This window comes from Lissotriton vulgaris, chromosome 3_1 (genome assembly GCF_964263255.1).
Source record: "Lissotriton vulgaris chromosome 3_1, aLisVul1.2, whole genome shotgun sequence".
Taxonomy (NCBI): Eukaryota; Metazoa; Chordata; class Amphibia; order Caudata; family Salamandridae; genus Lissotriton; species Lissotriton vulgaris.
In genome coordinates, this window is record NC_141689.1 from 17152197 (window position 1) to 18305629 (window position 1153433).

Genomic DNA, 1153433 nt, shown 5'->3' on the forward strand with positions numbered 1-1153433 from the left:
CAAGATGATTTCTTCTATTTGGATAGTATGTATCGAACATATTTGTCTTAACATATCTGTACTGTCTGGTTCTCTCTCTGCAAAATACTCAATTTCTTGTACAGATTTCAAAACTTGGTTTTGTGTTCTTGCAAGACCTTAACTCACCAATATGATTGTTCTAGATTTGGAGTATAGACTTACAGATGATAAACAATCTGACCATTCATATGCTCCGATTTCTCGATGAGACAACATCTTCGAACAGTAGCTGTACAATTTCTTACTCAGGCTCTTTTCATGAGAAATTTCTTCCCATATTTCCTTTAGTTCCGTCTTTTCAGATTTAGTAATGTAAGACGTTACATATCGAGCCACAGCAATAGAGTTGTCTGCAACATAATGAATATCCATGTTAGCATTCCACATAGACAAAATGACTGGGTTATAGTCACTTTGTATTTTGACTCTTCATTTCTTCTTAAGTTGTAGGTATTTTTCGGTGATTTTCTTGTGACAATATGTTGCAAAGATGACATAAAATTGTACACTCCTCCTTTTGATATTACTGGACGTGGAAATCCATTTTTACTGGTGATGAAAGACATCATAACTTCAAATCTATGATTGAAATACCTGCATACATTAACTAGATCCAAAGAGCACAGTTCTCCAGGTGTCATGTATTTTATATTTTCTATGTTTGCATATGCCCCTCGAAGAAATTGAAGTAAATCTTCCCAAGCGTAATCTGCACAGCTTAGAGTAAGGAATCTAAGTTTCTTAGCATATATTTAAATTCCCCATGACGACGTTACCAATACTCATTCATAACACGCTGACATGCCATGGGATTAATCAGCTGTGATTCCAAAACAGTATCTTTCTGTTGGAGTTTATCAATAAAGTCCTTTGCCAAAACATTTTGCAGATGTACTCCACTTTTTAGTATATGGTTCACTGCATAAGAAAGTCCAGAGAAGTCACTCTCAAACAGAAGATGAAACAAATATGGAATACAGTGGCGAAACCTTGGATCTACTGCATATAATCTTGATGTCTAATATTCAGATGCAGGAATTTGCACAGGTCGTTCATCATATTGTCCACCTTTGCCTGTTGGAAAAAACTGAGGGAAACAACAAGCTTCCAAGCTTTCTTCCCATACACTAATGGGACTTCCTTTCGCTTCTTTCATTTGTAATAACTCAAAAGTATTCCCCATCACTTCTTTAGAGTGAAGTGGATACACACTATAATGTTCATAAATTTCTTCAGTTCTGGACACATCTACTTTTTCAATTTGTCAAATCACTGTCCTCTTCTACAGTTGTTTCCTGTTCTCCTACATATACATTTTTATAGTAGTGATTATTTTTTACCAAGTACAACTTTGCCTTTTTTTACTTTCCTAACATCCACTAATTCTTGCCAGATGTTCTTACTCTTCGTAGGAACACCATTAACTAGAATAACTAAAGGTTCCTCGTCCACATTTTCGACACCAATTGTTTCAATATTTTTCTTTAAATCTAGAGGCAAATATACAACTCTTCCTTTTAATCCTCTCTGTAAATCTGAAGGAGGCAATTTACCTGTCTTAGGCTCCATACGTACAATAGCCTGAAATGGATGCACACATTGAATAAGAATAGACTTATAAATATTTAAATCCATCCATTCAGAAGGAATATTTACCAACTCAAGAATATTATATACAGCTCTAGCAGACATTTTGTTTTCATTTAATTTATTATAACAATATTTACAAATATGTTGATCAGAACCTAAATCAAAACAATTCTCTACCAACAAATAATTTGCAAATTCCTTCCACCCATTGTTGTTCTCCTTTTCACTTTTTAAATGTAGATCAACTAACCTGGTCTGATTTTTATAATGAATTTGTCTACAACAAATACAAGAAAAGTTTGGCCTTTCACCTGAAATGACCTTAAACCTTGTAATTTCTTGATCACAATTTTCTGTACTAAAATTCTGTACATGTTCTTCCACATTTCCTTTCTATTAATGTATCTGTTTCTGCACAGTCTTGTTCAGGACCAAAGTAACTATACTCAATTTCTTCACAAATGTTGATTACATCTAATACAGATCTATGCAAAAGAGCATTGTTTAACTGTTTTAGCTTAAGTGCTGGACTTTTTGCATAATACAACCTTCTCGCTAATTTCCTCACTTTAGTATGATGCACTGCTAACATCCCAAAATGGTGAAAAACACGCTGACATACTTTTTTACAAAGACAAGCCAGAGAATGACTTGCAAACCCGTTTTTTCTCTCACTCTGCAAGGGTCTAATTCTTGCAACATCTTAATCTTTTGTTTAACACTTTTCTTCCAATATTTTCGTAAGAAATTGCGAAAAAAATCAATTGAATCCTGTTGTACACTACAAATACTACTACAATTCCAAGTGTTCACTGGAGGCTTAGAACGTCTCCCTAAAACTTCATCAGCTAACACCTCTTCTGCATTTCTAGGGACAATTTTCTGTTTTCCAATCGGAAGGCAACTCTCTTCGTTAAAAAAAATGGCTCACAACTTGAACTATGTTTCCATTCTCCAGAAAAAAAATAGTTGTATTAATTATTCTTTCCACTTACTTTTGGCCTTTATAACATTGATTGGCTTATCTAGTGTTCGAATCATATTAATTACTAAAATGAACAATTGTTATTTAATTCAAAAGCCTTCTAAACAATTGTTCCAATATGTTTCTTTTTCTTATAAAAAGCTGTTTTTCTTTTACAATTCTTTATATTTTTTAACAAATTTAAAACAACTCTGTTATAAAACATTCGCTTGCGAATTTCAACAAACTGATTTTTTCGTCTATTACTATATAAAATATCTTTACCACATAGTTTTCCATAATTTTTCTTTTTTGTCTGTTTTTTCTTTGCAGTTACAGATTTTTTTTTCCTGATTCTCCACATTTTTTTCAGTTTGTGTTATTTTCCTTATGAAATCCTTTGTTGTCTTACCAGGAGCTTTCTTTGTTTTTTCCACACATTGCTGTTTAGATAAATCTTGTACTTCTTTTTTCTTGGAAAAGTAAGCCTGTTTATATAAAAGACAATCAATACGAGGCCTGACACACATGCTGCATAGGACTTTGTCAATAACACAATTACAATTTGTCCCCGTAGGAATGATTTTCATAACTTTCTTCAATACATAGCAGTCACCATAGTGATCAAATATTTATAAAGCAGCAAGGGAGATTCCTATATTGAACTGTTATTTTATTTTGTCTTTATCAAACGTTTTTTATGGCAACAAAAAATACTACACAATACATACACTTTTTCTTGTAGTATTGGACACCTTATGTTTTAAACATGGGGAAACACATTTCCATGTAAAATGAATACATTTATAACATAATTCATAAATTATACCAAGTATTCAGACAATGATACCAAATTCGTTTGGAAGAGTGTTGGGAATTTGGAGCATAACTGATTGGATAAAGGACTTTCACGCATCATGCCAGTGACCAAGCTGCGGCTGGATTAATTATTTCATTTCAAAAGTCGATTGGAGACGCGTTTGAAAGTCATTATTATTGTTTGAATTACCTTGACCATCGCAGTCTTCTTCACCTCCGGTTGGAGGTAGTTGATATATTTGCAACTAGTCCTGATGAGGGTCCTATGGATTTGTCTTAGCCAACGAGGGACCGAAACGTCGACGCACGACACCACTTTATCTGTATCATTGTCTGAATACTTGTTATAATGAATGAATTATGTTATAACTGTATTCTTTTTACATGGTAATGTGTTTCCCCATGTTTAAAACATAAGGTGTGCAATACTACAAGAAAAAGTGTATATATTGTGTAGTATTTTTTGTTATTCTAATCAAGGGTGAGGGAGGTGGATTCTGGATCCATTCACTTTCCAAAATAGCATGAAATCATCAAAGGGGAATGGATCACTTGTCCTGCTCAACCATTGGGTATACAGGAAATGAGGATGTCCCAGATGAAAAAAGGCCCTCATGCACGTGATGGGTATGGTGGTATCTGAAGCGGTATATGTTGGTTTTCCGCTTTTAGATCACGTCAGTGCATAATCATTGGGTCTGATTTCGATTTATGCAGCCTCCACCAGGTTGACACAGTAGTGAGCCAGTGATAAAAAAGTTATGTTAAAAAGACACATCAACCTAAGTTCTGCTGCTTTATTTTTACTTGGTTGTAGGTCTAGTAAACTCTATAGGAGTGCATCACCTTGGACTGAGTTACGAGTACTGGATGCAGTCAGAGTAATAAAAAACTTGAAGAGGGGAGAGATTGTGAGGGTATCTAAAAAAAGGTCGACATGTTTCTGCCTTGGTCTGCCTTGGTATAGGACTTACGGGCATTCATCAAGACCAGTGGTGGGAAACGTGAGGTTTAACAAAAATTAAGTGCTCAAACGTGAACGAAAAAGGTATTAACCTGTTTCTTCGGACTGGAGGTCTTATGGTACCTGTAAAGAATAAGCACATGGTTTTCGGCATACATACAGGGTTTGGGGGAAGGGGGGACATACACACCGAGCAGAACGTTGCTGCTTCTATCTATTCATACGTGAATATATAAACAACTAAAAAATGGCAATACTTTAAAACCGGTTAACAATCATGGCAATGTCAACTCTCTCTTTTTCTCTCCATACTCATGCAGCGGGTTTTTAGCGTGCTATTCGACAGTGGTTACATTGTGTTTTGTGTCGATCAAGAACGCCAATATTGACTAAGGTAGTGATGGTGGTGAGCCAATGGTGGGTGGCTATGCGATAAGGACTTTGTTATACAATGTGAGTGCTCAGCAATTGTTACCTCGCGCATTTAATTAACACGCTCCTGTCGGATCGTAGAGCTCTTGGAAGGGGCTAGAGGGTAGAGAAGGGGTAGTTAGCATGGGTGGTGTGGAATACTTGCGGTTTTAGGAGACACCTTCATCGGTCTCGCTACCTGTTGCACCCGGTCCTCAGCTTGCTTCGTCAGTGCGCTGCTCTGCCCTTACTGATCTGGAAACGATATGTACTGTTTCCGGGTCGTTTTATACGGCGGAATGGCCCTGTCGGTGACTCCCTATTGGTCGGCTGCTGTTGCTATAGTAACCTGGGGATGTTTTGTGTTCAAGATTACATAGAATTTATTTATTTGCCAGCGCCAGCCAGGGTATATTATCATTCAGTCCATCGCTGTCAGTTTAGAGCCTATGCACCCATCTTTGTTCTTTTTCGAAAAGAACTTTTTCGGCATTGTGGTCTTTGTTTGGCAAGGTTTCAAGGATGACCCACTGTAAGTCTTGGACGGTGTGGCCCTTTTCTAGATAGTGAGTGGCCATCTTCGTAGTGCTCTTTTTACACTTCACGTTGCTTCTGTGTTCGCAAAGTCTTTGTTTGGCTTTCCTGCAGGTCATTCCTATGTATCTCAGGTTACATGGACATGTGATCATGTAGACCACGTGTGTTGTATTACAGTTTGTGTGGCTATTCAGGGTCCATCTGAAGTTAGGGAGTAGTTGGAGCTCTTTAGTAGGTTTTGTCAGGCTGCAGACTGAACACGAGCCACAAGGGTAATGTCCTTGTACTTGTGGGTTCCCCCATAAGTTAGTATGTTGTTTTGGTGGTTTTGGTGGTGGTCTCATGTGCACCAGGATGTCTTTTAGGTTTCGACTCCTTTTATTTGCAAACCTGGGTTTTTCCCATGTAAGGTTGCCTGACGTAAGTATGCGCCAGTTCTTGTTCACTATTTTCTTGATGTTATTCGTCATGGCACTGTATGTGGTAACACATGTGAGGACATCCTCTGGTTGGTCTTTTGGGGTGCATTCGAGCAGTGCTTCTCTGTTTTGGTTCCTGGCACGTTTTTTACATTTGGCGATTACTTTTTTAGGGTAATCGCGAGCCTCCAATTTTTTAAAAGATCTTTAGCTTGTGTTTTGTACTCTTTTGTGTCACTACAATTCCGTCGTAACCTGAGGAACTGGCTGTATGGTAAGTTCTCTCGTAGAGGTCGGGGGTGGAAGCTGTTGAAAGATAACAAGCTATTTTTCGCTGTAGTCTTAAAGAAAGTTCGGGTTTGTAAGGTGTTAGCTTCAGCGTAAATCGTGACGTCTAGGAAGTCAATGCTCCTATCGTTGGCACAGTAGGTGAACTTGAGGCAGTCATCTTTTTGGTTGAGCCAGTTGTGGAATTCTGTCAGTTTTTCTTGATCTCCCTTCCAGATGACAAAAATGTCATCAATGTATCGTTTCCAAAAAAGGATACATTGATGATAGGGGTTGCTTGCTGCATCCAGGATATGTCTGTCCTCAAAGGTGCTGACATACAGTCCGGCAACGCTCGGGGCAAAAGTACTGCCCATCGAGGTGCCATGACATTGAAGGTACAGTTTGTCCTTATACTGGAAGAAATTTTCCATAAGTGCAATCCGGCAGCACTCCAATGAGGAAATATGAATTTTTATGGTCAATTATGTCCCCTATCGTAGACCCCAACGGCTCCATGTACGTGCTTCAAGTACATGTATGTTCCCTCCACTTCCAGCTATGAAGACGCAAATACATTTGCGTCCAACGTTAACATGTCCTCTTTCAGATCCACCATGAATGGGTCGAATATTCCGTTCCTAAGTGTGCCTTGCCAACGTCTTTACATGGTGCACTTTTCACGTTTCCCCTGGCTCTGGCGAGTTAGGCCCTGATTTCTGCCATCGAGCCTTTTCCTGCCTTCTGTCTCTGGATGCTACAGCCTGGACCTGCATCTGTATCCCTGACCTTTGTCTTACTCCCTGCGCGGCTAGCGGTGCCTGGCTCGGCCTGCTTGCCTGCCAAGACTGTATTTTGCCTTCAAGTTATCTGCTCCGCTCCTCGAAAATACATTCCTGTCTAGTAGTTTAGGTAAACATCCTTCCCAGCTGCAGAGCAAAGGGCTCGGCCTTTCTGTCTCCATGCAAGTAATTCATTGCTCCTGTTACCATGGTAGGCCCATGGCCCCCACACTACATGTAGACACGTAGACGCATATACACGCACTAGCAGTCAGTATAGAATAGCCTCTGCCCGAGAGACCTTTCCCTCTAGATAATACAGTTCCTCAAACACCAGATATTAGATATGATTTGGGATTAGGTTGTTCTGACACCCCAGACTTCTGTCTCCTCATGTGAGGCTAAATGTCAAGTCCCCTTCACCCTCCAGTTCCACGTCAATTACACGTCATGCTGCTGCGCACGCATCTCTGCCATGTGTTTCTGCTGACACTGCAGGATTCTCTTATGGATCCACCCACTTGTGACACCTCTATGTGACGTTTCTAGTACACGCCCTTGTGCACATCTTCTGTTCCGCCTTTTTCTTTACGTATATGTTTTCTTATCTCTTCTCTCAGCTGTTACGCCTTCTGCATCCATCACCACTGTAATGCATTGACTATATATATGATATTCTGTCAATAAAGTATTGTCTATCCCTTCCTGAACCTTCGTGGTGATGGAATATGATTGCCTGGTTCGAACCAATTCCTTTTTAAGGAATAAAACCCCTTTTGAAACCTCAGATACCACGGACTCTGCCTCTTATTTTTTCTGAGTTATTCTTATTGAAGTTTACCGCATAAATTAAGTATAGGTAATTTAAATTTACCACATAATTGGCGCCCGAACAGGGACCCCTCCCCCACCTTACGCGCCGGCGGTGCGTTGCAGGCCCGGTCCCCTGCCACAGCCGTGACGGACAACTACGCGTACCCGCAGGATTTCCTGTATCTCCCTCAGGCCAACGGAGGTGACTGAGGCTGCGATCGACACCCAGACGAGGCGGTGAGGAGTGCGGAGGATCCCGACCAGAGTCTAGCTGAGAGAGCAAGGTCCGAGGTATTCAGAGGCCCACCAGGTTCCGAAGTCCCGAAGTACCTACGTCACGAGTCGAGTCGAGTCCAGTCCGGTCCAGTCCAGTGTCGAGTTTCCGAGGCCTTCCGTTCCGTGCTTCCCGGTGAGTACCGTTGCTGGGGACGCATCTAGACGAGCGCATTAATTTGTGCCGGTCAAGACGGGTTTGGGTACACAGACCCGATCTGCACTGTTTTAGCGGTGTATCTGTACTGTTTAGCAGTATATCCGATCTGCACTGTTTTAGCGGTGTATCTGTACTGTTTAGCAGTATATCCAGTATGCAGTTAGCTAGTTTCATTCTAATTATTATTGTTCGTTTTTAAAAAATGTTTTAGTGTGTTTTAAATGTCGTGGTATGAGTGATTGTTCGATCTTTATTACTGTGTTTATTGTATTTACTGTGTTCAAGTTCGAGTAAGTATCAAGTAGCAAGGTTCAAGATGCCTTTATTTTCCAAACTACGACAAATAAAAACTAGAAAAGGGATACTCGAGGAAGCTGTTCCCATCCCACCCAGGGACACTCCCGGATATTTTATGTACCATAAGCACGGCCTAGATGCCGTATTATACCTTGACTTGTGGGTGGATTACACCAAAGATTTAGAAGAGAATCAGAAATGGCCCGCTACGGGGACATGGGATGCCGACTGCATCATGAGAGTAGAAGAAGCATTATGGAAAAAGAAAGCCAGACAGTCACAGAAAGACGCCATTGAATTATGGCGTAAAGAATTGCATAGACGCACAGAGAAAGCACTCATAAAAGCAGAGAAAAGTAGAGAGGATTCAGACAAAGCCCGAGAAAACGTATTAGTTGAGGAAGGTATACGAGTAAAAGCAGAACAAGTAGACAGACAGCGAAACACTCTTATGAATGGTATGTGTCCTCTTCTGGCCGAGGGTTTACCTAAGGCCACCCCGGAAGTACCAAAAGATCTGCCACCTCCATTGCTCCCGACTAAATTACACCACAAGACCGCAAAAGACATATTCCTTTCTTCCTATTTAGACGATGTAGCCCCCGAATATGTTAATATTCCGCCGCCACGCACACCACCCGCTGACGGCACCCCACCCCGAGATAATCTGCACCCGCTTCCGCAACAACAAACTCCTCCTCCCGCTCCACATCCTCCGCCGATTCCCCCAACCCTTCCTGCACCTATTATTCCTGGCATGAATCCACTAAATCCTTTTTTACCTGGCACCTCAGGAGGTGCGGCAGGAGGTTTCCAGACACCGCCACAAACACGTCGATTGACTTATAGGGATTTAGCACAACAACGTACACCTCAAACAGCGAGTTACGACATACTTAAAGAGCCTCTTACAGACTGTAGATATGATCCAGTACCCGGTAAAGACGACAGAATGATGCTATCATCAGTACGTCTACGATGAGTTACAAACTATTTAATGTTACTACCAGGAATGATTGAGCATCTAGACAGAATATATCTTTTTGTCCAAACGGGGCAAGGCCCTGAAAGTATTGGCGAGGCCATGGCACACCAGAAAGTTGACACTCAAAGAATGATATTACGTTTCTTCATAAACTGCTTGATAAGAGACCAAGATAGACCTGGTGTAGACCAGGAAGAAATGAAAGCACTTAACAAATGGGGTCAGAATATAGCAGACGGAAAACATGATAAACAGAGTTGTATAGAAAATATGTACCCGAAGGATCCGAAAAGCAGTAGAACAAATACACGAAAGAAGACAGCCTGAAAGGGAAATAGATACAGACAAGAATGAATCCTCGGAGGAGGAGGAACAACCAGAAACAACAACAGGAGCATTGCAGTTACCAGCTAGAGAAATGATAGCATATGTAGGTAAGGGAAGACCCTTTAATAATTCAATACGTCCGGTACGTCCAGAAAGTAAGAGACTTTTTCAAGCTGCCATGTTAAACCCGAAGACCCCTGAACACCTATTTCAGGCTACCGATAAAATACTTCAAGAATGAATGGGGTACCATGTACTCGATTCCATGGATGAACAAGAATTAGCCAGGTCAGCAGTACAATGGGCTGACAGTTCTGATAAATATAGTGATGACGTGTTAGCGCAAACGTTTTTGAATCTTTCCCCAGATGAACAGCGTCTAGCTGGTATGTACATGATACAACACCTCCTTATATTGTACAAAAGCCAACACTCTGATCCTGGTCCCCTACCTGATATATTAATAGAGCTACTCATGAATAAATGGAGAGGCCTAGGTACCGATTTAATTAAAGTAATTCTAGAACATCGGCACAGATATAGTGCCTTCCTGTGTCCACAATATTTACAACAAGGGGTGGTGAGGGACAGAGTCTCTGAATTAAGCAGGAAGCTCTCACCCAGTCAAGAGATCAGGGCTAGATCCAACACCGTTTTTTAGCTCACTGCACCATCCCAGTTTCAGAACCTGGCTGTATGCAAATTAGTCTGTTCCTGTCCCAGTGCATGATGGGAACAGGGCAAACCAAACTACAAAAGCCAATTCTTACACTGGGAAGGAAACAAGCTCCCGGGGACCGGTTTCTGGCATTACAGCCGTCTTCGGCCCGGTTTGCTTGAATCCTGATGGTGCAATGAGCAAGGGTCTCACATCTGAGAATACCCTTCCACGTTTAGGGTGGACAAAAATATTTACAACAAGGGGTGGTGAGGGACAGAGTCTCTGAATTAAGCAGAAAGCTCTCACCCAGTCAAGAGATCAGGGCTAGATCCAACACCGTTTTTTAGCTCACTGCACCATCCCAGTTTCAGAACCTGGCTGTATGCAAATTAGTCTGTTCCTGTCCCAGTGCATGATGGGAACAGGGCAAACCAAACTACAAAAGCCAATTCTTACACTGGGAAGGAAACAAGCTCCCGGGGACCGGTTTCTGGCATTACAGCCGTCTTCGGCCCGGTTTGCTTGAATCCTGATGGTGCAATGAGCAAGGGTCTCACATCTGAGAATACCCTTCCACGCTTAGGGTGGACAAAAATATTTACAACAAGGGGTGGTGAGGGACAGAGTCTCTGAATTAAGCAGAAAGCTCTCACCCAGTCAAGAGATCAGGGCTAGATCCAACACCGTTTTTTAGCTCACTGCACCATCCCAGTTTCAGAACCTGGCTGTATGCAAATTAGTCTGTTCCTGTCCCAGTGCATGATGGGAACAGGGCAAACCAAACTACAAAAGCCAATTCTTACACTGGGAAGGAAACAAGCTCCCGGGGACCGGTTTCTGGCATTACAGCCGTCTTCGGCCCGGTTTGCTTGAATCCTGATGGTGCAATGAGCAAGGGTCTCACATCTGAGAATACCCTTCCACGCTTAGGGTGGACAAAAATATTTACAACAAGGGGTGGTGAGGGACAGAGTCTCTGAATTAAGCAGAAAGCTCTCACCCAGTCAAGAGATCAGGGCTAGATCCAACACCGTTTTTTAGCTCACTGCACCATCCCAGTTTCAGAACCTGGCTGTATGCAAATTAGTCTGTTCCTGTCCCAGTGCATGATGGGAACAGGGCAAACCAAACTACAAAAGCCAATTCTTACACTGGGAAGGAAACAAGCTCCCGGGGACCGGTTTCTGGCATTACAGCCGTCTTCGGCCCGGTTTGCTTGAATCCTGATGGTGCAATGAGCAAGGGTCTCACATCTGAGAATACCCTTCCACGCTTAGGGTGGACAAAAATATTTACAACAAGGGGTGGTGAGGGACAGAGTCTCTGAATTAAGCAGAAAGCTCTCACCCAGTCAAGAGATCAGGGCTAGATCCAACACCGTTTTTTAGCTCACTGCACCATCCCAGTTTCAGAACCTGGCTGTATGCAAATTAGTCTGTTCCTGTCCCAGTGCATGATGGGAACAGGGCAAACCAAACTACAAAAGCCAATTCTTACACTGGGAAGGAAACAAGCTCCCGGGGACCGGTTTCTGGCATTACAGCCGTCTTCGGCCCGGTTTGCTTGAATCCTGATGGTGCAATGAGCAAGGGTCTCACATCTGAGAATACCCTTCCACGCTTAGGGTGGACAAAAATATTTACATCAAGGGGTGGTGAGGGACAGAGTCTCTGAATTAAGCAGAAAGCTCTCACCCAGTCAAGAGATCAGGGCTAGATCCAACACCGTTTTTTAGCTCACTGCACCATCCCAGTTTCAGAACCTGGCTGTATGCAAATTAGTCTGTTCCTGTCCCAGTGCATGATGGGAACAGGGCAAACCAAACTACAAAAGCCAATTCTTACACTGGGAAGGAAACAAGCTCCCGGGGACCGGTTTCTGGCATTACAGCCGTCTTCGGCCCGGTTTGCTTGAATCCTGATGGTGCAATGAGCAAGGGTCTCACATCTGAGAATACCCTTCCACGCTTAGGGTGGACAAAAATATTTACAACAAGGGGTGGTGAGGGACAGAGTCTCTGAATTAAGCAGAAAGCTCTCACCCAGTCAAGAGATCAGGGCTAGATCCAACACCGTTTTTTAGCTCACTGCACCATCCCAGTTTCAGAACCTGGCTGTATGCAAATTAGTCTGTTCCTGTCCCAGTGCATGATGGGAACAGGGCAAACCAAACTACAAAAGCCAATTCTTACACTGGGAAGGAAACAAGCTCCCGGGGACCGGTTTCTGGCATTACAGCCGTCTTCGGCCCGGTTTGCTTGAATCCTGATGGTGCAATGAGCAAGGGTCTCACATCTGAGAATACCCTTCCACGCTTAGGGTGGACAAAAATATTTACAACAAGGGGTGGTGAGGGACAGAGTCTCTGAATTAAGCAGAAAGCTCTCACCCAGTCAAGAGATCAGGGCTAGATCCAACACCGTTTTTTAGCTCACTGCACCATCCCAGTTTCAGAACCTGGCTGTATGCAAATTAGTCTGTTCCTGTCCCAGTGCATGATGGGAACAGGGCAAACCAAACTACAAAAGCCAATTCTTACACTGGGAAGGAAACAAGCTCCCGGGGACCGGTTTCTGGCATTACAGCCGCCTTCGGCCCGGTTTGCTTGAATCCTGATGGTGCAATGAGCAAGGGTCTCACATCTGAGAATACCCTTCCACGCTTAGGGTGGACAAAAATATTTACAACAAGGGGTGGTGAGGGACAGAGTCTCTGAATTAAGCAGAAAGCTCTCACCCAGTCAAGAGATCAGGGCTAGATCCAACACCGTTTTTTAGCTCACTGCACCATCCCAGTTTCAGAACCTGGCTGTATGCAAATTAGTCTGTTCCTGTCCCAGTGCATGATGGGAACAGGGCAAACCAAACTACAAAAGCCAATTCTTACACTGGGAAGGAAACAAGCTCCCGGGGACCGGTTTCTGGCATTACAGCCGTCTTCGGCCCCGTTTGCTTGAATCCTGATGGTGCAATGAGCAAGGGTCTCACATCTGAGAATACCCTTCCACGCTTAGGGTGGACAAAAATATTTACAACAAGGGGTGGTGAGGGACAGAGTCTCTGAATTAAGCAGAAAGCTCTAACCCAGTCAAGAGATCAGGGCTAGATCCAACACCGTTTTTTAGCTCACTGCACCATCCCAGTTTCAGAACCTGGCTGTATGCAAATTAGTCTGTTCCTGTCCCAGTGCATGATGGGAACAAGGCAAACCAAACTACAAAAGCCAATTCTTACACTGGGAAGGAAACAGGCTCCCGGGGACCGGTTTCTGGCATTACAGCCGTCTTCGGCCCGGTTTGCTTGAATCCTGATGGTGCAATGAGCAAGGGTCTCACATCTGAGAATACCCTTCCACGCTTAGGGTGGACAAAAATATTTACAACAAGGGGTGGTGAGGGACAGAGTCTCTGAATTAAGCAGAAAGCTCTAACCCAGTCAAGAGATCAGGGCTAGATCCAACACCGTTTTTTAGCTCACTGCACCATCCCAGTTTCAGAACCTGGCTGTATGCAAATTAGTCTGTTCCTGTCCCAGTGCATGATGGGAACAGGGCAAACCAAACTACAAAAGCCAATTCTTACACTGGGAAGGAAACAAGCTCCCGGGGACCGGTTTCTGGCATTACAGCCGTCTTCGGCCCGGTTTGCTTGAATCCTGATGGTGCAATGAGCAAGGGTCTCACATCTGAGAATACCCTTCCACGCTTAGGGTGGACAAAAATATTTACAACAAGGGGTGGTGAGGGACAGAGTCTCTGAATTAAGCAGAAAGCTCTCACCCAGTCAAGAGATCAGGGCTAGATCCAACACCGTTTTTTAGCTCACTGCACCATCCCAGTTTCAGAACCTGGCTGTATGCAAATTAGTCTGTTCCTGTCCCAGTGCATGATGGGAACAGGGCAAACCAAACTACAAAAGCCAATTCTTACACTGGGAAGGAAACAAGCTCCCGGGGACCGGTTTCTGGCATTACAGCCGTCTTCGGCCCGGTTTGCTTGAATCCTGATGGTGCAATGAGCAAGGGTCTCACATCTGAGAATACCCTTCCACGCTTAGGGTGGACAAAAATATTTACAACAAGGGGTGGTGAGGGACAGAGTCTCTGAATTAAGCAGAAAGCTCTCACCCAGTCAAGAGATCAGGGCTAGATCCAACACCGTTTTTTAGCTCACTGCACCATCCCAGTTTCAGAACCTGGCTGTATGCAAATTAGTCTGTTCCTGTCCCAGTGCATGATGGGAACAGGGCAAACCAAACTACAAAAGCCAATTCTTACACTGGGAAGGAAACAAGCTCCCGGGGACCGGTTTCTGTTTATCACCACCCCCTTTTCTGAATCGATTTTGGCCACTATAGGTGTGGCAGGGTATACTCAGACATGAGTCCCTTTCTCACTGCTCCATCAGGATTCAAGCAAGCCGGGCGGAAGACGGCTGAAATGCCAGAAACCGGTCCCCGGTAGCTTGTTTCCTTTCTGGTGAAGAATTGGCTTGGTAGTTTAGTCTACCCTGTTCCCATGATGCACTGGGCCAGGGACAGACTGATTTGCATATAGCCACGTTCTGAGCTGGGATGGGGCAGTGAGATAAATAACGGTGATGGATCAAGCCCTGATCTTTGGACTGGGTAAGAGTGGTCTGCTCAATTCAGACACTCTGTTCATCACCACCCCCTTTTCTGAATCGATCTTGGCCACTATAGGTGTGGCAGGGTATACTCAGACATGAGTCCCTTTCTCACTGCTCCATCAGGATTCAAGCAAGCCGGGCCGAAGACGGCTGAAATGCCAGAAACCGGTCCCCGGTAGCTTGTTTCCTTTCTGGTGAAGAATTGGCTTGGTAGTTTAGTCTGCCCTGTTCCCATGATGCACTGGGCCAGGGACAGACTGATTTGCATATAGCCAGGTTCTGAGCTGGGATGGGGCAGTGAGATAAATAACAGTGATGGATCAAGCCCTGATCTTTGGACTGGGTAAGAGTGGTCTGCTCAATTCAGACACTCTGTTCATCACCACCCCCTTTTCTGAATCGATTTTGGCCACTATAGGTGTGGCAGGGTACACTCAGACATGAGTCCCTTTCTCACTGCTCCATCAGGATTCAAGCAAGCCGGGCCGAAGACGGCTGAAATGCCAGAAACCGGTCCCCGGTAGCTTGTTTCCTTTCTGGTGAAGAATTGGCTTGGTAGTTTAGTCTGCCCTGTTCCCATGATGCAATGGGTCAGGGACAGACTGATTTGCATATAGCCAGGTTCTGAGCTGGGATGGGGCAGTGAGATAAATAACGGTGATGGATCAAGCCCTGATCTTTGGACTGGGTAAGAGTGGTCTGCTCAATTCAGACACTCTGTTCATCACCACCCCCTTTTCTGAATCGATTTTGGCCACTTTAGGTGTGGCAGGGTAAACTCAGACATGAGTCCCTTTCTCACTGCTCCATCAGGATTCAAGCAAGCCGGGCCGAAGACGGCTGAAATGCCAGAAACCGGTCCCCGGTAGCTTGTTTCCTTTCTGGTGAAGAATTGGCTTGGTAGTTTAGTCTGCCCTGTTCCCATGATGCACTGGGTCAGGGACAGACTGATTTGCATATAGCCAGGTTCTGAGCTGGGATGGGGCAGTGAGATAAATAACGGTGATGGATCAAGCCCTGATCTTTGGACTGGGTAAGAGTGGTCTGCTCAATTCAGACACTCTGTTCATCACCACCCCCTTTTCTGAATCGATTTTGGCCACTATAGGTGTGGCAGGGTATACTCAGACATGAGTCCCTTTCTCACTGCTCCATCAGGATTCAAGCAAGCCGGGCCGAAGACGGCTGAAATGCCAGAAACCGGTCCCCGGTAGCTTGTTTCCTTTCTGGTGAAGAATTGGCTTGGTAGTTTAGTCTGCCCTGTTCCCATGATGCACTGGGCCAGGGACAGACTGATTTGCATATAGCCAGGTTCTGAGCTGGAATGGGGCAGTGAGATAAATAACGGTGATGGATCAAGCCCTGATCTTTGGACTGGGTAAGAGTGGTCTGCTCAATTCAGACACTCTGTTCATCACCACCCCCTTTTCTGAATCGATTTTGGCCACTATAGGTGTGGCAGGGTATACTCAGACATGAGTCCCTTTCTCACTGCTCCATCAGGATTCAAGCAAGCCGGGCCGAAGACGGCTGAAATGCCAGAAACCGGTCCCCGGTAGCTTGTTTCCTTTCTGGTGAAAAATTGGCTTGGTAGTTTAGTCTGCCCTGTTCCCATGATGCACTGGGCCAGGGACAGACTGATTTGCATATAGCCAGGTTCTGAGCTGGGATGGGGCAGTGAGATAAATAACAGTGATGGATCAAGCCCTGATCTTTGGACTGGGTAAGAGTGGTCTGCTCAATTCAGACACTCTGTTCATCACCACCCCCTTTTCTGAATCGATTTTGGCCACTATAGGTGTGGCAGGGTATACTCAGACATGAGTCCCTTTCTCACTGCTCCATCAGGATTCAAGCAAGCCGGGCCGAAGACGGCTGAAATGCCAGAAACCGGTCCCCGGTAGCTTGTTTCCTTTCTGGTGAAGAATTGGCTTGGTAGTTTAGTCTGCCCTGTTCCCATGATGCACTGGGCCAGGGACAGACTGATTTGCATATAGCCAGGTTCTGAGCTGGGATGGGGCAGTGAGATAAATAACGGTGATGGATCAAGCCCTGATCTTTGGACTGGGTAAGAGTGGTCTGCTCAATTCAGACACTCTGTTCATCACCACCCCCTTTTCTGAATCGATTTTGGCCACTATAGGTGTGGCAGGGTATACTCAGACATGAGTCCCTTTCTCACTGCTCCATCAGGATTCAAGCAAGCCGGGCCGAAGACGGCTGAAATGCCAGAAACCGGTCCCCGGTAGCTTGTTTCCTTTCTGGTGAAGAATTGGCTTGGTAGTTAGTCTGCCCTGTTCCCATGATGCACTGGGCAAGGGACAGACTGATTTGCATATAGCCAGGTTCTGAGCTGGGATGGGGCAGTGAGATAAATAACGGTGATGGATCAAGCCCTGATCTTTGGACTGGGTAAGAGTGGTCTGCTCAATTCAGACACTCTGTTCATCACCACCCCTTTTCTGAATCGTTCCTGTGTCCACAGTTTGATCCAGCTCCACCTATAGAAAGAAAAACGTATTACATAGACAGACAGAATCCCTTACGAGAAGTGCACCCAGTCCGGAATGATGATAATACTTTTAGACGCGTGTTTGTGTACACGCCCATAACTAAAATAGAACTATTGGAAATGAAGAAATTAGTGCCCAGCCATGACAAAGATCCAGCAGGTTTTCACCGTGAAATAAAAGACATGTTACTCATGGGTGATTATACCTATCCCGACATCATGAAAATATTGAAAGTATTATTGCCTGCCGGTATTTACGAGAAACTCAAAGAAAAAGAATGGGAGGTGGGAGAGCAAAAGATAGATTGGGCTGCATTAGAAAACGAAGAAAACACTCGAACTCCAGGCCTAGGGCTTGGGGCCGAAACTAAAGCATTACCAGGATTGTTAGTACAAGTATTGCCACGCTTATTAGCAACAAAAAAGAAAGACTGGGGTGCAATCTCAGACTGCAAACAGAAACCCGATGAAGACACTAGTGATTTTTATTCCCGATTTGAGAAATGTTTTGGTATTAATAGCGGCCTGAAAGCAAGTAGCGAGTCATATCCACATATTTTTGTAACAAAATTAGTCGAGAATTCCCTGCCCCAGGTTAAGAATAGAGTACTGAAAGTCGAGAGCACCTGGCAAGCTAATACCCCTTCACAAATGTTACAAATGTTACAGTAACACCAGAATAGAATTAGAGAAGAACAAGAACACGAACAAAGACGTATGAAAGACACGAAAATGAAAATGCTAGTTGCTCAGTCAGTTCCAGCTGACGGTCGGAAAAAGGGTATGACACAGTCCAATAATTCAGCAGGTCCTGTTAAAGGGACATGTAACTACTGTAAACAGCCAGGTCACTATATAAACGATTGTGCAGTTTTGAAACACAATATAGCTACAGGTAAAACTAAAGAAAGACCGCGTCCTCCTAGACAGGACCAGGCCCAACAACAAGTATCACAGAATATCCAGCCTATGCATGCTTCACAACAGACAGTACAGACCGTAGCAGTACCACAGTCACAGCCCATTGCCGCAACACAAAACACGACACAACAGATGTACCAGTATGCACAAAATGATTATCCCGATTATCAACGATACACATGAAACAGCCTAGAGAGGGAGGTTGGCTTGCCTCTTATTGAGGTTCCTGTAGATCAAGAGGGTCCTTATGTACATAGTCAAGTATTAGGGAAAGACAGAAAGTTTTTAATTGATACAGGGGCAAGCAGGACAACCATAAGTCACGACGAGGTTCCAGGGGCACCCCTCTCAGGCTCACAGAATGTTTCCCTTGGATTTTCAGGAAAGCCTATTGTTAATGAAGTATCGCAACCACTTCCCCTTGCAGTTGGTCCATTGACACGTACCACAGATCTATTACTCACAAAATCATGTCCAGAAAACTTGTTAGGTATAAAGACACTGAAAGCTCTAGGAGCCGTTATTTGCTGTTCTCCGGAAGGAGTAAGACTGTTTTTGCGTGACTTTAAGGGTCACTATGTGTTGAGAGATATTGATCCCAGATTACAGAATGTCCCTGCACATTTATGGGCACAAGGCCCCACTGATGTAGGTTGTATGCACATTACACCATATCGAGTCACACTCAAGCCAGGAGTGGTATTACCACGAATTCGACAATACAAGTTACCCCCAGATGCTGTAGTGGCTTTACTGAAAATCATTGACAAGCTCATTGCACAAGGAGTGGTTGTGGAAACCGACTCCAATCTCTGTAATTCCCCCATCATTCCGATTCTTAAACGTACTGATCCAAATGCACCTCCAGTTTATCGATTAGTCATCGATTTGCGCGAATTGAATAAATGCATTATACCACAATATCCCGTGGTCCCAGATATCTCTTCATTATTGACTGCCATTGATTCAGAAGCAACGTTCTTTACTGTAATTGACCTCAAGAACGCCTTCTTTAGTGTCCCAATTGATCCGGAAAGCCAATATCTTTTCGGATTCTGTTTAAATGGACGAAGCTTCAAATTTGCACGCGCACCTCAAGGATTCACAGAAAGCCCCAGCATCTATAGCCAAGCACTGAAAAGACAACTTGACAGTATTCACATGCCTGAAAACACTGCCCTGCTTCAGTATGTCGATGATCTACTGATCACCGCCCGAAGCGAACCTGAATGTGAACGAGCATCACTGACGGTTTTGCATTTCCTGGCTGACAAGGGACACAAGGTGTCTCCTTCGAAGCTGCAATTCTGTGTTCAGCAAGTTGTGTACCTTGGGCACTTGCTGTCCAAAGGGGGGAGACAGCTCACACCTGACCGCATCCAGTTAATTGTAAACATGTCACCACCGAAGACACAAAAGGAGGTGCGGGCCTTCATAGGCCTCACTTCTTACTGCAGACAATGGATTCCCCAGTACGCATTTCTAGCAAAGCCACTCATACAGTTGACAACTCAGGAGGCAGCGTCTTCGACTGTCCTCCCTTGGACTCAGGAACATACACAAGCTTTTGAAGACTTAAAGAAAGCTTTATGCCAAGCACCTGTTTTAGCGACACCATGTTACAGCAAGTCTTTTACACTTTTTGTCACCGAACGCGAAGGTACTGCATTGTCAGTACTCACTCAAGAACAAGCAGGTTCACACAAACCGTGTGCTTACTTTTCTAGTACATTAGATCCAGTAGCCCAGGCTCTGCCTGCGTGCTTGAAATCAGTAGCAGCAACAGCTCTAGCAATCAGACAAAGTGATTTCATAGTGTTAGGACACCAATTGACAGTGCAAGCCAATTGACAGTGCAAGTTCCACATTCCGTGGAAGTTCTTTTAAACCGAACACAGACTCAGCACTTGACTATAGCACGACTGACAGGTTATGAATTGACATTGTTTCAGCCACACATAGAAATTAGACGCTGTAATACATTGAATCCTGCTACACTTCTGCCATTAAGTGAAACAGACCCATTGGCACATGACTGTATTGAAATCATTACTATTACGACGAAACCCAGACAAGACTTGACAGACACTCCATTACCAGATCCAGACCTGACACTTTATGTGGATGGTTCATGTATGAGAACAAGTACAGGAGAGTTAGTGGCCGCCTACGCAGTCACAACAGAAACTGACGTTATAGAAACGAATTGTATTGACACCCTGTCAGCTCAAGCAGCAGAGCTCATCGCTCTGACACAAGCCTGTATTCAAGCCAGAAATAAGAGAGTTAACATATATACAGATTCACGTTATGCATTCGGAGTCGTACACGACTTCGGTGTCCTCTGGCGAGAGAGAGGTTATTTGACTTCTCACGGTGCCAAAATTCAACACGGTCCCCTCATTCAAGCACTGTTAGATGCAATACATCTGCCTACAGCCATATCCATCATGAAGTGCAAAGCACATACGAAAGTCACCGATATCATTTCCCAGGGTAACGACCTGGCAGACCGAACAGCCAAGCAGACAGCTCAGAACCAGACTTACGCAACTGACTTGACAAAGACAATAGTCTCGACACCGACACACTGCATGACAGTTAGGGATCCCGCCCTAGATGTAATTGACATACAGACACATGCTACACCAGATGAAATCAAGAAATGGACTGAACTAGGAGGGATCCAAACAGATCAGGGATGGATGACGAAGGGAAAATCTACATGGTTTCTCCCCGACTCTATGGTTCAAGTTATCATTAATACAGTACATAGTCCAGCACATCTAGGAGAAAAAGCCATGTTAGACAGTATTCAAAACCTCTGGTTCAATAAACATTTACGAGCAGCAGCCAAACAGAAAGTGCGTACTTGCATGATTTATTGTCAGTTCAACCCAGGTAAAAGCATTCCTGTAGAGCAAGGTGGATTTCATCCTCCCGATCACCCTTTTGAAGTCCTCCAGATGGATTATATCCAGATGGAACGTTGTCGAGGATTCAAATATGTCCTCGTAGTTGTATGTGCACTTTCCCGTTGGACAGAAGCATATCCAGTCCCAGATTACACTGCTCCGACCACTGCCAAGCAGCTGGTTCGTGAATTTTTCCCCAGATATAGTTTGCCCCGTATCGTATACTCAGATAACGGTCAGCCATTCTCGTCCGAGCTTGTGAAACAGGTTACACTCCTGCTCGGCTATCAATGGAAGTTCCATTGTGTCCGACATCCCGAGGCAGCAGGTCTCGTGGAGCGTCATAATCAGACTCTGAAAATTCGTCTTGCCAAAATCTGTAGAGAGAAAGGCGTCGACTGGATAGTAGCTCTACCAGTCACACTCTTTTACATGAGAATGATCGCACACTCCAGAACAGGGCTATCCCCGTACGAGGTGGTCTTCGGTAGGCCACCAAATATGTGGGGGACGCCTTTGCCTCGAAAAATAACCGATGTTGACTGTAATATGCTGACAGATTACCTTGCCTCCTTGATGTCTGCACTACAATCATGTTGTTCACAGGTCGCTGCAGCCTTTCCCGACAACACCGAGGTGAAGCCCCATGAAGTTGTTCCAGGAGATTTCGTCTTCGTAAGAAATTTCAACAGGAGAAGTCCGCTGGAGCCCCGCTGGCAAGCACCGAAGCTAGTACTTTTGACCACAAGGACTGCTATAAAAGTGGAGGGCCGCAAGGGCTGGCTTCACTCGAGTCATAGCAAAAAGTTCCATGGACTGCCGCCAGATTTGAACTCTCAGCCCTGCCCTCCTCCACAGACTGATTCAAAACTCCCCCTGGTCAAGAAAACTTCTTCCCAAGAATATAAGTTGAAATTGAGGTCTAGCAAGTCAGACAGTTTAATTGTTTAAGTCCTCCCCTAGGTGAATCGGTTAGACGAGTCTCTGACATGTATCCCCTAGACCCCAACAGAGAGAGAGATAGACAGAAACAGCTCAAGAAATGTGAATATTGTAAATCACTTCGTAGTCACTGTATTGTGACACTATTGATTATGTTTTTTCTGAGTCTTTTGATTATTGCTACAAGTATACTGTTGCATATATACTACCCTATTTTCAAGCGTGCACATTCTCCCTTCAATGTTACTGCAGAGCACTCTTTCAGTGAACTGCCCCCGCATGAATTATCTTACCGACTTGCGCTGCGCAACAACACATTCATTAGTATGTAACATCATTCCCATCAGACCAGTAACGCTACAAATTGTTGGATATGTGGCCGACTCCCTCCCTATCAGAAATACAAGGGAGTTCTGCCCCTCTTTCCGTATCCGTTCACACACAATGGTTCCTGTGGTGCATGGTTTAGTTTGATTAATTCCTTAGATTCCAATTCCGTAGTTTACCAGGGCAACTGGGTATGGGGAAATCTGAACACCGTTTTGCATAAAGTATGTTTCCCTGACAAGGAGGGTCTTCCCAAAAGGACAGGGACTGATCTAGAAAATGAAGTATATGGATTAGGTAACTTCACACTTAACCTCATGATTCTGAATGTTGAATCTGAAACCGCACCAGTCTTGCCTGCTATGTCAGTATTACCAGTCAAAGGTGAATTATGTGTTAGAAAGAATGCTTCAGTACACCTGGGACATAGTAAATGTACTACTGTGATCGAATTCAGTGATAAAGGCAAGTCTACGTTTAAAGCTTCCCGTCATTCCTATTTCATTTGTGGTCATACCGCATACATACGCTTACCTCCAGATTGGGATGGCACCGGTTACATTGCATTCCTTCTGCCACCTGTTTTCCTAGCCCCTCCTGATTATCATAGGAATACTTATCTAGTACACAATAGACCCCAGAGAGATCTCCCGATTGTCGACTACACTGAAACGGCATGGGAGCAATACACAGACTTCAATAAAGGTTTCTTTCCCTACTTAGGTGCTGTTTTTAATAGTAAACTGATACGTAGATTAACCAGAACCCTCGAAGCAGTCGTGAATGAGACTACTTCCGCCCTAGGCAACTTAACGGAGGAGCAGTCTGCGATGCGGATTGTTGTCCTTCAAAATCGTCTTGTCCTTGACGTCATCCTGGCCGATAGGGGCGGAGCCTGTAGGGTCATCGGATCGAGCTGCTGTGTTTTCATTCCAGAAAACGCGCCATCAGTATATAGAGCCATAACCCGTCTTCACAAGATTGCAAGTCAGATACACCAGAATCCAGGCACCGGGACTTGGTCTGGTTGGTTCTGGAGCGTGTTGTCAGCCTGGGGATGGAAGGTCCTATCCTTCCTAGGTATTGCTCTTCTCATAGTATTCAGTTGCTGCCTATGTTTACAATGTGGGCCAGCGATTTGCGGCTTGTGCGCCACATCATGTATTCCTCATTCAAGTCCACTTTCAAAACACCGTAAGAAGAAAGAAGAGCAAATGATGTTACATGAACAGATTGATAGATTAATGAGGATTGATATATCATGAAGGGGACAAGGAGGGAATGAGGAAATATGAATTTTTATGGTCAATTATGTCCCCTATCGTAGACCCCAACGGCTCCATGTACGTGCTTCAAGTACATGTATGTTCCCTCCACTTCCAGCTATGAAGACGCAAATACATTTGCGTCCAACGTTAACATGTCCTCTTTCAGATCCACCATGAATGGGTCGAATATTCCGTTCCTAAGTGTGCCTTGCCAACGTCTTTACATGGTGCACTTTTCACGTTTCCCCTGGCTCTGGCGAGTTAGGCCCTGATTTCTGCCATCGAGCCTTTTCCTGCCTTCTGTCTCTGGATGCTACAGCCTGGACCTGCATCTGTATCCCTGACCTTTGTCTTACTCCCTGCGCGGCTAGCGGTGCCTGGCTCGGCCTGCTTGCCTGCCAAGACTGTATTTTGCCTTCAAGTTATCTGCTCCGCTCCTCGAAAATACATTCCTGTCTAGTAGTTTAGGTAAACATCTTTCCCAGCTGCAGAGCAAAGGGCTCGGCCTTTCTGTCTCCATGCAAGTAATTCATTGCTCCTGTTACCATAGTAGGCCCATGGCCCCCACACTACATGTAGACACGTAGACGCATATACACGCACTAGCAGTCAGTATAGAATAGCCTCTGCCCGAGAGACCTTTCCCTCTAGATAATACAGTTCCTCAAACACCAGATATTAGATATGATTTGGGATTAGGTTGTTCTGACACCCCAGACTTCTGTCTCCTCATGTGAGGCTAAATGTCAAGTCCCCTTCACCCTCCAGTTCCACGTCAATTACACGTCATGCTGCTGCGCGCGCATCTCTGCCATGTGTTTCTGCTGACACTGCAGGATTCTCTTATGGATCCACCCACTTGTGACACCTCTATGTGACGTTTCTAGTACACGCCCTTGTGCACACCTTCTGTTCCGCCTTTTTCATTACGTATATGTTTTCTTATCTCTTCTCTCAGCTGTTACGCCTTCTGCATCCATCACCACTGTAATGCATTGACTATATATATGATATTCTGTCAATAAAGTATTGTCTATCCCTTCCTGAACCTTCGTGGTGATGGAATATGATTGCCTGGTTCGAACCAATTCCTTTTTAAGGAATAAAACCCCTTTTAAAACCTCAGATACCACAGACTCTGCCTCTTATTTTTTCTGAGTTATTCTCATTGAACTTTACCGCATAAATTAAGTATAGGTAATTTAAATTTACCACACCAGAACGAAATGTCTGGGTGTCTTGTATGTCCAAGAGGTGCTGAACAGGATGCTTTCCAGGGTTTCCATGGTTTTCTCTTGTGGGAGACTTGTATAAAGACTTTCGACATCGAATCCAACCAGAAGCATGGTGTTGGGTGAGTATTCGATGTCTTTTATTTGATTAAGGAGGTCTCTTGTATCCTTCAGGTATGTTGGAGTTCTTTGTACAAGTGGTCTTAGGTACTGGTCAGCAAATTGGGAAAGGGGTTCCAGGATGGATCCAATTCCTGACACGATTGGTCTCACTGGTGGTGGGAGTCGTCCTTTGTGTGTCTTTGGCAATGAGTAGAAGTAAGGGGTTCGTGGTGTGTTGGTCCTAAGGTAATCCCCTTCCTTCTTGGATATCCAATTTTTCGTTTCTCCTTCCTCGATCATCATTGCGATTGTTCTTTGCAGTCTGGGTGCGGGGTCTTCTGATAGTATTTTGTAGAATTTTTCATCTGCCAACAGATCCATGCATTGTTGGTCGTATCCTGACTTTGTTAGGAGGACCACTCCTCCGCCCTTATCGGCCGGTTTTATGACTATGTCACTGTCGCTTTTCAGTGCATTCAGTGCTAGTTGTTCCGATCTGGTAATGTTCTGAAATGGTTTCCGAGTGTCACAAGCGAGGTCGTCAATGCCTTTGAATAGTGCCTGCTCGAATGTTAGTATCTCAATTGGGACTTGGTGATTCAATGGGCAAAAGGTGGATTTCTTCTTCAGTGTGGTATCCCCATCATTTATTTGTGGTTGTTCTCCTTGAAAAAAGGCTTTGAGTTTCAATTTTCTACAGAACTCTGCCATCTCGCATTTTGTCTTGAATACATCCAGTTTCGGTGTTGGTACGTATCCCAAACCTTTGTTTAGTACACTTTCTTCATCTTTCGTGAGAGTTCTGTCTGTTAGGTTGACGATGAGGGAGTCGTGTTTGCTCCTGTTTTCGCTTTTGTCACGCTCCTTGTTTGTACCTGTCTCGTTTGGTCGGACCAGGTGACCCCTCTTCTCCGTGTTTTCTCGGTTGTCCAGCCATTCCCTAAAAAAGGAATCCTTTGTTGGAAATTTTGACCTCCTTGATGTGGTAACTGGTGGCTCATCATCTGTGGGCCTTGGAAGTATGGATTCATTCATCCCTGGAAGTTAGGGATATAGGGTTGGAACGGCATCCCTTGGTTGCCCATTTGGAAGAAGGGTGGGCGCCAGAAGTTGCGTCCTCGTCGGTTGCCTCTTTTATTCTGTTGGCGGTTCCTGGGACTGTTGTAGTTGTCCGTTTCTTGATCTGAGCCAGTGCTGGATGCACCACTGTCTGATCCATAGTTAGAGGCGTTGTCATCAGACTTGTAGTCTTTACTGCTATATGGATGTACTTTATCCATTGAGAACTTTTTCAGTTCTTTTGCGAGTTTCTGTAACAGTCTGTACTAAGTATTCTTGGGATAACAATTGCTGAGCACTCACATTGTATAACATAGTCCTTATCGCATAGCCACCCACCATTGGCTCACCACCATCACTACCTTAGTCAATATTGGCGTTCTTGATCGACACAAAACACAATGTAACCACTGTCGAATAGCACGCTAAAAACCCGCTGCATGAGTATGGAGAGAAAAAGAGAGAGTTGACATTGCCATGATTGTTAACCGGTTTTAAAGTATTGCCATTTTTTAGTTGTTTATATATTCACGTATGAATAGATAGAAGCAGCAACGTTCTGCCAAAAACCATGTGCTTACTCTTTACAGGTACCATAAGACCTCCAGTCCGAAGAAACAGGTTAATACCTTTTTCGTTCACGTTTGAGCACTTAATTTTTGTTAAACCTCACGTTTCACACCACTGGTCCTGATGAATGCCCGTAAGTCCTATACCAAGGCAGACCAAGGCAGAAACATGTCGACCTTTTTTTAGATACCCTCACAATCTCTCCCCGCTTCAAGTTTTTTATTACTCTGAGTGCATCCAGTACTCGTAACTCAGTCCAAGGTGATGCACTCCTATAGAGTTTACTTTACCTACAACCAAGTAAAAATAAAGCAGCAGAACTTAGGTTGATGTGTCTTTTTAACATAACTTTTTTATCACTGGCTCACTACTGTGTCAACCATGGGTAAAAACCTCCTGGTGGAGGCTGCATAAATCGAAATCAGACCCAATGATTATGCACTGACGTGATCTAAAAGCGGAGAACTAACATATACCGCTTCAGATACCACCATACCCATCACTTGCATGAGGGCCTTTTTTCATCTGGGACATCCTCATTTCCTGTATACCCAATGGTTGAGCAGGACAAGTGATCCATTCCCCTTTGATGATTTCATAGTATTTTTTGTTGCTATAAAAACACTTTTGATAAAGACAAAATAAAATAACAGTTCAATACTGGAATCTCCTTTGCTGCTTTATAAATATTTGATCACTATGGTGACTGATATGTATTGAAGAAAATTATGAAAATCATTCCTACGGGGACAGATTGTAATTGTGTTATTGATTATACCCAGTCTTTGTGGGATTATTGGGTGGCTCTGTCCTTTTAGGCATAGGACTTTGTAGCACTACATGTCGTAAAGCCTGACTTCATGAGTACATGTATTCCCATATTTTTAAATAACATCAACTAAGCAAATTATTCTGCCACAATTTTCTGAAATGAATACTGACTCACACTGTGATCTTAGACAAATGACAGTATGCCTTGTAATTCAGTAAAATGATTACTACAGTGAAAGAGGGACTTGCTAGGAGTGCTGTTTTAGGGTTTAGAGCAGTGCAGTAGTGTTGAAAGAGTTTAGCAGGTTTTACTAGGGATGGTGTTTCAAGGTTTAGGACAGTGCAGTGGTTATCAGGCAGTGTAGGAGGTTAAGGTGAGACTGGGAATGTAGAAATGAAAATTCACAGAAATTATTACTACATGCGACAGAGAGAGTTGCTATGACATTTCTACAGCAAACCCAGGATCTTTATTACACTGTATGGAGACTATTTGGGAATTAAAAGTCCTGACACACATGCTGCATAGGACTTTCTAGCAGTACATGTGCTAAAGCCTGACTCACTTCATGAGTACATGTACTCCCATATTTTTAAACACATCAACGAATCAAATATTCTGCTACATTCTTCTGAAATAAATACTGACTCACACTGTGATCTTAGACACATGACAGTATCCCTTGCAATTCAGTAAAATGATTACTACGGTGAAATGGGGTCTTGCTGGGAGGGCTGTTTCAGGGTTTAGAGCTCTGCAGTAGTGTTGAAAGAGTTTAGCATGTTTTGCTAGGGATGGTGTTTCAGGGTTTAGGACAGTGCAGTGATTTTCAGGCAGAATAGGGGGTCAAGGTGGGACTGATGTTTCTGAGTTTAGAACAATGCAGTTGTGTTTAGGCAGTGTATGTTGTCATGCAAGTGCTATTACTATAAAGCACTGCATGTCCCAAAGCCTGACTCACTCCATGAGTACATGTATTCCCATATTTTTAAACACATCAACTAAACAAATTATTCTGCCACACGCTACTGAAATATTTTCTATGGCATTTGTGCAGCACACCCAGAATGTTTACTAGACTGCAAGAACTCTATTAGAGAATTCTAACCCTGATATACAAAGGTGTAAGTGGTTAGACCACTTCATGTGCACACTCTACATTTTTAACAACAGCACTGTACTGCAAAGAAATATCTCCTCAAACACATCAACATACCAAATGCTTCTTTCACAATGTCTTTCCCAACGTAGACAAATTCAGAATCAGACTCTATCCAAATAAACTCCTGCTTCCACATTAGAATACATTTTTCTTTTTAACTTAAAGTGCACAACATAGATCCCTTTACAAATTATCAACTCACCTTTATTAATCCTTTTGTAGATTTAGAACAGTGTCAATCAAACACCAGATTTTCTTAAGCAGAATCTCTGAATTGTGCACCAGTCATTTCAACCACAGAAGAGCATTCTTGCCCTCTCATTTTCCAAACATATTCATGTAGATAACCAATGAAATTTCTTCCCACACAAATTAAAAATAAAACTAACATTTTATTTGGTTCTACATTGCAACACTTTCAATCTCACATAATATTCAACCTTCCCCCACTGCTCTCTCTGCCTGTTACCATGGTAACACTCCATAGAACACCTAACTGAACACACAGGTGAAAAGTTCATCTGCAAAGCAAACCATCAAGGGTGTTTGACTTCTCCATACACCAGCTTATCCTATTTAATGTTCCCTTCAATGACTTTTTCTCAACCATTAGCATTTCTCCTTTTACAAAACAGTAGCATTCACCCTAATTTTCAATGTTGAATTTTCAGAAACCAACAATCATTTCTTTTTTTTCAAGTGCACTGAATCTCATCCACATTTTTTTCTAAACTCCTACTTTTCAAACTGCCATTTCATTTCCAGAGCCCATCTGAGTACAACCAGATCTCCCTTCAAGATGCTTAGAGTGTGGATAGTAGGACACAGCTATATTTTCTGGAGTGAAGCGGGATTCAGCAAATAGATGCTTTCTCAACCTTGATTTACCAAATGTGGATATTATGTGGATTGTCCAGAGAGGATTGAGATGTCACCAATTGATGCCACTGGTAAAATCCTTTTTGCATTTCCCACACCCTGACCTCATAATTGTGCACTGTGGTTGCACTGACCTAGGCACTTTGACTGGGGTAGGTCTTAAAATGCTTTTAAAGGCCACCTTTGGCCAATTGATGTTACTTTTTCCACAAACTGCCTTTGTATATTCTAATATATGCCAAAGGCAAAAATGGAACTGGTCCAACCAATATTGTCCAAAGATTGAGAAAGCAAGGAAACATGTGAATAAGTCTGTTTCTGCTTTCCTCAGAGACTATGGTATGGGTTCTATATACCACAACAACTTGTGTTACAACTTGCAAGGCATTTATAGAAGAGACAGTGTACATTTCACAGATGAGGGAAACAGAGACTTCCTCTTGAACTTTAAACTCTGCATCGGTACTTACTTGTAGGTACAAAAAACACTCAATGAACAACACAGCTCTTTTTAGAGCTAACCAACATCTAAACACTCAAACTTGGTATTTAACTGCATTTTTTTGTCTTTTTTTTCCTGACGTGCGCGCAATGTGCACACACCTCGCAATTTTTTTTTGCACTTTGTTGTCCAGTTTTTTTCTTTCAATAGTGTAGACATCCAAAACAGACCATGTGCAAAGTGGTTACAAAAAACTGTGGCGGCCATCTTATCATAGTTAAATTTAAATGTATAATATTGTAAATGTGCTAGTCATGCATATCATGGTGTATATTTACTTGATGCATTTAACAAATGAATATAAGAATATAAAAAAGGAAACCTATCAGTTCAATATTACTTCAATATTTCATTATCTGTTCAAAATTTCTACGTCATAAAAACGTCAGTCTGTATCAGCATTTAAGTTTTTAAGTTTATAAGTCTATTTGCCCAAGTGGGCAGTAATGTACAATAGACGCTCCCAAATACGGCTTCCAAAGGATTCATGACTGGCATACTGATTTCAATCTTGCCCAAGTGGGCTTTTTAATCAGTAATTATTATAGCTCCACGTGAAAATAGTGCACAAAAAACCTATAAGTGAAAGAGATTAAAAACAACAATTAAAAACAATCCAGTTTCAAATATTCTACAGCAAATAAATCTAAATCATTTCAGTTATGCAGATGGACAAATAATTCTTCACTCAAGTTAAGCCCCATTGGAGACTTGGTATCCAAAATTATTATATAACTGGATTCTAATTTATGAAGAGTAAGTAATCTGTTGCCCCCACAGACATTTGTTTCTACTGAGTCATCTATGACCATTTTTAGAAGCTTCTCATTTTGCATGTGTTTGTCAAAGAAATGCCTAGCTACCGGGTATTGTTTGTTGTTATGCCCAATCACTCTTACGTGCTCCAATACCCGTTTCTTGCCACGGTGGATAGTACTTCCCATATATGCCTTATACAAGGACATATTAGGGCATACACACTGTACATAGTGTTACATGTTAATGCCTTCTTAATGACCCACTCCCTTTTGCAGCTGCTGATGTTCAGACTAGTACAGTCAACACTATTACTGCAGCCTTTGCAATTTCTGCAGCATTTAAATCCAGATTTGCCAACCATACGTGTGCTAACTTTGTCTGCAATCAAATTGGGACTAAGCTCATCTCTTAGTGACCGATTTTTAGAAAAAGTTACTTGGGGAGTGCTGTTCAGATGTTCTTTAAGGTGTGGATCAGTCATCAATAAGTGCCAATGTTTCCTGAGTGTCATTTTTACATTGTTGGATTGCCCAGAATACATAGTAATACATCGGAGCTTTTCCTCATCATTGGTCTTAATCTCCGGAGGCAATAGCTGAGTTCTTCTTACCATATCAACCTTATTACACGCTGCTGGTATAGTTTTCTTCCCATACCCTCTGTCGTGTTCATATCTAGGACCCTAATTCTATATTCCTGATTTATGCCCTTGTGAGGTTATAATCAATAATATCCTGATAAAGGCATAAGAATCAGATTCATATTCAGTAATAGCCCATGCAATCCAAAGCACAGCACTGCTACTCCCATAGACTCCTAGAGAGCACAACGCGTTCTTTAAACAAACCAAGCCTCCAGCAGCCCTGGAAACCCCCCCTGTTTTTGTTTTGATTTGAACAAGAACTCCTGAAGTCCAGAAAGAACTGTTAGTTCTGAATGACGTCTTATGTCCAACCTTACGTCAAACTCGGCACACTCAAGGTATAAAATACCAACAGTTGCCTTAAGCAAACACACAGTGGTTTGGAGCAGAGCGGCCAACTACTTGCCCGAGAGCCCAGCTGATGCGAGTGCCCACGGAAGCTACCCCTCCTGTTTGACGCACTGAGAGAGACGCTGTCTTTTTCTCCAGCCGAGAAAATTCAGCTCCGGTGTTTCCAGCCTACCCTTGCGGGTTGCTGGGATATCAAGTCCTGAGGAAAGAGATACTAGACCTCCCACATTCTATTACCAAGGTACGGAGCTGACTTAACCCTTAAGAGAATTCTTGATGCAGAATCTTGGCAAAATAATCTTAACCAACTTAACTTATACTGCTACTTACTCATCTCTTCCGGAAGTATTAGGCTTAGGTCAGGTACACTGGGTTAGGCTTAGTTAGAAGCACCAGTTGAGTACGTTAGTCAATGTATTTATGTATGTATATATTTTATCCATTTTATTATTATTATTAATATTAAATGAAATTTGTAGAGCGAGCTGACACCATGAGTTTCCTGGCGCTATAAGACATCGAATTCCAGAGCTGAGGTTGAGTGCAGGGTTAGCAGGGTAGGGGAAAGAGAAAAGTTTTGAGCAACTTCCTAAAATGAAGGAGGGAGCTGCTTGATTTGATGTTCAAGGGAAGGGAGTACCAGAACTTCGGAGCCAAAAAGGCAAACCTTCGTCCACCGAATTTGTTACTTCAAGTTTTGGGTGTCGTAAGTGATTTAAGATGGATAGAGCGGAGGTTGCGGTTTGGACAGTAGAGGGTGATCAGAGAGGTCAGGAAGGCAGGGCAGGGGCAATTGAGGGCTTTGTATTTGAGACAGCCCAACTTGAAGGCCACCCTTTGTTCAATTGGTAACCAGTGAAGTTTGTACATCATAGGTCTGGCAGATTGCCATTTTGGGGATTTAAAAATGATCCGGGCTGCCTGGTTTTGGATCACCTGAAGACGGTGAAGAAGGGTTTTGGGAAGTCCGTGATAGATGCTGTTGGAAAAATCCAAATGGGAGAGCACAAGAGAGATGATGACCTGAGTCAAGGCAGGGGTGGGGAGCAGATGGCTGACCTTCTGGATCTTTCTAAGCTGGAAGGAGCAGGATGAGATCACGGAGCTAATATGAGGTCGGAGGGAAAGGTCGGCGTCAATTATTACGCCGAGGTTTTTTACGGAGGTGGAGGGGACCGGCGGGGGTCCCAGTTCGTGCGGCCAGAACTGGGTACCCCAAGAGGAAAGGCTAGAACCTGGGAGAAGAAGCTCAGTTTTCCCGGGGTTCAGCTTCAATTGGTTGGAATTCATCTAATCTTGGATGTGGAGCATGGCGGAGTGAAAATTGTCTATTGCATTGGGGGAGTTGAGTGGAAAAATGATCTGCAAATCGTCCGCATAATTAAAGACTGTGATGTCCCAATTGTGGAGTGAATGGAGTAGGGGATGGAGGTACAAGTTGAACAGGAGGGGTGATACGGAGAAGCCCTGAGGGACTCCGCAGGTTGTGGGGGTCTTGGGGGCTGTGTAGGGGCCTAGGCAGACGGCTTGGGATCTGTTAGACAAGAAAGACCGGATCCAGCCGAGAGCGGGGTCCTGGATGCCAGCCTGTTCGACATGGTTGAGCAAGATGTTATGGTCAACCATGTCGAACGCGGCCGAGAGATCCAGGAGAACAAGAGCCTGGGGGATTCCTGAGTCAGCATTTCTTCTTAGCATGTCGAAGACAGCCAAGATGACGGTTTCAGTGGAAAATGAGGGCCTGAAGCCAGCCTGATTAGGCTCCAGATAGCAGAAGGACTCAATGAAATTGGAGAGGCATCTGGTAACATGTGCCTCAAGGAGTTTTGAAAAGTAAGGCAGAAGCGAAATGGGGCGGTAATTGGAGAGTTCCGCTGGGTCCGCGCCAGGTTTTTTTAATAGCGGGACAAGGATGGCTTCTTTGAAGGGTCTCGGGACAGTGCCTGTGCTGAGTGAGCTGTTCAAGAGAGGTAAGATGCAATCAGGTAAGGAGTGACATACTCTACGCAAGACCGAGGGTGGACATCAGTCGTTCTGGGAACCTGATTTTACCCGGGAAGCGAGCTGTCCTAGGGAGGTAGGGTTGATAGGGGGGAATTCAGTGAAAATAGGAGTGTTATTAGAGGGGGTTTCCGGAGTGATGATCTGGGGGACAGTGGAGATCGAGGCCTTGATTTTGTTGATTTTTTCGACGAAAAAAAGGTTGAGGGCGTCACAAGTTTCTTGGGTGGGAGTCTGGCCTGGGAGGGTTCTGTCGTCAGATGTCAATTCATTCATAATTTTGAAAATTTCTTTGGATTTATTGTCTGAGGAGGAAATTCGGTCCGAGAAGTGGAAGGATTTGGCAGAGACTATGGCAATTTTGTAGTCTCGGCGAGCTGAGATGTATTGTAATCTAGTTAGTTCGGAGTAGTTACATCTCCATGCCCTTTCTGATTGACGTACCTTTAGTTTCAGTTTTTTGAGGTTATCCAAGAACCATCTGTGGGAGTTTTGGTGTCTGGTCGGGGGAAATTTAGTGAGGGGGCGAATTTGTCACTGTCTGACTGTAGCCAGAGAGAGATGTCATTTTCTAATTTATCCACATTAGTGCATGGACAAGGGGCGGGGCAAGTGTCTGACAGATTCGCAAGGAATCCTTCAGCGTCATAGGCATTCCATTTGCGGGATGGACCTCCGGCCATCAGTGGGATGGGGGAGTGGCCACTGAGCGTGAGAGTGGTGTCTATTAAATGGTGGTCAGACCAAGTACAGGGTGAGACGGAGGGAGGGGAAAAAATGAGGTTTTGGGTCCAAATTTGGTCTAAGATGCGGCCCTTGATATGTGTGGGCGAAAAAATTTGTTGAGACATGTTCAAACTGGTGAGGGCCTCGAAGACCTCCACGGCGTGGGGCCCGGCATTGATATCGTTAAACCAGTAATTGAGGTCGCCAAAGAGGGCGAATCTGGGATGGGAAGTGAGGAGGTTGATCAACTGATCAGACAGAGTGGCCGCGAAGGTTGGCATCGGTTGAGGGGAACGGTAGAGAAGTAAGAAGGTTAGGACCCCACTTTCCGTGTTTAAGCTAAAGATGAGATTGTCAACACCCGGTAGGGAGATAGATGGGATAGAGGTGGAATTCAAGTGTTTGGAGATTATGGCCGCTACCCCACCCCCAGGGCGATTTCCTGGCTGATCGGCGCAAAGGATGTAATAGTCTGGAGGGAGGGCTGCCAAAATGTCAGGGAGTGAGTCCGTAGTCAGCCAAGTTTCAGTAAGTAGGAGAACGTCAGGTTTTTCTTTAGAGAGAAGGATAAAGATATCGGCCTGATGTTTTACTAAAGATCGAGTGTTTAGATAGAAAACTCTAATGGTGGTGTTACTTTGAGTGGGCAGATTGAGGGGTGCAGCCGAGTTTGTAAGGTGCGATCTGGCTGGGCGATGCCAGCCTCAAGGATGCGTCTGATGGTAGGGGGGGAGAGTGAGAGGTAGGGAGACTGTAAGTCCCTTAGGGAAGTGGCCAAATATGTGATGATGTGGCCAGACTGACAGGCCCCTGGGCCCGCGGTCTGGCGCGGACTGCACATTTTTATGGGTGTCGAAAGGCAGAAGGGGGCGTGGCCTAAAATGGGGGCGTGGCCAGAGATCTTGCCGGTAATGGCGTCAGGGTGTTTATCCTTTCCCCAGGGTCCCGTAAACAGCGCTAAGTCCGCTGAGGACTGGAGATTGTGGCCCCAAGGGGAGCAGGTGATGCAGCAAGTAAGAGCAAAATACAATATTACAAATTTAGTGCAAGGTTCCCTACTCCCGGCTTTCCTCCTCAGGAGAATGGATGTCTTAGACCGCGCTCGTAGTCGCGAGGTCTTAAATGGCGAGGGCGGGGCATGGCCTAAAAAGGGGGAGTGGCCAGCGATCTCGCCGGTAATGGCGTCAGGGTGTTTATCCTTTCCCCAGGGTACTGTAAACAGCGCTAAGTCCGCTGAGGACTGGAGATTGTGCCCCCAAGGGGAGCGGGTGATGCAGCAAGTAAGAGCAAAATACAATATTAAAAATTTAGTGCAAGGTTGCCTACTCCCGGCTTTCCGCCTCAGGAGGATGGATGTCTTAGACTGCGCTCGTAGTCAGCGAGGTCTTAAATGACGAGGGCGTAGTCATTTAAAGTATCATATGGCTAAGAAACCATATCAATGCTTTTACAGTATTATTTCATAATACTACTTTTACTGTATGCACTTTAATTTACGTATTGCAATTGTGGCAATTAATTTCTTTTGCATGAGGAAGAGGACTCTGCATTCTGGTGAAACTAAATATGCACTGGTGACTGAGTCAAATAGCTGTCTATTGTTTTCACACAACTCTAGAGATACACTCTCATTCTGAGGGAGCAAAGTTGTCATGTTTATGCGGTTGTCGGAAACTGAATCCCTTCTTGTCTGAGCCAGGGGAGCTTGACCCTCCCTATTCATTCAAGAAAGTTTCCAGTGACCTCTGAGCTAGCTGGCGCAAACCTAAATTAAGTTTAACATAGTCAGTAGAGACCTAGATGACCTCAGTCTTACGTCTACACTACTGTTTATGTTATTCCAATGCGCACAGCCTATTGGGAAAATAGGAACTACATTACACCTCGATCTTGCAATCTTTGTATCATGATCTTCTTCTCATTTTAATACCCTTCTTCTGAGCTACAATTGCGTTTAGCACGCAGCAGTTCTCCAAAGGAAATACTTTGTACAAGACTTCTAGGGTGTGCACTGGATGCATTCAGCAAACTATTTCTGGCTGTACTTTTTGGAATAGTTTGGTATGAATCGAATTTCGTTTGATTTCAATCATGATATCCAAAAATTCAATTTCCCTCCTACTCATGTGTTCTGTGGATGCCAGGTTGTAAACATTGTTATTTAACTTTGCTATAAAGCTTCTAGCCGTTTCTAAGTCACCATCCCAGATGACACAGATGTCATCTATGAAACGCAGCCACAGGACACACTGATCGTATTATGCCATTTGGGAAACCACCTGCTCCTCCCACCAGCCCATGACCAAATTGGCATATCAGACAGCATTGAATTTAGTTGTGATTTATTTATGGCAGAGACAATTGTACTTTAAGTCCTCAGATTTTGTTAAAGGAGCTTACAAAAACCATTTGTCGATGTATGTGCTGACTACTGTCTTCGATCTACACTGCGGACAGCAGGGTTCACAACTTGAATTCAGCTTTGGATCTACACTATGGACAGCATTAAATTTAGCCATGATTTATTTTAGGCAAAGACTATTGTACTTTATGTCCTTGGATTTTGTTAAAGGATGTGACAAAAACCATTTGTCGATGTCTGTGCCGAATACTGCCTTCGATCTACACTGTGGACAGCAGGGTTCACAACTTGAATCCAACTTTGGATCTACACTACGGACAGTAGGGAATTCAGCCTTGATGTATTTAATGCAGAGACATTTGTACTGCATGTGTTCAGATTTTGTTAAAATAAGTGACAAAAATCATTTGTCAATATCTGTGCTGACTACTGCCTTAGATCTACAGTGCGGACAGCAGGGTTCACAACTTGAATTCAGCTTTGGATCTTGTTACATCTTCCACATTATTTGTTTATTTCCTGCCCCTTTAAGTTTAGTGCATTTTGTCTTTGCTTATTACAACTCCAAATAGAATCCTGTTTGCTGCTAGGCACCCAGGTCAGTTGCACAGTTCCTGCCTGCCAAGCAGTTGCAAGTGGTGCTCTGCCGCACCATTGGAATAAATATTTTAATATCAACTGCTCCGATATCATCTTTTCCTTCAATATACTACAAAATTTGGTGATGAGGAGAAAACAAATATCTGGAACACTGTACCAACTTAGAAGCAGCACAGAAGTGGAGTGTTGGACTTATTTAAGAAATTCTCTTGCTAATGCTGAAGAAATTGTTAGTGAGTCCATCTATTTTTGGCGTGACAGCATTACAATTATTTTACAAGTAATCCGGAGGAAAGATTGCTTTCAGGAGTGAAGAAACTGAATTTTGAAGTATTCTCTAGTGCTTTTGTGGGTGATTGTTATTGTTCAAACCTTACCGTGAAACGCACGTCATGTAGTTGAGGAGCGTGACCAGCCGAGGAGTGAGATCAGCTGAGGAGCGAGTCGGAATCAGGGCGATCTGTAAGACTCGACATGACGCATCACAGAAGACGGACACCATGTGGATCTCTACGTTGTTAAAGCGCGACCTGTAAGACTCGACGTGACGCAGCACAGAAGGTGGATCTCTACGTGGTTAAAACCGTCATCACGCACACATGACGTGACACCATGTTTGTTGGTTGTAATTTCCAAGGCAATTGATGCACCAAGTGCATTTCAAAGAGCAAAGGAAAGCTTATTTTGCTTTATTACAGCGTTTTCAAGCAAAACTAACTCACGGTAAAAACGCTTTTAGTCTCTGACAATTCACAAAGTAAGTTTTAAACACATTTTTTTAGAGACAACAAAACTTATTTATTTTTCAGAATTACTTACACGCTTATGAAATAATAACATAATTTTTTAATTTTTTTTCACTTTTTTTATCGTTGTTACTTCATGCATGAGGAAGAGTGTATTTGAGGATAGGTAAATAAAAAAAAGTAATTTTGCTTTCAGCCGGGCTTACTATTAAACAATTTAAGTCCACATCGTTTTATCAACATGCAATTTGATCCGCCAGATACATTTCTACAGAACCAGGGAGATCCACCCATCCCATGCACCTGATGGAAGGAAGAATTTATTAACTATATGAAGGCAATTGATGGGTAGTGCATGGGAGCGGTAAGAAAGAAGAGTATTCTTTTACATTGTCTGGGCTCAGAGGGACAGATGGTTTTTAGGGCTTTACCACAATTTCCACCTTCCGTTGGGGAAGGTGAGGGTAGTAACATTTATAAAGACGCTCTACACAGGTTGGAGAAAAGGTTCAAATGAGTTACAAACATTGCTCTTAACAGATATAAGTTCTATACAAGAGCACAACATGACTTTTGATAATTTCATTACTGCGTTAAGATCTTTGTCATTACATTGCAATTTCAGAAATATGTATGATGAAATGTTGAGGGATCAAATTATTGTGCATGTGAAGAATAAGAAAATGCTCCGGAGCTCCACGCCTCCTTGTAGACTCTGTGACTCGTGACTCCGCCCTCTCCCAGCAATGGCGGCAACAGTAGCAAGCGGAGTTTCCCTGGTGAGCGAGTAAGCAGCAAGTTGGCGTTTCACTACAGCACAGGCAGAAGGAGTCCTGCAGTGGCTTATCATTGGCCAAATTACATCTGGGCCGCAATCATCTTCCTCCGTGCTGCAGAGCTTTTTGAGCCGCGGAGGGCCGGGAGATTGTGGACGCAACCCCAGCAAAGGTTCACAGGTAAGCAGTGTTTGGCGCCTTGATGGTGGTGGCGGCAGAGAGCAACGGAGCCGCGTTGATAGCTGACTGGTGCTGATGGGGAAAGAGAAGAGAGCTACAGCTCTGGAACAGTGCATAAACGGATCTCAGGAGGGAGAAAGAAAAGGGGAAACAAATTTGGACATTTCAGAAAGGTGAGGTGGAGTGGAGGTGGAACAGAGGCAAGGAGGCGGTTGCATTGTTTTTTACTTTTGACTTTTGGATTGGACCTTAGTATGAGTTAAACCTAAATTCAAAAAGGAAAATTAACTGACCTTGCTTTCAGGATGGTCTGCCTAGCTTGAGGCTGAAAGAGCGCTCTTGAAAGGTGCAATGGGCAAACCACAGAAAGACGGGGAAATAGTCACATAACCAAGTAAAGCTGAAATAGCCGCCCGACTTAAAATCAAAACACGTCAAGCTTTGGCGAGAAAGGTGGCACGGCAAGCAGCAAAGACAAAAATAGGGAAGGTAACTTGGTTTCCCCAGTCTTGGACACCACCTTAGAGAGCTCGGAAGACAAAATCCCTCTCACCTCAACTTCCTTACAAAGTGAAGGATTGGTAGACGTAACAATGGAAGGAGACCATGTGAAAAATACATCAGTCTTATTAGAGGCAGAAGAATCACCTGCAGCCTCAGTGAGCCCAGCCCAAGATGACCATAAAAAAGGCATAACGGGAAGAAAAGAGATGAGAGACTTTCCTCTGTTTATGAAGAAAACTACTCCTAAATCTTTGAATTTACAATCTGCAGTTCTGGACGCCGCCACCATGTCAGGTAAAAATTCCCTTCCGAACATTGCCCAGACACCTATGACACAATTATCCCTTGGAAAATCTGGATCATTGCAAAAATCTCCTGAGAAGAGAAGACTGGGTGTATTACAATTAATCAATCAAAACCATTGCAGTGTCAGATACAAGACTCTCTGAATGAGGTGGCAAAGGGTTGGGTATGTAATTCAATCCTTCAGCAGTGTTGGGTACAAGTACAACAAGCAGGGAGCTAATGACGGAGATAGCAGCAAGTCAGGTGTTATCCCAATCAGCAGTATTACAATCCCTTGCTCATCCACCTGCCTCAACAACTACACGAGGGACCTCCAGTAGCCCACCATCTGAGGCCCAATCGATTTCACCTCACCCCTCAGCCCAGTCAAGTTCCAAGGGGAAAGGTGCCAGTTCCAAAAAGGAGATAAGGTATCAATTAGATATTCGAGAAATGCTGAATTTGATCCTCAATGAGATACGGGAGATTAAGCAAAATCAGCAAGTTGAGATAGCAGCTTTACACTTGAGACTGGAAAAATTCAAAGAGTCAATGTCGGGACTCTCAAACAGATTACAAGAGGCTGAAGCAAGAATCTCCATACTAGAGGATCAAATGAACCAGGTGATGGTAGAGGCCAAGGAGGGGGTAAAGAAGAAGAAATCTCTAGAGAATAAATTGGAAGAACTCGAGAATCATTCTCGAAGGTCAAATCTCAGGATTGTGGGGGTTCCAGAAGGTATAAAGGGTTCCCACCCGCTCCAATGGGTCAACTCTTTTATTCAACAGAAAGTATTACCTGAGTTTGAGGGCGATCTCACCATCACAAGAGCTCATCGGATTCCGGCACAGCGCTTTGCCAATTCAACCATTCCAAGAACCAACTTGCTGAACTTTGCAGATTTTCGGATCAAAGAGAAGATACTATCAAAGGCTTTCTCACAGAGACAGTTTTTGGTGACAGAGACAGTCAAATGCCGTATATTCTCATACATGACTTACTGCTGCAAGAAGAATGAAGGAATTTGACAAAATTCTCCACCTATTTAAAGCACATGGCACTCAAGCTTTGATCGCCTAGCAATCTAAGCTGAAGGTTTTGGTTAAAGGTAAATTCTTCATGTTTACCGATATAGAAGAAGCGCAATCTCTCCTTAAAGAAATATCTGTGGGGGGCAGTGTTTGATTATATACGAGGGGCAGTCTTGTCTATGTACGTGCAGGTGTAGTTTTCTTTTTTCATGTTCTTTTTCTTTCTTTCTCTTTCTTTTTTTCTTTCTCTTTCTTTTTTTTCTTTCTCTTATTCTTAGAGGCAATGATAAAGTAATAACAAAGGATAATGGCGAAGGTTCTTGTTTAACTGCTATTAATCTGATGATAGCTCTCGGTGCAATACATAATATTATAGAGGGTTCCCAGACTTAATAGTGGTATATGGAGATTTTTTTCTCCCTCAACTATTCTTGCTACACTCGGTACTAATTTTGGCAAATTACATTGCTGGGGGTGGTCTGGGGTCAACATGATCATTCAGGGTGTGACAAGATGACACCCAGGTCAGAAGAGAGGGGTGGAATGTGGGCAGCATGGGGGACAAGTGAGTTCCCAAGTTCCAGAGGGGGGAGGATCCCCAAAAGGGAAGGGTGGGAGGGAGGGGTTGAACGCAGTAAAAAAGAGCATGAGCAGTAGGTGCAAACATTATTTAATCCAAAACTTAAGATACTCAGTAAGGAATTTTTTTTTTTTTTTGATGGAAACTAATACATGCAAGGTCCTGTCAATTAAAGCTAATGGAATTTTGAACAAACAGAAAAATGGTGCCCTCGTAAAATGGTTAATATATTTTAATCCCCATGTGGTTTACCTTCAGGAGACCCATCTTAAGTTTAATGCCCCTAAATTATTTATACCTAGATATTTTTCACAAGCTTTTTTCGCATCAGCAGGAGTTGCCCAGAGAGGCGTTGCCATCTATTTCTCAAGAAAACTGGCCTGGGACTTCGTACATGTTCAAAGAGACCCCAAGGGGAGATGGATATGGGTAGTAGCAATGCTACAGGGGAAAGTTAGGTACTTTGTGAATTAATATGGCCCCGTTCTAGATGATACTTCTAGTTTGATAAAAATGTATGAACTTTTGGGATGGGCCCCAGGTCAGCTTATTCTAGGAGGGGACTTTAATTTTATTCAAGATTTGAAAAAAGGCACTTCTAATAAAAATAAGAAACAATTGAATCCAAATACAAAAAAATTCTAGAAGCTCTGACACTTGAATATCAATTATTAGACCCCTGGCACTGTAGGAACCCAGACAAAGAATTTTTTGCTTGTCATTCACATTGGTTCCGGACAGCATCTAGAATTGATTTCTTTCTTATATCTAGATCCCTTCAGATTTCAAAGACTGAAAGTGGTTATAATCCTTTCTCTGATCATGGAAAAATTGAGCTTGAGGTGGTATTTGGAGTAGCGAATAGAGAGCGTTCCAGGTGGCAGCTGGACCGCACTCTGCTCCAACATCAGACTGGGTAGCGGGCTACAGAGAGTGGATCTCTTAATACTTTAAAGTGAATGATAACACAGCCGAGCCCTTTTCAGTGTGGGGTGGCGTCAAAGCAGCAGCCCGTGGCCAGATTATTGCCTACACTACCGCCCAGGCAAATGATAGGAAGCTAAAAATATCTAAGCTACAGTCAGCAGTGGAGAAAGAGTATGTCCTGCAGTTTCAGCAGTATCCGTAACCAACTTGAGCAGGCGAAAGCGCATTTAAGAGATATTTTCATTCTGAAGGAGATAAACAGCTCCAAAACCTATCAGCAAAAGGTCTATGAAGACATTCAGTTGGTAGGGAAGCTACTGGCTAATTCTGTGAGAAAGAGGCAAGAGTCAGCTATGATAGTTAAAATACAGAACCCCCAGAATGGTCAGGGAAAAGTTAAGGGAGACAAGTTCTCAAAGATTTTTTTAGAGTACTTTGATCATATCTATTCCACGGAATATCAGGTCGGGGAAGACTTGATTCAGGAATATTTTTCAAATAAAGATATTCCCAAAATTTCAGAAAACCTGATCAATCAAATCAAGTTAGAAATAAGCACCACAGAAATATTAGACTCCATTACAGCAACAGCTGGGGCAAAGGCATGTGGACACGATGGTTACCCTATTGAATTTTATAAAGCTTTTTCTAAAGAATTATTAATACCCTTGAAAAAATTAATTGATTACATTAAACAAGGAGGACAGGTACCCGCTAATTTTAAAGAATCAATAATTGTATCTTTTGTTAAAAAAGATAAAAATCCAGATAATGCTAATTCTTATAGGCTCATTAGTCTTTTATATTCAGATTATAAGATTTTAATGAAAATTTGGGCCAAACGATTTATATTTGCAGCACAGGAGGTAATATATCGCGATCATACTGGTTTTATAGCGGGACGATCAATGGCTGCTACCACCGAATTTTTAATACAGGCTTTGGAGTTTCTTAATACCAATTCAACCTCAGCATGTATTTTAAATGGTCGATGCCGGAAAGGCATTTGACCTGGTTAATTGGACAGCCATGTTCTACTCCCTCGGCCAATTTGGATTTCCGGCCCAAGTTATTGAAATTTTACATAACATCTACCAGGGAGCTTCGGCTCAGGTAATAATTAATTCAAAGCAGGCCGGAAAGATAAAAGTAAACCGGGGGACTAGACAAGGCTTCCCGCTGTCCCCCTTGCTTTTTACCTTTTTTATCGAACCTTTAGTAATAAAGATTAGAGAGAATGCTGCTATCCAGCGCCCTATTCCCGGTATGGCAAAGCTTAAGCTATTTGCCGATGACATTATTCTATATTTATTTGCCTAATAAAGAAAATATAGAAAGTATAATGAGGGAGTTTAACAATTATGAACAAATAGGGGGCTACAAAATGAATGCCAAGAAAATGGAGATCCTTGCTCTTAACACCAATCTGAATTTTCTTCCATCTTATTTACGGGTCCAAGCCGCAAGTCAGGACCCAATTAGATATCTTGGTATTTTTGTGACTAGCAAATACTATCAACTATTTGTCTTGAATTATATAAGAATGAAAAACAAAATTAAGCGACTTTTAGATCAGTGGCTCCTTCTCCGTATTTTCCTGATAGCAGGGTATCACTAATTAAAATGTCAATTTTACCGCTGCTCATATTTCTGTTTAGTAACATTCCAATTAAAAATAATTCATGCTTTTATAAAGAGTTGGAAACGATGTTTAGAGGATTCATTTGGGGAAAGAAAATATCTAGGGTTAAACTACGAGTGGTACAACTTCCAATAGATCAGGGAGGTCTTGCTCTACCTCATTTAAAAACATATTACTAGGCACCATTCTTTGATATAGTGGCAGGATTGATGGAACCAAAATATACTAGAGATAGCTTCTTCCTTGGTAAAATGTTGTAGGAAATAGATTCTCAAATACAATTTTTTTTTAAAACTTCTAAGTTCCCAAAAAGGACAAGATATAAGACATTAAGAGAATACTCGTCCAGACTTCAGTCCTTTTTTAAAAATTCGGGGTCCTCTGGATCGCAGTATTTGAGTCTGAGGGAATGTACCTGGATGGGTCTTCGATTAAATTCTTGCCATATAATAAACTGGGAAATCTGTGGGCTACGAGAGTTGAGACATTTCGTCATCCAAAACAGGGTTATTACTTGGCAGGAGGTGACGGTAAGAGCAAATAATCCCAGGCGACCAATATTTTTCGAATATCTACAAATTATTAATTTTATAAAAAAAAATATTAGTGGCCTCTTTGATTCCCCAAATGAAATGGTAGAAGTCCTTTACGGGGCAAATATTAATGGCATAGGAAACTGGTATAGGATGCTTCACCGTGTTAGACAAACTGTATTAGTAGACAGCCATTTAAGCAAAATAGGACTCTCGACTTAATGCATTTTTTTGCATAGAGATTGGGAGACCCTGTGTCAGCTGGGAAGTAAATCCTTACGTGCGGCCAACTATAAGAGGATGTCTTTCTTATCACGCTGGCTAGCATATTTGACACCGGAGGCCTTAGGGAAAAGGTACCCCAAAGTTGAAAATAAATGTTTTAGATGTCAAGTCAGTCAGTCAAAATACCTTTATTCGATTTAATTAAAAATCATACAAAGAGATAAAAACTTTTCATACATTATAAAATATATACAGTGCAGTTATTTACAAATCATTTACAACAGAAAAATCGGAGCATACGTGGGATTATTAAAAAATATTATTCATTTGGTAAAACACCAGGGTCTCACATCTTAATTTACACAATTTTACAGGGGTCATTGATGTAATGAATATGTTTTTTAATTCTAGGTACAGCCACCAAGAAATTAGCCATACAAAAAGTAGTATGTGGGTTAGTCTATAATTGTAAGTAGAGCAGGGCTGGTCTCACTTGTGTGAAACCAGCCTCCTTCAAAACCGGTACCAGGTATTTTTTTCTTGGCTCTAAATAAAAACCACAAAACATAACAAAGTGCATAGTGTCTTGGGTGGAAAAATGATCACAATTGCAGGGAGGGGCTATTTCAGGTTTTTCCCATGTTTTAAAATTCCCCAAATAAAAATTTAACAAATTAAACCTGAACTTAATTAAAAGGAACCTGTGAAATGGAATAGTGACAAAACCAAGGTAAGGTGCTAATGCAAATGAATTAACAAGTAAATAGTGTCTCCTCACCACTGGTTTTGCTAGTTCCCTTTCCTCAGGACATGCTCTTGCCCTCCCCTTAAATTGCTTTTTAACAATATTGATGTCCTGGATCTTAATGTCTTTGGGAGTGTTAAAGAGCTCCCGTCGTCCTATATCTGAGAATGCCTTTATCAGATAGGCCAGCCATGGGATCCTTTTAAAGTGATCTAGGGCCAAAACATCAGCCATGATCTTATGATTGAGTGGCAGATCTTCGTTAAGCCAGGTCTTCAACCAGAAGATCAGGGGTGCCATGTTCAGCCCATCAGTGAGGAAGTCTAAGCCCACCTCCATATGAATGGAATAGGTCGGTGTGGACTGAGGAACAGACAATAGTGTCCGTATGAATCTGTTCTCCGCTTTCTGGATTGGCTCCAGATTAAATAATTAACATACAGTATAAGAAAAGTCTATCATTCTTTTATCCTTATAGTACGCTGCCCAGAACGCTTTCCGGTTCGCGAACTTGGCGCTTACCACGCAAAAAAAAAAAAAATGTTTTTTTTTTTTACCCTCCTGGGCCCTTTTAAAACCTCCACATAAAACCTAGGGTGTCAACGAGGATCTACTATGCCCCCTTATGGTAATTTCCCCCTTTGTTTTGGCCTCCTCTTGTCTCTCGATCCTACCGAGAGACAAGATGGCGGCCGCTCCGGACTGTTTAGAATGTTGACAGACACCGGAGGGCCAATCAGCTTCGCATCGCAAAGTTCCGATACGCGAAAAGTTCGCTAACCGGATCGCTGCCCGGAGAGCTGTTACAGATATATATCTTGATTTAAACGTTAATTTCTCAAAATCCACTGAAGCACATATATTGAGACCTAGCAAAGGCACATCGGGCTAACAGTCCCTACAATTTTGCCAAGTTTCGTGGAAATCCATTCAGCCGTTCGGGCTAAAAGTGAGTCCAACCGCCCTATGGAAATTAACATGGGAAAAACGCGTTTTGGGACCCCCCTTTTTTCTTGGCCCCCCCTTGACGAACCCCCCCCCCAAATTTCCAGGAGCTGCTCAGAAACAAAATGTGCCATTTTCCTGAAAATTTCAGCCGATTCCGTCCACAAACGCCAAAGTTATTAGACATAGAATTTTCAGAAATCCCATAGGGAAAAAATCCTAACTATATATACCTACTGGCGACCGCCAGTAGGTAATATATATATATATATATATATATTACCTACTGGCGTTCGCGAGTAGGAATATATAGTTAGGATTTTTTCCCTATGGGATTTTTGAAAATTCTATGTCTAATAACTTTGGCGTTTGTGGACGGAATCGGCTGAAATTTTCAGGAAAATGGCACAGTTTGTTTCTGAGCAGCCCCTGAAAATTTGGTGGGGTTTCGTCAAGGGGGGGCCGAGAAAAAAGGGGGGTCCCAAAACGCGTTTTTCCCATTCATTTTTCCATAGGGCGGTTGGACTCCCTTTTAGCTCGAACGGCTGAATGGATTTGCACGAAACTTGGCAAAATTGTAGGGACTGTTAGCCCGATGTGCCTTTGCTAGGTCTCAATATATGTGCTCCAGTAGTTTTTGAGAAATTAACGTTCAAAACAAGATATATATCTGTAACAGCGCTCCGGGCAGCGATCCGGTCCGCTTACTTTTCGCGAAACGGAACTTTGCGCGCAGAAAGCTGATTGGCTCTCCGGTGTCTGTCAACATTCTAAACAGTCCAGAGCGGCCGCCATCTTATCTCTCGGTAGGATCGAGAGAGAAGAAGAGGTGAAAAACGAAGGGGGAATTTATTGAAAGGGGGCAAGGTATACCCCTCTTGACCCCCTAGGAATGTTGTTGGGGTTATTAAAGGGTCCCGTGGGGAAAATAAAAAAAAAATGATTTTTCACGGTAGAAGCGCTTCACGGGCCGCGAACTGGGCCGCAAACTGGTAGCGAAACGAGAATTCGCCATTTTGTGCTTCGTTTTAATTGTTTAGAGACAAAAATTATCGCCGCACATCGGCCACAATGCATGAATATCGCTGAAAAGTCAGCGATATTCATGCATTATCCAGCAAATGCTCTTAGCCATGTTATCCACCTTCCATTGGATAACATGGCTAAAAACTGCTCTGTGCGTGAGCTTTTTTTTTTTTTTTTTTTGCTGCGTGACGTGTGTTAACGTTCGATTCGATGGAAATCAGGAAGTGTTGACCACCATTTTGTCACTGCGAGTAAATATTTTGTTATAAATGAATCCTTATTGATAAACATTGTCTGCGCCATCTTGCGTTTTTGTCCAATGCCACAATTTTGTCGTGCACGGCAGCCATTTTAGATGCCTTGACCAGGGCCACTCTCTGCACGCCGCCGATCCTCAGCATGGCTCCCCACCCTCGCAAGCATCTCCCCCACGCACTGGTCACCCCCGCTCTTTCTCTCATGCATGGGCCATATACTTCCCCCCATCTGCGCTGCTCTTCTCTGAGAATCACACCCTGTGCCCGCCCGACACCTCCCTTTCACCCTATTCACTACCGCACCCTCTGACACTCCTCTTCCTCTGTGTCCGATTGTCCAGGCCGGACCTAGGCTATCACCTAGCCCTGCGGATGTAGTTTATGGCCCCAGCTGTAGAGTATCCAGACATGCCAACCCTCCCGATTCAGGCGTGAGACTACTGATTTCAGTGCTAGTCTCCCGCCTTCCGATTCCTGCAAGCAAAAACCCGGGGGCATATTACCAACAACTAGCGATAATTTTTGTCTCTAACTTGTTTAGAGACAAAAATTATCGCCGCACATCGGCGAATTTTATCGCACATAAACTTTGCTATTAGCAAGGTTTATCGCAAATGCGATAAAAAACGGTCGCAATGCATGAATATCGTTGAAAAGTCAGCGATATTCATGCATTATCCAGCAAATGCTCTTAGCCATGTTATCCACTTCCCATTGGATAACATGGCTATATACTTCCCCCCATCTGCGCTGCTCTTCTCTGAGAATCACACCCTGTGCCCGTCCGACACCTCCCTTTCACCCTATTCACTACCGCACCCTCTGACACTCCTCTTCCTCTGTGTCCGATTGTCCAGGCCGGACCTAGGCTATCACCTAGCCCTGCGGATGTAGTTTATGGCCCCAGCTGTAGAGTATCCAGACATGCCAACCCTCCCGATTCAGGCGTGAGACTACTGATTTCAGTGCTAGTCTCCCGCCTCCCGATTCCTGCAAGCAAAAACCCGGGGGCATATTACCAACAACTAGCGATAATTTTTGTCTCTAACTTGTTTAGAGACAAAAATTATCGCCGCACATCGGCGAATTTTATCGCACATAAACCTTGCTATTAGCAAGGTTTATCGCAAATGCGATAAAAAACGGCCGCAATGCATGAATATCGTTGAAAAGTCAGCGATATTCATGCATTATCCAGCAAAGGCTCTTAGCCATGTTATCCACTTCCCATTGGATAACATGGCTAAAACTGCTTAGGGCAGGTGTTAGGTTTTGGAGATATTCGCGCTTAGCGCGAATATCTCCAAAAGTTGGTAATAGGAGATAGCGATGGTTAGGGACTGTTTCCAGTCGCTAAAATCTTGGCACGCCCACTTTGCATGTCATTAGTGATAAATATCACTGATATGCAAAGCGGGGCCCAAGATGTTCGCTATCTCCTTTTAGCTGTCACTAACTGGTGTTAGCGACAGCTTGGTAATAGGGAGATAATTTAATCTCTTTTTTTTGTGGCTTTTAAAGCCCAAAAAGCGGAAATAAACCCCCTTGATAATATGCCCCATGATTTCTCGGGGGTTTCAGCTGACAGGGCTTGGTATTGTGTTACGTGCTAATTTTTCCAGGAAACGTCAGAGGGTCGATGCAGGGGTTCTAGAAGGGGTGATAAACCATTTAAGCCTCATAAACAAGCGCATGGTCTTTTAAAGATTTGTGAAGTACTCGGGGCGGCGGTGTGTGTGTGCCCTCTTTCAGGAGCGGGCGGGGGGGGCACTGCCAGCAACTTGCCAGGCCAGGCAGTGTTCAACACGTGCATCACCCTTTCTCTGCCTGCTATTGCGCTCCATGCTTCGGAAAGGTAAGAAAAAGAACGTGCATTTGAGTTTGAAATGTCCGATCTTTTAGCAGTACACTTGCAAAGCCCACACATGACAATAACCCGATTCAAGGCCCCATTCAACCGATTTTTTAAACATATATAGCACTCCAACAAAGTTAGATTTTAAAACTTTATTAATATTTAACTATAATGAACGGAACAAAAACTGTAAAAACATTTAAACATTTTTCACCCAAAAAAGCAACAATGGTCAGAAGCTGTCTTTTGTGCGAATAGTCCCAAGGCAGCACAACGTGCAGAGTTCTGGACGGCACCCAGGTGATGTCGCCTGGGTGCCGCACTGGTTTTGGGATCCTACAATGCTGCTCCAAAAATTGGCGTGGGGCGTCCCGGGTGGTGCGGGGGGAGGCCTCGTCAGTAGCGGTCTGTTGTGCGAATAGTCCCAAGGCAGCAGAACGCGCTGAGATGTTGATGGCACCCAGGTGATGTCCAGTAAACTGCCGCACTGGTTTTGGTATCCTACAATGCTGCTCCGAAAATTTGCGTGCGGCGGCCCGGGGGGGGGGGGGGGCGTGGGGGAGGCGGCGTGAACGGGCCTCCCCAGGTGGCGGCCATCCAGCTGAGTTGCGCCCGCTCTTGCGGCTACAGCGTCTCGCTCACCATGTTGTTGAGTTGCTCCCACTCGTGCAGCGATAGGCGGCTGCCACATGACTCTTAAAATGGCGGACGGCTCTTCGGTTTTGGGCCTGGTCCACTGAAATGGCCCTGGGACACCTTGGAACTCGGACGCTTGCCTGCTAGGGCTTGGGCTCCATTCTCAAAAAGCGTCCCCTCAGCCGTGAAGATTCTACAAAAGTCTTGGGGGCCCCCGACTCCCGCAGGCATCCGGTGGGGAGCGGCTGCCATGATTGCTCGTGGAATGACCACGACGGAGCCACGAGATGGTGGTGCTCTCATGCTGACGCCAGCTTCAGTCTGAATGATCCAGAAACAAGGTGGGGCTTTCATCGTTTGGGAAAAAAAAATGTTCTAAACCAATGAAAAGTGTTATTTTTAGGTCATATGACCAAGCCTTCCATCTTTAGGAAACCAAAAGTAAAATGAACCAATGAAAAGTTTTATAAACAAGTCACATGACCTGTTATGCGGCATAGGGCTACAAAAAGCGTAGAAAATCCGTTGACACGTGAGGCGGCGTCAGTAGCGGACCGATGTGCGAATAGGCCGAAGGCAGCACAACGCGTCGAGATCCGGATGGCACCGAGGTGGTGTCCAGCTAATTGCCGCACTGGTGTGGCCATCCTACAATGCTGCGCCGAAAGACGGCGTGTCCAGCTGAGTTGCGGTCACTCTTGCGGTACAGTGACTCGAACGCGCCGAGATCCGGATGGCACCGAGGTGGTGTCCAGCAAATTGCCGCACTGGTGTGGCCATCCTACAATGCTGCGCCGAAAGACGGCGTGTCCAGCTGAGTTCCGGTCACTTTTGCGGTACAGTGACTCGAACGCGCCGAGATCCGGATGGCACCGAGGTGGTGTCCAGCAAGTTGCCGCACTGGTGTGGCCATCCTACAATGCTGCGCCGAAAGTCGGCGTGGGGTGCCCCGTTGGCTTATGAGGTGATGTCAGTAGTGGACCGATGTGTGAATAGGTCGGAACCAGCACAAGGCGCCAAGATCCGAATGGCAAGTCCTGGATGTTGAGTGCCATAGTTGAGAGTTCTGAGCAGTGCTTGTAAGACTGTCTGAAGCTTATTTGCACCTGCTGCAGCTTCACTATTGCCCTGGTGTGGCCAAAGGTCGCACATGACATAGGCGGCCGGTTCCCGAGGTCCGGCGGAACTTTTTTCCTTTTCCTTTCTGCTTCTTTTCCTACAATCCGTTTCATCTGAAGACACGACCAGGTCCCTGAATGTGTGCAGGGGGACGCTATTGATTGAATGAAAATGGCGGCTTGACACAAAGCTGACTCAAGCGTTGCTGTTGATGCTATACAGACAAAAATTGGTTTTCAGTTTGTACATTCTTCAGGATTTTTTTTTCTATTCAAGTCTGATTGAGAGTTTGTAGAAAAATGGCTTCAGATTTTCCACATACTACTCTTCAACATTTTTCCTAAATGAAACAATGTGAAACTCACTAGGAGAACGGCTGTTTCTGTTTCCTTTCAAAATGCTGCCAACAATATTTTCTGAATGGAAGACACCATCTTGTAGCATAAAGGGCCGAAAGGGGTTCTGGTCTGGCCGATGGTTGGTGGAGACATTTTGACTATATCTTGGACCTGCCCGGCCTCGCCCAAAATGGCGCCGGTATAAATGGGACTCGTAACTCCTTGCTCGCAAATGTATATCTAGAAAATGTTATTGTAAGTGGCCCTGTCGTATTTTAATTACAAAATGTACGTCCACCGATTCCGCAACTGTTAGACACCTTTGTTCTTGCAACCTAATGGCCCGCTCGTTACGTTCCTCTACAGTGTAAATGTCTCCTCATCATATACGATTTCAGTTTGCTCCGTGGCCGGCCCACGTGGTTATAGGCCCGTATTTGTATACTGACATTTTCACAATAAAGGTTTTTAAAACAAAACACGGTAGTAGTATTTACATTGGTAAAGTTTTTACTTTTAGGCACTGTTTTCGAATCAGTAAAAGGCAAGTGAAATAAAGCAGTCCAATTACATGACGGATAAAAGGTATAATATGTAGGAACGCAGTAAAGATAAATGGTCAAGGGCAGTTGTGTTTTTCATTTCTGCAACATAAAGTGATCGATAAGAATCTGATAATCAGGCGTATCGGCGACTAAGACAGCAGGCCGAATCTCTTTTACTCAACGGCTCCGTCATGGAAGGAAGAAACGCCCTTTTTCTCGAAAAAGGAATATATTTTACTTGCAGGACAGTTGTAAATTTTCCGGGAAAGTACATTAGCCTGGAATATTATAACATATGTTTTAAAAAAAATAATGTTCGAAAACAATAAAAAGCGTAATTTTTAGGTCATATGACCAAGCTTTTCATCATTAAAATAACAAAAGTAAAATGAACCAATGAAAAGTTTTATTAACAAGTCACATGACCTGTTATGCTTACGTTACGCGCTGCGCGCCGCGCCTCGGATCACTTCCGGGTGCGCTAACGCGGCGTGTCATATAACGCATTACGCAACAACGTAGGTCAAGAATATAGTCAAAATGTCTCCACCAACCAGCGTTCGGAACACAACCCCTTTCAGTAGTCCAAAAAGTTCTGTTAAATGATAACAGAGGGGACAGGCAACAAGAACCATCAGTCAAAGAGGGGAGGGCAAGTTCTTCTCTTCCGGGTCATGTTGGGGCGCTACCGGAACTGATCAAATTGGTAGTCTACAGTGTTTCTGGATGTTTCAGACTAAAGCTGGCGTCAGCATGAGAGCACTTCCATCTCGTAGCTCCGTCGTGGCCATTCCACAAGCAATCATGGCAGCCGCTCCCCACCAGAAGCCTGCGGGAGTCGGAGGCCCCCAAGACTTTTGTAGAATCTTCACGGCTGAGGGGACGCTTTCGAGAATGGGACCCAAGCCCTAGCAGACAAGCGTCCGAGTTCAAAGGTGTCCCAGGGCCATTTCAGTGGACCAGGCCCAAAACCGAAGAGCCAGCCGCCATTTTGAGAGTCCTGTGGCAGCCGCCTATCGCTGCACCGCAAGAGTGGGAGCAACTCAACTACATGATGAGCGAGACGCTGTAGTCGCAAGAGCGGGCGGTAAACAGCTGAATGGCGGAAGAGGCACAGTGTAGCAAAAGCGGGCGGAATGGCAACTGAAACGGTAAAGGGGCGCCCCACTACAGCTTGTCTTCAGGTCAAATGGATTGTGGGACAAGGTCCAGAATTGAAGAGTCATCAAAAGGCAAAAAGTTCCGCCGGACCCCGGGAGCCGGCCGCCTATGTCGGGGGCGATCTCAGGCTATACCAGTGCTATAAGACTTGGGGAGGGTGTCGGAGCCAAGCGTCTTCTCCGAGTCCGTGCCATCACACCGTCCCTCGGGGGCCTCCGTCAAGCGGTTTAGGGAGGTACCATATAACATTGTTTTCAAATGCAGTCAGGTCCACAAACGACCCTCACTTACTTTGAGAATAGTGAAGCTGCAGTAGGTGGAAATAAGCTTCAGACAGTCTTACAAGCACTGCTTTTGTAAACATTTTTTGGTTTTTTTGTATTTTTGCACAGTTTTATATATTTTTTTTGTTTTTGATGGAGGGGAAACAACAAAGCACAGGCATTGAAAAAGGCTCAAACTCAGAACTCTGAACTATGGCACCCAACATCCAGGAGCTTGCCATCCGGATCTTGGAGCCTTGTGCTGCTTTCGACCTATTCACACATCGGTCCACTACTGACATCATCTTCTAAACCAACGTTATGTAAATAGTTTTTTAATAAAATGTTTTACCCTGTTTCTTTGCTGGTGTGTTGTCTATATTTTTAATATTTGCATAGGGTTTGTCGTTATTTTGTGCGGGATGGGTGATGGAGCCGAGCTGTCTTGCAGCCCTCATGGTGTGGAGCTCAGTTCATCTCACTATTTTCGTATTTCTCATGAAGGGTTGTTTATAATATTTCTATTTTAGCGAGGTCAAAAAAAGATCCAATTAGTGGCGTACTGATTTTGCTCGATTACTTTTATTTTTTTACACGATTTTTCCCGATCTGCAAAGACTAAACAGAGTATTGCGACTTTGTGCTTGTTTGTAAATAGAGAATGAACCAAAGAGAATCAATTGTAAAATAGTAAATGCTTGGATAATAATCAATCAAATGGAGAGACAAGCAGGCACGACGGATTACAACGGGGGCAAAGGCCTGCGTTAACTACCGTTCACTATCTGCAAAGAGAGAGTACTACTAAGAGAAAAGAGGGGAGGGGGGGGCAGCGTTCAAAGCACATCAGCGTGCATAAATACGAAAATGTTTTTATCTATCACGTAGTACGTACTTGACATTTTAAAGCTTTTCATATTTGCTATTAAAAAACCAATGAAATTCACAGAAAAAACCATAGGTTATAGTGGATATATAGTTAGGAATTTGCATTTACAAAACCTTGAAAATTCAATGAAAAAACCATTGGTTTTAGGCCATATATAGTTAGGGATTTGCATTTACAAAACCTTATTTTACTCGCATAAAACCATTGAAATTCCATATATAGTTATAAGCGCTAACTATATATCGCGCACCCGCAATCCACTGCTGATGATGTCACATATTACATCATTCATGACATGGTTAGTGACATCACTGATGACATCACTGATGACATCTCAAATGACATCACTGATGACATCACTGAAAACATCTCATTTGACATGACTGATAACATCACTGATGATATCATTCATGTGATAATACCATGAACCTCTTCAGACTCTAATATAACCTTAGATACAGTCAGTGTAAACAGACAGTCACAGACTGTCACTCATCCATGGAGTTACTCACACACCTAGTCAGTTATGCCAAAAATCAATCACACCTCCATTTTCTCAACTATACAGTTATACACACCTTACTTATTCAAACATATACTAACACATATTTACTTTACTCTCTTATACAATCTCTGATACATGTTCACAATGATCCATACAGCCACTCACACATTTACTGGCTCTTATGCACAGTTATTTATAGATGTCAACTCTCACATGTACTGTGTTTTACATATGTACTTAATTTGACATGTAGCACTGAGATATCCATTCACTCACTAATACACTCATGCACAGTCAACCGCCCATACAGCTGTTTGCACATGCACTTTTGAATCTATACATATAGTGAATCAACTACTCACACATCTATGTACAGAGTCACACACCTCCCAGCCACCCATACACACACACTCAGTTTCCCATACAAATACTTGGACAACCAATCAATAACCCATACAGTTACTCATATAGCTACTGATCAACATATGCAGCAGTTTGTAGAACAACAGATATAATGATGCACAAATTAAAACAGTTTAGTCACTAACCCATGCACTCAGTGAGACACATTTAATAACTCACTCAATCAGTCAGTCATGCACCTAGTAAATCCTTCATCCAGACACTTATATATCCACTCATTCTTCAATATGTAAAACATATTTTAACTTTACAGAAACATACAGTCACTGGATGTTGTCATCAGTGATGTCATCAGTGATGTCATTTGAGATGTCATCAGTGATGTCATCAGTGATGTCACTAACCATGTCATGAATAATGTAATATGTGACATCATCAGCAGTGGATTGCGGGTGCGCGATATATAGTTAGCGCTTATAACTATATATGGAATTTCAATGGTTTTATGCGAGTAAAATAAGGTTTTGTAAATGCAAATCCCTAACTATATATGGCCTAAAACCAATGGTTTTTTCATTGAATTTTCAAGGTTTTGTAAATGCAAATTCCTAACTATATATCCACTATAACCTATGGTTTTTTCTGTGAATATATATATATATATATATATATATATATTACCTACTGGCGGTCGCCAGTAGGTAGTTATAGTTAGGATAATTTTCAATGTTAAATCTCAACATTCTATTTTGAATAACTTTGGCGCCGGTTGACGAATCTGCCTGAAATTTTCAGGAAAATGGTCTCATGGCGGTCCGGTCCTTCCCTGAAAGTTTGGGGGGGATTCGTCAAGCGGGGGCCGAGATAAAAGGGGGGTCCCAAAACGCGTTTTCCCCATGTTAATTTCCATAGGGCGGTCGATTTCACTTTTAGCCCGAACGGCTGAATGGATTTCCACCAAACTTGGCAAAATTGTAGGGACTGGTAGCCCGATGTGCCTTTGCTATGTCTCAAGATATGTGCTCCAGTGGATTTTGAGTAATTAAGGTTCAAAAAAATATATATATCTATAGCAGCGCACCGGTACGCGCACGGGTGCGCGTACCGTGCGCGCCACGCGACTTGCGCGAGGAAAGCTGATTGGCTCTCGGGTGTCTGTAAACATTCTAAACAGTCCGGAGCGGCCGCCATCTTGTGTCTCGGTAAAATCGAGACACAAGAGGTGGCCAAAACAAAGAGGGAAATGAACATAAGGGGGCAGAGTAGACCCCCCCTGACCCCCTAGGTTTGATGTGGGGGCCATAAAAGGGCCCCGCAAGGCAAAAAAAAAAATTTTTTTTTTTTGATTTTCGCGGGGGGAGCGCCCGGTACGCGCACGGGTGCGCGTACCGGGGAGCGTACCATGGGAAAAAAGAATGACAGTTTTAAAAGTAGCTGTTTAGAAAAAAAAATGTTTAGTTGTTTTTTTTATACATACACATACATATATATAAATGCATATGCACATATATATATGCATATATGTCTATATGTGTGCGTGTAGAGAGAGGTAGAGAGGTAGAGGTGTAGAGGTAGAGAGGTAGAGAGGTAGCGGTAGAGAGGTAGAGATTAGTAGAGAGAGAAGAAGAGAGAGGTAGAGAGGTAGAGAGTAGAGAGTGAGTAATAGAGAGTAGAGAGTGAGTAGTAGAGAGTAGTAGAGAGCAGTAGAGAGAGTAGCAGAGTGAGTAGTAGAGAGTAGTAGAGTGAATAGTAGAGTGAGTAGTAGAGAGTAGTAGAGAGTGAGTAGTAGAGAGTAGTAGAGAGTAAGTAGTAGAGTGAGTAGTAGAGAGCAGTAGAGAGTGAGTAGTAGAGAGTAGGAGAGAGTAAGTAGTAGAGAGTAGTGGAGAATATTCCAAAGTTTGGCACAGCACCACTTTCACAATGAGTCCAATCAAATCATATCACTTAGAGTACTTATTGAAGCGCTGAATCTTGGTGTATATTCAAATGCTTTTATTTTCCTTAAGTTTATGTACCACAGCCAGCCGAAACGTTTCGTTCTGTACAACAGAACTTCTTCAGGGCGTTCTTATTTCCTTCAAGTTATGTCGGTATCCCGTTGTCATATAACTAGATATTTCTTCCAAATGTTAGACGAGACATAAGTATATTCTTATTAAAAGTGACTAGGTATCAATTTTACCCACACAATTCGGGCAGACTTGAGTAATTTATAGCATCCTCAAAGTCAGTCTTTCAAAAATTCCAAAGTATAGGACATGATAATCCAAATCCAAATGTTTCTCAAGAAAAGTCATTTACAATCGTTCGGAATATCGGTGTTTGGGCAGATATGATCCAGGGACCCCCAGTATGCAAGGGGAATTAGTCCCCCCTCTACAAACATGCACGGGGGCTGCGTTGCAGAGAGGTGTAAAAAGGGTTGTGGCTTCATTACACCTCTCTGCAATGCAGTCCCCTGGCGCATACTGGAGATTCCTGGTGGGCTTTCAGGTCTTATATAGTTAGGAATTAGCATTAAAAAAACCTTTGAAATTCACTGAAAAAACCAAAGGTTTCACACCAGTTATAGTTAGGAATTAGCATTTAAAAAACCTTTGAAATTCACTGAAAAAACCATAGGTTTCACACCAGTTATAGTTAGGAATTAGCATTTAAAAAACCTATTAAATTCACTGACAAAACCAGTTATAGTTAGCTGGAAATTTTACTGACATAAAACCATTGAAATTCCCACGTTATAGTTAGTTGGACTCACTATAACTTGCGCGCCTGCAATGCACTGCTGATGACGTCACATATTACATCACTCATGACATGGTCAGTGACATCACTCATGACATCACTGATGACACCATCCAGTGAATGTGTGTCTTTCTGAAAAATAAATTTGTTTTATATATGTATTTGTAAAGGTCGATGGAAGAATAAATTTTTAAATAAGTGTGTAAATGGATGTTTTTTTTAAAAAAAATTGGTTGGTTAACTGGCTTATTAAGTGTATCTTAGTGAATACATATATTAGCGAGTATTGTTTAAATATTTAAATGTTTGTATCAGTGTTTCTCTTTGTGTATAAGTGGCTGCAGGGGTTGGTGACTGACTCACTGTTTGTATGTGTTTTGAAGACAGAATATGTGCAGGACTGTATGGGTGGACGAGTGTGTATATGTGTGTGTTAGTGAGTGAATGACTGTCTCACTAGTGTCTTCATTACTAACGACATATGTTTTAATCTAGTATATGTGAGTATTGATGTATATAAGTGAGTATAGTATATATAGTGAGAGATTGTAGGAGTTCCTGTTTAAATAAGTATGTGTTTCTATAAGTGATTGTTTAAGAGAGTAAGTATGTGTAAGTTTCCTTAGAAGTAAGGTGGTAGTGTGTGTATAAATGTATATGCAAATAAATGGATGTTCAATAGTTTATGTGCATGTGTGAGTATGTGTGTGAGTAACTTTTGGATGACTGCTGATGTGTAACAGGATGTATAGGTGTATCACTACATATGATGAGTGAGTATATATATGAGTGACTATATAGAACTGTTGGTGAATGAATGGATGAGTATATAGATGGTGGAATTACTGAATTGGTTGTTGTTACTGGTTTGGGTATCTCCATTTTTTTGAAAATGTTTGTTTCTATTTTTGAATATTTGTTTCAAGCGTTACATTACACTGAAATTAGGTCTGTCACTCTGTCACAAGGATGGTGTCATCAGTGATGTCATGAGTGATGTCACTGACCATGTCATGAGTGATGTAATATGTGACGTCATCAGCAGTGCATTGCAGGCGCGCAAGTTATAGTGAGTCCAACTAACTATAACGTGGGAATTTCAATGGTTTTATATCAGTAAAATTTCCAGCTAACTATAACTGGTGTGAAACCTATGGTTTTTTCAGTGAATTTGTAAGGTTTTTTAAATGCTAATTCCTAACTATAACTGGTGTGAAACCTATGGTTTTTTCAGTGAATATATATATATATATATATATATATATATATATATATATTCACTGAAAAAACCATAGGTTTCACACCAGTTATAGTTAGGAATTAGCATTTAAAAAACCTATTAAATTCACTGACAAAACCATAGATTTCACACCATTTATAGTTAGCTGGAAATTTTACTGACATAAAACCATTGAAATTCCCACGTTATAGTTAGTTGGACTCACTATAACTTGCGCGCCTGTAATGCACTGCTGATGACGTCACATATTACATCACTCATGACATGGTCAGTGACATCACTCATGACATCACTGATGACACCATCCAGTGAATGTGTGTCTTTCTGAAAAATAAATTTGTTTTATATATGTATTTGTAAAGGTCGATGGAAGAATAAATGTTTAAATAAGTGTGTAAATGGATGTTTTTTAAAAAAAAAAATTGGTTGGGTAACTGGCTTATTACGTGTATCTTAGTGAATACATATATTAGCGAGTATTGTTTAAATATTTAAATGTTTGTATCAGTGTTTCTCTTTGTGTATAAGTGGCTGCAGGGGTTGGTGACTGACTCACTGTTTGTATGTGTTTTGAAGACAGCATATGTGCAGGACTGTATGGGTGGATGAGTGTGTATATGTGTGTGTTAGTGAGTGAATGACTGTCTCACTAGTGTCTTCATTAGTAACGACATGTGTTTTAATCTAGTATATGTGAGTATTGATGTATATAAGTGAGTATAGTATATATAGTGAGAGATTGTAGGAGTTCCTGTTTAAATAAGTATGTGTTTCTATAAGTGATTGTTTAAGAGAGTAAGTATGGGTAAGTTTCCTTAGAAGTAAGGTGGTAGTGTGTGTATAAATGTATATGCAAATAAATGGATGTTCAATAGTTTATTTGCATGTGTGAGTATGTGTGTGAGTAACTTTTGGATGACTGCTGATGTGTAACAGGATGTATAGGTGTATCACTACATATGATGAGTGAGTATATATATGAGTGACTATATAGAACTGTTGGTGAATGAGTGGATGTGTATATAGATGGTGGAATTACTGAATTGGTTGTTGTTACTGGTTTGGGTATCTCCATTTTTTTGAAAATGTTTGTTTCTATTTTTGAATATGTGTTTCAAGCGTTACATTACACTGAAATTAGGTCTGTCACTCTGTCACAAGGATGGTGTCATCAGTGATGTCATGAGTGATGTCACTGACCATGTCATGAGTGATGTAATATGTGACGTCATCAGCAGTGCATTACAGGCGCGCAAGTTATAGTGAGTCCAACTAACTATAACGTGGGAATTTCAATGGTTTTATGTCAGTAAAATTTCCAGCTAACTATAAATGGTGTGAAATCTATGGTTTTGTCAGTGAATTTAATAGGTTTTTTTAAATGCTAATTCCTAACTATAACTGGTGTGAAACCTATGGTTTTTTCAGTGAATTTCAAAGGTTTTTTAAATGCTAATTCCTAACTATAACTGGTGTGAAACCTATGGTTTTTTCAGTGAATTTCAAAGGTTTTTTAAATGCTAATTCCTAACTATAACTGGTGTGAAACCTATGGTTTTTTCAGTGAATTTCAAAGGTTTTTTTAATGCTAATTCCTAACTATATAAGACCTGAAAGCCCACCAGGAATCTCCAGTATGCGCCAGGGGACTGCATTGCAGAGAGGTGTAATGAAGCCACAACCCTTTTTACACCTCTCTGCAACGCAGCCCCCGTGCATGTTTGAAGAGGGGGAACTAATTCCCCTTGCATACTGGGGGCCCCTGGGGGCCAATTAGCCCACCTGGAACCTCCAGTATGCGCCAGGGGCTGCATTGCAGAGGTGTAATGAGACTATGCCCCTTGTTACACCTCTCTGCAACGCAGCCCACTGCCGCGTTTGCAGAGGGGGAACTAATTCCCCTTGCATACTGGGGGTCCCTGGGGTCAACTGGTCCACCAGGAGCCTCCAGTATGCGCGAGGGAGCTGCATTGCAGAGAAGTGTAATGAGGCCACACCCTTGTTACACCTCTCTGCAATGCAGGCCACTGGCGCGTTTGTAGAGGGGGGACTAATTCCCCTTGCATACTGGGGGTCCCTGGATCATATCTGCCCAAACACCGATATTCCGAACGATTGTAAATTACTTTTCTTGAGAAACATTTGGATTTGGATTATCATGTCCTATACTTTGGAATTTTTGAAAGACTGACTTTGAGGATGCTATAAATTACTCAAGTCTGCCCGAATTGTGTGGGTAAAATTGATACCTAGTCACTTTGAATAAGAATATACTTATGTCTCGTCTAACATTTGGAAGAAATATCTAGTTATATGACAACTGGATACCGACATAACTTGAAGGAAATAAGAACGCCCTGAAGAAGTTCTGTTGTACAGAACGAAACCTTTCGGCTGGCTGTGGTACATAAACTTAAGGAAAATAAAAGCATTTGAATATACACCAAGATTCAGCGCTTCAATAAGGACTCTAAGTGATATGATTTGATTGGACTCATTGTGAAAGTGGTGCTGTGCCAAACTTTGGAATATTCTCCACTACTCTCTACTACTTACTCTCTCCTACTCCACTACTCTCAAATACTCACTGTCTACTACTCATTCTCTACTACTCTACTACTCTCTACTACTCTCTCTCTACTACTCACTCCCTACTACTCGCTACTCACTACTCCCTACTACTCACTATCTACTACTCTCTACTACTCACTCTCTACTACTCTCTCTCTACTACTCACTCTTTACTACTCACTACTACTCTCTACTACTCTCTCTCTACTAGTCTCTACTACTCACTCTACTACTCACTCTCTACTACTCACTACTATTCTCTCTGCTACTCATTCTATACTACTCTCTACTACTCACTCTCTACTACTCACTCTCTACTACTCACTCTTTACTACTCTCTACTACTCACTTTCTACTGCTCTCTACTACTCACTCTACTACTTACTCTCTACTACTGCCTACTACTCACTCTCTACTACTCACTCTCTACTACTCACTACTATTCTCTCTGCTACTCATTCTATACTACTCTCTACTACTCACTCTCTACTACTCACTCTCTACTACTCACTCTTTACTACTCTCTACTACTCACTTTCTACTGCTCTCTACTACTCACTCTACTACTTACTCTCTACTACTGCCTACTACTCACTCTCTACTACTCACTCTCTACTACTCTCTACTACTCAATCTACTATTCACTCTACTACTCTCTACTACTCACTCTCTGCTACTCTCTCTACTGCTCTCTACTACTCTCTACTACTCACTCTCTACTCTCTATTACTCACTCTCTACTCTCTACCTCTCTACCTCTCTCTTCTTCTCTCTCTACTAATCTCTACCTCTCTACCGCTACCTCTCTACCTCTCTACCTCTACACCTCTACCACTCTACCTCTCTCTACACGCACACATATACACATATATGCATATATATATATATATGCATATGCATTTATATATATGTATGTGTATGTATAAAAAAAACAACAAAACATTTTTTTTTTAAACAGCTACTTTTAAAACTGTCATTCTTTTTCCCCATGGTACGCTCCCCGGTACGCTTACCGGTGCGCGTACCGGTGCGCGTACCGGGCGCTCACCCCGCGAAAATCAAAATTTTTTTTTATTTTTTTTTGCTCCGCGGGGCCCTTTTATGGCCCCCACATCAAACCTAGGGGGTCAAGGGGGGTCTACTCTGCCCCCTTATGGTCATTTCCCTCTTTGTTTTGGCCACCTCTCGTGTCTCGATCCTACCGAGACACAAGATGGCGGCCGCTCCGGACTGTTTAGAATGTTTACAGACACCCCAGAGCCAATCAGCTTTCTGCGCGCAAGTCGCGGTAAGCGCCCGGTGCGCGTACCGGTGCGCATACCGGAGCGCGGCTATAGATATATATATTTTTTTGAACCTTAATTACTCAAAATCCACTGGAGCACATATCTTGAGACATAGCAAAGGCACATCGGGCTACCAGTCCCTACAATTTTGCCAAGTTTGGTGGAAATCCATTCAGCCGTTCGGGCTAAAAGTGAAATCGACCGCCCTATGGAAATTAACATGGGGAAAACGCGTTTTGGGACCCCCCTTTTATCTCGGCCCCCGCTTGACGAATCCCCCCCAAACTTTCAGGGAAGGACCGGAACGCCGCGAGGCCATTTTGAGGAAATTTTCAGGCAGATTCGTCAACCGGCGCCAAAGTTATTCCAAATAGAATTTTCAGATTTAACATTGAAAAAAATCCTAACTATAACTACCTACTGGCGACCGCCAGTAGGTAATATATATATATATATATATATATATATATATATATATATATATATATATATATATATATATATATATATATATATATATATATATATATATATATATATATATATATATATATTTATCTATATATGTATATACTGATACATTCTGAAAGTAACACCATATTCTGACGACTGTCATTAGTTTAGACTCCTCTGTGTCACACATCACCAATAGAAGAGTTCAAAGCCATGATCTGAAACCATGCCCTGATAGTGCTACGGACCCACTGATACCCGAATATTCCAACATTACTGGTCGGTGGGTTTATTCCTTCATGCATACAGCTTACTGTGAAAGAGTTTGGTGATATTCTGCATAATAACATAAAACTGATTCTGCCAGAATTAATTCTGACTGTAATGCCTTCATTTTGAAGTGTTTTCTATGTAGGTTTGCTTTTAGATTTAAGCCACAGGGCATTGATCTAGCCTGTTCTGCATTTTTGCCCTGGAGCCGCACTGTGCCTTTTGAAAACATGTTGTTCACAGAAGAGGCTCACAGCTGCTCTCACACCGAGTCCTGATTTAACAGTCCTGAGGGGTATCTATCATTACCTACCTTTTGATTTAATGTGTTAAATTGTTGATGTATACTTACTGCTCACTCGCCAATGAGGGGGTTCAAAGCATCTCTGAGACCTGAGGTCACAAACCAATCTGTGCAAAATGTTCCAACACTCTTGTGGCATTGCAGCGCACCTGCTCCCTCCATACACACAAGTCATTTCCCTCCCTGATGCGGTCACTGCTGTCCCTACCGCTCCCAGGGCCTCAGGTGCTGTTTCTGTCTCCAGCCCCAATGGACCTGGACTGCAGGAGTTTTGAGGAGGTTTTGACAGCTGCATCTTTACGACAACACCTATCCCCCTTCAGGCTTTGTGCCCACTTCAAGGAGAAGAGGGTGATGTCATGCCAGTTATTACCAGAGATAAGCTGACAAGCTATGAAGTAAAATATTCACCGATAGAGAAAATACAGTTCCATATGTTAATACATTTACTAATACAGAACTCAGTGTAAATGCAACAGTTCCATGTCTTAAAATATATGTATGAATATAGAGTGAGATGTAAATACCACAGTAATGTGTCTTGATATATTTACTAATAAAGACCACAGTGTAAAGACCACAGTTCCATGTCCCAATATATTTAATGATAGAGAACACAGTGTAAATACCACAACTCCATGTCCTAATTTACTAATAGAGAGAATACATTATTTGGGAAGACAAAGAGTAAATGCCACAGATCCATGTCGAACCATATTTACTAAAAGAGATAACACAGTACAAATAACACAGCTCCATGTGTTAATATATACTGGTAGAGAACACAATGTGAATTCCACAGCTCCATGGATTAATATATTTACTAATAGAGAGTGTTGTGTAAATAACACAGCTCCCTGTCTTAATATATTTACTAATAGAGAATACAGTGTGAATACCACAGCTTCATGTCTTAATATATTTACTAATTGAGAACACAGGGGCTTTTTAGCAAGGGCGTTATCGCTGCTCTGGCGGCACTGCTTGCCGCTAAAGCTGCAATTTTTGTATTGCCCCATAAGCATGCTGTTGCTAACAGGCGTTAGCGACAGCATTCTGGCGATAGCGGCCGGTATTCCTATTGCCTTGCATGTCAGCAATTATTATCTCTAATGACATGCAAGGTGGGCGTTCCCAACTAGAAGCGACTGAAAACAGTCACTAACACTACTTCCCCCTACTACCAACGCAGGCGAAGCGATACAAAAAGTTCCGCTAATGGCGATAATCACTAGTATTTAAAACCTGCTGACAACCTGACTTACCTGTATTCCTCAATGGGACATGGATTTTCAGGCTAAGTCCACCATGGCGTTAATGCGTGAATATCGCTGGATATTTTATCACAGTGGAGATAAACGTTGCTAATAGCATGTTTTCGCAGCTAAAATATCCAGCAAAAAAAATAAACACGCTATGCGATTTTTGCGATAAAAATCGCAAGTTCTTGCTAATATGCCCCACAGTGGGAATACCATAGCTTCATGTCTTTATATAATTATTATTAGAGAGTGTGGTGTAAACACCACAGCTTTGTGTCTTGATTTATTTAATAATAGAAAGTGGAATTAAAATGCTACAGCTCAATGTCTTAATTTATTTACAAATCAAGATAACACAGTACGAATAAAACAGCACCATGTCTTAATATATTTACTGATAGAGAACACAGTGTAAATACCACAGCCCCATTTCCTGATTTAATAATAGAGAGGATACAGTGCATAGGAAGACAGAGGAAATGCCACAGGTCCATGCCGCACCATATTCACTAATAGAGATAACGAAGTACAAATTATTATTATTATTATTAAAGGGGTTTGTAAAGCACCTGGTGACGCCTCCCGGCGTGTCCCCGAGAGTTTTAGGAGGGGAGACAGAGATACAGACAACTATAGAGTGAATAGATAGGTTTTCAGCCATTTTCTGAAAGATTTCTTGTCTGATGTTCGTGGGGAGGGTATTCCACTTCTTGGCTGCAAGAGTGCGGAAGGACCTACCTCCGATTCTAGCTCTTTTAGGGAGCGATGTTTTAAGCAGGCCCATTCCCTTCGATCTGAGCGATCTGTTGGGCTCATACAATACCGCAAGATCGGACAGGTAGGAGGGGGCTTTTTGGTGAATAATCCTGTGGCACCAGAGGAGTGCTTTGAATAGTATCCTCTTGCTGATTGGCAGCCAGTGGAGGGTGGCCAAGGAGGGTCTGGAAGGAGCTCTGCGGGGAAGTCTTAGCACTAAGCGTGCTGCTGAGTTTTGCAAGACTTGTAATCTTCTGATGTTTTTTTCGGACGTGCCCAGCAGCAGCACGTTACCATAATCTATTCGGGAGGTGATAAGTGCCTGAGTCATGGTACGCCTGGAGTTCAGCGGGAGCAAGTCCATGGTACGATTGAGCGTTTTCATGACTCCAAAGCACTTACCTACTGTTTTTTTGACATGGCTGTCAAAGGAGAGCTTGTTGTCTATCCAGACACCCAAGTTCTTAGCTTCCTGGTTGGGGGTAGGTAAGGGTCCCAGACAGGTAGGCCACCAATCTTTCGTCCATTTTGTGTCTTTTCCTCCTATTATAAGTACCTCAGTTTTTGTGCCATTTAATTTGAGGCAGTGTTCAGTAATCCAAGCAGCAAGCTTGCACATGCAGGATTTGAAATTGTCGGCCTCGGAGGAGGGAGCTTGGGACAGGGAGATTAGAAGTTGAGTATCGTCGGCGTAGGAGACAAGCTCTACGCCGAACGATTGTACCACCTCAGCCAACGGTGCCATGTACAAGTTAAACAGGGTGGGACTCAGGGCAGAGCCCTGAGGTACCCCCTGTTCTAGCGTCATGCTGTCCGAGAGAAAAGTCCCTCTTTGGACCTGAAAACTCCTGTTGGTAAGAAAGGCCTTCAGCCATCCCAGCGCCTCTTTGGTGACCCCCGCTCTGTTTAGACACTGTAGCAAGATGGAATGTGCTACAGTGTCAAACGCGGCACTGAGGTCCAGCATGATGAGAGCCATGGTCTTGCCCTCATCAGCTCCTTCCCGCAGAGTTTCAGTCGCTCTCAGGAGAGCTGTCTCAGTAGAGAAGCTCGATCTGAAGCCCGACTGCGATATATGGAAAGCATTCTGGGCTTCGAGATGGGCCATAAGTTGGACATTGGCTACTTTCTCTGCTAGTTTTGCTAGATAGGGGAGCAGGGAGATTGGGCGTAAGTTCTCCAGTATGTCCTGACTCATATTAGGCTTTTTTTTGATGGGGAGCACTATGGTTTGTTTCCATTCAGTGGGTAAATAGGCAGTGGAGAAAGATACTTGAAGCATGTGTCTAAAATGGGGCTCTAAGACCAAGATAGTCGCAGCTAAGATTTTGGGTGGCGCAGGATCTCGAGGGGAGCCGGATATAATGCTTTTGCACATTTTTGCCAGTGTTTTAGCGGGAGGAACAGAGAATACACATAGACAGGATTGTGTACGTATGTGGTCTTCATTCTCTGTGAATTCAATGCCAGGTTTTATATTGCTAGAGAAGTTGGCATATATGTTTGTAATTTTACCTGAGAAATACTTAGCAATTTTATTGCAGGTTTCCACTGAGTCATTCTGGGAGGTGGAATTGGAGTCGATTATTGAGATTTCCTTGTAAATCTGAAAGAGCTCCTTGGAGGAGTTTTCAGCTTCCAGGATCCGGTTGTTATAGTGAGATGCCTTGGACAAGCATATCTTTTTATTATACTCTTTTTGCGCTGCTTCATACTGGGCTTTGATTTCAGGGCAAAATTTGTGACGCCATTCTCTTTCAAGCTTTTTACAAGCAGTTTTGAGGATCTGGAGCTCCTGACTGAACCAGGGGGCCGTTTTTTTAGTTCTCATGGCGTTGGTTACAGTGCGAATCGGAGCTGTGATGTCGAGAGCCTTTGTGATGCAGTTTTGAAGGTGTTTGTATGCTGTCTCACAATCGGCTCCTCTAGGAGGCCCTGCATCCTGAACAATTATTGTGAACGAGTCTGCCGAGAAATTTTTCCATTTCCTGCGTTTATATCGCTGAGAGCTTTGTTTGTGATGCTCAGTCCTATCTAGTTGGAATTGTATGGGGATAATGAAATGATCAGACCATGGTATTGGCTGGGGAGGTAGGGTCTGAACTCCCTTCCAGTTCCCAAAAACTGGGTCCAATAAATGTCCTAGTTGGTGTGACAGATCGTTATTTTTTATTTCTAGTTGTAGGGAGAGTAACTCAGACTTAATGTCTGTCGCCTCCTTATCGAGGGGATCGTCAAAATGGACATTTAAGTCTCCTAGCACTAATACTCGAGTTTTTCTCAGTGCTAGATGGGTCAAGGCTTCCATGAGAGTGGGAGTAAAATCAATGAGCCTTCCAGGGGGACAAATACCACAGTTCCATGTGCTCATTACTAAAAGAAAAACACTGTGAAAATACCACTGCCCCATCTTGTAATATATTTACTAACAAAGAGCACAGTGTGAAGCTACAGGTCTTCAAATATTTATTCAGCTCCATGTGGAGAGAACACAGTGTAACTAACACAGATACATGTGATACTATATGTACTAACAGAGATAGAACAAAACAGTATGAATACCACAGCTTCGTCTCACATTATATTAACTAATAGATTATTGGGTCAAATTTACTAAGGACTTGCTTTGTCCTTCTCTGAAGCAAGTCATCATAAGGTAAACCAAGTCCGTAGCTGGGATTTACTAACCCATGAAGCACCACTTGGAGTGGCTTTGCCTGGTTTAGTAAGTACAAAGTAATGCAACCCAGCACATAGATTTTGATGAAAACTCTAATTTAAAAAGACTTGTGAACCTGGCTTTGTGTCAAAAATGGCACGCCTATATGACAGAGGCATAATGACAAGGAATATCTTTATTTCTCTATGTTAATTCTTCTTTCCAGATGTGTTGCAGTCTTCAGATCACATAGAAAGAGGAAAAATGTTTCAGAAAGTACTTTCCAGCAATAAACAACCTTGCCTGTATCACAAGAATCATTGCCCTCTGGTGCAGGGGTGCCTCTGTTAGCTCTAGGCAGCACACAGTGGCCAGCACCAGCAGACAACAGGAATGTGTCATATTTTTATAAATATAAAGCATTTCTGTTCTCTCGCTTTCATGCAAAGCAGCTCAGTGCAGCAAGTTGCCTAAATCTGCTCCAAAGTAAAATACCACGCCTCCATCTTGTATTGCATTTACCAACAGAGAAAACACATTGTAAATATCACAGTACCATGTCATATTATATTTACTAAAAGTAAAGAACACAGAGTAAATACTACAGCTCCCCACTGTATTATATTTACTAATAGAGAGACGACAGGGGCATAGTTATGATGTTGATTGCATCACGTTTGCAACACGCAATGTGGTGTATATGCAAAGCAAACTTTAAGTAGGATTTATGAATTCACGCGAGGCCCCTTTGTGTGGAGCTGAGTGGCTCCTTACATCTAGAGTAAAGCAGCACAGCACAGATACGCGAGGCCCCTTTGTGTGGCTCTGAGTGGCTCCACAAATCTAGAGTAAAGCAGCGCAGCACTGATACGCAAGGCCCCTTTGTGTGGCGCTGAGTGGCTCCATAAATCTAGAGTAAAGCAGCGCAGCACAGATACGCGAGGCCCCTTTGTGTGGAGCTGAGTGGCTCCTTACATCTGGAGTAAAGCAACACAGCACAAACCTCTGCAGTGCATCATTCTGCCCTGGCTATTCCAAATCAACGTCCACAGATTTTGACTAATTCCCAGATTTGCCATAACTTGTAAACCTGGGAATGAACCAAAAATATAAGCCTTCCTTGGAGTGGAATTATGAGGAGAAATATATTTCTATGTGAGCTGCATTCTGAAGCACACGTAGGAAGTGGAATATGCCACAAAGTCACACAGAGGCAGTGGGGAGAGGTCAGTCCAATGAACCAAGGAGTTGCTTCGGGTCTTGGGATGTTGGGGGCACCTTTGGTTCTTTTCTAAACTGGATGGTGCATCCGGGTACAGAGGGTTTATGGGGTGTTGGGTTTCTTCATCCAGCAGCACTCGCAGTGGAGGGGGCCTGCACACAGAGGCTGCAGGTGCTGTGGAGAGTCCATGTGGGGTGGCGTAACAATGGCCTCAGTCCCTTCAGGGCTGGGGGACCATGCTGACACCGTTGGCCCACTTGGACACTGGCTGGGAGGCAAGGGTGCAGTGGTGCTTGGAAGTGTTGGGTGTTGATGGTATTAGAGTCATTGAGTTACCCTGTCCCACAGGAGGTCTTGCTTCCTAGGTGAAGTGCTGGCAGGTCTCCTGGGCTTTGGGCACTCAACTGTTGCAGGACAAGTCACCTTGTGGAAAAATTGTCAAAGTCATCAAGCACACTGGCAAGGTTGGCATTAAGTCAATTGCTTGGGCTTCAGTTCTTGCTGTTTATGGCTCTTCACATCCATCTTCTTCTATCAGGTTGGCAGGATCTGATTTCCCGGTGAAAGGACTCCCTTAAGTAGTGAATTTAGGAACATTAGGGGAGTATAGGGCAGTAGGTAATGGGCTACTTATGGCTGGAGTCTCTACGCCCCTATATTACCCCTTTTGGGGGGAAGTGGGAATAATCAGATCTCACAGACCCTACATTTGCCATTCCCAAGATGGTCACTTCTGAAAAGTGACATCCATTTCAAGGAGACCAGTTTAGGTGTCGTGCTTTCGGATGGATGGACATGACTGTCTTGCATAGCTATGGTACCTTCCTTTCCAGGTGCCAAAATGCTCTGGACAAAGGGGGACAGTTTCCCCTCTTGTGAGAAAAGCGAGATTTGCACACCAATGGTGGTGGGCTTCTTTGAAGATCCTCGGCCTTGGACTGCTAATCCGCAGGTCATATAGTGGATGGAGTGAAAAACACTGCCTGCCCAAGCAAACTTGGTTTATGGCTCCCTCAGAGCAAAAGCAATCCCCCTTCCACCGCCTACCCCCCTTGGGGTCAGAAACATGTCTCTGGTGGCAGACTGGTTACTGCGAGTAAGTCAGCACACCAGTGGCTAGTAACTTATCAGATGGCACCTTTAAGGTGCCATCTGGGTACATACATTACTCAATTCAACATTGCCATTAGCCAGATCTGTTAATCTCAGATGTTTGATACCAAACATTCCTATTTTCAGTGAAGTCATTGTGTAGCTGGGGAACTTGTTTTTACCAGTGTCCAGCACATGCTTTTAAGATGGCATCCCTGAACACTTTTATTGGCAGTAATGGAACTGACCAGTACAGGAACATATCTGCTCATCCTGTTGTGCCTTATAGTGCACCCTGCTTTAGGGTTGTAAGGCCTGCTCAAGGGTTGACTTACTTATAATGCATGTAGTATCAGCCGGCATGTACACAGGCTGTGTGCCATGTTGTGTTTTCACTTTGGTCTGCACCACAACACGCAGCTTGCAGATGCAGTTTCCAAGAGCTTGGTGAGGAGTCCTTTCGGTTAGCACAATTCATGCTGGCCCCTTTGGGTACCTTCTGTAGTACTTCAGGCCCTAGTTTCCGGGGGTCCATTTAAAGGTATCGCCAATTGGGGAAGCAATTGTACAGTTTTGGGAAAGAAATCTCTCACTGAGGTTCTGGTTACAGGGAAAAAGTGCACTTCCAGGCTCCAGCCAAAATCACATAAAATACCAGGCTAATGTGGGGGTGACCATAACGAAAATGGCACTTTCCTACAGTCTTCCATAATAAAATTAAATTTTACAGTGAAAGCAAAAATAATTAAACAAAACGCATTGTATATATCTTACAGTTTGTGAGGACTTAATTAATTAAATATACATTTTAAAGTTATGGACCACAGCAAATAATATATATCGAAATGCAACTGCCAGCAACTAGAAAGGAAGAGGTGTAGTACTGAGAAGACAGAAGACCATACCATCTTCAAAACAGCACTCAACCAGTACCACCACCTCCTGAGAGAAACAAAGAAGACTGCTCTAGCAGATTGCAGACCATATAGAAGCTAGCACAAACCATATCAAGGAGAATCGGTCTCCCACCATTCACCTCAGGACCCAAGGCGATCATCTGTGTTGTCCAACAAGGATCATTCCTCAAGCCAAACCTCTTCAACATATACATTACCCCCATGGACAACACAGTCAGATCACACAAAGTCAACATCATCTCCTATGCCAATGACACCCATCTCATTCTCATGATGTCAAAAGATCAGTCCACTACCTGAATAAACTTCTACACATCTATTATGAACAGTGCTCACTGGATAAAGGACACCTGTCTCAATCTTAACTTTGACAATTGGAGGTCCTCATCTATGGAAACAACACCTTACAATGGAATGACCCTTGGCGGCTTGCTGATTGTAACCCTTCCCCCTACCTGATAGAGCATCTCAGCAACCTCAGCATCATCTTGGGCAGGAAGTTATCTTTGCAGAAACAGGTAAACCCAATCTCGTCCACCTGCATCCACACCCTACGCATGCTTTGTGAGATGATCAGATGGCTCCCAATTGACACAAGAAGAATCGTCACTCAAGCCCTTGTCACCAGCAGATTGGACTATAGTAACACACTTTACATAGGAATCACAAACCTCCTGAAGAGACTGCACACAATACAACACCCAGCAGCAACGCTCATCCTTGACCTTCCTAGATCGACTCACATAACCCTGTACCTCAAGAAGCTAACTTGCTTCCAATCCAGAAGTGATGCCAGTTTAAGATACTGACACATGCATACAAAGCCCTGCACAACGAAGGACCAGCATACATCAACAAATAAATGACCTTCCACCAACCTTCCTGACACCTGCGATCTGCCTCCCATTTCCTCATAGACACCCACCATTGCCCACCAATTCAATGGCAGAGGATGCTCCTTCTACCACCTGTTGGTCAAATCCTGGAACGTCCTTCCCCTGCACCTCAGGAACGCCACATTGGTCAGAGAATCAGAATTGGACTAAATACCTGGCTGTTCAAATGAATAGAGTACTATGAAACAGCTAGCAACTCCACCGCCTTGAGATCCTCACAGGTGATTTGGCATGCTTTATAAATCATGACTGATAGGGTAAATAAGAGCATTGCAACTTTTTGCATTAGCATTTGTCCGAATTGTGATAGGGGCATCAAAAGTATGTGGTGTTTAGTGGTGAGAGCATTCTTTTGGGAATGTCATTGCTTATTATAAACACCCTTCCCTTGGGAGAGTTTACAAGTGCAAATACATACATGTGCATATATTCGTATACAAATGTGCAAACACCAAACATTCCAATGCAAACATATCTGAACATTGCTATGCAAACTTGTAAAAAAATCCTTTGCAAACATTCACAAACATTCCTATGCAAACACATGCAAACATTCCTATGCAAACATAAACATTACTCTGCAAACATATCTCGACATTCCAATACAAACACATACAAACATTCCTATGCAAACGTGTCTGAAATTTCCTATGCAAACTTGTGCATACATTTCCTTTGAAAACATTCCTATGCTAACGTTCCTATACTAACATAAAAATACTCCTAGAGATGCATGTCTGAAAACTCCTATGCCAATGTGTGGAAACATTTGTATGCAAACATTCCCATACAAACATTTCTATTGAAACATGCAAACATGTAAACATTCCTTTGCAAACATGCCTGAAAATTCCTATGCAAATATGCCTATGCAAACATGTACACATTTCTATTCTAACATGTATGAACATTCCTATGCAAACACGTGAAAACATTCCTATGCAAACATCTCCATGCAAACATTTCTGTTGAAACTAGTAAACATTCTTAGGCAACATGTCTGAACATTGCTACTCACTCATAGGTACTTCTGCACCTGACTAATATCCTCTCATAGACACTTCGGCACCTGTCTTCTGCACAATCATAGGCACTTCTGCATCTGACCACTGAACACTCAAAAGAACTACTGCACTTGATTGCTGTCCACTAGTAGGCAGTTTTTCCCCTGACATTTGCCTACTAATAACCACGTTTTTCCCTGAGTGCTGCTACTTATGAGCACTCCTGCTTTTTGCTGCTGCACACACATAGGCAGCATCTAAATACTGAACACTCATAGACACTACTGCACTTGGTTGCTGCCCACTCATGGGCACTTGTACACCATACCGCTGCCCACTCATAGCAATATCTGCACCTGCTACTGACCAGTCATGGGCACTTCTGCACCTGCTGCTGCCCACTCATAGACATTAAGCACCGGACTACCACTAACTCTTAGACACTTTTGCATCTGCTACTGCCTATCATAGCCACTTCTGCACTAGACTGCTGCTCACTCTTAGACACTTCGGCATCTCCTGCTGAACACTCAGTGACATTCCTGCACCTGACCACAGCACACTAATAGGCACTTCTGCACATGACTGCTGCACACATATAGACAGTTCTGCACTTGACTGCTGCCCTCTCATAGGTACTTCTGTCCCTGATTACTGCCCACTCATTGACACTTCTTGCTGTGACTACTGCCCACTCATAGACACTTACGCACCTGCTACTGCCCACTCTTATATACTTTTGCACCTAACCGCTGCACACTCATAGGCATTTCTGCATGCTGATGCTTACTGAAAGACAGCTCTGCACCTGACTACTGCACAATCATAGGCACTTCTGCATCAGACTGATGCATTCTCATAGACAACTCTACACTTGACTGCTGCCCACCTATAGGCACCTATGCATACCAGTATTCCAGTGCCAGATATGTTTCATGAAACTGTACCATGATTGGTGCCACTTTAGCATCCTCCGTAAGTCCCAAGTAAATGGTATCTGTGGTAGCTTGATCATTAGGAATGAAGAGGGCCCACTGGGGCTGCAGCACCAACTGTGCCACCCCAGGGACCCCTTACCAATACTATGCAATCTTCTATTGTAGACTGTGTGTCTTGGTGCAGGTAACAAATGAAGAGTCTACATGACACACAACCCTGTGTGTCATGCTCCCATACACTGCATGAGGTAAAATTAGTTAAATGAGGAGCTGTGCCCACATGCAACCAGAACCACCCCTAAGGTGTGCCAGGCCATGTGGGCAAACTTTTTTCAAATCCTCCATCTTGAAATGGTAGAAAAATAATCTCTCAGGGCTAGTGTAGTGGCCTACCTCCATGTAGTGGTCACTTGGAGGGTGTAGACACCCTAATTTTAACACCCTTACATTTTGTATTTAGCAGGCATCCATGGACCCTAGACCCTAAACTTTTGATTTGATGGACAAATAGGAGCACCAGACAAAAAATAGCTGCTGACCTGAGAACCGAAGACCTGCTGCAGAAAAGTAGCGCCACACCCTGCTGATTGCTACCAGGATCCAACAATCAGGGCCTGCTGTCTTGCCCTGCAACTGTCAGCCCTCCAAGAACCCTGGAGCACCCCCAACCTGTGACAATTTGCTGAAAACCTCCCTTGGAATAGAGAAGCCACTCCCCTGTATCTTGCAGGCATCGAAACGTAAAGTCAGGTTTACCGATTTGCTGCTGCCTGATGACTCCGTATCAGCAAATAAGGGACTCATGTTAAATGGGGTACCCACACTACAGTTAGTTAGTGGCTGGGTGTGATTTCTCTAATACAGATCAATAATGTTACCACACTAACACAATGAAATGAAAAAACTACAATAACCAGGTTGTTGATTCAAAAGATTATTATTTTCTTTGAAATAGATAAATTCAGTCAATGATAAAAATAGGATACAGAGACATGCATTTGAGACATTTCAGTGTCTTATATGCTCCAATCTAACATCACAAAATAAGTCTATACTGCTGATAAATAGTAACACAATGATTTCGAATGAATACAGGAAAATCAATGATAACTGATAAGTAGTACGCAGAATTAGACTTGGTAGTCGACATTTTGGTCTTTTGGAAAGTCGTTTCCACTGAAATTGGGAGAGCTGCTTCTGTTTTGTATGGTTTTCCTGCTTTTCCAGGCCATGGTTTTCCTTTTTGTCGGGTGCCCAATCCCACCTGGATACCCACAGCATTCACCATCATTGGAGAGCAGTTCAGGGATCTCACCCCTGGCTGCTCTTGCCGGCTCCCCACGTCGTCAGAAATGTTGTGTGTGGCCATAGGAGATGCTACTTCTTTGTGATATGCCAGCTTAGACATGTGGCTGGGTGATAGTGCCACATGAGGGAGTGTGGCAGTGCTCCTCCTCCTCTTCAGATGCATGGGATCTACGGATGGGGTCCTGGGCCCACCTGCATCGTCAAGCAGAGTGCGACGTCGCTCCCTGGCTTCTTTTCTTTGCCAGGCCCAGCATCTTAGTAGGGAGTGCAACAGTGCTCCCTGGCTTCTCTCCTTTGTCGGGCCTCATGGATGGGGTCCTGGGCCCCTTCCTGCATGGCAGGGCAGTGCAATGGTTCTGCCCCGTAACCTCGGCTCCTTGGGGTCCAGGGATATGGTTGTGAACTCTGTCCTCATCTCACGGTTGGGAAAATGTTGCTCCCTCATTTCTTTCCTGCCTATGGCTTGCTCCGGGTCCTGGCCTGCCCTAGAAGCACAATCAATTCATGAGGTGTAGACACATGCCCTTCGAGCTGGTCCCAGAAATGTAGCACATCTTTAACTGGCCATAACACAGGCCCACTTGTGTATATTTTAATGCTTATGGTGTCATTTTGCTACGGATGGCAAGTTCTAATCACCTGATACCTTTAGTTCTGGCGTCCTAGCCTACAAGGTTGACAAACTCTGCAGGGAGCTAAATTCACTGGCTAACTGTGTAAGCTGTTGCTGTGTTTACTCTGGGCCTCTTTCTCCTTGTGCAAAGCCCAGTCTTTCCCCCAACTGGTCCTCAGGGAGTCTAAGTGGACCAGCTTCCCTGGTCCATCCTGGGCTGTGTACCAATGGTCCAGGGCAATCAGAGGCAAAGTCCTTTATCCACATGGCACTTAGGGGGTTATTTCTTCCAATTGTCCCTGGTGCCAGCCTCTAGTCCCAGAATTCCACAGAAAGGCACAACCAACAGTGAGCTTTCCCCCATGCACAGGACCTTTTATGTGTAGGCAGGAGTGTCTCTCAGGGCTGCACCTCTGGCCTATCCAGATGTACCACATTACCTCATATCTCTGTCCCAACCTCCCTGCAAAGTCTTCTATGATGGCTCAAAATGAAATCTCCCAGCAGTCACTTGCCACATGTGCTCTGGGGTCCCAGGTTCACCTCTCACAGATCTTACTATAGGGCCTTAATCAGCAAAACTGCAAAGGACCCCTCCTGCTGGTTTGGCTCCAGAGTCTGGGCTCCCTCCCTTTGTTCAGTGGGCTAGGCCCAGCCCTCTTTCTGGTGCAGGATGAGAGCTGGATAATTGACGAAGAGCAGTCCATCTTTTACTTCTGAGGAACTGACCTACTCACATGTAATTGTTCTCTTTGTGGGGGAGGCCTTTTGTTCCTGCTGGTAGAGAGAAAAGTAATTAACCCAGCCCAGCCGGGTGACAAAAGGCTTGGGCTCTTATCCTGAGATGAGTCAGAGAAATGTGACATTTCTAGATGACCCATAAGCTGTACAAATATGCTTTTGGACATAACAGAATGATTCTTTTCACACAGGTTGCAGTGTACATTGGTGCGACTCTGGAGTCTCTACCGCAAAGAGAACTTGTGCTGCGCCCTAAGGCAGCCTTTTCCATAGAGTACCATTGAGTGTCACTACAGTCAAACAGTAAAGCACACTGACTATCTCTTACATGGGTACACCTACATTATAAGGTGTATTCCGGGTCGCTACCCAACTCTGCATAGGCCCTCCTGTGCCAGTCTACCTGTGCACAGTTCCTGGACTGAGCAAAGCAGGAGTCACAAGCAGCCCTCTCACATGTACATACACCTATGCACACGAGTAAACAGCCAAGTGCCACTTACCCAGGCACCATTGCAGCAGCCTTATTTTAAAAGGCAGAATTCTGGCAGTAAATGTACGTAGTCCATGTTACCATGAGTAACCGTTGGTCAGTCACACGTTATGAGGCTCTCCCATTGTAAATGTTTAAAAACCAAGGGGCAAATTCAGAGAACTAATCTGAGACAAAATCCTAAACTTAGTACTTTTGGTATTCACAGAAGGCACTTACGATTTTTGGTATTCACAGAATGCGTTAACGACTCCTAAATTTATGTCAGCACTCGGGTTGGAATTTCCACACCTTAACCGTACTCTCCTTACCCAGAGCTTGCTCCCCGCACCCAGACCCTACTCTCCACACCTGGACCATACTCTCTGGCTAGGGCCTTACTCTCCGGCTCGAGCCCTAATCTCTGGCTGGGGCCTGATAATGTGTAATCAATGGGCCGGATTGCAATTTTTACAAAAAGGAACATTAGGAATGTATGATAAATGATAGAGAAGGTCATGAAAAACAGTTTGGGCAGAGAATAGGGTACAGCCAGACACTACATCATAACTCAGAAAAGTTTTCTCCTTTGCATCATGGTACATGCGGTGCACAATTTGCGCTCCCCTATGCAGTCAACACTGGTTTATTATTTATTTCTATTATCTATTAAAAATAATGTTGATCCTTTACACTATCTAAAAACTTTCATTATGTTGCTGATGTCATCAGCCAGGAAGTGATCCTTTCACACACACACCATCCATCCTGTCACCTCATCCCTGAAGCACGACGTTGACACTAATAAGACAACACAGACATTATCCTGGCATTTTTCATTTCACTGAGACACCACCCCTGCACTTGTGCAATCACCAATGTTGTACCCATGCACTCATGCAATCACTCAGGCACTACGGTTGAACTAATTCATTCACCTCTAATACTACTTCTACAGTTATTCATTCAGGGATACACTACCCATGCACTCATCCAATGACCCAGGCATTTCTGTTGCAGTCATCCTTTTACTCAGGCACTACCCATGGACTCATCCAAGCAACCAGACACGTCACCCCAGGTTTGCGCGGCAGTACGTAAAGTAAGTGCCAATATAGATCGCGGACTTATGTGTATCCATTTAAGTTTTTTCGTGCAGTAGTTACATTTCAAAGCAGGTGAAGAAACTGACTCGAGTGCATTTGTTTTTTACTTTTTCTGTATTTGGGAACTTATCAGAGTTCCCCTTATGTGACTTAAGGACTCCTACTTGTAGGCATGGACTAGCCTCGATTTTGTACCTTTTTCATGAAATGTTGTGTAATTTTAATAAACGGTATGCTCTAGATGAATATGTTTAATATACGAGCAAATCTGGATGGATTGGGTAAAGGCTAACAAGACTGTGTGCATACCACATTATATACACAAAAGCCCAGCACACTTTATATACAGAATGTAACAATTATATTATTCTTTGATAAAAACTTTTGAAACCGCCAACGTGTTTCGTCCCTTCCAGGGACTTCTTCAGGGCTACAAAAGTGCACATAAAAAACTATTTACAAACTGTACAAATGTATTTAGGACAGACTTTCAAACATCGACTATATAGAGAGATGAGGTTATTTCTCATAAGTACATCAGAAAAAACATCTTCTGAAATTATCTATATTCACATTATCTCATTTCATTTCATTTAGTTTATTATACATATAATTACATACAGACCCAGACCATATCAAGTATTGAGATACAAAATTGGAGAGGGGAGGAACAACTCCATATATCAATACTTGACATACACCTTACATTTACTCAAAGGAATGCATACCTTATAATAGGTAAAGAAAGGAGTTCTAGTATAATGGTTCGTCATATGTTAGGTAAGGGTTATTCTGTAAAGGAATATTACAAATTGGTATCAAGAATTAGTTTGGATAGAACCTATGTTGAGTATTTTTTAGGATATCAGACTGATTTCAAACTACTTACTTTCAAATTCAAATTGTGCACTTCCCCATTAGTTTATGTTCCATGTGGTTTTGACAAATGACTTTTCATAGGTAGACAAAGTGTCCCAAGAATAAGCAAATTCACATCACTCGAATGGATATTTTGTATTATGAGCAAGTCATTATTTTAAAATCATCTTTGGCATACAGTTTAAATATGTCTAGAGAAATGTTATCTCTTATAGACATATGGTTTATTGCACAACTATTACAGAAAGAGCTTTTGTGCAACTGTCGAAAACCACCACTACCTTCGCTGTATTGACATGTTTATGTACATCAGGTACAAGGGTTATGATAGAATACTAAGAGCCTGGTGTTGAAGAGACTGGAGTAAGCTACTAGGTAAAAGGTCATCTGTTTAGAAGTGTTATCATCGTATTGGATGGGTCAATGTATGTAAAGAGATGGCATGCTTGACAGGACTGGCCTTAAAGACATGACACTACTGTTCTCTCATATCGCCTTATGCACTTGACTGCAGCACACTCATCGACAATTATGCACATGACTACTACACTTTCTTAGACACTTCAACACCTGATTACTGCAAACTCATTGGCAGATCTGCTAATAGACACTTCTGCAACTGACTGATTCCCACTAATATCCACTCATGTACCTGACTGCTGCACACTCACAGTGACTTCTGCATCTGACTACTCACACTCATGGACACTTCTACGTGTGACTACTGCACACTCAAAGGTACTTTTGCACGAGGCTGCAGCCCACTCATAGCCAATAATGCAACTGACAAATGCTCACTCAGACACTTCCCAACCTGCTACTGCACACTCATATGCCCCTCTGCAAGACTGCTTCTCACTCAGAGGCAATCATGTACTTAACTACTACACATGCAGAGACATTTCTGCACCTGTGAAGCACATAGATGGGGAATTCTGTATCTGAATACTTCCCTCTCATAACCTCTTCTGGACTGGTGCTAAGACAGATTATTGAGTTGGAAATGTTGCTTTCCACAAATATCGAGTTGAAAATATTCTGTTTGAGAAATATCAAGATCAAGAATATTGTGGTCAAAAATATTTATTTCAGGTTAGAAATTTTGTTGTAAAAAATATAGAAGTCATTAATATTGTTTGCAAAAATATGGATGTTTAAAATATCGATTTCTTAATTAGTGTTATATATTTTAATTTATATTTTAAATGTATGTGATGCATTTTTTGTATAAGTATTATTTGTTTTTTATAATATATGTGTTATAATTTTTGTAGTTAGGAATTTTCTTTTAATAAAGTTTTGCATTTTTTATCCCTAAGCGGGTTTATAGGGGAATAGTGTGGGAAGTAAATTAGTTATGATAAAATAATGATTATTTTTTATTAATTTAATTGACATTTTATATTGTTAACTGTGGGAAGTAATGCATTTGTAATTAATTATGTATTGATTGTCAATTAATATTAATTAATTGATAATGAATTACGGTAATTCCGTAAAACATTGTGCATGTTGTGGTGTTTATGGGGGTAAAGGGTGGGAAGTAATTGTTTAATAATGATTAATTCGTTAGTAATTCATATTAACTAATTAATTAATAATTAAGTATGGTAATTGTGTGATTTGTTTGAGGTGCAGGTTGTGGAGTTTATGGGGTAAAGAGTGGGAAGTAATTTATGTTTTATTAATTGATAATTAGTTGTTAATTAATATTAATTAATTAATTGAATATTAAATATGGAATTTGTTAAATTAATTGTATTTGTGGGTTGTGGGGTTTATAGGAGTTAAAGGGTGAAAAGGCTTTTTGTTTAATGAATTAATAATTATTTAATCATTAATATTAATTGACTAATTTATATTCAATTAGTTTATTTGTTTATACGTTTTGTGCATGGGTTTTATTGCTATAGGGGTTCAGTGTAGAGAGTAAATTAATTTTAATTACTTTATAATTTGCTGTTAAATACTATTAGTTTTTTAATTGAAAATATGTTTTAATTGTGTAATACATTTTCTTACAGTTTAATTGTAGATGTGGCGTGTGGGGATGATAGGGGTAAATGGGAAGGGAATTCATTTTTATGAGTTTTAATTTGTTTTTTAATTTAAAATAATTTTTAATTGTTAAGTATGTGAAAGTATTTTTTTTTAAATGTAGATATGGGTTGCGAATTGTGTAGTGTTATAAGGAAGTAAATACAAAAAGTAAATGTGTGTAATATTTAATGTTTTTGTTTCTAAATAATTTTTAATTAAAAATATGTATTTGGAAACTATTTTTGATTTTTTTAACATAGTATTTGTAGGCATTTGTTATATTTATTTAACATTATAATATGTTTGTTATTTTAATATTAAATATATTTGTATTAGAATATTTGACATATTTACATATTTTTAATGTATTTTGTTTAAAATTTTTTTTAGTGTTGTTAAAAAAATGTTTTTAATTTTGAACTGACTAGAGTGAGAATTGTAATTGTTACTGCTATGCAATCCAAAACTTTCCCTACTGTTGCATGCACTGGAGTGGGAATAGTAGCTGTTACCCCTCTGCTATCCAACACGTTCCCTACTTTTTCGATCATTTAGTGGGAAAAGTACATTTTATCCTGCCGCTATCTAACACTTTCTGTACTGTTCCACTTAATGGAGTGGGAATAGTCATTTTTACCCATGTTAGAGGGAGATTTATTAAGGAGCAAAAAGGAAGGGGTCTGATCACAGAGCTCAGGGAGCCTGCACAGAATGTTCGAGGGTGTGAGTTAGGTGCACCTTAATTTGTGCTGGGGTGTCCGGGAACGCTTGCTCTAAAAATGGAGAAAACAGATATGTGCACAATGGATACTGAGGCTGAAAGTTTAACAGTTTTATTAAGAAGATGCAAGTTCAAGAAACTTCAATATAAAGGCATCAAAATTACGAAGTTCTGAATCCAGTGCGCTGCATTCTCAGATAGCCACATGGATCAGATTGCATTTACTGAATGAAAGCTTTGTAAACAGTTAGAGAGAGTCTAAACCTTTAGGACACATTTATAATTTGTGATAAAATGGATTCAAAATGCAAAGTACACTTTTATCTGGGAATATTCATGTCTACCTAAAAGTGAGCAGTCCTGCAATTACAATATAAACATTTTAAATATAAAAAGAAGAAAACAAGGTTAAAAGAGAACATAGCAAATGTAACATTTCATATGGCAGAGTATAAAATAGAGCAGTACATTTTAAAATACATGAACAAAAGCTCTCGAGTAGCTCTTAGTAACAACTCACTGCCTGTTGCCTACATACAGACGAGGAGTAGTCCCATGATATCTGTCACACCACACTCATTCCGGGAATCGGCGGAATGCCCCGCTGTTCCTACCACCCGACTCCGACCCTGTATTGTGATTGGGGAGGGGATTCTCACTGTTAGAGTGTTTGGGAATGGGCCTGAAGCGGAAGATTCCGGGGATGTCTTTCGTACTTCAAAGTACCTTTATTGTAATAAAGAATGTCTTCCTGCCATAAATGCGTGTATAAGAGGCCAGGCATCGGAGATGCAGTTAGAGGACCTCGAGAAGATTCCCTGTTGGTCTGATCTGATGTGTTCTCCTCCGGAGAGAATAAACCCTTGTTTCCTGCCTTCCAGTCTCCAGCGCCTCTTCATTGATTCATACTTTGTGGGATAAGAGGCGACATCGTCGGGCAATTCTTAAGGGTATTTTGTTCATTGATTGCCTTCCTGCTTCACAAAGTATTGGAGAACTTGTTAGACTAACCTCCCCCAAATATTTTTATCCAGATACCAGCTCCCCCACCGGGTGCTGGTGTTAGGGGTCAACAAGTTATCATTGTTGCTCAGCAGATCCAACAGGCACCTGCTCCAGTTGTACCTGCTCAGGAGGCGGCTGCTCTTGTTAATAATTTGCAGGCCGCACACGGACCAATAGGAAATACCTTGGTAGTACCATCCACTCCAGCATTCTCCAGTAAACCGTCTCCCATGCTAAGGACGCCATCTTCTTCACAACATGACACAGTAAATACACGTAGAATGGACAACCGTTTCAAATGGTCGCCAACTGGGGATAGTTTAATACAGAACACACCTGTGAGACATACATGACTAGGTCGCAAAGAAAAAGACACTATAAAGAAAATGACACAAAAATGGATGGACTTGGGGGAAAAGAACTAAAATGGAAGCCTGGGAAACTTTTGAAGGAATGCAGGCATTAAGAGTTAAACATTTTGTTATTAATAGTATGGTGAATAGAATGATCTCTGTCATCTCTTACTAGACGACAGAACAGTTCTTTTCAAATCACCAGAATGGTTACAAAGATAATGGAGGGATACCGAACATTCCACATTAACTATCACACTGTGTAAAAATGCATTCAATGAATGTTATCAATTTCAAAAAACGCTGAATAGCATTGTTTGCGGTGCCACAGAAAAACATATCCACCAACACTATTGCCCAGAACGTAGTTGTGTTACTTCAGCTTTCCCCATGAGAGAGTACATCCAATTGCTGATCCTAGGGGTGGAATTCACCCCGCTATCCCACAATATGTCCACACTCCCTGGACTAGGGCTGATTTATTGGCCATGAAAAAAGAGTTGCCTGATCCTAGAAGTAATCCAAAGATTTTTCATGAGCAACTTGAATCCGCTCCTAATTTAAAACCTATGGTACTAAAATACATTGATTTTCTGTTTGATTTTTTAGCACCACAAGAAATATGGAGCCCAGTCAGGGATTATGAGTGTGCAACTGTTAATTGGCGAAACATAGTAGCTGCAGATACTGGAGGGAGGGGATGTGCCACAATAATTAAAGAGAGAAGAGGATTCCCTTGGACACACTATTAATTACAACGTCCACCACCTGTGTCACACACTATTTTCCCACTGAAATTAACCAATACCCAATATTGCGCTACTCAAACACAAATTTTAAAAAATATGAACTATTTTCTCCTACATAAGCATTTGTCTTTATTAATATATTTAACACAAGTATATAATAAAATTCATTTAAAACAATACATATTCAACAGTTTAGTGCAAAATACAATTATGTCGGGGATTCTCACACAAAATGAAATTAAAACATGTTTAAATCATACATATACATATACACATTCAGTATACAATAATTATGACCTGCATATTCGAGACAAAAAAATCACAAAAGACATTAAAATGATCTAATTCAATCGTAATCGTTTTGAGAACACCCGGGTCAATACTTGTAAATTATATTTGCACCATTCTGTATCTGTCTTATTCAATTGTAGTTTCCTTATGCGTCAACGCGTTTCGATGGTTTATCTTAATTCAATACCATCTTTTTCAAGACAAAGAGAAATTATGTTGCTGTCCCGATACACTAATATGCTTATTCCTACCTGAAAGTAGATGTAAATAGAATCAATCAGTTTGATATTTCTACGTGAAATGTTGCTCTCGATCATTAGCTTCATGCTATATACAAGAAAATTGAAACATTCAATTAATTTCAACATCTCGTTATCCACATTACATTTTTACCTCATTGTTAAATACAGCTGATGAATAAATCCATATAACACGATCTCTACCCCTCTACTTTTTCATGATTAGGTATCAATACTCACTGTATCATACAGCAAGTACCTGTACATAAGGTGTTTGAAAAGTTTTGAGGCTACTTGACCTGCTACTCCCTACTTGTAACCCTCCATTGATGTTACTCCTTATTATGGAAGAGCTGGCAATCACATTCTACACAGCGACATAAGATGTATATTCTGTTCCTTCCTTTTTTTCGCAACCTTAATTCGTGATCACCCCTCTAACCCAAGTTATATTTCATCAGGTCCTAATTTTTTATTCAAGTAACTCTCCTCATCTCAAATTTTGCTGCTAGTGGCCATGTATTTGCAAATCCTTCTTACTATGAATAATGCTTTAACTCGATACATGGTTGCCTACTTATATGGGATATGTCTTCCTCCGCAATTACAATCTGGCTCACATTAGTAACTGTTATCTGGTTAGTTATGCCAGTGATTCAGAATGGTTAAATGTTCTGTGAACAGAAATGACACTAAATATCTACTTGTTCCACTAGTTCATCCTATTTGTACATTGTCTATTTTTTATAGAGGCCCTTTTTACCTTTCGCGAATGTCCCTGATGTTACTTCTACCCGTATGCCGATATACCCTGCAGTGTGGTTACTGTATCGCCGATGTATCCTCTTATTGAACATATTTCGCTCGATACCCTGTAACTGATTTTAAAATGTGATTAATTCACTGTTACAATAAAATTTTAAAAGGCCCTTCTTTCTATGCTCGCCACCTCTAAGGCATAGTTAGTTACCTTTTGTATAACTTCGTGCTTTAACTCTTGCACGTTTCTTATAATGGCCGCACCCTTGATGCACTCCTGTTGAGGATATCATGTCCCCTACTCTGATATGGTTGGTCTGCGCCTGCAAATTGCAAACAGACTTCAATGAGAAGGTAGTCTGTTTGTTCCTTCTCGGAATATAAACCTACAAATACGCTATCTCAGTCAGAAGCGTCTGGCATACCTAAGGTTCGGCGACGGCACTTCTACTTGTCAGCTCGCGTTTCTCTGTAGGATCTGGAAGACAAATGCGAACGCCGCAGGAAAGCTCCTATTTCTTTTCATCACCCCGCCCCACAATTGGCTGAGAATACATTGGACCTGCCCTATCGATGACGTTAACGGGTCACAACTCGTATTCTTAGATCCAATTGGTTCCAAGACAACATATATGCTGTAACGCCCTTGATAATAGGGTATGTCCTGCCACAGTCACTCGAGAAGCCTTGCTTCCTTCGAAGCTTTATTGTTCCTGTTGCCATGGTAACGGGAAACAATATCATAAATACCACAGGTACATGTTGTTGCCCTTTAATCAAATGTGCTACTTTCTATGTAATGTTGTTTTGGACTTCCTAATTGTGTTACCAGTTGGTACACCAGCAATGTCTTTAAAAAATACTGCAGAAGTAGATAGAACCTCCAGAACCCTAAAGGGTAGGAGGAGTGTTGATCAAGGAGATACAGTATCTGAGATAGCTGGTGATGTACTAAAGGCCTTTGTTCCCTGGTATGGCACTGCCATAAATTCCAGAAACATACGCATGTTATCCCGTATAGTGGAAGCAACTGTGGAGGAGACAGCAGGGATAATTGAGAACATCACAGTTGAGCTCAAGGCTCTTAGATTGGTTTTTCTTCAGAACCGGATGGTTCTAGACATGATGTTAGCAGAACGGGGTGGAGTCTGTAGGGTGATCGGTGCCTCCTGCTGCAAGTATATACCTGACTCCTCCACGTCAGTTAGGGAAGCTGCCAAGAGACTGTATAATATTGGAGCACAGGCCCATAATGATGTTGGCTCATGGGTTCCTGCGGGTTCTGTTTGAAACGCTTTGTCTGCATGCGGATGGAAGATAGGGATGTTCCTATGGGCTATCTTCCTTGTGGTGATTGGATGCTGTGTTCTCATTAATTGCCTGCCCATGTGCTTTCAGTGTTTAGGACGACTGCTGAAGCCACCCCTGAAGCCCTCAGTGACACAGACTAACGCTCTTAAAATGAGGGATATTGTAACTCAACAATTCATTGATATTGATATCTCAGATAACAGCCCCTCTGTCTCAAATGCGGTTGATTATGTCAATGAGCGCAATGAGGCCCACTATAGTAGCAGCCTCCCTTTCTATGAACATGTGTCGTAAGGCCGCAACAAAATGTTGTACCTTGCATCCAAAGGGTCGATTGTGGAAATACAGTTTTTAGTAATGGACAAAAGCTCCTCCATTTTGTATTTTCCAGAAACCATTTTGTGTTAGCCTTTTCTAGCCTTCCACCTCAGCACACATAATGTGTCCGCTCCATCTGCACAAGGAAATGTTGATATAGCAAACGACCCCAGAGCATATGTTTGTACTTTACTTTATAGCATGCAAGTAGAGCAGGGTACATTGCCAAAAGGTCAATTGACTCTTTGTTTAACTTTCCTATTAAACTAATGCCATATGTTTTACAGCAAACAAAAGACTGCTGATAGTAACAAATTATTGTTGACAAAAGAAATGTAACCTCTTGTTCCATTTCCAGATGACTAAACAAGTGAGCGCCTGACTCTGTAACCACAGGCCTGCCTATGTTTATACTTTGCACAAGTTATGCATAGTTCTGCTTTATTTCTTTGTACCATGAGATTACTGATGACTGATGGGATTTAGTGAGTAATCTTTATATGTGTGTTCTGCATGCCACGTATACATATTTCCAGAGTTACTGGTTCTGACCAGTACATGATATTGTCTGGGGATCATTAATCATCCTTGGCAGTTGCTAATTTGTCATTTCCTTTCCCGCCTACGCTTTTTCTAGCACAATAATATATATGTCTGTCTATGACTGTGTAAGTTGTCCACTTATCTCATAGCCACATGGAGCTGTGAGGTGGTGTACCTGCTTGACCGCAATAAATCTTTTTATGTTATTGTTACCTCCAACTGCTAGTTTTCCTTGTTTTTTGTTGTTGTTTTTTTTTTTTTTTTTGAGTCATCATATAATGCAACCAGAAATATAACTCTAGAAAGGCTTTCTCCGGGCCACCACCTCAGACTTAATTGTTCCCGCCCTGGAGTCTGCAAGTAGCCAACGGAGATCACCCAGAGGTAGGTCGTTTCCCATCCCACTCCCGTTTCGGTGATTCTTGCCCTGCGGGAGGATAGGACCAAAAAACCTCTGGCATAATCATCGGGCTCGGTTCCGAATTAGCTCTCAGACCATGCCGTCAGTGGAGACCATACCCTACTTGCCCTCTCTCCGCCACACAACAAATCCAAACCACTCACTAACATGATGTTTCTAAGGCAGTCCGCAAATCTCGGAGGACTGGCGGACTTCCATTCCCTACATATTTCCCTTCTTGCAATGACTAGAACATGAAACATCAATTGTGTAATATTATTTCTAATATCATAGTCTTGAGGGAGGCCAAAAAGTAATATTCTGGTATTGCATTCAACAGGTGATAATGTTACCTGCTCTAAACAACTAGCAACCTCCTCACAGTAAGTTTCCAATACAGGACACTCCGCAAACATATGCCTATCATCGGCTGCTACTGTCTTACATCTGGGACATAGGTATTCATCTACAGAGATCTTTGGGAGTTTTGATGGAGTCCAATAGGCCCTATACGCTGTATGAAAATGATTCCTCCTTAGATTAGAGGGCTTTATAACATTCTGTGAGAGAACAAAATAATCCGTCCATAATTTTACCATTTCCCCCGAGTCCTCAGTTATTAAGTCCCCCCAGAGTTTAACTATTTCTGCTCCCAAATTATCTTTCTCATATAACATTGTGGTGTACCAGTGTGATATCTCACCCATCCAGCCCCCTCCCCTGTTAACATGCTCCAACATTACAACCTCTCTTATATTTCCCCCACATTGCTCTTCCCACCATGAGGACAGCTGATAAAACTTAAACCTTGAAATAGCACCTCCTGTAAGGTTAAGAAGAGTTTCCCAACTTAATAATTCTCCGTGATTACACAAATCACCGCACTGCAAAAAACCTGCAACTTTCAATGGAATAGCTAGACGATCCAATAAGCATTCTGGGGTACCTAGAGAATCCCAGATGGGGGTCAAATAATGATAGTAGGGAATATCAAAAATTCATCGCATCACCTGCCATACAGCGAGCGCAGTCTTCAGAACCTTCAAATTAACCTTCTTAAAAAATTTCTGGTCTCCAAATTTAAACAAAAAAAATCTAAACCTTGTGGCAAGTCTGTAAGCATAGCTTGAAAAAGTTTACCATGGGATGACGAATCCAATGTATTTGCCAGGAGTCTAAAATTTAGAACTGAAAAGCATAACAGTAAAAAAGTAAATGTGGTAGAGCCAATCCTCCTAGTTTCAAACCCCTCCTCAATTTTCTCCATGCTATTCTAGGGGATTTAGTAGCCCATATGAATGAGCCGATCCGACCTTGGAGATTAGCTATATTTTTTTATCAAAGCCCAGAGGAATTGAATTAAATAAGAAAGTGAACTTTGGTAAAATAATCATCTTAACCAAATTCACTCTACCATAGATATTAAAATGCAGAGCGTTCCATCTAGTCAAGAGTTTCTTAACTTCTTTCAATACTATGTTCCAACTGACCTTCACTACTTCATCCAAGGCTTGAGTGATAGGAATCCCCAAATATCTTATTTTTATTTTCGCCTCTAATATGGGGAACGGGCAATTCCAACACATAATGTCAGTTTTATCTTGGTTTATTCCGTACCCTGACACTGTACCAAAATCTTTGGCCAATTCTATTAAGAATGGGATAGCCTCATCTGGGTTTGATGTATAAAGTAAAAGGTCGTTGGCATACAGTGCCGTTTTAAGCTCCAAATTTCCCAACATAAATGGTAAAATATTAAGGTCAGATCTTATGGAACAAACAAAAGGCTCTATGTAAATATCGAAGAGAAGAGATGACAGGGGACAACCCTGTCTTGTTCCTCTTGAAATATATAGCTAATCTGTTAGGCTTCCGTTAACTAAAACTTTAGCCCTATGCCGTCTGTATAGAGTCTCAATCCCCTTGATAAATGTGTCCGGAAATCCGAATTTTTCCATGGTTTTCCACAGAAACCTCAAATTAACTCTATCGAAGGCTTTTGCAGCGTCAATCGCAACGATAGCCATTGGAAGCCCGTTCTTAGTTGCAAAATCTATGGCCCCTATAACCTGATATGTTAGTTCATTTAATTGGCGTCCAGGTATAAAACCTCCCTGATCTGAATGTATAATGGATTTATTTACCTTTGCGAGTCTAGTCGAAAGGATGCCGGAATATATTTTGGAATCTGAGTTAAGGAGTGAAATAGGCCTGTATGAAGCTATTCTTTTGGGATCCTTGTTAGGTTTAACCAGCAATGTTATTGTTGCCTCTGGATCAGGAATACATTCCTCCCCTATAAGAATCCTATTAAATAATTAAACAAGTGGGCCTACTACCTCCTCTACGTTATCCTTATAGACTTCAGTCGGCAGCCCATCAGGGCCTGCCGCTTTGTTTCTAGTCATTTTTTTCAATTGGGTACTTACCTCTCCCTCCGTTATAGCTGTAACTAGGTAAAGTTTATCTGATTTGCTCAACTGTGGCAATTCTTTCTCCACCCACCAATTTTCCAATGCATCTTCACTAGATATATTTTGTTCTTTGTAAAGTTCCTCCATTAACCCTCTTGCTTCATCCCTTATTTCGGAGTCTTCTGTTAGCTTTGACCCTGTTTTCTCCTGAATTAACGACGTGATATTATTTCTGCTTCTCTCAGATCTAGCCTTCCATGCGACGAGCAAGCCGCATTTTTCCCCATATTCGAAATTACAAAGCTTGCTCACCTCCCACCTGTCCCTGTTAATTTTATCAGTACGAGCCTTAAGACGTGCCTGTATCTCGCCCAGTTCCTTTTCTAATACCTGGATCTTACCTCTGTCATTTAACGCTGCCCGTTGGAGTTGCCGTTCCTTATTTTTAATCTCTTCTAGATCGTGGTTGTCTATTTCTTTTCTACGTTTTATTATTGAAACCTTCTGTGACTTAAAGACCCCCCTTAAGAAGGATATTGATGTATCCCAAACAATTCGCTCTGAAGCTGTCCCTACGTTAAACAGAAAGAATTCAGAGAGACTTTCTTTGATATTTAATTTAACTTTTTCGTCTAAGAGCATTCTTCTATCCAGGGTCCACCGCCGCTCTGTATAGTTAATTTTAAAATTAATTTCCATCTCCACCACAGAGTGGTCTGACAAACCTACTGGCATATAAGATACAGACACTATGTCTATCTGAAAAAAATCAATTCTGGAAAATTGTTTATATTTTTTGCTAAAAAAGGAGTACTCTCTAAGATTACCATGCTTAATTCTCCAGACATCCAAAAAAACATATTCTTTGATAATAATATTTAGTGCTGAGATGGATTTATTGGGGGGATTATATTTCACCTTCGAGGTGCGGTCTAGATCTTGGTCAAACACTCACAGCCTAATTCATGAAGCCTAAATCGGCTCGCAAAGGGCCAGATTCTCAGAATCTGGCCCTTTGCGAGTGCAATTTTTGCATTTGGGATTCAACATCCCAAATGCAAAAATCGCTATTTGCTAATTTGCATATTTGCGAGGAATTACATTTAAGGAATCTCTATTTGAGATTCCTTAAATGTAATTCATCATCCATTTTCCAATTGCGAAATCGCAATTTCGGCCCGCAATTTACCGCGAGGTCAAACCTCGTGGTAAATTGCGAAAACTCAGAAAAATGCATTTCAATGCATTTTTCTGAGTTGCATGTTACACACACACATGTCCTTTGGACATGTGTGTGTGCAACACCTGTGTTAATTTCCATTGCAGGGGTGTTACAGGGTGTCCTTTGGACACCCCTGGCACCCTTGTACTCGCAATCTCATTTGCGATTAGCTAATTGCTAATCGCAAATGAGGAATGACTCCCCATGCATGGGGAGTTATTCCTTATTTGCGATTAGCAATTAGCTAATCGCAACTAAGGAATCAGCGGGAATCGCAATTAATATTGCGATTCCTACATGAATACCGTTTTGCAAATCTCAAATAGCGATTCCTTATGATTCGCTATTTGAGCCTCGCAAAACGGCCCGTTCATGAATCAGGCTGTAAGTTTAAATCGCCACCTAGTATGACTGGCACTGTATACTGTATCAAATACTCTTGTAGCTTCTGAAGAAACACTGCGTTATCTTCATTAGGGCCATAGTACACAGCGCAAAGAAAAGTAAAACCTCCACAAGACAGTACTGCTGCCAACCACCTTCCCGACTGGTCAGTACCCCAACTGATCATCCGTATCCCTTTATATGCCCGTACTATGATGGCTACACCTCTATTTGACCCTTTCTGATTAGAGCACAGGACTTCGTGGACCCATTTATATCTGGTAAAGATTTGCGCACACTCCTTCGACCTAAATGTGTTTCCTGCAAAAGATACTAGAATGCTTCAGAATTCCTGAAAAACTCGCATATTCTCTGTTGTTTTTTCTGGCTTCCCAATCCATTTACATTCCATGATAGGATTCTAGTACTCAATGCCATATATATATTGATAGAGTAATAATCTTTTGACTAATAATTGTATAGTGTATAAAGAAAGTTGGTCCTTGATTGTAGTTTAAATAAACATTTAAATGAGTTTCATTTGTTTCTCATTTATGCAATTCAATTCGCATGTATCGTTTCAATCACAAAAACAATGGGAGAGATATATTCAGTTATAAATCAACGCAGAAAGATTGGTACATAAGGTTGATGAGAAACCCAAAGCAATTGTTAATATAATCAAAGTGTAACCACACAATGTATATTCGTTATATCAAAAAGATTCAAAGATTTATTTACAATTTATAAAAAGGCAGTTATCTGAACGGCGCAATAGACTATCAAGTGTATAGTCAGTGAGTAAAGGAAAGGGGTGCTCAAGTGAAAAGGGAAAAAGAAACAAAGTAAATACACAATTGTATTATTTACACAATACAAAGCAGGATAGCCTCCGCTGTTTTTTATGCCTGTCCCCTGTGGTGAATTGGTTGGGGGATATGGGGAAATGGACACTGGGAGGGATACAGGCAGGTCAATGGGTGGGCGTCGACGTTTCGACCCTGATGCTCTTGGGGTCTTCTTCAGGACTAGCGAGGGGGGTGTGGTGGGGGGGGAAATGCGCAGCGGATTGATTGGACCATTATCCAACGAGTCGTCTGGATTGAACACCAATGCGATGGCAGGAATATAGACCTCCGTCTATACTTCAGGATGAATGAATCACCTAGTTGTTTGTTGGTGGTCAAGAGGTGTAGAAAAGCTTGGAGTCAGGCAGGCGTTCTAATGTGAGCCGCTGTGAGCAACGCTGGCGTAGTCCTACCGGTGCCCCCTCAGGCGTCCCAGTGGTAATGCTCCAATTTGGTGTTTGTATTCACAAGTCCGATTATCACCTCAAGCGTCCGTGTTGATTGAGCCGCCAAGGGAAACCTCTGATTAAGCTGGGTTCTGCCTGGCTATTCAGGGGTTCAGTGAAGAGTCAGTCTGGCGTGTTGGTCTCTATCGGCATCAGTCCGAGAGTCCCTTTTCACTTGAGCACCCCTTTCCTTTCCTCACTGACTATATACTTGATAGTCTATTGCGCCGTTCAGATAACTGACTTTTTATAAATTGTAAATAAATCTTTGAATCTTTTTGATATAACAAATATACATTGTGTGGTTACACTTTGATTATATTAACAATTGCTTTGGGTTTCTCATCAACCTTATGTACCAATCTTTCTGCGTTGATTTATAACTGAATATATCTCTCCCATTGTTTTTGTGATTGAAACGATACATGCGAATTGAATTGCATAAATGAGAAACAAATGAAACTCATTTAAATGTTTATTTAAACTACAATCAAGGACCAACTTTCTTTATACAATTTATACCCAGGTCCCTTGATTCTATGGGTGAACCCCATTGATTTAATAATAATTGTATAGACTTGTAGTGATATTCCAAACCTTTACAACATAAAATTCTGGCATATGAGGAAATTTTTTTATTTTTACCCCTCCCCCCCTTGGACCTTCACCTCCCCCCTCCCCCCGAGGAACCCTCCCTTCACAATTGGCGTATCCAACGCCATAGGGAGCTCCCAGCCCAAAGCACATCTAGTAGAATTTTTCCCAACCCACTTTAGTTTTGTTTTTATTGCTTATATACCTTGACTTTTTTATTAAACCTATACAACACCTATAGCTTGCGGCCCATGCATCCCTTCCCCCTTTTTTTTTTTAAACTTTCTAAGTTTCTCAAATTTTTTCCCTACTTCCCTTCACCACATTGCCCCTCCGTCTATCGCTCCCTCCCACCAAAAGATGATTACATTAGAAATGGACTTATTACCCTACTATTTTCTCATCTCCACCAACAATTCATCTACCTCCTCTGGGTAATTACAGTTATACATTTTGTTGTTCCACATGATCTTCAGTAGTGCGGGGAATTTCATTTGGACCTGTGCGTCCAATGATCGGAGTTCAGGCTTCCTAGAACCCAACTCCCGCTGGCTCTGCGCAGTCTTCCCCCCCATATCTGATCTAATTTGATAGGGATTAGCACGGTAATGGAGAGAAGAGCGTGCAAGACATCTACTAATGATCAGTTCCTTAACCACATACGTTTGAAAATAGACAAGTATTTTCCTCGGAGCCTTGCGGTCCGGAGGCAGTCTGAAGGGGTCTCGGTGCACACGCTGTATCTCGGCTTCCAGGTCTATGTCAGGTCTGTCTTTTAGTGCATCTTCCCGTAACAGACGGCATACAAAACCCTTAATATCCTCCACTTCTGCGCCTTCTGGAATTTTCAGAATTCGTAGATTATTCTGTCTGCTCTGCATTTCCAGCCTTTCCATGTCCATAACTAATTTATGATTTTGAACTTTAAGAGCCTCAATATCCTTGGTATTCTTCACTGATATTACTGACAATGAGGCAACCTTTCCCTCTAACACACCGGTTCGAGCCGCTATACCCTCAATTTTTGCCTCCAAAATATCAAATCTGTCATGAAGCCCTCTTTGGTAGTTCTCCGATGTGGCAAATTTCTCCATCAAATCCTCCCTCAGTGAGTAGAACAGTTGACCAAGCCTGTCATCCTCCACTCCTCCTGCCTCTACATCTTGAACCTCTCTATTCAAACATGGATTACTTTGAGCTGTACGAATTGCATAACTAGTGGAGGGGAGGGGAGAATACATGGGAAAATTGTGTAAGGCTGCAGGGAGGGGATTTGAAGGAGTCGGTAGTACTGGCAATGCTGTAGACAGATCAGTTAATGCGACCGGGGTTACATTTTCCCCTTCCACGGCTGGAGTTGGAGTTGAAGAGTTAGAAAAATTAGAAGAAATGGCCTGTTCCCCTACCCCCCCTCTGTCAATGGGGCGGATGCAAATGGTGTCAGTGACATTGGTGTGATTGGAGCAAATATTAATGGGGTAACAGTTTGAGATACAGTGGTAGGTACTGCTCTCCCCTCTAACACGGAATTTAAAGCTGGAGTAACTACCATAGCTAGGGGAGCAGGGGGGAAGGCTGAAACAACTGCTGTATCTGCTGTAACTGCTGTAACTGGAGGGGCAGGGGGAGCAGACGGAGGCCAGGGGGCCTTGTTGTGAGCATACCTGGGCGAGGTAGGAAAAGATACACTTCAACACCAGTGCTTGTTTAATTTCTCTAAGTGTTTCGGGAATCATGTTCCATTAGCAAGAGAAGTATTCTGTTATTTTTAGAAGTAAACAAAATCTGACAATAAGTTGAAAAGCATTAATGGCTTATGATAGTGTCTTTTCATGGGGGGAAGTCATTTCTCTAATCGTCACAGAGGTCACGCCCCCACCATGATCTAATTTTCACTTATTTCATCACAAACCAACAGCCAAACCTCCACTGGCAAAATATGTTGCTATTCATGGGTTCAATTTACCATGAAGGGCTGTCTTTTTGGTTGTGTAGACCCAGAGGTGATGTGGCTACTCCTTTAAAACATGTTTGCCATTCTTAAGGGATCTTTTCTAAATGGAATTCTTCTGTGAAATGTTCTAAGTTTTATAAAACAAAACATGAAAGTCAGGTTTCTACTTAAGTTCATGTGTAAGTTTGTCTGGGGTCATGGTGCGCAGATACCTCATCTTCCAAACACAATCTGCAAATAATTTCCACCGTAGGGGAAGCACATTCATGGATGTTTAATTGTGCACCTGAACGTTGTATGAAAATGGTGGCATATCATGCAGGTCACACCTAGCTCTGAGGCAGCAGAGTGCTGTACAATGCATGAGTGGTTGGGAGGTGTACATGAAGTAGGTATTACACAAATACATTTAATGCCATTACATTTCACATCTATTTTGCCATCTATTTTGGCAACAGGAGTTTAAGTTTTGCCCAGAATCACATGATTTTGAGTCCAGGGTCCACGCCGGGATTCAAACCTTGGGTCAAAGGTTTCAAGGCCAGAAGCCCTTGCCACTAGGCCACATTTCCTCCCATTGTGCAACATGAAATGTCTTGCAAGGCCCGATTTCAAGTCTTCATCACGAATCATGGATTTAATCTCACAAATCCTGGTTTTAAATGTATGCATTGTTTGTCCTACATTTGTTTTCCTGCTCAAGATTTGATTGCATGAATGCAGTTTCTGAATCACATGTCATAAAATCATGGCTTGTGACATATTTTTCCAGATTTCAGATGTTATGTTATCCGTTTGTTATGTTATCTGTTTTGCAAAGCGCGCAGCTGCCTCAGCAAAGGGGCGTCCCGGCGCTGCCATATAAGGACACGATAACAAAGTGGGCCAGCCTAAAAGGAAATTGACAGGAAGATAAACTAGGGTGAAGGGAACAAGCTGGTGTTGATGGCCTTTCTGAAGGACGACAGACAATCGATGGCGCGGATATGTACCGGGAGGGAATTCCAGAGCTTGGGCGCAAAGCCCGACCACCTGTCCTGGAAAGCCTGATTCTAGGCACCGTCGCTAAGTGTAGCTCTGCTGAACGGAGAGGGCGCAATGGAACATAATGTGAGATCAGGTTACTCAGCAGGGCCGGACTGGCGCATTTCAGAATTTTGAAAGAAATACAAAGTGTCTTGAAATGAATGCGTCTGTCAATGGGGAGCCAATGCAGTTTTCGAATAGTGCTGGAGGCTGAACAGAAACGCGGCAAGCCCACCAGAGTTCTAGCCGCAGCATTTTGAATGCGTTGCATTCTTATAATTGCTGCCTTATTCGCCCCCAGAAGGAGGGAGTTCGAATAATCAAGAAGTGAAAGGATGGTTGCTTGCACAATGAGTTGGCGAACCGAGAGGGCAAAGTATTTTAGAATGGGTTTTAGGCCTCCCAAGGTGCCAAAACACGAAGCGGATAGTTGCTTGGTATGGGCCTGAAAGGAAAGGGAAGAGTCCATCATGACCGCCAAGTTCTTCACTACATTTTTTGGGGATGGAATTGTTCCCAGGGCTGCCGGCCACCACTGCTCATTCCATAGATTGACGTGCTTGCCCATCAACAGAACCTCCGTTTTCCCGGCATTTAGCTGTAGACAATTGTCTGCCATCCAATTGGCCACTGCCGTCATGCCGTCTTTGAATTTGGAGGCTGAGGGGGAAGAACCGTCCGCCAAGGTGACCACTAGCTGCGTGTCGTCAGCATAAGAGACTATCATAAGGTCCGACAGCTTGGCGACCGCAGCTAGAGGCTGGACGTATAAATTGAAGAGCAGTGGGCTCAAGGCCGAGCCCTGGGGCACCCCTTGACCAATGGCGTGGGTATGAGAAGAATAAGGGGGTACTGAGACTCGGAATGATCTATTAGTCAGGAATGAGCAAAGCCAGTCTAAGGCTATGCCTTCTATCCCTGCTTGCTCGAGTCTCCGGAGTAGAATCTCGTGGGACACCGTGTCAAAGCCGGCGCTGAGATTTAGCAGAATCAGCGCCGCACTTTGACCCCTGTCCATGAGAGATTGTAGTTGCTCGGTGGTGGCCAGGAGGGCCATTTCCGTATTGTGGCCCGATCGGAACCCATTCTGGGAAGGGTCTAAGATGCTGTTATTATTCACAAACTGGGTTAGTACGTTGTTGACGTGAGCTTCAGCAATTTTTGCCACCCAGGGTAGGAAGGATATTGGACGGAAATTTTCCAGTTTGTTGGGGTCTGCTTTGTTTTTTTTTAGAATTGGGGACACCCAGGCATGCTTCCAGGGGATCGGAACAGTCCCAGATAGGAGGGAGCTGCTAATTATATTGCATAGAGGCTCCCAATAGATGGAGAGGGAATCCTTAAATTGAGATGTCTGCAGGGGATCCAAGGGGGAACCTGACTTAATTTTACCACTGAGCCGGGTAAATTCAGCCTCTGAAGCGGGCGGAATAGACATCAGGGAGACCCTAGGTTCCACACTAGGACTAACATAGGCCGGAGGTGTGCAGGGATCAGGAAAGGATAAGTAGATGGTACGCACTTTATTGACAAAAAAAATTGCTGATTCCTCAAATAAGAGCATGGAGGGTACAACTGGGGTATTTGCTTTCCTGGTCCTGAAATCTTTAAGGATTTTAAAGATACATTTGGTGGGGTTATGACTGGAGCTTATCTCCATGGCATAAAAGGATGCGCGTGTTTTACAGACCGCTCTGTGATAGAGTTTTATCTATGCCAAGTAGTGCATTTTTTTCTCCGGTGCGTAATTTTTCCTCCAATCGCGTTCAGCCTGTTTACAGGCTTTTCGCAGGATGGTTAGAGAGTTATTGTACCAAGGATTGGAAGTGGAGATACAACCTTTCGCCCATTTTGCAGGAATTAGGGTGTTGAGACCTCGCAAGATCCATTCGCAGAACCGATCGTAATCTCGACAATTGTCGTGAGGATTGGCGTTAAGAAAGTGATGAAAGTTATCCAGCTTCAGCTTATGCCAGGGCCGTTTAAGGACCGATCTTGGAGCTCCGTTGCTAGGGGGCTCAGTCAGAGGGATGAACCATCTGACCAAGTAGTGGTCCGTCCAGCCCATTGGAGTGGGTAGATCTATAGTGATTGAGTGAACATTGTAAAATAACGGATCAAGTAGGTGACCCGCTGAGTGCGTGGATCCAGGGACTTATTGGTCCAGCTGGAGAGCAGCAAGGTCTACTATGAAAGTGGCATTGTCCTGGATCTGGTCCAGGTGAAGATTAAGATCACCACAGATGCTAAAAATAGCCGAGCCTGCTGCAAGCTCACTGACAACCTCGGGGAGTGCTCTCTTGAACTTAGTTTCTGTACCCGGAGGACGATATATTAAGAGGCCTGATAGTGAGTACTGTGAGCTCATGGCTACCTGGAAATGCGCCGCTTCAAAGTCTGCCACCTGCACTTTGTTAAATAGGCAAGAATAGTGTGATTTAAACACGACCTAAACCCTGTTTAGGGTACATATGGAGTGGTGTGACTCACTGGTTAGAGGCAGCAGACCCGGGAGCAGAAGTCGGCCGGGACCAGGGTTCAATTCCCGAGGCGGCAGGGTCGTGGACTTTGGTCAGCGGACTCAATAATTCTCGCTTCGGTGCCTACTCTAATTCAGGGGTCCCACTCGGCAACTCTGGGCATCAGCTTGCCTAATCTCCACAACGGCCCCTTCAACGCCGGGGATGCTTGGCTCCACCTTGGGGACTCCCAGCAGGGACCATCCCACAGGGAAAGCCAGGACGGGTTCCCCAGCGTTACACAGCGCCAGGAAACCTCCGGGTAACAGTGCGCTTTACAAGCTCAAACATAATAATAATAATAATATGGAATAACCAAAGGGTAGAGCTAGGTTAGAAACCTTTACCAAGTCATCATTTAACCAGGTTTCACACATAAACAGTATGTCAGGACGTTTTTCAGAGATAAGATCAGGAACTTTGGCGTGATGTTTTGCCAAAGATGTTACATTGAGCTGTAGTAATTTAAGCTGAATCTGGGGTTTGATCTGATGGACACATGTCGGGAGAGTGGGGGTCGGAATAGAAAAGGAGCCGCAAGCAGGGCAGTCCCATGATGAGTACCCTAGGGTAGAAGGATTGGCTGTGCAAGGGGCAGGCCAGTATTGTAGGTCAGGAGTTCATCCCTACCATAGCGGATGGGACCGGGCCGACAACAGCCAGGGGTCCTGGCGAGAGGCGATGTACAGGCGATGACGGGCGCAGACGGGCTTGCCTTTGGCGCGTCCGCTGCGTGCCGCCCAACACATCGGTAAATAAGGGGAAGGAGTGTGATGAGAACTAGACTACTCCCCCCTTCCGCCGGAATTGTGAATAATGGCCGGGCAAGAGATAGGAAGAAACTCCCTCCACACAAACGAGCAAAGCTCGGGGTGGATCTGTCGTAATTTGACGGTGATCGGGTTAGCGTTAAGCTTTGCTACACAAATTCCCCTTATCTTGACTATGGTTGTCAGAAGCCATTTTGAACCTGCCGGCGGCCATTTTATATGAATGCGTTGCCTCGTGGCTAGCATGCCCTTTTGTCCTTTATCTGTGCCACTGACCACTCGAGTTTGCCCAGCAACAGGCTATTTTTAGTATTGGTCAAGCCCGCACATGCGCAGTTAAACCCTTTGTACTGGTGGACAGTCATCACTTAGGAATGTCCATCCAAACTGACCAGTGATGTTGTAACTCCTCCCATGAATTGGCTGTGTTCCAAAAATGACCATATATGTACCTAAACTCTGTAAATGTGTTCCGCCTACACTTTTTATTACTGTAAAACTCTATAAAAGAGGTCTCGCACCGATGTTCGGTGTGATACTTCTTGCATTGCCGAAGGGTGCTGTAGGAATGTACCACCACCCCACAGGGTCCTAATAAACTTGTCTTTTGCATTTTCCAGTTTCCGTGCCAACATCTTTTTACGGTTTAGCGGGTTTTGCAGAATATGTAGGCCTGGAGAACCCAATACCACAAATTGGCGACCACGAAGGGACTCATCGGCGACTCGGATGCCAGAAGGAGAGGTCGTGACGAAGGATTGGAAACTCGCCATGGACGCGTACGCTGCCACTGAGTGACCCGAGTCTTGGCACCCACGGTGTTTTCTTCCTTTCCTTCTGATCTGACCTTCCAGGTGGCGCCGGTCCTCGACTGAGATCCTGCTCGTTCGAGTTGTCGTACAGTGCCGGTTTGGCTGATTCGATTAAAGAACTTGGCAGTTGGAACCTGGACATTTGAGAATTTGGTAACTTGTGATTGGTAAGATAGTCTACGGACGCTTACTGTGGCTTTTTGAATATGTTTTGAGTTAGCTAACACTTGGTTCTATGATTTGAATTATATGTGCAGTGCACTTCACATAGGCGGGCATGTAGAGATATTTATCTAGGTATCTAGATAGGTATCTAGAAAGAAACTACAATATTGTAGACCAAAGGTGACCTACCTCAGTCATCTTTTGTCTAAGGATGGGCGGCAGTTAACATCTGATCGAATTCAAGCGATTTTAGATACACCAGTTCCCCGCACTCAGAGACATGTGCGCGCTTTTATAGGCTTAACGTCTTTTTGTAGGGAGTGGATAATGGGGTTTTCACACATTATAAAACCTTTGTTAGCATTATTGTCCAAAACTACACCAATACCCCTTGAATGGACAGATGAACGCCGGGGATGCTTGGCTACACCTTGGGGACTCCCAGCAGGGACCATCCCACAGGGAAAGCCAGGACGGGTTCCCCAGCGTTACACAGCGCCAGGAAACCTCCGGGTAACAGTGCGCTTTACAAGCTCAAACATAATAATAATAATAATATGGAATAACCAAAGGGTAGAGCTAGGTTAGAAACCTTTACCAAGTCATCATTTAACCAGGTTTCACACATAAACAGTATGTCAGGACGTTTTTCAGAGATAAAATCAGGAACTTTGGCGTGATGTTTTGCCAAAGATCTTATATTGAGCTGTAGTAATTTAAGCTGAATCTGGGGTTTGATCTGATGGACACATGTCGGGAGAGTGGGGGTCGGAATAGAAAAGGAGCCGCAAGCAGGGCAGTCCCATGATGAGTACCCTAGGGTAGAAGGATTGGCTGTGCAAGGGGCAGGCCAGTATTGTAGGTCAGGAGTTCATCCCTACCATAGCGGATGGGACCGGGCCGACAACAGCCAGGGGTCCTGGCGATAGGCGATGTACAGGCGATGACGGGCGCAGACGGGCTTGCCTTTGGCGCGTCCGCTGCGTGCCGCCCAACACATCGGTAAATAAGTGGAAGGAGTGTGATGAGAACTAGACTACTCCCCCCTTCCGCCGGAATTGTGAATAATGGCCGGGCAAGAGATAGGAAGAAACTCCCTCCACACAAACGAGCAAAGCTCGGGGTGGATCTGTCGTAATTTGACGGTGATCGGGTTAGCGTTAAGCTTTGCTACACAAATTCCCCTTATCTTGACTATGGTTGTCAGAAGCCATTTTGAACCTGCCGGCAGCCATTTTATATGAATGCGTTGCCTCGTGGCTAGCATGCCCTTTTGTCCTTTATCTGTGCCACTGACCACTCAAGTTTGCCCAGCAACAGGCTATTTTTAGTATTGGTCAAGCCCGCACATGCGCAGTTAAACCCTTTGTACTGGTGGACAGTCATCACTTAGGAATGTCCATCCAAACTGACCAGTGATGTTGTAACTCCTCCCATGAGTTGGCTGTGTTCCAAAAATGACCATATATGTACCTAAACTCTGTAAAAGTGTTCCGCCTACACTTTTTATTACTGTAAAACTCTATAAAAGAGGTCTCGCACTGATGTTCGGTGTGATACTTCTTGCATTGCCAAAGGGTGCTGTAGAAATGTACCACCACCCCATGGGGTCCTAATAAACTTGTCTTTTGCATTTTCCAGTTTCCGTGCCAACATCTTTTTACAGTGTAGCGGGTTTTGCGGAATATGTATGCCTGGAGAACCCAATACCACAAATTGGCGACCACGAAGGGACTCATCGGCGACTCGGATGCCCGAAGGAGAGGTCGTGACGAAGGATTGGAAACTCGCCATGGACGCGTACGCTGCCACTGAGTGACCCGAGTCTTGGCACCCACGGTGTTTTCTTCCTTTCCTTCTGATCTGACCTTCCAGGTGGCGCCGGTCCTCGACTGAGATCCTGCTCGTTCGAGTTGTCGTACAGTGCCGGTTTGGCTGATTCGATTAAAGAACTTGGCAGTTGGAACCTGGACATTTGAGAATTTGGTAACTTGTGATTGGTAAGATAGTCTACGGACGCTTACTGTGGCTTTTTGAATATGTTTTGAGTTAGCTAACACTTGGTTCTATGATTTGAATTATATGTGCAGTGCACTTCACATAGGCGGGCATGTAGAGATATTTATCTAGGTATCTAGATAGGTATCTAGAAAGAAACTACAATATTGTAGACCAAAGGTGACCTACCTCAGTCAACTTTTGTCTAAGGATTGGCGGCAATTAACATCTGATCGAATTCAAGCGATTTTAGATACACCAGTTCCCCGCACTCAGAGACATGTGCGCGCTTTTATAGGCTTAACGTCTTTTTGTAGGCAGTGGATAATGGGGTTTTCACACATTATAAAACCTTTGTTAGCATTATTGTCCAAAACTACACCAATACCCCTTGAATGGACAGATGAACGCCGGGGATGCTTGGCTACACCTTGGGGACTCCCAGCAGGGACCATCCCACAGGGAAAGCCAGGACGGGTTCCCCAGCGTTACACAGCGCCAGGAAACCTCCGGGTAACAGTGCGCTTTACAAGCTCAAACATAATAATAATAATAATATGGAATAACCAAAGGGTAGAGCTAGGTTAGAAACCTTTACCAAGTCATCATTTAACCAGGTTTCACACATAAACAGTATGTCAGGACGTTTTTCAGAGATAAGATCAGGAACTTTGGCGTGATGTTTTGCCAAAGATCTTACATTGAGCTGTAGTAATTTAAGCTGAATCTGGGGTTTGATCTGATGGACACATGTCGGGAGAGTGGGGGTCGGAATAGAAAAGGAGCCGCAAGCAGGGCAGTCCCATGATGAGTCCCCTAGGGTAGAAGGATTGGCTGTGCAAGGGGCAGGCCAGTATTGTAGGTCAGGAGTTCATCCCTACCATAGCGGATGGGACCGGGCCGACAACAGCCAGGGGTCCTGGCGAGAGGCGATGTACAGGCGATGACGGGCGCAGACGGGCTTGCCTTTGGCGCGTCCGCTGCGTGCCGCCCAACACATCGGTAAATAAGGGGAAGGAGTGTGATGAGAACTAGACTACTCCCCCCTTCCGCCGGAATTGTGAATAATGGCCGGGGAAGAGATAGGAAGAAACTCTCTCCACACAAACGAGCAAAGCTCGGGGTGGATCTGTCGTAATTTGACGGTGATCGGGTTAGCGTTAAGCTTTGCTACACAAATTCCCCTTATCTTGACTATGGTTGTCAGAAGCCATTTTGAACGTGCCGGCGGCCATTTTATATGAATGCGTCGCCTCGTGGCTAGCATGCCCTTTTGTCCTTTATCTGTGCCACTGACCACTCGAGTTTGCCCAGCAACAGGCTATTTTTAGTATTGGTCAAGCCCGCACATACGCAGTTAAACCCTTTGTACTGGTGGACAGTCATCACTTAGGAACGTCCATTCAAACTGACCAGTGATGTTGTAACTCCTCCCATGAGTTGGCTGTGTTCCAAAAATGACCATATATGTACCTAAACTCTGTAAAAGTGTTCCGCCTACACTTTTTATTACTGTAAAACTGTATAAAAGAGGTCTCGCACCGATGTTCGGTGTGATACTTCTTGCATTGCCAATGGGTGCTGTAGAAATGTACCACCACCCCATGGGGTCCTAATAAACTTGTCTTTTGCATTTTCCAGATTCCGTGCCAACATCTTTTTACGGTGTAGCGGGTTTTGCGGAATATGTATGCCTGGAGAACCCAATACCACAAATTGGCGACCACGAAGGGACTCATCGGCGACTCGGATGCCCGAAGGAGAGGTCGTGACGAAGGATTGGAAACTCGCCATGGACGCGTACGCTGCCACTGAGTGACCCGAGTCTTGGCACCCACGGTGTTTTCTTCCTTTCCTTCTGATCTGACCTTCCAGGTGGCGCCAGTCCTCGACTGAGATCCTGCTCGTTCGAGTTGTCGTACAGTGCCGGTTTGGCTGATTCGATTAAAGAACTTGGCAGTTGGAACCTGGACATTTGAGAATTTGGTAACTTGTGATTGGTAAGATAGTCTACGGACGCTTACTGTGGCTTTTTGAATATGTTTTGAGTTAGCTAACACTTGGTTCTATGATTTGAATTATAAGTGCAGTGCACTTCACATAGGCGGGCATGTAGAGATATTTATCTAGGTATCTAGATAGGTATCTAGAAAGAAACTACAATATTGTAGACCAAAGGTGACCTACCTCAGTCAACTTTTGTCTAAGGATTGGCGGCAATTAACATCTGATCGAATTCAAGCGATTTTAGATACACCAGTTCCCCGCACTCAGAGAGATGTGCGCGCTTTAAAAGGCTTAACGTCTTTTTGTAGGCAGTGGATAATGGGGTTTTCACACATTATAAAACCTTTGTTAGCATTATTGTCCAAAACTACACCAATACCCCTTGAATGGACAGATGAACGCCGGGGATGCTTGGCTCCACCTTGGGGACCCCCAGCAGGGACCATCCCACAGGGAAAGCCAGGACGGGTTCCCCAGCGTTACACAGCGCCAGGAAACCTCCGGGTAACAGTGCGCTTTACAAGCTCAAACATAATAATAATAATATTATGGAATAACCAAAGGGTAGAGCTAGGTTAGAAACCTTTACCAAGTCATCATTTAACCAGGTTTCACACATAAACAGTATGTCAGGACGTTTTTCAGAGATAAGATCAGGAACTTTGGCGTGATGTTTTGCCAAAGATCTTACATTGAGCTGTAGTAATTTAAGCTGAATCTGGGGTTTGATCTGATGGACACATGTCGGGAGAGTGGGGGTCGGAATAGAAAAGGAGCCGCAAGCAGGACAGTCCCATGATGAGTCCCCTAGGGTAGAAGGATTGGCTGTGCAAGGGGCAGGCCAGTATTGTAGGTCAGGAGTTCATCCCTACCATAGCGGATGGGACCGGGCCGACAACAGCCAGGGCTCCTGGCGAGAGGCGATGTACAGGCGATGACGGGCGCAGACGGGCTTGCCTTTGGCGCGTCCGCTGCGCGCCACCCAACACATCGGTAAATAAGGGGAAGGAGTGTGATGAGAACTAGACTACTCCCCCCTTCTGCCGGAATTGTGAATAATGGCCGGGCAAGAGATAGGAAGAAACTCTCTCCACACAAACGAGCAAAGCTCGGGGTGGATCTGTCGTAATTTGGCGGTGATCGGGTTAGCTTTAAGCTTTGCTACACAAATTCCCCTTATCTTGACTATGGTTGTCAGAAGCCATTTTGAACGTGCCGGCGGCCATTTTATATGAATGCGTCGCCTCGTGGCTAGCATGCACTTTTGTCCTTTATCTGTGCCACTGACCACTCGAGTTTGCCCAGCAACAAGCTATTTTTAGTATTGGTCAAGCCCGCACATATGCAGTTAAACCCTTTGTACTGGTGGACAGTCATCACTTAGGAATGTCCATTCAAACTGACCAGTGATGTTGTAACTCCTCCCATGAGCTGTCTGTGTTCCAAAAATGACCATATATGTACCTAAACTCTGTAAATGTGTTCCGCCTACACTTTTTATTACTGTAAAACTGTATAAAAGAGGTCTCGCACCGATGTTCGGTGTGATACTTCTTGCATTGCCAAAGGGTGCTGTAGGAATGTACCACCACCCCATGGGGTCCTAATAAACTTGTCTTTTGCATTTTCCAGTTTCCGTGCCAACATCTTTTTACGGTGTAGCGGGTTTTGCGGAATATGTATGCCTGGAGAACCCAATACCACAAATTGGCGACCACGAAGGGACTCATCGGCGACTCGGATGCCCGAAGGAGAGGTCGTGACGAAGGATTGGAAACTCGCCATGGACGCGTACGCTGCCACTGAGTGACCCGAGTCTTGGCACCCACGGTGTTTTCTTCCTTTCCTTCTGATCTGACCTTCCAGGTGGCGCCGGTCCTCGACTGAGATCCTGCTCGTTCGAGTTGTCGTACAGTGCCGGTTTGGCTGATTCGATTAAAGAACTTGGCAGTTGGAGCCTGGACATTTGAGAATTTGGTAACTTGTGATTGGTAAGATAGTCTACGGACGCTTACTGTGGCTTTTTGAATATGTTTTGAGTTAGCTAACACTTGGTTCTGTGATTTGAATTATATGTGCAGTGCACTTCACATAGGCGGGCATGTAGAGATATTTATCTAAAAATTGTCTTTGTTTGAACGGCACATTTGTGTGGAGTATATTAAGTGCCATTTTGTGATATCACGTTCCCGTGATATTTTTGACATGCCTGTTTTAAGCACACTCCGAGGAATGTGCTGTCTTGGAAATGGTACCAATTATCGATTAAATGAATCTCAGCCGGCTCCCCCAGAGGGGACTCCTAATCGAGAAATGTATGTGAAATTTGGCCTTCCCCCTATTCTATATAGTAAATTGTGGCATAAGTACACGAAGCCTGATCCTGAATTGCAATGGCCACTACATGGGTCGTTTGATTTACGAAAGGTTCAGTATGTGGAGCAATGTTTGTTTCAGCGTAGGTCTAGACAAGATATGTTTTATTGTGTACGAATGTGGGAGAAAGCAGTGCGTGAACGAATGAAGCGTGAAATAGCCCTGGCGGACAAAGAACAGCGAATGGCTGCTCGGGATAAGGCTTTACAGCTGGAGGAAAAAGAGTTGCAGGAAAAGAAAGAGAGGGAGGCACTGGAACGTAATTTGCAAATGAATGGTCAATTCCCTATTCGGCGTCCTCTTTATCCTGTCCTTACTAATGAAGTTGATGATTTTTCATTATTAGATAGCTGCCCGCCTCCGTATGTTCTGCCTACGGCCCCAGATGAGGAATCGGATGGAGATGGTCAAGGGAGTAGTCGTGTCAGGCTAAGTGCTAGTGAGGCTGTGGAATTGCGCAGTTTTGCCCGTAAACTAAATTTGAACAAAATAACTATGTCAGAGATTAATGATGAAATGAGTAATTGGTCCGAACGAGAACGGTTGTATTCTTGAGTCAGTTTGGAGATGAAGTTGTAGAACGGTTTAGGAAAAATTCAACTGATCTAGAGCCTAAGGATATATCAGTTAATCGTGAGAATATGCGTAAAGGTTTATTTAGTATTGCAGATGCGGATGACTTTTTCCGAGGGTTGGTCCAGCTACGGGATGAGGCGTCAAGATTACGGGACGCAAGAAAAGCATCAGACGTGCCTGCGCCGGGATCGACGGAGATATCCAAAGAGTGTTCTATCTTTGGAACAGATAGGAGTCCTACGGTTCATGTTATGCCTATGCGTGAAGCTGCACCTTTGTATGTCCCTCCTAAAGGGCAAGGTACAAGTGACGATAAATTGTCCGGGGATGCCAAGGGTTATTTCGTATATAATTGGGTTTATACACCTTGGAATAGAGCAGATGTTATGGCACTGAAACATGCTTTACCTGATCCCCGTAAAAATCCAGCAGCTTTCTATGAAGGAGTGGAAGGGGCTATTTATTTGTGTGTTATGACGTTAGTTGACATTGATCTTTTCTTTGGGTTAATATTGCCCCCTGATATGTGGAGAGCGATTCGTAAGTTCGATGATCAAGCGACCTTGGGAGCGGATTGGAAAGCTTTAGCCCAAGCTGATTTAGACAGGGAGCCTGCATGTAAGCCGTGTCAATTAATATTAGATCTTCCAACGGCTATCTTAAACAAATTAAAAACGCTTGTCCCCCCTAAAAAGATTGATTGGACTATGCTAGCTTCTTGCAAACAGAAGGCGGATGAGTCGGTGTCTGACTTCTTCTCCCGTTTCGAAGAAGCATTTCATGATTACAGTGCGCAATTATTAACAGATAATACGGGTAGGCATTTGTTTGTCGACAAGTATGTGGCTAATCTCCTACCTGAGATTGCAAAGCGTCTAAAGACTAGTGAGAGTTCTTGGACCACGGCGACCCCTGCTTCCTTATTGACAATGGCTCAGTATTATGAGCGGCAGGAATTAGAGGCGAAGGAAAGTACTGATAAGAAAGCAAAGGAATTAAAGACGAAAGTGATGTTGGCTCAGGTACGTGCTACACAACCGAGAGGGAATGACAGAGGTAGGCGTGGAGCATATGGTGCGTCTTCTGGTCGTACCGACATTGCTGAGGATCAATGTACATATTGTAAAGAGTTTGGACATTGGGCTTCAGATTGTCCGGTGCTTCGTGAACAACGTAATCAGCGTGGTCGAGGAGGTGGAAGGACACGGAATAGTTATTCAGGAGCGAGGGGCGGAGCAAGTGATCGTGGCAGGTTTGAAGCGAGGGGTCGTGGTCAGGATGATCGTAATACTTTTAATTGACGGAATCAGTATCAGATATCGGAGGGTGAGAATGTGGAGTCTCAGGACTATGTTCATGCATAGGAGTGCGTAGGATGGGGTGTGGAATCGGTTGAAGTACCAGTAGATCAAAGAGGTCCATATGTATCAGCGGGCATTTTGGGTTCTACTGATCAGTTCCTGGTGGATACAGGAGCTACTCGTAGTGCTCTGTCTAAAAACTTGGTTCCAAGGGCTCCCCTGTCTGGCGAAATGATTACATCTATAGGGTTCGATGGAACACCCTCTCTTAGCCCATTGTCACAACCCCTTACATTTTACATTGACAGATTCTTTGGTCCGTGCCTGTTTTTATTGTCACCAAATACTCCAGACAATATTATGGGAATAGATTTGCTTAAATACTTCCGAGCAACAATACGCTGCGCCCCTGAAGGAGTGCGGGTTATCTTGAACGACAATTACCCAGATGTAGAGAGACTGTGTACTATGCAAGAAATTGAAGCGTTAGCCTCTCTCCCACAAACGTTATGGGCCACCTCGGACACGGATGTGGGACAGATGCTTATTCCCCCTATTCGAATAACTGTTAAGGAGGGTGTGTCTCTGTCATGTGTGCCACAATACGAAATATCTAGGGAAGGTGAAATTGCCTTAACTCACATTGTACACGATTTGATTATTGCAGGAGTAGTGGAGGAAGTTCCCTATAAAGTCTGTAAAAGCCCGATTCTTCCGATCTTAAAGAAAGATACCGATGACAAAGTCTATCGATTTCTTATTGATTTGAGAGAAATTAACAAGATTGTAGTGCCCCAGTACCCGGTGGTGTCTGACATCACCACCTTACATACTTTGATTCCGCCCACTGCTACCACATTTACCGTGGTTGACCTAAAAAATGCCTTCTTTTCCATTCCTATCCATCCTGATAGCAGATATCTATTTGGCTTTACATTAAATAATAAATCATACAGATTTTGTCGAGTTCCTCAAGGCTATACGGAAAGTCCTAGCATCTATAGCCAGGCCTTAAAAAGACAGCTCCATTCTTTTGATTTGCAGACTGGAGTGGTCCTTATCCAGTATGTTGATGATATTCTACTTGCTGCAGATACGCATGCACAGTGCGAGGAGAGTACTCTTGCTTTGCTCTCCTTTCTTGCTCAGAATAACCATAAGGTATCTAGAAAGAAACTACAATATTGTAGACCAAAGGTGACCTACCTCAGTCATCTTTTGTCTAAGGATGGGCGGCAATTAACATCTGATCGAATTCAAGCGATTTTAGATACACCAGTTCCCCGCACTCAGAGAGATGTGCGCGCTTTTATAGGCTTAACATCTTTTTGTAGGCAGTGGATAATGGGGTTTTCACACATTATAAAACCTTTGTTAGCATTATTGTCCAAAACTACACCAATACCCCTTGAATGGACAGATGAATGCCAGAATGCTTTTGAACAATTGAGACAAGCTCTTTGCTCTGCACCAGTGTTAGGTACACCAGACTACATGAGGATTTTCACGTTGTACGTACACAAGAAAGATGGGTGTGCATTGTCAGTTTTGGTGCAGACTCACAGGGATAAGCAGAGGCCCTGCGCGTATTTTTCGGCAATACTTGACCCTGTAGCACGAGGATTACCTGGGTGCTTTCGAGCAGTTGCAGCAACAGCAGTGGCTATACGGCAGAGTGAGGGAATAGTTTTGTCACACAAATTGCTGGTGTTAGTTCCCCATGCGGGAGATGCTCTGTTAAACCAAACAAAGACCCAGTATCTCACGAGTGCGCGTTTAACAGGATATGAGCTCACACTGTTGGCGCCACATATCACACTAAAGAGATGTGCTACCCTGAACCCTGCTACTTTATTGCCGTATCCAGTTGCTGAGGGCCAGGTGGAAGAACACCATGATAGTGTTTTCCTGACATAAGAACAAACAAAGGGTCGTGTTGACTTACAGGATACGCCACTTCCAGATGTGGATGGGGAACTGTGGGTTGATGGATCGTGTTTGAGGCTGCCAGATGGTACAACTTCCGCAGCATATGCGATCACGACACTTAAGACAGTGGTAGAAGCAGCACGAATACCACAGAAATCGGCCCAAGCAGCAGAACTGATAGCTTTAACAAGAGCATGTGAATTGAGTGCTGGCTTGTGTATGAACATCTACACTGATAGCCGGTACGCCTTTGGAGTAGCGCATGATTTTGGCCTACTCTGGAGAGAGCGAGAGTTTTTGACTTCACATGGAGTGCACATCATGCACGGAGAACTACTGCGTGATCTCTTGAATGCGTTACTTTGTCCAAAGAAAGTGGCGATAATCAAATGCAGTGCACATAAGAAAGTGACTGACAAAGTGGGACAAGGAAACGCTTTTACAGATAGCATAGCGAGGGACACTGCTATGTTACGAAATGCCTTGCCAATGTATGTAGTGAAATCGCAGGCTGAGCGATGGCACGATGCTAGAGAGGTTATACTAGATATCCAGAAATCAGCGTCTGAAGCAGAACTCGCAACCTGGGCAGCAGAGGGAGTGCTGGATGATGAGGGTTGTTGGAGAAGCAAAGATATGGAAAGATAGAATTTGCCTGCAGCTTACTTGCAAGCGATGGTCCAAATGACACATGGATTGGCACTTGTTGGTGCTCTTGCAATTACTCGATTGCTAATGCGAGTTTGGGAGCATCCTGAGATTGCCAATACGGCCAAAAGAGTAGTGCAGACCTGTCTGATATGTTTGCAGCACAATCCTGCAAAAGGGACCCATACTCCAAAAGGAGGGTTTGTTCCACCTACTGCACCATTCGAGGTACTACAAATGGATTACATTCAGCTTGAGCATTGCAATAACCTTAAGTATGTCTTAGTGGTGGTGTGTGCTTTCAGTAAATGGATTGAGGCCTTCCCCACGAAGGATAATACAGCGCTGACAACAGCTAAGGTTTTGCTCAAGGAGTACTTCCCCCGCTACGGTGTTTGTAAATTTTTGTGGAGCGATAATGGTCCTCATTTGGTTGGGAAATTTGTGGAATATGTAATGAAGGGATTGGGAATTCAGCAAAAGTTCCATGCTGTATTTCATCCGCAGTCAGCAGGTCTTGTGGAAAGGTATAATGCTACTCTGAAATTAAAGCTAGCAAAGATCGTGGCATCCACGTCTTTGAAATGGCCGGATGCTCTGCCACTGGCATTGCTATCCGTCAGATCAGTGCCCCATTCCCGAACTGGCCTCACACCTTATGAAGTGGTGTTTGGAAGGCCTATGAGTATATGGGGAGTTCCTAAGCCTCAATTGTTTCATGATGTGCCTTGTATAATGATGAATGATTATTTGGCACGATTAACAAATGATTTACATACCAGTCATCAACAGGTTCGAGAAGCGCTCCCTGACAATTCCATTGGAGAGGCTCATAATCTTCGTCCTGGTGACCATGTGATGAGAGAACAAGCAGCTTGGAGCCGAGGTGGTGTGGCCCCGAGCAGGTCCTACTCACAACTCGAACGGCGGTGCGAGTTACCAACAGGAAGCGTTGGGTGCATTCCACTCACTGCCGTCGAGTCTCTCCGGACCTCGTGAGCCCAACTGTGCTGTCTGATTATCGAGACATCTTGGACGAGGAGAAGAGCCCAGCTGTTGCGTCTACTGAATCGGAGGGAGCCTTCCCGGACCACACCATCTCTGGAAGAGAGAGATACAATCTACGATCACGAAAAGCAGTTGTTTTGTGCGAGACTGGTTGAGTTACCGCTCCAGGTTTGTGAAACGGAAGCCGGGAATATCAAGGGGGGGATCTGTTTTGCCAAGTGTAGTGACACCCGTCTTGAATCTCGGAGAAGAAACCAACGGCTACCTCGGAGCTCAGCACTCATATTTTTATTTTTTTTAGTTGTTTTTTTGAGAACACTTTGAACTTTTGAACTATGGCATCTTCTACAATGCGAAATAAGAGAATTCTTGGTGCAGTACTATTTGTTATGACAATTGTGGTGATAGCTGTGATATCTTGGGAAGTAGAACTCCTGGTGCCGGCAAGAGAACATTTATTGCCAACTACCCCAATTCCGTCTGAACATTTTCATTTTACTCTGCCTTATCATGAATGAACGACACAGACAAACTTATTTGAATAATAGTTTTATTCAGATTCTGCATCACACCCATAATATGACAAATAATTTGAATTGTTAGGTATGTGGGATGTTGCCTGGACATGAGAAGAAAGGAGGCACACCACTTATTCCACTCCCGTTTTCCCATAATGGTTCTTTAATGCTTGGTATACACTTTTGTTTACTTTGCGATGGCCAACGAAAGGTGGACTACTTTTCCGACTTAACAAAGTCTGTTTTAATGATCGAGACGGCTATCAACAAGCTGAAGGAACTAAGTTCGAATGGGAAGAGTACAGACCTGATAATGTATCCTCGCCACGAATTTATAGCAACCAAAGAAGTGTAAATATGTCTAATTTGCACGTGATTACTGTTATCGATACGAAAGCCGATCTATGTGTTCGTAATAAAGGTACAATCCCAGTAGGAAGAAGTGAATGTAACACCACCCTCACCTTTGACACTCCAAATGGTATTACATTTGTGGCCTCACGAAACACGTACTTTATTTGTGGAAATAAAGGTTATCATCGTCTCCCTATAGGTTGGTTAGAAACGTGCTATATATCCTTTGTATTACCTCCTGTGTTTATTGCCCCACCTATGTATCATAATGATTATGTGTTGTATCATGACTTTATATTAAATAGAGTGAAAAGAACATTAGTTCTCGATGATATCGACCAAACTGACACTTCTCTGCAACAGTATGTTGATTTTAATTTAGGCCTCTTTTCATTTGTTGGGGCTGCTTTAAATAGTCGAAAAATAAGATGACTGACACGTGTTGTAGAAGCTGTTGCTAATGAGACAGTCTTCGCCTTAGGAAACTTAACAGAGGAACTTCAGATTACCAGAATTGTAACGCTCCAAAATCGTATGGTTTTAGATGTTATATTAGCTGATCGTGGAGGTGCATGTCGCATTATCGGAACTAGTTGTTGTGTATACGTGTGTCAGACGAAGTCTTCCTCGGAATCTGATGCGATGATATAAGGGCCCACCTCTCGATACCTCCAATTCTGATTGTAATTATTACACAGAATATTGAAGTGATCAAGCGGGGGGAAAAGGGGAGTTGGGAAGGGAACAGCTGGGAGGGAGATCTGAAAAGGAAAAAGTTAGACACACACTAATACCTATTTACTTATATTTCAGTAAATTTTCCTTAATGCAAGCAGCAATCTAAGCATGGAGTTTTCATGTAAAACTAGATTCACTTCACAAAATTCTGTGGAATAATATCGCAATTAAACCTCTTGCAATTTGACCTTTTATACTAATTATTCTCCAAATGCTTGATATTTCTTTGCACATAAAACATCTGTACTTTTCTAATAAAACTCTCTCAGAAAAAATAGCACGATTTACATTAACTTCTGTAAATTGTTCACTGTTAGATAGTATCAAAACCTTTAAACTTGTTCACATAGCACGAAACTGTGTATTGTAAAACACTCTAATATTGTCTTGTTATAGCTTCATAATCAAGTTACATGTAGAAAACATAAGCGAGAGATTTATCTTGTTTCTGTGCTAAAACAATAACTTTCCATTCGAAATATTATGTTGGGTTTACTTCATACCAAAAACATTGAAGATTTCTAATTCCTTAAATAACATGATATAAAAAACTGAAACAGCGTTTAAATCTACCTAAACATACCTAAAGAGTACGACCTACTCTTAATTATAGGTTCATCTGCAAACTCTGGACCCCAAAGGAAGAAATTCCTCGAAGAAATCCGGTCCAAAACCACCTTCACAAAGACTGCCGGAGAAGTTACCAACTCAAGAAGCTCCTCCGGAAAGGTCTGCTCCAGCGCGGCACACACGAATCTGCATCAAAGGGTTAAACAGCATACCAAAACACAGAGCCTGCCTGGAATCAACCTCCTTCTCACAAATCTCCAGAATAGTGAGCACAGATCCTTGGGTGTGGTCACGTACTTCAACGTAACCACACCAGCGTAATTTCCCCTGCTTGCGGCGTTGAAATGCGACAGCATGCCAAATTGCACGCATCTCGCGGTACGCGGTTGCCAAAGTGCACGCATCTCGCGTACCCTGCCAAACCTCAATCATCTCGCGTACCCTGCCAAACCTCACTCATTTCACGGACCATAGGGAATCAATGGAATTTTTAGGGCAAAATACATTTCCAAAGTTTAGCCTGCCCTAGCCCTATAACAAAGCAACCACCAATGTCCAGCAGGGGAAGACCCATGAGTCTTTCCACATAAACGTTTGGGACATGGCCGAAGGCCAAATGGGGCAGGCCCTAGACCGCAGGCGCTCCTGGGCCAGACAACGTGCTAGATAATTCACCTTCTGTATACGATGCAATATCTAAATTACATAAGATCGCTGCTGAGATACATCCTGATAATGGTACTTGGACATTTTCGGGGAGGTTTTGGACATTATTTAGTACGTGGGGTTGGAAGTTGCTGACAATCCTATGTGTAATAATTGGGATATTATTCTTCCTATGTCTCTGTATTCAATGTGGCCCTATGTTGTGTTCTATGTGCCTTTCTGCCTGTATCCTGTCCAAACGAGCTATTGTAAAAAATTAACAACTGATTCATAGAGAAGTAGCGAAAATAATGTCCATTGATATTGAGGATGAATACCCTGACTATGTCTATTATGAGGTAGCTTCAGCTAAACGCTAAAAGGGTCGTCTGTCGTAATTTGACGGTGATCAGGATAGCGTTAAGCTTTGCTACATGAATTCCCCTTATCTTGACTATGGTTGTCGGAAGCCATTTTGAAGGTGCCGGTGGCCATTTTATATGAATGCGTCGCCTCGTGGCTAGCATGCCCTTTTGTCCTTTATCTGTGCCACTGACCACTCGAGTTTGCCCAGCAACAGGCTATTTTTAGTATTGGTCAAGCCCGCACATGCGCAGTTAAACCCTTTGTACTGGTGGACAGTCATCACTTAGGTATGTCCCTCCAAACTGACCAGTGATGTTGTAACTCCTCCCATGAGTTGGCTGTGTTCCAAAAATGACCATATATGTACCTAAACTCTGTAAATGTGTTCCGCCTACACTTTTTATTACTGTAAAACTGTATAAAAGAGGTCTCGCACCGATGTTGGGTGTGATACTTCTTGCATTGCCGAAGGGTGCTGTAGGAATGTACCACCACCCCATGGGGTCTTAATAAACTTGTCTTTTGCATTTTCCAGTTTCCCTGCCAACATCTTTTTACGGTGTAGCGGGTTTTGCGGAATATGTAGGCCTGGAGAACCCAATACCACAGAACGGGGAGCGTAAGACTGGCGTAAGCAATTAAAAGTAAATGCAGTTTTTAAAAATACACAACACAGTGCAGGCACCCAAAATCATACCCCCTGTGAAATCCTGTCCCTTCAATTAAGTAAATACAGCAGCGCGGTACATAGATCGTACCTCTAGCTTGTGGACGGCTGCTCAAATGAAGCCCTGCGTTAAGAACGGGAAGGAGCGTGATGAGAACAAGACCGCCCCCCCCCCTTCCGCCGTAAGTGTGAACAATGGCCGGGCAAGAGATAGGAAGAAACTCCCTCCAAACAAACGAGCAAAGCTCGGGTTGGAACGGGGAGCGTGAGACAGGCGTAAGCAATTAAAAGTAAATGCAGTTTTTTAAAAATACGCAACACAGTGCAGGCACCCAAAATCGTACCCCCTGTGAAATCCTGTCCCATCAATTAAGTAAATACAGCAGCGCGGTACATAGATCGTACCTCTAGCGTGTGCGCTATGATAATAAATGATTCCTGAATAATATTGCTGTTGTATATCCTTCTAAGACAGGGATATGTCCCTGGTTGTGATGTACCTAGACAAACCTTTATTTGTATAAGCCCACCCATACCAACATGCTTTCAAATTGGTCTTGCATGAATATGCGGTTATAGATTTGTTATGAAAAATTACTGCCAGTTCTGTGTTGTGTTGTAGGATATTCCAATATCTCAGAGTAATGTTACATGTTTGAAAACTAAGTGGAGAGAATGGTTAATTTGGATACATATTTGTGCTTATGTTGATGTGATGTGATTCAAAGATCGATTCTCTCTGAACTTTGACGATCTTAACATCTGCCTGCTATAAAATTGACTTGGAAAAATCTCTTTGAAATGTTTTTTGTCATTTCATAATTATTTATTTTATTTATTTATTTAAGCGATTTTTAGAGCGCGCAAATACCCAAGAGTGTCTCAGCGCTATAGTTGCAGAACTCTCAAGTGGATAGGGGAGATTTAGGCTGGGAACAACCAGGTTTTTAGTTTTTTTCGGAAATTGAGCAGAGTCGGAGCAGATTTGATGTGGAGGGGGAGCGTGTTCCACAATTTGGCTGTGGCGACAGAGAAGTGTTTGTCTCCCCAATTAGCTCTTCTTGTTCGAGTGACTCTTAGTAAGTGAGCTGAGGATGAATGTAATGTTCTTGGGTGTTCGAGCGGGCAGAAGGCTTGTCTTAAGAACAGAGGGCCTCGGTTGTGGATAGCTTTATACGTATACATAAAGCCTTGAATTTGATCCGACTCCTCACCGGCAGCCAGTGTAACTGTCGGATGTAAGGGGAGATAGATGCAAATTTAGGGATAGATAACAGGGTCCTGGCTGCTGCATTTTGCACTGTCTGCAATTTGTTGAGGACCTTTTGTTGTGCGTTTAGTAGCAAGGCATTACAGTAGTCTGTTTTGGAGAAGACTAGTGTGCTGACTAAGGTTTTGCCTGCGGATGGAGGTAGGTAAGGGATTAGCTTTTTGATCCTTTTTAAGATGTGGAAGGAAGAGGAAACCACCGAATTAGCATGCTGCTGGAAGGACATCTTGTTATCGAAGATGACACCTACGTTTCGTACCTTGGTTACTGGTTCAGGAGGTTGTCCCATCTGAGGTGGCCAGTGGCCACCATTGCGGGGACCAAGTAGGTTGCAGCCTCCCGAATGTCATCACTTCTGTCTTATCAGAATTCAGTTTAAGACAATTGGATGACACCCAGGAGCTTATTGCCTTCATTCCATTTTGGAAGTTAGCTGCCACAGAAGTGCCGTCGTTGTATACGGACAATACCAGTTGGGTGTCGTCAGCGTATCTAGTGAGAGAGATTCCGTAGAATTTTATGACCCTCGCCAAGTCAGACACATATATGTTGAACAGTGTCGGGCTTAGCGAGGATCCCTGCGGTACTCCACAAGGCAGAGAGAAGGTCTGAGAGATGTAGTTGCCTATTTTCACTGTTTGCGGGCGGTTAGACAAAAATGAAGCAAGAAGATCTTTAGCTTTGTCTTTTATTCCTATGGCCGCGACACGGTCGATCAAAGTAACATGATCGACCGTGTCGAAGGCTGCGGAGAGATCTAAAAGTATCAGAATCGCAGAGCCTCCGTTGTCCATAGTGGACCTTATCTCGTCCGCTGCTTTTAAGAGCGCAGTCTCTGTTCCATGGCCCTGTCGTAACCCAAACTGGGTGTCGTCCAGCAGGTTATTATCATGTGTGTAGGTAGACAACTGGGTGTTCATGATTTTTTCAAAAATCTTAGCAGGGAACGGGAGACATGCGATGGGCCTGTAGCTGGCAGGAAGGAGAGGGTCTAGGGTAGGCTTTTTTAGAAGAGGTTTACTGATAGCTTCCTTCCAGACAGAGGGGGAGATTCCAGTTGTAAACATTGCATTACAGATGGTGGAAAGTGACGGGGCAATGGCTTCAGGGATGAGATTAAGAATGCCAGGAGGGCAAGGATCAAAAGGTAAACCTGATTTGGTTCGGGCGATCAAGGGTTGGATGAGTTCTTGCGTGGTGGCTTCAAAGGCTAGAAAGGCTGGGGCATTATCGGCGGTGGATTGCAGAGTGGAAGTGGGAGAAGGGTCAGGGGAGAAAGTGGTGAAAATGGCTCTGACTTTATCTTCAAAGAATTTGGCCAAAGTGTCCGAAAGAGCCATGTGATCCTTCTGGGCGAGGTGCAAGGGGGTTGGATAGGTAACTGACCAACTGAAATAGTTTACCTGTAGAGTTTTCGGCTTGATTGATTTGGTTGGTGTAGTAAATGGTTTTCTCTGCTGTTATAAGTTTTTTGTAGTTAGATAAAGCATTTTTGTATGTGATTTTGTCAGGGGGATTGAAATGGCGGCGCCACTGCCTTTCTAGGTTCCTGCAGTATTGTCTCTGTAGTCGGAGCGGTTCGGTGAACCAAGGAGCAGAAGGGAGTTTTCTACTCTGGTGAGAGGTTTTGATGGGTGCTAGCTTATTACAGGCTGCATTTAGATTATTCAGGTAGTTAGCAGAGGCTGCTATGGGATCCTGTTCATTTGGCATTGAGCTGTCCCGCATTATCTGTGTGAGATGGTCCAGATTAATGTTTTTCCAATCTCTAAAATTAGTAGGTGAAGGAGGTGTAGAAGGGGGGCTACTGGAGTTGGTTGGGATGGAAAAACATAAGGCAACATGATCTGTCCAAACTAGAGGGATGACCGTGGTGATGGAGATCTTTGGGTTGTTGGTGAAGAGTCCGTCCAAAGTGTGTCCCGCTTTATGGGTGGGCTGTTTAACAATTTGTAAGAGACCAGCTGCCTCGAGGTCATTGATTAGTGTTGCGGTATCGGGGTCGTCCGTGGCTTCTAGGTGAAAATTAAAGTTACCCAAGATGGTGAAGTGTGGGGATCCTATTGAAGCCTCGATGATGTTATCTAAGAACGAGAGGAATTTGGATCTGGATCCTGGAGGGCGGTAGAATAATATGCCTTTGAATGATGATCTGCCAGAGAGGCCGATAGTAAAGAGGAGTGCCTCGCACTCAGAGTAGTTTAAATCTGTTGTAGTTATTTTGAAATGGTCTTTATAAATAATAGCTATTCCTCCACCTTTCCTTTTTGGTCTGTCTAGCTTGCATACGCAGTAGTTGCTTGGAGTAGCATCTCTGAAATCAGGACCGGAGTACTCGTCCCCCAATGTCTCAGTAACAAATAATATATCTAGTTTATGTGAGTCTATGAAATCGGCAATTTCAAATTTGTGTTTCGGCAGGGACCGTACATTTATGAGTGCTGCTAACACTTGACGGGAAGAGGTTATGGGAGGAGCAGGCATATTCTCAGTGCAAGTGGGACATTTGAGTGGTCCTATACATGGGTTAGCATAGCTGAAGTGAGGTAGAGTGTGGGCTGCCTCTGCTATCGGTCTGATGCTTAGGAGTTGGGCAGAGGTGTAGGTTAGTGGCAACGAGTTTTGAGTGGGCCAGGGAAGTATTGATACAGGGGGGGTGGCCCTAGGCCAGTCATCGGTGCGGACGAGAGCAGACGAGCTTGCCTTATGCCCGCCTTCGGCGCGCAATTGTCGCGCCCGCTGCGCTCGTCCGCTGCGCTTCCGTATCTGGTGCATTGTAAATAATGGTGAGATGAGGGTGGCGGGGGGCGTGGTCAGCGCGGTTGGGCGTGGCCTGTTGCCGAAGGGCGGCGTTGCTATGGCAACCCTGGTCCGCGTCAGCGTTTAGTCGGCTGGGTGGTGGAGTGCTCGTAGCAAAGGCAAGTGATATCAAGTATTTTTAAAAACACAGAGTGAATACAATCAAAAGTGCAGCATAAAATCTCCCGGCTTCCGCCTCAGGAGAGAGTTGTGAGCAACAAGCGCTAGTGATCAGCGCGAGCTTTTAAGGAGGCTGGCGGGGGGCGTGGTCAGCGCGGTTGGGCGTGGCCAGTTGCCGAAGGGCGGCGTTGCTATGGCAACCCTGGTCCGCGTCAACGTTTAGTCGGCTGGGCGGTAGAGTGCTCATAGCAAAGGCAAGTGATATCAAGTATTTTTAAAAACACAGAGTGAATACAATCAAAAGTGCAGCATAAAATCTCCCGGCTTCCGCCTCAGGAGAGAGTTGTGAGCAACAAGCGCTAGTGATCAGCGCGAGCTTTTAAGGAGGCTGGCGGGGGGCGTGGTCAGCGTGGTTGGGCGTGGCCGATTGCCGAAGGGCAGCGTTGCTATGGCAACCCTGGTCCACGTCGGCGTTTAGTCGGCTGGGTGGTAGAGTGCTCGTACCAAAGGCAAGTGATATCAAGTATTTTTAAAAACACAGAGTGAATACAATCAAAAGTGCAGCATAAAATCTCCCGGCTTCCGCCTCAGGAGAGAGTTGTGAGCAACAAGCGCTAGTGATCAGCGCAAGCTTTTAAGGAGGCTGGCGGGGGCGTGGTCAGCGCGGTTGGGCGTGGCCGGTTGCCGGAGGGCGGCGTTGCTATGGCAACCCTGGTCCGCGTCAGCGTTTAGTCGGCTGGGCGGTAGAGTGCTCGTAGCAAAGGCAAGTGATATCAAGTATTTTTAAAAACACAGAGTGAATACAATCAAAAGTGCAGCATAAAATCTCCCGGCTTCCGCCTCAGGAGAGAGTTGTGAGCAACAAGCGCTAGTGATCTGCGCGAGCTTTTAAGGAGGCTGGCGGGGGCGTGGTCAGCGCGGTTGGGCGTGGCCGGTTGCCGAAGGGCGGCGTTGGTATGGCAACCCTCGTCCGCGTCAGCGTTTAGTCGTCTGGGCGGTAGAGTGCTCATAGCAAAGGCAAGTGATATCAAGTATTTTTAAAAACACAGAGTGAATACAATCAAATGTGCAGCATAAAATCTCCCGGCTTCCGCCTCAGGAGAGAGTTGTGAGCAACAAGCGCTAGTGATCAGCGCGAGCTTTTAAGGAGGCTGGCGGGGGGCGTGGTCTGCGCGGTTGGGCGCGGCCGATTGCCGAAGGGCAGCGTTGCTATGGCAACCCTGGTCCACGTCGGCGTTTAGTCGGCTGGGTGGTAGAGTGCTCGTACCAAAGGCAAGTGATATCAAGTATTTTTAAAAACACAGAGTGAATACAATCAAAAGTGCAGCATAAAATCTCCCGGCTTCCGCCTCAGGAGAGAGTTGTGAGCAACAAGCGCTAGTGATCAGCGCAAGCTTTTAAGGAGGCTGGCGGGGGCGTGGTCAGCGCGGTTGGGCGTGGCCGGTTGCCGGAGGGCGGCGTTGCTATGGCAACCCTGGTCCGCGTCAGCGTTTAGTAGGCTGGGCGGTAGAGTGCTCGTAGCAAAGGCAAGTGATATCAAGTATTTTTAAAAACACAGAGTGAATACAATCAAAAGTTCAGCATAAAATCTCCCGGCTTCCGCCTCAGGAGAGAGTTGTGAGCAACAAGCGCTAGTGATCTGCGCGAGCTTTTAAGGAGGCTGGCAGGGGGCGTGGTCAGCGCGGTTGGGCGTGGCCGGTTGCCGAAGGGCGGCGTTGGTATGGCAACCCTCGTCCGCGTCAGCGTTTAGTCCTCTGGGCGGTAGAGTGCTCATAGCAAAGGCAAGTGATATCAAGTATTTTTAAAAACACAGAGTGAATACAATCAAATGTGCAGCATAAAATATCCCGGCTTCCGCCTCAGGAGAGAGTTGTGAGCAACAAGCGCTAGTGATCAGCGCGAGCTTTTAAGGAGGCTGGCGGGGGGCGTGGTCTGCGCGGTTGGGCGCGGCCGGTTGCCGAAGGGCAGCGTTGCTATGGCAACCCTGGTCCACGTCAGCGTTTAGTCCGCTGGGCGGTAGAGTGCTCGTACCAAAGGCAAGTGATATCAAGTATTTTTAAAAACACAGAGTGAATACAATCAAAAGTGCAGCATAAAATCTCCCGGCTTCCGCCTCAGGAGAGAGTTGTGAGCAACAAGCGCTAGTGATCAGCGCGAGCTTTCAAGGAGGCTGGCGGGGGCGTGGTCAGCGCGGTTGGGCGTGGCCGGTTGCCAAAGGGTGGCGTTGCTATGGCAACCCTGGTCCGCGTCAGCGTTTAGTCGGCTGGGCGGTAGAGTACTCGTAGCAAAGGCAAGTGATATCAAGTATTTTTAAAAACACAGAGTGAATACAATCAAAAGTGCAGCATAAAATCTCCCGGCTTCCGCCTCAGGAGAGAGTTGTGAGTGTTCTCTTGACTGGATGTTGCATCACCCGTGACTATCTGTCAGAGCATTGTAATTGGCTGGAGGATAAAGTCTTTTAGGGTGATTACTTGTAGCAAGAATCATAGAGTTATGATCTGTTGTTCATAAATCAGTAATCAGTTAATGGTATTTAATGTCAGTTTTATGGAATAATGTATTATCTTGAGGAATTCTGAAGTCATGTTTTTCATCTTCTCTACCCCATCAAATTCCAAAAGCATACTCTCTGAATCATGGGAACTCACAAACATTTACTCAGGGGCAGAAATTCACCGTGGGCCACATGTTCCACCATTCGAAATTGAGATTACGTAATTGCGATTTTCAGCAAATCACAATTAGTTAATCGCTATTCCAAATGTTTGAAACTCCAAGAGTTTCGTAGGGGCCTGCAAATCGACCAACCTCATTAATATTAATGAGGTACAACCACACACATACACACAACCACACACACACACACAACCACACGTAGACAACCACACACAAAACCACACACAACCACACATACAAACAAACACATACAACCTCACACAACCAAACACACACACAACCACACACACAACCACACACACACCCACACACACACAACCACATACACACACAACCATACACACACACACACAACCACACACAACCCCCACATACAACCACACATACAACCACACACACAATTACAGTCAGTCATAAGCTTTTATTCGATAGCAAGATATCTTATAAGCACACTTACAATACAATCATTTACAATGTACAAAAAGCATCACTTTAAGAAGTCAGTATAGAAACTCATTTAAAAAGGATAAAAGGACATAAGGTGCCCGATAATAATTTAGCTAAAAAAAGGATTAAACCGCTACTGACAATCTCTTACAACGAATAAGCCAAAACTTATTTTGCTGTTCCACATACAATTGGGGGGGATGTGTCCGTAGTTAGGATGCGCAAAGCTACTAAGTGGCTACGTGTACCCATGTTTCGGCAAAGAGGTTTCAACCAAAAACTCCTGGGCCTTGCATAGTCCGGGCATTCAAACAGGACATGCGCGATGGACTCTATCCTACTCGGGCAACAAGCACAATTGGGGGACGTACGGGCCGCTGATTTCCAATTTGATACCACAGCACCAAGCGGGAGGGATCCAACTCTAAATTTAAAATAAAGGGCTCGGTCAAAGGGGAGGGTAATTAGATCCAGGTAGGGCTCAAATACCACAATATCTTTGACTAGTAAGAAGGCGGCAGTAGACTTACAATGGTTCGAGTTTGTAATTAGGTGCTCTGCAGTCCCTTTCCAGAAAAGGGCCTTGGGCCTTAACAACTTCTTTCGGAGGGGCTGAACGTGATGCCCAACAATCCCCCAGTCCGATCTTCTCCAGAAGCTTTTTAGTTTCTCTTAACCATCTTATTTTAGCCCAGCCCCCCAGGCTCATTATTTCCCCCAGGCCATCAGCGTAGGATTTTAATTCTTCACCCCTCCAAATTCGTGTCCATAAAAGGAGAGGGCGAAGCTGGGCTTGATCTTTGATGTTTTTACAGCCTGTATCCAACAACACTGGTACAGATGGAGTGCTCAGTGGGATGGAAATAATGGATTTTAGTAGCTTGCTCTCCGCTGTCACCAGGGCGTCCAATCGGCAGTGGCCCCACAGTTCTGCCCCATACAAGGCTGATGTCACTACCTTGGCCTTGTAGATATCGATTACTGGGGTAAGTGATCTCCTAGGTGAGGCCCGGAACTCCCTCATGAGAACTCCTCCTACTCTCTTGTGGTTAAGGACCATTTTGTCGATGTGGTTTGCCCAAGACATTTTATCCGTTATCCGAATACCGAGGTAATCGAATTCGGACACTTTCTCTAAGGCAACAGAGCTAAGCGTAGGTGGGCGGCCCAGTTTCCTTGGTGGATTTAGGACTAAGTATTTAGTTTTGTCCACGTTAATTATTAAACCTTTTGCAGCACAAAACTCCTGGAAACGCGTTAGCAATTTCTGGAGGCCTTGGGGAGTCTTCAAGATCAAAAGCGTGTCGTCTGCAAAAAGCAGGGTGCGGATCCGGACTCCTCCGAGACAGGGGGCGTCGGCTGGTTCTTGTTGGAGATGTTCTACCACCCCATTCACATATAGTGAAAATAGGGTGGGCGCCAAGACGCAGCCCTGTCTTACGCCCCTGGACACTGGTATTTTCTCAGTGAGCTCCCCGTTTTTACCCCAGCGGACCTGTGCAAAGGTATGGGCATGGAGGCTAATGAGGAGGGACAAGATGTAAGGGGGTAATCCCAACTCATAAAGCACCCTCCATAGCTTTTCCCGGGGGACTAGGTCAAAGGCAGTCTTCAGGTCTATAAAAACCAAATAAAGACTACCTTTGCCCAGTTCCACCACCTTCCACCCCAGGAGTGCTAACCTAAACACCAGCTCTATTGTCCCCATTCCAGCCCGAAAACCTGCCTGAAAGTCCGATAGGATTTTATTCTCCTCCACCCAATGGAGGATCCTTCCGAGGATAGCTTTACCAGCTATCTTTTGGGTGGAGTCTATCAGACTTATCGGGCGGTAGTTCCCCGGGGTTTCCCTACACCCTTTTTATAAATCGGGACCACCACCGCCCCTTTCCAGGATTCTGGCACTGCCCCTCCCATCATGATGTCGTTAAGCAGAGCAGCAATAACCCTTCCCCACTCCACTGGGTATGCCCTCATAAGGTCCCCCGGGAGGCCGTCTGGGCCCGCTGCCTTACGGGGTGCTACCCATCCTATAACCTTTTCAATCTCTAAGGGAGTGAAGAGATCATAGGCGTGAGGTTCAATTGCTAGTGTGAGGTTCACCCAACATTCAGTTCCCCATCTGGAGGGAGGTATAAAGCCCCAAAATGCTTTACCCAGTTTTGAGGCGGGATGTTGCAGGGTCTCATAGCTGCATCGGGTTTATTCTGTGTACCTATAAGCTTCCAAAAAGCCCTTGAATCCCTACTTTTACTAGCTTTGAGCAGGTCTTCCCAGAACTTGTCTTCCCACTCCCTCCTAGCAGTTTTGAGGGAATTATTGTAGGCCTTCCTTGCTTCCTGTATCACACTTCGGGATTTGTGCTTTACTGCCTCAACTAGCTTTGCCTTGTGTACCCTACATGTTTGGGTATACCATCCATCATCTAGTTTTTTAAATCCTTTGTTACCCGACTTGCTAGGATGTGAGGTAAACACATTAGTTAAGGCCTGTACTAAGGAGACAAAGAGCCCACTCACTCTACCCACCCCTTCTAGGGAAGACCCAAGGGTTGTCATCGCATGATTTAAGAGGGTTGAAATTTCCCCTACCCTTGCCTCAGAGAGGACCAATTTTGCCCATTTTATTCGTCTGCCACAGAGCGAGACTTCAGACTCATCCGGGGATGCGGCTACCGGGTTGATGTTGTCCATCCTTACGGGACGCCACCACTGGTCCATGCTTAAAGAGAGTGAGTTGTGGTCGCTTTCAGTCGTAGGGACCACCAGCATGTCCCTTACATAGGTCCATAGATATACATCATTTAACAAATAATCTATCCTAGAGGTGTGTCCTGGTCTGTTGTACGTATGGGCACCCCCCCTATCCGAGGTTGTCCTCCCATTGGCTGCCCTTAAATTAAATTCAAGGCTCAGGGAATATAACTGGAGCGCCACTTCTGTCCACCTCCTGATCGATGGGATTTCCAATACGGGAATCCCCAGCCTAGTATCCTCCTCGTCTTGGTCAAGGGCAACGTCCGAGCCCAAAGGCACTTATTCTTGAGTGATTGGTGGTTTTCCAACTGGCCTTCCTTTAGCGGGGGAACATTTACCATAACAGCAACAAAAGGTTGACAGTCTGGCGGGAGGTTTACTGGAGGGATCCGACGTACTGGATTACTGGTGACCGATAAGGTGGTAGCTGGGACTGTAGGTTGGGATACAGGTCTAGAGGCTTTCCCTGTCACTAGTCCTTGGGATTTGTTGCATGTGCCTGACGTTTGGCTAACATTCGCTTTACCGCTAGCTATCTGTGGCTGCTTTTGTGGGAGAGGCTTAGGCTTGTTTATAGCAGGCTCTAAGTGTGCTGGTGGCCCCTTGTGTTTTGGCCCTGCTTTGGGAGGGGGAGAAGATTTAGGAGCTGGAGTTAATGCACTATTAGAGTCAACCTTGTTTCGACAGTTTGGGGAATTAGGGTCTCTCTGGGATGGTGGTTCGTTCCCCTTTGCGCCCATGTCCTGATTTTCACTCACTCTGGTTAATTGTTTAAATGTAGTTTTGAGTGAATGGAACCCGTCAAGGGTTGATTGCTCTAATTTATCTATCCTCGCCCCTAGACCCTTAACCTGTATTAGTAGGGGCCTCAAGAGACTATTTACCTTCTCGAAGATGTTTTCAATAGTTACAGAGTCAGTGAGCTCAGAAACCTTGGTGGTGTTATCGTCTGTGCGTGACCCCTTGGGAGAGATCACAACATCCCCTTCTATGTCAACTTCATTCTCTGAAGACCGGCCCCTTATATTTCTCATACCAGGTCCAGAGTGCTTTCTTACTCTTTGGTAAAGAGCGGCCTTTCTCACTAGCCTACCCTTTTTGCGTTTTCTTGCCTTTTTACTTATGAGCCTATTCTCCTGCCTGGTTTCGGGAGTTTGAGTGTTTGGGGACACCCCATCTGTCACCCCATCTGGTATAACTATGATGGGGGTGGGCGGTTTTGGAGATAGAGGATCACTGATGGCTTCATTTAGGGGTTTAGGTGATACTGGTGAAGACAATTTACTAAGACCACCGTCTTCCACAGTAGCAATAGGGAGAAGCGCGGCCAGATTTTCCAGCCTATCTATATTTTGCCCTATTTCAACCAACTGGGGAGGGTCTATAGAATCACCAGAAACACCAGGTGGGGGAGCAGGGTAGACCCGCTCACTGGCCGGTGTAAGCGACTGGGCAGCAACCCCCAAGGATGAACGTCTTGAAGGGAGGTAGACCGCGGATAGACGCCGCTCAGACATAGCAATCTCCTTTTCAATCACCGCCGCCACCCTGGTAATGAGGCGGTCCATAGCTCCAATAACAGGGCTCCCGGCAATGGACCCCTTTCACCTTCACTCCTAAGGAGTTTTCCAGAATGGGTAGACATGATTGTAGGGAACACCACAGGGTTTCACACAGGCTGTATGTACTCACTACTGATGAGAATGAAAGGGATGTGGCCCAGCCCAGCCTTGTCAGCCCCTGACTGCCACAGACTGCCCGCCCTTTGCTCGGGCTTCGCTCGGCGTCCCGCTCGGCGTCCCGCCAAGCGTCGGGCTGCTCGTAAAATAGGGGGCGTTGCAGGCGGGGGCGTGTCTGGAGGTGGGCGCGTACGCCTGTGCAGCTGGGGAAGCAGGGACTCCTGGTCTTCCGAGTCCCTGCTTAGCGCCGGCGTGGTGATTCTTCCAGGCGCCTCCCAGGGTCCAGTGACCTCGCCTCTCCCTCTTCCCAAGCCGCGAAGCGGCACCCGCGGAGCGGGTGCGGCAAGAGGCAGCGGCAGCGCAGGACAGCCCAGCAAGAGTCCGACCCGAGAACACAGGGTCAAGCGGCAACCTCCACAGCTTTCAGGTGAGTCCCGCTAGGTACAGAGAACACGCGCCTTTTCTCCTGGTCAGGCGGGGGCGTGTCTGGAGGTGGGCGCGTCCGCCTGTGCAGCTGGGGAAGCAGGGACTCCTGGTCTTCCGAGTCCCTGCTTAGCGCCGGCATGGTGATTCTTCCAGGCGCCTCCCAGTGTCCAGTGACCTCGCCTCTCCCTCTTCCCAAGCCGCGAAGCGGCACCCGCGGAGCGGGTGCGGCGAGAGGCAGCGGCAGCGCAGGACAGCCCAGCAAGAGTACGACCCGAGAACACAGGGTCAAGAGGCAACCTCCACAGCTTTCAGGTGAGTCATACAACCACACATACAACCACACACACAATTACATACACAACCACACACACACACAACTGCACACACAACCACACTGTCAGTGCACACTTTCACCAGACACAGGCACCAGCAGTCGTCAGTGCATGCTTTTGCCGGGCACAAACACCACCAGCCGTCAGTGCACGCTTTCACCGGGCACAAACACCACCAGCCATCAGTGCACACTTCTACCAGGCACACACCACCAGACGTCAGTGCGCGCTCCCACCGGGCACACACACACCACCAGCCATCAGTGCACGCTTTCACCAGGCACACATACCACCAGCCGTCAGTGCACGCTTTCACAAGGCACACACACACCACCGCCTTCAGTGCACGCTTTCACAAGTCACACACCACCAGCCGTCATTGCACGCTTTCACCAGGCACACACACGACCAGCCAATAACCCTATGGGCTAAGTAGTGCAATATAAGTCGGATTTCATTCATTCATTCATTTATTCATCAGTGCATGCTTCCACCAAGCACACACAGCACCAGCCATCAGTGGACAATGTATACAGGCACACAAACCACCAGCCATCAGTGAACACATCAATTGTTAACACATCCACAATTAACTATTGTAGCAATCGCAGTATGGTGCACTTTACTTTTAAACATATTCATCTAATGCGCAGCATGCCACCATTGCTAAAAAAATAAAGACACATTTTATTTGCCTACAATTTATAAACTTTTGTTGCAATTGGTATTGCAATATTTAGCAATGCCAATGGCTCAAACTTAATAAATGCGAGATCTATTGCATTGTAAATGCTTGTATTCTTTAAGGCGGTGAGAAGTCTATGGTAACATCATCTCACGCCCCCCCATGCCACTGCTCCTACCTGCGTCACTTATGGCCTGTTTCACACTTTTTCTCCATACATTTTGCTGCCCTTTCCTGTAACTGTGGCACATAAGCTAGTTGAAAGTTCATATCTCAGACTAGGCGCTTGTCGTAGGTTTGCATTAGGCAGCAGAAAAATGTGTATTGTAAAGGGATTTTATTTATATGCATAAATAAATCTGTACATCCTGTTGCCAAATCCATCACCACAGATTGATGTAGCTGTGGTGAGAAAGATCCCTAATCTCATGCACAGACCCAGGATGTGGTCTGCTGTATTTTGAAATATTAGGGGGATGTTGAACTTTAACGTTCGTGAACTTCGTGCACAGGTGGGGTTGGGGCAATTAGTCTGGAGCAGGAGGCCTCACAGAGAGTGAAGCTGGATAAGATTTTGATCAGACATGTCCTCGACCTGCTAAACAGAAAAATGGCAGCACTATGGCTAATCTAACCAAGGTCCTACATATTGAACAGAAGGGCTTACAAAGGGGTTATGCTGGCTGAGTGATAAGAATGTCCCAGGGTATTATATGGTGCTGATGACGGCTGGGGGCCGTCATAAACCTGCCCACTCGCGATTCTGCCGCACAGGCGCAGCATCGCGGCCGCATGGAAGGGGTTAAGCTAACTATAACTTGCATGCCCGCAATGCACTGCTGATGACGTCACATATTACATCACTCATGACATGGTCAGTGACATCACTGATGACATTTCAAATGATATCACTCATGACATCACTGATGACATAATCCCTGTGATAGAGTGGCAGACCTCCTCTCACCCTAATATAACCTTTGATACACACATTCAAAAAAGAAAAAACATTTTCAAAACAATAGACATATCAATACCACTTACAACACGCATAGTCAGTAATTCCAAGTTCTACACAAACATCCACTCATTCACCAATAGTCCTATACAGTCACTCATACATGTACTCACTCGTCACATGTACTCATACACCTATATTTCCTGTTCCACATAGACACTCATTTATAGAGTTACTCATACACAGTCACACATGCAAAGTATCAAATTTCCATCTACTTGCATATTTAGTTATACACACACCAGCACACTTACTTCTACAGAAACCTAACCACACTTGAGCAATCCCTTCTAGAAACACTTACTAATTTATAGAGGAACTCTTTCAATCTCTCACTCTCACCTATACTCACTTATACAACAATACTCACGTATACTAGTTTAAAACATATGTAGTTACTCATAAAGACACTATTGAGACATTCACTCACTAACACACCCATACAAACACTCATCCACCCACACAGTCCTGCACACATGCTGTCTTCAATACATATAAACAGTAAGTCACTCATTCATACATCTATGGACCACGTAATACCCCCTACCAAACCATACAAACACTCAGACACTTATACTGATACAAAAAAAAACCTAATAACCTACATAGACACTAATGTAGCTACTCACCAACCCATACAGCCACGTATACACAAAGTGAGAGACTGATACAGATATTTACATATTTAAAAATTACTCACTAACCCATGTATTCACTAAGATACACTTAATCAGTCAGTTATCCAATCCATTTTACAAACAAAATCATCCATTTAGACACTTATATTCTTCCATCAACCTTGAGATATACATATATAAAACATACTTAATTTTCAGAAAAACACACACTCACTGAATGATGTCATGACTGATGCCATCAGTGATGTCATTTGAGATGTCATCAGTGACGTCATGAGTGAATTCACTGACCATGTCATGAGTGAATTAATATGTGACATCATCAGCAGTGCATTGCAGGCGCACAAGTTATAGTTAGCAGAACTTAATAGAAAGGAGGAATTTCTATGGTTTTGCACAAGTGAAATGTCAAACTAATTATAATGCCCCTGAAACCTATGTTTTTTTCAGTGAATATATAAATATATTCATTGAAAAAAACATAGGTTGCAGGGGTGTTATAGTTGGATGGACATTTCACTCACACAAAACCATTGAAATTCCTCTGTTTTAGTTAGTTGTACTCTTGCGCCCGCAATCCATTGGTGATGATGTCACACATGACATAATTCATGACATGGTCAGTGACATCAGTGATGACATCTCAAATGACATCACTGATTATGTCACCAAGTGAATGTGGTTTGGTTTGCTATTTAAATATGTATTATATATTCACCAATCTGCATTGAAGAATCAGAGGATATATAAATATCTGGCTAGAGGATTTAGTAGCAGTGTAATTGATTGTTTACTAGAGTAATTTATAGTGTCTCACTAAATAAATTGGATAGTGACTAAACTGTGTGAATATCTGTATTACTTGGCCAGTTGTTCTGTAAACTGTTGCACCAGTTGGTTACTAGCTACGTGAAAGTCTATATTATTTATTGATTAGTTAACTGATTATTTGTATGAGAGAGTGAATGTGTGTGTGGTTCAGTGGGAGATCTTTGAATGACCAAAGATATGTGAATAGTTAATTCAGTATGTATATGAGGTTAAGTCTACGTGTTATAGTAGTTGTTTAGGTGAGTGAATATCTTTATGGGTGTGGTGATGAGTCAATATATTCCTCAATGGTACATGTCCAACAAACTAGAAAAATAAAAGGCAGTGTATGTGACAGTTGTGTATAAATAGGTATACAAAAAACTCATTAATGCATGAGTGACTGTATAGATAACTGTTTACTTGTAATAGTGATTTCATAACACACTAAGTATGAGTTACAGTCTATATGAATACATGAAGTGCTGTTTGTATAAGTGTGTAGCAGAGTAAATGTAAATATGACACATTGTTTGCAAAAGTGAGTAGGATGACTTCATAACTGAATAAGATGTGTGCTGGTGTGTAATGTCAATATAGGTGTATAAGTATACTTGATAGTGTTCTATTGATCATTGACAACATGTAAGAGTGAATCTATAGGTAATTGATTAGATCTGTGTGTAGATCTAGGAATCACTGAGTGGGTTTTTTGATACTTGTATTGCTGTGTCAATGGATTCAAATATGGTACTCTGTATTTTACAGTGAGTGATGAAAGGTTATACTAGTGTATGATGAGGTGTATCGGATTGTCATGTGGATGATGTCATCAGTGATGTTACGAGTAGACGTTTCTTTCCTGCTCCTTCATGCCCGATTTTGCTGAATGTGCCTTGAAAATACAATTATTTGAGAGCCTTTTTGTGGTGACACTGTATTTTGAATTGTGTGGGAATTCGTTTTGGGGGTGGTGTAAAATGCTGGGCAGGAGGTGACTCAAACCAGGCTTTCACTGCCTGATTTATATTCCCGAGCCACCATTTTTCCTCCTTCAGGGCGGTCTAGTCCCTCTGGAGGAGATAAAAGGGCACGCTGCACCAGCGCCCCCGACCCTTGTTACGAGTAGACGTTTCTTTCCTGCTCCTTCATGCCCGATTTTACATTTAGCTGAATGTGCTTCGAAAATACCCGATTTTTAATTTTGCTGAATGCGCTTTTAAAAGACAATTATTTGCAAGCCTTTTTGTGGTGACACTGTATTTTGAATTGTGTGGGAATTCGTTTTGGGGAGGTGTAAAACGCTGGGCAGGCGGGGACTCAAACCGAGCTTTCACTGCCTGATTTATATTCCCGATCCGCCATTTTTCCTCCTGTAGGGCGGTCTAGTAGCTCTGGAGGAGATAAAAGGGCACGCTGCGCCAGCGCGCCCAACCCTTGTTTCGAGTAGACATTTATTTCCTGCTCCTTCATGCCCGATTTTACATTTTGCTGAATGTGCTTTGAAAATACACAATTTTTAATTTTGCTAAATGCGCTTTTAAAATAGAAATATTTGTGAGCCTTTTTGTGGTGACACTGTATATTGAATTGTGTGGGAATTCGTATTGGGGTGGTGTAAAACGCTGGGCAGGCGGGGACTCGAACAAAGCTTTCACTGCCTGATTTATATTCCCGGGCCGCCATTTTTCCTTCCTGATGGGGCGGTCTTGTTGCTCTGGAGGAGATAAAAGGGCACGCTGCGCTGTTAACCAAAGCAGATGTCATCTTCCAATGAAGCTATCGGCAGACTTGGTGCATCTGCATTGCAACACGTGTAATTGAAGGGGGACTTGCAGTTGGAAAGAGGAAAACGTTGCAGCTGAAAATGACCTTACTCCCATATCATAATGTACCCAAGCGGATATGACCGGGGACAAGTTTAAGGCTATTCTCATTAACGCTAGATCCATAAAGAAGCATGAAGATCAAATCTATGACTTACTCTCTGATGCCAAGCCGGATATCCTGTTTATTACCGAGACCTGGCTGCATGAGGGCTCTAACCCCTTTCTGATGAATGCCATACCCTCAGAATATAGGATTATTAGGAAAGATAGATCTAGTAGCAGAGGAGGTGGAGTTGCAATTATATTTAAGAACTCCATCCAATGCTCAATTATATCTATGTCTGGTCTTGAAGATGCAGAAGGCTTAGGTTTTTTGATGTCACCCTCCGCCCACAAGTCAGTTGCCAGGGGAATTATTTATAGACCACCGGGACAGCCCGGCCGTTTTCTGGAAACCATCGGCCATGCCATAGAACCGATTGTGACCAGATTTAGCCAGTGTATTGTTCTTGGAGATTTTAACCTTCACTTCGATCAAAAGGAGGCCACTGACTCTAAGAAGCTATGTGAATGCCTGGATATTTTCGGTTTGTTGCCCTTTGTAACATCTCCTACCCACTAGAAAGGTCATAATTTGGGCCAGATTTTCTCTACAAGCAGTATTGTTCTTGACAATCCCCTCCCTATTATATGGTCTGACCATTTTTTGATCACAGTTTGGTTGGAGAAAGATCTGATTGAGACTCGATCTAAGAGCAGCGATAAAACAAAAGAATTTAGATCCTTAGCTTATTACCCATGATTCCCTGACTGAAATATTAGGTCACTACCCCATACCTGGAGAGGGGTTTCTGGAACACGATGTCTCTGCCCTTGAAATCTGGCTGCAGAAGTGCATCTTGCTCCTTTAAAGTCATGCAGGGCCTCGCAAAAAAGTATTTGTGCCCCCTGGTTTACAGATGAACTGAGAAAAAGCAGGAGTGCTTGGAAATGTTTGGAACGTGTATGGAGAAGGAGTTTTGACCTGAAGAGTAAACATATATATAAACAGGCAATAAAATACATTATCTTAAGGTACACGACAAGAAAAAAAGATATCTGACCACTAAAATTGACATGGCCAGAAATAGTAGCAGTGAACTCTTTAGGATTGTAAAGGATTTTTCTTCTCCTAAAGCGATTCAGAGTTCTTTTGCCCCCACGCTTGAATGGACCACTCAGATTGCTGTTTTTGTCTATGATAAGATCAAAACCATTCAAGAAACCTTTGCTACGCCGTCTCCCTGAATCAGAATGAGGGGTGCTCTCTGAGGGAGGACCGGATGGGGGCCTCTCTGCTGGAGTTCCCTCTGATGTCACTTGATACCTCACTCTCCATTATGAAGATACTTAAATCGGGGTCCCCTGTGGATCCATGCCCAGCTAAAATATTAGCATCTATTGCGGAAGTTCTAAACCCTGCTGTAAATAAAGTCCTGAACATTTCGTTGTCTGGTGGGCAGGTCCCGACAAGATGGAAACAAGGCAAAATCTTACCTCTCTCGAAGAAACCTTCATCGGACCCTACCGTAGCCAGTAACTATAGGCCAATTTAATTGCTCCCTTTTTTCGCTAAGACTTTGTAAAAGCATGTAAATAAGGTCACCTCAGATTTTATTGAAGCCACCAATGCCCTTCACCCGAGTCAGTCGGGCTTCAGGGCAAATTATAGTACAGAGCCAGCCCTACTCGAAGTCTCAGAAAGTATCAAACTCATCCTGGATAGAGGAGGCAAGGCAGTTTTAGTATTATTAGACCTCTCGGCGGCCTTTGATACCGTGCCCCATGGGCGACTCCTTCAGAGGCTGGGGGAATGCTGCCTGGGGGGCACGGTCTTGAAGTGGTTTAGTTCCTTTTTGGAAGGCCATCAACTGTCTGGGCGCCTCCCTACTCAGTTGACATTTCTCCGCTAAAAGTTGGAGTGCCTCAGGGCTCAGTTTTGAGCCCCACTCTTTTTAATATATATATGGCACCTTTGGCTGTTGTAGCGGAGAATCTTGGGGCCAAAGTTTTGACCTACGTGGACGATACACAACTGCTGTTTACTTATGAAAAAGATGTGCCGTTTAATGAAGACCATATACATCTATGTCTGAAGACTGTGTTTGACTTGTTGCGGCAGAATCATTTATCTTGCAACTCCGCCAAGACTGAAATTATGTTTTTCGGACATAGCCTGGATGATGAATGGCGGAAGTGGTGGCCACAGGACCAACTGGCCCCTTTCAGCCCTGTCACCACTGTAAAAAATCTTGGAGTTATGCTGGATTCTGATCTTTCTATGAAGTCACAGGAGCAGGCTGTGGCTGGTACATGCTTTAGGCTGTTAAAAATGATGAGAAATGTCCTCCCATTACTGCCACTGGCCTATAGAAAGACGGTGGTCCAGGCCTTGATAATGTCGAGGCTGCACTATGTGAATGTGATTTATTTAGGAATCCCAAAGTACTTATTGAACCAACTCCAGGTTGTCGAGAATTCGGCCGACAGACCAATTTCTATGGTCGGTCCTAGAACACACATGACGAGCCGCTTGAGATCACTGCACTGGCTATCAGTAAAAAACAGAGTTGATTTCAAATCTCTGGTGTTAGCCTTCAAGGCGTTGCACAACAGTTGAGCACAGTACATCAGAAAAAGAAATATTCCTTACATTCCAGCTAGGATCTTGAGGTCATCTACCCAACATTTGTTGTTAATACCTAAATTCTGTAGGGTAAGGAAGGGGGGCGCTCATTCCAGATGGTAGTGAGTAGCCTATGGAACGCGCTACCTCTACCCTTGAGACAAGAAACTGAGCTCTTGAGCTTCAGATGCCAGCTTAAGACCTGGCTGTTTCAGCAATAATGTGATTTAGGTAGAAGCAGTGAAGTATCGGTGTTGCTCTTTCCAGGGTCTCCTTTCTTTCTTTTTTCTATTTTCCTAGCGCCGGGACACTCCTTGGAGTAACCGTGCGCGTGTACACATGCTCCATGACATTAACATTAACATTTGAGATGTCATCAGTGATGTCATCAGTGATGTCACTGACCAAGTTATGAATAATGTAATATGTGACATCATCACCAGTAGAATGCTGGCGCGAGAGTTACAGTTAATACAACTAACTATAACAGAGGTGTCGTATTTTGACGATGGCTGGGTTAGCGCTTAGCTTTGCTACACGTTTCTCGCTTAAATTGGCTATACATAGAAACGACATTTTATATGTAGCGGCGGCCATTTTAGATCATGAGCGGCCTCGTGGCCAGCGTGCCCTTTAGTCCTTTGTCCGTTCCACTGACCACTCGAGTCTGCCCAGCAACAGGCTATTTTTAGTATTGGTCAAGCTCACACATGCGCAGTTCACACTGACCAGTCACTCCTTAGGAATGTGCCGCAAACTGACCAGTGGGTTTGAAACCCTCCAATGAGCTGGCAGTGTTCCAAAACATGCCCTTATATGTACATAATGTTCTGTAACTTTGTGCCGCTTGTTCGTTTTATTACCTGTAGAATTGTATAAAAGAGGGGGTTACACCGACCTCTTGCATTACCGAAGGGTGCTGTATGAGTGTACCACCACCCCATGGGGTCTTAATAAACTTGTTCTTTGACTTTTACAGTTTCCGTGCCAACAGTTCTTCCAATGTATGTGGGTTATCTTCGGAACATGTAGGCCTTGGGAACCCGATACAACAAATTGGCGACCACGAAGGGACTCATCGGCGACTCGGATGCCCGAAGGAGAGGTCGTGACGAAGGTTTGGACACTCGCCATGGACGCGCGCGGCCACTAAGTGACCCGAGTCTTGGCACTAAGCCTGGGCGTAGTTCGCGTAGCCGCACTCCGCGAGCTACGCGAAGATGCACTTGCACTCCGCGAACTACGCATAGCTCCGCGAGCATGCGTAGTAGCTTGCTTGACCAGTTCTCAAGCCATTTTTCGTCTTTGGGAGCGCCGTGGAACTCTGGAACCTGCTCGACACCACATCTCCAGACGTCGCCTTCCTCACGGAAACATGGATGAACGCCTCCTCAGCGCCCGACATCGCCGTCGCCATCCCGTACGGATACAAGATCACCCGGAGAGACCGCGCCAACGAGACAGGAGGAGGCATCGCCATCGTCCACAAGAACACCATCCGCATCACGACCAACTCAGACGACACCCTCACAGCCGCTTAACATCTTCACTTCCAGATACACACCGACCCCAAGACCACACTCAGAGGCACCCTCATCTACAGACCCCCAGGACCTCGCACACAATTCAGCGGAGACATCGCAGACTTCATCAGCCTGCACGCCCTCGCCGACTACATCCTCCTAGGGGACCTCAACTTCCACCTGGAGAACAACAACGGCAACGACAACGACAACGACAACACCACCACCACCCTGCTGGACAACCTCGCCAACCTCGGACTCATGCAACTGGTGAACACCCCCACCCACTACGCCGGACACACGCTTGACCCAGTCTTCTCCTCTAGCAAGTACATCTCCTTCAGCCACTCCACCGGGCTCCACTGGACAGACCACAGCTGCGTCCACTTCAGCTTTAGAAAGACCACGACTCACCACCACCCGCAACAGGTTCCCAGCAGGAACTGGAACAAGATCACCACCGACCAGCTCACCACTTCACTGAGCCAGGACCCGCCCGCCAGCTCAACGGACCCCAACCAAGCAGCCAACAACCTCACACAGTGGATCACCAATTGCGCTCGCCCAACCAGCCTCGACCACTCGCAGTCCGGCTTCCGCACCAACCACAGCACCGAGACCGCCCTCATCGCAGCCACTGACGACATCCGAGCCCTGCTCGACAACTGGGAAACAGCGGCCCTCATCCTCCTGGACCTCTCCGCAGCATTCGATACGGTCTGCCACCGCACCCTAGTGCAGCGCCTCAGCACCATCGGAATCCAAGAGAAGGCACTGGAGTGGATCATCTCGTTCCTCACCGGAAGAACCCAGAGAGTCCGCCTCCCCCGTACAGATCCAAGGCCACCAAAGTCATATGCGGCGTACCACAAGGATCATCACTCAGCCCCACCCTCTTCAACGTCTACATTCGCCCCCTCGCAGCCATCGTACGCCAACACAACCTCAACATCATCTCCTACGCCGACGACACCCAGCTGATCCTCTCCCTCACCAACGACCCAGGAACCGCCAGAACCAACCTACATGAAGGGATGAAAGACGTAGTCGAGTGGATGAGGAACAGCCGCCTGAAACTGAACTCAGACAAGACGGAAGTCCTCATCCTTGGATCATCACCCTCCGCCTGGGACGACTCCTGGTGGCCCCCTGCCCTGGGCAGCGCACCCAAACCAACGGACCACGCACGCAACCTGGGCTTCATCCTGGACTCCTCCCTCACGATGACCAGACAAGTCAACGCCGTCTCATCATCATGCTTCAACATCCTACGCATGCTCCGAAAGATCTTCCCATGGCTCGCCACCGAAACCAGGAAGACGGTCACACAGGCACTCTTCACCAGCCGACTGGACTACGGAAACACCCTCTATACCGGAACCACATCCAAACTCCAGACAAGACTCTAACACATCCAGAACGCCTCTGCACGACTCATCTTGGACATCCCCCGACACAGCCACATCTCCGGACACCTGAGAGACCTTCACTGGCTCCCCGTCAGCAAGAGAATCACGTTCCAACTCCTCACCCACGCACACAAGGTCCTCCACGACCTGGGCCCCAGGTACCTCAACAACCGCCTGACCACCCGCCAGCTACGATCAACCAGCCACGCCCTCGCCGCCATGCCACGCATCCGAAGATCCACCATGGGAGGAAGATCCTTCTCCTACCTGGCAGCCAAGACTTGGAACTCCCTCCCCATCCACCTCCGCCTGACCCAAGACCACCTCTGCTTCAGGAATCAACTCAAGACATGGCTGTTCGAGCAGTAGCGGACCCCCCTCCCCCAAGTGCCTTGAGACCCTCTGAGTGAGTAGTGCGCTATACAAATATCCTGATTGATTGATTGATTGATTGCCTGCATGCTCGGGATGTGTAGTGCGCGAAGTTACCCATGAGGTTTGTCCCGCCCGCTCGCGTCCCCTTATTTCCGGATGTACCATGTTACAACGCATACCATTACGACTACCTACTGTTACAACGCGACCATTACAACGCATACCATTACAACGCATAGCGCTTTGAGGTGCTGGATAGTGGTAAGTATAATTTACTATTCTAACTCCAGTCCCCGTGGACACTAGGGAAGGTGAAGGATAGTAAATTATACTTATTCCCTATCCTAGAGCGCCCCCCAGCGCAATGCGTTGTAATGGTATGCGTTGTAAAAGTTGCGTTGTAACAGTAGGTAGTTGTAAAAGATGCGTTGTAACAGGTGTATACCCTTATTTCCGGTCACTACTAACGTGTTCGCGAGTTATTCTGTGCCAGATTGCAGTTTCTGCGTGTTCGGTAACTCGATCTTACCGACAAGCATCCTCGCGCACGCGAAAATGCTATTGAGCGCGCGAGAACTACGCTACGCAGCAGTTTGCGGAGGATTCAACAACTTCGCGTTCTCCGCGGAGCGCGGAGTTGCCGAAACTCCGCAAACTCCGCGAACGGAGCGTAGTTCTTCGCCCAGGGTTACTTGGCACCCACGGTGTTTTTTCCTTTCCTTCCGATCTGACCTTCCAGGTGGCGCCGGTCTCCGACTGAGTTTCGATCGTCTGTGTTGCTGGATAAAGTGCCGTTTGGCTGATTCGATTAAAAGACCTTGGCAGTTGGAATCTGGACCTTTGAGACTTTGGGTAAGATTTGTGATTGGTAAGGTAGTCTGCGGACGCTTACTGGAGTTCTATGATTTGTGATCGGTAAGGTAGTCCTCGGACGCTTGCCGAAATTCTGTGACCTATGACTTTGATTTGAGTTAGCTAACATTTGTGAACTTGTGAATTTGTGAATTTGTGAACTTTGAATCTATATGTGTAGTGCACTTCACATAGGCAGGCATGTAGAGATGTTTCTCTAACTTTGTTTTTTTTCTCTGAGCGGCACATTTGTGTGAAGTACTGTAAGTGCCATTTTATACGGTGTCACGCTTTCGTGATACTCTTTGAACATGCCTGTTTTCAGGACGCTTCGAGGGATGTGCTGTCTTGGAAATGGTACCACAATTAGGTTAGCGGAATCGCAGCCGGCTACCCCAGAGGGGACACCAAATCGCGAAATGTACATTAAACATGGCCGTCCCCCTATAATGTACAGTAAACTCTGGCATAAGTATACCAAGTCGGATCCTGAATTGCAATGGCCACTACATGGGTCGTTCGATTTGCAAAAAGTGCAGTTTGTGGAGCAATGTCTGTTTCAACGCAGGTCTAGACAAAACATGTTTGATTGTGTGCGAATGTCGGAGAAAGCGGTGCGTGAGCGAATGAAACGTGAAGTTGCCTTGGCGGACAAAGAGCAGCGCAAGGCTGCTCGGGATAAGGCTTTACAGCTTGAGGAAAAAGAGGCTCAGGAGAAAAGAGAGAGGGAGGAACGGGAACGTAAATTGCAAACGACGGGTCAATTCCCTATTCGTCGACCGCTTTATCCTGTCCTTAATAATGAAATTGATGATTTTTCATTGCTAGATCGGTCACCGCCTCCGTATGTTTCGCCGACGGCTCCAGCTGAAGATTCGGGTGATGATGGGCAGGATAAGTCGGAAAAGAAGGGTATAACTGCTCTCAGGTTTACCACAGAGAGGTCCGCGCATTTACGTAGTTGGGCTCGTAAAGTGAATAAGAATTGTGTTTCACAGGCTGAGGTGGTTGAGGAGAGGAGTAGGTGGACGGATCATGAATTACTGTATTTTCTGTCTAATTTGGCGGATGAAGTTGTTGCCGCGTATCGTCAACTTTCAGATACGTTTAAACCTAAAGCTGTGTCAGTATGTCGTGAGAATTTGGATAAAGGTGTATTTGATCTTGCAGATGTTGATGACCTTTTCAAGCAACTGATCCAGCTGGGAGATGAAACAACCAGATTGCGGGAGGAGCAGAAAAGGAAGCAAAAGGAGTCCGAGTCGGAGAATAGCGAGCAGATTAAGGAGTGTTCTCTCCGGGGTTCAGATAAGAATTCTGCAATGCATGTTATGCCTATGCGTGAAGCTGCACCTTTGCATGTTCCACCGAAAGGGGAAGCTACAGATGATGATAGAAGGTCAAAAGATGCGAAGGGGTATTTTGTATATAATTGGGTGTATACGCCTTGGAATAGAGCGGATGTTATGGCATTGAAAAATTCTTTACCTGATCTTCATAAGAATCCGGCAGCATTCTACGAGGGGGTGGAAGGGGCTATTTCATCTTGTGTGATGACTCTGGTTGATATAGATTTGTTCTTTGGGTTAATACTTCCGCCTGATATGTGGAGACAGATTCGTAAGAATAATGATGAAACAGTGCTAGGAGGTACATGGAAAGAGATTAATGAAGCTGATTTAGAAAGGAAACCAGCATGCAAGCCTTGTCAGTTGATTTTAGACCTTCCAGCGGCTATTTTGATTAAATTAAAAATGCTCGTTCCTTCTAAAAAGATCGATTGGACTATGTTAGCTTCGTGCAAACAAAAGCCTGATGAAACGGTTTCAGATTTCTTTACACGCTTCGAGGAGGCATTCCATGATTACAGTGGTCAATCTTTAACAGACGATACGGGTCGGCATTTATTTGTAGATAAGTATGTGACTAATCTCCTACCGGAGATTGCAAAATGATTGAAAACGAGTGAAAGTTCCTGGGCCACGGCGACCCCTGCGTCTTTGCTAACGATGGCTCAGTATTATGAGCGGCAGGAGATAGAGGCTAAAGAAAGTGTTGATAAGAAAACGAAAGAATTGAAGACGAAGGTGATGTTGGCACAGGTTTGTGGGACTCAGAATAGAGGGAGTGATAGAGGAAGACGAGGTGGAGGTACTACGTCGTATGGTCTTACGGATATAGCGGAGGATCAGTGTGCCTACTGTAAGGAGTTTGGGCATTGGGCTGATGATTGTCCGGTACTTCGTGAGCAGCGTAGTCAGCGTGGTCGAGGAGGTGGTAGGGAGGTGGTTATACGGGAGCAAGAGGTGGCGGAAGTGATCGTGGAAGGGTTGAGGACAGGGGCCGTGGCCAGGATGAACGAAACACGTTTGATAGACGGAATCAATATCAGATTTCGGAGAGTGAGAATGTGGAACACCAAGATTATGTACATGCATAGGACTGCGTAGGATGGGGTGCGGAACCAATTGAAGTGCCTGTAGATCAGGAGGGTCCATATGTAACAGCGGGTATTTTGGGTTCTACTGATCAATTCCTAGTTGACACCGGAGCTACCCGTAGCGCTTTGTCTAAAAGGTTGGTTCCGAGGGCTCCCCTGTCTGGCGAAATGATTACATGTGTAGGGTTTGATGGCACACCCTCCCCTAGCCCATTGTCAAAACCCCTAGCGCTTTGTCTCGACAAATTTTTTAGTTTTGGCCAATTTCTGTTATCGCCCTACACACCAGATAATATCCTGGGCATTGATTTGCTTCAATATTTTCGAGCAACGATACGGTGCGCTCCGGAGGGAGTGCGTGTCATTCTCAATGACAATTATCCTGACCCAAAAAGGTTTTATACTATACAAGACATTTCAGCTTTGGCCTCTCTCCCGCACACGTTATGGGCGACCTCAGACACGGATGTGGGAGAGATGCGTATTCCACCTATTCACATTACTGTTAAGGAAGGGGCTTCTCTGCCACGTGTGCCACAGTATAAGATTTCGAAGGAAGGAGAAATTGCCCTGACACATATTGTCCAAGATCTGATTGCGGCTGGGGTGGTAGAAGAGGTTTCTTACAATGTTTGTAATAGTCCTATTCTGCCGATTCTGAAGAGAGATACTGACGACAAAATTTATCGGTTTATTATTGACTTGAGAGAGATCAACAAAATTGTCGTTCCCCAATACCCGGTGGTGTCCGATATTACGACCTTGCTTACGATGGTACCACCAACGGCTACGACTTTTAGTGTAATTGATTTGAAGAATGCTTTCTTTTCTATTCCTGTCCATCCCGATAGCAGATACCTGTTTGGCTTTACGTTAAATAATAAATCGTATAGATTTTGTCGTGTTCCTCAAGGGTACACTGAGAGCCCGAGTATCTACAGCCAGGCTTTGAAAAGACAGCTTGACTCTTTTGAGTTGCAGTCGGGGGTTGTCCTTATCCAATATGTGGATGACCTCCTGCTTGCCGCTGATTCTTATGCACAATGTGAAGAAAGTACGATTGCGCTGCTTTCTTTTCTGGCACAGAATAATCATAAAGTTTCCAAGAAAAAGCTTCAATATTGTAGACCCAAGGTGACCTACCTCGGTCATCTTTTGTCTAAGGAGGGGCGTGCATTGACATCAGATCGAATTCAGGCAATTTTAGACACACCAGTCCCCCGCACACAGAGAGATGTACGTGCCTTCATAGGGTTGACGTCCTTTTGTAGACAATGGATCATGGGTTTTTCACACATTATAAAGCCCTTGCTAGCGTTACTGTCCAAAGCTACACCAATGCCCCTTGAATGGACAGATGAATGTCAGAATACTTTTGAACAGTTGAGACAGGCCCTTTGTTCTGCACCCGTGTTAGGCACACCAGACTACATGAAACTTTTTACATTGTACGTGCACGAGAATGATGGGTGCGCATTGTCAGTGTTAGTGCAAGTACACGGGGACAAGCAGAGACCATGTGCGTATTTCTCTGCTATTCTTGATCCTGTAGCACGAGGATTGCCTGGGTGTTTCCGAGCGGTAGCAGCAACAGCAGTAGCCATACGGCAGAGTGAGGGAATAGTGTTATCACATAAACTGCTGGTGTTAGTTCCTCACGCAGTAGATGCCCTGCTAAACCAAACAAAAACCCAATATCTCACGAGTGCACGTTTAACAGGATATGAGCTTACACTGTTGGCGCCACATATTACACTGAAAAGATGTGCTACTCTGAACCCTGCCACTTTATTGCCCTATCCGGTCGAGGAGGGTCAGGAAGAAAAACATCACAACTGTGTTTTCCTGACCGAGGAACAGACAAAGGGTCGTATCGACTTACAGGATATGCCACTTCCAGATGTGGATGGGGAACTGTGGGTCGATGGATCGTGTTTGAGGCTGCCAGAAGGCACGACTTCCGCAGCTTATGCGATCACGACACTTAAGACAGTGGTGGAAACAGCTAGAATACCACAGAAATCGGCTCAGGCAGCAGAGCTGATAGCCTTAACAAGAGCCTGCGAATTGAGCGCTGGTTTATGTGTGAACATATACACAGACAGCCGGTATGCCTTCGGAGTAGCGCATGACTTTGGGCTACTCTGGAGAGAACGTGGGTTTCTGACTTCTCATGGAGAACACATTATGCACGGAGAACTGGTGCGTGATCTCCTAAACGCGTTGCTTTGTCCAAAGAAGGTAGCGATCATAAAATGTAGCGCCCACAAGAAGATCACTGATAAAGTGGGTCAGGGAAATGCCTTTGCGGATAGCATAGTGAGACAAACGGCTATGTCTCGAATTGACTCCCCCATGTGCGTGACAAAGTCTCAAGCTGAACGATGGAATGATGCTAGAGCTGAGATATTAGATATTCAGAAATCAGCTACTGAAGCTGAACTTGCGGCATGGGCAGTAGATGGGGTGCTAGACGATGAAGGGTGTTGGAGAAGCAAAGACATGGAGAAATGGAAATTGCCTGCAGCTTACTTGCAGGTGATGGTCCAAATGGCACATGGGTTGGCACACGTGGGGGCTCTTGCAATCACTCGACTGTTGACACGAGTTTGGGAGCATCCCGAGATTGCTAATACTGCTAAGAGAGTAGTGCAGACCTGTTTGCAGCACAACCCTGGAAAGGGGACCCATACTCCGAAAGGAGGGTTCGTTCCACCTTCTGCACCATTCGAGGTACTCCAAATGGATTATATCCAGCTTGAGCGCTGCAATAACCTGAAGTATGTCTTAGTGGTGGTATGTGCTTTTAGCAAATGGGTTGAGGCTTTCCCCACGAAAGACAATACTGCTTTGACAACAGCTAAGGTTTTGCTCAAAGAGTACTTCCCTCGATTTGGAATTTGCAAATATCTGTGGAGCGACAATGGGCCTCATTTTGTCGGGAAAATTGTGGAATATGTGTTGAAGGGGTTAGGGATTCAGCAGAAGTTTCATGCTGTGTTCCACCCTCAATCTGCAGGTCTTGTCGAGCGGTACAATGCCACGTTGAAATTAAAACTGGCCAAGATCGTGGCATCCACGTCATTAAAATGGCCGGATGCCTTACCGCTAGCATTGCTCTCCCTCAGATCAATACCCCATTCTCGAACGGGCCTCACACCATATGAAGTGGTGTTCGGAAGGCCGATGAATATCTGGGGGGTGCCTAAGCCACGATTGATACATGATGTGCCTTGTGTAATGATGAATGACTATTTGGCACGATTAACAAATGATTTGCTTTCTATTCATCAACAGGTTCGAGAAGCGCTCCTTGACAACTCTACAGGAGAGGGCCATGATCTTCGTCCTGGGGATTTTGTGATGATTCGGTCGTTTGAGAGTACGAATAGCTTGGAACCGAGGTGGCGTGGCCCCGAGCAAGTCCTCCTCGCTACTCGGACAGCTGTACGAGTGACCAACAGGAAGCGGTGGATACACTCAACCCACTGCCGTCGTGTCTCTTCTGATCTGGCAAATCCTGTTGTGTTGACCGATTATAAAGAGATTTTGGAAAAGGAAAAGAGCCCAGCTGTGACGTCGGCCGAAGTTGAGGGAGCCTTCCCGGACCACACTGCTTCTGGACGAGAGCGCTACAATCTAGGGCCACGATAAAGAAGAGTTTCTTTTTGTGTTTTTATGACTGGTTGGTTACCGCTCCAGGTTTGTGAAACGGAAACCGGGAATTCCAAGGGGGGGGATCAGTTCTGCCAGTGTAGCGACACCCGTCTTGGCCCGGAGAAGAAAACAACGGCTACCTCGGAGTTCAGCACCATATTTTTCTTTTTTTTAGGTATACACGCATGTGTATTTGAGACTTTGTGACCAATTTGAACTATTTGAGACTCTGCAAGAACTTTTCTTAACTATGGCATCATCAGCATCACGAGATAAGCGACTCTTGGGTGCCATTCTCTTTGTTTTGACTATTGTAGTGATAGCTGTAATAGCCTGGGTAGTTGAACTTGTGGTACCTGCACGCGAACATTTGCTGCCGACTACCCCGGCTCCATCTGAACATTTTCACTTCACCCTGCCCTATCACGAAGAACGGCACCGACAGACTTATCTGAACAATAGTTTTATTCAGATCCTACATCATACGCACAATATGACAAATACCTCAAATTGCTGGGTGTGTGGGATGTTGCCCGGGCACCAGAAGAAAGGGGGTACTCCACTCATTCCTCTCCCGTTTTCGCATAATGGATCTTGCAATGCCTTGTACACTCTCCTCTTTACTCTGAGATGGCCAACCAAAGGGGGAGTGCTTTTTCGTTTGAATAAACTGTGTCACCATGACCGGGATGGGTATCCACAAGCTGAGGGTACTCGATTCGAATGGGAGGAATACCGCCCTGATAATGTGTCTGCTTCACGAATTTACAGCAATCAGCGAAATATCAATGTATCGAATGCACATGTCATTAATGTTATTGCTACTAAAGCGGATCTATGTATATGCAATAAAGGTGTAATTTCTGTTGGGAAAAGTGAATGCAACACCACACTCACATTTGACAGTCCTAATGGTATATCGTTTGTAACATCCCGCAATACTTACTTCATCTGTGGAACGAAGGGTTATCATCAGCTTCCATTGGGATGGTCAGGCACTTGCTACGTGTCTTTTGTATTACCTCCTGTATTCATTGCCCCACCAATGTATCACAATGACTACATTTTATATCATGTCTTTGTTTTAAACCGTGCCAAACGCGCTGTTGTTTTAGACGATATTGATCAAACGGACACTACTTTGCAGCAGTATGTGGACTTTAATTTGGGCCTGTTTTCCTTCGTTGGGGCAGCTTTGAACAGTCGAAAGATCCGACGACTGACCCGTGTTGTTGAGGCTGTGGCTAATGATACTGCAATAGCACTTGGAAATATCACTGAAGAAGTACAGATTTCTAGAATTGTTGCGCTCCAGAACCGGATGGTTCTAGATGTAGTGTTAGCTGACCGTGGGGGGGCATGTAGAATTATCGGAAGTAGCTGCTGTGTCTATATACCTGACAATTCACCATCTGTATATGATGCTATCACAAAGCTACATAAGATAGCCGCTGAAATACATCCGGATAATGGTACTTGGACTCTGTCAGGATGGTTCTGGTCAGTACTCACCACCTGGGGATGGAAACTGTTAACGATTCTATGTATCATTGTGGGGATTCTGTTCTTTGTATGCCTATGTATCCAATGTGGCCCAGCTTTATGTTCTATGTGCTTATCAGTCTGTGTACCATCGAGACGAGCTCTTGCTCATGACAAAATGATGCTTCATAAAGAAGTAACACAAATAATGGTAATTGATATAGAAGATGAACACCCTGACTATGTCCACTATGAGGTAGCTTCAGCTAAACGCTAAAAGGGTCGTCTGTCGTATTTTGACGATGGCTGGGTTAGCGCTTAGCTTTGCTACACGTTTCTCGCTTAAATTGGCTATACATAGAAACGACATTTTATATGTAGCGGCGGCCATTTTAGATCATGAGCGGCCTCGTGGCCAGCGTGCCCTTTAGTCCTTTGTCCGTTCCACTGACCACTCGAGTCTGCCCAGCAACAGGCTATTTTTAGTATTGGTCAAGCTCACACATGCGCAGTTCACACTGACCAGTCACTCCTTAGGAATGTGCTGCAAACTGACCAGTGGGTTTGAAACCCTCCAATGAGCTGGCAGTGTTCCAAAACATGCCCTTATATGTACATAATGTTCTGTAACTTTGTGCCGCTTGTTCGTTTTATTACCTGTAGAATTGTATAAAAGAGGGGGTCACACCGATGTTCGGTGTGATACCTCTTGCATTACCGAAGGGTGCTGTATGAGTGTACCACCACCCCATGGGGTCTTAATAAACTTGTTCTTTGACTTTTACAGTTTCCGTGCCAACAGTTCTTCCAATGTATGTGGGTTATCTTCGGAACATGTAGGCCTTGGGAACCCGATACAACAAATGAATTTCAATGGTTTTGTAGGAGTGAAATGTACAGCTAAGTATAAAACTCCTGAAACCTATGGTTTTTTCAATGAATTTCTAGGGTTTTTAAATGATAATTCCTAACTATAACCTGCCTGAAACCTATCTTTTTTTAAGTGAATTTCAAAGGTTTTTTAAATGATATCTTTTTTAATTATCATCCCATTCTCAATGTAGTACAAACTGCACATATTACCACGCTTCAATGTATTCCTTCCTCCTAGAAAATCGCTACAAAACCAGAACCACAACCAATGTTAATAATATAGAAATGAGGCGTAGAAAAAAATAACAAAAAAAACACCACTTCCCATGCTTTCAACAACAAACCAAATCTACAATGCTACCTAAAAAAACAGCCGATAATTCCATTTATCATTAACAAATTAATAAGGATGTCGACTATGTACTGTGTGAATTACATCCAACTCACACCCATATCTAAAGACAAATATGTAATAGAGGTACTAATTATGCACTTCCGACACCCTACAAAATCACAACACTTAGCGCCACCCCCACAACAACCACCCCTCCTGACTGCTCCCTCTCTACTACCTCAGAGGCAGCGCAAAATAGGACAACAGACCTTTCTAAAATATTATATATCCCCTCAACAACACACTAGGTCAATGATCAGAGATATGGCAATCAACTATGTATAAGGGAAGGTACTCGCACATCAACAATAATGTACACACTGCTAATACTACCGGTGATATGCTATAAAAAACTCACTATACAAACCAACATTTTTTCCACGTGTACATATACTATTGATACGTGTAGTGTACTGTACAGTGGACGCAACCGTATTATCTCATACGCTGGGGAATATCTCGATCATGTAGCTGTGTTTTCCCCCCTTGAAGCAGAAGCGGAGTAGGCTGGTCGAACGTACACAACGTCAGCATAAGACTATAAATAATTAGCCTACGCCTTGGGCGTGTTTCACTTCTGCAAAGAAAAGAGACTCCACCACAAGCTTCTGAGGACCGGTTTCTGGCATTCCAGCTGTCTTCAGCCCGGCTTGCTTGAATCCAGTTGTGTGGAGTGCATGAGACTCACGTCTAAGCATACCCATCCCACTCGGGGTGACAAATGCAAAAACCACAGTTGATGGAGGGAATGCAGAACAAGGTCATGCATTCATCCCAGTACAGAGATCTGGGCCTTAATCCATCGTTTTTTTGCACTCCACTCCACCCTAGTTCAGACATGGCCATATGCAAATCAGTCTGACCCTGCGCCTCATGGGAACAGTCCAGCCCGAACTGCCAAGCCATGCCTTCCCTGGACTAGAAACAAGCTTCCAAGGACCTGTTTCTGGCATTCCAGCCATCTTCAGCCCTGCTTGCTTGAAACCAGTGGTGTGGAGTGCATGGGACTCACGTCTGAGCATACCCATCCCACTCGGGGTGACAAATGCAAAAACCACAGTTGATGGACAGAATGCAGAACAATGTCATACATTCATCCCAGTACAGAGATCTGGGCCTAAATCCATCGTTTTTTTGCACTCATAACCATCCCAGTTCAGACATGGCCATATGCAAATTAGTCTGAACCTGTGCCTCATGGGAACAGTCCAGGTCGAACTGCCAAGCCATGTCTTCCCTGGACCGGAAACAAGCTTCAGATGACCGGTTTCTGGCTTTCCAGCCATCTTCAGCCCGGCTTGCTTGAATCCAGTGGTGTCGAGTGCATGGGGCTCATGTCTGAGCACACCCATCCCACTCAGGGTGACAAATGCAAACACCACAGTTGATGGAAAGAATGCAGAACAATGGCATACATTCATCCCTGTACAGAGATCTGGGCCTAAATCCATCGTTTTTGAACTCCACACCACCTCAGTTCAGACATGGCCATATGCAAATCAGTCTGACCCAGTGCCTCATGGGAACAGTCCAGCCCGAACTGCCAAGCCATGCCTTCCCTGGACCGGAAACAAGCTTCCGAGGACCGGTTTCTGGCATTCCAGACATCTTCATGCCGGCTTGCTTGAATTCAGTGGTGTGGAGTGCATGGGACTCGCGTCTGAGCATACCCATCCCACTTGGGATGACAAATGCAAAAGCCACAGTTTTTGGACAGAATGCAGAACAATGTCATACATTCATCCCAGTACAGAGATCAGGGCCTAAATCCATCGTTTTTTGCACTCCACACCACCCCAGTTCAGACATGGCCATATGCAAATCAGTCTGACCCTGTGCTTCATGGGAACAGTCCAGCCCGAACTGCCAAGCCATGCCTTCCCTGGACCGGAAACAAGGTTTCGAGGACCGGTTTCTGGCATTCCAGCCGTCTTCAGCCCGGCTTGCTTGAATCCAGTGGTGTGGAGTGCATGGGACTCACGTCTGAGCATACCCATCCCACTAGGGTGACAAATGCAAAAACCACAGTTGATGGACAGAATGCAGAACAATGTCATACCTTCATCCCAGTACAGAGATCTGGGCCTCAATCCATCGTTTTTTTGCACTCTACACCACATCAGTTCAGACATGGCCTTATGCAATTCCGTCTGACCCTGTGCCTCATGGGAACAGTCCAGCCCGAACTGCCAAGCCATGCCTTCCCTGGACCGGAAACAAGCTTCCGAGGACCGGTTTCTGGCATTCCAGACATCTTCATGCCGGCTTGCTTGAATTCAGTGGTGTGGAGTGCATGGGACTCGCGTCTGAGCATACCCATCCCACTTGGGATGACAAATGCAAAAGCCACAGTTTTTGGACAGAATGCAGAACAATGTCATACATTCATCCCAGTACAGAGATCAGGGCCTAAATCCATCGTTTTTTGCACTTCACACCACCCCAGTTCAGACATGGCCATATGCAAATCAGTCTGACCCTGTGCTTCATGGGAACAGTCCAGCCCGAACTGCCAAGCCATGCCTTCCCTGGACCGGAAACAAGGTTTCGAGGACCGGTTTCTGGCATTCCAGCCGTCTTCAGCCCGGCTTGCTTGAATCCAGTGGTGTGGAGTGCATGGGACTCACGTCTGAGCATACCCATCCCACTCGGGGTGACAAATGTAAAAACCACAGTTGATGGACAGAATGCAGAACAATGTCATACATTCATCCCAGAAAAGAGATCTGGGCCTAAAACCATTGTTTCTTTTATAGCAACATATTCACAGCAACTTACTCCTTACACATACAAAACGAACCAATGAGAAAAGTTGAAAAACAAGCTATCAGGTGTCTCAAATACGCCCCTCTCTCAGACCCTGTGTGCTACCCCTCCCTATAAATTATTCAGTGATGGCATCAACAATCCCCTCTTGCAGGTGGCAGGACGTATTCGTATGCCTCAAAGGATAGTTGTGTAATAGGAGAATACAAGGAGAGAATAGCGAAGGCCAGTCGGATAAGATAATATAAGGAAAGAATAGGAGTAGGCAAATAGTCGGTCAAGACAGGGATCAATCGAGCCAGACATAGATTAACGAACTCAGCCAGACCCTAACATCGAGTTTGCCTAAGTGAGGGCAACACAAAATGGTGGCAGGACACAAAATGGCGACTAGATACGGGACGAAATCAGAAATCGTAGAACCTCAGTCCCTCCTTTTGCCATTACTCAGGCAAAACACCAGGGACTCAAGTCAATCTGAGTCGATATCAATGGCCATGAGGTCATCGAGCTGTTGCGGTTAACATCATTCTAATATTCTCTGTTTTCTGTGACACGGGCTTCGGGACACACAAAGTGGCACAAAGATCACATATTGCAGGTCCACACTGTACACAAAGACAACAAGAGAAAATGATGGCCAAAATCATTCCAAGGCAAGTTAGTATTTTCCATCCCCATGTAGACAGTAGTCCCCAAAACCATCCCATCATAGACAAATCACCCGGGTCCTGATGTATAGACTCGGAGATGATGTGTAACTTAGAGATGTTATGTTATGTTATGTTATAAAACATTTTATTACGCGCTCTGCTACTACAGAGTATCCTGGCGCGATATGTAAGCACTAAGCTGACCCAATCCAAAAAGAAAGAAACAGAGAACTTAAAATGTTTGTATAAGCTTTATTCGAGACAATTCTCATAAAAGCACATAAAATCAGAACAATTACACAAAAATACATAGTCACAGAGTAAAAAATTCATTAAACACAGTGCAGCTCATACTACATTTACACATAAAGCAATTTATACCAATAATATTGCATAAAAATTTGTTAAAAGGGAATACCTGGTTACCTGCTACCCCCCAAGGACCGTCGTCTTATCGCCCAAGCCCAACCCATGTATTTGGCTACCCCTATGACTATCGAATCCTGGTTTGTTGTGCATAGGATTCTTAAGGCCACTACACTGTCTCGTGTCCCCAGGTTTTTGCATACCGGCGAGAGCCATTTTCTCCTCGGATTTACATAGGCTTGACATGCGAAGAGAAAATGGCCTATGCTGTCCTCGGCATTTTCGCAAGCAGGACATAAGTTGTTAGTGGGTCTGTGCCAGCCAGATGTCAATTTCTTAAGGGGGATAGATCCTGACCTTAACTGAAAGACAAGTTTCCTGTCCATAGGTACCGTGATATTATCCCAGTAATTTTCTAGAACAGGAAAAATTTTAGTCTCCAGGAAACGACCGGACATAGAGTCTCCCCTGGTGTCATTCAGCATCTTACCTCCCACCCAATCCCAAAATTGCTCTTTGAGGGCTTCTTTGCTTGGGAAGATTTCTCCCTCGGGGTTGTTCCAAAGATTCGAAAACCCTAGATTTACCAACATGGTCTTCAGGTGTTTTAACCATTTTATCTTATGGAAGATATCTTCCTTGATTATCCACAGAAAGCCCTCTGAGTATTGTCTTATTTCTGGAGTCGTCCAGAGGCGTCTCCAGTAAAGAACTGGGTGCAATCGAGCTCTGTCGACAATCGTACGTCTGCCTAACTCCAAGAACAGTGGGATTAGGGGGGTGCTCTGTGGGAGTCCTGTAATCCCTCGCATGAACTTGTTCTCGGAAGTCTGAAGAGCCACCAGACTATCCCAAGCCCATAGTTCCGCACCGTATAGAGTGGCACCCAAAACCTTCGCATCATACACTGTCATTGCGGGTTTTATAGGTTTTGTTTTTGATTTACGGTGTTCCCCCCTTAGAGCACCTGAAAGCTGCTGGTGCTTTAGGACTACTTTATTCACATGATGGGTCCAGCCAGTCCCCCCCGCAATCTGTACTCCCAAGTACGTGAATTCATTAACTATATCAAGCCTGCTGTTATTTAGGGTTATCTTGGGATGACTCCTGCGTCCTGCAGAGAAGGCCATTAATTTAGTTTTTCCTACATTTACCTCTAGCCCGTGCTCCATGCAAAAAGCATCAAAAATGCTTAATGCACGTTGCAGCCCCATGGGGGTCTTAGACAGAATGAGAGTGTCGTCAACGAACATCAGGATCGGAACCCTGGTGTCCGCTAACGATGGGGCATCTACACTAGCCTTCAACATTCTCTCGACTATCCCGTTAATGAATAACGAGAAAAGTAGAGGGGCCATGGAACAGCCTTGCCGAACACCCCTTTCCACAGGGAAATCCAATGTTGTCTCCCTACTTCCACCCCACTGGACTCTAGCAAAGTTGGATTCATGCAGTCGCATGATTAATGTTAGCAGATCTGCAGGAATCCCCAGCTTTTGGAGAACCGACCATAGCTTGTACCGGGGGACTAGATTGAACGCCGCCCGTAGGTCGACAAACGCGACGTACAGGCTGCCCCTTCCCAGTTCGACGGTCTTCCACCGCAGTATGGTGAAGCGGAAGACCTGGTCAATGGTACTAGTTGCTCGCCTGAATCCCGCTTGGTATGGGGAGAGGGCACTATTGTCTTCTACCCAGTCCATTAGCTGGTTTGTTACCATTCTCCCAACAATTTTCTGTATAGTGGCTATTAAACTTATAGGCCTATAATTAGCAGGCAATGAGCGATCGCCCTTCTTGTGGATGGGGATAATGGTTGCACCCTTCCAAATATCTGGGACCACTGCCCCCTTTGCTAGGGCATTTGCTACAAGGAGGGTGTATCTCGCCCATCTAGTCACATCATATTTGAAAATATCAGGGGGGATACCATCTGGACCAGGTGCCCTCCCACATTTCGCGGAGCAGATGGCAATTTCCGCTTCACTAAGGGAGAATAGATCTTCGGTTGCATAAACCGGTATTATATTATCGGCTGCCACGGGTTTGTTACTTTCCGCGTACTGTGGTCCGAAGTAATCGACCCAGGCTTCCACTGGTACATTGTTGTCAGGTTTTGCTGGGCCCGCACCACTACCCCACTTGATAATTTTCCAGAATAACATTGAGTCTTTGTTATCAGAGGCTTCTTTTAATTGGGCCCAATGGTCTTCGTCCCATTTCTTTTTGGCACGATAGATGGCTAATTTGTACAGTTTCCTATTCTTTGTCACTGCAGCACGGTCCCTGTTCCTTATGGCATGCCCCAGGTCTAGTCGTGCTGTTCTACAGTGGTTATCAAACCACCTACCCACTTCCTTAGTTTTCTTCCCTTTTCTTTTCTTAATGAAAAAACATGGTCTTAAAAGGGAGAATAACTTGTTGTGGATTTCAGTGACGCCCTTGTCCCCTGGAACCACTGGGACTGCTGCTTCAATCGCGGAAATTGCACGATCAACCTCATTGTTAATATATGTCATAGTGGCCTCATTTGCTAGTACCTTGGGCCATTTTAACCTTCGCTCATCGTTACTTAAAAGTGGGGTTTCATCGTGTGTCTCAATAGGGTTTCCTGAACCAGTATTCCACCACCTATGGGACACACATAGGGGGTTGTGGTCACTTTCAACCCGGGGCCTAACAGCCATGTCAACCACCCCATTCCACAGCTGAAGACTACACAATATATAATCAATTCGGCTCCTATTAATACCATTGTCAAAAGTGTAGCAGCCCTCCTTGTCACCAAGTGTCCTGCCGTTAAGAGCTCTTAAACCCTGTTCCAAACAAATTCCGTTTAGTAATAAGATCTCTTTTGTCCATCGCTTCACAGGTTTTAGGTTTAGAGATGGTACTCCCCAGAGATTATCCTCTTCACTCTCCGTAGGGTCATTTGTACAGTCCAAGGGTTCAAAAGTCCTGTTTAGATCCCCAACAATTATCTTTACATTTTCCTGGGAATTGGCCTCCATGGCATCAGACAACAACTCAATAGTGGATAGATTTGTTACTTTGTCTCCTCTCACATAAACATTGTATAAATCAATTGGTTGGCCCTTAGCAACGGAGATTCTTAATGCTTGCAGATCAATGTTTCCCACGTCCAGGATTTTTATGATGATGTGCAGATCCTGTCTGACCCAAACAGTTAGGCCTCCCTTGGGCCGCCCTTTTCCCCCTTTTGAGGCTGGTATACAATAATTCAAGTAACCTAGGCAAAAGAGTGGATCGCAAGCCCAGGTTTCTTGAAAACAACAAATGTCAAAACCCCTTATAAAATCCACCCAGGATTGGGAATCCAACTTGCTAGCCAACCCGGCGACATTCCAAGATAAAAGTGTACCAATGTCTTCATTTGTCCCGTCCCGAGCCTTGACAAGTGGAAATACTTGGGCTGACATTGGGCTTTCCATAGGACTAGTCAGCCTTTCTAAGTCGTCTATTGGGTCCACAGTTAGATCATCTGTTACTGGGTATAAGACATTTGTGTTTAGTATTCCCAGTCTTAAGCCACCTTCTTCGGCCACACACCCCGCCTCAATGTTGTTAACCAATAGATTTGTAGCAATGGTATTACCACAAACATCACGTAACCCTTCTACTTCTTTTATGATCCCACTTGTGCTATCAATACCAGTATGTCAATACCCCCAGCCCGAATCCTGCCATCCTACATAGGGATTGTAATTTGTTTGTAAGGTATGATTATGACCAGCTGGGGGAGGTGGTAAAGGAATAACTGGCCATGATACAGTAGGGGGGATTAAGGGCTCGTTGAATAGACTTGTAGTTACACTTGAGGGTCGGGGGTAAAAAAAGGTAAGGTCCACAATACCAATACCACCCTTATTTGTTCCCCATCCCTGCCTTGTTATCCATCCCACCACCCTAGGGTCTTGGAAATTAACCACAATACAATCCCCCCCCAGGGTTTTTGGTGTGTAACCCATCCAGTCAATTCTCCTTGCCCCTATTATTAGCCCGTCAATATCACCCGGCAGAGGACGGTTTTCTTTTAACCAGTGCATGGTCTTATTTTTAAGCATCTGGAAATTTTCTCTCTGTCCTGGGGGTAAAGGTGGTACATTGATAAGAACTGCCACATAGGGGAAGGAGTCTGGGGTAAGATTAATTGGGGGTTTTCTATGGGGTGGCTTTGGCAAGGGCGGTGGGATAGATTTGGGAACTTGGGGAACGAGTTGGAGGGCAGGCTTCTGCACCTGTAGTTTGTTATTTGCTTGGGACGATACTAAAGATTTACCTGCCGGCTGGCATACATTAGCCCCGTTTCCTCCCCCCGGGATGTTTGGAGCTATGCGTTTGTTATTGGTTACGTTTACAGATGTTGGTACTTTACCCACTTGTTGACACAATATAGCCTCAACATTCGCAGCGGCCGGTGGATTTTGTGTCTGGGGTATTATGGGCTGTATAGGATGTGTTGAAGTCGACTGCGATGGTTCAGAACCAGCAGTCACTCTCTCAGCCCTATCTGCAGTTTTTACAGTGGCTTTAGCTGGAGGTTTGTTTTGTTTGGGAGGTAAAGGAGAGCCATTTCGGGGATTTCTACCCTTGTCCTGTACATGAGGGTTGTTTACGACCTGGGGGTTTGTATTTGCTTCCGCCCTATTTGCTTTAATCAGGGATTTTGTAGAATAGAAATTATCTAATGTTGTCTGCTCGAAGTGGTTTAACCTATCTGCGAGCTTAGCAATTCTATCCTCAATAGGGGTAAGTAGTAGTCTAAACATTTTTTCCAGTTCTGGGAGCACATTTGCAAATGATACAGCATTTTCTTTACTTGGTGCATTGGAAACAGTACAAGAATTGTCCGCTATGTCTTGGCTATCCTGGGATACAAGAATAGTTGGTATTACACTTCCTGTACTTTGAACTTGATCATTAACTACCTTTCCACTGTTCACAAGTTTATGTAACTTCCTGAGTTTTTGTGGGGGTCTGACCACCTTTTTGCATTTTTTTACGGAAGCTGGTAGTTTCCTTTTGGACCTGATTTTGGGATTGGTCAATGTAACCTGAGGACCTAAATCAGGGTGCGATATTGATTGGGATTGACTACCACATGGATTATTTGAATCTGCCACGACACTCTTATTTGTTTTATCGGCCTGAACCTCAGAGTGTTCGTAAGTAACTGGGAGGTTCACTGATGATAAGGGGGTTACCAAAGTGGGGTAGGCTAAATTTGGAATCTTGTCCGTGGAGTTCTTAAGTATTTCAATGGATAACCTACGCTCTGCACGCTTCTCAGCCAAAGTTAGCTCTTTGTCTATTGTCAATGAGCGATTAAAAAGAATTTGTCTAAGGGACCAATAGCCAGTGGACCAGGCTCCGTTGGAAGAGTCATCAAGTGGCTGTTTGCAGGGCTTGTATTTGTAGTCATTGCCATATTGATTACAAGATAATGCAGGAGTGTCTATATCACTTACTGAGATGGAGGATGTATGGCGCTGGCAAGAGGGGTGGCCCAGCCCGGCCTCCTTCGGCCCCGGACGGCCACAGACGGTCCCGCCCTTGTCCCGGCGCAGCGGGGTCGTAGTACACTGATAAGGCGGAAAGGGTGGGGCAGGGGGCGTGGCGATCAGGGAGAGCGACCCAGGTGTTGAGGGTTGACCGCACGCAGGGGCTCCTGGTAGTTGGAGTCCCTGCCGGTCTGCTCGCAGCCCTGTGCCTGCCTGCTCTTACTTGCCCAGTCCGAAATCCAATTCCTGTGGCACAGCGCCCCTTTGACTCACAGCGCCTCGCACCACGCGGCGAGGAGCTGCTTCAGCAGGGAAGGGTCCAGGTGCAAAGAGAAAGACCACGGCAACGGTCAGTCCAACAGAGAACTAAATACTGAGATTAAAAAGATGGGTTTTTAGTCCTTTCTTAAATCCCGCTAATGTAGCTGATGATCTCAGAAAAAGCGGCAGGGCATTCCAGGACCGTGCTGTTTAGACAGAAATTGACTGACCACCCAGTCTCGCATATCTGACTTTGGGCATAGACATCAGACGGAGATTGGCCGATCGAAGAGCACGATGAGGAGTGTAAAAGGTAAACCTCTTGTGCAAGTATTGTGGGCCTTGCTGACGCAAGGCCCGAAAGGCCAGAACCAATGATTTGAACATAATGCGATGTGCCACTGGGAGCTAGTGGAGCTCTCGAAGATGGGCACGTGCACTAGTTCTTCGTGGAAGATGGAACAGAAGTCGCCTGGCCGCATTCTGAATGATCGGCATTCGCTTTATAAGGTATTTAGGGAGACCACTGTAGAGAGCATTGGCATAATCGAGCCTTGACAGGATCAAAGCACGCAAAACAGTCTCCTTCGCTTGGTATACTGTAGGGGCATTATCAGGAATGTAAACACAGCAACTAGACCTGATCAATTTACAGACTCCTCCACGAACTGCAAGGATAATATCTAAAACTATCCGATTTTGCAACACCATAAGACAATCCGCCTGAAGTTCGGCTGTCAGATTTCTCAAGGCTCCAGAAGTTTCATTTATGGTAGCCTCAACAGCACAAACTAATTGTCTGATGTCTCTGCTATTGGCCATTGGGCCCCAGAAAGGAAGCAACCCTTTAATAAAGTCACCTCCCTCCTGTCCTGCTGTGTCTTTCTGATCAATAACTCCCCTACAATGTATTTTCCTGAAATGACCAGAAGGAGCAGTATACTTTGGGGGAAGAAGAAAAGCCACATAACAAGTTCCTGAGAAATAAGTATAAAGCCATGTATAGGCTCTGTCGTGACAGATAAAATATGTGCCTTGTGATGGCACTCGTGGTGAGGGAATCTGAGGTGTATAGACATAAGTATGAGAACAGACAATCTTTTCCTGTTGATATTTAAGATTCTGACCATTAATTTGTAAGCAGAAATTACCTTGATGAGGTACAGTCCAAATTGGTGGAGAGCTCCTTCGTTTAGCCTTTTCTGTGAGGCTAATAACATATCGTGTTATATTCCATCCATCATAGGCTCTTTTCTCATCTATGGGAATCTTACTAATCTGAGCAATTTTAGCCATAGTCACTATTCCCCTAATCAAGGAACTGTGACTGAAGTCTGCTCCACCACCATAAGGACTACCAGGAGGATACCTTAGCTGATTTCGATAAATGTTAGAGAACATAGCCAAATAAGCCCAGGCTGAACCTTCATAGGAGAATGGAAAGACTAAATACGGCATACCTCTCTCTGTATTATGAGGCATGAGCCCACAAACCCAACAATAGTAGTATTCATTACCAGTTAGTGCTGATGCAATAACTGAATAAACACATATTTGAAATATTTGATTCTCCTAATCTGTTTGTGTTCTGAAAGTGTATAAAACCAATGTGGGGAGGCAGTGGTAAGAAAAGATAAAGAGATAGATGGAATGTAGCAGGCACCCCTGCAGATGTGCAAATAACCAAATATTGCCAAGTGTTACCTTAATTTGTGATCTTTGACCTCATTCAGTCACATCGATCTGATTTTAAACACTTATTTTCATTTTTGTTTTGCATGTTACCTACCCTCCTTCCTTTAGAGTCCATTTCACATTTTGTTTATTATGTTGTTATGTTAAAGTTATCTTTCTAGCTAGTTATTATATTTTTATCTTAAAGTTACGTTTCAAGTTATTTATTATTTAGTGTGATAATCATATGCTTAGAAAACATTAAACAATTAAAATAGTGATGATTTTTATAACTAGAAGTATAATACTGAGGCTAACTCTTTACCAGCTCTTTACCATAGCCTGCAGCTGTGATTAATGGTTCCTATGGACATTTTTAAAAACTCCAGCAAAGTAACTGTTTGGATTATGAACATTGTGTGGTGAACTTGTAACCTGTGTGCTCACTTAAGTGATCCTTGAACTGTTACTATGGTAACAGGCAGTAAGCAGTTTGGGGATAGGTTTAAAGGTACTGGCTGTACAGAAGCCGTTATATTTACCCAGGATCCTCAACATGACAGAGGGGAAAGCAAACTAAGGCAGAACACTGTGTATCAGATTTACAAGCTTATTGTGTCACTTTCGCACCACTTGTCCCATGTTAAAATCGATGCAATAGTGGCGCAAGGGACTTTTAAATCTGCCTCTATGTACATTACGAGCAAAAGAAGTACACAACTCTTTGAATTCTTTATCGATCACAATTAGACAGTGTCAATTCATGATTCACAATGCACTTCACTAAGTACTTCGTGCCTATTTAAATGGAAGATGGGATTGTCAACATTACAAAACTTAGGGGCATATTTACAAGGGCGGCGTTAAAATTGTCGCTGCTTTAACGGCAGCAAACTGCAACTAAAATGATGATAATTGACTTCAAAATCCTTTGTTATCTTACCAGAAAATGTTTTCAACATAGCTGTTTGCTATGCAAGAGTGAGAGCCGAGACTCTCACCCTGCCATAGCAAGCTTAGGGGCATATTACCAAGGACAGCGTTAACATGTTCTGGTGTAATCCTGGGCTTCTATTGGAATTCTCACAAATTCTCAAAAGCCTATTATTAAGCCATTATGGCCACTTTAACAACACTTTCCTAATGCTAAAGCAATGACAATTTTAACGCTGTCCTTGTAAATATGCCCCCAATATTGTGGTAAATAAAGCAATAATTTAAGTTCGCAAGTGAAAAGCTTATTAATATAAGACTGTGGACTCAACATATCAATCCACCTCGCATATTAAACATGCTTCAGTCTACTTTAGAACAGATGTTAGGATCCGACATAAACCGCAATTAGCGAGAGTTTTCCTATCGGTCCTCAAATCCAGGCCGCCTAGTAAATACAACTCTATTGTCATACCCCCCTCTTCCTTTTTATATTCTAATAGAAACACCTAACTTGCCACTGAGAACACCTACATTGCAACTCATTGGAGATGCGAGGCGAGCCCTTAGCAAACCGGCTGCTAACATGCATTAATGCATCTTACCGTCACCTAGTAAATAGGGCGAAATAATTTCCCCCCACATTTTTGGCATTTTTTTTAATTTGCGGAGAAATGGTAAATGTTAATATGCCCTCAAGTTTGCTATGACACAATGGGAACCTCGACTCTCGCCCTGCCATACCAAACAGCATTATCCTGGGGGTAGACACCCAGAGACACAGCAGGAGCCGCTCCTGGGGGGTGGTGGTGCCCAAGGCTTCCAGAATGGAGACCACACGGCCTCCCTCTCAAAATATAAAAAGCCCCAGAGGGTGGTAATCCTCAGGCCTTAGACATACCTTTGAGCTCCCTCGCCCATTTATTTTGTAGCACCGAGGAATGGTGGTCCCCGGGCTACAGGGCCCCTCTGGACCCCATCAAATGTAGCTAATTTTTAGAAAAAATCACAGGAGCCCCTGCTTCATTTTTATTTTTATTACGGTGGATCCATGTACCCAACGCACATTTCTCTGCTTTTCCCCCCCAAAAATCATTTTTTGGGACCCTAGGGGTCCTTGTGGGACCCCCTAAGCTGGTCTAGATGAACAAAATATTCCTTACATGCCCCCTTTATACGTGTTGAACACTTGTCCCACTATTTTCTAGATCCTCGCTTCTACTGAGGCACAAAATGCCTACCAACACTTCCTGGTTTCCAATGTTGACAGCCAATTAGCATTCAGCGCATGATCTGGACAGTGCGCTTACAGTGCAGGCAAGATGAGCGGATCCACTGAGGCCATAGATATATATGTACTTTTAATTGTAATTTTCTCAGGAACTACTGAACGGATTTACACCATTTCAGCAAAAGGCACCAGTCTGAACCAAGGACTACCACTTTGCCGAATATGGTGTAATTCTGTTTAGCCGTTCGAGCTGTAGCTATGATGAACAGTTCCTATGGAAAATTGCATGGGGAAAACACGTTTTGGGACCACCCTTTTTTCTCGGCCCCCGCTTCAAATGCAATATTTTAGACCCCAGGATTTCTCCTTCCCACATAGCTTATTTTAAAAAAACGAGCACAGGAGCCCGTGCTTCGTTTTTATGTTTTTTTACGGCGGATCCATGCACCCAGCGCACATTTCTCGGTTTAAAAAGAAAAAACATCTTTCTTGGGCCTTAGGGGTCCTTTTGGGACCCCCTAAGCGGGTCTAGAGGGTCAAAATATTTCTTACCTGCCCCCTTTATACGTTTTTCAAAACTTGTTCCACTCTGTCCTTCCGAATCCATCTTCCGAGCCAAACTCAAAACTTGGCTCTTCTCTGGACTCTGATTTTACCCTGCTGTTCCCCATGCTCTATGCTCCCTCTTCTCCCCTGGAGACTCAAGTTCTAGCGCCGGGACACCCCTTCGGGGGTAGCTGTGCGCTCTATAAACCACAAAAATAATAATAATAATAATTTCTAGATCCTCTATTCAAAAAAATGGCTGCCAACACTTCCTGGTTTCGAATGTTGACAACAACTTCACAGCCAATCAGCATTCTGCGCATGATCATGACTGTGCGCTTATAATCTTGCACGGATCCACCGAGGCCATAGATATATATGTACTTTAAATTGTAATTTTCTCAGGAACTACTACACAGATTTACACCATATAAGGCACGAGTCTGAACCAAGGACTACAACTTTGCCAAATTTAGTGTAATTCCGTTCAGCCATTCGAGCTGTAGCCGTGATGAATGGTACCTATGGAAAATTGCAAGGGGAAAACACGTTTAGGACCCCCCTTTTTTTTAGACCTCGCTTCATGAATCCCCCCAAGACTTATAGGATAGGCACTGACTGGAGAGTCCCACCAGTTTTGAAAATTTTGCGAAGATTCATCAAGCGGCGCCAAAGTTATTCCAAATTGAATGTTGCAGGTTTCCTTTTATAACTACTGGCAACTGCCAGTATGTAATATATTACCTACTGGCGGTCGCCAGTAGGTAGTTAAAGTTAGGACCTATTATCCATAGGAAATCTGCAACATTCTATTTGGAATAACTTTTGCACCAGTTGATGAATGTATGTGAGATTTTCCACACTTTTGGCCAGCTCAGTTCCCCTCCTTCCCCTGAAGTTTGGGGGTGATTGGTCAAGCGGGGGCTGAGAAAAAAGGGAGGTCCCAAAAACGCATTTCCCCATGCAATTTCCCACAGGACCTTTAGCCGCAGCTACAGCCCGAACTGCTGAACGGAATGACACCAAATTTGGCAAAGTGGTAGTCCTCAGCTCAGACTTGTGCCTTTTGCTTATTTGGTATAAATCTGTTAAGTAGTTTCTGAGAAACTTGCATTTAAATGTACATATATATCTATGGGCGCAGTGGATCCGAGGATCCTGCGCTGATTGTCATCGTACCATAAGCGCACCCACTCGATCACACGCTGATTGATAATTGGCTGTCAAGTGGTTGTCAACATTTGAAACTAGAAACTGTTGGCAGCCATTTTATGCCTCGGGAGATGCGAGGCTGAAGAAGTCTGTGAAATATGTTTGTAAAACGTGGAATGCGCTTAGGATCCACGCATCCAATAAAAAAAAATGGAAACACGGTCTCCCACGCTATATACTTTAATTTGACCCCAGGGGCCAAATCCCGAGGGCATTTTTAAAACAATAGTGTTAGGGGGGTCCCAATCCCCCCAATCCCATATATGCGGTGGGCTCACGGTGCCCCCCACGCAGACCCGGGGACCGCCACCCCCCAGGGGTTCAAAACATTCATTGAGTGGGGCTCTGAGGCCCCCCAGCCCCGGGGATCGCCACCCCCGGGGCTTATAAAAAATGTGGTGTTGCAGGGATTCTGCTCCTAAACAGAACTGTGCACAGAGACTTAGGACCTCAGTGAATTAGGGCATACCAAAACTCACCTTAGTACCCAAACCCCCTACCCGACTAGCATCAGTGTCACATTGGTTCTTCATCCTATAGCGAAAATACCAATGATTAGACAACCCAGAACATGTGACCTAGGTTACCTCAGGAGGTGTGGATAACAAGAACACTCTTTCATTACACTTTTATACCAGTCCAAAACAGGGAGTAAAGGAGACACGAGCAAGTTTGAAATATTTATGTCTAACGTCGTGATCTCAGGTGCAGCATCTTAGCTAATACAAGCAAAAATATTATTAGAAAAAAGATTGTCAGCATAGTTACTATTCCATAAAATACAAAGGGAGAAAGCATGTTATAATGCTAAATGGAAACAGGTTTAAAATATTATTTCACCCTACCTTGCTAGTAGGTTACTTTATAACTAAAGAAGGTCTCATGGGATTACATGAGCGGCCCCAATCCTCAGGTATTAGCAGAAGCGGATCACATTGAGTTCTGCACAAGCTCCCAGCCAAAGAATGTACTCCAAGTGTGTGTGATAATGCCTGCACAGTGCATTATTAAATGCGCCAGTTTCAGAGATGGCCACAGCTGCATATGTGTTATGACTACAACGTGAAGTAGTGTGGCTCACTGGTTAGAGGCGGCAGACCCGAGAGCAGAGGACGGCCCGGGACCAGGGTTCGATTCCCGGAGCGGCAGGTTTCTGGACCAGGGTCAGCGGACTCGATAATTCTCTCGCCTCGGTGCCCACTCTGATCAGCGATCACACTCGGAAACTCTGGGCATTAGCTTGCCTCATCTTCACTAACGGCCCCACCAGACCGCCGGGGATGCCTGGTCTCACCCTGGAGATACCCATTAAGGGACCATCTCTCAGGGAAGCCAGGAAGGGTTTCGCAGCGGTCGAAGCGCCTTGGGACCCTCCGGGTAAGTAGTGCACTATATAAATGCCTATACATTACATAACATTACAACGTGCGCTGATTATTCCGAACAACAGGCACAGTGTTCAAGATAACCTTGACTGTTGCGGCACTCACTGTACAGCCTAAACTCCCGAAGCAGTTTAGAAGTGAAAAAAAACAAGTCATTTCCCTGTGAAGCAAAATACTCAGCCTTCTCTAAACAATAGCACCAGTGCGTGCAGTGTGCAAAGCAGAGCAGGAAAGTAAAAATGGCGTTTAAACTTCTAATAAGCTCTTGCTAACTTAACACTGTGTGAATACTAAGCTCATCTCCACTACAGTGGGAGGGGGGTCACCTGGCCCCCCCTCCTGGAGCCCAAGATGGCCCTGGGGACCGCCACCCAGCAGGGCCAGCTCCTGCAGTGTCCCAGGGTACCCACCCCGGGACACTGCCATTTGCAATGACAGGGCAGGAGCCTCGCAGCCCCCACCCTGCCATTTGAAACTGCTTTTCTATTTGGAAGAGAGAGCAGGAAACCTGCTCTCTCTTCCAAATAGGAAAGCAGATTGTTTTTCCTCAGGGGGAGCAGCATGTTAACTGCTCCCCCTGAGGAAAAGCAATGCCGGCTCCTGAAGGACGTGGGCTCCCGAATAACGTGGGGAGCCGTCTGGAACCGTGGGGGCATTCGGACTCCCCCAACGGTCTCCAACGTATTACATTAGCCCCGGGGGATGGGGTGCCCGGGGATAATACAAATTACTGAAAGGGGCAAATTTTGTTTTACGGTAAAATTAGGAGTCGTGCACCCAATGCGGCGCTCAGTGTGGCCCCTAGTGTGTACACGTTGGATGCACAGCGTATAACCCATAGGGTACACGACTCCAGCACGTGTGGTGCATGACTTGTACACGTTTGTTGCACTACTCCTTATGCGCTGGGTGCGTGACTCCAAGCCCAAAAAATTATATTTTTCAGATATACATCAAGCTTATGTGCTTAGTTGTTAGGTGGCTCTAAAAAGAGCCCTTGTGTTTATTGAGAGATTTTAGTACCTACAAGTAAGTACCGATGCAGAGTCTGAAGTTCAAGAGGAAGACTCTGTTCCCTTCATCTGTAAAATGTACACCATCTCTCCTATAGATGTTATGTTAAAAGTTTTCTAAAGCGCACAGCTACCCCAGCGAAGGGGCGTCCCAGCGCTAATGCCATGCAATGCATATTGAAATGCAGATTGTTGTGGTATATGGACCCCATTCTATAGTCTAGGAGAAAATCAGAAACAGATTTATTCACATGTTTCCTAGCTTTCTCAATCTGTGGGCAAAATTCATTGGACCAGTTCCATTTCTGCCTTTGGCATATGTTAGAATAGACAAAGGCAGTTTTGGGGAAAAGTGACAACAATTCTCCAAAGGTGTCTTTCATAAGCATTTCCAGACCTACCCCAGTCAAAGTGCCTAGGTCATTGCCACCTCAGCGCACCATTATGATGTTAGGGTGTTGTGGATGCAAAAAGGATGTAACCAATGGCATCAATTGGTGCCACTTTAACCCTCTCTGTTCCATCCATTTAATGTCTACGTTTGGTAAACCTAGGTCTGTGTGAATTCCTTTCTGTTCTGCGAACCTTTGGCTCCAGAAAATAAAGCTGTGTCCCACAATCCACACTCTAAGCATCTTGAAGGGAAGTCTGGACGCACTCAGATGGTCTCTGTAAATGAAGTGGCAGTTTCTAAAATGGTGGATAATATGCAGTGTTAAAAAACAGAAAAGAAATAATTGGTTTTGACAACATTCTAAACTGAAAACTAGGGTGCTTGTTTCTGTTTTTTAAACACATGATTCTTATTGGTTATCAAAATTATTGAAAAGAACATTACGTAGGATAAGCTGGTATATTGAGAAGTCAAGCAAACTTGCTGTTTTCATTAGCAATATTGTGTGATGAACTTTTGACCTGTGTGCTCAGCTAAGTGTTCCATGAACTGTTTCTATGGTAACAGGCAGAAGGCTGATGGGGGTAGGCATGAAAGTTATGTCATTTGGAAACAGTTGAAATCTGTAACCAATAGAAATGTGTGTTTGTTTTTGAATTAATGAGGGAAGTAATGTGATTTGATGTGAAGGTGTATATGTGTTCAAAATGAGAGTGAAACTGTAGAATTTTATTGTGAGTGTGTGTGCATTTAAAAAGCATTCTGAGATAAGCATTTTTGTATTTTATGTGCTTGCAGACAGATAACTTTGCTGTTCTCATGTTTTGGTAGAATTACAAATCTGTTATTTTTTGTTTATTTGCAAACATGACTCAAGTGTCTCCATTAAAATGCAGTGATCATTCTAGAATGTGAAATGTGTTTTAGTAAAATGCAATGGATAGTGTTGGTTGTCTAGAGTGTCACAGTGAGTCTTCTGTGCATTTAGGAATTATATTGATAGAATCACTCTATACTAATGACTCTTTATTTCCTAGAACACTACACTACCACAACCCCCTACATTACACAAACATTACTGCACTACCTTAAACCCTAAAACGCTATCCATAGCAAGATCCCCTACAGTACATAAACATCACTGCACTACCTTAAACCCTAAAACGCTATCCCTAGCACGATCACCTACGGTACATAAACACCACTGCACCATGGTAGAGCACTACCCCAGTGTGACTCCCTATAGTTCCTAAACACCATTTCACTGCTCTAAAGCTTAGATCTATCACAGCAGGATCCCTTATACTACCCAAACACCACTATACTATTCTACTATTGTATTTATAAGAAATATTGTTATTTCTCTAGAATCACACAGTGAGTCTGTGCATTTAGGAATCACTCTGACAGATGCATTTTAGTAATTCATGTGTTTCCCAACATGTAATTGGTTAAAAACGTATTGTGTTCTCACTTTTTGGTAGAATTAGAAAATAGTCATTGGTTATGTGTTTCCAAAATGAGTTTAGTATTAATAGTAAAATGCACTTCTGAAATATATGGAATGCATGCTTGATGTTTTTGCAGACAAATAAGTACATGTAGTCTTGCAGTGACACTTCCATCAGTATGATTTCCTACATTACCCAAACACCACTGCACTACTGTAAACCCTTAATATACCTCCAGCATGACCACCTACACTACCTATTCACCAATTCACTACCCTAAACCTTAAATCTACCCCAGTACAACCTTCTACTCTACACAAACACCACTGTATTTCCTATAACACTACCCTATCATGACCCCTTACACTATACAAACACCACTGCACTACCTTAAACCCTAAAACGCTATCCCTAGCATGATCCCCTATGGTACATAAACACCACTGCACTATGCATTAACACTACTCCAGTATGACACCCTATACTACCCAAGCACCATTTCACTACTCTAAAACTTAAATCTATCATACCAGGACCTCTTACACTACCTAAACACCACTATACTATTATAAGAAATATTGTTATTTGTCTAGAGTCACACAGTGAGTCTGTGATTTAGTAATTACTCTGAGAGAAGCTTTTTGGTAATTCATGTGTTTCCCGACATCTAATTCTTTAAAAACGTATTGTGGTAGAATTACAAAATAGTAATTGGTTCTGTGTTTCAGAAATGAGTTTAGTATTAAAAGTAAAATGCAGTTCTGAAATATATGGAATGCATGCTTGATGTTTTTGCTGAAAAAAAGGTACATGTAGTCTTGCATTGACACTACCCCCAGACTCATTTCCTACACTACCCAAACACCACTGCATTACTGTAAATCCTTAATCTACCTCCAGCATGATCACCTACACTACATATTCACCACTTTACTGCCCTAAACATTACATCTAACTCAGCACAACTTCCTACTCTACCCAAACACCACTTTATTTCCTAGAACAGTACCCTACCACGACCCACTACACTACACAAACACCACTGCACTTCCTTAAACCCAAGATAGCTTTCCCTAGCATGATCCCCTATTGTACATAAACACCACTGAACTATGCTAGAACACTACCCCACCTCAGTACAGCAAGTTGTTTCGCTGCCGTGTGTTGCATTAAAACATGTTAAATCTGCTCACAAAGTCCCTACCTGTTTGGGACTCAGTTCCAGGTTTAAACGGACCACAGACATCTCCCGTGGCTAATGCAGGGAGTAGCTCCTCGCCTTTTGTCAGGGTCTTTTAGGAAGAGCCTCTTTTTTTCATGGTCTTCCCCATTGTTTGTGATGGGTTCTGCAGGTTGTTTGAGTGTGTGTATTTGGACACTGTTAACCTGGTTCCAGTACATATGCTCTGAGCAGTAGAACATGTATAAATTGCCTTCCTTCACATTAAAATATTTAACTTCCCTATAAGGCTATGGTATATGGTGTTCAAAAATGTACCCATTTAATGGAAATGTAAAAGTAACTCATGGACAAAGGCACTGGGGAGGGGAAAACTTACTACCCTAGCCACACCTCTGGATAGGCTCACAGGTTCGGCACAAGAGGAGAAGGGTTCCTTCAACTTGGAGTTAATAAGTGAAGAGAATTGAGGAATGTTTGCAGAATGTGATAGAGGAACTGCTGCAAACTGCTGGGATGGTAAGCAGGGTTACAGATTGGAACATGTCTCTATTGGTTTAAACAGTGAACTAGAGTTACCCTCACCCACAAGATAGTGCTGGGCATAAATATGCCATCCTTTGGTACCCTCCTCAAAACATAACTGGACTCATCCTATGGTTTGGAACCTGAGAGGATAGCCAGGGGCTGTACCTGCTCCCACCGTTACCCTAGACAAAGAAGGGGACTTTAAGTGAGTTGGCTGACCTCCTCTATAAGCTTCAGAGCCACAGCAAGCTGCAAGAGGACTTTCCTGAAGTACCCATCTGAACATTACTAGATGGGACCTGGCCTTGACCATGCAGGTGGCCTGTGCTGGAGTGCCTTGACCAACAGGTTCAGTTCATGAGGTCCTGGGACAATTGGATGTATCTAAAGGGACTTATCTAAGCATCCATCTTTGGACTACTAGAGGACCAACCTTCCAAGTTGATTCGCCCCATGCACATTAAGCCTCTCTGCTCTATAGCATGGCAATCGCAGAGGTTGAGTTTATGTTTAAATTACTGAACCTTTTGACTCGATCTAACTATACAGTGACATTATTACTTATGGCGGGTTACCATCCACCACAATAATTCACCTTCTCACAAGTTGTGTTCAGGAAAATGGTGCAATAGAGTAAAAGAAATAGCAGATCATGATTAGGTAGGAGGGTGGAATATGAGTGGGTAAAGCTGATATTGCTATGAGTGAATTGTGAGGCGTAGGTATTAAATGGGAGAAGGTGTGCTCTGTTCTCAAAATATGATGTTACACCTGTTTATTAAAGAAAATGGTTTAACGGAGTGATGAAATAGTAGATTGTGATTTGGTAAAGTATATAGTGAGTTGTGACAAATTTAATTTAGCAAATGTGTGAATAAGTTGTCATGAGTGTAGAGATTTGGGGTAGAGAATAGGGTACCAGAGTGTGGAGTGGTTGACTGTGTTAGTGATAGAGGGTTAGTATTTATACTTACCAGTCTCCGCTCCACCTGGAATTCCTATAATGCCTTCAGTGTGGAGTAAGGGCAACACATTCTCCTCACTGCATGAGGTTGAAAGATTTGCAGTCACCATCAACTGCGAGGGAAGCTTGATGTGCCCTGGAAGCTAGCAAATGGACTCTCCCATGCAGGTCAGTCCACCACTTGCAGATGTCCTCCTGTGGGAGTCTGCTCTTGCAGACAGCATCCACCTGATCCACTATTCTGGCACATATGTGCCTTCTCTTGCTCATGGTTTTATGGACTAGGACTACAAACAACTGTTGGTTGACCCTAATTGCCTCACCCCCTTTACTCATTTTCAGAGAATCTTGGGTGTCCCCTTCCAAACATTGTGAAAAGCAACGTTGGCGTAGATCTGCTGCTGATTTTTGTGTTCTATATAGGTATATGGTTTCTGTGTTTGGATGAGTGCCTTTTGTTGTATGAGCTGCAGGTGTTCAGTTAATTTGATTCATTGAAGTTTTGTGTTGATGGACGTGTCTAGCATCTTAATTGACATCTACTGCCAGAAACCCCATCCACCATTGCTGTCCTCTGCGTTGAAGGTCCCTCCATCCCACTCGGAAGGTGGACAACTCTAAATGTGGTGGATAGGTGCCCGCCATACCAATGTGATGGAGTTTTATCTGTCGGTGGTGGATGGGGGGGCCATTAATCAGGAATGAGGATTAGGTGACGGACAATTGTTCATTATAATGGACAGTGGTCCATCAGGCCAAACTCTAAGTATGGTGATCAGTCACCCTGACGGACAGATCCGTCCCTCCCCTAAACCAGGAGCAAAATACTAGGGGCCTCATTTATGAGGTCTTGCGCCAGTTTTGCACTTCTGATGCGTCATTTTTTTTTATTCTTTTTATTTTATACATAATACATTGATTTAAATGTAATGATCATTTTTGAACATCATACACAAAATCAAAATCAAGATTATATGGATAAACATTCCGTCTGTTTAAATTGCTACTCTGTGTGGAGTGACAAAATATCTATAAGATATCCTTTTCCTTTTTATTTTAAATAGGAGGGCATATTACTACATGTTTCTTTTTTAGTAAATCATATTACCTTCTAATTATCGACAATGGTCCCCATAGCCTCTCTAACTTGACCATTTATCCAATTCCCCTTGCCTTCGCAAGAGCTGCTTCTAGACCATAAACATCCCTAATAATTATCCACCAATCTCCTGCAACAGGTGGTATATCAGAGATACATACCCTGGCAACAGCCAACCTGGCCGCGGCCATCAGAATTGTAAAAAGAGGCGCTATCGTTGGGGCATCATCTTTATATCCCAGCATAATTTCAAGATCTGTGAGCGGTTGACCCAATCCTAATTTAAGATGTAATATTTTTTCAATGTTGTTCCAATATCCCCTTAATTTTGGGCATTCCTTGAACATATGTTTCAGATTGGCCGCATATAACCCACATTTTGGACAGTTTGCCTTATTCCCGTATTGTTTCCCTGGGCCCACTTAACTATTCTTGCCGGCGTGTAATATAACCCACATGTAATACGTAACTGCTGTAACTGCAAACTAACAGAATGAACTGAATCCTTGACATTGCATAAAACCTGTTCGACCATTCTCGGTGTTACATTAATTCCCAGTGTTTGTGTCCACTGTCCTGCCAGTTTTCCACTGCCCTCTGTCCTAAAACTGAAAAAACAAGCATACATTAAACCACTAACTGTTTTAGTCTTAACTCCATAAATGCAATCCCAAATGTCTTATTGTTTAATTTCATTAGCTCCCACATTTGGATTAAGATGGTTTTTGATCTGCATATATTTGAACAAAAAATGATCCAAGAGTTTATTAACTAGTTGTAAATCTTTGAATAGCTTGACCCCTTTTTCATTATATAGATCACCCAATCTAGTTATTCCATAAGTCGCCCAAAATTTGCCTGCTGGATCCTGAAACACGTCCGGGAGAGCTGGATTTCCCCATATCGGATAATATTTGTGAAATATAGGTAATTTACACCTTATAGCCATTGCCTGCCAGATATGTACAATATCAAGTCAAGTCAAAATGTATGTTTATTATGACCATAGTCTTTAAACAATGCAGTGAACATGACGCGATATGGAGTATACACAATAAATTCATAAACCTATTTTTAAAAGTTAATTCATTAAAAGGTCCTACAAACCATTATCAAAAATACAAAATACCAATAAAAGTTACATTTACCTTAAAACTTATATTTGCATGTTAAAAACCTATTCACATTCTACCACTACTAACAATTTCATTCAGGTAAAATTCATACAGTACTACATATTATTCCTTGGATCTCAATGCACTCAGGGCCACCTTTATGAATTTCCCGAGGGCAATTGCAATATCGATGGAGGGGATTTCTGTTAAGAAGCTGGCTGCCTGCGACCTTGTTTTTATATCATATTTTAGAAAAACTGGGCGCAGCCAAAGTTTTCTCTGATCTAGGAGTGTCAGACAGTCTAACAGTATATGTAGCAGGTCTCCCTTAGTTCAAAGCTTACATCTACAGCGACCTTCCTGATCTAACATTTTTGCTTTAAGGTCTAGGTTTATTAGCCATGGGTTAATCCCAATTCGAAGCCTCAGGATCTCTTGCCTGAACCCGCGGTTGGGTAATCTATCAAGGTAGGGGAACCAGTTTTCATTGGCCCAAGCATTTAACATATACGCCACAGATTTTTTCTTTGTTAAATAGCCTATATCAAGCGATTTGGAGACTTCTTTCCCCCTTTGCTTCAGCTCACCTTTGGTACTAAGGACTTGATACGTTTCCTGGTCTATGTCGATCTCTAATGAGTTACAGATTCCCTTCAATTTTTCCCTACTGACCTTTGCCCATTTTAGCTCACTTTTCTGAATTTCTTTCCGACACCAGTGTGCTAGTTTTTGACTATCAGGGTCTTCTAATCTCTTCCAGAATCTAATCACAGCCATCTGGGTTTGTATTACCCAGGACTTTGTGCCTATTTCTGTTCTGATGGCTTGTATCATAGAAGATTGAGGAAGTGATAAGAGCCTTTTTATGCAGTTCCCCTCTATCACGTCCCAGGATCCCTTACCGCTCAAATAAAGGATCTCTGCTCCATATAAAACTTGAGAGGGGATCATTGCCTCAAAAGCTCTAAGCATTGGTCGGTGTGACATCTCTCCATAGTCCCCATTAAACCTTTTTAGACCGCATATGGAAGAGAGTGCCTTTGCTTTTTGAGTTTCCAGGTGGGTATTCCAATTTAACGCCCTATCGAACCATATACCCAGGTATCGATACTCTTAACTGTCTCCAATTTGAGATCGCCTATATACCAACTGAATCTACTTATCTTTTTCCCGAAGCATAGGGTTTTAGTTTTATCCAGATTGATAGTTAAGAATTCACTAGCACAGTATGTATTAAAGGCATTAAGCTTCCTTTGGAGGCCCCTCTCAGTCTGGTCTACTATTACCAGATCGTCCGCGTATAACAGACAGGGTGTCTTGTTTCCATCCATCTTAGGGCTGGCACTACCCTCCACCTCTAGATATGTCGGGAGATCTGACAGGAAGATCAAGAAAAGTTGGGGGGCCATCACACAGCCCTGTCTTAATCCATTGGCAATGGGTATTTTTGGAGTCAAAGAACCCACCATATCCTTGATTACTCGCCCCCAGTTTTCCCTATGTAGTTCTTTTATTATTGTGAGGAGATATTTAGGGATATTTAACCTTTTTAGGGTCTCCCATAGGCAGGCCCGATCTACAGAGTGAAAGGCTGCTCTGAAGTCGACGAAACAGCAGCTTAGCTTGCCATTTTGTTCCGTCGACTTCCTCGCCATCGCCCATAGAGCAAATCCGTGATCTATTGTAGAGTGGCCCGCTCTAAATCCACCCTGTTCTGTGGGTATTATTTGGAACTCATCTACCCATGCATTCAATTGTTTCAGTACAATTTTAGAAAACACTTTCTCACCTATATCTAGGAGATTAATCAACCGGTAGTTTTGTGGCGCCTCTTTGCTCCCTTTCTTGTGGATTGGCCTAATTATGGCCCCCTTCCAGGTTGGTGGCATTACGCCTTCTTTTAAAACTACCTGGAACATCTTGGCAAGGAATCTTGCCCACCATTTAACCTCGGACTTCAGAATTATTGCAGGAAGATTATCTGGACCTGCTGCCGGTGTTAGCTTAAGTTCTTTTATTGTGAGCTCAACTTGTTCTTCGTTAAATTTAAGTAATAGGTCTTCTGAGATTTCTTGCCATATTTTAATCTCCACCTCCTCTCTGGGAGTCCTTACCCCATACAGTTCCCTTATATACGCTTCCCATGCGGCCTCACTCACCACACAGTTTAATTCTCCATCTGATGTTCCAGCTGCAGCCTTTACTAGTTTCCAGAATTGCCTTAGATTTTTATTCTCTATGGCTTCTAATAGTTCTAACCAGCATTTTTCTTTATATAACCTTTTAGCGGTGTTTACCATTAACTTGAATTCTTTTTTCTGCTTAACTAGCTCTTCCTGTCTCTCTTGTGTGAAGTTCTTTTTTTGTCTTCTTTGTGCTGCTCGTATCTCCTTTTTCTTATTTTGGCACACCACAGAGAACCCTTTGCCTCGGCTTATTTGATTTACCCTTATGGGTTTATCCCATTTTAATTTTATCTTTAGGCATTGGACCACTTCTTCTAATTTTCCTATAAACCATTCCAGTTTTTTATTGTCACAGTTTTCAGGTGCCATTTTTATTTGCATGGCCTTCAATTTTTCCATATATTCCTCAGTTAGTCGTGTCGTCACCCGTTTGGGGTACTTGACCTCCTGGGCAATCACCATTTCTCTCTGTGATTTCCTTCCCCCTGATATTATTATGTGTAGAAGTTTGTGATCACTCACCTCTCTTTGTTCTAACCTATAGTCCCTAATCTGGGAGAAGTTCCAGGCCTGCAAGAATATATAGTCAATTGGGCAGTTCTGTTGCCCTTGGATAAACGTCTTTCCTGCAGGTGAGTCTGTCTCTATTCTCCCATTTACGCAGTGAAAGCCCCTGCCTCCTAAAGTGTGTACTAGTTCTAGGTCTTGTTTCGAAATTTCCCGAGCTGGAAACCTAGCCGGGTTTATTCCGTACACCTCTAACTGTTCCCTATTCCAAAGGTCTGCCTTTTTTGGGTTTAGTTTATGATTGAAATCCCCTATTATTATTATTATATCTACTGGATATTTTTCTCGAGTACTGTCTACATCCTCTTTAAAACACCTCATTTCCCTTTCATACTCCTCCCCATTATCCCACTGCATGTATACATTCATTAAAATCAACATTTTATAGTTCAGATCCCCCGTCATAAGTTCAATTCGACTTGATTGAACCCATTTACATTTTGTATTCAACAGTTTTATTTCCCTCATTACTTTTGTTGATACCAATGTCAACAGCCCCCCCGAGGGCCGCCCACGGTTTTTCTTTATGGCTGGCTGGTGTATCTGGACATATCCATCAAAGGTTGGGGTGTCGTCGCATAACCAGGTCTCTCTGCAGGCAGGCAATGTCTACTTTATTTATAACTTCCTTTATATATTCTCGTTTTTGCTCATTGCCTAGCCCATTTACATTCCAGGTTAAGAGACCTAGTTCTTGCGACCCCCCTCCATCCTATTCAACATCACTCAAACCACCTTCTTCTTTCGTATCCACCGAGTTACTTTCATTGCATTCTCCCATGGGATTGCTATGTAACGACCAGTTGCACCATGAGGAATCGTTCAGTGTTATCTATTACAACGTTCAGACAGCTTCGATCTCCTTCGGTTTCTCTATAGAGAACCACTTGTCTCTTCTGTAGCCAGGCATGCTGTTTTAAGAAGTTGTTATCTTTAGAGGATTTTGTTTCTCTCTCTGGGATAATCCTTATTCCCTGTTGAGTTATCTCCTTTGAGGCTTTCTGGATTGCCCTTTTTACCAGGTCTGAGTGTTGCGTGTTTATCTAGGTTCCTGATCGATACTGTGACCTTATGCCCCTATTCGGCTATAAATCCATTTATTCCCTATATTGGCATAACCGTTCAAGTGCGATTTTCTGAAAAGTCATCTCTGGCCTCACACGAACAGAGCCACATTCCAGCATAGTTTTCTCTGCCACTTCCTTTGCGACCAATTAGTGCAATGACAGAGCAGTAGTCACTATCTGATATTCCTAGATAACACTCCGAGTTCTTCAACAAGATAAAAACTCAGCAAACCTGGAAATCCCCGCTTGCTATGTTTTGATTAGTAATGGAACTCTAATGAGCAACTGATAGCTATCACTTCCTAGTGACATCTTTAATTGACGTCTTATGTCCAGCAAACTTGCGTCAAACCCGGCACCTGTCAGGTATAAATATTACCAACGTTGCCTTAAGCAAGGAGAGCTACTGTTGCTGATGCCAGCTGCCTGCAAGACCCCGTGTTGGTAAATCTAGCACTCTGTTGCTGCAGCCTGCTGTCCCTGTGGTGGTGAAGCTGCTGATACCATTATCGCTGCTAAAGCGCAAACTATGGTGCAGTACGCTTAAGGAGCTGAACAGCCGTCCTCTGCGAAGACATCCAGCAGATTCCAGCTGCCCGCGGACGCTGTCCCCCCTCCTTCCTCGATGCGCTGAAGAGACCCGCTGCCTTTCTCGTGCAGAGAAATCCAGCTCCGGCGTTTCCGGTCTACCCTCGCGGGTGACTGGGATATCGAGAGAGACCCCTGAAGGAGATACCAATCCTCCATCATTCTATTCAGAGGTATGGTGTTGACTAAACCCTTAGACGAGAATTCTTGAAACAAACCTTGGCAAAACCAACTTAACTTAAAGCTACTTACTTACTCCCCTTTTCACGTGTTAGGCTTAGGTCAGGCACACTGGGGTAGGCGTAGTTAGAAGCACCAGTTGAGTATGTTAGCCTAATGTATATATGACTGTATATGACTGTATATATGTTTTATTACTTTTAAACCATTGTATGGCTAAGAAACCATATCAATGCTTTTACAGTTCTATTTCGCAATACTTTTATCTTACTGTACGTACTTTTTATAATAACAATTATTGCAATTGTGGCAATTCATTTCTCTTGTACGAGAAGAAAGACTGTTCAATAAATGTTAACCCTTTATTGACAAACGCCCGTCTCTCTAATCTCTACATCTCGTGAAAGTAAACTGCACTAGACTGACTGAGTGAAATACATGTCTATTGTTTCACACGACCCTAGAGATTGACTCTTGATCTGAGGAGCAAAGTTGTCATGTTGCACGGTTGTTGGAAAGCTGAATCCCTTCTTGTCTGTGCCAAGGAAGCTGATCACTTCCTATGCAGAGAAGAAAGTTTCCAGTGACCTCTGAGCTAGTTGGTAACACAACCCAATTAAGTTTAACATAGTCAGTGGAGGCCTGGAATATCTGCAGTTCCACGTCGATACTACTGTTTATGTTATTCCAATGCGCAGGACCTAGTGGGAAACTAGGAACTACACTACATGGCGCCCAAACGTTTGGTAAGGCGATAAACTAACGCAAGACTTTTAGAGTAACTCAGTCGTGCATATTTCACACCCCTTTCTCCCGTAAATACTCCAATAGACGTCTGGAGTGGGTGAAAGGTTAAAATCCGCCCGACCTTAGTAGGAAGAGATTCCTATGTAAAGCTCTGGTTTATTCAACGTTGAAGGATACAGTGTTCCAAAATATTGTGCACCTAATCTTTGTCTCCTTGGAGACCTACTCTGCAAAACCTGCATTTATACAATGTCAGTAGAAAATAACGGAACCACTGGGGGCGCAGCAGATGCGACTCAGCAAGGTCCCGAATACACAGACCCGGATGCTATTATCATCCCGGTCCACTTAAGAAGATCTATAACTTTAAAACTTATAGAGAACGGACTGACACCTCAAGGTGGTACAGTAATTTTCGTGATAGAGGCTCACGAATATCGGCAGACAGAGGTATTCTATTCATGGATAAACTTTCCAGCGGTAAACGCTATAACAAAAGAGTTTCACTATTACAAAATAGAGAAACCTCCGGAAGAGTACGCTCCTTTCGAGGAGATTGAAATTCCACTTAAATTTCAAGAGCACCTGCTCTGGTTTAATGGCGCCCTAAAACACAATGATCACATTACCAGGCTCGGTCCACTAGGTAGACCAGGAGCAACGTGGCCGGTTCTAGCCAGCTACACACCACATCCTGACATTGCAAAAATGTCTAGAGAAGAGCTGTTAGTACAGCTAAACACATTAATAAAAATACATAGGCAATTAGTCCAATATGTAATGCGGACTGCAACAGTCCAGCCAGCTGTTAATGTACCACAGCTGACCCCTCATCAGGGGAACACTAATAAAATTACACCACAGAACATACAGTCATGTCTTGGTAAAACACCCGTAAAACGGGAACAAATTCCTTTCTGGTTAGCACAGAAAATCACTCAAATAGAGGCAGTATTTCCTGATACTACCCCTATTGAGAAACACAGAATCTTGACCATCTGCCTTCCTATGGGAATCGCACCACACGTGGAGGACTGTGACACTTGGGGTACAGTCTTTGCTTCCATTTACACAAAAACACACGGTGTTCCGTCTATGGCGGTAATACCAGAAGTGCTAAAACAGATTCAAAATGAATTCGGTCCAGAGCCCGCTTTAAATCTAGGTATGAAATTACTGAAAGACTTCAAGCAGGTCTCGGCTATATTATTAGCCAACATAAGAGGAGAAGCAGCATCTGTGGCGATTGGCCAGAAGTTGAAGGAAACAGATATAAAAGATCCTGTTGAGCTTGCCAAAATCATAGAAAAATGCTATGAAGAATTAGGTAGAGACAGCTTGGGTGGGAAACCGGTAAAGCCCCAACTGCTCAAAAATCCTGAAAAATTATTTATTAAAAATAATTCAAACACTCCTAAAAAGAGCTGGGATGGAAATAAACAATCCACTCCCAAGGAAAAAGTTTTCCAGTTCAGAGGAAGGTCTCCTCGACGGAGGGAAAGAACTCCGACTCGAGAACGCCAGTCTCCCCAGAGGGAGCCCTCTGAGAAAAGATATAACCTTAGAAATAGGGATAATCTGAAAAAACCTGATAGATATCAAAGTATTGATACACGTCCCTCTCGATCTCTTCCACAGAATTCGGAAAGAAGAGGACGGTCAGACCCAGGAGAGCACACCAAGTCCAAAGACAAGGAACCTGCTCAGAGTAAAAAATCACACTTTCCTAAAAAGAAGGTAGCCAGTATTAGAGTAATCAACCATGCCGAGAATACTGAGGACACAGTTGAAAAACGGGGAGTGGGCATTGACAATGTTGGACAGTGCAGCAGAAATCAGTATAGCGCACAAGATCTTGATGAGTCATCTGGAGACAGTGGACACGAATGAATTCATTCAGGTTGAAACTGCCGACGCCAGACTTAGCGAGCCCCATAAAATATACGAAATAACATTGCGTATAGAGGGTGATAAGACTAGGAAAATTAAGGGTCTATTTTGGGATAAGCTCTCAAAAGGCTATGATATTCTGTTAGCTGAAAAAGATTGGCCCCCAGAGTTTGTCAGGGAGTGCCCTCGTGGCGAAGAAGTGATTATGCCAGCCTTCTCGAATCACATTCCGATTCACAAAAAATATACCTATGCAAGGAAATGGGCAGTAGCCCAGGCACCGGCATTATATAAAAATCATGTAGGATGGGATGAGGATTCACCTCCTCACAAAATCCAATTAAAAAGTGAACCAACTGCCCAACGGCAGTATCCCATAAAGCAAGAAGCTAAAAAACAAGTCAGGGAGATCTTAGATCAACTTGAGTACCAGGGGGTGATTGAAACATGCACCTCTCAAATGAACAATCCTTTGTTTCCTGTCTCCAAGCCAGACAATTCATATAGTCTAGTTTTGGACTACAGACATCTTAATACATGTTGCAAAACTTTTGCAGTACAAAACTCGCATAGTGCAGCCCTAATGAATAACATAGTTAGGAAAAAATATAAAACGACATTAGACATTTCTAATGGCTTCTTTTGTCAAAACATTGCACCAGAAAGCAGCTATTTGACCGCTTTCTCCGCATTTGGGTCGCAGAAAAAATTCTGTCGACTCCCACAGGGGTTCAAGAACAGCCCAGGACTATTCTCAGCTAGGGTAACAGAGTTACTACAAATCTATGATGATGAAGCATTATCTTACGTAGATGATATTTATCTCACGGACGACGACTTGGATACTCACTTGAAAAGAGTGAACACCATTATACTTGGGTTCGCAGCAGAGGGTTACAAATTCAACTTTAAAAAGTCCCGAATTGCCCATCTGACAGTACTATTCTTAGGGTACGAACTATCAAGTGAAGGGAAAAGCGTAGCGGACAACTTCTTAGAAAAGTGCACTGTACTCCAAGCTCCAAAGACGCTGAAGAATTTACAATCCATCCTAGGTTTTCTGAATTTCGGAAGAACTTACATACTAAATTACGCAGAGAGGGTTAAACCTCTCTACGAACTAATTAAACCTGATTTTAAACAAATCAATTGGACTCAAAAACACACAGAAATTTTGAGATCACTGCAAACAGACATGTTAGCAAAAACAAAATTAGATACACGTGACAACACGATCGATCTTGTAATCCGAGTCATCCCAGGAAGATGCGGATTCACGTACCTGACCTCTAATGAGGGAGAAAAGGTACCAATTTCAATTAAATCTCACTTGTACACACAAGCAGAAAAAACATTCAGTCACACAGAAAGAACTGTGAAAGCTGTGCAAATCGCATTAGCAAATGAACGAGAACTAGCACACGGCAAACAGATTAATATCCTTACAGCAGAATCCGCCTTCGAGGCGCTATTCAGCCCAGTAAACCTGCCTACAGTGTCACTGGATCCGAAATGGATACAGTGCATAGATTCTCTAGGAGCAGAAGATGTGAAATACTATTTCGCCCCGCAGTTCGAAGATCTGATTGATTTAGAATATGAAGAAGAATATCCTCTGCCAATCGAAATTCTGCCTCTCCCACAATACGCCTGTATAATCTATACAGATAGCTTTGTACAGCATTTCAACGTAGAGAGCAAATCCTACAATGCAGCGTGTGCGATTATTAAATGTCGTTGGCTGTGCGGTAAAATTACACCGAAAGTAACAAAAACTGAATCTGTAAGAAACTGTTCGGTTCAAAGAACTGAAATCAGATCTTTAAAGATGGCGCTCGAAAATGCAGAACGTGAATTCCCGACACTTATTGTGTGCGATTCTCATTTTTGCGTCAATTCTTACAACAATAAACTGCAGAGTTGGATCGAAAACGACTACAAAGATGACACAGGTGCCACAATAAAGCATAAATTGCTCTGGAACGAGGTAGCTCTTTTCAGTAAAGAACTACAAAAGACTCACGTGATACACGCACAGAGTCTTCAACGTGATGGCGTTCACGTTGCAGGGAATTCATTGGCTAATACAGCCAAAGCGGAAGCAACTAAACCGGCTTCCGTAGCCACAAAAAAGCGTACAGATAAATACATAGACGGGGAAACCATGCTGGCAGTAAAAACGACCGTAAAAGGCGACTGTGCAGTGCTACCCGTAAACTATCCACTCAATTATGCATACATAATCAATGCAAACTCCGTTCCTTTTGCTCGAATCCCTGGAGTGGGGGACAGAGTAATTCCAAACAGGAGCAGGAGGGGCTTCCTCTTACTGGAAGCACACATGGGGTTGGGTCTGAAACACCAAACAATCAAAGCCTCTCTGAAAGAATTGCAATCAGAGTACTGGTGGCCAGGAATGAGTATAGATATTCAATGTTTTGCTCAAAATTGTGAAAACTGCAACAGAGATCGCAGTAATGAACAGGCCAGTGTAGTTTCAGGATCCCTTCTAGACAGCATAAGGCGGTCTATCTGCGCAATCAAAGAAGAGAAGCGCGTCCCAGTGTACACCATTAAGACGAAAAGGACTTACAAAATGAGGCCCCCAGCGCTCGGCTGACGCTAGAACGGTTATAAAAGATTTGCGAGTCAATATCGGCACATACCAATTACCACGTTCCATTCTGACCAGGGTCCTGCTTTCAGCTCTCGAGCTTATAAGGAGGCCATGGCTAGCATGGGAATTGGGTTGCGGTATTCTTGTCCGTCGCACCCCGAAGGGAATAGTGTGGTAGAAAGAAAAAAACGTGACATAAAGCAATCTATAACTGCGAAGGTACTAGGTTCAGGCACTGGGTGGGTCAAACATTTAATAAGTGTCCAGACTAGTCTTAACAACAGGCCAAGAAATTCTCTAAAAGGTTTCAGCCCATACGAACTGTTGTTCGGAATTAGAATGCGAGTTCAGGACCTCGATAGTCAGATGTCAGTGGTACAAGAAGAAACAATGCACTTTGATGTAAAGGATCGTTTGGCTGTTTTACAGAAACTGAATGAAAAAAGAAAATCATTAAGCAACATAAAGTTAAAGCAACAGCCAAGTACCACTGACGAGGCACCACCCGCAACAGCCCCAGCAAGGCCTGTCTGGATTCCAAAGATTGGGGATCTAGTCAGAGAAAAGATCGCGGTTAAGAAGGAATTTGGGCCTTCTTACAGAAAAGCAGTACCTGTCTTGGCAGTCACCGGAACAAGATCAGTTGTGCTACCGCCCCTTGCTGGTAAAAAGGAGAACAGAGTCGTGTCCATCGATCTGGTAAAACCACAAGCATGTGGCCTATAATCAACAGTAGGCCCAGTGGACTCCCAAGAAACAACAGAATACCCAAACTTGCAACAATCCAAGAGGTTCAAACTGAAAGACTAATCACATTCGATCAGCCTGCAGTGCAAAATAAAGGACTATGCAATAATGCCATGGAACTCGTGCCTCTTGAAACACAGATTGAAACAGTTCATCAAGAAACAACACCAGTCTACAATGATGTGGCATCAGAAAGTGCTACCGAGAGACAGATTGAAAGAACAATCCCATCAATTGACAGAACTGCCTCTGGTTATTTCATCAACTTCGACAACTTCTCTGAAGATCAAAACGACCCGGAAGTGATGCCAGAAACAAAAAAGACTTTTAAAGAAAAAGCAACTGAACTCTTTCATCAACTGAAGGAAATCTACCTTGTTTCCCCTTGGCTAGAGTTCTGGTTTGGTCTAGGTGTATTTTTCCTCCTGCTTTGGCTCATCATGGTACTGTGTTTGGGAAAATTCATTGAAGGAAAATATATTACAATGGACACAGCAAGTCAGAACATCAACCTAGTCCTGAAACCACACAGATCATCCCACGTGAAGAAAAGAGAACTGTCAACAGTAAATGTCACAGCAATTCCAATACCTGGTGGGGTAGTATGGGAGAAAACAGACTATGAGATCTATGGTCCGGTCGAAATCCTGAAGTATCCTCATCAACTAAAGGTTTCCTTAAGTGACTTTGTGACACCTAGTACATTCTCTGATGATTGGGACTTTAACAGTATTAATGACATGATGTCTGATTTAGTAATGTCAGCTAGATTCACAGATCATGATTATTTACAAGGTTCATCTAGTTATGAGCAGTTATTCTGTTACACCCACTATGGGGATCATTACTTGCATAAATCTGCACAGCCTAGAAATGTTTTTATGTATAATCAATGGGAACATTGTTCTACACCACCTAAAAGCAGTTCTAAAGCATTTTGTGAGAAATTCAAATACTTCTCAGGGTTTAACACCAATAATGCAGAAACGTTTTATTACAAACTGTTAGATAAAACAGGAATGAAAACAATGCTGACAAATTCTAAATTGATATATTCAGAAGCATTTTATGACAAAATGATGACATTTGGTTTTGATTATTGGAAAAATAATATTGAAACAAAAACGATTTGGGGTACAAAAGATTGGCAGGTGCAAGGCATAGAAGCACTATTTAGAACCTGCATGATACCAGAACAAATGTTGTTTTTAAATGACACAATACACCAAACATCTTGTCTTGGCCTAGCTAAGATTAAAGACCTTAAAACACCGTCTATACCAAAGCCAATACCTGAGAATACAACCACAGATATTGAGTTAGACGTGTCAAAAATTTTACATTTCAACAGAACACATCCTGATAGGAAAAAGTGGTTAATCTGGCCTACAGACACAAATAGCTGTCAAGATAGATTCCTGAATAAAACACAGGGTTTAAAAATGACCAGATTAGACTCAAGATATTCCCAGAGACAACATCTAGGGATTATAACAACATACAGTGTAGGGAAACTCTGCCTTGAATGGCTAACTTCGTCCACACTGGCTGAAATTAAGCAACACTTGTCTTTACTAAAAGATGGTGCTGATTTGCGCGATTTCATCCTCGGACCACACAAACAGCGTTACAAGCGTTTCATAGCGACCAGTATCTATGCTGCTTACAACGAGGCTTGGAAAGTAAAGCAAATTGAAACTGCTGAAAAAATACGAGAAATTGATCGTATTAATTTGGAGAAATCACTTTCTGTAGTAGACAATGGGTTAATGACTCTGTCTTCCAGAATATATTCGTTGGACAATATTGTATCCTCTGCCTTTGATGTGATAGACAGAGATTTGCTAATGTTACACGATGGCCAGTCTCAATTACGCTCTATTACAGAATTAGGCTGGACGCTGCAAAATCTTCGTTCAGGCTATGTGCCTTGGCGTTTAATCAACACAACGTCATTATTTTCCAGTTTTAACCTTACTGATAAACAGATCAGTTTGGCACAGAAAGGAGCAGACTATACAATCCTGAGCATCGAAAAACTCGAGAGATTACCATTGACAATGTCAGAGAGTCCTGTCATTGAATGGATAATACACGGAATTATCACAATTCCGATAACAACTTTCCGATTTAAAAAGTGCCTTGAGTACATACCTGCTGGCCAATATGAACAATTGGGTAAAGGATATGTAAAATCTGAATGGAAATTACCATACACTCATTCTTGCTATAGTGACAGCAACAAAAATGTATTTCTTAGTGGTGAGAACTGTAAACATTCACTAAGCGGTATACTTTTGTGTCAGGGTATTAATTTACACGGAGCATGTGATGGAAATTCAAACAACCTTTCATGCCACCAGCTAGTCACACCTGCAACTCAGATAGAGCCCTTCTTTATGCAACTCGCGAACGGGAGTTACATTCTTAGAACGGATCACAGATGTTGTGGCCTCGTGCCAGGGAAAAGTTATCTAGTAGAAGTAACATCCATGGTCAAATGCTGTATGCAAGCATTGTTTCCGAGTGGGCCTCCAGACACAGTGACTCCCATCTGGCCTCGTCTGAATCTCTATTCTATACGAATTGATACATTAAGCAAAATGAAATCTGTACTTTTACAGACAACAGTGCCTATAACGTCATCTAAAGAGACGTATGATCTTCTAGTTGCAAGGACAGCTACTGAAGTTCATGACCTTTTATCAACAAATTGCCCCGTGCATTTCGTAGAAATGTTAAGCCAACTCCTTAACATGTCTAGTGCAACAAGCATCCCAGGCATATTTAAGACGGTCTTTACGGGACTGCTAACACCCTTCCAGGCAATTTTGGGAATCTTTCCTAATTTTGTGCACTCCATTTTTGGCGGCATACCATTATTTTTGGGACTCGTCGCAGGGATTTTATTTTTGACCCTCCTGCTTCGTTATGGCAAGCCTCGGCTCAGACATAGCTCCCATGGGAATGGAAGAGACAATCCTAGCAATGCGCTACAGGGACAGGATAACTAATGTCCTCGGATTGGCCAGGCTGAGAGATCTAAACATGACCTGGTTCCTTGCATTCAGACCAATATGGCAAAATTGCATTTTACCTGTGCTACAGTGTATGCTTTGCGGCGATGAATGCGTGTTGGACATCTGTCTTTCACTTCCATCAGCAGTACCAATGGACGTCGATACTTTGCTCAGTCCAATAACGGCTCACGCATTGTGTTGTCCCCAGCGGCTACCAATCCTGATGACGGCATTCGTGGAGACTCCTGTACTACAACCAAGTGGTAACAGTGGAGCGAGTGACAAAAGCAACATCATCCAGGTACAACGTTCTGTGAGCATTGCTGGTCCTGCCTTCGATGACAGCAATCATTCTCACACCTGCCAAGTTACAGCGCTATCTAATTTGGTTGAACTATCACCTGAATTTGTAGACCAATTCGTTGAGAGCCTGTCTGATACGATGTTCTCACCCGTACAGAAACAATAACTTTTAGAACCTTTCCGACACACAGCGTTCCCATGAACTCTGAATTCGGCCTTCAGTTTTGATCAACAAAAACTGCCAAGAGCTTTGGAAATCTATTTTTCCCCGTTCAAGCAATAACTTTTTGATTTGAACAATTTTTCTAATATTGACCCTTTTTTTGGCACAAACAATTCTTTGATTAACGTAAAAACTATTCTTAGAGAACAGAAGCTTCACACTTCTATTTCTAAACACATCTAGAGACATAACAATATTACACCAGCCTCTAGCACACATGTTATTGCAATGCATTTTTATGTGATGATTTATCTCGCTTTTCTTCTGTCAGAGATACTTCATGTGTAATTCCTTTTGCATAATCGTTCATTGATTTCATATGCAATAATTTTTTGAATGATTACTATGCTTTAAAAAACGTACAGTACCTAAATTCATGTATTACGAGTATGCCTATTTCGAATGCATTTATGTATTTTGGGGTGGGCAATGTTACACATGCATCTAATTGCTTTAGTTTTAGTAATTTGATGGACATTAACCAGTGGAATGGGTGTTGCGTGTTTATCTAGGTTCCTGATCGATACTGTGACCTTATGCCCCTATTCGGCTATAAATCCATTTATTCCCTATATTGGCATAACCGTTCAAGTGCGATTTTCTGAAAAGTCATCTCTGGCCTCACACGAACAGAGCCACATTCCAGCATAGTTCTCTCTGCCACTTCCTTTGCGACCAATTAGTGCAATGACAGAGCAGTAGTCACTATCTGATATTCCTAGATAACACTCCGAGTTCTTCAACAAGATAAAAACTCAGCAAACCTGGAAATCCCCGCTTGCTATGTTTTGATTAGTAATGGAACTCTAATGAGCAACTGATAACTATCACTTCCTAGTGACATCTTTAATTGACGTCTTATGTCCAGCAAACTTGCGTCAAACCCGGCACCTGTCAGGTATAAATATTACCAACGTTGCCTTAAGCAAGGAGAGCTACTGTTGCTGATGCCAGCTGCCTGCAAGACCCCGTGTTGGTAAATCTAGCACTCTGTCGCTGCAGCCTGCTGTCCCTGTGGTGGTGAAGCTGCTGATACCATTATCGCTGCTAAAGCGCGAACTATGGTGCAGTACGCTTAAGGAGCTGAACAGCCGTCCTCTGCGAAGACATCCAGCCGATTCCAGCTGCCCGCGGACGCTGTCCCCCCTCCTTCCTCGACGCGCTGAAGAGACCCGCAGCCTTTCTCGTGCAGAGAAATCCAGCTCCGGCGTTTCCGGTCTACCCTCGCGGGCGACTGGGATATCGAGAGAGACCCCTGAAGGAGATACCAATCCTCCATAATTCTATTCAGAGGTATGGTGTTGACTAAACCCTTAGACGAGAATTCTTGAAACAAACCTTGGCAAAACCAACTTAACTTAAAGCTACTTACTTACTCCCCTTTTCACGTGTTAGGCTTAGGTCAGGCACACTGGGGTAGGCGTAGTTAGAAGCACCAGTTGAGTATGTTAGCCTAATGTATATATGACTGTATATGACTGTATATATGTTTTATTACTTTTAAACCATTGTATGGCTAAGAAACCATATCAATGCTTTTACAGTTCTATTTCGCAATACTTATCTTACTGTACGTACTTTTTATAATAACAATTATTGCAATTGTGGCAATTCATTTCTCTTGTACGAGAAGAAAGACTGTTCAATAAATGTTAACCCTTTATTGACAAACGCCCGTCTCTCTATTCTCTACATCTCGTGAAAGTAAACTGCACTAGACTGACTGAGTGAAATACATGTCTATTGTTTCACACAACCCTAGAGATTGACTCTTGATCTGAGGAGCAAAGTTGTCATGTTGCACGGTTGTTTTAAAGCTGAATCCCTTCTTGTCTGTGCCAAGGAAGCTGATCACTTCCTATGCAGAGAAGAAAGTGTCCAGTGACCTCTGAGCTAGTTGGTAACACAACCCAATTAAGTTTAACATAGTCAGTGGAGGCCTGGAATATTTGCAGTTCCATGTCGATACTACTGTTTATGTTATTCCAATGCGCAGGGCCTAGTGGGAAACTAGGAACTACACTACATGAGTGAAGGGTGATTTTTGTTATTTCCTTTCCGTTCCTATTTTCTACAAAGCCAACATGCTGGAGGTCTTTGGTGCCGATCCCCCTCAGACTGCCGCATTTTGCAAATGCGGTCAAAATCAGTGCCCTATTCAGGGGTCTGGTTTTTCTTGTCAGCTTCTCTTTCCTGCCAGCTGGTACCAGGTCCAGAAATAACCATTTGTTATTGTCTCTCTCATATAAATTCGTGTTTATTTCATACGCCTGTTGACTGGCGATTGTACTCCTTGCTTGCCGTCCTTTTTTTCTCATGTTGGGTTCTTCGTGGGCCTGTGGTCTTACTGACCTTTGTTCAGTAACTCGTTCATCCATTAGCCTTACTTTCTGTTTCGTCGTACGGGTAGAGGGGGGATTCTCAGATGCTTCCTTGCGTATCTGCTTTTTCCTTGGTTCTCTCGGTGTCTTTGGAGTCTTTAGTGTTTTTGTCTCTGCATGTGTAAGTCTATGTGTTATAAAAGTTGGTGCTGAGGCATTTAATCCTAACTGCTCTCCCCCCGTCGCTGTTTCCTTCTCTTTTCTCTTTCCTGCATGTGTCAATTGCCTGGATTTTCCTGTCCTGTTCCTGGCCCCAAGTGTGACGTACCCCCCGCGCCTTTTTATCAGCATCGGTCTTTTTGATATATAGACATTGTCTACAGACTCTGCAGCATCCTTTGCAGTATGTTCTGTAAGTTGGGAAGTTCTTTCTAAAATGACCATGCTTTCTTCTTCCGGTACTATCATATCACTTTCCTCGATTGGTGGGGCTGTATCAGTTGGCTTTACCCTGCTTGGCAATTGGCTCTTTATTTCTCCTAGTTCTTCTTCTATTTTCTTTAAATGTTGTTTCTGAGCTTTCATCACTCCGTTGTTTGAGAGAGTTACTTCCAGGATTCCTTGTAATGCCTTCTGAAGTAACAAGATTAAATCCAACAGCGAAGATGTAGGAGTTACAGAGAGCACCGAGTCCTGTGTCATATTTCTTATTGGGTTTACTGGGTAACTAGTCCTTATGCTCTCTTGATGTATTGGGGATTTTTGCAGTGGATGGTGCTCCTGGAATTGGTCTGGCGCGCCTCCCCAGATAACGCTCTGGTTCTGGCCTTCATTCCCCCTGTGACCTTCATTCCCTGGAGACAACAGTGAGAACATCTTAGGTGATGATGATAATCGAGGCGCCGATATTTGATGGTTTTGGCTCTGCAGTGTCAGGTTTAAGGATTTGCGATTCTCCCCTTCTTCTTCGGTGTCAGGGTTTACTTCTTCCTGGTGTTCTCCCTTGTCTGACCGTCTTTGTTTTTCATCTGGCCTGTCTGAATTTTCACCAATTTCTCCGCCAATTTCCACTATTTCTCCATCTAGGTCCGATGTTATCGCTGGGTTTAATGATTTATAGTGTTTGCCTACAAACTCCTTTATGGACTTTGACGCTGCAGTGTTCTCTTTCTGTTTATTAGTTGTTTGATTACAGCCTCTTTTTGCCTTCTGGGCATTCTTCGTTGCTCTTTTGACTTTTCTTTTCTTTCGTCTCCCCTTACTATTATCCATAGATGATACATGACTTTCCTGGCTCTCCTCCAATGATTTTGAGCCCTCCCTTGATTTACTCCTCCCTGATTTATCCATCGTACGTACTGTTGTCCCTCTTTTAGGTACCATTTCTGAGTAAAAAACAGTTTTTCAATTAAGGGTGGTAACTCTTAAGTATTAATTTTTCTTTTGTTAAAAGTTAGTTCACTTACCTCTGTTCTGCCTTGATTGCCTTCCGCCTGCTTGCCTTGCCACGCTGCACTTTCTGTCGTGTTTAATGAACCTCCGATTTCTCCGTAGTGCTTATTCTTCTAGGGCTAATCTTATATAAAAGCCCTTTTTTCTTGTCTACTTGCGCAAACAGGTGCCTCCGAAGTTTTGTAAGTTTGTTAAGATTTTGCCTTTGCAGACTCTGCTGAATCACTGGCCAAGCTAAATGTCCGAGTCTGCAGAGTGAGGGCTAAATGGGGGCAGGCGGTCGTTAGCGCTTTCCGCTTCAGGTGCGTGTGTCTCAGTACTCAGTGAGCCCTCCGGCTCGAGCTGCACCTGCTCCCACTCCCCTCGTCTCACCCTGCCTCGCCTCGAGGGCTCCGCTATATTCCGAGGCTGGGATGGAAATCCGAGACTGTGTGCCCGCTTGCCGCTTGCCGTTAGTATGCGGCCTCGTCCTCGTCGGGCGGTCGTGGGCTCACTCCGTGTCCTCCTTGCAGCCGCTCCTTACTCCCGCTCCGAAATCGCTACGCTTGGTCTGGCTGGGCGTGGCTTAGGCACAGCTAGGCTCGTCTAGGCGAACAGAGTGTACAATATCTTTTATAGTCTTAAATTTGACTCTTTTGTAAAATGTAAGACTTTTTGTGACGCATCTGCGGTGTAAAACATGCCTCCTGTTGCGCACTATTTACAAAGTGGCGCATCTAAGCAGATGTGTCACTTTGTAAACCCCTGCGCTACATTATACCTGTATCAGGTATAATGTATGCAGGGGGGCGTTTCCCTGCAAAAAGCCTCATAGAAGTGACGCAGTGAAATCTATGAGATTTCACTGCGTCACTTCTAGGACGCTGTTGCATCAAACTCTTGCGCCTGCCTCACAGCAGGCATATGACTGATGCTGGCCCTTTCACATGGAGTTTGCCCACATGAAAGGACACACCGCTGGAGTTGCGTCACTTTTATGACACACTCCAGCAATGCGTCTCTTTTGCGCCTACAGATACGTCCGAAATACTGATGTATCTGTAACTCCTTGCGACATGATGCGTCATACATTAAATATGACGCATCAGGTGTGTCGCAAGGAGTGCGCACTGAGTAGTGACGCATCACTGCTTTCATGCAGCGATGCGTCATTTCTCATAAATAAGGCCCTAAATATTTTATATGTTGTTATTTCTACAATATCTATTTTGAACCCTGTGGTCGATTCTTTGTAAGCCTAATGTGTGGACTTGCCCCTTCTGGCAGGTTCACCCCTAAACTTTTTGCTTGTTATGGTGACCCAGTGTTAGTAATTTATAGCTTCTGAGCACTTTTCCCGAGCTCAGTTCAGCGACTCCATCGCCGACCTCGCCAGCACCCACGCCTTCACGGACTACATCCTCCTCGGGGACCTGAACTTCCACCTCGAGAACAACAACCCCAACTCCGCCACGCGGATCGACAAGCTCGCCAAACTCGGTATTAGACAACTCCTCACCACACCCACCCACGCTGCTGGCCACACGCTGGACCCCACCTTCTCCACAGGCACCCATATCACCTTCAACCACACCACCGAACTCCACCGGACCGACCATCGCTGCATCAATTTCACCTTCAAGAAACCAACCACGCACCATCGCACCCAACAGCTACCTCACCGCTGCTGGAGCATAGTCACCGAAGACCAGCTGATCACCACCCTTGCCCAGAAACCAACCACCGCCCCCACCAACCCAGAAGCCACAGCCCACCACCTCAGACAGTGGATCAACTACTGCGCCAACACCCTCGCCCGATCAAGAAACCCTCCAACAGACACACCAGCAAGAAAGCCACCTGGTTCACCAACGACCTCCAGACCTCCAAACGCACTTGCCAGAAACTGGAGAAGATATGGTTTCACGAACGCACACCGGACAACCACGCAGCCCACAAAGACACCACCCGCAGACATAACCACCTCATCAGATTAGCCAGGAGATCCTCCTTCAAAGACCGCCTGGATAACAACGTACACAACAGTAAAGAGCTCTTCAGCATCGGAAAGGAACTCTCCAACCCCAGCACCAACGCCAACGACATCTCCCCCTCACAAGAACTATGCGACTCACTAGCCATTTTCTCACACCGCAAGATCGCTGACATACACTCCGGCTTCAACAACACGAACACCGCAACTACGCCAGACCCCACCCCCCCTTAAAACACCACCAGCACCAACCGCTTGACCTCCTGGTCCAACGTCAATGACGAGACACGAATGAACTCCATTCACTCAGGATCTCCGTCAGACCAATGCTCACACCACCTATTCACGAAAGCAGATGCAGCCATTGCACCCCAACTACGGAAGGTCATCAACATCTCCTTCGAATCAGTGACTTTCTCTGTAAGATAGGAGGACGCCAAAATCAATGCCCTCCTCAAGAAGCCCAAGGCAGACCCCAAGGACCTCAAGAACTTCCAGCCCATCTCCCTGCTCCCGTTCCCGATGAAGGTCATCGAGAAAATCGTCAACATGCAACTGGCCTGCCACCTAGAAGACAACAACATCCTGGACCCGTCCCTGTCTGGATTCAGACGAAACCACAGCACCGAGACAGCCCTCATCGCGGCCACAGACGACATTAATTACCAACTAGACAATGGCGAAACATCAGCACTCATCCTCCTGGACCTGTTGGCCGCCTTCGACACGGTCTGCCATTGCACCCTAAAGACACGCCTCCTAGAAGCTGGAATCCAAGAGAAGGCCCTTGACTGGACCACATCCTTCCTCTCCGGCAGAACCCAGAGCGTCCGCCTCCCACCCTTCCAATCTGAAGCCACCGACATCATCTGCAGCGTTCCCCAGGGATCAGCCCTCAGCCCAACGCTGTTCAACGTCTACATGGCCCCCCTCGCACAAGTAGCCCGCCATCACAACCTCAACATCATCTCCTATGCTGATGACACCAAGCTCATCCTCTCCCTCACCAAGGACCCACACACCGCCAAAACCAACCTCCACAAGGGAATGAAGGCCGTTGCAGACTGGATGAAGAGCAGCCGGTTGAAGCTGAACTCGGACAAAACAGAGGTCCTCATCCTCGGACCCACCCCCTCAGCCTGGGACGACTCCTGGTGGCCGACCACACTGGGAGCAGCACTGACACCCACCGACCATGCACGCAACCTAGGCTTCATCCTCGACTCCTCGCTCTCCATGTCTAAACAGGTCAACGCCGTCTCTTCCTCCTGCTACAACACCCTACGCATGCTCCGCAGGATATACAAGTGGATGCTGACCGAAAAAAGAAAAACAGTAACACAGGCTCTCGTCAGCAGCAGACTAGACTACGGCAACGCACTCTATGCAGAAATCCCAGCCAAACACCTAAAACGACTACAAGGCATCCAAAATGCCTCTGCTCGAGTGATCGTCAACTTCCCACATCGCAGCCACATCACCCCCCACCTGAGAGACCTACACTGGCTCCCAGTCAACAAGAGGATAACCTTCAAGCTCCTCACCCAAGCACACAAAGCACTCCACAATGCCTGACCAGCCTACCTGAACAGCAGACGCAGCTTCTACAACCCCACCCGCCAGCTCCGCTCCGCCAGCCTCAACCTCCCCGCTGTCCCCCGCATCCAATGAATGACCTCCGGTGGCAGATCCTTGGTCTATCTCGCCGCCAAGGCCTGGAACACCCTCCCTACCCACCTACGGCAGACCCAGGACCTGCTCGCCTTCAGAAGAGCCCTCAAGACCTGGCTCTTTGAGCAGTAGTGACACCCCCTTCCCCTCAGCGCCTTGAGACCCTCACGGGTGAGTAGCGCACTTTACAAGTACTTTGATTGATTGATTGATTGATACTGCCGAGTCTCTACACATAAATGATAGGACAGTCTGATCTTTGTATGTGCAGACTCAGCAAGCAGAGTAAAGATGGTACGAGTAGGATATCTTTGTGAGTAGCAAACAATTGTAAACTTTAAATAAAGTGTAAGTTACCCATCACGACTCAGGACCATAGGCCTTCCAGAAATCTGTGGTGATGGTTGCACAGTTCAACAATTTCTTTTTTACCCTTGTGCTCTACTCTGCAAACCTCAGAGATGTAAACCTGAAGATACAAACATGTTTTTAATCCGAATCCCCTTCAGATTGAAGTATTAAAATGGAATAATCGACTGTGCTCTTCTTCCATCTGGTGCTCTGACCTGCAGTCTATCTATAGGTCGAAGTAGAGGTCTGTAATCCTGATGCAATATTTCATCACATGGAGCTGGTCTCGTCTATAAGAAGAGGGCATGACCTGTCCCATGTGCAGTCTTTCCTGCTGCCCCATTTCACAGACTCTTAGGTGTTGTTTCTGCTGCAAGAAGGAAGATGTGTCCAAGAGCAGAGGTGCTGATGCTGTGAAGCCGGGCTCCAGGTATGTCAGCAGTGCTCAGCCTGTGTGCTTTACTTGTGCTTGTTTAGTTGGGATTTTGATTAGTGATAAGCAGAGCGCTGATTCGCAGCATCGGATTGCCTGCTTGGGACAGAGGGAGAGATAAGCACATGATAGGAAAGTGTAGACTGTCTTCGAATAGTTTCCATTCCGAGGGGTGCTCGGGGCCGCTCGAGCCGTTCTTGGGTCTTTGGGGTCTTGTATCGTCTGAGCTGTGGTGATGGTGGAGCTGTGATGGGGGTCGGTACATCAGAGCTGTCTTTGCAGGGCTGGGATGAGCAATGGGTGGGGCCAGTGGACTCCTGACGAGGCCCAGCACGTACATGTTTACCCAGGATGCACTGTGTTCACGGATGCTTCACGTCACCCTAGGAAGCTGCGCAGCTGTGCCGGGGTCGAGGGTCCATCCGCACATGGACGGGTCACGCATGCGCGCTGCAGCTCAAGGGCAGACATGACTCTTACTCTGAACAGCATTTATAAAAAAACAAAAACTAAATAAATACTCCCAGGAAGAGGAGATGACAGGCTCTTGATCCGGGCACTAATTGAACACCAGATATCCTTAATTATACAATATTCTGGCTGCCTTAGTTGTTCTGGTGGAAGAGAGTGACTTTTTGAGGGCACAAGGAGAAGGAAGAGAAGGCGGTTCATTATCAGTCTCAGAGAGAATAACTCCTTCCTGGAGTTAAAGCACCCAGACAGATGTTCGAGGCACCGCCCGGGTGATTCTCTGAGTGACCAGTTTATCACCCGACATGCACAGCTGCACCGTGGCACAGAGTCCAGGGGAAGGGTTATACTTCTAGCGCCTCAAGGCTCTATTCATCAGAGGTGCAGCTGGGGTGAAGTCAGAGACAGACAGCTGCACCCTGACCCAGAGTCCAGGGGAAGGGTTATACTTCTAGCGCCTCGAGGCTCTATTCATCAGAGGTGCAGCTGGGGTGAAGTCAGAGACAGACAGCTGCACTCTGACCCAGAGTCCAGGGGAAGGGTGATACTTCTAGCGCCTCGAGGCTCTATTCATCAGAGGTCCAGCTGGGGTGAAGTCAGTTATAGACTGCTGCACTCTGACTGAGAGTACAGGGGAAGGGTTATACTTCTAGCGCCTCAAGGCTCCATTCATCAGAGGTGCAGCTGGGGTGAAGTCAGAGACAGACAGCTGCACTCTGACCCAGAGTCCAGGGGAAGGGTTATACTTCTAGCGCTTTGAGGCTTTAATCATCAGAGGTACAGCTGGGGTGAAGTCAGTTATAGACTGCTGCACTCTGACCCAGAGTCCAGGGGAAGGGTTATACTTCTAGCGCTTCGAAGCTCTATACATCAGAGATGCAGCTGGGGTGAAGTCAGTTATAGACAGCTGCACTCTGACCCAGAGTCCAGGGGAAGGGTGATACTTCTAGCGCCTAAAGGCTCCATTCATCAGAGGTGCAGCTGGGGTGAAGTCAGTTATAGACAGCTGCACTCTGACCCAGAGTCCAGGGGAAGGGTGATACTTCTAGCGCCTCAAGGCTCTATTCATCAGAGGTCCAGCTGGGGTGAAGTCAGTTATAGACTGCTGCACTCTGACCCAGAGTCCAGGGGAAGGGTTATACTTCTAGCGCCTCGAGGCTCTATTCATCAGAGGTCCAGCTGGGGTGAAGTCAGTTATAGACTGCTGCACTCTGACTGAGAGTACAGGGGAAGGGTTATACTTCTAGCGCCTCAAGGCTCTATTCATCAGAGGTCCAGCTGGGGTGAAGTCAGAGACAGACAGCTGCACTCTGACCCAGAGTCCAGGGGAAGGGTTATACTTCTAGCGCTTCGAGGCTTTAATCATCAGAGGTACAGCTGGGGTGAAGTCAGTTATAGACTGCTGCACTCTGACCCAGAGTCCAGGGGAAGGGTTATACTTCTAGCGCTTCGAGGCTCTATACATCAGAGATGCAGCTGGGGTGAAGTCAGTTATAGCCTGCTGCACCGTGACCCAGAGTCCAGGGGAAGGCTTATACTTTTAGCGCCTCGAGGCTCTATTCATCAGAGGTGCAGCTGGTGTGAGGCCCGAGACAGACTGCTGCACTCTGACCCAGAGTCCAGGGGAAGGGTTATACTTCTAGCGCCTCGAGGCTCTATTCATCAGAGGTCCAGCTGGGGTGAAGTCAGTTATAGACAGCTGCACTCTGACCCAGAGTCCAGGGGAAGGGTTATACTTCTAGCGCCTCAAGGCTCTATTCATCAGAGGTCCAGCTGGGGTGAAGTCAGTTATAGACTGCTGCACTCTGACCCAGAGTCCAGGGGAAGGGTTATACTTCTAGCGCCTCAAGGCTCTATTCATCAGAGGTCCAGCTGGGGTGAAGTCAGTTATAGACTGCTGCACTCTGACCCAGAGTCCAGGGGAAGGGTTATACTTCTAGCGCCTCGAGGCTCTATTCATCAGAGGTCCAGCTGGGGTGAAGTCAGTTATAGACTGCTGCACTCTGACTGAGAGTACAGGGGAAGGGTTATACTTCTAGCGCCTCAAGGCTCCTTTCATCAGAGGTGCAGCTGGGGTGAAGTCAGAGACAGACAGCTGCACTCTGACCCAGAGTCCAGGGGAAGGGTTATACTTCTAGCGCTTCGAGGCTCTATACATCAGAGATGCAGCTGGGGTGAAGTCAGTTATAGCCTGCTGCACCGTGACCCAGAGTCCAGGGGAAGGGTTATACTTTTAGCGCCTCGAGGCTCTATTCATCAGAGGTGCAGCTGGTGTGAGGCCCGAGACAGACTGCTGCACTCTGACCCAGAGTCCAGGGGAAGGGTTATACTTCTAGCGCCTCAAGGCTTTATTCATCAGAGGTGCAGCTGGTGTGAAGTCAGTTATAGACAGCTGCACTCTGACACAGAGTCCAGGGGAAGGGTTATACTTCTAGCGCCTCGAGGCTCTATTCATAAGAGGTGCAGCTGCGGTGAATCCAGAGACAGACAGCTTCACTGTGACCCAGAGTCTAGGGGAAGGGTTATACTTTTAGCGCCTTGAGGCTCTATTCATCAGAGGTGCACCTGGGGTAAAGTCAGTTATTGACTGCTCCACTGTGACCCAGAGTCCAGGGGAAGGGTTATACTTTTAGCGCCTTGAGGCTCTATTCATCAGAGGTGCAGCTGGGGTGAAGTCAGAGACAGACAGCTGCACCGTGGCACAGAGTCCAGGGGAAGGGTTATACTTCTAGCGCCTCAAGGCTCTATTCATCAGAGGTGCAGCTGGGGTGAAGTCAGAGACAGACAGCTGCACCGTGGCACAGAGTCCAGGGGAAGGGTTATACTTCTAGCGCCTTGAGGCTCTATTCATCAGAGGTGCAGCTGGGGTGAAGTCAGTTATAGACAGCTTCACTCTGACCCAGCGTCCAGGGGAAGGGTTATACTTCTAGCGCCTCAAGGCTCTATTCATCAGAGGTGCAGCTTGGGTGAAGTCAGTTACAGACAGCTGCACTGTGACCCAGAGTCCAGGGGAAGGGTTATTCTTCTAGCGCCTCAAGGCTCTATTCATCAGAGGTGCAGCTGGTGTGAAGTCAGTTATAGACTGCTGCACTCTGACCCAGAGTCCAGGGGAGGGTTATACTTCTAGCACCTCGAGGCTCTATTCATAAGAGGTGCAGCTGCGGTGAATCCAGAGACAGACAGCTCCACTGTGACCCAGAGTCCAGGGGAAGGGTTATACTTTTAGCGCCTTGAGGCTCTATTCATCAGAGGTGCAGCTGGTGTGAGGCCCGAGACAGACTGCTGCACCGTGGCACAGAGTCCAGGGGAAGGGTTATACTTCTAGCGCCTCAAGGCTCTTTTCATCAGAGGTGCAGCTGGGGTGAAGTCAGAGACAGACAGCTGCACCGTGGCACAGAGTCCAGGGGAAAGGTTATACTTCTAGCGCCTCGAGGCTCTATTCATCAGAGGTGCAGCTGGGGTGAAGTCAGTTATAGACAGCTTCACTCTGACCCAGTGTCCAGGGGAAGGGTTATACTTCTAGCGCCTCAAGGCTCTATTCATCAGAGGTGCAGCTTGGGTGAAGTCAGTTACAGACAGCTGCACTGTGACCCAGAATCCTGGGGAAGGGTGGTTCATTTAGCGCCTCGGGGCTCTAAATCATCAGAGGTGAAGCTGGGGTGAAGTCAGTTATAGATAGCTGCACTCAGACCCAGAGTTCAGGGGATCGGTTATACTTCTAGCGCCTCGAGGCTCTATTCATCAGAGGTGCAGCTGGGGTGAGGTCCGTTATAGACTGCTGCACTCGGACCAAGAGTTTAGGGGAAGGGTTATACTCCTAGCGCCTTGAAGCTCTATTCATTAGACGTGAAGCTGGTGTGAAGTCAGTTATAGACTGCTGCACTCTGACTGAGAGTCCAGGGGTAGGGTTATACTTCTAGCGCCTCGAGGCTCTATTCATCAGAGGTGCAGCTGGGGTGAAGCCAGAGACAGACAGCTGCACTCTGACCCAGAGTCCAAGGGAGGGTTATACTTCTAGCGCCTCGAGGCTCTAACTATCAGGCACACACCATGGGTGAAGTCAGAAAGAGACAGCTGCCCTCTGACCCTTCAGAATCACTGTGTGAGAGTAAGAGCCATCTCTAAGTGACGCTGTATTTTGTTGACTGAAGGGAGTTGGTGTTTCAGTTTTCAGGGTGAAGCAGAAAAAGAAGGCTTCGAGGCACCGTCAGAGGTCACAGATCCACGTTAGAGGTTACATATCCACATCAGAGGTCACAAATCCACGTCAGAGGTCACAGATCGACGTCAGAGGTCACAGATCCACGTCAGAGGTCACAGATTCACGTCACACTGCAGGTGCATCAGTCTGCTTCTGTGTGACATCATTCACACCCTGCACTCCACCAGCAACAGCAATGCAGGCTGTGGATAGCTGCTCTTGTGTTTTGTGGTGGAGTTTCCTGCTGTTGTCACTGGTGCCTCAGTGTTCACTGTGTGAAGCTGTGACGCAAACATCTGGCTGCGCCCTGCAGAACAAGTTCCAGAAGAGATACTACAAGGAGGGGGACCTCATGCTTGGAGGGATAGTACATGTGTACACGACTGATGCACCATTGATCTTTAATGGGCTCTACACAAATATCTGGAATTGCAGACTGTAAGTTATTTATGTTTAACTATATCAAAACCAACACTACTCTGATTGTCTTCTGCATTACACACGCATTCCTCAAAAGGCCCCCAGCCTTTCCCGTAGACATCAGATCTGAGCTCTGAGAGGTGTCTGAGGCTTTTAAAGCAAGTCGTGTGGATCGACCCCGGTCCATATAGGGTCCCTATAGGTCTCTGAATGGAAGGCATTGAACCGTGAGCCCCTTTAAACACTAATGCTCTAAATGCAAGAGTAGCCTGACTGCTGCAGCCTAAACCCTTCTATCCACCTGTCAATCAACCCTTCTGAGATGCAGGTAGCCCCACTTTTCACCACTAGGGGGCCTCAGGGCACAAGAACAAGAGTCAGGGATGGTGGGCTACAACCAACTCTCCCCGGGTCAGTAAACTCCCCCCCTTCATGATGTAGCAACCCTCACACCTCACAGTTGTTGTTGTTGTCGACGCAGCATTTCGGTGAATCAGTGATAACACCTTCTTCAGGACAAACAATTCTGTGTGACGATCGTCCACGTAACCCGATGCGGAAAGGACCGAGAGGGGAGCAGGGAGGCCGGTTTCTAATAAAAAGGTTGGATTGATGAAAACCACTATTGATAATATCCGACGCTGCAGGCAGAATTGAAGGCATCCAGTGGCGCGATAATAAGGGATAAAAATTCCTATTCATAGTGTTTTTTATATACAACACGGTGGCCCCCCTCCGGTATCCTCATCAACATAGAGCTCCTGATAAAATAAGGGACTGCTAATCTGGAATTTAAAGATACCAGAAGCTCCTCATGTCTGAGTTCGACTCAAAATATTCCTCCTAATTGAAAGAAAGAGGAATTTGAAAAAGTAACACACAGAATTGTTTGTCCTGAAGAAGGTGTTATCACTGATTCACCGAAACGCTGCGTCGACAACAACAACAACTGTGATTTCTTGACTAATTATTTTAAACAAATTGTGATTTTTTTATCGTTTTTAGATCATATGTGTCTTTGGGCACTATTATTGTATAAATTGTTTTATTGTGAATTGTAATAAATTGTATACTTTTATAACACACACACTATCTAAGGTTCTTGTTTTGTTTAATATTTGTTTATGTCAACATGGTACATATTTTATGTTAAATCTGGCATTCTGAGGTATATGTGAACTACACTAAGGTTTCTTATGAGTTGAATGGTTCCGGGACCTTCCTCGTTCTTTCAACTTAGGCTCTTTGTCCCCTATTACACTGTAAAGGAGGCCTCCCTTCTTTCTTTTACTTTAGTTAAATAGTGCTGCCCACAACACAGGCCTTTTATTGGAGGCTAGTAAACATGCCAGTCTATTGCCATTGTGGGCATCTTACTGTATGCAAACGTACACATTATGGGCCTCATTTACAAGAGGCTGCACCACCGAAGTGTCTTCTTTGATGACACTCCGGTGGCGTAGGCCTCTCAATCATCTCCATGCAGACGCGCAGAGCCCCCCTGTGGAGCTTTTCATGGCCTCATAGATATGGAGTAAGGTAAAGCAGCGCAGGTCACTGTGTATGATGCTCCGGTGGTGTAGGCCTCTCAATCATCTCTACGCGGACGCGCAGAGCCCCCCTGTGGAGCTTTTCATGGCCTCATAGATATGGAGTAAGGTAAAGCAGCGCAGGTCACTGTGTATGATGCTCCGGTGGCGTAGGCTTCTCAATCATCCTCATGCAGACGCGCAGAGCCCCCCTGTGGAGCTTTTCATGGCCTCATAGACATGGAGTAAGGTAACGCAGCGCAGGTCACTGTGTATGATGCTCCGGTGACGTAGGCCTCTCAATCATCTCTACGCGGATGCACAAAGCCACCCTGTGGAGCTTTTCATGGCTTCATAGATATGGAGTAAGGTAAAGCAGCGCAGGTCACTGCGCCAGGAAGGCGTACCAGGTGAGCAGCTGATATGCAGACGTGCAGAGCCACCCTATGGAGCTTTTCATGGCCTCATAGATATGGAGTAAGGTAAAGCAGCGCAGGTCACTGTTTTGTCTCTCACTGCGTCAGGGAGGGGCACCATGGGGATTGTGGTGGGTGAATGCTGACAACTGGCTGTGGTAAGTTCAGGGCTGCAGCATTCTCTAAACTCAAAGGTAAGGGTGATGCTGTGAATGTCACCAGTTGGATTCAGTACCGAAGACTTAAACGAGAAGAAGGCAGCAAAAGCACCATTGCAAGTGAGTGAGGACCAGGCCTGGTTCCAGCGGGTGTTGGAAGCAGAAGTAACATGTATGTGGGACACAAAGAACAATGCAGGACAGTTTCCCAAAGGCACTACTTAGCTGGTCGCTGCAGAATGTAGTACGTCATGTCCAATTGTTCTCCTTGGCAGTCTTTAGTGAAAGGAAACAATGTATTTAAATGTTTGCTTTGCACTATAGTGTGGCTCACTGGTTAGAGGCGGCAGACCCGAGAGCAGAGGACGGCCCGGGACCAGGGTTCGATTCCCGGCGCGGCAGGTTTCTGGACAAGGGTCAGCGGACTCGATAATTCTCTCGCCTCGGTGCCCACTCTGATCAGCGATCACACTCGGCAACTCTGGCCATTAGCTTGCCTCATCTTCACTAACGGCCCCACCAGACCACCGGGGATGCCTGGTCTCACCCTGGAGATACCCATTAAGGGACCATCTCTCAGGGAAGCCAGGAAGGGTTTCGCAGCGGTCGAAGCGCCTTGGGACCCTCCGGGTAAGTAGTGCGCTATATAAATGCCTATACATTTACATACATACATATTCAGGTATGCTGCTAAGGTGCATGGGCAGATGGGGCGCTCACTACAACAATGGAGAGTGCTTTGATTGTTGGGTTAATGCTGTATTGCGTGCGTGACACCTGTTGCACACATTCTGGGGTCCTGCATGACTGATCAGTCAGTGATGCAATCTCTGCCATATTGTACAGCTGGCAGCAACAGGGCTGGCCAGACTCCCTCCTGCCCTGCCCTGCCCCTGCACCTTACCTGACATACTGGAAGGAAATGTCCACAAAATTAAGAGTAAAGACCAAATTTAAATAATAAAACACTTGAGCGAAGGAGGGAGAATAAAATACTCCAGGGAGAGCAGCTTGTGCATGAAAAAAAAAGTTACAAAACTGAAAAAACAATTCCATGTGATCAGGCACAATCTCATGTACACGTGGAATAACGCTACTGCCCAGAGTGACATTTTGCACAGTCTTTGTCAAGGGCAACTAACATTTCATTTCAATTTTGTAAAATTCTTGAAAATAATGACATCAACTGTGATCACTGGAGAAGGAGGGGGGGGGCAGATCCTTGACGACCTCCTTAGTCTACATGTGTTTTATATGATGTTATGTTTATTGACATTGTGTTGGCCTCAAGAAGGGGTTTGCAGAGCAGAGCAATGGTGTAATGTATGTCAAGTGCATCACGTGGACAGAGAGATGATGCAATGTATGTGAAGTGCATCACGAGGGGAGCCACTGTGAGCAGAGAGATGATGCCATGTATGTCAAGTGCATCACATGGACAGAGAGATGATGCAATGTATGTGAAGTGCATCATGTAGGGAGCCGCTGCGAGCAGAGAGATGATGCCATGTATGTAAAGTGCAAAACACATAAGGTGATGGACGGAATGTTGCACTATGGCAAAACATTTGCCCCCAGGCACAGATCTCGGTTTAATCCATCGTTATTTTGCTCACCTCGCCACCCCAGTTCAGACATGGCCATATGCACATTGTTAGACCTGGCACCTTGGGGTGAGTCTCCCTTCCACTTTTTGCTGATGTGCCTCATGTGATTTTGCTGGTGTTAGCTGCTCAGAGCACTGTGCCACTGCCAACCAGTGCCACAGTGCAAGTGCTCCCTATGTGTAAATTGTTATATGTGATTGTATTCCATGTTTGGCTTATTTGGTTTACTGTCAGTCCCTAGTTCAGCGCAGGGGTGTCCAGGGCTTGAAAATACAAATGCTGCTGGTGGGCTTGCAGCACTGGTTGTGCCACCCACAGAAGCGGCCTAGTAAAATGTGTCTAAGGTCTGCCATTGCAGAACCAGCATGCAGTCTGGTACTGTCATGCTGACTGGGCAAGTGCACCCACTTGCCAGTCCCTAAACCTTCCCTTAACTTCATATTAGTCACCCCTATGGTAGGCACAAGGGCAGGGTGCTTCACTCCCTGGGGGCATACCGCTCATACGTCTCAGTCAGAGATGCCTGCATGAGCCGGACACACCCCATTGGGAGAGGGGCTGCCATATTGCCACTAGGACTCCTCGCCTACCACGCCTCATCCGCGTCTACAATTCTACAAAACAAAGGTACTGCAAGAATCGTATTCTGAGTTGTGCGCACCAGACCTGAGAGTCCCCCCGTTGCTTAATTGTTTGTGTTTATGGTACGATCAACCCTGCAACGTCCCTTACAAAAGGGGGTGGAAATGGACAGAGCATCCGAACTAATCAAACACTCACACCCAGTCAAAAGATCTGGGTCTAATCCATCACCGTTCTTTTCCACTCTGCCACCCCAGTTCAGACATGGCTGTATGCAAATCAGTCTGACCCTGTGCCTCATGGGAACAGTCCAGCCCAAACTGCCAAGCCATGCCTTCCCTGGACCGGAAACAAGCTTCTGAGGACCGGTTTCTGGCATTGCAGCCGTCTTCAGCCCGGCTTGCTTGGATCCAGTGGCAAAGTGAGCAAGGGACTCACATCTGAGCATACCCTGCCACACTTATGGCGGCCAAAAGCGGTACAAAAGGGGGTGGTAATGGACGGTGCATCCAAACCAATCAAACACTCACACCCAGTCAAAATATCTGGGTCTAATCCATCACCGTTCTTTAGCCCACTCTGCCACCCCAGTTCAGACATGGCTATATGCAAGTCAGTCTGACCCTGTGCCTCAGGGGAACAGTCCAGCCCGAACTGCCAAGCCATGCCTTCCCTGGACCGGAAACAAGCTTCTGAGGACCGGTTTCTGGCATTGCAGCCGTCTTCAGCCCAGCTTGCTTGGATCCAGTGGCAAAGTGAGCAAGGGACTCACGTCTGAGCATACCCTGCCACACTTATGGCAGCCAAAAGCGGTACAAAAGGGTGTGGAAATGGACGGAGCATCCGAACCAATCAAACACTCACACCCAGTCAAAAGATCTGGGTCTAATCCATAGCCGTTCTTTAGCCCACTCTGCCTCCCCAGTTCAGACATGGCTATATGCAAATCAGTCTGACCCTGTGCCTCATGGGAACAGTCCAGCCCGAACTGCCAAGCCATGCCTTCCCTGGACCGGAAACAAGCTTCTGAGGACCGGTTTCTGGCATTGCAGCCGTCTTCAGCCCGGCTTGCTTGGATCCAGTGGCAAAGTGAGCAAGTGACTCACGTCTGAGCATACCCTGCCACACTTATGCGGCCAAAAGCGGTACAAAAGGGGGTGGTAATGGACGGCGCATCCGAACTAATCAAACACTCACACCCAGTCAAAAGATCTGGGTCTAATCCATCACCGTTCTTTTCCACTCTGCCACCCCAGTTCAGACATGGCTATATGCAAATCAGTTTGACCCTGTGCCTCATGGGAACAGTCCAGCCCGAACTGCCAAGCCATGCCTTCCCTGGACCGGAAACAAGCTTCTGAGGACCGGTTTCTGGCATTGCAGCCGTCTTCAGCCCGGCTTGCTTGGATCCAGTGGCAAAGTGAGCAAGGGACTCACATCTGAGCATACCCTGCCACACTTATGCGGCGAAAAGTGGTACAAAAGGGGGTGGTAATGGACGGAGCATCCGAACCAATCAAACACTCACACCCAGTCAAAAGATCTGGGTCTAATCCATCACCGTTCTTTAGCCCACTCTGCCACCCCAGTTCAGACATGGCTATATGCAAGTCAGTCTGACCCTGTGCCTCAGGGGAACAGTCCAGTCCGAACTGCCAAGCCCGTACAGTCAGCACAACACGCATGAGCCTAAAAGAGACGCTTTTCTTTTAAATAATCATTTCCTTGCATAAAAATTATTGTAGCCTCATTTGAAACGTTATTTGAGTCTTGTCTTAAGTCCTCTTGATCTATACATATAAAACAAGCTATTTTTTTATACAAGCACTAGACTGGTGTCCATTTGTGGTGGGTCTTCTGATTACTGTATACTGTCATAAATGCTTAACCTATAACGCCTTGTTAGCCTTATCTGCTCGTGCCACGCAACCTAGAGGGTGAGCAGGGGTTATTTTCTAGAGTAAGTCATTTGCCCTGACTAGAGGAGAGGGTCCCTGCTTGTCACAAGTACTTACCTGTGCCAGCCAGAGACCTCTGAATCTAACACAAATCAGTCTTGACCCTGTGCCTCATGGAAACAGTCCAGCCCGAACTGCCAAGCCATGTCTTCCCTGGACCGGAATCAAGCATCCTAGGACCGGTTTCTGGCTATCAGCCGTCATCAGCCGTGATAGCTTGACTCCAGTGGCGTAGTGAGCACGGGACCCACTTCTGAGCTATACCCATCCAACATAGGGCAAACGGCAAAACACACAAGGTGATGGACGGAATGTTGCACATTGTCAAAACAATCATCCCCAGTCACAGATCTGGTTTTAATCCATCGTTATTTTACTCACCTCACCACCCCAGTTCAGATATGGCCATATGCAAATCAGACTTTACCCTGTGCCTCATGGGAACAGTCTAGCCCGAACTGCCAAGCCATGTCTTCCCTGGACCGGAATCAAGCATCCTAGGACCGGTTTCTGGCTATCAGCTGTCATCAGCCAGGATAGCTTGACTCCAGTTGCGTAGTGAGCACGGGATGCCCTCATCCTTTCTTGCTAGATTGTCTGTCCAGCCGGGCGATGTTGTAGCCGGGTGGGGCTAAGAGGTCTAGGCAAGGGAAAAGGAATCGTTGAGCCATGATTCTGTTAGAATAGTTAGGTTGGGGTTTTTGTGTAGGATGAGTGCAGTATCATCAACGACGTGTTTCAATGCCGATCGGATAAGTGAACAGGCGCAAGGTTACTCTTGACCACATTTCTGTTGTGGAAAGTTGCAGATCTGTTGGTGTTGATAGAGACAATGTGGATGGCATGTTCAGCTCTCATGCCTAACGGGCAAATGGTGGTTTGGTATGGATTGTAGTCTCTAAGGTTTTCCTCTTCAGTAAGGTCAAGTTGACTAGGGGTGTGCTTGTGCGGGTGAAGGTGTCTCAAGGGTAGTGGTAGAGGGTGCTTAGCTAAACCTGTGGTTTGCGGGGGTGGAGTTCCACTGGGTTTTGATGATGGCGAGGGAGAGTTCAGCAAGGTGAAGGAGGTTCATAAGATCTAGTATGGAGGTGTGGATGCTCTGAGTTAGTTTGCCTGCTCTGGAGTGCAGTGTTTTGAGATCTCTATAGGAGGGAGACGTTAGCGGGTAGGGAGGCATTGGTTCTGGGATGGTACTAGAAGACTCAAGGTAAAGGGTGGGTGTTAGACCTGTCAGCCCCAGGGTGGCCTATCCCATATTTTTTGCCCTTGCCTTGTTTTTTCCACCCTCTTTTTCGTTGGACCTAGGTCTCCAGGCGCCTTACCATTGCTAATCAGTGCTAAGGTGCAGGTGCTCTCTCCTACCAACATGGCTGCCACAGGCCCCTGCTACTCTGGAGTAGTCTTTTTAGTAGCCCCCTAGTAGCCAGGAGCTGGCTGGGACCTTAAGATACTGTTGCAACACCAGCCCGCCTTTACTGCCCATAGCTAGACTGTGGAAGCTCCTGGAACCTTTCGGAATAGAGGAGGGGTCTTCATTTGCCGCCTTAGAGAGTGGTCACCTGACCTGGGATCATTTAAGGCAAGGAGGGAAATCCTTTAGTCAGTTGGGGCATCACTGACCTGGGGGAACCTACGCAGGAGTCTTAGGCGGTAGGGCCTAGGGGGTGAACCTATACCACTGTGAATGACAGGGCCTAGGCACAGCCTTCCAAGTTGAGTAAGGGACTCTAACCAAACCCAATGATCTGGCCCTGTGTGGGGGGAACCCAGAGACCCACCTGCAGTGAGCTACAGGAACCAGCCTGTCCTCAAGCCTCCAACTCAACCCCCCCCCCCAAGAAACTACCTGGAAAGGGCGCAGGAGCCATCAAGCGCCAAGAAGAACACTTATCTGCCAGAAGGACTGCTGGGGGATCAACAAGGTACTGGCGCTGTATCATCTCTGCGCTCCCCTGCTCAACCTGTGCCGCAGTGTCGTCCTGCCACTGCCGTGTAGCCTGTCCTGCCTAACTACCTAAACTAACTGTGATGCCTCTCCAGCGCTCTCCTGCTGTGCCCCCTGAAAAGCGCTGTGCCACTGAACACTGCTGCCGGTCAAATCGCTGTAATGCCTAGACTTTGCCTGTAGGAAATTGCTGCTGAGGCCCCTGGAAGCCCAACGGCCCCTTTGGGCGCGGTCCCCATTGAAGCGCTGATTGTGAACTCACCGCCGCAGCCACGGTTCTTGCTGTGCCTCTGGAGATGCGCTGTGCCGGGGAGGGCTCCCGGCTGCCCCCGGCGCTGCTGAGGATTCTTGCCACTGTTCCTGAGGCCTCGGAGGTGCCCTGGGCCCTCCCTCTACCGTTGCGGCCACAGCGCTGGCCTGGGGAACTCCCCCGCTGCTGGCATCATCTTAGTGGCGGCCCCCGGCATCAGGAGAGGGCCGCTGCTGTGCTGCCTTGGGCCGCGCGAGGCCCCGAAGCCACCACGACCCCCCATGTGATGGGCCGACCCTGCCTTTGCTGCCCGGCAATTGGGGAGAGGCTGATACCCCTCCACAGGCCACACTGCCATTGGCAGCCACGGGTGCACCTCCCCTCAGCCGCCTTTGATTGGTCCGTAAGGCCAAGAGAGGCCCGGGACCCGTCCTGCTGCCGGCGAAGGGAGGTCCAAGAGAGCGTGAGCCCCCCATCAGCCCCCAAGCTCTCGGGCTGCCGTCACTGCCCCAGAACCACCCTCCTCTACCAGAGACTGTGATTAGGCCCCGTTAAACGCGCATTGGGACAGAATAGGAGAGAATCTGGTGGAGGCCTTCTGAACTGGGCCCCCGACTTCTAGTAATTGCTAACATACTGTGCCCGAGGTACCCACTGGCTAGGGGAGTGTTCTTACCCGCATGCCCTCGAGCAGGAAACCCTATTGATGTGACTGGTATGCCATTGATGCAGATGTTACCCCCTCTAGTAATCCACTTTCCCAAGAAACGTTTTCAATTGGAACTGGTCCTCTGAAATGTTGGTCAGACCACACTTGCATATGAGGAATGTGTTACTTGAAAGTGATCTATGAAGAGGTTAGCCTTCTTCTATAATAAATTGTTGCTTGTCCCTCTACAAGAGAGGTTTTGCTTCTGCCTAAGTTCCCAAAGAATGGCTTTACTGTTGTCTAGGCCTCTACGATGGAATGTTGCCTGTTCTTTTCTACAGGAGAGGATTAACTGTGCCAACTAGGAAATGTTACTAATGAGTTACTGCTGAAGTGATTAATGGTTTGCCCTGAATGATTTGCCAACCCTGAATTTTGATCTAGATAAAAGTGTATTGATTTTAAAAAAACAGCTGGTGTGGTGTCAGTTATTGTGTGCGTTTCCGGTCTCAGTTGGAGCGTGGGCTGTATGGTTACTTTACACCTAAGCTTTCGGGTCCCTACCTGCTCTCCCTGTGGAACTGGAAACCCCAGTTCTCACAGGTGGTGTTAGGGGGAAGGGTGGTAGATCTGGAATCTTAGTATCAGGTGTGACGTGGGTTTCCTGGGACTGACCTGTCTCATGGTCAGAGTTTTGGACTGGCGGGAAGTGGACCAAGGGTGTGGAGAGAGGTCTATTGATGGGGCTAGGAGATGAGTTAGCGAGGTTGGGCGGAGCGGTGGTAGAGATTCTTACGGAGGTGGTTTGTGGGCTGGGTGGGCAGGTTCGATCTATGTTGCAGGTGGGTAGGGGTGTCTCAGGGTCGTAGTTGGAGTGGGGAGCTGAAGTGGAGGAGATCAGGGGTGCAGGGATGATGGTTCTCCAGGTACGGTCAAGAGCCGTGCAAGGGGGGAATGGGATAATCTGTGTTGGGAGCCCAAGGAAGGCTGATTGGGAGGTGTCTGGGGCGCTAGTCGGGCTGGTTAGATGGTTGTCTGGTGCAGGGAATGGCTATTCTCTTGGTACGGCCAGGAGTCATGCGAGGGGGGGTGGGATGATCTGTGTTGGGAGCCCAAGGATTGCTGATTGGGAGGTGTCTGGGGGCGCTAGTCGGGCTGGTTAGATGGTTGTCTGGTGCAGGGAATGGCTATTCTCTTAGTACGGCCAGGAGTCATGCGAGGGGGGATGGGATGATCTGTGTTGGGAGCCAAAAGGTAACTGGGTGGAGGGAGTCTAGGACGCTAGTCGGGCTGGTCGGAGGGTGGACGGGGTAAGAGGTAGATGCTCTGTTAGACTCGATCACATGGTTGTTGAAGGTAGAGAAGAAGCTTGATATTTTGTTAAAGTTCCTGGATGAGGCTTAGATCAGGACAATGCCGCTTTTGTAGAGGGTGATTGTGAGGTCAGCTCGTATGGTTGCAGAGGGTTCTATTGTAAGCTTGGTACCATGAGGGATGTTCCTGATTGCACGTACGTTAAGGAGGTGCACAAAGGTATTGCGCCAGTAGGGGGATCTTCTGGAGCAGAAGATAAGGTCATTGAAGACTGTGCCATTGTCTGTGCTGTAGCGTAGGTCAGAGATTAATGTCTCGAGGTGACCCTTCAGGGTGGAGTGCTTGAAGGTCTTTGTGGCAGCTTTGGAAAGTTTGGTGGGATAGACCAGAGTAGGAGGGAAATTCCCAGTATCATTTAGGCTGGGCCCAGCCATGTTGGCTAGTGTGGGAACTATAGGAGTGACACCAGTCAGTTAAGCAGTTGCCCGTTGCCTGATTGTAAGGGAAGATGTCCACACGTGCTCACGGTGCACTAATGAGGCCATGTGTGGGGTAGGACTGCGGTGGAGAGCTGAGTGGTTAGACCAGTCGCAGCCCTTGGCCGTGGGTGGTGATAATACGAACCGGGGTAGTAGATGTCGGAACTCTCTGGACCACAGGGGGTGCTGGGATCCTGTTCCAGAGCAGTGCAGCATGGGCAAAGGGGAAGCAGGTTAATGGGGCTTTGGGGTCAGGTTGTAGTTTCAGCAATTTGCTGGGCTTGGGAAGCTGTTGGTCAGGCATAGGTAGGTCGTTGCAATGCCCACATATCACCGCCATCATAGGGTCAGGCAGCAGGCCAGGTTGTTGGGATCGTTTGATTAGTTTGGGATGTGCGTCATAATCACATAGGCCAGTATAGTGTGCAGCAGCAAACTGCGGGAGATTAGATATCTGGTGAGGCGCAGCCATTTTAGGTCCAGGCAGCCATCAGCAATCAGACACTTGTTTAAGAGTACACAAAAGCCATAAACCCCTCTGTGTAAAGCCGATCTGTGCAGAGCGCTGGCAGGGAGAAAGTGCTAGCAGGGGTGGGGAGGCCGCCTAGATACGCTCTACTGCAGGCAGGATTTGGGGATTTTATTGATTCACGAGATGGCAGGCCCCCGCCATTTTGAGTCCATGCAGCCCCAGAAGCAATCGGTTTGCAGACATTCACAAACTTGGGGTCACCCAACATAGTTAGGAAATCGGGCGTGCTGGGGGGCCACCGCAAGATGAAGGCTCCCAGCGTGGCTCCACTGTGCTCCAGGCAAGGGATTTATAGGGCAGGGCGGTCCATCAGAAGCGCACAGCCGCTGCCCCATCCAAGGGATCGCTTCCTCATCGGCCTCTCGTCAAAGTCACAGGGAGGTCCCCAAAGCCGGCAGCCGAGGTTGTAGGAATTCAGAGCTCCGGCGATTCGGCTGAGCAAGAAGGGATGGGCAGCACCACAGCCCCCGCGATGGTGTGCCATGCTGTGCTCTTTTACGGTCTGCGGCGAGAGGCAGTCACGGGTTCATCGGAGGTGTCAGGATCAGTCCCAGGCTCACCAATATGGAGGAAGTAAATCGGTGGCAGGCCAGACCCCAGTCACCCGGCGTCAGGGCAGAGCGGGGGTGCAGGTAGCACCCAAGTCACTGCAGTGCTGTGTCCCTCTGTGCTCTTCGGTCGGGGGCCCTTGGTAGAGTGTGGGAGAGCAGCCAGCACCCCAGCCGTCACGGCGGTCGCCCAGCAGGTAGGATGGTTGTTGTTGGGCTCCCGGTCCGTTCGGGCGAGCAAAGTTGGTGGTCCAGGGCCGGGAGCGAGCCGATGGTCGGAAAGGAGCGGTTTGTACTGTGATAACTACCAGAAGGTAATCCCCAAACCGGGAGCTCCTTATGAGGGCTCCTCCATGGTGGCCGTCTTCGAATGTTGGACTATGTGTGATGTAATGTATGTGATTTGTGTCATGTGAGAGCCACTGCGAACAGAGAATTGATGCCATGTATGTGAAGTGCGTCACATGGGCAGCCAGTGCGAGCTGAGAGATGATGCACTGTATGTGAAGTGCGTCATGTAGGGAGCCACTGCGAACAGAGAGATGATGCCATGTATGTGAAGTGCCTCACGTGGAGAGCTACTGCGAGCAGAGAATTGATGCAACGTAAGTGAAGTGCCTCATTTGGGGAGTCACTGCAAACAGAGAGATGATGCAATGTATGTGATTTGTGTCTTGTGAGAGCCACTGCGATGTATGTGAAGTGTATTTAGTTATAACAAGGGAACCCAAACAGTGGCTGAGGACCGTGGGAAAGTATGCTCTGAAAAACAAGGGTCCTTAGCTTATCAGAATCTAAAAGAACAAGGTAATATAGGCCAAAATAGGAGATTATATTGTCCACTGCCCAGCCGGGCAGGGTGTTTATTTAAAAAAATAAGAAGGTGGTAACTGGTTAGAAGGCACAATCCTGTACCGTACTTTAAGACAAACAAACAACATACAAGGGAGAAGGGTTAAACAGGCAAATTTGAGCAATGTTGGCCACTTTTAACTCAGTGTTACAATCTAAAGTATTGCCAAAAAATGCTAGACACAGCAAGTTGAAACACAATGGTTAGGCTGTGAAAGCATTTACAACAGTCGACGTTTCGATCCCTTTTTGCTCGAATTAGTTGGGGATCATCTTCAGGACTAAGGTTTTGACAACATTTGCCTGCCTGTATTACTTTTGCATCCGCCTGTTTTAGGAGGAAAGGAGGAAAGATGGAGAAGAAGAGAAGAGAGGGGTCAAGGGCCGGATTACTTGCTGTTTCTTCAACGTGCGAACATGTCCATTATTTTGCACATTTCACTTTTACTCGGATTCGACTTATAGTGCTTTAGTGACTGGAAAGTGGGAGGGATAACAGGCATACACGAGCGGGTACGTGAGTGAATGGTGATTTGGTGATCATAGAATTATTAAATTCGAAATGCAAACACAAATTGAGCGGCCAGCCTTATCCTCATTAGCTCTTACATATTCAAAAAATAATAAAAATCTGAGTGACGGGACATTTAAATTCTATTTAGACCCTTGGGTGTTCAATCATTCGTGAGCATTCAAACAATCCGTGGGGGTGGTGGACGGAGGATGTGGCTTACCCCGAATTAATTAGATAAAATGAGACCAGGGGACGTGATGTCTTGCCATCTTCGCAGATGGCGGGAATGAGGGTGAGAGACCTGGGGGTAGAGAGGGCAGTGAGTTATGAACATAGAGGGAACCTTACTGTTTGTATTACCATCTAATTAATGGCAGTTTACCTCTGTGCTATTTGGAATTAGCTGAAGTCCGGGCAGTCTTAGTCTGCTGCAAGGTCCGGATTTCTTCTGGGGAGAGGGAGTGAGTTCAGTATTACGCCGAGCAGCCACGAAAGTTAGTGTCACTCGTTGAGACCAAAAGGTTCCGAGTGGGAGTTAACAAAAAAAAGCTCTTACCTCGGGGAGTCCATGAACAGTTACGTCTAATCCTGAGGAACTGCGAGTATGGCAACGAGGCCCTCAGGGCCCTTGGGTGATTACTTCTATAGTATAGAAGCGTATTGCGTTCTGTCGGTTTCCTATATAGTTTAGTCAGAAGTTTACCCTCAGAATGAAAGATGGTGAGATCCAGGAATGCTATTGAGGATTTATCATGACTGAGTGTGAAATTAAGCCCACAACAGTTGTTGTTCAACCAGTGTATGAAATTGGTCAAAGACTCATGAGGCTGGTTCCATATGAGAAAAATATCATCTATATACCGCCTCCACAGTTTTATGTCAGAGAGGAAGGGGTGAGATGGTGTCAGGATCGATCCAACTTCCAGTTGATCCATAAAAAAGTATAGCCAAGTTGGGGGCAAAAATAGCCCCCATGGAAGTGCCCTTAATTTGTTGGAAGTATGTGTTGTCAAAGAGAAAGAAGTTTCTCGTTAGGCATAGTTCCAGCAGTTGTAAGATGAAAAAGGTTGGGACTCTGTGTGGTCGAGGGCGGGTGTCGAGAACGTTTTGGATGACTAACAGTGCTGCAGTTTGTGGGATGTTTGTGTATAGTGATTCCACATCTAACATGCACAGGGTTTCATTAGTGGGGTCAAATTCAAGATGTTCAACGAGATTGATCATCGACATGCTATCTCTCACATAACATGTCGTATCTGGAACGTACTCTTTTGTAAAGGATTGAGGTACTGGGTTTTTCAGAACCGGTACTGATCCGGTAACCCAGCGGTGTCAGGGGCAACACCCAAAGACCTCGAGTACTTTCCTGATTCAGACCACAGAAACACGAGTCTTCTAGGTGAAGTCAAAGATCGAATTTATTGGCTGCAACCAAGTAACAAGCGTCCTAGAAGTACAACAACACGGTGTGTATATTCTCAGGAGACTGCTCAACATTACAGAGCCAGGTTTCTCTTTTTATACAGAAAATTAAGCTTCAGGCAAGCATTCTTAGATTTACAGTGAGCTATTCACATATTTTCACTACAAAGAAAAAGCAGAGTCATGATGACAAGGCCACATTTCAGTGTGTCCAGTTCGTAATAAATTACCCGGCAAGGCCCAACATTTTCATCAGATATCGGTGTACCCCCAATGAAACCGGGCTCCTCCTCATCATAAAGCAAAAGAAGAGAAAAGAGCAGGGACAGGTGTGAGCAAGATTTGGGCGGGGGTGTGTGCGATGGGAACAGTTTATGGCCTGTTGTGCTTTGATGCTATCTCGTTCGGCCACTGGGAGAGGAACTGACCAAACTGGTTTGGCTTGGGGCAATGGTTTCAGCTTGCCCAGGTCAAAGAAAAGTCAATTAAGGTGTATGTGTCCTTGGATATCGAATTCAGCTGTGGTTACAAGCCTATGTGAAGGGCAACTCACAAAATGGCCGCCAAGCGTAAAATGGAACCCAAGGGTTCAAAAACGAAAATGACGATTTCAAGGTGAAATCGTTACTCGATTATGACGAAAATGCTTGTGCATAGTGTACTAGCCATTATCGGTCTTTTGATATAAAAATCGTCATGCTACGACAAAGTTTGTTGCACGAGTCCAGAATTTTCAGAACTACACACCCTCCTTTTTCCCTTACATAGGCAATTAACCTAATCTCATGCTAATCTGAGTCCAGGTCTATATTCCCAAAGTCATTGAGATGTTGCTGTAACATCATTCTGCTACTTAATTCGTCTTTTGACACAGGCTTCCTTACACATGATGTAGCACAGAGGGCACATATTGCAGGAGCGCACTGCACGCACAGACAGAACAGGAAAAGAATGGCTAAGACCATCCCAATGACCATCAGAATTTTCCATCCCCAGCCGGATATCAGTTCCCAGAACCATCCTATAAAAGACCAATCTCCTTTATCCACATGAATAGATTCGGAAATTTTTATGCAGTTTGGAGATGGCCTGGTACACTGTTGGAGCGTTATCTGGAATAAAGACACAGCAACTCGATTGGATCAGTTTACATACCCCACCTCGGTCTGCAAGTATGACATCTAATGCGACCCTGTTCTGAAGGGTCATAAGACGGTCCGACTGAAGCTTAGCAGTCAAGTTACCAAGGGCACCAGCAGTTTCAATTACGGTGGATTCAACCACTCTTGCTAATTGCCTTATGTTTCTGCTGTTAACCATCGGTCCCCAGAACGGCAGAAAACCCTTTACGAAATCCCCAAATTCTTGTCCTGCAGTGTCTTTATTACTCAAGACACCTCTAACTATCCTTGTTTTATGGTAATCTGCCACTGCTGTGTAGGTGGGAGGCAGCAGGAACGAAACAAAACATGTCAGGGGGCAACCATGTACAGGCTCTATCATGGCAGATGAAATAGGTACCCATAGCTGCTAAAAATGAGGGGGAAGTCTGAGATGCGAAAACATACGTTTCAGTACAGACACTCTTCCCTAACTGAGCTCTGGGATTCTTGCCAGTACCTTGCAGACACAGATGACCCTGATGGGGTACAATCCAAATCGGGGAAGATCTCTTAGCTTGCTGTTTCTCACTCAGAGTAGCTCCATATCCGGTCACGTTCCATCCTATGTATACTAGTGTCTCATCTTTTCGGATAGTTTCATAGGAAATATCTTCTTTAATCATATCTACTATACCCTTAACTAGAGCACTATTCTTAGGATTGTCTGTTACAGAACGTAGGGGGTAGACTTCATGTGCATAAATGAACATTGTTCTGTACGCCCACACAGAACCATTGTGGCTGAATGGCAGGACAAGGTAAGGGATACCTTTATCCGTTGTGTGAGGCATAAGACCACACACCCAACAGTTAGTCGTGTTCATTACTAGTTGGTGTTGGTGCAAGAGCTGAATGAAGGAGTTATTAATAAACTCTAATCTCCTAGCTGACTCATGTTCAGGAAGGGGTTGAAAAGAATGTGAATAAACAGTAGGAGGAGGTACAGGTGCTGTAGTGGGTGCAAATGTCGCTTGTAGAGAAAATAATACACAACCTACTAAAAACATTATTGCACTGAATAACAGGAAAATGCATAATAATAAAAATATTTTCTTTGTCATTAATCCACATATTCTGGCCTTAAAGTTCACAGTTTTGGCAGGTCTCTCCATCTTGAAGAACTCCATCCTCTCTACAATGCTGCCCGCGATGGGAGGTTGATTCTGCTAAGGAATGCTTCTGTTGATCCAGGTCAACTCCCTTAGACAACCAGAACTGCCGACCTAGCGTCGTCAGCTGCACCCCAAAGACTTTGGGCAATCGCGGCCCCAGCAGCGGAACCCGGATGGCGGTTCGAAAAACAAAAATAAGCAAGTTCCTCAGATGGGAGAGCTGCGCTTTCAAAAATAGTACTTGGGGAAAAAACAAAAAACTTTTATTAGTTAATTTTTATTAGTTCGTTTTTCTTGGCCTCAGATTATACTGTTGTTTTCCTGGTATTGTATGGTGTTGAAACAAGGCTTCAGGTTCTGTAGTGTCCAATCGGGCTGATGATGGTACAGCTGGTTGCAAAATGTGGTCGCTCTCTTGTTCAGTAATTGTTCCTTTCACACGAGCATCACTGAAAGGTAGGAACCGTGGCACAGATTCAGTTTCTGAGTCGGCGACACCCTCCTGGACCCACCGGTCATAGGGCAAAGGCAGGGGGATCCGTTTACAATGGATCCTGTGGATCCAGTTCTTCTTTCCCTCCACACGAACGGCTGATCTTGTGGAAAGAAGGACGAGGTGTGGGCCGGTCCACCTGGGCTGTTCGTTCTTTGTTCGCTGAAAGTTTTTTACCAACACCCAGGATCCAGGATCGATTTGATGACCTGGAGCTTCAGAGACCGGAGGCAGGGAGTCATGGACCTGTTGGTGTAAAACACGCAATTTAACCGTCAATTCATACAAATATTCAAGCAAAACAGGGTGCTCTATTTCACTAAACTTGGTGGGTCTTGGAACCCCCCATATGTTGGCCGGACGGCCGAAAACAATTTCATAGGGACTAAGCTTCACTCTGGAATGCATGGTCATTCTGGTGGATAGGAGTGCTAAGGGCAGAGTGTCAGGCCATTTAAGACCAGTGCTTGCTTGAATCTTGGCTAGTTTTAGCTTTAGGGTGCCGTTGTAGCATTCTACTAATCCAGCGGATTGAGGGTGATTTGCAGCGTGGAACTTTTGTTTGATGCCTAGCCCTTCACATACTTTCTTCATCACTCGTCCCAAAAATTCACTCCCATTATCACTCCAGACCATTCTTGGCATTCCAAACCTGGGGAAGAATTCTTTCACAATGGCTTTCGCTGTGGACAAGGCAGTATTGTCCTTTAGGGGATATGCTTCTACCCATCTTGAGAAGGCACAGACAACAACGAGTACGTATTTTAAATTGTTGCACCTCTCCATGTGGATGAAATCTAGCTGCAAAACCTCAAACGGATACGTAGGAGGTGCAAAATGACCAGCTGGAGTTGGGGTTCCCCTACCAGGATTCTGTTTCAGACACACCATGCAATTCTTGACCACATTCTCTGCATACTTAGGAATTCCAGTATTTTGCCATACTGGAGCCAACAACTTACATATCCCTTTCACGCTGATATGAGCCATTCCGAGAGCCATTGTAACCACTGCAAGCACGTACGCATCGGGTAGCAACCATCTCTGATGCTCTGATAACTCAACCCAACAACCATTTGCATCCATTCTACCCGTACTTTCTCTCCACGTGTTCAGCTCTTTCTCTGTAGCCTCAGATTGGATCGATTTCACACTCTCTATCGTGTCCTCACACATTCCAACATCACCAACCCATCTTGCAGGACCTGCAACATACATTCGGCTTGTCACAATCCTGGCTGTTTCTTTTGCAACTTCATCAGCAAATGCATTCCCACGACCAACATCATCAGTCGCCTTCTTGTGAGCACTACATTTTACAATCGCGACTTGTAGAGGCAAGGTCAGTGATTCAAGAAGCTCATTCACCAACTGACCATGCTGGATCTTGGCTCCATGCGAAGTCAGAAACCCACGTTCACGCCACAGACGTCCAAAACTATGAGCCACACCGAAGGCATACTGACTGTCAGTGTACACATTCACTTTCATTCCTTTTGACAACACACACGCCCTCGTAATTTGAATCAATTCTGCTGCTTGAGCTGAGTTATGTGGAATACGTGCAGTTTCAACGACTGTATGCAAAGTGGTGACAGCATATGCTGCAGTTGTGTCACCATTCGGAGGCTTGAAGCATGAACCATCCACCCATAAGGTACCATCGCATTCAACAAGAGGAGTATCTTGGAGGTCTATCCTCCCTTTTGTTTCTTCTTCTGTTCTAAGAAAACAATCGTGCTGTTCCTCAGCACTCTCTGTCTCAGCTAGGATTGGCAATAATGTGGCGGGGTTTAGTGTACCACATCTTTTGATGTGTACATGGCTCGCTAACAAGGTTAGTTCGTAACCAGACAATCGAGCACTAGTTAAATGCTGTGTCTTGGTTCTGTTCAATAACGTGTCCACTGCATGTGGAAACATTACCACTAGCGTGTTATTCATCACTAAACCAGCAGACTGTCAAATCGAAACAGCTGCTGCTGCTGTTGCTCTTAAACAACTTGGCAATGCTTTAGCTACTGGATCCAAAGTCGACGAAAAATATGCACATGGACGCTGCTTGTCTCCAAACAACTGTGTCAACACTGATAATGCACAACCTTCTTGCTCATGGATATACAATGTAAAAGGCTTACTGTAGTTGGGGGTACCTAACACAGGAGCCGAACATAAAGCTGTGCGCAATTCAGAAAAACTTTTCTGACACTCTTCAGACCAATATTTACAACAAGGGGTGGTGAGGGACAGAGTCTCTGAATTAAACAGAATACTCTCACCCAGTCAAGAGATCAGGGCTAGATCCAACACCGTTTTTTAGCTCACTGCACCATCCCAGTTTCAGAACCTGGCTGTATGCAAATTAGTCTGTTCCTGTCCCAGTGCATGATGGGAACAGGGCAAACCAAACTACAAAAGCCAATTCTTACACTGGGAAGGAAACAAGCTACCGGGGACCGGTTTCTGGCATTTCAGCCTCTTCGGCCCGGCTTGCTTGAATCCTGATGGTGCAATGAGCAAGGGACTCACATCTGAGTATACCCTTCCACGCTTAGGGTGGACAAAAATATTTACAACAAGGGGTGGTGAGGGACAGAGTCTCTGAATTAAACAGAATACTCTCACCCAGTCAAGAGATCAGGGCTAGATCCAACACCGTTTTTTAGCTCACTGCACCATCCCAGTTTCAGAACCTGGCTGTATGCAAATTAGTCTGTTCCTGTCCCAGTGCATGATGGGAACAGGGCAAACCAAACTACAAAAGCCAATTCTTACACTGGGAAGGAAACAAGCTACCGGGGACCGGTTTCTGGCATTTCAGCCTCTTCGGCCCGGCTTGCTTGAATCCTGATGGTGCAATGAGCAAGGGACTCACATCTGAGTATACCCTTCCACGCTTAGGGTGGACAAAAATATTTACAACAAGGGGTGGTGAGGGACAGAGTCTCTGAATTAAACAGAATACTCTCACCCAGTCAAGAGATCAGGGCTAGATTCAACACCGTTTTTTAGCTCACTGCACCATCCCAGTTTCAGAACCTGGCTGTATGCAAATTAGTCTGTTCCTGTCCCAGTGCATGATGGGAACAGGGCAAACCAAACTACAAAAGCCAATTCTTACACTGGGAAGGAAACAAGCTACCGGGGACCGGTTTCTGGCATTTCAGCCTCTTCGGCCCGGCTTGCTTGAATCCTGATGGTGCAATGAGCAAGGGACTCACATCTGAGTATACCCTTCCACGCTTAGGGTGGACAAAAATATTTACAACAAGGGGTGGTGAGGGACAGAGTCTCTGAATTAAACAGAATACTCTCACCCAGTCAAGAGATCAGGGCTAGATCCAACACCGTTTTTTAGCTCACTGCACCATCCCAGTTTCAGAACCTGGCTGTATGCAAATTAGTCTGTTCCTGTCCCAGTGCATGATGGGAACAGGGCAAACCAAACTACAAAAGCCAATTCTTACACTGGGAAGGAAACAAGCTACCGGGGACCGGTTTCTGGCATTTCAGCCTCTTCGGCCCGGCTTGCTTGAATCCTGATGGTGCAATGAGCAAGGGACTCACATCTGAGTATACCCTTCCACGCTTAGGGTGGACAAAAATATTTACAACAAGGGGTGGTGAGGGACAGAGTCTCTGAATTAAACAGAATACTCTCACCCAGTCAAGAGATCAGGGCTAGATCCAACACCGTTTTTTAGCTCACTGCACCATCCCAGTTTCAGAACCTGGCTGTATGCAAATTAGTCTGTTCCTGTCCCAGTGCATGATGGGAACAGGGCAAACCAAACTACAAAAGCCAATTCTTACACTGGGAAGGAAACAAGCTACCGGGGACCGGTTTCTGGCATTTCAGCCTCTTCGGCCCGGCTTGCTTGAATCCTGATGGTGCAATGAGCAAGGGACTCACATCTGAGTATACCCTTCCACGCTTAGGGTGGACAAAAATATTTACAACAAGGGGTGGTGAGGGACAGAGTCTCTGAATTAAACAGAATACTCTCACCCAGTCAAGAGATCAGGGCTAGATCCAACACCGTTTTTTAGCTCACTGCACCATCCCAGTTTCAGAACCTGGCTGTATGCAAATTAGTCTGTTCCTGTCCCAGTGCATGATGGGAACAGGGCAAACCAAACTACAAAAGCCAATTCTTACACTGGGAACGAAACAAGCTACCGGGGACCGGTTTCTGGCATTTCAGCCTCTTCGGCCCGGCTTGCTTGAATCCTGATGGTGCAATGAGCAAGGGACTCACATCTGAGTATACCCTTCCACGCTTAGGGTGGACAAAAATATTTACAACAAGGGGTGGTGAGGGACAGAGTCTCTGAATTAAACAGAATACTCTCACCCAGTCAAGAGATCAGGGCTAGATCCAACACCGTTTTTTAGCTCACTGCACCATCCCAGTTTCAGAACCTGGCTGTATGCAAATTAGTCTGTTCCTGTCCCAGTGCATGATGGGAACAGGGCAAACCAAACTACAAAAGCCAATTCTTACACTGGGAAGGAAACAAGCTACCGGGGACCGGTTTCTGGCATTTCAGCCTCTTCGGCCCGGCTTGCTTGAATCCTGATGGTGCAATGAGCAAGGGACTCACATCTGAGTATACCCTTCCACGCTTAGGGTGGACAAAAATATTTACAACAAGGGGTGGGAGAGTGGTCTGTTTAACTCAGACACTCTGTTCATCACCACCCCTTTTTCTAAATCACTCTTCAGACCAAGGCACGGGATTGGGTGTATCTTTACATGTTAATGCCACCAATGGTTTGGCCAGTAAAGAAAAAATTGGAATCCACTGTCTACAGTGCGATGTAATACCCAAGAAAGCACGCACTTCTCTCTGTGTTTTTGGCACACTTAATTTCGCTATTGCCTGAATTCTTTCTGGGGTCAGCTTCCTTCCCTCCTTCGATAAGAGATGACCTAAGTAGGTCACTTCTTGTCGACAATATTGTAATTTAGACTGGGACACTTTGTGATGCAGATCACACAAATGACGCAACAATGACAACGTGGCTTCTTTACAAATTTCCTCAGAATCTGCAGCAATAAGCAAGTCATCAACATACTGAATGAGTGTAGCACCTTCAGGTAAAACAATCATATCAAGCTGTGTTTTTAGAGCTTGACTATATATTGATGGACTTTCACAGTAGCCTTGGGGAGCGCGTTTAAAGCGGAAGCTTCGTCCTCCTAAACTGAAGCCAAAAATATCCCTACTTTCCTCAGCAATTGGGATGCTGAAGAAAGCATTCTTCAAGTCAATCATCGAAAACCAGGTAGCAGAGGCTGGGATCATAGTCAACAGGGCAGTAATGTCAGGAACAACTGGAAATTGTGGCACTACTATTTTTTTCACATCTCTGAGGTCAATCACAAATCTGTACACAGGTGGCTGAGAGGGATCAGTTCATTTCAAAACAGGCAGAACAGGACTATTGCAAACGTTGCCTCTCGTCTCTTCAATCACATCTTTTTCAATCAAATCGTAAATGATCGCTATCAACGCTTTTTCACCTTCACTAGAAATTTTGTATTGGGGAATTCGTGGCATCCTAACATTGGCTTTCAATGTCACAACGTATGGTGGTATTTCCAAGAGGCCCACATCGTTAGGACCAGTAGCCCAAAGAATTTCAGGTAGGGACAACAATTCTGTCGGAATTTTATCCCTAGACAAATACATTGGGGAAACCACTTTCTTACCTAGTGTAAGTTGTACTCCCGAAGGAGAACAGTACAAAGTCGCATACAATCTTTTTAACAGATCCAATCCCAACAAGTTCTCACCACAACCTGTTGTTAGAATAAGGGGTGCTTCGAATTCACAAGGACCAATAGACAAGGACATAGGACATGAAATCGGGTTCCTAACCGGGGCGCCAGAAAAACCTACAGAAACATTCATTTCGCCAGACAAAGGTGCGCCAGGGAGTTTTGAGTGCCTCATAGAACTCTTTGTAGCACCAGTATCCAACAGAAAATGTTCTGACACAACTGATGTAATCACCTCAACGTATGGTCCACTCTGATCTACTGGAACTGAAACAAATCCCTCTCTTTGTCTATGGCTGTCCTAGCAATCATTACCTTCCATATACTCATCTTCTGCATAGTAATCATCAGCAAGTGGAGAAGTGTGGCTCACTGGTTAGAGGAGGCAGACCCGGATGCTGAGATCAGACCCGGGACCAGGGTTCAATTCCCGACGCGGCAGGGTCTTGAGCCCAAAATGTCCACGGACTCGGTAATTCTCGCTTCGGTGCCTACTTGAATCACAGGTTCACACTCTGCAACTCTGGGCAATAGCTTGCTTAATCTCCACTACGGCCCCCCACGGCGGGATGCCTGGCTTTCACCTTGGGGATACCCAGTAGGGGCTATCTCACAGGGAAAAACCAGGACGGGTTCCCAATACAAAGCGCTTTGAGACCTGGCGGTGATATTGCGCTATATAAAAACCTATCCATCCATCCAGCATAGTACTGAGCTGTCCTACCAGATGCGTTATTCTACTGATCAAACCTATTCATAGAATCCAGAGGCGGAAGGGAACGTGCATTCTGAGGGACGTTTCCACGTCCTCTACCTCTATGTGTTTGCTGAACACCTCTACCTCTTGTGTTTGACACACCATTTGCGCGCTGTAACAGGATAGGGCAACTATACTTAAAATGGCCCTCTTCCTTGCAATACGAACACTGGTTGGGACCCACAGGAAAGCGTGGCTGAGTATACTCTACTCTTGGCTTTTGAAACTGTTGAGGTTGCTGATAATTATTCTGATAGTTATTCTGACCGCCATTATTCTGGCCACTACCACCACGTGGCGGGTATGCTTGCTGTAACAGGACCTTAGTTTTCAACTCTTTAGTTTTCTTTTCTGCTCTATCTTTCTCATCTTTGTCTCTATTTTCATAATATTGCGCAGTAGCCAATATCTGTGCTGAAGAGGAAACTGTCCATGAACTCTCCGAATCCTTCAACTTCTTACATAACTCTCGAAGCAGATTGTGCACGAATTTATCGACGAATAGTCGCTGACCACCTTCTGTGCTCATATCGTGACCACTGTGGTCACCAACCTTTTCTTCAAACCTGGTGAAGAAATCGGACACCGTTTCATCTTTCTTCTGCTTACATGCAGACAACTTATCCCAATTTACACGCATCGCAGGCATTATAGTTTTCATGTAATCAATGATCCTACCAGGGAGTTCTGCTACCAAAGGCTCAGGTTTAGCACCACCAGTTTGTAGGGCTTCTGCGGCAGCAATATTAGCCCATGAGTCACCTAATTCCTGATCACGGTCTGTATGACAAATCTTTCCCCACAAAGGCTGCGGAACAGCATTCCCAAATAAACATATTGATATCGGCTAAGTTCATAATGCATGAACCTGCAGTCTGCGACAATTCCTTGTAATACACTGCAGGATTTTTACGGGGATCAGGCAATGTCTGCTTAAGGGCTAAAACTTAGGCTCGCTTCCATGGGACGTGTACCCACACACGCTGAAAATGTGGCAGAATAATCGGGACAGCATTCACGTCCCCATCTCTCCAAACTGGGGGAACCTCTCTCATGGGATATTGTCTTCCCTTCTTCTTGACAGAGGAATCATAATCAAACAATGACTTGGAAACACCTTCAGTCCTAAGTGAAAACAACGTTGCAACAGCTTTCCTAACATCTGAACCCACAATTGTACCCTTTGAAAATTCGAACCGTACATGGTTCAACTCGGGCGGATTAGAGTCCAAATCATTCTCCTCTAAGTCTTCGCATAGAAAAACACACATTTTCACGAAAACGTACCTCTGCTTTGATGCTTCCCACTGATGGAAGACATCCATAACAGATTCTAGGTCATACATTGTCGGGTTAGTCACCCATCTATGTGCCAAATGACAACGTTTCTTTTTCCCTAGAATCAGGCTGCTGGCTACGCAACTGCTTGTGTTCAGGGGCATGAGTCGGGCTTGCCGCTCCAAACAAAGAATATAGAAGACTAGAAACAGTGCTTGCCACTCTCTGGCGGACAGACGGAGAAGTCGAGGAAAAGACAAGTGGGAAGGCAGGGTGAGATGAGGCAGATGCAGAGGCAGTGTCAGGAGGAGTACCAGGAGTGGTAGTCGATACAGTAGTTAAAGTTGCAGGAAATATAGGAGGAGCAGGTGTAAAAGCCAATGGCCTTTGGGGAGGCTGCACCGGAGGAACAGGAGCCAGCTGAAGAGTAGCTGGAGGGTGCTGTGGAGGAACAGGAGGCATAACAACCATGGGTTGCACAACTAAAGGTTGCGGAGGTGCTGTAGCATTCTGCGCATAGGGTGGTGGTGAACTAAACAAATGTGACATTAGGGGATCTTTTTCAAGCTCTTTTGCTGCTTCCTGCTGAAGATGCGGCAAAACTGGGTAGCATTTATCTATTACCATTTTACGTTGCCTGTGCAACTGCTCACTCATCTGTTCTTCTTCATTGTCTTTATACTGCATAGCAGCTTGCAGTATAGAGATACCCCTTTCTCTCTTATTTTTCTTCGCTAGTTTAATTTCCTTTTGTTTGGCCTCCTTACGCCACAGGCGGAAAGAGTCAAACATTGCCGGCCGGGCTTTCTTCTTAAAAAGTTTAACTTCGAGATTATCTAGGATTTCCGTATCAAAGCTACCATATTGGGGCCATTTTAGAACACCGTCATTTCTGGTGTATTTTATCCACACTTCATTGTATGTGATGGGGCCTACTCCATGTTTCACATATAATTCATAGGTTGGAGTTCCAATCGGAGGAACCGGACAGGAGTCCTCCAGTCGGGAGTCCCTATTATTACAACCAAGACAAAACAAATTTCCAAGTCTGCTAAGACCAGGCATCTTCGCTCTTTAGTCTAGCTTCAAACTTCAAAGGATTATCGATTACGATATTCTCGTGAATACACGAGTCCTTCGGCTTTGGCGCTTGCAAGTTCTAAATCAAAGCGGTCCCAAAGGGGACACCAAACAAACTAAGGACTGGGAGATGCTCCACTTATACTTAACTGAGGCATCAATGACGTCACCAGAAGACTCGTCTATCGTTTCGCTCTACCAAACATCAAGGGTCCAAATCAGGGCGATAGTCAGGGCAGCAGTCCTTCGTAGCCGTCGGGACGCGGGGAACCTCGCAGCAAAGACCTTCGGAACCACGTCGACATACAGGGGTCGCTGAAGTGGCTGGCTGTCCTCTGGAATTTTCACACGAAGCTCCTCACGAACCTCTGGCTTGGACCGGTACCGCTGGTATCGCCCTACGTTGGGCGCCAACTGAGGTACTGGGTTTTTCAGAACCGGTACTGATCCGGTAACCCAGCGGTGTCAGGGGCAACACCTAAAGACCTCGAGTACTTTCCTGATTTAGACCACAGAAACACGAGTCTTCTAGGTGAAGTCAAAGATCGAATTTATTGGCTGCAACCAAGTAGCAAGCGTCCTAGAAGTACAGCAACACGGTGTGTATATTCTCAGGAGACTGCTCAACATTACAGAGCCAGGTTTCTCTTTTTATACAGAAAATTAAGCTTCAGGCAAGCATTCTTAGATGAACAGTGCAAACATTCTTGGATTTACAGTGAGCTATTCACATATTTTCACTACAAAGAAAAAGCAGAGTCATGATGACAAGGCCACATTTCAGTGTGTCCAGTTCGTAATAAATTACCCGGCAAGGCCCAACATTTTCATCAGATATCGGTGTACCACCAATAAAACCGGGCTCCTCCTCATCATAAAGCAAAAGAAGAGAAAAGAGCAGGGACAGGTGTGAGCAAGATTTGGGTGGGGTGTGTGCGATGGGAACAGTTTATGGCCTGTTGTGCTTTGATGCTATCTCGTTCGGCCACTGGGAGAGGAACTGACCAAACAGATTTGGCTTGGGGCAATGGTTCCAGCTTGCCCAGGTCAAAGAAAAGTCAATTAAGGTGTATGTGTTCTTTGATATCGAATTCAGCTGTGGTTACAAGCCTATGTGAAGGGCAACTCACAAAATGGCCGCCAAGCGTAAAATGGAACCCAAGGGTTCAAAAACGAAAATGACGATTTCGAGGTGAAATCGTTACTCGATTATGACAAAAATGCTTGTGCATAGTGTACTAGCCATTATCGGTCTTTTGATATAAAAATCGTCATGCTAGGACAAAGTTTGTTGCACGAGTCCAGAATTTTCAGAACTACAGGATTGAGCCACATGCTGATACGATAGGCCTCCCGGGGGGGTTTGTCTGATTCTTGTGAATCTGGGGAAGTGTGTAAATTACAGGGCATCTAGGAGATTTCACATTGAGGTAGTCATATTCTGTTTTGCTTAAGAAACCATCCGTGCATGCTTGGGATGTGAGTTTGATAATTGTCTCTTGGATTTGCTTGGTGGGATTCCCAGGGAGCCTCTGATAATGTTCGGTGTTATTCAATTGGCGCATGATTTCTGCCTTGTATATTTCTGTTTCTTGAATAACAATTTCACCCCCTTTATCTGCACTTTTGATCACCACACTATTGTTGTTTTTTAGTGTGTCAATTGCTTTCTTTTTATCAAGTGAGATGTTGTATGGAATGAAGAGTTTGCTGGTTTGCAAAGTCGCCAAATCCCCGAGTACCAGTTTTTCAAATTCTAAAACCTCGGGGGGTATCATTGAGGCTGAAGGTGAAAAGGTAGATGGGGGTCGGAAAGGGGTGTTGGAATTAGTCACTAGGCTCGGGTGCAGTTGAAAAAAAGCCTTGAGATGAATTGTTCCAAAAAAAGTAATAGTTCCGCCTGCAATTCCATAAAATTGGGGCAAATTGTAGGTACGAAGGTCAGATGTATGTGAAGTGAGTCACATGGGGAGCCACTGCAAGCAGAGAGATGATGCAACGTATATTAGAGTGCATCATGTGAAGAGCCACTGCAAGCAAAGAGCTTATGCAATGTATGTGAAGTGCCTCATCTGGAGAGCCACTGCAAGCAGAGAATTTATGCAATGCATATGAAGTGCATCATGTGGGGAGCCATTGAGAGCAGAGAGATGATGCCATGTGTGTGAAGTAAGTCACATGGGGAGCCTCTGCAGGCAGAGAATTGATGCAATGTATGTGAAGTGCATCATGTGAGAGCCACTGTGAGAAGGGAGAGGATGCAATGTAGGTGAAGTGTGTCATGTGAGAGCTCATGTGAGCCATGAGATGATGCAATGTATGTGAAGTGGGTCATATGAGAGCCACTGTGAGCAGGGAGATGATGCAATGTAGGTGAAGTGTGTCATGTGAGAGCTCATGTGAGCCATGAGATGATGCAATGTATGTGAAGTGGGTCATGTGAGAGCCATTGTGAGCAGAGAGATGATGCAATGTATGTGAAGTGCATCATGTGAGAGCCACTGTGAGCAGAGAGATGATGCAATGTAGGTGAAGTGTGTCATGTGAGAGCTCATGTGAGCTGTTGGACAGGTCACATGAAGGGCTCGCTTCCTCCCCGCATGACAGGGCCTGGACACCGGCCCTCCAGGTACTACCCACAGAAGCAACCCGCTAACCGTCCCCTACGGGACTCCTGCTCCCGGACACCTCTGTATCACTGGCCCGGGCCACTGTCAGCTCCATTGCCCGGCCCGGCCGGTATCTTGGACACTGCACCACGAGGCCGCGTGGCCTCAGCTCGACCCTAACCCTGGGCCCGGCCAGGCCCCGACATCCCGGCACCACCATCCACCCAGGAGGTGAACGGACCACTTGGCAGGTCAATGGGAGAGAGAAGTGTCGATGGCTCTCCCCCGCCAGGTGCCGATCGCCCCCAGCCTCCCCGGGCGCTGGCTCCACCCCCCTGCTGGGTGTCTGGACTCCCTCATCCCGGACCTCCCGACCTCCAAGAGCGAGGGTCCGGACATCAAAGGGCGCCAGACCTATAACTGGGGCAGCTCCAGAGCAGGAAGGCAGTTGTATCCAGGAGTCGAGAGACACCGTGAAGAACTCATCCTTGACGGACTGCTGGCGCTGCCGCAGCCGTGCCTTGTGAACTGTCGTCCTGCCCGCTGGCGCTGCCGTGGCCCTCTGTAACCTTCATCCTCGTTGGGACCTGCTGGCGCTGCCGCGGCCCGTTGTAACTACCATCTTCATCAGGACCTGCTGGCGCTGCCGCGGACCGTTGCCACCTTCGATCTCCTCGGGACCTGCTGGCGCTGCCGCGGCCCGTCCTCCTAGAACACCGAGTTCGAGGATTGTGAGCTACCCATCATCTCATCGCAACTGCCAGATTGGTAACAAGACTGTCCCGCTACCCCCTTTTCCCTTCCAAGAGACTAGAATCGAGGGGACCCCAGAGTCCTGACCTCCTTGTACCATCCTACCGTACTTCAAGATTGCTTATAAAGAACGTTAAACCTTATCTTTGTGTGGTGTCCATCTGTGGGGGGGAAGTTACTTGTCTGTACGATCGCTGGAGACGGCTCTCCCCGGAGACCTCTCCCCTTGTCCTCGGCCGACCCTCCAGGTCCCGTCTAACATGAGCCATGCGATGATGCAATGTATGTGAAGTGTGTCATGTGAGAGCCATTGTGAACAGAGAGATGATGCAATGTATGTGAAGTGTGTCATGTGATAGACACTGCAAGCAGAGAGATTATGTAATGTATGTTAGAGTGCATCATGTGAAGAGCTACTGTGAGTGGAGAGATGATACAATGTATGTGAAGTGCCTCATGTGAAGGGGCCACTGCAAGCAGAGAGATGATGCCATGTATGTGAAGTGCATCACGTGGGAGCCACTGCGAGCAGAGAGATGATGCCATGTATGTGAAGTGCATCATGTGGGGAGCCACTGCGAGCAGAGAGATGATGCAATGTATGTGAAGTTCCTCATGTGGTGGGGCACTGCAAGAAGAGAATTGATACAACGTATGTGTAGTCCTTCATGTGGGAAGCCACTGTGAGCAGAGAATTGATGCAATGTATGTAGGAGTGCATCATGTGAACGGCCACTGCGAGCAGAGGTGTTAGAAATCGGATTTCTGGTTGGCTGAGGCTTGCGCCAAAGTCATGCAGAAACCACCACTTTAGTTAGGGCAAGGAAGTTACACTCCAAAGATAACCCCTGCTCCCCCCCTTGGCAACATGACACGAGCAGCAAGGCTGATCCTGGAGGCATGTGAGTTAAGCATTTGCGCATGCACCCACAAGCAACAACATCCCCGGCCCCCCACAAAAGGAACTCCACACAAGGTTATATAAATATTAGCCTTTGTATTATACGAAACACATTAGATAATAAACACACAATGTACACTGTGCCACTGGCACGGGCAGAATTTACAGGGGATTATATACACAGGACAGGGCCACATGGACCACTGTCAGGAATAAGCACTTTTAGAACTAGCACTTGGTAGAAATAGCACTTTGTAGGAATAACACTTCTAACATAGAGGAATTGTAGCACCAAATAGCAAATGTAGCACACAACCAGTAACCACTGGTAAAATGTAAGTACCTCCTACGCAATCCTAACCACCTTAGGAATATATCACGCAGGGAACCATGAACTCACTAACATAACCTATACTAGATAAAACAACCTCCTAAGCATAAACATATTTCTAGAGGTATCAGAACACAGGGTGCGCAAAACATACTACACATAGTACCTTTCCTAACACCAAAGCATTAGCGCATAATTCACATGTAGCACATAAATCACATCAAGGTTCCAGGTTGCGCCACTGCGCCACAACCTAAACGTAGCAGCTGCCCACTACTTGCTGGGCAGCTGGGGACAATAACAAGGGGCCTAAATGCTGCAGCTGGCATTAAGTGCTGCACAGCTGTGGAAGGCCAAAGTAGGGGCGAAGGAGTGCGACTCACTCCTGAGTCCAGAGACATGTCCCTAGGAAGAAAACCTAAACAGTGCAGCTGCCCACTAATTGCTGGGCAGCTGGGAATCAACAACTTCGACAGGGGCTCTCACTAGCCCTTAGGAGCAAAACTGCCACACGTGGGAGCCTTGCATGCTCTGAAAATACTAGGGGGGGGGGGCTTCGGTTTAGCCCTCAGGCTCTAGTCAATAAACCTGTGCCTATCACCAGTCTCCAATCTAGGAATTCTTTTACTCTCTGTTTTTTCTCTTTTTAAGGGCTTGGTGACTTTTTGCACCTGCCCATAGGAACTTTGTCCTCTTGGTGATAGATACAGAACTTAGGGAGCATGGACACTGGACCTTTATAGCTCCCAGATCCCCCCTCTTTTGTATTTTATATTTAGTACGGTAGTGTAACCGTGGGATCACCCACTTCAAGTTTCTTTTTCTGAGGGTATACATATCTTTAAGTACCATGGTATGGGCACTATATGAGTGCTGTAACATCTGACACCACCTTTCCAATTAACCCCTCACTTTGCATCACATGGAATAACGAACCCGATGGGGTTGGGACTCTATAAATCAAATATATCACCTTATTTAAATCATTATAAACATCGGTTTGTAAGGAAAGGGTACTTTCATCTTGTATGTTCGGGATTGGCTCACTAACCTTTAATGTTGTAAATACAAAAAGTTTCAACTACATGGGCTGCAACGCTTGTTGCGGTGGGTTACATGGCAATTATGTTTTATTTGCTGTGTTATGATGTGGTCACCTGATTTTAGATAGTGGCTGGATGTCTGGATTGGGGCCGAAGGGTACAGTTTCCCTGAAGCACGCACACGCACTACCATCTATGCCTCACGCATGTGCAGTTGACTCTGTTCAGCGAGCCTGTAACTCGGAAGAGGAAATTACCGGCACACGAGTTCCTGTTACCTATTAAAGTGACGTGTGCTTCCATTCGGAGTTTATTACCGGCAGTCGCATGGTTGGGGCAGGTACACTGGTGTGACCATCAAGGCTGAATTGTGAGTACCTTATTCAGAGAGGTGACTTTAAATCAACACGGCTGATGAATTACATTGTGTGCTTTAGCTTTATGTTGATTGCATACATTTATCGTTGCAGCCCGATAATGTACGGGCGTTCCATGCGCCAAGCCGATGGAGAAAGCTTGTCCGACCAGTTAGGTAAGACCCCTTAAAAGTCACGGCTTCTCCGTTTGGAGTAAGGTTTATTATGGGTGGTGTTCCCTGTTGATGAGAGTGTTTTTGACATTTTGAGTAAGATTCTCTTGCTCTAGCCCAATACACGGGCACTCAGACATCTCTTTTTAAATGCCAATTAACAGGCTGTTGCGAGGTGAGTGAGTATGCATGGTTGTGGTGCCCTCATGCATACTATGGATGTGTCTTCCTGCCTTAACGTGGGTTAGATGTGCACACGATTGTGGCACACATATGCTGTATCAAGTTGTACTGATACACATCCCATTTGCTGTCTTCTTTATCTTTTTCCTAGATAGTGACCTGGAGCCAATTTTGCAGCATTGATCTGTGGCCACACTGAGGGGGGCACAGGCGATACCCCAGATTGATACTGAGGGTATTTTATTTTGTTTCACCAATTTTCACGTGCACTTAATTTTAATAATTTTGGTCCTGATGAAGCACCACCGACCTTTCACACGCGACAGAGGCACAAAAAGATGTTGGCCTATGACCCAAGACCCCGGGGCATAGTGTGCCCCCAGGGTGAGTTATTATATTTTTTAGCAACCTAAATCTTGCTAAGGGTACATCTAATAAAATTTGCTGCATGATTACCCTTCTTATATACATTTTCTCACTAACTAGCATGCACCCCTTTTTACCCTCCATAGAGAACCCACTCCCCACACACCCACATGCACCATCCGGCGGTCCTTAAAAGATCTCAGTCAAAGTGACCCCTTTGGGGGGCCCGTAGGGAATTGCAGCGCCGGCCCTAGGAGGAGCAACCGCCCGATGATTAAGCATGACACCCTTTGGGGTGTGTGAGGGCCACATAGGACAAAGAGTGGTCTTCCAGTCACCTGAGTGGGTCTCCAATCTAGGAATTCTTTTACTCCCTGTTTTTTCTCTTTTTTTAAGGGCTTGGTGACTTTTTGCAACTGCCCGTAGGAACTTTGTCCTCCTGGTGACAGATACAGAACTTAGAGAGCATGGACACTGGACCTTTATAGCTCCCAGATCCCCCCTTTTTTGTGTTTTATAATAAACCTGTGCCCCCAGTGACCCATCTGGCTCTCAAAACTACTGGGGCCTCGGAGGCACGGGACTCTGTAAGGGAAACTTGCCCCCAGGAGCCCTCGGACTCCTTAAAGCGATACATGCCCTCAAGCCCCTCACAGGGACTTTTAAACAAGTATGGGCCATCGTTGGAGCCCCGCATGGGCTCGGTAAACGGGGGTCGACCCACTGCCATCCGGGGCCTCCCTAAATGCACCCACTTTCATAGCAAAGTACCCTGGTGCCAACACATGCAAGGAGATTCCCCCCTCAGCTCTTTAACACTCACCGGGCTGCTAGGGTCTCACCTCTTCACTCACAGCGAGGGCAGGCACTGGCAATGTGCCTCGCACCCCCTCTGCCTTCTGCTACCACTGGCTGGCACCTTCAGGGCTCTCGCTCAGCAATGGGAGCCCCGCACTGGCAGGCGCCAGCGTCCATCTCCTCGGGCGGCTACTCTTCTTCCTCCGGCCGGCACGGGACTCCTAGCCAATCCCAGCGCGGCGGCAGACGGGACTTCCTCCAACAAACCGGAAGTCCTGCATGCTGCCAGGTGAAAAGCTGCCTGACTTCCGGTTTCAACAAGAATTCACTGGAGTAGGGATGCACACCATTTTTTCTAACTTTTCAAAACTGCATACATATTCGTCCACTGTAAGCGTGCCGTTTGGCTCAGCACCATGCCTATGTGAAAAATACTGCTTACGGTTTAACTGGCAGGAAATGCAAATTATGTGGACCAATGGGGGAGAAGCAGAGGTGTTTAAATAGGCGGAGGGAAGAGGGAGGGCGTATTCCCTGGTCAGTTAAGAAATTAAGTTGGATGTCTCGTAACAGCAGTGGCAGGTATGAAATGCGTCGGCAATGAAATAGCAAGATTGATGTTTTTCACGGTATGAGACAGTCGTAAGATCTGATGAGCGAGATCACGTAACAGTGCGGATGTGGGATTGAAGTGTTGTGATGCAATTGTGGGAAGGGAAGGGGTTGAAAGATTTGCGAGTTAGATAATATGTGTATGGATGCAATATAATATAGGAGGGAGGAGAGGAGTTGGAAAATACATGTGAATGTTTCTAGTGAGCGCGGATGTGATGTTATAGATATGGGCCAGGAGGGAGAGATGTACATACGTTGACTAAGCGTGTGAATAGCGTTGTATGGAAGTTAGGTTGAGAAGGAGGAAGTAACAGCAGGATTTAGTGGGTAAGTCTGTGAGTTGGTGATTCATCTTGGGGCCGGGGTAAGCCAGAAAGTACAAGGTCGGGTGCGAACGTGAATGTAGAAGTTGGAGCACGTTAAGTCAAATAGCAGGATGTGGGAATAGTTAAATACGGGGACAGTCAATCAATTCCATTATTATTGTGCATAACTATGACTATATAAGAAATATGATAAGGTTGTCCAAAGACATGGTGTTACGAAATGTAACTGAATATCAATGTATGCTTTTGATGATGTTTTATGCACTAAATGGTAACAGCGGTTATTTTTGTTATTCCAGTGACACCTGACGAAGGGCACCAGAGGCCCGAAATGCATTGGGTATTTTAATAAACGACACTGTCTTTGACGAAATTGCTTTACTCGTGTTCTGTGCAAGAGGTTCGGATGGCCCAGCCCTAACATGTAAAATCTTGTAAATTGGCCAATCCACGCCGCGTGTGGGAAAGCTTGAAAATTTGATGACAGTGTGCAGAAACTGGATTACAAAGCAATACACGGATTAATTTTGAATAGTTGGATTATTGCCCGCATTAGGCTACTCCTGTTGTGCGTTTGGTGGGGGCGTTTGTGCGTCCCCTTTTTGAGAGAATGACTTCTGGTTTCACCACGGGCCGGGGCAGTGAATCCCAGGGGCAGAATTAGGGGCAGGCACCCTCGAATTTAAAAATAAAACATAGAAGCGGAGTGGGCACCCTCTAAAGCACACAAATAAGCAGGGTGGGCACCTGCTCCAGAATTAATTATTTAAGTGTTGTGGGCACCCGCGATGGCCACCCAAAAGGGCAAGAGCGCTTCCCCCCGAGGGAAAACGACAGTGCTTTGCTCCTAAATAAAAAATAAAGCGCTCACAAGCACCAAAAGGAGCCCTACAGCAAAAAGTGGTCCCAGGGGTCCCGGGAATCAGGAGTGGCAATGCAGGGCCAAGGGACCAGCACAAAGGGCACTCCAGCAAGGAGACAGTCCCCATGGCGGTCCCTCTTGGGCCCCACTAGCAGCAAGCCCCCTCCAGTTAGGGCCCAAGAAAGAGCTCCAGGTATCCAGGGGCTGGGCAGGGCCCAGGGAGGCAAGCCTTCCCCTGGGCCCCAGCAGCAGCATTCCCCTGGTAGACTCAAGTCAGGAAACAAGAACATTTAACATGAGGTCACAGCCTCTTTTTATACGCAGAAATCCATTGTCTCCAAAGGTGCAGGGAAGGGGTGAACCAGATGCAACTGGTTCTTGAGCCCCTTGTTTTGCTCAGCCCCTCTCCCTATTCACAGGACAGGCTAGGGACTTCAGACGCACCACAGGCGTCGGAGCCAGCCTTGTGGAGGGAAAGCCCAGCCCTATTCAGGTCCCAGGTGCACTCCTCCCTCTCATCAATATGCAGATCTCTCCACTCACCTCCGGGGCAGACCCATCCTGACTCCAGGAGCCAGGCACACCAGCCAGCTCCAGCCAATCACAAACCAGACAGTCAAATCACATTGACTGCACAGACAGGCCAACTTCTAGAAGTGGCACTTCCACACTAGACACAATAAATCCACGCAAATCATCGAGGCAGCATTTAATCACATGAGTCCGCACATACCAAACTCAACCGTGCACTCCCCACGCATCAGGAATTACCATGGACACACATATTCCCCATGCATTCCTATTGGAGGGCAGGCCACTCTCACACACGCACTCAGAGAGCGCACGCACTTTACACTGTGCCACAGTGCTAAAGTGTGCAAAGACCAGAAATCATTATAATGATGTAACATTAAAAGCCCGAAAGTTTAGGGGTGAACCTGCCAGAAGGGCCAAGTCCAACACAACCCCCTTCCAGCCAAAACGCAGGGCAGACCAATCACCACTGTGATGGACTACCCTTCTTTGGGCGATAGAACACAGACGCGGGCCCGCACTGCAGGGACACCCTCCGGTTCTACGCCACGTTGTTCCAAAACAAGCATAAATAAAAAAATTCAGGCCCAACCAGTCTACCCCACTGGTACTCCTTAGTTGTCCATGGCCAGGACCAGGCCCTAGGCCACACAGATACCACTGATCTTTGCCAATCCACCGAGTGGGGGGTGGTAACCCCTGGCATACAATAGCCATTCTCCACACCCTTTCTCAGTGTAGTTCCAAACTACCACTGATCCTTCAACCAGAGGTCACAGGCAAGAATGCCCCACCCTACCTCTACTTCTGGGTTTGCGCACTCTCCCAGGAGAAGCACCCTCCAGAACACAACTCTCCAGTTTAGGACCTCTCTCCCTGCACTGGTCTACCACCTGGGATCCAAATTCACTGGATGCACAGGGGCCAGACTCCCTTTGTACCCCCTTCCAGAGTTCTGCACCCTCCCAACTAGAGTGGTACCCCTAGAAGACAAACCAACCAGGACACTGGCTACAGTCGCCCTGCCATCCAGGATAGGCAAACACCTGAACCTGGCTCCCCAACCTGGGGACGCTACCCTTTGATTAGATAGTTATATAGATACATTTGTTGTATAGTTAATAAAAACTCACAATATAAAAAAACATGCAAATGTGTATAAAAAGTAGTCATGGTTACAATAAAAAATATAAAGTGCGGTGGAATTGCTCATTGAGATCATAAAAAGACATAATTATATTGTTCAAGACCATAGGGATTTAAGAAATGGACTTAGTGTGAGTCAGTTGTCTGGATCATAATCATTTTGGTCACCATGTCAAAGAATTTCATTAGTCTACAGTTTAACTGAATCTCCTTAGGGTTAAAGCATAGCATCACAGCCTGCCTCCTGCTCATTATGCCCATCTGGTTCCATATGGCACGGAGTAGGGATTGTCTTATGTCCATAAGTTTTGGGCAAATGCAGATTATGTGGATTAAGTCCTCTTTTCCTGATGAGCAAAGTCGGCATCAACTTGCTGAGCTTCCCCTTTTCCAAGGTGCCAGGTGCGGTAAAATCGGAATAATGCCAAGGCGTATATTTAGGAACTTGTTTTTAGTTGACTGCGTGAGGCCCATTTTTAAATATTCTTGGGATTTCAGGGCACTGTAGTCTTTCAAAACGGCCCATCCGTGGTCCCTCTTAGAAAGGGTGGCTTTATCCTCTAATGATGAGATTAACTTGGTTACTTCCGTTACCACTTTTTTGAAGGTTTTAAGATCGGTTGACGACTCCCAGAGGTTTGTTAGGTCCAGGATCTCCAATGAGTCTTGGAGATATTTCCTTGCGGGTGACTTGCCTCTGGCGGATAGTTCTCTCCAGAGATGGGCATTTAGGGATCCGTGGTCGGCATCTCTGATTTTTCGCCACGTTTTAATGTATGCCCCTCTCCTCTCTACCGCTTGTTTCTGGAGCCCAAATTCCAAACAAATTTGAGCGGGCGAGGTGTAGGTGGGTAGTTGGAATATGGCCCTATAAGTGTGACTGATGGTGTTGTCTAATGTGGTGGCATCTTTTCCTTGCAGGGATTCGCTGCCGTACGTAAGCATGGGTTGCAGTCGTGCCCTTATCACCTGCAAAAGGGGGCCGAACAACCGGTCTGGGAGAACTTTCTTCATGGGTTTGATGGAAAGTTGTGCCCTTCCGATGAACGGCCTGTAATTGGGGCCTAAATGTGCCTTTGCTGTCCCTCTGTACCCCCTTCCAGAGTTCTGCACCCTCCCAACTGGAGTGGTACCCCTAGAAGACAAACCGGCCAGGACCCTGGCTACAGTCGCCCTGCCGTCCAGGATAGGAAAACACCTGAACCTGGCTCCCCAACTTGGAGATGCTACCCTTCGATTAGATGCCTGGCACACCAGAACTTTTACAAGTTGAAAATAAAGTCTAGGGCTTTCTCTTCTCCTTCAACAGCAAGGCAACCACTGCAGGCCAATCCCCCAGGTCAGGGACAGTATTCCTCCTGCAGCTTACCCAGTTCCTTCTTCCTCACGTGGGGAGCCACTGCGAGCAGAGAGATGATGCAATGTATGTGAAGTGCATCATGTGGGGAGCCACTGCGAGCAAAGAGAAGATGCAATGTATGTGAAGTGTGTCATATGGGGAGTCAATGTGAGCAGAGGCGATGCAATATATGTGAAATGCATCTTACAAAGAGCCACTGCGAGCAAAGAGAAGATGCAATGTGTGTGAAGTGTGTCTTGTGAGAGCAACTGCGAGTAGAAAATTGATGCAATGTATGTGACTTGTCATGTGAGAGCCACTGTGAGCAGAGAATTTATACAATTGATGTGAAGGGCCTCATGTGGGAGCCACTGTGAGCAGAGACATGATGTCATGTATGTGAAGATTGTCATGCGAGAGCAACTGCGAGCAGACAGATGATGCAATGTATTTGAAGTGTATCATGTGGGGAGCAACTGCGAGCAGAGGTATGATGCAATGTATGTGAAGTGCATCATGTGGGGAGCTACTGAGAGCAGAGAGATGATGCAATGTATGTGAAGTATGTCATGTGACAGCCACTGCGAGCAGATAATTGATGCAATGTATGTATAGTGCATCACGTGGGGAGCCACTACGAGCAGAGAGATGATGCAATGTATGTGAAGTGCCTCATGTGGGAGCCACTGTGAGAAGAGAGATGATGCAATGTATGTGAAGTATGTCATGTGACAGCCACTGCGAACAGATAATTGATGCGATGTATGTATAGTGCATCACGTGGGGAGCCACTGCGAGCAGAGGTATGATGCAATGTATGTGGAGTGTGTCTTGTGAGACCCACTGTGACCAGAGAGATGATGCAATGTATGTAAAGTGCCTCATGGGGGGGGCACTACGAGCAGAGAGATGATGCAATGTATGCGAAGGGCCTCATGTGGGAGCCACTGTGAGCAGAGACATGATGTCATGTATGTGAAGATTGTCATGCGAGAGCCACTGCGAGCAGACAGATGATGCAATGTATTTGAAGTGCATCACGTGGGGAGCTACTGAGAGCAGAGAGATGATGCAATGTATGTGAAGTATGTCATGTGACAGCCACTGCGAGCAGATAATTGATGTGATGTATGTATAGTGCATCACAAGGGGAGCCACTACAAGCAGAGAGATGATGCAATGTATGTGAAGTGCCTCATGTGGGAGCCACTGTGAGAAGAGAGCTGATGTCATGTATGTGAAGATTGTCATGTGAGAGCCACTGCGAGTAGACAGATGATGCAATATATGTGAAGTGCATCACATGGGGAGCCACTGCGAGCAGAGGTATGATGCAATGTATGTAAAGTGCATCATGTGGGGAGCCACTGAGAGAAGAGAGATGATGCAATGTATGTGAACTATGTCATGTGACAGCCACTGCGAGCAGATAATTGATGCAATGTATGTAAAGTACATCACGTGGGGAGCCACTGCGAGCAGAGGTATGATGCAATGTATGTGAAGTGTGTCATGTGAGAGCCACTGCAAACAGAGATATAATGCAATGTATGTGAAGTGCATCATGTGGAAGCTACTGAGAGCAGAGACATGATGCAATGTATGTGAAGTGTGGCATGTGAGAGCCACGGCGAGCAGATAATTGATGCGATGTTTGTATAGTGCATCACGTGGGGAGATGATGCAGTGTATGTGAAGTACCTCATGTAGGGGGCACTGTGAGCAGAGAGATGACACAATGTAAGGGAAGTGCCTAATGTGAGAGCCACTGCAAGCAGAAAGATGATGCAATGTATGTGAAGTGTGACATGTGAGAGCCACTGCGAGCAGAGAGATGATGCCATGTATGTGAAGTTTGTCATGTGAGAGCCACTGCGAGCAGAGAGATTATGCCATGTATGTGAAGTGCGTAATGTGAGAGTCACTGCGAGCAGTGAAATGATGCCATGTATTTGTAGTGTGTCAAGGGAGAGCCACTGCGAGCAGAGAGATGATGCAATGTATGTGATGTGCATCACGTGGTGAGCCACTGCGAGCAGAGACATGATGCAATGTATATGAAGTGTTTCATGTGAGAGCCACTGCAAACAGAGAGATGATACCATGTATGTGAAGTGCTTCATGTAGGGAGCTACGGAGAGCAGAGAGATGATACAATGTATGTGAAGTATGTCATGTGAGAGCCACTGAGAGCAGAGAAATCATGTCATGTATGTGAAGTGCGTCACATGGGAGCCATTGTGAGCAGAGAGATGATACAATGTATGTGAAGTGTATCATGTGAAGAGCCACTACGAGCAGAGACATGATGCAATGTATGTGAAGTGCATCATGTGAAGAGCCACTGAGAGCAAAGAGATGATGCAATTTATGTTAGAGTGCATCATGTGAAGAGCCACAGAGAGCAGAGAATTGATGCAATGTATGTGAAGTGTGTCATGTTAGAGCCACTGAGAGCAAAGAGATGATGCCATATATGTGAAGTGCATAATTTGAAGAGCCAATGCGTGCAGAGAGATGATGCAATGTATGTGAAGTGTGTCATGTGAAGAGCCCCTGCGAGCGAAGAGATGATGCAATGTATGTGAAATGCACCACGTTGGGAGCCACTGCAAGCAGAAAGATGATGCAATGTATGTGAAGTGCATCATGTGAAGAGCCACTGCGAGCAGAGAGACGATGCAATGTATGTGAAGTTTGTTATGTGAGAGCCACTGAGAGCAAAGACATTATGCAATGTATGTGAAGTGCATCATGTGGGGAGCTACTGCGAGCAAGGAATTGATGCAATGTATGTGAAGTGTGTCATGTCAGAGCCAAAGCAAACAGAGAGATGATGCACTGCATGCGAAGTGCATCATGTGGGGAGCTACTAAGAGCAGAGAGATGATGCAATGTATGTTAATTATGTCATGTGAGAGTGTTGGACTTGGTCCTTCTGGCAGATTCACCCCTAAACTTTTTGCTTTTAATGGTGACCCAGTAGTAGTGATTTTTGGTTTCTGCGCACTTTCACTGTGTCCCAGTGGAAAGTATGTGCGTACTCTGAGTGCATGTGTGAGATTCGCCTGCCCTCCCATAGGAATGCATGGGGAATGTATGTGTCCCTGGTAGTTCCTGATGCGTGGGGTGTGCAGGCTCGAGTCTGGTATGTGCGGACTCGTGTGATTGAATGCTGCAAGATGATGTATGTGGCGTGTATGTGTCTAGTGTTGAAGTGCCACTACTAGACATGAGTGTGCGTGTGCAGTTAGAATGATGGCGCGTGATTGGCTGAAGCTGGCTGGGGAGCCTGGATCCAAGAGTCTGTGTGGGTCTGCCCCGGTGGTGAATGGAGAGATTAGCATGCTGATGTGAGGGAGGGGCTGCACCTGGGTCCTGAATAGGGCTGGGCTTTTCTTACACAATGCTGGCTCCGCCCCCTGTGGTGCGTCTAATGACCCTGGCCTCCCTAGTGAATAGAGTGAGGGGCTGAGCACATCAAGGGTGCTCCCAGACCAGCTGCGACTGGTTCTTCCCCCACCCTGCAACTTGAGACAAAGGAATTTTATGTATAAAAAGAGGCTGTGACCTCTTCTAAAATGTTCGGGTTTCTAACTCGAATCTACCAGGGGTGTGCTGCTGGGGCCCAGGGGAAGACTTGCCTCCCTGGGCCCTGCCCAGCCCCTGGCTGCCTGGATGCCTGCTGGACTGGGAGGCTGGAGGACTTTTCCTGGTTCTTGGGAGCTGCTTGCTCCATATTTTGATGATCCTGGACTTTGGGGGGGGGGCACTAGTGCCTGATAAGCGCTTCACTTTTACCCTTCTGGTGCTTCCAGTGCCTGGGAGCGCTGATCTGGCCCCTAGCGCTGAGAGCGCTTTATTTTTCCCCCTTTGAGCGCTTTATTTTTGCCCCAGCGCCTGGGAGCGCTTGATCTGCCCTTTTTTTATTAATTTAAGTGAGCGAGTGCCCACCTCGCTTATTCCTGATTTATTTATTTCAACCCCCGAGTTCACCGCCGCAGCCCGCGTGTGTGCAGCCCCCGCCGGGCCGCCGCGCTGCCTGCGACGACCCGGAAGAGGTTGTCCGGCCGGCCAATCCCAGCGCGGCCTCGCCGGAAGTCCCGCCCCCACCGCAGCCGCGAGACGAGGGAAGGGAGCAGCTGCCCGAGGAGCCACGAAGGCTCCACATCGAGTCCCGGTCCCGAGATGGGGGACCGGGTGAAGAGCTGGCCGGGCGCATGGTGAAGGCAGGTCTCTCATGTGGTGAGAGAGCCCCGCAAAGCGCTACCGCCGCTCTGAGCAAGAGAGGAGATGCCGCAGGAGAGGAGACGCCGCCTCCCACACAGCCAGTGAGTGCAGGCGTCCCTGCGGGTCGTCCTTCTGTGCTCCCCTTTACTTCTGAGCCCCCGAGGGGGCTCCTGGGGGCATTTGTCGATTCTTGAGTCCCCCGAGTGGGACTCCAACGTTCGGGGCCATTTGTGTGTACCAAGCCCCGAGAGGCTCAAAACGCCCCTTTGTTTCCAAGCCCACAAGAGGCTCTTGGCTCATTCTGGATATCGAGTCCCCACAGGAGGGACTCCAACGAAGGCCCCACATTGTTCTCAAGCCCAGAGAGGCTCGCGGGGGCAGATTGGTTTCATTTGAGCCCCGAGAGGTTCAGAGGCATTGATGAGATTTCGAGTCCCCAGGAGGGGGACTCCAACGGTGAGGGCCATTTTGTGTTTAGAGCCACGGAGGCTCAGAGGGGGCATTTTGTTGTTCAAAGAGCCCAGCGAGGCTCAAAGGGGCCAGTCATTTGTTTAGAGCCCTGAGAGGCGCAGGGGGACATTTTATTTTGTCAGAGCCTGCGTGGCTCCCACGTTGGCCCCATCATTTTCCCCAGCTGCCCAGCACTTTGTGGGCCGCTGCTACGTTTAGGCCCCCCCTGACTTTGGGACACAAGGCGTCCTAGCCTTAGAAAGGCCAGTTGGCCTAGGGACTGCCAAAGGTTGTGGCTAATGTAATTTCTGCTAACTGTTCCTTGCTGCACCTCTGAATGTGTTTTGATGCGTCATGTGCCTTGTTCTTACACCTCTGAATGTGTTGTTTATGCATCATGTGTTCTCCTGTGTTGCACCTCTGAATGTGTTTTGATTCATCATTTGCCTTGTTCTTACACCTCTCAATGTGTTGTTTATGCATCATGTGTTGCACCTCTGAATGTGTTTTGATGCATCATGTGTTTTGTTCCCAGCTCTATGCCTCTAAATGTATGGTGATATTTAGTTGGTTGTTTTCTCCTAGACAGGTGATCCCTGTGAGGTCCTGGTTCCCTGCGTAATATTCTCCTAAGGTGGTTAGGGTTGCATAGGTGGTACTTATCTGGTACCAGTAGTTACTGGTTGTGTGCTACATGATTATTTGGTGTTTAACTATCTTCAAGGGCATGATACTGAGCTCGCCCCCTGACCAGAGTCCCAGGACCAGTGGCCTCTATTGTGCCTTGCCTGACAAATTGCTGGGACTTGTCTGATCTCCTTGGGCCACTGGGGCCTCGCCTGAAGTGTGCCTCGCTCACTCCCCTCGGCAGCTCGTGCCCGGCCGCCCGCTCAAGCCTCGAGCTGCGCCGCACTCCTCTGAGACGTGCCGCTTCGCTGGGCCGCCCGCACCCTGCCCCCTCCTCCTCTGAGCCCCACACGTTGGTCGCCCCAGACAAACGCTTGTAGCCAGCCGGCCGCCCGCTCAAGCCTACTAAGGAGATCACTCGCATTATCCCGCGCAACCAGGACGGAAGGTACTGTCCGATAGGCTCTATGTTCTAAGTTCTAGGCCTAAAAGTATTGTATTCTAAGTTCTAAAAGTGCTATTTCTTTACCAAATGCTTATTCCTGACAGTGGCCCGTGTGGCCCTGTCCCGTGTACAAATAATCCCATGTAAATATTGCCCATGCCAGTTGGCACAATGTACAACCTGTGATTATGATTCTGATGTGTTTTTAATACAAAGGCTATTTTTATATAACCTTGTGTGGAGTTCCTTTTGTGGGGGGCCTGGGATATTGTTGCTGGGGGTGCGTGCGCAAATGCTTTACACATCGCATCTGGGATAAGCCTGACTGCTCGTGCCAAGCTACCATGAGGGTGAGCAGGGGTTCTCTTGGCGGGTGACTTCCATACCCTGACTTAGGAATGGTGGTTTCTGCCTATCTTTGGCGCAAGCCTTAGCCAACCAGAAATACCATTTCTAACAGAGAGCCACTGGGAGCAGAGAATTCATGTCATATATGTGAAGTGCGTCACATGGGAGTCACTGCGAGCAGAGAGATGATGCAATGTATGTGAAGTGTATCATGTGAAGAGCCACTACGAGCAGGGATGATGCATTTTATGTTAAGTGCATCATGTGGGGAGTCACTGCAAGCAGAGAGATGATGCAATGTATTTGAAGTGCATCACATGGGGAGTCACTGCAAGCAGAGAATTGAAACAATGTATGTGAAATGTGTCATGTGAGGGCCACTGTGAGCAGAGAGATGATTCAACGTTTTTAAGTGCATCATGCGGGGAGCCACTGCGAGGAAGGAACTGATGCAATGTATGTTAAGTGTGTCATGTGAGAGCCAATGCAAGCAGATGATGATGCCATATATGTAAAGTGCATGTATGTGAAGTGCATCACATGGGGAGTCACTGCGAGCAGAGCATTGAAACAATGTATGTGAAATATGTCATGTGAGAGCCACTGTGAGCAGGGAGATGATGCAATGTATGTGAAGTGTGCCATGTGAGAGCCACTAAGAGCAGAGAGATGATGCAATGTATGCGAAGTGCATCATGTGAAGAGCCACTGCGAGCAGAGAGATGATGCAATGTATGTGAAGTGCCTCATGTGGAGGGCCACTGTGAGCAGAGATATGATGCAATGTATGTGAAGTGTGTCATGTGAGAGCCACTGCAAACAGCAGAGAGATGATGCAATGTATGTTAGAGTGCATCATGTGAAGAGCCGCTACGAGCAGAGAGATGATGCAATGTATGTAAAGTGACTCATGTGAAAGGAGCACTGTGAGCAGAGACATGATGCAATGTATGTAAAGTGCCCCATGTGCGGGGGCCACTGTGAGCAGAGAATTGATGCAACGTATGTGTAGTGCATCATGTGGGGAGCCACTGAGAGCAGAAAATGTATGCAATGTATGTAAAGTGTCTCATGTGAAGAGCCACTGCAAGCAGAGAGATGATGCAATTTATGTGGCAGGGCAAGGGAGTTACACGCCAAAGATAACCCCTGCTCACCCTCTAGGTAATGTGACACGAGCAGTAAGTCTTATCCCGGAGGCAATAAGGGGCAATTTAGGTTAAGTATTTGCCCACGCACCCCCAGCAACAATATCCAAGGCCCCTCACAAAAGGAACTCCACACAAGGTTATATATAAAAATAGCCTTTGTATTATAGCAAACACATTAGATAAGAAACACACACTTTACAATGTGCCATAGGCATGGGCAAAATTTACAGGGGATTATGTACATGGGACAGGGCCACATAGACCACTGTCAGGAATAAGCACTTTTAGAACTAGCACTTGGTAGAAATAAGGTTTAGCACATATAATAACTACAGCACCAAATAATCATGGTAGAACACAACCAGTAACCACTGGTAAAATTTAAGTACCACCTACACATGAAAGCACATTCAGAGGTATAGGCCAGAAGCTTTAAACATGAGGCATGAAAACCCATTCAGCGGTGTAGGTAAGACACATGATGCATAAAAACACATTCAGCGGTGTAGGTAATACACATGATGCATAAAATCACATTCAGCGGTGTAGGTAAAACACATGATGCATAAGAACACATTCAGCGGTGTGGGGAAGACATATGACGCATAAAAACACATTCTGCGGTGTCAGTAAGACACATGACGCATAAAAACACATTCAGCTGTGTAGGGAAGACACATGATGCATAAGAACACATCCAGCGGTGTAGGGAAGACACATGATGCATAAGAACACATTCAGCGGTGTAGGAAAAACACATGATGCATAAAAACACATTCAGCGGTGTAGGTAAGACATGTGATGCATAAGAACACATTCAGCGGTGTAGGTAAAACACATGATGCATAAGAACACATTCAGTGGTGTAGGGAAGACACATGACGCATACAAACACATTCAGTGGTGTAGGTAAAACACATGATGCATAAGAACACATTCAGCGGTGTAGGGAAGACACATGATGCATAAAAACACATTCAGCGGTGTCAGTAAGACACATGACGCATAAAAACACATTCAGCCGTGTAGGGAAGACACATGATGCATAAGAACACATTCAGCGGTGTTGGGAAGACACATGATGCATAAGAACACATTCAGCGTTGTAGGGAAAACACATGACGCATAAAAACACATTCAGCTGTGTCAGTACACAGGGTGCGCAAAACATACTAAACACAGTACATTTCCAAACACTCAAAGCATTAGCGCATGAATCATAATAGCACATACATCACATTTAGCGCTTAAATCACATTTAGCACACAACTCACATCAAAGTCCAGGTCGCGCCACTGCGCCAAAACCTAAACGTAGCAGCTCCCCACTACTTGCTGGACAGCTGAGGGACAAGAACAGGGCCTAAAAGCTGCAGCTGGCACTAAGTGCTGCATTGCTGTGGGCAGGCCAAAGTAGGGGCGAAGGAGTGTGACTCACTCCTGAGTCGAAAGAACAAGTCCCTAGAAATGAAAACCTAAATGGTGCAGCTGCGCACTACTTGCTGGGCAGCTGAGAAACAAATCTGCAACAGGGGCCCTCACTGGCCCCTCAGGACAAAAACTGTGCCAAACTGAGCTATCTGGATCTTGAAATCCACATTGCGCACTTTTGGAGCCCTCTAGGCTCTGGGAGAGCCTGTGCACCGCGTTGGAGCCCTCTAACTCTGAAATAAGCTCTTGTCCATCGTTGGAGCCCTCTAGGCTCTTAAATAAAGGTGCCCCCAAAAGGTTGGAACGTACTGGCTGTAAACATGCCCCCGAGGGGCAACAGGAAGAAAGGGGGGAGGCCAGGCTTGAGCCCTCGTGGCTCTTAAACAAATATTGCGCCACTCGTGTAGCACGCTGGCCCCTAATATCATCATGCCCGCTGGTGGGCCCACTCGAGGCTCTGTGACCGAAGGTGCCCCCTGTTGGAGCCCCGCAGGCTCAGTAACAATGTTGGGGCAGCCCACTGCCATCCTGGGCTGCCCTAAATGCACCACAGTCCCAGGGCCGGACTCAGGCAAAACACACGAGCCCCCACTCACCGGTCTTGTGCGGGCGGGGACTACTCCTGATAGACACGGCGGGGCAGGCACGGGGGCCTCTTCACCTGGTCCCCCATCTCGGGACAGGGATTCAGTGTGGAGCCGCAAGGCTCCGGGTCAACTTCTTTTTTGGGGCTCCCTCATCGGGATGAGAGCCCCACTGCATTCGGCAGTTGTCACTTGGTGGCCCCGGGGCTCTTCCCAGTTCACGGGGGCCCTGGGCGACCATCACTCCACTTGCTTTTCTTTCCCCCTCTCGGTGGCAGCCCCGGGCAGCCAATACTAGCGCGGCAGCGGGCGGGACTTCCTGGAAGCAAGCAGAAGTCCTGACCTGCTCCAGGCGCCGGCATCACTTTTGGGGGGAAATAATGAGGGGTAGGCACACTCTAAATATAAAATAAACGTAGAAATGGGGTGGGCACCCGTTAAGGCGCATCTGAAAAGGGTTGGCACCCTTAAATAAAAATATAACGAGAATCAGGCACAATGCAGGGTAGGCACCTGCTAATATCAAATTAAGAGGGGTAGCTCCCTCAGCAACAGGGCAGTTTAGGAAAGAGCGCTTCCCAGGCACCAGGGGGCACAGAGACCAGCAAGCCCCCAAGGGAGGACCCCTAAAGAAAGAAAAGGGCCCTCAGCACCCAAGTCCATCAGCTATCTAGGGGCTGGGCAGGGCCCAGGGAGGCAAGCCTTCCCCTGGGCCCCAGCAGCAGCACACCAGCAACAGAAGTGTGGCTCAATGGTTAGAGCGGCAGACCCTGATGCAGAGGTCTAGCCCGGGACCAGGGTTCAATTCCCCGCCTCGGCGGGTCTTGGGCTCAAAATTCCACGGACCTGATAATTCTCGCCTCAGTGCCTATTCCAATCATGGAGTCCCACTCTGCAACTCTGGGCAATAGCTTGCTTAATCTCCACAACGGTCCCCACAACGCTAAGGATGCCTGGCCTCCACCTTGGGGGTGCCCAGGAGTGGACGCCTCTCAGGGAAAGCCAGGATGGGTTCCACAGCGGTATTCGTACAAGCGCCATGAGACCCTTGCGGGTGAGTAGTGCGCTATACAAGTACAAGTATACATTTTTTTTACATTTACACACCCCTGGTAGATTCAAGTCAGGAAACAAGAACATTTTACAGGAGGTCACAGCTTCTTTTTATACAGAGAAATCCTTTGTTGTCAAAGGTGCAGGCAAGGGGCGAACCAGATACAACTGGTTACTGAGCACTTTGTTTTGCTCAGCCCTTCTGCCTATTCACAGGGTGGGTCAGGGACATCAGACACACCACAGGGGGCAGAGCCAGCATTGTGGAGGGAAAGCCCAGCCCTATTCAGGTCCAGGTGCAGCCCCTGCCTGCCATCAACACGCAGATCTCCCCATTCACCACCGGGGCAGACCCATCCTGACTCCAGAATCCAGGCACACCAGCCAGATCCGGCCAATCACAAGCCAGCACCTTCACTGCACAGACAGGCCAATTTCTAGAAGTGGCACTTGCACACTAGACACATGAACGCCACACACATCATCATGCAGCATTCAATCTCACGAGTTTGCAAATACCAAACTCAACCTTGCACTCCCCACGCATCAGGAATTACCATGGACACACATATTCCCCATGCATTCATATGGGAGGGCAGGCCATTCTCACACACACACTCAGAGAGCGCACGCACTTTACACTGCACCACAGTGTTAAAGTGCGCAAAGACCAGTAATCACTATAATGAGATAACCTTACAAGGCAAAAAGTTCAGGGGTGAACCTGCCAGAAGGGTCAATTCCAACTAAGTGCATCATGTGGATAGCCAATGCGAGCAGAGAATTGATGAAATGTATGTGAAATGTGTCATGTGAGAGCCACTGAGAGCAAAGAGATGATGCAATGTATGTGAAGTGCATCATGTGGGGAACCACTTGCGAGCAAGGATTTGTTGCAATGTATGTGAAGTGTGTCAAGCGAGAGCCACTGAGAATAGAGATATGATGCAATGTATAAGAAGTGAGCCACTGCGAGCAGAAGATGATACCATGTATGTGAAGTACATCACGTGGGCAGAAAAATTATGCATTGTATGTGAAGTGCCTTATGTGGAGGCCACTGCGAGCAGAGAGATGATGCAGTGTATGTGAAGTGTGTCATGTGAGAACCACTGCTAGCAGAGAGATGATGCCATGTATGTGCAGTGTGTCATGTGAGAGACACTGCGAGCAGAGAGATGATGCCATGTAATGTATATGAAGTGCATCATATGGGAAGCCACTGGAAGCAGAGAGGTGATGCAATGTATGTCTGGTACTTCCTGTGGGGGGGGCTGCAAGCAGAAAGATGATACAATGAATGTGAAGTGCATAATGTGGGGAGCCACTGCAAGCAGAGAGGTGATGCAATGTATGTGAAGTGTATCACGTGGGGAGCCACTGCAAGCAGAGAGATGAAGCAATGCATGTTAAGTACATCGTGTGGGGAACCACTGCAAGCAGAGAGATGATGTAATGTATGTGAAGAGCATCATATGGGATTGTTAGATCCTTCACCATTGGCGTGGATCTCCCTTCTATTTTTGTCGCTGTTGCCTCGTGTGTTTTGCTGGTGTTAGTTTCTCGGAGCACTGTGCCACTGCCAATCAGTGCCACAGTGCAAGTGCTCCCTATGTAAAGTGTATATGTTGATTGGTTTCCATGATTGGCTTATTTGGTATACTGTCAGACCCCAGTAAAGGGCACCAGGAGTGCCAGGGCTTGTAACTCCAAACGCGGCTAGTGGGCTTGCATCACTGGTTATGCCACCCACAGAAGCAGCCTTGTAAAATGTGTCTGGGGTCTGCCATTGCAGAACCTGCATGCAGCCTGGTACTGTCATGCTGACTGGGCTGTCTCGTGCAGCCCAGTCTGGTACTGTCATGTGACCGTCCTGACTCGTGCAGATCCGGTTGCTCCCCTCTGTCCTCCTGGGTATCGTAGCGCTACTCCTAAGCTGCCTGTGCTCTGTGCTTTGTTCCTAATATTTCATCACTGCGCCGCATTGTCTCTCATCCTGGCTCTGACATTAGCGCTGCTTTGCTGCTTTGTTTACTGATTGCACTGTGCTTAATTTCATAGCGCCGACTTGTACTCTCAAGTGCTGTGTTCATTGCGCTGCTCTGTGACCCCTCACTGCGTCCACCACTCAGCCATTTGATTTGTGGATTTATTATTTCTGTAATAGCGCTCCAGTGCTCGCCCCAACCTCTCCCTGCTTACTGTTGTTGTTATTGTTGCAGCCATTTGCTGGCTGTGACGTCCAAGCCCGGCCCTCCAATCACGCTCCCGCCTCCCAGCTGAGCCTGCCTCGCCCCTCCCCTCCCAATATTCTCTTATGACAGAAGCTTTTGCGCGCAGCGTTCACGCGCAGCGACCACGCCCCATTCGCGCCGAAGGTGCGCCAAAGGTAAGCCCGTCTACGCCCGTCCGCGCCTGGACCGCGCCCAGCGCCAGACCTCCTGCCCCTCGCGCTGCCCAGCCCCCCCGCACTACCTACGATGCCGCCACCCTCCTAGCCCTTAACCCCGGTCGCGCCCCCAACTGCGTCCAAGCCGCTCCTGGACGCACCCATGGACCGTTCTCCTGCTTCTCCTGCAAATTTAGCGGCACCGACAACATCTCCGCTACGACCACACCACAGATTCCCGACCCCAACCACCTACAATGCATCCTTCTCAACACCCGCTCGGTCCACAGGCACGCCATTGACCTTTGGAACCTACTTGACACCATCTCTCCTGACGTCGCCTTCCTAACGGAAACATGGATGAACGCTTCCTCCGCCCCTGACATCGCCATCGCTATCCCTGATGACTATAAGATCACACGCAAGGACCGCACCGACCATACAGGAGGAGGAATCGCTATCGTCCATAAGAAATCCATCCGCATCTCTACCAGCTCCGACGCCATTCTCGCTAACTCCGAACACCTTCACTTCCAGATCCACATCGACCCCAAGACAACTCTCAGGGGCACCCTCCTCTACAGACCACCAGGACCCCGCGCAAAATTCAGTGAAGACATCACGGACTTCATCACCCCACACGCGCTCCCCTCCAAAGACTACATCCTTCTGGGAGACCTCAACTTCCACCTTGAAAAGATCAACGACCGCAACACCGCCACCCTCTTAGACAACCTCGCCAACCTCGGACTTAAACAACTGGTCACTTCCCCCACCCACATCGCAGGTCACACACTCAACCCCATCTTCACCTCCAGCAACCATGTCTCCTTCAGCCACACTACGGATCTCCTCTGGACTGACCACAGCTGCGTTCACTTCACCTACAACAAGCAGAAACCCATCATCCACCTCCAACCAACTCTACAAAGAAACTGGAACAAAATCACCACGGATCAGATCTCCACATCGCTCCTTCGAACCTCCCCAGCCCTCTCCTCTAACGCCAACGAAGCCGCCTCCAACCTCACCCTTTGGTTATCCAACACCGCCGACACCTTAGCACCACTGAAAAAACGTCAACACAAACTTGGCAACAAGAAGGCCTCATGGTTCAACGATGATCTCAAGAAGTCCAAGAAACTGTGCCGCTCCCTTGAAAAGGCCTGGAAAAAAGACCCATCCACCAGCAACAAGGACGCCTTCAAAAGCGCCACCCGTACTCACCACCAACTGATCCGAAAAGCCAAGAAAACAGCATTCAAGGATCGACTTGACAACAACGCCCACAACAGCAAGGAACTTTTCAACATCGTCAAGGAATTTTCCAACCCCTCGGCCAACTCCAACGACATCACCCCCTCTTAAACCCTCTGCGACTCCCTAGCCTCTTTTTTCCACAACAAGATTGCTGACATCCACAACAGCTTTGACAACCAACCCGGAAGCCAACCCACCCTACCATCTGCTGACCATCTTCCTCCCGTAAACACCCTTAACGCCTGGAACCCAATCTCCACTGAGGACACCATCCGCCTGATGAATTCCATCCACTCTGGATCCCCCACAGACCCATGCCCTCACCACATCTTCAACAAAGCAGACTCCGTCATAGCTCCGCACCTCCGAGACGTCATCAACTGCTCCTTCAACTCCGCTACCTTCCCAGAAGACTGGAAACACGCTGAACTCACCGCCCTTCTGAAAAAACCAACAGCAGACCCCACCGAACTCAAAAACTACCGCCCCATCTCGCTTCTTCCATTTCCGGCCAAAGTCATCGAGAAAGCCGTCAACAACCAGCTTGCCGCCTTCCTCGAAGCCAACAAATCACTCGACCCCTCACAATCTGGCTTCTGAGCCAAACACAGCACTGAGACCGCCCTCATCGCAGCAACAGACGACATTCGAACTCTACTGGACAATGGAGACACAGTCGCCCTCATCCTCCTCGACCTCTCTGCAGCCTTCGACACAGTCTGCCACAGCGCCCTTTTACAACGCCTCAGAAACATCGGAATCCAAGAAAAAGCACTGGAATGGATCACCTCGTTCCTCACCGGAAGAACACAGAGAGTGCGCCTCCCACCATTCAAGTCCGAGGCCTCTGAAATCATCTGCGGCGTACCTCAAGGATCCTCACTCAGTCCCACCCTCTTCAACGTATACATGAGCCCCCTCGCGGCCATCGCCCGCCAACACAACCTCAACATCATCTCTTACGCGGACGACACTCAACTGATCCTTTCTCTCACCAAGGACCCCAGCACCGCCAAAACTAACCTACACGAAGGAATGAAAGAAGTCGCCGAATGGATGAAACAAAGCCGTCTGAAACTGAACTCAGACAAAACAGAAGTCCTCATCTTAGGTACATCCCCCTCTGCATGGGACGACTCCTGGTGGCAGGAAGCCCTCGGAAAAGCACCCATCCCGACAGACCACGCACGGAACCTTGGCGTCATCCTGGATTCTTCACTCTCAATGAACAGACAAGTCAGCGCCGTATCCTCTTCCTGCTTTAACATTCTTCGCATGCTCAGAAAAACATTTCGCTGGATCCCCTCCGAAACAAGGAAAACAGTCACCCACGCTCTAGTCACGAGCCGACTGGACTACGGAAACACCCTCTACGCAGGTACCACCGCTAAACTCCAGAAGAAACTACAACGAATCCAAAACGCCTCAGCCAGGCTCATATTAGACATCCCACGCAACAAACACATCTCTGGTCACCTTAAAGACCTCCACTGGCTACCCGTCAATAAGAGGATCACTTTCCGACTGCTTACCCACGCACACAAATCACTCTACGACATCGGACCAGATTGCCTCAACTCTCGACTGTCCTTCTACACCCCCTCCCGCCAACTTCGCTCTTCCAGCCAAGCCTTCGCCACTGTACCTCACATCAACAAGACCACCATGGGAGGCAGATCCTTTTCATACCTGGCTGCCAAAACATGGAACTCACTCCCCGCTTACCTTCGCCTCACCCAGAATCACCTAGCGTTCAGAAAGCAGCTTAAAACGTGGATATTTGACAAATAATCCTCCTCCCCTTCCTAAGCGCCTTGAAACCCTCTGGGTATGTAGTGCGCTATACAAATTTTATGACTTGACTTGACTTGACTTGACTGGGCAAGTGCACCCACTTGCCAGTCCCTAAACCTTCCCTTAACTTAATATTAGTCACCCCTATGGTATGCCCAAGGGCAGGGTGCATTGTAAGCATAAGGTAGGACAAGCCCTAATGAGTGTGGCATGTCCTAATAGTGAATTACAGCCATTTTCGTTTTTCACTATTGTAAGGCTACCTGTTTTCATAGGCCAGAATGGGATGTTGGAATTGTTACATCCTACATTCCTAACAGACCTAGGGAACATGGTAGAAAGTAGAAAGTCAAGGTTAGTATGCCTGAACTCAGAATAATAAAATACAAGTAAAGTTTATTTTAATATCCTGTGTTTGCAAATACCACTTTTATAAAGCAGGTATTTGGTGCCCAACCATTTCAGCCCGCCTCTGCTCTGATGTGTATCTGCTGTCTGGTTTCTGTGTGTGACAGGGCTGGGGGATTACAGGAGACAAGCTGGGTCTGCAGGTGGTGAATTGAGAGATAACACCAGGATAGGTGGGAGGAGTGCCCCTGGGCTCTGAATAGGGCTGTTCTCTGCCACTACAATGCTGGCTCACCTCCTCAATCAATCAGTGACACTTGTAGAGCGCGCTACCTACCCGTAGGGTCTCAAGGCGCTGGGGGGGGGGGGGGGGGGGTGCCGCTACTGCTCGAACAGCCAGGTCTTCAGCTTCTTCCTGAAGGAGAGGTGGTCTTGGGTCAGGCGCAGGTCGGACGGGAGGGAGTTCCAGGTCTTGGCGGCCAGGTAGGAGAAGGACCTTCCTCCTGTAGTTGCTCTTCGGATGCGGGGGACGGCGGCGAGGGCGTGGTTGGCTGATCGGAGGTGGCGTTTGGGAGCGTAGAAGTTGACTCGGCTGTTGAGGTAGCTCGGGCCTTGGTCGTGTAGGGCTTTGTGTGCGTGGGTGAGGAGGCGGAAGGTGATTCTCTTGTTGATGGGGAGCCAGTGAAGGTCTCTCAGATGTCCGGAGATGTGGCTGGATCGTGGGATGTCGAGGATGAGTCTGGCTGAGGCGTTTTGGATCCGCTGGAGTCTCTTCTGGAGCTTGGCGGTGGTCCCGGCGTAGAGGGCGTTGCCGTAGTCCAGTCGGCTGGTGACGAGGGCCTGGGTGACGGTCTTCCTGGTCTCTGTGGGGATCCACCAGAAGATCTTCCGTAGCATGCGTAGGATGTTGAAGCACGCCGAGGAGACGCTGTTGACTTGCCTGGTCATGGAGAGGGAGGAGTCCAGGATGAAGCCCAGGTTACGTGCATGGTCTCCTGTTGAGAGTCTGATGTCTCTGCCCTGCACCTTGTAAGGATCAATCAATCAATAAATTTATAGAGCGCACTACTCACCCATGAGGGTCTCAAGGCGCTAAAGGGAGGGGTGCTGTCATTGCTCTAATAGCCAGGTCTTGACGTACTTCCTGAAGGTGAAGTGGTCCTGGGTCAGTCGAAGGTGTGCGGTGAGTGAGTTCCATGTATTTGTGGTCAGGTAGGAGAAAGACCTTCCTCCAGCGGTGGTTCTGTGGATCCGTGGAACAGTGGCGAGGGCGAGGCTGGCTGACCAGAGCTGGCGGGTAGGGGTGTAGAACGAGCGGCGGTCGTTAATTGTATATGGCTTCTTTGTCGTGTAGCGCTTTGTGTGTGTGGGTCAGGAGCCTGAACGTGATCCTCTTGTTGATGGGGAGCCAGTGCAGGTTTCTTAGGTGGGCGGATATGTGGCTGTGGCGGGGGATGTCGAGGATGAGTCTGGCGGAGGTGTTTTGTATGCGTTTCTGGAGTTTGGCTGTGGTTCCTGCATAGAGGGAGTTTCCGTAGTCCAGTCGGCTGGTGACTAGGGCCTGGGTGACAGTCTTTCTTGTTTCTGTGGGGATCCACCTAAAGTTTTTTTTTTCGGAGCATGTGCAGGGTGTTGAAGAAGGATGAGGATACAGCGTTGACTTGCCTGGCCAATGAGAGGGAGGAGTCCAGGATGAATCCTAGGTTACATGCCTGGTCCGTGGGAGTCGGCGCGGGGCCCAGCGCAGTTGGCCACCAGGTGTCGTCCTAGGCAGAGAGGGATTGTCCAAGGATGAGGACCTCTGTCTTGTCCGAGTTCAGCTTCAGGCGACTGAGCTTCATCCATTCTGCAACATCTTTCATTTCTTCCTGGAGGTTGGTTTTGGCGGTGGCTGGTTCCTTGGTGAGGGAGAGTATCAGTTTGGGTGTCGTCGGCGTAGGAGATGATGTTGATGTTGTGTTTGTGAGCGATGGCGGCGAGGGGGATCATGTACATATTGAAGAGGGTTGGGCTGAGTGAGGAGCCCTGGGGTACGCCGCAGATGATCTTGGTGGCTTCAGGGCAGAAGGGAGGGAGGCAGACTCTCTGGGTTCTAACAGAGAGGAATAATGTAATCCAGTCCAGGGCCTTTCCTTGGATCCCACTGTTGTAGAGGCGGGTTATTAGAGTGCGGTGGCAGACGGTGTCAAAGGCTGCCGAGAGGTCCAGGAGAATGAGGGCGGTTGTTTCTCGGTTGTCCATCATGGTCCTGATGTCGTCGGTGGCTGCGATGAGAGCGGTTTCGGTGCTGTGGTTTGCTTGGAATCCAGACTGGGACAGGTCGAATGAGTTGTTCGTCTCGAGGAAAGCGGTCAGCTGTTTATTGACGTTCTTCTCAATGACTTTAGCCGGGAAGGGAAGAAGAGAGATGGGGCGGAAGTTCATGAGGTCTTTGGGATACGCTGTGGGATTTTTCAGTAGGGCACTAATCTCTGCGTGTTTCCAGCTCTCCGGGAAGGTGGCTGACGTGAAGGAGCTGTTTATGACATTCCGAAGGTGGGGTGCGATGATGCTGTTGTCTTTGTTGAAGATATGGTGGGGCATGGGTCAGAGGGGGATCCGGAGTGGATGGTGTTCATAACGTGGGTGGTGTCTTCCATGCTGATGGGTGTCCATGCGTTGAGGGTGGTGGTAGGGGTTGTTGGTTCTGTGATTGGAGGGAGAATTTGGGGTCCGAAGCTGTTGTGTATATCAGTGACCTTACGGTGGAAGAATGTGGCGAGGGAGTTGCAGAGGTCTTGTGACGGTGTGATGTTGTTGTTGCTGGCGCTGGGGTTGAAGAGCTCTTTGATGATGCTGAAGAGTTCCTTGCTGTTGTGGGTCTTCCTGTCCAGTCGCTCTTTGAACGATGTCCTTTTGATGGTGCGGATCAGCTGGTGGGGTTTGCGGGTGGCGTATTTGAGGGCTCTTCATGTTTTCTGAAGTACGATCGTGGCGCCAGGTTTTCTCGAGGGTCCGGCAGGATTTCTTTGATTCTTTGAGGGTGTCTGTGAACCATGATGTTTTCTTGTTGCCTGTCTTACTTGGGGGGTTCTTCAGTGGAGCGAGATCATCGGCGCAGTTGGTGATCCATTTTGCAAGGTTGTGGGATGTGTTGTTGGGGTCAGCGGAGTCGGCTGGTAGGTTCTGGCTTAGTGATGAGAGGAGTTGGGCTGTGGTATTTTGCTCCAGCATCTGAGGGAGATTTGTTGTGTGCGTTGGTAGGATGTATTGTTTTTGAAGGTGAAGTGGATGCATCTGTGGTCGGTCCAGTGTAGTTCTGTGGAGTGGCTGAAGGAGACGTGGTTGCTGATGGAGAAGATGGGGTCCAGCTTGTGGCCAGCGAGGTGGGTGGGTGTGTCAACCAGTTTCTTGAGTCCAAAGTTGGCCAGGTTGTCGAGCAGGGTGGTGGTGTTGTTGTCGTTGTTTGTCTCTAGGTGGAAGTTCAGGTGCCCTAGGAGGATGTATTCTGGTGAGGCTAGGGCGTGTGGGCTGATGAAGTCGGCGATGGTTTCGCTGAATTGTGTGCGTGGGCCCGGGGGTCTCTAGATGAGCGTTCCACTCAGGGTGGACTTGGGATCGGTGTGTATTTGGAAGTGTAGGTGTTGGGCGGTGGAGAGTGTGTCTTTGGCGTTGGTCGTGATGTTGATGGTGTTCTTGTGGATGATGGCAATTCCTCCTCCGGTTTGGTTGGTGCAGTCCTTCAGGGTGATCTTGTATCCATCCAGGACTGCTATGGCGATGTCGGGGGCCGAGGACGCGTTCATCCAGGTCTCCGTGAGGAAGGCGACGCCTGGTGTTGTTGAGTCGAGGAGGTCCCAGAGTTTGATGGCGTGTTTGTGGACAGAGCGGGTGTTGAGGAGGATGCACTTGAGGTGGTTGTCATTGTTGCTTGACGTGGCTGGTGGGGGGCGGGGTTTGAGGCAGGTGAATTTGCAGGCTTGACAGGTGAAGGGTCCGTGGGTGCGTTTCGGGGTGGCTCGGTAGCTGGCAGGTAATCGTCCGGAGTTGAGTGCGTTGAGGGCGGCGGAGTCGTATTTCAGTCGGTTACCCTGGCTCCGGCGGGGGCCAGGGGATATGGTGCTGGCCCCGGTCCAGGCGCGGACGGGTACAGACGGGATTGCCTTTGTCACACCTTCGGCGCGCCAGCGCCGCGGCCACTTCATGGTCTCCATAAGAGGGAAACCGGGAAGGAAGAGCAGCTGGATGGCGGGAGTGGGGCGGCGAAAGGGCTTGGTGGGGACGGGGCCGTAGGGAGGCAGCGGCGGGAAAGTGCAGCGAGGATGGACGGCTCAGCAGCGCCCTGGCCCGTCAGGGAGCAGGCAGGCAGGAGGAGTGACAGCAAGCACTGGATCAGCGCTGGGAGCCAAGAGACTGGCAGGCAGCAGCAGCGTAGGGGCGACCTAGCCTGAGAGCAGGGTCAGAGGTCGCTCCCTGTGCCGCCGCAAGGTCCCCTTCAGAGGGAAACCAGGAGGGAGAAGCAGCTGGGTGGCGGGAGCGGGGCGGCGAAGGGGCTTGGTGAGGGATCCGCCCGCAGGGAGGCAGCGGCGGGAAAGTGCGGCGAGGATGGACGGCTCAGCAGCAGCTGGGACCGTCCGGGAGCAGGCAGGCAGGAGGAATGACAGAGAGCGCTGGATCAGTGCTGGGAGCCAAGAGACTGGCTGGCAGCAGCAGCTTGGGGATGACCTAGCCTGAGAGCAGGGTAAGAGGTCGGAGTGAGGGGAGACTGTCAACAGAGTGCTCCAGGACTGTACTTGTCATCCACAATGCTGGCTCCCTCTCCTGGGGAGTGTCTGATGTCCCTGCCCTGCACACTGAAAGAAGAAGCCAAAGTTTGCAAAACAAAGTGCTCAAGGACTGGACTGGATTAGGCAAAGTCCCTCCTGGCCTGAAAGAACAAAGGATTTTGGGTATAAAGATAGGAGCCCTGCTCCTAAGAAATCAGATCCTGCTTGAACCAAGAAGAAACCTTTGCCTGAGGAGAAGGAACCAGGAAAGCTGAAGGAGGAAGACTGTCCCTGTCCTAGGGGATTGGCCTGCAGTGGTTGCCTTGCTGTCAAAGGAGAGAAAGAACCTACAAAAGACATGCTTACTTTCTAAAGACTTGTGCTTCAAAAGATCTCCAAGGGCTTGTGTGTGAGCTTGCCCCCTGAACTGAGTCCCAGGACCATTGGACTCCTCCTGCCTTCACTGGAGCCACTGGAACCTGCTTGGACCCACTATCCGACGTCCGCCTCGAATCCCTGATCTCTGCGAAGCCCGTGCCGTTCTGCCTCGCACTGTGTGTCCACGCTCTGTCTACGAGCCGAAGTACGCACCGTACACCGACCAGACCGCACCGCACAGCGCTTCTCCTTTTCTCCCTTTGAACCGCACTGCATTCATGCGTCCCAGCCACTGATCGGAGACCTGTTCTCATTGCAGGGCTGAGTGCGGCTCGTACGCTTGAAGCGTAACAGCCGCCCTGCACCGCACCGTCTCCACCGAAGCATCCCCCGCTATGAGGTATGGCTCGAACATCGCCTCGTACTGTGAAAGTATGCCCGAGCCTCTCCTCATACTGTGAAGGTACGCCACAAACGTCGCGCACGCCGCAGGCTCCGTGCCTAGGACAACCTACTTCATTCCTCAGGGGCCTCCCGCTCGTACGTCTCGGACCGAGACACCTGCACGAGCCGGACATGCACTACTGGGAGAGAGGCCGCCAGATTGCTCCTAGGACGCCTGCACCTGCCTGCGCATCAAGTGTATCGAACTCTACGATCCTAAAGGTACTGTGTACAAATCACACCACAAGGTGTACGCCTCGGACCAGAGAGTCTGCTTTGTTGTTAGACTCTTTTGGCTCATTTCCACCACCAGAGAGTCGCACCCAGAGGTATGAACTGCACCGAACTCAAAATTAAGCATATTTACAAGAACCTTTACTTCCTAATAGTACTGTGGTCATTTTTACGTTATTTGGTCTTGTGCTAAGCCTATATATAAAGAATACTTATTTTTATACAAATCCTCGTGTTGTGTCCATGTGCGGGGATGTCACTGAATTACTGTATGTGTTCACAAATGCTTAACCAATGACGCTCTGAGATATGCCTTGTCTGCTTGCGCCACACTAACAAAAGGATGAGCAGGGGTTATTTTAGAGGCTGTGTCGTATTCTAATCTAGGACTCCGATCAACCCTATGACCTTATGCCCCTATACGGCTATAATCCATTCATACCCCTATATTGGCATAAACGATCAAATGCAATATTCAGAAACTCGTCGCTGGCCTCACACGATCAGAGCCACATTTCAGAATCTCTTCCTCTGCAGCTCATTACAGCAGATGACACAGCAGAAGCCACTATCTTAGATTCCTAGATTAACACTCAGAGTTCTTCAACAAGATAAAACTCAGCAACCTGGGAAATCCCCGCTTGCTATGTTTTGATTAGTAATAGAACTCTAATGAGCACTGAGGGACGATCACTTCCTAGTGACATCTTTATTGACGTCTTATGTCCAAAAACTTACGTCAAACAAGGCACCTTTCAGGTATAAATATTACCAACGTTGCCTTAAGCAAACGCTGCCTCGCTGATGCTGATGCTAACGCTGTCTCAACGACATCGGCGAACGATGGTGTGGTGAACACAGGATCAGAACAGCTGTCCCCTGCAGAGCCCAGCAAATGCAAGCTGCCCACGGACGCTGCCCCTCCTCCTCCTCGACACGCTGAGAGAGACGCTTTCTTTTCTCCTGCCGAGAAAATCCAGCTCCGGCGTTTCCAGCCTACTCTTGCGAGTGACTGGGATATCGAGTCCTGGAAGGAGATACAAGACCTCCAACATTCTATTCCAGAGGTATGGTGTTGACTAAACCCTTAGAGAGAATTCTTGAAGCAAACCTTGGCAAAACCAACTTAACTTAAACTGCTACTTACACCCTTCCACGTGTTAGGCTTAGGTCAGGTACACTGGGGTAGGCGTAGTTAGAAGCACCAGTTGAGTACGTTAGCCTAATGTATATATGAATGTATATATGTTTTATTCATTTTAAACCATTGTATGGCTAAGAAACCATATCGATGCTTTTACAGTATTATTTCGCAATCCTCATTTTACTGTACGCACTTTTTATTATAACTAGTCTTGCAATTGTGGCAATTCATTTCTCTTGTATGAGAAGAAAGACTGTTCCATAAATAATACCTTTTATTGAAAACACCCGTCTCTCTATTCTCTGCATATTGGTGAAAGTAATCTGCACAGAACTGACTGAGTAAAATAACTGTCTATTGTTTCACACGACTCTAGAGATTGACTCTTATTCTAAGGAGCAAAGTTGTCATGTTTATGTGGTTGTTGGAAAACTGAATCCCTTCTTGTCTGTACCAGGGAAGCTGATCCCTTCCTATTCAGTCAAGAAAGTTTCCAGTGACCTCAGAGCTAGTTGGTAACAAACCCAATTAAGTTTAGCATAGTCAGTAGAGACCTGGAAGATCCTCACTTCTACGTCGATACTACTGTTTATGTTATTCCAATGGGCAGGGCCTATTGGGAAAATAGGAACTACACTAAAGGTGATCCCCTTATCCTGACTAGAGGAGAGGGTTCCTGCTTGTCACAAGTCTTTACCTGTGCCAACTACCCTCCAACACTAAGAAGTATGGGCAGTGGGTGACCATCATGGCCAAAGGGTCGAGGCTCTTAGAGATACAGGAGCCAGTGTGACTGCTGTCAAGCAGCACCTGGTGTCTCAAGAGCAGGTTGTCCCCCATGCATACTGCCATGTTGTCAACGCTGACAACACAGAGAGTTGTTGTCCAATGGCTCAGGTTCCCTTTGAGTGGGGGGGTCTCTGGTACTCTTCAAGTAGGTGTGAGAACTGCGATGCCTGTTGGCTGTTTGTTAGGGAACGACTTGGAGAGCTCCCCTTGGGAAAAGGTGGAGAAGAAGGCTCACCTGAGGATGGTGGGTCTGCCTGACTGGGCGTGCGTGACCACCCGGTCAATGGCAGCCAGTAGGGGTGCTTAAGAGATCCTGGAGCCTGAGGAAGAAGCTCAGGAACCAGCCTTAGAGAGAAGGCGCAGGAGGTGAGGGAAACCGGCCCCTGAGGTTCCCACGGCCCAGGAGGAAGCAGACCTTGAGGGGGCTGCCCTGGAGCCTACCGGGGAACAGATAGCTGAACTGGGGGACCTGCCTGAGCTGACCCATTGGCAGCAGGAAGGAGGCCCCTCCAGGGAGGAATTCTGCAGGGAGCAGAAAGAGTGTCCTTCTCTCATCGCTCTGTGGCAGCAGCCTGCAGACCAGGCCAATGGTGATCAGTCTGGAACACATTTCATTTATTGGGAGATTGACCTCCTGTATTCAGAGCCTAAGGTTGCTGAACCTGGGTCAGCCCGTGCGCTGGTGGTACCCCAGAGATTCAGAGCCTTCCTACTGGGGCTGGCTCACGATGTACCGTTAGCAGGGCATTTGCGTCAGGACAAGACCTATGAAAGGCTTGTCACCCACTTTTTTTGGCCTCAAATGCACAGAAACTCGGATGCTCACTGTAGGACCTGTCAGACTTGCCAGGCAAGTGGAAAGAGTGGGAGGAAGCAAAAGGCTCCTCTCCAGCCTTTCCCTGTGGTCAGTACCCCAGTCCAGCGAGTGGGGATTGAAATTGTGGGGCCACTGGACCCCAGGACAGCCATGGGAAACAGGTTCATCCTGGTCCTGGTGGATCATGCCACCCGGTACCCGGAAGCCATCCCTCTGAGGACAGTGACGGCTGCCGTGGTGGGACGTGCCCTGATGGGAATTTTCTACAGAGTGGGATTCCCTCTAGGGGTGGTGTCTGACTGGGATACCAATTTCATATCCAAGGCCCCTTTGAGGTTGTGGAGTGCAAGAGTCCAGTTACCTATTTGGTGGACTTACAATCTCCCAGGAACCCCTTGAGGGTCCTGCATGTCAACCGCCTTAAGCCCCACTTGGAGAGGTCCGAAGTGGGCATGCTCTTGGCAACAGATGAAGGAATGGAGGAGGAGACTGAGCCTTTTCCTGACCTCCTGGTAGCCAGAGAGCAAGATGGGTCAGTGGATGGAGTTAACCTCTCACCCACCCTGACCCCTGAACAAAAGAATGATTGCCGCCAGTTGCTCGGGCAGATCTCTGACCTATTTTCCCTGGTTCCTAGTATCACTGATTGGTGTGTACATGATGTGGGTACAGGAGACAGTTTACCTATGAAGCACACGGCTTACAGGGTGACTGACAGGGTCAGAGCCTGCATCAAAGAGGAGGTCTCAAAGAAGCTTGCTCTTGGGATGGTTGAGTCCTCCAGCAGTCCTTGGGCCAGCTCAGTGGTCTTGGTCCCGAAGGCTGCAGCACTGGGTGCCACACCCGAACTCCGGTTCTGTGTGGACTACAGAGGACTCAATTCAGTCACCAAGATAACGCGCACCCCATCCCCAGAGCTGATGAGCTCATTGATCGATTAGGGGCTGCACGATACCTCAGCACATTTGATGTAACGTCTGGGTACTGGCAGATCGCCTTGACTGATGGGGTCAAAGAGAGATCAGCATTCTCCACACCAGATGGGCATTTCCAGTTCCGTGTTATACCCTTTGGGATGAAGAATGCCCTTGCCACCTTTCATAGGTTGGTCAACCAGGTGTTGGTTGGGCTGGATGAGTTCAGTGCCGCCTACCTGGATGACATCGCAGTGTTAAGTGTCACATGGAAAGAACATCTGCGTCACCTCTGGGAAGTGTTGTTGGCACTGCGCAAGGCAGGCCTCACGATCAAAGTGAGTAAGAGTTCCTTGTGCAAACAGACACTTCAGAGCATGGTGTAGGGGCTGTTCTCTCACAGATGACTGAGGAGGGCTCAGACCAACTTGTAGCCTTCATCAGTAGGAGGTTACTTCCACGGGAACAGAGGTGGAGTGCAATTGAGCATGAGGCATTTGCTGTGGTCTGGCCATTGAAAAAGCTAAGACCCTACTTGTCTGGGTCTCACTTCGGGGTTCAGACAGACCACGGGCCCCTCAGATGGTTGATGCAAATGTGGGGTGAAAATCCAAAGTTGTATAGGTGGTCCATTTCCCTACAGGGTATGGATTTCATGGTGGAGCATCGCCCTGGCACAGATCACGCCAATTATGACGGTCTGTCCAGATTTTTCCGCCTTAGTGGTGAGAACTCCCTTGGGTAGGGTAGTGCTCCTCACATTTCAGCTGGAGGGTAAACGTGTTAGACCTGGCACCATTGGCGTGGGTCTCCCTTCTATTTTTGTTGCTGTTGCCTTATGTGTTTTGCTGGTGTTAGCTGCTCAGAGCACTGTGCCACTGCCAATCAGTGCCTCAGTGCAAGTGCTCCCTATGTAAAGTGTATATGTTGATTGGTTTCCATGATTGTCTTATTTGGTTTACTGTCAGACCCCAGTAAAGGGCACCAGGAGTGCCAGAGCTTGTAACTCCAAACGCGGCTAGTGGGCTTGCAGCACTGGTTGTGCCACCCACAGAAGCAGCCTTGTAAAATGCCATTGCAGAACCTGCATACAGTCTGGTACTGTAATGCTGACTGGGCAAGTGCACCCACTTGCCAGTCCCTAAAATGTCCCTTAACTTCATATTAGTCACCCCTATGGTAGGCCCAAGGGCAGGGTGCATTGTAAGCATAAGGTAGGACAAGCCCTGATGAGTGTGGCATGTCCTAATCGTGAATTACAGCCATTTTCGTTTTTTACTGTTGTAAGGCTACCTGTTCTCATGGGCCAGAATGGGCTGTGGAATTTTTACATCCTACATTCCTAACAGACGCAGGGAACATGGTAGAAAGTCACGTTTAGTATGCCTGAACTCAGAATAATAAAATACATCTTTTAGTAAAGTTTATTTTAATATCCTGTGTTTGCAAATGCCACTTTTAGAAAGCTAGTATTTGCTTGTCTAACCATTTCAGCCCGCCTCTGCTCTGATGTGTATTTTCTGTCTGGTTTCTGTGTGTGACAGGGCTGGCGGATTCCAGGTGACAGGCTGGGCTGCCAGGTGGTGAATAGAGAGATTACATCAGGATAGGTGGGAGGAGTGCCCCTGGGCTCTGAATAGGGCTGTGCTCTGCGACCACAATGCTGGCTCCACCTCCTGTGGAGCGTCTGATGTCTCTGCCCTGCACCTTGTAAGGAGATAGGGGAGACTGTCAACAGAGTACTCCTGGACTTTACTTGTCATCCACAATGCTGGCTCCCCTTCCTGGGGAGTGTCTGATGTCGCTGCCCTGCACACTGAAAGAAGAAGTCAGAGTCTGCAAAACCAAGTGCTCAAGGACTGGACTGGATTAGGCAAAGGCCCCCCTCGCCTGAAAGAGAAAAGGATTTTGGGTATAAAGATAGGAGCCCTGCTCCTAAGAAATCAGATCCTGCTTGAACCAAGAAGAAACCTGCCTGAGGAGAAGGAACCAGGAAAGCTGAAGGAGTAAGACTGTCCCTGTCCTGGGGGATTGGCCTGCAGTGGGTGGCTTGCTGCCAAAGGAGATAAAGAACCTACTTGCTTACTTTCTAAAGAGTTGTGCTTCAAAAGATCTCCAAGGGCTTTTGTGTGAGCTTGCCCCCTGTTCGGTGTTCCAGGACCATTGGACTCCTCCTGCCTTCACTAGAGCCTCTGGAACCTGCTTCCACGCCTCGCTGCTGGACCCGCGATCCGACGTCCACCTCAAATCCTTGATCTCTGCAAAGCCCTTACCGTGCTGCCTCGACCGTGGTCCCCTCTCCGTCTGCGAGCTGAAGTACGCACCATACACTGACCCGACCGCACCGCACAGCGCTTCTCCTTTTTGAACTTCGAGCTGCACTGCATCGCTGCGTCCCAGCCGCTGATCGGAGACCTGTTCGCATTGCAGGGCTGAATACGGCTTGTACGCTTATAGCGTACCAGCCGCCCTGCACCGCCTCCACCGAAGAATCCCCCGCTCTGAGGTACAGCTCGAACATAGCCTCGTACTGTGAAAGTACACCCAAGCCTCACCTCGTACTGTGAAGGTACGCCACAAACGTTGCGCACGCCGCAGGCTCCACGCCTAGGACCACCAGCTTTACTCCTCAGGGGCCTCCCGCTCGAACGTCTCGGACCGAGATGCCTGCACGAGCCGGACACGTACCACTTGGAGAGGGGTCGCCAGATTGCTGCTAGTACGCCTGCACCTGCCAGCGCATCGACAGTGTCGAACTCTATGATCCTAAAGGTACTGTGTACAAATCGCACCGCAAAGTGTGCCCCTCGGACCAGAGAGTCCGCTTTGTTGTTAGACTCTTTTTGCTCATTTTCACCACCAGAGACTCACACCCAGAGGTGTGAACTGCACAGAACTAAAAATTAAGCATATTTACAAGAACTTTTACTTCCTAATAGTACTGTGGTAATTTTTACGTTATTTGGTCTTGTGCTAAGCCTTTATATAGAGAATACTTATTTTTATACACATCCTCATGTTGTGTCCATGTGTGGGGTTGTCACTGAAATACTGTATGTGTTTACAAATGCTTAACCTATGACGCTCTGAGATAAGCCTTGTCTGCTTGCGCCACACTACCTAAAGAGTGAGCAGGGGTTATTTTAGAGGGTGATTCACTTTTCCTGACTAGAAGTGAGGGTCCCTGCTTGACACAAGTCTTTACCTGTGTCAACCAGAGATCCCCAAATCTAACAGGGATTCACTGCAAGCAGAGAAATGACGCCATGTATGTGAATTGTGTCATGTGAGAGGCAGTACGAGCATAGAGATGATGCAATGTATGTGAATTGTGTCATGTGAGAGCCACTGTGAGCAGAGTGATGACGCCATGTATGTAAAGTGCATCATATGGGGAGCCAATGCAAGCAGAGAGATGATGCCATGTATTATTATTAATATTATTATAATTGCACCTGTTGAGCGCACAGCTACATGGAGGTTTCCCGGCGCTATGTATGTGAAGTGCATCATGTGGGGAGACACTGAGCGCAGAGGGGTGATGCAATGTATGTGAAGTATATCATGTGAGAGCCACTGCGAGCAGAGAAATGATGCAATGCATGTGAAGTGTTTCATGTGAGAACCACTGCAAGCAGAGAGATGATGCCATGTATGTGAAGTGCATCATGTGGGGAGCCACTGACAGCAGAGAGGTGATGCAATGTATTTGAAGCGTATCATGTGGGAGCCACAGCGAGCAGGGAGATGATGCAATGCATGTGAAGTGTGTCATGTGAGAGCCAGTGCGAGCAGAGAGATGATGCAATGTGTTAGATTTGGGGGTCTCTGGTTGGCACAGGTAAGGACTTGTGACAAGCAGGGACCCTCCCCTCTAGTCAGGACAAGAGGATTACCCTCTAAAATAATCCCTGCTAATCCTCTAGGTAATGAGGCGCGAGCAGACAAGGCTTATCTCAGAGCTTTATGGGTTAAGCATTTGTGAACACATACAGTAACTTAGTGACAACACCTCACATGGACACCACACCAATGTTTGTATAAAAATAAGTATCTTTTATATAAAGGCTTAGCACAAGACCAAATAATGTAAAAATAGGCCACAATGATATTAGGAATGCAGTTATTTGTTCAAAATGCATAGTTTCTCAGTTCTGTGTGCTTCGCACTGTCTGTGTGGCTCTCATGGGGATGGCACGTACCTAGGCAGAGTCAAATAGGCCCTGCAGCTTCTCGAGTCCATTGCGCACACAACCGCAGTGCGAGGCGTACAGTTTACCTTGGATGATGTGGACGAGGCACTTGTGGGAGTGGAGGCGAGCCAGGAGCGTTGTTGCCCCTGCTGCGGTGCGGAACCCGGCTCTCTGTTGGCATCGCAATGTGAGGCGTAGAGCGGGGTTGCCACGGGGAGCGAGGCGGACGATCCTGTCTTTCCAGCGTCCACGTCCGATGTGTTGTGCGCATCGTACCTTCAGAGCGGGGATGCCAGTTAAAGTCAAGCAGCTCAATGTCAGGCGGCCGGTATGGTGAGAGCGTACGGGCCGTACTTCCAAAAGTGGGACTGCCGGTTGGATTCAAGCAGCGCGGTGCGGGGCGTACTGTACGCTGCAAGCGTGCGAGCCGTACTCCGACCTGCGGTGCGCTGCGTACTTTAGAATGGCAGCGGCTGGGTCATGGTGGGCAATGCGGCTCACAGGGGGAAGGGCGAAGCGGTGTGCGGGCGGCCCCTCTGCGGACGGTGCGAGCTAAGGTTCGTAGATAGAGCGGAGGCACACGGTGCGGGGTAGCCACAGGCACGGCTTCACAGGGGTTAGGGTTTGCGAGGCGCACTGAAATTGCGACTCCAGTGGCAGGGGAAATCTGGCAATGTCCAGCAGCTCAGGCATTGGGATTCCAATAATCCTGGGACTCCATTCAGGGGAACAAAGCAAAACCAAAGGGGATGATGGACGGAGCGTTGACAATACAAGCACTCATCCCCAGTCAACTGATCTGGGTTTAATCCATCTCCGCCACCCCAGTTCAGACATGGCCATATGCAAATCAGTCTGACCATGTGCCTCATGGGAACAGTCCAGCCCGAACTGCCATGCCATGGACCGGAATCAAACTTCCCAGGCCTTCAGCAGTCAGGCACTTCCCCCTGCTTGAATACTAATTTATCCAAGAAGTCCTGGAGTTTTCAAGGTACTGAGGCACTAGTGACAATATTATGTCCAATCTTACCTCAAACTCGGCACCTTCAAAGTATAAGTATGCCTACATTTGCCCAGTCAAACACACGGTGATTTAGGAGCAGATCGACTAACTACTTGCCCGACGCCCTGCTGCTGCAAGTGCCAAAGGAAACGACCCTCCAACTGACGCACTGAGAATACGCTGTCTTTTCTCTTGCCGAGAAATCCAGCTCCAGTGTTTCCAGGCTACCCTTGCGGGTTGCTGGGAGATCGAGTCCTGAGAGAGAGATACAAGACCTTTATCATTCCAAAACCAAGGTACGCAGCTGATTAGTCCCCTAGAGAATTCTTGGAACAGATTCTTGGCAGAAAATTACTAGTCTTAAGCTACACCACACTTACTCTTCCCTCGTACTAGACTTAGGTTAGGTACAGTGGGTAGGTGCATTTTAGAAGCACCAGTTGAGTACTTTTAGCCACTATTTTATCACTGTATGTATTTGATGCATTTTATGTTTTCTATGTTTATGGCTTAGAAACCATATCATGCTCTTACAGTACTATTTTATAATACTATTCGTATGATATGAATTGTACTTCTTAAATAGCATTTCAATTGTAGCAGTGCATTTCTTATGCTTAAGAAATAAGACTGTTCAATAAATACTTTTATTGAAAATGTTTGTCTCTCTATTTTTAAAGCAACTCTGGTGAAACAAAGCATGCACATCTGACTGAGTGAAATAGACGTCTATTGTTTCCGCAACTCTAGAGATACGTTTCATTCTGGGGAAACAAAGTTGTCATGTTATATGGTTGTCAGAGACTAATCCCTTCTTGTACTTTCGAGAAAGTTTCTAGTGACCTCTGAGCTAGCCGGCACTCACAATTAAGTCTAATATATTCGGTAGAGACCTAGTTGACTTAAGTCCTACGTCTAAGCTGCAGGATATATTATTCCAATACGCAGAGCCTATTGGGAATATAGGAACTACACTACATGGCGCCCAACGTTTGGTAAGGCGATAATTTAACGCTAGATGCAAGAGTAACTCAGTCGTGCTTTTCATAGAGACCCCATTCTCCCGTAAAAACTCCAAAAGACGTCTGGAGAGGGTGAAAGGATAATATACGCCAAAACTGAGTAGGACAAAAAATCCTATGTATTAGTTTTTGGTTTGTTCAACGTTGAAGGATACAGTGTTCCAAATATTGTGCACCTAATCTTTGTTTCTTTGAAACTTGTTCTGCAAACTCTCAGCCGACTAAAATGCTGGATAGTGATACCGAATTGGAGAGAGCTGTAGGAGCAGCTCAAGCAGTCTAAGATGGCACTGATATCCAAGAAAATGACAAGGATGCTTTACTGCTCCCGGTAAATGTAAGGAAAAGTATAACTTACAAACTAATAAATAATGGAGTATCAGCAAGAGGTGGCAGAGTAATCTTTGTAATAGAGGCACATGAATATCAGACAGAGGTATTCTATTCATGGATTCAGTTTCCAGCAGCTAATGCACGTGAGTTCCACATGAGTTCCACTACTACAAAGCAGAGGAACCTCCAGCGGAATACGTTCCTTTCGAGGACATTGAAATTCCATTAACTTACCAAGAGCATCCTCTCTGGTTTCAAGGCCCCCTACACAAGTTGGAAAGAGGGGACCCCTACAACCTAGTGGTTTGCTAATCGTAGGGATTGTACAGACATGAATTGAAAAGGAGAAAATAGCAAACCAATTGATGGTATTTACGCCCTTGTTACAACCTCATTTTACATAATCATTACATGAACATTAATAATTCACTTAGACAATAACGTATGCAAAATCTATGATTATTTTATTTTTCTAATTCTTTTGTTTCATTTAAAAAAAAAAAACTTTTTTTCCATTTTTTGACAATGATTCATAGTTCATACCAGTAACAATAAATAACATAAAATACCTCTTGTGAGCAAACATGCAACAATATACAATAAATACAGACAAGGTGCTTTACGATATGTTCGGTCGGTGGAAAGTTATATGAAGGCAAAATGCGGTAGAGTGGGACACAACGCGTTTCGGCCTGAGGCCTTCATCAGGTGACCGTCATTTCGTTTTTTACACAGACAGGTGTACAACAAGTGCCTACATGGACAAGGCTAAAACACACATAAGGGAACATACGTCAATATTTGATATAGATTGATGTATATTTACTGTCTAAGCATACATTGCGAGGTTGAATCAAACAGAGAGGGAGTTATAAAATAACATCCTACTGATACATAAAGGGTCAATTTTTAATTTCTAGACATTTGTTATATATTATATCTGATTCCATGATACATTTCCAATGCGTGTACATCGTCAGATGGAAGTTCTATGTCCTATTATTATCTCTACATTTTGCATATAAAATAAAACAGATTGTTATCAAAACACTGACAAAGAGAGTCTCATTGTGTTGTGTCACCTATCTTCCCTATATGGTCTAACTAGGGTATTTATTGTTTCTAGTAGATATAGTGATTCAAAAGGTATAGGTGGACAAAGAGCGGAGCGAGATAACACTAAAGTTATGCATAACAGATAGGTGATAAACACTAACAGATAGAGGTGTTAGGAAAGTTATAACTTTAGTAATGAGTATTAGTTTTGTGAGGGTCACAAAAGAGGAGAAAAAGATTAGATACTGAGAGGCTGATCACTATAAGCTCTGAGTGAGATTGTTGATTGCAAATGGGTATTAAAAGGAAAGGAGAACAGATTAGTGCTCAAATGCTAGTCACCAATTGTCAATTTACTCACTTTATTTATTAATTGCGCGGAGTTATGTTATTTATTGTTACTGGTATGAACTATGAATCATTGTCAAAAAATGGAAAAAAAGTTTTTAAAAAAAAATGAAACAAAAGAATTAGAAAAATAAAATAATCATATATTTTGCATACGTTATTGTCTAAGTGAATTATTAATGTTCATGTAATGATTATGTAAAATGAGGTTGTAACAAGGGCGTAAATACCATCAATTGGTTTGCTATTTTCTCCTTTTCAATTCATTCAAGGCCCCCTATAACATTAAAATCACATTACCAGGCTCGGTCCACTAGGTAGACCAGGAGCAACATGGCCAGTACTAGCCAGCTAGCCAGCTATACACCACATCCAGACATGTCAGATGAAGAATTGTTAGCTCAGCTAAAACAGTTAATTAAAATACATAGACAATTGGTTCAATATGTCGTGTGGAAATTAACAGTCCAACCAGCTGTAAGAATTCCACAGCATACCCCTCACCAGGGGAATGCAAATAAAATCACACCACAGACTATACAGTCAGTCATTGGTAAAATACCAGTAAAACGAGAACAAATTCAGTTTTGGTTAGCACGAAAAAGTACTCAAATAGAGGCAGTATTTCCTGATAGTACAGCTCATGAGAAACACAGGATTTGGACAAACTTTTTACCTATGGGGATTGCACCACACGTAGAGGATTGTGACACTTGGTGCACAGTCTTTGCTTCAATCTACACTAAAACACATGGTGTTTCTTTCATGGTGGTAATACCAGACATTCTAAGACAGATTTAAAATGAATACGGTCCAGAACCAGCTTTAAATCTAGGTATGAAATTGCTGAAAGATTTCAAACAGGTCTCGGCTATACTATTAGCCAACATTAGAGGTGAAACAGCATCAGTGGCAATCCGCCAGAAATTAAAATAAACTTACATTACTGAGCAACCGTATGAGCTTGCCAGAATCATTGAGAAATCCTATGAAGAACTAGGTAGAGATAGTTTGGGTGGGAAACCACTAAAACCACAACTAACAGAAAATCATGAAAAAACTTTTATTAAAAATAATCTCACTACTCCTAAAAAGAAGTGGGAGAACACTAAACAAACGCTTCCTAGAGAGAAGCATTCCCAGTCCAGAGGAAGATCTCCTCAATGAGGAGGTAGGTCTTCACAACGGGAGCCCTCTGAAAAACGATATAACCTTAGAAATAGGGATACATTAAGAAAACCTGATAGATATCAAGATAATGATACACGTTCCTCTCATACCTTTCAGACTTCACAGCAGAAATCAGAAAGAAGAAGACGGTCAGAACAGAAAGAAGAACGCGTGGAGTCCTAATATGAAGAGCACGTTCCAAAAAATAAGAAAAGTCAATTCACTAAGAAGAAGATGTAAAGATCAGACATGCCGAGGATTCTGAGGACACAACTCAAGAACGGGGAATGCGCTCAGAAAATGCTGGACAGCGCAGCAGAAGTAACCATAGTTTTCTAGATCCGGAAGGATCATCTGGAGACAGTGGACTTGAATGAATGCATTCAAGTTGAAACTGCCGACACCAGGGTTAGTGTACCCCACAAGTTATATGAAGTAACACTCTGGATGGAGGGGGACATAACTAAAAAAATAAAAGCTCTCTTTTGGGACAAGCTTTCCAAGGGTTATGACATACTTCTAGCTGAAAGAGACTTGCCACCTGCAGTTGTTAGGGAGTGCCCACACGGCGAAGAGATGATTATGCCAGCCTTCTCAAATCACATTCCAAATCATAAAAAATATACATATGCCAGGAAATGGGCTGTAGCATATATAAAAATCACGTAGAATGGGATGAGTATTCTCCTCACCACAAAATCCAGTTAAAAAATCAACATACTGCACAGAGGCATTATCCGGTCAAGCAAGAAGCTAAAAAACAAGTCAGGGAGATCATAGATCAACTTGAATACCAAGGGGTGATTGAAACATGCACCTCATCTATGAACAATCCTTTGTTCCCTGTCTCAAAACCAGACAATTCATATCATCTAGTTTTGGATTACAGACACCTAAACTCTTGTTGCAAAATTTTTGCAGTACAAAATGCACATAGTGCAGCACTGAGGAATAACATTGTGCGCAAAAAATATTAAACAACATTAGACATTTCAAATGGGTTTTTCTGTCAAAACATTGCACCAGAAAGTAGGCACTTGACTGCTTTCTCAATCTTGAGGACACAGAGACAATTTTCCCGTCTACCCCAGGGATTCAAAAATAGTCCATGGTTATTTTCAGCTAGAGCAACAGAAATACTACAAATGTACGATGATGAGGCATTATCTTATGTCGATGACATATATCTTACAGATGATGATTTGGACGTGCACTTGAAAAGAGTGAACACCATTATTCTTGGGTGCGCTTCTGAAGGGTACAAATTCAATTATAAGAAATCACAAATTGCCCACCTCAACGTCCCTTTCTTAGGATACAACTTGTCAAGTGAAGGCAAAAGCCTGGCAGCAAACTTTCTTGAGAAATGTGCGCTGCTCCAACCTCCAAAGACGCTGAAAAACTTACATTCTATTCTAGGTTTCCTGAATTTTGGAAGAACTTATGTTCTGATTTACACAGAAAGGGTTAAACCTCTCTACGAACTAATCAACCTGATTTCAAACCAACAAATTGGACTCAGAAACATACAGAAATTTTTGCGTTCAGTACAAACAGACATGTTAGCAAAAACACAATTAGATACACGCAACAATATGCGCAATCTAGTCATCCGTGTCATCCCAGGGAAATACGGATTCACATACCTGACCTTTAATGAAGGTGAAAAGGTACCAATTGCATTCAAATAACACTTGTACAAACAAGCTGAAATGTAATTCACTTCAACGGAAAAAATTCTGACAGCGGTTCAAACTGCAATAGCAAAAGAGAGAGCTCGCGCGCAGGGGAAACGCATAATGATTGTTACAACTGTACTTGCCTTAGAGGCAGTGACGAAAGCGAGCATTCCAATTGCTAAAGCTTTACATCCGAGATGGATACAATGGGTTAACTCTCTTGCTGCAACAGACGTTGAATACATTTTGAGCCCTACTTGAAGACACAAGAATTCCTACAATACGAATACGAATTTCCTCTGCCGACCAAAATTCTGCCTCTAGAACATTACGGCTGTATAATCTATACAGAAGGATCAGCACAACCCGTAATTGGGGTTAAACAAGCCTATAGTGCTGCGTGCGCGATCGTTAAAGGTTATTGGCGTGAAGTTAAATTCAAACCTATGGTCACTAAAACTCAATCACTCGGAGACTGTACAGCTCAGCGAGCTGAACTACAGGCTTTCAAGATGGTACTTATAGTGTGTGATTCATATTACTGTGTACAATCTCATAATGCGTATCTACAGAACTGGGTTCAAAACGGTTTCAAAATGCAAAAGGTGGCACTATTAAGCATAAAAGGCTTTGGGAACAATTCGTTATTTTACAGAAAGAACTACAAAAGACTCACGTGATTTATACACTGAGTCATCAACAGGATGGCGTTCACGTTGCAGGGAATTCATTAGCTGATGAAGCCACGAAGGCAGCTGTGCAAACGGTTTCCGTACCTACAATCACTCATTTGAAAAGAGTAATAGATGGTGAAACGTTACTAGCAGTAAAAACCTCAATGGAAGGCAGCTATGCAGCGTTACCTCTGAATTATCCACTCACGTATACAGACATAATTGATGCAAACTCTGTTCCTTTTGCTCGAATCCCTGGAGTGGGGGACAGAGTAATTCCAAACAGGAACCGGAGAGCTTACTTGGTTCAAGAAGCACATATGGGAGAGGGTCTGAGACAGCAAAGGATCTTGAAATCTCTAATAGAACTAGAAAAGATGTACTGGTGGCCGGGACTGGAAGTTGATGTGTACAATTTTGCAACTTATTGCCCTAACTGCAACAGAAATCGCAGCAGAGAAAGCCACCAGATACCTGACTACAGAGTAGCCAGCCCAGTTCAGATACCATTGCTAGACAGCATTAGGCTATCTACCCGCAACCGTCATAATAGACAAATGCGGTCCCACAACTACCAGGACAAGATTTATTGGGATGTGGCCCCAGAGCTCGGTTGACGCCAGAACTGTTATAAAGGATTTGCGAGTCTTTACCAGCACATACGCAACTGGTCCCTACATTCTGACCAGGGTCCTGCTGAGGTAAATTAAATTTTATATGACCTATTGTGTCCCCTACGTCTTGGTCACTTCCCCCACCCACATCGCAGGTCACACACTCGACCCCATCTTCACCTCCAGCAATCATGTCTCCTTCAGCCACACTACGGATCTCCTCTGGACTGACCACAGCTGCGTTCACTTCACCTACAACAAGCCGAAACCCATCAACCACCTCCAACCAACTCTGCAAAGAAACTGGAACAAAATCACCACGGACCAGATCTCCGCATCGCTCCTTCTAAACACCCCAGCCCACTCTTCGAACGCAAACGAAGCTGCCGCCAACCTCACCCTATGGCTATCCAACACCGCCGACACCTTAGCACCACTGAAAAAACGTCAAAGCAAACCTGGCAGCAAAAAGGCCTCATGGTTCAACGATGATCTTAAGAAGTCCAAGAAACTCTGCCGCTCCCTTGAAAAGGCCTGGAAAAAAGACCCAACCACTAGCACCAAGGACGCCTTCAAAAACGCCACCCGCACTCACCACCAACTAATCCGAAAGGCCAAGAAAACAGCATTCAAGGATCGACTTGACAACAACGCCCACAACAGCAAGGAACTTTTCAACATCGTCAAGGAATTTACCAATCCCTCAGCCAACTCCAACGACATCACCCCCTCTCAAGCCCTCTGCGACTCCCTAGCCTCATTCTTCTACAACAAGATTGCCGACATCCACAACAGCTTCGACAACCAACCCGGAGACCAACCCACCCGACCATTGGCTAAACATTCTCCCCCCGTGAACACCCTTAACATCTGGAACCCTGTCTCCACTGAGGACACAATCCGCCTGATGAATTCCATCCACTCAGGATCCCCCACAGACCCATGTCCTTACCACATCTTCAACAAAGCAGACTCCATCATAGCACCGCACCTCCGAGACGTCATCAACTGCTCCTTCAACTCCGCCACCTTCCCGGAAGACTGGAAACACGCCGAACTCACCGCCCTTCTGAAAAAACCAACAGCGGACCCCACCGAACTCAAAAATTACCGCCCCATCTCGCTCCTTCCATTCCCGGCCAAAGTCATCGAGAAAGCTGTCAACAACCAGCTCGCCGCCTTCCTCGAAGCCAACAAATCCCTCGACTCCTCACAATCTGGCTTCCAAGCAAAACACAGCACTGAGACCGCCCTCATCGCAGCAACAGACGACATTCGAACTCTACTGGACAATGGAGACACAGTCGCCCTCATCCTCCTCGACCTCTCTGCAGCATTCGACACAGTCTGCCACAGCACCCTTTTACAACGCCTCAATAACATCGGAATCCAAGGAAAAGCACTTGAATGGATCACCTCATTCCTTGCCGGAAGAACCCAGAGAGTCCGCCTCCCACCATTCAAGTCCGAGGCCACTGAAGTCATCTGTGGCGTACCACAAGGATCCTCGCTCAGCCCCACCCTCTTCAACGTATACATGAGCCCCCTCGCGGCCATTGCCCGCCAACACAACCTCAACATTATCTCTTACGCGGATGACACTCAACTAATCCTTTCTCTCACCAATGACCCCAGCACCGCCAAAACTAACCTACACAAAGGAATGAAAGAAGTTGCAGAATGGATGAAACAAAGCCGTCTGAAACTGAACTCAGACAAAACAGAAGTCCTCATCTTAGGAACATCCCCCTCTGCATGGGACGACTCCTGGTGGCCGGAAGCCCTCGGAAAAGCACCCATCCCGACAGACCACGCACGGAACCTAGGCGTCATCCTGGATTCTTCACTCTCAATGAACAGACAAGTCAGCGCCGTATCCTCTTCCTGCTTCAACATTCTTCGCATGCTCAGAAAAACATTTCGCTGGATCCCCACCAAAACAAGGAAAACAGTCACCCACGCTCTGGTCACGAGTCGACTGGACTACGGAAACACCCTCTACGCAGGCACTACCGCTAAACTCCAGAAGAAACTCCAACGAATCCAAAACGCCTCAGCCAGGATCATATTAGACATCCCACGCAACGAACACATCTCTGGTCACCTTAAAGACCTCCACTGGCTACCCGTCAATAAGAGGATCACTTTCCGACTGCTAACCCACGCACACAAATCACTCTACAACATCGGACCAGAATGCCTCAATTCACGACTGTCCTTCTACACCCCCTCCCGCCAACTGCGTTCTTCCAGCCAAGCCCTCGCCACTGTACCTCGCATCAACAAGACCACCATGGGAGGCAGATCCTTCTCATACCTGGCTGCTAAAACATGGAACTCACTCCCCGCTTACCTTCGCCTTACCCAGAACCACCTAGCATTCAGAAAGCAACTTAAAACGTGGATATTTGACAAGTAATCCTCCTCCCTTGTCTAAGCGCCTTGAGACCCTCTGGGTATGTAGTGCGCTATACAAATTCTCTGACTTGACTTGACTTGACTTGACCCCCACGTTCAGTGTATATGCATGTCACATCATGCATTTTCCCTTAAGTGGCCTGAATAGAGAGGCCTCTGTATTTACGTCCTGCATTAGGATGTCAGTTACCAAGTCTCCCATAAAAGAAATATTAATTCTGCACTGAGGCCTATGTTGCCAATGTATTTACATGGTGCACATTTTTAATATCGAGATGCACCCATTTTGTGGCCCAGCCGAGCGAGGATCCGAATTCAAGCTCCAAGTCTCCTCTCACTCTGAAAGCTGCAGTCTAGTCATGTATCCCTGACCTCTTACATACTTCCTGCTCAGCCGAGAGGTGCCCAGCCTGGCCTGCCAAGACAGTATTATGCCTACAGTTATCTGCTCCGCTCAACAGAAACACATTCCTGCCTAATGAAAAGGATAAACATATTCCGCCTGCAGAAGATAGGGCCTAGCCATTCTGTCTCCATTTAAGTGATTTACAGAGCTCGCATCCATAGAAAGCCCACAGCCCCACACAATGCACGGAGAAATATATGTCCACACTGGCTCTTGGTGATGAGTGACCTTTTGCTTCAGATAATACATCCCCGGACCTAAGATATCAGATAATACCAGATGTACAAGTCGTCCTGACACTGAAGATTTCTCTACTAGACCGAAAGTCAGCCCCCCCAGCTTCCCCCAGTCACACGTCAATTACACGTCATGACCAAGTTGCACACAAGTAGGGCAAAGTTCCAGCTGGCCATGCAACCCCCTCCATGTATCCACCCACTTATGACACCTCCATGACATCTCAAGTGTACGCCCTCATGCACGCCCACATGCTCTTATCTCTTTCTCCTGCTCCGCCTGGAGTCCTCCTCTTTTCTCTATGTACGAGAATAATGTATAAATAAAGGACTCTGTGAATAAATGTTAGATGACGGATGACAACCCTTCCTGAACCTTAGTGGTGACGGAACCCGATTCTCCCTTCACTGCAGTGACTGTAATAAAGCCCTTCTGAATCGGTTACCACGGACTCTGCCTCTCATTATATGAGTTATCATTATTAATGCATAGAAATTATGCCAGGGTATTTAATTTTATTTACCACACTGCGTTTAGCTCTCGCGCTTACAAGGAGGACATGGCTAGCTTGGGCGTTGCATTGCGGTATTCTAGTGCCTTCCATCCTGAGGGTAATGCAGTAGTGGATAGAAAAAACCGTGATATAAAGCAATCCATAACAGCTAAGGTATTAGGTTTGGGTGATGGGTGGGTCAAACATCTAATAATTGTCCAACGTAGTCTTAACAATCTGCCAAGAAATTCTCTGGGTGGAGTCACTCCGTATGAACTAATGTTTGGTACTAGAATGATAATCGAAGACCTTGATTATCAGACTTCAGTTGTGGAACAAAAACCCTTTGATGTCAAAGATCGTTTGACTGTTTTACAGGACTTAAATGAAACAAGAAGAAGTCCGAGTAATACAATACAGAAGCAAACTCCCACTGAAGAAAAACCACCGGTCCCAGAAAGGCCTGTCTGGATTCCAAAGATTGAGGATCAGGTAAAGGAACAAATCGCGGTAAAGAAGGAATTTGGGCCTTCTTACAGAAAAGCCGTACCTGTCTTGCCAATCAAAGGAACAAGATCAGTAGTACTACCGCCCCTTGCTGGTAAAAGGGAGAACAGAGTTGTATCCATCGACCTGGTCAAATCACAACATGTGGCCGATAATAAGTAGTAGGCCCAGTGGACTCCCGAGAAGTAACAGATGACCAAATCTTGCAACAATCCAATAGGTTCAAACTAAAAGACTTATCACTTTTGATAAACATGCAGTACGAAAGGAAGGACTATGCAACAAAGCCATGGAACTTGTACCTCTGGAAACCCAAATAACAGTTTGTCAAGACACGCCTATCTATAATGTTGTGACATCTGCCTATGCAAATATGGTGAAACATTAAACAGCTCCAGTGATTTAAAGTAATCCTGATGCAATCCCAACAATTGACAGAACTGCTTCTCGCTACTTTATCAACTTCAATAACTTTTCTGAGGAACCTAGTGAACCTGAGGATAAGCCAGCAAAGACAAACTTCAGGGAAAAATTAACAGAACTCCTTCATCTACTGGAAAAAACATATCTGGTTTGAACATGGATTGAATTTTAAATTGGATTAGGTGTATTTTTCCTCCTGCTCTGGCTTGTACTAGTGTTAAGCTTGGGAAGGATAATTGATGGGAAATATAGTACTATGGACACAGCTAGTAAGAAAATCAACTTGGTCCTGAAACCTTACAAATCATCTCATCATGAAAGAAGAGGCCTGTCAGCAGTGAACATCACAGCCGTTCCTATACCAGGGGGTATAGCATAGGAAAGAACTGATTATAACATCTATGGCCGGTGGAATTATTGAAGATTTCTCATCAGTTTAAGGTTTCTTTGAGTGACTTTGTTGTACCCAGTACAATTTCTGATGATTGGGACTTTGAGACAGTTAACAACTAGATGAAAGATTTAGAAATGTCAGCTAGATTTACAGAACACGACTACAAAGACAAAATCATTGTATTGAGGTGTAACATTTATATAGCGCTTCTACCCCTATGCTGAAGCGTTTACCTTCGCCGGGAGCCGCCCGGTCGTGCTCCGGCTCAGCTCCCGGTCCGCGTGCACTTCTGGAGCATCTAGTGTCGGTTCCCCGGAGCACCGGGGCTGAAATTGGTCGCAAGGCTCAGCTCAGTATTTAGGGTGTAACTTGGGAGCACTTACCTGCCCTGGCACCTGCGGGAACTTCCTCATCTGACGCTCTCGGCCCGCGATTGAAAATAGCGGCTGATGATCGCCTTTGAACATCGGCTCCGTGGAGGGCGACGCTTCCAGGCCCTGGGTTCCCCATCATCGACTCCCGCACCCGATGTGAGCCGATCTCCAGAGGGGACATCGAGAGGTGCTACCTGTTTTGCTGCGTGCGAGAGGCACGTCCGACGGGGGTGCCGTGTGGTTGCTTGACTCTACAATGGTGGCAACTGTGACCCAGCAGCGCTGATAATTCTCGCTGCTCACTGTGTGGACTCCTGGGACCTGGTGTTGTGTGGAGGGCCCTGGTGGTGGCTGCGCGACTTCCACCACGCACCCCTGCTTGCTGCTGTGAGCTCGTCATATGGCTCTGTCACACGGAACCCATGCCTGATTCCAAGATGGCGCCTACAATACACAGCTACCGCTGTCACTGCCTGCTCATCAAGTGTGCTGCTTCGACTGGGGGGTCTTGTGCTGCGGGCTTATCCTGGAGGGGACAGACATCTTGCACACCATGCTCCCCTGTGCCCTGCCCTAGCCCAGGACCCCCAGCCCTCCCAGACATCGGAGCTCAGGATCGGAGGCCCGAGGCATAACCCCCCAGCTCTCCCAGACATCGGTGCTCAGGTCTTTCTTCCCTGACCCCTGGTCTCTGGATTGATCTCCTCTGCCCCAGCTCCTCATGGATGATGAGGCTGTGACTTTACTGCGGACTGCCTTTCTCCCCCATCCCCGGACTTGCTGGCTATGGCAGCCCTCTTCCTGGACTTTCGGATTTGGACCTTTGTGCTCCTCGCCATTTTCTTTTATGACTTGCTTCTTCTTCTACCTTTCTCCTCCGCCATTTTAGTGATCTCTGACCTCCCCCCTCTGTCCTTGCGACCTTTCTATTGTCTCTCCTGTTGCCTCTGACACTCTCCTCACTGTCTCACTCATTACTATCTGCTTCCCTCTATCGTTTGTCTCACTTTCCTGCCTTTCTCTGTCTCCCCCGGGTGCTGTGACTGCATCCCCCCTCCGACCCCACTTCATGGAACTGTGCTTTTCTGTATATAGAGATAACTCTAATCACTAGTATATGCAGTAGACCTTTGTATATCTACCATTCCTACGTGACTCCTAGAGTATATCCATTTGTATCCCTTCCCTATGTATATAGAGATACCTCTAATCACTAGTATATGCAGTAGACCTTTGTACTCTCTACCATTCCTATGTGACTCTTAGAGTATATCCATTTGTATCCCTTCCCTGTGTATATAGAGATAACTCTAATCACTAGTATATACAGTAGACCTTTGTATATCTACCATTCCTACGTGACTCTTAGAGTGTATCCAGTCATATCCCTTCCCTATGTATATAGAGATAACTCTAATCACTAGTATATGCAGTAGACCGCTGTGCTCTCTACCATTCCTATGTGACTCTTAGAGTATATCCATTTGTATCCCTTCCCTATGTATATAGAGATAACTCTAATCACTAGTATATGCAGTAGACCTTTGTGACTTTACATCTTGTACATTTGCAATTTTTTCTGTTTGTATCCTTTATGTAACGCATGTAATCCTAAGTCCTTATGTTTTTCAACTGGTTCTTATGTGAAGCGCTCTGACACCTTCGGGAAAAGTTTGCGCTATATAAAATTGCATAAATAAATAAATAAATAAACTTAGAAGGGTCATCAGATTATGAACAAATGTATTGTTTTAATCATTATGGTCACCATTATTTGCATAAATTTGCAAGCCCTAGAAATGATTTTTCTTGCAATCCATGGGAACCTTGTCCAACACCACCAAAAGGCAGCTATAAAACATTTTAAGAACATTTTTCGTACTTCTCAGGGTTTAATGTTACCAATCCAGAAATGTTTTATTTTAAAAATATAAATAAGACAGGTATGAAAACAATGTTGACCAATACTAAATAAATGTATTCTGCAAACTTTTGTGCTCAGCTGTCTACAATAGGTTTTGACTTTTGGAAAGACAACACCGAGACAAAAACTGTCTGGGGCATGAAGACTGGCAGTTGCAAGGTTTAGAAGCCCTGTTCAGAGCCTGCATTATACCAGAACAAATAATGTTTTTTAATGACACTGTTCAACAAACTTCTTGTCTTGGCCTAGCTAAGATAAAAGATGTAAACAAACAGCCTTTACCAAAACCCATACCTGACAGTAATAACACTGCTGATGAGGAGGTAGACGTATCCCATATTTTAAAACAAAACAGAACTAATCCTGATTGGAAAAAATGGTTAATATGGCCCACAGGCACAAATAACTGTCAAGATAGATTTCTGAACAAAACACAGGGTTTCAACATGAATAGGCCAGATCCAAGATTTCCCAGAGACAACATCCCGGGATAGTAACCTCTTACAGAATAGGGAAACTGTGCCTTGAGTGGCTTCAGAAATCTACACTTCCAGAAATAAAACAACACTTATCTGTACTTAAAGAAAGCAATGATTTACAAGATTTCTTAATGGGGCCTCACAAACCACGACAAAAACGTTTCATATACACCAGAATATATGCGGCATACAACGAAATATGGAAAGTGACACAAATGGAAACTGCAGAAAGAATACGAGAAATAGATCGTATTAATTTAGAAAAAAGCCTCTCTGTAGTGGACAATGGGTTAACGACTCTGTCCTCCAGAATTTATTCTTTGGACAGCATCGTGTCATCTGCCATTGACATCATAGAACAAGACTTGTTAATGTTACAACATGGTCAGTCTCAATTACGTTCTATCATGCTGCTAGGCTGGACATTGCAAAATCTGCGATCAGGCTATGTGCAATGGCATCTAATCAATACCACGTCATTGTTTGCTGTTTTTAACCTTACAGATAAACAAATCTTCTTGGTACAAAGAGGAGCAGACTATATGGTGCTGAGCATTGAAAAACTCGAAAGATTACAATTAACAGTTTTTGAGAAACCCGTCATTGAATGGATAATTCATGGCACCATTACGATACCAGTGACGTCTTTCCTGTTTCAGTATTGCTGGAGCATATACCAGCGGGCTGGTATGAAAGGTTGGGCAAAGAATACATTAGTAGACCTGGGTTTTACCATACACACAACAGATGTTGGAATAGGGGACATGAAGTATTCCTTAGAGGTAAGAATTGTAAAAACTTACTGAGTGGTACACTTTTGTGCCAGGGTATTAATTTGCACGGAGCTAAGCAGAGACAATACATCCTCGCCATTCGAGATGCAAAAAAAGCATTCTTCACGCAACGAATATACGAAAACCACAACTCCGCAAAAGAGCTGTTCAAAATCGTAAAAGAGCTTAGTAATCCATCTAGTACCTCACAAACCCTCACCCCCTCAACTGAGGCATGTGAACGGATTAGCACCTTCTTTTCCGAAAAGATTAACAACATTTACTCTACCTTCACCTCCTCCCATCCCACTACCCCATCTGACAACCCTGACGGAAACTCGCCAACATCCGACAAAGACAACGTCCATATAGACGCTGGCCATTCCCCATGTCTAACTAACTTCCAACCACTCTCCGAAGAGGAGGTGTTAGCGGTTCTAATGCAACCAAATCCGGCTCTCCTGCAGACCCCTGCCCGCATTTTGTGTTTTCAGAAATCGCACCGACACTCTGCCCCTTCATTACCCAACTTTTCAATCAGTCCCTCACCTCTGCGTCCTTTCCAGAATCCTGGAAACACGCATCTGTAACCCCCCTCCTGAAGAAAGCCGGATCCGACATCCTTAACCCAGAGAACTACAGGCCAATTTCCCAGCTCCCCTATCTCTCCAAGGCTTTGGAGAAAATGGTCAATTCACAATTGTCCAGATACTTGGAGGACAACTCACTTCTAGACCCCACCCAAACCGGCTTTAGAGCAAACAACAGCACCGAAGCAACGTTGCTGGCAGTGTCGGACAGTGTCAGATGCATCACAGACCAAGGGGGATCTGTGGCTCTGATACTGCTAGACCTGTCAGCAGCGTTTGACACGGTGTCACACGATTGCCTACTAAAAATCCTCCGGAGTAAAGGAGTACAAGCCACAGCGTTAAAATGGATCAAATCATTCCTAAGCAACCGCACCCAAGCAGTGCACATGGGCCAATTCCATTCAAAACCCTGTCCCATCGGCTGTGGGGTCCCACAATGGGCCTCACTAAGCCCCACTCTCTTTAATGTCTATGTTTCATCTCTGGCTGACATTGGAAGAAAGTGGGGCATCAGCATATGTTCATATGCCGACGATACACAGCTGATGGTGACTATGGACGAAGGGTCGGAAACATCTAAGAAAAAACTACACAGTTGCCTCTCCGAAATGGCAGAATGGATGCGAAACCACTGCCTTAAACTCAATGCCGGAAAATCTGAAATATTACTGTTCGGAGGAGCTAAACTATCATGGAATGATACGTGGTGGCCTCCGTCACTGGGAACAGCCCCTACCCCGAAACAGTATGCCAGAAACCTTGGCATCATGATGGACGACGCACTGTCCATGAAAGACCACGTACGCATACTCTGGGGCAAAGGCTTTGCAATCTTGAAACTCCTGGCCAAAATCTTCTCTTGGATACCATTGCACTGTCGACGCACAATCACCCAGGCCCTCCTGGTCAGCCGCCTGGATTACGGCAACGCCTTATTCGAAGGGATGAACGAGCAACTGTTCTCCCGCCTACAGGTTCTACAAAATCAGGCAGCCAAACTGGTCTGCAACAAAGGCAAACGAGATTCGGCATCCGCATGCCTAAAAAAACTTCACTGGTTACCAATGCGTCAGCGAGCCACCTTCAAACTACTCTGTCATGCGCACAAAGCCCTCCACAAAACAGGCCCTACAATTTTGCAAGGAAAAATCGAATTCTATATTCCTAACAGGAACCTAAGATCCAACAACTTAGCCCCGGCGAAATCCAAGCGCATTTACAGGGCAAGAACGGGTGGACGAGCCTTTTCACACCTGGCGGCCAAAAGATGGAATGAGTTACCTATGGATCTTAGACACACTACAAACCTCCTTCAATTCCGGCAAAAATTAAAAACCCACCTCTTTCCAAAAAATTAACTCCCTTCGCACAGTTTCAGTAGTCCCCCTTTTTTTTTAGCGCCGTGATATCCCATGGGATGAGTGTCGCGCTCTATAAATACCAGAAAAAAAAAAACGGTTCTGCAAATAACCACTCTTGCCACCTGCACGGTTCCCCCTCCACATCGATAGTACCGATTTTCAGGCAGCTATCCAATGGCAGCTACGTTATGATCAATAATCACAGCTGTTGTGGCATGTTGCCAGGAAAAAGTTATCTTGTAACTGTGTCATCCACGGTCACTTGTTGTATGCAAGTATTGTATCCAAAAAGTGAGACCGGAAGGGAGACGGCTTATGGCCTTCACTGAATATCTCTTCTATATGAATTGATACTGTAAAGCAGAATGAAAACCATTGTTTTACAAAAAAATGTGCCACTGACCTCGTCTAGAGAAACGTATGATCTGCAAGTAGCAAGGTCTTCTGCAGAGATACATGCACTATTATCAACAAATTTCCCAGTACATTTCGCAGAAATATTAAGTCAAATCTCAAACATGTCTGATACCAGTGGCATCGCACATGTAATTAAGGCGAATTTTTCGGGACTGTTAACACCATTTGAAGCATTTTTCCAAATTTTGTGCACTCTGTTTTCGGCGGCCTGCCTCTCATTTTGGGACTAATAGCAGGAATACTATTTTAATTCCTTCTGCTCCGATATGGCAAGTCCGGCCACCCACGACACCCAGACTACCATGGAACAATGCCTCCTTGCCATGAGGTATCGTGAGAGGATTTCACAGATTCTTGGCTTGGCTCAATTAAGAGATCTGAACACAACTTGGTTTCTATCGTTCAGACCAATCTGGCAAGATTGCATCTCACCTGTTCTTCGATGCCTGATTTGCGGACAGGAATGCGTGTTGGACATTTGTCTTACACATCCATCAGTACTGCCATCGGAATGTTGACGCTTTGCTAGGTCCAGTAACGGCTCATGCATCATGTTGCCCCCAACGGCTGCCTATTCTGATGACAGCATTCATTGCGGTCTCCCTGGCAAGTCTAACTGAGGGTGAGATACGAGAAACTACAGGCATACAGGTACCATCTACTACGGACATTGCTAATGCATCAAACGCTGAAGGCGATGATCCACACTTCTGCACTTCTGATCTGCTAACTGAAGTGGTTCCACTTTCACCTACCACGGTAGACGGTTTCTTTGTCAGCCTAGATGATCTGATGTTTTCTCCTGATACTCCTTAGAATAACTTTTGATTAATTCACACAGAGTTCCCTGAACTCTGCAATTCGGCCTTCATTTTTCAAAACAATCCACTAATTTGAACTTTTTCCAAAATAGAACTTTTGGCACAGAGTAATCTGCTTAAAGTAGAACTATTCTTAGAGAACAAGATTTCGTGCTTGAACTTCCTAAAATGACAATATTTGGCTTCAACCTCGAAAACAAACACAGTTAAAAACTTATGCTATTGGACAGATTTCAGGTATCAATTGATGAATGTACTTTCGTTTTATTTAATGAGAGAATATATGCTCATGATTTATGCTTGATTTCAGATAACGCCTATAACTTTTGCATACAGTATACACTCATTTCATGTGAACAAGCCTATTCAAATACATTTTTGTATTTTGGGGTGGGATTGTGAACACTTTGGTTTAGATATGTTCAGTGCTTAGGTATTATTGAACTTAATAATCGTGGAGTGGGTGTTATGTGGGTATCTAGGACCCTAGTGAAATTATCCCGTTTCATGCCCATATATAGGTATAAATCACCCAATCCTTATATAGGCATAAGGAATCATTACCTTATTTAGTCTTAGCCTGTGCAGCCCAAATACGGCATGGCTACTTCCACTAAATTCCGAGAATCCACAACGATTTCTTAGAAAAACCAGCCTTCAGCAGTCAGGGACTTCCCCCTGCTTGAATACCAATTTATCCAAGAACTCCTGGAGTTTTCAAGAAACTGAGGCACTAGTGACGATATTATGTCAAATCTTACGTCAAACTCGGCACCTTCAAAGTATAAATATGCCTACATTTCACCAGTCAAAAACACAGTGGTTTAGAAGTAGATCGACTAACTACTTGCCCGACGCCCTGCTGCTGCAATTGCCGAAGGAAGCCGACCCTCCAACTAATGCACTGAGAAGACGCTGTCTTTTCTCTTGCAGAGAAATCCAGCTCCGGTGTTTCCAGGCTACCCTTGCGGGTTGCTGGGAAATCGAGTCCTGAGAAAGATACAAGACCTCTATCATTCAAAACCAAGGTACGGAGCTGATTAGACCCTTAGAGAATTCTTGGAACAGATTCTTGGCAGAAAATGACTAGACTTAAGCTACACCACACTTACTCCTCTCTGGTACTAGACTTAGGTTAGGTACACCGGGGTAGGCGCATTTTGGAAGCACCAGTTGAGAACTTTTAGCCGCTATTTTATCACTGTATGTATTTTATGCATTTTATATATTCTATGTTTATGGCTTGGAAACCATATCATGCTTTTACAGTACTATTTTATAATACTATTCGTATTATATGCATTGTACTTCTTAACAAGCATTTCAATTGTAGCAGTGCATTTCTTATGCTTAAGAAATACGGCTGTTCAATAAATACTTTTATTGAAAACGCTGTCTCTCTATTTCTAAAGCAACTCTGGTGAAACGAAGCATGCACATCTGACTGAGTGAAATAGACGTCTATTGTTTCTGGACTCTAGAAATACGTTTCCTTCTGGGAAACAAAGTTGTCATGTTATATGGTTGTCAGAGACTAATCCATTCTTGTACTTTCGAGAAAGTTTCTAGTGACCACTGAGCTAGCTGGCACTCACAATTAAGTCTAATATATTCGGTAGAGACCTAGTCGACTTAAGTCCTACGTCTAAGCTGCAGGATATATTATTCCAATGCGCAAAGCCTATTGGGAATATAGGAACTACACTACAAAGTCAATCCCCCAGGTCAGAGACAGTACTCCTCCTTGCAGCTTTCCCAGTTCCTTCTCGTCGGGCAGAGGTTCTTCTTGGTTCAGCAGGATCTGATTTTTTTGGGAGCAGGGTCCCAATACTTATACCACAATTCTTTTGTTCTTTCAGGCCACTGGGCCTTTGCCTAGTTCAGTTTTTGAGTGCTTTTTTTTACAGGACTCTGGCATGTCTTTTCAGTGTGCAGGGCAGAGACATCAGACGCTCCACAGGAGGTGGAGCCAGCATTGTGGTGGCAGAGCACAGCCCTATTTAGAGTCTACATGCACTCCCACCACCCATCTGGCTGTAATCTTCCTATTTACCACCTGGCTGCCCTAGCCTGTCTCCTAGAATTCCCCAGCCCTGTCACTCACAGAAACCAGACAGCAGATACACATCAGAGCAGAGGCAGGCTGAAATAGTTAGGGAAGCAATTACCATCTTTCTAAAAGTGGTATTTGCAAACATAGAACATTAAAATAAACTTTACTGAAAGAAGTATTTTATTATTCTGAGTACAGGCCTAATAAACTCGAATTTCTACCATGTTCCCTGAGTCTGTTAGGATCATAGGATGTAAAAATTCCAAGAGCCCATTCTGGTCTATGAGAACAGGTAGCCTTGCGATAATGAAAAACTAAAATGGCTGTAATTCACTATTAGGACATGCCACACACATCAGGGCTTGTCCTACCTTATGCTTACAATGCACCCTGCCCTTGGGCCTACCATGGGGTGACACATGTATCTTCTGCAATGGCAGACCTTAGACACATTTTACAATGCTTCTTCTGTGGGTGGCAACACCAGTGCTGCAAGCTCACTAGCAGCATTTGGATTTACAAGCCCTGGCTCTCCTGGTGCACTTTACTGGGGTCTGACAGTAAACCAAATAAGCCAATCATGGAATCCAATCAATGTATACATTTTACACAGGGAGAACTTGCATTGTGGCACTTGTTGGCAGAGGCACAGTGCTCTGAGCAGCTAACACCGGCAAAACACATGAGGCACAGCAGCAAAAAGTGGAAGGGAGACTCACGCCAAGGTGCCAGGTCCAACACAATGTATGTGAAGTGCATCACATGGGTAGCCACTGCAAGCAGAGAGATGATGCAATGTATGTGTAGTGCATCATGTAGGGAGCCACTGCGAGCAGAGAATTAATGCAATGTATGTGAAGTGTGTCATGTGAGAGCCAATGCGAGCAGAGGGATGATGCAAGTTATGTGAAGTGCATCATGTGGGGAGCGACTGTATGCAGAGAGATGACTCCATGTATGTGAAGTGTGTCATGTGAGATCCTGTGTGAGCAGTGAGATGATGCAATGTATGTGAAGTGCATCATATGGGGAGCCACTGCAAGCAGAGAGATGATGCTATGTATGTGAAGTGTGTCATGTGATAGCCAGTTGGAGCAGAGAGATGATGCAATGTATGTGGTGTGTCATGTGAGCGCCACTGCGGGCAGAGAGATGATGCCTTATATGTGATGTGCATCACATGGGGAGCCACTGTGAGCAGAGAGATGATGCCATGTATGTGAAGTGCATCATCTGGGGAGACACTGGGAGCAAACAATTTATGCAATTTATGTGAAGTGCATCAAGTGGAGATACACTGCAAGCAGAGAATTGATGCAATGTATGTAAATTTGCATCCCTTGAGGAGCCACTGCAAGCAGAGACATGATGCCATGTATGTGAAGTGCATCATGTGAGGAGCCACTGTGAGCAGAGAATTGATGCAACATATGTGTAGTGCATCACGTGAGGAGCCACTGTGAGCAGGGAATTGATGGACCCTGTTTTATTTCCGTTTTTTAGACTCTGCACACTGCGACACCACTGTTCAGAAGGAGTGCAGATGACTTTCACAATTCTGTGTAACATAATAAAACAGAATTGCTCAAAGAATTATATGAGATTTTGCTGAATTATTGTGAGTTTAATCTCATGCATGAAAGATTACGCTTTCCATTGTGAAAAACAGCAAAAATGGCACCTCATAGTGTGCAAGCACGTGGCATTAAGTTTACTCCAGCCTACCACTAGGTAGCCATTCTCTCATGGTTCCTACTCCCTAGGCTCCATCCAACACAATTCACCCTATTTTGGTTCCCAGTCGGTGTTTGGTTCCCGGTTTTGCTTTTTTAAACATATTGTACCCATCCCATCCAACCCATATGTGCACTGTGGAGTCATGCGCCTTTGGGGGCGACTGTGGCACAATGGGTTGATGTTCTGCCCCATTCTTGCTGTGTCAGAGTCGGTGGAGTTATTTTTTTAATTTTGTGCAGCACCACCTCCCACTCATGCTGGCAGCAGACCTAGCATGGTATATGGCCCGGCAGAGAAGTGGTGGTTATGGTGGGGAGAGAGGGTGGCACTCTAGGCGCTGTTGTGTCAAGGTCTTCATACCCAGCATCAAGTAATGCACCAGTGGTCTATCTTTAACTGGGAATAATACCTGCTCAATCTGCTCAGAGTTGAAGTGGCGGTGCTAAGTGAGTACCTGTAAAGAACCACTGTCAGAAGAACTGCGGTGTTGCTACAAAGATTGTCACTCTGCTGGATTGCTTCTCTGTAAGAACTGCTTTTCTGCTGTGCTGCTCTGCTGCCTGCTGCTTTGTGACCCTTCTGAGGGACAGCTGGATTCTGCCTTGAACCCAGAGTGATCTCCAAGGGCTTGTTGTTTTGCCTCCTGTTGTTTGACTCTCTGGGATAATAAAGTCTTACTACCTGCGTTTGTGACTGGTTCACTGGAGGTAGACCCAGATATTAGCACCAGATAAATCAATGCATCTACAGCCTGCTTATAGCAGGACCGATGCATCAACCAAATTGAGGGAGCTGACTCGGCACGACACACTCTGAACCACTGCATAGCATCAAGAACCACCGCTTTAGCACCAACGCTGTGCAGCCATTGCATGGAGAAGATTGACACATCGCAGCAGGTGTGTGGACAAACCTGGTTCAACCTCCCAACTGTGTGGGGAACATCAAAGTATCTCATGCTTCAACAAGGATTAAGGTTTTTTGCTCACAGCGCCATGCTCTCCATTATGAGGGCCAGAACTCGTGACTTGAGAACTATTTGCTTCTGAGCACTATTTTTGCATTAAATCTTTTAAAATTCATGTCTCGACTTCTAATTATTGTATTTTTGATGTTCTGGTTTTGTTTTAGGTATAAAACCATAATCTATTTTTCTAAATCAGTTTGGAGTTTTTTCGTGGTGTTCTCTTTTTTTATTTCAAATCACTTTTATTGAATTTTCAAGAAAGAAACAAATAAATAATGATGAACATAATGGTTAGATGATAAATAATGGCAGAAATATGTCGGTGAAGATGACGGCGTGAGCCTTCATCTCTCCCCATGGTTATGCCAATTTTGCATAGGCAGTTATATACGTTAACTCATAAATTATTTGTTCGTTAACGTATTGCAATGATTCATCTCACAGTCTAAGCACACTCAGTTATCAGTTCTCTGTATTATACATGTATACATTTATTCCTTCAGCCATAGATTGGACTCATGCATTCATGCGTTCAATGCATTCTTGTCTGGCCTCATGGGAGGAAAGCTCTCTTCTACTGTCACCACGCAAGTTCACTTCCTTCTGAGTTGGGTGGGAGGTTTAGGGATGTGGGTGGGTAGGGCATATATTTTGGATGTTGTTTTTCTTATTTTATTTTGCTTTATTTGTTGTTGTTGTCATTTTCATGCTGATTATAATTATTGTTTTCATTCCTCAAGTGCAATGTCTCTTTACTCAAGTGCCTTGTTTTACAGTGATAACCTTGAATATATAGGTGGTACTGCTTTGGTAAGCTTTATATACATTATACATTTTTTAACACAAAACTAAAATGTCATGTTTCTTTACTCAAGTGCCATGTTTTGCAGGGATAACCTTGTATATATAGGGGTACCTCACTGAAGTGTAAGCTCTATATAGGTGTCATGTACATATTGCAAAGCAATTAAATGCCACTGTTTCCACTAACTTCATCGCAATTACAAAAATATACTAAAAGGCCTCCTCATATAAACAGTAAACAACACAAAACGAATCCCGTAATTAAAGAATCACTTACGATGATCATAACGCAATTATGATGTTGCAAACTTACCCCGCTGCTATGGCCCATAACAGTCTCAAAATAGTCTCACTGAATGTTTAGGGAATAATCCACCCTATTAAAAGAAGAAAGATCCTTGACTATCTTCAAAAACAGAAGGGTGACGTCCTGACTTTAGTAACTAAAAAAGTCAACATAGACATGGTGACAAGTGGATCTGATACTCAGGGTAGGTGAATCACAATAAAATTGGTAAAATTCTACATCACTAATATGTATGCCCCCAATAAGGATAACTCAGACTTCTGGGATGGTCTTAGCAAGCAAATTGAAATGATCCCAGATACTGCTATGCACATATTAGGGGGCGACTTTAACCTGCCCATGGAGCCTGCCTTAGATAGGTATTCATGCTGTCCATTTCGTACAAACAACTCTCACAAAGTCCTTATCAATCTTTGCATATGCTTCAACTTGACAGACACTTGGAGGCTACAAAATCCCGCAGGGAGGGAGTAGGTAGTGATGTCACTGAACATGTCATGAGTGATGTAATATGTGACGTCATCAGCAGTGCATTGCACGCGCAAGTTATAGTGTGTCCAACTAACTATAACGTGGGAATTTCAATGGTTTTATGCCAGTAAAATTTCCAGCTAACTATAACTGGTGTGAAACCTCTGTTTTTTTCAGTGAATTTACTAGGTTTTTCAAATGCTAATTCCTAACTATAACTGGTGTGAAACCTATGTTTTTTTCAGTGAATTTCAAAGGTTTTTTAAATGCTAATTTCTAACTATAACTGGTGTGAAACCTATGGTTTTTTCAGTGAATTTCAAAGGTTTTTTAAATGCTAATTCCTAACTATAACTGGTGTGAAACCTATGGTTTTTTCAGTGAATTTCATAGGTTTTTTAAATGCTAATTCCTAACTATATATAGGGCCTCATACGTATGTGTTTTTTAGTGAATTTCTAAGGTTATTTAATAGCAAATGTCTATAGCTAAGAAAGGTATTTTTTTCTAAAAATGAATCCTATATTGTATATTAATATAATACTATTTTTGTTGAAGTCTGTTCCTTTTTTTTTAATGTTTCACCCTGGAGCACTCCCGGTGTGCGTACCAGTGAGCGCACCGGTAAGCGCAGTTTCTCGGCGCGCCCCGGTGCGCGTACCGGGGCGCGTCCCGTTAGCGCACCAAAAAAAAAGAAAAAAAATAATGAAGGAGTGAGCATGAGGAAAGGGGACAGAGAGAGTGGTGTAAAGAGAAAGAGAGCTAGAGGGAGGAACACAGAGGTACTGTGTAATAGATAGTAAAACAGAGAAAAGTTGTAAGAGGAAGTAACTGAGAAAAGGAAAATGAATAAGGGAGCAAAAGAACAGAAGAAAGAGGAAGAAGACTAAAGCAGAGGATCTGAGAGAATGTGAATGGGTGATAAAAGTAAAAGGAAGGAGAGTAAAGGATGAGGAATGACGGGAAGTGACGGAACCAGAGAAAAGGAACAGCGGTGTCGGAGGGAAAGAAAAGAGCAGTGAGTGTAAGTAAAGAGGGGTGAAAGAGTGTGGATAAAAATAAATAAGGGTAAGACATGGGGAGTGACAGAGAGAAAGAACAGACAGTGTAAAGGAAGGAGTGACAGAAAGGGACTAAGTGAACCAGAAAAAAAAGGTAAGTGAGGGAGTGTGGGTGAGCAGGGGCACTGAAAGAAGTTGAATGTGGTAGGAAAGTAAGGAAAAGAGAAGTAAACATGGAGGATAAGAATAAGTGAGGGAAGCAGAGTAAGGAAACAGGGGTGAGGTAGGGTGAGAGAAAAGTAGTGAGCTTAAAGCAAAGGGTGATGACACACTACATTTTTTAGTCACACTTACCATATAATTAATGTAAACTTAATTGCTTATTTAAACTACACTTTGTATCTGTGAAAGACAAAAGAAAAAAAAAGTTATAATTAGTAAAATATATATTTTAAAATGGAAGAATCAGGTCAAGAGGTAAAAAATAAAAAAAAATACTAAGAAATAAAGCAAGAGTGAAGGATACAGAAACGGAAATAAAGTAATGTAGAAGGCCAAAAAGAGGGAAAAATAAATAGAAGGAGAGCAAATTACTGAAGGTAAGTAAGATACTAAAAGAATGTGAGATATCAAAACGAAATCAGGAAAGAGAAGTAAGTAAAAGGAAAATGAGTGAAAGGGAAAGGAGTCTAAATGAGGATCCATTTACAAGAAAGAGGAATGGAAGATAACTGAGAGTGAGTGAAGGGGAGTCACAGAGTGAATGGATGAAGGGAATGAGGTTAATATAGAACGATAGAAGGAAAAGGAGTGAGGAAGTAAGTACACAGAAAGACTAAGAGAAGGACTGAGTGAAGTGCAGTACAATGAGTGAAGAAAGGAAAAAGAGTAAAGGAGCAAAAGAAAGAAAGAGAGGGGAAGAGAACTAAAGCAGTGGTACTGATAGAATGTGAGAAAGCTGAAAAGTGGTGCAAGGGAGAGAGGAAATGCAGACAGTTACAATTGGATTGAGGGGTTGTGAAAGAAGTGGAGTAAAGGAACAGCGATGAAACAAAGTGAAAAAAAGGCAGTGTAAGTGAGTAAAGAGAGCTGAAAAAGGGTGGAAAAAGGAAAATGAGTGTGAGACAATGGGAATACAATATAAATTACACAATGCAAACTATAGAATATCTTATACAACATGTTAGATAGTTTATTTTTGCTGTTCTCAGAATATATTGAATTTCACTAAAAACAGTGAGTTCAAACTCTTTATCATATAACAGCGGGAAAAAAATACACAATCTAAAAGATTGTGTTAAAAAAAAACATATAAAGCTACAAGCGCCTTGAGACCCTCTGGGTATGTAGCGCGCTATATAAATCTTTTGACTTGACTTTTTTGACTTGACTTGAACTCATATATGTACACTAATCTTTGATGCACTTACTTTTCCTTGAGGCCAAATAGTAGATCGTGACGGTCCTTTTTGTTGAAAAATACTTCGCTGTTCTTTTAAATTTCCATTTCTTCGACTTTCTATAAAAAAAGATCTAAGAACATCTGAAATATTTCTCAACTTTTTCATTTTCCTCCTTGTGTTAAGTCATAACTCATTAATCATACCTTACACTTTCCTTACGGCCAAATAGTGTCAGATATATGAGTATATTTTTAAATTTCTCTAATTAAACTCTGAAATTACCGTTTACCCGAAGTTTTCAAAGAAAACCTCATATGACATTTTCACAATCTTTAAATATTCATATTCCCTTTTTTGATCACTCATGTTCAACATTTCCTATAAAACTGATATCACTTACTATGAGATCCACTTACAGTACCTATATGAGATAAATCATTTTAAACATTAGACTAACTAACTAATTAACTTTTATTAACTGCTCCCGTCTTCATAGGCCAATTATCTTTACTAAAACTTTTGTTCTAAAAACACTAGGTAAGAATTTTTCAAGTCAAATGGCAAACGTTGTTTATAAGTCAAATGAGAATGATTGCAGTAACTCCAACCTTTTTTACATTTTAAGTAGCATGTATAATGCCCTGATGTTGTCGAAGGACCGTCATGATAAATAATAGCTACAGTTGAAAAGGTTCTTCCTGAAATTGATAACTGAGAAGGCACAACATTTTTGATACAAGTTGTCAATTTAGTTCCATCAGGTCTACATCGTTGGAAAACTAAAATGATATACTGACCATAAGTTTGTAAAAATAATGTGGACAGCATTGTACACTTACATTGGGTACACACCATATTATGATCAGCTGCTTTAACTAGATTATTAAATGACACTGATTTGCAGTCTGGTAAAGTCAAATATATAAATCTGTCAGTGTCTATTCTAGTAGTACTTGATAAAGTACAATTGTGGCAGTCATGCTGCCATTCATAAGAAAGGCTAAAAAGATTTTCTACATCTAGACCTTCATCTTCCAAAACACCAAACATATACATTAAAAACTCCTGACAATCCTGCTGAATGTTCTGTGAAAATTTATCTTGACCAGAACACATGTCTAAAATATTTCGAATTTCTGTTACACTTTCTATGTTTGCTCTATCACTGCTACATTTCTCAAACACAGAATTCAATAAACCGCACAATCTTTGACCCCGATTTTCAACAATCTGTTCTTGTAAAGTTTGAAGAAAAAACAACATTAACCACTACATTAGCATAGCAGTTGACACCAGAACTGTTTTCAAACTGAAATCCAACAACATTTTCATCAGAATCCTTTTTCTTTCTGTTTCCAATAACATTTAGATGGCATACAAAGTGCATTCTCCCCCCTCCCCACTGCATGCTTTACGAGAGGCCCCCCTTCAACATCAAACTCGGGAATCTTGCTTGATTTTCTGCAGTTTGCTTGTTTATTAAAAATTAAGTTCACAGGTCAATTACTTCATTGACCCCCATTTCTTTATTTATTAGTAAAATTATTCCATCACAGTATTTAAGAATAAATTTGCACTTATATACAATATACACTCATTTACCGCCCATTCTACAATGGGCCTTTGATTTGACTTCAGGGTTGCGCCAGCAGGCCACAACCCAGATCGCCTGCTCTCTTTACGTTAACCCCCCTCCGGTCAACAGAGCCGCAGGTGAATAATGTGCCCCCACTTGGGCAACCAGCGGCCTCCGGGGTAGGGCTGAAGAGCCAAGGCCACCAGCAGGTCAGCCCCAACTCTCCCGCCAGCCCAGAGTCCAGAATGATTTAGAAAAACCTGTTCAGAGGTAAAAACTGTCACTAGACAAGAAGTTCCCATGGTATTCTTGTCCGGAACCCCGCCACAGGGCGAGGCGCTTACTGGCGGACTCGACCTCCCCCCCCCCGCGCTCGAGAGCTTCGGAGATGGCCCCTAGGACAGTTTCTATAAATATCTCAGTGCCCGCCTCCAAAAGGTGCACTCCATCCTCCGCGTATAAATCTGACCTGGACGGTTGTATCAACTTGTGACGAATAGTTCTAATAGTAGATTTCTGGAGGATTTCTGCCACCGACTGGTTCAACCTTTTAACCGATTTGTTCACTGCTTTCATCGGTGCTCCCCGCGACCAAACGAGCCTCGGGATGACTTCTGACCATATAACTATAGCTTCTGGAAAAATGCTTTTGACCGCTGCTAGAGTAGAGAACAGGGACTCCTTCACTCCTCTCCTTCCGGCCGGAATCATATCGTTGCCTCCGCAGTGCAACACAAATACATCCGGATAAGGCATGCCTCTGGCCAAGGCCGCCTTGACATCCCTCGGGACGTCCACTAGGCGCTGCCCGCCTATGCCCACCCAATGATGATCGCAACCTTGCCTCATGTGCACCCTGTTTTTGAGCGTCTTTTCGAAGTGCACTTTGGATTCTCTTAGGGGAGGTACCTATAGTAAACATTAAGAGACACGGTGAGAAAGGGACGGAAAATAATGATACAGACTTGTTAAACTAATTGCGGGCGGACGTAACGTTCATAACATGCTGATTTCCAGCGACCCAATCTCCTAATCGCCTGTTCGGGCAGGCCTAGGCCAGCAGCTGTTGTCGCTGCACCAATTCAGAATGAATGGGACGTAAAGTCGGTAAGATCAACTCCGATCTTTGCCAGGGTCATTTTTACTACCCGTGTAAACTGGAACCTGGTAAGGGGTAGACCATTCATGTGAACCAACAATCTATCATCCGCTCCTTGAGGCCTGACTTGCATGAATCCCCTCAGTAAGTTAACTGGACAGAAGGGCTCCCCCTCTACTCTACCCAATTGTAACCAAGCCCCTTTACCTAAAGGGTCCGTTTTTGATCTACGAACTCTAAGTCTCAGGACATCTTCTGACTCAATTATGTCCGAGCACCTTAGGCCCCCCTCCCTATCTGTCTTAGATGCTGGGAGTAATTCAGAGATCCGCAATGCTCCACAAAAGGCTAAGGCGTAGGCCACCCGGAATAGTTGGGTCTCGTATGGGGAAAAACAAACCAACGGCAGCGCCTCCAAGATTTTTACTAACCTCCCTACGTCTATAGGTCTTCTGGAATCTTTTTCCCCAGGTGTCAAGCACTCCCAACCTCTCACTGCTCTTCTTACCCTCTGGTCTTTTGTCGGGTCCAAAACTCCCTGTAACCCTGCATAGAATGCCAATGCCGACAACTGCCTTTTCATAAATCCCACTGATTTCCCCTTCTCCTTTTGTTGTACTATGAAACCTAACACGCTCTGAGGCACAAAGGCGTCCACTAGGCCCGCTCCCCTTAAGTATGTCGTATAACAATCCCAAGACTTTTGATACATACACTTAGTCTTGGGGGCCAAGGATGCTGCTATCAACTCGGCAGCCGTGGGGCACCAAACTTCCATAGCTCCGCTGGGAAGGCTGTCATTGTCGTCTCTGCTTGCGGCCAATGCGCCCGGAATTCTGTCAACTTAAAACGAGACAATGCATCAGCCGCTTTGTTCTCCACACCTGGAACATGTCTAGCAGTGAAATGGACATCGTGGCTCAAGCACTGCAATACTAACTCTTTTAACAGCCGGAGCACCCAAGTGCAGGTTGCTCTCTGGTTATTGATCACCATCACTACTGACATGCTGTCCGACCAGAATACAACACGCCTGTTTGCAAGCATATCCCCCCACAAGTGCAACGCTACCACTATGGGGAACAACTCTAGAAAGGAAATGTTATGGGTCAGACTGAGGTTCCGTGACAATTTGAACCCGTGTTTTCAAGTTTGTCGGAAATACATAATATTAGTATCAGCGAACCGCAAATGATCCATTTAGCATATCCTGGTGTTTTCGCTACGATACGAGCAAGAGCACTCCTGTTATGAACACATTTCTGATCTACCCATGGCATCCATCTTAGATCATGGCAGCCATTTTGTGTTTCTTGCCCTCACATATGCAATAACCTCTGATCACTTCATTTCGATTAAGGACACGTAGCCTTAGCCGGAGATTCACCTCTTTCATGACACGTACACCTTAAACCAGATCACGCTGAAGCTGCATGACTCGACAAAGGCTGCCTCCTCTGCCCGAGGCCAGCCCACCTGAACTGGTTTTCCTGTCCATTGTCCTGATCATGATTAGGCGGCCGAAGCTGGTAGCCTTGCCCATTTACAACCCACAAACATCTCTTATCCCGTATTTCTATCTTCTGCACCTGGCTCTGCTCCTTTCCTTCTGGGCCTTTATTAGGGGGAGGTAACGAACTTTACGATGAGGCGGTCCGGCACTTGAATGCAATATTGACAAGGGATTGTGATGGACTAGTGGGAACCCCTCTTCGTGATGTTTGGCATCAGATATTATCGACAGTTCCTGTGTAACGCCAAATATTTATTGTTTAAGACACAAAGGTTTGGGAATGTACTGACATGTGAAATATTTGCCTGAAGCACAATTTTTGGTATATAAGGAGCAACCCTCAATGTACAAATCGAACAGGCTCCTAGTCTCTGCCCGTGTGTAGATTCTGTGATTTCTGTGTCCCTGCAGTAATAAACCTTTGGTCTTTGACGCCACCATCGAGAAGCCCGTGTTTCTGTTCATTTGCGCACCAAGGCAGGTGGAACTCCGGGGTCTTTGGGTGTTGTTCCCTGACACCTCTGGACGGAACCAAAAAGTCCAGAACTCCAATTGGCGCCCAACGTGGGGCGACGTCATTCGGTACCGGTCCAAAAGCCTGAAGAGTTCGAGGAGCTTCGTGTGAAGATTCCTGAGGGAGGCGCCCCACTTCATCGATCCCGGCATATCGCAAAAGTGGCCCTGAAGTTCTCTTCCACGAGGGTTCCCGTTCAGGACGGCTGCAGTGGGCCGTTGCCTTGACCGTCGCCCTGTCTTGGACCCGAGGTGCAGCCTTAGTACAGCGAAACGTGACGGGTTTCTCCTTGGTGACGTCTTCAGTGCCTCAGTTAAGTATTTAGTGATAGCTAGCTGGTTACTTTGTGAGGATTGTTAAAAATCCTTGATCGGTTCTTGGTTTGGTTTGGTTTCATAAGATTATCACTAGTTGTTCTGGTTACGATAATCTATTTGGTTCAGTTTGGGTATCGATACATTAGTTTGGTTTTGGTAGGCCTAAGTTCTTGGTTCAAGTGCACATATCTGTTTCGTGTTTTGTTTGTTTTGTGTTCCAGACTGAAAATGGTAAGTCGGAAAATGTTGTCTTGTTTCGGTTGCAACCATGACTCACGATTGGAGGATTCTTGTCTGGTTCCTCCAATTGGGACTCCCCTTTATGACCTATATTGCAAATTTGGAGTGGGTCCTATATCCTATAACGAGGTGTGGGTCCGTTACTGTAAGAAGGATGGTGTCCTTAGTTGGCCACTACATGGTAGTTTTGAACCCGAGATCCTTGATAATTTAGAAGCGAAACTGTTTAGTAAGAAAGCCCGGCCGGCAATGTTTGATTCTTTCCGTTACTGGCGAAAAGAATCTAAACAGAGAGAAATGAAAAGGCTGAAGAAAGAACAAAAAGAGCAAGAAGAGTTAACTCTAGAGCAAGCGACTAAACAGTTGCAGGCTAACGAGTGTGAGAAGGCTATAGATGTAGCAATTAGAGAGCATAATTTAGCGATTGACAAGTGCTACCCTGCCTTGCCATCGAAAACAGCTAAGATACTGGAGGATCCCGAAAACGATCCTCTGTTGTCTTATCTGTTACGTTCACCTCCACCGTACGCACAAGGTGCTACGGCTCAACTTGCACCGAATGTTCAATTGCCGGTTGCTGGACAACCTGGTGTTCTTGTTCCTCAGAATCTAGTTCCTGTACCTCCTGTGGTTAATGTGAATGTTCCTACGGCTCCTCCTCTTCCTGGGTTGCCGACTTCTATACCTGTATCTGTCTCGCTTACACCTACTACTTCACAAACTATTTTCATCGATACTCCTACTGCTTCGCAATCTGTTCCTACCTCTACTGTGTTCTCTACGTCTGCAAGTGTATTAACTCCACTTTCTGTACGTCGAAAAATAACTGATTCTGTTGCTAATATTCTGTCTCCTTTATATAAATCCTTAATTAAGACTCCTACTTCTGATTCAGTTCAGAGACGTAGTCAGCTACCAAGTACTGAAGAACGGGGAGTTTTAGATTCCACGGCTCTCAGATGGATTACGAAAGTTAGAAGATATAATACGAGAGATGTATTAGATACGTTTATGCAGTGGAAGGAACCAACGCAACGATACGTCTTTGATGAGATGTGCTCGTTGTTACGTGAGGAAATAGAGGAAGATGATGTTGAATCAGACTTGGAGGATTTAATTAAGGTGCAAAAAGAGTTTGCTGCAGGAATGATAGTGGGTGATAATATAAAAGAAGCGATGGAACTTATTTTGAGTTTTAGGAATGATCCATCTCTTCGTTCGCCGAGAGATTTAGAGAAAGGTAAAATGAAGCTAAGTCGCCAATATCCTATGAGGGAGGTTCCTCCAATCTGGCGCGAAGCAATACAACGTGATGATAATGCAGGTATTGCAGCTGCTCCAGCACAGTTCCAACGAGTGTGGATACACATTCCATGGAAGCGAGCTGAAGTACTAGCAGTGAAACAGGCCTTACCAGATCCGCGTAAGAATCCAGCCGGATATTACAAGGAATTGACACAGACAGTTGAAGCTTGTATAATGAACTTAGCAGACATCGACATGTTATTTGGCAATGTAGTTCCACAACCAGTGTGGGCTAAAATTCGTAGAGAGGATCATCAAGCAGCCTTAGGTGGTGATTGGGCAGCTATCACTGCAGCGGATGGTCAGCAAACGGGTGGTGCAAAACCCGAACCCCTAATTGCTAATCTTCCAGGTAGAATAATTGACTTAATGAAGACTCTGATGCCTGCGTTGCGTGTTAATTGGGATAAATTATCCGCATGCAAGCAAAAGAAAGATGAAAGTGTCTCCGACTTCTTTTGGCTCTGTTATCCACAAGAGCGACTGTACATTCTCGAGTGGGGCTTAGCCCTTACGAGATTGTATTTGGTCGTCCTGCCAATATTTGGGGGGTGCCAAGACCACGGGAGTTCAGACAGCTGGAATATCCTATGTTGATAGACTACCTTTACGACTTGACTGCTAAATTGAGTCTTATTCATCAACAGGTTTTCGATGCACTACCAAAGCCTCCGGAGAGTCCAGGGCATCAACTGAAACCCGGCGACCAAGTGGTGGTCAGAAATTTTGCGAGGACAAAGAATCTTCAGCCCCGCTACGTCGGCCCCTTCCAGGTCCTACTGACAACGAGGACAGCAGTCCGTGTAGCTGGCCGTAAACACTGGGTACACGCGTCACATGTAAAGCGTGTACCCTTGCCGCTACCTTACGACGACTGGGTGAAAAAGGGAATTGGTGCCTCCGAAACTGACAGCACACCAAAGTTTATTCCTTTCAGCGATGCCAAATTGATTACTGATACTCCAAAATCTGACTCTCCTCCTGAAAAGACTCTTTTGAACACTGAACATTTGTCTCCAGCATCAGAAGACACTTTGCTATCTGCGAACTTAAACACTACAACAGCTGCTAATGATACACTATTTTCCGATCAGACGATACCTGCGAAACAGAAATACAATTTGAGAAAACGCAAAACGGACAAATAAAGCAGGCAACTGCATATTGTGATTTTTTTTGATATATTGAACATTTGATATTGAACATTTGCCTTCAGCCAGGAAGTTTGCTATTGTTTGTTTTTTTAATTGCCTTGCCGTCTGGGTAGCCGTAGGGTCGTGGCTGTGTGCCTAGTTTGAATTTGCAGGGGTCTGACACAAGGTCGATCTTTCTGTTGGTTCTGGGAACTCCCAGGGCTGACAGAGGCATTTTCATCTACGTACACATCATCAGTGGTCGCGAGCGGATTGTAGAAGATGGAGCTTCCTGCGCTGCAACGAGAAAATGTGATTTATGTTCGCAGAAACAGACTGTACAAAATTCTTCGTAGCAAATGCTTTTTGATGCAATGTGCCGTTACATTTTTGATTATTTTAGCAACATTGGTGGGTGGAATCGTCTTTAGTATAAATCTGATTTTTGTGCCAGTTACTACAGTACCTCCCCTTGATCCTGCTACTTCTACTGTTTCTTCTATACACGCTTTTCACTCGTTTCCTGAACATGAGCAAGCCCGACGTACAGAGTTCATTAACAACACTTTTGTACAGCTCTTGCACCAACACCAACTGGTAGTTAACACTACAGACTGCTGGGTGTGTGGCTTGATACCCCACACTATGGATAAAGGTATTCCTTATCTGGTTTTGCCTTTCAGCTACAATGGATCATTTCAGGCCCTTCAAACCATCTTTGCTTATGCCCTTGAGACCTATCCTCCACGTCCACCACGTTCCACTAAATATAACTCTGCCAACAAAGCTTTAGTCCAGGGAATTATTGACATGGTCAAGGACGTCAATAATACTCCATCTTACCCTAGAGACGAATTGCGAGTATATTTAAGTTGGAATACTTCAGAGTATCGCCTTAGTTTAGGAGAAAGCAAGCGTAAAAGCTCAACTCCAATCTGGGTCGTACCTCACCGAGGTCAGGTCTGTTTGCAAGGTAATGGGAGAAATCCGAGAGCTCAGCTAGGGAGGAGTGAGTGCGTTGAGACTTATGTGTTTCCGGCTAACTCTTCCCCTGCCTTCCTTACTGCTAGGGGTACCTATTTCATTTGTCGAGACCGAGCTTATACATGGTTGCCTGCTAACTTTTCAGGTTCATGCTATATTGCTCGACTGTTGCCTCCAACATACACTGCTTCATCTGATTACCACAGAACCAGAGTAGCGAGAGGTGTCTTCAGCAAGGAAGATACTGCTGGTCAGGAAGCTGGAGACTTCTTCAAAGGCTTCCTTCCGTTTTGGGGGCCTATGGCCAATAGTAGAAACATACGTCAGCTAACACGGGTAGTTGAATCTACTATTACCGAAACTGCTGGTGCCCTTAGCAACCTGACAGCTGAGCTTCAAGCGGACAGACTCATGACGTTGCAAAACCGTATGGTTTTAGACGTTATCCTTGCAGACCGAGGTGGGGTATGCAGAATGATCCAATCGAGCTGCTGTGTCTTTATTCCTAATAATGCTCCAACAGTCTATGAGGCGATCTCTAAGCTACACAAGATTTCCGACTCTATACATGTAGACAAGGGAAACTGGTCCTTTATGGAGTGGTTTTGGACTCTGATCTCAGCGTGGGGATGGAAGGTTCTTATGGTCATCGGTGTCATCTTAGTATTCCTGTTTTCATGCTGCCTGATTATCCAGTGTGGTCCTGCTCTGTGTAGTCTTTGCGCTGCAACTTGTCTCAGAAAACCACCTGCGTTTGGAGAAAAGGCACGAGAAAGGATGATGATACAACAACATGTCACTGACCTGATGAGTATAGAACTAGACTCTGATATAGGCTAAGTAATTGCCTATGTAAGGGCAAAAGGAGGGTCTGAGGTTCCGTGACAATTTGAACCCGTGTTTTCAAGTTTGTCGGAAATACATAATATTAGTATCAGCGAACCGCAAATGATCCATTTAGCATATCCTGGTGTTTTCGCTACGATACGAGCAAGAGCACTCCTGTTATGAACACATTTCTGATCTACCCATGGCATCCATCTTAGATCATGGCAGCCATTTTGTGTTTCTTGCCCTCACATATGCAATAACCTCTGATCACTTCATTTCGATTAAGGACACGTAGCCTTAGCCGGAGATTCACCTCTTTCATGACACGTACACCTTAAACCAGATCACGCTGAAGCTGAATGACTCGACAAAGGCTGCCTCCTCTGCCCGAGGCCAGCCCACCTGAACTGGTTTTCCTGTCCATTGTCCTGATCATGATTAGGCGGCCGAAGCTGGTAGCCTTGCCCATTTACAACCCACAAACATCTCTTATCCCGTATTTCTATCTTCTGCACCTGGCTCTGCTCCTTTCCTTCTGGGCCTTTATTAGGGGGAGGTAACGAACTTTACGATGAGGCGGTCCGGCACTTGAATGCAATATTGACAAGGGATTGTGATGGACTAGTGGGAACCCCTCTTCGTGATGTTTGGCATCAGATGTTATCGACAGTTCCTGTGTAACGCCAAATATTTATTGTTTAAGACACAAAGGTTTGGGAATGTACTGACATGTGAAATATTTGCCTGAAGCACAATTTTTGGTATATAAGGAGCAACCCTCAATGTACAAATCGAACAGGCTCCTAGTCTCTGCCCGTGTGTAGATTCTGTGATTTCTGTGTCCCTGCAGTAATAAACCTTTGGTCTTTGACGCCACCATCGAGAAGCCCGTGTTTCTGTTCATTTGCGCACCAAGGCAGGTGGAACTCCGGGGTCTTTGGGTGTTGTTCCCTGACACCTCTGGACGGAACCAAAAAGTCCAGAACTCCAAGACCTCGTTCTATCCATTTGTCTTGCCAGTGCTGCATGCACCATTTAGGGCCCAGAATCGCCCCGAAACCAATACTCCCTGCAGCATCAGTAAATAGTTCAAGGTCAGCGTTTGAGGTGCTGGCTGACCGCCACAACACCGTGCCATTGAATTCCTGCAAGAAACATTTCCAAATCAATAAGTCCTCTCTCACCTCGGCTGATAACCTCACTCTGTGGTGTTTTGCCCGCAGCCCGGACATTGCCCTTGCTATACTCCTGGAGAAAGCCCTGCCCATTGGTATGACCCGCAAGGCAAAGTTCAGTTGGCCCAAGAGAACTTGTAACTGGTGTAAAGTTACCTTCCTTGCTCCTAGGCAGCTATCAATTGCGGCCTTGAAGGCATCTATTTTAGCCTTTGGCAACCTGCACACCCCTGCTGTAGTATCGATTTCAATGCCCAAAAAGGTCAAGCATGTAGTTGGACCTTCAGTTTTTTCCGCCGCCAATGACACCCCCAGTGCCCCAGCCAAGTGCTGGAAGCCCAGCAGGGCCTTCCTGCATGACTGGGAACCCTCACGGCCCATGAATAAAAAAACATCCAAGTAGTGCACTACTGCATGGGATTTGTCTGAGGTCAGGAACTGCTCCACTGCCCATTCCAAGAACCTCGCAAAAGTCTCGAAAACTGCACAGGCAATAGAACATCCCATAGGCATGCACAAGTCTACGAAGTAGTTACCATCAAAAGTGAAACCCAACAACCTGGTATCTTCTGGGTGAACAGGAAGTAACCTAAAAGCCGACTCAATATCAGCTTTGGCCATTAATGCTCCCTCCCCCAGTGCCTGCAATTTTTCAATGGCCGTGTCGAACGTGGTATACCGCACCGTGCACAGGTCTGGGTCTAGCTTATCATTGACAGATAACCCTGGGGGGCTTGATAGATTATGAATCAGGCGGAATTTACCTTCCTCCTTTTTTGGAACTAATCCCAACGGCGAGCAAACCAGTTTAGGGTTAGGTGGATCTTTGAAAGGGCCCCCGACCTGTCCCAAGGATACTTCCTTCATGATCTTATCTCGTGCTGCCTCCATATTCCGCAGCACTGAGCTTTGATTGCGGGGTGGGACATTAGTAGGGGGGGCTGAAGACGGGATACAGAAGCCAAACGTAAAACCATGACGCAGGAATAGAGCCTCCTCGAGGTTGTCATACTTACTGAGGAGGTGTGTCAGAACATGCCGTTTAATGGGGGTTGGTAGCCTTGTCGGAAGTTTTTGGTGGCTTTCCTTTTGGGGTGGTATGGCTGGATTGTTCTTTGGGATTTCCGTTTTTCTTGAAACATCTGATTTCTGGATGGGAGGTTCCACCGCAATACGAACAGCAGTGTTTGAACCTGCACGAGACCCCCCTGGTACACTCATTTCTGTTAAACTGCCAGCAGGACTGTTTTTTATCGCCGACTCCTTTGTCACTCCGAAAGGACTGACTCTGAGCAAGGGGAGCATTGTTAGACGTTGAGGGGGAGGAATAAAACACTGTGTGCCAAAGATTGATCTCCCGCTGGTCCCATGATATACCTGGGTGCACTGCTTTCATCTGTCTAAACATTTTATCATATTTTAACCACCCCAGGCCTGGAAACTCAGCTGCCGCACCATGTATCAGGGATATATAGCTCATCATTTGAGGACCCAACACGGGATACTTTTCCAATATAACTGCGGCATAAATAGTAAATCCCGTGATCCAATTTTTCATGGACCACTCCACCCACGACTTCTTTTGATTATATTCACCCTCTTTCCCACTTTTGGACTTTCCTGCCGCTACCCCTGCATTAAGGAGGTCAAACACCTCCACATATTCACCTCTGAGTATCTTTTCTTTCATATCTGCCGGAACGTGCCAGGTGATCCCTGTGGATGGAGATAGGGTCATCGAGGATGAACCAAACATTAACGGACTGAATGCTAGCATTGGGTGACCTGTCGGCTGCCCCCCAACCACCCCTTGTATCTGGCTATTAGGAGACCCAGTCCCATCAACAGCGGTGCTAGCCATTGGGCCCTGTGGTGGACACCCTAAATTCGAGTACGCATTCATCATTAAGGAGGCCCCATTTGACGGGTAGGACATGGCGGGGAGCATCGAGCTTATTGGGCCGTTACCAATTGCTTGCCCATGCGACCCATATAATTGCATCCCTGGTAACTGTGCGACCCCTCCGGGTTGCACCCACACTTGCGACACTCCGCTACCTGGTTGCGCCACAACTGGCGGTAACATACCCTGCGAACAGGGCCCCCCCACATGAGTGACGGGGAGCCCCCCTATTTGTGCGGGCTTAGCAATCGCGTGCTGTCCCTCAGCATCATCTTTGTCTTTATCTGCGCCTGAATTCAAGTCAATTGTCTCTAGCACCTCCTCCTCACCTGGTGATGCTGGTTGGGGGTCTGCCGGCCTAGACCGCTTGTCTTTAGTTGCACCTTTAAGCCTTTCTGGGGTACGCTTCGCTCTCTTGCCTCTCCCTCTTTCTTCCTGAGAATTCGCATCTGCTCTAGCCCCTTCTCTCATGTTCTTTAGCACCCAATCCATGCCTTTTTCTCTTGTGAACTCCAGCAGCTCCGTAAAAGCGAGGTACTCATCTTTTTTGGCTGAGGGTTCTTTGCCCTTCGGTGCCCTCTTTGGCGGCATCCTGCACTTAAAGAAAACAAACGTTAAAAACCTTAAACTGATATTACATGCATTTAGGCAAGCGGTGCCGCAGCTTGAGCTTGTTCCCGAGGAATCAGGTTGTGCTGAATGCGCCTGCGCTCGCCCCCCCTGGGTATGAAGACAAAAAAGTAGGCCTCAAAAAAGCATTTAAAATTACCGCGCTGGACCCCGATCACAGAGCCCCGCCATTGCCCCATTCCATCTCGGAAATAATGCAATTCCGTAGGGATCCCAATCACACCACGACTGCCACACACACGCTCAGCTACTTCCCGTGTGCGCGTGACTCACGATGCTTGCGACCCGTTCGCTCCCTCGACAATCGTTTGAATCACGAGATATGCATGCATAACGTTTCACCTCAACCATACAACACACTGCACGGCCCGCTAACCTAGATCACAAGTCGGATTGACCCTCGCTGTTCACTTCCACGCGATGGTCCAGCGATGTCTTCTTTACGCGACGTCCGACTCCTGGGCGGTCAGCGGACAAAAGAGGGGGCCTCTACGGTGGTCGCGGGCTTTTATGCCTCGCGCCCTACGACTACTTACGGGGCGTTCCGCCGCCCCCTGTTTCCATTGGTCCTTGCACAATATCCACTTCCGGGTCGGCTGACTCGGAAGTGAACCTCTTCTGGGTCGGCCCTTTGGCTGCCACTAACGACGCCATTCCCCGAAGGGGGGTGGCGCCTTGCATTCATCTACTTTTTGTCTTTTTGCTACTACCTCACTACAATTACTCTCATTTCCTCTTTTTCGGCCTACCACACATTTTTCAAACAGAGGATATTGTGGCAAAAATGGAGCATACTCTCTTCTTAACCTATTGTATTCTTTAACACAATCTAGATCTGCACAAATCTTTGTCTCATCACACTTAATCAAGTACAATCCTGATAAAGTTCTGACTCGTGATAATGCCACATATGCCGTACCCTCTTTAAACACAGAACTTCCAATATTCACCAAAGCACAATCTACACTTAAACCTTGAGATTTATGAATTGTCACTGCATATGCCAAACAAACAGGAAACTGTTTTTGGCGAACATATAAGTCTTTTACAAGCAAAAATCTAGCAGAACAACGACTGATTTGTTGTACTTTCTCAATGCTATCAAATTTAATTTTTAAACATTCAATTCCATCTCTATTTCTATAATTCACAAAATCAACAACATGACCCATTTCTCCATTTACCAGACCTTTTTCAACATTTAAATTCCTTCTCAAAATGATATGACAATTTAAACACACATTCAGAGTCTTTTCAAAACCAGCTGTTTTAGATATACTCTTCTCTAATAAATCCAATTTTGTTTTTAAATTTTCTGACAAAATAATTGTTGCTCCCATATGCTCTATTTTATCTATTGCTTCCAGTTTAACAATCTCTTCATTTTCTAACTTTAACATGTTGTTGTTGAAGATGGAACATTCTTGCAGAGTTGGCATAAAACATATCCCAGATTTGTTCTCGGTAATTTTCTTGAAAATATTCTCTGGAAGAATGTTTTCATTTGGATACAAATTTGAAATTAATCGTGCATGTAAAGCTTATTTTCCATGTTCACTTACTTTTCCGATTCTTACATCTTGTAGAATATTTTTATAATCTTCATCCTTTGCCTTTCGCATATTTTGAAGCAGTTCTGCATATTTGAAATTTAACCATATTAACGTTTCCAATGCTTCCAAGAGATTTCCTGGTATCTTCATGCGTGAGCATTTTAAACACTGGTTGTCCTTTTACTGGAGTCAACTGCAGTAGATCTCCAAAAACAAAAAGGTGTTTTCCTCCAAATAACACATCATACTCTGTTCTAAGAATTTCTTGCATTCTCAAATGCACAAAAGCAAGCATTAGATTTGAGACCATGCTTACTTCATCAATGATAAGAAGTTTCATTTTCTTCAGGACTCTCGAAACTTCAGAACACGCATCTCCAGATAGCTTGTTGTAATGCAATTTATTATCATGCTCAACTGGCAGCATCAGTAAACTATGTAGAGTAATCCCTTTAATGTTATGTGCTGCCAGTCCAGTTGGAGCGGTTACAACACAAGACAGCGGTGATTCAGTCCTTTTCTGCAGATAAGTCGCTATTGCTTTAATCGAAAACTTGTTCCTGTTCCAGCTTCTCCACTTAGGTACAGTCGGACAGGCTTAAATGATGTACATGAGCACTCTTTTTTCTCATGTCTAAATGCATGTTCAATCTGTTCTGTGAATTCGTCATATATCTTTTTCTGCTCAATGTTTAGTTGCTGCACCAAATCTTCTAAGTTAACTACATCCTCTTGAGCTTTTTCCATAGCTCTTTCCACCTCATCCATGGCAGTGGCAGCTTCATTTTGGATGATTGGTCCTCCTAGTGGATTCTGACTCAATGAAGTAGAACTCTGACTGTCTTGAGAACTGTCTCTAGCAATCTCTTCAGCAATTGTGGCTTCTTGCTCTATTTCTTCATTCAACATTTGCAGATAATTTGGAAAAACAGGACATGGTATGGTATACTTGGTTGCATTAAAAGAATCTTCGTAACAGAGAAAATCTCCAAGTAGTTCCTCTTCTGTACGCCATGGCTTAAAGAGTTGCAAAAGAGCTAAATAGTAAAATTCTCTTTTGTCTGGAAATTCACAACTCAATTTTCGATGATTAATCAAATGGCCATTTCTCTGCTTCACTAGACATCCTTCATTTCCAATGACAGCATATTCTCCATTATTGACATCTTCTGTGATGTTCCTCTTATAACTATAGTTTTGCAGACAAACAAACAAGTGTTCTCAAGGTGAGTACTTCTATTTGGATAGTATGTATCCAACATGTTTGTCTTCAAAATATCTGTACTGTTTCGTTCTTTCTCCTCCAAATACTCAATTTCTTGTACAGATTTCAAAACTTGGTTTCGTGTTGCAGCAAGACCTAGACTCACCCAAATGATTGTTCTAGATTTGGCATAGAGACTTGCTGATGATAAATGATCAGAACATTCATATGCTCCAATTTCTCGATGCTACAACATCTTCAGACTGTAACTGTATAATTTCTTGCTTAGACTCTTTTCATGTGAAATGTTGTCCCACATTTCCTTCAGTTCTGTCTTTTCTTTTTTTGTGATGTAAGATGTCACATATCGAGCCACAGCAATAGAGGTGTCAGCAACGAACTGAATATCCATGTTAGCATTCCACATGGACTAAATCACTGGGTTGTAGTCGTTGATGTACTTGGACTCTTCATTTCTTTTTAAATTGTATGTATTTTTTGGTGATTTCCTCGTCACAGTATGTCGTAGAGATGACATAAAATTATTTACTCTTCCCTTAGAAATCACTGGTCGTGGAAACGCGAAACGACATTTTGTGTAGAACTTTTCCTTGTTTTTGAATTTTCGACGGCAGTACTTCCCACAACGATGGGATTGAAAGCGTAAAACTTGTTGCCTTAAATTGTTTTCTTCAGTAGTTTTCGGAACAGCACATGTTGAATACTCTTCAATGAAACTCATCACTGTTTCATCCGAATAATCTGATCCAAATTTGGGTGCATCTTTAATCCACAACAACATATGTATATGAGGAGCACCTCTCGCTTGATATTCCTTTCTCCAAAAGAAATCCAAAACCTCTCCAAGAGGAGGATTTTTTTTATTGGTAATAACAGACATCATAGCTTCAAATCTATGATTGAAATATCTGCATACATTCACTGGATCCAAAGAACACAGTTCTCCTGGTGTTTTCAATTCTATATTTTGTATATTTGCATTTGCCTCACATAGAAATTCAAGTAAGTCGTCCCATGCATACTCAGCACAGCTAAGAGTGAGGAACCATGTAGGAGTTCCTAAGTTTCTTAGCATACATTTCAATTCCCCATGACGACGGTACCAATACTCGTTTGTACCACGCTGACATGCCATGAGATTGATTAGATGAGATTCCAAAATATTATCTTGCAGATTGACTTTCTCCATAAAGTCCCTCGTCGAAACATTTTGCAGATGTGCTCCACTTTTCAATATATGGTTTACTGCATATGAAAGTCCAGACAAGTCACTTTCATACAGTAGATGAAACAAATATGGTATGCACTGACAAAACCTTGGATCTTCAGCATATAATCTTAAAGTTCGGTATTTAGAAGCAGGAATTTGAACTGGTCGATCGTCATATCGTCCACCTCGACCTGTTGGAAATAGCTGTGGAAGACAACGAGCTTCAAAACTTTCTTCCCATACACTAATGGGAATTCCTTTTGCTGCTTTCATTTGAAACAAGTCAATTGCATTCCCCATTACTTCTTTGGAATGCAAAGGATGAACAGTATAATGTTCATATATTTCTTCACCTCTAGACACATCAACTTTTTCAATTTGGCCGACTGAACAATCACTGTCTTCTTCTGTAGCTGTTTCCTCTGCTCCAACACTTACATCTATATAGTACTCATTTTTTTGACCAAATTCAACGTTGCCTTTTTGACTTTCCTAACATCCACTAAATCTTGCCAGATTTTCTTACTCTTTGTCAGAACCCCATTAACTAAAATAAATAAAGGTTCCTCTTCCACTTTTTCTACACCAATTATATCAATATTTTTCATGAAATCTAGAGGCAAATAAACAACTCTTCCCTTTAATCCTCTCTGTAAATCTGAAGGAGGCAATTTCCCTGTCTTAGGCTCCATGCGAGCAATTGCCTGAAATGGATGGAAACATTGAATCAAAATAGATTCATATGTATTTAAATCCATCAATTCAGCAGGAATGTCTACCAACTCAAGAATATTATAAACAGCTCTAGCAGGCATTCTGTTTTCCTTTAATTTATTATAACATTATTTACAAATACGCTGATCAAAACTCAAATCAAAAGAATTCTCCACCAACAAATAAGTTGCCAAATTCCTCCATTCACTATTATTTTCCATTTCACTTTTTGCATATAAATCAACTAACCTAGTCTCAATCTTATAATGAGTCCGACGACAACACACACAAGTAAAATTAGGCCTTTCACTTGATTTCAACTGAAACTTGCTAATTTCCCGGACACACTTTTCTGTACTTTAAATCTGTACATTGTCTTCCACATTACCTTGTATGCCTGTGTCAATTTCTCCACTGTCCTCTTTTTCACAAATATAACAAATCTCAATTTCTTCACAAATCTTCTTCACATCTAATTCAGTTCCATGCAAAAGAGCACTGTTTAACTGTTTAAGCTTAAGTGCTGGACTTTTTGCATAATACAACCTTCTCACTAATTTCCTCATTTTGTTATGATGCACAGCTAACATCCTAAAATGATGAAAAACACATTTTCTGTTTTAGACTTTTCTTACTATATGTACATAAGAAATTACGAAGCACATCGATGGAATCCTGTTGCACACTACAAATACTACTACACTTCCAATTGTACACTGGACCCTTAGTACGTCTTCCTAAAACTTCCTCACTTAATACCTCTTCTACATCTCTAGACACAAGTTTCTCTTTTTCAATCGGACAACCGTCTTTCACCTCATATGCTCGACCACTCGTGTCAACTGCATGCACCAAATTATTCTCCTGGAAGTAACTCTCCTCATTAAAAAATGACTCACAACTTGAACTATGCATCCATTCTCCAGAAAAAACTTTACAAAAATTAGTTTGATTAATTACTCTTTTGCATCTACTGTTTGATTTGAAAACATCAATTGTCTTGTTAAGTGTCCTAATTCTATTGATTACTAAAATAAATAATTTGTTCTTAACTTCAAAAGCTTGATCAACAATCTTCTCTACATTTTTCTTTTTTTATAAAAAGCAGCTCTCTGTGTACTTTTCTTAATGTTTTTTAATAAATTTAAAACTACCCTATTGCGAAACATCCATTTACGAATGTCCCTAAATTGTTTTTTCCTTCTATTCCTATACATATTATTGTCTCCTGCTGCAGTAGTAAGATTTTGGGGGGCCTCTCCTTTCTCTTCAAATTTGGTCTCTCCTTCTCTAAATTCACATTTAGATTATCTTTTTTTTTATGTACATATGTTCCAAAAAAAAGACTTTGTTGTCTTACCAGGAGCTTTTTTCGCGTTTTTTGTAGTATTTGTTGTAGAAGACTGCTTTAATTCCGCTGCTGTTTTTCTTTTTTTCCGATAACCATCTTTCCTTCTCCTCTGCCTTGAGGGCATATTTCTTTACTATTGAAATATTGCTTTAAATCTGTGGTAAACAAAAAAAAACAAAAAACACATTATAGACCACTATTACCAAACAACAAAGCAATGACAATAAGTAAACAATATAAACACTATAATGCTTATACATATGACCGTATCTCTGTTTTTTAAATGTTATTCTAAAAAAATATTTTGGACACATGAATTAGTTTTACATTATTGACAAGGATTAGATAGTACCTGCATGAATAAAAAAATATTAGCACATTTCACAATCATATCACCTGTGTTTCCTCAGATTATTAAGCAGTTTCAGCATATGAGGTGAAGCCTGTCCTCGGAAGCATAGGTGATGAATCCAGTGTCTAAGACTGCACTGGACTGGACACATTGAAGCCTATCCCCCACTGCACTCTTAAACACAGCCCTCACCGACTTTGTACCCCTGGAAAGACCTCTCTTGCAGTACACTCTTCAACACAAGCATCACCTCCTCTGCACCCCTGGACAATCCTCACCTCATCAGCAACCCTGAATACACCTCAACTCATCTGCACCCCTAGACAGGCCTCAGTTCATATACAGCCCTGGACACGCCTAATCTCATCTGCACCCTGTTACCATCAATTATACCCAATATATTGAGGCCTGTCCAAGGGGCCCAGATTAGATAAGGCTTGTCTAAAGGTATATTTATTTATTCTTTCAGACACTATTTATTCCTTCTCAAAAATGTAAAAACCATTCATTTACCCTAAAATCGTTTTTTTAATAACATTTTAGAAACACAGCACAGATCCTATGTACAAGCATTCAATTTCACTACTAAAACCTCACTATTTCACAAAATACAAATCCTCTATCTTGCAAATGTTGATAGCAAGCATTAACACAAAGCAAGACACAAACCCACAGCAAAGAAACTCAGGGCCTTATTTCTGAAGGCCTTGCGCCACCGGTGCGTCACTTTTCCCATGTTAAAAATGACACACTGGCGGCACAAGGCAATCATAAATAAGGCCCAAATGTAAATACCATTGATTTGCCCCTAAAATCGTTTTTTGAATAACATTTTTGAAACACAGCGCAGGCCCTATGTACAAGCATTCAATTTCACTACTAAAACCTCACTATTTCACAAAATACAAATCCTCTATCTTGCAAATGTTGATAGCAAGCATTATCAAAAAGCAAGACACAAACCCACAGCAAAGAAACTCAGGGCCTTATTTCTGAAGGCCTTGCGCCACTGGTGCGTCACTTTTTCCCATGTTAAAAGTGACGCACCGGCGGCACAAGGCAAACATAAATAAGGCCCAAATGTAAATACTATTGATTTGCCCCAAAATAGTTTTTTTAATAACATTTTACAAACACAGCGCAGGCCCTATGTACAAGCATTCAATTTCACTACTGAACCCTCACTATTTCACAAAATACAAATCCTCTATCTTGCAAATGTTGATAGCAAGCATTACCAAAAAGCAAGACACAAACCCACAGCAAAGATACTCAGGGCCTTATTTCTGAAGGTCATGCGCCACCAGTGCGTCACTTTTTCCCATGTTAAAAGTGACGCACCAGCGGCACAAGGCAATCATGAATAATGCCCTCAGTGTGCGTCCTAACCTAAGGTAACACAGGTGACAGGATTGTGAAAGTTTCAAATATTTTTAATTAATCACACAGACACTATTTATTCCTTCTCAAAAATGTAAAAGCCATTGATTTGCCCTAAAATCGTTTTTAATTAACATTTTAGGAACAGAGCACAGGTCCTTTTTACAAGCATTCTTTTTCACTACTGAAACCCATTGATTTGCCCTAAAATCGTTTTTTAATTAACATTTAGGAACAGAGCACAGGTCTTATGTACAAACATTCATTTTCACTACTCGAACCCATTGATTTGCCCTAAAATCGTTTTTTAATTAACATTTTGAGAACAGAGCACAGCTCCTATGTACACGCATTCATTTTCACTACTAAAACCCATTGTTGTACCCTAAAATCTTTTTTTAATTAACATTTTTTTAACAGAGCACAGGTCCTATGTACAAACATTCATTTTCACTACTCGAACCCATTGATTTGCCCTAAAATCGTTTTTTAATTAACATTTTAGGAACAGAGCACAGATCCTATGTACACGCATTCAACTTGACTACTCAAACCCATTGTTGTACCATAAAATCTTTTTTAATTAACATTTTTTTAACAGAGCACAGGTCCTATGTACAAACATTCATTTTCACTACTGAAACTCATTGCTTTGCACTAAAATCGTTTTTTAATTAACATTTTTTTAACAGAGCACAGGTCCTATGTACAAGCATTCATTTTCACTACTCAAACCCATTGATTTACCCTAAAATTGTTTTTTAATTAGCATTTTAGGAACAGAGCACAGATCCTATGTACAAGCATTCAATTTGACTACTCAAACCCATTGATTTGCACTAAAATCATTTTTTAATTAACATTTTATTAACATTGCACAGGTCCTATGTACAAACATTCAATTTCACTACTGAAACCCATTGATTTGCACTAAAATCGTTTTTTAATTAACATGTTAGGAACAGAGCACAGCTCCTATGTACAAGCATTCATTTTTTACTACTGAAACCCATTGATTTGCCCTAAAATCGTTTTTTAATTAACATTTTAGGAACAGAGCATAGGTCCTATGTATAAGCATTCATTTTCACTACTGAAACCCAATAATTTGCATTTAAATCGTTTTTCAATTACCATTTTAGGAACAGAACACAGGTCCTATGTACAAGCATTCATTTTCATTACTGAAACCCATTGATTTACCCTAAAATCGTGTTTTAATCAACATTTTAAGAACAGAGCACAGCTCCTATGTACAAGCATTCATTTTCACTACTCAAACCCATTGATTTACCCTAAAATTGTTTTTTAATTAGCATTTTAGGAACAGAGCACAGATCCTATGTACAAGCATTCAATTTGACTACTCAAACCCATTGATTTGCACTAAAATCATTTTTTAATTAACATTTTATTAACATTGCACAGGTCCTATGTACAAACATTCAATTTCACTACTGAAACCCATTGATTTGCACTAAAATCGTTTTTTAATTAACATGTTAGGAACAGAGCACAGCTCCTATGTACAAGCATTCATTTTTTACTACTGAAACCCATTGATTTGCCCTAAAATCGTTTTTTAATTAACATTTTAGGAACAGAGCTCAGGTCCTATGTACAAGCATTCAATTTGACTACTCAAACCCATTGATTTGCCCTAAAATCGTTTTTTCATTAACATTTTAGATACAGAGCGCAGGTCCTATGTACAACCATTCAACTACACTACTAAACCTCACTATTTTTCAAAATACAAATCCTCTATCGTGCAAATTTGGAAACCATGGATTTTCAAAAAGCATCAAACAAACCAACAGCAAAGAAAAGCAATGTGCTTCTTAATCTGAACTCTCTATCTATATCAAATGAATCATAACTCACCTTTACAAATGCTTTGGGAGATTGAGAACAGTGTCAGATACAGACACCAATATTTCTTTAGCAGAGCAAAAGGTATGTTCTCCAGGCACTGCAACCATTAATGGCACTGAAAACCTCTAATTCTACACACATATTGCTCATGGTAACCAATCAAAACTCTTCCCTCTGTATTTTCAAACCAACACCCTTCCCCCCCTCAGCCCTTTCTACCTGTTACCATAGTAGCTCCCTCCTCACTGAGCTCTCAGGTTCAAAAGTTTATTCCTCAATGTTGCAAATTAAGTCAGCATGGATGTTTGACCTCTCAATACACCAGCTTATCCGCTGCAATCTTTCTTTAAATAACTTTTTCTGAACCATTCAAATTACTTCTTTCACAGAACTAAACCATGCACCCTAACTTCCAGTTTTTAACCATCTGAATCCACCAATCATTGCTTGTGATTCAAGAGCACTGAAAATCCACAGTTTTTTTACAAACTCCTACTATTCCAACTGCCATTTCATTCCCACACTTCATCTGACTGCAACAGAACCTCCTCTTACCATGTATTCTGTCTGGATTATTGGAAACAGCTACATCCACTGGGCTCAAAGGTATGCAGTTATCAGAAATTTTCACAACCTTGATTTACCAAATGTGGATATCAAATGGATTGGGCAGAGAGGATTGAGATGTCACCAATTGATACCATTGGTGAAAACCTTTTTGCATTTGCCACATCCTGACCTCTTAATTGTGCACTGTGGAGGAAATGACTTGGGCACTTTGACTGGGGTTGGTCTGGAAATGCTTTTAAAGGACACCTTTGACCAATTGATGACACTTTTTCCACAAACTGCCTTGGTATATTCCAATATATGCCAAAGACAGAAATGGAACTGGTCCAACCAATTTTGTCCACAATTTGAGAAAGCACGGAAACATGTGAATAAATCTGTTTCTGCTTACATGAGAGACTGTGGAATGGGTTCAATGTACAATAATAACTTGCGTTACAACATGCAAGACATCTACAGAGGAGAAGGTGTGCACTTCTCAGATGAGGGGAATAGAATATTCCTCCTGAATTTAAGACTGTGCATTGGAACCTACTTGTAGGTACCTAAATCAGCCACAGAATCCAAAAGCTCTTTTCAGGGCTACCCTACCTCTGATCACTCCAAATGATTATCTTTTTCTAACTTTTTTCACTATTTTTCATCGCGAAAAATATATATATATTTTTGGGGCCTATATGAGCCTCCTAAGCCCCCCTCAGAAAACCTAGGGGGTCAGGGGCTGTCTACCGTGCCCCCTTCTACCCATTCCCAACGTTGTTTGTCCTCCATCTTGTGTCTAGATTGTACCGAAACACAAAATGGCGGACTCCCGTAATGCTGCCGGTGCGCGTACCGGAGCGCGCACCGGTAAGCGCTCCCAAAAAAATGTGGGAAGTTAATTTTCATAAAAACCACTGGAGACACTTTCACCAGATATAGAATAGGCCCTACTACATAGCAGTCCCTACCATTTACCCAAATTTGGTGGTATTCCATTGAGCCATTTAGGCTGTAGGCCTGTCTAAATATCCTGAGGTAAATTACATGACAAAAACACATATGAAGTGTTAGAATTTACAACCAATTAAAAAGTTACTTTCATTTTCTACTATTATTTCCTGACATTTGATTGGTTATGTACATGAATATATATAAAAAAGAGAGGGAAACACAGCCATTTTGACTACTACTTCCTGAAATACATTTGAAAAGGAATTACACTGAGAACTTCAACTGCTTTCTCTAAGGTAAGTTGTTATTTTGGAAAGTGAAGTATGTTGTGATCTTTAAGTTAATTTGAGAAAAAATATTCTGATAGTTATATACTATCCCTCTGTAATAGTTATAGATTGAGATAGGCTTCTCTGTTATAGTTATGGATTGAGTTAGGCTTCTCTTGTATAATTATAAATTTACTTAGGCTTTATCACATACACTTTTTTATATTTCTACTTCAAGCCTGATACCATACACTGCCCAAAGATAACTTCATGTTAAAAAATCAAAACTACCTGTCTGAACTTACACACAACAGTGCCCTATCTCTACTGATATATTTATTTTTTATGCAATTTACAGCAACAAAAGAACAGAATATTTCTTTCGAAATTGTTTTGGACAACAACCCTGAAGAAAAAATTGCTGAGAATGATAACTTTGATTTTATGGATGAGTCTCTGGACCATCAATTAGTTCAGTGTGTGGAAGCAATAGAATCACAGAATGAAAATGAGGACATTCCAGACAATATATTGTTAGAAGTTTTATTACATTTTGTAAAAGAATCAGAAAAATAAATTTATATTTAATAATCAACAATTGCTCGAGACATTATCCATTGTTATATGTAATTCATCAAGTAGTTCCAAAATGTTTATAATATAAAGTGAGACTTATAGTATACTGTGCAACTTTTTTGTGTTACATAGTAATTTTGCTCATAGTTACTTCCTTTCTCCCACTTCATTATCTCCAATGTGTATTTCACATCTCTTTGTCATCTCCTGCCTCCATGTTGTTTCTGCTTTCCTGACAGACTATGGTATGGATTCCATATACCACAATAACTTCTGTAACAACATGCAAATTATCTACAGAGGAGACAGTCTACATTGATTTTAAGACTCTACATTGGTACCTACATGCTGGTACTTATATCACCCACACAACAGAAAAACTCTATGCAGAGCTACCCTACGTCTAAGCACATAAAATTATTATTTTACTGTTTCACTGGGTTTTCCCCTTAGTACGCTTCCCGGTACGCTCCCCGGTGCGCGTACCAGGTGCTCCACCTGCGAAAATCGAAAAAAAAACAAATTTTTTTGTTTGCCCCATGGGGCCCTTTTAAGGCCCCCACATCAAACCTAGGGGGTCGGTGGGGGGTCTACTCTGCCCCCTTATGGTCATTTCCCCCTTTGTTTTTGCCACCTCTTGTGTCTCGATTTTACCGAGACACAAGATGGCGGCCGCTCCCGACTGTTTGGAATGTTTACAGACACCCAAGAGCGAATCAGCTTTTCGTGCGCAAGTCGCGTGGCGAGACCGGTGCGCTCCCCGGTGCGCGTACCGGGGCGCTGCCATAGATATATATTTTTTTTTTAACCTAAATTACTCAAAATCCACTAGAGCACATATTTTGAGACATAGCAAAGGCACATCGGGCTACCAGTCCCTACAATTTTGCCAAGTTTGGTGAAAATCCATTCAGCCGTTCGGGCTAAAAGTGAGGCCGACCGCCCTATGGAAATTAACATGGGGAAAACACGTTTTGGGACTCCCCTTTTATCTCGGCCCCCGCTTGACGAATCCCCCCCATATTTTCAGGGAAGGAGCGGAGCGGAGCAGGCCGATAACTTTGAGAAATTCGCAAAGATTCGTCCACCGGCGCCAAAGTTATTCCCAATAGAATGTTGCGGATTTCCTATGGAAAGTAGATCCTAACTATAACTACCTACTGGCAACCGCCAGTAGGTAATATATATATATATATATATATATATATTCACTGAAAAAACCATAGGTTATAGACCATATATAGTTAGGAATTCGCATTTACAAAACCTTATTTTACTCACACAAAACCATTGAAATTCCATATATAGTTAGTTGCACTAACTATATATCGCGCACCCGCAATCCACTGCTGATGATGTCACATATTACATCATTCATGACATGGTCTGTGACATCACTGATGACATCACTGATGACATCTCAAATGACATCACTGATGACAACATCCAGTGACTGTATGTTTCTGTAAAGTTAAAATATGTCTTACATATTGAAGAATGAGTGGATGTATAAGTGTCTGGATGAAGGATTTAGTAGGTGCATGACTGACTGTATGAGTGAGTGATTAAATGTGTCTCACTGAGTGCATGGGTTAGTGACTAAACTGTCTTAATTTGTGCATCATTATGTCTGTTGTTCTGTAAACTGTTGCATGTGTTGATAAGTAGCTATATGAGTAACTATATGGGTTATTGATTGGTTGCCCAAGTATTTGTATGGGAGACTGAGTGTGTGTGTGGGTGGCTGGGAGGTGTATGACTCTGTGCATAGATGTGTGAGCAGTTGATTCACTAGATGTATGGTTTCAAAAGTGCATGTGGAAACAGCTGTGTGGGCGGTTGACTGTGTGCATGAGTGTATTGGTGAGTGAATGGATATCTCAGTGCTACATGTCAAAGTAAGTACATATGTAAAACACAGTACATGTGAGAGTTGACATATATAAATAACTGTGCATAAGAGCCAGTGAATGTGTGAGTGGCTGTATGGATCATTGTGAAATTTGTATCAGGGATTGTATAAGAGAGTAAATATGTGTTAGTATATGTTTGAATAAGTAAAGTTTGTATAACTGTATAGTTGAGGAAATGGAGGTGTGATTGATTCTTTGCATGACTGACTAGGTGTGTGAGTAACTCCATGGATGAGTGACAGTCTGTGAGTGTCTGTTTACACTGATTGTATCTAAGGTTATATTAGAGTCTGAAGAGGTTCATCGTATTATCACATGAATGATATCATCAGTGATGTGATCAGTAATGTCAAATGAGATGTCATCAGTGATGTCATCAGTGATGTCATTTGAGATGTCATCAGTGATGTCATTTGAGATGTCATCAGTGATGTCATCAGTGATGTCACTGACCATGTCATGAATGATGTAATATGTGACATCATCAGCAGTGGATTGCGGGTGTGCGATATATAGTTAGTGCAACTAACTATATATGGAATTTCAATGGTTTTGTGTGAGTAAAATAAGGTTGTGTAAATGCGAATTCCTAACTATATATGGTCTATAACCTATGGTTTTTTCAGTGAATTTTCAAGGTTTTGTAAATGCTAATTCCTAACTATATATGGTCTATAACCTATGGTTTTTTCAGTGAATTTTCAAGGTTTTGTAAATGCTAATTCCTAACTATATATGGTCTATAGCCTATGGTTTTTTCAGTGAATATATATATGTATACATACATATATAAACATATATCATCTGTATATCTATATAAATACAAACATAAATGCATGCATACATATACTTATATGCATACAGATGCATGTTATTTACATGAAAGTTGAAAAAACACTAATAAAAGCAAAGCTAAAAAGCCACCTCATTACAAACAGAATGGCTTTAACTTAAACGAGGGCGAGATCTATTGCATTTTCAATGCTTGTTTACTTTGGTTCCATCAAGAAGGCATTCAGATGTGTCACACATTTGCCATAAATTCTGAATGTTAGCACTCTAGTTGCACATTAGATCACTGTAGTAAAGCTACTGCTCACCAGGGACGTCTGCTGCTGGTATTCAAAGTGCATGTTTCAGTCTGCATGTCAGAATTTTTTTAATGAAATAGAAGAGGATTTGAGAAGTCACTCAAAATGATCCCTAATTTTTCTTTCTGAAGCACTAATCATACTTTCTATGGCAAAATTAACCCCCTCATGTTGTTCCTTTTTAAATTGAGTGTTTTCAGACTTACCACTTCATTCCAATCAAGATGGCATCTGGTGTGCCATACTTTTGTCATAAGTAAGACTGTTAGCGCTCAAGTTGTTCTTTAGAACACTCTGGGACATTCTGTCATTTGGGCTATACTTGGGGTACATCTGGGTGATATTTGGGCTACATTTAGGCTCTTTTGTCTCTGGTGGCCATCTTGGGAGACTGTATGTCAGAATTTTTTAATGAAATTGAAGAGGGTTTGAGAAGTCACTCAAAATGTGCCCTAATTTTTCTTTCTGCAGCACTAATCATAATTCATATGGCAAAATATACCCCCTCATTTTGTTCCTTTTGAAATTAAATGTTTTAAGAGTTACCACTTTATTCCAATCAAGATGGCTTCAGGTGTGCCATACCTTTGTAATAAGTAGGACTGTTAGTGCTCTAGTTGTTCTTTAGAACACTCTGGGACATTCTGTCATTGGGCTATACTTGGGCTACATCTGGGTGATATTTGGGCTACATTTGGGCTCTTTTGTCTCTGGTGGCCATTTTGGGAGACTGCATGTCAGAATTTTTTAATGAAATAGAAGAGGATTTGAAAAGTCACTCAAAATGTGCCCTAATTTTTCTTTCTGCAGCACTAATAATACCTTCTATTGCATAATATACCCCCTCATTTTGTTCCTTTTTAAATTAAATGTTTTAAGAGTTACCACTTTATTCCCATCACGATGGCTCCAGGTGTGCTATACCTCTGTAATAAGTAGGACTGTTAGCGCTCTAGTTGTTCTTTAGAACACTCTGGGACATTCTGTCATTGGGCAATACTTGGGCTACATCTGGGTGATATTTGGGCTACATTTGGGCTCTTTTGTCTCTGGGGGCCATTTTGGGAGACTGCATGTCAGAATGTTTTAATGAAATAGAAAAGGATTTGAGAAGTCACTCAAAATGTGCCCTAATTTTTCATTCTGCAGCACTAATCATACTTTCTATGGCAAAATGCACCCCCTCATGTTGTTTCTTTTTAAATTAAATGTTTTAAGAGTTACCACTTTATTCCAATCAAGATGGCTTCCGGTGTGCCATACCTTTGTAATAAGTAGGACTGTTAGCGCGCTAGTTGTTCTTTAGAACACTCTGGGACATTCTGTCATTGGGCTATACTTGGGCTACATCTGGGTGATATTTGGGCTACATTTGGGCTCTGTTGTCTCTGGTGGCCATTTTGGGAGACTGCATGTCAGAATGTTTTAATGAAATAGAAAAGGATTTGAGAAGTCACTCAAAATGTGCCCTAATTTTTCATTCTGCAGCACTAATTATACTTTCTATGGCAAAATATACCCCCTCATTTTGTTTCTTTTTAAATTAAATGTTTTAAGAGTTACCACTTTATTCCAATCAAGATGGCTTCAGATGTGCCATACCTTTGTAATAAGTAGGACTGTTAGCGCTCTAGTTGTTCTTTAGAACACTCTAGGAGGCTGCAGTAGAACACAAAGGAATCAACTGACAGTCTCTGTCCTTGTTGGATGTTTATGTTTTACTGAGAATGTCAGACTACATTTTCACATGACTGAGAAAGATAATGTGAATTTACAGAAAATATGCTTTCAGTTTAGCTTATAGATCCCCTTCCAAACCACTGTGGGAAAATCATGAGATATTAGTTTTCTTTCAAACAATATTCATGATATCACAGCAGAAGGTTTTTTCACATGGTAAAATCACCTTAGAACCCACCACAATTCCTAAAACGAGTATGGTACCATCAACAAATGATTTATAATGTAACTAAAGTCCTAAAACCCTCTATTAACTACAATGCTTTTTAATGAGGTGCTATCATGTATATTGGTCCCAAGATGGCTGTCAATACTTCTTGGATGAAGTGCTGACATCCAATCAGATCAGATGTGTGGTTAGGCTCCGCCCAGATATATATCTTTTTTTGAACCTAAATTACTCAAAATCCACTGGAGCACATACATTGAGACCTAGCAAAGGCACATCGGGCTAACAGTCCCTACAATTTTGCCAAGTTTCGTGCAAATCCATTCAGCCGTTCGAGCTAAAAGTGAGGCCAACCGCCCTATGGAAATTAACATGGGAAAAACGCGTTTTGGGACCCCCCTTTTTTCTCGGCCCCCCCTTGATGAAACCCCCCCAAATTGCCAGGGGCTGCTCAGAAACAAAATGTTCCATTTTCCTGAAAAGTACAGCCAATTCCGTCCACAAACGCTAAAGTTATTAGACATAGAATTCTCAAAAATCCCATAGAGAAAAAATCCTAACTATATATACCTACTGGCGACCGCCAGTAGGTAATATATATATATATATATATATATATATATATATATATATATATATTACCTACTGGCGATAGCCAGTAGGTATATATAGTTAGGATTTTTTTCCTATGGGACTTTTGAAAATTCTATGTCTAATAACTTTGGCGTTTGTGGACGGAATCGGCTGAAATTTTCAGGAAAATGGCACATTTTGTTTTTGAGCAGCCCCTGAAAATTTCGGGGGGTTTCGTCAAGGGGGGGCCGAGAAAAAAGGGGGGTCCCAAAACGCGTTTTTCCCATGTTAATTTCCATAGGGCGGTTGGCCTCACTTTTAGCTTGAACGGCTGAATGGATTTGCACGAAACTTGGCAAAATTGTAGGGACTGTTAGCCCGATGTGCCTTTGCTAGGTCTCAATATATGTGCTCCAGTGGATTTTGAGTAATTTAGGTTCAAAAAAAGATATATATCTGGGCGGAGCCCAACCACACATCTGATCTGATTGGCTGTCAGCACTTCATCCAAGAAGTGTTGGCAGCCATCTTGGGACCAATATACATGATAGCACCTCATTAAAAAGCATTGTAGTTAATAGAGGGTTTTAGGACTTTAGTTACATTATAAATCATTTGTTGATGGTACCATACTCGTTTTAGGAATTGTGGTGGGTTCTAAGGTGATTTTACCATGTGAAAAAACCTTCTGCTGTGATATCATGAATATTGTTTGAAAGAAAACTAATATCTCATGATTTTTCCACAGTGGTTTGGAAGGGGATCTATAAGCTAAACTGAAAGCATATTTTCTGTAAATTCACATTATCTTTCTCAGTCATGTGAAAATGAAGTCTGACATTCTCAGTAAAACATGTACATCCAACAAGGACAGAGACTGTCAGTTGATTCCTTTGTGTTCTACTGCAGCCTCCTAGAGTGTTCTAAAGAACAACTAGAGCGCTAACAGTCCTACTTATTACAAAGGTATGGCACACCTGAAGCCATCTTGATTGGAATAAAGTGGTAACTCTTAAAACATTTAATTTAAAAAGAAACAACATGAGGGGGTATATTTTGCCATAGAAAGTATGATTAGTGCTGCAAAATGAAAAATTAGGGCACATTTTGAGTGACTTCTCAAATCCTTTTCTATTTCATTAAAACATTCTGACATGCAGTCTCCCAAAATGGCCACCAGAGACAAAAGAGCCCAAATGTAGCCCAAATATCACCCAGATGTAGCCCAAGTATAGCCCAATGACAGAATGTCCCAGAGTGTTCTAAAGAACAACTAGAGCGCTAACAGTCCTACTTATTACAAAGGTATGGCACACCTGAAGCCATCTTGATTGGAATAAAGTGGTAACTCTTAAAACATTTAATTTAAAATGAAACAACATGAGGGGGTATATTTTGCCATAGAAAGTATGATTAGTGCTGCAGAATGAAAAATTAGGGCACATTTTCAGTGACTTCTCAAATCCTTTTCTATTTCATTAAAACATTCTGACATGCAGTCTCCCAAGATGGCCACCAGAGACAAAAGAGCCCAAATGTAGCCCAAATATCACCCAGATGTAGCCCAAGTATAGCCCAATGACAGAATGTCCCAAAGTGTTCTAAAGAACAACTAGAGCGCTAACAGTCCTACTTATTACAAAGGTATGGCACACCTGAAGCCATCTTGATGGGAATAAAGTGGTAACTCTTAAAACATTTAATTTAAAAAGGAACAACATGAGGGGGTATATTATGCAATAGAAGGTATTATTAGTGCTGCAGAATGAAAAATGAGGGCACATTTTGAGTGACTTTTCAAATCCTCTTCTATTTCATTAAAAAATTCTGACATGCAGTCTACCAAAATGGCCACCAGAGACAAAAGAGCCCAAATGTAGCCCAAATATCACCCAGATGTAGCCCAAGTATAGCCCAATGACAGAATGTCCCAGAGTGTTCTAAAGAACAACTAGAGCGCTAACAGTCCTACTTATTACAAAGGTATGGCACACCTGAAGCCATCTTGATTGGAATAAAGTGGTAACTCTTAAAACTTTTAATTTAAAAAGGAACAAAATGAGGGGGTATATTTTGCCATATAAATAATGATTAGTGCTGCAGAAAGAAAAATTAGGGCACATTTTGAGTGACTTCTCAAACCCTCTTCAATTTCATTAAAAAATTCTGACATACAGTCTCCCAAGATGGCCACCAGAGACAAAAGAGCCTAAATGTAGCCCAAATATCACCCAGATGTACCCCAAGTATAGCCCAATGACAGAATGTCCCAGAGTGTTCTAAAGAACAACTAGAGCGCTAACAGTCTTACTTATGACAAAAGTATGGCACACCAGAAGCCATCTTGATTGGAATGAAGTGGTAAGTCTGAAAACACTCAATTTAAAAAGGAACAACATGAGGGGGTTAATTTTGCCATAGAAAGTATGATTAGTGCTTCAGAAAGAAAAATTAGAGATCATTTTGAGTGACTTCTCAAATCCTCTTCTATTTCATTAAATAAATTCTGACATGCAGACTGAAACATGCACTTTGAATACCAGCAGCAGACGTCCCTGGTGAGCAGTAGCTTTACTACAGTGATCTAATGTGCAACTAGAGTGCTAACATTCAGAATTTATGGCAAATGTGTGACACATCTGAATGCCTTCTTGATGGAACCAAAGTAAACAAGCATTGAAAATGCAATAGATCTCGCCCTCGTTTAAGTTAAAGCCATTCTGTTTGTAATGAGGTGGCTTTTTAGCTTTGCTTTTATTAGTGTTTTTTCAACTTTCATGTAAATAACATGCATCTGTATGCATATAAGTATATGTATGCATGCATTTATGTTTGTATTTATATAGATATACAGATGATATATGTTTATATATGTATGTATATATATATATATTCTTTGAAAAAACCATAGGCTATAGACCATATATAGTTAGGAATTAGCATTTACAAAACCTTGAAAATTCACTGAAAAAACCATAGGTTATAGACCATATATAGTTAGGAATTAGCATTTACAAAACCTTGAAAATTCACTGAAAAAACCATAGGTTATAGACCATATATAGTTAGGAATTCGCATTTACAAAACCTTATTTTACTCACACAAAACCATTGAAATTCCATATATAGTTAGTTGCACTAACTATATATCGCGCACCCGCAATCCACTGCTGATGATGTCACATATTACATCATTCATGACATGGTCAGTGACATCACTGATGACATCACTGATGACATCTCAAATGACATCACTGATGACATCACTGATGACAACATCCAGTGACTGTATGTTTCTGTAAAGTTAAAATATGTCTTACATATTGAAGAATGAATGGATGTATAAGTGTCTGGATGAAGGATTTAGTAGGTGCATGACTGACTGTATGAGTGAGTGATTAAATGTGTCTCACTGAGTGCATGGGTTAGTGACTAAACTGTCTTAATTTGTGCATCATTATGTCTGTTGTTCTGTAAACTGTTGCATGTGTTGATAAGTAGCTATATGAGTAACTATATGGGTTATTGATTGGTTGCCCAAGTATTTGTATGGGAGACTGAGTGTGTGTGTGGGTGGCTGGGAGGTGTATGACTCTGTGAATAGATGTGTGAGCAGTTGATTCACTAGATGTATGGTTTCAAAAGTGCATGTGGAAACAGCTGTATGGGCGGTTGACTGTGTGCATGAGTGTATTGGTGAGTGAATGGATATCTCAGTGCTACATGTCAAAGTAAGTACATATGTAAAACACAGTACATGTGAGAGTTGACATATATAAATAACTGTGCATAAGAGCCAGTGAATGTGTGAGTGGCTGTATGGATCATTGTGAACTTGTATCAGGGATTGTATAAGAGAGTAAATATGTGTTAGTATATGTTTGAATAAGTAAAGTTTGTATAACTGTATAGTTGAGGAAATGGAGGTGTGATTGATTCTTTGCATGACTGACTAGGTGTGTGAGTAACTCCATGGATGAGTGACAGTCTGTGAGTGTCTGTTTACACTGATTGTATCTAAGGTTATATTAGAGTCTGAAGAGGTTCATCGTATTATCACATGAATGATATCATCAGTGATGTGATCAGTAATGTCAAATGAGATGTCATCAGTGATGTCATCAGTGATGTCATTTGAGATGTCATCAGTGATGTCATTTGAGATGTCATCAGTGATGTCATCAGTGATGTCACTGACCATGTCATGAATGATGTAATATGTGACATCATCAGCAGTGGATTGCGGGTGCGCGATATATAGTTAGTGCAACTAACTATATATGGAATTTCAATGGTTTTGTGTGAGTAAAATAAGGTTTTGTAAATGCGAATTCCTAACTATATATGGTCTATAACCTATGGTTTTTTCAGTGAATATATATATATATATATATCAATCACACAAGTTTGCCACAGCTTGGAAGAGCCCCACACAGGTAGGTTGAGTAACGTGCATTTATTCAAGAAGGCTGCAGGCACTTTTCAGTAACAACAAACATCTTGTGCCGACGCGTTTCGAGTCGTCCTGACTCTTCTTCCTAGGCAATAGCACGTTGCAAAAGACCGGCATCAGCAACCACTTAAGTCTGATAGTCCCCGCCCAGTGGGCGTTACTGGTTGCATTGCTTTGTGGTACTCGTGGTCACATAGTTCAACTCCAGTGAGTCCGTCTTTGAACAGCATGCTAAAAATATTAACCACAGTGGGGTGAGGTCGTTGGTACCTGTAGCTGCCGCACATTCAATCCTTCATGAGCACTGCCTCCTGTGATGATCACACCGGGTGGTATAATCGTCGCTACTATGCAGCTGGGCTCTTCCGCGACATGGACCTGCCGCTATTATCAATCACACAAGTTTGCCACAGCTTGGAAGAGCCCCACACAGGTAGGTTGAGTAACGTGCATTTATTCAAGAAGGCTGCAGGCAGTTTTCAGTAACAACAAACATCTTGTGCCGACGCGTTCCGAGTCGTCCTGACTCTTCTTCCTAGGCAATAGCACGTTGCAAAAGACCGGCATCAGCAACCACTTAAGTCTGATAGTCCCCGCCCCAGTGGGCGTTACTGGTTGCATTGCTTTGTGGTACTCGTGGTCACATAGTTCAACTCCAGTGAGTCCGTCTTTGAACAGCGTGCTAAAAATAATAACCACAGTGGGGTGAGGTCGTTGGTACCTGTAGCTGCCGCACATTCAATCCTTCATGAGCACTGCCTCCTGTGATGATCACACCGGGTGGTATAATCGTCGCTACTATGCAGCTGGGCTCTTCCGCGACCTGGACCGGCCGCTATTATCAATCACCCAAGTTTGCCACAGCTTGGAAGAGCCCCACACAGGTAGGTTGAGTAACGTGCATTTATTCAAGAAGGCTGCAGGCAGTTTTCAGTAACAACAAACATCTTGTGCCGACGCGTTTCGAGTCGTCCTGACTCTTCTTCCTAGGCAATAGCACGTTGCAAAAGACCGGCATCAGCAACCACTTAAGTCTGATAGTCCCCGCCCCAGTGGGCGTTACTGGTTGCATTGCTTTGTGGTACTCGTGGTCACATAGTTCAACTCCAGTGAGTCCGTCTTTGAACAGCATGCTAAAAATAATAACCACAGTGGGGTGAGGTCGTTGGTACCTGTAGCTGCCGCACATTCAATCCTTCATGAGCACTGCCTCCTGTGATGATCACACCGGGTGGTATAATCGTCGCTACTATGCAGCTGGGCTCTTCCGCGACATGGACCTGCCGCTATTATCAATCACACAAGTTGGCCACAGCTTGGAAGAGCCCCACACAGGTAGGTTGAGTAACGTGCATTTATTCAAGAAGGCTGCAGGCAGTTTTCAGTAACAACAAACATCTTGTGCCGACGCGTTTCGAGTCGTCCTGACTCTTCTTCCTAGGCAATAGCACGTTACAAAAGACCGGCATCAGCAACCACTTAAGTCTGATAGTCCCCGCCCCAGTGGGCGTTACTGGTTGCATTGCTTTGTGGTACTCGTGGTCACATAGTTCAACTCCAGTGAGTCCGTCTTTGAACAGCGTGCTAAAAATAATAACCACAGTGGGGTGAGGTCGTTGGTACCTGTAGCTGCCGCACATTCAATCCTTCATGAGCACTGCCTCCTGTGATGATCACACCGGGTGGTATAATCGTCGCTACTATGCAGCTGGGCTCTTCCGCGACCTGGACCGGCCGCTATTATCAATCACCCAAGTTTGCCACAGCTTGGAAGAGCCCCACACAGGTAGGTTGAGTAACGTGCATTTATTCAAGAAGGCTGCAGGCAGTTTTCAGTAACAACAAACATCTTGTGCCGACGCGTTTTGAGTCGTCCTGACTCTTCTTCCTAGGCAATAGCACGTTGCAAAAGACCGGCATCAGCAACCACTTAAGTCTGATAGTCCCCGCCCCAGTGGGCGTTACTGGTTGCATTGCTTTGTGGTACTCGTGGTCACATAGTTCAACTCCAGTGAGTCCGTCTTTGAACAGCGTGCTAAAAATAATAACCACAGTGGGGTGAGGTCGTTGGTACCTGTGGCTGCCGCACATTCAATCCTTCATGAGCACTTCCTCCTGTGATGATCACACCGGGTGGTATAATCGTCGCTACTATGCAGCTGGGCTCTTCCATGACCTGGACCGGCCGCTATTATCAATCACACTAGTTTGCCACAGCTTGGAAGAGCCCCACACATGTAGGTTGAGTAACGTGCATTTATTCAAGATGGCTGCAGGCAGATTTCAGTAACAACAAACATCTTGTGCTGACGCGTTTCGAGTCATCCTGACTCTTCTTCCTAGGCAATAGCACGTTGCAAAAGACCGGCATCAGCAACCACTTAAGTCTGATAGTCCCCGCCCCAGTGGGCGTTACTGGTTGTATTGCTTTGTGGTACTCGTGGTTACATAGTTCAACTCCAGTGAGTCCGTCTTTGAACAGCGTGCTAAAACTAATAACCACAGTGGGGTGAGGTCGTTGGTACCTGTAGCTGCCGCACATTCAATCCTTCATGAGCACTGCCTCCTGTAATGATCACACCGGGTGGTATAATCGTCGCTACTATGCAGCTGGGCTCTTCCGCGACCTGGACCGGCCGCTATTATCAATCACACAAGTTTGCCACAGCTTGGAAGAGCCCCACACAGGTAGGTTGAGTAACGTGCATTTATTCAAGAAGGCTGCAGGCAGTTTTCAGTAACAACAAACATCTTGTGCCGACGCGTTTCGAGTCGTCCTGACTCTTCTTCCTAGGCAATAGCACATTGCAAAAGACCGGCCTCAGCAACCACTTAAGTCTGATAGTCCCCGCCCCAGTGGGCGCTACTGGTTGCATTGCTTTGTGGTACTCGTGGTCACATAGTTCAACTCCAGTGAGTCCGTCTTTGAACAGCGTGCTAAAAATAATAACCACAGTGGGGTGAGGTCGTTGGTACCTGTAGCTGCCGCACACTCAATCCTTCATGAGCACTGCCTCCTGTGATGATCACACCGGGTGGTATAATCGTCGCTACTATGCAGCTGGGCTCTTCCGCGACCTGGACCGGCCGCTATTATCAATCACACAAGTTTGCCACAGCTTGGAAGAGCCCCACACAGGTAGGTTGAGTAACGTGCATTTATTCAAGAAGGCTGCAGGCAGTTTTCAGTAACAACAAACATCTTGTGCCAACGCGTTTCGAGTCGTCCTGACTCTTCTTCCTAGGCAATAGCACGTTGCAAAAGACCGGCATCAGCAACCACTTAAGTCTAATAGTCCCTGCCCAAGTGGGCGTTACTGGTTGCATTGCTTTGTGGTACTCGTGGTCACATAGTTCAACTCCAGTGAGTCCGTCTTTGAATAGCGTGCTAAAAATAATAACCACAGTGGGGTGAGGTTGTTGGTACCTGTAGCTGCCGCACATTCAATCCTTCATGAGCACTGCCTCCTGTGATGTCATGTCATGGCAGTTTCAGCGCTCGAATGGTTCGTACGCATTGAGGGAGAATGATGCAAGCAGGATGTCAACAAAAAGCGGCATTGTAACAACGGACCTTACCTTCACCTACAAGAGGTTTTTATTGGAATACTTTGGTGGATTATGGCAGTACCCACAAGGGCAACACAATGTCAGAACTGCAGTCTCCAGCATGCCTAGCGGCATCCATCAACCAGAGGCGGAGCCATTAACACTTATCAGGGCGTTCTGAATCACAACTGCTGTTCCACTTCCTGAGCCCGTGACCAAGAACTTTGCTGTTCGAAACGCGTTGGGCGTATCTTTTGAAGATAGACGCTGTGTCTTACTTTGCTGCCACGACTCTGCAAATAAAGCTGTTTGTTCTCCCAGAGGCTCCTCAAATGGGCAATCCTTTGTGTGTTTAATAGTGAAGCGGCTGTGCTCGGTCGCGAGGAAGCCCGCTGCTGATCCATGGCAGTTTCAGCGCTCGAATGGTTCGAGCGCATTGAGGGAGAATGATGCAAGCAGGATGTCAACAAAAAGCGGCATTGTAACAACGGACCTTACCTTCACCTAGAAGAGGTTTTTATTGGAATACTTTGGTGGATTATGGCAGTACCCACTAGGGCAACACGATGTCAGAACTGCAGGCTCCAGCATGCCTAGCGGCATCCATCAACCGGAGGCGGAGCCATTAACACTTATCAGGGCGTTCTGAATCACAACTGCTGTTCCACTTCCTGAGCCCGTGACCAAGAACTTTGCTGTTCGAAACGCGTTGGGCGTAACTTTTGAAGATAGACGCTGTGTCTTACTTTGCTGCCACGACTCTGCAAATAAAGCTGTTTGTTCTCCCAGAGGCTCCTCAAATGGGCAATCCTTTGTGTGTTTAATAGTGAAGCGGCTGTGCTCGGTCGCGAGGAAGCCCGCTGCTGATCCATGGCAGTTTCAGCGCTCGAATGGTTCGAGCGCATTGAGGGAGAATGATGCAAGCAGGATGTCAACAAAAAGCGGCATTGTAACAACGGACCTTACCTTCACCTACAAGAGGTTTTTATTGGAATACTTTGGTGGATTATGGCAGTACCCACTAGGGCAACACAATGTCAGAACTGCAGGCTCCAGCATGCCTAGCGGCATCCATCAACCGGAGGTAGAGCCATTAACACTTATCAGGGCGTTCTGAATCACAACTGCTGTTCCACTTCCTGAGCCCATGACCAAGAACTTTGCTGTTTGAAACGCGTTAGGCGAAACTTTTGAAGATAGACGCTGTGTCCTACTTTGCTGCCACGACTCTGCAAATAAAGCTGTTTGTTCTCCCAGAGGCTCCTCAAATGGGCAATCCTTTGTGTGTTTAATAGTGAAGCAGCTGTGCTCGGTCGCGAGGAAGCCCGCTGCTGATCCATGGCAGTTTCAGCGCTCGAATGGTTCGAGCGCATTGAGGGAGAATGATGCAAGCAGGATGTCAACAAAAAGCGGCATTGTAACAACGGACCTTACCTTCACCTACAAGAGGTTTTTATTGGAATACTTTGGTGGATTATGGCAGTACCCACTAGGGCAACACGATGTCAGAACTGCAGGCTCCAGCATGCCTAGCGGCATCCATCAACCGGAGGCGGAGCCATTAACACTTATCAGGGCATTCTGAATCACAACTGCTGTTCCACTTCCTGAGCCCGTGACCAAGAACTTTGCTGTTCGAAACGCGTTGGGCGTAACTTTTGAAGATAGACGCTGTGTCTTACTTTGCTGCCACGACTCTGCAAATAAAGCTGTTTGTTCTCCCAGAGGCTCCTCAAATGGGCAATCCTTTGTGTGTTTAATAGTGAAGCGGCTGTGCTCGGTCGCGAGGAAGCCCGCTGCTGATCCATGGCAGTTTCAGCGCTCGAATGGTTCGAGCGCATTGAGGGAGAATGATGCAAGCAGGATGTCAACAAAAAGCGGCATTTTAACAACGGACCTTACCTTCACCTACAAGAGGTTTTTATTGGAATACTTTGGTGGATTATGGCAGTACCCACTAGGGCAACACAATGTCAGAACTGCAGGCTCCAGCATGCCTAGCGGCATCCATCAACCGGAGGCAGAGCCATTAACACTTATCAGGGCGTTCTGAATCACAACTGCTGTTCCACTTCCTGAGCCCATGACCAAGAACTTTGCTGTTTGAAACGCGTTAGGCGAAACTTTTGAAGATAGACGCTGTGTCCTACTTTGCTGCCACGACTCTGCAAATAAAGCTGTTTGTTCTCCCAGAGGCTCCTCAAATGGGCAATCCTTTGTGTGTTTAATAGTGAAGCAGCTGTGCTCGGTCGCGAGGAAGCCCGCTGCTGATCCATGGCAGTTTCAGCGCTCGAATGGTTCGAGCGCATTGAGGGAGAATGATGCAAGCAGGATGTCAACAAAAAGCGGCATTGTAACAACGGACCTTACCTTCAACTACAAGAGGTTTTTATTGGAATACTTTGGTGGATTATGGCAGTACCCACTAGGGCAACACGATGTCAGAACTGCAGGCTCCAGCATGCCTAGCGGCATCCATCAACCGGAGGCGGAGCCATTAACACTTATCAGGGCATTCTGAATCACAACTGCTGTTCCACTTCCTGAGCCCGTGACCAAGAACTTTGCTGTTCGAAACGCGTTGGGCGTAACTTTTGAAGATAGACGCTGTGTCTTACTTTGCTGCCACGACTCTGCAAATAAAGCTGTTTGTTCTCCCAGAGGCTCCTCAAATGGGCAATCCTTTGTGTGTTTAATATATATATATATATTCACAGAAAAAACCATAGGTTATAGACCATATATAGTTAGGAATTTGCATTTACAAAACCTTGAAAATTCACTGAAAAAACCATAGGTTATAGACCATATATAGTTAGGGATTTGCATTTACAAAACCTTATTTTACTCGCATAAAACCATTGAAATTCCATATATAGTTAGTTGCGCTAACTATATATCGCGCACCCGCAATCCACTGCTGATGATGTCACATATTACATCATTCATGACATGGTCAGTGACATCACTGATGACATCACTGATGACATCTCAAATGACGTCACTGATGACATCACTGATGACATCACTGATGACATCTCAAATGACATCACTGATGACATTTCATTTGATATTACTGATCACATCACTGATGATATCATTCATGTGATAATACGATGAACCTCTTCAGACTCTAATATAACCTTAGATACAATCAGTGTAAACAGACACTCACAGACTGTCACTCATCCATGGAGTTACTCACACACCTAGTCAGTCATGCAAAGAATCAATCACACCTCCATTTCCTCAACTATACAGTTATACAAACTTTACTTATTCAAACATATACTAACCCATATTTACTCTCTTATACAATCCCTGATACAAGTTCACAATGATCCATACAGCCACTCACACATTCACTGGCTCTTATGCACAGTTATTTATATATGTCAACTCTCACATGTACTGTGTTTTACATATGTACTTACTTTGACATGTAGCACTGAGATATCCATTCACTCACCAATACACTCATGCACACAGTCAACCGCCCATACAGCTGTTTCCACATGCACTTTTGAAACCATACATCTAGTGAATCAACTGCTCACACATCTATGCACAGAGTCATACACCTCCCAGCCACCCACACACACACTCAGTCTCCCATACAAATACTTGGGCAACCAATCAATAACCCATATAGTTACTCATATAGCTACTTATCAACACATGCAGCAGTTTACAGAACAACAGACATAATGATGCACAAATTAAGACAGTTTAGTCACTAACCCATGCACTCAGTGAGACACATTTAATCACTCACTCATACAGTCAGTCATGCACCTACTAAATCCTTCATCCAGACACTTATACATCCACTCATTCTTCAATATGTAAGACATATTTACACTTTACAGAAACATACAGTCACTGGATTTTGTCATCAGTGATGTCATCAGTGATGTCACTGACCATGTCATGAATGATGTAATATGTGACATCATCAGCAGTGGATTGCGGGTGCGCGATATATAGTTAGCGCAACTAACTATATATGGAATTTCAATGGTTTTATGCGAGTAAAATAAGGTTTTGTAAATGCAAATCCCTAACTATATATGGTCTATAACCTATGGTTTTTTCAGTGAATTTTCAAGGTTTTGTAAATGCAAATTCCTAACTATATATGGTCTATAACCTATGGTTTTTTCTGTGAATTTCATTGGTTTTTTAAAAGCTAACATCTGTAGCTGTAAAATGTATTCTTCTTTAAATCTTAAAATATATTTTAGATGTTTATTAATAATTTTTTTTTAAATATTTTTTTTCTTCGCTTCCAGTTCGCGAACCGGGAAGCTTTCCATTAGCTCATCTTGATGCCGCGACCTAGTCCGCGAACCGGTAAACGTTACGTTAGCGCAACTGTGACGCGTCGCGGAAGCGCGACGTATCACGTTGTCGCGTAATGCGTCTTATGACGCGCCGCGTTAGCGCTCCCGGAAGTGCTCCGGACCGCGAACCGGAAGCGATCCGGGACGCGGCGCGCACCGCGTAACGTAAGCGGAACAGGTCATGTGACTTGTTTATCAAACTTTTCATTGGTTCATTTCACTTTTGGTTTCCAAATGATGTATGACTAGGTCATGTGACCTAAAAATAACACTTTTCATTGGTTCAGAACTTTTGCTTTTCCCAAATCATGTAAACCCCTCCTTCTTTCCTCACTCTGACTTTCATCTTGGTGAGAGAAAGACCATTTTCCTGGAGTTCAGCAATGGCTTCTATACTTGCTGCAGCTGGTGCACCCCCACCACCACCTCCACCTCCTCATAAGAAGAGAGGACCACCAAGTCAATTCATCTCCAACAGAGAGGAGGAAGAGGAGGAACAAGAAGAAGAGGATAGAGATGAACCAGAATTTATACAGGAGTTGCCCCGTGTTTCTCGAAGGAAAACAAGTCTCATATGGCAGTTTTTTTCCATCCCTCAAGGGGAGAAGAAGGTCAATGCTAAATATGCCACCTGCCTCATCTGTAAATACAGATTGTCTAGAGGCACAGAGAAAAAGTATAGTATGGGCAACTATACTATGCATCGCCATATGGCCAGGTGGCATCCACTAAACTACAGCCGGGCAGAGTTGCGTGACCTCCAAGATAATCCCCCGACAACTCCTGTGGCCAGGTCAACGTCAACTATCTCTTTGACAGGAAGAGAAGCACAGGAAACCGTGCCAAACATACAGCAAAACTTCAAACACATGAAGTTTACCTGCATATATTGTGGTGCTCTGCTCTCATGTGGGAACATGAGCGTGAAATTAATCAACATTGCATACGAAAACCACAAGTGCCCTAACCCACCCAAGCAGTAATTTTTTTTTTGCTCCTGTTGAGCCCTTTTCAATGCCTGTTTTTTTGTTGTTTCCCCTCCATAAAAAACACAAAAAAAACATAAAACTGTTCTAAAAATACAAAAAAATCAAAAAATGTTCAGAAAAAAAAAAAAAATAAAACAACAAAAACAAAAAAAAAAAGTTCTTTTCAGAACTACCTCCCCTTTCAAATAAAATTGCTAGAATGTTTAGCACTCTGGCAAGCTCTATTTCTTTTGGTTCGCTTTCCCGTTCGCTGCCCGGTTCGCGAACTTGAAGCGAACCAAAAAAATATTTTTTTTAAAAAAAGAAGAGTTAGTATAAGGGAAGTAAACAGAGAGTAATGTTAAAAGAAAGACAGCTATAGGGAGTAAACCAGAGATACTGTTTAATAGATCTATTTATTAATTCAGGATGACGATAAGGTGTGATCTCTCCTGAGGTTTGTTTAAGGTGAGACCTACTCAGGGTTACAGATCAATTTTACACTTGTTGAAGAATACAGAGCAGATAATGCATGTAAAGGCCTACCAATGAAGTAAGTCATGTCCTCTTATTACATCATTCATGACATGGTCAGTGCCATCATCAGCAGTGCATTGCGGGTAAAAAGAGTAGAAAACATTTACCTTATAATTCTTGTTACCTTTTTAAAATATTTTTTCATACTTTCAATCTGTAAAAGAGAGAACAAACATTTCCAAAAATATTAAAACATGTATTTAAAAATTAGAAAAGACAAGGGAAAAGGTTCAAGAAGAAACAGTTTTTCAACAACTTTGACATTTACAGAAGCCTCTGCTTCTCTACGTCCCCTACACAATCCTAAACATATATATTTTAAACAAACTGTATCTTGATGTTGATGAACTGAGGCCTATTTTGGAACATGGTGCTTCTTTTGCACTGCTAATGTCTCACAATAGTGATGCAATAGCAGCGCAAAAAAGATATAAAGCCATCATAAAATTGTGTCTAACATTTTAAATGATTGTTTCAGGATGCAAATAAGATGTGTGCTTTCAAGAGCTTTCTTTGAGGTGAGGCCTATTCATTTTTTTTTAAAAAAAACAGTACCCAGAAGTACAGCACTGTAAGCATTAAAATTGACACTTACAGAAGCCTCAGTTTCTCCATATCTACCTCACATTTCTAAATGTATATCATAAGTACAAAAAGCAGAACATTAATTATACATGTTAAATGGTTTATTTTTGCTGTTCTCAGAATGTATCAAATTTCACTGAAATCAGTGACTTGAAGGTATTCATCATGTAACAGCGGGGAAAAAAAAACACAATCAAAATGATTGTGTTTAAAAAACCCATTCAACATAAGAAATCTGAATTCAAAACTCCTTAAAATTAACTTACTCTAAATGACGTCGAAGGATGTCCTATGAACAGCGTCCACTGTGTTGTGCTATAAATATTGTCAGCCCGCCACTTTCTGAAAGAAAACCTCCAACGATTCGAAAAATATGTTACATACAAGAAAAGACTTCTCACATTCTACCACATGTTTCCACTAGGCCAAATCATGTTGCAGCGATTCACAAGTCTTGTAATTCTTCCAATCAAATCCCGTCATTTTCTATTTTCGCAACTTTCAAAAAGAAAACATTTAAGATAATTTTCACAATCCTGGACTACTAATATCTTACCCTTCTTTGTCACTCATGTTCTCCTTTTCCTATGACACTGATACTGCTTACTATGAAGCAGACTTACTTGCATCAGGTTTATATAGTCGGATTTTAAAAATTGACATTATAATTAAAAGTTTTGGACCAATAATCTAGACAGCATTGCAGACTTACATTCCCTCAACTTGATGAACCTTTTGCAATTCTTCACAGGAAATCCCGAGATTCTTTCTATAAAATTTTGGTTTTAAAAACACCAGGTAAGAATTTTTAAGGTCAAACGGCAATTTTTTTTTGAAAGTTACAACGGAATCATTGCAGAATGACCAGCCGTTTCGAGACTTTAAATAAGCTGTATAATGTCCTGAAGTTGTTGAAGGACCATCGTGATAGATAATTGCTACAGTTACAAAAGTCCTTCCTGATATTGAAAGCTGAGAAGCCACAATTTTTTTTATTAAAGTTGACAATTTTGATCCATCAGGCCTACATCGTTGCATCATTAAAATGACATACTGTCCATATCTACGTATAAATAATGTTGACATCATTTCAGATTTACATTGGCTACACTCCATGTTGTGATCCGCTGCATTTACTAGCTTATTAAAGGAGACTGATTTACTGTCTGGCAAAGTTAAATATATAAATCTTTCTGAGTCTACACTAGTAGTACTTGATACCCTACAATTCTCGCAGTCATGCTGCCATTGATAAGAAAGCCCAAACAGGTGATCAACATCTACACCCTCATCTTGCAATATATCAAGCATATACATTAAAAACTCCTGACAATCTTGCTGATTATTTTCAGAGAAGTCTGTTTGACCTGAACATTCATCTAACAGATAACGAACTTCAGACACACTTTCTACTTTTGTTCGATCAGTGCTACATTTCTCGAAAACAGAATTCAACAAACAGCATAAAATTTGTTCTGAATTCAACAGAATCTGTTCTTTTAAACTCTCTAGTGAAAAGAGAACATTAACCACTACATTTGCATAGCAGTTGACACCAGAACTGTTTTCAAATTGAAAACCGACAACATCTTCAACAGAATCCACTTTCTTTCTGCTAACAATTTTCGGTTCATTGACTTTTAGTCTTTTTGCAACAACCTCCCTACTATTACTGCTATTTCTACGTTTCCGGCCTACCACACGTTTCTCAAACAAAGGATATTGAGGCAAATGTGGCGCATACTCTCTTCTTAACCTATTGTATTCCTTAACACAATCTAGATCCGCACAAATGTTTGTGACATCACAGTCAATCAAGTACAATCCCGATAAAGTTCTAACTCGTGACAATGCCACATATGCCATACCCTCCTTGAACACAGAACTGCCAATATTCACCAATGCACTGTCTACACTTAAACCTTGCGATTTATGGATTGTCACCGCATATGCCAAGCAAACAGGAAACTGTTTACGGCGAACATATAAGTCTTTAACAAGCAAAAACCTAGCAGAACAACGACCAATTTGCTGTACTTCCTCAATGCCATCAAATTTAATTCTTAAAAATTCTATTCCATCTCTATTTCTGTATTTCTCAAAATCAACAACATTACCCATTGATCCATTTACCAGACCTCTTTCTACATGTAAATTCCTTCTCAAAATGATTCGGCAATTTAAACACACATTCAAAGTCTTTTCAAAACCCGCTGTTTTAGATATAGTCTTCTCTAATGAATCCAATTTTGATTTCAAATTCTCTGACAAAATAATTGTTGATCCCATATGCTCTAATTTGTCGATAGCTTCAAGTTTCACAATCTCTTGCTTTTCTAAATTCAACATTTTGTTGTTGAAGATGGCACATTCTGCAAGAGTTGGCATCAAACATATCCCGGATTTCTTCTCAGTAATTTTCTTAAAAATATTCTCAGGCACAATCTCTTGTTCGGGATATAAATTGGACAGTAATCGTGCATTTAAAGCTTCTTTCCCATGCTCGGTCACTTTTCCAATTCTAATATCTTGTAGAATATTCTTGTAATCTTCATCCTTTGCTTGACGCATATTTTCATGCAGTTCAGCATAATTGAAGTTTAACCATATATTGACGTTGCCAATGCTCCCTAGGCACTTCCTGGTATCTTCATGCGTGAGTATTTTGAACACAGGTTGACCTTTTACTGGTGTCAGCTGCAAAAGATCTCCAAAAACAATGATGTGTTTGCCACCAAATAACACATCATATTCAGTTTTAAGTACTTCTTGCATTCTCAAATGCACAAAGGCAAGCATGACATTGGAAACCATGCTTACTTCGTCAATGATAAGTAGTTTCATTTTCCTCAAGACTCTTGAAACTTCACAGCAAGCATCCCCAGATAACTTGTTGTATTGTAATTTGTTGTCATGCTCCACCGGCAGCATCGGTAGACGATGCAAAGTAATACCTTTAATGTTATGTGCTGCCAGTCCAGTAGGAGCGGTGACAACACAAGACAGCGATGACTCAGTCCTTTCCTGAAAATAACAAGAGATTGCTTTAATGAGGAAACTTTTTCCAGTTCCCGCTTCTCCACTCATGTACAGTCGGACAGGCTTCAATGATGTACATGAGCACTCGTTCTTCTCATGACTTAATCCGTGCTCAATTTCCTTGGTAACTTCATCATATATTTTCCTCTGCTCAACGTTGAGTTGTTTTTCCAAGTCTTCTAAGTTAACTGAATCCTCCTGAGCATGTGCCATGGCTCTTTCTACTTCATTCATAGCAGTGGCAGCTTCATTTTCGATAATAGGTCCTCCAAGTGGATCTTGACTCAATGAAACAGAACTCTGACTGTCCTGAGAACTGTCTCTGGCAATCTCGGCTGCAATCGTTGCTTCCTGCTCAATTTCCAAAGTTAGCATTTCTTGATATTTAGAAAAAGCAGGACATTCTATGGACTCCTTGGCTGCATTGAAAGAGTCTTCGTAACAGAGGAAATCTCCAAGCAGTTCCTCTTCTGCACGCCAAGGCTTGAAAAGTTGCAAAAGTGCTAAATAAAAAAACTCCTTTTTTTCTGGAGATTCACCACTCAATTTTCGATGGTTTACTAATTGGCATTTTCTTTGCTTGACCAGGCATCCCTCACTTCCAATTACAGCATACACTCCTTTCTCAATATCTTCTTTGATGTTCCTCTTGAATATATAATTTTGGAGAACCTCATATAGACAAACATTCTCAAGGTGACTGCTTCGATTTGGATAATATGTATCCAACATGTTGGTCTTCAAAATGTTGGTACTGTTTGGTTCCTTTTCTGCCAAATACTCAATTTCCCGGACAGGTTTTAGAACTCGATTTCGCGTTGCAGCAAGACCAAGACTCGCCCAAACGAGACTCCTGGATTTGGCATAGAGACTTGCTGAAGACAATCGATCAGAACATTCGTAAGCTCCGATTTCTCGATGCGACAACATCTTCAGACTGAAACTGTACAACTTCTTGCTGAGGCTCTTTTCATGGGAAATGTCCTCCCACATATCCTTCAGTTCGGTCTTTTCTTTTTTGGTGATGTAAGATGTCACATACCGAGCCACAGCCATACAGTTGTCAGCCACAAACTGTATATCCATGTTAGCATTCCACATGGACAAAATCACTGGGTTGTAGTCATTGATGTACTTGGACTCTTCGTTCCTTTTCAAATTGTATGTATTCTTGGGTGATTTCCTCGTCACATTATGTCGCAGCGAAGACATCAAACTGTTCACTCTTCCTTTAGAAATCACCGGTCGTGGAAAGTTGAAACGACATTTGGTGTAGAACTTGTCCTTGTTTCTGAATTTACGACGACAGTACTTTCCACAACGATGGCTTTGGAAACGTAGAACATGTTCTCTTAGACTTTTCTTCTCCGTTGCGTTTGGAACAGCACACGTAGAATACTGTTCTATGAAATTCATCACTAAGTCATCCGGATCTGTTCCAAATTTAGGTGCATCCTTGATCCACAACAACATATGTATATGAGGGGCACCTCTTGCTTGGTACTCCTTTCTCCAGAAGAAATCCAACACCTCTCCAAGAGGTGGATTCTTTTTATTTGTGATGAAAGACATCATAGCTTCAAATCTATGATTGAAGTACCTGCATACATTCACTGGATCCAAAGAACACAGTTCTCCAGGTGTCTTGAATTCAATGTTTTCAATATTTCCATTTGCCTCTCGTAGAAATTCAAGTAAGTCTTCCCAGCCATACTCGGCACAGCTCAGAGTGAGGAACCATGTTGGAGTTCCTAAGTTCCTCAGCATACATTTTAAATCACCATGACGACGGTACCAGTACTCATTAGTACCACGCTGACACGCCATGAGATTAATTAAGTGAGAATCCAAAATACTGTCTTGGACATTGACTTTATGCATAAAGTCACTTGCCGAGATGTTTCGCATCTGTATACCACTTTTTAAAATGTGGTTCACTGCATATGACAGTCCTGACAGATCGCTTTCAAACAAGAGATGAAACAAATAGGGAATGCATTGCCGAAACCTAGGATCTTCTGCATACAATCGTAAAGTCCGGTATTCAGACGCAGGAATTTGATGAGGTCGCTCATCATATCTTCCTCCTTGACCTGTGGGAAATAGCTGTGGGAAACACCGAGCTTCCAAACTTTCCTCCCAAACACTAATGGGACTCCCTTTGGCTTGTTTCATTTGAAACAACTCAATTGCATTCCCCATGACTTCCATGGAATGCAAAGGATGAACACTATAATGTTCATATATTTCTTCACTATTAGACACCTCTACTTTCTCAATTTGGCCAGCACACAAAACGCTATCCTCTTCATCACTTACTTCCTCTTCTGCAACATATACATTCTTATAGTACTTATTATTTTTCTTCAAATACAAAGTTGCATTTTTCACTTTCCTAACATCCACTAAATCTTGCCATATTTTCTTCTTCTTTGTCGGAACCCCATTAACGAAGATAACCAGAGGTTCCTCTTCCACTTTCTCAACTCCAATTGTGTTAATGTTTTTGTTCAAATCTAGAGGCAAATAAACAACTCTTCCCTTTAATCCTCTCTGTAAATCTGCTGGAGGCAACTTCCCTGTCTTTGGCTCCATTCTTACAATAGCCTGAAAGGGATGGATACTTTGAATCAAAATAGATTCATAAGTATTTAAATCCTTCAATTCTGAAGGAATCTCAACCAATTCCAGATTATTATGAACCGCCCTAGCAGGCATCTGGTTTTGGTTTAATTTGTTACAACAATAAGTACACACACGTTGGTCCACTCCCAAATCAAAACAATTTTCTACCATCAAGTATGTGGCAAAATCCTTCCATTCACTATTATTTTCCCTTTCACTTATTGCATATAAATCCACTAACTTAGTCTGATTCTTATAATAAGTGCGTCGACAACATACACAAGTGAAATTAGGCCTCTCACTTGATTTCATCTGAAACGTGGCAATTTCCTTCTGAAAATAATCTGTACTGGAAACCTGTACATTATCTTCAACATTACCCTCTACTTCAGGGTCAATTTGAACATTCTCATCTTTACTACCAAAGTAACAAAACTCAATTTCTTCACAAATATTCTTCACATCTATTTCAGAACCATGCAAAAGAGCAGCACATAATTGTTTAAGCATAATTGCTGGACTCTTAGCATAATACAACATTCTCACTAATTTTCTCACTTTATTATGATGCACTGCTAGCATCCTGAAATGATGAAAAACACTCTGGCATACTCTCCTGGAAAGACAAGCCAGTGAATGACCACGCAAACCTGTCATTTGTCTCACTCTGCAAGGATCTAAATCTTGCAACAACTTCATTTTCTGCTTCAAACTTTTCTTATTAAATGTCCGTATAAAATCACAAAGCAAATTGATGGAAACCTGTCGCACACTGCAAATAGAACTACACTTCCAAATGTACACAGGACCCTTAGGACGTCTTCCTAAAACCTCATCACTTAGCGCCTCTTCTGTCTCTGTTGTCACAAGTTGTTCTTTTTCAACTGGACAACCATCCTTCACTTCATAAGCTCGACCACTGGTGTCAACTGCAAACACCAAATCATTATCCTGAAAATAACTCTCCTCATTAAAAAATGCCTCACAACTTGAACTATGCATCCATTCTCCGGAAGAAACTTCACAAAAGTTAGTACGATTTACTACTCTCTTCCATCTACTTTTTGTTTTGAAATCAGAAATTACCTTGCTTAGTTTCCTAATTCTATTGATTACCAAAATAAACAACTTTCGCTTAATTTCAAAAGCATGATCAATAATTTTCTCTACATTTTTCTTCTTCTTATAAAATGCTGCTTTCTGTTGGCCTTTCTTTTTAATATTTTTCAATAAATTAACTATTATCCTGTTACGGAACATTCGATTTCGAATGTCCCTAAACTGTTGTTTCCTTCTACTATCATGCACAGAGTTATCTCTTCCTCTACCAGTAACATTTGTGATGGGTCTCTCCTTTCCATTTAAATTACTTTTCTTTTTGTGGACTGAAACATTTTTTTGAGCAAAACTTTTTTTACTACAAATATTTCTTAAGAATGATTTCGTGCTCTTACCCGGAGCTTTCTTGGTGTTTTGAAAAGTATTTGGGGAAGAGGACTGCTGCAATAAAACATCATCCTGCTGTCTTTGACGTTTTCTAGCCTTTCTTATTCTATTTTTTGTAGGCATTTTCCAAACTATGAAAGAATCTGCAGTTGAATCTGTGGAAAAATATAATATAAAATGTTATTAACCACTATTACCAAACAGTAAATAAATAACAGTCATCTAAAACTTAATGCCCTACTAATTATTTAACATAGCAAATGTTTTCCACCAGCACTGCATCACAAAAATGACACTCAATGGTACAAAACAGGCCTACAACAATCATAAATCACTCCCTAATATTTTAAATGATTAATTCAGGATGACGATAAGATGTAGCCTATCTAAAGATTTGTTTAGGCCCAGATCTTTAGACTGGGGTGAATGTGTGTCATTGATCCACATTCAGTCCATCACCTGTTTTGTTTATTTGAGGTGAGGCCAACACATGGTTGCAGATAAGATTTTCACTGAAAAAAACCAAGGTAAAAAAACATGTGAAGGCCTACCAATGAAGTAAATCATTAAATGAAAACCAATACATTTCTGGAAATATGCACTGCTAGTGCTTCATAAGTTGTTTTGGGTCATATTTATAAGGCATTTGAGTGTCTATTATGCTATTTTACGTTCTTCATGGTGCAAATTTCTTGTAAATACGCTCCCACCTGTGGTTGGCAAATTTAGATTTTGATTATGGGAGTTAATAGGCATGTTAATAATTTCCCAAAAATGGTGTATGACCCCAAACAACCTTTGAAGCAAATGCTCTTAGCCATGTTATCCACCTCCCATTGGATAACATGGCTAAGAAGTGCTCGCAAAAGGGAAAAAAAACGGCCGCAATGCATGAATATCGCAGAAAAGTCAGCGATATTCATGCATTTTCCAGCAAATGCTCTTAGCCATGTTATCCACTTCCTATTAAATAACATGGCTAAGAACTGCTCAGGGCCCCATGAGGAACGCTTTCCATTTAAAAAGGGAAAAATAACATCAAAGACACTAAAATGCCTTCTAAATATGACCCCAAACAACCTATGAAGCTCTAACAGTACATATCCTGAAATTTAATTGATTTCAAAATTCGTTTTTAAACACAGCATATAAATCAATTGTATACCTGCATTCATGAAGAAATGACTAAAAATGTCCTTGAGACACATGAAAGTGTTTTCTGGAATGCCCTAGCACCATTTTTGGGACACTATTAACATGGCTAGGTAACTCCCATAATCAAAATCTAAATTTGCCAAGCGCAAGTGGGAGCGTATTTACAAGACACTTGCCCCATGAGGAACGCTTTCCATTTAAAAAGGTAAACATAACATCAAAGACACTAAAATGCCTTCTAAATATGACCCCAAACAACCTATGAAGCTCTAACAGTACATATCAAGAAATGTAATTGTTTATCACAAATGCGATTAAAAACGGCCGCAATGCATGAATATCGCTGAAAAGTCAACGATATTCATGCATTATCCAGCAAATGCTCTTAGCCATGTTATCCACCTCCCATTGGATAACATGGCTAAGAACTGCTCGCAAATGCGAAAAAAAACGGCCGCAATGCATGAATATCGCTGAAAAGTCAGCGATATTCATGCATTTTCCAGCAAATGCTCTTAGCCATGTTATCCACCTCCCATTGGATAACATGGCTAAGAACTGCTCGCAAATGCAAAATAAAACGGCCGCAATGCATGAATATCGCAGAAAAGTCAGCGATATTCATGCATTTTCCAGCAAATGCTCTTAGCCATGTTATCCACTTCCCATTAAATAACATGGCTAAGAACTGCTCAGGGCCCCATGAGGAACGCTTTCCATTTAAAAAGGTAAACATAACATCAAAGACACTAAAATGCCTTCTAAATATGACCCCAAACAACCTATGAAGCTCTAACAGTACATATCAAGAAATGTAATTGATTTGAAAATTCGTTTTTAAACACAGCATATAAATCAATTGTATACCTGCATTCAAGAGGAAAGGACTGAAAATGTCCTAGAGACACAGAAAAACGTTTTCTTGAATGCCCTACCACCATTGTTTGGACATTATTAACATGGCTATGTAACTCCCATAATCAAAATCTAAATTTGCAAAGCACAAGTGGGAGCGTATTTACAAGACACTTGCCCCATGAGGAACACTTTACATTTTAAAAGGAAAACATAACATCAAAGACACTCAAATGCCTTATAAATATGGCTCAAAACAACCTATGAAGCTCTAGCAGTACATATCCAGAAATGTAATTGATTTCTTAAATCGTTTTTAAAAACAACATATCTGTTTCAGCTTACATAACAGACCATGGAATGGGCTCCATGTACCACAATAACTTGTGTTACTGCATGCCAGAATGCTACACCGAATATGCAATTACAATTTCTCAAAGAAACTAATTCTATTAGTATATCACTAGAGACAAAACCACATTTTAAAAACACAGCTTTCTTCATCATTTTCTCCTTAAATCATACTATTCTCTATCTAAATTAAATAAATCTTTTCTCACCTTAGCAAATATTTTTTGAGTTTTGAAAACAGTCTCAGAAATACACCAAATTGTCTTCAGCAGAAGAAAAAGGATGCACTCCAAAGGCTGCAGCTATTGAAAGCACAGAAATACAGATATTCATTTCACATATCTCTCATATTAGCCAATCATAACTCTTCCCTCACTTTTTTCAAATCAAAACCCTTCCCCCCTCTGCCCTCTCTGCCTTTTTTCCATAGCAACCACCTCCTGGAAGACCTCTCATGTTTGCAAATTCACACAACAATGTTTCAATTGAACTCTGAACTCTCAGTGCACCTGCGTATCCAGTGCAATCTTTCATTAAATGTTTCTTCCTTGACCATTCAAATTACATGTTTCAAAGAACACATCCATGCACCCTAACTTTCTGTTTTCAGAAATGGAAATGCACCAATCACTGCTAATGATTCATTAGCATTGCAAACCCACACTTTTTTTTCTTTAGAAACTCCTACTGTTTCAACTGCCCTTTCATTACCACACTTCATCTGACTGCAGAACAACCTTCTCCCACCATGTTTAAGGTCTGGATTGTTGGACATAGTTACATCCACTGGGCTCAAAGGTATGCTGAGAACAGAAATTTACCTAACCTCAATTTACAAGATGTGGAAATTAAGTGGTTGGGCCAAAGAGGATTAAAATGTCACCAATTGATACCATTGGTGAAAACCTTTATGCATTTGCCAAAACCTGACCTGTTAATAGTGCACTGTGGAGGTAATGATTTGGGCACTTTGACAGGAGTAGGTCTGGAAATGCTTTTAAAGGACACCTTTGAGCAATTAATGGCACTTTTTCCTCAAACTGCCTTGGTATATTCCAATATATGCCAAAGACAGAAATGGAGGTGGTCCAACCAATTTTGTCCACAAATTGAGAAAGCGAGGAAGCATGTAAACAAATCTGTTTCAGCTTTCATGAGAGACCATGGAATGGGCTCTCTGTACAACAATAACTTGCGTTACTACATGCAAGATATCTACAGAGGAGATGGAGTTCACTTCTCAGATGAGGGCAACAGAATTTTCATTCTGAATTTAAGACTGTGCATTGGTACCTACTTATAAGTACCTAAATGTACCATAAACCCAAAAGCTCTTCTCAGAGCTACCCTTCATCTGATCACTCACAATTATTATTTTTTTCTAACTTTTTTCACTAATTTTCCACAAAATACGCTCCCCGGGGCGCTACCCGGTTCGCGAACCGAAAGCTAACCTCGCGGAATTTTTAAAAAAAATGTTTTTTTCCGCACATATAAGCCTCCTCAGCCACCCTCAGAAAACCTAGAGGGTCAAGATAAGTCTACCATGACCCCTTCTACCCATTCTAAACATTATTTGCCCTCCATCTTGTATCTTAATGCGACCGAAACACAAAATGGTGGACTCCCGTGACGCTTAAGGTTCGCGAACCGGGCCGCTTCCCGGAAAGCGGTCCTAAAAAAAAGGTGGGAAAGTAATTTACAGAAAAACGACTAGAGACACTCTCACCAAATATAGATTAGCTCATACTACATAACAATCCCTTTCATTTTCACAAATTTGATTGAAATTCCATTTAGCCATTAAGCCTGTAGACCTCTCTAAGTACCGTGAGGTAAATTACTTCACAAAACACATCTGAAGTGTTGGAATTGACAACCAATGAAAATGTTACTTTCATTTTCAATTTTTTTTTCCTGACATTTGATTGGTTATGTACCTGAATATATATAAAGGAAGAGAAGGAAACACAGCCATTTTGACTACTACTTCCTGAACTACATTTCAAGAGCCTTTTCACCTCCCTGTAAAGTTATTTGATAATTTGTAAGTGGCACTTTAAATTAATTTGTAAAAACGTTTATTGATAATTATTTACTGTCCCCCTGCTATAGTTATAGATACAGATAACCTCCTCTGTTACATTTATTGATTGACTTACACTTCTCTGCCATAATTATGAATTTACTTACTTTAACTTCACTGTTAAAAAAACAGAACTACATGTCTGAACTTAAACCCAACAGTGCCCTAACTCTTCTAATATAATTATTTTTTTTATGCAATTTACAGCAAAAAAATGGAAGGGGAGCAAGAAAAAAGTAATGTTTCCTTCGAGATTACATCCGAAGACATTGTAACTGAAGAAAATGTGGATGAAGATTTTATGGATCAATCTTTTGACGAACAATTTATTCAAACCTTACAAGAGACAGAAACATCCATGTTTGACGAGATACCAGATGATATAATGCTGGAAGTTTTAATGAACTATGAAAATAATAAATATTTTTTTTTTAAATCAAAATAAATAAATAAATAAAAAAACGAACAAAAACAACAAATAATTAACATACAGTATTAGAAAAGTCTATAATTCTTTTATCCTCAAAGTACGCTGCCCAGAACGCTTTCCGGTTCGCGAACTTGGTGCTTACCACGCAAAAAAAATATATATATTTTTTTTTTTTGGGACCCTCCTAGGCCCTTTTAAAACCTCCACATAAAACCTAGGGGGTCAACGAGGATCTACTATGCCCCCTTATGGTAATTTCCCCCTTTGTTTTGGCCTCCTCTTGTCTCTCGATCCTACCGAGAGACAAGATGGCGGCCGCTCCGGACTGTTTAGAATGTTGACAGACACCGGAGGGCCAATCAGCTTCGCATCGCAAAGTTCCGATACGCGAAAAGTTCGCTAACCGGATCGCTGCCCGGAGCGCTGTTACAGATATATATCTTGATTTAAACATTAATTTCTCAAATTCCACTGAAGCACATATATTGAGACCTAGCAAAGGCACATCGGGCTAACAGTCCCTACAATTTTGCCAAGTTTCGTGAAAATCCATTCAGCCGTTCGGGCTAAAAGTGAGTCCAACCGCCCTCTGGAAATTAACATGGGAAAAACGCGTTTTGGGACCCCCCTTTTTTCTCGGCCCCCCCTTGACGACCCCCCCCCAAATTTCCAGGAGCTGCTCAGAAACAAAATGTGCCATTTTCCAGAAAATTTCAGCCAATTCCGTCCACAAACGCCAAAGTTATTAGGCATAGAATTTTCAGTAATCCCATAGGGAAAAAATCCTAACTATATATACCTACTGGCGACCGCCAGTTTTATTTTTTTTTGCGCGATGAGCGCCTAGTACGCGAACCGGAAAGCGTTCTGGGCAGCGTACTATAAGGATAATAGAATGATACACTTTTCAAAGACTGTATGTTAATTGTTTGTTGTTTTTGTTGTTTTTTTTTGTTTTCTTTATTTTTAAAGTTTTTTTTTTATTTTGATTGTTTTTCATAATTTATTAAACTTTCTAACATTTCAGTGTCTGAAATGTCATTATTTTCTTGAAATATTGTTTGCAATCTGTGAGGTTGTAAAATGTCCTCATTTTCAAGGAGGGCATCTACTGCTTGGACACATTGCAGCAGTTCTTTATCCAAGCTTTCATCCATAAATTCCATGTCAATTTGTTCAATCAATTCTTGGCTGCTCTCTTGCAGGTCCATTTCAAAAGAAACTTGGTTTTCGCCTTCCATTTTGCCTGAAATTTGGATTAAAAAAATATATATTAGTAGAGATAGGGCACTGTTGGGATTAATTTTAGATAGGCAGTTTTTATCAGTGAATTTATCTTTTGGCAGTGTATAGTATCAGAGTGGAAATAGGACTATAAAAAAGTGTATGTGATTTAACCAAGACAAGCCTAACTCCATTCATAACTATAACAGAGAACTCTATCTAAATACATTACTACTACAGAGGGATAGTCTATATCTAGCAGAAAAAGTCTACTATATTAAGTTATAGTGCACAATATATTTCATTTTTAAAAATTATAACTTACCTTCACAAAGAAGTTGAAGTTTTTGGAAGCTATTGAAATGTGATGTACAACAAGAAGTAGTAGTCACAATGGCTGTGTTTTCTTCTCTTCCTTTATATATATTCAGGTATATAACCAATCAAATGTCAGGTAATAAAAGTAGAAAATGAAAGTAACATTTTCATTGGTTGTCAATTCCAACACTTCAGATGTGTTTTGTGAAGTAATTTACCTCACGGTACTTGGAGAGGTCTACAGGCTAAATGGCTAAATGAAATTTCAATCAAATTTGTGAGAATGAAAGGGATTGTTATGTAGTATGAGCTAATTTATATTTGGTGAGAGTGTCTCTAGTCGTTTGCTGTAAATTACTTTCCCACCTTTTTTTTGGACCGCTTCCCGGAAAGCGGTCCGGTCCGCGAACTAGGAGCGTAACGGGAGTCCACCATTTTGTGTTTTGGTCGAATCAAGGTATAAAATGGAGGGTAAATAATGTTCTGAATGGGTAGAAGGGGGCATGGTACAAGTATTTTGCCCCCCTACGTTTTCTGAGGGTGGCTGAGGAGGACTATATGTGCGAAGAAAAAACTTTTTTTTTGAAATTTTGCGCGGTTAGCTTCCAGTTCGCGTACCGGATAGCGCTCTTTGAGCGTAGTTTGTTGAAAAGTACAGAAAAAAGTTAGAAAAAAAATAATAAAAGTGTGTGATCAGATGAAGGGTAGGTCTGAGAAGAGCTTTTGGGTTTATGGTACATTTAGGTACTTATAAGTAGGTACCAATGCACAGTCTTAAATTCAGAATGAAAATTCTGTTGCCCTCATCTGAGAAGTGAACTCCATCTCCTCTGTAGATATCTTGCATGTAGTAACGCAAGTTATTGTTGTACAGAGAGCCCATTCCATGGTCTCTCATGAAAGCTGAAACAGATTTGTTTACATGCTTCCTCGCTTTCTCAATTTGTGGAGAAAATTGGTTGGACCACTTCCATTTCTGTCTTTGGCATATATTGGAATATACCAAGGCAGTTTGAGGAAAAAGTGCCATTAATTGCTCAAAGGTGTCCTTTAAAAGCATTTCCAGACCTACCCCTGTCAAAGTGCCCAAATCATTACCTCCACAGTGCACTATTAACAGGTCAGGTTTTGGCAAATGCATAAAGGTTTTCACCAATGGTATCAATTGGTGACATTTTAATCCTCTTTGGCCCAACCACTTAATTTCCACATCCTGTAAATTGAGGTTAGGTAAATTTCTGTTCTCAGCATACCTTTGAGCCCAGTGGATGTAACTATGTCCAACAATCCAGACCTTAAACATGGTGGGAGAAGGTTGTGCTGCAGTCAGATGAAGTGTGGTAATGAAAGGGCAGTTGAAACAGTAGGAGTTTGTAAAGAAAAAAAACTGTGGTTTTCAATGCTAATGAATCATTAGCAGTGATTGGTGCATTTCCATTTCTGAATACAGAAAGTTAGGGTGCATGGATGTGTTCTTTGAAAGATGTAATTTGAATGGTCAAGGAAGAAACATTTAATGAAAGATTGCACTGGATACGCAGGTGCACTGAGAGTTCAGAGAACAATTGAAACAATGTTGTGTGAATTTGCAAACATGAGAGGTCTTCCAGGAGGTGGTTGCTATGGAAAAAAGGCAGAGAGGGCAGAGGGGGGAAGGGTTTTGATTTGAAAAAAGTGAGGGAAGAGTTATGATAGGCTAATATGAGAGATATGTGAAATGAATATCTGTATTTCTGTGCTTTCAATAGCTGCAGCCTTTGGAGTGCATCCTTTTTCTTCTGCTGAAGACAATTTGGTGTATTTCTGAGACTGTTTTCAAAACTCAAAAAATATTTGCTAAGGTGAGAAAAGATTTATTTAATTTAGATAGAGAATAGTATGATTTAAGGAGAAAATGATGAAGAAAGCTGTGTTTTTAAAATGTGGTTTTGTCTCTAGTGATATACAAATAGAATTAGTTTCTTTGAGAAATTGTAATTGCATATTCGGTGTATCATTCTGGCATGCAGTAACACAAGTTATTGTGGTACATGGAGCCCATTCCATGGTCTCTTATGTAAGCTGAAACAGATATGTTGTTTTTAAAAACGATTTTAGAAATCAATTACATTTCTGGATATGTACTGCTAGAGCTTCATAGGTTGTTTTGGGCCATATTTATAAGGCATTTGAGTGTCTTTGATGTTATGTTTTCCTTTTTAAATGGAAACTGTTCCTCATGGGGCAAGTGTCTTGTAAATACGCTCCCACTTGTGCTTTGCAAATTTAGATTTTGATTATGGGAGTTACATAGCCATGTTAATAATGTCCAAACAATGGTGGTAGGGCATTCAAGAAAACGCTTTCATGTGTCTCAAGGACATTTTCAGTTATTTCCTCTTGAATACAGGTATACAATTGATTTATATGCTGGGTTTAAAAACGATTTTTGAAATCAATTACATTTCTGGATATGTACTGTTAGAGCTTCATAGGTTGTTTGGGGTCATATTTAGAAGGCATTTTAGTGTCTTTGATGTTATGTTTACCTTTTTAAATGGAAAGCGTTCCTCATGGGGCAAGTGTCTTGTAAATACGCTCCCACTTGAGCTTGGCAAATTTAGATTTTGATTATGGGAGTTACATAGCCATGTTAATAATGTCCCAAAAATGGTGGTAGGGCATTCAAGAAAACGCTTTCCTGTGTCTCTAGGACATTTTCAGTCCTTTCCTCTTGAATACAGGTATACAATTGATTTATATGCTGTCTTTAAAAACGAATATTGAAATCAATTACATTTCTGAATATGTACTACTAGAGCTTCATAGGTTGTTTGGGGTCATATTTAGAAGGCATTTGAGTGTCTTTGATGTTATTTTTCCCTTTTTAAATGGAAAGTGTTCTTCATGGGGCAAGTGTCTTGTAAACAAAACAGGTGATGGACTGAATGTGACCCAGGGTGGTGTGGAGTGGAAAATAACGATGGATTTAGGGCCAGATCCTTGGAGTGGGGTGAGTGTGTGACATTGATCCACATTCTGTCCATCACTTGTTGTGTTTGCAAGTGTCTTGTAAATACGCTCCCACTTGCGCTTGGCAAATTTAGATTTTGATTATGGGAGTTATATAGCCATGTTAATAATGTCCAAACAATGGTGCTAGGGCATTCAAGAAAACGCTTTCATGTGTCTCAAGGACATTTTCAGTTATTTCCTCTTGAATACAGGTATACAATTGATTTATATGCTGGGTTTAAAAACGATTTTTGAAATCAATTACATTTCTGGATATGTACTGTTAGAGCTTCATAGGTTGTTTGGGGTCATATTTAGAAGGCATTTTAGTGTCTTTGATGTTATGTTTACCTTTTTAAATGGAAAGCGTTCCTCATGGGGCAAGTGTCTTGTAAATACGCTCCCACTTGCGCTTGGCAAATTTAGATTTTGATTATGGGAGTTACATAGCCATGTTAATAATGTCCCAAAAATGGTGCTAGGGCATTCCAGAAAACACTTGCATGTGTCTCAAGGACATTTTCAGTCATTTCTTCATGAATGCAGGTATACAATTGATTTATATGCTGTGTTTAAAAACGAATTTTGAAATCAATTAAATTTCTGAATATGTACTACTAGAGCTTCATAGGTTGTTTGGGGTCATACACCATTTTTGGGAAATTATTAACATGCCTATGTAACTCCCATAATCAAAATCTAAATTTGCCAACCGCAGGTGGGAGCGTATTTACAAGAAATTTGCAGCATGAAGAACGTAAAATAGCATAATAGACACTCAAATGCCTTATAAATATGACCCAAAACAACCTATGAAGCACTAGCAGTACATATCCAGAAATGTAATGGTTTTCAAATAATGACTTACTTCATTGGTAGGCCTTCACATGTATTTTCTCCTTGGTTTTTTTCAGTGAAAATCTTATCTGCAACCATGTGTTGGCCTCACCTCAAATAAACAAAACAGGTGATGGACCGAATGTGGATCAATGACACACATTCACCCCAGTCCAAATATCTGGGCCTAAACAAACCTTTAGATAGGCCACATCTTATCGTCATCCTGAATTAATCATTTAAAATATTAGGGAGTGATTTATGATTGTTCTATGCCTGTTTTGTACCATTGAGTGTCATTTTTGTGATGCAGTGCTGGTGCAAAAGATTTGCTATGTTAAATAATAAGTAGGGCATTAAGTTTTAGATGGCTGTTATTCATTTACTGTTTGGTAATAGTGGTTAATAACATTTTTTATTATATTTTTCCACAGATTCAACTGCAGATCTTTTTTTTAATTTGAAAAATGCCAACGAAAAATCGTATTAGAAAGGCTAGAAAACGTCAAAGACAGCAGGATGATGTTTTATTGCAGCAGTCCTCTTCCCCAAATACTTTTCAAAACACCAAGAAAGGTCCGGGTAAGAGCACGAAATCATTCTTAAGAAATATTTGTAGTAAAAAAAGTATTTCTCCAAAAAATGTTTCTGTCCAGAAAAAGAAAAGCCATTTAAATGGAAAGGAAAGACCCATCAAAAATGTTACTGGTAGAGGAAGAGATAACTCTGTGCATGATAGTAGAAGGAAACAACAGTTTAGGGACATTCGAAATCGAATGTTCCGTAACAGGATAATAGTTAATTTATTGAAAAATATTTTAAAAAAAGGCCAACAGAGAGCGGCATTTTATAAGAAGAAGAAAAATGTAGAGAAAATTATTGATCATGCTTTTGAAATTAAGCGAAAGTTGTTTATTTTGGTAATCAATAGAATTAGGAAACTAAGCAAGGTAATTTCTGATTTCAAATCAAATAGTAGATGGAAGAGAGTAGTAAATCGTACTAACTTTTGTGAAGTTTTTTCCGGAGAATGGATGCATAGTTCAAGTTGTGAGGCATTTTTTAATGAGGAGAGTTATTTTCAGGATAATGATTTGGTGTTTGCAGTTGACACCAGTGGTCGAGCTTATGAAGTGAAGGATGGTTGTCCAGTTGAAAAAGAACAACTTGTGACAACAGAGACAGAAGAGGCGCTAAGTGATGAGGTTTTAGGAAGACGTCCTAAGGGTCCTGTGTACATTTGGAAGTGTAGTTCTATTTGCAGTGTGCGACAGGTTTCCATCAATTTGCTTTGTGATTTTATACGGACATTTAATAAGAAAAGTTTGAAGCAGAAAATAAAGTTGTTGCAAGATTTAGATCCTTGCAGAGTGAGACAAATGACAGGTTTGCGTGGTCATTCACTGGCTTGTCTTTCCAGGAGAGTATGCCAGAGTGTTTTTCATCATTTCAGGATGCTAGCAGTGCATCATAATAAAGTGAGAAAATTAGTGAGAATGTTGTATTATGCTAAGAGTCCAGCAATTATGCTTAAACAATTATGTGCTGCTCTTTTGCATGGTTCTGAAATAGATGTGGAGAATATTTGTGAAGAAATTGAGTTTTGTTACTTTGGTAGTAAAGATGAGAATGTTCAAATTGACCCAGAAGTAGAGGGTTATGTTGAAGATAATATACAGGTTTCTAGTTCAGATAATTTTCAGAAGGAAATTGCCACGTTTCAGATGAAATCAAGTGAGAGGCCTAATTTCACTTGTGTATGTTGTCGACGCACTTATTATAAGAATCAGACTAAGTTAGTGGATTTATATGCAAAAACTGAAAGGGAAAATAATAGTGAATGGAAGGATTTTGCCACATACTTGATGGTAGAAAATTGCTTTGATTTGGGAGTGGACCAACGTGTGTGTACTTATTGTTGTAATAAATTAAATCAAAACCAGATGCCTGCTAGGGCAGTTCATAATAATCTGGAATTGGTTGACATTCCTTCAGAATTGAAGGATTTAAATACTTATGAATCTATTTTGATTCAAAGTATCCATCCCTTTCAGGCTATTGTAAGAATGGAGCCAAAGACAGGGAAGTTGCCTCCATCAGATTTACAGAGAGGATTAAAGGGAAGAGTTGTTTATTTGCCTCTAGATTTGAACAAAAACATTAACACGATTGGAGTTGAGAAAGTGGAAGAGGAACCTCTGGTTATCTTGGTTAATGGGGTTCCGACAAAGAATAAGAAAATATGGCAAGATTTAGTGGATGTTAGGAAAGTGAAAAATGCAACTTTGTATTTGAAGAAAAATAATAAGTACTATAAGAATGTATATGTTGCAGAAGAGGAAGTAAGTGATGAAGAGGATAGCGTTTTGTGTGCTGGCCAAATTGAGAAAGTAGAGGTGTCTAATAGTGAAGAAATATATGAACATTATAGTGTTCATCCTTTGCATTCCAAGGAAGTCATGGGGAATGCTATTGAGTTGTTTCAAATGAAACAAGCCAAAGGGAGTCCCATTAGTGTTTGGGAAGAAAGTTTGGAATCTCGGTGTTTCCCACAGCTATTTCCCACAGGTCAAGGAGGAAGATATGATGAGCGACCTCATCAAATTCCTGCGTCTGAATACCGGACTTTACGATTGTATGCAGAAGATCCTAGGTTTCGTCAATGCATTCCCTATTTGTTTCATCTCCTGTTTGAAAGCGATCTGTCTGGACTGTCATATGCAGTGAACCACATTTTAAAAAGTGGTATACAGATGCGAAACATCTCGGCAAGTGATTTTATGCATAAAATCAATGTCCAAGACAGTATTTTGGATTCTCACTTAATTAATCTCATGGCGTGTCAGCGTGGTACTAATGAGTACTGGTACCGTCGTCATGGTGATTTAAAATGTATGCTGAGGAACTTAGGAACTCCGACATGGTTCCTCACTCTGAGCTGTGCCGAGTATGGCTGGGAAGATTTACTTGAATTTCTACGAGAGGCAAATGGAAATATTGAAAACATTGAATTCAAGACACCTGGAGAACTGTGTTCTTTGGATCCAGTGAATGTATGCAGGTACTTCAATCATAGATTTGAAGCTATGATGTCTTTCATCACAAATAAGAAGAATCCACCTCTTGGACAGGTGTTGGATTTCTTCTGGAGAAAGGAGTACCAAGCAAGAGGTGCCCCTCATATACATATGTTGTTGTGGATCAAGGATGCACCTAAATTTGGAACAGATCCGGATGACTTAGTGATGAATTTCATAGAACAGTATTCTACGTGTGCTGTTCCAAACGCAACGGAGAAGAAAAGCCTAAGAGAACAAGTTCTACGTTTCCAAAGCCATCGTTGTGGAAAGTACTGTCGTCGTAAATTCAGAAACAAGGACAAGTTCTACACCAAATGTCGTTTCAACTTTCCACGACCGGTGATTTCTAAAGGTAGAGTGAACAGTTTGATGTCTTCGCTGCGACATAATGTGATGAGGAAATCACCCAAGAATACATACAATTTGAAAAGGAACGAAGAGTCCAAGTACATCAATGACTACAACCCAGTGATTTTGTCCATGTGGAATGCTAACATGGATATACAGTTTGTGGCTGACAACTGTATGGCTGTGGCTCGGTATGTGACATCTTACATCACCAAAAAAGAAAAGACAGAACTGAAGGATATGTGGGAGGACATTTCCCATGAAAAGAGCCTCAGCAAGAAGTTGTACAGTTTCAGTCTGAAGATGTTGTCGCATCGAGAAATCGGAGCTTACGAATGTTCTGATCGATTGTCTTCAGCAAGTCTCTATGCCAAATCCAGGAGTATTGTTTGGGTGAGTCTTGGTCTTGCTGCAACGCGAAATCGAGTTCTAAAACCTGTCCGGGAAATTGAGTATTTGGCAGAAAAGGAACCAAACAGTACCGACATTTTGAAGACCAACATGTTGGATACATATTATCCAAATCGAAGCAGTCACCTTGAGAATGTTTGTCTATATGAGGTTCTCCAAAATTATATATTCAAGAGGAACATCAAAGAAGATATTGAGAAAGGAGTGTATGCTGTAATTGGAAGTGAAGGATGCCTGGTCAAGCAAAGAAAATGCCAATTAGTAAACCATCGAAAATTGAGTGGTGAATCTCCAGAAAAAATGGAGTTTTTCTATTTAGCACTTTTGCAACTTTTCAAGCCTTGGCGTGCAGAAGAGGAACTGCTTGGAGATTTCCTCTGTTACGAAGACTCTTTCACTGCTGCTAAGGAGACCATAGAATGTCCTGCTTTTCCCAAATATCAAGAAATGCTAACTTTGGAAATTGAGCAGGAAGCAACGATTGCAGCCGAGATTGCCAGAGACAGTTCTCAGGACAGTCAGAGTTCTGTTTCATTGAGTCAAGATCCACTTGGAGGACCTATTATCGAAAATGAAGCTGCCACTGCTATGAATGAAGTGGAAAGAGCCATGGCACATGCTCAGGAGGATTCAGTTAACTTAGAAGACTTGGAAAAACAACTCAACGTTGAGCAGAGGAAAATATATAATGAAATTACCAAGCAAATTGAGCACGGATTAAGTCATGAGAAGAAAGAGTGCTCATGTACATCGTTGAAGCCTGTCCGACTGTACGTGAGTGGAGAAGCGGGAACTGGAAAAAGTTTCCTCATTAAAGCAATTTCTTGTTATTTGCAGGAAAGGACTGAGTCATCGCTGTCTTGTGTTGTCACCGCTCCTACTGGACTGGCAGCACATAACATTAAAGGTATTACTTTGCATCGTCTACTGATGCTGCCAGTGGAGCATGACAACAAATTACAATACCACAAGTTATCTGGGGATGCTTGCTGTGAAGTTTCAAGAGTCTTGAGGAAAATGAAACTACTTATCATTGACGAAGTAAGCATGGTTTCCAATGTCATGCTTGCCTTTGTGCATTTGAGAATGCAAGAAGTACTTAAAACTGAATATGATGTGTTATTTGGTGGCAAACACATCATTGTTTTCGGAGATCTTCTGCAGCTGACACCAGTAAAAGGTCAACCTGTGTTCAAAATACTCACGCATGAAGATACCAGGAAGTGCCTAGGGAGCATTGGCAACGTCAATATATGGTTAAACTTCAATTATGCTGAACTGCATGAAAATATGCGTCAGGCAAAGGATGAAGATTACAAGAATATTCTACAAGATATTAGAATTGGAAAAGTGACAGAGCATGGGAAAGAAGCTTTAAATGCACGATTACTGTCAAATTTATATCCCAAACAAGAGATTGTGCCTGAGAATATTTTTCAGAAAATTACTGAGAAGAAATCCGGGATATGTTTGATGCCAACTCTTGAAGAATGTGCCATCTTCAACAACAAAATGTTGAATTTAGAAAAGCAAGAGATTGTGAAACTTGAAGCTATCGACAAAATAGAGCATATGGGATCAACAATTATTTTGTCAGAGAATTTGAAATCAAAATTGGATTCATTAGAGAAGACTATATCTAAAACTGCGGGTTTTGAAAAGACTCTGAATGTGTGCTTAAATTGCCGAATCATTTTGAGAAGGAATTTACATGTAGAAAGAGGTCTGGTAAATGGATCAATGGGTAATGTTGTTGATTTTGAGAAATACAGAAATAGAGATGGAATAGAATTTTTAAAAATTAAATTTGATGGCATTGAGGAAGTACAGCTAATTGGTCGTTGTTCTGCTAGGTTTTTGCTTGTTAAAGACTTATATGTTGCAGCGATTCGCAACTCTTGTAATTCTTCCAATCAAATCCCGTCATTTTCTATTTTCGCATCTTTCAAAAAGAAAACATTTGAGATTATTTTCACAATCCTGGACTACTAATATCTTACTCTTCTTTGTCACTCATGTTCTCCTTTTCCTATGACACTGATACTGCTTACTATGAAGCAGACTTACTTGCATCAGGTTTATATAGTTGAATTTTAAAATTGACATTATAATTAAAAGTTTTGGACCAATAATCTAGACAGCATTGCAGACTTACATTCCCTCTACTTGATGAACAATTTCCAATTCCTCACAGGAAATCCCAAAATTCTTTCTTTAAAATTTTGGTTTTAAAAACACCAGGTAAGAATTTTTAAGGTCAAACTGCAATTTTTTTTTGAAAGTTACAACGGAATCATTGCAGAATGACCAGCCGTTTCGAGACTTTAAATAAGCTGTATAATGTCCTGATGTTGTTGAAGGACCATCGTGATAGATAATTGCTACAGTTACAAAAGTCCTCCCTGATATTGACAGCTGAGAAGCCACAAAATTTTTTATTAAAGTTGACAATTTTGATCCATCAGGCCTACATCGTTGGATCATTAAAATGACATACTGGCCATATCTACGTATAAATAATGTTGACATCATATCACATTTACATTGGCTACACTCCATGTTGTGATCCGCTGCATTTACTAGCTTATTAAAGGACACTGATTTACTGTCTGGCAAAGTTAAATATATAAATCTTTCTGAGTCTACACTAGTAGTACTTGATACCATACAGTTCTCGCAGTCATGCTGCCATTGATAAGAAAGCCCAAACAGGTGATCTACATCTACACCCTCATCTTGCAATACATCAAGCATATACATTAAAAACTCCAACAACCTTGCTGATTATTTTCAGAGAAGTCTGTTTGACCTGAACATTCATCTAACAGATAACGAACTTCAGACACACTTTCTACTTTTGTTCGATCAGTGCTACATTTCTCGAAAACAGAATTCAACAAACAGCATAAAATTTGTTCTGAATTCAACAGAATCTGTTCTTTTAAACTCTCTAGTGAAAAGAGAACATTAACCACTACATTTGCATAGCAGTTGACACCAAAACTGTTTTCAAATTGAAAACCGACAACATCTTCAACAGAATCCACTTTATTTCTGCTAGCAATTTTTGGTTCATTGACTTTTGGTCTTTTTGCTACAACCTCCCTACTATTACTGATATTTCTACGTTTCCGGCCTACCACACGTTTCTCAAACAAAGGATATTGAGGCAAATGTGGCGCATACTCTCTTCTTAACCTATTGTATTCCTTAACACAATCTAGATCCGCACAAATGTTTGTGACATCACAGTCAATCAAGTACAATCCCGATAAAGTTCTAACTCGTGACAATGCCACATATGCCATACCCTCCTTGAACACAGAACTGCCAATATTCACCAATGCACTGTCTACACTTAAACCTTGCGATTTATGGATTGTCACCGCATATGCCAAGCAAACAGGAAACTGTTTACGGCGAACATATAAGTCTTTAACAAGCAAAAACCTAGCAGAACAACGACCAATTAGCTGTACTTCCTCAATGCCATCAAATTTAATTTTTAAAAATTCTATTCCATCTCTATTTCTGTATTTCTCAAAATCAACAACATTACCCATTGATCCATTTACCAGACCTCTTTCTACATGTAAATTCCTTCTCAAAATTATTCGGCAATTTAAGCACACATTCAGAGTCTTTTCAAAACCCGCAGTTTTAGATATAGTCTTCTCTAATGAATCCAATTTTGATTTCAAATTCTCTGACAAAATAATTGTTGATCCCATATGCTCTATTTTGTCAATAGCTTCAAGTTTCACAATCTCTTGCTTTTCTAAATTCAACATTTTGTTGTTGAAGATGGCACATTCTGCAAGAGTTGGCATCAAACATATCCCGGATTTCTTCTCAGTAATTTTCTGAAAAATATTCTCAGGCACAATCTCTTGTTTGGGATATAAATTTGACAGTAATCGTGCATTTAAAGCTTCTTTCCCATGCTCGGTCACTTTTCCAATTCTAATATCTTTTAGAATATTCTTGTAATCTTCATCCTTTGCCTGACGCATATTTTCATGCAGTTCAGCATAATTGAAGTTTAACCATATATTGACGTTGCCAATGCTCCCTAGGCACTTCCTGGTATCTTCATGCGTGAGTATTTTGAACACAGGTTGACCTTTTACTGGTGTCAGCTGCAGAAGATCTCCGAAAACAATGATGTGTTTGCCACCAAATAACACATCATATTCAGTTTTAAGTACTTCTTGCATTCTCAAATGCACAAAGGCAAGCATGACATTGGAAACCATGCTTACTTCGTCAATGATAAGTAGTTTCATTTTCCTCAAGACTCTTGAAACTTCACAGCAAGCATCCCCAGATAACTTGTGGTATTGTAATTTGTTGTCATGCTCCACTGGCAGCATCAGTAGATGATGCAAAGTAATACCTTTAATGTTATGTGCTGCCAGTCCAGTAGGAGCGGTGACAACACAAGACAGCGATGACTCAGTCCTTTCCTGCAAATAACAAGAAATTGCTTTAATGAGGAAACTTTTTCCAGTTCCTGCTTCTCCACTCACGTACAGTCGGACAGGCTTCAACGATGTACATGAGCACTCTTTCTTCTCATGACTTAATCCGTGCTCAATTTGCTTGGTAATTTCATCATATATTTTCCTCTGCTCAACGTTGAGTTGTTTTTCCAAGTCTTCTAAGTTAACTGAATCCTCCTGAGCATGTGCCATGGCTCTTTCCACTTCATTCATAGCAGTGGCAGCTTCATTTTCGATAATAGGTCCTCCAAGTGGATCTTGACTCAATGAAACAGAACTCTGACTGTCCTGAGAACTGTCTCTGGCAATCTCGGCTGCAATCGTTGCTTCCTGCTCAATTTCCAAAGTTAGCATTTCTTGATATTCGGGAAAAGCAGGACATTCTATGGTCTCCTTAGCAGCAGTGAAAGAGTCTTCGTAACAGAGGAAATCTCCAAGCAGTTCCTCTTCTGCACGCCAAGGCTTGAAAAGTTGCAAAAGTGCTAAATAGAAAAACTCCTTTTTTTCTGGAGATTCACCACTCAATTTTCGATGGTTTACTAATAGGCATTTTCTTTGCTTGACCAGGCATCCCTCACTTCCAATTACAGCATACACTCCTTTCTCAATATCTTCTTTGATGTTCCTCTTGAATATATAATTTTGGAGAACCTCATATAGACAAACATTCTCAAGGTGACTGCTTCGATTTGGATAATATGTATCCAACATGTTGGTCTTCAAAATGTCGGTACTGTTTGGTTCCTTTTCTGCCAAATACTCAATTTCCCGGACAGGTTTTAGAACTCGATTTCGCGTTGCAGCAAGACCAAGACTCGCCCAAACAATACTCCTGGATTTGGCATAGAGACTTGCTGAAGGCAATCGATCAGAACATTCGTAAGCTCCGATTTCTCGATGCGACAACATCTTCAGACTGAAACTGTACAACTTCTTGCTGAGGCTCTTTTCATGGGAAATGTCCTCCCACATATCCTTCAGTTCTGTCTTTTCTTTTTTGGTGATGTAAGATGTCACATACCGAGCCACAGCCATACAGTTGTCAGCCACAAACTGTATATCCATGTTAGCATTCCACATGGACAAAATCACTGGGTTGTAGTCATTGATGTACTAGGACTCTTCGTTCCTTTTCAAATTGTATGTATTCTTGGGTGATTTCCTCATCACATTATAATAATAATAATAATAATAATAATGTAATTTATAGAGCGCGAACAGCTACCTCACAAGGAGGTGTCCCGGCGCTGAATTATGTCGCAGCGAAGACATCAAACTGTTCACTCTACCTTTAGAAATCACTGGTCGTGGAAAGTTGAAACGACATTTGGTGTAGAACTTGTCCTTGTTTCTGAATTTACGACGACAGTACTTTCCACAACGATGGCTTTGGAAACGTAGAACTTGTTCTCTTAGGCTTTTCTTCTCCGTTGCGTTTGGAACAGCACACATAGAATACTGTTCTATGAAATTCATCACTAAGTCATCCGGATCTGTTCCAAATTTAGGTGCATCCTTGATCCACAACAACATATGTATATGAGGGGCACCTCTTGCTTGGTACTCCTTTCTCCAGAAGAAATCCAACACCTGTCCAAGAGGTGGATTCTTCTTATTTGTGATGAAAGACATCATAGCTTCAAATCTATGATTGAAGTACCTGCATACATTCACTGGATCCAAAGAACACAGTTCTCCAGGTGTCTTGAATTCAATGTTTTCAATATTTCCATTTGCCTCTCGTAGAAATTCAAGTAAATCTTCCCAGCCATACTCGGCACAGCTCAGAGTGAGGAACCATGTCGGAGTTCCTAAGTTCCTCAGCATACATTTTAAATCACCATGACGACGGTACCAGTACTCATTAGTACCACGCTGACACGCCATGAGATTAATTAAGTGAGAATCCAAAATACTGTCTTGGACATTGATTTTATGCATAAAATCACTTGCCGAGATGTTTCGCATCTGTATACCACTTTTTAAAATGTGGTTCACTGCATATGACAGTCCAGACAGATCGCTTTCAAACAGGAGATGAAACAAATAGGGAATGCATTGACGAAACCTAGGATCTTCTGCATACAATCGTAAAGTCCGGTATTCAGACGCAGGAATTTGATAAGGTCGCTCATCATATCTTCCTCCTTGACCTGTGGGAAATAGCTGTGGGAAACACCGAGCTTCCAAACTTTCTGCCCAAACACTAATGGGACTCCCTTTGGCTTGTTTCATTTGAAACAACTCAATAGCATTCCCCATGACTTCCTTGGAATGCAAAGGATGAACACTATAATGTTCATATATTTCTTCACTATTAGACACCTCTACTTTCTCAATTTGGCCAGCACACAAAATGCTATCCTCTTCATCACTTACTTCCTCTTCTGCAACATATACATTCTTATAGTACTTATTATTTTTCTTCAAATACAAAGTTGCATTTTTCACTTTCCCAACATCCACTAAATCTTGCCATATTTTCTTATTCTTTGTCGGAACCCCATTAACCAAGATAACCAGAGGTTCCTCTTCCACTTTCTCAACTCCAATTGTGTTAATGTGTTTGTTCAAATCTAGAGGCAAATAAACAACTCTTCCCTTTAATCCTCTCTGTAAATCTGTTGGAGGCAACTTCCCTGTCTTTGGCTCCATTCTTACAATAGCCTGAAAGGGATGGATACTTTGAATCAAAATAGATTCATAAGTATTTAAATCCTTCAATTCTGAAGGAATGTCAACCAATTCCAGATTATTATGAACTGCCCTAGCAGGCATCTGGTTTTGATTTAATTTATTACAACAATAAGTACACACACGTTGGTCCACTCCCAAATCAAAACAATTTTCTACCATCAAGTATGTGGCAAAATCCTTCCATTCACTATTATTTTCCCTTTCAGTTTTTGCATATAAATCCACTAACTTAGTCTGATTCTTATAATAAGTGCGTCGACAACATACACAAGTGAAATTAGGCCTCTCACTTGATTTCATCTGAAACGTGGCAATTTCCTTCTGAAAATTATCTGAACTAGAAACCTGTATATTATCTTCAACATAACCCTCTACTTCTGGGTCAATTTGAACATTCTCATCTCTACTACCAAAGTAACAAAACTCAATTTCTTCACAAATATTCTTCACATCTATTTCAGAACCATGCAAAAGAGCAGCACATAATTGTTTAAGCATAATTGCTGGACTCTTAGCATAATACAACATTCTCACTAATTTTCTCACTTTATTATGATGCACTGCTAGCATCCTGAAATGATGAAAAACACTCTGGCATACTCTCCTGGAAAGACAAGCCAGTGAATGACCACGCAAACCTGTCATTTGTCTCACTCTGCAAGGATCTAAATCTTGCAACAACTTTATTTTCTGCTTCAAACTTTTCTTATTAAATGTCCGTATAAAATCACAAAGCAAATTGATGGAAACCTGTTGCACACTGCAAATAGAACTACACTTCCAAATGTACACAGGACCCTTAGGACGTCTTCCTAAAACCTCATCACTTAGCGTCTCTTCTGTCTCTGTTGTCACAAGTTGTTCTTTTTCAACTGGACAACCATCCTTCACTTCATAAGCTCGACCACTGGTGTCAACTGCAAACACCAAATCATTATCCTGAAAATAACTCTCCTCATTAAAAAATGCCTCACAACTTGAACTATGCATCCATTCTCCGGAAAAAACTTCACAAAAGTTAGTACGATTTACTACTCTCTTCCATCTACTATTTGATTTGAAATCAGAAATTACCTTGCTTAGTTTCCTAATTCTATTGATTACCAAAATAAACAACTTTCGCTTAATTTCAAAAGCATGATCAATAATGTTCTCTACATTTTTCTTCTTCTTATAAAATGCCGCTTTCTGTTGGCCTTTTTTTTTAATATTTTTCAATAAATTAACTATTATCCTGTTACGGAACATTCGATTTCGAATGTCCCTAAACTGTTGTTTCCTTCTACTATCATGCACAGAGTTATCTCTTCCTCTACCAGTAACATTTTTGATGGGTCTTTCCTTTCCATTTAAATGGCTTTTCTTTTTCTGGACAGAAACATTTTTTGGAGAAATACTTTTTTTACTACAAATATTTCTTAAGAATGATTTCGTGCTCTTACCCGGACCTTTCTTGGTGTTTTGAAAAGTATTTGGGGAAGAGGACTGCTGCAATAAAACATCATCCTGCTGTCTTTGACGTTTTCTAGCCTTTCTAATACGATTTTTCGTTGGCATTTTTCAAATTAAAAAAAAGATCTGCAGTTGAATCTGTGGAAAAATATAATAAAAAATGTTATTAACCACTATTACCAAACAGTAAATGAATAACAGTCATCTAAAACTTAATTGCCTACTTATTATTTAACATAGCAAATCTTTTGCACCAGCACTGCATCACAAAAATGACACTCAATGGTACAAAACAGGCATAGAACAATCATAAATCACTCCCTAATATTTTAAATGATTAATTCAGGATGACGATAAGATGTGGCCTATCTAAAGGTTTGTTTAGGCCCAGATCTTTGGACTGGGGTGAATGTGTGTCATTGATCCACATTCGGTCCATCACCTGTTTTGTTTATTTGAGGTGAGGCCAACACATGGTTGCAGATAAGATTTTCACTGAAAAAAACCAAGGAGAAAAATACATGTGAAGGCCTACCAATGAAGTAAGTCATTATTTGAAAACCATTACATTTCTGGATATGTACTGCTAGTGCTTCATAGGTTGTTTTGGGTCATATTTATAAGGCATTTGAGTGTCTATTATGCTATTTTACAGTCTTCATGCTGCAAATTTCTTGTAAATACGCTCCCACCTGCGGTTGGCAAATTTAGATTTTGATTATGGGAGTTACATAGGCATGTTAATAATTTCCCAAAAATGGTGTATGACCCCAAACAACCTATGAAGCTCTAGTAGTACATATTCAGAAATGTAATTGATTTCAAAATTCGTTTTTAAACACAGCATATAAATCAATTGTATACCTGCATTCATGAAGAAATGACTGAAAATGTCCTTGAGACACATGCAAGTGTTTTCTGGAATGCCCTAGCACCATTTTTGGGACATTATTAACATGGCTATGTAACTCCCATAATCAAAATCTAAATTTGCCAAGCGCAAGTGGGAGCGTATTTACAAGACACTTGCCCCATGAGGAACGCTTTCCATTTAAAAAGGTAAACATAACATCAAAGACACTAAAATGCCTTCTAAATATGACCCCAAACAACCTATGAAGCTCTAACAGTACATATCCAGAAATGTAATTGATTTCAAAAATCGTTTTTAAACCCAGCATATAAATCAATTGTATACCTGTATTCAAGAGGAAATAACTGAAAATGTCCTTGAGACACATGAAAGCGTTTTCTTGAATGCCCTAGCACCATTGTTTGGACATTATTAACATGGCTATATAACTCCCATAATCAAAATCTAAATTTGCCAAGCGCAAGTGGGAGCGTATTTACAAGACACTTGCAAACACAACAAGTGATGGACAGAATGTGGATCAATGTCACACACTCACCCCACTCCAAGGATCTGGCCCTAAATCCATCGTTATTTTCCACTCCACACCACCCTGGGTCACATTCAGTCCATCACCTGTTTTGTTTACAAGACACTTGCCCCATGAGGAACACTTTCCATTTAAAAAGGGAAAAATAACATCAAAGACACTCAAATGCCTTCTAAATATGACCCCAAACAACCTATGAAGCTCTAGTAGTACATATTCAGAAATGTAATTGATTTCAATATTCGTTTTTAAACACAGCATATAAATCAATTGTATACCTGTATTCAAGAGGAAAGGACTGAAAATGTCCTAGAGACACAGGAAAGCGTTTTCTTGAATGCCCTACCACCATTTTTGGGACATTATTAACATGGCTATGTAACTCCCATAATCAAAATCTAAATTTGCCAAGCTCAAGTGGGAGCGTATTTACAAGACACTTGCCCCATGAGGAACGCTTTCCATTTAAAAAGGTAAACATAACATCAAAGACACTAAAATGCCTTCTAAATATGACCCCAAACAACCTATGAAGCTCTAACAGTACATATCCAGAAATGTAATTGATTTCAAAAATCGTTTTTAAACCCAGCATATAAATCAATTGTATACCTGTATTCAAGAGGAAATAACTGAAAATGTCCTTGAGACACATGAAAGCGTTTTCTTGAATGCCCTACCACCATTGTTTGGACATTATTAACATGGCTATGTAACTCCCATAATCAAAATCTAAATTTGCAAAGCACAAGTGGGAGCGTACTTACAAGACACTTGCCCCATGAGGAACACTTTCCATTTAAAAAGGAAAACATAACATCAAAGACACTCAAATGCCTTATAAATATGGCCCAAAACAACCTATGAAGCTCTAGCAGTACATATCCAGAAATGTAATTGATTTCTAAAATCGTTTTTAAAAACAACATATCTGTTTCAGCTTACATAAGAGACCATGGAATGGGCTCCATGTACCACAATAACTTGTGTTACTGCATGCCAGAATGCTACACCGAATATGCAATTACAATTTCTCAAAGAAACTAATTCTATTTGTATATCACTAGAGACAAAACCACATTTTAAAAACACAGCTTTCTTCATCATTTTCTCCTTAAATCATACTATTCTCTATCTAAATTAAATAAATCTTTTCTCACCTTAGCAAATATTTTTTGAGTTTTGAAAACAGTCTCAGAAATACACCAAATTGTCTTCAGCAGAAGAAAAAGGATGCACTCCAAAGGCTGCAGCTATTGAAAGCACAGAAATACAGATATTCATTTCACATATCTCTCATATTAGCCAATCATAACTCTTCCCTCACTTTTTTCAAATCAAAACCCTTCCCCCCTCTGCCCTCTCTGCCTTTTTTCCATAGCAACCACCTCCTGGAAGACCTCTCATGTTTGCAAATTCACACAACAATGTTTCAATTGAACTCTCAGTGCACCTGCGTATCCAGTGCAATCTTTCATTAAATGTTTCTTCCTTGACCATTCAAATTACATCTTTCAAAGAGCACATCCATGCACCCTAACTTTCTGTTTTCAGACATGGAAATGCACCAATCACTGCTAATGATTCATTAGCATTGAAAACCACAGTTTTTTTTCTTTACAAACTCCTACTGTTTCAACTGCCCTTTCATTACCACACTTCATCTGACTGCAGCACAACCTTCTCCCACCATGTTTAAGGTCTGGATTGTTGGACATAGTTACATCCACTGGGCTCAAAGGTATGCTGAGAACAGAAATTTACCTAACCTCAATTTACAGGATGTGGAAATTAAGTGGTTGGGCCAAAGAGGATTAAAATGTCACCAATTGATACCATTGGTGAAAACCTTTATACATTTGCCAAAACCTGACCTTTTAATAGTGCACTGTGGAGGTAATGATTTGGGCACTTTGACAGGGGTAGGTCTGGAAATGCTTTTAAAGGACACCTTTGAGCAATTAATGGCACTTTTTCCTCAAACTGCCTTGGTATATTCCAATATATGCCAAAGACAGAAATGGAAGTGGTCCAACCAATTTTCTCCACAAATTGAGAAAGCGAGGAAGCATGTAAACAAATCTGTTTCAGCTTTCATGAGAGACCATGGAATGGGCTCTCTGTACAACAATAACTTGCGTTACTACATGCAAGATATCTACAGAGGAGATGGAGTTCACTTCTCAGATGAGGGCAAGAGAATTTTCATTCTGAATTTAAGACTGTGCATTGGTACCTACTTATAAGTACCTAAATGTACCATAAACCCAAAAGCTCTTCTCAGAGCTACCCTTCATCTGATCACACACTTTTATTATTTTTTTTCTAACTTTTTTCTGTAATTTTCAACAAACTACGCTCAAAGAGCGCTATCCGGTACGCGAACTGGAAGCTAACCGCGCAAAATTTTAAAAAAAAAGGTTTTTCTTCGCACATATAGTCCTCCTCAGCCACCCTCGTGGGGGGGCAAAATACTTGTACCATGCCCCCTTCTACCCATTCAGAACATTATTTACCCTCCATTTTATACCTTGATTCGACCGAAACACAAAATGGTGGACTCCCATTACGCTCCTAGTTCGCGAACCGGACCGCTTTCCGGGAAGCGGTCCAAAAAAAAGGTGGGAAAGTAATTTACAGAAAAACGACTAGAGACACTCTCACCAAATATAAATTAGCTCATACTACATAACAATCCCTTTCATTCTCACAAATTTGATTGAAATTTCATTTAGCCATTTAGCCTGTAGACCTCTCCAAGTACCGTGAGGTAAATTACTTCACAAAACACATCTGAAGTGTTGGAATTGACAACCAATGAAAATGTTACTTTCATTTTCTACTTTTATTACCTGACATTTGATTGGTTATATACCTGAATATATATAAAGGAAGAGAAGAAAACACAGCCATTTTGACTACTACTTCTTGTTGTACATCACATTTCAATAGCTTCCAAAAACTTCAACTTCTTTGTGAAGGTAAGTTATAATTTTTAAAAATGAAATATATTGTGCACTATAACTTAATATAGTAGACTTTTTCTGCTAGATATAGACTATCCCTCTGTAGTAGTAATGTATTTAGATAGACTTCTCTGTTATAGTTATGAATGGAGTTAGGCTTGTCTTGGTTAAATCACATACACTTTTTTATAGTCCTATTTCCACTCTGATACTATACACTGCCAAAAGATAAATTCACTGATAAAAACTGCCTATCTAAAATTAATCCCAACAGTGCCCTATCTTTACTAATATATATTTTTTTAATCCAAATTTCAGGCAAAATGGAAGGCGAAAACCAAGTTTCTTTTGAAATGGACCTGCAAGAGAGCAGCCACGAATTGATTGAACAAATTGACATGGAATTTATGGATGAAAGCTTGGATAATGAACTGCTGCAATGTGTCCAAGCAGTAGATGCCCTCCTTGAAAATGAGGACATTTTACAACCTCACAGATTGCAAACAATATTTCAAGAAAATAATGACATTTCAGACACTGAAATGTTAGAAAGTTTAATAAATTATGAAAAACAATCAAAATAAAAAAAAAACTTTAAAAATAAAGAAAACAAAAAAAAACAACAAAAACAACAAACAATTAACATACAGTCTTTGAAAAGTGTATCATTCTATTATCCTTATAGTACGCTGCCCAGAACGCTTTCCGGTTCGCGTACTAGGCGCTCATCGCGCAAAAAAAAATAAAAAAAATGTTTTTTGACCCTGCTGGGCCTTTTTAAAACCTCCACATAAAACCTAGGGGGTCAACGAGGATCTATTATGCCCCCTTATGGTAATTTCCCCCTTTGTTTTGGCCTCCTCTTGTCTCTCGATCCTACCGAGAGACAAGATGGCGGCCGCTCCGGACTGTTTAGAATGTTGACAGACACCGGAGAACCAATCAGCTTCGCATCGCAAAGTTCCGATACGCGATAAGTACGCGAACCGGATCGCTGCCCAGAGCGCTGTTACAGATATATATCTTACTTTGAACGTTAATTTCTCAAAATCCACTGAAGCACATATATTGAGACCTAGCAAAGGCACATCGGGCTAACAGTCCCTACAATTTTGCCAAGTTTCGTGTAAATCCATTCAGCCGTTCGAGCTAAAAGTGAGTCCAACCGCCCTATGGAAATTAACATGGGAAAAACGTGTTTTGGGACCCCCCTTTTATCTCAGCCCCCCCTTGCCGAACACCCCCCAAATTTTCAGGGGCTGCTCAGAAACAAAATGTGCCATTTTCCAGAAAATTTCAGCCGATTCCGTCCACAAACGCCAAAGTTATTAGACATAGAATTTTCAAAAATCCCATAGGGAAAAAAGCCTAACTATATATACCTACTGGCGACCGCCAGTAGGTAATATATATATATATATTGCATATTTTGTTTCTGAGCAGCCCTTGAAAATTTGGGGGGGTTTTGTGGAGGGGGGGCCGAGAAAAAAGGGGGGTCCCAAAACGCGTTTTTTCCATGTTAATTTCCATAGGGCGGTTGGACTCACTTTTAGCCCGAACGGCTGAATGGATTTGCACGAAACTTGGCAAAATTGTAGGAACTGTTAGCCCGATGTGCCTTTGCTAGGTCTCAATATATGTGCTTCAGTGGATTTTGAGAAATTAATGTTTAAATCAAGATATATATCTGTAACAGCGCTCCGGGCAGCGATCCGGTTAGCGAACCTTTCGCGTATCGGAACTTTGCGATGCGAAGCTGATTGGCCCTCCGGTGTCTGTCAACATTCTAAACAGTCCGGAGCGGCCGCCATCTTGTCTCTCGGTAGGATCGAGAGACAAGAGGAGGCCAAAACAAAGGGGGAAATTACCATAAGGGGGCATAGTAGATCCTCGTTGACCCCCTAGGTTTTATGTGGAGGTTTTAAAAGGGCCTAGGAGGGTCCCAAAAAAAAAATTTTTTTTTTGCGTGGTAAGCGCCAAGTTCGCGAACCGGAAAGCGTTCTGGGCAGCGAACTTTAAGGATAAAAGAATGATAGACTTTTCTAATACTGTATGTTAATGATTTGTTGTTTTTGTTCGTTTTTTTATTTATTTATTTATTTATTTATTTTGATTTAAAAAAAAATTATTTAATATTTTCATAGTTCATTAAAACTTCCAGCATTATATCATCTGGTATCTCGTCAAACATGGATGTTTCTGTCTCTTGTAAGGTTTGAATAAATTGTTCGTCAAAAGATTGATCCATAAAATCTTCATCCACATTTTCTTCAGTTACAATGTCTTCGGATGTAATCTCGAAGGAAACATTAGTTTTTTCTTGCTCCCCTTCCATTTTTTTGCTGTAATTTGCATAAAAAAAATAATTAAATTAGAAGAGTTAGGGCACTGTTGGGTTTAAGTTCAGACAGGTACTTCTGTTTTTTTAACAGTGAACTTAAAGTAAGTAAATTCATAATTATAGCAGAGAAGTGTAAGTCAATCAATAAATATAACAGAGGAGTCTATCTGTATCTATAACTATAGCAGGGGGACAGTAAATAATTATCAAAAACGTTTTTACAAATTAATTTAAAGTGCCACTTACAAATTATCAATTTAATTCACAGGGAGGTGAAAAGGCTCTTGAAATGTAGTTCAGGAAGTAGTAGTCAAAATGGCTGTGTTTCCTTCTCTTCCTTTATATATATTCAGGTACATAACCAATCAAATGTCAGGAAAAAAAAATTGAAAATGAAAGTAACATTTTCATTGGTTGTCAATTCCAACACTTCAGATGTGTTTTGTGAAGTAATTTACCTCACGGTACTTAGAGAGGTCTACAGGCTTAATGGCTAAATGGAATTTCAATCAAATTTGTGAAAATGAAAGGGATTGTTATGTAGTATGAGCTAATCTATATTTGGTGAGAGTGTCTCTAGTCGTTTTTCTGTAAATTACTTTCCCACCTTTTTTTAGGACCGCTTTCCGGAAAGCGGCCCGGTTAGCGAACTTCAAGCGTCACGGGAGTCCACCATTTTGTGTTTCGGTCGCATTAAGATACAAGATGGAGGGCAAATAATGTTTAGAATGGGTAGAAGGGGTCATGGTAGACTTATCTTGACCCCCTAGGTTTTCTGAGGGTGGCTGAGGAGGCTTATATGTGCGGAAAAAAAAAAATTTAAAAAAATCCGCGAGGTTAGCTTTCGGTTAGCGAACCGGGTAGCGCTCCGGGGAGCGTATTTTGTGGAAAATTAGTGAAAAAAGTTAGAGAAAAATAATAATTGTGAGTGATCAGATGTAGGGTAGCTCTGAGAAGAGCTTTTGGGTTTATGGTACATTTAGGTACTTATAAGTAGGTACCAATGCACAGTCTTAAATTCAGAATGAAAATTCTGTTGCCCTCATCTGAGAAGTGAACTCCATCTCCTCTGTAGATATCTTGCATGTAGTAACGCAAGTTATTGTTGTACAGAGAGCCCATTCCATGGTCTCTCATGTAAGCTGAAACAGATTTGTTTACATGCTTCCTCGCTTTCTCAATTTGTGGACAAAATTGGTTGGACCACCTCCATTTCTGTCTTTGGCATATATTGGAATATACCAAGGCAGTTTGAGGAAAAAGTGCCATTAATTGCTCAAAGGTGTCCTTTAAAAGCATTTCCAGACCTACCCCTGTCAAAGTGCCCAAATCATTACCTCCACAGTGCACTATTAACAGGTCAGGTTTTGGCAAATGCATAAAGGTTTTCACCAATGGTATCAATTGGTGACATTTTAATCCTCTTTGGCCCAACCACTTAATTTCCACATCTTGTAAATTGAGGTTAGGTAAATTTCTGTTCTCAGCATACCTTTGAGCCCAGTGGATGTAACTATGTCCAACAATCCAGACCTTAAACATGGTGGGAGAAGGTTGTTCTGCAGTCAGATGAAGTGTGGTAATGAAAGGGCAGTTGAAACAGTAGGAGTTTCTAAAGAAAAAAAACTGTGGATTTCCAATGCTAATGATTCATTAGCAGTGATTGGTGCATTTCCATTTCTGAAAACAGAAAGTTAGGGTGCATGGATGTGTTCTTTGAAACATGTAATTTGAATGGTCAAGGAAGAAACATTTAATGAAAGATTGCACTGGATACGCAGGTGCACTGAGAGTTCAGAGTTCAATTGAAACATTGTTGTGTGAATTTGCAAACATGAGAGGTCTTCCAGGAGGTGGTTGCTATGGAAACAAGGCAGAGAGGGCAGAGGGGGGAAGGGTTTTGATTTGAAAAAAGTGAGGGAAGAGGTATGATTGGCTAATATGAGAGATATGTGAAATGAATATCTGTATTTCTGTGCTTTCAATAGCTGCAGCCTTTGGAGTGCATCCTTTTTCTTCTGCTGAAGACAATTTGGTGTATTTCTGAGACTGTTTTCAAAACTCAAAAAATATTTGCTAAGGTGAGAAAAGATTTATTTAATTTAGATAGAGAATAGTATGATTTAAGGAGAAAATGATGAAGAAAGCTGTGTTTTTAAAATGTGGTTTTGTCTCTAGTGATATACTAATAGAATTAGTTTCTTTGAGAAATTGTAATTGCATATTCGGTGTAGCATTCTGGCATGCAGTAACACAAGTTATTGTGGTACATGGAGCCCATTCCATGGTCTGTTATGTAAGCTGAAACAGATATGTTGTTTTTAAAAACGATTTAAGAAATCAATTACATTTCTGGATATGTACTGCTAGAGCTTCATAGGTTGTTTTGAGCCATATTTATAAGGCATTTGAGTGTCTTTGATGTTATGTTTTCCTTTTAAAATGTAAAGTGTTCCTCACAGTTCCGCTAACGTAACGTTTACCGGTTCGCGGACTAGGTCGCGGCATCAAGATGAGCTAACGGAAAGCTTCCCGGTTCGCGAACTGGAAGCGAAGAAAAAAAATATTTAAAAAAAAATTATTAAAAAACATCTAAAATATATTTTAAGATTTAAAGAAGAATACATTTTACAGTTACAGATGTTAGCTTTTAAAAAAACAATGAAATTCACAGAAAAAACCATAGGTTATAGACCATATATAGTTAGGAATTTGCATTTACAAAACCTTGAAAATTCACTGAAAAAACCATAGGTTATAGACCATATATAGTTAGGGATTTGCATTTACAAAACCTTATTTTACTCGCATAAAACCATTGAAATTCCATATATAGTTAGTTGCGCTAACTATATATCGCGCACCCGCAATCCACTGCTGATGATGTCACATATTACATCATTCATGACATGGTCAGTGACATCACTGATGACATCACTGATGACAACATCCAGTGACTGTATGTTTCTGTAAAGTGTAAATATGTCTTACATATTGAAGAATGAGTGGATGTATAAGTGTCTGGATGAAGGATTTAGTAGGTGCATGACTGACTGTATGAGTGAGTGATTAAATATGTCTCACTGAGTGCATGGGTTAGTGACTAAACTGTCTTAATTTGTGCATTATTATGTCTGTTGTTCTGTAAACTGCTGCATGTGTTGATAAGTAGCTATATGAGTAACTATATGGGTTATTGATTGGTAGCCCAGGTATTTGTATGGGAGACTGAGTGTGTGTGTGGGTGGCTGGGAGGTGTATGACTCTGTGCATAGATGTGTGAGCAGTTGATTCACTAGATGTATGGTTTCAAAAGTGCATGTGGAAACAGCTGTATGGGCGGTTGACTGTGTGCATGAGTGTATTGGTGAGTGAATGGATATCTCAGTGCTACATGTCAAAGTAAGTACATATGTAAAACACAGTACATGTGAGAGTTGACATATATAAATAACTGTGCATAAGAGCCAGTGAATGTGTGAGTGGCTGTATGGATCATTGTGAACTTGTATCAGGGATTGTATAAGAGAGTAAATATGTGTTAGTATATGTTTGAATAAGTAAAGTTTGTATAACTGTATAGTTGAGGAAATGGAGGTGCGATTGATTCTTTGCATGACTGACTAGGTGTGTGAGTAACTCCATGGATGAGTGACAGTCTGTGAGTGTCTGTTTACACTGATTGTATCTAGTGTTATATTAGAGTCTGAAGAGGTTCATCGTATTATCACATGAATGATATCATCAGTGATGTGATCAGTCATGTCAAATGAGATGTCATCAGTGATGTCATCAGTGATGTCATTTGAGATGTCATCAGTGATGTCATTTGAGATGTCATCAGTGATGTCATCAGTGATGTCACTGACCATGTCATGAATGATGTAATATGTGACATCATCAGCAGTGGATTGCGGGTGCGCGATATATAGTTAGCGCAACTAACTATATATGGAATTTCAATGGTTTTATGCGAGTAAAATAAGGTTTTGTAAATGCAAATCCCTAACTATATATGGTCTATTACCTATGGTTTTTTCAGTGAATTTTCAAGGTTTTGTAAATGCAAATTCCTAACTATATATGGTCTATAACCTATGGTTTTTTCTGTGAATATATATATATATATATTACCTACTGGCGGTCGCCAGTAGGTAGTTATAGTTAGGACCTAGTTTCCATAGGAAATCCTCAACATTCTATTTAGAATAACTTTGGCCCTGGTTGAAGAATCTTAGCGAATTTCTCAAAGAAGATGGCTGAGTCCGCTGCGCTCCTTCCCTAAAAGTTTGGGGGGGATTGGTCAAGTGGGGGCTGAGATAAAAGGGGGGTCCCAAAACGTGTTTTCTCCATGTTATTTTCCATAGGACCTTTAGACTCGGCTACAGGTCGAACGGGTGAATGGATTTATAAGAAATTTGGCAAAACTGTACAGTCCAGCTCGCAGATTACGCTTTTTTTGGAATGGTGTAAATCCGTTCAGTAGTTGTTGAGAAAATTAAAGTTAAAGTCAATTATATATCTATAGGCGCGCACACGTGCGCGCACCCAAGCGGCTGCGCGTGAGCGGTATTTTTTTTGGCTGCGTGACGTCTGTTAACGTTCGATTCGAAGGAAATCAGGAAGTTTTGTCCGCCATTTTGTCACTGCGAGTAAATATATTGTTCATTTCAAAGCGTTGAAACATGGAAAGGGGAGAAGGTAGAGATTGTCTTCCTGCGTAGGTTTTCTCAGGGTGTGCAGTAAGGCCCTTAAACGCGAAAAGATATAATTTTTCCCTGAAAAAAAAATACTGGGTGCGCGCACTCGGTCGCGCACACCTATTTACAAGAGTGTGAAAATGGAGGTAAATCAGAAGTTTGAGTGCTTAGACATAAGGTGGCTCTGAAAAGATCCCTTGTGTTAATTGAGTGTTTTCTGCATTTATAAGTAAGTACCGATGCAGAGCCTGATGTTGCAGAGGAAGATTCTGTTTCCCTCATTCGTGAAATGAACACCGTCTCTCCTATAGATGTCTTGCATGTGGTAGCGCAAGTTGTTGTGGTAAATAGAACCCATGCTATAATCTCTGAGGAACGCAGAAACAGATTTATTTACATGTCTCCTTGCTTTCTCAAATTGTGCACAATGGTGATTGGACCAATTCCATTTCTGTCTTTGGCATATATTGGAATAAACCAAGGCAGATCGAGGAAAAAGTGTCATCAATTGTCGAAAGGTGTCTTTTAGAAGCATTTCTAGACCTACCCCAGTGATTGTGCCTAGATCGTTCCCACCACAGTGCACAATTATAAGGTCTGGTTCTGGGAGATGCATAAAAGTTTTCACTAATGGAATCAATTGGTGACATTTCAATCCTCTTTTGGAAATCCATGTTATGTGTACATTTGGTAAGCTGAGGTTGCAAATTCGTCTGCTTACTGCATATTTTTCACTCCAGTGAATATAACTGTGTCCTATTAGCCAGACCTTCATTTTCAAGGGATTTGTAGTCGTCCTCCGATCGGTTCTGGAAGTGGAATGGTAGTTAGAAGTTGAAATTCTAAATAAAGAAAAAGGAAGAGGCTGGGTGTGGTTTAAAAAATAAAAATGATTGGTTGATTGTAAGAAGTAGAGATTGAACAGTACGTTGCATGTTAATGTTTATGTTAAACGAAAAGTACTATTGGGTGTGAAGAAACAAGACATGTAACAGAGTTGTGGATTGGCAGGTGTTTCTGGAGGGAAAATAGTGTTATTAGTTAGCTGTAGAACGTTGAGACATGAACTTTTGACCTCTGCCTTCAGAAAGGTGCAGAATGAGGTGTTACCATGGAAACAGCCGGAGATGGCAGTTGGTGATGGGTTCACTCTTTGGTGCCTCTGCATCTGAGTCTGTTCTCTGGTGGCTGGAGGACAACTGTTTGTTATTGTGGAGATGAAAAGGTGATAAGGAGAGAAATACGACATAGCGTCTGGCCTGTAGAAGCGTGGGAGCAGTGATTAACTCTGAGTAAAGCGGAACTGTGTCGGTGCTTAGTAACAGTAAAAAAAAAATGTTAACAGTGGTATAACTGTGTTTACGGTGCACGACCTACTAGGAAAGAGTTCACGGGCCGTAATTGGCTTGGAGGTTCTAGTATCAGTAAGTGAGTTCAAGAAAAGAAAACATTCAGGACTTTATTTATGAAGGCCTTGCGCCACCGTTGCGTTACTTTTTCCCATTTTAAAAAATGAGGCCCCGGCGGCGGAAGGTCTTCATAAATAAGGTCCTCAGTGTCTACAGTTAAGGTTATGTGGAACCCATGAATAGTTTTTCAATATGAAATCATTTCAGTTGAGATTATGGATTAAAAGAGAAACCGTGAATATTTGAAATGTTTATTTAGAAATGTACTATTTTAAAGGCAAATCATTATGTAATCTGAGTACAGAAATTGCAAAAAACACAGTAATTGGTATTGTCAGTAGTACATGGAATACAAACGCTATAGTTGAAGAAAAATGAATATAGTTGGAAAAAAACATTGTTCAGTCTTATAAGGAAGTATATTATATTTTAATAAATGGAAGAAGGTTTGTGGCCTTTCAGTTTAGGAACGATATATGAAAATGCAAGTGGTTATACATCATTACTTTATGAATCAGCTGTCAAACAACACAAAATCATAATGTCCATTGTTAGTAAAGCAAATAGGTCTGTTCTTCAAAAGAAAATATGGAAAATAACGTGAAGAATATAGAAAACCAAAAGGAAATGAGGACGTCAATGGGTTGTTTGAGAGTTATTGAAGCATTGTTTAGGCAAAATAGGTAGTTTCTGCTTGTAACAGGAAATCAGTTTTATCATTTGAAATTATGTCAGCTATCCAATGGAAAAGAGTAAAGCAGTACTGATAATCTCTTATAATCGGAGCCTCTTTTACCATCAGAGTGCAGGTCGGTGGGTTTTCGATGTAGCTCGCTGTTAGGAAAGAGTTAATTGTCCATTGTGTAGGCAAAGTATGCAGCAAGTGCCTCTAACATGAAATAACTGTTATCATCTGAAAACATGTCAGCCATCCAATTGAGAAGATCAAAGGAGCATTCATGATCTGTCATTATTGGAGCGTCTTTTACCATCATTGGGCAGCTCGGTGGGTTTTCGATGTAGCTCTCTGTTAGGAAATCTTGTGCCGCTGCGAATATATTCCAATGACCCAGAACTCCTTGTATCGCTGCAAAGGCCATAAAACCTCCGTTGTAACAAAGCTGTTCATGATCAAGTAACGGATTCATGAGGTGATTGTAATTCGGTTCAGGAGGTACCAAATTGCAGAGACATAAATCCAGGGCCCACGTGAAATCACAGCTCAGGCAATGAAATACAGGCTGCACACAGGTGAAATACGAATATCGAAATGATAATCGATATGATGCATTCAAAGTCGAGAGTGGTAAGATGCCGTAGTAGTCAAGCATCCTCTGGCGAAATAGTTCTAAGTGGCCCGGCTCGTTTGCGAAGGCAGGAGGGACATCCATTTTGAATTTCCCAAGATGGTAAAGGAAACGGCGCAGCACCGCTGGTTGTATAGCAACTCCACAGAATTAGGTCGCCGGCTATGCAGTGGAGAGAAGCAGAATGACTTGATACATTTTCTAAGAGTTTAGTCACTTATATATTGCTTAGTGGTTATGAAAAAAGTAGCTTTTTTTGAACTGGAGGATGCGTTAAAAAATAAGGGAGTGATTTGAGGGAGTTGTAAAGCAAGGTCAATTTTTTTTTACATCAATGCTGTTTTCTGTGAATGTTAGCTTAGTGAAAGATATGTGTGTGAGCAGATGCAACGTTCAGTTTTAAATGTGACAATGGCGGTCTTGTTCATGTCTTCCGATTCAAGGTCGGTATTCGCTGCCAAATACAAAGATTAAGAAACGCATGCGTGGGGTACATAGTGTGCATTCTTAAAGGAAAGCAAATGAAGGGTTATTTTTACCGCGTTAGCATTGTCGTTTAAAAAGTTACAGTGATTTCTATTATATGTGAAGAAAGTGTCACTGATGAAGACTGAAATAAATCCTTATAAATGATACGGACTGGTGTATTTTAGAAAAGGTTTGTAACATTACATGAATTGTGTAAAAAAAATAATGTATTTGAAAGTGTATGGTTTGAAAATGAAAAGTAGAGGTTTATAGTTCATGTTTTGAAAGCAGTTCTAGAGGGTCAGAAGAAAGTGTATGGTTTGAAAATGAAAAGTAGAGGTTTATAGTTCACGTTTTGAAAGCAGTTCTAGAGGGTCAGATGCATGATAGATTTATTAAAAATAGAACATGTTTTTAAATAGTATTTTGGAAAAAATATGTGCCTTTATGTACTATTTACATTATGTGCCTGTTGCGTATTCTTTGAGTTTTAGTAATCCTGTGTCTTATAAGTTTTCTAGGGGCGGTTTGAGGTTCATGGTGGGTTTGGGCAGGGAGGGTAGGTTGGGGGTTTGTAATAGGGGGTTCGGCTGGGGTGGAGTGCGGAGTTTAGTGAAAAGTGAGGGGGGCGGGGAGTTACGGTGTTTGGTAATGGAGCAGAGTCAGAGGACGCCACATTTGTGTTATGGGCTGCCACGGAAATATGTATTTATTCTCAGAGGTTTATTATATTAAGCATATATATTAGCATGGTGGCTCTTGTCGTTTTGTGGTTCTGTGTATGTTAATAATGCTGGCTCTGTAGTTTTTGTTTATGGACCTTATTGCGACACACAGGGGACCTACGTTGCACAGTTGGAGATCAGAGACTTAGGAAATGAAACTTTATAATTGTAAGGGCTGTAAGCGATAGAAATCGCCCGTTCTCGGTGTAAAAAATATCACCGCTATTGGTGGTATTTTCTACGGTGTTAGTACTCGAAGGAGACTAGTAACATATATGTGAAAAAAAATTATGTAATAGGCTCAGCATTTTACATTATCTTGGAAAACAAAAGTTGCTTTTACATAGCAATACGTCTCTTATAATTAAGGGACGAAGTGTATATAGTGCTATTTAGTACTCTGCAATGTGATTGATGTCGAATATTTCATAAGAGGAGGCTTTAAAAGTTTTACGACAAACTGGTTTTCTAGGGAAGTGGGTGGATTGTTCCGTGTAAATTGCAGAATAGAAACTAGTAAGAACCAATTGGAAGTGTTGTTTTCAAGTCACATGACTGCACATGCGTGTCTCGACGCGATAGGTGGGTGCGCGCACTCGGTCGCGCACTATAAGAAAGCGGCGAGAAAATATCAGCTACTATGCTCTTCAAGCTTGTTTTGGTACAAAGAGTTAGTTCTGAAAAGAACTTTTTTTTTTTTGGGAAACAAGTGTTATGATGCTTTTGATTTCTTAAAGTTGCGACAACATTTTTCAGTATGTCATACTATCCAAATAAAGTGAAGAAATTTAACTTTTCTTGGAGCATTTATGACTCTCAATTATTTGTTTAATTAGAGTAAAGCTTTGCTCTCCGTATACAAGAAGTTCTCCACAGTGCACGTTCGCCAGATATGGTCTCAAGTCCATCTCAGCACTCGATGGAGATACAGGTCGTCCACCGGAAGATGTGTTGATTACTTCTGATGGTAATAGCGTGGCTTCCGTTTTTCTTGTCAAAGGTGGTCGCTCATTTTCATCAGATTCAGAAGATGAATGCGGAACGGTAGCCATTGTACCGAAGTCTTCGGGAAGATGTTCGACGTTGTTGTCTCTTGAGAGTAGAAAAGAAAGTGATGGTAGTGGGTGGAGTGCTGCGTGTAAATTGCAGAATAGAAACTACCAAAAACCAATTAGAAGTGTTGTTTAGAAGTCACATGACTACAATAAAGCAGCGAAAAAATATCTCATAATATGCTCTTGGAGCACGTTTTGGTAGAAAGAGTTAGTTCTGAAAATAACTTTTTTTTTCTTTTTTTTTTGGGGGGAAAGAAGTGTTATAATGCTTTCGATTTCTTAAAGTTGCTACTACATTTTTCAGTCTGTAATAGTATGAAAATGAAGTAAAGAAATGTATCTTTTCTTGGGGCATTTATGACTTTCAATTTTGAGTTGAATAAGAACGAGGCTCTGCTCTCCGTACAAAAGAATTTCTCCACACTCGTTGCATTTCATGTGCACCTTCGCAAGATATGGTCTCAAGTCCATCTCAGCACTCGATGGAGATACAGGTCGTCCACCAGAAGATGTGCTGGGCACCTCTGATGGTAATAGCATGGCCAGGGCTCTTGTCGATGCTTTTGCATAATGCTCAGGGTGCCTTTGTTTAACATGCCGCAGCATGGTGTGTATAGAAAAGGAATATTTTCTATTTGGATTTCCCCTTGAGAGCTCCGAATTGCATATCGTGCAGGTTACTTTTGGCGCATTCACTTTCTTTTGATCTTCAGGATAAGTGAAAAATTGCCAAATGAAAGATTCCTTTTTTCTTCTTAACGGTGGTCGCTCATTTCCTTCAGATTCGGAAGATGAATCTGGTAGGGCAGCCATTTCAGCAAAGTCTTCCGGAAGATGCTCGACGTTGTTGTCTCTTGAGAGTAGAAAAGATTGTGAGGAAAGTGGGTGGAGTGCTGCGTGTAAACTCCAGAACAGAAACTACTAAGAACCAATTGGAAGTCTTGTTTTCAAGTCACATGACTTTACATGCGCTTCTCAGGACGTGTAGGCGGTGATACTATCTAGTTACGAACGTGATTACATACTTAGGAACTAGCATTCAAAAAAACTATGAAATTCACTGAAAAAACCATAGGTTTTACACACGTTATAGTTAGGAAGTAGCATTTGAAAAACCTATGAAATTCACTGAAAAAACCATAGGTTTGACACCAGTTATATTTAGCTGGAAATTTTACTGACATAAAACCAATGAAATTCCATGTTGTAGTTAGTTGGACTCACTATAACTTGCGCGTGTAATGCACAAGTTATAGTGAGTGTAACTAACTATAATGTGGAATTTCATTGGTTTTATGTCAGTAAAATTTCCAGCTAACTATAACTGGTGTCAAACCTATGGTTTTTTCAGTGAATATATATATATATATATATATATATATATATATATATATATATATATATATATATATATATATATATATATATATATATATATATATATATATTACCTACTGGCGTGTCGCCAGTAGGTATATATAGTTAGGATTAATTCCCTATGGGATTTTTGAAAATTCTATGTCTAATAACTTTGGCGTTTGTGGACGGAATCGGCTGAAATTTTCAGGAAAATGGCACATTTTGTTTCTGAGCAGCCCCTGAAAATTTGGGGGGGTTTCGTCAAGGGGGGGCCGAGAAAAAAGGGGGGTCCCAAAACGCGTTTTTCCCATTCATTTTTCCATAGGGCGGTTGGACTCACTTTTAGCTCGAACGGCTGAATGGATTTGCACGAAACTTGGCAAAATTGTAGGGACTGTTAGCCCGATGTGCCTTTGCTAGGTCTCAATATATGTGCTCCAGTAGTTTTCGAGAAATTAACGTTCAAAACAAGATATATATCTGTAACAGCGCTCCGGGCAGCGATCCGGTCCGCTTACTTTTCGCGAAACGGAACTTTGCGCGCAGAAAGCTGATTGGGTCTCCGGTGTCTGTCAACATTCTAAACAGTCCGGAGCGGCCGCCATCTTATCTCTCGGTAGGATCGAGAGAGAAGAAGAGGTGAAAAACGAAGGGGGAATTTATTGAAAGGGGGCAAGGTATACCCCTCTTGACCCCCTAGGAATGTTGTTGGGGTTATTAAAGGGTCCCGTGGGGAAAATAAAAAAAAATGATTTTTTCACGGTAGAAGCGCTTCACTTGCCGCGAACTGGGCCGCAAACTGGTAGCGAAACAGGAATTCGCCATTTTGTGCTTCGTTTTAATTGTTTAGAGACAAAAATTATCGCCGCACATCGGCCACAATGCATGAATATCGCTGAAAAGTCAGCGATATTCATGCATTATCCAGCAAATGCTCTTAGCCATGTTATCCACCTTCCATTGGATAACATGGCTAAAAACTGCTCTGTGCGTGAGCTTTTTTTTTTTTTTGCTGCGTGACGTTTGTTAACGTTCGATTCGATGGAAATCAGGAAGTGTTGACCACCATTTTGTCACTGCGAGTAAATATTTTGTTATAAATGAATCCTTATTGATAAACATTGTCTGCGCCATCTTGCGTTTTTGTCCAATGCCACAATTTTGTCGTACACGGCAGCCATTTTAGATGCCTTGACCAGGGCCACTCTCTGCACGTCGCCAATCCTCAGCATGGCTCCCCACCCTCGCAAGCATCTCCCCCACGCACTGGTCACCCACCGCTCTCTCTCTCATGCATGGGCCAAATACTTCCCCCCATCTGCGCTGCTCTTCTCTGAGAATCACACCCTGTGCCCGCCCGACACCTCCCTTTCACCCTATTCACTAACGCACCCTCTGACACTCCTCTTCCTCTGTGTCCGATTGTCTAGGCCGGACCCAGGCTATCACCTAGCCCTGCGGATGTAGTTTATGGCCCCAGCTGTAGAGTATCCAGACATGCCAACCCTCCCGATTCAGGCGTGAGACTACTGATTTCAGTGCTAGTCTTTCGCTTCCCGATTCCTGCAAGGAAAAACCCGGGGGCATATTACCAACAACTAGCGATAATTTTTGTCTCTAACTTGTTTAGAGACAAAAATTATCGTTGCACATCGGCGAATTTTATCGCACATAAACCTTGCTATTAGCAAGGTTTATCGCAAATGCGATAAAAAACGGCCGCAATGCATGAATATCGTTGAAAAGTCAGCGATATTCATGCATTATCCTGCAAATGCTCTTAGCCATGTTATCCACCTTCCATTGGATAACATGTCTAAAAACTGCTCTGTGCGTGAGCTTTTTTTTTTTTTTTGCTGCGTGACGTTTGTTAAGGTTCGATTCGATGGAAATCAGGAAGTGTTGACCACCATTTTGTCACTGCGAGTAAATATTTTGTTATAAATGAATCCTTATTGATAAACATTGTCTGCGCCATCTTGCGTTTTTGTCCAATGCCACAATTTTGTCGTGCACGGCAGCCATTTTAGATGCCTTGACCAGGGCCACTCTCTGCACGTCGCCGATCCTCAGCATGGCTCCCCACCCTCGCAAGCATCTCCCCCACGCACTGGTCACCCCCGCTCTCTCTCTCATGCATGGGCCATATACTTCCCGCCATCTGCGCTGCTCTTCTCTGAGAATCACACCCTGTGCCCGCCCGACACCTCCCTTTCACCCTATTCACTAACGCACCCTCTGACACTCCTCTTCCTCTGTGTCCGATTGTCCAGGCCGGACCCAGGCTATCACCTAGCCCTGCGGATGTAGTTTATGGCCCCAGCTGTAGAGTATCCAGACATGCCAACCCTCCCGATTCAGGCGTGAGACTACTGATTTCAGTGCTAGTCTTTCGCTTCCCGATTCCTGCAAGGAAAAACCCGGGGGCATATTACCAACAACTAGCGATAATTTTTGTCTCTAACTTGTTTAGAGACAAAAATTATCGTTGCACATCGGCGAATTTTATCGCACATAAACCTTGCTATTAGCAAGGTTTATCGCAAATGCGATAAAAAACGGCCGCAATGCATGAATATCGTTGAAAAGTCAGCGATATTCATGCATTATCCAGCAAATGCTCTTAGCCATGTTATCCACTTCCCATTGGATAACATGGCTAAAACTGCTCAGGGCAGGTGTTAGGTTTTGGAGATATTCGCGCTTAGCGCGAATATCTCCAAAAGTTGGTAATAGGAGATAGCGATGGTTAGGGACTGTTTCCAGTCGCTAAAATCTTGGCACGCCCACTTTGCATGTCATTAGTGATAAATATCACTGATATGCAAAGCGGGGCTCAAGATGGTCGCTATCTCCTTTTAGCTGTCACTAACTGGTGTTAGCGACAGCTTGGTAATAGGGAGATAATTTTATCTCTTTTTTTTTTGGCTTTTAAAGCCAAAAAAGCGGAAATAAACCCCCTTGATAATATGCCCCATGATTTCTCGGGGGTTTCAGCTGACAGGGCTTGGTATTGTGTTACGTGCTAATTCTTCCAGGAAACGTCAGAGGGTCGATGCAGGGGTTATAGAAGGGGTGATAAACCATTTAAGCCTCATGAACAAGCGCATGGTCTTTTAAAGATTTGTGAAGTACTCAGGGCGGCGGTGTGTGTGTGCCCTCTTTCAGGAGCGGGCGTGGGGGGGCACTGCCAGCAACTTGCCAGGCCAGGCAGTGTTTAACACGTGCATCACCCTTTCTCTGCCTGCTATTGCGCTCCATGCTTCGGAAAGGTAAGAAAAAGAACGTGCATTTGAGTTTGAAATGTCCGATCTTGTAGCAGTACACTTGCAAAGCCCACACATGACAATAACCCGATTCAAGGCCCCATTCACCCGATTTTTTAAAGATATATAGCACTCCAACAAAGTTAGATTTTAAAACTTTATTAACTTTTAAATATAACGAACGCAACAAAAACTGTAAATATATTTAACCATTTTTTGAAATTAACCAGAACTATAACGATAACAACAACAACAACAATATTATAACTTTTATGCCTAAATTACACAAACATTTAGGTAATCTGCTAAAGGGGGGAGTCGCCATTTCTTTACAATAATCAATAATGAAAAATCCACATCAATAGGGTTGTCCGTTTTCTCGATGCAGCACTATAGTGCAACATAGACAGCACCTGGGGTGTCAAGAGTGAACAGGTCTTTCTTTGTTCCTTAAGATGTTATCTGTGTCAACCTCTTCCGAGAATGCTGATGCGTTAGGGATTTCCTTGTGACAGCTGCTTCATAGACAGACGATATCTTTGTTAAGTCATTAGTGTTAAGTGTGTCTGAAACTACAGTGCCCTTCTGTTTTACTTTCCACAGACACTACAGAGTTTTGTGTGTTGTTCTTCTGAGTGACAATTATTCCAGAGGTTTCAGGTTTACTTGTTTTGTCCTGCAGTGAGTTAACAGCTTTAGAGACTTCATGTTTATTTGTTATGTCCTGCTGTTCGTCAACTGCTTCAGAGACGTCAGCCTCATTTGTTATGTTTGACTAGATCCTGGACCTGCCCGGCCGCGCCCAAAATGGCGCCGGTGTAAATGGGACTCGTAACTGCTTGTTGTGTACTGGTTGCCCAACCTTGATATCACGAGATACATATGCAGTTTTGAAGCACATGGCGGAGGCTCGTCTACTGTAGTGGGGCGCCCCTTTATCGTTTCAGTCGCCATTCCGCCCTCTTTTGCTACACTGTGCATTTTCCGCCATTCAGCTGTTTACCGCCCGCTCTTACGGCTACAGCGTCTCGCTCACCATGTAGTTGAGTTGCTCCCACTCTTGCTGTGCAGCGATAGGCGGCTTCCACAGGACTCTTAAAATGGCGGCCGGCTCTTCGGATTTGGGCCTGGTCCAGTAAAATGGCCCTGGGACACCTTGGAACTCGGACGCTTGTCTGCCAGGGCTTGGGTTCCATTCTCGAAAGCGTCCCCTCAGCCTTGAAGATTGTACAAAAGTCTTGGGGGCCGTCGACTCCCGCAGGCTTCCGGTGGGGAGCGGCTGCCATGATTGCTTGCGAAATGGCCATGACGGAGCTACGAGATGGTGGTGCTCTCATGGTGACGCCAGCTTCAGTCTGAAACATCCAGAAACAAGGTGGGGCTTTCATCGTTTGGGAAAAAAAAAGGTTTAATCCAATGAAAAGTGTTATTTTTAGGTCACATGACCTAGTCTTACATCATTAGGAAAAGAAAAGTAAAATGAACCAATGAAAAGTTTTATTAACAAGTCACATGACCTGTTATGCTTACGTTACGCGCTGCGCGGCGCGCTCTGGATCGTTTCCGGGAAGCTGCGCCTTGCGCACCGGAGCACTTCCGGGTGCGCTAACGCGTCGCGTCATATGACGCATTACGCGACAATGCAGGTCCAGAATATAGTCAAAATGTCTCCACCAACCAGCGGTCGGAATACAACCGCTTTCAGCAGTCCAAAAAGTTCGGTTAAATCTTAAGAGCGGGAGCAACTCAACTACATGGTGAGCGAGACGTTGTAGTCGCAAGAGCGGGCGGTAAACAGCTGAATGGCGGAAGAGGCACAGAGTACCAAAAGCGGGCGGAATGGCAACTAAAACGGTAAAGGGGCGCCTCACGACAGCGTGTCTTCAGGTCAAACGGATTGTGGGACAAGGTCCAGAATGGAAGATTCTTCAAAAGGGAAAAAATTCCGCCGGACCCCGGGAGCCGGCCGCTTATGCCGGGGGTGATCTCAGGCCTCACCAGGGCAACACGACTTGGGGAGGGGGCAGGAGCCAAGCGCCCCCTCTCAGTCCGCGCCATCTCACCGCCCCTCGGGGCCTCCGTCAAGCAGTTTAGGGAGGCACCGTATCACATTGTTTTCCAATGCAGTCAGGTCCACAAATGGACCCCGCTTACTTTGAATAGTGAAGCTGCAGCAGGTGCAAATAAGGTTTAAACAGTGTTACAAGAGCTGCTTAGAACTCTGAAGTATGGCACTCAACAACCAGGACTTATGCCATTTGTGTAAGGCAGTGACATGGAAGCAACTCAGGGACAAAAAGCATGAACGAACATTCACGTATGAAAATCTTATTTGGGGAAGGGGTAGAATCCAAACGCCCCCTGCCAGTTCGCGCCACTACACCGTATGTGGAAAATCTGAAGCCATCGTTCTACAAACTCTCAACGCTTGCTATCAGTGCATGAGTTTCATGTTCGATCGATTGAGCTAGCCGGATCGGGCAATAAAAAGTATAAAATAGTTATGTAAATAGTTATTTAATAAAATGTTTTACTCTGTTTCTTTGCTGGTGTGTTGTGTATATTTATAATATTTGCATAGGGTTTGTCGTTATTTTGGGCGGTGTGGGTGGCGGAGTCGAGCTGTCTTGCAGCCCTCATGGTGTGGAGCTCAGTTCATTTCACTATTTTCGTATTTCTCATGAAGGGTTGTTCCTAATGTTTGTATTTTACCGAGGTCAAAAAGAGATCGAATTAGTGGTCTACTGATTTTGCTCGATTACTTTTATTTTTTTACACGATTTTTCACTATCTGCAAAGACTAAACAGAGTATTGCGACTTTGTGCTTGTTTGTAAATAGAGAATGATCCAAAGAGAACCAATTGTAAAACAGTAAATGCTTGGATAATAATCAATCAAATGGAGAGACAAGCAAGTACGACGGATTACAACAGGGGTAAAGGTCTGCGTTAACTACCGTTCACTATCTGCAAAGAGAGAGTACTACTAAGAGAAAAGAGGGGAGTGGGGGGGGAGCGTTCAAAGCACATCAGCGTGCATAAATACGAAACGTTTTTACCTATCACGTACTTGACATTTGACAGCTTCTGATATTTGCTATTAAAAAACCAATGAAATTCACAGAAAAAACCATAGGTTATAGTGGATATATAGTTAGGAATTTGCATTTACAAAACCTTGAAAATTCAATGAAAAAACCATTGGTTTTAGGCCATATATAGTTAGGGATTTGCATTTACAAAACCTTATTTTACTCACACAAAACCATTGAAATTTCATATATAGTTGGTTCCACTAACTATATATCGCGCACCCGCAATCCACTGCTGATGATGTGACATATTACATCATTCATGACATGGTTAGTGACATCACTGATGACATCACTGATGACATCTCAAATGACATCACTGATGACATCACTGATGACATCTCAAATGACATCACTGATAAAATCACTGATAACATCTCATTTGACATGACTGATCACATCACTGATGACATCATTCATGTGATAATACCATGAACCTCTTCAGACTCTAATATAACCTTAGATACAATCAGTGTAAACAGACAGTCACAGAATGTCACTCATCCATGGAGTTACTCACACACCTAGTCAGTTATGCAAAAAATCAATCACACCTCCATTTTCTCAACTATACAGTTATACACACCTTACTTATTCAAATATATACTAACACATATTTACTTTACTCTCTTATACAATCCCTGATACATGTTCACAATGATCCATACAGCCACTCACACATTCACTGGCTCTTATGCACAGTTATTTATAGATGTCAACTCTCACATGTACTGTGTTTTACATATGTACTTAATTTGACATGTAGCACTGAGATATCCATTCACTCACTAATACACTCATGCACACAGTCAACCGCCCATACAGCTGTTTCCACATGCACTTTTGAACCCATACATATAGTGAAACAACTACTCACACATCTATGTACAGAGTCACACACCTCCCAGCCACCCATACACACACACTCAGTTTCCCATACAAATACTTGGACAACCAATGAATAACCCATACAGTTACTCATATAGCTACTGATCAACATATGCAGCAGTTTGTAGAACAACAGATATAATGATGCACAAATTAAAAGTTTAGTCAGTAACCCATGCACTCAGTGAGACACATTTAATCACTCACTCATACAGTCAGTCATGCACCTACTAAATCCTTCATCCAGACACTTATACATCCACTCATTCTTCAATATGTAAGACATATTTTAACTTTACAGAAACATACAGTCACTGGATGTTGTCATCAGTGATGTCATCAGTGATGTCATTTGAGATGTCATCAGTGATGTCATCAGTGATGTCATTTGAGATGTCATCAGTGATGTCATCAGTGATGTCACTAACCATGTCATGAATGATGTAATATGTGACATCATCAGCAGTGGATTGCGGGTGCGCGATATATAGTTAGTGGAACTAACTATATATGAAATTTCAATGGTTTTGTGTGAGTAAAATAAGGTTTTGTAAATGCAAATCCCTAACTATATATGGCCTAAAACCAATGGTTTTTTCATTGAATATATATATATATATATATATATATATATATATATATATATATATATATATATATATATATATATATATATATATATTACCTACTGGCTATCGCCAGTAGGTATATATAGTTAGGATTAATTCCCTATGGGATTTCTGAAAATTCTATGTCTAATAACTTTGGCGTTTGTGGACGGAATCGGCTGAAATTTTCAGGAAAATGGTACATTTTGTTTCTGAGCAGCCCCTGAAAATTTGGTGGGGTTTCGTAAAGGGGGGGCTGAGAAAAAAGGGGGGTCCCAAACGCGTTTTTTACATTGAGTTTTCTATAGGGCGGTTGGACTCACTTTTAGCTCGAACGGCTGAATGGATTTGCACGAAACTTGGCAACATTGTAGGGACTGTTAGCCCGATGTGCCTTTGCTAGGTCTCAATATATGTGCTTCAGTGGATTTTGAGAAATTAACGTTTAAATCAAGATATATATCTGTAACAGCGCTCCGGGCAGCGATCCGGTCCGCTTACTTTTCGCGTTTCGGAACTTTGCGCGCAGAAAGCTGATTGGCTCTCCGGTGTCTGTCAACATTCTAAACAGTCCGGAGCGGCCGCCATCTTGTCTCTCGGTAGGATCGAGAGAGAAGAAGAGGTGAAAAATGAAAGGGGAATTTAATGAAAGGGGGCAAGGTATCCCCCTCTTGACCCCCTAGGAATGTTGTTGGGGTTATTAAAGGGTCCCGTGGGGAAAAGAAAAAAAAAATGATTTTTCACGGTAGAAGCGCTTCACGGGCCGCGAACTGGGCCGCAAACTGGTAGCGAAAAGGGAATTCGCCATTTTGTGCTTCGTTAATTAAATTACTAGGTATAAGGGGGTGCGGGAGACGTATCCTAATCCCCTATGTTTCCTGAGGGTGGCTGAGGAGGCTGATATATGTTGATACATCTCTTCCAGCGGCTGTGCGTGAGCTTTTTTTTTTTTTGCTGCGTGACAGTCCGGAGCGGCCGCCATCTTGTCTCTCGGTAGGATCGAGAGAGAAGAAGAGGTGAAAAACGAAAGGGGAATTTAATGAAAGGGGGCAAGGTATCCCCCTCTTGACCCCCTAGGAATGTTGTTGGGGTTATTAAAGGGTCCCGTGGGGAAAAGAAAAAAAAATGATTTTTCACGGTAGAAGCGCTTCACGGGCCGCGAACTGGGCCGCAAACTGGTAGCGAAACGGGAATTCGCCATTTTGTGCTTCGTTTTAATTGTTTAGAGACAAAAATTATCGCCGCACATCGGCCACAATGCATGAATATCGTTGAAAAGTCAGCGATATTCATGCATTATCCAGCAAATGCTCTTAGCCGTGTTATCCACCTTCCATTGGATAATATGGTTAAAAACTGCTCTGTGCGTGAGCTTTTTTTTTTTTTTTTTTGCTGCGTGACGTTTGTTAACGTTCGATTCGATGGAAATCAGGAAGTGTTGACCACCATTTTGTCACTGCGAGTAAATATTTTGTTATAAATGAATCCTTATTGATAAACATTGTCTGCGCCATCTTGCGTTTTGTCCAATGCCACAATTTTGTCGTGCACGGCAGCCATTTTAGATGCCTTGACCAGGGCCACTCTCTGCACGCCGCCGATTCTCAGCATGGCTCCCCACCCTCGCACGCATCTCCCCCACGCAATGGTCACCCCCGCTCTCTCTCTCATGCATGGGCCATATACTTCCCCCATCTGCGCTGCTCTTCTCTGAGAATCACACCCTGTGCCGGCTCGACACCTCCCTTTCACCCTATTCACTACCGCACCCTCTGACACTCCTCTTCCTCTGTGTCCGATTGTCCAGGCCGGACCTAGGCTATCACCTAGCCCTGCGGATGTAGTTTATGGCCCCAGCTGTAGAGTATCCAGACATGCCAACCCTCCCGATTCAGGCGTGAGACTACTGATTTCAGTGCTAGTCTTTCGCTTCCCGATTCCTGCAAGGAAAAACCCGGGGGCATATTACCAACAACTAGCGGTAATTTTTGTCTCTAACTTGTTTAGAGACAAAAATTATCGCCGCACATCGGCGAATTTTATCGCACATAAACCTTGCTATTAGCAAGGTTTATCGCAAATGCGATAAAAAACGGCCGCAATGCATGAATATCGTTGAAAAGTCAGCGATATTCATGCATTATCCAGCAAATGCTCTTAGCCATGTTATCCACTTCCCATTGAACAAGCGCATGGTCTTTTAAAGATTTGTGAAGTACTCGGGGCGGCGGTGTGTGTGTGCCCTCTTTCAGGAGCGGGCGGGGGGGCACTGCCAGCAATTTGCAGGCCAGGCAGTGTTCAACACGTGCATCATCCTTTCTCTGCCTGCTATTGCGCTCCATGCTTCGGAAAGGTAAGAAAAAGAACGTGCATTTGAGTTTGAAATGTCCGATCTTGTAGCAGTACACTTGCAAAGCCCACACATGACAATAACCCGATTCAAGGCCCCATTCACCCGATTTTTAAAAAAAATATAGTACTCCAAGACAGTTACATTTTAAAACTTTATTAACATTTAAATATAACGAACGCAACAAAAACTGTAAATATATTTAACCATTTTTTGAAATTAACCAGAACTATAACGATAACAACAACATCAACAATAATATAACTTTTATGCCTAAATTACGCAAACATTTAGCTAATCTGCTAAAGGGGGGAGTCGCAATTTCTTTACAATAATCAATAATGAAAAATCCACATCAATAGGGTTGTCCGTTTTCTCGATGCAGCACTATAGTGCAATATACACAGCACCTGGGGTGTCAAGAGTGAACAGGTCTTTCTTTGTTCCTTAAGATGTTATCTCCGAGAATGCTGATGCATTGGTGTCTGTACACTTCTTTGTCAATTCTGTCAAGATGATAACTGCTTTATAAACAGACGATATCTTTGTTTAGTCATTAGTGTTAAGTGTGTCTGAAACTACAGTTCCCTTCTGTTTTTTTTTCTTCAGGCTCTACAGAGTTTTGTGTGTTGTTCTTTTGAGCGACAATTATTCCAGAGGTTTCAGGTTCACTTGTTTTGTCCTGCAGTGAGTTAACAGCTTTAGAGAGTTCATGTTTATTTGCTATGTCCTGCTGTTCGTCAACTGCTTCAGAGACGTCAGCCTCATTTTTTATGTTTCAGTAGATCCTGGACCTGCCCGGCCGCGCCCAAAATGGCGCCGGTGTAAATGGGACTCATAACTGCTTGTTCTGTACTGGTTGCCCAACCTTGATATCACGAGATACATATGCAGTTTTGAAGCACATGGCGGAGGCTTGTCTGCTGAAGTGGGGCGCCCCTTTATCATTTCAGTCGCCATTCCGCCCGCTTTTGCTACACTGTGCCTTTTCCGCCGTTCAGCTGTTTAGCGCCCGCTCTTACGGCTACAGCGTCTCGCTCACCATGTAGTTGAGTTGCTCCCACTCTTGCGGTGCAGCGATAGGCGGCTGCCACAGGACTCTTAAAATGGCGGCCGGCTCTTCGGATTTGGGCCTGGTCCAGTAAAATGGCCCTGGGACACCTTGGAACTCGGACGCTTGTCTGCCAGGGCTTGGGTTCCATTCTCGAAAGCGTCCCCTCAGCCTTGAAGATTGTACAAAAGTCTTGGGGGCCCTCGACTCCCGCAGGCTTCCGGTGGGGAGCGGCTGCCATGATTGCTTGCGGAATGGCCACGACGGAGCTACGAGATGGTGGTGCTCTCATGGTGACGCCAGCTTCAGTCTGAAACATCCAGAAACAAGGTGGGGCTTTCATCGTTTGGGGAAAAAAAATGTTTTAATCCAATGAAAAGTGTTATTTTTAGGTCACATGACCTAGTCTTACATAATTAGGAAAAGAAAAGTAAAATGAACCAATGAAAAGTTTTATTAACAAGTCACATGACCTGTTATGCTTACGTTACGCGCTGCGCGGCGCGCTCTGGATCGTTTCCGGGAAGCTGCGCCTTGCGCACCGGAGCACTTCCGGGTGCGCTAACGCGTCGCGTCATATGACGCATTACGCGACAATGCAGTTGCAGAATATAGTCAAAATGTCTCCACCAACCAGCGGTCGGAATACAACCGCTTTCAGCAGTCCAAAAAGTTCGGTCAAATCTTAAGAGCGGGAGCAACTCAACTACATGGTGAGCGAGACGTTGTAGTCGCAAGAGCGAGCGGTAAACAGCTGAATGGCGGAAGAGGCACAGAGTACCAAAAGCGGGCGGAATGGCAACTAAAACGGTAAAGGGGGGGGGCCCTACGACAGCGTGTCTTCAGGTGAAACGGATTGTGGGACAAGGTCCAGAATGAAAGATTCTTCAAAAGGGAAAAAATTCCGCCGGACCCCGGGAGCCGGCCGCCTATGCCGGGGGCGATCTCAGGCCTCACCAGGGCAACACGACTTGGGGAGGGGGCAGGAGCCAAGCGCCCCCTCTCAGTCCGCGCCATCTCACCGCCCCTCGGGGGCCTCCGTCAAGCGGTTTAGGGAGGCACCGTATCACATTGTTTTCCAATGCAGCCAGGTCCACAAATGGACCCCACTTACTTTGAATAGTGAAGCTGCAGCAGGTGCAAATAAGGTTTAAACAGTGTTACAAGAGCTGCTTAGAACTCTGAAGTATGGCACTCTACAACCAGGACTTATGCCATTTATGTAAGGCAGTGACATGGAAGCAAGTCAGGGACAAAAAGCATGAACGAACATTCACGTATGAAAATCTTATTTGGAGAAGGGGTAGAATCCAAACGCCCCCTGCCAGTTCGCGCCACTACACCGTATGTGGAAAATCTGAAGCCATCATTCTACAAACTCTCAACGCTTGTTATCAGTGCATGAGTTTCATGCTCGATCGATTGAGCTAGCCGGATCGGGCAATAAAAAGTATAAAATAGTTATGTAAATAGTTATTTAATAAAATGTTTTACTCTGTTTCTTTGCTGGTGTGTTGTGTATATTTATAATATTTGCATAGGGTTTGCCGTTATTTTGGGCGGTGTGGGTGGCGGAGTCGAGCTGTTTTGCAGCCCTCATGGTGTGGAGCTCAGTTCATTTCACTATTTTCGTATTTCTCATGAAGGGTTACTCCTAATGTTTGTATTTTACCGAGGTCAAAAAGAGATCGAATTAGTGGTCTACTGATTTTGCTCGATTACTTTTATTTTTTTACACGATTTTTCACTATCTGCAAAGACTAAACAGAGTATTGCGACTTTGTGCTTGTTTGTAAATAGAGAATGATCCAAAGAGAACCAATTGTAAAACAGTAAATGCTTGGATAATAATCAATCAAATGGAGAGACAAGCAGGTACGACGGATTACAACAGGGGTAAAGGTCTGAGTTAACTACCGTTCACTATCTGCAAAGAGAGAGTACTACTAAGAGAAAAGAGGGGAGTGGGGGGGTGGGGGGCAGCGTTCAAAGCACATCAGCGTGCATAAACACGAAAACGTTTTTACCTATCACGTACTTTACATTTGACAGCTTTTGATATTTGCTATTAAAAAACCATTGAAATTCACAGAAAAAACCATAGGTTATACTCCATATATAGTTAGGAATTTGCATTTACAAAACCTTGAAAATTCAATGAAAAAACCATTGGTTGTAGGCCATATATAGTTAGGGATTTGCATTTAGAAAACCTTATTTTACTCGCATAAAACCATTGAAATTCCATATATAGTTATAAGCGCTAACTATATATCGCGCACCCGCAATCCACTGCTGATGATGTCACATATTACATCATTCTTGACATGGTTAGTGACATCACTGATGACATCACTGATGACATCTCAAATGACATCACTGATGACATCACTGATTACAACATCCAGTGACTGTATGTTTCTGTAAAGTTAAAACATGTTTTACATATTGAAGAATGAGTGCATGTATAAGTGTCTGGATGAAGGATTTACTAGGTGCATGACTGACTGATTGAGTGAGTGATTAAATGTGTCTCACTGAGTGCATGGGTTAGTGGCTAAACTGTTTTAATTTGTGCATCATTATATCTGTTGTTCTACAAACTGCTGCATATGTTGATCAGTAGCTATATGAGTAACTGTATGGGTTATTGATTGGTTCTCCAAGTATTTGTATGGGAAACTGAGTGTGTGTGTATGGGTGGCTGGGAGGTGTGTGACTCTGTACATAGATGTGTGAGTAGTTGATTCACTATATGTATAGATTCAAAACTGCATGTGGAAACAGCTGTATGGGCGGTTGACTGTGCATGAGTGTATTAGTGAGTGAATGGATATCTCAGTGCTACATGTCAAATTAAGTACATATGTAAAACACAGTACATGTGAGAGTTGACATCTATAAATAACTGTGCATAAGAGCTAGTGAATGTGTGAGTGGCTGTATGGATCATTGTGAACATGTATCAGAGATTGTATAAGAGAGTAAAGTAAATATGTGTTAGTATATGTTTGAATAAGTAAGGTGTGTATAACTGTATAGTTGAGAAAATGGAGGTGTGATTAATTTTTGGAATAACTGACTAGGTGTGTGAGTAACTCCATGGATGAGTGACTGTCTGTTTACACTGATTGTATCTAAGGTTATATTAGAGTCTGAAGAGGTTCATGGTATTATCACATGAATGATATCATCAGTGATGTGATCACTCATGTCAAATGAGATGTTATCAGTGATGTCATCAGTGATGTCATTTGAGATGTCATCAGTGATGTCATCAGTGATGTCACTAACCATGTCATGAATGATGTAATATGTGACATCATCAGCAGTGGATTGCGGGTGCGCGATATATAGTTAGCGCTTATAACTATATATGGAATTTCAATGGTTTTATGCGAGTAAAATAAGGTTTTCTAAATGCAAATCCCTAACTATATATGGCCTACAACCAATGGTTTTTTCATTGAATATATATATATATATATTCACTGAAAAAACCATAGGTTTCACACCAGTTATAGTTAGGAATTAGCATTTAAAAAACCTTTGAAATTCAGTGAAAAAACCATAGGTTTCACACCGGTTATAGTTAGGAATTAGCATTTAAAAAACCTATTAAATTCACTGAAAAAACCATAGGTTTCACACCAGTTATAGTTAGCTGGAAATTTTACTGATATAAAACCATTGAAATTCCCACGTTATAGTTAGTCGGACTCACTATAACTTGCGCGTGCAATGCACTGCTGATGACATCACATATTACATAACTCATGACATGGTCAGTGACATCACATCACAAGTGCCCCAAAAAGAAGTAATTTTTTGGGTTTTTTGTTTTTTTGCTCCAGTTGAGCCAGTTTCAATTCCCTTTTTTTGTTTCTCCCCCTAAAAAAATACAAAAAAAAATATAAAACTGTTTTGAAAAGCCAAAAAAAGTTCAAAAAGTTCAAAAAACACAAAAAAAATATAAAACAACAAAAAGAAGAAAAAAAAAGTTCTTTTTAGAACTACCTCCAATTTCTAAATATAAACTTCATTTTTTAAAAACTCTGTCACCTTTTTTCCTCATAGTACGCTCCCCGGGCCGCTCCCCGGTGCGCGCACCGGGCGCTTCCCCCGCGCAAAACGAAAAAAAAAAAATATTTTAAATGCCCCGCGGGGCCCTTTTATAGCCCCCACATCAAACCTAGGGGGTCAAAGGGGTCTATCCCTGACGCCTTATGGTCAGTTCCCCCTTTGTTTTAGCCACCTCTTATGTCTCGATTTTACCGAGACACAAGATGGCGGCCGCTCTGGACTGTTTCGAATGTTTACAGACACCCGAGAGCCAATCAGCTTTCCATGCGCACCTCGCGTCACGCGCCCGGAGCGCTCCCCGGTGCGCGCACCGGTGCCCTGCTATAGATATATATATTTTTGGGAACCTAAATTACTCAAAATCCACAGCAGCACATATCTTGAGACATAGCAAAGGCACATCAGGCTACCAATCCCTACAATTTTGCCAAATTTGGTGGAAATCCATTCAGCCGTTCGGGTTAAAAGTGAAATCGACCGCCCTATGGAAATTAACATGGGGAAAACACGTTTTGGGACCCCCCTTTTATCTCGGCCCCCGCTTGACGTATCCCCCCCAAACTTTCAGGGAAGGACCGGAGCTCGACGAGGCCATTTTCATGAAATTTTCAGGCAGATTCGTCAACCGGTGCCAAAGTTATTCCAAATAGAATTTTGAGATTTAACATTGAAAAAAATCCTAACTATAACTACCTACTGGCGACCGCCAGTAGGTAATATATATATATATATATATATACTCACCAACCCATGCAGCCACTTATACACAAAGTGAAACACATTTAAATATTTAAACATTACTCGCTAATATATGTATTCACCAATATACACATAATAAGCCAGTTCTTATTTATTTTTCCTATTTCATAAGGCTTTATTCGGAGCAAAAGACAAATCCATAAAAGCACAGCATAAAAAGACAACAGTATAAAACTACAATCAAAAGCAGGGGATACAGCAGTTTAAAAAGGTTAAAAAAGCATACTTTTCCTTACGTTAATTGATTTAAGGAGAAAGGTAGCCGTATAAAAACAAACGTCAGGGTGATGTAAGTTAAAAAGCAGGCTCATGCAGTCTCGTATTGTCCTAACTCCAAACTTAGCAAACAGGGGTTTCAAATAAGCAATCCGCAGGTATTTGTACAACTGACAGAGCAAAAGAAAGTGCACAGTGCTTTGAGGGGTAGTATTGTCACTCGGACAAGGGCCAGCGGGATGTGAATGCTGAGAGGGGAAGGCAACAAGGTTGTGGACTACTCCGGTTCTCAGTTCAGTCAACACAAACCGATGTGCCTTCCAGGTCACTTGTGACAAATATTGTTGGAAACCCACAAATTCATTTAAATCATAATAAAGAACACATGATGAAAGTTCAGAGCTATTTTGATGCCTCCTGGTGTAAAGCTGTTGTAAAAAACAGTGCTTAAGTTCGATTTTAGACAGTTCTGTAGCCCCACATCGATCTGCAATGATGTCAATGTTAAAGATCTCATGAAAATTATCCACAATATACTTTAACCATGGGATCTTTAAGTGATGTTCCAAAGAGAGGCAATCAGAAATAATGGCTCTGCACAATGAGGTCTCTTCTTTTATCCAAATAGAACGCCATAGCATCAGTGGCCTAAGGAGGATCAAGTCGGCAAGATGGTGAATACCCAGTTCATTGTGCACTAAAGCATTAGAAACAGAGCTTGGCAAGCACAAAAGTCTCTTCAAGAATGCATTTTTCTCAACCTGAAGAGACCCTGCCGGGGCATGGCCCCGAATGCCCGCTCCGTACACGGCAATCGAGACACAACGGGACTGAAAAATTTTAAGCATGTCATGGACCCGCCTGTCTCCCAGTTTCGTAGCCATTGTGAATATTCCATGAGCACTCATCGCCATCTTAGCCGGGACATTCTTATGTTCATTGGCCTAAATGTTATTATTTGAGAAGGTGACCCCCAAGTACGAAAAATTGTCAACAGCCTGGACCTTCTGTCCCTCTATAAAAAATGAAAACTGTTTCTTTCTGTTCCTTCGCCCGCATTCCATAACGTAGGTTTTAGATTTATTTAGCACTAACTTTCTGCTTTTAATGAATTGCGAAAAGCCATCCATCAGCCGTTGAAGGCCGATGGGGGTGCGTGAGATTAGGACCACGTCATCCTCGTAAAGTAACACAGGGACGCTGTCCTCATTGATTTTGGGAGCATCCACTGCCAGAGATTTGAGAAAAGAATCAATCTCATTGATGAAAAGGGTAAAAAGCAGTGGGGCCAACACACATCCCTGTCTAATTCCACGCCCGATTTTGAACTTAGTAGTACATTCCCCGTTAGAACCGTAACGTACACAAGCACGTATTTTGGCATAAAGACGTGCTAGGAAGAACACAATGCCCTCAGTTGCCCCAATTTCAATTAGCTTTGCCCAGAGAATGCCATGGTCCACCAGGTCGAAGGCACTACTGAAATCCGCAAAGCAGAGATAAATAGTGCCGGTCTTTGCCAGGGTATATTTACCGATGAGCAGGTCTAAATTTAGACACTGCTCAATCGTACCACGACCCTTCCTGAACCCAAACTGGCTCTCTGCTAGAATGCCATTATCCTCCACCCATTCTTCCAACCTTACTAGAAGCACTCTACTCATTACTTTTACGGAAGAATCCAACAAGGAGATTGGACGATAGTTCTTAACATCCCCTCGGTTTCCTTTCTTGAATATTGGGATTAAGATGGATTCTTCCCAGGTAGGGGGCACCTCATTACGGACTGCTGCGTTAAAGATATTAGTTAACAGAGGCCCCCATACTTCAGGGACCAATTTATAAACATCGATTGGTACCCCGTCTGGACCCTGTGCTTTTCCTCCTTTGCTGACCCTTATGCTATTTAAAACCTCTTGGACGGTGATATTGAGTGGCGTATGCGGCCACCTATCCCCTATATCCCTGGATGCACTGTTCGAATCAAAGATTTTAGAAAAATGAGAAACCCACTCTTCCTTCATAACGTTGGAAGTTAATTCAGGGATCTTATCATCTTTAAGGAATGGGGAATTAACTGTTTTCCAGAACAGGGTACAATTATTCAATTCAGCAGCCAGGGTCAAGTTGTCCCATGCCTCCTGTTGGAGTTCCAATTTCCTCCGTTTTAGGGTTCCTTTGTATCTGGCTCTAAGATCTACAACCAAACCCTTATCTCTAGGCGTAACTGATAAAGCTGACTTTAGTTCCTTTAGGGCCAGGGTACAAGCTTGATTGAACCACCCCCGCAGGCGTTCCTCCTTGTGCTTGAGTGTACTAGTAAGCTTGGAGTCGATGACCGCATTAATACCAATAAAATACTCGATAGAGCCGGTGGTACCTTGATTGTCTTCTAAAATCCCTGTCATTCCTGCCAGGCAACTAGTAATGATTGAATCGGACATGATTTCAGCCTTATCCCCCTTCCACCTGAGTCTGGTGCCATTAGGTCGCACGGCCTCAATGTTGTTAATAATACACCCCGGAATGGGGATTCCTTTGTTTTCCCATAGCATGGCCTCTACTGGATCTATGATGTTACAACGCGTTATTTTACAACGCATGCTGTAACATCGCAACTTTTACAATGCAGGTTCCATTACAACGGATGTCATTACAACGCAGGATATTACATAGCAGATGGTATTACAACGCATACCATTACATCGTAAGTATAGGTAAGTATAATTTATTTTAACAAATGAAATTAAGTTAATTTTATTAATTTTATTTTACTAATATAATTAAAATAATTAAAAAAATGTAATTAATATAATTTATTTAAATAAGTTTAATTTAATTTTAAATAGGAATTAATGTAATTTAATTAAATTAAGATCATTTGATTACTTTAATTTAATAAATATAATACAATTAATTAATTAAATATAATTAATTTAATTAAATTAATATAATTGTATTAATCTTATCTTTATTTAAATAAGTTTAATTTAATTTTAAATAGGAATTAATGTAATTTAATTAAATTAATATAATATTATTAATTTAATTTAATAAATATAATAAAATTAATTAATTAAATATAATTAATTTAATGTAATAAATATAATTGTATTAATCTTAAAATTGTAATTAATTTCATTTAATAAATATAATTAATTTTAATTTAATTAATTATTTTAATTTAATTAAAGTCGTACTTTAAAAAAAATAGACCCAAAAAACACCCCTGAAACCCAAAACCCAAACCCAGCCCTAAAACCTAAAAACACCCCTGTACCCCAAAACCCAAACCCTGCCCTAAAACCTAAAAACACCCCTGTACCCCAAAACCCAAACCCTGCCCTAAAACCTAAAAACACCCCTGTACCCCAAAACCCAAACCCTGCCCTGAAACGTAAAAACACCCCTGTACCCCAAAACCCAAACCCTGCCCTGAAACCTAAAAACACCCCTGTACCCCAAAACCCAAACCCTGCCCTAAAACCTAAAAACACCCCTGTACCCCAAAACCCAAACCCTGCCCTGAAACCTAAAAACACCCCTGTACCCCAAAACCCAAACCCTGCCCTGAAACCTAAAAATACCCCTGTACCCCAAAACCCAAACCCTGCCCTGAAACCTAAAAACACCCCTGTACCCCAAAACCCAACCCCTGCCCTGAAACCTAAAAACACTCCTGTACCCCAAAACCCAAACCCTGCCCTAAAACCTAAAAATACCCAAACACCCCAAAACATATACCTCAGTACCCCAAAACATATACTTCTATACTCATACTTATTTAAAAAATTACTTAAATAAATATATTTAATTTATAATATTAAAAAACATAAATAAAAATATTTGATAATAATTAATATTAATTAAATTAATTAAATAAAATTAAATAAAATTAAAAAAAAAATTAAATACTTACCAATACTTACGATGTAATGGTATGCGTTGTAATACCATCTGCTATGTAATATCCTGCGTTGTAATGACATCCGTTGTAATGGAACCTGCGTTGTAAAAGCTGCGTTGTAACAGCATTACGACGTAAAAGTTGCGTTGTAACAGTAACGCACCCCTCTACTATCAGGCAATTGTGGTCACTAAGCTGGATGTCTATAACTTTAGGTGCCATAGTCCAGGCCTCAAGACTCAAGGAGATACAGATAAAATCAATAACAGAATTCGCTCCCCGGCCTGTGAAAGTGGGGCAAATCTCCTCCTGTTCATTTTTCTCCTTAACCATAATATACATATTATGCGAGTCAAGGAGACTGTTTAAGGCTTCTCCATAATAGTTATGTTGAAAATGGGGACTCCATCTCCATGACAGTCCACCGCCCCACATACATTGACATCTGAGAGTGGGCAGGTAGTGGCGTTAAAGTCCCCTGCCATGAACAGATCAAAAACTACATTGGAATCTTTGAGGATGTCATCCAATGCACTTGATAGTGCTCTAACCACCTGATCTCTAGTATCATCAAAAACGTTGTTATAAAAATTTATTAAGAGAATATTCCTACCTCCTGTTTTTTGCAGCCATAAAATCTGCGAGTACACCCCAACTTGTACGTATTTTATAACCAGCAGAGGAGTTTGGACAGAAATCAAAATCAAAAGGCCCCCCTTAGCTCTACCTGATAGGGAACCAGTAGCAGGTAACTGGTAAGAGACAAAGCCATTATATCCTATAAAGTCCCTACACCAGGTTTCCTGTAAACAGATAATGTCAAAGAGAGCTAAAAATTCAGTCCAACCCAGACAATCTGATTTGGACCGGATACCCGCAATATTCCAACTAGCAATGTAACAGCTGGAAAGACCGGAGACACCTGGCCCCAAAAGAGAACAGTTACTGTCCTGCTGGAAAATAGCAATGTTAGTAGTATCCAATAATAACTCCGGGCAACCTACTGGATCACCCTCCGTGCCCATAGGCGTACAATCTACAGTTGTCCCAGAAGTGTTAACCATAGGCCCTGATACACAAACACTTTGTCCCATACCAGACGAGACCTGTCTCTCCAAGATTACTGGAGGTACCGTACACAGTTCCAGTACTGACTCCGAGCAACCTACTGGATCACCCTCCTTGCCCATAGGCGTACAATCTACAGTTGTCCCAGAAATGTTAACCATATGCCCTGATATACAAACACATTGTCCCATACCAGACAAAGCCTGTCTCTCCAAGGTTTCTGGGGGTACCGTACACAACTCCAGTCAATCGTTTTGATCCAGCCCACTAAAGCATTGGAAATGATTAACAGTGTTCAACTGGAAACTATTTGGAAAGCTATACGAAGCTTCTCCCCTCGTTCTCTCCCCCCCGTGGTTACTGGGATGATGGCTAGTGTGTTGTCTATAGAAAAAGCCCAAAGGACGGAGTGAAATGCCCTGCTCGTTACAGGGGCGGGAAGTAGCTTGGATCAGAGCTGTTGTGGCAAGGTGTGGGTTACTAAAATTAATAATAACGCAATTCCCAGAGCTGTTCTTCGGGGACGTGCCAATCCAGTTGGTTCTGGTAGTGGCCAAGATTTGGTCCGCCAGAGCCACTCGAAACACACACTCCCGATTGAGCCATGCCACATTTTTGTATTTAAGGGAGTCATGTGATTCCATGGAGTGGTGAAGCCCATCCTCCCTGATTGGTGTAACGTTGGTCAGGACTGCTACTGTAGTGTAGTTCCTAGTTTCCCACTAGGCCCTGTGCATTGGAATAACATAAACAGTAGTATCGACGTAGAAGTGCGGATCTTCCAGGCCTCTACTGACTATGCTAAAGTTAATTGGGTTTGTTACCAACTAGCTCAGAGGTCACTGGAAACTTTCTTCTCTGAATAGGAAGTGATCAGCTTCCCTGGTACAGATAAGAAGGGATTCAGTTTTCCAACAACCGTGCAACATGACAACTTTGCTCCTCAGATCAAGAGTCGATCTCTAGGGTCGTGTGAAACAATAGACAGGTATTTCACTCAGTCAGGTTAGTGCAGATTACTTTCACAATATGTAGAGAATAGAGAGACGGGCGTTTGTCAATAAAGGGTTAACATTTATTGAACAGTATTTCTTCTCATACAAGAGAAATGAATTGCCACAATTGCAAGACTTGTTATTATAAAAAGTATGTACAGTAAGATAAGTATTGCATAATAATACTGTAAAAGCATTGATATGGTTTCTTAGCCATACAATGGTTTAAAATGAATAAAACATATATACAGTCATATATAGATTAGGCTAAAATACTCAACTGGTGCTTGTAACTACGCCTACCCCAGTGTACCTGACCTAAGCCTAATACGTGGGAGGGGAGTAAGTAAGTAGCTTTAAGTTAAGTTGGTTTTGCCAAGGTTTGCTTCAAGAATTCTCTTCTAAGGGTTTAGTCAACACCATACCTCTGAATAGAATGATGGAGGTCTGGTATCTCCTTCAGGGGGAACTCGATATCCCAGTCACCCGCGAGTGTAGACCAGAAACGCTGGAGCTGGATTTCTCTGCAGGAAAAAGACAGCGTCTCTTCTCAGCGCGTCGAGGAGAAGGAAGGGGGACAGCGTCCGCGGGCAGCTGGCATCTGCTGGGCTCTTTGCAGAGGGACGGCTGTTCAGCTCCTACGTTCACCACACCATCGTTTGCTGGTTAGCAGCGATAGCAGTCGTGATAGCAGCTAAGATATCATCAGCATAACAGCAGCTTCAGGCGGCGTGCAACAGGCAATTGCTTAAGGCAACGCTGTTAATATTTATACCTGAAAGGTGCCTTGTTTGACGCAAGTTGCTGACATAAGACATCAATAAATATGTCACTAGGAAGTGATCGCCTATCAGTTGCTCATTAGAGTTCTATTACTAATCAAAACATAGCAAGCGGGGATTTCCCAGGTTGCTGAGTTTTATCTTGTTGAAGAACTCGGAGTGTTAATCTAGGAATCTCAGATAGTGACTTCTGCTCTGTCATTGCACTAATTGGTTGCAAAGGAAGTGGCAGAGAAAGCTATCTTGGAATGTGGCTCTGTTCGTGTGAGGTCAGAGATGAGTTTCTGAATATTGCACTTGAACGGTTATGCCAATATAGGGAATAAATGGATTTATAGCCGAATAGGGGCATAAGGTCACAGTATCGATCAGGATCTTAGATTAGCACGCAACACTACATAGGGTGCGTAGTCCGGTGGGAGGTTCGGTTGAGAGAGGCCGCGGTTGTTAGACTTCCCCCTTTTGATAATCTTCAACTGATTCCCCGGGGCACAGGTAGTGGGGGGTTCAAAGGGACATCGTTAGAGCATATAGGTGTTACTGCAGTGACATTAATAGTGTCCCCTGCAGACGGTAGTTTAGGTTTGCCAGTTGCGTCCTGCTGCTCGATAACTGTTAAGGGACTACTGTTTGACTGTGCAGGAGTGCTAGAACCTGCACAGGCCACTCCGACACAGGATGGGCCTTTGTTGGATTGCACGGGCTTACTAGTCCTGCCCCCAGCCACAGCAGCCACAGCAGCTGGTTGCGGACTGTTATTTTGCTTCAAGCCGGATTGCACCAACACACCCAATCTAATCACTTCCCTAGAGACAGCCTCGAGTTTATCCAAGAGTGGAAGAACAATTTTGTCTAACTTGGCATCAATCATACCAATAACTAGCTCAAGCTGATCCGGAGCTAGTTTCAGGTGGGTGGAATTAACGTCATTATGGAGACAGTTTAGCTCAGTGGGTCCCCCATTTGATACAGAGACAGTGTTCTTTTACTTTTACGACCCCCCCCTTTTTAGACAGTACAGGTCTATTTATATGTCTCCCTGACCTCAAAACTCTATGAGTTTTGGGGGCCACAGAACCCAGGGCTTCAGAGTCATTATGGGACTCGTTTGCATCGGATTCCTTGTGAGAGTCCTCAACGTCAAGGATATCCTGTGATGGCTCTATTTCGTTGGTACCCTCCCTGGTTGGACAATCCGGAGAACCCGTCACACAACTGTCATCAATGGTGGGGATCAACAAGGGGGTAGGCCAAGGGACAGGGATCTCAGCAGAGACCAGTGGGGTCTTGGGGTCTGGGACACTTCCTAGACCCAGGGACAGTCTTCGTTCCTTATTAATCTTGTCTACTACTTTAACCCCTTCATTGCTGATGACAAAGCCAGCTCGTCATGGGTGTTACCTGCCCTGTGCTTATGACGAGCTGGCTTTGTCATGAACAATGGGATTTCAAAGGATCCAGCATGCAGCGGGAAAACCCATAGCACCCAAGGTGTTAACTAAGTAGTTGTCAAGTGTGGAGACAATGGGGCGGGAATTCCCGCCGAGTGACTTGGGCATATTTCCTTGGAGAAAGTTACAAAATAACCAGCACAGATATTACCAAATGGAAATAAGATAAATCCGAATAGCACTTAATATGAAATGACTTAAAAACACAATCATAAAATAAACAGTAAAACCAATATCAGACCCCTATATTGGGAACTAGGTTTAGAAATGCTGATTACTACCGGGAGTAGACCAATATTCAGGCAAACAGCAGAGTCTAAGATGCTGGGGGCGAAGGGACAGGGGTTGGGGCCCAGCCCAGCCTCGTCCAGTCGTGGACTGTCGTAGACCTTCACCCAGCGCGCTCCCCAGGAGATCCAAATTTATAGAACGTGTGATGGGCAGGGGCGTGGCTAGCAGGGTGCACAGGCCGGGTCAGACAGGCCTCGTAGGGAATCCTGGACTAGCGAATCCCTGCGGCGCACCACCCCTGCTGCACTTGCTGAGTTTGTTTTTCCGCCCCAAACGCCACCAGGGATGTCCCGGTCCCACGGTGCGAAGCGGGTACTGCAAGGTGCTGGCGGGACAGGACAGGACAGGACAGGCTCCAAAGGACAGAGCTTCAGGGGCAAGTCCGCCCGCAGGAGGCAGCTCGTGATCCGCTCCTCGCTTGGACTCAATCTCCCAAAATGCAATAGTTTTTTTCAGGGGAACCAGTCTTTGCCGCTAACAACCTCTCCCAGGCGCTGTTAAAGTTACTCCATCAAATTTACACCTGGGGGGCCTCAGGGGAGACCTAATCTCTGCTCTGTTTACTTTCGCAGTGCTCCACAGCCAGTAATCGAGATCTTACCTCAGGCTGTGCCCCAGACAGCAGTCCAAAAAACGGTCAGCACCTTCTGCACCTCAAGTCAATTTCCACACCGTATCACGCCTCCTTCTTACAAGCGCAACATGACTATACTCACTCCGCAGCTGCAACCCGACTCTGCTCGCTCGCTCGCAACGCAGGCTGTCTCCTCACTTCCAGTCACTTCCAGTCCGACAGCAGGTTAGAGCAGGTTAGAGCATTGGAGCGCGAGGACGCCAAACAATCCAGCCGTCAGGGCAGTCCACCATTTACAATAAGCCAGTTAATCAATCAATTTTTTTTTTAAAAAAACATCCATTTAGACACTTATTTAAACATTTATTCTTCCATCCACCTTTACAAATACATATATAAAACACATTTATTTTTCAGAAAGACACACATTCACTGGATGGTGTCATCAGTGATGTCATGAGTGATGTCACTGACCATGTCATGAGTGATGTAATATTTGACATCATCAGCAGTGCATTGCAGGCGCGCAAGTTATAGTGAGTCCAACTAACTATAACGTGGGAATTTCAATGGTTTTATATCAGTAACATTTCCAGGTAACTATAACTGGTGTGAAACCTATGGATTTTTTCAGTGAATATATATATATATAAAATTTCTATGGCAAAATGAAACCCCTCATTTTGTTCCTTTTCAAATTAAATGTATTAAGTGTTACCACTTTATTCCAATCAAGATGACTTCAGGTGTGCCATACTTTTGTCATAAGTAAGACTGCTAGCGTTCTAGTTGTTCTTTAGAACACTCTGGGACATTCTGTTATTGGGCTACAGTTGGGCTACATTTGGCTGATATTTGGGCTCCATTTGGGCTCTTTTGACTCTGGTGGCCATCTTGGGAGACTGCATATCAGAATTTTTTTAATGAAATATAAGAGGATTTGAGAAGTCACTCAAAATGTGCCCTAATTTTTCTTTCTTCAGCACTAATCATAATTCCTATGGCAAAATGAACCCCCTCATTTTGTTCCTTTGCAAATTAAATGTTTTAAGTGTTAACACTTTATTCCAATCAAGATGACTTCAGGTGTGCCATACTTTTGTCATAAGTATGACTGTTAGCGCTCTAGTTGTTCTTTAGAACACTCTGGGACATTCTGTTATTGGGCTATAGTTGGGCTACATCTGGCTGATATTTGGGCTACATTTGTTTTTTTTTGTCTCTGGTGGACATCTTTGGGCTACATTTGGCTACATTGGGCTACATTTGGGCTGTAACATATATATAGCCCAATGTAGCCCAATATATATTTTTTCAAAGTTAATTTTCGTAAAAACCACTGGAGCATATATCTTGAGACATAGCAAAGGCACATCGGGGTACCAGTCCCTACAATTTTGCCAAGTTTGGTGGAATCCATTTAGCCGTTCGGGCTAAAAGTGAGGTTGACCGCCCTATGGAAATTAACATGGGGAAAACACGTTTTGGGACCCCCCTTTTATCTCAGCCCCGCTTAATAAATTCGCCCCAAACTTTCAGGGAAGGACCGGGGCGCTGCGGGGCAAATTTGAGGAAATTTTCAGGCAGATTCCTCAACCGGCGCCAAAGTTATTCACAATAGAATGTTGATATATTGCATTGAAAATAATCCTAACTATAACTACCTACTGGTGACTGCCAGTAGGTAATATATATATATATATATATATATATATATATCGCCAGTAGGTAGTTATAGTTAGGACCTAGTTTCCATAGGAAATCCTCAACATTCTATTTGGAATAACTTTGGCCCTGGTTGAAGAATCTTAGAGAATTTCTCAAAGAAGATGGCTCGGTCCGCTGCGCTCCTTCCCTAAAAGTTTGGGGGGGATTGGTCAAGTGGGGGCTGAGATAAAAGGGGGGTCCCAAAACGTGTTTTCTCCATGTTATTTTCCATAGGACCTTTAGACTCGGCTACAGGTCGAACGGCTGAATGGATTTAAAAGAAATTTGGCAAAACTGTACAGTCTGGCTCGCAGATTACGCTTTTTTTGGAATGGTGTAAATCCGTTCAGTAGTTGCTGAGGAAATTAAAGTTAAAGTCAATTATTTATCTATACGCGCAGACGGGTGCGCGCACTCAAGCGGCTGCGCGCGCACGCGGAATTTTGCTGCGTGACGTATGTTAACGTTCGATTCGAAGGAAATCAGGAAGTGTTGACCGCCATTTTGTCATTGGGAGTAAATATATTGTTGATTTCAAAGCGTTGGAACATGGAAAGGGGAGAAGGTAGAGATTGTTTTGCTGCGTAGGTTTTCTCAGGGTGTGCAGTAAGGCCCTTAAAGGCGAAAATATATATATATATATTTTTTTAAAGTTGTGTGGTGCGCGCACTCAGTCGCGCACACCTATTTACAAGAGTGTGAAAATGGAGATAAATCAGAAGTTTGAATGCTTTGATATAAGGTGGCTCTGAAAAGAGCCCTTGTGTTAATTGAGTTTTTTCTGCATTTATAAGTAAGTACCGATGCAGAGCCTGATGTTGCAGAGGAAGATTCTGTTTCCCTCATCCGTGAAATGAACACCATCTCTCCTATAGATGTCTTGCATGTGGTAACGCAAGTCGTTGTGGTAAATAGAACCCATGCTATAATCTCTGAGGAATGCAGAAACAGATTTATTTACATGTCTCCTTGCTTTCTCAATTTGTGCACAATGTTGATTGGACCAATTCAATTTCTGTCTGTAGCATATATTGGAATATACCAAGGCAGTTCGAGGAAAAAGTGTCATAAATTGTTGAAAGATGTGTTTTGGAAGCATTTCCAGACCTACCTCAGTCAATGTGCCTAGATCGTTCCCACCACAGTGCACAATTATAAGGTGTGGTTCTGGGAGATGCATAAAAGTTTTTACCAATGGGATTAATTGGTGACATATCAATCCTCTTTGGCCAATCCACGTTATTTGCACATTTAGTAAATGAAGGTTGGAAATTCGTCTGCTTGCTGCATATTTTCCAGTCCAGTGAATAGAGCTGTGTCCTAAAAGCCAAAGCTTAATTTTCAAGGCAGATGCACTCGTACTCCGATGGGTTCTGGAAGTGGAATGGCAGTTAGAAGCTGAAAGTCAGGATAAAAAATGGATGAGGCTTGGTGTGGTTGAAAAACAAAAAATGATTGGTTGATTCTAATACGTGAAGATTGAAGACTACGTTGCATGTTAATGTTATGTAAAACTAAAAGTACTATTGGGTGTGAAAAAAATGACATGTAACAGAGCTGTGGATAGGCAGGTGTTTCTGGAGGGAAAACAGTGTTGTTACTTTGCTGTAGAACGTTGAGATATGAACTTTTGACCTGTGCCTTCAGCCAGGTGCAGAATGAGGTGTTGCCATGGAAACAGCCAGAGATGGCAGTGGGTGATGGGTGACTTTTATGTGACATTGAAAATATTGTGAGGGAGAACCAACTGAAATGTAAATGCTTACGTTACGCGCTGCGCGCCGCGCCCCGGATTGCTTCCGGGAAGCTGCGCTTCACGCCTCGCGCACCGGAGCACTTCCGGGTGCGCTAACGCGGCGCGTCATATGACGGATTACGCAACAACACGATACGTCGTTGGGGCTCCACCGGAACTGATCGAATTGGTAGTCTACAGTGTTTCTGGATGTTTCAGACTGAAGCTGGCGTCAGCATGAGAGCACCTCATGGCTACGTCGTGGCCATTCCGCGAGCAATCATGGCAGTCGCTCCCCACCGGAAGTCTGCAGGAGTCGGGGGCCTCGGTGACTCTTGTAGAATCTTCAAGGCTGAGGGGACGCTTTTGGGAATGGGGCTCATGCCCTAGCAGTCAAGCGTCCGAGTTCCAGGGTTGCCCAGAGCCATCCTTGCAGGCCAGGCCCAAGTCTGTTGAGCCGACCGCCATTTCCTGAGCTCCGTGGCAGCCGCCTGTCGCTGTATCGGAAGAGTGGGTGCAATTCAGCCGGATGGCGGGTGAGACGCTGTAATAGCAAGAGCAGGCGTAATTCAGCTGGCCGAGCGAGGCACTGTGCCGCAGGAGCAGGCACAACTCAGCTGGCCGAGTGAAGCGCTGGGGTGTAGCTAAGAAACCTCCACCTGGTGAGGTGGGAGAGGCTCGTTCGCGCCGCCTCTCCCTTCCAGTGCACCCCACGCCGTCTCCTGGCGCAGGTATATGTGATGGTCGGACCAGGGCACCGCAGGACGTGTCTTCAGGTCAAACGGATTGTGGGACAAGGTCCAGAATGGAAGAGGCATCAAAAGGCAACAAGTTCCGCCTGACCCCGGGAGCCGGCCGCCTATGTCGTGGGCGATCTCAGGCCATACCAGGGGAACAAGACTTGGGGAGGGGGCAGGAGCCAAGCACCCCCTCCGAGTCCTCGTTTCTTGGACCCTGAAGTATGGCACTCAACATCCAGAACTTATGACATTTGTGCAAGGCAGGGACATCGAAGCCTCTCAGGGACCAAGCATATCCAGAGTCCTTTCTACAGAAGGTGGTGGGGGTGGCGGCATTAGCAAGGCATCCCCCCACACAACTTGTCGGACCCTGAAGTATGGCACTCAACATCCAGAACTTATGACATTTGTGCAAGGCAGGGAGATCGAAGCCTCTCAGGGACCAAGCATATCCAGAGTCCTTCCTACAGAAGGTGTTGGGGGTGGCGGCATTAGCAAGGCATCCCCCCACACAACTTGTCGGACATCACCTCTGGATGTACTGGGTGTTCAATTTCAGAATTGAAACTACTAAGAAGCAATTAGAAGTGTTGTTTTCATGTTGCAGCAGGCTGCCATGTAAATAGTTATTTAATAAAACGTTTTACCCTGTTACTTTGCTGGTGTATTGTATATATTTATAATATTTGCATAGTGTTTGTCGTTATTTTGGGCGGGGTGGGCGGCGGAGCCGAGCTGTCTTGCAGCCATCATGGCGTCGAGCTCGGTTCCTCTCACTAGTTTCATGTTTTTTCTAACGATTTATATGTTATAGTTTGCTAGCACGATACAGCGGATAGTCCGCATTTTATATATATGTCCTTTTTATTAGGGGGGTCCTCCGGTGGAGTCGGACGATCTACCTCTAATAAACGGTCCGGGTTGAAGCAACTACCAACAAACGGGGCAGAGGAGAGGCCATGACACATAAAATGGCTGTTACTTACGTGCATGATGGGGCCTAAAAGGGACTAGATGGCGTGGCCACTGTTTCGCGACTTTCACTTTACTTTTAACAGTGGCTGTGGTGAACATAAATGAACGCCGCTTATGTATACCTAATTTTAGTCATTTTCCAGAAAAAAGCTTTTGATATTTGCTATTAAAAAACCGAAGAAAATCACTGAAAAAACCATAGGTTATAGACCATATATAGTTAAATATCTGAAGTCCATCTCTGCACTCGATGGAGATACAGGTCGTCGATCAGAAGATGTGCTGGCCACCTCTAATGGTTAAAGCGTGGCCAGGACTCTTGTCGTTGCCTCTGCAAATTGCACAGGGTGCACTTGTTTGACATGCCGCACCATGGTATGTATGGAAAAGGAATATTTTTTTGCTGGATTTCTTCTTGAGAGAACCAAGTCACATATCGTGCAGGTTACTTTTGGTGCATTCACTTTCTTTTGATCTTCAGGATAAGTGAAAAATTGCCAGATGAAAGATTTATTTTTTCTTATTAAAGGTAGTCGATCATTTTGGTCAGATTCGGAAGATGAATGAGATACGGTAGCCATTTCACCAAAGTCTTCCGAAAGATGTAGGACGTTGTTCTCTCTTGAGAGTAGAAAAGATAGTGAGGGAAGTGGGTGGAGTGCTGCGTGTAAATTCCAGAATTGAAACTATTAAGAACCAATTGAAAGTGTTGTTTTCATGTTACAGCAGGCTGCCATGTAAATAGTTATTTAATAAAACGTTTTACCCTGTTACTTTGCTGGTGTGTTGTATATCTTTATAATATTTGTCGTTATTTTGGGTGGGGTGGGCGGCGGAGCCGAGCTGTCTTGCAGCCATCATGGCGTCGAGCTCGGGTCCTCTCACTAGTTTCATATTTCTCATGAGGGGTTGTTCCTAATTTTTCTATTTTAACGAGGTCAAAAAGAGATCCCATCAGTGGCCTACTGATTTTGCTCGATTCCTTTTGTTTTTTCTAACGATTTATATGTTATAGTTTGCTAGCACGATACAGCGGCTAGTCCGCATTTTATATATATGTCCTTTTTATTAGGGGTGTCCTCCGGTGGAGTCGGACGATCTACCTCTAATAAACGGTCCGGGTTGAACCAACTACCATCCTGATTTTTTATTTCTTCTGAGCTGGATTTAAGCACACAATTGTTAAAGTATGAAACGTTTTATATTTCTAAAAAAAATACCAAGGTGTGTACATCCGGTAATGCACGAAAGTTTAAAAAGACATTCGGCTCCATTTACTGAAAAGTTTCATAAGAATAAAAAAGAAGTCTAGGTACAGTCTCTTTGACGTACTATAAGTTCTTTGAGGGGTGTATGAAGAAATTCAATAAGTTCAAATTGCAAAGTTTTTACAAAATATATAGGCAGGTGCGCGCATTCGGTCGTGCACGAAAGCCTGTAAATGCGATATCCATTTTATTGACAACTGTTGCCGAGAGTGCGCACACCGGGTCGCGCACGAAAGTTTAGTAAGGCTATTTTTATTTACAGACAAATATTAATGTGTTTAAAAAAAGGCAAGGTACAGACTTTCGAATTCTGTATCGCTTTACAAGGAGTCTCTATGCAACTTGAACAGTGAAGAAAACGGCTTGTTTTCGAAAAAAATATTGCCAGACCTTTATTGACAAAAGTATAGGTTGCATACACGACATATTTCTGAATTAGCATTTTAAAAACCAATAAAATTCACAGAAAAAACCATAGGTTTTACACACGTTATAGTTAGGAAGTAGCATTTAAAAAACCTATGAAATTCACTGAAAAAACCATAGGTTTGACACATGTTATAGTTAGCTGGAAATTTTACTGATATAAAACCAATGAAATTCCACGTTATAGTTAGTTGGACTCACTATAACTTGCGCGTGCAATGCACTGCTGATGACGTCACATATTACATCACTCATGACATGGTCAGTGACATCACTCATGACATCACTGATGACACCATCCTTGTGACATAGTGACAGACCTCCTTTCACTGTAATGTAACCCTTGAAACACATATTCAAAAATAGAAATGGAAAGGGGCGACCATTCGGTCCCCCCGAACGTATGGTGGAGTACCTCGATCCCCCCGTGAGGCCATCTTGGGCGGGAGGCGAGTCTCTGCTGGTATGCCCGAAGCGGCGTAGCCGGGGCGCGCCTTTTTCCCGCCCTGGAGTGGGTTGTCCTAGACACTGACGCGGCCGGCCACGCCCAGGGAGGCAGGCGGAGGCGGGTTTACGCCCGCCCGAAGATGGATAAAAGGAGCAACAAGCCAAGAAAGCATCCTCTTGTTCCTGTGCTCTGAAGCTGCACCTCCCCGCTGCACGTGAGCTCGAGACGGAACGAAGAGCCAATTTTGAGCGTTGTAATTTTGTCTTTGTTTTACAGATATCTTCGTTCGAGAATGCCGGGCAAGAAGGTCGGAAAGCGGGTCGGGACCGATCAGATGCTCCGCATGCTCATAAAGGAAGTAGCCGATTTGAAGAAGCAGATGGCGGTAAAGAATGGGGAGGGAGGACCGAAGCGAATCGTCGGACCAGCATTGCCGGGAGTAGTCCCTAGCGGGAGAGGCAAGAGGTCCAGGAGGGGGGCACCTGGGGGGGAGGCCCCGGTTCCCGATACACCGATAGAGGAGCCTACACCGGTTCCGAAGGAGGGGCATCCAATCCCCGTGGTAGTCACCCCCGTGAACGGAGAGGATATGCCTCCCGAGTTGGCGGCACAACTGGCAGCGTGGTTGGGAAAAGATAGTGAGGGCACCACGGCCGACGACGCCAGGGCAGTAATGAGACAACTGCGGGAATCTAGAGAGGCTGCGAAGGCACCATCTTCTGTTCCCCCACAGGTTCCGGTGGCTGAGATTGCAGCAGGCGCGAGTTCGGCAGCAAGTACAGCACCTAGTTCAGGTAAGCGGCTACTGCCGATTGCGGGGGAGGGGTCTGTACCCTCACGAAGGGAGAAAGTGGCCCAGCATGTTCCACTTGAAATTAAGGAAAAGATTTGGGCCGATAAGTATGTGAACATGTTTTCTTTGCTTACTGACCATTACGAGATGGAGCATGTGAAGGGCCAAAAAGAGCTTATGCATCCGAGTGTTTGGCGCGCAAAAATGGCCGCCTTTAAGGTCAACGAAAACATAGGTACTTGGGGCAGAGTGTTTGGCATTTTTACCTCCATTATGGGTGAGCGAAGGCCTGATTTGTTGACGGAGTTGCCTATTTACCAGACACGTATCATGGAGTATTCTCTGGCATACGAGGGCAATCAGTGGTTTTGTTATGACAATCTTTTTAGGAAGGCTAAGGAGCACGACCCAGCTCTAACATGGGATTGTTATGACTCCATTTCTTGGCAAAAAATGGAGAATTCAGGCATGTTAAAAGTACCATTGTCGGGGAGTAACGGGGGTGAGTCTTCCCGCCAATCCTCTGGACCACCCTTTCGGACGGGTGCAGGTAACGAGCACCACTCGAAGTCGAGTGGCAACGCAGGTAAAAGGGGGATTTGTTGGAATTTTAACAGGGGAAAATGTACGAGGCCCCAAGGGTCATGCAAGTTTAGACATGAATGTGGGGGGTGTGGACAGTCCTCCCATCCTGAGACCATGTGCAGAGCCAAAACGGGTGATAACGGTGGTAGGGGAAGCGCCAAACAGGTCTGAAATAGTCCGAGGGGCGCCTTCACCTACCCCGATTGATACCATGGCAATGATTCCTTGGCTCAACGAATACCCGGACCATGTCTCCGCTGGGGTGCTGCGAGACGGTTTTTCATATGGTTTCCGCATTCCAGTGGGGGATTTTCGGGGTGAAGCAAGTTGTAAGAACCAACTGTCGGTCCTGCAGCATACGGCAGTGGTACGGGTAAAGATTGGGAAAGAGGTGAATCGAGGGCGGGTTGCCGGTCCATTCGATTTTCCACCAGTTGCTAACTTTGTTTGTTCCCCATTAGGGGTGGTCCCCAAGAAGGACCCGGGTGAGTTTAGGCTAATACATAACTTGTCAGCCCCACGAGGTCTTTCCGTGAATGATGCGATAGACCCGGGAGTGTGTTCGGTGCGGTACGCATCTTTCGATGAGGCCGTCGCCATGTTGAATCGCCTGGGGCCCGGGGCGCTGATGGCAAAATCAGACATCGAGTCAGCGTTCCGGTTGCTCCCGGTACACCCAGACGATCAGCGTCTTCTTGGTTTCATGTTTCAGGGTCGCTATTATATGGATAGATGTATGCCAATGGGATGCTCTATATCTTGTGCTTACTTTGAAAAGTTCAGTTGTTTTCTACAATGGGTATTCACAAGAAAGACGGGTTTTCAGCATGTTATGCATTATCTCGATGACTTTCTGTTCCTGGGGGCAGCCGGGGACCCAGAATGTGGACAGGCTTTAAATGAATTTTGTGCCTTAATAAATCAGTTTGGTGTGCCATTGGCACCAGGTAAGACGGTTGGTCCCTCGACTTCACTCGAGTTTCTGGGGATCGAGCTCGACTCGGAGGAAGGTTGTTTTCGGTTACCCAAAGAAAAAGTGTTAAAATTCAGGGCATCCCTTGAAACATGTATTCGAGTGTCTAAGGTAAACCTGCATCAATTGCAACAAACAGTGGGCCAGTTGAATTTTGCCCTCAGAGTAATGCCAATGGCCCGCCCCTTTTCCCGCTCGATTGCACAAGCCATGGTCGGCCTAAAGGAGGGACACCACCGCACGAGGCTCTCGGCAGAGATTTGCCAGGACATGCGCATTTGGCTGGCATTCTTGGCGGATTTCAATGGTCGAATTGTCTGGAACAAACCGGCGGTGTCCTCCGAGGAGCTGGGGCTGTGGACAGACTCGGCGGGGAGTATAGGTTTTGGCGCCATATTCGGTACGCAATGGTCGGCTCAAAAATGGCCGTCATGGTGGCACGAGTGCGGGCTGACGAGTAACATTGCTTTTCTCGAACTCTTCCCTATTTTTGTGGCCCTGAAAACATGGCCCGAGGGGTTCCGGGATCACTCTGTGGTGTTCTGGTCTGATAACATGACCGTGGTTGAGTGTATCAATAGTCAGGCAGCACGTTGCAAATGGATTCTGAGACTGCTCAAGGAAATTGTTTTATTGTGTATGCAGTTGAATGTGCTCTTTAGGGCGCGACATGTCCCGGGGGTGTTGAATCAAGCGGCTGATGCACTTTCTCGTTTCCGTATGCAGGCCTTCTGGGGTTTTCTGCCCACAGCGGACCGGGTGGCGGCACCCTTTCCCGAAGCTCTCTGGTCTCTCGGTGCCCCGAACTACAAAACCTCGTGGGAGAGAGTTTAGCACCCAGGACAAGGAAGGCATATGAAGGGGCGTTTCATTCCTATTGGTCCTTTTTGGGTTCTGCTAGGGGGGAGCTTTGGGGCCTGGAAGAGCTTGTCGTAAAATGTTTTGCTGTCTCTACATCGGGCAGGCAAATCAGTAGCTACAGCCCAGAGGCATCGGGCCGCCATTTCCTTTATGGCAAGGGCTCATGGGATCCGGGACCCGACAGCGTCTTTCGTGGTGCAGAAAGCGCTACGTGGGTGGCAACGCCTGGAGGGTCGCAGAGTAGATCGGAGACACCCGATAGGCCTGGATAGGTTGACCCTGTTATTTTCTGTACTCCCTGCGACATGTTCATCCCGGTATGAAACAGTGTTATTCCGAGCCGCTTTTGCTCTAGCATTCCATGGTGCTATGCGGGTAAGCGAACTGGTGGCGAAGAACAAGCAGGATACGGTGGGGGGACTGTGCCGAGAGCACATCCAGGTTAAGGGGGAGACGATGACTGTCTCGTTTGTCAGGTCCAAGACCGATCAGGGTGCGATTGGGGACTGCATAATCATACATAGGATTCCCGGGTCTCCCATGTGCCCTGTTGTTTGCGTAGAAGAATATTTGGCGCAGAGGGTGGCATCATGGGGGGGAACCTTGTTGAGACACGCTGACGCCACCCCACTGATGAGGTTTCAGTTCCAGCGGGTGCTTGCGATGTCAATTTCGGCCGCGGGCTTGAACCCCGGCGAGTTCGGGACCCATTCCTTTCGGATAGGGGCTGCTACTGAGGCTACAGCCAGGGGTCTGAGTGTGGAAAAAGTGAAACGTCTGGGGCGTTGGTCCTCGAATTGTTACAAAAAGTATGTGCGGTTGCACATGTTGTGAAGCTGTAATGATGTACTCACGCTTCTTGTTTTTGTTTGGTTTACAGTTTCGCAAGCTCACGAGGCGGGGCGGACTGTGCAGTCGACCCGACACCTGGGAACCAGCGGTCAGACATCACCGGCTGCGGAAAAAGTGGTGTGGGTCGTGGGCCACTCATACGTGAGGCGTGCCGCGGACGTATTCAAAGCAGGTGACATGATTCACATGGCTGGGGAATACGGGTACAGGGTGACCTTCTACGGAAGGGGCGGGCTCTGTATTGACCAGTTTCAATCCTTTTTCGAGGGTTTGTTAGGGCGGACAGGGTCACCGCCGTCTATAATCATAGTCCATCTTGGGGGCAACGATTTGGTGGCCACTGGTAGACGACTTCTTCTCGAGGCAATGCTCTCCACGGTAAGTTGGTTGGCGAGAAGAGTTCCAGGGTGCACAATTGCATGGTCCCATATGATTCCACGGAAAGTGTGGCGGGGGGCGAATTCGGTTTCTGCTCTGAATCACTCAGTGAAGAAAGTAAATAACAAATTGGGTAGATTGTTTCGTTCAAGTACACTGCATTCTATTCCACATGGTTGTATTAAGGGGGACAGTATGTACCTGGGTGATGGGGTCCATTTGTCCCGGGTGGGGAATGAGTTACTCATTGGAGACCTCGTAGCTTGGCTAAAGGGTTTAAAACATGACCTTTAGGCAGGAGTTGTTGTGGGGGGTCCGGATAGCCGGTCAACTATCCGGCCTGTGGCGGTAAGGTCATGATCGGTGAGCAGTAATTGGAAGATCCCTATGGGGGGGCGTCACCCATTACGGATGGGAGCGCTCGGGGGAGGTGGCCATTGGCCCCTCAACGGGGAGGCGGTCCCTTCTAAGGATGGGCCGCCGGAAGGAAAGGAAAGGCGGTCAAGGCCCCTTCCTGGATAGGAGGGGCTACGGGCCCCTCCTGGGGAATTTCCCGGGGCCAGGACACCTGCGACGGCAGATGTGGTAAGTTGTGTGGGGTGGGGAGGGGGTTTACGCTACCTTCTAGACACCTCACACGAGTCCTCGGACGACCTTTAAATGGCGTCGAGTTCATTGGGGCCCCCGTCAAGTCAAGGGAAATTGGTAGATGCACTTGAGGTACGCCTCTGTGCGGTCGCCCCTCACAAGTGGGGGAGGTATTTCTGGTTTAGGGATCTGACACCGGTTGCGACCTTGCCGTTGGCCCTTAAAAGTTAGGATGTACAATTTCAAGTTAAATGTTTTGTAGGATGTTAGTTCGGCTAGGAGAACCTTTGTATTAGAAATATGTTAAGGTTAGCCAAACATCGTGATGTGGAAATGAAATTGTACATAATATGAAACTGTTATTTTAATGTTTTGATTTTGTTTCATATTTTAATAAATACGGCCGGGGGGGTCACTCCCTCCCGCCTTCCAAAAGTTCAGAACCGTTTCCGGTTTCCCATCCTTGGGGATTGTGTCGAGAGGGGGTGGCGGGTATCTCAGCCATATGGAAAGGGGCGACCATTCGGTCCCCCCGAACGTATGGTGGAGTACCTCGATCCCCCCGGGAGGCCATCTTGGGCGGGAGGCGAGTCTCGGCTGGTATGCCCGAAGCGGCGTAGCCGGGGCGCGCCTTTTTCCCGCCCTGGAGTGGGTTGTCCTAGACACTGACGCGGCCGGCCACGCCCAGGGAGGCAGGCGGAGGCGGGTTTACGCCCGCCCGAAGATGGATAAAAGGAGCAACAAGCCAAGAAAGCATCCTCTTGTTCCTGTGCTCTGAAGCTGCACCTCCCCGCTGCACGTGAGCTCGAGACGGAACGAAGAGCCAATTTTGACCCACCCACCAGCCCCTGAGGACAGCAGTTGTTTTAAATAAAGTTTTGATGTGGTAACTCTATTTCTTACAGGTTGTGATGATTGTCGTGTTATTTTGAGTATGCAATAAAGAATGGTCATTTACAGTATGTTTTTTCCAATAAAGTGATTTTGCACTAGTGTTGATCGGTAATCATACGTGAAATAGTTATGGTTGTTTTGTAATTAGTAGTTTTAGTTAAATTGTCGTATTTATTTTGGTCGGGCGGTAAGGTCATGATCGGTGAGCAGTAATTGGAAGATCCCTATGGGGGGGGCGTCACCCATTACGGATGGGAGCGCTCGGGGGAGGTGGCCATTGGCCCCTCAACGGGGAGGCGGTCCCTTCTAAGGATGGGCCGCCGGAAGGAAAGGAAAGGCGGTCAAGGCCCCTTCCTGGATAGGAGGGGCTACGGGCCCCTCCTGGGGAATTTCCCGGGGCCAGGACACCTGCGACGGCAGATGTGGTAAGTTGTGTGGGGTGGGGAGGGGGTTTACGCTACCTTCTAGACACCTCACACGAGTCCTCGGACGACCTTTAAATGGCGTCGAGTTCATTGGGGCCCCCGTCAAGTCAAGGGAAATTGGTAGATGCACTTGAGGTACGCCTCTGTGCGGTCGCCCCTCACAAGTGGGGGAGGTATTTCTGGTTTAGGGATCTGACACCGGTTGCGACCTTGCCGTTGGCCCTTAAAAGTTAGGATGTACAATTTCAAGTTAAATGTTTTGTAGGATGTTAGTTCGGCTAGGAGAACCTTTGTATTAGAAATATGTTAAGGTTAGCCAAACATCGTGATGTGGAAATGAAATTGTACATAATATGAAACTGTTATTTTAATGTTTTGATTTTGTTTCATATTTTAATAAATACGGCCGGGAGGGTCACTCCCTCCCGCCTTCCAAAAGTTCAGAACCGTTTCCGGTTTCCCATCCTTGGGGATTGTGTCGAGAGGGGGTGGCGGGTATCTCAGCCATACTGAAATTTAAAAAAAATGGAGATACCCATATCAGTTACAACAAGCAATTCAGTAATTCCACCATCTATATACACATCCACTCATTCACCAACAGTTCTATATAGTCACTCATACATATACTCATTCATCATATGAAGTGATACACCTATACATCCTGTTACACACCGACAGTCATCCAAAAGTTACTCACACACATACTCACACGTGCAAATAAACTATTGAACATCCATTTATTTGATTATAGAGTTATACACACACTTCCACCTTACTTCAATTGAAAAATACACAAATTTATTCTCTTAAACAATCACTTATAGAAACACATACTTATTTAAACAGGAACTCTTACAATCTCTTACTCTCACATATACTGACTTATATACATCAATATTCACATATACTAGATTAAAACATGTAGTTACTGATAAAGACACTAGTGAGACAGTCATTCACTCACTAACAAACACATATACACACTCATCCACCCATACAGTCCTGCACATGTGCTGTCTTCAAAACACATACAAACAGAGAGTCAGTCACTCATGCATCTATGTGCTAAGTAATACCCCCACCAAACCATATAGACACTCATACTGATACTAAGAGAAACATCTAATAACCCATATACATACGCATGTAGCTACTTACCAACACATGTAGCCACTTATACACAAAGTGAAACACTAATATATATATTTAAATATTTAAACATTACTCACTAATATTTATTTTTCAGAAAGACACATATTCACTGGATGGTGTCATCAGTGATGTCATGAGTGATGTCACTGACCATGTCATGAGTGATGTAATATGTGACGTCATCAGCAGTGCATTGCACGCGCAAGTTATAGTGAGTCCAACTAACTATAACGTGGAATTTCATTGGTTTTATATCAGTAAAATTTCCAGCTAACTATAACATGTGTCAAACCTATGGTTTTTTCAGTGAATTTCATAGGTTTTTTAAATGCTACTTCCTAACTATAACGTGTGTAAAACCTATGTTTTTTTCTGTGAATATATATATATATATTCACTGAAAAAACCATAGGTTATAGACCATATATAGTTAGGAATTCGCATTTACAAAACCTTATTTTACTCACACAAAACCATTGAAATTCCATATATAGTTAGTTGCACTAACTATATATCGCGCACCCGCAATCCACTGCTGATGATGTCACATATTACATCATTCATGACATGGTCAGTGACATCACTGATGACATCACTGATGACATCTCAAATGACATCACTGATGACATCTCAAATGACATCACTGATGACATCACTGATGACATCTCATTTGACATTACTGATCACATCACTGATGATATCATTCATGTGATAATACGATAAACCTCTTCAGACTCTAATATAACCTTAGATACAATCAGTGTAAACAGACACTCACAGACTGTCACTCATCCATGGAGTTACTCACACACCTAGTCAGTCATGCAAAGAATCAATCACACCTCCATTTCCTCAACTATACAGTTATACAAACTTTACTTATTCAAACATATACTAACACATATTTACTCTCTTATACAATCCCTGATACAAGTTCACAATGATCCATACAGCCACTCACACATTCACTGGCTCTTATGCACAGTTATTTATATATGTCAACTCTCACATGTACTGTGTTTTACATATGTACTTACTTTTACATGTAGCACTGAGATATCCATTCACTCACCAATACACTCATGCACACAGTCAACCGCCCATACAGCTGTTTCCACATGCACTTTTGAAACCATACATCTAGTGAATCAACTGCTCACACATCTATGCACAGAGTCATACACCTCCCAGCCACCCACACACACACTCAGTCTCCCATACAAATACTTGGGGAACCAATCAATAACCCATATAGTTACTCATATAGCTACTTATCAACACATGCAACAGTTTACAGAACAACAGACATAATGATGCACAAATTAAGACAGTTTAGTCACTAACCCATGCACTCAGTGAGACACATTTAATCACTCACTCATACAGTCAGTCATGCACCTACTAAATCCTTCATACAGACACTTATACATCCACTCATTCTTCAATATGTAAGACATATTTTAACTTTACAGAAACATACAGTCACTGGATGTTGTCATCAGTGATGTCATCAGTGATGTCATTTGAGATGTCATCAGTGATGTCATCAGTGATGTCACTGACCATGTCATGAATGATGTAATATGTGACATCATCAGCAGTGGATTGCGGGTGCGCGATATATAGTTAGTGCAACTAACTATATATGGAATTTCAATGGTTTTGTGTGAGTAAAATAAGGTTTTGTAAATGCGAATTCCTAACTATATAGGGTCTATAACCTATGGTTTTTTCAGTGAATTTTCAAGGTTTTGTAAATGCTAATTCCTAACTATATATGGTCCATAACCTATGGTTTTTTCAGTGAATTGTCAAGGTTTTGTAAATGCTAATTCCTAACTATATATGGTCTATAACCTATGGTTTTTTCAGTGAATATATATATATATATACATACATATATAAACATATATCATCTGTATATCTATATAAATACAAACATAAATGCATGCATACATATACTTATATGCATACAGATGCATGTTATTTACATGAAAGTTGAAAAAACACTAATAAAAGCAAAGCTAAAAATCCACCTCATTACAAACAGAATGGCTTTAACTTAAACGAGGGCGAGATCTATTGCATTTTCAATGCTTGTTTACTTTGGTTCCATCAAGAAGGCATTCAGATGTGTCACACATTTGCCATAAATTCTGAATGTTAGCACTCTAGTTGCACATTAGATCACTGTAGTAAAGCTACTGCTCACCAGGGACGTCTGCTGCTGGTATTCAAAGTGCATGTTTCAGTCTGCATGTCAGAATTTTTTTAATGAAATAGAAGAGGATTTGAGAAGTCACTCAAAATGATCCCTATTTTTTCTTTCTGAAGCACTAATCATACTTTCTATGGCAAAATTAACCCCCTCATGTTGTTCCTTTTTAAATTGAGTGTTTTCAGACTTACCACTTCATTCCAATCAAGATGGCTTCTGGTGTGCCATACTTTTGTCATAAGTAAGACTGTTAGCGCTCTAGTTGTTCTTTAGAACACCCTGGGACATTCTGTCATTGGGCTATACTTGGGGTACATCTGGGTGATATTTGGGCTACATTTAGGCTCTTCTGTCTCTGTTGGCCATCTTGGGAGACTGTATGTCAGAATTTTTTAATGCAATTGAAGAGGGTTTGAGAAGTCACTCAAAATGTGCCCTAATTTTTCTTTCTGCAGCACTAATTAATCATAATTCATATGGCAAAATATACCCCCTCATTTTGTTGCTTTTTAAATTAAATGTTTTAAGAGTTACCACTTTATTCCAATCAAGATGGCTTCAGGTGTGCCATACCTTTGTAATAAGTAGGACTGTTAGCGCTCTAGTTGTTCTTTAGAACACTCTGGGACATTCTGTCATTGGGCTATACTTGGGCTACATCTGGGTGATATTTGGGCTACATTTGGGCTCTTTTGTCTCTGGTGGCCATTTTGGGAGACTGCATGTCAGAATTTTTTAATGAAATAGAAGAGGATTTGAAAAGTCACTCAAAATGTGCCCTAATTTTTCTTTCTACAGCACTAATAATACCTTCTATTGCATAATATACCCCCTCATTTTGTTCCTTTTTAAATTAAATGTTTTAAGAGTTACCACTTTATTCCCATCACGATGGCTCCAGGTGTGCTATACCTTTGTAATAAGTAGGACTGTTAGCGCTCTAGTTGTTCTTTAGAACACTCTGGGACATTCTGTCATTGGGCTATACTTGGGCTACATCTGGGTGATATTTGGGCTACATTTGGGCTCTTTTGTCTCTGGTGGCCATTTTGGGAGACTGCATGTCAGAATGTTTTAATGAAATAGAAAAGGATTTGAGAAGTCACTCAAAATGTGCCCTAATTTTTCATTCTGCAGCACAAATCATACTTTCTATGGCAAAATATACCCCCTCATGTTGTTTCTTTTTAAATTAAATGTTTTAAGAGTTACCACTTTATTCCAATCAAGATGGCTTCAGGTGTGCCATACCTTTGTAATAAGTAGGACTGTTAGCGCTCTAGTTGTTCTTTAGAACACTCTAGGAGGCTGCAGTAGAACACAAAGGAATCAACTGACAGTCTCTGTCCTTGTTGGATGTACATGTTTGTTGTACCTGTTATATCTTATCCTGGGGGGTTGTTAGACGTATGCCTCAGTATGTCTTCTATTTCTATTAGGTAGCGTCACTTGGAATGTTCACATGTTATTTATATGACGTCACTGTCATCTGCGTGACAGATGACAGCTGACTCCCGATGATATTGTTGTTAATCCCGCTCTCTGCGGGCCCTTGTGTTTATACAATAAATCTTCATTTGACAACACATCTTCTCCTGTCGTGTTGTCACACTACAATTGGCGACGAGGACCGGTGTACAAGGGCCTGCAGAATTAATTGATGGAAGCAAGCTCGATTGACGGAACTTGCGATGATATCTAAAGAGCACTTCAACAAATGTGAGTACTCAGCGGGATACGCGAGCGCTGCATGAATTGATATCTTGAGCATTTGGAGCTCGTAAGCGCGATACTGAATGAGAGAATCCGAGAATATAAGTGAAAGCGGAGAAAAAGGCGTGGAAACGTGACTGTGTAATTCGCTTGAAGAAATTGCAATTTGAAATTCAGTAAAACCGCTTTGCCAGGAAAGAACTATTGTGTGAGGCTTCGGCGCTTCGCTGACAGGGCAACAGCTGAGGCGTCAGTCAATTACCTCAGCTGTGCCGCGTGAAGCATGCCAGGTGTGTAACCGTATTGGTTGGAAGCGGCACACGTCACTGAACGTGCGTGACGCGCGGCCATTTTGGAAAAACAAATACTGACTGAAATAAAACGAGCGCAAAGGAGTCAATGCTCGTGAAATAAACATCGCGCATGAGGAGAAGTAAATGAGCATTATTCACGCAGCAAAACGCAAGTAAGCACTGTGAAATAAAGTTAAAGGATAAATAAACACATAAGCAAAGTAAAGAGAAATAGCGCTGTGGAAAGAAAATAAAAGGTTCAAGAAGATATTAAGCAAAACATGGCTGAGTGTAACAACATATGTGCCCCTCCTCATTTTTTAGACGAACCTGGTAAGCCCACAATGAAATGGAAAAAGTGGGTGAGGGCTTTTGAGAATTACATCGTATCAATAGATGGTAAGGCATTTGATGCTGAAAGAAAATGTTCTTTGTTGTTTGGGCTATTGGGAAAAGCAGGTCAAGATATTTTTGACAACCTGCCTGAGTATGAGAGTCCACCAGGAACATTTGTGCCTTTAAATGAATATCAGGAAGCGTTGAAAAGGTTAGAAAGGCAATTCAATGAGGAGAACAATATTATGGTGGCCAGACATAAATTTGCCCAAAGGAAACAACAAGAAGGAGAAAGTGTGGAGGACTATGTGGCATGTCTAAGAGTTTTGGCAGTGGAATGTGAATATGAGGAGATGACAGATGTGTACATAAGGGACCAGATAGTTTTCTACTGCTATACCAAAAAGGTGCAGGAAAGACTGTTGGCATGCAAAAGACCAACACTGCAAGAAGTCATAGACATTGCTAGAGGTATCGAAAGATCTCTAATTTCTACTAAAGAATTGTCATCAACCACAAGTAACACAAATGTATTTTATTTACAGGACAAACGGAAAATTGATGGTAAAGCAAGTGAAAAGAATGTAAGTGAAAGAAAGGTGGGAGGTAAGCAGTTATGCTGTTTTAGGTGCGGATCAAATGAGCACTTAGCTGATTCTAAAAACTGTCCTGCAATAGGCAGAAAATGCTTAAAATGTAAAAGATATGGTCATTATACCACCTTATGTAAAACAAAGAGAGTGAATAATAACATGAGTATAAGCGCAGTAGGAAGTTTTGATGAAGAAATGTGTGAGAATATTGTTCTATACGTTGAAATGGAGGAAGGTAAGATAAAGGGTTCTATAAGTGATGTGAAAATTGGTAAGGTCGAACTAAAGTTCACAGCAGATTCAAGTGCACCAATAACTACAATATCTGATACTCTTTTTGAAGAAAAGTGGAAAGGTGTACAATTAATAGAATCAACTCAAATGTATATATATATATATATATATATTACCTACTGGCGTGTCGCCAGTAGGTATATATAGTTAGGATTTTTTCCCTATGGGATTTTAGAAAATTCTATGTCTAATAACTTTGGCGTTTGTGGACGGAATCGGCTGAAATTTTCAGGAAAATTGCACATTTTGTTTCTGAGCAGCCCCTGAAAATTTGGGGGGGTTTCCTCAAGGGGGGCCGAGAAAAAAGGGGGGTCCCAAAACGCGTTTTCCCCATGTTAATTTCCATAGGGCGGTTGGCCTCACTTTTAGCTCGAACGGCTGAATGGATTTGCACGAAACTTGGCAAAATTGTAGGGACTGTTAGCCCGATGTGCCTTTGCTAGGTCTCAATATATGTGCTCCAGTGGATTTTGAGAAATTAACGTTCAAAACAAGATATATATCTGTAACAGCGCTCCGGGCTGCGCTCCGGTCCGCTTACTTTTCGCGAAACGGAACTTTGCGATGCGAAGCTGATTGGCTCTCCGGTGTCTGTCAACATTCTAAACAGTCCGGAGCGGCCGCCATCTTATCTCTCGGTAGGATCGAGAGAGAAGAAGAGGTGAAAAACGAAGGGGGAATTTAATGAAAGGGGGCAAGGTATACCCCTCTTGACCCCCTAGGAATGTTGTTGGGGTTATTAAAGGGTCCCGTGGGGAAAATAAAAAAAATAAATAAATTTCACGGTAGAAGCGCTTCCCGGGCCGCGAACTGGGCCGCAAACTGGTAGCGAAACGGGAATTCGACATTTTGTGCTTCGTTTTAATTAAATTACTAGGTATACGGGGGTGCGGGAGACGTATCCTAATCCTTTATGTTTTCTGAGGGTGGCTGAGGAGGCTCATATATGTTGATATATGTCTTCCAGCGGCTGTGCGTGCGCCATCTTGTCTCTCGGTAGGATCGAGAGAGAAGAAGAGGTGAAAAACCAAGGGGGAATTTAATGAAAGGGGGCAAGGTATTCCCCTCTTGACCCCCTAGGAATGATGTTGGGGTTATTAAAGGGTCCCGTGGGGAAAAAAAAATTGATTTTTCACGGTAGAAGCGCTTCCCGGGCCGCAAACTGGTAGCGAAACGGGAATTCGCTATTTTGTGTTTCGTTTTAATTAAATTACTAGGTATAAGGGGGTGCGGGAGACGTATCCTGATCCCTTATGTTTTCTGAGGGTGGCTGAGGAGGCTCATATATGTTGATACATGTCTTCCAGCGGCTGTGCGTGAGCTTTTTTTTTTTTTTGCTGCGTGACGTCTGTTAACGTTCGATTCGATGGAAATCAGGAAGTGTTGACCGCCAATTTGTCAGTGCGATAAAATATTTTGTTATAAATGAATCCTTATTGATAAACATTGTCTGCGCCATCTTGCCTTTTTTCCAATACCACAATTTTGTCGTGCACGGCAGCCATTTTAGATGCCAGGCCGGTCCCAGGCTATCACCTAGCCCTGCGGATGTAGTTTATGGCCCCAGCTGTAGAGAATCCAGACATGCCAACCCTCCCGATTCAGGCGTGAGACTACTGATTTCAGTGCTAGTCTCCCGCCTCCCGATTTCTGCAAGCAAAAACCCGGGGGCATATTACCAACAACTAGCAATAATTTTTGTCTCTAACTTGTTTAGAGACAAAAATTATCGCCGCACATCGGCGATTTTTATCGCAGATAAACCTTGCTATTAGCAAGGTTTATCGCAAATGCGATAAAAAACGGCCGCAATGCATGAATATCGCTGAAAAGTCAGCGATATTCATGCATTATCGAGCAAATGCTCTTAGCCATGTTATCCACCTCCCATTGGATAACATGGCTAAGAACTGCTCAGGGCAGGTGTTAGCTTTTGGAGATATTCGCGCTTAGCGCGAATATCTCCAAAAGTTGGTAATAGGAGATAGCGATGTTAGGGACTGTTTCCAGTCGCTAACATCTTGGCACGCCCACTTTTCATGTCATTAGTGATAAATATCACTGACATGCAAAGCGGGGCCCAAGATGGTCGCTATCTCCTTTTAGCTGTCACTAACTGGTGTTTACAGCTTGGTAATAGGGAGATCATTTTATCTCCGCTTTCTTGGCTTTTAAAGCCAAAAAAGAGGAGATAAACCCCCTTGATAATATGCCCCACGATTCCTCGGGGGTTTCAGCTGACAGGGCTTGGTATTGTGTTACGTGCTAATTCTTCCAGGAAACGTCAGAGGGTCGATGCAGGGGCTCTAGAAGGGGTGATAAACCATTTAAGCCTCATGAACAAGCGCATGGTCTTTTAAAGATCTGTGAAGTACTCGGGGCGGCGGTGTGTGTGTGCCCTCTTTCAGGAGCGGGTGGGGGGGGGGGGCACTTCCAGCAACTTGCTAGGCCAGGCAGTGTTCAACACTTGCATCACCCTTTCTCTGCCTGCTATTGCGCTCCATGCTTCGGAAAGGTAAGAAAAAGAACGTGCATTTGAGTTTGAAATGTCCGATCCTGTAGCAGTACACTTGCAAAGCCCACACATGACAATAACCCGATTCAAGGCCCCATTCACCCGATTTTTAAAAAATATATAGCACTCCAACAAAGTAGGATTATAAAACTTTATTAACTTTTAAATATAACGAACGCAACAAAAACTATAAATACATTGAAACATTTTTTGACAAAAAAAAGCAACAATGGTCAGAAGCTGTCTTTTGTGCGAATAGTCCCAAGGCAGCACAACGTGCTGAGTTCTGGACGGCACCCAGGTGATGTCACCTGGGTGCCGCACTGGTTTTTGGTTTCCTACAATGCAGTTCAGAAAAACAGCGTGGGGCGTCCCGGGTGGTGCGGGGGGAGGCCTCGTCAGTAGCGGTCTGTTGTGCGAATAGTCCCAAGGCAGCAGAACGCGCTGAGATGTGGATGGCACCCAGGTGATGTCCAGTAAACTGCTGCACTGGTTTTGGTATCCTACAATGCTGCTCCGAAAATTGGCGTGGGGCGGCCCGTGGGGGGCGTGGGGGAGGTGGCGTGAACGGGCCTCCCCAGGTGGCGGCCATCCAGCTGAGTTGTGCCCGCTCTTGCGGCTACAGCGTCTCGCTCACCATGTAGTTGACTTCCGCCCACTCTTGCAGTGCAGCGATAGGCGGCTGCCACAGGACTCTTAAAATGGCGGACGGCTCTTCGGTTTTTGGCCTGGTCCACTAAAATGGCCCTGGGACACCTTGGAACTCGAACGCTTGCCTGCTAGGGCTTGGGCTCCATTCTCGAAAGCGTCCCCTCAGCCGTGAAGATTCTACAAAAGTCTTGGGGGCCCTCGACTCCTGCAGGCTTCCGGTGGGGAGCGGCTGCCATGATTGCTCGCGGAATGACCACGACGGAGCCACGAGATGGTGGTGCTCTCATGCTGACCCCAGCTTCAGTCTGAATCATCCAGAAACAAGGTGGGGCTTTCATCGTTTGGGAAAAAAAAATGTTCTAAAACAATGAAAAGTGTTATTTTTAGGTCATATGACCAAGCCTTCCATCTCTAGGAAACTAAAAGTAAAATGAACCAATGAAAAGTTTTATAAACAAGTCACATGACCTGTTATGCGGCATAGGGCTACAAAAAGCGTAGAAAATCCGTTGGCACGTGAGGCGGCGTCAATAGCGGACCGATGTGCGAATAGGCCGAAGGCAGCACAACGCGCCGAGATCCGGATGGCACCGAGTTAGTGTCCAGCAAGTTGCTGCACTGGTGTGGCTATCCTACAATGCTGCGCCGAAAGTCGGCGTGGGGCGCCCCGTTGGCCTGTGAGGTCGCGTCAGTCAGTGGGGGCTGTGTGTCTCCCCCAAGATGGAGGCTCCTCGGCTGCAGTGGGGCGCCCCTTAGCGTTTCACTCGCCGTCCAACTGAGTTGCGTCCGCACTTGCGGCTACAGTAGGCCGAAGGCAGCACAACGCGCCGAGATCCGGATGGCACCGAGGTGGTGTCCAGCAAGTTGCCGCACTGGTGTGGCCATCCTACAATGCTGCGCCGAAAGACGACGTGTCCAGCTGAGTTGCGGTCACTCTTGCGGTACAGTGACTCGAACGCGCCGAGATCCGGATGGCACCGAGGTGGTGTCCAGCAAGTTGCCGCACTGGTGTGGCCATCCTACAATGCTGCGCCGAAAGTCGGCGTGGGGTGCCCCGTTGGCTTATGAGGTGATGTCAGTAGTGGACCGATGTGTGAATAGGTCGGAACCAGCACAAGGCGCCAAGATCCGAATGGCAAGTCCTGGATGTTGAGTGCCATAGTTGAGAGTTCTAAGCAGTGCTTGTAAGACTGTCTGAAGCTTATTTGCACCTGCTGCAGCTTCACTATTGCCCTGGTGTGGCCAAAGATCGCACATGACATAGGCGGCCGGCTCCCGAGGTCCGGCGGAACTTTTTTCCTTTTCCTTTTTGCTTCTTGTCCCACAATCCGTTTCACCTGAAGACACGACCAGGTCCCTGAATGTGTGCAGGGGGAAGTTATTGATTGAATCAAAATGGCGGCTTCACACAAAGCTGACTCAAGAGTTGCTGTTGATGCTATACAGACAAAAATTGTTTTTCAGTTTGTACATTCTTAAGGATTCTTTTTTCCATCCAAGGCTGATTGAGAGTTTGTAGAAAAATGGCTTCAGATTTTCCACATACTACTCTTCAACATTCTTCCTAAATGTAACAATGTGAGACTCACTAGGAGAACGGCTGTTTATCTTTCCTTTCAAAATGCTGCCAACAATATTTTCTGAATGGAAGACACCATCTTGTAGCATAAAGGGCTGAAATGGGTTCTGGTCTGGCCGATGGTTGGTGGAGACATTTTGACTATATCTTGCACCTGCCCGGCCTCGCCCAAAATGGCGCCGGTATAAATGGGACTCGTAACTCCTTGTTGTGTACTGGTTGAACAACCTTGATATTACGAGATATGAATGAAGTTTTGATGCTCATGGCGGGCGGGGACGAGAATTGATTGAATATTTTGACATCCCTATTGATATTAAGTTCTGATGTGTTATTGATTACTGTAGTATTGAAAGTTCGAATTAACGTCACCCATGGTACTTGCCCGCAAATGTATATCTAGATGATTTTTTTGTAAGTGGCCCTGTCGTAATTTAATTACAAAATGTACGTCCACCGATTCCACAACCTTAGTTCTTGCAACCTAATGGCCCGCTCGTTACGTTCCTCTATAATGTAAATGTCTCCTCATCATATACGATTTCAGTTTGCTCCGTGGCCGGCCCACGTGGTTATAGGCCCGTATTTGTATACTGACATTTTCACAATAAAGGTTTTTAAAACAAAACATGGTAGTAGTATTTACATTGGTAAAGTTTTTACTTTTAGTCACTGTTTTCGAATCAGTAAAAGGCAAGTGAAATAAAGCAGTGCAATTACATGATGGATAAAAGGTATAATACGTAGGAACGCAGTAAAGATAAATGGTCAAGGGCAGTTGTGTTTTCCACTTCTGCAACATAAAGTGATCGATAAGAATCTGATAATCAGCCGTATCGGCGACTAAGACAGCAGGCCGAGTCTCTTTTACTCAACGGCCCCGTCATGGAATGAAGAAACGCCCTTTTTCTCGAAAAAGGAATATATTTTACTTGCAGGACAGTTGTAAATTTTCCGGGAAAGTACATTAGCCTGGAATATTATAACATATATGTTTAAAAAAAAAAAGTTCGAAATCAATAAAATGCGTATTTTTTAGGTCATATGACCAAGCTTTTCATCATTAAAATAACAAAAGTAAAATGAACCAATGAAAAGTTTTATTAACAAGTCACATGGCCTGTTATGCTTATGTTACGCGCTGCGCGCCACGCCCCGGATCACTTCCGGGTGCGCTAACGCGGCGTGTCATATAGCGCATTACGCGACAACGTAGGTCAAGAATATAGTCAAAATGTCTCCACCAACCAGCGTTCGGAACACAACCCCTTTCAGCAGTCCAAAAAGTTCTGTTAAATGACAACAGAGGGGACAGGCAACAAGAAACATCAGTCAAAGAGGGGAGGGCAAGTTCTTCTCTACCGGGTCATGTTGGGGCGCTACCGGAACTGATCGAATTGGTAGTCTACAGTGTTTCTGGATGTTTCAGACTAAAGCTGGCGTCAGAATGAGAGCACTACCATCTCGTAGGTCCGTCGTGGCCATTCCACGAGCAAACATGGCAGCCACTCCCCACCAGAAGCCTGCGGGAGTCGGGGGCCCCCAAGACTTTTGTAGAATCTTCACAGCAGAGGGGACGCTTTCGAGAATGGGACCCAAGCCCTATCAGGGAAGCGTCCGAGTTCCAAGGTGTCCCAGGGCCATTTTAGTGGACCACGCCCAAATCTGAAGAGCCGGCCGCCATTTTGAGAGTCCTGTGGCAGTCGCTTATCGTTGCATCGCAAGAGCGGGAGCAACTCAACTACATGGTGAGCGAGACGCTGTAGTTGCAAGAGCGGGCGGTAAACAGCTGAATGGCGGAAGAGGCACAGTGTAGCAAAAGCGGGCGGAATGGCAACTAAAACGGTAAAGGGGCGCCCCACTACAGAATGTCTTCAGGTCAAACGGATTGTGGGACAAGGTCCAGAATAGAAGAGTCATCAAAAGGCAAAAAGTTCCGCCGGACCCCGGGAGCCGGCCGCCTATGTCGGGGGCGATCTCAGGCTAAACCGGTGCTATAAGACTTGGGGAGGGGGTCGGAGCCAAGCGTCTTCTCCGAGTCCGTGCCATCACACCGCCCCTCGGGGGCCTCCGTCAAGCGGTTTAGGGAGGTACCATATCACATTGTTTTCAAATGCAGTCAGGTCCACAAACGACCCTCACTTACTTTGAGAATAGTGAAGCTGCAGTAGGTGGAAATAAGCTTCAGACAGTGTTACAAGCGCTGCTCAGAACTCTGAACTATGGCACCCAACATCCAGAACTTATGCCATTTGAGAATGGCAGTGACATCGAAGCAACTCAGGGACCAAAACCATTAACGTACTTTCACGTATGAAAATCTTACTTGGGGAGGGGGCAGGAGCGAACCGCCCCCTCCCAGTCCGCGCCACCACACCGTATGTTGAAAATCTAAAGCCATCGTTCTACAAACTCAACCAACCTTGGATGGAAAAATCTAGAAAAATGTACAAACTGAAAACCAGTTTTGGTCTGCATAGCATCAGTAGCATCAGAGGGCATGAGTTTCATGCTCGATCGATTGAGCTAGCCGGATCAGGCAATAAAAAGTATAAAATAGTTATGTAAATAGTTATTTAATAAAATGTTTTACCCTGTTTCTTTGCTGGTGTGTTGTATATATTTTTAATATTTGTATAGGGTTTGTCGTTATTTTGGGCGGGGTGGGTGACGGAGCCGAGCTGTCTTGCAGCCCTCATGGTGTGGAGCTCAGTTCATCTCACTATTTTCGTATTTCTCATGAAGGGTTGTTCCTAATATTTCTATTTTAGCGAGGTCAAAAAGAGATCCAATTAGTGGCCTACTGATTTTGCTCGATTAATTTTATTTTTTTACACGATTTTTCACGATTTTTCACTATCTGCAAAGACTAAACAGAGTATTGCGACTTTGTGCTTGTTTGTAAATAGAGAATGAACCAAAGAGAATCGATTATAAAACAGTAAATGCTTGGATAACAATCAATCAAATGGAGAGACAAGCAGGCACGACGAATAACAACGGGGGTAAAGGCCTGCGTTAACTACTCTTCACTATCTGCAAAGAGAGAGTACTACTAAGAGAAAATAGGGGAAGGGGGGCAGCGTTCAAAGCACATCAGCGTGCATAAACACGAAAAAGTTTTTACCTATCACGTACTTGACATTTGACAGCTTTTGATATTTGCTATTAAAAAACCATTGAAATTCCCCGAAAAAACCATAGGTTTTAGGCCATATTTAGTTGGGAATTTGCATTTACAAAACCTTGAAAATTCACTGAAAAAAACATTGGTTATAGACCATATATAGTTAGGGATTAGCCTTTTCAAAACCTTATTTTACTCACACAAAACCATTGAAATTTCATATATAGTTAGTTGCACTAACTATATATCGCGCACCCGCAATCCACTGCTGATGATGTCACATATTACATCATTCATGACATGGTTAGTGACATCACTGATGACATCACTGATGACATCTCAAATGACATCACTGATGACATCTCAAATGACATCACTGATGACATCTCAAATGACATCACTGATAAAATCACTGATAACATCTCATTTGACATGACTGATCACATCACTGATGATATCATGCATGTGATAATACCATGAACCTCTTCAGACTCTAATATAACCTTAGATACAATCAGTGTAAACAGACAGTCACAGACTGTCACTCATCCATGGAGTTACTCACACACCTAGTCAGCTATGCAAAAAATCAATCACACCTCCATTTTCTCAACTATACAGTTATACACACCTTACTTATTCAAACATATACTAACACATATTTACTCTCTTATACAATCCCTGATACATGTTCACAATGATCCATACAGCCACTCACACATTCACTGGCTCTTATGCACAGTTATTTATATATGTCAACTCTCACATGTACTGTGTTTTACATATGTACTTACTTTGACATGTAGCACTGAGATATCCATTCACTCACTAATACACTCATGCACAGTCAACCGCCCATACAGCTGTTTCCACATGCACTTTTGAACCCATACATATAGTGAATCAACTACTCACACATCTATGTACAGAGTCACACACCTCCCAGCCACCCATACACACACACTCAGTTTCCCATACAAATACTTGGACAACCAATGAATAACGCATACAGTTACTCATATAGCTACTGATCAACATATGCAGCAGTTTGTAGAACAACAGATATAATGATGCACAAATTAAGACAGTTTAGTCACTAACCCATGCACTCAGTGAGACACATTTAATCACTCACTCATACAGTCAGTCATGCACCTACTAAATCCTTCATCCAGACACTTATACATCCACTCATTCTTCAATATGTAAGACATATTTTAACTTTACAGAAACATACAGTCACTGGATGTTGTCATCAGTGATGTCATCAGTGATGTCATTTGAGATGTCATCAGTGATGTCATCAGTGATGTCACTAACCATGTCATGAATGATGTAATATGTGACATCATCAGCAGTGGATTGCGGGTGCGCGATATATAGTTAGTGCAACTAACTATATATGAAATTTCAATGGTTTTGTGTGAGTAAAATAAGGTTTTGAAAAGGCTAATCCCTAACTATATATGGTCTATAACCAATGGTTTTTTCAGTGAATATATATATATATATATAGATATATTTTGGTAATAAATATCTATATATATATATATATATATTACCTACTGGCGGTCGCCAGTAGGTATATATAGTTAGGATTTTTTCTCTATGGGACTTTTGAAAATTCTATGTCTAATAACTTTGGCGTTTGTGGACGGAATCGGCTGAAATTTTCAGGAAAATGGCACATTTTGTTTCTGAGCAGCCCCTGAAAATGTTGGGGTGTTTCGTCAAGGGGGGTCCGAGAAAAAAGGGGGTTCCCTAAACGCGTTTTTAACATTGAGTTTTCCATAGGGCGTTTGGCCTCACTTTTAGCTCGAACGGCTGAATGGATTTGCACGAAACTTGGCAAAATTGTAGGGACTGTTAGCCCGATGTGCCTTTGCTAGGTCTCCATATATGTGCTCAAGTGGATTTTGAGAAATTAACGTTTTAATAAACAGATATATCTGTGACAGCGTCCCGGGTAGCACTCTGGTTCGCGTACTTTTCGCGTAACGGAACTTTGCGAAACGAAGCTGATTGGCTCTCCGGTGTCTGTCAACATTCGGAACAGTCCGGAGCGGCCGCCATCTTGTCTCTCGGTAGGATCGAGAGACAAGAGGAGGAGAAAAACGAAGGGGGAATTTAATGAAAGGGGGCAAGGTAGACCCCTCTTCACCCCCTAGGAATGATGTTGGGGTTATTAAAGGGTCCCGTGGGAAAAATAAAAAAAAATAGATTTTTCACGGTAGAAGCACTTCCCGGTTCGCGAACTGGTAGCGAAATGGGAATTCGCCATTTTGTGTTTCGTTTTAATTAAATTACAGGGTATAAGGGGGTACGGGAGACGTATCCAGACCCCTTATGTTTTCTGAGGGTGGCTAAGGAGGCTCATATATGTTGAGAAAATGTCTTCCAGCGGCTGCGCGTGAGCTTTTTTTTTTTGTGCTGCGTGGCGTCTGTTAACTTTTGATTCGAAGGAAATCAGGAAGTGTTGACCGCCATTTTGTCACTGCGAGTAAATATTTTGTTAAAAATAATTGTTATAAATTAATCCGTATTGATAAACATTGTCTGCGCCATTTTGCTTTTTCCCAATGGCACACTTTTGTCGTGCACGGCAGCCATTTTAGATGCCTTGACCAGACCCACTCTCTGCATGCCGCCGATCGTGACGTCTGTTAACGTTCGATTCGAAGGAAAACAGGAAGTGTTGACCGCCATTTTGTCACTGCGAGTAAATATATTGTTAAAAATAATTGTTATAAATTAATCCGTATTGATAAACATTGCCTGCGTCATCTTTCCTTTTTTCAAATGCCCCACTTTTGTCGTGCACGGCAGCCATTTTAGATGCCTTGACCAGACCCACTCTCTGCACGCCGCCGATCCTCAGCATTGCTCCCCACCCTCGCAAGCATCTCCCCCACACTCTGGTCACCCACGCTTTCTCTCTCATGCATGGGCCATAAACCTCCTCCCATCTGCGCTGCTCTTCCCTGAGAATCACACATCGTGCGCGCCCGACACCTCCCTTTCACCCTATTCACTATCGCACCCTCTGACACTCCTCTTCCTCTGTGTACGATTGTCCAGGCCGGTCCCAGGCTATCACCTTTCCCTGCGGATGTAGTTTATGGCTCCAACTGTAAAGAATCACCCCTCTTCAAAGGAGTTACAGTAGATCAAGGCCCCCACCCCATGAGATCTGTCACACCACACGCGTTCCTACTATCTGATAACGATCCTGTATTGTGATTGGGGAGGGGATTCTCACTGTAAGGGTGTGTGGAACCGAGCCTGAAGCGGAAGATTCCAGGAATGCCTTTTTGTACATCAAAGTCTTCACAATTATGTGTCACATTAAAAATATATAGCACTCCAACAAAGTAGTAGGATTATAACTTTTTAATAACTTATAAATATATACAAAGCATCAAAAACTGAAAACACGTTAAAAAAAATTTAATAAACAGAAGCAACAGTAGCGGTCTGTTGTGCGAATAGTCCGAATGCAGCACAACGCGTTGAGTTCTGGACGGCACCCAGGTGATGTCTTTTACATGCCGCACTGGTTTTGGTATCCTACACTGCTGGGCAGAAAAACGGCGTGGGGCGCCCCCGGGGGGGGGGGGGAGGCGGCACGAACGGGCCTCTCCAGGTGGAGGCTCCTCATCTGCAGTGGGGCGCCCCTTGGCGTTTCGCCATCCTGCTGAGTTGCGCTTGCTCTTCTGGAACAGTGCCTCCCTCGGCCAGATGAATTGCGCCTGCTCCACACCTTGTCCCACAATCCGTTTGACCTGAAGACACGTCCTGCGGTGCCCTGGTCCGACCATCACATATACCTGCGCCAGGAGACGGCGTGGGGTGCACTAGAAGGGAGAGGCGGCGCGAACGAGCCTCTACCACCTCCCCAGGTGGAGGTTTCTCTGCTACACCCCACCGCTTCACTCGACTAGCTGACTTGCGCCCCCTCTTGCGACACAGTGCCTCGCTCGGCCAGCTGAATTGCACTTGCTCTTGCTATTACAGCGCCTCACCCGCCATCCAGCTGAGTTGAGCCCACTCTTGCGGTGCAGCGATAGGCGGTTGCCATAGGACTCTCAAAATGGCAGCCGGCTCTTCAGGATTGGGCCTGGTCTACTAAAATGGCCCTGGGACACATTTGAACTCGTACGTTTAGCTGCTAGGGCATGGGCCCCATTCCCGAAAGCGTCCTCTCAGCCTTGAAGATTCTACAAAAGTCATCGGGGCCCCCGACTCCCGCAGGCTTCCGGTGGGGAGCGGCTGCCATGATTGCTTGCGGAATGGCCACGACGGAGCCACGAGATGGTGGTGCTCTCATGCTGACGCCAGCTTCCGTCTGAAACAACCAGAAACACTGTAGAGTACCAATTCGATGACTTCCGGTGGAGCCTAAACAAGACCCGGAAGGAAAAAACTTGCCCTCCCCTCTTTTGACTGATGGTTCTTGTTGCCTATCTCTTTTGTTGTCATCTAACGGAACCTTTTTGGATTGACGAGTGAGAAAAAAAAAGGTGGGGCTTTCATCATTTGGGAAAAAAAATGTTATAAACCAATGAAAAGTTTTATTTTTAGGTCACATGACCACGCCTTCCATCATTAGGAAACCAAAAGTAAAATGAACCAATGAAAAGTTTTATAAACAAGTCACATGACCTGTTATGCAGCTTTGGGCTATAAAAATCCTAAAAAAAATCCGTTGGCCTGTGAGGTGGCGTCAGTAGCGGACCGATTTGTGAATAGGCCGGAGCCAGCACAAGGCGCCGAGATCCGGATGGCACCGAGGTGGTGTCATAGTTGAGAGTTCTGAGCAGCGCTTGTAACACTGTCTGAAGCTTATTTGCACCTGCTGCAGCTTCACTATTCTCAAAGTAAGTGGGGGCTGTTTGAGGACCTGACTGCATTGGAAAGCAATGTGATGCGGTGCCTCGCCCCCAAGATGGAGGCTCCTCGGCTGCAGTGGGGCGCCCCTTGGTGTTACACTCGCTATCCAGCTGAGTTGCGTCCGCACTTGTGGCTACAGTAGGCCGAAGGCAGGACAACGCGCCGAGATCCGGATGGCACCAAGGTGGTGTCCAGCAAGTTGCCGCACTGGTGTGGCATTCCTACAATGCTGCGCCGAAAGTCAGCGTGGGGTGCCCCGTTGGCCTGTGAGGTGGCGTCAGTAGCGGACCGATGTGTGAATAGGCCGGAACCAGCACAAGGCGCCAAGATCTGGATGGCACCGAGGTGGTGTGATAGTTGAGAGTTCTGAGCAGCGCTTGTAACACTGTCTGAAGCTCATTTGCACCTGCTGCAGCTTCACTATCACCCTGGTGTGGCCTAAGATCGCCCATGACATAGGCGGCCGGCTCCCGGGGTCCGGCGGAACTTTTTTCCTTTTCCTTTCTGCATCTTGTCCCACAATCCATTTGACCTGAAGACACGACCAGGTCCCTGAATGTGTGCAGGGGGACGCTATTGATTGAATCAAAATGGCGGCTTCACACAAAGCTGACTCAAGCGTTGCTGCTGATGCTATACAGACAAAAACTGGTTTTCAGTTTGTACATTCTTCAGGATTTTTCCATCCAAGGCTGGTTGAGAGTTTGTAGAACAATGGCTTCAGATTTTCAACATACTACTCTTCAACATTCTTCCTAAATGTAACAATGTGAGACTCACTAGGAGAACGACTGTTTATCTTTCCATTCAAAATGCTGCCAACAATATTTTCGGAATGGAAGACACCACAAGGCGCCGAGATCCGGTTGGCACCGAGGTGGTGTCCAGCAAGTTGCCGCACTGGTGTGGCCATCCTACACTGCTGCGCCGAAAGTCGGCGTGGGGTGCCCGAAGGGGGAGGGGGGAGGCAGCGCAAACGAGCCTCTCCCGCTTCTCCAGGTGGAGGCACTTCATCTGCAGTGGGGCGCCTCCTAGCGTTTCACTCACCGTCCAGCTGAGTTTCGCCTGCTCTTGCGGTGCAGCGATAGGCGGCTGCCACATGACTCTCAACATGGCGGCCTGTTCTTTGGATTTGGGCCTGATCCACTAAAATGGCCCGGAACTCGGACGCTTGCCTGCTAGGGCATGGGCCCCATTCACGAAAGCGTCCCCTCTTTTGACTAATTGTTCTTGTTGCCTATCTCTTCTGTTGTCATTTAACGGAACCTTTTTGGACTGCCGAAAGGGGTTCTGGTTCGGCCGCTGGTTGGTGGAGACATTTTGACTATATCCTGGTCTTGCCCGGCCTCGCCCAAAATGGCGCCGGTATAAATGGGACTCGTAACTCCTTGTTGTGTACTGGTTGCCCAACCTTGATATCACGAGATACGTATGCAGTTTTGAAGCACATGGCGGGCGGAGACAAGTACTGATTGAACATTTGGACATCCCTATTGATATTAAGTTCTGATGTGTTATTGATTACTGTTCTATTGAAAGTTCGATTTAACGTCACCCATGGTACTTGCACGCAAATGTATATCTAGATAATTTTATTGTAACTTGCCCTGTCGTACTTTAATTAAAAAATGTACGTCCACCGATTCCGCAACTGTTAGACACCTTAGTTGTTGCAACCTAATGGTCCGCCCGTTACGTTCTTCTACAGTGTAAATGTCCCCTCATCATATACGATTACAGTTTGCTCCGTGGCCGGCCCACGTGGTTATCGGCCCGTATTTGTATACTGACATTTTCACAATAAAGGTTTTTAAAACAAAACATGGTAGTAGTACCTAGATTGGTAAAGTTTTGAATAATAGCCACTGTTTTCGAATCAGTGAAAGGCAAGTGAAATAAAGCAGCCCGATTACATGACAGTTAAAAGGTATAATACGCAGGAAAGTAGTAAAGATAAATAGTCAAGGGCTGTTGTGTTTTCCACTTCTGCAACATAAAGTGATCGAAAAGAATCCGATATTCATGCCTATCAGCGACTAAGACAGCAGGTCGAGCCTCTTTTGCTGAACTGCTCCCTCATGGGACGAAGAAACGCCCTTTTTCTCGAAATAGGAATATTTTACTTGCAAGACAGTTGTAAATTTCCCGGGACAATACATTAGCCTGGAAAATTGTTAGTGATAAACTGTAAATGCACCTGGGTCCTTTGCTAGAGTGAGAAAAAAAAAAGGTGGGGCTTTCATCATTTGGGAAAAAAAAATGTTCTAAACCAATGAAAAGTGTTATTTTTAGGTCACATGACCTAGCCTTACATAATTAGGAACCCAAAAGTGAAATGAACCAATGAAAAGTTTTATTAACAAGTAATATGACCTGTTATGCTTACGTTACGCGCTGTGCGCCGCGCGCCGCGCCCCGGATCTCTTTCGGGAAGCAGCGCTTCGCGCACCAGAGCACTTCCGGGTGTGCTAACGCGGCGCGTCATATGACGCATTACGCGACAACGTACTTCCAGAATATAGTCAAAATGTCTCCACCAACCAGCGGTCGGAACAGAACCCGTTTCAGCAGTCTAAAAAGTTATGTTAAATGACAATAGAGGGGACAGGCAAAAAGAACCATCAGTCAAAGAGGGGAGGGCAAGTTCTTCTCTACCGGGTCACGTTAGGGCTCCACCGGAACTGATCAAATTGGTAGTCTACAGTGTTTCTGGATGTTTCAGACTGAAGCTGTCGTCAGCATAAAGGGCGTGTCTTCAGGTCAAACGGATTGTGGGACAAGGTCCAGAATGGAAGAGTCACCAAAAGGCAAAAAGTTCCGCTTGACCCCGTGAGCCGGACGTCTATGTCGGGGGCGATCTCAGGCCACACCAGGGCAACAAGACTTGGGAAGGGGGCCAGAGCCAAGCGCCCTCTCCGAGTCCGTGCCATCACACCGCCCCTCGGGGGCCTCCGTCAAGAGGTTCAGGGAGGCACCGCATCATATTGCTTTCCGATGCAGTCAGGTCCTCAAACAGCCCCCACTTACTTTGAAAATAGTGAAGCTGCAGCAGGTGCAAATAAGCTTCAGACAGTATTACAAGCGCTGCTCCAAACTCTCAACTATGGCACCCAACATCCAGGACTTATGCCATTTGTGCAAGGCAGTGATATCGAAGCAACTCAGGGACCAAGGAACATATGAAAATCTTACTATTGATGCTTGACTGAGGCCAAGGAGATCAGAGTGCATGAGTCTCATGCTCGATCGATTGAGCTAGCCGGATCAGGCAACAAAAAGGTGGTGATGGGGGTGGCGGCATCAGCAAGGCATCCTCACACCAACTTGTCGGACATCAGCTCTGGATGTACTGGGGACGAGTCTTGGCGCATGGTGTCGTCCCCGGGCAATTTGCACAACGGTCCTCCACCCCTAGGCCGCCAGCTATGCTACCTCGACAGGAACAGTGATGGATGTTGGAGCAGGCTGCCATGTAAATAGTTATTTAATAAAACGTTTTACCCTGTTACTTTGCTGGTGTGTTTTATATATTTATAATATTTGCATAGGGTTTGTCGTTATTTTGGGTTGGGTGGGCGGCGGAGCCGAGCTGTCTTGCAGCCATCATGGTGTCGAGCTCAGTTCCTCTCACTAGTTTCGTATTTCTCATGAGGGGTTGTTCCTAATGTTTCTATTTTAGCGAGGTCAAAAAGAGATCCCATTAGTGGCTTACTGATTTTGCTCGATTCCTTTTGTTTTTTTAAACAATTTTTCACTATCTGCAAAGATTAAATAGAGTATTGCGACTCTGTGCTTGTTTGTAAATAGTGAATGAACCAAAGAGAACCAATTCCAAAACAGTAAATGCTTGGATAACAATCAATCAAATGGAGAGGGAAGCAGGCACGACGGATTACAACGGGGGCAAAGGCCTGCGTTACCTACCCTTCACTATCTGCAAAGAGAGAATACTCCTAAAAGAAAAGAGGGGGTGTGGGCAGCGTTCAAAGCACATCAGCGTGCATAAACACGAAAATGTTTTTACCTATCACGTACTCGACATTTTACAGCTTTTGATATTTGCTATTAAAAAACCATTGAAATTCACTGAAAAAACCATAGGTTATAGACCACATATAGTTAGGAATTAGCATTTACAAAACCTTGAAAATTCACTGAAAAAACCATGGGTTATAGACCATATATAGTTAGGAATTAGCATTTACAAAACCTTATTTTACTCACACAAAACCAATGAAATTTCATATATAGTTAGTTGCCCTAACTATAAATCGCGCACCCGCAATCCACTGCTGATGATGTCACATATTACATCATTCATGACATGGTCAGTGACATCACTGATGACATCACTGATAACATCTCAAATGACATCACTGATGACATCACTGATGACATCATTCATGTGATAATACGATGAACCTCTTTAGACTCTAATATAACCTTAGATACACTCAGTGTAAACAGACACTCACAGACTGTCACTCATCCATGGAGTTACTCACACACCTAGTCAGTCATGCAAAGAATCAATCACACCTCCATTTCCTAAACTATACAGTTATACACACCTTACTTATTCAAACATATAATAACACATATTTACTCTCTTATACAATCACTGTTACAAGTTTACAATGATCCATGCTGCCACTCACACATTCACTGGCTCTTATGCAAAGTTATTTATATATGTCAACTCTCACATGTACTGTGTTTTACATATGTACTTACTTTGACATGTAGCATTGAGATATCCATTCACTCAGCAATATACTCATGCACACAGTCAACTGCCCATGCAGCTGTTTCCACATGCACTTTTGAACCCATACATATAGTGAATCAACTGCTCACACATCTATGCACAGAGTCATACACCTCCCAGCCACTCACACACATACTCAGTCTCCCATACAAATACTTGGGCAACCAATCAATAACCCATATATTTACTCATATAGCTTTTGATCAACACATGCAGCAGTATACAGAACAACAGATATAATGATGCACAAATTAAGACAGTTTAGTCACTAACCCATGCACTCAGTGAGACACATTTAATCACTCACTCATACAGTCAGTCGTGCACCTACTAAATCCTTCATCCAGACACTTATACATGCACTCATTCTTCAAAATGTAAGACGTATTTTTACTTTACTGCAACATACAGTCACTGGATGATGCCATCAGTGATGTCATCAGTGATGTCATTTGAGATGTCATCAGTGATGTCATCAGTGATGTCACTGACCATGTCATGAATGATGTAATATGTGACATCATCAGCAGTGGATTGTGGGTGCGCGATATATAGTTAGGGCAACTAACTATATATGAAATTTCATTGGTTTTGTGTGAGTAAAATAAGGTTTTGTAAATGCTAATTCCTAACTATATATGGTCTATAACCCATGTTTTTTTCAGTGAATATATATATATATATATTACCTACTGGCGGTCGCCAGTAGGTATATATAGTTAGGATTTTTTCTCTATGGGATTTTTGAAAATTCTATGTCTAATAACATTGGCGTTTGTGGACGGAATTGGCTGAAATTTTCAGGTAAATGGAACATTTTGTTTCTGAGCAGCCCCTGAAAATTTGGGGGGGTTTCATCAAGGGGGGCCGAGAAAAAAAAAAGGGGGGTCCCAAAACGCGTTTTTCCCATGTTAATTTCCATAGGGCGTTGGCCTCACTTTTAGCTCGAACGGCTGAATGGATTTGCACGAAACTTGGCAAAATTGTAGGTACTGTTAGCCCGATGTGCCTTTCCTAGGTCTCAATATATGTGCTCCAGTGGATTTTAAGAAATAAACGTTTTAAAAAACAGATATATCTGTGACAGCGCTCCGGATAGCGCCCCGGTTCGCGTACTTGACGCGTAACGGAACTTCGCTATGGGAAGCTGATTGGCTCTCCGGTGTCTGTCAACATTCTAAACAGTCCGGAGCGGCCGCCATCTTGTCTCTCGGTAGGATCGAGAGACAAGAGGAGGCCAAAACAAAGGAGGAAATGACCATAAGGGGGCATATTAGAACCTCCCTGACCCCCTAGGTTTGATGTGGAGGCTTTAAAAGGGCCTGCGGGGCAAAAAAAAAAAAAAGCAATTGTTTTTTTTTGCGTGGGAGCGCCCGGTACGCTTTTGTGCAATGGGCGGTGGTAATCTAAATGATGAGGAGAGGGGGGTGGCAGCGTTCAAAGCACATCAGCGTGCATAAACACGAAAATGTCTTTATCTACCACGTAATTGACTTATCTCTCTGATATGCATTCCCTTGTGTTTCGGCAATGGTAGTCTGTTCATTACATAGATCGCCCGAGGGCGGTAGTACAGACCGTGCGTAGGAAAGGGTAAAAAGACAGCGGTATAGGAGTATGTAACAAGCAAGCCATTTAATTGAAAAAACTAAATGTGACAAACGGTTGCAGGATCAGTGAAGGTTGATTTTATAATTGAAAGTATATTAGCATCAGTTACAATAAAATCGTCCATACGCACACCATGGGCGAGTATCATGGGTAACATTATTTCAAAGCTTTATTAATACAATAATCAATAATGAAAAATCGACATCAATAGGGTTGTCTGTATTCCCAGTCAGTACCCTTCCCCGCCCGCCATGTGCACAAAGACCGCATACATCCCCCATAACGTCAAGGCTAAGTAACTAGAACGTCATAAGGAGTTGCAAGTCGCTCCCATACTGGCGCCATTTTGGTCTAGGCCAGGTAGGTCCAGAGTATAGTTCATTGTCTCCAATAAGTAGAGGCAGGACCAGAATCCCTTTCGGCAGTTCTGGCTTTGTCATTATGAGCACTAGAAAACAAGACATTCTGGGCAATACCACCATTGACGCAGCCCTTTATTCTACAAGATGGTGTCTTTCAAAAGACAGCGGTATAGGAGTATGTAACAAGCGAGCCATTTAATTGAAAAAACTAAACGTGACAAACGGTTGCAGGATCAGTGAAGATTGATTTTTTTAATTGAAAGTATAACAGGATCAGTTACAATAAAATCGTCCATACGCACACCATGGGCGAGTATCATGGGTAACATTACTTCGAAGCTTTATTAATACAATAATCAATAATGAAAAATCAACATCAATAGGGTTGTCCGTATTCCAAGTCAGTACCCTTCCCCGCCCGCCATGTGCACAAAGACCGCATACATCCCCAATAATGTCAAGGCTAAGTAACTAGAACGTCATGAGGAGATGCAAGTCGCTCCCACACTGGCGCCATTTTGGTCGAGGCCAGGCAGGTCCAGAGTATAGTTCAATGTCTGCAATAAGTAGCGGCAGGACCAGAATCCCCTTCGGCAGTTCTGGCTTCGTCATTACGAGCACTAGAAAACCAGACATTCTGGGCAATACCACCCTTGACGCAGCCCTTTATGCTACAAGATGGTGTCTTTCATCCAGAAAATATTGTTGGCAGCATTTTGAAAGGAAATATAAACGGCCGTTCTCCTAGTGAGTCTCACATTGTTACATTTATGAAGAATGTTGAAGAGTAGTATGTTGAAAATCTGAAGCCATTGTTCTATAAACTCTCAACCAGCCTTGGATGGAAAAATCCTGAAGAATGTACAAACTGAAAACCTGTTTTTGTCTGCATAGCATCAGTAGCAACACTTGAGTCAGCTTTGTGTGAAGCCGCCATCTTGATCCAATCAATACCGTCCCCCTGCACACATTCAGGGACCAGGACGTGTCTTCAGGTCAAACGGATTGTGGGACAAGGTGCAGAATAGAAGAGCCACCAAAAGGCAAAAATTCCGCCTGACCCCGGGACCCAACATCAAGGACTTATGCCATTTGTGCAAGGCAGTGACATCGAAGCATCTCAGGGACCAAGCAACATACCATATCCAGAGTCCTTCCTACAGCCTCTGCCTTCCTTCTTACCTAGTTATGGTTTTTTCACTCCCACTCCAGGCTTTTAGTCTGTGGATGGAAAACCATGAACCTACACTCACCTATGAAAATCTTACTATTGATGCTTGACTGAGGCCAAGGAGATCAGAGTGCATGTCTGTGTAAGGTGATGTACCTCTGGGGAGATGATGTTACGTTTAAATGTAGCCCCTGAGTGCTTAGTTCGCTTCTGTTCTCTGTCACTGTTTTTGATTTTGAGCCACAAATACAAAGGCTTGTTGTTGCTTGTGAATCCCCAAGTGTATATTTGCCCATACTGATCCATAACGCCCCGGCCTCTCCATGTCATAGGCCGCAAGAGTGGGCGAAACTCAGCTGGCCGAGCAAGACTTGGGGAGGGGGCAGGAGCCAAGCGCCCCATCCCAGTCCGCGCTACCACACCGCCCCTCGGTGGCCTCCGTCAAGCTGTTCAGGGAGGCACCGCAGGCAGCGGTTCTTCAGATCAGTGGCTCTCACCGGCAAGGCTCCCCTCCGTCAGCAGCGATCGTTGGCGCTGTGGTTGCGGCCGGAGGCCCCGCCTAGTCAACGCCCCGGCCTCTCCATGTCGTAGGCCGCAAGAGTGGGCGAAACTCAGCTGGCCGAGCGAGACTTGGGGAGGGGGCAGGAGCCAAGCGTCCCCTCCCAGTCCGCGCCACCACACCGCCCCTCGGGGGCCTCCGTCAAGCGGCTCAGGGAGGCACCGCAGGCAGCGGTTCTTCAGATCACAACAGAGTCTCATGCTCGATCGATTGAGTTGGCCGAATCAGGCAACAAGAAGGTGTGGGAGGTGGGCACCTCTTGCTCAACCACCACCTGAGGAGGTGGTACACTCTTCCTAGGAGGTGGTGGTGGTGGTGGGGATGCACCAGCTGAAGCTACAACACTTGCTATTGCTAAGTGATGAAAAAAGGTCTTCCTCTCACAAAGATGAAAGTCAGAGTGAGGAAACAAGGAGGGGTTTTCATCATTTGGGACAAAAAATAGTTCTAAACCAATGAAAAGTGTTATTTTTAGGTCACATGACCTAGCCTTACATCATTAGGAAACCAAAAGTGAAATGAACCAATGACAAGTTTTATTAACAAGTCACATGACCTGTTATGCTTACGTTATGCGCTCCGCGCCGCGCCCCGGATCGCTTCCGGGAAGCTGCGCTTTTGAAAATTCTATGTCGAATAACTTTGGCGTTTGTGGACGGAATTGGCTGAAATTTTCAGGAAATTGGCACATTTTATTTCTGAGCGTCCCCTGAAAATCTGGGGGTGTTTCGTCAAGGGGGGGGCGAGAAAAAAGGGGGGGTCCCAAAACGCGTTTTTCCCATTAATTTTTCCATAGGGCGGTTGGAATCACTTTTAGCTCGAACGGCTGAATGGATTTACACGAAACTTGGCAAAATTGTAGATATTGTTTGCCCGACGTGCCTTTGCTATGTCTCAATATATGTGCTCCAGTGGATTTTGAGAAATTAACGTTAGCGCCCCGGTTTGCGTACCTGACGCGTAACGGAACTTCGTGAGGAGAAGCGGATTGGCTCTCCGGTGACTGTCAACATTCTAAACAGTCCGGACCGGCCACCACCTTGTCTCTCGGTAGAATCGAGAGACAAGAGGTGGCGAAAAACGAAGGGGGAAATTAATGAAAGGGGGCAAGGTAGACCCCTTCTGACCCCCTAGGAATGATGTGGGGGCTATTAAAGGGTCCTGAGGGGCAAAAAATGTAAAAAAAAAAAATTTGTTTTTTCGCGGTAGAAGCGCTACCCGGTACGCGAACCGGGTAGCTCACCGGTAGCGTAACGGGAGTTCGCCATTTTGTGTTTCGGTCGAATTTAACCACAAGCTGGCAGAAAAACAATGAGGGAAATGGGTATAAGGGGGCACGGGAGACGTATCCTGACCCCCTATGTTTTCTGAGGGTGGCTGAGGAGGCTCATATATGTCGGAAAAAAAAATTGCATTTTTCGCGCGGTTAGCTGCCGGTACGCGAACCGGGTAGCGAACCGGGAAGCGAACATAAGTGAAAATTAGTGAAAAAAGGAACATTCAAAATTTTAAAAGAGTAATCATAGTTAAGGTAGCTCTGAAAAAAGGTTTTGGGTTCTGTGTAAGTTCTAGGTACTTATAAATAGGTACCAATACACAGTCTTAAATTTTGTATGAAAACTCTGTTCCCCTCATCTGAGAAGTGCACGCCATCTCCTCTGTAGATATCTTGCATGTAGTAACGCAAGTTATTGTTGTAACTGGAGCCCATTCCATGGTCTCTCATGTAAGCTGAAACAGACTTATTTACATGCTTCCTCGCTTTCTCAATTTGTGGACAAAATTGATTGGACCACCTCCATTTCTGTCTTTGGCATATATTGGAATATACCAAGGCAGTTTGAGGAAAAAGTGACATCAATTGCTCAAAGGTGTCCTTTAAAAGCAGTTCCAGACCAACCCCAGTCAGTCAGTCAGTCAGTCAAAAAACTTTATTCGGTTAGTTAAAACCATAAAAGCAGTACATGATACATAAAATCAGGTTAAAAAATACTATTAAACAGGTGTAAAGAATTGATTGCTACTCCTTCATAAAACACAAAAACCGCGATCTTTCTTTAAAAGGAATCAATAGATGTGGGGAACACCTATATCGACATGTTAAAAACATTCTCACCAAGGTTTATACAACAGTCAGATTTGGTAATTAGGTAATGCGGCAGCTCTTAGTTTGTTTTGTCTGGCGGCTGCTACCAAAAAACAAGCTACACCGTATGTGACCTGCACCGAGTTCAACATCTGGAGATATAATAAGGCTGGCCGTACCTGGACAAAATTCAAGTGTTTCAAGATGGGAACAAGAAATTTTTTCCGAGGCACCAGGTAGTGCTCACAGAACATGACCAGGTGCAGAGTGTCCTGTGTGGAAAAACAATCACAGGTACAAGGGGGAAAATTTCTGGAGTGCCCCATTCTGTATGCGAGCCAAGGACAAGGTGGATCAGGTTGAATCTGAACCTTGTGAGCAGGAAGCGATGGTAAGGCTTTGTGACATATTTTAAATAGGGTTCCATAGCTGTAGATGTGGAAAGTTGGAAAAGTGATCTCACCGTAGGTTTACAAAGTTCAACCGATTCCCTTTCACATTCCAACAAAGTTCAAAAGTGCTGCTTCACCCACTTTACATCCTCTTTTTTAAGGTTTTGTGGAAGAGAGTACATTTCCGGGCGCCCTAGCCTCGCGCATGCCGCTCTAACATACGCCAGCCACAGTATATTATGAGCGTTGTCCAGAGACATACAATCTTTAAGGATGCAATGATTCAAACTGATTTCCTCGTTTGTCCAGGTTTTAATCCAGCATAACACTGGGGACATTTTTTAGGAGATCAGAGACATATTCCATGCCTATTTCATTGTGGATTGAATGTGTGGGAGAAGATTTTGGGAGTGACAACAGGGCCCGTATAAAATTGTTTTCAGCAATTTGTATGCCTGGGGTTGAAACGTAGCCCCATATGTCTGCCCCATAGGATGCGATTGCCACGCATTTGGCTCTGTAGATCCTGGTCATGGCTTCCATAGGTCTCGAGCCCAGTCTTTTGGAAAAACTCAGAAGTGCTGTAGTGGATCTAATGACTCCATTCTCCTTAAGTTTCATTTGTGCCTTCCAAGTTCCTCGCTCGTCAAAAGTGACGCCCAGGTAACAAAAGAAAGGGACCCTCGAAATTGGCGAGTTGTCACAGCTGAAGGATCTAATCTTGATATGTTTCTTTCGTGAGCCTACGACCATGACATGGGATTTAGCGGTGTTAATCTTTAGGTCGAAGGCTTCCATGAAGAGGCCAAAATGGTCCAAAAGTCTTTGCAGGCCTGTGCCAGTCCGAGCTATAAGAACAGCGTCATCCGCGTATAGGAGGACCGGAATAGGTAACCCCCCCATACGCGGCATGTCCAAGGTGGCTGAGTTCAAGGATTTCCCCAAGGCATTGATGTACAGTGTAAAGAGGAGAGGGGCCAGGATGCAGCCTTGTCTGACCCCTCTCCCTGATCTGAACTTTGCTGTACACCTTCCATCACTCGTTACCCTAACAGACGCAAACAAATTTAAATGAAGGTCATGCAGAAAACTAACCAAGGTGGTGTCCAATCCCAGATTTCGCAAAATAGACCATAGTTTTGAGCGATTGACCAAATCAAAGGCGGAAGATAAATCCATAAACCCCAAATAAAGAAGCCCCCCCTTCGCCACGGTGTATTTGCTAATGATTAGATGAAGGTTTAAGCATTGATCCATTGTTCCTCTATGTGCCCTGAAGCCATACTGTAAATCTGAAAGGATCCCGCTCTCCTCCAGCCAATCCCCCAGTCTTTGCAAGATGACTCTGGCTAAGATCTTAATGGCAGAGTCCAGCAGGGAGATTGGTCTATAGCAGGCCGGGTCCCCCCTGTTCCCTTTCTTGAATATAGGCACAATTATGGAGGTGGACTAAGAAGATGGGAAGCCAGCTGTGGGAATCGCATTAAAAACGTTGGTTAGAATCTTTGACCAAAATTGTGGGTACTGGATATTGAGATCTGCAGGAACCCCATCGGGTCCCGGGGTCATGTGTTTGCTAGTGTCTCTTATCGCCCTTTCAACCTCCATGGTGTTAAACTCCATAACCAAGTTGTATGGGTCATGGGCATTGGCAGGTAAAGCAGGGACTGTAGATTCATAGATTTTTTCAAAATGGGCTAGACATCTGTTGTCCTCTATGACACAGTCTAAATCCGATTTCCCATTTTCAGAAAAAAAAGGCTGATTTACAATGGCACAAAACTTTTTGCTGTCTCTCAGCACATCCACAGATAAAAGGCTATCCCAAGCTTCCTCCTTGATTTGGGTTTTACGATTAAGAACTACAGTTTTATATTCCTTCCTTAAAGTGACCACTAATAGCCTATATTATATTATAATGGCTTTCATCAGGGCACTATGTTTTTTCGAGCATTCATTATTTAACCATTTATGGGTCTTCGTGTTCCCTTGCCCGACTGTCCTTCTCTCCAGGTTCTTGCTGATCCTTAAACAGATCTCCTCATATGCAGCCAAGACCTCGGGGCCCCGGGCGGTTGAATCCAAACACACTGCCATATTGGCCTCAGACTCTTGGGCAAGTGAATGAAAGAATTCATCTGGGACAATCATCTCCCATTTTAGGCGCCTTCCCTGATCTTTAGACTTCAGGTCCTTTGGAGCTGCCACGCCTGACGGACTGCCAGTCCGGAACAGTCTAGGTCCAAGGTCAGGAGGACAGGATAATGATCACTTGAGGTGACAGTGACCACCCTGTACTCATGTGCCTTTGCCAGGGCCCCATTTGAGACAAAAATGTAGTCTATAACGGTGTTGGCGTCTCTCCAGACGAAGGTTGGGGCTCTAGGATCATTAATACTTTGGTCAAATTCATAGAGGTTTAGATTAGCTAGAAGGGACTCTAGATACTCGCCCTCGTTTGTGTGCTCGAAGTGAGGAATGGCTTCAGTTGGTATGCCCCCATATCTATCGTTAAAAAAACCACCCTCACAGGGGTGAATAATAAAATCCCCCAGAATGACCAGCTCTGGGACGGTAGTGCAATCAAGCCTATAGACTGACAAAAAATTTAACAAAGAGGTCAAATGTTCGTTCACGGTGGAATCATAAAAATTAATCAGTAAAAAAGTCTTTGAATCAGGTAGGGTCCACTCCACCGCAAGCGTGTTAATTGGTGCGGTACCTAATTTTTTAAAAACCCCTGCTAGATCCAGGGAACACAATGTGAGTAAACCACCCTTTGCTCTCCCTCTTGCTCCTGGTACTGCAGGCGTAGAAAAGCTACAGAAACCATCCAAAGAGAAACTAGATGTGGTATCCCATGTTTCTTGGAATCCTAGAATATGATATTGTTTAATGAATCCTTGCCATATTGGGTCTAAAGCCTTTGCGTTTAATCCCGCCACATTCCAGGTGAGAACTTTACATAGTACTAGGTCTGTGTTAGGGGCAATGGGCGTAACCACGCCCCGACTCTCACTCACCATCGAGCTGTTTCCGGGTGTGAGGGATGAATTAACTATGGTCAAGTCCGCCGTGGCAGCAACCTTGCGAGAAGAGGTTGGACTAGTCCAGGTTCTTCGTCCCCCTAGGGAGCCCTGAGTATGTCAGTCCACCCAATCTGTGGTTGACAAACAGTCAAAGCGATTCGCTATAGGGAAGTGCAAGGGGTTAGGTGGGCCATTTAACGGCTGATGGTATTGATAGGGTTGGATGAGATGGGGACCGTAAAAGGGGCCACCTTGACGTGGTCTACCTCCTCTACTCCTCACCAAGTTCCATCCCCCATCCCAGCCCTCCTCTCTGGCAGGGGGTTGTGTGTCCCAGGGGAAGTTGAGTCTCTGTCTGGGTATGCGGTCGTGTGAGCCTTTAAGCCAGCTCCAGCGATTATCCGCTTGATTGTGGGGGAGATAAAAGTACGAGAGAGGTCTGGCAGTCACCGTACTCGCCTGATATCTTGGGGCCCCGCTATTGCAGATAAAGTCTACAACCTCCGGATTCTCGAAAGTAACCACCACACAATCCCCTGGCAGATTTTTTCTGTTGCCTCCTACCCAAGGAACCCTCTCTATCATTAAGATGTTGGTTGGTATGTTTGGCGGAAGGGGATAATTGTTAGCTAGCCAATGGCATACTTTATTTTTGAGAGCCTGATATGATTCTTCTTCTGATGAACGAATTTCAGTGACTCCAGTGAGGATGACCACGTAGGGCGCGGCATCCGGGGGGAGGTGAATATTTCTACGAGCCATACCCTTAGCTTTATCGTGTGTATCAAGTTTAGGGGCCTGAGATAAATCATCACTGGATGTGGGCTGGGGGGTTGTATTATTTTTAGATGGAATCAATGTTGTGTCTGTTTTCTTAGTTTGCTCTACTACGGGGGGTTTAGATTTAGAGCCAGCCTGATTTAGGGTGTTACTGGGTTTCTTAGCCGTCATTTTATTAGTCTCCAACACTTTATTGGCAACCACCGGGGTCTTTGCGGATTTAGTTGGATTAGTGACCTGGGTGGGTTTATTATTTAAAGTGAAGCTGGGGGCACTTATGTCCTTATGTATATTTTTTATGACCGTTTCCAAGCAGCGTAATCTTACCTCTATGGGTTCTAATAATACTTTTAGCATGTTGAAAATTACGGTGTTATTTATACTTGAGCCGGACTCATCCTGTGATAGTGTTATTAATTAATTACCTATGGCTCCACTAAGTCCCAAAATTTCTTCCAGACTTTGGTTAATTATGGTATCATCTGGGAGACTCAGAAGTAGACCGGGCTTGTTGGAAAGTGAGCCCTCTGTGGAAGTAGGTGGAGCGACTAGAGGTTTTTCAGTGTTAGGGAGATTAGGCAAAGTAATGGCCTTCTTTCCTTTCAAAATAGATGATTTGTTGGCTTTACGTTTTTGCTTGGGGATTGCCCCTTCTAGCCGGGCCCTTTCTTTTATGATGGCTGTAGAGTTACCGATGTTTGACTCACTACATTGCGTTCCACTCTCAGTCAAGATGTTGAGGTTGGGTGAAGCCTCCGGATCCTGAACAATATTTGAGGCATCCAAATCCCCGTTACCTCCGGGATGATGTACTAAGACCTGTATATCTGTCCGGGGATCCGTTTTTGGTGTCTGAGCCTGAGCAATGAGGCCAAGGGTGGAACGCTTGGCCATGTCCAGGTCTTGAGAAACTCTCTTGTCCATAAGTATTATCCCTTCGTCGATTAATGCGTGTGTACGGGTGATGAAATCATCCAAGGTCCCTGTAAGCTTTTTTGCTCCTGCAGCGGCCATGCTTCTAGTTTCACGGCAGGACATAACACGTGTATTCTATATGGAATGACGCATGGGAGCTATATATGCCCAGCCAGGATTTGTGGCCCAGCCCAGCTTCCTCAGGCCTCTGAGGGCCACAGAGGGCCCGCCCTTTGCCCAGTCAAAGTGCCTAAATCATTTCCTCCACATTGCACTATTATGAGGTCAGGGTTTGGCAAATGTAAAAAGGTTTTCACCAATGGTATCAATTGGTGACATCTCAATCCTCTTTGGCCAATCCATTTGATTTCCACCTTTTTGTAAATTGAGGTTGTGTAAATTTCTGTTATCAGCATACCTGTGAGCCCAGTGGATGTAGCTATGTCCAAGAATCCAGACAGAAAACATGGTAAGAGGAGGTTCTGTTGCAGTCAGATGAAGTGTGGGAATGAAATGGCAGTTGAAACAGTAGTAGTTTGTAAAGAAAAAAACTGTCGAGTTTCAGTGCTAATGATTCACTAGCAGTGATTGGTGGATTTCCATTTCTGAAAACAGAAAGTTAGGGTGCATGGATTTGTTATTTGAAAGATGTAATTTGAATGGTTAAGAAAAGATGATTTTAAGGAACATTGCAGTGGATTAGCAGGTGTACTGAGAGTTCAGATTTCATTTGAAACATTGTTGTGTGAACTTATAAACAAGAGAGGTCTTTCAAGAGGTAGTTGCTATGGAAAAAGAGCAGAAAGGGCAGAGGGGGAAGGCTGTTGATTTGAAAAAAGTGAGGGAAGAGTTTTGATTGGGTGACATGAGAGATATGTGTGATGAAATACAGCATGTCTGTGCCTTTGTTGGTTGCAGCCTCTGGAGTGCATACCCTTTGCTCTGCTAAAGAAAAATTGGTGTGTGTCTGAGACTGTTTTGAAATTCAAAAATAATTTGCTAAGGTGAGAAAAAAATCATTTAATTTAGATAGAGACTAGTATAGTTTATGGAGAAAATAAGGAAGCCAGCTGTGCATTTAAAATGTTGCTTTGTGTCAAGTGTTTTACAAAAAGATTTTGCTTATTTGACAAATTATAATTATAGATAATGTGAAGTATTAGTACTGACAGGGTGTGCTTGTACATAGGAGCTGTGCTGTGTTTTCAAATTATGACCAGAAAATCGTTTTTTTAAAAAAAGAAATGCTTTTCACATTTATGAGTAGGACAACATGGGGTCTGCTTTTTTAAATAAATATTTCACTTCCCACCATGAATATGGGAGAATAATTTGCTTGTTTGTTGGTTTAAAAACTCGTTTCTTGATGTCATTTAGATTTCACAATATGTTGTGCAAGAGTTACATAGTCAACATGGGGGCATATTTACAAGGCTTATGAGCCACATTCACGTCATTTTCCCCATTTTAAAAGTGACTTTAAATGTGGTGCAAGATCTTTGTAAATACACCCTCATGAGTGCTTTGCAAATTTAAGTCATTTTCCCCTTGTGCATGTGCCTTGTAAATACGCCCATATGTGTGCTAGACAATTTTAAGTTACTTCTCCCATGAATCTGGGAGTTTAATTTGCTTACATGATGTGTTTAAAAATTGTGCTAAGGTGAGAAAAGTATGCTTTTGGGAGAAAATAAGGAAGCCAGCTAGGGTGTGCTTCTACATAGGAGCTGTGCTGTGTTTTGAAATTATGACCAGAAAATCGTTTTTTTTTTTAAATGCTTTTCACATTTATGAGTAGGACAACATGGGGTCTGCTTTTTTAAATAAATATTTCACTTCCCACCATGAATATGGGAGAATAATTTGCTTGTTTGTCGGTTTAAAAACTCGTTTCTTGAAGTCATTTAGGTTTCACAATATGTACTGCTAGAGTTTCATAGTCACTATGATAATAAAGATATACATTTAGTACTGTTTAGGGGCATGGTTATGCTGAGGCTTCTGTAATTGTCAAAGGAGGAGAATTATGTTTATTGCACTGCTGCATACAGTCTCACCTTATGTGTACTCTTGGATATGCTAGACTATATCTGCTCAATGAGATACCTAAGCTGAGGAAACACAGGTGATGTGATTGTGAAATGAGCAAAAATAGTTGCACGTTTTTCAATTACATCACCTGTGTTTCCTAACATTACTAATCACATTGTGCAGATGAGGTTTAGGCCTGTCCAGGGAGACAGAGGAGGTCTTGCCTTTGTTCAAGTGTGCAGTGGACATGACTCACTTCATCTGTTGGCCTGCACATGTATTATGTCCTCTGTACTCTTCAACAAGCCAAAATTTCATCTGCAACCCTGAGTAGGCCTCACCTCAAACAAACTTTTGTGACTGCAAGACCTGCTTTTTTGCTCCTAGATATTTGTTGGTTTTACCATGGCTGCCAGACAATCCAGCATAGCTGTGGATAGACCACACCTTATGCTGGTGCAAGGGCCTTCTAAATACACCCTCATGTGTGCTTGGTAATTTTAAGTCACTTCCCCCTGGTGCAAGGGTCTTGTAAATACACCCTCATGTGTGCTTGGCAATTTTAATTCACTTCCCCCTGGTGCATGGGTGTGGTAAATACGCCCTCATGTCTGCTTGGCAATTTTAAGTCACTTTCCCCTGGTGCAAGGGCTTTGTAAATACGCCCCCTTTGTCTATGTTGTTAAATTACTGTAGGAAGAATTGACAACTAGTGTGTTAATTGTTTGCCTACTTTTATTGGTTTACTGTTTGGTAATAGGTGTTAATATCAATTTTTTAATAATTTTTCCACAGATTTAATTGAAGATCTTTTGAAAACTTTAAAAATGCCCTCAAGGCAGAGAAAACAAAAAGAAGCAAAGCGACTTACACTCCACCTTGGTAAAGATTTGCATCAGTCCCGTACTATGAAATCGTTTCAAGTCGCCAAAAAAGCTCCAGGTAAGAAAAGGAAATCATTTTTAAAAAGAATTTGCTGACAAAAAAATACCAGTATTGAACATGTTTTAGTGCAGAAGAAGAGAGACAATTTAAAGGAAAAGGAAAGGCCCGTCAAAAAAGTTTCTGCTAGAGCAGGAGATAAGTCTGTGCATGGCAGTAGAAGGGAAAATCAATTCAGGGACATTCGTAGGTGAATGTTCCGCAACAGGATCATTGTCAATTTGTTACAAATTTTTAAGAAAGGCCAACAGAAAGTGGCATTTTATAAGAAAAAGAAAAATGTAGAGAAAATTATTGATCAGGCTTTCGAAATTAAGTGAAAGTTATTTATTTTGGTAATCAATAGAATTAGGAAACTAAAACAGTTAATTTCTGATTTCAAATCAAATAGTAGATGGAAGAGAGTAGTTAATCGTAGTAATTTTTGTGAAGTTTTCTCAGGAGAATGGATGCATAGTTCAAGTTGTGAGGCATTTTTCAATGAGGAGAGTTACTTCCAGGACAATGATTTGGTGCATGCAGTTGACACCAGTGGTCGAGCATATGAGGTAAAAGATGGTTGTCCGGTTGAAAAAGAAAAGCTTGTGTCTGCAGATGCAGAAGATGTGTTAGGTGATGAGGTTTTAGGAAGACGTCCTAAGGGTCCAGTGTACACCTGGAAATGTAGTAGTATTTGTAGTGTGCGACAGGATTCCATCAATTTGCTTTGTGATTTTGTTCGTACATTTAATAAGAAAAGTTTAAAACAGAAAATGAAGTTGTTGCAAGAATTAGATCCTTGCAGAGTGAGAGAAGTAACAGGTTTGCATGGGCATTCACTGGCTTGTCTTTCCAGAAGAGTATGCCAGAGTGTTTTTCATCATTTCAGGATGCTTGCAGTGCATCATAATAAAGTGAGGAAATTAGTGAGAATGTTGTATTATGCTAAAAGTCCAGCAATTATGCTTAAACAATTGAGCAGTGCTCTTTTGCATGGTTCAGAACTACATGTGAAGAATATTTGTGAAGAAATTGAGTTCTGTTACTTTGCTAGTAAAGAGAACAATGTTGAAATTGACCCAGTAGAAGAAGGTAATGTGGAAGAGAGTGTACAGATTTCTAATATAGATAAGTTTCACAAGGAAATTTCCATCTTTCAGATGAAATCAAGTGAGAGGCCTAATTTCACTTGTGTGTGTTGTCGACGGACTTATTATAAGAATCAGACTAAGTGTGTGGATTTATGTGCAAAAAGTGAAATGGAAAACAATAGTAAATGGAAGGATTTTGCCACATGATGATAGAAAGATGTTTTGATTTGGGATCGGACCAACGTATGTGTACTTATTGTTTTAACAAATTAAACCAAAACCGGATGCCTGCTAGAGCGGTTTATAATAATCTGGAATTGGTTGACATTCCTTCTGTATTGAAGGATTTAAATACTTATGAATCTATTTTGATTCAAAGTGTGCATCCCTTTCAGGCTATTGTACAAATGGAGCCAAAGACAGGGAAATTGCCTCCATCAGATTTACAGAGAGGATTAAAGGGAAGAGTTGTTTATTTGCCTTTAGATTTGAAGAAAATACAATTGGAGTAGAGAAAGTGGAAGAGGAACCTTTGGTTATCCTAGTTAAAGGGGTTCCGACAAAGAGTAAGAAAATCTGGCAAGATTTAGTGGATGTTAGGAAAGTCAAAAAGGCAACATTGTATTTGATAAAAAGCAATGAGTACTACAAGAATGTATGTGTTGCAGAAGAGGAAGTAAGTGAAGAAGAAGACAGCGAATTGTGTGTTGGACAAATTGAGAAAGTAGAAGCCTCTAAAAATGAAGAAATATATGAACATTATAGTGTTCATCCTTTGCATTCCAAGGAAGTCATGGGGAATGCTATTGAGTTGTTTCAAATGGAACAAGCCAAAGGGAGTCCCATTAGTGTTTGGGAGGAAAGTTTGGAAGCTCGGTATTTTCCACAGTTATTTCCCACAGGTCGAGGAGGACGATATGATGAGCGACCTGATCAAATTCCTGCTTCTGAATACCGGACTTTACGATTGTATGCAGAAGATCCTAGGTTTCGTCAATGCATTCCCTATTTGTTTCATTTATTGTTTGAAAGTGATCTGTCTGGACTGTCTTATGCAGTAAACCACATCCTGAAAAGTGGTGTACAACTGCGAAATATCTCAGCAAGGGACTTTATGGATAAAGTCAAAGTGCAAGACTGTATTTTGGATTCTCACCTGATTAATCTCATGGCATGTTAGCGTGGTACTAATGAGTACTGGTACCGTCGTCATGGTGACTTAAAATGTATGCTGAGGAACTTAGGAACTCCCACATGGTTCCTCACTCTCAGCTGTGCTGAGTATGGCTGGGAAGACTTACTTGAATTTCTACGAGAGGCAAATGGAAACATTGAAAATATTGAATTCAAGACACCCGGAGAACTGTGCTCTTTGGATCCAGTGAATGTATGCAGGTACTTCAATCATAGATTTGAAGCTATGATGTCTTTTATCATGAACAAGAAAAATCCACCTCTTGGAGAGGTGTTGGATTTCTTCTGGAGAAAGGAGTATCAAGCAAGGGGTGCTCCTCATATACATATTCTACATGTGCTGTTCCAAAGAAAAAGGAAGACAAAAGTCTAAGAGAACAAGTTTTATGGTTTCAAAGCCATCGTTGTGGAAAGTACTGTCGTGGTAAATTCAGAAACAAGAACAAGTACTATACAAAATGTCGTTTTGGATTTCCACGATCGGTGATATCTAAAGGAAGAGTGAACAATTTGATGTCTTCGCTGTGACATAATGTGACGAGGAAATCACCCAAAAATACATACAATTTGAAAAGAAACGAAGAGTCCAAGAACATCAATGACTACAACCCAGTGATTTTGTCCATGTGGAATGCTAACATGGATATACAGTTTGTGGCTGACAACTGTATGGCTGTGGCTCGGTATGTGACGTCTTACATCACAAAAAAAGAAAAGACAGAACTCAAGGATATGTGGGAGGACATTTCCCATGAAAAGAGCCTCAGTAAGAAGTTGTACAGTTTCAGTCTGAAGACGTTGTCGCATTGAGAAATCGGAGCTTACGAATGTTCTGACCGGTTATCTTCAGCAAGTCTCTATACCAAATCTCGGAGTATCATTTGGGCAAGTCTTGGTCTGCTGCAACGCGTAATCGAGTTCTGAAACCTGTACAGGAAATTGAGTATTTGGCTGAGAAGGAGCCAAGCAGTACAGATATTTTGAAGACCAACATGTTGGCTACATATTTTCCAAATAGAAGCAGTCACCTGGAGAATGTTTGTATGTATGAGGTTCTACAAAATTATATTTTCAAGAGGAACATCACAGAAGAGATTGATAAAGGAGTGTATGCTGTAATTGGTAGTGAGGGATGTCTAGTCAAGCAAATAAAATGTCTATTGGTAAATCATCGAAAATTGGATTGTGAATCTCCAGAAAGAAAAGAGTTTTTCTATTTAGCTCTTTTGCAACTTTTCAAGCCTTGGCGTGCAGAAGAGGAACTGCTTGGAGATTTCCTCTGTTATGAAGACTCTTTCAATGCAGCCAAGGAGTCCATAGAATGTCCTGTTTTTCCAAAATATCTAGAAATGTTGATTGCAGAAATCGAGCAGGAAGCAACAATTGCAGCTGAGATTGCTAGAGACAGTTCTCAGGACAGTCAGAGTTCTGTTTCATTAAGTCAGGATCCACTAGGATGACCAGTTATCGAAAATGAAGCTGCCACTGCCATTATTGAAGTGGAAAGAGCCATGGCACATGCTCAGGAGGATGCGGTTAAATTAGTAGATTTGGAAAGACAACTCAACGTTGAGCAGAGGAAAATATATGACGAAGTTACCAGCCAAATTGATCATGGATTAAGGCATGAGAAGAAAGAGTGCTCATGTACGTCGTTGAAGCCTGTCCGACTGTACGTGAGTGGAGAAGCAGGAACTGGAAAAAGTTTCCTCATTAAAGCAATTTCATGTTATCTGCAGAAAAGGACTGAGTCCTCACTGTCTTGTGTTGTCACCGCTCCAACTGGACTGGCAGCACATAATATTAAAGGTATTACTTTGCATCGGCTACTGATGCTGCCAGTGGAGCATGATAACAAATTACAATACCACAAGTTATCGGGAGATGCTTGTTGTGAAGTATCTAGAGTCCTGAAGAAGATGAAACTTCTTATCATTGACAAAGTAAGCATGGTTTCCAATGTCATGCTTGCCTTTGTGCATTTGAGAATGCAGGAAGTTCTTAAAACAGAGCATGATGTGTTATTTGGTGGCAAACACATCATTGTTTTTGGTGATCTTCTGCAGCTGACACCAGTGAAAGGAAAACCAGTGTTTAAACTGCTTACGCATGAAGATACCAGGAAGTGCCTAGGAAGCATTGGCAACGTTAACATATGGTTAAACTTCAATTATGCTGAGCTGCGTGAAAAAATGCGTCAGGCGAAGGATGAAGATTACAAGAATATTCTACAAGATGTTAGAATCGGGAAAGTGACTGAGCGTGGGAAAGAAGCTTTACATGCACGATTACTGTCAAATTTGTATCCAGAAGAAGACGTTCTGCCAGAGAATATTTTTCAGAAAATTACTGAGAAGAAATCGGGAATATGTTTGATGCCAACTCTTGCAGAATGTTCCATCTTCAACAACAAAATGTTGAATTTAGAAAACCAAGAGATTGTGAAACTGGAAGCTATTGACAGAATAGAGCATATGGGTGCAACAATTGTTTTGTCTCAGAATTTGAAATCTAAATTGGATTAATTAGAGAAGACTATATCTTAAACTGCTGGTTTTGAAAAGACTCTGAATGTGTGCTTAAATTGCCGTATTATTTTGAGAAGGAATTTACATGTTGAAAGAGGTCTGGTAAATGGATCAATGGGTAATGTTGTTGATTTTGAGAAATACAGAAATAGAGATGGAATTGAATTTTTAAAAATTAAATTTGATGGCATTGAGGAAGTACAGCTAATTGGTCGTTGCACAGCTAGGTTTTTGCTTGTAAGAAACTTATATGTTCGCCGTAAGCAATTTCCTGTTTGCTTGATATATGCGGTGACACTCCATAAATCACAAGGTTTAAGTGTAGACAGTGCTTTGGTGAATATTGGCAGTTCTGTGTTCAAAGAGGGTATGGCTTATGTAGCATTATCACGAGTCAGAACTTTATCGGGTTTGTACTTGATTGAGTGTGATGTCACAAACATTTGTGCGGATCTAGATTGTGTTAAGGAATACAATAGGTTAAGAAGAGAGTATGCGCCACATTTGCCTCAATATCCTTTGTTTGAGAAACGTGTGGTAGGCCGGAAACAAAGAAATATCACTAATAGTAGGGAGGTTGTAGCAAAAAGACCAAAAGTCGATGAACCCAAAATTGTAAGCAGAAAGAAAATGAATTCTGTTTGTTGGTTTTCAATTTGAAAATAGTTCTGGTGTCAACTGCTATGCTAATGTAGTGGTTAATGTTGTCTTTTCTCTAGAAACTTTAAAAGAACAGATTGTGATCAATTTTAATCAAAGTTTTTGCTGTTTGTTGAATTCTGTGTTAGAGAAATGTAGCGCTGATAGAACAAGAGTAGAAAGTGTGTCTGAAATTCGAAATCTGTTAGACAAATGTTCAGGTCAAACACAATTCTCTCAAAATATTCAGCAAGATTGTCAGGAGTTTTTAATGTAATGCTTAATGTATTGCAAGATGAAGGTGTAGATGTAGATCATATGTTTGGCCTTTCTTATCAATGGCAGCATGACTGCGAGAATTGTACGTTATCAAGTACTACTAGTGTAGACTCAGAAAGATTTATGGAAAGGGGCGACCACTCGGTCCCCCCGAACGTATGGTGGAGTACCCCGATCCCCCCGGGAAGCCATTTTGGGCGGGAGGCGAGTCTCGGCTGGTATGCCCGTAGCGGCGTAGCCGGGGTGCGCTTTTTCCCGCCCAAGAGAGGGTTGTCCTAGACACCGACACCGCTAGGCACGCCCCGGAGGCGGATTGGAGGTGGGTCCACGCCCGCCCGAAGAAGGATAAAAGGAGCGACAAGCCAAGGAAGCATCCTCTTGTTCCTGTGCTCTGAAGCTGCACCTCCCCGTTGCACGTGAGCTCGAGACGGAACGAAGAGCCAATTTTGAGAATTTAATTTTTGTGTTTCTTCTTTCAGCGAGTTCGGAGCTTCCTGACCTTGAGGAGTATACGGGGACGATGCCTAGCAAGAAGGTCGGAAAGAGGGTCGGGACCGATCAGATGCTTCGTATGCTGGTGAAGGACATGGCGGACATGAAGAAGCAGATGGCGGCAATGAATGGTGCGGGGGGACCAAAGAGAGTCATCGGACCAGCATTGCCGGGAGTGGTCCCTAACGGGAGAGGTAGAAGGGCCAAGAGGGGAGCGTCGGGTGGGGAGGCCCCGGTTCCCCAAGCACCTCCAACGCACCCGGTCACCCCGATCGAGGCCCCGACTCCGGTCCCGAACGCGCGGCAACCAATCCCTGTGGTGGTCACTCCTGTGAACGGGGAGGATATGCCTCCTGAGCTGGCTGCCCAGTTGGCGGCATGGTTGGGCTAATAGAACGAGGGGGCCACGGCTGAAGAAGCCAGGTCGATAATGAAGCAGTTGCGGCAATCGAAAGATGCTGCGAAGGCACCGTGTCCTTTTGTTTCCCCGCAGGCTCCCGTGGAACAACCAGTATCGGGCGTTGGTTCGGCAGGGACTACGGTCACAGCTACCGGTTCAGGTAAGCAGCCATTGCCGATGGCGGGGGAGGGATCGATACCTTCAAGGAGGGAAAAAGTTGTTCAGCATATCCCGATTGAGGTAAAAGAAAGGATATGGGCAGATAAATATGTGAACATGTTTTCCTTGTTGACCGATCACTATGAGATTGAGCATGTAAAAAATCAAAAAGAGTTTTTGCATCCTAGTGTATGGCGCGCCAAGATGGCCGGTTTCAGAGTTGAAGAATCGATAGGCAATTGGGGCAGAGCGTTTGGAATGTTCACTGCAATTATGGGGGAACGTAGGCCCGAAGTATTGGTGGAATTAGCCGTGTATCAGACACGTATCATGGAATTTTATGAAACATATGGGGGTAGTCAATGGTTTTGTTATGATTGCATATTTCGTACGTCCAAGGAGCACGACTCATCCCTGACGTGGGATTGTTTCGACTCCATTTCCTGGCAAAAAATGGAGAAGTCAGGCACGGCGAAGTCGCCATCTTTAGGGGGAAACGTGGTCGAGTATTCCCGCCATTCGTCAGGGGCGCCCTTTCGGGCGGGATCAAGCAATGATCAGAACACAAGGAATAATGGCAACTCAGGTAAAAAAGGGGTCTGCTGGAGCTTTAACAGAGGCAAATGTACTAGGCCACAGGGGTCTTGCAGGTTCAGTCATGAATGTGCAGGGTGTGGGCAGTCCTCGCACCCGAGACTATGTGCAGAGCCAAGACTGGTGATACGGGAAGTAGAGGAGGCGCCAAACAGGTCTGAAATAGTCCGAGGGGCGCCTCTACCTACCCCGGTTGATGTCATGGCACTGATCCCTTGGCTGAACGAATACCCGGATCATATCTCCGCTGGGGTGTTGCGAGATGGTTTTTCGTATGGTTTCCGCATCCCGGCGGGGGATTTTCAGGGTAAAGCACAATGTAGGAACCAACTATCGGTTCAGCAGAATACGGCGGTGGTACAAGCAAAGATTGGGAAAGAGGTGGCCCGAGGTCGGGTTGCCGGACCATATGACATGCCGCCAGTTGCTAATTTTGTTTGTTCGCCTCTGGGAGTGGTCCCCAAAAAGGATCCAGGGGAATTCAGGTTGATACATAATTTGTCAGCTCCAAGGGGTCTTTCGGTTAACGATGCGATTGACCCGGGAGTTTGTTCGGTGCGGTACGCATCCTTCGATGAGGCCGTCGCCATGTTGAATCGCCTGGGGCCCGGAGCGCTGATGGCTAAATCAGACATCGAGTCGGCGTTCCGGTTGCTCCCGGTACACCCAGATGATCAGCGTCTCCTTGGTTTCATGTTTCAGGGACGCTATTACATGGATAAATGTATGCCAATGGGTTGCTCCATCTCTTGTGCGTATTTTGAGAGATTCAGTAGTTTTTTGCAATGGGCGTTCACAAGAACAACGGGGTTTACACATGTTATGCATTATCTTGACGATTTTCTATTCCTGGGGGCAGCAGGGGACATAGAATGTGCACAGGCTTTGAATGAATTTTGTGATCTCATGAGACGCTTTGGCGTGCCATTGGCACCAGGTAAGACAGTGGGGCCGTCTACTTCGCTCGAGTTTCTTGGAATAGAGCTTGATTCCGAAGAGGGGTGCTTCCGTTTGCCTAAGGAAAAGGTAACGAAATTTAAGGCATCACTTGAAACATGTATTAGCGAGACGAAAGTAAATTTGCATCAATTGCAGCAGGCTGTGGGTCAGCTGAATTTTGCACTTAGAGTGATACCGATGGCTCGCCCCTTTTCCCGCTCTATTGCTCAAGCCATGGTTGGCCTTAAGGAAGGGCACCACCACACAAGGCTCTCGGCAGAGGTTCGCCAGGACGTGCGCATATGGTTGGCATTCCTGGCGGATTTCAACGGTCATGTCATGTGGAACAAACCAGCGGTTTCCTCTGAGGAGCTGGGGTTGTGGACTGACTCGGCAGAGAGTGTGGGCTTTGGCGCCATCTTTGGTAATCATTGGTCAGCACGAACCTGGCCGGCATGGTGGCACGAGAGTGGGCTCACAGGTAACATTGGGTTTCTCGAACTGTTCCCTATTCTGGTGGCCTTAAAAACATGGCCTGAGGGGTTTCGTGATCGCTCTGTGGTGTTCTGGTCTGATAATATGACCGTGGTTGAGTGTATCAATAGTCAGGCAGCCCGCTGCAAATGGATCTTGAGATTGCTGAAGGAAATTGTCCTGCTGTGTATGAGACTAAACGTCCACTTTAGGGCAAGACATGTGCCAGGGGTGTTAAATCAGGCAGCTGATGCGCTTTCTCGTTCCCGTATGCAGGCCTTCTGGGGTTTTCTGCCCTCAGCGGACCCGGTGGCGGCACCATTCCCCGAAGCTCTCTGGTCTCTCGGTGCCCCGGACTACAAGACCTCGTGGGAGAGAGTCTAGCACCCAGGAAAAGGAAGGCATATGAAGGGGCGTTCCGTTCTTATTGGTCCTTTTTGGGTTCAGCTAGGGGGGAGCTTTGGGGCCAAGAGGAGTATGTCCTGAAATTTTTGTTAGCATTACATCAGGCAGGCAAAGCAGTGGCTACGGCCAATAGGCACCGGGCCGCCATTTCTTTCATGGCACGGGCTCATGGCATCCAGGACCCCACAGCGTCTTTTCTGGTACAGAAGGTGCTGCGTGGGTGGCAACGCCTTGAGGGTAGCAGAGTTGATGAGAGGCACCCGATAGGTCTGGAAAGGTTGGCCCTGTTACTGTCCGTACTCCCTGCGACATGTTCATCTCAATCAGAGACAGTGCTATTCCGGGCCGCTTTTGCATTAGCATTCCATGGGGCTATGCGGGTAAGTGAACTGGTAGCAAGGAACAAGCAGGATACGGGGGGAGGTCTGTGCCGAGAGCACATTCAAATTAAGGGGGAGACAATGGTAGTCTCACTTGCCAGGTCCAAGACCGATCAGAGAGCGATCGGGGACAGCGTAGTAGTCCAGCGGATTCCGGGATCTCCCATGTGCCCGGTAGCATGCGTTGAGGAGTATTTGAGGCAGAGGGCGGCATCATGGGGGGGAAGCTTGCTGAGGCACGCCGACGCCACCCCACTGACTAGGTTTCAGTTCCAGCGGGTGCTAACAATGGCAATCGCAGCTGCGGGCTTGAACCCGTGCGAGTTTGGGACCCATTCCTTTCGGATAGGGGCTGCTACAGAGGCTACAGCCAGGGGTCTGAGTGTGGAAAAAGTGAAACAGTTGGGGCGTTGGTCCTCGAATTGTTATAAAAGGTATGTGCGGTTGCACATGTTGTGAAGCTAATGTCATGCACTCACGCTTCTTGTTTTTTGTTTGGTTTACAGTTTCGCGAGCTTACGAGGCGGGGCGGACTGTGCAGTTGACCCGACACCTGGGAACCAGCGGTCAAAGATCACCGGCTGAGGAAAGAGTGGTGTGGGTCGTGGGCCACTCATACGTGAGGCGTGCCGCAGACGTATTCAAAGCAGGTGACATGATTCACATGGCTGGGGAATACGGGTACAGGGTTACCTTCTACGGAAGGGGCGGGCTCTGTATTGACCAGTTCCAAACTTTTATGGAGGGTTTGTTAGGGCGGACAAGGTCACCGCCATCTGTAATCATAGTGCATCTTGGGGGCAATGATTTGGTGACCACTGGTCGACGAGTACTTCTCGAGTTGATGCTATCCACAGTAAGTTGGTTGGCGAGAAGGGTTCCGGGGTGCACGATTGCATGGTCCCATATGATTCCACGGAAGGTGTGGCGGGGGGCTAATTCTGTGTCTGCTGTAAATCATTCGGTGAAGAAAGTGAATAACAAACTTGGTAGATTGTTCCGTACAAGTACATTGCATTCTATTCCTCATGGATGTATCAGGGGGGACCATATGTATCTAGAGGATGGGGTCCATTTGTCCCGGGTGGGGAATACTTTACTCATAGAAGACCTCGTAGCTTGGTTAAAGAGTTTGCAGCCATGACCTTTAAGTAGGAGTTTTTGTGGGGGGTCCGGATAGCCGGTCAACTATCCGGCCTGTGGCGGTAAGGTCATGATCAGTGAGCAGTAATTGGAAGATCCCTAGAGGTGGGGCGTCACCCATTATGGATGGGAGCGCCCGGGGGGAGGCGGCCATTGGCCCCTCAAACGGGGAGGCAGTCCCCTCTAAGGATGGGGACGCCGAAAGGGAAGGCGGCCATAGGCCCCTCCCTGGGGAGGAGGGGCTACGGGCCCCTCCTGGGAATTTCCCGGGGCCAGGACATCTGCGACGGCAGATGTGGTAAGTTGTGTGGGGTGGGAGGGGGGTCTACGCTACCTTCTAGACACCTCACACGAGTCCTCGGACGACCACTAAGATGGCGTCGAGTTAACAGGGGGCCCCCGCTAAGACAAGGGAAATTGGAAGTAGGCACAGAGGTACAGTCCTCTGTGCGACCGCCCCTCACAAGTGAGGGGGGAGTTCTGGTATTAGGGATCTGACACCGGTTACGACCTTGCCGTTGGCCCGTAATGTTAGGATGTACAATTTCAATTTTGAGAAATGCATTTGCAGGATGTTTAGTATCGGCTAGGAGAACCTTTGTATTAGAGATGTGTTAAGGTTAGCCAAGAACATCGTAATGTGTAAATGAAATTGTACATGATATGAAACTGTTATTTTAATGTTTTAATTTTGTTTCCTATTTTAATAAATACGGCCGGGAGGGTAACTCCCTCCCGCCTTCCAAAAGTTCAGAACCGTTTCCGTCTTCCCATCCTTGGGGATTGTGTTGAGAGGGGGTGGCGGGTATCTCAGCCATATATATTTAACTTTGCCAGACAGTAAATCAGTATCCTTTAATAAGCTAGTAAAAGCAGCCGATCAAAACATGGAGTGTAGCCAATGTAAGTCTGCATTGCTGTCCACATTATTTATACGAAGATATGGCCAGTATGTCATTTTAATGTTCCAACGATGTAGGCCTGATGGAACAAAATTGACAACTTTAATTAAAAATGCTGTGGCTTCTCAGTTGTCAATATCAGGAAGGACTTTTTCTAACTGCAGCAATTATATATCATGAGGGTCTTTCAACAACATCAGGACATTACACAACTTATTTGAAGTCTGGAAACGACTGGTCATTCTGCAATGATTCTGTTTTAACTTTCAAAAAAAGATTGCCATTTCACCTTAAAAATTCTTACCTGGTGTTCTTACAACCAAAATTTTAGGGAAGAAATCTCGGGATTTTTTCTGATCAATTTCAAGAGGTTCTAATGGCTCCTACACTATATAGCCTTGTGGATAAGTGTAGTACAGAGCGAAAACTGTTTGTTTTAATAAGCTAATTCATCAGCAGATCAAAACAAGGAGTAGAGGTAATGTAAGTCTGCAATGCTGTCCACATTATTTATAGAAATTTAAGGGTGAAATGTAATTTTGCAATTCCAACTATATAAACAGGATGTAAATAAGTTGTCAAGTCTAATTAAAAATGTTTTGGATACACAGTCGTCGAATTCAGGAAAAACATTTGTAACTGCTGCTATTATATGATATAATGGTCCTTGGACAACATCAGGATATTACACAGCTTATTTGAAATGTAAAAAAGGCTGGTCTTTCGGCAATGATTACTATTTGACTATGAAGCAATGTTGCCTTTTGACTTGTTTTCAGAAGTGAGAATTTAGGGTAGGTAACTGGACTATAATGATTCTAGGTGTTGATATAATTTAGTGTGCTGTTTTAAATTGCTTTCTATGTCACATTTTTGTTAAAACGATGGAGCTTATCTTTCAGAAAGTGGCGGGCAGAAAATAATAACAGCACAACAGAGTATAAGCTGTTCATAGGACATCCTTTGACGTCATGGAAAGTAAGTTACTTTTGAGGAGTTCTGATTTCTTATTGGTTATATTATATGGGTTTTTTAAACACAATCATTTTGATTGTGTTTTTTTTCCCCGCTGTTATATGATGAATACCTTCAACTCACTGTTTTTAGTGAAATTTGATATATTCTGAGAAAAGCAAAAATAAACCATTTAATATGTATAATTAATTCTGTACTTTGAATTGTGATTTTTAATATGTACTCATCTTGTCTCATGCTCACTCATCTTTTACTACTTTCTATAAATTTTCAAATTTTTGTTCTTTCTTTCACAGATTGAAAGTATAAAAATAACAAGTGACTAAGTTAACGACAATTATAAGGTAAATGTTTTGTACTCTTTCCGTTACATCTCTATCACATTTAATTTCTATTAGTTCCACTGCTTCATTTCTTTAACCCTCAGTTTCCTGCCTTTGCTACTTCCCTCATTCCTTTTTCTATTACTTACTTACTCTACTCCTTCCACTCCTTTTCTCAGTCCCTCTGTTCTCATAGTTCCTCACTCTTGTTCACTCACTCCGTCTCTATTACTCTCACTGTCTCTGACTCATCACTCTTTCACTACTTGTTTATTATGCTTTCTCCCTGTAGTTCAATCACACTATGTTATTTACATTTCTTTGCTGTTTCAATCATTCCTTTTCTGTCACTTCTTCTTTTCTGCTTTCTGTTTTATCTGTCTGTTATTCCACATGTTTTAACCTTAGTCACTGTCATACATCTTGTTTTATTCCTATTTACTTTCGCTCACTGTTTTCTTAACACTTTCCCTCAGGATTGTTCTTTTAGTCCGGTTCTATCCCTACGTCTCATTCCACATCCTTTACTGTATTTCTTCTTAATTTGAACATTCACTCACATTCTCTAAGAAACTCTTGTTTATTATTCTTCTACTTTCCTTTTTTTCTTTCACTTCCTTATCTATTTTGTTTTTCACAATTATACCTTCTTACATCTTTTCTTCGTTAAATAGATCTATTAAACAGTATCTCTGTGTTACGCTCTTCTAGCTGTCTTTCTTTTAACATTACTCTCTGTTTACTTCCCTTATACTTACTCTTCTTTTTAAAAAACATTTTTTTTTTGGTTCGCTTCCGGTTCGCATACCGGCGCGCGAACCGGGAAGCGAATCAAAAGAAATAGAGGTTGCCAGAGTGCTAAACATTCTAGCAATTTCTTATAAAGGGGAGGTAGTTCTGAAAAGAACTTTTTTTTTATTATTTTTGTTGTTTTATATTTTTTTTATTATTTTTCTGAACATTTTTTTACTTTTTTTGTATTTTTTGAACAGTTTTATATTTTGTTTGTTTTTGGGGGGGGAAACGAAAATGAATCATTATAAAGGGCTCAACAGGTGCAACAAAAAAAAAAGATAATTTATTTTTTGGGGCATTTTGGACATTTGTGATTGTCAATAGCTGTGTTGATTAAATGTATGCTACTCTCCCTGTAGCAAATCAATTGGCCACAAAAAATGCACACTTGCTTCACTTTCCCAAACTTCAGCTGGATATTTGGGACCATCTCCCTCGCCTCTGGTCCTGTTACTGCCTCTTCATTTGATGTACTGGCCACAGGAGGGGGGTTATCCTGCAGGTCACGTACCTGCGCAGCACTATAATTTATAGGGTGCCACCTGTCCATGTGCTGATGCATAGTGTAATTGCCATAGCTGTATTTCTTATCAGTCCCTCTGGTCAGATCTTGTTTGCAGATAAGACAGGTAACGTAGCAGGCATTAACTTTTTTTTGGCCCCGGGGAAATGTGAAAAATTGCCAAATGTAATTTTCTTTCACATGGGACCTCCTCGGCTCTTCAGGCAAAAACTCCCTACTCCCTTGCTCCTCTTCCTCTTCTTCCTCTTCTTCCTCCTCTTGCTGAAGGATAACCTGAGGAGGTGGTCCTCTCTTCCTAGGAGGTGGTGGGGGGGGGGGTTGGACCAGCTGCAGCTACTAATGAAGCCATTTCTTAAGAATCAAAATAGGTCTTCCTCTCACAAAGTTGAAAGTCAGAGTGAGAAAAAAGGTGGGGCCTTTCATCATTTGGGAAAAAATAGTTCTAAACCAATGAAAAGTGTTATTTTTAGGTCACATGACCTAGCCTTACAGCATTAGGAAACCAAAAGTGAAATGAACCAATGAAAAGTTTTATTAACAAGTCACATGACCTGTTACGCTCACGTTACGCGCTCCGCGCCGCGCCCCGGATCGCTTTCGGGGAGCTGCGCTTCTCGCCTTAGTTTGCGCTCCGGAGCAATTCCGGAGCACTTCCGGGTGCGCTAACGCGGCGCATCATAAGACGCATTACGCGACAACGCGATACGACGCGCTTACGCGATGCATCACAATGTTGTTTTCTAACGCAGCAGTTGCGCTAATGGAACGTTTACCGGTTCGCGGACCGGGTCGCGGCACCAAATTGAGCTAACGGGAAGCTACCCGGTGCGCGGACCGGTAGCGAACCTTACAAATATATACATAAAAAAATTATATTAAAAACATATAAAATACATTTTTCCATTAAAATAAGAATACATTTAACAGCTTTTTTTTTTCAGTTCAGGAAGATTTTATTAAGTTTTAAGACACAATGAAAAGAATAAATACAATACAAAAAGGAGGAAGGAATTAACAGCTTTTAATATTTGCTATTAAACAAACATTGAAATTCACTGAAAAAACCATGGGTTATATACCATATATAGTTAGGAATTAGCATTTACAAAACCTTGAAAATTCACTGAAAAAACCATAGGTTATAGAACATATATATTTAGGGATTAGCATTTACAAAACCTTGAAAATTCACTGAAAAAACCATAGGTTATAGACCATATATAGTTAGGGATTACCATTTACAAAACCTTATTTTACTCACACAAAACCATTGAAATTCGCTTGTATAGTTAGTTGCACTAACTATTGGAAAGGGGCGACCACTCGGTCCCCCTGAACGTATGGTAGGGTGCCCCGATCCCCCCGGGAAACCATTTTGGGCGGGAGGCGAGTCTCGGCTGGTATGCCCGAAGCGGCGTAGCCGGGGCGCGCCTTTTCCCGCCCAAGAGGGGTTGTCCTAGACACCTACACCGTTGGCCACGCCCCGTAGGCGGATTGGAGGAGGGTCCACGCCCTCCCGAAGAAGGATAAAAGGAGCAACAATCCGAGGAAGCATCCTCTTGTTCCTGGCTTAGAAGCTGCACCTCCTCGTTGCACGTGAGCTCGGGACGGAACAAGGAGCCAATTTTGAGAATTAGTAATTTTGTGTTTCTCTTTTCAGCGCTTCGAACTTTGGATCCAGGACCTTTCGGTCAACTATCCTGAGAATATGCCTGGCAAAAGGGTCGGAAAGAAGGTTAGCACCGACCAAATGCTTCGTATGCTGGTAAAGGACATGGCGAACATGAAGAAGCAGATGGCGGCCATGAACGGTACGGGCCGGCCTAAGAAAGGCATCGGACCTGCATTGCCGGGAGTAGTCCCTGCCGGGAGAGGTAAAAGGGCCAGGAATAGGGCGACAGGGGGTGAGGCTCCGGTTCCCGAGTCACCTCCGGCGAGCCCAGTCAGGCCAGTAGAGGCCCCAGTTCCGATTCCGGACGCAGGACAGCCGATACCTGTCGTAGTTACACCTGTGAACGAGGGGGATATGCCTCCCGAGTTGGCCGCCCAGTTGGCGGCGTGGTTGGGCAAGAACAATGAGGGTGCCATGGCTCCAGGGGATACGGCCGAAGAGGCCAAACTAATAATGAAGTAGTTGCGGCAATCGCGGGATGCTGCGAAGGCACCTTGTCCTTTTGTTCCCCCTCAGGTTCCCGCAGAACAGCCGTCTTCGGGCGTTGGAACAGCAGCAGCAGCAAGTTCAGCTACTGATTTGGGTAAGCAGCCGTTGCCAATGGCGAGGGAGGGATCGTTACCCTCAAGGAGGGAAAAGGTGGTGCAACATATCCCGATGGCCACAAAGGAAATGATATGGGCTGAAAAATACGTGAACATGTTTTTGCTATTGACCGATCATTATGAGATAGAGCACGTTAGAAATCAGAAAGAGTTGTTGCATCCGAGTGTATGGCGAGCAAAGATGGCGGGTTTCAGAGTTGATGAGACAATCGCTAATTGGGCCAGGGCTTTTGGGATGTTCACTGCAATCATGGGGGAACGTAGGCCCGAGGTGTTGCAGGAATTGGCTTGTTACCAGACACGTATAATGAAGTTTTACAAAACATACGATGGTGATCAATGGTTGGGTTATGATAACAAATTTCGTAAGGCCAAGGAGCAAGACTCATCCCTGATGTGGGATTGTTTCGACTCCATCTCCTGGCAGAAACAGGTCAGGCTAAACACGACAAAGCCGTCTTCGTTTGGCGGGAATGGGGCGGAGCCTTCCCGCCATTCCTCGTCGGTGCCCTTTCGAGCGGGCACCGGTAGTGATCAGCACACAAAGAGTAATGGGAACTCGGGTAGGAGAGGGGTCTGTTGGAGCTTCAACAGAGGCAAGTTCACTAGGCCACAGGGGACGTGCAAGTTCAGGCATGAGTGTGCAGGGTGCGGACAGTCTTCACACCCCGAGAGTTCGTGCAGAGCCAAGAATGGCGATACAGGGGGCAGAGGCGGTGCCAAACAGGTCTAATGTCGGCCGAGGGGCGCTGCTACCTACTCCCATCGACATCATGGCAATGATCCCCTGGCTGAACGAATACCCTGATCATGTCTCCGCCGGGGTGTTGAGGGACGGTTTCTCATATGGTTTCCACATCCCGGCGGGGGATTTTCGGGATGAAGCACAGTGTAAGAACCAACTGTCGGTACAACGGAATACGGTTGTAGTACAGGCAAAGATTGCAAAGGAGGTGGCCCGGGGTCGGGTCGCGGGTCCATATGTGAATCCGCCTGTTCTTAACTTTGTTTGTTCACCGTTGGGAGTAGTCACCAAGAAGGACCCAGGTGAGTTTAGGTTAATTCATAATTTGTCCGCTCCTAGAGGTCTTTCGGTGAACGATGCGATCGACCCAGGAGTTTGTACGGTGCGGTATGCTTCCTTTGACGAGGCCGTTGTTATGTTGAATCGCCTGGGGCCCGGAGCGCTGATGGCTAAATCTGATATCGAGTCAGCGTTCCGGTTACTCCCAGTACACCCACAGGATCAGCGTCTCTTAGGTTTTGTGTTCCAAGGACGCTACTACATGGACAGATGTATGCCAATGGGTTGCTCCATCTCGTGTGCGTATTTTGAAAAGTTCAGTTGTTTTTTGCAATGGGCGTTCACCAGAGCCACAGGCTTTACACAGGTTATGCATTACCTTGATGATTTTCTGTTTCTTGGGGCGGCTGGGGACACGGGATGTGCACAAGCTTTGAATGAATTTTGTGATCTCATGAGACGCTTTGGCGTGCCACTGGCACCAGGTAAGACAGTGGGGCTGTCTACTTCATTCGAGTTTCTTGGAATAGAGCTCGATTCTGAAGAGGGGTGCTTCCGTTTGCCCAAGGAAAAGGTAATGAAATTTAAGGCCTCGCTCGAAACATGTATTGGCGAGACAAAAGTAACGTTGCATCAGTTGCAGCAGGCTGTGGGTCAGCTTAATTTTGCCCTTAGAGTGATATGTTATGTTATGTTAAGTGACTCTTATAACGCGCACTGACACCAAAGGTTTCCTGGCGCTCTTTATAACAGGATGGAAAATGAAGAGTTGACACTGACCAGGTTAGCCTAGGGAGGGGAAGAGAAATGTCTTAAGCAGTTTTCTGAAGATAGAAAGGGAAGTGCTTGACTTGATGAAAAGAGGGAGGGAATTCCAAAGGCTAGGGGCCAGATGAGAGAAGCGGCGCCCGCCGTACTTCTTGGTTTTAACTTTGGGAGCAACAAGCATGTGAAGGTGAGCAGAACGGAGGTTGCGTGACGGGCGATGTGAAGTAATTAAAGATTGCAAGAATGCAGGACTGGTGCAGTACTGGGCTTTGTAAGTGAGGCAGGCTACCTTAAAGGCTGACCTTAGTCCCATTGGCAACCAATGAAGTCGATGCAGCAGGGGTTTTGCCGATTGCCATTTAGGGATTTTATAGATGAGACGGGCCGCCTGGTTCTGAACCACCTGGAGACGATACAACAGGGACTGAGGGAGGCCATGGTAGATGGAATTGGAAAAGTCCAGGCGGGAGAGGACCAACGAGATGACAACCTGAGTTAGAGCAGAAGGTGGTAAGAGATGGCTAACTTTGCGGATCTTTCTCAACCGATACATACAGGACGAGATGACAGCGCCCACTTGGGCTTTCAGGGAAAGCTCTGCAACAATGATCACGCCCAGACTTTTCACTGATTTGACCGAAGGTGGAAGGGGGCCAAATTCAGTGGGCCAGAACTGTGGGCCCCAGTGAGCAGAACTGGAGCCGGGAAGGAGCAGCTCGGTTTTTCCTGGATTCAACTTTAATTGATTCTCATTCATCCAATGTAGGATGTGAATCATAGCGGTGCGAAAGGTGTTAACAGCATTGGAAGAGTTGAGGGGAAAAATTATCTGCAGATCATCAGCATAATTATATACCGTGATGTCCCAGTTCTTAAGTGAGTGGATAAGTGGGCGAAGGTAAAGATTGAACAATAATGGCGAGATGGAAGAACCTTGAGGTACTCCGCAAGACGTGGGGGTTTTTGCTGCGGTGTACGGGCCCAGGCGCACGGCCTGAGTACGTCCAGTTAGAAATGACCCAATCCATTTGAGGGCAGTACCCTGTATGCCTGCCTGGCCGACACGGTGGAGAAGGATGTTGTGGTCCACCGTGTCGAATGCGGCAGACAAATCCAGGAGTACAAGGACTTGAGGGATGCCCGCATCCGCATTTCTCCTCAGTGTATCCAAGACCGCGAGGATAACAGCCTCAGTTGAATGGGCGGGTCTAAAACCGGCCTGGTTGGGCTCCAGGTAGCCAGAAGTCTCAATAAAATTAGAGAGACAACGGGTGACATATGCTTCTATTAGTTTAGAAAATTAGGGAAGGAGAGAAATAGGGCAAAAATTTGAGAGATTGCCGGGATCAGCTCCGTGTTTCTTGAGAAGGGGCACTAAAATGGCATTTTTAAAGGAGTTAGGAACAATGCCGCTCCCCAGAGAGCCATTCAGTAGGGATAGAATGTCATCCGGTAATTTAAGGCAGATATCCCGCAGTACTGATGGCGGACAACAGTCGTTGGGGGAACCCGACTGGACCCGGTTAGCAAGGCCCTCTAAGGAAGTAAAATCAAGGGCGGGAAATGTTGTGAAGGTCAGGGGATTATCGGAGGAAGGTTCCGAGATGTATGACTGAGGACAGGAAGGGATAGAGTTTTTTATTTTTATAATCTTTTCAACAAAAAAGTGGTTTAGAGCGTCGCATGTCACTTGGGAGGGGGTCTGGGCTGGGAGAGTTCTGTCATCCGTGGTAAGTTCATTCATGACCCTAAAGACTTCCTTGGATTTATTGACTGCTGACGAGAGTCTGTTGGAAAAGTGGTCTGACTTGGCTAAGATGATGGCAGCTTTGTATTCTCTCCGCACCAAGATATAGAGCAGCCTAGCTGAATCGGAGTAAGTACGCCTCCAGATCCGTTCCTGCTGGCGCACTTTCAATTTAAGTTGCTTAAGATCATTCGTGAACCATCTGTGAGAGGAATGATGCCGCGTGCAGGGAAATTTCGTAAGTGGAGCGAATTGATCACTGGCCGACTTTAACCAGGTGCTGATGTCTCTGTCCAGTGAATTAATGTCAGATGGGTCAATGAGGTTCGTACATGGACGGGTAGCAGCCAAGGCCATAAGGAAGCCCTGGGAGTCAAGTGCGCTCCACTTCCGGGCAAGACCACCAGCCATAAGAGGGGCGGGGGTTGTGCCAGCGACTGTGATGATGGTGTCGACTAGAAAATGGTCCGACCAGACACAAGGGGAAATGACTGGCTCGGACAATGTTAAGTTGTAGGTCCAGATCTGGTCGAGAATATGACCCTTGATGTGGGTAGGGAGAGATACCTGTTGAATCAGGTTCAAACTGTGGAGTGAATCAAAAAACTCAGTAGCCGAGGAACCGGCCTTAGGGTCGTTGTACCAGTAATTGAAATCACCGAAAAGGGCGAGACTGGCATGGTGTGTCAATAGGACTGACAAATGTTCACTCAGACAAGTGGAAAAAGATGTCATAGGGTATGGTGGACGATAAAGAAGCAGAAGCGTGAAGGCACCCATGTTGGTTTCGAGATTGAGAAGCAGGTTATCCACCTCAGGTATAGGGAGGGAAGATGAAGAAAAAGAGTTAAGACGTTTAGAGATGATAGCGGCTACCCCACCCCCAGGACGATCTCCCGGACGATCAGCGTGGAGGATGTAATAGTCGGGAGGGAGGGTCGCCAAAATGTCTGGGAGAGACTCGGAGGTGAGCCAAGTCTCTGTTAGCAGGAGTATATCCGGTTTATTGGTAGACAGAAGAATAAAAAGCTCATCATGATGCCTTACTAAAGAGCGTGTGTTCAGATATGTTACCCTCATGGTCTGGTTGCTTGTAATGGAAGGATCAGGCACGTGACAAATACTAAGGTCAGGGGAAGCTGAGCGTTTAAGACCCAGAGAATCTATACGCCTAGCGGCAATGGGACATAATGGAAGGGAGGGGTATTGTAGCTGTCTTAGTGATTGTGGCGTGGTGATACCAATGGCTCGCCCCTTTTCCCGCTCTATTGCTCAAGCCATGGTTGGCCTTAGGGAAGGGCATCACCGCACAAGACTCTCGGCAGAGGTTCGCCAGGACATGCGCATATGGTTGGCATTTCTGGCGGATTTCAACGGTCGTGTCGTGTGGAACAAACCAGCGGTTTCCTCTGAGGAGCTGGGATTGTGGACCGACTCGGCGGGGAGTGTGGGTTTTGGCGCCATCTTTGGTAATCATTGGTCGGCACGAACATGGCCGGCATGGTGGTACGAGAGTGGGCTCACAGGTAACATTGGGTTTCTTGAACTGTTCCCTATTCTAGTGGCCTTAAAGACATGGCCGGAGGGGTTTCGTGATCGCACTGTGGTGTTCTGGTCAGATAATATGACCGTGGTAGAATTTGTCAATAATCAGGTAGCACGCTGCAAATTGATCTTGAGATTACTGAAAGAAATTGTCCTGTTGTGTATGAGATTAAACGTCCACTTTAGAGCAAAACACGTGCCTGGGGTACTGAACCAGGCGGCTGATGCACTCTCTTGTTCCCACATGCAGGCCTTCCGGGGCCATCTGCCCTCAGCAGACTTGGTTGCGGCACCATTTCCCGAAGTTCTTTGGACTCTCGGTGCCCCGGATTACAAAACCTCGTGGGAGAGAGTCTAGCCCCCAGGACAAGGAAGGCATATGAAGGGGCGTTCCGTTCCTATTGGGCATTTTTGGGTCCAGCTAGGGGGGAGCATTGGGGGCAGGAAGAGTATATTCTGAAATTCCTGGTATCATTACATCAGGCAGGCCGATCATTGGCAACAGCCAATAGGCACCGAGCCGCCATTGCGTTCATGGCGCAGGCTCATGGCATTCAGGACCCCACAGCATCCTTTCTCGTGAAGAAGGCGCTGCGTGGGTGGCAACGCCTGGAGGGTCCTAGGGAGGACGAGAGGCGCCCGATAGGGCTAGCGAGGTTGTCCCTGTTAATGTCCGTACTCCCTGCTACATGTTCATCTCAGTCAGAGACAGTGCTGTTCCGGGCCACTTTTGCATTAGCATTCCATGGGGCTATGCGGATAAGCGAACTGGTAGTGAGGAACAAGCAGGATACGGGGGGAGGTCTGTGTCGAGAACACATCCAGATCAAGGGTGATACAATGGTAGTCACTATAGCCAGGTCCAAGACCGATCAGGGAGCGATCGGGGACAGTGTGGTTGTTCAGCGCATGCTAGGGTCCCACATGTGCCCAGTGAAATGCGTGGAGGATTACTTAGCGCAAAGGGCGGCATCATGGGGGGGAGCTTGCTGAGACATACCGACGCCACCCCACTGACCAGGTTTCAGTTTCAGCGGGTGTTAACAATGGCAATCACGGCAGCGGGCTTGAACCCGGGCGATTTTGGGACCCACTCATTCCGGATAGGTGCTGCTACAGAGGCTACAGTTAGGGGTTTGAGTGTGGATAAAGTGAAACAGTTGGGGCGTTGGTCCTCGAATTGTTATAAGAGGTATGTGCGGTTGCACATGTTGTGAAGCTAATGTCATGCACTCACGCTTCTTGTTTTCTGTTTGATTTTCAGTTTCGCGAGCAGGCTTTGCGGGGCGGACTGTGCAGTTGACCCGACACCTGGGGACCAGCGGTCAAAGATCACCGGCTGAGGGAAGAGTGGTGTGGGTCGTTGGCCACTCATACGTGAGGCGCGCCGCAGACGTATTCAAAGCAGGTGACATGATTCACGTGGCTGGGGAATACGGGTACAGGGTGACCTTCTATGGAAGGGGCGGGCTCTGTATTGGCCAGTTTCAAAATTTTATGGAGGGATTGTTAGGGCGGACAAGGTCACCGCCATCTGTAATCATAGTGCATCTTGGGGGCAATGATTTGGTGACCACTGGTCGATGAGTACTTCTCGAATTAATTCTAGCCACAGTAAGTTGGTTGGCGAGAAGGGTTCCGGGGTGCACGATTGCATGGTCACACATGATTCCGCGGAAAGTGTGGTGGGGGCTATTTCTGTGTCAGCCTTAAATCAGTCGGTAAAGAAAGTTAATAACAAACTTGGTAGGTTGTTTCGTACAGGTAAATTGCATTGTATTCCACATGGATGTATCCGGGGGGACCATATGTATCTGGAGGATGGGGTCCATTTGTCCCTGGAGGGGAATATCTTACTCATAGGAGACTTCGTAGCTTGGTTAAAGAGTTTGTGCAGCCATGACCTTTAAGTAGGAGTTTTTGTGGGGGGTCCGGATAGCCGGTCAACTATCCGGCCTGTGGCGGTAAGGTCATGATCGGTGAGCAGTAATTGGAAGATCCCTAGAGGTGGGGCGTCACCCATTATGGATGGGAGCACCCGGGGGGAGGCGGCCATTGGCCCCTCAAACGGGGAGGCGGTCCCCTCTAAGGATGGGGCCGCCAAAAGGGAAGGCGGTCATAGGCCCCTCCCTGGGGAGGAGGGGCTACGGGCCCCTCCTGGGAATTTCCCGGGGCCAGGACACCCGCGACGGCGGATGTGGTAAGCAGTGTGGGGTGGGAGGGGGGTCTACGCTACCTTCTAGACACCTCACACGAGTCCTCGGACGACCACTAAGATGGCGTCGAGTAAATAGGGGGCCCCCGTTAAGACAAGGGAAATTGGAAGTTGGCACAGAGGGACAGTCCTCTGTGCGCCCGCCCCTCACAAGTTAGGGGGGAGTTCTGTTATTAGGGATCTGACACCGGTTACGACCTTGCCGTTGGCCCGTAATGTTAGGATGTACAATTTGAATTTTGAGAAATGCATTTACAGGATGTTTTAGAATCGGCTAGGAGAACCTTTGTATTAGAGATGTGTTAAGGTTAGCCAAGAAACATCGTAATGTGTAAATGAAATTGTACATGATATGAAACTGTTATTTTAATGTTTTAATTTTGTTTCATATTTTAATAAATACGGCCGGGAGGGTAACTCCCTCCCGCCTTCCAAAAGTTCAAGAACCGTTTCCGTCTTCCCATTCCTGGGGATTGTGTTGGGAGGGGGTGACGGGTATCCCAGCCATATGGAAAGGGGCGACCACTCGGTCCCCCCGAACGTATGGTAGGGTGCCCCGATCCCCCCGGGAAACCATTTTGGGCGGGAGGCGAGTCTCGGCTGGTATGCCCGAAGCGGCGTAGCCGGGGCGCGCCTTTTCCCGCCCAAGAGGGGTTGTCCTAGACACCTACACCATTGGCCACGCCCCGTAGGCGGATTGGCGGAGGGTCCACGCCCTCCCGAAGAAGGATAAAAGGAGCAACAATCCAAGGAAGCATCCTCTTGTTCCTGGCTTAGAAGCTGCACCTCCTCGTTGCACGTGAGCTCGGGACGGAACAAGGAGCCAATTTTGACCCACCCACCAGCCCCTGATGACAGCGATTGTATTGGAATAAAGTTGATTAACAATGATACTATTGCTTTTCCAGGTTGTTTTCGAATAAAGTTGGGAATTTTGGTATGTAACAAAGTGGTTGCTCTTTCAGCATGTATTTCGGCAAAGTAGTTGCAGCAGAGTAAATGTAGTGCTTAGTAGGAGTTTATACTGTGAATCGCTTAGTATAACTGTTTATTCCATCCTCATTAGTTTAAAAAATGTTGTATGTATTTTTGGTCGGGCGGTAAGGTCATGATCGGTGAGCAGTAATTGGAAGATCCCTAGAGGTGGGGCGTCACCCATTATGGATGGGAGCGCCCGGGGGGAGGCGGCCATTGGCCCCTCAAACGGGGAGGCGGTCCCCTCTAAGGATGGGGCCGCCGAAAGGGAAGGCGGTCATAGGCCCCTCCCTGGGGAGGAGGGGCTACGGGCCCCTCCTGGGAATTTCCCGGGGCCAGGACACCCGCGACGGCGGATGTGGTAAGCAGTGTGGGGTGGGAGAGGGGTCTACGCTACCTTCTAGACACCTCACACGAGTCCTCGGATGACCACTAAGATGGCGTCGAGTAAATAGGGGGCCCCCGTTAAGACAAGGGAAATTGGAAGTTGGCACAGAGGGACAGTCCTCTGTGCGCCCGCCCCTCACAAGTGAGGGGGGAGTTCTGGTATTAGGGATCTGACACCGGTTACGACCTTGCCGTTGGCCCGTAATGTTAGGATGTACAATTTGAATTTTGAGAAATGCATTTACAGGATGTTTTAGAATCGGCTAGGAGAACCTTTGTATTAGAGATGTGTTAAGGTTAGCCAAGAAACATCGTAATGTGTAAATGAAATTGTACATGATATGAAACTGTTATTTTAATGTTTTAATTTTGTTTCATATTTTAATAAATACGGCCGGGAGGGTAACTCCCTCCCGCCTTCCAAAAGTTCAAGAACCGTTTCCGTCTTCTCATTCCTGGGGATTGTGTTGGGAGGGGGTGACGGGTATCCCAGCCATAATATGGCGCACCCGCAATCCACTGCTGATGATGTCACATATTACATCATTCATGACATGGTCAGTGACATCACTGATGACATCACTGTTGACAACTCAAATGACATGACTGACAACATCACTGATGACATCAATCATGTGATAATACGATGAATCTCTTCAGACTCTAATATAACATTAGATACACTCAGAGTAAACAGACACTCACAGATTGTCACTCATCCATGGAGTTACTCATACACCTAGTCAGTCATGCAAAGAATCAATCACACCTCCATTTCCTCAACTATACAGTTATACACACCTTACTTATTCAAACATATTCTAACACATATTTACTCTCTTATACAATCACTGATACAAGTTTTCAATGATCCATGCAGCCACTCACACATTCACTGGCTCTTATACACAGTAATTTATATATGTCAACTCTCACATGTACTGTGTTTTACATATGTACTTACTTTGACATGTAGCACTGAGATATCCATTCACTCACCAATACACTCATACACACAGTCAACCACCCATACAGCTGTTTCCACATGCAGTTTTGAACCCATACATCTAGTGAATCAACTGTTCACACATCTATGCACAGAGTCACACACCTCCCAGCCACCCCCACACACACACTCACTCTCCCATACAAATACTTGGCCAACCAATCAATAACCCATATAGTTACTCATATAGCAAATGATCAACACAAGCAGCAGTTTACAGAACAACAGATATAATGATGCACAAATTAAGACAGTTTAGTCACTAACCCTTGCACTCATTGAGACACATTTAATCACTCTCTCATACAGTCAGTCATGCACCTACTAAATCCTTCATCCAGACACTTATACATCCACTCATTATTCAATATGTAAGACATATTTTAACTTTACAGAAACATACAGTCACTGGATGATGTCATCAGTGATGTCATCAGTGAGGTCACTGACCATGTCATGAATGATGTAATATGTGACATCATCAGCAGTGGATTGCGGGTGCGCGATATATAGTAAGTGCAACTAACTATATATGCGAATTTCAATGGTTTTGTGTGAGTAAAATAAGGTTTTGTAAATGGTAATCCCTAACTATATATGGTCTATAACCTATGGTTTTTTCAGTGAATTTTCAAGGTTTTGTAAATGCTAATTCCTAACTATATATGGTCTATAACCTATGGTTTTTTCAGTGAATATATATATATATATATATTCACACATCCACTTTTTACCTATACAACCACTCCCTCACCCACCCACTCACTCACTCATTCACTAGCTCAAATAGCCACTCACTCACCTATACAGCCACATATTCACCCAGTCACTGACTCATACAGCGATTCAGACACCCACACTCTCACCCATACATCCACACACCCACTTACCCACCTATAGAACCACTCATATACCCAATCACTCACTGATACAGCTTATAACATAACCACTCACGCACCAATCCAGTCACTAATTTATCCACTTACTCACCCATACAGCTACTCTAAGACACACTCATTCACACATACAGTCAGTCATGCACTTACCCATGTAGCCATACACACCCCCACTCACATGCATATACAAGTAGTTACACAGACACTCACATAATCTATATTTTAAAATAGAATTACTCAGTAGTGGTACACATACTAGACTAAATTAACTTTTGTGATAACTTAGTATATATGTTTAACACTCATAAACATTTAGAAAACACTCAGAATCATCAGATGATGTCATAGGTGATGTCATCAGTGACGTCACTGACCATGTCATCATTGATTTATATGTGAGGTGATAAGCAGTGCATTGCGAAGGCATACATTTGAGCTAGTTTAGGAAACTATAACTGCTGAATTTATATGGCTTTGTATGAGTGTAATCTGAGCCTGACTATAATGTCCCTGTAACTTATTTTTATTTTAGCAAATGTTATTTTTTTTAAATTCTATTCCCTAACTATAATGTCCCTGTTGGTTTATTTTTTTCAGTGAATTTCCAAGGTTTTTAAAATATTTTATTTACTAACTGTAACCTTTGTATGTGAGTGTGTGAGTGAGTGCATGAGTGTCTCAACGTGTGTATGAGTGTGTGCATGAGTTTATAAGTTGGTCTGTGAATGGGTCCATGAGTGTCTCAGTGGGTTGCTGAGTGGGTCTTTAAGGGGGTGTGCGATGGTCTCAGTGGCTTTGTGAGTGCCTTCATGGGTGTGTGAATCAGTCTGTGAGTGCATGTTTGAATGGGTCAGTGAGTGGATCTGTTAGTCTCAGAGTGGATCTGTGAGTGGGTGGGTGTGTCTTGAGTGGGTACACGAGTCTCTGAGTAGGTCTGAGAGTGGGGGTAAGAAATTATGGGGCAGATTTACAAGCCCCTTGTGCTGCCAGTATGTCACTTTTTTGTGACGCACTGGCGGCAAATTTCTCAACAAGGACAGGAACAGCCACCCTGCGTGGCTTTTCCTGTGCTCGTAAAAATGGCCCCTTTACATGCAGCAATTTGCATGAAAGGGGCGTAGCTGTGGGTGTTCGCATACAACACCCATGGAACCAGATAGATTTACAAGGAATCATGAACCCGGAAATGTGTCATTATGCTATGCTACCCTAGGGGTGGCGTAACGAGGTGCAACGAGGGGAAATGTTTTCATTTCTCCTAGTTTTTTCCTCTTTAAGTGCATGCAAAATTCTACAGCACGCATTGAAAGAAGAAAATGCAAGTAGTGATTGTGTTCGTGCAGGAAGGTGCCCCTTCCTGCACAAAAACAATCTCCCAGGACGCAGGCATCCTTGCACCATGGTGCAAGGGTGCCTGAGCCTGCGTATGACAGCTGATTGCACGTCACTGCAGGCGGAGAGCACAGGAATGTGACATATCATTGTAAATATGTTGCATTCCTGTGCTCTGAAAGTGCAGCAGAATGGCACATCCACAGGGCTTGCAGTGCTGCACTGTGGTACTTTCTTGTAGATCTGCAGTTTTTCAGTAAGTGGGTGCATGAGTGCCTGAATGGGTCTGTGAGTAGTTGTAAGAATTTTCAATTGGTTCTGTAAGTTTTTGCATTAGGTCCTGAGTGGGTTTGGAAGTGGGTGTGAGTGTATGAGTGCAACTGTGAGTAGGTGTATTAGTGTGTGAGTGGGACTATGAATATGTGTGAGATTATTTGAATAGGTCTGTGAGTGAGTATGTGAATCGGTTTGTGAGTGGGTTTGTGAGTGTATAAGTGGGATAGTGAGTGAATATATCAATGTCTGAGTGGGTCTGTCAGTGGGTTTGTGAGTGCCTGCATGAGTAAATGTGTATATTAGTGTCTGTGTGGGAGTAACTAGGATACAACAGAACCATACCTGCACCTATATCTAAAAAGAGTCAACAGTTTTCCACCAAATATCAACCCAAGGGGAGTAATTTATTTTAGTTAATTGCTAAGTGCTACCTCCTTGGGTAAAAGGCCCAGAACCTATTCTGCACTACAGCTGCATAATACAACAAGAGAGAATGTCCCCAGTGACTGTGTGGGTGTTTTGGCAATGTGGTTCTTACTCCTATGTCTTTCTTCAGATATTTGTGAAAACATGAAGGGAAGATGACACGAGTATAAAGAGGTAAATCTCAACCAAACTGAGGTCCTTCCTTTTAACTAAGTTGTGTAAGTGCTTCTTTGCTTTGTGGAGATGTCCTCATAATTCTCAGCATCAAGACTGCATCACCAAAATCGCTGGGAAAAGTGCTAGAGGGCCTTTTGGTAAGCTGCCCAAATTCCTGGCAAAAGACTGGAAGACCATTACATACTACTAAGGAGGACAGATCGGGCCAAATGGGCAGAGATTCAGGAGATTTTGCACATTTGTATATGTATAGTAATTTAAAGGGAGAACCATGGACTCTGCTCTCACCAGGTAAAGACAAGAAATAACCCACTTGTCACAGTCACTACACATGGCACACTAATAGATCAAGAATACATTAACTTTCATGAAGCATTTCATATTGTCTCTCAATGTGGTATTGCTGAGAAAACACACAGCCTTTGTCAACCCCAGGAGGGCTTGACAACGCCCATGATCACTTGTCCTTTATAGAACTGAGGTTTGATTGGGCGATCAGTTGAGTTTATATATGTGTTTCCTAGTGAGGTTTAATTTCTTTTGCCAGTTCCCTCTGCAACACTTTGCCTGTCCAGCTCACCTGCAGTCGGCTACCCTCTGCTGTCTTTCTACCTGCTGTCCTCTGTTTGTGCCTCCTCTCATTGTTTCTTGCTCTGTTTTGCCTTTTCTTCTTGCTTTTCTGCCCTCTGATTTGCCTTTTCTACTCACTGTTCAGCCTTCTGTTTTTCCCTTTTCTATTTTTTGTGTTTTGATGTTCTTTTTCTGCCCTCTATTTTACCTTTCCTGTCTTTTTTTCTGCCCTCATCTGCTCTGTTTTGACTTTTCTGCCTTCTGTTTTGTCTTTCTGCTAGTTTTTGCTGCCCTCTGTTTTACTTTTTACTTCAAGTTTTTTGCTATCTGTTTTGCCTTTCCTATATGTTTTTCTGCCCTCTGTTTTGCCTTTTCAGCGACTTTTTCTAGCCTCTGGTTTGCCCTTTCTGCTCTGTTTTTCATTTTCTGCTTGTTTTTCTGCATTGTGTTTATAATTAAATGCTTGTGTTTCTGTCCTCTTTTCTGGCCTCTTCTGCTATATGCTGCCTTTTCTGCTTGTGTTTCTGCCCTCTGTTCTGGTTTTCCTGATAGTTTTTTGCCTTTCCTGCTCATTGTTCTGCCCTCTGTTTGCCTTGTCTGCTTATTTTCCTCCCTCTTCTGCTGTGTTTAGTATTTTCTGCTTGTTTTTCTGCCCTATGTTTTTTCCTGACTTTTTCTACCCTCTGTTTAGCCTTTTCTGCCCGTCCAGCTCGCCCAGCTTGCTTGTAGGGCTAGCTTGCCTGCTTCTCCTGTCCAGCTTGCCTGGCGTCTGCTACCCTCTGCAACCTGTTTACCTGCTGTCCTCTGTTTGTTCCTCCTCTTCTTGTTTCTTTCTCTGTTTTGCCTTTTACTGTTCATTTTACTTTCCTCTGTTTAGCCTTATCTGATAATTTTTCTGACTTCTGTTTTTGCCTCTTTTCTTCTTTGCATTTTTGGTTTTTTTTTCAACCCTCTATTTTGACTTTTTTGCTCATGTTTCTGCCCTCTGTTTTTCCTTTCCTGCTTGTTTTTCTGCCCTCAATTTTGCCTTTTCTGTCTGCTTTTCTGATCTCTGTTTTACTCTCTTCCTTTCTGTTTTGCCTTTTCTACCTCCTGTTTTACGTTTTCTGTTTATGTTTCTGCCATACATTTTTCCTTTTCTGCTATTTTTTCTGCTCTCTGTTTTGCATCTCTTGCTTATTTATCTGCCCTCCATTTTGCATTTTCTGTCTGTTTTTTGCCCTTTTCTGCTCTGTTTTGCCTTTTCTGCTCCAGTGAAAATACCACAAATAAAAACCATCAGTTATCATGATTATATAAATGAAACAAGACCAAAACTGCAACCATCCAACAAGTAGAGGTCACTTATGATTTTTTACAAAATACATTGAAAATAGTGCTTAGAAGCAATTAAATGAGGTATCTCGTCTTGATAGAAATAGGCAAAGTCAAAAGTTCAGGCCGACAACAATGGGGCACAGGCCAGATAAACAGACCCACTTGGGCTAGCTGAATTAAAGTACTTTGATCCGGGAATCATTGTTGTTGACAAAGTTGCGAGGTGCAGCCGTATCAATGTGTTGGTGTCAAGCCACTAAGCATGGGCGGAAAATCCATTCCGCTTGCGGATTTTGCGGATTTTCGGTAAATTCGCAATCCGCGAACTCTCGCGAATTTACCGAAAATCTGCAAATTCGCACGCAGCGGATTTTTTTGCTTGGTGATACAATATTGCGGCGTGCGGCGTTCACTTACCGTCATTCAGCATTTGTCGAGTTGTTTTCTCGATATTTTGCGAGTGCTGCGCCATTTTGGATCTTGCTGCGGGGTCCCGCAGGAGTTTGGCGACGCATCGCGAGAGTTCCAAACATGTAGATGCGGCGGGCAGCAACAATCTCGCACTTGCAAAAATACAAAATTTGCAATTCTGCACAAGAAATCCACCAGCAAGCAGCATAAACCTTCTGAAAATGATGATTTTTATCAGAATAACTTCTCAGGTTGACATCTGCCTGCACTTTTTTGGATTTGAAGCCTTTTTGACTTTCTTTGGATCACTTTTGGATTATAAATCAACTTTCATAAGTAAGTTTGTTTGGGGCATTACAGTTGCTGTTCTGCAAAAAAACAAGTTTTGCAAAACTGAAAGCACTCAGCAGGTGCAAAAGTTCAAACTCATCATTAGTAACTATTCCCTGTAGTGCTTCCTGAGGGGCCACTCCAGAGTTCAGTTGCCTACTTGAAACTATTCTATGACCCTGCTCTGACCCTCACAGCAGGCTCATAGAATTGCTACAAGTAAGCCACAAAGGTCGTGGGAAACAAAATTGCACTGCAACAGAAAGCAAATTACAGATAAGGAAGCAGGTGCCAGACAGGAAGTTTAAATTCAGTGACACATTAATCAACCCCAAATTAATTCATGTCAGTTGAAGCAGGCAGGTGTGCTTGCTTCCCCCCCCCCCATAATCTACAGTGATGAACCAGAGGGTGGCAGTGATGTACCAGAGGGTCGCATGGGTGAATCAGAGGGTGGCAGTGGTGAAACAGAGGGTGCTGGGAACCTGTGATGATGAACCAGACGTAGAAACAACAAAGTCGTGACCGTTGCGAGCCGACAAGTAAGTTCGCAATTGCGAACTGGTACAAAACCCTCGCGAACTGGCAGAAACCCTTGCGAACACAAAAAAAACACAAATTCGCGAGAGTTCGCAGATTTTGCAGATTGCGAGTTGACAAATACGCGAATTCGCGAACGCCAGATTCGCAAAATTCGCCCATGCTTACAAGCCACACAGTGGATGAGACAATTCAATTTTCTCCATTTAACTGCAGTGATGCATCTATTCAGAAAGCACCTTTCTACTTCCAAAGGCGATGTGCTTTGTCTGCTCTTTACAACGATGAGGATGTGCTGTTTTTCGACTCATGCAAAGGCAAATATGCGTTGATTCCAAAGAGGATGCATGGGTTCCGGTTACAGTAGCACTTTTACCCACTTCTAAGGACCCAGGACTGGATTGGTTCCACTTGGCTGGGCAGGATTAGCAGCAAGCAAAGTCCAGGTGCTATAGCAGGATGATTTTATGTCTTCGATGGCCATGGGACTTATTAGAGGAGACAAGCCAGCAAGCCCTTGGAGTCACACTGGGTTCAAGTAATGCAGGTCCAATTCTTCTCACCGAGGCAGGAGAACAAGCAGGCAGCAAGGCAGCACAGCAAAGCAAGAGTGCAGCAAATCAACAGTCCACCAATGTGGAGGTCCTTCCAGCAGCACAGCAGCTTTTCTTCCTGACAGAGTGGTCGCAGGTCCAGAAGTGTATTGAAGTCATGGTATCGGAGGTCCAGTACTTATACCGAGTTGTGCCTTTGCAGTGGGCTAGACCTCGAAGAAAACTTTGAAATGCACAGAGGTACTCCCTCCCTTCCCTGTTGTCCCTTCCTTCCCTGGCTCCAGACTCATTCCAAGGGGGTATACAGCCCTTTGTGTGCGAACAGTACACAGTTTATTCAGATGTAAGTGAGGCAGTGCTCAGCCCTGCCCCATGAAGCCAGTTAATGGCCCATCAAATTATATTGAATCTCCCATTGTGTATGGCTGTCTAGAGGGAATGCACAAAGCCCAGTTGTCACCCACCCCAGACGTATATTCGAAGACAAGCAGTAGACACAAATGGCCAACGTAATAAAATACCAACTTTATAAAAGTGAGACAACCTGGCTGTCAGGTTCTAGGCCACTATTTATTTATTTATGCACACTCAAGCTAAGACTGAACCTTTGTTAAGCTCTGAATGCCAATAATCAAATTCTTTTTAACATTTACAAGACTTTTACAGCAACATTTTCAATCATGTCTTAGTGAGGTACACTTCAATTCACAGGACTTTATATTCACAACTTGTGTAATATTAAAGAATATCATACAAAAAATGTAAATCTAAATTTTAAACAAATTAAATTGTAACAACAAAAGTTACACCAGCTGAATATTCAAAACTGTTGATTATACAACGCATTTAAAAAAAAAAGCCCTATAACTCGGCCTGTTGTCAAGGAACTGCTGCCACATTAGATAAACATTTATTTTTCTGTGGGGTAAATTAATTTCAGAAACCCTCATCAGAGCTCAGGAATGTCCCTGTATGTCTTTTGTGGCATTAAGGATGGAAAATGCTGACGCGTTTCCAATCCCAGTATTCAATCAGGGATTTTCATCAGGGCTACATGCACGGTGTAACCTGAAATTAAAATTAAATAAAAACAAATTACCTACAGTGAATGGCCACTTGTCTTTTCGTAGCATATTGTGAGAAGAATCATTTAAAAACAAGCATTACCTGAATTCTTAAGGGTAATTTAAAATGCGTCTTGAATATAGAAATTGTCATGTGTCCAGAACCTGTGAAATCAGGCAGTCAAGTATAAGTGGAATTGTTTATTTTTTGTATGTTGTACCGATATCCAAATGAGCATTAACTTCACTTACAGGCTATTTTTATTTGGAGAGTGTTGAAAGGAAGGTTAATGCTCATTTGAATATCAGTACAACAGACAAAAAATAAAACTATTCCACTTATACTTGACTGTCCTGATTTCACACGAATTGCAATTTAAAATAAAACTTCATCATAAGTTGTGATTTAACATTGTAAGCTCAGAAACACCAAACTTGAAAACTCGATCTCTTCACAATTGGGAATTCTACGTAAAATATGTCTCTCCTCTGCTACATCAACTTCACTGGCTTAAGGGAAACAAATGCATCGAGTTCAAGGCTCTATGTTACATGTTTTGAGCTAAGCATGGCTTGTCACCCTCGTACAACGATTTATTATTATTATTATTAAATTATTTTTGTAATGCGCACAGCTACCCTAAAAGGGTTTTTCCGGCGCCTAGCACACAAATTGTTAGAAAGAGCAGTCAAGAACCATTTGCTACGAAAAGAGCCAAGTTTTAAAATTTCTTCGAAAGCTGAAATAGGACGGGTCATTCTTCAAGGACACCGGAAGAGAATTCCAGATTTTGGAGCCAAGACAAGAAATGGAACGGCCTCCCATTAAATCTGGAAATCACGAAGTCTCCGTGGGCTGTAGAGTGCAGGGGAGGAGAAGGAATGTAAGGATGGATGAACGCTTGCAGATACGCTGGTGCCACATCTTGTTTGATTTTAAAGATGTAACACAGGGTTTTAAATTCAATTCTTTGATCAATTCGAAGCCAGTAAAGGTCACGTAAATACGGCGAGATGGAAACCTGTCTAAGAACTTGACAAAGAAGGCATTCTGCAGAGTTCTGGACTACCTGTAGCTTTCTCAATACCGTTTGGCAGCTACCGAGATAGAGAACATTGCCGTAATCGAGGCGAGAGGTGATGAGTGCCTGGACTACCGTGCGTTGGGTTGAGGAAGGAAGCATCCAAATGATCTTACGAAGCCACCTCAAAATCGTGAAACAGATGGCCACAACACTTGCCACCTGTGGTCTCATAGAGAGACTATCATCAATAATGATGCCCAGATTATGGACATGGGTGACAGGTAGGGGAAAGGAACCCAGATCCTAAGTTCCACACTTAGGGAATTCCACAATAGCCTGGTCAAACCTTGCCTACCCACCCACCAGCTAGGTTCGGCCAGCCTATTTATTTTCTTTGTTCCCAGAGTGCGGCTGACCTATATGAGAAGTCGCTCATTCTCCTATCTTAGACCTAAACTGTGGAATTCCCTTAGTTTGGAACCTAGGATCTGTCAGATGCTTTTAGCATTCCATGAAGAGCTAAAGACCTTTCTTTATAACCAAGTATAATTCCTCTGTTTCAATTACCTGCAACCCCGCATGTCCTGCTTAGCGGTGGGAAACCCTGTTGGGTAGCTGTGCCCTTTATAAATCTTTAAATAATAATAATAAAAAAGTAATCCCAATGTTATCCAATTGGAGAGATAGGTCTTGCAGTAGTGAAAAACAAGTTTGAGATGTTTTCATTGCTAAGTTATGAAAACTTAAAATTACATGTCTGATATTTCAAATACATTGCACCTTGCCCTCCGGGTTGTCCAGGGCCTTCCTAAGGGATGACTCATGTATAAAAAAATGGAGTGTTTAGGCCTGGCATGATGTTTATCTTGCCAGGTTGAAATTGCAGTGTAATCTGCGCTTGCAGGGTTTGCAAGGGCAGTACTGAGTCACAGTTAGAAGGCTACTTAAGTATAACAAGGGTCTCAACCTGGCTTTCCCTGAAAAGTTTCTTACTCCCATATCCATAAAGAAAAGTATAATTGAGTGCTGGGGGAAGAAATGTGAGATTACACAACAATTTATTTTCAGTGCTTGTTAATATTTCAATGTTGAAAAAAATCCCAGAACTCTACCCTAAAGAGAGCTGAGCCCAAGGCATTTTTCTTGTAGACATGGAGTGCAGATGAGATGGGTTTGGTGTGGGAGTCCTGATATTCTTCAAGTATTGCTTGTGTGATTTGTTTGAGTTTTTAGGCAGCTTTACTAACATGGGTATTCCAAGACATGCGCCAAATAAACAAAATACCCAAATAAGTAAAGCAATCCACCATCTAAAGGCTGTCCCACAATACTATGACATTCCAAAAGGATTTAGGGGGATTAAAAATTAGCTTTGTTTTAGTGGTGGTAATCTTCAGGGCCCTGGTGAGACAGAACTTCTCAAAGCAAAACAGAAGTTTCTGAATCCCGCTTAGAGAACAACAATGTGTTGTCAGTAAATAAGAGTAGTGGAATTTTTATATGTAATAAAACAGAAAATGAGTATCTCGAAGAAAACCTGCCCTTAGGGATTTAGGTAGGATACAGGAATTTGTCATAATCTCTTGTATAGAGGAAATACTGTTTTTCTAGAGATCCCTCACCCACCAGGGTTGCCCCTAGATGGCATGCTTCATCATTGGGGTTCCTCTCAATCCTCTACGGATTGAGGCATGCTGCGACTTGCAAGATATGTAGGAGCACTTTCTTGTAGACCATGAATAGTGCACGGATGTGGAGTGGCTATTACTGCCCCTCGTTGGTATGGTCAAAAATCAGGGGTTGGTTACTGAGAGAAAACCTGACTTTAATCAGTCTGGTTGTCTCAGTAATATGTTTGTGTTAACATGTTTTGAGCTGTTCCCCTACAAGCTCTTCATCAGGACTCTACTGGGACCAGCCCTGTGTGTACCACTCCTAGTGAGCGCTATTTTTAGGATGTCAAATATTAACACTAAATAAGCATGCACAGTATACATACGGAACTAGTAATTGATCTGTATGGTTCTATTTATTAATCCATATCTGTAAATAGAAAAAGATAAATTAAAAACACTAAACTGTCAGCCAAGCTGGCAGGCCACACATGCTTAGTTATGCATGCAACTTGCAACTTATGAATATATATATACATGTATTACCTACTGGCGGCTGCCAGTAAGTAGTTATGACCTAGTTTCCATAGAAAATCCACAACATTCTATTGGGAATAACTTTGGCGCCGGTTGATGAATCTTTGCAAATTTCTCAAAGAAGATGGCCCGCTCCGCTCTGCTCCTTTCCTGAAAGTTTTGGGGGAATTCGTGAAGTGGGGGCTGAGAAAAAAGGGGTCCCAAAACATGTTTTACCATTGCAATTTTCCATAGGACGATTAGACACGGCTACAGCCCGAATGGCTGAATGGAATTACATGAAATTTGGGAAAATGGTAGAGTCTGATTCGCAGATCGCCCTTTTGTTTAAATGGTGTAAATCCCTCCAGTAGTTGTTGAGAAAATCAAGTTTAAAAAAATGTATACATCTATAAGCACGCACCGTGCTCGCATGGTGCTCACACCGACTGTGCGCGAGCGGAATTCTGATTTGCTGTTAGACGTCTGTCAACATTCCAATTGGTCACAATCAGGAAGTGTTGGCCGCCATTTTTTTGTCCGAGGCAGAGGCCAAAAGTGTATAGCCTGAAAAGGGGGCAGGATAGAGAGTCCCTGACCCCCTAGGTGTTCTCATGGGGTTCCTGAAGGACCCCTGAAGGCCAAAAAAATATATATATATGTTTTTTTTTAAATCGAGAGGTGCACGCACGGTTCTCGCACCCTATAGCCGCCATTTTGTGTAGTTTCAGAAGAGAGTGAAAAACGAAAGCGGAGAACGTGGTAAAGGAGGCAGTGATGATACTCTCTGACCCCCTAGGCCTTATCAGGGGGTCCCTGAAGGACCCCAAAGACCAAAATGTTTTTTTTTTTTAAATCGCGAGGTGCGCGCACAGTGCGTGCACGCCAGAATAAAAAACAAAAAAAAATACATTTAAATAACAAGTTTGTGTGTTTAGATGTTGGGTGGCTCTAAAAAGAGCTGTTGTGTTCATTGAGTGTTGTTTGTACCTACAAGTAAGTACCGATGCAGAGTCTAAAGTTTAAAAGGAAGACTGTTCTCCTCATCTGTACAATGTACACCATCTCTCCTATAGATGCCTTGCATGTTGTAACGCAAATTGTGCTATATAGAACCCATGTCATAGTCTCTGAGGAAAGCAGAAACAGACTTATTCACATGTTTCCTTGCTTTCTCAATCTGTGGACAATATTGGTTGGACCAGTTCCATGTTTGCCTTTGGCATATATTAGAATTTACCAAGGCAGTTTGTGGGAAAAGTGACATCAATTGGCCAAAGGTGTCCTTTAAAAGCATTGCCAGACCTACCCCAATCAATGTGCCCCGGTCATTGCCACCACAGTGCACAATTATGAGGTCAGGGTGTGAGAGATGCATAAAGGATTTTACCAATGGCATCAATTGGTGACATCTCAAGCCTCTCTGGCCAATCCACATAATATCCACATTTGGTAAATCAAGGTTGAGAAAGCATCTGTTTGCTACATACCTTTTACTCCAGAAAATATAGCTATGTCCTACAATCCACATTCTAAGCATCTTGAAGGCAGATCTGGTTGTACTCATATAGTCTCTGGAAATGAAATGGCAGTTTGAAAACTTGGAGTTTAGAAGAAAATGTGGTTGAGATTCAGTGCACTTGAAAAACAAGAAATGATTGGTGGTTTCTGATAATTTAATATTGAAAACTAGGGTGCATAATACTGTTTTTTAAAAGGAATAATACTATTGGTTTAGGAAAAGTTATTGAAAAGAACATTGCACAGGCTAAGCTGGAATATTGAGAAGTCAAACACACTTACTTCTTTGGTTTGCAACATTGAGAGAGGAACTTTTCACATTTTGAGTGTAGTTAGGTGTTCTATGGAGAGTTACCATGGTAACAGGCAGAGAGAGCAGTGGGGGAAGGTTGAACATTATGTGAGTTTGAAAGTGTTGAAATGTACAACCAATTAAAATGTTAGTTTGGTTTTGAATTTGTGTGGGAAGAAATTTCATTGGTTATGTACAGAGATATGTGTGAAAAATGAGAGGGAATCAGGGCCATTTTGTGGTTGCAGTGTCTGAGGTACATTTCAGAGATTCTGCTTAAGAAAATCTGGTGTGTTATTGACACTGTTCTAAATCTTCAAAAGCATTTTTCAAGGTGAGTTATTAATTTATGAGGGGATATATGTTGTGCATTTTAAGTTAATAATAAAAATTAGTTGCAATGTGGATGTTACTCATTCTCCCGCTCTTTCACTCTCCCTCACTGTCTTCCTTTCTCTCCAACACTGTTCTTTTTCCTTCTTCAGTTTCTCTATAAATCCTTCTGTTTTACTTACACCTTTTTCCTTTTTCGTAATATGTTTTTTCTCTCACTCTCCTTTTCTTACCCTCATATCTTTTTCCTCACTGTCATTATCCCTTTCCCTTACTCCTGTTTTCTAACTCCCTCTCTCCTTCTGATTTACTTCCTTTAGTTTATTTTTTCACACTCATTTTCTCTCTCTTTCTGTTTCCTTCACCCTTGCTCTCTTTATACAATACTTCTAGCAATGTCCCCTCCTCCCCCCTTTCACTGTAGTAATCATTTGACTGGATTGCAAGGATTTCTGTTATGTGTCTAAGGTCACAGTGTGAGTCTCATGTTTGGATGTAAAGCTGGGAAAAAAGTAATGCTGCAAATTGGAAATGTATTTTGTAAACGACTTAGGTTTATGCACTGTTATGTAGTCTCTTAATCGTTTTAGTGTGGTAAATGTGTTTTGGTAAAAAGTATGGTTTTAAAATTTTTGTCCAGGATCACACTGAGTGTCTGTGCAAATTATAGAATTATATTTGCACCTTTTTCTATGATCCTTACCATCTCTCTTCACAGTCTACCTCTCTCTGCTTATACTGTCCTTTGTTTTCTGAAATGTCCACTCTTTCCTTATATTTTCTTGTGTTTCTTGAGAGTGCTATTTTTTTTAATAGTTTCTTGTGTTCCCTCTGTTGTGGTTGTTTTTACTGTCCCCTAATGTTCCACTTTCATTTTATACTCCCTCCTCTGCTTTTTTAATATTACTCTCTGTTGTATTAGACCTCCTCCTAGCAATGACCCATTTAATATAGATAGAGTGCTGTATACACTATGGTCAGATTTAAAATCTTATTGGGCCTCTTTTTTCCTGTATTGTTTCTCATGTTTGGATGTAATGCTGGCAAAAAACTAATGGAGAATATTGGAAATGTATTTTGGAAATGAGTTAGGTTTCTGCATTGTAATGTAGTGCTCATTTTCATGGGCTGTGTTCTGTGTCTTAAACAATTTACTGTGGTATATGTGTTTTGGTGAAATGTATGGTTTTAACATTTTTGACTAGGATCACACTGAGTGTCTTTGTAGATTAAAGAAATATATTTGCACATTTTTCTATAATGTCATGAGTGTCTTCTCACAGTTTACATCTCTCTGCTTATAGGGTACTCGTTATTTTGATATTGTGTCTCATGTTTTGATTAAATGCTGGTATAGAAATAGTGCTGTAAATTGGAAAAGATGGTGCAGAGAGAGGGTGACATGGTCCAAACAGAGACACAGATAGTGCACGGAGACACATACATGGTGTGCGACTACAGGCAGAGAAGGAAAATATTTAACATGGTAGTGCTGTGTAATACACACCATCAGTTATATCTTAATAGGCCTGTGCAGATGCACATGAGAGGGTGCAGGCAGTGGGAGAGGGTTGGTGCAGACAAAAAATGAGATAATGCAGGCAGAGACTAAACTGGTACAATCAGAGGATAGATGGTGCAGGGCTGCAGGCAGAGGGACAGATGGTGCAGTCAAAGAAAAGATGTTGCAGAGAGAGGGTGAGATGCTTAAAGCACAGACACAGATAGTGCAAGCAGACACAGACATGGTACAATCAGAAGATAGATGGTGCAGGGCTGCAAGCAGAGGGACAGATAATGCAAGCAGACACAGACATGGTACACACAGAGGATAGATGGTGCAGGGCTGCAGGCAGAGCCACAGATATTGCAAGCAGACACAGACATGGTACAATCAGAGGATAGATAGTGCAGGGCTGCAGGCAGAGACACAGATAGTGCAAGCAGACACAGACATGGTACAATCAGAGGACAGATGGTGCAGGGCTGCAGGCAGAGACACAGCTAGTGCAAGCAGACACAGACACGGTACACACAGAGGATAGATGGTGCAGGGCTGCAGGCAGAGACACAGATAGTGCAAGCATACACAGACATGGTACACACAGAGGATAGATGGTGCAGGGCTGCAGCGGGAGACACAGATAGTGAAAGCAGACACAGACATGGTACACACAGAGGATAGATAGTGCAGGGCTGCAGGCAGAGACACAGATAGTGCAAGCAGAGTAGCAGACACAGACATGGTTCAATCAGAGGATAGATGGTGCAGGGCTTCAGGCAGAGGGACAGATAGTACAAGCAGATATAGATATGGTACACACAGAGGATAGATGGTGCAGGGCTGCAGGCAGAGACACAGATAGTGCAAGCAGACACAGACATGGTACGTACAGAGGATAGATGGTGCAGGGTGCCTACAGCCTGTGTCTCAGCACCATCTATCCTCGGTGTGTACCATATCTATATCTGCTTGGACTATCTATCCCTCTGCCTGCAGCCCTGCACCATCTATCCTTTGTGTGTACCATGTCTGTGTCTGCTTGCACTATCTGTGTCTCTACTTGAACCACAATCTTTTTGATTGTGTTTTATTTTTGCCATTGTCATATGATGAGTTGAGTTGAATTGAACTCACTGTTTTTAGTGAAATTCAATATATTCTGAGAACACCAAAATAAAATATATAATATATTGTACAAATTACTTGTATTTTGTATTGTGAAAAACATATTATAATTCAATTGTTTCTTCTCTTCCACAGATATTATATTTAGGTAAGTACAAGAAACTGAAAATACTTTTTCATTACTTTCTTACTTCTATTTCTCTCTATCCTTTCTTCACTGTCTCTCTTACTTCTTTACCTTTCCTCATCTTACTCCTCTTCTCTCATTCTACTTACTCCCCTTCATTCACCTTTACTCTGCTTCACTCACCATCAGTACTCTTCTTTCACCCTCACTCATCTTGTCCAACTCCCTCTTTCCTCTTTTTGTTCCTCACTTCTCTTTCCTATCTTCCTCCATTACTACCCTTGTCTTGCTGTATCGATCAGTCTCTTGTCACTGCCCCCTTACTCTCTTTCCTTCATATGATCACTGAGTGACCTTCACTCTTCACTCACTCCACTTCTTTCACTTCCTCTCTGCCTTTCACTCACTGCCCTTTTCTCCATTTGTGTCTAAGTCTGTTGTTCTGTGTCAGTCAGTATAACTGATTTACTACTTCATAGTCTGTCACTCTCTCTCTGTTTCTCTCTTTTACTGTCTCTCTCTTCCTCCACCAGTCTTCCTTTTGTTTTCTCTCATTTTCCATAAATTCTTCTCTCTCACATACTTCTTTTTCCTTTCTCTTAATATGCTTCTTTTTCCATCACTCCCCTTCCCTCACTCTTATATCCCTTCCTTCACTATCCCTGCCCTTCACTCAATCAGAGTCTTCTTCCTCCACTTCATGTTCTCTTCTCTCTGCTTTACTCTCATTCCATTTCTCCTGCACCTATTCCCTTACTCTCCCTCATACTCTTTCGCTCACTCCATCTGTCAATTCCCTTCCATTAATCTTGTATCCTCAATCCCTTTTGGTAACTCTCATTCCTTTAGTCTCTTACTCCTTTCAGTCAATTACTCAGTTCCTCTCTTCCTCTGTGTTTCTCCCTAACCCTTCCTTTCTTTCCCTTTCTGTTTTTTTTCACTTCTACTTTCTTTTGTATTATGACAAATATATTGTAACTCATTTTTTTCTTGTCTTCCACAGATACTATATTTATACAAAAGAATTCTATTAAGTTCTCATTATTTATAAGGAAAGTATGACAAACAGCAAATACTTTTTCTTCACTCTCTTAATTGTGTTTCTCTCTTTCCTATTCCTTAATCTCTCTCTTACTCTTCTTCCTCTAGTCATCTTACTCTCTTTTTCTCATTTTCATTATTGCCCTTCATTCACTTTCTTCAGTACTCTCTCTTTTCCGTCACTCACCTTGTCCAACTCCCTGTTTACCCTGTCTGTCTCTCACTTCTCTTTCCTATGATCCTACATCACTACCTTTGTGTTACTGTATCATTTAGTCTCTTCTCACTCCCCCTTAACTCTCTTTCCAAAACATTAACCTTCACTGACCTACACTCACTCCATTTCTCTAAGACCATCACTCCATTTTGCTCAATTCTCTTTCTTTATTCCTTCCCTCACTCTCCTTTCCTCCATCTGTCTCTAAATCTCTTCCTCTGTCTTAGTCACTGTAACTGATTTACTCCTTCACACCCCCTCACTCCCCTTTTGTTTGTCTCTTTTACTGTTTTCCTCTCTCTTCACTACTCTTTCTTTTATTTTGTCTCTCTCTTTCTATAAATATGCTTCTTTTCGAATTACTCCCTTTCCCTCAATCTTATATCCCTTCCCTCACTGTCACTGCCCTTCATTTAATCCAAGTCCTTTTCCCCACTACATGTTCTCCTCACTGTGCATTCAACTTTATCTTTACCCTCTCTGTCCCTCACTTCTCATTACTACCTTTGTCTTGCTGTATCACTCAGTCTCTTCTTAGTCTCTCCTTACTCATTTTTCTTCATATCATCCCTCAGTCTCTTTCACTCACTCCACTTTTCACACTCCCCTCACTTTCTTTACCTTACTTTGTCTGTCAGTCCCTTTCCCTTACTCCTCTTTCCTCATTCACTTTTGCTTACTCCCATTCCTTTAGTCCCACACTTACTTTCACTCTCCCTCTCTCCTTCTATCTCACTCAGTCTAACCACCTTACTCCCTCTCAGTAACTTGCTCTCCCTCTCTTTCTCTCTTACTCTCTTGCTCTCTTTCTCTCTCTCACCCTTCCTGTCTTTCTGTTTCTGTTTCCTTCACTCCTATTTTATCCCTCAGTCCTCTTTCCTCTCTCTTAATCTTGTTCCTTCTCTCTCATTCTCTTTCGTCACCCTCATACCCCTTTCCTCAGTGTTACTGCCTTTCACTCACCCTCAGTACTTCTCCCTCAGTCACCTTGCCTCACTCCCCTTTTCTCACTCCCTCACTTCATCTCACTTATTCTCCTTCACTTATTCCTTCCCTCAATTTTTTTTCATCCATTGTTCTCTCCCTGTTTCCCTCAGTGTCACTCAGTCTCACTGGCTCACTGCTTCTCAGTTCTTTTCTCTCCCTCTCCCTGTCTCTCACTCTGTCCTTCTCTCTCCTTTACCCTTAAACTCCTAACCTCTCTCTTTCTATCACTCCTCTTCTATTTCTCACTAACTTTCCCTGTCTCTTAATTGTGTTCCTTCTCCCTCACTCATCTTTCCACTTACTACTTCCCTAACTATCACTGTTGTTTACTCACCATCATTCACTTTCTCCCTCTGCACTTCATCCCCACTGTATTTTTCATCACTTTACTTTCCCGCTCCTTTTTCGTCACTCCCCCTCACTCTGCTTCTGTCACTCCCCTTCCCTCACTTTCCTTCCTTTACTCCTCTTTCATTACACCCTCACTTCATTTAACTTACTCCCCTTAGTTTACTCCCTCACTCTTTTTTTTATCCTTGTTTCTCTCCCTGTCTACCTCTGTCTCATTCACTCCTTCTCAGTTAACAGATAACAAAGAATATCTTGCAGAAGTTACATCGGAGTTGTACATTGGTGAAAAGTGGTGCATTTACTTTCTTGTGCCCCTCTGGAAAGGTGAAAAACGTCCACATAAAGAACTCCTTGGTCTTCTTACCACGTGGCTGCTCTTCAACAAACTCCACAATTGAGTCAGATGATGAAGTTCATTTACTCCCCCACTCTCCTTCACTCCATTTCTCTATGCCTCTGGTTCTCTGTCTCACTCCCACTCCCCCTTAGCACTGCGGCGGAATAGCCGCCGCAGCTGTAGCGGAAATTCCGTTCTCCTACAGAACTGTGCATAGAGATTTGGAACCTCAGTGAATTAGGATGGTCCAAAGCCCACCTCAGTACCCAAAATCCCCTTACCGATCTAGCTACAGTGCCTCATTGGTCATAACAAACTCCCAATGTTTAGACAGACCAGAACATGAACTTAGAATACCTCAGGTATCGTGGAACACATGAACATTCTTTTGCTATACAATCATTTCAAACCAAAACGTGGAGTAAAAGAGGACATGTGCATATTTGAAATATTTATTTACTAATGCAGGGTTCTCAAACGCAGTATCTTATATAATACAAGCAAACATATTATAAGAAACAAAGTTATCAGCATAGTTACTAGTCCATAGAAAGCAAACGGTGACACCATACTAAAATGCTGAAATGCATAGGAATTAATAACACCTATTTCTCACCCTCCCTAACTAGCATAGTATATTATATCTATGAAGGTCTCTTTGGGTTTTAGCAGGGCGGGCCATACCTCAAAATCTCAGTGGCAGAGGATCACATCATCTTCCACCAGCTCTCTGCATGCAAAGCATCATCAAGTGTGTTACGTGTGCTCTAAGCAAAGCAATATAAAACGCGCCTAAAGCCAGATTTTGGCAGCAGCTGCATTCATGTTATGTCTAGGAAGGTGCGAAGATCAGACCTCACAACAACACTGTGTCGAGTTATCCTTGGAGGCTTCAGCACTCACTGTGCAAACATATTTTACCAAGCAAAGCTGATATCAGAGCAATAACATATTATTCTCATGTAAATCACAACGCTCTTCTAGGTTGAAAGCTAAAATAACAATTATGTGTTGTGTGCAAAAGCAGCAAAAGGAAAAATGGCATTTAAACATTTAATAAGCTCATGCTAACTTAACACGGTATATAGGTAAGCAGTAACTATATGACACAGCTAAGGGGTTAAAGTATCCCAAACCATTACTGGAGAGGATTCTGGAGTAGAATTAATAGCAAAGAATTCAGAAGCAAAAGAAGTGAATTACCCTGTGAAATTGGGATCAGATAATAAAGTATTGTTTAAATGCAATCTACCAGCATTGGGAGAGAATGGTAGCAAATCAAAATCGACAAAAACCGGTGCATGATCTGATATGAGGATAGAACCAATCTCTGCATGTAGGACAAGTTGAGATAGAGGCTTACTGAGAAAAAAGATAGTCTATTCTAGATTGAGAGTTATGAGGGGGAGTAAAACGTATATTCCTGTAGATCTGGGTTACAAAGCCTCCAAATGTCAATTAAAGCTTTGCGTCATATGGTAGAGGCGAATTGAGAGTGCATCTTGGTGTTGGAACATTTTACAGAGTAATGTCTATCTAAAATAGGGTCTAGAATCTGATTACAGTCACCCCCAAAAATGACATAATCTTCATTAAACATAAGAAGTTAATCAGAAATATGAGGCCAAAACTTATTATCAATATTAACAGGTGCATAAACGTTAAATAGAACTAGGGGAACGTGATCAATAAGCAATTTAACAATTACCCAACGGCCATGAGGAGGTGATGTTGGAAGACCAAGAAGGGTAGGCAAAAATGACTGAAAAAAAGAGATGGGATTCGATCCCTCAAGCCCTTCCGCAAGTCCATAAAAGTGTAAATTATTACGCCTATTTCGTTTTTCCAAATTTTCAACTTGCTGTTTAAGACTTTCAATCACTCTGTGAACACAAGGGATTTGATCCATGACTGTTTGTGCTGAAGCAAATTGTCTTTCAAGAGTGTCAACCATTTGCTCAGTGTTAGACCTGTTGACTTCAAGATTCTGAAGACAGGAATTTGTTTCAGTCATATAAGGTTTAAGCATGCGAATTTTCTCCAGTAACAACTCCGTAGAGATGGAGGGTGACGGACGTGTTGGTAGGAGAGGGAGGATTCGTTTCGACCCTTTTTCCTGAAGTAGGAGCAGAAGAGGAAGGAGGTTTGTTAGAGGGTTTTGAAGCTGAGTGAGAAGAAAGAGGGGAGGAGCATTTTGTAATAGGCAAGTCATTTGATGCATCATCATTGGGATCTTATAGAACGCTAAAAGGATTGACATCTTCCAAAGGTAAATTAGTTCCTGTTCGTTGCTGAGAAGCATGACGGTTGGTGCGTGACATCACCATAGAGAATTTCGAAAAGCAGGAGGGAGTAATATAAAACACTAAACTGAAGAAGGCAGCTCGACAAGCCTCAGCAATATAATATTAACACGTTTAAAAGTTCCAACCATCAAAAAACATGCAAAGATGAGAGTAAAGCAATATGTCCCTTGTGTATATGCGAACAATTCCAGAAGGATAATATGTCAAATAGACACTAACTAACATTCAAAAGTTGCAAAAAGGCAGCAAAGCCTCCTTCCTCAAAATTATGACAGAAAATAAGCTGCTCACAACACATGAAAAAAACAAGCTATTCCATAATATAGCAGGCACACGAAACAGCAAAAAAATAGAGGACAGCAAAAAATTACAAGTGACCTGCTCTCATATAGTAGCTGTCAGAACCAAGCAATGTTGAGAATGAGGAAGGGCAACGCGAATGTACATTTTATTTATTTATGTATTTATTTAAACTTATAAAGCGCGCAGCTACCCACAATGGCTGAGGAGATTCAAAAAATGCATTTACCTCAGGAGTTTACCACATGTGTTCTGTAACAGCAGCACCACAAAGCCTCTGTCACCAGGTTAGCCGGACAAGTTTTGAGTCTTATGTTGAAATGCGCCCATATTAGAAAAGCTGGTCAAAGAAACCGCCAAATATTCAAAAGGTTTCAAGGACTCCAAAATGGCAGACTCACTTCAGTCGCGATCCACCGAAATGAAGAAAAAAAAATGCACAATGTGCGTGGCTCACCCCGCGCCTCCAGAGGAGGATTTCCCGAAGCCACGTATTCCACCATCTAAATCTAAAAACGAGAGCCGGACACTCCTTCATAGACCCGGAGTGTCTCCCATCACATTAAGGTCTGACGGAGCTCACTGGGACCGTGGCCATCTTCATCGGCGCCGAAGCCACGCCCCCACTGGTGAATGATTTCATCTTCTGCAGTTATTAAAAGATGTGTGGGTTTTTTGTACATCTGTAAGCTATGTTCTGCTCCCAAAATGTTCCCAAATTAGATCTGCCTTCACCATCTCATTTAGGGGCATATGTACAAGCCTCTATTGCCACAGGAACTTCACTTCTTCTGACGTTCCTGTGGCAATAGGGCTCACCATACTTATAAGGCAGCGTTAAGCAATTTAACGTGGTAGGCAGTGGGTGTTGCCATGGGCGTTCCACCGCAACACCCATTGGTTTTGACACTGCCCCCTATTTACAAAGGTATCGTAAATAGGAGGCAGCACCAAAGTTAAGACCAGGGAAAACCTGGGGGCATATTACCAACAACTAGCAATAATTATTGCTCTGTTGGCTTAGCGGGAATATTTCTATCGCCGCCCTTCACCTGTTTTTATCGCTGAGATACCTTGCTATTAGCAAGGTTTATCTCAGGAGCGATAAAAAACAGAAAAAAAGCGTGAATATAGCTGTCAATACAGTGATATTCAGGCATTACCGTGACAATGCTCTTAGCCATGTTATCCACCTCTCATTGGATAACATGGCTAAGAACTGGTCAGGGCATGCGTTAGCTTTTGGAGATATTCACGCTTAGCGCACATATTTCCAAAACTACACCTGTGTTGATCATAGGCGATAGCGATTGCAGTGACTATTTTCAGTCGCTGACATTTTGGCACGCCCACTTGGCATGTCATTAGCGATAATTATCGCTGACATGCAAAGTGGGCCCCAGAATGCCCGCTATCGCCTACAAGCTGTCGCTAACTGGAGTTAGCGACAGCTTGGTAATAGGGCGATAAAATTATCGCCACTTCAAAAAAAGCGATAATGGCCCTTGGTAATATGCTCCCTTGTCTTCACTTTGAGAAACAAGGAGAAATGCTTCATTTCCCCTCAATAATGCTTTTCCCATGTGTGCGGCAGCACACATGGGAAAAAATACATTTGATTGTTTATTTCCAGGAAGGTGCACATAAACAATCATAACAAAAAATTCCATTTTGAAACTTTCATGAGGTCTGCATTAAGCAGCACACATAGAAGTGACAAAATTGCATTTAAAGAGTGTTTATGTGTAGGAAAGGACACCTTCCTGCACATAAACAATATTCCCCTGCACTCAGATACCCTTGCACTATGGTGCAAGGGTGCCTGCGTTGGTGGTAACCCGCTAAGCTTAGCACCAGCGCAGGGGTAAATGCAAGGCTGCACCAAATCCTTGTATATATGGTGCAGCCTTGCATTTTTGAAGTGGCAGAGTGAGGGATTAAGCCATGACGACTAACACCTCACTCCACCACTTCTTTGTACATGTGCACCTATGTTCTTTACTAGTGCAATGCTTTATCTCAATATTGCCTATATTTAATATATATTGAGATAGATTTTAATCATCTTTCATTATCAAGAGATAATGACCTTTCATGCCAAGTGTTAAAATCGTCATTTCTATTTAGGCAACTTTGTTGACATTTTCCAATGCAAATTGAATAGATATTGTTGACAGTATAGGAATGGCATTGACTGCCAATAAATTCATATACAGTTCCAACAGATTGAATTTTCAAATTTCAGTAGATATTCTGGAAGTTTTGATTCCACTATTGCATAGGGTAGGTTATTTTCTGTAACGGACACCTACCTCAGCATGACCCAACAGTTCAACATTGTCTCCTCCATGTGCTTCAACATCCTCTGTATTCTCCGCAAGACCTTCAAATGGATCCCCCAAGAATCCAGAAAGACCGTCACCCACGCACTCATAACCAGCAGACTGGACTAAGGAAGCGCCCTCTATGCCAAAATTAACAAATCACTGCTCCGTAAACGCCAGACCATCCAGAACACTGCCACCAGACTCGTCCTCCGCATCCAACAACACCACATCACACAGCACCTACGAGACCTCCAATGACTCCTCGTTGAGAAGTGAGTGACCTACAAGCTACTGACTCACGCCTACCAATCCCTCCACAACACCGAACCCCAATTCCTCAACAAAATAGTCCTTCTATGCACCCAAGAGAAGCCTCTGCTCCGCGGAATCGCCCTGGTCGAAACCCCTCGGATCCGCAGACCCAGAACAGTTGGAAGAGCCTACTCCTACATCATGGCAAAGACCTGGAATGAACTCATGCTGAGCATCAGACGTTACCCCACTCAGCATGCCTCAAGACCTTGCTCTTTAGGTAAGACGTTGCTGCACAATTTCCCCCCCGGCACCTTGAGACCCTCACAGGTGAGTAGCGCACTTCACAAATTCCTGATTTATGGATTGATTTATCGATCTTTACATGTTGACTTGAATATTCTGTAGAAATATATGGGAATGCCTTCAACAACCTCAACACGTCCAAGCTTTTGGGGATCTCTGTATTGTGCCATGTATAGCATAGTAACACAGAGTAATACATGATTGTGTTCCCTTGATGAGCTAAATTAGAATGAATATTGGGACCGAAGCTGTTAGCTAACGCATCAAATATCAAACCAGCCCTCTCCTAAGGACCCCTGAATCATCACATAATCACAAACACTATTGAAAAGCCCTTCCCTAAATAAAAGACATATCAGGCAATCGGGCAAATGACTGAAATACAAATTTTCATAGCCACTCTTCAGTATAAGAAATTCAATATACGTAGTTAAATTAAAGTACACTTAGCCTTGCCAACAGAGCAAAATCTTTCTGGACCATTTTAGAGTTTCTCCATCTATCACATCCCCAAAATGTAACATCCAAAGCTGTTGCATGTTGGAATGAGTTATAAGACTGAAGAGACTTTGAGAGTACCTTGGGTTGGTTTCAGAGACAAGGATTTATAGTTGGTTCTGCTACATTGGGGCCAGAAGGTTATTGGGGAAAACAGTGTTTACAACGCTGTCTCCACAGAGCAGTACTATTACAACACGGTTGTTACCACACCTACCATTACATCGCAAGCCATTTCAATGACTTGCTGTAGGGGGCGCTCTGCTGTAAATCCAACACCTTTCCTGCTGTTGCGCAAACTGGAATAGGAGTAGTAAATAATACTATTCCTATGTCCAGAGCACCCCCTACAGCAAGTTGTTGTAACAACTTGCGATGAACTGGTTTGCGTTGTTACAACACGGTCGTTGTAACAACCGCGTTGTAATGGCATGCGATGTTTTCGCAAGCGATGTGAAGATACATATTCTTATTGGGTAGATGTCTAGGTCTTTGATGGCAGTTGCTGTCTTATTTTTGGGAAAAACAGGGTGAGGTTTGACTGGGGCATTAGATGATTCTCTAATAAAAGTATATTGTGAGGGATACTTGGTAGAATGAAGCCATTCAGAGAGGGATCTAGGGTTGCAAGTTTTGTGTTAACTTAGTCATAACAGGGAGCAAACGTCAAGGTATTCATGGACCAGGTGATGCCAATGATGGGGACTATAGCTGTTTTTCTTGTTGGGTAATCTATTAAATGACAGATACTAGTAAGTATTCAATTTTTCTTGACATTACTCCTGGTAATTCAAACATTTGCTATTTAGTAGTAAACATACATGTGAGTGGATCTCTCCATAGAAAAGATTGGAGAGGAGGAAATTTACCCTTAGATAGAATTTTATATTGGGATTAAAGTGCTACACAATGTATTTTGTGAAGAGGCCCCTCAGTCTTACTTTGCTGAGACAAAAACATTATTCAAAATATGGATGTATAAATATGAAAACTACAAGCTTACTTTCAATAATGGAATGTATACTGCCATGGTAATTATAAATGTAACATAGAAAAGTAAACAACTGTAATGTACCTTCAAGGCTTTTTAGATTGTAAGAGAATATTAGGCAGCAGCAAAAATAACTCAAAACAAATGACAATTTGGATTGGTTTATTCCCACAGCCATTGGGTCACTGACTTGAAGCACAGGGAATGTATTTGATGCAAGCTAGAATCTTTTACAAGCCAACTTCCACTGGTCATGCATGCCAGACGACCACCATCATCAGTTATAACAGTTAACCCACACAGAGCTACAGGTACATTAGTAAATTAAAATAAGTCATACTCAGCGGGGGACTGAAGAGAAAGAACAGGTCAGCTAAGTAATGAAAGGGAGTAACTAACAGATTTAAGAAATGTATCACGCAGAATTAAGCCCCATCATCCATCCATATATTGCCTCTCCATTACTATACCAAGGCCTACAAAAGAGCCATAGATATATCATACCTTTGGGGTCACCTCTGCTTATTTCTTGTGTAACAAGTAGGTGCTTGGCACCATATGAACTCTGCCCTCACCACAATCAAGAACGCTTGCTGTCCCATGCCTGGCTGTAACTCCAAGATGCTGTACTTGGTGCTTGAATATTGTGTGTCAGCCTCAAAGCTCCTAAATGTGCCATGCCCAGCCAGGTCCCTTAGCAGCTGCAGAAGTTGGACTGCTCATTTTTCCTACCTAATGTGAGGAACTTGTTCCTATTGTCTCTACAGAGCTTTATCCATGATCATTTACTGCTGTTTAGACACCGGGAATAGACAACAGAGCCAAGCTACTTGTCTGACCACTGCTCACTAGGTAGCTGTAGTTTACTGCCTTCTCATAGCTGGAGGAGAAAATCGGTCTTAACAAAATCAGAATTGGGAAATCTGCAACTCAATGGTGTGGATTGTCATATAAATATTTAGGGGGACAACACCAGCTTTGTAAATTGTCCCCCTTTTCAGACCCTACTGCCTAACAGGTAATAACTTCCACTACAGTTTACCTCAGATCACACATACGGTCAACAATGAGGCACTTTGTTGTAGTTTGATTTTGATGAGGTGTGAAGGTCAACCTTTGGAAGCAGCCAGCTGCGAATGTCCATGATCGGTCAGTCAGTTTGTGGCGCCAGTCTATTTCCTCAGTGAGGAGAATAATTAGTTAAAGTTACTCTTTCTAGCTCCCCTTACATTATGACAGCTAAAGTTTTAAACACAAAACAAACATCAGGAACTCATTCAAAATGTCACTTCTTTGACATGCACATAAATATTCAGGGCACTGATGGCTTCTGCTATCAGGAAGAAAGATTTCTTAGCGCTTCTCTTGTCTCCCACATTGTCCATGACAAAAGGAATATAATAGGGAGAAATGTTTTTCCAATCATCAAAGTCAAAGTCAAAGTCAAAAATGTATTTGTGTTGGTACTCAACAGAGGACCACAAAAGAAATTATTTACATTTTACATGTATAAAAATGCAACAGTATTAATACAAGGATAAAAATAGTTTTAAGAATTTGTACAAATTGTAGCAAACAAATTAATTCAAAGGTTGACTACACATAACTATAAGTTCTCTCCCCTTAGTGATTCTACAGGAACGGAATATAGGATTGAGGTATCTTGTACGAGCTAAGGTTACTTTATGATTAGGACACACAAGTCATAAATGCTCTATAGTTTGGTCACCCCCTGCACACAAAGTGCACAAAGGAGATCCTCCTGGAAGCCATCTAGAGGTATATGCCAATAGTGGTAAGATGCCCAACCGGTACATAGTAATCGCTCTCCTTACACCGTGTGTCAAGGTAAACCCAATATAAGGCCGACTTTGCTTGTATTCAAGTACATCCACAAACGGTTTGTAGGTAGTTAATTTGTTGCAGTGTAAACAGTCCAATTCGTAGCTCAGTTTAGGGGTAAAAGTTTTTAAGAACAATTTTAGTTGTGTTGGCGACCAAGTACGCAACATTTCTATATTAATTTGTGCCATCTGAAATGCTACAGCCAAATTTTCCAAAAAGATTTGCTTTTTAGACTCTACCCCAAAAGACTCTTTTTGCAACGCTGACCTTAGAGTGTTCTCCTTCGCGTGTATCAGGTTGTAGGCCCACCTTATTACATTGGCAATAGCTGTGGCATAAGAGCTTATAATTGATAGTTCTAGTCTCAGTGCCTGAACAGGTACAGCATCAGAAACTTTCATGATCCTTCTTAAGATTTTCCCCTCTTTTTGATCCATGAAAACCCATTGCTTTATGGGGATATACTCCGTCGCATAAGATAGTACAGGTGGTATTTTTACTCTGTATGTGCCTAACAGTGCAGAGAAGTGTCTATTCCCTGTTGCACTGTAAAGTCTCAAGAGAGCAGAGGCGTGTATATCAGCTTTCCTTTGTAAGTTTGATACCTGTGTTGAGTTTGTCAAGTTTTTGGAGAGGATCCTTCCAAGATATGGATAATTGTCTACCTCTTCTATTTTTTCTTCACCAATCTTCCAGGTATACTTGGCGCTTTGTTTTCTTCCCGAAAAAGCTATCACTTTAGTTTTCTGTATATTTGGTACTAGATAATTTTCCTTTGAATATTGATACAGAATGTCCAATGATGCCTGCAGTCCAAAAGGGGTTAGATCTAATAATACTATGTCGTCAGCGTAGAGTAATGAAATTATGCTTTGCTGGGCTATCTTCGGCGGTAAATTAGAACCAACTTGCAATTGGTGAGGCAAGTCACTTAAATAGAGGGAAAAGAGGAGCGGGGCTAAAAGGCACCCTTGTTTTAATCCATTCTCTGTTTGGATTTTTTTTGTGAGTCCTTTTTCTCCCCCCATCTGGACTTGACACCAGGTATTGGTATGGAGGCTTATTATTACTTGTAGCAGTTGTTCTTTGATTCCGAGCCTCCTTAGTTTTTTCCATAAGGTTGGTCGATCAACCCGATCGAATGCCGTTGAATAATCGATGAATGCGGCATAAACTACCTGGGCTTTTTGAGTAATATATTTGTCGAAGATAACCTGAATAACTGCTATGTTATCTGTTACCGAGTGCTTAGGCCTAAAGCCTGCTTGACACATGGGTATCAGACCTGACGAAAAGGCCCATTCTTTCAGGCGATCTAGTACCTCTGCTGCAAACACTTTGCCTACTGCATCCATGAGTGCAATCTGTCGGTAATTTCCAGCTTGGGTTCTGCTTCCCTTCTTATGGATAGGGATAATAATGCTCCCCTGCCAAGATTTTGGCACATGTCCACTCTCAAAGATGTGATTGAAGAGAGGGCATAACAACTTGCTCCATTCCTTCGGTGCGACTTGTAACGCCTTAATTGGAATCTGATCTGGTCCAGAGGCTCCTGTAGTTCTTGCTTTGCGTATGTTGAGTTCGACCGAGATGGCTGTAGTTTGTAATAGAGAACTCTTATCTTTTTCATGATTCATGACTTTGCTACTTACTTTTGGTTTTATAAAATTTACTTTGTAAAGATCTGAGAGGTATAGTTCCCAGTCATTCGGAGGGACCGGGATGGATTGTAGTTTTTTCTTTGTACCAGTTATTTCTGCGATTAAGGACCAATATTTACGTTGATTGTATTTACTTGCAGCAATCTGAATATCGACCCAGTTTCGATCTTCTATAGCTCTTTTTTCCTTTTGATTCTCGCGCCTCAGTTGGTTTTTCAATCTGTTTATTTCCTTCTTCACAGTAGGTGAAAAATTCATGTATTGGGCGCGTATAAGTTTATTTAATTTTTTCTTTACTTCTGAATTCTTGGAGGTACATACATTTTTTCCTCCCTTCTTTTTATTGTTACCTTTTGCACCCAATGATATCATACTTAGGATAAGTTTTTTAAAATCCTTAATTATAAATTCAAAGTTTTCTATAGGATTTTTGGAGAATCTCTGCTCTAGAAGCTTAGAGTGATCAATCTTTGTCATGATTTTATCAAGGGTCGAGGAATTCCAGAAGATGCGCCTCTGTTCACTTTTTATCAACACAGTACTTTCAATATAAATGATGTGGCTAGGTTGGGAAGGTTTTGGTATCCAATCTGCTGTTAGTTGCATAATCGCATGATCACTTTCCAATCATGTTAACTGTCTATTCAACATAGCATAAACCTAGCAATATATCACCATGCTAATCCTTCATAACACACTACGCTAACCCGACAGAACTCCATAGCTTTTCTTTACAAATTGGAAAGATTAATACACCCAGTGATAATGAGACTTTAATATAGTATAATATCAATACACCCAGTGACAATACTACTTTCACATAGTATAATATCAATACACCCAGTGACAATACTACTTTCACATAGTATAATATCAATACACCCAGTGACAATACTACTTTCACATACTATAATATCAGCACACACTGATTACGATACTTTCACATAGTATAATATCAATACACCCACTGATAAGGATACTTTCACATAGTATAATATCAATACACCCACTCATAAGGATACTTTCACATAGTATAATATCAATACACCCACTGATAAGGATACTTTCACATAGTATAATATTAATACACCCAATTACAGTGATACTTTCACATAGTATAATATCAGCACACACACACTGATTACGATACTTTCACATAGTATAATATCAATACACCCACTGATAAGGATACTTTCACATAGTATAATATCAATACACCCACTGATAAGGATACTTTCACATAGTATAATATTAATACACCCAATGACAGTGATACTTTCACATAGTATAATATCAGCACACACACTGATTACGATACTTTCACATAGTATAATATCAATACACCCACTGATAAGGATACTTTCACATAGTATAATATTAATACACCCAATGACAGAGATACTTTCACATAGTATAATATTAATACACCCAATGACAGTGATACTTTCACATAGTATAATATCAGCACACACACTGATTACGATACTTTCACATAGTATAATATCAATACACCCACTGATAAGGATACTTTCACATAGTATAATAGTAATACACCCAATGACAGAGATACTTTCACATAGTATAATATTAATACACTCAATGGCAGTGATACTTTCACATAGTATAATATTAATACACCCAATGACAGTGATACTTTCACATAGTATAATATAAATACACCCACTGACAAAGATACCATCACATAGTATAATATCAATGCACCCAATGACAGTGATACTTTCACATAGTATAATATTGATACACCCAATGACAGTAATACTTTCACACATAATTTAATATTAATACACCCAATGACAGTGATACTTTCACATAGTATTATATTAATACACCCAATGACAGTGATACTTTCACACATAATTTAATATTAATACACTCAATGACAAAGATACTATCACATAGTATAATACCAATGCACCCAATGACAGTGATACTTTCACATAGTATAATATTAATACACCCAATGACAGTAATACTTTCACACATAATTTAATATTAATACATCCAATGACAGTGATACTTTCACAAAGTATAATATCAATACACCCAATGACAGTGATACTTTCACATAGTATAATATTAATACACCCAATGACAGTGATAGTGATAGTGATAGTGACGAGGGGCTTTGCCACACAAAGAGGGAGTCAGCAAACATACTTAGTCTCTCACTGACTCTCTCTGAGGTAGAGGCTGCACTTAGTAAGGGCATTTCACTGAAAGCTCCAGGGCCGGATTTGGTGCCTTTGGACTTTTTAAAATATAATATAGCTGTGTGGGCACCACTCTTATTACTCTTGTTCAAAGCAGTTGTTGTAGGTCATATTCCGACATCATGACAAGAGGCAGTAGTGGTCCTGATTTTAAAAAAAGGGCAACAAACGTGACCCCTGCTGCTACAGACCAATATCGCTAATAGATGCGTCCTGTAAATTAATGGGTAGGGTGATCCTGGCTCGTTTAGAAACCTGGGCAGAATCGAATGGTATTATTGTTGAATCCCAATACGGGTTTAGGCGGGGAAAAGGCACAACTGAGCAGTGCCTAAACTTGACGCTGATCATGGGTAAGTACATGAGAGCCAATCGTGGCTGTGTCCACTTGGCTTTCATGGACTTATCCAGTGCCTTCGACACTGTATGTAGAATTAAACTTTGGCAAATAATGGAGTCTATGGGGTTTGAGGAGGCGTTGATTACATTACTTCGCAGACTACATGCTGCCACAACAGTAAGGATTAGATTTGGCCCTGCAGGGGAGAAGACAAAGTCCATACCATCGACTGAGGGGGTTCGCCAGGGGTGTATACTGGCCCCCTTCCTGTTTTTGGTGTACACAAATGGAAGCCTTCCTGTTAGAAAGTTGTGCTGATTTTCCCCAGGTAAATGGAAAACGTATACCGATGTTATCTTATGCGGGTGACACGGTTTTAATGACCCTAACTGCTAATAGCATGCAAATTTGCTTAAATGCTTTTGAAACCTTTATGCAGGGGTTAGATCTAAGGATCAATTTCTCAAAGTCCTTCGCTATGGTCTTTGGCCCGAAAGGGGTAAAATCTCGTAGACTCGTGGTGAAGGACTCAACCATTGAGAAAGTTGACAGCTTTAATTATCTGGGTAACTTATTTAATAAAACCTTGAGCTGGGATCCTCTAATATTAGCCCGTGTGCAAAAGACCACCCAAACTGTTGAGGCCATTTTCAGTTTTTCTAGCAAATTGGGTCAGAAGCCGGTTGCAGAACCGAAATCCCTATACAAAGCTAAATGTATCCCAGTTGCAACATATGGTGCGGGAGTGTGGGGTATTCAATCCTTTAACAATATCCAAATCATGGAAAATAAGTTTATAAAACGCCTTTTATGTGTCCCAACAGGTTCTTCTAACATCTTTTGCCATGCTGAGTAAGCATGGGCGAATTTTGCGGATCTCGCGTTCGCGAATTTTGCGGATTTGCGGATTCCCAATCCGCAAAATCCGCGAATTCCCGCGAATTTGCGGATTTTTTTTTTTTTGTGTTCGCCCGTGTTTCTGCCAGTTCGCGAGAGTTTTTACAATTTCGCAATTTGCGAACTTACCTGTCGGGTCGCAAGTTTTGCGAACTTGTTGTTTCTACGTGTCCAGCCTGTTTGGGACACTCTTCTTCATCACTGCCACTCTCTGTCACCACTGCCACTCTCTGACTACTCATGCCACCCTCTGGCCCACCCATGCCACCCTCTGTTTCATCACCACACCCTCTGGTTGTCCAGTGTACATTATTTTCGGCAAAGCAAAGCACACCTTCCCTGCCTCAAGTGACCTGAATTAATTTGGGGCTGATTAATGTGTCACAGAATATTTTTTTAGCTGGCACCTGCTTCCTTAGTGCGCCCTGATTAGTGATCTTTTGCACTTGCTAAGTGCTTTCATTGTTGCAAAATTAGTTACAACACCTGCCCTGCCCCAACTGACAATAATGAATTAGGGGCTGATTAATGGATTTTAACTTCCAGCCTGGCTCCTGCTTGTCTCCCTTAGCTGTAATTCAGGACCTTTGTGGCATATGTGTAACTATTCTGAGGTTCAGAGCAGGGTCACATAATAGTTTCAACTGGCAACTGAACTCTGGAGGGGCCCCTCAGGAAGCACTACAGGAAATGGCTACTAATGATGAGCCTGAACTTTTGAACCTGGTAAGTAGTTACTTTCAGTTTTGCTAAGATCGTATTTCTGCAATTTTGCACTTATTCGCGGGGCGCGAACTCACGCGAACAGTGCGAGCAGTGCGAGCAAAATCCGCTGCTCGCGGATTTGCGGATTTTGCGGGATATTCGCGAATCTCGCGGATTGCGAATTTCCCGAAAATCCGCAAAATCCGCGAGCGGAACGGATTTTCCGCCCATACTTAATGCTGAGGTGGGTCTTGAATTTGTGAGTGACACCATCCATGTCTCCCCTTTGTTGCTTTGGAGCAAGGTTTGGTGTTCTGATGATCTGAAACTCACTAAGGAAATATTACAAGACTGCCTCAAGCTTGAGCACTTTGATAGGATCCCTTGGTTATTATATGTCAGGGAAACCTTCTCAAAGATAGGTCTGGGCTATATTTTCTCGAATGTTGAAACCATTGGACCTGAAACTAAGCCATTAATTAAAGAGGCTTATCGCACCAATTTAGGTGTGTTGAGAAATAATGAGAGGGTGATCTACCATGGGGGAAAGTTGCAGCACCAACCTTACCTTTCATATATATAGGCAGACACAATGGTGTTTTTATTTAAATAGACTTTGTTTTAACACACTGCATTTTTTATTTGCTTTTCCAACGCAAGTGGGCTGGGTGTGAGAGTTTACCCCTGTGTGCTTGTAACAACAAAGTCACTCAAAACACTGTTCATCTTGTACTTTTTTGTTCCCTGTAAAAAGATCCAAGAAGTAGATTTATTAAACCAATTCTGTTAACTTTTGGATCTCGTTATTATTAAGAGGGATATGAACACTTACTCTCATTATCAACCCCAGCAATATGCAACACTGTGCTTAGTTTTATTAGAGTAGCACTTGGTATCAGAAACAGATACTGATTACTGTTATGGATTGTTGTTTCCTACATATGTAAATAGCTTAGAATTAGGTACCCACATAAATTGTATTTTTATTGTTAAATCGTTTCCTCTTTTAAATATATGTGATTCTTTTTAAGTCTATCCGCAAATCATGTAACATCAATATAATCAATATAATAATAATGTGTAGTTATAAATTGCATGATTCTTTTAAATTGTTTAATACTGTTATGTCATACTTTTATGATTCTGCTTTATGAATCGAAATAACGTTTTCTAGAGAAAGAAAGACCCAGTGACAATGTTTTCACATAATATAATATCAATACACCCAGTGACAATGACACTTTCACAGACTATAGTATCAATACACCCAGTGACAATGATACTTTCACATACTATAATATCAATTGACCCAGTGACAATGATACTTTCACATAGTATAATATCAATACACCCAGTGACAATGATACTTTCACATTGTTTGATATCAATTTGCGTGGCACCTGCAGCTTCACATTTGTGTATGTTTAGGACACATTCCATTACCATCATTTTTTTTAAATGCACTTTTTATGTGGATTCATGGTACTGATAAGGACTCATTTATCATAACACATTCTGCGGAGATCACATATTTATGAATATTTCAGAGTGTTCCACTCTTACAGCACATTTAAATTTGGTGTCAACTGGTAGTATCAACGTCATTGTTCTAACTGCTGAAATATGAACTTCATGGTACCATGGGCCAACCTTGTTGTTTATCTTTCAGCGCATCCTGCCGCCATCTTCGGCATCTTCTGGGTCTAATCTATGCCACAGAACAGATCAACAGAAACCATAATATCTTAGGAAACGTCACTCTGGGTTATCAGATCTATGATTCTTGCAGTAGTGTGATGAAATCTCTTCAAGCCACGTTTAACATATTGTCAAAGAGGGAGTATCCAGTCCCAAACTACAGCTGCCAGAGTAATGGCACACTGGTCGGCTTTATTGGAGACATGTCATCCACAACATCATTCTCAATAGCCCAGCTCCTAGGAATCTACAGGTATCCTCAGGTAGGAAACGTGCTTGGTGAGTGAACATCCTAAACATGTGTGTGTTTCAGCAACTTTGTTTAGGCCATTCATGAACATGGAGGTTTGGTTCAATGTAAACATGTGAAAATTAGGAAAATAAATAAAGGGAAGGGACAACATGTTGATGTAATACGCTGGCTGAAATTAGACTGATGTTGCTTGTGTTGTTGTCTGTCAGTTTTCGGGTCGACTGTTCCTAGTAGAGTAGTAATGAGATTGATTTGAATGTGATGGATCTCTGTCTAGAGTAGCATAGTCAATGATAAACAGTGATCTCACCCTGCTCAGTCACACTTGTCGTCCTTTCTTATGTTCACGTTGTATTCTCCCCCACCTTTCACCACTGACTCTATTATTGTGACTTGGTGTCTCTCTCCCCTGACTTTCTTTCCAGAACCTCACCCCACAGAATACTGCCTGACACTGGTGCCCTGGTTTCACTCATTTTTAAAGAACTTGGCAAACTCATCTGGGAATTTTAGTTTGAACACTTTTAAGATGATTGTTACGCTGCATATCTTGTCCATGTTGGAAGTATACAAGTTATCACTCCAAAGTATGTACCTGTTGTTACTTTTCCAGCACTTGTTAGACAAATCTAAAACCATATGCAGAGACAACTAGCAATGTCAGACATTTGCAAAAGAACACTCATTTATGAAGGTGTCTTTTCCTGGGGAGAATGGGTTGGATTCTGGTATGGATGAGAATGAATCCCTATTGTGCTGATGTTTTGAAAACAGCAGTACTGAGTTCAAGGGAGGGCTTAGCTTGAAGCTGATGTAAGTGGAGGTGAACCGTGGAGCTCCATCCGCTGCTGTCCCCAAATCATTGATCCTGAACCCTGGTCGCAGCCCCTTAACAGATCTGTGTACCGGAGACACTGGAGTGCTTGCAGAGTTGTGAGGTGAAACACGTACTACCCCTGGAAGGGTCACAATTCGCAGAGGTGAGAGCGAGTTGAAGGAACGGAATCAGCCTCAAAATGGCCCCCGAGCCTAGGAGCGCCCTCTGCTTTTGACATGGCCTGCCAAGTGGGGATTGATCCTGGTGTGACAGAGCCCCATGGAGGGTGCCTACATAGCTCCGCTGAGCAGAGGGGGCCCGGGTGTGCAGATTAAGGCAGAGTGGACCAGAGTCCTGCAAGAAGACAGTCCAGGTCCCAAAGCTGGCCTCTCAAGATGCTGGGGAACAGCCAGCAAGATGGCGCCCTCGGCATAGGCTGCCCAGAGATCCTCACACAGTCAGTCGGGTGAATGCCAATCACCTGGTGCTGAGGAGGAGGCTACTCAGCGGAGGAGTCCTAACTGGTGAAGACATAGGAGAAATCTGTGGTAGCGGGATATCCCGAGTCAGCTCACCCCCAGCGCCTAGTAATTGGAGCCGTGTAGTGGGACGGAGGCGGTGGGGGGAGGGCACCCACGCCAAAAAACTGTGCAGCCAGCTCCAGAAATATGAAGGCACTGCAGCGTGGAACAGAAGTGGCATTCACAAGCCCAGGTGAGCCCAGCACTTACCTGGGCTGAAAAGACTCACCGTCGGAAGACCACCCTGGGGGTCAGGGAGTATGCTGTCCCGGGGGGAAGACTGTAAAGGCCCTGCACCTGAGGCAGACCTGTGCAGCAATTGTTCACTCTGGAAATCATACCTGGGCAGGAGTGGCCAGCAACAACAAGCCTGTTTACTCATTGCCACCGGCCTTGGAAAGGCCTGCGGCAACCGGAGCGGGCCCATAGTGTTGACCCCAGGAATTGAGTGCCTAGAATAGAAAATGAAAGATCTGGTGCACAATGGATAATGGTGGTAATTGGACGCAGGGAGTGACCGCAGCATTGGAAGACCAGGGTGTACTAGGCAGGCAGTTACCATAACGAGTTCTGAGGGCACAAACAGAGCAGGGGAACATGTGAGATGAGGAGGGTCCATCCGGTGTCACAGAACCTCAGACTACCATAGACTCAACTGTGCTGCGCTCATCCAGCCAGCAGCAACCGCATCATTGCACAGCAGAGAGCAACCTAGGGGCTCCTAACGCGGAGCATAATCAGTAACATAGGAGCACTGCCACCCCGGAGTGAGTTTGGCAACTTCAGCAGAAACAGCAGAAATGGAGAAGTTGGAGGTGAGGTAGAGTCAGACCTCAGTGGCAAACTAGACAAGCAAGAGGGCAGACTTCTTATGTGATCACAGCAGTCGTAACAGAGAAGAAGGCCTGGGGATCTCACAAGCAGTGCCACGATCGATAGACAGTAGTAGTTTAACAGAATGACCCCCAGCATTGCAGAACATACCTGGTCCTGGCAAGGAAAGCTCAGTCATTTGCCAGAAAGATGGAGAGAACTCAAAAGAAGAGAGGCTTTAATGTCCTCATTGTAGACTCACCCATACAGATGATGATGAAGAAGTGATGGAACTGGGAAAAGACTCGGCTCCCAGGAGACCAACGCTGTCTGACATCATGCAAGCAATCACAGCCTCCAGAGAGGTGATGGAGGGGAAAATTGATGTGATAGGCACAGACTTAAGCCTATTAAAAGAAGACCATCAGAAGTTCAAGGAACGGGTGACAACTACTGGGAAAGAACTGGGTGGCCTCCCACAGATGGTAAATGGAGGCAGAAGTCACTTACGGACCTGGAAGCTAAAATCTAACTGTTGGAAGTAGGGGCCGAAGGCAGAGAGGGTAGGCTCCACAGGCAAAATATTTGAATCTTTGGAGTGCCAGTAAAAGCGGAAGGGGCGACTATGGTGCGCTTTTGGAAGACTGGATCGAACAGAAGTAGCCCAAGAAGGGTTGTCACCCTTCTATACACTGGAAAGGGCCCATATAGTTCCAGCAAGATCGCTGAGGCCCGGAGCACCGCCCAGACCAATGGTGGCACACCTTTTACATTTCAGAGACTCTATCCTACAGTGAGCTTGACAAAATCGACAATAGCAAAATAATGATCTTTCTGGGCTTCACAAGGGAAGTCCAGTGGAACAGGGCATACTTCTTGGCTCTAAAAAAGAAACTATGCCAACTACAATTGCCATACGCAATATTGTTCCCTGCATGGCTCAGAGTGGCGAACCCTGCAGGTCCTCGATTCTTCGCGACACCTCAAGATACCTGTGAGTGGCTGGACGTGCAGAGGCCCCTGGTCCATCATAATTCCTCTTCAAATTCACTGATACGGAGCCTTCTCAGCCTTAAAACAGGGTCCAGAGCCCCATCTCCCAGAGCGCTCAGCCTAGAACGTCGTAAAGCGCTTCAGTCTGTGGCATAACATATGCAAAAAGGCCCAGTCCTACTTCAAGTAAGAGTGGAATGCAGGCGGAAAGATCAGATACTTCACCGGATCTCAGTGACAATGAACCTCAGAGATGGACTTGCCAAAGATCACAACCCAGACAGCGGACGATTTTGTGTTATGAATATGCAGCGGCATTTCAAACTGTGGACCTCGGGATACAATGTGCACTTGTTCGTGAGGGAGGGCTAAAAGAACCAGCTTTCTGCACCAAGGTAACAAGGTCCGCAAATAGCTAGTCTGGGTGGAATGATTGGTGCATTTAACGGGGAAGTGGTGTGGTGGGGATCTGGGTCCAAAACTGTAAGTTGGTCAGCCTGTAACCGGTACTGGATGATTGAGTACTTAAGCAGTGTTTGGATGGGAACTAGTTCTCTGGTGCCTGTCCTGGGGAGGGGGAGTTTTTTTTTAGTGGGGATTGGTGAATGTTAAGGGGGGCTAGGCTTGTCACAAGGGGGGGTTTTAGTGAGCACAAGAAGTACCTAAGGCACTCAATGGGACGGTGTCATAAAATACACACATACTTAGGTCTTGGAGATTGCATTACTTCAGGAAACCCACATAATAGCGAAAGAAAGAGTGGACTTGCAGCATCTCTGCAGGGTTCAAGCATTCTATATCACTTATTCCAAATTTGCACGAGGAGTCCTGGTCTGGGTGAGGGCGTGTGTACCCTTTCAGTGCAAAAATCAGATTATTGACCCAGAAGGCAGATATGTGGTAGTTGCTGCGTGACTAGACGGCACAGATCTCATATTGGGTAGCATATACGCACCTCAACCAATCTTCTTTTCACACCTTTCTGGGGACCTGGCCTCTGTACTCACAGGTTCAGTTTTTTTGGGCTGGGCTTTTAATTGAACATCAGATATTACCCTTGACCATTCCCACCCTCTGCTCCCTGACGCAACCACACACAAACTAGCAGAGACACGATGCAACTGGCAACAGAAAAGTGGATTGATCTATTTGTGGAGAGCACAGCACCCTGGGACCCGAGATTACTCCTTTTACTCAGCCCTGCATGAAATGAATTTCCGATTAGATGCTATACTGTTCTCCCAAGATATACATAAGCGGGTTTGCAGTAGTGAATAACTCACTAGTACGATATCCATCCACATTCCCAAGTTGATAAGCTTGCAATGGTCCTGTGCGTGACCCAATATCACCACCTGGCGCTTGAGACCCGAGGCCCTAGAGGACCATGTGTTTCATGCAGCGACAGACACAGCTATTGTTCATTATGTCCAATACAATGCTAACACTGCAGCAAACTCATTAGTAGAGTGGGATGCATTTAAACAGTAATTAGAGGGCGCTTTATATCGGAGAAGACAGGTACACAGAAGGTGCTACTTCAGGACATACACAGGGATGACCTGCACCTAAGAGAACTAGAACAGGACAGACGTGAGAAAGAGGACAAACAGAGGGAACTGTTGGAGGCTAGAGAGGCAGTGGCGGTGCAGGTAGAACACCTTTGTTGTTGTTTTTTTTAACACTTTATTTACCATTTTTTACATAAAAGTAAGTATGGGCCAAAAATCCGCTACGCTCTTGAAATTTACGGATTTTTGGGCAATTTCTGCGATCCGCGAATATCGCAAAATTGCCCAAAATTCTTAAATCCGCGAGCGGCGGATTTTTGGGGGGAGGGGTGGCCAGCTCACTCAAGGGACCCCTGCGCCCTTCGGCGCGATGGCAGTAACACACACATGGTCACTGGAGACAACTCTTCTGGCAGTTTACGCAGTTGTAGTGTAGGAAAAGCACTATACATTTACCCAACGAGGTAGCACTTACTGATTAGGGACACGTAGTCTTTGAGGATATCAACTCGGGGATGATAGTTTTTGAGAAAGAGGTTTTTGTTTAGATGGAAGGGCTCATGGAATATGTAGTTATGGCAACAGCATGCGGCGCGATTAGCTAAAATAAGGGACACAATGGCATTATGATTAGGTGGGAGGAGTGAGGATTTAAACAGATTAGCCATTGCTGATTGGATAAATCACTGTCAGAGTAAGAAGTTAAAACGTGAGCATGGGGGAGGAGTTAGTTGGTTGACATCCGTTTGAAATTACTTACATGGACAAATGAGCTGAGTGAGATCGGTCTCAAGCATTTTAGGAACAAGAGAGTATAAAAGAAGGTATGTAATGGAGAACGGGTCAGGGGGAGGTTGCATAGCGAAGCTATGAGTTCAGAGGGTTTTGGGTATTAAATATACAATGAGGTATCAAAGGGAAAAGACAGGCACGGGGTTAATGTTCACGTATTCATATTGGGGAATTTTTACGAAGCACTGCAGCTGAATTGGCATGTTTTACATCGAGGATGGGGTGGGGGAGGTTACTGCGGGCAGTAAACTTTCCATTAGGTGGCAATTGGATTTAGGCACTAAAAAAAGTTTTTGTTTACTTTTTGGTTACAAAGGGGCTGAGTCATGTTTATTTCACCGATTGCATTGATACGTGATTTCATCAGAGCATACACTTTTGTATGAACACTGGGGTAATGGAGTATGGAAGATTAACAAAGGGTGTATTTTATTTCAATTTAAACAGCTACCCCTGATGAAGGGCTAAATATGGGCCCGAAATGTATTGGGACACGCTTTTACACCAGCTTCTTAACATGAATAGTAATTCCCACGTGATGTAGTAAGAGGCCTGGATGGGCACAACTGCCTCATTCAAAAAATTGGGACTTTGATCAGCCTTATTGTGCATTATATAACAGAAAGAAAGAAAAAGCATTGAGGATATTGGAGTACAAGAAATAAATGAAATTTGGAAGAAAACAAATTTGTAAGCATGTCTTTATGGCTGTGCAATCGGAAATGCAGTACTCAGTTGCTGTCAAGGTTTTGTAGTTTTACATACGTGTTTCGAGGCGAGGCACTGATCCGGTCTGCATGCAAGCAGGGACAAACTGAAAAAACATTTAAGCAAAATGATAAAATCTATAAAATTGGTGTGCATCTGCTACCCTCTTGTGTATTGAGCACTTACTGATAAGCCAATAGAAAGTACTCCAGGTGAGTAGAGGTATCAGACAAAACAATGGTGTCTTCTTGGATAAATATGAAGGGCAGGGTTCATTGTGGCACGTTGCTCCTGTATATTAAACCTCAACAGGAAGGGGTTACAGATATAAATAAAGCAATTGCCAGAGTTGCTAGTTGTAACTATTCTCTGACCCTGTCCTGATCCTAAACAGGTCATGCAGGGTTAGAGAATAGTTACAGATGGCACTAGCAAGCTGCAAAAGTTTAAGTTGCTTACTTGCAACTATTCTCTGACCCTGTCCTGACCCTAAACAGGTCAGTCAAGGTCAGAGTATAGATACAAGTAAGCAGGTGCCCGAGTTGAAGCTCAAATTCAGTAACGCATTCATCAGCCCAAAAACAATTGTGCGCTTTGTCGAGGCTGGGCAGGCGTGCTTTCTCCCCATATCTACCAATGAAAATTAGCTGTGATGCTGGATAGAGGCCTCTCCATCCTTCCCTTTCACGAGCGCAAACCCTGTGCAGTTCCTGTGACCAGGAGCTCCGTAGAAAGCTCAAAACATTCCTCTTCCCTAAAGATTAACCCGTCTTGTCTGACTGACGGAGTAGATGGCTCTTCTGACAGCGCGGGGACACACTGAAAGTGTAACCATGCGCTTTACAAATTCAGAAATAAATAAATAGGAGCTTATTTCTCCTCGTTTGCTGCGCTGGTCGGTCTCTGACCTTTTATACACACAAGAGGCATGTGAACTCGCATAGAAGCCCCCCCCCTGTTTGGCCCCGCCCACACACTAGCAGTGTGCACCGTCTTCCCGCCATTTACCCACTTTGATGGACAGCTCACTCGAGGGACCCCTGCGCCCTTCGGCGCGATGGCATAGTAACACACACATGGTCACTGGAGACAACTAAAGCACTTTACGCAGCTGTTGTGTCGGAAAAGCACTTATACATTTAAACATCCAGGATTCCGCAAATTCGCAGATTTTTGGGGCCGATTTCGGGTGAATTTGCGGATCACAGATCTGCAAAATTCGCCAATGCTTACAAAAAAGCAAATACGTCTGCTACACTTTTCATAAGTTAATGATGGATAAACGGAAATAGTACAATAAACAATATGTTCTACATGACCTCATATGATCCTGTTGTGAACTCCATACATGACAATCTCTTCAACTTGCACAATAATAATTAACTTGCAATATATCACCAAATGAGTAAGCATCAGTGGAAGGGAACTTCATCCCACACCCATGGGGACTATTCCAGCTGGGGAAAGAGTGAGGAGGATTGTTCAATTTCTAGAAATACCCCTCTTGGGACCCCAAAAATCTCTGGGTCTAGACGTGTCCGGCATTGTGGAGGAATATATATCACTATTAATATGTTATGTTAATGAAATTTTTAAAGCATAGCGGTTACTCGGGCGTGTCCTGGCACTAGTTAGATCTCCATGAGGCTAGAAATGGAAGAAAAAGTTTTATTGGGCAAAGAGACAGGTTTTTAAGCCTTTCCTAAAAGTTAAGAGATCTGTGGCATTTCTCAGGTGAAATGGCTTTTGCCGCACAGTGAACAAAACTTCTACCACCTCACCAAGCTTATTTTGTGTGTGGCACTGATACCAACCAGTCTCTTTTATTGTAGTAAATGAGACTATGTAACCACGCTTTCACAGTAGGGACACTCTTGCTTCCCCTGGCTTTGGCTATTTCACGTTTAACTAATAATAATGCAATAGATGTGTATCGACGAAGTTGCTTAGGGAGGTTCCACAAGTAACCCTTCAGGGTGACTTGAGGGCGTAGGCCAGAGATCCAACCCAGTCATCCGGCTAAGTTCCACATAAATCGCCCTCCAATAATTAGCTAGTTTTACACAATTCCAAGTCATATGGGCAACGTTTGCATAGTATGTCCTGCATTTGGGACAAGCGTGTGGTCTCGTGTGATCAAAGGAATGTAACTTCGCTGGAGACATGTATGCCCTCCACAAAAACTTGAAATGAAGCAATTTATGCCTGCTATTCAGAGAGACCTTCTTGATCTGTGAACAACTGAAAGCCCATTGTGTGTTGTCTTTCGGGTGGACCAAGTCCCGCACCCAACCTCACTGATTTTCGTGTCATTAGTTGACATCAGTGACATAGAAGTTTTGTATAGTTTTGAGACTAAGTGATCCCCTTGTGCCCTTGTGATCATAGTCGTCAATGGCAAAAATGATTTTGGCTCCAGAGGGAATTCAGGCATTAAGGCTCTAAGAGCACACCGCAGTCTGTTCAGAATGAATCAGTTCATGAATGTCACATTTCGGAACCTCTCATCTTCTGCCAGTTGGAAAATCTGTCCACCCAAGAAAAGATCCCCACAGGTTACCAATGAATATGTGATGAGTGTCAATTTTATTTGCAGTAATGGGCACCCATGGATTGTCTGTGAGTGGGATGTCCAAGAAGTAAAACTTGTGTCACCTGGTAACCGTAGCTAGTTTACGCCACGCCCAGCTAGTCCTGGTTTAGATATCCACCAGGTCTCTGGGAAAGCCCTTGGGTAATTTAGTATTGAGGGGGTTGGACTCACCAGGTCAGCCTCCAATGTGGAATACGGTATACGGGCATCAGGATGATACCATGAATATGCAAAAGTATACTATGCTGCCAACCAGTATATTTGGAAGTTCGAGACCCCCAGCCCACCTCTTTCACATGTTAATGTGTGCCAGTTAACCTTTGCGATCTTACCACCCTATGCTAGCCTAATGAGGTATGAGCGTAGTGTAAGAAAGAATTTGTTTGGAGTTGAATTGGTAAGTTTTGAAACAGGTACAGGAACCTAGGAAAGACAACCATTTTAATCAGGGACACTACCAGCCAGAGAGGAAGTTTAATCCAACGTTCTACCTGCTGTTCTAAAGTGTGTATTGCTGGCCCATAATTCAATCGTATGACCTGGTCAGTTTCCGTGTGGAGATGAATACCTAAATACTAATTGGTGCCATAGCACCATGTCAGCGGAAATTCACAGTCCCATCTGACTGTGCTGGGGGTTAATGGGAATATCTCAGATTTACTCCAGTTAATAGCTAAGCCCGAAAAGGCGCCAAATCGAATAATTCTCTAATTAAGGGGTTAAGAATATCCTGTCGTCTACGAACTTACAGGATAACATCATCTGCATAAAGTGATATCAAAAGTGGCCCTATACTGAATTGAAACCCCCGATGTAAGTGTTGCTCCTGCAGGTATCTTACCAGTGGGTCAAGCGCTATTATAAAAAAAAGAGGCGACAATGGGGAGCCCTGCCTCTTGCCCCAGATCAATAGAAATGGAGAGGAGAGCGTGTCATTCAATCTAATTATAGCAGTAGGCAAGTTGTAAAGAAGTGCAGTAAGCTCCACGAAGACCTTTGGCATACCCATCTTTCTCATAGTTGCCTGGAAAAAAGGCCAGACCAGAGAGTCAAATGCCTTCTCTTTGTCTAGAAGCACAGCTTCTGCAGGGGTGTTAGGGTCAATCCTATTGATGGTAGTGAACAATGTATGGAGATTTAATGCTGTCGACCTGTGCGGCACAAATCCGGATTGAACCGGAGAAATTAAGCGGTCAAGAAGCAGTGCCAAGCGTAATGCTATCATTTTCATCAATATTTTATATTCCAGGTTAAGTAACAACAACGGCCAATATGATCTGCATAATAGAGTTTTTTTCCCGGTTTTGGAAGCAGCACAATCACCCCTCTCGTATTGTGGGGGGAAAGACATGACGTTCCAGTGCTTCACTATAAACCTCTAATAAATGAGGGGCCGGTATATCCTTGCATGTTTTATCAAATTTACCCCGTACCCATCCAGACCAGGGCAGTTGAGCCATTAAGGGCATCAATGGCACTGATTATTTCGTCTTTGGAGAAAGGTTCTGCTAAAAATTGTTGCATGGGCTTCTCTGGCCACACCAGCACCACTTCAGCTAAATATTTGGTTTGCTCTTCCTCACTGTATGATATGCAAGAAGTGTATAAACTCAAAAAATTCTCCAGAAACTAGTTACGAATGTCCAGGGTACCCGTAATTAGTCTCCCTTGCTCCATGCGCAGTGCAGTGATGCAGGATCTCCCAGTGTGGGGACACAGCAAGCTTGCCAGCGTGTGGCCAAGGCGTTCACCTTCGCTGTATCATCGCGCTATGGCATATTTACTCGGAAAAAGTACTTCACACTACGCAGCCTTTCTAAAATCTGCCAACAACGCCAATCTATGGCCTTGCCCGCCACGGTCCGGATTCTGTAGTAATTCTAGGTCCAGTGAGACCAACTGTTGTCAAATTGCGCAGTACCCCCACATGTTTAGAGATGCACACCCCTCTCATATATTCCTTAAAGCTTCCCAGAGAGTAGACCATGATGTAGCTGATCCAACGTTAATGTCAAAATACTTTATCATTTCCACCCGGAGTTCTTCCTCGAATACGCTATCTAACAGTGTCTGACTGGGAAACCTCCATGCCTCTCACACCCTTCCGGTCGTTGGAATCTAAGGGACATGATCACCGGTCAGTGATCCGAAAGTGTTCTGGGCAGGTGTTGGAGCTCCCTGAAGCAAGCAACTAGGGAAGGGGACAGCAGCCATTAGTCTATTTGTGTCCAAGTGTGGTGCAGGGCTGAGTAATGGGTGTATGCTAATTCCCCAGGGTGACAGTGGCTCCAGACAACTAATAAATCCAGCTCGTCACATAGTTATAATAAAACTCGGCGAGCATGGGGCTTGGAGTCAGCTGCAGTCGATGTTCTATCCATTACCGGATTCAATTCAGGGAAAGAGTTTGGCATCCTTGTATAAGGCTACAGGTAGAAGGCATTTCTCGATATTATTAGAAGTATTTCGAGCAAAAGTACCTGCCTCCCTACTCTATGGAATAGAGTTAATTGATGTAAAAAATTGGAGCTTCTTAAATTCCTCGGAAGGAAAAATTCTACGTACCCTAGTTTCTGTCAATACAGCTAGTTCAACTGCTGCCCTTAGACAGGAACTCGGCTTACGTAGTAGCTGGGTCCAAGGTCTAGCGGGAATCGTACGTTGGGTTGTCAGCCTTGCAAGGAGCGAGCCTAGTACCCTAAGACATCTTATAATTAGTGATGCAGTATAACAAATTGCCCCGATAGAGACTTTTAAAACGAGTCTTACTAAGAAACATGAAGTCTGGTATTCGGAGGATTTGCGCAGCCTTAAACGAACAGCTAGGAAATTCGAGAAAACTTGGAGAAAATCTCCCTTGGAAGGAGATAAAACTAACTATAAGAGGGCTCTCTATACATATCACAAAGCCATACGTTCTACTCGCAAGAACCATATCACCGCTCAGCTAGAGGCAGCTGGTAACGATTCTAAGACCTTGTACCAGATTGTCAATACCTTTCTGAAGCCCACAGCTTGCGAAAGTGCTGATATGGCCTCACAACATCTTTGTGATAGTATTTCGACCTTCTTTACTGATAAAATTGATGCCATCTATAAGAAAATAGAGACAGCTATCATTGATAAAAGCAGTCAAGATAACTCTGCTTTGATACAAATGGCATCTACTAAAGTTACTAACTCTCATTCCTTTAATGAGGTTTCCGGAAATATCACTAAGTGAGGTCCAAAGACTACTCACGGATATTAAAAGTGGAAGCCCTGCAGACTTGCTACCTGCCAGACTTATGGGTCCACTAGGGAGCACTCTGGGCCCTGACGTTCAGAGGCTAGTGAACCTCTCACTTACATCTGGAGTTGTTCCTCAATGCTGGAAAAAAGCTCTTGTTAGACCTATCAGGAAAAATACAACACTTCCCTAGACTAATTTGTCTAATCTCAGACCTATTTCCCTGTTACCATTCTTAGGGAAACTCATCGAAAAGCATTCCAATAAACACCTATCCACCTATCTGGAATAATCTGGCAGCCTCGATCCATCACAGTCAGGCTTCAGGCCAAAATATAGTACAGAAACGGCCTTGCTGTCGATAACAGACGATCTTAGGCGGTACCAGGACAAAGGCTACTCTGTGGTCCTGGTGCTGCTAGATTTATCGGCAGCGTTCGATACTATTTCTCATAACATCCTTATCGAACGCCTGTCTGGGAGTGGAATAGGTGGTACAGCACTGGAATGGACCAAGAGCTTTCTCTCCAACCGCACCCAATCTGTCACCATGGGTGATTTTAGGTCGGAGGATGTTGACATCACCAAGGGGGTCCCGCAGGGTTTATGCCTAAGCCCGACCCTATTTAATACCTATGTGGCCCCCCTGGCAGATTAAACCAGAGCTTTTGGTTTTCATCCAGTGTCATACGCTGATGACACGCAGCTGCTCTTCCCGTTTAAACATCTTACTCCGGATATAATACAATCTTTCTCAGATGGGATGAAGGCAGTTGCAAGGTGGATGTCCTCCAATTTCCTCCAATGCAACGTTGGAAAAACGGAGGTGATGCTTTTCGGGGAAGTAAAGGTCCAATGGTCTCCTGACTGGTGGCCTCTTGATCTGGGCCCAGTTCCTGAGCCCAAAACAGTAATCAAGAATCTAGGAGTCAGATTGGAACCGGGATTGACCATGAAACATCATGTCACCACTACTGTAGGAACATGTTTCCACGTAATAGGTCTCCTCCGGAGGATTTTTCCTGTCCTCCCTGACTCATATAGGAAAACCTTAGTCCAGGCTCTTGTTATCAGCCGTCTTGATTACTGTAATGGACTCCTGATAGGAGCTAACAAAGAGGTTCTGGACCGCCTACAGGTGGTACAAAATACAGCAGCTAGGTTGGTGCTTAATGCACCTCCTATGTCCCCCTCTAAACCACTACTCCACAAACTACACTGGTTGCCTATTCGGCAAATAGTAAAGTTTAAGGCTTGCTGTATTATCCATAAAGGCCTTAATGAATTGGGACCAGAGTATCTGGCCACTAAATTTGTTCCATATGCTCCCACCCGTAGCCTCAGGTCTAGTGATCAGCTGCTGCTAAACATTCCTAAAATAACTGAAGCTAGGTTAGGAGGCAGGGCTCTGTCTGTGGTAGGCCCTAGTCTCTGGAACTATCTCCCGCTTTTCTTAAAGCAATGCAGGAATCATCTTAAGTTCAGAAAATGTCTGAAAACCTTTCTGTTCAGCTCATTTTAATATGCATCCTGTTGGATCTGAATAGTCCCCTGATACATTCTCCATTTCTGTGGCCTATTTCATGTTTTATACCTGGTGTCACCAGCGCGGAGATACTCCTTCGGGAGTTTATTCATAGCGCTTTATAAACCTATAAATAAATAAATAAATAAATAAAAAATGAGTTATTGGGAAATTTTAATGACTTTTCATTAATCGTAAAAATTTTTAGATATGCTGTAGGTCAATTACAACTGGATAAAGATGTTTTATTTTCTTTGTCACCTTATCAGTTAAAAACCCTTTTGAAGTCCTCTTCGTGGGAACTAGGGTTTAGACTGGATAGAGATTTCCAGATTTTGAAAAAGGGTAGCTCCCCAGTTATCGATTCCTGCCTATTGAGGAAAGCTCAACCTTATGTTCAATGGAACATTCCTCACGGCGTTAGACGCCTACTCTTTTTGGTAAGACAGGATCTGCTTCCTTTGAAATCTCTTTTATCCAGATGGCATGGCTCCTCAGCGGTCTGTGATTTTTGTCAGATGTATGATCAGGATTTGTCGCATGTCATTTTTGTTTGTCCAGCACTGATGTCCTTTAGGCGAAGATGGTTAAGACCAATCTGCCTTCAACTGAACATTTTGTCTGCCCCCTCTTTTAGTGCGGCTATGATCAACCCTCCTAATGAAATGTTTTGTTTCAAACTGTACAGATTTTTCAAATGTTTCCTGGATTTGTATTAATTTGGTAATTTCTGATTCTTTAATTGTTGTGTATTTTCATTATTACTGAACCTGACGATATTTTATTTTCAAGTTTTTATTGCATGTATTTTATGTCCTTTTATGTGGACCTCGTAATGAGTTCCGATATCATAATAAACTTAAACTTGAAACTTGGATGCAATAAAAGATTAAAATCACCCTCTCTGCATATGTGATCTGCATCTAGTTGTAATATTTGCAAATGTAGTGTCCTGAAAAAATCTGGATCATTAATATTCAGAGCATACAGATTATTGAAAGCTATCTTGCATCCCATGAGGTTTCCCACCACAATAACATAGCAGCCCTCACTATCCGCTCTTGTAGTTAAGTGTTGAAAAGAAGGTCGTTTGTGAATAAGTATAGCTGGACCTTTTGTGTAAGAACCGTAACTTGCGAAGATGCATCAAAGGTCTGAGCCATAGCCTTAGGCAGGTGTCACCTGAAGAAACACTAACTCTATCTCATATCTCTGCAGGTAATGTAAAACTTGTTTGCCATTTCTAGTGTCATTTAATCCTCTGACATTCCAAGTAAAGAGTGACAAGTCTGTGTGCTTTAATATAAAGTCATGTGTCATCATGAAAAAAATCCACCGTCATATCCACATGTTATCATACGGAATTGAAATGAGATAGTATCATACCGAATTGCACTCCATGTGTACTGACGGTAACAAAAGCATTGTAAATTGCTAGGTATGTAATGTAGAATCTCCCCCCTCCCCCACCTATCCCTGCTTACCCAATAGCAAGGACATTTCCCCAGGTAGGACATAAAACATGCAAAATATGAAAACCCACAAAATGAGGAATATTGTTCAAATTTATGCATTCCAACCCATGAAAACATCAAAAAGGTGATCTACACCTGGAGGGAGGCAATGCCTCGCCATTACGTTCGGCTCATGAGGTCTTCAACGGTTACTAAAACAAGTGTGCTTCAAGTCTATAGCAATTGGGGGACGCAGAGCACCTCTCACTTCTCATTCTTGCTCCACTGTAAATGTAAATGTAATGTAAATGTATTGGCATTTATATAGCGCACTACTTACCCGTAGGGTCCCAAGGCGCTTCGACCGCTGCAAAACCCTTCCTGGCTTCCCTGAGAGATGGTCCCTTAATGGGTATCTCCAGGGTGAGACCAGGCATCCCCGGCGGTCTGGTGGGGCCGTTAGTGAAGATGAGGCAAGCTAATGCCCAGAGTTGCCGAGTGTGATCGCTGATCAGAGTGGGCACCGAGGCGAGAGAATTATCGAGTCCGCTGACCCTGGTCCAGAAACCTGCCGCGCCGGGAATCGAACCCTGGTCCCGGGCCATCCTCTGCTCTCGGGTCTGCCGCCTCTAACCAGTGAGCCACACTACTTCACTAGTTATTTTTATATTAAATATGATGCAGAGGGTCTTTTAAAACTTACCGGATCTATTCCAACAACTGAGGCTGGCCAAACTCCCCACTGTACTGTAGCTGCTCCCCGACGTGGGACCAACACTCTATGTCCGCTTACTCTGCATTTCCGGGCTCTCACAAGACCCTGGGCTGCCGGGCCAGTTGATGGGGCCCCAAGGTCACCCGTGATCCATAACACTGCGGGACCTCTGGGGGTGAAGCGGGTCTGGTGCTGGAGCAATACCTAGAGATCAATAGGCGCAGCGGTCTCGGATCTCCTTACCGGATGTTCTCGGCCATCTGCTCTTTCGAACTTCACACCAGAGCAGCTTGCGTATTTCCTCCAATTCATGGGCATGCAGGCCAGTCACTGGGGAGATAAAGGAACCACAAGCGATATGTATTGCTGGCACTGGAGGCAAGCCATGGATCTCTCTATGTGTCCCGTCTACGGATCCAGTGCAGGGGACACAAGAGGAGAAGCCGCCAGGCAACACCCAGGCCCCAGAGGCCGCTGGCGACTCACTCACTCAGGCTCCAGGCAATTTCCCAACTCCAGAGCTGGATCATTCATTCCTCAGCACACTCCAGGGCCTATTACATTTACAGGTGGGGAAAGATGGTACTCCATTCAGGCGGGCAGAGCCAGGATTTCGGGTGATCCAGGGGAGCATCAGAGCAACATGGCCATCTTGGTCGGTAGCCTGGCCACACCCCCACCATGCCTTCATTGTTTTGATTATAAAAAATACATAACCTTTTCTCACTCGGAGAGGGACCAGTCAGGAGCTCTACTGGCTTGGTTGGCTAATCCTGCCCGAAGAGGCACAGTAATCTTGGAACTTAGGGAACAGGATGGGGCAGTGAGGTATGACCAACAAGGCATTAATGATTTGTTTTTAGCATATTACACAGACCTATAAAAGAGTAAATTGATCCCAGCAGAGGAGGATCTGAATGAGTTCATACGTGACGTGGGACTCCCAGCTCTGGATGAGGAAGTCGCAGATACTCTGGGGTGGGAAGTCGAGATTGGGGAAGTAAGGGGGCTATTAAGAATATGGCACACAATAAAACAACAGACACGGATGGCCTACTAATTGTATTCTACCTAGCATATATCGATTTGTTGGCCTCCAGGCTGATAATGCTATACAATGACTCAAAACAAGTGGGACACCTGCCTGTATCTACTAGAGAGGCGAACATCATACCGCTACTTAAACTGGGGAATCCACCATGAGATAAAATGGCATATAGGCCGCACTCTATGCTTAAATGGCAAATTGTTTTCTCCCCCACATGACAACCCTAATACACAAAGCCCAATCTGGGTTCATTCCAACCACAAATACAGAGTTTAACATTCAGCACCTTTACGAGTGCTGGAGGCTGAAACTATAGGAAACATATAGCGACGATCTTCGCAGTTGAAATAGAAAAAGCATTTGATAATATAGAATGGCCTCACATGTTCCATATGATGCGGAAGTTTGGGCTCGGAGACAATTGTGTAGCTTTTGTCTGACTCCACAGCTAGGGTTAAAACTGGTGGGCTAATATCTAATATATGCAGTGTGTGACGGGGAACACAACAGGGCTGCCCCATTTCCCCCCTATTGTTCACCCTGGTGACGGAGCCACTAGCAGCGAAAGATAGATCAGGGCAATCCTATCAGGATCTTAATGTTCATAGGCCGATCCACCACATTGCGCAATGCGTGGCAAACTGTCTCAGGGTGGAAGAAGATCAGAGAGAAGACTTTGTGACCTGAAGACTGTTATCCCAAATTAATTTGCGGCTTCCTGTTTGAACCCCACGCCTCACACGGAGCTCAACACAGAACGACGGTGCATGAACAGGAGCTTGTGACGAGCCAAAATTAGATGTCTTATGACCCGTAAATCCCGTTGCTTATGTGTGCAGCCTTGCCAAATGAGGGTAACTGGCAGAGATTGATGACCTGGGTGGAACAAGGGTTGGCTAACATAGGAGACCTCTATGCGAAGGGGGCCATGATACCATTCAATGACCTGCAAGACCATTATGACCTACCTGGGGGGGATTTCCTGTTGTACTCTGCCCTCACTACAGCCATATAAAAACACTGGGGAGGGGGACTCACCAAACCAAAAGCGTCACTGTGATGCCAATATGTGTTTTTTGCGGCAGGTACATTCAAGGCAGTCACATGCTTGTACAGATGCATAACACGGGAAATATTACTGCCCTTATTGGAGTTCCAACTCAAGTGGGAGGCTGATCTTGAAGAGGCTATCCCAGAGACAGCCTGGGGAGAATTAGTGGAGTGAGCTTGACAGAGCACCAGAAACGCCAGATTCAAGTTGGTGCATTTGTATATCCTACATAGAGCATACCTCACCTCGGAAAAGATTAATAAGTATTTCCCGACCCAGGCAGCGGCTTGCCCATAATGCAATAGAGAATGAGCAAATTTCAGGCACATATTCTGAGACTGCCAGCACCTGAGTAATTTCAGGGGGGAGGTGATGACGTTGCTGATCGACATCGCCGACAGAGAAATTGAGCCGACTCAGAAATAGTGCACATTACACTGGTTACACCATACATCCAAAAATAAAATCACGAGGAAGTTCTTAGATATGAACCTCCTACTGGCCAAAAGAGACATCACCATGCATTGGAAAGCAAAGCAGGGTCCACGTATAGCAAGATAGAAAATATTACTCGTTAAGTGGGTTGAATGTGAAGGTGTGATCTGGATGCAAATAGCAAAAGGAACAGGGAGTGTGAGGGCGCAGAAAGCAGCAGGAGCATGGAAATGTTAGTTGTAGTGCTTAAGATCTCCGAGGACATTGAGGAGGAGGTGAACCCCCAGGAGGAGTAGACTAAGCTGCAAACATCTGAGCAAATATTAGATCCATGGGACTCACTAAATGACACAGCACTACCGCCGCCCTGCCTGATTGAGATGCCCTAAAATGTTACCCCAGTCAAATCTGAACCCCAACCTGGAGTGGTGGGATACTACGAACTAGCGATCTGAGTAAAAGTGACATGCCTGGGGGAGGGGAGTGTAGAGGAAGTTGTAGGAAGGGAGTTAAATAGCAGGGAAGCTGAGAGCACTGCTATGACCCGCAATCTTTATGTTTTGTTACTGCCTTAATTGTTTTCCCTGCTGATCAATTGTAATCCTGATCTATGATTTGATTTTTGCATAATTAGTACCTGGAACCTTTGTAAAACTCAATAAAGTCTGTTTAACCCCTTCGATGCTGATGACGGCCCCCAGCCGTCATGCATCAGGGTGCTCGTGTGCTGATGACGGCTTGGGGCCGTCATAAACCCACCCACTCGCGATTCTGCCGCACAGGGGCAGAATCGCGGCCGCACCCAAGGGGGTTAATAAAAAACAAAAAAAACAGCAGTACGGAGTTCTGAAGCTGGAGTTGCCTTGAGATACATAACTTAATTCCCCCCTCTGTTTTCCTCCTTTCCAGCACTCTATCAATGCCTAGAGAATTCAGCCAGCACAGACATTGGAAAACACAATGTAATGTCATAAGGTCCTAAAGACCAAAAGGTTAGAATAACTAGTTTGACATTTCCAAAGGTATTGTCTATACCATGGATAGTTCTCAATTTTGTTTGTCGAGGCTTCTCTAAGACATCATCACAAAATGCAAATGATCCATATTGTCAGTCTGTAGGATGTCTGTGCTTAATTTCTGCAAGAACAACACTGCTTGTTCTCCAGAGCCAGACGATGTAGGGATGTGCAATAAAATGCAGAGTCATCTGGAGAAGCACTGGAGCAGTAGACTACTGCACTGTTCTTTCACACAGTGCTTCCCTTTCAACAAGTCCTTGACTAGGAATAGTGCAGAGCTACCAATGACCCAGCATCCCAAACACAAATCCTGAAAACCTATTTGAGAAATGAGATACAAAAGGATTAGATGGAGGACGGTATCCTTTTCAGTAAGGTGGAACAGCCATAATGTTCTCTTTATGAGAGCACCTCAATTACACATTTTTATCAGTGAATACATTATGAAATGGTAGTTTATTTTACACTCACTATAAGAAGGGCACAGCTTTCTCTTTGCCAATGTCAACAAGATCACCTATTCATCTCATATACTTCTTTGTTCATCCTATCTGGTCTGACCTCCTAGATAACCCTGGGCGGGTAACTATGCTCCGTCAGTGAGGTTTGCGGAGATTTGCCTAATCTGCGTTCCGTTGCAAAAAGGAGGTAGGCAAAACTCTGTGGCGGAGAGGAGTTAGCCAACCCCTCCACCTTCCCAAATTATTTAAAAATTAAAATAAGAAGGCAATTAGCTGTGTGTCTGCCTCCTCCTCTGCTTGGCCACTCTCCTTCCTGCTCCTTGGCACCTACCTTCTATAAAAACTCCTATGTTGTATGTCTTGCGCGTGCAGACAATAACTTTCGTAACTTAGTACATCCAGTGCCTTCAGGCCCCAGAGTCCAGGAGCTAAACCCGGAGGAAAGTGGTGAGGCACTACCACAGGAGATGTGGGGCTCTCTCCATCGCGGATGTACTGATGGGGATCTGGACAACACAAGATGAAAGGGTCCATAAAATTGTCTCTGTCATAATTTATGTGAATTTGCTGCATTGCGATCTGCGCAAGGTGTCAGACCTTGTCACTACCACAGACCACAATACAAGCAAGCACTCAACAAACAGAGGTCCATACACTTCGTGACACAGTCATTATTCTCCAAAGACAAGTGGTGCACCTGGTTGAATGGAGGGAGGACTCTGAATGAAGATTCTGTTGGAACTAACTGTTCTTTGTGGGATTCCCGAAGAAAGCGGAAGAGCAGTCAGCTGAACATTTCTTGAAGGAAGGGATGTCCTGGTCCCCAAAAGACTCTCTAAATTCTTCACTATTGAGTGAGTGCACAGGGCGGCTGTTCCTCCTCCTAGGCCTGGTGCGCAGACTAGAGCTATCATAGCTCGGTTATTCAATTTTAGGGACTGGAATGCAATTCTACAGACGATCTGCACCCGAGGTCCTTAACTGTTTGAGGAGCACCCTATATCAATTTGTCTGGACTAAGGGTGCAGGATCAGAGAAAAACATTTCTTGATGTGAAAAGACACCTTTGGGACTTTAACCTTAAATAAAGCCTACTCTTCCTCGCCAAACTGCGAGTTGAAAGCCAAGGGAAAGATCTTTTCATTTTGTCAGCCAAGGAGGCCAATGAATGTCTGGAGTACCAGGGAAACTCAAGTGACTGGTATTTCAACAAGGTTAAACCGACCATTAGCATGAGGTGGATCTGACTGTGATTGAAGGCGATGGGTTAATAATAATGGGGGGTCCAGTAAGAATCTGAGTTTGCCCGGATCGAACCTTGCACGCTACACAGGTTGTAACTGACTCATAAACAACTACTTGTTGTTCCTAAGAACAACAAGTAGATTGAGTCGTGAATAAGTCCACTTCCACCTTAGGCGGTGGTCTGCAGGGAAATGTCCCCCTAACAATACAGGATTTGCATCAGTGGGGGCCTAAATCCCTAGAGGTGGGCAACCAAGTGAAGGATCTGAAGGATTCCTTCCTCGCACCCTACTGGCTGATCTACCTTTTGCAAGCCACAAGTTTATGACGGAGAAATTAGATTTTTGTCTTACTGTTTCTTTTTTCTTCTCTTTGTTTTTGTCTGTGTTGAAGTATGAGGAGGCAATAATGGATCCCTCTGTTGTCCCGACTTTGGACCGGGTGGGATGGAGGTACTACCCATGGGGGAATTTGGATCAGGGTATGCCTTTGCCGAACCTTTTGATGCTGGGCTCCGGGAACCCCTGCATCGCTCCCTTATATTGTCCCACATGTGACCAACACCTGGGAGAACGTTCTCAGACAGATTGTGAAGCATGCCCCTAATGCACTGGATAAGCCTCTCTAGTTGGTGCAACCTTTTTTGTGAATCGCCTTGTCTCTGTCGGTACGTCATTGGAAGGGCTGAAGGTATTGTTTATTGGGAGATCTTTACGTTGACCAGCATTTTATAACTCAGTGGAGGCCATAAGTTTCTTTAATTTGGAAGTTGGACAACATCTCCAATAAGGGAAGGTGTCAAGAGCTGCAAGAGAGGTGTGGCTGTCCTTCCAGAGGAACCCCCTTCAAGTAATATATTAATGGTGATACTTTACATTCCCCAGAGGTGATGGTTGCTGTCTCATCTCTACCGGGCTTTACGTTACAACATGCCGGAGTTGGCTCTTCCTGTACAAGCAAAATGGGACTCATTGTTGGGGGGAACCCTTGACAGCGAGGGAATGGATGAAGGTCCATGAGGATGTCCGAATAGTTAGTTTTAATACGCGTTTTAAAGTCCTTCAATACAATGTTGTGCCCCAGACTTATCTTACCCCATGGACATTACATGCGATATACCCTGGCTGCCTGGAGGTGTTCCCACATTGCGGGTCCCTGCTGACTGCTTTTATCCATATGGCATGGGGTTGTTCGTCCTTTACTTCCTACTGGGGAGACATACTTACTCTCCCTGGGCGTTTCGGGCAGGGAGATCACCATGGAGATCTGACCGGTATTGCTTGGTTTACTTCTCTTCTCAAAAACAAGAAATTAAATCATAGATTTGCCCTTTTAGGTCTTGGTATGGCGAAAAGACATGTTACTATCATATGGCTTAGGCCCACACCCCCTCCTTTGAGGCATAGTTGTGAGATAAGTGTGAATGGGCTGATACTTTTTTTTACAGGAGGCACGGATAAAACATGTCTGATGGCTCAGTGGACTAATGCATCCACTGCAGGGGCCTGTGGTTGACCTCATGGTCACAGGTTCAAAGCCCGGTGGGACCACTTAGCCTGTCATTCATCTGATGTAGATATAATGAGTACCCCTGATTTGGGTAACAATAAAGATCTGCTGTTCAGCACCAAGATTCTTTCAGGTGAACGTGCGCTCTACAAATAAACATGTTATGTAACGCCTGGAGGGATGAAAATCTTCAGGGCAACCTTCAGACTTGGTCATACATGCTGTCTGAGTTACGGGAGCCGTGAAACCCACATCTATCTTGAAATGCTGATTAAGAAGTGGAATCTCTAAACTCATAGGGTTGATTGCAAGGTAGATAATGGAGGGGACACTGAGATAACTTGGGCTCATTTATAATATCTCACTCTATTAGTTGAAATGCTGGTCTAACACTAAAGTAGTCTGGGAAGGGGTGGGAGATAAGCCTGTTAGATAATGCCATGAAGTTCCATGGATAATATAGATTAGTTTTCTCTCTCAAGATATTTACTTCTTTGACTATGGATGGGTTTAAGTCCAGGGGTGATCCACACAGTGGAGAATGAGTATTTGGGATGCAAAATAAAGGTGCATTTGTAATGTTAATTCCCATAGGAACCTTTAGCCACACCTACAGTCCAAACCGCTAAATGGACTTTCACCAAATTTAGCAGGGAAAGTAGATGTTGCTTCAAGGAAGTGCCTTTTGCCTATTTGGTGTAAGTCTGTTCAATAGTTTTTGCAAAATTATTGGCTGGATGGAACCTGAAAAGAAAGTTGAAGCCACAATTTTGTTGATTGGGACTGGTTCCCGGGGCTGAACATTTCTGAAAAGGCTCACATAAGGGCTCAGAGTAGAGGTACTCTGACCCTATGTTTGAGAATACGGGTGTTAGTGACACAAGTTATGTGTCCATAATAGATTGTTTAATCAAGTACAAAATTCGCAATAACACTGCGACCACCAGTGCGGTCCACCCGTGTACCGTAGCGGGATACCAAGACTATTACAGCGTAATTGCAAACATTGATGAAAATATATATTTGTACACACTAGCCGGTGACTGTCACACACTTATGTACCTACCCACATATTCATTCAGACATGTTTTACAGGCATTCACATACCCACTCACACACTTAGATATCCAATCACATATCCACTCTAATACTGATGTACCCACTGTCATACCCATTCAGGTATTAATGCACACACTTACAGACTCACTTGGAGAGTGATGCAACCATGTACTGACCCACTCAGATACTCATACACTCACTTACAGAACCAGTGTGAGACTTTTCCTTCCACCAAGACACTCACTGATAGACACACCAACTCAGACACTTATGCAGTAACTCATAGATCCAGTCACAGGCTTACGTAGCCATTCACATACACAGTCAGAGACTCATATACCCAGTAACAGACCTATTCAGACACTCACGCACCCACTCAGAGACCCACTCAGTCAGAGAGTCACACAGACATTCATATATTGACTCACATACCCACTGAGACTTATAATTCCACTCACAAACACACTGGGAAATTGATTGACTCAGTCACAGGTCAAGTCTGACAATTATGTACTGACACACAGAGCCTGTGCTTTGTATTTTCAGGGCTAGCAATTACCGAAGTCATTGCTATCTCCGGCATCACCTCAAAAACAGAAAATGGGTTTCAGGGATATTTTTTATAGAAACTCTCTAGAAAAAGCATGACTTTAGAGAATACTGAATGAAATCTAGTTTATAAAATAATGTAATATGTGTGGATATATGTGTTTTACTAAAACGAGGGAGGGAGTTACCCTTATTGCTGGAAAAGGGATGGGTTACAAGATCAAAAACCAGCAGATTTCCCTTTTCCCCAGTTTTTTCAAGAATAAATTCTAGCGGGTCATTACATTCTAAAGCGACCTTTCCATGAATATGAGAAGAGTCTTTGCGTGAGTTACCAAATGTACAAAACTTCTTTGAAACAATTATTTAACAGGAGCACATTATCACACATGAGCTTAAAATTTCTTTTATTAAAATACTTTTACAAAATATCAGTATCCTTCTGGAGTCATGTTATACATCATTTCAAAGTTATTAATCACAATTATATAAAAACGTTTCATTAAAAACATATACATACACAAATTTCTGCTTCAGAAAGGAAGCTGAGAAGGGAGGACGTCGTGCCGGAACTACTTATACACTATTTGGAACAATTTAAAAAAATTCCAACTGGGTGGATTTTTATTGAACAACATAATAACAAGAAAATCTAACAAGAGAAGTCCCAAACAACTTAGATCCATATTCAGGAACCTTGGACCTTTAAAACATAAAGACGTCCCCCGCACCCTCAAAGAGGAGAAAAATCAGTAGCGGAAATCACATCGCCTACTTAAACCTCACAGAGGAGAAGTTAGCAAGTCTCTCGTGTAAGTAATCAAAGACAAGAAGTAAATACACTTGGCTATCCAAATACCTTATATATCAACAAAAGGAGAGAGAGGGTTCTAGGGCACTCTTAGTCCCCAAACAATATACAGGTAATCAAAGGAAGAGTGACCAAAAAGGTAAAGTATATAAAGGAGGTGGGTGTCGCACGTGAAGTCTGAGGACAGTTGTAAGTGGTCCGGTGGTAAGACCAATTTCAAGAAAAAATACACTGTTTTTTCAGGAAACCCTCACTCACCCTAGTGGTGACATGCTTCATCATCGGGTCCACCGGAAGAGATCGAGTACCTCCCCGGTGTGCTGCGACGCCAGGAGACTGCGGAGCAGGTTTTTGTGTGAAGATGAAGTGTGAAAAAATGCTGAGGTTTAAAAATGTCAGAGGTTGTACCAAAAAAACTTTATTCACGTTTAAAAATGTCAGAGGTTGTACCAAAAAAACTTTATTCACTGGTCAACCTGACATGTTAAAAACAAGATATGTGAAGGGAAACAAGCCAATTACTTTATACTGGTGTTTACCCTGTGGAGAAGGTCAACATGTTTCTGCCCGTTTATGTGTTACTTTACTGGGCTTTCATCAGGACCGGTAAGCGAGTGTGCCAATGACAGGAGGGGCGCGCTAAGGCCCGCCCTGCCAATGGTCGTGAAAGTTAAAAATAGCACTATGTGTAAAAATGGTGCAAAAGAAAGAAAAACAAACTCATAAGTAGTGGGGTTTTACCTCTTTTGCGAGGAACCTAGGAGTCTGTAGGAAGGAAAATGACAAACAGACAAATACAAACATAAACACATAGATATCAAATCAATGATTTGTGCATATGTACAGTGGCCATAAAGAGTGACTTTGTGGCATGACACGTGCTTGCATACCTATCAAGGGCCGTGGTCGGTATGCCTGGGTTGCGTAGTTGAGGTCATGCCGAAATCCGAAGTGGAGGGGCCTCAACTAACGCTGATTAAATCTATTCAGCGCGGACTGTTGCAAATGTGTGGTGTAGCAACAGTGGTTAAACAGGCCGACTAGTCATGTCTAAGTCTATTTGTGAGGAAGTACAAGAAATATCATACTACCTATGGTGGGGTGTCAGGGAATGGACCCCGAAGGAAAACAACGTTGGAGCAGTGTTCCGGTCCAAAGCGCAGTGACATTGCTGGCCGTGGTATATAAATTACCCAAGCACACAACACTAGGTACAAGGTATAGGAAAAATGTCCTCACTTGTAAGGAAATAGATCCACGCCCCATAGAACACAGGAGGGGGTTGGGAGCGACAATGGCACACCCTGTAAATAAGGGGGAAACAGATACACACAAAGGAGGTTTTTAGAACTGGCAGAGTCCCATTCATACAACTTATCTGGTTAGAATGATGTCTCCAAAGTAAGGTCTCTTACGCCCGCAACGCTCAGCACCCGCTCAGCACCTAGCTGCACCCTCGCTGGATCTCGTGGATCCATGGCGATTGGCGAACGAGGTGTTTATGGGGCGGTGGCTGCGCGCGGGCCAATCGGACGCCTTAGATGAAAGCGAGGCTTGGAACCCAGGGCCGTTAAGCCTATGAGGGACGAAGAGGGGTGCTCGCGTGGTCTCGCGAGAGGTCGTGAAAGCGAGGCTTGCATTGAAACGCAAGCCTCGGTCCTGGGAAGGGCGGGGTCCGCCTTTGTATACGAAGAGGGGTGCTCGCGTGGTCTCGCGAGAGGTCGTGAAAGCGAGGCTTGCATTGAAACGCAAGCCTCGGTCCTGGGAAGGGCGGGGTCCGCCTTTGTATACTCCTCTCCAGGATGTTGACTAGGTGCTCACGGGATCACGTGAGAGATAGCCTCTGATGACAACGAGGCTTGCAACTCAAGCTAAAATGAGACGCAAACCTGGTTTATGGAGTGGGTGGTGTTAGTACCATGTGGGAAAGCGCTATGTCCAGCATATGATACTTAGTATAGATGGAGACATAAAATGAACAGCATAAGTATGGGAACCTTGATCAGAATAACTGATACAGGATGATAACATGGGAATATGTTAATGAATGAATCTTAATAGTAGCGCTGATGTGAATAAATCACTCAACACGTATGATTGTGGTATTTGCATTCAAGGTAGGAAGGCATAAAAGAACTCAGGATAGTTTTAATGTTTTAGGACGCTGGTCCACGGAATTTGGTCATTTAGTCCATTGATATGTGTGCTGAGTCGATAGACCCAGCGCTGTTCTTTTTCGAACAATATGTTTTCTTTGTTTTTTACACAGTTGACCTGTTCGATCACTGTCCAGGTCATGTCATTCGGAGTATGATTGGCTTGCAGGAAGTGCTCGCTGAGTTTTGTAGTGATTTTTTTGCATCGAATGTTGCTACGGTGTTCCCCGATGCGTGTCTTAACTTTTCTGGTGGTCATCCCCACGTAACGTTTCGCGCAGGGGCAGGTGATCAAATAAATCACGTTTGTTGAGTTGCAGTTTGTGTGGGATTTTTGTGTCCACACTTTTCCCGGTTCCAAATTGAGTTCTTTGGAATGAGTGGTCAGATGACAGACACTGCAGTCTGTGCATGGAAAATGACCCGTAACTGGGGGTAGGTGCCAAGCATCAGTGATAGACCTGATTGCTGTGTTTGCACTGGGGGCTGTGAGTGGTCTTGTGTGCACCAAAGCATCTTTAATACTCCTGCCTTTCTTAAATGAAAAATGGGGTTTTTCCCAGTTACTGAAATTGCTGCTGATAGTTCTCCAATTTTTGTTGATGGATTTTTTCACTGTGTCTGAAAGGGTGCTGTAGGTGGTTACACACGTGAGTGGTGTTTCCGTGGTTGTCCTTATATTGTCCTCTAGTAGTGCCTCTCGGGGTTGATTTCGTGCTCTGGTTTGGCCTTTTTTCAGTACTCCTTTGGGATACCCTCTTTGTGTTAGTTTGTCTGTTAACTCCTTGGCCTGTTCCTTGTAGTCGTTAATATTACTACAATTCCTTCTCAGCCGTAGGAATTGGCCGTAGGGCAAGTTTTCCGTTAAAGGTCTTGGATGGAAACTCCTGAAGTCGAGGAGGTTGTTTTTCGCCGTTGGTTTGTGGTGAGTCACAGTTGTGAGAGAGGTGCCCTATATTTTAATTACCACATCAAGGAAAATTATCGATTCCCTACTGAATTTATTAGTAAACCTCAAGAAGGGATCCAGAGTATTGACCCACTCTAGGAACTGCACAAGACTGGCTTCCGTCCCTGTCCATAGTAAAAGAATATCATCAATATACCTCCTCCATAATCCTATGGAGGAGGCAAAGGGGTTGGTAGGTGGTAGGATATGTTTTGTTTCGAAATCATAAACATACAACCCCGCTACGCTAGGAGCGAAAGTACTCCCCATAGAGGTCCCTGTGCATTGTAGATACAATTGGCCTTTATACTCAAAGTAATTTTCTTTGAGTGCCATTCGTGCACATTTCAGGATGAATTCTTTGGGGGTGGTGTATTCCCAATTTTCTTTGTCTAATGCTTCCCCTAGTACCCGTAGTGTGTCTTCCTGTGGGATACTAGTGTACAGACTCTCTATGTCCATTGTTACCAATATTACTGAGTTTTCAGGTAGAGTGGTATCGTTCAGTAATTTGAGTAGGCTCTTGGTATCTTTTAAGTAGGTGCTGGAGTTCTGTACTAGTGGTTTCAAGTAATGGTCACAAAAGGTGGATAAGGGTTCCAGAACTGACCCGATCCCTGATACTATTGGTCTACCTGGAGGTGGGTCCACATTTTTATGCGTTTTGGGCAGGGTGTAAAAATAGGGTATGGTTTGTCCCCCTGCCATAAGGAATGCTGCTTCATGTGGGGAGATGTGACCTTCAGTCTCTGCTTTCTGTACTAAGGCTCGAATGCGTTCCTTCATTTCTGTGGTAGGGTCTGTGTTGAGGAGCAAGTAGTTTGTTCTGTTGTTCAGAAGTGTCATGCAGGCCTTATCATATTCAGTGGTGTCCTGGATCACTATCCCTCCGCCCTTATCGGCGGGTTTTATAGTTATTTCCTTGTTGTTTCTCAGGTTGTCCAAGGCCTTGTGTTCTGCAGCGGAAAAATTGTGGAATCGTTTGGGGTCTTCACAATTTTCCAGGTCTTTTATAACTGTCTGTTCAAAGGCAGTAATTGATGCAGGGATCGTATGCGGAGGTGGCATAAACGTGGATTTGAGTCTGAAATTAGTGTCAAACTCCTGTTCTTCTGTCAAGGGCTGGTCTTTAGATTCAAAAAAGGCTTTTAATTTTAATTTCCGAAAAAACTGTGAAAGTTCGCAGTGTAGGAGGAATTTGTCAGGACGACAGGTAGGGACAAATCCCAGGCCTTTTTCCAAGACTTTTGTTTCTTCTGGAGTTAAGACTTTTTTAGAGAGGTTGGTGACCAGGCTTACACTGCGCTGGTGCTGGCTGTCGCCGTTCTGCTGCGGGTGTGTTTCCCCACTGCATCCTCGTCTTCCCAGGTCACTTGTGTGTTGCCTCTGTTGCCTCTGTTCCGTCCACGTCCTCTCCCGCCCCTCCCTAAAAAAGGCATCGGTGGGTGATTGAGGGGAAACTGGGGGTGCATGTACGGATTCCAGTTCATCATGGGGAACTGGGGTTGTTGATAAAACATTGGTACAGGACCGTTGTTAGGCTGGCTATAATTCTGCCATCTGGGTTGTTGGTTTGGGAAGTTAAATCTACCCCTTCCTCCTCTCCGTCCCCTTTGTCTTGGACTCTGATTGCTCGCTGTACTCCCACTTGAGGAGTTACTATCTGAGTCGTCCGATTTGCTGGTGTCCTTTTTTGGAACACTGTAGTTTGGATCGGAGTAGGGATATACATTCTCAAATTTGAATTTTTTGAGGTCTTTTTGGAATTTTGTGAGTTTCGCCTGCATCAGGTTATCCTTGTACTCCGTGAGATCTTTATTAATTTCGTCCAACTTTTTTTTATAACCCGTTATTGTAGCTTTATATTGGGCTTCTGTTTGTTGGATTTCAATTAGCAGAGTTTCGGATAGGCGTAGTGCTGTCTTAATAATAAGTACCAGCCAGTCTCTGGTGCAGTGCCAGGCAATCATGGCCCAATCTCTTCTAAAGGTGGCGTCATTGAGAAAGATCCTCGGGGCGTTTGTAACCAGCAGCCCTTTGGGTGCTGAATTGGAGGTAAGTTATTGCTTTAAGATTGTTCCATGAAGTATGGTTCTTATTCTATCGCGCTTTAGTTCGGTAAGTTGTTCCCATTCTGCTGTATGTGAGATAGCCTGAGATATTGCTGGATCAGCAAACATATTAGGGTCTGCCAAAAGTTCGTCAATCTCCTCCGTAGAGAAAGTGAGTCCCAAATTTGCTGCCATTATCAATACAAAGTACAAGGAATTTATATTTTGTGAAAGAAAATTTGTGTGAACAAGAAAAAATCTCTCACTGCTGTGCGCAGCTAAATGTATATCAACAAAAGGAGAGAGAGGGTTCTAGGGCACTCTTAGTCCCCAAACAATATACAGGTAATCAAAGGAAGAGTGACCAAAAAGGTAAAGTATATAAAGGAGGTGGGTGTCGCACGTGAAGTCTGAGGCCAGTTGTAAGTGGTCCGGTGGTAAGACCAATTTCAAGAAAAAATACACTGTTTTTTCAGGAAACCCTCACTCACCCTAGTGGTGACATGCTTCATCATCGGGTCCACCGGGAGAGATCGAGTGCCTCTCCACAGGGTAAACACCAGTATAAAGTAATTGGCTAGTTTCCCTTCACATATCTTGTTTTTAACATGTCAGGTTGACCAGTGAATAAAGTTTTTTTGGTACAACCTCTGACATTTTTAAACCTCAGCATTTTTTCACACTTCATCTTCACACAAAAACCTGCTCCGCAGTCTCCTGGCGTCGCAGCACACCGGGGAGGTACTCGATCTCTCCCGGTGGACCCGATGATGAAGCATGTCACCACTAGGGTGAGTGAGGGTTTCCTGAAAAAACAGTGTATTTTTTCTTGAAATTGGTCTTACCACCGGACCACTTACAACTGGCCTCAGACTTCACGTGCGACACCAACCTCCTTTATATACTTTACCTTTTTGGTCACTCTTCCTTTGATTACCTGTATCCAAATACCTTGCCAGGAAGGAAATAATCCCTAGCTTGACTTATTTGAGATTTGCCGAGTTTTTTAACTGCACATACCCTTGGAGGTTCAATCTAGATCCAATAGATGTGCTTGTAATCAACAAAGTCCTGAAGAAGGTGCAAGACTGTTTATATCACTGAAACGCCACGTCGACAATTTGTTTGTTTACCATTAACTGTAGTGTGACTAAAAAGGAATAAGATTTTTTCGTATTAATTTGTGTATGTATATGTTTTTAATGAAAAGTTTTTATATAATTGTGATTAATAACTTTGAAATGATGTATAACATGACTCCAGAAGGATACTGATATTTTGTAAAAGTGTTTTAATAAAGACTGTGAAGGTGCCGGTCTTGAAGGTGGTGTTTATGGTGCATCGTAGTTCGGAGGTGATGTTGGTGGAGGCTCTGTGGGAGATGTGTGGTGGACAGGGATTCATTGGATGCCTTTCATGGTCAAAATGGTGTCCTCGGTGTTGACTAGGGTCCAGGAGGAGATGATAGGCCATCTGGCATTGCTGGAGAGAGAGGTGGTTTCGGCATCATGTGACTGGTTGTTGAAGTGGTTGTAAATGCCTTTGATTTTCAGATGAATGTAGGATCCAAGCTTGTTGCAGAGGTCCTGGGAGAGTTTCGTGAATTCCTGGATGACGCTGAAGAGTGTCAAACATGTAAGTTTAACTTTTTTTAGTACTCTTGAGACTTCGTAACAAGCATCTCCATATAGCTTCTGTAGTTTTATGTAGATAACTGCTCTAAACTTTAATTAGGAAACTTTTTTCTGTTGCAGCTTGACCACTGATGTACAATAGAATAGGCTTAAAACCTTGCATGCTCATGACGAGCTGAGCTCGTCATGAGGCACGGTGCTCCGGTGCTCATGACGAGCTCAGCTCGTCATGGGCCATGGAACGCTCAGGTGCGGGGAGAATTCCCCTGCTGTGCTGAGCGTTCCACGGCAGCCAATGCACCTGTGACGAGCTGAGCTCGTCATGAGCACAGGAGCGCCGTAGCTCATGACGAGCTCAGCTCGTCATGAGCATGCGGGCACCGTGCGTGCCCCCCTGCCCCCCAGCACAGCGGGGGAATTACCCCCGCAGCAAAGGGGTTAAATGATGAACATTGGCATTTTTTTTTTGTGTGCAGCAAACCATGTTGTACCTGCTATTTGACTTGCTGATATATTTCTTTCTATTCAATATTGAGTTGTTCTTCTACCTTTTTTCTAACTGAACAATATCCTGTTGCACTTGTTCCATTGCAGTTTCTACCTCATTCATGTCTATTGCTGCTTCAATTTTAATAATTGGTTGTCCCAGTGGGTCTTGACTCAGTGAACCAGAAATGTGAGTGCTTTGGGAACTTGTTCTAGCTATTTCAGCTGCAATAGTACTTTCTTGTTCAATCTCATCATTTAACATTTGTAGATATGTTCAAAAAATTGTGCACTCAATGCTGTCTTTAGTTGCATTGAAAGAACCTTCAGACCAGTCAAAATGTCCAAGTAATTCTGTTTCATTATGCCAAGGCTTAAACAGTTGCAGAAGTGCTTAGTAGTAAAATTCTCTCTTATTTGGATTTTCACAACTGAGTTTCTTGTGGTTAATACGATTTCCGTTGGCATGTTTGACTGAACATCTGTCACATCCTATCACTGCATATTTTCTTCTTTTATATTTTCTGTAACATTCTTTTAAATCTGTAATATTGAAGGATTTCATACAGTCATATGCTTTCAAGATATTGACTTCTGTTGGGATAGCATGTATCCAACACATTAGTTTTGACAATAGCAGTTCTTTCTGGTTCATGCTGTGCTAAGTATTCAATTTCTTGTAAAGATTTCAATACTCTATTCCGTTTGAAGGCAAGACCTAGACGTATCCAAATGATTCGTCTTGACTTTCAATATGAACTGGCTGAGCTCAAGCGATCCGAAAGTTCGTAGGATTCAATCTCTCTATATTAAAGCATTTTCAAGCTGAAGTGATAAGATTTATTGCTAGGACTCTTCTCTGCTGAAATTTCTTCCCACATTTCTTTCATCTCTGTCTTTAAAGATTTGCTAACATAGTGAGCTACAGCAATTGAATTATCTGCAACATACTGAATATCCATGTTTGCATTCCACATTTTCAAAATAACTGGATTGTAGTCATTAATATGCTTTGAAGCTTCTGTTCTTTTGAAGTTGTATGTATTCTTGGGAGATTTCCGAGTTATTTCATGTCTTACTGCTGACAAAAACTATTTACCCTTCCTTTAGAAATTATAGGATGGGGCAATCCAAAACGTCATTTTGTGTAAAATGTCTCTTTACATTTGTATTTTTGTCAGCTGTATATCCCACATTGATGCCTTTAAAAGCATGAAACTTTTTGCAGGCTCTTTTCTCCACCATCTCTTGGAATGGCACATGTAACAAACTGTTCTATGAAAGACAAAACAGTTTTATCACAATCTGTTCCACATTTTGGTGCATTCTTTATCCATAAAATCATGTGTATGAGGAGCACCTATGGCTAGGTACTCCTTTATCCAAAAGTAATCTGTTACATCTGTAAGACATGGAATGTTTATAGCTTTGAACCTATGGTTAAAATACCTGCACACATTTACAGGATCCAAGCAACAGAGTTCTCCAGCTATCTTCAATTCAATGTTTCTAACATTTGAATTTGCTGCTCATAGAAATTCAACTAATTCTTCCAAAATACATTGAGCACAGCTAAATGTCACAAACCATGTAGGTGTACCTAAGTTTCTTAACATGCATTTAAGTTCTCCATGACGATGATACCAATATTCATTGGCAGCACATTGTCACGCCATCAAATTAATTAACTGAGATTCTCAATTTTCATCTCTTTGTTTAACTTTGTCCATAAACTCTTTTGCAGAAACATGTTGAAGATCAGCTCCTGTTTTTAATGTGTGATTCACTGCATATGAAAGTGCAGACAAATTTCTTTGAAATAGAAGATGACATTTATATGGAATGTACTGCCGAAATCTTGGATCTTCACAATATATTTTTGTTGATCGTATTCTGAAGCTGTAATACATCCAGTGCGGTCATTAATCGTCCATCTTCTCCAGTGGGGAAAAGCTGTGGAAAACAACAAGCTTTTCAACTTTTTCCCATATGCTCATGGGACTTCCCTTTGCCTCTTTCATTTGAAATAATTCAATACTGTTTCCTCTTATTTATTTTGAATGCAGAGGATGTGTAGGAAGGTGGCTAGCTGACTATGGTTACCCCAGATTTTTTGCCTTGTGTTTAGCTGGTTTTCGACTTAGTTGGCCTGGTTCCCTGCTAATCCGGGTCCCAGGCTATCTGCTCTCTCTGTAAAATGGATTCCATGTACCCTAGGTGCATAACTAGATTGGCTTGGGTCACCTTATCAGCCCCTGTACAGAGCACTATAGGTGCCCAGGGCATAGGTGCATCCAAGGCCTACCAGGGGCTGGAGCATATCTTTTGCCACCCCTGGCTGGCTATCTAAAATTGACACAACTGGCTGATCACTCAGCTGGGGAAAGGTGGTGCAATCACCCCTTGCTTAGATATAGTATGCCTATATCTAAACCTATCTGGACACATATAAACCTGTGAGCCACTCCTATGGCAGGCCTTAACAATCTTGAAGGCAGAGTGCGTGGTTTAATGTGAAATGGTGCTCTAGCATGAGCTGAGCCTGTCTGCAGCTGTCTGGACCAATTTCCTTAGCTGTTCCGGGATAATGCCAAACCATATACTCTTAAGTGCATTATATTCCTCGCGGTTATATGTCAACTTTGTCGTGTAAGGCGTCATACGAATTGGAATACTACCCCCTCGCCAGTCCTGGCAACGGGGGTAGCATTCCACCCCTCTAGAGGGGACGACATGTTACTTTTGCTAAAACGCGGTTGATTTTTAAAAGAGCCTCAGATCCACAAAATGGTTCTGCCACAGACACATGTCTGACCTCCTGCTGCTGACCGAGACTCAGCAGAGGAGGCCTGGACAAAGGCTTTCCTGTCGCAGGGAGGTGTCACACCACCCCAGACAGGAGATAGTGGATTGTAGCAGGGAGGTTTGAAAGAAACCAGACAGTGCCTGGGGAGCACAAGGCTTCCCCTTGCATAATCCGGTCATACCGGTTCTGGGGCACACCAGCCCCAGCTCCAGTGTGACCTGGACAAAGGAAAGGAGGTGTAACTGCCCCCCTTCCTGGTCCCACCCATAGGGAGGGACCTAGCAGGAGATCCACCCCTCAGATTGGAATAAGAGTGGGAGCAGTGCCAATGCAACTCAGATTATCCTGACGAAACATTTGAAACAAAACTCTGGACCCTTCGACATCCTACTCAACGTAGAAGACTGAAGAATCTCCCTTGTGGTCAAGGAGTGACCACCCTGTGCAAACAGGCACCATCCAGCACCTCGACCCTTGCTTTGTTGCAGTTCCCGCCGGAACTCGAGCGACAGAGATCAACGAGATCAAGCTTGCCTGCATTCCTCCAGCCCGATCCACAGTCCCTGCAGAGCTGAGACCCGTGGAGGCGACCGGAAGCGTGGGGCACGCCATCTTGAAAAGGCCACAAGATGCTGACTGTGCAGCCCACGAATGACCCTCGAAGCTGTACACCAGGGTTTGAGAAGCCCTAACCCTGAGCTACTCTTGCACCAAAGATCCCCCCTCCACACTCGACGAATGCTGCGTGGGGCCCTTCTGCTCATGTTGGCTCAATGAGTTGGCCCGGTCACTTGCCAGCTGGCTTGTGGCCCCTGTGCCGACGAAAACCTTAATCCGACCTGCTTTTCTGGTTGCTCCAGATCTGCACCAGCTCCTGTGAAAAGGATCCCTTACTCTGACCTTCCTGGCCCGAGTGAGAAGCAACCTTCCGGTTCCGCGTGGATTGCTCTTGCCAAGTGTTATTTGCTCCAATCTTGAAGCCGACTGCGCCGACGGCGAGAGCCTGCGTGGGACAGATAGTGACCTGCTCCTGGACATCGCAGATGCCTCAGAGCCCACGTGACAGCAGAGAGAAGCTCCTCGACGACCACCTGATTGCGCCCGACATTGCCTGGTTCCGTCCTGGTTCCACCCTGGGGACCCAGACTCTGTCCCCTCTGCTTTCAGGTACTTTTCTTCTTTGATCCACCCTTGGATCCCACCGGACACTTCTGCTTCCCATTGCCTGCAGCATCTTCAGCTCCAAGCACCAAGAGCCTGCGTGTCAAAACCCGACGCCATTTCGACCCTGTGCACCCACTTCCTGTGGGTGAGGTAACATTGCAACGCCGGTGTCCCTACACTGGTACACACCTCTAGGGTCTGTGTCTTAAGTTTTGTTCCTCTAAGTTCAGCGGGAGTATCTTTAAACTCTCTTTGTGTAACTTTTACGCACCATTGACTTTGCATTGGTGCAAGCCTCACTTTACGTGCTGCACCCGAATCCCGCGGGCTTCTCCTGACTTCAGCATTGCTAGTCCCAACTGCTCCCAGCGATTCCCTAGGCCCTAGGCCTAACCACTGTTCGATTGGTATCTCTTATACCACTTTCTTAACATATGGTTTGAGTGGCCACCCGCCCTCATTCATAATTGTGCAACTTTGTATGTTATACTGTGCTTTTGATTTAACGCTTGTGCCCCTTTGCTCATAAAGAGTACTGGGGATTATTTTAGAAATAAACACATATATTTTTATAATATATACTTGTGTGGTGTCCTTTCATTTGATATTACAGGATTGTATGTGGTAAAACAGCTCGCTTAACACGACCTCTTAAGTTAAGCCTTTAAGGCTGCTTAGTCCATGCAACCCCTAGGATAGCTTGTCTAACAAGGTTGACTTACAACCAGACACCATAAGGGATTGGTTGGACTGATACAAGGTGGTTCCAGAATTGGAAACATCACATATCAGGCCAACTTCTCACATGATGTTTGGTATAATGTTCATAAATCTCTTCAGTCCTGCACTTGTTCACTTTTTCTATTGGCCACTTGAAGTTAATGTTTCATCTTCTAAGCGTATTACCTCTTAATCAACGTTTATATTCTTATAATAAATATTATTGTGTCCCAGGTACACTGTAGCCGTTTGAAGTTTCTTAACATCTACAAACTCTTTCCAGATTTTTCAACTCTTAGTTGGTAAACCATTTACTAGAAAAACTACCGGCTCATTTTCCTCTCTATCTACACCAACAGTTTCATTGTTTTTCTTAAAATCTAAAGGTAAGTACACAACTATTCCTTTAAAACCTTTTTGTAAATCTGCTGATGGAAGTTTACCTGTTTTAGGTTCCATATGAACTATAGCCTGAATGGGTGTACAGATTGAATACGAATAGACTCAAATGTATTTAAATCGGCCAGTTCCTGAGGAATAGGTAACAACTCTAAGTTGTTATATAATGCTCTAGCTGTCATTTTTTTTTCTAATTTGTTGTAACAGTATTTACAAATAACTTGATCCCTACGCAGTTCAAACTGACCTTCTACCAACAAATACACACGTAATTGCTACTACCTATTATTTTCTTTTTCACTTTTCAAATCTAAATCAACATTCCTAGTTTGGCTTCTATAGTGAGTACGACAACAACAAATATAAACATAGGGGGGCTCATTACGATGGCGAGCGGACCTGAGTCCGCCCACCATTGTTGTGGTGGTTGGTACCGCCCACCAGTCATGTGGCGATCCCACCACTGGAATCACGATGCGCCAGCCAGGATGGTGGGTGCGTCCTGGGGATTCAACATTGCGGACGATAGTGCTGGCTGTAGCACCGTTCGCAATGTCAATCTTACATGTAGTGCATTTCCCTGACACTACGTGGCCGGCACCACGCAGTGCCTGCCACTTAGGGCTGGGAAATGTTGGGGGGTACCATGGGTACTCCCAGTGCACCCCCAACACAGAGGGGGCCCGCATCAGGCCCCTGAATCCAACTTCCGCTAGACTTTCCGAGGCATTTCCACCGCCATGGAAAGACTGGCTGATGCTGGCATTGTAATCTGGCTGGCGGTGGCGGGCCTTCCGCCATCCTAATGAGCCCCATAGTTTGTTTTTATAGTTTGTTTTTACAGATAAAATGGTGTTAAATTTTGTAGTTTATTCTGCAAACTCATCAATACTGATCTATTCAACACCTACACTTATTAAACTCTCAGTTTCTCTAAACCCGTCTCCAGAACCAAAGCAATAAAACGATACATCATCACAAACTTTTTCTATATCTGATACAGAACCATGCAAAAGAGATGTATTCATTTCACTTAAACATAATGCAGTGTTTTTACATAGTAGAGTCTCCTTACTAACTTCCACATTGGTGGGGTGGTGTACAGCTAACATTCTTAATGTATTAAAAGTACTTGTGGCCACTTCCTCCCCTGGGCCCCCCTCTTGGAGCCCTTGATGGTCCTGGGGAATGCCACCCCACAAGGACAGCTCCTGTTATCTTCCAGAGTACCCACTCCTTGATTGGCTGCCAATACTTCAAACAACAAAGTCTTGGCAGCCATCTAGGAGCTCAGCTTGAGGCAAGTCGCAGAAAACCATTAAAGAAAACAGAAGAGGGGGCAGGGAGGAAACACCCTGAACACTAGGCCTCTTGGGGGATCTCAGAGGGACCCCGCTAGGGCACAATAACATGTTGTTTAAGAAATGTTAACTAAACAAACAGACACTGTTTGGGAGAAACACACTATTCACTTGCCCCGTAGGTGCCACTTCTGAGTTATTTTACATCCCAAATGTACTCCAAAACATATTTTAAACGTGTATGATACAATCAAATCTGTGTTTAAAGCAAAAAGTCTTTTTTCAAAAAACAATCCACAAAAATATTCCAATCCACGTTAAGACGTGTCGATGTTCTTCTTTTAATCCTTCTTCTGCATCTATGTGCATAATGTTCCTAATTCAACTTGGAAATTCATTACATCATGATTCCACTTCTTTACAGCATGTTTCCCAATGCATTTCGATATTGCTACCTTCTTCAAGGGAATACTAGAATAAATCAATAAGAGACTTCATGTATAGGTTGCTCAATATTCAATAGTCTTAACAAGGATTGGATTATTGTTGTGGATTGTTTTTTGAAAAAAGTCAATTATGTTTTCCCACCAGGCACTACCCCTCCCCCCCACCAAGCAGAGGGGTTTACACCTCACAGCACAAGCTAACTTTTTTCTATTGAGCTAAAAAGAAATCATGCAGCAAGTTAAGTAACTCACTGCTGAGGCAGTGTCCAGGCTCTGGTTTATGTACACCAAAACCCCGGAGAGTCCACACAAAAGCCTCACTGCACTGGTGAATTCCTGTCTGTCTACGTCACTAACATGTTGAACAGTGGCAATGTTCATGCACATAAATAGACGAAAATCAATGTTGGCCATTTTACAAACATCACACACTCCTCATAACATAGTCAGTAATAGGATTGGATGCTTTCGACAGAAAAGCTGCTGTTACTTAGCTACTTTTCCAAAAATAACAGAGAGTTTAATTAGTTTGAAAGACTGATAAATGATCCTTTACTCATAAATGGAGACGTTTTGGACTCAACATGTTTTGTATGCGGAGCCACCTGAACATGAAATCTCTTTAGACTGGCACCGCGACCACTGCTGCTGTTTTGTGGCCAGTGATAAACTGTAATATCTTCCCTCTGACACCCCAAGCCTCCCTTTATCCTCCGAGGAGATGAGTAAGGATTTCAGAACTAAAAACTTTGAAAAGAAATTCATCTTGCTGGTCCAGCAAGCACACCTTAGACATTAAATACCAACTTTACTTTACATTAGTTTAACAATTCAGATTCACTGTCAATGCAACATGTTTTGACTCAGACAGTGATTCTGTATTGCTTTGCCTACGCATGGGCCAATCCAGATTTTTCGTACTCGCCTACCTGAACTTGATACCTGTTGACTCGGGAACCTTCGGGATCAGACTGCTTCAAGGGAATGCACACCGGCAGTGCCCCAATCCTTTCATGTTACAGCTGCTCCTGACTGCCAAGCTGGGGCTGTAACTGGCGTCCTCACGGCCTACAATTACCAGAAACTCGGGAAGCAGATACCTTGAGTCTGCGCAGTGTCTTCAGAAATCCTGGTGACAAACTGCGCAGACTCGATTTTTCTCCTCCCATCTCGCCTGCCTGCAGCCTCTACCCCACCCTTTCCCAACTCCTCACAGGGAAGAGTTGGGAAAGGGTGGGGTAACCATCCTCTCCATCCCCTGACTGACGTGAAGCCCGTGGCACTACAGGGATTCAGCCTGAAGCACCCGGGGCAAACTTCACTGCCACGTCATCAGGGGATGGAGATTGGTCCTCGAGGCAATGTCTTTGCCGAGCTGATGACATCACAGCCTTCAGGGCTGTGAGCTCGTCAGCCAGCAAAAGACTCTACAGGGCCCAGCCACATTCAGCTTTAGTAAATTAAAATAATCAGCGTGGCTTGCAGTGAAAGGAGACTCATCAGGAATGATGACCCGGCCCCACAACAACAAAGGCAAGAGGTTTGTATCATGTGTCTAAATTGAAAACAAGTGAAAAACAGATAAATACAAATATTTTTTACACTCTTCAAATGTCTGACCTAGGGGGTGAAAGTATCAGGGGTGGAGCCCCAACACCCTCACATAAAAACCGCCACTGGACTGTTCACTGCTGTATCACTATGATCATCCCAATGGAGATTGAAGTCTATATCCATGAAGTGTTCGGTGAAGGCGAGGTTCTCGCCTGGTGGGTGATAGATGATGTGCAGAGAGCATACAGGTTTGCTCTTGCTAGTAATGTCAAGGCACATGTATTCGCATGAAGGAAATGTTGGAGAAATGGCTCTGCTTACTAAGATATTACTACGATGCATGCAGGCGATACCTCCCCCCGACTTATCGGCTCTGTCTCTGTTTAGTCTGATGATGTTGTAATTGGGTGGGACTGATGGAGCAAGGTGATGAACACTATTTTGTTCAAACTTGCAAGGTTAAACTTCCATAATAAGTATAACTGAACTAACAAGCATGTGGTGAAATTATTAATCAACTTAGTTTTAAAATGCATTTATCAAAAAGCACGTGGGATTAACTTATATGCTCTATGTTGCAAATACGAAGAGAATAATAAACTAACCTTGTCTATTGTCTTTGTCAGTATTAAATGCAGCTGTTTAACTGATGGCATGTGCTTATTTGTGTGCTTATGTTATGTCTTTTCTGTGACAAAAGCTCGTGGAGAGTACTTGCGGTCCAAAAGAAGAAGGTAGATATAAATGCTGCTGTGTGTGCTCAGCTAGGTAACATAAATTAACGGGTTTTAATTAGCAAAGGGGGTGGGTAACAGAATTGGTCTCAATTCTTTCATTAATTGATGTCTTGTGTTTGTTTGAATAATAGTTTCCGAGAGAGGCCTAAGGCTTGCAAAGAAATGGCTGTGGTCGTGAAACGTGTCCAGAGTGGAGCCTTGCACTTGTGCAGAAATGGAAACCTTTACCAAGTTGACATTTTTGACTGAAAATGCAGTCTATTAACTGTGCTGAATGTGTTCTCGGAGAAAAAGGCTCATGGACAGGAAACTATGCAACATTGCCAAGGTTAGGAAGTCGTGGACTGTATCTCGAGAGAAAAAGTAACTCTTTTGAGGAAGCCAAATGACGCGAAAGCAAAGGACAATAGGGCTTAAGTAAAAGCCTGAGTTTGATCAAGAAGCGGTGATGATCTAATGTGGACTGACATAAAACAGCCAATGAGGAGTCTGGATTTCTAAGAAAGTATACAATTGTAGAAAGTTTAGCTAGATAGAAAGGTATGAAACCTGGCCTCATGTGCAGGAGGGTGCTCCTCACTTTCCGAGACCTGAATGACGTGACATGCTGTCGGACTTCTTGCTCACGTAAGGACAGCAGACTTAATTGATTTTTCCTTTCTAAGTGGAGTGAGAATAGTCAGGGAAATAGATTTAGGGAATGGAAACTGTTATTAACTAATATTCATGCTTTCTGATTATGTCTTTTGAGTGTCAGTCTAATAAATCATTCCTTATTAAAATGCTGCTTTCTTATTTGCTTTAAAAATACAGATTCTTTTATGAAAATGCTCTTTCTTTGAAGAATAAAATTAATAAAAATTAGATTTGAAAGGACAAGCTAGTCTTGTTTATTCATGGTCTAGTTGCCATCAGTTGATCCATTTGCCTAAGTGACTTAATTAAAATGATATATGTTTAAAAAACATGGTGAGAAAAGATAAACTGCAGTTGTATATAAATATGTAAATAGTTTGTGAATAGATCTGATTAATTAGGTCACATGATTCAGTCGCTCAAAATTGTCTCGTTGGTTTATGGGCCTGTGTTAAAGATTCATGATTAATGGTGAGTATTGAGGTGATAGGTAACGTTAGGTAATGTTGGTGAGACAGTTTTTCATTCAGAGCGCTGGATCATACTAAAATGTCAATGATTGGTGTGGAGGATTCCTTTAGCCAGGTTTCAGTTAGCATTATCAGGTCTGGTTGTTGTGAGAGGATGAGGTCAGCTATGTCCGCTGCATGCCTAGCGGCCGATCTGCAGTTTAGGAGTATACATTTGAGTTTGGGAGTGCTGATGGTTGAAGAGGGTTCCTGAGTGATAGGAATTCTTCTAACGTTGTTGTTTGTGATGCCTCTAGTGTTTGGTTTAATGGTCCTATAAGGACTCAACGAAGTAGGAATCAATGATGATGCTGGAGTGGGTGGCTTCCTGGGAGCGGGGTCATACAAGCTCAACAGGGAGAGTAAATCGCTCTCTGAGAGCGGGTTGGTGCTTCTAATTGGTCGGGATGAGTTATTGTAGGAGGGGATTGAGGACCAACTGGGACAGTAGAGATTCGCGTTAGTTGTTAGTTGGTACCTGGGCCAGCTAGATTTGAAGTGTCTTGTTGCTCTAATAACCCATTATTGTCTCGAAAAATGATCATTGAGCGCTTGGAGTTCTTCTTTAATTTGATTTAATGAGATCATGATCTCATCAAGTCTGGAGTTTTGTGCAGGCGGGCGTGAGGTATGTGGCTGTGTTATGGGTGTTGATGTGGATGCATGCAGTGAGTTCTGGCTTAGTGTGCAGTTTGTTGTATGTGTGAGTGGGGATGGGAGGGGTGCTGCGGGTTAGAGTGTGTGTTTTGGATGAACTGTGGGAGTCACTACGAGTGGGGAATGGGTCTGTGTTATGGGTGTAGATACAAGCAGTAGAAGCGGTGAGGACTGGCCTGGTGTGTGGTTTGGGGCAACTGTGTGTAGGGAAGGTAGGGGTGCTGCAGGTGTGAGTGTGTGTGTTAGGTGGGTTGTGGGGTGGATGGCTGGGATGAGGGTGAGGGTATAGTTGTGAATGTGGGTGGGTGGGCTGTGGGGGTGGATGGCTGGGATGTGGGTTTTGGAAGTATACTTGGGGCCTAGGTGTTAACAGAGGGCCGCATGTCCTCTCTGTCCTCTGAGTGGGGTGCCTTAATATGCTCTACCAACTGAAATAAGGGTGGTGGTCTAGCATGAGGGGAGTGCTTACTATGAGTGTTGGTGTTTGGCAAAGTTGCGGTGGCGTGAATGTTAGTGATGGGCGAAGGGGTGTTATCCAAAGGGTCATCTGTTGTAGTGGTTAAAGGGTGTTCGGTGTTTACTGGGGGTTCTTAGGTAGCTTCGGCTGTGTTGGATAGGCAAGTGTGGGTGTCGGGCATCAGGGTGGTGGACTGTGTCTCCGTTACGAATATTGGCCTGTGTAGTGGAGGAACGGGGTTCTCGGGAGGGTTTGGTGAGGTGATCTGATGTGTATTAGTGTTGGGGGAGGTCCGGGGAGTATGAAATGGGTCATATGCAGGTAAAGGTCTGAATGAAGTAATGTTGTTGTCAGTAGGGATAGGCCATGGGGTAAATTGAGTATTAGTGGAGGGGGTAGCCTGAGTGTCCGTTTGGGTTTAGAAACTTGATCTTTGATAATTGGGAAGATGTTGTCTAAGAGGCTTAGATTACTATCTGTAGATTGCATGAGGATGGTTCCGTTTTTGTAGATGGTGATGGTTGCAGTCGCTTGGAAAGATTGGGAGAGAGCGATATAAAAAACTAGGTCATGGGCGATTTTCCTTTTGGCGGAAAGTGTAAATAGGGTTAGGAATGCATTTCTCTATTGCGCTCTTTGTTTCGTATGGAAAATGATATCATTAGTTGTGTGTCCGCTGTGTATTGAGAAATAGGGATCAGCTATGGGTGTTTCAGGGTGATGTTTTATAAGATTGTGTTTGAAGCATTTGGCTGCGTTTTTAGAGAGTTTGGGGGTAAGTGATGGTGTAGGTGTGTGCCTGTGAGCTCCATAATTAGCACAATATACTTGGTGAAGTGTTGTATGATTGTCTCGTTTAGCAGCCTGTTTTATACGGTGTGGGGACGAGCTTAGGGAGGTGGGTATTGGAGGGATGTGTGAGGTCAGGTATAACGAGGTGGATGGGTATGAGGGGGTGTCAATTGTAGTAGTGGTGTAGAAAATTAGAAATATTGATGTACATAGGCAACGTTCATTTCCCTTTTCCCACTCCTCTCCCTGCATGCACCATGAATACCGTAAAGCATTGACTGCATCACTCTGCCAGCAAAGGCCTGTACCCATGTGTACATGACAGCCATTTTAGGCACCCTAGCCTTTTGCCCGCCTAAGATTAGAAACACCGGCTTCCCTTCTGCGCGTATTTGAAACCCCCCCCCTCTCTCTCACATGCATAAACCATGAAACCCTCTCCCTCTGCGCGACCCTGCCCTGAAAGGCAGCCCTTCTGCTTGACCCACGCAAACCCCCCATTCACTCTTGAAGAGGCCACCTTCGCCCCAGCTGACATAGCCCTCCCCAGCTGCACCTGACTACCACCGCTCTCTCATGCATGAGTCATAAGACCTCTCTCTCTGTGCGACTCTGTCCCTGTGCACACCCTGGCTCCCCCTTCCCCTTCTCCCTCACACGGGCAAGTCATAAACCTTCTTCTGCAAGACCCTGTCCTTGGAAGTCACGGCCGCGCCTGACCAAACACCTCCTTTCCTTCCATGAATGCCCCTCTGTTGACAAGCCCTCCCTCCGCACTCGATTGTCCACGCGGCATGAATACCACTCCTTTGATGACCCCTTCCCCCGAGTCCGACTGACCACACATGTCCGAGGCCATCGCCTAAAGCCAGGAGATACCATTTACTGCCCTTTTTTTGTATGAAGTCACTCCTCTTCAAAGGACCCACTATTGATCCTGGCAACCCCACCCCTGGGCTATGATCAGGCGCACACATCCTAAACAGTTGACGGAACACTCAGCTGCGTGATTGCCCTCCCCTCTTATCAGCAGGTCAAGGGTCCCTATTGTGAACACATGTGGGGTAGGATTGACACGAGGATTATGGGGATGTCTTTTCTTTGTTTCACAATGCTGTGACTGTAATGCCAAGTGTTTTGTAAAGTATAAAAGACGGAGTCTCAGCTCACTTGTTAGAGCACCTCCCGATGACACCTTGTTTCGTGTCTGAAATGACAGGCTCTCCTCATGGGAAATAAACTCTGTTCTTGTGATTCCTGCTCCCAGCGCCCGTCTCTTTATTTTGGTAACTATTCTGAATGGGAACTAATAGGCGACTTGCGCCAGCCATCCGGGCATCGATACTAGTATGGAAACCCACATTTTTACAATTGGCGCCCAACAGGTACTAATCTGGGTGTGGGGACGGGAAGAGTTCAGGAATCCAAAAGTGTGCTGTTGGCTTTGTGTGAGGTAAGATGAGGGACGAGCAGGACGAAAGATAGAGAGGTGTAGTAGTAGTGGGCAGAAAGATAAAATTATAGATTATAAGATAATGGATTATAAAGTCTGTTGGTAAAATGTAAGTTAACAGACCAGCAGGACGAAAGTAATGTAAGTAGAAAGACCAGCAGGACAAAAGATAGAGAGGTATAGTAGTATTGGGCAGAAAGATAAAGTAATGGATTATAAAGTCTGTTGTTGAAATGTAAGTTAAAAGAGTTACGTAGACATTCTGACCTGTGGTAGCTGGTTAAGGAGAACGGAGGACGTAGGGTGCATGTTATATCCTTGTGGTGGAGCTTTTCCAATATGGCCGCCTCATTTGTACAAAGCCTCCTAAGCAGCTGTCATTCCTATTTCTTTTTCCATTGACTAAGGGCTGATGGTTGTAGTCTTGTTTTTCTTTCTATGCACATTTTCCAATCATCTTTTTTTTGTTTTTAGTCCTACTTCAGTTGCAGTGCTTGGTATTTGATCCACCTGGGATGGTATCGGTCGGAGACAAGGTTGACCCATGTTGGGGGGTGTGCCTCTCACCCTCGTTGTTAGAATGACCAGCCATTTTGTTCCTTATGCCTTCCTCCTTGATTGGAGCGCACGAGCATCCACGAGAGGTCAGTCAAGCGACACGAGCAGTGCGAGGCAGTCAAGCTGAGCTGCAGCTGAAACGGGTGCTGGAAGCGGCGAGCAAGAGCCATGAGCCTGTGAGTTGGAACCATCCAAACCAGCAGGAGTTTGCCTTTGCCTGTGCTCCCCCGCATCCTGAGGCTCCGCACGCCACACTGCAAGGAGAGACGCGGCAAGAAGCGGTGAGCCGGGTGCCGGGTGCGGATCAAGTACGAGTACGGGCGGGAGCAGGCTGAGAGCCCCTGAAGCGTCCCCACGCCGCGAGCCCTGAAGCCCTGAAGCCCCCCCCCGATTACCATAAGGCTCGACAGAGGCCGAGTTGAACGCCAGCCGCTAGCTGCCGTCCCGCTATACTGCTTCCCTGCTGGCCAAGCTGCTTCCTCGGGAGCCTGTTACGGACTTCAGCAGGCGGTGAGGCGGGGAGGCAGGAGGCAGAAGGGTGAGGGCAGCAGCAGCAGACCTTTCTGGTGAGAGGTGTCAGCCTCGGCAGCGCTAACGGCGCTATATGCATTAAAGCACTGTTTAAGCACCAGCAGTAATGTATGCAACAGCATAACTACGGAGGAGTGGAGCTCCTGGTAAAATTGCCAAACAGCAGACTAACAGAATTACGGGCTCAGTGTAAGGCAGCAGACACGATAGCAGCCACGACCAGAGGAGCGGGTGCAGGGAGAGAGGCCGGTGCTTTGCGCTCCCCGGTGATTTTTGCACTTCCTGAGTCCCCCCGAGTCTCCTCCGTTCCCTCAGTGGTTTTCAACCTACAACATCCCGAGGGAACCAGGCACAGTGTGTGCTACGCTTGCTACGAGGTACAAGGTAAGAGGCAGAGACGGAGGAAGCAGGGAGGGATGCGAGCGCGGCCACCGTTAGAGGTGGCTGCGAAGTAAGAGCCGGGGGGTGCTGACCGAGGGGGCTGATTGACCAGGTCTCTCAGCCTGCGGTCCCCTGTGCGCTCCGCTTGCGTTGTTCCCCTCCTTCACGGCTGAAGACGCCCCGCTTAAAAGCTGTTTACGAGCGCCACTCCCCATAGAACACCGGGCACGTCTGAGCACGGCAGAGAGCCGCGAGCTGACCCACAGCACGGCGGAGAGTTGTGAGTGGACCCACAGTGTGGCGGGAGTCACGAATCGCTCTCTAGCGCACTTTAGTGGGGCAGGACCCGCGAGCAGTCGAGCTGTCGAGCGAAACGAGGAGTCCTGAGCTCCCAGATTGAAATGCCGACGTGACAAAGCAACACAGTGGTGCACACGGGAGGCAGAGGCTTGGCCCGAATCGACCAGCTGGGACAGCTGTCTGTAAAGGAACCTGGGACACGAAGAACACACTAACTGACCCAGTGGTGAAAAAGAGCCCAAGCCAAGACCTTTCTGGTGCAATGAGATCCGGAAAAGAAAGAAAGTACACTGCACCCAAGCGTAGGAAGCCCAAGCAACCAGACGCAGCTGGGGTTCAGGGCCACGCTAAGCATACTCCAAAACCTCTGAAACTCAAGAGCCTAACCCTACGGGATTATTTTAGGAAGACCCCATCAAAAACAGCAGAACCAATACAATTATTAGAGAAGCACCCGCAAGCCTCGGAGGCAACCACCTCTACAACCTCTGACCACTTAGGGTTTGACCTTAAAGCACCACCGCAAAATTGGGTATTCAACACAATGCCAGCAAAAGAACCGTCAGAGGTTTTTATTTTCGGGTCTACCTGCATCAACCAAAACAGGGAAAACACCCAAACAGTTCCACTCAATCCGGAGAAGCCCTCCACTCTTCTGGCAGACGACAATGGGGTTGCCCCTCAACCACAATCATAGCTGGAAGATATCATGTGTTCAATAGAGGCCCCCCCTCTGCCGCCACAATGTACACATTTCCCGATTAAGCCACTTATGGGCTCCCCACAGCAAACAACGACGGCCCAAATCCATGGGCAAGCCGGGCCACCGCAATCCAATGGTAGTTGCCCACCTCTAAACTTGCTAACCTTACCAACAATAAAAACATTGACAGCATCAACAGACTCAAGTCCTTTACACAAGCTATCTCCGCCTCTTGGCCAAATAAGGACTCTATGTCAAAGTCAATTAGCGCAGATGGCACCAAACGACCAATCTATGTCGAATCTGTCCCTTTTCTTTAAAACCACCTCAAATCCCCCAAGCCCGAGTCTTACTCCGGATGACAAACCTAACACAGAAGGGGACACCACGACCGGTGTATGGCCTCATCTACTGCAGACTCTCCAACAAATCGTGACCGCACTCAATTATCACTCAATAAAACTAGAGGTGCAAGTTGATTTACTAAACACCTTGGCACTCTTTACGTCACGGATCGACGGCAAACTAGATCAATTGAACTCGTTAATCCTAAGAGCGCAAGCATCTGCAAACTCTGTTCAACCACGTGCTGCTGCTCTCCAATCATTGACTCCCTCTCCCTGCTCCCAGATTGCCTCTCCACAGTTATCAGGGAAGTAAAGCAGTTGAGGGGGGGATACGTGTCACCAATACTGCAACCCACTAAACATCAAGAACAGGACAAACCACTGGAGGACTGTGGAAATAAAAATACAAAAACAAAGGAAGAAGAAACAGATATCACAGGATCAATTAACCGCCTTCTATCAGTGAACGGTCATCCCAACAGTGCTCCAACAAAACCGACCCGACGGATGAAATCTGCACGCTCCCATCATTACCCGTGCCTACAAACCAGCATGCCAAATCTGAGGACAGACTAAATAATAGTCTTGTTTCTTCGCCCGCTCCATCAGCCCTGGCCTCTCCCAGGCCTATTCCCCCTTGCAGTAAAAGAGAGCGTAAATGTCAACGCAAAGCGAGGAACAAACTCAGGGCTAATTCCAACCTGGCCCATCAGAGTCTCTTCCCCATTTTTTCGATAGCCGAAAACAAAAAATCCTCCATAGAGCCCAGCGCAGTGGTACCAATAACAAACCCAACAACAATCTTGAATGGACCAACTGTGGACTTACCCACCCAAGAACTGGCGAGGAGCCCTCAGAGCCTGAGAACATCAACAATTGCCTCGGCAACGAAAATAAAGGGTAGTGATCCTGCAATAAGTATAAGGGTGAGCCCAGTTAGGTCAAGCAACACTGGACAAGAGACAGCGGCCGGAAAATCTCGGCTTTTAATGGATCTCCCCTTTCTGGGAACGAAAAAATAACATCAAAATTGAGCTTTACCAAAACCATTTGCAATGACATAGCTGCTCGGATCAGTCACACTCCTCAATCAAAACAGGCTCCCCTCCAACCACCACAGAAGTTACATAAAAACAGATCTGATGCAATAATCGAAAAACTGATCCCCAAACCCACAATTGCACCAGAGCCGTGAAGCGACAACCAATCGTGTCATCGGATTCTATTAGCCCCTGAGTACAAATCTAAGGGGCGGCACGATATTCTCAACAGATCAAATCTGCTGAAATTAGCGGAAGGCATACCGGGGCTAGTGGGTCTGGACACGAATAACATCGAATCAATTGAATTTCTTCCCCCACGAGGAAACCAACCCTCTGAAGCTACTGTTGTAACTTTCACGCAGTCACGCTGGGCTGGAGCCTTTCTCGAACACAAGGATACACTGCAGAATTGGGGGATCAGAGTGCATCCCTATTCAACGCCAGGGTATCCAATCACACTGTTATCAGGAGCAACTACATCCAACAAGCCGGCCTTTACCAAAAATACAGAGCATGGGAGGCCGTTCTCCGTTCCAAAAAATGCCTCAGGGGCGGATATAGAACTTAAATGCCCTGAAACAGCGGTGAGAAACAACGAACCTGACCATGCCTGGGGATGGCTGCCAGCAGTATTGGCCACAAAAAGCAGAAACTGACCATCTGTGACAGGTCCGCCAGCAAAAACATACATTTCATTAAAATCACTCCCTCCGCCAGGGATACAACAGCATAGTGTGGTCAGCAGCAAGGGGGAGCTACTTTTCTCACTGTGCTCATGGAACATCAGCGGCCTACACCAAAAACTTTCAAATGAAGACACTATGTCTTTCCTGGGGGAACATGTGGCAATTGCTCTGCAGGAAACATGGGAACTTGAGGGCCGCCCCATTGAAGGATTGATTGAATATCGGAAACAGGCATCAAGGGACAGCCGCTTCGGTCACCCTAAAGGCGGGCTCTCCACATACATATCCAATAATTTAAAAGGTGAATTCAGTCAACTTAACCTGAAAGAAGACTGGCTACTGGGGGTCAAAATTAATCTACGGAGCAGACAGCGATTGCTGCTACTTATAAATGTGTATATTAATCCTAACACCCGCACAAAAAAAGACTACCTGGCCAGATTCTGTGAAACAATGAACGATATAGCCACAGAATATCCCAACTCGGACCGCATCATCACAGGGGATTTTAACACAAACCTTTTCCAGGGGAACATAGCAGACTCTGAAGGACCCAACCTGACCAGCATCATTGAGCCTGCCCCCCAATCCAAACCCCCCACGCAAGCTTTCAGTATATTAGGTGAGGTCACCGTGTTGAGACATTACAACGCAGGGTATCTGGTGGTGAATGGAAGATCAGCAAGCGATTCCCCCCCAAACTGGACTTGGTCAAATGGAAGAACAAAATCCCACTTGGACTTTACTATTGGTAACTCGGAATTCCTGTCGAATTTGGCCAGCTTCTCCGTTCTGCCAAGGCTCAAAAGCGACCATAGGCCATTGGTCGTTTCTTTTGCCACAAATTTAGCTCTCCATAAAAAGGCACCATCCACATATAAAGGAATACATTCCGATAACCTAAAACGCCTGAAATGGAGTGAGTCTAACTGTCAGTGTATCCTAAAAACAATCAAGGATTTTATCATGTGTGCTCTAGACCAAATGGCCCCCCCAACAGCAACATGGTCGCAGTTATGTGCACATTTGATCAGAATGTATCCAGCGACGAGGCAGGGCCCAAACCGCACACCACCAGTAGGAGCAACAGCACTCCCCACAATAAAAACATTAAAAAGAACAAGAAACAATGAACTGAGGTCGCTTCTAAAATCCCCAGAGAACAGCAGCTTCCTTGATACATACCGTCAAGCCCAAAAGGCATTTAGGAAGGCAGTTACCCAAGAGAGAAAGGACCAGGAATCTCGATTCTGGGTTAAACTGGTATGGGAAAGCAAACAACAGAACTCAAAGACATTTTGGTCACTTGTCAACAACATCGATCGAAATTCAACATCCTTTGGTTCAGCGAATATCCAGGAAGCAGACTGGATCCCATACTTAACAGAGCATTTCCAGGCACAAGACAACCCTGATCGCCCTGGATTAACATGGGCCTCTGACATTGGCACGGGCATAACACTGAACCTTTCACCCAATCAAACGCAGGAGCCTTCCTCAAGACGGAGCGCCAGGCCCGAATGGCCTGCCGCAGAGACTATTCAAATCCGACGCCCCTTTCTGGCCCAAGGTGCTATCAAATCTCTTTAACTACACCCTGAGCCACCAAACTATTCCAGACTCTTGGAGAGGTGCTATTATCCATCCTATCTTTGAAGCCGGAGCACGAGGCAACCCGAACAACTACAGATTAATTGCCTTGTTGGATATAGAGGCAAAGCACTTTGCAGGCCTCATTTTGGAGGATCTCAGACAATGGGCAAAGGACAAAAATCTGATTCCTTTAAATCAGACAGGGTTTGTTGCCAAATCAGGAACAATGACAAATTTATTGGCAATCTCCACCATCATTGACAAAGCCCTCACAAATTCCAGGTCGATTTTTTGCTGCTTTGTCGATTTCAAAGCAGAATTTGACAGGGTGCCTAGGGCTGCTCTGTGGCAAAAACTGAAGCAGTGGGGAATCCAAGATAATATCCTGAATCCCATCATCTTGCTGTATTCCAACACATGGGTTCGAGTGAAGTTAGGGTCTGGCGCGCATCTCTCCTGGAAAATCTGGACCTTTTGTGGTGTCAAACAGGGATGCGTGCTGGCTCCCCTTCTCTTCAATCTATTCATTGAGGACCTTTCAAGCTCTCTAGAGAAAGTAATCAGCCATCCACCAAAAGTAGGAGGCACGGCATTATGCAATCTCTTATATGCCGACAACTTGGCACTGCTCAGTCTCACCAGAGAGGGGCTACAGAGATTCCTGGATGCCTTAATGCAATACACGGTTAACAACCAGTTCGAAAATAACATGAAAAAAACTATGGTTGTTCCGTTTAGCAAAAAACGCTATAGCGGTGGAGGCTGGACAATAAACAAAGAAAGCATCTCAATCGGCAAATCGTACAAATACTTAGGGGTCCATTTGGACTCCAGGGGCAGCTTCACCAAACAGAGCACTGTGATTGCAGTCAAGGCTACAGCGTTAATGATATCCTTGGCTAAGCTCTCGAGGAGACTCTCAGGCCCCACGGTTTTGCCCTTACTGGAAGTGCTTAGAACAAAGATCGGGCCGACACTTTCGTATGGCAAAGAGATCTTTAAGGGAAAAATGAATAATTCCTTAAATAAACTGACAACTAAACTCTATAAGAAATTGCTTCACCCGCCGAGTTCCTCCTCGCCAGCACAGGTCAGACTAGAGCTGGGCTTAACTAACTATGAATCCTCTAATGTTGGCTCATACCTTAACTTGATCCACAAACTAAGACAGGCAGAAGCTGATACTCTGGAACTCTTGGTCTGGAACAAAATCAGTACGAGCAATTCAGGGGGAACATTTGGCTGCCTCCTAAACGACTACATCCAACAAATGTCTGCTGCGGATCTTTGGGCCCTTAACCCAAGCCAGACTGCTTTTAAAAACACAATTAAAAAAGCTACAAGACTGAAATCCCTGATCATGGACAAAGCTCTCCTTGTGAAACGTAGTCATGCTTGGGCAGTAATCAACTGCTATAAACGACTATCCCCGGCAAATTACCTTTCAATAACATTCTCCTATCACTTAAAGCGATGCCTGATCGCCCTAAGACTGGGAGACTGGTGCTTCCTTCAAAATCTCCCTGTATGGCGTCAAAAAAGGGCTGATCAAACGTGCAGAGGGTGTGGGTCAGCAAACGAAACCTTTTTGCATGTGCTTTGTATATGCCCTTGCCTTATTCTCCAACGCAGACGCCTACTCAGGCTGGAATGGAACAGGCTGGGAGTTTGGACTTGCAGACACGCCATTATTGCTGCTCTGTCCTCAGAGAACACTGTTTTAAACATAAAATTGGCCAAATTTGTTCAGCATGCTGGACCACTGTGCAGAATAATATGTATCTAACGCCATCTGCATTGTTGGGAGTGCTAATTTCTAAATTGACACGTTGCTGTAAGCACTGTTAAGCAGGCCACATTTTATTTTGTTTTATTTTTTTCATTTTCTTAACCTTTTTTAAGTTGTAAGATTGTATTAATGTGCTGGAAGAATCTTTTAAAAATATGTTTTATATATCTAAATAAAGTATGTTTACTCGTTCCTCCTTGCCTCACACAGCCTTGCCAGCCATTTTAATCTGCCAGTGCAGCTGATTCAGAAAATTATGAAAAACTCCATGTGTTAAATAAGACGAAAGTGAGCTCACTGTGTCCACAATGCTGCCACCCCAGCAACGCTTACCAGGTGACATTTAATTGCAGACTACCCAGCGATCCTTTCCTTAATGGTTCAGGGCTCTGTACTTATGAGGCCCCTCAGATATCGTGGAAAGGGGCAGATTATCTAGTTTAATTGTGCGCTCTCGGTTCTGTCCTGCATCGGACCAGGGGGGCTGGGCCAAATGGCAGCTTCCTCCGGGCATCGCCCGGTCTAGTTTCCATTATGGGTTCAGCCTGCATATGCGCCCGGTGATCGTGGTTCCTCGGTACGAGTCCGAGTCTATCAGCCCATGTCAGCACATGCTGTGGCCAGAGTGTGTGGACTCGAGAGCGGTGCGATCCCCTTGAAGCAAGGGCTGCTCCCACTGTCGCCTAAGCATGTTTAGTGACATCCAGGTGGAGATGTTACACAGACAGCATCTGAAAATAGAAAAAGTTGCTTCAGAGTGATCTTTAAATGAAAACTCATATTGTGTTGTCAGCATAAGAGATCACTCTGACTACACAGGATTCTACCAATGCAGCCAGAGGAGAGAGAGATAAATTAGAAAATAGTGGACTCAGAGCAGAGCCCAGAGGGACTCCACAACTCAGGGGTTTCTCCTTGAAACCAATGTCTCAAAGGAGACTTGTTGAGTGCGGCCACTTAGGAAGGATTGAATCCATGACATAGGGGTGTCCTGAATCCCGAGACTGTAAAGTCTCTCAATCAAAATAGTATGAAAGACCGTGTCGTGCCACGCCGGGAAGCACTAACATCTCTGCTTCGCCTGCATCCACGCATTCGCAAAGGGCCTCGGAGACCTCAAGAAGGCCATTGATGGTTTTTGGGAAAAGCCACCCCTGAGGGCCAGCTCCTGCTATGTTCCAGGGTACCCACCCCAGGAAATAGCTGTTTACTGTGGCTTGGTGGAAGCTTTACAGCTCCTACCAAGTCACAGCCAACACTCTGCTGCCTGCATGCAAGAGCTGCTAAAATGCTCTTGTTTGCTAAAAGCATAGAAGAATTGCTTTCAGATACAGGGAGCTGCATATTTAGCAGCTCCCTATGTCTGAAAGCAATACTGGCTCCTGTAGGAGGTAGGGAGCCAGCAGGGACCGTGGGCCATTCAGGCTTCCGCCATGGACCCAGTGGAGACTGGGTACCCTGGGGGCACCCAGCAGACATGACTGGGTCCCGTGGGATGGAGTCCCCAGGAAATATATAGGCCTGGGAGGGGGCCCACAACCCTCACTCCAATGGAATATATAAAATTGGCCAGGCCCCAGGAGATGAGGTCCCTGGGACCAAAATCACCTCCAGGAGAGGGGCTACACCACACCTCTCCCCTACTACAAATAGGCCAGGCCGCAGCAGAGGAGGTCCCCGGGCCAAAATTGACCCATGTAGAGGGGCCGCACAGCCCCCTCCCCTATTTGCAAACAAAAATAAAAGGGCTGAGCTGTGGGAAATGCTGTCTCCAGAGCCAAAATTGGCCTGGGATTACTCCCACCCCCATTTCAGAAAGGCCTGGCCTTTGGGATGCAGTCCCCAGGGCCAAAATCAGCCAGGGAAAAGGCCCCATTTTCCTAATCATATTTTTTAAAAGGTCAGCTCTGGGGGAAGTTACCAGAGGCCCCACCACCATTATCAACCACTCTGAAAAAGGGGTCTCATGGCACATAGCTGGTTTGGGAATGAAGTCACCATGGCAGGTGAGAGTCGTTGGGGGCCAAAAGCCCCTCCTGTTGCCTCCAGTAAGTCAAATACAGCAGGAGTGCTGAGAGGTCATAGGAGGCCATGCGCCCTTTCTCCACCCCTCTGCAAAAGATCCTCCTGGTGTACTACTGGTTGGGGAATGAAGACCCCTTGAATGCTGAGGGTCCTTGGAGGCCAAGAGTCGCTCCTGTTACCTCTGGTAAGTCCCACAGAGTGGGATTGCAGAGAGTTCATCGGAGGTTCTGCCCTCTTTATCCATCACTCAGCAAATGCGCCTCCTTGAGCACTACTAGATGGGGGATGAAGTCCTCTTGGATGCTAAAGGTCCTTAGGGACAAAGAGCCCCTCCTGTTACCTCCATTCAGTCCCTCACAACTGGATTACAAGATCAATATCACTTTATTGTTTGAATAATTAAATCATTACAATCCATATAAAAGAGAAAAGGTTAAAACATTATTCAACCATTTTTCACTATACTGCTCCCAGCGTGCTCAGTAAATAAGGCAGTAAAATTGTTTATTTATTTATTTTGTTTATGCATTTTATAGAGGGCACAAATACCCGAGGGTGTCTCGGCGCTGGTGGACTGACGAAAAGATAGGTAGACACAGTGAATCACTGATTGAAAAGCAGGTCTTTATTTGTTTCCTAAAAATGAGCAGGGGGGGGCTAGTCTTAATGTGGGAGGGAAGCCCGTACCAGAGTTTGGTAGTGGCACATAGAAACGATTTGTCGCCCCAGGAGGCTTTTTGTTGTGTGGGGAACAATAAGAAGATTGGCATTGGAGGAACACAATAGTCTGGGGAGATTGTAGAGTCGAAGAGACTGCTTGAGGAAATCAGGACCAGTGGTGTGTATGGCCTTATAAGCGATGCAGAGAGCTTTAAACTTGGATCTGCTTCTGATTGTTAGCCAGTGAAGTTGGCGGACTACATTGGAGATGGCTTAAATTTATTAGTAACAACAATCGAATAGCGGTGGGTCAAAAGAAATGGCTTACTCTACAACTGACAGACTTGGTTAACAGGGGTACTTCATTCAGGTTTGAAGAAAATACCCATCAGTATTCGACCTGTGCCTAGTCTACGACAGCTGTTTCATAGGTAGACTCAAATGTAACCCAGTGATGTGGAAACAGATAGTTTGGGCAACAGGAGAATACTGTTAAGCAGTGCATGTGAGACAAAATGTGATAATAAACAAAAGAAGGTGTTGTTAAAATTAGATAGACAGGAGGCAAGAAACTTTAATAAACACCTCACTGCTTCTAAATCAATAAAAAAGTAGTGTGAGTCTAGTAGTTTTAGCTAATAGCCACTAGTAAATTCTTATCTGGTCGACATGTTTCAGCAGACTTTACAGATCCATCAGGTATCTACTGCATTCTTCAGGACCGGCGACGCTACTGCTTATCATTCGAAAAAGTGAAAATCATAATGAAAAATGTATCACCTGGGTAGATGTGAACATCATTCTCCCAGCAATTAATATGGGAGAGGAATGCTCCACCTCACCTGGCTCTGGCTCAGGTAGCTGAAGCACCGCTCTGGCCGGCGGTTCTCCTGGCGTCCGTCTGAGCCAATCGGGAAGCGGACATATTTTCACATTTTGTCTCACATGCACTGCTTAACAGTATTCTCCTGTTGCCCAAACTATCTGTTTCCACATCACTGGGTTACATTTGAGTCTACCTATAAAACAGCTGTCGTAGACTACCTTCCTTCGTGGTATGGAGGAACCCATATGATGACAAGGGTGGCACAGGTCGAATACTGATGGGTATTTTCTTCAAACCTGAATGAAGTACCCCTGTTAACCAAGTCTGTCAGTTGTAGAGTAAGCCATTTCTTTTGACCCACCGCTATTCGATTGTTGTTACTGTATTCCTGGGGATTATAGCAGTGTGTGGTCGTTAAAAATACCCCTGGACCCTCCAATACCTGTCTTCGTTGAATTAAATGTATTAGTACCTCTCAGCAGCCTAGCTGCTGCGTTTTGAATCAGCTGGAGTTTTTAAAGAACTTTTTCTTGTGCATTAATGAATAATCCGTTACAGTAGTCCACTTTGGACATAACAAGTGTACTGATCAATGTTTTGGCGGCTGAGGAAGGGAGATATGGGAGATGTTCCTTTATAATTTTGATGGCTTGGAAGGCTGATGATACCACTGAAATTGCATGGTGCATGAAAGACAGCTTAGCGTCGAAAATGATTCCGAGGTTTCTAACCTTTGCGACTGGAGACGGGGGTGTACCTAGGTCTGTTGGCCACTAAAGAGAGGACCATTATGGTGAGACATTACCGAAGATCATATCTTTTGTCTTATTGGAATTCAATCCCAGGGAGTTGTCAGCCATTCAGGAGTTTGTGGCAAGCATTCCCTTCTGGAAGTTGGCTGCAACCTTCGCACCATCGTTATGTATTGCTAACACTAGTTGGGTATCATCAGCATATGAGGTGAGAGCCAGGTTGTAGGTTTTGATGAGCCTCGCCAAGTCCAACACGTAGATGTTAACAGTGTCAGGCTTCGCGAGGATCCCTGGGGTACCCCGCATGGAAAAGAGAATGAGGGGGAAGTGCCAAGCGTGACTGATTATGAACGATCACCCAGGAATGACGTGAGGAGGGCCCTGACCCTGGCCCTGTGACAAATAACTAATGCAGTGACATGGTCAATCAGGGTAGCGAGATTGACCGTGTCAAATGATGCTGAGCGGTCCAACAGGACAAGAAACGCAGCTCCTCCAGCTTCCATGATTTTTTGATCTCATCCGATGCTTTTATGAGGGTGGTTTCCGTGCCATGTCCCCTTCTGAAGCCAAATTGCGTATCATCTAATAAATGATGTTGCTCGATGAAACTTGCCAATTGGGTGTTCATTACTTTCTCTGCAATTATTGTTGGTAGAGGCAGTGAAGCAATGGGTCTGAAACTGGCTGTGTCAGCTGGGTCTAGGTTGCTTTTTTTATAAGGGGCTTGATGACTGTCTTTTTCCAGATGGAAGGGTATATGCCAGTTTTGAAGATTAAGCTGAGTTGGCTGGTGGCCATTTTGAAGCAAGCTTGTCTGGCCTTGTCTGCCAACAGTTCTGCTTTCATCCAGTAGGCTCAGAGCAGGTAGCCACAGCTTTATTAATCAAGTGTTCCTGTGTGGTCTGATGAATTTAGACATTCATTTAGGGCATGGATGGCATTCGATTGAGTTGGGACGAGTGTTTTTTTTGGGGTGGACTTTCTGATGTTGGGCCTGGCCATGTGGCTGGTGGCCATTTTGAAGCCTAGGCCTGCAAGCTTGTCTGCCAACTGGACTGCTTTCATCCAGTAGGCTCAGAGCAGGTATCCACAGCTTTATTAATCAAGTGTTTCTGTGTGGTCTGTTGAATTTAGATATCATTTAGGGCATGGATGGCATTGGATTGAGTTGGTAAGTGTGTTATTTGGTGGTGAGTTTTCTGATGTTGTTGGGCCTGGCCATGTGGCTGGTAGCCATTTAGAAGCCTAGGCCTGCAAACGTGTCTGGCCTTGTCTGCCAACAGGCCTGCTTTCATCCAGTAGGCTCAGAGCAGGTAGCTCCAGCTTTATTAATTAAGTGTTTCTCTGTGGTCAGTTGACTTTAGGCATCATTTAGGGCATGGATGGCATTGGATTGAGTTGGGAAGTGTGTTTTTTTGGGGTGAGCTTTCTGATGTTGGGCCTGGCCATGTGGCCGTTGGCCATTTTAAAGCCTAGGCCTGCAAGCTTGCTTGGCCTTGTCTGCCAACAGGCCTGCTTTCATCCAGTAGGCTCAGAGCAGGTAGCCACAGCTTTATTCATCAAGTGTTTCTGTGTGTGGTCTGTTGAATTTAGACATCATTTAGGGCATGGATGGCATTGGATTTAGTTGGGAAATGTTTTTTTTGGGGTGGGCTTTCTGATGTTGTTGGCCCTGGCCATTGTGGCTGGTGGCCATTTTGAAGCCTAGGACTTCAAGCTTGTCTATCCTTGTCCGCCAACAGGCCTGCTTTCATCCAGTAGGCTGAGAGCAGGAAGCCACAGCTTTATTAATCAAGTGTTTTTTGTGTGGTCTGTTGAATTTAGACATCATTTAGGACATGGATTCCATTGGATTGAGTTGGGAAATGTGTTTTTTTGGCGTGGGCTTTCTGATGTTGTTGTGCCTGGCTATGTGGCTGGTGGCCATTTTGAAGCCTAGGCCTGTAAGCTTCTCTAGCCTTGTCTGCCAACAGGCCTGCTTTCATCCAGTAGGCTCAGAGCAGGTAGCCACAGCTTTATTAATCAAAGTGTTTCTGTGTTGTCTGTTGAATTTACACATTCATTTAGGGCATGGATGGCATTGGATTGAGTTGGCAAGTCTGCTTTTTTGTGGTGGGCTTTCTGATGTTGGGCCTGGCCATGTAGCTGGTGTCCATTTTGAAGCCTAGGCCTGCAAGCTTGTCGGTCCTTGTCTGCCAACAGGCCTGCTTTCATCCAGTAGGCTCAGAGCAGGTAGCCACAGCTTTATTAATCAAGTGTTTCTGAGTGGTCTGGTGAATTTAGACATTCATTTAGAGCGTGGATGGCATAGGATTGAGTAGGTAAGTATGCTTTTTTGTGGTGGGATTTCTGATGTTGGGCCTGGCCATGTGGCTGGTGGCCATTTTGAAGCCTAGGCCTGCAAGCTTGTCGGTCCTTGTGGAGTTCTGGACTTTTTGGTTCCGTCCAGAGGTGTCAGGGAACAACACCCAAAGACCCCGGAGTTCCACCTGCCTTGGTGCACAAATGAACAGAAACACGGGCTTCTCGATGGTGGCGTCAAAGACCAAAGGTTTATTACTGCAGGGACACAGAAGTCACAGAAACTACGCATGGGCAGTATCTAGGAGCCTGTTCAAATTGTACAAAGAGGGTTGCTCCTTATATACTAAATTTTGGCCTTCAGGCGAATTCTTCACATGTTGGTACATTCCCAAAACCTTTGTGTCATAAACAATAAATATTTGGCGTACACAGGAACCGTTGATAAAATCTGATACAAAACATCTACGAAGAGGGGTTCCCACTAGTTCATCACAATCCCTTGTCAATATTGTATTCAAGAGCCGGACCGCCTCATCGTAAATTTAGTTACCTCCCCCTAATAAAGATTCAGAAAGAAAGGAACGGAGCCAGGTGTGGAAGATAGAAAAGCGGGATAAGAGATGTTTGTAGGTTGTAAATGGGCAAGGCTACCGGCTTCGACCGCCTAATCATGATCGGGACAATGGACACGAAAACCAGTTCAGTTGGGCTGGCCTCGGGCAGAGGAGGCAGCCTTTGTCGAGTCATGTAGCTACAGCGTGATCTGGTTTAAGGTGCACGTGTCATGAAAGAGGTGAATCTCCGGCTAAGGCTACGTGTCCTTAATCGAAATGAAGTGATCAGAGGTTATTGCGTATGTGAGGGCAAGAAACACAAAATGGCTGCCATGATCTAAGATGGATGCCGTGGGTAGATCAGAAATGTGTTCATAACAGGAGTACTCTTACTCGTATCGTAGCGAAAACACCAGGATATGCTAAATGGATCATTTGCGGTTCGCTGATACCAATATTGTGTATTTCCGACAATATTGAAAACACGGGTTCAAATCGTCACGGAACCTCAGACCCTCCTTTTGCCCTTACATAGGCAATTACTCAGTCTATGTCAGAATCTAGTTCTATGCTCATCAGGTCAGTGACATGCTGTTGTATCATCATCCTTTCTCGTGCCTTTTCTCCAAACGCAGGTGGTTTCCTAAAACAGGTTGCAGCACAAAGACTACACAGGGCTGGACCACACTGGATAATCAGGCAGCATGAGAAGAGAAATACTAAGATGACACCAATGACCATTAGAACCTTCCATCCCCATGCTGAGATCAGAGTCCAAAACCACTCCATGAAGGACCAGTTTCCCTTGTCTACGTGTATAGAGTCGGAAATCTTGTGTAGCTTAGAGATCGCCTCATAGACTGTTGGAGCATTATTAGGAATAAAGACACAGCAGCTCGATTGGATCATTCTGCATACCCCACCTCGATCTGCAAGTATAACGTCTAGAACCATACGGTTCTGCAACGTCATGAGTCTATCCGCCTGAAGCTCAGCTGTCAAATTGCTAAGGGCACCAGCAGTTTCGGTAATAGTAGATTCAACTACCCGTGTTAGCTGACGTATGTTTCTACTATTGGCCATAGGCCCCCAGAACGGAAGGAAGCCTTTGAAGAAGTCTCCAGCTTCCTGACCAGCGGTATCTTCCTTGCTGAAGACACCTCTCGCTACTCTAGTTCTGTGGTAGTCAGATGAAGCAGTGTATGTTGGAGGCAACAATCGAGCAATATAACATGAACCTGAAAAGTCGGCAGGTAACCATGTATATGCTCGGTCTCGACAGATGAAATAGGTACCCCTAGCAGTAAGGAAAGCAGGGGAAGAGTTAGCCGGAAACACATAAGTCTCTACGCACTCACTCCTCCCTAGCTGAGCTCTCGGATTTCTCCCATTACCTTGCAAACAAACCTGACCTCGGTGAGGTACGACCCAGACTGGAGTTGAGCTTTTACGCTTGCTTTCTCCCAAACTAAGGCGATACTCTGAAGAATTCCAACTTAAATATACTCGCAATTCGTCTCTAGGGTAAGATGGAGTATTATTGACGTCCTTGATCATGTCAATAATTCCCTGGACTAAGGCTTTGTTGGCAGAGTTATATTTAGTGGAACGTGGTGGACGCGGAGGATAGGTTTCAAGGGCATAAGCAAAGATAGTTTGAAGGGCCTGAAATGATCCATTGTAGCTGAAAGGCAAAACCAGATAGGGAATGCCTTTATCCATAGTGTGGGGTATCAAGCCACACACCCAGCAGTCTGTAGTGTTAACTACCAGTTGGTGTTGGTGCAAGAGCTGTACAAAAGTGTTATTAATGAATTCTGAGCGTCGGGCTTGCTCATGTTCAGGAAACGAGTGAAAAGAGTGTATAGAGGAAACAGTAGAAGTAACAGGATTAAGGGGAGGTACTGTAGTTACTGGCACATAAATCAAACTTATACCGAAAACAATTCCACCCACCAACGTTATCAAAACAATCAAAAATGTAATGGCACATTGCATCAAAAAACATTTGCTGTGAAGAATTCTGTAAAGTCTGTTTCTGCGAACATAAATCACATTTTCTCGTTGCAGCGCAGGAATCTCCATCTTCTACAATCCGCTCGCGACCACTGATGATGTGTACGTAGATGAAAATGCCTCTATCAGCCCTGGGAGTTCCCAGTACTAACAGAAAGATCGACCTTGTGTCAGACCCCCGCAGATTCAACTAGGCACACAGCCACGACCCTACGGCTACCCAGACGGCAAGGCAATTTCAAAAACAATAAAACAATAGCAAACTTCCTGGCTGGAGGCAAAAGTTCAATATTTCAAAATATCACAATATGCAGTTGCCTGCTTTATATGTCCATTTTACGGTTTCGTAAATTATATCTTTCCTTCGTAGGTACTGTTTGATCGGCAAATAGCATATCACTGGTATCTGTTGCAGTGTTCAAGTTCGCAGATGACAGAGTTTTTTCTGATGCAGGAGACAAATGTTCAGAGTTCAAAGGAGTCTTTTCAGGAGGAGAGTCAGAGCTTGGAGTGTCAGTAATCAATTCGGCATCGCTGAAAGGGATGAACTTTGGTGTGCGTTCAGACTCGGAGGCACCAATTCCCTTCTTCACCCAGTCGTCGTAAGGAAGTGGCAAAGGTACACGCTTAACATGGGATGCGTGCACCACAGAAGTCACAGAAACTACGCATGGGCAGTATCTAGGAGCCTGTTCAAATTGTACAAAGAGGGTTGCTCCTTATATACTAAATTTTGGCCTTCAGGCGAATTCTTCACATGTTGGTACATTCCCAAAACCTTTGTGTCATAAACAATAAATATTTGGCGTACACAGGAACCGTTGATAAAATCTGATACAAAACATCTACGAAGAGGGGTTCCCACTAGTTCATCACAATCCCTTGTCAATATTGTATTCAAGAGCCGGACCGCCTCATCGTAAATTTCGTTACCTCCCCCTAATAAAGATTCAGAAAGAAAGGAACGAAGCCAGGTGTGGAAGATAGAAAAGCGGGATAAGAGATGTTTGTAGGTTGTAAGTGGGCAAGGCTACCGGCTTCGACCGCCTAATCATGATCGGGACAATGGACACGAAAACCAGTTCAGTTGGGCTGGCCTCGGGCAGAGGAGGCAGCCTTTGTCGAGTCATGTAGCTACAGCGTGATCTGGTTTAAGGTGCACGTGTCATGAAAGAGGTGAATCTCCGGCTAAGGCTACGTGTCCTTAATCGAAATGAAGTGATCAGAGGTTATTGCGTATGTGAGGGCAAGAAACACAAAATGGCTGCCATGATCTAAGATGGATGCCGTGGGTAGATCAGAAATGTGTTCATAACAGGAGTACTCTTACTCGTATCGTAGCGAAAACACCAGGATATGCTAAATGGATCATTTGCGGTTCGCTGATACCAATATTATGTATTTCCGACAATATTGAAAACACGGGTTCAAATCGTCACGGAACCTCAGACCCTCCTTTTGCCCTTACATAGGCAATTACTCAGTCTATGTCAGAATCTAGTTCTATGCTCATCAGGTCAGTGACATGCTGTTGTATCATCATCCTTTCTCGTGCCTTTTCTCCAAACGCAGGTGGTTTCCTAAAACAGGTTGCAGCACAAAGACTACACAGGGCTGGACCACACTGGATAATCAGGCAGCATGAGAAGAGAAATACTAAGATGACACCAATGACCATTAGAACCTTCCATTCCCATGCTGAGATCAGAGTCCAAAACCACTCCATGAAGGACCAGTTTCCCTTGTCTACGTGTATAGAGTCGGAAATCTTGTGTAGCTTAGAGATCGCCTCATAGACTGTTGGAGCATTATTAGGAATAAAGACACAGCAGCTCGATTGGATCATTCTGCATACCCCACCTCGATCTGCAAGTATAACGTCTAGAACCATACGGTTCTGCAACGTCATGAGTCTATCGGCCTGAAGCTCAGCTGTCAAATTGCTAAGGGCACCAGCAGTTTCGGTAATAGTAGATTCAACTACCCGTGTTAGCTGACGTATGTTTCTACTATTGGCCATAGGCCCCCAGAACGGAAGGAAGCCTTTGAAGAAGTCTCCAGCTTCCTGACCAGCGGTATCTTCCTTGCTGAAGACACCTCTCGCTACTCTAGTTCTGTGGTAGTCAGATGAAGCAGTGTATGTTGGAGGCAACAATCGAGCAATATAACATGAACCTGAAAAGTCGGCAGGTAACCATGTATATGCTCGGTCTCGACAGATGAAATAGGTACCCCTAGCAGTAAGGAAAGCAGGGGAAGAGTTAGCCGGAAACACATAAGTCTCTACGCACTCACTCCTCCCTAGCTGAGCTCTCGGATTTCTCCCATTACCTTGCAAACAAACCTGACCTCGGTGAGGTACGACCCAGACTGGAGTTGAGCTTTTACGCTTGCTTTCTCCCAAACTAAGGCGATACTCTGAAGAATTCCAACTTAAATATACTCGCAATTCGTCTCTAGGGTAAGATGGAGTATTATTGACGTCCTTGATCATGTCAATAATTCCCTGGACTAAGGCTTTGTTGGCAGAGTTATATTTAGTGGAACGTGGTGGACGCGGAGGATAGGTTTCAAGGGCATAAGCAAAGATAGTTTGAAGGGCCTGAAATGATCCATTGTAGCTGAAAGGCAAAACCAGATAGGGAATGCCTTTATCCATAGTGTGGGGTATCAAGCCACACACCCAGCAGTCTGTAGTGTTAACTACCAGTTGGTGTTGGTGCAACAGCTGTACAAAAGTGTTATTAATGAATTCTGAGCGTCGGGCTTGCTCATGTTCAGGAAACGAGTGAAAAGAGTGTATAGAGGAAACAGTAGAAGTAACAGGATTAAGGGGAGGTACTGTAGTTACTGGCACATAAATCAAACTTATACCGAAAACGATTCCACCCACCAACGTTATCAAAACAATCAAAAATGTAATGGCACATTGCATCAAAAAACATTTGCTGTGAAGAATTCTGTAAAGTCTGTTTCTGCGAACATAAATCACATTTTCTCGTTGCAGCGCAGGAAGCTCCATCTTCTACAATCCGCTCGCGACCACTGGTGATGTGTACGTAGATGAAAATGCCTCTATCAGCCCTGGGAGTTCCCAGAACTAACAGAAAGATCGACCTTGTGTCAGACCCCCGCAGATTCAACTAGGCACACAGCCACGACCCTACGGCTACCCAGACGGCAAGGCAATTTCAAAAACAATAAAACAATAGCAAACTTCCTGGCTGGAGGCAAAAGTTCAATATTTCAAAATATCACAATATGCAGTTGCCTGCTTTATTTGTCCATTTTACGGTTTCGTAAATTATATCTGTCCAGCTTGTGTCCTTCCTGTTAGCCCGCCTACATCGCCGCCTTCCCTCCCCGCTTCCCGCCACCACCGCAAGCCCCGCCCCTTTTTTCATTCTGTTCCCGCCCCGCTCCCGCCTCCCAGCTGCTCCGCCCACCCGCGCACTTCGCCTTTATATGGCGACCGTGCGAACGCGCAGCGGTCACGCGCAGCGGGCGCGCCGTTTGTGCGCCGAAGGCGCGCCAAAGGTAAGCCCGTCTGCGCCCGTCCGCGACCGGATCGCGACCAGCGCCAGGACCCCTGGCCCCCGAAGCCGCCGACCGACCCGCCTGACGTACTCCGCCGCCACCCTCATCGCTCTCAACTCTGGCCGACTCCCAGAATGCCATCAAGCCACACCACGAGGCACCCACGGACCTTTCTGCTGCCACGCCTGCAAATTCACCTGCATCCGGACCTGCTGCACACCAGCCCCCGCCAAGTCGAACAGCAGCAGCACCCACCTCAAGTGCATCCTGCTCAACACCCGCTCCGTCCACAGACACGCCATCGAACTCTGGAACCTCCTAGACGCCACAGCCCCTGACGTTGCCTTCCTCACAGAGACCTGGATGAACGCCTCATCAGCTCCCGACATCGCCATCGCTATCCCAGAGGGCTACAAGATCGACCGGAGGGACCGCAACGCCAACCAGATGGGAGGAGGCATCGCCATCATCCACAAGAACACCATCCGTCTCACGACCAGCACCGAGAACACCCTGACCACTGCCGAACACCTGCATTTCCAGATCCACACCAACCCGAACACCACCCTCAGAGGCACCCTGATCTACCGACCCCCTGGACCACGCACGCAATTCAGCGAGGACATCGCTGACTTCGTCAGCCCGCATGCCCTCCCCTCCGCTGACTACATCCTCCTGGGGGACCTCAACTTCCACCTGGAGAACAACAACGACCGCAACACCAGCACCCTGCTGGACAACCTCGCCAACCTGGGACTCAAGCAACTGGTGTCCACCCCCACCCACCTCGCCGGACACACACTCGACGCAGTCTTCTCTTCCAGCACAGACATCGACTTCAGCCACGCCACAGAGCTCCAATGGACGGACCACAGCTGCATCCACTTCACCTTCAAGAGAACGACGACCCACCACCACCAGCAACAGGCCGCCCGCAGAAGCTGGAACAAGATCACAGCAGACCAGCTCGCCACCTCCCTGAGCCAGCACCCTCCTGCCAGCTCAGCGAACCCCAGCCAGGCCGCCGTCAACCTCACGAAGTGGATCAGCATCTGCGCGGACGAGCTCGCCCCACTGAGGACCCTGCCCAGCAGACCCGGAAGCAAGAAAGCCCCATGGTTCACCGACGAACTCAAGAGCTCCAAGAAGAACTGCCGAGCCCTCGAGAAAGTCTGGAGAAGGGAACCTACACCGGACAACAGGACCTCCTTCAAGCTTGCCACCCGGAAGCACCACCAGCTTATCCGCGCCGCCAAGAAAACAGCATTCAAGGAACGGTTGGACAACAACGCACTCAACTACAAGGAACTCTTCAACATCGTGAAAGAGCTCTCCAACCCCAGCGCAGGAAACAACGACATCACCCCATCACAAGACCTCTGCAACTCCCTCGCTTCATACTTCCACAACAAGATCACGGACATACACAACAGCTTCAACAACCAACCAACGCACACCATGACCGAACAATCACCCCCCACCACCACCCTCCACGCCTGGACCCCGATCAGCACCGAAGACACCATCCGCACGATGAACTCCATCCACTCCGGATCACCGACCGACCCCTGCCCTCACCACGTTTTCAACAAGGCCGACGCTGTCATCGCACCCCACCTGCGAGACATCATCAACACATCATTCGACACCGCCACCTTCCCTGAGAGCTGGAAACACGCCGAACTCAGCGCCTTACTCAAGAAACCAACAGCGGACCCCACCGAACTCAAGAACTACCGCCCCATCTCGCTCCTCCCGTTTCCAGCCAAAGTCATCGAGAAGACCGTCAACAAGCAGATGGCCGCCTTCCTCGAGACGAACAGATCCCTCGACCCCTCATAGTCCGGCTTCCGAGCCAATCACAGCACCGAGACCGCCCTCATCGCCGCCACCGATGACATCCGAGCCCTGATGGACAATGGAGAAACAGCGGCCCTCATCCTCCTAGACCTCTCCGCGGCATTCGACACGGTCTGCCACCGCACCCTAGTACAGCGCCTCAGTAACATCGGAATCCAGGACAAGGCGCTGGAATGGATCATCTCCTTCCTCGACGGAAGGACACAGAGAGTCCGCCTACCACCATACAAATCAGAAGCCTCCGAAGTCATCTGCGGCGTCCCTCAAGGATCATCTCTGAGCCCCACCCTCTTCAACGTCTACATGAGCCCCCTCGCGGCCATCGTACGCAAACACAACCTCAGCATTATCTCCTACGCCGACGACACCCAGCTGATCCTCTCCCTGACCAACGACCCCGCCTCCGCCAGAGCCAACCTGCACGAAGGGATGAAAGAGGTAGCCGAGTGGATGACGACCAGCCGCCTGAAACTGAACTCTGACAAGACGGAGGTCCTCATCCTGGGCTCTTCCCCCTCCGCCTGGGACGACTCCTGGTGGCCTCCAGCCCTGGGCACCGCACCCAAACCAACAGACCATGCACGCAACCTGGGCTTCATCCTGGACTCCTCCCTCTCCATGACCAGGCAAGTCAACAACGTCTCCTCGGCGTGCTTCAACATCCTACGCATGCTACGGAAGATCTTCCGGTGGATCCCCACCGAGACCAGGAAGACCGTCACCCAGGCCCTCGTCACAGCCGACTGGACTACGGCAACGCCCTCTACGCCGGTACCACCGCCAAGCTCCAGAAGAGACTCCAGCGGATCCAGAACGCCTCAGCCAGACTCATCCTCGACATCCCACGAACCAGCCACATCACCGGACACCTGAGAGACCTTCACTGGCTCCCCGTCAACAAAAGAATCACCTTCCGCCTCCTCACCCACGCACACAAAGCCCTACACGACCAAGGCCCGAGCTACCTCAACAGCCGGATCAACTTCTACGCTCCCAAACGCCACCTCCGATCAGCCAACCACGCCCTCGCCGCCGTCCCCCGCATCCGAAGAGCGACTACAGGAGGAAGGTCCTTCTCCTACCTGGCCGCCAAGACCTGGAACTCCCTCCCTCCCGACCTACGCCTGACCCAAGACCACCTCTCCTTCAGGAAGAAGCTGAAGACCTGGCTGTTCGAGCAGTAGCGGCACCCCCCCCCCCCAGCGCCTTGAGACCCTACGGGTATGTAGCGCGCTCTATAAGTGTCACTGATTGATTGATTGATATCTTTGCTTCGTAGGTACTGTTTGATCGGCAAATAGCATATCACTGGTATCTGTTGCAGTGTTCAAGTTCGCAGATGACAGAGTTTTTTCTGATGCAGGAGACAAATGTTCAGAGTTCAAAGGAGTCTTTTCAGGAGGAGAGTCAGAGCTTGGAGTGTCAGTAATCAATTCGGCATCGCTGAAAGGGATGAACTTTGGTGTGCGTTCAGACTCGGAGGCACCAATTCCCTTCTTCACCCAGTCGTCGTAAGGAAGTGGCAAAGGTACACGCTTAACATGGGATGCGTGCACCCAGTGCTTGCGACCAGCTACACGAACTGCTGTTTTTGTTGCAAGCAGGACCTGGAAGGGGCCGATGTATCTGGGCTGAAGATTCTTCGTCCTCGCGAAGTTCCTGATAACCACTTGATCTCCGGGTTTCAGTTGATGCCCTGGACTCTCCGGAGGCTTTGGTAAAGCATCGAAAACCTGTTGGTGAATAAGACTCAATTTAGCAGTCAAGTCGTAAAGGTAGTCTATTAACATAGGATATTCTAGAGAACAAAACTCCTTAGGCCTCGGCACACCCCAAATGTTTGCCGGGCGGCCAAACACTATCTCATACGGGCTAAGCCCCACTCTAGAATGTACAGTTGCTCTCGTGGATAACAAAGCCAAAGGAAGTGCGTCTGGCCAGGCTAAACCTGTGGATGCTTGTATCTTAGCTAATTTCAGTTTGAGGGTGCCATTGTAACCCTCCACTAAACCAGCTGACTGGGGATGGTTCGCACTGTGGAACTTTTGTTTCAGACCTAGGCCTGCACACACACTCTGCATAACTTTCCCTATAAACTCACTTCCGTTATCTGACCATACAATCCGTGGCATACCGAATCTAGGGAAATATTCTTTGAGAAGAATTTTGGCAGTTGATAGGGCAGTGTTGTCCTTTAGTGGGTATGCTTCGATCCACCTGGAAAAAGCACAGACTACCACCAGGACATATTTCAAATTATTACAGCGATCCATGTGAATGAAGTCTAACTGAATCACTTCAAAGGGGCAGGAAGGAGGAGCGAAGTGACCAGCAGGAGTTGAAGTTCCCTTGCCAGGATTATGCATCAGGCATACCATACAATTTTTCACCACTCTCTCTGCACACTTACTGATCCCATCATTCTTCCAGACTGGAGCCAACATCTTACAGATTCCTTTAGAACTTATATGCGCTACTCCATGCGCCATCGTCACCACTGCAAGCACATACGCATCAGGCAACATCCAACGCTGCTGTTCTGTCAAATCAATCCAACACCCATTCGAATCCAATTTGCCCGTACTCTCTCTCCATACACGTTTCTCTTCCTCAGTTGCTTCTTTCTGAATCTCTTTCACACTTTCCATTGTATCCTCACACATTCCAGATTCAGCAATCCACCTTGCAGACGTAGCAACATACATTCTGCTCATCATGTCTCTAGCTGTCTGTTTAGCGGTCTCATCAGCAAAAGCATTTCCACGACCAACATCATCCGTGATTGCTTTATGAGCACTGCACTTCACAATCGCAACTTCAGTCGGCAAGGTTAGAGATTCCAACAAGTCGTTAACTAGCTGACCATGTTGAATCTTAGTCCCATGGGACGTAATGAAACCTCTTTCTCTCCACAAACGGCCAAAACTATGGGCCACGCCAAATGCGTACTGACTATCTGTAAAGACATTCACTCTCTTTCCCTTAGCTAAAACACACGCTCTGGTTAAAGCTATTAATTCTGCAGCTTGGGCAGAATTCTGACTCACTCTTGCAGTCTCCACAATCGTCTTCAAAGTCGTTACTGCGTAAGCAGCAGTCACATCACCATTCTCCAATTTAAAACATGACCCATCCACATACAATGTGCCATCTGGATCTGACAATGGAGTATCCTTTAAGTCAATACGTCCTTTTGTCTCTTCCTCCGTTCTAAAGCAACAATCATGTGGCTCGGAATCACTCGACTCTTGATTAGCCGGCAACAACGTTGCTGGATTCAATACATTGCATCTTTTGATCTGAATATGACTCGCTAGTAATGTCAGCTCGTAACCAGATAATCTCGCACTAGTAAGGTGTTGTGTCTTCATTCGATTCATGAGTGTATCCACCGCATGAGGAACCATGACCACTAGCATGTTGTTCATCACCAAACCAGCAGATTGTCGAATGGAAGCCGCAGCTGCCGCTGTAGCCCTCAAACAACTAGGTAACGCTCTAGCTACCGGATCCAATGTTGATGAAAAATACGCACAAGGGCGTTGTTTATCACCAAACTTCTGTGTCAGAACACTCAACGCGCAACCTTCTCTCTCGTGAACGTAGAGCGTGAATGGCTTACTGTAATCAGGTGTACCCAATACAGGAGCTGAACACAGTGCTTTTCGTAACTCAGAAAAACTCTCTTGACATTCATCAGACCATGGCACCGGACTCGGAACATTTTTCCCAGTCAAAGCTACCAATGGTTTCGCTAAAAGAGAAAAATTTGGGATCCACTGCCTACAGTAAGAGGTAATACCTAGAAAGGCACGTACTTCTCTCTGTGTGCGTGGAACACTCATCTGCGTAATTGCTTTTATTCTCTCTGGGGTCAACTTCCTTCCCTCCTTTGACAAGAGATGACCTAGGTAGGTCACTTCTTGGCAGCAGTATTGCATTTTTGAAGGTGATACCTTGTGATTCAAATTAGACAAGTGATGCAATAACGAAACCGTAGCTGCTTTGCAAGTTTCCTTGTCATCGGCAGCCACTAGAAGATCATCTACATACTGCACTAGAGCAGAACCTGGAGGAAGGACAAAGGAATCTAACTGACTCTTTAATGCTTGACTGTAAATAGATGGGCTCTCACAGTAGCCCTGTGGAGCGCGTTTAAATCTGAAACTGCGACCTCCTAGACAGAAGCCGAAAATATCTCTGCTTTCCTCGGCTATCGGAATGCTGAAAAAGGCATTCTTCAAGTCGATAACTGAAAACCAAGTAGCTGTAGCAGGAATCAATGTTAACAAGGCAGTAATGTCTGGAACCACAGGAAACTGCGATACTACAATCTTATTGACTTCTCTGAGGTCGATGACAAACCTATACACTGGAGGCTTTGTAGGATCAGTTCGTTTCAAAATCGGTAATACAGGACTATTACAAACATTTCCTCTAGTTTCTTCAACTACATCTTTCTGAATCAAATCTTGCACAATCAGTAAAAGTGCACGCTCACCTTCACTGGATATTTTGTATTGAGGAATTCTTGGAAACTTCACATTTGCTTTCAAAGTTACTACATATGGTGGTATTTCTAAAAGGCCTACATCATTAGGACCAGTCGCCCAAAGAGAATCAGGGAGTGCATGCAGCTCTGGCGGGAGTGCATCCATTGACAAGTACATCGGAGAGGTGATTTTTTTACCCAATGTAAGCTGTACCCCTTCCGGAGAACAGTACAATGTCGCATATAGTCGTTTTAACAAGTCTAAACCAAGCAGATTTTCATTACAACCCGTCGTCAAAATCAGGGGTGCTTTCAATTGACACGGTCCAACAGAAATAGACAAAGGGCCAGATATGGGGTTGTAAACAGGGGCGCCTGAAAAACCTACAGAAACATTTGTTGAGCCGGACAAAGGTGCGCCAGGGAGTTTCGCATGAATGATAGAACTTTTTGCGGCACCAGTATCCAACAGAAACGGTTCGACTACACCTGATGTTGCTACTGCGACATAAGGCCCACTCTGATCCACTGGAACTGATACTACTCCCTCTCTCTGTCCATGGCTGTCCTAGTACACATTTTGCTGAAATCCCTCATCCGCTTCACAATAGTCCTCAACAAGATATTGTTGAGATCTATTTTGCTGGGCTGACTGTCCATTTCGCTGATCAAAGTGATTGGAAGGACGATCATTCGTCTGTGGAGGCATAGCACCTCGCCCTCGACCTCTAGAACTCTGCACAAAACCACCACGACCTCTCTGAGCTGCTGCTGCATTATTTTGCGCTAAGATCGGACATTCATTCTTGTAGTGACCCTCTTTCTTACAGTACGCACACTGGTTCCACTGATATTGAGGCCTCGTTGAACTATAATCTGTCCTTTGATACGAATTCTGTTGCGTGTTAGTTTGATTCGTGCGAGGCGGATACGCCTGTTGCAAAAGAACTTTAGTCTTTAAATCTTTCGTTTTCTTGTCTGATTTATCTTTTTCCTCTTTATCCCTATTTTCGTAATATTGTGCAGTTGCAAGTATTTGCGCAGTTGTAGAAACAGCCCACGCACTCTCTGAATCCTTTAATTTATTGCATAACTCAGGTAACAAATTATGCACAAATTTATCGACAAACAGTCTCTGTCCTCCTTCCGTGCTCATATCTTGACCACTATGATCTACAAAAGTCTCTTCGAACCTCGTGAAAAAGTCGGAGACACTTTCGTCTTTCTTTTGCCTGCATGCGGATAACTTGTCCCAATTAACACGTAATGCGGGCATCAGAGTCTTCATTAAGTCGATTATCCTACCTGGAAGATTAGCAATTAGGGGTTCAGGTTTTGCACCACCCGTTTGCTGACCATCCGCTGCAGTGATAGCTGCCCAATCACCACCTAAGGCAACTTGATGATCCTCTCTACGAATTTTAGCCCACACTGGTTGAGGAACTACATTTCCAAATAACATATCAATGTCTGCTAAGTTCATTATACAAGCCTCAACTGTCTGTGTTAATTCCTTGTAATATCCAGCAGGATTCTTACGCGGATCTGGTAAGGCCTGTTTCACTGCTAGCACTTCGGCTCGCTTCCACGGAATATGTATCCACACTCTTTGGAATTGGGCTGGAGCAGCTACAATACCATTAGCATTGTCAGCTTGCACAGCTTCGCGCCAAATTGGAGGAACCTCCCTCATTGGATATTGGCGACTCAGCTTCGTCTTACCTTTGTCTAAATCTCTCGGTGAACGAAGAGATGGATCATTTCTAAAACTTAAGATCAGTTCCATCGCTTCTTCTATATTTTCACCTACTATCATACCAGCAGCAAACTCTTTCTGAACTTTAATTAAGTCTTCTAAATTCGATTCAACATCATCTTCTTCTATCTCTTCACGTAACAACGAACACATCTCATCAAAGACATACCGTTGCGTTGGTTCCTTCCACTGCATAAATGTATCTAGCACATCTCTCGTACTATATCTCCTACTCTTCGAAATCCATCTGAGAGCCGTGGAATCTAAAATTCCCCGTTCCTCAGTGCTTGGATGCTGACTACGTCTCTGAACAGAGTCGGAAGTAGGAGTCTTAATTAAGGTTTTATAGAAAGGAGACAGCATATTAGACACAGAATCAGTGATTCTTCGACGAACAGAAAGTGGAGTCAACACACTCGCAGACGTAGAGAACACAGTAGAGGTAGGAACAGATAGCGGAACAGTAGGAGTATCGAGAAAAATAGTTTGTGGAATAGAGGGTGTAAGCGAGACAGATACAGGTATAGAAGTCGGCAATCCAGGAGGAGGAGCCGTAGGAACATTCACATTAACCACAGGAGGTACAGGAGCTTGATTCTGAGGGGCAGGAGCAGGAATACCTGCCTCTCTTGTCCGAGGAGCACAAGAGGTTGACAGTGCAGGCCCTGATAGGCTCCAGGTTGGATTATGCCAACATTCTTTACCTGGGCCTGCCAGAGTATCTGCTGCAGAGGCTGCAAGTTGTACAGAACGCGGCGGCTAGGGCCATCTTTGGCCTTAGTAGACGTACCAGCGTCTCTGGGTTGTTGGTGACGCTACACTGGCTACCCATCCGCAAACGGATTGCCTTTAAGGCTCTGACCCTTGCCTATAAAGCGCTCCATGCCGTGGGAGCTAAACATCTCCAAAAGAGACTGACCTTTTACCTTCCTACCCGCTCGTTGAGGTCGGAATCTCTACTTTTGGCGGCTGTTCCGCGCGTGAAGAGGGCCCGCTTAGGGGGTCGCTCCTTCAGTCTTCTGGCTCCACAGATGTGGAATTCTTTACCGCTCTCTTTGCGGGGGGCGACTACCCTCCTTGATTTTAGAAGAGGTCTCAAAACCTGGTTGTTCTCGCAATAGGTCTGCCAGTAGCTCTATTTTATTCTGTTGATTCCTCTCCTCTTTTATCTGTGTTGTGTTATTCTGAAATCTGTCCGCCTTACCTAAAGCGCCGGGACACTCTTTTTGAGTAACCGTTGCGCTATACAAAAAGACTAATAACATAACATAACATAACATAACCAGGTTGTCCAGCAACCGGCAATTGAACATTCGGTACAGGTGGAGCCGTAGCACCTTGTGCATACGGTGGAGGTGACCGTAACAGATAAGACAACAGAGGATCGTTTTCGGGGTCCTCTAGTATCTTAGCTGTTTTCGATGGCAAGGCAGGATAGCACTTGTCGATCGCTAAATTATGCTCTCTAATGGCCACCTCTATGGCCTTCTCACACTCGTTATCTTGCAACTGTTTAGTTGCTTGCTCTAGAGTCAACTCTTCTTTCTCTTTCTGTTCTTTCTTTAATCTCTTCATTTCTCTCTGTTTGGATTCTTTTCGCCAGTAACGGAAAGAATCAAACATTGCCGGCCGGGCTTTCTTCCTAAACAATTTCGCTTCTAAATTGTCAAGAATTTCGGGTTCAAAACTACCATGCAGTGGCCAACTAAGGACACCATCTTTCTCGGTGTAGCGGACCCACACCTCATTATAAGATATAGGACCCACACCATGTTTACAATACAAATCATATAAGGGAGTCCCAATCGGAGGAACCAGACATGAGTCCTCCAATCGTGAGTCACTGTTGCAACCAAAGCACAACAACATACAATTTCTCCGACTTACCATTTTTTCAGTCTGGAACACAAAACAAACAAAACACAAAACAGATATGTGCACCTGAACCAAGAACTTAGGCCTACCAAAACGAACTGATGTATCAATACCCAAACTAAACCAAATAGATTATCGTAACCAGAACAACCAATGATAATCTTACGAAACTAAACCAAACCAAGGACCAAAAAGGATTTTAACAACCCTCACGAAATAACCAGCTAGCAACCACTAAATACTTAACTGAGGCACTGAAGACGTCACCAAGGAGAAACCCGTCACGTTTCGCTGTACTAAGGACTGCACCTCGGGTCCAAGACAGGGCGACGGTCAAGGCAACGGCCCACTGCAGCCGTCCTGAACGGGAACCCTCGTGGAAGAGAACTTCGGGCCACTTTTGCGATATGCCGGGATCGATGAAGTGGGGCGCCTCCCTCAGGAATCTTCACACGAAGCTTCCCGAACTCTTCAGGCTTTTGGACCGGTACCGAATGACGTCGCCCCACGTTGGGCGCCAATTGGAGTTCTGGACTTTTTGGTTCCGTCCAGAGGTGTCAGGGAACAACACCCAAAGACCCCGGAGTTCCACCTGCCTTGGTGCACAAATGAACAGAAACACAGGCTTCTCGATGGTGGCGTCAAAGACCAAAGGTTTATTACTGCAGGGACACAGAAGTCACAGAAACTACGCATGGGCAGTATCTAGGAGCCTGTTCAAATTGTACAAAGAGGGTTGCTCCTTATATACTAAATTTTGGCCTTCAGGCAAATTCTTCACATGTTGGTACATTCCCAAACCTTTGTGTCATAAACAATAAATATTTGGCGTACACAGGAACCGTTGATAAAATCTGATACAAAACATCTACGAAGAGGGGTTCCCACTAGTTCATCACAATCCCTTGTCAATATTGTATTCAAGAGCCGGACCGCCTCATCGTAAATTTCGTTACCTCCCCCTAATAAAGATTCAGAAAGAAAGGAACGGAGCCAGGTGTGGAAGATAGAAAAGCGGGATAAGAGATGTTTGTAGGTTGTAAATGGGCAAGGCTACTGGCTTCGACCGCCTAATCATGATCGGGACAATGGACACGAAAACCAGTTCAGTTGGGCTGGCCTCGGGCAGAGGAGGCAGCCTTTGTCGAGTCATGTAGCTACAGCGTGATCTGGTTTAAGGTGCACGTGTCATGAAAGAGGTGAATCTCCGGCTAAGGCTACGTGTCCTTAATCGAAATGAAGTGATCAGAGGTTATTGCGTATGTGAGGGCAAGAAACACAAAATGGCTGCCATGATCTAAGATGGATGCCGTGGGTAGATCAGAAATGTGTTCATAACAGGAGTACTCTTACTCGTATCGTAGCGAAAACACCAGGATATGCTAAATGGATCATTTGCGGTTTGCTGATACCAATATTATGTATTTCCGACAATATTGAAAACACGGGTTCAAATCGTCACGGAACCTCACTTGTCTGCCAACAGGCCTGCTTTCATCCAGTAGGCTCAGAGCAGGCAGCCACAGCTTTATTCATCAAGTGTTTCTGAGTGGTCTGGTGGATTTAGACATTCATTTAGGGCTTGGATGGCATTGGATTGAGTTGGGAAGTGTGTTGTTTGGGGTGGGCATTCTGATGTTTGGTATGGCCATGTTGCTGGTGGCCATTTTGAAGCCTAGGCCTGCAAACGTGTCTGGCCTTGTCTGCCAACAGTCCTGATTTCATCCAGTTGGCTCAGAGAAGGTAGCCACAGCGTTATTAATCAAGTGTTTCTGTGTGTGGTCTGTTGAATTTAGACATCATTTAGGGCATGGATGGCATTGGATTTAGTTGGGAAATGTGTTTTTTGGGGTGGGCGTTCTGATGTTGTTGGCCCTGGCCATTGTGGCTGGTGGCCATTTTGAAGCCTAGGCCTTCAAGCTTGTCTATCCTTGTCCGCCAACAGGCCTGCTTTCATCCAGTAGGCTGAGAGCAGGAAGCCACAGCTTTATTAATCAAGTGTTTTTTGTGTGGTCTGTTGAATTTAGACATCATTTAGGACATGGATTCCATTGGATTGAGTTGGGAAATGTGTTTTTTTGGCGTGGGCTTTCTGATGTTGTTGGGCCTGACCATGTGGCTGGTGGCCATTAAGAAGCCTAGCCCTGCAAGCTTGTCTGGCCTTGTCTGCCAACAGGCCTGCTTTCATCCAGTAGGCTCAGAGCAGGTAGCCACAGCTTTATTAATCAAGTGTTTCTGTGTGGTCTGTTGAATTTAGACATTCATTTAGAGCGTGGATGGCATTGGATTGAGTTGGGAAGTGTGCTTTTTTGGGGTTGGCTTTCTGATGTTGTTCGGCCTGGTCATGTGGCTGGTGGCCATTTATAAGACTAGGCCTACAAACTTGTCTGGCCTTGTCTGTCAACAGGCCTGCTTTCTTCCAGTAGGCTCAGAGCAGGTAGCCACAGCGTTATTAATCAAGTGTTTCTGAGTGGTCTGGTGAATTTAGACATTCATTTAGGGCTTGGATGGTATTGGATTGAGTTGGGAAGTGTTTTGTTTGGGGTGGGCTTTCTGATGTTGGGTCTGGCTATGTTGCTGGTGGCCATTTTGAAGCCTAGGCCTGCAAGCTTGTCTGGCCTTGTCTGCCAACAGTCCTGATTTCATCCAGTTGGCTCAGAGAAGGTAGCCACAGCGTTATTAATCAAGTGTTTTTTGTGTGGTTAGTTAAATTTAGACATCATTTAGGGCATGGATGGCATTGGATTTAGTTGGGAAATGTGTTTTTTTGGGGTGGGCTTTCTGATGTTGTTGGCCCTTGCCATGTAGCTGGTGGCCATTTTGAAGCCTAGGCCTACAAGCTTGTCTGTCCTTGTCTGCCAACAGGCCTGCTTTCATCCAGGAAGCTGAGAGGAGGAAGCCACAGCTTTATTAATCAAGTGTTTTTGTGTGATCTGTTGAATTTAGACATTTATTTAGGGCGTGGATGGCATTGGATTGAGTAGGCAAATGTGCTTTTTTTGTGGTGGGCTTTCTGATGTTGTTGGGCCTCTCCATGTGGCTGGTGGCCATTTTGAAGCCTAGGCCTGCAAGCTTGTCTGGCCTTTTCTGCCAACAGGCCTGCTTTCATCCAGTAAGCTCAGAGCGGTAGCCAAAGATTTATTAATCAAGTGTTTCTGTGTGGTCTGTTGAATTTAGACATCATTTAGGACATGGATTCCATTGGAATGAGTTGGGAAAGGAGGTAAGGGGGCAAGATGGCCGCTAGTGTGGTGTAGTGGAGAGTCGCACATACGCCCTCTCCTGACTCGCAGGACATGTATGCTGATCTGAAGAGACGCTGGCACTGGTGATGTGGCTGCTCGCCTGGCTATTGAGAATACAGCGCAAAGGGCTCAAATCTGCAGAAGAGAGACTTAAAAAAGAATGGCGACAGGGATAGAAACAGTGAGTACAACTGCAAGAAATCACTGTGAAGCGTTCTGCGTTAGATTGGGCAAAATGTCACAGCGTGGCAGGAATGAAAAATCAGAAAAAGAAAAGGAGAAAATGCCGACTACAGCGGTCACAGCGAGCAAGCTTCGAGGGCCAGGCACAATCCCCAAAATCCCTCCTCAAGGCAAGCGGGGGACCCCTGCACTCACCATGGCTCAGAAAACCCAACAAAGAAGAGCAGAAAGAGAGAGGAAAACAGACGCGAAATCTGTTAGTGCACAAAACGAGGCTCCGCTCGCAGCAACAGAGCTAAACAAAGACACTGCCACAGCCATTTATGCACGAAGTAACAAGGCAACGGCTGTAAAAGAAAACAAAGAATCGACTCTCAGACAGCCTACCTTATCTGAGTCATTCAGCGCGAGGACTCCAGCAAATGCAGCAACAAAATCCTCAGTAAAGCATCCTTCTGCAGAGATTGACATAGACACGGATGGAGCGAGTGAGAGCGCGATGGGAGACGTCCTCGAGCACGCAAGTGTCTCGGTAGCTAAGCAACAACGAAATCCAGCTACACGCAGTGAGCCTGCGGCTGGAACGGAGGAGACAGCAGTAGAGGCAGGAGAGCTAACAGAGGTGAGCGGCAATCAGAGTAAACAGGGGGTTGAATCAGAGGAAAACAGAGCGGCAGAAGGGATAGGAAAGGATAATAACGCTCAGATGCTGGACGCGCTTTTACAGGTAGAAGAGGAAATGACTAATAATCTGAACCAGCCCAAATGTGCAAAGTGGGGGAGCCTAGCAAGTATTGACTCACAGAGAGAACTCAAGTGTGACAAATTCTTCTCTGTCAACGAGGGCTCAGACACTACCTCCAGTGAAGAGGAAGGCAGAAGCTCAATAGAAAATAGCTCTGATACAGAAGCAAGTGACAACAGAAATACAAAGAAAAGGAGGAAACCGACTGCAAGGCGAGGGGACCCCCTCGACAATACAAACAAAAAACTTCTATGGGACTACTCAGCAACTTCAGGGTTGTATCAGGAGGCAATACAGGGGGGAGGCGGTCCAACAGGAGGAGAATACGAAGCCTCTCAACACGCTACGATGGACATGGTATTCAATACACTAAAACAAATGCAGGCTGAAGCAAGAACGGAGAGCCGGCGAGCTAGACATGACACATAGAAAATTCAAGCATCAATAAGAAAATTGAACAAAAAATACGAGGAGGTGGAAGAGAGAGTCGAACAAGTAGAGGAGAGGACAAGCAGAATGGAGGACGAGATCACGGACTGGCAGTCATTCGTGGAACAATCAAATGTAACAGAGGACTTACAATGGAAAATCGAAGATTTTGAAAATCGTCAAAGAAGGAACAATGTACGACTTCTTGGGCTTGAGGAAGGAGTGGAGGAGCAGGACCCAAGAGGATATGTTATTAAGTTACTGAAAGAGGCTTTTCCAGAAACCCAATGGCAATGGGAGCTAGAAGTACAGCGAGCACATAGGTTCCCACTGACAGTTCGAAAGAAGAAAGATGGCAGTCAGGATAATCTACCGAGAGCCATGCTAGTTTTTTGTGGGAACTTCTTGGCAAGGCAGGAAATAATTGAAAAAGCTAGACCTGACTCCAAAAAAAACGCCAAAGGAGTGACCTTTTTTGCTCGACCTGACTTCTGCCATGTGACTGTAGAGAGGCGGTGGCGGATGAGACAGATGATAACACCTTTCCAGCAACAAGGAGCAGAGGCCTATCTGTTGTTTCCTGCTAAGCTAAAGATTATTACCAGTGGTCGTAGGAGGTTTTTCATCTCTGAAGTAAAGGCCGGGGAGTTTCTAACAGAACTTACTGAGATGAATAAGGGAAGAAAGAAATAGGCTAAGAAGCAAGCTGGACAGGGGTGCAATAATGATAAGATAGAGCTGTAGTGCAGGGAGCCAGAACAGCAGAACTGGAAGAAGGGAATGGAGACGGAACAAGAGGAAGGAGAGGGGGGTGACTATACATCATACAGCAGTCACATATAGGTCATGTGTGACCTATTTGCCTGTGAAAGGGGGGTGGGTGTCATGTGGGAGGGGGGGGGTAGCCCAGGAGGGGGGAGAGGGAGGGGGATCAGAGGGGGAGTCTGAAAACTTGAGAAAAACGGCACAAAAAATCAAAAAAGGAAACATAAATAAGAGACCAAAGAACACAATACTAAGAATGTCATCAAGAATGTGTAGACTTAGAATGAAATCAAGGGGACGAACGAAATGGAGAGACCTAAGAAAATGCAAATGGCATTAAGAATTATTTCTATAAATGTGAGTGGTTTGAATAATGAAGATAAAAGACAGAAAGTTGCTGCCATGTTAAGAATGCTTAGACTAGAGATAATGTGTCTGCAAGAGACACACATTGCAGGAAAGGAAAAATCTCTGATGGAACAAATGGGGTTTGATATTCTTGCCCACACAAAACAAGACACTAAAACAAGAGGGGTCGCTATATTAGCTAAAAACGGGGTTGTTAAACTTAAGAGGAAAAAAGAGGACCAAGACGGAAGATGGGTAATTGCAGAGGTAGAAACACAGGCTGGAAGTTATACAGTAGTATCAGTTTATGCCTCAAATGATGATGAACCAGGGATTTTTGAGTTTTTAGATGTGGAACTGGCTCTATGGCAGGAACCATAATATGTTGTGGAGATTTTAAAATCAATGGTCTGGATGGAGGGAGTATGTTGAATAGAACCGGATATGCTGGGCGAAAGAAAAAAAACAAGTAAGGCCATACATAATATGGCGGCACATAAAGCATTAGTGGATGTCTGGGCAGAAAAGAACCCAAGTGGAACAGGGAGCACGTTTTATTCTGCCCCCCACAAGAGGGTAGCAAGATTAGATTATTTTTTTATATCAAGATCAATAATGAATGAATCTAAACTAGAAATGCTGCCCAGGGTAGTTTCAGATCATAACCCATTAGTGTTAATCCTGCCATCGGTCAGTAGCACAGCTGCGAAAACAGCACATGGACATTCGAGAGAGGCTTACTAAATGAGCCTGGATATATTAGTCATATGCGGGGATGGATACCACAATTTTGGGAGGACAATAGGAACACAGCTACGAGCAACATGGTGTGGGATGCATTTAAGGCCGGGTGAGTGGTGAAACACTAAGCTATACATTACAAAGATCTAAGATGGAGAAAATCAGGATGGATAATAAGATGAGGGAGTTGGAGATTTTAGAAGGGAGATTAATCAGGGCTATATGTTATCGAGAGCCAATAGAGGAAATACTACTAGATATAGAACTGAATAAAGCAGAGGCAGGGATAAGCCTGGCACAGAAAGCTGCCGGGAACTACTTGATAAAGAAAGAAAAGTGTTATGAATTCAATGAAAGAGTTGGACATCTGCTAGCAATACGTACCCGTCAAAATCTATCAAAAGGGGATATAAAGGAAATTAGAGATAGTTTGGGCAATAAGGTTAATACACCAGAAAAAATACAGGAGGTTTTCAAGAGTTTTTTTGATAACCTGTATGATTCAAATATAAGTAACACAGATGAGAAGATAACTGAATATTTGGCAGGGATAGATCATGATACATTAGACCCAGAAGCCAAAGTAGAATTAGACCTTCCAATAACATTACAGGAAGTTAGGGAGGCCGTGAACAAACTTCCAGCGGAGAAAGCTACATGACCAGACCAAATACCGGCCGAATTTTACAAGACATTTTGGGAACTATTGGGGGAGGGATATGTTAGAGATTTTTGGACAGGCACAGACAGGACGATCAGTACCACAGTCATGGGCAGGCGTCGATATAATAGTGATTTTAAAGAAGGACAAGCCAGCTTTAGAGCCTGGATCTTACAGGCCAATCACTCTACTAAACGCAGATACAAAAATCTTCTCCAAAACACTAGCTCAAAGACTGAGTAAGGTCATTGAAGGGTTAGTCATCAATTCACAGCATGGCTTCATACCCGGGAAAGGCACGACACAGCACATCAGACAAATGATTACAATTTTGGATGCTGCAGAGGTGACTCGGGACCCTGTCGCGGCTATATTCCTTGATGCTGAGAAGGCTTTCGACAGGGTCTCGTGGGACTACCTGTGGAGGGTAATGAAGTGGTTCGGGATAGGCGAGGGTTACATTAAGGCAATTCAGGCCCTGTACGAACAGCCAACAGCAAGGATTAGAATAAATAGAAATTACACAAAGGCAGTACAGATTAGACGAGGGACGAGACAGGGCTGCCATGCTTCCCCCTTGCTATTCGCTCTATATCTAGACCCTTTTTTAAGGAAATTAGCAAGCAATGCTAATATATACCCGGTTATGTTACATGGTATGGAATATAAGCTATTCGCATACGCGGATGACGTGGCTATTATAACACCAAACCCAGGGAGATCAATACTGGAAGTAGAGGAAGAGGCTTTTAACTTTGGGATAATCGCAGGCTACTCGATTAATAAAGGCAAAACCCAGATTGTACAGAATGAGTTTACAATATACCAAGACACTAGAATAGTCACTGCAGCCACATATCTAGGGATTAAGGTGACTACCGACCTAGATAGTCTAGTAGGACTTAACATGAATCCATTACTAGATAAAGTAAAAAGAAATACTGAAAGAATCCATAATTTACATCTGACATTAATGGGTAGGATTAACGTCATTCAAATGATCACCTTTCCGAAATTTCTATATCTTTTTAGAGCAATCCCACTATTCTTTGATCAGGTTTGGTTTAGGAAACTGGAATTAATACTCAATAGATTGATATGGGCTCAAGGGAAGACTAGAAGAGCATACAGATATATGGTACTTCCGAGAGCGAAAGGAGGATGGGGGGCCCCAGACTTTAGATTTTATTATTGGGCAGCAGTTTTGCAATATACACAAGGATTATTAGGTGGGGGCAAAGAGAATCAAGAGGGCAGATTAAGTTACACTAATGTATATAGAATACTAGTGGGAGAGGAAGCCGAGAATGGCCTACTGAAAACAGTTGACTTTAACTACTTTAAGCATACTAAGTTCAAGACTTTATGAGCAGCATATAATGTGTGGAAAGCGGTGGCAAAAAAGCTCGGCATTGGTAGATACACTTACTATACGCGTCTATATGGTAATCACTCACTCCCAGGAGATATATTTAGAGACGCAATCATGAAGGTCTGGGAGAATAAGGGGATCAGGAAGATAGGGGATCTACTGGATACAGAGGGGCTGATTAGACAATTTCAGGATTAACAATCAAAACAAGGGATAATGGGGAACAATTTCTTTAAATATCTACAGATAAGAAGTTATTTTAAAAAATAAAACAGGTGGATTAATAGGTTTTGAACACAGTAGAATTATGGATTATCTGGAGAAGGCGGACCATTGTACAATTCGACAGCTGAATGCAGAACTGTATATACTAAAATCTGATGACAGAGAAAAATATGCTAATAAATGGGCGGCAAAGGTGGGAGTGACAGCAGAGGATTTACAGACATCGCTGGATTTAGGGCAGACAGTTCTTTGCTCTGCGACACTTCAATCGCAACACTATAAGACACTATATTCCTTATATCATACGCCAGCCAGAATTGCCCAGTGGGGTGGAAACACAGGAATTACTTGCCCGCGTTACGATTCAAACGAGGCGGACATTGTCTATATGTTTGCCCAATGCCCGCAACTACATACACTAAAAATGGCAATTGAAAACTTTTTGGAGATTTCTTTGGGAGTTAAGAGCAATGTTCCCTCTAATTATTTTTCTCTGTGTGCGGCAGAGTAAAGTCTCTGTGCGCTGCAGCGAAGGCTATGTGCACCATAAACCTGACTGTGCGTGTAGACCAGGGCTTTGAGTGGGATGAAAAAACCTATGGGGTCTTTCAAAGGGGCGTAACCAATGCAATTAAGGGCTTGGCTTAAAAGCAATTAGGCTAAAAATATGTGCATTGCATAGTGTACCACCGGACTGATATTATGCCGGGTCTGTCCGTATCACTGCATTTGAAAGGACAGCGCGACAACGCCTTAGTAAACTTTGCTCGCGAGATCCGCCTGTGTATAGTATGCATCATCCTGCAGTTTAGTTATTTTGGGTTAGTTAATAAAAAAAAAACATAATTTTGAATATTTTATGAGAGAGAGAGAGAGAGAGAGAGAGAGAGAGGCATATGTGGGATAATGGCTTGCTGTGTGTTGAACATCACAGACCGAGCACTGATCTTGCCACTGTAAACACGACTGCACTGTGTATTGTTTTATTTCCCAGCATTGGTAGCTTCCCTGGTGCCTCTTGCTTCAGGGTTTCAAAGCATTCCCCCCTGCCTTGCAACAATCTAATTTGGGTCTCATAGTGATAAGGCATGGTTTCAACAGTCTCACTGTATGGGAGGAAAACAAAAAAGAGCACGTTTCTCTTGCTGTGTTCGTGCCACCTAACGCTGACGGTGAGGTTTAGAGCTTTTTTTTTTAGGGAAATGATACAAAAATATCTTCTATAGAAATGATGTGTCCTTGGTCGTTCTGATCTCATGTAGTGGCTCCAGGAAAGCCTGCCAGAAGGATTTGGAATGCGGATTATGGCCAGTGCATGTGCGCCAGGCGCTCGCTCATCATTTTCTCCCCCGCCCCCCCATCATACTTGAAAGGAAGCCGCTCACACACCAGCATTTGTCTGAGCCTCGACATCAGACTTCAAAGGAAGCCGCTCCCCCGCCCCCCTCCCCCTATCAGACTTCAAAGGCATGCGCTCCCGAACTTGCTGGCCTCGCTCTCGTGAGCTTTTATTTACTGGTTTTCATGGTCTGTTCTTCATCCAGCTCTCTCTCTCCTTACCTCTGTTTCTTCCCCTCTCTCTCGCTTTCAACCTTGTTGTTTCATATTCATTTTGCCCTGGCTCTTCTCTTCCATACAGGCTCACTTCTGTTGCTCCTATGAATTTTGGCATTTCCACATCCTCCTCCCTCACTGATTTTGGATCTCGGCCCCCTCCTCCTCTTTCCTCTCTCCCTCGCCTCTCCCGCGCTTACTGTTCCTTTCTCCTATTCATTCATCTTCCTTATCCAATTTACCACCCTCTTTTCATCTCACAGACATAATTCCATTCTTGGCTAAGAAAATCATTGCAGTATTGATCTGTGCCTACTCGTCTCTCTTCATAACACATCCCATGCTTTGTTAATCAATGTTAGTTACATAACAAGGGTTTTGTTTACAGGTCTATTAAGAGGATACTTCACTCGGGGACACCACCACATCACTCGGGGACACCACCACATCACTCGGGTACACCACCACATCACTCGGGGGCACCATCAAATCACTTGGGGGGAAACATCACATCACTCGGGGGCACCATCACATCACTTCGGGGTACCACCACATCACTCAGGGACACACCACATCACTCAGGGACACCACCACATCACTCAGGGACACCACCACATCACTCAGGGACACCGCCACATCACTCAGGGGCACCGCCACATCACTCAGGGGAACCGCCACATCGCTCAGGGGCACCATTCACTGACACCACCACATCGCTTTGGAACACCACCACATCACTCAACCCAACCACATCATCACTCAGCCCCACAACAGCACGGTCCTTACTTGCTACCAACAAGCATTGCCATAGCCAATAGGACTCGCATTAAGAAAGTGTAAGCTATTGGCTTGGTGAATAACAATGCTATTAATTTATATATTTTCAAAGCCAACACATATTTAAAAAAATTGTCATTCACAATACCAATAGCTACACTTTCCTAAAGCGAGACCTATTGCATTACAATTGCTTGTTTTTCAGGAAGTGGGGGACACACCTTTAATTTTTACTGGAGGAATTATTTTCCCATTCAGCGTAAACCCTGTTCAGTACACTTTCACGCCGTTCAGGATTGCCAGTAGTGCCATGAAGCTGCAGACATGTTCAAAATTTTGGTGCAGATAATAAATTGTGGGGTCATAGTGGCGAGAGCCGCTGATTGACAATGTATGTGGGTGATTGATCTACTCAATAGCTATTACGAACTTCAAACACTTACACAACTTAACACAACACAGTTGTTCCTAATCTTTTTCTCTCTTGAGGTTCCGTGACAATTGTAAGTGGTGTTTTCGACTCGCACGAATATGGACAAGTCTGGTATCTATGAACCGCAAATGAGGAGTTTAGTGGGTGTACGCAGTTTCGTTGTGCTAACCTAAACCGTTCATTTGTTATGTGGGTATTTCTATCTGTACCCACGGGTTCCATCTTAGATACGGCATCCATTTTGTCTCTTGCCCTCAAGTAGCCAGCGAACGGACATTGTCCGCTTCGCGACCCTGGGACTCCCAAGATATTTGCGGAAGACACGTGTCCTTTGTAAGTGTCTTTATGATGAGGGGGATGATACTGTAAGGCAGATGGCCCCGCTCGAGGCTCATCTCGCCGTGCCGGTTTATTGTCTTAGTTGTGCATCTCATTAGGCACGTCCCTTTGATGCCTGTATCTCGTGTCTCTCGATACCTCCCTTTTACACCCTTTCCGATTTCCTCACTGTCTCCGTCTTCCTCTACACCTGTTCTTGTTCCTATTTCGATCTGTTTATTACCGATTGGAATGCACTAATGTTGGGAAGATGGGTTTTTACAGTTGGGAACCGCCAAATGTTTCCGCACTTATGTTCCGGGCCTTATGTGTATCAAAGTGACCAAAACAACCCCTCTAGGGGATGATTGTGGGAACCGGGTCATAAACTTTTGTGTTCAATGTAACTCTATGGGGAAATTGTGTATAAAAGGAGCGATCCACAGAACCAATTTGAAGCAGTCTCCCCAAGTTGCACGTGTGTTGCTTGTCGTGACTTCTGTGTTCCCTGCAGTAAATAAACCTTGAATCTTTGACGCCGAAGGAAGTGTCCCGTGTCTCTGTGATTAGTACGCCGGAGCAGGTTACCCACGAAGGTTTCAGGTGTTGTGCCCTGGCACCGCTGGGTTCTAAATTACCCAGTCCTTCAGTTGGCGCCCAACGTGGGGCTGCATCAGTGGTACCGGTCCAAGCCCGACGATCGTGAGGAACTTCGTGTGAAATCTCCGAGGGAAGGTGCACCCCGCTTCATCGATCCTGTTGTCGAAATAAGTGGCCCGAAGACTTTTCCCGCGAAGATTCCCGCCTCCTGACGGCTGCGACGGACTGCTGCCCTGACTGTAGACCTGTTTTGGCGCCTGGCGTAGACCTTGGTAGAGCGAGACAATTGACGGGCCTTCCTGGTGACGCCATCGATCTTTGAGTTAAGTATTTGTGGGTCGCTCCCAGAGTCCTTAGTTGTTGACACTTTAGCGAGTGTTTTTGTTGTTGACGCTGTGAGAGTGTTTTTGTCGATGACACTTTGCTAGCGTATTTTGTTGTGTTGTTTGACGACTGCAGCCGCCAAAAACCGAGGGTTTTGTTCTTTGCTGGGACTTGGTAAATCCCGTAACCCTTGAAGTTTGTGAAACTCGGCTAGTGTGCAAGATGCCTGGTCGTAGTACTTTGTTTAGTTGTTTCAGACCTTGTGGTATGGATTCCCGACTGGAGGACTCGTGTCCGATACCTCCGGTTGGAACTCCGACTTATGAACTGTACAGTAAACATGGGCTAGGCCCGATTACTTTTAATGAATACTGGATTAAATATACGAAGAAGGACGGTGACCTTCGTTGGCCACCTCATGGTAGCTTTGAAACTCCGATTTTAGATAACCTAGAGGCTAAATTATTTGCGAAAAAGTCAAGGCCTGCCATGTTTGATGCCTTTCGGTTGTGGCGTAAAGAAGCCCGACAGAAAGAAATCAGACAGACTAAACGTAATCAGCGAGATAATGTTGCTACCATTGTAAAGAAAGCAGAGCAGTTTCAGCGTGATAAGGAGGTTAAGGAAAAGGAAGTGTTTGATAGGCTGCAGCGTATGTCTGTAGATAAATGCTATCCTGCTTTGCCTACAGAGTCGGATAAGAAGGAAGAACCAGTTGAGGATCCTTTAATGTCTTATCTTATGAAGTCGCCACCTCCGTATGTACAGGGTACCACAGCTCCTGTGCTCCCCCCTGTACCTGTTCCTGAACCTATTCTTCCTTTGCCTGTTCCTCAACCTGCACCCGTTCTTCCGACTGTTCCTGCTCCTTTGCCTGTTGCTATCCCTACTGCTCCTCCGCTTCCACATACTCCTGCTCCCGCTACTGCACCTGTTTTGTTAGCTCCTGCTGTTGCTACTGTTTCTACCCCCTCACTTGTTAGTCCTGTGTCTTATACTTCTCCCTCTACTCGTAGTCGTAATTCTCCTCTTGCGGCTAGCTTCTTTCATTCGCTCGGACCTGTTCTTGGGTCTGCTGGTTCGGATGGTCCACAGAGACGTAGTCAGCTTCCTGGTAACAGAGAACGTACTTCGCTATATAATATGGCGATGGGTTGGATGATGCATCCTCTTCGAAATCCACCACGTGTTGTGCTCGACACATTTTGTCAATTCAATATACCAACTCAAAGGTTTGTGTTCGAGGAAATGTGTAAGGTCCTTCGCGATCAGATATCGGCCGATGCACCTGACGAGGTGCTGACCGCTTTGTCCGATCTACAACTTCAGTTCTCGACTGGACTGATAGTGCATACCAACGTTCGACGTGCTGTTGAGCGGTTGCTATCTTTCCGTCCCACTCCTATACCCCAAGCCTTGTTTGTTGAGGATATTGAAAAACAACCGGATGAGTCCGGTCAGTTTCCTATGCGAGAGGTTCCACCAGTGTGGATGCCTGGTAATCCTGGGGCAAACCCCCCGATTCCGCCATTCTTTCAGAGAGTGTGGATACATCTCCCATGGAAACGCTCCGAAGTGTTGCAGGTGAAGCATCCTTTGCCTGACCCTTGCAAAAGTCCTGCAGGGTACTACAAGGAATTATCGCAGCTCGTAGATGCTACGATAATGAATCTTGCCGATATTGATATGTTGTTTGGCAATGTTGTACCGCAACCGGTATGGGCTAAGATTCGTCAGGAAAACCATCCGAATGAATTAGGTGGTGCTTGGGCGGCCATAGTAGCGGCGGATCCCCGACAGATTGGTGGTGCTAAACCCGAGCAGCTGATTGCTGATCTACCTCAAAGAATAATAACGTTGATGAAGACTCTTATGCCAGCTATGAGGGTAAATTGGGACAAATTATCAGCTTGTAAACAAAAGAAGGATGAGAGTGTCTCCGACTTCTTTACGAGGTTTGAGGAGGCATTCATTGATCATAGTGGTCAGGATATGAGCACTGAGGGTGGTCAAAGGTTGTTCGTGGACAAATTTGTCTCCAACTTATTGCCCGATTTGAGCAATAAATTAAAGAATTCAGAGAGTGCGTGGGCCGTTTCTACTTCAGCTCAGATATTGGCCACAGCACAATATTATGAGAACAGAGAGAAAGAAGAGAACGACCGCGCTGATAAAAAGACGAAAGAGCTTAAAACTAAAGTGTTGCTTCAACAAGCGTATCCTCCGCGTTCAAATCAGAATGCATCCCAACAGAATAGATCGCAGTCGCAATCGAATCGATCGCAGCCGCGTAATGATTCCTCCTCCCAAAGATCATCGTTAGGGTACAATCAGTGTGCTTATTGTAGACAGGAGGGACACATTAAATTCAATTGCCCTGTTTTGAACGATCGTAATAGTGGTAATTCATCTAAAGGAGGTCGCGGTGGTTCACATCAGGTATCACGTGGTAGGGGTCGTGGTGCTCAGAATGATCGTTCTGACACCTCCTCTAATTCTAATAATTGTTTCGATCAACGTGGATCATCGCAAGGACGATCTGCGCAATACAATGTAGACGATTATTACGTCGATCAGGGAACTGACGACAGTAATTACTAGGACAGCCAAAGACAAGGAGAGGGAGTGGTATCAGTTCCGGTTGATCAGAGAGGGCCTTACGTCGCAGTTGCTACATCGGGCGTCGTTGAGCCTTTTCTGTTGGACACTGGTGCAGCGAAAAGTTCTATTATGCATTCGAAACTCCCTGGCGCACCTTTGTCTGGCTTAACAAATGTTTTTGTTGGATTCTCTGGCGCCCCTGTTAGCAATCCAGTTTCGTGCCCTTTGCCCCTTACAATTGGGCCACGTGAGCTTCAAGCTCCGTTGATTTTGACTACTGGATGCGGTGAAAATCTTTTGGGTCTGGATTTGCTTAAACGTTTGTATGCAACTTTGTATTGTTCTCCTGCGGGTGTAAAGCTTACGTTAGGAGAGAGGGTTGTCTCTCCTATGTATTTGTCCCTCGATAAGCTTCCACCGGAATTGAGTTCTCTTCCAGCGTCTTTGTGGGCAACAGGTCCCAATGATGTGGGCCTGCTTGACATCTCCCCGTATGTTGTTCAGTTGAAATCTAATGTGCGATTGCCACGTATTCCCCAGTACCGTATCTCTCTTGATGGTGAACGAGCATTGTTAGCGATCATCTATGATTTGATCAAGAAAGACGTTATTGAGGAGACTCGGGGAAACGTGTGTAACAGCCCTGTACTGCCCATTTTAAAACGTACTGATCCTTCGAAACCGCCTGTTTATCGTTTTGTTATTGATTTACGGGAGGTGAATAAAATTGTGGTTCCTCAATTCCCCGTTGTGCCTGACATCACGGCGCTACTGACTCTGATTCCAGCTTCTGCATCGTGGTTTTCGGTGATTGATTTGAAAAATGCGTTTTTCAGCATCCCGATTGCCGAGGAGAGCAGAGACCTTTTCGGTTTCTCTCTCGGTGGCCGTAGCTTCCGGTTTAAACGCGCTCCTCAGGGCTACTGTGAAAGTCCATCGATTTACAGTCAAGCCTTGAAGGGTCAACTGGATGCGTTTAGGTTGCCGGTTGGTGCGGCCTTAATCCAATACGTCGACGACCTATTGGTGGCTGCAGATACTCGGGACGTTTGTAAAATTGCTACGGTGTCGTTGCTGCAACATCTCTGTGAGTTGAATCATAAGGTGTCCCCTTCTAAACTCCAATATTGTTGTCAAGAAGTAACCTATCTAGGTCACTTATTGTCAAAGGAGGGAAGGAGGTTGACCCCAGAGAGGATTGCAGCGATTGCGCGAATGGCTGTGCCAAAAACCCAAAGAGATGTGCGTGCCTTTCTAGGTATCACGTCGTACTGCAGGCAATGGATTCCTAATTTTTCATTGCTAGCAAAACCATTAGTGGCCCTTACGTGCAAGGATGTTTCAACTCCTTTACCATGGACGGAAGAATGTCAGAAAAGTTTTTCTGAACTGCGTGATTCATTGTGTTCGGCTCCTGTGTTGGGTACTCCCGACTATAGCAAGCCGTTTACATTATATGTTCACGAGAGGGAAGGTTGTGCTTTGAGTGTCTTAACGCAACCTTTTGGTGGTAAACAGCGTCCATGTGCATATTTTTCCTCGACCTTGGACCCAGTAGCTAGAGCGTTGCCGAGTTGTTTGAGAGCAACTGCGGCAGCTGCGGTCTCCATCCGACAATCAGCAGGTCTGGTCATGGATAATATGCTTACGGTGATGGTTCCGCATGCAGTCGATACTCTTTTGAATCGTACGAAAACCCAGCACTTGACGAGTGCGAGATTGTCTGGGTACGAGCTGACGCTGCTGGCAAGTCATATTCAGATAAAACGTTGCAATGTTCTGAACCCGGCAACTTTGTTACCAATTAGTGTAGAGTCAGATGAAGTAGCAGAACATGATTGTTACTTGAGGACAGAAGAAGAAACAAAAGGTCGAGTGGACCTTAAAAACACTCCATTGGAAGACCCAGATGGAACACTGTATGTGGATGGTTCGTGTTTTAAGTTGCCGAATGGCGATGTGACTACTGCTTATGCTGTTGTAACATTGAATACTGTTGTTGAGACTGCAAGATTGAATCAGAATTCTGCCCAAGCTGCAGAACTGATCGCTCTTACCAGAGCGTGTGTGTTAGCGAAAGGGAAACGTGTGAATGTGTTTACCGATAGCCAATACGCGTTTGGTGTCGCACATAGTTTTGGGCGATTGTGGAGAGAGAGAGGTTTCTTGACGTCGCATGGTACGAAGATTCAGCATGGCCAGCTTGTGAATGATCTTTTAGATGCACTTACGTTGCCTAAGCAGGTAGCGATTGTTAAATGTAGTGCGCATCGTAAGGTGACGGATGATGTTGGTCGTGGTAATGCGTTTGCAGACGAGATTGCTAAGGAGACTGCCCGGAACCTTAGCACTCGAATGTATGTGACGAGTTCGGTTAGGTGGCCTACAGAATCGAGCATGTGTGAAGACACTATTGAGAGTGTGAAAGAAATTCAGAAAGAGGCCACCGAGACTGAAAAGACGAAGTGGAAAGAAAGTACGGGAAAGTTGGATGTGAATGGTTGTTGGATTGATTTAACGGATCAGAAAAGATGGATGTTGCCTGATGCGTATGTACTGGCCGTTGTGACAATGGCGGAGATACACCTTCGGGTGTGATGCCGGCGCGTAACAAGCCTATAAATAAATAAATAAATGGCACATGGGTTAGCACATATTAGCGCGAAAGGTATTTGTAAGTTGCTGTCCCCTGTGTGGAAGAATGATGGTATTACGAAATGTGCTGAACGTCTGGTGAAAAATTGTATGGTGTGTATGATGTACAATCCTGGCAAAGGAACCCCAACTCCTCCTGGCAGTTTTGCTCCCCCTTCATGTCCCTTTGAGGTGATTCAATTGGACTTCATCCATATGGAGCGATGCAATAACCTGAAATACGTTTTAGTAGTGGTTTGCACATTCTCCCGATGGATCGAGGCCTATCCTCTCAAAGACAATACTGCTTTGTCTACTGCGAAAATCCTACTGAAGGAATATTTTCCTCGGTATGGAATGCCTAGAGTCGTGTGGTCAGATAACGGAAGTGAGTTTGTGGGAAGTGTGATGAAGAGTGTGTGTAAGGGCCTTGGAATTAATCAGAAATTCCACAGCGCCAATCATCCCCAGTCAGCTGGATTGGTTGAGGGGTATAACGGTACCCTCAAACTGAAACTAGCAAAGATTCAGGCTACGACTGGTCTTTCGTGGCCTGACGCGTTACCCTTAGCATTACTGTCAACTAGAGCGACTGTACACTCCCGAGTAGGGCTTAGTCCCTATGAAATAGTGTTCGGTCGCCCTGCGAATGTTTGGGGGGTTCCTAGGCCAGGTATGTTCTGTGATCTTGAGTATCCAATGCTGATCGATTATCTTCATGACTTGACTGCTAAACTGAGGTTAATTCACCAACAGGTTCACGACGCACTGCCGACGCAGACGGAGGGTCCAGGCCACCAGCTCCAGCCCGGAGATTGGGTGGTGACGCGGAACTTTTCGCGCAAGAACAACTTGGACCCGAGGTTTACTGGACCTTACCAGGTTCTCCTTGCCACGAGGACTGCTGTTCGTCTTGAGGGACGGAAAAACTGGGTGCACGCCACCCACACCAAAAAAGTCCCCATCCCTTTGCCGGCAGACCCGTGGGTGAGGAGAGGCATTGCATCAACTGAAACAGAAGGATTGCCGGCGTTTGTACCTTTCAGCGATGCACAGCCTGTTGGAGAATCCTCAGCGCAGCAGAAAGACTCTGATGAACAATTGTCATCTAAAGACTCAAGAACCGAACACTCAACTGATCAGCAGGACGTTGTCTCTTCAACGGATCCTTTGTTTAACGAGCAGACACGTCCTGGGAAAACCCGATACTTTTTGCGATCTAGCACTAAAGACTAATAAAAGATCCTGTTTTGCTGTATTGACAACTACATTATCCCGTTTTCCGTGATCAGTTTGAACATTCATATTATTGTGATTATTCCTGTGTGTATATACATTGAGCTTCATTCCTTATACTTTTTGCTTCCACAGCCGAGAGACATTGTTTTTGCATATATATATATATATTTGTGAAATAAAGGCCGTAGGGCCGCGCGCGTACTTCCTTCTGCTTAGTAGGTCTTGACGCTAGGTTAAAGACCGTTGGTTCCTGGGAACTCCTAGGGATTGACTACTGCTACACAGAACGAAGTGCGTCAAGAAACGTTGCGGACGGTCGTAGGGAATGGCATTTTCGAAGCTGGTGGACTTGGAAAAAGCTCAGATACAAAGATTCAAGCTGCAACAACTTAGTCGTACGAAATGTTTTATATTTCAAGTGTTTGTGTTATTCTTGACTGTTTCTGCACTCTTGGCGGGTGGGGTGTATTATATGACCTCTGGTTTTCTATCTCCTATTTTACCTACTCCTACACCTGATCCTAAACTTACCACTGTTTCTCCTCATTCTTTTCATGTCTTACCTGAACACGAGCAGGCTAGACGTGCAGAATTCCGCAATAATTCCTTTATTCAGCTCCTTCACCAGCATCAGTTAGTGGTTAACACTACTAATTGTTGGGTGTGTGGGTTGATGCCACATACTACGGATAAGGGAATTCCATATTTGGTGTTACCGTACAGTTCCCAAGGGTCTGCTCGAGCATTTCAAACAATGTTTCGAAGCGCACTAGGTTTCCACCCCATTCGAGAACCACGCTCTCCCTACTCTGGTCCTACTTCATATCAAAAACCTTTGTCTATAGCAATAGAGGATTTAGATAGCGATATCTATGATCCCTCGCTCATTCCCGAAGAAGAGGTACAAGCTTACAGGGTCCTGAGTAGAGGCGAGTATAGTGTGTTCACTAGTGAAAAGCAGCTTAAAGCTCACCTCCGATATGGGTCGTACCCCACATTGGTAATTTTTGTCTAATGGGTCGTGGCCGAAGATCGAAAGCCCGACTTGGAGAGAGTGCTTGCACTGAAAATTACATTCTGCCGATGGTCTCGTCCCCTGTGTTCCTGGCGGCCAAGGGCACATACTTTATCTGCCATGATCGTGCATATGCATGGTTGCCTGCTGACTTAATGGGCTCATGCTTCATTGCAAATTTGTTGCCTCCGACGTTCACTGTAGATGCAGATTATCACAAGACTAGAGTTGTGAGAGGCGTAATTAGCGAAGAGGATACTGCCGGTCAAGAGGCGGGAGACTTTTTCAAGGGTTTCCTTCCGTTTTGGGGACCTATGGTTAACAGTAGGAACCTGAGACAGTTGACTCGAATAGTAGAATCGACAGCTAATATTACTGCCAGTGCCCTTGGTAATATCACCACAGAACTTCAGGCGGATAGACTTATGACGTTACAAAACCGTATGGTTTTAGACGTGATCTTAGCAGATCGAGGTGGGGTATGTAAGGTGATCCATACGAGCTGCTGCATTTTCATTCCAGATAATGCTCCGACTGTCTATCAAGCCATCTCTAAGTTGCATAAGATCTCTGAATCCATACACGTGGATGTAGGGGATTGGACGCTACTTGGGTGGTTTTGGGGCCTGATGTCGACTTGGGGTTGGAAGATTCTGATGATTATCGGAGTTGTCGTGGCGTTTCTGTTCACGTGTTGCCTTTGTGTGCAGTGCGGTCCTGCCTTATGTGGCCTCTGTGCTACAACGTGTATGAGACAGCCGCCTGTTACCAATGGAACTCGGTTGGACAGAGCTATGCTACAGCAGCATCTAGATGGTCTGATGAATATTGAGTATGATTCCGACTAGTGCTTGCCTACATGAGGGCAAAAGGAGCGTCTGAGGTTCCGTGACAATTGTAAGTGGTGTTTTCGACTCGCACGAATATGGACAAGTCTGGTATCTATGAACCGCAAATGAGGAGTTTAGTGGGTGTACGCAGTTTCGTTGTGCTAACCTAAACCGTTCATTTGTTATGTGGGTATTTCTATCTGTACCCACGGGTTCCATCTTAGACACGGCATCCATTTTGTCTCTTGCCCTCAAGTAGCCAGCGAACGGACATTGTCCGCTTCGCGACCCTGGGACTCCCAAGATATTTGCGGAAGACACGTGTCCTTTGTAAGTGTCTTTATGATGAGGGGGATGATACTGTAAGGCAGATGGCCCCGCTCGAGGCTCATCTCGCCGTGCCGGTTTATTGTCTTAGCCGTGCATCTCATTAGGCACGTCCCTTTGATGCCTGTATCTCGTGTCTCTCGATACCTCCCTTTTACACCCTTTCCGATTTCCTCACTGTCTCCGTCTTCCTCTACACCTGTTCTTGTTCCTATTTCGATCTGTTTATTACCGATTGGAATGCACTAATGTTGGGAAGATGGGTTTTTACAGTTGGGAACCGCCAAATGTTTCCGCACTTATGTTCCGGGCCTTATGTGTATCAAAGTGACCAAAACGACCCCTCTGGGGGATGATTGTGGGAACCGGGTCATAAACTTTTGTGTTCAATGTAACTCCATGGGGAAATTGTGTATAAAAGGAGCGATCCACAGAACCAATTTGAAGCAGTCTCCCCAAGTTGCACGTGTGTTGCTTGTCGTGACTTCTGTGTTCCCTGCAGTAAATAAACCTTGAATCTTTGACGCCGAAGGAAGTGTCCCGTGTCTCTGTGATTAGTACGCCGGAGCAGGTTACCCACGAAGGTTTCAGGTGTTGTGCCCTGGCACCGCTGGGTTCTAAATTACCCAGTCCTTCACTCTTCACGCTGTTTAAGCAGCAGTTTTGGTGAAAAACTCTAGTCCGGCTGGTGAGGTATCTTATAGAAACATGGGCAGAAATAGTTTTGGCTCAAGTAGTTAATTTGTTGCTTTTATGGAGGTGAAATAAGAAGGCAGGTGGATGGACGTAGCCTGTCAAGCGGAATACAGTTTTCCACAGGTTGTCCTCACTGTGTGAAAAACAAAAAGGAGTCTGCTTCTTTCGACTCTGACTGAAACTGCCTCTATTTATTACAAATAGACAAATATACACCTTTTTAAAACATCTAGGAATATATTTCGTACTATCTTATACATCACTACTTCACTGTAAAATAAATAGTCATATTTTGCATCCAAACCGCTCGCATTAGTTGTAGAGCTCTCGCTCCTCGACCTGCCTGTCAACAATTACACTTTAGAGACAAACGTTCTTCTTAAATTATGGTCTCTTTGACTGCGCTCTAGACTGTGAAGTAAGTGTACTCTAGTATGGATAGACCTCACAAACTCGCAATGTACAAAAACGAAAAGAGAAAGGTGACTTAATGGGGCAGTGGCAAAAACCGTGTGATTACATCAGTGGAGAAAACCAATACCTCGAAATCACTGTTACAGGTCGTCTTCACTGTATCGTGTGTGCAAAATTAGCTAAGTAATGTCGATACTCCTTTAATGCAGTGTAATTGAGTGCTTTTGCACTTACAGAAGAGCAAGACACAGGAGTGCCCTAGCGAAAGAGACACAGGATGTACACTACAGGGAAAGACACAGGATGAGCTCTACAGCAAGAAATTTTACATTTACATTTTTACTTCTATCACGGAGCAAATTAAAGTTTTTACCTAGATGCTGTCTTTTGTTCGAGCTCGGCTAGGGGCTGATTGTGACTCGCCCATCTCATTTGCAGACATTGATTGAAAGCATGCCAACATGATAAGCTTAAACAGTACGTACTCAGTCCGATTAAGGCAAGAAATGCCCCAGTCCACTATAAAAAGAGCGCACAATTGAGCACGCAGTGCCTATTTTGCACACAAAACAGTACCAGGGCAATTGTCAGGAGGCAACTGAATGCTTGCAACACCTATAGAACACCCCCCCCCCTCCAGCCCTGCCAATGACCGTTTTTATTACCTTGATGCTATCTTTTGTTAGAGCGCGGCTGGGGGCTGATTGTGACTGAGTGGCCAGTGTGAAAATATTTATGTTAATTGCAGCACATGACCGTGCTGCAATTAACACATATTTCCACAAAGGCCCATACACAGCCTGCAGCCGTTTCCTATTGAGGAACAAATGTAGCAAGAGCCACTTACTATTGAAGTCGTCCCGAAATCAGGAAAGTAGCATTATTCACGCCACTCGCCATTAAAAACCGGCGGCGCGAACACTCTCCTGTGATGTGTGCGCGCTTCAATAGGGACAATGCGCGGTAGGGGGTCACTAAGTGGGCGGCCGCGCACGCGCGTGCGTTAGAGGGAACACTGGTTAAGAGTAAACTGTCAGATGACATGATAATATTAGGAGTGTCGGGAGGAACAGTGGTTCACCATATCGAATTTATGTTTATGGTAGCTGCGGTCTATAGAATTGGAATTGCAAGGGCTTGGCTTGATAGGGTCCCGCCAACATTCCAAATATGGATAGCTAGATTGATCTCAACATATAATCTGGAGAAAGCTATCTATGAAAGGAAGGGTAGGAGAGCGAGAGCATTGGGAGACAGAGTCTGGCAGCCATTAGATCAGTGGAAAAGCAGACATAGAGAAAAGTAGAGATAAAAAGCACGTAATGTCTAAAGTTATGATTTATAGCAATTCTGTTGTTTATGTTTTTGTTTGAAAAAGTTACTGTATGAATATGATCTCATGGTTTTGAATTTCTTTTTTTTGTGCTATAATGGAATGGGTAAAGCCCATAGAGGCAGTGTTAAAAGTGTATGCTGCTAAATGTATAGCCATTGCTATGTATGGCGCAGACCTGTGGGGCTTTAGGCCTGTTAAATTTCTCCAAGTGATTGAAGATAACTTTTTAAAATCCATTCTTTCCTTGCCAAAATCCACAGCAAGTTTCATTTTACACCAGGAATGTGGGGTGGACTTTTTGGAAGATCGAGTTTCTATGGCTCCTCTCCTGAAATGGATATCTGTGTGGCTCAATCCAGAGCTTGAAGTTAATCATGAAATCCTGAAGGACGCCTAAAATTAGATCATTGGAACAAGATCCCCTGGCTGAAATATGTAGAACAATTGTGTGTCAAGCTGGGAAGGCCTGAATTGTTCAACAATCCATCCGCCCTTGTGAAGGCTGATTTGAAGTGGGCAAAAAAAACTTTTTTGTTGTATAGTGGAATGGACAGAGAAAACAGGGAGCTGATCAAACCCTCTGTTAGGTCTCATCAATTGATTGTCTCTTCAGACTACGAACCGGAACTTTATTTGAAGGTCGTCAATAATCCAAACCACAGGTACCTTCTTACCAAGTTCCGATTGAACAAAGTCCATTTGTTAATTTCCGGCCGACCTGGCTGGACTAGGAACTCGGAACTTGGCATATGTAATTGTGATGGCTATTCAATTATGGACACTGCCCATTACCTGTTCTTTTGTACCCACCTTAAATCCATCAGGAAAAAAATCATTATCTCCCTCTTAAAGGGGAGAGGGTTTAGGCAGGTTAAACCAGCTTTATTATATCTTCAGATGTTAACTGATATCTGGGAAATTTATAACGTGGCCACATTTTTTACCATTGCAGTGAGACTGGGCAAAAAGATTAATTGGATGTAACACCCATTACGTATATTGTCTATTGTATAACTGAATCTAGTTTTTTATTCTGTAATGTATTTATCAATGCTTGCCTCTTTTTTTACTTTTAAATGTAAGTTTTTTAATGATGCATTGTGATTCCTGGACCATTTTTTATGTGTGTCTTGTACTTTTATGGTTTTGAAAATTGAACCGAATAAAGTATTTCTTGACTTGACTTGATCTCATGGTTTTGAATTTCTTTTTTTTGTGCTATAATGGAATGGAAAATATTGTAAAATGGGGCGAAAAGTTTTAAAAATAATTTAAAAAGAAAGGATTGAGTTGGGAAATATGTGTTTTTGGCGTGGGCTTTCTGATGTTGTAGTGCCTGGCCATGAGGCTGGTGGCCATTTTGAAGCCTAGGCCTGCAAGCTTGTCTGGCCTTGTCTGCCAACAGGCCTGCTTTCATCCAGTAGGCTAAGAGCAGATAGCCACAGCTTTATTAATCAAGTGTTTCTGTGCTGTCTGTTGAATTTAGACATTCATTTAGGGCATGGATGGCATTGGATTGAGTTGGCAAGTCTGCTTTTTTGTGGTGGGCTTTCTGATGTTGTTGGGCCTGGCTATGTGGCGTGTTGCCATTTTGAAGCCTAGGCCTGCAAGTTTGTCTGCCAACAGGACTGCTTTCATCCAGTTGGCTCAGAGCAGGTAGCCCAGCTTTATTAAACAAGTGTTTCTGTGTGGTCTGTTGAATTTAGACATAATTTAGGGCATGGATTGCATTGGATTGAGTTGGTAAGTGTGTTTTCTAGTGGTGAGCTTTCTGATGTTGTTGGGCCTGGCCATGTGGCTGGTGGCCATTTTGAAGCCTACGCGCCTGCAAGCTTGTCTGGCCTTGTCTGCCAACAGGCCTGCTTTCATCCAGTAGGCTCAGAGCGGTAGCCAGAGATTTATTAATCAAGTGTTTCTGTGTGGTCTGTTGAATTTAGACATCATTTAGGACATGGATTCCATTGGATTGAGTTGGGAAATGTGTTTTTTTGGCGAGGGCTTTCTGATGTTGTAGTGCCTGGCCATGAGGCTGGTGGCCATTTTGAAGCCTAGGCCTGCAAGTTTGTCTGCCAACAGGCCTGCTTTCATCCAGTAGGCTCAGAGCAGGTACCCACAGCTTTATTATTCAAGTGTTTCTCTGTGGTCCGTTGAATTTAGACAATATTTAGGGCATGGATGGCATTGGATTGAGTTGCAAGTGTGTTTTTTTGGGGGGTGGGCTTTCTGATGTTGGGCCTGGCCATGTGGCTGGTGGCCAATTTGAAGCCTAGGCCTGCAAGCTTTTCTGGCCTTGTCTGCCAACAGTCCTGCTTTCATCCAGTAGGCTCAGAGCAGGTAGCCACAGCTTTATTAATCAAGTGTTTCTGTGTGGTCTGTTGAATTTAGACATCAATTAGGGCATGGATGGGATTGAATTGAGTTGGGAAGTGTGTTTTTTTGGGGTGGGCTTTCTGATGTTGGGCCAGGACATGTGGCTGGTGGCCATTTTGGAGCCTAGGGACGCAAGCTTGTCTGGCCTTGTCTGCCAACAGGCCCGCTTTCATCCAGTAGGCTCAGAGCAGGTAGCCACAGCTTTATTATTCAAGTGTTTCTGTGTGGTCTGTTGAATTTACTGATTAATTTAGGGCATGGATGGCATTGGATTGAGTTGGCAAGTGTGCCTATTTTGTGGTTGGATGTTTGATGTTGTTGGGCCTGGACATGTGGCTGGTGGCCATTTTGAAGCCTAGGCCTTCAAGCTTGTCTGCCAACAGGCTTGCTTTCATCCAATAGGCTCAGAGCAGGTAGCCACAGCTTTATTAATCAAGTGTTTATCTGTGGTCCGCTGAATTTAGACATTCATTTAGGGCAGGGATGGCATTGGATTGAGTTGGGAACTGTGCTTGTTTGTGGTGGGCTTTCTGATGTTGTTGGGCCTGGCCATGTGGCTGGTGGCCATTTTGAAGCCTAGGCCTGCAAGCTTGTCTGCCAACAGGACTGCTTTCATCCGTTAGGCTCCGAGGAGGTAGCCACAGCTTTATTAATCAAGTGTTTCTGTGTGGTCTGCTGAATTTAGACATCATTTAGGGCATGGATGGCATTGGATTGAGTTGGTAAGTGTGTTTTCTGGTGGTGAGCTTTCTAATGTTGTTGGGCCTGGCCATGTGGCTGGTGGCCAGCCTAGGCCTGCAATCTTGTCTGGCCTTGTCTTCCAACAGCCTGCTTTCATCCAGTAGGCTCAGAGCAGGTAGCCACAGCTTAATTAGTCAAGTGTTTTTTGTTTTTTTTTGTCCTCATTAGCCATTAAATCGATCCAACTGTGCTCCTATCCGTACAGACAAGAGGGCAGACCCCCCTATAGCACCCAGAAGCCCAATAGTAGGCTCCAAGTACTCAGAGAGTCCGCCCCCACATCCCCAGCAGAGCTTGGACGAACATTCTCCCTTCAGACCAGTTCGACCAGTTGTCCAATAGCTGTACGGTACCTCCCTTTGGACAGAGAGATTTTAGGCCTAATCATCGGACCAGGGGAAAAAAAAAACACAAAAAAAAACCCCGGGTTAGCTAACTCCAATTCCAAAAATTCTTTATTTCGGCCATATAGGCCATAAAAGATGCAGTAAAATACAATACATACATTTAAAATACAATAAAAAATAAAAAACTCTATACTGGACCAGCGAGGGATAGAGGGTGCAAGGTAGTACCAGTTCAGGGGGACATTTTCTTCCTAATTATCCATGCTGCCATTATAAATTTTGATACAGCAAACACAATGTGGCCCAGAGTACTGGTTTTCATGACCCTGTAAGCCTGTAAGTACTTCCTGAACCCCAGGTTCCGGCAGAGCGGTGCTATCCAGTGCTTCCTGGGCCTATGGTAAGCATGGCATACAAACATTATATGTAGGTCATCTTCATCATGGGCATTACAGCATGGGCAGAGTTTGTCACCCCCTATAGACCATTTGCAGGTAAATGTTTTAGTGGGAAGTGTACCAAACCTCCATTGCACAAACAATTTCCTCGCCAGGACAGGAAAGATAAAATCCATGAAAGGTTCGAAAACATAAGAATTTTTGGATTCCATAAAACGTGCCGTCAGGGTGCCACTATTATAAGCATTTTCCATGTAAGACAAGTTCTTATTCTTATACATCTGGGCCAGGGTTTTACGGGTAATCCTTTGGCAGCCTTGAGCTGATTCGTCCCATAATTCTGGCAAGTTCATATTGAGCTATTCCGTCTTGATAAAAGCCAGCCAGGGTATTTTGTTGTTACCATTCAAGCTCATTACATGAATAAGGTCCTGTCTGTAGTGGTGCAGTTCATCAGTGGTCCATATCCGGTGCCAAAACTTCACCGGTTTTGACAGAAGATCTTCAGCAATGGAGGGAAGACCCAAATCTAGTCTTAGGGGCAGAAGTGGCGTGCCTTGCGGGAGACCAAGTAGGCGTCTTAGAAAACTGTTTTCCACTCCTGCCAAAGCCTTCCCTGCTTTGTGTCCCCATAACTCGCTACCATACATGGCTGCTGCCTTGGCTTGGGACCTATATGTTTCCAGGGCCGGGCTTACAGGCTTAAAGGTGGACTTGTTAGCCACCTTCAGCATTGCACCCGATAGCTGGGACAATTTTACCCTGGATCTAGCTATCTGGCAGTCCCATGAGAGGTTTTCCTGGAGTGTTACCCCCAAATATATAAAGGTCGAGACCCTCTCGAGACTAACTTTCCCCAGTGTGGGATTGGGTCTGGTTTTGGTGGGGGGATTGAAGATCATGAACTTGGTCTTTTCTGTGTTCACCTCTAGCCCGTGTTGGCGACAGAAAAGGCCAAAACCGTTCACCATCCTCTGAATCCCCATGGGGGATTTGGAAAGCAGGAGGGTATCGTCAGCAAACATTTTTGCCGGGACCCTCCTGCCTGCCAGGAGCGGGGCATCATTGTCCTTAACGTTATCAAGATGTAGTATAACGCTATTAATGAAGAGACAGAACAGGGTCGGTGCCAGGACACAGCCCTGTCTGACTCCTCGATGGACCGGAAATCTGGACGAAAGCTTGCCATCCCTCCCACACCTCACTTGTGCATAGTTGTTCTCATGCAACCTGATGATAATGCTGAGTAGCTGAGGGGGTACTCCTAGCTTTTCCAAAACCTCCCATAATTTCCTTCGAGGGACTAGATCGAAGGCTGACCTCAGATCCACGAAGACCATGTACAGTCTTCCCCCCTCTAACGTCACCGTCTTCCAATAAAGGAGGAGGAGGCGGAAGATCTGATCCATGGTCGATGTGTTCTTTCTGAAGCCAGCCTGGAGGGGGCTCATGATGTTATTGTCCTCCACCCAATCCAGCAGATGGTTAAGAATGAGGTGCGCAAAGAGCTTTTGGGGTACATCTATTAGGCTAATGGGCCTGTAGTTGGCCGGGAGCAGAGTAGACCCCTTCTTCTGATTTGGTACAATCTCTGCCCCCAGCCAAGACCCGGGGATCGCCATACCTCCTAGAATGGCATTAAAAAGAATAAGGAGGTACGGACCCCAGATGTCCGGATGATGCCTAAAAAGATCCCCGGGTAACTTATCCAGACCCGGCGCCTTCCCCAACGATAAGTGCTCCAGAGCAGCCTCCACCTCCCCTAGGGATAGTTCCAGGGCTGAATCCTGAAAGCCTGTGGGCACTGACAGGGCTCTATCTGGGCAAGTATTAGTGTCTTGATAGAGTGCCCCATAGTGAGCCTCCCAAAGCGCAGGGGCGATGTTGGGTTCAATTGCTTTCTTGAGTTCCCCCATCCCATTATTTACCAGGGCCCAGAATTTCCTGGAGTCCCTAGCTTTTAGGCCATCATGAAGGTCCTGCCAATGGTTCCAGTCCCACTCGGTCCTGGCATTTGCCATCACTGATTTATACTCCTTCCTGAGGTCACGTACCTTGGCCTTATTAGACCCCTCCTTGATTGCGGCAATAAGCTCAGATTTGGCTGCCCTGCAGGAGGAGGTGTACCAGGTGGGAACAAGGGTCTTTTTCTTTCGGGTTGGCACCGCCGGGTGGAATACCTCCGCCAGATCCCTCTCTAATTCCTGGTGTATGCTACCCAGTTTCTCATTATATTCTGGGGTCCTTGGTTCATTTAAAAGCTCATCCACCTCCATGAACCTTGGGAGTGCCAATCCATATAACTTATTAATGGCATCTTCTGAACTCAGGAGCTTTCCCCACTTAACCCGACGCCTATTTGTTGTAAGAAGCAACTCCCCCATGTCTTCTCCGCCATTTTCTACGGGCAGGCCCACTAGGGGCAGGGGCTGCTGGATGTTTAAGCAGAGGGCATTGTGGTCACTATCTGACCTATTTATTACCCTGAAGTCAAGGACTTTTGACCAAAGTGTGATATCTACCATGATGTAATCTAGCCTCGACTCATGGCCCCTTCTGTTGAAAGTACACACTGAGGGGGTGTCGGAAGGGGTATGACCATTACAAGCCCTCAGTGCGAAGTTCAAGGTGAGGGACATGAGTTGTATTGCTAGGGGGGACCAGGCTTTAGGGTGGGGCGAGGACGAGGGTGGTACCCCCCAGTAGTCATCCTCAGCAGTGAGGGCACCCTCCAGTAGGCCTTCCAAGGGTTCAAAGTGACAGTTGAAGTCTCCTCCCAGCACTACCTTGGAGTCTCCTGGCAGTTGACCCAGGAAGGAAGACAAATTGTTTAGGGTGGGTGATTCATTTGGCGCAGCAACTGGTCGCGAGTAGACATTAACAATTGCCCACGATGGTTTGGCAGGCCATGTAAGCAATACACATTGGATGTCCTGCGAAAACGTATGCACTTGTTCCGCCTGGCACCCACTGTGACTCGCAATCCAGATTGCCAAGCCTCCTGACGGCCTCCCCCTCCCACTCCATTTGGCAGGGATTTCAAATATTTCGAACCCTCTCCTGATTTGGGGTTCCGTCGCCCATGTTTCCTGAAAAAGGAGGATATCACTGGTACCTAATAGGTGATCCCACTCCGGTGTGCCTTCCTTGTTTGCGATTCCTGCCACATTCCAGGAGAGAATTCTCAACCCTGGATCTTGTGGTAGTGTACCTTGACCTCCAGTAGGAGGTGGTGCAGTGACTGTGGGGGGATATGAGTCTGACGGAGCAATGTTACAAACCGTGGTGCTGGGTGGCCCATCCACCTCCACCTCCATAGTTTGTAAACTATGATCAGACCCAGTGTTAGGTGATGGCCCATGTTGTCCCAGAATATCATCCAGGGTAACTGTTCGTTCTTTGGCGGTATCCTGTGGGCAGCACTCAACCCCACCCAACTTTGCACCTCATCCAGTAGCTTTCCAGGGCTGAGGAGAATCTCCCCAGTTTGTGGTCAGTCAACTTGGTCTAGGCAGGAAAATCTATTGTGATGTGTGATATTGACCGGAACAGGTGGTAGGTAATGCTTTGGTCTATAACGTGAGCCATCTACAGCAAAGCATACTCTCGTCCACCCCTTCTCCCTCCCCACCTCCGTATTGCAAGCATTTGGGTAGAAGTGTGAGAGGGGTACTAATTCAATGTTGGACTTATCAGGCCTTACGAGCCAATTGCAGATGTAGTTGGCGACATGTGGGCTTTTAAAACTAACAATAATGCAATCCCCTGCCCTATTCTTTGGGGTAAGGCCAATCCATGGGATCCTCCTGACCATCAGAACCTCACCTTTCAGGTTTGGGGGCAGAGGCCTGTTAATAGTAAGCCAACTTATGACCTTGTTGCGTAAAGAGTCCTGAGGGTCCCTTGTGTCACCAGTTAGCTCAGGTACTCCCACCATGATTGCCGTGTACGGTACTGCTTCTGGGGGCAGATTAACCACCCTACGCCTATCATGGGGGGTAGTGGTTTTGCCAGTGGGACCATTAGTAGAATTCTCATCTCCCCTTGATTGAGGAGCAGGAAGTGGCTTAGATCTCCTAGGGGCCGGAACAGGGGGCCTAGGTGTTGGAGATGGCAAAGGGTGCGTTTGGGGGGCAAGCGCACCGTTTGTGCTGCGCGGGACCAAATTTGAGTCCTGGGTCAGAGCAGAAGACGACGGTCTGTTCCCAGATGGATCCCGGGAAACTAAAGGAGCGTTTGTAGCTGACCCAGGGCTGTTCCTTTTGTGAATGTTTTCCATAGCCTTGAGTCTAGCCTCTATGGCATCCAGTTTGTCCGAGATAGGAACCAGCAAGTTCTTAAGAATGTCTGTGAGTGAGCTGATTATCATGTCAGTGCTATTGGAAGTTGCCCCACCGAATATAAATGGGACCGAGTGCGATGGTAAGGCCGTGGATACTGGAGAGCCCAAATGATCCGACCTAGACCCTGGTGAAAAGAGCTCGGGGGAGGCCGAAATGTCTGTGCTGACATGCAGATTTACCTCATTTGTATCGACTTTGGCCCTTTTCGCCTTCTTTGGTTTCCTGGACCTTTTCCTTTTTGGTGGTTGTTCCACTCCACTACTTGCAGGCTCTGTAAGCAGGACAGAACAATCACTTGGGGGTATAGGGGGAAGGGAATAGGTAAGGCGGCCTCCCACTCGTACAATGTTTAAACAATTGGAGCCTCACCTATATGTATACACATCCACATAAAAAACCACCCGGAGTAGGGACCCCTCCTTATTAGTGTCCCCAGGGATTTGTCAATGACATGGATCCAATGGTTAGGATGTGTGTAAATACTAAAAATCACACAGGACCACTATTACTTCATCCACCAGAAAAGTGTGAAAGATAGAGAGAGTACCTCACGGTAGCACCACCCGAGGGGGTTCCCGGTTAGTAATTGCCGGTATACCCATAAATGCAGGCCAGGCTGGGAGCAAATGTAGCCCCCATCGACGTACCGGAGGTCTGTAGATATAATTGTCCCTGGTACTCAAAAAAATTCCTTGTAAGTGCCAGTTCGACACACTGCATGACGAATGTTTGTGGTGTGTCATAGAACCACTCCATCGACCCCAGGGCCCGCGCTGCTGCCACCAGCGTAGCATCCTGGGGGATGCTGGTATACAGTGACTCGATGTCAATTGTAACCAGTAGTTGGTTAGCAGGGTCAAAAGATGTTTCCCTCAAGATATTAAGGATGTCCGTGGTGTCTTGTACATATGACTCCTGGGTCACCACCGCTTCCCTGAGAAAGAAGTCAGCGAACTGGGACAAAGGTTCCAGAATGGATTGGATCCCAGAGACAATTGGGCGCCCCGGAGGCGGACGTTGGGGCTTATGGATTTTTGGCAAGATGTAAAACGCCGGCACCCTTGGGTTGCTGTTGATAATAAAGTCCGCCTCCTTGGCTGAGATCCATTTTTTAGACACTGCATCTGACACCATGCTCTTGATGGTGTTGGCAAGGTCAGGCGTGGGATCGCGCACCAAAGGCTGGTAATTGGTACGGACCCCCAGAAGCTTTAAGATCTCTGTTTCGTAGTCACTGGTGTTGAGTATGACTACGGCACCGCCTTTGTTGGCTGGCTTGATGGTAATAGCCACATTTCTTTGTAAAGTACCAATTGCCTGCCATTCCTCCTTGGTCAAGTTATGACCTGAGGAACGTCCAGAGATCTCTTCCAACGATTCAATCTCTTGAATGACACGTTGTTCGAATACGGCCACTTCTGGTCCTAGGAGTGACAGAGGGGGGCAGAAATTGGAGGGTCTGCGCAAGTTGGTATCAAAGAGAGAGAGGGGTGTGCGTTCTTTCTCAGCAAAAAATTTGTGTAACTTTATCTTCCTCATCATCTCAGAGATTTCTGTTCTGCATAAGAAAGGGTCGTGTTTCGGTGTTGGTACAAATCCAAGCCCCTTGTTGAGAACACTCTGTTCAATAGGAGTCAGTTCATAAGAGGATAAATTAACTACAATATTGTTAGTAGTGGGCAACGATGGTTCACTCCCTTCCCCTAGTTGCGAAATGAACTGGTTCTGCTCCGTGTGACGCGGGGTGAAAATGTTTGCCATGTTTGTTGTGTTCTCCCTCTGCCTTGTCCCTGTGGTTGACCCCTGCCCCCTCGTCCCCCTCTCTGAGGCTGGCCTAAAAAAGACCTCAGTAGTGCTCCTAGGTCCTCGTCCGATCTACTCTCCGGGGCAAAATTGACCCTGTTATTTGCAGATTAACCACCCTACGACTATCATGGGCGGTAGTGGTTTTGCCAGTGGGACCATTAGTAGAATTCTCATCTCCCCTTGATTGAGGAGCAGTAAGTGGCTTAGATCTTCTAGGGGCCCGAACAGGGGGCCTAGGCATTGGAAATGGCAAAGGGTGCGTTTGGGGGGCAAGCGCACCGTTTGTGCTGCGCGGGACCAAATTTGAGTCCTGGGTCAGAGCAGAAGACGACGGTCTGTTCCCAGATGGATCCCGGGAAACTAAAGGAGCGTTTGTAGCTGACCCAGGGCTGTTCCTTTTGTGAATGTTTTCCATAGCCTTGAGTCTAGCCTCTATGGCATCCAGTTTGTCCGAGATAGGAACCAGCAAGTTCTTAAGAATGTCTGTGAGTGAGCTGATTATCATGTCAGTGCTATTGGAAGTTGCCCCACCGAATATAAATGGGCCCGAGTGCGATGGTAAGGCCGTGGATACTGGAGAGCCCAAATGATCCGACCTAGACCCTGGTGAAATGAGCTTGGGGGAGGCCGAAATGTCTGTGCTGACATCCAGATTTACCTCAATTGTATCAACTTTGGCCCTTTTCGCCTTCTTTGGTTTCCTGGACCTTTTCCTTTTTGGTGGTTGTTCCACTCCACTACTTGCAGGCTCTGTAAGCAGGACAACCTGTCTCACTTCCTGCAACTCTATTCCCGTGTTGAGCGGACTAGAGGAGTGGTCAGTGCTCCCGGATGGCCGAGGGGAGTCACTATCCCTCTGGGGGATTGATGGAGTTCTTAACTGCTGGAGAACCGACTCAATGGTCTGATCGATACTGTCCATTAGTGACATATGGGTGGCATCCAGCAGTATAGGCGTACTAACATCAGTAGAAAAAGTATCCCCGGAGTCCAATGTCACGCTTTCAGGTCCCGGCTCCAGGTGTGTTTCCGTGACTGACTGGCATTTATTGGCTAGAGCACTCGCCTTTGGGAAGAATTTTTCCAGTGTACTTGAGGACTGTTGAGCGGATTTACTCCTTGAAACCCTGGTCGCCATTTTGGAGTTAAGCGGATAGGGGCTAAGGGACAGGGAGCGTCAGAGGGGTGGCCCGGTCCGGTCTCTGCCGGCCTCTAACGGCCTAAAATGGCCCGCTCTTTGCCCGGTCTTCGCCCCGGGGACCGCCCCGCGCGCGTCCCGCGATGCGCGTGCCCAGGTGCTCCTATGTATGACAGGGGGGCGTGGCACTGGGAGGGGGCGCGGCGCGGCGGGAAGAGGAACCAGCTGGCGGTGTTATGCAGGAATGCTGGTCCTCGCAGTCCCGCTCGCCGCGCCTCTCACCTCCACTGCGGCCGGGTCCTCCGTTGAACAGCTGCAATGCCCAGAAAGTGCAAGTTGGCTCCCAGCTACTCCTGTAGCGAGCAAGGCAACACCAAGGGACAGAGTCTCACTCTCAGCGGTTAGCTAACTGTCCCTTCTCCAATTAATCAAGAAGTCCCAAAATCTCAAAGACCGAGGACTACATGATCTAGATAGATCCAGCATTGACGTTGCATATAATGAAGACAGCCACTCTGCATGTGTTGGGGGGTTTGTGTTGACCCAGTTTTTACAAATTTCTCTTCTTGCCAGTAAAATAGCGTAAAACAGAAATTCTCTCTCTAGTCCCTTGATATTGTCGTTTATTCCAAAAATAATTAAAAGCCATGAGCACGGGATAGATGAACCAAGAATAGATTCAAGTGGTTTTCTGATTTCTTTCCAGAAGATAGCAATGCTCGTGCACTCACAAAACATGTGAAGATCTGAGGCAGCTAGAAAAGAACATTTACAACAACACTTCCCGGGTTGAAATTTCGACAGACGTTTGGGGGAGTAATACGCTCTATGAAGTGTAAAAAAGTGGTTACGCCTTAGCCATGCTGGCTTGATAATTTTATAGAGCAAGGTGAAAGATTCCTCCCATAAGTCCTCCATATTCGATTCTCCCTCCGGACCCCAGAGTTTTTCCGGGAGGTTAAGATCCCTCTCTCCATCCTCTATGATATGCCAGTAGAAGAGTGCTACTTCCTTTTTCCCGGGAGTTCTTTCGACCAGGATATTTTCTAACAGACTCTCCTCTTCCATCATTGCTTTCTTCTTAGTTTGAATCCGTAGCCAGCTACTTAATTGCAAGTATACTAACCAAGAGAATGATGCTGTTACCTTGGAGTTAAAAATTTCCCAATCTATGATTGATCTTTCCACCAGGAGATCGCCCCACTCTGTGATACCTGTATCTAGCAAGACTCTTTTTACTGTGTTGGCTTCTTGTGATGCTAGTCCCGGTAGGTCCCAAATCGGGGCATGTTTGGATAGGTATCCTATCCCGATCTTAGACTTTATTTGAGACCATTCTTATAAAATGCCCAATAGTGACTTTAGTCTAATTTTTTTAAAGAACTTCTGGTGGCCAAACTTAAAAAGAAATCCATTCACTGGAAGATCCGAACCCATTAGCATTGCCTTATACATAAGCCCATTTGCGTTTTCCCAAGGAATCTTAAGTAACATCCTAGAGTGGGTCAGGTGAAATGCCCAAGCATAGTATTCCAAATCTGGCAATGCGAGCCCCCCTTTTTCTCTTCTCCTTCTCAATTTTTTCCAAGCTAATCTGCTGGATTTATACCCCCAAACAAATGAATTTATATTTTGCTGACTTTTTGCAAGCTGTTTGGAATCGAAGACTAACGGGATAGAATTAAAAATAAAAGTACATTTCGGGAGGATACTCATTTTTATCAAGCTGGTTCTCCCATAGATGGTAAGCGGGAGGAAGGACCAAGCTTTCATCAGGGTTTGAGATTCTCGGGATATACGGGCTAAGTTGTTTTGGGCCAGGTGTTCTAGATCTTTAGTAATTGTAATTCCCAGGTACCTCAATGAAGATTTTACCGGTAGCTGTAAGTTATGAATATTCCAGACCATAATTTCGGTTTTCTCTGCGTTAATTTCATATCCTGAAAATTTTCCAAAATTCTCCGCTTTCTTTATGACAATTGGGAATGCCAACGCAGGGTCCGTTGTGTAAATAATTATATCGTCGGCATAGAGACCGATCTTCTTTTCCCAGCCCGAAAAAAAAAATGTGTAATATCAGTATCCTCCCTAATAGACTGCGCAAAGGGTTCTACATATAAATTAAAGAGAAGGGGGGATAAGGGACAGCCCTGCCTTGTTCCTCGACTAATTTTAAAAGGAGTAGTTTGCGTACCATTTATTAATAGGGATGCTCTGGGATTATTATACAGTAAGCGTATGGCCCTGCAAAAATTAGGACCCAGATGGTATTTTTCCATAATTAAATTTAAATATACCCAATTAACCCTATCAAACGCTTTTGTAGCGTCAAGGGTCATAATGGCCAGGGGTAAACCGAAAGTTGAAGCAATATCCGCGGCTCCCACCAAGTCATAAGTTAGGTCGGCCAATTGCCGGCCCCTAATAAACCCTTTTTGATCAGGGTGGATAATTGACCCAATCTCACTTCCCAATCTCGCAGCCAAGATTGAGGTAAAGATTTTATAATCATTGTTGAGAAGTGAGATTGGGCGATATGATCCACACTCGGCTGGGTCCTTGCCTGTTTTTAATATTAAAGCTATATTGGCTTTCCCCCAAGAGCTTGGTGGTGTCTCCCCTCTAATCATTATGTTGTTAAAAAGGTTCGTAAGGACTGGGGTAAGAGTAAAATTAAGTACCCTGTATAATTCTCCTGGGAGACCGTCTGGTCCCGGAGCTTTACCCTGTGCGAGTTGTTTAATAGTGTTGGAAACTTCCAACTCTGTTATAGCTCTATCTATATTTTCCGTTTGATGACTTTCCAATTCTGGGAGAGTTATTTTATTCAACCATTCATTCCTTTCATTTGAGTTAACATTAAGTTCCTCTGTGTAGATATTCGGGAAGAACTCATTGAAAGCTTCCCCAATGGCTGTATCTGTTGACCTACTATTGACTTCCCCAGCAACCCTCACTTCCTTAATAAAATTTCTAGACTGATCAGCTTAGTCAAGTGTTTTTGTGTGGTCTGGTGAATTTAGACATTCATTTAGGGCATGGATGGCATTGGATTGAGTTGGGAAGTTTTTTTTTTTGAGTGGGCTTTCTGTTGTTGGGCCTTGCCATGTGGCTGGTGGCCATTTTGAAGCCTAGGCCTGCAAGCTTGTCTGGCCTTGTCTGCCAACAGTCCTGCTTTCATCCAGAAGGCTGAGAGCAGGAAGCCACAGGTTTATTAATCAAGTGTTTCTGTGCGGTCTGTTAAATTTAGACATTCATTTAGGGTGTGGATGGCATTGGATTGGAAGGTAAGTGTGCTTTTTTGTGGTGGGATTTCTGATGTTGTTGGGCATCGCCATGTGGCTGGTGGCCATTTTGTAGCCTAGGCCTGCAAGCGTGTCTGGCCTTGTCTTCCAACAGTCCTGCTTTCATCCAGTAGGCTCAGAGCAGGAAGCCACAGGATTATTAATCTAGTGTTTCTGTGTGGTCTGCTGAATTTAGACATCATTTAGGGCATGAATGGCATTGGATTGAGTTGGTAAGTGTGTTTTCTGGTGGTGAGCTTTCTGATGTTGTTGGGCCTGGCCATGTGGCTGGTGGCCAGCCTAGGCCTGCAACGTTGTCTGCCCTTGTCTGCCAACAGTCCTGCTTTCATCCAGTAGGCTTACAGCAGGAAGCCACTGCTTTATTAATAAAGTGTTTTTGTGTGCTCTGTTGAATTTAGAAATACTCCTAGGCCGTGGATGGCATTGGATTGAGTAGGCAAGTGTGCTTTTTTGTGGTGGCTTTCTGATGTTGTAGGGCCTCGCAATGTGGCTGGTGGCCATTTTGGAGCCTAGGCCTGCAAGCTTGTCTGGCCTTGTCTGCCAACAGGTCTGCTTTCATCCAGTAGGCGTAGAGCAGGTAGCCACAGCTTTATTAATCAAGTGTTTTTTTGTTTTTAGACATCATTTAGGGCATGGATGGCATTGGATTGAGTTGCGAAATGTATTTTTTTGGGGTGGTCTTTCTGATGTTGTTGGGCCTGGCCATGTTGCCGGTGGTCATTTTAAATCCTAGGCCTGCAAGCTTGTCTGCCAACAGGCCTGCTTTCATCCAGTAGGCTCAGAGCAGGTAGCCGCAGCTTTATTATTCAAGTGTTTCTGTGTGGTCTGTTGAATTTAGACATCATTTAGGGCATGGATGGCATTGGATTGAGTTGGTAAGTGTGTTTTCTGGTGGTGAGCTTTCTGACGTTGCTGGGCCTGGCCATATGGCTGGTGGCCAGTTAGAAGCGTAGGCCTGCAAGATTGTCTGGCCTTTTCTGCCAACAGGCCTGCTTTCATCCAGTAGGCTCAGAGCAGGTAGTTACAGCTTTTTCAATCAAGTGTTTCTGTGTCTTCTGTTGAATTTAGACATCATTTAGGGCGTGGATGGCATTGGATTGAGTTGGTAAGTGTGTTTTTTTTTAGGTGGGCTTTCTGATGTTGGACCTGGCCATGTGGCTGGTAGCCATTTTGAAGCCTAGGCCTGCAAGCTTGTCTGCCAAAAGGACTGATTTCATCCAGTTTGCTCAGAGCAGGTAGCCACAGCTTTATCATTCAAGTGTTTCTGTGTGGTCTGTTGAATTTAGACATCATTTAAGGCATGGATGGCATTGTATTGAGTTGGCAAATGTGCTTATTTTGTGGTTGGCTTTCTGATGTTGTTGGGCATGGACATGTGGCTGGTGGCCATTTTGAAGCCTAGGCCTGCAAGCTTGTCTGCCAACAGTCTTGCCTTCATCCAGTAGGCTTAGAGCAGGTAGCCACAGCTTTATTATCAAGTGTTTCTGTGTGTTCTGTTGAATTTACTGATTAATTTAGGGCATGGATGGCATTGGATTGAGTTGGCAAGTGTGCTTATTTTGTGGTTGGAGTTTTTGATGTTGTTGGGCCTGGACATGTGGCTGGTGGCCATTTTGAAGCCTAGGCCTTCAAGCTTGTCTGCCAACAGGCCTGCTTTCATCCAGTAGGCTCAGAGCAGGTAGCCACAGCTTTATTAATCAAGTGTTTATCTGTGGTCCGTTGAATTTAGACATTCATTTAGGGCAGGGATGGCATTGGATTGAGTTGGGAACTGTGCTTGTTTGTGGTGGGCTTTCTGATGTTGTTGGGCCTGGCCATGTGGCTGGTGGCCATTTTGAAGCCTAGGCCTGAAAGCTTGTCTGGCCTTGTCTGCCAACAGGCCTGCTTTCATCCAGTAGGCTCAGAGCAGGTAGCCACAGCTTTATTATTCAAGTGTTTCTATGTGGTTTGTTGAATTTAGACATCATTTAGGGCATGGATTGCATTGTATTGAGATGGGAAGTGTTTTAGGACATCCCTTTAGGCTTCTGTCCATGTCATTAGGGAACGAGGATATATTGGGACTAGATCAATCCTCTTCACTATCCCAGAGACAAATGACTCAACGTGGGCCCACAAGATTCAATGATGACCCAAATTGTGAAAGACCAATCGATAAAATCCCTGCGACACCTCAGCTTACAGAAAGACATATGCAGGGGGGCTCAAACTAGTATCGTGGAACATCGTTGGTCTATCAGCCACATTTGATAACCATGAATGGAGTCAGTACATCACAAGGTTTCAGATAATTTGTTTGCAGGAGACCTGGGTGGTAGATTGTGTTGCCTTTCATTTAGCGGGGTATACGTGTTTCTCAGTGCCAGCCCAGAAATCAGCGTTGGGGAGAGCCATGGGAGGGCTATTTATATTTGTGGATCTGCACATGGAGGGAGTGTGGACTAATTTAAATTGGATCTCAAACAATATGCAGGCTCTTGGGCTCTCTAGAAATGGGTTAAATGTGATACTGATTAACCTATATAAAGCCGTAGTAACTAAGGGGAACTAATCTATAATACACAAAGTAGTCAACAGACTAAGTGCAGAGACAGCTCAGAGGAAGGGGGTGGTTGCCCCGCTTGTGGTATTAGCTGGTGATTTTAATTGCCATCTATGCCCTAATCTATTACCCCCCCAACGAAGAGTGGTCTTGTTGCCCGGTGTACGAAGGTCCGCATTTTGAGCATACACGTGAGAGGATTGAAATAGGCAAGGTATTTAAAAGCCATACTCTGGAACATACTATTGTTTTGGTTACTATTGGAGGGGAAGGTGTTGTTACTCCAACCGTTAAGGGTAGAGGATGTAGCTAATACATAAACGACATTGTGGTGTCTAGTTTATTTAAGGACTGGATAAGAAGGGCTGAGATTGAATGGAATGTATTTAGCGACCATAACCCTCTAGTTCTCGAGATAATAAACCTGCCACCCAGAAGAGATAGTAGAGGGGAGATGGCAGTTAGTATCGAGAAGGTACCGGACCAAGGAAGACGTCTGAGATGGTCTAAAATTGATGGGGATGCCTTTTATAAATCGTTAATGAAAAGATGGAAAGAACCGATTGGGGAGTGTTTAGATCTCTCTGTGGAGGGGCCATTTGTGGTTAGGGCATTTGAGGCAGTGGCCCACCTGATAGACAGTCTATTAAAATCCACTTCGCCTGTGAGGGCAAACACTACTCCGAGATGGTTTGACAAAGATTTCTCCCGAGCACAGAGGGATCTAAAAATTAGCCTGAAAATTCTTCCACGAGACAAGTCCAGAATTGCGCAGTGTAGCAATGTATACAAAAAGGCAATTAAATATAGGAAGACCTCCCTTCAATCTCAAGCCTGGGAAGATTTAAGGGACGCAGCAGAGAGAAGGGACATGACTACGTTCTGAAAAATAATAAACAACTCGTGTTTCCAGGACACTAACACCCCAGAAATTGGCATAACTATCTTGCCTGAGCAATGGTACGACCATTTCAAAGGCTTGTATAATCGCACAGAGGAGAACAATCATGACGTAGGGAGGGGTTGCCAGTGAGCTTCCTCGGTAGAATTTTCTTTGGAGGAAATTATAGTGGCCATCCAGGGTTTAATACGACATAAAGCCCTGGGTACAGATGGCATCCCACCATACCTTTTACTAAGTAATGTTGAGTTATGGGCCCCTATCCTCACAATGGTGATAAACGCAGCTGTCGCAACTGGCCTCTTGCGTACATGGGCATCGGCAACAATAGTCCCAATTTTTTAAAAAGGGAACATGGACAACCCTCAGTGTTACCAACCTATCTCACTGATAGACGTGACAGCTAAAGTTCTGTATAGAGTGGTCCTAACGCGCCTTATGGACTTGGATGAGGAACACCACATTATTACCGATGTAAAGTATGGATTCAGGGCAGGGAGATCCACGACGGATCAGTGTCTGAAACTTTATATATTGGTGGCCAAGTATACCATAGCCAGCAATGAAGCAGTATATTTAGGGTTCATGGATCTCACAGCAGACTTTGATCAAGTAAACAGAGAGAAGTTGTGGACCCTGATGACCAGTCTAGGAGTGGATCAGTGTTCGGTAAATATTTTAAACGCATTGCACTGGAACACCTCAGCCAAAGTGCGCTTCAATCTGGAAGGAGCCACTACAGTATCTTTTCCCTGTACTAGTGGGGTCAGACAGGGATGTATCCCGGCCCCCTTTCTGTTCTATCTGTACATTATCAATCTAGATCAGGCCCTAGGCAAGTTAAAGGTGGACTTCCCAAGAGTAGGCACTCGACCCATCCCAGTGCTGTTGTACGCGGATGACGCGGTACTTCTAGCCCTCACTCCCAAGGGACTTCAGTGTCTGATTGACAAGTTTGTTAGTTTTATGGATACCCTAGATCTATCGGCTAATCTGACCAAGTCCTTTGTCATGTTGGCTTTAACTAAACTGCAAGAAGTTCTCCTATAAAATAGGTGCACATAAAATAGGACAGGTGCAAACCTTTTCCTACCTTGGCCTGTTATTCGATGGGTTTTTAAATTTTAAAATATTAATTGATGAGCGGTGCACCACGTTAGTGGCCTCGACTGGTGCTATAATGAATTATGGGCGGAGGCTGGGTAGGTAGTCACCGGAGCAAATAATGAATTTGTATAGCTCAATATGTTGCTCAAAATTGACCTACCGGTCAGAAGTCTGGGGTTAATACCTGACAATTACAGCTGGAGGAGAAAAAATACTTGAGGAAGGTGCTAAAAATCCCACAAAGAACACCGGCCCTGATCGCCCATGAGGAAATGGGCAGGCCCTTTATTGAGGATTTGGTAAAGGTTAGACCCCTTATAGCCTGGCTAAAGATCTGGACCAACACGGAGGCAGACCTGAGTAGACAAATTATCAGCAATTGCCTGGAAAGGGATAAAGGAATGAGAATCCCATGGTTAAAATATGTGAAGACTTCCCTTGAAGGAATTGGCTGTAAGGATCTCTTCACAAAACCAGCGGAAATTATCCCCCATGACAAACTCAGAGTCAAGAGAATCTTTCTGGAGCAGGTAGCCTCACGTAGAGCAGTAGTGGAAGGAGGTAAACCCACAGTCTGCACCCACAGTATGGTCAAGACAGAGGAGGATGAGGAACCTTATCTCGCTCTCATGTCTAATGCGCATGACAGATTTGTAATCACTCTTTTTAGGCTCAACCTTTTACACCATTTACTGGGCGACTCACCAGGTTTTACCATAACTGTTGAGCAGAAGAGTGCCTGCGGCTGCGACAACCAATCTCCGCAGAACACCCTTCATTTTGTATTATTATTTCCATTTTATGTATTACCCAGGCGCCGTTTTTTAGTATGTATTTTAAAACAGGCTAAGTTTAGACACGCCAAGGTTGCCCTATTATTCTTGCAAATGGCCAATGATCCTCTAACACTGCTTCGTATTATGAATTTTATTAAGGTTGCTTTAAGGCTAAAGAATACCAGAGGGTTGTGCTGAACATCTTTAATTTTAACTCTGTAGTGGGCAGGTGATGTTTATGAATTGTATTTTAATTGTTTTTTTTAAATGTATAAATATGTAATTTTATGGTATTTTTTAAATACCAAATGAAGGACTATTGAATATTGAGTTGGGAAGTGTGTTTTTTGGGGTGGGCTTTCTGATGTTGGGTGTCTTAAAGACATGCCTTTGTTGTGTGTGTCTGGTGTGTGTTAGTGTGCAATGCACCCTGCAGAGCAGACTTTTTGGGGCCTGTGAATTTTCGTCTTTGCATTTTGTTGCATTAAAAAGGCAGAGCAGTGTGCTTTAGCATGCATCCTTTGCCTGGATTTTATAGGCCTTTTGTCAGCTCCTTGTGTTTCCCAGGCCCCCTGCTTGTTGCTTGTGATTTTTTGAGTGTCCAACTGTCCATGTGGCTGGTGGCCTTTCCTTGTGTTGGGAGGTAGTAGTGTCCTGCTTTTGCCATATAGACCTGCAAGGTTGTCTTATTGGCTTACTGCTTCCATCCATCCACCCCCTTTGACAGCAGCAGCTCCATGAATGATGTGATGCTCCAATAATTTAAAGGAAAATAGGGACCACCCCACTTCATTACATTTTTATTTTGGTTGTTCTTATTCTCTTTCCTATCCTTCCTGAGAGTGTAGTGTGTGTATACACAGTAGTATAACATAGCCCTTGTTGACAGAAATGGCTAGACTATATATTTTGTTGTACAGTAGTAAGTAACTGAACCACAACAACAAATGCAACATTTCACTGATGTTCTTCTCCTGGCTTATCTGCTTTTAGGTGCACAAAAAGCCAGAGGAGGAGGTGTCATCATCAATCATCACCCATTGTACTGCCAGCCAGACAGAAGTCCTGCTGCGCATCACGCCCACGTGTGACCACAATTTGTTTTGCATCTGCGTCCTGCCTGACATCTGAAGAAGATGGCCCGAAAGAAAGGTACCAGGTCCAGTACCAAGAAAGTTGCCAGTGAGAAGAAGGAACAGAAAAAGGAAGTGTCATTAACCACGACTGGTGTGCCGACCAATATTTTTTTGGGGCCCAAAAAAAAAAGGTACGCCTGCAGCAGCGTTGTCTGGGAACCAAGCTGGGAGCAGCACCTCCGCACCAGCGGGCCAACCCCACCAACCTAGGCCCAAGCCCTTGAGCGTCGCAAAGGTAGCCAGTCTACTAACGAGCAGCGATGTTGAAATGTCATTATCGCAAAGTAGTACACAATCAACGCAGGCGGAAACTCAGCAGATAAGTGTGCAGCCGCATCAAGAACAGCAGCAGCCACAATGAGAACAGCAGCAGCCGCAAGAACATCAGCAGCCGCAAGAACAGCAGCAGCCACAAGAACAGCAGCAGCCACAAGAAGAACAGCAGAAGCAGCCGCAATTAGAACAGCAGCCGCAAGAACAGCAGAAGCCACAAGAACAGCCCACAATATTAGTTGTTGCTCCTAATTTAGGGGCATTTCATGAAAAATCAAGCTTCCTGCAGACAAAGTGGAGCAAACCACTGTTTCGGAAGATCTATTGTCTTCCAGACCACCATCAAGGAAAAGGAGGCTTAATACATCATCTTCATCTTCAAGCCCCGCTTCTGATGACCGTGATGCCACTTGGCAGCCACCAGCTCAGTCTGAGAGTGATGCACGCGACAAGTCAATGCTTCTGAAAAGGAAAATTCCAGAAAAAATTTAGTTAGAGTTATGGACGTAGATGTAAAATAGGGGGATGATGTTGATGAAGTCGAGCCAGTCATCACGCACATCACTCCCGCCCCAAAGGGGATGGAGACCAACATTCTCACCCTATCCAGAAAGGCTGCTACTGTGCGGAATGTAGTAGAGATATCACCTACAATGGTTACACCACCACCATCTCCAGCTGCAACATTTTCCAAGTCCCGGCAAGGACCTTCATCCATCTCAACCATCTCAGTAGGTAGTGGTAGTAAAAGTCACAGTGTAGCTGCACAGAGTCATCATCACATTCCAAGCACACCCTCCAGTTCATCTGGTATTGAAAGTGCCACATCCAGCAGTGCCAGAAAGTTTTCCTCCCCAGTTTGGGACTTCTTTTCTGTTAGCACCAGGGAAGAGAACATTGCTATATGCTCAAATTCGACAAGGTGTTCGGCAGGGTAAGCTTGGTACAAACTATGGTACTGGAGGCCAAGCAAGTCATCTCAGAACACACAACACTATCGTGTGGGAGAATCACCTACTTCACTTAAAAGAAAGTAGAAAAAGTCAACTCATTGACGTTGGTCATGAAGAATCAGGGGACGATATTATTGCGGTGGAAGGTGAAGAAGAGGAAGGCATTTCTAGCCCAGTCCCAGTGGTAATGCCCACATCCTCCTCAGTAACATCTGAGTGGCACCGCAGTAAGAGCCATACTCAGAGTCAGGCTGAGACACCAAGGCGACCGAGGACCGCAATGAGACAAGCTGCGTAGTTGAGCCTAAGTGGGTTAATGAAAACAACAGCACCACAAAGGAAAGTAATCCAGCCTACCATTGAGAGCATGCTTAGGTTGGATGGGCAGTTCCAACGCAACCAACCAACGGCACGGTTGTACAATGCGAAGCTTGCTAAAATGTTAGCACTGGACCTACTCCCTTTTTCATTTGTGGAAGGGGTGGGTTTTCTTGAATTTGTGTCAGCCATCTGCCCTAAATGGAAGGTTCCCAGCCGGTCCTATTTCGCAAGAATTGCTGTTCCAGCACTACATCATGATGTGCTGGACTTGGTTGGACAAGTTTTGCAGCAGAGTGCTGTTCACAATATCCACCTGACAACAGACATGTGGACCAGTTGCCAAGCCACAGATTACATGCCCATCACTGCACACTGGGTCTCTTTTGTGGGGGTTAGAGATAAGCTCTCTGAACGAGGTGCTGTTGACACAGCTGAGATTTTTAAAGCTACTAGGAAACATGCAACTGTAGCCATGTTTGCCAAGGAGAAATCTCATACTGTTGTAAACATTTTGCAAAAGTTTCGCAGCAAGGTTTTTGAATTGCTGCGCCCAAGAGTGCTTAGTATTGGTTTTGTTGCCACAGATGATGGCAGTAATGTACTTAAGGTCATGGAGCTTGGTTCCTATTTCAGGGTTCTGTGTTTGACGCACTGCATAAACATTATAGTTCAAGACTTTCTGAAAAAATAACCCATAGTCAGCAACTTACAGTTCATCTGCCGAAGAATATGCACTCATTTCAGCCATTCTTTTAAAGCTCGGAAGCAGCTGAGGATCATTCAATGTGAATATAGGTTGCCAGTCAAAGCACTAATCTAGGAGGTGGCAACACGTTAGAACTCATTGTATTACATGCGTGATCGTCTGTTTGAGCAGTACAGGCCATTCAATGAATATGTCATGCGATGAGGGGATGCTACTGTGAAAGGCATGACCCTTTAGATCGAGCAATGGGACCTAGCCTAATGCCTGACTGAGATGCTTCGTCCTTTTGAGGTCTTCACACGTGAAGTCAGCAAGGACGACTGTACAATGGGCCAAGCTATCCCATTATTGCAAATGCTAGAGCATCAGCTGAAGAAGGTGTCTGAATCATACAAAGGTTTAGAGGGCAAAAAGCAAGCCTATGACTTGGTGGAGAGCTTAGCCCGTCGCTTAGCTGAAAATACAGGAATAGAAAATAAAATTTTGCTACAAGAACATTACATTTCTGCCACAATTCTGGATCCGCGGGCAAATTTGGGACTTAAGATATTCTTTCGTTTTTCAGAGATGGATGTTGCCCGGTACAACACTTGGATAGCTGAGGCAGCGCGTAAGTTGGAAAATGAATGGCTGCTAATTTAAAGCCTGCAAGAATAACCCACAAGAAGTACTGCAGCAGGGCATGTGGCATCAAGTGCTACTTCGGAGGCTGAGGGCAGTACGTTTGGATCACAACACTCACCATCACCATCGACAACAATAACAATAACTGGATCATTAGGACCAGTAGAATCATTAGAGGATTGGTATTTACAGTTAGGCATTAATAAGCGCAGAGCTGATGCACAGAGAAAAGAGCTTGAAAGGTTAGCACCAGCACCCCTGAACATTGAGCGGATGGTCCAGGCTTATCTGGAAGACCCAACAGAGGTGTATATTGATCAAAACCCATTGTAGTATTGGTACATGAAAAGGTCTGAATGGCCACTGCGCAGCAGGCTGGCGATAAGCTATCTGGTTGCCCTGTCGCAAGTGTCTCTTCCGAACCAGTTTTCCATGCTGCTGGTTACATTGTAACAGTGAAAAGGACCAGTCTCTCGCCAAAAAACGTGGAGAGGTTAACAATGATCAAAATCAATCAGCACTACATACCACCGAATTACACAATACATGAAGCAAGGGAGGAAGATGAGGAGGACAGTGGAAGTAGTGTGTCACATGATGATTACCTCCTACTGGCTGAACCCCCAGAGTTTGAGGACGAGCCATACTTCCCTGACAATTAGGCTTGCACTTATTAGTCTTTCTCACTTTTTTTCCTTTGTTTTGTGTGTTTGTTGTTCCGGTTACAAACTTGTGAATCACAACAAATCCATTCCATTAACACCGAATTCTGCTCTTCTTATTTCAATATGCAACTTTCAGGTGTCTGCATTTGGCAGTACAGTCTTCCGAATCCAGCTCCTCCACTCCATCATACCGAATCTCCAGCCTAAATCCATTGCCCTCATGATGATTGGATGATGGAAAATAGAAGAAAAAATAAAAACTTTCCTAGTCCCGCCAAAAGAAGTGGAACATGATGACTACTATAGTTATCCTCCTTTCAGAGCCGAGAGAGACTGCCCATAAAAATGAGATGGAACAGGTAATGATTAATGCCACGCATTGGACACCGAGTCGCAGAATGAGTTTGTTGTTGTTTGTTGTGCATCAAGTTATTATGTCATTGTGCTCTAATCATCTTTCTACAGTACACACTAAATGTAACTCAAGGTGAATTTTCCCCTTCTTGCAAATAAGAAATGTATACTTCTACTGCAGCTTGATACATTGCTTTTGATTGAAATCAGGAAGGGGCCTCAATCTGCTCACTGAATATGACAACAGCACCGTCCATGATGATGATGGAGAAAAAGACGGCCCGTTAACCTAAGATGAGAAGGAACAGGTAATGAAAAAATGAATGGCATGCATTGGACATCTGACTCTGAGCGATTGGTGTTTGTGTTTTTGTTGTTTGTTTGTTGTGCACGAAGTGAAGTGAAAGTGTACTAGTAGTCTTACTGTACACACTAAAGAGAGTGACTCAAGTCAATAAGAGTTCTACTCTTGTTGTGTAATAACAGAATTTTACTTCTACTGCGAGCCGACCTTCACAGTCAGTGAGTACCAGTATCGGAGATGATTGACGGAAAAAACAAGCCAGGAGGACGTTCCATGAGTGGCATAAAGCCTAAAGGTAAACACGTCAACAACAACCACAGCAGACCCAAATGTCTGTGTAGTAGTGGAGTCGAGCGTAGCGGTGAGATGACTGCGGTGCTTACTAACTTAAATTGTAAAATGCTATGTTTGGAATAGATACGTGCTTTGCCTTTGTCCAACTCTTTAAAAAAAATATACTCTAAACTGAGGATATGCCAAGCAACGTGCCGTCAGGCCTGTCACTGTGGGCCTGCTATGTCCTGTTGTTGTTGAAGGTCAATGCTGGAAACAAAAACAGACTACAGTAGAAATGATGCATACATGCCGCCTCAGAAAGTGTTATTGTGTTGCAATACACCATAACTTGTGCATTTGTTTCAACTTTGTTTCTCAATATCCCCTTTGTGTTTCCATCTACAATTACAGGCCGGTCCTTGCCCTATACTTGGGAAAACATAACAATGCACACTTACCTTACCAATAAATTGACATTTTTTTCCAGACAGGCAGTGGCGAGTGGCGACACCCAAGATTGATGGACAAGAGGACCAAGAGGTCGGAATGCCGAGATGCAAATCCAGTCCATATTTTTGAACAGGATAACACAGTAACAGTATCAACTTTCACCTTCTTTTACATAATTTGATGAATTTTTTGTCTTCAATCTTTACAACAGTGTGTTCTTATTGTTGTTGTTATTATCATTAGGTTTGCTCTCTGTTTATGAGTATTAAGCCCGGAACAACAGAACAAGAAGTGTATGTAATCCGGATCTCCTTATTAGTCATCATCATGCCTGCATTTCCTTTTTCCCCCTTAACATATTGATAGATATGGATAAAGTAGTCTTCAAAGATTGTCGTTTGTTTGTCCATGCGTACTGTTTTTCAATGTCAAACCTTTCCCACAGCCCCCTTCCCATCCATTCAACTAACCCTAACCCTCTTCTACCGGGCTGTGTGACTTATTGAGGTGTGACTAAATTAATTGTACCCCGATAATAAATCACGCGCTTGCTGGGGCAAATGTGGCGAAAGAAACAGTACTTTAATTTCAAGGCAGAGCGATGATGTTCTTCTGCTTGCCCACCCATGAGCAGTGTATGTTAGAGGTGATTTTTATTTCAGAAAGGAACATATACCTCAGCATTAATTGCCGGCATTGATTTGATTTGTTGTCATTCCTCATACACAGCACTAACTGTTACGCTGTAGGCCTAGTCAAGTGACTTGACACAACTATAGTTTGTAACTCTGTCTAGTAGGCTATCCCCACCACCTTTATGTTTTGTTGAAAAATATTTAAGCATATTATCGTTGCTCGTTAAGTTCTGTACTGTACTTCATTCTACTACCCCTTGAACAGTCTCTCAAAGGCAACTAACTGTCTCATTTTCATTTTTTTCAAATGCTGCTGCCCTGCCAGTGTCTACTACTACTACTATACTACCACTACCTCCCCACTCATGGCATGGTACAAAAAGGAAACCATCTTCACCATGCAGCCATCGCTGTGCCTAAGTTAAACATCAAACAAAGGAAAAGAGAAGTTTGGGGGAGGCATAATTAGGAATGGACATGTTTTCCATGAATTCACACACCCCTTTGAGTCCAGATAAAGAATGCATAGACTAGAAGAGAGAGACAAAGTACTGGTAGGACAACTCAATAAGTGAGGGGTGTCGCATCTATCTGTTTGTGTCTTACACAGTCAGCCAAATATTTAAATGAAACACTGGCTATGGGCGGACCTGCACCAGCAAGGAAACAGTGTGATGTAAAACAGTAACCCCACCTACAAAACATTAACAACATTGCATGTATAGTATAAATATAGATTTATTATTACACTGACAAAAATAAACTATGTAAAACCCACAAAAGCTGAACCCACCCCCCACCCTAACCCCAACCAATGTCCATAAGAAACTGAAGTCCAAATGTTTAAAAATCCCCAACGCCCAAATCCCACCCACCCAAACAAGAATTAAAAAAGGGGCAGAAGACATGGACTCTAAGAGGAGTGGCGGGATTGGAGGCCGACACGCATTTGCTTCTCTAAACGGGTAACAGAACGCTTGAGAGTGCGGCAGCAGGAGCAACAGTGGTGGGGGGCACCAGAGATGGTGTTGCGGTGGTGGGCGGCTGCCAGGCGGTGTCGCCGTACTGCTGGAGGGTGGTGGCTGGGGCCCAGGGCGCTGGAGGAGGTTTCAGGTGCTGCAGCAGTCTCTTCCTCCTCCTCTGCCAAGACCATCAGCCGCCGGTATTCTCACTGTATTGCCTCCAGTTTCCGGCACCGTGCCTTGGCGGCTAACTCCTTCTGATCAACCTTGGAAGGAGTAGCTGTATATCAAAAAGAAACAAGACAATTGTAAAATATACTCTTAGAAAAACAGTAAGACAAGTTAATTATACACATAGTTGCATGGTGGCACTATAAAGCACAGTACATAACATTTATTAAATCTCGCCAGTCCTTCTTCCTTCCACTCGTCTTTCATTTTTAGTTGAACACCAGGTGATCTGATCTGACTTTTAGTCTTCTCCATAAAATTTACAAAGCGGAGTTGAAATCACAGATAGATGAGGCCATTGGGTACTCAATACTCCCGCCCCTATGCCATTTAAAGGGTGTCTTCTTCACTATTCAAACGTTCACAACAACTCTTACTTACTTATTATTATTTATTTATTAGGACATCGGATGGCGGCATCTTCACGCTAAAAAGGGACCACCCGCCAAAAGGGTGGGGGTCCCGTAGGGACAATTAGGATGCACCCGCCACAGTGGTGGGCGCAACCCGTATTTTTAACATTGTGGTGGGCTGTGCCAAAAGCACCGCCCGTCGCAATGCTAAAAATACATGTTGTGCTTTTCCAAGCACAACGTGACAGACCCCGTGTGGAGCCTGCCTCATTGTGCTTTGAAAGGCAGAGGGTAACATAGCATAGGTAGGTACCCTCCATGGGGGCCCGCAACGAGCATGCCAAGCATACTATACATGCCTTTCCGTGGCGGCAATGCTGCCATGGCAAGGCATTCCAAAATGCAGATTATATGGCTGGCGGTGTGTTCAGACACCGCCACCATATTGAAACCTTTTCCACCCGGTCAACGACATTTCGACTGTGTGGAAAATCGAAGGACGGTTTCTATCTGCCGCGGACTCCCTAGCTATTGTAATATGGCGGGGGTCTTTTCTACAGGTATGGCGGGAGGTTTGCCCCTGTGGGGTCGACAGTGACTACCACCGGCCCGGCGGGGGCAATCCACCCGCCATCCTAATGGGACCCTAAGTCTCAACAATACAACAGTACAGTATACATACAGTACACCCTTGAAGTGAGTGTAATGTCAACAATAGTTAAGGATTATGAATCTAACATACCACCGCCCGCCATTGGTGCTGGAACTCCCTCTACCGCTCCCTCGGTATCCTAGGCAACTGCTGCATCCTCTCCCTCCGTGACGCCTTGGCTGGCTCAGGCAATGATAGTCGCGGCATTACACATTTTTTAGGCATCATATACCCCTCCCCCTATTGGTCAGTAGCAAGATTGAAAAATTAGTTAATAGTTTATAACATACATCACTAGTACAAATCAGGTAGTAGTCGAGTAGATACTAGTAGTTATATATGGTCATTCTAGCCTTTGCTTAGTTAGCCCGGGCCATGCAACCATTTTACCTTTTTTTCTTTTATTTTTGCACATGTGACATTACCTTGCAGCTTGTTGTATAAGATACCTTTGAGCCCACATGACCTCACACTGCTACTGTCTAAGCCCTGCGTACAAGCGGTCAACCAAAACATTAACAAGCCACTTTTGTATGAAGTTCTGGTGTACTGTTAGTCCATATTGCTTATCCATAAATGCTACACTTTTTGGCACGGCTGAGAAATGCTTGCAATAGACTAACACCATTTCATTTTTCGCATTACAGACCGAAGATTCCCTTCTACGAACCAGAGCTTTGCAGAGCTTATGACGCAACAACTACCAGTACTAGGTTCTTCTAAGGTGAGGGGTCCCTTCACTCAGATCTTCAGTTATAAATTTATATAAACTAAATTCCTACCTAGGGGATGGTGGTGCTTCCACAGTTATCATGACTTAATTAACAACTGTAAGTAAGTGTAACAATGTTTATGTTAATGTACAGAGCTTGTCAATAAACATTTTGAACTTAATTAGACTTGGTGGTATTTGGTGTGGATTAACACGAGTGAGAAAATGTAAGGAAGCACGTGCATTGCTTCCATGACTGAGAGGTTGGGTGAGTTATGTTCTGGGTTGTCTACTTGTTGGGTATCTTGGGGAGAGGGTTCGGAGAGCTAATAGTTATTACAAGACACTACTATAACTAGTCGGGCAGGGGATTGTGGTGGGTTCTGAACTTCTAATTGAGGTGTCTGTGGAAGGTCCAACCTACCATAACCAACATCCTATTTTCTTATGCAAAGGTCTGTATGTGCAAAATCCCTACAACAGTAGTAGTAAGTCCTATCATATCAGAATAGTAATAAATCTGCTTTGGCATTTGTTGGTGTGAATTGTCAAGGCCTCAAGATTAACAAAGATTCAAGACCAATAAGACTAGAGAAGTAGAACAAGAAGAGGATGACCCAAAGGACAGGACTCAATGGCTAGAGCTACTGGTGAATCTGAGTTTTATTTACAACCTTTTAAATAAAAAGTGGCCAACTGGGCAAGCTTAGCTACTACAGTACAGACAGACTAATAGTAGTAGTAGTAGTACAGAGAGTCATCATAGCAGAGGCAGGGATAACAAGATTTTTGAAACAGTGCAGATCAAAGGATAATTGTTGGTAAAATAGCATTAGGAAACTGAAACAATAGTTCGGGAAAGATATGGTGCGGTAAAAGTTATGGAATAAGAATTATTATTAAAAACAAGAAAACTTACTACGGCCAGCAGAGGAGCCCTCGTTGGTGTCGTCCTGATGTTGTTGCTGTTCTCTCGCCGACTGAGTCCCACTCCCTGTCTGCCTGCCCCTGGGTGCTGAACAGGAAAGATATAAGAAAGAGACAAACATTGATGGATGGTGTCAAACAAATAAAATATTTCTAAAGAACGGTCAAACACACTTATGTAAAAAATAATTGCAATAACTAAATTGACCGATCTCATCTGGTCAACAAATAGTATCGGGGGATTTGCGGATCGACTACTTCCTATTTATCAACACTAATCCAGTCTTCCATTCTGATTCCAGAATACTAACTAAGCATAAGTGCAACGTACCACCCAACCTAGCCCACCTATTCCAGGCGTGCCAATTGTACATTAAGTATGCATTTCCACTTCTTTTAGTCCTCAACAATGCATATGGTCAAATGGGGGACACATGACTACATTTTTTGTATACACCAAATTTTGGGTTGACGATTGATTGATGATAATGTTCTGCTAGTGCTACGCCTATTACCACTCATTAAACAAACTAGAAAAGGTTCTAAAAAAGACTGGGGTAGTAGCATCACATGACGTAACTGAGGGGGCATCATACATACCACTAAAAAATTACAAACTCATATAAAGAAACTAAACCTAGGTTTCAATCCGCCCCTATCTCTTAGTGACAGGACAAAGTAAGGACTAGAGTCACTATAGCATTATGTAACTTAATTTCTCTAAAATAAACTCTTACATAATAACGCTAAGCGAGCACAATCGCAAAGTTGCAAACAGGTAAGATTAGTAGTAGCGCAGAGGAACACCTGTGTCATAGCAATCACAGAAGACTTTTGAACCTAATTAACCTGGAATGTAAGCAGCAACATTCTAGCTGGTTGGAAGAAAAAAAGATATTTGCAATATATTACACAGAGCAGAAGAACAGACACAAAGTAGTAATAATTAAATAGTTACTCACCAAGACCCGGGACCTCCAATCCTAGCAGGTCCAGCAGGTCCTGCTCACGGTCCAGGATGTCGGACCACTGGTGTGTCAACTGTGCCTGGGTGCGCCGGACCCCAGAGCAGCGGAACACTGCCCAGTGTACCTTCCCCAAGTGCTGTTGACGCTCCCGGAGCCCGTACCTGGACCCAGGCCAGCCACCTGCCCCGAGGGTTGAGGGGAGGTGGCGCTGCACAAAGAAGATAAGTGCAGCCAACTCCAACTCCCCAAATAAGGCTCATGCCTGCACCGCTTGTGGGTGCCGCCTTTCGCAAGGAAGGCGGTTGCGGCTCTGGCTGCTGCAAGCCCTACTCTTTGGCATGGTTCTGGGGAGAGAGAGACGGGGCAGGAAAGAAAAGGTAATACAATTTAAAAAGAAAGTAAACGAAGTAGCAGGAAATAGAAAAAGAGTGAAAAGGTATCTATTTATTTATTTATTTATGCAATTTATTTAGCGCGCAAATACCCTAAGGTGTCTCGGCGCTGTACAGATCATGTGCAAAAGGAGATCAAGATCTTATTGAATAAAAAGCCATGTTTTTAATTGTCTCTGGAAACTCATCAAGGAAGGACAAGATTTTATTTGGAGGGGAAGAGTATTCCATAGCCTGGGGGCCGCAACAGTAAAGCGTCTGTCCCCCCAATTGACTTTTTTAGTGCGCGGAATTTGTAGCAAATTGGCTGTAGCGGAGCGCAGTGCTCTTTTGGGCGTATTAATTGACAAGGCTCTTTTTTTAAATTCTGGCCCCATGCTGTTCCTGGCCTTGTAGGTGATGCATAATGCCTTGAATTTAATGCGACTCCTAATTGGGAGCCAGTGCAATTGTCAGATCATGGGGGAAATGGAGGAAAATTTTGAAGTATTTGTCAGGATTCTGGCGGCGGCGTTTTGGACAAGTTGTAGCTTGTTCTACTTGTTCTTGGGCATTTAGGAGTAATCCATTGCAATAGTCAACCTTAGAAAGAACCAGGTTGACATCAGGGTTTTGCCTGCACTGGCTGGCAAAAACGGTAGTAATTTCTTAATCATCTTTAAAGTATAAAAAGATGCTGAGACTACCGCATTGGCATGGCTTACAAATGACAACTTGTTGTCAAATAGAACTCCTAAATTCCTGACTTTATTGACCGGGGTTGGGGGAAGGCCTAAGTCAGAAGGCCACCATATTGGAGACCAAGATGGGGTCAGACTACCAAATATCATGACCTCCGTCTGGTCTGAGTTTAATTTTAAACAATTATGGTCCATCTAGGATCTGATTGCCATCATACCATCCTGAAAGTTGGCCGCAACTGTTCTTCCGTTATTATGAACAGCCAGTACCAGCTGGGTGTCATCAGCATAAGATGTTAACCCAATACCGTAGGATTTAATGACCCTCGCCAAGTCCGACACATAGATGTTAAATAGCGTCAGACTTAGCGAGGATCCCTGGGGAACACCACAGGTTAAACTGAAAACAGGGGAGAGGAAGTCACCTAGTTTAACTGATTGCTCACGGCCAGAGAGAAAAGACGACAGCAGTGATTTGGCTTTGTTCTGAATGCCAATCTTTCCGACACGGTCGATCAGAATGTTGTGATCGACCGTGTCGAAAGCCTCAGACAAGTCCAGTAATATTAGGACTGCTGCACCTCCTTGATCCATGATCACTCTGATCTCCTCTGCCGCCTTTATTAGGGCGGTTTCAGTTCCGTGACCCTTACTGATTTCGAATTGGGTCTCATCAAGAAGATTATTCTGGTCGATATAATTGGCCAGCTGATGGTTCATGATCTTTTGGAATATTTTTGACGGAAAAGGAAGGGAAGCGATAGGTCGGTAGCTTTTGGATTCTGCAGGGTCCAGGCTTGTTTTTTTTAATAAGGGTTTAATTATTGCTTTCTTCCAAACCGAGGGGTAGGAACCTAAACAAAACATAGCATTACAAATGTTTGTTAAGATGGGAGCTATTAAATCAATCACTGGTTTTATTACCATAGGAGGACATGGATCCAGTGGTGATCCTGACTTGATAGTGGCCATGATTTCCTTTATCTGAGAAGGGGTGGTTTGAGTTAATTCAGACAAAACTGTGGGAGTGATTTTCGTTGGAGCTAGGGGGTTCTGAGGTTAGTTTTGAGGAAAAATTAGCATAGATGTCGTTGACCTTAAGTTAGAAAAAGTCTGCCAGTTCATTGCAGAGATTTTGAGTTGGTTCAATGGTGGTGCACAAGGGTGGAGTGGATAGATTCGAAACCACTTGATAGAGTTGTTTAGTTGAGTTCTTTGCTAACTCTATTTGCTCCGTATAGTATTTTTGTTTTTCTATGATTAGCAGCTTTCTGTAGGAGGCTAGGTTTTTTTTGTATGCATCTCTATCATTGTTATGGTAGTGTTTTTGCCAACGTCTTTCTAGATTTCGACAACCTTGCCTTTCCAATCTGAGAGTTTCGGAGAACCAAGGGGCTGAGGGTGTGTTGCGGTTTGGCCGTATAGATTTTACAGGGGCCAATACTTTAAGGGCATTATTGAGCCAGGCCGTATAATTTTCTGAGGCGATATGTGCATCCTTTGTTTCCCCTGGTTGGGTAACGAACAGAGTGGACTGTAAAGTTGAATCGTCCAGATTCTTCCAGTCTCTAAACTGTGTGCAGCGGTTTAACATGGTTGTATTTTTAACGTTTCTGGTTGTGATGGTAAACATTAGTGCAGCATGGTCTGTCCATGTTAGTGGTTGTAAGGAGAGTGAGATGATATAAGGATTGTTGGAGAAAATACCATCCAATGTATGCCCAGCCTGATGGGTAGGAGCGGTATTCAGTAATTTGAGACCTACAGAGGAAAGGTCAGACAGTAAAGTTGATGAATCTCTATCCTTAAGATTTTCTAGATGAAAGTTAAAATCACCTAGTATGGTATAGTCCGGTTTAGATGCTATAAGCTCTAGTAATATGTTGAGGGATGCTAGAAAGGGGGTTCGCGGGGAGGGTGGGCGGTAAATAAGAGTGCCATTAAAGGATTGTATGGGGGAAAGTTTAATGCAGAAGGTGAGTGCTTCCGCTGACTCAAGGTTAGTTGGTTCTATCCTTGTTACCAAGTTGTCTCTGTATACAATGGCGATGCCACCTCCTCTTTTCCCTGGGGGTCTGTCCTGCCGAACCACAAAATATTGATCCGCCCATGTTTCTGTAACAAAGAGGAGATCTAGGTTCTGGGTTTGTATAAAATCAAGGATATCCTCTTTATATTTTATGGGGGACCGAGCATTAATAAGCGCACACATTATAGATTTGGCCTTAGTGTTTGGTTGGGGCAAATGTTGTATTTGTTGAGGAACTGGGAGTGTAAGTTTATACATACAATTTGAGCATTGTATGATTTGTAAGTTAATCAGAGAGTCTGCCTCAAAGTGAGGACAGCACGGACTTCTCATTATGTTTCTTATGTTCCTCAAATAGTTGCTAGAGTATGAAATAGCCTTACCTCCTTGATGGGATCAAGGAGGACCAGAGGGCGTGGCGCTCAGCGCGGTCTTAGCATGGACAGGCGCAGGTGGGCTTGCTTTAGGTGCGCCTTCGGCGTGCTGCCGGCGCGCCCGCTGTGCCCGCTGCGCCCGCCCGCTGCGCCGTCGGGGATAGTTGTTCATTTATAGGAGGAGTAGAGGAGGGCGTAGGTCAGCCAGCAACTGGAGCGCTGCCCCTGCCTTCCCCCAAGATGGCGTCCGCCTTCTCTCACCCCAGCAAGTAATCTGCTGTGCGAGGAAGGTGAGTGGATATAGGGAAGCGCTTGGGGCTGAAAACAGTGCAATGTCAAGTCTAAAATCACAGGACAAAATACACAACGTGGTAACACAATTTTTTAAAAACGATTATGCAGTAAGTTAAAAAACGTGAATAGCAGCAGAGTTAATAAAGTAAAATCCCTCCTTATCTAACAACCCCCGGCTTCCGCCTCAGGGGTGTAAATACACTTGATCTGTGCCACGTGTCTTGAAAACGGGAATTTAAATCAGCTGGGAGGGCGGGGGTCAGCCAGCAACTGGAGTGCTGCCCCTGCCTTCCCCCAAGATGGCGTCCGCCTTCTCTCGCGTGAGTGTAGCTAAAAAACTAAAAAAAAAGTAGAAAAAAACCAAAAATATAGAAGCAGGAAAATAGTTAGAGAGATAATAAATAAAAAACATTTTTAAAAAGTGGCTGGAAACAAAGGATTGCAAAGATACAAGGAGGATTCAAAATCACGCCCCAGAGCCATGCAATAGAGTGAAAAACAAGATGACCGCGCCCATTGCGACCACGTGCGCAAGTTTGCTCTATATTTTCTCCCCGAGCACGCAATAAGCAGCGCAAACAAATAAAAGCTTTCCCGAACAGAAAATAAGTAGAGCGAACGGGTGCGAGCGTGCATCGGCCGACCCGGAACAGGAAGTAAGCATTGCGAGCGGGCGGGACAACAATAGTTTAGACGTAGGACTGAGGTCATCTAGGTCTCTACTGAATATGGTAGACCTAATTATGAATGACATCTAGCTCAGAGGTCACTAGAAACTTTCTAGAATGAACAGGAATGAATTAACTTTCCTGAATAAACAAGAAGGGATTAGTTTCTGACAACCGCATAACATGACAACTTTGCTCCCCCCAGAATAAGGAGTATATCTCCAGAGTCGTGTGAAAACAATAGACAGCTATTTCACTCAGTCAATGGAGCATGCTGAGTTTCACCAGGAGTGCAGAGAAACTCCTTTGAAAAATTAAAATACAGGCGTTTTCAATAAAAGTGGTTATTTATTGAGCAGTCTTCTTTCTCATGCAAGAGAAATGAATTGCCATAATTGCCATACTTATCATGCAGTAAAGTGCGTACACTAAAAGGAGTATTATGAAATAATACTGTAAAAGCAGTGATATGGTTTCTAAGCCATAAGATACTTAAAACGGATAAAATATATTAATACTTAAAAAAAATCATTGACTAAACGTACTCAACTGGTGCTTCTAAGATACGCCTACCCCAGTGAACCTAACCTGAGCCTAGTACGTGGAAAGGAGTAAGTGAGCTGCAGTTTAAGTTAAGTTATTTTTGCCAAGAATCTGAATCAATAATTCTCTAAGGATCTAATTAGCTCCGTACCTTGGTTATAGAACGAAGGAGGTCTTGTATCTCTTTCTCAGGACTCGATCATCCAGCTACCCGCAAGGGTGACTGGAAACACTGGAGCTGGATTTCTCGGCGGGAGAAAAGACAGCGTCTCTCTCAGTGCGTCAAGGGGAGGGTCGGCTTCCTTCGGCACTCGCTTCAGCTGGGCTTCGGGTAAGTAGATAGCCGATCTGCTCCAAACCACCATGTGTTTGCTTAAGGCAGATGCTGGTATATTTATACCTGGAAGGATCCGAGTTTGACGTAAGGTGGTCATAAGACGTCATTAAGAACTTACAGTTCTTTCTGGACTCCAGGAGTTCTTGTACCAATCAAAACAAAATCAGGGGGAATTCCCAGGCTGCTGGAGGCTTGGTTTGTTTAAAGAACGCATTGTACTTTTTAGGAGTCTATGGGAGTAGCCTTTAAGGGTGGGCGTTAAATCGGTTTCGCGGGCGAATTTGCGGATTTTCTGCGATTTCGCGATCCGCGAATCTCGCGAAATCGCGGTAAAATCCGCGAATCAGCGGGGACGAATTTTCAGCCAAGCAAGGGTTACATTAGCAGGTGCAAAAGTTGAACCTAATTTCTTTGTAACCTTTTACAAAAGGGTTACAAACAAATTAACTTCAACTTGGACACCTGCTGCTCATTGCTTCCTGGCGCCTCGTTGCCAACTTGCAACTATTCTCTGACCCTGCTCTGACCCTTGAAGCAGGGTCAGAGAATAGTTACAAGTAGGCAACGAGGAATTTAACCTCATCAGGAAGCACTTACAGATATAAAAAAAGGAAGAAGGGAGAGGATGGCAAATACACCCATTTTGAGTTTTCAGGAGGGGTTAAACTAAAAGAGACCTTTACAGCACAATTTTCATATGCATTTTGCTAAAAATAAAAAGCTGTATGTTCTGTAGGGGCAACTCAGGAATCTGGCCCTTCAGAGATCCGGCCTCTCTTTCTTTCTCTCGTTCTCTCTCCCTAGTAGTAGTAGTGTGGCTCACTGGTTAGAGGCGGCAGACCCGAGAGCAGAGGACGGCCCGGGACCAGGGTTCGATTCCCGGCGCGGCAGGTTTCTGGACCAGGGTCAGCGGACTCGATAATTCTCTCGCCTCGGTGCCCACTCTGATCAGCGATCACACTTGGCAACTCTGGGCATTAGCTTGCCTCATCTTCACTAACGGCCCCACCAGACCGCCGGGGATGCCTGGTCTCACCCTGGAGATACCCATTAAGGGACCATCTCTCAGGGAAACCAGGAAGGGTTTCGCAGCGGTCGAAGCGCCTTGGGACCCTACGGGTAAGTAGTGCGCTATATAAATGCCTATACATACAATACATATACATACATACAATATACATATACATCTCTCTTTCCCTCTCTTTCTCTCTCTTTCTATCTATCTATCTATCTATCTATCTATCTATCTATCTATCTATCTCTCTCTCCCTCTCCCATAAACGACTGCATGGGTAACTTCGCTATGCAAGCGGCTCGCGAAGATGCAAAACGCCCCGTGAACACGCAAAAAGCCCCGCGAACACGCAAAAAACTCCGCGAACACGCAAAAAAACAAAAATCCGCAAATTCACGAATTTTGCGGATCGCGAATTCGCAAATCCGCAAATTCGCGGATCGCGAATTCGCAAAATTCGCCCATGCTTAGTAGCCTTGCCGTATTTGGACTGCATTGGCTATGACTAAATATGGATATGATTCTTATGCCTTTATAAGGATATGATTTGTTATAACCACATAAGGGCATGAATCGGAAATATTTAAATAGGGTCCTAGATACGTTCACAACAATGGCGGCGCCCATGAGCGACTTCTGCATCATCGCGATATTTCCGCGTGTTCGCTGAGATTTTTAACATTATCGCGATAATTTGCGAAAGTGAATTTTGTAAATTCCGCCCACCCCTAGTGATGATAACTGATTCTGACTAACCAGGTCCAGAGCTAGTGCTATGCAGAAGGACTCTTAGAATACAGTGAAAACACCTACATACACTAGCGTCCACTTTGGGTTGGGTTACCCCTGTGATTTGTATGACCTAAGTATGGACGAAATGCACGAATTCGCGTTCCACGAAATCGCGTGAATGCGAATTCACAGTCCACATAATATGCATAATCCGCAAATTCGTGCAAATTTGAGTTTTTTTGTTGCGTGTTTACGGGGCTTTTTGCGTGTTTGCGGGCCGCTTGCAGCGCATCGACCGCGAATTTACCGATACGGTCTTACATGGGCGCGGCCATCTTGTTCGCGTTGCGTATTCCCATTTCCGGGTGCTAGTTGCATGCTCGCGTTGTGCGCGTGGAGCGATTACGTGTTCGCGGGCGTTTTTGCGTGCTCAGTGGGAAATATCGCGCAAACTTACACACGCGGTTGTCTATGGGTGCGGCCATCTTATTTTTCATTCATTGCTATGGTTCTTGGATTTTCTTCAAACCACTTGCAAACAAAATTAGACATTCCCAGGAGTGATCCCAGACCACTGAACCCAGTCGCAAAAATGTGGAACATCCCCAAGTAGCCCCCCAAAAACATGCAATACTGCTACCTCACTGAGGCCTGCCCTTCCTGCCTCTAGCAGTCTGTGATTCTTTTTTTTTTACCCTTGCAGCATATGGAGTTGTTAGCAGCAAGGCACATAGCCCCAATTTTACATGAACTGCTGTCTGGACTCTTCCTGGCATAACTAACAACACTACAGTGGCTCGACCACCACTTCATACCACGGTTAAACAGACATGTACTTCTGCTGTAGAAGTTGTTGTTGACTGGTTTACATGTTTGCCACTCACGAATTGGACATAGTTCTCCCGTAAACCGAAGATGATGATCCAACCATCCAAGTGAAGGAGTGTTAAGAAAAAAGACATATTATTTAACTTTGATCATCAACACTCATCATCAATCATCATGGTGTATTGGCAAACAGTGATTCCAAGGACAGTTTGCATATTTTAAAATGCAATGTAGTGGCCCCTGCAGTTTAAGTACAATTTGAATTAAACAAGTAAAAAACAGCTGAGTAGACTTGACTTACATTTAGTGTGTAAAAGATTAAATAATAATATAAGACATATCATTCATTTTGTGCACAACAAACAAACAGCAATTGCTTTCATCAGAGCCAGACAGCCATTGATGTCCACTGCATGCCATCTTTGCATTATTCATTCATTACCTACACCACTTTTTGTCCGCATCTTCTTCTGAGAGTGAAGGAAGGCCCACAACCACAGGGCAGCATCACCTGTCAATTTCAGAAGTAACTGTCAGCAATCAGCAATGTGTAGTCGGTACTCCAGTCCCACTTGAGGGTACTCGTCTTACAAGACAAAGTTTCTTTATTATGCGCAATCCAGCCATCTGCTTTGAGGGAAATGGATAGGGGGAGTCTGCAGGAGGAGGATAGAGGAGCATGACTGAGTTGTGAGCTTGTGAACCTCAGGAATGCAGACTACGGAACTTCGAATAAATAAGGAGATTACATAAAGACAGTGCTGCTGATGGACTTGTTGTGATTAGGTGATTAGACTTTTGTTTTGGACGGTACAAAATGCAAACCAAGGACAGACAGTGACACACAATAATAAAAGTGATCAAGGAAGGACAAAAAAAAATGGAGTCATTTTCAGGCCTCGGTGTCAGGGAAGTAGAGCTCGTCCTCAGACTCTGTGAATTGAGACGAGAATAGGTCAGCTAACAGAGAAGTACTTCTGTCACCTAAGTCGGTGTCCTCTTCTTCCTGCTGGCATTCACGTATTTTGTAATCTGGTGGTATGAAGTGCTGATTCATCTTGATCATTGTTAACCTCTCAACATTAATGGTCGAGAGGCGGGTCCTTTTAGAAGTTACAATGGCACCAGCAGCACTGAAAACACGTTCACAAGAAACACTTGCGAGTGGGCAAGACAAATCATTTAGAGACAGATTGGTGAGCAGTGGCCATTGAGTTCCTTTACTGTAGCAAAAACAGCACTGGGTTCTGATTAAGGAAGACCTCTATTGTGTCATCAAGATAGGCCTGCACCATCCACTCAAGGCTCTCCAGGGATGCTGCACTTTGCCAACCATCTGTGGCCTTTGCATCACTGGAACAAGCAAACCCTTGATGAGTTAGCCAATCCGCTTCCGACAATATTATGGCTGGGCCTGGTGCAGTTGAGGAGGATGATGATACGGTTGTTGGTGTCGTTAATGGCTATAAGGGAAAATTACTGCCTTAGGCCTCAGATTCAGAAGTGAACCTTGACGCCTGATGGCCTGCTGATTCAGTACTTCTTCTGCCGGTTCCTTCAATTTTCTGCTGCTCTTTTTCAAACCGAGTGGCTGACAGAGCTATCCAATGTTTGTACTTTGTAACATCTGCTTCATCAAAAGGAATGAATTTTTTGCTGGCCACTGCCTTTTTGTACCGTGGATCCAGAATCGTGGCACAAATGTAATGTTGTTCTGTTTGTATTTTTTTAAGCCTTTCATTGTCGACTAGGCGGCTTAATAGGCTCTCCGCCAACTGATATGCGTCTTGTTTTTGATCATCATCTCTGAACGTTGAAGACACCGCATTCAGTTGGTGCTGTAGCATGCGCAACAATGGGATAGCTTTGCCCAAACCACAGTCCTCCCTGCTGACTTCACGCGTGACGACCTCAAAAGGACAAAGCATGTCTGTCAGGCTTTTAACTAGCTCCCACTCCTCCACCTCTAGCTTCAGGTCTTTCATAGTAGTACCCAGTTCACAGACATACTCATTGATTACCACCCACTACTCAGACAGACGCTCAAGCATGTAGGAGGTTGAGTTCCAACGTGTTACCACCTCCTGGATGAGTCCTGTGACTGGCTGTCCACGTTCACGTTGCATGCTCCTCAACTTCTTCTGTGAGTTAAAAGAATGGCTGACATGTGTGCAGATTTTTCTTCAGGTAGTCAGTAACTTGCTGACTGTGTTTTCTTTTTTCAGGAAGTCTTGTACGACAATGTTCATACTGTGCGCCAAACACGGCACTCTGAAATAGCTACCATCACTCATGGCCCTAACTCAATGGCGGAATGCCCCAGAACTTTCAAGCAAAGCACTCGAGTTCCGATTAACGTTCCCCTGATGAAGGGACTTTTCCCGAAATGCATTGGGACAGAAAAAATTTGTACCCTGCAGTACAATGTATGATGTTCTTCTAAACAGAGAATGAATTATCTGTAAAAAGGAAAAATCATCATGTAATAATCTTCATTGAATTCAGGAAAAACAAAAAAACTTTTGAAAAGAATAAATAAAAGGAAAAATATCTACTAAAAATTGGAAAATTTGACAATTATTATTTGAAATTTGGTTTACAAGTAGGCGGACGGATCTCTGCCAACGGTAGTGCGGACAGGGGCTAGTGACACAGTCACTAGCACACTATTGGTTGAATCAACGAGGAGACTGGCCGCTCCTTCCCACCCAGCACACCACAACTCAAACAAAAGGAAAAACTTTTTTCTGACAGATGAAAAATAGAAAAACAGGCGTGCACTTCACATCCACCCATAAAGCCTAACTATATTACTGCCATTATCTGTAGAAACATAACCAATCATGCACTTTCTTGGATGCAGCCATTCATAGACCCTACTGTTAAACTCCTCCAAAATGTTTACGGCAGTATGAGATTTCTCCATTGCAAGCAAGGCTACTGTTGCATGTTTCCGAGTAGCTTGAAAAACTGTGTCTGTGTCAACACCTGCAGCTATCCTGTCTCTAACCCTGCAAAATAGACCCACTGTGCAATGATGCACATGTAATCAACGGCTTGGCAACTGGTCCACATGTCTGTTGTCAGGTGGATAGTGTGAACAGCACTCTTTTGCAAAGCTGCCCCAATCACCTCCAGCAACTCTTGGTGTAGTGCTGGAACCGCAACTCTGGCAAAATAGGACCGGCTAGGAACCTTCCATTTAGGGCAGATAGTTGCCACAAATGATCAAAAACCCACCCCTTCCACGAAAGAAAATGGAAGAAGGTCCAGCGCTAACATTTTAGCCAGCATAGCATTATAAAGGCGTGCCGTTGGGTGGTTGCGTTCAAATGGCGCCTCGGACCAAAACATGCTTTTAATCGTGGCCTGGACCATTCTACGGGATGATGATGCAGACTTCTTCAACCCAGTTAGGCTCATTGATTTACTTTTTCGCATTGGTGTTTCTCCCAGACTCTTACTGTGCCTCATACATGTTGCAGGGGTAGAGGTTGTGCTGCTGCCCGGGTTACTGGGTGTACCAGAAAAAATGTCAGCCGCTTCTTCACTTCCCCCCTGCACGATACGGCCCACATCATCATCATCATCAGATGCAATATCAATTAATACATTTGGATTTGTTGTACTTTTGGCTCCCTGGATCTTCCTTAGGTGTGCATCCCAAACGATAGTGTGGTGTTTTTTGAGATGACCTCTCTGGCCTCCGGTACCATAGTTGGTCCCAAGATTACCACGACTAACTGCAATCTTACAAATTGAACAAATGACCATGTTTTCCTCCTTTGAGCTAACAGTAAAGAAGTCCCAAACTGGGGACTGGAGATGTGCGCTGGTGGCGAAGGTACTACTTTCAGTTATAATGCCAGATGAAGTGGAGGATGGGCGTTGCTGACATTTAGTCTGTTGGGCACTTACAGCACCACGACTTGAGGTAATGGAGGTCGAGCTGGATGGAGGTCTGTGCCGGCCCTCTGAGGAGAAAATATGGAAGCTGTAGGTGGTGTTGGTGTACTAGTTAACTGCGTTGGTGGTGGTACCAGTACCACGCTACCCTCATCCCGGTCAGCAGCAATTCAGGATAGGGTAAAAATATCTGTCCCCTGCATGCCCGCTGGGGTTGGAGTGACGTCTTTGATGACTGGGTCGTCGTCAGACTGTTCATCAGCATGAGAATACATCACTTCTTGTTAGTCGTCATCACCCATAATTGAAAGCCTTGTGGGAACCTTCCTTTTAGGCTTAGCTATCTTTGTCGGCTCATCGGGTGCCTCACTCTCAGACTCAGAATGCATTGTTGTTGTTGGTGGTGGGTTCCAATCAACATCAAGATCATCAGAAGGAAGGAGGCTTGAAGAAGAACTTGTAGTAGCCCTCCTTGATCTTTTTCTTGCTGGGGGTCTGGAAGACAATGAATCATCAGGAGAAGTGGCTTCCTCAGATCATACCTCTGCATGAATTTCAATTTCCTGATGTGCCCTACTTCTGGAGGAACGAGCATTGTGGGCAGTTGTGCCGCTCCATGCGTCTCTAGTTGCGCCTCTCCATGCACCTCTCCATCCGCCTCTCTTTGCGCCTCTCCATGCGCCTCTCCTTGCACCTGTCCTTGCACCTGTCCTTGCGCCTATCCTGGCGCCTGTCCTTCCACCTCTACTTGCACATGTACTTGGGCTTGTAGTACTTGCACCTGTGGTTGTTGTTGCGGCTGTGGTTGTTAAAGACTCGCCAGATGAGTTCCACCCTGCGTTGATTCAATGGTACTTTCTTGCGATGAGCCAACATCACTGCTCGAGGGTGATTGAGCAATTAAAGTGGCTGCCTCTGCAGCACTCCAGGACTTGGAACTAAGTTGGCGTGGTGGCACTAAGCCCAATGAAGCTAAGGTGCTGCTCCCAGCTTGGTCCCTGGCGGACCCCGCTGATGCAGACATAGTTTTTTTTACCGCAGAAAATGTACTGGTCGGCACACCAGTCTCCTTGTTAAGTGGCGCCACTTGCTTCTTCTGCTCCTTCTTACTGGCAACTTTCTTGGTAGAGGAGCTAAGGCCACCTTTTTTTGGGGCCATCTTATTCAGATGTCAGAACAGCAGACCGCAGTTGCACGAGTTGCAGAGTTGTCTGTCTGTGGCTACACGTGACCTTGTGCTGCAAACACCCCAGCAGGACTTCTTCCTGGCACTGATGATGAACGATGAGTCCGATTCGTCTTTGTGCACCTAAGGAAACAAAGGAAGAGGAACGTCAGTTAAATAAATGGTGCATATGTTGTGCTTCGATTAATACTTTTAAACTAGACATTTATATTATTACAACACACAATAAAACGGAAAGACCACAAATTTAAAATTGCAAATATATTTGTAATCAAAAATTGATGTTTTTACATTAATAGACGAGAGACCACAGAGAGAGAGTTGTTTCATGCACCACTGAGTACTACTGGGCATAATGGGTGAAAGCAAGGCAAACTGGGTGCAGGCCTGATCACATTGCATGGCTTCAAAATGGCCATTTGACCCCCAGCCACGTGGCCGGACCCTGCCTGGACCAGGCCTCAAAATGGCCCTCACCCACATGGCCAGGCCCCAACACCACCACAAAAAGTTAAAAAACACACACAAAAATCTCGACAATCCAATGCCATCCATGCCCTCAATGATGTTAAATTCAAGACACCCACCAAAATGACTTGGTCCATGCACCACTGAGTACCCCTGGGCCTAATGGGTGAAAGCAATGCAAAGTGGGTGCAGGCCTCAGTACACACCATGGCTTCAAAATGGCCCCTTGACCCCCAGCCACATGGCCAGGCTCTTCCTGGACCAGGCCTCAAAATGCCCCCCACCCACATGGCCAGGCCCCAACACCACCCCAAAAAGTCAAGGAAAAAAAACACTCAAAAATTACCACAATCCAATGACATCCACGCCCTCAATGATGTTTAAATTCAAGACACCCCACAAAATGACTTGGTCCATGCACCACTGAGTAGCCCTGGGCATAATGGGTGAAAGCAAGGCAAACTGGGTGCAGGCCTAAGCACACTGAATGGCTTCCAAATAGCCGCTTGACCCCCAGCCACATGGCCAGGCCCTACTTGGACCAGGCCTCAAAATGGCCCCCACCCACATGGCCAGGCCCCAACACCACCCCAAAAAGTAAAAAAACAAACACAAATCACCACAATCCAATGCCATCCATGCCCCCAATGATGTTTAAATTCAAGACACCCCACAGAAAGACTTGGTCCATGCCCCACTCACTACCCCTGGGCCTACTGGCTAGTGTGGCACCCCAAAATAAAAAATAAAAATACCACATATAACAGTGAGGTAAAATTCCATGACATAAATGAGATTTAAGTTCCACAAATCTCACCGAAACTGTTGTATCTTGCACCCATGATTAACCCCGGTCCTACTAGATACTTTGGCTACCCACAATATAAAAAAGTTGTGAAAAAGTTTTAAAATTGTACTTGCAGCAACTGCAATACCCCTAACAAACAACACAAACTTACTTGTAAAATCTCAAATCCAAAAGCAATCCAAAAGTGATCCAAACAAAAAGTCCTCAAATCCAAATATCCAGCAGCAGCCACAAAAAGTACTCCTTCCAGCTCCAGATCCAAATGAAAAGTGACCAGGACATTGAAAATGCACTGGGAGGAGACTGGTGGACAGGAACAGGAAGTTGGAGACTCTGGGGCACTTACTTCCTCCCACCCCCCAAAAAATTGTCTCCTTGCACAAAAAAGTGCAGGCAAATGTCAATCTGAGGAATTCATCTGATCAAAAACATCAATTTCAGAAGGTTTATGCTGCCTGTGGTGGATTTCTTGGGCAGAATTGCAATTTCTGGGAGCTGGTCAAATCTCCTGCCGGAAGTCATCTGCGCGCCGCATCTACATGTTTACAATTGTTTAGTCCCTCGATGCGTGATTGCGAGCCCTTATGACGTACTCGCTTTGTCAAACTATCGCTGTGCAAGATGGTGGGTCGCAATGACGTACTCTCGGACGAAAAGCTCTCGTGTGTTCACGCAGCACATGCAAACAGGGAGGAAAACAACTCTTCTAACTCAGAATCAAGGTAAGTCAACGCCGAGCGCCGCCATATTGTATTTGTCAAGCGCGATCAAGCAAAAAAATCCACGAGCTTGCTAATTGCAAATTTTTTGACAATTTTGCGCGATTCACGCATCGCGAAATTGCCAAAAATTAGCAAATTCCGCGAACAAAACAAATTTTACGCCCATGTTAGTATTACTTCCCCTGTTTGGCCCTAGTACATAATAGGGCAGGGACAGTGAAACTACCTATAACTAAGAGGTGCAGGAGGTAAGAGAAGTGCAGAAAGAAGCAACACAGGTGCCAAAAGAGGCAAGAGAGGTACAGAAAAAAGCAAGTGAAGTGCAGAAAGAGGCAAGTGAGGTGCATAAAGAAGAAAGAAGCAAGAGTAGTGCAGAGAGAACCAACAGCAACAGTGGTGAGGGGCACCAGAGATGGTGTTGCGGCGGCGGGCGGGCCGTGCAGAAATAGGCAACAGAGATACAGAAAGAGGCATGAGAGATGCAGAAACAGGCATGAAAGGTGCAGAAAGAGGAAACAGTGGTGCAGAAAGAAGCAAGAGAGGTGCAGAAAGAGAAAAGAGGGGTTCAGAAAGTGTCAAACAAACTGCAGAAAAAATCAACAGAGGTGGTGAAAGAGGCAAGTGAGGTACAGAAAGTGGCAAGAGCTATGTAGAAAAAAACAATAGAGGTGCTGAAAGAGGCAAGTGAGGACAGCAGAAAGTAGCAAGAGAGATGCAGAAAGAAAGAAAAGTGCAGAAAGAAGTAACAGAGGTGCTGAAAGAGTCAAAAGAGGTGCAGAAAAAAGCAACAGAGGTGCTAAAAGAGGTAAGTCAGCTGCTGAAAGAAGAAAGAGAAGTGCAGAAAGAGGCAAAAGAAGTACAGAAATAAGCATCAGAGGGGCACAAAGAGGCAGGAGAGTTACAGAAAGAGGAAACAGAAGTGCAGAAAGAAGCAAAAAATGTGTTCAAAGAGGCTAGAGGGATGCAGAAAGAGGCAAGAGCAGTGCTGAAAGAACGAACAGAAGTACAGAAAGAAGCAACAGAGGTGAAAAAGGAGGTAAAGAGAAACTTGTGTTTTTTTCTGTGAATTTCTAAGGTTTTTGAAATTCTAATTTCTCACTATAACGTACCTGAAACCTATGGTTTTTCAGTGAATTTCAAAGGTTTTTTAAATGCTAATTTCTAACTATGCCTAGAAAGGTAGGACATGTGCAAAAAGAGGAAGAAAGGTTCAGAAAGAAGCAAGAGAAATGCAGAAAGACGCAACAGAAGTCCAGAAAGACGAAAAAAAGGTACAGAAAGAAGCAAGAGATGTGCACAATCAACCAACAGTGGAACGGAAAGAGGCCTTGTTGCAAAGTCATCATGTGCCCCCAGCGTTTTGCTGACAGGTAGTAGTGGTAAATGATTCTGACTAACCAGGTCCAGACTAGTGCTATGAAGAAGGACACTTAGAATACAGTGAAAACACCTATATACACTAGCGTCCACTACGGGTTGGGGTATCCCTGTGATTGGTATGACCTCCCCTGTATGGCCCTAGTACATAATAGGGCAGGGGCAGTAAAACTACCTATAACTAAGAGGTGCAGGAGGAGGCAAGAGAAGTGCAGTAAGAAGCAACACAGGTGCCAAAAGAGGCAAGAGAGGTACAGAAAAAAGCAAGTGAAGTGCAGAAAGAGGCAAGTGAGTTGCAGAAAGAAGAAAGAAGCAAGAGTAGTGCAGAACGAACCAACAGAGGTGTAAAAAGAAGCAAAAGGGGTGCAGAAAGGGGTAGGAGAGTTGCACAAAGAGTCAAGATAGTTACAGAAAGAGGCAGCAGGGGTGCAGAAAGAAGGAAAAGAAGTTCAGAAAGAGGTAAGAGAATTGCTGAAAGAAGCAAGAGAAGAGTAGAAGGAAGCAAGAGAAGTGCATAAAGAGGTCAGTAAGGTGCAGATAGAAGCAAGAGCAGTGCAGAAAGAACCAACAAAGGTGCAGAAAGAAGGAAGAGGAGTGGGGAGAGAGGCAGGAGGGTCACAGAAAAAGGTAGGATATGTGCACAAAGAGGCAAGAGAGGAACAGGAAGAGGCAGGAGGGGTGCAGAAAGAAGGAAGAAAAGTGTAGAAAGAAGTAACAGAGGTGCTGAAAGAGGCGCAAAGGCTGCAGAAAGAGGCACAAAGTTTGATGAAACGAGCAAGGGAAGTGAAGAGAGAGGCAACAGAGGTACAGAAAGAGGCAACAGAGGTGTGAAAACAGGAAGGAAATGAGCAGAAAGAGGGAACAGGGGTGCAAATATAGGCAAGAGAGGTGCAGAAAAAGAAAAGTGGGTTGCAGAAAGAGGCAAAAGAGCTGCAGAAAAAAGCAACAGAGGTGCTGAAACAGGCAAGTGAGGTGCAGATAGAGGCAATAGATCTGTAGAAAAAAAGCAATAAGGGTGCTGAAAGAGGGAAGTGGGGTGCAGAAAGTCGCCAGAGAGATGCACAAAGACGGGACAGAAGTGCAGAAAGAAGCAAGAGAAATGCAGAATGAGGCATTGGAAGTGCAGAAAGAAGAAGTAGAGGAGCAGCAAGAGGCAAAAGGGGCGAGGAAAGAGTAAAAAAAGTGCAGAAAGAGGCAACAGAGGTACAGAAAGAGGCATGAGAGATGCAGAAACAGGCATGAAAGGTACAGTGTTGCAGAAAGAAGCAAGAGAGGTGCAGAAAGAGAAAAGAGGGGTGCTAAAAGAGGCAAACGAACTGCAGAAAAAATCAACAGAGGTGGTGAAAGAGGCAAGTGAGGTACAGATTGTGGCAAGAGCTATGTAGAAAAAAGCAATAGAGGTGCTAAAAAAGGCAAGTGAAGTACAGAAAGTAGTAAGAGAGATACAGAAAGAAGGAAAGAAGAGAAGTGCAGAAAGAAGTAACAGAGGTGCTGAAAGAGTCAAAAGAGGTGCAGAAAAAAGCAACAGAGGTGCTAAAAGAGGCAAGTCAGCTGCAGAAAGAAGCAAGAGAAGTGCAGAAAGAGGAAAAAGAAGTACAGAAATAAGCATCAGAGGTGCACAAAGAGGCAGGAGAGTTACTGAAAGAGGAGACAGAAGTGCAGAAAGAAGCAAATACATGTGTTCAAAGAGGCAAGAGTGATGCAGAAAGAGGCAAGAGGGATGCAGAAAGAGGCAAGAGGGATGCAGAAAGAGGCAAGAGTGGTGCAGAAAGAACAGACTAAAGTACAGAAAGAAGCAACAGAGGTGCAAAAGTAGGCAAAAGGAGTGCAGAAGGAAGGAAAAGAAGTGCAAAAATAAGCACAGAGATGAGATGCTGAAAGAGGCACAACGTGTGCATAGAGAATGAAGAGGAATGCAGAAAGAAGCAACAGAGGTACAAAAAAGGCAAGAGGGATGCATAAAGAGGCAAGAGGGATGCAGAAAAAGGCTAGAAAGTTGCACAAAGAGGGAAGACGGGTACATAAACATGAAAAAGAGTTGTAGAAAGAAGAAAGAAAAGTGCCGAAAGAGGCAAGTGAGATGCAGAAACAGGCAAGAAAGGTACAGAAAGAGGGAAGACGAGTGCAGAAAGAGACAATGGGTTACAGGAATAAGCAAGACAGTTGCAAAGAGAAGCATACAAAGTTCAGAAAGAGGCAAGAGAAGTGCAGAAAAAGGCAATTAAAGTGCAGAAAGAGGCAAAAGAGGTACATAAAAAGACAACTGGGGTGCAATAAGAAGCAATACAGGTGTAGGAAGAAGCATGGAAAGTGCAGAATGAAGAAACAAGGGTGCAGAAAGAGGCAAGGGAAGTTCGTAAAATCTTTAAATGGGTCACACTGCCTCCCAGTCCACCATTGATTCAAGGTCTTACTATCAGTCGCCTGGATCATGGGAAAACTCTTTTGGCATCCATAAATGCAGAACTCTTGAATAAGTTCCAGGTTTTACAGAATACAGCAGCTAGATTGGTTTTGAACCTTCCTGCTCGCTCCCCTTCTGCACCTAGCCTGAGGACCCTCCAATGGCTGCCAATCAAAAAGCGGATACATTTTAAAATCGGCTGTCTTGTTCATAAAACTCTAAATGGACAGGGTCCCAATTACTTGGCAAATAATATGCAATCTGTACGTTTTTAGCTTCATGAAATGCTTCGAATATTTTAAAGTACATTTTAACCGAAATGTTTGATAATAATGTTTTATTAGATACAATTATATTTTAAGTTCATTTACATGTAAATTTGCTGATTTTAATGGTTTTAATTAACTGAGCAATAAAGAATTACTTACTTACTTGGCAAATAAACTGAAAAAGTATCAGCAAACACAGACTCTCCGCTCTGCAAATAAACATCTATTAACAATCCCTAAGGTTCATACAGTTAAACATGGTGACAGATCATTCTCAAAACTAGCCCCCACTCTCTGGAACTCCCTGCCACTGCACCTGCAAACCAAGTTAGATCACAAGAAGTTTCGTAACTCCCTCAAGACCTGGCTATTTTAAATCCACCTCTTTCCCAGACATCTTTCCTGTCTGTTCCTGAGTCTCAGCAAAGCGCTATGAGACACTAGGGTGATATATGTGCTCAAGAAGAACCAGTACATAGACACATAGACATAACAAGCATTGGCATAGACAATAGGTCTCGCTTTTGGGAGAGAGAGGTGTATAGAGAGACAGAGAGAGAGGTGTGTAGAGAGAGAGAAAGAGGTGTGTAGTAAGAGGTGGGTAGATACATATGTAAAGAGATGTGTAAAGAGAGGGGTAAAGATAGGGGTAGAGAGAATCTGAACGTGGCAGTGCCAGAACGATAAACTGGTCTGGATAAACCACTCACACGTGACCGGCACAGATTAAAAGTCAGGGTTTTGCACTTGCCAACACGTCCCTACAAACCGAGAATGAATATAAATGTTTCACAAAATGAGCCCCAAATATGATTTATTTTCAACACAGCACTCATTTGTTCACTTTTTCAGACACATAAACAAACAACAACATGACTGGTCAAATCCACAAGTATACAATATTCACAGATCTCATGAATGGACAAACCTATAACAAACAAGGATGACCAAACACTTATAAGGTCCCAAAGGCAAGACCTATTGGCCATGCCAATGCTTGTTCTATATGGTTTTCACCAGATATTCTTGAGGCACTCCACTCAAGTCTCCTGAAATGTTGTGGAAGGGTATTTGCTCAGCAGTAAACCTGGGGGCGGAGTCTATGAATTCAGGTTCTCTCACCTCTTCAAGATGGCTGTCTACACTCCCCTGCTCCACCCTCGCTTCTTGTCGCTGCATCTTGCTCTCAGATGTGAGCATTAACTCCTCCTGCTAGCTTTCCTTCCTTCCTCTCTAAATCATAGCCCTCTACTGACGCGGTCTGTCACTCGTCTATACTTTGGACGCTTCCTCTTCTGGCAGTGCCCAGGATAGGATGACGGGCTGGGATTACCTGCCAATTACAGAAAACTTTTAAAGAGCACTTACACGGATTTTCCACACAATTTTATTCAACTTGAACTGGTTTTATGGGACACTATTACTAGCACAATAATTATGTGATGAGCCAGCATTCCATTCACAATAAACGTGTAATGGGACCCGAGAACTGGCAGAATAAATGTGATGGAACATGACTAAATGCACAATAAATGCGTGATGGGACACGATTACTAACGCAATAAATGTGTGATGGGACATGATTACTAGAGCAATAAATGTGTGATGGGACACTATTATTAGTGCAATAAATGTATGATGGGACACGATTACCAGTGCAATAAATGTGTGATGGGACACGATTGCTAGCACTATAAATGTGTGATGGGACACTAATACTAGCGCAATGTGTTATGAGCCAGCAGTCCATTCACAATAAATGTGTAATGGGATCCGAGTACTTTGCAGAAAGAGTGTGATGGAACCCGACTAAAGACACAATAAATGTGTACTGGGACATGAATGTTGGCAGAATAAGCATGTGACGGGACACAGTTACTAACACAATAAATGTGTGAAGGGACACCGTTAATAGCAGTGGCGGCCGGTGGCCTTTCAAATTGGTGAGGCGTAAAAGTTAGGGGCAAGTTTGACTTAGCAAGTGATCCTAACTGACATAAGGGTGGTTGAGGGTGCCCTGCACCAATCCGAGAAATGTTTTATAGATATAGGGACAAAGAGTGACTAAGCTAAATTTGTCAAATCATTTCTTGAGAAAACAACCAGAATCTAGACCACATGTAAGGCACACATGACAACTTACTTGCATCTCAGTCTATTACTGAAGTTGCTGTAGGCAGGTGGGGGGAGGCTGAATGTTTCTAGTAAGTGTGTTTAAAAAAGTTCAATTTTAGTATATGCCACTCAAATGCAGTGATTACAAAAATCGCTCTAATGTGCTAAGGTGAAATGCCTCCACGTCTGTCGTGTGAGAACCAGCTACACATCAGCTTCCTGCCAGCGAGTCAAGTTAGGGATGACTGGTATAAAATATGAACACAGCCATTATAGAGCATTTCAATGTCTCTTCGAGTATTTTAGAGCTGCAGAATTACAATGACGTTCGTGAGTCACCTCGCTTACAGATAAATTAGCTAATTTATTTGAAACCAGAAATAAACCAGCTCTTCGGTTATGATCATATTACATCACCATTACACCCAGGCCGGTGCTTTGTTAATCTGCATGTTTGTTAGTTTGGACACAAGTTCTCCACAGGTTGCTACAGTCCTGCACTCTGATTCCTTTTAACTGAAGGTTTTTGATCAGGCACAATCAGCTTTTAGAAAATCTACTTAGCACACTTTCAATAAAACCTTTGGCCCTTATGCACACAAATCATCTATGGGTTCCGGAATAGCGTGCTGCTCACCTGAAAAAGCGATTGGATGCCTCGTAAGGGGTAGTAAGCGCTATATAAATGGAATTACAATACATAGCAAATAAATCTTCTCTTTAGTTGTGTAAAATGGCACGGAAAAAAGGCAGCTTAGGGGGAGTTGTGCTGAACAATTTTATTTCTTGTTTTGTCTATAGCAATGAAACATTAGTGTGAGTCCGAGGAGCAGTCTGCTGCGCTTCATTTTTAAACCCCCTAGGAGGACAGAGTCCTCGGGACATTCATTAATGTAGTGGGGCCCCCGCAGCCCCAGGGACCGCCACCTACCCGGGGCTATATAAATACTATGCGGGAGGGCACGTGTCCCACCCGCACCCCCAGGGACTGCCACCCACTGGCCTTCTGTTTTGTTAATGTGTGGAGGGGCCCCCAAAGCCCCGGGGACCACCACCCTCGGGGCTTGCTTTAAAAACTATACGGGAGGGCACACTGCCCTCTCGCAGTCCCAGGGACTACCACCCTGGGGATTCCTTTTTGTTAATGTGTTTGGGCCTCCAAGGCCCACCGAAGCCCCTAGAACTGCCATCACCCAGATATTTTCTAAAATATTTCTAAAATATTCACAGTGGCACAATGACCTCTGCAGCCCCAGGGAGCATCACTCCCGGGTCTTGTTTTTAAAAAAAATAGACCTGTCGGGGGCCACATGGCACGTTGACCACCTCCTCCCTGGGGGCACTAAAATGCAAATGGGGGGCCATTACAGGTCCCAGAGTCCCGCGGACCACCACCTCCCTAGGATTTCTAATTGAAGTCAGGGGGGCTGCTCGGCCCCCCTCCTGGAGCTCTTGAAGGCCACGGGGACCACCAGCCCCCAGGGCAGGCTCCTGCAGTGTCTCAGGGTTCCCACCCCGGGACGCTGCTCTTTGCTATGACAGGGTGGGAGCATGGCTCCCGCCCCGTCATAGCAAAGGCTGGTTTAGATTTTGGAAGCGAGAGCAGGGAAACCTGCACTCGCCTCCAAAATCCAAAGCAGACTGCTTTTCCACACGGGGAGCTGCATGTCAGCAGCTCCCCGTGTGGAAAAGCAATGCCGGCTCTGGCAGGAGGTAGGGAGCCGGCAGGGACATTTGGGGAATTGGGGGTCCCACCACCGTATTCAACGGATAGGGCCGGCCCTGGGGCATGGGGTCCCCAGTGCCACAAGGCCCCCTTCCCCATTGAAAAAAAAAATGTAAATAAAAGGCAGTCCAGCCCCAGGGGATGGGGTCCTCAGGGCCATAATTGGCCTGAGGAGGGGGGCCACATGGTTCCCCTTTCAAAAATAAATAAAAAAAAGGATGACAAGCCCCGGGGGATGGGGTCTCCAAGGCCAGAAGAGGCCTGGGAGGGGGGCCATGTGGCCCCCTCCCCTTTAAGCAAAAAAAAAATTAAAAAATAACAAAGGAAAGCAGGCCCCGGGGGATGGGTCCCTGGGGCAAGAAGTGGCCCTGGAGGATGCCATGCCGCCTCCCTCCCCTTTGAAACAAAAAAAAAGAAAAGGCGGGCCAGCCCCGGGGGATGGGGGCCACGTGATCTCCCCCCAACTAAATAAAACAAGCATATGCAATGCAATAGGTCTTGCAATAGCAAGAGTTTCAGCTACTGGCACTGTAAATGACAGTGCCTTTCATTTACGTAACCACGTACGCTTTGGAATTAAAATGTTGGTTACACATCTTGTATCTTGTATTATCTAATGTTTAGAGCACGCGCTTGTTTGACTAAATGTGGTACAAATAGCAGCCTGGCTTAAATTACACACAAAAATAGATTTTTGCACCCAAAGCCGAATCAAGCAGAGCTTGCGTGGCTTTGTGTCTTATAGCACCAACGCCCTAATATTTCATTGAAAGTGGATGTAAGAGGGGCAGATCAGTGAAAAACACCCTGGAATTACACATAGAGCTGGATCAATTACAGTCACTTAATGTATTCTTTGAAATCCTAGCCCCAAATGAAAACAGGTTGACACAATATGCTGAAGAAAAATCGAGTTATTTTCGCACAATACATGTAATTTCTGAAAAAGTAACAATACTGTGCGATTCAGATTTGGCTTGTGTAAAAATAGCATCCTTTTAAATTATGTGTTGTAAATATGGTGCTGCATAAAAAATAAATACAAATACAAAAGAAAAGGCCAGCCCCGGGGGATGGGGTCTCCGGGGCTAGAAGTGGCACGGGAGGATGTCACGCGGCCCCCCTCCCATTTGAAACAAAAAAGTCAGGCCAGCCCCGGGGGATGGGGTCCCCGGGGCTATAATTGGCTAAAGGAGGGAGGCCACGGGCCTGCCTCCCAACATTTTTTTTAAAAAACGATGGCCAGGCCCAAGGGGATGGGGTCCCTGGGACCAGAAGTGGCCCGTGAGGGGGAGCCACGTGGCCCCTCTCCACTTAAAAAAAATAAAAATGTAAAGGCTGGCCCCAGGGGAAGAGGTACCCTGGGCCATAAATGGCCAGAGAATTGTGGCTACGCAGCCCCCCTCCAAAATTATAAAAATTATTTTTAAAAAAAAGAAATACTGCCCATTAAACAGAAATCCTCAGCACACTATGTTATATCACAATTACAAGTGGAAATGCCTAGTGTAAGCACAGATTAAGTACACATAGGTGAGTTCTTGTTATTTTTCTTTTTATTTCTGGGTGTTCAGTCAGCTGACACCTGTTTCTTTGCACACATTGGAATTCGTCCTGCGACTTTATAAAGGCTGCACAAGAAACAAAATGAATACTTATACAGTGGGTTATATAAGAATCAAATGCTACATTCAGTGGACGGTGCCAAAAATGTATCACAAAGCGAACACACAGTGGCTATGTGCCCACATGCACAAAAAGAATGCACTGGTAGTCAAAATCAAAGTTCCTCCCAAAGTGTCCCGTCAATATCAAGATCAAAAAGGATCAAGAAACCCAAAACGCAGATGGATTGAAAATAATATAGGTGAGGCCTTAAGCAAATACGTGCAAAGGAAGTGCTGAGTCAAATCAGAAATACACCTATTTAGATAGTACGCAATAATTACAAGAGTGGAAATACCTTTAGTGAGAAGGTAATAACGCCAAGGAGTGTGTCAATGTTCTTACCTCTAACACCACAACCATATAATGTTGAGGGATTGTTTAAATACCTATTGCCATTCTGTAAAACTCCCTGTAGAAAAATGACAAATGTTATGTTATGTTAGAGTGGCTTGTATAGCGCGCAGCTACCCCAGCGAAGGGGCGTCCCGGCGCTTTCAGCTACAAATTAAGGGACGAACAGCGACCAGAAACAGAGCAACAGTCAGAAAGACTAGAAATTAGACTATTGGAAAGAGGAAGGTCTTGACAGCTTTTCTGAAGGTGAGTAAACAGTCCATACCACGGATCTGCTCCGGCAAGGAGTTCCACAGCCTGGCTGCCAGGTAACGGAAGGAGCGCCCTCCTACCCGGCTGCGCTTGACCGAGGGACAGCGACCAACTGCCGACCTTCCGACCGTAACCTACGTTTGGGAACATACAACGCGAGCAAATTGCTCAGCAGACTAGGATGGGCTGATTTCACAATTTTAAAAGATAGGCACAGTACCTTAAATTCAATCCTACTCTTCATCAGAAGCCAGTGTAGTTTACGAATAGTGTCAACAGCAGAGCAGAATCGTGGTAGGCCTACAAGTGCTTTTCAAGAGGCATTTTGGACGCGTTGTACCCAAAAAATGTTGGCCTTGTTAGCCCCAAGTAGAAGAGAGCTGGCATTGTCGAGGCGAGAAAGAATAGTAGCCTGTATAACCAGCTGACGTATAGTAGGATCAAACATTTTCAAGAGGGGCTTAAGACCCCGCAGCAGGCCAAGACAGGTACCAGCGACTTTCCTGGCGTGGTCCTGAAAGCTAAGGGAAGCATCCATCCAGACCCTGAGATTTTTAACCATGGTCGTAGGCGTAGGGACTGCACCCAGCATGGTTGGCCACCACTGCTCATTCCAAAGATTGACGTTCTTCCCTACCAACAGAACCTCGGTCTTGTTGTCATTAAGTTGTAAACAGTTAGAGGCCATCCAGCGGGCCACAGCTGCCATGCCCTCTCTAAACTTCGAGGCATTGGGAGCAGAACCTTCCGCCAAGGTGACAACCAACTGCGTATCGTTGGCGTATGAGGCCATAGCAAGGTCCTATTTTCTTGCGACTGCAGCCAGGGGTTGTACGTAAAGGTTGAACAGAACCGGGCTCAGAACAGAGCCCTGGGGTACTCCCTTACCAACAGGAGCCCTGCGGTGTGGGTGGGACCACATACCAATTGATTCAGCTGAAAAGCCGCCATATTGGCAATGAAACTGCAAAGTTAATTATTGTGAGCTGAATCAAGATGTAAATTCAGGTCCCCAAAAATACTAAAGTTGGCCGGGCCGACAACAAGCGAGCTAACTCTTTCCAGGAGTGCATTTTTTAACTTGGCAGTCGGCCCTGGGGGCCGATATATCAGGAGTCCTGAGAGGGTAAGGTGGGGGCTCACAGAGATCCTAAAACGGGCACACTCACAGCCTTCAATGGGTTCCTTAGTGAACAAGCAAGAGTAGCATGATTTAAAAATAACAGCAATGCCCCCTCCTCTGGATTCCCTATTGACCGTGCAGAAACTTGGCTTATCGTATCCTCATTAAGCCAAGTTTCACATAGGAAAAACACGTCAGGGACTTCCTCTTTAACAAAAACGTTGATTTCCAGGTAATGTTTAGCCAGCGACCACACATTAAGCTGCAGAATTTTCAGCCCAGTCTGGAGCTGGACACCCAGAGCACATAATGTAGGTGCAGGGGCAGGTATAGTGTACCAACATGCTGGACAACTAGTGGAGTCTTCCCCCAGGTTAAGTACACTTCTGCCACAACAACTGTACCCCGAATAAATGGGAAAGAGTTCTTCCATACCAGAGGAGTGTGAACCAGATTGCTTCCTATTCTATTATTATTCTATTAAAAATATTTATACAGCGCACTATCACCATCGGTTTCTTGGCGCTCTTGATAAAAGATAGCGATGATCCAGGGAAGGGGATTAATCGTATGCTGCTTGGAAGAGCAGAGTTTTTAGGAGAGTACGGAAGCTATCGTCCTGGCAAGAGGCGACGTACAGGCGTGGACAGGCGCAGACGGGCTTGCCTTTGGTGCGCATTCAGCACGCCCACTGCGCTCCCGCGCCATAGGCCCCTTAAGAAGATGTGTTCAAACAGCTAGACTGCCGACCAAGATGGTGGCTAGCCAAAAGAACCAGAAGTGAGGACTTCCACAAAAGTGTTCGGGACGCCCTCCACAGCAATCAGCCTAAATGGCTGCGGTGGACCGGGGTGTCTCGAGCAAATAAAGCAAAAGCAGGGAAAGGCTAAAATGTCTTCAGGCAAGTATAATACAAATCATGGGTAAAAAGCTAACATAACACGGAGGTGCACGCAGTAAAGGACAGAGATAGCAAGTTTAAAAAAAAAAAGTTTAAAAATACAGGCACGAAGTCAAGCGCACCTTACTTGTAGTAACGGGAGCACATCCAAGCACCCGAATAAATACTCTGTATTGCTGGAGAAAGTCCAAGAAGCTAGACCGTTGACCAAGATGGTGGCTAGCCAAAAGAACCAGAAGTGAGGACTTCCACAAAAGCGTTCGGGACACCCTCCACCGCAAACAGCCTAAATGGCTGCGGTGGACCGGGGGGGCACGAGCAAATAAAGCAAAAGCAGGGAAAGGATAAAATGTCTCCAGGCAAGTATAATACAAATTATGGGTAAAAAGCTAACATAACTCGGAGTAAAGGACAGAGATCGCAAGTTTTAAAAAACAGGCAAGTTTAAATATACAGGCACAAAGTCAAGCGCACCTTACTTGTATCAAATGTCCTGAGCATAAGTATGACCATCAAGCCATTCAAAATACAAGCTGTTGTTACTTGAACACACAGAACAGTTAAACCACCTACTTGATTTGTGGTGATACTTCCAGCCCACAGTGGGGTTTGGATTCTAGCGACGTCCCAAATCTCAAACCTTAAATCCAAGTGATCCATGTGTGTCCCAGAAGCTAAAATTCTGAAAAAATATATATAGCCAGTCATGTATCCCTCTATACGTACAATATGCAAAGTAAAAGTATTGTCTAGCCCAATCACTCTCACTATGTTTGTTTCTCTCCGTTCAATGCTAATACTCTCTCTCAGTCCTCTATGCCTAAATATCTCTACAGTTCAACATCATAGGGTAATACAGTTATTCATGTAACACACCTGTTATTTCCGTCGTAAAATGATGGATTGTGGCAATAAAAACACTGAACCAAGTCATGGGGTCTTTGCATCTAGTGAGCATACCATCCAAGAGATAATGTACACCAGACTACTCCTTTCGATCACAGATTGCGAGGATGAAATAGTGACATCTGAAATGATTATTCGTGATTTGAATGTAACGAGTGACTGGAGTATTACTAGCAAGTTGAAAGACAAATCAAAATGGACTCCTACGTGGTTCAGTGACAGCAACATAGACATTTTTTACAAATGAGTTAGTTCTGATCGAGACAGACAGATAGACAAAAATACACATATTAAGCCCTGAAAGGATACCCTCACATTTGAACATCTCCCCTTGGTTCACTCCTGACCTAAAAATAAAGAAACGTATTGTCTGGAAGGCAGAATGTAAATGGCGACACACTAAAAATGAAACGGACAAACAACACTACAAAAAAATGCATAAAAACTACATGGGTCAGATAGCTTTAGCAAAAAAAACTACCTCGCAAACAGAATAGATCAGGCCTCTAACTCACAGAAATAACTCTACAAAATAGTTAAAGAATTCACCAGTCCTGCTGCATGTCAACCCCCACTCATGGCTTCCCAAGAATGGGTTAACGACCTTTCGTCCCATTTCATAGAGAAAAAAGATTTAATTTATAGTAATTTCCCCCAACACTACACCCTTACAAGAGATCAACAAATATCTCCGCCCCTCCACTCCCTCTCTTAAGCAATTTTGCACTATCACCGCGGAAGAGGTAGGTCTCACCTTGAACAAAATCAAATCAGGATCTCCTGATGACCCAGCATCCGCCCAGATCATAAATAAATTGCCCCAGTCCTCGTCCCACACCTGATGAAAATGTTCAACCTCTCACTCTCTCAATCTACAATCCCCAAATAATAGAAGGAAGCCACTATCCGGCCAAGTCTAATAAAACACGGCCGACCCAAAACAACTTGCAAATTATCACCAAATTTCCCATTTACCCTTGTTAGGAAAAACTATGGAATCAATGATTAATCGCCAGCTCTATCAATACCAGGAAAACAACAACCTATCAGACCCATCCCAATCAGGCTTCCGGGCTGCCACAGCACTGAAACCGCCCTCCTTGAAATTGTTGATAATATCAGACTCTCTCTCGACGCTAGACAGTCCGCTATCCTGATCTTGCTTGATCTTTCCTCGCCTTCGACACCATCTCCCACAACATCTTGCTAGAACTTTTGTCGGAGATTTGTGTCGGGGGCCCGGCATTCAGCTGGATTAGGAGCTACCTGACTGCCAGGTCCTCTAAGGTTCAAAGAGGCTCCTTCATGTCTAAACAACAGAACATCGACAAAGGAGTTCCCCAGGGCTCCATATTGAGCTCTATACTTTTTAATCTGTACGTGTCTCCCCTGTCTAAGATTATCGATGACTATGGGTTCGACACAGTGTCATATGCTGATAACACACAACTACTAATCACACTGCAGCAGATCCCAGCGACACCAAAGTCAGATTTAATCAATGCATGGCATCCGTCAGTGACTGGATGGTGAATAACCACCTTCTACTCGATGCCAGCAAAACCGAAATTCTACTCTTCGGTAACGCCCAGAAAATATGGACCGATGTCTGGTGGCCATCATCCCTGGGCCCCTGCCCTCCTCCCAAAGCCACATCATGCAACCTGGGCTTCAATATCGACGGCAATACGAAGGCTTACGGAAGAATTCTTCCAGAATAAGCAATCTCGAAGCCTTGAATCATACTTGGGCATAATTCAGATCCCAAGAGAGAGGGCACTATACACTCAATTTAGATTCGGCTTACTTCCAGTTCATGAATTCACTGCAAAGTGGTGTCCTCCACATCAGACCGCTGAAGAATGCCCGTCTTGTGGGGCTTCCAAAGAGAGTGTTGCGCATCTTATATTCGCTTGCCCAGGATACGCAAACGCTAGGTCTAGGTGGCTTGAGCCAATCTGCAAACAACTATGCACTCTGGCTCATTGAGTAGCTTTACGTATATTTAAATCTGATTTGAAAACCCTCTTTGTTTGCGGAGTTGCCAAGTTCCTAGGCCGTCCATGGATAAACAGACACAGAGCCAAAAGAAGGCGACCTGACTTTGATCCAGAACCCTCGTGAGCATGTACAGCTGAGCAACAAAGCAGGATAAATGTAACTCAAATTTTTATACATTGACCCCCACACGTGGCATCCAATACCCTTACTTTTAACTATATTTTTAGTGTTTTTATCAAAGTATTCCAAAATGAAATGTTCAATCCATGATGAAATAGTGTGATATTGTGATTGTTTCAATTTACGTTTGCAATTAAGGGGTGTAGGTCCTGTACCCAGCATCAGTATCGTCCCTTACTCTTGTTGACCAGGAATACATATGTAATTTCAGGGGGAGACCCCACATGGAGAACTTCCTGATCAACTAGTGCTTGTATTGTGGGTGCTATACCCTTATCTGCTTCTTTGGAGAATGGATACTGGCACATCCAGGGTAGAATGGTCCCTTCTTGCAGTGTTATCTTTACATGAATTGAGTAAGCAAAGACGATTTCTGAGGCCCCTGGACAATCAATGACAAAGACAGGGACCGGATATGACAAAGTTTATACATGCCCACATTGCGATCGCTTAGTCGGTGACCAGCAGAACCCATATTTGGCCCATGATTCAATGGCCTCCAAACAAAACAGTAGCTCCTCTTGGGATTCCAAAACCCAGTGACCCTCCCGGTCGAAGAAACAATTTGTAGGGCAGCTGTAACTTCTGACCCAGCAGATCTGGTGCATTAGCCGTGGTGGTGAGGAGCACATTAGTAAAGGCCATCAGGTTGGTGGGTGTCGCTCTTATCGGCCTGTCTGTGAGATGTGGGTGATTTAGAGATATGAGTCTCAATGGGATAACCTCAGGGGTTCAGCAGGTCACTGTCCCATCTCTGAGATATGAATGTTCATGTTCAGGTTGGCCATTGAATCTCTTCTTAGGAGATTGGTTGAGGATGGTGGGTGACATAGCAGCTGTTGCAGTATGCAGCTGCCTCTCATGTCTATCTCCAGAGGTTTTGATCCCTTATTTTAGACATGATTTTGTTGCTCCTGTGTCAATTAGGAAGCTGTAAGGTGTGTTATTTATCAACACTGTTACGGTGGGTATTTCCTTGGGCCGTTGGGTCATGACAGAATGGGGCATTTGAGTGTGTCTGTGTGAGTCATCCACCAGGTGCAGCACTGACCCATGTTGGTCCTGCATCTTATCTGTTTATGAGACCAGAGGAGGAGTTATGACATGGTCCAGTCTTTGGGAGCTCTCTGTACTGCTTTCTCGAATCCTGCTACTACATGCTTTATCCTTCCCGAACCTCTGTGGCTGCACGTTCATTGCTGCTGATGCCTTCTGCTCCATTGTGGTCACAGCTGTTCTGACCAGGATTGTCTCTTCCTTGCTCATGGATTTCACAGTGACGTCCTGGTTCCGTCCCAACCTAATCCCATTATCTTTCCATTCCCTTCTCTCCTATTCTTTCCTTCTCTCCCACCTCACGAGGCATTGCTGTACGTAGGAGAAATTCCCCTTGGGATTTCCTCTCTCGTATCTGCTGCACTCCTCTGCCGTAGCCATGCCCTCTGGCTCAAATGACCCTCCCCTGGGCAAGGACCAGTCAAATTGGTTCACCATCTGAGCCCAGTCTGCTAGCAAGACGCTGAACTGGCGTGCAAACATTTCTCCTTCATCTCTCGCTGGAATCTTTAATGGGGTCAGCCTATATTAGTGATGTGCCATCTTGGTTGATAGATCCCGGAGGACTAGGATCCAGTTGCCCACCCCCACTGTTTGATTCATTGTCCTGAACCGCTATGAATCACCCTGTCGCTTTGGTGTGCTCACGGTGGGCGACCGCGTTCTTTGCGTCACTGAGGTTCGATGGGCTGAACGCGACGGGCGGTGGCGTTGAACTTTAGGGCGTTCTAGCCCTAGACTGGGGTGGTGCTGGGATTGAACTCTAGGTAGTTCTAGCCCTAGACTGGGGTGGTGCTGGGATTGAACTTTAGGGCGTTCTAGCCCTAGACTGTGGTGGTGCTGGGATTGAACTTTAGGGAGTTCCAGCCCTAGACTGGGGTGGTGCTGGGATTGCACTTTAGGGCGTTCTAGCCCTAGACTGGGGTGGTGCTGGGATTGTCTGTTAGATTTACTTGCCTGAGTCTAACGGTTCGTAGTTTGGTAGAGGACCGGCTCCCTCAAATTGCAGGTTGGTATATCCTAATGGGGGCATTGCACTGACAGCCTGAGGTTCCGTGACGATTTGAACCCGTGTTTTCAACATTGTCGTAAATACATAATTTTGGTATCAGTGAACCGCAAATGATCCATTTAGCATATCCTGGTGTTTTCGCTGTGCTACGAGCAAGAGCACTCCTGTTACAAACACATTTCTGATCTACCCATGGCATCCATTTTAGATTACGGCAGCCATTTTGTATTTCTTGCCCTCACATAGTCAATGGACACGCAATGACCTCTGATCACTTCATTTCAATTAAGGACACGTAGGCTTTGGCCGGCGATTCACCTCTCTAGTGACACGTGCACCGTTAAGACAGAAAACGCCATGGCTGCATGACTCGACAGAAACTGCCTCCTCTGCCTGAGGCCAGTCCTGCTATACTGGTTCTCGTGTTCGTTGGCCTGATCATGATTAGGCAGCCGAAGCTGGTAGCCTTGCCCATTTACGACCCACAAACATCTCTTATCCTGCTTTTCTATCTTCTGCACCTGGCTCTGCTCCTTTCCTTCTGGGCCTTTATTAGGGGGAGGTAACGAAATTTACGATGAGGCGGTCCGGCTCTTGAATGAAAAGTTGACATGGGATTATGATGGAATAGTGGGAACCCCTCGTTCGTAATGTTTTGACATCAGATATTGTTGACGATTCCTGTGCAACGCCAAATATTTATTGTTTAGGACACAAAGGTTTAGAAATGTACTAACATGTAAAGAATTTGCCCCAAGCCTAAAATTTAGTATATAAGGAGCAACCCATTTTGTACAAATCGAACAGGCTCCTAGATACTGCCCGTGTGTAGTTTCTGTGACTTCTGTGTCCCTGCAGTAATAAACCTTTGGTCTTTGACGCCACCATCGAGAAGCCCGTGTTTCTGTTTATTTGTGCACCGAGACAGGTAGAACTCCGGGGTCTTCGGGTGTTATCCCTGACACCTCTGGACGGAACCAAAAAGTCCAGAACTCCAATTGGCGCCCAATGTCGGGCGACGTCATTCGGTACCGGTCCAAAAGCCTGAAGAATTCGAGAAGCTTCGTGTGAAGATTCCTGAGGGAGGCGCCCCACTTCATCGATCCCGGCATATCGCAAAAGTGGCCCGACGTTCTCTTCCACGAGGGTTCCCGTTCGGGCGGCTGCAGTGGTCCGTTGCCTTGACCGTCGCCCTGTCTTGGACCCGAGGTGCAGTCCTTAGTACGGCGAGACGTGACGGGTTTCTCCTTGGTGACGTCTTCAGTGCCTCAGTTAAGTATTAAGTGGTTGCTAGTTGGTTACTTCGTAAGGGTTGCTCCTGTTTGGATAATCCTGTTTAGTTCTTGGTTTGGTTTGGTTTCGTAAGATCACTGGTTGTTCTGGTTACGATAATCTTTTGGTTTAGTTTGGGTATCGATACATTGGTTCGCTTTGGTAGGCCTAAGTTCTTGGTTCGAGTGCACACTTTTTTGTTTGTGTTTTTGTTTGTTCTGTGTTCCGGATTATAAAATGGTAAGTCGGAAAAATTGTATGTTGTCGTGTTTTGGTTGCAACAGTGATTCCCGGTTGGAGGACTCATGTCTGGTTCCTCCGATTGGAACTCCTCTTTATGATTTGTATTGTAAGTTTGGTGTGGGTCCAATATCTTATAATGAGGTGTGGATCCGATATACGGAGAAAGACGGTGTACTTAGTTGGCCACTGCATGGTAGTTTTGAACCGGAAGTTCTTGATAATTTGGAAATAAAATTGTTTAAGAAGAAAGCCCGGCCGGCAATGTTTGATTCTTTCCGTTATTAGCGAAAATAATCTAAACAGAGAGAAATTAAGAAGTTAAAGAAAGAACAGAAAGAGCAAGAGTTGACTTCAGAACAATCTGCTAAGCAGCTGCAACTCAATGAGTCTGAAAAAGCAATGGAGGTGGCTACTAGAGAGCGTAATTTAGCGATAGACAAGTGCTACCCTGCCTTGCTATCGAGTACAGCTAAGATAGTAGAGGACCCCAAAAACGATCCTCTGTTGTCTTACTTGTTGAGGTCACCCCCACCGTATGCACAGGGTGTTACGGCTCCACCTTTACCGAATGTTCAATTACCGGTTGCTGGACAACCTGGTATTCCTGCTCCTGCTCCCCTGAATCAAGCTCCTGTACCTCCTGTGGTCAATGTTAATATTCCTTCGGCACCCCCTCTTCCAGGGTTGCCGGCTTCTTTACCTATACCTGCATCACTTACGCCTGCTGTTTCACAAGATACTTTGCCTGCTACTCCTACTGTTCCTGTTCTATCTGTTCCAACTGCTACTTTACTTTCTGCTTCTGCTAGTATTATGACTCCGCTTTCTGTTCGTCGGAGAATCACTGACTCTGTCTCTAATATTCTATCTCCCTTCTATAAAACTTTAATTAAGACTCCTGCCTCTGACTCTGTTCAGAGACGTAGTCAGCTTCCCAGTACTGAAGAGCGGGGAATATTAGATTCCACAGCTCTTAGATGGATTTCAAAAAGTGGAAGATATAGTACTAGAGATGTATTAGATACATTTATGCAATGGAATGAGCCGACACAGCGATATGTGTTTGATGAAATGTGCTCCCTTTTGCGTGAGGAACTGGAAGAAGATGACTCTGAATCAAATCTAGACGAATTAATTCATGTCCAAAAAGAGTTTGCTGCAGGTATGATAGTTGGTCAAAATATAAAGGAAGCGATGGAATTGATTTTAAGTTATAGGAATGATCCATCCCTTCGTTCACCGAGAGAGTTAGAGAAACATAGTACGAAGCAGAATCGCCAATATCCAATGAGGGAGGTTCCTCCAATTTGGCGCAAAGCTGTGCCAGCTGATGTGAACCGTGGTATTGCAGCCGCTCCGGCCCAATTCCAGAGAGTGTGGATACACATTCCGTGGAAGCGAGCCGAAGTGTTAGCAGTGAAACAGGCCTTGCCAGATCCACGTAAGAATCCTGCCGGATACTATAAGGAGTTAGCGCAGACAGTGGAAGCTTGCGTGAAGAATTTAGCGGACATTGACATGTTATTTGGGAATGTAGTTCCGCAACCAATTTGGGCTAAAATTCGTAAAGAGAATCATCCAGTTGCCCTAGGTGGTGATTGGGCAGCTATAATTGCGGCAGATGGTCAACAAATAGGTGGTTCTAAACCCGAACCTCTAATTGCTGATCTTCCTGGGAGAATAATTGACTTAATGAAGACTCTGATGCCAGCATTGCACGTTAACTGGGACAAGTTGTACGCATGCAGGCAGAAGAAGGACGAAAGTGTCTCCGACTTTTTCACAAGGTTTGAAGAAACTTTCGTGGATCACAGTGGTCAGGATATGAGCACAGAAGGAGGACAGAGACTGTTTGTCGATAAATTTGTACACAATCTGCTACCAGAACTCAGTAATAAATTGAAAGATTCTGAGAGTGCGTGGGCTGTCTCTACAACTGCGCAAATACTTGCAACTGCCCAGTATTATGAAAATAGGGATAAAGAGGAGAAGGAAAAGTCAGATAAGAAGACGAAAGACTTAAAAACTAAAGTTCTTTTCCAGCAAGCATATCCGCCTCGCACGAATCAGACTAATACACAGCAAGGGTCATATCAAAGGACAGATTATGGATCGCCGAGGCCGCAATATCAGTGGAACCAGTGTGCTTACTGCAAGAAAGAAGGTCATTATAAGAATGACTGTCCAGTCTTAGCGCAGAATAATGCTGCAGCAGCTCAGAGAGGTCGTGGTGGTTCTATGCAAAATTCTAGAGGTCGAGGACGAGGTGCTATGCCTCCACAAACGAATGATCGTCCTTCTAATCATTTTGATCAGCGGAATGGACAGTCTGCCCAACAAAATAGATCTCAACAGTATCATGTTGAAGACTACTGTGAAGTTAATGAGGAATTTCAACAAAGTGAGTACTAGGACAGCCGTGGACAAAGAGAGGGAGCAGTATCAGTTCCAGTAGATCAGAGTGGGCCTTATGTCGCAGTAGCAACATCAGGTGTAGTCGAACCATTTCTGTTGGATACTGGTGCAGGAAAAAGTTCTATCATTCAAGCGAAACTCCCGGGCGCACCTTTGTCTGGCTTAACAAATGTTTCTGTAGGTTTTTCAGGCGCCCCTGTTTACAACCCCGTATCTGGTCCTTTGTCTATTTCTGTTGGACCCCGTCAATTGAAAGCACCCTTGATTTTGATGACCGGTTGTAATGAAAATCTGCTTGGTTTAGACTTGTTAAAACTAAGCATGGGCGAATTTTGTGAATCTCGCGTTCGCGAATTTTGCGGATTTGCGAACTCGCAATCCGCAAAATCCGCGAATTCTCGCGAATTTGCGGATTTTTTTTTCTGAGTTTGCGCGGGTTTCTGCCAGTTCGCGAGGGTTTTGTACAATTTCGCAAATTGCGAACTTACCTGTCGGGTCGCAAGTTTCGCGAACTTGTTGTTTCTACGTGTCCAGCCTGTTTGGGACACTCTTCTTCATCACTGCCACTCTCTGTCACCACTGCCACTCTCTGACTACTCATGCCACCCTCTGGCCCACCCATGCCACCCTCTGTTTCATCACAGCACCCTCTGGTTGTCCAGTCAGTGTACATTATTGTGGCAACGCAAGCACACCTTCCCTGCCTCAAGTGACCTGAATTAATTTGGGGCTGATTAATGTGTCATAGAATATTTTTTTAGCTGGCACCTGCTTCCTTAGTGCTTCCTGATTAGTGATCTTTTGCACTTGCTAAGTGCTTTCATTGTTGCAAAATTAGTTACAACACCTGCCCTGCCCCAACTGACAATAATGAATTAGGGGCTGATTAATGGATTTGAACTTCCAGCCTGGCTCCTGCTTGTCTCCCTTAGCTGTAATTCAGGACCTTTGTGGCATATGTGTAACTATTCTGAGGTTCAGAGCAGGGTCACATAATAGTTGCAACTGGCAACTGAACTCTGGAGGGGCCCCTCAGGAAGCACTACAGGAAATGGCTACTAATGATGAGCCTGAACTTTTGAACCTGGTAAGTAGTTTCAGTTTTGCTAAGATCGTATTTCTGCAATTTTGCACTTATTCGCGGGGCGCGAAGTTGTACTGGGAAGCCGCGAACTCACGCGAACAGTGCGAGCAAGCCATAAAATCCGCTGCTCGCGGATTTGCGGATTTTGCGGGAGATTCGCGAATCTCGCGGATTGCGAACTTACCGAAAATCCGCAAAATCCGCGCGCGAAACGGATTTTCCGCCCATGCTTAGTTAAAACGCCTGTATGCGACATTGTACTGTTCTCCTTCAGGAGTACAGCTTACATTGGGTAAAAGAATCACCTCTCCGATGTACTTGTCAATGGATGCACTCCCACCAGAGCTGCGTTCACTCCCTGATACTCTTTGGGCGACTGGTCCTAACGATGTAGGCCTTTTAGAAATCTAACCTTATGTAGTCACTTTGAAAGCAAATGTCAAATTTCCACGAATTCCACAATACAAGATCTCTAGTGAAGGTGAACGTGCGCTTTTATTAATTGTGCAAGATTTGATTAAAAAAGGCGTAGTAGAAGAAACTAGAGGAAATGTCTGTAACAGTCCCGTATTGCCAATTCTGAAATGTACTGATCCTTCAAAGCCTCCAGTCTATAGGTTTGTAATCGATCTTAGGGAGGTTAATAAAATTGTGGTCCCGCAGTTTCCTGTGGTTCCAGACATTACTGCATTGTTAACGTTGATTCCTGCTACAGCCGCATGGTTTTCAGTTATCGACTTGAAGAATGCCTTTTTCAGCATTCCGATAGCCGAAGAAAGCAGAGATATTTTTGGCTTCTCTCTAGGAGGTCGAAGCTTCAGGTTTAAACGTGCTCCACAAGGCTATTGTGAGAGTCCATCCATTTACAGCCAGGCATTAAAAAGCCAGTTAGATTCCTTTGTACTTCCTCCTGGTTCTGCTTTAGTGCAATATGTCGATGATCTTCTAGTGGCTGCTGATGACAAGGAAACTTGCAAAGCAGCTACAATTTCCCTATTGCATCATTTGTCTAGTTTGAATCACAAGGTGTCACCTTCGAAAATGCAATACTGTTGCCAAGAAGTGACCTACTTAGGTCATCTCTTGTCAAAGGAGGGAAGGAAGTTGACTCCAGAGAGAATAAAAGCAATTACGCAGATGAATGTTCCCAGCACACAGAGAGAAGTACGTGCCTTTTTAGGTATTACCTCATACTGTAGGCAATGGATCCCAAATTTTTCTCTTTTGGCAAAACCATTGGTAGCTTTGACTGGGAAAAAGGTTCCGAGTCCGGTGCCATGGTCTGCCGAATGTCAGCAGAGTTTTTCTAAGTTACAAAATGCATTATGTTCAGCTCCTGTATTGGGTACACCTGATTACAGTAAGCCATTCACGCTCTATGTTCACGAGAGAGAAGGTTGCGCGTTGAGTGTTCTGACACAGAGATTTGGTGATAAACAACGCCCTTGTGCGTATTTTTCATCAACATTAGATCCGGTAGCTAGAGCGTTGCCTAGTTGTTTGAGAGCTACAGCGGCAGCTGCAGCTTCCATTCGACAATCTGCTGGTTTGGTGATGAAAAACATGCTAGTGGTCATGGTTCCACATGCCGTGGATACACTCATGAACCGAACCAAGACGCAACACCTTACCAGTGCTAGATTATCAGGCTATGAGCTGACACTGCTAGCGAGTCATATTCAGATCAAAAGATGCAATGTATTGAATCCAGCAACATTGTTGCCGACTAATCAGGAGTCGAGTGATTCGGAACCACATGACTGTTGTTTCAGAACCGAGGAAGAGACAAAAGGACAAATTGATTTAAAAGACACTCCGTTGTCAGATCCAGATGGCACGTTGTATGTTGATGGATCTTGTTTTAAATTGGAGAATGGTGATGTGACTGCTGCTTACGCAGTAACGACTTTGAGTACGATTGTGGAGACTGCGAGAGTGAGTCAGAATTCTGCCCAAGCTGCAGAATTGATCGCACTAACAAGAGCGTGTGTTTTAGCTAAGGGAATGAGAGTGAATGTGTTCACAGATAGTCAGTACGCGTTCGGCGTGGCCCATAGTTTTGGCCGTTTGTGCAAAGAGAGAGGTTTCATTACGTCCCATGGGACTAAGATTCAACATGGTCAGCTAGTTAACGACTTGTTGGAATCTCTAACCTTGCCGACTGAAGTTGGGATTGTGAAATGCAGTGCTCATAAAGCAATCACAGATGATGTTGGTCGTGGGAATGCTTTTGCTGATGAGACCGCTAAACAGACAGCTAGAAATATGATGAGTAGAATGTATGTTGCAACGTCTGCGAGATGGATTTCTGAGTCTGCAATGTGTGAGGATACAGTAGAAAGTGTGAAAGAAATTCAGAAAGAAGCGACTGAGGAGGAAAAGCTTGCATGGAAAGAGAGCACGGGTAAATTGGACTCGAGTGGGTGTTGGATTGATCTGTCGGAACAACAGCGTTGGATGTTGCCTGATGCGTATGTGCTTGCAGTAGTAACGAGTTCTAAAGGGATTTGTAAGATGTTGGCTCCAGTCTGGAAGAATGATGGGATTAGTAAGTGTGCAGAGAGAGTGGTGAGAAATTGCATGGTATGCCTGATGCATAATCCTGGCAAGGGAATCCCCACACCCGCTGGTCACTTCGCTCCTCCTTCTTGCCCCTTTGAAGTGATTCAGTTAGACTTCATTCACATGGATCATTGCAACAATCTAAAATACGTCCTAGTGGTAGTCTGTGCTTTTTCCAGATGGATCGAAGCATATCCACTGAAGGACAACACTGCCTTGTCCACTGCCAAAATCCTTCTCAAAGAATACTTCCCCAGATTCGGAATGCCACGGATTGTATGGTCAGATAATGGAAGTGAGTTCGTAGGGAAAGTTATGCAGAGTGTGTGTGCCGGCTTAGGGATAAAACAGAAGTTCCACAGTGCGAATCATCCCCAGTCTGCTGGTTTAGTTGAGGTTTACAATGGCACCCTCAAACTAAAACTTGCTAAGATACAAGCATCCACGGGTTTGTCCTGGCCAGATGCACTACCTTTGGCTCTGTTATCCAGAAGAGCGACCGTGCATTCTAGAGTAGGGCTTAGTCCATATGAAATAGTTTTTGGTCGTCCTGCAAATGTTTGGGGGGTACCTAGACCGAAGGAATTTAAGCAGTTGGAATATCCAATGTTAATTGATTACCTTTACGACTTGACTGCTAAATTGAGTCTTATTCACCAACAGGTTTTCAATGCATTGCCAAAGCCACCGGAGAGTCCAGGTCATCAGCTGAAACCAGGTGACCAAGTGGTCATCCGAAATTTTGCCCGGACGAAAAATCTCCAACCCAGATTCGTCGGACCATTTCAAGTGTTATTGGCGACGAGAACTGCTATTCGTGTGGCTGGCCGAAAAAACTGGATTCATACAACGCACGCCAAGCGTGTGCCTCTGCCACTTCCTTATGATAACTGGGTGAAGAAAGGAATCGGTGCTTCTGAATCTGAACAAGTCCCCAGGTTCATCCCTTTCAGCGATGCAGAACTGATCACTGATTCACCGAACTCTGACTCCCCTTCTGAAACTGCTCCTTTGAACTCCGAACATTTGCCCTCTGCATCAAAAGAACATTTGCCATCTGCGAACTTAAACATTGCAACCCCTGCTGAAAATACACTGTTTCCAGATCAAACAGCTCCTGCAAAATTGAGATACAATTTACGATCTCGCAATATGGACAAATAAAGCAGGAAACTGCCTATTTTACACATTTACATTTTGATACATTGCCTCCAGCCAGGACGTTTGCTAATACTTTGTATTGTTATGTTGTTTTAAAATTGCCTTGCCGTCTGGGTAGCCGTAGGGTCATGGCTGTGTGCCTAGTTGAATCTGCGGGGGTCAGACACAAGGTCGATCTTTCTGTTAGTTCTGGGAACTCCCAGGGCTGATAGAGGCATTTTCATCTACGTACACTTCATCAGTGGTCGCGAGCGGATTGTAGAAGATGGAGCTTCCTGAGCTGCAACGAGAGAATGTAATTTATGTTCGCAGAAATAGACTTTACAAGATTCTTCATAGCAAATGCTTTCTGATACAATGTACAGTTACGTTTTTGATTGTTCTAATAACGTTGGTGGAATCGTCTTTGGTGTGCATTTAATTTTTACACCGGTAACAACTACAGTACCTCCCCTTGATCCTGTTTCTTCTACTGTTGCTTCTATGCATTCTTTTCACTCGTTTCCTGAACACGAACAAGCTCGACGCTCAGAATTCATTAATAACACATTTGTACAGCTCTTGCATCAACACCAACTGGTAGTTAACACTACAAACTGCTGGGTGTGTGGCCTGATACCCCACACTATGGATAAAGGCATTCCCTATCTAGTCTTGCCTTTTAGCTATAATGGATCATTTCAGGCCTTTCAGACCATTTTTGCCTATGCCCTTGAGACCTATCCTCCGCGTCCACCACGTTCCACTAAATACAACTCTGCCAAATAAAGCTTTAGTCCAGGGAATTATTGACATGATTAAAGACGTCAATAATACTCCATCTCACCCTAGAGATGAATTACGGGTATATTTGAGTTGGAATTCTACAGAGTATCGCCTTAGTTTGGGAGAAAGCAAGCGTAAGAGCTCCACTCCAGTCTGGGTCGTACCTCACCGAGGTCAAGTCTGTTTGCAGGGAAATGGGAGGAATCCGAGAGCTCAGCTAGGGAAGAGTGAGTGCGTTGAGACTTACGTGTTTCCGTCTAACTCTTCCCCTGCCTTTCTTACTGCTAGGGGTACCTACTTCATCTGTCAAGACAGAGCGTATACATGGTTGCCTGCTGACTTTTCAGGTTCATGTTATATTGCTCGACTGTTGCCTCCAACGTACACTGCTTCTTCAGATTATCACAAGACCAGAGTAGCAAGAGGTGTTTTCAGCAAGGAAGATACCGCTGGTCAAGAAGCTGGAGACTTCTTCAAAGGTTTCCTTCCATTCTGGGGGCCTATGGCCAATATTAGAAATCTACGTCAGCTAACATGGGTAGTTGAATCTACTATTACAAAAACTGCTGGTGCCCTTAGTAACTTAACAGCTGAGCTTCAGGCGGATCGTCTCATGACGTTGCAGAACCGTATGGTTCTAGACGTAATACTTGCAGATCGAGGTGGGGTATGCAGAATGATCCAATCAAGCTGCTGTGTTTTTATTCCCAATAATGCTCCGACTGTCTATGAGGCGATCTCTAAGCTACACAAGATTTCCGAGTCTATTCACGTAGACAAGGGAAACTGGTCCTTAATGGAATGGCTTTGGACTCTGTTATCAGCGTGGGGATGGAAGGTTCTGATGGTCATTGGTATCATCCTAGTATTCCTGTTCTCGTGCTGCCTTATTATCCAATGTGGTCCCGCTTTGTGTAGTCTCTGTGCTGCAACCTGTTTCAGAAAACCACCAGCGTTTGGAGAAAAGGTGCGAGAAAGGATGATGATACAACAACATGTCACTGACCTGATGAGCATAGAGTTAGACTCTGACATAGACTGAGTAATTGCCTATGTAAGGGCAAAAGGAGGGTCTGAGGTTCCGTGACGATTTGAACCCGTGTTTTCAACATTGTCGTAAATACATAATTTTGGTATCAGTGAACCGCAAATGATCCATTTAGCATATCCTGGTGTTTTCGCTGTGCTACGAGCAAGAGCACTCCTGTTACAAACAAATTTCTGATCTACCCATGGCATCCATTTTAGATTACGGCAGCCATTTTGTATTTCTTGCCCTCACATAGTCAATGGACACGCAATGACCTCTGATCACTTCATTTCAATTAAGGACACGTAGGCTTAGGCCGGCGATTCACCTCTCTAGTGACACGTGCACCTTAAGACAGAAAACGCCATGGCTGCATGAATCGACAGAAACTGCCTCCTCTGCCTGAGACCAGTCCTGCTATACTGGTTCTCGTGTTCGTTGGCCTGATCATGATTAGGCGGCCGAAGCTGGTAGCCTTGCCCATTTACGACCCACAAACATCTCTTATCCTGCTTTTCTATCTTCTGCACCTGGCTCTGCTCCTTTCCTTCTGGGCCTTTATTAGGGGGAGGTAACGAAATTTACGATGAGGCGGTCCGGCTCTTGAATGAAAAGTTGACATGGGATTATGATGGAATAGTGGGAACCCCTCGTTCGTAATGTTTTGACATCAGATATTGTTGATGATTCCTGTGCAACGCCAAATATTTATTGTTTAGGACACAAAGGTTTAGAAATGTACTAACATGTAAAGAATTTGCCCCAAGCCTAAAATTTAGTATATAAGGAGCAACCCACTTTGTACAAATCGAACAGGCTCCTAGATACTGCCCGTGTGTAGTTTCTGTGACTTCTGTGTCCCTGCAGTAATAAACCTTTGGTCTTTGACGCCACCATCGAGAAGCCCGTGTTTCTGTTTATTTGTGCACCGAGACAGGTAGAACTCCGGGGTCTTCGGGTGTTATCCCTGACACCTCTGGACGGAACCAAAAAGTCCAGAACTCCAAGCCCAGCGTGGAGCAAGCGTGATGATGAAGCATGCCACCCTTGGGTGGGTGAGGGCAATCTTTCCTTAGCGCACCTGCTCCCAATACCCAGTCTCATGCTCTAAAGAGAGTTTCCTAGAGTTACATACAGAACAGTATACTTTGTTGTATTGATCTAGATATTCGGAGAGTGTATACTGGACCCAAAATCTCCTCGTCCTCCTTTATTGTGATAGGCATTATTGATGAATGACATCTGATAAGTACTGATACCCTGGTGATTGATATTTTTCAGAAGCGGTAAATATGACTAAATAGAATTTTCGAATTCAGATGGCGAATGAGATGCAGATATGTGTCCCTTTTACCCTGCTGAGTTCTACATGTTGAAAATTCAGCCTGTCCAACTTTATTGCAGGAGCAAATTATTGTGATGCATATTTCCGACATACACGCACACAGGGAGTTGCACTGGGGCTGCCATTGACGAATACTCTCACAATTGAGGCAGCATCAGCTCAATACTAGTCAGGCAAAAATATTAGACATCTACTCTGCCTTGGAGCTGCAAAGATCTCTCATCAGTGGGCCTCCTGCCCTGGGGGCTATGGACCATGCCCCTGCAGTAAAACTCCCTTTGGGGATTTTAGATTTTTTTCACCCTCTTTCTTTAGAGGATATGGATAGCCTCCTCAATAAAACCAAATCTGGCTCCCCTCTGGATGTATGCCCTCTCAGGATTCTTAAACAGTGCAGGGAAACTCTCCTGCCCCCTCTGGTTGATATTATGAATAGAGCCATGAGGGATGGTCTCTTCCCCACTCAATGGAAAAACGCGGTGGTAAAACCTTTACTTAAAAAGGCCACTCTAGATCCTGTGGTTCTAAAAAAATTCCAGCCCATATCACTGCTTCCAGCTCCAGCAAAGATGTTAGAAGCACATCTTAACAAGCATCTTGCCGCTTTTGTAGAGAGCTTGGTCTGCCTTGACTCTTCCCAACATGGCTTCAGGAGGGAACACAGTACCGAGTCGGCCCTCACTATAGTGTTGGACAATATCCGCACGCGTGTCGATGGGGGCTGGACCACCCTTCTGATCCTTTTGGATCTGACGGCGGCCTTCGATACCCTTTCTCCCTCAGTGTTAACAGCTCGACTGAGGGAGGTTGGGGTTCAGGGGGCAGCTCTAGATCTACTCACTTCTTTCCTCAATCATCGAGTGCAAAGAGTGAAGTTGGGGGAGTACCTATCTCCATCCCTGCCTGTGCAATGTGGGGTCCCCCAGGGGTCGGCTCTTAGTCTGACCCTATTTAACATCTATGTGACCTCTTGCCAGGCTCATTAGATCCTATGGGATGGAGATAGTATCCTATGTGGATCCTTGTCTCTCTCTCCCAGTCAGGCGCCCCGACTGCCTCCAATTTTAGATCTTGTATGGAGGCAGTCGGTCAATGGATGATCCATAATTCATTGAAACTGAATGGATAGAAGACGGAGGTGATGGTGTTTGGAGGGAAAGATGACGTATGGTCATCCCGTTGGTGGCCAGACTCATTAGGAGTTTGCCCCACCCCTCCCTCCTCTGAAAAAAATCTTGGGGTCATGATTGATCCTGCCCTCAACTTGGGTAAACAGGTCAGCAGAACCATCTCTACCTGTTGGGGCATTATCCACATCCTGAGGAGGATCAGGCACTATCTATCACTGCAGGCAAGGAAACAGCTTGCAGTTGCCCTTATTGGCTCCCGGCTGGACTACTGCAAAGCGCTGTATGCGGGAATGAATAAAAGTCTACTGCAGCGCTTGCAGGTAGTCCAGAACGCTGCTGCCAGGTTTGTCCTGGATCTCCCCAAACGTGCCTCAGCTACAGCGGCCAGAAAGCTGTTACATTGTCTTCCTGTTGAAGACCGTATCCACTTCAAGACCGTATGTATGACCTATAGGGCCCTAGCTAAAAATAGCCCCACTGGTGTAGGATCTATCTTGTCCCGCTATATTCCCTCTAGGGATCTGCATTCCTCTAGTAGACTTCTTTTGTCAGCCCCTCGATTCAGGAGAGCCAAATGGGGTAGCAGGGCTTTTTCCACCTTGGCGCCCAAGTGGTGGAATGCCCTCCCACTGGAACTAGGATCCCTACCCACTCTTCAGGCATTCAGAAGTGCTCTGAAGATGCATCTCTTTGTGCAGGCTTATCTGTAATGGTGTCATGCTTATGTTTATGATATGCTTTGTTAGGCGCCTTGATGCCTTCGGGTTATTGTTTGCGCGATACAAATTTTATTCACATCTGATCAAATCAAATCAATCCTTTTCCTCCTCTGGGATGTAAAACCCAACGGTCTAACTTGTGCTGTGTCTACATGGCCTGCCCTGCATATCACCTGCTTTACTTTAACTATATCCACTTTGGCAAAGGGCTTTCTTTCAAAACACATTACAACACTCACAGAACTCACAAGTAAAGTTGATCCTGTCACACTTTTACCATTGCGATCCGACCTTCTTGTAGGGGTTACTCATAAACACCTCAATCAAACTGAGGCATTCTTGTTTTCAGGAAAGATTTAATAGGAAAACACCAAGATACAAATCTCAACCTGGAAAAAATATCTTCACATGTATGAACTTTGAGGATGATGATGATACACACACACACTAGCTCTCAGACATTGTCACGGTATGTGGAGTTAAGAAGGAACTTCTTAACATTCTTATTTACTTTTCTTAACTTCATATTGACATATCTTGTAACATGCATGTGTGTGTGTGTGTGTGTGTGTTTGTGTGTAAGTCGGGGCGCCTGACTGGGAGAGAGAGACAAGACTCAAAGAGGCAGGGGTCGACGGCACCGCCTTGCTTTGGTTCCACTCATACCTGCGAGATAGGAAACAGGCTGTGTCCCTTCCCCCTTTTCAATCCACCTTTTCCCCGGTACCTTACGGGGTGCCCCAGGTCTCGTCCATCAGCCCGATCCTTTTTAACGTTTATTTGAAACCATTAGTTACTTTTATTAAATCCCACAGACTGAAAACTATAAACTACGCGGACGACACCCAGCTTATCCTTTCCTGGGAGGGGGAAGAATCAATTCCCATGGAATCGTTCTACGACTGCCTGAGAGACACAGCTGGCTGGCTGCACAAAAATTCCCTGCAATTCAATTCCTCTAAAACCGAGGTATTGTTCTGTGCTGGGAGCCGGATTCCTCGTCTATTTCCCACGGAATTCTGGCCCCCGGAAACTCCAGAAAAACCACAGCCGGTCACTAGTGTCCGCAATCTGGGTGTCATGTTAAATAACAAACTCAGCATGGAAACGCAGGTAATCAAAACAGTCTCCACCTGCTCAGCCCTATTGCGCTCTTTACGCAAAATTATGCCACTACTTGCCGCACAGGCACGAGCATTAATAGTCAGGTGCACTATCCTTAGTCGCCTTGACTATTGCAATGCACTTCTGCTCGAGTCCCCAGCTGTTCTATTGGATAGACTGCAAAGAGTCCAGTCGGCCGCAGCCAAACTTGCCCTCGGATGGACCAGGAGATCCTTGGCCACAGTAGCCTTGGCCGAGCTACACTGGCTCCCTCTGAAGCAGCGAATAGCTTTTAAAGCACTCTGCCTTGTTTTTAAAGCACTACACGGAACTGGCCCCAGATCCCTACAAACATTTTTTTCCTGGTACACCCCCACCAGAACTCTCCAATCCGCCTCAGCCTGCCTTGTTATGGTACCCAGATTCAATAAGGTAAGGACGGGGGGAAGATCCTTCAGAGTGGCTGCGCTAAACTCTGGAACAGTTTGCCGGTCGATATCCGCCAAATTTCACAACTCTTTCCTTTTAGAAAGTGGATTAAAACTTGGCTCTTCCCCTAAATCCCTCATCGTTACCCGTGCCTAGCCTCCTGTTATTTTTCATCTTAGGAGTAATCTCTCAGCGCCAGGATACCTGCCAGGTGACAGATGCGCTATATAAATGTTTTAAATAAATAATAAATAATGATTGTTTGCTATATTTGGTCGATTTTTATGTTGCTGGGAGTCTGATATAGAACCTCCAAAGAAACCTGTCTACCCCACAGGAAATTGAACAGGAAACCACATTTCCAAACACAGGAGAGCGCTGTCTGACACATGTACCTGTATCCTCCCCAGGGCACAAATCCACAAAAAAGAAGTGGGGGAAAGCTGTCGCTGGAAGTGACGTCACAAAAGGTGGTTAGTTATAAATTAGTAGAAAAGTTTGAGGCATCTGTGTTGACGGTTCCTTCCCCCAACCATCTCATAAGCCATCAGCACAGTGGGACCCTTGCCGCCAGGACAATCCAGTAAGCCAATAGTAACAAACACATTCTGTTTTTCTTTTTCTCTAACAATGCGAACGATACCAAACACTGGTCAATATTTACACTGTGCGTGAAATGAGTGACTCTTGGATTTAAATGACAAATGTGGTCTTAGAATGAATGCACAACTTTCACTAGTGGATGCGTGTACTGCCTCAGGTTTGATTGTTCCTTACATTACCTGCATGCATGCTTTTTTACTCTATCGTCCTCTAGGTGGCAGCTCCGAGTGAAGTCCAGCTGTTTGGCAGGGCGGACGGCGTCCACCTGTTAAAGTAAGTTGGGGGGTGCCGTCCACCCACGTGGTATCCTGAGTCGACCCTTGATCGTCCCCAGTACTGTATGTCCAGCTCCCACAATTTACCACTCAGGTTCTTGCATTCCCTTTCTGCCACGTGCACAGAAACTATTAGCCTAACTCTCACAAACAACGCTGATCAAACATCAGGCGTCTGCTATACTCCGCTGTTGTTGGAATGCAGGTGAGAAAGAGCGAGTGGGCTGAGCAGAGAGGATGCTGCTCCTGTTGAGGTGTTATATTAACCCCTTTGCTGCGGCCCTGAATTTTGGTGGGTTAGGGGGTGAGCGCGGAGCTGCGTTGCTCATGAAAGAACCACGCCATCATGAGACACGGGCGGCATGTGCTCATGACGGCGTGGTTCCGTCATGGCCCCGCCCGCTTATTAACTTGCCCGCACAGGTGGGGAATTAATGCGTGTGGGCGGAGCGGCAGCCGCATGACGGAACCATGCCGTCATTAGCACATACTGCCCGTGACTCATTACGCCGTGGTTCCGTCATAAGCAGGAAACGGGTTAAGTAACTTGGAACCTCTTTAAAAAACCTATTACCTGCTAACCTATGTGAACTGGCTACCTGACTCCGACTTACTAGGAAGGAAACTTAATTTACAAGACATTCCAGGCTGTATTGAGCCCACAAGCAGCTTTGCCATCATAAAGAGGCTTAAGAACTATGAGTAGCTTTGCATTCCTGTTATTACTCAGTGATGAAGATGACCAGAACCTTACACGAAGCCTTTTGCAAGTTGTGTTACATCTGACCACTTAAAAAAACCGCATACATTTATCACTCTACAAGTAGGACGGACAGATAAAGATCAATCATTCCTGGCGATGCACGGCCTACTGTGGGATCGATTATATGCCATTGTTATCTAAGACAAGGTTCTCGATCTCGCTGTTTAGCAAACCTTTTTGTGCATAATCAGAGGTGAAACAGGTATTTTACCTAAATACCTTGACAGAAAACGAGTTAATCACAATATATTTTTGTTAAATATTTAACAATGTTTCTGAAGATCGGGTTTGCTATGCCAATATTTTATCTTCATTCAGACCAGTGATTTGCTACATGTTTGCTCTCTTATTTACCCAATCTTTTGTTAAAATGTTTTCTGTCTCTAATAGCCCATATACGAGTTGTCACTAGTTCTCTCAATATTTTGTTCTCGTTTACAGATTAGTTTTGGAGCCATGGACCCCATTTTTAGTAACAGATTGAGATTCCCCTCCTTTTACCGGACTGTTCCCAATGAGTCCTCCCAGCTGGAAGGCATCTCTCAGTTGTTAAAACAGTTTTCCTGGAGCTGGGTTGGGATTATTGTCCAAGAGACTGACAGCGGTGAGAGAACTTTGCGACAACTGACGATGCTGATCACCGAGGGTGGAGGATGTGTTGAGTTTTTTCATATGTTACCTCCTAAAGAATCAGCCCCGAAAACGGCTGATAAAATGTTGATTCTGTCCGCAAGGGCTATCACGAAATCTACCGCTCAGGTCATCATTCTGTCCGGCTCAGGGATGGAAATGATTAAACTTGTATATTTGAGTGTGGACCATGTGCCTCCTAAGGTTTGGATTGTGTTAGGGGATGTTGATATAGTGAATCTGGTTATCGTCCCAAATGCCTGGAAAACATTACATAAAATCATCACATTTACAGTCAAGAAAGGGGAAATCATTGGCTTCAAAGATATTCTTCACAGTGTCAATACTGCCAGGTTTATAATGGATGGTCGCTGGGACCTCCGCTGGAATAGACTTTTTGAATGTGTGTCAGCTGGAAGAGAGAATAGAAGCGTGTTTAATGACGCTTTTTGTTCAGAAAATGAAACTTTGCAAAGTGTTGATGTGGCTGAATATGATGTTGTGAACTTTAGACATACATTCAGTGTCTACACAGCTGTCTATGCTCTAGCACACGCTTTACATGAGATGCTTGAATCACCCTCCAAGGAAGGAACAGCTGGTGCTGCTGGGAGCCTCCATCAGGATCTCAAGCCCTGGAAGGTAAGGGATCTTGCAAACACCTGCAATGCCATGTGTGTCTCTTACCATAATAACACTGAGCCCCTGGCCATGACTTTATTTTTAAAAAAAACTTCATGTATTCTATTTAGAATAGGTTTTAAATATATCTGTTGAGAGTTTGCTGCATCGAGTAAAGAGTTCTACAGATGTTCAGTAGAAGGAACAGTAAAATGCTGGGAGATCAAACCTCGTCTGATATGGGCTGTACCTGACAGGATATGTCATATTATCCTCAGTAGAATCACTTTAGAAAACATACTAATAAGTTTATCATTCGCCTCCATGGATTTTCACTAGGGCTGGGCGTAACTGACATACTTCTCTATAGCTTTCTTACTTGCAATTGTGGTATCGATTCATAATTACACCAGAATCGTAATCCAGCATTTAGCACTATTTTCTTGGAACAAAATACACCCTTGTGTCTGAACTGGGCCTGAGGATGCTTTTTGCACTAAGAAAATAGAACAAGATGCTACAGACAACGCACAGCAGACGTCAGCGGCTTCGCTCTCTTTTAGATCCTTGTTCCTGTGCTCCTGGAGCAGTATTCCCGCCCCAAATTACTCTTAATTACTCAAGCTGAAGTAATCGTGTAATTTCAATCATTTCACATCTCAGGAGTAAAGAGAAATTTCTGAATTACTCTGGTTACTCCGGTGTAATTAAAGTACCCCCGGGCCATATTTTCACACTTGGGATCGAGTATCTGTGGGCTTGGGTACAACGAGGGCAACGAGGGCAATGGGGGCATGGCCTAAAAAGTATTTAAACTCAATTGTAAATAGGTAATATTATTATTATTGTTATTATTCGTATTATTGTTATTACTATTGTTATTATTATTGTTGTTAGTATTATTACGTTTAGTGTTACTAACATTAATATTATTAGTAGTAGTAGTAGAAGTATTGCTAGTGTTATTATTATTAGTAGTAACATTATTACTATTCCTATTATTAGTATCATTCTTATTATTAATATTAATATTAGTATGATCATTAGTAGTATTATTATTATTAGGACAATATTATTATTGTTTTGATAATGCGATGAATGCATCATCATTCAGCTCGATGAGTCCATTCTTCAAGATTAAGAGATGAAGGAAACTTATGGGATGATAAATAAACACAAATCTAAAGGGCTCAGCCGCCATCTTGATTCCCTAAAAATATTTAAATCTACGAGAGATGAGTGCGCTTTTTGATGCAATCTGAAAATTCACCTGCAGCTGTTTCCAGACTGTTTCCTACAGCACAACGCCCGGAAACTCCTGCTCTCATTCCTGATATTCTATATAATGCCAGGAGCATATTTGGCAGAGCGTGAGTGATGCAAGGTGGAAGTATCATGTGATAGGGCTGGTGGATCTTATCATGTAAGACTAACACAATATTCAATGGTGGACCTCAGAAACACCCGTATCAGCCTTAGCTCATCCCTGACAGAGAGGCACCGAGCAGTCAGGTGTACGTCAAGGAACAGGAGCTCAGCATTTCACAGTGTCAGCATTGACAATAAGTAAGCGACAAGACTCAAAAGAAATCTTGAGACCAATGTATAAAAATTGATTGTATTTTTATATAAATGTCGACACCAAAATAAGCATTGTATCATAAATGCAACCGGAGTTCTGGATCATTAACTGGTCTCATTGAAATGAGTGAGGCAAATCACAGGTGACACTCAGGAACATGCAGGGTGAGCTCTTGCGGGTCCCCAGATCAAGGCCTACAAGTCAATACTCTCTTACCTTGCCCAGGACGCCTGGGTGCAGATATGCACTGGCGGTCCTTGGTGAAGAGGTCTATCCTCTGAGAGTAGAGGCCTTTGACGTCCTAGGACCTGGGTTCAACAGCGGGATTTCATGTACGTTGCTCAATGGCTCTGGGTACAGATGTAGCTCGCAGCTGTCAATCACCAATGACCCTTTGATACACACTCGGATACACCATCTTCAGAATGCAATACAACAGCAGCCGTGTCATTGCCAACGTCACTGTGAGATGTTCTCATGTTGGAGATGGCGTTCACAGTGTTGATCACCCGACTAGATATCATCAAGCCATGGCTACAAAACAAATATGGTCCATGGTTACTTCTGTGGCTGGATTTTGACAGGAGTAGAGTAGTGGCTTGAGCCATGGGGAAAGCTTAGCTACCACTCCAGGCTTGCAGGACACCTCTTCAGATTGGGCTCACTCTCGATAGGCCCAGCCAATCACAATTATTTTCAAGCAAACTGTCAATTTGTGTGCAGCTTGCAGGTGACTGGTCCCACCAATCCAAGGGGTCTGCTTTGGTTTCTGACATCACTCGAGATCCTCCTGCTGTGAGCAACAAGCTTTTCCCACGGACACACATCATCGCACTGTCCCAGTACATGGTCTCTTCAGTGCACTTAAGTGTCCTATCTAAGCACTGCAGCTGAGTCCAAAGTCCTGTTTTAGGTGACAGCATCTTCTTTGTGCCTCTTCTTTGACTGAAAGTCAGAAGTGAAGTTATGGTGTCAGGAAAGCCACTTAAATCCTAGTTTAGGGGGTGTTAGGGGTTTGAGGGTGGTGGCCAATGGGCTACTGGTACCTGTGGCTAACCCACTCCTGAAGTGACAGCATCCAGTGGCTGTATGTCACTGTGCTATCAAGGATGCTCTATTTCAGGGTCTCCCAAAATGGCAGAATCCTTTCTTGGCTGGATGTACAGATCACCTAGCCACCCTAAAGATGTAGGTATCCCTTTGGAGTTGTATGCCCCCTTCATATTTGATTCCCCCACCTTCCTGCAAGCATATCTGCTTCAGGTGTGGGAAGGGCTTTCTCCGAGATTGGGGGACAATTACATTTGTACATAAAGGGTTGAGAAGCCTTTTAGGCACACCACCTTGATGACTGTACACACTAGCTATCCTGGGAGGGAGTAGGCGTGACCTCCCTCCTTCCCATGCCTTTGTCTATATCCTGAGGAAGTGCTAGCACATCCCACCAGGAGGGAAGACTCTTGTCTTGAAAGCAAGTGGCTTGGGGAAGCCAGCCAAGGCACTGGATCTTTGTATGCCCGAGGGTTGCGTGTTTATCTAGGTTCCTGATCGATACTGTGACCTTATGCCCCTATTAGGCTATAAATCCATTTATTCCCTATATTGGCAAAACCGTTCAAGTGCGATTTTCTGAAAAGTCATCTCTGGCCTCACACGAACAGAGCCACATTCCAGCATAGTTCTCTCTGCCACTTCCTTCGCGACCAATTAGTGCAATGACAGAGCAGTAGTCACTATCTGATATTCCTAGATAACACTCCGAGTTCTTCAACAAGATAAAAACTCAGCAAACCTGGAAATCCCCGCTTGCTATGTTTTGATTAGTAATAGAACTCTAATGAGCAACTGATAACTATCACTTCCTAGTGACATCTTTAATTGACGTCTTATGTCCAGCAAACTTGCGTCAAACCCGGCACCTGTCAGGTATAAATATTACCAACGTTGCCTTAAGCAATGAGAGCTACTGTTGCTGATGCCAGCTGCCTGCAAGACCCCGTGTTGGTAAATCTAGCACTCTGTCGCTGCAGCCTGCTATCCTGTGGTGGTGAAGCTTCTGATACCATTATCGCCGCTAAAGCGCGAACTATGGTGCAGTACGCTTAAGGAGCTGAACAGCCGTCCCTCTGCGAAGACATCCAGCAGATTCCAGCTGCCCGCGGACGCTGTCCCCCCTCCTTCCTCGACGCGCTGAAGAGAAGCCGCTGCCTTTCTCGTGCAGAGAAATCCAGTCCCGGCGCTTCCGGTTTACCCTTGCGTGTGACTGGGATATCGAGAGAGACCCCTGAAGGAGATACCAATCCTCCATCATTCTATTCAGAGGTATGGTGTTGACTAAACCCTTAGACGAGAATTCTTTAAACAAACCTTGGCAAAACCAACTTAACTTAAGCTACTTACTTACTCCCCTTTTCACGTGTTAGGCTTAGGTCAGGCACACTGGGGTAGGCGTAGTTAGAAGCACCAGTTGAGTATGTTAGCCTAATGTATATATGAATGTATATATGTTTTATTACTTTTAAACCATTGTATGGCTAAGAAACCATATCAATGCTTTTACAGTTCTATTTCGCAATACTTATCTTACTGTACGTACTTTTTATCATAACAATTATTGCAATTGTGGCAATACATGTCTCTTGTACGAGAAGAAAGACTGTGCAATAAATGTTAACCCTTTATTGACAAACGCCCGTCTCTCTATTCTCTACATCTCGTGAAAGAAAACTGCACTAGACTGACTGAGTGAAATACATGTCTATTGTTTCACACGACCCTAGAGATTGACTCTTGATCTGAGGAGCAAAGTTGTCATGTTGCACGGTTGTTGGAAAACTGAATCCCTTCTTGTCTGTGCCAAGGAAGCTGATCACTTCCTATGCAGAGAAGAAAGTTTCCAGTGACCTCTGAGCTAGTTGGTAACACAACCCAATTAAGTTTAGCATAGTCAGTGGAGGCCTGGAATATCCGCAGTTCCACGTCGATACTACTGTTTATGTTATTCCAATGCGCAGGGCCTAGTGGGAAACTAGGAACTACACTACATGGCGCCCAAACGTTTGGTAAGGCGATAAACTAACGCAAGGCAGTTAGAGTAACTCAGTCGTGCATATTTCACACAGACCCCTTTCTCCCGTAAATACTCCAATAGACGTCTGGAGTGGGTGAAAGGTTAAAATCCGCCTGACCTTAGTAGGAAGAGATTCCTATGTAAAGCTCTGGTTTATTCAACGTTGAAGGATACAGTGTTCCAAAATATTGTGCACCTAATCTTTGTCTCCTTGGAGACCTACTCTGCAAACCTTGCATTTTTACAATGCCAGAAAATAACTGAACCTCTGGGGCCGCAGTAGACGCGACTCAGCAAGGTCCCGAATACACAGACCCGGTTGCTATAATCATCCCGGTCAACTTAAGAAGATCTATAACTTTAAAACTTATAGAAAACGGACTGACACCTCAAGGTGGTACAGTAATTTTCGTGATAGAGGCACACGAGTATCGGCAGACAGAGGTATTCTATTCATGGAAAAACTTTCCAGCGGCAAACGCTACAACACAAGAGTTTCACTATTACAAAATAGAGAAACCTCCGGAAGAGTACGCCCCTTTCGAGGAGATTGAAATTCCACTTAAATTTCAAGAGCACCTGCTCTGGTTTAATGGCGCCCTAAAACACAATGATCACATAACTAGGCTCGGTCCTCTAGGGAGACCAGGAGCAACGTGGCCGGTTCTAGCCAGCTACACACCACATCCTGACATTGCAAGAATGTCTAAGGAAGAGCTGTTAGCACAGCTCAAAACACTAATAAAAATACATAGGCAATTAGTCCAATATGTAATGCGGACTGCAACAGTCCAGCCAGCTGTTAATTCACACCAGCTGACCCCGCATCAGGGGAACACTAATAAAATTACACCACAGAACATACAGTCATGTCTTGGTAAAACACCCGTAAAACGGGAACAAATTCCTTTCTGGTTAGCACATAAAATCACTCAAATAGAGGCAGTATTTCCTGATACTACCCCTATTGAGAAACACAGAATCTTGACCATCTGCCTTCCTATGGGAATCGCACCACACGTGGAGGACTGTGACACTTGGGGTACAGTCTTTGCTTCCATTTACACAAAAACACACGGTGTTCCGTCTATGGCGGCAATACCAGAAGTGCTAAAACAGATTCAAAATGAATTCGGTCCAGAGCCCGCTTTAAATCTAGGTATGAAATTACTGAAAGACTTCAAGCAGGTCTCGGCTATATTATTAGCCAACATTAAAGGAGAAGCAGCATCTGTGGCGATTCGCCAGAAGGTGAGGGAAACAGATATAAAAGATCCTGTTGAGCTTGCAAAAATCATAGAAAAATGCTATGAAGAATTAGGTAGAGACAGCTTGGGTGGGAAACCAGTAAAGCCCTAACTGCTCGAAAGTCCTGAAAAATTATTTATTAAAAATAATTTAAACACTCCTAAAAAGAGCTGGGATGGAAATAAACAATCCACTCCCAAGGAAAAAGTTTTCCAGTCCAGAGGAAGGTCTCCTCGACGGAGGGAAAGAACTCCGACTCGAGAACGCCAGTCTCCCCAGAGGGAGCCCTCTGAGAAAAGATATAACCTTAGAAATAGGGATAATCTGAAAAAACCTGATAGATATCAAAGTATTGATACACGTCCCTCTCGATCTCTTCCACAGAATTCGGGAAGAAGAGGACGGTCAGACCCAGGAGAGCACACCAAGTCCAAAGACAAGGAACCTGCTCAAAATAAAAAATCTCAATTTCAGAAAAAGAAGGTAGCCAGTATTAGAGTAATCAACCATGCCGAGAATACTGAGGACACAGTTGAAAAACGGGGAGTGGGCATTGACAATGTTGGACAGTGCAGCAGAAATCAGTATAGCGCGCAAGAACTTGATGAGTCATCTGGAGACAGTGGACACGAATGAATACATTCAGGTTGAAACTGCCGACGCCAGACTTAGCGAGCCCCATAAAATATACGAAATAACATTGCGTATGGAGGGTGATAAGACTAGGAAAATTAAGGGTCTATTTTGGGATAAGCTCTCAAAAGGCTATGATATTCTGTTAGCTGAAAAAGATTGGCCCCCAGAGTTTGTCAGGGAGTGCCCTCGTGGCGAAGAAGTGATTATGCCTGCCTTCTCGAATCACATTCCGATTCACAAAAAATATACATATGCAAGGAAATGGGCAGTAGCCCAGGCAACTGCATTGTATAAAAATCATGTAGGATGGGATGAGGACTCTCCTCCTCACAAAATCCAATTAAAAAGTGAACCAACTGCCCAACGGCAGTATCCGATAAAGCAAGAAGCTAAAAAACAGGTCAGGGAGATCTTAGATCAACTTGAATACCAGGGGGTGATTGAAACATGCACCTCTCAAATGAACAATCCTTTGTTTCCTGTCTCCAAGCCAGACAATTCATATCGTCTAGTTTTGGACTACAGATATCTTAATACATGTTGCAAAACTTTTGCAGTACAAAACTCGCATAGTGCAGCCCTAATGAATAACATAGTTAGGAAAAAATATAAAACGACATTAGACATATCTAATGGTTTCTTTTGTCAAAACATTGCACCAGAAAGCAGATATTTGACCGCTTTCTCCGCATTTGGGTCGCAGAAAAAATTCTGTCGACTCCCACAGGGGTTCAAGAACAGCCCAGGACTATTCTCAGCTAGGGTAACAGAGTTACTACAAATCTATGATGATGAAGCATTATCTTACGTAGATGATATTTATCTCACAGACGACGACTTGGATACTCACTTGAAAAGAGTGAACACCATTATACTTGGGTTCGCAGCAGAGGGTTACAAATTCAACTTTAAAAAGTCCCGAATTGCCCATCTGACAGTACTGTTTTTAGGGTACGAATTATCAAGTGAAGGGAAAAGCCTAGCGGACAACTTCTTAGAGAAGTGCGCTGTACTCCAAGCTCCAAAAACGCTGAAGAATTTACAATCCATATTAGGTTTTCTGAATTTCGGAAGAACTTACATTCTAAATTACGCAGAGAGGGTTAAACCTCTCTACGAACTAATAAAACCTGATTTTAAACAAATCAATTGGACTCAAAAACACACAGAAATTTTGAGATCACTGCAAACAGACATGTTAGCAAAAACAAAATTAGATACACGTGACAACACACGTGATCTTGTAATCCGAGTCATCCCAGGAAGATGCGGATTCACGTACCTAACCTCTAATGAGGGAGAAAAGGTACCAATAGCTTACAAATCACATTTGTACACAAAGGCTGAAATAAAATTCAGTTCAACGGAGAAAATTCTAACTGCGGTTCAGACTGCTGTAGCGAGAGAAAGGCCCCTAGCACAAGGTAAACGAATAATAATCGTAACACCCATACCGGCTTTAGAAGCGGTAACTAAAGCAAGCATTCCTAATGCTAAAGCTTTGCATCCGAGATGGATTCAGTGGGTTAATTCTCTTGCTGCAACAGACGTAGTTTACGAATTTGATCCCAACTTAAAAACACAGGAATTTTTACAATATGAATATGAATGTCCTCTGCCAATTGAAATCCTGCCTCTCGAAGAATACGGAAGTATTATATATACTGACGGATCAGCACAACCCGCAGTTGGGGGTAAGCAAGCTTACAGTGCTGCGTGCGCGATTGTAAAAGGTCGCTGGCACAAAGGAAAATTTAGACCACTGGTCACCAAAACACAATCTCTAGGAGATTGCTCGGCTCAACGAGCTGAATTAGTAGCATTTAAGATGGCGCTAGAAAATACCGATCGCGAATTCCCCACACTAATAGTGTGCGATTCTTTTTATTGCGTACAATCTTACAATGAATACTTGCAGAATTGGGTGGAAAATGGTTTCAAAGATGCAAAAGGTGGCACAATAAAGCATAAAATGCTTTGGGAACAGGTAGTTCTTTTACAGAAAGAACTACAAAAGACTCACGTGATACATACACTGAGTCATCAACGTGATGGCGTTCACGTTGCAGGGAATTCATTGGCTGATGAAGCCGCGAAGGCAGCTGTGCAAACGGCTTCCGTAGCTGCGATAACTCGGTCACAAACAAAAATAGACAGCGATATTCTACAAGCTGTCAGTACGTCAGTAAAAAATGATAAGAAAACACTCCCAAAAGGCTTTCCTGAAAAGTACTTGTACTTAACGGATACAAATAATGTTCCTTTTGCTCGAATCCCTGGAGTGGGGGGATAGAGTAATTCCAAACAGGGAACACAGACTAGGACTAATGAAAGCGGCACACGAAGGGCTTGCTTCTGCACACGCTGGCGTTTCCGCAACAATATCACTATTAAAACAGAGATATTGGTGGCCTCGCTTGAGAATACAAACTAAAAAGTATGTATTAGAATGCGACATATGCCAAAGGATAAAAGTATCAACAGTAAAACGACCAGCGCAGACACCCCTTCTCATCTCGGATAAACCATTTGCATGCGTTTACCTGGACCACTGCGGTCCCCTACAAAGGGACGGCAACTATAGATATATCATGGTAGCAGTGGATTCCTGTACGAGGTTCATATGGATGTGGCCCCAGCGCTCGGCTGACGCTAGAACGGTTATAAAAGATTTGCGAGTCTTTATCGGCACATACGCAATTACCACGTTCCATTCTGACCAGGGTCCTGCTTTCAGCTCTCGAGCTTATGGGGAGGCCATGGCTAGCATGGGAATTGGGTTGCGGTATTCTTGTCCATCATACCCCGGAAGGGAACAGTGTGGTAGAAAGAAAAAACTGTGACATAAAGCAATCTATAACAGCGAAGGTATTAGGTTCAGGCGCTGGGTGGGTCAAACATTTAATAAGTGTCCAGACTAGTCTTAACAACATGCCAAGAAATTCTCTAAAAGGTTTCAGCCCATACGAACTATTGTTCGGAATTAGAATGCGAGTTCAGGACCTCGATAGTCAAATGTCAGTGGTACAAGAAGAAACAAAGCACTTTGATGTAAAGGATCGTTTGGCTGTTTTACAGAACTGAATGCAACAAGAAAATCATTAAGCAACATAAAGTTAAAGCAACAGCCAAGTACCACTGACGAGGCACCACCCGCAACAGCCCCAGCAAGGCCTGTCTGGATTCCAAAGATTGGGGATCTAGTCAGAGAAAAGATCGCGGTTAAGAAGGAATTTGGGCCTTCTTACAGAAAAGCAGTACCTGTCTTAGCAGTCACCGGAACAAGATCAGTTGTGCTACCGCCCCTTGCTGGTAAAAAGGAGAACAGAGTCATGTCTATCGATCTGGTAAAACCACAAGCATGTGGCCTATAATCAACAGTAGGCCTAGTGGACTCCCAAGAAACAACAGAATACCCAAACTTGCAACAATCCAAGAGGTTCAAACTGAAAGACTAATCACATTCGATCAGCCTGCAGTGCACAATGAAGGACTATGCAATAATGCCATGGAACTCGTGCCTCTTGTAACACAGATTGAAACAGTTTGTCAAGAAACAACACCAGTCTACAATGATGTGGCATCAGAAAGTACTACCGAAAGACAGATTGAAAGAACAATCCCATCAATTGACAGAACTGCCTCTGGTTATTTCATCAACTTCGACAACTTCTCTGAAGATTCAAATGACCCCGAAGTGATGCCAGAAACAAAAAAGTCTTTTAAAGAAAAAGCAACGGAACTCTTTCATCAACTGAAGGAAATCTACCTTGTTTCCCCTTGGCTAGAGTTCTGGTTCGGTCTAGGTGTATTTTTCCTCCTGCTTTGGCTCATCATGGTACTGTGGTTGGGAAAATTCATTGAAGGAAAATATATTACAATGGACACAGCAAGTCAGAACATCAACCTAGTCCTGAAACCACACAGATCATCCCACGTGAAGAAAAGAGAACTGTCAACAGTAAATGTCACAGCAATTCAATACCTGGTGGGGTAGTATGGGAGAAAACAGACTATGAGATCTATGGTCCGGTCGAAATCCTGAAGTATCCTCATCAACTAAAGGTTTCCTTAAGTGACTTTGTGACACCAAGTACATTCTCTGATGATTGGGACTTTAACAGTATTAATGACATGATGTCTGATTTAGTAATGTCAGCTAGATTCACAGATCATGATTATTTACAAGGTTCATCTAGTTATGAGCAGTTATTCTGTTACACCCACTATGGGGATCATTACTTGCATAAATCTGCACAGCCTAGAAATGTTTTTATGTATAATAATGGGAACATTGTTCTACACCACCTAAAAGCAGTTCTTAAGCATTTTTTGAGAAATTCAAATACTTCTCAGGGTTTAACACCAGTGATGCAGAAACGGTTTATTATAAACTGTTAGATAAAACAGGAATGAAAACAATGCTGACAAATTCAAAATTGATATATTCAGAAGCATTTTATGACAAAATGATGACATTTGATTTTGATTATTGGAAAAATATTATTGAAACAAAAACAATTTGGGGTACAAAAGATTGGCAGGTGCAAGGCATAGAAGCACTATTTAGAACCTGCATGATACCAGAACAAATGTTGTTTTTAAATGACACAATACACCAAACATCTTGTCTTGGCCTAGCTAAGATCAAAGACCTTAAAACACCGTCTATACCAAAGCCAATACCTGAAAATGTAACCGCAGATATTGAGTTAGGCGTGTCACAAATTTTAAATTTCAACAGAACACATCCTGATTGGAAAAAGTGGTTAATCTGGCCTACTGACATAAACAGCTGTCAAGATAGATTCCTGAATAAAACACAGGCTTTAAAAATGACCAGATTAGACTCGAGATATTCCCAGAGACAACATCCAGGGATTATAACAACATACAGTGTAGGGAAACTCTGCCTCGAATGGCTAACTTCGTCCACACTGGCTGAAATTAAGCAACACTTGTCTTTATTAAAAGATGGTGCTGATTTGCGCGATTTCATTCTTGGACCACGCAAACAGCGTCAAAAGCGTTTCATAGCAACCAGTATCTATGCTGCTTACAACGAGGCTTGGAAAGTAAAGCAAATTGAAACTGCTGAAAAAATACGAGAAATTGATCGTATTAATTTGGAGAAATCACTTTCTGTGGTAGACAATGGGTTAACGACTCTGTCTTCCAGAATATATTCGTTGGACAATATTGTATCCTCTGCCTTTGATGTGATAGACAGAGATTTGCTAATGTTACAACATGGCCAGTCTCAATTACGCTCTATTATAGAATTAGGCTGGACGCTGCAAAATCTTCGTTCAGGCTATGTGCCTTGGCGTTTAATCAACACAACGTCATTATTTTCCAGTTTTAACCTTACTGATAAACAGATCAGTTTGGCACAGAAAGGAGCAGACTATACAATCCTGAGCATCGAAAAACTCGAGAGATTACCATTGACAAAGTCAGAGAGTCCTGTCATTGAATGGATAATACACGGAATTATCACAATTCCGATAACAACTTTCCGATTTAAAAAGTGCCTTGAGTACATACCTGCTGGCCAGTATGAACAATTGGGTAAAGGATATGTAAAATCCGAATGGAAATTACCATACACTCATTCTTGCTATAGTGACAGCGACAAAAATGTATTTCTTAGTGGTGATAACTGTAAACACGCACTAAGCGGTATACTTTTGTGTCAGGGTATTAATTTAACCCGGAGCATGTGATGGAAATTCAAACAACCTTTCATGCCACCAGCTAGTCACACCTGCAACTCAGATAGAGCCCTTCTTTATGCAACTCGCAAACGGGAGTTACATTCTTAGAACGGATCACAGATGTTGTGGCCTCGCGCCAGGGAAAAGTTATCTAGTAGAAGTAACATCCATGGTCAAATGCTGTATGCAAGCATTGTTCCCGAGTGGGCCTCCAGACATAGTGACTCCCATCTGGCCTCGTCTGAATCTCTATTCTATACGAATTGATACTTTAAGCAAAGTTAAATCTGTACTTTTACAGACAACAGTGCCTATAACGTCATCTAAAGAGACGTATGATCTTCTAGTTGCAAGGACAGCTACTGAAGTTCATGACCTTTTATCAACAAATTGCCCCGTGCATTTCGTAGAAATGTTCAGCCAACTCCTTAACATGTCTAGTGCAACAAGCATCCCAGGCATATTTAAGACAGTCTTTACGGGACTGCTAACACCCTTCCAGGCAATTTTGGGAATCTTTCCTAATTTTGTGCACTCCATTTTTGGCGGCATACCATTATTTTTGGGACTCGTCGCAGAGATTCTATTTTTGACCCTCCTGCTTCGTTATGGCAAGCCTCGGCTCAGACATAGCTCCCATGGGAATGGAAGAGACAATCCTAGCAATGCGCTACCGGGACAGGATAACTAACGTCCTCGGATTGGCCAGGCTGAGAGATCTAAACATGACCTGGTTCCTTTCATTCAGACCGATATGGCAAAATTGCATTTTACCTGTGCTACGGTGTATGCTTTGCGGAGATGAATGCGTGTTGGACATCTGTCTTTCACTTCCATCAGCAGTACCAATGGACGTCGATACTTTGCTCAGTCCAATAACGGCTCACGCATTGTGTTGTCCCCAGCGGCTACCAATCCTGATGACAGCATTCGTGGAGACTCCTGTACTACAGCCAAGTGGTAACAGTGGAGCGAGTGACAAAAGCAACATCATCCAGGTACAGCGAGCTGTGAGCATTGCTGCTCCCGAATATGATGACCGCAATCATTCTCACACCTGCCAAGTTACAGCGCTATCTAATTTGGTTGAACTATCACCTGAATTTGTAGACCAATTCTTTGAGAGCCTGTCTGATACGATGTTCTCACCCGTACAGAAACAATAACTTTTAGAAGCTTTTCCGACACACAGCGTTCCCATGAACTCTGAATTCGGCCTTCAGTTTTGATCAACAAAAACTGCAAAGAGCTTTGGAAGTCTATTTTCTTTGAATTGGACAATTTTTCTAATATTGACCCCTTTTTTGGCACGAACAATTCTTTGCTTAACGTAAAAACTATTCTTAGAGAACAGAAGCTTCACACTTCTATTTCTAAACACATCTAGAGACATAACAATACTACACCAGCCTCTAGCACACATGTTATTACAATGCATTTTTATGTGATGATTTATCTCGCATTTCTTCTGTCAGAGATACTTCATGTGTAATTCTTCATGCATAATCGTTCATTGATTTCATATGCAATAATTTTTGAATGATTTCTATGCTTTTAAAAAAAAAAACGTACAGTACCTAAATTCCATGTATTACAAGTACGCCTATTTCAAATGCATTTATGTATTTTGGGGTGGGCAATGTTACACATGCATCTAATTGCTTTAGTTTTAGTAATTTTGATGGACATTAACCCGTGGAGTGGGTGTTGCGTGTTTATCTAGGTTCCTGATCGATACTGTGACCTTATGCCCCTATTCGGCTATAAATCCATTTATTCCCTATATTGGCATAACCGTTCAAGTGCGATTTTCTGAAAAGTCATCTCTGGCCTCACACGAACAGAGCCACATTCCAGCATAGTTCTCTCTGCCACTTCCTTCGCGACCAATTAGTGCAATGACAGAGCAGTAGTCACTATCTGATATTCCTAGATAACACTCCGAGTTCTTCAACAAGATAAAAACTCAACAAACCTGGAAATCCCCACTTGCTATGTTTTGATTAGTAATAGAACTCTAATGAGCAACTGATAACTATCACTTCCTAGTGACATCTTTAATTGACGTCTTATGTCCAGCAAACTTGCGTCAAACCCGGCACCTGTCAGGTATAAATAATACCAACGTTGCCTTAAGCAATGAGAGCTACTGTTGCTGATGCCAGCTGCCTGCAGGACCCCGTGTTGGTAAATCTAGCACTCTGTCGCTGCAGCCTGCTATCCTGTGGTGGTGAAGCTGCTGATACCATTATCGCCGCTAAAGCGCGAACTATGGTGCAGTACGCTTAAGGAGCTGAACAGCCGTCCCTCTGCGAAGACATCCAGCAGATTCCAGCTGCCCGCGGACGCTGTCCCCCCTCCTTCCTCGACGCGCTGAAGAGAAGCCGCTGCCTTTCTCGTGCAGAGAAATCCAGTCCCGGCGCTTCCGGTTTACCCTCGCGGGTGACTGGGATATCGAGAGAGACCCCTGAAGGAGATACCAATCCTCCATCATTCTATTCAGAGGTATGGTGTTGACTAAACCCTTAGACGAGAATTCTTGAAACAAACCTTGGCAAAACCATCTTAACTTAAGCTACTGACTTACTCCCCTTTTCACGTGTTAGGCTTAGGTCAGGCACACTGGGGTAGGCGTAGTTAGAAGCACCAGTTGAGTATGTTAGCCTAATGTATATATGAATGTATATATGTTTTATTACTTTTAAACCATTGTATGGCTAAGAAACCATATCAATGCTTTTACAGTTCTATTTCGCAATACTTATCTTACCGTACGTACTTTTTATCATAACAATTATTGCAATTGTGGCAATACATTTCTCTTGTACGAGAAAAAAGACTGTGCAATAAATGTTAACCCTTTATTGACAAACGCCCGTCTCTCTATTCTCTACATCTCGTGAAAGTAAACTGCACTAGACTGACTGAGTGAAATACATGTCTATTGTTTCACACGACCCTAGAGATTGACTCTTGATCTGAGGAGCAAAGTTGTCATGTTGCACGGTTGTTGGAAAACTGAATCCCTTCTTGTCTGTGCCAAGGAAGCTGATCACTTCCTATGCAGAGAAGAAAGTTTCCAGTGACCTCTGAGCTAGTTGGTAACACAACCCAATTAAGTTTAGCATAGTCAGTGGAGGCCTGGAATATCCGCAGTTCCACGTCGATACTACTGTTTATGTTATTCCAATGCGCAGGGCCTAGTGGGAAACTAGGAACTACACTACATCCTATCTAAGCACTACAGCAGAGTCCAAAGTCCTGTTTTAGGTGACAGCATCTTCTTTGTGCCTCTTCTTTGACTGAAAGTCAGAAGTGAAGTTATGGTGTCAGGAAATCCACTTAAATCCTAGTTTAGGGGGTGTTAGGGGTTTGAGGGCGGTGGCCAATGGGCTACTGGTACCTGTGGCTAACCCACTCCTGAAGTGACAGCATCCAGTGGCTGTATGTCACTGTGCTATCAAGGATGCTCTATTTCAGGGTCTCCCAAAATGGCAGAACCCTTTCTTGGCTGGATGTACAGATCACCTAGCCACCCTAAAGATGTAGGTATCCCTTTGGAGTTGTATGCCCCCTTCATATTTGATTCCCCCACCTTCCTGCAAGCATATCTGCTTCAGGTGTGGGAAGGGCTTTCTCCGAGATTGGGGGACAATTACATTTGTACATAAAGGGTTGGGAAGCCTTTTAGGCACACCACCTTGATGACTGTACACACTAGCCATCCTGGGAGGGAGTAGGCGTGACCTCCCTCCTTCCCATGCCTTTGTCTATATCCTGAGGAAGTGCTAGCACATCCCACCAGGAGGGCAGACTCTTGTCTTGAAAGCAAGTGGCTTGGGGAAGCCAGCCAAGGCACTGGATCTTTGTATGCCTGAGGGTACCCATGCAAGGTGCCAAATGAGAATCTTGTCAGGGGTGAAATAGCACAGTGTTTGACACCACACACAATACAATTTGGTGATGCCAAAATTGAACTGGCCAGCTCGAGTTTGCTCGGTATCCAACCCATGTTCTCTGATGGACCACCAATTACTTACAGTAAACCTTGTATTAGAAAGTTACTGTAGGGAAATATATGTAGGAACAATCATATCAACACCTTTAATATATTGCACTCTACCTCCTGAGCTAAGGAGGACAACCTTAAGAGCATTAAGGCAGTGGTGTGGCTCTGCAGTACATGGTGTGCGCAGAGTCACTCTCGAGCAGACGGGCAGCTCGTCCAGGGCTACAATGGCAGACCTGCAGACATACTTTTCCTGGGTCACACTGGGAGGCACAATACAATTCTTCAGCACTGGTGACCTCTCTTAACACCCTTGACCTGGCTACCACTGGTACAATAAACAAGGTACTTAAAAGAAGTGATGAGTGCCATAATAATTAAGTGTTCTAATTCAGTTACCTTTTTTGGGAAAGCGCACTGGCACTGAGGACTGTTTAGCAGGCCCCAGTGCACTGTCAGAGTCAAAACCAGTATCTAGCAGATCGAAAAAGGGCAAAAAGTGGGAGGCATCTCCAAAGAAGCCCAGCTTGCTATAGAATCCCCTCCAAGATAACATGACCAGCTCACTCAACCCACATCTGGGAGAATAATTCTGGCTTGTTAGGTAAGTAATAAGTTAAAGTTCAAGTTCAAGAATTTGTATAGCGCACTACTCACCCAGAGGGTCTCAAGGCGCTTGGGGAGGGGGTTCATAATTTATCGAATAGCCAGGTTTTAAGTTCTTTTCTGAAGGAGATGTGGCTCTGTGTAAGGCGGAGGTGAGTGGGGATGGAGTTCCATGTCTTGGCCGCCAAGTAGAAGAAGGATCTACCTCCCATGGTGGATCTTCGGATACGCGGAACTGCGGTGAGGCCTTGACTGGAGGATCTTAGTTGGCGGGTGGGTGTGTAGAAGGATAGTCGAGTGTTGAGGCATTCGGGTCCTAGTTTGTAGAGGGCCTTGTGTGCGTGGGTGAGGAGACAGAATGTTATTCTCTTTTGGACGGGAAGCCAGTGGAGGTCTTTCAGGTGGCCGGTAATGTGATCTTGGCGAGGGATGTCCAAAATGAGTCTCGCCGATGCGTTTTGGATGCGTTGGAGTTTTTTCTGTAATTTGGCTGTAATTCCGGCGTAGAGGGTGTTTCCGTAGTCTAGTGGACTTGTAACCAGTGCATGGGTGACAGTCTTTCTTGTCTCTCTGGGGATCCAATGGAAGATTTTTTTGAGCATACCAAGTACGTTGAAGCAGGAGGATGAGACGGCGTTGACTTGTCTGGTCATCGAGAGGGAGGAGTCTAGGATGAAGCCTAGGTTACGTGCGTGGTCTGTGAGTATGGGTGCAGATCCTAGATCCGAAGGCCACCATGAGTCGTCCCAGGCAGAGGGGGATGATCCTAGGATGAGCACTTCCGTTTTGTCTGAGTTAAGTTTTAGGCGGCTGTTTTTCATCCATATGGCTACTTCTTTCATACCTTCGTGAAGATTGGTTTTGATGGTGTTGGGGTTTTTGGTGAGGGAAAGGATCAGCTGGGTGTCGTCAGTGTAGGAGATGATGTTGAGGTTGTGTTGGCACGCAATGGAAGCGAGTGGACTCATGTAAACGTTGAAGAGGGTGGGGCTGATTGATGATCCTTGTGGTCCAACGCAGATGAGTTCGGTGGCCTCTGATTTGAATGGGGGAAGTTGGACTTTCTGGGTTCTCCCAGCTAGGAACGAGATGATCCAGTCCAAGGCTTTTCCTTTTATGCCGATGTTGCTGAGGCGTTGTATGAGGGTGCTATGACAGACAGTGTCGAAGGCGGTGGGGAGGTCGAGTAGAATGAGGGCCACTGTTTCTTCGTTGTCCAGTAGTGTTCGGATGTTGTCTGTTGCTGCGATGAGGGCGGTTTCGGAGCTATGTTTGGCTCGAAAGATGGACTGTGAGGGATCGAGGGAGTTGTTGGATTCGAGGAAGGCGGCGAGTTGGCTGTTGACGGCTTTCTCAATGACTTTGGCCAGGAATGGGAGGAGGGATATGGGGCGGTAGTTTTTAAGTTCAGAGGGGTCTGCTGTGGGTTTCTTCAGGAGGGCGCTGACTTCGGCATGTTTCCAGCTTTCTGGGAAGGTAGCAGAGTTGAAGGAACAGTTGATGACATCACGGAGATGGGGTGCGATGATGGAGTCTGCTTTGTTGTAGATGTGGTGGGGACATGGGTCGGTTGGCGAGCCAGAGTGGATGGAATTCATTAGGCGGATGGTGTCTTCAGTGGTGATTGGGTTCCAGGCGATGAGGTTGTTAGAGGGCGGTTTAGGTTCTGAGGGGGTGGAGAGGATTGTTCGTTGGAACTGTTTTCGAAGCTGTTATGTATGTCGGCAATTTTGTTGTAGAAGAAGGAGGATAACGAGTCGCAGAGGTCTTGGGAGGGAGTGATGTCGTTTGAGGCTGTGGTGGGGTTGGTGAATTCTTTGACGATGTTGAATAGTTCCTTGCTGTTATGGGCGTTGTTGTCGAGTCGATTCTTGAATGCTGATTTCTTGGTGGATCGAATCAGCTGGTGGTGTTTGCGGGTGGCTGACTTGAAGGTGGTCATGTTGTCGGTAAGCATGGGCGGAAAATCCGTTCCGCTCGCGGATTTTGCGGATTTTCGGGAAATTCGCAATCCGCGAGATTCGCGAATCTCCCGCAAAGTCCGCAAATCCGCGAGCAGCGGATTTTGCTCGCACTGTTCGCGTGAGTTCGCGTGAGTTCGCGCCCCGCGAATAAGTGCAAAATTGCAGAAATACGATTTTAGCAAAACTGAAAGTAACTACTTACCAGGTTCAAAAGTTCAGGCTCATCATTAGTAGCCATTTCCTGTAGTGCTTCCTGAGGGGCCCCTCCAGAGTTCAGTTGCCAGTTGAAACTATTATGTGACCCTGCTCTGAACCTCAGAATAGTTACACATATGCCACAAAGGTCCTGAATTACAGCTAAGGGAGACAAGCAGGAGCCAGGCTGGAAGTTAAAATCCATTAATCAGCCCCTAATTCATTATTGTCAGTTGGGGCAGGGCAGGTGTTGTAACTAATTTTGCAACAATGAAAGCACTTAGCAAGTGCAAAAGATCACTAATCAGGGCGCACTAAGGAAGCAGGTGCCAGCTAAAAAAATATTCTGCGACACATTAATCAGCCCCAAATTAATTCAGGTCACTTGAGGCAGGGAAGGTGTGCTTTGCTTTGCCGAAAATAATGTACACTGGACAACCAGAGGGTGTGGTGATGAAACAGAGGGTGGCATGGGTGGGCCAGAGGGTGGCATGAGTAGTCAGAGAGTGGCAGTGGTGACAGAGAGTGGCAGTGATGAAGAAGAGTGTCCCAAACAGGCTGGACACGTAGAAACAACAAGTTCGCAAAACTTGCGACCCGACAGGTAAGTTCGCAAATTGCGAAATTGTAAAAACCCTCGCGAACTGGCAGAAACACGGGCGAACACAAAAAAAAAAAAATCTGCAAATTCGCGGGAATTCGCGGATTTTGCGGATTGCGAATCCGCAAATCCGCAAAATTCGCGAACGCGAGATCCGCAAAATTCGCCCATGCTTAGTTGTCGGTGGTTGGGTTTTTTCTCCATGTTTTCTCGAGAGGACGGCATAGCTTCTTGGATTTCTTAAGTCATCGTTGAACCAGGGGGCCTTTTTGTTGTTTTGTTTGGTGTGATGGTTTTTCAAGGGTGCTAATTCGTCTGCGCTGTGAGTGATCCATTGTTTGAATTTGATGGCAGCTTGGTTAGGGTCCGATGAGAGGGCGGGTGGGTTCTGGTAGAGCGATGTGAGGAGTTGGTCGGTGGTGATTTTGTTCCATTTTCTCCGGGGGATAGTATGTGGGGGGTTGTGGGTCGAGGTGCCCTGGGTGAAGAACTACGCTCCGTTCGCGGAGTTTCGGCAACTCCGTGCTTCGCGGAGAACGCGGAGTTGTCGAATACTCCGCAAACTGCTGCGTAGCGTAGTTCTCGCGTGCTCAATAGCATTTTCGCGTGCGCGAGGATGCTTGTCGGTAAGATCGAGTTGCTGAACACGCAGTAACTGCAATCTGGCACAGAATAACTCGCGAACACGTTAGTAGGGACCGGAAATAAGGGGACACGAGCGGGCGGGACAAACCTCATGGGTAACTTCGCGCGCTACACATCCCGAACATGCAGGCAATCAATCAATCAATCAAGATATTTGTATAGCGCGCTACTCACCCAGAGGGTCTCAAGGTGCTTGGGGGAGGGGGGTGCGCTACTGCTCGAACAGCCATGTCTTGAGTTGCTTCCTGAAGCAGAGGTGGTCTTGGGTCAGCCGGAGGTGGATGGGGAGGGAGTTCCAAGTTTTGGCTGCCAGGTAGGAGAAGGATCTTCCTCCCATGGTGGATCTTCGGATGCGTGACACGGCGGCGAGGGTGTGGCTGGTCGATCGTAGCTGGCGGGTGGGAGTGTAGAAGGTCAGGTGGTTGTTGAGGTACCTGGGGCCCAGGTCGTGGAGGGCCTTGTGTGCGTGGGTGAGGAGTTGGAACGTGATTCTCTTGCTGACGGGGAGCCAGTGAAGGTCTCTCAGGTGTCCGGAGATGTGGCTGTGTCGGGGGATGTCCAAGATGAGTCGTGCGGAGGCGTTCTGGATGTGTTAGAGTCTTTTCTGGAGTTTGGCTGTGGTTCCGGTATAGAGGGTGTTTCCGTAGTCCAGTCGGCTGGTGACGAGTGCCTGTGTGACCGTCTTCCTGGTTTCGGTGGCGAGCCATCGGAAGATCTTTCGGAGCATGCGTAGGATGTTGAAGCATGATGATGAGACGGCGTTGACTTGTCTGGTCATCGAGAGGGAGGAGTCCAGGATGAAGCCCAGGTTGCGTGCCTGGTCCGTTGGTTTGGGTGCGCTGCCCAGGGCAGGGGGCCACCAGGAGTCGTCCCAGGCGGAGGGTGATGATCCAAGGATGAGGACTTCCGTCTTGTCTGAGTTCAGTTTCAGGCGGCTGTTCCTCATCCACTCGACTACGTCTTTCATCCCTTCGTGTAGGTTGGTTCTGGCGGTTCCTGGGTCGTTGGTGAGGGAGAGGATCAGCTGGGTGTCGTCGGCGTAGGAGATGATGTTGAGGTTGTGTTGGCGTACGATGGCTGCGAGGGGGCTCATGTAGACGTTGAAGAGGGTGGGGCTGAGTGATGATCCTTGTGGTACGCCGCATATGACTTCGGTGGCCTTGGATCTGTACGGGGGATGCGGACACTCTGGGTTCTTCCGGTGAGGAACAAGATGATCCACTCCAGTGCATTATCTTGGATTCCGATGTTGCTGTGGAGCTGCACTAGGGTGCGGTGGCAGACCGTATCGAATGCTGCGGAGAGGTCCAGGAGGATGAGGGCCGCTGTTTCCCAGTTGTCGAGCAGGGCTCGGATGTCATCAGTGGCTGCGATGAGGGCGGTCTCGGTGCTGTGGTTGGAGCGGAAGCCGGACTGCGAGTGGTCGAGGCTGGTTGGGCGAGCGCAATTGGTGATCCACTGTGTGAGGTTGTTGGCTGCTTGGTTGGGGTCCGTTGAGCTGGCGGGAGGGTTCTGGCTCAGTGAAGTGGTGAGCTGGTTGGTGGTGATCTTGTTCCAGTTCCTGCGGGGAACCTGTTGCGGGTGGTGGTGAGTCGTGGTCTTTCTGAAGCTGAAGTGGACGCAGCTGTGGTCTGTCCAGTGGAGTCCGGTGGAGTGGCTGAAGGAGATGTAGTTGCTGGAGGAGAAGACTGGGTCAAGCGTGTGTCCGGCGTAGTGGGTGGGGGTGTTCACCAGTTGCGTGAGTCCGAGGTTGGCGAGGTTGTCCAGCAGGGTGGTGGTGGTGTTGTCGTTGTTGCTCTCCAGGTGGAAGTTGAGGTCCCCTAGGAGGATGTAGTCAGCGGAGGCGAGGGCGTGCGGGCTGATGAAGTCTGCGATGTCTTCGCTGAATTGTGTGCGAGGTCCTGGGGGTCTGTAGATGAAGGTGCCTCTGAGTGTGGTCTTAGGGTCGGTGTGTATCTGGAAGTGAAGATGTTAAGTGGCTGTGAGGGTGTCGTCTGAGTAGGTCGTGATGCGGATGGTGTTCTTGTGGACGATGGCGATGCCTCCTCCTGTCTCGTTGACGCGGTCTCTCCGGGTGATCTTGTATCCGTCTGGGATGGCGACGTCAATGTCGGGCGCTGAGGAGGCGTTCATCCATGTTTCCGTGAGGAAGGCGGCGTCTGGAGATGTGGTGTCGAGCAGGTTCCAGAGTTCCACGGCGCTCCCGAAGACAAAAAATGGCTCGTGAACTGGTCAAGCAAGCTACTACGCATGCTCGCGGAGCTATGCGTTGTTCGCGGAGTGCAAGTGCATCTTCACGTAGCTCCGCGGAGTGCGGCTACGCGAACTACGCCCAGGCTTAGTTTTGTAGCTGAAGTGAACACAACAGTGGTCTGTCCAATGGAGAGCTGTGGTGTGATCGAGGGAGATGTGTTTGCTGGAGGTGAAGATTGGGTCGAGCGTATGTCCGGCTACATGGGTGGGGGTGTCAACAAGTTGTTTGAGGCCGAGATTGGCCAGGTTGTCCAGAAGGGTGGTGGTGTTGCTGTCGTTTTTCTTTTCCAGGTGGAAGTTGAGGTCTCCTAGTAGAATGTAGTTCTCGGAGGCGAGGACATGTGGACTGATGAAGTCAGTGATGTCTTCGCTGAATTGTTTAAAAAAAAAGTGAGCTAACTGGTTATTTTTTGCAAGACTACTCTGCCTGACATACTCTCTGTAAGGACGGTCCTTCTCAGAAGCTGACCCATCTCAACAGTGATAGGACCCATTTTTAATCTAACCATTGCTAAAGCTGTTTTACTTTTTTCTCCCCTATTATCTTCGGTAGTAATGTGCCTGCCTCTTCTAATCTTAACTGTGTTAGTGCAACACCTAGCTTACCCACAGAGGTTACCCAACACTTGAGGGACCCCAACATGACCACGAGGGTCAGGGGGTCTAACCTGCTTTTGGCTGTGGGGTCTGTCTCCCATGCCAAACATAATGCTGCCATGAAGGCTAGCACCCAGAAAAGGATATGTTGCAGGGATTCTGCTCATGCACAGAACTATGTGCAGGAAACCAGTACCTCGGTGCATTGTGGTGTACCAAAAAGCCATGTCAGTGCCTAGAACGCAAATCTGACTAGCAATAGTCGTCTCATTCATTCTCCGTATTACAGCGAAGCTACCAATGATTAGACAACCTAGAAAATGTGACTTAGTAAACTCTCAGGAATAATGGGAATCAAGATCACTCTACCGCTTTAACACTCATACTAGTCCAGAACCTGAGTAATCAGAGACACGGTATAGTTTAAAATACTTATCTTAACTAACGTGCTCTAAGATGCAGTACCCTAGCCAACACTAGCAGCAAAATGCATAAGAATAATACAATCAGCATTCTTACAATTCAATAAAACACAAAAGGGAACATCATTTTATAATGGCAGTGGAAACAGGACTATAGCACCTTTACCACCCTGCCTGTGCTGGAAGCTCATTTATGTATAATTATAGAAGACCTCTAGGCTTTGTCAGTGGACCCCATACCTCCAAGATCAGATGCAATTGATCACATCCCAGGACAATCACAGATCATCTCAGTTGGTAAGGTTTTCTCCAAGTGCCCTTTAATGCACGTAATGCCATATTAAAAAGCACCTGAGTTTTAGTTGGACATCTGTGCCTCCTGTTATGTCAATGTGCGTGGGACCGACCAATGTGAATCAACAGCATACATGGTTATTCGACCCTGAACACGCTGTGCAGACAGAGAGCGTAGCGTACGTCTAGATATGTGAAAATCAGAACGTTCTCATGTGAAGAAGGCAAGCCATGTATTTATGAGAACAGAGCCCTGCCTTGTTGTGTGCAAAAGTGGCAAAATGGTGTCGAAGCATATATTTCACTCATGCTAACTTAACAATGTTTGCAGTTAACCCCATATCCTCACTGCATCCTCCCTTTGGTCAGGCCAATGGACAATGGACTCAATAGAATACATAGGTCAAGTCAGAGTGAGCAAGAATTAAGTGCATTCATTTCAACAGGAAGATTTGGGCAAAAAAGTTAGAGCGCGAAAAAAAGGGGGAAAAGCCAGCCCCAAAAAAATCATTAAAAACGTTTCCGACCGCTGATGGAAGTCAGCCAAGTCAATCCATAAGCGTGTACGTGCAATACGTTGCAACGGCCTTAAAGAGGAAGTCATTGTTATTATCAGAAAAGAGAGTCGCCATCCAGTTCAGCAAAGTGAACGAACATACATGTTCATCAACAATGGGAGTCTCTAGCACCATCTAAGGACAACCTGCGTGTTCTTCAAAAAAACGTTTGTTGTAGGAAATCATGTGCCGCTGCACAAGCATCCCATTCTGCTGAAATGCCAAGCGCAGCCCGGCAGGCCATAATCCCAACACTGGAACATTCTAGCTCATGTGTCACAAGTGGAATCATTAGCAGTTCGTAATCTGGGGCAGGAGGCAAATATCCAGTGCCATTCAAAGGAGCATTCCAGGCAGTGGAAGACACGTTGCACGCAGGTGAAGTATTCAAATCTAAAAGACAATCCATAAGCCACGCTTAGAGTGGCAAGGGGCAGAGTACCGTAGCATTCAAGTAAGCATGGGCGAATTTTGCGAATTCGGGATCCGCGAATTTGCGGATTTGCGAATTTGCGATCCGCAAAATTCGCGAATTTGTGCGAATTTGCGGATTTTTGTTTTTTTGCGTGTTATTGGGGTTTTTGCGTGTTCGCGGGGTTTTTTGCATGTTCGCGGGGCTTTTTGCGTCTTCGCGAGCCGCTTGCATAGCGAAGTTACCCATGCAGTCGTTTATGGGAGAGGGAGAGATAGATAGATAGATAGATAGATAGATAGATAGATAGATAGATAGATAGATAGAGAGAAACAGAGAGAAAGAGAGGGAAAGAGAGTGGGAGAGAGAGAACGAGAGAAAGAAAGAGAGGCCAGATCTCTGAAGGGCCAGATTCCTGAGTTGCCCCTACAGAACATACAGCTTTTTATTTTTAGCAAAATGCATATGAAAATTGTGCTGTAAAGCTCTCTTTTAGTTTAACCCCTCCTGACAACTCAAAATGGGTGTATTAGCCATCCTCTCCCTTGTTCCTGTTTTTTATATCTGTAAGTGCTTCCTGATGAGGTTTAATTCCTTGGACAGGTGCCTCGTTGCCTACTTGTAACTATTCTCTGACCCTGCTTCAAGGGTCAGAGCAGGGTCAGAGAATAGTTGCAAGTAGGCAACGAGGCGCCAGGAAGCAACTAGCAGCAGGTGTCCAAGTTGAAGTTAATTTGTTTGTAACCCTTTTGTAAAAGGTTACAAAGAAATTAGGTTCAACTTTTGCACCTGCTACTGTAACCCTTGCTTGGCTGAAAATTCGTCCCGGCTGATTCGCGGATTTTACCGCGATTTCGCGAGATTCGCGGATTGCGAAATTGGGGAAAATCCGCAAATTCGCCCGCGAAATGGATTTTACGCCCACCCTTACATTCAAGCATATGACTATGAAGCTGTAACCGCAGAGAGAGCAGCCATTTCGAAGCAGGCAAATCAACAGCAGCACCCCAGCAGCCAAGGCAAGTATTCGTGGAAAGCTGCTGAAGATGCTGGAGAAAATAGAATGAAAAAATGGCGGTATCACAACAAATATAGTTTGGAATGAAGTCAAAAGTCCAGAGCCCACAAGTTTAAAAGAATGGGCCAAGCCTGTAGTAGTAGAGGCATTGAACATGGTTTAGATCAAGGCACCAAAGTGAAGTGGGAGGTCAGTATTAAGAAGCTCTTGTACCTCTGTGCGGGTGTTAGCCACATGAAGGACAAATGTTTCACTGGAAGATGTGAGCACAACTTCTTTTTGGGACAATAAAGCTCTTATCCTGCTCAATTTATTGCACTCTGCCTTCAAGGTTAGCATGGAAAGCCAAATTGGGATGACGATCCTCACATGTGGGGGTAGAAAAAGCAAATTTGTACAGCAAAACATACGTTGTGAGACTGTAACAATGTAAGGGATGACAGCTAACATACCACAGCATTCTTCATTATTTGAAAGTAAATAACTATGGTTTACAAGCAGGGTAAACATAGGTGTGATAGATGGTACTGGATTACCCTTTAAAACACATGCTAAATTTGGAGCTTCTAAATTATAAGCGCCATGCAACTTAATATTTTTGCACATAAGTGACTGATCAGGTAAGGAGACACATGATTTCCCAGTTAAATACACCTCTTTGTCATCCCGTAGGCATCTGTATGTGAATGGCAATGAGCACACCTAGGGAAGGAATGCGCTACCTAGGGGTTCATATCGGCCCAGAGGATATTGTTGCATGCACAAACTAAGCTTAAAGATTTCCCTAAATCTACCCCTGAGGCGGAAGCCGGGGGCTATCTAGCGTTCTTACTAGAGTGTTAAGAATAGTACTGAAGAACTCGTAGTACTGCATATATTTTAATTTGCATATATATTTTAATGGTGCATTTTAGCTGTACTCACACGCACTTTGGGCGAGATTAGCGTCGCGCCAAAGACTATTTTCTTTTCGCTTTGTGCATCTACAGTGCAGCCGATTTCGGGGCTGGTACTGGAAATACACACACTCGGACGCCATCATGAGGGGAGGAAAGGGGGGCGCTCTAGTTGCTGCACGATCCCACCCTCCTCCTAACGCTCCCACTGACATGCGTAAATACGATCCACCTTTCCGGCCGCGCAGCGGACGGGCGCAGCGGGCGCGCCTAAGGCGCGCCTAAGGCGCGCCACAGGCAAGCCCGTCTGCGCCCGTCCGCGCTGAGTCCGGGCCTAGGGCCACAAACCCTGGTCAGCACCGACAGGATTCAGGGTTGGTTTATTCACGCTCGGCTCTGATAGGCCTACAACCCTCTCCCAGCTCTTACTGCACCCGCCATGATCCTGCTAGTCCATTGCATAATAGCAACATCACTTGTGCGGTGTGTAACACCACGATCTATATTTACAATCACATTATTCGTAATATGCCTCAAACTGCGCATACAGGAACTGACATTGTTATGGCACTTATCAATGCACGTTCTGCTTGTAAACATTGCCAAGAAATAGCAGACCTAATTACTGATAACAACCTAGATGTTCTGTTCATAACACAGACTTGGATGGATGATGCATCTGACCCCGATCTAGTAATCGCCGTGTGCAGGGCTATAAGGCTCACCGACAGGATTAAGCATGGGCGGAAAATCCGTTTCGCTCACGGATTTTGCGGATTTTCGGTAAATTCCCGCAAAATCCGCAAATCCGCGAGCAGTGGATTTTATGGCTTGCTCGCACTGTTCGCGTGAGTTAGCGGCTTCCCAGTACAATTTCACGCCCCGCGAATACGCGCTAAATTGCAAAAATACGATCTTAGCAAAACTGAAACTACTTACCAGGTTCAAAAGTTCAGGCTCATCATTAGTAGCCATTTCCTGTAGTGCTTCCTGAGGGGCCCCTCCAGAGTTCAGTTGCCTATTTGCAACTATTATGTGACCCAGCTCTGAACCTCAGAATAGTTACACATATGCCACAAAGGTCCTGATTTACAGCTAAGGGAGACAAGCAGGAGCCAGGCTGTAAGTTCAAATCCATTAATCAGCCCCTAATTCATTATTGTCAGTTGGGGCAGGGCAGGTGTTGTAACTAATTTTGCAACAATGAAAGCACTTAGCAAGTGCAAAAGATCACTAATCAGGAAGCACTAAGGAAGCAGGTGCCAGCTAAAAAAATATTCCGTGACACATTAATCAGCCCCAAATTAATTCAGGTCACTTGAGGCAGGGAAGGTGTGCTTTGCTTTGCCACAATAATGTACACTGACTGGACAACCAGAGGGTGCTGTGATGAAACAGAGGGTGGCATGGGTGGGCCAGAAGGTGGCATGAGTAGTCAGAGAGTGGCAGTGGTGACAGAGAGTGGCAGTGATGAAGAAGAGTGTCCCAAACAGGCTGGACACGTAGAAACAACAAGTTCGCAAAACTTGCGACCCGACAGGTAAGTTCGCGTTTTGCGAAATTGTACAAAACCCTCGCGAACTGGCAGAAACACGCGCAAACACAAAAAAAAAATCCGCAAATTCGCGAGAATTCGCGGATTTTGCGAATTGCGAGTTCGCAAATCCGCAAAATTCGCGAACGCAAGATTCGCAAAATTCGCCCATGCTTAGACAGGATAGACAAAGGAAAAAAGGTGGAGGATTAGCAATTATAGCTAGAGAAAGGTTCTCAGTTAAAACACTCCCCATTCCAATTATCACATGTGAAGCCTTACAGTTTGCCATCAAGCTTACTCCCCTTATCAGTTTCAATGGAATACTGATATATCGATCATCGGGTGCAAGGGCGGCGTTTTTAGCCGACATGGGTACCTTAATGGAATCTTTAATCACGGAAGAGTCGTTCACCATAATGGGGGACATGAATTTCCATCTGGAGAAAAAAGACGATAGGGACACGAGAGCACTCATTACCGATATTGCCACATGGGGACTAAGACAAATGATTACTGATGCGACACATCAAGCCGGTCATACCTTAGATTGTATTTTTTCCAATATGAAAAACCTACGCATATCTAACATTCAACCAATGTCCTGGACCGACCACTACGCTGTATTCAGTAGACTCAACATTGGAGAAAAATTGAAGAATGCAAGCAATAATCAGACACCACGATTGGTTAAAGTCTGGAAAAACATAAACCAGACTGAACTAAAAAATCTCCTGGATAGTACTTGCCCGTTGCCGTTTATAGACCCAAAAACTGCTACCCAACAATACCATGATTGGATTGCCTACGCCACTAATATGTTGGTACCAACCAAGACTCTATCAAGTAACAGAAATACCCCAACCACGCCATGGTATACAGAAGAATTAAGGAGACAAAAACAGCAGAATCGAAACAGGGAAAGGCAGTGGCGAAAAAATTACAACATGGAGGACAAGGCAAAGTATAAAGAGTCTTTGATTATTTATAAAACGATGATAACAGCAGCTAAGAAAACTTTCTTCGCAGCTCGAATTGAAAATGCCAAAAATTCAACTAGGCAGCTGTATGACATCACTAGATCCTTGTCAGGCAATGCCCCTGATCTAATCCCGCCCCCCTCCCAATTTCTCTGCGATGAATTGGCAAAATTCTACTTTTCGAAAGTGACCGATATTTATCAGGCCTTTTCCTCGCGGCCCATAACACCTGCCTCATTGGCTCCTCCTATGGGTAACGCCTTGACAAAGTTTAACCCACTCAATACAGACCAGATAAAGGCTCTGGTCTCCACCATCAAATCAGGATCGTCATTGGACCCTTGCCCTCTATCAGCACTCACTCCGGTGATGGACACCCTCATCCCGGTCATTACTGTAGTTTGCAATTCGATACTTACCTCTGGAATCCACCCAGATTCCTTAAAGAATACTCTGGTGAAGCCCCTGCTGAAAAAAGAAAACCTCGATAAATCAGATTTAAAGAGCTATAGGCCTATTGCAAGTCTCCCATTCCTAGCCAAGGTGATAGAAAAGGCCATGAACCACCAGTTAGTTGAACATCTAGAGAAACACTCCCTCCTGGATGACTCGCAATTCGGCTTTCGGAAATATCACGGCACGGAAACTGCTTTAATTAAAGCTGCTAATGATATAAGGACCATCAGAGATCAGGGAGCAACGGCAATCTTAGTAATGCTGGATTTATCCGCGGCTTTCGACACGGTAGACCATAAGATCTTACTCGACCGTGTCGGAAAGAGCTCCATCCTCCTTACTGCAAGGGACCTAATTGCATCCTTTTTGGCTGATAGAACCCAGAAAGTCACCCTGGGCCCATATCAATCAGTTGAGATGTCGCTCCCTTGTGGGGTCCCACAGGGCTCATCCCTAAGTCCGACCCTATTTAATATATATGTGTCGGACCTTGCCAATGTCATCAGAGCATATGGGATGAGCATAACCTCATACGCCGATGACACTCAACTGGTCTTAGCTATTAAAAACAATGGACCAGAGGTGGCAGAGCGCTTTCAATGTGGAATGCTAGCCATCGAAGAATGGATGGCAGCGAACTGCCTTAAGCTGAACGCTGGAAAAATGGAGGTGCTCATTTTTGGACCGCTCTCTCCTGACTGGTCAGCAACCTTGTGGCCTGCAGCGATGGGTGACCCCCCCATGCCGGCTGCTAAGGTTAGGAATTTGGGCATCATCTTTGACGGTGACCTCAACTTTTTAGCTCATGCAAACAAGGTAGCAGCAACAGCCCACCACAAGCTAAGGCTGATCAGGAAAATCCTCCCATTTTTACCTGACTCTGCTGCTAAAACTCTGGTCACCACCCTAGTGCTATCGTCCCTAGACTACTGTAATGGTTTGTTTCTAAATGCTCAGGTAAGGGTTATCACCAAGCTTCAAACTATTCAGAATGCAGCTGCACGACTGCTCTCTTGGACTCCTAAGTTCACCTCCATAGCAAACACCATCAGGTAATATCATTGGTTGACCATCTCCAATCGAATTAAATTTAAATCCCTGTGTATTGTATATAAATCACTGAACGAGTCAGGGCCTCGGTACTTTAAGGATCAGTTTAGTTTTTATAAACCAACCAGACAGCTTTGATCGGCTAATCTAAACTTACTAGCCACCCCACGATCAAAAACTGTCTCTTGGGGGAACCGTCGCTTTTCGGTTGCAGCTTCTAAGCTGTGGAACTCTCTTCCCCAGCACATCAGGATGTGCCCTTCCTTGCTACTGTTCCGTAAGGGCCTTAAGACGTGGTTGTTTGACCAATATTTTGATCAGCATTCGGCGAGCTTTCAGGATGATCAAGGGAACAATCTAGCGCCAAGACGCCTACGGGTAAGCGTGCGCTTAACAAATGGCAAAAATAAATAAAAATAAATCAATAATTAATTAAATAAATACAGAAGAAAAATGGCAGAGTTATTATCCCATAGATGAGCCATACCGCTGAATCAGTTTCAGCCACTGAAAAAGGCAAAGGGTCTAACTTTTCAATGTGTAACAGAGAGTATGAAGCATTCTTCATGGACATAAACGGTTGTCTATCTGTCAAGTTAAATGGCAAAAATAATGAGGACGCGTTCATGTAGTACCAAGGAAGCTTACCCATCTTTAAAGTTTGCAAAGTCCATGCAAACTGCATGATTGAACACAATTGATTTTTACCATGATACAAAACAGACACTTCATCATGTACAATATCAACAACAGATGAGACAACATTGTCCAATGTGTAAATGTGGGAGGACAGAGTTTTAATGCTATTATCGACTATTGCAAGAACTTTTTCCAAATTAGCTTGGTCTTTTGCCCTAAGACGCGAAGCTGCTTCAACTTGTGACAGTTTCCAGACTTCATTGTAAATAGCATAAATAAATATCATCGATCTAGGACCTGCGGGTCCTTTTCTAAAATATGTCAAACAATTGGGCCGATTCATAGAACTAATTTAAGACAAAATCCTAAACTTACTAATCTTGGTATTCACAGAAGGCATTTAGTTGTAGTAAACTTAGGATTTTGTCTTAAACTTGACTTAAGACAGACTTAAGACAGACGTAATAAAGACTTAAGACAAACTTAAGACAGATTTAAGACAGACTTAAGACAGACTTAAGACAAAATCCTAACTTTACTACTACTAAATGCCTTCTGTAAATACCAAGAGTAGTAAATTTAGGATTTTGTCTTAAGTTAGTTCTGGTAATTGGGCCCATTATCATTTGTTAATAAAGATAAATTGTTTTACTGACATTAGCGCTGATTGTTTCAAAGAATTCTGACATAATTCACCTACTTAATAGGTTGTAACGGAATGGGAGCTAGAAAAACGTGGATCAGGTCCATCCTGTACAAAAGCAGGTGCCTTGCCGAGGAAACGGTGTTGGAAACAATCTGAACTTGTTTGCCAAACCAACCAACCTAGGAGGTCCAGGCTAGAAACATTGAATGAATCATTGGAAATTAATGACTGCAATTCACCAAGGGTCAACTCTGTATGATTGTTTCAGGTCTAATAAACCTGCAGATCAGGAAGTTTCGGAGCATTTTTTTTGCTTTCAAGTAGCAAAACCAAAACAGGCTGTTTGATAAATCAAACTGTTTAGAAACCGGATTTGAGTTGGGATAAGGCAAGCACGATGTAAAGCCTCCGTCTCCTGTACCTGCCAGGATCTAGAAACCCAAACAGATTTAGGATCGACTGTATCTTTCCATAGCTCATAGCCACCTATAGCCAACTGATCAATAAAGGACTTGGAATACAGTAAATCATTGTGGGTGACCACTGAAGTACTGGGTTTTTCAGAACCCAGCGGTGCCAGGGAACACACCATAAGACTTCGAGTCCTTCCTGTTTCAGACTACAGAAACACAGAGTCTTCTAGGTGAAGTCAAAGATTGAATTTATTGGCTGCAGCCAGTAACAGGTATCCTAGAAGTACAACACAGTGTATATTCTCAGGAGACTGCTCAATCTTACAAAGCCAGCCTTCTCTTTTTATACAAAATATTATGCTTTAGGCAAACATTCCTTATTTTACAGTTGACCAGTCACATATTTTCACTACAAAGAAAAAGCAGAGTCATGATGACAAGCCCATTTTTTAGATTGTCCAGCCCACAATCAATTTCCCGGCAAGGCCCAGTATTTTCATCAGATATCGACGGACCCCCAATAAAAACGGGCACCTCCTCGTAAAGCAAGTCATAAAGAAAGAAACAGGGACAGGTGGTTGTAAGATTAGGCATGGTTTGTGTGCGATGAAAGGTTTATGATATGTTGTGCCTTGATACTAATCTCGTTCGGCCACTGGGAAAGGAACTGGCCGAACAGGTTTGGCTTCAGGCAGTGGAGTCAGCTTGCCCAGGTCACAGAGGAGTCAGCAAAGGTGTACGTGTCCTTCGGACTCGTTTCTGGCCTTAGTCATTAGCCTATGTGAGGGCAATCGCAAAATGGCTGCCGTTCACAAAATGGAACCCGGGGGTTCAGGACGGAAACTCTGATTTCAGGGTGATTTCATCACCCGAATATGAAAAAAATGCTTGTGCATAGTATTCTAATCATTCTCGGTCTGCTGATACAAAAATTGTCATGATACGACGATGTTTATAACATGGGTCCAGAATTTTCAGTACCACACCCTGACTTTAGAAGTGGGTGTAGTGTTACATTTAAAATAAAAGAAATCTGGATTGGATTTTTTAATATAAGTAAAGTACGCAAATTTTTTCAAAAGTGTCTTCGAACTACCTTCAATGGGAGCTGAGCAATGTTACCATTGTGTGTAATTACCAACATTCCTAAATGTACTAGCTTTATGTAGGTAATGATGGCCATAATGCTGGTAATAAAATAAATAAGCATAATTTTCAGAATTCAAACACAGATCTTCAGCATTAAACGCAGCATAATACCTTACATCAGAAAATAAACATTCCCCCAGTACAGACATCTGGCCCTAAATCCATTGTTTTTGCTGTATTTGATAGCTGGCCTTAAAGATGGAGTTGAGGTTGTGTCCTGCATTGTGTATGAGGTTGGTGACTAGAAGGTAGAGACTAATGTTGTTCATGCTTTCCCTAGAGGGACGGGTATGGTCAGACGCGAGTCTAGTGCTCTCCACGCCACTGGAATCAAGCTATCCTGGCTGATGAGGGCTGAAAGCCTGAAACAGGTCCTAGGATGCTTGTTTCCAGTCCAGAGAGGACCTGGCTTGGCAGTTCGGGCTGGACTGTTTCCATGGGGCGCAGGGTCAAGACTGATTTGAATATGGCTAAGTTAAAACTGGAATGGCATGGTGAGCAAAAAAATTGTGGATTAAGGCCCAGATCTCTGTACTGGGGTGAATGTATGACATTGTTCTGCATTCTGTCCATCAACATACATGAAGAGAACAAAGAAGCAGCTTAAGACTAGCTTATCAAGCACTGGTATGACCAAAGGTTGAATACCAACCAGGTCAGTTTATGTGGGAGTTGGAGGCTGGGGCACCCAGGGCCCTCATAGACAAGTAGACGGGGCTCTGTCCCATTTTGGAGAAGAAAGGATAAGTCACCTACCTGGTAGATGTAGGCATGACTAGAAGCCCTCACAGGGTACTCCACGTAAATCACCTAAAACCGCACCAGGACAGGATTGACATGACCATCCTGGAGGTCACTGATGGTGGTCAGGAGGAGGAAAGTGAGTCCCTCCCTAATTTACTGTCAACTAACGTAAAGTATTGTTCAAAAGATATAACAATAAATCCCTCCCCTTTAATGTATGCACTTTTGCTGTATGTTGGAGGGACTGGAGTTAGAAAATTAAATCACTTCTTTCCCACTCAATTCACGGACTATGCCTAATGTTTCTTAGAAGAGAATTAGAAGAGTAAATCCCACAACTTCAAATGTATGATTTCTCCAGTGTTTATAAGACTGGAGTTTGAACAGTGAATTTAGTTACCCCAAAAATGTGAGCACTTTTGATAATGTTTGTGGGACATGAGTTATACAAACGCATTTTACCACAAACCCCAGTTGTGGGAACTCTCCCTAAGAGTAAGTTCTAACTTTCGCCAGTGTTTGGGATATTGGAGTTTTATTAGTATGATTTCTGCAATTTTCTTATTTTTTATGATTGAAGTTATGATAGTAAATAGGAATCCTCCCCCCAAATTTACATACCTTCAACATCATTGAAATTGGATTTAAAGTTACTCTACTAGAGTAATAAAGATAATATATACCATCACCCCCATAATGTATGCCCTTTCAACAATGTATTTTATCTGTGGTTAAAAAAGTACATTATTCTCCCCCAAAATTCGAATTTGCTCCAATTTTTGTGGCAGTGTGATTAGATTACTATTAGAAATTAACTGCATTATTTATCTTCCTACTGTTTGTTGCTTTGGGTTAGATTAGTAAATTTACATTTCTGTCATCAATTGTTTTCTCTCTAACTTTACATTTAAATTTATTCCCTGATGTGTATGACATTGTAGACAGAGGTTTAAAATATTTGTAAAAAAATAGGCATTTTAGTAAATTCCAATGTTGTAAAGAACAATGCACCCTTCAGATATTTAAACATTATTTTAAGTATTTAGACCTGTTGATAAAACAATGCAGTTTGTATTTGAAATATCTTCACTTTAAAATAAAACAAGTTTTATACAGTTATATAATTCCTAATCAGATAATAAATATGTATAGTTACCTAAAAACACATATATTTTAAGCAAACATAACGGCTTCTTGAAAAACATGCAAGATTTATTTTCTTCTAGTAATCATTTTCCGCATATATTTGTAATATATATATTGATTAGGTGATTAAAAATGTAAAGAACATATTTTGGTTTTGAGTAAAGAGCTAGGCATTATTATTTATTTATTCAATATGTTTGTATACTTTATTTTCTGTGTTCCTTATTTTGAAAAAGTGTATTGTTTTTTTTTTTAAATGATGTCCTAAAAAAATGTATGACGTTTATTGTCAGATATAACCAAAACAGGGCACGAGTACAGCCCATATTTGCTCTGTAGATAATCAAAGCAGAAAAATGCTTGCCAAGTACTTGTGATAGGGGCCGAGTAAGTCTGATGGACAACTTGTGAACGGATGCTGAAAAACTGTGCTCTGTCTTTAAGCCTATTGGCATAAAAGGTACACAATGCCTGCACACAGGAGGGAGGGAAACTATGTTCATTGTTCAGCAAATTAAAACCACAACAATAGCAATGCCTGCACACAATTTGGTACAAAATATACAAAGATCGATCTATGAGAGAGTAAATAGTAAAACACTATCTTCAAATTGTAATGGAATGTTATTGGAGTGTATTTGACCTTCACCCGTCCACTCATTTCATATTTTGAGATGCTTATAATTATGACAATAGTTTATCCTCAAATGCTGTAGACTGGAAAATAAAAGAAAAACAGATATTGACTAATTGTAAAATAGCAGTAGATATGTGAATAGTTTTTTGGTATTCAGTATAAAATGACCTGAAGGTAAACAATTCTCTGTCAGGTTTGTTAACATAGATCTGTGAGAGTGCTATGAGACTTGTGTCAGGTTTTCCTTTCTCTGAAAATGATGGGATTGACTTTGTGGCTTACATAATATACTAGTTGTGGCCCCATAATGTCAAGGATCATGGCGTAGGTATTGAATAAACAGTATTGAGAAGTATAATTGAAGCATGACCCTTTTAAAGATTATTATTATCAGCCAGTAAAGACACATCCTGAAGAGAGGTTTTCAAGGAAAAAAAATCTAACCATAGTGGAAGTTCAGCAGTGAAAAACTGCCATGTTGACGTTAAACAGATCACAACAGCATCTTAAGGAAAATATTATACATTAAGATCAATAGAATGGAGAAAATAGAAAATGTTTTTAGCTCATATGCCAAAACATTGATTTGAGGTGATTTCCAAAGGGCCAGATAGAGGAAGGCCCAGAATCTCTTAGTTACTCTCAAGCTTTGTTGCACAGCAGTAAGCTAAAGTAATAATGCCTGTTGAAAGTTCTATTTAAGTTGTCTTTTCAATGGTCCATGTCAGCATAGACAATATTTTTGAACCTCGTAAAATCTCCCGAAAGCGATCACACAAGCAGAGTAGTTCAGCTTCAATCACTTCTACAAATACTTTTAAGAGTGTCAGAATTATGAAAACACTATATTCAACTTTAAAAGGTGAGTATTTAAAGAAACACCCACAGCACTTGGCAAAGCTGTTCGATATGATGTAAGATCACTAGACAAGTTGAGTGAGAAAGGTGTTCTTGTTTATCCAGATGGAATGCTGCAATAATAATTGCACCACAGCAACATCATTGTGGCTATAAGACATTTAAATCTTGATAGCCCATGTATTGAAAACAGAAACCTACTTTCATCCTATGTTATGAGTGTTTAACACCTACATCTAGACACAAATACAGCGTAAAAATTAAAGGATAGTTTTCTGAACTTTTTTATCATGTGCTAAATAGGATTTCAGCTCAATCGTTTAACACACAGGAATAAAGCTCACAGTCCTAGAGTTGTAGTTAAGTATTACAACTTTAATTAGGGAATCAGTACATCTGTTTGTTTTGATTTCCACGTTTCTCAGTACTTCCATTTTCTTCAATTGAGTTTCCTTGGATGAGGTGGCTATGCTCCTAGAAACATTACCTTGGCCATGATTGTATTTTGTCATGAATGTCTAAACGTCAACTATATTTAAAGGAGTGTAAGAAAGTGGGCCATTAGTAGAGATGGGTGATAAATTCTGCTCCGTTCGCGGAGATCTCAGGGTTTGGGCCACTTTGCGTTACACTCGTAAGGAGGAGTTATAGCAAACTTTTTGAGTTTGTTCTCGCTCGTGGCTAGCCAACGCTAACTGATATATTCCATATAGGTACCATAATATAGGCCTTGGTAAACTTGTTATCTTTCACCTATATTCTCTCCCTACATTACACTTGTCTCGGATTACAGGGACTGAACATTTACCTAGATATTACACTGCATTCAGAAAGCTGGTTTTCCTTAGTTTGGAATCTCATACATTATATGCATGAGGATTCTTGGAAGCAAAGCAGGACTGCCATCTCCTGTATAAAATCTACGTTTAAAGTTCATGCCCAATGTCATCCTTAGGCCGACACAGTAATAGGGCACTGTAGGACCACTGGGAGACCTATGGGAATACATACATCACATCTTGCTAAGATAGACAGAGGAGATTGAAGGGGCGTGGCTTGGGCGCCGATGGAGACGGCGGCGTGAGCCGATAGCTCCGCGCCCGATCCCACAATTAATCCTGTGAAATATCCTGTATGTCATCTAAAGTACAGGACCACTGAGCGGAACACCTGGGGCAGCCTTCGTGAGCACTTTGGTGGCGACGGGAGGCTTTTACTGTGCCACGAGAACCGGCGGTATGGCTGGGGAAGCTGAGGGCTGCGGACAAATTGGCGGTGACCTCCGGACGATCGGGGAGATCGAGGCAGTGAGACTAGCTATGGTATTGCTGAGGAGCGCAGGGCCGGAAGATAGCAGCGGCACGGGGCACTGAACAACCTGCTGTACAGAAGAGAGGTCCGGCGGACTGTGGGGGAGGCCATAGGTGGAGTGCCTGTGCCACGGAAAAGATGGCTCGGGCGGCGACTTAAGATGGGGGCAGCTGGTTGCTGCCTTGGGAACAAAGCCAGCTGATGACGGTGACCGCTGGATGTATTGGAAGCAGAGAGAGCTCCGAAACACTGCACAGCGAGGTAACCCATGAGTGGTAGCTCGGGTGTGGAGGCCTGTATCCTGAAGGGGAGCCGCTACGAGACAGGGAGCAGTGACGGTGATGAGGCATTGACCTGGACTTTTGCGGGATCCCAGCGCCCGGCGGGGTGCTGCTGCATGGGGGGACATCGCGACGGAGGTCAGGAGTGGCAAGCAGAAGGGTGTGGTGACCCCCCTGGTGACCCTGGTGAGTGCGGCGCTGTGGGCCTGCACCCAGTGCTTAGGCAGTGGAGGCAGGGGCAGGTCTGCAGCGTGGCACAAACTGAGGAGCGGTTGTGAGAAAGGAGGATGAGGCAGAGCAGGGGGACATCCAGGGTGCTCACACTGACCCTGAGGGAACAGCGCAGGAGCAGCGGCTACAGTATCCTGGATGCCATAGCGACAACTAAGGAGTCCTTGCACCAGGACATAGCGCAAGTGGCAACGGGAATGGGGTTCCTGAGAGCAGATAACTCCAAATTGGCGGACAGGGTGAAAGAAAACGAATTGGTACTGCAAGACCTGAAACCGGCAGTGGTCACGGTGGAACACAAACTGACTGATGTGCTGGCCTGCATGGCGGTCTTGGAAAAGAGGGCTGAGGACTCCGAAAGCCGTAATCAGCATAATAACGTCCAGGTAGTGGGTCTGCCCGAAAAGTCAGAGGGGGCTGATATGGTCGCATTTATGGAGAATCGGTTCAAGCCGGTTGTGGCCCCGGAGGGTCTATCCCCCTTCTTCACCCTTGAGAGGGCGCATAGGGTCCCGGCCAAGCCACCTTTACTGGGTCGTTCCCCTCGGCCGGTGGTAGTCAAGGTTCTTCACTTCAGAGACAGAGACCTGCTGATTCAGAGAGCACGATCGGCGGGGCCTTTCCAAGTGGACAACAGTGCGGTCACGATTTTCCCGGATTACACCCAAGAAGTTCAAAAGCGCGGGGCCTCTTATTTAACGGTGAAGATGGAACTCAGAGATGAGGGGATCCAATATTCTCTGCTCTACCCAGCAAAATTGAGAGTCATTATGGATGGGACTACGCACTTTTTTCTAACCCCTGAGGAAGCCTGGACTTGGCTTGAATCATATAGGGCTGGAACGGACCGTAGAGGTAGAGGGGAACATGGGCAACCGAAGCCACTGCAGTTGCGCAAATCGCAACACCTCTGCAAGCGGAATAAGACTCGGAAGACGCAACAGAGAGACCAAATGGCTGCCGACAGACAGGGAGCCCTGGCTGCAATGGCAGCGATCACGGGCTCGCAAAAAGGTGGATCGACGATGGAATTGGATTCTGATGAGGGCGGGGGAAAAAACGGGGCAGAACTTTCAGATGCGGACAGTAACAAAGGGCCGGTGGTCACCCCCCAAACGGGGAAAGGAATCTTTAACAACTGACCCCTCCTAGAGCATACTTCCTGTGGACTGGTCCTGGCAGAAACAAGGTACATGGTACACTTTGGAAATGTAACTCATATGACGCCCTTTCACAAGGGATCTAGAGGCTAGGGGTGGAGGCGAGTCCTGCCGCCCGTTGGCCCTGAACCTCCCTCTTATTGCCCTTAAGGCTATTTGTAGTGGCTACTACAGACTAGAATGGTGTGTGTTGTTATGGGAGTTTGGATGGGGGCTGATAATCAATTATTGGGTCCTGTTCTGGGGGGGAGGGTCGGGGATGTGTTGACGGTTTGGGGTTTTTTGGTTTTGGTGTGGGCTGGCGAAGAATGCAGGGGGAGCTGTTGAGGAACTATTGCAATGGGGATATTACCTGAACTGAAATGTATTACATGGAAGTACGTGGATTGCATACTATGTCCAGGCGCCACAGGGTGCATGCGTATTTGGTGCGCCAGGGAATCCAAATAGCGCTGCTTCAGGAGACACATCTTACCAAGCAGGAATGTGCTGCTTTGCAGAAGCGATGGCGGGGTCAAATATTTGGCACCGCCTACTCTGCATTTGCCAGGGGAGTCCTGGTGTGGGTGAGAGCGGGGATTCTATTTCAGGCTACAAATACTGTCATTGACCCGGAGGGCAGGTATGTGGCGGTGGAGGGAAGATTGTTTGTCAGGGATGTGGTGCTCTGCAGTCTCTATGTCCCGAACACGGAAGAGCCCCGATTCTTGGACAAAATATCAGGGGCCTTAGCACATTATTTGGTGGGCCAGGTCACACTGGGGGGAGATTTTAACTCAATCACTGACACCACATTAGACAGATCGCACCCACCATTGACTGATTCACAGGTCCGCAGGATAGCGAAGCAGAGGGTAGACTGGCAATATGGGTGTGGATTGGTCGATGTATGGTGGGGACATCACCCAACAGATAGGGACTATTCGTTTTTTTCAGCACTTCACGAACTGCATGTTAAAATTGACACCATCTTATGTAGCAATTCATTAGCGCAGCTGGCGACGCATTCGGAATACCTGGCTAGGACCATCTCAGATCATAATCCTCAGTTGGTGTCCTTCCAATGGCAGCGTGAGAGGGCGGCGATCCCCACTTGGAGATTGCAACCAAAACACCCTAGAGGATTAGGTCTTTAGTTCTGAAATTAGGAATGGTATTGAACGCTATTTCACGGTGAATAAGGATACGGCGTCTACCAGGGCTGTGGAGTGGGACGCGTTTAAAGTTGTGATGAGAGGGTTGTGTATAAATAAGCACTCTGGGGAGAGACTAGTGGTCCTGGCGGATATTAAAGACAGAGACCGGAGCAGAGGGCACTGCAGGAGCAGCTCTTAGTGGCTAAGGAACAGGTAGCGGCGGAAACAGAGAGGCTACGGAGCTTTGATTACAGACAATACCTGATGAAGGTTCATGACGAGGGGGACAAGGTGGCTACACTACTAGCGAGAATGGCGAACCCGACAATGGTTGGGTGCCCGGTTTTGAACGTACGTACGGAGACAGGAGAAATGGTCTATTCCCAGAAGGCGATTATCTCGCGTTTCTTGGGCTACTATGAGACACTTTACCAGAGTTCCCAGGGGGCGGGCTTGCTGGACACGGGGGACTATTTGGTGGGAATCCAACTCCCACAGTTGGATGAAAAAGATGACGAGAATCTGGGCCAAGCTATAACCTTGGCAGAGGTTCGGGGAGCAATTAAGCAAATGGCTCAGAACAAGACGCCAGGAGTGAATGGCCTACCGATAGAATTCTATGTTAAATACATCGACCTCCTGGCACCTCAGGTATACAATGAGGCGGTAGAATTAGGCCACTTACCGGAATCAATGAGGGAAGAGCTGGTCGTCCCATTACTGAAACCAGGAAGGGAGAGTAGTGATGTGACCGCCTATAGACCCCTGTCTATGTTGACAGTGGACTATAAAATCTTGAGCCGCGTGCTGGCTACAAGACTGCTGCCCCACATGACTGCACTAATCCATGCGGATCAAGCTTGGTTTATTCCCACTAGGAATACCTCGAACAATATCCAACGCCTAGTACAAGTATTGGGGAGTGACTTGGATGCGGCTATAATGCCAGCCGTGTTGTCCGTGGACATAGAAAAGGCGTTTGATAGCCTGGAGTGGGGTTACCTAGATAAGGTGTTGGAAAATTTTGGTCTGGGAGAGCGCTTTCGATGTTGGACGAAGGTACTGTATTCCCTTGCTACTGTTAGGGTGCGCTTGGGACCTGTGATATCTGCGGGGTACCCGGTGAGGAGGGGAACTAAGCAGGGATGTTCGCTCTCGTCCCTACTGTTCGCGCTAGCAATCGAGCCCTTGGCGTCCCGAGCACGTCCGGGGACGGCCTACGGTGGTGTCATGTGTGGTGGTACTCCGCACTACATCTATTGTATGCAGATGACCTGCTGCTGTTTTTGGAGAACGCAACAGAAGCATTGCAGGGGGCGGTAGACTTGCTTTCGGACTTTGGAAAGCTACCGGGCCTCAGAGTGAATTGGACTAAAACATGCGTTTTCCCACAGGTCTGATGTGGGAGAGCTCATGCTTCACCTATTTGGGGGTCCGGATTTATCATAGCACTGCAGACATGCTGGAGGGGAATATAGGACGCTGTATGCGTGCCCTGAGGGGCTGTATGGGGTTTTGGGCGACTCTTCCCCTTTCAGTGGTGCGGAGAGTGGCGCGGCCTAAAATGGTGGCTTTGCCCCGGCTACTTTATTACTTCCATACGCTGCCGATATGGATACCTCCCCGTTTCTTCAAAGAATTACGGACGCTCACCATCGACTTCCTATGGGGTCATGGGCGGTGGCGAGTAGCGCTGGATACGCTGTTGAGGCCAATATTGGAGGGGGGAATGACAGTTCCTAACTTCGAACTTTACTACATAGCAGCGCAGCAGCAGTTCCTAACACAGAATATTGCTAGAGAATTTCGGGGCCCAGACCATGCCCAAGGGACAGGAATACAGAGGCATGTCCTCTCGTATATCATCATGCAGCAGCAGCTAGTGCGACGGGACTTAACCCTAGAGGAAAGGACCCTGAGGTTGTGCTGGAATAGGAGTCAGAAGAGGGCAGGAGTAGTGCACCCATACGCACCTGAAATCCCGCTGGGAATGCTGACAGCATTACCGCACGGTGGGGACTGGTCCCCGCTCGCGGAGTGGGAAGAGATGGGACTTTTATGGTAGGCGACCTATACGCTGACGGTGAGTTGTTGCCCTTTCGGGCGATGCAGATCCAATTCGGCCTTCCCGATGGAAGTTTCTTATTGCACATGGCTGTCACAACAGCGATTAGGAAGCATTGAAAGTCTGGGCAGGCAGAGCCGAAGACCACGATGGCTTGCCAATATGTGGTGATGTTGGCGGGCACTTGCAAGGCGGTTACGTGCCTGCATTCTCGGATGTTGCAGGAGGGCTTGGAACCACTGACGGTCCTAAAACAAAAGTGAGAGGCGAGTGTGGGGAAGCCTATACCGGAATCAACATGGGGGGGTATCTTGAAACGGACATGGAAGGGATGTAGGAATGCCCCGTTCCAGCAAGTGCATTTTTTTTTATAGTGCATAAAGCTTACCTTACACTGGGGAAGATATGGAGATATTTCCAGGTGCAAGATGCAGCGTGCCCTAGATGCTCGATGCGTGCTGTGGAACTAGATCATATGTTGTGGGACTGTCCGCGACTGGGGAGCTATTGGTCTGAGTTGGGAGCGCGTATTAATTAGATCACCGACCGGCAGGAGGAGTATGATAAGGCGATGTAGGAAGGTGGATATCTGACTATGGTTACCCCCAAACTTTTTGCCTGGTGTTTAGCTGGTTTTTGACTTAGTTGGCCTGGGATCCTGCTATTCAGGGCCCCAGGCTGATTGCTCTCTCCTTAAAATGGACTCCATGTACCTTAGGTGCATAACACAATTGGGACTGGTTCACCTTATGAGCCCCTGTAGTAGAGTACCATAGGTACCCAGGGCATAGGTGTAGCCAAGGCCTACCAGGGGCTGCAGCATGTATTGTGCCACCCCTGGCCTGGCCTCCATATTTGACACAACTGGCTGATCACTCAGCTGGGGTAAGTTGGTGTAATCACCTCTTACTTAGGTACAGTATGTCTGTGCCTAACCCTAAACTGGACACATATGTTCCTATCAGCCACTCCTATGGAAGGCCTCATCAATCCTGGAGGCAGAGTGCTTGGAAATATGTGAGATGGTGCTCTGGCATGAGCTGAGCCTGTCTGCAGCTGTCGGGAACAACTCCCTAAGCTGTTCCGGGATATTGCCATACCATATACTCTTAAGTGCATTATAATCCTCGCGGTTAAATGCTATCTTTGGTTTGGCTTTATCAAAACATGTCGAGTAAGGTGTCATACGAATTGGAATACTATCCCCTCGCCAATTCTGGCGACGGGGATAGCATTCCACCCTTCTAGAGGGACACGACATGTATGTAGCCTTAACCCCGGTTAAAGTTAAACAGAGCCTCAGCTTCACAAAATGGACGCTGCCACCACAGACACAAGTCTGGCCTCCTGCTGCTGACCGAAACTCGGCAGATGGTGGCCTGGACAAAGGGTTTCCTGCCTTGGGAGGTGCGAGCACCACCCCAGACAGGATTTTGTGTATTGGGTAGGACAGGGCTGAATAGGATCAGACATGCCCGGGGCACACAAGGTGTCCCCGTGCATAGGCCAGCCCAAACCGGTTCTGGGGCCTCCCAGCCCCAGTCCTGGCGCGGAGCTGGACAAAGGAAAGGGGGTGTAACCGCCCCCCTTCCTGGTTCCTCCCAGAGGAGGGACCTAGTAGGTGATCCACCCCCTAGATTGGAATAAGAGGGGGAGCAGTGCCATTGCACAGCAGATCATCCCGAAATCAACTTAAAACTAAGAAGAAGACTGGACTTCGACATTCTGCTGCACAGAAGACTGAAGAAGAATCTCCCTTGTGGCCAAGGAGTGACCACCCTGTGAACACAGGCACCAACCAGCAACTCGACGTCTGCTTTGCCGCCGCCTCCCGCCGGAGCCCGAGCCCAGAGCCCGACAAGAACCAGATTCCCAGACCTCTCAGAGCCCGATCCACAGTCCCTGCAAAGAAGGGACCCGTGGAGGCACCGAGTGACGTGGGACCGGACCTCTTGGAAGACACTCGTAAAGCTGACTGCGCAGCTTCTGAGGCATCCTCGACGTTGTGCTTTGGGGACTGAGAACCCCCACCACCGAGCAGCCCTTGCACCGAAGATCAGCCCCCCAGCATCTCCACGATCTGCGTGGGGCCCTTTTGCACTGTGCCACTCGACGCGCCATCCCGGCCACTAGCCACGCGGCCAGCGGCCATCTTGGCGACGAACCCGAAGATTTAAACAGCAGGTCTGGTTGCTCCAGACCTACCCAAGCTCCTGTGAAAAGGAGCACCCGCTCTGACCTTGCTGGTCCGAGTGAACAGCATCTTTCGACTTCTGCGTGGCTTGCATTTGCCAAGGCCTGTTTGCTCCGATCAGGTCGCCGACATCGCCAACAGCGAGAAGCCTACGTGGGACAGCTCGTGACCGACTCCTGGACGTCCTCGACCCCGGGTATCCACGTGGCTGCAGAAAGAAGCTACCCGACAACGCCTGTTTGCACCCGACATCGCCTGGTTCCAATCTGGTTCCACGGTAGTCACTGGCTAGTGACTTTGAACACTGTCCCCTCTGCTTTCAGGTCTTCAACTCTTCAGATCCACCCTTGGATCCACCGGAACTCTTCTCATCGAGCCGCCTGCAGCATCTTCAGCTCCAAGCACCATCGACCAGCGTGACGAAACCCGACACATCTTCGACCCTGTGCACCCGCTTCCTGTGGGTGAGGTAACTCAGCTCCGCCGGTGCTCCTGCACTGGTACTCATCCCAAGGGCCTGTGTTTTAAGTTTCAGCTCCGTAGGTCACTCGGAAGGTTCCTAACTTTCTAACGTTGTGCTTTTTACGCACCATAGACTTTGTATTGTAAAGTGCGTGCACTTTGAACACTGCATCCGAGTCCCGTGGGCCTTTCCCGACTTAGTTAACTCCAGTCTCGAATAGCTCCAGCGATTCCCAAGGCCCTAGGCCTCTTCACTTTCCTCCTGGTATCTCTTATACCACTTATTTAGTATATGGTTTAGGTGGCCCCTAGGGCTCATCCATATTGTGCAACTTTTGTGTATTTTAAACTGTCTTGTGATTTAACGCTTGTGCTTCTGTGCTCATAAAGAGTCCAGGGGATTTTAATAGTTAATAAATCAATATATATTTTCAATATATATCTGTGTGGTGTCCCTTTCATTTGGTATTCAAGGGGGTTGTGTATGGTATAACAGCTGGCTTCACATGCCTTTCAGAGTTTAGCCTAAGACTGCTTTGTCCACGTTACCACTAGGATAACTGGTCTACAAGGTTGAATTACAACCATCATCATAAGGGTTGCTTGGCATGGTACAAAGTGATCACTAGAATTAGTGAGCATTATATACCAGGCCAACTTCTCACAGGCGACTTGTTTGTTGCTCTGGTTTCCTCATACGAAAACGAACAAAATCACTAGCAAATTCATTGATCTGGGTCTAATCTTAGCCCAGAGGGAAATAACCTGCCATTGGAAATCGAGAGAGGGACTTTCTTGCAGACGATGGGCGAACAAACTGCTTAGATGGGCCCGTAGTGAAGGTGCAGTTAGACTCCGACAAGCAGCCCGCACAGCTAATGAGAGGAGTATGGAAATGGCACGAGCATGGGAAGAACTAGTACACACATTACGCGACTATCAGGAGGCCGAAGGGGACACGGGACGGGAGGTGCTGAATGAAGTTCCAGGAGATACAAGGACAGATGAGTAGTGATCCTACAGGTCTCTTTCATTTGGGATTAGTTGTACCGACACTGGGCCCACACCAGCAGTTATCAGGGGGAGGGTATGGGAGGGGTAAGTGAGGGTTCTAGTGTTAGCACGTGGGGGGACTGCACGTTGAAGATAGCAGATGTGACATTTAGGGTGGATGACTGGTTAAAGCACCCCCTTGCTTAGAGGGTAGTACGCGGAGGGGTGTTTATACGAGGCAGCTACACATGGAGGCTAGTAGGCGGGATGTGGACTACCTGCTTCTGTTAGTACTAATTACCCTATCGGTTGAGCATCGGTGCCAGTTATGTGTTGGGGTTAGGGGTTGGGGAAGAAAAGCAGATGCTAGATCATTTTACCGAGTAGATGTCATTGTTTCCTTTTGTGTTTCTAGTTTGGCACTAAGTAACTATTTCCGCCCGGCCTCCGGGATGTGGCCTGAATGGCTGTGTGAAGTTTATTTTACGAATGGTGCGGACCATTACTGGGAGACGGGACGCTCGGAACAAATGTTTGTATGTCATTTATTTATCTGCAATAAAAACACAGTTTTAAAAAAAACAAATAGACAGAGGAGATTGAGTCTTCCTACCAGACACATTAACCAGAGACTCTGAGGTTCCTGCAAAAACACACTCTAGCTCACAGTGATCTAACATTCCTTGCAGGTGTTCAGCTCCAGACCAGTACGCGGTCCCAGAGTCTCACACTTCAGGTAATGAGGTTGACTAAATCCTAGAGGGTTTCCTGGCTTAACACCTACACCCATTCTAGGGATACGTAGGTACATCTAGTTACAGAAGGCATCATAGGAGTACACTTCTTTTTAACATCTGTTTTTTACACTTGACTGTAGTCATGCTTATAGTAGGATTATAGAACTATACCATCCTTTTACCTTTATAGTACTGTTAATCATTTATTTCTTATACTGTCTAACAATTGTTGCAGCGCATCTATTTTACACCAGAATAACAACTGCTCAATAAATTCTTATTGAAAAATCCAAGCCTGTTTTATTTGGTGTATCTCTTTGAGATAAACGAATTAAGCATGAATGACTGAACGAAAGGTAGTATATTGCTTCCACGATCCTGAGGGATCAGAGTTGTCATGTTCGATGGTTGCCAGAAGCTATTCTCTCCTGGGTAAGAGGAGATTCTAGTGGCACTGTGAGCTAGTTGGTACAGAAGGGCCAACGTACCTGGTGGTGGTGATCAGAGTTCATCTCACACCAATCCTACAGTGTATGTTGTCTATATGTGCAAATCCTGTATACTTTCCATAGGACCTACACAACATGGCACCACGAATGCGAGTAGGGTACTTATTTAACAGTGGAATCTGAGAAGTACAGTCATGTTAGTGTTGTAAATCCCTACGCACAACACACCAGAGAAACAGCTGATTAGGCGAAAAATCCTATTTATTGGCTGGTGGTTAATCACGCTTGAAGGACAAAAAGCTCATAAAATTGTGCAAAACACCTTATCTTAGTATCCTTGAAAAGTTATTCTTCTCTAAAAACAATGACTGAAGATGCAGACAACGTGGAAAGAGTCTGGCAAAACTTGCAGATGAAAAAGAAATGAAGATGTAATTCACATTGCGGAAAATATTAAAAATACAGTCACCCTTAAAACTGTTTGCACATGGTCTAACGTCTAGGCGTGGCATAGTAGCTCTCTTGATTGAAGCATACAAAGCATACAGAACTGAGGTATTTTATTAATGGGTTACATTCCCATCAGCAAATGCAAGGCAAAAACATTTCACTTCTACACAGAAGGTGCTGCAACAGCGAAATACTGTCTGTTGGAGGAGATTGAGGTTCCGTTCACATACCAGGAACACTTATACTGGTTTAAATAAGAGACAGAGTAAGACTCGGCCCCCCGGATGAGAAAGAACAGAATGGCCAATATTAGCAGCCTACACACCACTTCCTAACATTGAAAACATGCCAGGACCAGAATTACTCATACTTCACAAAGAATCAATAAAACCTTACTGGAACATGACGCAATTCATCATGAGGACACTTAGGGGCATTTTCTCAAGAACGTGGGATAACCATCGCAAAAGTAACTTAACTCAACTGTCAACATCGCAGTCTATCGTGATCATCGCCGACAAGAATTTCAAATAACAGCGACCGTAGCAAAGGGCGATATCGACCATCGACAGCAAGAATTTCAAATAACAGAAACCGTAGAAAGACCTATCAGCTCAGATGTAATTCTGGGGCGCATATCCATATCCAGCTTAAAAAGGATAAATTGCACAATAAATAACACAAAACTCCAAGGCCGAAGCAGCAATTCAACTCTTTAGGTCGCCAACATTCAGCACGGAAGACAAAATTGACCACTGGGAACAGTTCACGGACACGCTTTTAGATCAATATGCACAAACAAAAAACACCTCCCAGAGAGCATGAGAGAAAAATCAAATCTCGAAGGACCAGAGACAGCAGCTGAAATATACCAAAAAATCAATAAATACAACACTACTCTGGCTGAGAAGAACCCCAGGGAACGCCACTGCACGAGCCTCCTTGAATAAGCAACGGGCAAAATTAAAAAGTCTGAAATGGAACATCGATAGCAACCTTACGAATGTGTTTTAGGCAAAACTTTTATACAACACAAACAGCAATAACAGCGCCCGCTTCTAGAAGACGGTGAACAGAATAATTCACTCATGCCACAAGGGTATTGGGTCACACATCTCAGAAGCAAACTGGGTAAAGTTCCTTACCAATCACTTCAACAATCAGACCGATAGTGCTGGAACACTAATGGCTGAAAGCAGGACTCCCGGAGATCAAGATGGAGCAAGTAAATCGTGTATGAGGGATCAGGCGCCGCCGCTCAAATAAAACACCGCTCTCTTTCCAGACAGCTGCTCTCAGCCCCTCTTCATCAAGAAGCTGATAGCCAAAGGGTGGTAGGAAGGGGCCCCTGGTTTGAACGGAATCCCACCAGCCCTGTTTAAAGCGAAGTGTGAGGACTGGGCGATCATCCTGAATCTATTATTTTTGGAAGTTAGGCGGTTAAATAGAATTCCGGAATCATGGAAAGGCTCAACCATAGTGCCAATCTACAAAACAGGTGATAAAGCAGAGGCCAATAACTATTGCCAAATAGCTTTAATAGACATTGAAGCACAATACTTCTCGGGCACTGTATTAGAGGAGCTGACAAACTGGGCAGAGATGAATTCCATAATACCGCTGAATCGGACCAGCTTCCGCAAAATGGCAAATACATCCACAAACATCCTCACTATCTCGCTACTAATTGACGCAGCCAAAGCCTCAGAAATACCTCTACATTTATATTATATTGACTTCAGCGCTGCCTTCAATAATGTTGGTATGGGCAGATTGTGGGGAAAACTGGCTCAACGGGGCATACCGCAGCACACTTTGAACATGCTAGAACTTCTGCATACGGATACCTGTGTCGTAATTTGACAATTTGACAATTTCACCTGGGTGCAGGTGAAATTAGGTGGTGGCACACACATCTCTGCAAAGGTTGTCTGAGTGAAGTGCCTGTATAGATGAGTGACATGCACGCAGGGAATGTTAATTGGAATGCATGTATTTGCAAATGCTGTGCCTGTAGTCAGTCATCATACTGTCCCATTACTGCTAAGAACCCTCACAATGTGATGTCAACCAGAGAAAACATTGTCAATGATGTAGTCCCTAAGGGCTATTCCTGCTGCGGCTGCAGTGGGGTGTGGTCAACCTGCCTCACCTTCATCATCATCATCCGGTGCTTCTGGCACTCGTATCCATGGGGTTTTGCTGCGTACACATATGTTGTAACAATCATCTTGCACACGAGGTCTGGGGTGTATAAGAGCCTTAAACGTGAATAAAAACACACCAAATGAGCGCTCCCTGGTGCGTTTGTGGGCCAAATTGTACTGCCTCTGGGCTTGTGTGGTAGTGGCTCGGCGGGGTGTCATCATCCAAGCACAGAGTGCATATTCTTGGTCACCTGTGACAGTGCAGAGAGACATGAGTCAAGAGTACGTACTGCATGATGTGCTGGCAGGCTCACTGGTGCCTTGGTGTGTGATATGTGTGCCTTAGTGATTCCTGTATGACATGTTCTGTGTGTTGTAAATGAGCTGCATCAATGAGTATTACGTAGCCTCACTGCTGCACCTTTCTCGCCGAGCACATTCACTAGTTTGTGCAGCCCGATTGCATCACATGCAGCCCTATGGCACACCATTGTCATGCCTGTCTGCGCATGTCCACAAGCCTGACTACAACACAGTGATGATGCTGTACAGAGTGTTGCCTGCCACATGTGTGTAGGCCCATTTCAAGGACAGGGCTGACACAGATGTAGAGCACCTGCCTGGCTGAACTCAAAATGCATTTGAGGGTACATCTTTGGCTCATGTTGTGCTAATAGCCACACACACACCAGTTGGCATGTGTGATCCCTGACCCTGAGCGGGTATGCCCTACTCCGTGTACCCCTTCAGTCGAGCACCAACACTGGGGGCATGCCACATAGTAACATTGTCGATTGCGGGACGGGTGGCAGAGACACTACAACAGACACACGATTCAGCCACATCATTGGCAAGGCCTACACTGAACCACACCCAGATCCATGTGTGGAGGACCCACTCCCCTACACTGTACTATTGTATGCCTGTCCACCACACTTACGCTCACATGGACAAAGTTACATGTCCCAGGTCTATACCATGCCTGTGCTGACATGGTTGCGCATGGGTTACACAGCACTATGTAATGTGGAATGGCCCGGTCCCTCATGCATACATAATGACCACATGGACACACTGAGTGAGATTGTGGAACTGGCACCTTTGATTGCCAGGGTCACATCTCCAGTGACACCAGTGCTGGAGGGGTGGTTGGTAGTGTAAGCCTCCACTCAGTGGTTGGTTGGTGCTGGCAAAAACCACAACAGTGAGCAGACAATCAGCAATACAAGGTACAAACGTCAAGGGTCCCTGACTTGTGCAGCACAGAGTTAGTGGCCCCGGATGCACAGTGGCTGGCACAGGCACACCGCCATGTGACTTGTGGTGCACTGAAGTAGAGCAATACGAACTGAGCGTGTACTGGTCGATGTCCTAGGGGTTATTTTGCGGAAGGTTGCGATGGACAGTGGAAGGTGTCCTTCCGGGGTATGATACAGAGGGCAGAAGCAAGCACAAACAGGCAAATGGCAGAGTTGAATGCTACAAACTGCTCTTTTCCACCATATCAGTATCAGCTACATGAAGATGAAGACAACCCCAGCCCATGGGCTCAGGCGCCACCAATGTTCAACCAGAGATTGCCCATGAATTTCAGGGCACACACTCAGTGGCACCAGAGCTGGAAGGGGATGCAGTCTGCGATGAGGCTGTATAATGACATGGACTCTGCCATGTAGACAGCAAGACTCAGTTCAAATTGTGTGACCTACCGCACCGCACTGTGTGCTGGAGGCAGCGGTCAGCAGCGGCCCACAGCCACAGTGTGGTAGGCATGCGCTGCACAGAGTCAGCGGCACCAGTACAGTTGTTGGTTGTGCCCCATCACCTCCATACAGGTGAGCCTTCTTCTCCTCTGGACTGAAGCATGTCTTCCTCTTACTCCTCTTCTTGCGTACTGTGACGTGAACACAGCCATGAAGAAATCAATACTCAGTTGCAAAAGTGTGACCTAGTTGGCTGCATTGTTGGCCTGAGGCAGCGGTCAGCGCAGGTTAATGTGGCTGTCCAGCCATATCCTCCTGGATCTCTAACACACGACAATGGAATGGCATGTGGATTAGATTTGTAGCTGATGGAGGCAGTGGCACCAGAGCTGGGCGGGTGTGCAGCAGGCGATGATGCCGTGTCCTGCCTGTGACGGACTGCATTGGATTGGTGTGAGGCCTGCAGGACCGCTGTGTAGGCCGAAGGCCTCAGTCAGCAAGGGCCCACAGACACGTTTGGTGGGAGTCCTATGCACAGACTTGGTGGCACCACATCAAAGGGGGTATAGTGACATAAACTCATCCATAATTAATGTTCTCTGCCATGGTGTAATCAAGACTCAGTTCCAAATGTGTGACCTACTTGTCCGCTGTGTATGCCGGTGGAGTGCATCAAAGAGAAAGGAGTTCCACTGGCCTGTGTTACGGGGGCCATGATGATCTGAGGAGGCTGCCAAGGTCGTGGGTCTCAAGCTTGGAGATTGCAGGGGCACATGCTGGGCCCTCTTTGACAAACTCCAGTGTCGGCAGGTGAGCAGTGATGCCTGGACGTGCAGGGGAGGCCATGACAGCTTCGGGGACCACTGGCCGGGAGTGCAACAGGCGCACAGGATCCCAGGCACCAGCGTTCACGGTGTAGGACTTGTGCAGGGGTGAGAGGCTCAGCTCTGGCAGGGACGTTGGCCCTTCCAGAAGAGGACCAAGCCCAGAGTTATGTGCTTTTCATTCACACCCCTACGCTGACCTGGCATATGTCGGGCCAGCCCACTCCGCACACGCTTATGAGGGGGATGTAACAAGCTACATTTTCTTGTTCTCCCCCACTGGCTGGGGTGACTTGGTTGCATCCACTATCCACTACACTCCAAACACCAGTGTCGTGGTCGACGTGGATATATCTGTGGTCAGCATACTGCAGTCTGTCCAACACATTCACGCCACACTTGACATTGTGTGCAGTCTCATTCATTAGTCACATCACCTACTTTGCACATACCTGGTTCCCTCCTCTTCCCACAATCTGCTATTTTGTAGCTGAGGTGCCATGACGTTGATGGCTCATGTACATGACTAGGCCGGGTTCCCACAGTGAGTTGTGCTGTCGTTTCTGGTGTGTGGGCATGTTTGGCATGTTGTTTGTGACTTTGCGACGTGTACATTCCCAGAGTTGTGGATTGCATGATTGTGTATTTGAGATGTGTGGTGTGTTCATTTGGTACTTACCAATGAACATTGCATTCCCATAGGTACCAACCTGGAAGCGCTGGTTGATGATGGACTGTTGGAAGATGTAGGAGTCATCCACACTGCCTGGGTAGTTGACGACGACGTTGGTGAAGAGACACCGGTGGTCCACTATTGCAAGCACATTGATGGAATGCATGTGCTTTCTGTTGCTGTAATTGTGTGCAGTGTCGGCAGGGGGCACAAGTAGGACATGTGTGCAGTTGATTGCCCCAACATGTGCTGGAAGCAAACTATGGCGTATAAGCCTTGCTTGGTCTCCAGCTATTCCCACGCAGTGTGGGGGAAGTATAGGTACCGGGGTACCAAGCTGGTGAATGCATCCAAGATAGGTTTGAAGAACTTTGATAGGGCTGGCTGTGAGACTCCTCCGACTCTGGATTTTGTTGGTTGGAAGGTACCAGAGGTCAACAGATGCAGCACGGCCAGCAGCTTTGTCTGCGGAGGGATGTTGGTTGTCCACTGTGTTGGTACTATCAGCCTGTGGGCTATGATAGTCAAGATGCGGAGGATGGTTGTCCCTTTGAGCCTGTAGTGGGCAGTGACATACTCTGGTGTTAAGTCTGTGAGGCCGGTGTGCTTTCTGTAGGTCTGCTGTGTGTATCTGTGCTGCCTCTGTGGTGGTCCGGGGGGTAGTGCGAGGGTGCTCTGATGGGTGGTGAGGGATCTGGGGTTTGGCAGGCCTGGGGGGGGTGGTGGTGGGTGTTGTGGGCCTGTTAGGGCTCCGATTTGAATGATCAGTAGCTCCATGGCATCTGTTGCCCTTCAGGTGTGGATCTGAGCTGGGCTCCCTTCTCTGGGCCGGCTGATGTCTGACTTTACACCAGGTCAGAGCAGGTGTTAAGTTTCGGCTGCTAACATGCCTTATTGCCTGTTTTGAGTTCTTATCGCCCATCTGGCTGGTCGTTGAGAATGTTGAGGAGTGGTGTCATTGCGGCTTTTTGCATGGGAACCCCTACTCTGTATCTTGCGGGCATCATCTGTGGCTATGTTTTTGCAGCTGCTATCACTGGTAAACTGTTGATATGGGCTGTTTGCACCAGCTTGTGAATGGGGCAATACATTTATCACCCCTTTGGCTACGATAAAGTGCAGTTAACTCTGCAATAAGTCCTTGAGAAATGCTCCTTACAGTACAGCCAGCGATGGTAACAACAAATACACCTCATGTTCAAAATATAGCAACTAAAATTTCACTGCAAACATTACATGCAGTAATGGGTAAGATACCGCAAAACACAAACAAATGCCATTCTGGATAGCTCAGAAAACAACTAAGCCTGCACCGAGTTTGCATAGTCGCGCTACACGGAGTTCTGCGAAGTGACAAAAAAAATTCTGCGAGCTACGTGGAGTTTTGCAATCATGCAGAGTTGCTTGTTCTGCCCATTCGCAATGTGTTTATCCTGTTCGGAACGGGTCTTGCATGTTTGAGACGCTGTTTGCGTGCTCAGAAAAATATCTCGCAAACTTACCCATGAGGGTGCCAATGAGTGCGGCAATATTGTTTTTCACTAGTCCCTCCCGTTCGTGCTACATATTTCCTGTTCAGGAATGCGTATTGCATGCTCGGGGGAGAAATATTGCATGAACTTTCCCATAGAGTTGCAATGGGTGCGGCCATCTTGTTTTTCACTTTTGTGCTATGGATCTGGGCCTGCTTTTCTATTCTCCCTCTATCTTTTCAATCCTTTGTTTCTGGAAACTTGTTTTGATCTTTGTTATTTATTATCTATCTCTTTATTTCCCTGATATTATATTTTGAGTTTTTTTCTACTTTTTGTGTGTTTTTCACTACTTTTTCACTCTTTTTCTATTACTTGCTTTATCATTTATTTTACTTACTTTTTTATTTCCTACCTTTTATTTTCCGCCCCTGTCTACCCAGAACCACGGCAAAGGGCCACAGGGCTCATAGCTGTAGCCACAACCACCTTCCTTGCAGAAGGCGGCACCCAGAACGGGTGCAGGTATGGGCCTTATTTGGTGAGCCGGAGGTGGCTGCGCTGTTTTTTTTTGTACGGTGCCACCTCCCCTTAATCCTGGCAGCAGGCCTGAGTCCGAGTACAGGCTCTGGGAGCGTCGCCAGCGGTGGGCAAAGGTGCACTGAGCAGTGTTTATCAGCTCTGGAGTCTGGCGCACCCCTAACCAACTAACGCACAGGTGGACCGATATCGTAGACTGGGTGAAGCCCCTGCTGGACCTGCTAGGTGTTGGGATCCCGGGGCTTGGTGAGTAGCTATTAATTATTACTACTACTTTGTGTTCTTGTGTGCTGTGTTATATATTGCAAATAGCGAATAGCAAGAATGCTGCTTTCTAACATTGCAGGTACATTACGTTTAAAAATCTTCTGTGATTGGTATTCTTGTAGAGACAGGTGCTCAGCATATCTCATCTGGTAATCACACATTACTTCGCGGCTTATACTCCGCATACCATTACTTCGCAAGCGTTACAACGCATGAGATGTAAAAATGAGTGAGCTAAGAGGGGCTTTGTATTTTTGAAGTGTTTAGGGTAGGGGGAGGTCATACACAGGGTAGTCTTTTAGGTTTTAGGGGAGTGTAGTTGTGTTTTTGTAGTGTGTCAATGAAGACTACCTAGCTAAGTGATCTGTGCTTCTGGGCCTGAATGCTTAAGTAGCTCTGTCAATATTTGTTTAGGGGCATCATACAGTGTATACATTTCAAGTTAGGATCATTAGCTGTACCGCATATGTCAAATGACACAAAGAAATACCAATACACCTGAGAAATGGTAGCAGTCAGAAATGCAAACTAACTAGAATATGTTTTCAGTTTCAAGCAGACACATCGCTATCTATGGCCTACTTGTAGTTTTAGTTTGTGGAGTAGTATATGGTGTAGGATAGAGGTTAATACACTTGCCAACATGTTTTAAACCAACATTTCTTTACCAGTTTCATGAGGAGACAGAACTCACAGTGCAAGGCGTAACTCAAAAAGAAAGACTATCTCCTCTCTTGGCACTCTTATTAGTGTCACTATCTTTCTAAATACCTCAATCATGATGTCAATGCCTTTTAGGGGCGAGAACCCACATGTAAAGTAGGCTATAAGTAAAACACTACCTCTGTTTCATACTATATCCCATGTAAATATGTATAAAAGAAGCAGCCTGGAACACTTGTTGCTTACTGTCAGAGCAGCCAGGTATGAAGCTGTGTGCTCAAGTGCTTCTATAAGGTATGCCTAGCAAAGTGCTCTGAGCTTCTGGGACTGAATACTGAAGTGGCTCTAACAAGATTTGTCTACTTATATGATAGACCATGCAGATTTTAACTTAGAGTCATCAGCTGCAGCACATATTTCAAACTACATGTCGAAGTATAAACATACCTAAGACATGGTAGCAGTCAGCCATTCAAACTTTTTTATTTTTTTATTTTTTTATTAATAAGATTTTATTGATAATTACAGAACAGTGATAACAAACAATCCAAGCACGTCAGAGGAAACATAGCAGTGCACAGTACATGTTTTAACAGTTTTCATACTTATAACCAAGCAGCTTATGTGGTTGAACATAGTTATTCCAACTAATCACTTTGTACATTGTTTTTAAATAGATCGGGATGATCACTTAAGTAAATGGGCTCTCAAAAGTTTGTAGGTTTGGCAGCTGACGGCACCTCTTCTGCATATAATAATAAATTGTCTCTTCAGAGTATGGAGTCCATTGCCCAGCGTTCAACCGTGTGGGACTTTTTACTCCCCCAGTGCATTTCAATTTTTCTTTTTGCAAGGAGCAATGCGAAAGCACCACATTTTTGCTTAGCAGATTGCAAATGCGTTAAACAGCCCATTAAGCAGAGCTTCAGTGAGCAAACCATTCTACAGTTGAACATTCCCCCAGTAATTGTACCACCTCTTCTCAGTACAATCTAACTTTAATGCAGTACCATACAAGGTGCACAAAATCTGCTTGTTCCATCCCACATCTACGGCATTTACAACGTCACATAGGCCATATTTCTGCAGCTTGAGTGGAGTGTGATATGCTTGGTGTGTGTATTTGTAGTGTATTATACATAAATTACCATTGGGAGTGAGCAATTCAGTGAGTGTGCAGCAGGTTTGCCATTCGTTGTCTTTCAACGGTGTGTCTAGTATCTTATTCCATTTCTCTTGAGCACTGTGCATTATTTCGCCTAGTTCATCTTGCAGAATTCTATAGAGTTTCACCACTATGTGAGTATTGTCTGGGTTTGTGATTATCAGCTGTAACAGCTCTAGCGTGGGTGACTCATTTGGATAGTTGGTGTAGAGCTTATTTATTGCTTCAAGGAGTCTGTGATATGTAAATTTAAATAGAATTGTGTGGCTACTTACACATGAGAGGTCATCAGGGGTGATTAATGTCCCATTAATATATAGATCCCCATTACCACTAGACCCACCTGCCCTAGAAGTTCCACACTTCCCTTGTCTTGAGTGAAAGATAATGAAGGGTGCTGATTGAGCGGCATATTTGGTGCTTATAGCGGGCTTTTGTGGATCATGTGGCCCATTTGTAGCCAAGCTGAGGATGGAAATTGTATAGTATTGATTTTGTGTTTGGATAAAGAGGTTGGTGGTGTGGTAGTATGTTAGAGAGTGCTATGGGATTGACATCTCCATCCTCTACCGCACGGTGTGGCATATAAGGTACCGGGTGATACCAATAGTGTGCACATTGTGCCTGCACACATAAATAAGTATTAAGTCTGGCACTGTGAAGGCACCTTGTTTATACAGTAAAGTCAGTGTGCATGAACTTATTTGTGCCTGTTTACCTGCCCATATGAGTTTCGTAAGATTCGCCTTTAGTCTTTTGAATGTTGGGGCAGGTTGGGTTATAGGGATGTTAATGAAGAGATACACGCTCTGGGCAATACCACCATCTCTATGAGTGATTTCTGTCTGCTAGGGAGAGCAGTAGATTTATCCACCTAGCAATTTGCGCTTCAAGTGTGACTATGGCCATTGCATAATTTACACTTATTATGATTTATGGATCACAATGTATCCATATTCCTAAATATTTAATGGGGTCTTCCTGCCAGGCGAGAGCAAATTGCATGTGATTTTTTTTGTAGTTTTCATGGGCGGAAGCACTGCAGATTTGTTCCAGTTTATTTGCAGGCCTGATTGCCATACAAATGTAATACATGCTCTCAATACCGGCGAGAGAATAATACTGGCATCACGTATATATAACACAATATCGTCCGCATACATTGATATGCTGTCAGGTCGTAAATGAAACCGTATTGTGGTATGTGCATGCTGTTGATGTATTTTGCATGCCAGGGGTTCCAATGCAATGGAGAATAGCAAGGGGATAGTGGGCATTCCAGATGTGTTCCTCTTTGAATGTGTATGATATCTGAAATGTGTTTATTCACTTTGATGCGTGCAGTGGGCTTGGTATCAAGAAGTTTGAACACGTTTAGCAATATGGGCGGTAGCCCAATTGTTTGCAGTATCGTGAACAGATACGTCCACTCAACAGAATCAAATGCCTTAGCTGCATCAAGCAGCACAGTGAAGCTTCAAAGTTGGCGTTTAGTTGGTGCAGGAGTACAAATATGCGACGGATGTTGTGCACTGTCGAATGGGTTGGTATATAACCAGACTGATCCAGTAGAACGATAGCCTGCATGAGTGGCTGTAATCTACTAGCTATAATTTTAGCTAGTATCTTAGCGTCAGTGCTTATTAGGGATAGCGGTCTATATGATATGCTTTGCTCCGATCTTTATCTGGCTTCAGTAACGCTACTATCCGTGCATCTCGTAGTGTTGGTGGAAGGATCTGTTTATTAAATGCATCTTCATACATTTCAGCATTATGTGGGCTAATCAACGTTGAATATTCTTTATAGAATCCTCCTAAAAAGCCGCCAGGGCTGGGGGTTATGCCATTAGGTAGTGTTTTTATGGCTTCTTGTATGTCGTCTATGGTTATTGGTTGCACCAGAAAGTCCCGCTGGTCCATCCGATAGCCATGCAAGTGCTGTGTCTTGTACATAGTTTGGGATTTCTTGCGTGTTCGCTGTATTTTGTGTTGCATATAATGTACCATATGTGTCCATAAATGTGTCTAAGATGTCCGTGGGGTCATAGTGTATGTTACCTTTGGCATCTACCATTTTTAGAACTGCTTGCTGCTTTTGTTCCAGTCATACTGTCTGTGCTAAGATTTGGCCTGGTCTACCCCCTCTCCCAGTTTTCGAGATGTATTTCATCACAATATGTATTTAATTTCACAATCTGCCAATTCATTGTAATTGGTTAGTTCATCTCTGATGTTACCCAATGTAGCAGCATTGCGAGTGATATTGTATTCGGCCTCTAAGTTCTGAATTTTGGCTTCAGTTTTCTTTAGTTATGTTCTTATCTCTATTAATATACCGGCATTAGTGCTAATACATACACCTCACAGTGTTGTTTGAAAGACTCCCTCAGCACACTCGCACTGTCTACCGAGTGTTTGTGCTAAAAAAATTCAATTGCCACCAAATGGTTTCTTTATATATTAGGTCTAAAAGTGCTGTGGCGTTGAACCTCTATATAAAGTTTTGGGGAGGTGTTTAACTTCTTGTGTCCATATACTCGCTATTTCTGTTATCAACCAATAGTCAAGTCTACACCAGCTCCCATCTAAGGATGATGAGTGGGTGCTTTTATGTGTATGTGGATTGCGCTTACACACCATATATTATGCAGTCTAAATTCTGCCATACCGTTTAGTATAGTAGTGGATGCACCTGGTGGTGTTCAGTTGTTGCAGGTGATCTGTCTTGTGTTGCATCTAGCGCTAAGTTCACATCTCCACCCCAAGGTATTTTCATATCTAGAAGCTCTCAAAGTATGTTCCAAATGTTTGCGAATAATTTTGGGGTCATCCACATTTGGACGTATGTATTGATGATGTCCACCTTTGATCCCTGTAGTATGCCAATGAGTATCACATACCTGCCTTGTGTACAGGATAGTATTTGTTCTGTAACAAATTACGTCCCCTTTTTAACTTAGGTCTTGAAACCTCTAGCATAGGAGGAGTCAGAAGATGCGATCACTGTTTCAGCCCATTGCTTCCCTAGCCCATCTGCCTTTTGCTTAAGTAGGTGCATTTCCTGGAGCAGGACCATATTTATGTGATGTCCTTGTAAGCACGCAAGCACCTGTTTAATCTTTCCTGGGTTGTTGAGACCTCTTACATACCATGTGGTTAACCGTATTGGTGGTGCAGTAGTGGTTTTATACATTAGGGTAGCTGAGTTGGTAGTTATTGAGGATTAGTGTAGTTTGTGTGCTGTTATCTGTAGATGCTGCTTGCCTTTTTATAGGACATAGTAGTCTGTGTACATGTACAAGTGCATTATTAACCATCACTCTAGAATTTGGAAAAAAAAAACATATAACCCACATTTACCCCCAACCACTTTAGCATACCAATCATACCAAAGACACACCCATAACTTAACTGTTGATAGCAACATAACTGCTTTAGGGATTACCCGTTAGGGAGCGGCAAGGTGCTCAGTGTACCATCCACAAACAGACGGGCCAGAGTACCGTAGTAGCTATGAAATTCCTAGGAAATGCGAGACGATACATTGCATTTAATCTTATAACAATTTTAGTGTAGTGTGCCAAAAAGTCCATAGGTACAACATATGAGTCATTGCTCTAGATCATAACATAACTTTGGTACCGGCGTGCCGGTGGCATAGGTTGCAGGTTCGGAGGGGCAACAGGCCTTGTGATTGTGAAGTGATATATACAATAGTTTTGTTGTTCATGAATAGTTTGTTGATATTAAGTTCATTTGGATAACATTGGGTGGAAGTCAAAGGATGGGGTCAGGACCGGCCAGGGTGTATTGGCTACTGACTCATGTCATGCAACTTGTGTTGTCCGATTCTGAGACAAACGCATGTGACAGTTTAGGAGCTCAAGTGTATTGGTGAAGGGGATTCTCTCGAGCTTGCTTGTTTCGATCAAATGTGTTTAAGGAAGTCTTGGGCTGCTTTCAGCGTTGCCAAGATCCTCGTTGTTCCTTCATATGTGATATGTAGTCTGGCAAGGAAAAGCATTGCATAGGGAACACCCATGTCACATAGTTTCTTCTTGACAGGGCTGAAGTCCTCTCGGGCTTGTTGAACTGATACTGTGAAGTTCGGGTGTATGGACACCTCATATCCATTATAATGTAGTTGTTGCTGCTCTCTCGCCAGCCGAAGTGCCCTATCCCTATCTCTATAATTTAGAATTCTAGCCGCTATGGGTCATGGCGGGGTACCAGGTGGAGGTCTGGGTGCAAAAGATCTATGCACTCTTTTCATTATAAGCATAGGAGAAAAGTGTTCTGCACCAAACATGTCTTTCAGCATTTTTTCAACATAATCTTTGAGGTAGCTGGTATTGGTGCTCTCAGGGATCCCCATGATGCAGAAATTGTTTCAGCGTGATCGGGTTTTGAGGTCTTCATTTTTGGCTATTATGACCTCCAGAAGTTTATCCATATCAGTTCATTTGTTTGCTGTCACAAATTACTCTTTCCCGACTGATGAGACACGTTGTTCTAAGGCATCTAGACGTTCTCCATGTTTGTCTTGTTTGGTGGACATATTGTTCAGTTTTAATTAGCGTGTTTACCTTCCCGTCGATGATTTGCAAGCTTTGGTGTATTGCGTTTAGTGAGACGTCTATATTTGCATCAGCCATTTGCTCCATCTCTGGGTTGGCGTCAGCGTTTGATCAAGGGAGTCTGGAGGTTCTGCGAGGTTCAAATGGCAATTTTGCTTGCAGTTTATCAGTTTTGACCGTTTTTATCTTTGATTTGTAAACAATGGAACCAAGTCTTCTACCACTGATGGTTTTGCCACGTTACGTGGGGTCCTTTGTGTTTTACTGCACAGTTTGAGTTCTGCTGGTGTGTGGATGCGATGATCACCCATGTTTGCACCTGATGGCAGGCACTTATACCAGGTTATGGTTCTTGCTATGTTGGTTCTATTGTGCACAGATTAGGTCAAGGCGAGAGGTGATACTCCTATCCTGTTGGCTTAAGCTGCTGCCAGTTAGCTGAGGGAGGGTGCGCATTTGAGAGGGCGCTCTGGTGAATGGTACTACCCACATGCTGAAGGCTTTGCGCTTGGTTGCTTATAGATGCTGCTTCTGGTGGTTTGGCAGATGATTTCACGGCTGGTATAGGCACTGAAAGCACTGTGTGCATACCGGGGCGATGCAGAGAGCTGTTCGGACACAGCTCAAGAGATAGGGCTTGTCAGGTCTGTTCTCCACCATTCCTGTAGCCGCGCTAAGAAGCCCGCATCTGTAGTCACCGCACCCTGCAGTTGCACAGTACAGTGGGAACCAGATACAAAATGTTACTACATCTGGCATTTGCTGCCCTGGGGCATCGCAGTTATGGAGAGCTGAGGCGGATACGGGAGTTTGTTGTGTCCAGGAAGCAGAATAGCAGCTAGGGCACACATTTTTTAGGGCCTCAAAATGCGGCAGTCAGCATCAGTTAGCATGATTGCAGTGCATTTGTAGATTCACTTTTAGTAGCATGCATCACTTGCCTGCATTATTCATGTGGAACTGGAGTAGTCAGTAGCTCATCCACCCCAGACGCAGTTTTGACTGCCGGGGTGAATGATGGATTAGGTGCACTGTGGTTTAGCTACCGCCACAGGGTAGGCACCGCTCCGGTGAGCACCACCATTTTGAGCACCCCGCCAATCTGTCTCAGCACACAGCTAGATATAGTTATGCACAGCGCCGGTGGGTGGCATCCCCTGACACAGCACTCTTGCGGGATACAGAATGGCTGAGTCTGTGCACCTTGAGAGCGGCACCGTTTTTCTTAGCTTGCCTCCCTTGTCTACATAAGACTTGGAGATAGGCTTCATTCCATAGTGCATACAGCATGATCTTAGCAGGTGAGACGGCGATGGGCCTGGCACGAGTGGTGGGCCAACATTACTCCGGTGTGTGCCGCCATTTTGAGTGCATCAGTAGTATCGCACTTCACCATCCCTTCACCTCAGACAGCCAATTGCTTCAATAAATAGTGCCGGTAATGGGCACTCACCAGCTCTGCACCTCTTTAGGACAGAGGTTGGGAGGTGTGGGTCTTGCCTGACGATCTCTATGCTCGTCGGGCAAGATCCACATCGCCATTCACCCCCATCTTGCCCACGTTCAAGGAGAGTAGCATTTTGTCCCCGTTCTCCGCATTCAGGGTGATTCAGGAGTGCAGAGCAGTGGCAACAGGTCGCATTTGCCTTCGTATTGCAGAAACTGAGGTCGGATCGCTTAGGCAGCACACATTTATGTAGATATTTAGTGGATTATCATACCAGCCAGCAGAGCCGCGCTAGTGTGCGGCCATCTTGCTGCAGACTCTCTAGTGCCCCCCTCTGACATTCAAACTTGACAGAATAAACTTTCAGTTTCAAGCAGACACTTCACTATCTATGGGCCACTTGTAGTCTACCAGTTTAATTAGACAGACGGAGCTCACAGTGCCAGGTCCAACCCAAAATGAAAGACTGTCTCCTCTCACGGCACTATTATAGGTGTCAGCATTTTTCAACACACATCAATCCCTATGTCAGTGCCTTTGAGGGGTGAGATAACGCATGTTAAGTAGGCTATAGGTATAACCCTACCTCTGTTTCACACTGTATCCTCTGTAAATATGTGTGAAGAAGAAGCAGCATGGAAATCTTTGTGCTCACTATACAGGGCAGCCAGGGATGAAGACGTGTGTTTAAGTGCTACCATGAGACCTGCCTAGCTAAGGGATCAGTGATTGTGAAACTGAATGCTGAAGTAGCTCTGACAAGATTTGTCTAGGGGTATCATAGACGGCATACTTTTTAAGTGACCACATGTGTCAAACAACACAGAGAAGTACATACATATATGGGACATGGCGGAACTCAGGCAATCACACTTGATGGAATAGGCTTTCAGTTTCAAACACACATATCACCTGTACAACCTACTTGTAATCTACCTTTGTAGAGAGTTATACGGACTAGGATAGAGGTTAATACACTTGGCATCATGTTTTTAACCTAAAATGTTTCTAACACTTCACAACTTTTAAAAATATCGTTTTTTGTAAAATATAATAAAAATCTAATATTAACAAAATATGTAAATGTAATAAACATATTTAAAAATGTACTATAATATTTAAAATTAATACATAATGTAATACAAATTAATATTAATAAATATGTAATACATAATATATTTTTCATTTATAATAAATATAATAAATTACTAATACATTTATTTACATAAAATATTCACATAAATAACAATTAATAACAACATAATACTAATAAAAAAGCGAAATACACTTTAGATAGCGTATGAGTAAAAATTACTATTCCCACTCCAGAGAGTGCGACAGTAGGGAAAGTGTTGGATAGCGTAGCGGTAACAATTACTATTCCCACTCCAGAGAGTGCAACAGTAGGGAAAGTGTTGGATCGCGTAGGGGTAACAATTACTATTCCAATTCCAGAGAGTGAAACCGTAGGGAAAGTGTTGGATAGCGTAGGGGGTAACAATTACTATTCCAACTCCAGAGAGTGCAACAGTAGGGAAAGTGTTGGATAGCGTAGGGGTAACAATTACTAATCCAACTCCAGAGAGTGCAACAGTAGGGAAAGTGTTGGATAGCGTAGGGGTAAAAATTACTATTCCCACTCCAGAGAGTGCAACAGTAGGGAAAGTGTTGGATAGCGTAGGGGTAACATTTACTATTCCAACTCCAGAGAGTGCAACAGTAGGGAAAGTGTTGGATTACGTAGGGGTAACAATTACTATTCCAACTCCAGAGAGTGCAACAGAAGGGAAAGTGTTGGATAGCGTAGGGGTAAAAATTACTATTCCCACTCCAGAGAATGCAACAGTAGGGAAAGTGTTGGATAGCGTAGGGGTTTAAATTACATACTTATATATTTTTTTTTTATAATACAAATATGATCTATTAAATAAATATAAAACATTTACAATACATATACATAATTATTAAAAACATGATTACCAAAATATATGTAACCTAAAAAAATCATGAAAAACATACCATTTTATAATATTTAATTACCAATTAATAAATAATTAACAATTATAAAATTAACTTAACAATTATTTTTAATTCATTATTACTTAATTACATTAAAATTAGTTCCCACCATATTCCCCTATAAACACACAACCCGCAACAGAACACATCTATCAATTAATTAATTATTTAAAATTAATTACCAATTATTTATATTTATTTACCAATTAATACAAATTAATGTATGCTTCCTACTAATTAATAATTATTCTACATAATGAAATTACTTCCCACCCTATTCCCCTATAAACCCATAACCCGCTACAGAACATATTTATCAATTAATCAATTAATTAAAAATAATTACCAAAATAATTAAATATAATTACCAATTATTTGTAATTAATGTATGATTCCTACTAATTAATAATTATTTAAACATTATTAAATTACTTCCCACCCTATTCCCCTATCAACCCATGACCCGTTACAGAACATATTTATCAATTAATCAATTAATTAAAAATAATTACCAGAATAATTAAACATAATTACCAATTATTTTTAATTAATGTATGATTCCTACTTATTGATAATTATTTAAACATTAATAAATTACTTCCCACCCTATTCCCCTATAAACCCATAACCCGCTACAGAACATATTTATCAATTATTCAATTAATTAAAATTAATTAAAAATAATTCTCAATTAATTAATTAATAATTCCTACTAATTAATAATTAATTTAACATAATTAAATTACGTCCCACCCTATTCTCCTATAAACCCATAACCCGCTACAGAACATATTTATCAATTATTCAATTAATTAAAATTATTTAAAAAAATATTCTCAATTAATTAATTAATAATTCCTACTAATTAATAATTAATTTAACATAATTAAATTACTTCCCACCCTATTCCCCTATAAACCCACAACCCACTACAGTACTGAAAGACAATATTTAATTAAATTACATTAAAAATAAATATTGAAACATAATAAATACAATATAATATACACAAAATGTATTTAAAAATCGATATTAGTTACATCGAAATTATTTACTTCGATATTACTGACATCGATATTTAAAACTTCGATATTACTAATATCGATATTAAGAGTGTTGATATTACTTACCTTCTACATTATGTCCCATCGATATTTAAACTTCAATATAATTGTATATCGAAATTTAAAACTTGATATTTTGTCTGTGTACCCAGCTGTCATTGCAGAGACTCAAACCCAGTTCCCCAGATTCGAGGTCTACAGCCCTAGCCATTAGGACAACTCCTCTCCCCCTAATAGTTATATTAACCCTCCATTATCCTCTTCTAAATTAACCCAGTCTGGTGGTGTAACTTAGTGGAGTCGTGACTCGTCTGTGCTGCTCAGCACGACCCCCAGTGTAACATTGCAATGGAGTTGCAAACCCTAAGGGAGTTCAAAAACTCATTTCCAATAATATTCCTATCATTTAGGCTTGAGTAGTGAACCCTGCTCTGTTCACGGAGTTTGCAGACTTTTTTGCTGCGCGTAGTGCAGCAGAGGTTTTTTCACGCTCGCCCCCACACTGGTTCACCTTAATTTCCATGGTAACATTTTCTGCAACATTCAATTATACCAGGAAGTCAAAAGTTCACCATATTTTTAAATACAGCACCTTTGCTTCAAATCAGCAATAACAGGTGTAGATGACTACTTTAAAATATTAGCTTATCCAGTGTACTGTACCTTTCAATATGTTCTCCTTAATAAATCAGAAAGGTACTATTTTTGCAAACAAGATGCAACCTATTTTTAGGTAGGCAATGACTATGAACTCCCAATGATGTATCTCCTTTTCCTAAATGACATTCTGTCGCCCATTTTTGATAGCCTTCATTATAATAGCTGTCTTATTCAGCTACAAACATTGTTTGATGCCTTGCACACTTGCCTTTAAAATGCTTACAGTATTGATTGTATGTCACAGCTGTATTTTCTGGGGCAAACAGTATGCTGGAGACAAAGGTATTGACAAAGAATTTTGTTTGTATAATGTGGATATTCAATGGTTTGACACACAGGATTATAGTGGCACCAACTGCTGCCTGTTCGATGTGAGTCAAGCAACTCACCTGAAATCCAGGACTGTCTACAGGGGCGATGACTATTCCCCAGTCCTCCTAGAACACCTCTTGTTGCTACTGGTATAGACAGAAGCTCTGGCAGGTGTCCCAAGAGGGAAGGGTATTTGAATGAGAGAAAGAGAAGAGAAAAAGACACAGCTACTTTTCTGTTGTCACCTGGCCAGGATCGAAACTCTGAGACTGCGAGCGCATTGCTTGTCTTGTAACTTAGGAATAAACAGGGATATGTTATGATGAACAAACAATAATATTACTGAAAACACAGGTTTCTTATTATTATTATTTTTAAAATTGATTTGGCGCACAGCTACCTGGAGGTTTCCCAGCGCCTACGGACACACACTACAAGGAGAAAAAGGGGTCAAAAACTCTAGTGATTAAAAAGCCATGTTTTAAAATCTTTACAAAATGTGTGGTATCTTGTTTCTTGACGTAAAATAAATAGAAGTGAGTTCCATAGTGAAGGAGCCAGATAGGCAAATGAACAGCCACCCATTTGCGCTCGTTTAACCCTAGGAACTTGCAATCTTAACTGGTTAGAGGATCTTAGGAGACGTGATGAGATGTAAGGCTGTAACAAAGTGGCAAGATAGTGCGGTGCTGAGCCCTTTTGAATCCTATGCATGTAACAGAGGTCTTTGAATTTAGCTTGATTATCAATCCTTAGTTGATGAGGTCACGAAGTGGACCAGTAATAGAGGGTGTTCAGGGTAATTGGCATCGAAGTCTGGCCGCAGAATTCTGTACGACTTGCAGCTTTCGAAGCACCACCTTGTATTGAACCCAGATACAGAACATTGCTCTCGTCTAATCTGGACACAATCAAGGCCTGGGTGACTGTTTTTTGCGTGGAGGTGGGAAGCATCCAGAGAATTCTTCTGAGCCATTTTAAAATAGTAAAATAGGTAGAGGCAACCTTAACCACTTGCTGCTTCATAGAAATCTATGTCCTTTCACACCGTTCAGATAACCTTTAATGATATAGTTGTGAGACTCTCGGTGCACTATCTCTCATCTCAGGGATCTGTGGAACTACTATGCTTTAGGCATAACAATTGAATTCCAGGAGACACAAAGAGTAAATTGTAATATACTATCAAGTAACAGTTCTTCAGGATGTAGTCATATGCCTCACTCTGACATTCTCTCACCCTAATAGTATGAAAACACGGTAATAGTAAATGAGTGCCGTGCTGATTGTCTCTGGTGCATGAAGATTATGATCGCTTATGCTCTAAATATTCAAAGATGAATAATCGAAGTATAATATTAAATAATCCAAATCATCAATGATAATGTCCACATGAAAATACTCTAGTCATTTATCAGAGCAAACTAATCAACAGGAAAGTGCTTTATTCAGAAGCTCAAGTATAGTCAGCTCACAACATGAAACACACTGAGCAGAACATGCGGTAAAGATGAAGCGTTCACTTAGCATCCTAGTCCCGAATGCAGCCTCCGTGTGAACAGAGGGAGTCCATGACATGTCCTGATGACAGGAAACTCAGTTCCTCCGCCTCCTGGAGAACAAGCCTTACACACAGTGCAGACGCAGCAAAACAAAAAGCCAAGTGTCGTATTCTGAAGAGAAGAGCTATTTATAGCTACTGGCAAGGCGTTGTCAGGCGTTTTTCATAACGTGCCTGGCAACGTTATTATTTCATGTGCCTAGCAACCGTCATGCGCCATGGTCTTGCATGCCTCCCTAGGAAGGAGGAAATAAAGTCAATGCGCGTCCTCCAGACTCCAATAAGCCTTTCTATTCAACAAGAAATGTATGCTGCCAATAAAACACAACAAGCATTGGCAGCACCACTAGAAAAACCATACATTGACAGCAACAATAATTAAGGAATAGAATCTAGGACTACAATAATATGTCTTATGTTACCAATAGACATCTGTGATTGATATGGAGACCACTGGGATGTTGACAAATTACACAAGTACTAAAGGCACCTGTGCAGTATGCATTCCTGACACTGCCAATGGTTACAAACCTTTTTAAATCTTCAATATCCTGACCTCATGATTGTGGCCTGTGGTGGCAAATGACCTTGGCACACTAACCGGGGTAGAATTAGAAATCCTAATCAAGGATACCTTTGCACAACTGATGTCACTTTTCCTTCAAATACTCTTTGTGTACTCAAATTTGTGCCAAAGACAGACATGAATGTGGCCGAATTAGTTCTGTCCACAGATTTACAAAGCCAGGAAGCATTTTTAATTTAAAAAAATCTGCTTTCCTTAGAGTCCATAGCATGGGATCCATCAACAATGACCTGCATTTTGACATACACAGGATCAATAAAAGTGATAGAGTTCACTCCACAGATGAAGGGAACAAGGTGCTTTTAAGCAACCTGAAACTGTGCATCCACACGTACAAGTGGGTGCAACAAGCTTGCAATGAACACAAAGGTTCTTCTCAGAAGCATCCAGTAACCCAAAACTACAAAGTGTGTTTCAAAACTATATTCGTCAAAAATATTTTCTGGATTTGTGAGCCCATCATAGATCGACAAATCAAAAGCATGATCACAATGCACACAACACATTTTACATTTTAAATACAATTGTATTTCTATACATATAAAAAAGTGATCCTAGAAATGTTCTAACTCTGTAAATGTGAATTTAGGAGTATACTTCTCTCTGAGTACCTGTTATTAGGCTTCACAAATGTCTGAGTGGGTTTCTGACAGAGTGCATCAGACAGTCACTAAGTCTAAGTGGAAATGTAAATGAATGCATGTGTCTCACAAAATCAGTGACTGCCTGTCTCACTTACTAAATGGGTCTCTGAATGAGTGCATCAATATCTGAGAGTGAATATGAATAGCTGCATCTCTGTCCTAGTAGCTATGTGAGTGGGTGAACCATTGTCTAAAGTGTGCCAATGTCTGACTAGATCTACAAATGGGTGCATTAGTGTCTGTGTATATCGGTAAGTGACAGTTTTAGTGTCTGAGTGCGTATGGTAATGGGTGCATCAGTGTCTGAGTGGGTCTGTGAGAGGGTGCATCAATATCTGAATGTGTGTCTCAGTGAGTGTGTTAGTCTCTGAGTGGGTCCATAAGTGGGTGGAACAGTCTATGAGTGGGTTTCTGAATAGGTGTGTCAGTGTCTGAGAAGGTCTGTGAATGGCTATATCAGTATCTGAGTATGTCTGTGAGTACATATCTGAATCTCCCACTGAGTCTGTCAATGGTTACATCATTGTCTGAGTGACTATGTTAGTGTCTTGGGGTGTGTGAGTGGGTGTGTGAATGAGCGTAGTAGTATCTCAGTGTGTCTCACACTGACTACATCAGTAACTAACCACTAGGTAAGAGTGGACCCCTGGAACGATAGAGGTAGAGCAATAGGGGAAAGTCAAGATATCAGACAGTTTAGCAAGCTGCTCTACCTATCAAAGTTATATAAACGCTATTTAAGTCTTAATATAAATTAGTCACTCAAGCTAGACAATGTATGAACAAAAAAGAGCAGTTGAATCAATTATTGCAACAACATTTTATTCTTGTCTTGTTGATATTCAAAAACAGCAGATCAGTACCAAAATCTATTCTAGTTAAATAATAAAATATATACCACCACCAGCTTTCTAGACGGTATGATACATCAGTAACTAAGTGGGTCTGTTAAATTGTGCATCAGTGTCTGTTTGGGTCTAAGAGTGAGTGTATCAGTGTCTCACTAGGTCTGCTAATCAGGGCATACATATCGCAATAGGTCCATTAGAGTTGAAGTGGATATCCAAGTGTCTAAGTGGATGTGGGAATGTGTGCGTTAGTATCTGAGTGGGTCTCGGACTGCCTACATCAGTAGCTCAGTGAAATTGTGAAAGGATGCATCAGTGTCTGTGTAAATCTCTGAGTGAGTGAATCTGTGTGTGAGTGGGTTCGCAATTCTGCAGCAATGTTGCACAGATGCTGTGCTGAGCGCTGCAATGGGGTTGTGACTCCAACCACGTGCTAAAAATGATATATTAATATTGGGGAAGGGGGAGCAAGGTGGTTCTCCTTCTCTAGGGCAATTTCAACTCGGGACCCCGTTCCCTGGGGCTAGCCTTTATTTTATATATTTTTACATGGGAGGGTACTGCATGGGCCCACTCCGGAGACCAATTTTGGCCCAGGGGACGCCACTCACCCTGTGGCCAGCCCTTTATATCTTTTTTAAGGAAAATGAGGAGGGGACCCTGGGATCCCATCCCTGAGGCTTGGCCATGTTTTTGGGTACTGTGTAGGGGATCTGCCGGTTCCCCACCTCCTGCAGGAGCCGGCTATGCTTTGGGATCCCAAAGCACTGTGTTTGCCTGCTCGCTTCACAGCAGGCAGGGTAACAGATATGCTCTGATTTTTAGCAAGCAAGAACATTTTTGCTCTCACTGGCTGAAAGCAGAGAGATTGCTATGGATTGGCTCCTGCCAAGCCACAGCAAACTGCAATGTCCCGAGGTTGGGTACCATGGGGCACTGTTGCAACTGGCTCTGGGGACTGTCACCCCCCCAGGGCTGGTTCCAGCAATGTACCAGGCTCCACGAAGGAGACCAAATGTTAACAAAGTCCCAGTAAGGTGGTGGTATCCTGAGCTGGAGGTCTGCAATGGACCCCCTTCATTGTTGTCTTTTTGTGTCCTGGGAGGTGGTGGTCACCAGGGATATGGGGGAGCTGCACAGCTAGCCTCTATTATTTGTAATTGAAGACCCCGGAAGATGGCAGTCCCTAAGGCAGTAGGGGAGCCATGAGGAGTGGGACCCATGAGCCCCCTCCTATATTTATATTTATATAATAATTGAAGGCCAGAGGCCTGTGCTTTGTTTAAAAAAAATAATGAATTGATGGGAGTCATGGATCCAGCATGACTCCACAAAATCACTGAAATAAACAAAGGTTACAGGGATGTTATAGTTAGGCTCAGATTCCACACGCACAAAACCAGAGAAATTCAGCAGTTGTAGTTAGCTTAGCTAAGTATAACTTGTGCCCCACAATGCCCTGCTTATGGCATCACATATTATGTCATTCATTATATGGTCAGTGACATCACTGATGACCTATTAAATGACATCACTCATGACATCACAGATGACATCATTCACAGAATCTCTTATGCACCCATTCAGACCCCAATATAACCCAATCCAACTTCCACACTACCATTTTCAAAACCATTAACACACTCATACCAGTACTTATACACCCACTCACTGATTCATAGGACAACACACACATCTATTCAGTCACCCAAATTTCCACACAAATGTAGTGCTCACTCACTAATATAGCTACTGATATATCCACCTGTACACACATACACCACTCACACACAGTCAGTCACTCATAGAGCTACTTGCATATATATTCACTCATCTATAGAGTCAATCACATAGCCATTTACTCACCTATACAATTAGACACACACCCACTCATGACTCACCTAACTGCACGTACTTGTTTATCAAGCACGCATCCGCATTTCCGGGTTAACCTCGCCGGTTTGCGGTCGGCGTTTCTGAAACGCTGTGAACTCTGATTCAAGTAAGTTATTTGTCACTCTAGATCCCCGAGCATTGCTTTCTCGGCACGCTTTTCACCTCCGTTCACGTAGTATTACATTGTCACCATTTTTTTAGAACTTGGTTTAATTTTTCTCGGCGCTCTGCCACTAACACCGACTATTTGGTAGTTGTTACCTAAATCTTCACGCTATTCTGAGTTAGATCTAATTAACAGGTTCTTTGGCATGATTTTCCGTACTCTTACAAGCCATTTGGTGAACACTCTGGGTCAAGGGTCTATTCCTAATCTAAATAGACTTGACAAATAGTCGTCATTATAGTTACAATTATGTTCGTCTTTGTTTGTAGAGGCTCCCCGATGAAGGGCTGGTAGCCCGAAATGCATTGGAGCAGGAATATTAATATGGAGCATGAATATTAATATGCATTACGGAGTTGAATATATCTTTTGAAATTGGATTTCATCAATGGATGTACAAATAAGAAGCAAATAAATATATAGTTGAAAATACTCATCTTCTAGCGAATTATTTGGAGGATTACACCAATTTGAGTGCCTAAGGGATGTCATCAAAGTCCCTTTGATAACACATTCTTCAGATTGTCTCATTATCGCCCCTGGGTGTTGGGTGTCAGATTCCACACGCACAAAACCAGAGAAATTCAGCAGTTGTAGTTAGCTTAGCTAAGTATAACTTGTGCCCCACAATGCCCTGCTTATGGCATCACATATTATGTCATTCATTATATGGTCAGTGACATCACTGATGACCTATTAAATGACATCACTCATGACATCACAGATAACATCATTCACAGAATCTCTTATGCACCCATTCAGACCCCAATATAACCCAATCCAACTTCCACACTACCATTTTCAAAACCATTAACACACTCATACCAGTACTTATACACCCACTCACTGATTCATAGGACAACACACACATCTATTCAGTCACCCAAATTTCCACACAAATGTAGTGCTCACTCACTAATATAGCCACTGATATATCCACCTGTACACACATACACCACTCACACACAGTCAGTCACTCATAGAGCTACTTGCATATATATTCACTCATCTATAGAGTCAATCACATAGCCATTTACTCACCTATACAATTAGACACACACCCACTCATGTCTTCATACAGATACTCTGAAGAATGTGTTATCAAAGGGACTTTGATGACATCCCTTAGGCACTCAAATTGGTGTAATCCTCCAAATAATTTGCTAGAAGATGAGTATTTTCAACTATATATTTATTTGCTTCTTATTTGTACATCCATTGATGAAATCCAATTTCAAAAGATATATTCAACTACGTAATGCATTTTGAAACTGGATGTAGATGAACCTCTGAAATTATTCCTGATGGAATTAACTATGTTCACCCTATACCACAGCTACTTCACCTATAAAGACAATTGGTTTTTGCAACTAGTGGGCACCAGCATGGGAAATAGCGCTGCCCCAGTATACGTGAATATCTTCATGGGAGAATTTGAGAACAACAATATCTGGTTGAACCCGTTGTGGAAAAATCACTTAAAAATGTATGTACGCTATATAGACGATTTATTTATACTTTGGAAAGATACACAAGCTAATTTGGAACTGGCATTAACTACTTTGAACTCAGCCAATCAACGAATTCAGTTTACTTGGACTATAGATCCAACTACAATCACATTCTTGGATGTTCGAATTACCCTAAAAAATGATCAAATTATGACAGACATTTTCAGAAAATCAACTGACCGCAACAACATGCTACACTATTCTAGCTTTCATCAGCCATCGCTAAAAAAAACATCTACCTAAATCCCAATTACTAAGAGTAAAACGTATCACCTCAGACCACACAGTCTTGGAAAGTAGAATGGATGAAATGATTGATCGCTTCAAAGCGAGAGAATACCCAGAAGATCTACTTACAAAAGCAAAAAATGATGTGAGAAAACTGAACAGACAAGAACTATTACAATCACCTAGTAAGAAAACAGAAAATGACCGGATGGTCATTGTATCTAAATATTCTAATGTAAGTTCAGCATACAAAAAGATGGTATTAAGACATTGGCCAATGTTACAGTTAGAGGCAGACTTTAAAGACATGTTTGAAGCTAAACCCATATTTGCCCACACTAGGGGCAAAAATCTTGGTGAAATTCTTAAACAACCCACAGAACAACCATTGATCTACAAAGGCACCAGACCGTGCAACAACTGCAACAACTGCCACAATGTAATTACAGGCAACAAACTATCACACCCCATGAAAGGTTACAATATCAACCTGAAAGTCACAGCCACATGTGATTCCAACAACCTTGTTTATTTACTCAAATGCCCGTGTGGGAAGGTATATGTTGGCAAAACGGAGCGCAAGTTGAAAACCCGTGTTAATGAACACAAATCAAACATCCGAAAAAAGAATCTCATATCATCTATAGCGGCACACTTTTTGGATATGAATCACACTATAGCCCAGCTTAAATTCATGACATTGGAAATTGTCCAAAAAACAGAAGGCAGAGACAATAATAGGATGTTACTACAAAGAGAGAATTTCTGGATTTACAAACTCAATTCGATCAAGCCCCATGGCTTAAATGAACGGATTGAGTTCTCATGCTATCTGTAACTATATTTATATTTTGAATGACAGCACTGTCTGTGCTTACAGTTCTGGACTGATCTCCGCACTGTGGATCACTATTAATGTATAGACATTTGTCAATTTAACCACAGTTATGTTTATATACTATGTCATTAATTGGTCCATATGTAATTGTTTATGAGATTTATTTTGTTTTATGCCTTATACACCAGTACTACATTTCCTTTCCTTTAGTCCTCTTTCGTTCTCCACACCTCGCGATCACGTGACTCACCTAACTGCACGTACTTGTTTATCAAGCACGCATCCGCATTTCCGGGTTAACCTCGCCGGTTTGCGGTCGGCGTTTCTGAAACGCTGTGAACTCTGATTCAAGTAAGTTATTTGTCACTCTAGATCCCCGAGCATTGCTTTCTCAGCACGCTTTTCACCTCCGTTCACGTAGTATTACATTGTCACCATTTTTTTAGAACTTGGTTTAATTTTTCTCGGCGCTCTGCCACTAACACCGACTATTTGGTAGTTGTTACCTAAATCTTCACGCTATTCTGAGTTAGATCTAATTAACAGGTTCTTTGGCATGATTTTCCGTACTCTTACAAGCCATTTGGTGAACACTCTGGGTCAAGGGTCTATTCCTAATCTAAATAGACTTGACAAATAGTCGTCATTATAGTTACAATTATGTTCGTCTTTGTTTGTAGAGGCTCCCCGATGAAGGGCTGGTAGCCCGAAATGCATTGGAGCAGGAATATTAATATGGAGCATGAATATTAATATGCATTACAGAGTTGAATATATCTTTTGAAATTGGATTTCATCAATGGATGTACAAATAAGAAGCAAATAAATATATAGTTGAAAATACTCATCTTCTAGCGAATTATTTGGAGGATTACACCAATTTGAGTGCCTAAGGGATGTCATCAAAGTCCCTTTGATAACACATTCTTCAGATTGTCTCATTATCGCCCCTGGGTGTTGGGCGACACCTTAGAGCACCTATCATTATGTCAGAACCCGTCATTTGGACTCGCAGATATTTGGTTCAACCTCGACCCAAGGTAAAGCCCGAAGGTACGCATATTCATCATGGTCGGAGAGGGTCCGATTCTGGAGAGACAAAATGGCTGCCACAGTGCCGTGGTGCTGTGAGGTTGACGCTCTAGTCGTTTAGCCTCGTTTCGGTGCGGAGAGTACGAGCGGGGCGCAAGTTCTAGAAACTACGCACTTCACCTGAACCGTTAACGAAGACGAACCTGTGTGTTACTCTGGTGAATTCCTTGAATCCTTAGTTCTAAGTATCCTGGTTGTAGTACTCCATTTGCGTTTAGCGCGAGTGTCGAGGAAACGTTGTTACGGCGTATTAATTCAAACGCGTAATAACCTTCCCTTTTCCAAGCCCAAGTTTCCCAGCAGTGAAGAGAACCTTAGAAGAGTCGACGAAGAGTATAACGTTGAAGAGAGTCAGTCAGCAACGGAAAGCTAAGTGTCGAATAACTAGTGTTTGGCCAAACTGAAGATATTCACAGTGACGTAGATTGTATTTTCAAGTGCAGAAAGACGTACTTCTTGAACTTGTGTGAAAAGAGAAAAGAAAAACTTATTTCTTGAACCTTGTGTGAACAGAGAGAGAGAAACTTATTTCTTGAACTTGTGTGAAAAGAGAAAAAAGAGACTTAATTCCGAACTCAGTGAGAAGCGAGAAAAGAAAGATTACCTGAACTTGCCTCCTTGAGTCAAATGCTTGAGTGAAAAGACTATCTATAAGTAAAGACTTGTTCCAGAGTTTCCAACTCAGTGCAACTTTACAGAACCCCAAATGCAGCGTCCTCGATTAGTTAGCTAAGTAAGTATGTTCAGAAGAGATTAGTTCAGAGATGATCATAAAATAGTATCAGTAGGAATTTAACCCATTCACTATTGTCTCCCCATGCAGTAACGACTAACTAGACGAGAAAACCAATACCCCTTAGAAGAGAAGCAACATCCAGGAAAAAGTAAAGTGAGTTAATATAGAACCCGCGAATATCAGAGTCAGAGTAGTTTAGGAGGGAAAACTAATGGTGTGCTCCTCTTACAGGTTTCTAACACGCAGACACCCTGAAGGAAGTTGTCTGAAGAAACTTTCCGGACCAGTCTCTTCTCTGTTTGTTATTTTATCCACACCCCCTTCCCGGAGGATGATGTAGGGAGGTTCTTCTAGACCTGCCGGCATCGTCTCTTGGGATTCGGGTATTAGCATCTAGTTCCCGAGCCTGAAATCATCTCTGCTCCCGCGCAAGTGTAAGTCAAGACGATTGTACATCAGGTAATGCTTGGAGCCCTGACAGAGTGAAGTGCCCAAGTATTTTTTGCGCCTGAGCAGAGATGGCCGAAGGAATAGATGTTCAATCGTTAGGGACAATCCTAGACGCAATCCACAAGGAACTGGGGGCAGTAAGGGAGGAGAACCAGAATTTAAAACAAGAAGTAGTTAACGCCCGAAAGGAGACAGCCGAGTTAGCCCTGAGATTACACAGAACTAGTAGTTTAGAGCGAGAGGCCATGAACCCAGTGTTAGAAGCGACAAACAGGTCAACAACACAAGTCATTCACTCACTGTCTCCAGTTATTCCTCTAGCCGCCCCTGAAAGGTTTAGCGGGGATCCACAGAAGGCACAGATATTCCTCTCACAATGCTCCTTGCATTTCCTTTGCCGCCCGTCCATTTTCCCTGACGCGCAGTCCAAAGTAGCTTTCATTCTCTCGTATTTGAGCGGGGATGCAGCGGCCTGGTCCATGCCTCTAGTCACCAGAGAAGACCCGCTGCTGAGGAACTTCGAAAATTTCAAACAAGAATTTCTTCGAATATTTGATCGCAGGAGGATCTCCCAGGTAGTGGACAACGAATTACTTGATTTACGACAAGGTAATCGAGACTTAATAGCATATCTGGCGCAGTTCAACAAGTTGGTGGTGGAGACGGATTGGCCGGAAAGCAAGCGAGCAGCATTTTTTTATCGTGGGTTAAGAGATGAGCTGAAGGACGCGTTAGCCCAAATTCCAAATCGCCCAACGGAGATATCGGCCCTCATCGATTTAGTTCTAGAAATAGATTTTCGTCAAGGGGAGCGAAGAGGGGAAAAGAAAAAAGATTTCCGAGCGGTCGTTCCTAGATTTGACAGGGCGCGTCCAGAAGGAACACGAACCTCAGAAGGAACCTCAGGAATTGAACCAATGCAAATCGGAACCATCAGAGGACCCCTAACGAAGGAAGAAAGAGAGAGGAGAAGGATGAATAACCTGTGCATATATTGTGGTTCGAGTGGGCATTTTGTCCGAAACTGTCCGAAGAAGCCCAAAGGAACATTCAAGCCGAAGGAAAACTAGCGGCACCACCCGTGGCTGGAGTTGAACGGGTGGGTGCGATTACAGAAGAGACTCCAAAGGAACACCATGTGGCGAATACCCTACAAGCGGCGGCTCCACATTTGATTCTGTCTATGAGAGTGATGTTCCGATCAACGGTCCTGACCGAAGTCTCAGTAATGATAGACTCTGGAACGACGGGAAATTTCTGTGACTTGCGTTTTGCGGACAAGGTGGGAATCCAAGCAATAAAGAAAGAGAAGAGTGAGCCAGTCCGCGCCGTAGATGGAACTAATTTATCATCGGGGCCCATCGTGAGCCACACAGAGGTGATGGAACTGATTACCGCAGATGGCCATCGTGAACAGATCCAGTTCAATTTGATCGACGCTCCACAGTTTCAGTTAATTCTTGGATTGCCGTGGCTCACGGAGCATAACCCTACGATCGACTGGAACTCCAGGACCGTTCTTATGGACTCAAACTACTGTTGTGAGAACTGTTTTGTTCCAAGGAATAGCGGAGAAGGGATAAACCCAGCTCATGCCTTGAGTCTTGTGGAGCATTCTGTGTGTGCCATTGACACACACCAGATCCCGGAGGTGTATAAGGAGTTCGAAAGCGTGTTCAACGAAGTGGGAGCAGAGCTTTTACCTCCACATAGAGCCTACGACTGCAAGATAGACCTAGAACCTGGAGCAAATTTGCCATGCAGTCGAGTGTACGCATTAACCGAGAAAGAACACCAACATCTGAAAGAATACCTGGACAAGTATTTGGCAAATGGTTTCATCCGACCATCACAGTCACCTGTCTCATCGCCCCTATTTTTTGTGCCAAAGAAGGAAGGGGAATTAAGAACATGCATCGAAAACAGAGCAATCAATAGGATAACAAAAAAGAACAGATACCCTCTGCCCTTGATATCGGAATTATTGGATCAAGTCAAAGGAGCCCAAATCTATACAAAACTAGATCTGCGAGGGGCCTACCATCTAGTCAGAATGCGAGAAGGAGATGAATGGAAAACGGCCTTTCGGACTAGATTCGGGCTGTTCGAGTACCAAGTGATGCCCTATCGGCTATGTAATGCCCCAGCTGCCTTCCAGCAGTTTATTAATGATGTCTTGAAGGAGTTCATCGACCAGTGTGCCATTGTGTACATTGATGACATCTTGATTTACTCCTCCGATGTGACGAGACACCATGAGCAGGTGAAAGGAGTCTTGAGAAAATTGCAAGAGAAAAAGTTGTTCGTAAAACTGGAGAAATGTACTTTCGATGTCTCTCAGGTCGAATTCTTGGGATTTGTCCTTTCCCCGTCTGGCATCTTAATGGATCTGAGGAAGGTAGAGGCGATGACCACCTGGAAATCTCCAACGAGTGTGAAAGAGGTCCAAAGCTTCATTGGGTTTGCCAACTTCTACAGACGATTCATTAGTGAGTTTTCCGGAAAGATTTTACCCCTTACCAGACTATTGAGGAAAGGAACGAAGTTCGAGTGGTCGAAAGAATCCGAAGAGGCCTTCCAAGCCTTAAAAGAAGCCTTTACTACAGCACCGGTACTGCTTCATGCTGATCCATCGGAACCGTTTTATGTAGAGACCGATGCGTCAGACCAGGCGCTGGGGGGGGTCCTGTCGCAGCGTCACAAGAGCACAGGTCAACTGCATCCAGTAGCTTACAGATCTAGGAAGCTGACCCCGGCAGAAATCAACTACACTATCACCGAGAAGGAACTACTGGCTATCAAGGATGCCTTCAAGGAGTGGCAGCATTATCTGATGGGAACACAGCATCAAGTCACAGTATTCACGGATCATCGAAACCTGAAGTTCTTGAAATCCGCCAGAACACTCACGCCAAGGCAACTTAGATGGTCCTTGTACTTTGCAGATTACGACTTTGTAATTACCTTTCGTCCAGGAGCACAAAATGGGAAGGCCGATGCGCTTTCCAGATTGGACACCGACCCTCAGAGAGCGGCCATAGAGGTTCAACCGATCATCCCTGAGAACAAGTTTATTGGGGCCATAGTCTCGATCGATATCCAAGAGGCCATAGCAGAAAGCATGAGTTCGGAGGCTAAGCAGGATTGGGTTAAGGAAGATCCTAGCAGGACAATTGTTCGTCAGTTGCCATATCATGGGGAGGCCTTGTATGTGCCTACAACGGAATTGCAGCAACAAGTGATGCTTTGAATGTCATGATGATAAGCTGGCCGGACACAAGGGAGAAAACAAAACCGAAGAGTTGGTAAAGAGACACTATTGGTGGCCTGGAATGTCAACAGATATTGAGAGATATGTTAAGGCTTGTGAGGTCTGCGCTCAGGGAAAATCTGAACGACAAGCCCCAAAAGGGCTCCTGCAACCCCTACCCACCCCTCCTTATCCCTGGCACACAGTGACTCTTGATCTCATCACTGATTTACCCTTGAGCAGAGGTTATGACACCATTCTAGTGGTAGTAGATGCCTTCTCTAAAATGGCCCACTTCATAGCATTAAAAGGAACTCCGTCAGCCAAACAAGTAGCAGATCATTTTAGCTCCCAAATAGTCAGGATCCATGGCATACCCAAGGTGGTCATTTCGGATAGGGGTACCCAGTTTGTATCTCATTTTTGGAGGGCATTCATGAAAGGTCTAGGTACTGAAGTTAGGTTTTCCACGAGCTATCACCCAGAGACTGATGGGCAAACAGAAAGGGTGAATCAAGAGCTGGAACAATATCTTCGACTATTCCTCCTGAAGGAGGAAATTCAGTGGGCCGATTACTTGTGGTCGGCAGAATTCGCCCATAACAATGCGAGAAACAGTTCCACTGGTTTCTCCCCCTTCTTCTTGAATTATGGACGACACCCAAATGCATCAATTCGACAAATGGAAATTGCAGTCCCAGCTGTCGAGGACCTGGTATCCCAGATGAGCCAAATCCAGCAAAAGGCAGCAGACAATCTGCAAAAGGCTAAGGAGAGATATAAGATTTATGCAGACAAGAAGAGACGTGCTAGTCCTCCACTGTCCGTAGGAGATAAGGTGTGGTTGAACACAAAACATCTGAGACTAAAAGGAAATCGAAAATTTCAACCCCGCTTTATTGGTCCCTACCCTGTGGAGAAGCAAATTAATCCAGTCACCTATCAATTGACACTCCCTCCTAAGATGAAGATTCATCCTGTCTTCCATGTTTCCTTGCTTAAGAGAACTTCTGCAGAACTGAGAATGCAATCACCCCCTAAGCCAATTCACCTAGAGACGGGAACAGAGTTTGAAGTAAAAGAAATTCTGGATTCTAAGATCTCCAAAGGGAAACTGTACTACCTCATCGATTGGAAAGGTTATGGGCCGGAAGAGCGATCGTGGGAACTGGAAGGAGATGTTCACGCTCCCAGATTGGTTCGTTCCTTCCATCAACGCTACCCTTCCAAGCCCAGAGGGAAGGAGCCTGCCTTGTTGGGGGGTACTGTCAGAACCCGTCATTTGGACTCGCAGATATGTGGTTCAACCTCGACCCAAGGTGAAGCCCGAAGGTACGCATATTCATCATGGTCGGAGAGGGTCCGATTCTGGAGAGACAAAATGGCTGCCACAGTGCCGTGGTGCTGTGAGGTTGACGCTCTAGTCGTTTAGCCTCGTTTCGGTGCGGAGAGTACGAGCGGGGCGCAAGTTCTAGAAACTACGCACTTCACCTGAACCGTTAACGAAGACGAACCTGTGTGCGTACTCTGGTGAATTCCTTGAATCCTTAGTTCTAAGTATCCTGGTTGTAGTACTCCATTTGCGTTTAGCGCGAATGTCGAGGAAACGTTGTTACGGCGTATTAATTCAAACGCGTAATAACCTTCCCTTTTCCAAGCCCAAGTTTCCCAGCAGTGAAGAGAACCTTAGAAGAGTCGACGAAGAGTATAACGTTGAAGAGAGTCAGTCAGCAACGGAAAGCTAAGTGTCGAATAACTAGTGTTTGGCCAAACTGAAGATATTCACAGTGACGTAGATTGTATTTTCAAGTGCAGAAAGACGTACTTCTTGAACTTGTGTGAAAAGAGAAAAGAAAAACTTATTTCTTGAACCTTGTGTGAACAGAGAGAGAGAAACTTATTTCTTGAACTTGTGTGAAAAGAGAAAAAAGAGACTTAATTCCGAACTCAGTGAGAAGCGAGAAAAGAAAGATTACCTGAACTTGCCTCCTTGAGTCAAATGCTTGAGTGAAAAGACTATCTATAAGTAAAGACTTGTTCCAGAGTTTCCAACTCAGTGCAACTTTACAGAACCCCAAATGCAGCGTCCTCGATTAGTTAGCTAATTAAGTATGTTCAGAAGAGATTAGTTCAGAGATGATCATAGAATAGTATCAGTAGGAATTTAACCCATTCACTATTGTCTCCCCATGCAGTAACGACTAACTAGACGAGAAAACCAATACCCCTTAGAAGAGAAGCAAGGTCCAGGAAAAAGTAAAGTGAGTTAATATAGAACCCGCGAATATCAGAGTCAGAGTAGTTTAGGAGGGAAAACTAATGGTGTGCTCCTCTTACAGGTTTCTAACATGCAGACACCCTGAAGGAAGTTGTCTGAAGAAACTTTCCGGACCAGTCTCTTCTCTGTTTGTTATTTTATCCACACCCCCTTCCCGGAGGATGATGTAGGGAGGTTCTTCTAGACCTGCCGGCATCGTCTCTTGGGATTCGGGTATTAGCATCTAGTTCCCGAGCCTGAAATCATCTCTGCTCCTGCGCAAGTGTAAGTCAAGACGATTGTACATCAGGTAATGCTTGGAGCCCTGACACATTATCATAACCTTTTGGAGAACTGCATTTAACAGCAGTGCACAGGTTTTTTCATATTTTTTTTCATACAGATACTATCATATACTCACTGAACAATACAGTCATTGCACAACCACACACTCACTCATACTGATACTTTCTCAGTCACTCAGTGAAACATACAATCACTCACCTACCCAAACATTCACCTATATTGTTTTTCACATATGCAGTTACTTACCCATATACCTCTGACGCTCGTGCTCTCACCAGCACAGCCATACACACACACACAAACACTCACTCACCGATTGAGCCCTTCACATACACATTCACTAACCCATACAGCCAGTGACTCACCCATGCACTCATCCATATAGGCAGTTACACACACTCTGACCCACCCAAAGATCTTTTTTTTAAATGCCGTTTTACAACTTCTAAGTGTGCTGCAATAAGCAGTACACATAGAAGTTACCAAGCAGCATTTAAAGATTGCTTAGGTGCAGGAAGGGAGACCTTCCTGCACATAAAAATGTTTCCCGTATTAGAATAGAAAAATATGCTTTAGCATTGTTTAAGGTAAGTTAGCATTCACTGCACCATTTTGCATAAGGGCGCTATTTTGTATCATGATCAAAACAAATACTTTGGCATTTCAAAGAAACGGCCTTCTCTAGGTTATGTTTCTTCAGTGCTCAGGTTTGCTAAACTAATTAATGCACTGTTCTTATTAGGGCATACCTTTCCTTTAGACGTAGGCATTCTCCCACTTGTCTAGTGGTGGGTACAGGCAGAGTGACATTGAATAGTAGATAATATGTGCCAAGTTTCAGATTCAAAACGTAGTCCTTTGTAATTTGCTGTCCAGCTGCATCTCTTTGGAAAATTCCATGCTGGGCATGCTTTCAGTGGTTTTGAAGTGTAAATAATGCATTGTTGTGCTTGCTGATGTCTGTCCCTCTGCAGCACTCCTAGTGATTGGGCGGACAGGGCTCTGCTCTGAGTGTACTTTGAATAAACCTTTATTGGTTGGGGGCGTGGCCACGGAGGAAACCAAGATGGCTGCCTATGCTTGAAGCTCCAGCGTTCGGGCTTCCAACGATCCACATTTCAATTTTTTAACTCACTCCTGAGCCCAGCAAACTTACTTTATCCAACCGCAGTCCCCATCTGCAGCCTTCCGGTGCCCGATTGGTGTTTTGTGAGGGTGTGAGGCATGAGAACAGGCGGAGGGGATTGAGGGCCCCACTGCCCTCTCCATTGGAGATCCTATCTGCGCCCGGCCTGGCAGTGAGTGTCGCGCCTGTGGGGTCCGTGCTGCCTGCTGCACTCCCTCGCAGTTCTTGGTGCGTCCCCCCTCCCCCTTGTCTTTTGCAGGGCTGGGCCAGCTTGGATTGCGGTCTCCGGGACGCGCTCTCGGCTCTCGGGCCTTCTGCGCTGTCCCGGGCTGGGGCCTGAAGTTGCGGTCCTCTCCAGTGGGTGGGGGAGTCTGGGGTAGGTGCCCCGTGTGCCACGGTGAGGCGCGGCGGTGGCGGCGGGTCCCTTGCCCTGTGGCAGCCCCGCCTGTTCCCCATTGCCCCAGCCTCAACGCTACCTTTTGCTCCTGCCCCGCTGCACACCTACTGGCTGCCAGCGCCCGGCCGTCCTGTGGCCTCTATTGTACAGACCTGATTCCCAGTCTCCCTGGGCCCCCCACCTCAGCCATTTGGTGTATGGTGCTGACGACTGCCGCACGCATGGGGAGGCTTCAGTGATTGCCCGATAGCTGTCCTGGAGCAAACCTATTGCCCTCCACAGCGGTGCCATTTAGGGACATGAAGCTTTCACCCGGTAGGTGGATGCAGCCATCTGCTTTCGCTCCTTGGCCATAGGGCCTGCAGTTCTGCACCCTCGCCATCGCTTGTCCGGATTGTGGATTCTTCGCGGGCCTTGGTGTTGGCCCTACCTGCTTCATCACGAGTGCTCCTATTGCACCAATTTGGCTACCTGCATTTCTCTCACAAACGTTGCCTGTTGTTTGATTTTGGCCTTGAGTGCTCCTTCGCTGGGCCTAGATTCCTAGCTTGTGAGTAGAGATGCCTATCTCCGCTGTTTTACCACTCCGCCACTGCCTGTCACATCCCGCTTCGCACCATGGGGAAGAGAGATCTGAACCAACGTAAACTCAGCTTTGACAAAGCTTATCTCCCCACCTCTGATGCCCCCTGGCTCCTCCACGGGCGCTGTGAATTCTGCTGACCGGGACGACGCAACTTCTTTGGTCACTGCCAAGATGAGTGAGATGAGAGCCGGTTTCAAGTCGCTTGATAGCCGCTTCGACAGCCTCGAGCAAAAGCTGGCTGACATGGGGTCTAAGGTGCAGGCTCAAGACCGGCGTTTGGATGTGGTGGAGTCCAGAGTCTCGGATATAGAGGACGTCGACTCAAAATCGTTGAAACATCTAGAGCGAGTGGAGAAGATCCTCAAAGATGTGGCCATCAAGAACGAGGACCTTGAAGCACGTAGCCGACGCAATATGTTATGTTATGTTATGTTAAAATCAATGTATAAAGCGCTCGTACGCCCGTGGGCTTCATGGCGCTATAGGAAGTGTGAAGAATCCGTACAACATAACACTAAGCTAACAATGGCTAATGGTAGGCTTGAGAGAACAACCAGGTTTTTAGTCCCTTACGAAAGGTGAGCAAATCCTTACTCTGCCTAATCGCTAAGGGGATGGAGTTCCAAAGTGAGGCTGCTAGATGGCGAAAGCAGCAGCCACCCTGTCGCTTCCTTTTGAAGCGAGGCACCTCCAAAAGGGATTTTTGAGCAGAGCGCAGGCTTCTAGAGGGGGTATATTTAGAAACCAGACTGAGAATAAAGGCAGGGCCTTTATCTTGTGTGGCCTTGAAGGTGATACAGCCAGCTTTAAAGGCTATGCGCTGGGAAATCGGAAGCCAGTGTAGCTTTTCTAGTCCTGGTTTAACAGAAGACCATTTTGGCTGTTGTAAAATGAGTCTAGCCGCCTGATTCTGGACTAGTTGAAGTCTCTTTGACAGGCTCACTGGAAGTCCCAGATAGACGCTGTTGGAATAGTCCAGGCGGGACATGACCAAGGCAATAGTGACCTGGATTAAGGCAGACTGGGTGAGTAAGTGAGCAATTTTTTTTATTTTCCTCATTTGGAAAAAGCTTGCGGAGACCACGGCACCCACCTGGGTTTTTAAGGACAGGTCCGTATGGAGCATGATGCCTAGGCTCTTTACAGCAGTGGACCTTACAGGGGGAATGCCCAGGTCTGCTGGCCAGTAGTTGACACTCCAGCTGGATAAACTGTTCCCGGGCAAAAGTAGTTCTGTTTTGCCCGGGTTAAGTTTTAGATGGTTTTCGTTCATCCAGCATTGGATGTGTCCCATGGTGTTCTGAAATTCCGACACAGCATCAGGGATGTTCAGTTGGAATAATAGCTGTAAATCGTCCGCATAATTGAACACCGTGACTTTGAATTTCTTAAGGGAATGGAGAAGAGGGCGGAGATAAAGATTAAATAATAAGGGGGATAATGACGACCCCTGCGAGACACCACAGGTGGAAGTATGCCTAGTGCCAGTAAAGCTGCCTAGTTGAATTTCCTGAGTCCGGCCCTCGATAAAGGAAGTGATCCAGCTCAACGCTGGTCCTCTCAGGCCAGCCTGTTCGACACGGTTGAGCAAGATGTCATAGTCAACCGTGTCGAACGCAGCTGAGAGGTCAAGTAGCACCAGGGCTTGGTGTGTATCGACATCCGCATTGGCTCTAAGGTTGTCTTGAAGCGCCAGGATCACCGCCTCTGTTGAGTGACCTGGGCGGAACCCCGCTTGATTAGGCTCCAAGTAGTTGGTGGTCTCGATGAAATTAGAGACACTCTTAGAGACATGAGCCTCCAGCACCTTTGAGAGGTATGGCAGCAGGGAGATAGGTCGATAATTTGTAAGATCCGAGGGATCCTTCCCTTGTTTTTTTACCAAAGGTATAAGGAGGGCTTTTTTAAAATCTGTGGGGACTCTGCCTTGTCTGAGGGATTCATTGAGAATAGGCAGGAGTGCATGTGGGAGAGATAGGCCTAATTCTCTAAAGATGGAAGGGGGGCAAATATCATTAGGTGACCCTGATTTGATCCGTTGAAGGAGTTCCGACAATTGTTTGGGGTCAATCGGGGGTATGTGGTCTAAGATCTCTGGATTCATGTATGCATCCTCAGTGGAGTTGCTGGCAGGGTGTAGTGGTATACTTTGTTTGATTGTAATGATTTTATTAATGAAATAGTTATTCAAATCATCACATAAAGCTTGAGAATGTGCGATAGGTAGTGACGTACGCTCATCGTTACAGAGGTCGTTCACTATTCTAAAGATGTCTTTAGTTTGATTCTGAGATTTCAGAATTATGCCTGAAAAATAGTCGGTCTTCCTTTTAAGAATGGTTTTTTGGTAGAGACGTCGGCTTAGGCAGTAGGCCTCTTTATCTTGTGGAAGATAATTTCTACGCCAAATTCTCTCTTTTTGTCTGACCTCTAGTTTGAGTTGTTTGAGGTCCGCAGAGAACCATTTATGAGCCTCTTTGTCGCGTGAGCGGGAAAATTTTACACTAGGGGCATGAATATTGGCAGCACTTTGGATCCACAGGAAGAGCGCTTCATAGATTTCATCTACGTCTCCCATGTTGTGCAATAACATCTGCATCCTTGGCATGGCAGTGACAACCTCAACTGGACGCATGGATATCTTCGTAGAAAAGTTACTCATTGATCTGTTTGGCAGAGAAGTGTTCACACAGGGGTTTGTGGTGGAGCGGGCCCACACATCACTGGGGCCCGTCCTAGCCCTGACCTACCTCCATGCCCTATCATTGCAAGGCTCATACATTTCCGTGATCACAATGCTGCCCTGCGTGCAGCTCGCGAGAAGGGTGAGGACCAGTGGTAGGGCAGTACTTTGTCTTTCTTTCTGGATTTCACCTTCATGGTCCAGGAGGCATGACATAAGTACAATGTCGTCAAGGCTACCCTGAGGAACCTGGGCCTTACATATGGAATGCTCTATCCAGCGCGACTAAAGGTGGATGTTGCCGTCAGTTTTCGCATTTTCGACACTCCCACGGAGGCCCAGGAGTTCTTCCAGAACTACAAGAAAAACAGGTCGGGCACTGCTGTCGCGCCTAGTTCGCTTTCTCCTGTGCAGGGCGACTCCCAAAACAGCGTAGAACTCTTCATGAATCCAGGGACTGGCTGATGATTCATTACTTCATATCCTTTTAATTTTGCTGTGTTGCATGATCTCGTACATTTCTTCTGCTCATTCTTGACTTGCTATATGGGTCTGCCTGACCGTCCTTGCATTGGTGCCCTCTATGGCGGATGGCTTCGATTTCTTGATTTTTGTGGGGGGGGTTTTTGAATTGCATATTATTTTCCTATTTGGTCAGTGTCATGCACATTACGATGTTGCGCTAAATTGGTTCAGTGGTTTTCCTCTTGGGGGTTGACAAGAGGCTGGGTGGCGGGTGGGGAGGGGCGGGATTTTGTTTTGTTTTTTTCGTTTATGATTGTTGTATTGTTTATTATGCTCTTAGGTTGAGAAGGAGTAGCGTGCACTTCAGATTATCTTTGATATTGATTCTCGCATGGCCAAGTTAGGCCTTCAGCCTGGGTCTTCCGGGCTTTCTCTGATGTCCTAGAATGTTCGGGGGCTGAATAATACTAAAAAAAGTAAACAGGTTTTCAACTACATCACTAGACACAACGTTGATATTACCTTTCTACAGGAGACACCCTTGTCCTCTTCTGACTCCTCTCAGGTCGCCAGAAATTAGGGCTCACGCCGTTTTTTTCTAATTATAGTAGATATTCCAGAGGAGTAGCCATAGTTATAGACAAGCGAGTACCGTTTGCTCTTTCAAACACTACGACTGACGAAGAGGGCCGTTATTTGATTGTCACTGGGACTCTTATGGGACATAAACTCACACTGGTCGGGATCTATGGCCCCCAACGTCGACTCCCCTTCCTTTTTCCAAGACCTGCAGGTGTGCCTTCTCACGCTCAAACATGGACTGTTGATTGTAGGGGGTGAATTTACTGATGAATTCCACTAGAGACAGCACGTCCTCTTCCCCCGATACTAAAACTAGATCACGCCCGGTTCTGCGTCACATGTGCGCACACTTCTCCTTAATTGACATTGAGAAGAGGACACCCACATCTTCCTGACTTTACCTATCATTCAGGGTTCCTCAATACCTGGACCAGAATAGATTACTGGCTCCTCTCTCCTGGGGTAGCCGGTTGTGTAGAAAACCTCCTCACACTCCCTCGCACACTGTCAGACCACTATCCAATAGTTCTTAAGTTAAAGGTCCCCAGACTGGGTGGATATGAGAGACAGTGGTCATTTCCCGGGAGGGCACTATTTCGAACTCAACACTGGGTCGGTGGATTCCTGGGCGGTTCTGTGTGAGGGGTTCAAGGCGTAAATTAGTGGAGTTTGCATTGCTAAACATGTTGGTGTGTTGAGGGACATTATTTCCACACTGTCCCGTGTTGATAAAGACATTGCTGCGTTAGACAGGGAACTATTACTGACCCCCTCCATTGAGAGGGAAGCCAGACGCTTGTCATTAATGATGGAATTTAGAGATGAAGCAGACAGGGAACTGAAATTTCTTACCAAACAATTCGTATCACGTCAATATGGTGAGGCCGACAGGCCAGTCAAGTTACTGCCTCAGCTACTTCGCCCCCCTTATAACTCGTCTTACATCACAGAAATTGTGGGTCCACAGGGTGATCTACTTCATTCCATGCCAGAAATTTGCAACACCCTCCAGTCCTATTACAAAACTTTATACACGTCCACACTGATGGGCGACTTGAGGGATCAGGGTGACTACCTCAATAGTCGAAGCTATTGATGCGTTAAGGGGTTCTTCGGCACCTGGACTAGACGGCTTTTCCGCCAAGTTTTACAAGGCCTACAAAGAGGCCTTAGTCCTGGGATTAGTGGAAGTATATGCCGAGGCACATGAGATGGGCTGTCTGCCCCCCATGTTCAGAGAGGCGGTCATTCTTCTTCTTCCCATACCGGGCAGGGACTCCAAATTATGCAGCTCGTACAGGCCTATCTCTTTATTAAGCCTCGACTATAATATTCTGGCTAAAGTTATCGCCATCCGTCTTTCATATCCCCGGCACAGTCTGGTTTTGTGTCACATCGCTCCACTTATTTGAACTTGAGGACCCTGTTTGCTGTCTTACATCGAATAGACCCCTCCACTCCGGCTGCCACGATCCTTCTCGACGCTGAGAAAGCGGTTGACTCTTTGGAGTGGCCCTTCTTTCTGTCCATCATGAGACGCATGGGCATGCCAGAATGCTGGCGATCCTGGCGATGGATCCTCTGGTCCGTCATTTTCAAGAAAAGCATCTACACCGGGGGCTCCAGTTCTGTACTGGTCCTCTCCTGATCTCACTGTATGCAGACGATACAATTTTATATGTTAGGATGCCTCACATTAATCTTGAACCCCTTATCTCGGAAATAACCCGCTTTAGCAAATTCTCTGGCCTTCGCATCAATTGGCACAAATCAGTGATTTTTCCGCCTACCCCTAGCACTTCCTTTTGATATTGCCCCTTCGCCCTTGAGTGGAGTCATGATTCAGTCAAATATTTGGGTGTTCATATTCATCTGGATACCCCCACCATGATTAGATTAAATTATGGTGGTGCGGTTAGTTTACTGGAGAGCCAGGTTGAGAGGTGGATTTGCCTCCCTTTATCTATGGCAGGGCGTATTGCCATAATTAAAATGGTTGTCCTCCCTCGATTTTTATATCTTTTTAATAATATCCCGATGCCTCTCACCAAAGTTTTTTTTTCTCCAACTGTGCTCTTTGTTGTTGCGCTTAGTTTGGGGAAACAAAAATCCACGTGTCGCCTGGCGTGTAATGACTCTTACATATGAAAGAGGCTGATTCGAAGTTTCCGATTTTTATCTCTATTTTCTACTCGCACAATGTTCCTACGCGTACCCTTGGTTCCACCCAGATGCTCGCGGATGAAGCGGATTTGGTCCTTCCTGGGTTCCTCTCTACTGTACTTCCTAAGGGCTTCCCACGTGACCCGCAGGACATACAGACTGTCTCGTCAACCTGCTGGGCCTGCCAGATTGCGTATGCTTCTTGGCCTGGACCAGTTGTACTCACCGACCCTTCCTTTGCCCAATGCTTTTTGTTTTCCGATCACTGGGGAATTAGTTGACAAAAACACATTGGCTAAATTCCACATTCATACCATTGGTCACCTCTTTCCTGAGGGCCACACTTTTTCCACATCTGAGGACCCTCGTTTCACTGAACGCTCATTCATGGACTCCTTTGTTTTGACTAAATTACTATCCATGTTGCGAGCTTCGTTTCCTACATTTCCATTGGCTCCTGACTCTGCTCCCCTGCTTACGCTTCTCATCCAACACCCATCGGGGGTACACATGGTTTCTAAATTATACAAATTGTGAATTGTCTCAATCCCCGCTTTGGACGCTAAAGTTCGTAGGAGGATGTGAGGAAACCCATCTCAGACATTCAATGGGAACAGTGCTGTAAAGCTACAAAAATAAATTTCCCTGAACAATAGGCACAAACTCATCCATTTTAAATTTCTCTGTAGGTTGTATCACACCCCAACACTTTCACATAGAATAGACCCTAGTCGTCCCCACCACTGCCCCAACTGCAAGGCCCCCTTTGCCGATTTCGCCCACCTTTCTTGGACTTGTCCCCTTCTTCATGGTTACTGGTGCCAGGTACACCGTACTCTCAGTGCCATTTTAGGCATGAACCTGGTCCCCATTCCAGAAATTGCGTTGCTGTGCAATGTTTCCAACGAAAGCTTGCTGCACTGGTATTCTTGCTGGCGAAGAGGGAAATTGCATTACTATGGTGTGATAGACGACCTCCGAGATTGAATTCATGGCTTGGGAGCATGGCCTTTTGTAATACTAATTGTGTGTAGTACTCCACACAGGTCCCCAGTGCGTCCAGACCTGTTGATATTTGGGGGCCATATCGCTCTTCAATTACCAAGATTGCTGCACACTGTCAGTCTCAGCCAGAAAATCAAATAGTTCCTGAGGGGATTGGCTGATGTTCCTTGCAACTGTAAACAATTTACATCCGTTTTCTATTCGCTTGATTTTTTGCCCCTTGATGTCTTTTTTGTGGTGTCATGCTATTACATATACGATGTAATGTTAGTGTGGTTGTATATACCTTTTTCTTCTTCTTCTTCATTTTCTCTTTCTGTGCCTTATATCTCACATATTCCCCCATTTATATGATATACCGTGTATTAATTTGTGTTTTGTATGCACTCTTTCCATTTTTTACATAATTTACCCATTATGATATGTAACGAAAGATGCATCATTGTCTTATTATTTGAAAGTTATAAATAAAGTTTAAAAAAAAAACACCTTTATTGGTTTGTATACTCTACTGTCTGACCAACTCTTCATTTGGGCTGAGAGGTGGTCGTGAGTTACCCGGGTGACCCTAATTGGGCCACTTTCTTCACTCCCAATGCAGACACACTTGCACTATGGTGCCACAGTGCCTCCATTGTTGCTGGGCAGCTAAACTCAGTGCCAGAGCTAGGGGAGACACAAGGGTGTGCCACATTCTTGTGAATATAGCACATCCTTGTATTTTCAGAATGGAAAAGTGTGGCGTTAGCAATGTTTACTATGATGAAGCACGTTCCAACCATCCATCCTAGCTGACTTGCAACAGAGCAGTTTGCTAGAGAGAAAAGAGAGCAAGCTCAACGTGGTGAATTAGGAGTAGCTAGTACTTAACCTGGTGGAGTACTTTGTTCACCACAACCAATGACATCCTGAGTTGGCAGATGCAGGGATACATTTCTGCAGTTACCAAACTATCTTATGTGTTGGAGAACACTCTATCTTAGCTGATATAACACTTATCAAGAATCAAGTGTTAGTTTTATTTTGTACTTAAATTGTTTCTTAACTGTGAAGAAATATTGTCTGAAAGGTTTTTTCCAAAAAGCAAAAAAATAAAATCTAAATAGTTCAAAAATACAAATAGCAAAAGAGTTACAAAAAAATGTGCTTCTTGAATCCCCTATTCTGGTTAAAGATAGACATTATTTTTGTTATATGTATGTTATTAGTGGTGAAAATGTGCTTTGTCTTTTTTTTTGTATGTAGTGAATGAATGTGTGCATGGGTATTGCTTGGGTGATTGGATGGGTACATGGGTGTAATGTCTGAGTGATTGGATACGTGCAGGGTAATGAGGTGACTGCACATGTATTGCCAGAGTGATTGGATGAATGCATGGGTACTGCTAAGTGAAGGGATGAGTGCAAATGTAGTGACTGGGTGATTGGATGTGTGCACAGGTAGTGCCTGGGTGAATTAATGAGTGCATGGGAAGTGTCTAAGTAAATGGGTGAGTGGATAGTTAGATCCTGGCTGAGTGGATGAGTGCAAGGGTAGTGCATGTGTGAACGGATGATTGCATGGATAGTGACTGCATGATTGAATGTGTGGGTGATTGAATGACTTCATGGGTAGTGATTGAGTTGAAGGATGTGTACATGGGTACTTACAGGGTGATTGGATGACTTCATGGGTAGTGACTGAGTTGATGGATGTGTACATGGGTACTTACAGGGTGATTGGATGAGTGCATGGGTAGTGACTGAGTTGATGGATGTGTACATGCGTACTGACTGGGTGATTGGATGAGTGCATGGGTAGTCCCTGAGTGAATCGGATGAGTGGAAGGGTAATGCCTGTGTGAAGGGATGAGTGCAAGTATAGTGCCTGGGTGACTGGATGTGTGCATTGGTAGTGCGTGGGTGATTGTATGAATGCATGAGTAGTGCCTTATTGACTGGATGAGGAGTGCCTGTAAGATTTGATGAGTGTATGAATTGTGTCTGTGTATTTGGATGAGTGCTGTCCGAGTGATTGAATGAGAGCATAGTAGTCGCTCGGTGATTGGGTGAGTGCACAGATAGTGGAGGAGTGATTGGGTGAGTGCATGGGTAGTGCCTGGTTAACTGTTGAGTGCATGGGTAATGATTGGGTGCTTGGATGAGCACATAGATAGTGCCTGAGTGAAAGGATGAGTGCAAATGTAGTGACTGGGTTAATGGATGTGTGCATAGGCAGTGCCTGGGTGCGATGATGAGTGCATGAGTAGTGCCTGAGTGAATGGATGAGTCCAAATGTAGTGATAGGTGATTGGATGTGTGCATAGGTAGTACCTGGGCAAAAGGATGAGTGCATGAGTAGTCCCTGAGTGAATGGATGAGTGCAAGGGTAGTGCCTGAGTGAATGGATGAGAGCATGGGTAGTGTGTGGCAGAATGGATGAGTGCAATGACAGTGCATGAGTGAATGGATGAGTTCATGAGTAGTGTCTGGGTGATTGGATGACTGCATGGGTAGTGCCAGACCTTGCACTACCCATGCACCCGGTTACAATCTACACTCTCTCAAATTTACTGCCTGGTATTCGGTGTACCCCTTACTGATGCATATGTTTGTTTTGGAGGTGTTAACAAGATCCAGACTTGACTAAAAGGATCTAAGTCTTCTCTTTCACTGCTTGAGTCAATTCTAGATAGGCCCTGAATATAATTGTACTAGGTATATACATGTGGTTTTAACAAGATTGTGATTTTGGCAAGGCTACTTTGAAGAAGGTTGTTACTGGATACGTTCAATTAAGGATTGGGGCTTCTTTAGGGAAAGTGAACATGGGCAGGTCTCTGGACCTGAACAATGAACTTGTGCTTTAGCAACAATTTTAGGAGTGTTGTGATAGGAGATAGGCAAAGGATGACATACATTTAAAGTGGTGTCTTGTATTTGATCATTTGCTGGATTATCCTCTGCTGTAAAACAAACTTCAGAAGGGTACCATCAAGATGGTGTGACCTGGGCTAGCTGCATTATTGGAAGCAAATCATCGGATAAAACTGCATGGGAAAGACTCCCAGTAGCAATTGTCAACAGGATTATAGCTCCTTTTTGGGGGTTTTCTCGATATTTTAAATAATCCCTGATAGAGGGCTGGGTATTTGCACATTCAGAAGCAGCTGCTGGGGACATCATGTCTCTGAGCATGAAAAATCAGTTAACGTTTTATAAACTCTAGAGAGATCAGACCTCAAGCTATAGGCAAGCTGGTTATCAGGAGGATTCTAAATACTATAGTAAACTTGAAATTAACAGGATTATTGGCTGAGGTTATAGAAACCATGAAGAAGTTATACATATGGAATAAAAGGGGTGTTAAGGGAGTTGAGATTAATGTTGAGAACAGCTATTTTAAGCCAAGTGCCCGAGAGCTCTCAGGGACAAAGCAGACTGCACCTGACCCTAGCGATACCATCCCACTCCCTAGCAGCTTTACCTCTGGCAGCGGTCCCTAATCAATGCTGCCCTGCGACTTGTAGCTGGCCCACGTGAGCCCAACACATTCCTCAGCTTTGTTTTCTTTCATTTGAACATCCTTTCAATAGCAATAGTAGTGTTGTAGCTGGTACTAGAAACAACTGTTGTTAATTTTGGGCCAAGTGTGGGGGAGCTCACAGGGGACTTGAAGACCGCACCTGGACCTAGCCAGACCGTGTCTGCTACTGTTCAGCAGCAGAACCCAAAATCTTCCTCCACACCTCTTATGCCTCACATGCTCCTCACCTCAAAGTTAGCAGCACTCCAAATAACAGGTGTTTAATCCTCTTGCCCTTCTTGTGCCACTTATGCCTTTTATTGTCACATACAAAGTTTGGTAGCACCCTGAAGTGGCTTGGTTCCTCCAAAAATGACCAGACATAGTGTAGTTTCAATGTCCCTCAAATTTCCAAGTTAAGGAATTTGAGAAAAATCAAAGCTTAGATCCCAGTGATCACTGCTTCACAATCCAGGTACAACCAGCACACCTTGTGAGTACTGAGCTTGTCTTGTAACAAGTCTCTGGTAAGGCTGTATGAAATGTCCTGTAGTGTCCTGGACACAGTGTGCTGCGAGACACAGGACAGAAGGCATCGCAGTGGCATGCTCCCCACAGCCAACACAGCCAAACACAGTCCACAGAGCCCACCACATCTCACAGCTTGCAGTCGGGAGCAAACAGAGAGACCAGGCTGTTGGAGATGTAACCAGAGCAGTAGAAGCTGGGGGCAGATAGGGCCTTGAAACTGCATCAGGTCCCCCTTAACCCTTTCAACGACCACCTCTGAAATAGGGGCCGGAGTTCGGGAAGGCCAGTTGGTGCCAGACAGGGTGGCCGGTGCCAGACAGGGTGGCCGGAGCGGACGAGAGACCAGGTGATTCAGCATGCCCAGCAATGATCAAAGGTGGAGTGGTGGCACTCTTCTGATGCTAATAAGCAACAGCAAGGGTACACAACAGCTGTCCTGTGATCATACCGACGTGGGTGGGGTAGGTGACTAGATGCCTTCTGCCAGCAACTAATAAGGTGTTTTACATATAGTTCTGGCCCCACCAGGTCAGCCTGTGGGATCTCCAACCGGGGATTGTGGGGAGGGCCTCAATGAAGGGTTGATCCTACGACACACACCAGGTCGTATACTCGATTCCTCTAATCACTGAGAGATCGACAGCAATTATATGAGCACTTTTGGTCCTGATGAATTGCCTTGGAGGCAAGAAACATGTCGACCACACTTTCACTAAGGGTTGAATGAGGCTTGATTACCTAACCGTCTCGCCTCAATACCCCTTCACTTTTAATAAAGCAGTGAGCCATGCTATAAAAATTTCGCCCAATGGACTCTACTGACATTTTTTAAACTATACTCACGCTCACTATTGCACTTTTTTAGGCCCCTCACACTCACACACCCATTGGCAAAGGAATAAAAGAACTCCGCCAAAGAGCAGCACCTTGTGCTGCCTGACGGGCATTGCACCGCCAGCCTGTCGCAGGGGCAGGATACCGATGATGACGCTGGACGAACATCGGGTGGGAGGACAAAAGTCGTTCAACCGGTGACTTGTGTGAGGTATCCTTAATTCCGCAAAGGGTTTACAACATTCACTTTTCCTGTTAAACTCAATGAGAGAGAGGTTAGTTTTAGTCATTTAGTTGACTTTCACCGGGGAACTCTGTACCCTTGCTGTTGCTTATTACTTTATATGACACGTACATTGGACCCCGTTAAAAATTGTCCGTTTCTGTTCCCCCCCTTTTGATACAACTCTTCTGATGCTGCCATTTCACTGCTCTGTGCTTCTCTCCACCTCAGCCCCCTGGCAAAGAGGTGTGGCCTGGCATCTGTAGTATCCGTGGTGTCCTCTAGCGATGAACTGTAGATATTGACCACAACTTCATGTAGGAGTTTCTTCCCCTTGCACACTTTAGGTCTTCTTTTGACATTATCATCTGGTTTGTTGAGCATGTGTACAGGAGCCTGACCCACTGGATATTAGCTAGGGCTGAAGCCTAAGGGCTTCAACAGCACAAATACTTAAGCCCACTCCAAGGATTCGACTACCACTATACATCCTGAGGCGTGTGGCTGTTGAACAAATGGAAGTGCTACCTAAGCTCCTGTACTTGTTTGTAAACATTCGCACTCCACTCACTGGAGCATTTTTCACCAGGATTCGCTCTCTCCTGATCCAGTAGACATGGACTGGCTGACAGCCGAGACTTTCCTGGTATTCACTGACCAGGACTATGCACCCCAGACATAGAGCTCTACTACTACTGTGCACAAGCGCAATATGCTTTCTACTGGATACATCCAGTCAAATTTCTACACCAAACTAAGATAGAGGAAGACTCTACTGAGACCGGCCCCTTACACAGTGATTTGCAACTCACCTGCGGGCATACATGAGGAGATGACACAGTTCTATACAACTATAGATGTAGTTGGCAAATGATGGCTGCCCAGGCTGGGTCTGGAGAGCATAGGTGACCATTACCGCACAGGGCAATTCATATCCATGCAGGACCTACAAGCAGGTACCCATTGTACGCCATTAGACGTGTTATTATATTACAGCTTGAGCAACACCTGTAAGGCAGCACACATCTCATTTCTCCATAAGCCTGCAGGCCAGTCATCCCCCAAATGATTGATCATTTGCGGGTACTCTGCCATGCAGGTTAAACCCCTGTGATCCTGCCCAGGGTACTGCTGAGATGGGTGTGATCTGGGCGATGTTCTTAAGGAAGGGACTTGGAGGTACTGCTGCTTCTAAACTAGCTTGCTGTTGCCCAATTATAGGCTGGGGCTAAAAAAACTCCTACACTGTCCTTATTGCACAACCACAGTCCTGCAATAGATGGCCTTGGCCCTGGAGACATAAGTGAGTGATGAGGGGATGAGGGAGTTGAAGTCTGACACCTTGCCTGGGAATGTGCCAGACTGACTGTATACTGGGATGTGGTTCTCATTTGTATAGAAGTGATAATAGAGATTCTAGGGGCATATGTATCAAGCACTTTTTCCGTTCTGAAACAGACCAATTCTCGGAATCGGACCATTTGCGAACGGAAAAAAGCCTTTTGGGGTGTATCATCCCAAAATGCCCTTGCAAAATAGGGAATCACAAAATGTGCAATTCCCTGTTTTTCAAATTCATATAAGGAATCGCACATTGCGATTCATTAAATGCAATGTAGGAAGCACTCAAGTTGTGCAATTTTGGCTTAAGAAATCACTAATTACCACCAACTTGAAGTTGGTAGTAGTATGTAATTTCTTCGAAAAATTCACTTTTTTTGCATTTTTCAACGTGCCATGTGGTGCTCAAACATGGCCTTAGGACATGTATGTGCGCCACATGTGCACACATGTGCATTTCAGGGGTGCAACAGGGAGTCCTTTTGGAACCCTTGCATTCTTGAAATTGCATGCGCAATTTGCGAGTACCTATTGGGTACTTGCAAATTGCGCCTGCAATTCCAATTCATTCCCAAGGCCCTCTTGGGCCATAGAAATTAACGGGAAGCCACTACTTAATTACAACTCGTAATTCGGAGTCGCAATTAAGGAATGCTAAGGAATCGCAAAATATTTGCTAAATTTTATTTACATCTCATTTTGCGATTCTCAAACAGCGATTCTCTAAAAATGGCTATTAGAATTGCAAAACCATTCTTTGATACATATGCCCCCTAATGCCCCAAACTTCACTTACAGCACTGCTGGGATAAATGAAGGATACCCTGGCTGGCACCCAACACCTGATGGCAATGCTACTACTTCTTGCAAAGAGAAGGGTGGTGATGCATTGAGGAAGGCTTACAAGCCCTAGACTTGATGATTAGATGAAGGATGTCGCGTACCACCAAGAGAGACTGGAGGACTATACGACACTGATGCTCACAACATCTCACCCCAAAGCTGATTGGATCCCCCTCAGCTCCCATCTAAAACTCTGAGCAAACAGAGCAACTCCCCTTCCAACATCATTGTAAATGCAGCTAAATCGATGTGTACAAGATCATGGCCTGTTTGTCCTGGAGTACTGGTGTGATGTAAGGGTTTTGATGCATTTACAAAGAGTTCCATTTATTTGCTTCTTTTTCTTTTTCTTTTTCTGTAGTATGTTACTATAAAAGTCAAATAAAGAAAAAATAAGCACACACTAAAAGGCTCCGATATGTGTTGGTTGCCTTTAATTTAGCTGCTGTCAGGAACAAGTCTGTGATTGTAAACCTAGATAAAGATACATCTAGGGGATCAGACAACGTACTGGCAGCAATACCTAGACCCTCTACCATGTCATCATCAGGCAAGTGTACAAATGTTATTAGTTTCAAGTTTTGTAGGTCTTGCATAGGCAGCGCAAGTGCTGCCTTTATGAGGCATCAAGTAATCTGTATCTGTTGCCAAGCGGCCGGTAGTTTCTACTGCTGCTTGCCATTTGGTGAATGTTGGCACAGCTCCTGTTAGCTGGTTTTTTATTGGCTGTTGATGTCAAAACTGACTTCCTTGTAGTCCGGAAGAAACACTTTCATCAAAAGGGAGGGAAGAGGAATTGTAGTCCATTCAGTTCCCCTTAGGAAGTCATTAATTAATCAACAGTGGGAATGGACTCAATTTGAGATTCCTTCGTAAGTGGCTCAAAGTTCCACATCAGGTTGCAAAAGAGTCGCTAGTAACGCGGTCTTTGCCGCGTGTTCAGAAGCATGTGCTGCTTGTGCTGACTCTGCCCCTGGAATCTCAAATTGAGAACTTCGTACAAACCTTTGAAAACTACACTAATAGTGTGAGTACTTTCTATGTCCTTTTTTTGTCTTTTGTCCTGACGAAAGCTCCATAGACCTTCTGGCCCTAGGTGAGCTGAAACATGTCGACCTGTCTTTAAGAGTTATATGGTAATCCGGTAACTCAATTACTTAATATAACCATTACTTTTTTATCTAACGGTACTCACCTTCTTTGAATAAATATTATTGTTACGGGGAACTACCGTTTTTTACAACTCCTCAAACCCCCCCTTGTTTTATTCATCACCTCCTGAGATCTGTCCCCCTATCTCTGGACACTTCTACACTAACTGGAGGTTGCCTCGGGTGAGGCAGGCATACAGCACGCTATTTTGACAACCCAATGACTATGCCCTGACGCTTGACTAAGGGGCGGACAAAAAAATATACCGCACGTTTTCAACAACCGATTGTGTCAGCGTCTATGAGGGTTGTCAAAGAATAACCAATGGTTATTGTAGAGACTAGTGTCCATTCCCACTGTTGATTAATTAATGACGTCCGGAAGAAACAGCCATGAACTACAGTTTTCCTCCGCCAGATCGTACTTTTTTTTGTCCCGCATCTCTGCCTGACATGAACATTGCAACGGCGCATGCGCGAGGCTGCGGCAGGAGCTGGTGTGTGCAAGAGGAGGGCAGCGCATGCTGCTTGTTATATTTATTATCCCATGATATCATTTGATTTCGTATCCTATATTTATTTACTCTCCCACATCAGTTTTCAAGCTTTGTTCATTCCCCCCCAATCAGGGCCTCTCTCTTAGCCGCGTCTCTCTAACCTCGCAATTTTATAAGTTTTGCTGTCTTTTGAGCAGCTGGTGTACAGCGAAGCAAGGAGCCAGGCATTCTTTACAGTGCCTTGTTTTTGTCCCTTCGTTTCTGTGCTTTTGGGAGGGGTGGAGTGGAGGTGGGATCTGAGCTACACCGCCCGTCAGCTGCACCCACGCCTGCTGCTGCCACCTGCATCCACTCTGCCAGCAGGTTCATGCCACCCTTTCACTGCATTAAGCCCTCAATTAAAACGGGGGTACATTCATTACAGGTGTTACATTTGTAGCTATGGTTTACCATAAGCAAAGCCCTAAAAACATGTTGTACCCATGGAAGGAATCAGCGACGAAAACAAAGCACCCAGGCAGCACAATGTAACAAAATGTAGTGAAGTGTTTAAAGAGCATTTTGTCAGGCAAATGGAAGAAACAAACGAACAACGTCCTTAAAAAATAAAGAGTACACGCATCTCCACGGTGGTGGCAATAAACAGAAGTACTGCGGATCTGTTGGAGACAAAGCAGTTTTCTAATAGCAGTGGAAAGGCGGTGTGCGTGCGCGCGACTGTGGATACTTTGAAAAAAGACATGTTTACGTATATGAGAATTTTAGTAATCATGACATCCGATCGACTTAAGCAATGATTTAAATCACAACACCTTGTTTTAAATATAGTGAATAATGCCAGTGTTGCAATTTCTAAGCACTGTATGTAGCATTGGCACAAAGATTACAGTCAGTTCTCATGTACTAGTAGGTAGGCAGCACCGGCAACACAAAGGAAAGAGAATCAGAATACCCCTATCTAATGTGCAGAACAGTGTTTGTTTTCCAAAATATTATTGTAAGACATTCCATACAGGATCTTGGGAGGAGACGGCCCGAACAGAAATGACGATGCATTTCCAACATGTGAGAAAGTGTACTGCGTTTGGTAATGGATGCTGCACTGTGGCTGCGGCATTCAAATCCTCACAAAAAGAGCGTTAGTTATTGTATTCAATGCTCCTGAACCCACATATCAATGTGCCTCAAAGTGCACGTGGGATTCAAACTGTTAAATACGACTATATGAGGTATCACTATTTTTTCTCAGCATCAGCTGAGGCTCATGGCTGCATACGTCCTCTAGAGACCACCAGTGAAAAATGCCCCTCAGAAAGCATGATATGTTAACCGACACCACATGTGAGGCAATTGTGTGATAGTCCGCTATGTAATGCTGAAGCAACTAGCAACTATCCAGGTTTAAACTAGGACACATCAAACCTCTTGGCTGCTATGAGCAGTAACAGTTGTGTCTGCGAATGATAAGTGGTAATTTCTGAGAATTCCAGGCGGGGACTCTTTTTTTCACAACTGCATTTAAACTTTGTGACAGTCTTGTCGACCAACCACAGTAGAATCCAGTCTCTGTTTCAGAGTGCCAAAACAGGAATATAATCTGCACCGAAAGATATGATACTCGATTCACAAAGTTATTTGCATGTTTACTGTTAGATGTCATGTAAAACACACTAACTGTTCGAAAGTAGATTATTATTTGAGGTGGGCTGTCACCTACCTCAAGTTAAATTAGACCTACCCGTCAAGATAATTGTCAAAAGTCACTCAATTAACTTGAGCTCTACCTCCTGATAGCAGTGACAAAGAGCAGAAAGACTTCATTTAGGGCAATGTGTAAAGTCATGTATGCAGTGCAAAAACAGTAAAACCCCAAACAATAACACCCCAAACCAAATTAGAATACTAGAGTACATTGTAATATAAATAACTACACAAAAACAGTAAAACTTGACAAACAAAAAGAATATGCAATGCAATTGGTCTTGCATTTACGCAAGTTTAAGCTATTGACATTGTCAATGACAAGGCCTTTTATTTATGTTTTGGTTTTTAAAACATAAATAAAAATCCTTGTTGTTTACAATGCCAATAGCTCAAAGTCAAGTAAATGCAAGACCTATTGCATTGCCATTGCTTGTTTATCCTAGTGTTTAGTCTTTTTAAACCATTACACCATATGATAAATATAAGAAACATTTAAAAATCATTCATAAAATCTTTTGTACACTTATTTTAACAAATTATAAAAATTAGTGCAAATATATGACACAATTAATTGTATCATCTCTTTGATAATTCGTTATATACTTCACATATCTCTCATGCGACAGAACATTGGCAAACAAAGTTTCTTTACAGTCAGAGCAGGATACAAAGTGACTCCTTTTTTCTTTCAAAGTTTGTGTATAGGATGGGAATATTGTTTCCCGTCAAGATCATTGTTCGTGGTTAATTTTAATATTGTCCTTGATCCAGATTTTCTTCTTGATAGGATACCATCCTTTATCATTGAGTTTAGGATTACTAAACTCTTGATTGATTTGTAATCCAACTGAACTTTACATGTGTACTTTTTATGTTATTGATCCTTTATTTGGGCTATTTCTTTTAAATTAACTTTTACAAATGTTACCCCTCTGCAGACAAGTGGAAGTGAAATGCCTCCCAGCCAAGTTGCTACCGTTTGCCTGCCGGTACGGATTTTTAATATTGTAAAACTAGTTTTCAACAGTTTTTCCCTTTCTAATCCAAACTTTAGACACACAAAGAGAATATGCACTAAAGGCTCTTTCTTATATTTACACACCGACATTCTTTATTTTAAAACTGATATTTCCAATTGGGAGAAAGATCTTTAATTTCCCACATGCTGAAATGGAATTGCATGAACTGTTGTTTTATGTTCTGAGAGAAATTAGCTGAAAGGTATTCATTCGGCTGCCTCTTTTTGTAGGAATTGATCACTGGCCAGGCGTGGCGTCTACTTGTGAGCATGTTCTTGTCAGTTGTATAAGATAAAATGTTGTCTGTGGCTTTAATTGCCTGATAAAAGGCTGCTTTTCCTATACTCGCCGTCCAAACTTTATGCACGCCTAGTTCCTCTATTGCCTGCATTAAGTAAGCTCCCCAGGATCCTTTTGTATTGATCAGTTTTTGTTCTTCTATTTCCAGCCAGCACAAGTTATCAATAGTTTCTCTTTTATATGCACGCAGTCTCCAACATAACTTAACAAACGTTGTTTTACTTTGAAGTGTTTGGTTTATCAATCCAAACGCAAGACGCACTTGAGCCGGAGAAGCCAATTTTGATATGTTAAAGACTGATTTATATTCTCTTGTCTGATTTTTGTTAAGGATGGTTGCTTCACGACCCTTCATCCTTCCTGTGCCATACGTAAATTAAAACCATAAATTAGCGATTGGGCTTTTGCCATCATTGCTGTAGAGTGATGTTTGTACTTCATTTGATGTTTGATGTTGAATCTTAGGAATTTATGTGTTTCAGCTACCTTGACTTTTTTCATTTCCAGGAACCAGGAGTATGACATATTTACAGTCTACCAGTCAAACTACTTTAATTTTTTGCAGATTTAATTCTAATCTTTGTTTGTCTATATATATTTTTAGAGCTTTCATGCTGCGTTGTAGTCCTATTGGTGTTTGGCTTAATAGAACAATGTCATCTGCTTACTGAAGATATCTTATTACCTGTCCACCAGAGAAGGAGGGTGGCAGTTATCATTCTTAAGTGCTTCTGCAAGGTCGGCAAGATATAAATTAAACAAGTTGGGGGCTACCACACACGCCTGTTTTAATCCGTTTCTTGTCTCTATTGTCTCACTGCTGTTAATGACCAATTTAGCCAATGTGTTCCATAAGAGCTCGCAAGGCACTCGATCAAATGTGGACTTAAGGTCTACAAAACAGGCAAAGAGCTCGGTATTCTGTTTTTTTTTTTCTGCTAAGAATCTTAATGCTGGTAAATTTGTTAATGTCCCCATACCTGCCCTAAATTCTGTTTGGAGCCGCGGTATAAGCTTTTTGTCCTCTGTCCATGAATTAAGGTGCTCCAATAGGCAGGAGGCGTAGAGCTTTGCTTCTACATCAATTAAGGCAATGAGCTTATAATTTGCTGGTGATGACGGATTCCGACTTTTAAATATCGTTTGAAAGATGTTACCTTTCCATGAGTCCGGGATTTGATTTATGCGATACAACTCATTGAATAGCGGAAAGAAGTAGTGAGCCCAATATATCACGTCTCCTTTAAATAGCGTGTTTGGAATTCCGTTTGGTCCTGACGCACCTTCTGGCTTTAATTTCTTTATGATTCTTATCAATTGATCTATGTCTGGTATTAGCAATGTATTTGCATTGTGTTGTATATTATTTGTGTTTTCCTTCTCATAAACTGTGTTGTCTGTCTAGGATTTTTGGAATAAGCCTTCTCGCATTAAGGAATCTACATCTATGCTCCCTTTGTTAACCTTAGGCTCTTGATCAACGAACATTCCTTGAACGTGAGTGTCCCATGATGCAGCGTTTATCCCCACATCTTGTTGTCTGTTCTTTCCTAGAGACAATCTGTTTAGCAACTGCCAAATTGTTTTACTATTCTCATGTTTACTTGACATCAAGAGTTTATACCACAGGTCAATTTTTGATCTTGTTTTTGCTTTCCAGCAAATTTTCTTATATTGAGTTCTTACATTTTACAATCTTTTTTTATTCGGTTGGAGGCCTTTTCTAAGCTGCTTCCTGATTTTCCTAATTTCTTTTAATATTAGCTTGTTTTTGGTTAATTTATTCTCCGATGTACTAGACATGTGATCCAAAGATATTATTGAGTGTTGTGCTGAAATTATTCTTACTTAGTTGATGTTTTGCTTGAAATCTTTCTGATAATGTATTATTTAAACTTTCCCATGCCTTTTGCCGTTCACCTTCTTCTAAATGCATATTTTCTTGTGGATTTAATTTGCTTTTTATTACATCTATGGAACCTGCCCAGGAGTAGTCCTCCGTCATCAGCGTGCCTCTCCATTTCAGGTTCTTTAGATTATATACTTGAGGGCTCACAGTTATTTCTTTAATTGATTGTATCAAATCTGTTTTATATATTATACTGATGATTTGTGAAAAATGGCCGCTCTCAGTTCAAAGAGTTATTTGAAACTGGCATACCTGAGGTTTTCCAAAATCACTTACCAATGTGTGGTCAATAGTTGATGTTTTACTCCCACTTAAAACAGTGATTGATGCAGGTGAGTCATATTTTGTGTTTCTGATCAGATAGCTTAGCCCTAATTGTTCAAGTTGCGCTTTATATGCGTTCTCTTTGATGAGTATTTGTCGATTTCTTACACAAATCTGTCTTAAAGTCTCCAGTGATGATAAACAGAGGTAATGTGTGTTGTCTATCTATTGTTTTTATTATTTCAAGCACAATTTTCATGTGTTTGCCTTTTGTTTCTTTTCTTCGGTGGATACAAACATTTATTAGAATGATTACTCTTGTTGAAATGCTCGCCTTCTGATTGTCTACCTTGATTGCTAAAATCAAGTTTAGTCCGTTTTCCAGTTTTTCTGTCTTCCAGTAGTGTTTTATCAAAAAAAATACGGGACAACCCCCTTTTGGGTGACCACATTTTGCAGATCTATTAACTGCTTCATGGTGAGCTATATAGCCTGTGATGTGTATTGGAGATGGGATCACTGTTTCCTGCATCAAGATTATATTGTGGTCTTGAAGGAATGCTATAATGTCATTCGATTGTAGAGAGTTCTTTAGACCATGAAAATTCCATGCACCATGTTAGGGTTTTCTCTTGATTTGTCAGGCTGCAATGTGATTCGATTATTGTTGGGCCATGAACTATCCTGATTCTTAGCAGGGGTGCCATTGATGTGTTCAGGAGGATCCTCACCCTGGATGGAGCTACTTACAAACTTGACAATTGTTAGATTTTCGCAGGTTCTCCTCTTAAAACCTGTACCCGCTGCTCCTCTTAAAAATGATCTCCCTCTTCCCATTGAGGGAAGCAGTGGTCCTGGATAATGCGGGGGCTCGATCTTTTGTAGCTCAATCCCCCATGCTTTGAAAATGTGGTGCTTTATCAATTGATCCTAAGTCAGAAGATTTGATATCAGCAAGGTTCCTTATTTCCTTAGTTAGTTTCAGAACTGTGCCTCAATTTAAAGTATCAAACGGCCCTCTTGATGCATAATTTGGGATTAACAGAAACATGTTTGCTTGGCCTCCTCATTTATGTGTTGCTTCTCTAGGTCATTCCCTCACATATTGAGATTTTGTCATTGGAGGCACTCTTCTGGTTGCTGTTTCTTATCCCACTCGTTGGCTTTATTTACACTTTCCGACACAACGATTTGTCTCAGAGTCAACTCCGGTTGTTGACTTTCATTGTATTCTGGGCTCTTTGGTTTAGGCATTCGTTCAATTGTTTTCAACAAAGTATTTTCTTCCGGGCTATGATGTGCTATGTTAGGCTGCTTTATTTCCTGTTTATGCTGTGCTTTTATGATATCCTCCTGACAAACTGCTATTTCAGTGTCAGGAGCTGAGGTTGATGGGTCTTTTGTTTTTTCTGTTAATCTGGGAACTGATTTTGAACTTGGTATTATGGGTTTAACTACCTTCATATCTGATGGTTGTTTGTTTGATTTTGTATCCTCCTTGTTTTGATCCCGAGCTTCCAGATCCATTTGTTTTCTATACTTAGAGAACAGTTGTCATATGTTGTCTTGTTGGCTACTTTTCCCATTCTTACATGGTTTTCTTTGCCTTTTTTGTCCTTTTTTTGAGACTACTAATTCACCTTTGCTATGTCTTTGTATTCATATTCTTTTTCTTGTCTTCTACGATTATATTTGTACTGTTTGCATGGGGTTATGGCTCTTGCTTTTGCTTTTTGGATGTTTGCCCCATTGGGTGTATATATGGGAAAAGTGTTGTCCTTACTTGTATGGGATGTTTCTTAAATCACCTCCATTTTCATTGGCTCTTTGGTTTCATATTCTTGCACTCTTAGGGGCAGATTTACAATTACTGGCGCATCCCTGCATATCGGCAGGGATACGCCAGTAACTGTGCGCCGCAGCTCCCCCACCCTTGATGCGCCGCATTTACAATGCGGCGCACCATGGGGCAAAAATGGCACAGATGCGTCACGCATCTGTGCCGTAAAAGTGGCGCATTGCTGGAGTTGCGTCGCAAGCGAGACGCAGCTCCAGCAGGGCTTGGGGGGCCCTATGTGCACAATGCTGCATCAATGCTTACGCCTGCTTCAAGCAGGCGCAGGGTTTTGACGCAGCATGGGCCCAAAAGCGACTGAGTGAAATCTGGTAGATTTCACTCAGCCACTTTTGGGAGGGGTTCCTGCACCGGAACGCCTCCCCCTGCGATGGTACGCCTCTTCTGGCGCAGGGCTTTACAACGTGACGCATCTGGGAGACACATCACGTTGTAAATACCCCGCACCATGACACATCTTTTGCGCCGCCGCTGCATCACAAAAGTGACGCAACAGCAGCGTAAAAGCGGAGCAAGGGGCTTGTAAATCTGCCCCTTAGTCTCATAGGTGGGCTTAATGCTTGTGCTTTTACTTACATCAATATTTCAGTAGGAATCGTTGATAAAACTTGTAGGTTGTCTCCTGCTGTTGCACATTGTGGATAGTTGTGCTTTTAGGCCTTCCTAATCAGGTCATTCAATGCTTACAAAGTGTTGTCAAAGGTCGTTATATGTACTGCCATGACGTTGAACAGGTCCAACGGAGGGTCATGCTTGTCAGGCTGATGCTGAATTGCTTTCGATATTGTGTCCCTGGTTGATAGAAGTATCCCCCATGTACTGGCTGGTGTTTTATTTGCTGAATCCTGGGTTTTGTAATTTTGCTTAGGGGTAGAACTTCTTCCTATTGACTCATGTTCCTCTAACAAGGCCAGCATATGCTCAGATTTCCTAATTAAAGGTGCCAGCATTAAATTGCCACAGTTAAATAGTTTTTATCCAGAGGGCTAATGCTGCCAGTCCCAAATGGACATGGGTTGTTGTTAAGCTGTCCCTCAGTCTGCCCTTCTCTATCTGTGAAAATAGTTGTGGTTGTTCCGATGGATGGCTAACTAATGGATGGCTCGTCTTCTATATAAGCATTGAAGTATTAAGTAAATCAATTAGAGGAAGATCTAGTTCCGAAGGGTCCAAATGGACTCTGATGATTTGTTTCAGTTGCTGATGGGCTCAAATAATCCCTGCTGTTAAGGTTTAAGGAGAAGAGAGAGTCCCTTGAGTTCAATTTATAAACTCTGCTTGGATTGTGCCTACTTGAGTTGTATTAGTACTTTGCATGATTTTACCAGCTTCATTCTCCTCTAGGCCTTGATCTCTCAAATTGCTGATCATTTTATTTATTTCATCAATTTTACTCTCTCACCCCATATTAAGATTTGAATTACTATGGGGCCATATGTATCATCATCACCATTTGCGATTTCTAAATAGCGACTTTTAAGGAATCGCTATTTAAAAATCGCAAAATGGTATGTATGTAGAAAATCACAATTTTTTAGCAAATTCCAAATATTCCTTATTTGCGAATTCGCAATTTGTGAATTCGCAAATAAGGAATAATTTCCCATTCATTTCTATGGGCCAGGAGGCCCATAGAAATGACTGTGAAATAATTCTCAATTTGCGAATTCGCAATTTGCTAATCACAATTTGAGAATTATTTCAAGGGTGCAGGGGAGTCTCAAGGACACCCTGATGCACCCCTGAAAATTACATGTGTGTGCATATGGCGCACATACATGCCCAATGGGCATGTATGTGCGTCATATGCCACCCTCACAAACGCACAATTGTGCATATTTACAAGAAATCACAAATTACCACCAACTACAAATTCGCAATTTTGAAAAGCTTAATACATAGCAATTAAGTAATCGCAAAATTGTGATTCTTTAAATGCTTTAGCAAAAAAAGGAATCGCAATTTTTTGCGATTCCTTATGTTGCTAATTTTTCATACATTTCAAAATAGGAAAAAAGGCCATTTGCGATTCGCTAAGGCTGAAATTCTGCGAATTTCGGCCTTAACGAATCGCAAAAGGCTTGATACATATGGCCCTATTTCTGGGGCTTGCTTTCATTGAACTTTATGCTATTAGAACGTACGTTATTTCATTTCCCTCCCTCTTTTTTAATTTTGCAGATCTTACTTTGTTTTGTTCTGTTGTTATGATACCGGACTCCTGTTCTTTTCCATTCTCATAATGTGCACTGTTTCCGGTGAAGTATCTAGTTCAGGTGACTCCTCCCTTGCTCTCTTCATTTGCTTTTATTTTCTGTGACAGGGCACTCCACGTGTCCTTCCAGACCGCATTGTGTCCCCTTTCGCACGCATCTTTTTTCAGCTCTTTTTTCCTTTTTTGCTCTGATTACTCTGCTTGACCAGTTGCTGTTGATTACTTAAAACAACCTTACACATATTCTTATATCTTATTTATGTTTCTTGTGTTAATCATACTTTGCTAATTGCCCTTTGGACCACAGAGTGTTTAGAGTCACACTCCTTCTATTGTGTAACCCCCTCACCTCTGTTTTTGATGCTCCTTAGGGGAGGAGAAGGGTTCTTTTTGCCTCAAGAAATGTATGCCGCCTGTGCACCACAGTCTCGAAAGTCCAGTACCTGTCGGCAGAGGGGAGACCTTGGCTCTGCCACCCCTCCCCAAAGAGGGCTACCAGATGAAGTTCAGCCAAACTGCACTCACCTCTTAACTCTTTCACTCCTCTCCCGTTATTCCTTTCTGCGTAGGAGAGCAAAATCACCTCCTCTGTGGCCACTGGCACTGCAATCTCCCCCAGATCCACTCTGATTCCTGCTCTTCCCTGCTGTCAAAGACCCACTGCTAACGGGGACTGGAAAGGGATCTGGGGCCACCCCCTGGCTGAAATGGGGCCTCTCCGGTCAAAACATTGCACTTCTCCGCTGACAACTCCTGCGCCTCCCTCCCCGGGGAGAAAGCACGGAATAAATCATGGCATGGAGAGTGCGGAGCAGAGCAAAGTGCCTAGCACCAAGAAAAAACGTTGCGGTTTCAACTCTGGCTCAACCCGCACTTGCAGTTTGTCTACCGTGGATTCCCGCTGTTGACAGCTATTGGAAAGAGCCGTGAGCCGAGAAAACCAGCCGAGGCGATCTGAGAAACCAGCTGCCTCCTGCTGCCTCCCACTCCTCTCTCTCCTTGCCGCCGTCAGTCCGTGTGCACTCTGATCGGAACACATTTTTGTATGTTACTACAAAACTGAATACTTTGAACAATACCTCACTCTTGCAGAAATGATTTTACAGCATATGCAAATGTTTCAATATAGCCTTATAACCCGCCGTAGCGAGCATTACCAGCTATTAAAAGCCCACTACAGCATTAAAGGCCTGAGCCAAAGGCAAGGGACTTTAACAAGGGAGCAGGACTATAATAGCTGGCTGTTGAATTATCATGGGCATAAGATGCAAAGTCAATCTCAAAGACCCTATTGAATGCACTATTCAAGATTCAATTGAAGTCTTTTGGGACTCTTCATTGTGAAATTTGAACCTTCGAATGTTACTGGGAATGTGGCTCACTGGTTAGAGGCGGCAGACCCGAGAGCAGAGGACGGCCCGGGACCAGGGTTCGATTCCCGGCGCGGCAGGTTTCTGGACCAGGGTCAGCGGACTCGATAATTCTCTTGCCTCGGTGCCCACTCTGATCAGCGATCACACTCGGCAACTCTGGGCATTAGCTTGCCTCATCTTCACTAACGGCCCCACCAGACCGCCGGGGATGCCTGGTCTCACCCTGGAGATACCCATTAAGGGACCATCTCTCAGGGAAGCCAGGAAGGGTTTCGCAGCGGTCGAAGCGCCTTGGGACCCTCCGGGTAAGTAGTGCGCTATATAAATGCCTATACATTTACATTTACATTTAAGTGATATACTTACTGTGTGAGAAAAAATGTATTGGCGAACTACTATCATCTAATAGCACAATTACTTTTCAAGAGCCTTGAGGACATCAGGGATGTGACGAAACACGTGTTGGCTATTCTGGTGGTCTGTTGCAAGGACTGATTTGACAGTCCTAATATTTGAGGAACATTATTCCTGTATTATTTGTTGAATGTGTAGTAAACTCAGTCCTGTAAATAATTGTTATTGAAATGTTTGTAGCTGAATTGGAATTTTTGTATGTAATAAATGTAGGAATGTTTGTAAAACAAATCTCTGGTGTTTTTCTGCGGTAAATTAGACTTTCCATTAGTTGTGACTCAATAAGGTCACATATTTGTAATCCAAATATAGGGAGTGGCGAGGTATATTTTGTTGTGTACTATTTCACAGGTTACTTCTGTGGGTACCTGTGTTTTTTGCACCTAAGGTAGTGGGGTGCTTTTTACCCTGAGTGGCACCATTACACATCGCTATGCTTCTTGATTTATCTAGATCACTCTCTGTACTTGAAAGCCCATTATTTACATGTTTAACCATTAATGTGCGACCCTTGCATTCACCATTACCGTTGTTTGATTGTCAACTCAAGATGTGTATTTGGCCCTGGATGTCCATAGAGATCACTGTATAGGCCTCCTCTACGGCTATCATCAACCCCTTGAGTGCAGCCACAGGAACAGAGATAGAATGGATTGGGTATCACAAGATGGGTGTGGGGGCAGATGTATTTCTCGACGTGTGGTCTTTTGGGCAGGCACTGAAAGGAGAAGTAGTGGCTGGGGGGTGTAGCTTGAGACCCCATTAGAATGGTGTCCTCACGAGTTGGAGAAGGGCTGGCTGCAGGCTAAATGGTGTTGGGGCCTTCTCTTAGGACACTACCTCTAAAGGTTCTTTATGCCAGCTTGGAGACCCTACTTATTCCCCCTCTTGGCTGGGGGTATCCATTTCATTGCCACCCCTTGAGCCGGTTCAGCCTCCACCAGAGTCTTTTAGCTAATGGTCGAGTAATTCTCTGGGATGGATCACTACCTGTTCTGGTCGATGGTTAATCGTCAGTTATGGTCTCAAGCTGACATGCCTTCTTGTTAGGCATGAATCTTCTTTCCTTCCCCTGGTGCTGCTGAGAATTTGCTTGGCAGCTGAAAAATGTAAATACACAAATATATATGTGTAGGCAGAGTCACAGTGTAATTAACAAAATCTCAGACCTTGGAGCCCTTGGGAGGAGACCTTCGTGGGACGTGTGTTTTGTTTGAATTCCGCCACAACTTGCCGCACCCGCTTTGCGGGTGCCGCTGCGAGGACAGGGTCGGTGCCAGGAGCCATTGCTGTGGAACCTGCTGAGCGTGTGGGCGGTGAGGCTTGCCATCTAGCACAGGTGTGTAGCGCCGCAGGGACTCGCTCTCCCAGGAGTCCCTGCCTGACCTTTCACAGCTGGTCTGCGCGCACCCTGTCAGCCCCGCCCACTGCCCGGCATACTGCACAAATTGGCTTCTTTCTCTACTGCAAGTGGGAGCCCTTGGGAGGAGACCTTCGTGGGACGTGTGTTTTGTTTGAATTCCGACACAACTTGCCGCACCCCCTTTGCGGGTGCCGCTGCGAGGACAGGGTCGGTGCCAGGAGCCATTGCTGTGGAACCTGCTGAGCGTGTGGGCGGTGAGGCTTGCCATCTAGCACAGGTGTGTAGCGCCGCAGGGACTCGCTCTTCCAGGAGTCCCTGCCTGACCTTTCACAGCTGGTCTGCGCGCACCCTGTCAGCCCCGCCCACTGCCCGCCTTTAGACGAAACTATAAGAGCGACAGCTACTAGCTGCGCGGGAGCGCGTGGGAGCCCCCGGGGCAAAGCCCGGGCAAAGGGCGGGCCCTCTGTGGCCCTCAGAGGCACGAGGTGGACGGGACGGGCCACCTCCCTTGGCTGCACAGTTAAAATAAAGTATAGTACTGTATACCATTCACTGTCTACCCATGGACTGGCTGGCTTCCCAATTACAGATACTATTTTATAACATACCTTCTTATTAGTGATACCCAAGGGGGCATATTATATTTCCGGACTACAGCCAGAGAATGGATAAGCTTATCCAGAGCTATACATCACCTACCACTATCTGTGAAATAGACATTGATGTCCGTCGCCAAATGCAATCCCCGTCACATACCCCCGTTTGTTTGCAAAACTTGTCATACTGGGAGGAACTAAATGCTCTGTGCAGGACTAAGTTTATTCCAGTCATATCCCCCTCCCCTGTAATAGGCCTTAGTTTTAATACCCCCTCTGACAGACCTTGTGAACCTTCCCTACCACCCAATGAGGATAACATCCAGGCTACTGCATTGTCGCAGGGCCAAAGTGTGAAAAGGAAACATGACGGGGTAAATGATCACGAACTCCAACTTAAAATACAAAAACTTTGTATCGATCCCCCATCGCCTGCCATAAATTCCACCACATCCAGGGGGGTCGCAGAGTGTATGGATGCTAAAGTATCATCGCCTCAATTGCAAATACTGCCTCAGCTCGAACTGTTGTTAAATTCTGTAATAGCACCCTTGCTAGAACGAATTACCGCTTTAGAGGATAGGCTGACAAGTTTAGAGACTGCTTTTAAAGTCAACTCTTCACCAGGAATAAAGATGGCAATACCCAATTGTTTCATTCCACCTATTGCACTTGATGTGCCTATGTTAACTGACACAATAAAAACCGTTTCAACTGAAAGGCAACTCCCCAGCATGGTTCCTCCAACTGCTATTAAAACCGCCCACAAACCATTGTTTAATATAAAGGAAAATGTCCCAATCGAAAGACAGCGTCCCAAGAGTCAACCCCGACTGGTCACTAAAATTGCCCATAGTCCATTGTTAACTAGTCACTCTGCCCCTATTCCTTTGTTAACTAATTACTCTGCTGCTAGAGCAAAGTCAAACAGAGTAGCACGCATAGACTTACCTCCGGAAGCTGCCCCCTTTGTGCTTGTTCTTTCAGGAGTACCAGTTCCCGCTCATAGGAAACCCGAGAGCTATCAGGAACTGTTACATAAGGTCATTTTCTGGTTAGCTAAAAATAGACCCCTGCCACCCAATATGGATAGCGGTATCTTGAGTGTTAGAAGGGTGGGCTGGTTAGGGTCACTACCTAAGAACATTCCCGGGGACTTAATCCTTGTTAAATTTAGGAATAGGAACATCGTCCCCTATTTACGATGCTCCCAGCCCCACGAAGGTGATGGCTCCATCTCCATCTGGGATTTGTATGATTTTTATCCGTGTTCCCCACACAACCCCCAACCAAGATGCACAGCAGTATACAACTATTTTGCTAGAAAGGGGTGGTATTAGCTAACCAGCGGTCCATAGATCTGATTCACTCTATAAATACTGCATTGGTTAAGCAGCTTCTTAAAAGGCCAAGCTTACATTTTAACCCAGACAGTTATGCGGTTCCTATGTAATATGTTCTTAAACGAGGATACGGCTCTTATAGATTGGCCACATGTCTCTTTTAACCTGCATTACATGTATTTACGAAGTGCCAATAGCTGAGTTTCAATCATGCTAACCTACTTCATGTCATAAACCTCTTCCTATGCCATTTAATTATTTATTTTAAACAAGTTTCTTGAAAATGTTAATTGTTGTATAATCTGTATATATTAGTCGTGTGTTTTGTGTATGTTATTTTATATGCTTGTCTTTTATGAAGCAAAACTTCGAAATAAAGACGTTAAAAACTGAACTGAAAATCTCAGACCCTCAATTTCTTTCCACTTCCTTATTTGGTTTCTCCCATCTGTTTCATTAGTTAGTAACAGAAAGTTATTAAGAAAAACACATGTGTTAGCTTAGGTTGCAAATATTGATAATTATTATATTGCAATTCGGATCACTTCTCTTGCTTGACTCCATTTCAGCAACAGACGACATTTGCACTATCATGGACCGAGAACACTTTGCAGCCATAATTCTACTCACTCTCTCCACCACATTCAACATGGTTCCCCAGCGCATACTCATCACCAGACTGCATGACGCAGGAAATCAAGGACCTGTCCTTCAATGATCCAGGAATCACTGCTTCTTGACCGAAAGAACACAGCCAGTAGGCTGATGTCTTTCACCTCCAAACCCAAAGGCATCAGCTACAAAGTCTCACAGGGGTCATCCCTCAGCCCCACCCCTTCAACATTTACCCACTCCCATCGACTCAGGACTCAGAATCATGTCATACTCTGATTACTCGCAATTCATCCTGTCCTTCTCACAAGACCCGATGAACACCAAAAGCAGCTTCAAATGCTGCATGATTGAAATCCCCACATAGATGAGCTCCAAGTGGCTGAAATTCAATTTGAGAAACGGAAGTCCGGATTTGTAGACCTAACAACTTCTGCTGGTCTGCCATCTGGTGGCCCAGCAAACTGGGTCCCACTTCAACACCCACCTAGGCATTATCCTAGACACCAAACTCTCCATGAGATTCCACATCAACGCTGTCACATCCACCTGCTTCAACATGCTCCAGATGCTCAGAAAAGTCTTCAAATGTGCCCTGGACACTAGGAAGGCCGTCACCAAGGCTTTGATAACAAGCATGTTAGACTACGGCAACGCCCTCTACCAAGGAATACCCGCCCACCTCACACACAAGCTCCAAACCATTCAAAACGCCACCATAAGACCGGTTCTGAACCTACCCTGCTGCACGCATACATTGCTTTCATTGGCCTAACTAATGGTTATTGTGTGTAGTAAAATATAATATCTGTGAATGATATCAAATGCATTTAACGTTTTCAAAAACATGAACGTGTTTCACACATAATAATATGTTGAAGGTAATAATAAAAATTGGCTTTAAAAACAAATGAAATACTCAAGGGAACTTCCGATTTTTACCAGAGTAAAGTCACTGTTTCATTTACAATAAGGATTTGTTTAGGAAGCATACTGCAAAGCATATGAGCTTACTTAGTATTGCTATATATAATTTGAAAAAATAGCTTACGTGACATTCTTCATAAAATATGCACATTCAAACACTTTGGATATGTATGTTTAATATGAAGTAAGGTAAAGATACACAATTTTAGTCTTGACTATATTTAATTTAACAAATAGTTAAGAGAAACAAAGCAACCAAAAAGCATGCTTGCTAGGACATAGTCATATCGCAGACTGTCATACTACAACCATACTTAAGAAACAATTCAGCACAGCATCATCTTTCCAAAGGTGCTTGTGTCACTAGTTATGCCACTCCCAGTTTTTTATTGAAGAAATGCTTTTGTAATGCAATCCTATTCATGTGTACAATGAGCACTACAAGTCCCAGAATTCTTTGAAAACAATAGCTGAATGATTTACAATTGTATGGACATTTTGCAGCTATGACTATGTTAAAAGTGACAAATAACACATGAGAGGAAATCTCTCCCACCACTCATACAAACACAGGTGACAAATAATGAAGTACATAATAAAGTGCATGTATTTACCATCTCTCTGCTGCTAAAACTCTCCCAGCTGAGCATAGAGAGTCAACAAGGCAACTTGTAGGACCCTCTGGTACGGTGGGCCAGGCGGGGTGCTTTGTATGCAGCTGGGAGGACACATCAAGAATGTCCTGGGTCTTTGTTTGAGCCAAGTGTTGCAAGTCTTCCAGCATTTTCTGAACATTTTGACCCACCACTTGTACACTCCCTTGCACTGCAGGATGTGGTAATGTCACTCCAAATGTGGGCATGTGCTTCATTACTTGGCTACCTATCGGTTCACACAAAAACCTGAGGGTACTTTGCAAGTACCACCTCACTAAAAATATTTAATTCAGTCTCACTGTCGGGGGTGCCTTCTCATCAAATTCCTTAGCCATGTTGGGGCCAGGAATGATGCAAACAGCAGCAGGATGGATCAGGATGCTTCTCTGAGTAGAGAATGGCACTGAATGAATTAAAAATGGTCAACTTCCTATTCCTGTATGTCATTTTCTGTGTATTCTCCGCTGCGACTGCAGAATCTCAGAACAAGGGGAAGAGTCTTGCATGCAAAGAGGAGCTATTGTACGTCTGTATAGTCAGTGAGAAATGTGAGTATCTTTTCTTAAAACTAAAAAATAAAAAAATTAAAGAATGTTTTGACCTCCAGTAGAAAGAATTGTCGCACAAAATAGACAAAAACTGCTAAGTTTGGTTATATTTCATGTGTGTTAATACATTGTTCTGTGACCCAATTTATGCCCACATTTAGTAGTTACTTGCCCTTATCCATCGTTTTCATTGCAAGGCCATGTTAAGCCTTACCTGCATTTAGAAAGCTAAACAAAGGGTATTTATAAATATATATATATTCACTGAAAAAACAATAGGTTTGACACATGTTATAGTTAGCTGGACATTTCACTCATATAAAACCAATGAAATTCCCCGTTATAGTTACTTCAGCTAACTATAACTCGCGCGCCCGCAATGCACTGCTGATGATGTCACACATCACATCACTCATGACATCATCTATTAAATGGGTTAGTTTTGAAAATTACATATTTTTTATATATGTAGATCTTAAAGTTGGTTGAACAAAAATGTAGTATATAAGTGTATAAACGGTTGCTTTTTTGATGAAAAATAGATTCTATAACTGACTGATTAAATATATCTTAATGAGTACATGGGTTACTGAGTAATATTTAAATATATACATATCTGTGTCAGTCTATCAGTTTCTATTTTAGTGGCTGAATGTATTGATGAGTAGCTATTTCACTGATACATTATATCTACATAGTTTATTGTTTCTTTATTATTACCAAGAGTGTCTCAGTGTCTAAGTGTTAATATGCTACATTAGGAGATTTTACATATTACATACATGCAAGAATCAGTGACATTCCCCCACATGCATCAAACTCCCGTTTTGCGATTCCAAATTTGCGATTTTTACCGAATCGCAAATATGGATTCGCAAAACGGGATGCATTATTGAAAGTGGATAATATTTGTGATTCGGTAAAAATCGCAATTTTTACCGAATCGCAAATATTATGCGAATTCAAATGTGCGATTTCGCAATTCCCATTGATTCCTATGGGCCAAAAGGCCCATAGGAATCAATGGTAATTGCGAATTCGCAAATTGGAATTCGCAAAATGTTGATGCATTCCATGGGTGCAGGGGGGGGTCCAAAGGACCCCCCCCTGCACCCCTGAAATGTATTTTAAAATGGATGTTTCACACACACATGTCCTAAGGACATGTGTGTCTGTAACATGAAAGTGTTTAAAATGCTAATTTGAGCATTTTAAACATTTTTCGCAAATTACCACGAGGTTCACCCTCGTGGTAATTTGCACTTGCAATCTTCAAGATCGCAATTTTTTCAAAGAATGATGCATTGCATTTAAGGAATCGCAAAATTGCGATTCCTTAAATGCAATCGCATTTTCATGAAAAAGCAATGATGCATCCCAAAAAGCATTTTGGAATCGCAAACGGCCGATTTTAAGGAATCGCACCGTTTGCGATTCCAAAAATGCTTGATGCATGTGGGCAATACTATTCCTATATGTTGTAAGCAGCATATGTGAGATATTAGATGTTATCAGTGATGTCAAGAGTGATGTCACTAACCATGTGATGAGTGATGTAATGTGTGACATCATCAGCAGTGCATTGCGGGCGCGCGAGTTATAGTTAACTCATTTCATTGGTTTTATATGCGTGAAATGTCCAGCTAACTATAACATGTGTCAAACCTATGGTTTTTTCAGTGAATTTCATAGGTTTTTTAAATGCTACTTTCTAACTATAACGTGTGTAAAACCTATGTTTTTTTCAGTGAATTTCATAGGTTTTGTAAATGCTACTTCCTAACTATAATGTGTGTAAAACCTATGGTTTTTTCAGTGAATTTCATAGGTTTTTTGAATGCTAGTTCCTAACAATAACGGATATAGCTAAAATAGATATCTCCATACCATTCTTAAGTGCGCGACCGGGTGCGCGCACCCACCTATATATTTCGTGAATAGTTTGCAAATTGAAAGCTATTGAATTTCTTCATAGTACCACCAAAGAACTTATAGTACATGAAAGAGACTAAACTTAGGCTTATTTTTTATTATTATCAAAATTTTCATTAAATAAAACCGAATAACTTTTTAAACTTTCGTACATAACTGCATGTACACACCTTTCTATTTTTTTTAAAGAAATATAAAAGGTTTTATAGTTTAATAATTGTATGCTTGAATAGAGCTTAGAAGATATATGAAATCCGGATTTCCTTCGATTTAGTCCTTTTCACGGATTGAAACTTTGCTGAATTAGACCGCTACTTCAAAATAACCTAAGTGACTAGATAGTATCATCCCGTACACAACCTGAGACGCGCATGTGAAGTCATGTGACTTGCAAAGAACACTTCCAGTTGGTTCTTAGTAGTTTCTATTCTGCAATTTACATGGAAGCACTCCACCCACTTCCCTGTAGAAAAAGTTTATCGGAAAACTTGTAAACCCTCCTCTTATCAAACATTCGACATTGTTAACATAACAGTGTAGTTATAAAACTAAATGCACCCCGTCCCTTAATTGCAAGGAACACATTACTGTGTGAAAACAACTTTTGTTTTCACACGATAATGTGAAATACTGAGCCTGTTACAGGATTTTCTTTCACATATATGTTCCCATTGATTTTTAAGCACTAACACCGTGGAAAATACCACCAATAGCGGTGTTATTTTTAACGCCCAGAGCGGGCGATTTTCATTGGTTGGAGCCCTTCCTATTATAAAGGTTTTTCTCCTAAGTCTCTGATTCTCAAACTGTGCAACGCGGCTCCTGTGTGTGCCATAATGAGGTGCTAGGGGCGCCGCGCACACTCTACTGTGACTAACCTTCCATAAATTCCACGGACATCTCTACCCTGTTATCTGCAATTGTAAACATCAAAAGGAGCTGCGCTGCGCCCCTCGGAGAGGCCTCACTCCCACTGCTACAGCGGCTTGGCAGTCGTCCAGATGCACAAGAACAGCCTCTCCAATCCATTGAACTTCTGTGTCGGTCTCAATGAAAATAAGCACTGAAGAATATTCAAGTATGTAGTACTCCTCCTGCTACAGCATACAAATTGCACTATGGCACAAAGACAGCATACATGCGTAAAATATTTGTGCAGAAAAAATAATACATTGCTAGAGTTGCATCGCAAATGTAATACAGCTCCAGCAAGGCTCACCAGTGCAGTATATTGAAATTGCTGCGTCAAGACCTACGCCTGCTTCAAGCACATGCACAGTTTTGAAACAGCATAGGCCTGAAAGTCACTGAGTGAAATCTCATAGATTACAGTCAGCCACTTTCAACACGCATTCCATCAGAAGAACACTTCCTTATGGTGCAGAGCTTTAGAATATGACATATCTCCTACATTCATAACGTTGTAAATATGGTACATTATTTCCACTGTCATTCTATGAAATAAAGTGACGAAATTGTGGCACAAAGAGACGCAACGTCAACATAAAGCTGCCACAATGTACGCTGCTCACCTCTGGCATAATTGTTATTCCACTAATTGGATCTGCACCCGCTCTGTCTGCGTAGCGCTCAGCATAACTCTCCTTGCAGTGTGTTTTGTTCGTGAACTGTGATTTACTTGCATTGTTTTGCCACATTTGCATATCGCTCTTAGGAAAGCTGGGCATTGCTTTCTCTTAACTGAATCTATTTTTGTGCCCGTTTTTCAGCGCCAGCTCGCATTTCCCGGTCCTGTTGCTTATCTCCCCGTCCATATTGTTGTGCCTGCAGCCCGCCCCTCCCCCTACGCTCCCGCCTCCCTCCTCCCCCTCCCACCCACGAGATATCAGGGACATCTCAGCTGTGTTACCTCCGTGACTTGCCTGACTCCGTGTGAGGCGGCCGCTCCACCCTCCCTCCTGGATCCATAGCGCTGCTTTTGGTATCGTAGCGCTGCTCACCTCTGGCATAATTGTTATTCCACTAATTGGATCTGCACCCGCTCTGTCTGCGTAGCGCTCAGCATAACTCTGCTTGCAGTGTGTTTTGTTCGTGAACTGTGATTTACTCGCATTGTTTTGCCACATTTGCATATCGCTCTTAGGAAAGCTGGGCATTGCTTTCTCTTAACTGAATCTATTTTTGTGCCCGTTTTTCAGCGCCAGCTCGCATTTCCCAGTCCTGTTGCTTATCTCCCGTCCATATTGTTGTGCCTGCAGGCCGCCCCTCCCCCTACGCTCCCGCCTCCCTGCTCCCCCTCCCACGCTCCGCCCCCTCCACCATCCATTTAAGGCTGATGAGCCAACGCGCAGCGTCCACTCGCTACGGCCACGCCGAAGGTGCGCCAAAGGTAAGCCCGTCTACGCCCGTCTGCGCCTGGACCGCGCCCAGCGCCAGTCCCCCTGGTCCTCGTAATGCCCACCCCTCCCGCATTACTTACGATGCCACCACCCTCCTAGCCCTTAACCCCGGCCGTTCCCCCAACTGCGTCCAAGCCGCTCCTGGACACACCCATGGACCCTTCTCCTGCAACTCCTGCAAGTTCGACGGCACCAAGAACAACTCCTCTTCTATGAACACACAACAGATATCCGACCCCAACCACCTACAATGCATCCTGCTCAACACCCGCTCAGTCCACAGGCACGCCATCGACCTCTGGAATCTACTAGACACCATCTCTCCGGACGTCGCCTTCCTAACAGAAACATGGATGAATACCACATCAGCCCCAGACATCACCATTGCCATCCAGGAAGGCTATAAGATCATTCGCAAGGACCGTACCGGCCACACAGGAGGAGGCATCGCTATCGTCCATAAGAAATCCTTCCGCATCTCAACCAGCTCAGACGTCAATCTCGCCAACACTGAACACCTTCACTTCCAGATCCACATCGACCCCAAGACCACACTCAGATGCACCCTCCTTTACAGGCCGCCAGGACCCTGCGCACAATTTAGTGAAGACATCACGGACTTCATCACTCCACACGCGAGACCTCAACTTTCACTTTGAAAAGAACAACGACCGCAACACCACCACCCTTTTGGACAACCTCGCCAACCTCGGACTTAAACAACTTGTCACTACCCCCACCCACATCGCAGGTCACACACTCAACCCTATCTTCACCTCCAGCAAACATGTCTCCTTCAGCCACACCACAGCTCTCCTTTGGACTGACCACAGCTGCGTTCACTTTACCTACAACAAGCCCACATCCACCAACCACCCCCAACCCACTCTGCAAAGAAACTGGAACAAAATCACCCTCAACCAGATCTCCTCATCGCTTCTTCTAAACCCCCCAGCCCACTCCTCAAACCCCGACCAAGTAGCCACCAACCTCACCCAATGGTTATCCAACAGCGCCGACATCCTAGCACCACTGAAAAAACGACAAATCAAACTAGGCAGCAAGAAGGCCTCCTGGTTCAACAATGATCTTAAGAAATCCAAGAAACTCTGTCGCTCTCTTGAGAAGGCCTGGAAAAAAGACCCAACCACCAGCACCAAGGACGCCTTCAAAAACGCCACCCGCATACACCACCAACTGATCCGGAACACCAAGAAAGCCGCTTTCAAGGACAGACTAGATAACAACGCCCACAACAGCAAGGAATTATTCAACATCGTCAAGGAATTTACCAACCCCTCAGCCAACTCCAATGACATCACCCCCTCTCAAGCCCTCTGCGACTCCCTAGCCTCATTCTTCCACAACAAAATTGCAGACATCCACAACAGCTTCGACAACCGACCCGAAGACCAACCCACCCAACCCCCTGCAGGACCCCCACCCCCCTTGAACATCCTCAATGACTGGAAGCCAATCTCCACTGAGGACACCATCCGTCTGATGAACTCTATCCACTCAGGATCCCCCACAGACCCATGCCCTCACCACATCTTTAACAAAGCTGACTCCATTATAGCACCGCACCTCCAAGACGTCAGCAACTGCTCCCTCAACTCCGCAACCTTCCCGGAAAGCTGGAAACATGCCGAAATCAGCGCCCTCCTGAAGAAACCCACAGCTGACCCCACCGAACTCAAAAACTACCGCCCTATCTCACTCCTTCCATTCCCGGCCAAAGTCATCGAGAAAGCGGTCAACAACCAGCTCGCCGCATTCCTCGAAACCAACAAATCCCTCGACTCCTCACAATCCGGCTTCCGAGCCAAGCACAGCACTGAAACCGCCCTCATCTCAGCAACAGACGACATTCGAACTCTACTGGACAATGGAGACAATATCGCCCTCATCCTCTCGACCTCTCCGCAGCCTTCGACATGGTCTGTCATAGCACCCTATTACAACGCCTCAGAAACGACGGAATCCAAGGAAAAGCACTGGAATGGATCACCTCGTTCCTCACCGGAAGAACCCAGAGAGTCCGCCTTCCACCATTCAAGTCAGAGGCCACTGAAGTCATCTGCGGCGTACCACAAGGATCTTCACTCAGCCCCACCCTCTTCAACGTATACATGAGCCCCCTCGCGGTCATCGCACGCCAACACAACCTCAACATCATCTCCTACGCCGAAGACACTCAACTGATCCTATCTCTCACCAGAGACCCTAACACTGCCAAAACTAACCTGCATGAAGGAATGAAAGAAGTAGCCGACTGGATGAAGCACCCCCGTCTGAAACTGAACTCAGACAAAACAGAAGTCCTCATCCTAGGCACCTCCCCCTCCGCATGGGATGACTCTTGGTGGCCAGAGACCCTTGGAAATGCACCCATCCTGACGGACCACGCACGGAACCTGGGCGTCATCCTGGATTCCTCACTCTCGATGAACAGACAAGTCAACGCCGTTTCTTCATCTTGCTTCAACATTCTTCGCATGCTCAAAAAAACATTTCGTTGGATCCCCACCGAAACTAGAAAAACGGTCACCCACGCTTTGGTCACGAGCCGACTGGACTACGGAAACACCCTCTACTCCGGTACCACCGCAAAACTCCAGAAAAAACTCCAACGCATCCAGAACGCTTCAGCCAGGCTCATATTAGACATCCCGCGTAAAGAACACATCTCTGGTCACCTGAAAAACCTCCACTGGCTCCCCGTCAATAAGAGGATTACTTTCCGGCTCCTAACCCACGCACACAAAGCACTCTACGAAATCGGACCCGAATGCCTCAACACACGACTGTCCTTCTACACCCCCTCCCGCCAGCTACGATCCTCCAACCAAGCCCTCGCCACTGTACCTCGCATCAACAAAACCACCATGGGAGGTAGATCCTTCTCCTACCTGGCAGCTAAAACCTGGAACTCACTTCCCACTCACCTTCGCCTTACTCAGAACCACCTAGCATTCAGAAAGCAACTTAAAACGTGGATATTTGACAAGTAATTCCCCACCCTTCTTCAAGCGCCTTGAGACCCTCTGGGTATGTAGCGCGCTATAATAATTTATTGACTTGACTTGACTTGACTTTAAATTACAAACAACACTCTTTTTGAAGAGACCCCTCAGGTTTTTTTAATACCTGTAAAATCCTTTCATGCTCATGACAGAGCCGCTCCGTCACGAGCATCGCCTGAGCTGTCCTCTGAACGGACCAGTTTTATCATCGGCTTGCCGCTGTGCTTGCGCAGCACTAATATTGCGCCTCCATGACACGCTCTATTGACTAAGCGTAGCCATGACAGAACCACTGTATCATGAACACATCTCAACCGTGGCTCATGAAGGAGTAGCTCTATCATGAGCATATAAGTACCACTCAGCCCCCCGGCCCCCTAATGCTGAGGCAGAATTGCCACTGCAACAAAGGACTTAAACTCCTGCAAAGAACACCATGTAACATTTAATATCATTTCCCACCAATATTTTCATATATCACTGTTGCTAAACTCACTCACTGAAATGTCGCTCATTTCATTAAATCACTTTTAAAGCATGCCTTATAACAATGCACCCAATCCTATGTGGAAGTGTTTATATTAAACATGACATTGCTTTAACCAGGATAGACAAAGAAATGACACAGTGATGTAAAATTTTCTTTATTTTATATACTTACCTAAAAAAAATAAAAAAAATAAAGTAAATTTCTTTTTAAAACGTAGTACCTGTGGAAGAAAAGTAGAAATAAGATTATAAAGTACATTTCATTAAAGGAAAAAAAATAGGAGACAATAAGACAGAGGCAGAGAAAACTCTCAGATATTATTACTTGTACTTACCTTCTCCAGACAGCTTGTGATATTGTAATTTATTTTCATGTTCAACTGGCAGCATCAGTAAACGATGTAAAGTAATACCTTTAATATTATGTGCTGCCAATCCAGTTGGAGCAGTAACAACACACGCCAGTGTAGACTGAGTTCTTTGCTGTAAATATGTAGTAATTCCTTTAATTAGGAAACTTTTACCAGTCCCAGCTTCTCCACTTACATATAGTCGAATAGGTTCAAATGACATACATGAGCAATCTTTTCTCACATGACGAAAGCCATGCTCAATGTGCTCTGTCACTTCATCATATATCTGTCTTTTCTCAACATTAAACTGTGTCTTTAATTCTTCTAAGTTGATTACTTCCTCTTGACCTTGCTGCATTGCTCTTTCTACCTCATCCATGGCGGTGGCTGCTTCATTTTGGATAATTGGTTGTCCCAGTGGATCTTGACTTAATGAAGCCGAACTTTGACTACCTTGTGAGCTATCTCTAGCAATCTCTGCTGCAATTGTCGCTTCTTGCTCTATTTCATCATTCAACATTTGGAGAAAATTACTAAAAACAGGACATTCAATACTACTTTTAGATGCGTTGAATGAATCTTCATAACTATCAAACTCTCCAAGTAGTTCCTCTTCTCTACGCCATGGTTTAAACAGTTGCAAAAGAGCAAAATAGTAAAATTCTCTTTTGTCAGGTGTTTCACAACTCAGTTTCTGATTATTAATCAAGTGTCCTTTTCTTTGTTTCACCAGACATCCTTCATGTCCAATTACAGCGTGTACACCTTTATCAATGTTCTCCGTAACATTCCTTTTAAAAGTGTAGTTTTGAAGTATTTCATACAGACAAATGTTTTCTAGCAGAGTACTTCTATTTGGATAGTATGTTTCCAACATATTTGTTTTCAGAATGTCTGTACTGTTTGGTTCTTTCTGGGCTAAATATTCAATTTCTTGCACAGGTTTCAGAACACGGTTTCGTGTTTCTGCTAGGCCCAAACTCACCCAGAGAATACTCCTTGATTTAGCATAAAGACCTGCTGATGATAATCGGTCACAACATTCATATACTCCAATTTCTCGATGAGACAGCATCTTCAAACTGTACGTATACAATTTCTTGCTTAGGCTCTTTTCATGAGAAATGTCTTCCCACATCTCCTTCAATTCCGTCTTTTCAGATTTGGTGATGTAAGACGTTACATATCGAGCCACAGCAATAGAATTGTCTGCAACATATTGTATGTCCATGTTAGCATTCCACATGGACAAAATGACTGGGTTATAGTCATTTATATACTTGGATTCTTCACCTCTTCTTAAATTCTACGTATTTTTAGGTGACCTCCTTCTGATATTATGTCGCAAACATGACATCAAATTGTTGACTCTTCCTTTTGAAAGTACCGGTCGTGCAAATCCAAAACGACATTTGGTGTAGAATTTGCTCTTTGATTTGAATTTTCGCCGACAATATTTTCCACAACGATGACTTTGAAAATGTAACACTTTTCCTCTTAAGTCCTTATCAGTTGTACTATTAGGTATGTCACAAGTGGCATACTGTTCAATAAAAGACAGTACAGTCTCATCCGAGTCTGTTCCAAATTTAGGAGCATCCTTGATCCATAACAGCATATGAATATGAGGAGCACCTCTTGCTTGATATTCTTTTCTCCAAAAGAAATCCAGTACTTCACCAAGAGGCGGATTTTTCTTGTTTGTAATAAAAGACATCATAGCTTCAAATCTATGATTAAAATATCTGCAAACATTAACTGGATCTAATGAACACAGTTCTCCAGGTGTCTTGTAGTTTATGTTTTCTATGTTTGCATTCGCCTCCCGAAGAAATTCAAGTAAATCTTCCCAAGCATACTCTGCACAGCTTAGAGTTAAAAACCATGTTGGTGCTCCTAAGTTTCTAAGCATGCACTTCAAATCTCCATGACAACGGTACCAATACTCATTAGTACCACGCTGACAAGCCATTAAATTAATTAGATGCGAATCCAAAACACTATCTTTCTGTTGCACTTTATCCATAAATTCCTTTGCTGAAATATTTTGCAGATGAAGTCCACTTTTTAAGATATGGTTTACTGCATAAGACAGACCAGATAAATCACTCTCAAACAGAAGATGAAACAAATATGGAATGCATTGGCGAAACCTCGGATCTTCTGCATATAATCTTGTTGTCCGGTATTCAGATGCAGGAATCTGCATAGGTCGATCATCATATCGTGTACCTTCACCTGTAGGAAATAACTGTGGAAAACAACAACCTTCCAAACTTTCTTCCCACACACTAATAGGATTTGCTTTCGTCTTTTTCATCTGAAATGATTCCCTATTGCTTCTTTGGAATGCAGTGGATGAACACTGTAATGTTCATAAATTTCTTCAGTTCTGGATACGTCAACTTTTTCAATTTGTCCACTAGACAAATCACTGTCCTCTCCTTCACTTACATCTTCTTGTTCTACGTATACATCTTTATAGTACTTATTGTTTTGCACTAAATACAACGTTGCCTTTTTCACTTTCCTAACATCCACTAAATCTTGCCAGATTTGCTTACTCTTTGTAGGTACACCATTAACTAGAATAACTAAAGGTTCCTCTTCTACATTTTCAACACCAATTGTTTCCATATTTTTTTTAATCAAGTGGCAAATATACAACTCTACTCTTTAATCCTCTTTGTAAATCTGAAGGATTTAATTTACCAGTCTTCGGCTCCATACGAACAATAGCCTGAAAAGGATGTACACATTGAATCAGAATAGTCTCATAAGTATTTAAATCCATCAATTCTGATGGAATATTTATCAACTCTAGATTATTATGAAAAGCTCTAGCAGGCATTTTATTTTCATTTAATTTATTATAACAATATTTACAAACACGTTGCTCAAAACCCAAATCAAAACCGTTTTACACCAACAAATAAGTTGCAAAATCTTTCCATTGACAATTACTTTCATCTTCACTTTTTAAATATAAATCAACTAACTTAGTTTGACTTTTATAATGAATGCGTCGACAACAAACACAAGAAAAATTTGGTTTCTCACCTGCAATCACCTTAAACTTGATTATATATTGTTCAAAATGTTCAATATTAACATGTCCAACATTTTCTAATACATTTCCTTCTATAATTATATCAGTTTCTGCATTGTCTTCCTCTGGGCCAAAATAACTTACCTCAATTTCTGCACAAATCTTCTTAACATCTAATTGACATACATGCAAAAGAGCACTATTTAACTGTTTTAGTTTAAGTGCTGGACTTTTTGCATAATACAACTTTCTCTCACAAATTTTCTCATTTCAGTATGATGCACTGCTAACATCCTGAAATGATGAATCACACTCTGGCATATTTTTTTAGAAAGACAAGCCAGTGAATGACCTTGGAGACCTATTTTTTCTCGCACTTTGCAATGATCTAATTCTTGCAACATTTTAATTTTTTTTTTTAGACTTTCTTTAGTGTACTTACGTAAGAAATTGCGAAAGAAATCAATTGAATCCTGTCGTATACTACAAATGCTACTACAATTCCAACTGTAAACAGGAGCATTAGAACGTCCCTCTAAAGCTTCTCCAGCCATAACCTCTTCTACATTTCTAACCACAATTTTCTCTTTCTCAATTACACAACCATCCTTCACCTCATACGCTCGACCACTGGTGTCAACTGCATGCAACAGATCGTTACTTTGAAAGTAACTCTCTTCATTGAAAAATGGCTCAGAAGTTGAAGTATGCATCCACTTCCTAGAAAACACTTTACAAAAATTACTCCTATTTATATGTCTCTTCCATTTACTTTTACCTTTCAAAACTTGAATTGCCTTATTTAGAATATTTATTCTATTAAGTACTAAAATAAATAATTTTCTTTTTGCCTCAAACGCGCGCTCAACGATACCCTCTATATATTGTTTCTTCTTAACAAAAGCAGATCTTCTTTTACAAACTTTCTCCTTTTGTAATAAATTGGAAACTACTCTGTTGTAAAACATACGCTTCCTGATTTGGCTGAATTGATTAGTCCGGGTTTTACTATACTCTTTTTCTTGTCTCCTGATTCCACGAAATTTTTTATCTTTGATTCCATATGTCCTTCCCAATACTGATATCGTTTTCTTCTTCTGGACTTCAATATTAACATTTTTCCTTCCCAAAATTCCTTTAAAAAATGTTTTTGTTTGCTTACCAGGAGCACTCTTCTTTGTATCCGTCCTTTTTTCGTTTGTAAAATGTTCGATTCTTTTCTTCTTCAAACTATAACTCCGTTTATTCAGGTTTTTTTTTCAATTCTAGTCGGCATCTTTATTTAAAATTTTGATGAAATTGTCAATCTGTAAAACACAAAAATAACAAATATTATAGTTCACTACTAGCATATACCGTACAAATTAAAACCACAGATTAATTTCCTAATAGAATAAAGAAAATAACAGAAAGTCTCTGAACAAAGTAGGAAATCTTCTAGTGAATGTTCCTTCTAAAGTTATCACACTCCATATTTGTTTTAACATTATAGACATTTTTTTATTTTAATTTTTAAAGCATACAAACAGTACACTTTTTTCAAGAACTATCGGTCATCGTAGATGTTTTAATCTTTTTCATTACAATCTCTTTTACACTTCATGAGAACATGTCTTATCACTCTCATAAAGCACATCATCGACAAATATGTCAAGAAAACTGTCTTCACGAATGCTTTGCTATCACATTTTTTTTATTTTTTCAAAAGTTCATAATTTAGGAGAACTTCCAGCATGAGTTCATCAGGGACTTCTACAAGTCCATAGTCCTCATCTCCTTCTACCATCGCTAAGTTATGTTATGTTATGTTATGTTATTTATTCTTTTGTATAGCGCACGGCTACTCAAAAAGAGTGTCCCGGCGCTTTATTGGAAAAGGAAGGCTGCAACACAATAACATAACACCGATAAAAGAAAGGACAGAAATGCAGAAAAAGTACATACAGGACAAACAGGCTACTGAGTAAACAACCAGGTTTTAACCCCTTCGATGCTATTGACGGAACGGTTCCGTCATGAGCGTCGGTTGGCCTGTGCTCATGACGGAACCGTTCGGTCATGAGCCCGTTGGCTCATTAGAATGTTCAGCACAGCGCAGGAATCTGCGCCGCGCTGAAGGTGTTAAGGCCCTTTCTAAAAGCAAGGAGACTGGTAGCTCCCCGCAGAGCAAGCGGCAGAGAGTTCCACAACTATGGCGCCAGCAATCCAAAAGAGCGGCCTCCCAGGCGAGCTCTCTTCACACGCGGGACAACCGCCAAAAACAGAGATTCCGACCTCAAAGACCGAGTCGGTTGATAGAAGACCAGTCTCTTTTGAAGGTATTTTGCTCCCACCGCATGGAGAGCTTTATAGGCCAGAGTCAAAGCCTTGAAGGCGATCCGTTTCCGGATAGGAAGCCAGTGCAAAGTTTTCAACAGGCCCGATGCACTGGCCCGTCTATTTAATCCAAAGATTGCTCTCGCGGCAGCGTTCTGCACCACTTGAAGCCGCTGCAACAAGTACTCTGGTAGGCCCAGGTAAAGAATGTTGGAATAATCCAACCTGGACCCAATCAGAGCCTGCACTGTCAGTTTCCTGTGCTCCTCAGACAACAGGGGAAGGAACCTCCGCAACATTCTAAGGATGCCGAAGCAGGTGCCCGCCACGCCAAGGATCTGTGATTTCAAAGTTAACCCCTTATCCATCTTGACCCCCAGATTCTTAGCGACATGGGAAGAACAAGACAGAGGAAACATATTAATCGGCCACCAGGCCTGCCAGTCTGGCTCTGTGTCGCACCCGAAGAAGAGTACCTCGGACTTATCGGAATTGCACTTGAGGCTGTTCAGTTGGAACCATTGGAAAACAGCCCCAAGGCAATCCCGGATACTCTCCTCATCGAAGTCTCCTCCTCTCTTACAAGAGAAGAGGAGCTGGGTGTCGTCAGCGTAGGACACGATCCGGGCGCCATACGACTCCGCCAACGCCGCCAATGGGGTCATAAAGATGTTAAAAAGAGTCGGGCTCAAAATAGAGCCCTGTGGGACCCCGACTCCCAGAGGCGGCATCACGGCGGAATCTGGCGACGCCCAGACCGTTTGCCGGCGGCCGGCTAGAAAGGAAGAAAACCAATCGAGCACCGTCCCCCCGCAGACCTATCTCAAAGAGTCTTGCGAGAAGGCCATCATGGGGGACGGTGTCGAATGCCGCCGACAAGTCCAACATCACCAGCATGACTTTGCCCCCAGAGTCCAGAACACCTTTAATGGTTTCGGAGACCTCAAGGAGCGCAGTATCTGTGCTTAGATGGGGACAAAAACCCGACTGGGTGGCATGCAAGATCTCGTTGGTCTCAATAAGTATGCTGAGTCTAAAGATATGTCCATAAAATCCTCATTTTCATCTATTTTCTCTCCAACCACCGCGTTCAAAATTTCCTCCATCACTTCGTTAATGATGTCAAAATGAATTTGATTGTCTTCTAAGCAATTCTCCATAACTACACTGTTTTTATTCTTCTGTATCCTTTTAAAAAAATATAGACACTAAATTATATCTTTTTTCACAAATGTATAACTTAAAAGTACCTTTACTAATTTTTAAACTACATATATTTTTATAATTTCTAACTTATTAAGTCTATATATTATAAGATACCACATTCCTCTTGTTTTGCAAAAAAATTGGCAATATAACCCTAAACATTTACACTGATCGTCTTTTTTCCATCAAATAATTACTGTTGTTAAAAGACATTTCACTGTAAAATTTATTTTTAGATTTTGTAGAGATCATAAATATTTATTACCTGTACAATTATTTTAGAGACCCATTTTTTGAGTTCAACACTACAAAGTGCAATCTAAACTATATGCACTCTGAAATAAAAGATCACACTATACAAACCATAGCATTCACTTAACAGATTACTACTTCCCACAGAGACAGTTCCTATTATCTTTCAACAACATACTCACCATGTAAATGTCATAGCATATACAAAATGTCATACTAACCATGAAGAAACACCTCATAATAAAGCTCAACATTAATATGTAAAACAGTGCCTATACATAGTATAATCACAGATATTCAGGAAAGATGCCCAGCACACCTAGAACCATATCATAATACCTCTCTGTAAATAAAGGAGAAAGACTGCCAAACATAATGCAACAAGATTTTAAAAGTAATGAGCACTTCACAAAAATTAATGAAAGGAAAGCTGAAAAAATTATACTCCAATGATGCGTAAATCTGAACTCCTTCCAAAAGAACACATGAACCAAGGTCATTAAAAAATCATTTCAACTGTCAATGGAGAACATCTCAAAATACATATCTAGTATAAGCAGATACAACCACATGTGAAAAATGTAAGATAAAATCATATTCCAAACATTTTAAAAAATATTCTTTATTATTTTCATGAGCACCCAAAGAAATTACCAAAGCAAACAAACTAACTCACTTGAAAAAAAGAATATATTTCCTCAAATTCTATAATTCAGTAGGCAGGTTCTTGCTTTCAGGCACCAAACACTGTAAAAAAAGAAATAATAAAATGTAATTAACTTATTACAGACTTATTTCTTACACAACATAGAACCATTATAGCAAAGAACAACCATAACAGATAAATTCCCCCAAATCCTCTGTCTTTAAAAAAAGATACAAAAATGTCTCATTTATGAAAGCGTTGCGCCATAGATATGTCACTTTTTCCCATGTTAAAACTGATGCACCTGCAATAGTAGGCCTTCATAACTAAAAGCCCAAGTCACAAAAAACACAAAGGCCTTATTTATGAAGACCTTGCGCCGCCGGTGCGTCACTTTCAACATGGGAAAAAGTGACACACCGGTGGCGCAAGGCCTTCATAAATAAAGCCCCATGTGCATAGACAAAAAAGTACAGAGCCAGCCTTAGACACATGCAAGCTTATGAAGACTCTGCGCCGCCGGTGCGTCACTTTTAACATGGGAAAAAGTGACACACCGGTGGCGCAAGGCCTTCATAAATAAAGCCCCATGTGTATAGACAAAAAACTACAGGGCCAGCCTTAGACACATGCAAGCTTATGAAGACCCTGCGCCGCCGGTGCGTCACTTTTAACATGGGAAAAAGTGACACACCGGTGGCACAAGGCCTTCATAAATAAAGCCCCATGTGCATAGACAAAAAACTACAGGGCCAGCCTTAGACACATGCAAGCAGTAGACCTGCACAGGACCACCAAACCCCAGGGGCCACCATGTTAATATATATCCTTAATATAATAATCCTCTGAGGATAGATACATATTTGCGTGGCGGCCCATACCTGAAATTTGGCGTCCTCTGCCTCTGTTCCACTACCAAACACCCTGAGCCCCCCTCCCCTCTTCACTGAACTCCGCACTCCACCCCACCCGGACCCTCTGTTACAAAGCCCCCTACCTACGCTCCCTGCCCAGGGCCACCATGAGCCTTGAGCCACCCCTGATAAATTTATAAGACACTGCAAAAGTAAAACTTAAAGAATACACAACAGGCTGAAAAACTAAATAGTAGATAAAGACACATATTTTTAACATAATCCCATTGAAAAACATATAGTGTTTTTTTTAATGTACCATGCATCTGGCCCTCCAGGACCGCTTTGAAAACTCCTGCTTCAAACCTTTAAATTTCATTTTTAAACCATACACTTTCAATTACATTTTTTATTTAATTACAATTTCTGTAATGTTACACACCTTTTCAAAAATATACCAGTGCCTGTTATCACGATTTTTTTTCATTTTTCATCAGTGATATTTTTTCAACATATAATGAAAATCACTCTAACTTTTTAAACGACAAAGCTAACGCGGTAAAAATAACTCTCCGTTCTCTTCCCTTTAAGAATGTAAAATATCTACCCCACGCATGCGATCCTGGATATTTCCATCTGCCAGCGAATACCGACCTTGAATCGGAAGACATGAACAACTGCTCCATTGTCACATTTAGAAGTTAACGTAGCATCTGCTCACACACATATCTTTCACAAAGCTAATATTCACAGACAACAGCATTCGTTTAAAAAAAAAAGTGACCTTCCTTTCCAATTTGCTAAAATGACTTCCTTACTTTTTTAACGCATCCTCCACTTCAAAGAAGCTATTATATATATATAACTACTAAGCAATATTGAAGTCACTACTGTGCTCCAAATGTTATCAAGTCATTCTGCTACTCTTCACTCCATAGCCGGCGACCTATTTCTGTGGACTTTGTGTTGAACTGGCAGTGCTGCGACGTCTATTTTACCATCTTGCTTAATTCAAAATGGATGTCCCTCCTGTCTTCGCAAACGAGCCGGAACACTTAGAACTATTTCGACAGTGCATGTGTGCAGCCTGTATTTCATTGCCTGAGCTGTGATTTCATGTGGGCCCTAGACTTATGTCTCTGCACCTTGGTACCTCCTGAAGCGAATTACAATCACCTCATGAGTCCGTTAATTGATCATGAACAGCTTTGTGACAACGGAGGATTTATGGCCTTTGCAGAGATACAAGGAGTTCTGGGTCATTGGAATATATTCGCAGCGGCGCAAGATTTCCTAACAGAGAGCTACATCGAAAACCCACCGAGCTGTCCTATGATGGTAAAAGAGACTCCGATAATAACAGATCATGAATGCTGCTTTCCTCTTTTCAAATGGATGGCTGACATGTTTTCAGATGATAATAGTGATTTCCTGTTAGAAGCAGTTGCTACCTATTTTGCTTACACAATGAACGAATGACTCTTTCCTAACAGAGAGCTACATGGAAAACCCACCGAGCTGTCCTCTGATGTTAAAGAGGCTCTGATAATAACAAATTATGAATACTGCTTTTCTCTTTTCAATTGGATGGCTGACATGTTTTCAAATGATAACAGTGATTTGCTGTTAGAAGCAGAAGCTACCTACTTTCCTCACACAATGGACAGATCACTCTTTCCTAACAGAGAGCTACATCGAAAACCCACCGAGCTGTCCTGTGATGTAAAAGAGGCTCCGACAATAACAAATCATGAATACTGCTTTTCTCTTTTCAATCGGATGGCTGACATGTTTTCAAATGATAACAGTGATTTGCTGTTAGAAGCAGAAGCTACCTCATTTTGCCTACACAATGGTTCGATAACTGTTATGCAAGCCATTGACGTCCACATTTCCTTTTCCCTCCCTATGTACTTCACGTTCTTTTGGATATTTTCTTAACAAGAACAGACCTATTGGCTTTAGTAACAGTAGACATTATGATTTCGTGCTGGTTAACTTTTGGTCTTTTATATGGACTAAATTTTTTACTCGATTTTCAACTATTTTTTTTTTTAAACTCTAATCTCAACAATTGTATTGCATATCTTATCTTATGTTATTTCAAACGTACTCGAAGCAAAACTCGCTAATATATGCTACATGTGCCCTGATTAATATGTAAATATAGAATGAGTTTTTTATAGCTTTAAACGCCATTTTGTCTTTCATCTGCTTATTTCCACCTCACACACCTCTGCTCTTTTAATTTTCCATAAAAATAATGTTCTTTTAAATATATAAGAGAAAAATATAATCTTTCAATAATATTTCCATTGTTTTTCGTACTGTATTTCAAATGCAATACTACAACCTTCAAAAGATATCTCAATACAGTAGTTCTTCTCAACACTGATTTGCGAACGATGCAACAGATTACATACATGCACCTCTCGCCATTTTGTCGCTTTTGGCGCCTTTTTTTTCCTCACACAATAGCATAACACAAACTTGATAGTGCTTCACATGCAGAGATCTGATTAATAAAGACATGATGACTAACCACTAGCATTTTCATATATCGTTCCTAAACTGAAAGGCCAGAGACCTTCTTCCATTTATTAAAATATAATATACTTCCTTATAAGAGTGTACAATTAATTTTGCGAAACTATATTCATTTTTCATCAACTATAGCCTTTGCATTCCATGTACTGTTAACTATAGCGATTACTTTGTTTTTACAATGTCTGCACTCATATTACATAATAATTTGCCTTGAAAACAGAGCATTTCTGAATAATCATTTGAAATATACACGTTCTCTCTTTTAATCCATAATCTCAACTGAAATGATTGCATATTGAAAGAGTATTCATGTGTTCCACGTAACCTCAGCTGTACTAACTTAATGTTTTCTTTTGTCGACCTGACTTACTCATACTAGAAGCCGCAAGCCTATAACGGCCCGTGAACTCTTTCTTAGTAGTTTGCGCACCGTACAGACAGTTCTTCCGCTGTTAACAAAAAAAATGTATTACTGTTACCAAGCACCGCTGCAGTTCTGCTTTACTCAGACTTAATTACTGCTCCCCCGCTTCTACAGACCAGACGCTATGTCGTATTTCACTCGTTATCACACTTTTATCTCTACAACAACAAACTGTTCTCCGCCAGCCCCCAAAGAACAAACTGCAGATGCAGAGGCACTAACAAGTGAAATACGACATACCCTCTGCTCTGTGAAAACCAATGCAATTATATAATTATTTTTTAGCAAACGTTCCAACTACTTTGATAGAACTATCTGTGTGTGCCTCCACAGCAAAGTTCCTCAGCCCGGACTGAAAGCAGACACAGACAGACACACACACAATAAGATAACACAGGGCAACGGAGACAGAAAACAGAAGGGAAATGCAGTCAAACAGCAGCAGTGAGAGAGATATTTTTTTTACTCTGTTTCGTACCTCAATTTACGAACACATTTACTGCACAAATCTGTGAACGACTTCATGTCAAAACTTTTCATTTTATTTCACTCGACCACCTCCCCTTCGCACCCCACCAGTGCAATCCGCGGCCAAAAACCGTACTATAATTTTGTCGTCTAACAAAAGGTTTCTCAGTACCTTAATCATTACCACTTTGGCCCCCTTTTCCCTCCCTCTCGCCCCACCCCCACCAGTGCAGGCCACGGCCACCAACCACACTGTAATGTTTTCGTCTGACAGAAACTTTAAGAATTCATTAAGCATTCGCATTTTTTCACGACGGGATCACTAGTAATTTACCATTTCTCAATCTATCTGCATTATCTGTCTCTCTGCTAATATCATTTTTTCACTTCATGAACAACTTCTCTCATTATATGTAAACGCTTCAAAATCACACAAATATTTACTCTCTATATTATAAATATTTTATACTGCGTATTTTACATTTAAATGAAAAAATTGGTTTTAGAAATACAACACATTATGACAGCCAAAAATTAGTTTTCTGTCAGGCTACTAGGAAAATGAATCAAAGTTTGTGACTGAACCATATTTTACGGTACATGATAAAACAAACTGTTACAGACTTACCTTTACCAATGCTTTGTATGATGTACAACAGTGACAGACACAAAACAGATATTCGTTTCACGGAACTCTATATTAAGCTTCTATCACTGCAACCAAAATTCAATGGCACAGATTTCCAGTCAATACAGACTCATATAACTCTCTTCAGCCAATCATATTTCGTCACACAAAATTATAAAATCAAATTTACATTTCAATTGGTTGTCCCTTACAATATTTTTAATGTCACGTAAAAGTCACCCATCACCCACTGCCATCTCTGGCTGTTTCCATGGTAACACCTCATTCTGCACCTGGCTGAAGGCACAGGTCAAAAGTTCATATCTCAACGTTCTACAGCAAACTAACAAGACTGTTTTCACTCCAGAAACACCTGCCTATCCACAGCTCTGTTACATGTCATTTTTTTGACACCCAATAGTACTTTTTGTTTTACATAAACATTAACATGCAACGTAGTCTTCAATCTTGAGGTATTACAATCAACCAATCATTTCTATTTTTTCAACCACACCCAACCTCATTTTTTTTTATCCTGACTTTCAGCTTCTAACTACCATTCCACTTCCACAACCCATCGCGGGACAACTGCATATCCCTTGAAAATGAAGGTTTGGCTTTTAGGACACAGCTATATTCACTGGAGTGGAAAATACGCAGCAAACAGACGAATTTGCAACCTTGATTTACCAAATGTGCAAATTACGTGGATTGGCCAAAGAGGATTGAGATGTCACCAATTAATACCATTGGTGAAAACTTTTATGCATCTCCCAGAACAAGACCTTATAATTGTGCACTGTGGTGGGAACGATCTAGGCACATTGACTGGGGTAGGTCTGGAAATGCTTCTAAAAGACAACTTTCAGCAATTGATGACACTTTTCCTCGAACTGCCTTGGTATATTCCAATATATGCCAAAGACAGAAATGGAATTGGTCCAATCAACATTGTGCACAAATTGAGAAAGCAAGGAGACATGTAAATAAATCAGTTTCTGCTTTCCTCAGAGATTATAGCATGGGTTCTATTTACCACAACAACTTGCGTTACCACATGCAAGACGTCTATAGGAAAGACGGTGTTCATTTCACCGATGAGGGAAACAGAATCTTCCTCTGCAACATCAGGCTCTGCATCGGTACTTACTTATAAATGCAGAAAAAACTCAATTAACACAAGGGCTCTTTTCAGAGCCACCTTATATCTAAGCACCCAAACTTCTGATTTATCTCCATTTTCACACTCTTGTAAATAGGTGTGCGCGATCAAGTGCGCGCACCCCGCAACTTTTAAAAAAAAAAATATATATATTTTCACGTTCAAAGGCCTTACTGCACCCCCTGAGAAAACCTACGCGACCAGACAATCTCTACCTTCTCCCCTTTCCATGTTCCAATGCTTTGAAATGAACAATATATTTACTCGCAGTGACAAAATGGCGGTCAACACTTCCTGATTTCCTTCGAATCGAACGTTAACAGAAGTCACGCAGCAAAAAAAAATTCCGCTCACGCGCAGCCGTTTGGGTGCGCGCACCCGTTCGCGCTTATAGATATATAACTGACTTTAATTTTCTCAACAACTACTGAACGGATTTACACCATTCCAAAAAAAGCGTAATCTGCGAACCGGACTCTACAGTTTTGCCAAATTTCTTATAAATGTAAATGTAAATGTAAATGTATTGGCATTTATATAGCGCACTACTTACCCATAGGGTCCCAAGGCGCTTCGACCGCTGCGAAACCCTTCCTGGCTTCCCTGAGAGATGGTCCCTTAATGGGTATCTCCAGGGTGAGACCAGGCATCCCCGGCGGTCTGGTGGGGCCGTTAGTGAAGATTAGGCAAGCTAATGCCCAGAGTTGCCGAGTGTGATCGCTGATCAGAGTGGGCACCGAGGCGAGAGAATTATCGAGTCCGCTGACCCTGGTCCAGAAACCTGCCGCGCCGGGAATCGAACCCTGGTCCCGGGCCGTCCTCTGCTCTCGGGTCTGCCGCCTCTAACCAGTGAGCCACACTACTTCACACATAAATCCATTCAGCCGTTCGACCTGTAGCCGAGTCTAAACGTCCTATGGAAAATAACATGGAGAAAACACGTCTTGGGACTCCCCTTTTATCTCAGCCCCCCCAAACTTTCAGGGAAGGAGCGCAGCGGACCGAGCCATCTTCTGTGAGATATTCGTAAAGATTCATCCACCAGGGCCAAAGTTATTCTCAATAGAATGTTGAGGATTTCCTATGGAAACTAGGTCCTAACTATAACTACCTACTGGCGACCGCCAGTAGGTAATATATATATATATATATATATATAATCACTGAAAAAAACAGGTTTCACACCAGTTATAGTTAGGAATTAGCATTTAAAAAACCTATTAAATTCACTGAAAAAACCATAGGTTTCACACCAGTTATAGTTAGCTGGAAATTTTACTGATATAAAACCATTGAAATTCCCACGTTATAGTTAGTCGGACTCACTATAACTTGCGCGTGCAATGCACTGCTGATGACATCACATATTACATCACTCATGACATGGTCAGTGACATCACTCATGACATCACTGATGACACCATCCAGTGAATGTGTGGCTTTCTGAAAAATAAATATATTTTATATATGTATATGTTAAGGTCGATGGAAGAATAAATGTTTGAATAAGTGTCTAAATGGATGTTTTTAAAAAAAAAATGATTAGTTAACTGGCTTATTAAGTGTATCTTAGTGAATACATATATTAGCGAGTAATGGTTAAATATTTAAATATATGTATCAGTGTTTTACTTTGTGTATAAGTGGCTGCATGGGTTGGTGAGTAGCTACATGTGTGTGTATATGGGTTATTAGATGTTTTTTTAGTATCAGTATGAGTGTCTGTATGGTTTGGTGGGGCTGTTACTTAGCACATAGATGCATCAATGACTGACTTACTGTTTGTATGTGTTTTGAAGACAGCATATGTGCAGGACTGTATGGGTGGATGAGTGTGTATATGTGTGTGTTAATGAGTGATTGCCTCTCTCACTAATGTCTTTATGTGTAACTACATATGTTTTAATCTTGTATATATGAGCATTGATGTATATAAGTATGTATATGTGAGAGTGAGAGATTGAAAGAGTTCCTGTTTAAATAAGTATGTGTTTTTATAAGTGATTGTTTAAGAGAGTAAGTATGTGTAAGTTTCCTTAGAAGTAATGTGCTAATGTGTGTATAGTTGTATATGCAAATAAATGGATGTTTATTAGTTTATTTGCATGTGTGAGTATATGTATGAGTAAGTTTTTGATGACTGTCGGTGTGTAACAGAATGAATAGGGGTATCACTACATATGATGAGTGAGTATATGTATGAGTGAATACATAAAACTGTTGGTGAATGTGTGAATTTGTATATAGATGGTGAAATTACTGAATTGGTTGTTGTAACTGGTATGGGTATATGCACTTTTTTGAAAATGTTAGTTTCTATTTTTCAATATGTGTTTCAAAGGTTACTTTACAGTGAGAGGAGGTCTGTCACTGTGTCACAAGGATGGTGTCATCAGTGATGTCATGAGTGATGTCACTGACCATGTCATGAGTGATGTAATATGTGATGTTATCAGCAGTGCATTGCACGCGCAAGTTATAGTGAGTCCGACTAACTATAACGTGGGAATTTCAATGGTTTTATATCAGTAAAATTTCTAGCTAACTATAACTGGTGTGAAACCTATGGTTTTTTCAGTGAATTTAATAGGTTTTTTAAATGCTAATTCCTAACTATAACTGGTGTGAAACCTATGGTTTTTTCAGTGAATTTCATAGGTTTTTTAAATGCTAATTCCTAACTATAACTGGTGTGAAACCTATGGTTTTTTCAGTGAATTTCAAAGGTTTTTTTAATGCTAATTTTTAACATTTTGTAGGGCTTCATACCTATGTACTTTTTAGTGAATTTCTAAGCTTATTTTTTCACAAATGTCTTTAGCTGAGAAGGGTTTGTTTTTCTAAAAATGAACACTATAATGTATATTAAGATAATATTTTTATTTTAAAATAGTATTTTTCTTTTTTTTTTTATATTTGACTCTGGAGCGCTCCCGGTGCGCGTACCGATGAACGCCCCAGTGCGCGCACCGTCAGCGCACCAACAAAAAAAAATAAAAAAAAATAATGAAGGAGTGACCATAAGGAATGGGGACAGAGAGAGTGGTGTTAAGAGAAAGAGAGCTAAAGGGAGGAACACAGAGGGACTGTGTAATAGATAGTAAGACAGAGAAAAAGTGTAAGAGGAAGTTACTGAGAAAAGAAAAATGAATAAGGGAGCAAAAAAAGAGAAGAAATAGGAAGAAGACTAAAGCAGAGGTTCTGGGAGAATGTAAATGGATGATGAAAGTGAAAGGAAAGACAGTTAAGTATGGGAACGACAGGTAGTGACGGAATCAGAGGAAAGGAATAGTAGTGACGGAGGGAAAGACAAATAAGGAATAAGGGTAAGACATGGGGAATAATAGAGAGAAAGAAGAGAGAGAGTAAAAGAAGGAGTGTCACAAAGGAACTAAGTGAACCAGTAAAAAAGGTAAGTGAAGGAGTGTGCATAGGCAGAGCTACTGAAAGAAGTTGAATGTGGTAGGAAGTAAACATGGAAGAAAAGAATAAGTGAGGGAAGCAAAGTAAGGAAACAGGGGTGAGGTAGGGTGAGAGAAAAATAGTGAAAATAAAACCAAAGATGATAACAAAAAACATTTTGTAAACACACTTACCATATAATCAATGCAAACTTGTATTATAAAATAGAAGAAACAGTTCATGAGGTTTAAAAATCTACAAAAGTTTACTAAGAAATGAAGCAATAGTGAAGGATACAAAAACAGAAAGAAAGTAATGTAGAAAGAGAAAAAAAAGGAAAAATAAATAGAAAGAGAACAAATTCCTAAAGGTAAATAAGATACTAAAAGAATGTAAGATATCAAAACAAAAACAGTAAAGATAAGAAAGTAAAAGAAAAATGAGTGAAAAGGAGAGAAGTCTGATTGAGAAACTATAAATAAAAAAGAGGAATAGAAGATGATTGAGTGTGAGTGAAGTGAAGTCACAGAGTGAAGGGATGAAAGGAATGAAGTTATTATAGAACGATGGATAAAACAGGAGTGAGAGAGTAAGTACACAGAAAGACAAAAGGAAGAATTAAGTGAACTACAGTACAATGAGTGCGAAAGAAAAAAAAATGAAGAAAAAGAAAGAGATGGTTAGGAAACTAAAGCAGTGGTCCTGAGAGAATATGAAAACGATTAAAAGTGGTGGAAGGAACAGAGGAAATGCAGAAAGTTCCTATTAGATTGAGAAGTTGTGAATGAAGTGCAGTAAAGAAACAGCGATGAAAAAAGAGTGTAAATTAGTAAAGAGAGGTAAATAAGGGTGAAAAAGAAAATGATTGTAAGACAATGTGAACACAATATAAATTGCATAATGCAAACTACACAATAACTTCTACAATATGTTACATTATTTATTTTTGCTGTTCTCAGAATATATTGAATTTCACTTAAATTAGTGAGTTCAAAGTCTTCATCATATAACAGCGGGAAAAAAAAACACAATCTAAAAGATTGTGTTTAAAAAAAAACATTCAAACATACATCTCATATATGTACACTAATCTTTGATTCACTTACTTTTCCGTGAGGCCAAATAGAAGATAGTGAAGGTCCTTTTGGTGGAAAAAAGTCTGCTGTGCTCTATAACTTCCATTTCATCGACTTCCTATGAAAAAAGATCTAAGAACATCATACCTTACACTTTCCTCACGGCCAATTTGTGTCTGATATATCAATATTTTTTACTTTGAGATCCACTTAAAGTATCTACATGAGATAAATAATTTAAAATATTAGATTAACTAACTAACTAACTAACTTTTATTATCTATTCCTGTCTTCAAAGGCCAATTCCCTTTACTAAAACTTTGGTTTTAAAAACACTAGATAAGAATTTGTAGAGTCATAAGGCAAATGTTGTTTATAAATTAAATGAGAATCATTGCAGTAACTCCATCCATTTTCAGATTTTAAGTAGCATGTATAATGTCCTGAGGTTGTCGAAGAACCATCATGATAAATAATAGCTTCAGTTGTAAAGGTTCTTCCTGAAATTGATAACTGAGAAGCTACAAAATTTTTGATAGAAGTTGTCAATTTAGTTCCATCAGGTCTACATCGTTGGAAAACTAAAATGATATACTGCCCATAACTTTGTATAAATAATGTGGACAGCATTGTACAGTTACATTGGGTACACACCATATTGTGATCTGCTGCTTTAACTAGATTTTTAAAATACACTGAATTACAGTCAGGTAAAGTCAAATATATAAATTTTTCAGTATCGATTCTAGTAGTACTTGATAAACTACACCTTCATCTTCCAAAACACCAAACATATACATTAAAAATTCCTGACAATCCTGCTGAATGTTCTGTGAAAATTTATCTTGACCAGAACACATATCTAAAATATTTCGAATTTCTATTTGTGCTGTAACACTGCTACATTTCTCAAACACAGAATTCAATAAACCACACAATCTTTGATCCCGATTTTCAATAATCTGTTCTTGTAAACTTTTAGGAAAAAAACCAACATTAATCACTACATTAGCATAGCAGTTGACACCAGAACTATTTTCAAACTGAAATCCAACAACATTTTCCCCACAATTCTTTTATGGCTGAGATACCCGCCACCCCCTCTCAACACAATCCCCAAGAATGGGAACACGGAAACGGTTCTGAACTTTTGGAAGGCAGGAGGGAGTTACCCTCCCGGCCGTATTTATTAAAATATGAAACAAAATTAAAACATTAAAATAACAGTTTCATATCATGTACAATTTCATATCCACATTACGATGTTCATTGGCTGACCTTAACACATCTCTAATACAAAGGTTCTCCTAGCCGATACTAAACATCCTGCAAATGCATTTCTCAAAATTGAAATTGTACATCCTAGCATTACGGGCCAACGGCAAGGTCGTAACCGGTGTCAGATCCCTAATACCAGAACTCCCCCCTCACTTGTGAGGGGCGGTCGCACAGAGGACTGTACCTTTGTGCCGACTTCCAATTTCCCGTGTCTTAGCGGGGGCCCCCTGTTAACTCGACGCCATCTTAGTGGTCGTCCGAGGACTCGTGTGAGGTGTCTAGAAGGTAGCGTAGACCCCCCTCCCACCCCACACAACTTACCACATCTGCCGTCGCAGATGTCCTGGCCCCGGGAAATTCCCAGGAGGGGCCCGCAGCCCCTCCTCCCCAGGGAGAGGCCTATGGCCGCCTTCCCTTTCGGCGTCCCCATCCTTAGAGGGGACCGCCTCCCCGTTTGAGGGGCCAATGGCTGCCTCCCCCCGGGCGCTCCCATCCATAATGGGTGACGCCCCACCTCTAGGGATCTTCCAATTACTGCTCACCGATCATGACCTTACTGCCCGACCAAAATAAATACGACAATCTAAGACTAAAGAGGAGAAAAGACAATTATACTTAAGCAATTCAAAGTATAAACTCTACAGAACAACACTGTTCAACTCTGGTGCAACTACTTTGCTGAATAAAGATGCTGAAAAAGAAAATTATCAACTTTATTTCATACCAAATCACAAACTTTATTCAGAACAACCTGTAAGAAAAACAATACCATGTCACCAGACTTTATTCAAACAAATCGCTGTCCTCAGGGGCTGGTGGGTGGGTTCAAAATTGGCTCTTCGTTCCGTCTCGAGCTCACGTGCAACGGGGAGGTGCAGCTTCAGAGCACAGGAACAAGAGGATGCTTCCTTGGCTTGTCGCTCCTTTTATCCTTCTTCGGGCAGGCGTGGACCCACCTCCAATCCGCCTCCGGGGCGTGGCTAACGGCGTCAGTGTCTAGGACAACCCTCTCTTGGGCGGGAAAAGGCGCGCCCCGGCTACGCCGCTTCGGGCATACCAGCCGAGACTCGCCTCCAGCCCAAAATGGCTTCCCGGGGGGATCGGGGTACTCTGCCATACGTTCGGGGGGACCGAGTGGTCGCCCCTTTCCATATGGCTGAGATACCCGCCACCCCCTCTCAACACAATCCCCAAGAATGGGAACACGGAAACGGTTCTGAACTTTTGGAAGGCGGGAGGGAGTTACCCTCCTGGCCGTATTTATTAAAATATGAAACAAAATTAAAACATTAAAATAACAGTTTCATATCATGTACAATTTCATATCCACAATACGATGTTCATTGGCTGACCTTAACACATCTCTAATACAAAGGTTCTCCTAGCCGATACTAAACATCCTGCAAATGCATTTCTCAAAATTGAAATTGTACATCCTAGCATTACGGGCCAACGGCAAGGTCGTAACCGGTGTCAGATCCCTAATACCAGAACTCCCCCCTCACTTGTGAGGGGCGGTCGCACAGAGGACTGTACCTTTGTGCCGACTTCCAATTTCCCGTGTCTTAGCGGGGGCCCCCTGTTAACTCGACGCCATCTTAGTGGTCGTCCGAGGACTCGTGTGAGGTGTCTAGAAGGTAGCGTAGACCCCCCTCCCACCCCACACAACTTACCACATCTGCCGTCGCAGATGTCCTGGCCCCGGGAAATTCCCAGGAGGGGCCCGCAGCCCCTCCTCCCCAGGGAGAGGCCTATGGCCGCCTTCCCTTTCGGCGTCCCCATCCTTAGAGGGGACCGCCTCCCCGTTTGAGGGGCCAATGGCTGCCTCCCCCCGGGCGCTCCCATCCATAATGGGTGACGCCCCACCTCTAGGGATCTTCCAATTACTGCTCACCGATCATGACCTTACCGCCACAGGCCGGATAGTTGACCGGCTATCCGGACCCCCCACAAAAACTCCTACTTAAAGGTCATGGCTGCAAACTCTTTAACCAGGCTACGAGGTCTCCTATGAGTAAAGAATTCCCCACCCGGGACAAATGGACCCCATCTTCTAGATACATATGGTCCCCCCTGATACATCCATGTGGAATTCCCTCCCTTTGACTTTACGACATAGCAAGGACCTCCTTGCTTTTAGGAAGGCATTTAAAACTTTTCTTTTTTCCCAGGCTTATTGTAAACAGTGATTGTATCTCTTTTATGTATTGTTATGTTTGACTCTCTCACCAGCGCCAAGAAGCCCTTGGGCGTATGCGCGCTTAACAAATAATAAATAACATAACAAAATAACATAACATGAGGAATAGAATGCAATGTACTTGTACGGAACAGTCTACCAAGTTTGTTATTCACTTTCTTCACCGAATGATTTACAGCAGACACAGAATTAGCCCCCGCCACACCTTCCGTGGAATCATATGGGACCATGCAATCGTGCACCCCGGAACCCTTCTCGCCAACCAACTTACTGTGGATAGTATCAACTCGAGAAGTACTCGTCGACCAGTGGTCACCAAATCATTGCCTCCCAAATGCACTATGATTATAGACGGCGGTGACCTTGTCCGCCCTAACAGTCCCTCGACAAAACATTGAAACTGGTCAATACAGAGCCCGCCCCTTCCGTGGCAGGTCACCCTGTACCCGTATTCCCCAGCCATGTGAATCATGTAACCTGCTTTGAATACGTCCGCGGCACGCCTCACGTATGAGTGGCCCACGACCCACACCACTCTCTCCTCAGCCGGTGATCTTTGACCGCTGGTTCCCAGGTGTCGGGTCGACTGCACAGTCCGCCCCGCCTCGTAAGCTCGCGAAACTGTAAACCAAACAAAAACAAGAAGCGTGAGTGCATGACATTAGCTTCACAACATGTGCAACCGCACATACCTTTTATAACAATTCGAGGACCAACGCCCCAACTGTTTCACTTTTTCAACACTCAGACCCCTGGCTGTAGCCTCTGTAGCAGCCCCTATCCGGAAGGAATGGGTCCCAAACTCGCACGGGTTCAAGCCCGCAGCTGCGATTGCCAATGCAAGCACCCACTGGAACTGAAACCTAGTCAGTGGGGTGGCGTCGGCGTGCCTCAGCAAGGTTCCCCCCCATGATGCCGCCCTCTGCGCCAAATACTCCTCGACGCATGCAACCGGGCACATGGGAGATCCGGGAATCCGCTGGACTACTACACTGTCCCCGATCGCTCCCATGTCGGTCTTGGACCTGGCAAATGAGACTACCATTGTCTCCCCCTTAATTTGGATGTGCTCTCGGCACAGACCTCCCCCCGTATCCTGCTTGTTCCTTGATACCAGTTCGCTTACCCGCATAGCCCCATGGAATGCTAATGCAAAAGCGGCCCGGAATAGCACTGTCTCTGATTGAGATGAACATGTCGCAGGGAGTACGGACAGTAACAGGGCCAACCTTTCCAGACCTATCGGGTTCCTCTCATCCACTCTGCGACCCTCAAGGCGTTGCCACCCACGCAGCGCTTTTTGTACCAGAAAAGACTCTGTGGGGTCCTGGATACCATGAGCCCGTGCCATGAAAGAAATGGCGGCCCGGTGCCTATTGGCCGTAGCCACTGATTTGACTGCCTGATGTAATGATAACAGAAATTTCAGGACATACTCCTCTTGGCCCCAAAGCTCCCCCCTAGCAGAACCCAAAAAGGACCAATAGGAACGGAACGCCCCTTCATATGCCTTCCTTGTCCTGGGTGCTAGACTCTCTCCCACGAGGTCTTGTAGTCCGGGGCATCGAGAGACCAGAGAGCTTCGGGAAATGGTGCCGCCACCGGGTCCGCTGTGGGCAGAAAACCCCAGAAGGCCTGCATACGGGAACGAGAAAGCGCATCAGCTGCCTGATTTAACACCCCTGGCACATGTCTTGCCCTAAAGTGGACGTTTAGTCTCATACACAGCAGAACAATTTCCTTCAGCAATCTCAAAATCCATTTGCAGCGTGCTGCCTGACTATTGATACACTCAACCACGGTCATATTATCAGACCAGAACACCACAGAGCGATCCCGAAACCCCTCAGGCCATGATCTTAAGGCCACCAGAATAGGGAACAGTTCGAGAAAACCAATATTACCTGTGAGCCCACTCACGTGCCACCATGGCGGCCATGTTCGTGCTGACCAGTGATTACCAAATATGGCACCAAAGTCCACACTCCCTGCCGAGTCTGTCCACAACCCCAGCTCCTCGGAGGAAACCGCTGGTTTGTTCCACACGACACGACCGTTGAAATCCGCCAGGAATGCCAACCATATGCGCATGTCCTGGCGAACCTCTGCCGAGAGCCTTGTGCGGTGGTGCCCTCCTTTAAGGCCAGCCATGGCTTGAGCAATAGAGCGGGAAAAAGGGCGAGCCATTGGTATCACTCTAAGGGCAAAATTCAGCTGACCCACAGTCTGCTGCAACTGATGCAAATTTACCTTTGTCTCGCTAATACATGTTTCCAGCAAGGCCTTAAATTTCATTACCTTTTCCTTGGGCAACCGGAAGCACCCCTCTTCGGAATCGAGCTCTATTCCAAGAAACTCGAGCGAAGTAGACGGCCCCACTGTCTTACCTGGTGCCAATGGCACGCCAAAGCGTCTCATGAGATCACAAAATTCATTCAAAGCCTGTGCACATTCCGTGTCCCCGGCTGCCCCCAGGAACAGAAAATCGTCAAGATAGTGCATAACATGCGTAAACCCCGTTGTTCTTGTGAACGCCCATTGCAGAAAACTACTGAATTTCTCAAAATACGCACAAGAGATGGAGCAACCCATTGGCATACATTTATCCATGTAATAGCGTCCCTGAAACATGAAACCAAGGAGACGCTGATCATCTGGGTGTACCAGGAGCAACCGGAACGCTGACTTGATGTCTGATTTGGCCATCAGCGCTCCGGGCCCCAGGCGATTCAACATGGCGACGGCCTCATCAAAAGATGCGTACCGCACCGAACAAACTCCCGGGTCAATCGCATTGTTCACCGAAAGACCCCTTGGAGCTGACAAATTATGTATCAACCTGAATTCCCCTGGGTCCTTTTTGGGGACTACTCCCAGAGGCGAGCAAACAAAATTAGCAACTGGCGGCATGTCATATGGTCCGGCAACCCGACCTCGGGTCACCTCTTTCCCAATCTTTGCTTGTACCACTGCCGTATTCTGCAGAACCGACAGTTGGTTCCTACATTGGGGTTTACCCTGAAAATCCCCCGCCGGGATGCGGAAACCATACGAAAAACCATCTCGCAACACCCCAGCGGAGCTATGATCCGGGTATTCGTTCAGCCAAGGAATCATTGCCATGGTATCAACAGGGGTAGGGAGAGGCGCCCCTCGGACTATTTCAGACCTGTTTGGCGCCCCCTCTACTTCCCGTGTCACCCGTTTTGGCTCTGCACATGGTCTCGGGATGCGAGGACTGCCCGCACCCTGTACATTCATGCCTAAACTTGCATGACCCCTGGGGCCTAGTACATTTGCCTCTGTTAAAGCTCCAGCATGCCCCTTTTTTACCTGAGTTGCCATTATTCCTTGTGTGCTGATCATTGCTTGATCCCGCCCGAAAGGGCGCCCCAGACGAGTGGCGGGAAAACTCGACCCCGTTTCCCCCCAACGATGGCGACTTCGCCATGCCTGACTTCTCCATTTTCTGCCAGGAAATGGAGTCGAAACAATCCCACGTCAGAGATGTGTCGTACTCCTTGGACTTACGAAATATGCTATCGTAACAAAACCATTGATTGCCACCATATGTCTCAGCAAATTCCATGATATGTGTCTGATACACGGCTAATTCCACCAACAATTCGGGCCTTCGTTCCCCCATAATTGCAGTGAACATTCCAAACGCTCTGCCCCAATTGCCTATCGATTCATCAACTCTGAAAGCGGCCATCTTGGCGCGCCAAACACTAGGGTGCAAAAACTCCTTTTGACCTTTTACATGCTCAATCTCATAGTGATCGGTCAGTAAGGAAATCTTGTTTACATATTTATCAGCCCATATCCTTTCTTTTACCTCAATCGGGATATGCTGAACAACTTTCTCCCTCCTTGAAGGTACCGATCCCTCCCCCGCCATCGGCAATGGCTGCTTACCTGAACCGGTAACCGTGACCGTAGTCCCTGCCGAACCAACGCCCGATACTGGTTGTTCCACGGGAGCCTGCGGGGAAACAAGAGGACACGGTGCCTTCGCAGCATCTTTCGATTGCCGCATCTGCTTCATTATCGCCCTGGCATCATCAGCCGTGGCCCCCTCGTTCTCTTTGCCCAACCATGCCGCCAACTGGGCAGCCAGCTCAGGAGGCATATCCTCCCCGTTCACAGGAGTGACTACCACAGGGATTGGTTGCCCCCCGTTCGGGACCGGAGTCGGGGCTTCGATCGGTGTGACCGGGTGCGCTGAGGGTGCTTAGGGAACCGGGGCCTCCCCACCCGAGGCTCCCTTCTTGGCCCTTCTACCTCTCCCGTTAGGGACCACTCCCGGCAATGCTGGTCCGACGACTCTCTTAGGTCCCCCCGCACCATTCATTGCCGCCATCTGCTTCTTCATCACCGCCATGTCCTTCACCAGCATACGAAGCATCTGATCAGTCCCGACCCTCTTTCCGACCTTCTTGCCAGGCATCGTCCACGTATGATCCTTGAGGTCCTAGGCCAAGAAACTCCGACTCACTGAAAGAATAAACACAAAATTAAATCCTTCAAAATTGGCTCTTCGTTCCGTCTCGAGCTCACGTGCAACGGGGAGGTGCAGCTTCAGAGCACAGGAACAAGAGGATGCTTCCTTGGCTTGTCGCTCCTTTTATCCTTCTTCGGGCGGGGGTGGACCCACCTCCAATCCGCCTCCGGGGCGTGGCTAACGGCGTCAGTGTCTAGGACAACCCTCTCTTGGGCGGGAAAAGGCGCGCCCCGGCTACGCCGCTTCGGGCATACCAGCCGAGACTCGCCTCCCGCCCAAAATGGCTTCCCGGGGGGATCGGGGTACTCCGCCATACGTTCGGGGGGACCGAGTGGTCGCCCCTTTCCATTCTTCCTGTTTTCAATTACAGTTTTTCTCTACTACTACCTCACTGCAATTATTCTCATTTCTTCTTTTTCGGCCTACCACACGTTTTTCAAACAAAGGATATTGAGGCAAATGTGGAGCATACTCTCTTCTTAACCCATTGTATTCTTTAACACAATCTAGATCTGCAGAAATCTTTGTCTCATCACACGCAATCAAGTACAATCCTGATAAAGTTCTGACTCGTGAAAATGCCACATATGCCATACCCTCTTTAAACACAGATCTTCCAATGTTCACCAAAGCATCGTCTACACTTAAACCTTGAGATTTATGAATTGTTACCGCATACGCCAAACAAACAGGAAACTGTTTTCGGCAAACATATAAGTATTTTACAAGTAAAAATCTAGCAGAACCACAACTTATTTGTTGTACTTGTTCAATGCCATCAAATTTTATTTTTAAAAATTCAATTCCATCTCTATTTCTGTAATTCACAAAATCAACAACATAACCCATTGCTCCATTTACCAGACCTCTTTCAACATTTAAATTCCTTCTCAAAATGATACGACAATTTAAACACACATTCAGAGTCTTTTCAAAACCAGCTGTTTTTGAAATACTTTTCTCCAATGAATCCAATTTAGTTTTCACATTTTCAGACAAAACAATTGTTGCACCCATATGCTCTATTTTATCTATTGCTTCCAGTTTCACAATCTCTTCATTTTCTAACTCTAACATTTTGTTGTTGAAGATGGAACATTCTTGCAGAGTTGGCATCAAACATATCCCAGATTTCTTCTCAGTCATTTTTTTAAAAATATTCTCTGGAAGAATGTTTTCATTTGGATACAAATTTGAAATTAATCGACTATGCAAAGCTTTTTTCCCAAGCTCAGTCACTTTTCCAATTCTTACATCTTGTAGAATATTTTTATAATCTTCATCCTTGGCCTGTCGCATATTTTGAAGCAGTTCAGCATATTTAAAATTTAGCCATATATTAACGTTTCCAATGCTTCCAAGGGACTTCCTGGTATCTTCATGTGTGAGCATTTTAAACACTGGTTGTCCTTTTACTGGAGTCAACTGCAATAGATCTCCAAAAACAATAATGTGTTTTCCTCCAAATAACACATCATACTCTGTTTTAAGAATTTCTTGCATTCTCAAATGCACAAAAGCAAGCATTAGATTTGAGACCATGCTTACTTCATCAATGATAAGAAGTTTAATTTTCTTCAAGACTCTTGAAACTTCAGATTACGCATCTCCAGATAACTTGTTGTAATGCAATTTATTATCATGTTCAACTGGCAGCATCAGTAAACGATGTAGAGTAATCCCTTTAATGTTATGTGCTGCCAGACCAGTTGGAGCAGTTACAACACAAGAGAGTGGTGAATCAGTCCTTTTCTGCAGATAACTTGCAATGGCTTTAATTAGAAAACTTTTTCCTGTCCCCGCTTCTCCACTTACGTATAGTCGGACAGAGTCAAATGATATACATGAGCACTCTTTTTTCTCATGTCTGAATCCATTTCAATCTGCTCTGTGACTTCATCATATATATTTTTCTGCTCAATGTTTAGTTGCTTTACCAAATCTTCTAAGTTAACTCCATCCTCTTGAGCTTGTTCCATAGCTCTTTCCACCTCATCCATGGCAGTGGCAGCTTCATTTTGGATAATTGGTCCTCCTAGTCGATCCTGGCTCAATGAAGTAGAACTCTGACTATCTTGAGAACTGTCTCTAGCTATCTCTTCAGCAATTGTGGTTTCTTGCTCCATTTCTTCATTCAACATTTGCAGATAATTTTGAAAAATAGGACATTCTATGGTATCCTTAGTTGCATTAAAAGAGTCTTCATAACAGAGAAAATCTCCAAGTAGTTCCTCTTCTGTACGCCATGGCTTAAAGAGTTGCAAAAGAGCTAAATAGTAAAATTCTCTTTTGTCTGGAACTTCACAACTCAATTTTCGATGATTAATAAAATGGCCTTTTTTCTGCTTCACTAGACATCCTTCATAGCCAATGAGTGCATATTTTCCAATATTGATATCTTCTGTGATGTTCCTCTTATAACTGTATTTTTGAAGAACTTCATACAAACAAGTGTTCTCAAGGTGAGTACTTCTATTTGGATAGTATGTATCCAACATATTTGTCTTCAAAATATCTGTACTGTTTGGTTCTTTCTCCGCCAAATATTCAATTTCTTGTACAGATTTCAAAACTCGGTTTCGTGTTGCAGCAAGACCTAGACTCACCCAAATGATTGTTCTTGATTTGGCATAGAGACTTGCTGATGATAACCGATCAGAACATTCATATGCTCCAATTTCTCGATGCGACAACATCTTCAGACTGAAACTGTATGATTTCTTGCTTAGACTCTTTTCATGTGAAATGTCCTCCCACATTTCCTTCAGTTCTGTCTTTTCTTTTTTTGTGATGTAAGATGTCACATATTGAGCCACAGCAATAGAGTTGTCAGCAACGAACTGAATATCCATGTTAGCATTCCACATAGACAAAATCACTGGGTTGTAATCGTTGATGTACTTAGATTCTTCGTTTCTTTTCAAATTGTATGTATTTTTGGGAGATTTCCTCGTCACAGTATGTCGTAGAGATGACATCAAATTATTTACTCTTCCCTTAGAAATCACTGGTCGAGGAAATGCAAAACGACATTTTGTGTAGTACTTTTCCTAGTTTTTAAATTTGCGACGACAGTACTTTCCACAACGATGAGATTAAAAACGTAAAACTTGTTGCCTTAAATTGTTTTCTTCAGTAGATTTTGGAACAGCACATGTTGAATACTCTTCAATGAAACTCATCACTGTTTCATCTGAATCTGATCCAAATTTGGGTGCATCTTTAATCCACAACAACATATGTATATGAGGAGCACCTCTCGCTTGATATTCCTTCCTCCAAAAGAAATCCAAAACCTCTCCAAGGGGAGGATTTTTTTTGTTGGTAATAAAAGACATCATAGCTTCAAATCTATGATTAAAATATCTGCAAACATTCACTGGATCTAAAGAACACAGTTCTCCTGGTGTTTTCAATTCTATATTTGGTATGTTTTCATTTGCCTCTTGTAGAAATTGAAGTAAATCGTCCCATGCATACTCAGCACAGCTAAGAGTGAGGAACCATGTAGGAGTTCCTAAGTTTCTTAGCATACATTTCAATTCTCCATGACGACGAAACCAATACTCGTTGGTTCCACGTTGACATGCCATGAGATTGATTAGCTGAGATTCCAAAATACTGTCTTGCAGATTAACTTTCTCCATAAAGTCCCTTGCACAAACATTTTGCAAATGAGCTCCACTTTTTAATATATGATTAACTGCATAAGAAAGCCCAGACAAATCACTTTCAAACAGTAGATGAAACAAATATGGAATGCATTGACGAAACCTTGGATCTTCAGCATATAATCTTAGAGTCCGGTATTCAGCTGCAGGAATTTGAACTGGTCGATCATCATATCGTCCACCACAACCTGTTGGAAATAATTGTGGAAAACAACGAGCTTCCAAACTTTCTTCCCATACACTAATGGGACTTCCTTTTGCTGCTTTCATTTGAAACAAGACAATTGCATTTCCCATTACTTCTTTGGAATGCAAAGGATGAACAGTATAATGTTCATATATTTCTTCACTTCTAGACACATCAACTTTTTCAATTTGACCAACTGAAGAATCACTATCTTCTTCTATAGCTGTTTCCTCTGCTCCAACACTTACATCTTTGTAGTACTCATTGTTTTTGACCAAATACAACGTTGCCTTTTTGACTTTTTTAACATCTACTAAATCTTGCCAGATTTTCTTACTCTTTGTTGGAACCCCATTAACTAGAATAACTAAAGGATCTTCTTCTACTCTTTCTACACCAATTGTATCAATATTTGTCTTTACATCTAGAGGCAAATAAACAACTCTTCCCTTTAATCCTCTCAGTAAATCTGATGCAGGCAATTTCCCTGTCGTAGGCTCCATGCGTACAATAGCCTGAAAAGGATGGACACATTGCATCAAAATAGATTCATAAGTATTTAGATCCATCAATTCAGAAGGAATATCAATCAACTGAAGATTATTATAAACTGCTCTAGCAGGCATTTTATTTTCATTTAATTTATTTAAACAATAATTACAAATACGCTGATCCAAACTCAAATCAAAAGAATTCTCCACCAACAAATAACGTACAAAATCCTTCCATTCACTATTATTTTCCAATTCACTTTTTGCATATAAATCAACTAACCTAGTCTGAATCTTATAATGAGTCCGTCGACAACACACAAAAGTTAAATTAGGCCTTTCACTTGATTTCACCTTAAACTTGATAATTTCCTCATCAAAATTTTCTATACTTGAAATCTGTCCATTATCTTCTGAATTACCATCCATTACTATATCTATTTCTACACTGTCCTCTTTGTTCCCAAAATAACAAAACTCAATTTCTTCACAAATAGTCTTCACATCCACTTCAGATCCATGCAAAAGAGCACTGTTTAACTGTTTAAGCTTAAGTGCTGGACTTTTTGCATAATACAACTTTCTCACTAATTTCCTCACGTTATTATGATGCACTGCTAACATCCTAAAATGATGAAAAACACTCCGACAAACTTTTCTAGAAAGACAAGCTAGTGAATGCCCATGCAAACCTGTGCTTTTCTCACTCTGCAAGGATCTAACTCTTGCAAGATCTTCATTTTTTGTTTGAGACTATTCTTACTATATGTACGTAAGAAATTTCGAAGCAAATCAATTGATTCCTGTCGCAAACTACAAATACTACTGCATTTCCATGTGTACACTGGACCCTTAGTACGTCTCCCTAAAACTTCATCAGCTAACACCTCTTCTGCATCTCTAGATACAAGTTTCTCTTTTTCCATCACACAACCATCTTTCACCTCATATGCTCGACCACTGGTGTCAACTGCATGCACCAAATCATTTTCCTGAAAGTAACTCTCCTCATTGAAAAAAGGCTCAGAACTTGAACTATGCATCCATTCACCAGAAAATACTTCACAAAAATTACTCCGATTAATAATTCTTTTCCATCTACTGTTCGATTTGAAAACATCAATTGCCTTATTAAGTATCCTAATTCTATTGATTATTAAAATAAATAATTTTTTCTTAACTTCAAAAGCCTGATCAACAATCTTTCCTACACTTTTCTTTTTCTTGTAAAAAGCAGCTCTCAGTTTACTTTTCTTATCATTTTTTAAGCAAATTTAAAACTACCCTATTGCGAAACATTCGCCTACGAATGTCCCTAGAAAGATTTACCCTTCTATTGCTATCAATTCTCTTCTCTCCTGCTCCAATCGAGACATTTTTTGTGGGCCTCTCCTTCCTTTTTAGATTTGTTGACTTTTTCTGAATATTCACATTAGCAATATGTTTTTTTTTTCTACGACATATGTTGCGAAGAAAAGATTGGCTTACCAGAAGCTTTTCTGGTGTTTTTTGAAGTGGTTGTTGTAGAGGATTCCATAAACTCTGTTGTTGATGTTCTCCTTTTCCGTATGGTAGTTTTGATAATTCTTTGCCTTGAAGGCATTTTTGCTTGCTTTTCAGAAGTTTATTTGAATCTGTTGTTCTGTTAAAAAAACACATGAAAGACCACTATTAGCAAACAACAAAGTAATGTTAAAAAGAAAACAATATAAACAATAAATTGCAACATATTTAAGTTTATACAATAGCAACTCAGGGCTTTATTTATAAAGGCCTTGCGCCACCAGTGCGTCACTTATTTTCCATGTATAAAGTGATGCACCAGTTGCACAAGACAATCATTAAAAAGGTCCAAATGCAAATACCAATCAATTGCACCCAAAAATCGTTTTTTGAATAACATATAAGAAACACTGCGCAGAACCTATGTACAACCACTCAATATCAGCAAACAAAGTCAGGGCCTTATTTATGAAGGTCTTGCGCCACAAGAGTGTCACTTATTTCCCATGTATAAAGTGATGCACCAGTTGCATAAGGCAATCATAAATAAGGGCCAAATGAAAATACCATTCATTGCACCCGAAATCTTTTTTTGAATAACATTTAAAAAATACTGCGCACAACCTATGTACAAGCACAGAATATCACTTTTGAAACGTCACTGTTTCCCCAAATACAAAACCTCTATCTTTCAAATGTTGATATCAAGCATTATCAAAAATCCAAAATCAAATCAACAGCAAACAAAGTCAGAGCCTTATTTATGAAGGCCTTGCGCCACCAGTGCGTCACTTATTACCCATGTTACCCATCAGCTGCACAAGGCAATCATAAAAAAGGGCCAAATGCAAATAACATTCATTTTCACCCAAAATCGTTTTTTCAATAACATATAAGAAACACAACACAGGACTTATATACTAGCGTACCATTTGACTTCTAAAACATAACTATCTGCTTCTAAATATTCTCCATAGAGAAACAAGTCTCTATCTAAATTAAATAAATCATTACTTACCTTTACAAATGCTTTGGGAGATTGAAAACAGTGTCAGACACACACACCAATTTCTCTTTAGCAGAGCAAAAAGTGTGCACTCAATACACTGAAACCAAGACTGGCATAGAAAATCTTTAACTTTGTACACATATGCCTTAATTCAACCAATCAAAAGTCTTCCCTCACTATTTTCAAACCAACACCCTTCCCCCTCTCAGATCTTTCTATCTGTTACCATAGCAACTCCCTCCTAACTGAACTCTCAGGTTCAAAAGTTTATTGTACAATGTTGCGAATTAACTCAGCAAGGATGTTTGACCTCTCAATACACCAGCCTATCCAGGGTATTTTAGCTTTTAGTGACTTTTTTTAACCATTCAAATTTCTTCTTTAACACAACACAACCATGCACCCTAACTTTAAGTTTTCAACTATCTGAATCCACCAATCATTGCTTGTGATTCAAAAGCAGTGAAACTCCACAATTATTTTTTTGTAAACTCCTACTGTTCCAACTGCCATTTCATTCCCACACATCATCTGACTGCACCAGAACCTTCTCTCATCATGTTTTCTGTCTGGATCCTTGGACACAGCTACATCCACTGGGCTCAAAGGTATGCAGATAGCAGACATTTTCACAACCTTGATTTATCAAATGTGGAAATCAAGTGGATTGGCCAGAGAGGATTAAAATGTCACCAATTGATACCATTGGTGAAAACCTTTTTGCATCTGCCAAACCCTAACCTCTTAATAGTGCACTGTGGTGGAAATGATTTAGGCACTATGACTGGGGTTGGTCTGGAAATGCTTTTAAAGGACACCTTTGATCAATTAATGACACTTTTTCCACAAACTGCCTTGGTATATTCCAATATATGCCAAAGACAGAAATGGAACTGGTCCAACCAATTTTGTCCACAATTTGAGAAAGCACGGAAACATGTGAATAAATCTGTTTCTGCTTACATGAGAGACTATGGAATGGGTTCAATATCCAATAATAACTTGTGTTACAACATGCAAGACATCTACAGAGGAGATGGTGTGCACTTCTCAGATGAAGGGAATAGAATATTCCTCCTGAATTTAAGAATGTGCATTGGAACCTACTTGTAGGTACCTAAATCAACCACAGAACCCAAAAGCTCTTTTCAGAGCTACCCTACCTCTGATCATTCAAAACGTTTATCTTTTTCTAACTTTTTTAACTATTTTTCACCAAAGTACGCTTTCCAGTACGCTCACCGGTGCGCGTACCAGGCGCTTCCCCCGTAGAAAATTAAAGATTTTTTTACGTTTATGAGCCTCCTAAGCCCCCCTCAGAAAACCTAGATGGTCAAGAAGTCTCTACCGTGCCCCCTTCTAGCCATACCGAACATTGTTTTCCCTCCATCTTGTGTCTCGATTGTACCGAAACACAAAATGGAGGACTTCCGTTACGCTGCCGGTGCGCGTATCAGAGCGCGCACAGGTAAGCGCTCCATAAAAAAAGGTAGGAAAGTAATTTTCAGAAAACTGGAGACACTTTCATCAAATATAGAATACGTCCTACTACATAGCAGTCCCTACCATTTGCCCAAATTTGGTGGAATTCCATTGAGACATTTAGGCTACAAGCCTGTCTAAATATCCTGAGGTCAATTACATGACAAAAACACATATGAAGTGTGAGAATTTACAACCAATTAAAAAGTTTCTTTCATTGTCTTCGATTATTTCCTGTCGTTTGATTGGTTAAGTACAAGAATATATATAAAAGAATAGAGGGAAACACAGCCATTTTGACTACTGCTTCCAGAAGTACATTTGAAAACAAATAACACTGACAACTTCAACTGATTTCTCCAAGGTAAGTTGTTATTTTGGAAGTATGTTGTACACTTTAAGTTAATTTAAGAAAAAATATTCTTTTAGTTATATACTATCCCTCTGTAATAGTTATAGATTGAGATAGACTTCTCTGTAATAGTTATGGATTGACTAAGGCTTCTCTGGTATACAGTACCCTAACTCTACTAATATAGTTATTTTGTATGCAATTTTCAGAAAGAAAATGGAAGGTGAAAATCAAGCAAATGTTACTTCTATCGAAGTAAAGGTGGAAAAACCAGAAGAGCAAAAAGATGAAGTAGATTTCATGGATGACTCTTTGGATAAACAGTTCATAGAATGTTTGGAACAAATGGAATCATGTACTTATAATTATGAGGAAATACCGGACAATATTATGTTAAAAGTTTTAGTAAGTTACGAAAAAGAATCAGAGGAATACATTTTTAGTTAATAATTTTAAATAAAAAAATTTAAAAAATCAATAAAATTAAAAAAACAACAAAAAAAACAATTATTAAACTTAAAAAAATGTAAAGTGATTTTTTTCCCATAGTACGCTCCCCGGTGCGATTCCCGGAGCGCGTACCAGGCGCTTCCCCCGTGAAAATCGAAAAAAAAAAAAATTGAGACCCCACGGGGCCCTTTAATGGCCCCTACATCAAACCTAGGGGTACAGGGGGTGTCTACTCTGCCCCCTTATGGTAATTTCCCCCTTTGTTTTGGCCACCTCTCATGTCTCGATCCTACCGAGACACAAGATGGCGGCCGCTCCGGACTGTTTAGAATGTTTACAGACAACTGAGAGCCAATCAGCTTTCTGCGCGCAAGTCGCGTAGCGCGCCTGGAGCGCTCTCCGGTGCGCGCACCGGAGAGCGCTTATAGATATATATATTTTTTTGAACCTAAATTACTCAAAATCCACTGGAGCACATATCTTGAGACATAGCAAAGGCACATCGGGCTACCAGTCCCTACAATTTTGCCAAGTTTGGTGTAAATCCATTCAGCCGTTCGAGCTAAAAGTGAAATCGACCGCCCTATGGAAATTAACATGGGGAAAACGCGTTTTGGGACCCCCCTTTTATCTCGGCCCCGCTTGACGTATCCCCCCCAAACTTTCAGGGAAGGACCGGAGCTCGACGAGGCCATTTTCAGGAAATTTTCAGGCAGATTTGTCAACCGGTGCCAAAGTTATTCCAAATAGAATTTGGAGATTTAACATTGAAAAAAATCCTAACTATAACTACCTACTGGCAACCGCCATATTACCTACTGGCGATAGCCAGTAGGTATATATAGTTAGGATTTTTTCTCTATGGAACTTTTGAAAATTCTATGCCTAATAACTTTGGCGTTTGTGGACGGAATTGGCTGAAACTTTCAGGAAAATGGCACATTTTGTTCCTGAGCAGCTCCTGGAAATTTGGGGGGGGGTTCGTCAAGGGGGGGCCGAGAAAAAAGGGGGGTCCCAAAACGCGTTTTTCCCATGTTAATTTCCATAGGGCGGTTGGCCTCACTTTTAGCCCGAACGGCTGAATGGATTTCCATGAAACTTGGCAAAATTGTAGGGACTGTTAGCCCGATGTGCCTTTGCTAGGTCTCAATATATGTGCTTCAGTGGATTTTGAGGAATTAACGTTTAAAACAAGATATATATCTGTAACAGCGCTCCGGGTAGCGCTCCGGTTCGCAAACTTTTCGCATATCGGAACTTTGCGAAGCGAAGCTGATTGGCTCTCCGGTGTCTGTCAACATTCTAAACAGTCCGGAGGCCAAAACAAAGGGGGAAATGAAGGAAAGGGGGCAAGGTAGACCCCTTCTGACCCCCTAGGATTGATGAGGGGGATATTATAGAGCCACGCGGGGCCCCAAAAAAAAAACAAAAAATCTGATTTTTTCGCCGTAGAGACGCGTCTTGGTACGCGAACCAGGCAGCTAACCGGGCAGCTAACCGGGAAGCTAACCGGCAGTGTAACGGGAGTCTGAGGAGTAGCTGATTGGCTGTCAACATTGTAAACAGTCAGGAGCGGCCGCCATCTTGTCTCTCGGTAGGATCGAGAGACAAGAGGAGACCAAAACAAAGGGGGAAATGAAGGAAAGAGGGCAAGGTAGACCCCTTCTGACCCCATAGGATTGATGAGGGGGATATTATAAAGCCACACGGGGCCAAAAAAAAAAAAAAAAATCAAATTTTTTTCGCCGTAGAGACGCGTCTTGGTACGCGAACCGGGCAGCTAACCGGGCAGCTAACCGGGAAGCTAACCGGCAGTGTAACGGGAGTCTGAGGAGAAGCTGATTGGCTGTTATCATTGTAAACAGTCTGGAGCGGCCGCCATCTTGTCTCTCTGTGGGATCGAGAGACAAGAGGTGGAAAAAAAAAGGTGTAAATGAATGAAAGGGGTAAGGCAGACCCCTCCTGAACCCCTAGGATTGATGAGGGGGCTATTAAAGTTCCCTGCGGGGCAAAAAAAAAAAATAATTGCGATTTTTCGCGGTAAAGGTGCTTCCTGGTACGTTAACCGGGCAGCTAACCGGCAGCGTAACGGGAGTCCGACATATTGTGTTTTTTGAACGTTTGTGATATGAGCACGTGTGGATTTTGTCTAATTAAGGTTAAAAAATATATATATATCTTTAAGCGTGTTCTGGCGTGCTTACGTTTTGGGTTTGGTTTGCGCTGCAGAGACGATACGTCACGGTTATGCGATGCATCATGAGGCGTCTCACGGGCTACGTGATACATCACTTAATAAAGAATATATTTTACAGCTATAGATATTAGCTTTTAAAAAACCAATGAAATTCACAGAAAAAAGCATAGGTTATAGACCATATATAGTTAGGAATTTGCATTTACAAAACCTTGAAAATTCACTGAAAAAACCATAGGTTATAGAACATATATAGTTAGGGATTAGCATTTAAAAAACCTTATTTTATTTGCACAAAACCATTGAAATTCCATATATAGTTAGTTGCACTAACTATATATCGCGGACCCGCAATCCACTGCTAATGATGTCACATATTACATCATTCATGACATGGTCAGTGACATCACTGATGACATCACTGATGACATCTCAAATATATATGGAATTTCAATGGTTTTGTGCAAATAAAATAAGGTTTTTTAAATGCTAAATGAACACCGTCTCTCCTATAGACGTCTTGCATGTGGTATCGCAAGTTGTTGTGGTAAATAGAACCCATGCTATAATCTCTGAGGAACGCAGAAACAGATTTATTTACATGTCTCCTTGCTTTCTCAAATTGTGCACAATGGTGATTGGACCAATTCCATTTCTGTCTTTGGCATATATTGGAATATACCAAGGCAGATCGAGGAAAAAGTGTCATCAATTGTCGAAAGGTGTCTTTTAGAAGCATTTCCAGACCTACCCCAGTGATTGTGCCTAGATCGTTCCCACCACAGTGCACAATTATAAGGTCTGGTTCTGGGAGATGCATAAAAGTTTTCACCAATGGAATCAATTGGTGACATTTCAATCCTCTTTTGGAAATCCATGTTATGTGTACATTTGGTAAGCTGAGGTTGCAAATTTGTCTGCTTACTGCATATTTTTCACTCCAGTGAATATAACTGTGTCCTATTAGCTAGACCTTCATTTTCAAGGGATTTGTAGTCGTCCTCCGATCGGTTCTGGAAGTGGAATGGTAGTTAGAAGTTGAAATTCTAAATAAAGAAAAAGGAAGAGGCTGGGTGTGGTTTAAAAAATAAAAATGATTGGTTGATTGTAACAAGTGGAGATTGAACAGGTTAATGTTTATGTTAAACGAAAAGTACTATTGGGTGTGAAAAAAATGACATGTAACAGAGCTGTGGATAGGCAGGTGTTTCTGGAGGGAAAACAGTGTTGTTACTTTGCTGTAGAACGTTGAGATATGAACTTTTGACCTGTGCCTTCAGCCAGGTGCAGAATGAGGTGTTACCATGGAAACAGCCAGAGATGGCAGTGGGTGATGGGTGACTTTTATGTGACATTGAAAATATTATGAGGGAGAACCAACTGAAATGTAAATGCTTACGTGACGCGCTCCGCGCCGCGCCCCGGATTGCTTCCGGGAAGCTGCGCTTCGTGCCTCGCGCACCGGAGCACTTCCGGGTGCGCTAACGCGGCGCGTCATATGACGCATTACGCAACAATGCGATACGTCGTTGGGGCTCCACCGGAACTGATCGAATTGGTAGTCTACAGTGTTTCTGGATGTTTCAGACTGAAGCTGGCGTCAGCATGAGAGCACCCCGTGGCTACGTCGTGGTCATTCCGCGAGCAATCATGGCAGTCGCTCCCCACCGGAAGTCTGCAGGAGTCGGGGGCCTCGGTGACTCTTGTAGAATCTTCAAGGCTGAGGGGACGCTTTTGGGAATGGGGCCCATGCCGTAGCAGTCAAGCGTCCGAGTTCCAGGGTTGCCGAGAGCCATCCTTGCAGGCCAGGCCCAAGTCTGTGGAGCCGACTGCCATTTCCTGAGCTCCGTGGCAGCCGCCTGTCGCTGTATTGCAAGAGTGGGTGCAATTCAGCCGGATGGCGGGTGAGACGCTGTAATAGCAAGAGCAGGCGTAATTCAGCTGGCCGAGCGAGGCTCTGTGCCGCAGGAGCAGGCGCAACTCAGCTGGCCGAGTGAAGCGCTGGGGTGTAGCTAAGAAACCTCCACCTGGGGAGGTGGGAGAGGCTCGTTCGCGCCGCCTCTCCCTTCCAGTGCACCCCACGCCGTCTCCTGGCGCAGGTATATGTGACGGTCGGACCAGGGCACCGCAGGACGTGTCTTCAGGTCAAACGGATTGTAGGACAAGGTCCAGAATGGAAGAGGCATCAAAAGGCAACAAGTTCCACCTGACCGCGGGAGCCGGCCACCTATATCGGGGGCGATCTCAGGCCATACCAGGGGAACAAGACTTGGGGAGGGGGCAGGAGCCAAGCGCCCCCTCCGAGTCCGTGCCACCACACCGCCCCTCGGGGGCCTCCGTCAAGCAGCTCAGGGAGGCACCGCAGGCAGCCGTTCTTCAGATCAGTTGTTCTCACCGGCAAGCAAGAGTGGGTGCAATTCAGCTGGATGGCGGGTGAGACGCTGTAATAGGAAGAGCAGGCGTAATTTAGCTGGCCGAGCGAGGCAATGTGCTGCAGGAGCGGGCGCAACTCAGCTTGCCGTTTCTTGGACCCTGAAGTATGGCACTCAACATCCAGAACTTATGACATTTGTGCAAGGCAGGGACATCGAAGCCTCTCAGGGACCAAGCATATCCAGAGTCCTTCCTACAGAAGGTGGTGGGGGTGGCGGCATTAGCAAGGCATCCCCCCACACAACTTGTCAGACATCACCTCTGGATGTACTGGGTGTTCAATTCCAGAATTGAAACTACTAAGAAGCAATTAGAAGTGTTGTTTTCATGTTGCAGCAGGCCGCCATGTAAATAGTTATTTATTAAAACGTTTTACCCTGTTACTTTGCTGGTGTGTTGTATATATTTATAATATTTGCATAGTGTTTGTCGTTATTTTGGGCGGGGTGGGCGGCGGAGCCGAGCTGTCTTGCAGCCATCATGGCGTCGAGCTCGGTTCCTCTCACTAGTTTCATATTTCTCATGAGGGGTTGTTCCTAATTTTTCTATTTTAGCGAGGTCAAAAAGAGATCCCATCAGTGGCCTACTGATTTTGCTCGATTCCTTTTGTTTCTTCTAACGATTTATATGTTATAGTTTGCTAGCACGATACAGCGGCTAGTCCGCATTTTATATATATGTCCTTTTTATTAGGGGTGTCCTCCGGTGAAGTTGGACGATCTACCTCTAATAAACGGTCCGGGTTGAACCAACTACCATCCTGATTTTGTATATCTTCTGAGCTGGATTTAAGCACACAATTGTTAAAGTATGAAACGTTTTATGTTTCTAAAAAAAATACCAAGGTGTGTAGATCCGGTAACGCACGAAAGTTTAAAAAGACATTCGGCTCCATTTACTGAAAAGTTTCATAAGAATAAAAAAGAAGTCTAGGTACAGTCTCTTTGACGTACTATAAGTTCTTTGAGGGGTGTATGAAGAAATTCAATAAGTTCAAATTGCAAAGTTTTCACGAAATATATAGGCAGGTGCGCGCACTCGGTCGCGCACGAAAGCCTGGAAATGCGATATCCATTTTATTGACAACTGTTGCCGAGAGTGCGCACACCGGGTCGCGCACGAAAGTTTAGTAAGGCTATTTTTATTTACAGACAAATTTTAATGCGTTCAAAAAAAGGCAAGGTACAGACTTTCGAATTCAGTATCGCTTTACAAGGAGTCTCTATGCAACTTGAACAGTGAAGAAAACGGCTTGTTTTCGAAAAAAATATTGCCAGAATTTTATTGACAAAAGTATAGGTTGCATACACGACATATTTCTGAATTAGCATTTTAAAAACCAATGAAATTCACAGAAAAAACCATAGGTTTTACACACGTTATAGTTAGGAAGTAGCATTTAAAAAAACTATGAAATTCACTGAAAAAACCATAGGTTTGACACATGTTATAGTTAGCTGGAAATTTTACTGATATAAAACCAATGAAATTCCACGTTATAGTTAGTTGGACTCACTATAACTTGCGCTTGCAATGCACTGCTGATGACGTCACATATTACATCACTCATGACATGGTCAGTGACATCACTCATGACATCACTGATGACACCATCCAGTGAATATGTGTCTTTCTGAAAAATAAATATTAGTGAGTAATGTTTAAATATTTAAATATATATATTAGTGTTTCACTTTGTGTATAAGTGGCTACATGTGTTGGTAAGTAGCTACATGCGTATGTATATGGGTTATTAGATGTTTCTCTTAGTATCAGTATGAATGTCTATATGGTTTGGTGGGGGTATTACTTAGCACATAGATGCATGAGTGACTGACTCTCCGTTTGTATGTGTTTTGAAGACAGCATATGTGCAGGACTGTATGGGTGGATGAGTATGCATATGTGTTTGTTAGTGAGTGAATGACTGTCTCACTAGTGTCTTTATCAGTAACTACATATGTTTTAATCTAGTATATGTGAATATTGATGTGAATATTGATGTATATAAGTGAGTATATGTGAGAGTAATAGATTGTAAGAGTTCCTGTTTAAATAAGTATGTGTTTCTATAAGTGATTGTTTAAGAGAATAAATATGTGTAATTTTCAATAGAAGTAAGGTGGAAGTGTGTGTATAACTCTATATTCAAATAAATGGATGTTCAATAGTTTATTTGCACGTGTGAGTATGTGTGTGAGTAACTTTTGGATGACTGTCGGTGTGTAACAGGATGTATCACTTCATATGATGAGTGAGTATATGTATGAGTGACTATATAGAACTGTTGGTGAATGAGTGGATGTGTATATAGATGGTGGAATTACTGAATTGCTTGTTGTAACTGATATGGGTATCTCCATTTTTTTTTAAATTTCAGTTTCTATTTTTGAATATGTGTTTCAAGGGTTACATTACAGTGAAAGGAGGTCTGTCACTATGTCACAAGGATGGTGTCATCAGTGATGTCATGAGTGATGTCACTGACCATGTCATGAGTGATGTAATATGTGACGTCATCAGCAGTGCATTGCACGCGCAAGTTATAGTGAGTCCAACTAACTATAACGTGGAATTTCATTGGTTTTATATCAGTAAAATTTCCAGCTAACTATAACATGTGTCAAACCTATGGTTTTTTCAGTGAATATATATCTATACTACTATTATAAAGAGAGAACTGTGTCCTTTGAGCCAGGTAAACTCGAAAAGTACACCACCAATCAAAACACCCAAGACATCTTTTAAAACCTCAGGGCAAGCAGAAGGACATAGGCTATTAAAAATAAAAAAGATACGTTGTTTAAAAAATTTCGAAATAAAAATAAAGTAGTCCCTTGCAAGTAGCGCCGGCCGCGACGTCTGCGTGATGACATCATTTGCGCTCACCAACACTGGAAGTTGCAGGGCGGGAGGGTCTTCGAAGCACTTTGTGGTTTGTGGACGGAAAAAGACTAATGAAGGTATTTTGGGGTTTGACGCCTGGTAAACGTGTGGAAAGTGAGAGTGGCTTCAGCGTTCACGAGCTTCCCACGGGGACCGCATGCACACGTTGGGCTTCCTTTCCACCGCCGGGTTCCTGTCAGACTTGCCCTGCCGGTGCCTTTGGGTAGCGGGCACCGTGGAAGTGGCAACTTTGGCAGCTGAGGCGAAGGGCAGCGTGCTATTATGAGTACCTGGCGGTATGCACAGGAACACTACAGCGTGAGTGAGGCACATGAGACATGTCTCTGAGTGCCACAGAGCCACGAATCTGCAAGGTGCGGATGCTCCTGTACAAATAGGCAGCAGTGTGCATGTGGTACCCGGATGCACGCCCGCTGCCTCGCTCCATGGGGGAATTTAGAGGTGCCCCCACCCCCCCCCCCCCGGTTTAAGCTGAAGGCTTTTAGTTGCAGGATTCCTGTTGCCCCATCTAGAGTCTGTAAAATACGTTTTCTGTCCTAAAAATGATTTAAGTTATCGGAGTCTTCAGGGAGAATCGCCATTTATCCGAGAGTTATGCAATGCAGTGTTCTTTTTTTAATCAACGATTCTACTGGTTGTAGCAGGTGGGGGAGGGGCGTGGGTAGCGGCGGTGGCCCCCGGGAGGGCGAGGCGGGGATGGTGGAGAAAACGACTTAGGGATCTTTTGTACAGTACCCCATGTGCGCCCTTATGTTCAACACTCAAAATAGCCTGGCTGCCACGGATACAACCTCAAACCAAACTGTTACTTTTTGTACAGTACTTAGATGCACATTAATTTATTATTTACAACTCCTAAACTTTCATGCTTTGAATAAAACATTAGCGATTTTGTGCACAGTAACTGTTTTATGTTAAGCTATTTGAAGTGCATACCGCGCGTGGTTACTTTTCAACCAAGATAAATGCGTTGACACTTCCCAGGATAACTGCACTGATGGGACATGACTACCCATTTATAACGGACAGTAGAGAAAGATGCGCGAAAACCTGCCCTTCACAAATGTTTTTTTAAGGTAATGTGTGCCTGTTTCATCTATAAGTAAAAAATACAAAAAATCTGCACCCAAAATTTGTCTCACTTTTATTAGTCGCAAAAAGAAAGGCATGACAATGTGCAGGACACCATCGGAATGAAAAACCCTTGGCTCATGTAGAGAGGAAAGATGTGTTGAATTTTTAATGGGCGAGCAAGAAAAAGCACTATCGCATGTTAGTGTAGGCTTCAGAGTTCAGACTTTTCCGAGGCGCCGCTGCATTCCATGACAGGGACCCTGACTGCCATCACAGTGAAGGCAATGTCATGCTGTCATCAAAATGCTATTGTTACATTGACGCACTGGCGCCCTTTAGCCCATTTTGTGCATGCAGTGTTATGGAAGGCAAAGGTTAGGATCATCTATACTACTATTATAAAGAGAGAACTGTGTCCTTTGAGCCAGGTAAACTCGAAAAGTACACCACCAATCAAAACACCCAAGACATCTTTTAAAACCTCAGGGCAAGCAGAAGGACATAGGCTATTAAAAATAAAAAATATACGTTGTTTAAAAAATGTCGAAATAAAAATAAAGTAGTCCCTTGCAAGTAGCGCCGGCCGCAACGTCTGCGTGATGACATAATTTGCGCTCCCAACACTTCCTGAACACTTCCTTAAATGGCGGGGAAGATCGCAACCTGCTGGGAGGACTGTCGCGGCCCTGCTTGCTGCTGGGCGAAGTGGCGGCCTGTGCGGGCGGGGCGCCTGGATCGGAGGCTGAGGTAAGGATCAGGCTCTCCGGGACACGGGCGGGAGGGGGCCGGGCCGGGAGGGGGCCGGGCCGGGACACAGACAATGTCGTGGCGGGCGGGGGCCGGGGCGGGCTGCACGCAAGCCTCAAATGCTGCCCCCAACCCCTTTCTGCCCCAGGCAACGCTGGGGCGGGCTGCTAGTATATGTATATATGTGTGTATATATATATATATATATATATATATATATATATATACATATATATATATATATATATATTCACTGAAAAAACCATAGGTTATAGACCATATATAGTTAGGAATTAGCATTTACAAAACCTTATTTTACTCGCACAAAACCATTGGAATTCGCATACATAGTTAGTTGCAATAACTATATATCGTGCACCCGCAATCCACTGCTGATGATGTCACATATTACATCATTCATGACATGGTCAGTGACATCACTGATGACATCACTTATGACAACTCAAATGACATCACTGACAACATCACCGATGACATCATTCATGTGATAATACGATGATCCTCTTCAGACTCTTCAGACTCTAATATATCCTTAGATACACAGAAAAAAATCCTAACTATATATACCTACTGGCGACCGCCAGTAGGTAATATATATATATATATTCACTGAAAAAACCATAGGTTATAGACCATATATAGTTAGGAATTAGCATTTACAAAACCTTATTTTACTCACACAAAACGATTGAATTTCGCATATATAGTTAGTTGCACTAACTATATATCGTGCACCCGCAATCCACTGCTGATCATGTCACAAATTACATCATTCATGACATGGTCAGTGACATCACTGATGACATCACTGATGACATCTCAAATGACATCACTGATGACATCACTGATGACATCTCAAATGACATCTCAAATGACATCACTGATGACATCACTGATGACATCACTGATGACATCTCAAATGACATCACGGATGACATCACTGATGACATCACTGATGACATCTCATTTGACATTACTGATCACATCACTGATGACATCATTCATGTGATAATACGATGAACCTCTTCAGACTCTAATATAACCTTAGATACACTCAGTGTAAACAGACACTCACAGACTGTCACTCATCCATGGAGTTACTCACACACCTAGTCAGTCATGCAAAGAATCAATCACACCTCCATTTCCTCAACTATACAGTTATACACACTCACATACAGCCACTCACATATTCACTGGCTCTTATGCACAGCTGTTTCCACATGCACTTTTGAACCCATACATCTAGTGAATCAACTGCTCACACATCTATGCACAGAGTCATACACCTCCCAGCCACCCACACACACACTCAGTCTCCCATACAAATACTTGGGCAACCAATCAATAACCCATATAGTTACTCATATAGCTACTGATCAACACATGCAGCAGTTTAGGGAACAACAGACATAATGATGCACAAATTAAGACAGTTTAGTCACTAACCCATGCACTCAGTGAGACACATTTAATCACTCACTCATACAGTCAGTCATGCACCTACTAAATCCTTAATCCAGACACTTATACATCCACTCATTCTTCAATATGTAAGACATATTTTAACTTTACAGAAACATACAGTTACTGGATGTTGTCATCCAGGTTATATTAGAGTCTGAAGAGGTTCATTGTATTATCACATGAGTGATGTGATCAGTGATGACAAATGAGATGTCATCAGTGATGTCATTTGAGTTGTCATCAGTGATGTCATCAGTGATGTCATTTGAGATGTCATCAGTGATGTCATTTGAGATGTCATCAGTGATGTCATCAGTGATGTCATCAGTGATGTCATCAGTGTCATGAATGATGTAATATGTGACATGATCAGCAGTGGATTGCGGGTGCGCGATATATAGTTAGTGCAAATAACTATATATGCGAATTTCAATGGTTTTGTGTGAGTAAAATAAGGTTTTGTAAATGCTAATTCCTAACTATATGGTCTATAACCTATGGTTTTTTCAGTGAATTTTCAAGGTTTTGTAAATGCTAATTCCTAACTATATATGGCCTCACTTTTAGCCCGAACGGCTGAATGGATTTCCACGAAACTTGGCAAAATTGTAGGGACTGTTAGCCCGATGTGCCTTTGCTAGGTCTCAATATATGTGCTTCAGTGGATTTTGAGAAATTAACATTTAAAACAAGATATATATCTGTAACAGCGCTCCGGGCTGCGCTCCGGTTCGCAAACTTTTCGCGTATCGGAACTTTGCGAAGCAAAGCTGATTGGCTCTCCGGTGTCTGTCAACATTCTAAACAGTCCGGAGCGGCCGCCATCTTGTCTCTCGGTAGGATCGAGAGACAAGAGGAGGCCAAAACAAAGGGGGAAATTACCATAAGGGGGCATAGTAGATCCTCGTTGACCCCCTAGGTTTTATGTGGAGGTTTTAAAAGGGCCCAGGAGGGTCGAAAATTTTTTTTTTTTTTTTTTGCGTGGTGAGCGCCAGGTTCGCGAACCGGAAATCGTTCTGGGCAGCGTACTATAAGGATAAAAGAATGATAGACTTTTCTAATACTGCATGTTAATTGTTTGTTGTTTTTGTTGGGTTTTTTTTGTTTTCTTTATTTTAAAAGTATTTTTTTTTATTTTGATTGTGTGTCATAATTCATTAAACTTTTAACATTCAATAAACATATAAAAATAAATAATGTGTCAAACAATTTTTGAATTAAGAAATTAAAACTTATTTTTCATTTTGTTTTTCAAAATTTAAAAGAAAATCTAAAAAATGTGATCATTTTTTTCTTCATTTTTTAGTAAAAATTCTACTGCATCTTCGCATTGCACAAGTTCATTATTTATTGTGTCGTCGTAGAAATCAATGTCATCTTGTGTCTCAATTTTTTCTTCTGTTTCAGTTTTCATGTTGTTTTGTTGTGCTTCCATTTTCAATTCTGAAAAATGAATTTTTAAAAAATATATCAGTACAGAAAGGGCATTGTTGGGTTTCAGTACAGATTGGCAGTTTGGTTATTTATATAGTGTTTTTTTCACAAAGAAAGGTGTCGCCTGCAATTAAGGTCTATTGCAGGGGGCCCCCTCCTTGGGCCTCCTATGGATGGTGTCAGGAGGTATAGGGGAGGGAGAAGGAGACGCTCCCTCAATTGCAAGGAGACCATTCACAGGCACTGAGGGGGCCCATTGTCTAGCATTTTGGCGCCCCCACAGTTTTAACTTTTAGACCACAATCAATTCTCACACCTATGAAGGTGTGAGATATGCGTGTGGATTTAAAGTTAAAACTGTGGGGGCGTCAAAATGCTGGACAATGGGGCCCCCTCAGTGCCTGTGAATGGTCTCCTTGCAAGGGGCCACTTATGTAAATTGGAGGGGGCTTCGCGCACGTTCCTTTTTAGCCTATGGTCTTGGAAATTTCTTGGAATGGCTCTGTCATAACTAAAACAGAGTAGTCTATTTTTTTCTATAAGTATTACAGAGTGATAGAATATAATTCTCAGAAAATGTTTTTCTAATTAGGTTTCAGTACAGAACATACTTAAGTTTTATAAATAATATCTTACCTTTTAAATATAAGTTGAAGTTATCAGTTGATTTTTTGTTGTGCACTTCACGAAGTAGCAGTCAAAATGGCTGTGTTTCCTTCTCTTCCTTTATATATATTCAGGTATATAACCAATCAAATGTCAGGTAATAAAAGTTGAAAATGAAAGTAACATTTTCATTGGTTGTCAATTCCAACACTTCTGATGTGTTTTGTGAAGTAATTTACCTCACGGTACTTAGAGAGGTCTACAGGCTAAATGGCTAAATGAAATTTCAATCAAATTTGTGAAAATGAAAGGGATTGTTATGTAGTATGAGCTAATCTATATTTGGTGAGAGTGTTTCTAGTCGTTTTTCTGTAAATTACTTTCCCACCTTTTTTTAGGACCGCTTCCCGGGAAACGGTCCGGTCCGCGAACCTTAAGCGTCACAGGAGTCCACCATTTTGTGTTTCGGTTGCATTAAGATACAAGATGGAGGGCAAATAATGTTTAGAATGGGTAGAAGGGGTCATGGTAGACTTATCTTGGCCCCCTAGGTTTTCTGAGGGTGGCTGAGGAGGCTTATATGTGCGGAAAAAAAACATTTTTAAAAAAAATTCCGCGAGGTTAGCTTTCGGTTAGCGAACCGGGTAGCGCCCCGGGGAGCGTATTTTGTGGAAAATTAGTGAAAAAAGTTAGAAAAAAATATTAATTGTGAGTGATCAGATGAAGGGTAGCTCTGAGAAGAGCTTTTGGGTTTATGGTACATTTAGGTACTTATAAGTAGGTACCAATGCACAGTCTTAAATTCAGAATGAAAATTCTGTTGCCCTCATCTGAGAAGTGAACTCCATCTCCTCTGTAGATATCTTGCATGTAGTAACGCAAGTTATTGTTGTACAAGGAGCCCATTCCATGGTCTCTCATGAAAGCTGAAACAGATTTGTTTACATGCTTCCTCGCTTTCTCAATTTGTGGACAAAATTGGTTGGACCACCTCCATTTCTGTCTTTGGCATATATTGGAATATACCAAGGCAGTTTGAGGAAAAAGTGCCATTAATTGCTCAAAGGTGTCCTTTAAAAGCATTTCCAGACCTACCCCAGTCAAAGTGCCCAAATCATTACCTCCACAGTGCACAATTAACAGGTCAGGTTTTGGCAAATGCATAAAGGTTTTCACCAATGGTATCAATTGGTGACATTTTAATCCTCTTTGGCCCAACCACCTAATTTCCACATCTTGTAAATTGAGGTTGTGTAAATTTCTGTTCTCAGCATACCTTTGAGCCCAGTGGATGTAACTATGTCCAACAATCCAGACATTAAACATGGTGGGAGAAGGTTGTGCTGCAGTCAGATGAAGTGTGGTAATGAAAGGGCAGTTGAAACAGTAGGAGTTTGTAAAGAAAAAAAACTGTGGATTTCCAATGCTAATGATTCATTAGCAGTGATTGGTGCATTTCCATTTCTGAAAACAGAAAGTTAGGGTGCATGGATGTGTTCTTTGAAAGATGTAATTTGAATGGTCAAGGAAGAAACATTTAATGAAAGATTGCACTGGATACGCAGGTGCACTGAGAGTTCAGAGTTCAATTGAAACATTGTTGTGTGAATTTGCAAACATGAGAGGTCTTCCAGGAGGTGGTTGCTATGGAAAAAAGGCAGAGAGGGCAGAGGGGGGAAGGGTTTTGATTTGAAAAAAGTGAGGGAAGAGTTATGATTGGCTAATATGAGAGATATGTGAAATGAATATCTGTATTTCTGTGCTTTCAATAGCTGCAGCCTCTGAAGTGCATCCTTTTTCTTCTGCTGAAGACAATTTGGTGTATTTCTGAGACTGTTTTGAAACTCAAAAAGTATTTGCTAAGGTGAGAAAAGATTTATTTAATTTAGATAGAGAATAGTATGATTTAAGGAGAAAATGATGAAGAAAGCTGTGTTTTTAAAATGTGGCTTTGTCTCTAGTGATATACAAATAGATTTTGTTTCTTTGAGAAATTGTAATTGCATATTCGGTGTAGCATTCTGGCATGCAGTAACACAAGTTATTGTTGTATATGAAGCCCATTCCATGGTCTCTTATGTAAGCTGAAACAGATATGTTGTTTTTAAAAACGATTTTTGAAATCAATTACATTTCTGGATATGTACTGCTAGAGCTTCATAGGTTGTTTTGGGTCATATTTATAAGGCATATGAGTGTCTATGATGTTATTTTTCCTTTTTAAATGGAAAGCGTTCTTCATGGGGCAAGTTTCTTGTAAATACGCTCCCACCTGTGCTTGGCAAATTTAGATTTTGATTATGGGAGTTACATAGCCATGTTAATAATGTCCAAAAAATGGTGCAAGGGCATTCCAGAAAACGCTTTCATGTGTCTCAAGGACATTTTCAGTCATTTCCTCTTGAATGCAGGTATACAATTGATTTATATGCAGTGTTTAAAAACGATTTTTTGAAATCAATTACATTTCTGGATATGTACTGCTGGAGCTTCATAGGTTGTTTTGGGTCATATTTATAAGGCATATGAGTGTCTATGATGTTATTTTTCCTTTTTAAATGGAAAGCGTTCTTCATGGTGCAAGTTTCTTGTAAATACGCTCCCACTTGCGGTTGGTAAATTTAGATTTTGATTATGGGAGTTACATAGCCATGTTAATAATGTCAAAAAAATGGTGTTAGGGCATTCCAAAAAAACGCTTTCATGTGTCTCAAGGACATTTTCAGTCATTTCCTCTTGAATGCAGGTATACAATTGATTTATATGCTGTGTTTAAAAACGATTTTTTGAAATCAATTACATTTCTGGATATGTCCTGCTAGAGCTTTATAGGTTGTTTTGGGTCATATTTATAAGGCATTTGAGTGTCTATTATGTTATTTTACCCTTTTCAAATGGAAAGCGTACCTCATGGGGCAAGTTTCTTGTAAATACGCTCCCACTTGCGGTTGGCAAATTTAGATTTTGATTATGGGAGTTACATAGGCATGTTAATAATGTCCCAAAAATGGTGTAAGGGCATAATCAAAATCTAAATTTGCCAACCGCAGGTGGGAGCGTATTTACAAGAAACTTGAAAAACTGTTTCTTCTTGAACCTTTTTTCTTTTCTTTTCTAATTTTTAAATACATGTTTTAATATTTTTGGAAATGTTTGTTCTCTCTTTTACAGATTGAAAGTATGAAAAAATATTTTAAAAAGGTAACAAGAATTATAAGGTAAATGTTTTCTACTCTTTTTACCCGCAATGCACTGCTGATGATGTCACTGACCATGTCATGAATGATGTAATAAGAGGACATGACTTACTTCATTGGTAGGCCTTCACATGCATTATCTGCTCTGTATTCTTCAACAAGTGTAAAATTGATCTGTAACCCTGAGTAGGTCTCACCTTAAACAAACCTCAGGAGAGATCACACCTTATCGTCATCCTGAATTAATAAATAGATCTATTAAACAGTATCTCTGGTTTACTCCCTATAGCTGTCTTTCTTTTAACATTACTCTCTGTTTACTTCCCTTATACTAACTCTTCTTTTTTTTTTTTTAAATATTTTTTTGGTTCGCTTCAAGTTCGCGAACCGGGCAGCGAACCGGAAAGTGAACCAAAAGAAATAGAGTGCTAAACATTCTAGCAATTTTATTTGAAAGGGGAGGTAGTTCTGAAAAGAACTTTTTTTTATGTTTTTGTTGTTTTATTTATTTATTTTTTTCTGAACATTTTTTGTTTTTTTGTATTTTTAGAACAGTTTTATGTTTTTTTTGTGTTTTTCATGGAGGGGAAACAACAAAAAACAGGCATTGAAAAGGGCTCAACAGGAGCAAAAAAAAAATTACTGTTTGGGTGGGTTAGGGCACTTGTGGTTTTCATACGCAATGTTGATTAATTTCACGCTCATGTTCCCACATGAGAGCAGAGCACCACAATATATGCAGGTAAACTTCATGTGTTTGAAGTTTTGCTGTATGTTTGGCACGGTTTCCTGTGCCTCTCTTCCTGTCAAAGAGATAGTTGACGTTGACCTGGCCACAGGAGTTGTCGGGGGATTATCTTGGAGGTCACGCAACTCTGCCCGGTTGTAGTTTAGTGGATGCCACCTGGCCATATGGCGATGCATAGTATAGTTGCCCATACTATACTTTTTGTCTGTGCCTCTAGATAATCTATATTTGCAAATGAGGCAGGTGGCATACTTCGCATTGACCTTCTTCTCCCCTCGAGGGATTGAAAAAAACTGCCATATGAAACTTGTTTTGCATCGGGAAACACGGGGCAGCTCCTGTATAAACTGTGGTTCATCTGTCTCCTCTTCCTCAAGATCATCCTCTTCCTCCTCTCTGTTGGAGATGAATTGAGATGGTGGTCCTCTCTTCTCATGAGGAGGTGGAGGTGGTGGTGGGGGTCCACCAGCTGAAGCAAGGATAGAAGCCATTGCTGAATTACAGAAAAATGGTCTTTCTCTCACCAAGATGAAAGTCAGAGTGAGGAAAGAAGGAGGGATTTTCATGATTTGGGAAAAGCAAAAGTTCTGAACCAATGAAAAGTGTTATTTTTAGGTCAGATGACCTAGTCATACATCATTTGGAAACCAAAAGTGAAATGAACCAATGAAAAGTTTGATAAACAAGTCACATGACCTGTTCCGCTTACGTTACGCGGTGCGCGCCGCGTCCCGGATCGTTTCCGGTTCGCGGTCCGGAACACTTCCGGGAGCGCTAACGCGGCGCGTCATAAGACGCATTACGCGACAACGTGATACGTCACGCTTCCGCGACGCGTCACAGTTGCGCTAACGAAACGTTTACCGGTTCGCGGACTAGGTCGCGGCATCAAGTTGAGCTAACGGAAAGCTTCCCGGTTCGCTTACCGGAAGCGAAGAAAAAAAATATTTAAAAAAAAATTATCAATAAACATCTAAAATATATTTTGGGATTTAAAGAAGAATACATTTTACAGCTACAGATGTTAGCTTTTAAAAAACCAATGAAATTCACAGAAAAAACCATAGGTTATAGACCATATATAGTTAGGAATTTGCATTTACAAAACCTTGAAAATTCACTGAAAAAACCATAGGTTATAGACCATATATAGTTAGGGATTAGCATTTACAAAACCTTATTTTACTCGCATAAAACCATATATAGTTAGTTGCGCTAACTATATATCGCGCACCCGCAATCCACTGCTGATGATGTCACATATTACATCATTCATGACATGGTCAGTGACATCACTGATGACATCACTGATGACATCTCAAATGACATCACTGATGAAATCTCAAATGACATCACTGATGACATCTCAAATGACATCACTGATAAAATCACTGATAACATCTCATTTGACATGACTGATCACATCACTGATGATATCATTCATGTGATAATACCATGAACCTCTTCCGACTCTAATATAACCTTAGATACAATCAGTGTAAACAGACAGTCACAGACTGTCACTCATCCATGGAGTTACTCACACACCTAGTCAGTTATGCAAAAAATCAATCACACCTCCATTTTCTCAACTATACAGTTATACACACCTTACTTATTCAAACATATACTAACACATATTTACTCTCTTATACAATCCTTGATACATGTTCACAATGATCCATAGAGCCACTCACACATTCACTGGCTCTTATGCACAGTTATTTATATATGTCAACTCTCACATGTACTGTGTTTTACATATGTACTTACTTTGACATGTAGCACTGAGATATCCATTCACTCACTAATACACTCATGCACAGTCAACCGCCCATACAGCTGTTTCCACATGCACTTTTGAACCCATACATATTGTGAATCAACTACTCACACATCTATGTACAGAGTCACACACCTCCCAGCCACCCATACACACACACTCCGTTTCCCATACAAATACTTAGACAACCAATGAATAACCCATACAGTTACTCATATAGCTACTGATCAACATATGCAGCAGTTTGTAGAAAAACAGATATAATGATGCACAAATTAAAACAGTTTAGTCACTAACCCATGCACTCAGTGAGACACATTTAATCACTCTCTCATACAGTCAGTCATGCACCTACTAAATCCTTCATCCAGACACTTATACATCCACTCATTCTTCAATATGTAAGACATATTTTAACTTTACAGAAACATACAGTCACTGGATGATGTCATCAGTGATGTCATCAGTGATGTCACTGACCATGTCATGAATGATGTAATATGTGACATCATCAGCAGTGGATTGCGGGTGCGCGATATATAGTTAGCGCAACTAACTATATATGGAATTTCAATGGTTTTATGCGAGTAAAATAAGGTTTTGTAAATGCTAATTCCTAACTATATATGGTCTATAACCTTTGGTTTTTTCATTGAATTTTCAAGGTTTTGTAAATGCAAATTCCTAACTATATATCCACTATAACCTATGGTTTTTTCTGTGAATTTCATTGGTTTTTTAATAGCAAATATGAAAAGCTTTAAAATGTCAAGTACGTGATAGATAAAAACATTTTCGTATTTATGCACGCTGATGTGCTTTGAACGCTGCACCCCCCCCTCCCCTCTTTTGCCTTAGTAGTACTCTCTCTTTGCAGATACTGAAGGGTAGTTAACGCAGGCCTTTACCCCCGTTGTAATCCGTCGTGCCTCCTTGTCTCTCCATTTGATTGATTGTTGTCCAAGCATTTACTGTTTTAGAATTGGTTCTCTTTGGATCATTCTCTATTTACAAACAAGCACAAAGTCGCAATACTCTGTTTAGTCTTTGCAGATAGTGAAAAATCGTGTAAAAAAATAAAAGTAATCGAGCAAAATCAGTAGGCCACTAATTGGATCTCTTTTTGACCTCGCTAAAATAGAAATATTAGGAACAACCCTTCTTGAGAAATACGAAAATAGTGAGATGAACTGAGCTCCACACCATGAGGGCTGCAAAACAGCTCGACTCCGCCACCCACACCACCCAAAATAACGGCAAACCCTATGCAAATATTATAAATATACACAACACACCACCAAAGAAACAGAATAAAACATTTTATTAAATAACTATTTACATAACTATTTTATACTTTTTATTGCCCGATCCGGCTAGCTCAATCGATCGAGCATGAAAGTCATGCACTGATAACAAGCGTTGAGAGTTTGTAGAATGATGGCTTCAGATTTTCCACATACAGTGTAGTGGCGCGAACTGGCAGGGGGCGTTTGGATTCTACCCCTTCTCCAAATAAGAATTTCATACGTGAATGTTCGTTCATGCTTTTTGTCCCTGAGTTGCTTCCATCTCACTGCCTTACATAAATGGCATAAGTCCTGGTTATTGAGTGCCATACTTCAGAGTTCTAAGCAGTTCTTGTAACACTGTTTAAACCTTATTTGCACCTGCTGCAGCTTCACTATTCAAAGTAAGTGGGGTCCATTTGAAAACAATGTGATACGGTGCCTCCCTAAACCGCTTGACGGAGGCTCTCGAGGGGCGGTGAGATGGCACGGACTGAGAGGGGGCGCTTGGCTCCTGCCCCCTCCCCAAGTCGTGTTGCCCTGGTGAGGCCTGAGATCGCCCCCGGCATAGGTGGCCGGCTCCCGGGGTCCGGCGGAATTTTTTCCCTTTTGAAGAATCTTTCATTCTGGACCTTGTCCCACAATCCGTTTCACCTGAAGACACGCTGTCGTAGGGCGCCCCTTTACCGTTTTAGTTGCCATTCCGCCCGCTTTTGGTACTCTGTGCCTCTTCCGCCATTCAGCTGTTTACCGCTCGCTCTTGCGACTACAACGTCTCGCTCACCATGTAGTTGAGTTGCTCCCGCTCTTAAGATTTGACCGAACTTTTTGGACTGCTGAAAGCGGTGGAATTCCGACCGCTGGTTGGTGGAGACATTTTGACTATATTCTGGACCTGCATTGTCGCGTAATGCGTCATATGACGCGACGCGTTAGCGCACCCGGATGTGCTCCGGTGCGCAAGGCGCAGCTTCCCGGAAACGATCCAGAGCGCGCCGCGCAGCGCGTAACGTAAGCATAACAGGTCATGTGACTTGTTAATAAAACTTTTCATTGGTTCATTTTACTTTTCTTTTCCTAATTATGTAAGACTAGGTCATGTGACCTAAAAATAACACTTTTCATTGGATTAAAACTTTTTTTTCCCCAAACGATGAAAGCCCCACCTTGTTTCTGGATGTTTCAGACTGAAGCTGGCGTCACCATGAGAGCAGCACCATCTCGTAGCTCCGTCGTGGCCATTCCGCAAGCAATCATGGCAGCCGCTCCCCACCGGAAGCCTGCGGGAGTCGAGGGCGCCCAAGACTTTTGTACAATCTTCAAGGCTGAGGGGACGCTTTCGAGAATGGAACCCAAGCCCTGGCAGACAAGCGTCCGAGTTCCAAGGTGTCCCAGGGCCATTTTACTGGACCAGGCCCAAATCCGAAGAGCCGGCCGCCATTTTAAGAGTCCTGTGGAAGCCGCCTACCGCTGCACCGCAAGAGTGGGAGCAACTCAACTACATGGTGAGCGAGACGCTGTAGCCGTAAGAGCGGGCGGTAAACAGCTGAATGGCGGATGAGGCACAGTGTAGCAAAAGCGGGCGGAATGGCGACTGAAACGATAAAGGGGCGCCCCACTACAGCAGACAAGCCTCCGCCATGTGCTTCAAAACTGCATATGTATCTCGTGATATCAAGGTTGGGCAACCAGTACAGAACAAGCAGTTACGAGTCCCATTTACACCGGCGCCATTTTGGGCGCGGCCGGGCAGGTCCAGGATCTACTGAAACATAAAAAATGAGGCTGACGTCTCTGAAGCAGTTCACGAACAGCAGGACATAGCAAATAAACATGAACTCTCTAAAGCTGTTAACTCACTGCAGAACAAAACAAGTGAACCTGAAACCTCTGGAATAATTGTCGCTCAAAAGAACAACACACAAAACTCTGTAGATCCTGAAGAAAAAAAAACAGAAGGGCACTGTAGTTTCAGACACACTTAACACTAATGATGAAACAAAGATATCGTCTGTTTATAAAGCAGTTATCATCTTGACAGAATTGACAAAGAAGTGTACAGACACCAATGCATCAGCATTCTCGGAGATAACATCTTAAGGAACAAAGAAAGACCTGTTCACTCTTGACACCCCAGGTGCTGTGTATATTGCACTATAGTGCTGCATCGACAAAACGGGCAACCCTATTGATGTGGATTTTTCATTATTGATTATTGTAAAGAAATGGCGACTCCCCCCTTTAGCAGATTAGCTAAATGTTTGCGTAATTTAGGCATAAAAGTTATATTATTGTTGTTGTTGTTGTTATCGTTATAGTTCTGGTTAATTTCAAAAAATGGTTAAATATATTTACAGTTTTTGTTGCGTTCGTTATATTTAAATATTAATAAAGTTTTAAAATGTAACTGTCTTGGAGTACTATATTTTTTTTAAAAATCGGGTGAATGGGGCCTTGAATCGGGTTATTGTCATGTGTGGGCTTTGCAAGTGTACTGCTACAAGATCGGACATTTCAAACTCAAATGCACGTTCTTTTTCTTACCTTTCCGAAGCATGGAGCGCAATAGCAGGCAGAGAAAGGGTGATGCACGTGTTGAACACTGCCGGGCCTGCAAATTGCTGCCAGTGCCCCCCCGCCCGCTCCTGAAAGAGGACACACACACACCGCCGCCCCGAGTACTTCACAAATCTTTAAAAGACCATGCGCTTGTTCAATGGGAAGTGGATAACATGGCTAAGAGCATTTGCTGACTAATGCATGAATATCGCTGACTTTTCAGCGATATTCATGCAATGCGGCCGTTTTTTATCGCATTTGCGATAAACCTTGCTAATAGCAAGGTTTATGTGCGATAAAATTCGCCGAAGTGCGGCGATAATTATTGTCTCTAAACAAGTTAGAGACAAAAATTACCGCTAGTTGTTGGAAATATGCCCCCGGGTTTTTCCTTGCAGGAAACGGGAAACGAAAGACTAGCACTGAAATCAGTAGTCTCACACCTGAATCGGGACGGTTGGCATGTCTGGATACTCTACAGCTGGAGCCATACACTACATCCGCAGGGCTAGGTGATAGCCTAGGTCCGGCCTGGACAATCGGACACAGAGGAAGAGAAGTGTCAGAGGGTGCGGTAGTGAATAGGATGAAAGGGAGGTGTCGAACGGGCACAGGATGTGATTCTCAGAGAAGAGCAGCGCAGATGGGGGAAGTATATGGCCCATGCATGAGAGAGAGAGCGGGGGTGACCATTGCGTGGGGGAGATGCGTGCGAGGGTGGGGAGCCATGCTGAGAATCGACGGCGTGCAGAGAGTGGCCCTGGTCAAGGCATCTAAAATGGCTGCTGTGCACGACAAAATTGTGGCATTGGACAAAAACGCAAGATGGCGCAGACAATGTTTATCAATAAGGATTCATTTATAACAAAATATTTACTCGCAGTGACAAAATGGTGTTCAACACTTCCTGATTTCCATCGAATCGAACGTTAACAAACGTCACGCAGCAAAAAAAAAAAAAGCTCACGCACAGAGCGGTTTTTAGCCATGTTATCCAATGGAAGGTGGATAACATGGCTAAGAGCATTTGCTGGATAATGCATGAATATCGCTGACTTTTCAGCGATATTCATGCATTGTGGCCGATGTGCGGCGATAATTTTTGTCTCTAAACAATTAAAACGAAGCACAAAATGGCGAATTCCCGTTTCGCTACCAGTTTGCGGCCCAGTTCGCGGCCCGTGAAGCGCTTCTACCGTGAAAAATAAAAAAAATTTTATTTTCCCCACGGGACCCTTTAATAACCCCAACAACATTCCTAGGGGTCAAGAGGGGTATACCTTGCCCCCTTTCAATTAATTCCCCCTTCGTTTTTCACCTCTTCTTCTCTCTCGATCCTACCGAGAGATAAGATGGCGGCCGCTCCGGACTATTTAGAATGTTGACAGACACCGGAGAGCCAATCAGCTTTCTGTTATCCAATGGAAGGTGGATAACATGGCTAAGAGCATTTGCTGGATAATGCATGAATATCGCTGACTTTTCAGCGATATTCATGCATTGTGGCCGATGTGCGGCGATCATTTTTGTCTCTAAACAATTAAAACGAAGCACAAAATGGCGAATTCCCGTTTCGCTACCAGTTTGCGGCCCAGTTCGCGGCCCGGGAAACGCTTCTACCGTGAAAAATCTTTTTTTTTTTATTTTCCCCACGGGACCCTTTAATAACCCCAACAACAATCCTAGGGGGTCAAGAGGGGTATACCTTGCACCCTTTCAATAAATTCCCCCTTCGTTTTTCACCTCTTCTCTCTCGATCCTACCGAGAGATAAGATGGCGGCCGCTCCGGACTGTTTAGAATGTTGACAGACACCGGAGAGCCAATCAGCTTTCTGCGCGCAAAGTTCCGATAAGCGAAAAGTAAGCGGACCGGATCGCTGCCCGGAGCGCTGTTACAGATATATATCTTGATTTAAACGTTAATTTCTCAAAATCCACTGAAGCACATATATTGAGACCTAGCAAAGGCACATCGGGCTAACAGTCCCTACAATTTTGCCAAGTTTCGTGCAAATACATTCAGCCGTTCGAGCTAAAAGTGAGTCCAACCGCCCTATGGAAAACTCAATGCAAAAAACGCGTTTTGGGACCCCCCTTTTTTCTCAGCCCCCCCTTGACGAAACCCCACCAAATTTTTAGGGGCTGCTCAGAAACAAAATGTGCCATTTTCCTGAAAATTTCAGCCGATTCCGTCCACAAACGCCAAAGTTATTAGACATAGAATTTTCAGAAATCCCATAGGGAAAAAATCCTAACTATATATACCTACTGGCTATTGCCAGTAGGTAATATATATATATGTATATATATATATATATATATATATATATATATATATATATATATTACCTACTGGCGTGTCGCCAGTAGGTATATATAGTTAGGATTTTTTCCCTATGGGATTTTTGAAAATTCTATGTCTAATAACTTTGGCGTCTGTGGACGGAATCGGCTGAAATGTTCAGGAAAATGGCACATTCTCTTTCTGAGCAGCCCCTGAAAATTTGGGGGGGTTTCGTCAAGGGGGGGCCGAGAAAAAAGGGGGGTCCCAAAACGCGTTTTTCCCATGTTAATTTCCATAGGGCCTTTGGCCTCACTTTTAGCTCGAACGGCTGAATGGATTTGCACGAAACTTGGCAAAATTGTAGGGACTGTTAGCCCGATGTGCCTTTGCAAGGTCTCAATATATGTGCTCCAGTGGATTTTGAGAAATTAATGTTCAAAACAAGATATATATCTGTAACAGCGCTCCGGGCTGCGCTCCGGTCCGCTTACTTTTCGCGAAACGGAGCTTTGCGAAGCGAAGCTGATTGGCTCCCCGGTGTCTGTCAACATTCTAAACAGTCCGGAGCGGCCGCCATCTTGTCTCTCGGTAGGATCGAGAGAGAAGAAGAGTTGAAAAACGAAGGGGGAATTTAATGAAAGGGGGCAAGGTATACCCCTCTTGACCCCCTAGGAATGTTGTTGGGGTTATTAAAGGGTCCTGTGGGGAAAATAAAAAAAAAATTATTTTTCACGGTAGAAGCGCTTCCCGGGCCGCGAACTGGGCCGCAAACTGGTAGCGAAATGGGAATTCGCCATTTTGTGCTTCGTTTTAATTAAATTACTAGGTATAAGGGGGTGCGGGAGAGTTATCCTAATCCCTTATGTTTTCTGAGGGTGGCTGAGGAGGCTCATATATGTTGATATATGTCTTCCAGCGGTTGTGCGTGCGCCATCTTGTCTCTCGGTAGGATCGAGAGAGAAGAAGAGGTGAAAAACGAAGGGGGAATTTAATGAAAGGGGGCAAGGTATTCCCCTCTTGACTCCCTAGGAATGATGTTGGGGTTATTAAAGGGTCCCGTGGGGAAAAAAAAATTGATTTTTCACGGTAGAAGCGCTTCCCGGGCCGCAAACTGGTAGCGAAACGGGAATTCGCCATTTTGTGTTTTGTTTTAATTAAATTACTAGGTATAAGGGGGTGCGGGAGACGTACCCTGATCCCTTATGTTTTCTGAGGGTGGCTGAGGAGGCTCATATATGTTGATACATGTCTTCCAGCGGCTGTGCGTGAGCTTTTTTTTTTGGCTGCGTGACGTCTGTTAACGTTCGATTTGATGGAAATCAGGAAGTGTTGACCGCCAATTTGTCAGTGCGATAAAATATTTTGTTATAAAAGAATCCTTATTGATAAACATTGTCTGCGCCATCTTGCCTTTTTTCCAATGCCACACTTTTGTCGTGCACGGCAGCCATTTTAGATGCCAGGCCGGTCCCAGGCTTTCACCTAGCCCTGCGGATGTAGTTTATGGCCCCAGCTGTAGAGAATCCAGACATGCCAACCCTCCCGATTCAGGCGTGAGACTACTGATTTCAGTGCTAGTCTCCCGCCTCCCGATTTCTGCAAGCAAAAACCCGGGGGCATATTACCAACAACTAGCGATAATTTTTGTCTCTAACTTGTTTAGAGACACAAATTATCGCCGCACATCGGCGATTTTTATCGCAGATAAACCTTGCTATTAGCAAGGTTTATCGCAAATGCGATAAAAAACGGCCGCAATGCATGAATATCGCTGAAAAGTCAGCGATATTCATGCATTATCGAGCAAATGCTCTTAGCCATGTTATCCACCTCCCATTGGATAACATGGCTAAGAACTGCTCAGGGCAGGTGTTAGCTTTTGGAGATATTCGCGCTTAGCGCGAATATCTCCAAAAGTTGGTAATAGGAGATAGCGATGTTAGGGACTGTTTCCAGTCGCTAACATCTTGGCACGCCCACTTTGCATGTCATTAGTGATAAATATCACTGACATGCAAAGCGGGGCCCAAGATGGTCGCTATCTCCTTTTAGCTGTCACTAACTGGTGTTAGCGACAGCTTGGTAATAGGGAGATAATTTTATCTCCGCTTTCTTGGCTTTTAAAGCCAAAAAAGCGGAGATAAACCCCCTTGATAATATGCCCCCCGATTCCTCGGGGGTTTCAGCTGACAGGGCTTGGTATTGTGTTACATGGTAATTCTTCCAGGAAACGTCAGAGGGTCGATGCAGGGGTTTTAGAAGGGGTGATAAACCATTTAAGCCTCATAAACAAGCGCATGGTCTTTTAAAGATCTGTGAAGTACTCGGGGCGGCGGTGTGTGTGTGTCCTCTTTCAGGAGCGGGCGGGGGAGGGGGGGGGAATGCCAGCAACTTCCAGGCTAGGCAGTGTTCAACACTTGCATCACCCTTTCTCTGCCTGCTATTGCGCTCCATGCTTCGGAAAGGTAAGAAAAAGAACGTGCATTTGAGTTTGAAATGTCCGATCCTGTAGCAGTACACTTGCAAAGCCCACACATGACAATAACCCGATTCAAGGCCCCATTCACCCGATTTTTTTAAAATATATAGCACTCCAACAAAGTAGGATTATAAAACTTTATTAACTTTTAAATATAACGAACAGAACAAAAACTGTAAATACATTTAAACATTTTTTGACAAAAAAAAGCAACAATGGTCAGAAGCTGTCTTTTGTGCGAATAGTCCCAGGGCAGCACAACGTGCTGAGTTCTGGACGGCACCCAGGTGATGTCACCTGGGTGCCGCACTGGTTTTTGGTTTCCTATAATGCAGCTCAGAAAAACAGCGTGGGGCGTCCCGGGTGGTGCGGGGGGAGGCCTCGTCAGTAGCGGTCTGTTGTGCGAATAGTCCCAAGGCAGCAGAACGCGCTGAGATGTGGATGGCACCCAGGTGATGTCCAGTAAACTGCCGCACTGGTTTTGGTATCCTACAATGCTGCTCCGAAAATTGGCGTGGGGCGGCCCGGGGGGGACGTGGGGGAGGCGGCGTGAACGGGCCTCCCCAGGTGGCGGCCATCCAGCTGAGTTGCGCCCGCTCTTGCGGCTACAGCGTCTCGCTCACCATGTAGTTGACTTCCGCCCACTCTTGCAGTGCAGCGATAGGCGGCTGCCACAGGACTCTTAAAATGGCGGACGGCTCTTCGGTTTTGGGCCTGGTCCACTAAAATGGCCCTGGGACACCTTGGAACTCGGACGCTTGCCTGCTAGGGCTTGGGCTCCATTCTCGAAAGCGTCCCCTCAGCCGTGAAGATTCTACAAAAGTCTTGGGGGCCCTCGACTCCTGCAGGCTTCCGGTGGGGAGCGGCTGCCATGATTGCTCGCGGAATGACCACGACGGAGCCACGAGATGGTGGTGCTCTCATGCTGACGCCAGCTTCAGTCTGAATCATCCAGAAACAAGGTGGGGCTTTCATCGTTTGGGAAAAAAAAATGTTCTAAACCAATGAAAAGTGTTATTTTTAGGTCATATGACCAAGCCTTCCATCTTTAGGAAACCAAAAGTAAAATGAACCAATGAAAAGTTTTATAAACAAGTCACATGACCTGTTATGCGGCATAGGGCTACAAAAAGCGTAGAAAATCCGTTGGCACGTGAGGCGGCGTCAGTAGCGGACCGATGTGCGAATAGGCCGAAGGCAGCACAACGCGCCGAGATCCGGATGGCACCGAGTTAGTGTCCAGCAAGTTGCTGCACTGGTGTGGCTATCCTACAATGCTGCGCCGAAAGTCAGCGTGGGGCGCCCCATTGGCCTGTGAGGTCGCGTCAGTCAGTGGGGGCTGTGCGTCTCCCCCAAGATGGAGGCTCCTCGGCTGCAGTGGAGCGCCCCTTAGCGTTTCACTCGCCGTCCAACTGAGTTGCGTCCGCACTTGCGGCTACAGTAGGCCGAAGGCAGCACAACGCGCCGAGATCCGGATGGCACCGAGGTGGTGTCCAGCAAGTTGCCGCACTGGTGTGGCCATCCTACAATGCTGCGCCGAAAGAGAGCATGTCCAGCTGAGTTGCGGTCACTCTTGCGGTACAGTGACTCGAACGCGCAGAGATCCGGATGGCACCGAGGTGGTGTCCAGCAAATTGCCGCACTGGTGTGGCCATCCTACAATGCTGCGCCGAAAGACGGCGTGTCCAGCTGAGTTCCGGTCACTCTTGCGGTACAGTGACTCGAACGCGCCGAGATCCGGATGGCACCAAGGTGGTGTCCAGCAAGTTGCCGCACTGGTGTGGCCATCCTACAATGCTGTGCCGAAATTCGGCGTGGGGTGCCCCGTTGGCTTATGAGGTGATGTCAGTAGTGGACCGATGTGTGAATAGGTCGGAACCAGCACAAGGCACCAAGATCCGAATGGCAAGTCCTGGATGTTGAGTGCCATAGTTGAGAGTTCTGAGCAGTGCTTGTAAGACTGTCAGAAGCTTATTTGCACCTGCTGCAGCTTCACTATTGCCCTGGTGTGGCCAAACATCGCACATGACATAGGCGGCCGGCTCCCGAGGTCCGACGGAACTTTTTTCCTTTTCCTTTTTGCTTCTTGTCCCACAATCCGTTTCACCTGAAGACACGACCAGGTCCCTGAATGTGTGCAGGGGGACGTTATTGATTGAATCAAAATGGCGGCTTGACACAAAGCTGACTCAAGCGTTGCTGTTGGTGCTATACAGACAAAAATTGGTTTTCAGTTTGTACATTCTTCAGGATTTTTTTTTCCATCCAAGGCTGATTGAGAGTTTGTAGAAAAATGGCTTCAGATTTTCCACATACTACTCTTCAACATTCTTCCTAAATGTAACAATGTGAGACTCACTAGGAGACCGGCTGTTTATCTTTCCTTTCAAAATGCTGCCAACAATATTTTCTGAATGGAAGACACCATCTTGTAGCATAAAGGGCCGAAATGGGTTCTGGTCTGGCCGATGGTTGGTGGAGATATTTTGACTATATCTTGGACCTGCCTGGCCTCGCCCAAAATGGCGCCGGTATAAATGGGACTCGTAACTCCTTGTTGTGTACTGGTTGAACAACCTTGATATCACGAGATATGAATGCAGTTTTGATGCTCATGCCGGGCGGGGACGAGAATTGATTGAATATTTTGACATCCCTATTGATATTAAGTTCTGATGTGTTATTGATTACTGTAGTATTGAAAGTTCGAATTAACGTCACGCATGGTACTTGCCCGCAAATGTATATCTAGATAATTTTTTTGTAAGTGGCCCTGTCGTAATTTAATTACAAAATGTACGTCCACCGATTCCGCAACTGTTAGACACCTTAGTTCTTGCAACCTAATGGCCCGCTCGTTACGTTCCTCTATAATGTAAATGTCTCCTCATCATATACGATTTCAGTTTGCTCCGTGGCCGGCCCACGTGGTTATAGGCCCGTATTTGTATACTGACATTTTCACAATAAAGGTTTTTAAAACAAAACATGGTAGTAGTATTTATATTGGTAAAGTTTTTACTTTTAGTCACTGTTTTCGAATCAGTAAAAGGCAAGTGAAATAAAGCAGTCCAATTACATTACGGATAAAAGGTATAATATGTAGGAACGCAGTAAAGATAAATGGTCAAGGGCAGTTGTGTTTTTCACTTCTGCAACATAAAGTGATCGATAAGAATCTGATAATCAGGCGTATCGGCGACTAAGACAGCAGGCCGAGTCTCTTTTACTCAACGGCTCCGTCATGGAATGAAGAAACGCCCTTTTTCTCGAAAAAGGAATATATTTTACTTGCAGGACAGTTGTAAATTTTCCGGGAAAGTACATTAGCCTGGAATATTATAACATATATGTTTAAAAAAAAAAAGTTCAAAATCAATAAAAAGCGTATTTTTTAGGTCATATGACCAAGCCTTTCATCATTAAAATAACAAAAGTAAAATGAACCAATGAAAAGTTTTATTAACAAGTCACATGACCTGTTATGCTTACGTTACGCGCTGCGCGCCGCGCCCCGGATCACTTCCGGGTGCGCTAACGCGGCGTGTCATATAACGCATTACGCGACAACGTAGGTCAAGAATATAGTCAAAATGTCTCCACCAACCAGCATTCGGAACACAACCCCTTTCAGCAGTCCAAAAAGTTCTGTAAAATGACAACAGAGGGGACAGGCAACAAGAACCATCAGTCAAAGAGGGGAGGGCAAGTTCTTCTCTACCGGGTCATGTTGGGGCGCTACCGGAACTGATCGAATTGGTAGTCTACAGTGTTTCTGGATGTTTCAGACTGAAGCTGGCGTCAGCATGAGAGCACCACCATCTCGTAGCTCAGTCGTGGCCATTCCACGAGCAATCATGGCAGCCGCCTCCCCACCAGAAGCCTGCGGGAGACTTTTGTAGAATCTTCAAGGCTGAGGGGACGCTTTCGAGAATGGGACCCAAGCCCTAGCAGACAAGCGTCCGAGTTCCAAGGTGTCCCAGGGCCATTTTAGTGGACCACGCCCAAATCTGAAGAGCCGGCCGCCATTTTGAGAGTCCTGTGGCAGCCGCCTATCGCTGCATCGCAAGAGCTGGAGCAACTCAACTACATGGTGAGCGAGACGCTGTAGTCGCAAGAGCGGGCGGTAAACAGCTGAATGGCGGAAGAGGCACAGTGTAGCAAAAGCGGGCGGAATGGCAACTGAAACGGTAAAGGGGCGCCCCACTACAGCGTGTCTTCAGGTCAAACGGATTGTGGGACAAGGTCCAGAATAGAAGAGTCATCAAAAGGCAAAAAGTTCCGCCGGACCCCGGGAGCCGGCCGCCTATGTCGGAGGCGATCTCAGGCTAAACCGGTGCTATAAGACTTGGGGAGGGGGTCGGAGCCAAGCGTCTTCTCCGAGTCCGTGCCATCACACCGCCCCTCGGGGGCCTCCGTCAAGCGGTTTAGGTTTTGATACTTTGAGAATAGTGAAGCTGCAGTAGGTGGAAATAAGCTTCAGACAGTGTTACAAGCGCTGCTCAGAACTCTGAACTATGGCACCCAACATCCAGAACTTATGCCATTTGAGAATGGCAGTGACATCGAACCAACTCAGGGACCAAAACCATTAACGTACTTTCACGTATGAAAATCTTACTTGGGGAGGGGGCAGGAGCGAAGCGCCCCCTCCCAGTCCGCGCCGCCACACCGTATGTTGAAAATCTGAAGCCATCGTTCTACAAACTCAACCAACCTTGGATGGAAAAATCTAGAAAAATGTACAAACCGAAAACCAGTTTTGGTCTGCATAGCATCAGTAGCAACGCTTGCTATCAGAGTGCATGAGTTTCATGCTCGATCGATTGAGCAAGCCGGATCGGGCAATAAAAAGTATAAAATAGTTATGTAAATAGTTATTTAATAAAATGTTTTACCCTGTTTCTTTGCTGGTGTGTTGTATATATTTTTAATATTTGCATAGGGTTTGTTGTTATTTTGGGCGGGGTGGGTGACGGAGCCGAGCTGTTTTGCAGCCCTCATGGTGTGGAGCTCAGTTCATCTCACTATTTTCGTATTTCTCATGAAGGGTTGTTCCTAATATTTCTATTTTAGCGAGGTCAAAAAGAGATCCAATTAGTGGCCTACTGATTTTGCTCGATTAATTTTATTTTTTTACACGATTTTTCACGATTTTTCACTATCTGCAAAGACTAAACAGAGTATTGCGACTTTGTGCTTGTTTGTAAATAGAGAATGAACCAAAGAGAATCAATTGTAAAACAGTAAATGCTTGGATAACAATCAATCAAATGGAGAGACAAGCAGGCATGACGGATTACAACGGGGGTAAAGGCCTGCGTTAACTACTCTTCACTATCTGCAAAGAGAGAGTACTACTAAGAGAAAAGAGGGGGGGGCAGCGTTCAAAGCACATCAGCGTGCATAAACACAAAAAAGTTTTTACCTATCACGTACTTGACATTTGACAGCTTTTGATATTTGCTATTAAAAAACCATTGAAATTCACAGAAAAAACCATAGGTTTTAGGCCATATATAGTTAGGAATTTGCATTTACAAAACCTTGAAAATTCACTGAAAAAACCATTGGTTATAGACCATATATAGTTAGGGATTAGCCTTTTCAAAACCTTATGTTACTCACACAAAACCATTGAAATGTCATATATAGTTAGTTGCACTAACTATATATCGCGCACCCGCAATCCACTGCTGATGATGTCACATATTACATCATTCATGACATGGTTAGTGACATCACTGATGACATCACTGATGACATCTCAAATTACATCACTGATGACATCTCAAATGACATCACTGATGACATCACTGATAACATCTCATTTGACATGACTGATCACATCACTGATGATATCATTCATATGATAATACCATGAACCTCTTCAGACTCTAATATAACCTTAGATACAATCAGTGTAAACAGACAGTCACAGACTGTCACTCATCCATGGAGTTACTCACACACCTAGTCAGTTATGCAAAAAATCAATCACACCTCCATTTTCTCAACTATACAGTTATACAAACTTTACTTATTCAAACATATACTAACACATATTTACTCTCTTATACAATCCCTGATACAAGTTCACAATGATCCATACAGCCACTCACACATTCACTGGCTCTTATGCACAGTTATTTATATATGTCAACTCTCACATGTACTGTGTTTTACATATGTACTTACTTTGACATGTAGCACTGAGATATCCATTCACTCACTAATACACTCATGCACAGTCAACCGCCCATACAGCTGTTTCCACATGCACTTTTGAACCCATACATATAGTGAATCAACTACTCACACATCTATGTACAGAGTCACACACCTCCCAGCCACCCATACACACCCACTCAGTTTCCCATACAAATACTTGGACAACCAATGAATAACCCATACAGTTACTCATATAGCTACTGATCAACATATGCAGCAGTTTGTAGAACAACAGATATAATGAAGCACAAATTAAGACAGTTTAGTCACTAACCCATGCACTCAGTGAGACACATTTAATCACTCACTCATACAGTCAGTCATGCACCTACTAAATCCTTCATCCAGACACTTATACATCCACTCATTCTTCAATATGTAAGACATATTTTAACTTTACAGAAACATACAGTCACTGGATGTTGTCGTCAGTGATGTCATCAGTGATGTCATTTGAGATGTCATCAGTGATGTCATCAGTGATGTCACTAACCATGTCATGAATGATGTAATATGTGACATCAGCAGCAGTGGATTGCGGGTGCGCGATATATAGTTATTGCAACTAACTATATATGAAATTTCAATGGTTTTATGCGAGTAAAATAAGGTTTTGAAAAGGCTAATCCCTAACTATATATGATCTATAACCAATGGTTTTTTCAGTGAATATATATATATATATATAGTGCTCTTGTGCCCACCACCAAGGAGCTGAATTGTGAGACTTTCAACTCTCATAATAAGCTTCTGGGCCCTCCCCTTCATGCATATACTGACTTCCTGCCATTTTGACAATATTTGGTAAATTACATCCATTCCCAATTCATGCTGGGTTTTGTGGAAGCCAGCCTGCTCATGCCTGAATCTCCATTACCTAGAATTCCCTGTCCACTGCTTTGTCTCCATCCCTGCTGGCCAAGGATGGGTGGAGGAATTCAGCTCACCTGTGGCTGGCTGCTGCTAACCTGCTCAAACCTGATGCATGCACGCACTGACAGAAAGGTGGTGAGAAACGCGACTTGCTAGATGCGATTCTGTGTACAGGAAGGCCAGACCGGGATGAGCTGCGCTAGCCGAGGCCGAGGACCACTGCATTGCTGCTAAAATTGAGCCTGGGAAGGAGAGTGAGACTGGAGGCCGCAACTACGTGAGGCTGTGGAAAGCATGCAAATACACCTGACGGACTGCGAAACCAGATGTATGCTACTCAGTCAGTGCAAGTATAACTTTGATACGAGTGGAAAGTTTGGGCCATTTGTAAGTAGTTCCTGGAAACTACAGTAGTGTATGTGCCTGACTTTCAACAAAATGGCAGTGACCTGTGGATCTGAATCCTGAAGTCGGATGCTAAGTAGCGGGTTGTGCATGTTGGCAGACAGCGCAGCTGTGAGTTCACGGTGTCCCCGATTTGTGCCGATACGACCGGATTCAAGTGGTCGCGGTGATTAAGGGGGAAGACCCGCAGTGGATGAAAGGTGGATGAAGGGATCAGCCGGTATACATTGAAGCGGTCGACGGGGTAGAGCCAAACTGGGATCGAGTGGCAGATAGAACCATACCCTGATAGAGAGCGGTGAAGGGGCGCCACAGCTGGCTCCTATACCTCAGGGTGTGAGGGACACGGAGGTACATTGAATATGTGGAGCTGCTTATAACTAGGCTTGACCCATGGGATACTGATTATACAGCAATAATGGTGGTAGTGTTTCTCAAAGAGAGAAAACGTCCGCACCTTCCGTTAATAACTATTCCCACTGAACAAGTTGTAAGCAAAATATCAGAAGAGGTGCACTGAGAACCTGATAAGACACCCACCACCAGGGGTGTTGAACAAAGCAACTTAATGCTAGTATCTAACTCCAAATGAACTTATGGTTGATGTTGGTGTAAAAACCTTGAAAAACTAATACTCCACGGAAAATTTCCTGATAATTGATTTCCTAGAGGGTGCTTGTGTAACTTGGTTTTCCCTGATCCATGGGATACTGATATCTGGCTTGACACTGCTGGTCTGCGCTGGAAGCCTACCAGGTGAATGCTTTTGTGGGAGAGGCCGCACAAGTGGCACTGAATGGGGGGAAGTGAGGAGATGGTTGTACCCTGATCCAGGCCATGCTGAAGAAATAAAGTGGTCGATTGTGGAGAGAGGTGGCAGGGGTTGAGGGTGCACTTGCAGTATATTGCGTATACATAACTTTGCAGAGTGGGACGCAGGTTGGGGAAGCCCCAAGGAACTCTGGTGTGTGCCACTAACCCGCTACGTCAACGTTGATTTGCAGAGGACTTGAACAAATGTACTTGTATTATGCCTTGTAATATCTGCTGTGGGCAGCGGTGCTGCTAGGGTGAGCGCCTGTGGTGGTATAGGGAACTCTCAAGATTTTTGCTTCCCTCACATGTGACTTTACTCCCGGCAGCACAAACTGCATAATGAAACCCCATTTTCAGGTCAATATTGGTAAACAAGATCCTAAACAGCCGAAGATCACATTTGACTCGAGGCGTTCGACCAGGCAAAACAAAACAGATGCGGGAGCGCAGGGCAGCGCGGAGATGGATATGCAGTATGGGGCACTGCCTTGTAATAGTTCAATTTGCCAATTTTAGTGGTACATGGTAAGCACTGGCTGTAAAACCCCGGTCACCCTGTGGAAGTGGGGGAGTAAGCCAGTCTACCCTCGCCCCCCTGGGAAGGTTCCCTACGAACTGTTGATGTTAGTAAATGTTACACATGGGAGGGTTACACTACAACCTAATGGGGGTTAGTGTGGGAGGGGGGTGGAATGGGGTGTGGGGTGTCGATTTATTTAAGACAAAATGGCAGGATCATACACATAGCACAGTAGTAATGCTGGTACGATGTTGTAAGCATAAGGGACATCACTATATGTTTGATTTATTGTATTGACACCTAATGGAAAATCGTTGAACTGTGTCACCTGGAATGTCAGTGGTTTGAATGATGGCAGGAAAGCGAGGCTAGTCCATGCATATTTAATGACACATGCTATAGATATACGCTTTCTGCAGGAAACGCAGCTGAATGTAACGCCATCGCAGAGACTTAAACATAGCAGATTGGGGGAGATATATTCAGCAATTTACTCTAGCTATGCGAGAGGAGTCGCTATCCTTATTAAGAGAGGCTCTGATTGGAAATGTACATATACACATGTAGGACATGAAGGTCGTTCTGTGCTATTGAATGGGAGGCTGGGGGGTGAAGAGGTGTCATTGCTGCAGTGTATGGTCCAAACACAGACTTCCCTGATTTTTTCCGACTTTTATGGTCCAAGATAAGAGCACTAGGATGCCAAACTGTGATCTGGGGAGAGGATTTTAATGCAGTGCTGTCAGATTAGGCTGATTGAAGGGGCACTGCCAAATCACTACACCCACAAGCGCGCATAGCCCTGCACGATATAATGTTGGATGGGGGCTTCTGGACATTTGGAGGGACAGACACCCTGACCTAAGGGAAGGAACATGTATATCCACCCAACACCAGGCCTGGTCCAGATTGGACTTTTGGCTAGATTCAAGAAACTTTGCAACCTGGACGGTGGAGGTAGCCCATGTGGCGCGTTCATTGTCAGATCATGCACCTTGCATCCTCCGTCTAGTTTGCCTGGAGCCCCCTCACAAGCTTTTACCTGGCGTCTACCTCAGAACGCTTTGTTAGATGAAGCATTCACAGAAAAGATCCGGAAGGACATAGAGCTGTACTTTGAAACAAATGAGGGATCAGTAGAGACTGAGGCTATATTATGACACACTTTAAAGTCGTTATATGTGGGCAGTTTATTGTGAGACAGGCAGGGGTGTTGAAGGCCATCAGGGGGACGTTGGCTAAGTTGGAAAAAGAGATTAAAGATCTAGACAACCAGATGTATCTGCTAACTGACCTTCAGACAGCGGGCCTTTTAAAAACTAAACTGCTAGAGCTTGAGGAAGAGGCAACTAGGGAGGTGAAATTCCTTGGCGAGTATGCAGAAGCCCAACACTATGGAGAGGGACATAGGCTGGGCGCACGCTGGCAAATATGATCAGGCCAATGACAGGGACTACGTTTGTGCATGAGGTTAACAGTGTAACGGGGAAAACTATTAGAGGCCAGGAAGGAATACTGAAGGAGTTTCAGGAATTCTATTCCAACCTGTATAAAACAACTGGAATGGCTGATCCAGATAACATGTCAGAATTTTTGATTCTATTGCCCTGGCGTGGTTCAATGATAACCACAGATTATACATGGATTTACCCATAACGAAAGAAGATGTGGCGTAAGTGATTAAAAGCTTACCTCTAAACATGGCTCCGGGTCCGGATGGCCTGACGACTGCCTTCTATAAGGCGTAAGCTGAGAAGTTGCTCACGAATTACTGGTAGTTTATGAGGAGGCACTGGAGACGGGAATTTTGCCCCAATCAATGAGGGAGGCTATGATTATTACGCTATTGAAACTTGAAAAGGCCAAAAATGAGCTAGACTCCTATAGGCTACTATCTTTGATTAATGTTGATGTCAAGATATATACCAAATTACTGGCAAACCGTCTCCAACCAATGTTACCAATGATTGCATTACCTGACCAGTTGGGCTTTATCCCAGGAGATCGACGTCGCATAATCTGCGGACGCTATTCTCAGTCATCCATTACCTACATCCTAGTGTTCAAGCTGCAGCGATATTTCTAGATGCCACTAAGGCATTTGACTCCTTAGAGTGGTCATATTTGTTCTTGGTCCTCCAACGCTTGGGATTCAGCCCCTTATTTATTAAGAAAATAAAACTGCTGTATGAGGCGCCTAGAGCTCGGGTCCGGGTAAATGGCATGGTGTCAGGACCTTTACGAATATCGAGAGGTACGAGACAGGGATGTCCGCTGTTACCGTTATTATTTCTACAGCTATGGAGCCGTTGGCTGCACGGGTACGACAGCACCATACTGCCAGAGGAATAGGATTTAGCGCACGTGGGGCTAGATGTAGGTAACTCTAATTTACCGACTCATAAATACCGAATTTTACCGATTCGGTATTTATGAATCGGTAAATCAGAAGGAGGGAGATGTAGCTAATTTTTCATTTTGAATTACCGAATCGTTAACATTCGGTATCGTTACACTTTACATTCTCGACCCGGAGGTAAATCTTGATCCAGTGCTGCAGGAGTTTATAAGATTTTGGGGATTTACAGGCATTTCTATAAATTGGTCTAAGTCTGTGTTATTCCTGCTTACTGATGGCACGAGGGAGGTCTGCTCTAAGTTCCCCCTTCCATGGGAGGCTACTGAAGTTAAATATTTGGGGGTGTGGCTAAGCCGTAGTCGTCAAGATATGTGGACACTGAACTTTGGGAGGGCTTATTCATGGCTGAAAGGAAAGGTGGCTCTTTGGTCTACATTGCCTCTATCTGTGGCGGGTAAGGTGACACTGGTGAAGATGATTATGTACATGTACATGTATTTATATAGCGCAAATCACCAACCGAGGTCGGTATCTAAGCGCTTGCTTAGAGGACCCGTCCTGGTATTCCCCTGTGAGATAGCCCCGGCAGGGTATCCACAAGGTGAAAGCCAGGCATCCCGCCGCGAGGGGCCGGTGTGGAGATTAAGCAAGCTATTGCCCAGAGTCGCAGAGTGTGAACCCTTGAGTCGAGTAGGCACCGGAGCGAGAATTATCGAGTCCATGGAATTTTAGATCCCAAGACCCGCCGAGGCGGGGAATTGAACCCTGGTCCAGGGCCGATCTCAGCTTCCGGGTCTGCCGCCTCTAACCCCTGAGCCACACTTCTCCACATATTGCTTAATTTTCTTTATCTGTTTGTGAATGTGCCTATACCACTATACCACTTACTAAACATTTACTAAACCATTCTTGGAGTGGTCACGGGCAGCTGAAGACCAGGAAATATGAGATTTGGGTTGCATTGAGGCGCAGACAGGAATGTAATTGGACTCCGCTTGCTAATAAAGGGTGTGGATACGCTTTAATTCATGTGTCAAGGTGATGGATTACATTAATTGCTATGTATGTGACGTAAGTGTAATATGTAGAGCTCTGTAATGGAATGGATACCCTGACCTTGCTTATTGTACCTCTAATGTTGCATATTGTTTATGTTGTTGCAATGTGCCCAAACGTTTGATAAGTAGAGATTTTACTGTATAACACTGCAACATGTCCTGGGATGCGAAATGCTTTGTTACTCTTTGTAACTTGTCGTATGGATCTGGTCTGACTGGCTACGAGTTGGCATATTGTGCCTTTGTTTTGTCTTTTGTTCAAAAAACAATAAAAACAAATATTAAAAAATCAATAAATAACGGGTGATGAGGAGCATGGCAGTTGCTTGGGTAAATGTGGGGCCCCCTCCTCGGTCCTCGAAGCCTGATGTTCTTGAACTGTACATGGATGGGGTGGTCACTTTTTCATGTTGTATGATGCCTGAAGGGACCATATGGAAAATGTATTGGAGCTGTGGATTGCTTTGTTTTCTTCAGATTTTGTGTTTCCTGCCCTGGAGAAGTAGTTTTCTTTTCTTATGTAAAAAGCGGACTGCTGATGTTGGACATGTTATTGGTTGTGTATGCCTTTTTTGCCTTTTTCTCTTCAATAAACAAATATGTTTAAAAACAAGAATATGAAATCTAGCAAATATTTGAAATGGTGTGCAGGGAAATACAAAGTACATTTTTGTACATCAGGCTGGGGACATCTCCAGACGCCAATCAACATTCTAGAAACATTCAAATTTGTTATGCTTTTTGCTTTATTTCTCCTCAATATTTTCTCTTCTTTGTGTGCTGCATTCTGAGGAAAATGTCTCAGAGGATTGATTTTATGCAGGGAGGTGTCCCTTCCTGCACACATACAATCCTGTAGAAAGGTAGGTCCGAATTCGACCAAGAACCCTTCAGCTATTTGCCCGGCATTAGCCGCCTCTCAAATCATTCAATATTACCAAACAAAGAGGCAGGCGCAGGAGACTGGAAGGCAGGAAACAGAAATGTATTCCGACGGAGCAGAACACGTCAAATCATACAACAGGGTATCTTCTCGAGGTGCTCTAAACGCATCTCTGAGGCCTGGCCTCTTATACACAAGTTTATAGCTTTATTGCATGAAACACATTCCTGTCAATACTTTGAAGTACGGAAAGACATCCTGGGAATCCCCGCTTAGAGCCCGTTCCCACAAACATTTACAGTAGAAGTCCCCACCCCGGTCACAGTAGGTGATGACTATCGCACAGCAGGACATTCCGTCGATTCCCGGAATGTGCGCGTCTGATTGGATCTCAAGGGTTGGGGGGGTTTGATCAGTTGGATCCTTTGATGGGGGGGAGCTTCCTACTGTATAGGGGCAATAAACAGCATCCGCAGGGCCAGGTGGTGGCCTGGGAGCAAGCAGGACAATCGGGCACAGAGGAAAGGGGGGGTTTTATCAAAGGACACGGGATGACGAAAAGGAATGGAGGGAGGTATTGAGCTGGGAACAGGATGGGGTTCCGAGGCAGGGTTGCGGTGGAGAGGTGTTTATGGCCCAAGCATGTGAGAGCGGGGGCTGTCAGCGCGCAGGGGATGCTTGTGAGGTTTAGGAGAGAGAGGCGCTGGCTATCGGCCGTGGGCAGAGAGGCAATGGCATTCAAAAATGGCTGCCATTTACGCGCACGAATGAGCCTAAAAATGGACAAGATGGTGTGACCAATGTTTCACAATTTTCACCTTACGCTCAACAGTGGCTATGGTGAACATAAATGAACGCCGCTTATGTATACCGATTTTAGTCATTTTCCACAATCCTGCTTACAATGCAGGTGCCCTTGCACCATGGTGTTAAATAACATGATTGATGACATCTGGCAGATTACAGATGACATCATATAATAACTGTGACACCGGCCCATGTGGTTTGTGGGCCTATTTTCAAACAACCTCTGCAACCCACATTAGGTGCACTCAGACTTTACCTTATTTAGCAAGGAGTACCTCTTGAACCCAAACTTTGTGAACTGTGCTCCATCTAACAGTTAAACTTCACTAGTCCAACTTGACTTCAAGCAGAGCAGTATCCTGCCAAAGTATAGTAATGCCAGAGCTGTAGTTTGCTACAATAAAGTGCAAATATTCATTAACAAATGTGTTAGTTCAAACAGGCTCTAAATAATTGATGTTTCTCTCAGAAGTATATAAATATGAATTCTATCATACCTTAACTTTCAGCACATCAAATCCATTTATTCCTATTTTTAGGTAAATAAATTCCTTCAGAAGATTAATTTCAAGACACCGGCAGGAGTTGAGTTTGGTTTTGATGATAATGGGGAGGTGCCAGCTCTCTTTGATGTTTTGGCTACAGATGTATTTCCTAATGGAACTACAGCAAGCGTCCAAGTTGGAACCTTTGACTCCTCAGCTCCACCAGGTCATCAGCTTTCCATGAACACGAGCCTCCTCTTCTGGAATTTACCTGGGTCCCTAAATGGATCTGTTGTTACAAGTCATCAGGTATCCCCTCTAAGCTGTGCCTTGTGTGCACTTCAATACAGTGAGTTTGCTTGACTTGAACTATCTTCAGTTGTTGTAATTACAAAGGAAGGATACATTAAGAAGAGCTATTTTTATTACTCAATTACTTAAATGTATAAATCGATGTATAGTCTCTGAAGAATGTGATTCCTTTTGCATCCACAGATAGACTCTGAAGAATAGGAATATATGTAAATAATGAATGGCCATGTTTGTGTGTTTGCCTTGCTCATGGATGTACTTCACCACTTTATCTACATAGATATCACATAGTTCAAATATTCTTAGTGACTACCCCTGGAGTCACTCTGGGTTCTAGAGGAGTAGGTCCAGTCCTTCTCACACAGGTAGAGAGGGCAGCAGGCAGCGTGGAAGGCAATACAGCAGAAAAGCAGCTCTTCCAGAGCAACAGTCCAACAGTGTGGTATTCATTCAGCAGCACCAAGTTCATTCTTCCTGGCAGATTATCCACAGGTCCAGAATTGCACTTGCTTGGAGGGATCACAAGTTCAGTTTTGATACCCAGTGATGCCTTTGAAGTAGGGACACTTTAAGAAGGGGTTTCAGAGTACACAAAGGTTCTTCCTTCCCTGGCTCCAGACACACCACAAAGCAGCTCTTTGTACTGGGTCAGGCACAGCCTGATTCAGATGTAAATGTCAGCTCTTCCTGCCAATCCTGCCCAGGATGACCTAACAGGAAGAGAAATAGCCCAACAGGCACACCTCAGTTCCCTTTGTATGTGACTATCTAGAGGGAACACACTAAGCCCAGCTGTCACCCAACTCATACATGTATTGGAAACAGGCATAGGCACACAGGTTAGGCTTTAGGGTACTATGACAGACTGTGTCGAAGGCTGCGGAGAGGTCGAGGAGGATGAGGGCGACTGTGTCTCCATTGTCCAGTAGAGTTTGAATGTCGTCTGTTGCTGCGATAAGTGCGGTCTCAGTGCTGTGTTTGGCTCGGAAGCCGGACTGTGAGGAGTCGAGGGATTTGTTTGTTTCGAGGAAGGTGGCGAGCTGGTTGTTGACAGCTTTCTCGATGACTTTGGCCGGGAATGGAAGAAGCGAGATGGGGCGGTAGTTTTTGAGTTTGGTGGGGTCAGCTGTGGGTTTTTTCAGAAGGTCGCTGAGTTCAGCGTGTTTCCAGCTTTCCAGGAAGGTGGCGGAGTTGAGGGAGCAGTTGATGACATCTCGGAGGTGTGGTGCTATGATGGAGTTTGCTTTGTTGAAGATGTGGTGAGGGCATGGGTCAGTTGGGGATCCTGAGTGGATGGAGTTCATCAGGCGGATAGTGTCCTCAGTGGAGATTGGGTTCCAGTCGTTAAGGATGTTCAAGGGGGGTGAAGGTCCTGCAGCAGGTTGGGTGGGTTGGTCCCCGGGTCGGTTGTCGAAGCTGTTGTGGATGTCAGCGATTTTGTTGTGGAAGAAGGAAGCTAGGGAGTCGCAGAGGGCTTGGGAGGGGGTGATGTCGTTGGAGTTAGCTGATGGGTTGGTAAATTCTTTGACGATGTTGAATAATTCCTTGCTGTTGTGGGCGTTGTTATCTAGTCGGTCTTTGAATGCGGCTTTCTTGGCAGACCGGATTAGTTGGTGGTGTATGCGGGTGGCGTTTTTGAAGGCGTCTCTGGTGCTGGTGTTTGGGTCTTTTTTCCAGGCCTTCTCGAGGGTGCAACAGAGTTTCTTCGATTTCTTAAGATCATCGTTGAACCAGGAGGCGTTTTTGCTGCCTGGTTTGATTTGACGTTTTTTCAACGGTGCAAGGATGTCGGCGCTGTTGGATAGCCATTGGGTGAGGTTAATGGCTGCTTGGTCGGGGTTTGGGGAGTGGGCGGGGGGTTTTAGAAGAAGCGATGAGGAGATCTGGTCGATGATGATTTTGTTCCAGTTTCTTCGCAGGGTGGGTTGAGGATGGTTGTGGATTGTGGTCTTATTGTAGATAAAGTGAACGCAGCTGTGGTCCGTCCAATGAAAGGCTGTGGTGAGACTGAATGAGACATGTTTGCTGGAGGTGAAGATGGGGTTGAGTGTGTGACCTGCAATGTGGGTGGGGGTAGTGACAAGTTGTTTGAGTCCGAGGTTGGCGAGATTGTCCAGAAGGGTGGTGGCGCTGCTGTCATTGCTCTTTTCCAGGTGAAAATTGAGGTCTCCCAATAGAATGTAGTCCTCGGAGGGGAGGGCGTGTGGGGTGATAAATTCAGTGATGTCGTCACTGAATTGTGCACCGGGTCCTGGAGGCCGGTAGAGGAGGGTGCCCCTGAGTGTGGTCTTGGGGTCGGTGTGGATCTGGAAGTGGAGGTGTTCGGCGCTGGCAAGATTGACGTCTGAGCTGGTTGAGATGCGTATGGAGTTCTTATGGACGATAGCGATGCCTCCTCCTGTTTGCTTGATGCGGTCCTTATGGATGATCTTGTATCCTTCCGGGATGGCAATGGTGATGTCTGGGGCTGAAGAGGCATTCATCCAAGTTTCTGTTAGGAAGGCGACGTCTGGTGAGATGGTGTCTAGTAAATTCCAGAGGTCGATGGCGTGTCTGTGGACCGAGCGTGTGTTGAGCAGGATGCATTTTAGGTGGTTGGTGTCAGGTCTCTGTTTGGTGTTGGTGTAAGAGGAGTTGGTTTTGGTGCCGTCGAACTTGCAGGAGTAGCAAGAGAAGGGTCCATGGGTGTGTCCAGGAGTGGCTTGGACGCAGTTGGGGGAACGTCCGGGGTTAAGGGCTAGGAGGGTGGTGGCATCGTAAGTGAGAAGAGTGGGCTGGGCATTGCGGGAACCAGGGGGTATGGCGCTGGGCGCGGTCCAGGCGCGGACGGGCGTAGACGGGCTTACCTTTGGCGCACCTTCGGCGCGGCCGCAGCGCGTGGACGCAGCGCGTTGGGACATCAGCCTTAAATGGAGAGAGGAGGGGGCGGAGCGTGGGCGGGTCAGCTGGGAGGCGGGAGCGATGTGGAGGAAGGGCCAGGGGTTCCGGACAAAATGGCAGCAACAACAACAAACTCAGGAGCAGTGGTAGCGTGGGTGCCTGACAATATGCAAATCACGCTATCACACACAGCAGCGAGGTGCGTGCTAGCGCTGCTTAAATAAATATTAATTCAGGCTCTACGATATGGCCAAGGGCTGTCCAGTCGAGCGCTGCGCTGGGGGTGAGCAATCTGCAGTAGGCGCTACAATAGGGATCACAAAACAGAGTCAGGCGCTACAGTACCGGTCTGCAGTCAAGCGTCACGATTATAATGCCACAAGTGGAGACAGGCGCTGCAACACAGATCTCGGCAGAGGAGGAGGCAGAGGGAGCGACCACTCGTGTCCAGGGTAGGACGGTCACAGCTGTACCAGAGCGAGAGGACGCCCTACAGCTTCAGTGGGTGGGCGGGTCAGCTGGGAGGCGGGAGCGAGGTGGAGGAAGGGCCAGGGGTTCCGGACAAAATGGCAGCAACAACAACAAACTCAGGAGCAGTGGTAGCGTGGGTGCCCGACAATATGCAAATCACGCTATAACACACAGCAGCGAGGTGCGCGCTAGCACTGCTTAAATAAATATTAATTCAGGCTCTACGATATGGCCAAGGGCTGTCCAGTCGAGCGCTGCACTGGGGGTGAGCAATCTGCAGTAGGCGCTACAGTAGGGATCACAAAACAGAGTCAGGCGCTACAGTACCCGTCTGCAGTCAAGCGTCACGATTATAATGCCACAAGTGGAGACAGACGCTGCAACACAGATCTCGGCAGAGGAGGAGGCAGAGGGAGAGACCACTCGTGTCCAGGGTAGGAGAGGGCTAGTCAGAGAGAGGTTGCACTGTGTAGAGGGCGTGCAAGTTGTCTTTCTTAGATCCATAAGCTGTGATCTAGACCAAATGCATCAAAGGACGTAGTAAGGCCCAGTTTTTTAAATAATTTTGGCCACTTTGTTGCTACTTGGGCTGAATCTTGAGATTAATGGAATCCTCTTCATCAGTTGTTTGTTATGAGGCGTCAGTAGATGTTCTCTGTGGCTATACCAAGCTCTCTTGCGAGCCCTCGAGATCAGTCTTTTGGGGTAGCCTCTGCTGATCAGTTTATTGGACAGGACTTCAGCTTCTCTGAAGTAGTAGTTCTTCCACTTGCAATTCCTCCTGATACGGAGGAATTGGCCGTACGGTAGTCCATCCCTCAACCCACGCGGATGGTAATTAGAGTATTGTAACAATGTGTTCCTTTCAGTAGGCTTTCTGAAGAGGCAAATTCCCAGTTTGCCATCCTCAGCATATATCGTTATGTCCAAATAGGGTAGGTCATTGTTTCTATCGTCACATGTGAAGCGTAGGTGTACTTGTGAATGGTTTAGCCAGTGTGTGAAGGAGGCAAGGTCCTCTTTAGTTCCTTTCCATAGCAATCGAATGTCGTACATGTAACGACACCACAAAGTGATGTGGTTGAAGAAAGGGTTCAAGTTTGAAGGATTAATGTTTGTTCCATATTGTGGACAAAGAGGATAGCAAAATTTGGGGCAAAACAAGCTCCCATGGATACCCCCTTGACCTGTAGGTAGAAAGTTTTGCGATAAAAGAAATAGTTGTTTTGTAAGGCTCCTTCACTTTGTCCCCACTTGGTCCAACGCTCGCGTCCTCCTGAGGCCCGCTTGATTCTCTATCACCCCAAGACCCATCGTACCATGGTTTTCTCTGCACGCCGGTTCTCTACACAGGCCCATCCCACAATTTCTCCTTTATCACTCCCTTCCCCACCCCCGTCCTCTATCACTGCATGACCATGATCCATTCTCTTTGAGGTCACTACAGCACCCTGCCTGATTCATCTAAGGGATACCTACGTGACTGCATGTACCTGCACTATTACAGACCAGCTCCATCTTTCCTAACTACAGTTAATTAGCTCCTCCACTCCTCTTATTTTCAATTTTTATTTTTCTTCCTGCTCCACCCCGCCCTGCACCAATCCTCTCTACAGAGGCTTCTTTCTCTGCCAGCCCATTCTATATCGGTACGTTGCCCCTCCCATGCCCCCTGACTAACATTCTTTCCTTGCCCCTTCCTGCAGCTCTGCACCTTACCCAAGTCCTGATGATGATCCTGATTTGAAAAGGATCGAAACGCCGTCGACCGTCCAGCGCGAACATAGGCGCACCAGACCATATGGTTCCCAAAACAATAACTGTATCACTGAAGTTTATTTCAAACAAATGAGGAACCATTTTTGCTGTCTTTTACTCACTGTACATAATTATCATCAGTCACCTGCGCCGCCGTCGCTGATTATTGTCACTTGTGTTGCTGGTGCATGATACAACGGTTTCTGTGACTTTTGTTGAACTTAAATATCATTTATGTCATGGAATTGAATAGTTCCCTGTTATATGTAAAAAAATATATATATTTTTGGGGTGCGTGTAAAGCAACACTAGCCAGTAGGCCCAGGGGTACTCAGTGGTGCATGGACCAAGGCTTTCTGTGGGGTCTCTTGATTGTGGTGATTTTAGTGTGTTTTTCAATTTTTTGGTGTGGTGTTGGGTCCTGGCCATGTGGGTGGGGGCCATTTTGATGCCTGGTCCAGGCAGGGCCTGGCCATGTGGGTGGAGGTTAAAGGTCCATTTTGTAGCCAGGCAGTGTGCTTTGTGCCATAGGCCTGCACCCAGTCTGCCCTGCTTTCATCCATTATGCCCAAGGCTACTCAGTGGTGCATGTACCAAGGCTTTCTGTGGGGTCTTTTGAATTTAAACATCATTTAGGGCATGGATGGCATTTGAGTTTGGTGATTTTGGGGTATTTTTCGATTTTTTGGGGTGGTGTTGGGGCCTGGCCATGTGCGTGGTCGCCATTTTGAGGCCTGGTCCAGGCAGGGCCTGGCCATGGGGGTGGGGGTCAAGGGGCCATTTTGAAGCCAGACAGTGAATAAATGAATGAATGAATGACTATACATTTGTATAGCGCATGGCTACCCGGAGGCATCCAAGCGCTTCAGTGACCGATTCATTTCCGGTGGTTTAAGAGAACAAAAAGGTATTTAGCATCTTCCTAAACCTGAGATGATTCGCTTCCTGTCGGATGATGTTGGGAAGCTTGTTCCAAAGATTTACGGCCTGTAGTGAGAAACTCCTGCCGCCCATCCGGATTCTCTTTATCCTAGGAGTCGCCAGTAGATTCCTATTACTGGATCCTAGGGTACGGCAGGTATGGTAAGTAGAAAACATAGGTTGGATCAAGGCTGGACCATCCTTAGTCATAGCTGTATGTACAATGGTCATAGCCTTGAACTCAATCCTCTGTTGTACTGGCAACCAGTGTAATTGGCGCACCGCTGTTTTGGCCGAGGTCCTTCGTGGGATGTCCAGTAACTTCGGTGCCGCACAATTTTGTACTGTCTGTAGGATCTTGACTGTCCCCTGTGGGGCCCCTAGGTAGACCGCATTGGAGTAGTCAAGGCGTGACAGAATCAAGGCCTGTACTAGAATCTGCCTCACCTCGAACCGGTGGAGCCTAAGGATTTTCCTAAGTAGGCTAATCAAGGCATAGCAGGTGGCTGCTACCTTCTGGGCACAGTGTGCTCTGTGCCATAGGTCTGCACCCAGTCTGCCCTGCTTTTATCCATTATGGCCAGGGGTACTCAGTGGTGCATGGACCAAGGCTTTCTGTGGGGTCTCTTGAATTTCAACATCATTCAGGGCATGGATGGCATTGGATTGTGGTGATTTATGTGTGTTTTTTTTATTGTTTGGGGTGGTGTTGGAGCCTGGCCATTTTGAGGCCTGGTCCAGGCAGGGCCTGGCCATGTAGGTGGGGGTCAAGGGGCCATTTTGTAGCCAGGCAGTGTGCTTTGTGCCATTGGCCTGTACTCAGTCTGCCCTGCTTTCATCCATTATGCCCAGGGGTACTGAGTGGTACATGAAACAGCCCTCCTTGTGTGGTCTCTCTTCTATTAATGTAAACATCCATTTTTGATTAGAAATAATTGCAATTTTTGTTTTTGGTCTTTCCGTTTTTGGGTGTGTTGTAATAATAATAAATGCCTAGTTGCACATATATATTGAAGCACGACATATGCAACATTTATTTAACTGAGGTTCCTCTGGCTTCCTTTGCTTTTAGGTGGACAAAGAGAACCAAGAATCATCCTCATTGTTCATCATCAGTGCCAGGAAGAAGTCCTGCTGCGTTGTGTGCAGCACAACGTCACATTACGTCACATGTGGCCACAGACAACTCTGTAACTCGTTCAACTGCAGCCTGCTGTTCTTCTGAAATCTGAAGAAGATGGGCCCAAAGAAAGGTGGCCGTAGCTCCTCTACCAAGAAAGTTGCCAGTGCCACTGCCAGTAGGAAGGAGCAGAAGGAGCAAGTGGTGCCACTTACCAAGCAGACTGGTGTACCCACATAGACTTTTTTGGGGAAAAAAACTACTCCTGCAGCAGCGGTGTCCGCCGGGGACCAAACTGGGAGCAGCACCTCAGCTTCATTGGTCTCAGTGCCACCACGCCAAGTTAGGCCCAAGGCCATGAGAGCTGCAGAGGCAGCCACTTTAATTGCTCAATCACCATCGACCAGTGATGTTTGCGTTGACGCATCGCAAGAAAGTAGCATCCAATCAAAGCAGGGTGTAACTCATCTGATGTTCAACCACAGCTGCAACGGCAACCACAGGTACAACAAGGAGAGGCACAAGGAGAGGCCCAAGGAGTGGTGCAAGGAGAGGCATAAGGAGTGGCGCAAGTAGAGGCGCATGGAGAGGTGCAAGGAGTGGCGCAAGGAGTGGCGCAAGTAGAGGCGCATAGAGAGGTGCATGTAGAGGCGCAAGGAGAAGCGCAACTAGAGGCGCATGGAGCGGCAAAACTGCCCATAATGCTTTTTCCTCCAGAAGTAGGGGCATATCAGGAAATCGAGATTCAAGCGGAGGTGTCATACGAGAAAGCCACTCCTCCTGATAATCCATTGTCTTCCAGATCCCCAGCAAGAAAAAGGTCAAGGAGAGCTAGTACAAGTTCTTCTTCAAGCCCCTTTCCTTCTGATGATCTAGATCTCGATTGGAACCCACCAATGCAGTCTGAGAGGGAGGCACGCCATGAGACAACAAAGGTGGATAAGCCTAAAAATAACGTTCCCTCATGGCTTTCTCTTATGGGTAATGACGACGAACAAGAAGTGGTGTATTCTGCTGCTGATGAACCATCTGAAGATGATGACCCAGTCAACACAGTCGTCACTCCAGCCCCAGCGGGCATGCAGCAGGCAGACATTTTGACCCTCTCCCGAATTGCGTCTGAGCGGGATGTGGGCGGCGTAGCACTGGTACCACCACCAACACAGGTAACTACTACACAAACATGACCTATAGCTGCCATATTTTCTATTCAGAAGGGCCAACAGGGACCTCCATCCAGCTCGGCCTCCGTTGCCTCAAGTAGTGGTGTAGTAACTGTAAGTGCACAACAGAGTCAAATTCGGCCACGCCCATCCTCCACTTCATGTGCCATTGAAAGTAGCACCTCCGCCACCACCACCAGACATCTCAACTCCCCAGTTTGGGACTTCTTTAGTATTAGAAAAAAGGCGGAAAACCTAGTTATTTGTTCGATTTGTAAACAAGTAGCTAGTCGGGGTAAGCTTGGTACCAGCTATGGTAACCACCTTATCGAGTGGGAGGCACACGTAAGAAAGATCCGGAAAGCCAAAAGTACAAATCCCAATGTATCCATTCATATTGCATCTGATGAAGAGGAGCTGGTCTGAAGGGGGAGGTGAAGAAACAACAGAATTTTTTCCTGGTACACCCAGTACCCCTGGCAGCAGCACTGCAGTGGTAGCATCCACACCCTCTACCCCAGCAACATCTATAAGGCACACTAAGAGTCTGGAAGATACACCAATGTGAAAAAGTACATCAATGAGCGTAACTGGGTTGAAGAAGTCTGGATCATCATTATCACGTATGAAAACGGTCCAGACCACCATTAAAAGCATGTTTTGGTCTGACGCGCCATTTGAACGCAACCCCCCAATGGCACGTCTTTATAATGCAATGCTGGCTAAAATGTTAGCGCTGAACCTTTTCACTTTTTATTTTGCCAGAGTTGCAGTTCCAGCACTACATCAAGATGGGCTGGAGGTGATTGGGGCAGCTTTGCAGAAGAGTGCTGTTCACACTATCCACCTGACATTAGACATGTGGACCAGTTGCCAAGCCCTTGATTACATATGCATCACTGCACACTGTGTCTCTTTGCAGGGGTTAGAGACAAGTTATATGCAGGTTTCGACTAGGACACAGTTTTTTGAAGCTACTCGGAAATATGCAACAGTAGCCATGTTTGCCATGGAGAAATTTCATACTGCAGTAAACATTTTGACTGAGTTTAAGAGTAAGGTCTTTGAATGGCTGCATCCAAGAAAGAGCACAATTGGTTATGTTTCCATGAATAATGGCAGTAATATAGTTAGGGCCATGAATGATGGTGGATTTTTTAGAAGGCTGTGTTTGGCGCACAGTATTAACATTGTTGTTCAAGATTTCTTGAAAAAAGAAAACACAGTCAGCAAGTTACTGACCACCTGCCGAAGAATCTGCACACATTTCAGCCATTCTTTTAAGGCCCGGACGCAGCTGAGGAACATTCAACGTGAACGTAGAGTGCCAGTCAAAGGACTCATCCAGGAGGTGGTAGCACGTTGGAACTCAGCCTTCTACATGCTAGAGCGTCTGTCTGAGCAGTGCATAGTAATCAATGACTATGTCCTTGAATGGGGTTCTACTATGAAAGACATGAGGCTAGATTTGGAGAAATGGGACCTAGTTAAAAGCCTGACAGACATGCTTCGTCCTTTTGAGGTATTCACGCGTGAAGTCAGCAGGGAGGACTGTACTTTGGGGAAAGCTATCCCATTGTTGCGCATGCTAGAGCACCAACTGAAGGCGGTGTCTTCAACGCAAAGATGATACTGACAAGCAAGACGCATATCCATTGGCGGCTAGCTTATTAACCAATGAAAGGCTTCAAAAAATACATACAGAACAACATTACATTTGTGCCACTATTCTGGATCCACAGTACAAAAAGGCAGGGGCCAGCAAAACGTTCATTCCTTTTACTGAAGCAGATGTTTCAAAGTACAGACATTGGCTAGCTCTGTCAGCCACTCGGTTCGAAAAAGAGCGTCAGGTAATTGAAGGAACCGCCATCCGTCGTCAAGGACGACTTCTGTGGCTGAAGACAGTCACTTTCCCTCAGAGCCGTTACCGACACCAGCAACCATATCATAAACATCACCTGCACCAGGCCCAGCCATAATATTGTCAGAAGCGGATTGGTTTTCTTCTCGTTCCAGTGTTGTTGCAAAGCCTAAGGCAACAGATGGTACGCAAAGTGGACAAACCCTGGAGGACCTTGAGTGGATGGTGCAGGCCTATCTGGATGACCGAGCAGAGGTCTTGATTGATCATAACCCATTGCAAGTATTGGTATAGGATAATGGATAAATGGCCACTGATTACCAAGCTGGCTCTAAATTATTTGTCGTGCCTACTCGCAAGAGTGTCTTCTGAACGTGTTTTCAGTGCTGCTGGTGCCATTGTAACTTAAAAAAGGACCCGCCTCTCACCCAAACATGTGGACAGGTTAACAATAATCAAGATGAATCAGCACTTCATACCACCAGATTACAAAATACGTGAATCCACGCAAGAAGGAAGAAGAGAACACCGACTTAGGTGACGGAAGTTCTTCTCTGTTAGCTGACCTACTCCCGTCTCAATTCACAGAGTTTGAGGACGAACTCACGTTCCCTGACACCGAGGCTTGAAACTGACTTCCTTTCTTTTCATTCTGACTCCTTATTCACTTTTACTCCTGTGTGTCTTTCTTTGTTTTGCAAGTTTTACCATCCACAACAAATCTGAATCCATCAGCAGCACTGTCTTTGTCTTATTTCCTTATTGAAGGTGCTGCTGTGTCTGCAATCCTGAAGTTCACAAGTTCACAACTCAGTCATGCTCCTCTATCCTTCTCCTCCAGACTCCCCCTATCCGTAGACGAGTCCCCTCAAAAGAAGTGGGACTGGAATTACTGACTATATGCTGATTGCTGACAGTTACTTCTGAAATTGACACGATGGAGTTCTGGACTTTTTTGGTTCCGTCCAGAGGTGTCAGGGATAACACCCGAAGACCCCGGAGTTCTACCTGTCTCGGTGCACAAATAAACAGAAACACGGGCTTCTCGTTTGTGGCGTCAAAGACCAAAGGTTTATTACTGCAGGGACACAGAAGTCACAGAAACTACACACGGGCAGAATCTAGGAGCCTGTTCGATTTGTACAAAAAGGGTTGCTCCTTATATACTGAATATTGGGCTTCGGGCAAATTCTTTACATGTTAGTACATTCCCAAACCTTTGTGTCCTAAACAATAAATATTTGGCGTTGCACAGGAATCGTCAACAATATCTGATGTCAAAACATTACGAACGAGGGGTTCCCACTATTCCATCATAATCCCATGTCAACTTTTCATTCAAGAGCCGGACCGCCTCATCGTAAATTTCGTTACCTCCCCCTAATAAAGGCCCAGAAGGAAAGGAGAAGAGCCGAGTGCAGAAGATAGAAAAGCAGGATAAGAGATGTTTGTGGGTCGTAAATGGGCAAGGCTACCAGCTTCGGCCGCCTAATCATGATCAGGCCAACGAACACGAGAACCAGTATAGCAGGACTAGCCTCAGGCAGAGGAGGCAGTTTCTGTCGAGTCATGCAGCCATGGCGTGTTCTGTTCTAAGGTGCACGTGTCACTAGAGAGGTGAATCTCCGGCTAAAGCCTACGTGTCCTTAATCGAAATGAAGTAATCAGAGGTCATTGCGTGTCTATTGTCTATGTGAGGGCAAGAAACACAAAATGGCTGCCATAATCTAAGATGGATGCCATGGGTAGATCAGAAATGTGTTTGTAACAGGAGTACTCTTGCTCGTAGCATAGCGAAAACACCAGGATATGCTAAATGGATCATTTGCGGTTCACTGATACCAAAATTATGTATTTACGACAATGTTGAAAACACGGGTTTAAATCGTCACGGAACCTCAGACCCTCCTTTTGCCCTTACATAGGCAATTACTCAGTCTATGTCAGAGTCTAACTCTATGCTTATCAGGTCAGTGACATGTTGTTGTATCATCATTTTTTCTCGCGCCTTTTTTTCAAACGCAGGTGGTTTTCTGAAACAGGTTGCAGCACAGAGACTACACAAAGCTGGACCACACTGGATAATTAGGCAGCACGAGAACAGGAATACTAAGATGACACCAATGACCATCAGAACCTTCCATCCCCACGCTGATATCAGAGTCCAAAACCACTCCATGAAGGACCAGTTTCCCTTGTCTACATGTATAGAGTCGGAAATCTTGTGTAGCTTAGAGATCGCCTCATAGACAGTTGGAGCGTTATTGGGAATAAAAACACAGCAGCTCGATTGGATCATTCTGCATACCCCACCTCGATCTGCAAGTATTACGTCTAGAACCATACGGTTCTGTAACGTCATGAGACGATCCGCCTGAAGCTCAGCTGTCAAGTTGCTAAGGGCACCAGCAGTTTCGGTAATAGTAGATTCAACTACCCGTGTTAGCTGACGTATATTTCTACTATTGGCCATAGGCCCCCAGAATGGAAGGAAACCTTTGAAGAAGTCTCCAGCTTCCTGACCAGCGATATCTTCCTTGCTGAAGACACCTCTTGCTACTCTGGTCTTGTGATAATCAGAAGAAGCAGTGTATGTTGGAGGCAACAATCGAGCAATATAACACGAATCTGCGAAGTCAGCAGGCAACCATGTATACGCTCTGTCTTGACAGATGAAGTTGGTACCCCTAGCAGTAAGAAAGGCAGGGGAAGAGTTAGACGGAAACACGTAAGTCTCAACGCACTCACTCCTCCCTAACTGAGCTCTCGGATTTCTCCCATTTCCTTGCAAACAGACCTGACCTCGGTGAGGTACGACCCAGATTGGAGTGGAGCTTTTACGCTTGCTTTCTCCCAAACTAAGGCGATACTCTGTAGAGTTCCAACTCAAATATACCCGTAATTCATCTCTAGGGTAAGATGGAGTATTATTGACGTCTTTAATCATGTCAATAATTCCCTGGACTAAAGCTTTGTTGACAGAGTTGTATTTAGTGGAACGTGGTGGACGCGGAGGATAGGTCTCAAGGGCATAGGCAAAAATGGTCTGGAAGGCCTGAAATGATCCATTATAGCTAAAAGGCAAAACTAGATAGGGAATGCCTTTATCCATAGTGTGGGGTATCAAGCCACACACCCAGCAGTCTGTAGTGTTAACTACCAGTTGGTGTTGGTGCAAGAGCTGTACGAAAGTGTTATTAATGAATTCTGAGCGTCGAGCGTGCTCGTGTTCAGGAAATGAGTGAAAAGAATGCATAGAAGAAACAGTAGATCAGGGTCGTGGGTTCGTGCCCCACGTTGGGCGCCAATTGGAGTTCTGGACTTTTTTGGTTCCGTCCAGAGGTGTCAGGGATAACACCCGAAGACCCCGGAGTTCTACCTGTCTCGGTGCACATATAAACAGAAACACGGGCTTCTCGATGGTGGCGTCAAAGACCAAAGGTTTATTACTGCAGGGACACAGAAGTCACAGAAACTACACACGGGCAGAATCTAGGAGCCTGTTCGATTTGTACAAAAAGGGTTGCTCCTTATATACTGAATATTGGGCTTCGGGCAAATTCTTTACATGTTAGTACATTCCCAAACCTTTGTGTCCTAAACAATAAATATTTGGCGTTGCACAGGAATCGTCAACAATATCTGATGTCAAAACATTACGAACGAGGGGTTCCCACTATTCCATCATAATCCCATGTCAACTTTTCATTCAAGAGCCGGACCGCCTCATCGTAAATTTCGTTACCTCCCCCTAATAAAGGCCCTGAAGGAAAGGAGAAGAGCCAGGTGCAGAAGATAGAAAAGCAGGATAAGAGATGTTTGTGGGTCGTAAATGGGCAAGGCTACCAGCTTCGGCCGCCTAATCATGATCAGGCCAACGAACACGAGAACCAGTATAGCAGGACTAGCCTCAGGCAGAGGAGGCAGTTTCTGTCGAGTCATGCAGCCATGGCGTGTTCTGTTCTAAGGTGCACGTGTCACTAGAGAGGTGAATCTCTGGCTAAAGCCTACGTGTCCTTAATCGAAATGAAGTAATCAGAGGTCATTGCGTGTCTATTGTCTATGTGAGGGCAAGAAACACAAAATGGCTGCCATAATCTAAGATGGATGCCATGGGTAGATCAGAAATGTGTTTGTAACAGGAGTACTCTTGCTCGTAGCATAGCGAAAACACCAGGATATGCTAAATGGATCATTTGCGGTTCACTGATACCAAAATTATGTATTTACGACAATGTTGAAAACACAGGTTCAAATCGTCATGGAACCTCAACGAGAGACTGCCCTGTGGGCCTTCACTTTAAGAACAAGATGCGGACAAAAAGTGGAAAAGGTAATGAATATTGAGATGGCATGCAGTGGACAGCACTGGCTGTCTGGCTCTGATAAAAGCAATTGCTGTTTGTTTCTTGTGCATGAAATGAATCATATGTCTTCTGTTAATATTTAATCTTTTACACACTAAATGTAACTCAAGTCTACTCTGTTTTTTTACCTTGTTTAATTCAAACTGTACTTCTACTGCAGGGGCCACTACCTTGCATTTTTAATATGCAAAATGTCCTTGGACTCACTGTGTGTGTAGACTACTAGACTGCGACTACATGAACAACATTGAGTTTGACAGTATATATGCCATGATGATGATGAGTCGTGATGATAAAACTTACATAATATCTTTTTTCTTTACAGTCACTCACTGGGATGGATGGATCATCACCGTCGGTTTACGGAAGAACTATGGCCATTTGTTTCGTAAGTGGCAAACAGGTAAACCAGTCAACAACAACTACAGCAGAACTACATGTCTGTCTAGTCGTGGTATGGAGTGGTCGAGCCAGTTTAGGGTTGTTATGTTGGAGTTCAGACAGCAGTTCATGTAAAATTGCGGCTATGTAGCTTGCTGTATACAATTTGATTTCCTTTGTCTGTCTGTGTCAAAGAGGTATGCTACCTCAGGTTGCTTCACTCAGTGGTGTCTGCCTTGACCGTCTGCATGGCCCTTGCCTGTTGTGTGCTAATTTTTACTATCCTTGAAAAGGAGACTCAGAGTATGCACTTCAGAAATGATGCTTCTATGTAATACTGTCGCCTCTGAAACGGAAAGTGTTATTTTTGCACTACACACCGTACCTTATATTTTTTCTCCGTGGTGTTTTAATATCACTTCCTGTTTTTCCATCAACAATTACAGGCCGGCTTTTATCCTGTGCGATGGGAAAAATGATTAACTCAGGCTTACCTTTAGTGATCCGCAATTCGGCATCCGCCAAGCAGGCAGTGGACAGTGTGTCTGTCTGGTCACCAAGATTGATCGACGGAGCGTCAGATGGAATGTAAGAGTACCGCGAATAAGAGGAACGGCTGGATACATGCAACTTCCCAAATTGAACAGGACAACTACAACATACAGTTACAGTATCGTCTTCACTTCTCCTTATTTTTTAAATAATGTTATTGTTGTGAACTTCTATGAGTGTGACTCTGTGCGTTTGTTTGCTCTCTGCTTCAAATTCATCCCTCCAGCTATTTGATAAGTTTCTTTGCTATTTTTAAAACTAATTTAATATACTAAAAGTGTTTATTCTCTCTGAGGGCAGATAGGCATGTGAAATTGAGTAATTACTGCAGCCCTGTACTGTCTGTCAAATAGTTTTTTCATAGTTAGTAAGTTGTAGTAAGTACTAATTTTCAGTAACCTAACCATCCATTTAGCAAACAACTTCATGCATGCAGTAGTGCACTTCCTTTATGTCCCTTAAAAGATTTATGGATATCTTCGTATTCAAAGGTTTGTTTTTCTTCATTTGTTGTTTGTTCATGCTGTGTTTTTTTTCCACTCTCCACAAAACTTTCCCAATAAAACCCCATTCCCATCCAATTTTCAAACCCTAACCCTCTTCTCCCGGGCTGTGTGGTTTCCGTTGAGGTGTGACTAAATAACAACAAAAAATCCACACACTTGCTGGGGAGGATAAGTTCAAAGCAACAGAAAATCAATTTCAAGGCTGGCGAAGGAATCCGAGGATAGATTCTTATTCTGCTTGACACACATCCATGAGTAACTATTTGAAAATCAAATCAGAATTTCATCTGTGCCAGCAAATATATTGTTCATCAACAACATCCTCCTCCTACATGTGACGAATCCAATGTTTACGCTGCTGTGTCCTTCACTTTCAGTACTATTTCTTGTAGTAGCCATACTCCACGCAAATAGTACTTATAATTAGAATACTTTAGCATTGATTAGGCTACAATTTATGGCACTGTTCTTCTGTACTGTACTATCTATCGTACTGTTCTAATGCTACGTTCAGGCCGCTCAATGTTTCTTTTTCATTTTTTTATATGCTGCTACTGCCATTGTGTACCCCTACTACTACCACCACAACGATGACAATTCATCCGTCCAGGATTCCATGGTCAACCTTAACTGCCATTTGCCATGCAGCCAGCCCTGTGCCTAGCCCTATTCTCGAACACGAATCACAAGTAAGATAAGCATTTAGGGGGAGGAAGAGTAATGGAGTAGGAGGAGAGGAGAGACTGACTGTAGTACTAGTAAAGTAGTAGGACAATTGAATTCACTAACTCTGTCAGTGGCACTTTCGTAGAAATGTGGGTGATTGGACAATTTGAATCAACCAGCCAGTTATGTTTCAGGAAAACAAAACCACAGTTAACCCCGTTACCGCCCCCACCAAACAGTAAAAAAAAACCTGTATGCTATGCTCCCACTAGATTGCTTCGTTCTTCATCGGCTAGACTGGTGAGAGTACCTAGATTCAGGAAAGTTAGGTCAGGGGTAGATCTTTTGGGGTGGCAGAGGCCAAACTGTAGAACAGCCTTCCTTGGGAGATTAGGCAAATTAGGGAGCTTCTCCCCTTCAGGAAATATGTGAAGACCTGGTTGTTTCCTAAGGCATAGTCTCTTGTGCTCACCGGTCATTTATTTTAGCCTCTCATGCAGCCACCAGCGCCAGGATGCCTGCAAGGTGACAGTGAGCTTCATAAATTGTTTAAAAAAATAAATAAAATAAATGATTAAGTAGAAAGAAATAATTATTGGAGCCCTAACAAAAATAAACTATCCCACAAGAAGACCCGACCCGCCCCCCTCTTAACCCCAACGAATATCCATGAAATCAAAGTCCCCAAAGTCCACAAACCCTAACGCCCAATTCCCACCCCCTCAAAAGTCTTTAAAAAAGGGGAAAGGGATAGTCTCTCCTCTTCTTCCGCCGGCGGTGTCCTGTGGCCAGGTGGTCCCGATGCTCTCTGCGGAGGTCCTTAAGCAGGGTTTTCTCCTCCCAACTTCCTGCTCAAGGTTGGACACTCTGAGGGTTAAGAGGTGCAGACGAGCCTTGCACCTGCTGTGGGGGGCAGCTGATTTTTTTGCTGCTTGGCAGTGACGGGTGGCTGCGGGACCACACCTCCGTACCGCTGAAGTCTTGCGCTGACTGGATGACCCAGGGTTGGTGGAGGAGGATGCAGCTGTTGTGGATGTTGATGTCGACTGCGTGTCCTCCTCCTCCTGTGCAACCAGCCGCCGATATTCGGCGACAATAGCCTCCAGCTTCCGTTGCCGGGCCCGTCTTGCCAACTCCTTCCTGGTTCGTTTGGAAGGAGCATCTATATGAAGAAAGAAAAACATACTGTAACCAATGCTCTTTAAGATTAACACATAATAATTCAGCAGAAAGATGTGTAACAGTAGTACTAGCAACTTGCAAGCACAGTACATAACATTAATGGCCTGTATCTATCTAACCTCCCACCTCGTCAGCTTCTGCTCTAACATTAGTGGGAGTTTCAGGAATTCTACTAGCACTATATGGACTCACTACATTAGACTCAGACAGTACACCAGTCTTCTTCTTCTTTTTTTCTTTTTTTTTTTTTAGCAAAATTGGTACGCAAACTTGTGGAAGCCGGCATAATGCCAGCGCAGTCAACTTGTACCCAAGAAAAACAGACGCAAGCCATGATGACACAGAATTGCGTTACTGTACCAGTCCAATACATGCAGGTGGTGAAGCTCTTACTTTTCTATTACAGGTGGCACTGGCCATACTCTGTTAAAAGGGCTACTGCTTAATTAATTTAACTTTCACCCTGCACTGCCCCTGACTACTACAAAAGGAAAATGAAGAAGATAAATAATATGATTATCTATCCCTTCACATGATATTTGCTTATATGGGATGACTTTAGGTGCTTTGCTTTTTATTGAGTGAAGACCGATAGGCCACACATGAATGAACACGTATCATTCTTTGTCAGTCATTATTACTTTTAACTCGCTCGTCCTTCCTTACATCCTTCTTTCCCTTTTCGTTCATCCCATCCATCAAGTTCATCTCTGATCTGACTTGGCTTCTCGATAAAACTTTCACAGCTGAGTTGAAGTCAAATTTAGAGGAGGCCATTGGTTACTCGTCAACTCCCGCCGCTAATGCTATTGCTAATGACAAGTCAAGGGTGAATGTCTTCTACCTGGTTGAAAAAAACTTAGTTTTAAATTTGTAAGTCTTCTTAATAGTAAAGTTTACTTGTACTGTACAACATATACACCGCTGCAGAGAGCCCTCTCTGCAGTCTGCAAACTCAATAAGTAAGGAATATAATAGATTACCTCTGCCCACTACTACCGTGGCCTCCCCCACAGCAGTTCCTGTTGGCTGTTGCTCCGCATCCTCCCCTGGAGTGCCCAACTCCGTGCTGGCCCTGGCACTGGTGTTTGGCTGTGCCGATGGTGTTATGCATAGAAAATACATTTAATATTTTTAGATGCCATATACATTGCTCCCTATTTTGTCTAGGAAATTATTTTTTTTACCAGTACCACATAAACAATGTTAATAGCTTATGACTCTCTAGTCTAAACTAAAAATGTCCCTTTCTTCATGGAAGGGTGTTTTTTATGTATGCTTATCCATAACATGTGATTCTACACTTTTTGGCACAACTGATGAATGCTTGCTTTTTAACAGGCACCATTTTTCTCATAACAGACAAAAGCCTCCCTTCTAATAACAAAGAGCAAGATCATCATATCTTAGGCGGAGTCGTCAACGATTCATCCCTACCAAGACTTTAAGTTCCAACCAGGTGAGGGCTCTCCCACAATTAATGTGTGAAACCAGCCACTTTTCAGTCGTTCACCGTTTGTTATATGACATTGATTTTCATAAATGTTTTTATATAACGCACAACGGAAACGTAATATACATAGTACACACAGAGCTAGTTGTTTTTCTTTTAATAAAGCTTTAAAACTTACATAGACTCTGTGGTTTTTGGTCATGAGTGAGTGAGCGAAAGGGTTTGCAATTTGCAAACATGAGTCCTTGGCTCTGAGAGGTCAGGACTCTGACTCTGTAGTCTTATGTTCTGGGTTGTATAATCATTGGGGATCATTGCTGCATTCGGGAGCTAAATAATCAATCTGACACACTAGCTAGTCAGTAAGGAGATTGGGGGTTCAACTTCTGTTATGACTGAGGTATGTGGAAAGTCTAACTGCGCCTAATATAATTTATACCAATGCTCTATTTCTTGTCCATACTGTTTGTGCAGAATAGTCCCTGCAACAGTAGTAGTATGGATTGTCCTCCTATCCAATCAAAAAGTAAACTAGTATCTTATTCTTGGTGGCAATTGACATTTTATTTTTGGGAATTGTCAAAGCATAAACATTTAGAAGACTTCAAGAGACATTATGGACAACCCAGAGGACTGCACTCAGTGCATAGAGCTATTGCTGAATAGATTAGGAGTTTTGTTTAACACATTTTGCCAACTGTGCAAGCTTAGCTAGCTACACAGACAGACTAATAATAATCTAGTAGAACCACAGAGAGTCATAGTACAGGCAGGATAAGAATTTAGAAACAGTCTACAAGAAGATCAAAGACGATTTAGGAAAAAATTGAATTATGAGGAATGTTTGGAAAAAATAGATGTTGTAAAAGAAAAGGGAAGTATAATTATTAATAACAGAAAACCGTACTGGGGCCAGCAGAGGAGCCCTCAGCGGACCTATCCTGGCCTTCCTGGTGTTGTTCCTACTCTGCCGGCGCCGCTACTTCTTCCTGTGTCCTCTTGCCCCTGGGGGAAGCCGATATACAACATGAAAGAAAGACAGAAACATGGTTGATTGTTGTGAACCAAATCAAACATTTAAAAAAAACAGTAGCAAATTAGTTCGGGGAAATAGACAACAATTGCACTAAATTTATTGACCTATCTGATGTGGTCTACTAGGATATTAGTATTGCTGGATTCGTGGACCGTCTACTTGGAATGTTATGTAACTCACTAAACCAACTACAAAAAAGTTTTACTAGGACTGGCAGGCCGCACACCGCAGCACGTGAAGTGACAGACCAGTCCGTCATGATTGCAGACCACTAAAAAGATTACTACTAAATAACCAGTCATAATATACTCAACTATCAATCCACCACCGCTATCTCTTCTCAGTGGCAGGAGTACAAAGGAAGAATTGGACTTGAGTCTCTAGTGTCTAGCATTACGCAGTTCTGTAAAGTACACTGATACATAATCATCACCCAGGCCAAATGAGCACAACATTGAAAAAAAGTAAGCATAGTAGCACCGCCAGTGAGAAGGCGAGCACCTGCAATTACAGACGTTTTTGAAACATAATTTACCTGCAATGTAATCTCTAGTGTCTAGCATTACGTAATTCCTTAAAGTACACTCATACATAATCACTCAGGCCAAATGAGCACAAAATTGAAAACAATTAGGCATAGTAGCACCGCCAGTGAGCAGGTGAGCACCTGCAATCACAGAAGATTTTGAAACATAATTTACCTGCAATGTAATCGGCAGCATTCTTTCTCTTCGTAAAAAACAAACATTTGCAATATCACAACACAGAGCAGGAGAAAACAAAGCAGTGATTAAATAGCTACTACTACTCACCAAGCCCGGGGATCTCGATGCCTAGCAGGTTGAGCAGGTCTTGTTCCCGGTCCAGGATGGCGGACCACCGGTGCGTCACCTGGTTGTAGGTGCACCGGACCCCAGACTCCCAAAACATGGCCCATAGCTTGCGACGCTCCCAGAGCCCGTACCCGGCACCGGGCCTGCCACCTGCTGCGACAGTCTTGGGGAGGTGGCGCTGGACAAAAAAAACAGTGTGCCCACCTCCAGTGCACTGAAGACCTCCCGGGCTATTACTGACTCCCCCCTTAAGCGCCAATGGGAGCCGGGTACGGGGTGGGGAACCCTTCCCCTTGACTGTCTTCCCGACCCCCTTTGCAATGGTCTTGGACAGGAAATGAAAATAAAAAATATGAAAGAATAGGGAAAAAGTAAATAAAATAAAAGAGTTAAAAAAGTAGTTTTTAAAGTAACCAAAAGTTAAAAAAAAACACAAAATATAGATGTAGAAAAATAGAGGGATAGGTAATGAGTAAAAAAGATCAAAAAAAACTTCAAAGAAACAAAGGATTGCAAAGATTAAAGCAGGATAGAAAAAGCATGCCCAGAACTATATCAACAAATGAAAAACCAGATGGCCACGCCCATTGCGACCGCGTGGGTAAGTTTGCGTGATATTTCCCCCACGAGCACGCAAAAATGGACGCAAACACGTATTTGTGGCCCGCACGTAGGAAATGCACAATCCGAGCATGCAACTGGTGCCCGGAAACGGAAATACGCAATGCGAACACTGAAAACAAGATGGCCACGCCCATGTACGACTGCATGGGCGTGGCCATCACCACCGAACAACTCTTCACATCGCTTCACCAAAACCCCCCTACCAAATCATCGGACCAAAACCAAGCAGCCACTAACCTCACACATGGATCACCCACAGCGCCGACGAACTAGCACCCTTGAAAAACCATCTAATCAAGCAAGGTAGCAAAAAAGCCCCCTGGTTCAACGATGACCTTAAGAAATCCAAGAAGTTCTGTTGTACTCTCGAGAAAACCTGGAGAAAAAACCCAACCACTGATAACCTAGCCACCTTCAAGAACGCCACCCGCAAACACCACCAACTGATTCGATCCACCAAGAAATCAGCATTCAAGGATCGACTTGACAACAATGCCCAAAACAGCAAGGAACTATTCAACATCGTCAAAGAATTTACTAACCCCACCACCGGCACCAACGACATTTCTCCCTCCCAAGACCTCTGCGACTCTCTATCCTCATTCTTCCACAACAAAATCGCCGAAATACATAACAGCTTTGAAAACCAGTCCAAAGACAAGTCCACTCCACCCATCTCCGAACCAACACCGCACTCTAACAACCTTTGCGCCTGGAACCCAATCACCACCGAAGACTCCATCCGCCTGATGAACTCCATCCACTCAGGATCGCCAACCGACCCATGTCCCCACCACATTTTCAACAAAGCAGGCTCCATCATCGCACCCCATCTCTGCGGTGTCATCAACCGCCTTCCTCGAATCCAACAAATCCCTTGACCTTTCACAATCCGGCTTCCGAGCCAAACACAGCACCGAAACCGCCCTCATCGTAGCAACAGACGACATCCGAACACTACTGGACAACGGAGAAACAGTTGCCCTCATCTTACTTGACCTCTGTGCAGCCTTCGACACAGTCTGTCATAGCACCCTCATACAACGCCTCAGCAACGTCGGAATACAAGGAAAAGCATTGGAATGGATCATATCGTTCCATGCCGGAAGAACCCAGAGAGTCCGCCTCCCCCCTTTCAAATCAGAGGCCACCGAAGTCATCTGCGGCATACCACAAGGATCATCACTCAGTCCCACCCTCTTCAACGTATACATGAGTCCCCTCGCATCCACCGCACACCAACACAACCTCAACGTCATCACCTACGCAGATGACACCCAGCTGATCATCTCCCTCACCAAAGACCCAAACACCGCCAAAACCAACTTACACGAAGGAATGAAAGAAGTAGCCTAGTGGATGAAGAATAGCCGTTTAAAACTAAACTCGAACAAAACGGAAGTCCTCATCTTAGGGTCATCCCCCTCTGCCTAGGACAACTCATGGTGGCCACCGGCCCTGGGAACCGCCCCCATACCTACGGACCACGCACGTAACCTGGGCTTCATCCTGGACTCCTCCCTTTCGATGAACAGACATGTCAACGCCGTCACATCATCATGCTTCAACATCCTATGCATGCTTAAAAAAATCTTCCATTGGATCCCCACCGAAACAAGAAAGACGGTCACCCACGCACTGGTCACAAGCCGACTGGACTACGGAAACACCCTTTACGCAGGAACCACAGCCAAACTACAGAAAAATACTCCAACGCATCCAAAACGCCTCAGCCAGACTCATATTGGACATCCCTCGGCAAGCTCACATTTCCGGCCACCTGAAAGATCTCCATTGGCTCCCTGTCAACAAGAGAATAACATTCCGTCTCCTCACCCACACACACAAAGCCCTCTACGACCTAGGTCCTGAATGCCTCAACACGCGACTATCCTTCTACACCCCCTCCCGCCAGCTGCGATCGTTCAATCAAGCCCTCGCCGCAATTCCGCGCATCCACAGATCCACCATGGGAGGAAGATCCTTCTCCTACTTAGTGGCCAAAACCTGAAACTCTCTCCCCACCCACCTCTGCCTTACACAGAACCACCTCTCCTTCAGAAAGCAACTAAAAACTTGGATATTCGATAAGTAAAGCACCTCCCTCCCTCAAGCTCCTTGAGACCCTCTGTGTGAGTAGTGCGCTATACAAATTCTGGAACTTGAACTTGAACATGGGTAACTTCGCGGTTGCTGCGCTGGAAAAAAAACACAGCGAACACGCAAAGCGCCCTGTGAACACGCAAAAATAAAAAAATCCACAAATTCACACAATGTCGCGGATTTTGCGGACTGCAAATTCGCATTTGTGAGAATTTGCGTACCACAAATTTGCAAATTTCGCCCATAATTAACAAACACCAAGTTGGCCGCTGTCCACCCTGTGCCCAAACGGGTCCTACCCCACACATCCACAATCCCACAACCTACACATGCACACAGGCAAAACCCTGCACAGATGCATATTTGTTATCCATACTGACAATTCAAGTGACACTACATGATGATCAGCATGGCTGCAGTACAATCACCATGACATTGTGCACGCCAGAACACTGAGGTGGCTGAGTGTGTACCACATCTGGGAAGGAGCAGGTCAAACTCTGACACATCCACATGCACAAACAACCCCTGACTTCAACAAGACATCTACCGACAAACAATGCACAAGAGTACAATTATGGTCCAAGAGCACATATGATCTAATTCACCAACATAACAGCACTGTAAAAGCACACAAGTCAAAGCCACACCGCCTCAAAGTGATAAGGGGCAGCAAAATCACAGCTGCAGGGGTGACTCTCCTCCAATGCTGAGCACACACATAGCAATAATAGCCCATCCACATTGATGACAATGTGGTACAAAGTAAAACACTTACACTGCAGGACAGAGGACACAACTGGGTCCGGTCATGCGTAGAAATTACATCTGAAATAGCAGGAAACTGTCAGATGAAAATGTATGTGTACAACCTCACATCTGTCATGTGGTCCAAATGTCCACTGCCACACATCAAATATTCAGCACCTCCCAAACTGTCACAATGTACATTGTCTTACAGTCTGCATGTGAATTGGAACAATGCGCCACCATACATGTCAGCACAATGTCAAAAAGCATCTCCCCTTCACATTGCAGAGGGACAAACAACACCTCCAGCAGAGCAGACCAGACGACTCAACAGTGATGCTGAAGAGGACCTCCACATCTTCGACATGGACGCCCTACAACAGCCCATGGACATCTTAGGCAACCCACCTACAGGGGCAGGGCAGCCCAGCTACATAGAGGAGACCCCACCCCTTGCGCAGACCACACAGTAGGAAGCACCCACCACCACAGCTGTCTCCCAACACTTCACCGAAGCACACAACACAGTCCAATGCCAGGTGTGCGAATTCCAGAAGGAGGTTGCCGAACAGGTGTGGGTAGGGTCCAGGGGGATTGCAAGCCTGGGGGTGGTGCCGGTGGGTGTTGTGGCCCTCTTGGGGCTCCAAGTTGCATGACCGTTAGCTCCATGGGATCTGTTGTTCTTCAGGTGTGGCTCTGGGCTGGGCTCCCGTTTCTGGTTCAGGTTGTCGTCAGGCTTTACACCAGGTCAGAGCAGGTGTTAAATTCCAGCTGCTAACGCACCTTATTGCCTGTTTTGGGAACTTATGGTTCATCTTGCTGGGCGTTGAGAATGTTGCGAAGTGTTCATGGCCCACAGGTCGAAGTATTTTGAGAGGAGCAGAACAGAGTGAGCAAAACAAGTCCCTCAGAGTGACAGATAGAACAGAAGTCATTGAGCTGAATAGAAGTCAAAGATTCACCAGATAAACCTAAATAGTGGGTCACAAATGGAGCAAAACGGCAGGGAAATGGGTTACAAGAAGATGAAAGCAGCACTGCAGGCCACAGGGAAGGCAACATATGATGCAGATGGAGCAAAACAATAGGAGCAGAACCAAGTGCTATAGAAGGATTAGACAGATGTGTTCAAACGGATCAAATTCGAGGTTTTATAGAGGAAGCAAGTAGAAACAGTGGGTCTGAAAGGGAGCCCAACAAATAGAAAGTAGACCGATGGAGTGAAGTGAAAAGCAGACAGAGGTTGAAAGAGCAACACCACTGTTTACTATAATGCTTAGTTTTCTAAATATGACTACTTACCTCATGAAAGCCCTACGCTTTCAGTGTGGGAGCCTGCTGTTCTTACAGTCTAGGAACACTTCTCTAAATATAATTCTGTATTTTCCATACAGTTACCTCACTGCAACCCTGTACTGTTGTATTGCGTTTCTTATCTCATCATATTTCTGTTTCCGGGGTTTACAGCAAGGCCAGGTGTCTGTCATGCACCATATGTAAATGTAAATGTAGTTGTACTTATATAGCGCAACCTGTCACCCCAAAGGGCATCCTGGCGCTTGCTTAGGAACCCGTCCTGGTATTCCCCTGTGAGAAGCCCCGGCAGGGTGTCCACAGGGTGAAAGCCAGGCATCCCGCCGCAAGGGGCTGTTGTGGAGATTAAGCAAGCTATTGCCCAGAGTCGCAGAGTGTGAACCCGTGAGTCGAGCAGGCACCGGAGCGAGAATTATTGAGTCAGTGGAATTTTGAGCCCAAGACCCACCGAGGCGGGGATTTGAACCCTGGTCCAGGACCGATCTCAGCTTCCGGGTCTGCCGCCTCTAACCCCTGAGCCACACTTCTCCACACATATGGTTAAGGTTTTCCTAAAATGTTCTATTTGCCTCAAACTGCACCTTATAACAATTGTCACGCTCCTCACATAAGATGTCGCGGTCCATCAGAGTCATCTATGTGGTTATCTTGTCCATAGTTGATAGCACATTTCTTTATTAAAAGTATTCCTGATGTGTATACTTAACTAGTAGTACATTGTTACCATTTATAGAGATCATTGTCAACAAGGACGAAATAGAACTAGACCAGATCAAAGAAAAGATAATAAATAGAGAGCGAGGGTAGTGCTTCACAGCATGACCGAAAACGGCGATAACCCAAGTGAGGCTTCTCGATTACAGTTGCAAGGGATAACAAAATTACAGGACTTAGAGGAACATTTTAACTGAACATCGATCAGGTAACGGAGCAGCTCTATATTCACTAGCAGGGGCTTCTGGGAAGCAGGGCCACTGGGGTAAGCTTGGGACCATACCTTATTTTCTGGAGGTGTGAACTGTGTAACTGAAGTACCTCTTGTTTGTGGTCTACTATTCACATCTCCTCCCTTAGTGTGATTTGAAATACTGATGGATAGAATATTGTGTCAAGAAGCTTTAAAGGCCATGCCCCATTGCTTGAAATGGGTGCATCCTTCACTGGTAGACAGGGCAGATTAACTAAAAAGTGAATTGGCTGAATTCTGGTTTTTGGTGTCCCTCAGTTTCTCATCACCCTCTTTGATGATTGATTGACCTGAAGATACTGTGTCTGGCTACAGAAGGGGCTGAAGGCCCATTTATTATTGCATTTTGTTTATTTCCTGAAACGGTGGAAAGTTGTGATTGAACATTTTGGGGGTATACACCATCTACAGACGTGTAGCAAAACAGGAATCATTGTGTTCCAAGCCTTGCCATTAAGAAGTGAAGTGCTTACATTTTGCAAAGGGGATGAGGGAGTTTAAAGGAAGATTCATTTTCAATGAAGTATGTGTAGTCTGATGGTCTGCTGGGATTTGCTTGTTTTTCTTAGTGCTTTTTGCAAGTTTTGTCGATTTTGTATTCTGGAGGTAGCCCAGTTACACGACAGGGCCTGCGGGCCTTGTAAAAGTATTCAACTGATTATCTTTGTACCTGGTTTGTAGACTTTGGTTCTTCTCATGTTAATATATCTTCCAGTCGTGGAGTATTTGGACATGTCTATGTCCTATGGTAATTTTTTATTAAACTATTATAAAAAAAGTGGATTTATTTTTACAGTGGTAAGATTGAATTTCAGGTGAGAGCAACCCAAAACTAGAAAGATTTGGCGTTACAGTTCCCCACTGTAAAAGTAACGTTATTGTGTGCACTGTAGTGGGAAAACTATTGGTGCTGGAACATCATAGGCTGTTCTGCGAACATATGTTCTAGCTGGAAATCAAAGGGACAACTAGAATTTGAGGAGTCCTGTTTCTTTATTAATGATCAGAAGCAATTGAATGCAAGAGGCCTTGCATTTGCGCGAGTTTGAGCTATTGACATTGCAAATGACAATGCCTTTTATTTATTTGTTGGTTTTCAAAACAAATAAAAGGCATTGCCATTTATAATGCCAATAACTTAAACTCTCTCAAATGCGAGACCTATTGCATTGTAAATGATTGTTTCTCTAGTATTTAAGAATATAATGGCCCCCTCCTCCCAAACGTCTTCCTTCTCTTAGGAAATATCTTCTAACTACTATTGGGGCTCTTTCTTGCCACCCAGACTTACACTCTATGCATACCTGCATATATGTACATAAACCATATTTAACAAACTTAAAACACTTGCTGTGTATGTTTCTTCGAACTCTGTATGTGGATTCCAGAATGGGCCTAGCAGTCAGTTTGTGAGTAAAAAAAATCACATTGGCAGAGGAATAACCACCTTTTAATGGGAAAAAACATCCTCAGAATGTGCCCATATGAGACATGGAAAACGTTCATAAAGTTGAAACATACATTTGAGAGCAAACCTTTTATATTTCGGGTGAGGTCTTAAACAAGGCTTTTGTTTCAGGTAACTTGTCAATGGTTCAATAGCCTTTTTCATGACAAAAGACACGTTCTCAACAGTGCTCACGAGAACTACCAGAGTCTTTGACAGTGTTGAAGGTCCTGTTATTTGGAGGCGAAATCATACACAGGAGTCTTAAAAATTGTTTTCCTGAACTGAACTGGAATGCTAATTGTGTAAGATTAGAGAAAGTCACTTTGGCTGATGTACAGCTGTCTTTAATATTGGAATAAACACCTAAAAATGTATCTCCTTTATCAATAGGTGTCTTTCACAATTGTTAGAGAATGGGTTTCTGGTTGGCAGAGGTATGCCCCCTGTCTAGGCAGGAACCACAATCCTAGTCAGGGTCAGTCAGATCCATACCCTAAATTAATCTGCTCACACTTCGGTAGCCTGGCACAGAGCAGGCAGGCGTAACTTAAGAAGCAATTTGTAAAGTATTTGTGCAGCACTTCCAACAGTAAAACACTGAAAACACCACACAAAAAGATAACACATCTGGTTAAAAAACATAGCTTAGTGAACTGAACAAAACAAGACAAAAACACAAAAATACAATAAGTATAACTGCAGCTATGAATTTTTTAAGAATATCTTGAAACATATTGCTTAAAAGCATAAAGCGCCAACCAGGGATATCTGATCATGCTAGACAGGGTAAAATCTAATCCTGGGCATAGTTTGTGTAGTTGCGCTACACGTAGCTACGTAAAGTGCACTTTGCACTATGCGAGAAACAAGTAGCGCTACACAAACTGTGTAGTACGCTGTTCGCGATGATTACACAGTGCCGGATGCTTGTCCGCACTGTGCAATCATTGAAAACGGCATCTCGCACAGTGTGAGCTGTCATTTTCTGCCACTCAAGTAGATTTTCACTCGAGCGGCAGCTTTCTCAACGCGGACTGGTAGTTTCTCATTGCGAGCGGTCATGAGCATCCGCGACCACCTGTAATGAGAAACCTGACCTCCCCGCGTTGAGAATTTTGCCGGGAGATTTATTTTCCTCGTTCGTGATCGCCAACTTGAGGTTGAGGACCGCAAGCAAGCAAAAAAAGGCAACTACGCTACGCAATTTTGCACTGTCCTTTGTGCAATTCGCGTAGTGCAAAGTAGCAAAACTACGCAAACTTCGCAAGAGTAGCACAGTTGGCCACCCAGGGTTAGTCAAATCCATAAGTCCAGGCCAACCACGCTGGAGTATGGATCAGATACAGGGGCCTGCCTTGGTCTGCTTAAACTGTACCTTGGTTTCCAGTCGATTGGTCAGTCCATAACTCAGCATCTATTACTTAGAACAATACATCTGCTAGATAATCAATACTGCAAAAAACACACTAATGTAGATTTGTGTTGATCATGGGTTTCATACAAAAAGTATCCTTTTAAGTAAGCATTTATATTTGTGTCCGTTATCTTCATGTAACCCACTTTATGTTTAGTGTCAACTCATCCGCATGAAAGGAACCTCCAGCCTCATTTAAGACCCACCGTACAGCTTCTTTGTGGACCTAGGTACACCGCTACCATCTTAAGTCCTTAATATGTCCTGTTAGATTGACACTGTGACCTGATGATTGTAACAAAGAACTATTTGATCAGTTGGTTACTGTGTTTCTCTTCTTGCTGTATTGCAGTCATGTTGTTTAGGTATCACACTCTTTCTAAAAGATGTTTCTTGTCCTTCACTTGTTTTGTTACAGATTCCCCGCTTAGTCTGCACTGAGAGTTGCCTTCCAGGGTACCGTAAAGCTCCTAGAAAAGGGGAGCCCATTTGTTGCTTTGACTGTGTGCCATGTGCAGAAGGGGAGTATTCAAATAGCACAGGTAAAAGAAGCAATTAAAATGTATTCTAATGTCTGTTTAATGTTTTTTTCTGAGGGTCTGCTGGCACCAAAACACTTTGGCGTTCACACGTTCAAAAAACCTTCCCTAATTCACTTTAATTACTAACTTAAAATGGTTGCACTGCTTTGAGGGAGAAGGAAGACGTTTTTCTCGGAATCGCAATTAGGTGATTCCCATTCCTTATGTTTGAAACTTTTATTTTTACATTAGATATTCATAGGGGGCCACATGTCAACTTACCTCATGAATAGTAATTAGGTAGTTCGCAGTGGCAACCAATTAGAAATTATAGCCATCAGAGGGCTGTTGGCCTGCTGGGATCAGCAGACCACCATATATGTGATTGCTTTAAAAAAATTACTTTTTAAAACAAATTTAGAATATTTTCTTTAAAGGAAATTAGGATGGGTTTCAAAAGAAAGCAATTAAGCGTTTACCTTTCGTTTTTCAAACTTAGGCATTGGTCCTTGGGAACACTCAGTGCCTGCTCTTCAAAAAGATATATTTTTACCTTTCTCAAAGGGGAAAAGAAGCACTGTGAACCCCTTCCAATTTGTGAAGGGGTTGCTTCCTCCTTTGAGGGGGTGGTACATTTTAAATGTTTTGCAACTGCAAGTCGGTTCCAAAGCATTAATACATTCCACTGAGATTCAGCATCAGTATTAACTCCATCTAAATACAGAATTGCAAACCCAAATTGAGATCCTGTAGGATTATAGTTTGGTGGTTCTACATAAAAAAAGCATTTTAGGTTGAAAACAAATCAGATATTTTGATTTTGCAATCTCAAAAACGCTTCGTATATCTGGACCCAAGTTATTTACTGAACATTTATTTTAGTACTCTCATTATAAACAAAAAAACTATAGATGGAGAATAGTATTCACTCAATAGGAAATCCTGAGACGAATGAAATAAGAGGGGGTTCTCACTTGCGGTCACTCCACAGCATTAAATGATTTATTGCTATCGTACCGCAACACATTGTTAAATATGTGAACATCGGATTATACCTCAAACTGGATTGTCTAAACTGAACCTCATGATGTCTACATTGAGAAATGCAAAAAGGAAATTGGAATAATTGATTGTGCTGTAATAATGCTATGTTGTCCACAGCAACATACATATATGATGCATTGATCCCATAGTATCAACATGATTTACTGTCCGAGAGCAGCTATAGCTCTTTCTGGGTGAAACTTCTGGAACATTTCTTATCAAATATCAGGTTCACTTTCATTTGTGCTCTGTTATGTTGATCAACTATTTGCAATATTTATATTTTTAATTTGATTTTAATCTTATGTTTTATATTTTAGACATGGAAACTTGCATAAAGTGCCCCGAGGACCAGTGGCCCATTGATAGAAAGGATAGTTGTATCCAGAAAGCCATTGTTTATCTCTCTTATGGTGATTTTCTTGGAGCAGTGTTGGCATCTGTAGCTATTGTACTATCCATGTCCACAGCTGGTGTGTTGGGAATCTTTCTCAGATATCGAGACACACCAATAGTGAAGGCCAATAACAAGCATCTCAGCTACGCTCTCCTTGTGTCTCTGCTGCTGGCCTTCCTCACCTCTCTTCTGTTCATTGGACACCCTGCATTATTGACATGTTTGATCCAACAAGCTGCATTTGGGATTATTTTCACGGTTGCCGTGTCTTGTGTATTAGTAAAAACCATCACTGTTGTGATTGCCTTCAATGCCATCAAGCCAGGTAGCAAGTTAAGCAGATGGCTGGGATCTCAGGTGTCTACTTCCATGGTCCTCGTGTGCACACTGGGGGCAGTATTAATTTGTCTCACTTGGCTGCTCACTTATCCTCCTCATCCAGCCACTGACACTCAGTCTGAAATTGGAAAGGTGATCCTACAGTGTGACAATGGTTCTGTCACTGCTTTCTATGGGATGCTTGCTTACATGGGTCTGCTAGCCTTTGCCAGCTTTACTGTGGCCTTCCTAGCCAGGAACCTTCCTGATAGATTCAATGAGGCCAAGCTCATCACTTTCAGCATGCTGGTGTTCTGCAGCGTCTGGGTGTCCTTCCTTCCAGCCTACCTTAGCTCTAAGGGTAGATACATGGTGGCCGTGGAGATCTTTGCCATCTTGGCTTCCAGTGCTGGGCTGCTGGGCTGTATATTCATCCCCAAGTGTTACATCATTCTGTTCAGACCAGATATCAACAAAAGATGCATTTAAGAGCTAAAAATAATTGGTAGTCACAAAACCAAATGTATAACCTGATCAACATGGAACATGGTGAAGACCATCTGCTTTTCTATCTTCTTCCATTAGAAAAAGTACTAGTATTTCAAATGGGATCATTCATTTATATCCCAAACAGTAAAGTGATCAGCACATAGGCCTATTGAACAGTGACATATTATCAATCCAACAAATGTTGAGAACCACAAATATGAGAAATTAAATAGCAAGAAAAGAATATTGACGTTGTAGACATAACTATAAAAATCACTAACATCAAGCACACAGATATTGTTAAAAAAATATTGATGTCTACATATTCCGATAAAAAAATGATGCCGTTACCTTTAAATAAACTTATGTCGTGTCAAAAATATTGATTACCACAATATTGACTACAAACCCATCATAAAAAAACAATAAAAATCAATAAAAACATCACAACCCTATTTTTACATAAACCAATTACTTGAAAAACATATATTACATCACCCAAAATGTAAACTTTAGCCCCATAGAAAGAGTGCACACAAAAAATCTCAATAAACACATCTAAAACAATGTTAATAACTATGAGCATTAAAATTCAAATACAATAAAACATGATGTCAAAACAAATAAATTCATATTATATGACTATTGGTGCAGCGTTGGGGGTAAAAGAGTCAAAACCACAGCCCTGCACTCCCACAGGATTCCTCTGATAGAATCCATTTATTAAGCAGCAGCATAACTGAACCAAAACACCACTACGTGTTTCAACTTCCGTCTTCTTCAAGTTTTTTTGATCTTCAGTAGTTGTACTTGCCATGCCTTAGATGCAATCAGAAGCATTATGGGAAAAGTAGTGCTGGAGATCCACCTGGAAGCACGTATTTGTTTTTATCGGTCAAGTTCATTTACAGCCCAATGTTCATTTCTGATAACTCAAGTATTTATGGATTGCAATTACATTTGAACCGTGCCAAAAGTATGGGAAATTTCTAATACAAATTTTGAAAGGAAACAATGGATTACACCTACAGCTGAGAAAGTGCATCAATAGAACCTGTGAACTGGAAATGTACTAAATATTATTCTAATGCATGCTATGAGAGGTCAACTAAAAAATAACATTTTGTAATTAACTTGAAAGAGCACAGCCACCCCTCAAATGATACAGAAAAAAGTGAGAGAAAACACATAAGGGAGGCACACATTAGTACTCCGGAACTCACATCAAAAAAAGCTTAAAGACATACTACCCAAAGTTCTTGAGCACATAACTGGCGAACCACCAACTATCAGCACTTTAAAATGTCTAATTACTTTCACTGAAAAAGGCTCAAGCAACACCTGACCTGCTTGTAGAACATATCAGGACATAGACATACCAGACTATTTAACAATAACACATTAAAAAAATCCTTCTTTTTGCATGACAATAGCAAAAAAATGCTAATCTTCTCCACTGCAAACACCTCAATAAAACATACCAAATACGAAACCTGGATAGCGAAGGTACGTTCAAAATATAGAAAGATATACACCATACATGGTGATTATTAAAACAGCAATATCCCTTTCATATATGCTCCACTCCCAAATAAACAAAGCAGTAGCTATCATGAACTCCTAACCCATTTAAAAACAGCAAACAAATATTAAGTATACCCCCACACAACCACACAAAGCTGGTACTATCACTTTAATCAAAGTATATAGCAACACCTCCAAAAACAGAGCTTGCGGTGTGGATGCCGAATTGGCACCCCATTGCTGCACTCCCCCACTGCCAAACCTGCCAAACATGTGTGGACACAGCTCACCAGGTTACGACTTTTACAGTCACTGGTGAGCGGTTCTTTGGTGGTCCCAGGGTAGTGGCCAGGAAATGTCAAGGGTAGGCCTGGGTGGTAAATTCTGGTCTGCTTGAGGAATTTGGAGAATTTGGGTAATTTTTCCTTTTTCTGTGGAGAACACTGAATTGCCAAAAATTCCACGATCGGCGGCTTTGCAGAATTTTTTGCTTGTTTGCGCTTTCAAAATGTGTGCTCGAGAGATATTTCACCCCAAGCACGCAAACAGCGTTTGCAAACAGGAAAATTGCATTGGGAACCGGTGGAATAAGCAATTCCACATGTTCGCAAACTCTGCATGCACGCAGAGGTTTTTTACAGTTTTGCGGAGCTTTGCGTAGTGTGTCTATGCAAATTCCGCACAGATCTAGGGGTCCATCAAGTCTCCCTAAAGCTCTCCCTAAGCTAAACATACCTAATCCTCACTAGTTCCGGACAAGGTGTCAAACTAAGGCTGCAGGCTGGTCAATAAAGTGCATAGTGCAATAACATCAAGCTTAAAGCCTGTTCTTGGGCTAAAGTCCGATGATGGTATTCAGACCACCCATTTAGCTATCCAATGGGCTTGAATTCATTGACTTAAGTACTTCCCAATGGAATGTCACACACCTAGCTGAAAGCTGTACATCAACACCACTCAAGCATGCAGTGATAGCCTGGTTACATTGATACATGCCCATATGATGGGGTATTGGCTTTACCCAGTAGCACCTTAGGCTTTTTTAGACAAGGGCAAAGACAAAAACTTACATAGTCAACAATTATAATCAGAGGAGCCATTTAGGCGCCCACATGTGTATGCTTTTAATGGTTTCAGTATGCATCTGAGCCTCATGAATTATTTTTTGAAGACCAGTTTCATATGGCTGAAAAGATATGATACTTTCCCCAGATCTTGGTAGAGAGCTATGCGTAGATCCGCACAAGCCATATGTGCTAATTTCTACCTGTCCTCATCTCCCAGTAATATTTTAGCATGTTTAGCTAAATATGTTTGGGTTATCTTTGATGAAAGATTTTGATTCATAATGCACTGCTGAACCTGTCACCAGGCTAGGTTGCCCCCACGCACTGTTGCCTGCCTGATGCCTGCCTGCTGCCTGCCAGGAATCCAGTTAGCCACAGCTGATTCCGCTTCCTGGTCTGCTGCTCGGACTACCCAGCCACCGCTAAGCTGCCCACGCCAGACTCTTCCTGTCGCTGCCTCCCTGCGGACCCGCCCCCTGCCAGCCCATTCGCCGCCCCGCTCCCGCCACCCAGCTGCCCCTCCCTCCCGGCTCCTTACTTGACGACCTCAGAGCGACCGCGCAGCGGACACGCGCAGCGGGCGCGCCGATTGTGTGCCAAAGGCGTGCCAAAGGTAAGCCCGTCTGCGCCCGTCCGTGCCTGGACCGCGCCCAGCGCCAGGAACCCTGGATCCCGTTGATGCCAATGTACCCAATGAATCTACGATGCCGCCACCCTCCGCGCACTCAACACCGGCCGGAACCCCACCTGCTACCTGGCCACCCCGAAACACACCCACGGACCCTTCACCTGCCAGGAGTGCAAATTCACCTGCATCCGCCCAGGACCAGCACCCGCCAAACCTACCACCAGCAAGAATCACCTCAAGTGCATCCTGCTCAACACCCGCTCCGTCCACAAGCATGCAGTTGAACTCTGGAACCTCCTAGACACAACAGCACCGGACGTCGCCTTCATCACGGAAACCTGGATGAACGCCACCTCTGCCCCCGTCATCACCATAGCCATCCCGGAGGGCTACAAGATCACCCGGAGGGACTGCATCAACCAAACCGGAGGAGGCATCGCCATCATCCACAGAAACACCATCCGCATCACAACCAACTCAGACAACACACTCCCCACCGCCAAACACCTGCACTTCCAGATACACACCAACCCCAGGACTACCCTCAGAGGCACCCTAATCTACAGACCACCAGGTCCACTCTCCCAATTCAGCGAAGCCATCGCAGACTTCGCAAGCCCACACGCCCTTGCCTCCCCAGACTACATCCTACTAGGAGACCTCAACTTCCACCTGGAGAACAACAATGACAGCAACACCACCACCCTGCTGGACAACCTCACCAACCTCGGACTCAATCAACTGGTGAACACCCCCACCCACTATGCCGGCCACACGCTCGACCCGGTCTTCTCCTTCAGCAAGCACATCTCCTTCAGCCACTTCACTGGACTCCACTGGACAGACCACAGCTGCGTCCACTTCGCCTTCAAGAAAACCACCACCCACCACCACCCGCAACAGGCCCTCCACAGAAGCTGGAGCAAGATCACCGCCGATCAGCTCACCACCTCCCTCAGCCAGAACCCTCCCACCATCACGACGGACCCCACCGAAGCAGCCCGCAACCTCGCACAATGGATCACCGACTGAGCCGACGAACTTGCACCACTGAAGAAACCACCCAGGGGGCCCCACAGCAAGAAAGCCTCATGGTTCACGGACGACCTCATAAACTCCAAGAAAACATGCCGCTCCCTGGAGAAAACCTGGCGCCAGAACCAGACAACAGAGAACATGACTGCCCTCAAGAACGCCACCCACAAGCACCACCAACTGTTCAGGACTGCCAAGAGAGCCACCTACAAACAGCGCCTGGGCAACAACACCCACAACAGCAAGGAACTCTTCTGCATCGCCAAAGAGCTCTCCAACCCCAGCGCCAGCAACAACAACATTACACCCTCGCAAGACCTCTGCGACTCACTCGCTTCGTTCTTCCAGCGCAAAATCACCAACATACACGACAGCTTCGGTGCACAGACCAACGACCCAACCACCATACCAGCGCACTCAACCGCCACCCTCTGCACCTGGAACTCGGTCAGCACCGAAGACACCGCTCGCACTATGAGCACCATCCACTCCGGCTCCCCCACTGACCCATGCCCACACCACATCTTCAACAAAGCTGACTCCATCATCGCACCCCAACTCCGCGACGTCATCAACAGCTCCTTCGCATCAGCCACCTTCACAGAGAGCTGGAAGCATGCCGAACTCAGCGCCCTGCTGAAAAAACCCACTGAAGACCCCATGAACCTCAAGAACTTCCGACCCATCTCGCTCCTCCTGTTTCCTGCCAAAGTTATCGAGAAGACGGTCTATAAACAACTCTCCACCTTCCTTGAGACGAACAGATCCCTCGACCCGTCACAGTCCGGTTTTCGAGCTAACCACAGCACTAAGACTGCCCTCATCGCAGCCACCGACGACATCAGGTCTATGCTCGACAACGTGGAAACCACCGCACTCATCCTCCTGGACCTCTCAGCAGCACTCGACATGGTATGTCACTGCACCCTGATACAACGCCTCAGCGACACCGGAATCCAAGGCGCGGCCTTAGAATGGATCATCTCGTTCCTCGCCGGTAGAACCCAGAGAGTGCGCCTCCCCCGTTATGGTCAGCAGCTACTGAAGTCATCTCCGGCGTCCCACAAGGATCCTCGCTCAGCCCCACCCTCTTCAACGTCTACATGAGCCCCCTCACAGCCATCGCACGCAAACACAACCTTAACATAATCTCCTACACCGATGACACACAGCTGATACTCTCCCTCACCAACGACCCCGCCACCGCCAGAGCCAGCCTCCAGGAAGGAATGGAGGACGTCACGGAATGGATGAAGCTCAGCCGGCTGAGGCTAAACTCTGACAAAATGGAAGTCCTCATCCTCGGACCCTCGCCCTCCGCCTGGGACGAATCCTGGTGGCCACCGGCCCTGGGCACCGCACACAAGCCAACGGACCATGCACGCAACCTGGGCTTCATCCTGGACTCTTCCCTCACGATGACCAAGCAAGTCAACGCCGTCTCGTCGTCCTGTTTCAACACCCTGCGCATGCTCTGAAAAATCTTCCGATGGATCCCCACCGCAACTAGGAAGACGGTCACCCAGGCCCTCGTCACCAGCCGCCTGGACTACGGAAACACCCTCAACGCCGGAACCACAGCCAAGCTCCAGAAAAGACTACAGCGCATCCAGAACGCCTCGGCAAGACTCATCTTGGGCATCCCCCGCCACAGCCACATCTCTGCCCATCTGAATAACCTGCACTGGCTCCCCGTCAGCAAGAGAATCGCATTCCGACTCCTCAACCATGCACACAAGGCTCTCCACGATGCGGGCGCCAGGTACCTCAACAACCGCCTCGCATTCCACACACCTACCCGCCAGCTCCGCTCCATCAGCCTCGCCCTCGCCACTGTCCCACGTATTCGCAAAGCCAACGCAGGAGGAAGATCCTTCTCCTACCTTGCAGCCTAGACATGGAACTCCCTCCCCACCCACCTCCGGCTGACACAGGACCATCTCACCTTCAGGAAGCAACTCAAGACCTGGCTGTTCAAGCAGTAGCGACCCCTCTAAGCACCTTGAGACCCTAACAGGTGAGTAGCGAGCTCTACAAATTCCTTGATTGATTGATTGACTGCGTGTCCTATAATTCTATTAAGCTCCTCACCTAGGATTCCCATTGGAGCTTGTCAACTTGGATACCTAGCCAAAGCAGTTGGATCCTTTAGGGGCTGACTTGAGTTTGGCATAGTAGCTGAGCAACTGTGCCTTCCAATTGTATTTGCGATGATGGAGGGGCATCTGGCAGATTGAACAAGAGCCCGCCACATTGGCTTTCAGCTTTGTACAGCCATGCTGCGAAACCGTATTTTAATATCAATGAGCCGTAGTTTAGGGTTGGAATGAATTTAAGGACAGTTAGTAGAGCACACAATCCTTCTTTATGAATGAACAATACATACATAATTCAATAGAAAGCAAAAAGTACATTTTAAAATGTATACTTTTAAAACTAAAATCCTAATTTAGTGCAGAAGATATGAATGGTAACCACAAAGAAGATAAACATTATTTGTATATATTTTATAGCACTAAAACCCTAATTTGCAATTTCTAAGCTCTATACGAATTCCAATATATTTGTAAGTAAAATATCCTATTCTGAGTTTCAAAGAGGATTCGCTGACACATACTAATGCAGCTTATTGTTCGGTTTAATAGCAACCCGGCTATTTTCATCCAAAAAAGGCAGCTGAATGTGTGTGAGATAAGTATAGACAGCCAGTCAGAGAGCGACCTCAGACCAATTGCCTCCCAGAAGCCTTCAGTTATAGTTGGTGCTTTAATTATATTTGCCTTGTTGTCCCAGGTGTGAACATTCTTTAAAATCCCAGCTCTCTGTCCATAGTTTAAAAAAAATAAGTGCTTGTTGAATACTTTTAGAATAACCAATCAGCAGATAATGTAGTCACGCCCTTTAGATATGTTCACTCTATTATGTGATGATCTTTTCTATAGACACAAAAATTAAAAACACAATTATCAACCTTCTACAAATATTCTGCTATTTCATGATAATCATCTAATTATTGACATGGTCAGCTTTAATGATTGGATGCTATGACATATTCATGCTACCTTGTTTAGCATATCTACATAAGAAACCTGCCATGAAAAGGCTGCGGGCTTGATGAGATCGTACATATCCACTTTCTGAATAACTTGATTATCACATGGCATTTACAGTAAGCAAGAAGTGAAGATCACGGAGAAGTGTGGCTCACTGGTTAGAGCAGGCAGACCCTGAAGCAGAGGTCAGACCCGGGACCAGGGTTCGATTCCCGACGCGGCAGGGTCTTGAGCTCAAATGTCCACGGACTCGATAATTCTCGCTTCGGTGCCTGACCTAATCATGGGTTCACACTATGCAACTCTGGGCATTAAGCTTGCTTAATCTCCACTACGGCCCCCCGCCTGGCTTTCACCTTGGGGATGCCCTGTAGGGGCTATCTCACAGGGAAAAACCAGGACGGGTTCCCAAGGCAAGCGCGGAGATACCCCTTCGGGGGTCGATTCTGGCGCTATATAAGAAATGCAATAACAATAACAAGATCCTAGAAAGGAAAAAAGTAATAATATTTACAACAACATCAGGATCAACTTGCCTAAAGTGAGTGGATGCAGCATATTGTTAGGATGTAACAACACCAATGCCAAAGGCGCCGTAATAGCAGCAAGAGTGAAATGACTACTGCTGACATATGCAGAGATCGGAAGGTACTGCAGACCACGAAGTCCCTGCAAGCCTAACTAAGCCCCAGTCCATAGTCAGTTGACAGAGTTCCATTCAACCGGGCAATGGCAATAGTTCTGATTTAAAATGCTTCGACGAGCCAGAAAAATGGTCTGAAGCTCGATATATAAACATGTGCTATGTGTCATGCAGGTACTCGAATATAGGTTCAGGTAGTAAACACAACCATTGACCTATATTAGCTCTGCAGTAAATTGATACTTGTATAGCACACTACTCACCCGCAAGGGTCTCAAGGTGCTTGTACGAATACCGCTGTGGAACCCATCCTGGCTTTCCCTGTGAGACATCCACTCCTGGGCACCCCCAAGGTGGAGGCCACGCATCCTTAGCATTGTGGGGGCCGTTGTGGAGATTAAGCAAACTATTGCCCAGAGTTGCAGAGTGGGACTCCATGATTGGAATAGGCACCGAGGCCAAGACCCGCCAAGGCGGGGAATTGAACCCTGGTCCCGGGCTAGACCTCTGCATCAGGGTCTGCCGCTCTAATCATTGAACCACACTTCTCCACGCAGTTACACTAAGTAACGGTTCTTGATACGGACCTTTAACCTAGTTATGGTACTACCTAAAGGATGTGGGGTTTTCTCTGAAACCTAGCCTTATTCATTATGCATGAGGATTCCTGGACTACCATCTCCTGCATAATAACTATGTATAAGGGCCATTCCTCCCGTCATCCTAGTCTGATGTGACACAGGAAGGTAGATCCACTGACGGTACCACTTTGGGTATATAAACACCATATCTTTGCTGAGGCAGGGAGAGGAAAGAAGGACTTCCATGCTGACACACTGAAGAGAGTTCTTGCATGCTGAAACTCCAGATTGCAGTGGTCTGACATCCCTCGCGGGGTGTCCATCTCGAGACCAAGACGGGGTCCCACAGTCTCCTGAATCAGGTAATGGGTTAGCTTTATCATAGGGGATTCTTGGTTCTACAACTATATACATGTTAGGTACACGTAGGTACATGTAGTTAGGGTCGCATCGTGGGAGTGCGCATTATTACTATCATGCGTTTTTATACTTGCCTGTATTCATTGTTTTTGCACTATGGTAGGACTCTATCATCCATTTACTCTATTGGTGCTTACAATAATTTATACCCGTTTCTGTCATATGGTTGTTTAAGCACACCTATTTATCATTAGAATGACAATGCTTCAATAAATGCTTATTGAAAATGTCCCCACGGTTTATTCTGTGTATTTCTCTGAGAGGAAGTGAGCACGAGTGACTGAGCAAACAGCACTGTACTGTTTCCAGGATCCCTGATGGGACAGAGTTGTCATGTTCGATAGTTGCCAAGAACAATTGTATCCTTGGTAAGAAGGGTTTATAATGGCACTGTGAGCGAGCTGGTAAACAGGCTAACATACCCGGTGGGGGTGTCTGGAATGAGTCTGGATACCAATCCTGCAGTGTAAGTTGTCTAAACGTGCAGATCCTATATAGATTTATATGAACTATAGGACACATGATTTTATGTGTTTAATTGTTGATTTATTTATTCAGCTGCAAAAAAACAAACCCTGGAATGTAATGCTGCACCTTGAAGCTCTTTAGTCAAGGAAAGGGTGATCACTGTCTTACTTCGACACAAACAAGTATAAGAAAATAGAACATGGGGAATAGTGGACATATGACTTCCAAGGACAGATCCTATTTAAGGTTTCCCTAATGTTTCGTTAGGATGAGTTATTCAAAGGCATGATGTCTGCAGGGTGCTTCTGGCGGCACTAGGATGATATAAAAGGTTGCATTGTCAAGGGTCAGACCTGCATTGCATAGGGGGGAAATGGCTATTTGTGACATCATCAGTAATGTTTTCCATGATACCATTTAATATGGCATGAGTGATGTCATTAGTGATGTAACTGACCATGTCATGAATGATGTAATGTCTGAGGTCATTAGCTGTACGTTGCGGGGGGCGTGAGTTATAGTTTGCTCAGGTAACTATAACTGCTGTATTTCACTGGTTGTGTATGAGTGAAATCCAAGTCTAAGTATACCATCTTTGTAATCTTTGTTTTTTTCAGCAAATTTCTAGCTTTTTTTAAATGTTAAGTACGATGCATATCACAATGAATGGCGGGGGTTTGGAAGTAGGGCCTGGCATTGTGCTGCCCCCACCCAAGCTTTCTACTCCTGCCTTCCTAGCCATCAATTGTCCAATTGTCCAATTCCATGTCCCCGCTCCCTTATTACAGCCCTGTGTGGCCGTTGTTCTTCCACTGGCCTTTCTGCCTTCTGTGAACAGTTAGCTTGCCACCCCATCCACCTCCTCCCTATCTATTGTTTTCTGAATCCATGGACTAGCCTCCTCCCTCCTGCCATGCATGGTCTGATGTGCTGCCACTGCCCTCTATTTAGCATGATGTACCAGTCCACTCCTCCTGACCTCCATTGCCCAATTCAATGCCCCATCATTGACCTCCTGCTTAGCCTCTCTGCTTAGCTTGCTGCCCCTATTCTCCTTCCCCCTGCCCTCCAATGTCTGTGAGCATGACCCTGCTCCATCCTTTTTGCCCACCATGTTCCAAGGACCTGCCACTCCTATCTACTCTGAGTGTTCTATTAAGATGCCACTCCCCTCCCACCTGCCTAGCATTGTCAGATGACTGTAACCTGTCCCTGCCACCTCCAACAGGCATGCCCAGATTCCATGGCCCAATCCCCTTCCTCCTGTCCTCCATGGTCCATTTTACTGCCACACCCTTCTTCCCTCCCTGGTCTGTTGCGCTGGAACTGCTCCTCCTGCCTGGCCTGTGTGGTCAAATTGTTGCCTCTGCACCCTGCTACCTGCCTTCAATTTTCAGAGTACGTGCCCCTGGCCTCAGCCTCTCAACAGTATTCTAATGAACAACTAGATTGCTAACATTCTATATTTATTACAAAAGTCTGGTACGCCTGACATCATCTTGATGTAATTAAAAGTGTAATACCTAGAGCATTTCCTTTAGAAAAGGTCTTATTTGCATCAAAATTATGGTTAGTGCTCTAAAAGACAAAAATGAGGAAATTTTTTTCTGAGTTTTCAAATAGCGACAAGGGGGCATATTATCAAGGGGGTTCATCTCTGCTTTTTTGGTTTTAAAAGCCAAGAAAGCGGAGATAAAATGATCTCCCTATTACCTAGCTGTCGCTAACACCAGTTAGCGACAGCTAGTAGAAGATAGCGACCATCTTGGGCCCCGCTTTGCAGGTCAGTGATATTTATCACTAATGACATGCAAAGTGGGCGTGCCAAGATGTTAGCGACTGGAAACAGTCGCTAACATCGCTATCTCCTATTACCAACTTTTGAAGATATTCGCGCTAAGCGCGAATATCTCCAAAAGCTAACACCTGCCCCTGAGCAGTTCTTAGCCATGTTATCCAATGGTGGGTGGATAACATGGCTAAGAGCATTAGCTCGGTAATGCATGAATATCGTTGACTTTTCAGTGATATTCATGCATTTCGGCCGATTTTTATCACTTAGGAGATATACCTTGATAATAGCAAGGTTCCTAAGCGATAAAAATCGCCGCAGCTCGGCGATAAAAATATCGCCGCTAAACCAACATAGCGATAATTATCGCTAGTTGTTGGTAATATGCCCCAAAGTTTAATAAAATTATTTGTTATCTTTATGTTTTTTTATCCAGGTGACCACTTGAATAAATGTTGCACTTAGGGGAGAGGATGTGGTGTTACTTCCAGAGCTGCAGACTTTGCAACTGGGGAACCAGGTTGAAGGTTCTGCTTCAGCTCGACATTCTGTGATTCTGGTCAAATCACTTAAGCTCCCCATGTCTACAACCAAAAAGCATTTGTTCTTGTGTGATGTAACCAATGCTCATGTAAAACACTCCTATACCTGACAAGTCTGCACTATGTAAAACTGCAAAAACACAAAAATAAAAAGTGCTTTGCACACTGCTGTCATTGGGAAACATTTTGGCTACGTTTGGGTTATATGTGTGCTACATGTGGGCTCTTTTGTCTCTGGTGGCCATCTTGGGAGATTTATTTATTTGTTGTGAAGTGTCCTAATTTCCTCATTTACAGCACTCTCCTCAGTAGGAAATGCTTTCAGTTTTTTACCATCAAGAAGGTATTCAGATGTGTCACACATTTGGCATAAATTCTGAATGTTAGCACTCTAGTTGCTCATTAGATCACTGTAGAAAAGCTACTGCTCACCACTGAAGTCTGCCGCTGATAGTAAAAGTGCATGTTTCAGTCTGCATGTCAGAATTTTTTCATGAAATAGAAGAGGATTTCAGAAGTCACTCAAAATATGCCCTAATCTGTCTTTCTCCAGCACTAATCATAATTTCTATGGCAAAATTAACCCCCTCATTGTGTTCCGTTTTCAATTAAATGTGTTAAGTGTTACCACTTTATTCCAATCAAGATGGCTTCAGGTGTGCCATTCTTTTGTCATTGGTAAGACAGTGAGCGTGATAGAGCGCCCAGGTCACCTGACTCAGTTTACCATACTCAGCTGTGCCCATAAAACAACAAAACGTATACTTGTATTGTGAGTTTAATCAGGTAACCTGTGCGCTTACTCTAATCAGTGATTTATGAATTTCATTTAGGACCTATACCATTGTTGATTTACCAATCCTTGTAGTCGGTACCTAAGGTCCTATGGTATCAAGGGCGTTAGAATAATAGGAAAATAACATTTGCACTCATAGAATAATCGCAAACGTGGAAAGTGTTTAAACTCTTTATCTAAAATCTTAAATTGTCATAATCCAAGCATTGAATAATAGAAAATTCTCAATTAGGATGAAAATGTGCAGAGTTTTTATTAAGCAGTCTTTATGCATTTGTCAAAAGGGTGGGGAGAGAAAAGGAATCAGGAAAATGATATACGACAATATGTAAAACTTTTATCATTTAACATTACGGTGGGAAAGAGAGAAGGAATCAGAACAATGACATACCCACCTAGTATATTTACCTAGAATGATGTGAAGAACTAACCCCGGCCAAGGGTCAGTTTAGAGGACAGAACCCCGAAAGTGCAGGCACCATAAAGGCAGGCAAGTGCAGATCAGAATAAGGACACGTAAAACCAAATTGGTTCAAGACAGGACCACAGACCGGCACCCGCAGTTAACGTTGCAACGCCTGCGTTACTCCCTCTCTGCAGCTAACAGCCAGAACCCGGTAAAAGTTATGGATTTTTCTGACAAAGTGCTTCGCCAGCACTTCAGCTTTCAAACCCCGATCTGGGTTTCAAATCTTCTGACAGAGTGCCCCGCCAGCACCTCTGCTCCCGATTACCCATTGAGTGCGTTTGGTCAGTGACAGGTCAGCTATTCGGACAAGTCGGACAAATTAACTAGCTAAGCCTACCCTAGTTATACTATTTTCCAGGTCAGTGTACCACCCCCCAATGTTGCAAGTGTAAGGATCCCCAATTTTGATTGGACAAAGAACGAGTAGAGGTCATCACACTATACCAAAATGAAACTTTTCTTTTGAATATTCTATTAACGTTCCCGCCCATCAATTTTTTATTTTCCCATGTATATGTTATTCCACCTGACAATGAATGTTCCAATATTGGTTACATTTTAGTCCATTTGAGAACTTTAACTTCCTTCGTAGGGTCAAGAGGTAAGGTTCCCACAAGCATCTTTTTGCAAGTTGGCTCTTTGGCAGCGTTTCAAAGGTCACGCTGCTTCATGGACTTTGTGATTCGTGCGCAGTCGCAATTTTCTCCAAGATGGAGTTCAGAAATAGGTGTTAGGCCCAAATTGATTTGCAAGTAAGAATAGAAAAAAACAATTTGAGAACACAGAATAAATGAATGCACTTTATACCACTTATCTCTACTCTATTCCCATTACTTTATTTTTAACTATTGCGTTAATGTAAAGCAGGACGAACAGCTTAGCAAAAGCAGCAGTGCAAGCTTCATGCATGCTGTAACACAGAGCAGCCATCTTAGATTTAATGCGCAGAAGCAAAAGGTTCCCTCCAAGCGAAAGATACGTCATGTCACGTGAGTGTGACAGACGCATGCGCAATAAGAAATCCCGCGTAGCAGCAGCCATATTATTGCAAGCAGATTATCATTAGTAAAAGCACATATGCAAGCTTCCCTCAGATGTTGTGTAATCCGATATTAATAAAACAAACATGTTGATTAGTATATTAACGTTATGTTGAGAGGACTGATTACAAGCAAGTGGCATTACGTGCGAATCCTTGTTCCATCAATCCCCTCTTTGATGATATTTTATATAATCACAAATTAATGAAACAGATGCCAACTTTTTCACAATTCACCCAACTCAATCTCTTCAAACTTTCTACTTTATTTCTTTTCTTGTATATATTTCCATTCAACTCTTCTGTATGTGTCTTTTTGTGCTTCTGACATTTGCAACAAATTATTATCCCCAAAATCAGTAGGCCTATTCCCACCATTGGCATCAGTATTCTACCTACACAACGTTTCCCTACATTAGAAAGCCAACTACCTATAGAGGAGAGACCATCAGTTAGTCTCTTCCATGCACTATCAACCTCCAGTGGTTTGAGCTATTTTTCCAAATGTGTAATATTTCTTACATACCCTTTAATTTCAACACTTTTGTCAGGTATGTCAGTGCAGCAATGTTGCTCTTTCAACATTCCCCAGACTCCAACCTCTTTTGCTAATAATGTATGAAGAGCAAGTTGATTTTGTAAAACCATTAATCTGATCGCAACCAATTTGGTATTGACCATAAAGAAACCTCCAGCAGTATCAGTTAATAACCGATCCACTACTGTTGACAATTTGCAAATTCTTTGTGTATTCAGAGCCACTCCCACTGTAGGTATCAATGCACTAAATATATCACCTACTATTTCTCTAAAACTAGCTCTTTTGCTACGTATTAGTCCATTAGTTTCTTCATTGTTTCCAGTGATTTTGTTTACATGATATATCTTTGGGAAGAATATTCCAAAATAACAGCTCCCATACTAATGATCTGGCAATTTGTAATAAGTCTCATTTCCACATATAAAATAGATTCCAGGAAACACAGGTTCAGTTCCATCTTTGAATCCCAAACCCCCAATTACCTTATAATTGTGTTCACATTCACTGGAACCAATGAATATATTGTTATAATAACTCGTTCTTTCCCTGTGAGACAGAGTTTCCCTTTCTTTTCGAAATCCAGCAACATAGAAGCATGAGTCTTGCCATTTGGGGTGAACCATATATTTTCAGCCCATTTAGGAATTTTATGGTTCTTATCATTTGCCTTTCTTTGGAAATTCTCTCTCCTTTTCTCAACCATATTCAAAAATATTTTCTCTTTTTCTTGTAATAAACATGTTACATTATTCTTGTGTGCTTCAGCTATATCTATTGTACCAAGTGTTAGAAAATATTCACCCATATAACATGCTGCATCACTCTTAGTATGTACAGGATTTATGTTACTACGTATAGGAAGTTCCGCAAATATCACATCTGAATTAGAATAGTAATACTGCAAAGGTCCTTTCTTTTAGAATAAACTAGCAAAAATACTACATGAAATACCATATGTTAGTGGTGAATGGTGGTAGGTAACACCTTCGGCTACCGAAGTAGGTAACTTCATACAAACATAGCAATCTTCTATTTCCATACCTTCTACATAGTGCACTAATAGGTTTGCAAATACATTTAAATGAGTTCTGTTTTTAATTCCAGTATAATGTAGTCCTTCCTCATCTGATGCTTCTAAATCTACCTTCTGTTGTTTAATGCTGAGTGCTTTCTCTTGTGTGTCTATTCATTGAGGTGTATCTATCGTTTGTAGCTCATTAGTATCATGCTTCATGTCTCTACTCATTATGTAAGGAAAAGCTATGGTCAATCCTACCCATACTATGAGTACTATCGCTATACTACATGCGCATATTCTACAGCATGTTTTTAAGCAATTTCTTTTCGGTCTTCCATTGACAATACCATCAGCCATTTCTGACCAAGGAGACTTAACCCCTCCTTGTAGCTTTTACACAGTCTCTTACCCTGTGAATTTTCAACTGGGTCTCACTTCTTCATCAGTCTGATCAGCAATCAATTAATCATCACTTTCGTCACTTATTTAAGTTTTCAAAATCTTCAAGAACGATGTAAGTCCATTCAGGTCCTCTGAATTTATTATTCAGTCTTTTCAGTCATGGACTTCTTCTTGGTTGTATTGCAGACTGTTCAGCTTGACTAGTTATTTCATTTACTTGTTCTGATTCTTTATTTATTGTCTTTAGGTGAAATCTCAGTCTTTTGACAAACCTAGGCCACTTGTCTCCTTTTCTGAGCCTTTTATCTGGCACTGTGCTCTGGCCTTCTTCCAGTACTCTTTTATTTTCATTCAGTTGTGGCACATCTATTTAAATGCTGTCTTCTGTATCCATCTCAATTTGATGAGGTCCAGGTCTTATTTCTGTTTCTTCTGCCTGGTTACTAATCTGGCCTTGTTCAGGTGTTTGCTGATTTTGACTTTGATTTGATTCACCTTCTTTTTCCTGAACACATTTTTCTACTCCTATCTGGTCGTGCTCAAGCTCTTCAAACCCTTGACTTTCTTCGGCCTGAGCTTCCGCCCTATTACCTATCTGTCCCTCCTCAGACTCTGGAGCTGTGACTGTTATTTGGAATGTCTGAGCATATTGATTTTCGCTTATCTGAGCCTCCTCAAGATTACCATTGGCTTGGATTTCTGTAATCTGAGTACGTTCTTCTACACCTATCTTATCCTCACTATCACTCTGCCTGTCTAGATAAGTTTTATTTCTAGTTCTCACGTATTCTGCAGGTATCTCAACTACTGGAATCCAATCATCTTGACTGGTGCTTGGTTGTTCCTCTTTAGCTACTTCACGATCGACATCTTGAAACCCCTCAGCTGTACAACCTTCAGCTTCAGTTTCATCAGGTTCAGTCACTTTTTTTGTATGACTAGCATGGATCCAATCTGGAACTCCTTCGCACTTTATAGCTGTGGTGGTAACCAAAATCACTTAACGTGGTTTTCCCCACCTCGGTGCAAGGCAAGATTTTTGAGTATGCTTCTTTATCACTACCTAATCACCTGAGTTCAGGTCATGTGCTGGATTTGCTTGTCTGGCGACAGTGTCTTCCCCAACCTGGTGAGAGATAGAAAACACTTGGTCAGCCAGTTATTAGCAGTACTCCAGTACTAAATCATCAAATATATTTATCAGCTTGTGTCCTGGCACCCATGCTTGCCTCATTGCTCTTCCCATGAGTATCTCATGAGGACTCAAGCTTGTGTTCCTGTCTGGAATACTTCTTAGTCCCATCAGAACAAGAGGTAAAGCATCTGGCCACTCTAATCGGGTAGACTCATACATCTTTCCCAATCTTGACTTGATTGTATCATTCAGTTGTTCCACCACTCCAGAAGCCTCTGGGCGGTATGCACAGTCCAGCTTTTGTTTAACATTGAATGCTGCACAAATTAGACTAATTATTTCACTATTAAAGTGTTTTCCTCGATCTGATTTAATTGTTACTGGAAAACCAAACCTCGGGATGAATTCTCTGAGTAAGAGTTTGGCTACAGTGATGCTATCATTCCTACGTGTGGGGTAAGCTTCCACCCATTTTGAAAATAGGCAGACAATGACAAGAATGTATTTTAGTCCTCGACAAGGCGGTAACTGAATGAAATTAATCTGTAATCGTATGAAGGGACCCTCTGCCTTCCCAATCCTTCCTGGTAATACTACAGTTTTCTTTCCAGGATCCATCAGTTGACAAATTAAACATCATTGGAAAGTGCTTCTGCTATGTTCATGAATTTCGCATTGAACCATGACTGTCTGAACAGACGTATCAATCAATCAATCAATCAATCATAACACTTGTATAGTGCGCTACTCACCCGGAAGGGTCTCAAGGCGCTTGGGGGAGGGGGGGCCGCTACTGCTCGAACAGCCAGGTCTTGAGTTGTCTCCTGAAGGTGAGGTGCTCCTGGGTCAGGCTAAGGTGGATGGGGAGGGAGTTCGAAGTCTTGGCCGCCAGGTAGGAGAAGGATCTGCCTCTGGCGGTGGCTCTTCGGATGCGTGGTACGGCGGCGAGGGCGAGGCTGGCGGACCGTAGCTGGCGGGTGGGTGTGTGGAAGGTCAGGCGGTCGTTGAGGTACTTGGGGCCCAGGTTGTGGAGAGACTTGTGTGCGTGGGTGAGGAGCCTGAACGTGATCCTCTTGTTGATGGGGAGCCAGTGCAGGTTCCTCAGGTGACCGGAGATGTGGCTGCATCGAGGGATGTCCAGGATGAGTCGGGCGGAGGCATTCTGGATGCGTTGTAGTCTTTTCTGTAGCTTGGCTGTGGTTCCAGCGTAGAGGGTGTTTCCGTAGTCCAGCCGGCTGGTGACGAGGGCCTGGGTGACCGTCTTCCTGGTTTCGATCGGGATCCATCAGAAGATCTTGCGGAGCATGTGGAGGGTGTGCAAGCATGAAGAGGAGACGGCGTTGACTTGTCTGGTCATCAAGAGGGAGGAGTCCAGGATGAAGCCCAGGTTGCGTGCGTGGTCTGTTGGCTTTGGGGCGGTGCCCGGGGCTGGGGGCCACCAGGAGTCATCCCAGGCGGAGGGTGATGGTCCAAGGATGAGGACTTCGGTCTTGTCTGAGTTCAGTTTCAGGCGGCTGTTCTTCATCCACTCGGCGACGTCTTTCATCCCTTCGCGGAGGCTGGTTCTGGCGGTGTCGGGGTCTCTGGTGAGGGAGAGGATCAGCTGGGTGTCGTCGGCATAGGAGATGATGTTGAGGTTGTTGTGGCATGCGATGGCTGCGAGAGGTCTCATGTAGACGTTGAAGAGGGTGGGGCTGAGTGATGATCCTTGCGGGACGCCGCAGATGACTTCGGTGGCCTCGGATCGAAACGGGGGGAGGCGGACTCTCTGTGTTCTTCCAGCGAGGAATGAGGTGATCCACTTCAGTGCCTTCTCTTGGATACCAGTGTTACTGAGGTGTTGGACTAGGGTGCGGTGGCAGACAGTGTCGAACGTGGCGGAGAGGTCCAGGAGGATGAGTGCTGCTGTTTCCCCGTTGTCGAGAAGGGCTCGGATGTCGTCGGTGGCTGCGATGAGGGCGGTCTCAGTGCTGTGGTTGGCTCTGAAACCGGACTGCGAGGGGTCGAGGGATCCATTTGTCTCGAGGAAGGCGGCAAGCTGTCTGTTGGCGATCTTCTCGATGACTTTGGCAGGAAAAGGGAGGAGCGAGATGGGCGGAAGTTTCTGAGGTCGGTGGGGTCCGCTGTGGGTTTCTTCAGTAGGGCGCTGAGCTCGGCATGCTTCCAGCTCTCTGGGAAGGTGGCGGTGTCGAAGGAGGTGTTGATGACGTCTCGGAGTTGGGGTGTGATGGTGGAGTCAGCCTTGTTGAAGACGTGGTGGGGGCAGGGATAAGTCGGAGATCCGGAGTGGATGGTGTTCATCATGCGGGCTGTGTCTTCGGTGGTCACTGCGGTCCAGGTGCGGAGGGTGGCGGTGGGGTGCGTTGGTTCGACGGTTGGGTGCGAGGATGGTGCGCCGAAGCTGTTGTGGATTTCGGCAATCTTGCGGTGGAAGAATGAGGCGAGGGAGTCGCAGAGTTCTTGTGAAGGGGTGATGTCGTTGTTGCAGGTGCTGGGGTTGGAGAACTCCTTGACGATGCTGAAGAGTTCCTTGCTGTTGTGGGCGTTGTTGTCCAGTCGATCCTTCAGTGATTTCTTCTTGGTGGTGCGGATGAGCTGGTGGTGCTTGCGGGTTGCGTGTTTGAGGGCGGTCATGTTGTCAGTTGTCCGTTCGAGGAGCCAGGCTTTCTCGAGGGTGCGGCAGGTCTTCTTGGAGTCCTTGAGTTCGTCGGTGAACCAGGGGGCCTTCTTGCTTCTGGGTTTGCTGGGAGGGTTCTTCAGTGGTGCGAGGTCGTCGGCGGAGGCGGTCAGCCACTGTGTGAAGTTGCGGGCTGATTCGTTGGGGTCCGGTGTGCTGGCAGGTGGGTTCTGGCTGAGGGAGGTGGTGAGCTGGTCAGCGGTGACCTTGCTCCAGCTTCTGTGAGGAACCTGTTGCGGGTGGTGGTGGGTAGTGGTTTTTCTGAAGCTGAAGTGGACGCAGCTGTGGTCGGTCCAGTGAAGTCCGGTGGAGTAGCTGAAAGTGATGTGCTTGCTGGATGAGAAGACGGGGTCAAGCGTGTGGCCGGCGTAGTGGGTGGGGGTGTTGACCAGTTGCTTGAGTCCGAGGTTGCCGAGGTAGTCCAGCAGGGTGACGGTGTTGCGGTCCTTGAGGTTCTCCAGGTGGAAGTTGAGGTCCCCTAGGATGATGTAGTCGGCGGTGGGGAGGGCGTGTGGGCTGATGAAGTCCGTGATGTCTTCGCTGAATTGTGTGCGTGGTCCCGGGGGTCTGTAGATGAGGGTGCCTCTGAGGGTCGTCTTTGGGTCGGTGTGAATCTGGAAGTGGAGGTGTTCGGCGGCGGTGTAGGTGTCGTCGGCGTCGGTCGTGATGCGGATGGTGTTCTTGTGGACGATGGCGATGCCTCCCCTTGTCTGGTTGACACGGTCTTTCCTGATGATCTTGTATCCATCCGGGATGGCGATGGCGATGTCGGGGGCTGAGGAGGCGTTCATCCATGTTTCGGTGAGGAACGCAACGTCTGGTGATGTTGTGTCGAGCAAGTTCCAGAGTTCGACAGCATGTCTGTGGACGGAGCGGGTGTTGAGCAGGATGCACTTGAGGACGCTGTTGGGGTTTGGCTTGGTGGGCACGGTGCATGTTCGGAGGCAGGTGAACTTGCAGGTTGTGCAGGTGAAGGGTCCGTAGAAACGTTTCGGGGCGGCCCGTCAGCAGGCGGGGTTCCGACCGGCATTGAGTGCGATGAGGGTGGAAGCATGGTAGGTCTGTTGGGTCGTCTTGCGTCGGTGGGGGCCAGGGGTCCTGGCGCTGGGCGCGGTCCAGGCGCAGACGGGCTTACCAATCGGCACGCCCGCTGCGCGTTTGCGCGGTCCCCATTTATGGCGAAGTGGGAGGGAGGGAGGAGCAGCTGGGAGGCGGGAGCGGGGAGGGCACAGAAGGAAAAGGGAGCGTGGCCGCTAGCACGGAGGCGGGAAGCGGGGAGCGGGGCAGGCAGGCACAGGGGGGCACAGAGACAAAACAAAGCACAGGAATAAAAACCAAATAAAGACCAGCAGGGGGAATCAAAAATACAATCACAAGATGCAGGGGAAACAAGGAACAATATAAAAAAAATAGACACAGCAGTACACGCAAGTGCGGCAGGGGCGGGATCAGCGAGGCAGGCAGGCTCAGCGAGGCTGCGGGCAGCCGTATCATGGCATCTCTTCCCAATGAAAATATCTTTGGAACATCCTAGCCATAGGAGCAAGCAAACAGTCTGGTAACACAGGCCTACCATCAAGGTAAACAATCACACCATCTTCAATCCTTCTCTGACAACCTATCTTTCTCCACTCTTCCTTTTCTTTTGGTTCTGCTTCATTCTGCAAGTCTCTCACTTCTTCCCACGTTCTCACACCTTCGAGCAACATAAGTTGGCAGCTGTTTTCGCCTACTCCAATTTTCTTGTTTACAGCCATTCTAAAATGTGCACAATGTTGGGCTAACTGGTCAGTATATAGGTAACCAGCTGTCACTTTGTCATTTCCAGATTTATGAGCAGCACACTTGACCACAGCCGCTTCTTTTGGCAATTGGATTGCTTCAAGCAAATCTTTTACATAGTGACCATTTTTAATAGGAGTACCTGAAGAAGTCAGAAACTCCCTTTGCATCCATAATTGCCCATAGTCATGCACAACCCTGTAACCATACTGGCTATCAGTGTGTATGGTTACTTTTCAATTTTTCCCAAATTTGCAGGCTTTTGTCAATGTAATTTTTTTGGCTACTTGTGCAGGCTTGACTCCAAGTAAATATGATGCTTCAATTGGACCCCCCACCATGCACACTGCATAGACAGCACTCAAACATCCTTCCTCATGACTCATACATGAGCCATCTAAGAATAGCTCATATTCAGAATCAATTAACAGCTTTTCTCTTATGTCTGGACGTGGTTTTGTACTGTATTCAGTCAGCTCGAAAAAAATCATGTTTGACTTCTCCCTTCACTTCTGCAAAGTGTGAATAAGGTAGCAGTGTTGCTTGGTTCAAAATATTACACCTAGCAATGGTTACATTTCCTGCACCTACAAGGATTCGCTCATACTTAGTCAGCTGACTAGGAGTGAGATACTGAGTCTTGGTCCAGGTTAACAAAATCACAACTGCATGTGGAACATACACGGTCGCAGGATGTCCCATAACAATGGACTCACTTTGCTCAATGCTCATGCAGGTTGCAACTACTGCTTTTAGACATACGGGCAATGCAGATGCCACTGGGTCTAGTGTGGAAGAAAAATATGACATAGGACGTCTCATCAGACCGTGAGTTTGGGTCAAAACTGAAAGTGCACAATTATCTTGTGTGTCACAGAATAGTGCAAAATCCTTTAAATAGTCAGACATTCCTAATGCTGGAGCTGTACACAGGCATTCTCGTAATTTCAAGAAAGCAGTCATGCTTTCATCATACCATTCTACTGGGTCTTTTGCTCTTTTCTTTGTCATCTGTATCAACGGTTTTGCTAGGACTGCAAATCCCACAATTCATTGCCTGCAGTATCCTACAACTCCAAGAAACATTCTGATCTCTTTCTAAGTTTGTGGCAAATTCATGTTTTTGATTATTCTGATTCTTTCTGAGGTAACCCTTCTGACACCTCTTTCTATCTGGTGCCCCAGATATTTCACTGATGTGGTGCAATACTGTAATGTTTCAGGTGACACTGTATGCCCTCCTTCACCCAAATGATTCAGTAAAGCAATGGTATCAACAACACAGTCATTTCGAGTTTTAGACACCACCAATAGTTCGTCTATATACTGGACCAGGACTGAATGTCCAGGCAGCACCAAAGATTCAAGGCACTTTTTCAAAATCTGATTAAAAATCGATGGACTCTCTGTATACCCCTAAGGAATGCGGTTCCCAACGTACACATGACTGTCAAATTCAAAAGAAAAAAGAAATTTAATGTCTGGGTGCAACGGAATCGAGAAAAATGGGTGACACAAATCAATTACGGTGAACCATCCAGCTTCCTACGGTATCTGATACAGAATTACTGCAGGATTTGGCCCAACTGGACAGCATGGGACAACAATCTTATTAATCTTGAGAAGGTCTTGTACTACCCTATACTTGCCACTTGGTTTCTTTATTCCAACTGTGGGTGAATTACATGGACTGCTCATTATTTCTTGGAAAATACCTGTTTCAACCAAACGCTTTTTTTCTGCTGCAACACCTGCTTTTATTTCTGGGCTCATTTTGTACTGTTGAGTATTTGAGTAAACTGCACCTTATTTTACTGTCACCTTTATTGGATCAACATTTGCCAGTAATCCTATATCTTTTCCAGTAAAATCCCACACTTTAGGATTTACAGTGTTGTGTAACTCTGTTGGTATATCTTCTATGGTCAATGTTTTATTTTCAGTTTCCAATTTTGCTAACATTAATTTATAAACTCCATCTTCATCTGGGGTTTGAATTTCAACACCACGTGGGGTACAAAAGATGGTGCAATTCATTTTGCACAATAAATCTCTGCCTAATAGGCGTGGGCGTCGGCGTGGGCGTGCGCCCCATGACGTATAATGAAGTATGGATTAGATATACTAGGAAGAACGGTGTCCTAAAATGGCCCCAATAAGGTAGTTATGACACGGAGATTTTAGATCACCTGGAAGTTAAACTCTTTAAGAAGAAAGCCCGGCCGTCGATATTTGACTCTTTCCGCCTCTGGCGAAAGGAAGCCCAACAAAAAGAAATTAAATTAGCAAAGAGAAATAAAAGAGAGAAGGGTATCTCGATAATGCAGGCTGCTATACAGTTTAAAAAAAACGAAGTAGAACAAGCGAGTGAGCAGTTGCACAGGAAACGTAAAATGGCGATTGATAAGTGTTATCCAGCTTTGCCACCTGATCAGCAAGGTGCAACGAAGGACCTTGAGAAAGATCCTTTGATGTCACATTTGTTGAGTTTGCCACCTCCTTATGTGCAGAGTGCTACAGCACCTACGCAACCTTTAGTTGCGAAACCTCTGGTTGTTTTGCCTCCTGTTATTGCACAGCTGCCGGCTCCTCTTCAGTCGACTCCTATTCCTTTGGTGCAGCCTTCTCAAGGGCCGCCGACTTTGCTACCTGCTCCGCCTCCGATTCCTACTACTTTGTCTCCTGTACTTGCTACTTCTTCTGCTACTGTTCCTACGTTGGTTTCCTCTCAGTCTGCTTTGTCTCCTGTTCTTTTGTCAACTTCTCCTTCTGTTCGACAGAGAATGACTGATACTGTTACTGGTCTCTTTTCTCCTTTCTTTGGGTCATCGAGTATGACCCCTGTTTCAGCGCGTAAACAGTTGCGTAGCCAACTGCCTGGTCCCGATGAGCTGGAAGTATTGGATCATTTAGCGCGTAAATGGGTTACTTTTTGTTCGAGATATGATTTAGAGTCTGTTATGGATGTCTTCCGTCAATGGGAAGCACCGAAGCAGAGGTATGTTTTCGACAAGATGTGTATTTTCCTTTGTGAAGAATGGGAAGATGGTGATTTGGGACAGACTCCTTCTGAGTTGTTCCGTGTACAGTCCGAGTTTGCGAAAGGTACGATAGTGGGTTTCGATGTTGAACAAGCAGTTGCGACGTTGTTGTCGTTTAGGAGCGAGTCTCCTCCTCAGCCGTTGTTTGAGCCTGATTCTTCAGTTAGGAGAAAGGTGCGACAATATCCAATGAGAGAGGTTCCTCCGGTGTGGAAAGAGGCAGTTCAAGCCAATGCTCAGGCTGGTATTGTAGCTGCACCGGCTCATTTTCAGCGTGTTTGGGTACTTGTTCCATGGAAGCATAACTTGCTTCCAGATTTGTGTACTAAGTTAAAGGATTCAGAGAGTTCTTGGGCTGTTTCTTCGTCGGCGCAGATATTGGCTACTGCCCAGTACTATGAGAATAGAGATAAGGACGAGAAAGATAGAGCCGACAAGAAGACTAAAGAGCTGAAGACAAAGGTTCTTTTGCAGCAAGCATATCCGCCTTGTAGTAATCAACGCGATTATCAGCAATCTCAACAGTTTCAGAGAAACTCGCAAAGGTTCGAGTCTTCTCAACAGGGTTTTCCTGTAGGCCCTAATCAGTGTGCGTATTGTAAAGAAGAGGGTCATTTCAAGAATAGTTTACCAGTTCTGTTGCAGTGCATGAATGGTGCTTCTGGTGTGAGAGGTCGAGGTGTTCAGCAAGCTCCTAGAGGTAGAGGACGTGGTGTGTTCCCTCAGAATGCGCGTTCCTTGCCTCCACAGGATTCAATGAATAGTTTTGATCAGCGGAATGGTGCGGACGACTATTATGTTGGAGGTGAGAATATGGACGGTAATGATTGCTAGGACAGCGATAGACAAAGAGAGGGAATTGTTTCAGTTCCAGTAGATCAGATTGGACCTTATGTTGAAGTGACTACATCAGGTGTGTCAGAGCCTTTTTCTGTTGGATACTGGTGCTGCGAAGAGTTCTATTATGCACTCTAAACTCCCTGGCGCACCTTTGTCTGGCTTGATGAATGTTTCAGTAGGTTTTTCTGGCGCCCCAGTTAGTAATCCGATTTCTAGTCCTTTGTCTCTTTCTCTTGGACCTTGTGAATTTGAAGCACCCCTTATTCTGACGACAGGTTGTGGTGAGAACTTGTTGGGATTGGATTTGTTGAAAAGATTGTATGCAACGCTACATTGTTCTCCTTCAGGAGTACAGCTTACATTGGGTAAGAGAGTGATCTCTCCGATGTATTTATCTAAAGATCGACTTCCAGCGGAATTGTCTTCTCTTCCTGATACTCTTTGGGCTACTGGTCCTAATGATGTGGGTCTTTTGGAGATTCCACCATATGTTGTGACACTGAAAGCGTATGCTAGATTGCCTCGTATTCCCCAATATCGGATTTCTAGTGATGGTTAAAGAGCGCTTTTAGCGATCATCTATGATCTGATTGAGAAAGGTGTGATTGAAGAAACAAGAGCTAATGTGTGTAATAGTCCGGTTTTGCCTGTTCTGAAACGCACTGATTCTTCTCAACTGCCTGTGTATAGGTTTGTGATCGATCTTCGCGAGGTGAATAAGATTAAAGCTCCGCAATTTCCTGTTGTTCCAGATATCACTGCTTTACTGACTATGATTCCGGCTTCAGCCACGTGGTTTTCGGTGATTGACTTGAAGAATGCCTTCTTCAGCATCCCGATTGCAGAGGAGATTAGAGATATTTTTGGCTTCTCTTTAGGAGGCTGAAGTTTCCGGTTCAAGCGCGCTCCTCAAGGCTATTGTGAGAGTCCATCCATCTATAGTCAGGCTTTGAAAACACAGCTTGATACGATTGTCTTACTTGATGGTGCTGCTCTTATTCAGTATGTCGACGATTTGTTAGTTGCTGCTGATAATGAAGAGATTTGTAAAGAAGCTACTTTGTCGTTGTTGCGTCATTTGTCTAACTTCCATCATAGAGTGTCACTTTCGAAGTTGCAGTATTGTCAACAAGAAGTGACCTACTTAGGTCAACTCTTATCGAAGGAGGGAAGAAGATTGACCCCAGAAAGAATTCAAGCGATTGCGAAAATGAGTGTGCCAACCACACAGAGAGAAGTGCGTGCCTTTCTGGGTATTACGTCGTATTGTAGACAGTGGATTCCAAATTTTTCGCTTCTTGCGAAATCTTTGTTAGCTCTTACTGTCAAGGATACTCCGAATCCTATTCCTTGGACTGACGAATGTCAGAAGAGTTTTTCAGAATTGCGTGATGCGTTGTGTTCGGCTCCTGTGTTGGGTACTCCCGACTACAGTAAGCCTTTTACACTCTATGTCCATGAGAGAGAGGGATGTGCATTGTCAGTTTTGACACAGCAGTTTGGCGATAAGCAACGTCCATGTGCGTATTTCTTGTCGACTTTGGATCCGGTAGCTAGAGCGTTGCCGAGTTGTTTGAGAGCTACAGCGGCAGCGGCTGTCTCTATTCGACAGTCTGCCAGTTTGGTGATGGATAATAGTTTGATTATGATGGTTCCACATGCAGTGGATACCTTGTTGAATAGGACCAAGACATAGCACTTAACTAGTGCTCGGTTGTCAGGTTACGAGTTGACACTCTTAGCGAGTCAAGTGCACATAAAAAGATGCAATACGTTAAATCCAGCTACGTTGTTGCCGATTTCAGTAGAGACAGATGTTTCTGAACAGCATGATTGCTTTCTTAGGACAGAGGAGGAAACGAAAGGGAGATTAGACCTTAGGGACAATCCTCTTCCAAAGTGTGATGGTACCTTATGGGTTAATGGTTCGTGCTTCAAGCTTCCGAATGGTGATACGACTGCGGCATAGGCTGTTACAACTTTGCATACGATTGTTGAAGCTGCATGTATCCCACATAATTTGGCTCAAGCAGGAGAGTTGATTGCATTGACAAGAGCGTTTGTGTTGTCGAAAGGGAAATGAGTGACTGTATATACTGACAGCCAGTATGCATTTGGTGTGGCTCATAGTTTTGGTAGTTTGTGGAAGGAACGTGGGTTCCTCATGTCTCATGGAACTAAGATTCAGCATGGCCAGTTGGTGAATGAACTTCTTGAGTCACTTACTTTGCCGTTGCAAGTTGCGATCGTGAAATGCAGTGCACATAAGAAAGTTACCGATGATGTTGGTCGTGGTAATGCATTTACGGATGAAGTTGCGAAAGAAACGGCGAGAGATGTAATGAGTCGAATGTATGTTGCGGGTCCGGCGAGATGGGTTCCGGATAGAAGTATGTGTGAAGATAAGATAGAGAGTGTGAAGTCAATTCAAGCTGAAGCTACAGAGAAATAGTTGAGTGAATGGAGAGAAAGTAAGGGTAAATTGGATTCGAATGGTTGTTGGATTGAGTTGTCAGAGCATCAGCGATGGTTGTTACCTGATGCGTACGTGCTTGCAGTGGTTATAATGGCCCATGGAATGGCTCACATTAGTGTGAAAGGGATTTGTAAGTTGTTGGCTCCAGTTTGGCAAAATGCTCGAATTCCTAAGTGTGCAGAGAAACTGGTTAAGAATTGTATGGTTTGTCTGATGTACAATCCTGGTAAGGGAACTCCAACTCCAGCTGGTCATTTTGCACCTCCGACGTATCCGTTTGAGGCTTTGCAGTTAGATTTCATCCACATGGAGAGGTGCAACAACTTGAAATAAGTACTCGTGGTTGTTTGTGCCTTTTCGAGATGGGCAGAAGCATATCCCCTGAAAGATAATACTGCTTTGTCCACAGCTAAAGCCCTTGTTAAGGAATTCTTCCCTAGGTTTGGTTTGCCGAGAATGGTCTGGAGTGACAATGGGAGTGAATTTGTGGGTCAAGTGATGAAGAGAGTGTGTGATGGTTTAGGAATCCGACAGAAGTTTCACCCTGCAAATCACCCCCAATCTGCTGGTCTGGTAGAATGCTATAATGGCACCCTTAAGTTAAAATTGGCCAAGATTCAGGCGAGCTCTGGTCTACAATGGCCCGATGCTTTGCCATTAGCACAATTGTCAACTAGGATGACTATACATTCTCGAGTGGGACTTAGTCCATATGAGATAGTTTTTGGTCGCCCGGCAAATATATGGGGAGTGCCGCGGCCGACCAAATTCAGTGAGATCGAACATCCTGTATTGCTTGACTATCTGTATGAATTGACGGCTAAATTGCGTGTCCTACACCAACAGGTTCATGATACACTGCCTCAAGCTTCTGAAGATTCAGGACACGTCATCGATCCTGGTTCCTGGGTTCTGGTCAAGAATTTTCAGCGGACAAAGAACGATCAGCCCAGCTGGACCGGACCCTACTTGGTGCTATTATCTACGCGATCTTCAGTGCGAGTGCGCAGTAAAAAGAACTGGATCCACGGCGTACATTGTAAGAGAGCCCCTTTGCCTATGCAGTACGACCAGTGGGTCCAGGAAGGTATTCCAGACTCTGAAAGTGAAACTGTGCCTCGTTTTCTGCCTTTTAGCGATGCACGTTTGATTCGGACAAATTCTGAGCGTGAAAGGGACGATCTTCTGCAAGAAGCTGTGCCACCGTCAGTTCGCTTGGACACTTCTGAACCTGAACTTTTGTTCTGTGATCAGACATTGCCTGGCAAAGGCCGTTATAATTTGCGATAAAGAGTCGTGGGACTAATAAAGTGAAATTCTTTTTGTTGCTATTTTTGAAACAGAATTCTCTCCTCTGAGAAACTCTTTTGACCGATTTTTGTTTTTTGAACCGCCATCCGTGTTCAGTTGGAGGGTCATGGTATAAAGACTCTGAGCGTACTGCCGTGTAGACACAAGGTCGACAGTTCTGGTTTGGTCTAGGGCGTTCCCTAGGACATTCAGAGGTACACTGAGCGAATCGAACCAACTGCTGCGAACAGCATGGTTAGAGGATGGAGTTTTTCGAAATGGAGAGACCTGTCTAAAGAATGAGCTTTAAGAGCAAAATGTGTAAAATTATGAGCAGAAAGGGTTTCTTAATATTGTGTCTTTTTATGCTACTTAGTTAAATAATGTTTCTGATGGGATATATTATATTCTCTTTTCAAGTGATGTTTGCACCCACTACACAACCTATGCCTTCTCCTACTGTTCCCTTGCATTTTTTTCACCCTCTGCCTGAACATGAGTCCATTAGGAGATTGGAATTTGTTAATAACTCCTTTGTTCAGCTTTTGCACCAACACCAGCTAGTAGTGAACACGACTAATTGTTAGGTGTGTGGTCTTATGCCTCATACTACCGATAAAGGTATTCCTTACCTGGTCCTGCCATTCAGCTACAATGGTTCTGTGTGGGCATACAGAACAATGTTTATCTATGCTCGTGAAGTCTACCCCCTACGTTCTGTGAAAGATAATCCGAAGAATAGTGCTCTAGTTAAGGGTATAGTCAACATGATTAGAGGAATAGACTCCTATGAGACTATCCCGAAAGATGAGACACTAGCATATATTGGATGGAACGTTACTGGGTATGGAGTTAGTCTGAGTGAGAACCTGCGAGCGAAAAGATCCTCTCCGATTTGGATTGTACCTCATCAGGGTCATTACTGTCTGCAAGGTAATGGCAATCTATCAATCAATCAATCAATCACAGCATTTATATAGCGCACTACTCACCCAAAGGGTCTCAAGGCGCTAGGGAGGGGGGGTCCGCTACTGCTCGAACAGCCAGGTCTTGAGTTGCTTCCTGAAGGCGAGGTGGTCCTGGGTCCGGCGGAGGTGGGTCGGGAGGGAGTTCCATGTCTTGGCGGCAAGGTAGGAGAAGGACCGTCCTCCTGTGGTGGCTCTTCAGATGCGGGGGACGGCGGCGAGGGCGTGGCCGGTCGATCGAAGCTGGCGTTTGGGAGCGTAGAAGTTGAGGCGGCTGTTGAGGTATCCTGGGCCTTGGTTGTGTAGGGCTTTGTGTGCGTGGGTGAGGAGTCGGAAGGTGATTCTCTTGTTGACCGGGAGCCAGTGCAGGTCTCTCAGGTGTCCGGAGATGTGGCTGCGACGGGGGATGTCCAGGATGAGATGTGCTGAGGCGTTCTGGATCCGCTGAAGTCTCTTCTGGAGCTTGGCGGTGGTTCCGGCGTAGAGGGGGTTGCCGTAGTCCAGACGGCTGGTGACGAGGGCCTGGGTGACCGTCTTCCTGGTCTCGGTGGGGATCCGCCGGAAGATCTTACGTAGCATGCGCAGGATGTTGAAGCACGATGAGGAGACAGCGTTGACTTGTCTGGTCATGGAGAGGGAGGAGTCCAGGATGAAGCCCAGGTTGCGTGCTTGGTCTGTTGGTTGGGGTGCACTGCCCAGGGCGGGGGACCACCAGGAGTTGTCCCAGGCGGAGGGTGAGGATCCCAGGATGAGGACTTCCGTCTTATCCGAGTTCAGTTTCAGGCGGCTGTTCTTCATCCATTCGGCTACCTCTTTCATCCCTTCGTGTAGGTTGTCTCTGGCGGTGGCGGGGTCGTTGGTGAGGGAGAGGATCAGCTGGGTGTCGTCAGCGTAGGAGATGATGTTGAGTTTGTGCTGGCATGCGATGTCTGCGAGGGGGCCCATGTAGACGTTGAAGAGGGTTGGACTGAGCGAGGAGCCTTGAGGGACGCCGCACATGACTTTGGTGGCTTCCGATCTGAACGGAGGGAGGCGGACTCTCTGTGTTCTTCCGGCGAGGAAGCAGATGATCCACTCCAGTGCCTTCTCCTGGACTCCAACATTGCTGAGGCGCTGTACTAGGGTACGGTGGCAGACAATGTCGAAGGCCGCGGAGAGGTCTAGGAGGATGAGGGCCGCTGTTTCTCCGTTGTCGAGCAGGGCACGGATGTCATCGGTGGCTGCGATCAGGGCGGTCTCGGTGCTGTAGTTTGCCCGGAAGCCAGACTGCGAGGGGTCGAGGGATCCGTTCGTCTCGAGGAAGGCGGCCAGCTGCTTGCTGACGGTCTTCTCGATGACTTTTGCAGGAAACGGGAGCAGCGAGATGGGGCGGTAGTTCTTGAGGTCGGTGGGGGTCGGCTGATGGCTTCTTGAGTAGGGCGCTGAGTTCGGCGTGCTTCCAGCTCTCCGGGAAGGTAGCGGTGTCGAAGGAGGTGTTGATGATGTCCCGCAGGTGGGGTGCGATGACAGCTTTGGCCTTGTTGAAGACGTGGTGAGGGCAGGGGTCGGTCGGAGTTCCGGAGTGGATGGAGTTCATCGTGCGGATGGTGTCTTCGGTGTTGATCGGAGTCCAGGCGCGGAAGGTGGTGGTGGGGTGCGGGGGTTCGGTCGTGGCATGCGTCGGTTGAGTGCTGAAGCTGTTGTGTATGTCCGCGATCTTGTTGTGGAAGTAGGAGGCGAGGGAGTTGCAGAGGTCTTGCGAAGGGGTGATGTCGTTGTTTCCGGCGTTGGGGTTGGAGAGCTCTTTGACGATGTTGAAGAGTTCCTTGCTGTTGTGTGCGTTGTTGTCCAGTCGTTCCTTGAATGTGGTTTTCTTGGCGGCGCGGATGAGTTGGTGGTGCTTTCGGGTGGCGAGCTTGAGGGCAGCCATGTTGTCCGGAGTTGGGTCTCTGCGCCAGGTTCTCTCGAGGGCTCGGCAGTTCTTCTTGGAGTTCTTGAGTTCGTCGGTGAACCATGGGGCTTTCTTGCTGCCGGGTCTGCTAGGCGGGGTCCTCAGGGGGGCGAGGTCGTCTGCGCAGTCGCTGATCCACTTGGTGAGGTTGGTGGCCGCCTGGCTTGGGTTCGGTGTGCTGGTGGGAGGGTTCATGCTCAGGGAGGTCGCGAGTTGGTCGGTTGTGATCTTGTTCCAGCTTCTGCGTGCCACCTGTTGCTGGTGGTGGTGGATCGTGGTCCTTCTGAAGCTGAAGTGGACGCAGCTGTGATCCGTCCAGTGGAGTCCGGTGGCGGGGCTGAAGGCGATGTCCTTGCTGGATGAGAAGACGGGGTCGAGTGTGGCAGGGCAGCAGGACAGGTAAAGGAGCGGGAAAAAAACAGAAAAACGAGGTAGGCAGCAGCGGGGGCAGCAGGAGGGGGGAATATGTCCAGGCAGCTGCGGGCGGCGGAGCAGTGCTCAGAAGGCGTCGAAGCAGCGCTCAGAAGCGCTCAGAAGGCAGTAGGCAGCAGTGGGGCCTCGGAGCGAGGCTCGGGCAGGAGGCAGACAGGAGCAGCGGAGTGGGGGCGACCTCGCCTTGGAGAAGGCTCAGCGGTCGCTCCCTGACCCTGCACGCAGACCCCTTAAGAGAGGAGCCAGGAGGACGGGTCAGCTGGGTGGCGGGAGCGGGGCGACCTATGGGTAGGGGGGGCGGAGTCGGCGGGGGTCAGAGGTGGGAGGGGGCACTCAGGGCGGTCGGCGTAGGAGACCAGGGGGGAGGGCAGTGGAGGGTAGCACAGGGCAGCAGGACGGGTAAAGGAGCAGGAAAAAAACGGAAAAACGAGGTAGGCAGCAGCGGGGGCTGCAGGAGGGGGGAATATGTCCAGGCAGCTGCGGGCGGCGGAGCAGTGCTCAGAAGGCGTCGAAGCAGCGCTCAGAAGCGCTCAGAAGGCAGTAGGCAGCAGTGGGGCCTCGGAGCGAGGCTCGGGCAGGAGGCAGACAGGAGCAGCGGAGTGGGGGCGACCTCGCCTTGGAGAAGGCTCAGCGGTCGCTCCCTGACCCTGCACGCAGACCTCTTAAGAGAGGAGCCAGGAGGACGGGTCAGCTGGGTGGCGGGAGCGGGGCGACCTATGGGTAGGGGGGGCGGAGTCGGCGGGGGTCAGAGGTGGGAGGGGGCACTCAGGGCGGTCGGCGTAGGAGACCAGGGGGGAGGGCAGTGGAGGGTAGCACAGGGCAGCAGGACGGGTAAAGGAGCAGGAAAAAAACGGAAAAACGAGGTAGGCAGCAGCGGGGGCAGCAGGAGGGGGGAATATGTCCAGGCAGCTGCGGGCGGCGGAGCAGTGCTCAGAAGGCGGCAGAGCAGCGCTCAGAAGCGCTCAGAAGGCAGTAGGCAGCAGTGGGGCCTCGGAGCGAGGCTCGGGCAGGAGGCAGACAGGAGCAGCGGAGTGGGGGCGACCTCGCCTTGGAGTAGGCTCAGCGGTCGCTGAGGCAAGAATCCGAGAGCTCAGTTAGGGAAGAGTGTTTGCACTAAGACGTATGTTTTTGCATCCCAGACTTCCCCATTGTTTTTAGCAGCTAAGGGTACCTATTTTGTCTGCTACGATAGAGCGTACACATGGTTTCCCCCTGATTCTTTGGGCACATGTTTTGTCTCGTTCCTGTTGCCTCCTACGTATACAGCTGTGGCAGATTACCACAAGACGAGAGTTGCTAGAGGTGTCTTCAGTAAGGAAGATACTGCAGGACAAGAATTAGGAGATTTCTTGAAGGGTTTTCTGCCGTTTTGGGGACCTATGGCTAACAGCAGGAACATTCGACAGCTGACGAGAGTGGTTGAGTCCACCATAATTGAAACTGCCGGTGCCCTTAGTAACCTGACTTCTGAGCTCCAGTCTGATCGCCTTATGACTCTTCAGAACAGAGTTGCGTTAGATGTCATACTTACAGATAGAGGAGGGGTATGTAAATTGATTCAATCGAGCTGCTGCTTTTTCATTCCAGACAATGCTCCAACAGTGTACCAAGCCATTTCCAAGCTACATAAGATCTCTGAGTCTATACATGTGGACAAAGGAGATTGGTCGTTGATGGGATGGTTTTGGCGATTGTTATCCACCTAGGGATGGAATATTCGGATGGTAATTGGGATGGTATTAACTATCCTTTTCCTGTTCTGTCTTTGCATACAGTGTGCTCCTGCTATGTGTGGTCTCGGTGCTACTTTGTGTGCGAGGAGACCTGTCCAGAGAGAGTTACTAAGTACTAGGATGATGCTACAGCAACATCTTGATGATCTGATGAATTTAGACCTGGATTCAGACTGACGTGAGTTTGGGTTATTGCCTATGTAAGGGCAAAAGGAGGGACTGAGGTTCCGTGATTCTGAACCTGTTCAATAAAGGTTGCCGTATCGTGACGATTTTGGTATCAGTGGACCGCAAATGACGAGTGCGGTATGTACTAGTGTTTTCGTCATGATCGATTGATGGATTCACGATGTATTCAGGGATTTCGTTCCGAACCTTTGTGTTCCATTTTGTGTACGGCAGCCATTTTGTGGTTGCCCTCACATAGGCCGATGACTACGGCCGAGCGAGTCTTTGGAACACGTACACCTTTAGCTGACTTCTGTGTGACCTGAACGAACTAACTCCATTGCCCGAAGATAACCTTGTTGAGCCAGTTCCTTGTTCGGCAGCTGGTCAAGATAGAGATCAAAGAGCAGGCCATTGCTGAGTTTATGGTACATGCACACACCCTTCTATCTTGCTTCTCATCTGTTTCTGTTCCTTCTTTTATGGCATATTTATGGTTTGGATTGAGGTTCTTTTATTATGGGTTTGTCCGGCCTTTCCGAGCAAGAATGTTGGGTTTTCCTGTGTAATTGATGGTGGGCTGGACAACTGAGAAGTTGGCTTGTCGTTATGCAATACCTTTTGCAATGTCACTTTGTGATTGGACAGTTCGTAAATAATTGATGCTAGTCAGGAATGTGATTTTTGGCATAAAAGACGATGTCTTCGCAATACGAAAATTGTGCAGTCTCTGACGAACCACCTGTGTCGTGCTTCGTAGAGTTGTGTTACTGGTTGCAGCCAATAAATTTGATCTTTGACGTCACCGAGAAGTATCCCGTGTCTCTGTATTCAAAGACATTTGGCGTGCCCCTGGTGCCGCTGGGTTCTAAAACCAGGTTCTTCACCTCCACCTCGTACCTCTCTCATGGGACATAACCTTTCAACATTTTCTGTCTCTTTTAGCACATATTCAGAAGCAGTTTGTTTTGATCGAGCCTCTTCCTTTTTCTTTGCCCATCTAGTTTTCCATTTTTCTAGGTTACCCCATTTCTGCAATAATGACATCAGCTCCTTCATTTGTACTTTTCTACCTGACACATTCATATTTTCCAAGTCTTTGTCAGAAAATTCACCTCAATATGGTTTCTGTAATACTTTAGATTTGCCAATGTCAGTTCCCATGTTAGCTGCCATATCCATACATTTTTCATGAAACACTCTTTTATTTCTTGTATTTCTAGTAATACTTTTGCAAATGAATAATAATTCATCTTCACTGAATGTATTTAATCTGTCCATTCCCACATTTCCAGCCATCATTTCTTCTAATTCGACTCTTAATTTAAATATATCCAATACTTTTGGCTGTGACTTTGGCTATTTCTCGTGTCCATCTCTCTATTTCTTCTGGGGTTTCTACTGTAGCATTTCTTGTCCTGAGGATGTCTCTATTTGTACTTCTCTCAAATTTACAGGAGGTTTTTTCTGACCAAGTCACCCATTGGTTCTCTTATAGGCAAATCCATCAGGGAAATCACTGACTCACATTCACTCGCCTGATCATCAACTATTAAGGGTTCTTTTCTTGGCTGAACTACATGTGTAGTCAAAACGGGAGTTTTAGGACTAGCCTGCTTATCTCCGTACAAAGGAACAACTGGGCCAATAGTTACCGGAATAGTTAGGGCTTCAGGACTTGTATTCAAGTGGGACATTTTCTTTATCAACTCACTTTTCTGTTTATTTAATGCTTCTCTTTCCCTGTCTTGTAGTACTTTTTCTAACAAAGTCTCATGTTCTACTTGCGGACTCAGAGGTGGTTTTCAGAAACGGTGCATTTGGATTAACTGTGCTTAGTTCCTCATTATAAGGTGGTGGACTTTTCAATAACAAATCCTCCAAATAATCATCATCCGATTCACCACTAGTCATTAAATGTTTCAATTTCTCTGTCCTTTTACTTCCAGTGGATTCTTCTAAAGTTAATACAGGATACAATCCTTCCACTAACATAGATTGTCTCCATTGTTTCAATAATTTATCTCTTGTATCTTTGGAAATCGGGGATAAAACCTACTCCAATCACCATTACTTCTGGGTCTATCTCACTCAAAAGCCTCAGTTTCCCATTCCTCCAATGCCTCATACTGCGTTAATCTAGGTCTGGGATCTAATTCAATCATACGAGTTCTTAAATTGTGTAAACACCATCATCTTTTGCATACTCCATCCAATTTTCTAACCACACACAAGTGTGATAGCCCCTTTCTACCATCATATATGATGTGGGCGTATTTGGTGGTGGAATATTAATCCCTTCTCTTGTCTTATTTGCCTTATCTTTCTTGAAATAATTCTTAATTCTTTTAATGAATGACATTTTTCTTTTTTCTCCGTACATGTTAAAGGGTCTTCCTCTTATATGCTGTCCTTGTGCAAACCCTAAATATCTCCTATCAGGTCTATGTCCTACTAGCGGAGCTATATGCCACATATTTCAAACGCAAATCTTCTGGATATTCTCAGTTTGTTTACAAATTACTTCCAATACCAGCACGGCTTTTATTTCCCTATGACCAATCAAAATTTAGAATTCAAATAAATCCAACCAATAGTTGCACGGCTTCTCTCGTGAGAATAGTTCTCACGCTCCTGTACTCACCCCTCCTTTACAATTATTACCACAGCTACACACCCGCTGTCTCAACTAGTGCCGGCTCTGAGTGACGTCAGTGTAGCTCCGCGACTGACTCCCTTCTTTGCAAGGTAATATGAAAACTTAATTTCACTTTAATGCGGATTTTTATTATTCAACAACATAAAAACATTTGCCACTGTACCAGAGTGACTAATTCAAAAGAAAGATATATTTCATTCACTACGAGTAAATTCCTTCAGTTTGCTCTTCATATACTACGAGTAGATCCCTTCCGTCTACCCTTCACGCAAGCATTAGAGAACCTGCTACTGCTTCAGACTTATCTCTTCTGGGATATACTAAGGCCAAAGTTTCACCAGCGAACCCCTTTGGTATCAATCAAGCTCAGAAGAAGCTGCTACTCCTTCTGTGTGACCCTTTCTAGGTGATATCACACCAAAGGTTTTGCTAGCGAACTCTTTGGTATCATTTATTCACTCATTTATACAGAAAGTCCCTAAATAGTGCTTCCGGTTTTACCAAACCTTGCACTTATTTCCTCTAGGTAAGTGACCTCCCTGCAGTATGGCTTCCATTTACCACCCGCTATTCTGCCCCCGGAGATTCCAGACAAAACATATAACAGGTACGAACAAATTTGGTTAATACATACATTCAATACAGCATCAATAACATCAATATAATATCAGATTTTATCGATCAATAATCAGTACTAACTAACTACCTATATTACCTAAACCCTAACGATAGTGCTGCTACCAAAAGAAATACTGATAGAGCGTGCAGTTCACCGACTCAGTTTACCATACTCACCTGGGCCCATAAAACAACACAACTTATACTTGTATTGTGAGTTTAATCAGGTAACCTGTGCGCTTACTCTAATCAGTGATTTATGAATTTCATTTAGGACCTATACCATTGACTTACCAATCCTTGTAGTCGGTACCTAAAGTCCTAAGGGATCAAGGGTGTTAGAATAATAGGAAAATACCACTTGCACTCATATAATAACCACAAACTCGGGAATTGTTTAAACTCTTTATATAAAATCTTTAAATTGCGATAATCCAAGCATTGAATAATAGAAAATTCTCAATTAGGAAAATAATGATTAGAATGAAAATGTGCAGAGTTTTTATAAAGCAGTCGTTACGCATTCGTCAAAAGGGTGGGGAGAGAAAATGAATCAGAAAAATGATATACGATAATATGTAAAACTTTCATCATTTACTATTAGGGTGGGAAAGAGAAGGAATCAGAAAATGATATACGACAATATAGTAAAACTTTTATCATTTAACATTAGGGTGGGAAAGAGAGAAGGAATCAGAACAATGACATAACCACATAGTATATTTACCTAGAATAGTGTGAAGAACTAACCCCGGCCACGGGTCAGTTTAGAGGACTGAACCCTAAAAGTGCAGGCACCATAAAGACAGGCAAGTGCAGATCAGAATCAGGACAGGTAAAACCAAATTGGATCAGGACAGGACCACCACAGGCTAAGTCCGGCACCACAGTTAAAGTTGCAACGCCTGCGTTACCCCCTCTCTGCAGCTAACAGCCAGAACCCGGTAAAAGTTGTTGATTTCTCTGACAAAGTGATTTGCCAGCACTTCAGCTTTCAAACACCGATCTGGGTTTCAAATCTTCTGACAGAGTGCTCCGCCAGCACCTATGCTCCCGAGTACCTATTGAGAGTGTTGGGTCAGTGACAGGTCAGCTATTCGGACAAGTCGGACAAATTAACTAGCTAAGCCTACCCTAGTTATACTATTTTCCAGGTCAGTGTACCACCCCCCAATGTTGCAAGTGGAAGGATCCCCAATTTTGGACAAGGAATAAGGAGAGGTCATCACACCATACCAAAATGAAACTTTTCTTTTGAATATTCTATTAGCGTTCCTGCCCATCAATTTTTATTTTGCCATGAATATTTTATTCAATGCATTTTCCATTATTGTTTACATTTTAGTCCATTTGAGAACTTTAACTCCCTCCAAAGGGTCAAGAGGTAAGGTTCCAACAAGCATCTTATTGCAAGTTGGCTCTTTGGCAGCGTTTCAAAGGTCACTCTGCTTCATGGACTTTCTGATTCGTGCGCAGTCGCAATTTTCTCAGAGATGGAGTTCAGCAATAGGAGTCAGGCCCAAATTGATTTGCATGTAAGAATATAATTTGAGAGCACAGAATAAATGAATGCACTGTATACCACTTATCTCTACTCTATTCCCATTACTTTATTTTTAACTATTGCGTTAATGTTAGCAAAAGCAGCAGTGCAAGCTTCATGCATGCTGTAACACAGAGCCGCCATCTTAGATTTAATGCGCAGAAGCAAAAGTTTCCCCCCAAGCAAAAGATACGCCAAATCGTCAGGTTAGGACAATTCTATTCAAAGGAGAAGGAGATTGGCTCAGGGGTACCTCAGGGCTCTAGTCTGAGCCCTACCTTATTTAATTTGTGCATGGCTCCCCTGATCAGTCTTATTGCGTCCTTCAATGTGAATACGGTTGCATACGCCGACGACACCCAACTGATCCTGATTCTGGACAAAGATATAGCCAAAGCAGAACGAGACCTAAAAGAGTGTCTGACGGCAACCTTTAAGTGGATGCACGAAAACCATCTGAAATGTAACTCTGCAAAGACAGAGATTATACCATTTGGGAAAAATAACTTATTTTCCCCACTCACCTGTTGGCCACCCGATGCGGAATCTCCCCCAGACACCATCAATGCCACTCGAAATCTGGGCATAAAATTTGATAATTTGCTTTCTTTTAAGCAACAATCCAAAGAAATAGCAGCTGCCTGCTTTAACATCATGAAAGGGCTACGCACATTTTTTGACTATCTACCATTGCCCGCCCGCCGAACAGTAGCAGTTGCCCTAATAACATCCAAAATTGACTATTCTAATAGTCTGTATGCTGGAGTAACTAAATCTACCCTACATAAATTACAGACTATTCAAAACGCGGCAGCGAGATTGGTCCTAAGGTTGCCCAGTAGATCATCAGCATCAGCTGCCCTGAACAAGCTGCATTGGCTTCCTATTCAGAAGCGGATCTTATTTAAAATCATTGTGATCACATTTAGGTGTTTTCACAAACAGGGCCCAAAATACCTAAATAACAGATTCCACAGGTATTATCCCTCGAGAGAACTCAGATCAGCCACAGCCAATCTGATCACTGTCCCCAAGTTTAAACTTACCACCAAGGGGGGAAAATCATTGGCAGTTCTTGGGGCCAAGGCCTGGAACACACTCCCTACAGACCTTCGTCTAATATCGTCAGAACAGACTTTCAAAAAATCTTTAAAAACTTGGATATACGGACTCCCATAATCAAAATGCAAAACTTTGGTCTAATTATACTCAAACGTCCCAAACGCAGTCGAAACACCATACTACCGGTCAGCAATGAAGATAAAGCGCCAGGATGCTCCCTGGAGTGACAGAGCACTATATAAAACCACAAAACATCAAACATGTCTCATGAGTGTGACAGACGCATGCACAGTAAGAAATCCAGCGTAGCAGCAGCCATATTATTGCAAGCGGATTATCATTTGTAAAAACACATATGCAAGAGGATTTGAGAAGTCACTCAAAATGTGCCCTAATTTTTCTTTCTGCAGCACTAATCATACTTTCTATGGCAAAATGAACCTCCTCATTTTGTTCCTTTTTAAATTAAATGTTTTAAGAGTTACCACTTTATTCCACTCAAGATGGCTTCAGGTGTGCTTTGCTTTTGTCAAAGTAAGGCTATTAGCACTCTAGTTGTTCTTTGGAACTCTCTGGGAAGCTGCAGTAGAAAACAAAGGAATCAGCTGACAGTCTCTGTCCTTGTTGGATGTACATGTTTTACTGAGAATGTCAGACTTCATTCTCACATGACTGAAAAAGATAATGTGAATTTACAGAAAATATGCTCTCAGTTTAGGTTAGAGATCACCTTCCAAACCTCTGTGGGAACTAGCATGACAAAATAGTTGTCTCTGAAACATGATTCATGATATCCCAGTAGAAGGCTTTTTCACATGGTAAAATCACCTTAGGACACACCACAATTCCTAAGAGGAGCATGGTACTATCAACAAATGATTTATAATATAACTAAAGTCTTAAAACCTTCTATTAACTGCAATGCTTTTTAATGAGGTGCTATCATGTATATTGGTCCCAAGATGGCTGCCAACACTTCTTGGATGAAGTGCTGACAGCCAATCAGATCTCGCGATGAGATGTGTGGTTAGGTTCTGCCAAGATATAGTGATATGTTTTTCCTTTACTATCTAATAAACTGCTGAACAGATTTACACCATTTAAAAAAAGGCAGCTTTCTGAACCAAGCTCTACCTTTTTGCCAAATTTGGTTTAATTCCGTTCAGCAGTATGGGCTGTAGTCGTGTCTAAAGTTTCCTATGTTTCTTGCCCCCCACTTGTCGAATCACCTCGAAACTTTTATAATAGGAGCGGACTGGAGAGCCCCATGAGTTTTGAACATTTCTCGAAGATTCAAAGTTATTGGGAAGAGAATGTTGGGATTTTGTGATGAATAATAGGTCCTAACTACCTACTGACGACCACCAGTAGGTAATATATATATATATATATATATATATATATTACCTACTGGCGGTCGCCAGTAGGTAGTTATAGTTAGGATTGTTTTCCATAGGAAATCCTCAACATTCTATTTGGAATAACTTTGGCCCTGGTGGATGAGTCTTTGCGAATTTCTCAAAGAAGATGGCTAGGTTCGCTGCACTCCTTCCCTGAAAGTTTGGGGGGGATTGGTCAAGTGGGGGCTGAGATATAAGGGGGGTCCCAAAACGTGCTTTCTCAATGTTATTTTCCATAGGACCTTTAGACTCGGCTACAGTTCGAACGGGTGAATGAATTTATAAGGAATTTGCCAAAACTGTAGAGTCTTGTTCGCAGATTACGCTTTTTTTGGAATGGTGTAAATCCGTTCAGTGGTTGTTGAGAAAATTAAAGTTAAAGTCAATGATATATCTATAGGTGCGCACACGTGCGCGCACCCAAGCGGCTGCGCGTGAGCGGTATTTGTTTGGGCTGCGTGACGTCTGTTAACGTTTGATTCGAAGGAAATCAGGAAGTTTTGTCCGCCATTTTGTCACTGTGAGTAAATATATTGTTCATTTCAAAGCGTTGAAACATGGAAAGGGGAGAAGGTAGAGATTGTCTTCCTGCGTAGGTTTTCTCGGGGTGTGCAGTAAGGCCCTTAAACGCAAAAAGATATAATTTTTCCACGAAAAAAAAATACGGGGTGCGCGCACCCGGTCGTGCACACCTATTTACAAGAGTGTGAAAATGGAGGTAAATCAGAAGTTTCAGTGCTTAGATATAAGGTGGCTCTGAAAAGAGCCCTTGTGTTAATTGAGTGTTTTCTGCATTTATAAGTAAGTACCGATGCAGAGCCTGATGTTGCAGAGGAAGATTCTGTTTCCCTCATTCGTGAAATGAACACCGTCTCTCCTATAGACGTCTTGCATGTGGTAGCGCAAGTTGTTGTGGTAAATAGAACCCATGCTATAATCTCTGAGGAACGCAGAAACAGATTTATTTACATGTCTCCTTGCTTTCTCAAATTGTGCTCAATGGTGATTGGACCAATTCCATTTCTGTCTTTGGCATATATTGGAATATACCAAGGCAGATCGAGGAAAAAGTGTCATCAATTGTCGAAAGGTGTCTTTTAGAAGCATTTCCAGACCTACCCCAGTGATTGTGCCTAGATCGTTCCCACCACAGTGCACAATTATAAGGTCTGGTTCTGGGAGATGCATAAAAGTTTTCACCAATGGAATCAATTGGTGACATTTCAATCCTCTTTTGGAAATCCGTGTTATGTGTACATTTGGTAAGCTGAGGTTGCAAATTCGTCTGCTTACTGCATATTTTTCACTCCAGTGAATATAACTGTGTCCTATTAGCCAGACCTTCATTTTCAAGGGATTTGTAGTCGTCCTCCGATCGGTTCTGGAAGTGGAATGGTAGTTAGAAGTTGAAATTTTAAATAAAGAAAAAGGAAGAGGCTGGGTGTGGTTAAAAAAATAAAAATGATTGGTTGATTGTAACAAGTGGAGAGTGAACAGGTCAATGTTTATGTTAAACGAAAAGTACTATTGGGTGTGAAAAAACAAGACATGTAACAGAGTTGTGGATTGGCAGGTGTTTCTGGAGGGAAAATAGTCTTCTTAGTTAGCTGTAGAACGTTGAGACATGAACTTTTGACCTGTGCCTTCAACAAGGTGCAGAATGAGGTGTAACCATGGAAACAGCCGGAGATGGCAGTTGGTGATGGGTTCACTCTTTGGTGCCTCTGCATCTGAGTCTGCTCTCTGGTGGCTGGCGGACAACTGTTTGTTATTGTGGAGATGAAAGGGTGATAAGGAGAGAAATACGACATAGCGTCTGGCCTGTAGAAGCGTGGGAGCAGTGATTAACTCTGAGTGAAGCAGAACTGTGTCGGTGCTTAGTAACAGTAAAAAAAATTTTTTAACAGTGGTATAACTGTCTTTATGGTGCGCGACCTACTAAGAAAGAGTTCACGGGCCGTAATTGGTTTGCAGGTTCTAGTATCAGTAAGTGAGGTCGAGAAAAGAAAACATTCAGGACTTTATTTATGAAGGCCTTGCGCCACCGGTGCGTTACTTTTTCCCATTTTAAAAAATGAGGCACTGGCGGCGGAAGGTCTTCATAAATAAGGTCCTCAGTGACTACAGTTAAGGTTATGTGGAACCCATGAATAGTTTTTCAATATGAAATCATTTCAGTTGAGATTATGGATTAAAAGAGAAACCGTGAATATTTGAAATGTTTATTTAGAAATGTACTGTTTTAAAGGCAAATCATTATGTAATATGAGTACAGAAATTGCAAAAAACACAGTAATTGGTATTGTCAGTAGTACATGGAATACAAACGCTATAGTTGAAGAAAAATGAATATAGTTGGAAAAAAACATTGTACACTCTTATAAGGAAGTATACTATATTTTAATAAATGGAAGAAGGTTTCTGGCCTTTCAGTTTAGGAACGATATATGAAAATGCAAGTGGTTATACATCATTACTTTATGAATCAGCTGTCAAACAACACAAAATCATAATGTCCACTGTTAGTAAAGCAAATAGGTCTGTTCTTCAAAAGAAAATATGGAAAAGAACGTGAAGAATATAGAAAACCAAAAGGAAATGAGGACGTCAATGGCTTGTTTGAGAGTTATTGAAGCATTGTTTAGGCAAAATAGGTAGTTTCTGCTTGTAACAGGAAATCAGTTTTATCATTTGAAAGTATGTCAGCTATCCAATGGAAAAGAGTAAAGCAGTACTGATGATCTGTTATAATCGGAGCGTCTTTTACCATCAGAGGGAGCTCGGTGGGTTTTCGATGTAGCTCGCTGTTAGGAAAGAGTTAAGTGTCCATTGTGTAGGCAAAGTATGCAGCAAGTGCCTCTAACATGAAATCATTGTTATCATCTGAAAACATGTAAGCCATCCAATTGAGAAGATGAAAGGAGCATTCATGATCTGTCATTATTGGAGTGTCTTTTACCATCATTGGGCAGCTCGGTGGGTTTTCGATGTAGCTCTCTGTTAGGAAATCTTGCGCCGCTGCGAATATATTCCAATGACCCAGAACTCCTTGTATCGCTGCAAAGGCCATAAACCCTCCGTTGTAACAAAGCTGTTCATGATCAAGTAACGGATTCATGAGGTGATTGTAATTCGGTTCAGGAGGTACCAAATTGCAGAGACATAAATCCAGGGCCCACGTGAAATCACAGCTCAGGCAATGAAATACAGGCTGCACACAGGTGAAATGCGAATATCGAAATGATAATCGATATGAAGTATTCAAAGTCGAGAGTGGTAAGATACCGTAGTAGTCAAGCATCCTCTGGCGAAATAGTTCTAAGTGGCCCGGCTCGTTTGCGAAGGCAGGAGGGACATCCATTTTGAATTTCCCGAGATGGTACAGGAAACGGCGCAGCACCGCTGGTTGTATAGCAACTCCACAGAATTAGGTCGCCGGCTATGCAGTGGAGAGGAGCAGAATGACTTGATACATTTTCTAGGAGTCTAGTCACTTATATATTGCTTAGTGGTTATTAAAAAAGTAGCTTTTTTTGAACTGGAGGATGCGTTAAAAAATAAGAGAGTGATTTGAGGGAGTTGTAAAGCAAGGTCAATTTTTTTTTACATCAATGCTGTTTTCTGTGAATGTTAGCTTAGTGAAAGATATGTGTGTGAGCAGATGCAACGTTCAGTTTTAAATGTGACAATGGCGCTCTTGTTCATGTCTTCCGATTCAAGGTCGGTATTCGCTGCCAAATACAAAGATTAAGAAACGCATGCGTGGGGTACATAGTGTGCATTCTTAAAGGAAAGTAAATGAAGGGTTATTTTTACCGCGTTAGCATTGTCGTTTAAAAAGTTATAGTGATTTCTATTGTATGTGAAGAAAGTGTCACTGATGAAGACTGAAAATAAATCCTTATAAATGATACGGACTGGTGTATTTTAGAAAAGGTTTGTAACATTACATGAATTGTGGAAAAAAAATAATGTAATTGAAAGTGTATGGTTTGAAAATTAAAAGTAGAGGTTTATAGTTCATGTTTTGAAAGCAGTTCTAGAGGGTCAGAAGAAAGTGTATGGTTTGAAAATGAAAAGTAGAGGTTTATAGTTCACGTTTTGAAAGCAGTTCTAGAGGGTCAGATGCATGATAGATTTATTAAAAATAGAACATGTTTTTAAATAGTATTTTGGAAAAAATATGTGTCTTTATGTACTATTTACATTATGTGCCTGTTGCATATTCTTTGAGTTTTAGTAATCCTGTGTCTTATAAGTTTTCTAGGGGCGGTTTGAGGTTCATGGTGAGTTTGGGCAGGGAGGGTAGTTTGGGGGTTTGTAATAGGGGGTTTGGCTGGGGTGGAGCGCGGAGTTTAGTGAAAAGTGAGGGGGGCGGGGAGTTACGGTGTTTGGTAATGGAGCAGAGTCAGAGGACGCCACATTTGTGTTATGGGCTGCCACGGAAATATGTATTTATTCTCAGAGGTTTATTATATTAAGGATATATATTAGCATGGTGGCTCTTGTCGTTTTGTTGTTTTGTGTATGTTTATAATGCTGGCTCTGTAGTTTTTGTTTATGGACCTTATTGCGACACACAGGGATCTACGTTGCACAGTTGGAGATCAGAGACTTAGGAAATAAAACTTTATAATTGTAAGGGCTGTAAGCGATAGAAATCGCCCGTTCTCGGTGTAAAAAATATCACCGCTATTGGTGGTATTTTCTACGGTGTTAGTACTCGAAGGAGACTAGTAACATATATGTGTAATAAAATTATGTAATAGGCTCAGCATTTTACATTATCTTGGAGAGCAAAAGTTGATTTTACATAGCAATAAGTCTCTTATAATTAAGGGACGGAGTGTATATAGTGCTATTTAGTACTCTGCTATGTGATTGATGTCGAATATTTCATAAGAGGAGGCTTTAAAAGATTTACGATAAACTGGTTTTCTAGGGAAGTGGGTGGAGTGTTCCGTGTAAATTGCATAATAGAAACTAGTAAGAACCAATTGGAAGTGTTGTTTTAATGTCACATGACTGCACATGCGTGTCTCGACGCCTGTACGCGATAGGTGGGTGCGCGCACCCGGTCGCGCACTATAAGAAAGCGGCGAGAAAATATCAGCTAATATGCTCTTCAAGCTTGTTTTGGTACAAAGAGTTAGTTCTGAAAATAACTTTTTTTTTTTTTTTTTTGTTTTTTTTGGAAACAAGTGTTATGATACTTTTTATTTCTTAAAGTTGCGACGACATTTTTCAGTATGGCCGAGATACCCGCCACCCCCTCTCAACACAATCCCCAAGAATTGGGAAACCGGAAACAGTTCTTGAACTTTTGGAAGGCGGGAAGGGAGTCACCCTTCCCGGCCGTATTTATTAAAATATGAAACAAAAGAAAACATTAAAATAACAGTTTCATATAATGTACAATTTCATTTCCACATTACGATGTTTGGCTAACCTTAACAGATCTCTAATACAAAGGTTCTCCTAGCCGAACTAACATCCTACAAAACATTTGACTTGAAATTGTACATCCTAACGTTAAGGGCCAACGGCAAGGTCGTAACCGGTGTCAGATCCCTAAACCAGAAATACCCCCCTCACTTGTGAGAGGAGCGACCGCACAGAGGCGTACCTCAAGTGCATCTACCAATTTCCCTTTGTACTTGACGGGGGCCCCAATAAACTCGACGCCATTTAACGGTCGTTCGAGGACTCGTGTGAGGTGTCTAAAAAGGTAGCGTAAACCCCCTCCCGCACCCCACACAACTTACCCATCTGCCGTCGCAGATGTCCTGGCCCCGGGAAATTCCCCAGGAGGGGCCGTAGCCCCTCCTATCCAGGAAGGGGCCTTGACCACCTTTCCTTTCCTTCCGGCGGCCTCTCCTTAGACAGGACCGCCTCCCCGTTGAGGGGCCAATTGGCCACCTCCCCCGCGCGCTCCCATCCGTAATGGGTGACGCCCCCTCATAGGGATCTTCGAATTACTGCTCACCGATCATGACCTTACCGCCCGACCAAAATAAATACGACAGTTCTACCTAAGTTACTAAGATTTACAAAGCAAAACAACATTCATTATCAAGCGTAAATACTGATCAATCCTTGTTCAAAATTACTTTATTTGCAAAACATACTGAAAATAACCAATCTTTATTGCATCTTTAAGAAATTTCACGACAATCATCACAACCTGTAAGAAAACAGAGAAAACAAAAGATACTATCTCGACTGTATTCACAACGAATCGCTGTCCTCAGGGGCTGGTGGGTGGGTCAAAATTGCTCTTCGTTCCGTCTCGAGCTCACGTGCAGCGGGGAGGTGCAGCTTCAGAGCACAGGAACAAGAGGATGCTTTCTTGGCTTTCGCTCCTTTTATCCGTCTTCAGGGTGGGCGTGAACCCGCCCCCGCCTGCCTCCGAGGGCGTGGCCGGCCGCGTTGGTGTCTAGGCCAGCCCACTCTAGGGCGGGAAAAAGGCGCGCCCCGGCTACGCCGCTTCGGGCATACCAGCCGAGACTCGCCTCCCGCCCAAGATGGCTTCCCGGGGGGATCGTGGTACTCCACCATACGTTCGGGGGGACCGATTGGTCGCCCCTTTCCATATGGCCGAGATACCCGCCACCCCCTCTCAACACAATCCCCAAGAATTGGGAAACCGGAAACAGTTCTTGAACTTTTGGAAGGCGGGAAGGGAGTCACCCTTCCCGGCCGTATTTATTAAAATATGAAACAAAAGAAAACATTAAAATAACAGTTTCATATAATGTACAATTTCATTTCCACATTACGATGTTTGGCTAACCTTAACAGATCTCTAATACAAAGGTTCTCCTAGCCGAACTAACATCCTACAAAACATTTGACTTGAAATTGTACATCCTAACGTTAAGGGCCAACGGCAAGGTCGTAACCGGTGTCAGATCCCTAAACCAGAAATACCCCCCTCACTTGTGAGAGGAGCGACCGCACAGAGGCGTACCTCAAGTGCATCTACCAATTTCCCTTTGTACTTGACGGGGGCCCCAATAAACTCGACGCCATTTAACGGTCGTTCGAGGACTCGTGTGAGGTGTCTAAAAAGGTAGCGTAAACCCCCTCCCGCACCCCACACAACTTACCCATCTGCCGTCGCAGATGTCCTGGCCCCGGGAAATTCCCCAGGAGGGGCCGTAGCCCCTCCTATCCAGGAAGGGGCCTTGACCACCTTTCCTTTCCTTCCGGCGGCCTCTCCTTAGACAGGACCGCCTCCCCGTTGAGGGGCCAATTGGCCACCTCCCCCGCGTGCTCCCATCCGTAATGGGTGACGCCCCCTCATAGGGATCTTCGAATTACTGCTTACCGATCATGACCTTACCGCCACAGGCCGGATAGTTGACCGGCTATCCGGACCCCCCGCAACACTCCTGCCTAAAGGTCATTTCATAAAGTCTTTAGCCAGGCTATCAGGTCTCCTATGAGTAACTCGTTCCCCATCCGGGACAAATGAACACCATCCCCCGAATACATACTGTCCCCTTTAATACAACCATGCGAAATAGAATGCAGTGTACTTGAACGGAACAGTCTACTCACTTTATTATTAATCTTTCTTACTGAATGATTCAGAGCAGAAACAGAAATAGCCCCCCGCCACACTTTCCGTGGGATCATATGGGACCATGCAATTGTGCACCCTGGAACTCTTCTCGCCAACCAACTTACCGTGGAAAGCATCGCCTCAAGAAGAAGTCGTCTACCAGTGGTCACCAAATCATTGCCCCCAAGATGTACTATGACTACAGACGGCGGTGACCTTGTCCGCCCTAACAAACCCTCGAAAAATGATCGAAACTGGTCAATACAGAGCCCGCCCTTTCCGTAGAAGGACACACTGTACCCGTATTCCCCAGCCACGTGAATCATGTCACCTGCTTTGAATACGTCCGCGGCACGCCTCACGTATGAGTGGCCCACGACCCACACCTCCTTTTTCACAGCCGGTAATGTCTGACCGCTGGCCCCCCGGTGTCGGGTCGACTGGACAGTCCGCCCCGCCTCGTAGGCTTGCGCAACTGAAAACCAAACAAAAACAAGAAGCGTGAGTACATCATTACAGCTTCACAACATGTGCAACCGCACATACCTCTTATAACAGTTCGAGGACCAACGCCCCACACGTTTTACTTGTTCAACATTCAGACCCCTGGCTGTAGCTTCCGTAGCAGCCCCTATCCGAAAGGAATGGGTCCCAAAGTCGCCGGGGTTCAAGCCCGCGGCAGAAATCGACATCGCAAGCACCCGCTGAAACTGAAACCTCGTCAGTGGGGTGGCGTCAGCGTGTCTTAACAAGGTCCCCCCCCCATGCTGCCACCCTCTGCGCTAAATATTCCTCTACGCACCCAACAGGGCACATGGCAGACCCGGGGATCCTCTGGATGATTACGCAGTCCCCGATTGCATCCTGATCGGATTTGGACCTGACAAACGAGACCGTCATCGTCTCCTCCCTGACCTGAATGTGTTCCCGGCACAGTCCCCCCATCGTATCCTGCTTGTTCTTCGCCACTAATTCGCTTACCCGCATAGCCCCATGGAATGCTAATGCAAATGCGGCTCGGAACAACACTGCTTCGTACTGGGATGAACATGTTACCGGTAGCACGGATAATAACAGGGCCAACCTATCCAGACCTATCGGGTGCCTATCATCTACTCTGCGACCCTCAAGGCGTTGCCACCCACGTAGCGCTTTCTGCACAACGAAAGACGCTGTCGGGTCCTGGATCCCATGAGCCTTTGCCATGAAGGAAATGGCGGCCCGATGCCTCTGGGCCGTAGCTACTGACTTGCCTGCGTGACGTAAAGAGAGCAGGAATCTCACTACACACTCTTCCAGACCCCAAAGCTCCCTCCCGGCAGTACCCAAAAAGGCCCAATAGGAACGGAACGCCCCTTCATATGCCTTCCTCGTCCTGGGTGCTAAACTCTCTCCCATGAGGTCTTGTAGTTCGGGGCACCGAGAGACCAGAGAGCTTCGGGAAAGGGTGCCGCCACCGGGTCCGCTGTGGGCAGAAAACCCCAGAAGGCCTGCATACGGAAACGAGAGAGCGCATCAGCCGCTTGGTTCATCACCCCCGGCACGTGTCGCGCCCTAAACAGTACATTCAGTTGCATGCACAACAACACAATTTCCTTGAGCAGTCTCAGAATCAATTTGCAACGTGCCGCCTGACTATTGATACACTCAACCACGGTCATGTTATCAGACCAGAACACCACAGAGTGATCCCTAAACCCTTCTGGCCATGTTTTCAAGGCCACCAGAATAGGGAACAGTTCGAGAAAAGCAATGTTACTCGTCAACCCGCACTCATGCCACCATGACGGCCATTTTTGAGCCGACCATTGTGTACCCAATATGGCGCCAAAACCCATACTCCCCGCCGAGTCCGTCCATAGCCCCAACTCCTCGGAAGACACTGCTGGTTTATTCCAGACAATTCGACCATTGAAATCCGCCAGGAATGCAATCCAAATGTGCATGTCCCGGCGAACCTCTGCCGAGAGTCTCGTACGATGATGTCCTTCCTTCAAGCCGACCATGGACTGTGCAATCGAGCGGGAAAAGGGGCGCGCCATCGGCATTACTCTTAGGGCAAAATTCAACTGACCCACCACCTGTTGCAATTGATGCAGGTTCACTTTCGCTGCATGAATACATGTCTCAAGGGATAACCTGAATTTTAACACTTTTTCTTTAGGTAATCGAAAACAACCTTCCACCGAGTCGAGCTCGATCCCCAGAAACTCGATCAAGGTCGTGGGACCCACCGTCTTACCTGGCGCCAATGGCACACCGAATTGATTCATTAGGACACAAAATTCATGTAAGGCCTGTCCACACTCAGAATCCCCGGCTGCCCCCAGAAACAGAAAGTCATCGAGATAATGCATAACATGTTGAAAACCTGTCTTTCTCGTGAATACCCACTGCAGAAAACAACTGAATTTCTCGAAATAGGCACATGAAATCGAGCATCCCATTGGCATACATTTATCCATGTAATAGCGACCCTGAAACTGAAAACCAAGGAGACGCTGATCGTCTGGGTGTACCGGGAGCAACCGGAACGCTGACTCGATGTCCGATTTGGCCATCAGCGTCCCGGGCCCCAGGCGATTCAACATGGCAACGGCCTCATCGAAAGATGCGTACCGCACCGAACATACTTCCGGGTCTATCGCGTCATTCACGGAAAGACCACGTGGGGCTGACAAATTATGTATCAGCCGAAACTCACCCGGGTCCTTCTTGGGGACCACCCCTAGAGGAGAACACACAAAATTAGCAACTGGTGGCAAATCGAATGGACCGGCGACACGGCCTCGAGTCACCTCTTTCCCAATCTTTACCTGCACCACTGCCGTGTGCTGTAAGACCGACATTTGATTCTTACAGTCCGGTACCCCCTGAAAATCCCCCACTGGGATGCGGAAACCATATGAAAACCCGTTCCGTAACACCCCAGCGGAAGCATGATCTGGGTATTCGCTGAGCCAAGTAATCATTGCCATGGTATCAATCGGGGTCGGTAAAGGCGCCCCTCGGACTATATTAGACCTGTTTGGCGCCTCCCTTACCACCGTTAACACCCGTTTTGGCTCTGCACATGGACTCAGGATGGGATGGCTGCCCGCACCCCCCACACTCATGTCTGAATTTGCATGACCCATGGGGCCTGGTACATTTGCCCCTGTTAAAATTCCAACAGATCCCCCTTTTACCTGTGTTGCCACTCGGCTTCGTGTGGAACTCGTTACCTGCACCCGTCCGAAAGGGCGTCCCAGAGTTTTGGCGGGAGGATTCCCCCCCGTTACTCCCTACTAATGGCACCTTCAACATCCCTGTACTCTCCATTTTTTGCCAAGACACAGAGTCGTAACAATCCCAAGACAACAACGGGTTGTGTTCTTTAGCTTTTCTAAACAGATTATCATAGCAGAACCACTGATTGCCCCCATATGCCACAGAGTACTCCATAATACGTGACTGATAAATGGGTAACTCGGTCAACAACTCAGGCCTGCGCTCCCCCATGATGGAAGTAAAAATTCCCCACGCTCTGCCCCAAGTACCAATGGTCTCGTCGACCTTAAAGGCGGCCATTTTTGCGCGCCAAACACTCGGATGCATGAGCTCCTTTTGACTCTTTACATGCTCGATCTCGTAATGGTCGGTAAGCAATGAAAACATGTTTACATATTTATCCGCCCAAATCAATTCCTTGATTTCTAGTGGGACGTGCTGGGCAATCTTCTCCTTTCGAGAAGGTGCAGACTCCCCCCCCGCAATCGGCAATGGCCGCTTACCTGAAGTAGACCCCAAGCTTGTCGCCGAACTTGGGCCTGCTGTACTTCCAACCGCCGGGACCTGTGGGGGAACAGAAGATGGCGTCTTCGCAGCCTCCCTAGATTCCCGCAGTTGCCTCATCACTGCCCGGGCGTCGTCAGCCGTGGCGCCCTCGCTATCGTTTCCCAACCACGCTGCCAATTGTGCCGCTAACTCGGGGGGCATATCCTCCCTGTTCGCAGGGGTGATCACCACAGGGATTGGATTCCCCTCCTTTGGCGCCGGGGTTGGCTCCTCTCGTGGGGCTTCGGGAACCGGGGTCTCCCCCCCAAGTGCTCCCCTTCTGGGCCTCTTGCTTTTCCCACCGGGAATTGTTCCCTGTAAAGGCCGTTTCGGTCCTCCCTCCCCGTCCTTAGCCTCAACCTTTCTCTTCAGATCGGCTATCTCCTTCATGAGTATGCGGAGCATCTCCTCGGTACCGACCCGCTTTCCGACCTTCTTGGGCATTCTTAGACGGGATATCTGTAAGACAAAAAGAGGGATTACAACGCTCAAAATTGCTCTTCGTTCCGTCTCGAGCTCACGTGCAGCGGGGAGGTGCAGCTTCAGAGCACAGGAACAAGAGGATGCTTTCTTGGCTTTCGCTCCTTTTATCCGTCTTCAGGGTGGGCGTGAACCCGCCCCCGCCTGCCTCCGAGGGCGTGGCCGGCCGCGTTAGTGTCTAGGCCAGCCCACTCTAGGGCGGGAAAAAGGCGCGCCCCGGCTACGCCGCTTCGGGCATACCAGCCGAGACTCGCCTCCCGCCCAAGATGGCTTCCCGGGGGGATCGTGGTACTCCACCATACGTTCGGGGGGACCGATTGGTCGCCCCTTTCCATATGTCATACTATCCAAATAAAGTGAAGAAATTTAACTTTTCTTGGAGCATTTATGACTCTCAATTATTTGTTTAATTAGAGTAAAGCTTTGCTCTCCATATACAAGAAGTTCTCCACAGTTCGTGCATTTCATGTGCACGTTCGCCAGATATGGTCTCAAGTCCATCTCAGCACTCGATGGAGATACAGGTCGTCCACCGGAAGATGTGTTGATTACTTCTGATGGTAATAGCGTGGCCTCCGTTTTTCTTGTGAAAGGTGGTCGCTCATTTTCATCAAATTCGGAAGATGAATGCGGAACGGTAGCCATTGTATCGAAGTCTTCGGGAAGATGTTCGACGTTGTTGTCTCTTGAGAGTAGAAAAGAAAGTGATGGTAGTGGGTGGAGTGCTGTGTGTAAATTGCAGAATAGAAACTACCAAGAACCAATTAGAAGTGTTGTTTAGAAGTCACATGACTTCACATGGGAGTGTCAGATCCTGTACGCGATAGAAGGGTGCGCGCACCCGGTCTCGCACTAAAATAAAGCGGCGAAAAAACATCTTATAATATGCTCTTCGAGCATGTTTTGGTGGAAAGAGTTAGTTCTGAAAAGAATTTTTTTTTTTTTGGGAACAAGTGTTTTGATGCATTTGATTTCTTAAAGTTGCTATGATATTTTTCAGTATGTCATACTATCCAAATAAAGTGAAGAAATTTAACTTTTCTTGCAGCATTTATGACTCTCAATTTTGTGTTTAATTAGAGTAAAGCTTTGCTCTCCGTATACAAGAAGATCTCCACAGTTGTTGCATTTTATGTGCACCTTCGCCAGACATGGTTTCAAGTCCATTTTAGCACTCGATGGAGATACAGGTCGTCCACCGGAAGATGTGCTGATTACTTCTGATGGTAATAGCGTGGCCTCCGTTTTTCTTGTCCAAGGTGGTCGCTCATTTTCATCAGATTCGGAAGATGAATGCGGAACGGTAGTCATTGTACGGAAGTCTTCGGGAAGATGTTCGACGTTGTTGTCTCTTGAGAGTAGAAAAGAAAGTGATGGAAGTGGGTGGAGTGCTGCGTGTAAATTCCAGAATAGAAACTACCAAGAACCAATTGGAAGTGTTGTTTTGAAGTCACATGACTTCATATGCAAGTGTCAGGTCCTGTACGCGATAGGAGGGTGCGCGCACCCGGTCTCGCACTAAAATAAAGCGGCGAAAAAATATCTCATAATATGCTCTTGGAGCACGTTTTGGTAGAAAGAGTTAGTTCTGAAAAGAACTTTTTTTTTTTTTTGGGGAAAGAAGTGTTATAATGCTTTCGATTTCTTAAAGTTGCTACTACATTTTTCAGTATGTAATAGTATGAAAATGAAGTGAAGAAATGTATCTTTTCTTGGGGCATTTGTGACTGTCAATTTTGAGTTTAATAAGAACGAGGCTCTGCTCTCCATATAAAAGAATTTCTCCACACTTGTTGCATTTCATATGCACCTTCGCAAGATATGGTCTCAAGTCCATTTCAGCACTCGATGGAGATACAGGTTGTACACCAGAAGATGTGCTGGCCACCTCTGATGGTAATAGCGTGGCCAGGGCTCTTGTCGATGCTTTTGCATAATGCTCAGGATGCCTTTGTTTAACATGCCGCTGCATGGTGTGTGCAGAAAAGGAATATTTTTTATTTGGATTTCCCCTTGAGAGCTCCGAATTGCATATCGTGCAGGTTACTTTTGGCGCATTCACTTTCTTTTGATCTTCAGGATAAGTGAAAAATTGCCAAATGAAAGATTCCTTTTTTCTTATTAACGGTGGTCGCTCATTTCCTTCAGATTCGGAAGATGAATCTGGTAGGGAAGCCATTTCAGCAAAGACTTCCGGAAGATGCTTGACGTTGTTGTCTCTTGAGAGTAGAAAAGATTGTTAGGAAAGTGGGTGGAGTGCTTCGTGTATATTCCAGAACAGAAACTACTAATAACCAATTGGAAGTTTTGTTTTCAAGTCACGTGACTTTACATGCGCTTCTCAGGACGTGTAGGCGGTGACACTATGTAGTTACGAACGTGATTACATACTTAGGAACTAGCATTCAAAAAAACTATGAAATTCTCTGAAAAAAACATAGGTTTTACACACGTTATAGTTAGGAAGTAGCATTTGAAAAACCTATGAAATTCACTGAAAAAACCATAGGTTTGACACCAGTTATAGTTAGCTGGCAATTTTACTGACATAAAACCAATGAAATTCCACGTTATAGTTAGTTGGACGCGTGTAATGCACTGCTGATGACATTACATATTACATCACTCATGACATGGTCAGTGACATCACTTATGACACCATCCAGTGAATGTGTGTCTTTCTAAAAAATAAATATGTTTTATATATGTATATGTAAAGGTTGAGGAAAGAATAAATGTTTAAATTATTGTCTTAATGAATGTTTTTTTCAAAAAGAAATGATTGGATAACTGGCTTATTAAGTGTACGTTAGTGAATACATATATTAGCGAGTAATGTTTAAATATTTAAATATATGTATCAGTGTTTCACTTTGTGAATAACTGGCTGCATGGGTTGATGAGTACCTACATGTGTAGGTATTTGGGTTCTTAGATGTTTTTTTAGTATCAGTATGAGTGTTTCTATGGTTTCATGGGGGTATTACTAATCACATAGATGCATGAATGACTAACTCTCTCTTTGTATGTGTTTAGAAGACACCATATGTGCAGGACTGTATGGGTGGTTGAGTGTGTATAGTTTTATATGCAAATAAATGGATGTTCAATAGTTTATTTGCATGTGTGAGTATGTGTGTGAATAACTTTTGGATGATTGTCGGTGTGTAACAGGATGTATAGGTGTATCACTACATATGATGAGTGAGTATATGTATGAGTGACTATATAGAACTGTTGGTGAATGAGAGAATGTGTATATAGATGGTGGAATTACTGAATTGGTTGTTGTAACTGGTATGGGTATGTCCATTTTTTTGAAAATTTTAATTTCTATTTTCCAATATGTGTTTTAAGGGTTACATTACACTTAAAGGAGGTCTGTCATCAGTGATGTCATAAGTGATGTCACTGACCATGTCATGAGTGATGTAATATGTAATGTCATCAGCAGTGCATTACACGCGCAAGTTATAGTGAGTCCAACTAACTATAACGTGGAATTTCATTGGTTTTATGTCAGTAAAATTTCCAGCTAACTATAACTGGTGTCAAACCTATGGTTTTTTCAGTGAATATATATATATATATATATACATATTACCTACTGGCGGTCGCCAGTAGGTAGTTATAGTTAGGATTTTTTTCAATGTTAAATCTCAAAATTCTATTTGGAATTACTTTGGCACCGGTTGACGAATCTGCCTGAAAATTTCCTGAAAATGGCCTCGTCGAGCTCCGGTCCTTCCTTGAAAGTTTGGGGGGGATATGTCAAGCGGGGGCCGAGATAAAAGGGGGGTCCCAAAACGCGTTTTCCCCATGTTAATTTCCATAGGGCGGTCGATTTCACTTTTAGCCCGAACGGCTGAATGGATTTCCAGCAAACTTGGCAAAATTGAAGGGACTGGTAGCCCGATGTGCCTTTGCTATGTCTCAAGATGTGTGCTGCAGTGGATTTTGAGTAATTTACGTTCAAAAAAATATATATATCTATAGGCGCTCTCCGGTGCGCGCACCGGAGTGCGCTCCTGGCGCGACACGCGACTTGTGCGCAGAAAGCTGATTGGCTCTTGGGTGTCTGTAAACATTCTAAACAGTCTGGAGCGGCCGCCATCTTGTGTCTCGGTAAAATCGAGACACAAGGGGTTTGAAAAAAAAAGGGGCAAATGACCATAAGGGGGAAGAGTAGACCCCCTCTGACCCCCTAGGTTTGATGTGGGGGCTAAAATAGGGTCCTGCGGGGCATGAATTTTTTTTTTCTTTTTTTGTTTTGCGCGGGGGAAGCGCATGGTACGCGCACCGGGAAGCGAAGCACGGGGAAAATCCAGGACCATATTTATGAAGGCCTTGCGCTGCCAGTTTTGCGCCGCCTGTGCGTCAATTTTTGTGACGCACCAGCGGTGTAAAAAAATGCGCATTGTTACGCAATATTTAAAAAGTGACGCATCTATCTAGATGCGTCACTTTTTAAATATAGTGCAACGAGGCACATTTTTTTACACTGCTGGTGCGATGCGTCACTTTTCTGTGCGCACTCCTTATGACATTCCAGATGTGTCATATTTAATGTATGACGAATCATGTTGCAAGGAGTTACAGATACATCAGTATTTCTGACATATCTGTAAACATAAAAGTGACGCGAGGCAGGCGCAAGATTTTGACGCAACAGCATCCTAAAAGTGACGCAGAGAAATCTCATAGATTTCAGTACGTCGTTATTACCAAGCTTTTTGCGGGGGAATGCCCCCTCTGCATACATTATACCTGACGCAGATATAATGTGGCGCAGAGATTTAAAAAGTGACCCATGTACCTAGATGCGTCACTTTTTAAAAATAGCGTCAGGTATAATGCATGCAGAGGGGGTGTTCTCCCGCAAAAAGCTTTGTAATAGCGACGCAGTGAAATCTTTGAGATTTCACTGCGTCACTTTTAGGATGCTGTTGCGTCAAAATCTTGCGCCTGCTTTACAGCAGGTGTTAGACTGACGCAAGACCTTTCACATGGTGCTTTTTCCATGTGAAAGGACACATTACTGGAGTTGCGTCACTTTTGTGACGCACTCCAGCAATGCGTTACTTGGAATGTCATAAGGAGTGCGCACAGAAAAGTGACGCATCGCACCAGTGGTGTAAAAAAATGCGCCTCGTTGCGTTATATTTAAAAAGTGACGTATCTAGGTAGATGGGTCACTTTTTAAAATCAAGCGCCACATTATATCTGCGTGAGGTATAATGCATGCAGAGGGGGTGTTCCCCCGCAAAAAGCTTTGTAATAGCGACGCAGTGAAATCTTTGAGATTTCACTGCGTCACTTTTAGGATGCTGTTGCGTCCTTTAAATATAGTGCAACGAGGCACATTTTTTTAACACTGTTGGTGCGATGCGTCACTTTTCTGTGCGCACTCCTTATGACATTCCAGATGTGTCATATTTAATGTATGACGAATCATGTTGCAAGGAGTTACAGATACGTCAGTATTTCTGACATATCTGTAAACATGAAAGTGACGCGAGGCAGGCGCAAGATTTTGACGCAACAGCATCCTAAAAGTGACGCAGAGAAATCTCATAGATTTCAGTATGTCGTTATTACCAAGCTTTTTGCGAGGGATTGCCCCCTCTGCATACATTATACCTGATGCAGATATAATGTGGCGCAGAGTTTTAAAAAGTGACCCATGTACCTAGATGCGTCACTTTTTAAAAATAGCGTCAGGTATAATGCATGCAGAGGGGGTGTTCCCCCGCAAAAAGCTTGGTAATAACGACGCAGTGCGTCACTTTTAGGATGCTGTTGCGTCAAAATCTTGTGCCTGCTTAACAGAAGACCTTTCACATGGTGCTTTTTCCATGTGAAAGGACACATTACTGGAGTTGCGTCACTTTTGTGACGCACTCCAGCAATGCGTTACTTTTGTGTTTACAGATACGTCAGAAATACTGACATATCTGTAACTCCTTGCGAATTGATTAGTCATATATTAAATATGACATATCTGGAATGTCATAAGGAGTGCGTCCAGAAAAGTGTCGCATCGCTGTTTTCACGTAGCGATGCGTCACTTTTCAGAAATGAGGCCTCCAGTTTATTCACTGTGTCATAACTTTCTTTTCTAACACTCACCTTCTTTCATTCCTCCTACTTCACTTCCTTTCACCTCTCATACCTTTCTGTTCTTTCTTACTCATTCTCCTTTCAATTATCAATGCACTATATTTCACTTACTCTTCATTTTTTTAAGAATATAGCTCTTTGATGAGAATTGGAGGTAGTTCTGAAAAGAACTTTTGGTTTTCTTCTTTTAACTGAACAGGAACAAAAACAGGGAATGGAAACTGTTCAACAGGAGCAAAAAGAAAACAAAAAAATTAGGGGTGGGAAGGGCAGCGATGGTTCTCCAATGCTCGAACCATGAGCTGGACACTTTGCTCCCCATAGGTGAGGAGTTGATTGCAGTATCTGCATCTGACGACCCCATGGTTAAATGCAGGTTGTATGTTTGGCACCTGCTCCTGTGATTGCTCTCTCCCAGAAGAAGTTGCTCCTCCGGTTGATGTAGAGGCCCCATCTCTGGGAACCTCTTGTGCCAGAGCCCTGACACTTTCCCGGGCAAAATTCTGGGGGTGCCTCCTCTCCACATGTCGGATCATCGTAAAGTTCCCAAAAGAGTACTTTTTTGGGGGGTTACCCCGTGACAGGACCTGTTTGCAGATCCTGCACTCCACTTTTGGTGCATTCACCTTCTTCTGGTCTGCTGGAAACTTAAAAAATTTCCATATGAAATGTTCCTTCACCTTTGGGGTAGGAGGCTCTTCATTGATGAACTCAGGTTCATCCTCACTGCTGGATTCTCTGGCAGACATGGTAATTCACAAAAGATCCAGGTGCAAAAAACAGGTCTTTCAGTCACAAAAGTGAAAGAAGAAGTGAAGGAAATGGGTGGGGATTTCATTCATTGTAAAAAAAACTGTTAGCAACCAATGAAAAGTGTTATTTTAGGGTCACATGACCCGACGCGTTTACGCTGCGCGCTCCGGAGCACTTCCGGGTGCGTTTACGCAGCGCGATCGTAGGCGCTTCCGGGGCGCAAACGTGGCGCGATCGTAGGCGCTTTTGCGTGCGTTTACGCGGCGCAAACGTAGGCGCTTCCGAGGGCACTTACGTTGCGCGCCGAAGTGACGTCATCAAACTTTTACAGAAATGCATAATCATATTCCTTATTAAAAAAAACGAATTTTATTTGTATGGTACGAAATGTTTTGCATTATTATTAACTTTTCATTCATATTTTTTTCACGAACAACAGTAGCGCTCTGGGTGCGCTTTCAGGTGAGCTCACGGAAAAGCTTACCGGAGAGCTTAGCTGAAAGCTTCCCGGAGCGCGCACCCAGAGCGCAAAAGAAAAAAATTATATTAAAAAAATGAATACTTAAAAAAAGACAGCAAATTGTAAAAAAAAGGTTAGAAACTCGATATACAAAGGAATTAGCATTTAAAAAACCTATGAAATTCACTGAAAAAACCATAGGTTTCACACCAGTTATAGTTAGGAATTAGCATTTAAAAAACCTATCAAATTCACTGAAAAAACCATTTAACACCAGTTATAGTTAGCTGGAAATTTTACTGATATAAAACCATTGAAATTCCCACGTTATAGTTAGTTGGACTCACTATAACTTGCACGTGTAATGCACTGCTGATGACATCACATATTACATCACTCATGACATGGTCAGTGACATCACTCATGACATCACTGATGACAGAGAGACTGACCTACTTTCACTCGCTAATATATGTATTCACTAAGATACACTTAATAAGGCAGATATCCAATTATTTTTTTTAAAAAAAACATCCATTAAGACAATAATTTAAACAAATATTCTTCCATCGACCTTAACATACATATATAAAACATATTTATTTATCTGAAAGACACACATTCACTGGATGGTGTCATCAGTGCATTACACGTGCAAGTTATAGTGAGTCCAACTAACTATAACGTGGGAATTTCAATGGTTTTATATCAGTAAAATTTCCAGCAAACTATAACTGGTGTTAAACCTATGGTTTTTTCAGTGAATTTGATAGGTTTTTTAAATGCTAATTCCTAACTATAGCTGGTGTGAAACCTATGGTTTTTTCAGTGAATATATATATATATATATATATATATATATATATATATATATATATATATATATATATATATAACCTACTGGCGGTCACCAGTAGGTAGTTATAGTTAGGACCAAGTTTCCATAAGAAGACTTTTTTTTTGTTTTGCTTATAACTTTGGCGTCGTTTGATGAATCTTCATGCAATTTTCCAAACAAATTCTTTGTTCATATCAGCGCCTATGTTGAAAAAAAAGGGGTTCCTAAAATGTTCATTTCTATAGGAAACTTTAGACAAGGCTAGAGGTCGAACGGGTGAACGGAATTACCACAAATTTGTCAGGGAGAAGGTCTTGGTCTAGAGAGCACGGTTTTGTTTATTTGGGGTAAATCCATTCAGTAGTTTTTGAGAAATATCGAAATTTACAGATATCAATATTTGGGAATTCTGCCATCTGATTGGCTGAGGCGTTACAAGCACAAGCTTGCTGCTTACTGGTTGCGATTTACAAAAGGGGGTGGTGATGAACAGAGTGTCTGAATTGAGCAGACCACTGTAACCCAGTCCAAAGATCAGGGCTTGATCCATCACCGTTATTTATCTCACTGCCCCATCCCAGCTCAGAACCTGGCTATATGCAAATCAGTCTGTCCCTGGCCCAGTGCATCATGGGAACAGGGCAGACTAAACTACCAAGCCAATTCTTTACCAGAAAGGAGACAAGCTACCGGGGACCAGTTTCTGGCATTTCAGCCGTCTTCGGCCCGGCTTGCTTGAATCCTGATGGAGCAGTGAGAAAGGGACACATGTCTGAGTATACCCTGCCACACCTATAGTGGCCAAAATCGATTTACAAAAGGGGGTGGTGATGAACAGAGTGTCTGAATTGAGCAGACCACTCTAACCCAGTCCAAAGATCAGGGCTTGATCCATCACCGTTATTTATCTCACTGCCCCATCCCAGCTCAGAACCTGGCTATATGCAAATCAGTCTGTCCCTGGCCCAGTGCATCATGGGAACAGGGCAGACTAAACTACCAAGCCAATTCTTTACCAGAAAGGAGACAAGCTACCGGGGACCGGTTTCTGGCATTTCAGCCGTCTTCGGCCCGGCTTGCTTGAATCCTGATGGAGCAGTGAGAAAGGGACTCATGTCTGAGTATACCCTGCCACACCTATAGTGGCCAAAATCGATTTACAAAAGGGGGTGGTGATGAACAGAGTGTCTGAATTGAGCAGACCACTCTAACCCAGTCCAAAGATCAGGGCTTGATCCATCACCGTTATTTATCTCACTGCCCCATCCCAGCTCAGAACCTGGCTATATGCAAATCAGTCTGTCCCTGGCCCAGTGCATCATGGGAACAGGGCAGACTAAACTACCAAGCCAATTCTTTACCAGAAAGGAGACAAGCTACCGGGGACCGGTTTCTGGCATTTCAGCCGTCTTCGGCCCGGCTTGCTTGAATCCTGATGGAGCAGTAAGAAAGGGACTCATGTCTGAGTATACCCTGCCACACCTATAGTGGCCAAAATCGATTTACAAAAGGGGGTGGTGATGAACAGAGTGTCTGAATTGAGCAGACCACTCTAACCCAGTCCAAAGATCAGGGCTTGATCCATCACCGTTATTTATCTCACTGCCCCATCCCAGCTCAGAACCTGGCTATATGCAAATCAGTCTGTCCCTGGCCCAGTGCATCATGGGAACAGGGCAGACTAAACTACCAAGCCAATTCTTTACCAGAAAGGAGACAAGCTACCGGGGACCGGTTTCCGGCATTTCAGCCGTCTTCGGCCCGGCTTGCTTGAATCCTGATGGAGCAGTGAGAAAGGGACTCATGTCTGAGTATACCCTGCCACACCTATAGTGGCCAAAATCGATTTACAAAAGGGGGTGGTGATGAACAGAGTGTCTGAATTGAGCAGACCACTCTAACCCAGTCCAAAGATCAGGGCTTGATCCATCACCGTTATTTATCTCACTGCCCCATCCCAGCTCAGAACCTGGCTATATGCAAATCAGTCTGTCCCTGGCCCAGTGCATCATGGGAACAGGGCAGACTAAACTACCAAGCCAATTCTTTACCAGAAAGGAGACAAGCTACCGGGGACCGGTTTCTGGCATTTCAGCCGTCTTCGGCCCGGCTTGCTTGAATCCTGATGGAGCAGTGAGAAAGGGACTCATGTCTGAGTATACCCTGCCACACCTATAGTGGCCAAAATCGATTTACAAAAGGGGGTGGTGATGAACAGAGTGTCTGAATTGAGCAGACCACTCTAACCCAGTCCAAAGATCAGGGCTTACTGGTTGCGATCGCTGCAAGTGATTGCAACTAGGAAGTGTTGGCCGTCATTTTGTGATTGCGTTGAAGTGAGTAAGGGAAAAAAGAGCAAAAAAAGTAGGAAAGAGGAAGGCACGATCACTGTAATCTCTGTGGGGTGTTTAGGGTTTGCTATAGAGGGGGTGCGAAGCGAAGTATTCACCTCTACCAGCGTGAAAGTGATGGGCTTCGGAAGTTAAGTAAGGTATTGCCTAGATTCTGATGCTGCTAAGGTGAGCTGCTGTAGGACTCGGGGATTAAAGCGTGAGCCTAAATTGTGAGTCTTGTGCTGTGAAGTCAAATGCTTTGCCCGCTGCACTACATCTGTGGCAGTAGTGTCAGCATGTGTTTATACCTACTAAGATGAACTACTGACCCGTACTGGTCTGAAAGTCCTGGGGTACTGAAAATATGTGAGCTATTGTCTAGAGTCTCATGGTTCTAAGATGAGCTGCTGCCGGATTCGGGGATGAAAGCGTGAGCCCATACTGTGTGTCATAGGCTTTGAAGTCATGTGCTCTTGCCGCTGTGCTACATCTGTTCAAGTAGCATGAGCATATAGTTATACCTACTCGGAGGAACATTTGTTTTGAACATTGTAACTTGTTTATGGTGCTTAGGGGGTGTTATACAGGGAGTGTGAAGGTAGATTTGCGCAAATCAAATCAATTCAGTATTTGTGAAGTACAAACTACTCACTCCTATGTGTCTTATGGCGCTGTGGGCATAAGCTGAGCTGCTGCTGGAGTTGGGGTAAAGTCACTGAAATATTGACCCCTAACTGTCTGAAAGTGCTGAGTATGGAAATTAAGTGAGGTATTGCCTAGAGTGTCATGCTGCTAAATTGAGCTGTTGCTAGAATCGGAATGAAACCGTGAGGCCAAACTGTGTGTGCTATGCTGTGAAGTCATGTGCTCTGGGTGCTGTGCCACACCTGTCCAACTTGTATATGGTGCTTAGGTGTTGTTGTACAGGGAGTACGAAGGTAAATCAATACGGTGTTGAGTAGAGCCGGTGATCAAAGCAAGAGCTCTGTGCTGCAAAGTCAGATGGCCTGGTCGCTGCACCACAGCTGTGTGGAGAATAAACTTTGGCAAGCGTCCGGGAGTTGCCGTTACCTGACCCTAAAATACGGACCTAAATGTAAGTTATAGGGTGGCTCTAAAAAGTTAGTTGGAGCTAAATATAAGTGTGGATGCACTGGTTCCAGTTATTCAGGAAAACTCGATTTCCCTGATCTGTGAAGTGTACTCCATCACTTCTGTAGATATAAGTCATATCAAAATGTATGTTGTTGTTGTAGTTGGACCCCATTTTGTGGTCTCTGAGGAATGCAGATACAGCTTTGTTGACTTTCTTCCTAGATTTTTCAATCTGAGGACAAAATTGTTTAGACCATTTCCACTTCTGTCTTTGGCATATATTGGAATATACAAAACAGTTTGGGGCAAAAGTAACATAAATTTTCCAAAGGTGTTCTTCATAAGCATTTCCAAACCTACCCCAGTCGATGTGCCTAGGTCGTTTCCACCACAGTGCACAATCATGAGGTCAGGGTGTTGGAGATGCAAACAGGAGATGCAAATTCTTGCCTTTGGTTAACAAAGGCAAGAATTGGTGCCACTTCAATCCTCTCTGTGCAAACCATTTAATGTCCACAATTTGTAAACCTAGGTCTAAATAAATACATGTCTGTTCTGCATACCTCTTGCACCAGAAAACATAGCTATGTCCTACGATCCATACTAGCTTTTTGAAGGTATGGCAGGAATATATGGAAAGATGTCTGTAGCTCATGCAGTTCCTTCGTAGAATAAGAGATATGGTTAAAGATTGGGAACTACTTTTTGTTGCCATACAAAACGATACATGATTGGGAGGTGAAAACCATTGTTTTTAAAAGTATTGTGCACATTCATTTTGTGGAAAAGCATCTTTGTGATTGGTTAAGAAAAAGCAGTTTGAACGTGGAGTACATAATATAGGATAACATTTGCTCAACTCAACCACACCTGCTACTTGCATTTGGAAGGCACTGTTCGAACTTAAAACAATTGTGAACTTTTAATCTGCATGTGCCGTTAAATGTTTGAGAAAATGTTGCAAAAAAATAGTGTTAGGTTTAAAACAATTGATGAACTTTTAACCTGCACATGTTGTAGAATGTTCTAGAAAGTGTGTTGATAGAATATGTTGCACTGCGGACTTCTATGTGTTGTTGAATATGAAAAAAACTGTTTGTATGGGAAATTAAAAAGAAACTAATAGAGAGAAGTGTTAAAACGTAAAATAATCAAGGAAGTATTCTAATTTGTTCTTTACATGTATTTATGTGTGGAGGAACACAATTATAGAAACAACAGCACCAAGAAGAGGAAGAAGCAGTGAGTGGGGGGACGGGGATAGATGTGCGCAATGGCACACATGTGCAATCAATTACAGCAAAAGTATAGAAAAACAATGGCCAAAATGAAACACACCAACAAGGAGCCTAAGTCACACAACCTTGGAACATCACACCACTGAAGGAGCACAGAAGTGAAAACCACGCTGCCTTCATACAAGATGTGTACAAAGGCCGGTCGTGGGTGTTGTGGGATGTCTGCGACCGTGGTCATAATGGATGGGATGCCCAGCACGTGGCACATGGGCGGGATCACTGTGTGTTATGTTGCCAAACAGCTGTCCTCCCTCCCACGAGTCCCCACACTTTTATACGGTGCACTGTTGTATCCCGTGCACTCATATGGCACAGCATTGTAATGCCTATTCAGGCATGTCCTGCGGCAATCCAACTACAACACTAACAACTACACCAGTAACAATGATACTTTCACATATTATAATATCAACACACCCACTGACAGTGATAATTTCACATAGTATAATATTAATACACCAACTGAAAATAATACTTTCACATATTATAATATCAACAAACCCACTGACAATACTACTTTCATAGAGTATAGTATCAGCACACACACTTATAATGATACTTTCACATAGCATAAAAGTAAAACACCCACTGGCAGTGATACTTTCACATAGCATAAAAGCAAGACACCCACTGACAGTTATACTTTCACATAATATAATATCAATACACCCAATGATAGTGATACTTTCACATTCTATAATATCAACACACCAACTGACAGTGATACTTTCACATAGCATAAAAGCAAGACACCCACTGACAGTTATACTTTCACATAATATAATATCAATACACCCAATGATAGTGATACTTTCACATTCTATAATATCAACACACCAACTGACAGTGATAATTTCACATAGTATAATATCAACACACCCACTGACAATACTACTTTCATAGAGTATAATATCAGCACACACACTGATAATGATACTTTCACATAGCATAAAAGCAAGACACCCACTGACAGTTATACTGTCACATAGTATAATAGCAATACACGCAATGACAGAGATACTTTCACATAGTATAATATCAATGCACCCAATGACAGTGATACTTTCACATAGTATAATATCAATGCACCCAATGACAGTGATACTTTCACATAATATAATATCAATGCACCCAATGACAGTGATACTTTCACATAATATAATATCAATACACACATTGATGATGATACTTTCACATAGTATAATATCAAAGCACCCATTGACAATGACACTTTCACATATCAATTCTCGTAGCTCCTGCAGTTTGACATGTATGTATGTTTAGGGCATATTCCATTACAACGATCTATTTTTCTTTTTACTTTTTTATGTGAATTCAAGGTATCAGTAGGTGAATGTTTATCACAACACATTCTGTGGCAAAGTCATCAGGGGAGGTGGGAGGGAAGATCTGTTATTGAAATGTTGTGTTTTTCATCAATACCATTCAGTGTAAATATGTTGACGTACTACCAAGATAGATATCCAATGGTCACCTGGCCTAAGCTAAGTCAGGTCCGGTCCTGAATATTATAAGATTATATGCACTACATAACAAGAATAATGTATAATTGTAAAATAGAGCTGCTACTATGTACATAAATACCATCATGTTGAACAAACAAAGTGTATTATAACCTGATGAAAATGAATAAAATCTATTTAAAAAACCTCCACACATTCTATGGAGAACCCATATTTATAATCCTTTGTCAATCAATCAATCAATCAATCATATCATTTGTAAAGCGCACTACTCACCCGTGAGGGTGTCAAGGCGCTGGGCTGGGGAATGCTGCTACTGCTCGAAAAGCCAGGTCTTGAGGAGTTTTTTTAAGGTCAGCAGGTCTTGGGTCTGCCGTAGGTGGATGGGGAGGGTGTTCCAGGTCTTGGCGGCGAGGTGGGAGAATGATCTGAGGCCTGAGGTCGCTATTCGGAAGTGGGAGACTGTAGCGAAGGCAAGGTCGGCAGAGCGGAGCTGGCGGGTGGGGGTGTAGAAGCTGAGTAGTCCATTGAGGTACGTTGGTCCGGTGTTTTGGAGTGCCTTGTGTGCGTGGGTGAGGAGCTTGAAGGGTATCCTCTTGTTGACCGGGAGCCAGTGCAGGTCTCTCAGGTGGGGTGGGATGTGGCTGTGGCGAGGGATGTCGAGGATCAGGCGTGCAGAGGCGTTCTGGATGCATTGGAGCCGTCTCAGGAGTTTGGCCGAGGCGCCTGCGTAGAGGGCGTTTCCATAGTTCAACCTGCTGCTGACAAGGGCCTGGGTGACTGTTCTTCTGGTTTCAGTGGGGATCCACTTGTAGATCCTACGGAGCATGCTGATGGTGTTGAAACAGGAGGAGGAGACGGCGTTGACCTGTTTAGTCATTGAGAGGGTAGAGTCGAGGATGACCCCTAGGTTGAGTACGTGGTCGGTGGGTGTTGGGGAGGTTCCCAGTGCGGTCGGGCACCAGGAGTCGTCCCAGGCCGAAGGGTTGGATCCGAGGATTAGGACCTCCGTCTTGTCTGAGTTCAGCTTCAGTCGGCTGTTCCTCATCCATTCAGCAACGGCCTTCATTCCTTCGTGAAGGTTGGTTTTGGTGGTGTGGGGGTCCTTGGTGAGGGAGAGTATCAGCTGGGTGTCATTGGCGTAGGAGAGGATGTTGAGGTTGTGCCGACGGGCGATGTGGGCGAGTGGTGCCATGTAGATGTTAAACAGAATTAGGCAAAGGGATGAGCCCTGGGGTACAGCGCAGATGATCTCTGTGGCTTCGGAGCGGAAGGGGGGAAGGCGGACGCTCTGTGTTCTGCCGGAGAGGAAGGAGGTGGTCTATTCAATGGTTTTCTCTTGCATACCAGAATTGTGGAGGCGTGTTCGTAGTGTGTGATGACAGACCGTGTCGAAGGCGGCTGACAGGTCCAGGAGGATGAGAGCCGCCATTTCTCTGTTGTCCAGCAGGGACTTGATGTCATTGGTGGCGGCGATGAGGGCAGTCTCGGTGCTGTGGTTGCTGCTGAACCCAGACTGGGAAGGGTCCAGTATGTAGTTCTCCTCGAGGTAACGGGTCAGTTGTTTGTTGATGGTCTTCTTGATGACCTTTGCCGGGAACGGGAGCAGGGAGATGGGCCGGAAGTTCTTGAGGTCCTTGGGGTCTGCCTTGGGTTTCTTGAGTAAGGCGTTGCTCTCGGAGTGCTTCCAGCTCTCAGGGAAGGTTGCTGTCTCGAAGGAGGTGTTGATGACTTTCCGGAGATAGGGTGTGATGGATGTGCTGGCTTTGTTGAAGATGTGGTGTGGGCATGGATCTGATGGAGACCTGGAGTGGATGGTGTTCATGATCTTGATGGTGTCATCGTCATTGATGTTGTTTCAGTAGAGCAGGCGGTTGGTGCAGCTGGTGCTCGGGGTCGGAGGTCTCAGTGGTTGTCATGGCGGTCTTGGCATTGAAACTGTCGTGGATGTCTGTGATCTTGCAGTGGAAGAAGATGGCCAGCGAGTCGCACAGGTCTTGCGAGGGTGGCACGTCATTGGTGTTGGAGCTGGGGTTGGAGAGTTCCTTCATGATGTTGAAGAGCTCTTTGCTGTTGTGCACGTTGTTGTCTAGGCGGTCTTTGAACGAGGCCCTTTTGGCGGATCTGATGAGGTGATGGTGTCTGCGGGTGGCATTCTTGTGTGCGGCGTGGCTGTCCAGTGTTCATACACGGAGCCAGATCTTCTCCAGCTTTCAGCAGGTTTGCTTGGAGGCCCGGAGGTCTTCAGTGAACCAGCTGGCTTTCTTGTTGGTATGATTGTTAGAGGATTTCTTGATCGGGGCAAGGGTGTTGGCACAGTCGTTGATCCACTGTCTGAGGTTGAGGGCGGCGGTGTCGGGGTCGGTATGGTCAGCGGGTGGGCTCTGGGCGAGGGTGGTGGTTAGCTGGTCTTCGGTGACTTTGCTTTGTGAGTCATCCACTCCTACAACACATTTCAAATTGATGTCAACGGGTAGATTAATGTTCTTTTTCTAACTACTAAAATGTCAACTTCATGAACCATGTGCCAGATAAGCTGTTTATCTTTCAGCCCTCCCTTCCGCCATCTTCGGCACCAGCTGGCTCTAATCTATGCCACAGAGAGATCAACATAAACCCTAACCTCTTAGGAAACTTCAAACTAGGTTCAGATCTATGATTCTTGCAGTAGTGTGATGAAATCTCTTCAATGCACACATAACATCTTGTCAAAGAGGGAGTATCCAGTCCCAAACAACAGCTGCCAGAGTAATGGCACACTGGTCGGCTTTATTGGAGACCTGTCATCTGCAACATCCTTCTCAAAAGCTCAGCTCCTAGGAATCTACAGGTATCCTCAGGTAGGAAACATGTGTTTGGTGAGTGAACATCCTAAACATTTGTGTGTTTCAGCAACCTTGTTTAGGCCATTCATGAAAATTGAAGTTTGGTTCAATGTAAACATGTGAAAATTAGGAAAATAAACAAAACAAAGGTGCAGACTGTTGATTAATAAGAAGGCTGAAATTAGACTGAGGTTGCTTATGTTGTTGTCCTCATGCAACCTCTCCTGGCAGTTTGGGGTGAACTGTTCCTAGTGGAGTAGGAATGAGATTTATTTGAATGTGATGAATCGCGGGCTAGAGTGGTATAGTCAATGATAAACAAGGATCCCACCCTGGTCTGTCACTCTTGTCTTGGCTTAATCATCTTGGAAGTTTAATTTGTGCACCTCTTAAGGGATTACTTACTATCTGAATATCAACATCTAAAATGCTGAGGTACAAAAGTATTTGTAACAAAAATGTTGTTGTCCTGAATATTGAAGTCCTATCTTCATATTGGTAAGAACAAAAATATCGGGAACAAAATATTGTTAATAAAAATATTGTTTTTTTTAAATGTTTAAAAAATAATGTCAAATAAAATAAATATTACATTTATTTAAAACAAAATAGATATAATAATTAGTTCATTTTTAAAATGATATTAAAAATACATATACATATGCCAGTCAAATAAAAATAAAAAATATATACTAATTTAAAAGTGTTAAATATTTTTTATCTTTTATAATCACATTTAACACTACATTAACAGCAACAGTAGGGAAAATGTTGGATAGCGGAAGGGAAAAGTTTACTATTGCCACTTCAGGTTGTGCAACAGTATGGAAAGTGTTGGATAACGTAGAGGTAAATATTACTATTTCCACTCTAGGCATAACAACAGTAGGGAAAGTGTTGGATAGCATAGGGGTAAAAATTACTATTCCCACTCCAGAGAGTGCAACAGTAGGGAAAGTCTTGGATAGCAGAGTGGATAATATTACTATTCCCACTCATGCAAGTGCAACAGTAGTGAAAGTGAAAATTTTGAGTTTCAAGGTGGGGAAAATGGAGGCCGTCAGTAGCAGCGGCCGTGGGCTCTCACTCTACCAAGGCATTCACAGGTAATTTTGAAGCAGTGGATATACGACATAAGGTCTCGACAAAATGTTTTGGGCAAGACTCATGTAGGGATTAGCCTACTTACGCAGTCCCTTCTTTCCCGGTTTTTCATTCGCGGTGCTTGGTGTCCTGGTTTGGTGTGTCCTAGTTTGGTGTGCAGAGGTAGCGGTCAGAAGGGAGGCGGTGCCGCAGCGAGATCGCTGGTCAGAGACGGCAGAGCAAATTGCATGCGGTAGACACATCGCTGCCAGAGTCGGATTTTGGAGTGGCAGGAATCAGACGCCCGCCTCTGCGTTTCCATGCTTGCAGTTACAGCTATGTGTGTTAACCCTTGATGGTCTACAGAAATTCAGGACAAAGAATCAGACGGCCGTAGACAGAGGAAGAGACTACTCAGGTTCAAAAGAGGCAGATTCTGGTTTATGGCTTTCTCAAATGACTCTGGTAAGGAGGAAAGGGCGAGATTGGGGCCCTAAGTTGAATTTACAACAAGGGGCTTCAGGGGAGGAGAAGCAAGATGAGGGTTTATTCACAGGGGCCAATAGAATTAATAGATATACCCTCAGAAGTAGGGATATTTTGGGTCAAAATAAATCCCCTCCTGAGACAGTTAGTAAAGACCCGGTACTTGCTGCAATACAAACTAAGCCCCCAAAAATTGCCTAAAGCACAGGTACTGCTCAGAGTATAAAGACCTCTATAGGCAAGACTCCCCTTTGCAAAAATCACAAGAAACAGTTTAAAAATAACCCAGGCAGTAAACCGCGTTACCCCCTCACTAAGGTCATATTTCAAAGTTCAAGGTACACAATCTTCTTTGAAGGAATTAAATCAAATCCCGGAATATAATTCTGGGACAACACTGAGTAGTAACAGAGTTCTGGAAACACAACCACCACTGGAAAAAGACAAGGGGGCAGAAATAGAAATGGATCCTATACGTTGAAAAAATAGATATGAACCTCTCTCTCAACTGGTTGATGAAATTGCTAATATTCCTCCACTCCCCCGACTAATAAAGACAATGTTGTTAATCAATATATTGGTATAGAGATACATAGCCCCTCGCACAGTGGTAGTTCAGCAGCAGAGGAGCTAGGTCCAGCAAGGCTACTAAATACATCATGTAATAAAGGGTTTCTCACCTCTACGGAGGGTTTATTAACGACCCTTTTCACTGAAATAAGAGACATATTTGCTGTTTCTAAAAATAACCAATTAAAAATACAAACGGTCTGTGAGACACTAGAAACTAAAATGAATGCTATCCCAGAAAGAGTAGGGGCTATGGATTTAAGTATGGGGGCCTCACGAAGTAAGTTAATAATTATCCACGTGAAATCCAGACGCTAAAAAGCAGTGATAAAATCTTAAGGGAGAAGCTGGAAAGTTTAGCGAACAACGCAAGGATGAATAACATCAGGTTTCATAATATACCAGAAGACGCGGACTGAGGGTACATACGATCGTTCATAATCAATCTCCTCACAGAATTACACCCTAACATTGATAAACAGCTTCTTGAGGATGATATACAAAGAGTACATTGGGATCCTTTCTCCAAAAGTCCGGGGAAGAAAAATCTCAGAAGGATCCTAGTTAATTTTAAGTCATTTGTGCTTAAAGAAAAAATCCTGGCAGGAGGGCTAAAAGCAGGGATGTATGAGAAAGCTGGATGGACAATTCGCGTTAGGTCAGACATTTCTCACATCACTCAGGGCAAACAATGGGAGTTGGGGAAATTGATGCAGGAACTAAGAAATGTGGGTGCTACAGCAAACCTACGTTTCCCCGTCTCCCTAAAAGTGATGTGGCACAATAAAATGTTCAATTTTAAGGACCCAGTAGAGGCAAATGCCCTAATAAATCACATAAAGAGTACATCCAAAAGGGAATCATTGGACTTAAACCTGGTCAGAGATAGAGCCCAAAAACCTGAGGTATTCAATTTTACCTCTCGTAGCAGGAGGGGTCCCCAAAAGAGGAGGGTTGGGTCACACTACTTCAGAAATGAGATAAAAATGGGTTACCCATAATGTTCTCTTTCTATGAATACCTCAGTAATATGTTTGCAGCAATAAATTAATACTGGAGGTAATTTATTCTGCATTCACTGTAAGAAGGACAGAGCTTTCTTTCTTTTTGCCAAAGTCAACAAGATTAACCCATTCATCTCTTATACTTCTTTATTTATCCCATCGAGTCTGACCTAGATTGAAAAATGGAAAGGGGCGACCACTCGGTCCCCCCGCACGTATGGTTGGGTGCCTCGATCCCCCCGGGAAACCGTTTTTAGGCGGGGGGCGTGGCCCCGGCTGGTATGCCCGTAGTGGTGTAGCCGGGGCGCGTCTGCTCCCGCCCAAGAGGGGTGGTCCTAGACACCTCCGCAGAAGGCCACGCCCGGTGGGCGTACAGGAGGAGGGTACACGCCCTCCCGCAGATGAATAAAAGACCGGGAATCCGTAGAAGCGTCCTCTTGTTCCTCGGTTCGGAAGGCTGCGACCACTCGTGCTCGTGAGCCCTCGACGGAACAAAGTAGCAACTTTGAGAACTTGAAATTCTTGTGTTTGTTTTTCAGTTACTCAGAAGGCGAAGAGTTCAGGACTTCGTGGAGCGTCTGGGAGCCGATATTCGAAATCATGCCTGGCAAGAAGGAGGGAAAGGGTTCCGAGATGGAGAAAATGCTACGCATCTTGATGAATCGGATGAGGGCATGGAGCGGCAACTGGGTAAAGTCCCCTCGCTCGGCCGAGATGTGGCGGGTATAAAACGGCAATTGGCAGAGTTGGCCGATCCAGGTAAACCTAAAAAGGTAATAGGCCCGGCCTTGCCGGGAGTAGTCCCCAGGGGTGGAGGGAAACGGGTCAAGAAGAGGGCGGTTTCGGGGGAAGGTCCGGCTCCAGAGCTTCCGACCCCAGAGATGCCCCCGGCCGACCCTATCGCACCAGTAGGCGGCCCGATACTGGTGACAGACGCAGGTCAACCGATCCTAGTGGTAGTTACCCCCGCGAGCGGCGAGGATATGCCTCCAGAATTGGCCATCCAGTTGGCAGCATGGCTCAATAAAAAGGCGGGGGCGCCAAGGCGCCCGGAGAGACGGCCGAAGAGGCCAAGCTACTAATCGAGCAATTGCGGCAGTCACGAGACGCTGCAAAAGCATATCTTCCTCTTGTTCCCCTACAGGTGGCACCGGCAGGACCGGCGGTTGGTCTCGAGAAAACGGCGGGAACAGCCAACGATCTGGGTAAGCTTGCTTTGCCAGTGGCGGGGGAGGGCTCATTGCCCTCAAGGAGGGAAAAAGTTGCACAGCACATCCCTGTAGCCACAAAAGAGTTAATATGGGAAGACAAGTACATTAATATGTTTTCGTTGTTAACCGACCATCGCGAGATGGAGTATGCGAAAACTCAGAAAGATTTGTGGCACCAGAGTGTGTGGCGCGCAAAAATGGCGGAATTCAGGGTGGATGAAACAATAACAAATTGGGCGAAGGCCTTTGCTATCTTTTCTAGAGTTATGGGGGAACGTAAACCCAAGGTTTTACATGAATTGTCTTGCTATCAGACTCGTAATATGGATTTCTATGAAATGTATGGGGGAGATGAATGGAAAGGTTATGATATGAAGTTCCGGAAAGCAAAGGAATATGAAGCCTCTTTAACATGGGACTGCCTTGACTCGGTCTCTTGGCATAAACAGCTCCTGCCAGGGGCGACAGGTACATCTTCGCCGGGTTGGAGTGGGTCTGGGCCCTCCCGCCAAAAGCCTGTGGAGCCCTTCCGTACGGCCGCTGGGAGCGATTCCGGGCCGAAGACCGGCGGGAACTGCGGCAAGCGGGGGGTATGTTGGAGCTTCAATCGAGGCAACTGTGGCAGATCACAGGGTACTTGTAAATTCAAGCATGCGTGTGCGGGCTGTGGGAATTCCTCACACCCAGAGAGTGCATGTAGATCCAAAAATAACGGGGTGGGAGGAAAGGGAGGGTCCAAGCACGAGTAATGTCTTTCGATGTGGACATCTGCCTACACCCATTGATCTTATGGCTATGACTCCTTGGTTAAACAGATACCCTGATTATGTCTCCGCTGGGGTGTTGAGGGCGGGATTCTCGCATGGCTTCCACATCCCGGTGGGGGATTTTCGGGGGAACTCCTTTTGTAAGAACCAGTTGTCCACACAACACAATCCAAATGTGGTCGAGCGTAAGATTGCAGAGGAGATCAGTTTAGGGCGTGTTGCAGGGCTTTCTTTGCCCTCCTGTTGTGGATTTTATCTGTTCGCCGTTAGGGGTTGTCCCAAAGAAGGACCCAGGGGAGTTTAGGCTGATCCATAACCTGTCTGCTCCGAAGGGTTCCTCGGTGAACGAGGCCACTGACCCGGAAGTTTGTTCGGTGCGGTACGCATCGTTCGATGAGGCCGTGGCCATGTTGAATCGCCTTGGCCCCGGGGCGCTGATGGCGAAATCAGACATCGAGTCAGCGTTCCGGTTGCTCCCGGTGCACCCACAGTGTCAGCGCCTCCTAGGTTTTACATTTCAGGGTAATTATTACATGGATAAATGCATGCCTATGGGTTGTTCCATTTCTTGTGCTTATTTTTAAATGTTCAGTTGTTTTTTAGAATGGGCATTTACTGAAGCCACAGGGCATAGGCACGTCATGCATTATCTCGATGACTTCCTGTTTTTGGGAGCAGCTAGCGATTCGAATTGTGCGAAGGCACTGCACGACTTCTGCATCCTCATGAGGGAGTTTGGAGTCCCACTGGCACCAGGTAAGACGGTCGGACCATCTACTTCACTGGAGTTTCTGGGAATTGAGCTCGATTCTGTGGTGGGATGTTTCCGTTTGCCGTTGGAAAAGGTGGACAAGTTTAGGGCGTCTTTAAATCAATGCCTGGCCAAGAAAAAGGTGACCCTGCACCAGTTGCAACAAACAGTGGGTCAGCTTAATTTTGCTTTAAGGGTGATGCCTATGGCCCGCCCCTTCTCACGTTTCATTGCACAAGCTATGGATGGTCTAAAAGAGGGTCACCACCGTACGAGACTGTCGGCAGAGGTTCGCCAGGATATGCGTATTTGGTTGGCATTTCTGGCGGACTTTAACGGTTGAGTCGTGTGGAACTCGCCCCCAGTGTCCTCGGACGAACTGGGCTTATGGACTGACTCAGCAGGTAGTGTGGGATTTGGAGCCATCCTGGGGAACCGATGGTCGGCGCAAACATGGCCGACGTGGTGGCACTCCAGCGGTCTCACAGGTAACATAGGGTTCTTGGAATTATTCCCCATTTGGGTCGCTCTGATGGCATGGCCGGACGACTTCAGGGACCGCTCAGTGGTATTTTGGTCCGATAATATGACTGTGGTCGACTGCATTAATCAACAGGCAGCACGCTGCAAACTGATCTTAAGATTGTTGAAAGAAATTGTGCTGCTCTGCATGAAGCTGAATGTACAGTTCAGGGCTAAACATGTGCCGGGTGAACTGAACCATGCGGCTGATGCACTCTCTCGTTCACATATGCAGGCGTTCAGGGGCTACCTGCCCACAGCGAAGCTAGAGCCAGCACCATTCCCCGAAGCACTTTGGCTAGTCGGTGCCCCGGATTACAAGACCTTGTGGCAGCAAGCTTAGCCCCCAGGACAAGGAAGGCATACGAAGGGGCGTTTCGTTCCTATTGCACATTTTTGGGCCCCTCAGGCAGTCAGAACTGGGGTCAGGAGGAATCCTTCCTGGGGTTCTTGGTAGCATTACACAGGGAGGGCCGATCAGCGGCAACGGCCAGTAGGCACAGGGCGGCCATTTCCTTCATGGCGCAGGTGCATAGCATAGATGACCCAACACGTTACTTTATAGTTAGGAAGGCCCTTAGGGGCTGGCAGCGCCTGGAGGGTCGCAAGCGTGATACACGGCTCCCGATTGGCTTGGACAGACTGTCTCTGCTTTTAGCAAAGCTGGATGAGACGTGTTCCTCCCATTTCGAAGCAGTTCTGTTCCGAGCGGCATTCGCATTGGCATTCCATGGGGCTATGCGGGTGAGTGAACTTGTCTAAAGGAACAAGAAAGATATAGAGGGAGGCTTGTGCAGGGATCACTTACAGATAAGGGGTGATTCAATGGTGCTCTCGATAGCCAGGTCCAAGACTGACCAGGGAGCTAGTGGTGATAGTGTAATCGTGCATCGCGCGCCGGGGTCCCCTTCCTGCCCGTTGAGATGTGTAGAAGAGTATTTGACACTTCAGACGACTGCAGGGGGGGGGAATTTTGCTTCGGCACATGGATGGCACCCCTCTGATGAGATTTCAGTTTCGAGGGTGCTGGCACTATCAATCGCTGCGGCGGGCATGGACCCGTGCGATTTTGGGACCCACTCCTTTAGGATAGGGGCTGCTACTGAGGCTACGGCCAGGGGTCAGAGTGCAGAGGAAGTGAAGCGACTGGGCCGTTGGTCCTCAGATTGCTTCAAAAGGTATGTGCGTTTGCACATGTTGTAAAGATGCTTGACATGCTCTCACGCTTCTTGTCTTTTCTTTACTTACAGTTTCGCGAGCCTGTCACGCGGGGCGGAATTTGGAGTCGACACAACATCGGGAGACCAGCGGTCAACGATCACTGACTGGCGAGAGGATGGTATGGGTCGTGGGCCACTCATACGTGAGACGGGCCAGGGACGTATTCAGGGCAGGTGACGCGATTCACGCACCTGGGGAATACGGGTACAGAGTGGCCTTCCACGGGAAGGGCGGGCTCTGTTTTGACCAATTTGAAGAATTTTTTGGAGGGTCTGTTAGGGCGGCATAGGTCACCGCCATCTGTAGTCATAGTACACCTGGGTGGTAATGACTTGGTATCCAGGGGTAGACGAGTGTTGTTTGAGCACATTCTGTCGGCCGTTAGCTGGTTGGCTAAGAGGGTCCCTGGGTGCACGATTGCCTGGTCCCACATGGTTCCCAGGAAGGTATGGCGGGGGGGCCTTTCTGTGGCAGCACTGAACCATTCTGTGAAACGGGTCAATAATAAGGTGGGTAAATTGTTTTGCCCCGCGCACTTGCATAGCATTCCTCATGGCTGTATTCGGGGTGATCACATGTATCTGAACGATGGGGTTCACCTGTCCAGGGAGGGGAATGTCTTACTCATAGGAGACTTCATAGCTTGGTTAAGGGGTTTAAAAGAGCATGACCTATAGGAGGATTGGGGGGGTCCGGATAGTCGGTCAACTATCCGGCCCTGTGGCGGTAAGGTCATGATCGGTGAGCAGTAATTTCAAGGTCCCTAGGGGGGCGCCACCCAGATGGATGGGAGCGCCCGGGGGGGAGGCGGCCATTGGCCCCTCCCATGGGGAGGCGGCACCCACTACGGATGGGTCGCCTATGGGGAGACGGCCATAGGCCCCTCCCAGGGGGGAGGCGGTTATATGCCCCTCCTACTAATTTCCCGGGGGCCGGATATCCGCGACGGCGGATAGAGAAGTGTTGGGATGGGTGGGGAGTCCACGCTGTCCTTCCTGCAGATACCTCACACAGGGAACTCGACCCTTAAGAGGGCGTCGAGTACAAAGGGGGCCCCCACCACGACAAGGGAAATTACGGTTGGCGATGAGGGTAGAGTCCTCTGCGCATGCGCTGCTCACACCGTGAGGGCGAGAGTTTGGTAGTAGGGATCTGACACCGGTTAAGACCTTGCCGTTGGCCCTTAATGCTAGGATGTACAATTTTAATTAGAATGTATGCTTGCAGGATGTTAGACTCGGCTAGGAAACCTTTGTATTAGTGATCTGTTAAGGTTAGCCAAGAGACATGTCTTCATCGAATGTAAGTAATGTAAAATTGTACATAAATGCATAATGATGAAACTTTTATTTAATGTTTTAAATTTTGTTTCATATTTTAATAAATACGGCCTGGAGGGTGACTCCCTCCCGCCTTCCAAAAGTTCAATCAGTGTCCGGCTTCCCTATCATTGGGGATCAGTGTTGAGAGGGGGTGGCGGGCATCCCGGCCATATGTGTTGGATACACAGTTGGCTAAAGCTCAGGGACACTTTAAGTTTAACATTTTTTTTTAAAATAGATCAAGTAGAGATGAATAACAAGTTATCTCTTAATGATAAAATAATAAATAATATAAACATTGTATATATGTGAGGTGTTAACTGTAGTGCCATCAGTGACATCACTAACCATATCATGAGTTATATAATATGTGAGGTCATAAGCAGTGCGTTGCGGAGGTTCAAGTTTTAGTTATCTCAGATAACTTCAACTGTTGAATGTCAATGTTTTGTATGAGTGAAATCCGATTCCAACTAAAACATCCATGTAACCTTTGTTTTTTCAGTGAATTTCTAGGTTTTTTAAATACTAGTTCCTAAGTATAACATCCCTGAAATCTTAGTTTTTTATGTGAATTTCTATGTTTTTTTTAAGTAGTAGTTGCATTTGCAGAGTCGTGACGAAAGGGTACAGGGCCTCCGACCAGCCGTCAGGAATCCCAATTTGTTAGACTTAGATGAGGTAACAAGAGGGTTTCTTGGCCCCAAGGTCACTCAGGATTCAAGTGGACTTTAGTCCTGAGGTTCTCAGGAGACAAAGGGATGTCATACCCCACCAGCAGTACACTGAGAGGCATATATGCAGAGTGGGGGGAGTTGGTTTTGGCCTCCGACCACCTCTCAGCAATCCCACAGTGTGGGGATTACTGGAGGTAAAAGGAGCCCTTGTTGGTTCTGAGGACCCTACATAACATAAACATAACAGGTGTATGTGTAAAGCGCAAAATTACCCATAGGTGTCCTGGCGCTGAATAACAGATGTTTATTGTTACCCAACTCATTGGTACTCATTTTATCGACCTTAGATGGATGAAAGGCTGAGTGGACATGCCGTGATTTGAACCTGTGAACATGAGGACGATGGTAGGCCCCTGCAGTGGCTGCTTTAGTCCACTGAGCCACCAGACCCTCAGCAGCCAGGTGGACATCATTCACCAACCAGGAGACCACCAAGAGGCGTGTTCACAGAGTGGTGGAGAAAGGGGTATGCAGAATAGTGGAGAAAGGGGGCGGGGCTTGCAGCAAGTTGTCGTTTTAAATTCTTCATTCCTTTTTCTCATTTTTTTAGGAAGGGGCTCCATGGGCCCCATCCCCTGGGGCCAGCCTTTGCAATTTGTATTTAAAATAATAATATTAAGGGGATGGGGACTTGCAGCCCCCCACCCAGGCTGATTTGGACCCTGGGATATCATCCCCTGGGGCTTCCCCCTTTTTAACTGCTTTCCCAGGCTGGATTCTGCCCTAAGTACCCCATTCCCGGGCCCAGACATTAATTTTTTTAAATGTAATTAATACTAGTTGAGAAGTTGCCCCCTTAGCAAGATCACTTCGGCCCTGGGAACCCATCCCTCAGCCTTTTACAGATGGAGTAAGCGGACTTCACAGCCACCCTCCCTGGGCCAAATTGGGCTTTGGGGACCACATCTCCGGGGCCTGCACATTTAAAGTGGGTGCCTCCAGGTAAAAAACACATGCTTTGCCATCTGCAAGCAAGAGCATTTTTTCTGCTCTTGCTTGCTGAAAGCATGAATTTGAATTTAATTTAATTTGAATTTAAAATTATTTTTATAGCGCACGTTCACCAGCGGTTTCATGGCGCTGCAACTTGCAGATAACAGGGCAGGAATGGCAGAGCCTAAACTAGAAGGATTCGAACTGCAGGAGGACTAATTGAAGACTTTGGTGAATAAATGAGCTTTGAGCTGTTTCCTGAATTGCGGATAAAGCGTTGAGGCTCTAAGCTCTGGAGGCAGGGAGTTCCAAAAGAGTGGAGCAAGGCTCGCAAATATGATTCTCCCCATTTCTTCCTCCGTAATCGCTTGACTCTAAGAAGGGATTGGGTAGATGAACGTAGTTCCCTGGTGGGAACATAGGGGATGATCTCCGAGGAGATAAAGGCTGGTGCCATGCCCAGTCGTGCTTGGAAGGTGATGGAGGCAAGCTTGAACTGGACACGTTCACGGACTGGAAGCCAATGCAGAGATTTGAGGAGGGGGGTGACATGGTGGAACTTAGGCAATTTAAACACCAGGCGCGCCGCCTGGTTCTGAATCTGCTGCAACCGCCTTAGACTGTATGCAGGTATACTTGCATATAGGGCGTTGCCGTAATCCAGGCGGGAGATGACCATTGCCAGGGTAATCAATTTCAAAGCGTCAAAAAAAAAGAAACGGGACACCTTGCGTATAGTGCGTAGTGAAAGAAAGGAAGACGACACCACAGAACTGACCTGGGAGTGAAGAGTGAGCTTGGAATTAAGTTTGATGCCTAATGTTTTTACTGAGGTAGAGGGGACAGGTGGGGAGCCTAGGGAAGGGGGCCAAAACAGAGAAGACCAGGGACTGGATGAACCACCCGTCAACACCAGCTCAGTCTTGTCAGGGTTGAGTTTCAGATGGTTGTGGTTCATCCAGTCTCTGTGAATCATAATAGATTGAAAATTAACCCCTTGCACGCTGATGACGAGCTGGGCTCGTCATGGCGTAGCCTCCTCGCACGCTGATGATGAGCCTAGCTCGTCATGTAACATGTGTTTTTAAAAAACTCAGCGTGCGAGCGGAATTCCGCCCGCACGCATGCGGTTAAAAACAGAAGAAGGGGAAGAAGACAGGTTAAAGACAAGTTGGAGGTCATCCGCATAATTGTATACGGAGACCTCCATCTGCTGCAGTGAGAAAATAAGAGGGGCGATGTAAAGGTTAAACAAAAGGGGTGAAAGGGAGGAACCTTGGGGAACCCCGCACTGAACTTTCCGGAAGTCCGCAGAAAAGTCACCCAGGCGAACCGCCTGGGTGCGGTCCCTCAGGAAGGAGGACAACCACACCAGGGCGGTACACCCGACCCTCGCCGCCTTGACACGGGAAAGTAAGATGCTGTGATCAACCGTGTCAAAGGCGGCTGAGAGATCGAGGAGGACCAGGGCCTGGGTCTGGTTGGTATCCATTCCCTCCCTGAGGTTGTCCAGGACCGAAAGTACTACGGAATCCGTAGAGTGTGCGGGGCGGAAACCGGCCTGGCGGAGGGCTAGGACTTCATGTGTCTCCACAAAAGAGCTCAAAGTGCAGATGACATGGCGCTCGAGCACTTTGGCCAAAAATGGCAAAAGGGAGATAGGGCGATAGTTGGCGGGGACCGAGGGGTCCACGCCCGGTTTCTTTAGGATAGGGACAATGACTGCTGTTTTCAGTGGGGCGGGTACAACGCCCTGAGAAAGAGAACCATTGAGGAGGTGGAGGGGGGGGTCAGGGCAAGAGGAGAAAATGTGACGGAGAATGTGGGAGGGGCAAGGGTCTAGGGGGGAACCAGATTTGACTAAAGGGATAAGCGAGGTCAGGGATTCCTTGGTCAAGAGAGGAAAGGCACCAAGTTGTCCCTTGGGGGAGGACACTGAGGATCAACAAAAGTAGGAGAAGGGAGAGGGATATTGGCTTTTTATGGTGGCAATTTTTTGGATAAAGAAGTTGTTAAGGGAATGACAAAGTTCAGGGGAGGGGGTGGGCTTCAGAGTAGTTCGGTCGGAGAATGCCAGGTTGTGCACAATCGAGAAGATTTCCCTCGATTGGTTCTCCGCGGCGAGGACTTTGGAGGAAAAGTAGGCTGTTTTCGCCGCCAAGATGGCCTGCTTATATAGGGTCAAGATGTTAATAAACTCCAATCAAAGTAATGGGCAGTAGTTTCTCCTCCAGGCACGCTCCGCTCTGTGTACCGCTAATTTGGTGGTCTTGAGGTCCTCATTAAACCACAGGTTAGCGTCCTTCTCCCGCTTTGAAGTAACCCGCATCAGGGGGGTGATGGAGTCGCAAACAGAGGTGAGCCACTGATCAATGGACGTGACCTGGGAGAGAGTGGATAGTCCTTGCAGGAGGGGGTAAGAGGCGGTGAGTAGGGCAGATAAATTATCGGGGTCTACTCGCCCCCAAGCCCGGACCCAAACATTTTTGGGAAGTGGGGGCTTGACCGGGGGTGAGTGGGGAGGACAAATGAAATCAGGTGATGGTCCGACCATGTGCAAGGTGAGATGGATAGAGACTTAACGGGGCAGTTCAAGGACCATATCTGGTCTAAGATATGTCCTTTAACATGGGTAGGAGAGTGAATATAGGGTGTGAAATTGAGGGATTGAAGGGTGTCTGAAAATTCCTTTGAGGAAGGACATTCTGCGGGGTCTGAGGGCCAGAAGTTGAAATCACCCAGAAGCAGAATGGAGGAGTTATTGACCGTGATCGTAGCAAGTACTTCCAGAAAGCTGGGGAGAAACAATAGGGGCGATTGGGGGGGCGATAAATGAGCATGCAGGTGAAAGGGGGGGTAGTGGAAGTGGTTCGGATAGCCAGGTACTCCGTAGTAGCAATCTCTGGCAGAGAGAGACTCTGAAAGGGGAGGTCGGCTCGGGCGATGACCGCTACTCCACCCCCGATCCTGCCATTAAGGCGATCTGAACGTAAAGCATAATAAGGGGCTGGTAAAGTGGCCAATAGGACGGGGAGTCTTCGCAAAACCAGGTTTCTGTAAGAAACAGAATGTCTGGTGCATGGAGGTCCAGTAGCACCGACAGTTCGTGCGAGTGGGCTACGGCGGACCGGGTGTTCAGGTAGTAGGCTGAGAGGTCCAGGATTAATATCACCCCCGGAGGGGTTAGAGGGGTTATAATGAGGAGGGGGAATGGCAAAAGCAGGAGATAAACCAAGAGAGGAGATACGGGAACAGGTGGTGGCGGCTAGAGGCCATGGGCCCTGGAGGCAGAGAAGTTCTGCGGGGGAATAGGTGATACCGTGGGCAGAATGACGTGCCCCTAGCCTCGGCCGGCCGCGGACGGGCGCAGACGGGCTTGACTTATGCGCGACTTCGGCGCTCCCGCTGCGCTCGTCCGCTGCGCTTGCTCCAGGTTGCCATATATATCCAGTTGCCGTGAGCCACTGGACCACTGACCTGCACTGTGGAGAGGCAGGGCGGAAGTGGTGCAGGACCAGATAGGAAGTGTCGCTCGTGGGCTGACCCTCCGCTCAAACGGCACACAGCCGGGGCGGACCGGAGTCAAGAGCGAAGAAGATGGAGGTAAGTTGCCAAAATTCTACATCAAAGTGCAGGCGCGATGCTATCAGTCAGCATGAAGCAATTTTAGAACACACGGAGTGCCCGAGGATTTAATCAGCATACAGCAGTTTTAAAACACGCAGAGTGCGCGATGCTTTTATTCAGAATAGAACAGCTTTAAAACACACAGAGTGCGCAACACAGCTCTCAATCAGCTGGGTTGTGCAAATTTTTAAAAGAAATGCATTCAGCGTAGGAGCGCGCAAGTAGCCTGACCACCGCTGTAGTCTGTCGTAGTTGTCGCAGAGCGTTTGATGTGGCTTGGAGCAAAGATCCTGCCAAGCCACAGTAAACTGCAATGTCACAGGGTTGGGCACCCCGGGACATTGCAGGAGATGTACCTGGGCGGTGGCTTACCCCAGGGCCATCTAGAGCTCAAGGAGGGGGGGTCGAATGGCCCCCCTCTAACACTTAATTTATCCAAGGGGACGTGGTGACTCCTTTGGCTAGGTATCTGCACCAGACCCCCTTAATTATTGTGTTTGTGTCCTGGTGAGAAGGCGGTCCCAGTTGTATGAGGAGGCCATAGGCATTCAATGCATTTCTTTAAGAAAACTGTGTGTCCCAGGGAGGTGGCAGTTCAATGGCAGATGGAGGGACCAAGCGGGCGCCCTGTTTTTGTATTGTTTACTGCACCAGGGAGGTGGCGGTCCCAAGGCTATGCATATGCCTATGAGTGGGCCCCTTGAGCCCTTCCCTTCCTTCAGGCCCAACCAGAAGTATTTTTAAAAAAGCGCAGGAACACACAAATCTTTTTTTTTAATTGTTGTCGTGGGTTCACCTGCGAATACGTGTCAAAATTAAATGAAACAAATACTTTTTATTATCAGTTGAGTCCCTGTGGGACCTCCCACCATATCTGGGGGGGTCAGGGTATTCCTATCCTGCCCCCTTTGCTTTGTTCTTAGGTCCAGCCTGGACAGCGTAGCTGTCAGGTGATCTGTTGTATGTGCTTTGTGGTATTTGAACTATTCAACTGGTTTGAATTGGCTTATGTCTGTGTCATTCCAAAATCAAATTCTGCAAATGGCTAATGACAGGTGCATGACCCACCTTTTCATTACAAGGTAACTCCCATGGAGTATTACAGCAGGAACGAGCAGTGCCGCTCACGCAACTTGCATGTCTGTATCTTCTTGTTTTTTTATGCCTGAATGCACTTTCAGTGCACTAACAACAATTAACAGGAGAAAGCAGCGACACACAGGGATCGTGTTCTTTTAATTATTTCCACATTATCGATCATGGACAAGTCAAATGCAAAAGACATCAAAGCATCCGAGGGATAGATAGTGTTTTTCAATAGTCTCTATTGTTCTCTATCGCCAAAATTTTTTAAATGCACTTAATGCCAGGTCCTCAGTCCTTAGCTTTACCACAACACTTGCCGCAGTGATGTACTTTTAAATCCTTATTGTTCCCACCTTCAAAAGACAGTGTTTTTCTTTTTATTATATTCATTGATCTCCCGCCTCTGACATAGGAAGGCCACTGGATGGTGTTGTAGTCTCACTGTGTCCTCTTCCTCATCCCCCATTGGGTCTGGTGGCACCCTGTCATCTACCCACATCCTTTCCCATCTATACCCCCCAAGCCCGGTCTGAGGCAGCTCAGCGGGACCCAATGCCCAAGTAGGAAGAGGCCTCACTTAGCCCCCTGTGCAGCGCAACAGGGCTTCTAGAAGATGCTGGTTCGCTGCAGGGGCTACCAGGAGAAGGCCAGCGACTTCCTGTGGTGAGAAGCAAGTGGCAAAAGGGCATTGAGGGTGCTGCCTGTGACTTACTAAAGTGAGGGAAAAGAAGGTGGCTTGGTAGTTTAGTCTGCCCTGTTCCCATGATGCACTGGGCCAGGGACAGACTGATTTGCATATAGCCAGGTTCTGAGCTGGGATGGGGCAGTGAGATAAATAACGGTGATGGATCAAGCCCTGATCTTTGGACTGGGTTAGAGTGGTCTGCTCAATTCAGACACTCTGTTCATCACCACCCCCTTTTGTAAATCGATTTTGGCCACTATAGGTGTGGCAGGGTATACTCAGACATGAGTCCCTTTCTCACTGCTCCATCAGGATTCAAGCAAGCCGGGCCGAAGACGGCTGAAATGCCAGAAACCGGTCCCCGGTAGCTTGTTTCCTTTCTGGTGAAGAATTGGCTTGGTAGTTTAGTCTGCCCTGTTCCCATGATGCACTGGGCCAGGGACAGACTGATTTGCATATAGCCAGGTTCTGAGCTGGGATGGGGCAGTGAGATAAATAACGGTGATGGATCAAGCCCTGATCTTTGGACTGGGTAAGAGTGCTCTGCTCAATTCAGACACTCTGTTCATCACCACCCCCTTTTCTGAATCGATTTTGGCCACTATAGGTGTGGCAGGGTATACTCAGACATGAGTCCCTTTCTCACTGCTCCATCAGGATTCAAGCAAGCCGGGCCGAAGACGGCTGAAATGCCAGAAACCGGTCCCCGGTAGCTTGTTTCCTTTCTGGTGAAGAATTGGCTTGGTAGTTTAGTCTGCCCTGTTCCCATGATGCACTGGGCCAGGGACAGACTGATTTGCATATAGCCAGGTTCTGAGCTGGGATGGGGCAGTGAGATAAATAACGGTGATGGATCAAGCCCTGATCTTTGGACTGGGTAAGAGTGCTCTGCTCAATTCAGACACTCTGTTCATCACCACCCCCTTTTCTGAATCGATTTTGGCCACTATAGGTGTGGCAGGGTATACTCAGACATGAGTCCCTTTCTCACTGCTCCATCAGGATTCAAGCAAGCCGGGCCGAAGACGGCTGAAATGCCAGAAACCGGTCCCCGGTAGCTTGTTTCCTTTCTGGTGAAGAATTGGCTTGGTAGTTTAGTCTGCCCTGTTCCCATGATGCACTGGGCCAGGGACAGACTGATTTGCATATAGCCAGGTTCTGAGCTGGGATGGGGCAGTGAGATAAATAACGGTGATGGATCAAGCCCTGATCTTTGGACTGGGTAAGAGTGCTCTGCTCAATTCAGACACTCTGTTCATCACCACCCCCTTTTCTGAATCGATTTTGGCCACTATAGGTGTGGCAGGGTATACTCAGACATGAGTCCCTTTCTCACTGCTCCATCAGGATTCAAGCAAGCCGGGCCGAAGACGGCTGAAATGCCAGAAACCGGTCCCCGGTAGCTTGTTTCCTTTCTGGTGAAGAATTGGCTTGGTAGTTTAGTCTGCCCTGTTCCCATGATGCACTGGGCCAGGGACAGACTGATTTGCATATAGCCAGGTTCTGAGCTGGGATGGGGCAGTGAGATAAATAACGGTGATGGATCAAGCCCTGATCTTTGGACTGGGTAAGAGTGCTCTGCTCAATTCAGACACTCTGTTCATCACCACCCCCTTTTCTGAACCAAGTAGGAAGAGGCCTCACTTAGCCCCCTGTGCAGCGCAACAGGGCTTCTAGAAGATGCTGGTTCGCTGCAGGGGCTACCAGGAGAAGGCCAGCGACTTCCTGTGGTGAGAAGCAAGTGGCAAAAGGGCATTGAGGGTGCTGCCTGTGACTTACTAAAGTGAGGGAAAAGAAGGTGGCTACAGAGCCTAAAGTGAAGACACAGTTATGGTCCCCTAGTCACCCTAAGTAAATCGGACACCTAGTATCCTGTTACTTTCTTTAATTTAACTCATTGTGTATCCCAGAAGTTGTAGTCTTCATGTGCTTCCTTTGTATCAGTTCGACTTAACCCCTGAAGATATGTATTTAGACCCAATCCCTGGATTGGTTTCATGGTGTCCAGTGTTGTGGCCACTCGTATACCTGCAGGTGGCACCATGCCTAATCGAAATGTAATCGCTTTTAAATAAACAACGCCGCAAGGTGGTTTATTGGCTTTTTAGTCATCATCACTTTTAGTCAATCTGACGATGCACTTTGGTTTTGAATGATGGGCATCAAAGTGTAACATTGGCATGTTTCCAGTATGCATCTCTTTTTTGATTACCCTTCTTCAATGTTGGCGCTTTTATTAGGTTGAGCCTACCAGACATGCAAGCTATCTGGTTGCGAAAGACTAACTGGTTGTGTTGCCGCTTCCTGCTCAAAAGCTCATGTTGCCTACTTGACTCGCCTGCATTCGACGGGAGCATGACCAGGTCACTCTTTCTCTCTCTGCGGATATCCTTGGCTTGTCCATATCATGATGGCACCCAAACTTTAAGTTTGTCCATTTTCACAGGAAAGGCAAATGTATAACTTTAAAACACAATTGTGCAACAATGCCACCCATACAGCAGTGCCAAATGTCCTCTATGTAAGTTTCCTTCAATAAACATGAGCTAAACATTTTTCCTGCAGTCTAATAAATATGACTGCTGCAGATTAGTTAACAACTAGGGTAAATGAATAGTTTTTTGTGAGAATGTAGGAAACACAGTTGTTACATATTCCAAATACGACATTCACCACTGCATTAGCATAGCACTTGACACCTGAACTATTTTCTAACTGATATCCTACAATCTGTTCAACAGCGTCCTTTTTCTTTTTGTTTGGAATCTCAACATTGTCTTGATTTTTTTCTTCTTTCCAACTTCACTACAGAGATTCTCATATCTTCATTTTTGACCTACTATAAGCTTTCATATACAGGATATTCACCTAAATTGGGAGTATCCAGTCTTCTTAATTGATTATACTCTCTTAGACAATTTGCATCTGCACTAATCTTTCTCTCATCCAAATCAATCAAATACAATCCAGATAAAGTTTTGACTCATGGCAAAGCAACATATGCCATACCCTCTTTAAACACAGTACTTCCAATGTTTACCAAAGCACTGTCTAGACATAAACCTTGAGATTTATGAATGGTCACTGCATATGCTAAACAAAGAGGAAACTGTTTTCTATGAACATACACATCTTTAACAAGTAAAAAACGAACAGAAGAACGTCCAATCTGTTTTAATTCTACAATCTGATCTAATGTACTTTTTGGTCGAGTCAAAGATGTAGCAGGCTCTCAGAAAACAGCCAAACCACTCCCCCTGAATAGTAACCAATGTGAAGAAAAATTGAAAATATCTATCAAGATATATCGAAACAGAACTGTAGCAGTCCTCAGCTGCCGCTGGCCACTAGTCTGAGTGGCATAAATCACAGTACAGTCCACCTTCCACTCCTCACTTACGATTCTTTAATATCATGCCCTGACATCAATCCAGAAGCACTTACTGAGATTTTAAGTAAAGTGAAATTGGGCTCACCTGCAGACCCACTTCCTATTTCAATACTCAAACTATTGGACACTCCACAGCTCTCCATGATCTGTAAAACTCTTAATCGCTCACTAAAAAATGCTACAGTCCCGGCTTGCTGGAAACATGCCATGGTGACTCCCCTTTTGAAAAAGCCCACTGCTGATCCCAAAGTTCTTTCAAATTTTCGTCCCATCTCTCTGCTGCCGGCCTTCTCCAAGATTTTGGAGAGACACATTCACTCCCACCTTGCCCATTTCATCGCAGCCAATGACATACTTCACCCCTCCCAATCTGGTTTTCGCCCCGGTTTTTCCACCGAAACTACTCTTCTCGGCGTTACAGAAAATCTTCGGTATCTTTTAGACAGGGGAGATACAGCTGTGCTGATATTGCTTGATCTCAGCGCAGCTTTTGATACGATACCATTTCTCACACCATACTCATTAGATCCCTCGCCTCCATGGGCATTATCGTCAGGCTCTAGGCTGGCTGACATCCTTTCTGGCTCACCGAACTTTTCAAATTTTTTCTAACACTGCCACCTCCAAAATCCATGCGTTCCCTTACGGAGTTCCCCAGGGCTCGATTCTCAGCCCCCTTCTTTTCAATGTATACGTTACAACTCTGGCCCACATTATGGAACAAGAAGGCCTCACTCTGTTTACATACGCCAACGACTCTCAGATTGCCTTTTCTCTATCACAACCAGACCAAGCCTCCACCTCCCTCCTCCAGTCAGGCCTAAGAAAATATCAAACTGGATGTACCATAACCTGTTTAAATTGAATGGAGGGAAGACTGAAGTCTTGGTCCTCGATCAAAAACAAGCCCTTTGTAACTCTAAGCATTGGCCATCAGAGATGGGTGTCCTTCCTTCACCATCTGAACACGTGCGTAATCTGGGAATTACAGTGGACAATGGCTTAACAATGCAGTGTCAAGTAAACACGGTGGCGGCCATCTGCTTTACCATTCTGCGTTAGCTTAGGAAAATGAGCTGGATGCTGCCACCTGACACCCGGAAGTCCGTAGTAAAAGCCCTGATAACCTCTTGGCTGGATAACAGCAATGTACTCAATCTAGGGGCAACCAAGGCAGTAACAAGACATCTCCAACTTGTTCAAAATGCTGCTGCGAGACTGCTATGCGATAGTCATAGAAGTGATCACATCACAGGGATCCTCCGTGACCTACACTGGCTGAAAGTGGCAAGTCGGATCAAATTTAAAACCTTGAGTTACATGCATAAAATAAAGTCAGGTACTGCCTCCAGTTACTTGTAATCTCTTGTTCACACCTACACTCCTGCACGCTGTCTCCGTTCTTCATCTCAAGGCTTTTTCAGTGTGCCCAAATACAGACTTGCAAGAATGGGTGGCAGGTCCTTTTCTTTCCTAGGCCAAAAACTTTGGAATTCTCTCCCGCTTAACATCCATACAGAGACCAGCTGCGTCCGTTTTCGTAGAGCTATCAAGACCTGGCTCTTTAATCAATAACTCCCCAGCATGTGGGACTCTTTTTTGGCCCTTTGACTCACTATCTCTTTTTTTAGCGCTGGGAAACCCCTTGGGTAGCTGTCGCGCTCTATAAGCTCAACAAATAAATAAATAAATATAAATAAAATGTAATCTTTAAAAATTCAATTCCACCTCTATTTTGATAATTAACAAAATCAACAACTGTTCTCATTGCTCCATTTACTAAATCTTTTTCCACATCCAAATTACGCCATAAAATAACCCACCAGTTTTCACATACATATAAATTCTTTTTTAAACCAGCAGTCTAAGATATAGAATTCTCCAATGAATCCGATTTTGTTTTTAATTTTTCTGTCAAAATACTAGTAATACCATCATGCTCTATTTTATCAATGGCTTCCATTTTCATTATTTGTTGTTTTTCCAGCATTAAAAGTTCTTCATTGAATGTAGAACACTCTTGCAGTGTTCGCATTAGGCAGAATATATATTTGTTTTCTCTGATTTTTTTGTGTATTATTTCCAGAGCAACAACTTCATTTGTAAGCAAGTTTGTAAGTAGCCGACTTTGCAAAGCTTCTTTACCATGTTCTGTCAATCCACCAATTCTTATATCATGACAAATACATCCATAGTCTTCATCACTTGCCTGTCACATATTCTTTGTATTCAAAATATGACCAAATGTTCACATTTCCAATACTTCCCAAGCACTTTCTGGTGTCTTCATGCACAAGTGTTTTAAATACTGGTTGCCCTTTTCCGGAAGTAAGTTGCGGTAGATCGCCAAAAACGACTCCAAATAAGACATTGTGTTCTGTTTTTAAAATGTTCTGCATTCTTAAATGCACAGAGGCAAGCATTAAGTTTGAGACCATGCTCACCTCATCAATATTTAGAAGTTTCATTTTCTTTAGTACTCGTGAAACTTCATAACAAGCTTCTCCAGATAGCTTTTGATATTCCAATTTGTTTTCATGTTGAACAGGTAGCATTAGTAAGCGATGTAATGTAATTCCTTTAAAGTTGTGTGCTGCTAACCCAGTTGGAGCGGTTAGAATACAAGATAAATGTGATTTAGTGGTTTTCTGTAGATAACTGGTCAAAACTGTAATTAAAAAATGTTTTCCTGTAGCAGCTTGACCACTGACATACATTCGGATAGGTTGAAATGATGTGCATGTGCATTTTGTTTTTTCATGAAGAAAACCATGGTCAATCTGTTGTCTCACTTGCTGATATAGTATTTTCTGTTCAATATTTAGTTTTACTTCCAAATTTCCTAAGTCCATAATATCATGTTGAGCTTCATGCATTGCTGTTTCCACATCACTCATTTTCAAGATTTGGTTGTCCTAGTGGATTTTGACTCAGTGGAGCAGAACTTTGACTGTCTTGAGAACTGTCTCTAGCAATCTCAGCTGCAATAGTAGCTTCTTGATCAATTTCTTCATTCAACATTTTTAGATAATTTGCAAAAAACTGTGCATTCAATGCTATCTTTACATGCATTAAAAGAATCTTCATAGCACTGAAAATCTCCAAGTATTTCCAGTTCCGTACGCCAAGGCTTGAAGAGTTGCAGAAGTGCTAAATAGTTAAATTTTCTTTTATCAGGAGTATCGCAACTCAGTTTACTATGATTAATCAGATTTCCTTTACTATGTTTCACCAAACATCCTTCTGAACCAATCACTGCATATTTTTCTTCATTTATGTTCTCTGTAATATTTCTCTTAAAACTGTAATATTGCAGCACTTCATAAAGACATATGTTGAGAAGATGAGGACTTCTATTTGGATAGTACGTATCCAACATTTTTGTTTTAACAATATCTGTGCTTTCCGGTACAATCAATGCTAAATATTCAATTTCTTGTATAAATTTAACTACTTGATTTCGTGTTGCAGCAAAGCCTGGACTAACCCAAATAATAAGTTCAGTTTAAAAACCTTTACTCCGGTCGCTAGGACCAGAAAAGTATACAAAAACAAAAGACAATCAGTATGAAAATTAGCGACCCAAAAGATACAAGGACATCAATTTCAAGCGAAAATAGTTGCCAAAACATAAAAACATAGCAAATTCACCGGGACAATACAGAGGGGAGGATAGAAAAAACACAATGCATGACAATCGATCTTAGGAGCAAATCAATTCACTTAGTATGCTCAATGCACACGAGATAGCAGCAAGATTTCAATAAATATATGTATTAAAAAAACACATTTCATATAAAAACTTTAAAAAAGCTGAATCCCGTTATCAAGCAATGTAATGATCACATGCTAGGCATTTCTACTAATAGTGCCGCTTGTTGGCAATTTTTTTGTGGTTTTTCCTTGTCAATGAAAACCCATCTCCTTCGCCACATTGTGTTTAAAAAATGAGAAACAGCAAAAACAATGGGCTTGGAGGTGTCATACTTTAGAACTCTAAAAGTCTCCCTATAGTGCACAAACCCTAAGTTCCGGCAGAGTTGTAAGAGCCAACACCGCCTGGCTGTTTGGTACCCGGGTCAGAAGAATAAAACATGAAGTTCAGAATCCTCTTGATTATTACATGCTGGGCGCCCGCTACCGGACTGCCCAACCCATTTTGCGGTAAAAGCCCGCAGGGGTAGGGTGCTATATCTGAACTGCACATATAACTTCCTTGCTGCTTGCAGTAAAATATCGCCCAGGAAGGATTCAAGTTTGTAGTTCTCCTTGACAGTAAGAAACTGTGTTGTTAAGGCACCTAATTCCGAGTCTGACAAGGTCGCCTCGAGCTTTTGGGTTCGATAGAGCCTCGGTATTACAGCTCGAGGAAGCAAAGGGCTAATTTCTGCTGGATTACTCCAGAGAGTTGGTTTGCCTAAACTTTCACATTCATGCTTTACATGCGCAAACCAAGGTACTTTTTTCAATAACCCAGTGTATGATAAAAACTCTTTGGTTTCTACTTGAAATGCCAGTAGTTCAGGGGTCGCCCACAAACTGCGCCAGAAGTTTAAGGGCCTTAGAAGGACCTCATCTTGAATTGGGGCAATGCCAAGGTCATGCCGCAAGGGGATTAGCGGGGTGCTAGCTGGAAGACCCAAAATGTGCTTAAAAAAACTATTCTCCACTGCTGTTTGAGGAGCAGGGGAACAATTCCCCCAAAGTTCCACTCGCTTGCGCCCTATACATCTCACTTACGGGGCCAATGGGCTTAGTTGTTCATTCCCTTGCCATCTTATCTATGCCCCCGGTGGTCTGGGCTAACTTGTGCTTGGCTTTGGCTATCTGGGACGCCCACTCCATGTCTTCCTTGAGCGTGATGCCCAGATAATCAAACACAGAAACCCTTTCCAATGCTATTCCATTTAATTTGGGATTAGGGCGTGTTTTCTTAGGCGGATTCACTATCATGAATTCGGTTTGGGTGGTATTAATCACCAATCCCCTGTTATTACAGAATAGAGCAAACCTATCCAATAGCCTCTGGATACCCATTGGTGACTTTGACAAAAAAAGAGTATTGTCAGCAAACATCAATGCTGGAACCTTTGAGTTTGCTAACTTAGGGGCATTATTATCCTCAACCTCCGTAAGTAGTGGAATGAGTGCGTTGGCAAAAAGGCAAAACAGGGTCGGTGCGAGCACCCAGCCCTGTCAACTGGGAGCCTGTTGGTTAATTCTCCCACCTCCCACATCTTACTTGTGTATATGTGGCATAATGCAGCTTAATAAGCAGGTTGAGTAAATAAGTAAGAATTCCCAAATCTCTTAGGACCCCCCAAAGTTTGATTCTGGGCACCAAATCAAAGGCTGTTTTCAGGTCCACAAAAATCAAATAGAGGCTGCTATATATTTGGTCCACAGTGGAGGTGTTTTTCCTGACTCCAGCTTGATAAGGGCTGATGATGTCATTCTCTTCCAGCCAACACTGAATCTGGTCTAGTACTATTTGTGCAAACAGTTTTTGTGTGACATCGATCATTCTGATTGGTCTATAATTTGCAGGGAATAAAGGGGAGCCCTTTTAGTAGACTGGAACAATTTCTGCCCCAGCCCAGGTATCAGGGATAGGCATGCCGTTCATAATAGCGCTAAATAGCAGCCAGAGATAGGGACCCCATATAGTTGGTTCCTCCCGAAACAAATCCCCTGGCAGCTTATCTAAACTAGGTGCTTTTCCTGCTGCTAATTTTTCTATTGCTGAAGTGACCTAACGTAGAGTTATCCTATCACCCACCTTGATGGTCTGTCTGGGAGTTAGGGCAGGTAAGTCCTCTACGCAACTGCTCTCTGAACGCAGGCTGCCTTGAGGACCTATATAATTTAAAGGGTATATGTCCTGATCAGGCTCGACTGCAAATAGGGCCCGAAAATGGTCAGCCCCCAACTCTGCTGGTATGTTCGGTTCACTCGCTAAATTACCTTCTCTGCGGCCAGTTCTAACTATGGCCCAAAAAGTTTTAATGTCCTAGCTCAGCAGGGCGGTTTAAATATCCATCCATTTCTTTTCTTCCCAGGACAGTTTAGCATTACAAATAGGTTCTTTGTATTGAGCCCTCATAGTTTTAATTACAGGCTTGTTTTTCCCTGTAATGGCCGCTAATAGCGCACTTTTGGCCTGGCGACAGCTGTCATTGAACCACGTGTGGGTGTCCATTGTAGCTTTATTGGGGCGGGCAATGGGGTTTAGGATGTAGGCTAAGTTAGCTATCAGCTTCTTATGGAGTGCTGCAACCGAGTGGATAAGAAATCAGTTCCAAATGTGGGTGCTTACTTTGCTAGATCCTGCCGTGAGGGGAACGGCCACCATCTACCCTCTCCACCACACTTACCTTGCTCTGCTAGGGGTAGCAGGATCTTTTCTGCGCCACCATACAGCCGTGAGGGAAATGTCTAGGAGGCCTACATAACCCAGGAGGCCCTGCATGGCGCTGGCCAACAACATCACCTGTCAGAACGCAATTCAGTGATTGCCTTTATCTACAACACAGGAGCAGAATGCCGCAATATCCCAATTCCTACCCTGAAACTCCCCAGCCAGTCACTTATATTAATGAAGTAGCCACAAGAGCTCCACGGGGGAAAGGGGATGGGACAGAGAAGAGACTGCACACCAATATATTCTTCTATCTTCTGTCTTCTTTGTTCTTTCTTCTTCACTGGTTATGTATCTTCATTGCAACAACAATTACATATTACTCTCTCTCCTGTCTGCTCTCTTTTAGCACACCAATATATTCTTCTATCTTCTGTCTTCTTTTTTCTTTCTTCTTCACTGGTTATGTATCTTCATTGCAACAACAATTACATATTACTCTCTCTCCTGTCTGCTCTCTTTCATAAACTGTATTAACTTCTATCCTCTTTACCTACCCAGAGTTGGTGTGACCTTAGCTCCTCTTCTATTCTTTTCTTTATTTTCTTCTTCTTGTGTGTGTGTACTGCAACTAAAGATTTGTATTGGTTAATACTTTGTTAGCTGTTTCTTTCCTTAACTCTCTTTCTTTTGTCTTTACAGGGTTCTCACCTTTTCAGTCACAACGAAGTCTGCAAATGGGTTCTGCAGATGGTAAGAATATCTTGTACTATGCTTCACCTGTTTATAAACGTGCTTAATCAGTTGCTTATGCCTAAGAGTGTATTTATTTACAACCTCTCTCAGTTACTTCACTGCCGAGGTATTTCTCTTATTATAACGGTACAGTATGTTTACCAGAAAAAATAACCTTTTGACTTGTAAGCTGACTCTATTATAAATATATCTTCATCTATAGTTTGTATTCAGTTAGTTCTTAAATATAAGCATTGGAGAAGATCCAGCTTCTACTGCTGACTCGCGCTGCCTCTATCCTTTGTGCCCTTCACTTGTGCTGACTCTACTTTCCCAAAACTATACTCAGAACTCTGACCTGGCAAGTCTTTTCGTTTTTACTCGCACACATTCCTCTGTGCAACCTCAGCTTCAGAAATGCTACAAAAATACTATTGCGCATGTACAAAAATATCTGGAACAGTTTTACTGCATTTATCACAAACTCCTCTGTAATCTCTCTCAAGGCGCAACTCAGAAAAAACGCGATGAAGATAAACTCTATCTATCTTTGCGGCGCTTCAGGACTTAACGTCGTCTCTCCCTCAAGGCTCAGGTGAAGTACGCCACTCTACGGGCGTTCCACCTGTATCACCGTGATTGAGTAAGGAAACTAGAGCGCTAACCTGACTCTTCCTCAAAGAACCTTCTGCTGCCATCTTAGAGTCCCTTGGTGATGAGATTTTTTCTGCTCCTCTCTTTCTCCCGTGCAATTTACCTAACATGTTTAGAGTGGCATTACTAACTGCCTTTTCATGCTGCTAGCTCTGTTAGTCCTGACAGTACCCTCCCTCAAAGTACTTCCTTTCTTCTGAGGTTTGTTTGGGAATCTACTATGAAACTCTTTGATTTGTTGTGGGGCATGTATATCAGAGAATAATTCCCAGGATCTTTCTTCAGGACCATATCCTTTCCAATCTAACAGGTAGTTCAATTTTCCCTTCCGTATCCTTGAATCTAAAACATGTTGTTCTTCAAACTCTTCTCCCTTTTCAGTTTGGATTGGTTCTGGGGATTTGTTTATTCGTATTCCTGCTGTCACCTTCTTTAATATACATACATGAAATATAGGATGAACTCGTAAAACCTTGGGTAATTTTAGCTGATAATTTAGTGTACTTAATTTCTTTTCAATTTGGTATGGGCCAATGAATTGTGGTTGTAATTTCCTAATTCCTTATAGCCTGAGATATTTTTTGTTTTGACCACACCCTGTCTCCTACTTGTAATTCTGGCTCTTTTCTCCTTTTCTTGTCTGCATAATGTTTATAGCTTGTCTTTGCCTTAGTTAAATTTTCCATAGCTAAACTATGTACTCGTGTCATGTGCTCAACCAAATCTGCAACTGCAGGAACATCCACTTCTTGGAAACTTAATGATTGATATGGATGTCTGCCTGTATTCAAATAAAAGGGGGTATAACCTGTGGATGCATTCTTTGTGTTGTTATGTGCAAACTCAGCTGCCCACAAGTAATCTGGCCAATCTCCTTCCTGATCTAATAAACACATTCTTAGATACTGCTTCAATTCATAATTTGTTCGTTCTGTTTGACCGTCGGATTCAGGATGATAACTAGTGGTATATCTGTTTTCTATGTTCAACCTCTTGGTGAATACCCTCCAAAAATGGGATAGAAATTTGCAGCCCCTATCTGATATCAAAACCTTGGGTATACCATGTGCTCGAACAATGGGTTGACTGAATGTACTTGCTAGTGTTTTGGCCGTGGGTACACCTTTCAATGGTACAAAATGAGCCATTTTTGTAAAGGCATCAACACAAACCAAAATGGAGTCATAACCTTGACTAGAAGGTAAATCTACTATCAAATCTAATGTAACAGTATGCTTTGGGAAGGGGGGAGTGGGTTAAGGTCGCAGTAAACCTTGTGGGGCCTTCCTCTCAGATTTTCCTCTAGCACAAATCTCACATGAGGCTACATATTGACGAATATCATTTATTATGTCTGGCAACCAGAAACGTCTCCTCACCAACTCTTCAGTTCTTGTTATGCCAAAATGCTATCATGACACTCCCTTAAGGCCTTTAGTTGCATTTCTGGAGTGGGCAAAAATAATGCTCCATTATGGTATGGTAACCCTTCTCGGGTCTCTCGTCTTCGATCCTCTTTAATCCAATTCATCAATTCTTCATTGGTCGACATATTCTGAATTTCTTCGTCTTTAGGAGTCTCTTGCAAAACTGCATTTATCACTCTCGCCACTGGGATTATTGATTGATTCTGAATTTCTTCTATGACTCCTTCTGTGCCTATCCTGGACAAGGCCTCCGCCTTACCATTCTAAGTTCTCGGTCGATAGGTAAGTCATATTCAGCTAAGTACAAGGAGCAAATCAATTGTCTGGGGGTTACAGTTTTTGCTGATTTAGGAATTTTAAATTCTATGATCTGTGTAGACAGTTACCACATGCCTAGCTCCCATCAAATAATGCCTCCATTCCTTGAATGCATCCTTGATGCCCATTAATTCTTTGTCTGTGATGGTATAATTGATTTCCGGGGCAGTACATTTTCTTGAATAAAAGGCCACTGGATGCAATTGACCTGTAGTTTTGTGCCTTTGTGACAACACTCCTCCCAAGGCCAAATTTGAAGCATCAGTTTCCACAAAGAATGGTTCAGTTGGATCTGGATGCAATAAAATTGGTGCTGTGGTGAAATCTTTCTTTAATTGGACAAAGGCCTCCTCTGCTTCCGGAGTCCAATTAAATTGGACTCCTTTCTTCAAGAGTCGAGTTATTGGAATACATTTTTTGGGAGAAATTTTGAATAAATCTTCGATACAAATTTTCAAATCCAATGAAACTCTGAATTTCCTTTACTGCGTTAGGGGATTTCCATTCTATTACTGCCCATATCCTCTTCTCATCCATGGTTATACCACCTGGTGCTAAAACAAAACCCAAAAGTTCTACAGTTGAAACATTGAAGGCACATTTCTCCAATTTGACGAATAAACATGTTTTCTGGAAGCTTTTGTAGAACTTTCTTCACATGTTCCTCATGTTCTTCCACCGTATTGGACTTTATTAGTATATCATCAATATACACTATTGCTGTTTGATCTATAAACTCTTTCAACACATCGTTGATAAAATGCTGAAAGGCTGCTGGGGCATTGCACAGACCATACAGCATTACTTGATATTCATAGAGGCCATGCTTAGTTCTAAATGCCATCTTCCACTCGTCTCCTTCACGAATCCTGACAAGATGATAAGCCCCTCTCAGATCAAATTTAGTGTAGATTTTCGCTTCCCTCACTTGGTCCAATAAGACAGAAATTAAGGGCAGGGGATAAGGATTCTTGATTGTTATTCGATTGATCGCTCTATGTTCGATACAGGATCGCAATTCACCACTCTTTTTTTAGAATAAAAAACGGGGGAAGACACTGGGGACTGGGAAGGTCTAATGAAACCATTCTCCAAATATTCTTCGATATATTTCTTCAAATGTTTATCCTCACGTTCTGTCAATGCATACATTCTGCTGCAGGGAAGGTTGGCCCCTGGTTCCAGATCTATTTTACAGTCAAAATCTCTATGTGGGGGGAGCTTCTTGGCCTCCACTTCATTGAATACATCATAAAACTCTTGGTACTTCTCTGGTAGGGTCACAGTGTCTATTACACACATCTTGGTCTGATACGCTGTGGATTTTTCAGTTTCTCTCTGGCATTTTCCCAAAAAATGTCCTCGCAATACTTCGAATTCAAGGTTATTGTTCGAGCTCCCCAATCTATTGTGGGATTGTGCTCCTGAAGCCAAGGTAGACCCAAAATTAATTGAAATTGCGGGCATCAATTAAATTAAATTGCAGTGTTTAGATATGGCCTTCTTCTGTTTCCAAATTCACAGTTCGGTATGACACACGATTGACCCTGATGAGAGATTTGTGCCATTTACAGCTCGAACTGCTTCACTTTTTTCTTTCTTGATGGCTCGCAAACCAATCTTGTCGGCAAACTTTAAGTCACAAAAATTACCTCTGACTCCGAAATCAATCATCACTGTCACTTACTCTAATTTCTTTTCTCTGTACCTCAAGGTCATCATTAACACTAAATGAGGTGATGCAGATTGCAGGGTATTTGCCAAAGTATGGTTTTCTGGAGCTGTCTTTGATTCTGCAACCACCAGTCCAACTCCATTTACTGGTGGTGCATGGCGTTTTCCGCTGGCATTGACTTAGGCTACTTGGGGCAGTTGCGGACAAAATGTACACTATCTCCACAGTAGAGACACAGTTTATTTATTTGTTGCTTATCCTTCTCTTCCTTAGAGAGAGGCCCACCAATTGTCCCTATTTGCATAGGTTCACTCACTTGGTTCGAGTTATTTCCTTCACTCCTGGCTCTATCGAACCAAGGCACACTGGAACGATAATCTCGTTTTTTCTCTCCTCTTCTTTTGCTTTGGCGAAAATCAATTACTAAAACTAAATCTATGAGGGCGGAACTTTCTGTGGGCTGATTGGGCACTTGTGCCAAAGCATCTTTTACTTCATATTTTAATCCTCGATAGAATGCGGCAGCTCGTTTATTTTCTGGCCATTCGGTCTCCACCACGAACTTATTAAATTGGGCAAGATATGCAACCATTTCTCTTTTGCCCTGTTTTATTTCCAACAGCTCGTTAACAGTAGTTTGAGATACTCTTCGTCTATCAAATATATTCTGAGGAATTCCTACTTAAATTCATCCAAATCATATAAGACAAGATCATTTCTCGTGACCAGAGGCATAGACCAAGATGCAGCGTACCCATTTAGATATGACAATATAAATACCATTCGAAATTGTGCATCTGGAAAGACTGCGGGTCTGCACATGAAGTGTAAGGTACATTGTGTTAAAAACACTTGAGCCTTCTGGGGATCTCCACTAAATTGCTCTAGTGGTGCCAAAGGAATAACTGGGGACAGGGAATGTATTACTTGTGTGGTAAACTTGGGTTGGGAAATGGTTGCCACACTAAAATTCCCTTCTGCGTGCGATGAAATCTTAAAACTATCTCCTGAGACTAAATTTCCCATTTTGTAAGTCAATTCTGTTGTTTCTTTTCTAAGTTCTTTATTCTCTACCCTAACTGAGATTAATTCCCTTTGAATTCCTTCTAGAATTTCTCCTAGTTTCTTCAAATCCAAGCCTTCCGCCATTCTGCTCAGGTGCCGCCTATCTCGTGGGCACTTCACTCTGTCAGAACGCAATTCAGTGATTGCCTTTATCTACAACACAGGAGCAGAATGCCGCAATATCCCAATTCCTACCCTGAAACTCCCCAGCCACTCACTTATATTAATGAAGTATCCAGAAGAACTCCACGGGGGAAAGGGGACGGGACAGAGAAGAGACTGCACACCAATATATTCTTCTATCTTCTGTCTTCTTTGTTCTTTCTTCTTCACTGGATATGTATCTTCACTGCAACAAGAATAACATATTACTCTCTCTCCTGTCTGCTTTCTTTTATTTACTGTATTAACTTCTATCCTCTTTACCAACCCAGTGTTGGTGTGATATTAGCTCCTCTTCTATACTTTTCTGTATTTTCTACTTCTTGTGTGTGTGTACTGCAACTAAAGATTTCTATAGGTTAATACTACCTTAGCTGTTTCTTTCCTTAACTCTCTTTCTTTTGTCTTCACAGGGTTCTCACCTTTTCAGTCACAACGGAGTCTGCTAATGGGTTCTGCAGATGGTAAGTATATCTGGTACTATGCTTCACCTGTATATAAACGTGCTTAATCTGTTGCTTATGCCTTAGAGTGTATTGATATACAACCTCTCTCAGTTACTTCACTGCCGAGGTATTTCTCTTATTATAATGGTAAAGTATGTTTACCAGAAAAAATATCCTTTTGACTTGTAAGCTGACTCTATTATAAATATATCTTCATCTATAGTTTGTATTCAGTTAGTTCTAAATATAAGGCCTTCAGAAGAACCAGCTTCTACTGCTGACTCGCACTGCCTCTATCCTTCATGCGCTGAACTTGTGCTGACTCTAATTTCCCAAAACTATACTCGCAATTCTGACCTGGCAAGTCTTTTAGTTTTTACTCGCACACATTTTTCTGCACAACCTCAGCTTCAGAAACGCTACGAAAATACTATTGCGCATGTACAAAAATATCTGGAACAGTCTTACTGCATTTATCACGAACTCCTCTGTAATCTCTCTCAAGGCCCAACTCAGAAAAAACGCGACGAAGATAAACCCTACCTATCTACGCGGCGCTTCAGGACTCAAAGTCGTCTCTCCCTCAAGGCTCAGGTAAAGTGCGCCATATTACGGGCATTCCACCTGTGATTGAAGTAAGGAAGGAGTAAGGAAAAAAGAGCGCTAACCTGACTCTCCCTTAATGAACATTCTGCCGCCATCTTAGAGTCCCTTGGTGATGAGATTTTGTCTGCTCCTCTCTTTCTCCTGTGCAATTTACCTAACATGGTTAGAGTGGCATTTACTAACTGCCTTTTCCTGCCGCTAGCCCTGGTAGTCCTGACATCCCTGGAGGGTGCCAGAGGCCCTCTTAGCTAGTGCCGCCCTCCTGCAGCGTGGGACGCGCTTACTCTGTTAGAGCCTGCCGTGAGGGGAATGGCCTATTTGGAAAAGAATCATGCACCGGGCATAATGCTAAATACTTAGTTGTGCAGCAACTGTAGCATAGATTACTGAATAATCATAAACATACTACAGTATTTGCAAAAATATATCATTTTTTATTTTTATTTCATTTTTCTTATCATTGCGGATAACAAATATGAAAAACACATACATACATAAAGTCGATAGTCATTTGTTATAAAAAATACATATTAAATCTTTTCCCATATACAAATTACCACCAAAATATAAATGAGGTATGGTCTGCCCACTGAGGTAATAGAAATTTTCAGGTAGCTAATGTGTCCCCCACTCGCACCCTATCCATGCACCCATGTTCCTTGTATGTTGTGTAACTTCTGTCCCATACATGCTAGAAAGACGCAAATACATTTGCGTCCATCCTTAACATGTCAGCTATCCAGTCATCCAAGAAAATCCCGTTAATTAGGCTTCTAGACCTATGGTGCCAACGTCTTTACATGGTGCACTTTTGAATCTCGCACACGTTTTCTCCATGTTCCCTGACCCAGTCGAGCTAGGCCCTTAAACGAGGCCCCGAGTCTCATCTCTCCTGTCTCCGAAAACTGTATGCATCCCTGACCCCTGCCTTACTTCCTGCCAGCGAAGCGGTGCCAGGCTCGGCCTGCTTGCCTGCCAAAATCGTATTTTGCCTACAGTTATCTGCTCAGCCTCCTCGAAAACACATTCCAGTCTAGTGAAATAGGTAAACATATTCCCGGCTGCAGAGCAAAGGGCCCGGCCTTCCTGTCCTCCTTGCAAGTGATTTACTGAACCCGTTACCATGGTAGGCCCATGGCCCCGCACATTGCACCAAGACACGTATGCACACACTAGCATTCAGTATTGAACGGCCTCTGCCCGAGAGACCTTTTACTTCAGACACTACATCCTCCAAACATGAGATACCAGATATGTTATAGGTACAGGTTGCCCTGACATTCCAGACACCAGTCTCCTCCACTAGTGCTAAAGTCAATGCCCCCAGTTCTCCCCAGTTCCACGTCATGCTCAGTTGCGCGCGCATTCAGGTCATAGGTTTCTGCTGATCCTGCAACTTTCTCTATGCATCCACCCACATGTGACGTTTCCAGTGCACGCCCATGAGTACGCCTTTTTACACGCCTCCTGTTACGCACATGTGTTCTTATCTCTCTCTTTTCACCTGTTACGCCTACTGTATTGGTTTCAATCGTACTGTTTTACTATATAAGGTGTAATGCTAATAAAACGTTGAATGTCCCTTCCTGAACCTTAGTGGTGATGGAACATGATATCCGATCCTCGAGGATCCTTCATTACAGCCCGTATGACTCAGATCCCACGGACTCTGCCTCTCATTTGAATGAGCTGTCTTTTATAATTATTTATATGGAAAAATGATACGGTAAAATTAATTTACCACATAATTTGGCACCCGAATAGGTACCCCCCCCTTCCCCACTCGCCGGCGATGTTACGCAGGCTTTGACCCCTTCTACAGCCGCGACAGAAAGCGTGCACTTCTGCGGGTTTTCCTGCTATCTTCCCTCAGGCCCATGGGGGAGACGGAGACTGCGGTCCGGCATCCAGACGAGGTGGTGAGGAATGCGGAGGATCCCGACCTGAGCCCGAGTCGAGAGAGCAAGGTCCGAGGTATCCAGAGGCCCACCTGTTCTGAAGCGCATGCGTGGTAGCGTGATGCGTAGCAGTCAGATGTTGTAACAGTCCAGTCCAGTCCAGTTTCCGAGGCCTTCAGTTTCTTGCTTCCCGGTGAGTACCGTTGTTGGGAACGCATCTAGACGGGTTCATTAATTTGTGCCCGGTCAAGACAGGTCTGGGTACACAGACCTGGTCCAGACGGATACGGTCCGACGTGTCTCTTTATGGGACCGGTATTGTCTGTACTGTTTTAGCAGTGCATCTAGTAATCCAGTATTCTGGTGTTGTATCTCGAGATTTTTGTGTTTTCTATGTACCAGGTAATTTCAGTCCGAAATGTTTCAATGTGTTTTAATGTCGTGGTATGAATGATTGTTTGCTATTCATTACTGTGTTTATTGTGTTCACGTCCGAATCATTCCAATCATGCCACTGTTCTCGAAATTACGTCAGATAGGAACTAGGAAAGGGATTCTCGAAGAAGCAGTTCCTGTCCCGCCTAGGGACACTCCAGGGTATTTTATGTACCATAAGCATGGCTTAGACGCCGTGCTGTATCTAGATTTGTGGGTGGACTACACCAAAGACCTGGAGGAGAAGTATAGATGGCCTGTCTCAGGGACATGGGATGCTGAATGCATCATGAGAGTAGAAGAAGCATTGTGGAAAAAGAAGGCCAGACAATCCCAGAAAGATGCCATAGAATTGTGGCGTGAAGAATCGCATAGAAGAACAGAGAAAGAAATCAGGAAAGCAGAGAGAAGTAGAGAAGAATCTGAAAAAGCCAGAGAAAAAGAGTTACTAGAAGAAGGAGAACAAGTCAGATTAGAACAATTAGACCGTCAAAGAAACGCACTAATTACAGGCATGTATCCAGTTCTTGCCGAGGGCCTGCCCAAGGCGACCCCGGAAGTACCCCGTAACTTGCCACCACCATTGGTTCCGACTAAACTTCGTCACAAACAGACCGCAGCAGACATTTTTCTTTCTTCCTATTTAGATGACGTAGCTCCAGCATACACTAATGTACCCGTACCACCTGTCAATAATGTACAGCAGCCTATTCAGGCCGTTCAGTCTGTTCAAGACGCGTTACCCCCACCCGCTCAAGACTCGACTTCTCCATCCGTTGCCACTTCCTATCCTGTCACCACTGTCCCTGTCACAACTATTCCCGTCACTACTACTACTACTGCTGTTCTTCCTACTACCAGTCCTTACAACCCTTTCGCTGTACCGACAACCCAGGGTCCGCTTACATTACCTGCACCTGTTTTTCAAATTATGACACCAGCAGTTTCAACCCAGCTAGTTGATAGTCACACTTCCGCTTCAGGAGGCGCCGTAGGAGGTCAGCCTATCACCCCGCCTCAAGTAAAACGAATGACAATCAGAGCATTAGCATTGCAACGTACGCCGAAAGCGGCTACATACGAAAACCTTAAACGGTACATTACAGATTGTAGATATGACCCGGTACCGGGTGTAGGAGACATGATGTTATTTTCGTTACGTCTATGACGTGTTACAGATTATTTGATTCTACTACCAGAAATGACTAACCATCTAGACAATATATATCATTTTATTAGAACAGGGGAGAGACCAGAATGTATTCGTGAGGCCATGGCATATCAGAAGGTTGAGACACAAAGTATGATCTTACGATTTTTGATAAATTGTTTGATAAGGGAACTAGATCGGCCAGGCGCTAGTAAACAAGAGATGGATGTACTGATGAAATGGAGTAATAATATAGCCCATGGTAAACATGATAAACAAAATTGCATAGATGCCATGTACAGAAAGATCCGTAAAGAAATCGTAAAAATGCATGACAGAAAGAAGGCTGAAAGGGAAGCCGAGTCCGACAAGAATGAATCCTCAGAGGAGGAGAATTTAGACGATACAGTAGAAAATCAAGGCACAATAGCGTACGTAGGTAGAGTGAAGCTTCCTAAACAGTATTCTTTTGACAGACCTTTTGACAGACCCATTCGTCTAGAAAACAAGAAACATTTCCTTTCTCCCATACCTGAACAATGTTCTCTTGAACATGTATTTCAAGACACTGATAAAATACTGAAAGAAAGAATAGGTTACCATGAACTTAATACGATGCGTGATCAGGAACTAGCCCGGTCAGCAGTCCAATGGGCTGGAAATGATAGTATATATAAAGATGATTTAGTAGCGCAAACGTTTTTGAGTCTTACCCCAGACGAACAGCGACTAGCTGGTATGTACATGATTCAACATCTCATTACACTGTATGAAAGCCAGCATTCTGATCCAGGTCCACTATATAATATATTGGAAGAATTACTCCTAAAAAGATGGAGAGGCCTAGGTACCGATTTAATTAATACCATTCTAGAACAACGTCACAAATACAGAACTTTCCTGACTCCACATTTCGTTGCTGTTCCACCTCCAGTAAGACAGCCTTTTCATCTAGACAGACAGAATCCCTTACGAGAAGTTCATCCTGTCCAGATTCCAGGGGGTACGCTGCAACGCATATTCGTATACACTCCTTTGACCAAAATGGAATTATTGGAAATGAAGAAAATAGTGCCCAGTCATGATAAAGATCCTGCAGGATTCCACTGTGAACTAAAAGACATGTTACTCATGGGAGACTATACGTATCCCGACATTCTTAAAATGTTAAAAGTATTGTTGCTGGCAGGTATTTACGAAAAACTGAAAGAGAAAGAATGGGAGGTGGGAGATAAAAAGATTATCTGGACTGAATTAGAGGACGAAGAAAATACACGTATTCCAGGTACAGGTCTCAGGACCAAAACTAAAGCATTACCAGGATTACTAGTACAAGTGTTGCCTAGATTATTGACAGTCAAAAAGGAAGACTGGGATGCAATCTCAGCCTGCAAACAGAAACAGGACGAAGACACTAGTGATTTTTATTCCAGATTTGAGAAATGTTTCATTATTAATAGTGGCCTGAAAACAAGTAGCGAGTCATATCCACATCTTTTTGTGACCAAATTAGTCGAGAATTCCTTACCACAGGTTAAAAACCGAGTATTGAAAGTCGAAAGCACATGGCAAGCAAATACGCCTTCCCAAATGTTACAAATGTTACAGTACCACCAGAACAGAATTAGAGAGGAGCACGATCATGAACAGAGACGTATGAAAGACACGAAAATGAAAGTACTAGTTGCCCAGTTCATCCCAGCAGATGGTCAGAAGAGGGGTAACACACAGACTAGTCATTCTGCAGCTCCTGTTAAAGGGAATTGCAATTATTGTAAACAGCCAGGGCACTTCATAAATGAATGTGCCGTTCTAAGACACAATATTGCTACAGGCAAAACAAAAGAAAGACCACGTCCGCCTAGACCAGAACACGTTCCACAGAATACTACACAGAATACGCAACCTCCACAGAATGCACAGCAACAGACAGTAGCTGTACCCCAACCCCAACCTATTGCTGCAACACAACATGTCACACAGCAAATGTACCAGTATGCACAGTCCGATTACCCCGATTATCAGCAGTATACATGAAACAGCCTAGAGAGGGAGGTTGGCTTGCCCCTTATCGAGGTTCCTGTAGATCAAGATGGTCCCTATGTACATAGTCAGGTATAAGGGAAAGACAGAAAATTTTTGATTGACACAGGGGCGAGCAGAACTACCATTAGTCATGACGAGGTTCCAGGGGCACCCCTCTCAGGCTCACAGAATGTTTCCCTTGGATTTTCAGGAAAACCTATTGTTAACGAAGTATCGAAGCCAGTTCCCCTTGCAGTTGGTCCATTGTCCCAAACTACAGATTTATTACTTACGAAATCATGTCCTGAAAACTTGCTTGGTATTAAAACGCTGAAAGCTCTAGGAGCTGTAATATGTTGTTCTCCGGAAGGAGTGAAATTATTTTTACGTGACTTTAAGGGTCATTATGTGTTGAGAGATTTTGATCCAAGATTGAAAAATGTCCCACAGCATTTATGGGCGCAAGGTCCAACTGATGTAGGTTGTATTCACATTACTCCCTATCGTGTCACACTCAAGCAAGGTGTTGTTCTGCCCCGAATCCGACAATACAAATTACCCCCGAGGCTGTAGCAGCCTTACTGAAGATTATTGACAAACTCATTGCCCAAGGAGTAGTCGTAGAAACCGACTCCAATGTATGTAATTCTCCAATCATTCCGATTCTTAAACGAACTGACCCAAATGCACCTCCAGTCTACAGATTGGTGATTGATCTTCGAGAACTCAATAAATGTATTATACCACAGTACCCAGTAGTCCCAGATATTTCGTCACTATTGACTGCCATAGATTCCGAAGCTGCGTTCTTTACTGTAATCGATCTCAAGAACGCCTTCTTTAGTGTCCCCATTTACCCCGAAAGCCAATTCCTTTTCGGGTTCTGTTTAAATGGCCGAAGCTTCAAATTTGCACGTGCACCTCAAGGGTTCACAGAGAGTCCTAGCATTTACAGCCAAGCACTGAAACAACAACTAGACAGTATTCACATGCCTATTGACACTGCTCTGCTGCAATATGTTGATGATCTGTTAATCACCGCACGGACCGAACGTGATTGCGAGCGCGCGTCACTGACAGTCTTGTATTTTCTGGCCGAAAAGGGGCATAAGGTGTCCCCTTCGAAGCTACAATTCTGTGCCCAGCAAGTGGTATACCTTGGACACTTGCTGTCCAAGAGGGGTAGACAGTTGACACCAGATCGCATCCAGTTAATTGCACATCTGCCACAGCCCAAGACACAAAAGGAAGTACGGGCCTTTATTGGCCTCACTTCTTACTGCAGACAATGGATTCCCCAATATGCATTTCTAGCCAAGCCACTCATACAGTTGACAACACAGGAGGCAGCGACTTCGACTGTCCTCCCTTGGACTCAGGAACATACACAAGCTTTTAATGACTTGAAGAAAGCTTTATGTCAAGCACCAGTTTTAGCGACACCATGTTACAGCAAACCTTTTACGCTTTTTGTCACAGAACGCGATGGCACAGCATTATCTGTTCTCACACAAGATCAAGCAGGACACCACAAGCCTTGTGCTTATTTTTCTAGTACATTGGATCCAGTAGCCCAGGCTTTGCCTGCATGCCTAAAATCAGTTGCAGCAACAGCTCTAGCTATCAGACAAAGCGATTCAATAGTGTTAGGACATCCCTTGACAATACAGGTTCCACACTCCGTGGAAGTTCTTCTGAACCGAACACAGACTCAACACTTGACCATAGCACGACTGACAGGTTATGAACTGACACTGTTCCAGCCACACATAGAAATCAGACGCTGCAACATACTCAATCCTGCCACATTGTTACCCTCGAGTACAATTGATCCAGCACCACATGACTGTGTAGAAGTCATTAATACAGTGACAAAGCCCCGACAAGACTTGACAGACATTGCATTGCCCGACCCAGACCTGACACTTTACGTGGATGGTTCATGTATGAGAACAAGCACAGGAGAGTTAGTGGCCGCATATGCAGTGACCACTGAAACTGAAGTCATAGAAACTCACCGTATTGACACACTATCTGCTCAAGCTGCAGAGCTCATTGCTCTGACTCAAGCCTGTATACTAGCCAAGAACAAGAAAGTAAACATGTACACAGATTCACAGTACGCATTCGGAGTCGTTCACGACTTCGGCGTTCTTTGGGAAGAGAGAGGTTTTTTAACTTCTCACGGTACCAAGATCCAGCACGGTCCCCTCATTCAAGCCCTGTTAGAAGCAATACACTTGCCTACAGCCATAGCCATTATGAAGTGCAAAGCACATACCAAAATCACCGACACTATTTCCCAGGGTAACGACCTGGCAGATCGAACAGCCAAACTCACAGCTCAGACAGACATACCGACTGATGTGACAAAGACTGAAGTAACCTCACTGACACATTGCCTGACAGTTAAGGATCCCACTCTAGATGTACTCGACATACAGACACATGCAACCCCAGATGAAATCAAGAAATGGACTGAACAAGGGGGGATCCAGACAGATCAGGGATGGATGACGAAGGGAAGGGCCACATGGTTCCTCCCCGACTCTATGGTTCAAATCATCATTAACACAGCACATAGTTCAGCACACTTAGGAGAGAAAGCCATGTTAGACAGTTTACAGAATCGTTGGTTCAACAAACATTTACGAGCAGCAGCAAAACAGAAAGTGCGTACTTGCATGATCTGTTGTCAGTTAAATCCAAGCAAAGGCATTCCCGTGGAACAAGGTGGATTTCATCCTCCTGACCATCCTTTTGAAGTCCTCCAGATGGATTATATCCAGATGGACAGATGCCAAGGATTCAAGTATGTCCTCGTAGTCGTATGTGCTCTTTCCCGATGGACAGAAGCATATCCAGTCCCCGATTACACTGCTGTAACCACTGCCAAACAGCTGGTCCGTGAGTTTTTCCCACGATATGGTTTGCCCCGTGTCGTGTACTCTGATAATGGACAGCCATTCTCGTCCGAGCTTATGAAACAGGTATCACTCCTGTTAGGTTACCAGTGGAAGTTCCACTGCATCCGACATCCTGAAGCCGCAGGTCTCGTCGAGAGACATAATCAAACCCTGAAAACACGCCTGGCAAAAGTCTGTGCAGAAAAAGGTGTAGATTGGATAGTAGCCCTGCCAGTTGCACTCTTTTACATGCGAATGGTAGCTCATTCCAGAACAGGATTGTCCCCGTATGAGATTGTATTTGGTCGTCCCCCGAATATGTGGGGTATGTCTATGCCCAGACGAATTACAGATGTTGAAAGTACTATGCTGACAGATTACTTGGCCTCCTTGATGTCTGCACTACAATCTTGTCGTTCACAGGTCGCGGCTGCCTTCCCGGACAACACCCAAGTAAAACCGCATGAAGTCGTCCCCGGCGAGTTTGTTTATGTGAGAAATTTCGACAGGAAAAGTCAGCTGGAACCCAGATGGAAGCAGCCAAAGTTGGTGTTGATGTCAACGAGGACCGCCGTCAAGCTGGAAGGTCGCAAGGGATGGCTGCACTCCAGCCACATTAAGAAATTTCACGGACTGTGTCCAGAGATTCTGATTAAGGACTGCCCACTTTTTGATACTGACTCTAAACTCCCCCTGCTAGAGAAAACTCCCCAACAGGAGTATCGTTCCAAGTTGAGGTCTAGTAAGTCAGACAGCGTTTAATTGTTTAAGTCCCCCTCGGGTGAAGCGGTTAGACAGGTTTCTGACATGTATAAGATAGACCCAAGTAGTCAGAGAGATAGGCGTAGCGAAAAGAGAAAACAGTACTGTAAAGTTTTGCACAGCAGATGCATTATCGCATTAATTTCTATGTTTCTTCTGAGTCTTACGATTATATGCATAAGTTTAATGCTACATGTTTTCTTTCCCCTTGATTCTCATGTACATGCTTCCTCTAATGACACTGTAGAGCACACTTTTAGTGACCTGCCTCCCCACGAATTATCTTATCGTTTAGCAATGCGCAACAATACATTCATCCGTATGTTACATCATTCTCACCAGACCAGCAATGCCACCAATTGCTGGGTATGTGGCCGACTCCCTCCCTATCAGAAGTACAAGGGAGCTCTGCCCCTCTTTCCTTATCCGTTCACACATAATGGTTCGTGTGGTGCATGGTTTACTCTAATGTCTTCCCTAGATAGTAAGTCCAAAGTTTCCCAAGGCAATTGGATTTGGGGGAACCTGAATACAGTTATGAATAAAATATGTTTCCCAGACAAGGAAGGTCTTCCCCAAAGGACAGGGACCGATCTAGAAAATGAAGTGTATGGATTAGGTAATTTTACACTTAACTTCATGATCCTGAATGTGCAGTCTGAGACTAATTCGGACTTACCGTCTATTACAGTTTTGCCATTAAAAGGTGAATTATGCGTCAGAAAGAATGGTTCCGTACATCTAGGACACAGTGATTGTAATACTGTGGTCGAATTCAGTGATAAAGGAAAGTCTACTTTCAAAGCTTCCCGCCATTCTTATTTTATATGTGGTCAGACAGCTTATGTACGTCTGCCATTAGATTGGGATGGGACGTGTTATATTGCATTCCTATTGCCACCTGTTTTCCTAGCCCCGCCTGATTATTATAGAAATCCACATCTTGTACATGTAAGACATAGAAGGGAGATCAAGACCCCGATTGTCGACCAGACTGAAACAACATTGGAGCAATATACTGATTTCAACAAAGGATTCTTTTTCTTTATAGGACCTGTCCAGAACAGTAATTTGATACGTAGATTAACACGAACTTTGGAAGCAGTAGTGAACGAGACTACTTCTGCTTTAGGTAACCTGACCGAGGAGCAGTCTGCTATAAGACTTGTTGTTCTCCAAAATCGCCTTGTCCTTGATGTCATCCTGGCCGATAGGGGCGGGGCTTGTAGAGTCATCGGATCCAGTTGTTGCGTGTTTATTCCTAATAACGCGCCATCCGTGTATAAGGCCATAACTCGGCTTCATGAAATTGCTCACCTGATACACCAGAATCCAGGCTCCTGGACTTGGTCCGGTTGGCTCTGGAGTGTAATATCCGCCTGGGGATGGAAATTGTTATCATTCCTAGGAATAATATTGGTCATAGTATTCAGTTGTTGTCTCTGTCTGCAATGTGGGCCAGCGATTTGCGGCTTGTGCGCCACAGCTTGTATTCCCCGTCCAAGTACACGTTCCCGTTCCCAAATAAAGAAAGAAGAACAAATGATGCTTTACGAACAGATAGATGGTCTCATGAATATAGAAATATCCTAAAGGGTGTAGTAGGGTCCAAGGAGGGAATGAGGTAATAGAAATTTTCAGGTAGCTAATGTGTCCCCTACTCGCACCCTATCCATGCACCCATGTTCCTTGTATGTTGTGTAACTTCTGTCCCGTACATGCTAGAAAGACGCAAATACATTTGTGTCCATCCTTAACATGTCAGCTATCCAGTCATCCAAGAAAATCCCGTTAATTAGGCTTCTAGACCTATGGTGCCAACGTCTTTACATGGTGCACTTTTGAATCTCGCACACATTTTCTCCATGTTCCCTGACCCAGTCGAGCTAGGCCCTTAAACGAGGCCCCGAGTCTCATCTCTCCTGTCTCCGAAAACTGTATGCATCCCTGACCCCTGCCTTACTTCCTGCCAGCGAAGCGGTGCCCGGCTCGGCCTGCTTGCCTGCCAAAATCGTATTTTGCCTACAGTTATCTGCTCAGCCTCCTCGAAAACACATTCCAGTCTAGTGAAATAGGTAAACATATTCCCGGCTGCAGAGCAAAGGGCCCGGCCTTCCTGTCCTCCTTGCAAGTGATTTACTGAACCCGTTACCATGGTAGGCCCATGGCCCCGCACATTGCACCAAGACACGTATGCACACACTAGCATTCAGTATTGAACGGCCTCTGCCCGAGAGACCTTTTACTTCAGGCACTACATCCTCCAAACATGAGATACCAGATATGTTATAGGTACAGGTTGCCCTGACATTCCAGACACCAGTCTCCTCCACTAGTGCTAAAGTCAATGCCCCCAGTTCTCCCCAGTTCCACGTCATGCTCAGTTGCGCGCGCATTCAGGTCATAGGTTTCTGCTGATCCTGCAACTTTCTCTATGCATCCACCCACATGTGACGTTTCCAGTGCACGCCCATGAGTACGCCTTTTTACACGCCTCCTGTTACGCACATGTGTTCTTATCTCTCTCTTTTCACCTGTTACGCCTACTGTATTGGTTTCAATCGTTCTGTTTTACTATATATAATGTGTAATGCTAATAAAACGTTGAATGTCCCTTCCTGAACCTTAGTGGTGATGGAACATGATATCCGATCCTCGAGGATCCTTCATTAAAGCCCGTATGACTCAGATCCCACGGACTCTACCTCTCATTTGAATGAGCTGTCTTTTATAATTAATTATATGGAAAAATGATACAGTAAAATTAATTTACCACACACAAGGCACCAATAGCTTGAAATTCAGACAAGTGGGTAATCACAGATGTTCACAATCTACATAAGTCATTTCCAATGCCACTCTGTCATTTGGTGAATATCACACATATTGTCTACATCCATTAAACAACACTGGTTACAAATGGGTATTGCCACCAACGTGTTTCGGGTTTAAGCCTTCCTCAGGGTGTTCCCACCAGTGGTAAACTAGAAATGGAAAAAGATTCCATATCAAAATTTTTCTATGTTACATCTGCAAATGCACTAAACATATTTCATATAATACTGATAAAGCCTACCCCCACATGTGCAAGGATACTTGGATTCAAGAGGGGAAAGGCCACCATCTACCCTCTCCACCACACTTACCTTGCTCTGCTGGGGGCAGCAGGATCTTTCGCCGTGCCACCATACCGCCATGAGGAAAACGGCTAGGAGGCCCACATCACCCAGGAGGCTGTGCGTGGCGCAGGGACGCGCGCGGGCGCTGCCCGGGCCAAGGGCGGGCCCGTCAGAGGCCGGAGGAGGCTGGGCTGGGCCAACCCCCTAACTTTCAAGTCCCTGTATCAATCTGGGATCAACGAGTAAGGTACTGTGACCGTGCCCTTTGAGCGCTGCTAATTTGTAGGCCCTGAATTCCTTGACCCTTGATACACACTAAAGCAAGTAACCCAACTGCAGTTTGCACTTCAAAATGACCTAATGCTGCTAACAAATTTGGACTTTGCACTTTCCATTTGTTTATACGCGCATGCTTGATCCCTCAGTTCCATTTTAAAAATATTTTTATCTTCAACAGTTTTTTAACAGTTTGGTGTACCTAAGATTTTTTAAGAGGTGTGGGTGGGGAAAACTGCTACTTACAAGATATTTTGGCATTTTTTAATTATAGTGCCTAATATCCCATTAACGGGTAAATCACTTGGTTCCGTACACTTAAAGTACTTCTTAAGCGCGGGTGCATAGTGACCTAGCTAGTGTACAGGTTGCGTGTTTACTTATTTGAGGTTCTCTCAGCCATAGCCCTATAAGCCCCGTAAGTATGGAAGGCCCTTAAGTGGCGGATCAAAATGGGAAAAAGGAAGCAGGCCGCAAGCCACACATCAAAAGTACCAAGCAAACATGGGAAGATCAATATGACGCTGCTGAAGTATTTAACAGGGGCTGTTGGTGACATAGAAAGGCAGATAATTTCCGTAGAGGAAACAATAAACAATAAAACTATAATCCCACCTCCTCCTCAACAACAAATAACGGAGAGTAATGTGATATGTGATGTAAGTAATGTAGATGTGGGAGGGACAGAGCTACTTGATAACGTTACTCAAGCGCAATTTAATAACGGGTGCGTTCAGGAAATTCCTGACGATATCTTAGATGGGTCAGTAGAAATCGACCAACTACCTCCCCCGAAAAAACCCTGTAATCTGCCCAAACCAATAGTAGTTAACAACACTGCAGGAGACGCAGTCACAATCCATCCAATTCCCGCCCACACCACTAGAACAATAAAGACCCATTTAAAAAGGACACATGGGAAAATGCAGGGTGTTAGGAATAAAACACAGAAGTATATGGCCACCACGAGTGCTCTGAGGGGGAAAAAAACGATACTGAACCCGGAAGCGAAGTGACAGATTTGTGTATAGCCATAAAAGATTTAAAGGAGTCTGTGTTGCAATCTATAAACACCCTTGGAACAAGATTGAAAAAAATAGAAATTGGTCTAGAATTATTTTTAGGGGCCCATCAAAATACCACACAAAATAATGGTGTAGTAAACCAGAAACCTCTGGGTAGTGATGTGCAACTAGACAGGACTATTTTAAAAACAACATTTCTGACAGACAAGAAAACCCCAGAAGTAAGTAAGCAGGGTAAGTGTCAGGACTCTCACCAAAATGCATCTGCATTTATGGGTAAAAGTCTTATACAAGACACAAAGGTAAATAGAGTTAAAGATTCAGGTGGGGAAGACAGTAAATTAAGAGCTGAACGGAAGGGTGGTGAAAGTACTAGTAAAATGGCTAATAATGCTTCTGGGAGAGACATAGTGTACAAATACTTAACCTCCCCCCAGCAGCAACGCAGTACACTATCATTCTAGCTAATGTTCCCCAGCTCTCCTTACCAGCAATGAAACATGGCCGGCGTTAAGAAACAAGACAATAAATTGGTTGGGAAACAGGACAGGCTTAACAAACGCTCTTTTCAGGGAATTTAGGATGGTATGGAGGGTTGACTGGGTAGGTTAAAGCAGTGAACATTATGAAGGAGACTTCATAGTTCTCTTGCTAGGATCACCGGTTTTTATTTGTCACTCTGAGTTAGGAGTTGTATATATTTCCGATGTAATTAATGCCCAGACGGTATAGCTATGGCATAGAATTTGGACCACAGATAGCACAGCCCTCAACAGGGAAATAATAAGGGACGGAATGAGACTAGACAATGTCTGTAAAATTTTATGGCTGAACTACTTTGAAAATGTTATGCAGGACATTGGTCATCCAGAATATTTTACCTTTCCTGACAGTATGAACCTTATCAAACGGAAGGAGTTAAAAGAAGTATTCATGACCCATCTGTAAGGAAACAGGTTAACCCTAGAGTTGAATAAACCTATAGGGGTTAAACATAAACTAATCAATGCTACATGTAATATCCAACCATATTTGTTACATGTTTTGGGTGGATATGACAGATACCTTCTGACAAGATTCAGGTTTGGGACCTTTCACCATTTGATTACTTACCCAGCCATTAATGATTGGCCCGCACCCAGGTTGGGTTACAAATGGCTCTCTGCTTCTACACTACATTCATGGATAGGCTTGGTTTAAAACTGAACGCCAAGAAAAGTTTTGTGATGTCATGTGGGAGAGCGAAAATCAAGAATAAAAGTTTTCAGGTGGGGGAACAAGGTGGAAATTATCACCTCATTTAGCTATTTTGGTGTGCTCTTTGATAGAACCGGCACTTGGGCTCCAGCTGTTAAGGCTAGGTCCTTACTTTTTATGAAGTCCATCAAGGCTCTTTTAAATTTTACAAAAAAGTTAGGGAAAAGGCCACTGGAAATGTTTCTAAAGATTTATCAGGCAAAGTGCGTGAGCATAGCAGTTTATGCAGGTATCTGGGGATATCAAGACTTAAAGATTTATCAGACTAAAGATTTATCAGGCAAAGTGCGTGAGCATAGCAGTTTATGCAGGTATCTGGGGATATCAAGACTGTACACCAATTCAACGCATGGAAAATGTCTTTTTGAGGATCTTCTTAGCCATCCCAACTAGTGCACCGGTTTCTAATTGTCACTCTGAGTTAGGAGTTGTATATATTTCCAACTTAATTAAGGCCCAGCCGGTATTGCTGTGTCATAGAATTTGGACCACAGATAGAACGGGCCTCAACAGGGAAATATTAAGGGAGGCAGTGAGACTAGACAATGTCCGTAAAATGTTATGGCTGAAATACTTTGAAAATTTTATGCAGGACATTGGTCACCCAGAATATTTTACCTTGCCTGACAGTATGAACCTTATCAAATGGAAGGAGTTAAAAAAAAGTATTCATGACCTACCTGGAAGGAAACAGGTTAACCCTAGAGTTGAATAAACCTATGGTTCTTAAACATCAACTAATAAATACTACATGTAATATCCAACCATATTTGTTATACGTTTTAGGTGGATATGACAGATACCTTCTGACAAGATTCAGGTTTGGGACCTTTCACCATTTGATTACTTACCCAGCCATTAATGTTTGGTCGAGGGAACTCTGTTGATTCTCCTGTGACAAGTACAATGCACGTGGTTCTATTCTGCAAGCTTTACATTAGAGAAAGGCACAGATGGTTAATACCACTATTAAAACAGGGAGGATGGAGGCAATGTCGCCATGCCTTTATGTACTTACAGATGTTGGGTAACTGTTATTGTATTGGTTCTATGGTGAGTTTTCTAAATAGTGTATTGAGGATTAGGAAAGGTCTCAATAACTGAACTGCGAGAGATGCAATGGGCTGGAATAAATTAGTAGGAGATAGACTATCTAAGGAATTACAGGACATTTATATGTATATTACAAATTTATAGGAATTTTTACATAAAAGATACGTACTGATGAATTTTAAATGTAAAATATGATGATGTACTCTTTTTTATATGCTTGCTTCTATGATTTTAATGTTCAAAATTGAATAAAGCTTGTTTTGATTGATTGGTTTAGGTGCATTCTTGATCCATAAAAGCATATGTATATGCGGAGCACCTCTAGCTTGATACTCCTTTCTCCAAAAGAAATCAATACCTTCTCAAAGAGGAGGATTGTTTTTATTGCAGATAAATACTTCATAGACTGAAACCTATGATTAAAATATCTGCACATATTTACAGGAACCACAGATCACAGTTCTCCAAGTGTCTTGAGTTCAATGTTTTTAATATTTGAATATGCTTCTCGAAGAAATTCAAGTAAATCGTCCCATGCATATTCAGCACAGTTTAGCGTAACAAACTAAGTAGGAGTTCCTAACTTCCTTAACATGGATTTAAATTCTCCATGACGACGATACCAATACTCATTAGTACCACGCTGACACACTATCAAATTAATCAATTGAGATTCTAAATGATCATCTCTCTCATGTACTTTGTCCATGAGTTCCATTGCAGAAATATTTTGAAGATGAACTCCTGTTTTTAATATGTGGTTGACTGCATATGAAAGTCCAGACAAGTCACTTTCAAACAAAAGATGAAATATATATGGAATACGTTGTTGAAATCTTGGATCTTCTAAGTACAATCTTGTTGTCCGATATTCTGATGCAGGAATCTGTACTGATCGTTTGTCATATCGCCCACCTTTTCCAGTGGGGAAGAGCTGTGGACAACAACGAGCTTCCAAACTTTTTTCCCAAACACTCATTGGAGTCCCCTTCGCTTTCTTCATTTGGAATAATTCAGTTCAGTTTTCAGTTTCATACGTCTTTATTTCGATTTTTTACATCATAAAAGACAGACTACATAAAACAGTAAAACCAGATAAAATTAAAAACACCATATTTCTTTACAACAGTTCATCAGTTTAAGAAAAAGATTAAACAGTAATTTTAAAGATGCAGACTAAGAAAATACCCATAATTAAAATTGATAATCAAGATACATGAAGGTGTCTAGCTCTGATAACCCAAGCCCACCCTAGGTACTTTGCTACTCCTATAACCACAATCTCAGAGGTATTTGTTCTTAAGTACCACAACGCCTCTGCACTCCCACCAATATTCATCTGGCGACATATGGGCCTAATCCATTTATTCCTTGGGGCTGAATAAGCAGGACAAACACCGAAAAAATGACCCACGTTCTCCTTTTGATCATTACACCAGGGGCAGTACTCATTTGAATGGCCATGCCATTTCTTAGAAAAGGACCTTACAGGCAGAGACCCAACTCTAAACTGGTGGTATAATTTTTTGTCCAGACTCCTGGTAATAACATCCCAATATTTCGCCAATAGGGGATCCAATTTGCACACTAAGAATCTACCCGTTAAGGTGGCAGCATCTGACAGCACAACAGATTGCTGTCTAACAGATGCCCAATACAACAATTAAAATTATTGTTTGGGGGGAAAAGCGGTAGACCCCGGGTTGGCCCACAATTGGCTAAGACCCATATTTTCCAAATTATTTTCACCTCACGGAGCCATGGAATGTTACCAGATCCCAGGATTGATCTCACTTCCGCGAGTTTATTGGCAAAGAGGCTTAGATCCGGCGATGTCCAAATCTGTCTCCACAACGCTACCAACCGGTACCGTGCCATCTCATCTATCGGCTTACAGACCATATCCAACAAAAGGGGTTTAATTGGTGTGGATTGGGGTAGTCCTACCAGTTTACGCAAGAATTTGTTTTGGATTCTTACCAAGGGAGTTAGGTCCATAAAGCCCCACAAGTCAGCCCCATACAAAATGGCAGAACTCATTTTTACTTCATAAATTTTTAGTGCGAGAGTTACCCTTTTGGTTAAAGACATTCTTTGCTCCTGGATTAAGTGTCCCATGAGGCGTGCAAATCTAAAATGAAGAGCATCAACCTGGGGCTTCCAGCGTAAATGATAGTCTAGGGTCACTCTAAGATAAGTCATGACATCCACCTGTTCAAGGCCGACTCCATTCACACTGACGTGGCTTTTGATAGGGCAGTTTTTGGTTAAAACCATACATTTTGTCTTGCTCACATTTATTTGCAGATCATTTAGTTTACAAAAATCCTCAAATCTATTAATCGCCATTTGAAGAACCCTACGTGTCTTAGAGAGGATTAGTGTATTGTCTGCAAAAATGAGCAGGGGGAACTTGGTCCCGCCCAATGTGGGTGCATTAGTGGGGGTGTCTTCAAAGAACTTCACAACCTGGGTAATAAATGGTAGAAAAAGAGTAGGTGCCAAAACGCACCCCTGGCGGACACCCCGCGTTACAGGAAAGCTGTCCGTCACCTGCGCCTGTCTCCCACACCTCACCTTAGCGAAATTTCCCTCATGCAATCTTACCATGAGTTCAAGGAGTTCGGGCGGCAAACCTAACTTATTCAGGACAGCCCATAACTTTGCCCTGGGCACAAGGTCGAAAGCAGACTTAAGGTCCACAAAGGCTGCGTAAATGGACCCTCCGCCCAGCAGCACAACCTTCCAGTATATCAGAGTAAATCTGAAAGCCTGGTCGATGGTGCTGGTGCCTGATCTAAAGCCAGCCTCAAGCGGTGAGAGAATGCTCTCCATCTCCATCCACCCATGAACTTTGGCAAGGACCATTCTTGCGACAATTTTCTGCAAAGAGTCTATGAGACTGATTGGGCGATAGTTTCCAGGGAGCGATCGATGCCCCTTTTTAAAAATGGGAAGAATTTCCGCAACTTTCCATGACTCTGGGATCCTTGCCCCCTTGGCAATAGCATTAGCAATCTGTGTAATATAAGGAACCCAAAGTTGGGGGTCAGTTTTAAATAGGTCTGCCGGGATACAGTCCATCCCAGGGGCTTTCCCTGCTTGGACCATACAGAGAGCAGACTCTGTGTCCTGGTTCGTAACCTCCAAGGAATGACAGGAAGAAGGAGGCAATGGTGCCCAAATCACTGGGGCATCAAGGGGTTCATACTCTGGGTCTTTGAATTGGGACAAAAAAAAGTCCACCCAAGCTTCCGCAGAAACGTGATTTATTGGAGTCTGCGAGTCTGGGTTTCTGCCCCATTTCACAACTTCCCAGAACTTAATCTGGTTAGAGGATAGGCATGCCTCATAGAGGTCAGACCAATAACACTCGTCCCACTCTCTATTCGCCTCCCACTGAACCTTCTTGTAATTTTGCCGTGCCAGTTTAATGTCAAGTGTTACCCTGGATTTGATAGCTTTTATTAGCCCACTATGCGCCTCCCTGCATTTTTTGTTATACCATTTCTTACTAGTGCCAATTGCTTTCTTTTTCCCTTGCTTTAGAGGTAGGGTTAGGAGGGCCTTCAGCTTGTTGAAACACTGCTCGTGTAGGTCACTGATCTGGTGGACTGATTCCATATTAGAGGATAGTTCGTAAATGGCACTCAGGGTGGAAGAGACTTCCAGAGATATACCATATAACAAGGCAGGATCCGCCACGACCCTGCACCATTTGACCCTCCTTCTATCGTTGGTTAAAATAGCCTCAGCAGTAATGCACGTAGCTACAGGAGTCCTACCAAGACCATCGGAGAGCTTCAAACTTAAGGACAACAGGTTGTGGTCGCTCTCAGGACGGACCACGACTACCATATCTTCCAGGAGAGACCAATACTCCATTTTAACCAAAATGTAGTCAATCCTACTTTTACTAACCCCATTGTCAAAGGTGGGATAACCAGCTTTATCAGAGATCATTCGACCATTGGCCACTCTCAAACCCCACTCTAAGTACAGCCCTAACCAGTGCAAGGCAGCCTCTGTACCCTTTTTGATATGGTTCAGTGTCAAATTCGGAATATTCCACAAAGCATCTTCCGCACACCACAAGTCCTTGCCCTCACTCATCAGGGGTTCGAAGGTGCAGTTTAAATCCCCCGCTATAAGAATTAGATTATCTCTCCCAATCAATTCAAAGTAGGAGTCTAACTCTTCTATAATTGCCGGGCATCGCCCGCCAGGAAGGCCACTGGCATATATATTAATACCAATAATGTCCTGGTGATTTTCCCTACATAGCTTGATACCCAAGATGTCGGGATTATTCACTATAATTTCTACCGGTCTGTAGCCAATGGACTGCCTAACCCAGATTACTAAGCCCCCTGACGCTCTACCCTTGGTACCCTGGATTGCTGGTTTATAGAATTTCAGAAAGCCTGCCCAAAAGATTGGTTCGGGAGCCCAGCTCTCTTGGAATATTAAAATATCAAAAGTATCTACGAAGTCTGCCAAATCATCTGAGCCTATTCGCCCCTTTAGCCCCGCAATGTTCCATAAAGCTATTTTAAGTACCATATCCTGAGTGGGAAAAGTATCTCGACTAAAAGCCCTCAACTCTCGGCCTAAAACCCTGCCCTCACTAGGCGGAGAGTCGACCAGGGAGTTATCATCTGTAACACTCCTAGAGGCCTCAAACACCTTCGGTTGCCCCCCCTCCTGACTGACTGAACAAGCCATACTGGGTAATCCAACTTCTCCATTTACAAAATCGTCATATTGACTCTCTCCGCCAAAAACCGGACAGAGTCAGTCAATACCCTCCAAGCTGGAAAGTGGTTCAAAGCGATTGAACAGTTGGGGAATGAATAGGGTGTATGGGGTCCTGTCAGTTGGGAATCTCCCATAAATTCTTCTCGACATTTGGGGTTGGCAAAGGGCGCATTGTTTCTTTTAGGATAAAAATAACTGAGACCCAATGACTGCACATCACCCATCCTCCCAAATCTGGCTTCCCTGCGTAGAAAGTCCACCACCCAAGGATCCCTGAAATTTACTATTATACAGTCCCCTTCCAGGTCCTTCGGACAGTGTCCCACCCAGTTTACTCTTCTGACACTCAGTATCTCCGTGGCAGAGGAGGGTGGAAGGGGTCTATTTTTGTTTAACCAGAAAACAACTTTATTTTTAAGATCCCCATAGGATTCTGATATATCTTCCCTGATGGATGAGACACCTGTTAAAACAATCGTATAGGGAGAAGCCTCTGGAGGTAAGTCGGTGCAAGGGGGGCCCTGTTTGTTAACCTTCTGAAGTAGGGCAATGGGGTTTTTGTCGTGACTCCCCACTGCTCTGCTATTTGGCTTAGTCTGTGGGATCGTTTTGGAACTACCCTTCGTGGGGTTCAAGGCTTGGGCAACAGTGGCAGACTTAGTGTTAAGTGTTGTATCATCTTTCAAGCTCCCTCCCCTAGAGGTTACACCTACAGGATTATTTGTAGTAGGCCGGGTATTAGTTTGTTTGGCAGAAGCCTGAGGTGGCTGTTTAGATGTAACAACGGCTCCTGAGGGTTTTAATTTACTAGATGGAATAGAGGATGTAACTTGAGCATTTACTAGCTTATTTAAAATGCCAGTATTAGCATTAACAAGATTCTCCGAAAGATCCAATTTCAAGTGCATAAGTCTAGTTCATTCTAATAAGGGTAACATAAGTGTTTTAACTAGTATTTCCATTTTGTTTAAAAGGCCATCATCTTTGCAATTACACTCTGGGCTAGTAAATAAACTCCTGTATGGTACTTGAAGGGGAGGCGGAGGGCTGTTTGTAACCAGTGGGGGCCGGGGGCAGGTAATTGTTTCTGGGGCAATGGGCTGGAGTATGCTATTAGTATTAGTTTTGGGAATTTTAGAAGTACCCCCCTGCTGAGGGCCCTTCCTTCTCTTTCTCTTGCGAGGCATATTCCTTTGGATCTCTCCATTGGTAGAGTCAAGTTGAATCGGGCTAGCAGTCAACACACTTTCCCCACCCCCACTCCATATAGAAACACCAGATTGTGAGCCACCATCAGATGAGTTCAATAACGATACCTCAACCTCGGGATGAACATCTACCAACACAGGGTCCAAAATCTGGTTAGAACTCATAGTGGATGCGTGGGGCTTACCACTGAAGCAATGCGGCCTATAGAGGAGCGTTTTCCCGTAATAAGATCAAGCGATAGCCGTTTCTCAGCGAAGGCTATCTCTTTTTCCAATATACCGGTCGCCTTGATCCAAAAGGCGTCCAGGGGACCAGTTACCACCCCGCTAGAAGTCTGCAGTTGCACTGATCGTTCTTTCCCCAAACGTAAGGGCATGATTCAAACAAAAAAAGACCAAGAGTTTTTTTTAAAAGTAACAAGGGTAGACAACAATACCTCCCTACAAAATTAGTAAAAGACAGCAAAACAAGGGGGGTGGCCCAACCCAACCTCGACCGACCTCAGATGGCCTCAGACGGCCCGCCCTTTGCCCGAGCTTCGCCTTTGCGCGTCCCGCGTGCGCGTGGAGGCCACTTGAAGAAATAGTTTCCGATGTCATAGGGGGCGGGAAGAGGACCAGCTGCAGCCGATCAGCGCCGCTCAGCAGGCTGGTCCTCGCAGTCCCGCCTCAGCCTGCACACAGATGGAGTCAAGGTTGAGTTCCAGAGCCTCTCCGTGTGCCCTTTAGAAGCAACTCTCCCCACAGACTTAGGCACGAGCGGCTCCCGTGGAGCGGGGGCCACGAGATGTGGGCAATGAAGGCAGCAACAAACTCCGGTAAGAAAGGTGTCCCGCTGATACAGGTCCAAAAGGCAGATTTTAACCTGACAGGGAGGGGGCGGGAAAAGGACCAGCTGTGGCCGATCGGCGCCACTCAGCAGGCTGGTCCTCGCAGTCCCGCCTCAGCCTGCACAGAGATGGAGTCAAGGTTCGAGTTCCAGCACCTCTCTGTGTGCCCTTTAGAAGCAACTCTCCCCACAGGCTTAGGCGAGAGCAGCTCCTGCGGAGCGGGGGCCGCGAGATGTGGGCAATGAAGGCAGCAACAAACTCCGGTAAGAAAGGTGTCTCTAGTCAATAGTATTTCCTATCACTTCTTTGGAATGTAAAGGATGCACACTATAATGTTCATACATTTCTTCACTTTTGGAAATGTCCACTTTTTCAATTTGGACACTTGACATTTTGCTATCATGTCCTAAAACTATTTATTCTTTTTCCACATACACATTTTGTAGTAATCATGTTTTTTATGAGATATAACGTTACCTTTTGCACTTTGCTGACAACTGCTAATTCCTGCCATATTTTCTGACTCTTCATAGGAACACCATTAACTAGAATAACTACTGGTTCAGTTTCCTCTTTCTCTACACTAATAGTTTCAATGTTTTCTTTCAATCTAAATGTAATCCTCTCTGTAACTCTGTGGGAGGCCACTTACCTGTGTAAGGCTCCATACGAACAATAGCCTGAAATGGGTGCACTGATTGAATCCGAATAGACTTATATGTGTTTAAATCTACCAGTCTGAAGGAATAGCTACCAACTCTAAGTTATTATGTACAGCTCTAGCTGGCATTTGGTTGTCCCATGATTTCTTATAATAACATTTACAAATACGTTGATCGCTACCCAAATCAAAGCAATCTCCCACCAACATATAAGTTGCAAATTCCTTCCACTTATCATTGTTTTCTTTTTCAATTTTTAAATACAGATCAACATTCCTTGTCTGATTTTCATAGTCAGTTTGTTGACAACAAATACAACCATCTTTTGGTCTTTCACAACAAATTACCTTAAATTTCATAATTTCTTCTTAAAACTTCTCAGTACAACTATGTTCCACGTCTTCTTCAACACTGACTTCTATCAAAGTCTCAAATTGACTACACTATAGTTCAGCACCAAAGTAACAAAACTCTATTTCATCATAAACTTTTTCTGATACTGACCCATGCAAAAGAGCACTGGTTAAGTCACTCAAAATGATTGCATGACTTTTTGCCTAATACAATATTCTGACTAATTTCCGCATTTGAGAGTGATGTGCTGCTAATACTCTGAAATGATGAAAAACACTTTGACACACTTTTCTAGAAAGACAAGCCAGAGAATGACCTTGCAAACCAGTATTTTTTCTCACTTTGCAAGGATCTAGTCCTTGCAGCATCTTAATATTTTGTTTAACACCATGCGCGCTAGCGGAATTCCGCTCGCACGCTGAGATTTGCGAAAACGCATGTTACGTGACGAGCTGGGCTCGTCATCAGCGTGCGAGGAGGCTACGCCATGACGAGCCCAGCTCGTCATCAGCGTGGAAGGGGTTAACATCTTTTTTGTATAGGCTTGTAAGAAATTTTGTAAAATATCAATAGACTCCTTGTATACTACTACAAGCCCAAGTATACACTGGGGCTTTACTACATCTCCATAGAACTAAATCAGCTATCACTTCTTCTACACATCTAGGAACAATCTTTTTTTTTCAATTGGGCAACCGTTATTTAGTTCATAAGCATGACCGCTGATATCAACTGCATGCAATAATGTATTGGTTTCAAAATAACACACTTCATTAAAAAAAGGCTCTGAACTTTAAGTGTGCTTCCATTCACCCCAAAAAAATCACAAAAGTTAGTTTTGCTAATTAGCCTCTTCTTTTTACTTTTCGCCTTCATAAAATGTATTGGCCTATCTAATGATCAAATTCTGTTTAAAACTAAAATTAATAATTTCCTTTTTAATTCAAAAGCCTTCGCAACAATAGTTTCAATCTGTTTCTTCTTTTTATAAAATGCTGATCTTTTTTAATATTTCTTCACATCTTTTAACAAATTAAAGACAACTGTATTAGGAAACATTATTTTCTGTATTTCCTCAAATTGATTCTTTCTCCTTTTACCATAGATTGTTTTTTGAAAACGTGATTTCCCATTAATTTCTCTTTTTTTCTTTGCATTCTTCTTTGTTGTTGAGGTATTCTTTCTACTTTCTACATTGTGCAAACTGTTCCTAGCATTTGAAAGTTTCATGATTAATTACTTTGTTCTCCAACCACAAGACTTTTTATTTTTTCTCACATGTTGAAGTTCATCTAATTCTTGCTTTTGTCTTTTCTTCAAATAATAGTCCTTTTTTTGTTGTTTCCTCTTTACTGTTTTTTTAGTCATGGTAAGTTTTTTTTAATGATGATGGAGAATATCAGTAAAAAACTAAATTTAATAATATTAGAATACATCAAGAAAATATACTATTCTATTACTTAACAAACACGTTCTACATAAACAACATTGAAATGCTTTGTTTTGAAATCACAATGTATTTACTGCAGTACACAGGTACTAACTGGATAATTGTAGGAGTGAATGAGTAGTGTTTACGTTTTTATAGGACTGCATCAGCAGTGGATAGAGGATTGTATTAGTGCATGTGTTAGTACCTGGGTCATTGCATGAGTACATGGATAGTGACAGGATACTTAGAGTACTGCAAGTTGACAGCATGGTGAATTTATAAGTGCTTGGGTTTTGGCGCAGTGATTAGATAAGGACATGGTACTGGCAGGATGATTGGAGGAGTGCTTGCAGAGTGAGAGTGTGATTGCTGGACTGTATGGGTACTACCGGGTTAATTGAAGGAGTGAGTCAGTTTTGTGGAGGTGGTTAGAGTACTGCATGGATAGTGCACATATGGTTGTAGCACTGCATGTGTTAGTGCCTAGGTTATCATACAAGTACATAGACAGTGACTGGATACTTAAAGTGCTGCAAGTTGACAGCATGGTGAATTTATAAGTGCTTGGGTTTTTGCGCAGTGATTACATATGGACATATTTCTTTCTGGAACATTGGAGGAGTGCACGGAGAGTGACAGTGTGATTGCTGGACTGTATGGGTACTACCGGGGCAATTGAAGGAGTGAGTCAGTAGTGTGGAGGTGGTTAGAGGACTGTATGGATGGTACACATCTGATTGTAGCACTGCATGTGTTAGTGCCTGGATCATTATACAAGTACATGGATAGTGACTGGATACTTAAAGTGCTGCAAGTTGACAGCATGGTGAATTTATAAGTTCTTCGGTTTTGGCACAGTGATTAGATAAAGACATGGTACTTGCTGGATGATTGGAAAATTGCACGGAGAGTGACAATTTGATTGCTGGAGTGCATGGTTACTATCTGTGTAATTGAAGGAGTGAATTAGTAGTGTGAAGGTGGTTAGAGGACCACACGGATAGTGCACATATGATTGTAGCTATGCATGTGTTAGTGCCTGGGTCATTGTACCAGTACATGGATAGTAACTGGATACTTAAAGTGCTGCAAGTTGACAGCATGGTGAATTTATAAGTGCTTGGGTTTTGACACAGAGATTAGATAAGGACGTCGTACTACCTGGGTTATTGGAGGAGTGAATTAGTAGTGTGGAAGTTGTTAGAGGACAGCCTGGATAGTGCACATCTGATTCTAACACTGCATGTGTTAGTGCCTGGATCATGGTACAAGTACATGGAATGTGACTGGATACTTAAAGTGCTGCAAGTTGACACCATGGTGAATGTAAAAGTGCTTGGGCTTTGGCGCAGTGATTATATGAGGACATGGTACTGACTGGATGTTTAGAGGAGTGCATGAAGAGTGAGAGTGTGATTTCTGGACTGCATCGGTACTATCTGGGTAATTGGAGGAGTGAATCAGTAGTGTGGGGGTGGTTAGAATACTGCATGTATAGTGCACTTATGATTGTATCACTGCATGTGTGAGTGACTGGATCATTGTCCAATTACAAGGATAGTGACTGGCTAATTAGGGGCAGATTTACAAGCCCCTTGCACCTCTTTTACTCAGCCGTTGTGTCACTTTTGTGATTCAGCAGCAGAGCAAAGCCAGCGCCATGCTGCAGGGTATTTACAACATGATTCCTCCTGGTCACGTGACATTTGCACGCCTGGGTATTCATTTCCGTGTAACCGTTAAAAGAGACTACAGAGGGTAGAAGAAAAGATGTACCTGACACTAATTTTTTGATGGTCTTCCACTGTAATTTGTTCAAGATTTGAGCAATTGTATGTTCTTGCACTCGACTGCCCTAGTCCTGATGAGGCCAACTATGAATAGTGGCTGAAACGCGTCAACAGAAATTTGGAGACACCACAATACATTTAAATAATCTACAACAAGTTAAGAGTACCTACAAAAAAGAGGGGTTTAAATTGATAAAACCGTTAGGTGACTCTAAGGTGGTGATCTAGTTGGGAAGGATTTGCACAGTATGGAATATAAAGTGAAGTACATCCTGCATTGAAATAAGGGCTAAGAGAGCAACAAGACGTTGTTTGGTCTGTGTTTGTGGTTTATGTACAAAATGTAAATATATGTATATATATGGTGCTATGTATATATATGGTGCTGAAATGTTTTGTGTACATTTTTTTCATCATATAAAAAAGGGATAATTTATTTCAAAGATAAGTATGAAATAAATACAGTTTAAAGAACCTTTATTTCAGTACATATATATCTTGTTGGATACTTGAAATTGATACAAGTTATTCTATATAGATTTATATCAACAGGAAGATTGAAAATAGGATTCTCTTCGTCATACCGTTTAGCATTTCTATCTATTCCGAGGCATTGTTTATCAATCAATCAATCAATCAATCAAGGCATTTATAGAGCGCACTACTCACCCAGAGGGTCTCAAGGCGCTTGGGGGGGGTGGGGTGCCGCTACTGCTCGAACAGCCAGGTCTTGAGCTTCTTCCTGAAGGAGAGGTGGTCTTGGGTCAGGCGGAGGTCGGTAGGGAGGGTGTTCCAGGTCTTGGCGGCCAGGTAGGAGAAGGACCTTCCTCCTGTTGTCGCTCTTCGGATGCGGGGGACGGCGGCGAGGGCGTGGTTGGTCGATCGGAGGTGGCGTTTGGGAGCGTAGAAGTTGAGGCGGTTGTTGAGGTAGCTCGGGCCCTGGTAGTGTAGGGCTTTGTGTGCGTGGGTGAGGAGACGGACGGTGATTCTCTTGTTGACAGGGAGCCAGTGCAGGTCTCTCAGATGTCCGGAGATGTGGCTGCGTCGGGGGATGTCGAGGATGAGTCTGGCTGAGGCGTTCTGGATCCGCTGGAGTCTCTTCTGGAGCTTGGCGGTGGTTCCGGCGTAGAGGGCGTTGCCGTAGTCTAGTCGGCTGGTGACGAGGGCCTGGGTGACCGTCTTCCTGGTCTCGGTGGGGATCCACCGGAAGATCTTCCGTAGCATGCGCAGGATGTTGAAACAGGACGCGGAGACGGCGTTGACTTGTCTGGTCATGGAGAGGGAGGAGTCCAGGATGAAGCCCAGGTTGCGTGCGTGGTCTGTCGGTTTGGGTGCGGTGCCCAGGGCGGGGGGCCACCAGGAGTCGTCCCAGGCGGAGGGCGAGGAGCCCAGGATGAGGACTTCCGTCTTGTCTGAGTTCAGTTTCAGGCGGCTGGTCGTCATCCACTCGGCTACGTCTTTCATCCCTTTGTGGAGGTTGGTTCTGGCGGCGGCGGGGTCGTTGGTCAGGGAGAGGATCAGCTGGGTGTCGTCAGCGTAGGAGATGATGTTGAGGTTGTGCTGGCGTGCGATGGCCGCAAGGGGGCTCATGTAGACGTTGAAGAGGGTGGGGCTGAGCGTGGAGCCCTGAGGAACGCCGCAGATGACTTCCGTGGCTGCGGATCTGAACAGAGGTAGGCGGACTCTCTGTGTCCTTCCAGCGAGGAAGAAGATGATCCACTCCAGTGCCTTCTCCTGGATTCCGATGTTGCTGAGGCACTGCACTAGGGTGCGGTGGCAAACAGTGTCGAACGCCGCAGAGAGGTCTAGGAGGATGAGGGCCGCTGTTTCACCGTTGTGCAGCAGGGCTCGGATGTCATCGGTGGCATCGATGAGGGCGGTCTCGGTGCTGTGGTTGGCTCGGAAGCCAGACTGTGAGGGGTCGAGGGATCCATTTGTCTCGAGGAAGGCGGCAAGCTGTTTGTTGACGGTCTTCTCGATGACTTTGGCTGGGAACGGGAGGAGCGAGATGGGGCGGTAATTCTTGAGTTTGGTGGGGTCCGCTGTTGGTTTCTTTAGTAGAGCGCTGAGTTCGGCGTGCTTCCAGCTCTCAGGGAAGGTGGCGGTGTCGAAGGAGGTGTTGATGATGTCCCGCAGGTGGGGTGCGATGACAGCGTCGGCCTTGTTGAAGACGTGGTGGGGGCAGGGGTCGGTCGGAGATCCGGAGTGGATAGAGTTCATCGTGCAGATGGTGTCTTCTGTGTTGATCTGGGTCCAGGCGCTGAGGGTGGTGGTGGGGGGCGTTGGTGCGGTCGTGGGGAGCGTTGTTTGTGGGATGAAGCTGTTGTGTATGTCAGCGATCTTGTTGTGGAAGTAGGAGGCGAGGGAGTTGCAGAGGTCTTGTGACGGGGTGATGTCGTTGTTTCCGGCGTTGGGGTTGGAGAGCTCTTTCACGATGTTGAAGAGTTCCTTGCAGTTGTGTGCGTTGTTGTCCAGCAGGTCCTTGAATGCTGTTTTCTTGGTGGCGTGGATCAGTTGATGGTGCTTCCGGGTGGCGAGCTTGAGGGTGGTCATGTTGTCCGGTGTTGGCTCCCTTCTCCAGGCTTTCTCGAGGGCTCGGCAGTTCTTCTTGGAGCTCTTGAGTTCGTCGGTGAACCATGGGGCCTTCTTGCTGCCCGGTCTGCTAGGCGGGGTCCTCAGTGGGGCGAGGTCGTCTGCGCAGTTGCTGATCCACTTCGTGAGGTTGTCGGCGGCCTGGCTGGGGTTCGCTGAGCTGGCGGGAGGGTGCTGGCTCAGGGAAGCGGCGAGCTGGTCTGCTGTGATCTTGTTCCAGTTTCTTCGAGCGACCTGTTGCTGGTGGTGGTGGATCGTGGATCTTCTGAAGGTGAAGTGGACGCAGCTGTGGTCCGTCCAGTGGAGTCCGGTGGCGTGGCTGAAGATGATGTCCTTGCTGGATGAGAAGACAGCGTCGAGTGTGTGTCTTTCGAGGTGGGTGGGGGTGGTCACCAGCTGCGTGAGTCCGAGGTTGGCGAGGTTGTCAAGCAGGGTGGTGGTGTTGCGGTCGTTGTTGTTCTCCGGGTGGAAGTTGATGTCCCCCAGGAGGATGTAGTCAGCGGAGGGGAGGGCTTGCTGGCAGATGAAGTCGGCGATGTCTTCGCTGAATTGTGTGCGTGGTCCCGGGGGTTTGTAGATGAGGGTGCCTCTGAGGGTGGTTTTGGGGTCCGTGTGGATCTGGAAGTGCAGGTGTTCGGCGGTTTTCAGGGTGTCGTCGGTGTTGGTCGTGATGCAGATGGTGTCCCGTAGATGATGGCGATGCCTCCTCCAGTCTGGTTGCCGCGGTCTCTTCGGGTGATCTTGTAGCCCTCTGGTATGGCGATGGCGATGTCGGGCCCTAAGGAGTCGTTCATCCAGGTTTCCGTGAGGAAGGCGACGTCAGGAGCCGTGGTCTCGAGGAGGTTCCAGAGTTCGATGGCGTGTCTGTGGACGGAGCGGGTGTTGAGTAGGATGCACTTGAGGTGGTTGCTGCTGGTGTTCGGCTTGGCGGGTGCTGGTGCGGGGCAGGTCCGGTTGCAGGAGAACTTGCAGGCGTGACAGCTGAAGGGTCCGTGGGTTCGTCTCGGGGTGGCTCAGTAGCATCCCGGGATTGGGCTGGTGTTGAGTGCGTTGAGGGTGGCGGCGTCGTACGTCCGGCGGGTGGGCTGGGGTCTGCGGGGGCCAGGGGTCCTGGCCCTGGGCGCGGTCCAGGAGCGGACAGGCGCAGACGGGCTTACCTTTGGCGCGCCTTCGGCGCACAATTGGCGCGCCCGCTGCGCGTTACCGCTGCGCGTGCGCACGGTCGCCATTTATGGCGAAGTGCAGGGAGGGAGGGGCAGCTGGGAGGCGGGAGCGGGGAGGAAGGGGGCATGGCTACACTCCCCGGCAGCGGGAATCGGCAGCGGGGAGCGGGTGCAGGGGTTGGCAGCGCAATGGGGGGGAAACCAGGGGCAGCACGTGGACAAAATAAACAAAATTATCAGGTCACAGTAAAAAAACAATACAGCAGGAACAGGCAGACAGAGGTACAGAACGCGGAGGAAACAGCAGGCGGGGTGCGTGGCCTGAGGGCGGACCTGAGGGCGGGAAGGCTCTACGAGGCAGGCAGAATCGGCAGGCGGGGGCACACGCAGCAGCTGGTGGCCGTGCGGCGCGGGGGTGTCCTACAAGTAGGTCACAATCACCTGTGCCGCACGGTCACCATTTATGGCCAAGTGCAGAGAGGGAGGGGCAGCTGGGAGGCGGGAGCGGGGAGGAAGGGGGTGTGGCTACACTCCCCGGCGGCGGGAATCAGCAACGGGGAGCGGGTGCAGGGGTCGGCAGCGCAATGGGGGGGGAAACCAGGGGCAGCACGGGGACAAAATAAACAAAATTATCAGGTCACGGTAAAAAAAAACAATACAGCAGGAACAGGCAGACAGAGGTACAGAATGCGGAGGAAACAGCAGGCGGGGGGCGTGGCCTGAGGGCGGACCTGAGGGCGGGAAGGCTCTGCGAGGCAGGCAGAATCGGCAGGCGGGGGCACACGCAGCAGCTGGTGGCCGTGCGGCGCGGGGGTGTCCTACAAGTAGGTCATTTGCATTTGAGAGATGCGTCACGTTGTAAAGCCCTGTGCCAGAAGTTGGTGTTCCATATATTTACAACAAGGGGTGGTGAGGGACAGAGTCTCTGAATTAAGCAGAAAGCTCTCACCCAGTCAAGAGATCAGGGCTAGATCCAACACCGTTTTTTAGCTCACTGCACCATCCCAGTTTCAGAACCTGGCTGTATGCAAATTAGTCTGTTCCTGTCCCAGTGCATGATGGGAACAGGGCAAACCAAACTACAAAAGCCAATTCTTACACTGGGAAGGAAACAAGCTCCCGGGGACCGGTTTCTGGCATTACAGCCGTCTTCGGCCCGGTTTGCTTGAATCCTGATGGTGCAATGAGCAAGGGTCTCACATCTGAGAATACCCTTCCACGCTTAGGGTGGACAAAAATATTTACAACAAGGGGTGGTGAGGGACAGAGTCTCTGAATTAAGCAGAAAGCTCTCACCCAGTCAAGAGATCAGGGCTAGATCCAACACCGTTTTTTAGCTCACTGCACCATCCCAGTTTCAGAACCTGGCTGTATGCAAATTAGTCTGTTCCTGTCCCAGTGCATGATGGGAACAGGGCAAACCAAACTACAAAAGCCAATTCTTACACTGGGAAGGAAACAAGCTCCCGGGGACCGGTTTCTGGCATTACAGCCGTCTTCGGCCCGATTTGCTTGAATCCTGATGGTGCAATGAGCAAGGGTCTCACATCTGAGAATACCCTTCCACGCTTAGGGTGGACAAAAATATTTACAACAAGGGGTGGTGAGGGGCAGAGTCTCTGAATTAAGCAGAAAGCTCTCACCCAGTCAAGAGATCAGGGCTAGATCCAACACCGTTTTTAGCTCACTGCACCATCCCAGTTTCAGAACCTGGCTGTATGCAAATTAGTCTGTTCCTGTCCCAGTGCATGATGGGAACAGGGCAAACCAAACTACAAAAGCCAATTCTTACACTGGGAAGGAAACAAGCTCCCGGGGACCGGTTTCTGGCATTACAGCCGTCTTCGGCCCGGTTTTCTTGAATCCTGATGGTGCAATGAGCAAGGGTCTCACATCTGAGAATACCCTTCCACGCTTAGGGTGGACAAAAATATTTACAACAAGGGGTGGTGAGGGGCAGAGTCTCTGAATTAAGCAGAAAGCTCTCACCCAGTCAAGAGATCAGGGCTAGATCCAACACCGTTTTTTAGCTCACTGCACCATCCCAGTTTCAGAACCTGGCTGTATGCAAATTAGTCTGTTCCTGTCCCAGTGCATGATGGGAACAGGGCAAACCAAACTACAAAAGCCAATTCTTACACTGGGAAGGAAACAAGCTCCCAGGGACCGGTTTCTGGCATTACAGCCGTCTTCGGCCCGGTTTGCTTGAATCCTGATGGTGCAATGAGCAAGGGTCTCACATCTGAGAATACCCTTCCACGCTTAGGGTGGACAAAAATATTTACAACAAGGGGTGGTGAGGGACAGAGTCTCTGAATTAAGCAGAAAGCTCTCACCCAGCCAAGAGATCAGGGCTAGATCCAACACCGTTTTTTAGCTCACTGCACCATCCCAGTTTCAGAACCTGGCTGTATGCAAATTAGTCTGTTCCTGTCCCAGTGCATGATGGGAACAGGGCAAACCAAACTACAAAAGCCAATTCTTACACTGGGAAGAAAACAAGCTCCCGGGGACCGGTTTCTGGCATTACAGCCGTCTTCGGCCCGGTTTGCTTGAATCCTGATGGTGCAATGAGCAAGGGTCTCACATCTGAGAATACCCTTCCACGCTTAGGGTGGACAAAAATATTTACAACAAGGGGTGGTGAGGGACAGTGTCTCTGAAATAAGCAGAAAGCTCTCACCCAGTCAAGAGATCAGGGCTAGATCCAACACCGTTTTTTAGCTCACTGCACCATCCCAGTTTCAGAACCTGGCTGTATGCAAATTAGTCTGTTCCTGTCCCAGTGCATGATGGGAACAGGGCAAACCAAACTACAAAAGCCAATTCTTACACTGGGAAGGAAACAAGCTCCCGGGGACCGGTTTCTGGCATTACAGCCGTCTTCGGCCCGGTTTGCTTGAATCCTGATGGTGCAATGAGCAAGGGTCTCACATCTGAGAATACCCTTCCACGCTTAGGGTGGACAAAAATATTTACAACAAGGGGTGGTGAGGGACAGAGTCTCTGAATTAAGCAGAAAGCTTTTCTGTATCGTTTTTGGCCACTATAGGTGTGGCAGGGTATACTCAGACATGAGTCCCTTTCTCACTGCTCCATCAGGATTCAAGCAAGCCGGGCCGAAGAGGCTGAAATGCCAGAAACCGGTCCCCGGTAGCTTGTCTCCTTTCTGGTGAAGAATTGGCTTGGTAGTTTGGTCTGCCCTGTTCCCATGATGCACTGGGCCAGGGACAGACTAATTTGCATATAGCCAGGTTCTGAGCTGGGATGGGGCAGTGAGTTAAATAACGGTGATGGATCAAGCCCTGATCTTTGGACTGGGTAAGAGTGGTCTGCTTAATTCAGACACTCTGTTCATCACCACCCCCTTTTCTGTATCGTTTTTGGCCACTATAGGTGTGGCAGGGTATACTCAGACATGAGTCCCTTTCTCACTGCTCCATCAGGATTCAAGCAAGCCGGGCCGAAGAGGCTGAAATGCCAGAAACCGGTCCCCGGTAGCTTGTCTCCTTTCTGGTGAAGAATTGGCTTGGTAGTTTGGTCTGCCCTGTTCCCATGATGCACTGGGCCAGGGACAGACTAATTTGCATATAGCCAGGTTCTGAGCTGGGATGGGGCAGTGAGATAAATAACAGTGATGGATCAAGCCCTGATCTTTGGACTGGGTAAGAGTGGTCTGCTTAATTCAGACACTCTGTTCATCACCACCCCCTTTTCTGTATCGTTTTTGGCCACTATAGTCGTGGCAGGGTATACTCAGACATGAGTCCCTTTCACACTGCTCCATCAGGATTCAAGCAAGCCGGGCCGAAGAGGCTGAAATGCCAGAAACCGGTCCCCGGTAGCTTGTCATGTTTCTGGTGAAGAATTGGCTTGGTAGTTTGGTCTGCCCTGTTCCCATGATGCACTGGGCCAGGGACAGACTAATTTGCATATAGCCAGGTTCTGAGCTGGGATGGGGCAGTGAGATAAATAACGGTGATGGATCAAGCCCTGATCTTTGGACTGGGTAAGAGTGGTCTGCTTAATTCAGACACTCTGTTCATCACCACCCCCTTTTCTGTATCGTTTTTGGCCACTATAGGTGTGGCAGGGTATACTCAGACATGAGTCCCTTTCTCACTGCTCCATCAGGATTCAAGCAAGCCGGGCCGAAGAGGCTGAAATGCCAGAAACCGGTCCCCGGTAGCTTGTCTCCTTTCTGGTGAAGAATTGGCTTGGTAGTTTGGTCTGCCCTGTTCCCATGATGTACTGGGCCAGGGACAGACTAATTTGCATATAGCCAGGTTCTGAGCTGGGATGGGGCAGTGAGATAAATAACAGTGATGGATCAAGCCCTGATCTTTGGACTGGGTAAGAGTGGTCTGCTTAATTCAGACACTCTGTTCATCACCACCCCCTTTTCTGTATCGTTTTTGGCCACTATAGGTGTGGCAGGGTATACTCAGACATGAGTCCCTTTCTCACTGCTCCATCAGGATTCAAGCAAGCCGGGCCGAAGAGGCTGAAATGCCAGAAACCGGTCCCCGGTAGCTTGTCTCCTTTCTGGTGAAGAATTGGCTTGGTAGTTTGGTCTGCCCTGTTCCCATGATGCACTGGGCCAGGGACAGACTAATTTGCATATAGCCAGGTTCTGAGCTGGGATGGGGCAGTGAGATAAATAACAGTGATGGATCAAGCCCTGATCTTTGGACTGGGTAAGAGTGGTCTGCTTAATTCAGACACTCTGTTCATCACCACCCCCTTTTCTGTATCGTTTTTGGCCACTATAGGTGTGGCAGGGTATACTCAGACATGAGTCCCTTTCTCACTGCTCCATCAGGATTCAAGCAAGCCGGGCCGAAGAGGCTGAAATGCCAGAAACCGGTCCCCGGTAGCTTGTCTCCTTTCTGGTGAAGAATTGGCTTGGTAGTTTGGTCTGCCCTGTTCCCATGATGCACTGGGCCAGGGACAGACTAATTTGCATATAGCCAGGTTCTGAGCTGGGATGGGGCAGTGAGATAAATAACGGTGATGGATCAAGCCCTGATCTTTAGACTGGGTAAGAGTGGTCTGCTTAAATCAGACACTCTGTTCATCACCACCCCCTTTTCTGTATCGTTTTTGGCCACTATAGGTGTGGCAGGGTATACTCAGACATGAGTCCCTTTCTCACTGCTCCATCAGGATTCAAGCAAGCCGGGCCGAAGAGGCTGAAATGCCAGAAACCGGTCCCCGGTAGCTTGTCTCCTTTCTGGTGAAGAATTGGCTTGGTAGTTTGGTCTGCCCTGTTCCCATGATGCACTGGGCCAGGGACAGACTAATTTGCATATAGCCAGGTTCTGAGCTGGGATGGGGCAGTGAGATAAATAACGGTGATGGATCAAGCCCTGATCTTTGGACTGGGTAAGAGTGGTCTGCTTAATTCAGACACTCTGTTCATCACCACCCCCTTTTCTGTATCGTTTTTGGCCACTATAGGTGTGGCAGGGTATACTCAGACATGAGTCCCTTTCTCACTGCTCCATCAGGATTCAAGCAAGCCGGGCCGAAGAGGCTGAAATGCCAGAAACCGGTCCCCGGTAGCTTGTCTCCTTTCTGGTGAAGTATTGGCTTGGTAGTTTGGTCTGCCCTGTTCCCATGATGCACTGGGCCAGGGACAGACTAATTTGCATATAGCCAGGTTCTGAGCTGGGATGGGGCAGTGAGATAAATAACGGTGATGGATCAAGCCCTGATCTTTGGACTGGGTAAGAGTGGTCTGCTTAATTCAGACACTCTGTTCATCACCACCCCCGTTTCTGTATCGTTTTTGGCCACTATAGGTGTGGCAGGGTATACTCAGACATGAGTCCCTTTCTCACTGCTCCATCAGGATTCAAGCAAGCCGGGCCGAAGAGGCTGAAATGCCAGAAACCGGTCCCCGGTAGCTTGTCTCCTTTCTGGTGAAGAATTGGCTTGGTAGTTTGGTCTGCCCTGTTCCCATGATGCACTGGGCCAGGGACAGACTAATTTGCATATAGCCAGGTTCTGAGCTGGGATGGGGCAGTGAGATAAATAACAGTGATGGATCAAGCCCTGATCTTTGGACTGGGTAAGAGTGGTCTGCTTAATTCAGACACTCTGTTCATCACCACCCCCTTTTCTGTATCGTTTTTGGCCACTATAGGTGTGGCAGGGTATACTCAGACATGAGTCCCTTTCTCACTGCTCCATCAGGATTCAAGCAAGCCGGGCCGAAGAGGCTGAAATGCCAGAAACCGGTCCCCGGTAGCTTGTCTCCTTTCTGGTGAAGAATTGGCTTGGTAGTTTGGTCTGCCCTGTTCCCATGATGCACTGGGCCAGGGACAGACTAATTTGCATATAGCCAGGTTCTGAGCTGGGATGGGGCAGTGAGATAAATAACGGTGATGGATCAAGCCCTGATCTTTAGACTGGGTAAGAGTGGTCTGCTTAAATCAGACACTCTGTTCATCACCACCCCCTTTTCTGTATCGTTTTTGGCCACTATAGGTGTGGCAGGGTATACTCAGACATGAGTCCCTTTCTCACTGCTCCATCAGGATTCAAGCAAGCCGGGCCGAAGAGGCTGAAACGCCAGAAACCGGTCCCCGGTAGCTTGTCTCCTTTCTGGTGAAGAATTGGCTTGGTAGTTTGGTCTGCCCTGTTCCCATGATGCACTGGGCCAGGGACAGACTAATTTGCATGTAGCCAGGTTCTGAGCTGGGATGGGGCAGTGAGATAAATAACGGTGATGGATCAAGCCCTGATCTTTAGACTGGGTAAGAGTGGTCTGCTAAAATCAGACACTCTGTTCATCACCACCCCCTTTTCTGTATCGTTTTTGGCCACTATAGGTGTGGCAGGGTATACTCAGACATGAGTCCCTTTCTCACTGCTCCATCAGGATTCAAGCAAGCCGGGCCGAAGAGGCTGAAATGCCAGAAACCGGTCCCCGGTAGCTTGTCTCCTTTCTGGTGAAGAATTGGCTTGGTAGTTTGGTCTGCCCTGTTCCCATGATGCACTGGGCCAGGGACAGACTAATTTGCATATAGCCAGGTTCTGAGCTGGGATGGGGCAGTGAGATAAATAACGGTGATGGATCAAGCCCTGATCTTTGGACTGGGTAAGAGTGGTTTGCTTAATTCAGACACTCTGTTCATCACCACCCCCTTTTCTGTATCGTTTTTGGCCACTATAGGTGTGGCAGGGTATACTCAGACATGAGTCCCTTTCTCACTGCTCCATCAGGATTCAAGCAAGCCGGGCCGAAGAGGCTGAAATGCCAGAAACCGGTCCCCGGTAGCTTGTCTCCTTTCTGGTGAAGAATTGGCTTGGTAGTTTGGTCTGCCCTGTTCCCATGATGCACTGGGCCAGGGACAGACTAATTTGCATATAGCCAGGTTCTGAGCTGGGATGGGGCAGTGAGATAAATAACGGTGATGGATCAAGCCCTGATCTTTGGACTGGGTAAGAGTGGTCTGCTTAATTCAGACACTCTGTTCATCACCACCCCCTTTTCTGTATCATTTTTGGCCACTATAGGTGTGGCAGGGTATACTCAGACATGAGTCCCTTTCTCACTGCTCCATCAGGATTCAAGCAAGCCAGGCCGAAGAGGCTGAAATGCCAGAAACCGGTCCCCGGTAGCTTGTCTCCTTTCTGGTGAAGAATTGGCTTGGTAGTTTGGTCTGCCCTGTTCCCATGATGCACTGGGCCAGGGACAGACTAATTTGCATATAGCCAGGTTCTGAGCTGGGATGGGGCAGTGAGATAAATAACGGTGATGGATCAAGCCCTGATCTTTGGACTGGGTAAGAGTGGTCTGCTTAATTCAGACACTCTGTTCATCACCACCCCCTTTTCTGTATCGTTTTTGGCCACTATAGGTGTGGCAGGGTATACTCAGACATGAGTCCCTTTCTCACTGCTCCATCAGGATTCAAGCAAGCCGGGCCGAAGAGGCTGAAATGCCAGAAACCGGTCCCCGGTAGCTTGTCTCCTTTCTGGTGAAGAATTGGCTTGGTAGTTTGGTCTGCCCTGTTCCCATGATGCACTGGGCCAGGGACAGACTAATTTGCATATAGCCAGGTTCTGAGCTGGGATGGGGCAGTGAGATAAATAACGGTGATGGATCAAGCCCTGATCTTTGGACTGGGTAAGAGTGGTCTGCTTAATTCAGACACTCTGTTCATCACCACCCCCGTTTCTGTATCGTTTTTGGCCACTATAGGTGTGGCAGGGTATACTCAGACATGAGTCCCTTTCTCACTGCTCCATCAGGATTCAAGCAAGCCGGGCCGAAGAGGCTGAAATGCCAGAAACCGGTCCCCGGTAGCTTGTCTCCTTTCTGGTGAAGAATTGGCTTGGTAGTTTGGTCTGCCCTGTTCCCATGATGCACTGGGCCAGGGACAGACTAATTTGCATATAGCCAGGTTCTGAGCTGGGATGGGGCAGTGAGATAAATAACAGTGATGGATCAAGCCCTGATCTTTGGACTGGGTAAGAGTGGTCTGCTTAATTCAGACACTCTGTTCATCACCACCCCCTTTTCTGTATCGTTTTTGGCCACTATAGGTGTGGCAGGGTATACTCAGACATGAGTCCCTTTCTCACTGCTCCATCAGGATTCAAGCAAGCCGGGCCGAAGAGGCTGAAATGCCAGAAACCGGTCCCCGGTAGCTTGTCTCCTTTCTGGTGAAGAATTGGCTTGGTAGTTTGGTCTGCCCTGTTCCCATGATGCACTGGGCCAGGGACAGACTAATTTGCATATAGCCAGGTTCTGAGCTGGGATGGGGCAGTGAGATAAATAACGGTGATGGATCAAGCCCTGATCTTTAGACTGGGTAAGAGTGGTCTGCTTAAATCAGACACTCTGTTCATCACCACCCCCTTTTCTGTATCGTTTTTGGCCACTATAGGTGTGGCAGGGTATACTCAGACATGAGTCCCTTTCTCACTGCTCCATCAGGATTCAAGCAAGCCGGGCCGAAGAGGCTGAAATGCCAGAAACCGGTCCCCGGTAGCTTGTCTCCTTTCTGGTGAAGAATTGGCTTGGTAGTTTGGTCTGCCCTGTTCCCATGATGCACTGGGCCAGGGACAGACTAATTTGCATATAGCCAGGTTCTGAGCTGGGATGGGGCAGTGAGATAAATAACGGTGATGGATCAAGCCCTGATCTTTGGACTGGGTAAGAGTGGTTTGCTTAATTCAGACACTCTGTTCATCACCACCCCCTTTTCTGTATCGTTTTTGGCCACTATAGGTGTGGCAGGGTATACTCAGACATGAGTCCCTTTCTCACTGCTCCATCAGGATTCAAGCAAGCCGGGCCGAAGAGGCTGAAATGCCAGAAACCGGTCCCCGGTAGCTTGTCTCCTTTCTGGTGAAGAATTGGCTTGGTAGTTTGGTCTGCCCTGTTCCCATGATGCACTGGGCCAGGGACAGACTAATTTGCATATAGCCAGGTTCTGAGCTGGGATGGGGCAGTGAGATAAATAACGGTGATGGATCAAGCCCTGATCTTTGGACTGGGTAAGAGTGGTCTGCTTAATTCAGACACTCTGTTCATCACCACCCCCTTTTCTGTATCATTTTTGGCCACTATAGGTGTGGCAGGGTATACTCAGACATGAGTCCCTTTCTCACTGCTCCATCAGGATTCAAGCAAGCCAGGCCGAAGAGGCTGAAATGCCAGAAACCGGTCCCCGGTAGCTTGTCTCCTTTCTGGTGAAGAATTGGCTTGGTAGTTTGGTCTGCCCTGTTCCCATGATGCACTGGGCCAGGGACAGACTAATTTGCATATAGCCAGGTTCTGAGCTGGGATGGGGCAGTGAGATAAATAACGGTGATGGATCAAGCCCTGATCTTTGGACTGGGTAAGAGTGGTCTGCTTAATTCAGACACTCTGTTCATCACCACCCCCTTTTCTGTATAGAAGTTGGTGTTCCGGCACAGGGGGGGCATTCCGGCACAGGAACGTCTCCTAAAAGTGGCTGAGTGAAATCTACAAGATTTCACTCAGTCACTTTTAAGCCCATGCTGCATCAAAACCCTGCGCCTGCTTGAAGCAGGCGTAAGGATTGACACAGCATTATGAAGATAGGGCACCCCTGATCCTTGCTGGAGCTGGGTCGCGCTTGCGATGCAACTCCAGCAATGCACCGCCTTTACGGCACAGATGCATCCCACATCTGTCTGATTTTGCCCAATGGTGCGCCGCATTGTAAATGCAGCGCATCCATGGTGGCGGAGCCGTGATGCACAATAACTGGAGCATCCCTGCTGATTTGCTGGGATGCACCAGTTATTGTAAATCTGCCCCTCTGAGTGCTTCAAGTTGGCAACATATTGAAATCATAAGCACTTGTGTTTTGGCGCAAGGATTAGATAAGGACATGGTACTGGCTGGATGATCGGAGGAGTGTACGGAGAGTGACACTGTGATTGCTGTCCTGCCTGGGTAATTGGAGGAGTGAATCAGTAGTGTGTAGGCGGTTAGAGGACAGCATAGATAGTGCACATGTAATTGTAGTATTGCATGTGTTAGTGCCTAGGTCATTGCATGAGTACATGGATAATGACCGGCTACTTAGAGTGCTGGAAGGACAATGCCTGGTGAATTTATAAGTGCTTCAGTTTTGGCAGTGTGATTGTATAAGGACATGGGACTGGCAGAGTAATTAGAGAAGTGCATAGGTTGTAACAGGGAGATTAGTAAACTGTATAGATAGCAGTCAAAGGAATGTAGAAGTGCATGAGGATGTGCCTGGGTAATTGCATGAGTGCATGGGTACTGAATGGATAATAAGAGTACTGCAATGTGAGTGCATGCTGAACTGATAATGATTGTGTATGGGTGGAGTGATTGGATTAGTACATAGTACTGGCTGGGGGACTGGAGGAGTGCTCGGGAGTGACAGTGTGATTGAAGGACTGCATGGGTACTACCTGGGTAATTGGAGGAGTGTATAAGTAGTGTGTAGGAGGTTAGAGGACTGAATGGATGGTGCACATGTGATTGTAGCACTGCATGTGTTAGTGCCTGGGTCAATGCATGAGTAAATGGATAGTGAATGGATATTTAGAGTGCTGCAAGGAGAGTGCATGATGAATTAATAAGTGCTTGGGTTTTGGCATAGTGATTGGATAAGGACCTTGGACTGTCTGAGTAATTGAAGGAGTGCATAGGTATTAACAGGGAGAATAGTAAACTGTATAGGTAGCAGTCAAATGAGTGCAGAAGTGCATGAATAGGTGCCTGGGTAATAGCATGAGTGCATGGGTACTGAAGTGAGTGCATGGTGAACTGATAATGATTGTGTATGGGTGGAGTGATTGGATTAGTACATGGTACTGGCTGGATGATTAGAATACTGCAATGTGAGTGTACAGTGAATTTATTAGTGCTTAGGTATTGGCGGAGTGATTGGATTAGTACATGGAACTGGCAGGGTGATTGGAGGAGTGCACGGGGAGTGATAGTGTGATTGCTGGACAGCATGTGTTCTACCTGCATAATTGGAGGAGTGAATCAGTTATGTGTAGATGGTTAGAGGACTGCATCAATAGTGCACATGTGATTGTAGCATTGCATGTATTAGTGCACAGGGCATTGCATTAGTACATGGATAGTGACTGGATACTTAGAGTTAGGGGTGGGCGCGAACAAGCAAAAAATGTCGCGACGTCGCGGAACGCAGAATTTTGGGCAATTTCACATTCTCCGCAGAATGCAAAATTACCCAAATTCTGCAAATTCCACCAACGGAACGGAGTTTACCGCCTAGGCCTACTTAGAGTGCAGCAAGTTGACAGCATGGTGCTTGGGTTTTGGCGCAGTGAATAGATAAGGGCATGGTACTGGCTGGATGATTGGAGGAGTGCACTGACAGTGACAGTGTGATTGCTGGACTGCCTGGGTACTACCTGGGTAATTGAAGGAGTGAATCAGTAGTGTGGAGATGGTTAGAGGACAGCGTGGATAGTGCACACCATATTGTAGCATTGCATGTTTTAGTGCCTGGGTCATTGCACAAGCATATAGATTGTGACTGGATACTTAGAGTGGTGCAAGTTGACAGCATGGTAAATGTATAAGTTCTTGGTCTGAGAAGTTGGCCTGGCATATGCTTTCCACTATTCTAGTGGTCACCTTGCACCAGTTCAAACAACCCCTTATTGATGGTAGGTTAAAGACAACCTTTATAGAAAGCTATCCTAGTGGAAGCTGTGGAGAACAGCCTTCAGGCTAAGTCTTGGAGAAATGTAAAGCAGCTTGTTTTACCATTCTATAATATCATGAATGACCAAATGAAAGGAGAACCACACCAGGTATATATATAAAATATATGTATTTATTCTAAACACATTCCTCTAGTTCCTTTATGAGGCTAGACGCAAAGGTTCATTAAGTAATCTTAATAACACACAGTAAATTAGCACAATGTACATTGAGCTCTAGGGGCGTATAACAAACCATATATTAAGAAAGTGGTATAAGAACCATGACTTGCATAGACACAAGTCCTAGAGCCTGTAGAACCGCTGGGGCCACCAGAAACCACCCAAGGTACTGACACAGGGGACCCACGGGGACGTGAGCAATGTGTGAACACAGCCGTGAATCACCATTAACTTCTATGCGCAAAGTCACGGTTGTAATTTTAAAGATAAAGGACACTTAGGAGAGGACTTGGAGCAAACCCCCTGTAGGAGAGTAGGGTCTGCTTCCTATGGTCACCCCCACTTTTTCCTGTGATTTTCTGGTTTTTCGACTTTAATGTGGCAGTGGGCCTGTTAATCAGACCCACAGCCCAGCTGTTCTCTCTCTAAATTGATACCATGTACTTTAGGTACATACCTGATTGGGTATTGGGTCACCTTTGTGAGCCCCTGTATAGTGTACCATAGGTACCCAGGGCATAGGTGCATCCAAGGCCTACCAGGGGCTGCAGCATGTATTAAGCAACCCCTGGCTGGAAATCCAAACTGACACCACAGGCTGATCACTCAGCTTGGGTAAGGTGGTGTAATCACCCCTTACTTACCCATATATATAGACACATATGCACCTATAAGTCACTCCTATGTTAGGCCTCGACAATCCTGGAGGCAGAGTGCTTGGTTTTATGTGAGAGGGTGTCCTAGCATGAGCTGAGCCCCTCTTTAGCTTTTGGAACTATCTCCTTATAGCTGTTCTATGATATAGCCATACCATATACTCTTAAATGCATTATAATCCTCGTGATTAATGCTGACTTTGGTTTGGCTTTATCAAAACATGTTGTGTAAGGTTTCAAACACCTTGGAATACTACACCCCCGCCAATTCTGGGGGGCAGAGTAGAATTCCACCCTTCTAGAGGGAAAAGGCATGTATGTTACTGCTTTACCCGGTTAAAGTTAAACAGAGCCCCAACATCACAAAATGGATGCTGCTGACACTGACACAAGTCTGACCTCCTGCTGCTGGAAGAAACTCTGGTAGGGGAGGCCTGGACAATAGGTTTCCTGTCCAGGGAGGGGCCAGCATCTCCCCAGACAGGCAAATGTGTATTGCGACAGGGAGGGATGCATCTGCAGATGCTTTTTGAGACACTGCCTGAGGCACACAAGGTGATCCATGCATAGCTCGGTTCAAACAAGTTTCTGGGGCACTCCAGCCCTGCTCTGGCTCAAGACTGGACAGTGGGAAAGGGGTCAAAATTTTGAGAAACTATTGACAGCACTCCTGTAGGCAAGTAATGCTAACAATTAGGGCATAAGTTGCAAGCCCTGCTTAGCTCCAATATATCAAGCTCTACTAGTTATAGAGCATTCGAAAAGGAAACAGATGACAAAATACAATTAAAATAGATGTTATCAACACAAGGGGTTTCAAAATATAGTCCACTTTTTTCGTTTTCTTCAATCTTTATTCTTTCAATTTTCATAAAAACAGATATTCCCAGCAAAAAATAGAGATCACGAACACGTGTTTCGTCCTACACAAGGACTTTTTCAAGGCTGGAAAAAATGTATAAACAATGTACAATGTGATATCAAGTTTAAAATATTTTTTTCATATATATACATGCTGTGAAAACAGATTAAAATACCTATATACATAAATACATTAACACATGCGAACATTGCCTACAATGTATGTAACACAAAACCACATATGATGTTTTTTAACTAGTGATATATTGTCTCACATAATGACATATAACACGGTGTAGGCAAAAAATAGCAATATAAGACACAGGTATCCCAAATGACAGGGGGATATCAGCACATAGCGGAGTAATCTCTGAGGGGTTTACGTATATTACGTGTAACACATATCGTCCATATATACAGTTTATGAAACATATGTATATACATAAGCACACCCACCATGAGTAAGGCAACCTGGGATGTGTGCGCGGCATCAAGTTAAGGCAGAACCAACCGTAGTTTTCAAAATGAATCTTAGTATCTGAGGAGATAGAATGTATAGAGAAAAAGGATCAAAATTGAGAACTTCAACTCACTGGTACCTGTGTCCATACAAACACCTAGTATTGCTAAGGCCACAAAGAGACTATACTTGAAAACCTATATATGGTGAAGCATGATAACTGAATTCAGACTTGGCCTATCGGGTCCATACTAGGGAGAAATGATGTCGTGCCCAAAGGGGTAAATGGAATGCACATGAAGGTTGCATAATAATTATGCATGAAATGTGCATATACAATACCATGGGAGAGGGTGTAAATACGCAGATTGGAAAATATATAGCATGTATGCTTACAATAAGTGTAACGGCAAAGAAACTCACCCAAGATATATATATGGCAGGGTGAAGAATGTAGCACGTTGCGGAAAGGGAGAAAATCTTCCGGTCTGTGGCAACTGTCACAATGGTAAAACGGCGTCCCAGCAAATAAGCTATTGGTGGACAAGTGAGAAGGGGAAAATGGGTTTATCACACAAGGCCCAAAATTAGTATGCGACTCCTGTATATTAACACACCGAGAAAGTAAGCAGAAAACAACCCGGGTGCTTGGAAGCATATGCTTGGTGAGAACCAGTCTAACATGTAAAAAATGCATGTGTGCAATACCTCTTATAAAACACTGAAGATACAAATAATACCATAAAGTTACTTTCACGAGTTATACGATAAAGAGGCAACAATATTCGCAAAAAAGTTCTAAAAAGAGGTATATGTCCTGTATTGATACGCACACAAATATATCCGTAATCCGCCTAAACGTAAGAAAAAACATGTATATGGGTGACTCACCTAGTTGTATATTTATTCGACAAATAAATGCGCGTTAGTTTTAGTCGGGTTCAGAATACGAACACTCGAGAGCGGGCCAATGTAAGACAGGAAGTCGGATTTACAACCATGATAAGTTGAACAGCTGAAACGACATGAGTAACAAATTAAGGAAGTTTATCAGGATTATCCCCATTGACCAACTAGTGCCGTGCATACTGAGAAACTCGTGGGCGCTTACCATGATTACTGCTATCACATATCTTCACCCAAATCGTCTCTATGTCGCGAAACGAAGCGAGTCAACCCGCGGCATTATATGTGCTGGCCAACTGATCGAAAACGCCGCCACCCACGTGGGTCACTGTTCCCGAAAGGTAAAGGTAGGACTAGCTCGTAGAGTACCAGACCATCCATGTGAGAACGGCATCCATATTGGAGTGTCAAAAAGACACAGAGACTGGCCAGTAGCATCTTGTGTGAAAAATTATAAGTATTCTCTTTGTCAAAAAAATGTTTAAGATTTAGAAAGTAGATTTTAAGCGCATTCTATTTGCCTAAGAATTAGAATTTAAGAAGTAAATTTAATCTTTTGGACACTGGCAACAGCTACGTCAAGTTCTCAAAGTTTACCTTAATACGCAAACAACCCGTAATGGACATGTCAAAGTGAGCTTGGAGCAAATTGCAAACAAAGTCGGGCTTATATGTTGACATATGAAACTAAGAAGAGAACAAGAAGACATATTATCATTAATACAGTAATCACCTTAGAGTTAGTATAACATACAATTCATCAAGATGTAACAATAGTCCAAGTGCATAGTTATTGCAAGAAGATGCACATACATATAGAGATGAAAAGCTATATAATATTAGCATCTATATATGTGCATAGTAGAAAACAGAAATATGAATGTGACTAATGAGCTAGTCTTTGAGAAAGACATGAAGCTCGCGGTCAGAGTTAAGTCCCATATCAACCGCTCGTAATTTGATAAGCCATTGAGATTCACATTTTCTAAGTGCACTGGTTCTGTCCCCTCCTCTAGGGTTGGCTTTTACCTCGGTAATGCCATGAAAGTTAATCGCAATTATTTCAGAACCGGCATGAGCTGTATTATAGTGAGCTGCCAAAGGATAACTTTGGTTGCAGTTTCGAATGGCTCGTATATGTTCTTGAATTCTTTCTTTGAGTGGTCTAGTGGAACTCCCAACATAAATTAGGCCACACTGACATACTATGCAATACACAGTAAATTTCGTGTTACAATTTATGAATTGATCAATTTTGTGGGTTTGTTGGGAATTGTACTTGAAACTTTTCTTTTTTACATCGGCGAATTGGCAAACACAACATTGGGTACATTTAAAGAAACCTTTCGGTTTATCTGGAAACCAAGAATTTGTATTCCTTGTTGGTGCTGGTTCCTTAATTATAGAGGGACTAATCTGGTTTCTAAGAGTTTGTCCTCGTCTGTATACAATTCTAGGTTTGTTGGTGAGGTAGGGTCCAAGATCTGGATCCATCCTAATAATATTCCAATGTTTGTTGATGGTCTTATACACTTGATTGCTGTGAGAATTAAACTGAGTAATAAAAGCTACTTTCTCTGTAGTTCTTTTCTTGTTCTTTTTCTTTGGTTTCTGTTTAAGAGTTTCAGATCTCGCCACTTTGTTAATACGATCATGTGCTTTGTCTAGTATTGCCCTGTCATATCCTCTTACTGTGAAACGTTCTTTTAGGTTACTAATCTCACTTTGAAAATCAGTTTCACGACTGCAGTTACGGCGCAATCTGGTCATTTCACCAAATGGGATTGCAGTAATCTGGGATGATCAGTGAGCACTGCTTGCATGCAAGACTGCATTACAGGTAGTGCTTTTTCGAAATAGTTTACTTTCTAATTCATCATTGTTCACAAATAGGGTGATATCCAGAAAATCTACACTGCTTTTACTGTGGTGTGATGTAAAGCTTAAATTATATGTATTGTCATTGATGTACATGACAAACTTATTAAGAGATATTTCATCGCCTCCCCAAATTAAAAAAATATCGTCTATAAATCGACACCAAAAAATGATGTGATTCTGCCTTAACTTGATGCCGCGCACACATCCCAGGTTGCCTTACTCATGGTGGGTGTGCTTATGTATATACATATGTTTCATAAACTGTATATATGGACGATATGTGTTACACGTAATATACGTAAACCCCTCAGAGATTACTCCGCTATGTGCTGATATCCCCCTGTCATTTGGGATACCCGTGTCTTATATTGCTATTTTTTGCCTACACCGTGTTATATGTCATTATGTGAGACAATATATCACTAGTTAAAAAACATCATATGTGGTTTTGTGTTACATACATTGTAGGCAATGATTCGTCCACCAGCGCCAAAGTTATTCCAAATAGAATGTTGTGGATTTCCTATGGAAACTCGGTCCTAACTATATCTACCTACTGGCGACCGCCAGTAGGTAATATATATATTACCTACTGGCGATAACCAGTAGGTATATATAGTTAGGATTTTTTTCCTATGGGACTTTTGAAAATTCTATGTCTAATAACTTTGGCGTTTGTGGACGGAATCGGCTGAAATTTTCTGGAAAATGGCACATTTTGTTTCTGAGCAGCCCTTTAAAACTTGGGGGGGTTTCGTCAAGGGGGGGCCGAGAAAAAAGGGGGGTCCCAAAACGCGTTTTTCCAATGTTAATTTCCATAGGGCGTTTGGCCTCACTTTTAGCTCGAAGGGCTGAATGGATTTGCACGAAACTTGGCAAAATTGTAGGGACTGTTAGCCCGATGTGCCTTTGCTGAGTCTCAATATATGTGCTCCAGTGGATTTTGAGAAATTAACATTTTAAAAAATTTATATATCTGTGACAGTGTCCCAGATAGCGCTCCAGATCGCGTACTTTTCGCGTCACGGAGCTTTGCGAAGCGATGCTGATTGGCTCTCCGGTGTCTGTCAACATTCTAAACAGTCCGCCATCTTGACCCCCTAGGAATGATGTTGGGGTTATTAAAGGGTCCCGTGGGGAAAATAAAAAAAAATTGATTTTTCACGGTAGAAGCGCTTCCCCGTTCGCGAACCGGGCCGCAAACTGGTAGCGAAACGGGAATTCGCCATTTTGTGTTTCAGTTTAATTAAATTACAGGGTATAAGGGGGTACGGGAGACGTATCCTGACCCCTTATGTTTTCTGAGGGTGGCTGAGGAGGCTCATATTTGTTGATACATGTTTTCCAGCGGCTGTGCGTGAGTGCTTTATTTTTTTTGCTGCGTGACGTCTGTTAACGTTCGATTCGATGGAAATCAGGAAGTGTTGACCGCCATTTTGTCACTGCGAGTGAATATTTTGTTAAAAATAATTGTTATAAATAAATCATTATTGATAAACATTGTCTGCGCCATCTTGCCTTTTTTGCAATGCCACACTTTTGTCGAGCACAGCAGCCATTTTAGATGCCTTAACCAGACCCACTGTCTGCACGCCGCCGATCCTCAGCATGGCTCCCCACCCTCGCAAGCATCTCCCCCACGCACTGGTCACCCCCGCTCTCTCTCTCATGCATGGGCTAGAAAACTCCTCCCATCTGCGCTGTTCTTCTCTGAGAATCACACCCTGTGCCCGCCCGACACCTGCCTTTCACCCTATTCACTACCGCACCCTCTGACACTCCTCTTCCTCTGTGTCCGATTGTCCAGGCCCGTCCCAGGCTATCACCTAGCCCTGCAGATGTAGTTTATGGCCCCAGCTGTAAAGAATCACCCCTCTTCAAAGACGTTACAGTAGATCAAGGCCCCCACCCGATGAGATCCGTCACACCACACGCGTTCCTACTATCTGATAACCATCCTGTATTGTGATTGGGGAGGGGATTCTCACTGTGAGGGTGTGTGGGTCCGAGCCTGAAGCGGAAGATTCCAGGGATGCCTTTTTGTATATCAAAGTTTTTACAATTATGTGTCACATTAAAAATATATAGCACTCCAACAAAGTAGTAGGATTATCAAACTTTAATAACTTATAAATATATACAACGCAACAAAAACAGTAAATACATTTAAACATTTTTGGGAAAAAAGAAGCAACAATGGTCAGTAGCTGTCTTTTGTGCGAATAGTCCCAAGGCAGCACAACGTGCTGAGTTCTGGACGGCACCCAGGTGATGCTACCTGGGTGCCGCACTGGTTTTTGGTATCCTACAATGCAGCTCCGAAAAACGGCGTGGGGCGCCCCGGGGGGGGAGGCCTCATCAGTAGCGGTCTGTTGAGCGAATAGTCCCAAGGCAGCAGAACGCGCTGAGATGTGGATGGCACCCAAGTGATGTCCAGTAAGTTGCCACACTGGTTTTGGTATCCTACAATGCTGCTCCGAAAAATGGCGTGTGGTGCCCCAGGGGGGGTGGCGGCGTGAACGGGCCTCCCGGCCTCCCCAGGTGGAGGCTCGTCTGCTGTAGTGGGGCGCCCCTTTACCGTTTCAGTTGCCATTCCGCCCGCTTTTGGTACACTGTGCCAAAATCCGCCATTCAGCTGAGTTGCGCCCACTCTTGCGGTTCAGCGATAGGCGGCTGCTACAGGACTCTCAAAATGGCGGCAGGCTCTTTCCTTTTTGGGTCTGGTCCTCTAAAATGGCCCTGGGACACCTTGGAACTCGGACGCTTGTCTGCTAGGTCTTGGACCCCATTCTCGAAAGCGTCCCCTGAGCCTTGAAGATTCTACAAAAGTCTTGGGGGCCCCCGACTCCCGCAGGCTTCCGGTGGGGAGCGGCTGCCATGATTGCTCAAGGAATGACCACGACGGAGCCACGAGATGGTGGTGCTTTCATGCTGACGCCAGCTTCAGTCTGAAACATCCAGAAACAAGGTGGGGCTTTCATCGTTTGGGAAAAAAAAAATTTTTAATCCAATGAAAAGTGTTATTTTTAGGTCATATGATCAAGCCTTCCATCATTAGGAAACCAAAAGTAAAATGAACCAATGAAAAGTTTTACAAACAAGTCACATGACCTGTTATGCGGCATAGGGCTATAAAAAGCATAGAAAATCCGTTGGCACGTGAGGCGGCGTCAGTAGCGGACCGATGTGCGAATAGGCCGAAGGCAGCACAACGCGCTAAGATCCGGATGGCACCGAGGTGGTGTCCAGCAAGTTGCCGCACTGGTGTGGCCATCCTACAATGCTGCGCCGAAAATCGGTGTGGGGCGCCCCGTTGGCCTGTGAGGTCGCGTCAGTCAGTGGGGGCTTTTTGAGGATCTGACTGCATTGGAAAGCAATGTGATGCTGTGCGTCGCCCCCAAGATGGAGGCTCCTCGGCAGCAGTGGGGCACCCCTTGGTGTTTCACTCGCTATCCAGTTGAGTTGCGTCCGCACTTGCGGCTACAGTAGGCCGAAGGCTGCACAACGCGCCGAGATCTGGATGGCACTGAGGTGGTGTCCAGCAAGTTGCTGCTCTGGTGTGGCCATCCTACAATGCTGCACCGAAAGTCGGCGTGGGGTGCCCCGTTGGCCTGTGAGGTGGTGTCAGTAGCGGACCGATGTGTGAATAGGCCGGAATCAGCACAAGGCGCCAAGATCCGGATGGCACCGAGGTGGTGGCATAGTTGAGAGTTCTGAGCAGTGCTTGTAACACTGTCTGAAGCTTATTTGCACCTGCTGCAGCTTCACTATCGCCCTGGTGTGGCCAAAGATCGCCCATGACATAGGCGGCCGGCTCCCGGGGTCTGGCGGAACTTTTTTCCTTTTCCTTTCTGCATCTTGTCCCACAATCCGTTTGACCTGAAGACACGACCAGGTCCCTGAATATGTGCAGGGGGACGCTATTGATTGAATCAAAATGGCGGCTTTACACAAAGCTGACTCAAGCGTTGCTGCTGATGCTATACAGACAAAAACTGTTTTTCAGTTTGTACATTCTTCAGGATTTTTCCATCCAAGGCTGGTTGAGAGTTTGTAGAACAATGGCTTCAGATTTTCAACATACTACTCTTCAACATTCTTCCTAAATGTAACAAATTGAGACTCACTAGGAGAACGGCTGTTTATCTTTCCTTTCAAAATGCTGCCAACAATATTTTCTGAATGGAAGACACCATCTTGTAGCATAAAGGGCTGCGTCAAGGGTGGTATTGCCCAAAATGGCGCCGGTATAAATGGGACTCGTAACTTCTTGTTGTGTACTGGTTGCACAACCTTGATATCACGAGATACATATGCAGTTTTGAAGCACATGGCGGGCGGGGACGAGAATTGATTGAATATTTCGACATCCCTATTGATATTAAGTTCTGATGTGTTATTGATTACTGTACTATCGAAAGTTCGAATTAACGTCACCCATGGTAATGAGGAAAATGAAATTTTATATGGCCTATATGTCCCCTGCGCTACCCCAACGTTTAGTGTATGTGCATGACATCCATGCATTTTCCCTCTATGGCCGAAATGATGACGCCTATGCATTTGCGTCCAACGTTAACATGTCAGTTACCAGGCCCTCCATGAAAGAAACGATAATTCTGCTTTTAGGCCTATGTTGCCAATGTAATTGCAATGTGCACGTTTTTAAAGTCAAGATGAACCCATTCTGTGGCTCAGCTCGAGCCCGGACCCGAATTAAGGTTTTTCATGCCTCCAGACACTCTGAGGGCTGCAGCTCCGCATCCCTGACCTCTCGCATACTTTCAGTCAGCCGATGAGGCCCCGCACGAGGGTGCCCAGACAGTATTCTGCACACAGTTATCTGCCTGCCCTACAGACTCACATTCCTGCTTAGTGAAGAAAGGTAAACAGAGCCCGTTTGCAGAGATAGAGCCCAGTCTTTCTGTCTCCATTTCAGTGATTTACAGAGCTCGCATCCATAGAAAGCCCATGCCCCCATGTAATGAACCAAGAAATGTATGCCCGCACTGGCTCTTAGTGATGAGCAACCTTTGCTTGAGTGACCTTTATTTCAGATAAAACATCCCCGGACCCAAGATATCAGATATTACTAGATGTACAGGTCGTTCTGACACCCAAGACCTCTCTACTAGCACAAAAGTCAGCTCCCCCCAGTCCCCCCCAGTTACACGTCAATCACACGTCATGACCAAGTGCGCACACAAGTAGGGTAAAGTTCCAGCTGGCCATGCAACCCCTCCATGTATCCACCCACCTATGACTCACTTATGACTCCTCAAGTGAACACCCACATGTACGCCCACATGTTTCTTATCTCTCTCTCTCTCTTTCTCTGCCTGGAGCGCTCCTCCTTCTCTATGTACAAGATTCAATGTATAAATATTGTACTCTGTGAATAAAGTTCAGAAGACCCTTCCTGAACCTTAGTGGTGATGGAACAGATTCTCCGCTAACCCGGGTAATTGAAATAAAGCCCCTTTGAATCGGACACCACGGACTCTGCCTCTCATTTAATGCATGAACTTTCATTTAAGTATAGAAATCAGGACAGGGTAATATTTATTTACCACATTAATCTGGTGCCCGAACAGGACTAGTCCCTTTCCCCACGCGCTGGTGATGTAGGTCCAGCCTTTGCCCCCCTTCTACAGCAGTGACGGACTTCAGAGTGCACGCAGCGGGGGTTTCCCGCTTACTCCCTCAGGCCCACGAGGAGGACGGACTGCGACCAGGCATCCACACGAGGCGGTGAGGATCGCGGATCATCCCAACCAGAGCCCAAGTCGTGAGAGAGCAAGGTCCGAGGTCTCCAGAGGTCCACCTGTTCCCCGGCGCATGCACAGTATCAAGTTTCCGAGGCCTTCAAGTTCTGCTTCCCGGTGAGTACCACTATGGGGAATGCATAGGGTTCAAGTTCAAGTTCAAGACGGGTCCACTTTTGTGGTCACGGTAAAGACGGGTCCATTTCGGTGGGCACGGTTGAGGTTCTTTGAATACTGAACCTGTGTTTAAAATATCATTATTCTGCTATGATTTTGATATCAGAGAAACGAAAATGGCAAGTTTTATATGTGTGTGTATTTTCATCACGATACAATGATGCATGCAGGAGTTATTGGCAAATTCATTCTGAGCCCACAGGTCCCATGTTGTGAACAGCAGCCATCTTAGGTGTTTCCCTTTACATAGGCATATACATGAGCCAATGATTCTGGTAGAGCAAGTATTAAAGGACACGTACCCCTTAGCTTGAGTTCTTCCTGACTCCTATTTGACCTGAACAGGCTGAATCTGCCTACGTGATGTTGGCCTCACCAAACCAGTCCATGCCCTCTAGTCAATCTATATTAACACCTTCGCTGCTAGGTGTTTTCCCCTCCGGTGCTGGATATGCCCATTTCCCATTGTTTCATGACGAGCTGAGCTCGTCATCAGCATGGAAAGGGTTAAAGATCTGAGCAACTTGTTGTGTACATTGGCCTGAGCAAGATTAGAAGGCCGACTACAGTAGCCATGCCTGTTTATGACCCACAAGCATCCCTTATCCTACATTTCTATCTTCCACACCTGGCTCTGTTTCTCTGCTTCTGGGCTTTTACAATGGGGAGGTGACCGTTTATATGATGGGGAGGAAACCAGTTCTATTGTGAGTTTCTCCGGCCTGCACAGGAAAATATGTGAAGTTTGACATATGTTCATGATGGAAGATGGGTTGGACGGTTTGGGCAAGCAAACTGGTATTTGTAATTATAACATGCTTTGTTAGTAACATGGGAGTGACCTACAATGATGTGTTTCAAAGCAAGAATGTGAGCCTAGGGCAAAACTTTTTTGTATAAAAAGCCTGCCTGAGAAAGCTCAGGCAGGCTCCCTCTTTCAGTTGTAAAACTACGGTTGGACGACGAAGCCTCATAATTAATTATAATAAAGATGTCTTTTAATTTTACAGATTGGCTGTCAATTCCTTTGCTGCTTTATTATGCAAACTGCTGGATAGATCCCTGGTGGGGAGAGTGAGTCATTTTAGACTTTTCCTCAAATGGCGCATCCAACTGTGGGCTTCATCATGAAGTGGTTATCTGGAGGAGTACTTTTATCAGAGGATGGAATTCTACTGGGGAAAGCAAGACAGAATTCTACTAAAAGAGGTACTCTGGGCACAGGGTTTCTGGGGGATTCTTTGTCTTTTGCGGCCCAGTATATTTTTGATTTTTCTGACTTAAGACTCTCCAAAAGATGCCACTTCTAACTGAGGAACCTTTCTTTTTTTTCTGGCGTAAGTATTTTTAAACAGACTGTTAGTGCAGTGGGGAATTGACAGTTACAATTTGGATAAATATTTGTGTATATGCAAATTGCAATTTGTATAGGCAGTTGAAGAGACATTTTCTCCATCTGCTTTAATTGAAGAATAAGTGGGTCGCTCCCAGTCCTTTGTGGTTCTGAGTCCTTAGTTATTTATTGGTCGCAGAAATGTGACGCGGTCCTTAGTATTTATTGATACTCTTGGTTGCTTTTGTAGATTATCACTGGTTGCTTTTGTTAAGATAATCTTTGGTTTGGGTACCGGTACATTTGGTTCATTTGGTAGGCCTTTGGTTGCTGTGGTTCAGATTATCGCCGGTTGCTCTAGTTGGATAATCTTCCTCAGTATTGGTTCCTTAGTTTTATTTGAACACTGCAGTATTCAAAAACTGTGGGTCACGTACATTTGCGTGTATATCGTTGGAGATAGCCCCATGAAGTTTGAAACCCGACTAGTGAGCGCAGATGCCTGGTCGCGGTATTTTGTTTTGTATTAGTATTGACTAGGTTGCAACAAAGGATTCCCGGTTGGAGGATTCGCGTCTGATACCTCCGGTTGGAACTCCAATTTATGAGCTTTCTCTAAAAGGTCTGTGAGGCTGTCCCTTTTGCAGCCTTCTGGAAATCTGTTGAAGAATTAAAAAAAAAAAAATAGGAACAAAAATGATTTTGTTGTAAATACGGTTTACAACTAGTATTGGCAGGTTATTTTTGAACACAGTCTGTAGGCTGTTCCTTGTTTCTGTCCTAAGTGTTGACCTATAGGTTAAAATGTGTGTTTAAATGTCTATGTTGTTTGTGGGTTTTGTTGTAAATTGCGACGGCGCTATGTACAAGAAATGGTTAGAGCGCGCTGTTTTGTGTGTCCTGAGTGTTTGACCCCCCTTCTGTTTTGTGTCTGGAATGAGCTCAATGTATGTATGTGTATGGGTCACGTTCAATAGATGTAAATAAGGCTCCAAAGAAAAAAAAATGAAAAAACGAAATTGCCTGTTCTTTAGACGCACGGTGTTAGATGTTCACAGCCAAATCTTTTCAGCTGCAGTATATCTAATAAGAATGTTCATTCAGCCAGCACCTCTCTAGTTAAACACGGGTGGTGGAATTTTGCAAACAGTCCTTTTTTAAATAAATGTGGCGCAGTAATCTCACGCAGTCCCAGTTAGGCAGCTGCGCCTAGGCTTGTGTGTTAATATGTATCTAAATATGTAGTGATCATTTTATATGTAGAACAGTCACAAATAGCAATAATTAGGTTTCATTAGGAGAAAATAATTGTTAATTATGAAAAATATTAATTAAAAACAAGTGCTACAAAAATCGTTTTTTTAATATTTGTGAAGCTTAACACTCATACTATGACCCCCTAGCATTAAAATGTTTGATTTAAGTTATGTTGCACCACGAAAATGACCAAACACTTCTGTGCGCAATTTCCCTTACCCTAGGTGCAAACAAGCTCATTTCTATAAGGTATAACTTAGTATTTTCAAATGTATGACTCATAAATTAGGTAGTAGACATTCTAGTAATACCCATTATGCAATAAAATTGTAGGATATTTATTTCTTAGTATCTAGAATACCAAAGTCGATTTTCAGATAAATAGACTGTTTTAAATGGTTTCAGGGCCCCTTTTAAAAGTGTCTCTTTAGTAAATACATACATTTAGATCTTAATATATATGTTTGCAGGTTGTGCCTTCTTATGATTCAGCAAGTCAATGTGTCATAGAATTGCAAGAAAAAAAGAGAGAAATTATTGTTTTAAATATAGTGAAATATTGCAGGTTATGTGGAAGTGGTTAAACCTGCTGGCCTTGTCAGCTTCAGTTACCACGAGCAGGGGACTGGCAGAACCTGTATAACGTGTTCCAGCAGTAGCGGCCGAGATGTTATCTTGTAAGGCTGTCTTGTTGACATTTGTGACCTTTTAACTAGGGCCTCGCCTGTGGAATGCAGCATGACATGGTTAAACATGCATCTGATGCTAACTTTCGCTGCCTCTTTGTATTTAAATCCCTGCCCCTGCCACGGTCCTGACCTGAGGTCACTTGAATAGCCTGACTTGCTCCGATAAATTTAATTCCTGCTCATGTTTATAATTTAAAAGTATCTTCTTAGAGCGTTACAAATATGACATTAGCTGGGATGGGATTTTCGTTTTTGGGAACTAAAATGAGCAAAGGATGCAGGGCCATGTACAGCAATGATGATTGCATTTTAGCCAAAGAATAAATAATAGCTCCAGCATGTTCCCACAAAACGCTTGTTGTTCGGTAAATTATGTCATCAACACATTTATCTCAAATTAGAAATACGGCAGGGCTGACACAGCATTGCATCCCGCTAATAATAATAAAAGGAATACTATTTAATTTGTAAAACTGCAGCCTCATTTGTCAGTACCCTGAAGGATTGTAGAGCCCACACGTGGTTTGCATAGCTCCCACTTGCTTTCAAAATGCTGCACACAAGCGCTTTATATGAGATGTAGTTGATTGTATATGATTTAAATCTGTAACCTTCATTCATTGCAGGCTGGCTTGTTCTCATTTGCCGAATTCACATTACATCAGCATTAAAAGCGCACATCTGAGATAATAAACAAATAGGAAAGGTATTCCTCATGCAAAATTGTAGCACCTGCACTTCATGTCTTACAAATTAAGCACTGTGTAAAATGAGGGAACATGATTTAAAAAGGGCAAATGCAAAAGTGATTTCTCTGAAAAAAAATATCAAACATTCTGCTAAATGATCTGTAGAACTGGTATATGTGTGTCTCCATGCTAGGAACTATTTTTTTTTAGTTAAGTTTATTTGACAAAAAGAAAAACGAAGTGTTACATTGAGTTTTAGATAGGCAATAAGTAGAAGCCCTTCCCCAAAATTCTGCAACTTAAAGGCCTTAGGCCTGAGTGAGAATGGGCGTTTTTGCAAGGTACATGGACAAAAAGTTACAGGTAAATAATGAGAAGGTTTTTTTTAGTATGTCACATTGTGTCATGTTTTGTAGTCTGATAAAAAGGGTTATAATTGATATTGTATTATGAGAAATGTGTGAGTTGTGTATCTTTTCTGCTTCTTCCTACAGATAATTCATGGATTAATTCACAAGACACGTGAGTTGGCTGGTTGAAGAGAAATGGTTTTTTTTGCGTAATTTCTTTAAGAAAAATGTGTGTGTTTATGTTTCATTTATACATTTGGTCCACTGAAACGCGTTATTTGACACAGCGACATTATATTTGACTGCAGAGTATCAATTACCTGTCAAAAAGGAGGGTATAGGATTTTAGACTTGACAATTGAGATTGGACTGCAGGTTTATAGTATACAGTACATGTGCCATGGTATTATGCATGACCGTTTATTCATATATGCTGTTTGTTTGTCTGGGCTGTTTTTCCTTGTGCTTGATATACAGCAAGTATATCTTATGGCTTGAGATGGCTTGATATGTGTATTTATTTTTTTAATGTTTTGTGTGTATGTTCTGTTCTATGGTGCTACTTTGAATTACAAGTTCCCCTGTGTTGTGAAGGAACGCATATGACGATATGTGTTATTTCACAATAAATTGGATGAATATTGTATTAAGATAAATTTCACAGATATGGACCTCATACTGTGAGCGAGTAAGGCAGCAGTTTTTCCAGTGCATGCCTAAATTTGGCTGTAATGATTTTTAAGAAAACTAAAATGATATACTGGATCAAAGTGTGCCATCCGTTGTTAGTCACTTAACTGCCCTTTTTCCTTAAGAACAGGCAGCTCTGCATTTATGTATCCTTGATTGGGCCTAAGGATGGAATTATAGATCCGTGACTAAAGGTGGCCTAATTTCGATATCGCATTTTTTTGATCGCATTTTTTGATTACTGAATAAGCCTATGGATTCATTTTTTTCCCTGAAGAGACAACTGAACGTTAGTTCGAATTACCGTGTAGGGTATAGATTGGCAGCGGTAGAGTTACATTTCTGTAACATTGGTCTTTCATGTATCCCCGTGCTCTTGGTGCTGTGTCACATGCCTTAGACCACCCAAGCGAACTCTTGTCCTTCCTATAGATTTTTCTTTTTGCTCCCTACCTGACCAATGTTGCATCATGTTTAGTTATTGAAGATTTTAGTTGTGTTCTACTTCCATTTTCCCTTCTCAATCTTCCTTTCACCAGTCAGCCCATTTATTATTATGGGTGTATTGTTCATGTTCACACTTTTAGACTGCAGTGATGTATTAGGAACCCCCCCCTTATGCTACATACCATTCCCTTTTGTGTGACCAGACTGGTTCTAAAGAAATTTCTTTAGGCCTACTTCAAATACCTTTTCAGACTGACTGTCAGGATAGTGATAGCCTGGTTAATTGACCCAATACAAGTTTTCCATATCAATAGGAGATTTTCCATCTCAATAGGAGATATCTCAAGTTTACATTCTTTTTAGTAAGACATATTTTTAATGTCTATTTTTAATTTTTCAGTTCTCTTCTGTTTCTGCTGTTTCAATTTTTTTTATAAGATGTGTTCTAATCATGCAGATACCAGGACTCTCTAGTTCTTGTCCTCTTGTCTGCACAGTTGATCATTAGCCTTTGTATTACATAGCGCATTTGATGCACATTGTTTAAAGAAAGGACTTCTTCATGTCCTTGATAATGTGTATTATGTCATTTCTCTATTTGAGATGTTCTAGATAAGGAGTTTAGGAACACCTAGGCTTCATCATTAAGGAGAATATGTATTTACCCCATTAAATAATGTACCCCATTAGACAATGCCACTGTGTGAGGGCATCCGTTTAGGTTCCCATGACGTATTGCCACTCCTTTGCAGATTGCAGGCCACTTGCTTGCAGTCCTCTTGTCAAAAAGCCAACCCATTAACTGTTTTTGTATCTGACTTGAAGGAAACTAACAATTTTGTTACATTTCCTATATCACTAGGCTGCGGGATCTTCCAGAGTCAAAAAGGAAGAATGTTATCCTGCAGACCGGTGATCAAAAAAAAAAGCCTGGTCCCCATCAGTGAGCATGGCAGACGACTACAGACTTCTTGGCCCTGCAATTGCTGACAGCAATCAGCAGCATGAACAGCAATCAGCAGCGTGAACAGCAATCAGCAGCATGAACAGCGGTCATCAGCATGGACAGCGATCATCAGCATGCCTCCAGTGGTACCTCCTAAGCAAGCCATTTGTTTCATCAGAAGGCGTTGTAAAAAGAAAAGAAAAAAGGAGCTGATTTTCTGTTTTGCCTCAGAAGTTCAGTGCAAAGATGCAAAGGATCCCTGCTTTTGATGGCAAGACTGTCATCCACTTTGTGCAATTTGTTCAAACTGTCATGTGCTTGAACCTCTGGCAGCGCGCGGTCCCCTGACCCCCTTGGCCTGAGTTTTTGGCCTTTCCCCACACACACCTCTTTTCCCTTTGCTCCAGCAGAAAGGCAGTGCACCTGAGAAACCAGTTCTGTTTGGAAAAGGCACTACATACCGGTGCCCATGAGAAGAGCAGCTTGATCGTCCTCTGACACTAAATGATGAGTGTTGGAGTCGGAAAGGAGCTACTGATCTTGAGAGGTTGTTTGTAAGTGGTGCTTGTTTCTGCACAAGATGTTTTGTGCCCTTGATCAATGAAGAGCACATTTCCTGAGGTGTCGCAGAGAAGAGACACTGGTGCATTTGTTTTGAGACATTGAGACTTTGAATGAACTGTGGGTGTTCCAGGAGGGCACTCCTACTGAGCATGAAAAGGCCTGGATCGAGAGGCCCAACGCGGAAGAAGATGATGGAAGCGGATTTGATGGACAATAGAAGCCTTCCAAGAGGCTTATAACGGATTTTGGACACAGCTACTAATGTAGACTGAGTAATTGCCTATGTAAGGGCAAAAGGGGCATCTGAGGTTCTTTGAATACTGAACCTGTGTTTAAAATATCATTATTCTGCTATGATTTTGATATCAGAGAAACGAAAATGGCAAGTTTTATATGTGTGTGTATTTTCATCACGATACAATGAGGCATGCAGGAGTTATTGGCAAATTCATTCTGAGCCCACAGGTTCTATGTTGTGAACAGCAGCCATCTTAGGTGTTGCCCTTTACATAGGCATATACATGAGCCAATGATTCTGGTAGAGCAAGTATTAAAGGACACGTACCCCTTAGCTTGAGTTCTTCCTGACACCCATTTGACCTGAACAGGCTGAATCTGCCTATGCGATGTTGGCCTCACCAAACCAGTCCATGCCCTCTAGTCAATCTATATTAAAGATCTGAGCAACTTGTTGTGTACATTGGCCTGAGCAAGATTAGAAGGCCGACTACAGTAGCCATGCCTGTTTATGACCCACAAGCATCCCTTATCCTACATTTCTATCTTCCACACCTTGCTCTGTTTCTCTGCTTCTGGGCTTTTACAATGGGGAGGTGACCGTTTATATGATGGGGAGGAAACCAGTTCTATTGTGAGTTTCTCCGGCCTGCACAGGAAAATATGTGAAGTTTGACATATGTTCATGATGGAAGATGGGTTGGACAGTTTGGGCAAGCAAACTGGTATTTGTAATTATAACATGCTTTGTTAGTAACATGGGAGTGACCTACAATGATGTGTTTCAAAGCAAGAATGTGAGCCTAGGGCCAAACTTTTTGTATAAAAAGCCTGCCTGAGAAAGCTCAGGCAGGCTCCCTCTTTCAGTTGTAAAACTACGGTTGGACGACAAAGCCTCATAATTAATTATAATAAAGATGTATTTTAATTTTACAGATTGGCTGTCAATTCCTTTGCTGCTTTATTATGCAAACTGCTGGATAGATCCCTGGTGGGGAGAGTGAGTCATTTTAGACTTTTCCTCACGGTAAAGACGTGTCTCTTTCTGAGACCGGTATGGTTGTACTGTATTTCAGTGCATAAAGTTAACTGTTTTCAAGTACATGTTTTTCAAGTCTATGTATCAGTTAAAATGTATCTGTTTTAGTGTTTTAGTGTTTTAGCGTGTTGTAGTGTGAATGATTGTTTCAGTCAGTCTGTTCTAGTGTGTATTGTGTTTTCATTACGTTGGCTTCATCATGCCACTGTTTTCAAAGTTACGTCAGATAGGGACCAGGAAAGGCATACTAGAAGAGCCAGTTAACATCCCGCCTAGAGACACACCTGGTCATTACATATATAATGAACATGGGCTAGATGCCATATTGTATTTAGATCTATGGGCTTGAACAGTTGCAGTGTGAGGAGATTGTAGTACATCATGGCATTTGACTTATGCAGGGTGGAAGAAATGCTTTTCATCTTGGTGTTTGAACTGTAAGGCTTGAAGGGTAACTGTCTGAAAGGGAGCCCATTACATCTTGGTCTTGGGGAAATTGTACTTGTGAGTGAAAAAGGCTTTTAAATTGCTCATTAAATGGCTTGCTGCATTTGCTTCTGCTATGCAATGGGAAAGTATTCAGTGTAATATGATTTGTGGAGTTTCTTGTACATAGCTCCTTGTAAATATGGCTTGTGAGGAGCATATTCTCATTTAGACTTGTTGTGTTCCTTGTGCATTGCGCCTTGTAAATATGCCTTGTGAATAGCGTGTCATTTTTGGACTTGTTGACTTTCTTGTAAATATGGCTTGTGAATAGCGCCATGTGGATATGGCTTGTACAGAGCATGATATTGTTGCGTTAGTCAGGAGAGAGCTGGATCTCTTTCAACTGCTTGGAGAAAATGTTTTGAAGATGTGCGTACGTGTTATTTGACAACGTGGAGTGATAAGTTCTTGACTTTCCCATGTACTACAGTCATTGGGGAATGATGGTGTTTGAGCTGCCAAAGGGTTAATATCTTTGATTGAGACGGCAGTATTTGTTTTAACATGCTGTTTAACATGCATGGTTATGTGAGCTGACACTAAAAGTCAGTGAGTGTTTAGATGAATGGTGGTTTGATTTCATTTTCATTGGTTGCTCAGTCCTGCCTATGTGCTTTGTCAGTATGGTAACATCATACAGCAGTGTTCATTTAACTTTCTATTTGAAATGCGTCCACGAATTTGTGTGGGTTTGCCTTGGAACACATGATTTAATGTGTTTTTCTGGAGGTCGGAATGTTATAAATCAACCAGTCGGATTGTGATAAGATTTTTTAGCTATGGATGGCACACGAACCAGTGTTTTAGAATTAGGGCGTTAATGGTAGAGAAGAATTTATAAAACAGACCCATCATAGAATGTGCTTTTAATTAGTGAAATGCAACCGTGTGTTTTTAAAAAAAGAAAAAAAAAGAACATGTGTGTGTTCTAGAAAAAAAGTACATGATTATTTTTTTTTCAATGCAAGCAGAACCTTTTTCAAATGTAAATGTTTCTGATATGTAGCAGACAATTGTGAAAGTTAACCCACTCAGTTAGGAAAAATTACTATTTGAAAATTAATGAATCTGGCCTCTTTTGATAGGTAAAATAGAAAGGCTTGCCCACTAAAGTTTGACTTCTTTTTTATGCAGTGTGCAGAGAAATATTAAACCCAACAGTCCATGATAATTCATTTTTCAAATGCAAAATGCATAAGCCTTGTGTGCAGAAGCAAATTGCCCCCTTTTTGTGTGTTAATCTGCATACTAAATAAATGCCCATGTTTCTAGCTGCATTAGTTAGACAAAAGTGTTTTTTTAGAAAGCGGAGCTTTCAAGTAGCAGTACTTTGTAACAGAATTATTTTAAAATGCTAGCATGTGACTGTTACAGATTAATTTGCTTTTTATCACGTTTTCAATTTGCTCTAGTTAGTTAGAGAATACTGATTCTGACGTGGGAACAGTTATGTTTAGAGTTCCAAGGAATGTGTTTTTCGACCTTGGATTTAGCCTGGTTCCGAGCAAAAGATTTTTGTGAAGGGAGGGCTTTTCCCTCTTGGAGCACCGAGCAGTGCCTGTCTTGTTATTATTGGCTATGTTCCAATCTCTCTCCGCGGAGAGAGATGTTTATGTAAGGGAGGGGTCAAGTCACTCTTCCTTGCTGTCGGCGCAGACAGCTTCATTGACTTCAGATAAAGGGATCCTTGCACATGCAGAATGTATTGGCAGACGCTTGGCCCTTGGAGTTAGATAGATACAGTAGGCCTACGTGAGCTTCCCTGACTGGAGATTAGAGATGCTTAGACAGAATAATTGGCAGGAAGCTTTGCTCCTGCAATGAGCTCAGTGTTGGCAGTGATTCAATTTTACATCACAGTGTAGCTTGGCTCCTACTTGGATCAGATTCAAGACTTTGAGCGCGAACATCTTTCTGGAGGTGGGGGCTGCTTCCCAAGAGGAGTGAGGCAGTACACGCAGTCAGACTACCCGGAATACCAATCTTTCTCATGAAACAGCCTAGAGAGGGTAGATGGCTTGTCCCTTATTGAGGTTCCTGTAGATCAAAGGGGTCCCTATGTACGAGGTCGTGCACTAGGACAGGACAGTAAGTTTCTGATTGACACAGGGGCGAGCAGAACTACCATCAGCCATGACGAGGTTCCAGGGGCACCTCTCTCAGGCTCACAAAATATTGCCTTGGGATTTTCAGGAAAGCCTATTGTTAATGAAGTGTCAAAGCCAGTTTCCCTTGGAGTTGGTCCACTGTCACGTACCACAGACTTGGTACTTACTAAATCATGTCCAGAAAACTTGCTAGGTATAAAGACATTAAAAGAACTAGGAGCAGTTATTTGTTGTTCTCCGGAAGGAGTGCGACTGTTCTTACGTGATTTTAAGGGACATTATGTTCTGAAAGATTTTGACCCCAGACTCCAGAATGTACCACAGCACCTATGGGCACAAGGTCCAACTGACGTAGGTCACATGAACATAACACCACACCGTGTCACTCTCAAAGCAGGAGTAGTACTCCCACATATCAGACAATACAAGATGCCACCTGATGCCATAGTAGCCTTATTAAAGATTGTTGACGAACTCATTGCACAAGGAGTAGTAGTAGAGACTGACTCAAATGTATGTAACTCACCTGTCCTTCCTATCCTTAAACGATCAGACCCTAATGCACCACCAGTTTACAGACTAGTAGTTGAACAAATGTGTAGTACCACAATACCCAGTGGTCCCAGACATTTCTTCATTACTGACTGCTATTGATTCTGAAGCATCATACAGTAACTGACCTGAAAAATACCTTTTTCAGTGTTCCAATTCATCCAGACAGCCAGTATCTCTTCTGATTCAGTTTAAGTGGACGTAGCTTTAAATATTTAAAGGTTTTACAGAGAGCCCTAGCATTTACAGTCAAGCATTAAAAAGACAGCTGGCCAGTATTAACATGCCTACCGATACAGTACTGATCAGTATCCTGATCACAGCACGATCAGAGACAGACTGCGAACATGCATCACTGACAGTTTTACACTTTCTGACAGACAAGGGGCACAAAGTGTCCCCTTCAAAGTTACAATTCTATGCCCAGCAAGTGGTTTACCTTGTACACTTGCTGTCCAAGAGGGGTGGGCAGCTGACACCTGACCGCATTCAGACACGACAAAGACAGAGATACCATTACTGACCAAAAGCATGACACTCAGGGATCCTTCACAAGATGTACTCGACATACAGACACATGCCACTCCAGACGAAATAAAGAAATGGACTGAACAAGGAGGGGTCCAGACTGACCAAGGTTAAGTGACTAAAGGCAAAGCTACATGGTTTCTCCCAGATTCCATGGTACAAGAAATCATAAACACAGCACATAGTTCAGCACACTTAGGAGAAAAGGCTATGCTAGATAGTTTACAGAACATTTGGTTTAACAAGCACCTGCGTGCAGCAGCGAAACAGAAAGTACGTACCTGTATGATCTGTTGCCAGTTCAATCCAGGTAGACGGCATCTCGGTGGAACAAGGCGGATTTCATCCTCCTGACCACCCTTTCTGGTAGTTGTGTGTGCACTAACTAGATGGACAGAAGCATATCCAGTCCCAGATTATACCGCTGTGACCACCGCCAGGCAATTGGTGCGTGATTTCTTCCCGAGATATGGATTGCCCCGAGTCGTGTACTCAGACAACGGTCAGCCATTCTCTTATGAATTAATGAAACAAGTGTCCCTTCTGTTAGGATATAATTGGAAGTTTCATTGTGTACGACACCCTGAAGCAGCAGGACTTGTAGAGCGCCATAATCAGACACTTAAGACGAGATTAGGGGTACGCCTATGCCTAAAATAAAATAACTGATGTTGACAGTAATATGCTGACAGATTACCTGGCTTCCTTGATGTCTGCACCACTCTCTTTTCATTCACTGGTTGCCGCCGCCTTCCCTGACAACACCCAAGTCCAGGAGCCTGCCATAGTCCCTGGAGATGTTATCTATGAGCGGAACTTTTGACCGATCAAGCCCCCTTGAGCCGCATTGAAGGGCGCCGAAGTTGGTATTACTCACCACGGGGACGGCTATCAAAGTGGAAGGACGAAAGGGCTGGATCCATGCCCAACACTGCAAGCGATTTTACGGAACAATATGGAACTTTGTTAAAGAACAATGACAATAAAAATGACCATGACCCCACAGACATTAAGCCGCCCTTTGCTAGAAAAAAACTCTGCAACAAGAGTACAGGTCTAAGTTACGGTCTAGTAAGTCAGACAGCGTTTAATTGTTTAAGTCCCTCTCGGGTGAATCGGTTAGACAGGTTCCTGACATGCATTAGATCATAGACCAGAATAGTACTAGACAGAGAGATAAGAAAGAGAAATACTGCAAGACTCTACCAAGACCTTACGCAATCGATGTATAGTAACTTTGACTTTTATGTCCTTTCTGTGCATCACTATAATATGTATCAGCTTAATTCTACATGTTTTCTCTTCACATATACACTCTTTTATTAATGACACTGTAGAACACACGTTCAGTGATCTACCACCCCATGAACTATCATATTGACTAGCCCTGCGCAACAATACTTTTATTCGAATGATTGCATAATTCTCATCAGACCAGCAATGTAACAGTTTGGTGGGTATGTGGCCAACTTCCACCTTTTCAAAAGACAAAGGGAGTACTGCCCTTCTTCCCTTTTCCGTTCTCCCACAATGGTTCGTGCGGAGCATGGTTTGCCTTAATGACATCTCTAGACAGAAAGTCCACAGTTTCCCAGAGTGACTGGATATATGGAAACCTGAATATAGTAATGAATAAGGCATGTTTTCCAAATGAAGAAGGACTTCCCCAAAGAAAGGGAACCGATCTAGAAAATGAGGAGTACGAGCAAGGAAATGCCTCCCTTAACTTCATGATCTTGAATGTCCAGCCCAAGCAAAATGTAGGTCCACCGTTTATTACAGTCCTACCAGCAAAAGGTGATTTGTGTGTCAGAAAGAAGGGATCAGTATATTTGGGACACAGCAAATGTAATGCTGTGGTAGAGTTTGATGATAAAGGAAAGTCTTCTTTCAAAGAATCTCGCCATACCTATTTCATTTGTGGTCAGACAGCCTATGTACATCTGCCCTTAGACTGGGGTGGAACATGCTATATATCGTTCCTTCTGCCCCCCGTCTTTCTAGCCCCATCCCAGTATCACCGAGATTCACGACTAGAGCGTGTTAGACACCGGAGAGAGAGCGATTCCTCCGAGATTGATCAGACTGAGACAGCAGATTTCAACAAAGGATTCTTTTTCTTCATAGGTCCCGTCCAAAACAGTAAACTCATACGCAGCAATAACAAGGCTCCACAAGATTGCTCATGATATACATCAAGACCCAGGCACATGGACTTGGTCCAGTTGGCTCTGGAGTGTAATATCAGCATGGGGATGGAAAAGTTGTCGTTCCTAGGAATGATACTGCTTATGGTATTCGGTTGCTGTCTCTGTTTACAATGTGGCCCGGCGATTTGCGGCTTGTGTGCCACTGCCTGTATACCCCATCCACGTATCCAGAAGAGAAAAGAAGAGCAAATGATGCTGTATGATCAGATATACGGTCTCATGAATATAGATGTATCCTGAAGGGTGCGTAGGGGCCAAGGAGGGAATGAGGAAAATGAAATTATATATGGACTATATGTCCCCTGCGCTACCCCAACGTTTAGTGTATGTGCATGACATCCATGCATTTTCCCTCTATGGCCGAAATGATGACGCCTATGCATTTGCGTCCAACGTTAACATGTCAGTTACCAGGCCCTCCATGAAAGAAACGATAATTCTGCTTTAAGGCCTATGTTGGCAATGTAATTGCATTGCGCACGTTTTTAAAGTCAAGATGAACCCATTCTGTGGCTCAGCTCGAGCCCGGACCCGTATTAAGGTTTTTCATGCCTCCAGACACTCTGAGGGCTGCAGCTCCGCATCCCTGACCTCTCGCATACTTTCAGTCAGCCGATGAGGCCCCGCACGAGGGTGCCCAGACAGTATTCTGCACACAGTTATCTGCCTGCCCTACAGACTCACATTCCTGCTTAGTGAAGAAAGGTAAACAGAGCCTGTTTGCAGAGATAGAGCGCAGTCTTTCTGTCTCCATTTCAGTGATTTACAGAGCTCGCATCCATAGAAAGCCCATGCCTCCATGTAATGAACCAAGAAATGTATGCCCGCACTGGCTCTTAGTGATGAGCAACCTTTGCTTGAGTGACCTTTATTTCAGATAAAACATCCCCGGACCCAAGATATCAGATATTACTAGATGTACAGGTCGTTCTGACACCGAAGACCTCTCTACTAGCACAAAAGTCAGCTCCCCCCAGTCCCCCCCAGTTACACGTCAATCACACGTCATGACCAAGTGCGCACACAAGTAGGGTAAAGTTCCAGCTGGCCATGCAACCCCCTCCATGTATCAACCCACCTATGACTCACTTGTGACTCCTCAAGTGAACACCCACATGTACGCCCACATGTTTCTTATCTCTCTCTCTCTCTTTCTCTGCCTGGAGCGCTTCTCCTTCTCTATGTACGAGATTCAATGTATAAATATTGTACTCTGTGAATAAAGTTCAGAAGACCCTTCCTGAACCTTAGTGGTGATGGAACAGATTCTCCGCTAACCCGGGTTATTGAAATAAAGCCCCTTTGAATCGGACGCCACGGACTCTGCCTCTCATTTAATGCATGAACTTTCATTTAAGTATAGAAATTAGGACAGGGTAATATTTATTTACCACAGTACTTGCCCGCAAATGTATATCTAGATAATTTTATTGAAAGTGGCCCTGTCGTATTTTAATTACAAAATGTACGTCCACCGATTCCACAACTGTTAGACACCTTAGTTTCCATGCAACCTAATGGCCCGCTCGTTACGTTCCTCTACAATGTAAATGTCTCCTCATCATATACGATTCCAGTTTGCTCCGTGGCCGGCCCAAGTGGTTATAGGCCCGTATTTGTATACTGACATTTTCACAATAAAGGTTTTTAAAACAAAACATGGTAGTAGTATTTACATTGGTAAAGTTTTTAATTTTAGTCACTGCTTTTGAATCAGTAAAAGGCAAGTGAAATAAAGCAGTCCAATTACATGACGGATAAAAGGTATAATACGCAGGAACGCAGTAAAGATAAATGGTCAAGGGCTGTTGTGTTTTCTACTCCTGCAACATAAAGTGATCGATAAGAATCTGATATTCAGGCGTATCAGCGACTAAGACAGCAGGCCGAGCCTCTTTTGCTCAACGGCTCCGTCATGGGACGAAGAAACGCCCTTTTTCTCGAAAAAGGAATATATTTTACTTGCAGGACAGTTGTAAATTTTCCGGGAAAGTACATTAGCTTGAAACATTATAACATATATGTTTAAGAAAAAATAATGTTCGAAACCAATAAAAAGCGTAATTTTTAGGTCATATGACCAAGCCTTTCATCATTAAAATAACAAAAGTAAAATGAACCAATGAAAAGTTTTATTAACAAGTCACATGACCTGTTATGCTTACGTTACGCGCTGCGCGCCGCGCCCCGGATCGCTTCCGGGAAGCTGCGCTTCACGCACCGGAGCACTTCCGGGTGCGCTAACGCGGCGTGTCATATAACGCATTACGCGACAACGTAGGTCCAGAATATAGTCAAAATGTCTCCACCAACCAGCGTTCGGAACACAACCCCTTTCAGCAGTCTAAAAAGTTCTGTTAAATGACAACAGAAGGGACAGGCAACAATAACCATCAGTCAAAGAGGGGAGGGCAAGTTCTTCTCTACCGGGTCACATTGGGGCGCTACCGGAACTGATCGAATTGGTAGTCTACAGTGTTTCTGGATGTTTCAGACTGAAGCTGGCGTCAGCATGAGAGCACCACCATCTCGTAGCTCAGTCGTGGCCATTCCACGAGCAATCATGGCAGCCGCCTCCCCACCAGAAGCCTGCGGGAGACTTTTGTAGAATCTTCAAGGCTGAGGGGACGCTTTCGAGAATGGGACCCAAGCCCTAGCAGACAAGCGTCCGAGTTCCAAGGTGTCCCAGGGCCATTTTAGTGGACCACGCCCAAATCTGAAGAGCCGGCCGCCATTTTGAGAGTCCTGTGGCAGCCGCCTATCGCTGCATCGCAAGAGCTGGAGCAACTCAACTACATGGTGAGCGAGACGCTGTAGTCGCAAGAGCGGGCGGTAAACAGCTGAATGGCAGAAGAGGCACAGTGTAGCAAAAGCGGGCGGAATGGCAACTGAAACGGTAAAGGGGCGCCCCACTACAGCGTGTCTTCAGGGCAAACGGATTGTGGGAAAGGTCCAGAATGGAAGAGTCATCAAAAGGCAAAAAGTTCCGCCGGACCCCGGGAGCCGGCCGCCTATGTCGGGGGCGATCTCAGGCCACACCAGGGCAACACGACTTGGGGAGGGGGCAGGAGCCAAGCGCCCCCTCCCAGTCCGCGCCATCTCACCGCCCCTCGGGGGCCTCCGTCAAGCGGTTTAGGGAGGCACCGCATCACATTGTTTTCCAATGCAGTCAGGTCCACAAACGGCCCTCACTTACTTTGAGAATAGTGAAGCTGCAGCAGGTGCAAATAAGCTTCAGACAGTGTTACAAGCGCTGCTCAGAACTCTGAACTATGGCACCCAACATCCAGGACTTATGCCATTTGAGCATGGCAGTGACATCGAAGCAACTCAGGGACCAAAACCATGAACGTACACTCACGTATGAAAATCTTACTTGGGGAGGGGGCAGGAGCCAAGCGCCCCCTCCCAGTCCGCGCCACCACACCGTATGTTGAAAATCTGAAGCCATCGTTCTACAAACTCTCAACCAGCCTTGGATAGAAAAATCTTGAAGAATGTACAAACTGAAAACCAGTTTTTGTCTGCATAGCATCAGCAGCAACGCTTGCTATCAGAGTGCATGAGTTTCATGCTCGATCGATTGAGCTAGCCGGATCGGGCAACAAAAAGTATAAAATAGTTATGTAAATAGTTATTTAATAAAATGTTTTACCCTGTTACTTTGCTGGTGTGTTGTATATATTTATAATATTTGCATAGGGTTTGTTGTTATTTTGGGCGGGGTGGGTGGCGGAGTCGAGCTGTCTTGCAGCCATCATGGTGTGGAGCTCAGTTCATCTCACTAGTTTCGTATTTCTCATGAGGGGTTGTTCTTAATGTTTCTATTTTAGCGAGGTCAAAAAGAGATCCCATTAGTGGCCTACTGATTTTGCTCGATTCCTTTTGTTTTTTAAAACGATTTTTCACTATCTGCAAAGACTAAACGGAGTATTGCGAATCTGTGCTTGTTTGTAAATAGAGAATTAACCAAAGAGAACCAATTCTAAAATAGTAAATGCTTGGATAACAATCAATCAAATGGAGAGAGAAGCACGCACAACAGATTACAACGGGGGCAAAGGCCTGCGTTAACTACCCTTCACTATCTGCAAAGAGAGAGTACTCCTAAGAGAAAAGAGGGGGGGGCAGCGTTTCAAAGCACATCAGTGTGCATAAACACGAAAATGTTTTTACCTATCACGTACTTGACATTTGACAGCTTTTGATATTTGCTATTAAAAAACCATTGAAATTCACTGAAAAAACCATAGGTTATAGACCATATATAGTTAGGGATTAGCATTTACAAAACCTTGAAAATTCACTGAAAAAAACCATAGGTTATAGACCATATATAGTTAGGGATTAGCATTTACAAAACCTTAATTTACTCGCACAAAACCATAGAAATTCGCATATATAGTTAGTTGCAATAACTATATATCGCGCACCCGCAATCCACTGCTGATGATGTCACATATTACATCATTCATGACATGGTCAGTGACATCACTGATGACATCACTGATGACATCATCCAGTGACTGTACGTTTCTGTAGAGTTTAAATATGTCTTACATATTGAAGAATGAGTAGATGTATAAGTGTCTGGATGAAGGATTTAGTAGGTGCATGACTGACTGTATGAGAGAGTGATTAAATGTGTCTCACTGAGAGCATGGGTTAGTGACTAAACTGTCCTAATTTGTGCATCATTATGTCTGTTGTTCTGTAAACTGCTGCATGTGTTGATCAGTAGCTTTATGAGTAACTATATGGGTTATTGATTAGTTGCCCAAGTATTTGTATGGGAGAGTGAGTGTGTGTGTGGGTGGCTGAGAGGTGTGTGACTCTGTGCATAGATGTGTGAACAGTTGATTCACTAGATGTATGGGTTCAAAACTGCATGTGGAAACAGCTGTATGGGTGGTTGACTGTGTGCATGAGTGTATTGGTGAGTGAATGGATATCTCAGTGCTACATGTCAAAGTAAGTACATATGTAAAACACAGTACATGTGAGAGTTGACATATATAAATAACTGTGCATAAGAGCCTGTGGATGTGTGAGTGGCTGTATGGATCATTGTGAACGTATCAGGGATTGTATAAAAGAGTAATAATGTGTTAGTATATGTTCGAATAAGTAAGGTGTGTATAACTGTATAGTTGAGGAAATTGAGGTGTGATTGATTCTTTGCATGACTGACTAGGTGTGTGAGTAACTCCATGGATGAGTGACAGTCTGTGAGTGTCTGTTTACTCTGAGTGTATCTAAGGTTATATTAGAGTCTGAAGAGGTTAATCGTATTATCACATGATTGATGTCATCAGTGATGTTGTCTGTGATGTCATTTGAGTTGTCATCAGTGATGTCATCAGTGATGTCACTGACCATGTCATGAATGATGTAATATGTGACATCATCAGCAGTGGATTGCGGGTGCGCGATATATAGTTATTGCAACTAACTATATATGCGAGTAAATTAAGGTTTTGTAAATGCTAATCCCTAACTATATATGGTCTATAACCTATGGTTTTTTCAGTGAATTTTCAAGGTTTTGTAAATGCTAATCCCTAACTATATATGGTCTATAACCTATGGTTTTTTCAGTGAATATATATATATATATATATATATAGAGAGAGAGAGAGAGAGAGAGAGAGAAAGACATATTACCTAATCATCACAACTTTTCAAAACTTATGGCCCGCTCTTAGCTGCTCCTTTCCTGAAAGTCTCATGGTGATTCATCAAGCGGGGTCTGAGAAAAAAGGGGGTCACAAAACGTGTTTTACCCATGCAATTTCCCATAGGACCTTTAGACACAGCTACAGTCCGAACTGCTGAACGGAATTACTCCAAATTTTGCAAAGAGTTAGCCCTTGGTTCAAAAAGTTGTCTTTTTTTAAATGGTGTAAATCCATTCAGTAGTTGCTGAGAAATGTAAAAGTAAAAACACATATATATCTAGGACCGTGAATCCTATTGAGCACAAGTGTTAGACCTGTCACCATTGGCGTGAGTCTCCCTTCCAGTTTTCGCTGTGCCTCATGTATTTTTGCTGGTGTTAGTTGCTCAGAGCACTGTGCCACTGCCAACCAGTGCCAAAGTGTAAGTGCTCCCTGTGTAAGGTCCCCTCATGAAGCTTGTAACAGAAGCAAAATGTATTTTTAATTACATTTGGTTAGGCGATTTTAATTCTCCGATTTGTCCATTGTCTTTTTCAAGGGCATGTGGGGTACAAAATAATAGTGATGAGTACACACCACATTTCACTCATAATAACTACGGGGAGGCAATTAATAGTATTATGACTACCTATGATTTAGAAATGGTGCAGCCTGTAAAAGACGCTAATAATGTCATTCTCCCTACCTATACAGGGAGGAATACTAATTCCTGCATCGATCATATTATGGTCTCTTCTAGTATCTTACCACACTGTTTGACAACGGTAATAGAGGTACCCACTTTACGCGATCATAACTGTATCGTAATGAGGATAGAAACTTGGAAGTGGAGAAATCAGGGGGTATCAAGAACCCTAGTTAATATTGAGCACCATAGGGAAAATGGAATTAAGCTAAGGTGGAAAGGGTAAAAATCTGCAATAGTAATTCCTATAATTATATCTAAATCCTTAGTAGATATTAATGCTATCTTGACATCAGAAATTGTGTCTGTCTCAACTGTGAATAATTTTGTTAATATTAACAGAACTATTGATACTATATTTACAGGAAACAGGCCAGGCAGGATTACCCATGGCAAGGGTTGGTTGACCATGCTTGTACAACCCTTCTTTCCCAACTGAAACAAGCTTTAGCCCTTAGACCTAGGGATAAGAATCAAGTTATACTCCTGAGACATGATTATAAAATTGCACTTTCTAAAAGGAAGAGGGAATTGCAGCAAGAGGCGTGGGATAGTTTAACACGGGCGGCTGAAACATCTGATAGCTGCCTGTTTTGGTCTACAATTAACTCCACCTTTCTTAAAGACAATAAAATTCCGCAACTTTCATCTAACGTCAGTAGCGATGCTTGGGTTTCCCATTTTTCAGCCATATTCCAAGCTAATGGACCGAATATTGTCGAGGAAAGAACTGGCCTGTAGCCCCAATAAACATCACCTTAGACTAGATTGAGCATAGTATAAAAGCTAGTAAGAGGGGAAAGGCACAGGGGCCTGATGGAGTCCCCATCGATGTCTACAAGGCCCTCCCGCTGATGTGGGGCCCCATACTTACTCAATGCAGCAGCAACAGCAGTGATCCCACCTACTTGGGGAGACTCGATTATTGTCCCAATTTATAAAAAGGGGGACAAGACAGCAGCATGTAATTATCAACCAATTAGCCTGCTCGACTCATCGGTGAAAATCATGAGCAGAGTGCTGCTGTCTAGACTGGAAGACTGGGTCAATGAGAAGGCGATCCTTGTGAACTCCCAATATGGCTTTAGAAAGGGACGTGGGACACTAGAGCAATGCCTGAATTTAGATCTATTAATTGGCAAGTATACCAAGGCTAAGCTTGGTAATTTATATCTCTGCTTTGCCGACTTAAGCAGGGCATTTGATCTGGTCGACCACTCCCTTCTATGGCCAGTTTTGTTAGAGCTTGGTGCACCAGAGGAAATGATCTACTTCTTAGCTAGATTATATGATAAGATGCAGGCCTGTGTGCGCTATGGGACAAGTGGGGAGTGTACCCCAAATGTTAATGGAAAGCGTGCTCGCCCCGTTGTTGTTTTCCCTTTTTATAAACGGTGTAGATTCCGCCTTGAAGACAGTTAAGGCCGATGCCCCCCAGGTTGATGGGTCCAGAGTGCCAGTTCTGCTTTATGCAGATGACGCTGTGCTCCTCTCATGGACCCCCTTACAGCGCCTGATGGATCGGTTCTCTGATTTTATAAGGGAGAGAAAGTTGCTGACCCATAAGAGTAAAACCCATATTATGATCTGTGGGGCTAGAACTAACAAAAATCACGCCTTTTTTATAGAAGGGGTGAAAGTCCAGCCGGTGGAAACTTTTTGTTATTTGGGTGTTATTTTTTCACATGATGGTAGTTGGTACCAGGATTTAGTAAGTGTTAGGTCTAAGATGGTAAAAAGCTCCTACTGAAGAACCGGGTTTTTAGAACCCAGCGGCACCAGGGAAAACGCCCGATGTCTTCGGATTCACCTGTCTTGGCAAACAGAGATACGGGATACTTCTTGGTGACGTCACAGATCAAATTTATTGGCTGCATCCAGGAACAGAGGTCTACGAAGCACAGCACGGGTGGTTCGCTAGAGACAGCACAAATTCATAGAGCAAGACATTGTCTTTTATGCTAAAAATCACATTCCTGGCTAGCATCAATTACATACAAACTGACCAATCACATGATGACATTTCAAACATATCGCATGACGGCAAGCCCACTTTCAGTTGTCCACCCCACCAGAAATGACAAGGCAAAAACCAACATTCCTGCTCGGACAGGCCGGACGAAACCCATAATGAAGGACCATAAAAGAGGGAACAGAAACAGATGAGAAGCAAGATAGAAGGGTGAGGACCATAAACTCAGCAATATCCTGCCCTTTGATCTCTATCTTGACCATCTGCCGAACAAGTTAGCCTCAGGCAATGGAGTCAGCTTGCTCAGGTCACACAGAAGTCAGCTAGAGGTGTACGTGTCCCAAGGACTCGTTCAGCCATATTCATCAGCCTATGTGAGGGCAACCACAAAATGGCTGCCGCATACAAAATGGAACCCAAGGGTTCAGAACGAAATCCATGAATACACAGTGTTTCCATTGATCGATTATGACGAAAACACTTGTACATGCCGCACTCATCATTTGCGGTCCGCTGATACCAAAATCGTCATGATACGACGACCTTTATGAAACGGGTTCAGAATCCACGGAACCTTAGACCCTCCTTTTGCCCTTACATAGGCAATAACCTAAACCCACGTCAATCTGAATCCAGGTCTATATTCATCAGCTCATCAAGATGTTGCTGTAGCATCATCCTCGTACTTAGTAACTCTCTCTGGACAGGTCTCCTCGAACAGGAAGTAGCACAAAGGCCACATATAGCAGGAGCACATTGTACGCAAAGATAGAACAGGAAAAGGATAGCTAAAACCATCCCAATGACCATCAGAATCTTCCATTTCCAAGTGGATAACAATCCCCAAAACCATCCCATCAACGACCAATCTCCTTCGTCCACATGTACAGACTCGGAGATCTTATGTAGCCTGGAAATGGCTTAGTACACTGTCGGAGCATTGTCTGGAATGAAAACGCAGCAGCTTGATTGAATCAATTTACATACCCCTCCTCTATCTGCAAGTATGACATCTAATGCAACTCTGTTCTGAAGAGTCATAAGGCGATTCGACTGGAGCTCAGCAGTCAAGTTACTAAGGGCACCGGCAGTTTCAACTATGGTGTATTCAACCACTCTCGTCAATTGCCGTATGTTCCTGCTGTTAGCCATAGTTCCCCAAAATGGCAGACAACCCTTCAGAAAATATCCCAATTCTTGTCCTGCAGTATCTTCCTTACTGAAGACACCTCTAACAACTCTTGTCTTGTGGTAATCTGCCGCAGCTGTATACGTAGGAGGCAAGAGGAACGAGACAAAACATGTGCCCGAGAAATCAGAGGGCAACCATGTATACGCTCTATCGTAACAGACAAAATAGGTACCCTTAGCTGCTAGAAACAATGGGGACGTCTGGGACGCAAAAACATACGTCTCAGTACAAACACTCTTCCCTTATTGAGCTCTCAGATTCTTGCCATTACCTTGCAGACAATAATGACCCTGATGAGGTACAATCCAAATTGGAGAGGATCTTTTCGCTCGCTGGTTCTCACTCAGACTAACTCCATATCCAGTAACGTTCCATCCAATATACGCTAGTGTCTCATCTCTCGGGATAGACTCATAGGAACTAATTCCTCTAATCATATCGACTATACCTTTGACCATAGCACTATTCTTCGGACTATCTTTCACAGAACGTAGGGGGTAGACTTCACGAACATAGATGAACATTGTTCTGTATTGCCCACACAGAACCATTGTAGCTGAAAGGCAGAACCAGGTAAGGAATGCCTTTATCGGTAGTATGGGGCATAAGGCAAAACACCCAACAATTAGTTGTGTTCACTACTAGCTGGTGTTGGTTTAGAAGCTGAACAAAGGAGTTATTAACAAATTATAATCTCCTAATGGACTCATGTTAAGGCAAAGGGTGAAAAGAATGTGAAGAAACAGTAGAAGAAAGTATAGGTTGTGCAGTGGGTGCAAACGTCACTTTGAAAGAGAATGTAATATATCCCATCAGAAACATCATTAAACTAAGTAACATAAAAAGACATAATACTAAAAAACACTTTCTGCTCATTACTTTACACATTTTGCTCTTGAAGCTCATTCTTTCAACAGGTCTCTCCATCTCGAAAAACTCCATCCTCTAATCGTGCTGCTCGCGGCGGAAGGGTATTCCGTGCTAAGGAATGCGTATGTCAGTCCAGGGAACGCCCTTAGACCAACCAGAACCGTCGACCTAATGGATGGTGGTTCGAAAAACAAAAATCTAAATATCCCAGAAGTGCCCCGGGATGAGGAGCATGCGGCCCCCTTCCCAAAAAAAATATATATATATTTAAAAAAGAACGGCCTCGGGGGATGGGGTCCCTGGGGCCAAAAGTGACCACAGGAGTGGGGCCAAGCAACCCCCCTCCTAATTTAAAAAAATTAAGAAAAAAAGGCCCATGCCCTGGGGGATGGGGTCCCCGGGGCAGGGTATGGCCCTGGAAGGGGGCCATACTCCTTCCCGTTTTTTTTTTTAAATAAAAATTGGGATCAGGCCCTGGGGGATCGGGTCCCCAGGGCCAAAAAAAAAGAAAAAGAAGGGGGGCTACACAGCCTCCCTTCTTAAAAGTAGTATATAAAAAAAGGGATCGGAACTTTGGAAGTTAAAATAATTCCTCAAAAATCAGCCGAACTACGAATTCCAATTTACTCACCCGCTATCAGGAGAGACCTCATTGCTCCATCTAAAATATATATAAATTAAAAAACATGAAATAAAAAAAAAACTATTACAATTTTCATATTTATAAAAAAAATCGATTTATATTAAAAATATGTAATGTAATTTGAAAAATAAAATATCTAAAAACAAATGCTTTAAAACAATGTAGTAAATTAGTATAAAAAATATAACAATTAATACATTTAAAAATGATCATTTACTAAACCTTTGAAATTCAATGAAAAGACCATAGGTTTCTGCCACGTTATAGTTAGGAATTAGCATTTAAAAAAACCTTAGAAATTCAGTGAAAAAACCATAGGTTTCAGCTACGTTATAGATAGGAATTAGCATTTAAAAAACCTTAGAAATTCACTGAAAAAATCATAGGTTTCACACATTTTATAGATAGCTATAAATTCTCCGTCGAATAGTACATTATCTCTCCCCGCAAGCTAGGAAACAGACAGTGGTTGCACTTGTTGGTTCAAGATTGGACTACTGCAACTCACTGTATGCAGGGATTAACAAAGGACTAATACAACGACTGCAAACTGTTCAAAATGCGGCTGCAAGATTCGTCCTGGACACTCCCCGATCCTCCTCGGCAACACTAGCCAGAAAGAATCTACACTGGCTTCCTGTAGAGCATCGTATTTCTTTCAAAATTATTTGTCTGGTACACAGCGCTCTTAAAACTGAAACATCAGTTGGGCTGGGTGCACTTCTATCCAGCTATGTCCCCAGCAGATGTCTACGCTCACGGCAACAAAATCTTCTGGCTATCCCTAGGACCAAGAAGACCAGATGGGGAGGTAGAGCTTTTTCTACAGTCGCCCCCCGTCTCTGGAATGCACTCCCTCTGGAACTTAAGTCTCTATCTTCACTTTCCCTCTTCAAAAAGGCCCTGAAAACATGGTATTTTAAGAAAGCCTACCAGTAATCAGCTCCTGGGACAGATAATCTATCAATATTGAGCTAGGCGCCTTGATGCCCTTTGGGGCTTAGTCTGCGCGATATAAATTTTCCTTCATTTCATTCATTTCAGCTGGACATTTCACTCATACAAAACCATTGAAATTCCCCCGTTATAGTTAGCTCAGCTAACTATAACTTGCGCGCCCGCAATGCAATGCTGATGACGTCACATATTACATCACTCATGACATGGTCAGTGACATCACTCATGACATCCTTCCCAATTTTTTTTTTTAAATGAAAATTGGGGGCAGGCCCTGGGGGATGGGGTCCCCAGGGCCAAAAAAAAAAAGAAAAAGAAGGGGGCTTACACAGCCCCCTTCTTAAAATTAGTATATAAAAAAAAGGGATCAGGACTTTGGAAGTTTAAAAAATTCCTCAAAAATCAGCCGAACTACGAATTCCGATTTACTCACCTATTATCAGGTAAGACCTCATTGCTCTATCTTTCAGCTCACAACTGATCCTGAAAAGTCATTCTAACCATACTTACAGTAACTTGAATTGGGTGCAAACGTCACTTTGAAAGAGAATGTAATATATCCCATCAGAAACATCATTAAACTAAGTAACATAAAAAGACATAATACTAAAAAACACTTTCTGCTCATTACTTTACACATTTTGCTCTTGAAGCTCATTCTTTCAACAGGTCTCTCCATCTCGAAAAACTCCATCCTCTAATCGTGCTGCTCGCGGCGGAAGGGTATTCCGTGCTAAGGAATGCGTATGTCAGTCCAGGGAACGCCCTTAGACCAACCAGAACCGTCGACCTAATGGATGGTGGTTCGAAAAACAAAAATCTAAATATCCCAGAAGTGCCCCGGGATGAGGAGCATGCGGCCCCCTTCCCAAAAAAAATATATATATATTTAAAAAAGAACGGCCTCGGGGGATGGGGTCCCTGGGGCCAAAAGTGACCACAGGAGTGGGGCCAAGCAACCCCCCTCCTAATTTAAAAAAATTAAGAAAAAAAGGCCCATGCCCTGGGGGATGGGGTCCCCGGGGCAGGGTATGGCCCTGGAAGGGGGCCATACTCCTTCCCGTTTTTTTTTTTAAATAAAAATTGGGATCAGGCCCTGGGGGATCGGGTCCCCAGGGCCAAAAAAAAAGAAAAAGAAGGGGGGCTACACAGCCTCCCTTCTTAAAAGTAGTATATAAAAAAAGGGATCGGAACTTTGGAAGTTAAAATAATTCCTCAAAAATCAGCCGAACTACGAATTCCAATTTACTCACCCGCTATCAGGAGAGACCTCATTGCTCCATCTAAAATATATATAAATTAAAAAACATGAAATAAAAAAAAAACTATTACAATTTTCATATTTATAAAAAAAATCGATTTATATTAAAAATATGTAATGTAATTTGAAAAATAAAATATCTAAAAACAAATGCTTTAAAACAATGTAGTAAATTAGTATAAAAAATATAACAATTAATACATTTAAAAATGATCATTTACTAAACCTTTGAAATTCAATGAAAAGACCATAGGTTTCTGCCACGTTATAGTTAGGAATTAGCATTTAAAAAAACCTTAGAAATTCAGTGAAAAAACCATAGGTTTCAGCTACGTTATAGATAGGAATTAGCATTTAAAAAACCTTAGAAATTCACTGAAAAAATCATAGGTTTCACACATTTTATAGATAGCTATAAATTCTCCGTCGAATAGTACATTATCTCTCCCCGCAAGCTAGGAAACAGACAGTGGTTGCACTTGTTGGTTCAAGATTGGACTACTGCAACTCACTGTATGCAGGGATTAACAAAGGACTAATACAACGACTGCAAACTGTTCAAAATGCGGCTGCAAGATTCGTCCTGGACACTCCCCGATCCTCCTCGGCAACACTAGCCAGAAAGAATCTACACTGGCTTCCTGTAGAGCATCGTATTTCTTTCAAAATTATTTGTCTGGTACACAGCGCTCTTAAAACTGAAACATCAGTTGGGCTGGGTGCACTTCTATCCAGCTATGTCCCCAGCAGATGTCTACGCTCACGGCAACAAAATCTTCTGGCTATCCCTAGGACCAAGAAGACCAGATGGGGAGGTAGAGCTTTTTCTACAGTCGCCCCCCGTCTCTGGAATGCACTCCCTCTGGAACTTAAGTCTCTATCTTCACTTTCCCTCTTCAAAAAGGCCCTGAAAACATGGTATTTTAAGAAAGCCTACCAGTAATCAGCTCCTGGGACAGATAATCTATCAATATTGAGCTAGGCGCCTTGATGCCCTTTGGGGCTTAGTCTGCGCGATATAAATTTTCCTTCATTTCATTCATTTCAGCTGGACATTTCACTCATACAAAACCATTGAAATTCCCCCGTTATAGTTAGTTCAGCTAACTATAACTTGCGCGCCCGCAATGCAATGCTGATGACGTCACATATTACATCACTCATGACATGGTCAGTGACATCACTCATGACATCCTTCCCAATTTTTTTTTTTAAATGAAAATTGGGGGCAGGCCCTGGGGGATGGGGTCCCCAGGGCCAAAAAAAAAAAGAAAAAGAAGGGGGCTTACACAGCCCCCTTCTTAAAATTAGTATATAAAAAAAAGGGATCAGGACTTTGGAAGTTTAAAAAATTCCTCAAAAATCAGCCGAACTACGAATTCCGATTTACTCACCTATTATCAGGTAAGACCTCATTGCTCTATCTTTCAGCTCACAACTGATCCTGAAAAGTCATTCTAACCATACTTACAGTAACTTGAATTTCCTTCCATAGGCTAACATTGACTGGTTTCACTTGGAAAGTGTGGAGTTTTGGAAATTTAAAAAATTCCTCTAAAATCAGCCGAACTACGAATTCCGATTTACTCACTTGTTATCAGGAGAGACCTCAATGCTGCATCTTTCAGCTCACTACTGTTCCTGAAATGTAAATTTAACTGTACTTACCAGTAACTTGAATTTCCTTTCATAGGATATCATTGCCTGCTACATAAAAAATATATAAATTAAAAAACATAAAATAAAAAATTAGTATTACAATTTTAATATTTATAAAAAAATATCAATTTATTTAAAAAATATGTAATGTAATTTAAAAAATAAAATATCTAAAAATAAATACTTTAAAACAATGTAGTAAATTATTATAAAAAAATAACTATTAATATATTTAAAAGTTATCATTTACTAAACCTTTGAAATTCACTGAAAAGACCATAGGTTTCCGCCATGTTATAGTTAGGAATTAGCATTTAAAAAACCTTAACTTGCGCGCCCGCAATGCAATGCTGATGACGTCACATATTACATCACTCATGGTATGGTCAGTGACATCACTCATAACTACGGCCTTCTTCAGTGCCAAGCAGTGTTCAGGAGGTTTTACAGTCCCAGTGGTCAATAAAAGTGCCCCAAAAAAGGAAAAGGGAGTGGGATAGCGTGATGCTGTGAAGGAAAAGGACAGTGAGGGAATAAAGTTTGTGACAACTTATATATTGCAATGTTAATGTAGAATGCAATACAGTTTCATGGCTTCAGATCCCCGAGCCAAAGAAATGGGGGATTATAACATATCCCAAAGATTCATACTATTTCTGTTGACACAGAAGAATTCAAAATAATGGGGGAGTGTCAACTGAACAGGACATAGAGGTAGCCGGCACTTTTATTGACCAACTGATATGGCTCATGCATTGTGATTAACTGACATTGTGTGTTACTACATTTGATTTTTCTATAATAAATTCATGTAAATGTATTAAGCTCTACTGGGACCCTTCTTTCCTACAACATGAAACCAATGCAGCAGTGATGCAAAAGATGCACCATGTTGCAAGATAGGACTCACTTCATCTGCATCAAGATTCTGTTAGTTTAAAATGTATATTTGTAGGACTGTGTAGGGGCATGGAGAAGCAGAGGCTTCTGTAAGTGTCAAAGTTGTTGAAAAACTGTTTGTCCTTCAATCTTTTCCCTTGTCTTTTCTAATTTTTAAAAACATGTTTTAATATTTTTCAAATGTTTGTTCTCTCTATCACAGATTGAAAGTATAAAAATAACAAATGAATTACTTAATGACAATTATAAGGTAAATGTTTTGTACTCTTTTTGTTATATTTCTATCACATTTAACTTCTATTAGTTCCACTGCTTCATTTCTTTAACCCTTACTTTCCTGCCTTTGCTACTTCTCTCATTCCTTTCTCTATTACTTAATTACTCTACTCCTTCCACTATTTTTCTCAGTCCCTCTCTACTCATACTTCTTCACTCTTGTTCACTCACTCTGTCTCTATTATTGTTACTGTTTCTGACTGATCAAAAAATGTGTTTTAAAAAAAGAACAGTAAGTATAAGGGAAAGAAACAGACAGTTATGTTAAAAGAAAGACAGCTATAGGGAGTAAACTAGGGATACTGTTACCTGCAATCCACTGTTGATGATGTCACTGTCCGTGTCATGAATGATGTAATTCATGATATCATCAGCAGTGGATTGCGGGTAACAGTATCTCTAGTTTACTCCCTATAGCTGTCTTTCTTTTAACATAACTGTCTGTTTCCTTCCCTTATACTTACTGTTCTTTTTTTAAAACAAATTTTTTTGGTTCGCTCCCGGTTCGCGTTTCTTAAATGGTGTGAATCCGTTCAGTAGTTGCTGATAAATTAAAAAAATAAGAGCCAAAAAATCCTTTTCCCATAGGAAATTTTAGCCAAGGCTACAACCTGAACTGCTGAACGGAACTTCAACAAACTTGGCAAAAATGTACTGCTTGGCTCAGAAAGCGACCTCCTTAAAAATGGTGTAAATCCGTTCTGTAGTTGCTGGGAAATTCAAATCTAGAGGCACGTTGGATCCGCTGACCTTTTTGCCCACAAGCTTTCTTCTATTTGACTGCACTCCAAACCAGGAAGTGTTGGCAGCCATCTTGTCACTTGGTAGAACTGAGACAAAAGAAAAACGTGAAACAAGCGGGAAAAACAAAAAAAGGGTGAAGGGTAGAAACACACTGAACCCCTAGACCTGCTCAGGGTACCCAAAAAGACCGCAGGGCCAAACAAAGCATTCAAAAAATAAAAAATTGTCAAAATTCTTGCTGGGGTTGCAAATCCGGCAGAGAAAATACAAAAAAATGAAGAGCGGGCTCCTGCGCTTCATTGTATTGAAGCCCCTGGGTGGGCCAAATCCCGGGGAACTGAAAAAATGTGTAGGGGGGCCCAAATCCCTCCACACTGCCCTGGGGATGGCCACATCCCTGGGGCACGATGTATGAGTTGTGGGGGCAGGCAGCCCCCTGCATCCTCAGGGACTGCTGCCCTGGCTATTTTTCAAATGTGTGGAGGGCCTCAAAGGACCCTCAAGTCCCAGGGACTGCCACCCTGGGGCTTTTATTAATTATATGTAGGGGGCACACAGCCCCCCTTTTGCTTTGGGGACCACCACCCCTGATGCGTTTTAATGAAAAAATATACCAGTGTGGGGGGCTCAAGCCCTTCCACACAGCCCGGGGACCGCCACCTCCCCGGGGCAAAAATATGCATATGTGTGTGTCCACCGGGGCTGTGCCCTAGGTGGTAGGGAGGCCGTGGCCCATCTCCTGGATCCCTTCATGGACCTGGGTCTGCCACCCCCAGGGCCGGCGCCTGCAGTGTCCCTGGGTGCCAACTCCCGGTAAACTGCTGTTTGCAACACAGCTCCGTGGCGCTTACTGGAGGTACCTGACGGGCTAGTTGGCTCACAGGGACTCTTAGGACTCAATGGGAATTAAACCCTCAATTTACAACAAGGCAGGGGGCATTTTTGCACAGTGGTGCACGGAGGGGGCTGGCCTGACATACCAAGTGTGAAAATGCACCCCCTTGCACATTGTACATTCGGGGAGTAACTCCCCTTCAAGCCAACTAGCCCCCCAGGTGCCTCTAGTAAGCACCAAATAGCTGCTTTACAGAGAGGTGTAAAAAGGGGCATGGCCTCTGAACACCTCTCTGCAATAGAGCTCCCTGGCCAATGCTTGAGGTACCTGGAGGGCTAGTTGGCCCCCAGGGACCCTCAGGATTCAAGGGACTTAATCCCCTAACTTAAAATGCACCACAGGGCGCATTTGCATACTTGTCTCATCAGGTCCAACTCCTCCCTGCACCACTGGGCAAACGCGCCCCTTGGCCCGTTTTAAGTTGGGGACTAAGTCGCTTGAATCCTGAGTGTCTCTGGTGGCAAACTAGCCCACCAGGTACCTGTAGTAAGCACCAGGGAGCTGCCTTGCAGAGAGATGGTCCAAGGTCTCGCCCCCCTTTTACACCACTCTGCAACGCAGCTATGTGGCTCTTACTGGAGGTAGCCAGTGAGCTAGTTGGCCTCCAGGGACCCTGAGAGCTCAAGTGGACTTAATACCCTTATTTACAAAGCACCAGGGGGTGCATTTGCACAGTGTTGCAGGGAGTGGGCGTGGCCTGATGTGACAAGTGTGCAAACCGGCCCTGTGGCGCATTTTAAGTTGGGGAATTAAGTCCCTTTGAATCCTGAGTGTCCCTGGGGGCCAACTAGCCCACCAGGTAAGTCCAGTAGGCACCACAGAGTTGCATTGTAGAGAGGTGTAACAAGGGCCATGGCCTCAGACCACCTCTCTGCAACATAGCTCTGTGGCGTTTGCTGGAGGTACCTGGTGGCTAGTTGGCCACCAGGGACCCTTAAGATTCAAGGGAAATTAATTCCCCAAATTAAAACCCACCAGGGGGTGCATTTGCACAGTGGTGAAGGAAGGAGGCAGAGCTTGATGTGACATGTGTGGACTTATGCAATCACTCCACCAAAACTAAAGCACTTATAAATTCTCCATGCACTCTCCCTGCATCACTCTAATCATACTGTCACTACCCATGCATTCATGCAATGACCATGCACTAACTCATGCACTGCTACATTACCCTGAGTAGTACCCATGCTGTCCAGCCATTGCCCTGTCACTACCCATGGACTCCTCCAATCAACCAGGGAGCACCATGTACTTATCCTATCACTCCGCCAAAACGCAGGCACTTATAAATTCACCATGCACTCTCTTTGCAGTACACTAATCTTCAAGTCAGTACCCATGTACTCCTGGAATGACCCAGACACTAACACATGCACTACTACAATCCCCTGTGCACTACCCATGCAGACCTCTAACCACCTACACAGTACTGATTCACTCCTTAAATTCCCCAGGTTGTACCCATGCACCCCAGAAATCCCTCTTTCACTACCCATGCACTCCTCCATTCACCCATCCAGCATCATGTACTTATCTAATCACTCTGCTAAAACCCAAGCAGTTACAAAATCACCATGCACTTTCCTTGCAGCACTCTAATCATCCAGTCACTAGCCATGTACTCATGTAGTGACCCAGGCACTAACTCAAAATATGTGCAGCTGTGAGGGACATTGTTTGTAACCTCAAGAAACAAACCCTCTCAGTTACCCTCTGTCACATGGTTCCTACTAATCCATAGGATATGTGCATTGTTTGGACATAAAGTCGGAGTTTGGTGTAGAGACTGTTTCCCTACACCCCTGCCGAATATGTTGGCATATTAGATTAGCTAGCTCACGGTGCCAACTGGATATGAATGGTTTTCTGGCAAACACTGAACATGACAACGCTGACCCATCAGGGATCGTAGAAACAATCGAGAACCTTTCCCTCAATCACTCGTGTTTACTTATTCTCATAAAAATATACAAAGTATACACAGTGGTACGTTTTCTATAATATCTATTAAACCAACGCTGTTCTTGCATAAAATTTGTATGCTGAAATGATTATGAGACTGAAGCAGATAAACGTGATTATAGGCATCAAAAGTGGAAATAGTAGATATAGTTTTAGTATGGTCGTAAACAATATATATATGCAGGCATAAAAAACAAGGCAGTAATCTATCATACCCCTACTATGCAAACCCTACTCTCAGTGTACCTAGAGTGTGGGCAGATGTAGAGCCAAGAATCCCCCCAAGGGACAATCCATCCCCATTACCTGATGAGATTGAGTAAAAATCCCGTTCTTGGTCACAAACTGGACACCCCTCATGAGATGTCAGACAGCTGCATGGTGAATTCACAACATGCAAAGACCTCTGTTTTTCAGCTGGAGTGCTTCCTCTGCTAATCTATTTGGATGCTCATCTATTATAATAGAAAGCAGTCTTGCGATGTGCGTATAGATTAGTGATGTTATGGATGTTTAAATAGCCCTGTTGCCCTGTTGTTGAAGATAGAGATTTATTTATTTATTTAGTGTTTTATAGAGCGCAAACCAAACCTGTGAGTGTATCAGAGTGCTTTACATTAATGACATGTGGGATACAAGGATATAGGGGGGAGAGAGCCAAAGGGATAGGGACAGGTAGATACAATATATTGGTAAAACAAACAATCATAATACCCAGATACATTTTGGGGTAAGAACAAGTCGCTACATTAAGCTAGAGAAGCAGTCTCAACACCCGGGAGGTTTGTTTGGAAGTGCCGAGTGGGTATCATAATGAACAAAAGTCCAGGGATAGTGCCGTAGCAATAGGTGAAGCCAGGTTACAGAGGTGATAGTAACGTGACCATTAGGAGAGGAATTTGCCCATTAGGAAAATTCTGGCCTCCTCTTTGAAGTATGCTAGAAACAATATTCTTCTGATGGTGGGTGGGTGGGAGTGAGTTCCATATTCTTGGGGCAGCACCAGAGAAGGCCCGATTGCACATTCTTTTTTTCCTGAGGCGTGCGAGTTGGAGCAAAAGATCTCTGGCAGACTGGGAGTTTCTGGCTCCTCCGGATATCACAAGTTTCTGGTTGAGAAATGTAGGGGAATGGAGTAAAGAGCCTTGTGGGTGATGGAAGCCAGGTTAAATTGGATTCTGGCCTCAAGTGGAAGCTAGTTCAGAGCTTTAAGGTGGGGGGAGATATGGTCAAACTTCTTAGAGCCAGTTAGAAGTCTGGCGGCGCCATTGAGGCAGGCTTTCAAGGGTGATATACACCATAAGAAACACAGGGGGTCTATTAGCTAACTATTAGAGCTGTGCTATCACTACGGAGTCACCTAGATCTCAACGTGTGTGCAAAAGAATGAAGACATAGTAAGAAAACAAGTGGATACAAAGGTGAAAAAGAGATCGATACATTATAGACTATTCATCAATGGCTGACCAGTCCAAAAGAGTGATATAGGGTTTCCATCAAAAGAGACTTTTGTGATCAGTCATATCATCTGGCCAAACCCTGGAGTGTGAACGGCTAGTCCCCTGATCATTGGGACTGAACCACACAGTGTTGATACCTTAGGATTTGGTCCACCAGTGCTGATGAAACATCCGCAATGACTGATCTATTGATGGTTTTGAAAAAAGGTGCAACAAAACAGAAAATGTGACTTAAAATAGGATGGAATGTCCTCCTTTACGCAACTTTATTCTATGGACAAGACATGCACCCTAATTAAAAAAAAAAACAGTGCAAGATGACAGTAACAAATATCTGTCTGTAAAGGGGCCAACATGTTTCTGCCTATTGGGTGTCTAATCCCACGGCATTCATCAGGGCCTCTGTTCTTATACTCGTTGCACTCTTATAAGTGAAAAAAGTTCACCTCCACCATAAGGAAAAATAGAAAAAACTGAAAAGAGTTAGTTCAATACGGTACAACCTGTAATAACCAGTAATATCCATATGTTGTCACCCTCCGACTCACTCGTACTCTAGTGAATCCCCGACTGATGGGTGAAACTACCTCACCTCGCCTGGACACTGCTCAGGTATAGGAGGCACCGCACTATCCGTCGGTACCTCAAGCTGTCATCTGAGGCTTGGGGGAGGCTTTCAAGGGTGCCAGATAGATCTTGGGTAGGCCTGAGAGGGTGTAGCAACCATATTCTAACCTAGAGATGACTAGAGCCTGAATTGCTGATTTTAGGTCTGGGGTGTCGAGGAATGGTTTTGGGTTTCTTAGGTAGTTCAAGTGAAATCTTGCAGTTTTGGCCATCCAGTTAATATGGGCATGCATGTTCAGGTTGCCGTTGTGAGAAGTTGGCCTGATATGTGATATCCACTATTCTAGTGGCCACCCTGTATCAGTCCAAACAACCCTTATGGTGATGGTTGTAAAGTCGAATGAAAAAAGAAGGGAGGCCTCCTCTATACTTAAATAGGGGACAAGGAGTCTAATTGGGAGGAACAAGAAGGAGTCCCACAGCAAATCAGCTAAAGCAAGAAAGAAAGAACCCAAGTGTAGTTCACATATTTCACTAAATACCAGATCTGGCTCAAACTTTACACCATAAAACTTAAAACAAAATGTTGAGAGAAAATATCAACCATAAAGAATGTGTGTCTTATAAAATATACAATTTATTACAAGTCAAATAAAAACAAATAGTTTGAACAATAAATGTGCCCTAACAAACAGTTTCTAATTCATTTAAAAACAATTAAAAATCACAGTTTATTTTTTTAAAAAAACGTTTCATCACAAATGTCACAGATGTTCTCGAAGTCGACGCAGCGTTTCGGTGGATTGGTGATAGCACCTTCCTCAGGACAAACAATTCTATAAAAGAACATTGTAATTAGAAACATGCCATGATGTGGCAGACTGGCATATCCTACAATTTTATTTTTAACATTATTCTTAAGATCTAGGAGCATATTCCGACTCATAAAAGAGGCAGTTTTATAAAATAAATAGTTATTTTGAACACATTCTCTTTAGAACATTACATGCGGCATTGGGTCTATGTGACTATACACTTGGGTCTTTAAAGAAATGAGAACGACTAGTCCTCATGAGGGTGGGCTATAGAGTTCAGGACGCCTGTAGCCTACCTGTGTGTACTCTTGCCGCTATCCTCACAGTATTAATTTTGAGGGGTTAGCTCTGGTCAGCTTCAATCTGACTACTGGAGTTTTTAATTTCCAATATTGAGGTTCCTTAATGGAGAAAAAATAATTATTAATTCTTATTTCCTCCTGAGTCTTAGTTTATGGACATGATTCTGTCTTGATAGACATTAATTTAAGAACAAGTGTTGGTTTTACCTTATTATGTCGGAAGTTCTGTATTGATGAGGATACCGGAGGGGGGCCACCGAGATGAAAAATAGGAGCACTGTAGGGATAAGGAGGTGGTCTTACATTTCTAGCATTCATGGTTTCTTTATTTAACAAACTACTCATGCTCCTCTAGGAGAGGTACCCTTAGTGATTTATTCCAAATGCTACTCACCCAATAAAAAATTTTTTCAATTTATTACGCTTTTCACGCTTATAACCGCCACTGGATGCTTTCAGTTTTGTCCGCAGCGTTGTTGTATTCGTAATAGTGGTTGTTCATAAATGCAACCTTGCATTTATGAACAACCACTATTACGAATACAACAACGCTGCGGACAAAACTGAAAGCATCCAGTGGCGGTTATAAGCGTGAAAAGCGTAATAAATTGAAAAAAATTTTTATTGGGTGAGTAGCATTTGGAATAAATCACTAAGGGTACCTCTCCTAGAGGAGCATGAGTAGTTTGTTAAATAAAGAAACCATGAATGCTAGAAATGTAAGACCACCTCCTTATCCCTACAGTGCTCCTATTTTTCATCTCGGTGGCCCCCCTCCGGTATCCTCATCAATACAGAACTTCCGACATAATAAGGTAAAACCAACACTTGTTCTTAAATTAATGTCTATCAAGACAGAATCATGTCCATAAACTAAGACTCAGGAGGAAATAAGAATTAATAATTATTTTTTCTCCATTAAGGAACCTCAATATTGGAAATTAAAAACTCCAGTAGTCAGATTGAAGCTGACCAGAGCTAACCCCTCAAAATTAATACTGTGAGGATAGCGGCAAGAGTACACACAGGTAGGCTACAGGCGTCCTGAACTCTATAGCCCACCCTCATGAGGACTAGTCGTTCTCATTTCTTTAAAGACCCAAGTGTATAGTCACATAGACCTAATGCCGCATGTAATGTTCTAAAGAGAATGTGTTCAAAATAACTATTTATTTTATAAAACTGCCTCTTTTATGAGTCGGAATATGCTCCTAGATCTTAAGAATAATGTTAAAAATAAAATTGTAGGATATGCCAGTCTGCCACATCATGGCATGTTTCTAATTACAATGTTCTTTTATAGAATTGTTTGTCCTGAGGAAGGTGCTATCACCAATCCACCGAAACGCTGCGTCGACTTCGAGAACATCTGTGACATTTGTGATGAAACGTTTTTTTAAAAAAATAAACTGTGATTTTAATTGTTTTTAAATGAATTAGAAACTGTTTGTTAGGGCACATTTATTGTTCAAACTATTTGTTTTTATTTGACTTGTAATAAATTGTATATTTTATAAGACACACATTCTTTATGGTTGATATTTTCTCTCAACATTTTGTTTTAAGTTTTATGGTGTAAAGTTTGAGCCAGATCTGGTATTTAGTGAAATATGTGAACTACACTTGGGTTCTTTCTTTCTTGCTTTAGCTGATTTGTAAAGTCAACCTTATAGACCACCTATCCTAGTGGTAGCATGGACAAAGCAGTCTTAGGCTAAAACTTCAGAGAGCATGTGAAGCCAGCTGTTTTACCATAGGTAATCCCTTGAATACCAAATGAAAGGACACCACACAGGTTATATATAAAAAAATATGTATTTATTACTAACACAACCCCTCTGAACTCTTTATGAGGTCAGAGGCCAAAGCACATAACAAGTTACTTAATTATCATACAATAAGTTGCACAAAATACAGTCGGACCCTAGGGGCATGTTAAACCATACATTAAAATAGTTGTATAAGAACCACGTCACGAACAAGGAATAGGCCTATGGCCTAGGGAATCGCTGGGGCTACACTGGACTACCAAAAGTTAGGAAGTCGGAGGCCCACGGGATGTGTGTGCAGTGTATAAACACACACGTGGGTTCTCATAGGGATACAATGGGAATGTAAAGATTAGAAACTAGTTGATTTAGGGCACTTCCGGATGGACTAGGAGGAAGCTACTGAGCACAAGGACACTTGGATAGTTATTACCCACAGGAGCACCGGAGTACTTGCGTTACCTCACCCACAGGAGCCGTGTGCATAGGTGTCAAAGTGTGTCGGGTTTCATCGCTGAATCCTGTGGAGACCTGTAAAAAGATGCTGCAGGCGACCAGGAGGAAGATGTCCGGTTGGATCCAAGGGTGGATCGAGGATGAGAAGTACCTGAAAGCAGATTGGACAGAGTCTGGCTCACTAGCCAGTGACCAGGAAGGAACCAGGAAGGAACCAGGCAATGTCATGAAGCAATCAGGTGATGTCATGAAGCTTGTCTATGCAGCCACATGGACCAGGAGGTGTCGACGACAACCAGCAGCTGGATACACACTGTCCCACAAAGGATCTAACTGTTGGCGGTGTCAGCTTCCGGATTGGAGTCAACAAGCCTTGGCAAAGGCAACCCACACAGGAATCGAAGATGGCTTCTGTTGCAGACCAACAAGGTCTGGGGGGCTCCTCCTTTTAAGGGATGTAGGAGCAAGCCTAGAGCAACTAGGCAATTGGTGAAAGTTTCAAGGTTCGTCCTCACAGAGGCCACTAGCCAACGGGCAAGTGACCGGACAGAGGCGTCGAGCACAAAAGTACCTGCAGGCCCCACGCGGCACTCGTGGAGTGTGGAGGGCTGTGCTTCGGTGTAAAATGTGCTCGGGGCTGGGGCTTCTCAATCCCCAATGCACAATTTCGAGGGAGCCTTAGAAGCTGCACAAGTAGCAATGAGCAGGTTATTCAAGGTGGCCTATCCCACGTCTCTCGTCGCCTCCACGTGTCTCATCTTTTCTGTGGTTGTGGATAGGGGTCAAAGAAGTCTGGGTCCAGTTCTTGTTGGGCTCTGTGCTCAGGCTCTGGTGGGAGCGTCGACAAAGCAAACCGCAGATCACTTGATGGTGCCTGTTTGCACAGGGTGGTCACTCCTTGGTTAAATACTATAGTGGTTCTGTTGGGTAAGACACATCACTTTGACATGCTATAGAATGCAAATTGAGATTAGAAACTCTCTGAAACACATTTTAAGCGTAGGCGTAAAATCCGTTTTGTTCGCGGAATTTGCGGATTTTTGGCAAATTTGCAGTTCGCGAATCGCACAAATTTGCCCAAAAATCCACAAATTCGCAAGCTGCGGATTTTTTTGATTGGTCGGGCTTAAAAAATACAATATTGCGCGTGCGGCGTTGACTTACCGTGATTCTGAATCCGCCAAGTTGTTTTTCTCCTTTGTTAGCGTGTGCTGCACCATTTTGGATCTTGCTGCGTGATCGCGCGAGAGTTTTTCGAATGCAATTACATCATTGAGGCTCGCCATCTTGCACAGCGAGGGTTTGACAACGGCAGTACGTCATAAGGTCCCACGATTACGCATTGCGGGAGTAAACAATGCCGAACACGTAGATGCGGCACACAGCTGAAATCCGGCGGGAGATTTGAACAGCTCGCTTTCCCGAAATTGCAAAAATTGCAATTTTGCACAAGAAATCCACTGCAGGAATCATAAACCTTCTGTAAATGATGATTTTGATCAGAATAATTCCTCAGATTGACATTTGGCTGCACTTTTTGGTGCTAGGAGTCCATTTTTGGGGGGATGGGAGGAAGGAAGTTCCCCAGAGTCTCCAACTTCCTGTTCCTGTCCAGCAGGCTCCTCCCAGTGCTTTGTCCATGTCCTGGTCACTTTTGATTTGGATCTGGAGCTGGAAGGATTACTTTTTGTGGCTGCTGCTGGATATTTGTATTTGAGGACTTTTTGGACTTTGGAGTTTGGATCACTTTTGGACTTGAGATTTTACAAGTAAGTTGGTCTTGTTTGATTGGGGCATTGCAGTAGCTGCAACTACAGTTTTAAAACTTTTTCACAAGTTTAAAACAATATATATTGTAGGTAGCCACAGCATCCAGTCGGCCCAGGGTTAGTCATGGGTGCATGATACAACTATTTCTGTGATTTGTTTTTTAACTTAATTCTCATTTATGTCATGGAATTTTAGCTCACTGTTATATGTTGATTTATTTTTTATTTTTGGGGTGCCTGTAAAGCCTCACTAGCCAGTAGGCCCAGGGGTAGTGAGTGGTGCATGGACCAAGTCTTTCTGTGGAGTGTCTTGAATTTAAACATCATTAAGGGCATGGGTGGCATTGGATTGTGGTGATTTTTGTGTGTTTTTCGACTTTTTGGGGTGTTGTTGGGGACTGGCCATGTGGGTGGGGGCCATTTTGAGGCCTGGTACAGGCAGAGCCTGGCCATGTGGTGGGGTCAAGGGGCCATTTTGAAGTCAGGTAGTGTGCTCAGCCCTGCCCCCAGTTTGCCTTGCTTTCACCCATTATGCCCAGGGGTATCCAGTGGTGCATGGACCTAGTCTTTCTGTTGGGTGTCTTGAATTTAAACATCATTGAGGGCATTGATGGCATTGGGTTGTGGTGATTTGTGTGTGTTTTTTTACTTTTTGGAGTGTTGTTGGGGCCTGGCCATGCGGGTGGGGGGCATTTTGAGGCCTAGTACAGGCAAGGCCTGGCCATGTGGTGGGGGTCAAGGGGCCATTTTGAAGCCAGGCAGTGTGCTCAGCCCTGCACCCAGTTTGCCTTTCTTTCACCCATTATGCCGAGGGGTTGTCATTGGTGCAGGGACCTAGTCTTTCTGTGGGGTGTCTTGAATTTAAACATCATTGAGGGCATGTTTGGCATTGGTTTGTGGTGATTATTGTGTGTTTTTCGACTTTTTGGGGTGTTATTGGGGCCTGGCCATGTAAGTGGGGGCCATGTTGAGGCCTGGTACAGACAGGGCCTGGCCATGTGGAGGGGGTCAAGGGGCCATTTTGAAGCCAGGCAGTGTGCTCAGGCCTGCACCTAGTTTGCCTTGCTTTCTTCCATTAGGCACAGGGGTAGTGAGTGGTGCATGGACCAAGTCGTTCTGTGGGGTGTCTTGAATTTAAACATCATTGAGGGCATGGATGGCATTGGATTGTGGTGATTTTTGTGTGTTTTTTGACTTTGTGGGGTGTTGTTCGGGCCTGGCCATGTGGGTGGGAGCCATTTTGAGGCCTGGTCCAGGTAGGGCCTGGCCCTGTGGCTGGGGGTCCTGGGGCCATTTTGAAGCCAGGCTGTGTGCTCAGGCCTGCACCCAGTTTGCCTTGTTTTCTTCCATTAGGCCCAGGGGTAGTGAGTGGTGCATGGACCAAATCTTTCTGTGGGGTGTCTTGAATTTAAACATCATTGAGGGCATGGATGGCATTGGATTGTGGTGATTTGAGTGTGTTTTTTTACTTTTTGGGATGGTGTTGGGGCCTGGCCATGTGGGAGGGGGCCATTTTGAGGCCTGGTCCAGGCAGGGCTTGGCCATGTGGCTGGGGTTCAAGGGGCCATTTTGAAGCCAGGCAGTGTGCTCAGTCCTGCACCCAGTTTGCCTTGCTTTCTTCCATTAGGCCCAGGGGTAGTGAGTGGTGCATGGACCAAGTCTTTCTGTTGGGTGTCTTGAATTTAAACATCATTGAGGGCATGGATGGCATTGGATTCTGGTGATTTTTGTGTGCTTTTCGACTTTTTGGGGTGGCGTTGGGGCCTGGCCATGTGGGTGGGGGCCATTTTGAGGCATGATCCAGGCAGGGCCTGGCCATGTGGCTGGGGGTCAAGGGACCATTTTGAAGCCAGGCAGTGTGCTCAGCCCTGCACCCAGTTTGCCTTGCTTTCACCCATTATGCCCAGGGGTAGTCAGTGTTGCATGGACCTAGTCTTTCTATGGGGTGTCTTGAATTTAAACGTAATTGAGGGCACGGATGTCATTGGATTGTGGTGATTTTTGTGAGTTGTTTTACTTTTTGGGGTTCTGTTGGGGCCTGGCCATGTTGGTGGGGGCCATTTTGAGGTCTGGTACAGGCAGGGCCTGGCCATGTGGTGGGGGTCAAGGGGCCATTTTGAAGCCAGGCAGTGTGCTCAGGCCTGCACCCAGTTTGACTTGCTTTCTTCCATTAGGCCCAGGGGTAGTGAGTGGTGCATGGACCAAGACTTTCTGTGTTGTGTCTTGAATTTAAACATCATTGAGGGCATGGGTGGCATTGGATTGTGGTGATTTTTGTGTGTTTTTCGACTTTTTGGGGTGTTGTTGGGGACTGGCCATGTGGGTGGGGGCCATTTTGAGGCCTGGTACAGGCAGAGCCTGGCCATGTGGTGGGGTCAAGGGGCCATTTTGAAGTCAGGTAGTGTGCTCAGCCCTGCCCCCAGTTTGCCTTGCTTTCACCCATTATGCCCAGGGGTATCCAGTGGTGCATGGACCTAGTCTTTCTGTTGGGTGTCTTGAATTTAAACATCATTGAGGGCATTGATGGCATTGGGTTGTGGTGATTTGTGTGTGTTTTTTTACTTTTTGGAGTGTTGTTGGGGCCTGGCCATGCGGGTGGGGGCCATTTTGAGGCCTAGTACAGGCAAGGCCTGGCCATGTGGTGGGGGTCAAGGGGCCATTTTGAAGCCAGGCAGTGTGCTCAGCCCTGCACCCAGTTTGCCTTTCTTTCACCCATTATGCCGAGGGGTTGTCATTGGTGCAGGGACCTAGTCTTTCTGTGGGGTGTCTTGAATTTAAACATCATTGAGGGCATGTTTGGCATTGGTTTGTGGTGATTATTGTGTGTTTTTCGACTTTTTGGGGTGTTATTGGGGCCTGGCCATGTAAGTGGGGGCCATGTTGAGGCCTGGTACAGACAGGGCCTGGCCATGTGGAGGGGGTCAAGGGGCCATTTTGAAGCCAGGCAGTGTGCTCAGGCCTGCACCTAGTTTGCCTTGCTTTCTTCCATTAGGCACAGGGGTAGTGAGTGGTGCATGGACCAAGTCGTTCTGTGGGGTGTCTTGAATTTAAACATCATTGAGGGCATGGATGGCATTGGATTGTGGTGATTTTTGTGTGTTTTTTGACTTTGTGGGGTGTTGTTCGGGCCTGGCCATGTGGGTGGGAGCCATTTTGAGGCCTGGTCCAGGTAGGGCCTGGCCCTGTGGCTGGGGGTCCTGGGGCCATTTTGAAGCCAGGCTGTGTGCTCAGGCCTGCACCCAGTTTGCCTTGTTTTCTTCCATTAGGCCCAGGGGTAGTGAGTGGTGCATGGACCAAATCTTTCTGTGGGGTGTCTTGAATTTAAACATCATTGAGGGCATGGATGGCATTGGATTGTGGTGATTTGAGTGTGTTTTTTTACTTTTTGGGATGGTGTTGGGGCCTGGCCATGTGGGAGGGGGCCATTTTGAGGCCTGGTCCAGGCAGGGCTTGGCCATGTGGCTGGGGTTCAAGGGGCCATTTTGAAGCCAGGCAGTGTGCTCAGTCCTGCACCCAGTTTGCCTTGCTTTCTTCCATTAGGCCCAGGGGTAGTGAGTGGTGCATGGACCAAGTCTTTCTGTTGGGTGTCTTGAATTTAAACATCATTGAGGGCATGGATGGCATTGGATTCTGGTGATTTTTGTGTGCTTTTCGACTTTTTGGGGTGGCGTTGGGGCCTGGCCATGTGGGTGGGGGCCATTTTGAGGCATGATCCAGGCAGGGCCTGGCCATGTGGCTGGGGGTCAAGGGACCATTTTGAAGCCAGGCAGTGTGCTCAGCCCTGCACCCAGTTTGCCTTGCTTTCACCCATTATGCCCAGGGGTAGTCAGTGTTGCATGGACCTAGTCTTTCTATGGGGTGTCTTGAATTTAAACGTAATTGAGGGCACGGATGTCATTGGATTGTGGTGATTTTTGTGAGTTGTTTTACTTTTTGGGGTTCTGTTGGGGCCTGGCCATGTTGGTGGGGGCCATTTTGAGGTCTGGTACAGGCAGGGCCTGGCCATGTGGTGGGGGTCAAGGGGCCATTTTGAAGCCAGGCAGTGTGCTCAGGCCTGCACCCAGTTTGACTTGCTTTCTTCCATTAGGCCCAGGGGTAGTGAGTGGTGCATGGACCAAGACTTTCTGTGTTGTGTCTTGAATTTAAACATCATTGAGGGCATGGATGGCATTGGATTGTGGTGATTTTTGTGTGTTTTTCGACTTTTTGGGGTGTTGTTGGGGACTGGCCATGTGGGTGGGGGCCATTTTGAGGCCTGGTACAGGCAGAGCCTGGCCATGTGGTGGGGTCAAGGGGCCATTTTGAAGTCAGGTAGTGTGCTCAGCCCTGCCCCCAGTTTGCCTTGCTTTCACCCATTATGCCCAGGGGTAGTCAGTGGTGCATGGACCTAGTCTTTCTGTGGGCTGTCTTGAATTTAAACATCATTGAGGGCATGGATGGCATTGGATTGTGGTGATTTGAGTGTGTTTTTTTACTTTTTGGGATGGTGTTGGGGCCTGGCCATGTGGGAGGGGGCCATTTTGAGGCCTGGTCCAGGCAGGGCTTGGCCATGTGGCTGGGGTTCAAGGGGCCATTTTGAAGCCAGGCAGTGTGCTCAGTCCTGCACCCAGTTTGCCTTGCTTTCTTCCATTAGGCCCAGGGGTAGTGAGTGGTGCATGGACCAAGTCTTTCTGTTGGGTGTCTTGAATTTAAACATCATTGAGGGCATGGATGGCATTGGATTCTGGTGATTTTTGTGTGCTTTTCGACTTTTTGGGGTGGCGTTGGGGCCTGGCCATGTGGGTGGGGGCCATTTTGAGGCATGATCCAGGCAGGGCCTGGCCATGTGGCTGGGGGTCAAGGGACCATTTTGAAGCCAGGCAGTGTGCTCAGC

General features: G+C 44.3%; 2 protein-coding genes across 2 annotated transcripts; both read left to right on the top strand.

Moving 5' to 3' along the window:
- Window positions 1-202569: 202569 nt before the first annotated feature.
- Window positions 202570-713729, top strand: LOC147725832 (vomeronasal type-2 receptor 26-like). The gene is made up of 4 exons (XM_086963365.1): window positions 202570-202811; window positions 530724-531015; window positions 712117-712947; window positions 713640-713729. Exons 1-4 carry the CDS (start codon window positions 202570-202572, stop codon window positions 713727-713729), a joined length of 1455 nt encoding a protein of 484 aa, XP_086819491.1.
- A 234061-nt stretch (window positions 713730-947790) lies between these two features.
- On the top strand, window positions 947791-950135 carry LOC147725833 (vomeronasal type-2 receptor 26-like). The gene is made up of 2 exons (XM_086962794.1): window positions 947791-947908; window positions 949252-950135. The coding sequence occupies exon 2, from the start codon at window positions 949254-949256 to the stop codon at window positions 950133-950135; it is 882 nt and encodes a 293-aa protein (XP_086818920.1). The 5' UTR covers window positions 947791-947908; window positions 949252-949253.
- Window positions 950136-1153433: the final 203298 nt, after the last annotated feature.

What these genes read in the sequence shown, in the direction of transcription:
- LOC147725832 (XM_086963365.1), top strand. Translation starts at nt 202,570, where the DNA reads ATGCAGGCTGTGGATAGCTGCTCTTGTGTTTTGTGGTGGAGTTTCCTG. An exon ending in AATATCTGGAATTGCAGACT is followed by an intron (nt 202,812 to 530,723) that starts GTAAGTTATTTA and finishes TTTATCTTTCAG; the next exon opens with CGCATCCTGCCGCCATCTTC. An exon ending in AGGATCTCAAGCCCTGGAAG is followed by an intron (nt 712,948 to 713,639) that starts GTAAGGGATCTT and finishes GTGTAATTAAAG; the next exon opens with TACCCCCGGGCCATATTTTC.
- LOC147725833 (XM_086962794.1), top strand. Translation starts at nt 949,254, where the DNA reads ATGGAAACTTGCATAAAGTGCCCCGAGGACCAGTGGCCCATTGATAGA.